Genomic DNA, 1153433 nt, shown 5'->3' with positions numbered 1-1153433 from the left:
GAGAATTTAGATGATTCACAGGACTACAAGAAGGAAGAACACATATTGTACTAAAGATCATAAAGGACTTCTGAACTTCAGTAGAGATTTAAACGTAGGCCACATGTATGTACGCTGAATATACTTAAGTAACTTAGATATCCCACTGAATTCAGTGAAATCAAAAGGGATAACTATTGCTTTCCTGTCTCCTTTATATTGACATCTTTCAATAGAAATCACTTAATGTTCTCTCTTTTTGCCCGACAGGTCATTTGTGTGTATATTATGGCTTCCGTTTAGTGTTTTTTTTTGGGATTTCTAAGTAGCTGAAGCAGTGAGTCTCTGTTTACTGTTTCCTCTACTGGGTTCTTTCTCTCCTGCTTTTTTTTTAGCCAATTATAATGTATTAGTTTTCTTTTATCTTTTTATACTTTATTTTATTATAGATTATTACTGCCCCATAAAGGCTTGTCTGCTTTCCAATACGAGGTAAAAGGGAAGTGAATATGGATGGGAAAATAGGTGGGGAGAAGCTAGTAGAGAAAGAGAAAAGGAAAACTGAAATCAATATATATGATAGAAGGAAAAATCTCTTCTTTAATAAAAGTAAAATAGTTATGAAGTAGAATTATAGAATAATAACCATTCATGTTTATTTGAATTCTCTCAGATGTCAAAAAAAATTTAGGGGTAAGTATCAACATTATCAGTGACTATTTCATAGGAGAAGCAACAATACAATTCAGGTTTTCCTGGGAGATGACAGAAACATGTGTGGAAGGAAGTTAATTCTCTTCTACCCAAGTTGGATTAAACTGAAAAGATAGCAGCTAATGATATTTGTTGATAGGTGATTGAAAATTATAGGGACTTTAAAATGGCATCTATCTAATAGACAGTTTGTGGATCTTTGTGAAGACTGTCGTTGTAGACTTGTGGTATTTATAATATGTTTCAACAGGAATTATAAAATATAAGCAAATAACCTTAGTGTTTGTAAGAGCTTAGAGAAATTAATGACATTTTAAATGAGATAAGTAAACACCGAAAGAATGGAAAAGATTGATGTTTGGAGAAAAGTAGAAAAACAGGAGTATAAATGACTGTAGTTGGATTGAACCTGAAAAACAAATTAACTTGTAGAAATGATAGACTGTTGCAGTCAAAGAGAGGAAAATGAATTAATCTAGTAGGCAGTTGAAATGAAAAAGGGAAATGGATTACAAAGCAGGTTCACTGTCTGTTTACCAGCTTCTGAGTCTAGAGGAAAAGAACATCCATATAAAATCAAACCATGCATTTTTACGAATACAGTTAGGCCGAGGGGGACAGAGGTAGCTTGTGATCCCTTGTGAGATACTCTTTCAAGTTTGTGAAAGATGTCCACATATATGGGATATCAAAAGCACGAACATGGGATTTTAGAATGACAGCACAAGTCTCATTATGTACTTTGAGGTCACAGGGTTAATTTGGCTTAAATTCCCAAAGTATATCTTGCTTGATGTTTAGAACCTAGAAAAGATTACAGGTTGTTATAACTAGTCCAGCCTCCTCATCATAACAATATACTGTATTCTCACTCCACTGTGTGTGTGTGTGTGTGTGTGTGTGTGTGTGAGAGAGAGAGAGAGAGAGACAGAGACAGAGACAGAGACAGAGACAGAGAGAGACAGAGAGAAAAGGAGGGAGAGAGAAGGAGAGAGAGAAAGAGAGAGAAAGTTAAGAGAGAGAAAGTTAAGAATTTGTAAGAATTCATAGAAGCTTCAATAAAAATATTACTGAAAGAAATAATGTAACCACCTCAATTCCTAAATCCTGGTACACTAAGTCATTAATGTTCCTTTGAAGAAGCTACTAGCTTCAGGATTCTTGGAAACAGAATATATACCAGTGCCAGCTTAACATTATAGAAAGGTCTCCAAGCATGAAATGATAGCTTCAAAAGGCACACTGAAAATAATGGAAGTTATGAGTACCAGGTGTTTAGTGCAGTAATGTTAAATATATGGAGAAAACTCACTGATTAGGCTATGAAGGGAAAAATATAGAAAGAATAGTAGTCAGCATAAAAATTTGCATATTTACGTGGTATTCTCATAACGTATCAGTTGAATCAAATGGAAAAAGTTTCTGGGTTGTTGCACGAAGTACTTAGACAATTGAAGTAGAGGAATCTCAGTACCAGGGAAGGAACAAAGCAAGAGAGAATGGGTTTGAGCGGAACTGTGTTCTAAGTTTAATGTGAAACATATACAATCAAGGTTAGCCTTAAAACAATATTAATTTTCTGAGAAACCAGGTACTCCTTAGTTTCTCAGGTACATCTCAAGTTCACATAAGACTACCTTACGTAACTCTAAGTTCAATGTTCAAGCACACTCATTTCCAATTTTCACAGTAGTCTTTCAAAAATTACTTTAAAAATAAATAGAAATAAAGAGTAAAAAAAAGAGAAATGAATTGCAGTAACATTTTAGAATTTTGTACTCTGAAAGACCACATATAAAGCACTTGATCCTGCCTCCACTTAGTATACTACATTTTGTTGACTCCCCAAGGAGGCTTTACTTCCTCTGAGGAGTGGACAGAGAATAGAATGAATGAGGTTGGGGAACAGAAGAAGAGAAGAGGAAGGAGGAGGGGATTATATTATTAAATATAATCATCAGATACGTCATATATTTCTTGAAGCCATTAATTTTTAATAATTGAAATTTTGTGTCAGTACTCAGCATTATTAATTTACAAGGAAATGCTAGCCAAGCTGCATGTCAATGTTTCCTTATACCTCTTGAACTCACTACATCAAAAATAAAGATGATGGAGAGAATATGGTGATATCTCTTGACCTCTGTATTTGAGTAAAATTTAATACATCCATTGTGAAAACTTTGGAGGAATTTTCCTCATTTATCTGCTCCACCATAGATGGTCATCATGAGTATTTCTTAAAACCTATTTTCAGTTAATATTTTATTTAACAGTCATGTATATGCAAAATGTGTTGGAGTCTAATCTATCACCAATATTCTCCTCTTTCTTTCATCCCTTGTCTTTTACTCCCAGTCTCATGCTTTCTTTCTTGGGGATTTTATTTAATACCTTCTGGATTCATTTGTACAAAGCACTGATTCCCTTTGTTCACAGAGAAGCACAAGAGGAACCAAAATTGTTAAACATACAAGGTTGCTTTCTCAAATGAAGAACTATATAGCCTGCTTGTCATCCAGAAGGCATGGAGCAAATGTTTAAGAGCATGTTGATCCTTGTGATACTGGGTGGCCAAGACCATAATAGATCTTCCCCCAGAGTCATATTATTAGCTTTCCCCCCTAGTTAATCTATGGAATCTATACTATGGACAATTCCCATGTACTTTACAAATATTTTGATGAAATCATACTTTAGGCTTTGTTGTGCACATGGAATTGAGTCAATGATCATCAAAAACATTTATCCAAATTGTGCTGTGCTTCTAAAGCAACACTGGCTACTGAGTGATGAGTAACCAAAGTGCCTTCTTGTCTCCTGCTGATTGTTACTGTCCTGGCTGCAGTATTCACAGAGACCCCTGTTTCTGTTCAGTGTCATCTGTATATGTGTGGGATCGTGACCATTTTCTAGAGCTTTGGTAGTCTCTCAGGGCATGGAACCCTGAAGAACACCCCCCTCCATAGACACCAATTATCATTGCTGTATTCTGAGACTCTCTCCAACCTAGTCTGTGTCAGAGCTGTGTCTATGAACTTTTGGCAAAGCTATATTTGACAGAACAATATTTTCTCCTTCAACTCATCAACTAGTATTTCTTTACTTTGAACTTATGAGCCAGAAATCACTTAGTTTTACCAGCAAGCTTGATTAAACTGAATATTATTTAAATTAATTAAAGGAAGTTTTCTATGTTTGTATCATGAGGGGCCAGCTTGTTGGGGTTTCTGTCCCACCTGGTACCCCACAGCTGTCATACCCAAAGGAAAATCACACACAGGACTCCATAAGATTATAAACTGATTGGCCTATTAGGTCAGGCTACTTATTAGTTCTTATAACTTATGTTACCCCATTATCCTTATCTACGTTAGCCACATGGCTCAGTACCTTTTAGAGTGGGGCAGCTTACATCTTTCCTCTCTGGTGGTCTGGGCAGAACTGCTGAGGGAGCTTCCTGCTTTCCAGAATACTCCCAGTCTCTTTGCTCCACCTCTACTTCCTGTCTGGCTTTCCCGCCTATACTGCCTGCCTGGCCAAACAGTGTTTTATTAAAATATGATTAACAGAATACAGACAATTCTCCCACACCATATGTTTCTTTGTTTTTTTTTCTTCCAATAAACATTTAGATTTGAAAAAGAGGATAGCGCCCCCGCCAGCCATCCCAGCTTCCATCCAGAGGGCCATCGGAGGGGTGAGTTTGCTTCAGGCCCGTGGCAGGGGCCCAGCGAGGAGGAGCTCAGACTTTCCCCGACCCCATAGACTCCCAGGTCACCCTGCAGTGCTGGTTCCACCCTGCTAAGCTCTCCCGCCTGCCATCCCAGCTTCCATCCAGGTACAAATTCCTATATTTCTCCCTTCCCACTGGGGCCATAAAATTTCCCCAGCTCAGCTGCCTTGCACACTGGGCCTGCTCTGTAGGCGCATCCCGGAAATAGGGAGTGCCTGTGCTTCAATAGCCTGCCTGAGGAAAGGTAGGCATTCTATCAGTGAATTCCCTGCCCAACAAGGGATCTGACCCGCTACCAGAAGTTCCAATAGAGAGCATTTGAACGAAGAGATGGGCAGACGCCAAGGCAAGACCTCCTCCAACAATCTGAAAAACAACATGAAAACACCAGATCCCAACAACCCTACAACAGAAGGACTTGAACACTCTAACCCAGAAGAAGTGGAAAAAAGTGCCATTATGAAAGCAATAGAGTCCCTTAAACAGGATATGAATAACTCCCTTAAAGAATTGGATGAGAAGTATAACAAAAAGTTTGAAGAAATGAGTATAGAAATGGATGAGAAATATAACAAAAAGTTTGAAGAAATAAGTAAATCCGTGAATGAGACCCTGAGAAACCAAGAAAAAACAATCAAACAAGTAAAGGAAACAGTCCAAGAATTGAAAACTGAAATGGAGGCAATGAAGAAAACACAAAACGAGAACCAGCTGGATATGGAAAACCAAGGTAAACGAACGGAGACTACAGAATCAAGCATAACCAATAGAATACAAGAGATAGAAGAATGAATTTCAGATTCTGAAGATACCATAGAGAAAATAAATGCTCTGGTCAAAGAAAACAGCAAATCCAACAAATTTTCTTCACAAAACATTCAGGAAATCTGAGACACAATAAAAAAACCAAATCTAAGAATAATAGGGATTGAAGAAGGAGAAGAAATGCAGATCAAAGGCCCAGAAAATATATTTAACAAAATTATAGAAGAAAACTATCCCAATCTAAAGAACGATATTCCTATGAAGGTTCAAGAAGCATACAGAACGCCAAATAGACTGGATCAAAAAAAAAAAAATGTCCCCTCGCCATATAATAATCAAAACACAAAACATTTAGATTAAAGAAAGAATATTAAGAGCTGCAAAGGAAAAAGGTCAAGTGACTTATAAAGGTAAACATATCAGGCTTACACCAGACTTCTCTATGGAAACCATGAAAGCCAGAAGATCCTGGATAGAGGTACTGCAGAAACTAAGAGACCATGGATGCAAACCCAGAATACTATACCCAGCCAAGCTATCGTTCACTATCAATGGAGAAAACAAAATATTCCAGGATAAAAATAAATTTAAACAATTCATAGCCACAAATCCAGCCTTACAGAAAGTAATAGAAGGAAAATCGCAACCCAAGGAATCCAACATTGCCATCACTGCCTACAATAACTCAGACATCTAGCGACCCTTCACAACCACAACTCAAAGAAGAGAAACACACAAACTCTACTACACACACACACAAAAATAATAATAAACGGAATCAACAACCACCGGTCATTAATATCACTTAATATTAATGGACTCAACTCACCTATAAAAAGGCACAGATTTAAAGACTGGATAAGAAAACAGGATCCAACATTCTGCTGTTTACAAGAAACACACCTCAACCACAGAGATAGACATCTCTTCAGAGTAAAGGGTTGGGAAAAGGTTTTCCAAGAAAACGGACCTAAGAAACAAGCTGGTGTGGCCTTTCTAAAATCTAACAATATTGACTTAAAACTAAAATCAATCAGAAGAGATGGAGATGGACAGTTCATACTCATAACAGGAATAATTAATCAGGAGGAAGTTTCAATCCTGAATATCTATGCCCCTAATATAAAAGCACCCACTTATGTAAAAGAGAAATTTTTAGAACTCAAGGCAGTCATCAAACCACACACACTAATAGTAGGAGACTTCAACGCACCTCTCTCACCAATGGACAGATCAATAAAACAGAAATTCAACAGAGAAATAAGAGAATTGCTAGAGGTAATGAATCAAATGGACTTAACAGATATCTATAGAACATTCTACCCAAAAAGGAGAGCCTATACCTTCTTCTCTGCAGCTCATGGAACCTTCTCGAAAATTGACCACATATTCGGTAACAAAGCAAATTTACACAGATACAAAAAAATTTTAGTAATCACCTGTGTCTTGTCAGATCACCACGGAATTAAGTTAGAATTCAATAACAATTCGAACACCAGAAAGCCTACAAACGCATGGAAGGTGAACAGTCAACTACTGAATCATCCCTGGGTCAAGGAAGAAATAAAAAAAGAAATTAAAGTCTTCCTTGAATTTAGTGAAAATAAAGACACAACATACTCAAACCTATGGGTCACAGTTAAAGCAGTTCAAAGAGGAAAGTTCATAGCACTAAGTGCCCAATTAAAGAAAACAAAGAAAGCATATATTGGAGACTTAACAGCACACCTAAAAGCTCTGGAAAAAAAAGAAGTAGACTCTCCCAGGAGGAGTAGAAGATTGGAAATAATCAAACTGAGGACTGGAATCAACAAAATAGAAACACAGAAAACAATCCAAAAAATCAACAAAACAGCAAGTTGGTTCTTGGAGAAAATCAACAAGATTGACAAACCTATAGCCAAACTAATCAAACGGCAGAGAGAGAACACTAAAATTAATAAGATCAGAAATGAAAATGGGGACATAACAACAGACACAGTGGAAATTCAGAGAATCATTAGATCTTACTACGAGAGTATATAAGCCACAAAGTTGGAAAATGTACAAGAAATGGATTGGTTTTTAGATAAATACCATTTACCAAAGTTAAATCAAGACCAAGTGAACAATCTAAATAGACCTGTTAGTCGTGAAGAATTAGAAGCTGTTATAAAAAACCTCCCCACCAAAAAAAGCCCAGGACCAGACGGTTTCAATGCAGAATTCTACCAGAACTTCCAGGAAGAGCTAATACCTATACTCCTTAATGTATTTCACAATATAGAAACAGAAGAATCATTGCCAAACTCTTTTTATGAAGCTACAGTTACCCTGATACCAAAACCACACAAAGACACAACCAAGAAAGAGAATTACAGACCAATCTCACTCATGAACATTGACGCTAAAATACTCAATAAAATACTGGCAAATCGAATCCAAGAATACATTAGAAAAATTATCCATTATGATCAAGTAGGCTTCATCCCAGAGATGCAGGGCTGGTTCAACACTCGCAAGTCTATCTATGTAATCCATCATATAAATAAACTGAAAGAAAAAAAACCATATGATCATTTCATTGGATGCTGAAAAAGCATTTGACAAAATTCAACACCCCTTATAATAAAGGTGTTGGAGAGACTGGGTATATGAGGATCATAGCTAAATATAATAAAAGCAATATATAGTAAGCCGACAGCTAACATCAAATTGAACGGAGAGAAACTCAAAGCCATTCCACTACAATCAGGAACACGACAAAGCTGTCCACTCTCTCCATACCTCTTCAATATAGTGCTTGAAGTTCTAGCAATAGCAATAAGACAACATAAGGGGATCAAGGGGATTCGAATTGGAAAGGATGAAGTTAAACTTTTGTTATTTGCAGACAATATGATAGTGTACATAAGAGACTCCAAGAACTTTACCAAAGAACTTCTACAATTGATAAACACCTTTAGTAATGTGGAAGGATTCAAGATCAACTCCAAAAAATCGGTTGCACTACTATACACAAAGGATAAAGAAGCAGAGAGGGAAATCAGAGAAACATCACCTTTCATGATAGCCACAAATAGCATAAAATATCTTGGGGTAACTCTAACCAACGAAGTGAAAGACCTATTTGACAAGAACTTTAAGTCCTTGAAGAAAGAAATTGAGGAGGATACCAGAAAATGGAAAGACCTCCCCTGCTCTTGAATTGGGAGAATCAACATAGTAAAAATGGCAATTCTACCAAAAGCAATCTATAGATTCAACGCAATTCCCATCAAAATTCCATCAAACTTCTTCACACACCTTGAGAGAACAATAATCAAGTTTATATGGCAAAACAAAAAACCCAGGATAGCCAAAACAATCTTATACAATAAAGGAACTTCTGGAGGCATTACCATCCCTGACTTCAAACTCTATTACAGAGCAACAGTATTGAAAACAGCTTGGTATTGGCATAAAAACAGAGAAGTCGACTTATGGAATCATATAGAAGACCCAAGTATTAACCCACCAATGTATGAACACCTGATATTTGACAAGGGAGCAAAAGGTATACAATGGAAGAAGGAAAGCATCTTTAACAAATGGTGCTGGCATAACTGGATGTCAATCTGCAGAAGAATGAAAATAGATCCATATCTATCACCATGCACAAAACTCAGGTCCAAATGGATTAAAGACATCAACATTAATCCGACCACTTTGAACCTGATAGAAGAATAAGTGGGAAGTAGTCTACAAGATATAGGCACAGGAGACCAGTTCCTAAGCAGAACCCCAGTAGCACAGACAATAAGAGAAGCAATGAATAAATGGAACCTCCTGAAACTGAGAAGTTTCTGTAAAGCAAAGGACACTGTCAGTAAGACAAAAAGGCTACCTTCCGACTGGGAGAAGATCTTCACAAATCCCTCATCAGACAAAGGTCTGATCTCCAAAATATACAAAGAACTCAAGAAACTAGACACTAAAACTCTAATTAACCCAATTAAAAAATGGGGTACTGTACTGAACAGAGAATTCACAACAGATGAACTCCGAATTGCCAAAAGACACTTAAGGTCATGTTCAACCTCCTTAGCAATCAGGGAAATGCAAATCAAATCAACTTTGAGATATCATCTTATACCTGTCAGAATAGCCAAACTCAAAAACACCAATTATAGCCTATGCTGGAGAGGATGTGGAATGAGGGGAACACTCATCCATTGTTGGTGGGAATGCAAACTTGTGCAGCCACTGTGGAAATCAGTGTGGTGGTTTCTCAGGAAACTGGGAGTCAACCTCCCTCAGGAACCAGCAATTCCACTCTTGGGAATATACCCAAGAGATGCCCTATCATACTACAAAAGCATTTGTTCAACTCAGTTTATAGCAGCACTCTTTGTAATAGCCAGAATCTGGAAACAATCTAGGTGCCCCTCAATAGAAGAATGGTTACAAAAGGTGTGGAACATATACACATTAGAGTTCTACTCAGCGGTAAAAAACAATGATATCTTGAATTTTGCATGCAAATGGATGGAAATAGAAAATGCTTTACTGAGTGAGGTAAGCCAGACCCAAAAAGAGGAATATGGTATGTATTCACTCATATGTGGATTCTAACCATAATTAAAGGTCTTTGAGCCTATTACTCGTGAACCTAGAGAAGCAAAATAAGAAGGTGAACCTGATGAAAATCATGTAGCTATCTGCCTGGAGATTGGAAATAGACAAGAGTCTCAGAACCTTCATCTGACGATGGATGGAGATAGAGACAGAGACCCACATTGGAACACTGGACTTAACTCTCTAGGTCCAAACGAGAAGCATAAGGAAAGAGAACGTGAGCAAGGAAGGCAAGATCAGAGAGAACCTTCATCCCACGATGGATGGCGATACAGATGGAGACCCACATGGAGCAGCGGACTGAGCCCCCCAAGGTCCAAATGAGGAGCAGAAGGAGGAAGAAAATGAAAAAGGAAATAAGGACTGCGAGGGATGCGATCACCCACTGATACAATGGGACGGATCTAATGAGAGTTTACCAAGGCGAGTTGGACTGGGACTGAAGGAGGACGCAATCCAACCAGATTCTCTGAATGTGGCTGGCCCGGAGTCTTTCTGAAAAGCCATTGACAATGGCACTGGGACTTGTTTCCTCTGCATATACTGGATTTTGCGGATCCAGTCCGTCTGGACACTCACCTTCCTGGACCTGGAGGGAGGCCGGAGGAACTTGAACTTCCCACAGGGCAGGAAACCCTGACTGCTCTTAGGGATGGAGAGGGTGGAGGAGAGGGAGTGGGGGGAGTGGGAGGGTGGTGGGAGGAGGAGCAGAAATGGAAACTTTTATAATTTAATAAAATTACTAAAACAAACAAACAAACAAACAAAAATAATAAAAAAAAGAAAAAGAATGTTTGCCGGAAGTCATAATTTAATGATGTCGAAAATTTATCAATCAGAAATATGAACAAACTACTAATATTGTTCATTCATCACGATGTTTAGGAGATGTTTAGATGTTTAGGAGACATCACTAGCACAGGTGTTGTTGCAACAACTAGATTTAGTTCTTTTAAAGACATCGCATTACCATTGCCCAGAATATATTTTAAATTTGCCCTAACTGATGGAGACATATAAAGGTCAAAGTTTTTAGTTTCTTGTTCTTGTTTGTTTTACTTTTAAAAAAATACTGTAATGGTGATTGAATGGGTCCTTTGAGTGTTTGTGGTCACCACTAATGTCCATCAATAGCTGAGCCTTCTCCCTACCTTCAGCCTGACAACCCTGCATCTATTAAGAAGAGAAGAGGATTTCAAAATAGTGTGCAGATTAACTTTTCCCCACTTGGAAGCTGTGACCTTTTGATGATAAATGTGGCAAAAACGCAGATATTATTGGTGACTTTAAAAGAATTGTCTTTGTCAAAACCTGGGAAGAGAGATTGTTTTCAGGCTATGTTTGAAACTGATTTATAATATTAAAATATGATGAATGAGAAGAGGAGAAAACAATAAATTCTAATGTGACTGAGCTTTCAATAACTGGAAAATGCATGCTCATCGGAGAACTCAAGCTAAAACGTTTAAATTTCATAACTCAGAGGTTTCATATCTTGATCTTAGTGAAAGCAAATGATCTCCCTACAAATCTGAAGATTATTAGATTGTTCTCCCACATTTTAAAGTCAGTAATAGAATTGCATACAGTTAGCATTTTCTCCCACGAGAATTCTCTGTAGTTGGAAAAATAGCATTTACAACTTGCTACAAATTCCCACTTCCTACTCAGCATATAATTTTGGCAGTTTAGTTAATGCAATAAGCACTTTCCTACAGGTGTAAAATATGCAAAATATTTGTGCCTAAACCATAGGATTAATTAAAGTAATATATGCAGAGCACAGTCAAACCTTGTAAATATTATCCATTATTCTACTGTTTATTGATAATAAAAGTAAATAAATAAAATATTTGAAATGTACAGTCAATCTGATTTCAAGTTGATAGTTTTCTTATCAAGTAGAACTTCTAATATATTGTTAAAATCTTCCCTGAGTTTGCCATTGTGCAAATCAAATAGAAATTTTCAGGTTAAAAAAAAGAATAGTTCATAGTCATGGTTTGATTATAGTACTAATTTGTTTATTAAGGAAATCTAAGTAGTAAAGGTTAAACATTTTGTAAAATACTTAACACAGGGACTTTTAAATTTTCATTAGGTAACTGCACTAAAATTATTTAACTCATTTGGCATCGAATTTCTTCCTCTTCTGATACCAGGCAAAAGAAGAATCCTTATACTTTTCAGCCTTCCTGAATCTTAATTTTTGTGTGTGATAAAAATACAATCTACCATTCACATCTGTACCTGATGTCCCTTGGTTTATATTATCTAGTTGTCAGAGAAAGTCGGTAGAACATTATGGGAAGCCCAACCAGGAGAACATTTCTAAAACCTTCTCTAACAAAGAAGAGAGTTATCAGACACAATGGCCTCATTCTGGGTGCTACAGATCTGCTAAACTTCCCAGTGACAAAGTGAAAAGAGTCAAAGCCTTCCTATTATCAATATTATCCTTATTTGTAGCACACAGGCAAAGATTTAGTAAAAGGATGAAACCCAGAGACTAGAAACCCCATTATAAATAAAAGCCTCAAAGAAAATTAGAATAGATGTAAGGTTATATTCTTATTTAACATAGGATAATGTTAGTTTTTAATGCTTCCTCTTCTATTGAAAGGGGACTGATTTATGTTTAAAATAAGATATAAGTGTATTAAATAACAGATCGTCTGAAAACCACAAGCAAAGATTTAATCCTGAGGGACACAACAGTACCTGAAAGGAGAGAGTGGCACAGTTATGAGAGTCCTTCTCTGAATTCACTGAGAGTGGAGAAAACTTGGCACATGGACATGTGCTAGCTAGTCATCAGGGCTGATTGGTTTGGTTCAGTTCTAAAACACCTTATGCTGTTAGGAACTGAACCTCAGTCACCGTCTTCATTTCAAGAGGACAATACCTGAGACAGAGTCCATTGGAAGAATGGAAGGATATAAGATATATAAAAGGCCTCCAAGAGCTGGTCCAAGTGAATAATATTGGGCTATTTAAAACTTGTTTGGAGGGTGCCACAAATGATTGGCTCGGGATGCTTGTTTTGCTTTTATTTTTCTGAAAAACCTTTAAGATCTATATTCTGTTTCTTCCATGAAAGAAAACAAGAATAGGTATGACAAGTTATGCTCGGAAGCTATGAATTAAATTTCTAAACTCTTGGGGGTCCTCATTTGGTGGTTTCATCCTGAACCATATTTCAGGCCAAAATATTTGATTTAAACTGTGAAATGTCATATACATTCTTTGCTTGCATTAGATGGGGTGGACCAAGCCCCAGATGGAATTCTCAGTGTGAGTAAGCTAATTCTTAGAAACTTCCTCAATATTTTATAAACTTAACTCCAGTTACCACAGTTCTTCAGGTATAGATGGATTAGCAAGTAAAGATTAGAGTGAATAATGAGGGCTAGAACACACATAGAGACTCAGAATTTCAGGGCTACACAGGTATAAACTACTAATATTGCAATTCTCAATATTCTTTATGGTCTCACATAGAGAGCATCACAAGGACACCTTGTTGGTAGAGAGACATGGTTAGAAGAAATCCCTAAGTATGCACTCTTTAGTATTGAGAATGGACAATAATCTAGCTACACCAAGAAATTTTAGACATTAACAAGTATAATCTTGTTATACCAGAATCAAATTGACCTACAAACTTTAAAAAAGAAAATTCTGATATATTCCTATATCCCATTATAGCCAGGATATTATTGAAAGTTAAAAAATAATTGCTTCCAGAAAGAAGCTAAGAACAATTCTTTCTTGCCATTGATTTTTTTTTTTGGTGCAAGAGTGAGGACAAATGCTTGATATAACCTTTTGCAGAAACTTTATTCTCATTCAAAGATAATCCAAAATGATTAATAAGCATCAAGCAAACACTCCTGTACTTGCAGCACTCATTCAGGAAGCTTAAGTTTCTTCCTCCAAAGCTTCCATGAGAATCTGGGCTTAAAACTAGGCTAAGTTCCTGTCCCTTCCTTCAATCTCTATCTTTTCCACAGGAGATGGACAAAAATGGTACAAGAAAGAGACCCCAAATGGATGTTCCTTTCTCCCTCTGAGACCAAAAAGATTCAATTGAGAAAATTTTCAGAAGACCCTACATGAATATGTATGGGTTTTCTAAGGACTGTCAGTTCAGTCCTCTGGTCTGAGAATGGAAGATATCATTCTGCTTGCCAATCAAGCATTGGCAGATACAGAGAAGGCCATGTTTCCCAGGCTACAGAGATGGATGGTAATGGATTACATGAAATTAATCAGTAAGTAAAAGTATTGACAGAGAGAAGATGAGTTGTATTACTTGTAGGCAGACTGTCCCTTTTGATTACTCTAAATGAACTGACAGCTTTTCTTCACGGAAAAAAGGACATCTTCCATGCTGTATCTTAGACGGGCTAACACAGTACTTCACCAAACTCATGAGTTATGTCGAACTGTCCTAAAAACACAGGTACCAGAAGAATTTTTCATATTCTTTGTTGAGACACTCAGGGAGTCTTTAAAATCACCAACAGAAATTCTGAAGCAGAAAAAAGACTCCTGACCCTGAGAGGCCACTAAAGCCTGAACTAACTGAGAAATCAGAAGAAAATTGAACACATTTCCCCTGAGGCACAATAACACCCTGGATAACTACTAAGAAGTATTATCAATGAGTTTATAATTGAGAACAGATGTAAACGGAGACTGCACATTCATTTCCCTACTGCTCAGACCCAAATAATCACACAGAAACTATATTAATTACAACACTGTGGCCAATGGCTTAGGCATCTTTGTATTTACCTCTTACATATTAAATTAATCCATTTCTATTAATCTGTGTATCAGCACAAGTCTGTGGCCCACTGTTAACATCCTGGCATTCCAGCATCTTTCACCTTTGGCAACTGCACGGTGCCTCCCTGACTCTACTTACTTCCTCTATATATCTCTTCCAGCCTGGCTATATTCTGCCCCTTCATAGACCACAGCATTTCTTTATTAACCAATGGTAATAAAATATATTCACTACGTACTGAGGGGAATCCCACAATAATCAGAATGATTGCTCAAAGAAAGAAAATAAAAACAACAAGAGCAAAAAGTATTAACCTAATAGTTGCCATGACAGCAGCTAAGCCAATGCCTACTGAGAAGAGAGAAGTAGGACCAAACCAAGCCTGCATAACTGTGGTCAAGGATGTAGTTATCTGAGGGACGGTTACCCAAGCATGTCTCAGTCAGCTACGGTCTCCTGACACTTGTTCCTTTCTTATGGTTCCAAATCATAAAGTAAAGATCTTATGGGCCCTGAAACAACCTTTTATGATTCCTACCTCCTAAACCAGTTACTTCATGGAGGCCATTTGGGAGAATAAGGGAATGGTTCTGTTTATAGTTTGTTTGAATTTTTGTTGGTTATTTTTTACCTTTCTTTTCCTCTTTATAGCAGATGACTTTTTCGAAAGAGGGTTATGGAAGGCTATTTGTAGTTGTCTATCCTTTTTTCTTCAATCAAAAGTATTTGCTTGCCAATAATAGAAGCAAACAACCCGAGGAAAAGAAACACATGTATACTTCTTTGTTCATAACAGACTGTATCCATTTGTTACAGGAGCTCAAACAGGCTTGAACCCTAACAACAGGAAAAAAATCCCTACTTAAGACTTTGAAGCAAACTTTGCAACATACCTAACTGTGGGTTCAAAAACTTAATTTGAAATGAACATTGCTTACAGTCTGTCATCTGATTCATCTAATTAATGGGGTCATAGCTTTCATTCATCTGATACTCCTTAAAACTACATTCTAAAAGCTGAAATTCCTGGGAAACCTATACAGTTCAGGTATGCATTTGAAAGATATAGTTCTGTGTATTCTACCATATCCCGATTTCTTTATGTTTTGTCATTGATATATCCTAAGAAGCAATTATTTAGTTAATTTGGACGGCATTTCCCCTAAAGATTGGAAATAGTACCAACTCCTTTAGGCAAGTGCTATCAAGGGACTTGGCAAAATTCTCTTCCCTCTATTTAGTCCTTCAATACGTAGACAGCATCCCTCCCTGTGAACCCATGAAGGAAGAATATTTGGATTATAAGTCCCTTTTCAACTTCCTGAAACACCGAGGTTTTAAGTTGGTGAATCCTAAAACCATCTCTGCCAAAACTCTACAGAGCATTTTACACTAAGTTTTCCAAAAGGGTGCCAGATAAGAAAAGACACTTGAATATGCCAACTGGGAAAACTATTGCCTTCCAGAAACAGCTTTTCAAAACACTGCAATAATATTGAACACCTGTTGCCTTCTGTGTCCTAGTCTACCTCTTGTGACCTTTGGAGGAAAATCGGGAACAGGTAAGGGACAGCATACTCAGCATTAAGTCAGTACTATCATCTCTGAGACTATGTAGTACAAGAAGCTCATAGGGCAAGTTTTCAAACATCAGAGGCATATAACTCTGGGTCCTGAGATAGAGAGTTGGGGCTAAAATTTTCAGTGTCAGGAAGTTGTAGGTGATGAAGTCAGAGTGGCCCTATATGTGCCGGATAGTACTGCAGTTTTCTAGTTTCATAGGCCTGATACTTCAGCCACTAACTCTTGGTATCTCTATGAAACTCTCCAGGTGACATTTTATCTGTCACTCAACTTTTTAAAAAATATTTATTTATTTATTTTACTTATTTATTTATTATGTACACAATAGTCATCTCTGTGTATACCTGCAGGGCAGAAGTGGGCACCAGACCCCATTACAGATGGTTGTGAGCCACCATGTGGTTGCTGGGAGTTGAACTCAGGACCTTTGGAAGAGTAGGCAATGTTCTTAACCTCTGAGCCATCTCTCCAGCCCTCAACTTCTTTTTTATTCGTCTACCATCTGTATGTAGTCTTGGATCTATAGTTTTTGTAGGCATACTCTGCTTCTTCTTCATTTTCCACAGTCTAGGTAGTCTCCCCATCTCTGCTGAAGGCTTTCCTTTAGAACGTTTCAGCTACTACCTGACTTCCAATTGATGATATTTTTTACAGCCTTGAGAGTCTTGGAGTCTTACTGCATTTGTGAGTTACGTTCAACGTTCATTTTAGTTGGCATTCCTGGGTCCCTGGTACTGGAAGTCCAGGGTTTTATTAGCTTTCAGGACACAGGTCTTCACTAGCTTTCAATTTTACCAGCTTATTGTACTTTTCCCATGGCAATGACAATTACATAACAGATTAGTATTTTGTGGAACATAGTATTCCTAGTGTCAGATGAATAGTAATAATGTGCATAGAGCAAAGTCTCCTGCATTGACACGAAAAGTTAGAATGTAACCAGAAGAATTCTAGGTTATCTCTGCGAACTATTTATTGTTTCCAGTTACAAACTGGTAAGTATATGAATTACAGTCCAAAAAAAAAGAGACTTATACATACATTGTTTTATATAGCAGTTTTCCTTTTGCTAAGTGTAAGTTTTTGCTAAGTCACTATGGGAGTTATACGTCTTCCTTAAGGTCTTGTCGTGATACTACTTTGTAGCCATAGAAGGGTCATTATATCCATGAGGCCATTTAGGATCAACATTGACTGCCATAGCGAAAGTAAAGAATTCTGTTTATGATTAATGCTATCTGTGCATCTGTGAAGTGTTCAAGACAGTCTGGTAAGACAATTCATGAGTGGTTATTTTATTGTGGCTCCTCACTCAAGAAAGCCAGAGCTAATGAGTAGGTCCGCAACCGATTATCAAATGGGTTCATAGTTTGGCTACAGTAGTATTAACTATTTGAAAATCGAAATAATCAAATGGTTTCACAAGTTTGAGCATGGTATTGATAAATTAAACTTCACTTACATCCTAACCAAATACCCTCTGGTAGAGTTGAATCCCTCTTATCTTACTTATGAGTATAATTTGATACATGGGGCTAGTGGAATACCAGGGTTGAGGCATCTCCAGAAACATACATAGATTTCAGAAAGAAGGCGCTACAATGTCTGTTTTATCTGCTAGTTCTGTTGCATGAGTACTAAGAAGTTGCTTGTTATGTAGATTGGAAGCCCAGGAAGTCGGGTAGGGCTTTGCCTACAATTTTTCAGTTGTTAGAGACTCTATGTAACAATAGGTTCTTATTTCTTTTGAAGAAGATATTAATATAAATATTGACAAAAATATGAGGTCACAGTATATGCATTTTTGTTAATAGTTTTTGAAAGGTAAGTTTTTTTTTACAATTTTTAATAGATATTAATTGAGTTCTACATTTTTCTCTGCTGCCATCCCTGCCTCTCCCTTCCTCCATTCAATCCTCACCCAAGGTCTCTGCTTTCCCAATTTACTAGGAGATCTTGTCTGTTTCTACTTTCTACTTGTAGATCATATCTATGGAAAGGTAAGTTTAAGCTGACAATAAGAAAATCAGAGTGTTGATAATGACCAGAATGTAAAGAGTATAGACAACTGACTGAATTTTATAGGTAAATGGCTCTCAACCTATGGTTGAGACCCTATTGAGGGTCAAAGGACCCTTTCACATGCGTTTCTTAAGACTGTAGGAAATATCAAATATTTATATTTATGATACAAAACTGTAGCAAATTTATAGTTATGAAGTAGCAACAAAAGTAACTTTATGACTGATGTCACCACAACATGAGGAACTGTATTAAAGAGCCACAGCATTTAGAAGGTTTAGAAACTCTGTTCTAGGTAAAATCTTCCACCAACATCAACTCATAATGTAGTAAATTATTTAATTTCTTATTTTTCTTATTTTTTCACTTTTTAAAATAAACATGGCATTTCACATGGTTGCTTTTATAAAGATTAAATGATAATCAGTGACTAATGGTATGACTTTAAGGAACAGTTATATATTAATAACTATCTAAGATTGATCTTAAAATAGAGGCAATTAAGTATGGACATGCAGTAAAATGAAGTGTCACAGCGAAAAATGGGAATGACTTTCCATTTGACATTCATTATCAATGTCTGCATAACTGACTAGGATCCGTTTCACCTGTTTATTTTTTTAATTTATAAAAGTTTATTAAATTATAAAAGTTTCCATTTCCGCCTGTCCTCCCACCACCCTCCCACTCCCCCCACTCCTTCTCCTTCTCCCTCTCCATCCCTAAGAGCAGTCAGGGTTTCCTGCCCTGTAGGAAGTTCAAATTCCTCCCCCCTCCCTCCAGGTCCAGGAAGGTGAGCATCCAAACAGACTGGATCCAAAAATTCCACTATATGCAGAGAAACAATCCCAGTGTCCTTGTCAAAGGCTTTTGAGAAAGACCCCGTGCCAGGCACTTCAGAGAATCCGGCCACATTCAGAGAATCTGGTTGGATCATGTGCTCGTTCAGTCCCAGTCCAATTGGCCTTGGTGAACTCTCATTAGATCAGTCCCCTTGTATCAGTGGGTGATCGCACTCCTCACGGTCCTTCCATTCTTGTTCATGTTCTCCCTCCTTGTGCTCCTCATTTGGACCTTGGGGGCTCAGTCCATTGCTCCAATGTGGGTCTCTGTCTCAATCTCCATCCATCAACGGATGAAAGTTCTCTCTGATCTTGCCTTCCTTGCTCACGTTCTCTTTCCTTCTGCTTCTCCTTTGGACCTAGGGAGTTAAGTCCAGTGTTCCAATATGGGTCTCTGTCTCTATCTCCATCCATCGCCAGATGAAAGTTCTATGGTGATAAGCAAAATATTCATCAGTATGGTTATGGGCCTAGGCCGTTTCAGGCACCCTCTCTTCTGTCCAGAGAACAATCTGGGGATCTCTCCTTGGACCTGGGATCCCCTTTATAATCAAGTCTCTTGTAAACTCTAAAATGACTCCCTTAGTTGAGATAAATACTTCCCTGCTCCCATATTCATCCTTCCTCCCTCCCCCCTTCCCAATCCCCCGGGCTTTCCCCATTCCTCCCCTACTCCCTTCTCTCTAACCCTCTCCCCTTCCAACAACCTCCCCACCCCCCCATGAAACCGAGGTTGCCTGGCACTCTTGTCTACTTCCAATATCAAGGAGGATAACGACATGATTTTCTTCAGGTTCACCTTCTTATTTTGCTTCTCTAGGATCACGAATAATAGGCTCAAAGACCTTTAACTATGGCTAGAATCCACATATGAGTGAATACATACCATATTCCTCTTTTGGGGTCTGGGTTACCTCACTCAGGAAAGCATTTTCTATGTCCATCCATTTGCATGCAAAATTCAAGATGTCATTGTTTTTTACGGCTAAGTAAAACTCTAATGTATATATGTTCCACACCTTTTTTAACCATTCTTCTATTGAGGGGCACCTAGGTTGTTTCCAGGTTCTGGCTATTACAAATAGTGCTGCTATGAACATAGTTGAGCAAATGCTTTTGTGGTATGATAGGGCATCTCTTGGGTATATTCACAAGAGTGGAATTGCTGGTTCCTGAGGGAGGTTGACTCCCAGTTTCCTGAGAAACCACCACAGTGATTTCCACAGTGACTGCACAAGTTTGAATTCCCACCAACAATTGAGGAGAGTTCCCCTCTCTCCACATCCTCTCCAGCATAGGCTATCATTGGTGTTTTTGACTTTAGCTAATCTGACCAGTGTAAAATGGTATCTCATAGTTGTCTTGATTTGCATTTCCCTGATCGTTAAGGATGTTGAGCATGGCCTTAAGTGTGTTTTGGCCATTCGAAGTTCTTCTGTTGAGAATTCTCTGTTCAGATCAGCACCCCACTTTTTAATTGGGTTAATTAAAGTTTTAGTTTCTAGTTTCTCGAATTCTTTGTATATTTTGGAGGACAGCCTTTTGTCTGATGTGGGTTTGGTAATGATCTTCTCCCACTCAGAAGGTAGCCTTTTTGTCTTACTGATGGTGTCCTTTGCCTTACAGAAACTTCTCACTTTCAGGAGGTCTCATTTATTCATTGATTCTCTTATTGTCTGTGCTACTGGGGTTGTACCTAGGAAGTGGTCTCCTGTCTTGTAGACTGCTTCCCACTTTCTCTTCTATCTGGTTCAAAGTGGTCAGATTAATGTTGAGGTCTTTAATCCTTTTGGACTTGATTTTTGTGCATGGTGATAGATATGGATCTACATTCATTCTTCTACAGGTTGACATCCAGTTATGCTTGCACCATCTGTTAAAGATGCTTTCCTTCTTCCATTGTATACCTTTAGGTCCCTTGTCGAAAATAAAGTGTTCATTCGTTTGTGGGTTAATATCTGTGTCTTCTATTCGATTCCATAGGTCGACTTCTCTGTTCTTATGCCAATACCAAGCTGTTTTCAATACTCTAGCTGTGTAATAGAGTTTGAAGTTAGGGATGGTTATACCTCCAGAAGTTCCTTTATTATATAAGATTGTTTTGGCTATCCTGGGTTTTTTGTTTTTCCATATAAAATTGATTATTATTCTGTCAAGGTCTGTGAAGAAGTTTGATGGGATTTTGATGGGGATTGCCTTGAATCTATAGATTGCTTTTGGTAGAATTGCCATTTTTACTATGTTGATCCTCCCAATCGAAGAGCAGGGGAGATCTTTCCATTTTCTGGTATCCTCCTCAATTTCTTTCTTCAATGACATAAAGTTCTTGTCAAATAGGTCTTCCACTTCCTTGGTCAGAGTTATCCCAAGAAATTTTATGCTATTTGTGGATATCGTGAAAGGTGAAGTTTCTCTGATTTCCCTCTCTGCTTCTTTATTCTCTATGTATAGGAGGGCAACTGATTTTTTTGGAGTTGATCTTGTACCCTACCACACTATTAAAGGTGTTTATCAGCTGTAGGAGTCTTTGATAGAGTTTTTGGGGTCGCTCATGTATACTATTATATCGTCTGCAAATAACGAGAGTTTAACTTCTTCCTTTCCAATTCGAATCCCCTTGATCCCCTTATGTTGTCGTATTGCTATTGCTAGAACATCAAGCACTATATTGAAGAGGAATGGGGAGAGTGGACAGCCTTGTCGTGTTCCTGATTTCAATGGAATGGCTTTGAGTTTCTCTACATTGTGTTTGATGTTAGCTGTCGGCTTGCTGTAAATAGCTTTTATTATATTTAGGTATGATCCTTGTATCCCCAATCTCTTCAACACCTTTATCATAAAGGGATGTTGAATTTTGTCACATGCTTTTTCAGCATCTAATGAAATGATCATATGTTTTTTTTTCTTTCAGTTTATTTATATGATAGATTAAATTGGTAGATTTGCATATGTTGAACCAGCCCTGCATCTCTTTGATGAAGCCTACTTGATCATAATGGATAATTTTTCTAATGTGTTCTTGGATTCGGTTTGCCAGGATTTTGTTGAGAATTTTCGTATCGATGTTCATGAGTGAGATTGGCCTGTAATTCTCTTTCTTGGTTGTGTCTTTGTGTGGTTTTGGTATCAGGGTAACTGTAGCTTCATAAAAAGGGTTTGGCAATGATTCTTCTTTTTCTATATTGTGGAATACATTAAGGAGTATAGGTATCAGCTGTTCTTGGAAGTTCTGGTAGAATTCTGCATTGAAACCATCTGGTCCTGGGCTTTTTTTGGTTAGGAGGTTTTTGATAACAGCTTTTAATTCTTCGCGACTAACAGGTCTATTTAGATTGTTCACCTGGTTTTGATTTAACTTTGGTAAATGGTATTTATTTAAAAAACAATCCATTTCCTGTACATTTTTCAACTTTGTGGCATATAATCTTTCGTAGTAAGATCTAATGATTCTCTGATATTCCTCTGTCTCTGTTGTTGTGTCTCCTTTTCATTTCTGATCTTATTAATTTGAGTATTCTCTATCTGCCATTTGATTAGTTTGGCTAGGGGTTTGTCAGTCTTGTTGATTTTCTCCAAGAACCAACTTTTTGTTTCGTTGATTCTTTGGATTGTTTTCTGTGTTTCAATTTTGTTGATTTCAGCCCTCAGTTTGATTATTTCCAGTCTTCTACTCCTCCTGATTGTGTCTGCTTCTTTTTTTTCCAGAGCTTTCAGGTGTGCTGTTAAGTCTCCAATGTGTGCTTTCTCCTTTTTCTTTAATTGAGCACTTAGTGCTATGAAATTTCCTCTTAGCACTGCTTTCATAGTGTCCCATAGGTTTGAGTATGTTGTGTCTTTATTTTCACTAAATTCAAGGAAGACTTTAATTTTTTTTTTCTTCCTTGACCCAGGGACGATTCAGAAGTTGACTGTTCAACTTCCACGCGTTTGTAGGCTTTCTGGTGTTCGAATTGTTATTGAATTCTAACTTTATTCCATGGTGATCTGACAAGACACAGGTGGTTACTATTTTTTTTTATTTGTGGAAGTTTGCTTTCTTACTGAGTATGTGGTCAATTTTTGAGAAGGTTCCATGAGCTGCAGAGAAGAAGGTATATTCTTTCCTATTTGGGTAAAATGTTCTATAGACATCTGTTAAGTCCATTTGATTCATTACCTCTAGTAATTCTCTTATTTCTCTGTTGAGTTTCTGTCTGATTGTCATTGGTGAGAGAGGAGTGTTGAAGTCTCCTACTATTAGTGTGTGTGGTTTGATGACTGCCTTGAGTTCTAAAAGTTTTTCTTTACATAAGTGGGTGCTTTTATATTAGGGGCATAGATATTTAGGATTGAGAATTCTTCCTGATGAATTGTTCCTGTATGGGTATGAAATGTCCATCTCCATCTCTTCTGATTGATTTTAGTTTGAAGTCAATTTTGTTAGATATTAGAATGGCCACACCCGCTTGTTTCTTAGGTCCATTTGCTTGGAAATCTTTTTCCCAACCCTTTACTCTGAGTAGATGTCTGTCTTTGTGGTTGAGGTGTGTTTCTTGTAAATAGCAGAATGTTGTATCCTGTTTTCGTATCCAATCTCTTAGTCTGTGCTTTTTTATAGGTGAGTTGAGTCCATTAGTATTAAGTGATATTAATGACCGGTGGTTGTTGATTCTGGTTATTTGTGTGTGTGTGTGTGTGTGTGTAGTAGAGTTTGTGTGTTTCTCTTCTTTAGTTGTGGTTGTGAAGGGTCGCTAGATGTCTGGGTTATTGTAGGCAGTGTTGGCAATGTTGGATTCCTTGGGTTGTGATTTTCCTTCTATTACTTTCTGTAAGACTGGATTTGTGGCTATGCATTGTTTAAATTTATTTTTATCCTGGAATATTTTGTTTTCTCCGTTGATAGTGAACAATAGCTTGGCTGGGTATACTAGTCTTGGTTTGCATCCATGGTCTCTTAGTTTCTGCAGTACCTCTATCCAGAACCTTCTGGCTTTCATGGTTTCCATAGAGAAGTCTGGTGTAAGCCTGATAGGTTTACCTTTATAAGTTACTTGACCTTTTTCCTTTGCAGCTCTTAATATTCTCTCTTTAATCTGAATGTTTTATGTTTTGATTATTATATGGCGAGGGGATTTTTTTTCGGATATCTTTGTTAAAGATATTTTAATGAAGGAAACTAGACTGAGGCCAAAGAAAATCTTCATGGGTTACCATTCTTAGTGGGCAATCGTCATTGGATATTATCTGCCAGAGGGATGTTATACTGAATGCCACCAAATAAAATATTTAACTTATCGTTCATGCAATTTTAAAGGGTGGTTATCTGCATTGATCAATTAAATATGAAGCAATTTTAACCTACCGTAATTTATAGAACAAAAGAACATGTGCACAACATTCCCATCAAATGCTCATACTCTATAATTAATTTTAATTGTCATTCAATTGAATTTAGCAGATGCACTTAATGGCTCCATATATCATTTTCATACTCTTACCTCAAATCCTACTTTTGTTAGTGCTATAGTTTTCAGGTTTTTTTAAATGTCTTTTTTTAAAATCGTGCTCTTTTTTTGTAAAGATTTATTATGTATACACTATTTTGACTGCATGTATGCCTGCAGGCCAGAGGAGGGTACCAGATCTCATTACAGATGGTTGTGAACCACCAGGTGATTGCTGGCAGTTGAACTCAGGACTTCTGGATGAGCAGTCAGTGCTCTTAACTGCTGAACCATCTCTCCAACCTCCAGTTTTCTGTCTTTATCTGCAAAAGCTACAATACATTTGTGACCAAGAAAGTCACAGAGTGTTACCTCTCACAAACCAGGTCTTCATCAAAAATTAAGGAGAAAATTTCAAAGTAAGTATATGAATAGAAAGGTATCATGGAAGCCAGTCTTTGAGACTAGTTGCCAAATACTTTTCTACAACCATTTCTGTGTATTTTAAATGCATGCACATCATTAAGAGGTGGTTTGTGATATGTATGCCTAAGTGAAAGGATGTGATTCTCTTCATTTCAAATGTATCATCCCTTTTACATTGCCTATTTTTATTAAAGTATTAGTACTTTTACTTTTGATATATAATGTAACCAATGTCATTGGCTTTTTCCTTTACTCCTTCCAAATGTTCCATTTCTTCTTCTTGCTCTTTTTCAAAGTTCTGACCTTATTTTTATTAATGGTTGTTATATACCTGTGTGTGTATGTGTCTGTGTGTGTTATTATGTGTACACTGCTAAATGTATATGTATTATGTGCTTAGTCTGTGCCTTGTTAATTTTATGTATGCTTTTAAGGCTGACCATTCAGTACAGGATAACCAGACTGTGTTCTTCTCTAGATAAGCCTATTTATTCCACTCTCAGCATTCCGTATTTGCTTTTATTTCTTTCTGTGGTTCTCACCCCACTCACATCTACATATCTATTAGTATCAATCACCTTTGTTCTATATAGAATACTTAACAAATCACTGTTCTTCTGAACACATATAAAAATAATATATTGCAAACCATGAACCCAAAAGAGATGTGGTACTCACTATTCATGTCCAGAAAAATTGTATGAAATAATTTCCGAAAATTCAGTATTGTTTTTGGACACTATGCTTTGAAGAAACCAATTGAATAAAAGAGATTGTAAATACATGATATACTGCACAGATAATTTTCAACCAACATTATCTTTATTTTTTACATTGTATGATTGATGAGGTACTGTATTATTAATTTGATTCAATTTATAAAATTAATTTGTTTCAATTTATAAAACGCCTGCAATTTATATGTGTGTTATTTTAAAACGTAGCAGGGCATAAGTCAGTTTGCATGTTTCAGTTTCAAAATTTATGTTCTGTTTTGAAGAATTGGACATAAATTTTTGGTTTTGTGAAATTTATGGGAAAGCTGTGACTTGTGTTTTAAAATGCTCCAAAAAGAGTAATGTAATATATAACCTACAACAGTATGTATTCACTTGCATATACACTACTAACCATAATTGGAGATATTAGGGTTAATCTTTCTGACATAATGTTATTTTACCCTAATTTATATTTCAAACTATATTTAACAAAGTATATTTAAACTATATACTTAAAGACTTTTCAAACAATATGTTTTATTATAGTTTTCCCCCCTCTAAATTCTTCATATATCTCTTCACAATTTCATGGTTTTTTGTCTCTCAATAAACAGTAAAAAAGAAACAACAAAAACCGGAAAGAACTAAAAACAAAATGTTGAATGCACACTAAATCAAGAAATAACACACACTCAAGAAACAGTAAGGTTCATTTTGTGCCAGCAAACTAATCCTGATCATGATGTTTGCCCAGGACTGTGGTTGATATGCCCAGTAAAACTCTATTAGAGAAAACTGATCTTTCTTTCTGGAAGGTATAATTGCAAATACCTTCTTGGTTAGGATGTGGGACTTTTCTTTTCTTCTGTGCTGGGATTTTTTTCTGACTTCAATTTGCTCAGGTCCTGGGAATGTTGTCAGTCTAGGTTAGTTCATATTGCAACAGTCATGATCTGGGAGGATGAAGAGGTTCCTCAGTCATTCCCCACCTATGCCTTTTAAAATCTTACCAGGATAATCCTCTTGTAGATCCCTAATCACCCTAACCATTGAGAGAGGGCTTTGCAATGGATATCCCACTTAGGAATGAGTACTCAAAAGTCACACACTGTGCACATTGTTCATTTGTGGGTCTCTGTGTTACTTATCTTCTACTACAAGAAGAAGTTCTGTGATAAGAGCTGAACTACATTGTGATGGACAGGTGTAACATAATGAAATTAAAGGTCTTACTTTTTTTCCTATGTTCAATCACTGAAATAATAGTTGTTTTCTTCAGGGTCTGTGACCATTAAAGCCCTGTAGTCTCAGGCCCTTCACATCATTTTCTTTGCAGCATGTCAGTTTTAGGTGTCAGTTCTATCTCAGAGTAGGTGGTAAATCTGATTTTCAAAAAGTGATTGGGTATGCCCATAGCAATTTTGCCAATATCGTATGAGTATATCTTGCAGAAAGTTTGTAGGGTTTGTAGTTGAGTGAGATTGGTGATTCTTCATGGCATGAATTCTAATTGTTATTAATAGTAAAATCCCAGAGTCAGATATAAGGGTTAATGCTGAAGATCAGAGAAACAAAGCGTCAGTCATTAGAGAGTTGTTTTACCTCTACCAATGCTCAGACAGAAGGGGCAATTCTATCTCAGACTGTAGCTCCAGACTGCATCTGTCTCTGACCAGAATGTCTCCTCCATTCCTAGGCTACTCTCTACACTCAGTCATATCCTGTATTCACCTTCCTAGTGCTGGGATTAAAGGTGTGGTACTCCCAAGTACTAGAATTAAAGGTGTGTGAGCTCCCACTTTAATGGCTTAGCTCTGCATTCTGATTTTCAGGCAAGCTTCATTGGCTAAAACACCAACAAAAATCTCACTACAATTCTTCTTTTCTTGTACCAGGTATAGATACTTCTGGCACTATGAACGCTAGTCATTATGGGTGAAAATTCTTATTGAGAACCTGCTCTATTTTTCTATGGTCATTGGCATGGGTAAATTATGTCTTTGGACAAAAGATCATAAGGTCCTGTTATGGAGGACAACCAAAAGTATTGGCAATGGCTCATACGATTTGGTAGCTTTTGGGACAGACACCTTTTACAAATAACTCAACAAAATTTAGCCCATTCCTGGTACTTGAGGCTTTCCTTGGTAACATAAGATGTCTAATTAAGGCATTTTGTTCCCATTATATGGGAGCTATATTTATTCTTTTTGTGTATGTATGCATCTTTTTTTGAAAGTAATTTTATTAAATTATAAAAGTTTACATTTCCGCCCCTCTTACCAACACCCTCCCACTCCCCCCACTCCCTCTCCTCCTCCCTCTTCATCCCTTAGGGCAGTCAGGGTTTCCTGCCCTGTGGGAAGTTCAAGTTCCTCCCCCCTCCCTCCAGGTCCAGGAAGGTGAGTATCCAAACAGACTGGATCCCCAAAATCCAGTACATGCAGAGGAAACAAGTCCCAGTGTCATAGTCAATGGCTTTTCAGAAGGACTTCCGGCCGGCCACATTCAGAGAATCCGGCCAAATTCCGAGAATCTGGTTAGATCACGTCCTCGTTCAGTCCCAGTCCAACTGGCCTTGGTAAACTCTCATTAGATCCGTCCCCTTGTATCAGTGGATGAGAGCATTCCTCGCAGTCCTGATTTCCTTTTTCATGTTCTTCCTCCTTCTGCTCCTCATTTGGACCTTGGGGGGCTCAGTCCGGTGCTCCAATGTGGGTCTCCGTCTGTATCGCCGTCCTTCGCCAGATGAAGGATTTATGGTGATAAGCAAAATATTCATCAGTATGGTTATGGGCCACGGCCGATTCAGGCACCCTCTCCTCTGTCCAGAGAACAATCTGGGGATCTCTCCTTGGACCTGGGATCCCATATATAATCAAGTCTCCTGTAAACCCTAAAATGACTCCCTTAGTTGAAATATCTTCTTCCCTGATCCCATATTCATCCTTCCTCCCTCCCCCCATCCCAGACCACCTAGCTTTACCCATTCCTCCCCTACTCCCTTCTCTCTAACCCTCTCCCCTTCCAACAACCCTCCCCCCCATGCACCCGAGGTTACCTGGGACTCTTGTCTATTTCCTACCTCCTGGCGGATAGCTAAATAATCTTCCTCAGGTTCGTCTTCTTATTTAGCTTCTCTAGGATCACAAATAATAGGCTCAGAGACCTTTAATTATGGTTAGAATCCACTTATGAGTGAATACATACCGTGTTCCTCTTTTTGGGTCTGGCTTACCTCACTCAGTAAAGCGTTTTCTATGTCCATCCATTTGCATGCAAAATTCAAGATGTCATTGTTTTTTACCACTGAGTAAAACTCTAATGTGTATATGTTCCACACCTTTTTTAACCATTCTTCTATTGAGGGGCACCTAGGCTGTTTCCAGGTTCTGGCTATTACAAGTAGTGCTGCTATGAACATAGTTGAACAAATGCTTTTGTAGTATGCTAGGGAATCTCTAGGGTATATTCCCAAGAGTGGAATTGCTGGGTCCTGAGGGAGGTTGACTCCCAGTTTCCTGAGAAACCGCCACACTGATTTCCACAGTGGCTGCACAAGTTTGCATTCCCACCAACAATGGATGAGTGTTCCCCTCCCCCCACATCCTCTCCAGCATAGGCTATCATTGGTGTTTTTGACTTTAGCTATTCTGACAGGTGCAAGATGGTATCTCAAAGTGGTTTTGATTAGCATTTCCCTGATCGCTAAGGAGGTTGAGCATGACCTTAAGTGTCTTCTAGCCATTCGAAATTCATCTATTGTGAATTCTCTGTTCAGTTCAGTACCCCATTTTTTAATTGGGTTAATTAGAGTTTTAGTGTCTAGTTTCTTGAGTTCTTTGTATATTTTTGAAATCAGACCGTTGTCTGATGAGGGGTTGGTGAAGATCTTCTCCCAGTCATAAGGCAGCCTTTTTGTCTTACTGACAGTGTCCTTTGCTTTACAGAAGCTTCTCAGTTTCAGTAGATCCCATTTATTCATTGTTTCTCTTATTGTCAGTGCTACTGGGGTCCTACTTAGGAAGAGGCCTCCTGTGCCTATATCTTGTAGACTACTTCCCACTTTCTCTTCTATCAGGTTCAAAGTGGACGGATTAATGTTGATGTCTTTAATCCATTTGGACTTGATTTTTGTGCATGGTGATAGATATGGATCTACTTTCATTCTTTTACAGGTTGAGATCCAGTTATGCCAGCACCATTTGTTAAAGATGCTTTCCTTCTTCCATTGTATACCTTTAGCTCCCTTGTCGAAAATTAGGTGTTCATAGGTTTTTGGGTTAATATCCGGGTCTTCTATTCGATTCCATAGGTCGACTTCTCTGTTTTTATGCCAATACCAAGCTGTTTTCAATACTGTAGCTCTGTAATAGAGTTTGAAGTCAGGGATGGTAATGCCTCCAGAAGTTCCTTTATTGTATAAGATTGTTTTGGCTATCCTGGGTTTTTTGTTTTTCCATATAAACTTGATTATTGTTCTCTCAAGGTCTGTGAAGAAGTTTGATGGGATTTTGATGGGGATTGCATTGAATCTATAGATTGCTTTTGGTAGAATTGCCATTTTTACTATGTTGATTCTCCCAATCCAAGAGCAGGGGAGGTCTTTTCATTTTCTGGTATCCTCCTCAATTTCTTTCTTCAAGGACTTAAAGTTCTTGTCAAATAGGTCTTTCACTTCCTTGGTTAGAGTAACCCCAAGATATTTTATGCTATTCGTGGCTATCATGAAAGGTGATGTTTCTCTGATTTCCCTCTCTGCTTCTTTATCCTTTGTGTATAGGAGGACCACTGATTTTTTGCAGTTGATCTTGTATCCTGCCACGTTACTAGTGGTGTTTATCAGCTGTAGGAGTTCTTTGGTAGAGTTTTTGTTGTCACTTATGTATACTATCATATCGTCAGCAAATAACGAAAGTTTAGCTTCATCCTTTCCAATATGAATCCCCTTGATCTCCTTATGTTGTCTTATTGCTATTGCTAGAACTTCAAGCACTATATTGAAGAGGTATGGAGAGAGTGGACAGCCTTGTCGCATTCCTGATTTTAGTGGAAAGGCTTTGAGTTTCTCTCCATTCAGTTTGATGTTAACTGTCGGCTTGTTGTATAATGCTTTTATTATATTTAGGTATGATCCTTGTATCCCCAGTCTCTCCAACACCTTTATCATAAATGGGTGTTGAATTTTGTCAAATGCTTTTTCAGCATCTAGTGAGATGATCATATGTTTTTTTTCTTTTAGTTTATTTATATGATGGATTACATTGATAGATTTGCGTATGTTGAACCAGCCCTGCATCTCTGGAATGAAGCCGACTTGATCATAATGGATAATTTTTCTAATGTGTTCTTGGATTCGGTTTGCCAGTATTTTATTTAGAATTTTCACGTCGATGTTCATGAGTGATATTGGCCTGTAATTCTCTTTCTTGGTTGTATCTTTGTGTGGTTTTGGTATTAATGTAACTGTAGCTTCATAAAAGGAGTTAGGCAATGACTCTTCTGTTTCTATATCGTGGAATACATTAAGGAGTATAGGTATTAGCTCTTCCTGGAAGTTCCGGTAGAATTCTGCATTGAAACCATCTGGTCCTGTGCTTTTTTTGGTAGGGAGATTTTTGATAACAGCTTCTAATTCTTCATGACCAACAGGTCTATTTAGATTGTTCACCTGTTCTTGGTTCAACTTTGGTATATGGTACTTATCTAAAAAAATGTCCATTTTTTTTACATTTTTCAGCTTTCTGGCATATAAACTTTCATAGTAAGATCTAATGATTCTCTGAATTTCCTGTGTCTGGGGTTATGTCCCCCTTTTCATTTCTAATCTTATTAATTTGCATGTTCTCTCTCTGCCGTTTGATTAATTTGGATAGGGGTTTGTCAATCTTGTTGATTTTCTCCAAGAACCAGCTTTTTGATTCATTGATTCTTTGGATTGTTTTCTGTGTTTCAATTTTGTTGATTTCAGCCCTCAGTTTGATTATTTCCAGTCTTCTAGACCTCCTGGGTGAGTCAGTTTCTTTTTTTTCTAGAGCTTTCAAGTGTGCTGTTAAGTCTCCAATGTGTGATTTCTCTGTTTTCTTTAATTGGGCACTTAGTGCTATGAACTTTCCTCTTAGCACTGCTTTCATAGTGTCCCATAGGTTTGAGTATGTTGTGTCTTTGTTTTCATTAAATTCAAGGAAGAGTTTAATTTCTTTCTTTATTTCTTCCTTGACCCAGGGGTGATTTAGTAGTTGACTGTTCAACTTCCATGAGTTTGTTGGCTTCCTGGGGGAAGCATTGTTGTTGAATTCTAATTTTAGTCCATGGTGATCTGACAAGACACAGGTGGTTACTAATATTTTTTTGTATCTGTGGAAGTTTGCTTTGTTACCGAGTATGTGGTCAATTTTCGAGAAGGTTCCATGAGCTGCAGAGAAAAAGGCATATTCTTTCCTATTTGGGTGGAATGTTCTATAGATATCTGTTAAGTCCATTTCCTCAGGCAGACTATTGAAGCATAGGCACTCCCTCTTTCCGGGATGCACTTACAATGCAGGCTCAGCTTGCAAGGCAGCTGAGCTGGGGAAATTTTATGGCCTGAGTGGGAAGGGAGAAATATAGGAATTCATACCTGGATGGGAGCTGGGATGGCAGGCAGGAGGGGGTAGCCAGCACTGCAGGGCGACCTGGGCGTCTATGGGGTCGGGGAACGCCCAAGCTCCTCCTCACCGGGACCCTGCCATGGCCCGAAGCAAACTCACCCCACCGATGGCCCTCTGCTAGAAACGTATGTATGCATCTTATGAAGCTTCTAGAATAGTAGGATACAATATGAGTTTTTCAAAAAGCTTTTAATATCAGCTTTTATTTTCTATAATTCCTTCCTTGCCTCCCTTCGATCCCACTCCTCATTTAATCCTTCCAATCTACTCTTTATTTTCTCAGAGCTCAATATTCTCCTTCCACTTCCTTGGAGAATCTCCTTTTCCATCACCATCCCTTATGAATTCCCCAACTTTTATAGGTGTTTTAAGTAGAACATACACATCCAAGACACTTTAAATTTATTTTATTTTATTTTTAACTGTATGGGTGTTTTTCTTGCAAGTAGGTCTATGCAACAGGCTCTTGTTAGTGTCCTAGGAGATCAGAAGTGAGCATCAGAATTACTGAAACTGGAGAGTGGAAGAAAGCTGTGATATTTAACATGGATGCTAATAATCAATCCCAACTCCTTTGAAAAAACAGGGAATGCACTTAAGTGCTGAAATGTCTTTCAAACCTTAATACAATTCTAGCATGATGAACCTTACCCTAGCCTTTTAATTTTGAGTGTTTACCAGTCATCTAAATATTTAGGTTTCCCACTTTATGACAGAAAGAGTTTGAATATATCAGATATTATATATTTAGAAACTCTCAGAAGAATTATTTTCATATTGGTTTTTAAAATCTCCTGTTACTTTAAAAAAAGAAAAAAAGAACCACACATGCTGTGGAAATATTAATTGTATCCCTCATACATGTACAGCATATTCACTATACAGCTTTGCAAAATAGATGAAATTATTGCTTTTCCCCATCCATGTGTTTTCTGAATACATTTAAGAAAGAGACATATTTTCGTTGACATATGGCAGTTAGTTCTAACAGCTGTACATATGTTAAACATTCTGGATAAAATTTGAGATGATAAAGTCATCATATGAGCTCAATATAATCTACAGAACCATAGTTCAAACTCCAGGAAATATTTTTAGCACAATAAAATTGTTCGCAGTTGCAAAGACACTGCAGTACAGTTTGGTGGGGTTACAGTTATTATCTCTACAAATCATTCTAACCAGTTTTAGCTTCCATCCAGGAAAAGCTTGGTATTGAGAAGGATTTGGTACAGCCAATATGAAAAGTAGAAATAGAATATTTCTGATAAAGGTATGGAAGCTAAGTGTACTGGCATGAATGTTGTGTATAAAGTTCATAGTAAATATTCCTCAGTTCTTCCTTTGTTTTGAAAAATGGGTGAGGAAAGATGTCATGAACGCAATTTTAAGATCATGTCAAGGTTTGCTTGCACAATATGTCTATTTAATTGTAATACATAATATATTAGAAATCTTTATTTTAGATTATCATTATTTTTGGTAGACTATTCCAAACTTCACCACAATTAATTTTTTCTTGTAATAATGAAGGATATCCTGAATATTTTAAATAACTGTCTAACTTAAAATTTAAGCTGACATATGACTGTAGATGCCTCCAGCAAACGGAACCTTTAAGACACAGATAATGATCATATATAATTCACTGGATTGAACTTAAATTTCAAGTTCATTTCTTTTCTTTGTCAATTTAATCTTCTGGGGAAAAGGCAGAGAATCCAGGTGAGTGTGGGAACAGGATAGATTGTCTTACTGCTACTGATCACCCTATGTCTAGTAAATGTGCCCAAATTTTACCCCAGAGACAATCTTGCATTTTTTTCTTCAGAGGAAATGTGTCAAATCTAAACTAAAAATAAATAAGTAAAAGAAATGTGTCCACTTCCTAACAAAGTGATTCTTTTTTTACTTTCCAAGACTTCTCATAATATGGCGTCCTTCATGCCATCATGGAGAACTAACATTGACAGGAGATCCTGTAAATGCCACAGAAGAATACCTCCTGAGATCGTTTGCTCCCTCTCTCCAGAACCGCCTCTCCAAACACTTTAGAGTATCGACTACATCTTCTTTGCACTTCCACTGTCAGCTCTGCTGTGGGGCCATTCTACTAAAATTCTTTCTACTTATTTCTTTTAGATAATTCTCCCTGTATTATGTGCAGTGAAGATGATGTCAAGTTCACTGAAGAACTTGAATGGGAAACAGTTAAATTTGAGTTTGAACTTTTTAGAAATATTACAAAAGTCTAAATATCATGTTTTCTATTTTCACTGGACTTTATTCTTCATGGTTTTTTATTTGTAATTATAGAGAGTGTCTTTATTGAGTTTCCACCATCATTTGTAGTGTGTTTTTATAACATCTCTCATTATTTAATTTCAGAAAAACTTTCAACTTGAGTAAAACACCTTGTTTGCTTTTGTTGTTATAATTTTCAACAGAGAATTTCAAAAGGAAAAATTTATTCTAATTTCTGATTTGTATAGGAATCTCAGATAAAATAAAATATAGGGCTGCATACAAATGTGTAATTTTTTCTTCACTTCATCTTGATGCAATTAGCCGAAAATTAACTAGATAACAGGCATTAAATCACCATGTTTTAAAATTATTCTTCACTGGTTTGCTGCAAGGTAGCACAGTCTCGGTCATAAAGCATACTTTATTCCTTCAAAGGAATGTTCTAGCTACCTCACTGGCAGGCTCAGAGCTCAAAGCCAGCCTTTCATTCCAAGTAACATCCTTGGTGGTGGGACATAACTGATATGGCAAATGTTTGACGTCTTTGCTTTATATTTATAGGTTTGTTAACAGCTTTTATTAATGACCTTGTAGTTAGAGGTCACAACTATTGTTCTTGTTTTGCGTGCCTGTGTTATTTCAAATTTGTCTTTAGATTTAAATTCAATTTTTCTCTATAATTTATTTCTTTTTTTTCTTTAGTTACTCTGCATTTAGAGGGAAAAAATCTGCTTTGTAATCGATTATGCTACAATATTTTATGGAAGATTATGGTGTTCTATATATTTCTTTGAGTTGGCCAGTTGTTGAACTCAAAGCTAAGCTAAAATTTAATCTTTGAATTTAATTAAATGGTGGTATAATGGAATTATGTGATAGACAAATAGGAGATATTTTCTATTGACTCACTATTAATTTTGGGCTCCCAGTAAATATAATTGGTAAATAAGAGCTGAACACTAACCACAATGCTGCCAATTTAATGACCAGGAAGTCATTGTTAAATGACAGGGACCTGAGAAAGAAGACCAGGAGATCACATAATTAGAAGAATGAAGATGGAATGTTAAAGGTTGAGGTCAGATCTTAGATAAACCACGTCTTACACAAGTAAACTTACTAAGAAGTGCAGCATCGTGCTATTTTCACAGCAGAAATTGATAGAGTCGGCAGAATCTATCGTACAACGGGACAAAGGCATCAGGACGCTAAACAGTGGTATTGTAAACAGAGCACAAGGTGTTTCAAAAGCTTTGCATACCACGAGGTGGCTTTGGGACTGAAAACTGCAAACTCTTTATGGGAAATGTGTTCTTCAGGAGACTTCATGAAACTATAACCAAATATCTGAGTTAGTTTAAAGAAGGGAATTTGTATTTTACTCACAGATTCTGAGAGTTCAGTCCATAGTTGGCTGGTTCCACTGTTATTATTCTGTAATTCTGTAATTAAGGGAGAACACTGCTCATTACATTGCAGCCTTTGAACAGAGAAAACCAACAAGAAAGGTTCAGAACCAAGACATTCCTTTGAAGATGTGGCTTCACTGACACATTTTCTCTAACACAGTCCTCATTACAAACTTGCATAACCTCTCAATAGACAATTAACATTTATATCTATGTATAGATTATTCTATTGATTATTACAAAGTCCTCCTCACATTGACATCTCTTAAACAAATCACTGAAAGCCAAATGCAACCTTCAGTGATCCAATCACTGTTGTACTCAACAGGTTAACAAGGAAGCTGAAGCATGTGTCTAACCATCCTTTATTGGTTTCCTTTCTGTCTTCTTCAGCTGTTTTTAACAGGTTTTAAGTTGTTGTTACCTTTCTTTCTGTCTTTGTTTCCTAGTATGATTAATAAGAAATTCTTTTGACTATCAGGCATGATTTCTCATCACATACAAAGATGGAAGTTCAGGCAACTGTAATATCTTTAAAGAACTAACATTCAGGTAAATACTTTGAATGTTATTCTATAAAATTCAATATATTTTATGGTTTTATCTATTAAATTTCTTTTGCCTAACAAAGTTGGTAATGTTATATTTGTATATTATAATTTTGTGCTGTTATTAGAAATGGTTAAAGCATTTACCACAGACAGTGAATACGTCTCATGAAAACTGATTAAAATAGCTTTCCTTTTATTTCATCAACCATTTATGAGTAAAATAAATTAGTTTGAATCTGTCCTTATTACATACAAGATATAACGCACAAAGAAAAGCAAGCTGCTATCAATGATAATGTCAAAGGATATTTGGTTTTATTTTCATAGTGGAATATCAGCTTCCAATTAGAAGTCAAATCCTGTGCCTCAAAAGGTTAAATAGAGTAGTATTTAATGAGAATTATAGTAGTGCTAAATTTGAAATGCAGAATATGCACAATAGAAAACTAATCTCTGGCCCCTTTGAAATATACTTTGGACATACTGGTTCAGGCTCTTTAAGGTCTAAAATTCTTGTAATTGACAGTCTAAGACTTGTATGAAGCTGCTTAATAAAAACATCTATAAAAGACAAAATTATAATGCAAATCTGTTCAGATATTTAAATTTAAAATGTAATATTAATATGGTAGAGTACACAGGCCTGGGAAATGGTAAATAGCAAATTAAAATTTTAAAAGATCTAAGTGTGACTTACGATATGGTCACATCCAGATGACTCTGTGATAAATTGAAATTATGTTAATGGTCTAGTTCCTTGACTGAATGCACTGATCATGATGGCTGAGTCAGAGGGCAAACTTTGATGTGTTCTGTTTATTTCATTACTGTGTTCTATCTAGGAGATATGGGTGCTGCTATATAGCTCATAATCAAGAACGATAAATGCCAGATACTATTTCCCGGATCAAGCAACAGTAATTTGTGAAATGCTCAAAGCTGAAAATTTGAAATTGATTTCTATTGAAGATACTTTTACAAGGTTGTAAAACTGAAGAATGTGAACGGTTCCATCATACACTGTGAGGCATCTAAACACCTATAGGTAGGATGGCATACATAGTCACAGAGCACTTGCATTAATTATGCTTCTTGTTGGTTCGACGAAATACCTAGTGAGCATCAACTTAAGAGTAGAAGACTTTATTTTGATTTACACTTTGAAATATCAATTTTGTCATCCTGTGGAGAACATTGCAACAGAATCAGAAGTAGATTGGTGGCACTGTGTGGAAAGAGAGAGCGAACAGGAAGTGGGGGAAGATAGCAAATCTCCAGGACCACCTTCAGTGATCACTCCAGAGATGTTTTAATTCTTAAAGGCACCATTGAATCTCCCAGACAGGGACACTAACTGGAGACCAAGTGTTCAGAATCTCTAGCCTACAGGGGACAATTTACATTCTAAAGCCTAGCAGCCCTAATGGAATGAATATTTTCCACACTGCAGATAATTATCAAGTTGCATTGAACAAAGCATAAAAATTCTGAATTTTCTCAACATGATGTCTCAACATCAATAAAATTTCCTTTTCCACTCCTATTAAGTGGCTTACAAGATTTTTTAATTTTTTTACAACTATAACTTTACTTTTATTTTTTTTCTCTTGTGTTCATATGCCTTTACTTGCAAGTTTTCAATGCAAATTCACTGGCCTAGTTTAGGATCTCTAATTTCAGCTACACTATCAATCTTGTGCCCCCATTGGAACTCCTCTTGGATATCATCTTACATCTCTGTGTTGTGGGGCTTTGGGTCTGCAGGACCAGTCTTTTCTCATACTCCCATAGATCATAGGCGGGGTAGCTGTTGGGGTGGGCTAGCTCATAACTGTGGTCTTGACCTGCAGGATTGGTCAGCCCACCAGCCTTCCTGGTTCCCACTACCAGAGTAAGCTCTCCAGCATTACCTGGTTTAGTTCACTCCTCGGCAGCAATGAACAAAGGAATGGGGCCCGTTCTCCTGCTTTCATTTCTCAGACTCGGATCTGAAGCACCAAGACCATCAAGGCTAGCTTTACTGTGTTGCCCAGGAGAATTGCTAGGGTCATCCACCAGATTGCTGCAGCTGGTGACTGGCACAGACAGCTCTCCAGCCCTTTTGGCCCCAGGGCCAGCTTTCTCTCCAGCCACAGGTGGCAGGGGGTGGATTGAGGGAATAGAATGTCTTCTTTCCCTGCTCCTCCCAGGTCCACATCACCATATGAAATGCGGAGTGGGTCCCGATCTCCACTCTCACATTCTGGTTCATTTACCCTTGTCAATAGGCTCAGCTCTGCTGTGCTGCCCAGGTACGGGGCAGGGTCCACTTCCCAGAGTGCTGCAGCTGGTGACAGGGAAGGTCAGCTCCTCTAGGCCAACTCACCAGTGCCTCCCCGGAGAGGCTCAACTCTACTGTGCTCTGTGCAACCCCAGTGAGATACATGCGGAGTCCTGCAGCCGGTCGGAGGGAGGACTAGTTCTCTTGCCTTCAGGGATCGTTGACCTCAGGATAGCTTTCCCAACTGCCACAGGTGATGGGGTGTACTTCTCTTCCTCACCCAAGCCACCATATGACAGATCAGGGATATGTCCAGATCTCTTGCTAATATTCTAGGGGCAGACTCCTCGGAGTTCTAGTCACAGGGTCAGCTCTGTTGTGCTGTGGAAGGGCAGGGAAGAAATGCCCTCCCCCACTTCTTTATGCCTGAGTCACACGTGAGAGCTGTCCCTGCAGTTACAAGAGCAGAACTGACTCTGCTCTTGTTGCTTACTGCACAGGGTAACCTAGCCTTGGTGGTCCGAAAATGCTCCCCCTGGTGTTGAGGATGAGGGAGAACTGGCTGACTCATCAACCCAGCAACCAATCAGGGCTTTAGGACTTGGCCTATCCTAACATCCAGCTGATCTATAATCTGCTGGAACACTTGAAAGAGCCAGTCCTACAGACCCTAAGTTGCAGGATCTCTATGACACGGGACAGCAACAGGATAGCAAACAGGAATCCCATTGAGGGCCCAGTATCAATAGTGTAGCAGAAACCAGAGACTTTATAACTCATTGAAATGAACGCTTGCCAGTAACATGTATGGATTAAAGGGTATATACTGTGTTACTTTGTCACACTACAACATCCACGATAAGATCGATAAGATTTTTCTTTTATTTTTCCTTTACTTTTACACTTAATTTTGAATTATTTTGGGGGAAATGTTGCAAGGGTAAAGGTCAGATTCAAAGGGATGGGATTATAACTGTGATCCAGATGCGTGATGCAAATTCCACAAAGAATCAAAGAAAAGTTAGATTAAAAGAAAAGAAGTGGACAGCTCTCTTTTTATTTCATTACTAATGTTATCATAAAATTGTGTTTGTACAATTTCTAATATTGACTAACAGTTAACAAAAATAAAACCATTTAGATTTGTATTTTATAATATTTATGAAATGACTAGGCATTCCATTTACTATACAAGCTGACATTCTTCAATGTATCACGTGTTATAGCTTGTATTGTTCAGACCTCAAGTATTAGTAATATACAGATTCATTAGCTATTACATGTTTTTTAATGTCGAGTAGAAATACATCATCATAAAAATAATTGTTTTAAATCATGTTGATAAAATTGGCTGGACTTAGGGGAAAATGACAGTAATTCCAGGTGAGTAGGGTTGGGTGAAGACTTCTTTTGAAATATAAACTTTAGACTGAGGCGTAAAGATATAAGGTAGAGATTCCCAAGCCAAGGTACAATGAACAGCTTTGAAGAAAGACAGTTAGAAATAGAAATGTCCCTACCCTCTGTTAATGGACATAAAAATCCACATGTTTAAGCAAAGCAAGAATATATCTCTCAATATGCACAATAAATTGACTAGCATGTCCTACTAATGTTCAAGATCTGTTTCTATAATTATTTATAAAATAACAGTCACATTTTATAGCAAATGAATCCTTGATATGTGTTTGCTTCTTACCGATGACAATGGTTATACAATTTACGTTGCAACTTCCTTCAAAGAACGTGTGTGTGTGTGTGTGTGTGTGTGTGTGTGTATGTGTGTGTGTGTGTGTGTGTGTGTTGTACTAAAGGTAACCTAATTGTTTATTGCTTATACTTTAATTCTATATTTTCTTTTTTAATTTTTATTTTTCCATTCAATTATTTACACTTTCTTCCCTCCTCCCAATCCCCTCCCACTTCCCTATACCCTCTCCTCCCTCTCCTCCCCTGCTTGAGAGAGGGCAGGGAACCCTGCTCTTGGGGAAGTTCAAGGCTCTCCCCCCTTCATCCAGGCCTAGGGAGCTGTGCTTCCATATAGACTAGGGTCCCAAAAAACAAGAATATGTCGTAAAAACAAGCCCCAGTGCCTTTATCAATGGCTTCTCATACCTATTATGGGAGGAAATTAACTCTTACCAAATAAACTCTATGAATTATGTCAAATGCATAATTTATTCCTTGAAAAAAATTTAGTTACTATTCTATTGTGATGATGAGACACCATGACCAACAAAGTTTACAAATATTTAACTTAGGGATTTCCTATAGTTTCAGGGTAGCAACTCCATGAACATCTTGGCAAGAAGTATGGTATTAGGCAGGTAGGCTTTGAATTTGAGAGTAACTGAGAGCTTACATATTAACTGCAAAAAAGAGACATAAAAAGAACAAGATCATGCATGCTGTGGACTTTTGCAGCCTCACAGCCTATTCTGGCAGATACACCACTGCAAAGAAGTTTACAACTCCTAATCTGTTGTACTAACAGCTCACAACTATAAACCAAATATTCAAATGAATGAGTTTATGGGTGCCATTCTCATTCTAACTACCACATTCAGCATAAAAATAATCAAGCAATGTAAGATTTAAGGTAAGAGATAATAAATTCTATTTGCTATGCTAATAGAGCAAAATTATTTGAATGGAAGTGATATAATACTAACATTCAACTTCCAAAGTCCTTAAAAATATAAACTTGCTAGAAGTGACCACTATATTTTCTTTATGTTTCCAGGCAACAAATGGTGTATAACTTAATGTTAGCTTGTGTATAGTTGATTCTGTAATAAAGACATTATAATCCTGAAAATACCATATAGATTACTTTAATTTGTGTGTGGGAAAACATGCTCTACAATTGAGAGAATTAAAAAATGTTAATTTTCCTTTACTGAGTATGCACCTCTGCCTTTTATTTAAAAAAATTAATATGAAGGAATCTGGCTGAACAAATACAGTGTTATTTGAGTGATAAAATGGCATGCTTTATATATATATATATATATATATATATATATATATATATATATATATATATATATATATATATATATATATACTTACATGACCCTTCCCTGGTGCAAAAAAAAATGTATTGACTCTTTAAAACACTAGGGGAACATTTAATATATGGAGAACTTAATCTAATAGGACTCTAGAAACCTGAAAACCAACTTACTCTGTGGGAGAATCTGGCTTATTAAGTTCAGTGATGTAGCACCCAATGGTATTGAATTTAAAAAAATTCATGAACCTAATAATTCATCCAAAACTTCAAGTGAAATACAATTTATTAAATATTTATTACCCATGATTATCATGTATTAAACATAGAATTTAAAACTCACAGAAAATGTACTCCTTCTTAGATAAATACAGTATTATCTCAAGATGTATTTAATACTATTTGTCATTAAGCAGACTTCATATTTCTAATGAACATCATCTCAGATCTTGATACTTAGCTCATCATTTTGTCATTCAGAGGACTGTACACATCTCTAATCATTGCACACATCCTTTCCTTTGACTTCAACTCTACTTATTCATGTCTTTTCAGGGAATTGTATATCTGTAGCTAGGGGCTGTTCCCTATTTATCACTTTGACAAAAATTAAATTAAACTATACAGAAATATTCTTTGACAAAAGTACCCTACCATCACTCTAATCGGTATTAAATATATAGTTGCCTTTCATTGCACTAGTACAATTAAATGAAAGATTTCATTTTAACTTCTGTCACTCCTTTGTTAAAAGCAGACATTATGAATACTTTCCTTCATGTTGAGTGTGTGTCAAAGAATGTCCAAAGTTCTCAAAAGATTAGCCTTCCAGATTTTACCTTATCGACTGACAACCAGAAAGAACTTACCAAGCAATTCAAACTTCCTATTGAATCATTTAATTGAATTATATCAAAATTGATAAGATTTATTGTGCAGTACTCTATAATAACATACTACATGGAATATAAATACTGGAAACTGCAATTCAAACAGCAGATATTAACATTGCTTTCTAAAATAATGAAAGAAAATATGTCCAGGAAATTATTTTATTTTAACAGAATATAATTACTAAAAAAATCTATAAAATCTCTTAAAATTATTAACATGTTGCGAATAACATATTAAGCGTTTGCCTTCTTGTAAACATTCATGAGAGAAGTATGAAACCATTTTTAAGAAAAGTATGAACTGATTTAGTTTGCCAATGACAGTTATATAACATAATTGCAGTAAATTCACATGTAAAATTTAGCACATACACAAAGAGGCAAATACTGCTATATTTTAGAAATAATCACATTTTAGTTTCTAAGTTGTTTTTTTGTATTGTACTTTACTAAAATGATAAATTAATATTTAATGTATTCACTTTTGAAAAAACTAGCCAATAGACACATTAAGGTTATCAGTGTGTTTCAGGGATATGAAAGCAAATGAAAATTTAGGATTCTCATAATCCGGTTGGAAAAAAAAGAATTACAGATGAAAATAATTCACATGTTACATGGAATATATGCAACTTAAATAGGCACAATTAAGAATTAAAAATCTGAGAATATATGGAGAAGATTTTGCAGTTCTTTTTTCAGACAGAGGAAAACAAAGATAACAGTGTGCCCATGCAGCCCATGTGCAAGGACATGAGAAACTGGTGTTGGTTGTTTGAGAAAATGAGGTTTGGATGAGACATGAATGGGGGTCAAGGTTCCTGGGCTTTGGCAAGGGCTTCTTAGAGGCTTCATAAAGTCTTATCCTTTTATTCCGAGTAAAACTTGGAGTAGTTGAAGGATTTGTGTCAAGTTCTAGTTCACAATTTTAAAGGGTGAAGGATAAAAAACATCAACATGGGGGGGGGCTTATTTATTCCATTTGTCACGGGTGAAGAAGATTGACATTACACACCACATGGAAACTATGTTTTCTCACCGGTGAATCTTCAAAAGGACATTTAGAAGTCACCTTTAAGCATGGTTTTACTAAATAAATCGCAATCTATTTAGGAATTGTAATCGATACAGAAAAATAAAAAAGTCCAGGATGTTCTGTAAAGTACAGCAAAAAAAAAAAAAAATTCATGAATTAGGAACAGAGTGAGTGAGTCTCTCTCTCTCTCTCTCTCTCTCTCTCTCTCTCTCTCCCCCCGTGTGTGTGTGTGTGTGTGTGTGTGCGCGCGCGTGTGTGCATGCGTGCGTGTGTGTATGTGTGTGTGAAATTTCAGATAAATATTCAGGAGCTTATGACAGAGTATGGCTTTCACCATAAATAAGAGAAAAAGTACAGGAAGTAAGTTCAGGTCAATATGTAGCAATGGGATTGGGAAAAATATTAGTTAGAGATTCAACAAATATCCAAAATGAAATATCTTCAACAAAGTTAGTTATATATACTAAAGAACATTCTATACTAAAGTTTTGTGATTAACAATTAGTTTGTAATAATATACTCATTTAACCTTTATACATTTCCTACGAGAAATTCAATGTAAACTATTGCTTGCCATCCAAAAGTTGATTTTAAGAAAAGGAAGGTTTGCTCTTGTATCAGTGTCAGGTAACGTCTTAATAACATGTGCTTTTATATTGTGATTTTAATAAATAATAGAAGAAATTTATGAAGGTTTATTTGATGAAAACCTCTTGTATACCCTGAGGCCAAAGGGCCCAAATGAACTTATGTAGACAAGACAATCAGCTAAGCACTAAAACATGGTATGAGAAAGAAAATACATGCTGAAACAGGTTGGATGATTGTGACAAAACTAGTGTTCCCTTTTTTTATTTTTTTCTCTTCCCTCATTTCCCTGTCCCACAGTCCAAAGGGATTTGAAAATATTAAAGAAATCATTTCTGATATTATTTGCATTTTAAAGGCTTCATCATTTTGTATCATTGAAGTCTCATGCCTTCCACTTCATCCCACTGAAATGGTTATTCTCTTTTTGTCTTCTGTGCTCCTTCCCCCCAGGAGTCTCTTACTATCCCTGTGACTTCCAGGATTAATGTCACAGATCCAACTGTTTCCGATCAAGATATATTTAGGCAGAAGTCTAACTCCATTTCCTAAATCTTCTAAATTATTGTTAAACTCTAATTTTGCTTTGTGTATAATGCCTATTCATATGTGTATACATAAATTATAAGTATATATTTATATAAAATTATAAATTCATAATGCTCATAAGTATGGAAAAAGGCATAGTATATTTAGAGTCCTGATTATATGAAACTTCTTAATTTGGCAGAGATCTAGAAAGGCTTCTTCTGTTCATAAATAAAAATATTGTATGTTTGACTATAAATCCAATTCAAATGTTTAGTGTTTAATCTTTACCCAATCAGTACATCACAAATATTTTCACTGTTAAATATATAAAATTATGGAATATATAGATATAGATATATATGTATCACCAAACTGATTCATGTCAGTAATCTGTCTTCAGTATCAGAAAATAGGTGGAATATAGATTGATGTCAGTCAATGTAGTGTCACATTAGTACAAAGTAGTTATGAAGTGGGTCACCAGTTCCTCATTTAAAAAAAGGTATTGTAGTTTTTGCATGGAAAGCCAGCACTTTGAACGTGGAAGTAGGATCAGAAGTTCAAGTTCACTGTTAGCTGTACAGTGAATCTGAGGCTAACTTGTGCTATCGGAGACTGTCCCAGAAACAAGATCACTCAATGTGATTAAGTCAGACTTCAGTTACTCATCATTTCCCACTGTCCTGAAAAAGTCACACTTCTATCTACAGAACAGAGACATTTAAATTTTATATAAACATTCTCTCTCTCTCTCTCTCTCTCTCTCTCTCTCTCTCTCTCTCTCTGTCTGTCTGTCTATCTATGTATCTATCTATATGAGTGAGAGTATTCTATTTAAGTAATACATAAAGTAATTCTGAAAATAAAGACAAGAGTGGATGCTTATCCCTGTCTAACAGTAAATAAAGTATTGGATGCTATCTGGCAAGATCACAAAGTATTTCAGTGTCCAAGAACTATGATGATTTAACATATATATGCATCAAGTTGTGCAGTATAATTCTGAGAATCATAGCAACTTTTCAGTTTCCATTGTACATAGGACAGGTAACATCCCCATTTATCAATCCAATAAAAATATAGATTCTGGCCTGCTTTTTCTATTGTATCCTCAACTTAAAGAAATTTTTAATGGATTAAAAACATTTATTAATTAGAGTAATAGAAGAGATTAATAGATCTGTCCATTGTTGACCTGCTGAAAGATAGATGTTAATTCACTGCATGACTTATATAAGTACTTAAAATTAAGCTTAGCATAATGTTAGAAATGTATAGCTCGTTTTTATTCACATTTCACATTTGTTCTTCCAAGTTAGTTTGAAAGCAAAATGCCCAGTATATTGCATACATTTTGGCTTAATTTCCTGTTTAAAAACTGACATAGCTATTTCTATTTTCAACTAAAATCTAATTAGATAAATTACTGTATAATGAAACTAAACTACACAAAATCATCTCCTTAGAATAATGCATTAATGTGCACCATTAATTTGTTATCTGAAATGAAAACTAAAGATCTTATTTCAAGTTTATGTTCTTTTGTACTCTATGCTATGTATCTTAATGTTTAGAACCATTTATGTGACAGATATTCAAAAGAAGTTCAATTAATACGCTGCTATGCTGAGGAGTTCATTTTATAAATGTTAGAGATTTATGGTATGTCTTTCACTAAGTTTTTATACTGCATATTTAAAACCACCACTTCCCTAGTTAAGAACAATGGATTAGATGTCATGTACAACAGTCTGAAATCCAGAAAGATTTTAATAAAAAGGAACCACTTGTTTGGTAATAACAATCCATCTACTTCATCTGCTTAGCATATAAATTAAAGAACATGGATCAAAGTGATTACTATAAATTGATTAGTTCTCTGCTTAGTGCTAATGCTACTGTACTAGACAAAGACTAACACCTGTTATAAACATCACCTCAAAAAACTCAAATTTTATTGAAATAATTTTGTTGAGTTCTACATAACTTCATATTCTTTATGAATTTAAACTCTATAACAGAAAACCAATAAGTAATAAAAAGCAAGGGTAAATACCATCTAAGATATTCATAAAGATACAAATAAAATTCTCATTATACTTTCTCCATATATTCTAATGGGATATATACCTTCTTGATACCAATCTGAAAGCCAGTCTAAACGAATACTCTATTTAATCACAGATATATGAATTTTGTCATTAAGAACAGGTGAATATATTTGTAAATATATTTGGTCTTATAATACCAATTTTAACTATTTTATAAATAAATTACAAGGAAATATACTTTATATTAAATATAATATAAGCTATGCATTATACTAATTTGATATAGAATTGATATTAGAATAGAATTTGTTATAAGGTCTCACTAAGCAGGTTACATATTGAATGTTTGAATATATTTTTGAGAGTTTTCTCTGTATGTTTTGTAGCTTCTAAATTTCTCCTTGCTTTCCTTAGATTCCCCTGGTACTTCTAAACATACTGACAAGTGCACCGGAGAAAACTTATGTCAATGGAGAAATACATTATACTGTGAATTTTTGTCTATATAGCCTATGTGTCTAGGCCAATTACCACCAGCATTCTATATAATTTATAGGCAACAGGGCATGGCGATTAAATAATATATTCGTAGTTGAAAATAGAAGTGAATGAAACAGAAAAACTTCAACACCACATATGATAGTTCCTAATGGCTGAGTATCATCGCAATGGCCTAGACTAGTGCTTTCTTTGATGTGAATAAAGGGATTCAAGCAGATGTTAAAATGGGAGCAATAAAATACAAACATTTAAAAAATTCTTTAGATCATTATTTATATTAAGTCCCATGTTGATCATGTCATTTTTTATTAGAGATAGGTAACATGAAGAAATTATGAGTGCATCAAGAGATAAGACGAAGGAAATATAGCATTATATATATATATATATATATATGTGTGTGTGTGTGTGTGTGTGTGTATAGGTAAATATATATACATGTATTTGGGTACCTATAAAAATTCACATATCAAATGTGTATTATTATTTAGTCATGTAGAATGAAATAATATCATCTTCCGGAAAATTAATGGAACTGAAGATTATTGTATATAAAGACAATGTCATATTCAAATCAGGACATGTTTAAAAGAAGACACACTGCTCACTTTCTCATATATGCAGCCTATATTTAAATGAAAGATGTGATAGTCATTTGGAGACTATTTTGGAAGAGCAAAGAAATCAGGATGTTGGTGATGCAAGAATAAGAAAAGGAAATGACAGTTGAGTCTATTTCCTATGGTGTGGTGCAATGCTTAGCCTTAATGCAGAGTGGAGGAGCTTAGTCCTACTTTAACTTAATGTGCCAGGCTTCCTTGGCTCCCTATGGTTGGCCTTACACTATGAAAAGAGTGGATGGGAGTGGGTTGGGAGGGAGAATTGATGGGCAGGAGGAGGGTGGGTGGAAAACTATGATTGGAATGTAAAATTAAATTCAAAACATAAAGTATAGGTGGGTATTAAGGTTTTGTTCAGAAAGACGTGAAAGTTTATAGCTATATTTAATAAAAGTGTAGAAAATTGCACAAACTACATTATGTATGTTTCATGAAAATGAAACTCATCATACTTTGTAATTAAAATTTACTAATATAACTAAACGAGAAATATCACTGAGAACTACTACCACTACTTAATTTTCCCCAAGGTGTTTTAATTGTTTTTGCTTGTTAGATTATTGGTCTCACATTTCATTGATGCCTCCACAATGATATGAAACTATATTTCTCAGAATTGAATTAATTACAGACAAAAAACTTGCACAATACTCAATAGGTCCACTTAACTGAATCTTCTGAAAAGTTGAGGTTAGTCAAATTATCAGAATACTGTAAACAATAACAACACTGGTTACATGGAAATGCTTCTAATGAGGCAAAACAATTTTCGTGATAGAGAGTCATAATTTAAGTCATTATCAACCTCACACAAAGAAAGCAGAAGAGCGACCAGCCCAGGGCATCTAAACTGCTTTGGTAGCAGCTGACATGCACACATTAACAACCTTTTATACAGTAATCGGTGTCCTTAGTTACTGCCTCATTTACACTTCTAGCTTCGCCTAGAGCTTATTTCAACACTTTGTCATCAGTGTTTTATAAGTGTCAGGAAAATCTTTGCAAAGAGAGACAAATAATTTAGAAAGGCATTTTAAAGTTATCAATTGTGAATAATGGTTTCTAGACTATCACCCCTGTCTAAGGAAACAAACAAATAATTCCGAGACTGCTTTACCAGCAAGTCTTAGTGTTGCTTGTAGCATAAAAGTCTAGTTACTACAAAAGGTGGATTCCACTGAACATATTTATAGCAGTACTTACTTACTATTTGAAAAATGAGACACTCTTTACTTGAAGCTTGGTTTGGGAAAATAATGGGCTGGTAGTCTTTCATAATTACTAAGTTGAGTCATGGCATTTTAAGGTGTCAGTAGGATTTGCTCAGGGAAAGGGTAAAAACCCAGGTAAAATTAAAAGTATACGAGACTGGAATCCCAAATAAATACTGCCATGAGAGACCCAAACCAAAGAGTTACATTTCTTCAAGAGATAGCTCAGGGGTCCCTGGGGAAGCGTGATCTGCTAATTCAACTGAACTCCCCTTTAGGCAGAAACAATTTCAGTTTAAAATGTTCAGTGATGTTTTATTTAACTGCTTCCACTGGAGTTCTTTTGATCAAGTGTGAAGGATGCGAAGTCCTGAGCAGTGGTAGCTGCTAGGTTGCTGCCTCCGGGGTCACATGCAGACATTGCTGACCACTGCCAGGTACTTCTGCTGTCTGCCATAAACATGTCACTTCAGAGGGAAAGGTAATTAGAAAGTTTCTGTGTTGAAGATGTGCTTAAAGAAGTCTGAGGTTGTACTGCTGAAGGATTTATGAATTAAATTTCCCCGCTGAGCTTCAGTGAAGGTGACAGCTTCTCCATTTACAAGCATGTTTTTAATTTAGACACGATATGCATGGCCAGAAACAACAACAGTCATTTCCTTTTACAAGCCTTATTACTCATAAATCATGGCAGCATCAGAGCTGTGTTAATTTCCAGAAGTGCATAGACAACAATTCAAGACAATGTTATGGATTTTACTTCTCACCCCCCACATATGTACAGATAAAATAACATTATCTCTACTTTCAAAAGAATTCCAAAGGAAATGCTGACATGTTCTCACGGAAACATTGTGAGCTGTCAGCAATTATTTTAAAAAGCATTAAAATTAATGTTTTGGTTCTTGAACAGAACACAAAAAGACAGAGAAATCAAGCATTATAAATGTTAATGGTAATATCTATGTCTTATGTATATGGATGCTCACTATATTATGTCAAATTAACTTGTAAATTTCATGAGAAAATGTTAGAAAACAATTGAAGGAGATTTTTACAGTACATGTGAATATATGTGAACTCACACATATTTGACAGTTGCCAATTATTAGTCCTGAAATAAATGATGTTAGTGTAAATGTCTTGTTTGTAAGTTTCTCAGTAAGAAAATTGGAATTCTTAATGTTTCGGAGTGAGGTTTGGAATTAATGACTCCTATAGCATTATCAGATGCTAGTCACATAAGAAAAGTAAATTATAGTTAAGAAATTGATTCCATTTAATTTACCATCATCCAAGTTGAAATCTGTGTCTCTCTCTTCAATATATTGCAATTCAGTGATGAAATTTAGCCTTTGGAAGGTTCTTAAATTTAACGATGATCACACATCATTTGGCATTTTGACTTTCTGTTTTTATGCTCACTTGATCCCACGCATTAATCACTATTGAAAAAAAAACTTTAAGATTCTTTAAATAAACTCTAGTCAGTATCACATATCAAAGCAGATGATCAAAATTCTGGTAAAGGGTTTTAGTCAAATCAAGTTTCCAGCAATACTTTAATGGATAAAGAAACTGAAGAAGAAATTCTCTTTTTTGATAAAGACAAAAATATGCCATTTTAGACAACATAAATAGACCAAGGGGGGCATGATCCTAAGTAAGTCAGTCAGATCAAAGAAAAAGAAATATATAGAAGTCCTCTCTCGTATATGTAATCTAAATTAATCACGCTCAAAGATGTATAGAAGACAATGATGACACCTGAAACCTGGGTGTAGAAGATTGGGGAAACGTTGATCAACTGATATCAAGTTTCTCTTCACCATGTAGAATAAATGCAAAAATACGTATATAAAATAATTTATTGATTAATCAATTCATGTCATGAGTTTATATGAATGGGTGACAAAAGTGAGTAGATAATATATAAATGTAAACCATTAAATAATAAGCCAGTATAACAAAACATAATGACAACATAGAAATTAAATGTTCTTGCGTTATTCTGCCCCAGTCATTTCCGTATCCTACATAAGCTATCACATTACTAAATTGTAATAAAAATTCACAAGTCTCTTTCAACTAGAAATCCCTGAAGTCTCTAAGAAAAGTCTTCATTCTATGTTTCTGAAGCTTTTACTCCTAGACAGGTGTCAACTCTACCCTTGTACTTCAAATATTTTAAAAAGACTTTCACAACTATCAACAAATAGTGTCATTTGAGACTGAAATATATTTTACAATGGTATAGTGATTATTCCCCCAAAGTCTGAACTGCTGGCGGTTCCATACTCAACATGACAATGCTGGTGGATAGAGCACCAAGGGCACAGTGAGTATTTCCCAGGATATTGTTAGCTGACCTTTAAAGAGGATCAAGCACTTCTCATGGGACATCTGAAATGGTTCAAACGGTACATTTGGAATAAACAAGAACAATCTTGAATGTTCCTCCGTCTTCGTTGTTTTCTTCCTTATAGAGTCATTTTCATTGGAGCCCCTCACCACTAAGATTCCACAATTAGTGGGGTGACTCTTAGAGAGCTCTGAGATGACATTTGTAATTAGTCTGGAGCTTCTATAACCATGAATAAAGTAAGTGACTTTCCTATATAAGTACCCAACCTAACCTACTCTATTATAGTGACAAAAAGAAAACAAAGACCACTGCTTTAGAGGAAAAAATCCTCCAACATATACAAATTTATTTATAAGAGAAAAGTTGACTTAGGTAGTAGGAAAAGTCGGAAAACATGAATCGAAATGACAAAAGAACAAAATGCTGTATTCCTGATTCAATAGAATGATATAAACCATGCAACTACAAAGGTAAACTCCCAAGGAAATGAATAAAAGCTGTATTTTTAATATAATAAGAACATTCAATTGTGTAGCAAAAGCATATGTGTCAAAAAAGAGTTCAAAAATAAAAATCTCTGAAAATTAGATAATAAGTGGTGCACCCTGGTCCTTAGGTCAGACTTTTTTTAATCATAGTGAAAGAAGCAGAATGATTAGAAACATAGGCTTATAAAAACATGACAGGGCCTATCTGTAGCATAACAAAAAGAACACTTCCAACTCTAAGATCAATCTGAATAGAGAAAGTCAGGCATTTTATTTAGTTTCTAACTACTCTCAAATAATTAAAATTTTTATGGAAATTCTTCTTCTTCTTCTTCTTCTTCTTCTTCTTCTTCTTCTTCTTCTTCTTCTTCTTCTTCTTCTTCTTCTTCTTCTTCTTCTTCTTCTTCTTCATTTCCTCCTCCTCTTTCTCCTCTTCCTCCTCCTCCTCTTCTTCTTTTTTTCTATTTTCTTTTTTGGTTTTTCGAAACAGGGTTTCTCTGTAGCTTTGGAGCCTGTCCTGGAATAATAATTCTTATATGTGTCTAAGACCTAAGTTCTGTTGGAAGAAGCAGGTTTTACTTTCTCAAACACAGCAGACCAGAGTGAGATAGTTCTGTGGTGGATAGAGCAGAGACAAAGTCTGTCAGTTGGTAATTTTATAGGTGTGGCCTCTTACATTCATAGGAGACACAATTTCACAACAAATTCTTTTTTTTTGATTTTATAATCTTTGCAGACCATTCTTAGGGCAATTGGTTAGCCCTAAACCTTATGTATAAGAGTTTTATACACACATACATACATAGGTGGGAATTAGGCACACACTATCTTTGATACACGGCATTTTGATGGATTGTGTATTTCTGTGATGGTCTCTAAATGTTGCGAAGAGAAGTTTCCTTGATGAGAGATGAGAATTGCATTTTCCTATGAGTATATAAACAAATATAGACAATGTAGCTAAGAATTATGATGCTTTAATAAATAAATGGTTGTAGGTTCTCCGGGATCGATGACTTCACTACTGCCAAGTTATTGAGCTCGATTTCCTGTAATGGGCTTGATTTCCTTCTATTGAGTTTGCCACAAGTACACCTAGAGAGCTGTTTGCCACTTAGGTATGTGTGCCAGCCACTCTTGCACCCGGAGGATATCCTGCCATGCTATCAAGAGTGGAGTGCAGTGAAAACACTCCTGAGCGAGATGTTTACAGAAGTGAGTGCTCGTATCAAGACACAATTTTAAACATCAAGCCTTTACACCTAGGACTGTTCCACCACAAAGGTGTCTTGTATCTACGTGAACAAAAATATCTGCAGTCACAAGCAAAATTTTTCTCAGGGTCTCCTCTCTGTGTTTTTTGTATTTTTTTTTCTGGCTAAACCTTTCCATTTTAGTAAGCCAAGTCCTGAATATGCCACGTGTTTCTTCATTTCGACGTTAATTTTTGATGTTTATTGAAATTGTTGAGCTTGTAAGAGACCTAATTAGCAACACAAAGAAATACATTCTACCTCAAGAAGTGCTGTCTATGAACTCACTGTTGATGAGTCCCTCTTGAATCCTTAATGATTCAATTAATTGTTTCTCTAAACCAGGCACTCACTGTACAGGTAGTAAATCCCTAGCCTCTAATCTAGACTATGAGCTATGACAAAGATTTTAAAACTATAGTCTAATGACATCTCATATCCCCCTAAACCATAATTCTGCCATTGGAATTCCATTTTCTTATAAATGAACTATTTTCCTTCTTATACAGAGACACTTTATAATGGATAGAAATATTTTTAAAGGGTGGGGGAAAGAATTTGAGATAATTTATTTCTCCTTTTATTTAAAAGTGCTCATGAAATGGTTTATGTTATATGAGCCACATTTAATTTTTATAACATATTATTATTCTTCACTTCTATAAATCCATATATTTATTTCTTATTCCTTTTAACTAAAACTGGCCTCCCTAATAAACTATTTGCTCAAATATTTCTTCCTCCAGGTTGACTTTGTGTACAACCCATGTGACAACAATCCCAATATTACAGCAATAAAATGAAGGACTTTCAGACTAAATGGATAGGGATCTTATGAAAATGTTTCCTGCCGGAGTCATTATAGTGAGAACCTGTGTCTGCCTGTAATCCTTTACTTGAGAACATCGTAAGGTTAATCTTTCCATTCAGACACACTAAATTGGTTTTATTTAAAACTTCTGTTTCTATTATCTTCACTGACAATATTGAGTTAGATCATATTGGGATATGAAAAGGGATTTGGGTGAGTAGTATATCTCTGTAATGCTCTCAGAGAAGTACATTTACTGGTGAATGGGACTTCCCTCCTGTAAAGGTTTGCTGCAGCATTTTATAAAATATATTAAATTTAATACATTTCAATGCCTAATCGTGTCATATTGGCACAAATACTGTTACATTTATCTCATCTATAGAATGGAAAACATATTAGCAAGAGATCATATTATAGTCCTTTTATTTTGAAGCCTTTCTACTGTGAAAGAATGCATCCAAGCATTCACTAACACTAGAAATTTGAGGCAGTGCTTTCTTGATTGAAAAATCAGTCTTATTGATAACATAATACACTTAAAGCAGTTATGAATTTGATTACATAGAATTTTTTTCATGTATCACATATGTTCAATTTTCATTTAAAGTGAATAGGAAACAGAACACTTAATTTCAAATATTATCTTCTCTCACTTTTCCACTTTTTGAATATGAAAGATTTCTGATTTGACCTGTTTATTGGAGCACATAAAAAATAATGTATTAGTTTTTATGTATATAATAAACTATGATAGAAAAGCCAGTAAATCTGTCATTTCAATTAAACTGATCTTAAAAGATATACTACCAATCATTCTTGGAGATAAAATCACAGCATTTAAAATGAATCTGTATATTAAATACTAAAATTGGTGAAATGGCAATTTATTCAATTTATTCAGAAAACACATATGCTTTAATAATCTACATGAAATTCATGTTTGTTTTAATTATTTTAATTACATTTTAATGTTTTTTTTAAATTTATTTATTTATTAAAAATTTCCACCTCTTCCCTGCCTCCCTTTTCCCTCCCCCTCCGCCTTCCCCCTTTCCACCTCTCCCTCCCCACCTCCCCTTCCCCACCTCCTCCTCCCTTTCTAGTCTTAAGAGCAGTTGGGGTTCCTTGCCCCATGGGAAGTCCAAGGTCCTCCCCCATCCATACAGGTCTTTAAAGGTGAACATCCAAACAAACCAGGCTCCCACAAAGTTAGTCCATGCAGTAGAATTAAATCCCAATGCCATTGTCCTTGGCTTCTCAGTCAGCCTTCATTGCCAGCCACGTTCAGAGTGTTCATTTTGATCCATGAACTTGCTCCATCACTCCCAGTCCAGCTGGCCTTGGTGAGCTCCCATTAGATCAGTCCTGTCTCTTCCAGTTGTATCATTTCCATTCAACTTCATAACATATTATATGTACATTTATTTGAATTTAATGATAAGAATTTAAGTATAAAAATTCATAATTTTTTTATGAATTCCTATTGTTATAAGTCAATCTCATATTCTTCAAAGAAATGATAAAGACATAACTTATGTATGCTAATAAATATAAATATATATAACATATGTATGATCATAAATATAAAATGTTTATATTAAGTAGTGTTACCTCAATAAATGGGAAACTTTTATATTCAGTTCTACTTATTTGTTGCCTAAAGATTTCAAGTACTATCTTTAGAATGAACTAGCCTGAAATATTTATACATTTCCAATACTCATCTCTTTTCCCCTTGTTATTTTGTTGTATTGTTGTTGTTTTCGGAGACAGGGATTCTCTGTCCTAGAATTAGCTCTGTAGCTCACCTGGCCTTGAACTCATTGATCCATGTACCTCTGCCTCCATAGTGCTGGGATTAAAAGCACGTGCCATCACTGCCCATATTTTTACATAGAATCTATTTATTTTTATTTTAGTGCATTGGTGCTTTACCTGTCTGCATGTCTGTGTGAGAGTGTCAGATATCCTGGAAGTGAGTAATAGACAGTTGTGAGCTGCCATGTAGGTACTGGAAATCAAACCCGGGGTTTTGGACAATCAGTCAGAGCTCTTAACCACTGAGCCATCTCTCTCTCTCTCTCTCTCTCTCTCTCTCTCTCTCTCTCTCTCTCTCTCCACACACACACACACACACACACACACACACACACACACAAACACACACACACACACACACACATATATATATATATATGTTGTATGTAGAATTATTTGAACTTTCTTCAACCTGTACTATGTCTCTCCCAATAACCAGCCTTAAGTCTCTTGCCATTGAGACACTTACCGAATCTCTTAAAACTTTTTAATATTTCAAAACACTAATTCAAAAATCAATGCAATACTCATATATATTTATGTATATATGTATTTATGTTTATATATAAAATATATTAGATCATGCTGGCTTCAAAGTCTCTTTACAACTTACTATAAATGACTTTAAACTCATGATTCTCCTGCCTTTAACTCATAGGTGTGAGGATTACATGTGTGAACCACATGTCCACTATTTTACACTTAGTGTAAGATACTATTAGTTTTTGAAGCATCCCTACATTTTTCAGCAGTAGAATTTTTCATCCTATATTTTGATCTCACCTCATATTTCTTCTCCGATAGAAAGTAATTCCAAATATTTTCGTTAACCTCATGCTGAGTCAGATGATTCATTTTGTCCTTAGATTCTATCTCACTTTATTTTGTTCTAGGCATACAATATTGTGTGTTTGTACACCATTATTTAAACTTCTATGAAAGCAGTTAATTTAAAAATTCAAATAGCTTTGGCTTTTTAAAAGCTAACTAAAGGGACAAAGATTTTACCATACTCAGGTTTAATGTATACCTAATGAACTAGTGCCCCAAAGATTTAAAAATTATAAAGAGCTTCTCAAAATTCTAAAAGATCTTATCACAGAAAATCACCATAATGGCATTTCAATTTAATGCATTGTCTCTAGGCTCTTATAGAAACTAACCAAGTAAGCATTTTTTTCTTTGTAATCTAGCCTATACTCTTAAATAGGCAAGTTTGCAAATGTTTCTGTGTACATGCAATCACTGTATCCATTTAATAATACCCATAGAAAACTTGAAATTTACTCCTAATGTTGAATTTTTATATACTTTCCTTTCTATTGCCAAGTAAAGAATTTGGGGGATTGAGTTAACTCAAAATGTCCAAAGTCAGTCTGAAAATGTATTCCTGTTTTTATAATTTTTCTGATAGATTTTTAATATTAACTAATATATACAAGTTAATATTATTAAATTCAATAATAAATCTGTAGATTCATAAAATATTCCAGTTATTAAACAACTAATTATCTCAAAAATACAAAAAAGATAGAGATAGATAAATGAGAGAGAGATGATAGATAGACAAATAGATGATAGATAGATAGATAGATAGATAGATAGATAGATAGATAGATAGATAGATAATTAGTTTTTATGAGACTGGCCCTTCATATATTTTCATGTCAAATTACAAACTGATGAGATGTCACAGAAGTGTGGACTTGTTGAAGTAGGTATGTCTTTGTAGAAAGAGTTGTAGCAGTAGGAATGGGCTTTGATATTTCAAAAGTCCCTACCAGGCCTTCTCTCTCTGTCTCTGTCTCTGTCTCTGTCTCTGTCTCTGTCTCTGTCTCTCTCTGTCTGTCTGTCTCTCTCTCTCTGTCTCTCTCTGTCTCTCTCTCTCTCTCTCTCTCACACACACACACACACTTACTCACTCTCTCGCTCTGTCTCACTGTCTTTTTTTCTCTCTCTCTGCCTACTGCCTTAGGATCAGGATATACGTTACCAAGATGATAATGTCCTGCAACTAAGTACCCAATTAAATGTTTCTTTTTTTTAGAGTTGCTTTTGTTGTGGTATCTCTGCACAGCAACAAGACAGTGACTAACACAGAAGTTAGTGCCGGGGAGAGATTTATTGTTTTGACAAGTCTGACCATATTACTTGTTGGCAGAATGGACTTTGGGGCTTTAGACTAGAAATGTGGTTGAACGCTTGAAGGAGGACTTAATGGACCATACTACTAGTGTGAGCTCATATAAGTGGTAGGGAAGGAACTGTGTAAAGTGGAGGTCCAACTCACGAGATTTACAAGTAGAAGGTATTGGTGAGAATCTGGAAACCATTTTTGTGATACTATAGTAAAGAATGTGGCTGCTTTCTGCCGTGTCAAAAAAAGAAGAGAAAAAATAATCAGCCTGAGGCTTAACTGAAGAGTTGTTTTGAGATACTAAAAGATAGTCACACTGATGAATATCTTGCATATCACCATAGAACCTTCATCTATAGAGTCAGAGACCTACATTGGAGCACTGGACTTAGCTCCCAAGGTCCAAATGAGGAGCAGATGGAGGGAGAACATGAGCAAGGAAGTCAGGACCATGAGGGGTGAGTCCACCCACTGAGACGGTGGGACTAATCTAATGGGAACTCACCAAGGCCAGCTGGACTGGGAGTGATGGAGCATGTGATCAAACTGGACACTCTGAATGTGGCTGTCAATGAAGACTGACTGAGAAGCCAAGGACAATGGCGCTGGGTTTTGATCCTACTGCATGGAATGACCTTGTGGGAGCCTGGTTTGTTTGGATGCTCACCTTTATAGACTTGAATGGAGGGGGAAGGGCCTTGGACTTCCCACGGGGCAGGGAACCCTGAGTGCTCTTAGGACTAGAGAGGGAGGGGGAGGTGGGGATGGGGAAGGGAAAGGGAGGCGGGGAGGAGGTGGAAATATTTAATAAATGAATAAATAAATGGTGCGGGAGAATTATCTGTATTCTGTCAATCATATTTTAATAAAACGCTGATTGGCCAGGCAGGCAGTATAGGCGGGAAAGCCAGACAGGAAGTAGGGGTGGAGCAAAGAGACTGGGAGTATTCTGGAAGCAGAAGCTCTCTCTCAGCCATTCCTGCACAGATCACTGAGGAGGCAGCATGTAACCTGCCCTGCTGAGAAAGGTACGGAGCCATGTGCTAACATAGATAAGGATAATGGGGTAACATAAGTTACAAGAGCTAATAAGTAGCCTGACCTAATGGGCCAATCAGTTTATAATCTTTTGGAGTCCTGTGTGTGATTTTTCTTTGGGGCTTGCTGACTGTGGGGTACTGAGCGGGACAGATACCCCAACAAGGCGGCCCCCTCATGTTACATATGGTGCCAACGTGTGGACAACTGTATCCACATAAAGCCTGAGACAGCTTGGGAAGTAATTCTAGAACAAAATAACAGCATTATGCATGGTTTCTTGGTAGCAGCAGTTTCTCGGGTCTGCTCTGCTTGCTAGAGGCAAGCAAATGCCCTCATCTAAGAGAGGCTTCCTGACTCAGCTTTAGCTGCAAAACCTTGCAGCTCTTTTGGGAGGTTCTGCCGCGAAGCACTTAAACAGTGTTGATGAAGGGCTGAATGCATGCTTTTCGGTTTTCAGCCGTAGCACGAAAAAAGCTGTGCTGTTTTGAAGTGCCGTCTTTCTGGGCCGTCCTGCCAGGGCAAACTCTGACTCTTTCAAGCAGGCAGTCCGACTGAGTGTGGTCTGTGAGCAGAATGCTGCAACTTGCTTACTGACAAGGACCTTGAAACACCATAGAGTTGTGGCAGTGAACACACCTCTGGCTGGTATCTCAGCCATGAGGCTGGAGAGCTAAGAAATGAAATGAATGTAGCCGTCAAAGCCACGGCTCTCCATATTGCTTAGTAAATTAAAGGCTCATGTAGTCAGAAAAAGAGAGATACAGTAAAGAGAGGTTCAAAGATGAAGAAAACCTCTAAAGAGTTTACAGTGTGTTAAAAATATATGCAGGCTAAAGGTTAAAGTCATTAAAAATAAAAAAGGAAAGAAAGAGAGTAGTTGGGTGTGGTGGTACACACCTTTAATCCCAATGCCTGGGAGGCAGAGGCATATTGACCTCTGTGACCTCAAGGTGTGGTAGTACACGCCTTTAATCCCAATGCCTGGGAGGCAGAGACAGATCTCTGTGAGTTCAAGGTGTGGTAGCATACACCTTTAATCCCAGCACTGGGGAGGCAGAGACAGGAGGATCTCTGTGAGTTCAAAGACAGCCTGGTCTACAGTGTTATTCCAGGACAAAGATATACAAAGATCCTGTCTCAAAAAGTAAAAGTAAAAATAAAAGAAATAGAGGTTAAAATAAAGCCACATAAAGATGGAAAATGCACAGAGAATCTTCATACTGTATGCTATTATGCTCTCTTTAAATTGTTTGATTGCTGAGGAAGGAGCAACAGCTGCTAAAAGACTTTTGTTTATAAATGCTGCTGAACTAACCCAAGATAGGAATTTTGAAAATACCTTGGCTTCAAAACTGAAGTCAAAAGGTATATTACTTTGGAGAAGAGATTTTGCTTTTGTTTCCATAGAAAACGAGAGACTCTGGATTTATTCAGAGTTAAGAATAATCACCTTTGACCAAGGGAGGCCACCTGAAAAATCTTCGATAGGAACAGATGGCCCAGATGACAGAGGTCTACACCCAGAACTGATCCAAGACTGCTGCCTGAGATGATCGAGACTCACAGGATACTCCAGTCATGACTTGATTATAACTCTAAATTTTCTTTAGGTCCCCTTAAGACTATCAGCGCCCCCAACCAGCAGGAAGTAGCCTGAAATACTACGCCCACATTCCCAACAAATGGATTATGGGTATTTTCCTTTGTTTAAAAAAAAAGAGAGAGGGAAATGGTGCGGGAGAATTATCTGTATTCTGTCAATCATATTTTAATAAAATGCTGATTGGCCTGGCAGGCAGTATAGGCGGGAAAGCCAGACAGGAAGTAGGGGTGGAGCAAAGAGACTGGGAGTATTCTGGAAGCAGAAGCTCTCTCTCAACCACTCCTGCACAGACCACCGAAGAGACAGCATGTAACTTGCCCAGCTGAGAAAGGTATGGAGCCATTATGGCTAACATAGATAAAGAATAATGGGTTAATATAAGTTATAAGAGTTAACAAGAAGCCTGACCTAATGAGCCAATCAGTTTATAACCTTATGGAGTCCTGTGTGTAATTTCTCTTTGGGATTTGCCAGCTGTTGGGGTACCGGGCGGGACGGAAACCCCAACAAGCCGGCCCATCATGTTACAAATAAATAAATAAATAAATAGAAAATCAGAAAAAAAATAATGCTGCTTAAAGGCCATCCCCACCTTTCAAATAATCCTGCAGTGATGGTGGTTGTGCATAGAAGAGATGCATCATGTCTGGTGTAATTACGCTCTCTTACTATTTTCATTTGAAAATTGAGTTTGATAAAAGGAGATACAGTTTGGTGACAAATTGATAGGGTTTGCCCTTATGAGAAGATGTGCAAGGATGATCTCTAATATGGAACATTTGAAGTGGCAAGGTCCATCTGGACCACATCTTCTCATGGCAGCCTGTTTAAAGGGCAAGGAAGACAGAAGTTTCTGTTTTTGTCTTCTTTGCCTTAACTCTCAATTCACTAGTATTAGAGAGAGCCTGATTCTTTAGAATTGTGATAGATACTGAAGGGCAGCTTAGACATCCAGCCTCATGGATGGAACAACTATTAGATTCCTTAAACAGTCCAATGGAAGATAGTCTTTAGACTAGCTTTTTCACAATCTATATACCACTCTCATAAATCAGTGATTTATATATGCATGACTGATTTGTTGTAATACATATACATATATATATATATATATATATATATATATATATATTATATACAAGCATGTATACACACTCACACACACATAATTTTGGGATATATCTGAAATACCTACATAGAAAACATTTGCTATTTATCTGAAATTCAACTTTAAATATCTTGGATTTTATCTGGAAAGTCAAAGTTAAGAATATACGTTTAATTATTTTTAGTTTCTAGAATTTTTCTGAATTTATTTTTAAAGTATATAATATTTCAATATATTACTTTTCTGTTCATGTGTCTGTAACTTTTTATTTATTTATTTGTTTACAAGATAAAGTATGAAACACTTATTGAATTCCTCTCTTGACCAATAAATATAATAAAACACACAGCTTATTTTTTTTGAAAGATACAGTTTTCTGGAAATTTGTAGTAACTCATAAATCAAAGCAACATGAAGTGGGTATTACACTAGAAAAATGTATCTCAGTGGGAAGAATATGCCTATGTTAGGAGCCAATATGCATAATGAGCAAAGATGAATGAATACAGGATGGTGAAAAATAGTCTAAGTGTGGACATCAGCATGACAGTAGCAGAGCAAAGAGCGTGAGTATGAGAGAAGGAGTTTAGGTAAGACTGGACAATCGGATGTTGTGTGGAAACAATGACAAATGATTATAGAGTGTAAAGACCTTTTGGACTTTGCAAAGATAGCACAATGTCCACAGTTATTATAAAACTAAGCAGGAAATATTGAGTGTCCATTTCAAGATAAATAAGCCGTATTTAGTTTGAGAAAAGGTGATTAAATATGGAGCTTAACCAGAGTCTCCAGTTATGTGATACAATAAGAACAGGCAATCTTATTCTTTCTACTTCTTTGTAATATCTTTTAAAATTCATTTCAGTAAAAATAAATTGCTGAAACTTGGATGACTCTATTAGCAAAAGTCTTGCTTCACAAGCATGAGGACTTGACTGCAAACATCCAGTTGTCACTGAAACAGAAGAGAATGGTAGCCCATGCTGGTAATTCCAGTGCTGGAGACCTGGAGACCCAGAGAGAGATGGATCACTGGACTGCCATTCTATAATACTTGCTGAACACCAAGAACAGTAAGAAACCCTGCCTCAAAATTTAATATAGGAATCTATTAAAGAAGACACCTGACATAAAATTCTGGACTGCTCCAATGCTGTACACACACACACATGCACACACACACACACACACACACACACACACACACACACCTTATTACAGGGTTAAAAACACCAAGGGTGATTAAAAATCCTTAGGGAAACTTATTTCACATTCATCTTAAAGGCCTATGTATAGCATTTAAGCATATGCACCCGCATGCAAAAACAATCTATATGAAATTATACCTATTTGAATTGATAACCTTCCCTCTCAGAGCTATAGACTATCTATAAAAAAGAACAGTTCTGGGTAAGGAAAACCTCTCTTGAAGCTGTTGGTCACAAGATTCAACTACACTCCAAAAGTGATATAAGCTACTGACATTGCCATTAGTTGACTCCAAAACGTTGGAGATGTGACACTATAGCTTAGGGTATAAGAATTAGAAATATCACGCTGAAAGTGACCTAGGTATGCACTCGTTGTATCCATGGTATCAGAAGGTGCAACACAAGCCACCAAAGAAGAAGAGAACGTTGTAGCTTTTCCCAGCTGTAAAGCCTGTGAACTTCAGTGATAACCAGACTTGTAAAACTGTCAAAATAATGCAACAGTGGCACTTTATTTTTTGAGCTAAACAACTACTTCCTATTTGGCTCTAAAGCTGACTCAACAGAAGAGAATCTATGTCAGAACCCAAAACTTAGTGGTCAGCCTTGGAGGTATGTTTTTATAAGCAAAGCTAAATGCAATAGCTTGCATACCTGTGTACATATATACATGTCATTGCATATATTCAATAATAATAAATAAAAAAGTCTTCATGAAATTTTAAGGGAACATTTGAAGAAGTTGGAAGGAGGAGAGGGAGGTGGGAAGATATAGATTCAGTGCTTGTAGATGAAGTTCTTCAAGGAAATAAAATTAAGCAAAAAATGCAACATATAAATTAAAAGTAGTCTTCATATCACAAATTACTTTACTTCAAAAAATATGAACATTTTGAATTACACCCAATTTGTAACTTGAATTCCTTGGTACATTGCTTATAAGGTCATAGGTTTGAGTGAAAATGGAACAAATATTAATTAAGAATGATAGTTATCATGCTTTGTTAATCTACTTCTACATTCTAGTCAATTAAGCATACATGTATATTAGTAACATTTTTCCATGAACATTGCTTTCATGTTATTTCATTTATTTTAATTGTATCGCTATTTATACTGAAAACTGACAAAGTCCAAACTGTTTATATTTTTCCCCATCTAGAAGATGAAAAAACAATAGTTAATTGCTCATTTTAATGAATATGTTTATGGTGATATTACGTTCTCTTTACCTTCAAGTTTAAAACTATTCCATAATGGTCTCTATTTGAAGAATTAACTTGCTAATCTTCACTCAAAGAAAGCAGAGTTGCCAAGGACAATCAGTCTGGACATTCCAGGTTGGTTTCCTAGATGTAGAAGAAAACAAAGCATTCCTTGGATATTACCATGTCAGATGGTGGATGGCAAACATAAGGACCAGTAAAATTGTAGGTCAGAGAAAACTGATGCTCTCGTTAGGTGGCACCATCCTTTAATGTCCATACGTCATCTTCTGATCCTCATCCCATTGCTATGTCCACATTCAGCACAAGTCACTGCCATGCACTGCACTCACCTGTACAGATGTTGTTCTACAGCTGCAGCGAGAGCCAAAATTGTTGCTGTAACAGACTTTGAACTTCTGTTTGTAATATAATCACATAAAATTGAAAGCTATACTAGTGATAGCGGTTATTCTAAATATTATTTCTCTATAATACCATCGAATAGAAAAAACTACTAAGGAATAAATTTAAGAGAGGTAACAAAGGAACATATTCAAAATATCTTACTGCAAGAAGACTAATGAAATATAACAAGTGTGATAGTCTTGTATGTGTGTCCACAAAGTTATAGAGAAAGTTTTATGATTCTGAAGCTTTGCTCTGTGAAGGTATTTTTAAAATAGAAATAAGAGAGAAAAAAAGAAAAGAAAGTTTTCATATAAAACAGGGCAAGTCTATTTATTGTAAAAAGTACTTAAAAAAATTTATGAAACTAACCTTTGAAAAAAAATCACTGGAAAAGCTGCTCCTAAGCCATATAATCTACCACTTCTTGTAAGAAATAGCCAGAAAGATATTGCTGAATTAAAATAAAATGAAGTGAGAGAATATGTAAAGATAAAAGGTAAAAAAAAAAGAGGAGAAGAAAGGGGATGGAACTCCAACATTTTCTTGGTGTATTCTTCAGAAATAAAAGGAATGTTGATATAGGAAGTCCTTCTGTATATGTGTTGCTTTTATTGACTAATGAATAAAGGAATTACTTTGGGCCTATAGTAGGGTGGGGAACAGAGCTAGTTGGGGAAAATTAAATTGAATGCTGAGAAAAAGAAGTCAGAGTCAGAGAGAGCAATGGATCTGCCAGAGGAGGAAAATGCAAACTACCAGGAGCCTTGTGGTAAAATATAAAATAGTGGATATGAGTTAATCAAAAATGTAAGAACTCGCTAGCAATATGTTTAAGCTATTGGCCAAGTAGCATTTAATTAGTATAATTTCTGAGTGATTATTTTGAGACTCTGGGTAGCTGGGAAACAAATGAAGAGCCTCCCTCAACAGAATATTGCTTTTCGTTTTGTATTACTGTATGTATGTATATATACATATACGTATAGATGTATAAACACACAAATATATGTATACATATGAATTTACATATATTTTAGTTACTGCCCTTACAAAAGAGACACAAGAAGGCTAGTGATGGACAGCCTTTCAGACTGGTGAGTGGGTGCCATCCCGGGACGAGGCAGAACATCTTGAAAGGAGCACTGGGCCCCTTTAGCTCCTGCTGCAGGGGCTTCTTGGTTCCACACTTTCCTCCCCACCCCCCACCTTCCTAAACCTGCCCCATTGTCTGTGAGGTCCTTGGCCCAGGAACAGGAACAGGTTCTGCTCCTTCACTGAGGTTACCAACTCAGAGGAGTGAGTGCACACCCGCCCAGCAGGAGGGGAGTGTATGGCACCTGCAGCTCCTGCTGCAGGGGCTTCTTGGCTCTGCACAACTCTCTCCTATAGAACATTCCACCCAAACAGAAACGAATATACCTTCTCAGCATCTCATAGAATCTTCTCAAAAATTGATCACATAATTGGTAACAAAACAAACATCCATAGATATAAAGAAATTGTAGTAATCACCCATGTACTATCAGATCACCATGGAATAAAGTTAGAATTCAACAACAATTCTAATCCCAGAAAGCCTACAAACTCATAGAAACTGAACAGTCAACTACTGAACCATCCCTGGGTAAAGGAAGAAATAAAGAGAGAAATTAAAGTCTTCCTTGAATTCAACGAAAATAAAGACACAACATACCCAAACCTATGGGACACTATGAAAGCAGAGCTAAGAGGAAAGTTCATAGCACTAAGTGTCCAATTAAAGAAAACAGAGAAAGCACACATTAGAGACTTAACAGCACACCTGAAAGCTCTAGAAAAAAAAAGAAGCAGACTCACCCAGAAGGAGTAGAAGACTGGAAATAAACCGAGGGCTGAAATCAACAAAACTGAAACACAGAAAATAATCCAAAGAGTCAGTGAAACAAAAAGCTGGTTTCTGGAGAAAATCAACAAGATTGACAAACCCCTAGCCAAACTAATCAAACGGCAGAGAGAGAACACGCAAATTAACAGGATCAGAAATGAAAAAGGGGACATAACCACAGACACAGAGGAAATTCAGAGAATCATTAGATCTTTCTACAAAAGCCTGTATGCCATAAAATTGGAAAATGTGAAAGAAATGGACACTTTTTTTAGATAAATACCATATACCAAAATTAAGTCAAGACCAGGTGAGCAGTTTAAATAGACCTGTAAGTTGTGAAGAAATAGAAGCTGTCATCAGAAGCCTCCCTTCCAAAAAAAAGCCCTGGACCAGATGTTTTCAAGGCAGAATTCTGTCAGAACTTTCAAGAAGAGTTAATACCTGTACTCCTTAATGTGTTTCACAAAATAGAAACAGAAGAGTCATTGCCTAACTCCTTTTATGAAGCTACAGTCACCCTAATACCGAAACCACACAAAGACTTAACAAAGAAAGAGAATCAATCTCACTCATGAACATCGATGCAAAAATTCTCAATAAAATACTGGCAAACAGAATCCAAGAACACAAACATTATGATCAAGTAGGCTTCATCCCAGAGAGACAGGGCTGGTTCAACATACAAAAATCTATCAACATAATACATCATCTAAATAAACTGAAGGAAAAAAAAACCACATGATCATTTCATTCGATGCTGAAAAAGCATTTGAAAAAATTCAACACCCCTTTATGATAAAGGTCTTGGAGATATAAGGGATACAAGGTTCATTCCTAAATATAATAAGGCAATATACAGCAAGCCGACAGCTAACATTAAATTAAATGGAGAAAAACTCAAAGCCATTCCACTAAAATCGGAACAAGACAAGGCTGTCCACTCTCTCCATACCTCTTCAATATAGTGCTTGAAGTTCTAGCAATAGCAATTAGACAACATAAAGAGATCAAAGGGATTCGAATTGGAAAGGAAGAAGTCAAACTTTTCATTATTTGCAGATGATATGATAGTGTACATAAGCAACCCCAAAAACCCTACCAGAGAACTCCTGCAGCTGATCAACACCTTTACCACTGTGGCAGGATACAAGATCAACTCCAAAAAAATCAGTTGCCCTCCTATACACAAAGAACAAAGACACAGAGAGGGAAATCAGAGAAACATCACCTTTCACGATAGCCACAAATAGCATAAAGAATCTTGGGGTAACTCTGACCAAGGAAGTGAAAGATCTATTTGACAATAACATTAAAGTTTTGAAACTGAAGAGGGACCAGAAATGGAAGAATCTTCCATGCTCTTGGACTGGGAGGATCAACATAGTAAAAATGTCAATTCTACCAAAAGCAATCTATAGATTCAATGCAATCCCCATCAAAATCCCCCCAAAAAATCTTCTCAGACCTTGAGAGAACAATAATCAAGTTTATATGGCAAAACAAAAAACCGAAGATAGCCAAAACAATCCTATACGATAAAAGAACTTCCAGAGGCATTACTATCCCTGACTTCAAACTCTATTACAGAGCTACAGTAATCAAAACAGCTTGGTATTGGCATAAAAACAGAGATGTTGACCAAGGGAATCGAATCGAAGACCCAGATATCAATCCACAAACCTATGAACACCTGATTTTTGACAAGGGAGCTAAACTTGTACAATGGAAGAAAGAAAGCATCTTTAACAAATGATGCTGGCATAACTGGATGTCAACCTATAGAGGAATGAAAATAGATCCATATCTATCACCATGCACAAACCTCAAGTCGAAATGGATTAAAGACATCAACATTAATCTGACCACACTGAACCTGATAGAAGAGAAAGTGGGAAGTCGTCTACAAGACATGGGCGCAGGAGTCCACTTCCTAGGTAGAACCCCAGTAGCACAGACAATAAGAGCAACAATGAATAAATGGTACCTCCTGAAACTGAGAAGCGTCTGTAAAGCAAAGGACACTGTCATTAAGGCAAAAAGGCAACCTACTGATTGGGAGAAGATCTTCACCAACCCCTCATCAGACAAAGGTCTGATCTCCAAAATATACAAAGAAATCAAGAAACTAGACACTAAAACTCTAATTAACCCAATTAAAAAATGGGGTACTGAACTGAACAGAGAATTCTCAACAGAAGCTCAAATGGCCAAAAGACACTTTAAGTTGTGCTCAACCTCCTTAGCAATCAGGTAAATGCAAATCAGAACTTTGAGATACCATCTTACACCTGTCAGAATAGCTAAACTCAAAAACACCAATGATAGCCTATGCTGGAGAAGATGTGGAGTAAGTAGAACACTCATCATTTGTTGGCGGGAATGCAAACTTGGCAACAACTTTGGAAATCAATGTGGTGGTTTCTCAGGAAACTGGGAGTCAACCTCCCTTAGGACCCAGAAATTCCACTCTTGGGAATATACCCAAGAGACGCCCAATCATACTAAAAAAGCATTTGTTCAACTATGTTCATAGCAGCACTATTTGTAATAGCTAGAACCTGGAAACAACCTAGGTGCCCCTCAATAGAAGAATGGTTACAAAAGGTATGGCACACATACACACATTAGAGTTTCACTCAGCGGTAAAAATCAATGCTATCTTGAATTTTGCATGTAAATGGATTGAAATAGAAAACACTTTACAGAGTGCGGTAACCCAGACCCAAAAAGAGGAATATGGTATGTACTCACTCATAAGTGGATTCTAGCCATAAATAAAGGACTTTAATCCTATAATTCGTGATCCTAGAGAAGGTAAATAAGAAGGTGAACCTAAAGAAAAACATACACTTATCCTCCTGGATATTGGAAGTTGACAAAATTCCCGTCAGTTTTTGGGAGTATGGGGTGGAGGTGAGGTGGGGATAAGGGGAGATGGGGGGAGAGAAGGGGAGGATGGGGAGACCTTGAGGGATGGTTGGGATGAAGAATCACCTTAAACTTAAAGACATCCACCTGCCTCTGCCTCCCATATCCTGGGAATAAAGGCCTGCACCACCACCACCTGGCTATTTCTCTTAAGATAGTAAACAGTGCCGGGTGTGAACCACATGTGTTTAATTCCAGGGCTGGGGGGCAGAGGCAGACTGATCTTTATGAGTTCTAGGCCAGCCTGGTTCTAGGATAGAATTAGTTCCAGGACAACCAGAAACCCTTGTCTCGAAAAAACAAAGAAAATAAACAGTGTCATAATAAACCAAAAAGTGATGTTTTGAATGAATAGTTATAAAGCTGAGTAGTCCAGAAAAGTTCAAAAGTTTGTAAACAAAATTAGTGTTACTGATAAACTAAATTTACTCTCTGGGTCACAGTGAGTAAATACTAATGTATCTATGATAAATGATTAGAAACAAGAAATAAAAACCGTCTAGAAAACATGAAAACACCATTTGTCTAAAGGCTGATGCTGTGTTATCTGAGTGAAAGATAATAACTACAATACTTCAGTATTACTAAGTATAAGTCTTTATGTTTTAAAACTTAAAAATGTTTAAATTATTTCAGTGTATTGTGTGTGTATGTGTGTGTCTGTGTCTCTTTGTCTGTATATGTGCTGTTTGTGTTTCCCTGTCTCTGTGTCCATGACTGTGTATGTATGGTGTGTGTGTGTCTGTGTGTGTGGTTTGTGTGTTTGTAAGTTAATTGTTGGTGTTTCAGAAACATTGAACTTTGCTTGGTTCTTTTGGATGGAGACTACTGGTGATGCTTCCATGGTTTTTCTTATTAGTTTCCTTGAGGTTTTATTTTCCATCATTTTTGATTCACTTTTACAAAATCTTATAATCCTAGCTAATTTTTTTCTATTTTTTATAATGTTTTATCTATAATTTCTCATTATTTTACCCACATTTGTGTGTGTGTGTGTGTGTGTGTGCTTTGTTGGATTCACTTTCTATGTTCTAAATTTATCAATCACATATGTTTGAGATAATTGACCTTTTTGCCAGCAAATTTTGAAGTCCCATTGGTTCCAAAATTTACTTGTTATGGATTTCTGCTCTTTTTTGAAAAATGATATTTTTTTCTTTAAAATTAAAAGAAATTGATATTTCCTTTTTTAAAATTTAAAATTTCTGTGATGATGCAATTTGTACATATATTTGTTAGTTTGCAGTACTTTCTGTATATTTGTTTTTATTACTCTAAATTTTATTTCATTCTTCTATTGTATCCATTAATAGAATATGTTTATTACTCATCAGAAAATCTGCATTTGGGTAAATGTATAATGTTTTCAGTATTTCTCTTAAAAATTAAAAGAGTCCTCTGACAAAAGCAAATAATCGCTACAGTAGTCAGTTCCTAATCTATGTATATTGTCAGTGCTTTTTAGACCAAGCTAATTCGTTACCATGATAAATATAAGTGTTCAAAAATCTACTACTAGTAATATTCTATTGAAATCTTTCAATCAATAGCGGTTGGCCATTTCCTAACAGTAATTATCTCATAACTAGGCACACTGCTCTAAGGGCTTTGCTGGTTTTTTTTTTTCTTTCCAGTCAATCATAGCGACCTGATTTAATGTCCTATTACAAGAGTTAGTAGCTAAGCCACAGTGGCAGCCTGTAGTAACATCAGTTATTGGAGTTAGTAGCTAAGCCACAGTGGCAGCCTGTAGTAACATCAATTATTGGAGTTAGTAGCTAAGCCACAGAAGACAGCATCAAGCCACAGCATCAACCATTTTATGCCCAAGAATGTGAAGTGCTTACTTTTTCCGAAGTTCATTCCAAATGTCTGACTTCACTGAAACTTTTTATTTGAATCTTCAGCTTTTGAGGTCAAAACAAGTAGCAGAAATAACAACGATGCTGTTATTAATTCTGTCTGAAAGAAGGACACCACCAAATTGTATGTGTTTCCTTGTACTGACTTTTACATTTTCTGAAGTAAGTTCCAAATTACATTTGACATGTTTCAGTTCTTTTTGAAGGAGACAATTTTATAGTAAAACAGATATGTTCTGAAGTACAGGAGAAAAATAGAATATTGTTTTATTTTTTCCCAATATAAGAAACCTCAGGAAATAAATATTTCAAATGGTCAAAAAGAGAATAATTCATATCTCTTTTTAAAATGAATTGGTGTATATATATACATATATATGTATATATACATGTATATAATACATACAAATACGTATACATATTCATCTGCATTTAGAAACACCACTACAGAACACCACAAGCAAAAAATATGCTAAGTTGTGGAGGAGTCCAGTCCTATTGGGTACATCTACAGAACACTCTTTCACCTAAGACTCATGAAACAGTATTAAAGAGGGGGCAAGAAGATTGTAAAAACAAGAAGATAAGGGAAATCTCAGTGAGATTGTGTCTCCTGGACATCTCAAGCTACACACTTCTGATATCTGACTTCACCCATCTGCATCTTTATCTCTATTAACTGAATCATATAAAAGAAATGTTCAAAAAAGTTATTTCAAAAACAGACACAAATAGTCAGCAATAGTAAGCATGAAGCAAGAGAATGAGAGTATTTGGAATTGCAAGTGGTGAACACAACATTAAGCAGAGAGTCATACTAGGAAGTTCGGACCCAGACGTATTAAGTATTAAAACAGACTATAAACTAGACAGAACTTGACCAGCAAAGGGTGTCCTATTACAATGACAGATACTTTAGATAAATCATACTCAAGAGTTATCGGACTGTCCCATTTCATTTCCACTAGTGGTTTCACATTGAAACTATATTTTATCAGTTGTTACTGAAGACTGAAAATAAGCATATAATGGAAGGGTGGTAATTGTCTAAACCTTCACATTTCATGTTTCAAATTTAAGATAGAGTTATAAAAGGGCTGGCTTCTTGGAAGGCATGTTTGACTGTTTTAGAATTTTCAAATAAATTGTGTCGATGTATTCTTATGGTGTCTAGCTGTGAAGAAGCTCCTAGCACAGTGATCTTGGGAGAATTCCTTATACAATCCATAAAGCCCTGAAACATCCAAAAGGTGAGTACTAATTTCTCTTTCTTTTTCCTTCCTTCCTTCCTTCCTTCCTTCCTTCCTTCCTTCCTTCCTTCCTTCCTTCCTCCCTTCCTCCCTTCCTCCCTTCCTCCCTTCTCCCTCCATCCCTCCTCCCCCATCCCCCCTTTCCTTCTTTTCTTCCCCTCTTTCTCTCATGTGAACTGGTACTTGGACTAGATGTTCCAAGCATATGCCTGGTGTCCAAAGGTAATTGAATCATCTGGAATTGGGTTACTGATGGTTGTAAGTCATAATGTCGGTCCTCTGAAGGTATAGTCCTCTTAAGCAGTGAACCATCTCTCCTTTCTATTATGAGTTTTGGAAAAAATCTAGAATTGAAAGAACAAGATTCACAAAGCTGCAATAATTTTGCATAATTTTGAAAATCAGTTAATTAAGCAACAAGTAGACTTAAGAAGCGATACAGTAAGGGGAGAAGGAGACAGAATACTGAAGATTGTATAAGGTTTCATTAAGAGTTGGCTTCCAATGCAATAGGAGTTTGCATAGAATATCAGGCACTTATGAACTAAGGATAATAGCTTTTAAATATTCTATCAACACTTAGTGTTATAACTAGAAGTAAAAGAAACAAAATTATTCATATTTTTATTTAATGAGACTATCAATTGTCCGATATCAAATTTAATTTCAGAAAAATGTTCATTGGATAAGAATAACTTTAGAGACTGTCAAATTATGAAGATTGTGGATGACAAAGGTTATGAGTATGGTTTGCCTCTAAGGGTTTGATTCAAAAATAACTCAAAAGTAAAAAGATTTATTTCAGCTCATTGGAGCACGAGACTGAGCTTCCAAGGTCCAAATGAGGAGCAGAAGGAGGGAGAACATGAGCAAGGAAGTCAGGATCACGAGGGATGCATCCACCCACTGAGACGGTGGGACAGATCTAATGGGAGATCACCAAGGCCAGCTGGACTGGGAGTGATGGAGCATGTGATCAAACTGGACCCTCTGAATGTGACTGTCAATGAGGTCTGACTGAGAAGACAAGGACAACGACATTGGGTTTTCATTCTACTGCATGGACTGACTTTGTGGGAGCCTTGTCTGTTTGGATCCTCACCTTTATATACCTGGATGGAGTGGGGAGGACCTTGGACTTCCCATGGGGCAGGGAACCCTGACTGCTCTTAGGACTAGAGAGGGAGGGGGAGGTGAGAAGCGGGGAGAAAGGGAGGCGGGGAGGAGGTAGAAATTTTTAATAAATAGATAGATAAATAAATAAATAAAAAGAAAAAGTGGACATCAGAAAAAAAAGAGAGAGAGAGAAAGAGAGCGAGATCACAGCATAATGAGGGATTTGGATCAACATGACCTCATAGGTCCTGTGCAAAATCCTATGATCCAGATTTCTTAAAAGATGAATCCCTAATTCCTCAGTCTGCCATTTGAAGATTTTCTTGGTATGGTCTCATTTTATTCACTGAACCTCTGCATTTTGTGTTAAGAAATCTCAACTGGGGTTCTTTAGCAGACAATTATCAAAACTATTACTGCTTATCAAATAATGTTTTCATCATGAGCTTGCAAACATATACACCCAGGCATGTGCATATGCATCAGTGCACACACACACACACACACACCCACACACCATTTTTTCTTGCATAGTGATGGAAATATACTTCAATTTATTTCAAAAGGAATTACTATTTTCTTATTTATGCCCTTTGAATTCTGGAATGCTTGTACAGCATTTCTTGTTTTGCATTATTCAATATAAAAGATATTAAATGAAATTACTACTCGAGAAAAATAGAAGTTGGAAGCTAGGGTTTTTGTGTGGTTATGAAGTCAACAGGGGCAGCAGTAAAACTAGGTGAGAAGCACTAAGGAGATCCATACATTGTATCAGTGTTCTTCATTTACAACAAGATGATTTAGAGACCTTAATATTGTGCAATTTATGTTTTAAAGTATGTTGATGTAACATACTTTAAACCAATAGAATTCTTCAGTTTTTATATTAGAAAGAAAAATTGAATGATTGTATGTCTTATCAATGCAGAGATTCCAAAGGTGGAAAGATAATGTACACAAGATTCCTTCCACTTGGCATGTTGACCAACAAGCATTTTGAGTTCATCCACCTGCTGATGGTAACTGGAAAACTTATTCTTTTCAAGTTAATTTAACTTTTATTTTCTAAGTCAAATTCATCTAGACATTGATTCACTTGAGTTCCATTTGTCAACTCTAACCATTTGTAAAATCTCTGATAGTCCATGCCAATGCATTAGGTTTTAATGAAAAATGAATTAATTTTCTTGCCATAATCAATATGCACTTCACATGGATATTATGTCTGTAAAACTGGTATATGATATTTATCTATAAACATAGAAAAACTCCTATAATAAAAATATAAGTTTAGTTAAAAAAAAAGTAGGCTAGTGATTCCCTTATGCCTTTTAAAATAGGAAAGAAAGGTCATCAGAATATAAAGGCTAAAGGCCGACCTAAAAGTCAGACCATTAAGAGATACAAAATAGCATTTATTTTCAACTTTCCACTCTAAAAGTCTCTGAGAGATATATTTCTTAAAAATTTATTTCCAAATCTTAAGTATAAATAAGCACTACTAAAGTTATTGTCAAGATTAAATACATTAGATATATTCAATGAGATATGGTCATCTGATAGGAATAGGAAACAAATATAAAAATACATATCCATAGATGGAAAAGTTTACTGTTAAGATATCTTTTAACTCTGCCTACTCTGTCATTATTAATCATATTTGGATATGGAGATTTCCGACATGGCAAGAAAAGGCTCCTGATTAAAAAAAAAAGGTGGCATATGTATTTAGTATGTGTTCATCAGCCATTTAGAAGGATGCAATTATGCCTTATGAAGGGAAAATGGGACAACATCGTGTAAAGAGAAACAAACCAGTTACAGATGATAAGTATCTCATTTCTGCCATATGTTAATCTAAAAATGAAAAAAAAAAAAACAAGAGTGAAAGAAAAATGTGACCGTATGGAGCATAGAAGTCTGAGGCAGACGGGGATGAGAATGGGAGAGTGTTGATAGAGGAAGAGAATAAAGGAAGATTTAGTTGTGCCTTTTCCATATGGAAAAGTTTCACAAAACTCCAAGTGTTAATATCTTAGAATTTATCTTGTTAAAGTGAAAAAATGGCTGAAACCTGTAAGTGTGTTCTGTGGGATTTTCAAGATCACTAGAGACTTAAATTTAGTGTAAATAATGATTTTTTTTCATATCTTCATACCACTCAATGACCTGGCACAAGGTAAAATTTATCAGTGAAGACCATTCCATGGTGATGCTTGGCTGCATGGCCATAGGGTTAAGTAGAGGGCAAACAACAATGGACTGACATCTCTAAAATTATTAACAAAAAATAAGCCTTTATTTTGTTAAGGAGAGTAATCTCATATATCTGTTACACTCACAGTAACTTCACACATCCATTGACAAAGTGACTCAAATTTTTAGGCCCTGCTATGTGCTCATTTTGATCTATACTGTATTTTGAATATATAAATCTATATTCTTCAAAGTAAGTTTTATCACTGATTGGAACTAGTGTCATTTTGTCATCTTTTTAATAAGCCTTGAAATTCAAACATATTTATGCATTTTTCTCTTTTATTTTGACATATTTCTTCCATTCTAGTTTTCACTAATTCCTGGTATCTTTCTTAAGCATCAGTTAAAATCCAATCTTTTGAGACTCAAATTTGGAGCTTCTATTTACATATTTTTATTTCCTGTCTCCAGTTTCTGTTTCATTAATTCTTATGTCAGTTTAAAATTGAATTTATTCCTTTGTTCTATGGTTGGCCACAACATGCATTATGTTTTCTTTCATTGGAATTTGAGTGACATGGTTAAAGGACTTTTCTTTAACTGATTGATTACATGTATAAAGGGGTCTGATTGAGAGTCACTAGTTAATGAATATTTGATGTTGTTGCTAACTTTTTTAGCAAGAATGTTAGTCATAACAAAGCATGAATCCAGGCACCACAGAAAATAATATGCAAAATACACTTCTTTCTGGAAGGAAACAGTCTCTCAGACGTTCAATTTATTAACTTACAGATAAAACAGCAATTGACATATGAGTGAAATAGTAATAAAGATAATTCATTGTAAAGATAAAAATGTAATAAAAGCCTATCTATCTGCAATATAAAAGAGTCAAGTGTCACTTAGAAAGGAATACTTAAAGGACAATGTTCATGGTGGACAAGAAATCTGGATTAGAATGACCTTCTGACCCTAACAGAGTAACCTTGGTGTTTCGTTAGATTTCTCCAAACATAAAACAAGTCAGTATCATTTCTAAGAAGGGAAAATAAATTGAGAAGATATTCTCAATAGATTTATCTGTGAACAAGCCTGTTGACATTGCCTTTCATGCCGTGATAGTGCAGGTGGCCTTGAGCTAGTAAAAAAAGTAAGCTGACTAATCTGCTAATCAGAGCTTTTTTTTGGTCCCAGCTTCAGTTGCTTCTTCCTGAAAACCATTCTGAATGTTAATATACTCTTCTCTTCAAGGTTAAGGTGATCTAGAAATAAAATTCTCATAATTTAAAAATCATTATCCATTGACTATGGTATGCCATGTCATGTATAAATGAAAGGAAAGACATTTTCTGAAGGGAATTCAAATATTGAGTGTGAAGAGAGGAACAACATCACTTTAGCTGAGGACTGGTCAATTGCGTCGTATTATAGGCAGGATTAACCTTGCCACAGATTCAATGCACTCCTGTGATCGGTCTCTCTAGTGGTGATAGAACATTCTGTAACTGTTCAATGGGTTTTACAAAATTTGTTATTTAAGACAGAATGAATTTATAACATCACTCTTTCACATAGGATTCAGTAATTATGCTTTCTGCTTAAAATAAGCAACTGCACAGGACTGAATGTTTCAGGAATGCTCTAGAGGTGACTGACTTCCTACCTCTGAAGCTTCTAGATTCTACTTCTAGGCTCACATTTTGCTTATTTCTTTTAAAGCCACTGAATCTCTTCTGAGTCGTTTCTGTTAGCATATCCTTTTCTGAGAATAGGTCTGGAAACATGTTCTCTATTTAAAGATCTATTTAAACATTGGATCTACCTGAATAATTGAGAAATATTTCTCCAAAATAAAGTCTATAATCTTAATCAGTCCTCCAATGTTCATTTTATCAATAACAGAAATAAATTACAAGGTTTAAATATTAGCACATGATTATCTCTGGAGGCCAAGACTTTGTCTACTGGTCCAATCACTTTCTTATTGAAGTAAGTAAATGCATATATTACATACACTAAATGAAAATTAAGATTATTCATATTTTATCAAATATATTATTTGCAAAATTGCAAAACTATTTTTTACAACCATGGTGGAAAATTGCCAATATTGCAAATGTCACTTTAAAAACAAATGTTGCACTATTAAATATTCTACTTAAAATTTTTTTGTGTGTGTGTTTATTGCTTTAGCTGAGAGTTGAAGCACTATATTGAACAGAAAAATATGGATATCATTTCTTGCCTCTTATTTTATTGGAAACACAGAGGGAGTAGTTTATTGATTGATTGATTGTGTTATTTTTTGTTTCTTTTTTTGTAGCTTATGATGGCTGTATGTTTGTGATCTACAGTCTTCTTTATGTTGTTGACATACAGAAGTCTGTAGGCAAGCATGTAGGTCATTTTCTTAATTAGTAATTGATGTGTGGGGCCACTCTACCTCGAATGTTTCAATCTCCAGGCTGATGATTCATAGGTTCTATATAAAGCAGGGTGAACAATCCATAGAGAACAAGCCAGTAAGCAAAAGTAATCCAGTAAGTACTTCTGCATCAGCTCCTGCCTCTTAGTCTCTAACCTATTTGAGTTCCTTTTCTGATATCCTTTTATGATGACCAGTGATGTGAAATCAAATGCCAAATACCTGCGTCCCCCCAATACACAAGTTGCTTTGATCATGGTCTTTCATTGCAGCAATAATAAACCTGATTAAACATATGCAAAGTGAATAGTGGTTTCCATCTGACAAAAGAGGGTATCAGATTCCTCACAGATAGAGGCATAGACTGTTGGGACCCTCTGTGCATGGCTTCTGGGACACAAATTCTTGTCTCTTGCAAGATGTGAGAAATCTCTCCATTCTCAGAATTCATATTTTCCAAAGATATATTCTTTCCTCTCTACTTACAATTTCTTTGAAGGTATTTTTTTAAATACTTGCTGTTATTATTCCAGTTTGGAAAACAGTGCTTGAATTTAATTATATTAGTGTTTTACTTATAACAAATGAATGCAAATAAATGAAATGAGAATAAATATTCCTAAGGTCTAGAGCTACACTAATGTCTAAGATAGTCCATAACATAACTAAAATTCACTTTGATTCATTTTATTCATTTAATAAAGAGCTACAGAAATACTAGGCATAGTATATGGTTCTCCAAAACACATTAAAAGCATATTTTTTAATTCTTAGGTTTTTAAGTAGACCCAAGAATACTATTTTCTATCAATATTTTATTAAATATTTGGCCCAAAAAACTTTTAATATACTGCTTAGGAAATTCTCAAATTGCTTTAGTCTAATCCTATGAAGTTATTGTACTACAAAATCAATAATCAAGCTCATAGCAGCCCATGATTTCCCCTATGTATACCTCCTGATAATACAGCAGTGTTGTAGATCACCTGTTTTAGCATGAGAATCTTGGGCCAACCTCATAAAGTCCACCAAACATAACGTCATGCCAGATAATTTAAATTGCCAGGTGGCCATAGTAAACATTAAATCAACCTGCTGTGCCTAAAAGGAAAAAGAAAGCAAATTGTTCTTGATTTTCAGTATTAACTATGAAGTATTGGATCACACAAGCTAAATCAGTGGCTGTATATCAATCAGGAGTAATTAAAATCATCTTTCAATGTTGAAATGTCATCAGTAACGATTATCTTCTAATTGCTTTTTAAATCTTTAAATTATTCTATTTCTATTTTATACATTGCTACAAGAATCCATCTGACTTTGGCATGAGTCAAATTGATTTATTTTGCTTTCTTTTTTGTTTTGTTTGAGACAAGTTTTCTCTGTTAAACAGTCCTGGCTGTCCTGGAACTCACTCTGGAGACAAGCTGTCCTCGAACTGACAGGGCTCTTCCTGTGTTTGCCTCCCGAGTGCACCAGCATTGTATAGTTAACAGCAGTTAAACTAACATCAAAGTTAGGATAACACTGACATTGGATATGGTTTACTGCTTTTTTTCATATTAGTGTTAAAGTTCTACATATACTTCTTTCAATAATGCAATTATGATTTTATGAATGCAGTAGAACACCCTTCCAATGATTCTTCTTTTTACTCTTCCTTTCTGTTCTGTGGGAACATCTGATAGATGGGGATATAGTAGTAGGTTTTGTACATATGTTGTGCAGGCATAGATAAAACTTTGTTTTGGGTTCCTAAGTCTATTATAAAAAAATACAGGCAAGTAGATTGTCAACATACTTTACGTCACTCAAAAATTATGGATGCTCAAAGTTTGAAACTGAAATATATTTAGGGTCATGCTCTGAAATGTAAGAAAAGTCTCTGAACTTCTAAAGGTGTAATTTGTTTAAGCTTAGGAAAATAGCCTAATGCTGATGACTTCATCAAAATGCACATGAATATATTTAAAAAGTCCAGATTTTATATATATATATATTCACATTTCTGGGTAGTTACAACCTAAACATATCCTCGAGGAACCCAATTTTCCTTCTATTTTGTCTCCGTCTCTTGTCCCTGTCTCTCAGTTTGTATGTGTCTTTATCTCCCTCCTTCCCCTTGATCCTTTCATTCTCTTGCTCACTATTTTCCCTTGAATATGGCTTTTTGCTTTAGGGAGAAGTTAGAAATTGTCAGTGTGTTTTGTTTTGTCTTTAATTGTTTGTGTTGAGCTATATATTTTCCTTCATTCCTCTCCCTTCCACTCCCCTCCTCTTATGCCCTCTCCAAAAGTCCACATGCTCCCAATTTACTCAGGAGATCTTGTCTTTTTCTATTTCCCACATAGATCAGATCCATGCATGTCTCTCTTAGGATCCTCTTTGTTGTCTATGTTCTCTGGGGTTGTGAACTGTAGGCTTGTTTTTCTTCGCTTTATGTTTTAAAACCACTTATGAGTGAGTACATATGGTATTTGTCTTTTTGGGTTTTGGTTATCTCGCTCAATGTGATGTTTTCTATATCCATCCATTTGACTACAAATTTCAAGATTCATTTTTCTTTCTGCTATTTAGTACTCCATTGTGTAAATGTACCACATATTCCTTATCCATTCTTCAGTTGAAGGACACTTAGGTTGTTTTCACGTTCTGGCTATGACAAATAATGCTGCTATGAACATAGTTGAGCACATGTCCTTGTGGTACAATTGAGCATCATTTGGGCATATACCCAGAGTGGTATTGCTGGGCCTTGAGATAGGTTAATTTTCTAAAGACACACAAAAAAAATATCAAAAAACGTGTGCCTAAATGTATCATTTATCTGGACACAGTAGCACATACATGTGATCACTGATATTGTCCCGGTTTAAGGCCAATCTGGGCTACATAATAATGGTTTTTTAGATCTAAACAAAACAATCCATTAATTCTTACAGTTAGAACATTATACCAGCAATTTTGTAAATCCTGAATTAGGGAAATAAAATAGTGCACTATTAAAAAAAAGAAAAAAGAAAGGAATTGTCAATGTGATCTGTTTAAGATAATTGTTTTTGGAAACAGATGTTCTCAAAGGTTGTTTTTAACCCCTTACTCCTTCATCGATAAAACTTGAAGAAGTGTAGAGAGTTGACACCAATAAAGTAATCTATTTTGCAAATTTTGGATAATTCACACACTCCTGTAAATTTTTATAACTTTAATTTGATGTTCCTTAACAACTTCCAAGACTGTGACAGAGCTCTAGCAAAATTGTTGCATATGATTTCAGTGAAACAAAGTCATGTTACCTTAACCTTTAGTTACTTTTATGTTCTCAAATAGAGGCATCTCTATTTTTTTGGTTCATTTTAGTCTATTATTTATCCTTGGCTTTGGAACATTTTAATGAATTATATCGCCATAGTAAAGCATCTATATTGAGGTCCAGCAAAGTTCCTACCTCTGTCCTATCCAGTTAACTAGTTGTACCTTAATTATCAAATATATTATCAAGTGACAAAAAGCAACTGGCATCCATTTGAACTGATATGGTGGATAGGATGAGTGACAGAAATTGTTATCCGACTTGAAGTGTTTACCCCAGATGTTAAATAATGTTCCCTTTGACAAATACTTCTGTCAAAGCCTAGACTAATGAGTGTCTGAGTCATGACAAAGTAGACCCACTTCCTTGCCAACTCATGTCTGAGCCTCATCGTAGCAAATCTTAACCACAGTTTCTAAACAGTTTTGTCTTGTTGTTTCTTTCTTCCTAGTAATTCAAAACATTATAAAAACTCACTGTTTTCAAAATGTTGTGGAAGTCTTTAGTAGTTTTGAAATCATCGGTCATATCACTTTGGATCTTTTATATAGCTTCTTCCAGTTGGAAGATTATTCGTGTGTGATTCTTCCATTTTTAGGGTTTCTCCCATACAGTTTTCAATTATTAAATACTAGTGTGGCTTTCACGTGGCATAGCTGTTGCTTTCCACATTCTATCTATCAAAATCAGACACAGAATTTGGTTAAAATTAAAATTCATGGAATACATAAGTAGTCTCATCTCTTATGTGAGAAAATTCATATGGTAACTTATCAGCATAAGGAAATTGGTTTGCAGATAGCTATTCAATATTAATATTTTTAATTCTAGTTCTTAAAGTCAATAAAGCGCAATAGTACAGAATATTTTCAAGGACCTCATAGGGCTAGCAAAAAGAGAGAATGAAGAATACAGGGAAACTTTTAGCTATAAAGATATTAGATAATGATAAAAATCACCATAAAACTGCAAGAAAAACAAGTACAAAGAAAATCAAATAGCCATAGAGCTGAATTAAGATGTCTGAAAAGACTCTCCTCTCTACCCAGGACTTGTCACATGGTGATGGTTTCAAAAAAATAATTTTATTTTTCATCAATTCCACTGAAGCAAAATTATGAATGCTGATAGGATATAATTAAAAAATACTGTTATTGTTCAATTCACATTGAAATATTTTCACATCAGAACAAAGAAGCACTAAAAATAGCAAGAATGTTTTTTTATAATCAGAATCAAGACATTAAAGTTGTCGTCAAGATATGAATTTTCAAAACTATAGGCTATTTAAAATGTATGCATATTATTAAGGTTGAAGATTTCAAAGGGCTTTTCATTGTGTTATATGAAGAAAATCAGTACTTTTTTCCTACTTTTTATTAAAGAAAAAAGAATTGTCTAGAGTCAATTGCCCAAAACCTAAAACAGAAGTTTTACTTTAATTCCTGTTGAGTATCTTACTGAAGTTTATGACACACACCTTCGTAGTTTTAGATAAAATTTCAGAGAACATTTAAAGTATTTAAATAAAACAGATTTAGCAAATACAACATATTTGCAAATTTTTGTAATAGTTCATCAGTATATAAATTTACAGCTAAACAACTATATCCAATAGAGCAAGAAAGTATTTTGTTAATAGAAAGTCAAATGTTTTATGGGCTCAGATTATAGTTAACATTTTAGCAATTGTACTTCAAATTAGAAATCAACATTGACTTTGGAGCTTTTTATTTTTCTTGCTTCTGATTTCATGGGCTGTTAAGAGAAATTATAGAACATAATCACAATTGCACTAAAGAAAGAACATTAACAAAGTAAACCACCCTACAAGAAAAAGCTAAAAATATTTCTTAGGCAATATTTTAAAAATAAAAACTTGCATAATTATCAATATTTTATATAGAATTAAACTAGTGGTATGATATAATGTTTATATTATATAAATTACTTAATTTTTAAAATATGATCTGTGAAAATAATGACATGTGAAGTAGGAAATTAAAATGGCTGAAAATATCTTTATAGAAAAAGGTTTATATGAAGATTCAGAAATTCTCCAGAAAAATCACTTCTCATTGATATTTTATTAAATGAATAAAAGTTTAAATTCACCTAAAATATAAAAATTAAAATATTTATGAATGATAGTTTAGCTGAATTAGACTGAAGTGTCAGAGTCAAACATTTTCATGTATTTCTAGAAGCATAATCTTACAGCAATAGGTAGAATTTGACAGGTAGATTATAACCAGTTAAACAGAAAAAAGTGTTTAACTTGCCTATGCTTAAGAAGAAATATGCAGTAAGAAGAAGTAGGTGTAAGGTAGCAGTGATTCAGGCTTATTTATTCAGTGTTCTAGAATTCCTGTGGTAAATGAAAGGGATTGTTTAGAAGATTTAAAGAGCCTTATAATGGTTTTTCTATACTTTATTCCTAATATTCACTTATGAGTAAGCACATACCATGTTTGTCTGCCTGGGTGTGGGTTGCCTCACTTGGAATGATTTTTTTTAAGTTCCATTTACTTGCCTGCAAATTTCAGGATATTATTGGGTTTTGTTTTTTGTTTTGTTTGTTTGGGGGTTTTTTTGGAGCTAATAATCCATTGTGTAAATATATCACATTTTTTTTCACTCATTCTTCAGTTGAAGGGCATCTGGGTTGTTTCCAGGTTCTCGCTATTTTGAGTAAAGCTGCTATGAACATAGTTGAGCAAATGTCCTTGTGATGTGATTGAGCATCCTTAGGGCATATACCCAAGAGTGTTATTGCTGGGTCTTGAAGTAGACTGATTTGCAATTTGCTGAGAAATTGCTATACTGATTTTCAAAGTGACTGTACAAGTTTACACTCCCACCAGCAGCAGAGGAATGTTCCCCTTACTCTACATCCTCCCCAGCACAGGCTGTTATCAGTGTTTTTGGTTTTATTCGTTCTGAAGAGTGAAAGATGGTATTTCAGAGTTGTTTTGATTTGCACTTCCCTGATGACTAACGATGTTGAATAATTCTTCTCTTTCTTAATTTATTTTTTTTTTGTCATTTTACATACCAAACCCAGTTTCCCCTTCCTCCTCTCTTCCATTCTCAACCTCTCCCCTTTCCTGCCTTCCATCCACTATTCAGAGGGGATATGACCTCCCTTGGGGAGTCAACAAAATCTGGCATACCAAGTTGAGGCAGGACCCAGCCTCTCCTTGCTGTATCAAGGCTAAGCAAAGTATTCCACAATAGAGAATGTGCTACAAAAAAGTCAGTTTATGGACCCCAGATAGGTCTTTGACCCACTGCCAGGTGCCTCCCAACAGATCAAGTCACATAATTGTCAGCCACATTCAGAGAGCCTCATTTGGTCCCATGCAGGTTTTAATTGTCAATCCAGAGTCCCTGAGCTCCCACTTGCTCTGGTGAGATGTTTCTGTGGTTTTCCCCATCATGATCTTGACCCCTCTTTTTTTAATGGTACTTTCTTTTTATTATAATTATTCTATTGAGTGATCTATTTTTTCTCTGTTCCCCTCTCATTCTCTCCCCTACCCTTCAACCCTCTCCCATGGTCCCCATGCTCCCAATATATTCAGGAGATCTTATCTTTTTCTGCTTCCCATGTTGATTAGATCTGAAGACCCTACGAGAGAACCCTCTTGCTCATATGATCCCTCCTCTCTCTCTTCAATTGAACTCCAGGATCTCACCTTGGTGCTTGGCTGTGGATCACTGTATTTGCATCAATTATTGATGACAATTAGGGTAGTCACTAATAGTATTATAGTGGAAGGACTGTTCAGGCAACCTATCCTGGAGGAGGAGGTTGCTTGTTCCTTCCGGCCACACAGAAACTATATTATTTAAATCACTGCTTGGCCCATTAGCTCTAGTTTCTTTTTGGTTAACTCTTTTTTTTCCAAAGTTTATTAAATTATAAAAGTTTCCATTTCTGCCCCCTTCCCAACACCCTCCCACTCCCCCCACTCCCTCTCCTCCTCCCTCTCCATCCCTAAGAGCAGTCAGGGTTTCCTGCCCTGTGAGTAGTTCAAGTTCCTCCCCCCTCCCTCCAGGTCCAGGAAGGTGAATATCCAAACAGACTGGATCCCAAAAAATCCAGTATATGCAAAGGAAACAAGTCCCAGTGTCATTGTCAACTCTTACATTTTAATTTAACCCATCTGTGTATCACCACGTGACTGTGGCTTACCAGCTAAAATTCTATCTGGCTCCATCAGGGCTACATGGCTTCTCTCTGATTTTGGCTTCTCCCTCCAAAATTCAGCTTGGTTTTCCCCACCTAGCTCTGTGCCCTTACAGCTTTGCAATAGACCTAAAGCAGTTCCTTTATTTATCAATGATATTTACAACATACAGAGGGGAATCCCACATCACTCTCCACTATTGCTAGGAGGCTTAGCTGGTGTCATTTTTGTGTATTCATGAGAATTTCCCTAGCACCAGATCTTCCTAACCCAATAAAATGGCTCCCTTTATCAAGATACCGCTTTCATTGCTCTCCCCTTCCATTCCTCTACACTTTCGTTGTGTAAACCCAAATGAGAGGGTATTCCAGAATCCAGCTAATGTAATCTAGTGCATTTCTCACAAACAAGTGCAAAAGCCAATTCAATCACAAAAATCCACTGATAGTCTCATCTCAGCTGATTGTGTCAAGCTGATAATTAAAAGTGACTATTACACCTTTCTTTCATACTTGTTTCTTGGTAAGTATTTGGTCACAGTAAAAGAAAAAATAATGAATAGGCTTACATTTAATAGAGAACAGATAAAACAAGGTGGATTTAGGTTAAAGTACATTTGAAAGAAAAACCTGAAATATATATCTAAATAAATAAATGAATTAGAGAAAATAAGTAAAACAAAATAATTTAATATTGAGTGGGGGCCAAATATTACTCAGAGGATGATGCAGTACAAATTACTTCCACTTAGTCAAAAGAACCAACCCAGCATGTGTAGAAAAGATGCTTTTAGTAGATTCTATGAAATAAAGTAACAGCACAGATGCATGAAGAATGGAAGGGAAATTCAGTGTAGTTGCTCTTGGAATAGTAACCTCTCTTGGCCCTGAAAGCAGAACATATCACAACACAGACAGAATCTGAAGCAATCTCTAAGTTCCTTGCCTAGCACTATTTCTTACAGACCCTTAGAAGAAACATGATAAAAATATTCAAAATTATTCTATCACCTAAGGTCTAAAAGAGCTTTATGTGAAAATTCTCTTTTATAAACCAAAATTGGAAGTCGTATTTTAGTCTGTGAGCTAAATTGGTCTTTCTGACTTTTTATCTCACCATTTGCTGGTATAGAATCTCAAATAGACCATCTGTTTCTGCACATTCTCTTATCTAAGATGAAAAATACAACTGGTTCAAGAGAAAAAAAGAGAGGAGAGACTGCTGACCTTATACTGGGGTCATTGGCTAGATGAGCCTCCTAGTGTTACAGCTCATTAGCTATTGGAAAATGGTGTGGAGGGAGCAGCACATGCAAGGATTTAGGAAGACAGCCTATTTACAGAATTGAAAAAAATGGAAGACAGGGAATTATTATATAATGAGCACACAAAATAATTAAAGAATTTAAAGCAGGGTTATTTAAATGCATTTGTGAAATATTTTAGCCATCTATTTTTGAAATTGGACATCATAGTTATATTTTTATCTCATTTTTGCCTTCCATAATAATATACTAACAAAATATGTAATAATCCTTTTATTATAAAGGCTTTCGACAGCAGCTTTTAGACCCTATGTGAAACATATACCTGTTGCAGTTCCTTGAGGAAAGATGGATACCTAAACTAAATATATCCTTATTCATTATGGGGACTGCAAACAAGACAGGATCTCTACACTCTCTTGATATTAAATTTAAATTCTGCAAGGAAACTTTTGAAACATATTACATACATTTTTTTCCATTTCTGATATTTGTCATCTCACTGTGGCCTTCATAACTTAAAGACAACTTATTAACATCAAAAGCAAAATAAAAAGATTGTTTTGGGTACAAAAGGTTAATTCTTAAGGATAGTTTAATAAAGTAGACTGAACAAAGGTCTATGTGATTTTGAGTAAATTTTACTTCATCTGAGCACAGTAAAAATGCTGTGTGACAATAATACCCTAGCCAAAGCAGAAAAGGTAATTTATCACTTCTACCTGCTTTAAAGCGTGATAAAAATTAGTCACTATGAAGTGATCATGGTATTGACCATGGAACTGACCTTATAAATAAGAGGAGGTTCATATTCTTGGGAGATCGTCATTTATGAACATTAAATGGATTCCAGGACACTGAGACATTGTAGAAGTTCCCTCAGGATATTTTACAGGGGCTGTACCTTAGTAATAAGTGCACTGCACAAATATATGTTTTTTATATGTGGATATAAAAATATTTTATATGGAGATATAATTTTTTTATGCTAAAGTGGTATTATTTCTCATTTGACTCCTAAAGAAACAAAGTTTGGCTAAATCACTTTATATTCAAAATTTTAAACTTGGAAATAAAAGTTTGTTAATATTAGACAAACCTTATTTTTAAATTTCTATAATGCATATGACTTCCATACGTAGAGCCATGTTTCATAAACATTTCTATTTTCTACATTATAGCTGATAAAAACACAATTCAAATCCAAAGTAATTCAGGCACACAGTAATTTCTTACAGTTTTTTTTATTTACTTCTTGGGCAATACTATCCCTCAAAATATGTTGAATAATCCTTAAACCCAAAGAAACATTAGTTTCTTTCAGAATGTAATTTAGTTGTCTTGGTTACCACATGCAATCAAAAGTCCTGATGTAGGAATCTCAGAGAACACTCAAAGAAGTTGAAAGTAGGAAGCTAGTTCCCTGTCCAGTTGTGCGTTCTCCATTGCCTGTGTTTTAAGTATTTTTTTCCCCCATTGAGTAAGATATTGGAAAGAAAGCTCAGGAAATGCCTGGCAATATTTTGCCAATAACAATTAATAGATTCCATATCAAGAGTCATGCAAGTGTCTATGTATTATGGGGAGCATGGCAATTTGATTTATAAATATAGTTTTGAACTAGAAAGAATGCATTTACTGCAGCACCAAACCATATTGATTTGAGTAAATTGAAATAAATGTTCTGATTTCCATTGGGTGACCCTTTAACCAGAGTGTGCCCTGCTGCTTTACAAGGCAAAAATTCAGTGCATGGGGGCTTCAATATCTTCATTTGTTCAAGCTTTGCTTCCCTTTTATTTTGAAATGGACACAAAGCTGTCAAACTAGATCCATGTTTCCATTGTTCTTCAACTATTGCACTTTAAAAACTATTTAAAATTTTCATTCCCAATTTCCTTTTTAATTATTTTCCAACTGATTTGTGAAATTTATTGTCATGGCTTACTTCAGATCTTCTGACAGAAATATTTCTTCATTGTCCCATTTAATTTTTTTCATGTGATCTTTTGTTTTTTTCTTCTTACTGAAACAAATAATGCTTGTCCAATTTTACGAGCTTTCATCATTAGAACCAGGTGCACTTGAAAGTAAAAAAAAAAAAAAAAAGAGTTGTCCCCTCAACTCTTCAATCTAGTTTAAGGAGAATAAAAATGAAAAATGTATAGGTCATGTTTTAAGAATTTTAAAAAAAAATATGCTTGAAAGAGTGTGAAGAGTGGAGATGGTAGAGAAAAAGTGGAGAGAAACATAAAACACTACAATCTTGGCATAAAAACCCGGAAAACATTGGGATATATTTTTAAATGACTTGTTTCTTTTATTTTTGGTGAAGAGTGTTGCCTGGAAGTTTAAATTTGTATCATGTGTGTGCCTGGACCTCGAGAGACCAGAGGAATCATGGAAACTGGAAGTAGCTCTGTCTCAAGATCAGCAGCTGTTGAATCATCTTCTTGCCCAAAATACTGAGATAAATCTAAGATTCTCAAATATGCCACCTTTTCCATACCTCCTTAACACAGGAATATATGATAGGAGGAATAACTGGAGTTTTAAAAGATCTAAAGGAAAGAAAACACTACAGAACTCCCTACCATCTGCTGCATAGTATGCTTCTGGGGATCTCAGTTTCCTTCGGTCACCTACTCAAGGCATGACACAGGGCCTGTCCTTCTACTACATAACAAGGCACAGAAAGTTTGGTGTCATGACCAACAACAAAGATGATTGTGAGACTATTTTGAAAGGACTTCAGTCCGTTTTCCAGGTATACCTGATCATGGACCATGCCTACAGATTCATGACTATTAGCAGACCACACACAAAATGTGGAAGCGTGCCAGTTTGAGAATGTATTCATATAGATTGGCTTTGCTGGATTTTCAGAGTTACAATAACAAAACACAAGTCCAACAAAGCCTGCAATCCTTTTGAACAAAATAGATCAGAAAACGAAAGGACGGAGTCAGGCAGGACTGGATAGGTGAAGTGTTCATACTTCATGTAGAGAAACTGTGTAAATATGATGATGTCACCACCCATAGCCAACAGAGGAGCAACTTGTGTATACCGGTCTACTGCTAGTAGGTACCTGATTGAGTACAGCTTGACATGGTGTACGGGGAAGATTCACTTTATCAGAATATTAAAATTCTACTTCTGAAGCAGTTTGGAAATACACTCATTAGTAATGGAGTTTTCATTTTGGTTTCAAGTAGACTTTAAATTTGCACATGTGGGGATTGTTTTGAACATCATTGCTTTGTTCTGGAAATTTCTGATATTGTATCCCCCTTTACACACTTTTAATTAATTTATATATTAAATTGTAGTACTTTAAAGAGCATTATAAAATGTGAATTAGCTGTGCTTGAATTAAAATTAGAGAACAAACAACAATGAAAAACATTACAGACCGGTGTCCCCATGCACAGTTTGTGCTATCTCAGTAATTTATGAGTCTGTTTGAAATCAAAATTTTAGTTTTATGTCATGTATTTGACATTTGTGAAATTCATATATGCTACACTTCAATAAAAGTTGCTTTTTTGCATTGACTATTTTATTTAGTATTTGTACATGTAAGTAGTAGCATGGTTGGATCTGATATATATATTTTTTTAACCTTCCTAATGCTATGATAGTTTTGTACAGTTCCTCAAGTTGGGGTAAACTAAAGTCATAAAATTATGTCATTGCTACTTATTAACTGCAAATTTACTACTGAAATTTTCATGAAATTTGAATCTGAATGAAAATTGTGACTCACACAGGGGTCATCAACAATCCACAGCTTGATAACAGTTGATCTGTTACATCCTCCATTCTCTTTCTTCCAAATCTGTCTCCTATGATCTCCCACATGGACTATAAACCTATTTGAAACACACACAATGGAGAGTGAATGACTGAGTATAGAAGCAACTTCCTAGTTTGGAGTACTTTAGATGCTTGTTTGATTTTTGGACCAAGTAGTTCTTCAAGGTTTAGGAGGTCCACACATAGTAACCAAAAGACAAAACATAAATTACAAAGAAGGACAACATAAAGAAACTCATAGAGAGAAAGACAAAAGCAGGGGTAATAGAGAAACATTCCATGGGACGTGGACAAATGCTTTTAGTATCAGATTAGGTAAAAAGAAAAGGCTAACATTCAATTTTACTTTCAGAACAAATGGAAATTTTCCTGTTTGTAGACACATCACAAGGTGATATAATTACTATGGGAACCCCTTGACACTTTCTATATAATTCAAGCATACTCATATCTTTTGGGCTAACCATTTTATTTCTTGCTGCATAATCAGACCACATATCAATAGTAACTAGATATGTGTTTGAGAAAGTTCATAGTAAAATTATTCATAGTAAAGTGGCCTTTTGCTGCAAATATTACATAATTTTGTAGATACAACATTAAAGCATGTAAAATTCTTCCTCACAAGTAGTTTAGACTAATTTTGAGCCCTTATTGGAATTCCCCACTACTGTCCTTCTGTCTTGCATCTGTCTGTAATCTATAGTCTCTTTATTGATGTCATGTATGTCTGATGTCTGTCTGTCCCTGTTGTATGGCCCCAATTAAAAAAAAAGTATATATTGAACAACAGGAGAAAAAAAAAACAAAATAAAACAAAACAAAACAAAACACCAAACAGAATATGGAAAATTGGTCAATCTGCAGAAATACTTTCCATTTAAATGAAAGTCATTATGTTTTTAAACATCCACGTATTGTAGATTATAGTGATATTTCACTTGTATAAATAAATAAAGCTTATCTGAAGATCAGAGAGTAAACCAGCTACACTGGTCAACTCAACAGACCAGGCAGTGGTGGCACACACTTTTAATTCCAGTAGTCACACTAGTTAGCTATAAAAGTCGGGTGGTGGTGATGCATGACTTTAATTCCAGCACAAGAGAAGACTATAAGATGGGAAAGACATGTCTCATTTCAGTCTCATTCTAAGGATTTGTGGAGGCAGGATTGCCATTTCAGTCTGAGATAGAGGAAAAAACTAGTAGCTAGCTGCTTTGCTCTTCTGATCTTCAGGTTGAACCCTAATATCTGTCTCTGGGTTACTGTTATTTGTGCTACAATAGACTATTTATTTCATGGGTACCTTGAATATATGCGAAATGTGAATCTTATTTTGAATAATTTATGGCTAACAGATCCTACAATAAGGCATCGACTAGTGGCATTTTTCCCCAAGTATACACTATTTTACTACTAATAAACTGTCTTTCTTTACAATATGCCACAATTTAAAGCTTTTGCTTGTCTTATATTTCAAAATAATATGTGATAATATAGTCTTACAACAAATTCCAATTACTTTTACATTTTCCTGTGTGTGTGTGTGTGTTTTGTTGTTGTTGTTGTTGTTGTTCAGGGATATATGGAATTCATGTCTCTGTTCTGCTCTATAATGACATATATACCAGTGAATGTGCTGGAAGAGGCCAGACTAAGATGTCCTTTTTCAGATACCACCATTGTTTCTGAAGGAGGATTTCCTCCTTGCTTGGAGCATACTTCATAGGCTGATTGATCTTTAAGACTCAGAAATCTACCTGGCTTTGTCCTTCATGGTTGGAATTGTAAGGACCAGTTACTAACACTTTATTTAATGTAGGTTGTGGGCATTGAACTAAGTCCTTCATATTTGCGGAGCAAGCATTTAGTGACTGAATTACTTCAGCTAATTCTTTTCTTGTATTTATCAATTAAATGCAAGCATTGCTGCTAAAAGTACATTTTATCAACTCTTGGGAGTATAAAGATAAACTGAAGAATCATGTTTAGAAGCCACTGTAGTATCCTCTCACGGTTCATTCCTATTTCCAGCTTCTAAGTAAATCAAGTCAGTGAAACATTAACACTAGGAAGCACCCAGTCCAATTTACAAAGAAAAGTTTAGCATGTATGAAGCTGTATTAAGCCAAAAAGGAGCAAACACTAAAGGGAACAGAATTGGAATCTATGGTGTACTAATAAAGTAACTAGTTCCTTAAGGAGCTGACCCTGCTTCTCTTAATATTCAATATGCAATTCATATCATGAGGGCTAGTTGCACAACATTATATAGCATCATTAATATTCTATTATATATCATCTCTAAAGAACAGACACGGCTCAGTTTAGCAAGAAAGTATTTTCCTTCAATGATTTTACTTGTGATTAACACAATTATCTCTTTTACTATAAGAAGAGATTGTATTTGATGGTTTTGTTTCCTGCAGCAATCTAATTTTCTGCATGACTAGCAGTGATGTAATGTTGATGATTTTAATAAGAGGCAATTATTTTCAAAATTAAACCACAGACAGGATGCAGACTGTAATAATATGGCTGAGATATACAGAAATTTATGTCACTTTAAAAAATAACCTCCTAATCTCCCAATGTGTTTTTGTGTGGGACCGTGTAATAAAAGACACATGACTGCAACGGAGAGAAAGTCCCATGTCTTCTGGAAATTCACCATAGTATTGAAGCTGACAAGGTAATGTTCTCTTTTAATGTGTTGCATAATTGAATGTGCTATATTGCTTTCAACTTTAAAATAAAATATTTTGATTGAGACAGGGAAACATGAAAAGTGAGTATAATAATGATGGTTTACTTACCAAACTAAAATGTTAATATCAGACTTTGGAACATAATCAAAGATCCAAAGTGAATTGTATCAAAACTAAGTTGTCAGGCATCTACGTAAAAATAAGACTATCAGAGGTTGTCAGGACATTGAAATTGAGGTCATTTCTGCGGACACCAAACAATGTACAGAAGCCGTTTCTATTCTTCCACAGGTAATTCTCTTTTAAAATTAGGTTTCATATTTGAGCATATTGTGAGTATGATTTAGGAAATGACTTGAAGCTCACATAAAAAGACTGGACAGAGAAGAGGATAAACTTAAGATGCTTAATCTTCTATAAAAAAGCTTCATTGATTTTTATTTGAATTATTTTCCATGAGTTATCATTAGTGAGTATTTTTACTTTTTTAAAGTTAATTTTTTCTTAGTCTCATTTCAAAATGTTATACTAACAATTTCTTAATTTGTATGTATGTATATAATATATAATAGCATCTTCCTTTGAGGTAGAAAATGAATTGTTTTCTCAGTCCATCCATTTTGTCGCAAATTTTGTAATTTTTATACAATTTTATAATCCTTACATCTGGATTATAATTCGTGCTGTATTTGTGCTAGATTTGCATTGGCAATTCATTTGTTGATGTACAATTAATATGGCTCCATCTGTTTGCTGTAACATGAAGGGGTCGGCTTGTTGGGGTTTCTGTCCCACCCAGTACCCCACGTCCGGCAAGCCCAAAGAGAAATCACACACAAGACTCCATAAGGTTATAAAACTGATTGGCCCATTAGGTCAGGCTACTTATTAGCTCTTATAACTTTTGTTACCCCATTATCCTTATCTATGTCAGCCACACGGTACCTTTCTCAGCTGGGCAGCTTACATCTTGCCTCTTCTGTGGTCTGCGCAGGAGTGGCTGAGGGACCTTCCTCCATAGCCTTATTCTATTCTCATTGCCCCCCCTCTTCTTCTGTCTGATTGACCCGCCTATACTTCCTGCCTGGTCAATCAGCGTTTTATTAAAATATGATGGACAGAATACAGACAATTCTCCCGCATCAGTTTGCAAACATAAATACAGCAGAAACAAACAGGGATGCAAGTATCTGTCAAGGTGCATACACAGTTCTCCTAGAATATGCCCAATTATGATATTGATGGTCTATAAGATACTTAGGTATTTATTTTTTGGTAATTTCCATACTGATTTAAATACTGTTTGTATTAATTTCTACTCATACCAGAAGTAAATAAATCATCCTTCTTTCCATCTTCTCAAACTTTTATTGTCAGATTTCGACGATAGTCATCTTCCTTGGGTAAGGTTGTATCTCAAAGTAGTTTTATTGCATTACCTGTATTACCATGATAACCAGGGAAGATAAATACCTTCCTTTAAAACAATTATTGATGTCTGTACAGATAGATTATCAGTGGGAAGCATTTGTTGCTCTTACAGAAGAAAACGATCCAATACACAGCACCGACATGGCAGCTTATAACTGTATGCAACTCCATTTCCAGGGGAAATGATGTTCATTTCTCATCACTGAATGCCCCAAGCACATGCAAGGGACACAACATACATGCAAGTAAAACAGTCATACACATAAAATGAAATAAAAGTGCATGATTTTAAAGATTTATTGATCATTTGCATTTCTTGGAAAACTGCCTACTTAATTCATCAGACTTCTTGATGATTGATAGTTTTATATCCTCAACCATTAATTTTCTGTGATTCTTTATAACTTGTAAATATTAGCCTATGTCTGATGTATAAGTCACAAAAATTTCCTCCCATTTTGTAGGCTGTCTGTATGCTCTACAATGATGAACTGGCATAGGATAGCTGTCTTCCACAAATATTTACCATTTGAAACTCAGTGTCATGCTTTGTGGAGTTTATATTTCATTGTTCAACAAAGAGGTAAATGAAAGTATAGACTACTTTTCATATTTTTACTTTTGCAATATTTTTAAATATAGAAATTGTATTAATTAAAATATAGAAACTGTACTGATGTCATTATTTTGCATTAATTAGATGCATAATACATTTTTCCCAAGGGCATGTTCCTAGTCACTGCAACTCCAACCATTATATGCTCTTGACATTTATCCAAGTAATAAAACCTTCCCAACTCTGCAGGAAAGTGAATTAGATAAAGTGCATCAAGTTCTGTGTAATCGCAGTTTCAATGTCCCAAGAAACCAACTCTATCCATTTAGTGCTACTGGTGGTTGTTTTACTTGTTATAAAGATCTCTATTATATTGCAATATAAAGACTCTGGGAGATAATTAGTTAATCCACATATAGATTAGCTATGGACTATGTCTAGGATCTAGGTAAATGTAAGACAAATATGTATCAGCTAGATTTCCAAGTCCCACATTGGCAGAAATGAAGAATGGCATCTAATCTAAAAAAAAATCCATCACTCAATCTCAAAATTAAGTCAAAATTAAGGAAAAATATCAAGGGTCAAAGAGATTGCTCAGCAAATAAAGGCTTTTGTTGGAAACCTGGGAGATCTGAGTTCCCTATCCTGAGCAGAGAAATAAAAGTATAATGAGAAAACAGACTCCACAACATTGTTACCCACACATGTAGACACATGTGTTATTATAATGTTAACAATGATAGATCATAAAAATTAAGAAGAAAAATAGCAGTAGCAAACGAAAGGATTTCTAAAGTATAACAATATTCTACATAAATACTAATTGAAATATTATTTTATAATGCTACATATTTTGAATAATATTGACCTTTGGTATTGAGTAACAATAAATTAGATTTTTAGAACTACAAAAACTATGACAAAAAGTCATAAATTGTTCTTACCAATTTCATATATTCTATCCCTTAACATATCAAAATTTTAAAATAATTTGTTTATTCAATAATAGACACCAATATTCAGGTGTTGATCCCTGACAACTACTTTTTTCAGAATAACTTAAGGTAACATATACTGTCTAACAGTATTAGTACCATTTCTGTGTTTAGATATAGAGCTTCTAGACTAAAGTCATATTTTCTCCAAAACTTAGTTTATAGATTAACACTCACAGCTTTTTCTAACAAAACAACAGCATGATTAATATTTATTTTATATTTTATGTGGATTCACTCTTGGTAGCACACATGGTAGGGCACACTCAAGTTGTCAGGAACGATCTGAATCAAATGCAGCCTGCTTCTACTCCATCCATTGTTTCTTAGTGCGTGATGTAATACAAATGGCTCAGAAATTCTGACCTCCATCCCCTCTCTGCCCTGTTGGCAGACTTAGCAGGTGCTTTTTGTTTGTTTTGTTTTTTTTTCTTTTTTTTCCTTATTTATTTATTTAAAGAATTTCCACTTCCTCCCCTCCTCCCAACACCCTCCCCTCCCCCCACTCCCTCTCCTCCTCCCTCACCATTCCCAAGAGCAGTCAGGGTTTCCTGCCCTGTGGGAAATCCAAGTTCCTCCCCCCTCCCTCCAGGTCCAGGAAGGGGAGCATCCAAACAGACCATTATCCCAAAAAGCCAGTCCATGCAGATGAAACAAGACCCAGTGCCATTGTCAATGGCTTCTGCATGTTTATTCCTTGTATCTTTTCCAGTTAATCACTAAACATCAGTTTCTCTAGGCAAATAATAATATTTCATACTTCAGATTTTAAGGATTTTTATTTCCTTAGCATAAGGAATTTGGAGAATCTTTCTAAATAACCCCAAAAATTGAGAAAAATTTTTGCAAACATTTCCACAGTTCTAAAGATCCAAATAATTTGGTAGTAACAAATATTTTTGGAATACTTTTTGGTTTCTCTTCTTCCTTTTACTATTTTTGTTGTTTTATTTGTTTTGTGTGCTTGTGTATTTATTTTTTTTATGTAGAGTTGTTGGTGGGAAACTGCTTGTTGGTTCCCGGCCTCTCAGCCCTAAAATAATAACACAGAAACTTTATTATTTAAATCACTGCTTGGCCTATTAGCTCTAGCCTTTCATTGGCTAGTTCTTACATTTTAATTAAACCGATTTCTAGTAATCTGTGTATCACCACATGGTTGTGGCTTACCAGGTAAAGTTATGTCTGGCTCCAGCAGGACTACATGGCTTCTCTCTGACTCTACCTTCTTTTTCCCAGCATTCAGTTTAGTTTTCCCCACCTACCTCTGTTTTACCTAATTGGGTCAAGTAAGTTTTCTTTATTAATTAGACAATCATATTCACAGAATACAGAGGAAAATCCAGCATCACAGAGTCTCAGGCACCTCAGGCTACCCTTTAACAATTTATATAACCGAGGTTGACTTTGAGCTGCTGAGCTTCCTTTCTCTACTTTCTAAGTAAGAAGGGTAAAGGAATGTCCAAACACACAACTGACATATTTTCTTGTTAAGTACAATCTATAATAAGAATATTGAGCTTTGACAAAATAGGGTTAAAGAGTCAGTATTTGCAATACTGACCAAATGTAGCTCTACTGCCTGATAATTTTATTTTCCTTTAAATATTTTTAAATTGTGAAGAAATGTGTCGTTTACATATATTGAATTCATATTTCTACAAACTCAACAAAAATACTTATAAATGTTTAACATAGTTCTCTTTACTTTATTTCTACCTTGTTATGTTGTTTAAAAAATGAAAGTAATGACCTGGTGAAATGATTTCATTTTTATTTTGCTGAAAAATAATTTTTCTACAATCTATTTTTGTAAAGTTTAATATTTGCCAACCGAGTATTCAAAGCCACTCATTTATATTCTTCTTACGATGGAGGTCAGACCTGAAAAATATCACAAGAGGGCATGGTGGTAGGCAAAAGTTATAAAAGAAAAATAAGTTTCAAAAAGCATAAATCAGTAAGGTCCTGCTACTTTAACCACCTTATGCTATCAGGTAAAGGTTATGTCAAAGAGTGTTTGAATTATAATATAAGAGAAACTAGAAAAAAATAAAATAATTCCTTACAGATACTGATAATTCTTTCCTGTGTGGCTTGTACTGCATACAACATATTTGATGGGGATTTAATAGCTGTCAAGGTCAACAAAAATAAAAGATACACTTAACAGTTTAGTCAGAGTGGCTCATGAAAAAGATATGTCTCACTTCTACTTTATTTCTGTCGCTGGCCAAAACAAATACAGGAAATGCTGTTTTTCAACCTCATAATTGTGACTCGCCATCATTATTGGGGAAGTCAAGTCAGGAATTCTATTAACTAGTGTCACCATATTCACAGTCAAGCGCACACAAAAGTGAATGATCCATGATGTCTGCTTGTTTGTTCAGTTCATCCTCATAAAGTTTTCTCTGCATTTACAGACTTCAGGGCCTACACACCTTGAAATAGCAGCACCAAAATCTTGTTGCCTCTTCCGACACTAAGTAAAAATCAAGACAAACCTACAAAGACATGTTCACTGGCAAACTTGATCTAGACAATTATTTCAGTTGCAACTGCCTTCCTAGGTGAGTGGAGGTTGTATCAAGATGATAGTTAAAAACTAAACACTGTAGACAAAGATTTTCCACTCCATTTAAGAAGACTAGCCGCCTCAAAAGGATAAGCAGAAGTTTTTTTTTAAATTTTTTTTATTATTTTTAATCCTCAAAAAAATCCTGAAACTGGGCCTTAAGGTACACTCTAAGATCCCAGCCCTCGGGAGGCTGAGGCAGGAGGATTACATGTTTCAGGCCAGCCTGGGCTACAAAGCAATAAATACACTACTAAGAAAAGGGGTAGAACTATCAGAGGTGAGGGGGGTGGAACTATCAGAGGTGAGGGGGTGGGACTATCAGAGGGGAGGGGGTGGGACTATCAGAGAGGAGGGGGTGGGACTATCAGAGGTGAGTGAGGGAGTGGGACTATCAGAGGTGTCTGTACCATATAAAGTGACATAGTCAGAGTGTGGTGGTTTGAAGGAAATTGTCCCCCATCGGCTCACTCGGGACAGTTGAGTGGTCCATGGTGGCTTGGAGAGCTTTGTGAGGAACCACCTTGCTCAAGGAAGTGCCTCACCTGAGGTGGGCTTTGAGAGTTTAAAGCCCGACCCTTTCCTGTTGCTTTCTCTGCTTTGTACTTCAGCTCTCAGCTTCCAAGCAGAAGTTTTAATAGTAGTTATGTCTAAATAAAACCAACAAGAACAAATCATATTTACTATGATTTTCTGACCATTATGTTGGCAAATAAAGTGTACACTGATGTATTAAGACCCCTTTCTTCCTTCTGGGTTGCCTGGCCCAACCTTGATATGTTTGTGCTTATTTTTATCATATGTTGTCATGCCATGTTCATTTACTATCTCTGAGAGCCCTGCTCTTTTCTGAAGGGAAAAGGCAGAGGAGTGTATCTGAGGTAGAAGGGGTACATGGGGTGAAAGAAAGAGGAATGGAGGAATGGGAAACTGGTTGGTATGTATTGTATAAGAGAGGGAAAAAAGGAAAAAAAACTGTCATCAGTAACTATGATGAATCAGCAGGAACCAAACCAGGTATAAAAATACTTGTAACATCTTGAGAGAGATGTGTGGCCTCCTCCCGGTAAATTTGTATCTTTTAACTAAAGAGGATGCACACTTCCTTCTCCTGTCTGTCAGAAAAGACCTGACCAGTGAGGAAGTAATATCCTCCTAAGAGAATCAAGAGTTGGAGTATGGACAACACAGGGTTACTTACTATGATCCTCTTTAAATCCAAAACATCATTTTAAATTCTTTTTGGCTATTGACTAATACAAATACCAGATTCTAATTTTGTTGATAGCATACCTTCTCTCATTTTATGAAATGATAAGTACTTCTATTTATTGTTTTTGATACAATCTTAATGTTGGTCTGGTAAGAAAAATGAACACAGAAATTTTGAACCACTTACTTCTAATCAGATATGAACAGTGGGGTATGTTTTGGTTGTAGTGAGGGGATGTACTGTACACAGAAGTATTCTTTATTGATGTAGTGAGGGGATGTACACAGAAGTATTCTTTATTGATGGCCAAATTAGTAGGTCATGAAATATTTCACTCCCTATCCTAAATCAGCCCTCTATTCTTTGAACATCTAACAACTCCCTAGTTACTTAGACACATGGCAGAATGATAAAACTATTAATAGCATTTCTCTACTAAGACACACTTGAATGTGTCCCTGCAATGACTACCTGGGTAGGAATGCAAATCTTATATGCAAGCACATGGAAAATCTCCTTAAATATGCCCTTATATTGCTTTTAACTCTTATTTCTTTTCTGATAAATAGAATAACTGAATACAAATGCTTTAAATGCAATGTTGTGGTGTTAAAGAGATCACATTCTGCATGCCATAATTTAGACATTGATAATATTCCTCAAAGCTCAGCAGATTAGCAGACTATTTTGCGGCTAGAGGGAATGATGCATAGAAGATTCTCTGAAGATAAACCTTTCTCTCCCTGAGAGGAGAGCTGCTTAAACTCAGGGACAAACAACTCAACAGTTTCAGGAATTCCTCAAAACTGAACTGACTCACTAGCCTCTTCACTCCATAAACTATGTTTGCAGTTTTGTTTAATTTAAACAAAACATGGTTTTCTCATTCAGTATACTTGTTAAAATCAATCAGCCCTACACATCGAGGCTATAACTGAGCACTTGCTTCTCATCCACTGAGTGTTTTTCTATCCTCAATCCAGCATAAAACCATTTATGTCACAATAATTTTGATATATAAAAAAGAACTTCATGAAATCTACAAGGACCCTGTGATTCATATGGTTTTGAGGATGTTCTTAATTTGAAAGGAAAAAAATTGGAATTTTAGGGCAAGTCACATTTAATCTGTAGGTCTTTTTAATTGAACTGAAAGTATATAACAATATTCTTTCAGTCGTGAGCACAAAATATTTTTTATTTAGAATTGTCTTTAATTCAGTGATATTTTGTAATTTTTGATTTACTATAACTTGAAATTCCTAATTTATTTTATTTGAGTTGTTTTTTTCTTTTGCATAATCTTATGAAAACAGCTGTTTTATTTTACCTTTAATCTCTTTATCAGACTGTATATTTAAGGTTAATAAAATCATGCTGATTTTGGATTTGCATATACACCCTGAAACATCACTAAATTTAATAAACCAGGAGTGGCCAGGAGTCAAGGAGAGGTTGAGAGGTCTATTCTTTGGAGTTGCTTTTAGTCTTTTGGGGCCACATACATTGTCATGGATTTCATTTCCATTACAGAAACATATGCAGAAATATTTACTGTATAACAATATAATACTGTCTACTCCACACCTTGATCTCATTGAGGAATGAGTTTTAAATATTAATGTGCATATGAATATAGTACAGAAAGAAGATGAAAACATTATCTACGGCTTATTCATCACTAATCATTTGATGACCATTTGAAGTTTCCAGGTTCTTTGCTGATTTGCTTTTTCCCCCCAGTTTCTTTTCCATAGAAATTTTGTGTCTGACTTTGCATTTGTTAACTTGATGAAAGAAACTTCAAGTTCTAAATTCCTACTTCAAAAATTGAAATTTCTTTAGACCAGTAAGGCATCAGTAAAGCACAAATATTACTTATTGCCACCAACTAATAATGATTTTCAAAGTTACTGTACGTAAAATACCCGGTGCCCATACAATCTTATGTTAAAAATGTGAAAAGATATGACTCTAAGATATCTAAACTATTTTGATAAAGTGAAAGAGAAGGTGAAATAAATACTGTGTATTTTACACATTTTTATTTTTTCCCTTGAATGGGAAAAAAGCAATTAAGGTCAGAATTAAACGGTTTAGGTCAGAATTCTCACATGCTCACCTTCCTAGACCTGGAGGGAGGGGGGAGGAACTTAAACTTCCCACAGGGCAGGAAACCCTGACTGCTCTTAGGACTGGAGAGGGAGGAGGAGAGGGAGTGTGGGGAGTGGGAGGGTATTGGGAGGAGGGGAGGAAGTGGAAATTATTATAAATTAATAATAATAATAATAATATGTTCCTTTTTTAAAAAATTGCATTTCTTTCTTCTTTGGCTGTCAGAAGTAGAAAGTGTTCCTTTAAATTTTCTTTAAAAATAAGACACAACTTCAAAATTTCATTTACAAAACTTTTGCATTGCATAGAAGTGATCAAGGACCCAGAACTTATAAAATTAAATTTAATTGCCTGGAAATACATGAGAATTGAAAGAGCAATTAAATGGACACTGAAATTGCTCCTTAGACTTTCATTCTTTTAGGAACAGAGCACAATCCATCTCATTAAGACTAAATCTTCTGAAACGTGCATAGTTAGCAATGAAAGTTTTAGATAACACTCAACCCTGTAGACAGGGGGAATTTCACTTCTGCATATCCCAGGCTTAGATCCCAATGGGTGTTGAAAGTAATCTGCAGTTCTGAAGAAATTCTTGAAGACAGCTGGATTCTAACACCCTTTAGTGCCAGGTACCTTTACCTTCATCATATTGAGACAGCAAAAGTAATTCTGTAGGCACGAAGGGTATTCCCCAGTGTTCTCCACTAATTCCAGAATTCTTCAGGTTTTGTAATCTGTGTGACAGACAGGATTGTTCTATTTTGTTTTGTTTTAAGTGTGCTGTAACATAAACAACAGCCCTGTGTTTTCCTGATTAAGATTGGTATCTACTAATACTTCTAAATAAGAAGAAATAATAAGATTTAGATGATTTTGAGATCACAATTAGTAACAGACTCAAGTTAGAATTACTCAATCCAAGAAAATATGCAATAAATATAGGAATTTCAGCTTTATCATTTCACCAGGGTTAAGAATTGAAGTAAAGTATCATAGCATAACAGTAATGTGAAAGGTTTACAGTACAGAAAGTAGCTTTTTGTTCTTGAACAAAACAAATTTATGAAGGCATAAATGGGAAAGTTGTCTTCCCAAAACATAAAAACACAGCAGAGGTGGGTGAGACTTCTTGCTACTTTTCTCTTATTCTTATTCTTTTTTCTGTTGTTTAAGATCTTTGAAATAATGAATAGTTATTCTTTTTATGTGTTATGATCATAAATATGTAAGCATACACTAAATATTTGAGTCATTTGATTTTTAAGCAAACTTGTTCATCATATTATTTGGTGGCATACTCCAGACTCTATAGCTAAATAAGTCTTCACTCCTCCATGCATCAATATCAAGTTCCTTGGACACCAGGAGCATTGCAGAAAAAAAAAATCTATCATTCCATTTGAAATGTGTTCATGATTTATTTAAAATAAATTTTACATCAGGATTAAATTATTGTTTAAATATTTTATGTTTCATTTTTAAGTGACTTTTAAGATTATTCAAATTTACTTTACTAGTGTCTTGCTGTAAGAAAGCACTCATTGCAGGAGCTTTACTCTGTACTAAAGTCCTGACCTCATTCTTTCCTCATACTGAGAGTATCAACATGGACATAGTTTACATGTTGTAGAATATTATTTTAATGTTTATTATTTTGTTTATGCTCTGGAACATTTGCTTAAGGATGTAGAGATGTGTTTGATTAAATACAGTTCACCAGTGGTCTGGAGGCTGAGTCAGCAACTAGTTGACAGGAAGTAGTAGGGAGAATCCAGGTGGAGAAGGGAAAAAGGGGGCGAGAAAAAGTGCAAGGACAACAGGAGGAGGTGAGCTAGGGGAGCTGCTTGCTATTCAGCCTCTCTGGGAAGCAGGACTCTGCCTCAGCCTTTCAATCTTCTTTAGTGGGACGGAGATTAGATAAATTCACTTAGTAGTTTTGGAAGAGTCGGTGCCTGAGGGAATAGAATGTCTTCAGGCTATAGCAGGCTCTTGTAGCCTAACCAAGGGAGTTGCAGCTGCTGACTAGAATAACCATAGTTTAAAAAGCAGACAATTAGAAAAGAGGACAGCACTTACACATAAGTTAACAGGGCAGAGAGGTATTCTTCATGGGTGTTATGGTAATTTTTAGTGAAAAGAAGCAAGATCTTTCTCCTTCTCAGCTATTTACATTCTTCACAATATGCTTTGATACAAAAAACTAAAAACCAAAAGTTTCATCACACGCTTTCAGAAAACAACGCTCACTGTGTCAGCACACTGGCTGCTGTGCAGCATGAATCTGTCATAGTGCCAAGTTCTGCTGATAAAAATTCCAGTCCATTTTCATGAAAGAGGCAAAAGGTCTGCTATGTTAAGAACATTATTTGTGTGTTTAAAAATGCGGAGTATTGTTCAGGGAAACAGTCTTGCCTAGAGATCTAAAGTGAAAGACTGAATTCATCTGCATCCATCACATTTCTGAGTCAGAAATCAACAACCATAATGACTGAGTGTGTATACATTCTTGACATCTTTGTTATTGTGGAGAATGTCTGCCCACTCTAAGCTGAAGAAGAGCATCATTGCCAATTAGTTCAGGTCCCAAGCAGTCAAACCAGTAAAGGATCATAGAAGCTCTAACGAAATGAGTCTTTTGAAGATGGTCCAATCCATAAAGTACTGACTGCACAATTATGACTACCTGAGTACAGCTATCCAGCCCCCAAGTCAGGGTAATATTATGATAATAAGGTCCCATTGCTTGGGAGACAAAAGACAGAAGAGCTCCAGAGATTCACTAGCTCCCTGTTCTAGCAAACTCATAAGTTCCAAGTTCAATATGATTCTCATCTCGATATGGTAGAGTGATTGAATAAACACTCAGTATGGACCTCTGACATTCAAATATGCAAATGTATACATGTCTTGTACATGCACAGAAGGAAAGATAAACAAAGAAGAGAAAAGATTATTAAAAATAAGATAAAAGGAATGACAAAATTGCAGAGGGTTCAAAAGCAATGTTTAGAGTGTAATTAGAAATATCAAGAGAAAAAATGATATAAATGTGATATAAATGGTGATATAAATGGCTCTATTTGTTTTCTTTCCATAAACAATCTTTTCTTATTTTACATAACGATCTCAGTTGCCTCTCTCCCTTCTTCCCACCCTATCCCCCATCCACTCCTCAGAGAAGACAAGGCTTAACATGAGGGAATCAACAAAGTCTGGCACATCACTTTGAGGCAGGACCAAGGCTCTCCTCCATATAATCCTGCATAGAAAATTGGCACCAAAAAACCAGTTCATGCACTAGGAATGAATCCTGTTTCTGCTGCCAGTAGCCCCACAGAATGCCCATATCATACAACTGTCACCCACATTCAGACAGCCTAATTTGGTCCTATGCAGGTTCCCCTGCTATGAACCCAGAGTCAGTGAGCTCCCACTGGCTCACATCAGCTGTTTCTGCGGGTATCCCCATCATGTTCTTGACCCCTTTGCTCATATTATTGCTTCTTTCTCTCTTTGGCTGGACTCTGGGAGCTCAGTTCAGTGTTAGTTATGGATCTCTGCATTTGCTTCCATCACTTGCTGGATGAAGGTTGTCCGACAATCAATGTAGTTATTAATCTGCTTACAGACGAAGGTCAGTTCAGGCACCCTCTCCACTGTTGCTTAGGGTCTTGGTTGGGGTTATGCTTGTGGATTCCTGGGAATTTCCCAAGTGCCATGTTTTTTGGATCCCTCAATCAAGAAATCTTTTTCCTTGTTCTCCCTCTCTGTCCTTCCTCCATCTTGATAGTCCTGTTCCCTCCTGATCTTTTTCTCCCCCCCTTCACCTTCTGTCCTCCCTTATTCCCCCTCCCCCAGACTCCCAAATTTCTCAAGAGATCTCATCTATTTCCCCCTTTCTAGGAGGATCCATCTGTGTCTCTCTTGGAGTTCTCCATGTTACCTAGATGTGGCAGAAAAGCTGGCTATCCCTTGCTTTACGTCTAATATCCACTTACGAGTGAGTACATACATGACTGCCTTCTGAGTTTGAGTAACCTCACTCAGGGTGGGTTTTTTTTTCTAGTTCCATTCATTTGCATGGAATTTCAAGATGCTGCTTTTTATCACTGATTAGTACTCCAATGTGTAAAAGTACCGTATTTTCTATATCCATTCATCAAACTCAGAAGGCAATGCTCCATGGTATGAGTGTGCATCTTTTGGGTATATGCCCAAGAGTGGTGTATTTGTATTTTGAGGTAGATTGATTCCCAGTTTTCTGGGAAACAGCCACACTAATTTTCACAGTGGATGTTTAAGTTTCTACTCCCACCAGCAATGGAGGAGTGATCCTCTTACTCCACAACCTCTCCAGCATAGATTATCATTGGTGGGTTTTTTTTTCCTAGCAATTCTGGCTGGTTGTCTAGTATAAGAGGATATCTCAGAGTCCTTTTGGTTTGCATTTTTCTGATAGCTAAGAATGTTGAGAAATTCCATAAGTGTTTTTTGACGATTTGAGATTTTTCTGTACCCCATTTTTTTTTTTTTTTGATTTTTCGAGACAGGGTTTCTCTGTAGTTTTTGGTGCCTGTCCTGGAACTAGCTCTTGTAGACCAGGCTGGCCTCGAACTCACAGGGATTCGCCTGCCTCTGCCTCCCGAGTGCTGGGATTAAAGGTGTGCGCCACCACCGCCCGGCTTCTGTACCCCATTTTTAAAATTGGATTATTTGGTATTTTGATGTCTAGGTTCTTGATTCTTTATATATTTTAAAGATCAGACCTCTGTCTGATGTGGGGTTCTAAACATCTGACAGAGGCCTGATTTCCAAAACATATAAAAAAATCAAGAAACTAAACATCAACAAACCGATTTAATCCAATTTAAAAATGCAATACAGATCTAAACAGAGAATGATCAACAGAAAGATCTCAAATGGCTTAGAAACACTTAAAGAATTGTTAAGCATCCTTAGTCATGGAAACCAAATCAAAATTACTTTGAGAGTTCATCTTAATCCTATCAGAATGGCCAAGAGCAAAAACAAAAATGACATCTCATTCTGTAGAGGGTAAGGAGCTAGGGGAATATTCCTCCATTTTTGGTGACAGCACAAAATTGTACAGCCATTTTGAAAATCAGTATGGCGGTTTATCAGAAAATTGGGGACTGTTATATACCAAGACCCAGCAATACCGCTCTTGGACATATCCCCATAGGAATCTCAACCATACCACAAAGATCCTTACTCTATTATGTTCATAGTAGCTTTATTAGTAATAGCCAAAACCTGAAAACATTCTAAATGTCACTCTACCAAAGAATGGATAAAGAAAGTGTGGTACATTTACACAATGGATTATTACTCAGTTGTTAAAATTAATGACATCATGAAATCTGAAATCAAATAGATGGAAGTAGAAAAATTCATACTAAATGTGATAACCCAGACTCAGAAATACAAACACAGCTTGTACTCACTTAGAAGTGGATATTAGCTGTAAATTATAGCCATGCTACAATCCACAGATTCAGAGAGGCTAGGTAACAAGGAGCACTCCAGGGAAATGATTACATCTCCCTGGGATTGGGAAGTAGAAGAGATTTCATGTGTGAACTGGGGGCAGAATATTCATGATCAGGTGGGGTAGGAATTTAAGAGATTATTACTGAAAAAATGACTGGAAGGGGGAGCTTATTTTTTCTACTGTCATGTAAAAACCTGGTGCAAGGAACACTCTGAGGAATTTACAAGGAGATCCCAGCTAACACTTCAGATGAAAGGGATACATAACCTGGACTGGTCATCTTCTGTGATCAGGCAAGAATTTCAGAGGAGAGAGTGAGACACTAATCTGGTATATAAACTTGGACCTACAGTCTATCCTGTCTACAAGACGGAATGGGTAAGGGTGGTGCAGAGATAAAAGGAGTGGCCAACGCATGACTTTTCTGGCCTTAGACCCATACCATGAGAGCGAGCTCGACAATGACACTGCCTAGAGCAATGGGACACAGAGGTTGGGTAATCAAGAGACCTAGAATAGAACTAAACAACATTGAAGAACAAAATGTGAACATAATGAAGCCTGGCAGTGTTCTGCTAGACATTTGCACCTAGCCCAATTGTCATCAGAGAGACTTTTTTCCAGAAAGTGATGCAGAGACCCACAGGCAAACACTAAGCAGAGCTGAGGGCACACTGCTACAGAGAAAGAAGAATTGAAGGAGCCAGAGGGGTAAAGGACACCATAGGAAAACCTACAGAAACTCTAACATGGACACATTGTTGCTTATAGCAACTGAAAGGACAACCAGGGAGCCTGCATGGAGCTGACCTAGGCCCTCTCTATAGTTGCAGTTATGTAGTTTGGTCTTCTTATGGGACTCCTAACAGTGGGAATGGGCATGCCTTTGATTATTTATTGGCTTTAGACACCAGAATTTTCACACTGGTCGCCTTGGTTGGCCTTAATATAAGGAGAGGAGCTTAGCCTTATTGAAATTTGATATGATATCCACTGGGGGCCAACCTTTTCTGAAGAGAAATGGAGAAGGAAAGGATTGGGTGGTGGGCATAAAAGAAGTGGCAGAGAGGGACATGGAAGAGAAGGGGGGTGGGCAACTGCATTTGGGATGTAAAATAAAGAAATCAATTTGAAATTTAAAAAAGGAAACTGAATTCGAAGAAAAGCAGGCTTACCTACTGTTTTGAAATTCAGACTCTATCAAGAAGGAATTAGAATAATTTTAATATTTATGGAATGGTTTGAAATCCACTGGCTAGGAAGGACCACACCAGACAATGCAAATATTTAATTCATGTATATGTAATTTTATATACATAAGCAACAGACTGAAAATTTGAAATTCTATTCACAAAGATATATCCTTGCACTCCCAGTACTGAAAAGCTATGTATAGTTCATAGTTAAAATGATATAAAGCATTTTTTCAACTGTAGAAATTTCATTTCGGCCATGCTGTGCCTGTCAAATAAGGGAATAGCAGAGAAAGAAAGAGAATATTTCCCCATCTAGGGAGACTCGTGAAACAGCATTTTTTGCAGAGAATTAAAAACATTTTTCATTAATAAAATATAAATTATAAGGTTATGAGTAAAGGGAAATGTAATTGGATTTTTAGCCAAAGGCAAGATTATGGCCTTTTATGTCAGTTTAAGTAACCTAGAATTTATACTCGAGGCCAGGGCATATTTCTGCAATAATGTTCTTGTAAGCAGGAATTCGTGAGACGTTAACAGGGCTGAAATGAAAAAGAAAGTGAGAGAGAAAGAAAGATTTCACAAACTAAACAGAGAAGGGCAAGGATTTGCTCTAAGTCTAAGGATTTTATTCACTGTTGTGAATAAGAAAAACAGTCTTGGGGATAAAAAGAGGCAATTGTCTGTGGTGGGTCTGCAATGAGCGCTGAGGTCAGAAAGACCGTGTACCTGGGCGAGAAGAAGGCTAGATGCAGGTGATCAGGCACATGCATTTTAGAAATTCCTTTTGTTTTCTTATTGCTTTATAAATAATATCATTCAAAATTTTCACTTTCTCACCTCCTCCCACTCCCCCAGTCCCCATCCCCCCTCCAGTCCTAAGAGAGGGCAGGTTACTCTGCCCTGTGGGAGGTCCAGGGCCCTCTCCCCTCCATCCAGGCCTAGGAAGGTGTGCATCCAAACAGACTAGGGTCCCAAAAAGCCAGTATATGCACTAGAGAGAAATCCCAGCGCCATTACCAATGGATTCTCAGTCAGCCCCCCATTATTAGCCACATTCAGAGAGTCCAGTTTGATCACATGCTCGTTCAGTCCCAGTCCAGCTGGCTTTGGTGAGCTCCCATTAGATCAAGCACACTGTCTCAGTGGGTGGACCAATCCCTCGCGGTCCTGATTTCCTTGCTCATATTCTCCCTCCTTCTGCTCTTCAACTGGACATTGGGAGCTCAGTCCAGTGCTCCAATGTGGGTCTCTATCTCTACCTTCATCCTCCGCTGGACAAAGGTTCTATGGTGATATTCAAGATATTCATCAGTGTGACTATGGGACAAGGCCAAATCAGGCACCCTCTCCTCTACTGCCCAAAGGCCTAGCTGGGGACATCCCCGTGGACACCTGGGAATTCCTCTAGAGACAAGTCTCTTGCCAATCCTAAAATGGCTACCTTAATTAAGATATCTTCTTCCCTGCTCCCATATCTGCCTTTCTTCTCAAAAATCCCATTTCCCCAAGCTCTCCCCAATCCTCCTCTTCTCTCTTCTCTCTCCCCCATTCCCCTCCCCCCCACTTCATTCCTACCCTCTTGCTCCCAACTTTTGCCCAGCAATCTTGTCTGCTTCTAATTTCCAGGAGGAACTTTATATGTTTTTCTTTGGGTTCACGTTCTAATTTAGCTTCTCTAGGATCGCAAACTATAAGCTCAATGTTTAATACCTATACTCTTTAATCTGTTTCACATAATAGAAACAGAAGACTTATTGCCACATTCTTTTTATGAAGCTACAGTTACCCTGATACCAAAACCTCACAAACACTCAACCAAGAAAGAGAATTAGAGACCAGTCTCATTCATGAACATTTTGCGAAAATTATCATTAAAATACAGGCAAACTGAATCCAAGAACACATCCAAAATATTATCCATTATGATCAAGTAGGCTTCATCCCAAAGATGCAGGGCTGGTTCAACATACTAAAATCTATCAATGTAATCCTTCATATAAATAAACTGAAAGAAAAAAAATATGATCATTTCATTAGATGCTGAAAAATCATTTGACCAAATTCAATACCCCTTTATGATAAAGGTCTTGGAGATATTAGGGATACAAGGATCATACCTAAATAGAATAAAAGCAATATACAGCAAGCCAACCGCTAACAAGAGATGCCCAATCATACTACAGAAGCATTTGTGCAACTATGTTCAGAGCAGCACTATTTGTAATAGCCAGAACCTGGAAACAACCTAGATGACCCTCAATGGAAGAATGGATAAAGTAGGTTTGGCACATATACACTTTAGAGTTCTACTCAGTGGTAAAAAACAATGACATCTTGAATTTTGCATGCAAATGGATGGAAATAGAAAACACTATCCTGAGTGAGATAACCCAGACCTAAAAATATGATTATGATATGTACTCACTCATTAGTGGCTGCTAGCCATAAACATGGAAATTGTTTTCTTAATCTGTGGCAATTAGCATTTGGTGATATAATGACTATACCAATCAGTGTCTAGCAGAAACAAAGTGTGTGGTTCTAAAGAAAAACTGCAAAATACATTTCAAGAATGCCACTGGCAAATCACATGCATAAGGAAAGGTGAAGAAACCACCTTTCCTTCTATTTTTGGCACAGCTTCATGACTGTCTATGATAGTGCTAGAGAATAACACCCCAGTTTCACAGAAAAAGACAGGCATTTATTTTATAGTAAAAAGCATCTGTAATGCAAGTACCTCCTGGTAGTACTGTATTGTCACTCTGTGTCCTACAGCTCTTATTGTCTCCTAATCTAACACAGATATGCTAGATCATGACCACTGTTGTAACACGGCCATTTCTCATGACATTCCTCTACATGCCAAAGAAGAGTGGAAGTGTGCAACCATAGAATGTCATGCACAGCATTTACGATTCCTTTCACTTTGTTTTTGGGCCAGCCAATTGTTGTAGTTCTTTCTCTTTTAGATCAATTAAATAGTCTGGCATATTATACGAGTTTCTCCTTAATCTCTCATTCCAAATTCATGTTAGTTGATTACGTTGAATAGTTCACTTTTTCTTTGGACATATCTCTTTCTATGTATGTCAGGGCTGAGTATTGTATTTCTTCTTACTTATATAGTTTTGGAGGTATTCAATAATTGCCTTACAATTTGTAATTGCATTCTAATTATGAAAACAATATGTCACTTTTGCTTAGCTCTTCTCTCTAATAGTGGTGTTAAAATGGTCTTTGGAAATAAGAATACACAGTTTATCCTGTCTTTTGTAATATACCAAATATCAATCCTGTTTCAACTCATCAGAGGAATTTTCAGGATCATTAAGGCATATCAGTTTATCAAACTGACAAAATTTCAAGTTTGCCAGTATGCAGTGGACCTTTGCCACAGAATTTCTAGAAATAATTATCTAGTAACATTCTGTTTGATATTGTAGTCCACAGATGTAATCACTATAATAAAGTTTATTTCTTAGGAGGATCAAATTGCAGACACTTATTTTGTCCCTTATGAATCAAGTGATTATGCTTCATCAAGCTTGAATTTGTTTGGATGTCACTGTGGTTTACTCAGCTGGTGAAGTTCTTTTTCTAAACTAGTAATTATGCACAGAATTGCAATTCCAATAGATATTAGACCACATGATTTATTTGTAGCTATGATTTGCCTTTTTATGGTGCTGGTATCTTAAGTCATTTATTTTATTAATGAGGTTATAAATTTTGTGATTAAAAGCAGTTTGCTGAATTTGAATTGCTCTGTTCTGTCTGTTATCTGTATTGGTTATTTGAGCAGCAATACATGTATATATATATGTGTTTTTTTAAAAAAAACTGGATTTCAGCACACTCATAAAGGGAAAATGGCTAGAGAGATAATTTATTGAGCAGAGTAAAGAAAAAGAATGAAAACGTGGATGAATATTTCCAGGAAATATAAAATATAATCATAGCGGTCTAATACATTGGTAGGGAGTACAGAGGAGATGATCCCTAGGGTTTACTATACACAAACGAATCAGAGGTAAGTGAGCTATAGCGTCATTGACTGATCCTATATCGGGCCAATATAAAGAAGCATGATAAAGAAAAAAGAAATTCCTGAAATTTTTCTCTGTCCTTTCCTTATATGGACATGGACATGGATCTGTAAATATCCCTATTCAAATTATTTACACACATATATACCTCACAGAATTATAATCAATTTACCAATGAAGCAATCACTCAGTCAATATCTTATTACCAAATGATTCTGCCACTACTTGAAGTTGTTATACAAAGGGTTCCTATGGGAACCTCCAAACAACTGGGGCAAGAGCAAAAGCTATAGGATGCCCTCCACAGCCTGATGACAAGGACTTATTGGGTGATGACAACACCTATACAACTTATTGAGCACAGAGAAATTGAGCTGGTGCCTTCTTAGACTTTCACCTTGCTATGGACCAGTGTTCATGGTACTGGAAAGTAAGATAATCTGAATGATACCAAGGTAGAAAGGAAAGCACCAGCCCAGCTACAAAATCTGCAATTTACACTGATGACCTGTCTGAAGATATGCTGGTGCAATAGTAGAACAAAGTTTGTGAGAGTAAACAACCAAGATCTGAGTTTATTTAAGGACCTCTTCATGAAAAGGAATTCAGATTAAATACAGCTTGGGTAACCATGTATCTAAGACAGAGGGACCAGGAATGTAAGGGAAAACCAAATAATATTATTATGTTAAAGAAATAGAGTAATGAATGACTCCTAACAACAGTCTGCCATACTCATAGATTCTCAGTCTTTCTCAGCCATCATCAGAGAAGCTTCCTTCTGCAGTGTATGGAAACAAATATGAATAATATGCAGAAAGTGAAAGCCCTAGATGTCATATCTCCATCAAATCTGTCCCTTCAGTGTTCTGAGATCTCTATAGTGGGGAGACAGAATGAGCATAAGAGCCAGAGGAGATGGAGGAAAAGAAGGAAACAAGATTTTCTGAGCACCACAGGAACAACCCACCAATGCATAGCCATTAGTTTTCTCCATGGGAGTCTCACTGGGAAAATAAACCACTCTTAAGGGAAGGTCCATGACTAGAAGTAAATGGTCAGCACAAAATGATTCAAAAGCATCTTTGGAGGTTCTTTATCTCACAACGTTGTGTCACAGCATTTTTTTTTTGTTTTCACCTTACTAGTCCTTGATATTATCACTTCTGTTTTTATGAATTTATGGGTTCCAATGTGGGTCCTGGTAACTTGGATCAGGTACTCTACAAAAGCAGAACGTTCTTTCCCCTCCAGAGTCATCTCTCCAGCACAACAATTTCTTTTGCAATATTAAAAACAGAAAGTAACTAATGAAATGTTCGAAAATACTTTATGTATTGAGCAATATATTAAATGAGTTATGTACAGAGATAGATTTTTCAAGCAAATATACTTTCTTTAAATTATTTTAAATTTTCTTGAAACACTATTTCTAAATAGTTTTCTAAATACAAATCCTGGTAGTTTGAATCCAAGTAGTAAAAACCAACTCGAGGTGTTTGACTTATTTGACATAATGAGTTGCTATACTTTTTATGCTGAGGACATTCCAGACCCTCTCTTGTAACTAACTTTAAATTTATGGTACACAGCTGACCATGATATTCACACTACTGACCTAGAGAACACAACTTTTACTATTATCGTCTAACTACAGCAAACCAGTTGTTAAACCATTCCTCATTCCTCTCCTTGCTCACCTTAAAATCAATATTGTTCTTTAAATTTTTAATAGACTTTTGCAGAAGATAAATGGCAAAATACAAATAGCAATCTTTCTGCACACATGCAATAAACTTTCAGGAGAGTAAGCAGACGATGTGTTCCCTCATAGCCACTCCAATGACAATTTGGTAAAATGATGGCAGTCTGCATACTGAAAAAGTAAGAAATGTTTCTATGGTTTATTTTATTGCTAGTTGTATGTTTGTGTGTGTGCCTCTGTGTAGGTGTGCGCATATGACTTCAGGTAGCTACAGATAAGTGTTTCAAGTACCCTGGGCTCTGCTGTGGGTCATGTAACTGAATTCATGTCCTCTACATAAGAAGTGAGTGCTCTTATTTGCTCACTTATCTCCCAAGCCTAAGGATACATTTTCTTTCAATATTCAAAATGTCATGCAGAAAAGAACGATTTGCCAAATTTCATTTTGTTAATGTACGCACTGAAAGTTATTCAGTCGCTAAATCCGAGATTATTATAGCACACTATGTCATTCATACAGATTGACATCTCTCCTTACTAAAAAACAGTAAGGATATCAACTTCCTCACTTCAGAAATGATGACTTATGTTTGTGTGTAAGATTTTATAAGTGAATGAAAAAAATAAAAATAAAAAAGGAAAGAAAGGGAACATTAGTGTACTAAGGAATGGTATAGGTGAAGGTTTATTATACATGATAGGGGCAGCATAGTTGGAGGTAGACATGGTCCATCTGTGAGAGTTCTGAATGGACATGTCCAGACAGAGCTGTGGCCTGGGCAGAGACCAGGAAGAGAAGTGGAGAGAGGGGAAGCAGGTGCAGCAACCAGGGTTCCATGAATGCAAGGCGAGATGGCAAGCAAAATATTTGGGTTATATAGAGCATAACAGCCCAGCCCCTGACCTAAGGGGGATCTATGATAGATAGGGGCTGAGGAATGCAAAGACCCTGGTGACCAGGTTCACTTTGATATGTGAAGTAGGCACCTCAAAAGGCACCCATTGACCAGGTTGGAAAGTTAACCATAATAATTCAAAATTATGAGGAAAATTTGTAAGAAATTGTGTGTCTCTGAGCAAATAGTTTCCCGAAAGTATATTTTAAAATGTAGAGAAACATAGTTTGGTCTTAAAATTCTAAAGACAGACTAACTCCCAAACACTGCTTACGCTTCTTTTCAAGATCAGCTGAGGCCTCAGCCCCTCCATAAAATAATCTCCCCATGACAGAGTTTCTGTGTATGTATAATATGGCATAAAACTTGATTCACGTAACAGTGAATGCTCCTGGCATGAGGCTAATTACAAGCTGGATCATGGTAAGAATTTACAAAGAAAGGGAAGTCTACAACCGAGAATGAATAGATTCATTATTAACACAAATGGGACCATGTGAGGGAGAGACATTTAAATTATAAGGAGGAATAAAGTTATTTAACAGCACCTGGAAAGATATCCAGGAATATTTTATGTTTTTTTTCTGAAAGATAATTTAATATACTAGAAGTATAGGGCAATTTTCATGGAAAAGTCCTAAAGAAAGGAAACATTCAAATACCATCAAATTATGTTTCCTACAAATGATTCCTAATATTTATATTATTAAGAGAATATAATCAGATTATTGTGTTCTATGATCAATTTTTATAATAAGAGAAGATATTTTAATAAACCTTTAAATTTTATGATGGTTTTACAATATTTAACTTGATGTTAAAGAATTTCACAAATGATCTTCAAGATTACATTTGAGAATTAATAAATGCATCTCCATCATTGTGAAAAACATTACCTTTTTCCTATACTTGCCAAACTTAAGACCATATTAAGATTTTAATTAAAATATAATTACATTTCTTAGCCCTTTCTTCTTCTCCTTCTAACACCCAACATATCTACTCCCCCAAATTCTCATCCACTTTTTCTGTAACTGTTGCTGTAACATGTACATATAAGTAAACAAACAGATAAGCACACCTGCTGAATTCTTTCACTACTGCTTTCATGCATGTTTCTAGCATCATCGCTCAGTATCTGGAATCCAATCAGAAGACTCTTTCCTGGAAAACACTAAATCTTCTTCTCACAGAAGTTGTAAAATTGTTTGTATCTTTCCATTTAGAGTGGGACGCTGTGAGATTAATACATTCACATTTTCATGCCGGCTATGGGTTTATTTTTATTTGTCTGTTTGTTTTGTCTGTTTCATTTTGTTTTGTTTGGTTAGGTAGGCTACAGCTGTTTGAGGAAGTGATGTCATCCTAATGGCATAACTTTATAAAGCTTTGTGTGGGTGTGGGTGCGCGCACACGCCCATTAGTTACTGCTCCATTGCTGTGAAGAGACACCATGAGCACAGTAGCAGCAGCTCTATTAACAGAAGGCATTTAATTGTGATTTGCATACATGTCCTGAGGTTTATTCCTTTATCGCAATAGCAGGTAGCATGTGGGCATGCAGATAGACAGTGTGCTAGAGAAGTAACTGAGAGTTCTACATCTGAATCCCAAAGGCAGCAGGAAGAGAGAGTTACTGGGCCTGGATTCAACTTTTGAAATCTCAAAGTCAATGCCCAGTGACATTTTTCTTTCAACAATGCAGTGACACCTAAACCTTCCCAAGTAGTGCCATTCCCTGATGACTAAACAGTGCAATAATTCAATAGACTCATGTCTGTGGGGGTCAGTCTTATACAAAGAACAAATATATTAGTGTTATAATATAAATATATATATAAGGATTTATGTGAAAAGCAAAAGTGATGGTGAGAAGACAATGATTTGTGGCTTCCATTTAATTCTTTCTCGGGCAATGGTGGAAGAAACAACCCAAGGCACCCTAGACTTGTGGGGCGGAGTTTGCTTTGCCATAAATCCCATTTTTTTCATGATCATATCTTACTTTTCCTAGTGTCTGTGCTTCTCTACTTTATAGAAGTTTACTCGAAAAAGACAGTTATTATCGTCTGCATCTTATGAAGTTCCCCTTAGTTGTTTTCTCTAAGCACATTTTATGGAGGATGTTGGCCAATGTACACATAGCATGATATGAATGAAACTGCTAGTCATACTCATGCCAATATTTAATTTTTTTCATTCATTTTTTCATATATATATATACACACACTTGCATTAATATCATCTAGTGTCATGTCTATTTGATGCCTGTGAAAAACAAGAGGAGGTTTTTAGGTGCTTTTATTTGAAGCTACAGACAATTATGAGACATTATGTTGGTGCTAAGAATCTAACCAGGGTCCTCTGGAAGAATTGCAAATACTCTTACCTGCTGGGGAAGATTTCTAGTCCCACCAACACATCAACAAAGGAAAGTTTTGGTGATCAGAGTCTATGTTGAGCAATGAAAATAGTCAACTGAGAATGTATTTAAATCAAGATTTTCTGGGGATTCAAAAGGCAAAACTGCTCACCAGAGATAAGATCGAGAATATTTACCATTTTTGAGAATTCTGCCCTCTGAATCAAGTGGAATCTCAAGATTCAAATGATAAAAGGAAGGAGAGAAAGGAGAACAGACAGACAGTAGAAGACAGTGGTGTGTGCGGTGGGATACAGCATAGTAGGTGACTACTTGCTTAATATACATAAAATTTTAGATTCTGGATTCAGTGAAAGAGAATATTTTCAATCATGTATATATAAATTGATAGTTTTTACATGCTTGCTTTTAAATGATTTCAAATATATTTTTAATTCTCTATCATAAAATCTAGACTGTTGGAATAAAAATAGAGGGAAACTGAGGTACCATATTATTATATTTGACTGTGTGATTTTATCTCTCAATTTTTTTCAAACTGAGTTAGAATTACTAACTTTCAAAATTCAGGAACAGATCTATTATTGTAACTTTTGGTGAAGAATAGCCTAATGTTCAAAACCTTTATGGTAACACAAAATAAATTCATTGATAAACAAGAAAACAATGTTGATTTATAGGATAGTATTCAAGGTATCACACACACACATGAACACACACATACATGCACACACACACACACACACACACGCATATATGTGTGTGTATGTGTGTATGTGTGTGTGTGTGTGTCAAAAATGCAGTGATTGCCTCTGGAATAAGAGGAAAAGTATTAGGCTCTTATATAATATGTGTTCTAAATATCCTTTTTATTACATAGTCATGTCATGAAGGTATTTCATCAATGGTTATAAGTATATTATTTCTCTATAAAACACAGTTTTTCCTGAAAAAGTCATTTTCTATCTACACTGTGTGTGTGTGTTTCTCTGAATGTTATTTTCTTCCACTGTCTCATGGAGAGAGTAGATCTTCATGTACTCCAATATTGGAGAATTCACCAAATACCTAAGGCTCCTTTACTTAGAAATATCTTTCTGGCATTTGCTCTGCAGCAAACTTTGTGCACAGTCTAATTTGTTCTAATGTTCTTCCCTTCAAAACAAAAACAGAACTTTCTATTCCTTTTAAAATTACATTTGCAGAGAAAGCATTGCTATACTTTATTCCCATAGATCTTCCCAGGAAGCTGTTTCTGCTGTCAGGATTTTGTTTTATGTGTTAAGTTAAATTCAAAATCTAAATATTTCATTACATTGCTAGTGGAATAAGCACTGAACGTGTACACATAGAGGAGTTTTCTATATCATCCATGTTCAACTGTTAGCGCATTTTTAATATTTTCTTATTTACATAGTTTTATTAATATGCAACTAACTGTATAAGTGCCACAGTACTAAATGTTTAAATACATTTCTATTTGACTTCATAGAAAATTATACTTTTCTAAATCATACATACATATAAATCATAGTCTATATACAAACATTCTATATGCCATGAACTGGTCCCCAAGCAGCTGTCTCTTATTCTTCATGAGCCATTTTATCAACTAATATTTCATACTTTATATTTTTACGTGTCTCTGTACTTTTTCAATCTGGAGTTAGCATAATTATCTCTCAGTAACTTTCCTATTCTTGATTTCAGTATCTTCCAATAATGCCTGATACAAATGCATTATTTCATAAACATTTTCTAAGTAATAATTAGAAATGAAGAAGAAGCAGACTAGAAAAAGAGAAATCCTGCACATTCCTTATCAGATGAGTTCATGTTTCCCAAATGGAGATTTATCCCACATACAGGAAACATCATTCTAAAGACAAAGACTGTGTAATCAGGCACTGCTTTCTCATTTACTGAATTTATTTTCCTACAAATTTGCAAAGGATTCTTGATGCGAAATGCCCCTCTGTATTCTGTGAATATGCTTTATTACCATTGGCTAATAAAGAAGCTGAAATGTCCAGTTACAAATTGTGCCAACGTGGGGCATGTGCATGCACATAAAGACTGTGAAAGCTTAAGAAAATGATTCTAGAAACATAAAAACAGAGTCAGAAACAGCTTCTTAGTAGTTGCATTTTTTTTCAAAGGCTCTTTTTGCTGGTAGCAAGCATATGCATGACTCCTTTAAGAGATGGCTTCTTGGTTCCTGCTGGTTGTACTGACAGCTTTTTCAGGAGCTCTTGCTCTGGAGCACTTGAATGGGGTTTTGGGCAGCATGTTACAAGCTGCTAGATGAAGGCATACCTAGAGTTTGGGGCATGAGCCTTGCTCTCGGGACTGGCTGTCTCTACCACGTTGGAAAGCTGAAGATGGTGGAGCAAATAGCCAAAGTCTTGACTTTGGTCCTAGTCATGCCTGCTTAGCATAAAAAATTGCCCTGGTCATAAAATTATTACAGATACGAAATAAAGTCAGAATCAGACCAGAAGGCCTCTAAATAGTTCAGAAAGTGTTTGATAAATATGCATAGAGTTGGGATATAGAGGATAAAGGATAGATGGAGTCAAAGATTAAAAGTATAACTTAGAGATAATAACCTGAGGTTCTTAAAAAGAAAATAAATTTGAATCATAACACACCATGTAAAAATAGAAAATACACAGTCTGCTTATGTATACTGTTGTATTTTCTTTGAAATTTCTGACTATTCATGATCTGTCGAGAGGCATTTGATTGTGGGGCTGCTAACATAAAGATTTCTTGACTTCAAAATTTGGATCTAAGAATATGTTGCTCTTAGGACTCTGTACAATGAAATGTTTCTCTGTACTTAGCTCATTCACAATAAAATACTTCAAAGAAATCCCAATAGTATGTGTATTCCAGATCTCTCTGTATATTCCATCTTTATGTTGCTCATTTTCCTTACTCTATTTCATTTTTTTACAAGTTTAATATTTATTTTATTATCATTACTCCTTCAATCTATGACTGTCTGTACTCTGTCTCTTTAAATACTTTACTTTCTTTTTTTGTAAACCATTTACTTGTTTTTTAAATTATTTCTCTCTCCCATGCCTGCATACATTTATCCATTACCATGACCCAACTAAAGGTCTTTTCCATCTGAATCTGTCTTTATTGCATATCTGTAATTATTTTCTGATCAGGAGTGCTTTTTTGTGGGAAAATGATCTATATTCTGTCAATTATATTTTAAATAAATGCAGATTGGCCAGTAGTCAGACAGGAAGTATAGGCGGATCAATGAGAACAGGGGAATTCTGGGAAGAACAAAGATCCTTCTGCAGTCCTAGCCCAGTCACAGAAGAAGCAAGATGTGACTGGCTCACTGAAAAAGGTACTGAGCCATGTGGCTAACAAAGATAAGAATAATGGGCTAATATAAGTTGTAAGTGTTAATAAGAAACCTGAGATACTAGGCCAATCAGTTTATAGCTAATGTAGACCTCTGTGTGATTTCTTTGGTACTTAACAGTTGCAGGAACCATGAAGGACAGAAAATCCAGTCAACACTTTTTTTAAAAAAATGCTAAGTGGGCATTGCCATAATCAAATTTGCTGCCCTACCTGCTTGTTCCACCTGCTCCAACATGGTGAAGGCATGTTCACTGCCTCTGAGAGCCATACACATTGCCTCAACTCCAAGGTCACAACAGGTCTATATCACCATTAAGCAATTTGTAACATGCTGCTCACAGACCACAATTAAGTGCTTGGCCTCCTGAAAGAGCCAGAGCTGTTTGTGCAACTAACACAAATGAGGAAGCCATTGTTTCTTATTCATATGATACGCTATAACTCATTTCCTATTAACTCAATAAAATATACATAAAATTCTAATATATTAGTACACGTTAGAAATTTTGAAAAATCTGAATGTAATCAGGTGACTGTAAACTTTACTGTAACTTTGTTTAAGGTATATAAAGGTGATTTTTTGTGTATATGTATTACACTCACAGTAGGAATAATTGATGTATTTGTTCTATGAGCAAGATTGCAGTATTGTTAAATTTCATTTAATACATATCTTATCTTAGTAGTTCATTCAATATATATGGATCTTATAACCTCAACCAAATACCTGCCCAATATAGTGCCAAGTTAATAAATTTTATTTGCTCAACTAAAAAATCTCCAGAGAGACAAATGTAATGAAAATGTCTGGGAAGTGGTTCAAGTAGTATAAACAAATTTAAAATTTTTCCACTTTTCCCTGATAAGAAGGGCAAAATCTTAAAACAGATGACACAGCTAATTATCATTTAACATACAACTTCAACATTAGCTCACTGTCTTGGTAACATTTTCTTCATTACCTGTGTTGATTTATTGATATCAGAAGTGATAACAGAATATACTTAAAATTCAAAGATATGACAGGCATCTTTATTTTTTTCTTTTTTCTTTTTAATTTATTTTTTATTTTTTTAAATTTTATTTTGTATTTCAACCCCAGTCCTCCCTCCCACTCCTGCTCCTCCCCCATTTGTCTCCCCACCAATTCAGTCCCCCATCCACTCTTCCCAATAGCTAAGGGTTCCTATGGAGACTCAGGAAAATCTGGTATATTGAGTTGTGACAGGATCAAGCTCTTTCCTCCTGCATTAAGGCTGAGCATGGCTTCCCACCACAGGGAATGGTCTCTAACAAGCTAGCTCATGCATCAGACACAGAAACTGGTCTTACTGGAAGAAGACCATCAGAGAGTCTGACTTTCAGCACTGTATTCCACAGATGGAGGGCCTACAACATGAGAGAATGGAATGGTCGAGCAGGGAGAGAGACAGAATTGGAGAGCCATGAGTTTCGGATTATTTTCCCTAAACTACCAACACTCAGAACAATTATTGTTTTAAGAATAAATACATAAAAATTAAAAGCAAAGAAAAATAATATCCTTGGTGAACGAGAGCCAAATTGAAGTCTACATAGTTTCTACAATATATTCAAGAGAATCAATTTAGGAGTAGAAAAAACTATTGAATCAACACCCTCATGGTTCCATTAAGCAGCACTGCCTTCCACTGGAAGATATATATCTATATTTTGGATATTTGAAAATTTTGCTTCTTTATCACATTTAATATTTTTATTTATAATTCTAAGTTAACTTACATATTTTCTATAAATAACTTACATATTTCAATTCTACTCTTTTGTGTTCTTTTTAAAACTTCTTTAAGAAAACCAAATGGACTTATTAGAATGGGAAGCCAGTGTACAATTGTCCTGTTTCTGTTGTTTTAGGTGAACTTTTTAGTCTTTTCCCTGCTAATGCCTCTTGTTTTTTAAATATGTAGTTGCAGTTCTGTGAATTTTCATAGTTTTCAAATACAATTATACCTTCAGCATATACAAAACCAAACATTATTGGTAATTGACAACTTTATCATAGAAATATGTGTCACCCTACTTATACTAATAAACTAATTCACATCTTCATATCTATCACTATATCAAAACAATATTCATCCCCTCTGTTCAGGTTCTCAATCCCTGGTAATAAGTCACCATACCTTATGATAGACAATGTAACTGAAGATCATTCAACCACATAGCACTTAATTCTTTATAAAAAACAAAGACCACTGTATTTTCACCATGGTTTAGCAATAAACAAATAATAAAGAAACTCAGTTAAAGTGTATCTGAACTTTTCTGTAAATCACTGAGGGTATTAGAACATTTCTGTTCAACATTGTGTAAGCATGTGTATTAACAGACCTTTGATAAGTCTTTCCATCTTTATTTAGCATCCACATTTAATTTCCTCTCATAATTAGCATTAAATGTCCCATTTATTGCTTATAGGTACTTATGTTCACTTTGAAAGTTTCTTCTCCCCTGTTGCTTTAAGTAATTTCTGGGTCATTCATTTTTCTTTCCTCCCAATGGAATTTCTCTCATCAAAGTTACTAGATTGACAATGCTAGTGAGTCATACTTCTTTCTCTTTTCTTCTTAACAGTCTGAAACTATTCAGTTGTGATAAGGCCATTTGCACCAGAAGAAATACATTTGGGCCTAATTAACTTCCGTTCATTAAAAATGACCTTGTTGCAGTGAAACTGGCATTTCAACAGATAGAGTTAGAGACAGCAATGCAGGAAGGGGCTGCTTTAGACCTTTCTCTGTCCTCTCCTCATAATGATTCAGATAACATTAAGTTTTGCTGATGTGATTAGTATAATCATCTTTAATAATATGGCCTATTTGTGCATCGATGCAAATGGTTTCTCTTCCCCCAGTGAGCATACTGTTATAAGAAAAGCACCTCATTGCCTGGTGCTGCTAGCAACCGATGCCCACTTCTGACAAATGTGTGCTAAGAAGGTGGACAGAAGCTACAAATTTCTCCCAAATACAGTGCTGTTGACCGTGCTAGAGGAGCAGAGAATTGTAATTGAAGTTCCAGGTGTCAGTCCACCAGAAAGGAATCTTCTGAAGTGTCAATTTCGTTTATGCAAGGCCATGGGACTGTAGACCCCAGAATGTCTTTTGCTTCTCCTGTGCCTTTACATGTTTGCTGCAGCCCTCTTTCTCTGGTATCTAGCATGGTGTGAGTGGATGTAGGGAGATTCCCACTGCCTGTGCTATAGTGTGTTTATCTCTTGGAAACATCCTATTCTAATGGGCATTTTTAAGCTGTGGGTTGTCAAGGAAATGACACTACCATAAGATCTACTGTCTAATTTGATAATAATAATGATGATAGCTTATAGAGAATTAAAATAAATACAAGGATATGTTCCACAGGGTCTGTGAGTTTCACCTAAGGAGTTCCATGGATTGTAGCTCAAGATAATGATTACCAATTGAGTCCCGGGAGCCCAGCTAGGTTAAGTTATTTTAACCTTAGTGTCGGGAGGTGTGCTGACAGGTCTCAGAGTGCATCATAGCTGAAGCAAAGCTTTGAAAACAACAAAGTTAGATGAGATTTTTTGTTAAATAACATGGAAGTGAAAACTCAAGAAGACAGTCTAAAGTTTTAGAAAGGCGCATAGTTGAACGTGGAACTCTTTGAGGTCAGGGAACAATAACAAAGCAGCCTATTATTTCAGGCTGTTGTACTCTCCTTGCTAGGTTTGTTTGATGACCAAAGGTGATGATCAATTGCATATACCCATCTCTGCCCTCAATTTTCTGATATAAAAAAGAAAAAAATATTTTAATGATATGCACCCTAAAGATTTAAAGTAGGGCTCACTGATTCTTTTTCATATATAAATGTTTAAGCTTGTGATTCTTTTAAGATTCCTTATAAAATTACCTTTCAAGAGAAGTAATGAAGTACTTGGCTTTTTTTTTTTTGCAACTGAAAAATACCTTGTTTCCCCACATGGTTAATCTATAACAAGTTGCTTGGATATGAATGTATGTGGGTTCTTGGGATAATTTTTTTTCAACTGTAATGCATAAAATGTATAATCATGTGAGGGGATGAAAAACACATTTTTACCTATGATCATTCACTTGAGAAATGGAATGAAACATTTTTGACTCTTGTACTGCTGAAAGATTCTGTTGGGGTTAAAAGCTGTAAAACAATATGAGAAAAGAGAGAGAATAAAGAAAGAGAAAAATAAAGAAGAAAACTATCAAGAGAGTTTTTGAGTTGCTTTTTTTCCCTAACCCCCCTCTGATAGAAAAGTCTATCTTCTCTCACTCCGTGGATTCCAATCAAAACCCTGTACTGCTGGAAGCTGCCACCCAGTCAGCAGTAATGTATGCGGGATTATATTGCATTAAATCATAACACATTTGTTTTTGAAGAAGAAATAGAAACTTTAAAAACACTATTCATTACGAATGTTTACATTTGTATTTATTTCTTTTTTCCCATAGTTCACAAGCTATGTTTTTAGCTTTAGCAATTTTTCATATCATATTCATAACAAGAAAAGCATAAATTCTTTATGCATTAGTCTATTTATTCAAAAATATTTTATTCATCCACAGTGGTCAGTCTGCCTATTAACAAGTAGTTTACAGGGATAATTAAATAGTGGAAAATCTCTTTCAATATTTTATAAGATATTTTCTTAGCTGCAGAAATTCATTTTATTTGAAGTCTGATCTCTTAGTTCACATTTGCCAACAGTGCTGTTCATCATGGATTTTATCCTCCTCTACATATTCATACTCCTCATGATATGCAAACTAAATGTGACAGAAATGCATGTGAATTATAAGTTACTATGATGGAATGCGTATTTGATATCAGTACTGGAATTAAATCCTGGTTTTTATGTAGTAGAGAAAATCAGGTCACATTATCCTTTTTTAATTAATTTATTTATTTGTTTATAAAAATTTCCGCTTCCTCCCCTCTTCCCCATACCCTCCCATTCCCCCCACTACCTCTCCTCCTCCCCTTCACTCCCTCTCCTCCTCCCTCTCCAGTCCTAAGAGCAGTCATGGTTTCCTGCCCTGTGGGAAGTTCAAGTTCCTCCTCCCTCCCTCCAGGTCTAAGAAGGTGAGCATCCAAACAGACTAGGATCCCAGAAAGCCAGTACATGCAGACAAAACAAGACCCAGTGCCATTGTCAATGGCTTCTCAGTCAGCCCCCATGTCAGTCACATTTACAGACTCCAGTTTGATCACATGCTCGTTCAGGCCCAAGGAGAGGTCCCCAGATTGTTCCCTGGGCAGCAGAGAAGAGGGTGCCTGAACTGGCCTTGGCCCATAACCATACTGATGAATATTTTGTATATCACCATAGAACCTTCATCTGGCGATGGATGGAGATAGAGTCAGAGACACACATTGGAACACTGGACTTAACTCCCTAGGTCCAAATGAGAAGCAGATGGAGGAAGAACGTGAGCAAGAAAGGCAGGACTAGAGGGAACCCTCATCTGACGATAGATAGAGATAGAGATGGAGAACCACATTGGAGCACTGGACTGAGCCCCCAAGGTCCAAATGAGGAGCAGAAGGAGGGAGAACATGAAAAAGGAAATCAGGACCGTGGGGGCGGGGGGCGTTCACCCTCTGATACAAGGGGACTGATCGAATGAGAGCTCACCAAGGCCAACTGGACTGGGACATTATCCTTTTAGAATGTCTAAATGCATATTTATATGGCAAACAGTATTCATTGGAAACAATACTTTTAAGACAGTATTTTGTTAGTTCAAATAAATCTATGTAGAACTTAAAGTTGGAAACTGCAATTTGGTGTTTATGTGGGTTTTAACTAACATTTACACTATTCTTGTAACATAATAGTGATAAATGAAAGTTTTGTCCCACGACGTTAAAATAGGGAGATTTGAAACTGGGTGCCTTTAGTAATCTGAGTCACTCATGGATTACCCTCTTTCTGGCCTTCAGTTTCACATCTAGAAATTTAAGATATTACACATGTATCAACAGTCTCAAACTGCTTTATATTTTCAAAGTAGTCTGGAATCCTTTTAAAATCATCCGTGTAGTCCAAGGAGGGGAATTTGTCTGGGATATATCTGAAATAGACATAACTTAAATGTCACTGGGCAATTTGCTTTCAGGAGAAACTGACGAAACTGATAGTATGATCACTAATATGTCCGGTAAAACAATAAAATCAGAAATCAGATCAATAAACTAGATGTTTAATGTTGATAAGATTTAAGGTTTAGAGACTCGAAAAGTTGAAATATACCCTCCTGGAGCACTTAAGTGTATGTGTCCTGTGAAAAAGATAATTTCTGTTCAGTTCTTATGACTATTCACCACTGCCTGTGAATATCAGCATGTGTGTCTAGGAATAGATTCTCCCTGGTGCTTTTAATGACTGAAGCCTCCCACACTTGCCACTCATCAGAAGCTTGAGCCCTGTGGGTTGCCACTATACAATTGACTTGCTCATGAAAAGTCACAGGAATGCAGGAACTCAGTACTCTGAGCACTGTCGAGCAAAATCTTAGGATTCCAATTACTCTGCAGTGCTTTGGAGACTGGAGAAAACAAAATCCATCTCCAGCTCTAATTCTCAGAGACATTTCTGTGCGTCAATACAAGCATGATATGTAGAACAAATCAAGAGTTCCTGAGAACATCTAAAACTCTACTTCTAGGATTCATATTTTCATGGGTAGTCTCAAAGAATTTGATATATATCTCACTTGAAAACTGTAAAGTCTTAACAGAGGGAGAATATGTTCTTATCCTTAGAATAATTCCTTCCTGTTTGGGGGGGCTGATATAATGTGAACTATGTCCTCTTCAGGCTTTAAGTAAAAAGGGACACATTCTATCTTATAAGCTTTAAACATATTCAGTATCATACTCATGGAAAAAGGAACATATATATTACATACAATTATTAATTTTGCATATTTGTGTTTAAATAAAGCTAATATCCATTGCATATATATATAATGTATATTGTAAAAGTGTATTTATATATAACTATGTGTAATTTACATACTGGAGATAAGTTGAAGTAAAATATTTATCTAATTTCCATGACTGTCCTTATTCACCATAATAAACTATGATTTAATACATTTATATATTAGGGATTTATCAGTTATTTATAATTATGAACATGAAAGTCACTGAATACTTTATAAATATTATTTCTCACTAACATCTATGCTTGTTAGCTCAGTATCTAGAAAGCTCATTCTGACTCAAATCTGTGTACTAAGTTCACACCTCCCTTCAATGTGTTCACATTCTTAACTTCTGACTACACAAAATATATTATTTTATGATAATGATATGAGGCAGGGTGCTTTTTAAAGTTTTCTCTTGATACAGAATATGATTATAATAATTTATCTAGAACTTGACTCTGGAGAAAGGTTAGACTAGTGGTTAGTTACAAATACTTTATTCTAATATTAACTTATATAAACTTAAACCACTTTCAAATCAGTCATTAGTATTTTTCTGTCATCTAAGTATAAATATATGCATCTATCTATCTACCTGTCCATGGAGATTTTATTATATATTTGACATTGTGTGAAATACAAATATGAATACTCAAAGGCATGTAGAAAATTTACTTCTCTTCTAACCCCAACACTGGGGAAACAGGTGCAGGATGATGGGGTACTCAACTAAACCAGAACTTTCAAGACCCTCTTAATCAACAATAATAAAAATTATCTGCAACAACCAAAATGAAAAATGGTCACCTTGTATAGTATGTATGTGGTAGTCATTTAAAAATATTAATTTTCTAAAAAACTTATTAATCAGGAAGTGTTTCAAGTGATCAATTGTTCTTTAATACAAGTGGAATCTGGCTATCATTTTCTAAGTAGAATTCATATTCCTGGGAAAAGCATAAGCTTTGGCTGAGACTCAAGATTATTCCAAACTTATTGCCAAGATTTCTTTGGGAACATCTCATCTGACCATTTGATGGTAACAATGTAGAAATACAATAAAGGTTAAATATAAGGTAGTCAAGCTGGACAGGTTGCATCCCTCCTTTGTACAGCAGAGAACATATAGTTTACTTTACTCTTGGGTGTGTGTGTGTGTGTGTGTGTGTGTGTGTGTGTGTGTGTGTGTTATTTGTGTAAGAACTAGGGCCTGCAGCAGTGCCACCTTCATTCCACCACTGTGCTATGATTTCAGATGCAAGTTATGAAGTCCAAGGCAGCATTCCTAAAAAAACTGGGCCCTAAACAGAAGGACTCTGACTGAGGAAACAGAAGCTGGATGTAGGTCTTTGTTTACTGGAAACAGTAGATGATTTATTATTACTTTTTTTTGCTTTATTGTTGTTTGTTACTTTTCTGAGACAGGGTTTCTCTGTGATCCCTGGTTGTCTTGGAATGCACATTTTAGACCAGGATGGCCTTGGACTCAGAGTTCCACCTGCCTCTGCCTCCCAAATACTGAGATTAATGACTTGTCACTATGCCTGATTTAAAAAAGCAGCTTTTGAGGTAAATTTCTACCAAAAAAGCAGATATCCTAAATTGTGGTTTTATTATCAGGGACTACCTTAAACTTCCCCCAAAGGTAAATACGAGGCAAGGGTACCTAGTACCTGATCTATCCAAATAGTATCTTTCAACTCATAGACCCCATTCTGATGACATTCTCTCTTCCTCCCCCTGGAGACAGCCTTGGCAGTTTGATTCCCAATAGACCTTTCTTTCCACCCAAGGAGCAGAATCAATTGCTGAGTTCCATGCCTTTATTTACACTAAGAAGTTTTGGACATTTTCTTAATACATGCCTTAGTTTTTCTCTTGTATTTTAGCTGGCCCTCTGTGTTGGAGGCAGCATCTTTTCCATTTGCAAACTCTTTACTGAAATAATTCCATGAATTGTAATTTTTTTCTTACCATGTTTTTTTCTTCTCTAATTTGTAGGAGTTAGAAACACTGTTCTGCAAAAAGAGCTATTACTAGATTAACAAGTCATGGGACATTGCAAGCTGATACAGTTGTTTGAGACAATTGTCGCAGCAGTCTTTTAGGGGTTTAGGAGCATATTATCTTTAGAAAAGGACTGCATTGTGGGGTTATTTTGTGAAGACTGTGTAACCATCCACAATGCATCTGTGTTTCTAAACCAAAACCAATTTTCAATTTCCCTAATATGAACTTTGGGGTATTTGGCTCTTTATTTGTCCCTTAATGGTCATCTTCTTCTCTTTGTTACCAAAGCTGCTTCAGAAAACATTTTCTAAATATCGATTTAGTTTTGCATATGTAAAATAGGTCAGAATTATTGAAATGCTTTTTTATTAATAGCTAAAAAGCTAATGGGATAATTTTCATTTGTCTCCACACAGTAAATTTCCAGAAAATGTTCATGTGGGAATACATATGGGGAAACCATTGAGTGGTATTTCAAAGCCATTACCAAAAGATTTTATGGTCCGTTTAGCAAATTGACAGAAGATGAGCAAATGGATAAGTCAGATGTCAAAAAACCTCAGTCACTTTTGCTAACAAAGTTTACTCTGAAAATGTTTAGGTTTCAAATGTGTTCATCTTCAGCCTGGACTTTTAAATACAAATCAAAGAAAAACTGAAAAATGAAAAAGCAAGGAAGTGAATAGCTAAAGAAAAAGAAAAGGGATATGAGCAAAGGTTTTGAAATATTTCAGAGACTACAGCAATATGATTTCTATGCTCTTTAGCTCAGGGTGCCTTTTTTATGTTGGATTCCTTGTTCTCAACGAGAGCTGCTGAGAAAAGCAAGTGGGAGAGAGTGTGAAAGGAGAGAGCAGAAAGGATGTTCTTTCATATATTCATACTTACTTTTTAAATCAGCCATTTCAGAATAAAGCATCGCTATGTAGAATTTTTTTAAAGGAAAACTCACAAAAATATAATGGAATATTTCTGGTCTACAAGTTTTAAGTCAAAGTTTCTTAATAAGTATTAATTTTAGGCCATTCTCTATATGAGAACAATGTATTTCAGCAGAATTATATTGGCCATAGGTATTGCTAGATCAGAGAGGAAAAAAAATAGACATTGAAAAACACAATGACAATATGCCAGCATAAGATTTATTTTAAGATCCTTGGCATGACACACATTATTTGCTCTAAGGCAAGCCCCTTGACCTTCCAATACTCATTCTGAAAGAGCTATTGTTAGCACTAAATTTGAGAGTCACAACTTATGCATCAATACAGGCTCAGCTATCTGTTCTCACTAAACCAATTTTAAAAAAGAGAGATTAATAGGGCAAAGGGCACATGAATAAGTAATAGAGATCCATAAACTCCACAAGTCTTCCTTTGTCATTCCTGGAATAAGAAAATGTTTAAATATAAGACCAATGATTTACACATCAAAGCATTACTATTCAAGTGTGAGCCATCTCTCTGGAGGGTCATCATTGACTAGGCTTTAGCTACATCTTCTAAGGTGGTTCTAACAAGTTGATAGAACTTTGTGAAATTTCTATCTAGGTGACAAACTTCTCCTCTGTTTTGCCTTTTCCTCTCTAGAAATGCCTGGGTAAATATTTATCTGATGTACATTATTTCAAGACCAGTAGTTATATTGAGAGTTACAACAATTTCTTTATGTCTTTATTTCTTCCAAGCCAGTTACACCTTTATCATTCAAGGACAAAGAATCCTTTAGTCATCCAATAAATGTCCATGGTTTTAACAAGAGGTGTCCATACTGTTAGGTCGCAATACAGGTCTGTAAGCTACCATTGCTACCTGGTGCAGGAGAATTATCTGTATTCTGCCAATCATGTATTTTAGTAAAACGCTGATTGGCCAGGCAGGAAGTATAGGCAGGGCGATGAGAACAGGAGTATTCCAGGAAGGAGGAAGCCATTCCTCCAGTCCTGCCCAGATCACCGAAGAAGCAACATGTGAGTAGCCCAGATAGAAAAGGTACTGAGCCATGTGGCTAATGTAGATAAGGATAATGGGGTAATATGTGTTATAAGAACTAATAAGTAGCCAGAGCTAAGGGCCAATCAGTTTATAACCTAATGTAGACTCTGTGATTTTCTTTGGGACTTGCCGGCTGTGGGGTACTGGGCGGGACAGAAACCCCAACAAGCCGGCCCTCATGTTACAGCTACCAGTTACCATAAGTTATACAGCTACCAGTACTCTCAAATGTGTCTGAGCTTAACCAGGGAAGGAGGCCATGAGGAAACAGAAACCCAATCACACATATTTCTTAGGAACTCCGTAAACTCAGAGATCTGTTTATTTGTCTGGATATAGCTTTCCTTTTTTTTTTTTCATTCCCTAAGTAGGTATCTGCCAATGTCAAAAGATGTTATTCCTTTTATGGATTATCATTTTGCCTATGTATTTGAGGGGGAATTTTCTCTTCTTCTACTTGTTTTTTAACAATCCATGGCATTTCAACCACCACAAACCAGATCCTACTTTATTTTGAATTATCTTCTTTTCTTTCTCAATAAACCTAATTAAAAGTACTTATAACTATAGAGACTGGTCACTCACTAAAAATACTTTAATTAGGAACAAAAAGCTATTTCAAATTTCAATACTTTGAGAAGTATATATTAGAGCACATAGTACCATCCAAATGAATCTTACCAAATAAAAACACAGAGTCAGATATTGGGGTAAATGCACAAAGATCAGAGGAGTCAGCCACTCTAGAGACTTCTTACCTCTATCGAACCCTCAAACAAAATGGTGGTCTCATCTTTTCAAATCCTCATACTGAACATCATGAGTTCTTGTCTCCTCCTGCCCTTTATTCCTCTCTCTGTCCCCTAGTGATGGGATTAAAGGCATGTGATTCTCAACTACTGGGATTGAAGGTGTGAGTTCTGTTTCTTTTTGAGACTGGATCAATCTAGTGTAGCCCAGGGTGACCTTGAAACTCACAGAGTATGTACCCAAAAGTAGTGTTGCTGGGTCTTTAGGAAGGTTATTTCCTAATTTTCTGAGAAATCACCATACTGATATCCAAAGCGGGTGTTCCAATTTTCATTCCCACCAGCAATGCAGGAGTGTACCCTTTACCCTACATCTTCTCCAGCCCAAGTGTTCATCAATGTTTTTGATCTTGGCTCTTCTTACAGGTATAAGGTGGAATCTCAGAGTTGTTTTGAATTGCATTTCTCTGATGACTAAGGATGTTGAACATTTCCTTAAGTGTCATCAGCCATTTTAGATTTCTCTGTTGAGAGTTCTCTGTTTAGGTCTGTGCTGCATTTTTTATTGGTTTACTTGTTCTTTTGATGGCCAATTTCTAGAGTTCTTTGTATATTTTGGAGATCAGTTCTCTGTCTGATGTGGGGTTAGTGAAGATCTTTTCCCATTCTGTAGGCTGCTGTTTGACAAACATTGGTGTCCTTTGCTTTACAGAAGCTTTTCAGTTTCAGTAGGTCCCATTTATTGTTTCTCTCAGTGTCTCAGTGTCTGTGCTACTGGGGTTATATTAAGAAAGTGGTCTCCTGTTCCAGTTCATCCAAGTGTACTTCCCACTTTCTTTTCTATGAGTTTCGGTGTGGTTGGCTTGATGCTCAATCACACTACAATGATGTGTGCTCAAGTATGTTCACAGCAGCATAGTTTGCCATAGCCAGAACCTAGGAAAAACCTGAATGCCCCTTGACCAAAGAATGGATAAAGAAAATGTGGTACATTTACACAATGGAGTACTGCACAGCAGAAAAAAAAATTAATGACATCTTGAAATTTGCAGTCAAATGGACGGATCTAGAAAACATATTGAGTGAGTTAACCCAGACCCAGAAAAACAAATATCATATGTACTTAATCATAAGTGGGTTTTAGACATAAAGCAAAGAAATTCATAATCCCAGAGAACCTAGACAACAATGAGGACCATAAGAGAGACGTATGTGGATCTAATCTACATGGGAAGTAAAAAATGACAAGATCTCCTGAATAAATTGGGAGCATGGGGACCATGAGAGAGAGTTGAAAGGGCAGGAATAGGAAAGAAGGGGTGCATAAAAACATGTATAGCTCAGTAAAATTATATATATATAACTATATATATAATTTTCCATATATATATATATATATATATATATATATATATATATATATATGGAAAGAAAAAAAGAAGTTCACAGAGGTCCATCTGTCTCCACCTCGTCAGTGCTGAAATTAAAGGTGTGTGCTACCACTACCTGACCTCTGTGGCAAACTAGTGGCTTAGTTCCACACTATAATATTCAGAAGAGCTTTATTTGTTAGATCACAAGCTAAATATCACCACAAGAAAACACCTAGCCACTTCTAAGGAGGTAAGAGACAGAGGAATTTTTGTTTTTTTCCAAAATTTAAATTCTGTTTCAAAGATGAGTTTGTCACCTAATGAAAGGTGATACACAGGAAAAACAAAAACAAAAACAAAATCTCTACTATTGATATGTGTTCTTGCCAGAAAGAACAATTTTTAAAGATAAAAAAGAAGTATGCCCATGCTGGTTTGAAATGAAGATAATTGGTAACAAGCTCATTGCGGAATTTACTCTTGTTCATTTGTGAGATGGGGTTGTATATAAATAGATACTGTTTGAGTATCTGAAATAATGAAGGACTAAGGAGGTTCCTGTTAAAAACTATTTCATAGGATGCATGTAACTAGAATAGAGCATGTATTATGTTCAGGAATCCCTTATGATAAGGAGCCTTGTAGACATGCTCAGTGAATGCTTCCTCTTTGTCCCCCCCCACCCCCCCCCGGTAACTTTTCATCAGAGTTTGATATGAATGACTTTTGTATTAATCATCTTTTAATTGTCATAAAATGCACCTATTAAATCAACGACAAGGAAGAAGAATGAACTTTGACTCAATACTTCTGATGTTCCAGATGTTTGTGTTGTTACTAGACAAGACTTCCATTGTTGAGAAGGAAGTGAATGAAAGATAGGAACTACTTGACTCGTGATGGTTGGTGCTGTAGGAACAAAGCTGAGCAATCCAGGGACAAAGTAGATCTGTTAAAGGCATATTTACCTTTCCAAATTAGGCATTCCTTCTTATTACTTAATCAATGAAGAACTCATTATCATTATTCCTGATAGTTTGACAGTATTTAAGTGATTTCAGTAAATTTTAGAGATTATAATATAATTACATAATTTCCCCTTCACTTTCCTCCATCCATATGTGTGCACCTCTCTTCCACACTCATGACCTCTTTTTCATTAATTGTTGGTACACATATCATTACTATTGCCTGCTAGAGACCACATATTCAAAACTCCTTATCTAAATCATAAGAACTCAGTTTTGATATGAAAAATCATTGAAATTTTAATTACACTTTTTTTAGATTATAAGATTATGTTTTTAACAACCTTTGTTTGTTGGAGTTTAATCTCAAGAATCATGAAAGAAAAACACTATTTTTTATTGTTAAACTGCTTTTACAGCATTTTTCACATAAAGTATTTTACAATTCATCAATTTCTTTTAGATTACACATATGAAAATGATAGACCTAATCTAGTAGACCCTGACATGTGAATTGATGATATTGTGTGTGGAAAAAATAATATACACAATAAAATGATACTGATGGAGCCTTGTGAAATGGGTATTAGTTCCTTTTTAAGAGACCAAGACAAATACAGATCTCAAAGCTTTTTTGGAACAAGGGCTCAGGCTACTTTCTCCCTAGATATCAGCATCATCAAAATAGTACAAATCATACTGTATGCATTGACTAAACACATATGGCAAAAAAGGTTATCAGGCTCCTGTTTTATTGGCATGTTTTAATATATCTGTGTATACATAAACATATATTTGTGAAATAAATATATTTGCATTATAATTAAATATAATTATAATTTACTTAATAATTTTAGTTACTTATTTTCAAAATTCTTCACCATTTTCTTATATTGTCATTATGATTTAATCATATAAACTTCCTCCATCTGTGTCAAATTCTGAACACAGATTCCACACTATCTGAAACAGTTTCTCCTGAATTACAATTCTTATGACAACAAATGAATTCGTGTCATCATAGACTTCTTGAGTACAAATCAATTAGATAATTGATAACATTTGTTAGATATTAGAAATGGACATGTCTTATCTTTCCTGCTCCCCACCAAAAGGTGAATTGAGCTAGAAATCCTTACCTTACCTTGGACCTGTGCGAGGAAGAAGGGCGAGAAATTGAATTAATCACTACTGGTCAATAATGTAAATCATAATACATACATAATGAGGCCGCCATTAAAATAGAGAAGGATATGATCAGTACTCCCAGGTAGATAAATAAATAAAAGTGCCTCGAGGCTATAGTAACTGAAGAGCTCAAAGAAGGACAGTAAGCTGTCATTCAAATGATCCTTCTCTTCATTCTTCAGAATGGAAAGGTGAATAAGCACCTAATATTTTATGAATTTTTGTGGGCCTCCCTCATAATGATGGGGAGGTATTTTTTGTTTGTTTGTTTTTTGTTTGTTTGTTTGTTTGTTTTGCCAGTAATCAGATGTACAAGTGAAAAAGTCGATTTGTAATTGACAGTTGATAAGGAGGCAGTTTGTGAAATGCAGACATTAATCCCGGGATTTAAACAATGTCAGAATTACAGAAGTGAGCTAAAGTGTAAGACACAGTGCGGTTATCATTTATTAGCTTCATTGTCTAGGTTTAGTGTAGTGTGTACATAGACTAAAGATGAAAAGGAAGCAAATTCCTTGAAATTTTACACATGACTCCAATTAGTATTAGATAACTATAATGCAACAGAATCAGAAAGGCTATGTGTATTTGCTCATTCTTTGAAGAACTTTTGCCAACAATGACTCCTTGATAAATACCAATAAAATATTAACAAATTTGATGTTATGGATGCAGTGCCTAACGGATATATATACTTTCTGTTCTTTTTTGTAAGAAGCATCTTTTTATTTTATTTAATTTTGTTTCATTTTCTACATACTAATCCCGTTTTCCCCTCCCTCCCTTTCACTTTTCCCAACTTTCCCTTGCCCCACCCAGCATATCTTCCTCAGAAGCCTTAAGGCTTCCCATGGAGAGTCAATGATTTCTGTCAAATCACCACTTTGAGTCAGGACAAAGGCCCACCCCTCATGTCTAGGCTGAGTTGCTCTTCATAGGAAATGGGCTCAAAAAGCCAAATCATTCATTAGGGTTTGCTACTGGTCCCACTGCCAGTAGCCCCACTGCCAAAGCCACCTACTGTCACCTGTTGAACCAGGGGAGCTAGATCTTTCTTATGTAGGCTTCTGGTTTGTCTGCTTGGAGTCAGTGAGCTCCCACTAGTTCAGTTCAGCATTTTCTGTGGGTTTCCCCATCATGGTCTTGACCTCCTTGCTCATGTTATTGCTCCTCCATCTCTTCAACAGGACTCCTGGGAGCTCTCTCCAGTGGTTAGTTTCACACCTAATTACTCTGCACCTGCATTTCTGCATCTCTTTCCATCAGTTATTGGATGAAGTTTTCAAGTGATTATGTCTATTTCCTCTTCCTAGGCATAGACATGTATGCCTCTCTTCCGGGTCCTCTTTGTTACCTAGCTTCTCTGGTGTTGTACACTGTAGGCTGGCTGGCCATCGTTCGTTATGCCTAATTTTTACTTGAGTGAGTACCTACCATATTTGTCTTTTTAGGTCTGGTTTACCATACAGAATGCTTTTTTCGACTTTTGTTCATTTGTCTGCAAATTGCTTTGAGATACCATCTAACAAGTGTCAGAATGGTTAAGATAAAAAAACTCTGATGATAGCTTATGCTGGAGAGGATGCAGAATAAGGGGAACACTCCTCCATTGCTGGTGGGAATGTAAACATGTACAGCCACTTTGGCAATCAGTATGGCAAGTTCTAAAAAAATCTTGAAAACAATCAACCTCAAGACCCAATAATTGCACTTTTAGGAATATACCCAAAGGAGGCACATTCATACCACAAGCACATTTGCTCAACTGTGTTCATAGAAGCATTATTCATAATAGCCCGAACCTGAAAGCAACCTAGGCTGAATCAACAAAGAAAATGTGATACATTTACACAATGAAGTACTACTCATTGTTAAAAAAATGACATCTTGAAATGTTTTCTGTTCTTATGAAGAACTGCGCATGTAGTGTTAACCATATTCACCTTTTAATGGTTTGTACACTATTATAATTTCTCTCTGAGTTATCTGAAGTTTAGAAATTTTGAGAAGTTACCCAAATTGTGAAACTAGCAGAATTAACACTCAAGTTTGTTTTTAACAGAAAAAGAAACATGTGTCAGATAATAGCATGACTACATCTGCATGACATTTTATAGATGTAAACATATTTCCTAAATTCACTATATGCATTATTTTGTAGGCATAAAATAAGTTTCTATTTGGTAGGGTTGATTCGACTATTCATGTGGATTGGCAGAATAAGAGCAAAGCTTTCACTAAATTAATATTTACCAGCCTAAACTGGAAGAAAACAAAAATGAAAGGAAAAGTCAGAAGACAGGCACAATATTAACCTATTTGTTTATTCATCTTCTATGCAAATATTTATCAAACATCTCTAACTATCCAGCAGTGTTTGCTTTCCCACTGTCTCTATTTATCTGCTTGGCTGTAGTTCCATCCTGAAGCATTATTTTATAAACTTAAAGTTTTCCTAATCTGATTGGTTCATATGCAAATTCTGAATAAGGCAAAATCAGTACATGAGAAAACACATTCACACAGCTCCCAATACCATTCCAAAGTCACAGGACATTTTACACTAGAACCAACGAATGAATCAACACTATATGTTCCTCATTCATAGTCAGAGAATAATCTAAGAATTCTTGCAAAAGAACTAAAATGAGGTCCCTAGAAATCCATATGCTATGATTGTCCTAATTGTATTGGCATTATTATTATCATTAGTTGTAGTCGTATTTTATTTTACAATTGAGGCATACAGGTTATGTGACTTATCCAAGACTGAACATCTAGAACTAGATGAGTCAGAAATCTGAGCATCTTCTTCCAGAGCATGCCTTTGGATGTTTTGGGATACAGGGTAGTGGTGTTTCTTTGGAGGCACAATTAATGTACTCAGCAGAGTCCATTGCACAGGGCACTCATGCTTGTGTCCCTCTCTTGTCAGCTCAGATGTTTGTGACTGCAACATTATGGCATTTCATCCTTTGTTACACGCTAGCTCTTTTGCAAACAACTAATAAATAAGAATGTTGTGCCCATGGGATTCCACATTTCTACACCTGGATTGCTTGATTTGTGTCACAAGAAAAATAATGTGCATTTCTAGAATCAAACAATTCCCATGCAGTTTATTTCTTTCTCTTGGCATACTCATTTTTATAGCTCTGGATAACTAGATATTGCTTCATAGATATGTATTCATATCTAATTTAACTCTAAGTAGTAAAGAAAGCAAGAAATGATTTGACTAGACAAAGAAAAGAATGTACATTCTAAATCTCTTCACAAGTTTCTTTGTAATGAGAGAAGTCTCAGTGAAATTTGAGAAGTCTTTTCCTTCAACCAACTTGACCATTTGTCAGAATTTTTTCTAGATTCAGTATTCCTGCATTATCAGATAGGTACGATGCTCTAGTCCTCATTTATGAGGTCAGTCTACTTAAGATCCATAGTGCATCTTCAGTACTGTATCTGTGCTTCAGTTACTATGCTCTACTTAAGCTACCGTTACACTAAAACTCTCCTTCCTTTAGCACACAAAATGCTGACAATTGTAGAAGGACCTCAAAAGCTTTAAAATATTATCCGATTGTTCCAGGATGTGAAGCCATTCAGAAATTCAGTGAATACAAAAGGCAACTTCCGTTCATACCAGCACAAAGCAATGAAGCTTTGCTCCTTGTGTTCTTAAATACGGAATATGATGAACATTAAGTCTTCCACTGAGATGAAATCAGAAGCTGCCTAATTTTTCTGAAGTAGATTTTAAAAGAACCATAATCTTTGATTTTTCTTTTTTTCTTCTCTATCAAATAGCAATTAAAAACATTTTCCAGCTGCATACAAGCTAAAAGCTCCCCCTACTGCTGAAGTGTTACTAAGAAAAGCAAATATATTTTCCTTTTTGTATTTTTTTGAGATTACACTAGAATTCCCTAAGTTTCCTCTTTCCTTTCTTCCCTGCATTCTCTTACATATATTCCAACCTGGCTCTCTTTGAAATTTATGGCACATTTTTATTTAATTGCTGGCATGTATATGTATGTATACATGTGTGTTCCTAAATTCTTAAATATGGCCTTCTCCATCTGTCTAAAGACACTTGTATGTGTATTATCAGGTCTCATCACTTGGTAAATCATTGGATTACCAAACTATGCGTTTTTTCCTGGGGATGAATAATTTTCCATCACTGTATTTTTTTATTTGCCTGTAGTTGTTTGGTAGGACTTAGACCTCTTGATCTTTTCCTTTTCCACAATAGCATATATATTGCTCAGATTTGTTCAGCTAAGTTTAGTCAACCACGTTGACAAGACTTCATGGGCATAGCTTCTCTGACACTCCTAGGAGACTCAATATCATAGCAAACTTCCTGTCCCTCTAAAACTTAAGAGTTTTTTCTTTCCTCTCCTGCAAGGAGCTCCCAGCTTTAATCACAGGAATTATGTGGTAGATTTATCAGTTGGGACCAGGCTCCACAGCTCTTTATTTTGGTCAGTGTGGTTTTCTGTAATGGTCTCTGCATATTTCAAAGGAAAGTTTTTTTAAAGAGGGGAGTAAAAACTTCATTATTTCTTCAGTATAAACTTCAATATTTGAAGTTGTAAATTTCCATCCACAATTTGTGACATCAGCAGCCGCGGGTAGTTGGTTAAAACAATCTTAATGCCCTTCATCATATGAATAGATAATGAAATAAAACTGTGATACAGATACTGTTCAATTGTTAAGAAAAATTTAATTATGAATGTTGAAGTAAATCGATGAAGTCATAGAATATCATATTGAGTTGAAGTGACCCAGACCCCTAAAAATAATGGGTGAAATGAGGAAAACTGGAAACTTTAATTAGGGAAGGCAAGGAAAATACATACAGAAAAAGGAGGGATGTGGGTAAAACAATAGTAAAGTTGTCTGATAATTCATAAGACATCTTCCTAGTAGTTACCTACCTGTAACATAACTATCATACATGTAATTCATGTATACATGTACAAATATTTCAAATTAAATCCAATCTAATTTGATTCTGTTCCACTCAAGAGCTCAGGGTTTTTCAAGGGTCTCCCAAAACATTGTAAGCTGTTGTTGTTGTCCTTGATTGCTCCCTAGAGTTTGAAGGTAGGTTCCTTTTGCTAGAGACATAATATCCTTCAAACACAGAAGCAAGAGCATCCATATAGTTCTGCCCTTACAGACTAGTCCATTAGGAATAGCTTTTATGTTACCAAAAGGCGCCCTGCAAGCTACCAAAAGAGGTGAGCAACCAACAGTCTAACCTATCTATGGTATCTATGAACTATAACAATGACTTTCAGGGCACAAGCACACTAAGAGTGCAATTGTGGCTCTTGGTATTAACCAAGGGCTCTTTATTTGGGCTTTTAAAATGTATTTAACTCACTTCTTTATCAATTCATGTAAGTAAGTCATTGCTCTATTAGAAGAGCTAGACCAGAAAAGGAACTCAGACTTGAACTATCATGCCCCTCAAGGTCATACAGGTGGACTTTAGTGACATTACTGTAAGAATATTTGGTCTCTCTATTCACATGTGTTCTTAGTGTTAACACTTCATGATTCCTAAATGACCTTATATTTTTAAAAACATTGTTCAAAATCAATTTATCTTCCCAATGAAAACAAATTCATCTGTTTTATGTTGTGGAATATTCCTTTACACTGTGTGAAGATATGTCACTGTGTGGCTGGAGAGATGGCTCAGTGGTTAAGAGCAATGACTGCTCTTCCAGAGAACCTGGGTTCAATTCCCAGCACCCACATGGCAGCTCACAACTGTCTGAAGATCCAGTTGCAGGGGATCTGACACCTTCACATCAATGCACATAAAATAAAGTTAAATAAACCCTAAAAAATAAAAAGAAATGTGTCACTGTGACTGGTTTAATGACCAATAGCTCATTACGATTTTCTGGGCAGAGAGAATACTGGGAAGGAGGCAGAGTCCCCAGACTGTTACAGAGAGGATGCAAGACATGCAAGAGAAGAGGCAAAATCCACAAGCCATGTAGAAATTCACAGATGGATTAAAATGTCTTAATTTGTTTTAGAGCTAGTTAGAAATAAGCCAGAGTCGTAGACTGAGCTTTCATAATTAATAATAAGTCTCCAATATGATTGCAGGGGAAGACCAGTTCAAGCACCCTCTCCACTACTGCTAGGCATCCTAGCTGGGGTCATCCTTATAGATTCCTGGGAATTTCCCTAGTACCGTGTTTATCCCGAACTCCATAATGACTCCCTTTATCAAGATATTTCTGTATTGGTCCCCCATACCATCCATCCCTCAACTCTACCATACCATTCTCCCATGTTTTCATTCCCCATCCCCTCCCATTTACCACCCCCACCCCCAGTTTACCCAGGAGATCTCATCAATTTTTCTTTCCCAGGGCATTCCAAGCTTCCCTTTTATGGTCCTCTTTGTTACCTAGCTCCTCTGGAGCTGTAGATTGTGGTCTGGTTATCTTTTGCTTGACAACTAAAATCAACTTAGGAGTGAGTATATACCATGTTCATTTTTCTGGTCTGGGTTACCATACTCAGGATGACTCTTTACTGTTATATCCATTTGTCTTCAAATTTCATGATGTCATCGGTTTTTTTTCTTTCTTTTTTCTGTTTTTTTTTTTTCAACCTTGTATGTTGTATGGAAGAATGGATAAAGAAAATGTACATTTACACAGTGGAGTATTACTCAAATGCCATTGATTTTTACATCTGAATAATATTCCATTGTGTAAATGTACCAATTTTTTAGCCATTCCTTAGTTAAGAGTCATATAAGTTGTTTCCAGGTTCTCCCCTTCTCCTGTAATCAGGCTGGTGACTGCCCTGAATGTCATCATAGAACATTTATCCGGTAACTGATGGAAGTGGAAGCAGCCAAGCATCAGTCCTAGATTCAGAAGCATAGTGGAAGAGGGAGGAGGGATTATATGAGCAGAAGGGGTCAAGGGCATCAACGGGAAACTCACAGAGAGAGGTGACCTGAGCTTGCTAGTGCTCACAGACTCTGGGCTAATAGTTCAGGAGCCTGCATGCGACCTAATTAGGTCCTGTGAATGTGGGTGACAGTTGTGTGGCATGATTTTTTTGTGGGGCCCCTGGCAGTGGGACAAGGATCAGTTCCTGGTGCATGAGCTGACATTTTGGAACCTGTTCCCTATGGTGGAATGCCTTGCTCAGCGTCAATGCAGGGGAAAGTTCCTGTCCCAGCTGAATGTGCCAAGCTTTACTGAATCTCCATGGGAGGCCTTACCCTTTCTGAAGAGATGATGTATGGTGTGGATTGAGTGAGATGGAGGGAGTGGGAAGAGGGAGGAGGAGCTGTGGTTAGTGTGTAAATTTAATAAAAAAATAAAAAAAATTATGAAATATGAAACAACCAAAAAATAAGCATCCATATCATTATTGGGGAGCCAACGGGCCTGACAAAAAATAACTACATTTTCATAGTGAGAAAAATAATTGCACTCTTTGTTCTAAACCGTAGACTAAAATGAAAGTCCACTTTGAACTTAGTCAATATAATAACACCTAAACATGATATTTGACTTAAAACTTGCAGAACTGGCTTTTGTCACAATGAGAGCTATCTGTATCAAGACAGCATATTGAAAGTGCGCAAGAACGATTTGTGATACTGACAGTGGGTTGAGGAATAAGCCAACTACGGCCTGACATTTTAAGGAGGAAAGCAGCACAGGACTGAAGGAGCATCTAACACGTGCTCAAGCCACCACTTTGAAACAAAGAAGGGAACTTCTCAGCTGCCATTGACTGCTAACTGTTAGGAAAGGGCGGAGATGCATGACCTAATAGCTAAGAGACCTTCCATTTGCTCAACTCAACACTATACTTGTAATACCTGCTTGGAGATGTAAGGTTGAGCATTTTCAACTTTGAATGATTGGTCCATCTCAGTTCACTGTCCTTTGCAGAATATTTTACAATACCAGGGACTGCACTAGAGAAGAAAAAAATTATTAGAGATATATAATACATAATTTCAGCAAAAAGGTTGTTTGGCATTGTTATGTTTTTTTCCACTCGAGGTGAGTTTTCTCCATATATCTAACTGTAGTTGAACTAAACAAATTGAGTCGATGAGCATCATAACTTACAAGCAACACCAGTAAAGGTTCTACTTGAGCTTTGTAGATTCTAGCATTTTCTTCCTTCATTTTTTTTTCTTTAAGGAGAAGAAAATGCACCTTGTTAGCCAGAGCTACTTACTTCAGAGTGACTGTTGAAAATTATCCTTCAGGGAGAGTTTGACATTGAGCACAACAAGAACTGGTTCTGCAGTGTGTTATAAATATTAATCGACTCACCGCTCTTCTCTATTAAATCCAATCTTCAATTGAGTCATTCTTTAACACATAGTAGTTTTCTATTAAGGGTCTCCACCAGTGAACAAATCGCTCAGTTAAATTGTTGACAGTAAGGTTATTTTTAACCTTATCTTGTAACATGAGATAATGTGCTATTTTTAATAGGACAAATAGTGCAATTTTGTCCAGAACACAATAATGTAAGTTAAGGTGTTATAATTTCACTATTAAAACACTATTCACTGTTTTCTTTAATATAGAATCTAATCCTATAAATAAGGTTTATCCAACTGAATAAATGACGTCATTGGTATACAATAACAAATTTTAGTTATATTTTACCCAAATACAACTATATTTTAAGCATAAGTATTTTTCATATTCAAATCATCTATAGATACAAGTTTTTAACAATGGTTAATCTAACTATATAGATTTAAACTGTTCGAAAGCATGACTATTAAAATTAAAACTTCACTCTTAAAATTCTACAAATACTTGCTTTATATGTCCCCCTTCCTCCCCATTCTCTTTGATGTTTGCTGTGTGTGTGTATGGCTGCACCTGTGTTCCATTGTGTCTTTGCAGAGGTCAGAGAACAAATTAGGGAAGTAGTTTCTCTCCCTTCACCTGTGGGTCCCAGGGATATCCCTCAGAATTTCAGGGTTGGTGGTAGGAAGGGACCTTCGCTCTTGTAATGATGTTTGCACCAGAGGGATCCTGGGGGTTGGTGAAAGTCCACACTGCGAGGGTGAGGGGCAGACTAAGCTCAAGTGACGAGTTTCTTGAGAGAAGGGCTAAGGAGAAGGAAGAGACCAGCCTCTGGGGACAGAAGCTGCAAGAGAAAGAGAGAGAGAGAGAGAGACAGAGACAGAGAGAGACAGAGATAGAGACAGAGACAGACCGAAAGAGAGATGCAGGGAGAGAGAGGGTTAGAGGGAGAAGAGAGAAGTAGGTGGAGTTTGCTTTTTAAAGAGACAGGATACTGCCTGCCTGCACACAGGTGTGATGCAGGGCCTCTGCCAGGTCTTCAAAGGGCGGGGTCAGGTTTTTCTGGATGTTAACTACTACCCCTTAATTATTTCTGAAATTTGGATTTTAAATGAGTCTAGGGAGATTTTAGGCAATAAGATGTTAAGAATTTGGTTCAGGAAGTTAATGATACAGTATTTAGTTTTGGCAAACAAAATACAACTTCAGTATAGACTGACTAAACTTGATGAGAGCAAGGTACCTACTATGCTAGCTAAAAACTATCAGATTGTATAATATGTTTGAAGAATGCTGCAAAAGTGAATTCTCTTGAATAATTTCCTCTCTGTTTTCTTTTAGTTTCTCTCTCTGTTTCCTGTCTGAAGATGAGATATAATTTTGAAAGTTCCTATTCCTGACCCTTGCTGCAATGGAATTTTGCACCTCTGAAAATATAAACTAGCATAAGAGCTTTCCTTCATAAGTTACTTTGGCCATGGTACTTTATCTTAGCTACCAATAGGTAATTTATACACTTAATTGAATGTTTAACTTAATTGAATTGAATGTTAAAATTTGCCATTAATTAAATAAAGACAAAATAAAAAATGCATGCTCTTTTAATGATAAACAACCAGTTACCAACCACATAATTATATAATGTTCAGGATAAAGTAAATGCCGGGGTCTGCAATACAGGACGTTAATAAAACATATTTATTTTGCAAAATGATTTATTTCCAATTGTAGGTTTTTTTTATTGTTTGGTCAAGTCATACAAGTAAACAATGTGTTTTGATCAAATCTATTCCCCATTGGTTTTCTCCCTTCTAGATCCCTCCACATCACTTTGCATCAGGTGGTGTGAGAAATATTCTTAAGAAGCTCATGTATTGGAACCTGATCCTTGCTTGGTGTCACTGCTTGGGAAGTAATGGGATATTTAGAATATGACGATGTGCTGCAAGGCGTATGTGGGCAGCATTTGGTGCTTACAGCCTTCATCCACATATACTTTGCTTTTTGTTTCCTGTCTGAGGATGAGATGTAATTTTGAAAGTTCTTGTTTCTGTCCCTTGCTACAATGGCGTTTCGTACCTCTGAAAATATAAACTAACACAAGAACTTTCCTCTTTAAGTTTCTTTTGGTCATGGTACTTTATCTTAGCTACCAATAAGCAATTAATACACAGCAGGACAACCACTTATTTCCCCTTTCTATTTTATGCATTATCATTATTATTTTCTCATCATCATCATTATCATCATCATCATTACTAGAATCCACTGAATCTACTTAGCGCTGTCTGTGTGATCATGAGGACAGGATAATCTACCAAGCATTGGAAACCTCTCAGAAGAAAGCTGATTGTTCATGCCCGAGTGACCACTAATCACAAGTGCAATTACTTAGGGGTGAAACTTCATGAGCCCCTCTCACAACTTTTCTGATGAGAGTTAATAGAAACGCTAATCGAAAGAACATTAATGAACACTAGTAAGCACAAATAAAAGTATTCTCTTGCGCAAAGATTTCCCTCTATTTCAACATACTTCTCAAGTGAAAATGGAGAGAATGCCCAAAACAAAACACACTGTATAACATACCATGAAATATTGCTCAATCACAGCCTAGAGATTGGAAAGCTAATTATTCCTACCTTGGTGGAAATAAATAATGAAAAAGCATACCATCTAAAGACAGTACACATCTTTAAAACATTAATGAATGTGGGAGTTTGCAAATAGAACACTTCAATTTGGATGAGGCAACTACTCTGAAATGCCAAGTCTTTTTTATCCACACATCAAATATACTACTTTAGGAATTCCTTCCCCTGTTGATATTTCAGGCCAGGGTAGAAAGTGTGAATTATTGATCAGATCACCATGAAGCAGTCATTTACAATAGTATCTACCACAGATAAACCGCACTGCCGCGGTAGCGGAGTCTCACATCTCATCTTTAGTGCTATTGGGACAGAGCGCGCTTCAGAATCACACCGTACTCAACTCAAAGATTTATGAGCTTCCAGCCCAAATGCAGCATTGTATATCCAGTGTCATGGGAAATGATTCAGATGCTCCACTTCATTTATTTGGGCTGGCACTGGCATTGATCCGCAGGTGAGTAATAGTTGCCCCTAAGGTTAAAACATGGGATGAAGCACACGTTTCTCAGTTTTAAAATGTGAACATTACTCTAACATTTAGAAAGTGAAAAGAATATGTGTTTAAATTAGGTGGCTTTTTAACTTTTTAAAATAAAGAAATACAACTTTTGTCTGCAGTCTTTATATAACTCCTTATATCCACAGAATCTGAAGTAATGTCCATTTTCCATTCAGTCCTTTCTTCTTCTGAAAATAACTTTTTCTTAGCTTGCTCTTTTTTTATTGCCGTAAGTTAGTTAAAGGAAAGATGTCCAATGTGAGAACAAACTCTGTTATCAACCCTAGTAAGGAGTAAGCTCCATCTTTATGTTGATACATCGCTATGCAAAATTAAACTGTATCAGTATAATTGTTAAAAAATCAATTATAAATTAACATGAATTGAATGCTATCTAATATTAAAAACAATTAGTGTTAATATTCATCTTTCTTTGTCTTTCTTAATGTCCTTTTATCATTAATTAAGAATTTAAAATTAATGCTGCCATTTTGGAATAACTCCTGCTGTGAATCCTAGCCAGAGAAGATGCGTGGGTTCCAGGGTAGGGGTGTGGGGATTAGAAAAATTTAGGAGGAACAGAAATTAGACAGACTCACAGAGACAGAATAGTAACTGGAGGGCAAATCAGCAAATACTGGATAATACATTCTTCTTTTGAACTCTGAGTTATAAGTTTGTTCCTCTTTAATTTTCCTTTAACATGATGCAAAGTATAACCAAAACAGTTATTTACTCCAATACTTGAGATATCAAGTCATCAAGTCATTGATTCTTGAGACAAGCATTCTGTGGTATAGGCAATGAACCCACCCTAGACCAAGTATCCTGAAGGGAACCACTTCCTAGGTCAAACCTCCTATTTCAAAAGATGGAACAGAAGTATACTTGAATTCTCTGACATTTGGTCATAGTGGAATAGGCGCATATGTTTGGCCCTCCACAAAGTTAAACTGAGAAAACCTTTACAGTATTGAATAAATGTAAATTGTTGTAAATAATTCAGTTCAATTCTTAATTCAAAATGTAGAATATCATTCAAAAAACATTAGCAGCAGAAGAGACATCCATGGCTGTCAATACCTTCTAGCATACTTGTATTTTATACATGTTTTTCTGATATGAATGGCACATAGCAAACTAATAAAACATAAACATAAGGAGTGTGAATCTATAATTGTATAATATATGAATATAAGAATACTTTTGTTAGCAAATCAAAATATCACTTTTTTGAGTCAAAGTAAATTCACAAAAGAAAAGTTTGCTTTGTAAGATATGATGTCTATAAATCTAAAATGGTGATTTGTTTCTTTACATTCTTTTGATGCACTGAACCTGACTGATGGAACATGTCAAAGTAGGGCTTACTAAGACCTTCTTGTTCAGAATGGGAAAAGACATGCTGTGGATGAAATATTCTCTGTACAGTGGTGAATGATTTGAAGTGCTAGCTCAAGCTGAAATTCCTCTTGATGATTTAGGGCTGGAAATGCAAAGGCCCTTACTTTTTACAGTATAATTTGGCAATGGAATTCAGCTCTGTGTTACTAAGAGCCGAACTTATTGTCATAGTGGCTAGAGTGCTTGACAAAATGGCCAATAAGAACAAAGTGCATCACTATTAATTAAAGAGTTGAAATAGATGCCTTTGTGCATGCTCAGGATTCTTATCAGGAGGTCCTATGACATACACTTCATAGAACTCTTCATGTCAGAATATCCAATGGGTATTTCCAAATAGAAGTCAGAACCTGACTTCCGTGCATTCTGTACACAGACACTAAAATGTCATGCAGTAAGTGTCTATTCAGTTTTGGAATGACTTTGCCTGTGTCCATGCCAAACAGGTAGATACAGTCCCTGTACTGGGTAGCCTCAAAAATACAAAAACATTTTTTAGGAGTATTCCAGAGAAAATATTTGTTGCCTTCCAAATGGAAACAAAAATATAGGGTGGTCATGAATCACTAATTTTTGACAAAGTTAATATGTATTATTTTGGCCATGAGGTAAGCTAGAGGTGGTAATAAGAGTCATTTCTGACTCCCTTAGCTAACTATATGTGCACATCATTTTTATTTTGTTTGTATGTTTGCTTGCAATGTTTTGTCCTGGAACCTTCTCTGTAGACCAGACTGGCCTGGTCTACAGAGGTTTGCTTCCACCAAAACACCCATCATCTATATCCATCTTAAAAATGGGGTCATCATCAATAAAGATATGGTAGTAATGATGTTTTGGTGCCAACCCTTACCTGAGCTGAGCTATTCCCATGGTTGTCTAAACAACACCAGAATCTTGAGATCCTCCACACTATGATCACACTATCTGAGGTGGGCAAGGCCTAACTATTGCAAGATGAACATACACACACACACACACACACACACACACACACACAAGAAAAACTTAGAGTTTTCAATGATGACAGCCTTTTTGAAATTTTGCTATGCCATTGAACTTGACATTCTTGCAAATATGCTTGCATATATTGACCACAGTGTTGATATTAATATAGAAAATGATGATGGAAATACCATCCCCACTACAACTGCTGAATGTAGACTTGTCTTGGAATAATTCTAATGAAGGAGGTGAAATAGTCATGCAGCGAAACTTTTAAGAAACTTGTAGAAACTGAACATGATACTGGAAGATGGAAATAATTCCCACCCACATGCGGTTGTGGAAAACGACCATATTACTGAAAGCAATCTGCAGAATTAAAGCAAGTCCCATAAAAAAATCTACATAATTCTTTATCGGCATGAGAAAATAATAATAACAATATTAAAATAACAATAATAATCTTTTTTGAGTCTTTTGTTGTTATTATTATTATTATTATGGATATTGGAAGTAGACAAGATTGCTAGTCAATAATAATCTTATATTTCTGAAACTACAAAAGACCCAGGTTAGTTAAAATAATCTTTAACAATAAAAATCTGCTGGAGGTATCATAGTTCAAAATTTCAAGCTTTACTACAAAACTGTAGTATTAAAAACAAACAAAATTCATGGAATTGGCATATTATCAGACACAGTGATCAATGAAATAGAATTGACTACATATAAGGCCTTACTCCTTCAACCATCTGATTTTTGATACAGATATAAAAAGTACATATTATTGAAAAAATAGCAACGCCATCGCATGGTGCTAGTCAACCAGGCTAGATCCATGTAACAAAATTTAACTAAATCCTTATCTCTAGTCATGCACAAATATCATGTTCAAATGAATCAAGTCTTAAAATAACATCTTATATCTTGAAGATGATAACATGCTCAAACTAAAACAGGAAAAATCTTTCTGAATGGGACTCTAAGATTTGGTTTGACTTAAGTTTGTGTAGGGCTTTCATATTTATAACCACTGTGAGTTCATAGGTGGATCTACCTTGCTGTAGTCAGAGGACACTTTTCATTTATATCACCCACTTCCTCAATTGGGAGTCATATAAAATATTTTAATCAAGAATCTTTAAAAAATCTGGTGCTTTACCTATTGTCTTGGTTAGTTTTATAGGACCTTGGCACGAGCTAGAGTCATTTGGGTAGTTGAATTCTAAAAAGAAGCACCCCTGTAAGATAGGCCTGTGAGGAAGTCTGAGAGGCATTTTCTTAGTGATTGACATTCAAGGATCCAGCCAACTGGGAGTGGTTCCAACCCTGAGCAGGTGGCCCAGTTTTGTATGGAAAAGCAAATGGAGCAAGTGATAGAAAGTCAGGGAGCAGTGTTCCTCTATGGCTTCTGCTTAATTTCTGCCTTGATTCATGCAATGACTTTACAGAGTGAAATAATGTAACCTCAGAATTTTAAGAAGAAATAAAACTTTATCCTCCCCAAGTTCTTCTTGGTCATGGCATTGGATCACAATAGAAGCCTAAGACATCATTCTAACAATATGAAAGATATGGTTTTCTGCATTTTCTTTAAATAGCAATTTTAATAGACCAATATTAACATTTTCAGTTTGATACTATTTATTGGATATTTGGTGACTTATTAACTGAAATTTGTGGTTGTAATCATTAAATCCAGTGAATTTTATTTCCTGATGTAGATTTTAACTCACACATTTACATAAACATTTATGAATATTCTGAGAAGTTTATAATTACACAGGTTCAAGTTACAAAGAACACCAACACACATACAAAGACCACAGCCACCACCATGACCACTAACAACATTGCCACCACCATCAACAGTGTCATCATTACCAATACCAGCACAGTGCTACTGGTAGCCGTATTAGGCAGTTCATAGTTAGCATTATGATCCAATCATAAAGTATATGGAGACTAATCTCATCTGTAACCAAGCAAGGCATCCTGTGGCAGAACTGGGACACCAACTCAGCCGCAAAACCTTCAATCAACAACGTGTTCTGCCTATAAGATGTGTTGGGAAAATGGTAAATCAGAACTTGTGGAAGGAGCAAACCAATGACTGAATTATCTTGCGACAGAGTCCGTGAGGGAGGGCCCATGCCCGCCATTGTCTGGATAGCAAGAAGCTGGGAGCAGGATAGCTCAGAGACCTAGGGTGGAACCAAACAGGTGTGTCAAAAAATTTAAATAGTCAATGAAATTATTTCTAGTCCAACTTTTCCTTGGATAGCTGATGAGAACAGATATAGAGGCCCACAGCCAAAAATTAGGCAGATATTGGGAATCCAGTGGATGAGGGTGAGGAAAGATTGTGGGAGCCAGAGGTGTGGAAGGCACAGCAGAACATGTCCGACAGAACCAACCTAGCAGAAATCACAGGGGCTCATACAGACTGAAGAGGCAATCACAGAGACTGCATGGATCTGCACTAGGTCCCCCCAAAATATGTTAGGGTTGTTTAGCTTGAAGTTTTTGTGGGACACCTAACAGTCGGAGTCGGGGAGTCTTTTCCTGGTTTTGCTTGTTCCTGTTGCCCGTTTCCTCCTACTGGGTTATCTTGTCCAGCCTTGATATAAGGGTTTGTGTCTGGACTTACTGCATCCTGTTATGTGTGCTCAGTTAATATCTCTGGGAGAGGCCTTCACTTTTCTGAAGATTAATGGAGGAGCAGTGGATCTGGGGGAGAGGGGAGGTGGGAGGGGATAGGAGGAGTGAAGGGAAACTGCAGTGTTATGTAAAGTATGAAAGACAAATAAATAACAGGAAAAACACCAGAGAAATTAGCATGTGAATCAAAGAATACTGGTGGATTATTTACAATTATTTATACTCTTTTTCCATAAAGTTTTTAGGGCTATATGATGTTGGATAGTTATTATCATAATTCCTTCTATGGAATTCTACGTTATAATTTGAGCATTCTTATTTATTGTCATGTAAGACAGACATAACAGTGTAGAACACTCAAGATTTTTCATCACATAACTCAAGTACTTATGGTAAAAATAATCATTTAAGTTTAGTTAACTAAGAAACCTGAAGTGTAAACTACCATTATACTTTCATTCAATGGATCCATAAAATGTTTGAGGGAGATTCTAAACCATTTTACCTCAGAGAATATTTAATGTACAGAGCAGGTTTAATAAAGATGCAGGAAAGGCCTCTTCTTTTTTCTGAAGTATCCACAAATATCTCTTTGAAGTGGACACACACACTTTGTGCTGCAATGTGAATAGCTTCTGAACTAAGTGACCCAGTTAAGAAGACTTCACATTTTCTGAGAGCACACTTCACATTTTCACATGATTCATCTTTCTTATCCATTTCTTGAGCACTCAAAGTTACAAAGAAAACAATTCTAGAGTCCCAAATTTCCTGATTTATGTATTGGGAAGGAAGAGTTAAATGAGATTCTAGCCAGGCATCACTAGTAAGGATAATTAGCAGGAAGTTGTGAATAAGAGTCTGGGGAACATTTTATTTTCTGCAGGGTCTAAAATGAGAGAAACTGGTCATCAGAAGCGACTCTACCAGGCTATAGTTTCAGAAAGATCACATCACAGGTAATTAGAATATCACCGTGCACAGGAGGGGTTCTAAGTCAAGGTCTTAAACTTCTGGTACTGCTGTCAGGCTGTCTGACTCACATTCTAAAGGCAGATCATTTAAAACTCTACTCTCCCAATGTGCAATGCCAGGATCACTGGAGAAGGCTACAACCCATTTAAAACACTTAGGTTTGTTCTGAAAATAATGCTAATTTTTGTGGTTCTTGGGTGTAGAAACAGCCACTGCCTATATTTATTAATAGTGGAGAGATTCTATTTCCCTCCCAATTAATGTGTGCACAAATATAAATACTGTGTTTCTTGTAAGATTGATTATATTCACAATTTTAATTACGGTAAGAAATCAAGTACTTGAGCAAATATAGAGTCTGTGGAACTGTAATAGACAAGTGTCCTCTCCAATTTCTTTCACCTTGGAAGCCTAAATGTTATAACATGGGCAATGAAAAGAGAGTAACAAAATGTGTTTTAGCAAATGTTGATACTCAGGGAATGCATATAAATTTAAAATTAAGATTTATGTAAAATGAAGCAAAAAGTAAAATAATTTTTACTGAAGCTGATAATATAATACCAGTTTGGAAAAGTACTTCTTGCTATTATTTAAATAGTTTAGCGCATGAAATAAAATATTTATTAATTCATAAGATATAGAAAACTTAGCATAGAATTCATCTTGTTGTTAAAATAAATGTTCTTTAGGATTCACAAATCCAAGCAATAAATATTATGTATGTAGCTAAATATGTATACATGTATATATTTATGTATCTATTATCTTTCTCTATCATCTATCTACTACCTATCCATTTATTCCCACGACCTAGCTATCAGTCATCTATCTCAATCAAAAATTCATCCTCACTAAGTTTATAAGGGATGCCATGAAGGTGAGGTTGAATTAAAAAGGCTGACTGAGAAGCCAAGGACAATGGCACTGGGTTTTGATTCTACTTCATGGACTGACTTTGTGGGAGCCTGGTTTGTTTGGATGCTCACCTTTATAGACCTGGATGGAGGGGGGAGGACCTTGGACTTCCCACGGGGCAGGGAACCCTGACTGCTCTTAGGACTAGAGAGGGAGGGGGAGGTGGGGAGGGGGAGAGAGAAGTGAGGTGGGGAGGAGGTGGAAATTTTTAATAAATAAATAAATAAGTAAAAAAAAATGAAAAAAAGCTCTGATATTTTATTTGAATTGTGTAAATTAAGTAAGTTACAGTCTCTCTCTCTCTCTCTCTCTCTCTCTCTCTCTCTCTCTCTGTGTGTGTGTGTGTGTGTGTGTATGTGTATGTGTGTGTGTATTGCTCAACGGTTCCTTGGTATATATTGATTTCACTGAAGCTTTCTCTGCACATTTCCCATTTACCTCGGGAGCTCATTTCTGTCCCTTTAGAATGTCAACTCTTTGGTGACTACTTGGACCATGTGGACTGGTGTGGCAGTGCCAGCTCCATGTCTACCATGTATAAGTGCTATCATTTCTTACATGGAAAACTCAGTGATTCTATATAAAGACTGAAGCTATGAAGAAGATGAGTAGGGTTCTGGACAGCCTTTGGAAAGGTCCTCAATTGGGTTCAAAACTCTTAAAATCTGTTAACATCTTTGCATAGGAGTGATATTATCACTTCATTTTCCTCCTACCAAGATCTGCTACCAGCTGGACACTACTGCAACCTAATGCTACTTAACCTAGAACTATCACAACTTGACCCTGAAAAATCTTCAAATCTAAAGAAAAAAATGAATAGGTTTGTGGAATTAGTTAAAATTGTAAAAGATTTTTTACAGAGTAGCTGATTACTGAAATATTTTTCTACTACTATATACTACTACTATATACATATACTACTACTATATGGCAGATACTGAATTTTATAACAAAGTTTTTGTTCAATTAAATGTCAACATTACAAGACAAATAATTTCATTTTATACTACAGACTTAAAAATTGAGAAATACTTAAATAGCTCAAGAGATTAAAACAATTTATAATTCAACTGTGGTCCCTATAAATATTTATGTTTAGTTATAGCAACCTTTTGTGGTAAGAGGAAATCCTTACTCTTAAACAAAGTACTCCTTTAAACTTTACATAAAGGAATTCTCTAGCGGTCTACTTAGGTGACTCATAAGGCACTTTCTTCAAAAATGCATTCTAGAACATCTGATAGAAGTTCATCTAATGATCAAATCATGCTCCTTCACTAAACCAGTAGATGGGAAAATGCAATTTTTTTCTTACTGAGAGACAAGAATAAATATTGTAAAAACTCAAAGCAAATGATATGATATAGGGTATATTACATCTAAATGTTGCTGTTATTTTTATTTACAACATATCTCATTGTCTTGCTTTACAGCCTTCATCTCCAGTGTGTAAATAATCTGTACTCAAGTCACACTTAAATGGCTTTTCTTGTAGGCGTTCCCAAAAGTGAAAGCATCGGTTTTTGCTTTAATGACATGATGTCTTTAACCAAAGAGACAAACATTTGTTGACGATTCTGAAACACAGCTTGAGTCATTTTTTTCTATATTTCAGTCTTTCATAAGAATCATAGGGCAGAATTGCTAAAGATGTCAAGAGCTGAAAGGTCCAAGTTAGTGTCTCAGTTCACCTAGCTTTGTGGCTTTCGAAAGACTTTTTATATCGTTTTCGCTGTAAAAGGCTTTCTTCACTGTGTCTGTGAAAATGATAAATAGAGAAAGGAAGAAAAAAGAAGACACAGAGAAAGAATCTTGTCATTTAAAACATGCTAAGTTTAGGTACTTGGCATAGTGTCATTACTCAGCAAATTCTAACTGTCATCAACATCATTAGTATTGCATTCAGATTTTCTCCATGCTTCAATTATGCTTGGAATTAAATGCATATGGTTAGTAACCTTAGCCTTTTAATGTTGGGACACTCCATCATTAATTTATTTAATGGATAAATATGTAAACTTTCCCCCATTGTCTAACATATGTACTGAATCACTTTAAAGAGGATTTCTTAAGATAAATTATGGTAATGTGAATTTTATGTCAAATATCATGAGAAAAGACTCAAGATTTTTTATATTTTCAAAAATTATGTTTTCTAAAATACCAAAATTGTTTGTATTTCCTTCATTTATTAAGAGTTTATATTTCCCAAAACAAAGTATACAACTACATAATATCTTCCTGTGCACAATTTGAAAAAAATCATCAATGTCAGATCCTATATTGGATACTAGAAATTAAAATTTTTATGCATAAATATGATGTATACATATTGTATATTTGAATATCTTAGTCTCTGAACTAAACAGTCCATACATGGTTTGTCCCACTTATCTACATCACGATTACTAATACATTTTTGCATTGCTTTTCTTACTGCTATCATCAAGCTTAAAGAGAAGCAATGCTAAGAATGCCTTGTTTATTTTGGATCACAGTTTTACTGTGTAATCCAAGATACGAAGTTCTTGGTGAAAAGGGTGGTTCTTACCAGTTGTGTCAGAATCACAAGGTTTCTCAGAGTATATGAGGATGTAGAGAAAGTGGTCTGCATTCTGTTCATTCGGTTGGCTTTCTTTATTTATTTCTTCCTTTCTTCCTTCATTTCTTTCTTTCTAACTTTCTAACTTTTTCTTTCATGTTGGACCTATGCTCATGCTACTGTACTGCACAGAATCAGGACAGGTAATCCTTCGTCACTAAAACTTCCCAAAAAAGCCATCACAAATATTCCTGGAAAAGCCCCTAAAGATAAAGAGTCAAGGAGGTAACATTAAAAGTTATTAAATTAGCCATCACAATTTCATCTTCTGTCAAATTGATGAGCACATTATTTTGAACCATAACATTCTGCCTATTATCCCTAACTCTCATGGACTTGTCGTAAAGCAAAGTGTTTAATCCTCATAGAGTTTCTAAAAGGATTCATGCAGTCCCAGCATGATTCAGTAGTCAAAGATCTATTCTGAGATTCAAGTCAACCACTTCACTGTGGAATTCTGTAAGCTAAAAAGAAAATGTTCTAGATAGTTTCAATACAGAATAGCAAAAAAACTACATAGTTTTGTTCTGCAATCATTAATATTGTCATCTTGACTACATGTGCAATCACAGAGGAGACTAATTGAATTTCTATGACAGAGTTTCTAGATTAAGTTATTTGAGTTAAGATTGAGGGGACAGAGCTCTTCTGTGAGATAGATGAAAAAAGGTGAGTTAAACATTCATCAGCATCCGTCTCTCTATTCTTTGTTATTGTGAATCCAATGTAACCAGAGGCATCATTCTCCTGCCTCCATGCCCTTCTACCATGATGGTCTGAACATAACAAATATCAACCAAAATAAACTATTCTTTTCTTAAATTGCTTTAGATAAGAATTTTGTCTCAGTAATCAGAAAATAACACATTTGAAAATGGAAGAAGGAGAGGGCAAAAAAAGACATATTCAGGCAAAACACAACTATAATCAGAAAAAGAAACACAAAGGGGTATTTTCATGAAAGAATTGGATATTTAAGTAAGCCTTACAAGAACTAGTATGTTTGTTATATTGAGAATAAATCTGAGCAATGAAGGTAAAGATACTAAGTATGGAAACAGTGAAACAAAAGACAAAGGTTTAGGGTTATTCAGGATAAAGAGAGAAAAAAAAATCAGTGAATTGTTATATTTTAATGCTTAATCAATGTAACAAACTTCAGAGTTGCCTGTGGAGTTTATACTAATAACATTTAAGAGACAAATAAAAATCACTGAGTTAGTCAAGAATGCTATAGTTTGTTTGATATTATGTTTTCGATATGAGTATCAGTCTTCTCTTGTACCCCTAATCATCCTTTTATCTATGAAGTTTTTGAATTACAGTATTATAGGACCATATGCTGTTAAGAGAATTGAGGAATCAAGACAATCTTAAGTTAATGAGGATAGTGTTTAATGGGTATACTAGATGACCAAGTGAACGTAGCAAACTTTGCTGTATTAAAAAAAAATAGGATGTCATTACAGCTTAGTGTTGACTGGCATACATATCACTGATCACATACAATCATTTGGTATATTTTTTGATATGATTTTCTGAAAGCTATGAATAAAGAAGGGTATGTATCTAGAATATTTGTGGATTTGGGAATGTACAGTAATTGATGTTGTTCATATCTTCTGCTGTAGTACCAGAGATGTTATAATCGTCTGTAGAATCTAATGACCCTTCTATCAGAATCAAAGTAGACATGTTTGTAGTATTTGTCAAAAACCCTAAACTTATAAGTAATTCTAAATCACAGAAATCTTTAAACAACTGCTAGAAATACATATAATTGTGTAGAGCACACACATACATACACACACTCACACAAACACACCTTACACCGCACACAGAGAGAGAGAGAGACTGAGACACAGACTGAGAGGAAGAGAAAACAGAAAACAAATTGGTCATAGCAATATACTCAGATGTAAAAAACCCAATCCTTTGCCAAATTTTTGTAAATGGGTTAGTTCTGAGATATATCATCTAATGAAGAAATTATTGGATGTTTAGTTCAATAACCAAGAACATTACCCTAAACATATAAGCCAAAACTCTGCTGCACTCAGTTTCATTTAAAACTGTGCTACTTTAAGTAGATTTAAAGATATATATTAGCATTAATCCATTAATAGAATGATTTTAATATCCCACTTTTTCCAATAGACAGGTCATTAGGACAAAATAGTAACAGAGAAGCATAAACTTTACTTATAGTGATGACAAGGTTTTTGATGAGTTTTGTTTTAAGTTACAAATCTAGAAAATTCCACACAAAGTAAGAACTCTTTTGTCCAGAAATACATTCAGGTACATTAATCACATTGTCTCTTGAAGTATGGTTATTATAAAATGATAATGTGTTCATAGCAGATACAAGAGCTTAAAGTTAGGCTATGTGAAGTACATTCAAGATAGTGATTTATTACAGTACTTGGAAGAATTCAAGTACTTTCATCCCTATATACTAGCTAGACAGATTTAACATTGTCATTAACAGAATGCCAGACCATGTAGTTATTAATTGCTATATTGCTATTGATAATGACCAGTGTTATTATTCTTACTGTTGCCCCACATAGTACATCATTCCTGAAACTTTCAATGAGATTGCTTGCCTTCCTGGTTTCCAATAACTGCACCTCAATCCTTGACAGAATATCCTTGTAAGATTGTTGGAAATGTTTCAAATATAGATGGGATGTACTCAAACCAAGTGGTTTTGTGGGTCTTCTTCATTTTATCTTTAAATTATAGCAATGCATGCACCAGATCAGAAGTGGAAACAGAAGCAATTTCAAAAACTTAATGAAAACATCTGTTTTTCTCTCAAATTCTGAGTGTAAGTTTTCTTCCTGACAATCATATGAAGAATAGCTTATTAATCTTTAAGACAGTAACAGATATTAACAATTCATATACCTAATAAGGAGTTTCCATTCAGAATTCGTAACAGACTCCCACGAATCAGTAGGCTATGTTGTTTTCCTGATTCACAATAAACAACAGTGTTCTCCAGAGAAGATTCGGATGCAAACAAAGAGATCAACAACAGTTTCAACAGAACAAAGCAAATCAGTCGTAGGAAACTGTTACATCATATCTAATAATATAACTATTATAGAAAAGAAACAGATATTTGAGGTGCATGTGAACAATAAGGTTTATACACTTTTGTGCTATGTAATTTGTTGACTCTTTATGATGTATCATACAGCTTTTCCTTAAATAATTCAAATGGTTAAGGCCAGAAACTCTAACTATTCAGAATATCCAAGGAAGGCAGATCATACATTAATGACCTCCCTGGGCTACAGCCCAAGCTAAGTCAAGAACTGGAAGTTGAAGATAACCCTGGCTCAGAATAAAATGCATGACAATAGTCAGAAAAGGGCCTGGGAAGATGGCTAAGAGGTTAACAGCAAGATTATTACAGAATATCTGAGTTTATAACCAACCAATCATAAAGTAAGTACTGTGGTTTCATTTATGAGAAATTTAAAAGAATCAATTTCAAGGTAGAGAATAGACAAGCGGTTTCTAGAGGAAGAAAGTATAATAATGTTTGTCACGGGGAGAAAATTTCCATTAAAATTTGAACGTGTTCCAGGGAGTAAATATTCAAGTTTGGTGGTGACGGGTATGCTAAATTCTAGATTATGGTAATCATAATTTTGGATTATGGTAATTCATATAACCGTATATGAATATGAATGTCAAATACTGATGTGCACCCATTCATCACACACACACACTCACATACACATAAACACATACACACATACATATGCCATGAAGAATTGCAGAAAGCATAACCTGTTGTGTGTTCCATAAAATCATGGAAACAACTATATCATGATGCTATAATTTTCCTCTGAGCTTGATAATATATCCAGAAGGTAAACAAGCTGTGACTTTGCTTTTGTTTCTGTATTCTAATTATTATAAACCCTGGCATTACCTAAAAGCAAAGTGTTTCTATTGCCTTTCTATCTTTAAATCCACGATTCTTTGACAGATGGGACCCAGTCAGTATCTAGTATGCCCTCAAGGCTTTTTTCTTATTATTCCTCTCAAAGTATTTAGCTATTTCAAGTGAAGCGAATATCTACTGTGTGTGTGTGTGTGTGTGTGTGTATGTGTGTATGTGTGTGTGTGTCCTGTCTGCATGTTTGTCTGTACACAACATGATGCGTTTCTTGTGGAGACCAGAGCAGGTCATTAAATGGCCAGAAGCTGGAGTTACAGATGGCTGTACAACATCATGTAGGTGCTGGAATCCAATGCGGCTTTACTGAAAGAGCAGCCAGTCCTTCTAATCAATGAACCATAGCTCACAAAGGATGGTAACACACCTTTCTTGTCACCTCCAACTTTACAGGTGTGTCTTTTTTAACTAAACAGCAAGTTTTTTTTTAACGCCATTCAATCTGTTTGGACTCATAATATTCACTATAAATCTAACTAAAACATCTGGAAATACTCTTGTCATGGCCTGATGCTGTGCTTTTCAGTTGGAATTTCTTACACTTAATAAAATGATCTATTGTGGCAATATTCAACTCTACAAAAAGATCCAGAGGATATAAAATGTAGACAAGTAATCTGTCACACAAGATAAAGAGCCTCTAGTTTTTTGCATCTGCATCCTCATGCACAGAGTCTACACAGTTTATTTGTCTATCAGCCCTTTGATCATTCAAGTTCATATCAGAAGTACCCGTAATCTCCATTACAATAGTCTTGACCTTCTTTAAGTCTTTTTCACCAAATCTTTCCAAATTCCTCATCCATTTTAGAAGCTTGTGAACCCATGGGCTATCCAAGTATGTCTGCAGCAAATTTATACTCTTTGAACAGATTTTGGTTGTTACCCAAACTAACCAAACAAAACATGAAATGCCAAATATCCCTGAAACAAAGATTTCAAAGAGGGAAAAGATTTATATTGCCCCATGGGTTTGCAGTCTGCAGTCAATGGGTATTTGGGCTTTGTTTTGGGACTTGTTGTACAGCAGAGATGCCCTGACAGCAAAGAGATACCCTCAGAGAAGAAATCTGCTTGAAGATTCACCACATCATGGTTGAGAGAAAGAAGACTTGAATTTACCTGGATGACATACCTCCAGTGATGTCTTCCTTTAAATACATTATAATAGCATAATTATCATGTGGATTAATCCACTGATGAATGAAGATCAGAAAATGGAAAGATCTCCCATGCTCAAGATTGGTAGGATTAACATAGTAAAAAGGCAATCTTATCAAAAGCAATAAAGGAACTTCTGGAGATATCACCATCCTTGACTTCAGCTCTACTATAGAGCTACAGTAATAAAAACAGTTTAGTACTGGCATAAAAACAGATATGTACATCAAAGAATCAAACTTAAGGATGATTGGGATTAAATGTATGCCCTGGCAATGCTTAAGCATGCACAGACAGCCCATATATGGTTGTTCTCTTGAATTTGTCCATATTGGGTTTCATAGTGTAAGTTATGGAGGACATCTGACCAGGTCTCTTCCTTAAGAGCACACCAGATCTCACTACAGATGAGCCACCTTGTGCTGGGAATTAAGTTCAGGACCTTTGGAAGAGCAGGCAGTGCTTTTAACTGCTGAGCCATCTCTCCAGCCTCATCCATCTCTCCAACCCCATCAAATTGAAGACCTTTACATTAATAACATAAATATTCACACACTTATGATCACTATATTTTTACAAAGAAACAAAATATGTACAATGGAAACAAGAAAGCATCTTTAACTAATGGTGCTGGCATAACTGGATGTCGACATGTAGAAGAATACAAATAGATCCATATCTATCGCCCTGCACAAAACTCAAGTCCAAGTGGATCAGTGACTTCAACATAAGGCCAGTTACACTGAAGCTGAGAAGAGAAAATGGAAAGTAGCTTTAATGCATCAGCACAGAAGACTACTTCCTGAATTTCACACCAGTGGCATAGACACTGAGATCGACAGTAAATGGGACCTCTTGAAACTGAAAAGCTTCTGTAAGGCAAAGGAAATGGCCAATAAGACAAAATGGCAGCCTACAGAATGGGGAGAGATCTTCACCAACCCCTATCTGAAGGAGGGCTAAAAACATACAAAGAATGAAAAAAATAGATATTGAAAAAACAAATAATCCAATTTAAAAATGTGTACAGATATAAACAGAGATTTCTCAACAGAAGAATCTCAGAGATGAAAGAAATTTAAGGAATTGTTCAATGTAGTTAGCCATCAGGGAAATGCAAACCAAAATGACTCTGTGATGCTGTATTACAGACAGAAAGCCTAGGAACAGAAACACTGATGACAGATTATGCAGGAGAGATTATGGATTAAGGGAGACACTCCTCCACTGCTGTTATGAATACAAACGTCTACAGCCCCTTTGAAAGATAACACCCTAAAAGACCAAATATCTCCCAATACTACCATGTAGAGAAAAGTAGTCAGCTCATCGGCTTATGGTACAGTTCAGAATCAAGTCATAATATTAAAATGAAACTGCTCGCATACATCTTTTTATTCATGTTTTGATTCATTTTTCTTTTAAAGAGAGCTTTAACATTTCAGAATCTTAAAGGTTTCACACTGTACATGTATTTTTCAAAATATGTTTTGTACTGTTTTCAAATAGTCACTTGAGAGTGTTAAGGATATATAAAGTATTTATAACTAGTATACAGAGAACAAATAGTTACATATAGCAGTAAATATGCACATATACAATTTGATAATAGTTAAATCAGTGTTGTATATATACCTCTATCATTATAATGTTCTTCCTTTAAATATCCTACAGTTTGGCATTTCCTGCATTATATGTTCTAATCTTATTTAGAGTAGCATTAATTCTTTTTAGGCAGTAGACAAAAATAAATAAGTTCACTAACCTCACTTTTCACTTTTCTATTATTTTAAATATACAAATTAACTTTATTAGATACAATGCTGTGAGTCAAGTCAGCTTATTTACAGCTGTGAAATAGCTGAATGATATTGTTGTTCTGTGTTTACTTTATGATAAGCATTTTTATCAGTTTCTATGCTCATTGTTAAGGTCATGTTTTTACTATTTGTTGGTGGAGGAAGGGTACTGTTTTACTTCTTCATAACAGCTATTCTGATTCAAAGAAATTGTGACTCTAAATTTTTTTAATAGCTCATCCAAACCAGAACTTATTTAGGTAGTTTCTGTATCTGCCACCTTAAGATTTGATAAACTTCTCTTTTCTTTGGCATACATTATAATTCATCTTTGGGTACTACAACATGGGTACCCTTGAAATAAATGTCTCCATCATCTTAAAATTTTCTCTTGTTTATGTTTCTTGTTTGTTAGATTGTTTTCTCATTGGCTTTCTGATACTATTCATTACAGTTTAAGTTCTTTACATAACAAAACAATACAAGTCATTGTTTACCTCATTAGTTCTCAAACAAGTAGAACTTAATTTTATATTTCTGAAACTACTATATTCAACTTTTGCATATATTGGCATAAAATGTTACTACTAAACACTAGTTTGCAAGTGCTGCTTAACTTTTACTCTCTGCTTGCATGCTAATGAAACCTAGACAGATGTAATGGTTTTATGGTCCTTTTGATACCTGTGTTTGCATATGCATGGACATGATCATAGCATAAGGGTAATTATAGTGCTTCATATTTCAAAGAATATCAGCACATTTTGAAGTCTTTTATAGCAATCTTCCTCACCAGATTTTCTTTTTATACATTTTCCTTAGCCTTTTCTTGTCTGTCTTCAATAACTATTTCCCTCTTCAGGAAGCACCAATGTTAAATTTTTGCATCTAATTTTCCTTAAAAATGTGCTCAGAAAAAAATATATTCATTTCAGGAAAACTCCCAGTAATATATTTTAGAGATTAATTTTGCAAATAGGACTGTGCAATCACCAGGCATATCTAACAATGAGAGTTTTCGAGGAATGGATGTTTCAATAAGCTTCAATTTTATTTTTCTCCTTTAAGGCTGCCATGCTGTGGCTTACAGACTTTTGGATTTTGAGAACATTGTGGAGAGAATGGAAAATAGAAATGTAGTTAGTTAAAACATCCCCATGTTTACTGTTGTTACTGTGATGCCTGCAATTTTCTTGAGGAAGGGCTCTCTGAATTGCTGAAGGTTTTGGCTAATGTCTGAACTTGTAAATTTTACCTGCGTGCGTGCATGTGTGTGTGTGTGTGTGTGTGTGTGTGTGTGTGTGTGTGTGAGAGAGAGAGAGAGAGAGAGAGAGAGAGAGAGAGAGAGAGAAAGAGAGACAGAGAGAGAGAGAGAGAGGAAAGAGAGAGAAAGTGAGAGGAGATTCTTGCTTTGAATTTGCATTTGCTGATACTTCATTTGCCTTACAATCTTTTTAAGTTCGGTTGGCTAAGCAGCTGATCCCTCTGTTGCTACTTGTTTGCTCTAGCACTGGTCTGACACTAAAACAGTTGGAGCTCATGAGAACAACTAGTTTTCAGAGCCTTGAAAGCATCTCTATCTGGTCCCATAAAGAGTTCACTTCTTCCAGCGCAAATGCACTTTCCTCTCTCACACAGTAGTGATCTCTTGTCTTTTCGCGTTGATGTCTGAAATTCTCTGGTTTGATCTTTTAATTTGGGATGCTCGACTGACTGTTGGATTACAAAAAAAAAATCGCTTAATATCCATATTTCCAGAAATAACATTGCTGGCCTTATTTTGTAACATATCAAATTTCCTTCAGAGTAATCAGAATCAGTTACCGGTGTGCCATTCTCCCAATATATTTATTTTTAACCCCTTGTTCACCAATCTAAATATCAATCCCTGGCTATATGCCGATATCCAATCTTCCAGGCATATTTTGGGCCAGATAATATAAAGTACTTTTGTCAGTCTGCATTTGACCCTATCCTAAGGGATGCCTTTGGTAGGACTGTGAGAACACATGATACTACTGAGGGTACATCAACCCCCAAGGACTGGTACTACTGGTTATATGAAAGATGCATGTATCACTTCCTATATACAGTAACTTCCCCTTATACATATTCAAATGTACAGAGTCTTACTTTATGCTAATGAATTACAAAAGTAAATTGTTAAGAATTTACCTCCTAGTATTTGAATATTCAGTCTGTTTAGCAACGTCTTCATAGACCAGAGGAGTTCACATCATGAAGGCCATGAAACAGCAACATCACTTCTGCTGTTTACTTCATTTTCCTTCCCACATTTGGTCCACTGGTCCTCTAATCCATGAATGGTGCTAACAACATCAGGATGTAACTTTCCTCGCAGTTTATCCACTTTAAAAACATACTCAGATTCTTACCCAAAAGTAAGCTGCTTTGTCTCTTAGGTTATTCTAAATCAAGTCAAACTGACGCTGATGGTTAATCACCAGAGTCAGAAAAATGTCTACTATTCTCATCAAATTTCCTGTTTTCTTCCTATAACCTTTTTAAGGATGATCCTATTGGAAATAGAAGTGGTATGCTCTTTCAAAAGAGGAAATTGCAAGAAAATTTGGCAGTTCAAGTGTTTCTATTGTTCTGTCAACATTTTTAATCTCTTAATCTTACATTTAAGAAATCTTCTCTTGACCATCTGATGTTCATTACGTAACCTAAGAAAGCTATAAAACCAAATGTTATTGATGCGAAAACATTGCAACCCACAGAAATAGACTTGATTGTCAGCTAAGTCTACCCAGGGACAAACATAATTAAGCTAAAATATTAAAATCTGAGAAATGAAGCTGGGCAGCAGTTGTGCATGCCTTTAATCCCAGCACTGGGGAGACAGAGGCAGGCAGATCTCTGTGAGTTCGAGGCCAGCCTGGGCTTCAAGAGCTAGTTCCAGGACATGCTCCAAAGCTACAGAGAAACTCTATCTTGAAAAAACAAAAAAAGAAAAAAAAATCTGAGCAATGATATTGAACATAGGTTATCAATGTTTTATTTTTTAATTCATAATGGGTATCTGATTGTTTCTTCACTATTTTTAATCTATAGACTGATTACTTTGGAAAACCATTACTACATCTAAATAAGAATCAATATATATATGAAACACTGAAAACGTTGATTAAACATACTTTTTTGTTTTTAACAAACCAGTTTACATAACTATAATATAATTAGAAAAAACTTTAAGAAATTATATATATATATAATATACATATATTAATATGTATTATACATATACATATTTAATTTTACATTTTTGTTATATTTATAGAGCTGGGAAAAGCTAAGTTCTCCTGCATGTTAGGGAAACTATTTTCTCATCTAGAAATGACTTTATCCCCATATTGTGGTTGGATGTATTTCCATACCTTTGTCAAAAATGATGAAGATTTCTACAACCTCCAAAATTTCCTCTTTATGTTATTGTATTATACCTAGCTACTAATCCTGTGCCAGGCAAATCCCATTCTACTCTTTTTTAACCCAAAAATGTATTTTAATTCTCCGACACTTTGCAAATATAATGGAATGTTATGTTCTCTTTTGGTTTCCTTAATTTGTTATTATTTGGAAATTTATCATTGTAGCTAAAATAATGTAGTGATTAGTGAGTTCTTTTACACAGACTGTAACCACTCACACATTGAAAGGTGTTGTTTGTTTTGCTCCTTTGTCGACATTATGAATAATGCAAGAGTAAATACCCATTTCAAGACTGAAGTGTACATACAACGGTAAAATAGCTTTTAATGTGGCAATGGTGTATATGGGAACTTTAGGAAATGGTTTAGCAGGGGTTGTATCATGGTGCTTTCTCACTCTTGGCACAAGTGCTTTTGTTACCCTATTCTTTTAAAGTATTTTCTTCAGACATTCAGGTGAGTGCCCATTCCATCACAGTGTGGTTAGATTAGTAAATTTAATAGTAAAACTATTTTTCACTTTACTATACTTATCTAACACTTAGATATGGAATATTTCCTTCATCAAATTATCTTACTACTTAACCTTTTATTATCTAAATATTGAGATATAAAATAAAATATTATTATTGAGTTATATATTATGGAGATATAAACAGATATAATAAAATGACATAATATGTTTATTAGAGAACACTGTAACATGACAGCTGGCTTGTTGGGGTTTCTGTCCTGCCCAGTACCCCACAACCGGCATACCCCAAACAAAATCACACACAAGACTCTATAAGATTATAAACTGACTAGCCCATTAGGTCAGGCTTCTTATTAGCCCTTGTAACTTATATTAACCCATTATTCTGATCTATGTTAGCCGTATGGCTTGGAACCTTTTCCAGCTGTCAACTCACATGTTGCCTCTTCGGTGATCTGGGCAGGACTGGTGGAGGGAGCTTCCTGCTTCCCAGATTATTCCTGTTCTCATTGCTCCAACTCTACTTCCTGTCTGGGTGACCCACCTATACTTCCTGACTGGCCAATCAGCGTTTATTTAAAATATGATTGGCAGATTACATACAATTCTCCCGCACCAACGGCCAGCTTGTTGGGGTTTCTGTCCCACCCGGTACCCCAACAAGCCAGCAAGCCCCAAGGAAAATCACATACAGGACTCCACAAGATTATAAACTGATTGGCCCATTAGGTCAGTCTTCTTATTAGCTATTATAACTTATATTAGCCCATTATTCTGATCTATGTTAGCCATATGGCTTGGTACCTTTTTCAGCTGTCAGTTCACATATTGCTGAACACTGTTAAGTTTGTCAATTTATTCAACTATAATTTTCTCATTGCAATTGTATGGGATAGATCCAATATTTCTTTTGTTAAAGTCTGATATATGTATGCTATTTCTCAATGTTATTATGTGTTTCATATACCTTCACAATGGATTGCCTACCCCTAAAAGCATAAGTGGATCTGCATCAGTGGCACCTCTTGTATGAATTTGTTTTATTGCATTTCCATCCTATCAGTCGTGTAGAAATATATGATATTTCGTTATTATTAAATATATACTTAATTTATTTTTCTAAGTATTTTCTAAGATTTTTTCTGATTTCATTCCCATTTTTACAAGTTTAGAGGTTCCAGTTTTAAGACATTCATTCCATTTTATAGGATCATATACTATCACTTCTAATTAAATTATATGGGTTCAGATTTGGACTTCAAGGCTAAAATAAATTGCATACAAAATGATAGTATATACATTTTGAAGATGCTATTAAAATGTTATATTATATCATCATTGATTTCTTTAATTAACATGCCAAGATTAAGAGCTGGTGCTGTAGTTCAGCAGAATGCTTGTCATGGATGTATCAAGTCTAATATTAAAAAAGTACATATTAAGCATTCATTATCTCAGACATTTGTATGCTATATGTATTTTTAATTTTTCACAAATGTGCTTAATATTTTTAATTTCATTAATATACAAGAGAATTTTATGATACATAAAAAATAGTTTAACAGAGGCTTTCATCACAGCGAAAGTAAGAATCATAAATAGAAAGTGTCAGTCAGGAAAGAAAAACAAGTTAGAATTTTTGGTGTATTTCTTTCTCCCTTGGCAAGCTGATTTGCAGAAAACTATCACAAAGATTACCCTACCCTCGAGCAAACCAACACCACTTATAAGGGAAAGTAATTTCAGTTATTTGTGGCTTTCAGAGACATCGTCTGAAACTAATACTGTCTTGCTTATCTCTGGGCAGTGATGTTGTTTTTCCATCTCCTGACGTCTTCACTTTACTTAAGCCAGAATTGCAACATTTCCATCTTTATGATCCCCCAGTGTAGCTGTATTTGATTCCTCAGCCTCTGTCATCTTAACTTTATGAATGAGCTATGAATTCTCTGTCTTACTATACCAGACATGACTGTTGAAATTTGAAACTGAGAAAATTCTCTTGGTGCATTTGCTGTCAAAAGCAGATAGACTGATTTTGGCATCCAAATATAAAATCTATAGACTTTCATAGAAGACATTTCTAGGTGTGAATAATTTTTATTCAATAATATTTTGTCTCTGTCCCATTTGTTTCCTTTTGCTACTGTTTACATATATGTGTATTTACCACAATCTCTACTGAGAATATTGATATGTAATTCATTTCTGGTAATCGACACCTTTATCATTTTTTCATTAATACTGTCATTGCTACTATATATTCACTATGTTGCTGACTATTAAGTTCAGTAAACTTTTTCATAAGAATCTTGGCCTAATACACAAAATTTAGATCATCAGGCTCAATGAAATAAATATGCCTCTGAAGTTAATTACACATTTAAATTTTTAAAAAGGCTACTAAAGTAGACAACAATGGAAAATATTAAGTTGTACATTATTCTATTGTAATTAAGCTGGAAATAGCATGCATACTCTCCTGGTGATGATCTGAGGCTTCCATCATAATTCTTAGTGTTATCTCCAGGTTACAATTCAGTCTTAAGCAAAAACTTCTACTAAAATTTCTCAGCATACTTTGAAATCTTAATAGCAATGAGAATTCAGAAATCACCCCCAGAGCATACAATTTGCTTTGAGAAATGAGATGAACTTGCCAAAATGTTTTAAAATTCTTTTCATGAATAAGTCAGGACCACTTTTTTCAGTGATAACACTTTTTCGTGTTAGACATCACTATATTTTTCTGCATGCTTCTGTATTAACTTCTTCTTTGTTTGTTCTTCCCAGTTAAAAAAAATACCTAAGTAATTAGGTAAAAGCATCATTTTTTTGTCAGAATAGTACCATTTGGGATTTAGAATTACCTTCTCAAAGTTCAACTCTCATAGTTTTTAATAGACTTCATTTTGAGCTGCACTTCATATTTTTTTTTGTTAAAAGAAGAACTTCAGGCATACTCTACAATCTTTGTGTGACTTTTTCATTCTCATAAAATTAATATTATTAACTTCAGTTTCAGGATCTGTGAATGTTAATAATACCATTACCAGTTTCTGCTTTCATTATATCACAAACTACTAATGGGGCCTGCTTTATTCATTCTATACAATTGTAAACTACAGTTGGAGATTTGATCATTTCCTTTCAAAGTACTCTATGGTATGATACAGCTTCAAAAGGCTTGTAGTAACAGTGAATGGTGCTTTTCATTGGCCACACAGTCCTGAGTAAAATAGTGTTACCCTACAGCTTATTATGTAATTACATAAAGATGTTTTCACTTCGTACATGTTCACTGCATTGTTGATTATGGCATATTCAACACCTGTTAAGTTTATCAGGATGTTTTATAGAAGTGTTGTAATTTGTATAACATCCAAACTGTTTCTAAAGCATCTCATATAAATCTATATATTAGCAAAAGGATGAGCAGCCAAATCAACTACACAAATAATCTCACATCAAACATTATTAATTGTTTAAATAGAACATTAAAGAAAAGCACAAAACTCAAAATGTCTGAAACAACCTTATAAAATAACCTTTATTGCCCTTAACAGGAAGATATTATGACTTTGTATTGATAATAATTGAAAACACAAAATATAATTTCATTTTCCAAACTTCTTTTCCTAGTAATCTGCCATTATATATGACTACAAGTTCATTCTCTACTTTCTGGTTAGCCATACTTCATAAATCTATCAGTTCTCTTAACATTAAACATTTTGTATACACTAGATTCATCTCCTGAATATGAAATAGACAGATAGTTCTTGTACATTTCTGACAGTCAATGTCATTTTTGACATCTTTTTCTTTACTTAAGATCTCTCAATTTACCCAGGAAAATAGAACATGATGACAGTTTATAGACCTAATCTTTTTTAAAATTTATTTTACCTAAGTACTACCGTTTCCTCTCCCTCCTCTTTTCTCATTCTCTCCATCTCCTGTTTATCCTTCTTTCAGAAAGAGCCAGCACCGCCCATACAAGTCAATAAAGCAAGTCATTCAAGTTGAGGCAGGGTCAAACACCTTCCCCTGCATCAAGACTAAGCAAGGCATCACAGCATGGGGAATGGGTTCCAAAATGCATCTGTGCCAGGGACAGGCCCTGATCCCTTTGCTAGGCCCTGACAAACATAGCAAGCTACACAACTGTCACCCATATGTAGAAAGTCTAGGTCTGTCTCATGAAGGCTCCATAGCAGTCTCCAGATTCAGTGAGCTCCCCAGAGCTCAGGTCAACTGTCTTTATGGGTTTCTCCATTATGATCTTGAATCCCCTTGCTCTTACAATCCCTATTCCCTTCCTTCAAGGACATCCAGAGCTCAGTCCAGTGCTTGGCCATGGATATCTGCATAAGCTTCTGTCAGTTACTGGGAAAAAGTTCTCTGATGACAATTAGGGTAAAAGCAGTAGCAGTAGTAGCAGTTGTCAACAATCTCTTTACAGGAGAATTCAGGCATTCTCTCTACTCTTGCTAGGAATCCTACTTTGAGTAATCCTTGTGTATTCCCGGGAATATTCCTGGCACCAGGTTTCTCCCTAACCCCCAATTATCCCCCATCAAAACTTCCCTTTCATTAGTCTTGTTCTTTGACAATCCCCCTTACTTGACCAAGTTGAACCTTCACATTCCCTTTGCACCATATCCTTCTCTGCAAACTTGCCTGCCCTTCCCCAGTTTATATAGGAGAAATCTCTCATCTATCCCCCACCCCACCCCGTGGAAAATCCATATGTCCCTGTTAGGATCCTTTTTGTGACCTCGCTTCTTTGGAGCTGTGGATTACAGACTGGTTATCCTTTGCTTTATATTTATTATCCATGTTTGTCTTTCTGGGTCTGGATTACATCACTCAGGGTGATCTCTTTTCTTGTTCCATCCATTTGCCTGCAGATTTCATGGTGTCATTGTTATTTTTTTAACAGCTTAGTAATACTCCATTGTGTAAATGTACCTCATTTTATTTATTCATTATTCGACTGAGAGGCATTTTGGCGGTTTTCAAATTCTGATTACTACAAATAAAGCCTTACAGAAGGTTTTTTCAGTTTCAGGAGGTCTCATTTAATAATTGTCAATCTTGGTGTCTGTGCTACTGGTGTTAAATTTAGGAAGTTGTCTCTTGTGCCTATGTATGCAAGGACAATTCCACATCCAGATGTGTCTCTTAATGCAAATCTTTACAGAGTGATTCCATGGTGTTAGGACATGATATTTTTTCCCAATTTTTGCAGTTTCATGAAGTCTATAAGGCATATAAACAAGTAGTTCATTTGGTTTACATAAACTTCATCTAACTCTAATTTTTCTATTCTGTAAAGTGATCCCATATTGATACCTACATTAGTCTTTGAAGAACAATCAGTGAATTTCTTATTCATAAATATTTTTACTCAGTTGTTATCTTCTTTCCCCTTGTCAATGAAAACAGAATGTCTTGCTTTCATAAACCTTAATGTATTCTGTATGTGTTCTCAGAATAATTCTGTTTTCAATATTCATTGTTAGTGCTTAACCTGTTTCCTCACAGCACTTTTCATGGTGGAAACGTCAGATAAGTGTCTCTGTTTTGTAATACCTCTATTCCTCTTTACCACACATGTAAACTTGAAAGAGTTAGTAGTTTCGTGTCTCAATAACATCTTCAATTCTGGGTCTCTTTGTAATTTTTTCCATAAAATGTATGTTAAAATACTAATCACTATTTCCATCTATTACATCCTCATTTTCTAAAGGGGGCCCTATTTTCAAAGTCCAAGACTTGGTTTTTAAACAGTCTATTTTACATATATAAAAGGCAGTGTAATTGAGGCAGGCTAGGCTTTAGAGTCAAGCTTATTTTAGCTCATATTTCAAATTTTGAAGTTTACCTTTATTTTATTTAATTCTTAGAAAACTAGATCAGTAGTTAAAATTCCCCCTTCTTTCAGGAAACATCGTGAAAATCTGATTCCTAACTTTCTATAGAGATTTCATTCTCACACAATTAGTCTATAGTAATCTATCCATTAATTTAAACATATACGTTATATGCTTAAAGTAACTGCATCTGGCCATATTATATCCTTCATCGTTAAATATGAACCCTTCTCTATCATACAATGTTAGTATTCCATTGATCTTTCCATTCTGACTAAAGTATGAAATGTCAAAATTGTTTTAATTTGCATTGCCCAAACTGATATGAACAATAAATACTATCTTGAAATATTCCTTCGTCATTCTTTTTTCTTATTTTGAAAACTCCCTGTTTATTTACAAGAGTTATTTTTGGAATGAACCATTTACTTGACACTTTTTTTTTCAACTGTCTGAAATTTATTATATTATAAAAGTTTCCATTTCCGCCCCTCCTCCCAGCACCCTCCCACTCTCCCCACTCCCCCTCCTCCTCCCTCTCCATCCCTAAGAGCAGTCAGGGTTTCCTGCCCTGTGGGAAGTTCAAGTTCCTCCCCCTCCCTCCAGGTCCAGGAAGGTGAGTATCCAAACAGACTAGATCCCAAAAATCCAGTACATGCAGAGGAAACAAGTCCCAGTGTCATTGTCAATGGCTTTTCAGAAAGACTCCGGGCCAGCCACATTCAGAGAATCAAGCCACATTCAGAGAATCTGGTTGGATCACTTGCTCGTTCAGTCCCAGTCCAACTGGCCTTGGTGAATTCTCATTAGATCCGTCCCCTTGTATCAGTGGGTGATCGGACCCCTCGCGGTCCTGAGTTCTTTTTTCATGTTCTTCCTCCTTCTGCTCCTCATTTGGACCTGGGGGGCTCAGTCCAGTGCTCCAATGTGGGTTTCCGTCTGTATCGCGATCCATCGTCGGATGAAGGTTCCCTCTGGTCTTGCCTTCTTTGCTCACGTTCTCTTTCCTTCTGCTTCTCGTTTGGACCTAGGGAGTTAAGTCCAGTGTTCCAATGTGGGATTCTGTCTCTATCTCCATCCATCGCCAGATGAAGGTTCTATGGTGATAAGCAAAATATTCATCAGTATAGTTATAGGCCAAGGCCGGTTCAGGTACCCTCTCCTCTGTCCAGAGAACAATCTGGGGATCTCTCCTTGGACCTGGGATCCCCTTTATAATCAAGTCTCTTGTAAACCCTAAAATGACTCCCTTAGTTGAGATATATTCTTCCCTGATCCCATATCCATCCTGCCTCCCTCCCCCCCCCCATCTTGTTGATTTTTCTCCAAGAACCAGCTTTTTGTTTCATTGATTCTTTGGATTGTTTTCTGTGTTTCCATTTTGTTGATTTCAGCCCTCAGTTAGATTATTTCCAGTCTTCTACTCCTCCTGGGTGAGTCTGCTTCTTTTTTTCCCCAGAGCTTTCATGTGTGCTTTTAAGTCTCCAATGTGTGCTTTCTCCGTTTGTTTTAATTGGACACTTTGTGCTATGAACTTTTCTCTTAGCTTTCATTGTGTCCCATAGGTTTGAGTTGTTGTGTCTTTATTTTCACTAAATTCAAGGAAGACTTTAATTTCTTTTTTTTTTCTTCCTTGACCCAGGGATGATTCAGTAGTTGACTGTTCAACTTCCATGTGTTTGTAGGCTTTCTGGCGTTCTAATTGTTATTGAATTCTAACTTTATTCCATGGTGATCCAACAAGACACAGGTGGTTACTAATATTTTCTTGTATATGTGGATGTTTGCTTTGTTACTGAGTATGTGGTCAATTTTAGAGAAGGTTCCATAAGCTGTTGAGAAGAAGGTGTATTCTTTCCTATTTGGGTGGAATGTTCTATGGATATCTGTTAAATCCATTTGATTCATTACCTCTAGTAATTCTCTTATTTCTCTGTTGAGTTTCTGTCTGATTGACCTGTCCATTGGTGAGAGAGGTGTGTTGAAGTCTCCTACTATTAGTGTGTGTGGTTTGATGACTGCCTTGAGTTCTAAAAGTTTTTCTTTTACATAAGTGGGTGCTTTTATATTAGGGGCATAGATATTCAGGATTGAGACTTTCTCCTGATGAATTGTCTTGTTATGAGTATAAAATGTCCATCCCCATCTCTTCTGATTGATTTTAGTTTGAAGTCAATTTTGTTAGATATTAGAATGGCCACACCCACTTGTTTCTTAGGTCCGTTTGCTTGGAAAACCTTTTCCCAACCCTTTACTCTCAGTAGATATCTATCTTTGTTGTTGAGGTGTGTTTCTTGTAAACAGCAGAATGTTGGATCCTGTTTTTGTATCCAATCTCTCAGTCTGTGCCTTTTTTATAGGTGAGTTGAGTCCATTAATATTAAGTGATATTAATGACCAGTGGTTGTTGATTCTGGTTATTATTTTTTTTTTGGCCAGGTCAAACATGCTGAATCTTTCTCAGTAAGCCATGACCTCGTGGTGACATATAGATTATTAGAAATGGGTTGACTTAAGATGTGAGAGTTAGCCAGTAAGAGGCTAGATATAATGGGCCAGGCAGTGTTTAAATGAATACAGTCTCTGTGTAATTATTTCAGGTGTAAGCTAGCCAGGTGGGACAAAACAAGGGCCTGTGCTCCTCTGGGGCAGGAGGGCGCGACCTGCTCCTCCTTACTACACAGATTAACTAACTTTGTTATTCTAAATGTGTGCATCCAATTTTTCCATATTCGTTTCTTGGAGATGCTTCTTTTCTCCAGTTCAAGCTTTTTGCATCTTCATCAAATGCTAAGTGACTGAAGGTACCTATATTGATGTTTATTTCTTCAGTTTTGTACCATTAACTACCTGTTTTGTTTTTTGCCAGTACAATACTGCTTTTATTACTATGGCTCTGTGATAAATCATAAGACATGAAATGTTTCTTTCCAACAGCATTCTTTTAGCTTAGGATTGTTTTCACTACCCGGGGCTCTTAGCAGATTTCAAGTTGGTGCAGCCATTGTGGAAATAAATGTCAAGAATTCTCAAAAACTAACGATAAATTTACCATAAGATCCAGTTATAACACTATTTGGCATATTCCCCAGGAGCTTACTATCCTAAGGCACAGGCATTTTTACTACTGTTCTACTCATGCTTTTTAGGAAAGAGAAACAATTTAAATGTTCTTTAATCCATGAAAGGATAAGGAAAATGTGACACATATATACTATGGAATGCTATTCAGCTGTAAAGGAAAAACATCCTATGAACTTTTCAAGTTGTTAGATTTTTTTTTTTTTTACTTTAGCCCCACGTTAGAATGCCAAAAAAAAATTTGGTTGCTTTTCACCCTATTTATTCTTTGTTCTTTTGGGTACCCACCACCCAGTTCCCAAATAGCCTCACCACACAGATGGAGGCCTATTGTGACTTATAAATGCCTGGCCTTATCCTGGATTGTTTTAGGACAGCTTTTCTTACCTTATCCCTGCTATCTTTTGCCTCTGAGCTTTTATCTTTATCTGTTTCTTTATACTCTTCTTTACTTCTTTCTCCATGACTTGCTGTGTATCTGGGTGGCTGGCCATAGATGTCCTTCCTTTCTCTTCTTGTTCAATCTTGCTCCTTCTTTTTCCTCCCAGATTTCTTCTCTTATTTCTTATCTCTGCCTGCTACCCCCACTAACCCTTTCTCCTGCCTTGCTGTTGGCCATTCACCTCTTTATTAGATCTCAGGTGTTTTTGCCAGGCAAAGAATCAAGCTTCATAGAGTTAAACAAATACAAATTAAAGAATGTAACACACCTTTGCATGATTTAAACAAATCTTCCACAGCGTAATCAAACGTAATACATCTTAAAATAATATTCTACAACATTTGCAGGTAAATGAATGGACCTATAAATGATCATACTTAGAGAGGTAACCCAAGCCCATTAAGCAAATACCACATGTTATCTATCGTAGACTCTGTCTTCTGTTTCTTCAAACGTACTAACTGAATTCATCAGGAAATTAAGTAGAATAGGACAATTGCCAGTAAAGGAAGTTTGGGGAGCAATAGAGAAGGAACATCATTATACAAACAGTATGATCAGAGAAATTGGAATATGTGGACCTTAGGGAGAGAAATAAAGGAATGGGGTATGGGTAAATAAAGAAGTGGAAGAGGATGGTAAAATAACAATAAGGATGTCTGGGAAAATCTTAATCTCATTATTATCTATTTACCTCACAAATCTATGATGCATGTAACTGCGCATAAATATACAAAAATACTTTTATTGACTTTTCTCAATTAGGCTGAAAATTCTCTCTCCAAGAGTGAAAAATTGTCTAACAAGAATTCATATCATGCAAGTCATGATTGTTGCTCATTCTTATTTTTATATCAGTTCATTCTCATCCACATCATAAGAATCCTCTTTTTGAGTTGTTCGTGAAGGCTGTCCAACAGTGTATCACTACTGTTGTTGGTTGTCACCATGAGGTGGAAGGTAAGTCCCTCTTGAAGAAGACACCATACATATCAGAAGCCGAGCTCAAAGACCTCTGAAATAGAACTGACTTGAAGCCTTCACTCACTAGTGAGATCAGCTTTCATGATTTGAAAAAATAAAGCATGCAGTTTCCAAAGCAGGGAGACAAGCAAGAACTCTATCCAGCTGTGATACTATAAACACACTATTGACGTGCAGGGCATACTAAAACCAGGTATGTCATAATGGACTGTATACTTTATACCTTGTTTTTGAACACTCTAATTGAACTTAAGGTATACTCAACTAGAAGTACTCCATGCGTGGTGCTAGTGGCCTACATAACTAATCAGGTCTGGTGAAATCATGGATAATAGAGGAGAATCTACAACCAATACTTAACTAAAACACCATAATCCCTAATAACCATATAAAACTTGATTAAACACACATGCAAGTGTAGGCTTTACCCCTAATCAAAGAAGCTTTTCTTTGAAAGAGACAGAGATCACTTCAAAAACACCCCTGTTCAAAATGCAGAGTTGAGAGTCTTAGTCCCAATGATATATCTATAAAAATACTCACATACTAAAGGATCAAGAAACACTGGAGAAGAGAAGCAAAAAGTCATATGAACCAGATCAGATAGTTCCATATAAGATTGTGCCTCCTAGCAATGTCAGAGGCTATACCCATAAGTCTCATCAACATTACAGCCTGAACACAAGATGAACAGTGATGATTCCAATAGATATGTCAAAGTGGATGGGAGAAAACTCACAATACCTCAATCCTACATAAAAGACTACAGTCAACTAATAAACTCTGAGAGTAGGAGAAATTGTCTTCCTCAAAGAAGACAAAAATGTCATCCCTAAAAGCATACATAAAAATAATGTTATACAGAATCAGCACATTATAAATGTATCATATACATACGTGCATTATATAACATTGAAAATTAGAGCATGAATTTGAAATAGAGAAAAGAGGACACATATGAGAAGGTTTATTAGGAAGAAAGAAAAGGGAGAAATGTAACTTATTTATAATTGCAAAAGAAATAGGCCAAACTTGCATTTATTTCTCTTTACTCTGCATTGTTGTATCATTCTTCAATAAAATAACTTAATCTACTAGATAATTTTAACATATAATTTTATATTAATTGCATTAAAGTTCCCAAAATTTGTCTTGGCACCTCCAATTGTTCTTTAATCATTACAGTTTAATCCATGCAACATCAGCAATGCCAGCAAAAGTCAAAATTATCATGGGAATGTAGTTTAAAAAGAATAGGAGCTTCTGAGATCAACAGCAATGATAGAAATATGTGCTTCTGTGGTTCACAGGAGAGGCTAAGACTTCAAGCTTATTTTATTCCTGACATTTAAACTGGCATTTTTATTAACAAAGGTGATAGATTTCCTTGTCCTAAGTTGTAAATCTTCTATAACTTTCAAATAAATCATCCTGATTATTGTGGGCATGTAAATATAGAGGAATAAATATTGAATTTAGATATTTTTTAAGTTTGATAAAAATATTGTTTTGCAAAACAACAACAAAAACAAACCCAAAAAAGCAAATGCAGGTACCCAGTGTTATCTGCCATCCATAAAATTAAGTTTAGCAATTTGGTGGTGTGTGTACTGATTGCAAGTGACAATCAATTATCTATTTTCTCAAGTAAAAGCTGTTGAACAATAACTCATAACATTAGGAAGAATGTTCTTTTTAAAATAAACCTGCTAACAATTTGAGCTCTCACACTAATTACTTTTAAAAGAGCAATTACATAGTCCGACAGTAAACACTCAAAAAATCTAAACCACTCAATAGTTTGTGATTTAATGAGATCATTTCAAATTTAAACATAAACCAAGCTATGTTTTTATTTGAATGTATGCTAAAATGTCTTGAAAAATACTGTGTTAATAGTATCACATATACTATAGACATAGAGACGACCCTGTAGGCATTTTATTTTGGATTTCTCTTTTCTCAGTATTTCTTCTCTTTGTCAAAAACAAACAACAAGCAAACAAACAAAAGAGATTTTTTTCCAACTCCTTTTAAACAGGTAGGTATCCTTTTCCATTAATAAAAGTCACATTAAAAGCAGAAAAAGTGATTATATTGACTCCAGTAATAGTCAGATAATGGCCAATATAAATATCTTTACAGAACTACTTGGTTTTTAACTTGCACACTAAATACTGGTCATGCATATGGTGATTCACATAAATACTGTCTAAATTAAACTCATATATTTTAATATTATATATTCTATAAACAACTATATATAAACATTATGTAAAGTTACCTATGTATCATTTAGTAGAGATATTCACTAACAGAGGTCTGATCTACAAAATATACAAAGAACTCAAGAAATTGGTCATCAAAAGAAAACACAATCCAATAAAAAAATTGGAGTACAGACCTAAACAGAGAACTCTCAACAGAGGAATCTAAAATGACTGAAAGAGATGGCTCAGTGGTTAAGAGCATTGCCTGCTCTTCCAAAGGCCCTGAGTTCAATTCTCAGCAACCGCATGGTGGCTCACAACCATCTGAAATGAGATCTGATATCCTCTTCTGCCCTGCAGGCAGACACACTGACAGAATATTGTATACATAATAAATAAATAAATATTTAAAAAAATAAGTAAAATAAAATGACTGAAAGACACTTAAGAAAATTATCAACATCCTTAGTCATCAGAGAAATGGAAATCAAAATAACTCTGAGATTCCATCATTCACCTAAGAATGGCCAAGATTAAAAATATTGATGACAATTTACGCTCGAGATGTTGTGGAGAAAAGGTAACAGTCATGCACTGCTGGTGGGAATGTAAGCTGGTACAGCCCCTTTGGAGCCAGTGTGGCGATTTCTCAGAAAATTATGAAGCAACCTTTCTCAAGACCCAGCAATACCACTTTTGGGTATATATCCAAAGGATGCTCAATTGTGCAGGGACATGTGCTCAACCATGTTCATAGCAGCATTCTTTGTCATTGCCAGAACCTGGAAATGACCTAAATGCCTCTTGACTGAAGAATGACTAAGGAAAATGTGGTGCATTTACACAATGGAGTACTACACAGCAGAAAAAAGTAACAACATCTTGAATTTTACAGAAAAATGAATAGAGCTAGAAAATATTATTTTGAGTTAGGTAACCCAGACACAGAGAGACAATTATCACATGTACTCACTCATAGGTGATTTTTAAACATAAAGCAAAGAAATATAATCTACAAACCACAATTCCAGAGAATTTAGACACAATGACGACACTTAAGAGAGAGTTACATAGATCTAATCTTCATGGGAAGTAGAAAAAGGCAAGATTTCCTGAGTAAATTGAGAGCATGGGGATCTTGGGGGAGGGCTGAAGGGAGCAGGGAGAGGCACAGAGAGGAGCAGAGAAAAATGTAGAGCTCAATAAAAATCAATAAAAGAAAAAAAGAAGAATTACATTAACAATTTCCAGTCCATTTGCATTTAAAGAATTCAGAGAAAGTACTCCATTATATATTCTGTCTTGTTGAATCTAAAGAGTTGTACTTAATTCACTTTCTATCCTAATTTGTATTACCAGCTCAAAACTTTTTTTAATGTACACTTATACATATACAACTCATTTTTCACTTTACACTTTATGTATTATACACTTTACATTTCTTTTGTGAGTTGCTTTTATGAATTTGTTAACAAACAAACTGTTTAGTCCTCAGCTCCATCAGAGAACCTATAAAGAAATATTATGTGAATTAACAGCTAGTGCAAACAAGCAACTTCCAAAGATGTGAGAAATGACAGAAACAGCTGGCTGCCTGGACAGTCACTCAAGGTTCCTATGTAACATTGGCTCATCCATGTTTTTGGCTTTCAGGACTAGAATATTTGACAGATATTTCTGTGCATCAGGCTAATCTGAAGAGTTACCTTGTCTTAGCAAAGCTCAGCAGTCACTTTCTTTTGTGTTCTGTTTGTTCTATTTGGATGGCATACTGTTACCATTTAGGCAAGGGCTGTTTCTTGCCCAGTGACTAACATTTGCCACAAAGAAAGTAAACTTGATATAGAGTTTCTTCAATGTCCATTGTCTTCTCTGATGTAGACTGATGTTGCCATTTTATTACCAATCTAAACTGTATACATCTATACACCCTTGTGATCTCTCCTTGAATAATTTACAAATAAGAATAAAATGTCAACAGGAATAGATTAGAGGTAGAGAGAATTCTATATTTTTGTCTTAAAATCCTCTTTATTTGTCTGGAATTTGAGGCTTTTATCATCAAGTAGAAAAAGAGCCATTCTAGGTTCAAGAAGTATTTCAAGTAGTAAATCACTGTGCTTTTAAGAACATCTTAATCTGTGCAATACAATATTGAAAATTTGTGAGTATTTCTCATTCAAATGGTATGAGCTGCTAAAAGAGTTATACAAATGTTTGTAATTATTTATAAAAAAACATTACTCTCAGCATGTAAGCATTGCAAACAGCAGACTGCTGTGATGGGGAAAGAAAGGCAATAAGCTTTTCTTATATCCAACTCAGTGGAAGAGAAACTAGATTTTATTATGTGAAATTGTATTAGTTTTCTATTGCTTTGCAGTCAATTATTACAAATCTACAGGCATAAAAGTACACTGACATAACACTTCCCATTATTTAGAAGTCTTGGTGGGCAGCAACAGGACATTTCTGTTTAGTATCACCCAAATTAGGGTCACCCAAACTAGGAGTTAAAGGGAAAATTAAAGTCCAAATTAATGCCAGTTAACAGTCTAATTCTGCTCTTGAAGGTTGGCAACTAATATCTTGTGTCTTTTTTTTGTCCTTATTGCTGTTGATAGTGATCCACTTCATCTTGAAGAATACAAATTTGTATTCATATTATGGCTCTCTTTCTCATTCCAGGCACTAAGGGAGTCTAAGCCCTTGCCAACTTTAAACAATCTGAATTTCTGATTTGCCAAAAGATGGTACAAAATTCTGTTGCTGTAAATGATTTCAGAACTACATCAATAGAGCATAACTCCCCCAGCTAAAGCCACACTAGCATTGTTATTTTATTAAAGTTTCCAAGACATTTTATCATCAACAATATTCACATTGGTTTCAAGTTAAAACAGTTTGAGAATATTAAGAAGGGTTGCTCAATTTCAAACAGTGCCTAGCACTGACATTTGATATTTAGAAGACTATGAAATATATATATATATATATATATATATATATATATATATATATATAAACAATTTTAAGTAAAAAGCTTGGGAAAGTCAGTATTATTCAATTTACTAGATGAGAAACTGAGACTTGTGAAATATTTCTTCCCTTCACTCAAGTTCATTTAGTTAAATTTGAGCAAATTCCAGATACTGTTTTTTAAGTCAAATGTCATCACAAGTCTTGAAGGAAAGTAATATTTGAGAAATTGACTTGTTTGAATGTTTGCATTATCTTCATAGACCGTCTTTATGAAATGGCCAATTTTAAGAAAAATTTCCGAGAAAGCTGAAAACCTACAGGATGTGCTATCATTGGGTCTTTCCATATTCTGCCCAGTTCTGCAACCTGGTAGCTCTAAGTAACATAATCAAGCCTCTTTTTTCTCTTTCTTTCTTTTCCATGGGTTTTATGTAACACAGGAATCCTTCCTTCCTTCCTTCCTTCCTTCCTTCCTTCCTTTCTTCCTTTCTTTCTTTCTTTCTTCCTTCTTCTTAATTCTTTTTCTTTCCATTTTATATTACAGGAATACTTTCAAGTTCCTGGTTTCAGCATTATCAGATTCAAGTTGGGTCAGTTTTGAAGGATTGGGAAGTTTACGTCTCTTAATGTGTTTCCCTGCAAAGCTTTTCTTAGTTGGATATTGAGGAGACTAATTGAAGTTAACTTTTAATTGAAATGTTTTATATATTTGTCCTATTCAAAAATCTGATAAAGCTAATAAAAAATCACTAAAACTGTGTGACAGTAACAAAAAAGTATCAAGAAGCAAGATGTTACAGTGATCACTGTACTTCATCTAAGTCATTCAACAGTTGTTTCAAAAAGCATGCAAATAAAGATGAAAATGCAGATCAAATATACAAAATCAACTCCAATTCTATACAATTGCAAATAAATTAGGAAAGGCAGTTTAAAAAAAAAGTGGCTCAAAGCCCCTATGATTCATTGAATAAATCTATGCCATTCATGTCTACCAAGCACTGTAGCATAAGATAATTATGAAATTCATCAGTTACCAATAGGAATTGATAGCTTGGAAATTCATAAGAAGCATCATGTTAGCAACATAAATTAGATGAAAGCTTTTCTACCATTCGTCACAAGCCCAGGAAATATTTAGGAAAGATCATACTTCTTTCTGCATAACCAAGCTATATTACTTGTAGAAAGTAACCTAAAAGGTACTCAGAGAAACAGAATTTGGGAAATGGATGCTTTTCATTTTGCAGAGTTTGAAAAATTAACGTTGCAAATTATACCACAGGTACATATTTAGAATTTCAATGAGCAACTGCTTTAAGAGATTGATTCTATAATTACACATTTATTAGAAGCTTTGACTATTATGGGTGTACCTGTACAAATTAAGACTGACATTGCTCCAACATATTTCTAGTAAAGTGAAAGATTTTTTTGCATATTACAGCATTACGCTTATTAAAAGTATACCACACAGTCCTACAGGACAAGCTGTTATAGAAACAATTAACTGTACTTTAGGAGATATGCTAAGTAAACAAAAGAGGTAATGAAGACCACAAGAAATAGTTTGCACAATATTTTATTAACTTTAGCATTTTAAATGCTAATGAAATAGGAACAATGACTAGGAGAAGCGTGGTATAGTAGGAAAAACCGTTAAAATAAATCAGCAAACACGTTGTAAAGATGCATTGAACTCAGTGGAAACTGTAATATGTGGTACTTTGGGGAAGAGCTTTTCCTTTGTTTCTGCAGAAGAGGAAAAGCTATGGATACCATCAAGATTGATAAAGATTAGGTCCGAACACCAGATACCTTCTGAATAAAGAGAGGAGACAGTTCATCAGAGAGCTTGGTCATTCAATCCAAAATAACTTGTAAGGACAAACAAATGCCTTTTATTTGATCAAACATAAAAAAATGAAAAAAATTAATATTTCCAACTGACATTACCAAAGGCTTACTGCCTAAAGGCATGAAATAAAAAGAATGAGTTTTGTTTAACCATATGTCTTAATTTCGTGTTAGAAAGGGAAATGTCTGTCTTCTCCAATTCATGGTTCCTGTGCAATGGTATATTTACATGATCATCAAAATGGAAAACTACTAACTGGCAGATCAGTCACAAAGATCCCTGGTCATGAGATGTGTGTGGGGAAATGTCAAAACCTAGTAAAACTTAGCAAAGACATCAAATTTTATATAGCTCGCACAGGCAAGACAGACAAAATGTCTGAAAATAATGCAATAGTGGACAACTTCGCCTCATGTTTAATTATGACTAGAATATTAAGATTTTCCTTGGAACAGATTCAGAATAAATCAGAAAGTGTGATTTTAAAGATTTTAAAGTTTTAAAAATTTGAAATTTTTCCTTAACACTAAAAAATAAGGAGAACCAAATCAAACCAAGAGAACTCTATGAGAATTACTATTATAAGGAATTCATAGGCATGTGGTGGTTCACACCTTTAATCTCAGCACTTGAGAGGCACACACCTTTAATCCCAACACTAAGGAGGCAGTAGTAGGTGTATAAGAATTACAGTGATTTAAACTTAAATGCTGCTTTCAATAGGCAGGCAAAAATTCAAAGTGAATGTCTTTATGATCTAAAAATAAATACAATTAAGCTTTGAATTTGAATATAAAGAGAAAGGGAAATATAGATATATTTATCCACATGCTATGATATACTTACTCTCAAAACTTCGAAAGATTTTTTAATTTAAAGATAATACTTTTTAAAAGATAATACTATATCTATTGTCAAAAATATTTAAATATTTTGCCCTAGAAAAGTTATAAAAACCCCCACAAAAACAGAAACAAACAAATAAAAATTTAAAGTTAGGATTTGGGCAGTGTTTTGCATTTATCTTTTCAGGAGAGTAAAAGCATCCAGCTAAAGAAACCAGAAATCCCTGGACAAGTGTAATATCTGAAGAAAAATGATGATGTATCAAGAGAAAATTTTCCAAAAAAAAAGAATAAATTAGGAAAGTAATATTACCCACTTCCAACTGACCTTTCTGAAATCCTTACCCAGGGCCTCAGACTAGCATCAGAATCCATTTTTACTCAGTGACTGCCGCTTGCCTCCAAAAACCATCCAAAGATCAGTTTTGGACTACAAACTGCTCAGGACATCCAAATTGCTAATTTCATATGAGACTGACATGAACATTTTACAGAACTTTGACCTCAAAAATACTTAATCCTAAAACTGCTGAATACAGCCAAACTAGACATTGTGGAAAGCTTGGGAGAGAAATAGCTTCATTTTTAGAAATAATTTTATCGTGTTAGAGTTAAAATCTGTCTTTTTTCTCTTTTCTTCACTGTTATGTGTATTTTTTATTCTGTTGATCTACTTTTTTTTCTCTGTTCTGCTACCTGCTTCTCCCCTTCAGCCCTCACCCATGGTCCCCATGCTCCCAATTTACTCAGAACATCTTGTCTTTTACTTCTTTCCATGTAGATTAGATCCATGTATGTCTCTCTTAGGGTCCTCATTGTTGTCTGGGTTCTCTGGGATTGTGATTTGTAGGTTGGTTTTTTTTGTGCCGTGTTTAAAAATGAGTGAGTACATATGATAAATTGTCTTTCTGGGTCTGGGTTACCTCACTCAATATAATGTTTTCTAGCTCTATCCATTTTCCTACAAATTTCAATATGTCATTATTTTTCTCTGCTGTGTAGGACTCCGTTGTGTAAATGTTCCACATTTTCCTTATCCGTTCCTTGGTTGAGGGGCATTTAGGTCATTTCCAGGTTCTGGCTATGACAAACAATGTTGCCAAAAAATAGTTCAGCACACGTCCTTGTGGTATGATTGAGCATCCTTTAGGCATACATACATACATACATATATATATGTGCCTAAAAGTGGTATTGCAGGGTCTTGAGAAAGGTTGTTTCCTAACTTTTTGAAAAATTGCCATACAGATAGGCTGTATCAGCTTGCACTCCCACGAGCAATGCAGGAGTATTCCCTTTACCCCACAATCTCTCCAGCATAAGTTGTCATCAGTGTTTTTGATCTTGACCATTCTTCCAGGTGTAAGATGTAATCTCAGAGTTGTTTTGATTTTCATTTATCTGATGACTAAGGATGTTGATAATTTCCTTAAGTGTCTTTCAGTCATTTTAGATTCCTCTGTTGAGAATTCTCTGTGTAGGTCTGTACTCCATTTCTTTATTGGGTTATTTGTTCTTTTGATGACAAATTTCTTGAGTTCTTTGTATATTTTGGAGATCATACTTTTCAGATGTGGGACTGGTGAAGATCTTTTCCCATTCTGCAGGCTGCTATTTTGCCTTGTTGACCGTGTCCTTTGTTTTATAGAAGTTTTTCAGTTTTAGGAAGTCCCAATTATTAATTGTTTCTTTCAGTGTCTGTGATGCTGGGGTCATATTTAGGAAGTGGTCTCCTGTGCCAATGCGTTCAAGTGTACTTTCCAGTTTCTCTTCTATGATGTTCAATGTGGCTGACTTTATGTTGAAGTCTTTGATACATTTTGACTTGAATTTTGTGTATGGTGATTGAAATGCATCTATTTTCATTCTTCTACATGTTGATATCCAGTTATGCCAGCACCATTTGTTAAATATGATTTCCTTTTCCATTTGATATTTTTTGCTTCTTTGTCAAAACTCAGGTGTTCAAAGGTGTGTGGATTATTATATGGGTCTTCAATTTGGTTCCATTGGTCCTTCTGTCTGTTTTTATGCCAATACTAGGCTGCTTTCAGTACTGTAGCTCTGTAGTAGAGTTTGAAGTCAGGGATTGTGATGCCTCCAGAAGTTTTTTTATTGTACAGGATTATTTTGGCTATACTGAGGTTTTTTTTTTTCTTTTCCATATGAAGTTGAGTACCATTTTTTTGAGGTTTGTGAAGAATTTTGCTGGGATTTTGATCGGCATTGCATTGAATCTATAGACTGCTTTTGTTAAGTTTGCCTATTTTACTATGTTAATTGTACCTGCCAAGTGTATGGGAGATCTTTCCACTTCCTGGTGTCTTCTTCAATCTCTTTCTTCAAAGATTTAAAGTTCTTCTCATAAAATTCTTGCACTAGTTTGGTTAGAGTTACTCTGAGATATTTTATGCTTTTGAGGCTATTGTGAAGGGTGATGTTTCTCTGATTTCTTTCTCAGCCAATTTATCATCTGTGTACAGGAGGGCTACTGATTTTTTTGAGTTAATCTTGTATCCTGCTACATTACTAAAAGTGTTTATAAGTAATGTCTTTTTGAATTTGGGGCATCAGGATAATTGTAGCCTCATAAAAAGAGTTTGGCAGTGTTCCTTTTGTTTCTATTGTGTGGAACAATTTGAGGAGTATTGGTATTAGTTCTTTGAAAATCTTGTAGAATTCTGAGCTCAAATCATCTGGTTCTGGGTTGTTCTTGGTTGGGAGATTTTTGATGATTATTTCTATTTATTCAGCCTGTTTAATTTGTTAATCTGGTCTTGATTGAATTTTGATTAGTGATGTTTATCCAGAAAGCTGTTCATTTCCTTTAAGCTTTCCAATTTTTGTGGAGTACAGGTAAAACTTGTCCTTTTTAATTAGACAAAAGGAAGGAAATGTTGCAAGGTATGTATGTGATCACACTGTAAAACCTGAGATTGTGATATTTATTAGAGAAATCTCTTTAATGCTGTTGCGTGAACTCATCTTTAACACACACTTTAATTCAAGAGCTTTCTTCTGGGATATTTTAAACAGAATTAAGTAAAGTCAACCCTAGGTCAAGAGGGAGAGAAAGCAAGCAGCTGACAGGAATCAACCTGTGATTATAAGAGGGAATCATGAGGATGGATACAGAGATGCACAGGTAGTAGAGGAAGGCATATTCAATTTGAGGAATTTTGTTTGAAACAACTTCGAATAAAGGCTCTTTTGGGGAAGTCCACAGTGGAGGAAGGTCAGACATGTGCTTTTCTGCTTCTTGAGCCTGCAGGTTTTCACACCAGCATCTGGCACCCAAGTCTTTATTGATAAAACCAAATGATTGAGATTTAGATAAAACCAACAGTACAGAAAAAAGATATCTTGGCCATAGCTGTGGTATTTTGAAATTAAATTACTTAAATATTCAAAATAAATAATAGCTACCTCATTAAAGGACATCTTTCATTTTTCTGGTACTTTCACTTTTTTATCAACACTATTAAACTCCTGACATATAAACATTTGACATAGAGTTTTATAAATTTATGGTGGTATGAAAGCATACTCAAAATTTGAATTTCAGTCTAGTGTTATGTTTGATAGTAATACTTAGTTGTAACACACAAGGAACTAATCACATAACCATGAGAAAAAGCTACCATTGATATACAGTATACAACGCTGCAGGCAAATACTGTCATATTTTTGTTGGAATTTTGCAAAATATCATGTGTACACTGAGTTCATTTGTATGTACATTAAATATACATTTTATTATAAACTGTGTTTGTGCTAAAAGGTTTTAAGCAATTCTATGTTAATGCACATATTCTGATTTTGATTGTTTAATTTTGCTAGGTGTATCAATTACAATCCCTAAATCTTATGTATTTTATTCATATTTTAATTTCAAATGTTTTAAATTTGTGAGGGTGTTAGATCACAATTAATGAGTTTCTACAAAGTGTAATATTTATAATATTGAGAAGTCTATGAAGAAGAGAAAACTTGGAAGTGTATCCCCACAAAATAAGTCATTTCATATTAGTTAAAAGGTTAGTAATCAGTTTCACGCATCAACATACAACAAGAAATGTTCTGCTCATCCAAAGTTACACATGATGAAACTATTCAAGACTTTTAGCAGCATTTCATCCACAGTCTCAAAAGTCCCAAGCATGACTTTTCTGTTTTGTAATTTGTGTAGGTGTTTTTTGAATGGAATGCTCAGAATGGTAAATAAAACAGGATTTGTGATACTGTGGTCTGAGGTCAAGACCACATTAGTTGGCAGTATGACAGAAGTTTGTTAACTTTCTCTAGTCAATGTTCTGAAGCTTAAAGTTCATTATCAAGAATAATGAATAAGTAGAATGTAATATATCTAATTCTGCATCCATTAGGGTTATAATAAAAAAACAACCATGAATTTAAAAGGTAGACATGTCTTGTATTTGCAGAGCAAACTAGAATTATAGGGTTTGGAAGGGAAAGAAGTTTGGAGACCTTGTTTACATTATTCAGTTTTGCAGTTTCCTCTTCAGGCTTTATGAGGAGTGTTGGATGATTAATCTTTGTGTACTTGTTAAAATTATCAGGAGGAAAAGGAAATAAAGAAAGGATACATTTTACTCAGCATTTCTCCTATCAATTACATGTGAGAACTGAGCTACATAATTAAGATACCTTGTGGATTGTGAGATCCTCTCTGAGTTTGCAGCTATTTATTCATAAAATAATTAGAGGATCCATTATGAGGAAAACAGAAGAGCTATTGAGACATAGCAATAACTCCTGCATATGTACCTCTTAAAATGTTTACTATTCAAATCCTTTCCTTCATTGACATTGAATTTATTAAGGCTCAGACATAATCATTAGTTTGTTATCTGTAAAGACATCTACATATTTGTCACAGGTAGTTTTGCTAATATGTGAATTAGTTTATTATTATATTTAGGCTGCTATCTTATACTTTAATATTTAATATCTAATACACGCAATCACACATTTGTAAAACCCTAAGAGGAGTAAATTAGGTCCATTTCAACATTCATTGCTAACCCAGCAGAAAATACACTTGAAAAATAACAATTAGCTTCTGAACCATGTAGTTACTTCCTAGTAGTTCTGGTAAGTTATCTTCTTAATATCAAGAAAGCTACAGTCTTTGAATTAAAATTACCCTTCAGCCTGTGTGCTCCAGAGCTCCTAAGGCAGTCATCTCCGAAGCCCTTTCTCTGCTTGGCGGCTGTCTGCACAGCATTTAAAGATCCTATGTTCACGCATTTTACACAGACCTAACAAGGTTCTCTCTGCAGTTATGTAGCCTGTAGCCTGAAGATTTCTATCTTAGACCCTCCAAAATTTACATGTCCACTTAACAAAATATCGTGGTTTTGAACCTTAATTTAAAAAATATCATATTAGAATTCCCTACCCAAAGTTACAGATCACCTAATAAAGTAGATTTCAACAAAAAGCTGGTATTTATAATAGTGTTATAAGAAAGAATTATAATATATCTCTCAGTGAAATGACCCTCATAACATGTGAATCATGATTGTTCTGAGAAGTTTCTAAAATTATGTCTAGTTTTAATAAATCTTTTAAAGTTATGTACTGTACTTAATGATAAATTTAAGTTTTCCACAATATTTTATATATAGTTTTGGGCTCTAAACACAATGCTATAAATCTAATATGCATATTATTTATATATGTAAGTGTGATTACATACACTATATTTTTAGTGATATATGTTACTTTTATGGAAACTATATTCATTTATCTTACAAACATTTACTTATCTAAAAGCATGAGAATTTCTTTAGTTTTTTAATATTAGCTTAATCTAAGGGCCTTTCCCTTATACACATCAAAAGTCTTAATAGTCAAAATTAGAGAATAATAAGTATGATATAGTGTCTTAATTTCTTTTAGATACGAGGTGACATTACCTTTAGCCTAGCCATGACTTTTAACCTCAAAATTCTATAATTTATCATTTCAGCTTTGATAAATATGAAGCTTATTTATTTTTCATTATCTTTACATATAATATGTATTCTTTAGCCATTCACAAACACTTTTATTGGTATTTATCCAAAATGTGTACATATAGCCTCAATTTGAAAATATCTTTAAAAATGAATTTGAATCACAAATAATTTTCTGTGTAACCTTGTTCAATTGTTGGCCTTCTATGACATTAAAATAATGAGTATCTGAGGATTATCATTATAAACAAAATAGAGTCTTGAGAATTATGCAGATTTTTTATAGTACCGACCCTAAGGACTAGAAAGCTGCATTTTATAGAGCCTGTGTTCATTCATTTTACATGGGCCTAACAAAGTTTTCTCTGCAATTATTAGGCCTGCAGTCCGTATATTGTAAATATTCACTTTCCCCATTATGTGTAGATGAGGACCTAGAGAAATAAATAAGAAAGACAAAATAAGAGAAGCCTATTTCTTTTTTTTCTCCTTCATTTCTCTTTTCTTTTTCTTTTCCTTTGACACAAAGAGTTGCAAAGGCTCTCTAGAGTATCGTGGAAGAAGAAGAATCACAAAGAGATGATGGAAGCAGGCATCATATTGGGAACTCTGTAATTCCAGAGAAATATAATAAATATCATAATACATATCTATTATAGTAATATATTTAGTGTAGTAAATATTCACTTCTACATATGTGTTCACTCTCATCTGATTACAGTACCTGTATTAATTCAGTGTCTCTTAAGAATTGTTATGCTATAAACATTACAAAGAATTTTTTAGTATGAAAGCATATTAAACTGTCATTGTATCCAGTAAAACTAGCAATATAAAACAAACAAACTTGTTGTCTTCTTACATTAAGGAAACAAGAACAAAGGTGCTGAGAATGTTGATGGAGAACGAGGATCAAGTCTTCCTCTCAGGGCAAGGGGATTTTTGTTGTTGTTGTTTTGTTTTGTTTTGTTTTGTTTTGTTTTGTTTTCTTTGAATAGATTGTAATCCCCTCTTTGCAGCCGAATAGAAAAAAATATCTTCAGTAAATGGAAAATCCACCTGGGATGTAGACTGTAGGAAGAAAACAATGAAGGAATTGAAGGGACTTTACATAGTTAATCATCCACACTAGATTTCTCAATTGACCTTTGGATTGTTCTGGCCCTCCAAATCACCGAAGCTACAAAAAGGACTGAACTCAGAAAATGACTAAGGAAGCCATTCTGGGTAAATCATTGCCCATACTAGAAGATCACAGATTTACTGTAGGATGTGAAGTTTTTTTCAGAAAACAAAATTATGAACTGTGAATCAGACTACAGAAGCATTTGTTCAACTATGTTCATAGCTGCACTATTTGTAATAGCCAGAACCTGGAAACAGCCTAGGTGCCCCTCAATAGAAGAATGGTTAAAAAAAGGTGTGGAACATATACACATTAGAGTTATACTCAGCGGTAAAAAACAATGACATCTTGAATTTTGCATGCAAATGAATGGAAATAGAAAACGATTTACTGAGTGAGGTAACCCAGACCCAAAAAGAGGAATATGGTATGTACTCACTCATAAGTAGATTCTAGCCATAATTAAAGGTCTTTGAGCCTATGATTCGTGATCCTAAAGAAGCTAAATAAGAAGGTGAACCTGAACTGTGAAATAGAAACCAGTACAAGAGGTTATAAGTTAAAACTCTATACATTACTGAGGAAAGAAAGGGTATTGTGGGAGTATTTATTTTACTTGTTTGAAAAGAAATTCACTTCGGTAAATGATAGGTTAGGAAGTACTCATGAGCTAAATTATCTAACAATGAAGTGAAAGATGAAAAAGAAGTATAAATTAAAAATATCTTAGAAATTATTAAAATGCTATTCTACGATTTTAAGCTTAATTGTATTACTGAAAGCAGTAGTTTCAGCCAACCTGATGGTGTCTTGTTATATTTTTGAATGTTATAGAAGAGCAAGGGCTTTGAAACAGACAAATATTGCTAAAATGAAGTTCATATTCATAATTAGACTAATGAAATAGGTTACATAATTCTAATGAACTTTGAATTATGAAGGACTTTTTAGAGTATTAATTATACATAAAGAGCAAATTAGATTCCAATTTTATCATGATTGTTTTCTGTTCTATACCAGCAGGAAACAGAGTTATTAGTAACACTCAATGTTTGTGCCAAAAGATGTCAATGTCCTTATTTCAACTGTTTTTGCTTTTTGAAATATTTCACAGTATTCTCTGTTGTTATTTCCTCCAAATTTTAACCTGGAGAGAAGACGAAGACTTTAAACACTCAAATGTTCAGTAAAATGTTCAACACTTAGAAATCTCAAACTTAAAATAAGCTGCTTGTAAGTCATAGGGAAATCCAGGGAAACAGTTCTCAGGAAGCATTCCAATCTGCGATGCACTTCTCAGTAAATTTGCCTTTAAGTTATCCATGATTCTGTAAGTGACTCATTGTTCATTTATTTCTAAGACATTTCAGTAAATATAATGTTTTCCTTAACCAGTTTTGGTTGGAATCCTTCTTTTGCTCTTTTGACAAAGCCTTGTCAGAGACGAACAGTTATTCTGTGACTCTCCTTGAAAAGTTAATCAGCATTGCTTCTTCTGAACCTTTGACTCTGGTCTATGCTAGGCATTCCTATTTTCTAGGCAGAAATCAATACCAATAGTATCAATGAAAACACAAATTCAAGTGTTCTGAAATCGAGGGAAATTCATATCCTTTTTTGGAAAGAAACCTCATGAGTACTTTACAAACTCTAAGAAAAGACTTCTCTTGACACCAACAAGTCTTGTCTTATAAATTATATGAAGAAGTCATCACACTGTGCTCTCATAGGTGAGTCCTATTTAGTTGTCACACAGGTTACCTTATGAAACAACATATTCAGACTATGGCATATCCTTTTCCAAAAATCCATCTCAAACATGCTTCTTAAGAAGAAATGTCTAAAATTTCCTAACAGAATCAATTCCTTAAAAACAAAATAATATACTCAAATGAATAATGACCTATAGATCTTAGCTGACTTATATTAAGAGTTTAGAGTATCAAGTAAATAACCAAGTAAGCCCCAAACATTTGTCTTTGGAATTCAGAAAAGGCAGAAAAACTAAAGAGGATGAAATCGGCCAGAGAGCTGTCAATCAACATCCTTGCAGCAGTAGCAGAGCTCTGTATTGTTCTTGGGGCATAAAATATAAGAAAGAAGTCATGATCTAAGCTCCAGTCAGCATTTGCCACAGGAATTCTGTCAGACTATAATAAAAGAGATCTTCCTCACAAAAATGCCATTTGTTAATATGAGGAGTAGCTACATACTTGCAATAATCAATCATTCAAATATAAAAGGAGAAATGAAGAATTCTGGATGAATAATGTATTCTTAAATATATAAAATACTGTCAGTTTTCTACTGCAAGTTATACAGTACTGGAAAAACTCATAATATAATTTAAAGTAAACATAAATTGCATGATTCTAGTTGTTCCCTCCATAGTTATTATTTATTTTACTTATATTTATTTTATTTTAATTTATTAAAATGCTATCTTTTCTCATTTTACATGCCAATTTTATTTTCCACTCCCTCCCCTCATCCTGCTACCTCCACATTGTCCCCACATCTCCCACCCCCTATCCACTCCACAGAGAGAGTCAACAAGTTCTAGCACATTGCTTTGAGGTGGGACCACAGCCCTCCCCAACATTTCTAGGCTGGGCAAGGTATCCCTCCAGAGAAAATGCATTCCAAAAAGTCAGAACAAACAGTATGGTAAATACTGGTCTCACAGCCAGTGGTCCCACAGTTTGCTCCAATTGTCTTTATTATCACCATTATCTTTCCGGACCAGAGTCTGCACATCCCATGTACCTGTTCCTGTGGAATTTATCAACAGTAGAAATGAGTTTCAGTGCAGCCATCACATCTGAATTGCTGATGGTCCTGACTACTGAGAAAGCAACAATTTCCTTTGGGGTTGTTTTTTTCCCAGATGTATTTCATTCTTCTCTTTGGTGGGACTGAGTGTTTTCTCCTGGGGTTAATGACTTAAGACTGGTTTGCTGCAATCTGCCATCCTCTGTCTGACAGGCGATTATGATAAAAAGGGTCTTCGTGAAACTAGTGATATTTTCATGGATATCAGAGATCATGGTAGCAACGGTGCAGACCACATGGGTGGTCTACTATAGTCACAGGAAAATTAACCACTCTTCTGTGAGACTCCTTCGGTGCTGGAGCTTGCATGTGCAGACATGTTCCTGTTTGAAGTTTATGCCTTCACAGGCACGATTTTAATTATCATGGTACCCTTTGTCTTGATACTCTTGTCTTAGACTCGAATTCTCTTTGCCATCCTGAGGATGCCATCAACCACAGGGAGGCAGAAGGCTTTTGCCACGTGTTCCTCTCATCTCACGTCTGTCACCCTCTTCTATTGCATGGCTGACATAACTTATAACCAAATCCAGGTGCTGACCAGACACCAGGAAACTGATGTCATTGGCTTATACACTGCTTACTCCTCCGCTGAATCTACTGATCTACAGTTTGAAAATCAAGAAGATGAAAAGAGATGTGGTGAAATTATGGCAGAGAAAAGTGACCTTACTCACAGCTTATTTTGTTGAGGAAGCTGAGGTTTTTTTTATTGTGTTATTGAACTCTATATGGATTTTGAAGGTGGTGAAAAAATAGAACATTTTTGGTGAGTGTTTTCTTTCTTGATATATCCGTACTTGAAAACATATCATGTAACTCATGATGAACAGATTATTGATCCACTTTGTATTATTAACATACACATCATTGCTAGAGTATTGCTAGGTAGGTACTTTAATAAACATAAAATTATTTGAAAGAAGAGTTTAGAGAATCTAGACAAATAAATGTAAAAATCACGTCATCAAATTTTCACTTCACATTGTTGTATATAGTTAAACAATCAATGATTATTCCACACAAATGATTGGATTGTAGCAACAGTTTGAGTATCAAAGGGCTTTCCAATGAAAGTAAAGCCAAAAACAAGGAATGAGGTCCCCATCCCCAAAGTGGTCAAGACAAGAAAATCAAATTTGTGGAGGAGATCAACCTGTTCTCCCTGCCTTTAAAGTACTTCGAGATTATTGACTTTTTCCTGGGTGCATCTCTGAAAGAGGAGCTCCTAAACATCATGCCAGTGCAAAAGCCAGTGGATCGGTCTCAAGGCCTTTGTCACTAATGTAAACTACAATGGCCATTTAGATCTTGGTGTTAAGAGCTCTGAGGAGGAAGACACTGCCATTCCAAGGGCCATCAACTTGACCAAGATTTCTATTATCCCTGTGCAGAAAAACTACTTTGGGTGAAAGATTGACAAGCCCCACACCAGTTTATGAAAGATGAGAGACCACTGTGGTACTGTGATGGTGTGAGTCGTTGCAGCACCCAGAGGCACTGGCGTCCTCCCTGATCCTGAGAACAAGAAGCTGTTGCTGATGGCCAGTATTGATTACTGCTGCATGTCAGACAAAGTCTGCACAGAGACCCGGGGAAATTTTGTAAAGGCTACCTTTGAGGACATCTCTAAGACCTACAGGTAGTTGATCCCTGACCTCTAGAGAGATACAGTGTTCAGGAAGTCTCCTTACTAGGAACTCACTGATCACCCCAAAATAAAACAAAACAGAACAACAACAAACTACACAGCAGAATTTCTGTTAATAACACTCTTACATAAACAAATGAGACATAGTTTTACCCACAACTTTTTAATGTATTTTATATGTTGATTTCATTTATTTTAGACACAAAATTTAGTAGGTTTTAACCAGTAATAGAGCACATTACATATTATTAAACTTTATAAGATTGTCTGAATCACGTAGTCATTAACTGCGATTGGAAAACAAGAATTAAAGTGAAGATGGGATTCTTTATTTCTTGTCTGAAGCAAAAACTGCAATTGTGATGCTTTTTATAATACAAGTCAATAATAACATGAAATCGAGAGTACTCCATGTCCTTTCCTCTACAGTGGATATGAAATAGTTAGGGATCTTGTTTTCTGGTCGGGAACTTCGCTGTACTATTATTGTGTACTATATGTAGAGTGCAGAAGCACAAGTTTGAAAGGAAGCAAAATAAATGGAAGTTTTTTTTTTTAATTTATTTACTTATTAAAAATTTCCACCTCTTCCCCGCCTTCCTTTTCCCTCCCCCTCCCCCCTTCCCCTCCCCACCTCCCCCTTCCTCTCTAGTCTTAAGAGGAGTCAGGGTTCCCTGCCCCATGGGAAGTCCAAGGTCCTCCCCCATCCATACAGGTCTTTCAAGGTGAACATCCAAACAAACCAGGCTCCCACAAAGTTAGTCCATGCAGTAGAATTAAGTCCCAATGCCATTGTCCTTGGCTTTTCAGTCAGCCTTCATTGCCAGCCACGTTCAGTGTGTCCATTTTGATCACATGCTCCATCTCTCCCAGTCCAGCTGGCCTTGGTGAGCTCCCATTAGATCAGGCCCATCGTCTCAGTGGGTGGACGCACCCCTTGTGATCCTGACTTCCTTGCTCACGTTCTCCCTCCTTCTGCTCCTCATTTGGACCTAGGGAGCTAAGTCCAGTGCTCCAATGCGGGACTCTGTCTCTATCTCCATCCATAGCTAGATGAAGGATGAGTGGGGTTATGCAAAATATTCATCAGTATGGCTATGGGAGGAGGTCAGATCATGCACCCTCTCCTCTGCTGCCCAGGGAACAATCTGGGGATCTCTCCTTGGACCTGGGAACCAGTCTAGAATCAAGTCTCTTACAAACCCTAAAATGGCTCTCTTAGTTGAGATATTTACTTCCTTGCTCCCATATCCATCCGTCCTCCATCCCACTCATCCCATTCCCCCAAACTATTCCGAATCCTCCCCTTCTCCCTTCTCTCTACCCATCTCCCCTTAGATCCACTCCCCATGCACCCAAGTTTGTCTGGCAATCTTGTCTACTTCCAATATCCAGGAGGAAAACTATATGATTTTCTTCAGGTTCACTTTCTTATTTAGCTTCTCTAGGATCACGAATTATAGGCTCAACAACTTTTAATTATGGCTAGAATCCTCTTATGAGTGAGTACATACCATATCCCTCTTTCTGGGTCTGGGTTACCTCACTCAGTAAAGCGTTTTCTATTTCCATCCATTTACATGCAAAATTCAAGATGTCATTGTTTTTTACCGCTGAGTAAAACTCTAATGTGTATATGTTCCACAGCTTCTTTAACCATGCTTCTATTGAGGAGCACCTAGGCTGTTTCCAGGTTCTGGCTATTACAAATAGTGCAGCTATGAACATAGTTGAACAAATGCTTTTGTAGTATGATAGGGCATCTCATGGGTATATTCCCAAGAGTGGAATTGCTGGGTCCTGAGGTAGGTTGACTCCCAGTTTCCTGAGAAACTGCCACACTGATTTCCACAGTGGCTGCACAAGTTTGCATTCCCACCAACAATGGATGAGTGTTCCCCTCACTCCACATCCTCTCCAGCATAGGCTGTCATTGGTGTTTTTGAATTTAGCTATTCTGACAGGTGTAAGATGGTATCTCAAAGTTGTTTTGATTTGCATTTCCCTGATCGCTAAGGAGGTTGAGGATGACCTTAAGTGTCTTTTGGCCATTTGAAGTTCTTCTGTTGAGAATTCTCTGTTCAGTTTAGTACCCCAATTTTTAATTGGGTTAATTAGAGTTTTAGTGTCTAGTTTCTTGAGTTCTTTAAATTGAGGAGGATACCAGAAAATGGAAAGATCTCCCTTGCTCTTGAACTGGGAGGATCAACATAGTAAAAATGGCAATTCTACCAAAAGCAATCTATAGATTTAATGCAATCCCCATCAAAATTCTTCACAAACCTTGAGAGAAAAATAATCAACTTTATATGGAAAAACAAAAAACCCAGCATAGCCAAAGCAATCTTATACAATAAAGGAACTTCTGGAGGCATTACCATCCCTGACTTCAAACTCTATTTCAGAGCTACACTATTGAAAACAACTTGGTATTGGCATAAGAACAGAGAAGTCGACCTATGGAATCAAATAGAAGACCCGGATATTAAGCCACAAACCTATGAACACCTGATTTTTGACAAGGGAGCTAAAGGTATACAATGGAAGAAGGAAAGCATCTTTAACAAATGGTGCTGGCATAACTGGATGTCAACCTGTAGAAGAATGAAAGTAGATCCATATCTATCACCATGCACAAAACTCAAGTCCAAATGGATTAAAGACCTCAATATTAATCTGACCACATTGAACCTGATAGAAGAGAAAGTGGGAATTAGTCTACAAGACATGGGCAGAGGAGACCACTTCCTAGGTAGAACCCCAGTAGCACAGACAATAAGAGAAACAATGAATAAATGGGACCTCCTGAAACTGAGAAGCTTCTGTAAAGCAAAGGACACTGTCAGTAAGACAAAAAGGCTACCTTCGGACTGGGAGAAGATCTTCACCAACCCCTCATCAGATAAATGGAAGTTTTAAAATTATGTTTTGAAATTGCAAAGTCTGTAAAGATCTTTTGATAATAATTTATATAAACATCAATTTCAGAGTGAAATGATACATATTCGTGACTAATGTTCACTGTACACGAGTCGCTAACCATAGCCTTGTGATCCAAATGCTGTCATACACAAGCTACTTAAAGCAATCATTTATTTATTTATATATAAATAAAAGCACAAGAGACAACAGGAGGTCAGATAAACTGTGAGTTGGATCCCCAAGGTACAAAATCTGCCAAGGGGCAGAGGATGTGTCTGACTTATACTACTGACATGGGGCTGGAAATGCAGCCCCGTTTAGGTTAACCTTGTGTTACCTGCCTCACTAGACTCTACTATTAAAATATTATTACACTTCTTAAGGACAATTTCATTGCTGAATATGATGTTCCATACTGGTTATACAAGCACTAGAGGATGAACGAAGAAGATGCAAATTCAAGAACAGCCTGGGTTACATATTAAGTTTAGATCTAGCCTAGGCTATAAAAGGGACACATTCTCAAAAGCTTTTAGCATCCGAACACAACACAATGATCATAATACGACTCTTTATAAGAAAACAAAACACATTTTATACAAAATGATTTTTTTGATATAGTACTATTAGGAATAAAAACATGTATGTTTCTAAACATTACTAGTTTATTAATCAATGTTTTTTATTAGTGCAGTGATGATAAGGTTGTAGCTTTATGGTCATCTTTATTAAGAATACTTATTTGATCTGAATTATCTCTCTATTTCACAATGACTGTTAAAATATTGTTAATATGCTGTGTAATTGCTGATGAATACAGGCACCCATTAAAGTAATAGCTGCTTAATTAGGGGTAGCAAAGACAGAGTTATATGTAGCTGATTTAATCTCTCTCTCATATCCAATTACAATAAATTACCCTTAAGGACTATCTCTAAAATTAAAAAGTAATTAAATTAAATCCAAACATATTTTTATTAATAATTGTAAGAAGACCTCTAAAATCATTGTACATAAAATAAATATTATTATCTAAACGTGTGCTCATAAATGGGATGAGTGCATTGCAGAATCCTTTGTAATTCCACGAAGAACTACTGGTTTTATTATCTATCTAAAGTATTAATATGAGCTAGCATAATTTTTCCTCAATGAAAGAAATGATGACGCTGGATACCACAGTCAGAAAACTACAGGCAATATAACAGTTACAGAGTTCAAAGAGGGACAAATCCTGCTTTATTATTTTTCTGAGGAGACTGAAAAAAAAAACTTCTTTGATAATTCCAAACTTCAGGGATAGACTCAGTATATTCCTGGCAAAGACAATAGATTTGAGTTTCAAAAACTGAAGTTCAAATATTGAAATTAGTTGTCTAATTGTAATATACGTTGTATGGATTGATGGGGAAGCTCAGCCAATCACATTCTGTTTAGGGTGTGTCCCCCTGGGGCCAAAGAAAACAGATAAAACATAGAGGTCAGCTTGCCTCTGCCCTTTTTGTTCCCTGCACCTCTGGATCGCTGAAACCCTGGTTTTGTAAGTTCCCTTTCTTCTGTTTATTAAAACTGAATCTTTTATATTAACCTAGACTGGTTAATTTCTAACTACTGATGGACCACGCCCATCAATGTATTCTTATATTTTGCATAGAAAGCAAGTGAAGACACATTAGGGTCTCATTCTGAGGACAATATCTAAGCTAATCTGGAAACTAAGTAGAAATAAATGGTTTTTAAGTTAATGAGATATAAATAGAATATGGTTCCCCAAGAGTTGGAAGAGCTTTTTCTAACATTGTACGTAGTTTCTGAAGTTGCACATTCTTTGTAGAAACTCAAAACACCTCGAATACAAGTTTAAAAGCGTTCAAACAATGGGTTTTATTGGGTTGAGATTTTAGTGGCTATTTCCGGGACTATTTCTCTCCCTAGCAGTGTTTCTTGGTAGCCTATAGTTTCAGTTAGGTGAGGGCCCCATGATTTTATTCTTCTGTGGTATCTTGTCTGTTGGTGTCCTGTTTTCCTTATTCAGATCACAGTTACCTGTTTTGATAACTTCATAGGTCTAACTTCTCTGACATTTCTAGAAGAGGAAATCTTATAACAAAATCTCTGTTCTTCTGTCTTTTATCATCTTCTATCCCCTCTTCTGCAATGATTTCTGAGATTTAGGCACAGGATTCGGGTTCTATATACATCTCATGAGGGTAGGTACCCCAAGATCATTTGTTCATTGTGATTTGATACTTTGTAGTTAACTGTAATAGTCTCTGCCTTTGAATGGAGACAATTTAACTTGCCCATTGAAAACATAATATTCCATTTTATATGGCTTTTAATTTATAAAATTAATTTTATTTTCATTTCATGTTTAAATCACTGATCTAGGTTAGGTGTACCTAGATATTGAGCACTTGATGAACGACTAAAGAGGTGCAAGGAACACAGGCTTTCATCTTTTCTGTTTCGCAGCAGTCCAATTGCAATAGGCACATGTTGCAAGCACTGCAATAGACAGTACGGATCTCGAATCTCACATTTCAAAGCACAAGCATTACTTTGGATTGCCACTTTATCTGGGATTCTGTGGCAGATGCTGCAGTGCCAAGCCACATCCTTTTGCTATTGTACGCTTCCTGTGTCCTCAAAGTGAGTTTACCTAGACAAATGTCAGAAGTAAAAGGAAACTCAGACAGTGGAGAATACTTCTTAATAACAAAAGTAGGAGACATACTAAGTTGTCTTAAAAATCTAGTCCGTAAATGCCAAGGTCACCACCAGGCACAGTTTTAAAGGTAGAAAAGGTAAGCAAAGGACTTGAACTTTAGTTGCTCACTGTGAGAGTCTATTTTCTAAAGAATCCTTTTTTATGTTCTTCCCTTCTAATCAGCTCACCACCACTCTATGGTATCTCTGGAATCACTTCTCAGGTAGACTTCTTTGTCACAATCTTACTTCTCTTGTTTCCACGGACTATATAATCTTTCCTCCTTCAATTGTCTCTCCATTTATGATCTTACTTTTGCTTCACTAATCAATATGTGGGGCAGTGAACATGTTTTTTTTCTCTATTCCCTCACATATGGGGATGCAGCATGAAAACTAATATCAACTAATAAATATTTCATACATATTTGAATGAGTAAGGAAATAAATGCATGTGTGATCAATAAAAAATAAGGCATGAAATCCCAGATAGCACCGTGGTGATTATCTATGTTCCAACTGCCTCTGGGCTGGTAAAATTTCTGCCTTGTTCTTATGCTAGTCTGTTCATTTCATTTTAAATCTCCTATTGTTGGTTTTGATGTGCATTTCCTTTCTCTCCTTTTTCCATATTTCCCCTCAAGGATCCATTCACATATTTGCTTTGTTAGAAATCCAACTCTGTTTCAATAATTTTTTTCTCATTGCTTTCTTTTTCTTTTTCTTTTCCTGAAAATCTTTCCTCCATGTATAGATATCTTACTTGTATTACATAATGGATTACTGGATGCTGAGATTCTATTTAAACCATGTATATAATTATATCCCTTAGAACTCCAGACCTTTATTCATGATAAGTAACTTAGAAAAAAAGAATAAGTAATTTATTTTGAAATTTCAACTTCAGTTAAATAAAAGAATGTATAATCTTTTAATTAATACAATGCTTTCAGTTCATGAAAGTCCATACAGAAAAAAGATAATATGGTCTAACTTAATATGTGTGTGAATGTTGAATTTGTAAAGAAATGACAAAATTGCAAAAGGGGTTTGCTGTGAAGTACTCAAGCAATAGTATAACCCATGCCTAATAAAAGTCACTATTTTGTCCCTAAGCTCAAAGAGTCAATCGTAGGTAGATGGTCTGAACATGAGGGAGAGAGTACTGTACCTAAAGCATCATTTGAAGGAGCAGAGGAGTGTATTAAAGTAACCTGGATTTTTTTTCGAGTTTCCCACATATAAAAGCAAGGGAATATAATGACTCTACTGGTTTGGATGCCTTTTGTTGTTCTTGTATTTATTACTGACTGGCCAAATGGAAAAAAAAAAATGAGAACACATAAGTCTACTCATCTAATTTCTACAGAACAACCTACCACAATAATGGAACAGAAGAAGCTATGATACAAAAAGAATAAATCAGCAAATAAAAGGTGTACACACTCCTCAACAGATAAAACCTATCAGCGCCACTCTATGCCTGTAATTTCCCAGATGCGAAAATCTCAGGGAAGGATGACAAATAGCACACTTGTCATTTAAAAGGCTCCTCATTAACATAATTTTAAAAAATTAAAACTTGACAACTCAAGTAAATCCACCAATTTAAAGAGTATTTGCTTCAGTCTATAGTTAAATAGGGACAGGAAGTATTGTTGAGCTATTTCATAGTACTTAGACTATAAATGGTAATTTTATAATATCTATTAAAATATATAACAAATGGTTTTTAAGGTTCATCAAATCATTTAATCAATTAATGTTATTCTATAGTAAAGACCTTTAATATCGTTTCACAATGTTCATATACCTCTAAATATCAAATTGTTGAAAATTTAACACATTTTAAGTGTTAAAAATATAATAACTTTAATTTAAAGAACCCTGAGGTCAATGAGATTGTGTAATTTTTCAAAAGAGCTGGGCAGTAATGTCTGTCTATTCAAGCCAGGAAAATGATGACAGAACACATGGAGTAAGCAACGATTATGGCTTTCACTTAGTCTGACTTCAGCAAAAACCAGAAAGACACTGCAGTGCATTGTAGGAACATAATTCTAATGTTTGCTTCACTTTTAATGGGAAGACATAAAAATGGGCACGCTATCAGCTCTTGAAATTTTGTTCCTCCAACAATGAAATGTAATGCCGCTATTTATTAGAATGAGGTTTTTTTTATTATGGAAATGGCAATGTGTAGTAAAGTCTGAATTGGTGTCCTTATTTGTTCAATTAGCCTGACCTAGCATAATTGTCAATGCAGCTCAAGTAAGTTAAAACATTTTGAAAAGGTGTTAATCATTTGAATATCTCTGCACCAAATCATACACCATAATGTGATCAAGGCCAGAAAACTTAAAGAGTAATCATTAATTTTTATACTGAACCTGACAAAGGAAAAGGGTGTTGTCTTTTTACTATTGGTCGAGTTATAATTTCATCATCAGAAGTGTTTACTAAACATTGTAATATCTTCCATAGAATAAGTCTAATCATGTGATAATAAAATTAAAATGTTGGAGTTTGAAAACAATATAAGACTGAAATCTGTCTTTCACAAGCTCCAAAACTTATGTTATCCCCACACTTCTTGTAGTGAAAGATATATACTGCTTCTTTGTCTTATTTTTGCTGAAAACAGATCTTTATCCTCATAAAATATATCCCAATTATGACTTTTCTCTATTTTTTTTTCTGTTTCTCCCGATTCTTCCTCCTCTCCTCTCCCATCATATTCACCCACTTTCTTTCTTTTATTAGAAAACAGGCTACTAAAGATAATACTAAAGTAGAGTGTGATATAAGAAGACAAAAAATAGTAAAACATTGTGGAAAGGACAAAACAAACAAGCAGAAAAGAGCCCAAGTCAAGACAGGAGGGACAACAGAGATGAAAAGCTCCCCTCGTTCACACATCAGGAATTCCCGAAGACAGTGAATGAGTTGAAAGCCATACTACATATGCAAAGGACCTACAGGATGAAAGAGAGAGGAATATATACTTATATATCATATATATATATATATATATAGAGAGAGAGAGAGAGAGAGAATACAAATAATGTACAAATAATGTAAAATTGAAAACAAAAAACACTGACACACCATTTTGAGAAAAGCATACTTCAAAAATGCAGAACCCTGAAGGGAGGAATTGTTAACAATGTTCTATTTAGGTCTGACTGATTCTAAATCCCTTGCTCTCCGTACATTTTCCCATTGTTTGTCTCTGTTTGAATTTCCATTGTGGTTTTTATTTTTGTTTTTTTTTTTTTTTTGGATGATGTTTGAGAGAAAAATTACGTGAATGTGAGAGGGTAGAAAGGTAAGAGGATCTGTGAGAAACTGAAGGTAATGAGGGAATGGAAAGGATGTACTCAAAATATACAGTAAGAAAAAACAATTAAAAAAAGGAAAAAGTTCTCAGAATGCATTTATTGTGGCATTCTTCAAAACTTAATCCTTCTTTGGTCAATTAAAAACTACTTGCCTTACTGTTTCAGTTTAATCACAAAGAAATACAAATAAACAATTAAAATTTTCAAACCAAACATAATTATATGAATCAGAGCCTTTGATTATTTTCATTTTCCCCTAGTCTTATCTTTAATACTTCCATAATGCTTGTAATTAAATTTTATATATAATGTTGTGCTTTCTGTAATCTTCATTTTCTATTTTCCAAAAGGTACATTGTGTTCATATTTTTCTGTAGTTAAAATCAGTATGATATACATCCACATTCTCTTTTGTTCCTTTCTACCCACTTCGTTTATTTGTGAAAATGTTTCATTGTCCAATGGTCAATCAATTCTCCACCAATGTCAAACCCTCCCATCATTAACTGGCACTTTCTTCCATAACATGTATATTTCAGTGCTTAATTCCAATACTGAAATTTTTTTCAAGACCCAACACTTTCATTCAGAGAATACTTGCTTTTCTGATTATTTGTTCAGAGAATGATTCTCTCCACACAGTCAGGAGGTTCTACAACTCATTTTGGAGACCAGGTTGACAAAAATTCTACCTCAGTTCTATGCCTCATTTCTTGAATGTACACTCTTTCCTCGTGTTTCAGTCCTGCAGTCCTCTGTACAACAAATAGAATTTCATTAATATCCCCAATCATATAATGTCATATTTATGTATAGTAAAATTTTTTGATTGCACAATCTTATTTAGAATTGTTTACTGATAAAATTTGAAAAGAATAGACGTGAAGTTAAATCAAAATTGTCTCTCTTGTTGTTTGAAAGAAAAAGAATCACTTAAAATGATTAATAATAATCTTTACACCTGTAGGAACACCCTAAAACTTCAGGTCAAAAGTTTGAAAGAAAAATTAATTATTCATACTTTAAATAAATTAAATGATCTAGAACTATAAAATTGAGTCTCACATAACTGTCTTGTCTCTCTGTTAAGAGTTCTCCATAGAATTCTATGCAGAGAGCATCATTCTCCCTTTCTACTGGTATGATGTTAGTAAAAACATACTGGTAAGTTTATGTCTTAATAGTAAAATAATAAAAAATATTAACAAGAGTCTTAGTTCTTTTTTATTCATTCACACTTTTTACTCAAAAACTTGTGAGATCTCACCATTTAGACAGTTCTCAATAACACATCTGGGCTTAAATGGACATATGGTCAGAAACAATAAAGTCAAAGGCAAATTAATGTGCAGAAGAAACTCAAAATTTCTTGAGAAATATAGACCTACTTTTAAGAGGAATCTAATGTATCAATTTTATATACTGGGGATTTCATGGATAGTACAATATAAAAAAACTCAACAGGGAAATGAAAACCAAATAAATGAAATTCACAGTGAATTATTTAAGTCTCTGAATAATTTAAAACTTCACTGATGCAGCACAAAAACAGACTTAGCCACTGAAGAATGAACCTCAAAGTGTGCACACGATCCTGGAGGACAGACACTGGAAACTAACTAAATTAAATAAAGGCCCACATTAAATAAGTGCAGGAGTATTGAAGTTGAAGTTCAGAATCAAATGAAAACAAAACAATAAACAATACAGAACACTGTACAGTATAACAGGATTCTCAGTCAAGTATTGTTTCAAGATTTACAGGAGTGAAATATCTGACCCTACTTTTTGAAATTTGTCAGGTAGTTGCTTCAAAAGTTTAATATACCCAACAAGTTCAACACAGGATAAATGAAAATGAACACAATAGGTCATTTTAGAATGATGTTCATATCAGCATTTTTGTATCGGTAGCTATAAATTTCCTAAGTATTCAATAATAAAAGTATCATTAATAAAAGTACCATTTTGTGTATCTTTATTTATTGAAATATTCTCGATGGTCAACAGAAACAACCACCTATGTGATTCGCTATCTTTCCCTCTTAATTGAATATTTCCTTAAGGCAGTCCCAGCATTCTTTCCATAGATACACTATAGAAAGGACACAATCTGTACTGCAGAAAGGTTGTGATGTAGCATTGAAGTTGTTCCTGTTTGTAGCTTACTCTTTCCCTGTTTTATCAATTTAATTCACCTAAGGAGGAGTTTATTTGGGTGTACTGCTCCTGACAAATATTTCAAAATGGCTGGAGAGGCAGGGCGGCCAGCAGCCAGAGTAGAGACCTGAGATATCACGCCTTTAGCCATAGACACAACACGGAAAATACAAATTAGACGTGGGGCAAAGCTGCAGATTTTCAGTGTCTGCTCCCGGTGAAGCACGACCTTGGGGAAATCTCCAGATCTCAAAGGCTTCATAGCCTCTCCAAAGAGTGAGACTCTTGATGAACTATCTGAGAAAACGGGGGGATTTTATGATTCAAATCACAATAGGATGTTAGCATAAACTATTTCGTGGTTCTTTCTCTAATTTAACCTTTTATTGATTCTTTGTGGATTTCACATCATGCATCTCAAATTCACCCATTCCTCTGAAATTTTTATCCACTCTCTGTTCTTGCAACCCCCCCCATGGTAAAACAAAATAAAATTTAAAAGAATAGAAAAAAAATAACAAGAAAAGAGAAATATCTCATGGAAAACATAATGTTGTTGTGTGACACAGTGAGTCACTGTTGAAAATGGACCCTCACCGGAACTCCTCTCAGGAACTCCTCTTAGATATCCTGCTGTTCTCCTGTGTCAAGGAGCACCTGCAAATTTGGGATTACAGGACAAGTCCCCTTCATGTGCTCCAGCAAATCGTATACTGTTGGATGTTGGCATGGGTCAACTAGTGGCTCAGTTCTGGGCATGGGTGGTTGCTGGGTTATTCAGGCTTTTGACTCTCTTTCTCGTCCTCAACACGAGGATGAGCTCTTCAGCACTGCCCAGGCTAGATCATCCTATGCAGTAAGCAGCAAGGGGTAGGCACCATTCTCCTGCTTTCATGTCCTAGGGTACTGCCCACATACACATAAGCCACCAGGGAGAGCTATAGTCGGTTGCTCAGGCAAGGTGCAGGGGCCACTAACTGCAAAGCTGCACTGGGTGAGAGGTAGTGCCAAATCTCCCACCTGCCACAGGCAGTGGGGGCAGGACATCTTCTTGTCACTCATGCCACCATATCGGAGATGAGGGGCGGGGTCAGCTCTTCTATGCTTACATTCTAGTGGCAGGCTCACATTGTCTTCCTCATCTACAAGGTCAGCTCTACTGTGCTGCAGGCAGGATGCCCGCTTTCCTGAGTGCTGCATCTGGTGAGATGCCAGGCCTGCTCAGGGTCCTCAAGATCTTGGAGCCAGCATTCCCACCTGGTACAGGTAGTGAGGGTCAGGGGGTGGGGAAGGAGAGCATCTCCCCGTTGCTTAGGCCGCCATGTGGCAGATGAACAGTCGGACCTCCAAAGCACACATTTTCGGGATCAGCTCACCCTTGCCCATATCAGGGTCGGCTCCACTGGTTTGCCTAAGTGAGGTACAGAGTCAATGGTATTCCTAGCGCTGCATCTAGTGAAGGCTTGGGTCAGTTCTTCTGTCTGCTGAAACTAGGGAAGGACAAGGGAGGTGGGCATTTTTGCTAACCCAGGCCACCACAAAGCAGACAAGGGAAACAGAACCAATGCTTGAATCTCACACCTTCATGGTCATGTGGTCCTCATACCGGCCAGCAGGGTTAGCTCTCTGTCCTGCTGTCCAGGAATGATTCAGGACTTGCTCTGTTTTGATCTGTGGTCTGTGAGGAGAAAAGCCAAGTTTCCTTAGTGTTGCAGCTAATGAGGGGTGGGGCCAACTCTGTGCGTCCCTATCTTCTCTGCCTTCAGCAGTAACAGGTACCATGGCCATCAGTACAGACCACGGCTGAGGCAGGGCCACAGGCTCAGACAGGGCCCTTGGCAGAGCTTCATGCCCTATCCTCGGGTAACAAGCAGGTCACACACATCAGCCCACTCCTCAGTGCTGTCACCTCTTTATTTATGCCTCTCTCCACAGGACATGAGCCATTATGTTTCTCCTCTATAGCCCACCCTGTATTTGCTCACAATAATAGAGACTGACCAGCATGTGGACCTTTTATTTATAATCACTCATTTGTGGAAAATCTTTTAGGATAGTGCATTAAAATGAAATTAAGAATCAGAGTGTGGAAACTACTTAGATATTTCTCTTCTGCTATTCCATTTGCATTCATATCTTATGATCTTCAAATTGTTTTGAAAATAAGCACACTTATTGCGTTTTATCCTGATCATGGTCTTCCAAACCAGAAACAAAATGCCAGAATGTATTGAGTAATAATATAATACAACCTACATTTCTATTATATTATAATTTTTCAAGCAGCAACAGTTCCCTTGGTAGTTAATTGTTCACAAATATTGCTTTTTATTCCAATGTATATGTGTCTCGCCACAGTATCGATTCTTCTCATATCGCACATGAAAAAGGAACTAAATATGGATCTATGCGGGTTACATAATTTTTAAAGTGAGTTAAGGCCTTGGCAAAGTTCAAAGTGTTCCCACAGAATTGGGAGCAGACCGAGTGCTGATAAAGGTGAAAAGCATGCGTGGGAGCTGCATGAGGAGTTCTTAGTGTCTGAGATGAACTAGCAGCACGGCTAAAGCAAATGATCCATGGGTTCTGTAGAACGAGGGAAGCCATAGAGGTGGATGCAGAGCAGGGTCCAGATACAGGAACAGATGAAAGCATTTCAAGTAGAATGTACCGACGCTGGAAATCCAGGAAACTAAAAGCCCTTTAGAATGAGTGAGCTGTTGAAGGTTGAAGGGTCGTTATGGAATTGAGGTGAGGCTGTAATTACATTATATTTCTTACATATTTACATTCTCATACATAGCTTTTTCTGGTACAAACTTAAAAGGCTTTGTTTTTAAATGATCCCAACATAACCATATTGGCAGAAATGAAGAAGTTCTAATACAGTGCTTGTGTCCCTCATTTTGGCTCTCAGACTATTGAGGAAATACCTTTCGCCCTGAAGTTAGGGTTGTACCAAAAAATCTCAGGTTGAAGAAAGAAAAGGCTTGCTTTCTGGTGTCAGCCAAAAAATATATATCACCTTATTATAACACCTTTTGAGAGAGACTAGAGCTAAGACCCTGACAGATGGTACTATACTTTGTCCTAAACTACTTAATTATAGCTCCTCTTTTCCCACATGTTAGGACAGTGAAATGAACTTGAGTTGGGTATTACTGCCCTCTTTCCAAATTCTCTTAATGTGTGGTTATCATGTTGACTAAACTTCTCTCTCTCTCTCTTATTATTTGTTATTTTATTTGGCGTGTTGTTGATGCATTAATTGCCCTCTCTTTATTAAGGGCTTCCGGGGCCCAATCTAAGACCACAGAATTGATACCTGTAACTCCTAATTGTTGTAATATTAGCATATAACCTTCTTAACTTTCAGTAGCAAGTTATTCATAATTTTCTGCCGTGTGCCTCTGGTTGGTGATTTCCCAGGAATGATGAAGGACAGAGTGAAACTGAACTGCAATCAAAATGGAGGATTTCCAGGTGAGGACCATCCAGGAAAGATATTGTTTAGGACAATATAGTTTAATCCAAAACCAGAGAAAGTCTGCTATTGACATTTTTGAAAGACTATTATTTATCTTTGCTTCTGCGAAGTGGTACAAGGCCCTCTGAACTTTTCCTGACCCTTTTTAAATACATTACACTGAGTTATTTATGAGCATACAGCAAAAGAACAAGAACGAATGAGAAAAAATTCAATTTAGAAACTGCTGACATTAAATGGGAAAATAATTGTGAATTCATACTGCCTCTATATTTCTATACAGATGGTAATTATGACTGAATGTATCCCATATTCATCACGTCTTACTTGCTACTGGAACAATCTAAGCATAGATCTTTGTATCATGCCATAGTGGGAAAGATTCTTTAAAATAATGTACCTCACAGCATTTTTAACTTCTGGGTCATTTCCAGCATGCCCTGAACCCTCTGTTACAGTTCTGGTAACCTCTCAAGCAGATCAGTGAGCTCCAGTCACCAAACTCTATGTGCTAAAAGAGTCTTGATGTCTCCAGCTATAAAATTGTTGATTTTGGTAATATCCCACATATTTTATAGAGGACCAACTAGGCATATTCGTTAGAAGAATAAAATCAAAAACAGAGAAGTAATAAAACACATTTTGACATTCAAGAAGTTTTCAAGGATCTTCATAGATTGGACTGTTTAGCTTCTCAGTAAAACTAATTGCATCATGTGACTAGGTCAAGACGATGACTACCTTCAAGATAATGTCTATATAAGTGGGAAAATGACCGTGTCACTGCAGTACTTGCCTGAACTTCTAGTTTAAAGTTAGTTTATATAGTGCGTGAGAGGTAATTTTATCACTTATCATATCCAAGGAAACATATTTCCAGAACTTTCTTTCTTTGAAAACACCTAAAATGCTTGTGTCCATAGCTACAGACTTGAAACTTTATTCCTCAATATTAAGCTAGCCAGCAAATTCTATCACCGTTTTGGAAATTCAAGCTGACATTTATTAGAATAAAGTATTTGTGACAATAACGTAATCAATACAGAAGATATTCTCAAGAAAGTTCTTGGATGTGAAGGAGGGAGAAGCTGGTAGCTATGGATACACCACACGTGTGGGTGAGGGGATAGAATCAGGATGCTGTCTTTTATGCTCATTAGGTTCTCTCACTAAGCATCCTTGAGTAGTTCTGTTGTGTAATCATTACCAATATTTAGTAGCTGCCAAAAGTCTTCAAGCTTATTTAACTGTGATCTCATTATGAAGAAAATAGAATGGGAAACTTTATTGTTTATTCATCTAAGAGTGGTTTGCCATTTTCTAAATAAATAACAGGCTCATTAGAGGCTTCATGTCCCTTATTCTGAGAGAAAGAAGAATGAAAAGAAGCTAGTTGTGAATTACAAATAATGCAGACCTAAACAAATGGAAGAACTGATAATAGACGTTACAAGTACATAATATGTGGGTAATGAAAATGGCGTACCAAGCTCATAAGTTATTGGCTTGGATTATAGAAGGGTTTATTCCAACTAGGAAAAAGCTGTTTATTTGCAGATCACCCTTGAAGAACAATGAGATTTTCTTATCTGAGGTTCTTAAATTTGAGGGGATAATTACATATATATGAAATAACTTGTACCTATGTGTGAAATTAATTTTAAGGGCATTTTTATGTATTTCTCATCCCATCTAAATTGAGTATATTATATACTTATATCCACTGGATCAATGTGGTTTATAGAATTAACAACAGAAGTAATCAACTTTTAAAGTATTACATTGTAAAATTTATTAAATCCAAATAATTTTAAAATATTTTCCAAACATTCTTGTTCAAAGATTAATCTTTCTAGCTCTTGATTTTATACAACTACTATGAAAACAACCAATTTTTTTCTTAAGAACAAAACATCTTAAATAAATCCTGGCATTGACTTTAATTAGCAATCACAATATTCTGTGTTTGATAAAAGAAGGTTGATTTTCTTTTTTTGCTTTGTAGTAAAAAAAACTATGTATTTATTATCTGTGGGATATAAATGTGTTGCTACTTGTCAATTATATATTTAGCTTCTATGTGCTTTATTTGACCTTGTGTACATAACCATAGTTAGTGTTTATTTTCCAAATATAGCTAGTAGAGCAATAACAAAGGCATACACCATGATATTTCTTAAAAGTATTTGAATATTAATGAGGCCTTTTATGAAAATGTAAACAGATTACAGATATAGTCAGAAACTTCACCAGCATAACTTGATAATCTGTAAAACTATGTATTAGTTTTTAGGAGGAAACTATTTCATAAAATAGAAATACCCAAAATTGTGTTAATTAAATTTTCTCCCTTAACCCTGGTTTGCAATCATTATACATTTAAGTAGCATTGACAGTTTTAAAAATTGTCTCAACGCCTTCTCTAGGACAGAATACAAAAGAAGAATGACGACATGGCAAAGAACAAAGGGATTTTCTAGTTACTTTATAAAGTTGAATCCTGATTTTCTGTCGAGATTCAGAAGTGGAAGAGCTTTGTGGCAGGGATTGGAAATTAATCTAGTAGATAATTTTTAAACAACTTCTCTACAGAATGAAAAATGAAACAGGCTAGAGATAAGTCAGAGATTATCTACCTTAGGTCTGTCAACAGGAGACAGAAAATGTTCCGGAGACAACTTAATCACAGAAGAAAGTCCAACAAAGATTTGTGTCAGACTTCTGAAAATTATTACCTTGGAGTCCAAGGGAACTGGAAATTATACCTCAGAGTGTCTCAATTTTCTCATCTGAGAGGAAAAAGTTTAAATCTGACAGCTAAGACACTGATGAAAATTCTTTGTTAACATTTTTTCCCCTGAAGTTGTAACACAATACACAATATGGGCTGTAATAAATAACTGTTTGTTGGTATGATCATTTTCTCTGAGAGTGAAATTCGTTGGGCAGCATGGCCTACTTCAGATGTTAGATTTCTTTCAAGCAAAACTGTGCAGATATGCCGGCAGATGGGTCTCTTTGTCTTCATGCAGCGTGCTTCTTTGGAAAGCGTAATGTTTGGAGAGGTTATTGCAGTTATGTTTACGGATTTTAATTTTTGCTCGAAGAAATTTTACTTAAGAAAGGTGTGACTGGAGCTAGATCATTTAATGAGATAGAGAAAAGTTTTCCTTGATATGATACTGAAATGAGAAGCATTAATTCGGCAAAGTTTTATGTGGAATAATATGGGACAGGAGTTCACGTTAATTAACGTAATGCTGTTGCTAAATATTCATTAAGATTTTCTCCCAAATGCAAAAATCCTATGCTGATGCTTTTACCATGACTTCCATACACTGACTTCTAGCTTATTTTAAACAATGAACTATGCAATTTTTTCTTCATCAAGAATCCTTCCTAAACTTTAAATTGATCACATTCCTTGGGTAGGCAGCAGAGAAATAATAGTCTTCAAAATAATTGCAGGTTGCATTCTGGACATGACTTTCCTACACCTAACTGGATCTTAATCTTCAGGTAATTATCTCAGATTCTGTTCCACTTCTGTGTCTGCTGTGTGACCATAACCGAAGACCAGGTCTTCATAAACCGAAGACCCAGTGTATTACTGTCACTTTATTTTGCATTTGACCTTTTCAGTGTTTTAAGGCATGTTTTCCCTTTCAGTGAAGAGATTATTTTCTCAAATAATACATCTTGGTTGCAGCTCCACCTCCACTTTAAGAAGTTTATAAAAATGTCATTATAAGCCACATGAGTGAAGCTTGAGATTGCGTCCTACCCACTGCTTGTGTCTTCAGCTTTATACCTTTCTAAAAAGTGAAAACTTCTAGATTACTTTCCTAATTAGTAACTTTTTAGGGAAGCATATTTCATAATGTAAAAAAATATAAATTTTGTAAGATTTTGTTAAAAAATTGAGCCAATTGGTATTGATACACATCTTCAATCCCAGCACTCAAGAGGCAGAAGCAGGTGTATCTTTGTGAGTTTGAGACCAGTCTGGAATATAAGAGCTAGTTCCAGGGTGCCCCTAACCTAAAGAGAAACATTGTCTTGAAAAACCAAATATATATATATATATATATATATATATATATATATATATATATATATATACATTTACAAAGGTTTTATTCAACTTTTATTTATTGAAAGTTTAGTAATCTTACATTTTGTATTCTTAAATAGTCTTTATTATTAAGGTTGTTAATGATGCCCAAGTTTGATTATTTCTATTTTATAGATTTTATGAAACCAAATTATATTACCAGATACATTATTATTAAATAAAAACTTGAAAAGCACCAAAGTCATAAGTTAGTTTACAAAACGCTGAGAAAATAGAAACATGGCAATAAGTGCTGCTGTATCACCTTAATATACTTGACTGTGCCAGCTATGATTCGCTTATTGACACTGATGTCTAAGCAGAATAGATTGTCTAGTATTCCCACTCATTCTCAACACACAGGGACTTCTATTATTGAATCTGAAACATGCCTGGGAAAGGCAAAAATAAACAAAATTATTATTAAATGACTTTTATAGAGCTCTACATTTTTCTCTGCTCCCCTCCCTGCCTCTCCCCTCCCTCCCTCAACTCTCCCCCAAAGTCCCTATGCTTCCAATTTAGACAGAAGAGCTTGTCTTTTTCTACTTCCCATGTAGATTAGATCTATGTAAGTCTCTCTTAGTGTCCTCATTGTTGTCTAAATTCTCTGGGATTGTAGTTTGTAGGCTGATTTTCTTTGCTTTATGTTTAAAAACCACCTATGAATGAGTATATGTGATAATTTTCTTTCTGTGTCTGCGTTACCTCACTCAAAATAATGTTTTCTAGCTCCATCCATTTTCCTGCAAAATTCAAGATGTTATTTTTTCTGCTGTGTAGTTCTCCACTGTGTAAATGTACCACATTTTCCTTATCCATTCTTCAGTAGAGGGTGATTTAGGTTGTTTCTAGGTTCTGCCTTATTACAAACAATGCCTCTATGAACATACTTGAACACACGTCCTTATAGCATGATTGAGTGTCTTTTGGATATATAAGCAAAAGTGATATTACTGGGTTCCTGAATTCAAACTCTACTACAGAAGTACATTACCGAAAACAGTCTGGTGTTGGCATAAGAACAGACAGGATGACCAGTGGAACCGACTGGAAGACTGTATTAATCTACATTTTTTCGAACACCTGATTTTTGACAAAGAAGCAAAACATATCAAATGGAAAAGAGAAAGCATATTTAACAAGTGCTGCTGGCATAACTGGATATCAACATGTAGAAGAATGAAAATAGACCCATATCTATCACCATGTAAAAAACTCAAGTCCCAATGGATCAAAGACCTTAACATAAAGCCAGCCACACTGAACCTTATAGAAGAGAAAGTAGGAAGTACACTTGAATGCATTGGCACAGGAGACCACTTCCTAAATATAACCCCAGCAGCACAGACACAGAGAAAAACAATAAATGGGACCTTCTGAAAATGAAAAGATTCTGTAAAGTAAAAGACATGGTCAACAAGACAAAATGACAGCCTACAGAATTGGAAAAGATCTTCACTAACCACACATCAGACAGAAGTCTCATCTCCATATACAAAGAACTCAAGAAAGTGGTCATCAAAAGAATACATAATCCAATAAAAAAAATGGAGTTCAGGCCTAAACAGAGAGCTATCAACAAAGGAATCTAAAATGGTTGAAAGACACTTAAGGAAATGTTCAACATCCTTTCATCAAATGTTCATCATCAGAGAAATGTAAGTAAAAACAATTCTGAGATTCCATCTTACACCTGTAAGAGTGGTCAATATCAAAAACTGATGACAACTTATGCTGGAGAGGTTGTGGGGAAAAGGGAACACTTCTGCATTGCTGGTTGGAATGTAAGCTGGTATAGCCCTTTTGGATGTCAGTGTGTCGATTTCTCAGAAAATTAGGAAATAAAATGACATTTTTAAAAAAAAATTATTTTGAGGCTAAATAGATTACAAATTATGGAATTATTTAAACTTTGGTCTGTGTCTTTTTATAGGTGAATTAAGTTTAAATATGCAAAATTAGATATCTGTAAGATGGAAGCCAAGCCCAAATGCAGAAGGCATTTATACTTTATACATACCACATGTTTTCCTTCCAGTACGTTTACTGTGTTTGTATTTTGACTTTGACGAACTACATGATATCATTTAGGTGTCAAATATTTTTGCATGTTGAAGCAGTGGAAAGATTTACATCATTTTATAAGCTGCTGCCATGGAAACACGAGAGCATGAGCTTCATTACTGACACTGAAGACAAAAGTGGGCACAGTGCCATGGACCGATAATCCTATCACTGGAGAGCTATAAAGAGCAGAAACCTGAAGCTATTAGGGATGTTATCTGGCCCAGTTGTTGAAATGGGAGACAGTGTAGCAAAGAATATGATGAAGACTATTTGAGCAAGATTCTCAACATTGACCACTTGATTAACACACAAAATAGAAAGAAAGAGAGAAAGATAGTAACAGAGACAGGGAGAGGAAGATGGATACAGAGACAGAAAGAGGGACAAGAAAAATAGAGAAACATTTGGACAAATATTTGGAGAATTTTGTCTTTCATACATTTTGAAGTAGGATTTTGATTTTGGATTTTAATCGTGTAACAGATTAAACAGAAATAGTTTAAAGACAACGAGAGATAAAAATTATAGGTATAAATATACAAAATATTAACAAAAGTCAGAGAACAATATGATAACTATTGGTTTCTTATGAAGATGATTTTACTGCAGATTTTCGTGAATAAAGAATGCAATTATCAGGCATAAAGGAATTATTAACTAATCAATACTTTATTTTTAAATGCATTTTATAAGGTAAAATTTAAAAAACTCCATTACTCATTTACTGATTTTGGCTTCTTTTTGCCAGTAAACAACAGTAGATTGGCAGGGAATCAGCCCAGACATGGTGGGCATGGATCACCTTTAACTGATATTTATTAACTCCTCCATCCAAAATCAGTACTAAGGACTTTGTTTTCAACATAACATGGAGAGTCACTGGGAGAAACTGTATTCTGAGTTTTAAATGCATATTAACAACATAAATAAAACAATTTATGTGCTCAATTAATATTGGGCTTAAAAGTATGAATTACCAATAGAGAAGAATCTGGAAATTTCCCCTAATTCTAATAAAGTAGACAAAAGCTCTTAAAAAGAGATGCAGTTAAAGAAAATTTTCAGAGTTTGAAGTGTGTTTTGGACTAAATTATAACCAATTTCATCACTTTATATTTTTAAACATGCATTGAATTAAGTTTTGGGAAGTGTCTATCAGTAATACATATGCAAAAGAAGATAATAATTTTTCTGTGTAACTGGATGTTGTACCTAATAAATGGCCTGCAATGTAATTGAATATTATCCAAAAAAATCAAAAAAGAAAAAGAGAGAAAAAAGGAATATTTCTGAAACCATTAACTAAAGCATAGGTAAATTTATTAAAAATGAGTAAGTGAAAGAGATAACCACATGAAGATAAGCATAAATTTATAAAATAAATAAAATAAAATTGAAAAAATTCACACAACATCAGTCAGAGGACACAGAGAAGCAGTCAAGAAATTAAATGCCAGAGGAGCACAACAGCAAGGATCTGGAGGACTGTCAAGAGATAAGGAGTGTCAGGCAACTCACAAGATCTCCTGAGAAAACTGGGACCTTGGGAATCTTAGGAGAGCTTTGAAGAGTAAGGGAGAGGCAAGGAGGGAAGCAGAGAAAAATGTAGAGCTCAATAAATAAATCAATAATAAAAAACAAAGATAAGGAGTGGATAAGATGAGAAATTTGAACAAACATTGGGTGATTTACAAATGTCAACCCTTCCTCTCATAAAAAAATCCACACAGAACACACAGATACTGCTGTATCTATTAATTGACTGAAATCTGCAGTCAAAAAGGATTCATCAACAAAAGTAACATGTTCTGCTTAAAGCACTGTATGTTTCATAAAGCCTTGAACATGAACTAATGTGCTATTATAAAATCAATTTCCAGAATAAAAAAAATGTAGCACTAAACTATTTCTTTTGAAAATTACATGTTCTAATATTGAACTAGCTAGGTTTTTAATATATTTTTATGAAAAGATTATCTCACACTGCTCTCCGTATTGTTAACAACATAATTCAACTTTTGTCAAGATAAAGGAAAAAGATATAGACATCACAAAAAGGAAATGTTTGTAGTTTAATATGAAAGCAATGTTTCTGTAGCACTTAAATGCTTACAGATCCTCTTTAAAATAGTAAACAAACAGCAACGTGGCAAGACATAACTTCATTTAAATTTAAAGTGAATTATGTGCCTATATTTCACTATAACAATTAGAAAAAATTGAAACATTTATGATGCACAACAAATTAAACCTAAAATTATTAAATTATGAACTATATTTATGTAAAGAATACTGCTAAATTATTTAAAATGACTATCACATTGGCCTGCCAGTATAGGAACTCAATGATTCAATATTGTTGAAATATTAATTTTCTCTTACTAAATTTATGAATCCAATGCAATTCAGAGGGAAATGTAAAAAAATTGCTTTCTCAACATCACAAATTGGTGACAACATTTTAAAACAAAAGCAAAACCTCGAATAGCTTGTGAAATATTGAAGAGCAAAGAAATAATATAGTAATCAATGAACAGTGTGGGCATAAAGAAATTCTTGTGAATACAACCAACTAATTCTCCAGTAAAAGATACAAGAGTAAATTGTCAATTATTTATTAGTAAAAACTGTGCTTTAACAAGTGGATGGTAATGTCCATGACCCCCAACCAATTACCACATTCTCATATCTGATACAATATAATAAAATATCATCATAAGCCAAAAATAAAATATAAAAATATGTGGGCTGTAGAGATGAATCAGCTATAGAGGGCATTTGGTTTTTGTGTGGAGAACCCAAGTATGGTTTGCAGCACCCATATCAGGCAGCTCACAAAAGACATGAACCTGTAAGTACTGATATGATCTGACACCATCTTCTGATGTCTGCACCATGGCATGCTAGTGGACTTACAAACATGCAGAGGCACACTTATAAAAATTAAAACAAAAATATTTATAAGGAAAACATATTTATTGATAATGGATTTCAGCTAACGAATCAAGAAGTATGAAAATAAAAAAGCATGTGTTTTATTAATGATACTTTGAGCAACTAAAAATCTATAAACTTGTAAAAGTATTCTAAATACATATCTAATCAAGGAATTTCACTCAAACATACAACTTTAAAAGTAAAAATAAGCAGAGAATTTAAAACAAAATGTTTAAAACAAATAGACAGGAACGATGAACAAATATCTCAGAAAAGCAGACATAAGAGCAGCAGGGTATGTAATCATATGAAAATGTTCTTAGCATTATTTGTCACAAGAAATAAAATATCTAACATGAGCAATATACTGTTCCATTCCAATGAGAGCAGCTCATATCAAAGCAGCTGGCAATGCCAAGAACTCTCAGTTGTGGGAAAGCAAAGCATTGCGAAGTTGCTCTTTTAAGATTTTTCAGCAGTGACTCCTTTGTGTTGTAAATGTCCTCCAATCAGGCTTCTCAGTATTCGCCTTCATGATTTAAAATCACATCTATACAAAGACCTGTGCATGAACAATGATAGATGTTTTATTGCTTATAATCAAAAAGATCTTCAAACAACCAAGACACTTTTTATTTGAGGACTAAACTATGGAAAATCCATACAATGAAATGCAATGTCATTAAACTGAATGGATTATCATACTCATGAAATCATGTGTGAGTCTGAAATTCAGATTTCTCAATGAAAGAGTCAGACAGTAAAGGCTTCATACTCTGATATCATAAAAGAGAAAATATGAAGATAGTAAATAAATCCATGTATTCCAATACAGGGGAGGCACCACAATTTGTGAAAGCGAAGGTGTCTTTTTGAGCAACAAATTTTCCAACAAATTCTATTGTTGGAAATTTAACATTGATATGAACTGAGCACTGCTAGTCTGTCTATAGAAGCTGAAGGTGACAAGTTAACTACTAATCTCAAAGTACGAGATAGAGCATAGTTGAGAAAGATAGCAGGAGGTGACTTCTAGTCTCTGTATCTTCAAACAGGTATACAAAGAAACACTCATATATGTGCATACATATACACATATACACACACAGTAAAATCTTATTATAATCCAAATGTATGAGTTCATAGCCGTATGAATAAATAGTGAGAATAGATACTTCTCTCATGAATAATTCAAATGCATCTTGTAGATTATTTTTCATTAAGACAAGAAACATCACTCTGCACTTCATACATACAGAAAGTATAGAAAGATTTTCTTTCAGATACTACAGTAAGCTTGGGGGAAGTATTTAATTTAAAGTGATGGAATTGTCAGTGTGTTTCTGCCAGCTGTCAGGGTGACAAGTCATTTGGCTAAGGTACCTTTGTTTTTATTTGATGCGTATGGCACCTTATCTCTGATTTTTCTTCCCAAAGCAGGTATTGTAAGGAAATTTTTTATCATGAAAGTATCCACAAAACCTCAATATGAAGGCCATGCAACAAAAGATCTATCTGTTATTACAAAACAGTCAGGAACGCAAAAACTAAAGGGTGAAGAGATGATGAAATATTTGAGAATACTGAGGAAGTATGAATGATCTGCACGTCTACCTATCATGGCTGGGGTCTTGGAAGAGTAAAAGCTCATTAGATAAAAATTAGAAAATCAAAATAGTCATAAACTTTAGTGGAAATGTATTTGTGCTGTGCTAATTCAATAATTATGAAAACGTGTCATAAAATAATATGTCATTTTGGAGGTATGGGTCTGCATATAGGTATTTTCTATATCGCAGTTACAATTTTTGATTAATTATTTGAGGAATAGACAACATAGCAGTAAGACAGTCAATGCCAATACTGGAAATAACTATTCTGACTTTCTTAGAGGACGTACTGTGGTTTTACAGAGAATATGCGAAGAGGAAAGAGGAAAAGAGAAGCTTGTTGATGATGGGGAGGGAGAGCAGAGGAAAAAACTGAAGCAAGAGGAAAGAGGAAACTGGAGGAACAGGAGGAAGAGAGGGAGGGGAAGTAAGAAGGCAGTGAAGTGGACAGGAGGAAGTAGTTCAGAGCACAAACAAAATGAAAATTCTAGATTTAGAAAAGGATCAGACAGAATTAAATGTGATGAATTTGAAACCAAGAAATGCATCTCATACAGATGTATTTCCACATAATTCTTATGGTCTAATGTGCTTACATAAAAATAAGTATGCCTATGAATTTAAGAACTAACCATTGAGAAATAAATTTGCAAGTAAATGGAAGATGAAAATCATTCTTTGTGAGGTTTCTGAGACTCAATAAAACAAATAACATGTATTCACTCATATGCGGATATTGCTTTTTAAATTTATAATAACCAAGCTACAATTCCTATAACCACAAAGGTTAGGTATAAAATAAAGGATTGAATGGAGACAGGCAGGGCTTCCTATGGAAGGATAAGGAAACTGATAGTTGTGGACGGATGTAGGGCCTTGAACAGGAAGATCTTTTGTCAACAAATGAAGTTCTTGTTACCAGATATGGGTTGAATTTAAATGAGTTTTTTGACAAAAGGGTCCCATACTATACTAATAGATCACTACCTTGCCTGCCAGTCACCAGAGAAACTTCCTCCTGCATTGGACAGGAACAAATATACAGACTCCCAGACAGAAATTATGCTGAGAGTAAAGTCCTTGGAATACACAGCAATAAATGTGAAATCTGCACAAAATTTACTTCCTCAGGATTCAGGGAATCCTGGGGAAGAGGATATATAGAGATGGAATATAAGATACAGAAGAATCAGGGATAAAAGAGTATACCAAGAAAACAATGCCCTCTAAATCTACATTATCAAGAGTAACACGAACTCACAGAGGTCAAGGCAACATGTATAACATTGCATGGGTCTGCACCAGGCTGTCTGATTATACAAAATGGTTTAGTGTTTCTGTGGGATTCTTGAGTGTGCAAACTAAAGAATCACTGGTTCTGGTCTCCTGTTTAGGACACTTTTCCTTACATTTGTTTGTCTTATCCAATTCTGATGTGTTAGACTTTGTTTTTTTTAAAATATTTATTTATTATGTATACAATATTCTGTCTGTGTATATGCCTGCAGGCCAGAAGAGGGCACCAGACCTCATTACAGATGGTTGTGAGCCACCATGTGGTTGCTGGGAATTGAACTCAGGACCTTTGGAAGAGCAGGCAATGCTCTTAACTGCTGAGCCATCTCTCCAGCCCCTAGACTTTGTTTTACTTATTTTTTGTTTTATCATCATGCAATAAAAGCTTCTTTGTTTTCTAATGAGAGACTGAAATGTAGTGAATGTGAGTGGGATGGGAGGTAGGAAGGAACTGGGAGGTGTAGATGAAAGGGAAACCTTTATCAAGATATATTTTATGAGAAAAAATATTTTCAATAAAAAGAAAGCAATTTTCTTAATAGCATTGATTGGCATGAGGAATTTATTACAATGGAGAGGAATAAATGTTATTGATAAAGAAATGAAAGCATAATGACAACTCTAATGTGGGATTTGTACTGGAGTTATGCAGGCACAGAAGTCTAAGAGAAGGGAAAAAATCAAGTGAACTGGGTAGTAGAAGGAGGAGTTGGAAGTTGAGAGATGATCATGTTCAGTCCTCTTTATCAATTGCAGAAAGATAAAAGTAAAGATCATTGAAGTTTCAATTATGGAGTTACTACTGAGCTTCAAAAGAAATGGACTTCAGTTTCTATGGCCCTTATAACTGAGTGAGGTGGGAGTCTGCAGTTTGCACTTCAGAACTCTGCTAAAATCTCAGCTCTGCCACTTGCTAATTATGTCTTATTGTCTATCGTACCTAATAAGACCAAGATGTATTTACTCATATGAAAAATAGATGTGACGCTTCCCAGAGAGGGCTGAGGTGCTCTATCCAGAGAGTGCTGTGAAGTCCTACCCAGAGAGTGCTGAGGAGTTCTATCCAGAAAGTGCTGAGGAGTTTCATCCAGAGTGGGAGAGATGGGCAGGCGCCAATGCAAGAATTCCTCCAACAACCTGAAAGGCAACATGACATCGCCAGAATCCAGGGAGCTCGAAACTAGAAGAATTGAACACCCTACTCCAGAAGAAATAGAAGAAATCGACTCTAAGCGCTTCTTTATGAAAATAATAGAGGAACTTAAACAGGAGGTGAAAATCTGCCGTAAAGAAATGGAAGATAAGTATAACAAAAAAATTGAGGAAATGAGTAAAGAATTGGAAGAGAAATATACCAAAAAGTTTGAAGAAATGAGTAAATCCGTAAATGAAATTCTGGGAAACCAAGAAAAAACAATCAAACAGGTAATAGAAACAGTTCAAGATTTGAAAACTGAAATGGAGTCAATGAAGAAATCACAAACCGAGGGCCGGCTGGCTATGGAAAATCTGGGTAAACGAACAGAGACTTCAGAAACAAGCTTAACCAATAGAATACAAGAGATAGAAGAAAGAATCTCAGACTCTGAGGACACCATAGAGAAATTAAACACTCTGTCCAAAGAAAACAGCAAATCCAACAAATTCTCATCACAAAACATTCAGGAACTGTGGGACACAATAAAAAAACCAAATCTAAGAATAATAGGAGTAGAAGAAGGAGAAGAATTGCATTTCAAAGGTCCAGAAAATATACTCAACAAAATTATAGAAGAAAACTTTCCCATCCTAAAGAACGATATTCCTATGAAGGTTCAAGAAGCATACAGAACACCGAATAGACTGGATCAGAAAAAAACATCCCCTCGTCATATAATAATCAAAACACAAAGCATTCAGACTAAAGAAAGGATATTGAGAGCTGCAAAGGAAAAAGGTCAAGTAACTTATAAAGGTAAACCTATCAGACTTACACCAGACTTCTCGATGGAAACCATGAAAGCCAGAAGGTCCTGGATAGAGGTACTGCAGAAACTAAGAGACAATGGATGCAAACCCAGACTACTTTACCCAGCCAAGCTATTGTTCACTATCAACGGAGAACACAAAATATTCCAGGATAAAAACAAATTTAAACAATACGTAGCTACTAATCCAGCCTTACAGAGAATACTAGAAGGAAAATCACAACCCAAGGAATCCAACATTCCCAACACTGCCTACATTAACTCAGACATCTAGCGACCCTTCACAAGCACAACTCAAAGAAGGAAAACACATACACGCTACTACCCAAAAAAATGACCGGAGTCATCGATCACTGGTCATTAATATCACTTAATATCAATGGTCTCAACTCACCTATAAAGAGGCACAGACTTAGAGATTGGATACGAAAACAGGATCCAACATTCTGCTGTCTACAAGAAACACACCTCAACCACAAAGACAGACACCTACTCAGAGTAAAGGGTTGGGAAAAGGTTTTCCAAGCAAATGGACCTAAGAAACAAGCGGGTGTGGCCATTCTAATATCTAACAAAATCGACTTCAAACTAAAATCAATCAGAAGAGATGGAGATGGACATTTCATACTCATAACAGGAACAATTCATCAGGAAGAAGTCTCAATCTTGAATATCTATGCCCCTAATATAAAGGCACCCACATATGTAAAAGAAACTCTTCTAGAACTCAAGGCAGTCATCAAACCACACACACTAATAGTAGGAGACTTCAACACTCCTCTCTCACCAATGGACAGGTCAAACAGACAGAAACCTAACAGAGAAATAAGAGATTTACTGGAGGTACTGAATCAAATGGACTTAACAGACATCTATAGAACACTCCACCCAAATAGGAAAGAGTATACCTTCTTCTCTGCAGCTCATGGAACCTTCTCGAAAATTGACCACATACTTGGTAACAAAGCAAACTTCCACAGATACAAAAAAATATTAGTGACCACCTGTGTCTTGTCAGATCACCATGGATTAAAATTAGAATTCAACAACAATGGTACCCCCAGGAAGCCAACAAACTCATGGAAGTTGAACAGTCAACTACTAAATCACCCCTGGGTCAAGGAAGAAATAAAGAAAGAAATTAAAGTCTTCCTTGAATATAATGAAAACAAAGACACAACGTATTCAAACCTATGGGACACTATGAAAGCAGTGCTAAGAGGAAAGTTCATAGCACTAAGTGCCCACCTAAAGAAAACAGAGAAAACACACATTGGAGACTTAACAACACACTTGAAAGCTCTAGAAAAAAAAGAAGCTGATTTACCCAGGAGGAGTAGAAGACTGGAAATAATCAAACTGAGGGCTGAAATCAACAAAATAGAAACAGAGAAAACAATCCAAAGAATCAATGAATCAAAAAGCTGGTTCTTGGAGAAAATTAACAAGATTGACAAACCCCTATCCAAACTAATCAAACGGCAGAGAGAGAACTTGCAAATTAATAGGATCAGAAATGAAAAGGGGGACATAACCACAGACACAGAGGATATTCAGAGAATCATTAGATCTTACTACGAAAGTTTATATGCCACAAAGTTGGAAAATGTAAAAGAAATGGACATTTTTTTAGATAAGTACCATATACCAAAGTTGAACCAAGACCAGGTGAACAATCTAAATAGACCTGTTAGTCGTGAAGAACTAGAAGCTGTTATCAAAAATCTTCCTACCAAAAAAAGCCCAGGACCAGATGGTTTCAATGCAGAATTCTACCAGAACTTTCAGGAAGAGCTAATACCTATACTCCTTAATGTATTCCACAATATAGAAACAGAAGAGTCACTGCCTAACTCCTTTTATGAAGCTACAGTTACCCTAATACCAAAACCACACAAAGACACAACCAAGAAAGAGAATTACAGGCCAATCTCACTCATGAACATCGACGCGAAAATTCTCAATAAAATACTGGCAAACCGAATCCAAGAGCACATTAGAAAAATTATCCATTATGATCAAGTCGGCTTCATTCCAGAGATGCAGGGCTGGTTCAACATACGCAAATCTATCAATGTAATCCATCATATAAATAAACTGAAAGAAAAAAACCATATGATCATCTCACTAGATGCTGAAAAAGCATTTGACAAAATTCAACACCCATTTATGATAAAGGTGTTGGAGAGACTGGGGATACAAGGATCATACCTAAATATAATAAAAGCAATATACAGCAAGCCGACAGCTAACATCAAACTGAATGGAGAGAAACTCAAAGCCTTTCCACTAAAATCAGGAACGCGACAAGGCTGTCCACTCTCTCCATACCTCTTCAATATAGTGCTTGAAGTTCTAGCAATAGCAATAAGACAACATAAGGGGATCACGGGGATTCGAATTGGAAAGGATGAAGTTAAACTTTCGCTATTTGCTGACGATATGATAGTGTACATAAGCGACCCCAAAAACTCTACCAAAGAACTCCTACAGCTGATAAACACCTTTAGTAACGTGGCAGGATACAAGATCAACTCCAAAAAATCAGTGGCCCTCCTATACACAAAGGATAAAGAAGCAGAGAGGGAAATCAGAGAAGCATCACCCTTCATGATAGCCACAAATAGCATAAAATATCTTGGGGTTACTCTAACCAAGGAAGTGAAAGACCTATTTGACAAAAACTTTAAGTCTTTGAAGAAAGAAATTGAGGAGGATACCAGAAAATGGAAAGACCTCCCCTGCTCTTGGATTGGGAGAATCAACATAGTAAAAATGGCAATTCTACCAAAAGCAATCTATAGATTCAATGCAATCCCCATCAAAATCCCATCAAACTTCTTCACAGACCTTGAGAGAACAATAATCAAGTTTATATGGCAAAACAAAAAACCCAGGATAGCCAAAACAATCTTATACAATAAAAGAACTTCTGGAGGCATTACCATCCCTGACTTCAAACTCTATTATAGAGCTACAGTATTGAAAACAGCTTGGTATTGGCATAAGAACAGAGAAGTCGACTTATGGAATCGAATAGAAGACCCAGATATTAACCCACAAACTTATGAACACCTAATTTTCGACAAGGGAGCTAAAGGTATACAATGGAAGAAGGAAAGCATCTTTAACAAATGGTGCTGGCATAACTGGATGTCAACCTGTAAAAAAATGAAAGTAGATCCATATCTATCACCATGCACAAAAATCAAGTCCAAATGGATTAAAGACATCAACATTAATTCGTCCACTTTGAACCTGATAGAAGAGAAAGTGGGAAGTAGTCTACAAGATTTAGGCACAGGAGGCCTCTTCCTAAGTAGGACCCCAGCAGCACAGACAATAAGAGAAACAATGAATAAATGGGATCTACTGAAACTGGGAAGCTTCTGTAAAGCAAAGGACACTGTCAGTAGGACAAAAAGGCTGCCTTCTGACTGGGAGAAGATCTTCACCAACCCCTCATCAGACAAAGGTCTGATCTCCAAAATATACAAAGAACTCAAGAAACTAGGCACTAAAACTCTAATTAACCCAATTAAAAAATGGGGTACTGAACTTAACAGAGAATTCACAACAGATGAACTTCGAATGGCCAGAAGACACTTAAGGTCATGCTCAACCTCCCTAGCGATCAGGGAAATGCAAATCAAAACCACTTTGAGATACCATCTTACACCTGTCAGAATAGCTAAAGTCAAAAACACCAACGATAGCCTATGCTGGAGAGGATGTGGGGTGAGGGGAACACTCATCCATTGTTGGTGGGAATGCAAACTCGTGCAGCCACTGTGGAAATCAGTGTGGCGGTTTCTCAGGAAACTGGGAGTCAACCTCCCTCAGGACCCAGCAATACCACTCTTGGGAATATACCCTAAAGATTCCCTAACATACTACAAAAGCATTTGTTCAACTATGTTCATAGCTGCACTATTTGTAATAGCCAGATCATGGAAACAACCTAGGTGCCCCTCAATAGAAGAATGGTTAAAAAAGGTGTGGAACATATATACATTAGAGTTTTACTCGGCGGTAAAAAACAATGACATCTTGAATTTTGCATGCAAATGGATGGAAATAGAAAACGCTTTACTGAGTGAGGTAAGCCAGACCCAAAAAGAGGAACACGGTATGTATTCACTCATAAGTGGATTCTAACCATAATTAAAGGTCTTTGAGCCTATTATTCGTGATCCTAGTGAAGCTAAATAAGAAGATGAACCTGATGAAGATTATTTAGCTATCCACCAGGAGGTAGGAAATATACATGAGTCCCAGGTAACCTCGGGTGCATGGGGGGGTGGGAGGGTCGATGGAGGGGGAGAGGACTAGAGAGAAGGGAGTAGGGGAGGAACGGGGAAAGCTTGGTGGCCGGGGATGGGGGGGGGGAGGGAGGTAGGATGAATATGGGATCAGGGAACAATATATTTCAACTAAGGGAGCCATTTTAGGGTTTACAGGAGACTTGATTATATATGGGATCCCAGGTCCAAGGAGAAATCCCCCAGATTGCTCTCTGGACAGAGGAGAGGGTGCCTGAATCGGCCGTGGCCCATGACCATACTGATGTATATTTTGCTTATCACCATAGATCCTTCCTCTGGCGAAGGACGGCTATGCAGTCGGAGGCCCACATTGGAGGACCGGATTGAGCCCCCCGAGGTCCGGAGGGGGAGCGGAAGGAGGAGGAACATGAAAAACGAAATCAGTACTGCGAGGGATGCTATCACCCACTGATACAAGGGAACGGATCTGATGAGAGTTTACCAGGGCCAGCCGGACTGGGACTGAACGAGGACGTGATCTAGACAGATTCTCGGAATTTGGCCGGATTCTCTGACTGTGGCTGGCCCGGGGTCTTTCTGAAAAGCCATTGACTATGACACTGGGACCTGTTTCCTCTGCATATGCTGGATTTTGGGGATCCAGTCTGTTTGGATGCTAGCCTTCCTGGACCTGGAGTGAGGGGGAGGGAGCTGGAGCTTCCCACAGGGCAGGAAACCCTGACTGCCCTGGGGGACGGAGGGGAAGGAGGGGGGGAGTGGGGGGAGTGGGAGGGTGTTGGGAGGGGGGGCGGAATTGGAAACTTTTATAATTTAATAAAATTTACTATAAAAAAAAAAAAAAAAAGAAAGAAAAATAGATGTGACAACATTTGTCTTATCAACGTTCTGTAACCATTTCACAATTAGAATAATTTAGGCATTGTATCCCTCAATATTAAAAGTACTACTTTACAAAATGGAGGTAGCAGTCAGTGAAGAATAGTTAGTGTCTTAAATCATTTTTGTTAAAAATATATTCAAGTTTTAAGTCATGACTCATACTTTCTTTAATGATGACCAATTGAGAAAATACAAGAGATGAAAACTCCATTTAGAAACTGCAGTTTTAAGAAGGGTAAGGCCTCTGAAAAAGCTGGACTTATGACAGGTTGAAAAGGGAAAATAAAAATAAGTGGGTTAAAGATTCTTTGCTATATTAGGCTTAGGTTGTTGTTACTGATGCTTGAAAAGATGCTTTAAGATATTGATCTAATATATGGGCTGTCAGTAATGCAGAGATACATCTTTTCAATTAATTTTTATTTTACTATGTACATCACACTTTGAATATTGTGTAAGATATCAATTAGATAATCAATAGCTTGTGGGTTATTTTTCTTAATTAAATAGTTTAATGATGGACTATAATATGACCTAAAACTTCCAGAGGCCACTGATAACGTTATTTGTAAGCACAATTTAAAATATATTAGCCTGAAATTTGGAAAATAAAAACAGGAAGAGTTCAATCATGGATACTGAAATTAGATTTATCCAGATTTTCACAATTAATGGGTTTTAATATCTCATTTATTACTTCTCAATCTTACTCAGATTGTTTTTTTTTCCTTGCATCATATTTCTTCAATTTTCATAAAACTTTACAAGTGTAAATAAACTTAACTGCCTAGGTAAATTCAAAACACTTTTAATAAACTTGCCAGTTAGATTGATTGCTAAAAAAATCTATATCATTAGAAATTATGAGAAATTCAGTGAAGAAATTCAGTGACATTTCACAAGACTAATTGGAAATATCACCTAATGTAGTAATATGTATATGTATTATGTATACATAAAAAAACAGGAAAAACTTGTTCCATTTACCTGTTTGTTACAGTGAATATAACAATTAAATTCTCAGAATTTTTTTTCAGATTTTGTTCACATGTGTATGTCCTCTATACTGATAAAGATTAAAATGATTATCATTTAAATGATAAGGGAATATTTTTTTACAAATCATTTCTTTACACTGTTATTTTTTACATTAAACATACATGGATGTGTCTGTATTGATATTTTTATGTCATCTCTAAACCAGGTGTCATGTAATCCACATAGCAGTGAGTGTTTGGGTTATATGAGTTGAAGGCTAACGGTTCAGTGATGGATTATAGGTAGAACTCCATGTTGGATTATCACATTGGAGAAAGAGTGAAGCTTCTCATCCAAAAGCATACTTTGTCACATGCTACTAAAATATGTCAGATTCTAGACATTTCATGGAGGGAAAAATTGGAATGAGGAAAGTATGTCTAAAGGAATTTCTAAGACAATATGATTTCCTTCCCTACACTGTGGCTTTGTATCTGACTTGGTGAAAAAAATGAACATGTAATTGCTATATGCAGCTATTATCAAAATGATAGGAAGCTCAAGATGTAACTCACATATTATTAATTATAAAATAGAAAAAAGAAAAAAGCAAATTGTAACAAATACCTCTGTAATTAAGCAGAAAACCCTTGTGAAGAAGAAGGTTATTACTAGAAGACATAAATGAGATGACCACCATAAAAGAGAATAAGATATACTGGAAGTACAATTTAAAAGACAATACAATTTACTATTAAACAGTGAATATACAAAAACCAATTGTTAAAATTGCAACAAAGTCAAACTTAAGATTGCACCAAAGTGAACAGAGGGAATTATCACAGTGTCACAAGTTCCAAAGCTCCATAAGAAAAGGGGTAGAAAAGAGTTAGTCATTAAAATGACAACATAGAGACTTAAAAGGAAATTCTTTAACACTGAGAGTAGGAAAATGATGAATATCTTCACACAAAATACTGTGGCTACTTGGATGAAGGATGGATACAGGCATCACTCTGAATCACCTAAGAAGTTGATGATAGACTATGAGACAAAATAACTTTTTCAAACAAATGTGTTTTACGTTTAATCATGTGCATATATGTGTATCCATTTACAGGGATCCACATGTGTGTAGCCAGGTACATTTTAATTCCAGAAGTCGGTATCAAAATCCCCAGGTAAGGGAGTTAATGACAGCTGTGTGCCATCCTGATGATGGTGCTAGTAACTAAACACCGGTCCTTCCTTAGAGCCGCAAGTTATTTTAAAACTGAGCAATTTCTCCTCTCCCCACAGTATTTTTGAACATAATGAGAAAGCAATGGTTTGAAATAAGTTTTGAATAGCTAACCAACCTACCACTTTTTAAATGGTAAGACAAAAATTTTTTGAGCAAGGATCTTATGCAAATCAATCCTTTCATAATCAATTTTTTTGTTAATAACATAGTACTAATTTAAACCACCTCTATTCTAAGAAATGCACTTAATCAGGGAGCCACTAACATACAATGCTTTCAAATATATACATTTAGGTTATTATTTATTGTTTTTCTTGTTGTTGCTATGATTTTTATTGTTTCAATATATTTGTAATTCTTGTGGTGAATTGCCTGCTCTCTTAAGGTATTGCATTGTATTGCATAACACCCTCATATTTCCTAACAGTACTCATGTTTTTGCATAATTTTTAAGGAAGGAGAACATCCATGCCTCAATATCTGGGTTTTCATTATGTTATGATGTTTCTATATTTTTACTTCACAGAATAATTTTCATACATATCAAAAAATAGTTTTATAGTTTTCTGAAGTAGAACTAGTGAGTTTTAATCAATGATCAATCAAATCCCTACTTGATTTAAATATTTTTTGTTGTACAACAACTTCAAATATCCATGAGTCTTCAAATATTCTTAGTCTGTAGATAAAACATTTGCTATACTTCATACAGTAATTACTATAATTTAAGGACAAGAGAATTTTGATTAATTGTACATGGTACTGCATATAACAAATAAGTTTCACTAAAGAGAATAAAACACAGGAAGCCAAGGAATTTGATCCAGAGGACGTTTGGAGTCAAAAAAGTGAATATGGTTCAAAGCACGCAAATTTGTTTTTAGTATACATCAATAACACTGCTTCACTTTTGTATATTGATTGTACACTTCTTTGAAAAGCATTGACAGCAACAGACAAGTCATATATATGTACATATTTAGATCTATAAAGATAGACATGCAAGCCAATAATAAAATGTGGTTTAGTTGTTTACAGCTAAAATCATTCATATAAATTTTCAGCATTTTTATATTGCTTAATGCTTGAATGAAAGACAATATCTATTTGCATGAATGAAAAACATCCAAAGTATAACAGGTATTGAATTATTAGGCTTAGTCCTTTCATTAGCCTAAAAGATATAATTACCCTCTGATTGTAAGCACCAAAGGATCTCTTTTCCACATCATATATTACTTTGATAATTATGTCTAAGCTTATTTTAATGTTACTTTAATTGGTCATTGTAAATCAAATGCTAGTTAAAAAGTATATATTGTTACAGTCTTCAATCTGGGATTGGACAAATCCACATGTTGAAGTGCCAACCCAAATTCCTTAGACTGGGATAGTATTTTGTGATAAGGCCTTTAATAAAGTAAACCAGGTAAAAAGAGGTCTTATGGGTAGATGCTGATCTAATAAGAAGGATGCCCTTATGAAAAGAGAAACAGAAACTATCAGAGACCAGACCAAAGCGGAAAGAGAGAAAAACAATACAGGAAGGAAAAGAGGTATTATCCAAGAATAGGAGAAGATGTTGAATGGAAACCCCAACTCTGAGACATAAGTTAACTTTATTGTTTAAAGACATTTTGTCTGTGATAAGTTGTTATGATCACCTTAATAGTTAATGATGTAATGTAGGAAATGACAAAGAAATTTGGAGTGATATGTGTGATGAAAATCAAGTGCTCCATATTGCATATTTTTATATCTTCTTAGTCCTGTAGTTTAAAACAATCTGTTTCTCAGATCTTCATGTCTTCATGGCTTCTGCTTAGCAACTTTATGAAAAGGCAGTTATATTTCCTGTGAAAATACTAAAAGCTATAACAATCTTTAATAAGAATCATGTCTTAGTAGGATGTGGTGTTGCATATTAACCTCCTTCGGGAGACAATCTCCATACATAGTGAAATAAGAAAAAAAGTTATATTAGGTGTTTTTTCCTGTCTAGTATGTAATGCAATGATAAGTTATATAAAACAGTTACTTTTCTCAGATGTGAAATCCTGAAGGTATTGGTTTATTATTACATGAAAACAGAATCAACAGTGGAATGGTTTAAATCGCATCACAAAAGGGATGAGTCTGAAAAAGACAGAAAGCACAGACACAATGGGCATATCCCTACACCATAAAAAAATTTGAAAATATGCATTTGAGAATTGACTGAAATTTATTTGTCCATTCCTTACATTTCTAAGACTCCACAGTGTGCACTTTTATTTTCATGACCTCACAAATGATAATGATATTCATAGATATTTTATAACAAACCTAGATATTAGCCATATCTTATGTATGCATATTTAAGTAACCTTAATTATTCTCTATGTATATCATAGGTAGAAGTGGTCAGTTGTTACAAATATATTGTTAAGAATAGCTGTTACTTTATGTTCTGTTTTCATTTGCTGTATCATGTGAAATTTTGAATAATGGATAACCCATGTGCAATTGGTTTGAGCCATGTTTATTACTGTAGTCATAAGTCCTACCATTTCTCAGAATTTGCATAAACTGTAGAAGTTCTATCAGAAGAATTATAAGGAGTAATTTACATTAGGATTTTTGTAGATGAGAAACTGAAAAGAGATGACTCTGAGCCAATATAAAAACTGAGTTGACAAAGTTAAAATCAATGTCACTAGAGGAAGTGAATCAGCTGCCTGGCATTGAAGTTTTGCTCCCTTTGGGATTTAGTCATTGGTTTGATTTTAGAAGTCCCTGACTCTTATTTGTTCAGTAGTACCGATTAAAAGTTCATACTTGTTATAAATCACACTATTTGATATGCATTTCGTTGGAATCATTCATCAAAATCCCACTGATAAAAATGCTAAAAATCTGAACGGAGACTTTTTCTTGTGTTTAAATGAGTAGTATATTTTCCTTTCAGAAATTTCAGGAGAAACACATCTGAAACTTTATCTTTGACTGGAAAATTAAAGGATTTGTTGACATTTTCAAACCAGTTTCCACATACCAGTTTAGAATTAAGCAAACCAGTGTTTATTTGAAGTTGGAATTTGAGCCATGAGGCATCTTTTTACAAAGATGGATCCTTTTAATTTCCTCTATATAATTTTAGTTTTTGGAAACGCTAACAGCTTAGTTAACATCTTTTACATGAAATAATGTTATGATTTAAGCATTGCTCTTACAATTCATGACTTACATATTGGATTTCATGTCTCATTTATTCCAGTTTCTGAAAGAAGAGGAAAATCTAATAATTTTCAGTTTACAATTTTGAAAAGAAAACATTTGCCTTCAAAAAAGATGGGGATTGAGAAGTAGTCTTCTTTGTTCTGGAAAGGAATGAGAGTCAGCGTATCGCTATTGCTCCTTGACATAGAGACACACCTGGTTTGTTCCTCTTTATCTCGGACTCCTGCAAAGCCATCACAGCGGAATGTTGTGTACACCACGTTCAATGATAAGAGTTTCAATAGGCACTTTAGTGGAATTAAGAAAAATCTCACACTCTTCCACCGTGATGCCACATAGCTATCTTCATTCTAGGTTGTCATGCCAGTGAATTGTATTTAATAGATCTGAGCTCTGCTCAGAGTGTTCCTGAAATAACAAAACAAAACAAAGCAAGGACATATTATAGGATTTATCTTGTGTCATCAGAATAACCCAAAATGACAAGACGGTAAATAGGACAAATTGCTAGAAACTAGATGATCAAAGGACTCTTGTCCTGTAGATTCTGGAAGCGTGTGTGTGTGTGTGTGTGTGTGTGTGTGTGTGTGTGTGTGTGAGAGAGAGAGAGAGAGAGAGAGAGTGTGTGTTTGTGTGCACACGTGTGCACATGTGTGCGTGTGTGTTTGTTAAAACTTTATGTTAATATTTTTGATAAAATTTTCTTCTCTAGCTGTGTATTAACCAGCCTTTTCTTCTTCCCTAGGTCACATTATCAGGACTGTGACTCTCCTCTTCTCCAAACATGTCTGCCAAGACTTTGAAGCGGGGCCCCCAGTCTGTGAGATAGTCGTAGTCCTGGTCTGCTTCTGTAGTGAGAGAGTCGATGGAGCTGAGTGACTCTGCCACTGACCCATTTCCCTCATATGCATAAGTGGCCAGGGAATCATAGGGTGGGGCAGCTGGATCCGCATCGTTTTCCTGTAGCCTTTGGTGAATGAAATCCCTTATGTCTGTGTTGTCTTCGGCATGGAGTCTGTGACGAGGTAAACAGAGGGAGTCTGGTTTTATATCCCTGCGAATTTTATTCTCTTCAATCACCTTGGGATTTCTCAGAGCCCCGATGTCAAAAGCCTGGGTGTCTTCCTCCCCACCTCCTTCATCGTCATAATGGATGACATTGTCTCTTATGTCTTCCTTAGATGTCATCAAGGTGTCCTTCTTCCTCTGCCTTCTCAATGCTACATACAGCACAACTATAGCTAGAAGGACACAGAAAAACCAATTTGGTAAATGGAAGCACATATATCACTTAGTATCTATAAATGTTAAAGTAGATCAATAATAGCTAAATTTCTTTAATGACTTCATAATATGTTCATAGTTATAATAATATCATCGATAAGATTATCATGCATATGTTTATGAATTTTCTAATGTCAACTTCACATTGAAATGCTAAATACTAGAAAATCATAGAAAACCATTAATAATATCAAATATTTTTCTATTATATTTTAATATTTTGGACTCAGAGAAAATATTATGGCAATAAAAAATGGATACATACTCACTCATAAGTGGATGCTAGCCATAAACAACAGGATATTAAGCCTACAGTTTATGATCGTAGAGAAGCTAAGTAACAAGTGCACACTAAGAGAGACATATAGATCCACATGGAAAGTTGACATAGACAAGATTACCTAACAAAATTGGGAATATAGGAGTGTGGGGGGTGAGGGATGGTGGAGGGGGAAGAGGAGGAGAATAGGGGAGGGGTAAGGAGAACTTGAGGGAAAGGGATACTCAAGATGAAAGAAAGATGGAGAGGGGAGCAAGAAAGGGGACATCTTGATTGAGGGAGTCATTAGGCTGTTAGCAAGAAACCTGGCTTTAGAGAAATTTCCAAGAATCCACTAGTATGATTCCAGCTAAGACCCTAAGCAATAGGAAAGGGTGCCCAAACTGGCCTTGCCCTGTAGTCAGAGTAATGAATATCTTAAATATCACCATAGAATCTTAAAATAAAATAAAATCCAGCAACTGATGGAAACAGAGGCAGAGACACGTATTGGAGCACATGGCTGAGCTCCCAACATCCAGTTGATGAGTGAGAGGAATGAGATTATGAGCAAAGAGGTCAACAGCATGATGTGTAAACCTACTGAAACAGTCTACCTTAGCTAATGGGAGCTCACCAAATCCATCCGTACTGAGAAAGAAACAAGAATAGGACCAAACTAGACCCTCTGAATGTGTTTGATAGTTGCATGGCTGGGGCAGACTGAGGGACCACTGGCAGGGCACCAGAATTTTTTCCTACTGCATGTAATGACTTTTTGGGAACCGATTTCTTTGGGAGACATACCTAGCTAAGCCTAGATATAGTAAGGAGGGCCTTGGACCTTCCTCAGTGCAATGTGCCTAACCCTCTCTGAAAAGTGGGTAGGTGTGGTGTGGGGGTTTGTGGAGGGAATGGGAGAAATGGAGAGAGTGGGAACATGGATTGGTATGTATAATGAGAAAAGATAGTTCGTTTTTTAAAAAGTTAAAAAATAAAATAATTTGGTATACCTATTCATTGCAATTGTTATTGTATCTTTTTATTTTTAGTTACTGAATACTCACCATTAAGTTAATGGTGTTTATTATTCAAAACATAAGCAGGCAGGCACATAATGACAAGATAAAATATGTGTTCATCTTTTGGACAACAGTCTCACATTCTTCCAAAAGAGTAACAATAGTATAAAGGCAAAGTGTGTTTCTTTTTTTCATAGCATAGATTAAATGAGAGCCTAGAAAATATTCAATGGTAAGAGCTGATGTGTTTATTCCCTCTCTCACCAAATTTAAAGTTGAGCATATTGGAAGGAAAGAGGAGCCTTAGATGTTGCTTCTTAAAGAATCCATGAATGGTATTTAGGACTGTACAGTTTTCCCTTGACATATAGAATATCCAATGCAAAGTCACTGATGCCGATATCCCAGCGATTGGGCAATATACTGAAAACCTTAAAGAGCATTACTACGTGTCAAAAGATTTAACAATGCAACGATAGAGAGTCAGATTCTATTTTATCTGGAGGAAAGCTATCTATAAGAAACACCAGGCATGCAGGTTTCTATAGCTTATCCTCACTCTTTGAAAGGAGACAAAAACTGTGCAATAAACAGTATGTGGCTGAATATTCAGAAATAGATGTATTTTAAAACAGGGTCTTATATAAGACAACGAATCAAGTGATTATTTTTTTTTTATGAAGAAGGGGTTAATAGTATCTAGAATAGTACAAGTGAACTATGGATATTCAGGAGGAATTATGGGAGATAATTACACAGCAAGCACCATTAATACTGATGAGGTAACAATTTGCTTATTTATTTCATGAGGGAACATGAGCCAGAGGAGACTACCTACAATAACTTGAGCCTTGTTATGAAGATAAACAAGTACTTCCAGATTCAATAAGCTACGTGATCACAAAGGAGAATGAGTACATTTGAGCTGATGTCAAATACTAATTAAACATGGATAATTTCTAATGTGAGAAATCAATTTGAATATACAGCTTGAAGTTTGAAACACTAGTAAAAACATATGCTAGACAAATATTGTCTTGGATTATGAAGACATAATGGAATGCTTTGTTCATGTAACCAAGATCTCCACACAGAATTAATACTTACACTGTTCAAATTGGTCTAGAAGTTATTATGTAACAATGAGTGTCGATTCTGGGAGTTTTTTCTCTAAAATGTTACTCACTGCCTACCATTATTTTCATTCTAGAGAAAAAGCTATTGTCCTGTTTTTAAAGGATTTTTAAATGATGACTATGCTTGTGTAAGCTCAATGCTGGGGTTTACATCCATTTCCTTTGGTTTTAAAGAGTGACCATAAAATAAATGTTAAAGATATTTTCGGATGGCAGTGTAAGCAGAATGTAACATATTTAAGGTCACTTTAATCTCTGCTTCTTTCTTAGACCCTTTGCTTTCTTCTTTTCTTTGTTAGATGGAAATTGCAAAGTACTACTCATCTGGGATACTTTAAAACTTCTGTATTGCTTTTATTAGGCAGTGACAATTAATAGTTGGCAAAGTTAATAGAGAAATGGTATTATTTTATTTTTATAATAAAAAAATATTTAGTGGAACTCATTGGAAGTACAATTCTCAATAATTAAGGATTCTACTACAAAACAACAATTTATGTAATCTTATTGTAACTATATTCTAAGCTCAAGATTATTGGGAATAATTAGCAAGTTTTTTTGAATGCCATATATTTTAGAAAATTAAAAAATTTCAAACCCAGTTTATACACATAAGTCTGAGAAATGTTTTTAAATTGATAGTTATCACAGAGATTTTCATGGTAGAATAGAAGTAAAATTTTCATCATTAACATTCCTCATGACTTAAAGATATTGATGATGTTACATGGAAAATGCCACATGAAAAGTATATTTAATAAAAATTGTTTTTAATAATCACTAGTTTTCTAACCAGCTCAGTAAACGTAATTAAATAGGCGTGGTAATTTGATGTGGCATATAATACAGAGACAGAGAGAGATACAGAAAACATGATTATATGAAAACTAACCTAAGAGTATAACAATGCATAGTAGTATTGCAATCAGAGCTCCAGTGCTCAGTCCTACAGGTAGGAAAATTGCTTCGACATTACAGGACAGGATGGTTCCATCAGAGTCACATCTGCAGACCCGAATAGTCACTGTGCTTGTGCTGCTCTGGACAGGGTAACTGCTGTCTTCTATCACCACCGGGAGGAAATACAACTCTTGCTGCCTGCGGCTGTATCCATTTCTTCGGGTTTCAATTCCAGCTGTGTTGTCTGCAAAACATGATATTTATGATAACGTAGTTACTGTGAGTTTCGTTTCACGTTTTAAATTGGTGTCTGCTAAGGAGTAGGAAAGCCTTCTTAAATCAGTAAGATGCATTCTTATTTAAATTACTTATTAGATTATTATTGAAACTGTCCAAATGTAGTCATATGTGATTCAAATAATCCTCTGAGAAAGACGAAACATTCATCTTGGTGGTGTATATATTAACTGTTCCAGTGAGAAAGAAGGGCCTTATAACAATAAGGATACAGAAGAAGTTAGGTTTCTGAAGGTTTTGGGTTTTTTCCGATATCAAGATCAAATTCGGTGGAGGGAAGCTTCTATGAATATTGTCATTATAAATATAAAAGGTCAAATATTCAAAAGTACAATATTAATAATATTTTTAGAGTCATTAATAATATTTTTAGTTTGTTGTATCTTTAATGAAGCCAAAAATTATATTTCATTTTGACTAATACAAAGAAAATATGCAAATATATGAAAGCAAATCATTTATTCTTATTTATAGAATCTAGCAAATTATTTTATTCAGTCTATAGCTTCAACTGAAGAAATCTCTTTTCTTGTTGCTTTTGATTTTTCAAGACTAGGTTTCTCTTTGTAACAGTCCTGACTGCCCATGAACTCACTCTGTAAACCAGGCTGGCTTCAAACTTACAGATGACCACTTGCCTCTGCTTCCTCTGCGCTGTGATTAAAGACCTACATCACCATTGCATTGCAGCATTTTTTAAAATATTATTTTTAATATAAACTTTATATTAACTTTGAGAATCATGTAAATAATTAGAAAATTATACCACTTACGAACATAAAATTATTTTGCAGCCATATTAGTATTCTAGTCACAATCCACTACACTAATTGTAAACAGAATTCATGAATTTTACCAAATCAGCTTCTCTGTACTTATTACCATAGTAAATATCTTTATGAGAAAAACTTTTGGGCTATAATTATAGTATGTTTGATACATTTTATTTATTATTATTTCAGAGACATTTTATAATAAATAAAATATCACGATAGCATCACCATTAATAATATACACAAATAGATTAAGTGGAGCAAATATTTGAGCTGATGACAGTCATAGGCTAATGATGTACTAAAGCCCCATTGAGACAGTCAGAACCCCATAGTTGGCTCCATGAGGTTGAGTCAAGGAAACCATTGAAGTCAGAAATCATAAACTGAGTGGCACTCATTAGAAGAAGAGAAATAAAAAGCCTAGAAGTCTTTCTTTGGAGTGTGGGAATGGTGTCATCTTTTACAACTCAATTTTCTTGAAATAGAATGAAAAAAATCTTTGTTTCTGTCTTATTATTTACTTGTAACTGAGCATTCAAATTTATTATTCTTTACATTATGGGAAAGAAAAAGTCACGTAAAGCATCATTTTGACCCTTAAAGTATTTACAATACACAAAAAATATTTAACAAATATAATTTACAATGAGTAAAAGAAATATTAAAATATTTGGAGATTTTAAAATTGTATTTTCAATCCTTGCATGTTGATTTTGATTTACAAAAAACTTTAACTTCATATAACAAATTTTATAATATCAGATAATTGATGTGTGCTTTACTGAATATAGTTACTTTGATGAGATAAATGACCAAACCCATGAAATATAAATACAGTAATATAAGATAGAGAAGTGTGGATAGTAGTATATAATTGTGGAGTGAAAGATATGATTTCAGAAGCTGTATCTAAAATTATCTTAATAGACTCTTTTAAGTTATTGTATTAAAGGTTTTGCATGGGATCTCAATAGAGAAGCTCTGAGTTCTACATTACTTAGGAAAATACTCTCTGTTGTGGCCCATGGGAAATAAAGCAGTGAGAATGAAATCCCGTTCATTCTAATTGAACTGTCTGATGCATAACCTCTGTACTGTTTGTAGCTCAAATAAAAGAAATGAATACAGAATTAATTTGCATGGATAAGATATTTGCATATCATTATAGGACTTTATTCCAAATAAAGAAGCAATCAATTTCTCAGAAAGATGTTTTATTTGTTTAAATCATCAAAAGCCCTCTATAAAGAAAGTAAGCTGTCTTATCTATGCGTTGAAAAACTGTTTCTAGGCGAAGCAGTTGAATCATTCCCGTGTGCCCTTTGACAAAATTCCGTAAGAGGTGAGTCTGTAAGTGCTTATACTTACTTCTGAAGTCATGAACTGTAAAGTTTGGTCTAATGGCAGCCTCTGGTGGTAATCGAAAGGAGAATTGCTGCCCAGCAGGTGAAAGATCTCGGTCCGCAGCACTCACTGTCTGAATTATCTGAGACAAAGTTGAGATTAAACTTGAAGACACTCATCAATTTCACAGGGAACTCTACACAAGTCTAATAACTTTATTTAATAAAGAACATAGATAGAGAGAAATGCTACTTTTGTAAACATTTCCTTAAGGATTTGCAGATAATAATGGCACCTACAATCAGAGGACACATCCTAATTCTAAATCAATTTCTGTGTAACCAAAAAGCATTGAAAATTTTCAGTAACAAACAAACAAAGGAAAAGGAGCCTTTCTTACATGTTAAATTAAGTGATATATATGCGTTTCAGACTAAGCCAGAGATCCAACTAGAAAGAACACATCTGATCATATCGGTGTTTCTGTAAGAGCAAAATTGAAGATCAAGTGCATTGTGTGTGTTGATTTATTAAAAAACTAAAAAAAAATGAGACAAGCTAAAGAATACATCCCTGCTTGTGTTGCTATGTTACTCTACCCATTCCCCATTGCTTAGGATTAAATAATATGTATTTCTATGTTACTCGGACAAGGAAACATTTAGATCTCTATTTCAAAGTGTCTCCCAAGTTGTATGTCATTATTAAATCTAAGTAATTCATCATTGATCCCTTAAAATTTAAACTAAAAGTAACTTCAGTTTATCCTGGAAAAAATGCAATTAGTAGATTTAAAAATAAGAAAGAATATCAAATAGGATATCTAAAAGCCATATACTACAGAAAATATTAGGAAGTATGTTAGAGACAGGACAGAGAATATGAAAAACTATCAAGCATATGAATTAAGCAATTTTGTACTGTAAGTGCTTGGATGTTCCACACAATGGTAAATGATAGATAAAAAATAAAAGATAGATAGTTGAGAGTTTCATGGTAGATACTAATCTATAGTTAGATACAACCACAAAGCATATACTACACATATTCATATATATATATATATATATAATATTCATATATATACTTATTAGACAATGATAGAGGATAGATAATCTCTCCTTATATATAGTTCATAGACAAGGGACATAATGGATGAGTTCAAGTTCAATGTGCCCAAAACCCACATATTCGGAACTCTCAAAGAAGATTTCAGGGTCATCTCTTTTTAAAAGGGTTTTCTAATAAAGGAAAAAAGGTATTTGTTAAAATAGAGCCTCTGGGCACACAAGCTTTTATTTTTCATCATTTTCCCCACATGAAAGGAAAGGAAGTTTAACTCATATAAAATTTACTTTTTCCAAAGTTCCAATCTTTAAGGTATAACAAACTCACTTTTAATTTAGTAGAGAATAATTCCCAAAGGCATTAATTCAAAGAATTAAAAGATTTTTCATTTATTTGAAATTTTTATTAGATGTAAAATAACCTTAATGTAGTGCGACATTTGAAAATTAAAAACAGACTAATACACACGATTTTAGTTTATGCATTCTAATGTTTCAAATAACCAAACTGACAGTATTTATTAATAGAGAAACAGTACTTCTTCATTTACTATTTCAGACTCTGAATCAAGAGGTGGTTATACTAGTTATCTTAGTTATATTCTGTAGCCATGAAAAATTGAGGCTGCTACACTGTTCTTTTATTAGCTTCACATGCTTCCATCTATCATTAATTCATATGAGCCTAGCAGCATCAGTCATATTTCATTTTAATAAAGATATCTGATGCAGGAAAATAAGCATACTCATGTGTATTTTTGTCTTGACTTAAAACATAAACATACAGGCCATTGTATACACTTTGTGAAGAGTATTGGCAACATACCTGCCCTGGTTTGGCATTTTCGCATACAGCTGTCTCATATGGTACAGATATTTCTGGAGGAAATTCATTGACATCTAGGACATTAATTAGTATGTTGACTTTGCTGGTCAATAATGGGTTACCTGTTAAAAACAGAAAAAGATAATATTTGTAAACATGGATACTGCTGCTCTGAAAGCCAAATTTGTTCTCAATTATTTTTGATATAAGATAGAAAATAATCTTCAATTGTAGGAAATTGCAAAGTTTGAACTTTAAAAAACCAATGACCAATAAGAGAGTTATTGAGGAAAAACTAATTGGAGAAGGAGGAAGAAACAGTCACAGGTAGGAGTAACTGTGTCCTGGAGGAAGACACAGTCACAAGTAGCAGTAATTGTGAACTGGAGGAAGACACAGTCACAGGTAGCAGTAACTGTAGTGGAGAAACACACGGTAGCAGAAAGGAGTAACTGTGTAGTGGAGGAAAACCCAGTAGCAGGAAGTGTACTGATATGTTAGCAGTAGTGTGAGACTTTTTGCCTAGTGTGATTTATTTATCTTTTTAAGGTTATTATATGATCTTACCTCTTACCTTATTGAATATTGATAATCAGTTTATTAAACAAAATACCCTTTTCTTCTTTACTTAGGTAATATTATATCCTACTGGAGTTGAAGAATGGTAAGCTATAGTTATAGTTTTCCATCGTTATGACAAAAGATAAAATAGATCAAAATATTGTAACTGTAATTCTTGCTTGATCACTGTTTTGTTATATGAAATTTTACTATGTTAAATGAAAGCCTTTATTTTGTTAAAAAACAGAAAAAAGGGAAATGGTATAAGAGGGTCTTCTTTCTATGTGTTGCTTTCATTGGTCAAATAAAGAAATCTCCTAGGTCTTTTGATAGGGCAGAACTTAAATAGGTGGGGAAGACAGGACTGGATGATGGGAAAAAGAAGGCAGTGTGGCAGACGCCATGGCTCTCCTCTCCAAGACAGATGCTGGTTAAACTCATGCAAGTAAGTCAAGGTCAAGTGGCGATACACATTAATGGAGATGGGTTAAATGAATATGTAAGAGTTAGTCAATAAGAGGTTAGAACTAATGAGCCAGACAGTGTTTAAATGAAAAAAAAGTACCTCAAATATTTGATGGTCTTATCCAAAATATAGAGCTAAAAGCATCAAGAGAGCTAATTATGAATTCAGAATTTATAAAACTCCAACTATCCCACCATATTTTTTCTATAATTTTTTGTAAAAAATTAAAATCTTCTGAATCATGAAGATTCCTAATACTTAGGTGTAAACTTTTGAAAATCCCACTAAAAGTCATACCTACTATTTGATTCCAACAAGTCTAAATATCTTGCTCTCAATATTCATTAAAACTTAACATAAACACAATATGTGGCATTTAATGATATTTTAACAAATTAATGTATAAGTGAAATCTATAATCACATAGGCATACAGAAAGTGAAGTTAACAAGTATATGCTACTGTATGGGTTGTGATTGTGGGATATATTGATAATAGTGGACAATGATTCAGAAATATAAGTTACATAAAATTATATTTATCAAGGTACATTATTTGTTTGAAAGGACAAAGTTGAATTTTGACAACCAATTTTATCCTTAGTTTCCCATTACTGAATTCCAATTCTTCACATATAAAACAAGTTGTTTTACTAGTATCCTTTTTAATAGGCTTGTTGGATAAATGCAACGGTGTTATACAAAAGTATAATGAACTTTGTAAGTTATCAGTAATTTCATTGCTAAAGCTATAAAATAAGTATCATTAAATTTGTTTCCTTGGAGATTGGCTACTTAATTAGTGTAAATGTATTTACAAAATTAAGTAAATAGGTAAAACTGAGTTTTATTTTCAAAGGAAACTAAAAATCAACAATAATTTTAAAACAGTGGCCCCCTTCATTGTAATGGTTAGTGTGTATTGATGATCCAAAACACATTGCATGGGTGAGTTCAGGCTCACAGCATATGTAACATAGTCATTTTTTGAAGTTCCTTTTTTATATAAAACTCTGAAGATTGGTGGTATAGATTTCTCCAAAACTTACAAATGGAAATAGTAAGGACAAAGTTTTAAATAAAGACTTCTGGAACATTGTAAATTATTTTACATAAATAAAACAATATTTTGACTATAAAACCATGTAAGGTAGTGAACTAATCTATAAAATGAAACACTAATAGAATTCATGAAAAGCAACACACTGGTTCAATTCTCCACTAACTGATATGAGGTTCAGACTCCAGTTTCTACATTATCTAAGAAGCAGAGCTCAAGTTAAAAATACAAGATTCACACTTTATTTCATTAAGTTTCTGTGGAGATGATTTGTCTTTGACAGGCAGCAAAATTTCTCAACTGCATTTATAAAGAAATTACTTTAATAATCTATAAAATTATTTAAATGTACCAGTATAGTGATATTTCATTTATGTTTTAATTAATAAAGCTTTCCTAAACACAAGAAAAGGAAAACAGCCAAACCACTAGAGAAGTCTTACGTCTACCATGGCTGGGTAATTGCAGACATAGTGGACTAAGTCTCTCTCTCCTCTCATTTTATATTTCCTCTAGTATGGGATTATAGGCACCATCACCTATATTTGCTTCTGCATCGATCTCGTGTAGGCCAGGGTGGCCTTGAACTCACAGAGATCCAGTGACCTTGTCTCCTAAATACAGAGATTTAAGGTGTGTGCTGCCACTGCCTGACCTCTAGTGGCTTAGCTTTGCTCTTCCTATATTTAGGCAAGCTTTATTTATTAAAACATAAATAAAATATTACTATATATTAGACCAATTTTAATCCACCACAAATTTATCCCAAATTGGTAAATTGTTATTGTTAGCTTGCTTGAAATTTAAATTACCACCAATTTCCACAAGTAAATTATTGAAAATATTAACATTATCTTGTTGTTAATGGTCTTTCTCCTAAGGACTTTTTTATTTTTCACATTTTAACTAAGACAAATCTTTGTTGTGTGTAATTATTCTGTGCACTGTAGGATATCTACATTTTCCAAAATTAAATGTCACAAAACATCATTGTAGATATTAGAAAATGGATGTTCAATCAAGGAAAAGGAAAAAACAATAACAGCAATTTAGCAGGGTTGAAGTGAGTAATGGATTCACAGACTTAATTTTAGCATATTTTATTCTATCATGTATGTTTAATTTATTTTATGGTATTATAATACTATACAAACCTCATTTTTAATTCTTAAGTGCCAACTACAGAAGTAATACATCTCTTTAACGACTAGTGTTATAAAATAAATATGAAATAATTTGTCAGAGTATGTAATTTATAGACCAAAACAGATTTCCTTCATTTAGAGATATAATTTATTATATTGTGTGGAAAATAAAATGACCTATTTACTGAATCATCATAACCATATTTGGGACAACTATGCTAAAATTTCTTTATATATCTATTATATCATGAAGATTTTGATGAAAATACTAGATAGTAAAACCACATAGAGTTTACGTAGTATTTGGAGTATTTCAAAATTCTAAATTTGGAATTTATCCTGGAATAAATTATGGAATCAAAATATCTTTAAAAATCATGCAGAAGTGATATTTTATTTTATTTTATTTTATATAGTCAGGAGTTCATTAAAGCATTTTATTAAAAGCTGTAATATATATGTAGGGGACCTGGTGTAGACCTGTGTTGGCCCTGTGCTCACACTGCTTCGGTCTCTGTGAGTTCATCTGAACCTCACTTGGTTGATTCAGAGGGCCTTGTTCTCCTAGTATCCTCTATCTCCTCTGGCTCTTTCTTTGTTTCCTCTTCCACAAGGTTCCCTGAGCTCTGAGTAGCACGTCTGACTCCAGAAGTGATATTTTATAACTAAAAAATTAATTTAGAATTCAAACAAAGTTACAATTTTCATGCAAATGCTAAATGGTACCATCAATAGCAAGAAGAAAAGACATTAGCTTAATCAATATTTCTCTTTATGTAGACTATTAATGCTCCCTATAAAGTTTATAAGACAAAGTATTTTGATCATATGGATAGCTCTAAAATCTATAAATGAGGTCCAATTTCACTGTTGCGTTCTATATGAGATCTAACAGGAGTTTAAATTTGTGCTGAAGAGAATTCACTGTGATGACAAGCAGTGTCAGCTCCTCCAGAGGACCTGAGCTTGATTTCCTGGAAGCATTCAATCATCTATAACCCTATTTTGAGTGCTGAACCCATCTTCTGGCTTCCTTTTATACCACGCATGCAGAAGTGACCTGAATAGACACACTGACAAAAACCTCAAGTCCAGAAAAAAAAAATCTGCTCCACGACAGATGGGTAAAGATTTTTTTGGAATTCGAATAAATAAATAAATAAATAAATAAACAAACAAACAAACAAACAAACAAACTAAAGAGTTTTGTTCTAGAAACAGACAAAAGAAAATAGTTGATATATGTTTGGTTACCAAATATATTAAATATTTGAATATAAAAAGTTAAAAATCAACCACTGATATAGGCTTAAACAAAAGTGGGAATAACTAAACAGGATGATTATTAGTAGACGACAAAGAAGCCATTTAGATAATATAAACATTATTTAAAATAACTGAAATAAAGATCAAAGTTGTGAAGAAATTCACATGTGAAAATACATCTTAGTATTTCATCATGGCATAAAATTGCTACACAGATCAATGCCTTTATTAATGAACATTTGCCCATTGAGAAGTTGGTCTCCATTGATAGACCCCTTTACCTGCATATCTTTCCTCCAATACTACTATTAGCCTCTGGAATTCCCCATCATTTTCCCAAGTTTATGAGATCATATTTTTTTTTACAAATCCCACATATGAATGACTTTATGCAGTGAGAATTATTTCTTCTAAGACTTTTTGAATATATTCAACTTGAAGTATAAAAGGGGTTATTGCCAACTGTTCTAGTACAGTTTGTCACTGAGAGAAATCAGGATGAGAACCAGAAAGAAGGAACAATAGCAGAGACCATGGAAGAATGCTGCTTACTGGTTCCAGAGTCAACTGCAAAGGGGTGACGCTGTCTATAGTGAGCAGCATTGGAAAGACACCTTGTCGTATTTCTTCGATTACTAAAGTATCTTACTTCTTTGTTTAATTTATATATTAACATTTTAAACATGATATTCTTTCAGCCATGAACTAAAATTTATTTTTAAAATTAACCTTGTCTCTAACACACTAAGAGGACTAGACCAATGAATATTTATTCACATTATCATAGTCATAACCAAAGTATGCTACATTAACAAATAGCATGTTTAAGAAAGACATGTTGAGCTAACTTATCACATGTTATATACTTCAAGTTCAAAAATACTTTCATCTATATCTATAATCATTATAATTTGAAATATTTATACTTTGTAAAGTGTGATATGTCATGGAAAACAGTGATGTGTAAGTCTAGTGATTGGTGACCAGAATTTCACACTTAACTGAGAGGTTCATTATATAAACAGAATACAGATGATGTCAACATAAAAATAATATCCTCATGTAAAAATTTTTCTGCCTTTAGCTCTTAGAAAAATTTTGTATCACCAAAATGCCTGTCTTCACACAAACCAGTTTTATGTGAAATGTTCAGCATGCAATTTTAACTGAAAAAGAAAGTCAGATAGCAATTAAGAAAAAAATCAAGACTGGAATTAATATTGTTTGTGAAAATTGATGGAGTAATTAGATTGATTTACATTATTTTTATTCTAAGACATTACTCAATTCTTCTCATAAGAACTTAAAAGTTTAAAATAAAATACGAAGTGTTACAACAAAAATTTAGATTTATCCATAATTTTGTAGCATATAATAGTGAAAGCCAAAAGATACCAACAGCTTATTGTGTTGCTAAAGATTACTATTTCCATAGACATAATATAAAGCAATTCTTGTTGAAATAGTGTGAAACTTAATGAGTTATTCTTTTTTCAAAGTATTATTAAAACTGCAACTGAAATGCTGACAATTACTTTATAAATTAAAAAAATTTCTTAGAGAAAGGAAAAGGCACTTGAAAAGAGGAAAATTAACTTAGAAAATAGCTGATAAGATCATATCAAATAAAATATAAACACAAAAATCAAAATGATACTGATTTACATTTATACTAATAATGACATTTTGAACTCATTACCTACTAATATTTGAATAAATGTAGATACCTGTGGTGGTTGATTCTACTTGTTTTGGTTTTACCAAATTTATGTTCATAATAGTGCATTAGGGCAACTGGAAGATAATTCAAGAAACACACACACATACACACACACACACACATTTTTCGATTTTTATATCACTTCAGTGCGTACAGACATCTAGTCTAATAATAAAGAATATTTTAGATCACTTCAGTGCATACAGAATGTTGTCTTATAATAAAGTACTTATAATGTTACTTAGTGGTTAAAGTTGCCTGCAGGCAAATCTAATGACCCAAGTTTCGTGCGAAGGACACTTTGATGCAAGGAAGGAACCAACTCCTAAAACCTGTTTTCTGACTTCCACACAGATGTGTGGAACAGTCCTCCCACAAGTAAATATATAGAAAATATCTTTGAGTATGACACAACTATTGTTATAACATTGAGGAATACTAGTAAAAAGAAAACAAAATAAAAAGATATCATCCCTCCATGTATGAATAAATGGCACATCTTTTATATAAAATGCTGATGTCTAGTTCACTAGATGTGCTTCTTATTGAGAACTCTGTGGTCCCTTTCTAGCTAGATTATCACAAGCTGTGTGATAATAATCACCTACATACTACTTCTGTGTATTAATTACCTGACTTCCACATGTGGGCAACACCATACAAGAACATCAGGAATAAAATGAGTTATATAGTTACTAGTATAGTTTAGCTTAAGAGTTTATTTTTCTCTTGCTTTTTATTCTAATACAGTATTATTTTCTCATGTTGTATGACAATATTATTATGCTTCAGATCTATAAATCAAAATCCACTATTCAGAAGATTGTGTTGAAATAATTTCCTTTTATGTAAATACTTTATAATTCATTGTTGATTCAATAACCAGTCATTATTTTTACACATTCCTCCAATGCTCAACTAAATCCAAACTACCTAGGTAGTATTCAGTACATTTTCACAATTTATCTTACTAAGTCTTCACTTCAGCTAATTTTTATCTACTCTTAAACTGGAATGTCCTTGAGTAAAAAATACTCTTAATTTTCTCACATCTACAACAAATAACAGTTTCCTGAACATTGTCCTCTCCACAAGTAATAAAACTATAAATTTATTTCATTTTATAACTTAATTTCAGATTTAAGGCTTAAAATTTGATTATTGACAATAGGTTTAAGAATTTATCATATCAAAAGTAAAATGAATTAGTAAGACAACATTAAAATATCTGTAAAATATTAAAATATTTTATTTATCAATATGTTAAATTATGTTAAAGCATAGTCTTATGTTTTGTCCCACAAAAGAGCATTTGGTGAGGCATTTTAATGATACTTTACTTGTTACAGAATAAATAGACTCCATCCATTGGACACTTCATGGACAAAATTTATAACTCCAATAGGGTTTGAGAAGTATCTTCATTTACTGAAGCTAGAGTTGCTTCTCTACATTGTAATGCTTTGGACATGCCAGCTCCCTAAGTGGTTATATCTGATCATAGAATATTCTCTGTGACATTCTCAGTTCAGACTTTATCCTTTCTCTGAAACTTTCATTTTGACTACTGTAGTCTTTAGATTAGTCATTCTTGAGTTCACAACAAAGTTCTCAGGACAAAAACAGAATACAACCAGATTCTTCACCAGAATATGACAGGAATATACACTAGTCTACTTTCTGATACAGTCTTTGCTCCACTCTGATGCCTCTTGAGCTGAGTCTCTTCACATTTGTGCTCCTTTTGCACATTTATCCATTAAACTCAGCACTAAAGCCTATTGCCTTCAACCCAAAAGCATCATTCTTCCTTCAACGGAGGTTCAAAGACTAAGAACAACACAGCAATGGATCCACTTCCAGACTTTAATTTCTTGTTTCTGTTTCTTTTCTACAGCCTTGATAAAATACCCTTATAAAGGCAATTTTACGAATAAAGGTCTTATTTTGGCTCTCAATTCAAGACTATGTACTATCGTGAAACAGAGGCCATGGCAGCAGGAAGTTGAGGAAGCTGCTCATATCGTGTCTACAGTCAAGATTCTGAGATTAAAAGCATCCTCCTGCTCGGTTAGATTTCTCCTTTCAATATAGCATTCAACCCAATGAGATGCTCCTGCCTACTTTGGGAGTCGATCTTCCAAACTCAATAGACTTGGTAATTTAGATAACCCATCATAGATTTAGATATTCCAAGAATTTAACGTGATTTACAAAATTCCTTAAAGACATGACTTGATATTTTTGCCTTAGCTGATAATAGATTCTACCTAATTGGAAATCAACAGTAAACCTCACAATTTACAATTAAGAATTACAGAAGACTGCACATAATAAAACTGAGTGGTATATAATTGTGATCTGGAAAACTGAATTGACTGTACATTTTTCTAAGAATTTGTTAAAGGTAAACAAAACTGAGGACTAGGAAAAAGTTCAGATAGTGAAATTCTTTTTCCAAAAAAAAAAAAATGAGGATGTACATCTGATCTTCAGCAGCTACGTATGTATTAAGAAGAGTGTGGTAGTTCACATGCCTAGGGATTGATGTCAAACTAACCTAGCTTAATTAGCATGGCCCAGTTTTCCATGGTAGCTTGTATTAAACAGCCATAAGAACATCTCCCCAGATGTGAAATCTGAGATACATCTCTGGCTTCCTGAAAATTTTGAACACATGTAAACTTATTCTGCCATGCACATGTACACACACTCCTACACATATGTTCAAACATCAAACATTTAAAAATATAAACACATCTCTTCCATAGTTACATCCAGAATGATTTGAAACTGAGCAACACTCCGGTACAGAATAAATGTTTGTAGTACTTTTTTATATTTGAAATATGAAATTAATGTCTAAAGTATTATAAATTTCTTCCAGGTGCTGAAAATAATATAAGGAGGGGAAAAAGATGTTCCAAAGGGACTTTTCAAAACTCTCAAAAGACCATAGCAGAAGGAAGGAGAACAGGTGTTTCTCATAAAAACACTCTTGCCAATAGCTAAATATTAAATATTCTCCTTTTGTAATTGAGATAGATGTGCAACATCTTTGAGTGCATTATCAAACAAGTAAGTTCTGTTTTCACTCTAAGTCTGGAAAATTCTCTTCTGTGCCACAAGCATGCACAAGGAATTTTAAACAATCTGTATATTCTAGGGAAGGTTCTCATAAAGACCACTTAAATCTTTAATATAATCCACACTTATCTTCATATATGTTCTTGCGAATTAGAAAGGAAAGAGAAAAAGATAGTTTTTCAAATTCTTTCCTCAAAATTCAGAAAATATTTCACAATAAGTGATTTCACATGCTTATTTTCTTCTTTTCAAACTTATATAACTCTGAATAACAGATATACGGAATATCTGTAGAAGAGAAGTTGATACTTCTGCAAATTCTGGAAAGTATTTAATAGAAAAGGGTGAGGTTACACAGTGAAAATCACTTCTAGGTATTCCTGCAATCTTGCAAGCAGCGCTCTCTGGCAGCTGTCACAATTTCTCTGGACTTATGCTATGAGGCATAGGAACAGGTTTCTGAATTTCCCCAGGAGACTACTCAGCTGTCAGTCCTAAAATAAAAAAGACCTCAGCAGGGACTCATTTAAGAGTGTTAAATGCACAGAATTTCAGTTTAACATTGATTCTGCCCATGCCATACTTACTAACTTTACTTGCAATTATGGAGAAATTATACTGCGCCATGCTCTCTCTGTCTAGTAATTCATTCGTGGCGATGGTTCCTTCCGTTCCATCTATTGTGAAGTAGCTGTCCCCATCACTCTTCCAATCTATGAAGTACCTGCATGTTAAAAGAGTAGATGCAAATGTGCAATGATTACACATGAATCATAATGGCAGTGAGGCTAACTTGACGCAGTTACTTATTTTTCGCCCTGTAGCTATTACCCACCGTGCAATAAAGAAGACTGTAAGTGGCAGCTGCTTTATTGTAAAGTCAGTATGCTCAAGGGGAAACTGGAAATAATGAAAGATTTAGTACTCTTGCTGTTCATATTATTTTAGGGCCTTGACACTTTGAAAGCTCAGCAGAGACTAAAATTCTAAAGCTGACCATGGTTTTCCTTAACCTGCTGAATATTAAAACTCTCGCAAGGAGTAAAGGAATTCCTCAATGATAGCAGTGGGAAAAGTGAGGGTTGGAGAGAGATGTCTGAAAACTGTTAAAAGTGTAGGCGGAACAGACACAGTCTTTGAGTTTCCTTGAGAGGAAAAAAATAACAGTAGAGGAAGCATAGGAAAATAAACAGAAAGTTTGAAGACTCAACAAAATTATTTACCCTTAACTAGTTATGACTTTGTAACTTTCAAATTTTTGAACATAGTCGGTCAAACAATACTGTTTTCTCTGCAATACCTAGGGGAAAAAATTCAAGACTATGAATAATAAAACAGAAATTAGATTTCCTTAACATTCAGATAATGAGATACATGTGGGATGATAGAGATATTTTTGGTAATAATATCAAAACATATTTTACAGTGTTGGATCAAGATTCTAGAGCCTTGAACATGCTAGAAAAATACTCTGTCACTGAGCTACATACAGAAAGACCAAGTATTATAAATGGTTAAAAGTTAACACTGTTTTCATGACTGTAAGCATTAACTTATTCATCTTCATAATTGTTCAAATTGAGCATTATTATTCTATATGTATACCATATAAAGAAAGCAAAGCCCAAAATCTGAAAAAAACAACTGCCTGTGTTTATGGACCAATTTAACTGTATTTGTCACATATCCTTCACTATTTTCTATGTACAACTTGAGATAAAATGCTGTATTGGAAAGGTAGTCTGCTAACACGGAGGTATAATGTGCTGCATACTGCCTAGGTATTTCATGTCTTATGAAACTCATAGAAGTTATTAAACATAGAGGTCAGTGCAAATGGTAATTTTACACTTGACCAAGTGAACATGTCCATGCCACAAATGAACGATTGTCTTAATCATGAAAATTTAGTGATGAATTTGTGCACAGTATAACAGGTTATTATTTTGAGAAATGTTATATGAAACTCATGTGATTTCAGCCATTGCACTGGGAGATCAAATGCAGTTGGCCTTTACAAAAGAGCTGTATGAACTTGACATGCCAATATGTTTTAGTAACTGATCCAGCAACAAGTTGTTATTGTTATTGCAAGGTATGATCCATGCTGTTGATCTAATGTTGAAATCTCAGCTTCTAATCTGTGGTGAAAACATTGAAGTCTCACAATTTCAGTGGAATAACTTTTTCTATAGGAACACTGGTCCCAACACAAAATCAGTTATGGTGCATTTAAAAACTAAGGAACTTTGAAAATTTGATTTTTCTTCTTTCAATTGCAAGCCCTTTTCTAAACAAGAAAATGTTTTATCACATTATTCTTTTTCTTGGCACCTCTACTCAACTAAACATTCTCCTAACTCAAAAACAAAATTGCAGCTTGTTAGCCTCATTAATATTTTAGGAGGCACTATTGATGCGAACTGTGTTCACTGCATAATGGACAAGTGTCTAACTACACACTAAACACCATGCTAAAGGTAACTGCATAAAATGACGTGTAATGCTCACCCCTGATGGTGTGAAGAGACATTTATCTCTAGCTGATCTCACCATCTGATAGATGATCAGAAAAGGCCTTGCAATAGTGCCAAGAAAAAATGCCTCGTATAAAATCTAACAGTTGAAGAAAAAAAATCTCCCTGCATCTGATGATTGGAAGGTACTAGAAGGCTGTATAGAAATGGTTCAGAGAAAGACTAGCAATCACAGACAAGAGAGAAAGAGCCAATTTCAGCTGCATTAGCCATAAAAACCCTAGGAAGGAGCTATAGAAAAGCTGTGCTCTTAGTTATTATCATAGAAAGAAGATAGAGTGGCACAATACCAGAAGTGATTTCATTCCTGGATGTATTTTCATATTATAATAAGGCGCTGAGTCTATATGTGGTAAATGACACATTATTAAGGGGAGTACTAAAGCACTGATTAAACTTCAGTTGCTTTAAAAGCCATGTGTTGGAGAAATCAAACAAGACAGCATTGTTAAGTAAGCTTGTTTTGCCTTGCAGAATCTTCCAAAAGACAGAGTAACCTAGGTGGTAAAATTGGATTTGATTCATGAAACTTTAAGAAGTGGTTAACATAAGATAGAGTGGGCTGCTAAAGACATCAAGATTCAAACACTCACTAGGTAATTAGTATTTTTTAAGGATACAGAAAGCAATAGAGTGACTTGCTATATTTTAGTCTGCGGGCAGGAGGGGAAAGAATAAAGAATTAAGTCTGTATTCATGTGCGTCTCAGGTAATCAGAATAAAGACATGTAGTCTATAGGTGCATAAGATGAAAAAGTGTTTCTCTTGGAAATGGCTAATATCATAATTTTTCAACTTTTACAATATTCTCATACTGTGCTAAATATGAATTATTCATCGTACACTTACTGTTACAGTTTTCACAGCAAATACAAATTATTCATCTTATATATTAAGAAGTTTTGTGGTTTGAATGAGATGTTCTCCAAATTTGGAGGGATTTGAATATTTGGTCTTATATTGGTAGAAACGCTTGGGTTTGTTTTGGAGATGTTGTCTTGATGGAGCAAGTTTATCACTCTGGTTGGACTTCTAACTTTCAAAAGCCACATGTTATTCCTAGTTTACTTTCTCTCTGCTTCCAGCCTACGGTTTGAAAATGGAAGATATAAGCTTATTGCTCCATCTTCCACACCCACCTATTGGCCCAATTTCCCACAATGATGGTGCTGCTCTCTTCATATTTAACAGGAATATTAAGTCCAAATACACCTTTCAGTCTAGAAATCACATTGTTCATGCTCTTCTATCAAAGCAATGGAAAAGTAATGAATACTAATAATATGAGCTCTTTCTAAGCTGCAATAGTTTAAGGAGATTTTTATCAATACTCAGATCTTAGGAAACTGATGTGAGATGCTTCCTTATCAGGAAATTTCAAAAAATCATGTAGAATCAGGATAGTATGAAAGAATAAAATGGCGCTTTACCTGAAGAGTATTCAAGACATTATTTTTACCACGTCTAAAAATTATTAGTTACTAGGTAGTCCTTATTCCATGAGATGTATGTACAAGGACCAATACTCTCTTTTGCTCTTAAAATACTTTTAAATTGCAATAATGTTGTACAAATATTACAATAAAGGCCATATTTCCCAAGTTAATATTTTCATATTTCCTTCAGAACTAAAATATATATGCATATATACTCATATTTAGAACTCACATCTGAGAACATTTTACAGAGACCATGACTTCTAAGCCCAAAATGCTTAAATATATTGTTCCAAAAGCAAAGACAATGGGTTTGTTACAATAGTGTAATTATAGTAGACATGTTCATATCTATGCAGAAGCGCATCTGTGTGCAGACATGTGTGCATGTCCGTGTATGCAAGCATGTGTGTGCATGTGTGTGTGCAAGCATGTGTGTGTGAATGTGTGTGTGCAGGCATGTGTGCGTGCCTGTGCATGTGTAAGCATGTGTGTGTTTGTATGTGTGCATGTGTGTATGTTTGTGTGTGAAACATGGATACTGTTCTTCCACAGGAGTTTTCCAAATATTTTGAGACAGGCTGTCTCATTAACCTAGCAGGTGTCAATTAGGGTAGATTATCTGAGCAGTGAACAGCAAGGTTACACCTATTTCTTCCTACACTGCCAGGGTTTATAATTGCTTGGCACCAGACCTTGTTTTTTATTACTTTTGTTAACCTGAACTATTGAGATTTTTCCCAGGTTGTTGAGATTGCAAGCCAAACACTTTGCTGACGACCCTGCCTCTGGTGTCCTCATTTTCTTTTTATTTTTATCGCTGATCCTCTTCCAATGCTTTTGTTTACATTGAATATTTTAAAATGCTATATACATTTGTTTAATATGATTTTTACTTTGTAATATAGATTATCTTTTAAAAGCTACTTTGAATTTTACCATGTGCATACATCTGATTTGAATTCATACTAATTTAGATCCAGAAAGTTATAAAATTTTTACTACAATTCATATATGCATTATGACATATTTTGCAACTATTCACATATATTTTATATATAATATTAATACATCTCACAAGTAGAGCTAAGCTTTATTGTAATCATTTGGTGTTATAATTTATTTCTATTAAATCTGAGAAAAGTATTTGGGAACCAACTATTGAACTGTCTGTTTTTATGGGTAATTTTACCCTGGGTACCTCCTCTCAGACACTGTCTTAGGTAGGGGATAAAGTAGATTCTTGTCTTCCTATTTTCTTTTGTGAGTCAAGAATTGTTGCCATGGACTGGAAGAGCCAGCTGGGGAGAAATACAACGTGTAGGTGGAAATGGAAGAGCAAGTAAGATAATTTAGTCCCAAACAGCAGAGATTTAGCTTCTGTTATTTGTAGTAGAAGGCAATAAGGAATGTTGCTACTGTGTAATCCCCAGTGTGGTATTGTGAATCTGCATGTAATTAGTGCCTAGGAAAAAGCTATATGTCCTTACCATAGACAGGCCTATAGTAGACTTTTAAGTAGATACTCATGAATGGGTTGTGTGCATAGATCCGAGGTCTAACCCCATAATCTGTTAGTAGCCTCAAGGACTTTTAATTATTACATAATAACACTAAGGGTCCAGTAGTGGAAACCATATTTTGCAGTAACCAACAACTCTCTCATTGGATTTAACTCCTGCTCAACAAGAATAAAATCATACCGGTACCTGTTGACCAAGGTTTCTGTCCCACCAGGTCCCACAGCTGTTCAGTCCCAAAGAAACACACAGAGTTCTACCTTAATCATAAACGGGTTGGCCTAGTAGTTCAGGCTTCTTATTAACTAATGTTTACATCTTACATTAATCCATTATTCTTGCCTGTGTTAGTCATATAGTACATATGTCAGCGAGGGATTCTTATCCCTTGTCTGTGTTAGCCACGCAGTACATTTGTCAGCGAGGGATTCTCATCTTGCTTCCTCTGGCTGGGTGAAAATGCCTGACTGACCTTTTCTCTTCCCAGAATTCTTCTGTTCTCGACGCCCTGCCTCTACTTCCTGCCTGGTCACCCCGCCTATACCTCCTGCCTGGCTACTGGCCAATCAGCATTTTATTAAAAATGATACAAGTGAGAGAATAAAAGACCATTGCCCCACAGCAGGTACTGGAAACCTAAACAACTATGCAGGACCGGTGAAGTCATTAACTTTGTGTGAAAGCATTCCAACATCATTATACTAAGCCATCACAACCATTAACTATACTCTAAATAGTATACCCACAGGTAAGTAAAGGCCTCATACTGAATAAAGAAAATTTCTATTTGAAACATACAGAGAACATTACAGAAAGCGACAACCAAATGAAATATACAGTTGTTGGGCAAGGCCAGTTCAGGCACCCTCTACTCTGCTGCCCAAGGACCTAGCTGGGGACATTCCTGTGGACATCACTATCACACTGATGATTATCTCGAATATCACCATAGAGTCTTCGTCCTGAGATGGATGGAAATGGAGACAAAGTCCCTCATCAGAGCAACAGACCGAGCCCCCAAGGTTCAGTTGAAGAGCAGAAGGAGGTAGAATATGAGAAAGGAAGTCTGGACCACGAGGGGTTGGTCCTCCCATTGAGACACTGTGCCTGTTCTAATGGGAGCTCACCAAATCCAGCTGGACCGGGTCTGAATGAGCATACGATCAAACAGGACTCTCTGAATGTGGCTGACAATGGGGGCTGACTGAGAAGTCATTGATAAAGGCACTGGGACTTGTTACTAATGCATGTACAAGCTTTTTGGAACCCTAGTCTATTTGTATGCAAAACTTCCTAGGCCTGGATGTGTGTGTGTGTGAGGGGGGTTCTTGGACTTTCCACAGGGCAGGGTTCCCTGCCCTCTCTTAAGGATGGAGGGGGAGGGAGGAGGATGAGTCGGGGAGCTGGAGGGAAATGGGAGGAGGGGAGTAAGTGCAAATTTTTCAATGGAAAAATAAATTTAAAAAAACTGAAAAAAAAAAGAAAAGAAATATAGGTTTGTGGAGCCCAGTCACGATAGATCGATTCACAAACCAGTTCCAAAACGAAAGTTTCGGTGAATAATGTGAAAGAAACAACAGAATGCTGATAAGAGCCAGACAATAAGGAAGTTTGCTGTGATATTGTTGGAAGTTACACCTATAATGTCTCTTAGGAAACACGAGCTCAACAAGGAAAACAACAATAGATATGCCAAAGCAGATGAAAGAGAGTTCAGGAGGCCTCAATCATACAGAAAAAATGATAGACACATAAGGAATACTCAGAATGGAAGAAATAATCTTTCAAAAAAAAGAGCACAGAATCTCATATTCAATAATAAATATTCAATCCTGAAAACAAATGTTAATAACTTTGTACATGTTAATCAGTATATGTTTAGAAAATATGTGTGTGTGTGTGTGTGTGTGTGTGTGTGCATGTTGCAACAACTCATGAAAAAAAGTCATGAATTTAGAAGAGAATGAGGAAAGGTATGTGGGAGGGAGGAAACGAAAGGTAGGAATTCATAATTATATTATAATCTCAAAAATAAAACAAAAAAGGAATAAAAAAGTTTTAATTGCATTTCTGTAACAAGCTTTTTATATGTTGTATTCTCATGGAAAATTTTCCAGAAAGAGTAAATAAATGCTTTTTATTAAAAATTGTTATTACTATTTGTGTTTGTTTATCCTGGATAGTTGCCCCAAAAGTTATATTTTTGTCATTTATTAAATGACATCTCCATCACTTTTTAGGTCATTTATCCTAATGACCTTAATTATCCTAATTACCTAATGTGTAATACTGTATACAATGATTGTTTCTTCTGGGAATTTAGCAAGGTAGAATAACACTTATTTAGAGTGCACAAAGCCCTAGACTCAATTCACAGCACCAAATATAGAAATAAAAGTAAATAAAATATTCATAGTTCTCTAGTTTTTCTTAGGTAGAGTTATACATACATTAAGAGGAATAAAACAGCTACTCATCTCAGTATACAAGCTGTATCTTTTAGTTTAGTGCACCAGCCATATGCAGTGTGGTATTTTTTATCTCAATGAAATAAATCACAAAAACACTAATTTCGTTCATATATGGTATGCTTAGTGAGAGTGTCATTCCTTCCAATGTCTATTTTTTTCTGTCTCCATTGTAATATTGGAAATAAGTACAGATTTAACTGAGTTGTGAAAAGCAATACAGAACGTAATAAAAATGAAATGACATAATAAGTAGCAGTAATAAATTATTCTGATTAATTTATAAGCATACTTTTCACTTCGTCCATCTTTCTTTTATGCATTTTAGGATCTTCTAAAATTTATTTGTTTTTATTTATGTTATATCATCTATTGATCAATGTCAAAAATAATCTCTTTTTCACACATTCATGCTTATTTTGGGCATTAAACTGTGGAAAACCTCAACCTGACTTTAAAGAAGTGGAGCTACAAACAGCCCTCCTGCATCTTTTCAGCTTAAAACTTTGATGTTTAAACTATGAGTACAAGGATGCAGGCTCTGTCAATCACAGGGATTGTTGGTCTCTTTACTCTTTTGTGCATCTTATTTTTGATGACTATCACTTTGTGAGATCTGACACTCCTTCCTCTAGATGATACCTGGGAAGCGTGATTATTGTTTGCTGCAATATGGCTGAACTTGGCTTTTGGCTCAGGTAAATATCCTCAGCATCGTACCACAGCTGATCAAGTCAAAAGCTGGAGGCTTACTTCTAGGTTCTACTCGGTTGCCTTTTACAGACCTCACCGAATTGTCTACCTGACTAAAGTAACAATTTTCAATAATGTACGCTTTTTACTGTAATATTTGCCCAGTTAAAAGAAACAAAACATCTGCAGAATATTGACAAGGAAAATATCCTAACATATCATGATATTTGTAGAATTATATACCTATAGAGTATCGATGACATTGTCAGGGACTATAAGTTTCATTGTGAACCCTTTCATGCCTTGCTTTGGATGCTACAGTCAAACTTTAAAGGATCACCTCCCTAAAACTTACCTTCCACCTAAACTTCTGGAAAGTTTTATTTATGCCCAAGTGTCACCTCATGTCTTTGACTTCTGCTCTTTTAGGTTCAGAACTCTGAATAATAGTTTCTCAAAATTTAAATATGCCTGAGCCATGAAAGCCCATGGTGCATTCTGATTCCAAATAATTTTCAAATATCCTTGATAATAAGCATTGTACAAAAATAATTTAATAACTAATAAGTGAATGGAAAGATATGTTAAATATGTTTTTTCTCAGTACTGCAAGGTAGAGTCAATAACCTACCTTTCAGAAGGTAAAATGTAAAAAGAATCAGTACAAATTAACGACTTGAACCGTAATCACCTGAGCCAGCTTTTATTTGGTAGTGGGAATAGATTGACATGGATCATAGCAGGGTAACTTCAAAAATAAATCCTCTAGACACCATCATTAAATACACCAATAGGATAATAAGAAATTATTTGAAAATGAAAAGTTTGGATTTCTTGGTTTAATCGTCATCAAAATCATCAGAGTGTATAGGTCTGCATCCTGAGGTCATGAGGTCAATGAATTTTCATATTGTCAATTAGCTTGCTCTCTCTCTCTCTCTCTCAGGCAGAAAGATCAATCAACCTTCCAATTCCTCATATCTGATATGAAATTAATCATATTTGAGTAATAACAAAACAGAGCAAATTTACACTCTAGCAGCCCAGAATCTAAATCAAACAAATGAATATTTTCATATTGTGGGCTTTATGTTACATAAGCCTAACAACATTTCCTCTTGTCAAATCTCATTTTCTTAGAAAAAAAATGTTTTTAATGTGTTTTTCAAGTATTTATTTATTTTAGTAAAGGAATCCCTCTGTTCTCTAGTGTCCATAAACACAGCTAATGGAAACTAAATGCCTTCAGCACATTTGCAAGTAGACTTCATGCAAAAATCGACTCAGAACAATAATTCTCTCGGGGGTCTTAAATACTAACAATAGCGTAGCAGCAGCAAGTCAAACAGAACAAACTACTACCCCAGAGATTAGCAAATTCAGCGACTGCTGCAGTTTCTATATTAGAACTTGTCATAATGGTTTACTTTTCCTTGAGTGCCATTGAGGTACTTCCTACCAACTTCTACCTTCCTGATCTCACCATGAACATCAGTTTATCCATAGTATTTTTCTCTTGTCATTAACATTTTTTGGATAGTGTCTGTGAGTTTATTTCCTGCATATTTTAAATGATTTAAGAATACATAATGTATGTTTCAGTGGATTCACTTTAGCTTCTGTTAAATGAGAGTGGTTACCTTTATTTATAATTAATGAAACAATCCAGGAATAATAGTTTCTGTCATAGAAACAAAGATACATTTTTCTTAGTGTAAACATTAAAAATTCATCCTCATAGACTCTACTTTCCTGGATTATAGTCTAAGAAGTTTTTCATGTACTATGATTATTAATTAGAAGATAGAATACCTTTTACCTGTTTCCTTAAAATACTGATTATTTCAATAGGTAATAGAATGAAAATAGTCATAAGACAAATTAAAATGTTATTAAAATATAGAATAGTTTTGAAGCTTATATATTATTTATTTCCTATAGTATTCATAATGAAAAATAATATATGTATCTTATATCAATCAAAATATCCATGAGGATTCACCAATACACATAGGACTAAAGGAAACCAAGCAATGCTGAGAGCAGGAGAGAAACAGTGTTCTCTAGGGAAGAGCCCAATTAGTTATTCAACACCAAATAGTCAGTGCTGAAAATATACAAAGGTATGACATTATATGACCTGAACAGGTTGCATTCATGTATGTCAGAATATGTATGCATATACATTTATGCATGTAAAAACAATTGAAAATATGAGACAATGGATTTGAAGGAGTATATGGGAGAGTTTGGAGCTAGGAAAGAGGATAGCGAAGTGCTATAGCTAGGCTATAATCTCAAAAAAAAGTAAATAATTAAATGTTTTGAGAGCTGGGTCACGCTGGTGAGTGACTTTATTTCTGACAGCAGCACAAGGGAGACAGAATCAGGAAGATCTCTGTGAGTTCAGTGCCAGCCTAATCTATATGACTTCCAGGAAATCCAGTAATATGTGGAAAGAGCCCATTGAAAGAAAGGAAGGAAGGAATATATTTATTCCTTCTTTCTTCTTTTATGAATGTATATATGCATACATAAATATATAAGCAAATAGTTGTTTATATAAAAACTATTCATGTAAATTATAATTGTGGTTTTTCTGGAGTAATTCCTAAGCTAATTAATAGAGATAAACTTATTTATATAAATACAAGAGTTGAAATACTGAAATCTTTATAGTTTCCTATGTTTTTCTCTCTTTGTGATAACTCTCATAACTGGAGAGAAGGTTTATTGACTAAGTGCATTTGTCACCCGTGTAGAGGACAAATGGACCAGTACTGAACAGCTACATAGTAGTTCATAGCTATTCATAATTTCAGATCAGATTCAGCCGTTTTCTTCTGGCCCTCCCAGGTGGCAGGCACATACATGGCAAACATACATGCAGAAAACAAAACATTTGAAGACTTTAAACAATATGCAAGTCTAAAATAAAAAAAAAACAAAATGGTTATTTTAATAGCTAGATAAATTAACACAAATCATGACATTCATTTAAGGAAATGTCTTCACTCTTTATAATGTATTAGACTGTATTTGAGATGTATGGATTCCATCAGAATCAATGTATAGATACAATTCCTATTGTGCAGTTATATATTGATAGAAAAAAACCACCATAATAAGTCACATGCACAGTTCTTAAAAGGTGCAAAAGATATAATTCAATTATATCAGCTCTTCCCCTTTTTATCCTCAAAGTGTCTTATACAAGCAGGTGAAAAACTATGAATAATTTTCCAATATTTGTCTTTCCCTTTGAATAAGTCAATTATTAATTGTATAAGCAGTTTTAGGGAGGGGTTTAGTAAGATAGGCCTCTTCTTAGGTTCCAGAATTCTGTCGTTTTGCAGTGCTTAGATTTCTGTACTTGTGATAAAATGTCAAATTTATTAGATAATATGCTTAAAATTAGCAGATTAACTTATCCAATGTCTATGTGACTCATAAGACATCTTTTACTAAAAATGTCAGAATAACAAGCCGAACCTCCAAAAAGAGATAACCTCCAAAAAGAGATAACCAGACTATAATATAGTTTGTATTTAAAATTGTTACCGGAAGGAATGTACAGTCAATGCTTATTTGCTAGCTGATGGGATAGTGAGAGATGAACGTATCATCAAAATTAAAGATTCGTCATTTGAATTATCCCCTTGTGAATTCATAGATGGATGAAGGACTAGGAGCTAGGGAAGTACTAAATAATACAGACCATAGGTGTATGACACTGATTGGTTTTCCTTTTCATAACTCCTTTCTAGCTCTTTTTCTGAAATCTGATGCTATGGGACGAGCAGCTCTGTCTCACTAGAGAGTCATCATCAGAAGTTGCCAAAGTAATGAAACATAAAGGCAAATGACTGACCCCATTCAACCTGATCTGAAAATCCCCATTCTCCCTCTAATGGATATGTCTGGGTACTTAGTCACAGTGCTGGAATATCAGCAGCACAACAGACCAAATGGCAAAGGCTAGCCAAGTGAAGGTAGGAAGAAGTAAGCACAGCTGCACTAATGGTGAAGCTGGGAATAAGGTCCACCTGTGTCCTATATGATGGCTATGAAAGCAAAGTAAACCTTTCTATGGGGGTAGATCAGGTCTTGATAAAGGAATTCCATTTTTGGTTTTTGATGTGACCAGTATGATAAGGGTAATTATGGGGATGGTAACACTTATAAAAATACCCAAAGAGTTAAAATTATGATCAAATGCTGCAAAAGATGCGAAAATAAAACACATAAACAGATAATTGAATAATATGATATAATTTTTCATTTTAGAGATTTAAGAACTTATTTTCCTATTATTAATAAATGAGCAAGCATGTTTTTTACAACAAAAAGCTGACTCAGGGCCCATGTTTCTTCAACTGACATGATTCAAGTTTCTTGTTTACTCCAAGGAACTAATGTTTCTTGTCATTCAATAATAAGTCTGTCTTTTGACAACTCCTCACAGGGATCAATTAGCTCCATCTGTGTCTGTTCTTTTGGGGACATAAGTGCTTTTCATGAGAAGTGAGGATATTACTTTAATTAACTTACAGTCAGACGGTAACAAGGTATCAGATGGTAGCAAGGTGACCAAACCTAAAGAAACAGTGACTGCAAGATATTTTTTATAAAATACGACTTTCTATTGTTTCCCTCCTGTGGGCATGTTTCTGTGTTTTCAAATTTGTAAGTCTGCCCTATTACCTAATGATATAGTTCACTTGCAGACTTCCCACATTTATTAGTTCTGAAGTATTAGTTGAAAATATATTCTTGGTACACTGTGCATATCCTTATGCCTTAAAACAATATCCAAGGAACCTTTATTAAACAACTCTGTGTGTAGTCTAGATATCCAGGACCATGATGAACATAAACGTTCTTTTGTTGAACTGTTCATTGTTTCTACCAAAAGTTAGATTGTAGAGAGTTAGATACACATTTTCATGTTTGTTATAAACATTTAACATTTCTGAAGTAACCTGCTGTAGAATATTACTTTAACTAGGCAAAGGTGTGTTAAATTAGTTTATGCAGCAAACTATTACTGATTCTGTGTAGAAGTGTGTTACATTTATTTATGCTGCATTTGTTTCAATTTATAAAATGTATTGCTTTTGTTATGCTGCATTTGTTGAATTATGTAAAGATGTGTTGTTGTTTCCCCTTGCTCACCTAAGGTACATGATTTGTCTAATAAAGCGATGAAGAGCTTTATATAGTTATAAATAACTATATAAATAACTGCCTAAATAGTTAGGCAGGAGAGGGATAGGTGCACCTTGCAGGTAGAGAGAATAAATAGGAGCAGAGAAGAAGAATGAGAGAATGAGGGAAAATGAAAGGGGCATACTCAGGACCAGAAGTCAGGAAGCTACCAAACAGCCCAAAACTGTAGGAAGTGGAGTCAGACATGCAAAAAAAAAAGAAAGGTAAAAGACCTGAGGAAAAATGTAGATAAAGAGAAACAGGATAATTCAAATTATAAGAGCTAGCAAGAAATAAGAACAAAGGTAAGGATGAACATTCAAAAGCTAATAACACTCCATGTTATGATTGGGAGGTAGTTGGTGGTTCAAAAGAAAGCCTGTTATGATAACCATTTATGTTCTACAAAACGTAATATCAATCTCTTCATCAGATGTTTCTTATTGCCAATAAAAATCAGCAAGAATGAGAAGGGCTTCAGCAACATGACTGACTGTAACATGAGGGAGCCAGCTTGTTGGGGTTTCCGTCCGGCCCGGCACCCCACAACTGGCAATTTCCAAGGAAAAATCACACATAGGACTCCATAAGGTTATAAACTGATTGGCCCATTAGGTCAGGCTTCTTGTTAACTCTTATAGCTTATGTTACCCCATTATAGGTAACATGATGGCCGGCTTGTTGGGGTTTCTGTCCCTCCCAGTAAACCATAGCTGGCATGTCCCAAAGAGAAAATCAATCACACAGAGATCTCTATAAGTTATAAAGCTGATTGGTCCATTAGGTCAGGCTACTTATTAGTTCTTATGACTTATCTTAACCCATTATTCTGATCTATGTTAGCCACATGGGCTCAGTACCTTTCTCAGTATGATAGCTTACATGTTGCCTCTTCCGTGGTCTGCACAGGAATGGCTGAGGAAGCTTCTGCTTCCAGAATACTCCCAGTCTCTTTGCTCCACCCCTACTTCCTGTTTGGCTTTCCCGCCTATATTGCCTGCCTGGCCAATCAGCGTTTTATTAAAATATGATTAACAGAATACAGACAATTCTCCCACACCAACTGACAAATGACAGCATACCAATATATAACAGTTTTGTAGATCTCTCACCAATAACTATATGTCTGTGTATAGTTTTTAAAGGTTTGGTAATAATAACAAGTATAAAAACAGCTAGTTTCCAGGGACGAACCTGGAAAGCATTACACTGACATATTGAGTTCCCGGTAATTATGTGTCTCCCCTTACATTAGTCAGTTGTACTTCTTTAGAGTTCCCACTTGAATAAAATATGCTTTGCAGAATACTCCTGGGCACTGTGTGAAGATGTGTCATTGTAGTGGGTTTAATAAAGAGGTGAACGGCCAATAGCTAGGAAGGCAGAGGGTAGGCAGGACTTCTTGGGACAAAGAAAATGTATGGAAGGAGAGAGCCACGATTAACATCCAAATACAGAGGAACAGGACATGTAAAAGGAGAGATGAAATCTGTGTGTCACATGGCAGTATGTAGATGTATAGAAATGGGTTACATAAAGTCATAACAGCTAATTAGAAACAAATCTAAGTTAAGACTGAGTTTTCATAATTAACACTAAGTCTCTTTGTCATTATTTGGGGGCTTGTGGTCCAAAAAAACCTGGTAAAGATGAAAAGAGGGAAGAATTGTAATTGATTGAGTGTATCATTCCAAAATTCATATGATAAGCAGCTGGAGAAAAAGCTTAGCTCATAAGTGTGCTTGCTTTTCAAACATCCAAGACTGAGTTGATATTCCATCATCTACAGGGAAAAAAACATGGACAAACAATAATAACAAAGGAAAACACGTTTGGTCATGCATATTCATAACCCCAGCACTATATAGGGTGGGGACAGTATGATCACACAAACATGCTACCACAAGACTATATCCAGATTCTTGGAGAAATGGCACCTCAAGAAAATAAGGAAGAGAGTAATGGAGAGATATCTGGGCATACTTCTCTTGCCTCTGCATGTTCACAGATGTTTATGCATGCATGCACACACGTGCATACACACACTTAACTCATATCGGCACACATACACATTCATATGTCAGAAAATGAAACTAAATATAAAGGCATGAAGTTAGGAGATGATGCCTTGTGGGGAGAAGGAATGAATCTATGCAGCATCCTTACATGGAGATTAATGTTCATTTATAGTATGTATTTATTTAAACTGTAAGTAAGCACACCCAGTTGACACAGAAGTTATTGGAGTGCCTGAAAATGGAGTTACAGGTAGTTGTGATCCACCAGTTTGGTGCTGGGAACAGAATACAGTTCGTCTGGAAGAGAAGTCTCTGCTCTGAATTGCTGAACCATTTATCTAGTCTGCTAACTGACCTTTCTAAAGGAACTTGGGGGAGCTGATTCTTACTTTTTTGCATGACGATCATCCGACGAAGGAAGACAGGGATGTTACCAAGATGCTGTATCTACCATCTCTTTGCTTATGAACTTCAACATTCCTGATTGACAAGGAAATGTATCTGGCTTCAAACGTTATATGGTTCTGTCATAGATTACTGAAAGGGGTCAGAATGAAAACTTATCAAATGGCAGGTGCCTTTCTAACAAATTCCCAATTGAAAGATGTACAGCGTCTGAAAGTGTTGCATCTCTATTATGTGTAGATATTTAGAGTGATTCTGAGAAGTGGTCAAATGGAGGAGAAAATTTGTGTAACTTTAGAAAAAGGCTCTATCCTTGTTGAGAGTATCCAATGACCTTGAATAGTGTCTTGGCAGAAGACCAATGATAATGCCAATCTGATGATATGTTAGAGATAAATAAGAAACATCGTACTGAAGAGGCCATAGGTATGAAGGAGAGTATGGAGCAGTACATGGTAAAGTTAGAAGAACAAAGGAAAAGACAAATGTAATTAACTTGTAGTTTCATCAAAAATAATAGTCTCTGTTAGAGAACATACTTTAAAATATTATTGCATGGGTGACATTCAAAGCAGAAGAAGGAAAAGAAAGAAAGAAAGAAAGAAAGAAAGAAAGAAAGAAAGAAAGGAAGGAAGGAAGGAAGGAAGGAAGGAAGGAAGGAAGGAAGGAAGAAAGAAAGAAAGAAAGAAAGGTAAAGAGGAAGGAAGGAAGGAAGGAAGGAAGGAAGGAAGGAAGGAAGGAAGGAAGGAAGGAAGGAAGGAAGGAAGGAAGGGAAAAAGGGAGGCAGGTGAGCAGGCAGACAGGCAGACATACATTACTGGACAATGGAGTAGTTCCAATTCATTTGGGCAAGAGCAGAAAATTTTGAAGATAAGTTTTCAGGTCATAATTCTCTTCTACCAAAAGGTACAACTTTGATAATACAAAACTCAGTATCTATCTGATACTAAATATCTTAGTAAATATCTATTTACTAAGAACATTATTTTGAACTGAATTGTGAATCTATACTTACTCAAAAACATAAAATGAGAGAAATTAATTTAAAATGGGGTTGCTAAGCAAAAGGATTTTATAATTTAAAATTTTAAATGATTTTGCTTTTGCATATTACAAAAAGGAAGAAATATTACAAAAATGTATTTCAGGATACCTTGTATTTCAGAAAGACCTATGAGTGTTATTCTTTTGATCACATACTAAAGAAGTTTGCTTGGAAATGAACAAAAACTTTAGCCTATCATGTCAATCATAAAGAAATTGTTAAGGACTCACTGGCCACTAAGGTTAACAAAAACAAAGAGATAAGAAAATTTCAGGAAAAATTGCAGAATTCTTAAACAAGGGCAGATCATTGAGCCATTTACTCAAATACATGTGCCTTTCTTGAAGAAGGAACTCAGACAATTCAACATCATGAGAGACAGGAGGCATGTCTACTTGAGATAAGGTTTCAGTGTATGCCCTAAGCAAATTAAAAGCACATGACTGGGAAATTCAATGCTATCCTGTGTTTGTTACCTATGTACATAGGTGGGTTTGACACAGAAAGCCATAGAATAAATACTGGTTTTGCAGTGTTATTAATTATGTATCATTCCAATGGAAACAGAAGACCTTAGACTCAGAAAATCTGTAAGATTAAGAAGCCCAGATATTAAAAAAAAGGTATTTCTTATAGATTTGCAAGTTGTGTGGACTTTCTCAAGTTAGAATTTGGAATTATGAAGGTAACATTGCCACTTCCTTCCATCTCTTATGTATTGAATAGGAATGTGTGGTTCAACCTTAACAAGACACATACTTGCAAATCTCATAACTTATTTATTTTCAAAGTCTCACTATTTGATAAGAACTTTCTGAGAATGGTTCTAAGCAAGAAACATTCCCATGTCTTGTTTAGCTGTTATTTATAGCAGACATTAGACATGAGACTCTTGTGTTGATAATGGAATCATTTAAGAATTTGGGGAATATTTATTTGGAATAACTGTATTTGACTTGTGAGAAGACAAGAAAGTTGGTGATCCGGATTATAATGTTAAGGGTGGGAGATTTGTGTTGCCTTTTCTAAAAGAATCATGTCTTTAAATTCTCCCATCACTAATCTTGAGAGTCTATCAGAGCTGTGTTGCCCAGTCCCTTTAATATTTGAAGTTTGAATGAGATGTCCAGCATGACACCACTGTAAACAGTATTGTAAGGATTTTTACTGGTTGTTTCAGTTGAATTTTATAGCAATACTTCCATCCTTACACGAATAAGCATTCATTAAATTTTGTGGCACCTGCTCTGCTATTTCTTGGCCTTACCTTTAGTAAATGAGTTCGTTTTCTCCTGCTGACATAGTTAAGTTTTGCTTGTCTAATGCCCATTAAAAACTGTTCTTCTTACCTCACAGCACTACTGCCCACATCTAGGTCTTGGGCTGTGACAGCCCCGATGATGGTCCCCACAGGAGTGTCTTCATAAACCTCCATGGTGTAAAGTGGCTTGCTGAACACCGGAGGCTCATCCACATCCAGCACACTGATTTTGACTGTAGCAGTGTCTTTAAAGGGGCCAGCAGAGTGAAAGCGGTGGTCAAGGTGAAGGTTGGAGGCCTCTACTTTGAACGTATATGCCTTCTTCGTTTCAAAATCCAAAGGCTGTAAGAAGGACAAAATGAGGATTCACGTTTACATAGATCTGGGCAGAAATGGCGAATACTGTTTCTAAGCAATCCGTAAGCTGCTACCAGTTAATTACAGTTTCAGCTTCTCTTCTGGAGAAACACAGGGCAGAGGAAACACAAGGTAAATGTTTAAGAACACTAAAGATCAATAGCATGTAGAAGTAACCTATAATGTTAATTATCTAAATACACAGAATTGACAATGTCTACATGTGCACACATCAAAGTAGACAGGGCAGCTCATGTTTCTCCTAAGCAATGTGCAAATATTAAAGGAAATGCTAGTTTGCTTTTATCCAATACTGACATCTACTGGACAAAAGTAAAGATAGGCAAACTAGAGCAACAATGAAATTGGATTGTCTGATTATTTAGATTCCCTGTGCATGAAGAGTGCTAGACACTTGCTTTGCTTTTATTTTTCCACTGGTACCATTTTCTGTTAAAACTCTTAAATGCACACATATTTTAGTAGGAAGAAACCATAAAAATTTAAAATGAGTGCAATGTTAATTAAAGTTGCTTACATCCCAGGATTATATGTAAAACCAATTTCTACTGTACTGCATTGTCAGAACACAAAACCAAGAATCATGACCTCAAGCATATTGTTCAATTATAGATGACCTTGAAAGTAACCAAAGAAATCAGTTGTGCATATGCATGGATACAGCTTAGACGGTTCTCACTTGTAAATATCAGTTCTTTCATCTCCATATGACTAAAATCACTGATGTCTAGGAACACTGTGGCACTTAGATACATTTTGGGAGGAGTGGCTGTAGACAAGAAATCTCATTATGTCACTTAGGCTGGTTCTGAATTAACAATCTAGCAGTCTCGGTTTCCCTAGTGCTGTGATGACATGCGGAAACTATCACACTCAGCTTTATGTCACATAGGCTGCATAACATAGTCCATGCCAGCCCAAAAGAAACCCAGTTGCCTGGAGAAAGTAACAAATAAGACTCATGTTGAAGAAAGAAGAAACTGCTACAAATATAAGAATGTTTAGCTTGAAAATGTTAGCACAAGACAAGGGAGAAACATTTTTGAAGAGTCTTTATGAAGAACAAAGGGGTTAGAGAAATAATTTGAATTCTTAATATTGTAACTTACTATATAAAAAGAAATTTTCACACTTATTTCAACATAGTCTAGAACAAAGCCATAGTGTATAATTAACACATTTAAAGAAGTAAGATTTTCACCATGTGCCATTTGAAACTTCTGAGAGAGACTTATATATAAGATGTGAGGGAGTATATGTTAATTTGAATTAAAAGTTAGTTTTATAAATGTTCAAAATTCTGGATACATTAAGTAATATAACGCTGAAAATATCAAAAGTATCAATTGTTAATGTCAATCTCACAAACACTTATTTTTTATAGCTTAGTTGTGCTTTTTTTCCAGAAAGCAGGCAATGTCTCCATCACTCATGCTTGCTTCATTTCTGCTCTTAGAGTCAGCCTTGTCTTGCAGGTAAGTAGGAATTACCTTATATACTATAGTAATGGCACAGCTTAAGCTTTAAGAAGTGATTAGCATTTTAAAAAGTGCTACTGTACCATAAACAATTACAGATATGCAATAAAGAAAAATCCAGATTAGTCACACTGTTGGATAAATGTATGTAGACTTGGAAGAGAGAAGAAAAAGATTATAGAGAGTCATAAAATAAAGTTAATGCTTTAAAAAAAGGTTAAAATCTTTAATGAGACAGTATAGACAGTCAGATTAAAAGGAGTAAAAAAAAAAAACAAGCCACCTAAATTGGACTATGCACAAAGAGTCTGGATTATGTATATTATTGTGTTTTTTAAAATTTTTTGACTGTGAATAGGCTAAGTACAGAGAGACATTTCATTGTATGTGTTGCTAAGCTAAACCAGTATGTACATTATAAAGGTATCAATCTTCCAAATTTGGGTCTAAGTTATATTGCTTTGGAAAAGATGTTCTTCTCTTGTTTCCACAGAAGATGAGAACCTATGGATTGCTTTCAAACCAATATGGTTTGATGGAACAAGTCCCCATGAAAGGTTGCTGTAAAAACAGCCACAAAGAAAATACTTTGTCCAACAAACAGAAGGAAGTAGTTTGGTGAGAAATAGCTATGCCCATATTCCAAAATATTGTGTATAAATGTTTCTTTACATTTAAAGGGGGATATGCTATAAAGATAGATACTTTGCATTGGTATGGATCTTGGTGTATTGATACACGTTTTAAGTCAATTTTGTTATATGTATATGTCTCCTCTTGATATGTACTGTGTTTATGGCTGTATAATTAAGAAATATAGGTTAATACATAATCATCTATAATAATTAAGCTTGTGGTCATGTTAGTTAGATTTTCTAGGTGTATAGAGATATATTTCAGTTAAATAGGTATTCTTCAAATCTTTCAGAGACCTTCAGAATATGGCATTTAAAATGTCTAAGAACATAAGACTTTTAATGATAGTGAAACACATATGCTCCTGGCAGTACCAATTACTTCAAGAGGAAGATGGGTATCAAAGAGGATCTTCATGGTGTTGGGTAGTCATTTTGTCTAGAAACTGTTCTTGCTTGGAATGCATGACTGGGTATACAGGACCCACAGAGAAATAACAGCTGAACTTGCCTAAAGGTGAGATGATCCATCAGGGTTTCTGCTTCATGAAATAGTCTGCGAGACATTCTGCAGGATACAGAAGAAAGTGACTGGACTGTCTTTGAAATTTCCTACTTCATGAAAACGTCTGCTGGATACTTAGGGCCTGTAGGTTGAAGATGGATACCCCAATGGTACAAAGGAACTTTGGATGATTGTCCAGGCAGTGAGATGTCTCTATCAGTTCTAAAGATTTGGAAGTTGCTTACACTGTACTTTCTGTTTACTTAGGTAATATCATATCCTCTGGAGTACTTGATGGAGTTAATAAATTGATAGTTATAGTTTTCCTTAGTTATGATAAAAGATAAAGTAGATATAAATATTGTAACTATAATTCATGCTTGATAACTGTTTTATTAAGTGGATATTTACTATGTTAAAGTTAAAGCCTTCCCTTTTGTTTAAACAAAAAAGCAGAAATGGTATGGGAGGTCATTCTGTCTATGTGTTGCTTTTATTGGTTAATGAATAAAGAAACTGCCTTGGCCTGTTGAAAGGGCAGAACTTAGGTAGGCTGGGAAAACCGAATTGAATGCTAGGAGAAGGAAGGCAGAGAGAGACACAATACAGCCACCACTAGAGTCAGACATGCTGAAACTTTGCAGGTAGGGCACAAACTCATAGTGATATACAGATTAATAGAAATGGGTTAAATTAATTTGTAAGAGTTAGCCAATAAAAAACTAGAGCTAATGGGCCAAGCAGTGATTTAATGAATAAACTTTATGTGTGATTATTTTTGTGTCTAAGCTGCCCAGCGGTAGGGAAACAAGTGGTCTCTCCCTACAACAAAGATGTAAGTACAAGTACCACATCCTCTTCATCTTTCTCCCTGCTTTCTCCCACAAATTGAAATGCTTATACTAGTACAAATATGAAAATTCATTTCAGATAAGCCTGAAATTCATTTATCTATTAATTTTTTCTGCTTACAAACTTCACCAGTCTGATGAACTTGGCTCCCTACTCATATGTCAGTTTCAAGCAAAGAGAGGACAGTAAACTCCTAAATCCCTTTCTCTTTTCTAATAATCATTATTTTAGAAGACAGGCTAGACTATTCCTTTTCGGAACTCCTGATTTAAAACAGTAGGTAAAACTTTAGTTAAAAAAGAAAGAGACAGACAGACAGACAGACAGACAGATAGGAAATAAGCTGTTTATATGTATTGGTTTGTTATGCAACTGAAAATTTACATATTGAGATCTGGAGAGAAAAACTTTAAGAGAAACACTGCAGTTATATACCAGCTATGGTTCCTTCTTCAAGGCCCTGACACTTAAGCAACCTCTCCTCATCTCTGCATTTCAGTAAGAGCAGAGAGAATCAGCAGTCAGCCCTTTGATTGCATGTAACCACTCATTCTTCTTATTACCATCTTAATTTAGGGGTAATGAACTTAATTGGCTAATGATCCCCATAAAGTGCCTGCATTTAAAAGAAGTACAAAATAATCAAGGTTCATTTAGAATTTTAGAAAATGAACTATTCGTGATGAAATTGAATTTTGTAAAGCTGAGTGTATTTCATTTTTGCACAACAAACACAAGTAAATGCAAACCTTCTGACACTACTCACAGCCCATCAGATCCTAAGAATGTTTCTAGATGGTTGAGAAAGTGATTGGGAGAACAGATTGTGTGTGACAACGTCCGTTCCCCTTAGCTAGAAATATGTCACTTATAGTCAGATATTCAGGGGGAAAATCACATTGTAGGGAGCTATGCGATAAGCGCTGACAATTTTACTGAAACGGAATATCTAGTTTTAATATCTCCCTAAATAAAAGAGAAGAATTAGGCTGGGTAGTGATGCACCCCTTTAATCCAAGCACTCTGGTGGCAGAGGCACACAGATCTGTACCTTCAGACTAGTTTGGGATACAAATTGAGTTGCAGAACAGCCAGGGCAACACTAGAAATCCTGTCTCAAAATAAGAATAAATAAATGAATGAATAAATAAATAAGAATTATGAAAGTTATATTATTACAGCGACTTTCTCCTTCTACATTTTTTTGTTATGTCAATACTATGGAGAACATCACATTCAGATTATTTTTTCTCAACTTCAATAATTGTTAAAATTGTTAACCTTTAGATGAGTTATTCTCCACATGATTCTAGAACTCCTGCTTTTACATGATATTATGTAGAATTTGATGAATTTCATTATTGGCTTTTTGATGAATTTAAAAAACTCAGTGTCATCAGCACACAGAATGCACCATCATTGTCATCATCATTATTACTCTGTCTCCAAGGATGGCTAGCATCTATATTGTGTGATCCAAAACTGAGTGTGGGAGTGGCCTTTGAATTTAATAGCATATCAGCCATCAAGCTATGAAGTGTTAAAGAAAACAAAATATAGAATTATAAGGAAGGTACCTAATCATTTGAAATATGATTGATACTCTGACCTAATTTGCTGATGTCTTCAAAGCAAAGGAAAAAAACAGCCTGGGGCTACCTTCTCAGGGGTTACTTATGAGGATACAGGTATTCATATAGTCAGTGACAGAAACTATAGAAATTAAGGATGATTACAGACACAAACTAGCGCAAAAATAAATGTCAGCAACTAAACCACAGGCAAATAAAGTCTGTTGGCAATTGTCTGCATGCAAATGGTCCCTAAGGTTCATATCCTGGCAACAATTCATTATTCCTGTTGAGTAGTACTGAATAAAGAACATGGTCACTAATGTCCTGACCAACAGCAATTACCATTTGTCCATCCTTATATCCTCTTGTCCTCTTGCTCCATATTTCGTGATGAACATGCATCATTTTTCATCAACACAATAAGGCAATCAATCACTCTCAGAAAAATACATCCTGTCTTAAGAAGATTCTGCCCTGCAGAATTGAACAAGTCTTAATTGTCATTGGAATGGTACTTTTTCAAGAAACTCATGATCAGAAGGTGTCATTATCTGAAAGGGAACAGATCACTTGTGGACAAAGAATTTGAAACAGATTTTTGAACAGACTAAGGCAGGACAGAAACACATTGGAAACATAATCTTGTAAAGTAAGCTTACTATTCTGCCTGGAAAATAAAGATAAAGCAATCAAAAAGATGTTGGTTTTGGAAAGAATCACAGTTTCAGAGACATAGTTTTAAGCTCATTAATCTCAATTTTTTGTCTGAAAAGAGACTGGGCATATTTCATAATCAGAGTGCAAGTGTTCAAATCAATATTCCAATAAAATATGATCAAGCACTCAATAATCCAAAAATGTCTCTGTATCAGGTACAAATGCACATGTAAGGGAGAAATAGACTGAAACTTGGACATTTGAAGTACAATTCCTCCATATGTGTATATGTACAATAAAAACAAAATTTTCAAGCCACATATCTTCTAGATAAATTATGTAATTTAAGAAATACAGTTTCCTTGCAGCTTGTTCCAAAAATCTTAAAACAAAACTATTCATTAGATATTCATTCATTTTTTCTATGCAAATATTTTTACTAGATTCCACATTTATTACAATACTGCCACATATTGGCAGTTTTTATAAATTAACTTAAAATTAAATGGCACTATTCCAATGACTGCAATTAATGACAACAATATTAAAATCCAGCCAGTAGTTGATACAACGCAAACCAAATCAAATACAGAACTGTGAGAACCTCCAGTACTTCTGTGTACAGATTCAGCAAATATTTTTCTAAAAAATAACAAAGTATCTAATCAAATACTGTATTGTCTGGTTAAAAACACGCACATATGTATCATTAAATGCAGTATAAATAATTTCTTAACACAGACTTTTTTACATGATAGAACATCTATGTTTTTTAAACTTTTGATTCTAGCAAGCTGCATCTGTCTGAAAGAGTTATCTTTCTTCTTTGAACCACGTTTTCCATTTGTCTAATTATCTTTATTTTTTAATATTTACAAAATATAGCTAACTTTGTGTTTCGTGTGATTAAAAATAAAAAAAATCAATATACCAAAAATGAGAACAGTAAGCCAACCTAAAGTACTCCTTTAGCCGATAAAAATTTAAAACTTTCTATGTACTGGAGTGATATTTTTTGCTTATGCAGCAAAACTACAAATGTGGTGAACTACTTTTGGGGACATAAAAGATAATAAAAACAAATATTTTAAAAGCATGTACCATATACATCATAGGAGATTATAATCAAATGTTTGCATTTTGGTAATAAAGAAAGAGGTAGGGAAAAGATTAACGAAGACCTTCATCCTGCAGGGCTTTCTTTGTAGAAAGAATGAAGTGTAGAACTGCCATCAGTCGAGTGTCCTGTAATCTTACTTATCTGTGTCTGCTGAATATGCCCAAAAGGGCATCAGAGACTATGCAGTCTCTTCTGTACCTTGCTGGGGTTGAATGCCAGAGAAGGACTCACAGAGGACATTCAGATGGAGCTTCATACACTCACTTTCGGAGCAAAGGATAGAAAAGAAAAGTAAGTGGGAAGGCAGGGAGAGAAGCCAATGCAAAGTTAGAAATGAGGAACAAAGTAGACTTAGGTCAAAATATAGGCTGCCTAGTGTTGTTCTAACCCTGATTTGGGGGAAAAAAAAACTGGCAAAAGCAGGTCCAGTGAGTGGGAAGCAGGTTTGCCAGAATCATAGTTTAGCAAGTGTGAAAGAGAAAATAGGAGAAGGAGAATATCTTTTGCATTTACAACTACATTTTATGTGAGACTTCATATATGCATGTATATCTGTGTGGACATGTGTGTGCATGCATTTATACATTATTATGAAGGACCCTTTATGTTATATGAGGTACATAGGACATGTCTTCCATTATTGCTTTACATCTTATGTTTTGAGGTAGGTTCTATCCCTAAAACAGGAACTCATCAATTTACTTAGTCTCGACTGGCCTTTGAACACAATGGATCCTCTTGTAACAGCCTCCAAAGCATTAGGGTTGTAGCCTCATTTCCAAGCTGAATATGGAACTTACCCAAGTCCTTGTGCTTAAATAAAATATCCTTTATCTACTTGCAATAATGTCATATCTCTAACTCCAAACATAAAAATTTCTGTAAAGAGCAGATATGGAATATATTGCTATCTTGTTTGAATAGGAAGTCAAACTTTAAGAGTTTTAAAAATAAGAGATAGCACAGAAATCTATGGTGAGTATTACAAATTGTCATCAATTTAGAGTTGAGAATGTTTAGATGCCTAGAAAATTGAATTAAGGTTTTTAAGATATGTATGTGTAATACATACATTCATAGTCACAGACAAATATATAGAACATGCGCTGATGGCCTCATACATGCTGTGCCTGTAGAGGTTAGAATAGTGCATTGGATCACCTGGTATTAGAGTTACTGACAACTGTGAACTGCCATGGGGTGCTGGGCCCCTTGGCAGAGCAGAGAGCACTCTTAGCATATCCATTCCTCCATTGCAGGTTAAAGTGTCTTTAAAGGCAAACCCAGATGCTTGTTAAAACAGAAACCTAATATTAATAGACTCAACGATTACAACAATTTTTCTTCAGAATTAGACTTAGCAAAATAGATACAAAAGTGATTAGAAGAAATAACAGAAGCATGTACAAATTTTGTCGTGTTCCAGGGTTTTTCTCCAAACTGACCACATGGTGGTGCTCAACTACCGAATTACATAAGAAAGAATCTAAGTCTTCTATATTGCTAAAAGGAAGACGAATTTGTAATGTTACAGATTAGTCAGCAAATACATTATAGAAAGTTTTCAGAAGAACTCATTAACATCTACTTATTGTTTGCATAAATAGTAAATAATTTCATAACCTATGCTGGAAATCATTCTGTTTGAATTTAATGTCTTCTGTAATTTATATAAAAGTTAAGTAAGATTCTAAACAACTAGCATAACAGCTTAACGATTTTTTTCGAATTTGTAGAGTTGCTTAAATTATAATAAAGAATAACATCTTAATTCTTTAATTAACAAAGTTGTGTTACCACTTGTTGGTTGATAGAAGGTATTTTATTGAAATAGTACAGAATCATTGGTGAAATAGTGTATGATATTAAATCAGACTTTCTGTAATAGAAATATTCATTCTACTATTATAATTACACAGACAAGAGATAAACCACCAAAAAATATTTCCTTGAATAATTTTATAGTTTCTGTCTTGAAAAGTTTTTAACTCAATTAAGTTAATTTGTATAGATATTAAAGAAATATACACCTAATTCTCACTTATTCATTATTAATTTTTAAAATATAATTCATGCTGCTTTTAAACTATCATATTTTCTTACTCTAAATGTAACCCACCTCTCACTTTTTACACAAGAACAAATTTGATGACATTTTTATTCTTGTTTTGTTAGCATTCATGTATCTATAGTTCTTAATAATATTTCAGACGGTTTTGATATTTTATTCTTAGCTCAGTACACTATGATATGAGGTGAGTCAGTGTCCTTATTTTTTTTCAATATCTTGTGCCTTGAAGAAGTTTGTAAAGTGTCTTGATGTTACTCTGAATTTAAAGTGACAGAGAAATGACATTCTGTCTGAAACTTCATAAAATGATTCAAAGTTGAGTTTGAAACTAAAATAAATAAGGATGTCTTCCTCCATTCTCCTCAGCTCATATAAACCTGATCACTGTATTCATCTACCTACATCCCTGCTCCTCCAGGGACAAGAAGGAAATGAAAGTAGTAAATAGGAAGCAAGGGTGAGATAAAAGATAAAACACAAAGGAAATGTTCACTTCACAGCACAGAACATCCTAAAGCTTAAAGCCGATGCTAAAGAAAGAAAATAATTATAAAAAGCAAAGAACCTCACATTTTATTCCTTAGTTGCATCTCTGAATCTTTTAATTGAAATCTAAAGTGGTTCTTTTTAAAGCACTACATATTCATTTCTCAAATAGAGTTTTGACCTTCTAAATGGATTCGGTGTATGTAACACTGTGATTGATGAATTTCGTTTTTCACTGAAACCCTTACATTGGGTTTCCATGTTGAGACTGCAAAGGGGGAAACATTCTAACAAATTTTAGAACATAATGTAACCTGAAGTTTGTATAGTCTTTTGTTTTCATCTTTATTTTCATCGAGCAACTTCTAATAATAATGTCAAAGTGGCCTCCTCCTAATATATTGATTATGTTTGAAAATTCGAAATACTAAATTTGCTAAAGAAGATAGACAATGTCCTTAAAAATTAATATGATTTGTTGTTGTTGCTGGGTTTTTGTTGTTTGTTTGTCTCTGTTTTTGTCTTTGAATGGCTACTTGATACTCCATTGTATCTATACTTTGGTTGAGAGACATTGAAAAAGGGCATCATGAAATGTTCAGAACTATTAAAAAAAATCAAACCTGAGTGAAGTAACCCAGACCCAAAAACACAAGCATGGTATATACCTACTGATAAGTGGATATTAAGTGTTAAGTGTAATGGATAATCATACTACAGTCCACAGACCTTGAAAGTCTGAGAAACAAGATTGGCTCAAAGGAGAACATATGGATTTGCCTGGAAAGGGGAAGAGATTATACAGGTAAATGGTGAGTGGGTAGGGATAGGAAGAGAATGAAATCAGTGAAGGGGTTAGAAGAAAGTAAAGAGAATATTAAAAGAGGTTATTGGATAAAGGGGAGTTAGGGAGAGATATGGAAATCTAGTACAATGAAAACACCCTGAAATCTACAAGGATTACCCTAGAAGAGAGCCCTAATAATGGGAGATATGGCACCTGAACTGCCCATCTTCTATAACCAAGGAAGACTTCCAGTGGTGGGACTGGGACATCAATCCAGTTGCAAAATCGTTGACCTACAATTTGTCATGCACACAAGATGTGCTGGGAGAATGGTCACTCAAATGCTGTGGGAGTGGCCAACTCATGACTGGTCTAATTGGAAATAGAGGCAGAACAGCCCAGAGTCCGGGGATAGAACCAAACACTACTGATCAAAAAATAAAAACTAAAAAAGAGTCAATTAAATTATTCCTAATGATATTTTGCTATACTCATAGACCAGAGACTAGCCTAACCCATCAGAGAGGCTTCATTCAGCAGTTAATGAGACCAGATGCAAGGATCCATAGCAAACATTAGGTGGAGTTTATAGAGCCCCACTGAAAATGGGGATGAAGGATTTTAGGATCCAGAGGGGTCAACAATACCACAAGAAAACAGAGCACAGAGATAATCAAATAACCAGGGTTCATAGGAGTTCACAGAGACTGAAGCAACAATCACAGAGCAGGCATGGGTCCCAGCTAGGTTCTCTGCGTGTATGTTGTGCTTGTGTAGTTTTGTGTTCTTGTGGGACTCCTAATAGTGAGAGTGGGTGCTCTCTCTAACTCTTTTGCCTGTTCTTGGTACCCTTTTCCTTCTACAGGGATCCCTCATCCACCCTTAATATGAGGAGATGTGTCAGGTCTTAATGCAACATGCTATACCATGTTTGGTTGCTATTCCTGGGAGATTTCTGCAGGGAAATAAATGAACAGTGGATTCAGGAGAGAGGGGCTGGTGGAAGTACTGGGAAGAGAGGAGGGAAATAAACTATAGTCAGAATGCCATATATGAGGGAAGAACAAATAAATAAAGGACAAATGAGTGAGTGAATGAATGAATAATAACAATAAAATACTGGACCTAGAGACAGTATTTGCCTTCAATCACTGGGAATTTGGTTAACATCAAAAAAAATATTAAAGATAAAAGAGTGGATGTTGATCAAGTTAATTTTGGAAATTTCATAAGTTTTCACCTGTATATTTTCATTATTTAAGAACCCTTAGCAAAGATTTTAATCAAGAAATGCATCTATGAGTGTGCAGGTATATAAAAATCCCTTTCCATACAGTACAACATAAACGATGAGAGATGATACATAATTTTAAGCTTTCTTGGAACATCTGCTGCATTTTTTATTTTAGATATACTCTTTAGAGTTACGCAAATGAATGATAAAAATTTTCCAGCGAGTCTGAGTACCTATAAGAGCACACTTTTCTCTTAAAAAATACAGCAGGATCATCATCATTTCATATATCTCATGTCTGTAAGCACCCTATTCCAAGCCTACACCACTTGAGTATATATTATGTCTCTGGTACCATCATCACTAGGCTATTTCTATTCTTTCTCCTCAGTCACAATTTTCATTAACGCAACCTAGTGACTGGGCTTTGGGCCTATGAAGATGATTTAGTCTAAACTCATGGTTGTTTATCATGATCAATGTCAGCATCGTACCCTGCATATAGGTTTTCCTCCTCCTCTTGGATCTTCTCTCCTCCCAGCGTCCTCTCCTCACTGCCCTGACATGACTCTTTCTCTTTGTCAGTGTTCTTCATCAGAGATTTTGGAAAGATTACTGCTCAGGTTTTTTGGGAACATACATTATCCAAACATCACAGTGTTAAGCTTGCTTCCTTCAACTGGAAGTCTTTCTTGATCAATTCTCTAAAAGACTTCCTGCTATGTGCTTATTGACACTTTATAGCAATGTATATACTTCCAGCTTTAGTTTACCACTGTCAAGTCAGCCCACTTCTCAAAACTGCTAGAGGCTGTACACAAATGTTTCTATTTCAACTTTATCTGCCATGTCTTGAGTAAGTCTAGTATTCAGTAGCCACTCCACAAATATCTACTGACTTTTACTACTGATGTAGTAAAATTTATGGTAACCAATTAGATGTAAATATTGATTTAAATGTCAGTACAATGAATAATGTTCTATTACAGGGAGAAACAAGAAACATAAAATAAAATGGGTGAAAACCAAACAAATACTCTAGAAGAGAAGCAACCAATGGTCATTCATAGATATGATGCCTATGAATCATAATAACCTACAAAGCATTTGTTGGTGAAATGGGTACCATGGAAAGCCCTCAAACAACTCAGTTGATTGTGAAACTATTGGGTGCTCTATCTGAACTGAGTATAAGGCTACAGACAACTCCAATATATCTCCTATATATGGAGGAGTGGAGCTGATTCCTAACTAGAGTTTTCACCCATACTGACAAGTACTCATGGTCCTGGGAAATCTTCTACATAATACCAAATGAGAAAACTAAACTCTAATCCTGCTACAAATGTTCACTCTATAATGTCAACCTGTTTACATGATACACTGGTGCAATAATAGCAGAACTATCATGAGAGTGATCAATAACTACCCGATTGGATTTATGAAACACTCCATCAGATGATATCTTGTCAGAGAAACTGAGACTAGATATTCTGTGGTCCTAAAGGAACATATTATAAAATGATTCCTTACAATGTTGTGCTACGCCCCATTGAGCAGTATCTCATTTGTCTGTCATTTGAGAAGCTATTTCCTGAAGTAGCTTGGAAGAGACCCAGAGCCAGACAATGTGCAGAGAGTGAGAGATCGTGCAATACGTGGTCCTAAATTGATGTATTCAACAAACCCTTGTGGTCAGGGCTCAAGAAACGATGTGGAAGCAGGGGAAAAAGATATTAAGAGCTATCACTGTGGGGGATATCAAGAAAATTGTGTCTTTCAGAAAGAACAGGACAGGCACACAAATGAACTCACAGAGATTGTGACAGCATACACAAGACCTTCACGAATGCGAACCAGACAGGGACCTAGTGCTGGGTTGGTGAAGTAGATATGACTTCCCATCTTATCCAAGAACCTATTTCCAGTTAAAAACGACTTTCAAGGGAAAATTAGATTCTGCAATGGTATGTCACTAACTATACAATCCACACTTAAGGGCTCTGTGCCCAGCAGCAGGTAGGCAACAGAAATTGAGCTTATTAGTATTTTATATTTGGAGTTCCTTTGTCTCATATTCCTGTGTTTGTGTATATTTTCTAACTTTTCTTAGTGGTCTTTTACTTTTATAATATTGTTTCCAATTCCGTGTTTTCATGAATTTGTTGGGGGGGGGGAATTCACGCTTCTCTGTGTGTGAGATATTTTTGTGTGTTTGAGTTTGTTAGTGTATTTATATGTGTGGAGGTGTATGCTTCTTACTGTGTGTGTATGTATTAGGCATGTATGTATTTGTGTGTGTGTATGTATGTGGGATGTATGCTTCTCTCTCTCTCTCTCTCTCTCTCTCTCTCTCTGTGTGTGTGTGTGTGTGTGTGTGTGTGTGTGCGCATGGGTGTTTCCTATATGTTATGCCTTCCTTGTGCTCTTTCTTTTTTGTTTTTGTGTGTTAGTTGGTTCATTTTATTATCCTCCCTTCTTTGGCATTTTTATTTCCTTTTCTGTTTTCTGAAGGAAAAAGGTGTGGAGACGAAAGTGTGATAGGTTAGGAGAATATCAGAAACGATGGAGGGGAATAGGTAAGCCCTGATCAGAATATATTGGGTGTAAATAATTTTACTTTCAATACAAATTGTTCATGAAATTCTAACATCTCTTTAGTACAAGCTGCTATTAAATAAAACACACACACACACTTCAAACTTATGAAAGCTCAAAATGAACTACATATTTCAAAATGGAAGTGAAATAAATATCCAGGGGTGAAAACATCAGATCCTGAAGCTAGATGTCCATCAGCTGTAGCTTATAATGTAATTTTATAGACTCCAGAGCTTAGGCAGTCCCATCCCTCTACTCTTACACTTGAAGCTCACACAGCACTATCTTAGCCAGAGGCTTGGTCTACTGCAACCCAGCTTGATGAATCATCTACATCCTGGCAGCTCATGTTTTGATGCCTCCACCAGTGGAGATTTTACCTTCACAGCCACATTCAGAGGCTTTTTTGTGCCTTTGTTGGCTAGTTTTATGTCAACTTGACCAAAGATAGTTATCTGAAATAAAGGAACCTCAACTGAGAAAATGCCTCCATAATAGCCAGCTGTAGGTCACTTTCTTAATTAGGGATTAACGGGACAGGAGGCCAGCCCTGTGTTGAGTGGTGCGGTCTCTAAGCTGGTGGTCTAACTTCTGTAAGATAGCAGGCTGAACAGGCCTTCATAGATAAGTCAGCCAGCTTATTATTGCCCTCCATGGCGTCTGTATCAACTCCTGTCTGTTTAAGTTCCAGTTCTGATTTTCTTTAAAGATGAACAGTGTTGTGGAAGTATAAACTAATTAAATTCTTCCCGCCTTAACTTGCTTTTGATCATGGTGTTTCATTACCATAACAGAAACCCAAAGACAGTGCTTTTCTATGGGTACTTCTTAGAAGTGGAACTTTGTTCCACAGTTCCTAGGTTTATTTTCTCTCTGTATAACTTCCTTTTGTCTTAGGGGTTTATGGCTGTGGAGAGGCACCATGAGCATGGCAACTCTTAGAAAGAAATCATCTAATTGGGGTAGCTTGATTCCAGTTTCAGAGATTCATTCAATTATCGTCATGATGGGGTGTATGGAAGCATGCAGGCATATCCAGAAATTAACCTAATCTATGAAACATCTAATTAAGAATGTGTTCCCACATGATTCTATATTCTACCAAGTTGGCAAAACTAAACCTCACACTTTGTCAGCACCCTTTTCCCTAAGTATTCTGCTATATGGCATCTCTGTTAGCCATTCTGTCTTGCCTCCTACACCTTCTCCAGTTCTCTGGTACTTCCTTTCCCAACTCCTGTTCTGTTTTTCTTTTTTTAAAAACATTTTACTTTTTACATAATTATTTAAAGATCCCCTCATCACTTTCTTACTAATTCCACCAAATCATTTTGTTACACTCGTCTTCATTCAGAACTTTAGAAAATGGTCAGAATGAAGTTACATTCCTGATCAAAATACTACACAACTCACTCCTTGTCCAATCCAGGCACAGCTGATTTTCCCTAAAGAAACCTCATTAACCAGATCTGAGCTTCTCATGCTTCTGTCAATTTTTTTGCCTTCAAGCTTTGACTAGAATAGCAATATAATAGTAGTCAATGGCTTTTCCATCCGAAATCTTATCTACACAAGCTGGTAGTCTTTTAAAGTAACATTAACACTTATGCATAATGCAAATTACATAGGTGCTTCTTTAAGTAGTTACAATTTGATCATTTCAACTATGTTAGTGTAAGCAATTTTCTCTATACCTTCTTCAAAAATTAATCTTAACATTTAAAATGTTACTTGACCAAACTAAGAGGTCTTAATGCTGTACTGAAGATATACATCTGTAAACATAGGCATACATTGTGCGAGCTTATATTTCATAAGCATTTCGAGATGTAGAAAAGTATCTATCAGTTTCCCTGCTTTTGTTTTTTATTTACAGTTTGTCAACATTCTGAAAATTCATCTATATACCTTTTTCAATTTGATGATTCCTTCTTGTGTATCTTCATCTGTGACGATGTCAAACAAATTTCCCCCATCTCCTGGAACAATGTTGTACTCAATTTCTGCGTTTTTTCCAAAATCAGGATCTACTGCCCTTATCCGTCCAATCACTGAACCAATAGGGGACGACTCAGGGACTTTCAGGTGGAAGATGCCTAAAAAGAGACACATAATTTTCACAGACATAGGAATTCGTAAAGTGCATAATCAGATTGCTCTGTTTTAAAATACAGATATCAATAGTAAATCACTGATAGGTTTATAATACAAATTCAAAGACAATTGATAGCTAAAGACTATAAGTATATGCAATTGCTTCACTATTTATTCCAGAAGGTCCTGATATACCATTTTAACTGAGTGCAGTCAGTAATGGAACATGATAAAGCACAACTACTTTGAGAAAATATTCAAATGCCAATTGTTTCGAAGTGGATTAATTATTAAACATGATCTTAGAAGCATTTCCAATCAATATCAATAAGATTAATCAATACCAATAAAATAAGGAAGGATGCAAAACACAGAGAAACCCTAGATAAACACAACATAGATAAATAGATATGTTGGATAGTTATTAAAATTATCTCTATTTAGATATTTTATTGTTTTTGTGTTCTCTTTAAATAAATAATATATTCAACAACTTTAAGTGTCAAACAAAATTATTCTGCTATGAGCTATATATAGCCCCAAAATTTCATTTCAAGGCAAAGCTAAATATAAAATGCTGTAGTGTGATTTCAATATATTTTAACATGAATTAACTTGGAACATTAGAAAACACTTCTATTATTTTAATCAAGAAATAAATTTGATACCTCAATTACTTTTAATATTAAAACATGGAAAATTTAAAAAAAAACGATAATTTCTACCACCAGGTGGAGCAATACTATTACTGAGAAATTGAGATTGAAACAGAAACTATTATAAGACTTATAATGTCTATTTCCTACCTCCTGGTGGATAGCTCGGGTGCATGGGGGGGTGGGAGGGTTGGTGGAGGGGGAGAGGGTTGGAGAGAAGAGAGTAGGGGAGGAACGGGGAAAGCTCGGTGGCCTGGGATGGGGGGGGGAGGGAGGAAGGATGAATATGGGATCAGGGAAGAATATATTTCAACTAAGGGAGTCATTTTAGGGTTTACAGGAGACTTGATTATATATGGGATCCCAGGTTCAAGGAGAGATCCCCCAGATTGTTCTCTGGACAGAGGAGGGGGTGCCTGAATCGGCCGTGGCCCATAACCATACTGATGTGTATTTTGCTTATCACCATAGATCCTTCGTCTGGCGAAGGACGGCTATGCAGTCGGAGACCCACATTGGAGCATCGGACTGAGCCCCCCGAGGTCCAGATGAGGAGCGGAAGGAGGAAGAACATGAAAAACGAAATCAGTACTGCGAGGGATGCTGTCACCCACTGATACAGGGGAACGGATCTAATGAGAGTTTACCGGGGCCAGTTGGACTGGGACTGAACGAGGAGGTGATCTAACCAGATTCTCGGAATTTGGCCGGATTCTCTGACTGTGGCTGGCCCGAAGTCTTTCTGAAGGGCCATTGACTATGATACTGGGACCTGTTTCCTCTGCATATGCTGGATTTTGGGGATCCAGTCTGTTTGGACGCTCACCTTCCTGGACCTGGAGGGAGGGGGAGGGAACTGGGGCTTCCCATGGGGCAGGAAACCCTGACTGCCCTGGGGGACGGAGGGGGAGGAGGGGGGGCGGAGATGGGAACTTTTGTAATTTAATAAAATTTACTTAAAAAAAAAGACTTATAATGAAGTGTAAGATTAAAAAATAGTTTTATAAATAAACATTTTGACATATTAAATGTTTTGGGTTTTCAAATAAAAGTATGTAACTAATGCAGAATACAATTATTTTACTCACAGTTTTTGCATTGCCTCAAAGCCCAGATTAGTGTTTTAGTCTATGTTCTGTTGTCACAGTTAGGAAAAAACAACAATGGAAGCACAAAATAAAATGCAAAAGACAAAGTCCTCATTTGTTACTGACATTCCAAGTTCAAATTTCATTAATGAGCTTTGAACAGCTCTTTTTCCACTATGGAAGTATCACTGTTACGGATTGTATTTTCAATTTCTAGTTACATCAGTTAAAGTTAAGATCCGAAGATACTCAGCATGTTTCTTGAACAATGATTTTCTTTAGAAAATCATCTATTAGGACATATAAAAGAACATTGTTAAATTTTAGTTACTTTCTTTTTTTACTCATTATGTGTAAATGTGAATAGACTTTCAAGTCTTTGTGAACTTAAGGAACTTGGTCATTTTCTCAGGCAATGTCTGTCCTGCCTTTTTAAGATATGTTTGTATCCAGTGAACATTTCTGCAATAGAATATATATTTGACTTGAAATGCTTAAGCATCCACTTACTGTAAAATAAATTTCTGTTTCATACATTATTATTTATTTCTCAAATTGCAAAAGCTTATAAAAGAGTTTGAAATTAAGGCAAGTAGGAAAATAAGAAAATAAAACAAAATGGAAAACCAAAACCAAACCAAACCAACTACAAAAAACAGACACTTGGCAGACGGCCCTGTTGTCCTTTGTGTCTCTGCAGATCAGGATAAAAGCAGACATTCAAGTACAGTAAGATTTCTGTAGAAAAAAAGTGTGTAACAGAGGTCCACCCAGTTTGGATCTCCTACTTTGTCAATGAAAATGAGTACATAACAACTACTAGATATGGTTAAGGAAAAGAAATGGTTTGTTGTAAGTAGGAAGGAAAAAGTAGCTGAAGACATCTGGAAGAGTCCAGACTTAACTGAACCATTAGAGGAGAAAAGGGGAGAGAAAAGAAGAGACAGAGGGGTTGGCAAGCTTACCAGGGAAAGAAACATGGACCAGGACAAAAAGAGGCCAAATGAGTGTGTAGTCAAAATGACTGAATAATTATAGGATCAGAAACTGGGGGAAGAGAATAGAAGTTCGTTCCCTGGGCTGGAGATGTTTAGAGTAGGGGGCAGGTGCTTAGAGAAGCCATAGGTACTGGGTGATGCTTGAAGGGCTGGCCAGAGTCCATTTTGATATGTTAAATAGGGACCGCACTTAGTCATTTAGTCATTTGCCCTGGGATTGCCTATAAATCCAAAAAAGAAAATCTTTTCTTTTTTTCTTTCTCTTTTCTTTCTTTCTTTCTTTCTCTTTCTTTCCTTTCTCTCTCTCTCTCTCTCTCTCTCTCTCTCTCTCTCTCTCTCTCTCATTCTCTCTCTTGTTCTTTCTTCTTTCTTTTCTTCTTTTTGGTGATTCTTTGTGAATTTCACATCATCCATCCTGATCCCACTCATCTGTCCCTTGACTTACACAGTCTACACTTGCAACCTTTCCCCCGAAGCAAAACAAAATTTAAAAATAAGAACAAATAAAAACCCCAACTCTTTCTTAAATTTTAGCTTTCACCAAAGTCTTACTGGGAAATGCCTGAGATAATGCCAACTCCAAATTACTTGAATTTTTCATTAATGTGACAAGATGTTACAAGTCATAGCTATTTAAGGCACACTAAGTTAACTTCTCATAGACAAAACACAAAGCAAAGTGTCAAGCACAGAGTATGTTTCATTTTTCTGTCTTTCATTTTTAATATCAAATTAAAACGTTAGCAGCAGTATTTATATCATGTGCCTGCCTGAGTAGTTATAATTGACATTAGAATATGAAACTACATCACGTCCCTTGAACTGGTGTATGAGCAGATGGAGTGCAATCACGTGATCCATCAGTAGTATTGGGAATGGTCTTGAGGATTTCCTGATAAGACAAAGAGACAGAGGCCGGTGCTGACCAACCCACTGTAAATCCTCCTCTGCTCAAGCATAGAAAAATTATTGCTAAATGTAGCAAGGAAATGGCTGTCAATCAATCAGAGAGCAACAGGAATCTGTAGATTTCATTGGAGACAGTGAGTAACAATGAGGGCACAGTGGGGATGCAGCTGCTGGAGGGAGAGGCAACATACAGATGAGATTTTAAAATTATAAGTCTATGACTCAAAGGCCGTGGAATATTTCTGCCTACACTTTAGCATCCATTCACAGAGAACAATTTCTAATTATAGATTAAGTTCATAGCATGGCGTTTGACTGCAAAAGTTAAAATCGTTCTTAAAGTAACTATCAAGGGGAAATAGCATAATCTGATGCCATCTCTAAGGGATTATTGTTAGTGAAGTTGCATTGTCGGAATTGAGACTTCCCAGTGAGTTTGCGTGGGGGCATCTTAAATTCTGAAAGGTAATCTAACGGCCATCAGGAGACTCAGACTAGAGATGAAATGGCCTCCTTTCCAAGGCAATCTGCTGAGATATGAATTTCCTGTTTTATAGAAGACCATTTTACGAGGCCAATAACAGAAAATGTGAAGACAGCTATTCTTTGTAACACTTTATCAATAAAAGCTATGTTGTGAGAGCAGTTCTTTCTGAAGACTGTCAACAAGTACGTCCAAAAGTCGATTATTCTCTAATGGCACTGGAAAACTTGTGATAAATTGGATTCTTCTCATTTTTCACCAGTGATTGACTTGATACTACGAACTCAGTAGGCATACTTCAGAATTAAGATATAATCAAAGGAAAGCAGTGGTTCATGAATTTGATGTTCTTGCACTGAGTTTTTAGAATGCCTATAAAACACAGAAGCACAGGACAGTGTTTTCTTCTGATCCTTGCATTTCAGGCATACACGTTTATTGACATGGCAGACATCTGTGTTCATCATGACTAATGTATTATAAAAGGGGAAAATATAACATATGTTGTGTTAAAATCTACTGAACGTGGGGGAAATCAGAGAAACTATGCGCTTGTCATGTAAGGTTGTTTAGGTTTCCTCCATTTATTTATTTTCCAGTGACTTGGCATTTTATCATTGCTAGAATCTCAACAGCAATAAAGCTGAGGTCATTCAGATTCATTTAAAACTCTGGAGCAATGCACAACTGTGCCAAAGCTAAATCAGCACGACGTACAGTGAAATTACATTGCCATCATTTCTAGTTGCCTCATTTTGATGCATATAAAACATCGGAATGGTGCTACCTGTACAGCACAGATTAAGAAATGAAATCAGGGACAAGGAATTGTTCTCCAAGTCTGTCAAATATATGCTCTCATTTTTATCAAATATACACATTATGCCTAACAAAATCACCATCTCCCGAGAAACAGAGAAAATTGTATGCCGGAGATTATGTGGAATTTCAGTGATCGATTCTGTAATTTCTTACAGACAATGTTTTGTGTTATTTCGACTGCAGTAAACATAGCTGCTGCTATAGGTTAATTCACATTCTTTTAGTGACTTTGCCATATGAGAACTTACGGCTTGATTATATTTGGAGCATTACAACTTATTCTGAAGGGAGAGGGAAAGAGAAGTCAGAATCTATTGCCACCCAAGAACAAAGCTCTAAAATATACTTTCTTTCATTATTTTCATCCAGCAAAACTAAGAATAATAAAGAAAGAAAGCAATATATATGTATATGCATGCATAATTAACAAAATTATATTATACATGGAATAATTATGTGATTTATAAAGCCTCTAAGAAGAAACTGCACAGATGAGTTATAAAATACCATAATAACATTTGGCAAAGTGAAAATAAGAATTGAATAATCCAATACATATTCTTTTGAAACACAACATATATATAAAAAAATAGGAATTCAAAGTTCAACTGTACTTAGAAGTGAGCCATCCTTGTACCTGGGAGTTAGAAACAATCCAAAACAACATAAATCAAAGCAAATGCTAAGAGGGAGATTTGTGTGTCTGGGACTAAGCAAAGTGCTTCTCTAGAAAGGAAAGGATTCATACTCAGTCTCTAGAAACATAAAAATGTAGCTAAATTAAAGTAATTTCAAATTAAATGTAAGCATTCGAATATTGGCAATACTGGAAAGCTTAAAATAATTCTTTTCAGATTGATTAGAATACTGAGAATTTTGAGTAACCAAAAACATAGTAAAATATTACATTTGAGAAGGAAATTTAGGAACTACTTAACTACTAAACCTGTGATTAAGTGATTGGATTTAGACACTGATCCAGAGATAATCCTCCATTGTCTCTGTGGCTTACTATCTAATTTTATACAAACAGAAAATGTAGACAAAAAAAAGGTGCTTTTTTTTTCTGTTTTTCTTCTATCTTTATACCAAAAGGCTAAAAGCTACAAGAAATTACCTATGAAGATCTAATAAATTATGACGGGAATTATAAAAGTCAGTTTTTAACTAACAGAAAACAAACTAATATATTTATGGAGAATTATCAGATTTCTTTATTGTTGCACTGATAGCATTTATGGGCTAACTGCAAACGTAAGGAAGCTGTTTCATTCCACATCACTGAAGTGGCATGTAAGCTCTAAGGAGAGTTGAAAATTCAATTCAATGTTTATGATATGTAGATGGGAAACACAAGCTGAATCCTTGTGGCATTGGGCTTGTGTGATCAGCTAGCGGAACACATTCCAAAATGAGGCAGATGACAGCTTTGATAAGTTCATAATTTCCTACCTCACTGTTTTCTCTTCACACCCTCTGTGACCTGTAATCCTGATATCAGAAGGCCTTTCCACATATTGAAATCTCCACAGCCCTCTTCATGTTCCTTGATTCCCAACTAAAAGATGGGGCTTCTCATTTCAATACGTCTTATCCACCAACTTTCATATTTTAATGTTCCCTTTGTTAATGTAATTTGACAAAGCCACCTTTAGTTAATTATAACTTTACAGAATGGAAGAATTGACTGGCAGAGCAAACTCCAAGGAGTAGCCTTATACCACATATGCTGGGATCATTAAATTTTAAACGCATCATCAATATTGCTTGAAAATATGCAGATTTTTAAAGCTAACTAATGGTCATTTCTCTATGACTTCTATTTTTATCTTCTTTCGACACTGTTTGCCTTATTAATTTTACTGCTTCATCAGGTGGTGGATTGGAGTGGACTTCAAATGCAAACAAGTAATGTACTTTCAGCTTTCCCACCCTTCAAATGCTGTCACATTAGTGATCAGAAGTTCAACAGGCACATGGTGTGTCACATCTTTCTTTAGGGTCCGGTCACTCCTTCAATATCTTTTCTCAGGGATACTATGCTTTGTTTCTCCTCGGGTAAAGCCAATGCTGAAATAAAATATCAGCTATAACATAACTGATGCTACTTTAATTGTAAGCATCTCTAATACCCAGTTTGCCTTTCTTAATTAGTAATGCCTTTTACATTTTATTAATTAGTGTACCAACTGGTTTAGAATTAGAACCACTCCTCTCCTATCTGTAAGACACCCAGGGCAGCAGCAGGTGGGAAATTAAATGGGCAAAACGTGGCGCTCCTTCCTCTGCCAAGTTTTTTGCTCCTGTCGTTTTGCCTGGGGTATTTCTACACTCTCACTTGGGACAGCAAAGCCACAGGATGGATTGAACCGCGTTAATCCTCTCCCATCCATTGTTCCTGTTGGCATGATGGTTCCTAACAGAGGTTGCTCCCACAGTCTTCATCACAGTAGTATTGCCTCTGTACTGTTGGCACAGTACCCTCAGCATTCAGATTCTTCAGTGGTCCACTCACATCCCGGTCTCATTTTAGGAGATTTCTCTGGCGGATCTGAGCAATGACTCTGGCTTTATCTCCCTCTTGCAAACACATTCTTTACTTTCCTGCGGTCGTGTAATTAGTTTTTCTACTAAAGTGCATTCCTTCCCCTCTCCTTCCTTTCCTAGGACATTTTAACTTTTCTAAACACAAGGCAAACATTGTCATGAAATCTCCAATCATTGTCTAGAAAAGAAAATTGGGCATTATTATTAGCTCGGGGCAAGCAGAAGGCTCTCCACCAAACCTAGCAAGGAAAGGCAATTTTCCACTTCTTTATGAGATGACAATGCTGCTTCACTCTCCTCAAAAGTTGCTCTAGGCAAAATTTTCCTATCATCCTTCACTGTATAAAATCATGCTTTAATAACCATTAAATACAAGGTTTTTGCTGATGACATCAAATATTTTTTTTTAAAAAAATGTGTTTTTACTGTAATTTCTGAAATTTCACCTGGCCATGAAATATTCACCTAATTCTAGTATCAGCATTGAACTACCTAAATTCATTTCTCATTATATCTTTTTTGGGATGATTAGAAAAAAAAGGGGGCAGCACAGAAATAAGTAAAAATACTTCGGTAAAATTGTTCTGAGTCCATATGGAGATTCTTTTCAAACTTTGAACTCAAAGTTCAAGGTAACTACCTTTTGTAAAAGCATTAGAAAACCCAAGGTGATACTGGAAGAAACTATAGCTCTAACTGTGAATTGATTCAATTTTCTGTAAGACTAAAAGGAGGGAAATTGACTGTAATTCTTTTTGTTCGAGTTATTTTTTCCTTCATATCTTGTATTCCTGAATTATAGGTAACTAACATCGTATTTAATACTAAATCTGCGGTGATTAGAAGAACCATTGAAAACAAATGTATATTATCATAGAAGAGTCTTCTGCCTACAATACTTTTTGAAGTTGGAAATGTCAAACAATCCAATTTCGTAGATCTGTGGAATATAGCCCAGTTCCATCATTTAATAACTGCCAACATAATGTTTCTGGCTCTGCAAACTATGTATATTTAATATATGTAATTTATAACCTCTATTCCTTTTACAGAGTACTAAGCATGATGGAGACCTTGGCAAGAGCTCACAGTATATCAAACACATCAATAACGTTCCATTGTTCATCAATTATACAGAATACATTTAATAGTACCCTAAAGTCTCCATTAAATATGTAAACATTTCATTTATTTTCTTTATCTATGTAATCTCTTTCCCACCTAATAAAGCAGGCCACGCTGGCAGTTTCAGGAATATGTAACAATATTATAGCAAGCATAAGTTAAAATAACTGTAGTTTTCTTTTAAATCATTAATAAAGTAAACACCGAATGTAATAATCTGCTAAGAAATGTAAGAATTTTAAATTTTCTTGAGTATATTTCTGTTTTTCAAAAATCCAGTCTCTCATAATTTTGTTTTTCTGACATTATGGGGATAATCAGGAAAAGATTGAAAATTTCATTATATCAACCCTTATCATATTTAAGTGACATTTTACGCCAGAGTAATACCCGATAGCCACTATTTACTGACTTTTAAATCTGATGCTCAGTTTTAACTTTCTGGCTTTTGCATATATTTTTTGAAACATTACGTAAGTCTTCCTAGGTTTTTAGTTCATGTCTTAAATGGCTTTCTTCTGATATTCATACAATAGAGACTATTCCCACCTTTATTTTGGTTATTACTTAGAGGTTTTTATTTATTTTTTTTTGTTTTTGTTTTAAAACTGCTAGATTGCTAGCAATTCTAAATATGGAGTTGTTTGTATATTATCTTGTGTTTTTAACTGTTCTCACAATTTAGGAGTCTCTTTGTTCCCTACTAATAAGTCTTAGAAGAGCTCTCAGAAAATGGTATTGATGTTTCTATTTCACAGCTTATTGAGATTTGCTCCATGTGCTTGTAGATGCCCTTGTGCATTTATATCATGTGCATATTTCTATAATAACTTTTATTGCAATTTGCATGATTTCTATTAATTTTCTAATTATCCTCATCATACAGCAACAGCTTGAGAGAACAAATTAAAATTTCATTCCCTTTATATTGTATAAAACAGAAATCACATGTGTTTTGTTAATTTTAGGTAAATAAAACTTGTAATCAAACTTCCTTGTTTAGTTTATCACTTTGATCAATTGTAAGGTAAAATGAAATAAAGAATTATAAACCATATTAAATACATGTCAATGTTACGATAGTTTTGTTTGTATGATTAAATATTGACACTATTGTCAAAAATTACTTACTAAAATTTAGAGGTGTTTGCATTTATTACTTTTCTTATCACTTCATTGTTCTTTGATTATCCTTTGGACAAAAATTAAACAGGGTGTATTGTCAGTAATCTGATTAATTTTATCTGTGCCTTGAACATCATTTATGGTTTCTATGTGTTGCTTAGAAATGCTTCTTAGACTCTGTTACATCTTACAGATTAGATATTTTTATTATCACTTATTCATGTCTTTCCCAACACATTGTGTAAGCAGAAAAAAATGATAATTTCTACTAGGATAATCTGTTATGTAGGTTTCCCGTTACAAACACTTTGAATAGAAAGATAACAATGTCTTTCACTGTTCATCAGCATTTCTTTTGTCTCACTGTTTACTTATATAAGCCATGCAATTGCGCAGGGACACTATGACATTGTCTTCATCTTCAAAATGTACCACATCCCCAAAACATTATTCTAACATATTGATATATGTGTCAACAGTCCATTTAAATTGTACACATCAAAACAGAAACGTACATTCCCATTTTAGCAATGCAGCATTCTACAAACAATTGTTTTCTGTACCCATATGCTCAATTGTAGAACAAGCTGGCCCTTAAATATGCTATGCTTGGCATGCATTGAAGACTTTAATAATATTCTTTCTTGTTCTTGGAATACATTCTCTTCTCAAATTCTTCTGTGACATGCTTGATAATTTCCACTCATATGCTCAGTCTATACAAGTATTTCCCTACTAATCCAATGGAGATGTACTTGCATTTCTTTTTGGTAAAAAGACAACATCATTGATAATCTTACTTTTAGAAATAAATTAAACATTATAAATTCACCTATCTACTTGCCATAATGTATTTTTGTCTGTTTGTTAAGTGAGGAAATATATATTTTAATTTCTATCTTTTCAGCATCAAGAACAAGATGTCTATATGTGTATGTGCTTATACAAATACATTTATACATGATGTGGGATGCTTTTCTGTATATGTGTTGCTTTTATTTGTTGATTAATAAAGCTGTTTTAGTCAATGGTTTAGCAGAGTAAAGCCAGGCAGGAAATCCAAAGAGAGATATGTTAAGAGAGGAGACAGAGTTAGACAGATGCCACATAGCTTTCGAAGGAGGCACATACCATATAGTTTCCCAAGAAGCATGAGATAACAAACCATGAACATTATGATAAAATATAAAACAATAGAAACTAGTTAGTTTAATATGTAAGAGTTAGCTAGGAATACACCTAAATTATTGGTCAAAGAGTATTGCAATTATTATGTATAGCTTCTGTGTGATTATTTGAGTCTGTGCAGGCAGAAAACGAATGAGCAATCTCTATTAACACATAAATAAAACTAAACTATACATGGATATATAAAATGCAATGTTTTGAGAAATACAGTATAGCTAGTATTGTGATTGTCACAGATTGTAGAGACAAAATGAAGGTGTTTAAGAGAAACTTTGTAGATGATAGCCATCATAAAATACTATTTTTTACTCTAAACAAAGTAAAATGTGTCAGAAACATCCAGTTCTCTTTTGTCACAAATTGTGTTTTTTTTCTTTGACTGAACAATAATGCCTTGTGCTTTCTTTTCCATTCAAAAGTTACTAATCTCTTTATCTGAATGTAAAAAGCACACGATTTCCCACAAATATAAAATTTTTAAAAATAATCAGTTAGAAGTTGTTGTAACACAATTGTGGTTGCAAGAAATTTGAGAAAGTAGTGGAGATGGGAAAAGTAGGATTTTTAAGTGATAGTTGGTCATGTGTGTAACATGAAAGACTCAGAAATGAGTATTATGAGTTTTAAACTTTTCCTGGGCTAAATAATAAAAGGTTGCCACAAAAAATGACTCATAGTTTAATTAAGAGTGACACAATGCCTAGACAGCCAAGCTGTTGCTCTATTTTTAAACTAAAATAATAAAATTTTATAAATTAAGTGGTTTATTCTCATAATATTATTTTTATTAACTAGTAATTTTCATTTGATATTAAAGTAATAAAAACATTTTAATTTTGAATCTTATTGATGGATAGACTCTCCATACAGTTATCTGTGGTTTTAGAAGATATATACATATATATATATATATATATCACAACTGTTTTGAAGAACTTTTTGCAAAGAAAGCATTTAGACTTTCTGTACATAAAGTAGAGTGCTTTATCACATATTAACTATATTTATGAGTCAGCATTGCTAATTTTCTCTTAGATATTTTTTAAATGATATCTAGAGTTGATTTTGACACAAACACAGGCTTCAAAGGCAAATTTCTCTTCCAGAAGGATAATGATGAAAAATTAAAATCTCTAGGCTTTCTTTAATAATGAGGACTTGCTATTTTTATTTTTTCCCTGAAATTGAGTAAGTCCTGTACCATTGTTATTTGTCAAAGGTAATGGAGCTTGCACTTCTATCTGTATAGAACATGACAGATAATAACTCCCCAGTCAGCACCACAGCTCTCGGCCAATCAAATTAGTAGCCAATTCTCACGGAGTTGACTGACAAATGCCTGAGGTATATTCATATACCAGTTTGTTTTACTTAGATTTGTATAATAATGCAGAAAAGAAAAGGTTCTTAAAAACTTCATAAAAGCATTTATGCATACAGTGGTCAACAATGTCATGCTTCTAACCAACATTATCTCATTATTTCATTTAGACAATGGAAAACTCAATTATGCTTCACCTAAGGAAGTTTTTTTTTTTTAAAAAAAATAATGTTTTGTAGTAGTCAAAAAGTAAATACCATTAGCTGTGAAGAATTCTTCAGGACAAACTTACCTGAAATGGATCTTTCTTGACTTTAACACTCATATTCATCATGTAATTTCAATTTATAATTTTGACATATTTGCTGCTTAGCTGCTTTTTTGAACAATATTCCAGATAAAAGATCATTGCTATCATTAAGAAATTGCTTTCTATTTTCAAATACATTTTGCTTTTCGTTTGAAAGTTGAACTTCCATATGATGATATAGTATAATGCCCTCAATATAAAAATTTAAAAAAATGAAAAGAAATATTTTTATTACAGAAAACATAAGAAAATATGAATCTATAATATTGTGGGTTATAATTTTAGACTATATGTCAAATATGCATGAAAAAGCAAGAGAAAGAAATTCCCTCACAGTATTCCGCTTGATGTTTTCTTTCTGCTCGCGCTGATCAACATGTGTATGGATGTCTTTAGAAAAGTTTTGATAAATATGATTCTAGAGTGACAGATATAAGAAAATAATAAGTTTTCATTTCTATATATGCTAATCTAGAAGAAATAATTACTTTTCTGTTTAAAAGCCTGTAATATTAAATGATCTTATACGAGCTACTAACTCCTCATAAGAATTTGGGTTTTCCTTGAAGCATGCAAGCTAGACTGCAGGAAAGAGGTTTTCCAGTCAGATCCAGTCCATGCTATCAGAGTTCCATATGCTAATTGTGTGATGTTCAGCAATAGAGACATAAAAAGCTAAAAGGCAATCAAGTGCTACGCTAATTATTATGTTTGTTGTTGTTACAGAAGATGAAGGCTTCAAGCCTTGCAACTTAGACATCAACCCAGCCATAAAAACGTCAACCTGCAATTTGTCTTGTCTATAAGATATATTGGGGTAACAGACACATAGAACGTAAGAGAATGACCAAACAATGACAGGTACAACTTGAGGCTAATGCCAAGAGAGGTTTTCACTGCCCTACACTCTTGAGAGGGCCAGGAATGAGAGGCTGGACAACCGAGATGATTCCCAGGATAGAATCAAATGTGACTGGTTAAAAAAAAATAAAACTCAATGAAATTATTCCTAATACTATTCTGTCATACTCATAGATTAGCGCCAAGCCCAATTGTCATCAAAGAGGCTTCATCCAGCAACCTATGGAAACAGATACTGAGACTCACCGCCAAACGTTACATGGAAACCTGCAGAAGATGGGGAGGAAGGATTGAGGGAACATGGTTCACAGAATGAATTAACCAAGAAACATAAAGACTCACAGAGACTGTACTAATAGGGGACCTGTATGGATCTGAGATAGGTACTCTACATATATGTTATGTTTGTTATTTTGGTGTTCTTGTGGGACTTCTAGCAGTAGTAGGAAGAGGGGCTGTTTCTGAGGCTTTTATCTGCTCTTGGCACACTTTCCCTCATTCTGGGTTGCCTCATTTAGCCTTGAGTGGATGGTTTGCACCTAGTCTTATTGTAATTTGTTATGCCATGTCCAGCAATATCTCTGGGAGACCCTCTCTTTCCTGATTCAAGGAGAAATGAAAATGAGGAAAAGAAAAGGTGAGGAGAGACTGGGTGGGGTGGAGGGGGAAAACTGTGGTTAAGATGTAATGTTAAGAATAAAAAATAAATAATAAAAATGAACATTAAAAAAACAAAACTACTGTTTTGGAAGTAACTTGGACTACCCTGACCAACCCCTCAAAGAAGGCTTATACTGTCTGGTGTTGATCCTTATGTTAATCTATGGTCCCTGTGAGTAGCACTTTCAGAACAAGTGGTTAGCTTAACTTCCTTTAAGGTATAGACTCACACAGACACACACACACACAGATACAGACACACACATACACACATACACACACACACACACATGCACACAAACACGTACATGCGCACTTAATTGGATGACTGTGACTTGATCTGATGTGAAAGACTCTTTCTTGGGCTCTTAATTCCATGGTTCCAGGAGATACTATGTACGTTGCCAAGAGGGGGAAGCAATTAAATGGTCCTATCCAGCTACAGCATCCATGAACAATGATTATGATCAGCGTGGACAGATATGCATCATGTTCAGTCAGGGATGCTCACATGTCAGTGGCAATAGTGATCGAATTGTCTTAAGCCCCACTCAACAGAAGAGATATCACGTCTATTGCTAGGTATGTAGCCTTATTTTTCTGATAATTCCAGGTCATTGTTCTTAGGAAAAACCTACCCCTACTCTGCTGAACCAGCATAATTTTTTACTACATTTTAAAATAGCATCTTTAGATCCACAGAAAAGGGGATCTACAACCTCTCATAAATAAAGGGTTTTTTCTTCATTTTTTTCTCCTTTATTCTTACACATGGCAAGCTTTAATAACAGGAGACCATCGCTGAAAAACACAGAAACAAAACTGGAAACAATGCAAATGTGAAAGAATCACTGGAAGCCTATCCCTGGTGGTAGCGTCACAATTAAAACCAAAACAATATTAGTAACAATGGACATGCTAGCATGGAGTGTGAAAGATTTGTAGAGTCTCAACCATAGAGAGGGACGACAGACAACTTACAATGTTAGTTCTTTTAAGTGAAAACAGAATATAAAAATTACATTCTAAAATAGTGTGGTATTCTTAAGTGTAGAAAATGTTTCTCTTTAAGTGTTGTGGAAAGTAAAAAAGTTCTTAAAATAGCTTATAGGTATATAAACTTCCAGATATTTATCCTTTATGTATTTTCATAGTTAATCTTAAGTGGTACCTGTTAGATCAATAAAATAAATTTGGGTAGATATATATAAAGCCCACTTCCTCACTCACCTTCTGATTTCACTAAGTGTTTGCTGAGCATGATTGTTCTCCTTGAGCTCAGGACTCACTGCCATCCTGCATCACCTGGTATACATGAGCCAGAGACATTCCACACTGTCACGTCACTCAGCCCCTGACTCTTGGTCTGAATATTTGTTCAAACTTTAAAATCACAGACTAGGATTGTGTCTTTTCACAGACAGTGGCAATGAAGGCCTGGCTGCAAACCCTTCTTTCCACACATGTGAATAAGAACATCGAGCATGGTATATGCACAAGATCAAAAATAGTAGCCATGTCGGTAATAGTAATTTTTATGTATAAGCAAATTTTTAAACTGACTTGTTGAAGCTATTAAAGCTTGCCACGGGTAAGAATAAAGGAGAAAAATGAGGAAAAGTGAAGGAAAGAAGGAAAGAAAGAAGGAAGGAAGGGAGGGAGGGAGGAAGGAAGGAAGAAAAGAAGAGAGGAAGGATGGAAGGAGTTAGGAACAGGAGAGGGAAAAAGGAAAAGTGGGAACAAAGAAAGGAAGCAATGAAAAAAGGAAAGAAAAAAGGAAGGATATTTAAAAGCTTTCATTGATAAGAAAAGTACTAGAAAATAAGACTATCAACTACAGAACCAAATGCTTTATATATTTCTCTTATTTTTTGTTCCTTGTAGTTACAGAGTAAGATTAAAAAATGCTTTAAAGCATTTTTGTCTTACTAATCATAGTATATAACAACCATTTGTTCTACATATCCCATAATATAAAATTAGAATTTTAATGAATTATTTAAATAAAAAATATTTGAGTCACTAGAATTGTACCTCATTATCATAGATGGCAAGGCAATTGAAATATGTACATATAATGGAGGCTAAGTATAGGTAATTAGCCTGCATTAAAGTGTTATGGTTTCTAATTGCCTTCCATGATATTTGATTATTAGACTTTTATCGATCATGAATTGAAACCTTTACACAAAGAAAATATACTGCAATTTTTGAAAGAAGTTAAGATGGTGATATAAAATTCAGTAAAACAATAAAACATCTAAATAAAGAAATACTGCCAATAGTTCATATTTTCTTAGGCAACCCCAGAAACAATCACACTTGTGTGAAGAGGAAAACATTCTGTATTTCAATTTATTTAAAATTGATTAAGCAAACAATTACAAATGATTAAATCATGCTTCCTCTAAAACCATGAATGAAACCACCCAGTCTTAGTATTCTAATTCTGTGAAACACAGAAATAATCCTTGCAAATACATCAGAAAATGAGTAAGTACCAACTGGTGTTAAATGTAACACTCCAAAGAAACCTGTATGAAGCAGGTGTGAGAAGCATCATATCTCTAAGGAAGACAGTTATAGAGAAGTAATAGGTGAGAACCATTCCATTTTCCCATAAAGTAAAGCAAGTTTCACCTATTGCAAATCTACAATGAGGTACCTATTGATCAGAATAAAAGCAATGTTCAGAAAAAACAATCAGATTCTAAACATTTCAAGTGGTTCAACACATGCGCTTACTAAAAATAAGTCACAAAATAAATATTTGACAACTGTCTATTATAAAAAGCATGGTAGCATATGTTTATAGTTATGTCTTACCTCATAATTTATGCATTTAGATTAATATCTTAGTTAGCAAGCTGTCATGGTAGTACACTCTCAGGTTGCTAGAATGCAATTTTACTCCACTTTAATAGCATAAGTATGATTACACCATTATGGACCTGCCTATTTGTTGTGTGATATTTTGATCGTGTTCTGACAAATGAAACATGCTTGGCGTCAGAGAGTAGAGCTGGGCACTAGTTGACCATAATTGACCACAGATGTTTTGGATGACTGAGGACAGATAGGACAGAAAGGAGAGAGGCGGGGCGTAAAAGGATCTCGGCCCTTTATGAGGAAGAAATGGAGCAGGTAGGAGAGGACTGGTGGCTTTTCTGCTTCTCTGATCTTTTTTTTTTACCATGGAGTCTGACTCCCAAATGTTGATAAAGAATGGGCAGAGGGGATGACCTTGGAATTCCCACATTCAGGGAACCCTGACTGCTCTTAGGATTGGAGAGGGAAAGGGAGGGGGAATGGGGAGAGTGGGAGGGAAATGGGAGGAGGGGAGGAGGTGGAATTTTTTAATAAATAAAGAATAATTAGACTAACTCTTCCATATTATCATCACACAAAGCATGATTTCCTTTAAAAAATAAAGACATATATATTTTTTTAAATCCGTAATAACCTGCTTCCTAAATAACAATAGTATTTAGAGACGTTTTTACTTTTTGTGGCATTAAGATATAACATGGTCACTCACCTCTTAAACAGTTTACCCGAGTTAATGGGAGCTCATCAACTCCAGCTAGATAGGGAAGGAACCAGCATAGGGCCAAACTAGACCCCCTGAATGTGAGTGACAGTTGTAGGGCTGGGCAGACTGTGGGGCCACTGGCAGCAGCCCCAGGATATATCCCTAATGCATGGACAGGATTTTTGGGGACTCATTCTCTTTGGATGGATACGTCGCTCAGCCTAGATATAGTAGGGAGAGTCTTAGACCTTCTGCAAAGCTTTACGTTCTCTGAGGAGTGAATGGGGTGGCATTGGGGGTTATGGTGATGAAATGGGAGGAGGAGAGGGAATGAAAACTGGGATGGCTATGTAAAATTTTAAAAAAGAGAGTTTGTTTTCTTTTTTAAAAATAAAAGAAAGTATTAAAAGCAGATATGTCATGGTATATTTTATTATTTCATTTTATATTATATTATTATACTTTATAATTATAATTATATTATATTATTATACTGTGTTGTTTTCTAATGAGAGACAGAATTAGAGTGGAATCAGATGGTAGGAGCGATGGGGAGGAATGGTAGGAACAAAGGGAAGGAAAACCAAAATCATGATCTATCATGAAAGAGAAGAATATGACATGGTACGTAATTTCTTTTAGAAACATTTGCAAATATGGTGAACATGTAGCTGACATACTTTTTGGGAATCGAGGTGGATTGTCATTGACATCAGTGAGGGTAATGTTCACAACTGTTGTTCCAGCGAGCCCACCGAGCTGTCCTCCCATGTCCTTCGCTTGAATGAGGACCTGGTACTGCTCTTTGACTTCTCTGTCCATGTTTGGCAACGCTGTCCTAATAACACCTTTGGGGAAAAGTAATAACAGAATCAATATCACAAACAGAATGCTTCGCTTGACTCAGACTGAAATAAAAAAAAGCATTTATGTCTATATTTATTATCGATGAAACATTAAATAAAAACTTTATCAAAAATTGAAACAACCTAAGTACCCTAATGCTGGAATGTGTCTGTCCCCCCCACCCATATACACAGGCACATCTTAAAATATAGTCATAAAGAAAACAAGAGAATAACAGTGTATCTCACTGTCAAGGACATCTCACCCCAAGTAAACTAAATTACACTACATTTATGGATTGGGGTCAACTCTGGGATGAAAAAATTGTTAAAACTTTTAGATTAAATTTACACATGGAATAATTCAGGTAATTAAACTTGATCGAGTGTATAATTCTAAAGACTACTATTAACATCTCAATCGTTTAATATTTACAATTAAAATCCACTTAATTTAAAACACATAAAGTGTCTTACTTACGTAATGTGTCTGTTTATCTTTTGGTGATTTCTCTAATTATTTTAACTAAAAATTTTCATTTTCTCCCGCTCCCTTAGCTGTCATCAGACATCATTATTATTGTGTGTTATTTGAGACTCCTTCCATCAAGGTAATTCAGTGTCCAGGACAGTGTCTTATGTTTAAAACTCATTAGTATGTGATTGAATAAATTAATAATTGGGTGAATGAAATTTTCACAGTTCTGAATCTTGTATCACATATGCATATTTACTTACAGCAATCATTTTTAATTTTGTATCCTGGTGTAAGAAATACTTTATATTTCTGTTTCTTCATGGTGAAAAATTAAGACTTTCAGAATAATTTGGAAGTTGAATTATATATTTTATATCAAATTCCAATAGCCAAGAATTGTAACAGGTAGATATTGAAGAATCTTTACTTTAAGTACACATGACTCTGATAGTAGTAGGTTATATCTTAAATAAAAATGCATGCATGAATAATAAAATATCAGGCATCAATATAGTATATACCATTCAAATCAGTATCCCTGCATACATCCATATATCTGTGCTTGCTACCATCTACTTACCCACTGCTATATATTTGCTAATGCATATTGAACTGCAATCTGAGAATTCGTCTGTCACTTGGCAGGAAATAGTTACAGAAAAGACATCCATCATTTTTGGTCCTAATGCTTTATTCATGAATTGGTACTGACACCATTTGATCCAATCTGTCTTCTCTTCAGCATGGGCTTCTGATGCTCTATTTTCAATGTTTCTAAAACTAAGACTTTTAAACTTCACATCTCAGTGTTGCCTTACATACCTTACACTATGCGGCATCTATCTGATGGACAATGTTCACATTTTCAAAAAAAATGCCTGATCATTTGCTGTCTTTTCATATCACTGATAATGTACAATTCTACTCAACTCACTATACAAAAAGTCCTTCATTTTCAATGTGCATACAGCCTTTACTCTATGTTACTTATTTCTCCACCTTATTCATTCCAAGGTTGAAAACTTCAAAGCAGAGAAAATACTAGATGAAATGGGAAAAAGAGAAGAGGGTGGGAGAGACGGAGAGAGAAGGAAAGAAAACAAGAGTTAAGAAATAATGCTCCAGGGCTTATCAGCAGTGACTTGCTCCCATCCATTAATAATGCTATATTTTGGGTTCACTGTAGATGAATATATTTATAATGTCTCATTTGTCATTAATATATTAAATAAAAATGTTTTCAGTTTTTGGCTATAGCCACAGATACTGTATTATAAATAAATTTGTATAAAAATAATAAGTAGGTGCTGTGCAGGTGGCTCGGTGGAAAAGTGCTTGCCGTGTACTTGTCACAGGATTGGGCTTCCAGGTATATATATATATATAACTGTCGGGTGAGTGTGGTAGACACTTGTAATCCTGGCACTTAGATAGGGTAGAGAGAAAGAGAGAGAGAGAGAGAGAGAGAGAGAGAGAGAGGAGATCTTCAGAACACAGGCGCCACAGATCTCCTGACTCAGTGAACTTTTCTATCAACCTACAGACCCTGCCTCCATATACAGTGCGGAGAGTAATCAGAGAAGCCATACCATGTGGCCCGCTGTGCTCCACATGCCCCCATACAAACACATGTGCTCATGTCACACACACACACAGTTGCTAAAATAATAACAGTAATTCAATCAAGCACAGATCATTGATTCTATTTTCCGTATAGCACATTATCTAGTAGTGTCAAACTCAAATTGTGATGAGACTCTTACTTATAATTCCATTAAATATTTAATACCTTAGTGAGAATGCATGTTCCACGGCATGTGTGTGTGTGTAAATGTGAAAGTACAACATATGAATCTGTTCTGGTGCTCTCCTTCTATCATGGGAACTCCAGAGAACCAATTCAGTTTCTTAGGGTAGACCTGATAGGATGACTTTACCCACTACGTCTTCTTGCTAGTATTTTCCCATTTAGTTGACAAGGTACAACTATAAACTCTTACGCATGCATATGTACAAATGAAAATGAGATCAAAATTCTTTCTTCCTATGACTCAGTTTAGTCATTGGTAGTTTTTCCTCACTAGGAAAAGCAATTACATTTTTTCTGTATGACAAGTCTATCTATCACTTCCTGGATACATGCACACCTTACACAGAAATGGTTTTCCTTTATTTTCTTCATGTATTTAATGTGTGTGAGCATGTGTATTAAAGTATGTGTATATACACGTGTGTGTGTGTGTGTGTGTGTGTGTGTGTGTGTGTGTGTGTGTGCAAGACCAAGCTTGTGTGGGAATGAGAGGAAAGCACTGTGGCACTAGTTCCCTTTTTTAACTGTTTGTTCTTTAGGAATTGGATACAAGTCGCAAGACGTAACAGCAAAGGTCCATAACTGCGGAGCTATATCACTCACTCAATGTTTTCCTTTCAAGACTAAACCCTCCATGACCATGCTGTTGATGTTTGTATCTCATCATTCCTTTAGCAAATTCCTCAATTTATTCAGTGCATTTTGGTTTGCATGCATTCGCGGGTATAGTCATTTCTGTAGTAGTGTACAGAAACATCATTTCTGTGTATGAGGTAGGCAGAGTACAAACTTGAGTGTCTTTCTCGCGAGTTATCTTTCATAGTTTTTTTGAGACAGGTTCTCTCCCAAAGACCTAGAGATTCCTGACAGCTCAGCAACCCTAAGTAACTGCCATCTAGCTTTGGGATTACAAGCATACACCACTGCACTTGGCATTCTATGTAGGGTATAGATATCAAACTCAGCTCCCCAAGCCTGAGCAGAGAGAACGGTCTGAACATTCTTTTCCTGCAGGCGCTGCACACCTCATTTCTAAAAGTGACACTGCTCTGAACTCTTGAGAGCTCTTGAAATCTGAAGTTGAAGAATTAAAGAAAATAATGCAGACAAAAGTTTCTGTCCTGCCTGGTCCTGCGACCATGCAGTTTCAAATAAATACACAGAGGCTTATATTAATAACAAACTCAATAATATCACTCTAGTATTAATTACTAACTTACTCAGTAGAACACGAGACTCTTAATACTAAGGTAGTTGGTTCAGGTCTCACATTGGGTACCATTAGAAATCTGAAATTACGCTTTCATTTTCCATCTGCCCAGACTCAAATAATCACACAGAAACTATAAAATAATATTCTGTTTAGTACTCTATGGTCACATATTGTTACTGCACATTTTGCAGAACAAAAAGAACACAATATCTGTGTTTCTCTTATTGGTTGAGTATTTTCCTTGACAAATTTTTGCTTCTTACTATACATTTACTTCCATTGATTTTCTTGCACTTGCATGTATATAGTCAGTAATGTCTTACTGTTTCATGTCAGGTTGTTCATTCAGATAACTGTATAAAAAATGACTGCTTTGTTTAGGTAAACTCCCAGCTTTGTCTTTAAGGGAAGGAATTATTGTTTACCAATATTAGATATTTGATTTCTGTAAGACTGTATTCTGAACTTGCTCCTTGACAAATTTCAAGTAATAAAGCATCATAAGTACTCATAATAATTTAAAATATTGCGTCAGAACATATGATGTGACCTTTGTTGAAATTTTAGTTACTGACCTTAAAGGAATCAACCATTTTTAAGAATAAAGCTACCTATAAATATCAACGTTTGTACTTGGAGACAACACTACTTTTGTGCCTGAGAAGCTCTTCTTACAAAGATGGATGGTAAATTCAGAGATCCTTAATATTGTGGGAACAAACAGTACTTGAGTGCTTATCTATAAACAAAACCATTGCATGATCTCTGAACTTAAGGCCATACCACAGAGGACAGAAGAGAAAGAATTTAAGAATCACAAGACCAGGAGAAGGACTTTGAAATACTATCTGCAGAGTATGAAACAGCTTTTGCAATTATGGACTCCCAGTAACCACTCTTGCCTACACTGGGCCTACTTAAGCCTTGGCCTGTTGCCAGTCAATTGTTGTCAGTTGAATCTGGGATATACTTGTGGGACTCAGTCCTGCCATAATCTACCTGGCTGATCTATTGGCTATTGGAATATACTTGGGGACTTGACTTGAACTTTGTAAAAGCAAAGAAAGCTACTTGAGCATCAGGAGACAAAAATTAAGACATTAGCAGTCATTGTCTTCAGGTTTTTGGCTTCTATGGAGTTCACTAGGTTTCAGTAGATTGTTCCAAACTGGAAATGCTTCTGGTTGACTGAGTCACCAAAGAAAATAAAAACATGAACGTGGCATATAATGTGTAAAGGGTATAGCAGAACTTAGAGGGTGAAAGCAATCAAGTTTGCTTTATATGTACACAAAATTGCAAAAAGTCAGATCTAATAAAGTTATAAAAAGAATAAAGATGAGATATCTTATGGAAGTAAGATTTATTTATTTATTTATTTATTTATTTATTTATTTATTTATTTATTTTGGACACAGTCTTGAGACTTTTGCTGCTAAATGTACAGGGATACATTCAAGAGCAAGTTTCTGGAGAATTTATCCACAACTGGGCAATCTTTATCAGGTTTCTCCATATGAATTCTGAGGTGGGCAGGGTTCTGTAATTTAAAGTATCAAAAGTAGTAGAGGTAGAAATCAAGTAGATTCTATAGTTACATTGTTACTGTTTATGAATAATTCAATAAATGAGCAGAAGAGAAAAATTATAAGATACATGATTTTTCCTAAAAATATTAACCATATCTTAAAATATTTGATCAAAATTCTGGAGACAGTTGGCAGTAGTGTTTTTGGAATGACATAACGACTTTTAATAATAAATTGCATATGACAGAGTAAATATCATAAATTTTATATTACATATATTTTGCCATAATAGAAAAGGGGGATTTAAAATTAAATAAATGATCCTGAAATGAAATATCATAAACCTTTCTCAGGTGCACCTCGTTTATTTAAAAAATAAATATCCACAGGACACAACACAGTGATCTCTAGTCATCTAAATTAGACTGATTGTGCAAAAAAAATTACAAGAATTTTATACAAACATTAAGACACCAGAGTCAACTATTCACAATAACATTGGCTTTCCCAAGTGGAAGATTGCTTCATGGGATTAGAGACACAGCGTTCTGATATCAGTGTCACAGAATGAATGTACTATTATTGCTGTGCATTTTTCCAGACTATGATTTTTCTTTCTATATTTTGAGATGATACATGTACGATGTCATGTTTTATATGGCCTCTTGACAGTATAGAGTCACCCAAGAAGAAACTCTAGATCAGGAATTATTTCCATAACCTGCCGTGTGGGCATGTCTCTGATGCTTTGGCTTGACTATTAACTGACAGGGATCACTATGGAGAGCTCCATTCCATATGGCATGACTTGAAGTTTGTAAAAGCAAAGAAGGCTACCTGAGCATCATGTGACAAAAATTAAGCAAGGATATATGCATTTTTTCTCTCTTTGTGAATGTGGATATAATGCTTTTGGGGCATATCATGGCTTGCTCACATTAATGGACTATAATCTGGAAGTGTAAAGAAATAAATCCTCTAGAGTTGGTTTTGGTCAAAGTATTTTGTCAAAGAAACATGAATTAAACTAAACCAACAGTTAAATATAACATTTACTATCACATAACCATAAAATATAATATATAATTTTATGATATTTTAAAAATTCACCTACCTTCTTATTTTAAAATTCTACTGAGTAATTGTTTAAGGAAACAAAATGAATATATACGGAGTAAATTACGTTTTGGTTAAAGCAAATAATTGGAAATAAGAGTTCTTTTATAAGATGTGTATTTTTTTCTTGGTTTATTTCACAGGCTCCTCATTTTACCTTAGGGTATATATATATATATATATATATATATATATATATGTGTGTGTGTGTGTGTGTGTGTGTGTGTGTGTGTGTGTGTGTGTGTGTATAGTTTGCTATAATCCACTGTGAAAGTAGAGTAGAGTAGAGTTTATTACATCAAACTGTAATACTAATACAGAAATCACTTACATATTCTCTTTTCAACTGAATCTTTTTCTAAATGTATAAGCACCAAAAGTTTTTATGAGGTTCTTCCATTAATAATTGTTTTAAATGGTTTCTACATTCAAATAGGAAAATGTTAGAAAGTTTTGGTTTCCATGTATTTTATTTAATAACAGCAACCTGAATCAGAAAAGGAAGCTAGATAGCTGGAACAAATGGAGGCTGTTTCTGAGAAATTGCAATTATACTTGATTTTTGATTTTCTTTTATCTACCACAAGGTGATAAATTTGACAAAGTCGTCTTTCTGGTTTTTGTGCATGAAGGACTTGTTTTCATTCTCTTAACGAAGTGCCTCCTAACCCATTCTTTTCCCGTCTAGTGGTCTGCGGCATTGTCACAGCAGACTTCTGTCTCCGATGAAAATCAATGCTTCTGAAATTTATTATGCTGCTGATGCTTAGAAGAGATTCACCTTTATCTCTAAATACCAAAGTTCATATGAAATTATAAATGCAAGATTATGTAGTTATGAAGCATATACATTTTCAACTACAAAATAATACTTTTCATAAACATAAGGATTTATCTACCATTCTTACAAAGTACATAGAATTTTAGATTTATTCACATAATTTTATATGTGGTTTTATTTTCTAACAATCATTTTAGCTTATTTACTGTACTAAAATTTATGTTTTCCTATATTTTTTATTCAGATGATACTTCCATCCATCTCATCTACAACGATTCTTTCTTTATTAGATTTCAGTCTTTCCTGGCCTGGAAACACATTTTGAGTTTGTGTAAGTCACCCACTCTGTAGAGTTTGTCACCACAACTCTGAGTTTCTGGGCTCTCCTGCTCCACCAACCACTACAAGCACCAAGTTTACTTTCTGCTTGTCTTTGTGTCTCTGCAGGTGTTCCTTAGGAATTAAAAGAGGTTAAGCAACTGATAAGATCAGTGCTTTCATTTGTAGTCACGGTTTTCATTAAGGGAAATCTATAAGAAGGAACAGATTGGGCCTCCACGAGAAGACAGGAAAGGATCATTCAAGTTTGCTTTATAGCCAAGCTGTATATTCTACCTATTATTCCATTTCTGAGAAACTTTGTCAACTTTACATTTACAAAAGAACTCCCTGAATCATTTACCTCTTCAACTTTTCATTTTTTTTTGTCTGCAAATATGTGTGATTTCTCTAGTAAAACTTCAGTAACTGGTCAAACAATATTCCTGTATGTCTTCCCCAATATTCTTTCATAGTTCTTGGGTAAATAAATTGTAATCATTATCTCCACAACCCACAATCTTTTAAATAATGGGAATTCTTGATTTTCATTTCTGACACTCTGTCCAAATGAAAGAGAGTCACCCTTTCTAGTTCTTCTTCAGTTAAAAACTCTTTCTTAACACATTTCTTAAAGTGGACTAGTGAGGAGACTTAGAGGAGAAAACTGCGGGCTGTCAAGTCTAATGGCTTCAGTGTAATCCCTGAGCATCACAGTTTGGAAGAAGAGAACCAACTTATTCCCACAAACCATTCACTGATTTTGACACATATACTACTGTGGTATGAGCATGCATAAACACACACACACACACACACACACACACACACACACACCCTCCATATCAAATAAAATACAGTATCCTAAAAATATTTATTCAAAAATTTGAGACTTTTCTTCTTTGAGATTTTTCATGTTTAAAATTGATAAAAAGCATATTGTATGTGTGTATGAAATTTTCAAAGCAAATAAGGTCAAATACAATGAATTTACTTGAAGATGTAAATTTAAATTTTCCATTTGAAAAAGGATGATACCAATGCAAATGGCAAAATGGATAGGAAAAAGCCCAAGGGTTCTCAACTTTCAGGAAGAATTGGGGAAAGGTAAAAGAAAGGCGTTTTTCCAAAAAGAAGAGTACATCTTGGTTGCCCAATCTCAAATGATCAGTCACAAACATAAATTCAAGTAACAATATAACCATATATGGACTACTTGATTATATTTATGAAGGCATATTAATTCATGAATTTTCATATGCATAAAATAATAAGTAGTAAAAAGGAAGCAATGAATTTAAAAAAATGAAAAAAAGTATATGAGATGATTTGAAGGGAAAGAAAGGGATTGGAGAATGTACTTATATTACAATCTCAGAAAATCAAAAACATTTTATTTTAATTTGAATATATTTCTTCTATTTTGTTTACAATTTTTATATTATACTAATTTACCATATTTATATTGAAATCTATTTTAACCTATAATTAATAATTCTTTTAATAAGTGGAATTCTGAAGTTCCTCTTTAATTGTGATATGTGATGCCTTGTTTGTTCACTGGTCAGAGTAGCTGATTCCTTAATGAAACTCAGAATTTATAATCAGATAGTTTGAAAAGGAACTTCATATCATTCAAACCTAGAGCCCTGGCTCAATTGTGAATACTGGCTTACTAAATACAGGCCTCAGGACTGATCTCTCTTGCCACAAGTTGAAAAGAGAGAAGGACTGAATAAAAAAGAAAACATAAAATTGACCATGTGTGTACACCCAAGCACTTATTATGCTATGTATATTTTGGCTAGTTTTGAAATTTGATATTCATTTATAGACTTGTTCAAAACAGAAAAAAATAGAACCGACCAATCAAATAAATAGAAAACATTAAAGTAATGGGCCTACCTATAAAGAACATTTCTAAGAGAATTAATGATTTTGGTTTATTAGGTTCCCAAGTGTTCAGTTTCCCTCACAGCAAGTATATGTAACATATTTCTCAAAAGCAACCCTCTATAATACTTCTGCAGATAGCAAAAGAAAGTTCAGATGCTTCTGAGTCATGATTAAACAATAAAATTGAACACAACCTAGAAATCTGCCATGCAACAATAAAGAAAATATGATTTTAGACTGATGAATAAAAGATTAGACATGAGATCTTTTTTAAAAAAGGTAAATAACTCCTAGCTAACAACTTTGGACCTCTTAAAAAGACATGCGAACATTTATATTTACACAAAGCTTGGGAAATATTTAAGTATTTACTCAGTAAAAGAAAATATATCTCCAGCAATCATATAAGTTGGTATCTCTTTTGTCAAATGATGGCTCACTGATTTTATGTGACTACACTGAAATAGACAATATTTGATTCCAAAATTTAATGAAAGTTGAATTCTTTGAGTGAGGGGTGATAATGTTGTGCCAAATTAAAGCATTACCTGTCTTGGGATCAATAGAGAAGTAAGGTTGGCCCTGAAGAATGCTGTAAACGACTCTGGCGCTGTTTCCATAAGTGGGGTCATCCGCATCTGTGGCCTTGACCTGGAGCACATAGGCACCTGCAAAGTAACATTGTGTCATTTTCCGAGACATAGATAAAAGGCATACTTGACTGTTAAATGAATGTTTTGAGTACATTTTCTCCCCAACAATTACTTAAGCAATATAATCAAAATATTGGGCAGTTTCAAGTCCAAGTGACAATGGATAACCCTCAACTCACCAAGAATTGTATTATCTTAAATACTGAACAAAGGCAGCAAAAACAAAAAGAGGAGAACCCTTGAAGCTACTGGCAATAATGCTAATATTATTTCATGGCAACAATCCAAAATAAATAAATTATTTATTTATTTATTTAGAATTATTTTTTTGAGCTCTACATTTTTCTCTGCTCCCCTCCCTGCCTCTCCCCTCTGGCCTTCAACCACCCCCCCAGGTCCCCATGCTCCCAATTTAATCAGAAGATCTTGTTTTTTCTACTTCCCATGTAGATTAGATCTATGTAAGTCTCTCTTAATTTCCTCATTGTTGTCTAAGTTCTCTGGGATTATGATTTGTAGGCTGGTTTTCTTTGCTTTATGTTTAAAAACCACTTATGAGTGAATACATGTGATAATTATACAAAATTTAATTTTTTAAGTGCAAATATAATGGAATACTGTGATCTTGTAAGTCTACTGTGAGTTGGTAACCATGTAAGAGCAACGAAAATGTTGAAGAGACATCCACACGGTGGAGTTAAGAAAGCCTACTGCCATGAGCCACAAATTGGAAAGATGCTAAGTAACCATTAGCCAATGAATGAAAAAAAATCTAGTACATAAACACAGTGTGATACAACAAACCTATGAGAAATATTGGAATACTTGTGTTAGAAGTAACATATAAGTCTTCGAGTTCTTTGTCTTAAGTGGAATAAGCCACCCGAAGAGAGAAAAACACCAAATGATCACACAAGTATATGTGATCACAACTAATCAACCTCATTGAAACTGAAGGTTTAAGAGTGTTTACAAGAGATCTGGGGATGTAGTGAGAGAGAATGAATCTTGATCAATGCTTACTGAGTTTCACTTGTACAGGGACAAGAAATTTTGGTGCACTATTGCAGAATGAGGTTACCATGATAAAATAATGTGCTTCAGATTTCAAAAACTAGAAGAAACTTCTATTAAATTTTTACAATATAGAAATGAGAAACATTTGAGATGAATAAAATGATTATATTTAACTTGATTGTATGATTAAATGTATCATATATGAAAACTCTCTTTGAAGTCTATTGATATTTGCAATTTTGACTATAAATTAGGTTTGATGTTAATGAATGTGTGTATATAAACTATAACAAGTGAATTAACTTTAAAATGTAGGCAACAATAGAGTTGTTGAAATTGATACATATATCAAATACATTTTAAAAGCCATTTGTTTCCAGTACATAGATCATTGAACTGAAAGGCATCACAACATTTTTATTGATTTACATACCAAGGAAAACGCTGGTTACCATTTCCATGAACTCATCTGCTCATTGTGGATGCTTGAATTTCGTGATTAAAATATCAATAGAGGAGCTAAAAGGTTTAGAGGCTGCTAAGTGATATATAACTTCATTTACAAATCAGCATTGGCCGCCTACCATTAGGAAGCCTCTAATTAGAAATTAATATTAAAGAAATAAAGAAAGCAAAAATGATCATAAATAGTGGCACTGTCCTAAAGCAGGAGAGTGTCTCTGGGTTTCCAGACCCAATTAATTGCAAGGTTTGGACCATAGCAAATCATTATAGCCAAACAAAACTACTTGAATATTTTCTCATTTCTTAGAATTGTGCATAGACTTAGATACTAAGAAGAACAGAACAATTTTTTACTATTATCTATTCCTAAATATATATAAATTACCTTATAAGCACTTTAAAATTATATCTTACAAATGGTATGCTCAACATTACTGTCCTTAATTTAGAATAAAAAAATAAACAAGGTATCACAAATTATAACAAAAGTCTTCACTAAGTAGAAAAGGGTCAATCATGTTATGGTTTGTTGCAATTTCTAATGATGTGTAAAATATGCATATATAATGCAAATAAACAAACATTACATATATATTTATATAGGGAAATGTATTTGTAACTAAGTATTTCATGGAAATAGTTAATACCACATATATCCAAAATATTATGTGGAATGATCCACTTAAGTTAATTGGGAGATGTATTATAAATACCAAACAGTTAACTGTCATGGCTCAGGAGCTAATCATTCTCCTATCTGTACTTTCTGCACTAAAAAAAGAAAAGAAAAAGAAAACTACGCTATTTAAATACAGAAATAATGTTGTGGGAATTCAATGTTGTGTATTTATCTTAGAGATTAATTTTAGGATCTCAAACTGTATGAATTGGTCAAAATATACTACAATACCCTTTTATAGATGAACTGTATACAATGCCAAGAAACTGTGAGTAATGACTAGTGATATCCATCAATACCATTAATATTTGTATCGCTGTCAATATTAATATATTCAACTAAGTATCTAAGTTGGAACTTGTGTAAAAACTTCCTTCAAGTCTTCCACATATTAAGAAATCCTTTTTCATTAAATATTACCTTTTTCTGGAACCATCCTGTAACTACCTTGACAGGTTAGTATCCTTATTTTCTCAACACAGCAAAGCTAACACTCTCCTTACCTGCTTTTCCGTCCAACATACTTGACACAGATGCATGGTTTCTCACTCAACAAACAAAAATTATGTCTCTTTCTATTACAATTTAAAGTTAAGACCAATTCAAACAGTCCTTTAGTGGATTTGTATTCCTGTTGGCTACTATCTCAACTCAGCTGTCTCCTTTATGCCTTTGGGGTAGATTCCAACCATGCTACCAGAGAGCCTTTCTCTTCCTTATTTTCGGTTTATGACAAGTCTCTCAGGCAGTGTGTTCTTGCTGATGTAATCAGCATACTACCTGGAGAAAATCTGCTTTTCCATCAGCTTCCCAGCCTCATGTTGTATCTAGGGGTCCTTTGTTTTTTTCCCAACAAATGATTACCCTATCATATATACCTTTATACCCTATCAGCCTTAGTACATTTGGATTTCTTTAGCTCTTAAGCATCGTCTGTGCCCTCTCTATCTCCAGTCACTACTGCAGGGGAATCTTCTAAGGTTCCAGAACACAATTCTAGAAATTCACCTCAGATGGCTTTATTTACTGTTCCTGTGCCGGCTCTCAGCTCTTAAATATCAGAAGACAGATTTGGTATACAACCAAAACTGAGAAGATCCATTCTATAGAGTCTTCCTGTAAGAATCAACCAGTCAATCGACTCTGTACCATGTCATTATATACTGTGTCCCGAGCTATAAATGATTGCTTTATTGGTTCTCATTAATGTAATCTGGTACAAAGTTATCTGTTTTCTTTATTTGTGTAAAGTTTTATTAAATGAGCAAATTCAACAAACCTCAATAAACTTTTTCATGTAATAATAATAGGCACATTTAAGTGTTTGGTGAAAATGATAACAACAAAGCTATATAAAAACATCATTCATGGAGTGTCAAATACATAACTTTCAACATTAATATAAGTCATGTTCTTATTCATTTGTTGATATTAAAAGACTCATTTGAATATTATGCTCCTAAGGATGATTAAAAAGGTGATGTGTGGATGTATTTTTCACACATATTTAAATACAAATGCTCACATTATAAACCTTGTTGGATTTTACATTTTTCCTAATTCAATTAATATGTAATTTTATCTCTGTATTACTCCTCTCTTCTTTTTATCACTCCCTCATCAGATCCCCTCTTTTATACATATAAAAGACTTATACATATGCATGTATATGAATAAACAACCAATAGTATTTGATGAATATGTCTGCTTCCACGACTGACCACTCCTTGGATCATCATACAGGGGGCTCATCCCTGGGAAAGCCATTTATCCCCATCTATAAATGATAGTTGTCAAAAGCTCTTGATCTACCATTTGAAATTTCCCTCTCTATACTCAAATTGACTTGTTTTTGAATTTTTCAGGTCTTGTTTAGGGAACGATATTCTTGATATTTTATTTGTGTAGTTGCTCATAATCACCAGATAGCACAGTCTCATAGCATTCTTTCTGATCTTCTGCCTCTTAAAATCATTCTGTCTCCCATTTCAGAATCTTCCCTGGTTCTTGATTTCTAGAAAAGACCATGTTCCTTTTTTAATATTAATATTAACATTAATATTAATATTATCATTATTAAGAACTCGACTTCAGATTCCCCTTCATCCTCTCCTTGACATCCATCCCCCCACCTCCCCTCTGCCCTACCATCCACTCCATTTCTTTTCAGAAAAGGGCAATTTTGGTATGGATATCAAAAAAACAGGGCATTTCAAGTTGCATTAAGGTTACGTACTTCCTCTTGTTTTAAGGCAGCCCAATATGAGGATTAGGATCACAAAAGCCAGAAAAAAGTAAGAGATAGTCCCTACAAGACGACCAAACTACACAACTGTAATTAATATATATATATATATATATATATATATATATATATATATATATATATATATATATATATACAGAGGGCTTTGGTTTGGTCAGTACTGTGCAGGCTCCCTGGTTTTGGTTGTCATTCTGTGAATGCTATGAATGCCATGAGGCTAAAATGGCAGATTCTGTGAGGTTTTTTTTTTTTTTTTTGGTGTCCTCAAACCCTCTGTATCTTAAAATCCTTCTGTCCATTCTTCCACAGAATCCCATGAGCATTTCCTAATGTTTTGTTGTGGGTTTCTGCATCTCTTCCCACAAAAAAACAAAAAAACAAAAAAAAAACAACCCACGTTCTTAAAGATACTGTAGAATTTCGATGTTGATAAAGTCCATTTGAGAAAACCAGAACTATTAAACTATTAAGATAGACTGGACAAGACACTGCCCATTAGTGTTCCACAGAGTGTTGGGTAAGTCACTGTGACTACAACTCTAGGATCAGAGCTGTCCATTTTTTTTTCTTGGCACCTCATCTGATAAAGCTCTTCCTTGTTCCAGAGTAACCTCAGTATATTTAATCGTGTGGCATTGACTCATGATTCTTTATTTGGTCCAAGGAGGCAGAAGTAATTTGAGGTCATAAAATCTCTTGCTACATATGAACTAAACATTTTAGACTATACATATTTACGCCTCTTGATCAAGTATTACATTGATGGATAAGTGAATCTATTTTTACGAGCACTTTGTCTCGTATCTGTATGCCAAGAATTCTATTCCATGAATATCAATGCAAATGAAAATGCTTCCTGCAAGAATGCTCTGAACTTCAATTTATGGTTAGGGCACAATGCTGTCTCTTTTCTGCCTAATACCATTTGAAAGTGTCTTCACAGATACTGTTAAGAAATTCAGCAGAAATTATGATGAAATGTGTGACATTGTCACGCATTTACTCAGTGGCTCTCAGAATCTAATAGCTATTGCATTTATTTCCTGTGTCGCAACATGTTCTTTAAAGGACACTGAAATTTCTGTTAATTCAAACACATTCACAGGACTTGCTATGGAGTGAACAATATGACAATTTAGATCTCATTTAATAACTATAAATATATGTAGCATGATTGATTTTACTTGATTAGATTGTTTAGTCATGACAAATATTAGATGGAGTATACATCTATTAGTCATTTATCTATCACTCTGTTCAGTTATATATAGCTAAATTATTATGTTTAATATGTAAAATAAATTACATATATTATATAATGGTATATATAGAGAGAAATTCTGAATCCTGGAATCAGTTAAATAGATTTATCATCTTTCAAATATTATTAAATTAATAATGAAATTTTCACAGACAAATGTACATTTCCAAGCTTTGCTAAAATAATACTTCAGTTTTCACAGATAATTTACAACCCTAATGTGAGCCTTGCCATATAGTGTAAACTACTCATGTGTGAATTCATATATTACTATGTACATTATCCTTCTAAAATCAAATCTGGAGAAATCAATAAGACCAAGTGTAAACTAACACAGCTCCTGCCCTCCTTTTCCTGGATAGCATCGATTGTTTAAGTGTTGAGTAATTATTACATTTCACATTGGTCAAATAGGAAGAGGCTTGCTGGGACCTGCTAGGAAAGACTTATTTTCTATGAATACTATGTGAAAATGATTAAAGTGCATAAAGTTCTTTCAATAATTTGAAGGACACATGACTGGAGAAAGTCACACAAGAAGCCACAGAAAGGAAATTAATGTTCTTGATTAAATCTGAACAAATCTCAACCTCCAAACACTGTGATGATTTGAGGACATAAATCCTGTGTCATGTGCTATTTTGAACTATAATGAGTGAAGTTTCCTACTTCTCACAATTCACAAATTTTTGGTAAGACATTGAAACCTATCCTTGGTCAAATCAGTTCTATAATGGAGATATAAGTAGTCAAGACCTCCAAAAAGTCATTTATAAATTAGCTCATGTGAAAATCCCTGAGCAAAATAACTGATGCAAAATACAATTTCATAAAATATTTTACCATATCTTCAGCTTTATGAGGAAAGGTGAAGGCACCACCAGTGCATATTAAATAGAATGACGATTCGGTTTTTCCACAGTAATTTCCATATTACTGAAGATGGATCTTTTGCATCTTTCACCTATCACTACTCAAAACCTCTAAGGTAACACAAACAGCTGTTTGCAGTGTGAGTAGCAAGCTTATTTACAGTCTAAAATCCTTGTTTTTCCATTGAAAATGCATTAAATTTCTCCAAACATCTTCTGGGCAATCCTTTTTACCCACAGAGCTTTGTCACTTAATTTAAGGGAGGTAATTGTCTGAGAGTCTCACTGGAGAATAGACAAGTGAGTTTTGCTAGGATAACAATAACGAGAAAAGGAATTAGGCAGGATTACACCTACTTCTTGCAGTTTGCTGCTTGGATTAAGACTAAACTCCAATTCTTTTCACTGACTATATCAACCCTGGAAGAATTAGATGTTCACTGCACTCTGCTCTACTTCCACAGAGCTTTCTTTAATTGGAGTGTTAGTCTTCTTGGAGTCCAGTATTACCCTTGGATAGTTGTTAGTCTATGCACATCTTCCTTCAGTTTCCTCAGTACTGATTCTGCTAAACTGAATTCTTCTCCAAAGAAAAAATGGTGGTCCATATATTTTACTGCTATCTTAATGGTATTTAATTCTTGATAGAAATCTCTTTAAGCTGTCTCTGATAATGACTTTCTCAATATCATTTACTCTGGCTCTCACTTGCTTCTCTTATAATCATTTCTCTTCCTTCAAGAGTTCTTTTCTCCTCCCTGCATTAAAAGTTTATGTGTCCCAAATCAAAAAAAAAAATAAGTACCAAGGAGGTCTTAAGTGGGAATGCTTGCTTCTCACTGGGAAGGGGCAATAGATTTCTTGAGTATACTAAAATCGGCCAAGGATAGGAACATGAGGAATCAGATGGAGTAAGTGGAAGGGAGAGTATTGAAAGAGATGACTGGAAATGGGGTGCATTATTGGTTGAGAGAGAAATAATGCAATGGAAAAATTTCAGGAATCTACAAGGTTGATCATAGTAAACACTCTTAGCAATAGCAGACAGTAGCCTGAACAAACCATTTCCTGTTACCAGGCAAGATTTACAGTGGAGGGATTGGGAAACCAGCCTAGCCATTTAACCTTTGAAATACAATCTGTCGTGCCTACAAGATGAACTAGGGTAAAATAGACATAGAAATTATGGTAATGGCCAAACAATGACTAGCCCAACCTGAGGACTAAGCTGAAAGAAGGAACCCAAACCTCCAACTGACTGGAATGTCAGGACCCAGCGGCTGGATATACAGAGACTTATATAAAACAACCAAATATAACTGGAACATAAAATAAAACAAAAGTCAATGTAATGGTGCCTAATGATTTTCTACTATACTCACATATTAGTGCCTAGTGCATTGCCACCAGAAAGATTTCACGCAGTAACTGATGGCATGCAGAGATCCACTGCCAAATATTAGGAAGAGTTCTAGGAGTCCTGTAGACGAGGGGAAGGAGGGATTTTGGAAACTAGTGGGGTCAAGGACATCAAGAAAACCCACAGGATTATAAGGGCTCACGGAGACTGAACTGGCAACAAAAGGAACCTACACAGTCCTGACTCATGCCCTTTGTATAAGTTACAGTAGTGTTGCTTGGTCTTCTTGTGGCACTCCAAACCCTGGCAACAGGGGTTGTCTCTGACTCACCTGTCAGCCATTTGGACCCTGATCCTCATACTATGTTGCCTGGTATAGCTTTAATAAGAGGAGAGGTGCCTAATCTTACCACAATTTGATATGCCATGCTTTGTTGATATTCATGGGAGTCCTGCCAAGGAGAAGTTGAGGAAGGAATGGGAGGAGAGGAGGGAAAGGAATCGGTAGTCAGGATGTAAATAATGTTACTAATAATTTAAAAATCATTTTAAAACGTTAAGAGAAGTGGACACATGCTCCAATCCCTAACCAAGAAGCTAAGTCTAATCAATAATAATTGGCAAATGATAAAGTAGTTCTCTACAATGGAGTATCCATGGGGAAACAAACTCTCTTAAGCGTAGACACCATGCCCGGGAGTAGACAGCCATCAGAAAAGAAACTCAACAGCATCTCTGTATGTTTTATATTTCAGAATGTTGGTACAGTGCCACCTTATTATTATTAATAATAATATTAATATTATAATTAATCATACAGTTCCATATTCTACAGATCCTGTATGTATTTCTGTTTCCAGTTTTGTGTTTTTATGGGATTTTGTGTGATCATGTGTGTCTCTGCATCTATATGTGCTATCCTGTTCAATTTGACTCTTTTTTCTGCTTTGTCATATTTTGAATTGTTTGGTATTGTTTTATGATATTTTATTTTATATTAATATTATTCCATAGATATCTTTGTTTTCTAGGAAAGATAAAAGTGTGTGCCCAAATGGAAAGAAATGGAAGAAGAGCTAGGGAGGAATAGCAGGAGGGAAAACCATAATCATACTATATTGTATGAAAAAGTAAAAAAAAATCAATTTTCAATAAAGAAACAATGAAATCATGCATTGTTGATAGCTTTAATTTACCAATGGAGCCTTCTAGTTTTCTGCCATCCATAATGGGATGCCAACTCTTATTCACATTATCTAGGTCTTGTTTGTTTATCCAGATGAAAAGTTTATAAAAGCCAGACTATGAGGACAGCTGCTTGGAGATGATGTCTTTCATGTATGACCAGGAATTGAACATGTTTGTCTTATGGAGTATGAATTCAACTTTGTTTTCATCATCACTTTCTTAAATGATTAACTTGCCGCTGAATTTCTCCACGTTTCCTCATTGTCTCTTACACTACCCAACTGTTCTCTATTATCTCAGTAAAAGAACAGTCTCTTATACCCAGAGTGCTATTTCTGATTCTCTTCTTGATACATGCTGCCTTGGAATGCAAAGGGTCCTTTTACACCCTTTTTTACAAACAGGTTTTAATATCTTCTCTTTCAGAAATTCAGCTCTACATATTAAGAACACCTCAATCTCATCTCTCATATTCTACTTAATTTACTTTGAATCTGTTAGTGGCAGAAAGAAATTGATAATGCTTTGTTTTCTTCGTAACAAAACTATAAATAATTGTAGAGTTTGGAAAATGATTCTTAACTTCATAGGTGTTCGTTGTCTGTGTTAGTATAAGAACAAATGTGAGCTGGGCAGTGGTGGCACAAGCCTTTAATCCCAACACTCAGAATGCAAAGGCAAGCATGTCTCTGTGAGTTCAAGGCCAACCTGATCTACAAGAGCTAGTTCCAGGACAGGCTCCAAGGTACAGAGAAACCTTGTCTTGTAAAAAAAAATTGAAAAGATAAAAAAGAACAAATATGTGTGGCAAAAAAGGAGAAAAAGAACAATAAAATGTTTTTTGAATAGCTGATATTTAGAGTGTTTGATAAAAGCCTAGGTACATGACTTTTGAAAATTCTCACTATGAAATCATGAGGAGCTGTGTTCCATTACCAGCACAACACACACACACACACACACACACACACACACACACAAGCATGCACACATTTCTAATCATACTGCAGTGTAGGTATTGCAGCTTTTTCAGTTGATAATTCAAATAATTGGATCAAGAAGAGAGATACATAGAAAGAATAGCTAAGATGAAAAGGAGGAAGAAAATTAGGAGCAGATATGATTAAACTACCTTGTATACAGAACTACAAAATTTTCATTTCTTTTTAAAGAAAAGAAAAAGAAATAGTGTATTTTAGGTCCAGTTAAAGGAGATCGTTCCACGATGGCAGAGAGGATCTGCAGGTATGTGTGGAAAGTGTGCTGGAAGAAGTCTTCCTGCTCATCTTGCATCCATACTAAAGAACTGGAGATTGGAAGGACTGGGTTCACAGCTACACACCTTTGAGGGCTGTCCCATTGCCATCCCCTTCTCCAGTAAGGCTTTCTTTCATTGAAGGCACACAAAATTCCTATACAATACCGCCATCTGAAGACCAAGTTTTCAAACACATCAATTTATAAGACATATTTCATATTCAAAACACAATCAGTGCTATTCCACAAATTAAATGATCTTTAAATACCAGTGTTTACAAATGATCTAGTAGGTCATATAACAGTTTTATCATTATCAATAAAGTCATAATATGTATTATTGCATAAGCAATTTTATTCATATTTGAGGTTCAATGCATTTTAAACAAATACAAAGTACTTGAAATAGAGCAAAATATACCTAATTATATATTTAAGATTAAAAATAAAGAATAGCCTGGTGTTGTTATTATAGGTTTCATTAAAAAGATAGGAGATAAGTATGTCTCATTATCCATAACAATTACATGCTGTATTACCTAAAAAGACTTCAATAAAGAAACAGGGAAATAATTCCTGCCCATATTTTCTCGCAAATAACATTAGGTATATATATACCTAATATAATATATACATATATATTTATATACCTATAATATATATATATTTGTTTCTATTTCTGAAGTAAAAACTATTTTACAGCTTTATCTATTTTCTTTTCTTTAAGAAGTGTAGCTAATTAAAAGAGCTCCCTTAGAAGAATGGAGCCGTGGTTTCTATCTCATTGCAAAAGGTGCATTGCAATGAGATTATGAGGTCTCAGTTCACTGGACATATTTCCTCACAGGTCACTACTGTTTATAGCAGAACTGTAGCCGGAGAAAAGACAGCATTGCATTTGTGGAACTTGGTCTCATCAAAACATCACAAATAAAATTCTATGAATCACAACCCTGTTAGCTGTTTGGAAAATAAAATATTTTACTGAAAGAAGCCTTTTTTCCAATGTACACATTCATCTGTCGGATCTCGGCAAGAACGTTCGCCACACTATTAAGACATTTACTGCTTAGCAAACCCAGAAAGATGCACCCTCCAGACTTTTTGAATTTCAAACACCTTAAAATTTCGCTTTCTTTGTTTTCTCTACTTTTTCTGCTGGATATTGAAGTATGTACATTTATAAAAGCAACAGCAGTGCTCCTGTCTTTCAATATAAATGATGTATAATGGCTTTCTTTACTAAGAACACTTCGTGTTCACATCACAGGCCAAAGCTGTTTATTCTTAGCATATAAGTTACCCCACCCTGGCAATGTCTGACATTTATTGCCTACAGAAATAGGTAACACATCAGTTGTAGTCTAGGACACTTCCCCTTACAGCTATATTTGTCTAACCGAAGATAAATGTAAAGAAAGATCATTTCTGTTACACAGGAAAAGTTGGAAGCAAATTTAAATGATTGATATTAAATGCATCAAGTTCTCCAAAGACTATCCTACTACTATGCACTATTTTCTATTTAGAAAGGAAACACAGTTCTAGAAGTGTATTTGTTTAACACACAGTAATTTTCTTTCTTAAAATTCTCTTTGTCTCTCTGAACCTCTCTCTAGTTCTTTCTTTCTTTCTCTCTCTCTCTCTCTCTCTCTCTCTCTCTCTCTCTCTCTCTCTGTGTGTGTGTGTGTAGTTGTGCATGTCATATGCATAGGTGCCTTCAAAGTCATAAGGTGTCAGAGCTTGGAAAGTTAAAGTTATGACTGCAAGAAGTAGGTGTTGGGAAACGGATAGAGGTTCCACTGGAAGAACAGGATGTGTTCTTTACTTTTCCCCAACAAAGACTTCCTTTTCTGTGCTCAGATGTTGCCTGCCCTTTAGTGATTAAGATCTCTTTCATGTACATTCATGCATTCCTAACTCCCCACATTTCCATAAGACATTATCAGAACTTTTTTGGAGGAATTCTTCAATGGCTATTTTAAACGCCATCCTTTCATTGATGTTATGAATGGGGAAAGTTAATTATTTGATATTTTGTGCAATAATGAAGGAGAAATGAAAAATAAAACCTAAAGATTACTGTCTGTTACTTTATGTGAAAAACAATTTTACTGATATTTTTATGTGTCTTTACTATTATAACTTTTACAAAGCTATAATCTCAATGGACAAGAAAAAGATAATTACTATTTTCATATTTTATCATATATACACAATTTGGAAATGTCTTACATTCATTAAGACATATTTTTAGATGTAGAATAGCTGATTATGCATTCTCTGAAGTAATGTGTGTAAAACACAAGATGACACTTTCCATGTATTTGTAAATGAGAATAACAATAAGAAACTAATTTTATTAAACTAGACTAATATGAAAAACGATGAAAAATGATAGATGAGAGAGAACATGCACTATTTGCCTTTTGTGGTCTGTGTTATATCATTCAATATAATATGTTCTAGATCAATCAATTTATCAGTAAATTTCATTTTTCTTTACAGCTAAACAGCATTGTATTGTGTAGATATACTACAATTTTCTCACTCATTCATTTATTAAAGGACGTTTAAATTGTTTCCATTTCCTGAGTATTATAAGTAGGCAGCAGTGGTCGTGGCTGAGCTGAATCTGGGATAGGATGCCAAGATTTGTAAGCATATACTAATATGTGGCATTGCTGGATTATATGGTAAGTTTACTTTTACTTTTTTGAGTATTCTCCATACAATATTCCAGTGTGGTTGCATCAAAGGTTGTATCCACAAATAGTGAATGAAGGTTTCTTTTGTTAGTATTTGTTGTCAAATTTACTGTTGATATTAGCCATTTTCACTGGAGTGAGAAGAAATCTCAAATTTTTTAAATATACAATACCCTAATTACTAAAGATGATGAACAATGTTTTAGGTGTTTCATAGTCATATTTATTTAGTTAGTTAGTTCTTTAACAACTTGTATAAGTAACATAGTAAGTATAGACCATGGTTGATATTTTTGGTGTGACAAGGCAGTCTCATCACAGTGATTATCAGTGTCATAAGACTGCTGAGTGCACAGCCTCACCCTGCATGGCCAAATTCCTTATGACTCTCTGAATGGTCTTGGACGGCAACAGACCCCCTGACCTAAGGGCAGGCATGCAAACAGCATCTGTCTGATGCCTTATTGAGATCTCTCTGTTTAGATCCTTAGTCAGTTTTCCAAACCCTCAAATGTAAGTATACAATATCCAGAAACCAAAGAAAACAAGTAAATACACACACTATAGGGGATAAGGCTAGGGGGGCAGTAGTGTGATGATGGGAGAAGGAAAAAATAATAAAAATAATAAGGAAGGTGTTGGTCAAATAACAAGATTATTTGATAAAGCTTCAAGAATTCATATTATTTTATATTTACCTACAGTTATACACACTACAAAAATAAATATAGTACATAGGCATAACACACACACTAAACGAAGTTAAGGGTTTATAATGTCTCCCAGAAGGATCAGGGACGAACAAAAATTAAAGCATCAGGTGTGAAAATCCTCATTTTGAATGGTAGGTAAAAATAATCTAATATAGAATATAGATATAGACTTTTGTTGCTTCTCAGAAAGTGAGGATCTATTAATGAAGACATCACACACTTAAGACACAAGAATAAAATGATTTGAGCTAGATCTGATCTGAAACTTTTTGCCATAGACTATCTCTCATGGTTCCAGAAAATATTAAGCAAATTGTCAAGAGAGGAAAAAAAAAACAGTCCTACTCAGCTGAAACACCTAGGAAACATGAAAACTAACAACATGCCAAGATATGAAAAAAAATGCAACTAGTAGCATTCCCAAGTCACTGGCAACCAATACCTGTTTAGTTGTACTTAAGGCCGTTACATAAGAGCAAAATTATGCCTGGTACTAGAAATTTAGCCATCTTCCCAGGCCAGTGACATCAACATTAGTATAGAAATTATTACCATCTCTTTCCTAGACCAGCTCAATTCATTCCTGTATTCCAAAACTTATTCTTATATCCAAAAATAAATATAGCTACCCCACTTCGTTAAAAAATTCTTTCTTTACATTGAATGATGATCATCACTGAAAACTACAGTGAGATACAATGCAGAGATGAACAGATTGCTAGAAGCCTCTCTCTAACAAGCACGTCTATACTACAGTGACTACTTCTATGTCTATGGGAGCATTATAAGAGAGGGTTTGAAATGATTGCAAAAAGCAGAATACCCAGAAATTAACTATGAAAGTTTCTCAAATAAATGGCTACATGAGCAAAATCAGCAGTCTGTCAAAGTCAACAGACATGTTCACGTGGGAGAAGGAAATTTTCATGGGGTCGCTACTCCTAGATAAAGAGGTAAAGGAAGGTAATGACTGCTGCAAGAAGGAGAAATGGCCTCTCCCAGGTATGAGTCAACTTATTGGTTGCGGAACATAGAGTCATCAACCCTGAAAACATGTATAGAATAGTAGCATAACAGACTTAGCAGATTGTGTGTAAATATGTATGCCAACGTTGGTTGGCAGAAGGACCATGGAATAACAAAAGTTCTAATACCATGTATAAAAAAAAAAAAACACCGTTTGAATGGGTAGTCAAGATATTCCATGTGATTCCCAAAACCATGTAGATTGTAGATATAGCCTTTAGATGTCTCTCAGATTTTGTGGGTGCATTCCTAATTATAAAGAGATTACACATTTAGGACACACACTTTTGTGTGTGTATGTGTCTGTGTGTGTACGACAGTACAACAATAATAATCAAAGGAAAAGAACCTTTAAAACTGAGGGGTTATACAGGGGATTGAGGAGGCTTGAGGAAGGAAAAGGAATGGGAACAGTGATATATTACTACTTCAATTAAAATATATTAAAATATTAAAGCAAGCTAATATAGGTTCTGGCAGAAAATGTAACTACTACTTCTAAGAAAATAATAAAGATGAAAATTTAAGAAATTTAGAAATAATCAAACAATTTTACAATAGCAATTTTTTATAGTTGGTATACCTTCTGTAATTTTCCTTTATATAAAATGTATACAAACACCATGATGTTTTGATAGAATGTTTTGTAGGTGATCACAATTATGATGGATGATAAATAAGTTCAGATATCAAGATATGTCAATTTACCTAAAAATCTTAAAAGAAACATTCGCCTGTTCTATACTGAGATAAATTTGCATATATTGCAATTGCAGTTCATATATCTTCATGAAATATATCATCTTATTATTTTTGGGATCATTACAACATTTTATATAAAGTAAAATTAGGAAATTTGGTGTCTATAAAAGATATAGTGAATATTTGATAATATACCATTACCCTTTGTCCACCTCTACGTTAACTTACAAACACAGAAATTTTATACCTGTTTAACATTACAAATAAAAATTAGCATTCCAAGTTTGATAGTCTCATAATTGATGAGAAAGTAGGCACTTAATCTTACAATTTTTAACTCTATTTCATGTATCAATAGAAGATGCTAAATGAACTATATCAGTTCATCTATAATAACTGTAATAAGAAGAAATGAAATTCTTGCATTCAAAACCAAAGCTGGTTCACCTCTCTATCCTAAAGCAAAGCTCCCCTCCATCAATACTGACACAATGAGAAGCAGTGCTGCAGTTTGTTGGTGTGGTAAATGAAGTAAACATAATTGCAATGAATTCAATTTGTCTCCTTTTCTATTGTTTCTTTTCACAATAAATACTTTTAAATGATTGTCAGTGAACTAAACACCAAAGGTCAATATTTTGATAAAGTCATGAAATGTGGCTAAGTTCAAAGTAACTGAATTACTCTCAAAGGGAAACAACAGAGCTTTCTCCTAGCAAATCAATACTCCATGGTGAGAGGTTCTATTTTTACTTAACCTTTCCTGCCACCTTCATCTTATTAATTATTTGAGGAAAAAGGTCCTGGTATATAGCTGAACGAAATACAAAGTTTATGAAGGAAGAAAAGAGGAAGACCAGAAAGGGAGGGTGTAAAACAAGAAATTTTAGTGAAAATAATAAAGAGTCACATCCGGTTTTAGCTGCTGGATGCAAGTCTGAATTTTTTTGGAAATGTCCCAAGTCCGCTGAGAAAGTCATGTTTGGCTGATGTGATACATTCCACTTTCAGCTCAGTGTAGATAGAATCTTGGTGTTCATATAAAAATCAGGTTGAAATTCTTACCACTTCCAATAATAACTAAGGCAATAACACAGCTAAAATCTTCTCTTTGTGGAGTGAAAGCTGTGAAAGTTAAAATGATGGAGGGGTGAGGCTCAAATTTGTTCAATAATCAAAGATCAGTGATTGACGCCCAGCAACTGGATTTAAAAATAGATGCTTTTGGAAATGAGTGACATAATTAATCCACTGTGACAATGAACTCTCTGGTGGTTCATATTTTATTTTCTGGAATGGAATATCTTCCTTCAGTCTCTAAATTTTACAGAATACCGTAGCCATTGTGGTATCATGTGTCAGTGAGAAAGCTCTCACTTTTGGTATTTTACTCAGGTTACTCAATTGCATGCTTTCTTAACTTGAATAAGTAGCTAATAGGATTATAAATACAATAAGCTTGACCTATTAGGATAAGTTTCTCCACTGTTGTTTTAAATAGTACATAATGTTTCATTTGCATGAATGTATGCTACTTATATCATCAGACATTTGTATCTGTATGAATTCTCTTACAATTGCAACACTTTTGGAATCTAATGGTAAGCATTGCCAGAGATTGGTCCTATCAGTAGTCTGATCTTTACAGGCCATGATGCTGACTTGGATTGAGAAAAAGCAAATTGGTTATCCTATTTGTTTTACCCCACCCTCCACTCTATAAAACCAAAGAGTCCATGCTTGGTGACTAGACACATCCTCTGGTACTGTAACAAAATGAAGGATTTATGGGCCAAGAGTTAATACCTAAACAATACACCACTGATGTGGGATTCCACTCTGTATGTTGTGACTATCACTGGTCAATAAAGGAACTGCTATGGGCCTATAGCAGAGCTAGAGGGGAACAGAGCTAGGTGGGGGAAACTAAATGGAATGCAGAGAGAAACCATGGAGCCGCCACTGGAGACAGATGTACTAAGACTCTGCTGGCAATCAACGACCTCATGGTCATGCACGGATTAATAGAGATGGGTTAAATTAAGATGTAAGAGTTAGCACATAAGAAGCTAGAACTAATGGGCCAAATACTGATGTAAATAATATGGTTTCTGTGTGATAATTTTGGGGCTAAGCATCCAGGAACCAACAAGTGGGCTTTCTTTCAACACACCACCATTACAACTACACAAAGTACAGTCCTCACTTTAGATGAACAGATCATATAGACTGCCATTTCCCCTCCATTTCTAGTGTATTTAAATGTTACCCAAGAAAACATTCTTTGCATAATTTTCCTAATTTTATCTTTTTGAATATCAGTATCTGTGAGTGGTCATTTCATTTTCACTGCACTCCGAATGACCTACAACAATTTTCATCATTGCCTCTTGGGTTCATTGCAATGTTTCAAGCATTGATGGATTTTTATGAAGGTTGCTTACACTGATTATTAATAGAAACAGTTATCAAAGTAGAAAATAAGGTCTGGGAATTTTGCTAAAAAAGCAGGATAAAAATTGGTTAGCAGTTGTACCCTTCAAAGCCACTGAATTTTCATTATAATATCATAAACTAGGAATTTTAGAGATATGCAAATTCTCATAATTAGGCATTTTATTATTATATTGTTGGATATAAATACATTTGGATTCACTCTAATCTCTGCTGTTGAAACTACTTTCAATGGATACTATGCAGCTCTATTCATTAATGTGAATATAAATAAGTATGACATTAAGTGTCCATTGTATCACCTTTTTCACTAATGGTTATTGTAGTCCACTAGATTTTAAAGCACTGGTTCTCAACAAATGGATCATGACTCTTTTGGGGGGTCAAACAATTCTTTTACCGGGGTTTCATAGCAGATATCCTGCTTATCAGATATTTACACTACGATTCATAACAGTGGCAAAAATACAGTCATGAAGGGGCAATGAAAATGAATTTATGCTTGGGGTTCACCACACCTTGAAGAACTATATTAAAGGGTGGCAGTTTTATGAAGATTGAGAACCACTGGTGAATCCCTGAGGGAAATATAGCAATAGAACAAATACTTCCTTGGGCAAATCAAGCTGGGATAGTTTCTATGTTTTGTTAACTATCACCATGGAATAAAAGTGCATGCATGCATGTGCATGAGTGTTTGTGTGTGTGTGCTTGAGAATGTGCAAGTATCTGTGTGTGTATGAGATTTCTGATGCATGAACCTGGGAAACCAGAGTTTAACTTTAGGTACTCTTCTGTATTGTTCTGTACCTTATGCAGACTAGATCTCTTATTGATCGTGAATCTCATCATTTCTACTAGCCTGGTTAATCAGAAAACCTTTTGAATCATCCTGTCTACCGTCATGGAGTGACAAGCATGGGACAAAGCATCCAGCTTTTCCCCTGAGTGCTGGGCACCTGCCTGAGGTCCTCACGCTTGCACATCAAGCATTGAGCAATCTTTCTATGCTTCTTCAAGGACTTAAAAAAACATAGAAGAGTAAATCAAAATTATTATTATTATTATTATTATTATTATTTTATTTTTATTATCAGCTGTAAAATACTAAATGCTTGTGGTGAAAACTTTTATTATGGCAGCTTATAGAGATAATATAAAGTAGTATGTCATGAGCTATACATAATTTATGTGTAACTGTTCTATAATCAGTATAAAATATATCTCAACACATAATACACACAAGCACACACTAGAACCAGGACACAATGAAACAAAGAAAGAGAGGGAGAAAGCTATGTTTATACTCACAAACTTGTAAGCAGAATTACTTACACAAGGTTAGAGAATGCTACTTGGATCCATTTGGTTGTTTTCAAAGATTCTGGACCTACCTCCAACACCAAGGTAACTATTTCTGTTTCCATTTCTATCATTTGCTTTTAAATTGTCATTTTAGCAATTGTATGTCACATTTTTAATTTACAAATATCCTTCTGAATTTTTGTGAATATTCCTCACTTCCCTAGTATCCTGAAGGAAGTAAATAAATTTACTTACAGTTCCAAAAGGTGTTCTGAGAGAGCCCAAATGTATTCTTTCATTTGCTCTTTCGACCATATATTTTTGGAGATTTTATTTGAATAATTGTTTCTGTAAAAATCACAAATGAACTCTGGACAGGCATTTTGGTTCATATGGGAAGGTAACAACAGAAGCAAAGAAGGTGGCCCTGGTGCTGTGTAGAGAAATTAAAACATATCTCTACATGCATACATCTGACTAAGTTCATGATAAAAGGTCATCCTTCTGCTGATCAAAACGTCTGCAGGAATTTTTCACTACCTTTATGCATAGTCAATAAGAAAACTGCCATGGCGCATTGCCTTACTCAAAGTGCAAATGAGCTGCTGGCATTAATTACTTTGCTGCCACAAAAAAAAAAAAATGGGTCAAACTTCATCTAGTCCATTGTTCCTCATTTTCAGTTGATCCACCGCACCTCATCTCCTGCTGGTTAGTGCACAGGGTTCATTCCCTCCATTGTGGAAGTAGTTTATCAAAGCCATGTGACTAGGTCCAAGCATTAATTTGTGAGTGTAAGAAAAGATAGTAAGAAAAATCTTACATGAAACTGTATGATAGTACAGTTTGTAACTTTGTCCGTCCATAGAACAAACATAAGATAAGGGCCTACTCCAGTGTTGTATAACACCTCACAAATTTTCCTTGTTTATGGTGTTGCATGACCATCTTTTAATATCAGCCACAGGATAAGCATGGGCCAGGATAAACACCATTTCCTCCACACCTTGTAATTCTTAAAATCAGTTGGAACTCTTAGGAAAGAAAGACAGGATTTCTGACTGTCTAACATGTGTGCTTTCTGAGCAGAAATGTTGATGTATATGAACATTTAGCTTAATGGTTAGAATGATGAATAGATTTTTCTAGATAGCTTGACTATTTGACACAGCCTAGAGTCACTTGAAAAGTGGATCCCAGTGGAAGAGTTGTCCAGATGAGATTGATTTATGAGCGTGTCATTGGCAAATGTTTTGAGTGCTAAATGCACCTCATTTTCCTGAGGTAAGTGCATGATGGGCAGCAAGCCCAGGTGACCCTCTTGTCTCCACCTGCAACCCCAGCGGAGCAGTCAGGTGTGGTCACACCCAGGTTCCCATGCGGGTTCTGTGAATTTGAATTTTGGTTCTCATCCTTATGCAGCAATTGCTCTTACCCATTAAATGATCTTGCTTGACCTTCCTGGGAGTTTTAAGAAAGACACATTTTTAAAAATAGGCTATTATCTTTGTATATTGCACATTCACAAAATAGCTAAAATGATTTCCATCTCTGAATTTGGTAGCACATTCTTTCCAGTATCCTTACTTCATACCTGAATATCATAAGAATTCATAGCACATTCTGAAAATTAGCTCCTCTCTCTTCTCCTTGTGAAATTTTAGTTGTCATAACAAGTTTTAATGACAGACGTTGATACAAATTCCGCAAAACCCACTCATCAATTCAAGACAAATTGCAATGCAATCTGTATATGAAAAGTAATATTCTGTTGACAAAGTATTCTTATTAAGTTTGCTAATGAGGATTTAACCTACAACTTTCCATATAATAAGCATGTGTTTTTACACTAACCAGTACATTAATGAGTCAACTTTCAAAATATGTGTGTGCATCTGTATGTGATCTGCCATAGAACAATTCAAAAAGTAAATAACTAGAATTATTTTTTTTAAATAAAAGACCACTGCAATAAAACTGGTTATGACTAAAACTGAAAAAACTTAGTACAACTTTCTCAGTATGTATGTTGAATAATGCAGTACAAAATGACAACAAAGGAATTAAAATAAAATATTGTTCCATAAGGGAATTGAAAATATAAGAAAAAAATTTACTTTTGCCTTAAGAGATTATGCTCATGTGCCTTTTTTTCTCCTAAGTATCATAGAGAAATCTTCATAAATGTTCATTATCAATTCTGGAATTCTAATTTATTGAGTCAAATTATATGCTATATGTAGCTGTACAACATCTAAATATATGCCATATACTCTTAACTTCTGGCATTATTATCATTTAGATTTTTATTTTGAAACAATCTGTGAATGATAACTTTATGACGAAGATGATATTGGGTACAAGGAAACGCAAGATGGGGGTTACGCAGAAGGAAAACATAACAGCATCATGATCTGTAGATCTGAGTAAGAGCAAAATGTACTTGATGCCTCTACATTTTGAACTATCCCAAGATAATGCTGGTAGATAAGATTATAAAATGAGATGACCATAAATCTCCTAAAAGAAACTTTTAAAAAGAAATTTGCTGTCTATTCATGGTAGGGATAGGAAATTTTAATAGGACATTTTCTATTTCGTGTTATGATGAGCGTGTAACCCAAAATCTTGCACTCATTCAGGTGAGATCTAATAGTAAGGGATGTCCCCAGCTTCTGAGACAGGTTGTAAGATATCCAGGTTTACCTTGAACTCACGCTAAATCAGACTAAATTTTTCCTGTTGCACGAGGAGGGTGACCCTTTCTTCCATCCTGGCTGCCCGGATAGCTTACACGCGAAATAATCATACAGAAACTCTATTCATTTAAACACTGCCTGACCCATTAGCTCTAACTTCTTATTGGCTAATTCTTACATCTTAATTTAACCCATTTCTCTTGAATCTGTATATCACCACGTGATTGTGCCTTACAAGCAAGATTCTAACCAGTGTCCATCTCAAAGCACCTCCTATTCAATGGGGTTCCCTGAACTCTAAGGAGACAGAATGGATGAAGACATTATACTTAGGTTGAGTGTTTCACGGTCTGACACTCTCGGTACAATGTCCAGCTGTAGATCATTGTATTTATTCTCATCTAATGCAGGAGAACAATTCTCTGACGATGTCTGAACAAGTCCTTGACCTCTTTTCATAGCAAAATGGCTTTAGGAGTCATTTTTTGCAAAGTTTCTTTAGCGAAACAGTAGTATTTGATTTACCCCTATGCCCTGGCCTATTTAGCCTCGGGTTTGTGATCATCTATCTCAATGGTGTCACAGATGTACTCCTCACGGAGATGCTGTAATTTCAATCTGTTATTGTTTGGATCTTTCTCAAGTTTTGTGCCCCTATTACACTGACACATCTTCTGTGCAGGTCACCATTGTAGCTGAAAGAGTTTTTAGCTCAGATGGGATTTATGTGTCTTATTTGGTATCATGCATAGTTCCTTCCAGTACCATGACCACATTAGTCAGTAGGGGGAGATGGCACTAGGTAGGAGCTAGCTTAACTTCTCCATTTTCTGTGAGTTTACTTGGTGCTGTCTTCAACAATAAGGTCCTACCATCAGTTTGCTGAGACAATCCAAATGCCCTGGCAATACCCTAGGTTGTCTGAGTTATCTCACAAGGCCCCTTCAATAAACAAGTTGATTAGGTATTATCTATTCCCTAAGCAAAACTTCATTTGTGACAGGAATCTCCTTGTAGGTCTTATCACACAGGCAAATTTTTTATTTCATTGAGATCACCTTCAATACGCTTGCATTTTAGGAAACTTCTACTGTATTAGGTTTCCATATACTTCTCAATATCCCGTCTAAGGATCTGAGATTATAGGCGAAAACCCAGAAATTTGCATATCAATGCTATCCATGTTATAATTTTAAGTATTATCTATACAATGTATGAGATAAAATAAGGTTGCAAAAATTTAACGATGCCATTTAAAATAAAAGAAAAAGGAAAATAAATTATATGAAACCAATCTTCCATCTTTACCAATGCATTACAAGGCTTCATAATAACTATGGACACAAAACAAAAATTACTGAATGATTAAAATTGTTAGTGCTACCAGACCATTACTACAGGAAAAAAAATTACTAAACATATAAATAACTTAGCATCTATCTTGCCATTTAATATTATAATAGTTGTGGTGTTTTTTTATGGAAGTCATCATAAAATTGACATGTTTCTTGTTAATGACAGGCATGACCTTATGTAGTAAAAGTTCTATTTTGAATGTTCAGCAACTACTTAAGTCATCAGAATAAATCAAAAGGTTAGCTTAGCTCATGAATAAATTAGATAAAGAATTCATATTATTAAAATTCACTGAAGAAATGCAATTGTGAAAAAAATGAGGTGAGATCGCTTAATTTTTATTTTATGTTATTTTAGATTTTTCGAAAAACTTGAAGCACCAGTTGAAATTTTACATATAAAGGAGTTGAAAAAAGTGGAAAAATGTTGACTTGAACTTGTTTTTATGGACTCACTCAGAAATCACTACCTGAGAAATAAGGAAGCATTTTTCATAGAAAAGACAGATCCCAGTGGATGAAAATTTTTTGCAGCTTATTCATCAGAATTTGCCAGATCATTCAGGAAATCTCAAGTTATGTTCCCCAGTAGAGTTGTTACAAATCTATGATTTGTCTTGCATTCTTTATCCTACCATGAAGCTGTTCTCCTTCTCCTTTTCATATTGGCTATAAGTCTATCCATGCTTGAAATCTAAATTTAGCTATCCTTACCACTGTGAATTGATTTTTCATTTTTTTACTAGAATTCAGTTTTTCTCCTGTACTTTTACTGCACTTTCTACTTCTTTAAAATTAAACATTTAGTGCATGCCCTCTCAGATTATAGACCCTCTTGACACTGCTATCTCATTCATTCCAGTTTATTTAGAATGTGATTTATATCATAGTCTTTGTGATAGTCACATGGCTCCACACAGTGATTCAGGCAGAAGATACTTGGCACTGCACATGCAAAACATAAATAATTAGAAAAGTCAATTTCATGATTCTAGAGCATGTATTAGATAGATAATGCTAAACATTTTCAAATTTATTGTATTTGAGAAATTGTGTAGATAGAATCTTGGTGAAAGAAATAATAACCTCTTAATTTAAGATTCAATAGTTTTTTTAAATTAATTTATTTGTTTACAAAAATTTCCACTTCCTCCCCTCCTCCCCATATCCTCCCATTCCCCCCACTCCCTCTCCTTCCCCCCCGCCACTCCCTCTCCTCCTCCCTCTCCAGTCCTAAGAGCAGTCAGGGTTTCCTGCCCTGTGGGAAGTTCAAGTTCCTTCCCTCTCCCTCCAGGTCTAGGAAGGTGAGCATCCAAACAGACTAGGATCCCAAAAAGCCAGTACATGCAGGCAAAACAAGACCCAGTGCCATTGTCAATGGCTTCTCAGTCAGCCCCCATGTCAGCCACATTCAGAGACTCTGGTTTGATCACAAGCTCGTTCAGTCCCAGTCCAGCTGACCTTGGTGAGCTCTCATTAGATCAGTCCCCTTGAATCAGAGGGTTAACACACCCCTAGCGGTCCTGATTTTCTTTTTCATGTTCTCCCTCCTTCTGCTCCTCATTTGGTCCTTGGGGGCTCAGTCCAGTGCTCCAATGTGGGTTTCCGTCTCTATCTCCATCTATCGTCAGATGAAGGTTCCCTCTGGTCCAGCCTTTCTTGCTCATGGTCTCCCTCCTCATGCTCAACCTCCTTAGCGATCAGGAAAATGCAAATCAAAACAACTTTGAGATACCATCTTACACCTGTCAGAATAGCCAAACTCAAAAACACCAATGATAGCCTATGCTTCAGAGGATGTGGAGTGAGGGGAACACTCATCCATTGTTGGTGGGAATGCAAACTTGTACAGCCACTTTGGAAATCAGTATGGCGGTTTCTCAGGAAACTGGGAGTCAACCTCCCTCAGGACCCAGCAATTCCACTCTTGGGAATATACTCAAGAGATGCCCTATCATACTACAACAGCATTTGTTCAACTATGTTCATAGCTGCACTATTTGTAATAGCCAGAACCTGGAAACAACCTAGGTGCCCCTCAATAGAAGAATGGTTAAAGAAGGTGTGGAACATATACACATTAGAGTTTTACTCAGCAGTAAAAACCAATGACGTCTTGAATTTCGCATGCAAATGGATGGAAATAGAAAACGCTTTACTGATTGAGGTAACCCAGACCCAAAAAGAGAAATATGGTATGTACTCACTCATAAGTGGATTCTATCCATAGTTAAAGGTCTTTGAACCTATAATTCGTGATACTAGAGAAGCTAAATAAGAAGGTGAACCTGACGAAAGTCATATAGTTATCCTCCTGGATATTGGACATAGACAAGATTGCCAGGCAAACTTGGGTGCACGGGAGGTGAGGGGTGGAAGTAAGGGGAGATAGTTAGAGAGAAGGGAGATGGGAAGGATTGGGGATGACTTGTGGGAATGGGATGGGGGAGGGAGGAAATATGGATATGAGAGCATGAAAGTAAATATCTCAACTAAGGGAGCCAATTTAGGGTTTGCAAGAGACTTGATTCTGGAGGAGTTCCCAGGCCCAAGGAGATGTCCCCAGATTGTTCCCTGGGCTGCAGAGAAGAGGGTGCCAGAACTGGCCTTGGTCCATAGCCATACTGATGAATATTTTGCATATCACCGTAGAACCTTCATCTGGCGATGGATGGAGATAGAGACAGAGACATATTGGAACACTGGACTTAACTCCCTAGGTCCAAATGAGAAGAAGATTCAATAGTTTTAAAATCCTAAAAAACTTTTACAGAAAATCATTAAGAGTATCCAGAAGATTTGAGACATAGCATTCTGAGAAATAAAAAACAAAGAAAACAAAACAACTTTCTAGAAAAAAATTAATTTTGAAATTCTTAAGTTCTGCTCCATATTGATCAAGATAGAATGTCTGCTTCTTGGGATGTCAAAATGATTCATATCATGTCATATCATGTCAATGATCATATTGAAAATTATGCTCTGAAAATATTCAAAACTCTTCGCATTATGGTAAAGCCATAATGAAGCCCCTTGTTCTCTACAATCAGTAGATGATAATAAGTATATATTAATACATAAATGAGTTACAAAAATGAAAGGGGAGTGTGTATATGTATATGATGTATATGTATACGTTTCACAATGTGACTCAACGATACCCATTTCTCAATCGGTGCTAAGACTCTTCTTTTTTCTGTTTCTGTGGCAACAGACAGTCGCAAAAAACATTTAAGGCAAGAATTGTGTTTCTGTTAGTGAACGGTTTGAGGTTACAATCCATCATGCCAAGAAGTCACAGGTATAGGAGCTCAAGACAACTGGTACCATCACATTAACAGCGAAGAGAGAGAGAGAGAGATGATGAATGGCTGGCTGTCACTTAATTCATTTTATTTATAACAGTCCCCAATAAATAGTAGATGCTCAACTCCTGTGGTTATAAAAAAAGGGGTAAAGTAGGAAGACTACAGGTGGAGATAAAATCTTAAGGTAAGTCTATGAGTTTACACATTTACATAGTTAATGCTATCTTAGAATTCAATTACAAAGCAACTTGAAAGTTCAATTACAAAATAATTAAAAAGATTAAAAAGACTCATATTTGAGACAGAAATAGAAATTATTATTTAAAATTAATTTTTACTTTCAATATTTTCCAGATACAATAAACAAAGCAGACAAGTCCCGCCTTTTAATAACTCTGGCAGTCATTATGTGGGGGTACTTGATATATCTATTTATTTGGTAGACGTTTATTCCTGTGTTTAGAAAGAATGAAGCCTGCAGTGCTTTTTGTAGCTCTCAGGGAGGCTTTGACACATACTTTGGAGTACAACAACACCCTAAAAGCTGTAGTATAGCAAAGAGGAACTCTAAGGAATGACCGGGACAACTTTGAAATTCGTCTTTCCACATTACTCTGTAGGGAAGTAAAGGTGGGAAGAGGTGCTGAATAAAAAGCCCAGGTGAGTCACTTTCTGACACTGCTTTCTTGGTGACTTACTGAGCATAACCTTTTATAGAGTCATTACAATTTTTCTCTTCCAGGTCCCCTCCCCAAAGGTTTTCTTCTATTTCAGGTTGCATTTTTAATATAAGACCTTTGTAAACCTGTATGGAGGGGGGAGGACCTTGGACTTCCCACGGGGCAGGGAACCCTGACTGCTCTTAAGACTAGAGAAGGAGGGGAAGGTGGGGAGGAGGAGGGAAAAGGGAGGCGGGGAAGAGGTGGAAAATTTTAATAAATAAATAAATAAATTTTAAAAAGGGAGAGAGAGAGAGAGTGGGCATCTGGATCCAAATGTAGGGGTTGCCTGATGTGTCTGGAAGCTAATCACACACTGCCCTTCTAGGAAAGTACAGCCCTTTGATATGTAAATAGATGTCTGGAAGATCACAGAAATCAAGCAAATTCTTAGAAACAGTGGAAATTGTGGCTGCATATTTGCTGCTAGGTAAAAGATGCTAAGAGGAATGAAGGGTTAAAAAAAGAACAAATACGGATGAGTTCACTTTTAAACCTCCTGTCAACTTCTCTTGTGTGTGTTTTAGTAAAGTGTGTAAGCACACAGCCAGTGACCCAGATAGGAAAGGAAAGAGAACAGGGGGATGATTTTCTCACTAATCTTAAAAGCACTGGGTTTAAGTGGTAAACTATGTGTGAAACTGCAAAGCAAGCATTTAAAATATAACTTTCTTCTATGTTGGCAAGGGGAGGGAACTGCAGGTGGGTACTGTGAAAATCTGTATCATGCACTGTAAGCATGATGGAAATTGATTCAGGAAAGCATATGATTGCTGTACCAGTTTCATGTTGGAACTGCAATGGGATTTCTCCTGTACCCTTTAGTTGCTGCCACAGTCATCCCAGGGGATAATCTAAGACAATTCATTTGCTTGCTTCCTGCCCTATGCAAGACTGCTGGGGCAAGATGTTGGGGAAAATAGTTATTATAGACTGACATGTTATTAGAAGTTGCTTGGGATCTCATTTTCAAGTTTCAGGAGCAAATTCCACTGTATACCTGCCCTAGAAAATAAAGTTTATTGGCCTACTATGTTCTCCCCTCACACTTTGAATGTCCAGATCCATCATCTCCTATTCACTCACCATAGTTTGATCTCATTCTTTACATCTACATGTGTTTTCATTCTGAGGCAAAAGTTGGTGCCGCATGCATGCGTTTCAGAGTGTACTATTTCACAATGACAATCAGGAGACCAGAGAAATGAAAACCCACATGTACATTATACATTGCAAACCTATGTAGGTCTCTTGTCTCTGAAGGTCCTGTTGGTCAGCAAGCCACACTGCTAAAAACGTCCTAGGGTAGTCATACAGAAATTTGCCGTGGAACAAAGGTAATGGATGCTCAAGCATATTAATAGTCCATAAAGTGATCCTATTTTATCCTCTTCTGACCCCAAATCATTGGCAGAAGAAGAATATTTTTGTTTATTATTGCACTAGGAATAGATTTTTATGTTGCATGGTTATTTATTTCTTTACTATAACTATCTGGGAGATGTTTCTCAAGTTAGTAGTGGGGTTATATGAAGATATCAAGGGGTTATTTTCTTTATGTTCTTTTTTCAAAATTTCTCTGACTCAATAGCATTCTCAAACTTAATGTTTGGGACATTTCTTTTCCTCCCTTACTAATGTGTGTTACCCTTCTGCCCTCTTCTCACAGCTGATCAAATAAAATGATAAAGAAAATTCTTCTGACTGAACCTGTGTGAGCATCAAGTCTAACGATGTCCTATGCCTTCATCGTAGGGGTGTTCTTCCTGCTTCTGTGAATGGGGTGATGGCACTGTGACCTGTTCATTGATGAAATTCTGGACAGAATATCAATACCCACACTGCTGTATCAATATCATTTAATAGGTTAGTGACCCATGTCTTCAGAAACATGGTGGCTAAGTAAAAATTCTTAGACCGCCTAATTAAGGCTGAGAGGCAGAAACTTAACTGTGACTTCAAAACACACAACTAAAAGATTATTACATACTTCTCTATTTTTTGAAGTTTTCTAGTGAGAAGTATAATGAGTCATAACTTGTTATCATCTTTGGTAGTTAATATCATGCCTCTATTTGACAATATTTAGACTACCTGAGAGATAATCTTCTGGATTTACCTGTGAGAGATTCTGTAGATTATATTAACTTCTATAATTGTCTGTGACAAACTCTATTTATTAGACAAATTGAAACCACACAGTCATGCTAACTGTAAAGAGTGCCTTCTGAAACCCAGAAATCAAAGGGAGAAACTTTCATTTATCACCTGTTTATCTTCATTTCTTACCGATGCGTTCATCTACTCTGTTGCTGCTGCCGCCACTGTGACTATTGCTGTTGCTATCACTTCGGTCACATTTCACTTATATCAGGACCCAGGTTCTTTATCCTTCCAGCATGGGCACAGGATTAGGAATTCCAGATCCACCTAAGATTTCTGTGCCATCCTGGGATTGTGGAAGCATCCGAATGCGTGGACTGAGCATCTATCTGGATTTTCTCTTTTCTGATATGAAAACAGTCATTATTCTACTATACATATCGCACTGGCAAGTCAAACTAATAAACTTCCTTTTATTATTTATTCATGCTGTTGGTTCAGTTTCTCTAGAAAACCCTGACTCACAACCCATCAGGATCAGGTACAGGATGTTTAAGGGCAGTAGCATGTTTCTTTAACTCCTGCTAGTGATCCAAAATGTGTTTCATAATTGTCATCAAAACAATGATAAAAGACCCCAATATGTGGTTAGCCCAATAGCATTGGTTCCAGAGAGTGATATCCATCTTTTCAATTACATGAAGATTTAACAAAGCCAAACAAATTGCAGAAACTGCTATTTATAGCCTTAGAGTTGACTCAGCACTCAGGTGAAGCTGCTGCAGTGACAGAGAACCAGAGTTTACTTTCCAGCACCCAACTCTGGCAAGTTATGACCACTTGTAATTCCTCCTCCAAGCAATCGGATGTCCTCTGAGGATACACACACACAAATACACAATTGATAAATAATGTTTATGTCCAAATATGGTGAGTTTATTTTACTCTGAGATTTTACTACACTACAAGGACTGCTATAAAGGTTGTGGGGAAAAGTGACATGGGAGGTAGAGGATGTGATGAACTTACTGTGAGTCAGATCATTTCCTTTAACATGACACTTAATCGAGACTGAGAAACACATTTAACACTGTAGAATTTAAAAAAAAAAACAACAAAGATACAGCCTTGTCTCCTTAGAGAAGAACCAAAAAAAAAAATACTGATTTTATGAAGAGGAGTTCTTACAATCAAAGACAGTTCAACTTGAAAAATAAGCAGCATGCCTGTATCCTTCCATTTTCTTAATTTTTCCACTCATATACCCTAGAACAGACCCTAGAAAGAAATACTTAGCCGTCTCCATACTTAACTTACCAGTATGGAATTTCAAATCCTGTGGGATACAGTGGGGATCAGATGGGAATTTCTTCTGGTCACAGAGAGAAACTAAGTGTATTTTGACACAGAACTAGATTTTTCCATTTAAAAAATCCTGTTCCTTGCTTATTTTACTATCTACAAGAGAGTGGTCAAAAATTATTTCACATTTAATGCCCAGGCAGGCACTAATCTAAATAAGTTACCACCTAGAAAATATATATGTGTTTGGAGAGAAGCATTCTAGATGCACTATTGAGCAATCTCCCACTTAACAATGGCTATAAAAGCAGCCTACACTGTCTTAATAGAGAGGCATCCCTTAGAGAGTCACGCCACAGCACGGCCAGGAATGGTGCAGTAAAACACTTTGAATCTAGAGGTTAAAATGTCTTTAGCTGGTCACCTGCCTTTACACCAATGTTCCCTTTTATGCCCAAGCCTCTTGATTCAGACAAAAAAGAAATGTATCTTCTTGTAGCTTCTGTTCTGCATGCTTTCTCTCAGCCACATTGCTAGAAAAAGAGATACAATTTTCTTGTGATATAGTTCCACCATAAGAAGGAGGTTTTCACAAGTGTGTTGGTTTGAATAAATATACTCCCTGCCCCATAGACTCATGTGTCTGAGTGTTTGGCTCATTTAGTGGGATTATTAGAGAGTACAGCCTTGTTGGAGTAGGTGTGGCCTCGTTGGAGAAAGTATGCCACTTTGGAGGCCGACTTTGAGATCTTATATATGTACCCAAGCCCAATATGGCACCCAGTTTTTCCTACTGTTGATGCAGAACCCTCACCTTCTTCTCCAGGAGCACACCTGCCTATATCGCTCCAGGAACATGTCTGCGTAGATCCTGCAATGTTTTCTGCCGTGACAATAATGGACTAAATCTCTGGAAACCAGCACCAGTTAAATGTTTTCCTTTATAAGAGTTGCAATGATCATGTTGTAACTTCTCAGCAATAGAAACCTTAACTAAGACGAGAAAGGGAAAGCGTACTTTTCTGTTTCCTTCCTTCCTTCCTTCCTTCCTTCCTTCCTTCCTTCCTTCCTTCCTTCCTTCCTTCCTTCCTTCCTTCCTTTATTTTTAAATCAAAAGAACAAAAAGGTTATGCTAAGTGTCTTAGTTATGGTTTCTCTTGCTGCGACCAAGCTCCTTTACCAAAAAGCATGTTCGGGAGGAACAGGTTTACTTGGCTTGTACTTCAGCATTTCTGTTCAGCACTGAAGGGCGTCAGCACAGGAACTCAAACTGGGAGGGCATGGGGGAGTGCAGCTTACCAGCTTGCTTCCCCTGGCTTACTCAGCTTGCTTTCTTATAGAACTCAGGATCACTGGCCCATGCAAGATACCACCCACCATGGACTGGGTCCTCCCCTGTTCATCACTAATTGACAAAATGCCTAACAGCTGAATCTCATGGAGGCATTTCCTCTACTGAGGCTCCTTCCTCTGATGACTCCAGCTTGTGTCAAGCTGACCCACAAAACCAGCAGTACATTAAGATATGGGGCTAGGGGAAGAAACTCTGTTACATCAAAAGGTTTAACAACTTCAACCTTTCTAAAGGATTATCCAAAACAAAGTTTAAACCCTGCTTATGTGAAACAGTGATTCAAAGACCCCTCATCTTCCCTGATCCCTCACAGTTTCAAAGCACTTTTCCTACCATAGGCTTCAGTAATTCCAGACACGGAGATCAGAGTGCTGGAGACCCCAGCCAAGACCAGTTAGTAACTTTGTTTCTGGAAGCAAACTGCTCTTTGTGGACCGTAATTGAGGTTTTTATCCATGTTCTGTTAGAATGCCTGCTAATAGTCCTTGGATTGTTTGAAAGAAATTAGTTATTTCAAAACAATTTATAATATATAAATTTAGAACGTTTTAGTCTTTCAAAAAATTACTTTCTGAAACAAAGACTTAGTGATTACCATTTTTGTTCCTTTCACTGATGATAATGGAATTATTTATCTTAGCTTAAGTAATTCTTAGACAAATCCTGGATTTAATGAAAATTAGACTTTCAATTATATCATATGGAAAAATGTTGAAGCTTCCAAATTGCCAATGAAAGTAGGCATATTCTAAGACTAGGAAAATTGAAAATCATTTGTTTTTGTTATTGTTGTTTTGTTTTTTCTCCAGACAAGATTCCTTTTTGTAATAGCTCTAGCTGTCCATGATCTTGCTTTGTAGATCAGGCTGGCCTCGAACTCATTGTGATTTGCCTGCCTCTGTCTCTCGAGTGCTGGGATTGAAACTGTGAGCCACCACTGCCCAGCTGAAAAATCATTAATGTAAAAAATGTATTTATAGAAGTATCATTACCACTGATAGTAATTTGGGGTGAAGATTGGCTGGGTTTTAAAATGGAGAGTGCGGCTGAATGAAATGCCACTGTGATATTCATAAAAGATAATTTTAACTTTTTTGTGAGGAATCTAGTTCTCAAAACTCATGTTAGAAGATGTAGAATAAACTAAATATGGTTGAAATTATTCAGCTAGCAGACACTGAGCATTTACTTACAAAAATTAATAAAATATTCCTGTAAAATATCAAATAGAAATGTAGCATATTTTCACCTGTATGGCTTATTAAGTTTATACTGAATGTTTTCATTTGCACTCACTTGTGTTTCTTGAAGAGAAACATGTTATGTATTTGGTCATTTGAGCAAATGCACTCCTCAGAAGAAAATTATAAAATTCTATAAATATCCTCAATTGTTAATACTCATGTGTATTTATTTTAGAATTGACTAAAGCTCAAAAATAATTTTTTGGGTTTGTTTGTGCTAACAAGAGCAGCGTTGTTATGCCTCCAGAGAATGGTGGCTGTATTGTGGGACATAAGCCATTTTAAATATCCCAATCAAAGTTAATGAAATCTACAGCCTAAGGTAACACAGTGACTCATAAAGACAAATCAGTTCAGCATTTTTTTTGTACAGTTTTCAATCATAAAGTCGGAGAAACATAAAGCAGGCAGAGACTGTGTGTTCATATAGTTCAAGATAAAATTAAGAACTGAAGTGGATTGCTTTGAGATATGCAGTTCTAACACGGTTTTCATTCCAATAAACAATAGGTAGGATAAATATGATACAGAACCTGAGGACAGATTATATGATTTTCTGAGTGAAAGCAAAATGAAGTAGAGAAAGGAAATGGAGTAGAAAATTGGTAAATAACTCCATTGCTTCCCCAAGAGACTTACATAACTCTAAATGTGAGCCATTAGCTCTATATTCAACCAGGTCACTTCAATAAGCCCTTATACAACAGGATTTAAAGAAACTCATGTTTTCCTGATGTTTCAACTGAAGTACCAAGAAAGAGAAAAAAAAAGTTACTATTCCACCCCATTTTGTCCATATGATTCTAAAACCCAACTGTTATATTCAGACTTTTAACAGCTATACTGGTAACTGAAAACAAAGCACTGTCTTTTTTAGATTACTAGATAATCTTTTGTAATGTGCATCATTAACAAAATAATTGTCAGCTTAATCTTTTATCATCAAATTGTGAAAAATGTCTATCCCATGACCGGAATACAACATCACAATCTGCAGCCAGCGAGGAGGTAAATACTGACAGACCTTAAGGCTACCAGGTGATTTTGGAATGTGATCAGTTGAAAACAGTCATGGGTGCTCTATTTCAGTTTCTGCAAGACAAGTGAAGCAAAGAAAAGTTTGGTGAGGGTGACTGCTCTATTGGGGCGCTCAGGTTTTAGTTGTTATTGAACTACAACTGAAAATTATAAATATGCGAAGGGCAAATAAATGAGAGATCAAGTGAAAACATTGGAAAGCAAGTCTACTCTAACTGAAGAGTATAATGAATTTTCAAAGCTAGGTATGGATTTCTTCTATAAAGAATGCTTAATTCAACAAATAGGGAGAATCATTTTAAACCCCCCCCCAAAATGCAAGCTAAACAAATGAGGCATTGCATGAGAGAGGAAGATGCTTCATTATTTGAAGTGAGATAACTCCCAGAAGACCACAATATTTCCAAAGTAGAGGTTAAAATGTAAGGTTACACAGGGAACTCAAAATATTAAGTTTCAAAAGAATAAGCAACTAAAGCAATGATCAGCATTCCCGTACCCCCTCATCCTCTACATCATTTGTTCTCATTTGATTTTTTTTTACTATTATCATTTTGATAGAAGTTAATTGGGATCTTAGAGTAGCTTTCAATTACATTAGTTTGATAGTAAATGGAGTTTAATAATCTTTAAATGTTTATTATCCATTTACGTGTCTTCCTTTGAAAATTCTTCATTCAAATCAGCAGCACTATCCAAAAGCAAAAGTACAAACAGCCAATAAATTTGGAAAAATGATCATGAAAAGTGTTCAATATCTTTAGCCCTTTAGAAAATTTAAATAAAAAGTATATTGAGTATGTAAACACTGTGCATACAGACAAGCAGGTTAGTAGACATATAAAAAGAAATTAAAGTTTGGATTTTTATCTCATGTAGTCATATTGGATTTTAAGACACAGAAAAGGGACTCTTGTGTGAATACAGGCTAATATAGCCAGCACAGAGTGTAAGAGAAAGGTTCTTATAAAGCTAAATCTAGAACTATCAGTTTATTTAGCTGTGTCCTTCTTGACTATGTACCCAAGGAACTTTATCATTATCATAAAGAAAATACCTTTGTGTCTATGTATGTTTCTCCAGTTATAGAATTCAAAATACAGATCTATATTTCATGTTCAACAAATGAAAGAGTAAAATTGTGCATATGTATAATGGAGTATTGTGTCATAAATATGAATAAAAGCATATTATTTTTGTGCCAAGAGATTATCATGTTCAATGAAATCTGGTAATTTAGAAAGAGAAATCTGTTTCCATCTAAAATGTGGAATCTCTTTTAATTGAGAAAAGATAAGTAATGGGATCTTTCAGGGAAGAGATTCAAGAGAAGTCTGATACATAGTTGTCAGAAGATAACAAGGTAGGTATTAGTAGATTATAGTATTTCTGCTCTCTTTTACCAAAGCACCCAAATGCACAGGATTTCTGAGGAATTTGAGACTGTTGCATGTAGAGAACATCAGTAAATCAGACCAAGACATGCTTTTGAAGAACCAGAAACAGCTTCTGGTTGGTAGACGAAAAGAAGATCTTTGGTTTGACTAATAAAACAAAGACACTATTTTTCTCCTCCTAATTCCAACAAACTGGCTTCAAGTTAGGATTAATGAGTGTATAAAATACTTAAAACAATTAAATATAAAGTTCAATAATACAAATCCTTGGAGTACCACAAATTGGGCTTACTTGTTCTGCTTTATTTTGACTATTTTCAAAAGAGACTTTTCTTGGAATACCCCGCAAATGTGTAATACAAAACATAAATCTAATACTATGCACGGGTTATGTCAGTTTTCTTGTTCCTTTTTAGACTTCCTTAGTGAGCAAGTATGAGTCAGGTTTGGAGAAATTTCTGTAAGGTGCTTGCGAAGAGGAATATTCTTTTGAGCTTGGGTCAAATGTTCCACAGATATCTCAGAGGGTCATTTGAGTCATAATGTCTATTATTTTCTGTCTGAATAACCTGTGCATTGGTGGGAGTGGGGTGTTCAAGTCTCTCATTCAAACTGTGGAGTTTGATGTGAGATTTTAGTTTTAGTAATGTTTATTTTATAAATGGAAGTGTGCTCACATTGGGGTCATATATGTGCCGAACTGAAACAACATCTTGGTGCATTTTAACTGTAATGATGATGAACAGTCCTTCCCCGTTTCATTTGATTGATTTTCGTTGGAAGTCTACTTTGTTAGATATTATAATTGATATCCCCGCTTTCTTCTTAGGTCCATTTACATGGAAAATCTTTTTCCAATCCTTTACTTTGAGGTATGTCTCTTTTATGTAACAGAAGGATGAATCCTGGTCTCACATTCACTTTGTGAACCTGAGTCTTTTTATTGGGGAATTGAGTGCCTAATTGATATTCAGGGATATTAAGACTACTGATTGTTAATTTCTTTTATTTTATTGTTGTTAGTTTTGGTTTTGTGTGTGTGTGTGCGTGTGTGTGTGTGTGTGCATGTGTGTGTGTGTGTGTGTGTGTGTGTGTGTGTGTGCATGCACACATGTGTATGTGTGTGTGTTTCCCTTCTTTCGATTTTCTGGTGTGAGATTATGTATTTCCTTCTTTTGCATGGATGTTGTTAACCTCTTTAGGTTTGAATTTTCTTTCTGTCTCCTTCTGTGGGGCTGTGTTTGTATGTAGATACTGTTTAGCTTGCAAGATGGTGGTTTCTCAGAAATTTGGGAATCAATCTATCCCAGTACCCAGTTATACCACACCTGGTCATAAACCCAAAGGACACTCTATCATACCATAAGAACACTTGTTCGACTATGTTCATAACAGCTTTATTCTTTATAGTCAGAAGCTGGAAATATCCTAGAGGTACCTCAACCAAAGAATGGATAAAGAAATTATGGTATATTTACACATTGGATTTTTACTAAGTTATCAAAAATGACACTATAAAATTTGCAGGCAAATGGATAAAAATAAAGAAAATCATCCTGAGTGAATTAATCCAGATCCAGATATACAAATATGATATATACTCACTTATAAGTGGGTATTAGTTGTGAAGTAAGGATAATAATGCATAGTAAAAGGAGTGACGGGTAAGCTAGCCGGGATCCGGGCAGGAATGCAGCACACCACTCCTTTTACTACAATCATGCTACAACCCATAGACACAGAGATGTTAACAAGGAGTGTCAATGGATGATGGTAGGGGACAAGAATATGAATCGCCCTAGAAAGAGGAAATAGACTAGATATCAATGATGAAGTAGGGGTTTGGGAAAAGGAAGAATCAGGTGGGAAGAAGATTTAAGGGAGAGAGAACTTGAAGAGGCAACTGGAACAGGGGAGGGGTCATCTCCGAGACCAGATAGGAACCAAGCACAACAGAAATTTTCAGGAATCTACAAAGATGAACCTGGTAGCTAAAACTCCTAGAATTTGGCAATATGCAGCCGTACCTGAACTGACCATCTCCTGTAACCAGGTAAGACTTCCAGTGGAGGAACTGGGACCCAAACACAGTCCCTTTACCTTCAACATACAATTTGTCCTGCCTACAATATGTGCTGCAGTAGGCAGCATTAAATTTGTGGAGGTTGCCAACCAATGAAGTGTCCAGCTTGAGATCACCCCTGATACTGCCTAGAGGGTCAGGACCCAGAAGCTTGACAGCTCAGAGACCAAGGACAGAAACAACTTAACTGGCCAAAGGAGGAAAAAAAATCAATGAAATTAATCCTAATGATATTCTTCTATATTCATAGATTTGCACATATCCCAATTGTCGTTAGAGAAGCTTCATCTAGCAACTGATAGAAACAGATGCAGAGGTATTTGATGAGTAGAACCTATTATATTTTCACACTTTTCATTTCTATATTCTTCTATAATTCGAAGATTCTAGGTATTCATAAGCAGTTCCTACATCTGCCTTTTCTAGACATTCTGATGCTTCTATGTTCAGTGTCTGACATCAATAATATGGCAAGTGAGAGGTGGATATTGGAACTGAATCAAAATTTCTTGACCACTAGCCCAGACTTATTAGCTTTACAATGGTGTTTTTATTTTTAAAATGCTGCCTAATAATGTTTTACTATTTAGATTTTTGTCACAAACAAATCTATTATTGAAGGGAAGTATCAACACATAGAATTTGTAGATACATAACACTTAATATTAGAAGAAAGACAAAGAGAAAAAAGAGGTGACTAAATATCTCAACATATCTGCTTGAGGGGATCATTTTATGGAGAATATTTAAATTGTGAATATATCTTAATTTGTCTTGATAAAAAAATTGGATTGTAGGCTGCATGTATGAAGTGTGCATGGGAATATAAGATCTATGTTGAATTCTAAACAGTAAAATAAAAAAAGTGATATCTTTTTAAAGTGATCACAAGTAATTAGCAAATACAAATTGTTTTGGAAGAAAATAAAGAAACAGATGCAGAGACGCACAGCCAAACATAAGCTCTGGGAATCCTGCAGAGGAGGGGAGGAAGAATTGTAGTAGCTAGGTGGGTCAAGGACACCTGAAAAATCTCACAGAATCAACTAACGATGAGGATGGAAAGATGAATAAACTATAGTTATGACATCCCATTAATTTATTATCATGGGATATGATGACATTTCTGTAGACAACACAGCACACAGCATGTGGCAACATTTCCAATAGGCTTTGGGAGCACATATGGCAAAAGACAGCTCGTCTTCTGACATCATAGCTATTTTGTTTGTGTAAACTAATGAACAGAACCACAGTACAGAACCTTTCTCTGGACAATCTTTATTAAGTAAAACAACTTTATATTTGTATGTATCAAAGTCTCTGAATATGCTTAAGTACAAGAAATTAAATAAGAAGGATGATAACACACCCAAATATAAATAATGCTCACTTTAATAATCCTTCACTTTTTCTTTTTATGAAAAGTATGCACATTAAATTAAGTTAGTGATAACTTCAGATCTCATAAAAAGAAAAGTTAAGTAAAACTATTTCAAATAATGTTACCACATCAGTGTCCAAATTTGTATCCAATATTAATGATAAAATTATTAAACCTTTTAAAAAGTCATTATCAATTTCTTTGAAGGAAATATAATTTTGTGAAATAATTTAGGCATGAAAAACTAATCTATTACCCTCTCTAACTTGTCTATAATTAAAAATCTAAATAATTTATATTTTATCCTATAGTGTCTGAGAAAAATTTATGTTTAATAGTTTCCTTTTTCTGTGCAGATAGTGAAGAGTCTTAAAATTGTTTGCAAAGTCTGAGATTCCTTTATAATCTGAAGGTGATTAATAATAAAGGAAACTTGGGACACATTATTCGTGTGTCAGATAATCTGATTTCAGCACTCCCCTACTCATGAACAGTCTAGAAATGTGTAATTAAAGGTAAATAACACTGAGAAGATATGTAACATAGAGAAATGGAAATAAATTAATTCTATAAACAATATTACCTTTATGTATTGTTGGTTTTTATTAATTCTTTTGAGAATTGTATACAATGTGTTTTCACTATATTCAACACCCAATGAGTCCCACATCCACTCACCTAACATCATATTTTTTTTATTTTTTAAAAACACCATCAATTAATTTTTTGATATTTCAAAATACAGTTTCTCTGTGTATTTTTGGAGCCTGTCCTGGAACTCATTCTATAGACCAGGATGTCAAACTCGTAGAGATTGCTGGCCTCTGCCTCCCAAGTTATGGGATTAAATGCTCATTAATTCTTAAATATGGTCTTCTCCATAATTCGGGTGACCTACCTGGTCCACTACCTTAAAAAAAATGATGTTCTTCCTCCCAAAGCAGGTATTATTTGACAAATATCTCATCAGATAGGGCGGGACAGCATATTCATTGCCCTTCCCTAGCTGAAATTTTGTCTGGCTTGCATTTGCAGCTCACGAGCCTTCTGTCACAACCGTGTGTGCTCGCATGTGAAACTGTCTTCTTGTGTCTAGAAATCCCCATTTGCTTATATTCATTTACCATCTCTGAATTTTAAAATATTTTCATCTAATTTCCTGCAACTACCTCTGATCCTTGGGTGTAAAGGATATTATATAGATGCCTACATAATAGGTCTAAGCATTTGGCGGCCTCTGATTCTCATCACTTTGATGAATGTTAATCACTATCTATTACAAAAAGAAACTTCTTCGATTAGAATTGAGAGAAGCATAATCTATGGCTATAACAACAAGTCATTAGGAGTCAGTTTAACATGCTGTCTGCTTTCTGGAGCAGTAGCATATTCTCCCAAAGGATCTCTGATTTGTCAATCCAGAAAACATCACCAGATATGAGTTTCATCTCGTGGAATAGGACTTAGATCCAATCAGAATGTTGTTGGCTTCTATCATAACGTATGTTTCGCTATTGTAACAGTGGGTATGTCTTGTTGGGTCAGTTGTTAGTGTAGCATGGAGAGTTCACCATGGGTAAAAATGGTGATTACTTTTCTCATCTGCTAGTATGCATAGTAGCATCCCATATTCTGCAAGCAAGTCAGGAGCATCCAGACCAGTACCAGCTTCATTTCTCCATAGTCTTTGATTCATGTATGTGGTAGTGTTTTCAGTGATAATCTGTTATTGTCAAGGTTTGAGAAGTGAAAAAGAACTGACAACAGCTTGTGAAATTAATGTGATGCCTGATTCGTCACAGGCCAATGACTAGAGGGTCACCTCTGATAACTGACAGTGGGTGGCATTGCAGACAGATATAGGGAAGGTCCTCTGCAGACTCCTAAAAGAGAAATCTGGTCACCAACCCAGTCACAAACGCCTCAGCCTACAATCTACCTACAATCTACCGTGCCTTGAAGATGCACTTGAGCGATGATGGTGTAGAATTGGAAGAAGTGACGAAACAATGACAGGGTTAACTTGTGGCTCATGGCAAGAGAAAGCCCAGGGCCGGGGACCAGACACCGGAGAGCACAGAGACCTAGAGTACAATCAAGTGTGACTGAAAACAAAACAAAGGAAAAAACATTACTTGCTCCTAGGACTGACCTTTTCATTTGTTAATCTATCAAAACCCGTCTGTTTTAAAATTGGTGACTAATAAATTTTACTTTCTTAGGTTGGGTTTTATGAAGTTGAAAGAACTATATCTATGCTTCTTACAATTAAGGAAGATTCAAGAGCAATCACACAGAAGTCAAAAATAAATGATTCTGAGAATAATTTATTTTTGCTTTAGAAACCATACATTTCACAGAGAATGCAAATGTGCAATAATTGAAGTTAGTTAAAAACAAATATACAATGAACCTTGAGTATTTCTGATCCTTCTTCTTAGAATAATCTCACTATAGTCTTGGTTCTGGCAACACACATGTTCTTTGATATACACAAGCCATCATATTATGAAATGAATTTCACCTTCAGTATCTCAGTTCAGACATGAGACTGCTATGTTATGAATTATTGGCTTTACTACAGATACAAGTCTTTATACTTTTTTAAAAGCAAAATTATTTAGTTATGGGGAAAAATCTAAAAGATTTTCATATTATTTTTCAGCATACCAATTTCAAATTAACTTGTTTTAAGACAATATTACTATAGAATGTTTACTTTTTAAACTTTTTAAAAAATGTTTCAGGGGCAGAGAGTTGGCTTAGCAGTTAAGAGTCCTTGCTGCTTTTTCCAGAGAACAGAGTTTGAGTCCCAGAAAAATTCAACAGCTATGTACTGAGCTAGTTTATATGAAATACAATAATAAACTCAGGGAAAAGATCAACTTTTCTTTTTCATCCAACACTTAAAATCAGTGTGGAAGAAGAAGTTAAATATTACTGCAGTTTGGGCAAGAATTTGAATCTAATAGAAAACGTCAAAATCCCGAGTAATTCATAGGAAATGTGCGCGCGCACGCACGCACACACACACACACACACACATTCTCTCTCTCTTTCTCTCTCTATGTCTCTCTCTCTCTTTCTTTCTCTCTCTCTCTCTCTCTCTCTCTCTCTCTGTCTCTCTGTCTCTCTCTCTCTCAGACACACACACACACACAACTGTCTGTAGCTGCCATCATGCCCCACAACAGGAAGACAAGCAAACCAGCCATTAATAATTATGATTTGTAGTAATTTTGTAGCTCATGACATATGGTTTTACTAAAGCTCTTGCTATGGCTCAAATAATTGAGATATTTTAACTGAAACTAATATAAAGCAGAAAATCATAAGTAAAATCTTATAATGCTATTATCATTCCAACCCACTTTTTCAACTGAACCAAAAAATTAGAAAAGAAAGATAGAAAAAAATTAATGTTCTACACTGTTTGTGTCTGGAGATTGCTTTCTGGGAGAAAAAAAGCAATCATATTTCAGATTTAGGTATTTAATGAGAAAGAGATAGCTTGGACAAATATTTCTATATAATTTTTAATTTTATTATTCATTCTGCTGCAGACAGTCATAGATCATAGGCAGCATTTTCATTATCGTTATTCAAAGCAACAATTTTCACATTAGGAAAGTAGAAAGTAGTTTCCATTTTACCATGAAAGAGGGGAAATAAACAATGAACCATAAAAATGGTTCAGACACAGTTCCATGTGCAAGCTACTGCAGTTTAACATCATTATGCAAAAATAACTACTTAAGATTAATTAATCTTTCTTAGATTATTTTTTCTTGAGATGGTTTTGTTATTGTCTCAGATCCTCAAGAAATTCTTATTTATGGCTACTTTTGTACTTTTGAATTAAAATTGCTTTCAGTAAAAGAAAAATGAAAACACTGTTTTGTCTACAATTTTTATTTTCATATGATATGAAACTAATAATATTTTATAAAAATATAGATTTCTAAAGAAGAAGTATAGGTTACTGGATGTACTTTCAATGATGTTGGAGCCTTAAAGGATTCTATGATGTCACAGGATGTGAGACTGTTTTTATCTAGATACTTCTGAGCACATATGTTCAATAAAAAAAAAAACTATGGGATATATAAATATTTATCATCCCTTGACATTTCATTGACTATGAACTGTTGAATGCAGTCAATTCATTTCTGGAAGTTCTATGTTTTCAGATATATTTTCTGTTTTAAAGATTTATTTTGACGACGTGTGTGTATTTGTGCCCACGAGTGCTGATATCCATGGAGACAAGAGACATTTGATCATCCTGGATTTAGAGAGGGGACTGAACACTACACATGCCTGTTGTGACTCAAACTTCTGTCCTCTCACCGGACAGAATGGACTCCTAACCACCTAGTTACATATCAGGCTCCATAATTACTCTTTTTAATACTTATTTTTGGGTGGATAGTAAATTAGTGTTCATTGATTTCTCCATTATGTCTGCTATAATAGCTTAATAATCCACTCCATTAGTAAATCAGTAAAATTTTGAACACATTTCCGTTTTAGCTGTGTACAACTGGCTTAAGGAAATGTATTCAGTAGTAACTCCTTGCCATATACTTGAGAGGATTTGTGTTTCTACCAAACACATAATGAAATGAAACAAATGATGACTTACTTTTCTCTTTCAGTTTCCATAAGCAGTCTGCAACTAATCTACATTACCAGTTTAATTTGTCTCTTTGTTGAAATACGTCTTTTATTACTTATGCCACATTATCTAACAACTGTGAAAATACAAGTCACATACACATTTTCTTAGTACAATGCTGATTCTGACCACTAGATGTCATGACACCCCTTACAAGAACAATTTGTTCAATGACTCACTGGAAAACACAGTAATAAATACATAATTAATTAATTCAAAAGTCAACATTATCTGTGAGGAATCATTTATAGACATTAAAATCTAATTAATATAGTATTTGCTGCATAAAGTTGATTATATATGTGACACATGAGAATCGAGCCAAAATAAACATTCGTATTATTAAAGTTTGCTTCTGAATTACTTCCCTTCAAATATCAAAGAAAATAAACAATTCTTTATCTTCCTTAGTGGTGACACTTCGGGTGGTAATATTAGAAAAAATATTCTCATATTAAGTTTAAGAACTAGATGAGAACATATTGTTTGTGATCGTTTATTTTACATAGTTTCTTACTACCCTTTTAGTACTGTCCTGATGCATTGTTTAACAGCACACTGAGCTTGAAAATAAAACAACTTTCAAAAGTGCATTAGATCATTCACCATTTTTCTCCATCACTGAAAATATATGTTGAGACATCAAAGTCTCAGCATTGTTTCTGCTCCCGAGGAAGCATCAATGAAAAAAGCAGAAGATGCCAATGTGGGGCATGGATGGAATATCGAGTATGGGTGTAAAGCTATCATTTATTACAATACAAAGGAAACACTAGAAAGAGTGACTTCTGTCTGAAATAAGATATTCTATCTTTTTCAGAGGATATCAGGTTTCTTTTACGAAACTGAGAACTACACATTAGACCTTAAGGAACACAAAGTTGATCAGTAATTCCTGAATCAAAACGACATGTTTGTATGATGAGGCGCAAAACCTGTTCAGAGAAATCAGGTGCCTTGTTATGTTGCTGTTGTCATGGTTGATGGGCTGTACTTGCTACCATTTCATGCCAGCCATCTTCTTTGCTTTTGGGCTTCCAACAATCCAAAACTATTTAAAATGTGATGGTGTAAAAACAGGCACAGTGGTGACACAAGGAAGGAGTCAGGACTGTTACGATAGTCAGATTTGCTTCCACAGAAGAAAACCTCCTCTGTAGCTGATCCTTGCAAGCTTCTGATTCTTTCCAGTTCTATATCTACTGCTCACATTTTGAAGATTACTCCACAAAGAAGAGCCCTTTCTTCTAAAGCAGTAGAATGTTCATGTCTTTTTGGGGTCTGATCTTGAGGAAGATAAAGTTGATCAATTTATTGCCTGAAAAGATTTTATTTGTGAAATGCAAGGAATAAAGAAAATGATCACATGAAGGCAATCAAAAGAAGCCCTGCAGTTTGGAAGAAGAGAAACATATGGCTTCAAGCAGCAACTACATTCAAATTATTTAATACGTACAGTTATAAAGAAATAAAAGCATGTACAGAGAGACACAGACACACACACAAACACACAAAGAATTATACATATACCTGTTATAGTGATGTGTTAAAATAGTTCAGGCAGGATAGCACTGAATCTTGCCCAGTGGTCCTGAAGCTTATGTATTTACTGTGTTTCTACGGGGAAAGGAAATTTCACTTTTTTAAATTTAATGTTCCCTTAAAGCAATTTTCTTCTTTGTCAACCTTTATTTGGTACTGACGAAGTCCATTGGTTCTGATCTAAAGTGTGCATAGCTAGAATCCTGTGCTAGTGACCATTACTATTCAATCCATGAAAGCCCTCTTTGAATTAGCTCAGGCAGCCTCAGTGGGAGGCAATCAAGTTGACTGTGGCCACTCCAATCACCAGATGAAAGCAAGTCAGTCCTTGCTGTTTCCTCATGGCTCAACTGATGCCAGCTCACTTTTCTCTTTTACACACGATGGGGGAAATCTGCCAGTAGGGATTTTCCTCTGTGCATTATGAACTAAAACTCTCGCTGTGCTTTCTATTGCCTTAAAAATAAACAACATTGACCCCCGAGGACTCGGGGAAATCAAAGGGAAGCACATGAATGCCTCTACAAGCACTTGCCCTTGTAAAATAGCTGGATTTTGTCTCCATTGATAGGTGCTAATTTTAACATCACATATCTCTTCAGGAGACAGTTTATCAATGTGGGGTCATGTTTGAAATTTTACATGAAGGGAAAAGTCCAAATCTTCTATGTAATATATGTGTCACTTCTGTAATTACTTTATCAACTTCTTACATGAAGAATATTCAATGATTACTTTAATCAGATAATAAAGGAAGTGCTAAAGGAAATTCCCGTAGTCTCAGGAAAATGAAACTCTACTCAGCAAGTCACCAAGATGTACAGAATCACAAAGTCCCTTCATTGTTAAGGTTATATGAGCAGTATATGACTCCCCAGGAATCCTGTCACTCAATTAATACTAAAAGGTCAGTGCAAACACATATTTAAAAAAATAATAGAAAATCACCAATAATGACTTAAAGAGTTATTATTATTGTTGTTGCTTTTATCTTTTCAAAATTTGGAGAGTGTCTGGTGAGATGGCTAAGAATGTTTACTCTTCTTGCAGAGTTTGGGTCTCAGAACTCGCATGGCTGCTTACAACCACTTATCACTCCGGTTTCAGAGGACCTGGCATCTTCTTCTGGCCTCCTGCATCACAGGGCGTACATGCACTTCACTTTTGAGACTGAGAAGTACAACGCAAGTTGTTTCATTCAAGCTTGTTCTTGGTGCGAAATCCTTTAATACTTTTGAAAACTGTTGAAGTTCACTTTATCCCTTGCTTCCCTTAGAATACATCCAGGTGGTTTCTGGTTTCTTTATCGCTTCTCCATAAAGAATATTATATTAAAAATGATTCTTTGTTTGTTAACACTTGATAGTTTGGACATCATTGTTTTCCATGATTTGCAGTGGATTTTGATGAGATCGTGTAGGCCAAAGAGATGCTAGTATGAATTAAAATTAAAATTCTGTTTTCTCTGGGAGCCTGTGCTAAGTCATGGAATGGATTGTTTTATTATTTTTTTGCTGCTGTTGTTGTTGTTCTTTCTCTTCTTTTTAGGGTCAGAACAAGGAGAAATGAATCATTACTTATTTTTAGCAAAAATAAAGAAAATTTGACTAATTATTGGCCCCTGTAGATAGAAAACCATACAATCGATGTCTTTGAGCAGGAAGGTGAGTGCTGTCAGAGAAGATGAGTGAGCTGCCTCTTTCCTCTCTGCACAGCTTGCTATTTTAGTTTAAGGCAGCCAGTATTTGAGCTGTAATAACTCCACTGATGCTGCTGACTCCAGCCTTGAAAGTTATGATTACAGTCTTCTTGTACACGCATTCCATGAACTCTGGAAGATAGGTTGGCAGTTAGAATGGACAAGGGCGAGGGTGATATGTTCAACTGCTAACAGTTTTTTTGTTCTCTTTAGCCCTGACTGAACTCTTGTAAGTCTCAACACTTTAAGCTGGTAGGTAAAGCAAATGCTTTATTCACCAAACATTTGCATACACTAAGTGCTGGGTTTCAAGAAAAACAAACAAAAATTGTTAAGAAACATTGTGCTTAGTATGACCTCTGAATGTGAATCCTTCCACTCTTCGGTGGAGTTATTTTAGAAAAGAACCTGAAAACAAGCATTTCAGTACTGGATATGGTTGGATTTCATAACTTTCTCTTATGTAGCTTAGAGATAATGATAAGTTGAAGCTTTACTTCAAATACTTCCTAAACAATTGTTCAATTACATTCACTTTGCATTTTGGTCTTCAAAAAAAATGCAGTCTAAGAATTTTTGATTAATACCAGAAATAGGAATGTAATTTATAGATTCATATTCACATGTTATTGCTACTTCTTATATTTTGATTGACACAGTCTGTTAGATCAATAATATGAAAAATAATGCAACAATGTGAGTGGTCATTAAGAGCATGATACAATTTGTTCAGGAATTAGCATTTAATCTGCTCTATATAGTAAAGTTGAAACAAACCAAAAATACAAGAAAAAAATCAAAAATCAACAAAAATGGAACAACCAGCTTTTCACATTCCTGGAGCAGCATAGATTTGGGGATCAGATTTTGGGTGTTGTTATTTCTGTCTCCACAATGTTTAATACGTGGGGAGATTGCCTCAGGAACTCAGTTCATTTTACAGCTTCTCTCCTTTTGAAAAAGAAGAAGATGCTTAAAAAACCCTGAATAAAATCAAAATTAATTCTAAAGGAAATTATTCTGCAAGTCTTCCAAAGTTATGTTTCAGAGATATTTTATTAGATAGACCCTTAAGTCATTAACAAAATAATAATGATTTTGAAAAGCTTCTGACTATAGTTAATAATAATAATAATAAATAGGAATGTATTTTGAGGCTATGAGTACTTTTTTGGTATTAAATCCTAAAATACCTTTCTGTAACACAGCACAGCATATGTGGTCAAGATAAATAGATGTTATGTATGAATATATACAACAGCCATCTAATTTAACACCAAATTCAATTGTAAAATTTATTTCTGCACTTGTATTCATTATATCTGATTTTGTTCTTTTCCATTCATACTTTCCTGTATTCTCATATTACCTAAGATAATTTGAAGATAATCATAATATTTTCCCATCACTAGACAGTATTTCTTAATGTTCTAATAATAACTGTGAACATTTACTCGTACACAGTAGCCCCTATTCAGGCAAAGCCAGGCCAAGAGATGACTTCAAGAAACTTGAAAGCATAGTTGTTTATACCCCACTGACTTTTTATTTCATTTCCTTGGAAGTGAATTATGACTCCGATAATATGATTTTGGTTAAAAAGTAAAAGGAATGATTTCTGGCATCTTGAGGGGGAAGATCTAAAGAGGTTTTAAATTATATTTTGTCATGAAAATACGCATCTTGTCATCTTTCTTTAGATGTTAGAATCTTTCATCTTGCTTGAAAGTTCAGATTGATCTGTAACCTTTCTGTTTTGAAAAAAAAATGTATGTCGGACACTTTGATGTGTTGTGCATATTTTTGCTCAGAAAGCTGTACCGATGCTTTCAGACCACAGCTGAGTTGCAATTGAATTTTATGTACTAGCCTATGACATTGCGATAGTGCTGGCTTGCCCTGGGACAGACTGGCCTACTTTCAGCTTTGTGAGCAATTCATCAGCTGAATTATTGACTTAAATAATTTCATGATTTAAATTCTACGGATGAGGATTACATAAATTTGATCATCTGGTAAACACTGATCAGATTCTTGAAAGGACTTTCATTTGTGGGTGAGAACCAATGAGAATCATCATCTAGTTTCAGACACTCCCCTTTCTTCCATCTTCTCATAACCTACAACCCACGCTCTTACTACACCCCCCTACTATCCCATTGTTATGAATTCCTACCTTCCTTTCTGTCTGCTATATTCTGACATTCTCTCCTCCTACCTCCTTAAAAATAGATCTTCTTCATGCATTTCCATTCCAACAACTAGTCACACTGGTAATTAAAATGTAGACACTTACTGGCTTGAGAAATAGTTTAAAATATTGAGGAATATAAATTATATAAACCAAGTGAACTTTATGCATTAGACCACAACTGGATATACTTTTTTCCATAGACTAAGGAGTGAGTATACACTTGGATTATGAATAAACCTTAAACACTGAAAATAAATATCATAGTAAAGTGAATGTCCATTCTATACCGCAGAAAAAAAAATGAGATATAATTATTGTCAAGATGTAGGTAAAATAAAGTAATGATGGTGGGATTTTTTTATTTTTTTTCTATATAGAAATTTAATTGGACAACAACTAACAAATGATTAGTTAGCTGGTGATTTGAGGAAACCATTTTAAGATTTGGAACATTTTCTAGGCCAATAGCTGATTTAATGGACAATGGTAATATCTGGCGAGAAATTCTATCAGCAGATGCCACCTCTTGCATAAAATTCAGCATGGGTACCTTTTCCCTCAGGTCCTTTATGCTGTGATAGTAGAACTGTGGAATGGGGTGAGACATGAGAGTAAATACAACTGATTAATTCTGAAATGATAATATTTTTAAAAATCTTAAATCTGTCAAACAAAAATGATTACATACAAAACCTAAAAAAGAAAAAGTAAGAATCATTGAAATTTAACCCCGTGCCTTAGATTTATCAGCATCCAGTGGATCCATAGCATAATTGCAACATTATACGAGTTTATTCATTACTCTCCTTTCGCCTTAGATTATTTAAAAAAAAACTGCAGTTTGAATAAATTCCTGGGTAAACAACAACAACAACAACAAAAAAACCCTAAAGATGGTTGAAAATTACAGACAGCCTTTGGTAGGGAGGACTAAAGTGGAGAAATTTGTATTACATCCTAGTGTGTGTTAATGAGCATTAACTTATTCTGGATAGCTGAAATGGTTATGGCAAGGATTAAGTTTCTTGAAAGTAACTGGCAATACTAATGACGATGAGCCATACTCTTAGTTATCTATCTGTTTGGGGGATACCGAAATCACCAAGAATCCCAGCAGGCATCGTAGTAGCAAGGATAAGTATGGGCTTCATATGTCAGTGTGCAGGGCTAGAGGAGCTCCTATGTGCAGGGGCCATGAAGCACTTTAGGTTCTAAACCCAGGGATCAGCACAGGGTGGTGTGCTTTACATGGAAGAAACTTGTGGTGAAGTAGATGATGATAAAACAAAATCCAGTTTTTGTGAGAGCAAGGCAATGAAGAAACTATAAGAGATTGAGGAAATCTGTGTTGTCATTTTTGTTCTTGTTTTTTGTTTTGATATGTTTTGTTTTTTAATGTCAGAACACATGTTTGAGTTGATGAAGGACAGAAGAGATGATGTGCAATGGTTTGGAATTCTATAAATCATAATAAGTCTTTATTGGATATATGCCTTCTTTCTAAATTCGGTGTTTATGCCTTTTCTAATTTCGTTAATAGTTTTTTTTTTTGACATTATGTAGGCCATATGCTTCATTTATTTGCTAGTAAACTTATTTATGTGAGCAGATATTTTGCCCTTTCAATGTTATTTTACTTAGATTTGCCACTAATCCTAAAATAGCAAAATTCACATTTGTTTTACATTTTGAGGTGAGCAATCACGTCAGAGGCAGGGATTTTCCTTTATTCTCTAGTGTTCTTCTCACACTCTCAGTTCATCCTGGCCTTCTCAGTTAACCGCACAGGCTATGAGAAATGGCCTCAAACAATCGCTTCTCATAGATTTTCAGGATAGAAAGGAGAAAAGATAATCTTGCCAATATGAATATTTTATGGAATAAAGAAAGATGTGAATCCCAAAATGCATTCAAAATTTTGCTAAAATGGAGTGATACGTACTTTTTAAAAAAATCTAGTTCATAGGAACCAGATGGATTGAGTGGCTTATGTTATGATCAAGGAACTAAGATTCAGGTTGTAAAATAGCAAGGACAACAAAATAATTGTAACTTGTGGAAACTGTCTCTATGTTTTCTACATACTTTAGTTAGAAATAGGAGATGCAGGGATATGATTATTATTTCAAAGAATGTTTGCGAGTAGAATATCATCCATTGTCATAGGTATCCACATGCCATAATGAGTTTTCCAACAATGTACAGAAGCTGAAGGCATGTTAATTAGAATTTCAGATGATGTTCGCTAGGAAGGGTGGAGGTGAGAGAGATGCCAGTTTACTGATCATCCTTAGACTCTACTTCTTATCTTCCGTTTCTTCTTATGTTTGTCCTGTTATATTGTTCTATATCGATTCCTTGTTAGCTTTGTTCATTTTCTCCTTTCACCCACTAGACTTCCCCTGGGGCTACTCTGGGAAATCAAGCTTCCAGAAATAGAATATTCCAATATGTATTAAAACATATAAGTCTTTATACTGAAAGAAACAAATGATTTCTTTTCTCTAATTTTTAGACAGATCATATATATATGAAAAATAAGGAACACAAACACTTCAAGTCACTGTGACATTCTATCTGGATTTGTAAACCTGAGCAAATGTGACTGCTCTTGTTTATTTTAATATCCAGTTTTCTAAAGGGGTTCCCAAATTTCTATCCTCTCTCACTTATTTTGAATACCAAATGCTTCTTAAGGATAAAGTTGACTTCACTGATAATTTGGTGTTAGTTAATGGAATCTGAATGGTTTTACTCACCAGCAAGTGATAAACCAAATACATGTGTTGTAATTTGGCCACTTAGCTTTTGTGTACTGACCAAGAAGAGTCAACATCAAGAATTAATTAGCAAGTATCAAAAAAGGATGTTGCAATAGCCATGTAATCATTTGATGCCTGAATGATTTTTTGCATCTTTCATATGTTAGCTTTCATGAGGAATAATATATTTATTAATCCTGCGGTAACATGTGGAGTGTATGTGTCTGATGGTTTTTATATCAAAAGTACTTGCTTGTTTGCCAAGAAAAAAAAAAGATCTCAATTTAAGTTGTTTTCATATTTTACTCTTTTTTATCAGTAATTCTACATTCAAGAACCATGTTAAAACTCTCCCTGATGGAACTTGTTTATCAAGAATTGTTCACTTTTTGATTTTTGTGCCAACATTTTTTAATATTGGTCATTTGTAGAAAGATTGTAGCACACAAGGTATGTTACATCCTTTTCCTTGTATATGAATGGTTGTAAAAATGAAGAAAGGAAACTGAGCCGTCTTCTATATTCATTGTGACTGTAAGTTACTCAGCTGCCTACAACTCTAACCACCTCAAACCCCCTGACACGAATGATGGGACCTTGAACTGTGAAGTGGAGGAACCCTTTCTTCCTGAAATCGCTTTCCTCAGAATATTTTTTCACAGACATGGAGCAATGGGAAAAAGAACCAAGACAGTGGGTTTTCACAGAACCATCTAAATCTTTTAAAAGAAGAAGCATTCTTTTTGTTAGTTTTAATACATACAACAATTTGTGTATGCAAAACCTGCTGGTTGGAACTTCAAGTGGTCCTGATGGCCTCAGATGCTGCATCTTCAGAGCTATAACAGTGTACCTTATTAGTATTCTAGAGCATCTGATGCAACGATTTACAGTATTCAAAAGCCTGTGAAATTGTGAGAATATTAAAAGATGTGGTAGAGGGGGGAAAAAGCAGCCAAGGAAAAAAAGAAGAAGAAAATGAACATTTCCTTCACACTTGTTCCCAGCTGGGATCACAGCTGCCTGATTCATACCATCTGGGGGCGCCTAATTAGAAACTACCTAGAATAGTCTTTTAAATAAGTAATTTGAGAATAAACTTAACATCAGTGGCAGTTCATCTCCCATGGGGTGGGAGTTAAGGTCGCAGGATCTCGTGGATCAATGAACAAAAGAAATACCTACTAGTCTCAGTGTTTGCACAGTGTTACTCTTCCAAGAAGCAAAATGCCACTTGTTCCGACAAAACGTAATAAATCGGTTGCTGACTGATGAACCATTAGAGTAGTAAATTGTGAAAGGAAAAAAAAAAAAAAAAAAAAAAAAAAAACGACTTGCCTCCCAGATCTATGAACAGGCTTGTTACTTCATGGTGTTTTAAGGGGCTTTCCAAATTCAAATCTAATTTTCAAAATACAATAATGCATCAGTTGTGAAACAAACTGCAGTTTTGTCTACCAAGTCATTCGACTAATTATGGGTAGATTTTTCTTCTTAAAGGTTTTTCAGTACCTTAGGGACAGACCTAGGGAGGTTTAAAAGAAAGGTTTTGTTTCCTGCATAACCTAATGATTAAAAATTTCATTAACTGATCAGGTTGTTTTTGATTAGAAAGTGTCCTGGAGTTCCTTAAAATCAGAACCATGCCTCTGACAAACAAATGATTAGCAAGCACAAGGTGAAGCTTGTATTTTGTGACTGAAGAAAAAGACTCTAGAACTTAGAAATTTGTAAACCTTTCATTTTAATTGCCTTTATTCATGTTCATTATCTGTCACCATCTTTCAGCTTTATAAAATAATGTTTGGGTACTATAGGAAAATGAAACAAAAATATCATTTCGATTGCTATCATAATAACGGTGATAGTTTTTAACCTGAAGTTAAGTTGAATACAGAAAACTATATTGTCAATAGGAACTCGTGCAGAGGCAAACTGAAATCTAGGAGAGGAGTCTGAGAACTCGAGGGTTAGTATTCACCAATTTCTCTTCTAATCTGACAATTCAGCTACAAACAGTGAGACTTAGCTGTCATTGTTTCTTTACTGAAAATTAAATAAAATTGTTTTCCACATGGAAGACAACATTTCAGTGTTGGCACTTACATTCACATGAGATTGTTGAAAGGAATGTAAAGGAAAATTTTGGTGAAATAATTAATAATTTATAATAAATGATGTTTTATATGATAATACATAGCTCTCTTTGTATGACTAAGATTAACAATGTGGTTTGCAACTTCTCATTGTCTTTGAGTGTCTCCATCGTTATCAATTATTTGTTTTACAACCTCCCCTTTGGTTTCAGAGTAGTTACATCTTGCAAATGATCCATAAAATCTTATTTCTTTATGATTGTATTTAGTATCTGAGAAGTTTCCAGGACAATCTTCAGCCTCAGCATAAGCAGAAAACAGCGAATATTTATCATTAATAGATTATCATCCATTGTCATCAACTCATTTCGTTATAATAAGCAGAGAATTCCCGGCTGATAATCTGAGAGTTTGATATTTAGTTCTTAATAACTAAGCCTATTTACCAAAAGGTACAAAAATAAAAACATATTTTATATCAACTTGAAATTTATGCTGTTCCTTTTTTATTATAACTTATTTTACTACTTAAAATATTTATTTTCTTTGTGTAAACATCAAAATAATCTATGCAGCTAAAATTATCTATGCTGCTGACCTAAAGAGATTTACAACACAACAAAGTGATCACCCAACTGGTCCTCAAAAGACACTGTTGGAAGAAAGAACAAGATGGGGTTAGGGACATTTTTGTATTTCAAAAGTGGATTTCAATAAGTCAAATTTGTCACACTTTCAAAGGATTAAGGGCGTTTATGTGTATGTGTTAGAAATATCTAAAGACCACATTTAAAATATCATTTCATGGAAAATGAGCTTTATGTCCCACAATACATAATGCGCTCATGCAGGTGAACTCTCTTTGACTCAAGATGTGTATTAATGACACAGGCAGATCAACACAGGGAGATCGGTGGAATACGTCAAGTGAAAAACAACTTGCTATAAATATATTAACTGAATGGTTTAAACCCCAGCATAAGAAAAGAAGATAGTTACAGACCAGTAATCAGATATTTAGGAAGAGGTTTACATATGCCCAGGCTTGAAAAGAGGAAATGGAGAGTCAGCAAAGCAGAAAAAATTCATTCCCTATTCTTTGACTGAACTCAGATGTGGTAGTGTGTAGCGATGTGAAACTTTTGTAATCAGAGAGCAGATAAAAACTCACAGAAAGCATGAAGAAGTTACTAAATCTTTTTACTATATATGGATTCTAGGCACAGCCATGAGATTTATCTGATTAAAGGGTTGCTTGAAAACAGCAAATTGTATCATTGGGTGTTTTTCTTTGGAAAATATTATGTCCCTTCAAATTCCTTAAGTTCAGACTTATGACTCCATAAGGCACTGACACAGAGTCCTGAGTACTGTATTTATTTTGACTGGTGAATTTCTTAAGTTTCAAATTAGACTCTGTCTCCTATTTCTGTCTCTCTTTATCAGTGTCAGTCTTCCCAGCCTAGCGCTCTATCACTCGGCTACACACCTAAGGTCACTGAGAAAAATTTTAATGGTAAAGTAAAACATCTACATGATAAGATGGTTCAATTATTAGAGTAACAGTGATTATTAATAAAATGATCCCCAGAATTCCTCATTGATGATAGGGAGAAATGACTTTTTTTTTTGCAACATAAACAAAGCTTACATAACTTCCAACCATGCCAAATAGAAATATGTACTATTATCCTAACACAAGTAACTAATGAAATACACACATCCTGATTGACAGGCAGAGCATAGATTTTACCTTAAAGATGTACCTCTTGGTTCTTAGTGCAGTGATGTTTATGGTACGGTGTATATTTGAAGCACAGTTAATGTACCTATGTGATTTACACAGATGTTTTTCATGTAGCATCTGTGTCAGATTTTCCCACCAGGACATATCTTACCTCTATGGTAAAATCATAAAATTCTGTTAAAAATATGATCAACATTTAGCTCAAACACAAGATTTCCCCTGTCTTTCCAAAATAACATCATCTTGAACGTGAACAGATGCTTGATAACTTTCAATCCTCTCATAAATAAAATGAGTATAATAATATCTTTAGTTGTTTATGCTCAACCATTCTTTAATTCATTGACGGTAAGTGCCCTATTTATAATTAACTGACGGGTGATTAAATAAAATTATGCAAAAAATAAAAGTTCTAATGAACATATTCTAAGTATTTCACTTGCTAATTTAAATAATTAAGTTAACATTATAATTTATTACATATAAGAACATTTGTCCATTAATAGAGGTTTTCAATTAAATTCTGATATAGCCTCACAAAATGCTTGGATTTATTTTTTTCTGTTTTTCTTTTTTATTCATTTTTATTGAGCTCTACATTTTTCTCTGCTCTTCTCCCTGCCTCTTTCCACCCCTTCAACTCTATCCCAAGGTCCCCATGCTCCAAATTTACTCAGGGGATCTTATCTATTTCTAAACCCCTTGTAGATTAGATCTTTGTATATCTCTCTTAGAGTCCTCATTGTTGTCTAGGTTCTTTGGGATTGTGATTTGTGGGCTTTTTTTGCTTTATGTTTAAAAACCACTTAAGAATGCGTACATGCGATAATTGTCTTTCTGAGTCTTGATTACCTCGCTCAAAATGATGTTTTCTAACTACATCCATTTTCCTGCAAAATTCAAGATGTCATTATTTTTTCTGCTCTGTAGTACTCCATTGTGTAAATGGACCACATTGTCCTTATCCATTCTTTGGTCGAAGGGCATATAGATTGTTTCCAGGTTCTGGCTATGACAAACAATACTATGGACATAGTTGAGCACAAGTCTTTGTGGCACAATTGAGCATCCTTTGGATATATACCCAAAAGTGGTATCACTGGGTTTTGAGGAAGGTTGTTTCCTAATTTTCTGAGAAATCACCACACTGACATCCAAAGGGGCTGTGACAGCCTAGTATTGGCATAAAAACAGACAGGCGGACTAACGGAACCGAATCGAAGACACGGATATTAATCCACATACCTTCAAACACCTCGTTTTTGACAAAGAAGCAAAAAAGATATCAAATGGAGAAAAGAAAGCATATTTAGCAAATTGTGCTGGCATAACTGGATGTCAACATGTAGAAGAATGAAAATAGACTCATATCTATCACCATGCACAAAAATCAGGTCCAAATGGATCAAAGACCTCAACATAAAGCCAACTACACTGAACCTTATAGAAGAGAAAATGGTAAATGCTTGGATTTATAATGGCAAATAATATTTTATTATGTAGAATTATCCCCAACATATAAACAGGAAAAAACAATAAAAATTAAACTCTCTTCAAATACAAAAATAATGCATTCTTGATCTTACACTCTCACAAGACACAAAATGGGTGCACATGTGTGTCTCTGTGTTGGAGGAACTGTGTCTAGCATTACCATAAAAGGAATAAGAGTTTTTTTTATTTCTCCCTTACCCTGTCCTCCTTTCTCTCCTCCACATTTTTTCCTTTTTAATGCTTCCTCTTTATATATCTGTTTCCTTCTTTTCCTTCTAATCCATCATGTTCTCATGCTACAGCACAAAGAGACTGTAAAGAGCAGTGTTTTCTCAGACATGAGATCACAGTCTAATTGTTAAAGTTTTATTCTATGCACACTCCTATGAAAATCTAATTTGTGTTATTAACAGTTCTTATTTACTTTAATCTTGGTTCATGCAGACACTGCCAAATTTTTACAGCACAAAGCTTCCCAATCCTGCATAGATAGAGCAGGGAAGATGGTGAGTGGTTAAACTACTGAATTTCTGCCATATTAGAATGCAGCATTTTTTTAATGTCCTCCTCTCATATTTCCAAACAATCGATATCTAGGCACTTCATTTCTTACCTTTGTAATTTTTTAATTGTAAAGTATTTTTAGTATATGCATATTCAGTATACAGCTTGTATTAATCATTTGATATTTAGTAGAGGTAAATATATAAATAACCAAAAATGAAGAGTTTATAAGCATTAATGTTCTTAATCACAGAAGATGAAGTCATTCAAACCAATGACATCTACAGGTTTTATAAAATACCATCAGAAGCATTTCACTGGGGGACAAGTGAGAGGAAAGAGTAAAAATTTCCCTCCATTACTGTCAGGGAAATCATAGTAAAGAGGATCCACTTCAGTTGAATTTTTAAGTCATGGTAACTGCTTGAGTGGAAATAATCACTTCATCAAAAGAAATTTCAGGCCTGAGCAAATACATTAGACATCCCTGGGATTTCTTGGGTGGGAGGAATATTGTGAGGGCACAACAGAGGGAAATTGACAGAATAATTGATGTCCTGAGGGTCAGCTCTTAAAGTCACATATGAGGTGAGAGGAGGATTTTACTTTCACATAGGCAAGTGCTTTGTGCAGAAAAGTATTTTATTTGGTTTTTAGATTGCAAAGAAATGGGTTTCCAACTTGGACATTTATCCCCAAAGATAAAAGAAAGACCATATTTGTGGTACGGTTACAAAGATCCATGTAATGATAATTTTAACCCAGAACTATGGTAGAAACTGCAGAATCAGCAGGAAATAACAACTATATAGCTTGATTATATGGACTTCACAGGAAAAAAAAATGAATGAGTAAAGGTACAAACTTTGTCTTAAATACTGTCTGAGTTATTTGTTAGCAGTTACCTCAACTGAGAACTCAGGAAGGGAGGCCAACTGTACCCTAAATCTTCTATATTGTTTTTAATGAAAGAATGCTTTACTTGCTAGAATTCATGGATGGAAAGTTCTAAACCCAACCATGACATTTATTATCTGGAATAAGCCCTTGTCAAAATACAATGGTGATGCCTATACATTTAAAGTCCTTTAAATTAGAGATCTCGTTATTAGAAGCCATTGACACATTTCTCTAGGCACAGTTACTATCTATGAGGAGGAAGAGCATTCCATTTCAATATTTGGTACTTGCTCTACATCAGGAGCTTCCTGCCTTCCTTAGGGGTGCAGGGGACCTCAGTAAGAAAACGATGCTAGGATGTTGAGCCAATGATTCTAAATCAGCATGTTATATATTAATAAGAGTTCAAGGGGCAGTAGACACTGTCTCTGTTCTAGCTACAAAGATATTACTTACTGTTCTGCTTTCTAGTCCATTGTGTAGAGAATCAGCTTGTCTGTGCTCTTGCTCACCCTCTCTCTCTCTCTCTCTCTCTCTCTCTCTCTCTCTCTCTCTTTCTATCTCTCTCTCTCTCTATTTCTCTTCCTATCTTTTTGTCTCTCTGTCTCTTTCTCTATGTGTCTATTCCACTTTGGTAAAACAACAAATGGGTGAATATAATAAATAATGTGGTGTATTAGTTAACTTTAACTTATTTACAAGTAGGGTGGATTTTGACATCTTTACCTGGTGAGCAAAAGACCCTGGGGAATATGTCAAGAAGCTTTACACTTTAATAGTGAGATTCACACATGATAGAAAACAGAATCTATGTCATTAGAAAAACTTCCTAGTGCATGTGTTGTGTGCACATAAGCAGAATAAGTACAGAATGCAAGCCTTCTCTGAAGTAGGATAAACCTATTTTAAAAATCTTGATTATTTTGACTAAGAACCCAGATAGAAAAATAAAAATGTAAATTCTAGAAAATTCTATGTAGTTTATAATGGCAAAGATGAGAAAAGTGTACTGTGACAGACCAACACACTTTTCAAAATTCTTTTACTGATCTCACTGACCAGTCTTTGGCTGTTCATTATTAGTACCCCCAATGGCATTCATCCTGGTACTTTCCAAAATGGTCTGTACTTTTTTAAAAAAAAATGGCTTTTATTTTCTGAACTGTAATTCAGTAAATGTCTCCTCATACTTCTTATTCATTCTGGGAATATTGTTTCTCTATTAACTCTTTCACGTTTTACTCCTACTTGAGTTTCTTTCTCCATGACTCAAGAAAGGCAAATTTCTTGTCCCATATCAGGACATGACATTGCCTAAACCTTTAAAGGCATATTAACAATATTTTCATAATTTTGCTTAAAGTAGAACAGAAAGTTAAATTGTTCATATATATGTTTATTGAGTATATTGTGTGTGTATATTTGTGTGTGCAGTGCTGTGGCTCAGCATTAGGGCATGTATGGAACAGGCAGAAGGACTTATCTACAGTCTCCATCGCAGAAACCAACAATAAATAAAATAAGCTCTACAACCACCTATTCATCAATAGTATAAATAATAATTTACTTGATACTAATAAAAGAAATGCTTTGTGAGTAAAATTGATAGAGAATATTGGATAATCAATAACATGAATCTTCAAATTTAGCAAGCACATAAAATGATGCACTAAGAAAGGAGGATATTTGAACCTCACTGGGCATGTATGTGAACTGTTTGAGATGCTCTCAGTCTTAATATTAGTGAGAGAAACAAAAATCCATGCAAGAGGACAGCCTGTGTTGTGACTCTGTGTCACCATCTCAATTAGGATTTCTATTGCTCTGAAGGGACACCATGACCACAGCAACTTCTATAAAGGAAAATATTCAATTAGGTGGCTTGCAGTTTAGAGGTTAAGTCCTTTATCATCATATTGTGACATGGTGGCATGCACGCAGACATGGTGCTGGAGAGGTAATTAAGAGTTCTACATCTTTCATAGGCAACAGGAAGTGATCTGAGACATTGGGAGGTAACTTGAGCAGATAGATATGAGACCTCAATTTTTTCTTACACAGTGACACACTTCCTCCAACAAAACCACACTCACTTCAGTAAGGCTAGACCTACTAACAGTGCCTCTCCTTTTGGGGCCTATTTTCTTTCAAATCACCACAGTCTGCTCTCTGATCGCAAAGGCTTGTGGATATATTATAATGCAAGAATACATTCAATCCGATTTCAAAATCCCCATAGTCTATAACAATCCCAAACTTATTAAGAAGTCTAAAGTTTAAAGTCTCTTCTGAGATCCATGAAATCTCTTAACAGTAACAGACTGCAAATTCAAAATAAGAAAGTAGATCACATACTTCCAACACATAATGGCATTGGATATACATTACCTTTACAAAATGTAGGAAAGAGAGCATAGTGAGAAAATACTACACAAAAGTAAGACAAAATCCCTGGGCAAAACCCCAACTCTGCGTCTCCATATCAGATGACAAAACACCCTTCAGATACCCTACAGCTTACAGTTTTGTAAACTGCAATATACTCTGTTTTCTGGGATGGTTACTCTACATAATAGTAGCTCTCCTTAGCAGGTATCGCACAACTTCTGGCATCTTGAACATCTTGAAAATTCCAAAGCAACCCAAGATTCACCTTCACAACTTCATGCAATGGCCTTCTAGGCCTCTATTCAGGGACACCCCTGACACATGCCTGGCCTCAGAAAGTTTCTTTAATCATAGAGAACAGTTCCAAAGCCTCTTTCTTTTATGCTTAGCGCCAGAATCATATGGGAAAATGTCAAGTCCTGTTCCTTACTGGGTCTGGAACATGGTCCTCTCATTCAATTACATCGTCACCAACTTTCTGTTTTCAATGGCTTCATTCACTGCCTAAGTGTTGCTTGTCTTGAGCTTGCTCTGTAGACAAGGCTGACCTCAAACTCAGAGATTCACCAGTTTATTCTTCTGGTGTTTAGGGATTAAAAGTTTATACCACCACACCTGACTTCACATTTTCTTAAATCCCTTTTCACAAGTTGGAAACTTAGCTGGGTGGGGTCTTGTCCTGAGGCCACCATGCTTTTTATTCCGTTTCTTAATGTATTTTTTCTCCCTGGGCACAAAACAGCTACATTCTACTTTCGGGTGCTGCTTTTCTCCTCAATTTTTACATTCTGTATTTTACCCTGTTCATCTTGCTCCTTTTCATTACAAATCTATTTAATAGTTACCACTAATAACCACATAACGGTCTAGACTAGGCTCTTTTGAGATTTCCTCTGCCAACAGAATTAATTCAAAACCTTCACTTTAGCCTCAGGAAGACTCCAGGCAAGGGGAAAGGCAGTTGCTTTCTTCATCAAAGTACCACAAGAATGATCTTTAGGCCACATATTAATAGTCTTCTCTTTGGAAACCTCTTGAGACAGACCCCTATAGTTCATCAAATCATAATCTGCCAAACTGTTTTTCATGCTCCTACTCATATAGTCCATTAAGCGGCACTTAGTTCTTTCAAATGCTTTTCCAATCCACAGTACCAAAGGCCATATTTCTCCAAAAGAAAAGCATGATCAGAAGTATCAGAGTAACACCTCAACCACTAGTACCAACTTCAGTCCATTTTTGTCATGATGGAACATTACAGCTTGAAGGCAGACATGGTTCTGAGAAAAAGCTCAGAGAATTGGGTTTGACACTGGCAACAGGAAGAGAGGTCTCAGACACTGGGAGTTATCTTGAACACAAATAAACCCCTCCTATACAGTGACACACTTATCCAACAGGATCACAAATACTCTAACAAGGTCTCACCTCCTAATATTACCACTCCTCTTGTGGACCATTTATCTTTCAAACCAACACACTCCCTTGGGTACAAAGTGTCCTTGGGGATAGTAGACTTCTATGTTCTAGCAGAGTCTATGGGAGCCATTTTTATTCTCAAGAAAAATATTAACTTCCTAAATTCTAGTCAGATTCTCAATACTTATCATGATACATCCATAATTTTAGTGTCCAGGACACTGATTTCATTTTATATTTTAGTTGATCAAGGACAGATTCTTAATCTCAATACTTTTCGTAGGGCATTCTTAATTTTAGTGTACCAGACAGTGATTTCATTTCACATCTTAGTGGTTCACGGACTTAGACAAAGATAGGCAATAATTATTCTGGTTGTTAAAATCCTCTTGCTTTGCCAGTGAAGAGAGTAATCATAAGCCCAGCATGATCTAGAAAGAATCAGTTTAGAGAAATCTTGCATATAGAACCAACTGCTTTCCTAAATATCCACCACTATTTCTCACATTTATCAACACTATAAAAGGAGAAAATCCATCCTTTCAAATGCACCATCATAGAAATGCTTGAAAAATGGCTTGGTGTTAAAAATTACAGATTGAGATTATTTTTGTATTTAAACATGTTGACTCATACTTAGACAGCTGTTGATTTAGAACTATCTGATTTAGCAAAAATTTTTTAGCACTCCTAAGATTCTGACTGATCTCTAAAAATTTGTCCTTTTATGAACATTTAACTACGCACTCATCCAGCACATGAGAAAGATACACTGCTCCCAATTTTTCCATAACTATAATTTGTGTGAGAAAAGGACATTTTATTTCATGCCTCTTATTTTGCATATCTTCTGATTCTTCTCAGAAGATCTTTGGGCAGATCACAGAGACAAGACTGCTTTTCACACTATTCTCCCCTTTTATTTTTTCATAACACACTTGAAGGAAATAGTTCACTGATTAGGAATTATTTGAAAATTGCTATTGGGATTTTCTGCCTAAACTGCAAATGCAGAAATGCTCTGCTATAACTCCAAATGCATTTAGAAATCTGCAAATGCTTACACCGAAACACTGTGTACATAATGAAAGCAAGAAGTACCATTTCTTAAGAGACATGGAAAATGAAGTTTAGTAAGTCAGGTTATAGAAGAATAAATTATATGTGCACTTGTGGAGGGCCGGACCACATTCTCCATTGCTTCTAGGAACAAAGGTAGAGATTGACCTCTGTGACCCCAAGGTGTGGCGGCACACGCCTTTAATCCCAGCGCACGTGCTTTGTAACTCTCTACCCTGCCTACTCCCGAGGTTTCACCTGGGACTGGGAGCAGTTGACCAATCCGGGAATGACACGTCCAGAGCAGGGTCTGTTTCCTTTATAAGGGATGGGTTCCATCTTATCTGGGTCTCCGCCATGTGGCTTATGCTCTAGCTCCCAAGAGACATAAAGCTTTTCTGCAGAAGTATCCTATGTGTCCCGCGTGGTTCTTGCTGGCGAGACGGTAGCGCGGGACAACTGGTGCCGAAGCCCTCGGGACGCCGAGGAATCCTGACCACCGCACCGACGGGGATCTCTTGGATTCACCTTGGATTCAGGAAGGATTCAGAACTGCAGGGTCTGCATATTCAGAGAGGTAATGTCTGTTCCTGGATTTTTCGGTTTTGAGCTTGACTTGTCTCCGCATTGGGAAGGTTTCATACAGGCCTTGATGCTTATCTTAGCAATTCTTTTATTTTTCGTCAGAAATTGCTTAAAAGATGAATCTTGCCAAGCGGTTGTTGCAAGGGCGGAGGAAATTCAGGACAGAATATCAGAAACTGAATGCAGTGGGAGGTTAGACGCGCGCGTGAGAAAAAAAATTAAGGAAAAAGGACCCTCCAGGAATTCTAAGGAAGTAAAAATGGGGGAGAATATTGGCCCACAAGGCCAAAAGTTTTCTGCAGGAGAAGAGGAAGGAGAACTGGATACAGAGGAGGAAGTAGAATTAGCCAACGGCAGGGCCATGAGGTTATCCCAAACGGCTCATCCGCCTCATTATAGGCTACGCCCTCCCCCAATTGCCCCTTCGGCGCCTCCTTATGAGGAACGCCTTGGGCCAAAGACCTTTTCATTTATCCCTGATAAGGTCAAGAGAAAGCTACACTTGGCCTTCCCCGTTTATGAAGGGGAAAACGGGCGATTACATGCACCTGTGGAGTACAATCAAATCAAAGAGTTAGCAGAGTCAGTCAGAAAGTATGGAGTGACTGCTAATTTTACCTTAGCCCAGTTGGATAGATTGGCCTTGTCTGCCATGACTCCAGCGGACTGGGAAACAGTTGCAAAAGCATCGCTCATCAGCATGGGTCAATATTTGGAATGGAAAGCGCTGTGGCACGAGGCAGCCCAGGAACAGGCCAGAGCTAACGCTCAGGCCTTAACTCCAGAACAACAGCAATGGACATTTGACCTCCTGACTGGGCGAGGGCACTATGCCGCTGCCCAGACAAACTACCATTACGGCGCCTACCGCCAGATAGCCGATACAGCTGTAAGAGCATGGAAAGCCTTGTCAAAAAAGGGAGAAGGGAGCACTCCGCTCACTAAGATTATACAAGGGACTCAGGAGCCTTTTTCAGATTTCGTGGCAAGAATGATTGAGGCAGCAGGACGCATTTTTGGCGATACTGATACGGCCATGCCCCTAATTGAGCAGCTCATTTTTGAGCAAGCCACGCAGGAGTGCCGTGCCGCCATAGCACCTAGGAAAAATAAAGGGCTACAGGACTGGCTCAGGGTCTGTAGAGAACTAGGAGGACCCCTGACGAATGCAGGTTTGGCTGCAGCCATCATGCAGTCACAAAAACACCCTTTTAAAGGGCTAGACAGAAGAGTTTGCTTTAAATGTGGGAAGCCAGGACACTTAAAAAGGGACTGTAGGTCATCAGAAAAGGAGAGAGCGCCCCCTATGCTTTGCTCACGCTGTGGTAAAGGTTATCATAGGGCAGAGCTCTGCCACTCCGTTAGGGACGCCCATGGTAAGATCCTCCCACCATTAGGAAACCCACAGATTGATAATCCAAAAAACGGGATGGCGGGCCCTCGGTCCCAGGGCCCCCAAAAATATGGGAACAAGTTCGTCAGGGCAACGACCGAGGGACCCTCGGAGGCAGAACAAGAGTGGACTTGTGTGCCTCCACCGACTTCTTATTAATGCCTCAAATGGGGGTACAGCCCGTCCCTGTGCAGCTGCCTGAGCCCCTACCCCCTGGAAGCGTGGGCCTGCTTTTAGGACGTGGCTCGCTTACCCTACAGGGATTAATCGTCCACCCAGGTCTTGTTGATAGTCAGCACACTGCTGAGATACAAGCCCTATGCTCTTGCCCTTTAAGTGGAAAGATGTGCTTTCTAATGAATGGAAAGGCCCGGATCCCATCTTATTGAGATCCAGGGGAGCTGTTTGTGTTTTCCCACAGGATCAAGAAAGCCCATTCTGGCTGCCAGAGCGATTGACCTGAACAGTGAAGAGTGATCCACAACATACGGATTCGCCTGAGGACCTGGCTGCTGTTCCTCCTGCCATTTTGCGGATGGATGACAGAGCACCGATGGAGAACGCTCTCAGCCTTCCTAAAGTTGTTACCAGTCAACCATAGGATGGCTGTGTCTCCCCGATTTTTTACAACCAATAAGACTCTGGGCCCCCTCCCTACCGTCCTAGAGATGATTTATAAGCTTGGCCGTAGGACTTCAGTCCTGGGCCGTGTCTCTCATTCCCCTACTTCAAAGAATGGGTGGGGGTGGAAATGTTTTGGAACAGTCCTATGCTATGGATTAGTGTTTTTCCTATGGATGGTCTGCTGACTCAAATCCCAAAATTGTAGGGACAAAGTGGTTATTGCACAAGCGCTGGCTGCCCTGGAACAGGGGGCCTCTACTGATGTGTGGTTATCTATGTTAAAGCAGTAGGGTTTAAGCCAACCAGCTCCTGCACCCCTAGGACTGTGGTCCATTGCACAGGGTGGAGTGCTTGGCTTAGCTAGCCCTGAAGGTTGTCGAGCTAAAGAGCATCGCACAGAGAATGGCCCTCTCTGAGAGATAAGTCGCTCTGCTTAAGGGTTTCCTGCTGTATATTCCCTTTCCCAGAAAAATGGCAGAGGGCAGGCCGGATAGGTTCCAGGTGTCATGAGCCTAGGGACAGATTCCGTGTAAGCCCATTTTTATGTTTTCATTTTGGGAAGTGCGACCTCTATCTTTACCTTCCTAGGGAGTTGCCTTTCTGCAAAGAAGTAAAAAAAGGGGGATATGTGGAGGGCCGGACCACATTCTCCATTGCTTCTAGGAACAAAGGTAGAGATTGACCTCTGTGACCCCAAGGTGTGGCGGCACACGCCTTTAATCCCAGCGCACGTGCTTTGTAACTCTCTACCCTGCCTACTCCCGAGGTTTCACCTGGGACTGGGAGCAGTTGACCAATCTGGGAATGACACGTCCAGAGCAGGGTCTGTTTCCTTTATAAGGGATGGGTTCCATCTTATCTGGGTCTCCGCCATGTGGCTTATGCTCTAGCTCCCAAGAGACATAAAGCTTTTCTGCAGAAGGATCCTATGTGTCCCGCGTGGTTCTTGCTGGCGAGACGGTAGCGCGGGACATGCACTGATAAAAGAAAATTGTAGCCAATACCTCTACTGTGTTATGTGAAAAAAAATTGAAAATATGATATACATAGAATAGGAAAAATTGCTTGTTCATTGAGCTTAGATGTTCTGGATATTTAAATCTTCTTAAGTATTTACAATAATCAATGTTTTTGAAGTTAAAATATTTTCAACCTATTTATTAAAACAAGTCATTAATTTTGTATTCATGATAAACAAAAACACTGATGAAGGTTATGTAATTCATTGAAAGCAACTCTGAGATTAGGAAACAGGCAAATCTTTCTTTAGACTTTTACAGTCATTTTAGGAGACTGAAAATATGCTTCTGTTTAAAACAGTGTTATTATTATTTCATTTATTATCAAAAATAAAATCACTGTTATTTGTGCTCATTTGATACAAAAGCAGGAATATGTCCAAATTGCTTCCCAACACAAAAATATTGTGGAGTTAATCCCAAATAATTTAAAAGTTTTAGAACTATTTCAAGACAAAATCATTACAAGTACCAACTGAGATGAGCAGAGACTTGTTAGCAAATACTAATAACCTACATGACACGTTTTGCACATATATGATGGAAAGAAAGAGTCACTGCAGATTGTTTTGTGGTAACTTGGCGTAAATTGCTCACCATGACTGCCCACACACAATGAATGATTACATGAATGGAAAAACGAGAGAAAGTATTATTTTCTGAATTTCATTACAAAACTTTAAGGAATGAGCAATACTCACTGAACTCTAAATTTTTGCTGACAGTGACTTATGAAAATGCTATATATCATTTCTTTTAATGTATAAACATTTTGTAAGGCAATCCAAAACGAAGTATCACAGACATTTTCATAAGTGTGTATGGCACTTGGATATTTCTTTCTTTTTTTTATGCCAATTGTTCTCCTCTTTCCCATCACTGTCTTATCCTCCATTTACATACATTTTGAAAAAAATACCAGAAAGTTAGAAATTTATCTGTGAATTATTTAAAATATATGTTGTGCTTGAGTCTTACTATGACCACAATACAGTCAAATCTCTCCAAGTTCTGTACGTCTCCCTCACTTCAAAAGGCATTGAGTCTCTGAAATGAACTTTAGTACAGCTATTATAATATTCTCTGCTGCCTTCAAGCTAGCTTCAGGTTATTTTAGTTACTGGAAGCAGCATTCATTTTCAAAATCTTTTTACAACTATTCATAGGTAAAATTTTGTAGACACAGTATTCCAGCTAGAGGCAAGTTTTAAAATGGCAAAACGTCTCTCTGAGGAAAATATACTACCAAGGTATCAAATGGAAATGCACCTTGTTTAACAACTTTTACAACTTGACAATAGTTTATATGACTGTCCAACTTTTATGAAAAGGAAGAAATAAAAATAATAGGACTTTTAAATGGCATGTACTCTCAAGTCCATAAAACCACATATCATTGTAGGGGAAATTCATCCTTAAATTACATCTTTTTAAGTCCAGATGTTTCAAATTATGATTATTTTGTTAAGTAGTATTTAAAACTGAACTTGGAAAATGTGACTGGTCACTCCCATTAAGAAATTCCATCCCAATCTGTTTGAAATCTATATCAAACCTCAATCAGCATTTGAGTAGTTAGATGTCACTGTAATCTAAGAACTTCATAAAGTAATTTGTTTTAGAACTGACTATATATTTAGTAGGCTGGCTGATGTTCTTTGATTTCACAGTAAAAGAGAAGTACCAAATGGCAAGTCATATAGGGGTAGGAAAAAGAAATTTTCATCAGCTGGAATCCAGATCAAAAGATTAATCCACTCTTAGATTTTAATGGACAGATCTGCACTAGGCTTATTTTAATAATATAGATTCCTTATGTAAGTATTTCATTATCAAGAATTAAAAGTGATGAATGTGTACTAATTGTCAATGTGGTTGACACAGAAAGGTCTGCAAACTTCACAACCCAATCAGTTATACTTGTGAATTTGTTAGCTAGCATAGTGATACAGATGTTATTAATCCAGAGGAATGCTGATGCTGGTTTGCTCTACATGACTTGCTAAGCCTGTTGTGATATACCTTGCAGGATCACCAGCTCGAGCATTGGTGTATTGGGCCATTCTACACCAATTAATAGTCAAGAAAATTTTCTACGGGCTTCCGACAGGTATGTGTTTTACTGAGGATCTCTCTTCTTAAATGACTCTTGGCTTGAGTCAAGTTGACATCAAAATAAGTACCACTGGAATGGTTCCTCTCAATTCGAGGATCTTGTCTAGTGTTTTAGGCACGTGTCAGTGGTAGATGCTTGAAGTAGCTGGTAACGTTATATCTTCAGTCACAAGTAAAAAAAAAATCTTATGCATGCCTAGCTCTAGTTTCACCTCTTACATTGATAAAATACTTGAAACACAAATATTAAAAACTCAGAGTTCGAAATTGGAGTTCGACCTGAAGATCAGAAAAGTGAAAGAGACAGACACGGGCTCTTATTTCTACTTCAGTCCAAAATTGCGTCCTGCTTACAGGAATCTCAGAATGAGGCTGTGATGGAGAGCTGTCTCTTCCCGTTTCACAATCCTCTCTAGGGCTTGGATTAAAGGTGTGCAACTCAAGTATTAAAGACCTGATTTCTCTGGTAACTAGTGTGGCTACTGAGATTAAAAATGTGTGTTACCATTGCCTGGCTGACCACTGGAGCTGTTTTATACTCTGATAGTCAGGTAATCTTAATTTTTTTTAAAATTCAAATGAACTGTCACTACAAATATCCACCCATGGAATGTGCTGCTATATTTTCCTACACCAATTAATTTTGGACAATGCTCTGTAGATGTTTTCAAAGGCTTATCCAATGGAGACAGTCTTTTACTGAACTTCTCTTCACAGGTCATTCTAGGGTAAATTGTGTTGGTTACATTTGCATAGTATTTAATTTCAAATCCTTTTTATTGTTCTTTTTAGTAAGAAACAACCATAATTAACATGATTTTAAAGCTTATGTTAACTTTATATTTCAAGGTAATAAAATTTTGTCATAATTCTCTTCAATATGGTTTTGGAGGAAAACAATTTGCTATTAAAATTTTAGTGAACTAAAGATTTGAATTCTAAGAAAATCCTTATATTAGCAGACACACAAGTAATCACCTGGAATGTCATTTTTTCTTTGGTGTTGTGTTCTGGTGATAAACTTCATCTCAGTACTTTTTTCCCCTTCACTGAACTGTACAGCAGTTGAAAGATAGTTGTTTCCCGTATCTAAGGGGTTCAGTATGCAGTCTCGGCTTATTTAGAACTCATTGTATAGATCACATTAACAAGTGCAGAAAGTAGAGTATAGAACAGAAAAAAAAAACAGGTTTGAAAGCTACTGTCTTAAACCAATTTTGTGGAAGACATAACCTAAAGTTTCCACAAACAAAGGAAACCCTTAATGATAAACATAACAATATATGCGAAAGGAGTGCAATAGCAATAAAAATTGTGAGCAATAGCAAATTCGTGAAAACACATAAAATTAAATAATACACTTCTTATAGAAAACAACAATTAGATTAAAGCAGATTCTCTGTAGTAATGTTTCATTCGTATTTTAATAAATAAAGCTTGCCTGAAGTTCAGAGGGTGAACCAGCTGCTTACAGACCAAGCAGTGGTGACGCACACCTTTAATCCCAGTAGCCTCCACTTGTTTGCCATAGAAACTGAACAGTAGTGGTGCACATCTTTAATGCCAGAACTATAGAAGATTATAAAATGCGAGGAGTCAATTCTTAGTCTCATTCTAAGGAAGAGCCAGTTGCTTTCTCTTTTGCTTTTCTGACCTTAAGGTTGAACCAAAATTTCTGTTTCTGGATTTTTATTTATTGTGCTACATTTTTTTTGTCTGTAACTGGAAATGCAGGGTGCTGGAGAGATGTCTCATAGGCCAAGAGTTCTTACTGTTCTTGCACATTAGTGAGTTTGTGTCTCAGAACCCAATATTGTGGTTCATAACCACCTGTAAATATGTCTTCCTTATTATGAGCTACTTAGATTACAGGGTACTAGTTTTTGCTTTTATGGTACAAATACCGAAGCTCAAAATAATTATAGCTTAAATATAACGTTCTTTTAGATTTTTTGGAGGGATTTCTTTTAATTCTATCACCTTCTGCTCTGTTTAGATACCTTTGATTAGTTTTTGCTTAGGGAATGGTTTGTTGGTCACACACTCTCCATTTTTATTTATTTGAAAACGTTTGTGTATCTTTAGCCATTGAAAGCTATTGTTACTAAATGTACAATTCACAATTCACTCTGGTTTTTTTTAGAACTTCAAACATAATTTATTGTCTATTGTTCTCTGTTCTGCATAAAATTTGCTGTCAGTTATGTGACAGTGTTTGGAATAATGACTTGCTCATAAAGCAAGAATTCTAAAGAGAACCATATGGAAATGTTCTTTCTGAGATGTCAATTAAATTTTCAAAATATTTATGGTGTAACACCAAAGTAAATACCACCACCCTCACACCCCCACTGCCCCAATATATACATATGTATATATAATGTAATATATATGACGGAGAATGATAAATAATATGTAACTGTTAAATAAAACTTATAGTATCAATAGACCAACCTAATGATACAGGATAGCAATAAAATGTATTAAATCACGCCTTCTTCACATGAAAGTAATATGTCCTAAATTAATAATACTAATATTTGAAATATAACAGGCAAGATAAAAAAATAAGAAGAAGCTGAAATGTACAAGAAAAAGGAGTTTAGGAGTGGGCTATGGGAATGTACTTCAGGAGTGAGCTATTGAAATGTCTCAGAATTTAGGGGTCCTTATAAATGCGAGCATGAGGGACCAGAGCTCTGATTTCATAGCATACATGGAAAAGCCAAACAAGGTTATGCACACCTTTAAATCCCGTCCTGTGTGAATTTGAGACAGGAGGATTGATAGCATTTACTGGTTTCTTTCTGAGTTCCAGATTTAGTGAGAAACCAAATATGAATGGCATAATTCGGAAATAGAGCAGGACACTCAATGTCCACTGCCTGCTGCATGAGCAACCCTCACCTGTGCATGTGAACTCTATACACACTTACCACACAAACTCAAATGCGTTTGTACATACATACAAGAAAAAATAAATGCATAAAGTTCATGTTAGCCTATATCAATATTATATTGAAAACAAAAAAGAAATGGTAATGTATTTCAGGCATAGTATCCTCAAGAAATGCCCATTGGTTTAAGAGTTAAGAGAACAATTTCTCTCCATGTTATTACCTATATTTTCCTTACATGTACAAGTAGTATATCTTTCCTCATTCTTCTGTCTCTGCACTGTACTTATTGGTTTATTTTGTGACAGAGAATACCCCATTGCATACATTTATTTATATGTTGCATTAGACTTGAGTAGGGAAAATATTTCAGAGCATATGTGATCCGAGAAAGTAAAATAGGCTAAAAACTTTACAATGTGTTGTCAAATCTGAATGATGCCAACATTGCTAAATATGCCTGATGCTAATATTGCCAAATCTGGTTGATGCCAATATTGTCAAATATGGCCAAAACTAGCATTGTCAAATATGGCTGATGCTAGCATTGGGAACAAGGTGGAGGAAATAGATAAGACACAATACTTTCATTCACAATTTTACTTGTGTTATTCCTTTGCGGTGCCTTTAAGGACTAACCACGCCCACTCCCCAGCCACCTCTGATGTCCCTCGCTGCCATCTTAACTCTCTCTCTTTGGTCTTTCTCTCTCGGCATGTGCACACGTGTTTCTCTCTGTCTCTATGTTTTTATGTCTTTATGTTTGTCTATCTCTGTATCTCTGTCTCTCTGTTTCTTTTTAAGTAATAAATGTTTATCCTTATGTTTATTTACTATGTCCTATGAGCCTTTTATACACCGTACCCATCCGCCTGACTCGTCCGGCCACGAGGTGGGACCAGCCTGCCACCCTGGAGATCTTACAGGGACCCACAGCCATCCTTGTCTGACTAGCGGCTGCTCTGCGAGCCTGCCAGGGAACACACCCGCCTGTTTTTTAAAGAACAATAACTTTATATGAATGAGTGAAGATTGTTGTTGTTTGAACATGAAATACAACCATTGAGCTAATGTGTTTCAATACATATTACCTTTCTGGAGAAATAGTTCACTGAGGATAGACCTCAGGGCTTTAAAACCCAGGCTTTCTTTTAAAAAAAAATTATTTATTTTTTAATAATTTCCACATCCTCAACCACCTCCCATTTCCTTCCCAGTTCTCCCCCCTCCCCCTCCCCCTCCCTCTCCAGTTCTAAGAGCAGTCAGGCCCTTGCCCTGTGGGAAGTCCAAGGTCCTCCTCCCTCCATCCAGGTCTAGGAAGCTGAGCATCCAAACAAACCAGGCTTCCACAAAGCTAATCCATGCAGTAGAATCAAAACCCAGTGCCATTGTCCTTGGCTTCTCAGTCAGCCCTTATTGACAGCCACATTCAGAGTCCACTTTGATCACATGCTCCATCAGTCCCAGTACAGCTGGCCTTGTTGAGCTCCCATTAGATCAGCCACCTTGTTCCTTGGGCAGCAGAGGAGAGGGTACCTGAACTTGCCTTGTCCCAAAGCCACACTGATGAATATCTTGCATATCACCATAGAACTTTCATCTGGCGATGGATGGATATAGAAACAGAGACCCAGGCCTTCTTTTAATTCATTCTCTACTCCTTTCTACTGAGGCTTTATAACTAGCCATCCTATTGCCCCAGCTACCAAATCTCCACCATGATGGAGAGTACCCTCCTTATACTGTAAGCTCAAATAAGTCTTTGCTTTTCCAATTTCTTTGCTATGTAGTAGGCTCCACCAAGTAGAACAATAACTAATACAGCTAACAAAAAAGTGTGGTTTTGTAAATGATATCACTGTGGCAGCAAACCTGAGCAAATAGAGACCTCAGAATGTTGGAGATGCCATAACCTTCCCTGAAGGCCAGTTGCAAAAATAAAGAAGGGTCAGATGCATGGAAATCTATGTTGATAGGTATGGCTACCTAAGGCATTTAGCTCCACGGTGAGTCTATCAAGAGCCCCCAGATAACAGACATGGAGTTTAGATTTTGGTATATGCCCTAATGAATTTGTCTCTGTTTCAGAGTGCTATTGACTTCCTATGCTCCCCAACTTTCTGTTTTGAAATAGGAATGTTATTTTTGTATCAATACATGTTCTATCGTTTTTGTCTGTTTGTTGTTGTTGATTTTTTGTTTGTTTTTGATTTACAGTCATCCCAATAAGAGATTGCCTTAAATTTAAGAAGATATACTGGATTTCTAATTAGTGCTGATACTAGACATGAAAAAGAGTTTTGCAGACACGATTATTATATTTTACATCATGGGATAGCCAGAAGTTAATGGAGGAACACTATGATTTATATGTGACGTACCTCATTTAGGCCCATGTGTTGAAATATTTGATAATTAAGTTGGTGGTACTGTTTGGGAAAGTTGCGGAACCTTTAGGAGGTGAACGCTTCTAGGAAGAAGCAGATCATTGAAAGCGTGAAGTAAGTTATTATAATTCAGTCATATTTTCTGTATCGTCTCTACTTCCTGACCACCTGAATAATAGTAACTCTAGTACCTGCTCTGGCCACAATGCGAGCTCCACTATGATAGACGGCATTACACTTGAGACACGAGAAAAGCAAACACTCACTTCCTTACATTACTTCTTGTCTAATATTTTGTCACCATGAAGAATAAAGTACCGAATACAAAGGTTCTGCTGAAAAGCTTTTATTAATATATAGCTAATAGTTGATTAGAAGAAAAATTGCTTTAGTTCATTGCTATTATTCTATAGTATAATAGGTCTTTGAAAATTTAGAATGCTTTGCATTGAATTTGCAACATCACATCTGCTAAGTAGGACAAATGTTCTGCTATTAAAGTACATTACTACCCAAATAACATGGTAAAAAGGCATTTACAATTCAGACGGCTCAGACTTTTCTATTAACTCTTTAAGAGTTTGTAGTCTATAGATAAAGTATCTAGTAGATAAGAAGAGAAATACTTGTAGACAGACAGACAGATTTGTGCATATAGACAGATGTGTACACATACATACATATATGCATGCATACATACATATTGTGGTGCTTTGTTTTAATTTTCAGTTTGACTGGATTTAGTTTCAAGGAAGATGTACAAATCTGGGTATATTTTGGAGGATGTTTCTAGAGACTGAGGAAGAAAGAACTGTCAAGTGGGAAGCACCATCCCTGGGAGTGAGATCCAGGACTGAACAGAAAGGAAAAAGCTAAGCACCAACAATTATCTCCTGACTGCAGCCACAAGGCTGTGCACTCCTGCTGGCATGCAGTCTCTGCTGTGATACAACATACTTTGTAACTGAGTCAAAGCATTTGTCTTCAACTCTTTAGTCAAGTACATTGTCATATTAATATATATATATATATACACAGGGTATATATTAGTCATTATATATATGCTAAGATTATGAATAAACCTAGTCACTAAACACATTACAGAAACTTGAATGCAATAGTATATTGTCCAGATTTTATGAAAAATATAAGCAAATGACCAGAATGGCTTATGAATCAATAACACGGATATTTTAATTATGCAAATTTTTGAAGTCATAAATAGCAGAAAATATTATAAGATATAAACTGAATTTTATCACTGTACTAGTTCAGTACAAGATCATTTCATCATGCAGTCTTAGTAATATTGTCAAGTATACAAATCGTTCTTTCCTATAAAATTGACAACTACTTTCCTTATGGCATTTTCCTCTTGTCCACTGATTAGCATCAAGAATATTTCTTAGCTACATATACCACTTAATAAAAAATCTTGTTTTCTTTCAGATATTCATAAATAGCATTTGCTTCCTTTATGTGGAAACAGTTGTTACTCATTATATTGCCTTGTTTTGCTACTTGTTTGAGTATATGAGATCCTTATATATCTGAATTACTGTTGAGCTCTTATTAAAATATAAAAGCATTTATCAAAAGGCCAAGAAAAACAAACTCAATGGCATCATTGGAAGTTATATATATATAACTTATATACATATAAATATTATACATATGTGTACAAACGCACACATATATAGTCTCATTTTACCATGGCAATCCTTTGCAGTATATTATGACTTCTAGTTTAGGGTTTTTATGAAACCCTAAAAACAAGTACATAGGATGGTTCACGGGGAGGAAAGGTCACTGAGAAATTATGCAATTGTATGATATTCTAAATATAACCTGTAAGCAGGAAAGCCAAAAGCACAAATCCCTAACCAATCTTGCATCCCACGTTGGAAAGAAAGTTACTTAATTTCTGAGGTACCAAGACAGTATAACTTTTTATGTAAACTAAAATACTGCTTTTAAGATTGTCAAGGTAATATTCAGAAGTGAAATTTCATTTTTTAAACTTGTCAGGTGACTTTTAGCTACCAGAGCATCTGTCTGCTCTTTTATTTTATAAAACAAGAGGGATTTTATAAGTAGAGGAACAACTGATGTGTGTCAGGAAGAGGGAGAGATTAGTTAATTGAATTGAGGGTTGGTTTGTCTCAGTAGCTTTCCTTCTCTGGGTACTATTTGATGATATTTTTAGCAAAGAGATTATCCACCATAAAGTGTAAAATCAACAAGAGAATAGCGGGATTTTAAGAAAGACAGGAAAATTGTATGAGTGACATGTTTTGATTTGTATGGGAAAAGAACTGGTCCCAGAAGATGCAGAACGCAATTCATGATGTTGAGTAATGTTTTTATATTAGTTTCCTTGTGAAGCTCATGTAGAAAAATTTGCTGGAGGATAATAAGACAGCAAACTAATAATAGGCATTATATTATCTTCAGCAGTGTAATATTTGTATGCATGTTGTTTGTATATGCAATGAGCGAATTGTGTGAAACTAAACCAGACCTTCCCATGTACTTAGCAAAGAAACAGTTTGTGATCAAATCTTCAGTCCTGTCGAATTTTCCCGCACAATTTCCTTTAATCTATATGGTATCTATGTATCCCATTTTTTAAAGTGGGAAAAATAGGTAATTCCAAATGATATGCCACATGGCTACATAATTTAGGTGCTAAGATTATGAAATGAACATTATCTTGATCAAACACTACTCACTTTGTAAAGACTCCAAACTCAGTAGAATACTTTCTCCAAATTTATTCTTCTTAATGAGTTTTTCCACATATAAGGAATTATTTAAACACATTTACAGTAAATTTATAGCTATTTCCTGGGAAAAAAATTGACCTTTAAAAATTTAAGAATGATTTCATGTTCTGGAATATGTAATCCTTTACACATCCCATGTAAATAATATTAAAGGATGCTATGGTTATGTGTAATATTCAATAATTAAAACTGCATAAAAATGTTTCATGGTAAAAAATTACTCAAAAAGTTTATTAAATGTATTACTTTCAGTTACCTTAGAATTTAGATTTTCTGTCACAATTTTACTATTGCAATTTTGAAATTCTTTTCCATTTCAACATTCTAAGTCCTCTGAATTTGAATATTATAATTAATTATCAATGTAAAATAGATTTTTTAAATAGTGAAATATGTTTTACCACAGGCAATTCACCATATTTTAAATGGGATTTTTATAATATTGCATTATCTTATTTTTCTTGTGCCCCGTATCTATTTTCTTTCTATCTTTTAATTGCTAATCTACTGTTTTTCAAATTACATAAAGGTGTTCATAGCAGATAACTAGGAAGGTTTTATCAAATCTAGATATCACTACTTGTTAAATTTGAGCACATGTTACACATTAAAGAACATTTTTTGAAAAAAACAAGTCATCATTTTGCTCCCACATTTAACGGTGAAGTCTTATTTGTTAGAAATTTATTTCATATAATATTTATAGAGTTCTTCAAGTTGAGTTGAAGTTATTAGGCTCCACTTCTTGTAACATGATCTGCTTTCTGGTAAGGAGAATAAATTCAGGCAGGGACGTGCACACCATGGGAAAAGAAAAAGCAACACATGATAGGACATCTCAATTACTTGTTTCACACTTTTCAAAAAGAATCTTCTATTTATTCATTCATCTTTTGTATATTTATTTATTTATTTTAGAACAATCTTTTCTCATTTTACATACCAATACCAGTTCCCTCTTCCTCCCCTCCTACCCACTTTCCACCCATCCCACCCTCATCCATTCCTTAGAGAGGGTAAGACTTCCTATGAGGAGTCAGCAATCATTTGGAGGCAGAACCAAGGCCCTCCCTTCCCTATATCTAGGCTGAGCAAGGTGTCCCTCCAAATACATGCTTTAGTGCTGAACTCATATTCTTCAAATCTCCTTTCTTTTTATTATTATTTTGTTTTATTACTTTAAAAAAATACCAATCCAAATTTTCTCTTCCTCCCCTCCTTCCACTTCCCTCCCACTCCCTCCATGTACCCTCCCCCCAACCCCCCTCCAATCTTAAGAGAGAGCAGAGCATCCTGCCCTGTGGAAAGTTCAAGACGCTCCCCACTACATTCAGGTGGAGCAAGGTATACATACAAAGAGAGTAGAATCTCAAAAGGCCATAGAGACAAATGACTGAGCTAATGGGAGCTAACCATCTCTAAGTGGACTGGGAATAAACGAGCATGGGATAAAACTGGTCCCTCTGAATGTGGTTGATAGTTGGGGCAGACTGAGGGGCCATTGGCAAGTCTACTTTTATCTGTGCTTACATGAGTTCACCTGGGTCAGACAGCAGGTAGTTCTTATTGAAAAGCCGTGATATACCCTCATTTAGACGTTTAGAGGTGTTAACAGGCTTCTCATTTCCTATACAAACTCAAATCTTATTAGTAGCTATATTATTTTTATCTCTACCTCTCAATATTTCATTTGTAAATGCTACCTCTTGTGCTAAGTGTCTTTATGGTGAAGTGATCTAAATGAGGTATTCTGGATCACAGGGCTTATCTCATTGAGTTTCTTACTCAGGGATGAATGTCTTGTGTTCTTTATTAAGCAGAAGACTTTGTGGGGCTTAAAAAGAAGTGAAAAAAGAAGTGAAATGATGCAAATATAATACTCACATATAAAAATTTCCAAATAACTTTCTTCTTTTTCCAAAGTTATTGCATACTTTCTTTATTCTATTGCTTCTGGCAAATTGCAAAGAAAGACTAAGCAAACATCCATTGAGATTGTTTTTCAGTTTCAAAATCTAAAGAATTTCCTTTCCCGTGCAGCAAATGCAAGTTTTTGCACACTAATTCTCTAGAGTTTGTGGTTATTGATGTCATTTCTGTTCCAGGATTTGTTACTTTGATAATTTAATTAAGTGATCATCCATAATTAGAAATACATTCTTAGAGAAAGGTTTCTATAATGGTTTTATTTGTGATTTATTAGAGGAAATTGTAAGGCTAGGAATACAAATTTAAAATTGGACACTCAAGATGGAGGAAGGACAGAGAGCAAAGCAAAGAAAGAGATATCGTGATTGAGGAAGTCATCATAGGCTTAGTAGAATCCTGGCTCTAGAAAAATTCCCAGGAAACCACAAGGATAACCACAGCTAAGACCCTAAAGCAATAAAGGAGAGGGGTCCAGATCTTGACTTGCCCTGTAGTCAGACTCACGAATATCTTAAATATCACCATAGAACCTTTATCCAGTGACAGATGGAAACAGAGGCATAGACCCACATTGGAACACTGGACTGAGATCCCAAAGTCAAGTTGAAGACTGAGGACTGGAATGAGAATATGAGCAAAGAGGTCAAGACAATAGTGGGTATACCCATTGAAGCAGTTTATCTGAGTTAATAGGAGCTCACTAACTTCAGCTGGACTGGGAAGGAACAAGTATAGGATCAAACTAGTCCCTCTGAAGGTGGTTGACAGTTGAATTGCTGGGGCAGACTGAGGGACCACTGGCGGCAGCACCAGGATTTACCCTTACTGCATGTACTGGTTTTTGGGGATCCTGTTCTCTTTGGATGTATACCTTGCTCAAGTTGGATATAGTAGAGATGGCCTTGAACTTCCACAAATTAATATGCTTTATCCTTTCTGAGAATTGGAAGGGGGTGGGGTAGAAGGGTGTGTGGGGGGAAAGGGAAGAGGGAAGGAAGTGGAAACTTGGATTGTTCTTTTTTTAAAAAATCTAATAAATAAAATAAAATAAAATAAGCCAACCCCCCAAAAAGGAAAGAAAGAAAGAAGAAAAGAAATACTATCCTAACAGTCCAAGCATGGTGGCACACACCAATTTGCCTAGTACTTGTGTAGCAGAGGCATCATGATGAGAAGTTCAAGGCAAGGCAGGATTATATAGTAAGTTGTTGTCTCCGAGTATATAAATAAACATATACTAAATAAACTCACCAGAAAAAAAAGAAAAAGATATCATTACAAATGTAAAACCTCAGGAAGGTAAAGGCTACTGAAGGAACAAAGAAATGACAATCATTCATTCAATCACTTTTAGAGGATTTTAGAATGGTAATTTTGCAGTTCATATGATATTTTAGTGGCCACTGGCTTGAGTAATTAATTGTCACAGACCCTCCATCCTTCATCAACTTTAAACAGAGATATTATACCCAGAGTTTATTTTGTGTTGCTTTCAACTATATGCCTTTGCAACAGCAACACTTTCATCAGGAAATGGGGAATAGTTCACCAAATTCTGTAACTAGATGAGAAGCCTTTGTCAGTTGATGTTTGTTGGGGAAGGAGGAGTCAAAGTTTTTTGGGGGGATGCTCTGATGGCAGATTGCCCTTTCTCCGGAAGAATGCCCCACACCTGTGTGCATTCTGTAGCACTGCTGACCTAGTGGACTATAACAGTACATGAATCTGATAGGATGCATGGGAGGGGGGTTGGGAGAGGTGGGAATGGAGATAGACAGGGAGAGGAGAATAAAACGTTTTGAACATTCAGCCTCTCACCAATTGTCTTCTTTCTTTTTACTTAAATTCTGTAAGTATTAATCATATTTTGTGTCCTTAAACTATTAAAACATTATTTGAAAGTATCCTATTACACTGTTTTTTCCTAGATGCAATAGTAACATAGCTGACAGTTGAGTTGACATGCTTCTTTTCCTTTGAAAATATATCATTTTTCAAATATATCAACAGTGTTATGGATTTCTTAATTATTTATAAAATTGTAGCCTGTGATTGCTTTTCAAATTTCTTCTTCTTAGAAATGCACAAAGTGATTCTTTTTATTACTACAGCACAATCTTATATTTTGAAGATATTTTCTACGACACTAGGTTGGAAATATTCACTTGTGAGATTTTTATCTTAATATTTCCATTATTCTTTACCTTATTTACATATCAATTAGGAACATAACTTGAGAATTCAATAAAAGATATTGGGAGGAAAAATGCAACACAATCTTAAAATTTTGCATTTTTACCTTAATAATACTAGCCATTTGGTTTGGATCTAATAATTAAAGTGGCTGGAAAGATAGCTGAATCGGGAAAGTGCGTGTCTTTACAGCATAACTACCAAAGTTTCACACCTAGAAAATGGAAAAATGCCTTGTCAGAGAGTACAGCATGGACATCCCAGTGGTTAGGGGACCAAGTGTAGCAGGCAGATTGTTAGGACTCAGTAGATACACAGTTTAGCCTACATGGTGTGCAACAGATTCAAGGCAGACACTGACTTAAAGCATAACAAACCAAAATTTGAATGGTACCTAAGAAACTACACTATGGCCATCAACTGGCCTCCACAAGTATAATGCATGCACCACAGTGCCCACACTCAAAAACGTGTGTAACTGTACACAAAAATTATGTGTACACACACACACACACACACACACACAAACACACACACACACACAAATTTATACAAGTTTAAAGAATCACTATTGCCGGATAGTAGGAAACAAAATAAAAATTAAAAGACGTGATTCTTACAAGTAATGGCTGAGTTGTTATAAGAAAAGCTCAGTCAACATTTCCAGCAAGGAGTAAAGGGTTAAGTTTACTTTCCTATTTGAAATTAATATAAAATCTGCTTTATTTTTTATTTTACTTTCTATCTTTCCTACTCCCTTTTCTCTTCCTCCTCTCTCTTTCTCTCTTTTCTTTATTCATCTTTGTTTTTCATCAGAAATATTATTTTACAGTATGGTAGGGTTATATCTTAAGTACTCTGATGCTCAGTTAGTCACATAATTAAGTACTTGGTGACTTGTTTCTATATAGACCTAGATAATAAGTATTTCAGCTTTTCTGTGTCAGATTGTCTCTGTTGTTGACTTTGCAAGCATAGAAGGAAAACAGTCATCAATACAGAATAAATGCCTGCATCTTGTTTCAGTGAAATATGGTGTAAAGTTATATGTTACTCACTGGGTTTGATGATCAGACTGACTCTTTGGAGTACTTTATTTTATAATATTTTTTTCTGCCTTGGTATTCAAGCACTGATACTACGTCTATTAGAGTTTTGAATTGAATCTGTGGGGTGAACATATTGGTAGGAAAATAAAAAGCTCTTACAAAAAATTCAATGGCTAAGCGGCTACTTATTTGGCTTAATTATAAGTTTCTATGATTTTTGTGAAGTGCTGATTGTTTCTGAATGATCTTATATCACATGCTGTTTAGTGAGAATTTAGTGGAAATGAAGAGATTCTCAGGATTAATAAGGACAAGTCTTTATATGGTCTTTATTATCTTTTCTATAACTTTATCCCAAATAATTTCCAGCAAAGGATTTCAAGTGCTTAGTGTTAATGATCTTATCCAGTTAATAGCTGAATATTTTGCTGTTTGCTCTCTGGGGTATTTTCACCTTGATTGATTAGAGCAATCCATCAGTTTCTGTTTGTTGACAGTACTGTTATTAATATTAATATTAGTGCATGCCTATTATTATACTTGGACACACTGTACAATGAGAAGCAAACATAAATGAATTTAGAAACTAGCCCTGGCTTCTCTTTGGATTATCTCGTCAAAGACATTGAACCTCAGACATCTCCTGCGGCCATCACTGCTTTATGTAGGTGCAACTGCTCTCTCATGATCGCTTACTATAAAGCAACAGACAATTGGGCCTAGGTAGCCTCCTGTCTGCCTTTGTGTACAAAATATAAGTAGAATATAGCAAATAAGAGAAAACAGCCCCGCAGCTGGAAGGCAACTTTAAAGAAAAATGATGTTCATAGCTATCCTGCCAGTAGCTGGCAAAGCACTTTTTATAAAACATATTTAATGTTTACAACCACTCGGAGGCTGGGGAAAGAGTAATGCTTTGAAAACACGTTTAATGTTTTGTACCACTCTGTGGCTAAGAAGCGAGTCCTGTTAAAATATATTTAATGTTTAGAGTCATTTGGCAGTTAGGAAAAAAGAAACTTCTTGTTAATTTTTAACATTTATTGTTGCTCAGTGACTGTGAGTACGACCGTCGCTGCAACATGCTTTATGGTTAGGGACACACTGTGCTGCTCCTAAAACAATCCGTACATTACTCTCAGGGCTACACAAAGACTGTCAATAGCATTACCTTTGCAATTGTGCCACTAATAAAAATGCAGAAATCAAAGACAGAAATAAAACGTTCCTTACACACATAATCATAACATCCTATGGCCTTGGAAATAGCCCTGCCAGGCAGTTTGCTGAGGACACTTCACAGCTGACACGGGGGGACCGTCAGGCTCAGCTCAATTTCATCAAATGTGTTAAGGCCACTCAACAGATTGGGAAGTGCAAGTGTAATCTGGTAATTGATGTTTCTTCCAAATCAACAGCTTGTCTGCACACATTAAGGTAACAGAGTCCTCTACACCAAAGGAAATGTAAAATGCAGGAAAAGGTCGATTTTGTTTTTAAATAAACTTGGTTTAGTTTACAGAAAGGGTGAAGGAAAATACTGAGTTTTCTTAGTTAGGGGGAAGAACTGACTGTCTGAGAAAGGGGAAAATGATAAATAGCTAGGACCTCTGTAATTAACACCTTCTCCAGTAGTCTCCAGAGAATGAGTAACAAAATTTTACTCCACTTAAAGTACATTACACAGAAATAGTCTAAGTGCTATATATGTTTCTTTTGCATATTTTTAATAACCGTAAGAATAAAATGTTATTATTATTCCTTAGTTTCAAGTGAGGAAATCATCTTAGCACAACTAAGATGAGTAAGTTTTATAGATGTCCAGCTCTGGAGAATGGTAGAGGGTCTCTTCAAAGGAGGAAGGACATCCAACTATGAACAATTAAAATACCAGCATGCCACTAAAACAGGTTATACTATGTAAAAGGAAGAGGAATGCAGACAGAGGAAGCAAGAGTCTAAAATAGGGACTGTGCAATTATGTTTATTCCCCAACTATCAAGTCTAGTCAGCTGGCCTGAATGATTGCCTTGTCCTCTATGTTGTGGTGTAACCCATTTATCAGCAGATATATCAAGAACGTTATTTCCTATGTTTCTCACCATTTTATCTTGGGTATACCTGGATTAAAAAGGTAGACTTGTTAGTGTCACATACCCGCAGAACTAAATCTTGGGTACCTGTCCCCAAAGAAAATTCACTTTCTTGATGTGGGACTCATGCTTTACAAGGATGGAGATTTGAGCATCTTAGAACAGACTTAATACATGGCTGCATAGGGTAGATCACAGTGCATGGACTGACTGCTCAGATCTCCACTAGGCACAGGTTCATTGTGTTTCTGATCTGGAATACCCCATTTCCTGAATGAAGGTGGGCCTGATTATAACAGCTAGAGTGGTGCATGAATGATGAGAAGTCTTAGATTGATGCAGCAGGAACTGGAGACTATTGTTATCGTAAGTACTCTCACCAAGTGGAGCTTTTGGACTTACCCACCTTTAGCCAAGACCTTGGCAGCTTACTAAGATGGCATGAGTAAGAAATACTCTGCTTAGGTAATCAGATATTTATATTTATGTAGATTTATGAGTATATGTTGTACATTATTATAGCCTTTGGAAAACTATCACATAATATCAGGTGGTTATTGCACAACTCTCCGCAAGTACTGAAGCAACTTTACCTGTAAGGAAACAGATCCAACCATATTACATTTGGTAGGATAACAATATAAAGGTGACAACAGATGTTTCTCTTGGGCAGGAAAAATGTCTCATCACATAGAACTGCTTGCCACACAAACACAATGATCAGGTTTCAAATTCCAGAACCTGTATAAGAATTAAGCACTATAGCACTTCTATAAACCCAGTGATTCTATAAAGAGATGACAGGCAGAGACAGAATAACAGGTAGCTCATGGATTAGATTTTCAGCTCTCTACAGTAGTAAAACAAGAAGAACAGGTCCTGTCTCAAACAAGGAAGAGGACGATGGCTGACACCTGAGGATTTCCTCTGACCTCTACATGGATCCTGCGGTAGTACTATCACTAGCACTTGAATATACACAGGCACACGCACGCACGCACGCACACACAAACACACACACACACACACAAATACTCAAACATATACATATTCACATACACATGAGAGAAAGAAATATGAAGAAAAAAACAAGAAAAAGTGTTTCTTATCTATTTCAGATAATCACAAACATTCTTATTTCATACTTGTTGAAACCACATAAGTCCAAAACATTCTAAAATATACCTAAGAAAAAGTTTACAAGTTTTAGTTAATGGGATTCAAAAAAGACTTTATTAAGTAAACAAAAGTAGTAGACCAGGAAATATGTGTTAATATGTGTTTAAATTTTAAATGCATTGTGATTTGGAACAATAGTGTAAAATTTATTGAAACACTTGATAAAATTCTCATAAAATGGAGCCTAAAAATTAGAATGTAAACTCCAGACTTTAAAACTTATATTTTGAATACACAAGAATATCTTAATAGGGAAAAAAAGTCAAAAGCAAAACAAACAAAAGTAGTATTGTTGCCCTAAGCTTCTGACAGTAGTTTGCTAATTCAGCATAGATAAAGGTAAATTGTCTCTTGAATTTGTCCTATCTTGAGAGTGGAGAATGTGCCTGAACTGGCCTTTTCCTGTAATCAGATCGATGAGCACCTTATTTGTCTTCATAGAACCCTCATCTAGTAACTGATGTAAGCAGAGGCAGAGATCCACAGCTAACCACTGGCCTGAGTTCTTCCCTTAAAACAGTTGAGAAGGAGGAGTGATCATATGAGCAAAGAAGTCAAGACCATGACAAGGAAACCCATAGAAACTGCCAACCTGAACTAGTGACTGCAGACACAGCTGGGGAACCTGTATCTTACCAAACTAGGCCCTCTGATTATAGTTGACAGTTGTGTGGCTTGGGTAGTTTGTTGGGCTACTTACAGTAGGGCCAGGATTTATCCCTAGTGTATAAATTGCCTTTTTGGAGCCCAGTTTATATGGAGGAATGTCTTGTTTAGCCTAGATACAGGGGGGAGGACCTTGATCCTGCCTCAAGTGATGTGTTAGATTTTGTTGACTTCCCCTGGGAATCCTTGGGGGAGGGGGCTAAGGTAGGGGGAACAGGAGAAGGAAAGAAAGGGGAACTGGGATTTGGTATCTAAAATAAAAAAGAAGTTTGTTTTAAAAAATAAAATAAATTAAATTCAATGGTGGAATATTTTTTTAACTATGCAAGATGTGCCGCATTTAACTATGTAAAGATTGATGCATTTGCTCAATTGTGTGAAGATGTTTTGCTGCTTTACTTGCCTAAAGCAGCTGATTGGTCTAATTAAAAGCTTAACAGCTAATAGTGAAGGAGATGTATGTGAGACTTCCTGGCAGGAAGACTAAGTAGAAGGAGAAATGTAGGCTTGGGGCAAGAAAAAAAAAAAAGAGAGAAATGCCAGGGAGACACCAGGGGCCAGACAGACAGACTTGGAGGAAATAGTAAAGTAAGACACACAGACTAAAGGAAAGAGAAAGAGTCCTAAGGCAAAATGTAGATAAATAGAAACAGTTTGAATTAAGTTAAAACACCTAGTGGGTCAAACCCAAGCAAACGCCCAGCATTCAAATGAATAGTAAATAAGTATCTGTGATTTTCTTTGGGAGATTCAAATTTCCACATATGGACTAAGAAAACTGAAAAAAAAGAAGAGAAAAGAAAAGAAAATGAAAATGAAAACTAAAAAAAGAAAAAAAGAAGAAAAGAAACACACACCCCCACACAAAACCCAGCTTTAGGAAATTGGTGGCTGCACTGCAGCAGGTGGCTTACTTAGCTTGTTGTTTCTGTTTTGCATGCCTGCCTGCTGCTTAAGTGTTCTGCTGCTGGGTTGCTTTGAAGCAGTTCTCAGTTAAATGCAGCTACTAGCTGAATGCAGTTCTACTTTGGTTGGCTCATGTACAACATACAGTTGCTACTTGTGCAGATAAGTATGCTAACTTTCAAAGCTTGGATTGGCAATAGTAGTTGGAATAGAAAGTAAATAAAGAACACAAATTTGGAGTCACTAAGATGAGTTAGATGATGGAGTATTTTCTATGAATTTTTCAAATGCAAATGGGCTGAATATTGTAAATGTAGTTCTTACTTGATAATTGCTCTTAATATTATTCAATGATAGTCTATCTATACTATATCCATTTTATTGTTTCTGAAACTTTCTTTTTATAGCACTTTTATAACAGTCAAGATATATTTATAGATGAATACATTGTTCAACAATCATCTTCTTGCAGTGGATAATTATCACAGAGACCCTCAACTGAACTGTAAGTTAAAGTAAACTACCCTGAAGTGTTCAGTCCTAAATTGGATGCCTTTATCACATCCTTCCTCTCAAGATTTAGGGATCTTTGTGGAATATTGAGAGTAAGGACTGTAAAAGCTAGAGGTTTAGGTGATTTTAGGGAAACAACATTTCCAGACACAATGAGAATGATACATATATGAACTTAAAGAGACACTGACAACTTTCATATGACCTGCACAAGTTTGAGACAAAAAAATAAAAAAAAAATGTCAGAGGATGTTAGAGAATAAGTAGGAACAATTTTCTAACCCTGTTCAAGAAGCAATTTGCTAAAGATTGCAATTGGGGTCGGTGATATCAGTGTTCTTTGAGTGACATTGCTTACATCAACCAAACTGAAGCACAGGTTTTTTTTGTTCAGGAATAATTGGTCAACACTCATTGGACTCTATGCTTGTAGAGCCTTTTTTAAGTGACAGAACTTGAAGTGGGATAGGTAGGGATGAAGAGAGGATATGGAAGGAGTTGAGGTATAGGAAAAAATATTACAAAATTTATTTGTGAAATTCTTAATGAATAAGTAAGTTATCAAAAGATCAAAACATAGCCAAAATTTCATTTGATGGTTCTTAAAAAATATCATGTGAAAGCAAATAATGATCAAGAGGGGTGGGAAGAGACCTGTACTTTTTCTTTATATTTATTTGCAGTAGTTTAATTTTATTTATCTGATTTCTTTAAATTTATGTTAGTCTTACTTGTTAACTTGAACAAAAAGAAAAAACCTACTACTTTGATAAATTTTAAGCAAGAAACCCCATCATCAAATTATGCATTATACCTAAATATAGTATAATGAAAATAAGACAACATCATAATTTGCTTTAAAACCTTTAGAAAGGTCCTGAAATGTTGTATACTGAATATACATTTCTCAGCAGAAATTTAATTGTGGCTAACCAGAGCAAAAGCAGAATGAGCAGCTGGGATTAACTTCATTCTAAACCATACCTGACTCCTTATGCATAGAAATTATGACAGGGAGGGTTTTAAGACAGCTAAATATGAAGAGAGACACTTATCTCCAGTGTAATCATCTGGTACCTAACAATTGTTTAAGTTATTATAAAACGCAGTCCATAAATCTTGTTTCAAAATTAAAAAGTCCTAAAATCAGTCATAGATACCCAGTCATTGATATTCCAATAGACTATTTCATATGATTATGGTGAGGGAGAAGAGGGTACAGGCTTGGATGCACATTTAGAGTGCAAACTTTCTGCAGTCCAGAAAAAAGTAAATGAAACCACTTGATCTCCAGATGCATAATCATCAGATATTAAGGAAGGCGCATTACTGTAATTCACTGTGCTGTTCATGGTCTTAAAGAATTAAGAGCACATTCATAAAGTACAAATTTGTCTCCAAGGAGCTAGATCAAGAGGCAATTTCCTTGGGTCAAAGTAGAAACACTTTGTCTTTGAGCATGCATCCCTGGCAGATTGAATATAACAGTAGATTTTATCGGAGCAAACTTCTTGTCAAACAATTTATAGAGTCATTAGGATAAATTTGAATTTGGGATTGTTAAGTGCATTGTATTATCATTAAAATATTAATTTTCCTTGAAATCTCTACTTCACTTTCTTACTATTTTCTTCACTTCCATACTTACAGTCTTTGTAATATTCACTTTGTATAATTTTCAATGTTCTGCTATTATCTTTCCTCTTTATAATACACTGTGATTAAATTTACCTTTACATAATAAATTTTATTTATATATCTGTTTATGTTACAAGTATACCACCTCTTTATATATTTGTGGATTTGTATAATTACCTTTTTATTTTTGGTGTTATCATTATATAAAATAATGGCTTTCCATATAACACACACCCACACACATATGTATATGTCACATGCCTTGAGTGGGCTATTCTTGTTATTTGTTTCTTTCTGTTCACAGTCATTGGTTAAAAAATGTTTATTAATAGAGAGTACCTAAATATATGAATACATTGAATATGTTATAGAAATAGCTATATTGTCAACTGAGTATGCAACATGCCAGTGAATCTTGGTCAACAATATTTAGCATTCCAAATAAAATAAAATAAAAGGAACTCATAGCAAAAAGGAACTAGAGAAAACATCTGCTCTTAGATTATTAAAATATTGAAGTTTTCCCAAATAGCAATATGGCTCTTGTGCTGAGTGGAAGTAGTCCCGGAAAACAAGGAAGTATCATGCTCAGATTCCTTAGAGTTGTTGGTTAACTTGATGCTTGCTGTGGAAAACACAAGTATGAGCTGTCACAAGTCCAACCACCCTCCAGAAATCTCAGTTTGATATGTTGAAGTGAGAGGCCCATATACAATTCATTGTAGCTATCTGAACATTTCATTTATAATGTGTTTAATACCTCTTTTTTAAATTTAAATGTAGAAAATTTTGCTTATATATTCAAAGATTATATACCAACACAGAATATCACATGCTTTTGAAATTTGATAAACACTCTTCTGCTTTATCTTTGTTCTCTAAGCGTCTATATTTATAAGATAAATTATTGATAGATAGAAAGATAGATAGATAGATAGATGACAGATAAATAGATAGATAGATAGATAGATAGATAGATAGATAGATAGATAGATAGATAGATAGATAGCCTGACAGATGATAAGCAAATAGGAATAATAGAGATGTACAACCACAGCAAAGTTAGTAGTGGTACCTAAAGACCTATTTTGAAGAATTTATTCTCATATAGATTGCTATAATATCTTAATATAATAAATCACCTGCTATACAAATATTTCAAAATCCAGGACCACTTAGTTCTCAATTCCCTACATTCCTCCAAATTTTTCAGACTAATTATTTTCTATATGCTAACTGCAAAATTTTTATTTAAGGGCTTCCTTGGAAGGAAGTATTAGTTATTCCATTAATGTAATGAAAGACTAAACTATTAATCTTATGATACAGAATTCTCCTAAAGGTATAGGTGTGTGTGTGTGTGTGTGTGTGTATGGACATTGTTTTGACTTAAAAATATAGTTAATGATTTTTCCAATTTCATGCTAATATTTCCAAGTTACACAAAGTATGCTAAAGAGCATTGCCACTTCAAATCCCTTTTTTCTTGAAGTACATTGTATTGTTATTTCTTCTTTATTTAGAATATCAAAACTTTTTCTGAGATTATTTTCTAATAAGACTTGTTTCCATCTGATTGCTCTTCTAAATCTCTTGCAATCATAACACTGCATTATAAAGGCAGCTCTGTATCAGAAAACTCCCAACACATGCAGCCCACACTGTGCACAGTAAAACTAGAAATTTACATGAACTATCTTCAGCTGGTTTCTCAAGTGACAGAGAAAATGCATTCCGGAATGTTTGATAAGTCACATACAGAGTGACTTTTATAGCAAAGTCCATGTGACACTTTCTTAATTACTAATTAAGTGCTTCTACCTTTGGATTGTGTGCATCATGTACATCATATAGTTAGGACATTGTAGAAAAAGCAAAGATCCTCTAAGACACATAAGACTTAAGGAATACAACTAAATATCACACTTATGGTTCAAGTTCTAATCTGCTAGAGAATATCTATACCTTTAAAATATCATAGAGACTAAAAATTATGTTGAACTATAACTATGACTGGGCTATAGTGTTGCAATATTCAAGACATAATTTAAAATTTACTTTAAGAGGATCAGATGTCTCCATTAAAATGCTTGTTATTGCCAAGCAAGCATGAGGCACTGAGTTCAGATCCCCTAGACCTACATAAAAAAACAATTGTGCTAATACATTCCCATAATCCAGATACTGTGGAGAAACAGTGGGAAGATTGACAACAGGCCAGCTAATCAGGTTGCCTATAGATATCTGTCTCAAAAATGTGGGAGAGAGTGACTGAAGACTATACTCCATGTTTACCTATGTCCTCCGCATGCTTACACATGTATGCACATATATGTACACATAGGAACAATTACACTACACAAATTTCCATTAAGTTAGAATATTTTATTCATCAAATTTTATTATATGCAAAATAGGACTTTGCAAATTTATTTGCTAAATGTTACAACAAATTTCTGTTCTGCTTTTCATTAATTATTTTGAGGCAGGGTCTCTATTAGAGCTGGATAAACTCAAACTCAAAATGTATCCAATGCTGGCCTTGAACTTATGATTCTCCTGACTTCCATGTCCAAGTGCTGGAATTACAGATATTTATTGTACATGCCCAGGTTTAATTAAATTTCTTAATAATAATAATATTGATAAAGTATCACTAATTACTTTCTAACAATAACATCATGCTAGTAGATTTATGTTTTGAAGACAGAGGAGATATATTTAAACAAGAATTGATTCTACCCATTTCATTCTAGGAATTATACAAATAATACAAGATATCTTCTTTTTGGGTTCATTTCTGGTTACAATGCAATGCACACCTTAGCACTCTACTGTGAGTTAAGAATTATTGTATGGTTTTCAGTGGTATTAGATAGTTAACTCCATCACTGAATGGTGTCAATGACAACCAAGTTCATGTCTGAATGAATTATACATTTAAATATAAGATATTATGAGTCCAAATAAATCAACAAACTAACAAATAGTTAAGAATGGTGCATACTTCATTTAAATGTATTCTTAGTGCTGAGGAAATGATGGAAGTTCCTAGAGCAAAATAAATTTTAACTTGTGAACAAGAATTACTTCCTGCAAATAGGATGTCTTCATCAGTATACAGAAAAATTATTGAATAGGACTCAGAGCAACTGATAGAAATTTCATTTGTCTACTCACCCACAGGAGACATTTCTGGAACACTAGCAACATAAGGTCCATCCAAAAACTTTGGCTCATTATCATTAATATCCTGCACTTTAATGATGAACTCAGATTCAGGCTCCAAGGGCTTTCTTGTTTCTATGTCCACTGCCTGAGCACGAAGTGTGTAGAAAGGTTTTTCTTCTCTGTCCAGACTTCTTATTGCATGGATGTCTCCTGTAGTTTCATCAATTGTAAAAACGGTCCCAGCACCATCTCCAGAGAGCGTGTATTTAACAGTGCCCTCTCCTTTGTCCAAGTCAGAATGCAACTGAGAAAGAGAAACAGAGACACTGAGATGATTGTATGCAGTGCAATTTATTTAATCAGAGAAATTATATAGCTACTTTATAGGCTCTCATTTATAACTACAACTTCTTGACTATAGAAATTAAAAAGCCGATGATGAGATAGTTGAAAAGTTGAGAGCTTGTTATATAACAGAGGACCCAAGTTCAACTTCTAGAACTCATGCAATGCCATATATAGTAGATAGCACTGTCTGCAATCTTAGCATTGCTATTAAGATGGAAGACAGAAACAGGAGAAACTCTAAGAGTGTGGAGATAAATTATAATTCTATACAAGACAGCAAAGAAGACTCACTGTTATAAATAATATGGAAAGTGCAGATAAACACTCAAAGTTGTCCTCTGACCTCCACACAAACCATGGCTTTCACATGCCTACCCCCATTCATTTCCATATGCACAGAAATGTTTTAAAAAATTAAAATAAATTTTAAATGCCCAAAAGTTTTATTTTAGTGCACCAGCTACATATGTACCTATATTTACTGACAGTTTTACATTTCATTGTTTTAAAATATTGCATAATCAATCTTATTTCTTCATACTTTGTAAATATCAGAAATTTAACAGTCCTTAGTATACCAACAGGCATACAAATAGCTGGTTTGAAAATTTTCTTTAGTAATTAAATATTTTTTTAAGAATAACATATTCAAAAAGTGGAATGAAACACATCTTAAGTAGAGGTATTGTTTCATTTCAGATGATCACTGTTTAAAAAATATTAACTGCAAAATACAAGTCAGAAACTCCCAAAAGACAGGAAGATAGAATCCAAGGACTGAGTTCAGCTAGATGGGAGGTAAAAAGAAATTATTGAATTGTGTCCTGAAGGGAAGGTGAATTCTTTCAGTGATATAAAGAACATCTCCTTATCAGAGTGTTCAAGTCAGTTGTCCAAGACTAGGTGGTTGGTTGGGAAAATCAATGAATGTTCTTTCAGAAAAAAGAAATAATCTGTTTCAGAAAAACAGATTATTTACTTCTATCTTTCTATCTTTAATCTATGTAAAAAAAATAATTCATTATTTATATTCTAGAAAAACTATGATTGAGTTAGCCTATTTTGATATTCAATACATATTCATGTTAATATATTATATCATAGAATTAGTTACACATTAAGGACAATCAAAGAGAGACTCAAACAAGAATATATTTGTCATTATGATATATTGAGTCATTATGGTTCAATGTGGAGTTCAAGAGTAATTGGAAGATGAATATAGCCTGGAAAATCTATAAGCCATCTCAGAACAAATGAATACATTAAATATTGTGTAAATGAAATATTATGTTACACATAAATTTGTTGATAATAGTATATGCAATATAAAATGTATTAAAAATTAAAATATAATATTTAATAATTTTATTTTAGTTTTTATTTATATGACATGTGTAGGTACATACATTTGAGTACACTACCTTCAGAGACCTAGAAGAGGGCATTTGGTCACATGAAACTTGAGTCAAAGATGCTTGCGAGCTGCCCATTGTGGGAATCAAACTAGAGTCCTCTGCAAGAGCAGCCAGCATTCTTAACCTCTGAGCATTTTTTGAGCCTCCAAAACATATGTTCTTATAAATTATGTTGTTTTTATTCAAACATTACTCAAAATACTGTAAACAGTTCCTTTGAGAATAGATATTTGGTTTAATTATCCAAATTTACTTTTTTTTAAAGTAAATTTTATTAAATTATAAAAGTTTCCATTTCCGCCCCTCTTCCCAACACCCTCCCACTCCCCCCACTCCCTCTCCTCTTCCCTCTTCGTCCCTTAGGGTAGTCAGGGTTTCCTGCCCTGTGGGAAGTTCAAGTTCCTCCCCCCTCCCTCCAGGTCCAGGCAGGTGAGTATCCAAACAGACTGGATCCCCAAAATCCAGTATATGCAGAGGAAACAAGTCCCAGTATCATAGTCAATGGCTTTTCAGAAAGACTTCGGGCCAGCCACATTCAGAGAATCCGGCCAAATTCCGAGAATCTGGTTAGATCACGTCCTCGTTCAGTCCCAGTCCAACTGGCCTGAGAGTATATTTTATTCAGCACATTTCTTAAAGGAAAGCATGTTATACTTTGATAGTCCCTGTAATTATTTTGTCTTGACTTTAAAATCTATATACATGCATTATTCTTCTCTGAAATATTTTGTTATGAGGACTTTTGCTTTACTAATGTTTCAACATGAAAGAGAGCTTTGAAATTATTTTCAATTATATGTTCGTTCTTTGATACTTAGATTTCTGTGAATTGGCAGTAAAATATATCACTGAAAAATATAATTAAAAATGTAATATCTGATTATATCTTTAAATGTCAAATTGAGCATTTCAGATTAGTCTCAGTATAATAATACCATTCATAATGTAATTAAGATGAATTCACTCATGTTATAAATTTGTATTCATACCTAAATTTCCTCTCAAATATATTTGGTTTTGAATGTAATTATATGAATTTATGAATGATTAAGAGAAATAGTTAAAGAAATAAGAAAAAGTCAGACTCTGTGATTTGGATTATTCTTTAAAAGTTTTTATGTGTTTTATTTCAGCATAAGGGAAATTTCTGGGAATGATGGGATGAAGAATTTTGTCCATTCTATTTTTTTATACTGCTGTAAAGCATGGGGAATTTGAAGCATAAAAATCAAGCTGTAGAAAAATGTTCTTTAAACTTATGAATTTCAAATCACAATTGTCAACCACACTATTAAAGATATTCAGTGCAGTGGGTATTACTTTCACTTTCAAATTTACGTTAAGATATAAGACAGGCAAAGGCTCAATGCAATAGGGATGGTTTTATGAGCAATAACCAGTTTGCAATGGCTTAAAGAATACGTGAAGATATTTTGGGAACTGAGTGAAAATCTTAATTAGTTTTCACAGTGTGGTTCAAGTAAAGTTACCTAAAAAAATCCATATCATTCGATTAAAGTTAAAACTGTTTTCTTTTCAAGCTGACTTAATAAAAAAGCAGATATGCTGTGGTCCTATCAAAAATCAAAATTAAATTCAGTTGCTGCTATTCCTTCTTCTAACGTCTGTTATTAACCTTCTAATTCAATAATCTAGTCTTACTGATACTTAAAAGTCAGAAGATATACATCAAAAATGATAGAAATGATAACTGAAATAAATTGCTAAATTCCCAACTCATTTTGGTGGTGGATCACACAACAGGGTTTTTAAAATTATTTATTATTATTTTAGTTATACGAAGGTTTTGTCTGCATGTATGTATGTGCACCACATATGCTTCTGCTTCCCAGGGATGTCAGAAGAGGACACAACTCTACTGCAACTGAATTTATAGACACAGAGATGTGATCATTAAGTGGGTTCTAGAGACTGAAGCCAGACCTTTTGCAAGAGCCCTGAGTGATGTGATATCCTGAGCAATCTCTCCAGGTTCTGTACACCAAAGTGTAGAAGAAAGAGATTACAGGCACATACAGGTCGCCTAGGCAAGAGCTGCCAATACTGTTCCACTCCTGATTGACTGTGGCATTTGGGCGACCAGAACCAGTTATAGTGGTTTACCTAGTATCAAATTACCCAGTATTTAACTAACCTACATATATAAAAATTAATGACAATTGATATTGAATATTGTAAAATCTTACTTAGTGAAAACATAACACAATTTTAATGTAAAATTAGACAAGATAAATCTTGTCTTTTTAACTTGATTACAGCTTTTTAAATCATAGCGTCTCATTTTATAAAGACTATTGTCTCACTCTTTTGCCCTGGCTGACCTAGCACTCCCTCTGCAGACAAGGCTAGCCTCAAAGTTACATAGACCCACCAATATCCACCTCCCAAGTGCTGAGATTATGTCAGAATATATCATTATGTCAGCCTAACTCTTTATATTTTCATTACGTAAATGTAAAAAACAAAGTTGGTAAAAAGAAATCAATCCTGCCTGCAAATGTAATCATATAACTATTTCTCTGTGCCTGTATTAGATTAAAAAATAGTAGCCATTTTCCAATTACTAAAGCCATAATATTTTCTCAAAATATTTGAGGTTTTCAAAATCATGCTTTTAGAGCTTGCATTATATTCATATATTGAAATAGACTTAGTTAAAGTACAGTGCCAATTTTCTCATAAATTATAAGTGTGTATGAGGGATGTTGTTGGAGTGACATCTGCTGGGATCCAGCCTCCACAGGTTCATACATTCCAAGGCAGGGTCGTATGGATTAGAAAAGTCAGTCAAACAAAAGATATACAAAAGAAATAGACAGAGACACAGGACTAGATTAGGGAGGTCAACGCAGTGAATTCTGAATTTGCCTGTGTTTATTTTCCATATGCTTTATATACCCACGTCCAAAAGGGGGGAAGAAGGCAAGACTGTTTTACCATGATGCAAACAAGGAACAAACAAAGTAATTACCTCTTCAATACCCGAAAGATCAAGTAACTGTATCCTGAGTTATGTATTCTTTTGTTTAGGCAGGACATCAGCAACCATACCTTAGCCCAAATATCCTGTAGACAGTCATTGCATGGGTCAAACCTATTGTCATAACCTTGAAAATGCAAGAATAGCCCTGATCTCTCTGACCTTTGGTCAGGTAGGAACAGATTTACTTACATAAAACCTGACAGAGAGATTATTCATTTGTGCTTTTTCTTGTGCTTATTTACTTAAAATAAAATGTAACTGTGAGGACAGAAAACGTGACATGTTTTAAGAATCTTAAGAAATGTTGTAACTTCAATGTTTCCAGCAATTGGTGTCAATAGATAAAGTTGTTTTCTCCAGCTTTCTGGGAATGGAGTTGAGGCTCAGTTTATGCCATGTAGTTAATTTTATGTCTCATTTCCATAAGAACTAAGAATGTCATTCCTCCTCTTTGAATAGTGTTAATTGTTAAAAATATAATACTATACACTTTATTTAGTTGTCTGAAACTGCACACAAAAGCTATTAATTATATAAAAATAATTGCTATGTCTGTGTATTATCCCAAGTATTAAAAATAAAGTTTATCTGAGTGGGTGCTACAACATTCGCTGACTGAAGCCGCCAACTCCAATAGGATCATCCCTTAGCATTTGATACTTAGAATAAAATCCACCCCCTCCCCCCAGAAAGAATTCCATAATGATGGATGTAGAAATAGTCACTGTCCAGATAGGCTTTTCTGTGAAGGCGATGGTGTTATTTTCTGATGTGTTCCAAGTCATCTCAGATGGTGCGTGAAAATGAGATGCCAAGAGAGGCTTAAAAAAGATGCTGAGGCCTAGCTTCAGTGTGGAAACAAATCCTGAATTTCAGTGCTTAAAAGTTTGAGAAAACTAATCTAAAGTTAAATGTTTACCAGCCACTCTCCGTACGTAGTTTGAAACTGCTGCATTAAAAGGCAGTTAGTTCATATTTTCTGTGAGTTGAAAAGTGCACATCAAACGGGAAAAGCCTGTGTATAAATATGCCGAGCACTGATTCTTATTTTCATTTGCTATTTGCCAGGGCTTGTTTAACGAGCATACAGAGAACATGGAGGTAGCTGGGAGAAAAAAAAAAAAAAAAACAACTGATTTTGGAAATGTAGTTGTTCCTATAAAAATGGAAGAAAATTTGTACCATTACTGTTTCAGGAGCAAATATTTTGATTTATACATGAATGTACCAGATAAATATGTTATGAGAATGTCATCAAGCTATCAGTTTGTTGCTAAATGCAGCAATGTTCTGAAAAATTGTTTCTTTTCTTATGTTGTGTACAGGATTCTGGGGTGTGCATGTTTATGAGCTCATGCATGACACGGTACTTAGGTAGAGATGAGAGGACAGCTTCGGGTGTCAGGCCATTTGAATAAAAGACTCTTTTTTGTTTACAGATGTATAGGTCAGGCCAGCAGCCCCACATCTGCAGACACGTTCCCATCTCAGTTTACCAGCTTCCATGAGTGTTGCAATTATAAGCACACACTATCGTTCTTAGTGTGGACGTGGGTTCTTGTTTTTTAAGACAGGCTCTCAAGGTGGCACAGACAGTGCTTACTACACATGGGCTTCTCACCAGACCAAAACGTCTTTCTGTATCTGTTCCCAAAGTCCCAGAAGTAGGCACACTTGCTGGAGGGAGATGGAGAAAATGGGTACTGTTCTTAGGAGGCAAACAGAACAGCTGTCTTGAGAAGTGTGAACAACAGAAAATTGAAGCAAATCATTTTCAAGGAATTTTACCTAAACTGATTTTAATATGCTTTATTCTTTAAAACGTTTAAAACCATAATTAATTTTTTGAAGTGGATCTTGATAAGTAAATCACTTCTGGTTTTCAAATCCATTTCAATAATTTCTGTCTTATTTCTTCCAAAACAACATTTTCCCTCTTTGTTCAGTTCCTCTGCCTGTACTTGCACATTCTTTTCATGTAGAATCCACATGGTGAAGGTTATATTTCATCCACGTTCCCTAAATTATATACATTTGCTTACTGTGTGAATTTTCATATCTATTTGACTTAATGTTAAAATGACCTATTATTGTGGTGTTTTGAACAAAAATAACTGCTGCCTCCGGGCTCAGATATTTGAATGTTTAGTCATCAGAAAGTGTTAGTATTTGAGAGGAGTAGACATATTAGGAGGTGTGACGTTGTGGGAGGAACTGTATCAGTATTTACTCTTATGCAGACCTGCAGTGCAAAAGAGCAAGATGGGCAAAAAAAATACAAAATGTACAGTTGGGGGGGTGAAGGACTGATAGAAAAGGTTTTGTTGGAGCCATGTCCTGTGCTCAATAACACTGACACTAAATAGAATTAAGGCAACCCAGGACAAGGCCCCACCCAGCTAAGCTTCTAGCTGACACAAAGGGAATAAGCACAAGTATAAGCAATGAAGGAACCCATAAACACAGAAAACTGATACAAATGTAGCTGAAGGGAGGGGCCAATATCCATCCCTATCTCGCAGCAGAATTTAGTACTTTTGGACACAAGCCCCTAACCATAGAGTCAAGGACATGAGAAAAAAATGTGGAATTCCCCTTCATGGCTAAGGAAAGCCTCCGAAGCTCGGTGTATGTCAGGGGTGCTCCAGCATGGTGACCTAGAAAGAATATTGTGAGAAGATAAGAAGGTGAAAGCTGGGTTACGTTAGAGTTCCCAAGATAGGGGAGATACCAGAGCCATCAAGAAAGCTGAAAGTCTGCCCATAGGGACAAAGAGGGAGGGGGTGGGGAGTGGGAGGGTGTTGGGAAGAGGGGTGTAAATGGAAACTTTTATAATTTAATAAAATTACTTTCAAAAAAAAACAAAAAAAGAAAGCTGAAAGTCAAGCCTCAAAGTCAAACAAAGCTTCAAAGTCCAACATCCCTAGTGACAGTTCCTCTAACAAGATCACCCTTCATAATACCTCTAATCCTTACAAATAGTGTCATTTCCTGAAGATTAAACATTAAAATAAATGAACCTATCATGTTAATTCTTATTCAAATCACCCCAATAAGACATTTTAACAATGAATCATATACATAAAATTCATACAATAAATTGTAAGTTGAAAAACACTTTAATATCAGACATAGAGAAACAGAATTTGGGATTTGTCCTGCGACTTTTTGGTTTTGCTTTGGTTTGGTATTTTCCCCCTAAGCTCCCATTTCTTCCTCTTGGAATGATAGTTAGACTCTGTTGCATTGTGTGCTGAAGAAAGTGTAATTTAATTTTTTATTTTGAGTTTACAGAAAGTTACAGTCAAGAAATCACCTTGAGTCTCAGAGTAGACTTGAATTTTGATGTTTAAATAGTGTTGAGACTTTGATAGACTATGGGGACTTTTATCATTATTCTTTCAATTTTTCCTGGTTTTTCAAGACAGGGTTTCTCTGTAGCTTTGCAGCCTGTCCTGGAACTAGTTCTTGTAGACCAGTTTGGCCTTGAACTCATATTTCACATCCAAACCACAGTTTCCTCTTCCTTCTCTCTTCTCACTCCCTCTCCTCCATTTCTTCTCAAACCTTCAATCCACTCTTCTTCTGTTCCCCTTCATAAAGGGTAGGCCTCCCAGGGATATCAACCAAACATGATATATCAAGTGGTACATTTATACAATGGAGACTATTGAAGTTGGAATGAATATATCTGCATATAATGAAATCACTACAAGCCTACGTGGGTCACTAAATCTAATGTGGTGGCTTGAATAAGAATTTGTTACATGGATTTATAGATTTGAATTTTTATTCACCAGGGAGTAGCACTGTTAAAAGGATTAGAAGGAATAGAATGTGGGCCTTATTGTAATAATTGTCTCCTGTCCCTCCCTCCCTGCATGATATGGCACAAAAAAACTGACATGATGATCAATGAATTCTAGTTGATGACCCAGACATAAATACACACACCTATCTATGGACAACTGATCTTGCTATATAAGCCACAAATATACAATAGAAAAAAGAAAGTATCTTTAAAAAATGGTGCTGGTCCAACAGGATGTATGCATCTAGAAGAATACAAATAGATTTATGTGAGCCACTGTCTTCCCTGTTCCTCAAGGCCAAAGCACAGGATGCAAGAAATGTTTACGCTAACCAGCCTAGCTTCCTCTGCCCAATTCTGCTGGTGGGGATTAGTTCAAAACCTTGTTTCTGTCTTTGCTATGGAAATTTGCTATGGAAACCCACCTAAGGAGGGTTCTCACAGGCGCCCTGAATCTCCTATCTGTCTGTCAGGGTTCCCAGCTCGGCACCCCCTGCTGAAAGCTCCTGCCACTGGCACCAAGAGGCTGAACACCTTGATCTCACTACTGATTGGGAGGGGGCTCTCCACTTCTGGGGCAAAAGTATTTAACCCTGGGTTAAGTTTGAATAAATGGGGCATTCTCCTCTTTTGTTGAGGATGACTCAAACTCTCTGTCTGTGTCCTGTGCGTCTTGTGTTCAACCCCTAGGATATTAGAACTCATGGGAGGTATGGAGTCGCGGTCCATACTTGGTTGGGTGGTGTAGAACGACCCCCACAGATTTATATTTTTCACTCTGCACAAAACTGAAGTCCAAGTGGATCAAAGATGTCAACATTAAACCAGAAACACTGAACCTGATAGAAAAGAATGTAGGGGATAGCCTTGAACACATCAGCACAGAAGACAACTCCCTAAACAGGACATTGCTGGTTTTGACACTAAGATGGACAATAAATTAGGACCCATAAAACTGAGAAGCTCCTGAAGGCAAAGGAAGCTGTCAATAGGACAAAATGGCAGCCTACAGAATGGGAAAAATTTTCCCAACTCAAAAACCAAGAGAGGCCTAATATCCAAAGTATAAAAAACTAAAAAAAAAAAAAAAAAAAAAAACTAGGCATTAACAAACCAAATAATCAAATTTTAAAAATTGGAGCACATAACTAAACAGAGAATACTCAATAGAGAAATCTCAAATGACTTGAGAAACACTTAAGGAAAAGTAGTTCACCATCCTTAGCCATCAGAAAAATGCAAATCAAATCTACTTATATCTTATATCTGATAGATATAAGATATCTATCAGAATGGCTAGTTCAATAATATAAGTGACAGAACATGATGGTTAGGAGGATATAGAACAAGGATAACACTCCTCTGTTGCTGGTGGGAATGTGAATTTCTAAAGTCAATATGCAAATAAATATGGCAGTTTATCAGAAATTTTGAAATTGACCTACCTCAACACACAGCTATAACACTCTTGGTCTGAGACCTAAGGGATGTTCAATCATCTCTTATCAAGTATCACAAAGATACTTGCTCACTTATGTTCACAGTGGCTTTATTAATAACATCCAAAGTCTGTTGCAATGCTTGAGGCAGGACCAAGGTCCTCCCTCCTGTATCTAGACTGAGAAAGGTATTCTTCCTTAGGGAATGTGCTACAAACAGCTAGTTCATGCACTAGAGATAAATACTTTTTTCATTTCTAATGGACTCACAAAGTGCTAAAGATACACAACTGTTAACCATATTCAGAGGGTCTAGTTAAGTTTTCTGAAGGTTCCCCAACTGTCAGTTCAGAATCAGTGGGCTCCCAATAGCTCAGGTCAGCTGTTCCTGTGGGTTTCCACATCATGGTCTTGACCACTTTGCACATATCACTCTTCATCTCTATGAATGACTCCAGGAGTTTGACCCTGTGATTTGCTGTGGATCTCTGCATCTGCTTCAAATAGTTACTGGTTAAAGGTTCTATGGTGACAATTAAGATAGTCATCAATCTGATTAGAGGGGAAGAGCCTCTTAGGTACCCTCTCTGTTATCGCTTAGGGTCTTAGCTGGGGTCATCTTTGTGGATTCCTGGGAATTTCCCTAGTGCCTGATTTCTCGATAACCCCATAATGCTTCTCTCTATCAAGGTATCTCTCTCCTTTCTCTCCCTCTCTGCCCTTCACTCAACTCAGTTGAGATTTAAAACAGTATATTATTAGCCTTATTCATATGCCTGACCCCCACAGATAAACTATTTTAAATAGGCTGAAGAATAATTATTCAAATATCTTGTGTTGGAATTTTTTTAATTAGATACAAAAGACTTTCTATATTTTTCTTGATAAGTTTGGAGAATATTAAATGTGTCTTTCATTGGAGTTGAGTCATTCTGTTTCAAAAAAACACCATGATGATCAATATTTTATCTATTTTATTTTATTTAGAATGTGTTTAAGATATAGTTGACAGACACATGAAGACCTGACTGGAGATATTCCATAACCCTACTCAGATAAATCTTTAATACAAATATTTATATTCAACAGCCTTGAATACCCCAAAATATTTGTCATTACATGACACTCTACTCTGCTGAAAGGACTCATCTCTTGCTAACTTGCTTTTAGTGATCTGGACTAACAGCACCATGCTTCACAATGTTCGGAATTCCTTTTAACAGCCCAGTGTGAACTAAAAGCTCCCTTGCCTAGAGAACAAACCCAGAGCTATTTTTCATCTGGAAATGTTTCACCTTATATCCAAGAAAATAGAGATCTGTTTCAAAAGGCCCGCTTTCTCCCACAGGACATACTAATGAAGATTAAAGAAGATGAAAGCAAGTTATATTGCTCTGGAGCACCAAAAACTAATGTTCAAAGATGTATTGTGTACCGTGCTGCTGAAAACATACACACACACACACACACACACACACACACACACACACACACTTCTTCCCAGTATTCCCTTCATTATTTGCTTCTCCTTGAATATTGAATGCATGATTTCATTGTCATTTTACTTTGTCAGCTGAGGGTATATTGCGCTAAACTTCTACAAAAGTTGGAGTGGTCATTGGATTGATGAAATAGCTTAAAAGTGAAAATTTAGAAGAGAATTAATATAATTTCCCTTTTACATTCATAAAGTTGCAAAACATCTTTACTAAGTTGAATTTTAGGTGATTAAACAGTTAATGATATACATTTTTTAAAAATCAAATACTAAGTAATAGAATCTTGGCTTTTGGTTGGATAAATTTTTGTATTATTTAAAAATCAAGGGAAGTAATACATAAATGAGTTAGATAAAATAAGAACAATTTATTCTGGACTTAAACATACATATTTATGAGTAAAATTATAAAACTTACTATTTTGCTTAAGTATAATTTTAAATATATTACTACTAATTGATGCTTAATCATGTTTGTAGTGTCTAGTCATTTTTAATGTTTAAAATTATATTTATTTTTATTTATTTGGGTTGTCCACAAGGTGCACATTTGGAAGTTAGAAGATAAATTCGGGGAGTTACTCTGCTTCAACCAAGTAGGAACTGGGGTTCAAACGCAAGTCCTCAAACTTGGTTTGATGGAAGTACCTTGAGTCATATTGCTGACACTTAGTCTTTAACAAGTGTGTGATGGCTACATAAGATTTATTTTATTTTTAGGTCATTTATATGCTATCAAGAAAAACAAGGTAATAAAATGCTTTAAATTAAATCATTTGTAAACTTAATTCTCCAATAGTATGCATCAAAACTAGATTCTTTGCTTATACATTTAGTAGTGTAATTACTACTTATTATAAATTATACATAAAGAATTTGAATTGTCTTATTCCTTATATTATCACTGTCCTTTTTGTTCAAAACTTATTTCTTCTTCCATTTTTAATTTTAAACTCTAGCAACAACCCAGCTGTATTTGGTAATATAAAATATGTTATTTTATAAAATCAAATAATGATGATAAGGTCAATATGGGTAACATTCATAAATAAAATCCTTGAATCCTTTTGGTGCTCCTGAAAAGCATTTAATTTATTAATAAATAAATATATGTTGAAAGTAATTTGAAGATAATTTGGGAGTATTGAAATATTTTAACTGCAGTATATATCAAGTGAGTAATACCTCAAGGAAATAGGTCCATGTCGTTTCCTATCTGTTGACCAATTCCTTGCAAAATATTAATAAATGCTTTTCCTCCTAAGAGTAAAAGAAGGTGATTTTGTGGTCCAGAGCATTATTTAATGGAGATGAAGGAAACACAGTGTGAGATGCTGTTGTCCAGAGCATCATCTGGTGGAGAGGCAGGATGTACAAAGTGAGCTTGTAGGTCTTTGTTCAGAACTGAGACTTTTGACCATCTTTGTTTACTTTCCATGATCTCACTCAAGATGACAGAATTATTTCTGTTTAATTTTATTTATCATTTGTGTGTGTGTGTGCCTGTGTGTTATGTGTGTGTTTGAACGTGACAGGATAACCTTATGGGATAGGTTCTGTACTTTAAGTTTCATACTATCATTTTCAAATGAGTTCTTGTGATTGACTTCAGTCATCATGTTTGTGGTAAGTAAGTCCTTTTACCCACTGAGACAGGAAACATTGATCTTTGCTTTGACGTATTGACTTCTTACAAGTGCTGCTAAGTGGGTATAAATATCTACTTGATATTTATAAGTAAGTTACCTCGATTAACTTTTTAAATGGTAGGATGAAGCCTGCCTGCTTGCCTACCTACCTATTTTCTTTCCGTCCTTCTTTCTCCCTTCCCTTTCCTTATTTATCTATTCTGGTGTGTTATCAAGTGAGCTCACTATTTCATGTATAAGGAACAAACACTCTGCAAACTAAGTTTTATTCCAAATGCTTTTGAAAGATAATTTAATTAATTAAATGACTTTTTCTTAAGTTTATTGGGAAGTAAAATATATTCAGAGGTGTGTACAGCACAGAGAAAGATGTGTGCAGTTTTGTGAGCTATGTGAAACCGGGAGTAGGGATTTAGTTCATTCTTCATAGAGGCCTAGCAATCCCTTACAGTGCATTGCAATCATCACTTCCTGAGTTGACATACCAATTAAAAGGAGGTTAAACATTTGCATGCACAAAATTCTTTGCAACAAATAGCATAAATAATATTGGAAGGAAGTTAGATGCAATTGCACTTCACTGAAGAATGGATCTAAAATTGGTTTGCATCACAGCTTCTATGCTTGTTTCTGGAGAAGCAAATCCAGTGTTCAGGGAAACATGAACATTTATGTCTTGGAAAGAATAAGACTCTCTTTTCATCCCAATACGACTCCAGAATTATTGGGTTATAAGAGTATGTTCATACTTTATTAATATTTGATATGTCAGTGGTAGGTCAAGAAATATCAAAGACCACTTAGAAATAAACAATGGTTGGATGTTATCAAGATTTCTAAAGTGCCAAGAACTGAAGATGAAAAATTGTGACTTAGAGAAATGGGAAAGATGCTGACATATTATTGAGAGAAACAATAAAATATCATTAGGAAGCAGATAAAAAGATAAAGATTAAAAGAACAAGGAGAAAGAAAGGGATGGGGAAGAAGAGAGTAAGGGTTGGGAAAGGAGGGAGGAAAGGGTGGAAAAGAAAGGAGTAAGGGGTAGAAGAGAAGAAGCAAAGAAGGATGGAAGACCGAGAGCCGAGAGAGAAAAAGAGCACAAGAACTGAAAAAGTTAATTGTATGAAACACATAATGTTCTAAAAATGAAAATAAAACATATATAATACTCATAAATCTCAAAAACAAATAAATTCCTTCCTTATAATACTTCTTCAACATGCTCAAAATTTCTGGTTTTAAAGCAGTTTGTCTGGTTATTCTGAAAGCTACTGGATTCTGTAGTATCCGCAGACTTTCCTTGTTTGAATGATTCACTTATTCTGTGTTTATGAATATTTTTTCTCTATATAAGGATGTGTATCATGTTCTTATAGGGTGCTTTCAGGAGCCAGAAAAGGATCTAGGATCCCCTTGAACAGGATTTAATAATAGTTGTGTGTCACCACGTGAGTGCTGGAAACTTATCTTGGATCCTCTATAAGAGCAGCTGTTCCTGGTAACATCTGAGTTGCCTCTTCATCTCCAGCTTTTTCCATTTTTATATCCACATTTCTGAGCACTTTCCAGTAGGTGTACTTCCCAATCAGCAGGGAGGATATTTTCCACCTTCTGAAGGTATAGATTCTTTCCCAGAATCAAGGTCCCAGGCTGGAAAGGACAGCACCCATTTCAACCATCCACTTCATCCTTTGAATCTTACTGAGTTTACATTTCTGGTTTACAAGTCATTTCATTGTCATCATGATGATAACATATGACTTTAAGGAGGAGGGGTGAACACAACAAAGTTCATTTCATTAACTGATATTTTAGAATTGTAGATATAGTATTTCAATATTCTATAACCCGTAAAGTTGCTAATACACGTTAGGACTGTAAGAATACAAAGCCGCAAACAATGGTGCTCTTTTGGTATCTTATTGTTTAGAAAGTAGAAGAAAGAGGATCAAGAGTTGAAGACTAGCCATTTTACCTTGTATGTTTGAAGTCAATGTGTGATCACAATAGCCTGTCTTACAAAACAAACAAAAACATTTTAGTAGAAATGAAGCTAGTTCAAAGATGTATTCCGTTTATACTACTTTACAATTCAAGACACTTATCAGGGTTATTTTATTTTCATCTCTGTGTGCTTGAGTACACACACACACACATGCAGATGTGCATGCGTACACACACACACACACACACACACACACACACATGTGTACCATGTGAACGTCTGGCACCTGAAGAGTTCAGACACAAAAGATAATCAGATTCCCTGGACCTAGAGTTAAAATATGGTTGAAGTAGCCTTGCGACTGCTGGAGACCAAACTCCTGGAAACTGCAAGATCTATTGTTACCATTCAGCTATCTCTCCACAAATGTTCTTCCTCATTTAACACATTTTTAAGTCATTTGTTTCAAATTTATATATTTCTGTTAACATTTGAGTTTGGGATTTTGTTTTCAATTGGAAAACAGAACCAGCATGATTGTGTCTCGCCTAACAACTTGAATTTTCAGCTGATTAAATATTGCAGATATAAGTATATAAGTCAGGTGCTTAGTAATGTTTTAATATATTTAGGAACTTTAAAAGTACTTCTAAAGTGTGCTTATTAGTTAGCAAATTTAAATTATGCTTGCTTTCTTTGTTTTAATGTGTAGTGCATAAAATGACCTAAAATCTATGGTCATGCAGAGTAAATATTTGGAGATTAAAATCCTTAATCCCTCATTTATTTGATGTTATTTTAAACTAATAATTCTTAGTAGATTTCATTTTTATATTTTTAGAGTATACAGGAAATAGTCATTAATTGGACTCCATAACATTTTTTTTCTTTTTGACCCCTAAATATGCCAAATTTAACAATATTTGTATCTGTGTATGATAATTTATATTAATTATTAGAACCGTTAATTGGGTTCAAAATCATTTATAGAGATCCCTGTGAAGATCTTACCTTTAGCTTGTCAATTTTATGTTGGCTTTATAAGTTTTAAAGCACCTTTATACTCACAGTAATCATATTAGTGGCACTGTGACTACTATCATCCTTGTTTGGTAGATGTGAGAATTAGGGCCCAAGCTGCTGACTTTGCTCAGGACACACAAGCAACACAAAGCAAAGCAAGGACTCCAATCAGAACACCTAATCCCCTGTGTTTCTGATGCGCACTTAAGCCAAATCAGCTTATAATTAATTAAGTGACATAATGCCTTGTGTTTCTTAAACATTTCAGAGTTAGGTTTGAGATGGAAAAATAACTTAAAATGAAAGAAAAACTAAACCTCAACAAGCCAGAATCCTTGGTCAGAAATCTGGCAACAGACAAATTACCCATGATTGTGATTTGTATTCTTGACATCAGCCATTTTAGAAAGAATTTACTACAATTGTAGCATCACATCTAGATTTGTATTACTGTGAAGGAAAAGTATAAACAGTTTCATTCAAAAGCACTTTGGGCTGTCTATTGTAATTGTGCTATTAAACACAGACCAGAGAATATGAATTACCTGTTTACAAGAAGTAAGGGATCCTGTTGTGAATTACAGGCATCTTAGAACAAAAGTCGTTCATTTAAAACACTCTCTTTAAAAGGAAAATAAACACTAAAAATTTAAGAATGTTGTTTTTTGTAATTAAAAGCAAATCCTGTACTATCCTATTTAAAATACAATGTGATATTATCCTATAATGTAGAAACTATCTTTACACAGTACACATTTGTACCATGGATTTTGATGGTAAGTTAGGAATAATTCATTTGCATCTAGGAAAAGTGTGTTATGTTTACATTTATTATTATATTATCAATAACAACATTTTAATTAAATGTATTTTATGTTTAGCATTGCTTAAAGTATCTGTTCTGAAAAACAAATTCCACTTAGACATGTTATAAAACAAGTAAGTCAATTAGAAATGTACTGATGAAGATGTCAACTTTCTCACAATAATTCAGTTACTCAAGGAAACACATGTGTGGAGATCTTTACTGATGCGATCATACATGCTATATGTGCAAGGAACAAATTATTAAAAATATTATTTATGTTTTCATGCTTGCATAATCACATTTGTGCAAAACAAATAAAAGAGCAAATATAGATAGATACACGATATAAAACAATGTTCTAAAGAACAAATTGCAAATACCTAGCACCTGCTTACTTCCAAGGGTACTGTGAAGGTGACCCATTTTCTGTGCTTCTTATACTGTGGGGATTGCTTTTGTGTGTTAAAGCAGAAATTCACTTCTCTGAGGTTGTTTTATTTCCTTCAACATTCTATAGTAACTACTTAAAATTGAATTTGAAAGTATAATATCAATTCAGACACGTAAACCTAAGAACATCAGTAGCTTGCTCTCATTTTTCAGAATAGAGGCTTTCTGAAAAATTAGTTCTTAAGAATTCATTACTCTCATGCTTAGTTCCTGTATTGGTATCATAAATATTATCTAATTCGCATGCTAATTTGTACATTCATTACACATTCTTTGTTCAGTTGCAGAAAATGTGTAATCTTGGTGTAACACTGTAATGTGTTAAGGAGCAGTATTTCCAGCAACTACTGTGTGTAAGAATTGTACTAAGTTGAGTATTGGCTCTAAACACAGGTCAGCTGAAGGGCTTTTCTAACACTTTCATTATAAACATATTAAAGAAGGTATCATTCTTACTGTTTCCTTATTTCCCACTAGGCTTAATAAGACTCCCCAGAAACTTTCAAAACTGCATATCTTCACTTTTACTTTAATATGGAAAAAAAAGAGAAGCAATCCAAAAATAAATCTTCCACTGATAGCATAGATGGTTCTGAGAAAATGTATACTTGGAATACCTGAATGCAAAAATAATTTTAAGCATGAGATAACTATTAACTTCAAAAACAAGGTTATGAAAATAAATGCTTACTTTGTCATTGATTGAAGTCCAGACAGTTAATACATCTCAGCATTTTATTGCATTTGAGAAATAATTTCTCTGGTGTTAATGCTATCGAGTGAGTTCAGAGAATACAAAGATTTGAGTTTATTTATATCTATAACTTACGTTTCTATAGCTGATACTTGATATTATTAAATCCACAGCTATATAATTTTCAATACTTTAAAAACATCTGTTTAGCTCCTACTGCTCTTCCATGACGTTTTACTCTGTCTGTCATTGCTTACTAAAGTAAGTTAATCACAGAATTTATAAGACATACTACGTACTTATCAAAATTCACTGTGCAATTTTAGGATGTAAAACTAAATCACTCTCATTACAGAACTGAATCCAAATCTAGATTTTATTTTTTTGTATGGATGGACCACAATGTATGAGGAAGTAAGGAGGATTCTAAAATGTTCCCCAAGATCCCATCCTAATTGTTGGCATATAAGTCCATTACGCTTATTTATTGTACTTGCCTTTGAAGTAAAGAGATTGTTATTTGGATCTCAAATAAGCCTGTGAAATCTTTTTTCCTGCCAGATATAAAATAAGGACTTTAGAGAAATATGTTGTGGCTGGAAAGATGAACAGATCACGTATGAGTTGTAGATGCAGAGGTACTGGGACTACCAGGATTTGAAGGAAGATCCAGCTCACCACTGGCAGCTAAAGAGACCTCCACTTAAAATTATCAAAGAAACAAATTACTGAATGTACATGGAAATGGTTTTTTTTTTCTAAGACCCTAAAGTTCCTCATCAGGAAGAATGATTATTTGGAATAATGGTACTCAGAGAAGCCCACATGTCTAACTACACTAAACTGAGTTAAGAAATGAGTGTTGTTTGGGGTATTGAATTGGGGCTGGAGAAATGACTTAGGAGTTGGGAGCCCTGGCTTTTCCTCTAAAGGACCCCAGTTCAATTCCCAGTATTCACCTGAAGCACAATTCTCTTTAACTATAATTTTAAGGGATCCAGGACAGCAGATATGCACATGGTGCAGATATATGTCCATGTCAGCCAAATATCAATACACATAAAATAAAACAAATAAATTGTTTAAATACGTAAGAATTTATAAGTTAGAAATAACTTACCATCATCTATGAGTAAATACACAGATCTTATCTAATATTACCTCAACATAAAACTAATTCATGCATTTAGATTAAGGGGTAATTTTAAATATTTGCTTATGAACAATTTTTTTCAATTTATTATAAAATTAATTTTCTGTCTTTACTAGGGCTTCTATCGCTGTAATGAGACATCATGACCACAGTAACCCTTATAAAGGAAAACATTTAAATGAGGTGGTGGCTTATGGTTTCAGAGGTTTAGTATGTTACCATCATGGCTGTTTGCATGGTAGCCTGCAGGCAGATATGAAGATGGAGAAGGAGCTGCTACATCTGGATATGCAGGCATCAGACTATGTGTCACACTGAATGAAGCTTGAGTGAAGAGATCTCAAAACCTGCCTTCACAGTAACAGAGTTCCTCCACCAAGGCCACACATACTTTAACAAGGCCATTCTTCCTTATAATGTCATTGCTTCAGAAGTCGTTTTCGTTGAAACCATCAGAGTTTCTTCATCAGTTCTCCTGATTTCTACCTTGCCTGTTGTTTACGGGTAAACAGACCATCTTCAAAATCTCTGAAACAGTCATTTTTCTAACTACTATGATTTGAGCCTTTGGCCGCACTGTGGACAAGCGTCTCAGTTTTACAAATGGAAATTAGCATTGCCTACTGAAAGAAGTATTACCTTTCTATTAAGTTGACCCTGCTTCACTTTCTACTTTTGACAACTTTGGATGTGGGCTCCATTGAGTTTGAGACACAAAGGAGAAAACTATGAGATGAGCAATGAGAGGAGAAAGCTTTGACTACACTTTCCTTCCAGGAAATAGACTTTGCTATCTGGAATGTAACACTTACACAGGCTCTAAAACAAACAAAATGAAATGGAACCTTGCAATGTTACCCCAAATCCACAATGGTACATTTTTCCCCAAAACTAAATTTTTTTCCTTTTTTTATTGTGTCATATGCTTTTTTAAATTTATTTTTATTGAGCTCTACATTTTTTTCTGCTCCCCTCCCTGCCTCTCCCCTCACCTTCAATACTCCCCCAAGTTCGCCATGCTCCCAATTTACTTAGGAGATCTTGTATTTTTTTTTTTTTACTTCCCATGTAGATTAGATCTATGTATGTCTCTCTTAGGGTCTTCATTGTTGTCTAAGTTATCTGGGATTGTGATTTGGATTGTTCTCTGGGCTGGTTTTCTTTGTTTTATGTTTAAAAACCACATACGAGTGAGTACATGTATTAATTGTCTTTCTGTTTCTGGGTTACCTCACTCAAAACAATGTTTTCTAGCTCCATCCATTTTCCTGCAAAATTCAAGATGTTATTTTTTTTCTGCTCTGTAGTTCTCCATTGTGTTAGTGTATTACATATTCCTTATCCGCTCTCCATCAGACAGAGGTCTTATCTTTAAAATATAAAAAGAGCTCAAGAAATTGGTCATCAAAAAAAAAACCAAATAATCCAATTTTTAAAAAAAGGACTACAGATCTAAACAGAAAACCCTCAATAGAGGAATCTAAAATGGCTGAAAAACACTTAAGAAAATGTTCAACATCCTTAGTCATCAGAGAAATGCAAATCAAAGCAACTCTGAGATTCCATCTTACACCTGTAAGAATGGCCAAGATCAAAAACACTGATGACAACTTATGCTGGAGAGGTTGTGGGGTATAGGGAACACTTTGGATGTCGGTGTGGTTATTTCTCAGAAAATTAGAAAACAACCTTACTCAAGACCCAGTAATACTACTTTTGGGTATATATCCAAAGGATGCTCTATAGTGCCACAAAGACATGTGCTCAAATATGTTTATAGCAGCATTGTTTGTCATAGCCAGAACCTGGAAACAACCTAAATGCTCCTTGACCAAAGAATGGAGAGAATGTGTTAAATGCTGATTGTATTCAAGCTAAGAATTTTGAGGACAAAATTGTCTAAAAGCTTCCAAGTATCAACACAGCAGAGAATCTTCTTTTACACTGAAGTAAGCAAAACAGAGAATTTTAATAAAAAACAACTCTGTTTTTTGCACTATAATCATAACATTTAAAGGAAAGATTTCAAAGCTTTTAATCTAGTATCCAAAGAGCTCAATATTAAGAAGTGCAGCACTTCCCTCTTATAAAGTGTCTTGCAAATACAAAAGACATTTGTTTCCTCATTCTGATCACTGTGGCAGCTGAGTCTGCTTCTGCTATTCAAGTAATCATTGTTAAAATTTACTCAAAAGCACAGATCCATGAATTTTATTGTGTTGCTTAACAGTATTCTCCAGGTAAGCCATTCTATCTTTAAAACAAATGGCACTCTAAAAATGAACATTTATCAGCCTCTTCATTATATTGAACTCAGTTTAATGTAGCCGAGTTGGGGCTGATGTCGTTCTGAAAGTTTGTTCTATCTCTCTTCCTTCGTTAGTCAAAGGCACACATAAACTATGCAATGAACACTTTGAAACCTTTGGTTCGACCTCTTATTATTCCACTTTTTAGCTATGGTCCAAACTAATTGTTCCTCATTCTTTGTTTAGGAGAGCATTTCTCACTGAGCTTCATTTTTTCTGGATAATAAGTTTTGATATGGTTCACATAAAAAACACAAATAAGGATGTGCTTCCTTTTAAAGCAGGCTCCATTTATTGCTGTATAATATGTCGAGTAATTTTTCTTCAATGATCCATCTATACTTGTGGGTATAGCAAAAGCATTGCACATTGTATTTTCTGGAGCAATGGCGGAATGGTGGCATATTCTTTTTCAGTCCACATACCATCTTCTAAGGAAGCTTGAGATTTATTGGCCTATTCATATGTAGACAATACGACTTTGTATAAGGAGGTATTCGAGAAGTCAACTCAAACACCTAACATTTCTCATACAAAACTGAGTTAAAGATATCTGTTGGAATGCCAACTATTTGTATTATAAAAAAATCTCTGACATAACTGTAAAACTGACCTGTCTAACTTATTATTTGACTTCCCAGATATCTGAATAGTCATGTCAGTTCTGTCTCAAGTGTGCTGACGAGAGACGGCTTTCATGTGGATTCAAATCTTTTATCAGGTGTTGCAAAACAGCAGCAAGGGTAATTAGAATTGGTCAGTAGGAAATATAGTGGCTGAAGAGATGGCTCAGCAGTAAAGAGAAGTTGCTGCTTTTGCAGGAGATCAAAGTCTCTATCCTAGGACCCACATAGAAGCCACTTCCTGGACACTGTGACCCAGTGCCCTCTCTGGCCTCTATGTCATGTACACATGATTCATGTAGGTACATACAAATGTTCATCCATAATCAACAAAATTTTGAAAGGAATAAATAGAATATAAAAGTAAAGAATGACCTCATATATCATATCTACAGTGACATAAAATCAGGCCATTAGAACTGGATTGTACCTTAGAGAGCACTGTTTCAATTAGTTGATTTCTCCAATGAGGAAATTAAGAATCAGAACGGCTAAGTGATTTTCCCAATATCATACCTCTATTTAATTACAGAAGCCAGAATAAAAACTGGGTTATACAACCCTCTATTCAGGGTTCCTTCCCTTACTCTTAAGTGAAATGTACTGTTATAATTTGGAGAAGTTTGCTCAAAAAAGTAGCTTTACAGTACTGCTTAAATCAAAGTACTCTGTCACCATAAAAGGTAAAAGAGTGGGGGAAAAAAGCAAAAGAATTTTGCTAGTAAGATAGAGTCTGTTAAAATAGATTTATTTTAACAGATTATATTATACTAATTTCAAAATAGTCCAATCTATAAATCCATTGCAATATGTTTATGAAAAATGTCAATCCCACCAAAAAGCTTCAAAAATTTTGAATAGATCAATGCTTAGATGAAAAAGGTCTGCATCAATCTCAAGCCTCACAAACAATACAAAAAGAATAAAACTTGGAATAATTAGTAGATAAAGGCTGTACTAACCAACTTTGCTTTGCATGGAAAAAGAAATGTAAGTCAAATAAAATGAGATGTTTTGTTTACTAATAACTGTACTAAGATTTTGAAGGTCTCATGAAAATAAAAAACTTTAGTAATATTATCTTCTTTGAATCTTTAACAATCATTTATACTTTACCAACAGAGTGGATTAGTTTATAGCTTAGGATATCCTAGGCCTTGTCAGGTTGAGAGCCAGAGAACAAAACCAAGAGGATATATATATATATATATATATATATATAGTTTTAATTTATTAATGCTATATAAAAATACATATCATGTATGTTTTAATTTATTAATGTTAATTTTATTATAGTCCATTTTGTAGGTTTTGAAACAACAAACTTAAACTTTGTCTCCAACTTTTATCCCTACTAAAAAAGCCCAAAGCTTAGAAAGATAAGCAGGCAGAAAATGGTTAGTATTCTCAGCACTTCACATTTTTTATCACACATTATATATTGTTGGGAATAAAATTTTATGAAATTATAGTTACAGGCTTGAAATGGATTTTAAATCTCTTCATTTTGTATGTCACAAGTGAGAGCTGTAAACCTGAAAAATTAAAGCTGTAGTGTAATTTATCTTACCGATAAATAGTCTGCTATACATTAACACTTTTGAAGTTAACAGTAATAGACAAGACTTAAAAGTGATATTTCTCCACGGGAAAGCATGTGATAAATAGGGAGAGATGCCATGAACATCACTGCAAGTGTGTCGCTTCGATACACAGACAGGACTCTCCTCTCGGTACTCGTATATTCAGTTTGATATATGGACAAGAAAACATCAAATTATCTCTATCTTTAAATAGTTGTTTCTGCCTATACTACCAATGCTTAAGCTAAATTTATCTGCAAATTCTCCTGGCAATGGACAGCTGTATATAAGCCGTGTAGCTGAGGACTTGGAGATACTTAAAATTCTACAGTAAGGATAAACCTCACAGGCTTGTTTTCAAATGTGGAGCAGAATATTTAGACATTCTTGTAGCAAGTAATTTGTGGGATGTGGATGGATGTTTTAATAAAACCTAAAACTTCCTACAAAGAAGTAAACATTCAAAAAGACTAGATTTTTTGTTTGTTTGTTTGTTTTCTTTTCTTTTCTTTCTTTTTTTTTTTTTTTTTTTTTTTTTGATTTTCAGGACAGGGATTCTCTCTGTAACAACCCAAGCTGTCCTGGAAATTTTGTAGACCAGGCTGGTCATGATCTCCTAGAGTTCTGCATGCCTCTGTCTCCTAAGTTCTGGGATAAAAAGAGTGCATAGTGCTGCCACATAAAATCCTGTTAATATCCGTGGCTGTGCTGTAGCCAGAAACCAAGTGGAAGTCAATGATCCATGCTACCCCTCACAAAAATGGGCAAGGAAGCTTCATTTGCAGTGGTAGAGCAGGCTGCATACTCACCAGACCCACAATTGAGAATGGGAGACATAGAAAACTTTGGTGACAACCTCCCTGCCCCAAATAAGATAAAAACAAACAAAAAAAGAGACCGTCTAGACAGAAAGCCACCAAAAAGTTAAGTTCTTCACAGTTGATAACTTCTGGCAGGGTTGAGTGAGGAGAGCTAAGTTTTCTATAAGGAAATTTGACCTTGTTCCAGTGGGTATATAGGCAACACAAATCAAACTTGGTATTTGCTTTCTTTTTTTTTTTCTTCTTCTTCTTTTGTTTGGCGGGAGGTTATGAGGAAGGAAGGTGGACCTGGAAGAACTGGGAAATGAATATGACTGGGGTTCATTCATTACATAATTTTTACAAATAATCAATAAAAATATTATGTTAAAAATAGTAGCCATAGCTCAGGGAACCCTGTGGAAGGAGAGGAAAGATTGTGGGAGTAAGAGGGTTGAAGAATACCGGGAGATGATGACCTATCGAATTAACTAAACAGGACTCAGGTGGATTCACTGAAACTGAAACAGCACAGTTCTATACATGGTTCTCTGCAAATGTGTTGGCCATTAGCTTGGTGTTTTTGTAGCACTCCTAACAGAGGGAGCGAGGGTATCTCTGACTCTTTTGCCTGATTCTGGCACTCTTTTCCTTCTATTGGGTTGCCTTGCTCATCCTCAATATGAGACCTTTATCCTTATCTTATTGTATCATGTCACATTTGGTTGTCCTCTCCTGAAGGTCTGCTCTGTTCTGAAGGGAAAAGGAAAGGGAGAAGATCTGGGAAAGTGGGGAGGTGGTGGGAGTGAGAAGAGTGGAGGGATGGACTGCATGAGAGAAGAATCTAATTCAATTTTTTTAAAAAAAGATTGTTCATGCTGTAAACACCCAGTCTTGCAAGCAGAAGTTATAATGAAAGAAAAAGACAAAAGTACTGGTGTTTATGCCATGTACTGGCTTTCATTTTCCTGTATTTTTTTTAAATCTAACAAGTTTTCTAATATTCTAAGAAAATTAATTTTCTCTTCTATGAAATCACATATTTAATTGTAATGAGCATCTCACACACACGCAGAGGCACACAGGCTTCACATAAATACAATCGAAACCAACTGCACTTAGCTATGCAGCACGATTAACAGTGAAGGCTTTGATACCCACGTTGTAAGTGTCCACGTATTTGTATCTATATGTATCATAGGCAGAAATTTCCTTCAACCCCCTATGATACCTGACTCCTGTCTTTCATAAATCACACATGAAATTCTTTCGCCCTGATGTCCGTTTTCTCTTCCCATATACCGAATTGATGTGACGATCTAGTTAGATCCTGCAAACAAGTTCATTCTTGAAGTATAACTGGGCATTTTTGTTTCATTCATAAGTAAATCATCAAATTACCCCGTAAAATTTAAAAGGCAATTGTTTCTCTGAAAATTAAAATCGGGTAACCTACTTTCTTAAACTTGTCTGGTTAAAGTTTTACTGATTTGGGATATTAACGAGACAGCTGCAATGTAGCGTTTCATTTTGTCAGCCTCTTCTTTAGTGCTGCTTAAGAGAACCACAGTTTCCGTCAGAAACTATTTACCTTTTAATAGATCAGCAATCCCCAACTACATTTTTTTTATTTTGTTTTCAAGTGGTTTTTCGTCTATCACAATTAGAAACAGATGAGGAAGAAAGACTCTTTAATTCAGCGCATTTCATTTGTGTCTAATTGGGGTTGTTAGTGTGTCTAAAATTTATGTTTTTACAAACTCAAAGAATTCTTCTAAGTTCCAGGACTTCGACCTGCATTCACTTTGAACAGAACTGACACACTCCAGATAAGAACTGTCACTCAATAGCCAAAGCCGCCACCACCTTTCTCATGTTTGATAGCCCCGCCTCCCCTGCCCCGAATTACCAGGACCTAAGGAAAATTATTTTTCTAAACTTATCCTTGTCCTCTGCATCATGTTAGGGTCAAGAGGGACCAGACGGTTCCACACATCCTGGAGAGTAAGGTGAAACAACCAGGTCTAATACGACATGGCCAGTGTGGCCAGCACCCCAGCTTTCTCAGGTCCCTCAAAGAGAGTCGATGACCCAGATCGGCAGGAAGCAGTCTGTAGAATGTGGTGACCCATCCTTGTCCCACCTGCTATACCCTTTACCCTTTAATTTCCTCACCTGTTTATAATAAGAAAAAAGACAAGAATGTTGTGATTCAGGCATTATGCTAGCCACTGTCACCTGGCAGGATGCACCCAGGCAGCACTATGGATGCTACATCACTATGTAGTCTCTACCTAGTGATAAAGGTCTCTTTAAAGGACAAGCTCCACCCATTTCCACTCTCTTCTTGTTCTTCTGAAGTGACAAGTAGGTCTCTCTCTCTCTTTCTCTTTCTCTGTCTCTCTTTTCCCTCCCTTTCCCTTTATCTCAATAAAACTCTTCACTTAAGCTCTGACTGTGTGACATATATGTCTCTCACCCTCTATGGCTTGGTCCCACATGCAGCCAAGGACCCTCTCACACGCAGAAATCATTACAATGGTAAAACATCATAAGCCAGATACTAAAGTCCAATTCTGTAAGAAAGTGTATTTACCCGTTAATAGGAACTTCACTTCTCTGTCACCATCCAGCTGCCATTTCCATTTCCAATGCACAGGAAATGAAATTAGCATTTTTTGCTTACAAATTTAAGTTGTAATTTATTTCAGTTTAAATCAAGTCCTCAGAACTATACAAGGTGAACATGTAGATAAAAATAGAGACAATTACTATCCAATATCTTTGTTTTTGTCTCATACTTTTTGTAATTTTCAAAACAAAGCTTCCTTATGTCAAATACAGACATGCCATCTCTTGTATTACTTACTGTATATAACACCACTTAATTCAAAATGAGTCTAAGAGGGTATGAAGCCCAATATTATTTTAGAAGTGAATACTAACCCATTAAAATCCCCTATAATGTTGACTGCTCCATCAGCTAACACTAAACTGTTTTTACAAGAAATATGGCTTGACCTGAGTTGAAAAGAAATCATGGAACATATGTTCCAAGAATGAGTTTCTAAGAGGACTGCAGCCATTAAATGTCTTACCTGATGCCAGTGAAGGATCTCAGCATTAGTGAATGGCAGCATTTAAAGATAGCTCGTCAATACTGCCTGGCTAGTCTACAGGAGCTACCCAGCTATGAGACTTTCCAGGTAATATTGTGCAAAGGTCCATGCATCAACATTTTCCACCGTGAAGAAAGCTAAGGGGGAGTTTGTGTTAGTTTTAAAAGTGGGGTAATTGTACAGGTAAAATGTAAAGTACTATTTTGATGGCCAGATTTTGGAACAAAACAACTTGCATTTGGCTCTGTGTTCTGTGACTTTGTACACACACACACACACACACACACACACACACATACACACACACACAGACTTTGCATATGATGGACTAAACTTTGAGAACCCCAGCCAAAGCCTTCCGACAGCTAAGTTTATTAGCTTGCATCACCATGATGCCTGGTCAAAGCACACTCATTCAGTACAATGTAAGATTGAGTGTGGCAGTCGTGAAGCACAAGCAAAATAAACATTATAAGCCATATATACAATAATCTTGAGTACGTTTTAGTCATGTGATTTGCCAGTCATTTATGCCCTCCTTCTTTTATCCCATTGCCATGAGAACAAGCAGTTCGATCACTGAGGACCAGACATGTTTAAAGGCATGCTGTCTGCCTTTTCTTATACTTTATATTTTTTCCCTTTTGTCTCATACTTGATGGCCTTGCTCAACATCTCTGTCTAGTATATAAATATCCCATGAAAATCAGAAACAGGGGTCAAATCTACCTAGAGGAAGATGATATTTTGAGATAGAACCAAGCAACGGAGAAATGAGAGTCCCAGAGAAGGCAGGTAAAAGAGACACGTCTATACAACAAATGTGCTCATTCTCGATATAGAAACAAGGAGCTCAGCTAACTCTTTCCACTTGTGTTGAATAAATCTATGCATGGAAGATTTTTCAAAGGATATAAAGTAAGGTAATTGCTGCTGATTCCTGTTACAATTGGAATTATTTCATAGGATTTTACTGTATGAAAGCTTAATAGTAATTAATAGGAGGCTGAAATTTTTCTGTGAAGAATCCAGCATTGCTACAGCCTGGCCATGAATGAAACTTGTAAAAAAGCACAAATGTTTTACCCACCAGACACATAAACAGATTGCTGTAAAATTCATTTACACTACTGTTCTGCTGCGAAAGTATGTTTATATTCAACTGAATGTCCACCCAGCTTCAAATAGAGCTTTCATGGGTCATAAAATGAACAGAAAATTTTTATTTGTAGTTTATTCTTTACATATGGAATCTATATTAAAAATGACCAGGACAATTGTCTTCACCATTACTCTTTTTTTTAACTGAATCTTTTGTTTAGCAGTTAAAATTATTTTTGATAAAATGTAATTTGAAATTGAGCATGAATTTAATCATTTGCATAACTTCTATGTAAATAAGCTTTCACTCAAAAATTTCTCACATTTTATAACTTTTAATTAAGGCTACAGAAATTAAATCAATTTTCCCCACACTTTATCTCTTCACAGTTGATGTCTTCTAGCAAGTAGGTGAATGGGGAGAACTCCTGATCTTTAGGGGGCTGGGCACTGCAAACTTGACCGCACTCCAGTAAGTATATGGGCAACACAAATTGTAGCCTCCACGTTAATGCCCATTTGGAGTTCCTGCCTGCTTTTCTCAATGATGTACTACAAAGTGAAGGCAAAAACCAACCTTTCCTCCCAAAATTGCTCTTGGTCATGGCATTGTATGATAGGAATACAAATCCACTCTAGATCAGGGCCTTGGTACCAGAAAGTCAAATGCAGAAGACAGGAGGCAGATCTTTTATCGTGTCTTGTAATAATAGATAGATAGATAGATAGATAGATAGATAGATAGATAGATAGATAGATAGATAGTAAATAGAGCAAGGGAAAGGTATACAAGCAGGTTTGAAGGGTTGAAGGACAAAATAGCTAAACTGTAATTATATTATAACCTCATTTTTTTTAAAAAAAAAAGTAGATTAAAGAGTCTAATGTATGTTTTGAAATTCTATTAATGGAAAATATTGGGGAATTTCAATAGCATGTGACTTTCTGATAATACTCCAGTAGAGCAGGAAAGTAAGAATCATTAAATTATATTATTTGAAATGATAAAACTTCTACATAGAGAAGGGCATCATGTAATAAAGATACATCATGCATCATGTAATAAAGATACAGTATAAAGAAAGAGAGTAAAGTTTCCACTGGTTCCACCTCTGCTAGAAAATTCAACAGAAAGTAGTGATATTTTGTTTATGCTTTAACAAATCAAGCTTGCCTGAAGATCAGAGTGTGGAGCTAGCCAAGCTAGTTAGCTGGAAAATCCAGGCAGTGGTGGCACCCCTTTAATCCTTGAGGTCTGGAGACAGAGATAGAGGGATCTCTGTGGGCTCAAGGCCATCCTGATTTACAAGAGATTAATTAAACCGTAAAGAAAGATAGGGTCAATCCGTGGTAAATACACACCTATAATCCCAGCACTGGGGTGGTGGAGACACAAAGTGATCTGGGTGGGTGGGTGGAAAGATAAACATAAGGTGGAAGGAAAGAGGAGTTCAGGATTCAGTCTGAGGTTTTGTAGAAAAGGCATTCATTCTGAGGATTCAGAGAGGCAGGATATTGCCTATTTGGTGTGAGCATTCAGAGTGGTAAAAACAACTGGCTGGCGCCTCTGATTCTATGACCTTTCAGTTTGCCCTCCCCAATATCTGACTCTAGGTTTTTATTTTGTCAGACTAATTAGGATATCATTACACTACAAGGGCTAAATAACTTAAAAGGTTAAGTATCCAAAATTCAAGGAATTCAATAAATAATTGGAAAATAAAATCAACCTACAGTTATCTAAAGATCAGATGCAAACTCAAACTATCATAAATAGCAACTATCACATTTAGTAAAACTGAACTAGATATCACACCTATGATCTGTTAACCTAGACCTTAAGAGCTTCAATCAGTTACAAACTAAGCATGTGCACAAAACTAAGCAGAGGTGAGCAAGTTTCTAGATATCACTGAGCTTCTCCAAAAAGATACAAGTTAATGCCATACAGATGAAGTAGGTTATATTCATGTATTTAGGAGTATATATGTTATAGCTGTATATATGTATGTGACAACAGTCAATGTCAAAAAGAGGCCAGGAATTCAAAAGAGAGTATAGATGAGAATATGAAAGGGCTTGGAGGGAGGGAAGGGAAGTGAGAAATGATTTAATTATCTTATAATCTCAGAAAGTAAGAGAAACACTTTTACAAAATTATTTCTCTAAGAAGCTTTCAAACGCCTAGTAGTCAATAAATTGTATTTATTTTATAAACCAAAGAATGAGTGAATATTCAGCTTGCCACATATTATTTACTCTAAAGTGAAAAAAGTAATTACAGTATTGAAACTTTTTTATAAATATTCAATTTGCCATCCCATGTCAAAAGTTTTATGCTTAGAATTACAAAGTTTGTCTCTTCTCTTTGTTTTAACATATCAAAGTGGTGAGTTAGTTTTACAAATGGAAAGGATTCAATTAAGATATAGTACGAAGGTGGCAGAGACTAGAAGTCCACCCCAGATTTAGTGAACCCGTCATCTTCTTCTCCATGAATGAGACACTGAACTCAAACCTCTTTATTGCATCCCTAGTGTATTTTATTCTCCTTTTGAAGCAAGCCACCCATTCTTTCCTCCCTCTGCGCATTTCCATTTGGAAAACATATGGCCGTGCATTTTTATAAGACACTTGTCAAAAGACAATTCTCCTATCGTGCAGTCTTTTTGTAGTCACTGTCAAAACTTGTCATAAAGCCAGCGCTCCCTGCATATAGTCACAAAATGAACACTGTTTGGCACATTGGAAAGCTGGTGCTCATTGATAGGAACAAGAATGGTTCCAGAGTAACCCAATGAAAGTGAAACTCTTGCAGTGACCTTTAAGTTTCTTTATGTTCTGGACTCTACTATTCCCTCACCCCATTGTTTCTTAAGCCTCATTTGTTCTTACATGGCCTCTCACTTGCTGCATGCACCCTGACCTGCCGTCTTGGGGAATATGAATTAGCCAATTTCTTACTTTCTCTGATCCCCAGATATCCATATGGCTAAGAGCCCCTCCTCTATTCTGCATCTTTGTAAGCATGGCTTACTCGACTGCTAAATAATTCTAGGTACTTTTCACAAACCATCTTGCATGTTTTACCTGACATTTAAAATACATATTATATTGTAAGTTGAATAATAGTTTCCATGATAGCAACAGATACGTCCTGGTTTCTGTCCTGAATGTATTTCCACAATGCAGAAAATGTCTCGATTGCTGGAATTATTCAAAAGATGATTTAGAGTTAATGTGTAATATTGCCAATATTCCTTCAGAGCTATTTTCCTTTTCTGGAATTTACTGGATCTTTTTCAATGTTTCAGTGCCAGGTCTAGGTCCCAGCTAGTGGTGAAATGGCTGTCGTTTCTGTACAAGCCTCATGTTCAATTCACAGTGCTACATAAAGAAAGAGAAATCCCACTCATTGTTTCAGGGATTGGAAAGCTTAATAAACTCACCAGTGTGCTCAGCTCGGCTTAATTTGCTGGGAAGACTTCCAGATTGCTCATAACCTTTGATGTACACACAGTAGTCTCAGGAAACTACCTCTCAATGGGGTCTGTAAAAATTTGTCACTTCCTCAATTAAAATCTTTTTTCATTTTCTTTTTAAGTTTTATACTCCATTTTGCACTTACTTTATATCTGTCTGTACTTCTCTTGTCTCACATTCAGGTTCCTGAGTTCAGTTTCATCATTTCAATCCTCATTCATGTACTCAATATTCTTCTTAGCCAACCTCTATCTCTTCTGTTCCAGAAGATGTCTCAAAACCCATACCCATTTTGCCTGTTGACTTTCTGTCTTCAGATATGTACAAAAGAAGCATTCTATTTGTGCAACAATGCCATGAATTATCATTGTAGCTATATAAATGGCAGTACATGAGTGGGAATGTATTCTAGCTTATTTAGCCATTATACATTGTGTTTGTCCCTTTAAAAATCATGTTTTCATCAGAATTGCATAAATTTTTTATATCAATTAAAAGTAAAATGAATATTTTAGTAAACTCAGCGATATGCCTCTACTAAATCTATATTAAGATATGAAGGCATTTTGTAACTGTTTCAACTAAAAAACATTTTGGTACTTTTTCAACTGAAAAATCTGGTCTGGTGGAAATCATTTGCATAATTAATAACACTCTCTGGATTTGCTTATTTATCTTACTATGATTGGATTGAGAATCACTGAAGAATGATTTGGAGGGTTGGGTACACATTTTTAGTATGAGGTGAAACATTCAAGCCATCAAGCAAACCCTTAGAGAGAAGGAAATTATTTTGCCCTTTATCAACATCTTTCATACCTCATCTCCAGCATATGTCATTACACCTGTTGATTGTAACCAACAGAATAGCAAACACTATCATGGGAAGAACATTACATATCAATGCCTTCCCTCAAAGGTTTGTTACAACATTAATTCAACAGTTGCATAGTAAAAATGAACATACTAATGAAGTGTTTTTCTCACATCATCTTACTAAAATATTCATTACAGCTAATAAACAAAAATAAATTTGGAGTTAATTTAATTCAATATTGATAAATTCCCACAATTTTTAAATGCAGTTTCCTTATATTGTTTGATGAGTTCAGTTTAGGCTAATATTTCCAGAAGTATGATAATTTTAAATTGGGCTCTGTCTTAAGGCAATGAGATTTAATGTTTTATAACATTTTCTCTTCCTTTCCCATTTTTTCATGTCACATTCTGTATGAATATAAATCTTTGTTTCTTTTTTTTTTCTTTTGACCATGAGAAGGCTATGTAGATATTCCTAGCCATTAACCTTCCATTTAACAAACTATACTGCATGTTTCTCACATTTAACCAGGGTTGACTTAGCAAGGCTTTTATTCTGGGTGAGTGCCCAGCTTCACTCAAATCACGAATGCTCTTTGCTTCACAGATCTCCATTGCTTTTGCTTCCAAAACCAATTATACCTTAGCTAATCTCTTGCCCCTTTAATTTTCCTTGATAGTTTTCTGAGTAAAATGTGCCAAATGCTAATGCATTATTGCTTCCACTCTTTAGTTTTCCCATTCTTGGGGAAGAATTGAGATGCTTTGTTCTCACTTACTATGAATTAATTATTTTCAGTTCTTACCAATAACAACATTTATATTCCCTGTCATAATACATATTTAATTCTCAACATCTCATGCTTTCTAAAATCACCACAATATTTTTGTATATGGTAAATGTACATATACACCTCTGTACATCAAAACACATTTGTTCATCTATCAATGGGATTTTTTTTTGGTCATGGTGTTGAATGAATATGGATCTTCAAGATCCATATTTATTCATGTGCTAAAAGCCTTTGAAGGAAATGTTTTCTCTGAGAAATTACTTGATGCCCCCTCTGAACAGTGGGGAAATGTCCTTTTATCATGCATATGCCCTTAAGAGTCTGTGTATTATCATATTTTTAAGTTGAAGGTGTGGAATTAGCAAGCAATTTATACTCATGGAAGCCTAGTCAGTTTTCAAGAAAATAACAAAAATCATATTGCAGATGGAAGCAAACTGAAGTTAATGATGGGAAGCAACATTGTAAGAACTTACTGGGAGAACGGTGGGACAAGGATTTTCTTTGTATCCTGGACATGCTACACATTCCACGTCCTCTACAAGAGCAGAGACTAATCTCTGCAGCCCCATTTATTTTATTTGTAGGTATGCCTATGGGTGCATTTGTGTCTCTGTATTGATATGTGCATATAAATTCAGATGCCCATGAAGGCTGGAAGCATGGATCGCAAGGAACTTAACTTACAAGTGGGCCTCTTAAACTATATTTGGGAATTTGACTCAGGTCCTCTGGAAGACCATTGCATGTTTTTAATCAGCGTGACAACTCTTCATGCTCACTTTTAAAGCTTTTACATGTGTTTGGTTTTTTGTTTTCATTATTATTACAGGACTGTAGATATAGCGCTGTAGTTAAAATTACCTCATATTCATAGAGGAGCTCAGTTAAGTTTGCAGCATCCACCCAGTGGCTCAAGACAATCTCAAATTCTGTTTTATTGGGAGTTTGCATGTGTACGTATGTACTTGGGTGTGTTGTGTGTGAGTTTGTGTGTGGGTGTGTTCACGTTAATTACACTATGAGGTGCAAGGAAAAATTGTTGATATTTGTGCTCTCCTTCTACCATGGGGGTCACACAGTCTGAACTCGGGTAGAAAGATTAAATAGCAAGCATCTTTAAAACTGAGCCATCATTTGGTGTGGTTCTCTGCTATGCTTTTAAATATCCAAGAATAAAAAATGGAGAAAAAAAGGAACTTCCTCTTAAAAAAAAAGTTAAGTGCTTGAAAAAATTTGGTAGAATTTTCCTCAGTAGAGGAGAATATTGAATTGGTAGACCTTTAATTTGGTTCAGTAGCTTAAAATTAAAATTGAATCATTATCTTTTAAATAGACATGTTATATTTCTTCTATTTTAGAGACAATAATCATTTGTATTTTAATAAGAAACAATTTATGGGCAAAATACCTTTACCATGTAGATTTACACAACTGCCAAAATGTCTATATTTGACTCTGTTACAAAATGTGAATATCAAAAGGAAAAGGGTGTAAAAGATATTTCTTTTCATTTAAACAAACAGGAAACTAGTTTATAAACATTCATGAACAGACTCTGAAACAAACGACAGCCACACAACAAAAATATTTAATGTCAGCTTAGCTATGTTACTAGCTCTATGTGTGAACTCAAACAAGATCTCCTGAGTAAATTGGGAGCACGAGGAACTTAGGAGAGGGTTGTAGGGGAGGGAAGAGAAGGGCGGGGACCAGAGTAAAAAATAAAAAAAAATAAGTACCTTTATTTTTTCAAATTATATTTCTTCTTTGTAGATAAAACCGAAAGTATATGCCTTTATTTTATATGACTGAATGTAATATTAGAATGGAGATGTATATTTGAAAGTAAATTTGTCTTTATTTACAGTGGAATGCTGGCCACTGGTATAATATGGCCAGTGTCCTCTTGAACTCTTATCATCTGTGATAATACATTGTGCAAAAACACCTGCATTAGATTGTGTGTTTGAACTTCTGTCATATGAAGGGAGGGAGGAGTAATCCTCCCTAAGAAAAAAACTATGGTTGCAAGGACATCAGAATTTGAGAGGTCCCAATTCTACCCAGGGATGCATAGGGAGTTAATTTTTGCTGAGACAGAAAGTCAAGCATTTTGTTGAATGGTGAGTAGCCAATGTCCTATAAATTATTCCTCATTCATGCTTCTGTAAGTAACCATAGTTCAACTTACTGGTTCACCAGCACGGGGTTAAGTGCGATCACTTTATTGGTTTATTGATCAGGGTTGAACAGATGTTTGTCCACACAAAGGATAAGTTCACTCATTACCGTCAAATTGCTTTCTAAATTCAACATGATTATATTGGAAAACATTAAACTTCATATATGAATGCAAATCTACTCTCCTAATAATATGAAAAAGAAAAATAAATATGGAAATTCTAAAAGAAATTTCATTAAACTGCTGAGGAAACATACAGATGAACGTAAGAAATCGATTAAAGCAGAGTGGAGAGCTTAAAGATTATGTTAGAGTCTGATATCAGGTCCATGAGGTCACTCATGTTTTTCCCAAATAGGCAACTTTTTGAATAAAAAAATAAGTAGGATATAATTCTATCAAATACCTGTATATTGGGTATGCACATGGGCTGTAGCAACAAAAGTTTCAGACTGTATGAACATATCACTGATTATTTCAGCTTTGCTATAAAATCTAAAAGAGAAAATTACACATTTTAAAAATATATATTTGCGACATTAATTTCTATAAATATAATTATTATTATCTTAGTCACTATTCTATCTTAGTCACCATGACCTAAGCAACTCATAAAAAAGGCACTTAATTGGAAGCTTGCTTACAGTTTCAGAGGTTTAATTCATTACTGTCATGGTGGGGAATCTGAAAGCAGGCATGGCAGGCATGGTATTGAGGATACAGGCGAAAGTTACACCCTAACCAACAGCCCAACATGGACTCTTTATATCACAAATTCCAATTCCCAGTAACACACTGTTTCCAACAAGGCCACACCTCCTAATTCTTACAATCATTTCAAACAGATTCAGTCACTGGATACTATGCATCCAAATATATAAGCCTATAGTGGGCATTCTTATTCAAATAACCACAATGATAAAAGAAAAAAGTAAAGAATTCTACATCTTGTTTCTTCTGTAGGAACTTCGGTAAAAATGGATTTTTTAAAGTAGAACACCAGTCACGAAACCAAACAAAAACAAAACCCCAAGTATCAACAGATGAAATTACACAATAATAATGTTCCTGCTCAGCAAAGAAAAAAAAAAAAGAGAAAACAGTGTACAGAATGGTTGAAAAATTTTACTAGCTACTCTTCCGACAGTGGCCTAATACACAAAATTTGTAAATGGTTACAGAAATTAAGTCACCAAATGACTAAAACTGTTAATCAACAAACAGACAAATAAGATAAATAGTTTGCAAAAAAAAGAACATGAATGCCAAAAACTAATTTTAAAATTATGAGTAGCCACAGACTTTGGGGAGTGCAAATTAAGACTACTTTGAGATATGACCTTAACCCAGTAAGAATGGCATCATTCCTGTCTTCACCAAATCTAAAACAAATGCTGAAGAATATGTGGAGAAATGAAATCTTTACAATGTAGGTACAGGGCAAATATTAATAAAGACATTGTTGAAACCAGTTTGGAGTCTTTAATATAAATTCAAATAGAATCACCATATAATTCAGCTACTTCACATCTGGATACACAGCCACAGAACTCTGGATTTATTAAAATTTCTATTTCTAAGGGTGGAAATACCTACCATAAAGGTGTTTATTTTCATTCTTATATTTATTACTGCTGTATAGAAAAGATTTAGAATTAGCATTGTTGTTGATAAACAGAAAATAGGAATAAATATTATATGTATATTTATTGCCTTATGTATATGGAATTGAATTCAGCTCTAATGAAATGAAATTAAAATATTTTGCAGACAAATGGATGGATTCTGAATGCATATGTTTAAGAGAAGTCAAACAATTTCAGAAAGAAAAACATGCATGTTTTCCCTTATATGTAAAACATAGACACTAATATATTTGTTTATATATACACAAATATAAACATAAGTATAATATAACATGTAGAGAAGAAAACAAGGACAATATAAGAATACAGATGCAGAAAAATCAAATGCAGAAAACGACACAAGTTATGAAAGAGAATACAAAGCTAATTCTATTTTAGTACAAATTGTGTCATTTTTGGAGGGTGGATAAATGCCTACAGATACACTTTGTACTGAAAGTGCAGAGTCCATCGTGAAGTGCAAAGGTTTCAGAATCTATTTTAAAACTATATAGAAATCCCTTGAGTTTTATAGATTTTGATTTTTAATTAATATGAGTGTGTGTATATTTAATTTGCAATTTTATATAATAGGGTATATAAAATTAAAATACATTGAATTCTTTTAAAGAATTTTACTGTGTACAGAAGAATGATTTGATGTAGTTGACATGTAAGTGCTATGTATAAATGTACATAGAGACTTATTCAATAAGTCTCTGAAATCTCAATGTGAATCCAAGTAAACCAAATAACAAAACATTTCTCAATAATTTAAAGTATGAGACAAAACTAGAGAAACTCTGCTTGTTTTAGCTACCCAGTCTATGCTGGCTGCCTAAAATGATTAAGATAGACATATATATTGAGCTTAATACTATAGTCTTTGGATGAAACCGTGGACGGTGAATGACATATAAAGGATTTCAAATTATGAGGGAATCTATCACTGTAACTGACTATATTTAAACATTAGCATTTTTTTAGAAAACAATATAAAATAAAATGGAAATGAAAGAAACATCAAAAATCACTCTTCGATAGTGAAGAATGGAAGAACAAGACCAGGTGTGTTTGGCTTCATAATACTGCATTAATTACTGAGTCAGAAAGATCCATGAAATTTGAAACAAAATGAGGAAAGTGTTCTGTGTAGGAATAAGAAAGTATCTTTAGGACTACCAGGTTAGTGTGTTGCTTGCATTTTAGATCCACGTTGAGGCCATAGAATGTGTAATAATAACATTCTGGAATTCCTTCTCAATTATAAATGTCACTGTAGAAAACTCAGGTAAGGTTGTGAGCCAACTTTTGTTCAAGCTGGAAAATTGCAAATGACCCTGTTATTTTTCAATCTATACAAGGGCTGTTTAGGTGCTTGCATAGGAAAGGGGAAGATAAATTTTTATTTCTCCTCCTACCCTGCTTAAAGTCATTATCACTACTGAATTAGAGTCTCAAGTATAAAATCTTATTTAACATTATTTATGACATAAGTTATTTATCTTCAAATACTTGCAGTGAGATTAAGACTCTAATATAAAAATTGGGATCATCTATTTTTACAAACAATACAAGGACCCTGATAAGATCTGCTATGAAGTCTTTAAACAATTTAAAATTCTCTAATTAGTGAGTACCATTGTTAGCTCATCCTAAACACTACTCAGAGTTTACTAAATAAATAAATAAATAAATAACCTGGGAGAACACCATGGCAGAGAGTCTATTTCTAAGGGTGAAAAGGTATATACCAGCAGCACACAGCATCTTCTTAGTCACAATTTTGAAAACAAAGGTGTAACAAAATCCTTTTCAGAAAGCTGATGTAAATCTTTACTCTTTAAAGAGACTTTCATATTCCTTTCCTTCTAATGTGTTTGGCTGCTGATGAACTTACGCATACTGAGACTATTATTGGTTGAAATATATTTTAAGGACTGATGAGTATACCCCTATTTTAAAACATCTTTTTACTGTGTGCAAAGCTCAATTCAACTCCAATATCACCACTTTTGAGAAAAAGAAAAGAGACAGAAAGAGAGAGGTTAGAAGGGAAGGAAGGAAAAATGCAAGGTAGAAATCAAAAGAAAGAAAATAGAAGCTGCATTTGATTCCTGTAGTATATAAGCAACATAATCTGATAACACAACATAATATAGTGTAGGGCTGTTTTCTGTCTTGATCTGATGGCTGGTGCAATTATGCGCTGTCCAGACTGCATACAGAGCACCCTATTACCTATGGCTAGCCCAGACGAAAAGTGGAGTTCAAAATTTGAAGAATTTTTTCTATTGAACACCTCCTGCCTTTAAGCCATTGTAAAGTTAAGCAACAATATTTCAAATTATCTGCAATTGGAGGCTTTGGGCTCAGAGAAGATGAAAGGAAATGGAAACATTTTACCTAAGAATGGTCATTTTAAAAATAACCTTCTCAGAAGTGCTGATGTAGAAGTCAGAACTGGTCTGCATCAGAGGCCACAGGGTAACGTTCCTGAGCTAATGGTCCAGAGAACTGTGACCAAGGACTCCTTAGGGATGCTTCCCAAGATCGCATTTTATCACGTGAAGAAGTCATACTATGTCAAAGAAAGAATGCAAGTAAAAATAGCAGCACACTAGAGAATAAAAAATTAAGCTGCCCTCCAATTCAATAGTGTGAGTTAATGGACTTGTGTGAGTGGTAAATGATAAATTGTACAGAATATATTAGATAGGTTAATCTCTTTTTTTTGTAATTTTATTAAATTATAAAAGTTTCCATTTCCGCCCCTCCTTCCACCACCCTCCCACTCCCCCCACTCCCTCTCCTCCTCCCTCTCCATCCCTAAGAGCAGTCAGGGTTTCCTGCCCTGTGGGAAGTTCAAGTTCCTCCCCCCTCCCTCCAGGTCCAGGAAGGTGAGGATCCAAACAGACTGGATCCCCAAAATCCAATATATGCAGAGGAAACAAGTCCCAATGCCATTGTCAATGACTTTTCAGAAAGACTCCGGCCAGCCACATTCAGAGAATCCGGCCACATTCAGAGAATCTGGTTGGATTGCGTCCTCGTTCAGTCCCAGTCCAACTGGCCTTGGTAAACTCTCATTAGATCCGTCCCCTTGTATCAGTGGGTGATCACATCCCTCGCAGTCCTGATTTCCTTTTTCATTTTCTTCCTTCTTCTGCTCCTCATTTGGACCTTGGGGGGCTCAGTCCGGTGCTCCAATGTGGGTCTCCATCTGTATCGCCATCCATCGTGGGATGAAGGTTCTCTCTGATCTTGCCGTCTTTGCTCACGTTCTCTTTCCTTCTGCTTCTCCTTTGGACCTAGGGAGTTAAGTCCAGTGTTACGATGTGGGCCTTTGTCTCTATCTCCATCCATCGCCAGATGAAGGTTCTATGGTGAAAAGCAAAATATTCATCAGTATGGTTATGGGCCTAGGCCATTTCAGGCACCCTCTCTTCTGTCCAGAGAACAATCTGGGGATCTCCTTGGACCTGTGATCCCATTTATAATCAAGTCTCCTGAGGGGAACACTCATCCATTGTTGGTGGGAATGCAAACTTGTGCAGCCACTGTGGAAATCAGTGTGGCGGTTTCTCAGGAAACTGGGAGTCAACCTCCCTCAGGACCCAGCAATTCCACTCTTGGGAATATACCCAAGAGATGCCCTCTCATACTACAAAAGCATTTGTTCAACTATGTTCATAGCAGCACTATTTGTAATAGCCAGAACCTGGAAACAACCTAGGTGCCCCTCAATAGAAGAATGGTTAATAAAGGTGTGGAACATATACACATTAGAGTTCTACTCAGCGGTAAAAAACAATGACATCTTGAATTTTGCATGCAAATGGATGGAAATAGAAAACGCTTTACTGAGTGAGGTAAGCCAGACCCAAAAAGAGGAATATGGTATGTATTCACTCATATGTGGATTCTAACCATAATTAAAGGTCTTTGAGCCTATAATTCGTGATCCTAGAGAAGCTAAATAAGAAGGTGAACCTGATGAAAATCATGTAGCTATCTGCCTGGAGATTGGAAATAGACAAGAGTCCCAGGTAACCTCGGGTGCATGGTGGGGTGGGATGGTTGTTGGAAGGGGAGAGGGTTAGAGAGAAGGGAGTAGGGAAGGAATGGGGAAAGCTAGGTGGACTGGGATGGGGGAGGGAGGAAGGATGGATATGAAATCAGGGAAGAATATATTTCAACTAAGGGAGTCATCTTAGGGTTTACAGGAGACTTGATTATAAACGGGATCATAGATAGGTTAATCTTAAGTGCAGGTGGGTTACTTAACTTTGTCAGTAAAGCAAGGGATAGAAAGGGACCCATGGCTATTAATTATAAACGTACAATACAACAGTGTCCACTGACTATCCTGATTAAAAGTTACAGGACAAATCATTGGATATTTTTATACTCTTAAATGATGTTTAAAACTTAAAGATTTTTTCTTAAACTCTATAATTTTCTTGACTGTTTTATATAACTTGGATTTAATATAACTACAAAGTTTTCCAGGTAGCTATTAGTATTTCTCAGTCATGCTTACTAATTCCCTGGGTCATCTTGTTCCTCCAAACCTAGCTTTTTCTTGCTCCATGACATTTGTAAACACTTACTTCTGTCACTTTCTAGTTAATTTTCAAAATGATGCCACTGACTATGTTTAGTCCAGTAAACTAGTTTGTTGCTCACATTGTACCAATCTCAATTTGTCTTATAACTGGCAAGTATAATTTATGTTGAATAAATAATAAACATTTTGGCAAATTTTAACATATATTCAAATGTTTGAGGCATAGTTTTTAGGCTTGTATTTTTCTTGGTATGCATAAATAACTATAATGTAGAGTGAACTGAAAGAAATATATTGTTAATTAACCCTGAACAATATATGTTTCAAGAGATATAGTTATACAGATATGGGTAATCTATGCTGAAAATGAATTTGAAATATTTTTGACATAATAAAAGCTTTTCATACTGAATTAGTTCTGTAATTTGTGTTTTAGGTGAAAAGAGTTAAACATACTTTATTAAGACAAGAGTCTGGGCTTCTTGAACTTAGAAAAATAAGAGTTCCAGGTCACTTGCTCAGGACAGAAAAACACAATATATAAAGTAATGTCCTTATTACATTGTTTCTAGTCACATCTGCTACTTGTCAGTGGTTTGCCGTCCTTGAGAAGAGCCCTGGAGTTGTGTAGAAGTTCCTGCCTCACCTGTCTTCATGATGTAGAAAAGTCCTCATTTTCTGGCTCAGAGTAGGAAAAGAACAGGAGAGAATCATCTAAGTTTTCAAAACATTTGCATTTTATGATTTAAAGGTGTATTAAATACTTCTTAGAGAGGCCTTAAAGTAAAAGACATTATGTGAACCAATGGAACAACATACAGAAAAGTAGTTGTCATTGAGAGTGGGTGGGATATGGCATGGTTTTAATTTAGGACAGTATGGAAGGCTGGAGGAGAAAAAGAAGAGTTAAGTGTTGTAATTTTTGTCAATAATTTAAATTAAAAAGAAAAATTAATTAAGTTAAATTTAATTAAAGTTAAATTTGAATGAAAAAGATAGAAGGGAATTATTAGTTGTTTTTAAAAAGGAAAATATAATCATACAGCATATAACATTTGTATATCTGTGCAATATATATGTATATATACAATATACTATATAGTATGTTATGCTCGAATCTAAAATAATGTCATTGTAGAACCTATTAATAAGAATCTGAGAAGAAATCTGTCCGGACAAAGGAAATGAAACAAGAGTATGACCACAGAAAGTATCTCTCAACTTTGTAATATATATCAGCTGCCACAGATTCAATTTTGAGCAATTCCTGTTCCTTGATTATCAGTTACTTGCATCAAAGGGGACAACAATAAGCAGAGAGAGAGAGAGTTGTTCCGCTGATGGGCACAGAGCAACCCTTCAGAATGCCTGTCAGAGGAGAGTGGAGAGTCAGTCTGGAAAGCAGTTACATTTTACCCTCGTGTCTTCCACTGTTACAGCAATCATATCACAGCCACAAAGTATATTAATAACCTCCATCTCCAGTTTGTTCAGTTTTACTAGTAGTTATTTTTACAGTTTATAAAATGACAGTGGACTCTAATTTTAATTGAGGATATATTCAGGAACTGTTGAAATGTTTAATGCCAAACACACCAGTTAAATGTAGCCATAATGACAGACTACAGAAATTGTCCATATTATATTCTCTCAGCATTACAGGAACAAATGAAATAAGGCTGGAAATCAGATGTATTGTCCAAGATCCACTTTCTCCACAATTATTTAGACACATGTTTAAATTCTTTAGCAGCAATTACCTACCCCAGGGTTTTGTGTTATTTCAATTTGCCAGGATTGGAAAGAACACAAATTCTTTAGCTATCATCTTGCAGGACAGAGTCATTCACTGAAAAGCAAACATAAATGTATCAAAAGACACAATTATGTAAAATTTGGTAGCCATGTGTCAGTGGAAGAGAAGGCTTCATTATGAATAAATAGTAGCTTAAATTTTTCCAGGAGAGATAGAGCTAATACAACCATGATAGCTATTGTATAAAGCAAAAATAAAATATAGAATATGAAATCTTAGCTCATAAATACCAATAATATAATTATGACGAACAGGACTTTAAACTATAGGAAAAATATCAAGAAAAGATGGACATTAAATCCCGAGACAGTAGAATGAAGGGAAATTGTTAGGAGACAATTAGATACAAGTAACACAGCCCTTAAGTGTTATTACTAGTGTCAAAACAGGCAGTGCAAATTTCACTCCCTGAGTGACACCTCATCTCTGAACTGGTTTGCCTAATTTCATCTTATTTTGAGCCTTTATCATTTTATTCATTACAGAAACATTTGACAAATGTGTATACTGCATAATACTTGAATCACTTTAAGGATTACTATCTTTTCAAATCCTGATATTTTATAGTGTAACATTCAAGATACTTTTTTTTTTGTTTTAAAATGTGTATCTCATTACCTTTATCTATAGACACCCACTGCACTCCTGCATTTCAGAACATCTTTCTCCTGTGTATGAGTCATTTTCCACTGACCAATCTTTCCCCTTTTCTCTACAGCCTAATTTCTCTATCTACTAAAAGAGATTATGGACAAAAAGTAATTTCTTGTACTTGCATTCATTTTTATTTTAACAAATAACGCTTGCCTGAAGATCAGAATAGTAAATCAGCCCAAATAGTCAGTCTTACAGACCACTCAGTGGTAACACATACCTTTAATCCCAGTAGCCACACTAGCTTACCACAGAAACCAGGTGGTAGTGGTGCACACTCTTAACCCCATAACTAGAGAGGGTTATAAAGTAAGCAGAGACAGTTCACAGTTTTAGTCTCATTCTGAGGTTTCCCGGAGGCAGGGTCACCATTTTTTGGACTGAGGTAGAGGCAAGAGCCAGAGGTTGGCTGCTATGCTTTTCTGGTCTTCAGGTTGAATCCCGATATTTGCCTCTGAGTTTTTATTAATTGTGTTTCATTTTCTAGACAATTCAGGAAAATGATTTATGAAAAATATAAGCCAAATTATTGAAATTGTACACAAGTCTATATTGTATCTGCAGATATATGTAACTGAAATAATGTAAAATATTCCAGTGCTAAGAAGATCACAATGACCAAACAGTGTAAATATTATATGTGTGTGTGTGTGTGTGTGTGTGTATTATAGTTATGCCAGAGTCACCCTAAGAGTCAAAATTATCAGAATCCATCTCAGAGAGTGATTTCTGTATATTTAAACATTGGGATGATTTGAAGCACAGTGACTTGCCCTCTGACTCTCAAAGACCTAATCAAGAAGGAAAATGAGGTAGAATGCCTGTATTATTGGACATCAAGATATAAAGAGTGAAATTTTTTAAATTGAACAGATGTACCACAAAAAATTCTTTACTCATCTGTGAAATGACATAGTTGTTTCAATATTCAATATAAAGCTTCTGTGACAATACCAGAGTTGGGGCAGATGGTGGTTGTCTTTTGTCTTTTCAGCAGATAGGTTTCATTAGGGATTGCTCCTGGTCTTACTGCCAGTTGCCCTACAAATTGTCCAAACCACCCACTGCGACCTGCTTTCAGGAGGGTGAGACTGGTTTTATGCAGGATTTCTGGTTGTCTGTCTGGAGTCAATGAATTCCTCATAGTTTGGGTCAGCTTTTCCTGTATGCTTTCCCTTCACATTCTTAGTCCCTTTGCTCATTTTATCACTCCTTCCTCGCTTTGACAGGATGATTTACATACAGAATAGACACATTGAACCTGTTTAGGTTAAATTTTCCGGTATTATTGAATGTATAAATCTTAGCATAACCTATAATACAAATGTTCAGTTCTATAAAAGACAGTAAGGAGAATTAAGTATGCAAATATGATTTGTATATTTTATTCTATATTTAATGTTTTTTATGTATAATCTATATGTACTCTTTCATGCCATAATTAAAACAGTAAACATAAAACCTTAAATTACATTTGAAAATGATCACCAACAAAATACCAAAAAATTAAATATTATATATGCCAATCATTATGTGATTGAATTTTAATGTAAAAAATATTTTAGTTTGTGAAGATATTAATTTGTTTTGAGTTTAATATACATACCTGCTGCCATACACACAGGGACACATGCATGCAAGCAAATTCTGGACATAAATTTTTCAGAACCTGACACTGGTTTAGTATTATAAACTTTAAAAATGTCCTAAATGTTAATTTGGCCACTTTTTCAAATCTAAATTATATTTATGAGAGCCTTTAAAGTATACAAATGTCAGCTGCCAAAACTCATTAGAGTTATAGGTTCATTCCCTTCTGAATCCACAGAAATTTATTGATTGATTCTGAGTATCTACCAGTCCTATTGATCAAGTTTAAGCTAGGAACAACGACTGACTCTTGGGTACATACTACTGGCATTGACATATAAAGACAGTTAGTTGACTGCTATTTTCCTTATATTGAATAACAAACCCACAAAAACAGTGCCTTAGAGGGTCTGATCAGGGACCTACAAAAATGGAAATGAAGTTTTCTCTGACTCACTGCTTTTCAGTTGATGGTCATATTCTTAACAGAAGCCAGATGTTAATATTTGTGCTACAGCATTCTCCCCCCAATAAACCCACTATCTACGGTGAATGAAAGTCAAGAAGAACGGAGTTTAGTAGCATATCGTATATTTGTTATTTTCATCCTAAAATAACTGGACATTAGCCAACTGTATCAAAATTCACTTAAAATGTAATGATACTGAAAACACTGTGTTTACACAGAAAGCTCATTGTAAGAATGAGGTATCTCAAGCATATTAGCAAACATTACATATCTGATTATTCATTCACGGGATGATTTTGTTGTCAGTCTGTATAAATAAAAAATTATAATTTTCATTTTATTTCTCTCCTTTTTTTTACAACCATTACTCTGAAATAGTGTAGAGGAAAATTTAGAGCTATGGCACTGATAATGTGTTTTCTGTATGTCAGAAATGTGTCTTTGTCATCTGTAAATAGAAAATATTGTTAATCTTTAGTGGGAGAGAATTCTAATCAAGCTGTGATTCATGTTTTAAAGCATTACTAAATATTTTAAATCAAGAATTCACATGAAAATATGTTTAATAAGACTTTTGTAAGCAAAAACCTGAAATGACACCTTTGCAATAACTCATTGCCTTGATTTAATAGAGCTATTTGTATTTCTCCTAATCTAATCTATTGCTAATTTGATTGTCAAGAGAATAAAAATTGATTTAAAAAGTAGTAGATTAAATTAAAACTAAATTAAAGTTAAAATACTTAATTTAATCATCACCAACAGATTTTGCATAATTAAACAAAAACTGAAAATTAAGAAAATTGAGAGAAAGTGAAATAAAAGCAATGGTATAAGTAAGTCATATATTAACAAAAATATATTAGGAAAATACTTTGACACACAGTTTGAACATCAATACCTAGGATTTGAGGTAGAATAATGAATGCCTCCTCATTAAGTAGAGTCCCTAAAATGCCCAAGCCTGAATAATTGGAACTTTTGAATATTGCTTTACTTAACATGCTAAAAGTGATGTTGCAGATTTGATGACAATAAGGAATAGTAGGTGTTTTGTGTGTTTTGTGTGTGTGTGTATGTGTGATAATATCAATTAGAAAAGAATAGAGAGAATAAGTAGAGATTAAAGAAAAATAGAGTGGGAGGGAAGAGATGAGGAGTTGGAGAAGAGGTGAAAGGGTAGAAAAAATGTAAATATAGTATTCATTGATGTCACTCTCAAATTACTGTGACTTGCTTTGTGGTGTTTGGTTGTCAGCTTTTGGGGGCCTGGTCTTTTAGGGATAGGAAATGGAGGGGTCATGTACCTGAGCAATGGGGAGATGGGAAAAAGCTAGGAGGAATATAGGGAGGGAAAACTGGTTGGGATGTATTGTATGAGAAAACAAGCTGGTTACAGCTTAAAAAATAATAATAATAAAAAGAAACACATTAAAAAGAAAAATTAAGAAACTTGGAGGTAAATTAGAGAAAGTTAAGATGACGGTGAGGGAGATCAGAAGTGGCTGGGAGTGGGCGTGGTTAGCTCTTAAAGGGACCAGAGCATAAGGAATAATGCCAGCACTAGGAACCAGGGGCCATCTTCCATTGCCCACACAAGCCAAATAAATTCTCACTCTTTCTCTTTCTCTCTTTTTTCCTCCCTCCCTCCCTCCCTCCCTCCCTCCCTCCCTCCCTCCTTCCCTCCCTCCCTTCCTCCCTCCCTTCCTCCCTCCCGCCCTCTCTCTCTCTCTCTCTCTCTCTCTCTCTCTCTCTCTCTCTCACACACACACACACACACACACAGAGAGAGAGAGAGAGAGAGAGAGAGAGAGAGAGAATATAACGATCTTATTTTAAATATTAAAACATAACCTGAGACTATTGGACTCCTGTTGTAACCCCAGAGGGATAGGTCCTAGAAACCTTCATTCATAATGAATAAGTTTACCTCACTGCAGCTCCAACACAAGTCACACAAGTACTGCTAGAAAGCTGAAAATCCAGGAAAACAATTTCCTCCTGTGTACCCCAGTTCCTCTGCACCCAAGTTTAATTCATTTAATTAATTCATATCAGGCTTCTGACCTGAACTCTTATGATTCTAAGGTCACAATTCACTCAGTCCTTCAAATAGCCACAGGGATCCCTCAAACAGCCTTAGGGAACACATACAACAGACTACTCATCAGCCTTAGGAAGTAGCCTTTCAAATGCAAATATCTTGGCCATTCTTGCAGATGAAAGATGGTATCTCAGAGTTGTTTTGATTTGCAAAACACTGATGGCAGCTTAATGTTGGAGAGGTTGTGGGGTAAAGGAAACACTTCTGCATTTCTGGTGGGAATGCAAACTGGTAAAGCCCATTTGGATGTCAATGTGGAGATTTTTAAGAAAATTAATAAACAACCTTCCTCAAGACCCAGTAATACCACTTTTGGGTATAATTAAAGGATGCTCAATCGTGCCACAAGGACATGTGCTCAACTATGTTCAGAGCAGCATTGTTTGTCATAGCCAGAACCTGGAAACAACCTAAATACCCTTCGACTGAAGAACTGATAAGGAAAATGTGATATATTTACACATTGGAGTACTACACAGCAGAAAAAAATAACGACATATCGAATTTTGCAGGAAAATGGATGGAGCTAAAAAACATCATTTTGTGTGAGGTAACCCAGAAACAGATAGACAATTATCGCATGTACTCACTCATAAGTGGTTTTTAAACATAAAGCAAAGAAACCAACCTACAAATCACAATCTCAGAGAACATAGAGAACAATGAAGACCCTAAGAGAAACATACATAGATTTAATCTACATGGGAAATAGAAAAAGACAAGATCTCCTGAGTGAATTTGGAGAATGGGAACCTTGGAGGAGGGTTGAAGGGGAGGGCAGAGGCAGGGAGGGGAGCAGAGAAAAGTATAGAGCTCAACAAAAACAATTAAAAAAGGGGGGAATACAAATACCAAAAGAGGGTTTATTCGATAGAAAATATGGGCGATCTTCAAGAACTAATGTCCTAATCACTTCTTCACGTGTTGTGCCAAATTCATAATAAAATCTACAAAAGGAATCTTTTATTTATTTATTTATTTATTTTTAATTAAAAGTAAATTTTTCTCTACTATAACATATCCCAACCAGTTTTCCCTCCCTCTATTCTTCTGATACCTTTCCTCTCACCCTGCCCTTGATTTCATATTCAGAAAAAGAGTAGACATCCAAGAGATAACAGCCAAACAGGACCAATCAAGATACAGTAAGACAAATCAAAAGCCCTCATATTAAGGCTGCACAAGGCAACTGAATTTTTTGTTTGTTTGCTTTGTTTTACTGTTGTTTTTAAAACAGGATTTGTGTGTGTGTGTGTAGTGTTGGCCATCCTGGAACTTACTCTGTAGACCACTTGGCCTCAGACTCAGAGATACACCTGCCACTGCTTTCTGGGTGCTGGGACTAAAGGTATATTCCATCACCACCCAACACAAACAAATCCTGTTCAAAATATGAAATGAGCATTTGAATTGCTTGACAAGGTTTAAAGCTAAATAGCTATTTAACTGAAATATTTCTTTACAACCTCAATACAAAAGTTATGGTGATCACTTTTGTGCAATCTAGCAGATCTAATACAATGAAAAGCCCATAATCTTAAATTGAAAATCCCTGTTCATTCTCAGTTATCATATTGACTTATGATTTGAGAAAGCCAGTAAAAATTAATTTCTCACCTTTCTGTGTTTTCACATCCTATTATTTTAATTGAATGTAAGTTCTCTTCAGAATATCAAAATCTATAATATACATAAAATGAACATGACAGACTGATACCCAGGGCACAGACACAATATTTACCCCCATGGCATGTGACATTACTTCATCAAATCTCTGATCTGGCTTCTGTTCTTTGACATTCTATACTCAAACACAATGATTCCTTATGAATCAGCCTCATTTGTTTAAAATATATTTTATGGAGGTATAAAGAAGTTCTCCTTTTTGGAAATGTGTTCTTGACAACATCTGGTCATATGTTTAGTGTTTGATCAGGAAGCTGCTGTGATTGGTTGGTTAGGTTATGGAGAAGCACATGCTCAGGTGATAAGGGAAGAGGAGCTCATTCTTGAGGGTCTCTTCAGGGACAGCTGTTCCAGGCTGACTTTTACATGTTCATTTGCATCTCACCAACATCTTTAGAACTCAATCATGAAAATACCCTTTCCTCAGGTGCAGTTCCAGATGCTACTGCATAATGGAATCCAATATGTAAGGAGCCTTAATCTCCTGATAATCAGAATCTATACTCCATTGAATGAACTTATCTCACACTCTGACAAACTATTTTCTGGCTCTTACTCTTTCAGTATTTCTTCAATATTTTCCTGGTGGATCTCCATTTGTGTTGAAAGTTTTAAATTGCAAAATGCTTAATCTATTATTTTTAAATATAAACTATAAATGTCCATTAAATGCACATAGTATATTTTTTATTTTCCTTTGTTCTGGATATCCTAGATTGTTTAAGGTTAATCAAATTTCACCTCACATTTTCCTTTGATTCTTTTTATTCTTTTCAAATTTTTACCCACATGTTGTGTTAATATACACCCATTTCAACTAGAAATATTTTCCTCACTTACACACATTTTTTTCAAACTATTAATCAATCCATTAAAAAGTAAAATGCTGTTCCAAACAGCCATTTTATTTTAAAACAGCCCTTATCCAATGTGAATACTTGTATTATATTCAAGTTTTAACCTCCTCCTATGAGATGTTCACTATCAAATCTCTAACTCCAAATCTAACCACTATTCTGAACACTTATTAACTATTTGTAATTCCACAATCCAACATATCTAAAAATCTCATTATCTTGGATTAGTTTTCAACACTAAATATTCACGCCCTATTATTTTCTTTTATTATTAAATCTACTAGGTGTTCACAGGAAGAGAGGAGGAATCCAAACCAATGGGTGATGACTTGGTAAAGAAATGAGCTGTTTATGTCATAGGAGAATAGATCCCATGGGAAAAAGCTTGAGATCAAACATAAAAACAAAATTTAAAAATGATCAGCAATTGGAGAAAAAGGAGAGAGACACACGCGCACACGCGCGCACACATATACACACACACACACACACAGAGAAAGAGAAAGAGAGAGAGCAACAGAAATGTAGAGTAAAGACACAAAAGGAGAATGGAAAAGAACGCAGTGAACAAGTTCCTGTCATTCCAGTCAAGATTTTAATTAACACCAAAATTTGAAACTTTTCAAGTATAAAACATTATAATATGTTTCTAAGACAAATTGGTGATACTTTTAGGTGTAACATAAGGGGGCATGTTTGTTGGGGGTTTTCCTGTTCTGCCCTGTTACCCCAGCTGTTTAGTCCCAGAGAAAAATCACACTGAGATCTCTATAAGTTATAATGCTGATTGGCCCGTTAGGTCAGGCTACTTATTAGCTAGCTCTTACATCTTGATTAACCCTTTTTTCTGATCTATTTTAGCCATGTGGCTCAGTACCTTTTTCAGTGGGGCAGCTCACATCCTGCTGCTTCGGTGATCTGGGCAGGAGTGGGAAGAATCAACTTCCTCCTCACCAGAATTCTCCTGCTCTCCTTGTATCATTTCCACTTTCTGTCTGGTTTTCCCACCTACACCTCCTGCCTGGCCAATCAGCGTTTATTTAAAACATGATTGACAGAATAGAGACAATTCTCCCACACCACTTCCCCCTCTTTTAAAAAAAAAACAAAAAAACATAGGAAAGTATCCATGGTCCATTTTTTGGGAATGTGGGCATAGTATTCCAAGCTATTTCTAGCTGGTTGGGGGCGCTGATAATCTTATGGGGACCTAAAGGAAGTTTAGAGTTATGATCAAGTCCTGTGAGTCTTGATCATCTCAGGTAGTAGTCTTGAACCTGTTCTGGATGAAGAACTCTGATATCAGGCCATCTGTTCCTACTGGCGATTGCTCAGGTGGTCTCCCTTGGTCAAAGATGATTTTTCTTAATTCCAAACAAATCCAGAGCCTCTCATTTTCTGTGGAAACAAAAGTAAAATCTCTTCTCCATAGTAACATATCTTTTGACTTCAATTTTGAAGTTAAGGTATTTTCAAAATACCTATCTTGGATTAATTTTGTAGCATTTATAAGTAAATATCTTTTAGCAGCTGTTGCTCCTTCCTCAGCATTTAAATGATTTAAAGAGAGCATAATAGCATATAGTATTAAGATTTTTTGTGTATTTTTCATCTTTATGTGGCTTTATTTTAACCTTAATTTTTTTTAATTTTTATTTTTAACTTTTGGCTTTTTGAGACAGGTTCTCTGTAAATCTTTGTCCTGGAATTTCCTCTGTAGACTAGGCTATCTTTGAACTCCCAGAGATCCGTCTGTCTCTGCCTCCCCAGCTACTGGTTCTTTTTTTTTTTTAATTCTGAGAATTTTAACCTTTAGCCTGTATATATTTTTAACAGAAAGTAAACCATTTAGAGGTTTTTTTATTCTTTGAATCTCTCTTTATTGTACATCTCTTTTTTTGATCATATGGGTCTTTAATTTGCTAAGGAATATGGAGAAGACAACATTCAAAAGCTCTTAAGGCGTTTCAAGGTCCTTGCCAGGTAGCAAGCTGTAACAGTGTTTCCATAGTCGGGACTGCCTGCTTGAAAGAGTCAGAGTTTTCCCTGGCAGGACCGCCCAGAAAGCCGACATTTTAAAATAGCATAGTTTTTTTTCCTGCTATGGCTGAAAACTGAAACGCTTTAGTCTAGTCTTTCCCAAGCTTTCTCAGGCTTTTTGTGGATGCAGTTATCCACGTTGGGCACCATTCTGTAACATGAGGAGGGGGGGCTTAGGGATGCAAAGAAGACAGAATGTTTCCAAATAATTATAGGGATCATGCAAAAACAGTGTTAGACCAATGAAGAACTTCATGCTACTGATAGCATATATAGCAGTTAACATCTGTATGTCATGGAGAAAAGCAGTTCTGTTAATATTTCAACGAGGATCTATTGTATCTTTCATTATTTATAAGATTTGCACTATAAAGTATACAGTTTATAGTTTATTTCATATAATTATGCTTCAATAACCTTCAAATTAATTTGCATATAATTATCATTATAAAATGGATCTAATTTTTGTCAACAAGTTCTTATTATCTCATTAAAGTCATGAATTAAAGATCCCAAACTTGTGTTAATGCATACATATCCTGGCATTGCTATTTCCTCACTAATAGTGGCTCATATCTTATTACTAATGCCATTTTAGTTGCCAATAGGAACTCAAAACCTCCTATAAAATTACAGGCAAAAATTATTATTTTTTGATTAAATACTTTATTATAGTCTTACTATGCACCAAACACTTCAAGAAACTTTTCTGAGTTCTCTTCCTTCTCTGTTCAACATATTTAATTATAAAGCATCCTAATTTTGACCTTATATCTGTTGTAGAAATTCATTCCACAAATAGATTTGGAGTACCAGGCTTAGGGTGACTTTAGCCTGCAGATGTGACCTCTTATAAGGAAAAATAGAGGTGGTCACTCTCTCTCTTTCTCTCTCGCTCTCCTGCTTATTTGGATTATAGTAGCAGAGCAGGTAGCAAGCAGTTGGTGCTCCTTCCCCTTGGGCAGAACAACTGTGATGTGACTAACCCATCCTGTATCAGTGAGTGTTCTTCCCTATTATACATCTAAATAAATTATTTTGAACCTCTCTCAGACTCTCTTTGATTCTTATCTCTATTAGAGATATACGTATATCTCTATTAGATTATCTTCTTTCCATTTCTAATAGCTGTGTAAACATCTTCATTGATTCCCTTTCTAAAATTCAATGACTCTGTTCTAGTTTGCTTTTGGTGACTATGATAAACACTTGGGAAAAAGCAACTTTGGAGCTAAAGGTTTATTTTAGCTTGCAGTTTACAACTGATCATAAGAAGTCACAGACTCTTCTCTAGGAGTCAAATCAGGAACACAAGGTAGGGTTCTATAGACAGTAACGAAAGCAGAACTATGGAAGAACACTGCTTTTTTGCTTGCTCCCCGTGACTTGCTGAGATTGCTATTTTATACAGAGGTGTCACAACTACTGCAGGGTGACAACATCCACAGTGATTTGGAACATCCCATAACAATCATTAATCAAGACCCTGCGCTCACACATGTGTGTACATGGCAGTCTTATGGAGGTATTTTCTCAATTCAGGTTCAGTCTTTCCAGGTTGCTCTAGCTTTGGTCAAGTTGACAAAAAAATTAATCACTGCAATCAACAATTTTTCTCCCTGACATACAAATACATCACTACTAAATCATGTCATTTTCTTTCTTGGTTTTTCCCTGAGGAATTATGTGAATATGAATCAAAGAATAATTTTAAAAGCCCGGTGTTATTAAAAATTATTTAACATTATAAAAGTACATTAACCATAAAATATCCAACATCTATTTAAAACTGTTCTTATCTCAATTGCAGGCTCCTGCAAAATTTTAAAAGATCAATAACAAAATAAATAAACAAAATCCTAAACTTAATCACTTTCTATTCTAAGAGGCAAGAATAAGGGCACAGTTGCAATCAAGTCAAAGCAAAATCACTTTCCAACAGTAAGACTTGGTCATTGTTTAAAGTCTAAGATTCTCTCTCACTCATAACCTTTTGTTTGCAAAGGAAGAAGTCAGTCACATTTTACTGTCTCTGCCTAAAAAGTTTGTTTCTTAGGCTTAGGTTAAAGTCACACTATGTTTGGCACTGTCTTTTTTGGTATCTTATGTCCTGATATCTCCCATATACTTGAATCTTCACTGTACCTGAGTCTGCACCATCACCAATGGTCTCTGTTGACCTTTCATGATAACAAACACCAGTAGGACTATCTTTCAATGGGACAACTCTCTCAGCATTACTTTCCAGCTTCCCACATAGTAGTTCAATAAAGCTCTCAATACTAAAGGACTTTTCTTATGCAAAATCCAGATAGTTCTTCAATACTACAAAAATAAACATGACCAAGTAAGTCACAGCAATAGCCCATATTCTGGTACCAAGTTATGTTCTTGACTGCTTACTCTTACTTTGATGAACACCATAATCAAAACAACTCCCAGAGTCACAGTTTTATTTCTTCTCACAGTTCAAAAAATAGCATGAAAGAAGTTAAGACAAGAACTGAAGGTAGGAACCAAGGGGCAAGAATTGAAGTAGAGACCTTGAAGGAACACTGCTTATTGGGTTGCTCTCAAGGCCTCAGAGAGTTTGTTGCTTTGTATCACCCAGTTGAACCAGCACCACTCACAATGGGCTGGTTCATCTCACATCAGTCATTAATCAAGAACACCACCCCACCCAGCTTTTCTGCATCTGTCAGATTCATTCTTACTGGATGGCTCAAGAGTGTGTCAGGGTAACAGTAAAGTAACCAGCATTATATTTTATCATTTTAGAATTCTTAGTGGCAATGCCAAAATCTTCATGCAGTCAGTGCCTATACAGTACATTATTATGTCCTTATCAGAGAAGTCTATCAATGTGTAAATGTGATTTATACATACTTAAGTGGTGGCATAGTCTTACCTTTTTCCACATTACATGTCTCTTATATGCTTGTGCACATAAATGAAGAACCCCTAAGAATCTGAGCATTTTTTGTATAGACACCTAAATGCTCAAAATATGTATGTTTGTGTGTATGTGTATATATTCATATGTATATATGTATATATATATACATATATTACCTAATTGCCAAAAAAATTCAAAGCAACTCATTGCATAGCAGTTTAAACAAACAAAAGTTTGTTTTAGGAAACAAAAGTTTCCTAAAAATGTGAAAAGCTACTCAATGTCTCATTAGAATAGCTACTTAAAAATGGACAGACCACGGATGACACCAATAGACATGCTAATTCAAGTGAGAAAAGTTAGTGACCCCAAGCCCACAAAAGACCTAATGCTGAAAAAGGAAGAACATTCTTCTCCTTGGGAGAGGCCACCGAGATTACCTCTTATTTTAATCTTACATCCTAAAGAAAATTTTTAATTGTTGGTGAATATCCTTCCTTAAACTACAATATAGACCACCTGGTAAATATAGTGAATAATACTAACTGAAGTTTATGTTCTAGAGTTGAGCATGTAGTTTAATGATAAACTATTTTGAAATAAATTTACTTCTAGTAGATAGCCTAGTTTCCTCTCTTTCCTTCCTCCCTGTCCCTCCCTCACCTCACCGGACCTCTGTTACTAAACCCCGTCAACCCACTCTTCCTCCACTTCGGTTTAGGAAAGGATTGGTCTCCCTTAAATATCAACACATCCCTCAACAAAGGGATGGTTAAAGAAAATGTGGCACATTTGCACAATGGAGCATTACTTAGCTGTTAAAAACAAGGACACCAGCAAATCCAAAGGCAAATGAATGAAAGTAAAAAAATAATCATCCTAAATGAGGTTACCCAGACTGAGAAAGACAAACATGGTATGTACTCACTCATAAGTGAATACTGTTAACTGTGAAATTAAGGATAACTAATTTAAAATCTCCATCCCCAGAGAGACTAGGTAACAATAGGCTTTATGAGAGAATTCCTGGATCTCCCTGGAAATGGCAAAATAGAAGAGATTTTGTGAATGGACTGACGGCTGTGGGGATGTGAACATGAGTGATCAGGTTGGAGGCAGAATGGAAAGAGGCAATACTGAAAGTAAATACTGGAAAGGGAGTGGTATTGTAGGGTGAAGTAGAAACCTAGTGTAAGGGAATTTCCCAGTAATCTGTAAGGATTACCCCAGCTGCGACTCCTAGAAATCACAGATAAGTAGACAGAACTTGGACTCTTTGAACAGATTGTTGCCTAGCCCAATTATTATCAGAGGCTTCATCCATCATCTGATTGAAACAGATGCAGAGACCCAAAGCCAAACATTAGGGGGAAATTCAGGGAATCTTGTGGAAAGAAGGAGGAAGGATTGTAATTGTCAAAGGGGTCAAGGACACCACAAGAAAACTCACAGAATCTACTAAGCTGGGCTCATAAAGTCTCAAAAAGACTGAACCGACAATCAGGGAGTCTGCTTGGAACTGTCCTAGGCACCCTTAATGCATGTTACAATTATGTAGCTTGATCCTCTTGCAGGACTCCTAACAGTGGAAGCAGGTGATGTACCCTACTCATTACTGATTTTGGGATCCTACTCCTCGTACTAAGCAACCTTGTACAGCCTTAATAAATGGAGAGGTGTTTAGTCTTACTGAAATTTGATAAATCACTTTCTTAGCATGTGATGTGCCATATTTTGAAACCTCAAAGTGAAAAAAAAACAAAAGAAAGAAAGGAAAAAAAGTACTATTTATACTCTATTGTGTTGGGGAATATTATTTTAAGGTTTGTGACTTTTGTTTATGCTGCATTTGTTTAATTCTGTGAAGCTGTGATTCTTTGCCTGTCTACAACACCTGATGGTCTAATGAAGAACTGAACAGTCAATAGTGTGGCAGGAGCAAGGATTGGCAGCGGTGGAAGACAGAGAGTATAAACAGGAGAAAAGAGGAAAAGGGAGAGCTATATAAAACAGGGAAAGAAGGACATCAGAGGCTAATCACCCAGCCACCCATCCAGTCATGCAGCCACCCAGCCACCCAGCCACCCACACAACCATCCACCCAGCCACTGAGTAAGAAGAAAAGTAAGATATACAAAAATAAGAAAGATAAAGTACAGAGGGAAAAGGTAAATAGGTTAATTTAAATTAAGAAAAGTTGAAAAGAAACAAGCCAAGCTAAGGCTAGGCAATCATTTGAAGAAACATCTGTGTGGTTTAGACTGGAGCTGGTTGGTAGGCCACCCAAAAGAGCCAAATATTTCAAAAGAGTGAAATGTCACACAACACTATAGTCTTTTTATTTATACTCCATAGTCTCTTTTTCAAAATTCTTCAGAGCTTTAGTCAATTATAACATTATGAATATGGAAAACAATTCCTATACTTATTGAAAAAAAGAACAACCCACTGAAAAATTAACATAAATATTAATGTATATGATGATGTTAGATTTTCATGCATTTGAAGCTGAAAACCTTTGAACTGTAAAACTATGAGATGAACATGTATCTTAGGAACAGAATTTCACTATTTTTATTTATTATTTTAACTTTAATACTAGCTCAATTTGCCCCTTCCCCCACCTTCTCTCACTCCCCACCTCTCCCCATTCCACCCCCATTCACTCCTCAGAGGAGGTAAGGCCTTCCTTGGTTTCCAGCAAAGTCTGGTACACAAGCTGAGGAAGGATTAAGACCCTCCTTACTGTATCAAGGCTTAACATGGTATCCCATAGGGAAAGGGCTCCAAAGAGCCAGTCCATGCATCCAGGATAAGACCTGGTCCCTCTGACAGGGGCACCCAACAGATCAAGTCACATAACTGTGGCCCACATTCAGATGACTTAGTTTGGTCCCATGCAAGAACCCCAGCTGTCAGTCCAGAGTCCATAAGCCCCCAATTCATTCAGTCATCTGTCTCTGTGGTTTTCCCTATATGATCTTGACATTTCATAAGACCCCTCTTCACTCTCTTCCACTAGCCTTCAGTGCTTGACTGTGGATCACTGCAACTGCTTCCATCAGTTAGTGGATATAACTGCTATGATGACAATTAGGGTAGTCACTATTCTGATTACAGGGGAAGGCCAATTGAGGCACCCTCTCCACTACTGCTAGGAATCTTATCTGGGTTCATCCTCATGGATTCCTGAGACTTTTCTTACAACTGTTTTCTCCCTAACCCCTTCTCTACTCTCCCCCAACTCTGCCGTTTTGAGCCCTCATGTTCTCCTCCAATATCTCCTCCCTTCTATTACCCATCCAAATTTACCCAAGAGATCTTGATTATTTCACATTCCCGGGGCCCTCCATGTGTGCTTCTTTAAGGATCCTGCTTTTTCCTAGCTTCTCTGGGGTAGTAGATTACGGCCTGGTTATCCTTTGTTTTACATCTAATATACACGTATGAGTGAGTGCATACCATGTTTGTCTTTCTAGGTTTGGGTTACCTCAGTCAGGATTTTTTTTCCTAGTTCTATCCATTTGCCTGAAAATTTCAAGATATCATTGTTTTCTACCACTGAGTAATACTCTATTGTGTAAATGCACCACATTTTTGTCATCCATTCCTTGGTTGAAGGGCATCTAAGTTGTTTACAGATACTGGCTATTATAAATAATTCTTCTATGAACATAGTTGCACAAATGACTTTGTGGTATGATTGTGTACCCTTTGAGTATATGACCAGGAGTGGTATTGCTGGGTATTGAGGTAGATGGTTCCCCAGTTTTCTGAGAAACCGCCATACTGATTTCCAAAGTGACTATACAAGTTTGCACTCCCACCAGCAGTGGAGGATTCTGCTTACTCCATATCCTTTCCAGCATGAGGTGTCATCAGTGGAACAAGCTTTTTCTAAGTTGTGGAATAGAATAGAATAACATAATTAATTATGCTAAGGAATCTTTCTACTGATGGGAAAATATCTAGACAGGGGATTTTGTTAAGATCTGTCCAAGTTTAATTTATATAGGAAAATTAAATTGTTCTTAGATTATATGTTGTCTTTTCTGTGAAAACATACAAATGAAAGGAAAAATATCTGTCAGTTCTATAGAGCTTGTTACCAAAATCAAATACACAAAACTCTGTTATGTTTGTGCTTGGTGCAACTGGACAGAGGATAACCAAGACAGACCACGTAAGAGACATTCACATTAATGACATTAATGATCAGGAAAACCTGGTATCAAATTCAATACTATGGAAAGAGAAAAGTGGTAGTATTTCATGATGAATGAGTACTAATGGTCACAGGCTGGCACTAAGTATAATGTTTGTCAATATTTATATAAGTTTAAGGAATTTTAATACTGGGGCCATAACTTTTGAATTCCAAGCAGCTTTTGGAATGATGTACACATTATGTTGGCCCCATGAAGTATCATCTGACCTTAATTCTTTCAAAGCAAAAGAGGAGGTTACTAAACAAATCACTCTTATTTCACAGATAATCCATTAGCCAAATGATCTACCTTTGTATCATAAAATATAACCCAAGATTTGGAGAAGCAGCAAAGATGATTTTCCAACCCTGAGTAAACAATGAATGATATAAAGTCAGTAGCATTCAGTACCTCACACACTGCAGAGGCAACTGTTAAGAATACTTATTCATGAAAGTTACAATACACATGGGATAAGACCACATGTTCGACTTCATTGGCACATGAGCTAGTTTTCTAATGATCTCAGGATAGCAAGCAAGAGTGACCTGCATTTGGAGAACTCTACCATTGAAGCATAAAATTGAATAAGAGCCTCCTGGAAGCTGTGATTTCAGTATTGAGAGTATTAAAGCTTACCTCTTCACGTAAATTTATATTTTATTCTTACCCTAAATTTCGCATAGCTTCTTCTCTTTCTCATTACCTAAATCTTATTTTGTTCTTCTAATGTTCCCTGAGGAAGATGAATGTATTAAGAGTATACATGATTATGAATGTAATTATCTTTCCTAATTAAAGTAAATTATTTTTCTACTCAATTACCTAATTATTAACTTCATAACTGCTCTTAATTATTTGAACACAAAGTCTTCACTTAGTTGTATCTATTCACTGCTATACTTCATTAATAAATAAAATTCAAAAAAGTAAAGAGGATCTATGAATTATGACTAGGATTATATTTTAAAACTAATAAAAGTACAAAATGCTTTGACCTTGAATATATTCACTGTCCCATATGAGAGAGAGGACAGAGAGAAAGAGAGAGAGAGAGAGAGAGAGAGAGAGAGAGAGAGAGATATTTATATTTAAGGACTATGACAACAGTTTTCCAAGGACAACTTTAAAGGTATTTAAATCATAATTACAACTAGTAGTACCATCAATAAAGGTCCTAGAGGTACGTATTCATGGTCAGTGTGACAAGCACCATATCATGAGAGACTATTATTGCATTGTTTATATTCCAGTGACTTGGGTGCCATGGAATAATCTTTGTACATAGTAAATATTATTATTATCATTGATTAATAATGAATTGATTGGCCTATAGCTAGGCAGGAAGGAATTGTGTGGGAGAACCTGACTAGGAGAATGCAAGAAAGAAGGGCGGAGCCCCAGGTGACACTAGCCAGATGGAGAGGAAGTAACATGGGGAGTACAGAACAAAGGTAACCAAGCCACATAAAAGAATGCAGATTACAAGGGCTAAGTTATATGATCTAGTTAGGAAGAAGCCCAAGCTATTGGCAGAACATTTATAATTAATATTAAGTGTTCACGTGGTTATTTAGGATCTGGCTAGCAGTCCTGACATAAAACTCCACCTACACTTGGGAAGTAATGTTTTGACTTACAAACTTGAATTCTTTGTAATAAATGACTAAGAATATCATAAAATCCTAGAAATATTTCCAAACTGTGCAAGTCATTTAAAAAACCAATAACTCTAAACAATTAAAAAGAAATTTGGCTCCATATAAAATTTCCTCTAAATTACTATTTATGATAAAAAATGTAACTCTTAATTTTAATTGATGAATGAAGTTATCAACATAATTATGGAAAGGCTATATTCCAAATAGTTAATCTAATCCACTATCTGAAAGACATGTTAATTACCTCTATTTTTAAAAGTTCTATATATACACTGGGGATGCTATATTTATTTAAGAATTTAAAGTTTGTTTTGAGAAACATCATTGATGTTCAAAAATATATTTGGCATATATCTTCTTATATTCACATTTAATTTTTCTTTAGTATAAGTCTAAGGTTCACATTGGGGATATTTGTATGGGATATGAGTACTAGAAGTAAATAATATTATGTTTCTCAGAAAAATAATGGAAAAGCAAAGAGAACGCATCTTCTTTTACAACTTACTAAGCAATTCCCTTTTTGGAAGTAGTTATTTAAATTGCTTTTAATGTTATGTAGATAAGTCAACATATTTTATGAAGTTTGAGGTAATTCTTCATAGGTCTCACATACTCATGAAAGTCTTATTTAGAAAACATAATCTTGAAGAAAACATAATCTTTCCAAGTGAAGATAATGCATGCCTACTCCCCAGAAAAGTATAGACAGTGGCTCCATCTAAAACTTATGAAAGAATTCTCAAGTGTTTTGTATGATAGTTTCCAAGCATGTACTGGAACCATCTTGTTCAGTCTCATTGTTCTTTTGTCCTTTAGGGCAATCTAAACTGACTTCATTTTTCTGTTATATTGTAAATGAAGACTCAGATTCCAGCATCTCCTATCTTCTCCCAACATTCATAAAGCAGTGAGAGATGATGTTATGTATAGAGTATAGATATGAACAATGTGGAAAGGGAGGCACACTCTGTATAATGAATGTGTGTAGTCATCCTCATATAAGAGGATTACAATGTTGTGTGTTATATAGGCAAAGGGATTAGTCAATTTCTAATGTCTATTACTAAGGCAAATAATTTATTTTTTTAGTAATTTCATAGATTAGTTATTGTGGATAACTATTGGTAATATTAAAAACTGTCATACCTCACGAGCATTGAAACACTGAAACATATTTAAATATTGTTTATCTAGAGTCTACAACCCCTTTTTTAAATTTCTTTTTGGCAGAACCAAGTCAAGGTTGAGCAATCTTTTTAATAAATCTGTACTTGGCACGTCTTATGAAAATATATGACATATGTTATAATTCAATGATTTTAATAATTATTATTTACTTTAGAAAATTACTTTCCCAGCAATTTTGTTTGCTTCCAATTTCCAAGAGGATCTATATATGTTTTTCATTGGGTTCACCTTGTTATTTGTTTCCAGGATCTTGCGATTACAAATAATGCTGCTACGAACATAGGTGAACAAACGCTTTTGTAGTATGATTGGGCATCTCTTGGGTATATTCCCAAGAGTGGTATTGCTGGATCCTGAGGTAGATTGATTCCCAATTTCCTGAGAAACCGCCACACTGATTTCCAAAGTGGTTGCACAAGTTTGCATTCCCACCAGCAATGGAAGAGTGTTCCCGTTACTCCACATCCTCTCCAGCATAGGTTATCATTGGTGTTTTTGATTTTAGCCGTTTTGACAGGTGTAAGATGGTATCTCAAAGTTGTTGTGGTAAATGAACCTTCATCTGGCGATGGACCCAGATAGAGATAGAGACCCACACTGAAGCACTGAACTGAGCTCCCAAGGCCCAGAAGAAGAGCAGAAGGAGGGAGAACATGAGCAATGAAGGCAGGACTTCAAGGAATGCGTCCACCCACGGAGACAGTGGGACTGATCTAATGGGAGCTCACCAAGGTCAATTGGAATGGGACTGAACGAGCATATGATCAAATCGGACTCTCTGATTGTGACTGATAATGAGGGCAGACTGAGAAGCCAATGATAATGACACCGGATTTAGATTCTACTGCATGTACTGGCTTTTTGGGAGCCTAATCTGTTTGGATGCACACCTTCCTAGACCTGGATGGAGGGGGAGGGCCTTGGACTTTCCACAGAGCAGGGCACCCTGACTTCTCTTAGGACTGGAGACCGAGGGGGAGGGGGAGTGGGAGTAGTGGGAGGGAAATGGGAGGATGGGAGGAGGTGGAAATTTTTAATTAATAAATAAATTTTAAAAAAGAAAATTATTTTCTATTTTCTGACTGTCTTTCTATGCTGATGGACTTTCCGTGGATTTTCCCAAATCCTTTTGATTTCCTCTCACTACCTGAAATAATAACATCATTGTAGAGTTTCAACAATACAAATGTTCAGAGACCTGTGTTTTTTTAGTATCAAATAACACTTTAGAGGAATGTTTCCTTAATAATGCATTCATGTGCAATAGATACACTGTATACACAATTGTAAATATATCTCCTATTCTTTTTGCTTCATGTCTAATGTATTTATGATATTTCTGCTACCAAAAGTGCTAAGTGATTTTGATACCACACTATCTTGTTAGTCATCTAAATTGACACACAAGAGCTTAATTGCTTTCATGTAGCTAGCTTCTTTATGACATGGAAATAGAATCAACATTTATTCTTTATTTTAAATAACTGCTACCAGACATTCATAGGTAACATGGTGTTATAAAGAGAAGGGGAAATTTATACAAATATAATTTATTTTATTCTGCCTATGGAATGGAAAAAGAGTAGAAGAAGAGAAGAGCAAAGTAGAAAATGAGTGAGAAAAAATGTATAATTTTCAAAATTATTGTTTTCATGAAATGATTGATCAGGTATACATTCACAGCCCTGAAAACTCAATTAAAGCAAATAACACATTGAATTTTTGTGACATACCTATCATGAAAGAGTTATCATGCCAGTAGCAAGACATAAATTATAAAATAAATAAACTAGCATAAAATTACTATCAAATGCTTGAATGAAAAATAGGTTTTTTTGAAACAGAGTTTCTCTGTGTAGTTTTGGAGCCTGTTCTGGAGCTCTCTCTGTAGAACACGGTGACCTCTAACTCACAGAGATCCACCTGCCTCTGCCTACTGAGGGCTAGGATTAGTGGCTTGTGTAACCACTACCAGCTCTTGAATGAAAATTTAACATAGGGTTATTTTCTTTAAATCTCCAGCAATTTTTTTTGGCTTAAATGAATTCCTTTCCCATCATATACAAATATGCTTATTTAAAAGAAAACCTGAAACTGTGAAAGACTATAAAATTTAAACAATGATGAAAGAATCATGATGTTTACCTAAATATCAAGCTTAACTAAGAGACAAAACAACACCAGACAAAACGATTCTTCCAGAGCTTTTGAAGTAGAAATAGTAGGTATCTAAAGTTGTTGGAAAGAGAACCTTTATAACATCAGCACAGATTGGAAGGAATGCCCTCATAGATTACAAAGCTTCTTAGAAATGTAAGTGAGGTAGGAGTCAAGTAGAAGCAAGAGCTTTGAAATAATCAAACAAATTCAAAGTGTCCTTTTCTATGAATTTTAAATTTAAATGTGAGCTTTCCAGTTCTCTCTAGTTATTATATTTGAATGCCAATGGTATTTTACAAAGAGATTGAGACACACTTCTGTGAAGATTGGGTTGCCATAATAAACTTTGAGTCTTTGATGAACAGGAATCCTTCTGATAGTCAGAGCTCACTCATTAGAAGTCAATTGAAGAATATAAGCCGTACTGAGGGCTCATGAAAAGCTACATCATGGAACAATGAAAAAGTAAAAAGGCAAACAAACAATAATGAGGCCTAAATAATGGATGGTAAATATGTGAATATAATTTCAAATATGATTTTATTGCCTTTGAACTTAAATTACAGTTATATCGGTAGGCTAAAAAGATATTCTATTATTAACTTTTCATTTAAAGAAAAATGTATATATTCCACACTTTCTTTATCCATTCTTCCATTGAGGGGCACCTAGGTTGTTTTCAGATTCTGGCTATTACAAATAATGCTGCTAAGAACATAGTTGATCAAACGCTTTTGTAGTATGATTGGGCATCTCTTGGGTATATTGACAAGAGTAGTATTGCTGGATGCTGAGGTATATTGATTCTCAGGTTCCTGAGAAGCCGCCACACTGATTTTCAAAGTGGCTGCACAAGTTTGCATTCCCACCAGTAATGGATGAGTGTTCTCATTACTTCACATCCTCTCTAGCATAGGCTATCATTGGTGTCAGCGGTAAAAAATAATGACATTTTGATTTTGCATGCAAATGAATGGAAACAGAAAACACATCCTGAGTGGGATAACCCAGACCCAAAAAAAATGAATATGGTATGTACTCACTCATTAGTGGACTCTAGCCATAAACAAAGGACATTAAGCCTATAGTTTGCAAGCCTAGAGAAGCCAAATAACAAGGTGAACCCAAAGGAAAACATACATAGATCCTCCTGGAAATTGGAAGCAAACAAGATTGCCAGGCAAAAGTTGGAAGCCTTGTGGTGGGGGTAGGAGTGGGGGTAGAGTTGGGGGAAGGGAGAAAGGAAAGACTGGAGAGAGCTTGAGGGAGTAGGAGGGTATAGATGGAGGAAGGACAGATATAGGAGCAGGGAAGAAGATATGTACATTAAGGGAGCCATTTTAGGGATGGCAAGAGACTTGACTCTAGAGGGGATCCCAGGTGTCCACGGGGATGTCCCCAGCTAGTTCCTTGGGCAGCAGAACAGAGGGTGCCTGAACTGGCCTTGCCCCACTATCACACTGTTGATTATCTCGAATATCACTATAGAATCTTCGGCGACGGGTGGAGATAGAGACAGAGACCCTCATCTGAGCAACAGACTGAGCTCCCAAGGTCCAGTTGAAGAACAGAAGGAAGGAGAAAATGAGCAAGGAAGTCTAGACCACAAGGGGTTGGTCCACCCACTAGGACTGTGTGCCTGTTCTAATGGGAGCTCACCAAATCCAGCTGGATTGGGAATGAACAAACATGTGATCAAACCGGACTCTCTGAATGTGACTGACAATGGGGCTGACGGAGAAGCCATTGATAATGGCGCTGAACTGGTTTCTACTGCATGTACTGGCTTTTTGGGACCCTAGTCTATTTGGATGCAAAGCTTCCTAGGCCTGGATGTAAGGGGGAGGGCCTTGGACTTCCCACAGGGCAGGGTTTCCTGCCCTCTCTTAAGGAGGGAGGGGTAGAGAAGAGGGTGAGTGGGGGAGCTGGAGGGGAATGGGAGGAGGGGAGGAAGTGTAAATTTTTGAATGAAAAAAAAATAAAAACAGATATGTGCACTGCAAAAAAGAAAAAAAAGTAAAAATATAATTGTTTATCTTTAAAAAAAGAAAAATATAAAAGAAGAAATTATTTTTTCAGTGAAGTTATTTATATTATAATAAGCAATTAATCTTCTGTTTTTATTCTTAAGTAATAATCAAAAATAAACAATACAATAATTCTAGTGAGCTTTTGCCACATACATGTATATGTCTTGACTTTGTACAGGTGTACGACTTCCTGTATGTTTTATATACCAGTATTTACTAAAAAAAAAATAAAACCTACACATTAATTTATAATAATTATCCAGGCATCGTGTCACAAATTTATAATCCCAATTCTTGGGGAATTCATTAATACAATTTTATTGGTAGTGACTATAAATTTTATCTGGATTGTTGCATCAAACTTATGCTTTCAAATGTTATTTCTCAGTTTGGATTGTTATTTTGTGGCTTTTGAAAATCTAAGGATATAACACGTGTTTGACAGAAGTGGGTCATTCTTAAAAGGCCTTTAAGAGGTTTGTTCCCACCTTCACCCCACTCTTACAGAGGATCATTCCAGCATTCCAGCCTGCTTTGTTGATTTTCTACTTATCTAGGATATGAATAGTTTCTACCATACACTCAAGCTGGTTAACTCCTGTCATAGCAGATGATGCTCAAAATTTGATAGACTTTGTCTTTCTGGAAATATGAGCCAAAAATATACTCCTTTTCTCTTAAATTGTTTCTGTCATCATGATGAATAATTACAGTTGGACAATGGTCTTGGATTCCTATAAAGATTTGTAATTTATATTGGTTGAATAAAACAGTTTGGCCAGGAACCAGGTCGTATGTAAAGGTGGAGTGACCGGAATAGGAGAATTTTGGGACGAGGAAAGACTCAGTCCACAATTGTTACCCAGACACAGAGGAAGCAAGATGAAAATACCTCACTGATAAGAGGTACCAAGTCACATGGCTAACACAGGTAAGAATTATGGGGTAATTCAAGATGAAAGACTTAGTTATTAAGAAGTCTGAGCTAATAGGCCAACCAGTTTATAATTAATGTAGACCTCTGTGTGTTTCTTTGCCACTGAATGACTGTGGGACCTGGTGGGTCAGAAACCTCTGTCAACAAATAATTTGAGCAATACAGCCCCTTAGTCCAGTATGTTTCCAGACGGGCTTCTCTATGTTAGTAACTTTTCTGTTTAACCATACTGCCCTGAAATATCCACAGAGAGACAAGGAAACCAAATTCCCTTGCTTCCTGTTTCATTTGGCTTCTGATGAAAAAGAAAAGTCTGAGGTTGAAGTTGCATTTTTCAAATTAAAATGTTTTAAAAGGTCAACTTTATCACAGTTACAGTAATGGCTGAGTAAGAGAAAGCTGTTTCCTTTTTTTCAATACTATAAATCTCTGGGCCTGGGTCAAAACTTAACATTATTTTGGACTGGTCAATGTCTCAACCAAACTATGCCCTCTAAAAGTTATGATGACCCTTCAGGAAGGTACGTAAGTCTCATTCTTATCCACATTAGAGACAGGAGGACTGGTTAACCCTTCAATGAGACGATATACATTTCCTTCATAGAGTTCTAGCTCTCTAATGCAATAGTTTACAAGGGTTATATTCTGTGGCTTTATTTTTCTACCCAGTTTCCTGATGTTTTCAGTCTTATTTCTATTTCTTTTGAAAGCAGGCTTTCATGTGACTTCCATACTCATTATGGAACAGCTTGTCCACCATTTGGCTCAAGCACAATACTGAGTTAGCTTTAAGGGAATTTTTAATTTGCTGGGCTACGTCTTTCATCTTCCAGGCAGCTGCTAAGGTATATGGCCAGCCTACACTGGGAAGTATCTCCTTTTTGCTTATTTTTTTATTTCATGTTCACAGAGTTTAATTGCCATTCTTTCTTTCTTTGCATTTATTTGTTTCAAGGTAGTTTCTTTCTGTGTAGCTGGAGCTCACTATGTAGACCTCCTAGAACTCGAACCCATAGAGATATGACTGTCTCTGCTTACTGAGCACTGAACATTTAAAATTGTGCTTCGTCATGTACAGTTGGTAATAAATAAATAAAATTGTTTTCCCGCCTTCATTTTACTTAGTTTATAAATTCTTTTAGGTATAAAAGTAGGAATCCCAAAATGGAGGCCTCATTTCTCCGAACAACTTTTTTTTTTATGTCTGAGTAGTAAATCTTCATTTTTTTTTAATAACAGATCAACAAACCACATTGTCATTTCACTTGATTTAATCACTCTTATGATATTTGTGTTGATTTGGATTGCTAAAATTGTTTATGTGTAGTCTGATGCTACTTTATATGTTTCTGTGATTTTTGTGCTTTAATGATACTAAAACTAAAATGTATGAACTTTCAGTGAAGAAAATTATACATTTTCATGTGGCTGAGTCATATCTAATCTGTTGGAACGTGGAGTAAAACAAGGTGATTGTGATTGTGCCCACATAAGAATAGAAGGTGCAGAGGCCTATGTTTTTCAATGTTTTATCTGGACTTATAACTGTCTTACCCTATACAGTTTGCTTTGCTTTCTTTCTTTCTATCTTTCTTTCTTCCTTCCTTCCTTCCTTCCTTCCTTTCTTTCTTTCTTTCTTTCTTTCTTTCTTTCTTTCTTTCTTTCTTTCTTTCTTTCTTCCCTTTCGTCCTTCCTACTCCTTCTCTCTCTCTCTCTCTCTCTCTCTCTCTCTCTCTCTCTCTCTCATACACACACACACACACACACACACACCCCTACACTCCATATTCATTTTCATTGTGTGACGTATCTCGACTCTTCAACTATTGTTATCAAAAACACTCTCGAGAAACAGAACCAAGGGTATGATTATGAATTGTATCTTTATTTCTGGAAATAGCTTTCTACTACTGTTATATTTAAGCATTTATTTTTTATCTGCATCACATAAAATGTGAACTGACATTATCCTCAGGATACTCCTAATCTACATAACCATCTATGTGATATCTCCAAGCCCATTTCTCAAACTAATAATGGTGATAAGAGTGGTTGATTCAAAAGTCACATGGCAAAGCAGAGAGAGAAAGGATGCCCCAAGTAAATCAGTTTCCAGATCAAGAATCATCTACGACGTACAACTTTTTTCATCTGAAAAAGGTATTCCTTATTCCCTGTATATATAGAAAGAAGATTTCTGAAAAACAAAAATCACATCACTACTCTCATCCTTAATGGGAAAACTAAAATGCACTTTGAGTTTTCAACATGGCAGTTTCTTCCTATAAAGAACCTTGCCTCAGTAAAAATGGAATGCAGAATGTTTGCTTAGGGATGAATGAAGAGATCCAGTAAAACTTGGAACATTGAGTTCCTAAAGTCTGATGAGACTTTTTTTTTCCCAGTAGAACTGCCTTGAGCATTGCACATGAAGAAAGTAACCTGCATTGCCTAAAGAAATCCTAATGGCTTTCCCTGAAGCAGTTTCTCTGCAGGGCTGCTGAGTTTCCACCTCACTGCTTCTTTGCCCCTAATTCTATTAATAGAGATGAACCCAGTGGTTTCCTAAGGTTGAAGAGCAATGTGCTCTTAATGAGAAGGTACACTACACACCAAAAGAAGCATTTTATTTTTTCTTAATTTATACGGATTAAAATCTGAAAAATACATGTGGGAAAACTAAGATATTTTCAGTGTAGATTAATGATGAAATAAAAAAAGAATAATGTCAATGGAAATGAGTCTACTAGCATTAGACACTAAACAGAGATTCTGCTTTTAATGCTGCAGCCTGTAAAGTCAGAAAGAATTCTGACCTTTGGCTTCTTTGATTGAACAAAACATGAAACAAAAAGTTGCCCAATTAAAATGAGTGCAAAATGATGACCTGCCATGGTTTATTGAAGAAAAGGTAATCAAAGTTTTAAGGAAAGTCTACTTCCAGGGAAGTTTCTATCATTCCCCTTCATCTATCTACCTGTGGATGGACAGAGGAAATAACTTTCACATCATTATGGAAAACTGATTTGGAGGAGGAAATCCAACAACCAAGTTATCAACTTTCTGTCTACTATAAATTTAAATTGTCACTGGATCCGGTAACTTGAGTGTGGTATCTATCATTCATGGAATCTTTGAAAAACAGAATAACTCTCAAAGTCCAAAGAAGATTTGCATTGTCACTATTAGGGTTACACATAAAAAGAACAATGGGGATATTATGGCCTGAGGACTTTAAACATCACCTGGGAGTTCACCCTCCTCCTAGGAACAAGACAGAAGAAACTAATCTCTGATGGCCATATTCAGCTCTACCATCACAAAAGTATAATGCTATTAATGCCTTATTTGACCAGCATAGCCAAGAAATTTGCATGTGAAGTGAAGGAAATGCTTAACATGGAGAGCTACCAACTTCATTTAATCCTGGACTTTGGGCCCCATGAGTCTCAGAGTCCCTCGAATGAGATGGTGGCTGGGACCATTAGAGAAAGGACATTATACTTATACATATTTACACTATTAGTCTTTCCCAATTCTCTGAATAGTGATCTACAGTCCTTTACTCTTATGACTGTACACCAGAAATATTAATAATCAGACATTTTGACAACAGACCCTGGATATATAGGACACTCATTATAAAAGAACAAAATTGCTACTTTGTTCTCTAAGGAGTACAGAACCCATGGCGTTTAATTGATAAATGTAGTTTAACTTCAGTCTGTTCCATGGCTGTGCCTATTCTCCCCACCCTTTCCTATTCTAATTGCTTCTCTAGTATAAGAATTTATAATTGAAACATAGAGTCAGTGACTGGAAGAATCTCCAAATGGCTTCCCTCATCCATAGAATAAATGCTAATAAGGTGAGAAGGGTCAAGTAAAAACCATCAGTATGGCTTCTCCCCAGAAAACACTAAACCAAAAATAATGCTGAATTCCTACAGGGTTTACAGTGATTAATGCTATCAACAAGGACTCAAAAGACATGGGGCTAGAGATCCTTAGACTCCCATTCAAATTTCCTGTTTGGCCTGTGGAGAAGACAGATGGGTTTTAGATAATGACAATGGATTATCATAAACTTAACCAGGTGGTGACTCCAATTGTAGCAACTGTACCAGATGTGATTTCATTGCTAGAACAATTAGCATATCCCCTGGCACCTGGCATAAGCTATTTATATAGAAAATGCATTTTTTAGTACTGTGGGAAAATAACTAAGTTAGCAGTTTGCTTCTTGTTTGCAGGGCAAACAGAATAACTTACTATTCTATCTTAGAAGTGCTTTAAATCATTTTAAATCCCAAGTTCTTTATGATAATAAAGTTAATAGGAATTCTGATTATGTTCATTCATTAGACACAATGGTAACCTATTGCATAGATACTGTTTATCTGATTAGATATAGAGACTTTAATTCTAATTTTTTAATTTGTTCTAGACTTTAATTTTTTAATCTGTGAATAAGATGTGAAACAAATCTGGCAGAAACTCAAAAGGATTCTACTTCATTGAAATCATTAGTGATATAATGCCTTGGAGTGTGTTGAGGTATCTCTGCTGCAATGATACTGATATATGAATTCTTGACTGACCAAAATAATGGCATGAAACTGACGGCCTTCATGGATGTTGGAAGTACATATTTCTCTTTTGGCTATTATTTTTCCTCTGTACTAAGGAAATCAACAAGCTCCCATTTCTTTTTGTTTGCTTTCTTTTGTTTTGTTTTGTTTTTGGTTTGAATTTTAAAGGTCTCCCATGAAACTGTAATTTGAAGTCTTATTCTATATTTGGTGCATTTTGGGTAGGCTATGGAGTCTAGATGGTGGAGGCATGTTTGTAGGGGGTGGAACTTCATACCAAATTATCTGTTTTGGGCCTGTGTTTCCTTTTACTGATCAAATATGATGCAATAAGCCCCTACTAAAAACTCCTGACTTTGTGAACTTTGACTACTCTGCAATGCGAACAGAGCCCTCTGAAATGCCATGCCGCCAATGATGAGTGGGAAATCCCAGAATCCATGAATTAACATCAATTTTGCTTTTTTTTTGATACTTAGATGACAATGATATGTAATAGTTAATATTAATTAGAGGCCAAACTAAAGATTTTAAGGCAAATTCAGTTTTTGTCATTTTTTTTTAATTTTTATGCCATTCTTGACTGAGGGCTTATTAATACAGCAGATGTAATGATACTTAAAAAAATGAATAGCTTAAAGAACTGAGTGAACTCTGGTTGGTTCTTATGGGTAAATTGCATATTGACTATCCTGAAGATTTTGAAACAAAACCCTATTTCATTTACGGATATTTACTCTATTGTGAAAACAGGTTATGCTTTAGACATTTATCTTCCTGATAGAAGTTATTGTGTAACTTGAGGCATGAAAAAATTAACTTATTATATATATATATATGTTTAATGGTTTTTGATCAAATCTATCCCCATTTTTTACAAGTGAATTCTTCTCTTTTTAAACCCCTTTTATTTTTCTCTCTCTTTCTCAAATTCACTGGGTTAACTTTGTACAGCTGGTAAGTTCTTGCCTTTAAGGCTGTCTAGTGAACGTAAATCTTTCAAGGGCTAAATCCCTGAAGAAAGTTCACTCTTTTTTCCCCAGAAATCTCCAATAACAAATTGTTTCTCAGATAGAGACAGAATTTGTCATTCTTTTCCCCATTTATGCTGGTACTTAGAACTGGCATGATCTTGTGAATGTCTGATTCATTCTGTTACAGTTGCTCTGAGTTTCTTGTTACAATAGCCCTGGCACATCCAGTAAATATTGTCTTTTCGCAAATGCTCACTGCTTCTCAACTTACACTCTTCTGGCCTCCTCGTCTTCAGTAATACCAGTGGCTTGTGGTATGGGTTATGATGTTAATGACCCCTTTAGAGCTAATATTTTCTCTGATTTTCCAGTTTTGATATTATCATGAACTCATGATTGGTACTGTTAACACACAAAAACATCCCTGACTATACATGCCATAAGTCCTAGAAGAGAATCTAATACTATGGTTACCTTAACTTCCCTCTGAGTTATCTTTTTAAATGAAAATAATGAAAAGTTTTTAATAAATATAACTTACAACTACATATACTACTGACATTTTACAATGAATTATTAAATATTAATTTTATAAAATAATAATATGAATCTACCAGCATTCACTCTCAGTTCTGAGTACATAATTGCTTCTCTTTAAAATATGCTTTAATTATAATTCAATTATATCATTTTTCTCCATCCAGTTTCCCTTCTATCCTATCCCAGGTATTCCTTCTTCAGTCCCTTCTATGATCCCCTGCAAGTTGATAGTCTCTTTTATTATTATTGCTACACATGTGCAAAATACATGTGTATGTATATGTGTGTGTAAAACTTTTGCTGCTTTTGTTGTTGTCTGTGTGTATGTTGTTTCAGAGATAATTATTTTCCATGGAACAAGTTATAAGAGGGCTCATTCTTGAGAGATGTTAATTCTACTCTTCCCTGCATTTATTAGTTTCTAGCATTGCTTAGTTCTTTTTCTAGTGGTATGACTGTGAAATTTCCCCCCTTCCACAGTAACTGATCCATCAATATTGTCATCATTCTAGTCTGGTTTATGCAGTTATCCCTAGGAAAACCTTACAACAAAAGATTTCTAGATATTCTGTTCTTACATTCTTTCTACTCTCACTTCTATGAGGTTTCCTAACAATGGATGCAAGACTAATACAATGGATAGAAGACTAATACTTTTCTCAGAAGTCTGGGAGTTCCTTTATTTAAGGGTGGGACTTCATGAGACTTTCCTATCCACGTTGACATGCCTATTGTTATTTTACACATTTTATTTAGACAACATTGTTGAGAGATTTCACACACAAAGCCTCCCTGTTATGAATAAAAAGATGCTATCTCAAATCAGGTTTCTGGAGACTCTGGCTCTTACCATCTTTTTATCTTTAGTTTTAATTTTTTAGTTATGCTTCCTGTGCCTGGGGCTTAATGATTGCATGAAGTGGATGAATCCATTCGGGTTGGAAAAAATGCAGTCAGTTGCTCTCTGCTTTTTATCAGCTGTAAATTCCTATTATAATATCTACCTGCTGCAAAAAGAAACTTCACTAACAGAAGTGAAGGCAGAATTTATCTTTAGATATAAGGACATGAGATTAGAATGTGGGTAATGGAATTCAGTTAGAAATTATACTGGTTTGGGAAAGTGGAAGTAGTATGTTATTCTTTAAAGTTCATGACATTTCCAGGCATAAGTCTTTAGTTGTCAAGATTCAAAGTATTGAACATGATTTTTCTCCTATTGAGAGAATCTTAAGAACAATAAAACAAATGTGGCTTATTCAAGGTAAATATTTCTTGATTGCAACACTGAAGATACATTGTTATGATTTCTGTTTTCCACAGGTTTGATATCTTTGTAGAGCAGCTTGCATAGCATCTTCTGATACTATGAGAACTGATTATATGTGTATACACATACAAACATATACTCATAAAATTAAGAAACATGGCTTCTGGAAATAGTGCTAGACTCAATGTTTCATAATTCCTTTAGTGTATGATTATATAATACACTAATATGCATGTACATATTATTATATATGAAATATAATTATACTAATAAATATGACAAGTTATTGTCTTTCTTTTTCTAAATCTTTCATTTGTCTTTCTCTTTTCTTGTGTTATCCATTCTCTGCTTTTAATATTGTGTATCCTGTTGTGTTTGCCATTTTCTCACACATAGTACATGTGACCTATGAATCTTCCTCTTTAGAGATGCTTTTGCCTCACCTCAACTCCACATACTTCATTTTTACTTGCCTATGCTCTGTGATTCCTCAAGGCTATATACACATCCATCAGAATATTTAACCTATGAAAGACAATTAAGAAAGAACATGCTTTATTTGTTTTTATGTCCTGGTCTGGGTTAACTCTTCCTGTAAAATAATATCCAAGTCTATATAAAAGTTTGTTTTTGTTACAACTGAATGACTCCACTGTGAATACATGCCACATTTTCACTATCTGTTAATCTGTTGAAAGTTGTTTCTATCTCCTAGCTATTATGAATAAAGTGATAACATGGCTGGACAACTGTCTCTGGAGTAGGGTTTTGGGTCTTCAGGGCATATGTTAACGAGTTTTACAACTGGTTAATATGATAGTTCGATTTCTAGTTTTTGGGGAATTTTCTCACTGTTATCAGCATTAGCTTTAGCCATTTACAATCCTGCCAACAGTGAAGTAGGACTCACTTTCACTCTATATTGTCATTAGCATTTGTTGTCAGTTATTGGAAAATGTCCATTTTGCTCAAGCATTTTACAGTTTTCTGGAGAAAAGGCCAGTGTGTCTGCTCTTGCTTGTAAATAGGATATCTGTGTCATATTAGGTATATGTATGACTTTGTTAAGTCTTTTATCTGCACTACTCCGCTAAGAATAATTCTTTTGAGAACACTACTGCTCAATTGGGTATCAAAATTGAATGTTTTTATATTTCTAAAATTCCATACTTTTAAAAAAATTGGATTCAAATTTCTGGGTATCCTAAAATATGACTCCCTAAGATCAAAGTGGTCTTTGAAAGCTCAAGTCCTCTAAATACCATTGCATTATACATTTGGAAGAAATAAAATTGTCTTTCAACACTTTTCTCAGGTGCTTTCATATCTGTGAATCCTTTTTTGAATTCCTCAATGTCCTGTATATAATCTCATCCTTTGCTGTATCAGCACAATCACTAGGAATGTGTGAATTGTGAATTGCACTACTTACAGAAAATTATTGAAATTATGTCACTTGAGAAAAATATTTTCTAGTACAATGAAACATGCTTAATTGAATTAAAATATAAGCTTTAGAATATTCTAGTTAATCATGAAGTTACCTCATTTTATAGTGTCCTGGTTTTCTTATTTTCAAAATGCAGATACTAATAACGTCCTTCATAATTCTATTTTGAAGGTTATGCAAGTTTGTCTATGTAAAGCAATTAAAACAGTGCCTAAAGGAAGCATTTAATAAATTTTACCTATTATAATTGCAACCTGGGGACCTTCATACTTCCACTTAGCCCACAATACTTAATGCTGTCTCAAGTTATAATGCATTCTGCATTAAAAATATGGTAGAAAAGTGGTGCATCTGAAAGCAGTGTCTACACGTGATTCAGTTTTGTCTATTTCTTTTGGAAAATAAAAATTGAAGAAATATTGTCAGCTGTAGTCTATCCCAATTGTTAAAATGACAAGTCAAAATATTCTGCAAGATTAAGTGGGCAATATTTTCTTGGAGCACATGCCAAGACCATGTCAGAACAGTTTTATCAGCATAGAGTTACTTCTCCCTGTGCAAGCCCATTTAATTATCTTTCCATCTGCAGATATTCAAAGCTTTTGTTCTTATTATTCTCCTTTCTTTTTCCCTGTGCTTTAACTGATAAATTCATAAAATATATTTTGCAGATGAAACTGATCTCTATATTACATTACAGATATTATATAAGCTTATATTTATCCTGGGTATATTACTAAATGAAAAAGCTATTTTTGTGAAAAGGACTGCCATTTTCATAGAATATTACTCCACCATATTTGAACAGAAATAAATTAATATTAACCATAAGCAGTGCCATAATTTGATTTCCCACGAACAGGTGCCAACCTCAGTATCTTCCAACATTAATTCTAAAATTGTCAGTACCAATGTTTATGGCATATAAACTGTGCCAGCATCTCACTTGACTAGATTGTGTGAGGTCATCTAGGTATAAAGCTTTATTAAATTCAATATCTCTCAAAAAAACCTTTTCAATAGAAGTAATCTGATAATTATGGTTTTTCTTTTATGTTAATTCTAAAAAGAAACAGAATCTCAAATCTGAGTCTTGTTGACAGCAGTCAGCAGACCACTGTGCTCAGTAGTCTTCAATTTTCCACTTTCCTTGTTCCTGAATCATTTATTGTTAATTAGATAGCTAATTAATCTATCTAAAAGCAGACTCAAAGTCATTTCTAGAAATAAAGTAATTTAGATATATTTATGTCTGTGTACACATATGCATACAATGCCATGAATTAATCTCTGTGCTGTCATAATTCTATTCCCAAACCCAGCATCATCAACATAGAGTTAATCAAACTTTAATTAGTTTTCTTGTGAAAAAAAAATCTTGGCAACTGATCTTTCATTAATTTCGAAACACATTTTGGTATGATAGCCATGTATTCTTAGCACCTATAACAATGAGAATTCACATGTCTAGAAAATGGTGATATTTAGACACAAAAATTTAAATATTAGACATACTCCTTTTTATTCCAATTCACAAATAATTAATCCTCTATTCAACTAAATGAATTCTATACTGTCATTTAAATTCTGAAGATGAAATTGTAAAATCTCAAGCAATAGTTTTGAAACTAAATTCCTAGATCCAATTTATTTGCATATATTGGTCAAGGAAATGATACTCTACCAAGGAAAACACACACCCACACACACAAAATCACTTCAAAATTTTCTACAAATTTATACTTTTATCACCTTCAGTTCTGGTAACTAATGTCCATGTATCTGTCTCAATCAAAAATAAAGAATAAGGTAGTCTCTTTAGTCTTTAGATATGAAATATCAGGTGATGTCAGAAAGTGTAAGCAGAGGTAAAGTAATCGATGTGGAGCAGATTTTGAAATCCACACTCTTCTTTCATTACCATGTATTTCTAATTCTAATAAGTAAGTAAGTAAATAAATAAATAAATAAGAGTAATGTAAAAGAGCTACACGAAATAATCATAACCTAAAGTATTTATATTAACATTTCGGCTTATATGATAAGATTGAGGGATCATATAAATGTTCACTTTGTGTACTACACTCAGAGACATCTGTCTTCTAGAGCTACATTCTCAAAATTATCTGAGAGTTTTCTTATTGATAGTGCAGTATTGTAAGCACTGAGGGTAACCTGTTCTGAATTAAACTTTTTGGGCTTTAATGTCTTTCTGTCCATTTTGTGTGAGTTCTATGTTCCACACAGTTTATGGGTTTTCAGAATGCTTAGAAAAATATTGATCAAAGTTTATTAAAATACAAAAGTCTCCATTTCCGCCCCTCCTCCCAACCCCCTCCCACTCCTCCCACTCCCTCCCCTCGTCCCTCTCCATCCCCAAGAGCAGTCAGGATCTCCCACCCTGTGGGTAGTTCAAGCTCCTCCCCCCTCCCTCCAGGTCCAGGAAGGTGAGCATCCAAACAGACTGGATCCCAGAAATTCAGTATATGCAGAGGAAACAAGTCCCAGTGTCATTGTCAATGGATTTTCAGAAAGACTCCGGGCCAGCCACATTCAGAGAATCTGGCCTCATTCAGAGAATCTGGCTGGATCAGTGCTCACTCAGTCCCAGTCAACTGGCCTTGGTGAACTCTCATTAGCGGTTACAGTGTCTTTGGAACATAAAGAATATATTTAAAGAATATATTTAATTATTTTGTAAAGTTTTATGTTTATATACATTTGCATTACCTCAATTAGCAAAAGACTATACCTATCTAAAAAGTAACTCAGGCACAGAGTGCTGAGAATTTTAATGTTTTGAATTTAGATACTGTATCATGAAATATTTCTCTTTTAAAGTTTATAATTTACATAATGTATTATAAATTCATGCATTTTTTACCCTACTTGATGCAGGCTTAATGCCTTAGCTTGCAGCTTCCATGTACTATACAGAGAGAATCATTATTATATTATCTTTGTAATATATTCCATGATAAGTAATTATGGTGTCAATTTTATGTCTAATTTCTTAAAATTATCTGATGGAACATGTAATTATGTATATTCATATTAATAATTTGGTATTAGTTAATAAAATTCTCATTCATTATTTAAAAAAAAGAAAAATATTGATCAAATACCATGATTTCTGCACTTATTCCAAGTTATTTTATTGCAATTGTTGCAATTTTCATTTGTAGTTTTACTTTAAGTTCATGTCATTTAATCAATAGGTTGCAGTAACATATTTATGTATTTATACATGTGTGTGGGGAGGTAATAATAAGCAAAGGGCAATATGGAGAGTTGGAGATTAATGTAATAATATTTCAAAAACAGTTTCTTTTAAAAAATGAAGAAGTCACACGATTAAGTTAAAGTAATTACTTTCTTATGGGAAAGCTTTTTTTGTTTGTTTTTTTCAAAAAGCATACAGTCTATGTATTCCTAAATTTGTAAATTGTAACAAACAAAAAATAAGCAAAAATATTCATGCAGTTGCTAGACATTTTACGTAAAAGTATCTTGCATAAGTTCTCCAAACTCCTAAATGATTACATCTTCAAAGATTTTGACTGGACTGAAAGCCAAAATGGTAAAATTAAGTGTAGTGTACTGTGCTAGCCAGATATTAGAGGAGCAACCAGGGTCTGATAAAGGAAACATGGTAGTCAGAAGAATGGATCTAGCCTGGGTGAAGACCCAATATTCCTGTTTTTCTGGTCAATCGTTTGAATAAAATAATAACAAGTACCCTTCAGAAAGGAGAGAACATCAGTGGACTAGAAAGGGCCCTCACTATAAGACATCCTGAACAGATACGGAGTTTAATTCCTGTTCCCACGCATAAGACCCATGAGCCAATTTGAGGGCAAATGAATTTTGCTGGGTTTCCCCACTTTTCTCAGAAGGCTAGATTAATTTTCCATTTTCAGTTTTCAGCCTCTTCTTGCCAGTGCTTTCAGGAACATAAGGAATGTTGCCATGTGGCAGACCTCTATGTCAGTAGCTCAAAAGACTTTCTACTTTTTATTTATTTTGCTGTGTCTTAGAACTGTTGCTGAAACCATACCATGATAAAACAAATGTATTAGAAATTAACTCTATGTAGTATGTTACAGTTTAAAGGGAAAAGAGTAAGGACATAACACAATTAGGAAGGACTAACACTTTCAACTTCTAGAATTTATGCACGACCATTTGTCCTTGAGTCTGTAAATGGATGACAATTACAGACTGTCAATCAACACTAATGCACTATTCCTATTCTTTCAATGCAATATAAGCCTTTCAAATTCTCATCATAAAAACTGGGAACAGAATATAACATATATTAACAAATTCACGAGGGAATTGGAAAATAGAAGCAAAGGGAGAGAAGGGGATATTGCAAGGCTTACTCAGGCTAGAGAAGAAAAAAGAACCAAGCCGGTTGTATTTCAATTACTGTTGTCTGGTCACTGCAAAGCATCCATACACAAGACAAAATTCATACTCCCCTTCCTATCAAGTGGTTGCCAAAAGAAACCCAGCATTACCTTTCCCACATATTGAGGTTCGGAGCCCATGTATTCTTCCAGCACAAAAAATTGATTCCATACCCAGCCACGTTTAACCCGTTGGAAATGGGGTTGTCTGCCCGGCAGGTGGATAACATTTTCTTTTGGTTGTGTGGCTAAAGTCTGTTGTGTCTGTGGCTGAAGTGGTGTTAGGAGACCTCCATCAAATAGGATCCAGAGAAGCAGGCATAAAGAGTTCCTTGTAAGCATTGGCAAAGACTTTCTCCCACGGTAGAGTAATAAATACTCCAGTACTTAATGTGGAGTCGTAGGATCCAGGGTTGAGGTGTCTGTGGCTGTGACCACTGGGCTTTCCGTTTTAGTGGAGAGACAGTAATTCACACATTGATGCTCCGGAGCTTTCTGCTTTATTACAGTCCATCTAAAGAGACCTACAAAATAGATCAACAAACATCCATCAAGTTTATGAAACTCCATGGTGACTTTCATAGAAACTATCTTTGCAACATCTACTATTATTTTAAAAAACGTGATTGTTTGATGAATGGCTGTCTCATTTCAGCCATTTAATTTAGATCAATTACCTTAAGTTTTACACGTACATAAAATTATCAATTACAATGAAGCCAAGTGTGTATTATCAACAAAAGTAACACATTTATATGCAATAGTTACCTATAGAGGAAATAGAGTAATAACGTAAGAGTGAATTATTGAATTAGAATTGAATTTGTAGTTTACCCTAAATGGCTATCATTATTTCCTTACAGTTATCCTGTGCATTTTATGCATCCCAACTCCTTATTCTAGTATTCAACAGGCAATCGCACATCCTCTCCCATCCTGGGTAATGCAAATGAAAGGGGTCTCTAATTGTTCACAAAGGTGTTCTGGTCGGAGCTAAGTAAACCAAAGTTGAGAACAAACACTTTAGACAAGAAAAAGAAAATAAATAATTTTAAACAATCCTCCTGAAGTTAGAAAATCGAAACAATCATACCATTGGACTTGAGGTTGAGCAAATAGAAAAGAAAGCTCTCATTACAATAGAAATGAATGACAGGACACCCATTACAAGATTTCTACATTTTCTATTTAAAAAGAGCAAAGAGTTCTCTATACTTTGGACAGCAAAACTGCTGTGTGGGAATTTATTTTATAAACAGTGTGCATCTCAGAGGAAAAAGTAAATGGCATTCTATTGAATAAAAACTATGTTATGTGTTTATGTGAAATGATAATAAGCATTTCAGCATATTGAGGACATTCAGTGAGTAAAATGTCCACTGCTCAGGAATGAGGACCTGTGGTCTATATCACCCAAACCCTCAGAGCAGCGATTGTGGCTTCTCTGTCCTCAGTATAAAGGTAAAAGAGGATTGGAAGGCAGGGAGCACATTCCAGGTGCTCCTGAACAGAAAAAGGTAAATGAAATTGGAAGTTCTAGACTTTGTGGACACATACACACACACACACACTCACACACACACACACACACACACACACACACACACACACACGTATACACAATATCAAAATAAGGAAAAGGAAATATAATATGCATTTTAGTGCAATAATCTCTGCCTAAGTACAATAGATCAGACCTGAGTAAAGGAAGATACTATCCTTTGCCTTGATTACGGCAGAAAACGGAGACAAATAAACAGAGGATTAAATAAAGCAGACCAAATGATATCAACGTGAAAACACATGTAACACATTCTGACGACAAGAAGTAAAAGGCCAGCAGCAGTCCTGTGTTTAGTCTCCCTGTGTAGAGGGAGAAAGGTGATTTCTCAGTCAGTCATTTTATTTCAACCTCAAATTAAATGCAAATTTAATTATGGATTATTTCACATTGTCAAAATTATTATTATTCAGTCATGCTCTAAACACTTGATGTGGGAACACATTACAATGAGTGAGGTAAGATATGAGGTGGGAAGTGTACAAGAGATCTCCTCTGAGTAGTGTCTAGATGGACAGTCACTTCTGTAAGCAGAAATTGAAGCAGGCTTCAAGATTTTCTGTAGTTTTTTCTTTTTTTTTTTTTTACTTTTATGATTGTGACTCTTTGGTCTTATAAGTTAAAAATTATAATTTTGTTACCTCTTTCAAATCTGGACAAGATAATGTTTGTGCAATAGCACGTTATGCTTGTATTATCAAATACAATCTGGCAACCATTGGGGTAATTGGGCTTTGTTTGAAATTTAGGAAGGAGGAAGTAGTTATTGAAATGTGAACCGAACCTGATTTAGCTTACATAGTCTTAATTTTTTGATACAAACGATATGATATCTAAAGACACTACAAATCTCTAAGTTTATTACATGGTAACACAATGTGATACATATATATATATATATATATATATATATATATGTGTGTATTTATATTACTCATGTGCATACATATAAACCTTTATACATAAACACACAAACACACACACACACACACACATATATATATATATATATATATATATATATATATATATATATTGTTTACTTTTGCTATTTTGCTAAGCTTGATTACCAGAAAATAAAAATTAGGTACACAGCAAATATTTGTGATGGATGTTATCTTTAAAAAAATAAGTTAATCCGAAACTGTGACTTTTATATGCTTTTATTCTTGACAACCAAAGTCAAATATCTAGCCTAAACTACATCGTATCTATGATTGTATCCAGATCAAAATCTCAGAGAACATTTGCTTCTTGTTTTCATTTTCTTGCAAAGACCAAAAGACATATTTCTCTAACAGGTTTTCAAATTAAATTTACTAAGGTTAAACCATTTTATAAACCACTATGTTTGCAATTTTTTCCCGTTAAAGCAGAAAAGGAATGCTAAACATTGTCATAAGATTCACATAAACTAGAGCCCAAAAAAGACCAGTGTGGAGCACTAAGTAACTAAAGCCGAACTCTCTCTTGTTCCTTTAAGTCCTTACTAGATACACATGCCATTGTGATTTACTACATTCTTTCCATTTTTTCTGAAGCTGTACCTTTCTCTTTCCTTCATTATGATTTTCTCTAGCTATACCCATCAGATTACCGTATCTTCTCATCTTATGGTAGAGCGCTATCAAATCTCACCTCCAAATGATGGAATTTGAATTAGGTACATTGGGAAGGAGAGTAAGTTTTCTTCGAAAGGCAGCCACTGAGAGGCAACTCATGTTCTAGTTAATAGTTCTTAGACCCAGGTTCATATAAATTTTGTCAGGGGACTTGGTGTAGAGGGAGAGAGAGAGAACACATAAAGTCTAGTGGGGTTAGTATAGGAGTGATTAGGGGAGGAATTAAAGGACAGAATGAGGGATGGATTTGATCAAAACACATCACGTGCATGATGAAATTCTCAAACAATAAAAGTAGATTTTTATATTTGTCACAATACTCAGTAGTTGATTTAAATTTCTAGATCATTGCTAGTGGTAATGCATGGGCTGAGAGGCCTGTATTTAATGCTACATCTTGTAATGGATCTACTACTTGACTCTAAGGTTTTTTTTTTTGAATGCAAAGCTCTTACCTCATATCACATTATAGTTGACAATTATGAATTAACAGCCAATATAGACATCCATGACTCTGAATCAAACACTTTAGTTTTAATCCTATTAATACCAATTAACATTCAGATGATTATTCTTGCCCATTCTTTGGAGCATACTATTCAAGTGCAAGAAGCTATGAAGTAGAAGTCATATCTATTCCTTCATTTTTATTCTCCAAAATCTACAGAGTTATAATAGTGACCCTATGTAGGTCCTTGTCTAAGGAAGAAATATTCTAACAAAAAGATACTTTTTTTCTTCTCTATATCAAATGCAGTAGGTTTAGCCTCCAGATCTTTAATGGACATTCATGTGGCCCACACCTCTAATTCCCACACAAGGTGAGTGGAGGCAAAGGGATCAGGGTTTCTGGGTCCTTCTTAGTGGCTTAGGAGGTTCAAGGCCAAAGAGGGCTATATGGAACCCTTTTTTGAAACAAAGTTGACATTCTAATGCATCTATACTCTATTTCTACAAAAGGCATTAAACCTAAAGTTTTAACAAGCCCTTCTGATCTCATATGGGTGTGGATATTTTATACTACAAATTCCCTGGTTCTCTTCTCCTTCAAAGTTTCTGTCAATGTTCAAACCCCATTTTGGCAACCCAGAGTCAAATATAAACTGTGTCTGTATCAGTCTTTTTTCTCCCAGCTTTCTGTAGATTAAAAGATGGTCACAGGAACTATGGGGATAAAATAAGACTTCTTATCCTTTTGACTAGAATATAAACAAGCCTATTTTTCATCTTTTGGATACATGGAAATTGAGTTGGAGAGATTGTAGGTCTAGTCATCCAGATACGGCAATACTGGTCTGGTAAGTGTTCACTAAGTTTGGATAAATTACTTAATGAAAGATTATGTCAAGCTTTGAAAACAGACTGTTTTCTACTCAGTGCTTCTCATTCTGTGTCTGTAAATAGTTTTCTTTTTTTATTTTCTGATAGTACACCCATTTCATAGAATAAATGATGTAATACAGAAGTTTAAACTTTGCCCAGGATCTGTGGTTTAGATGAACATAAGCAGGATTTACTTTGGCAGTGGAAACCTAGGATTCACACCTGTAAGTATTATACTTTGTTACTCAGCTGTCAATTAATATGAAAGCAATTTCAATAAGGAAGAGATTGCACTCCCAACAAAACAGAATATTTGCTTAAAAGCCTAACCAAATTATTTCCACAAAACTGAGCAGGTATTTTATTAAGTATTGCACACCTTACGTTTTCATGGGTCCCTTTGCTCTTCTGTGTAACAGAAGTTTTCCAGCCACCAGGTTAATATACACAATTTGAAGGAAGGAGATCTTGCATTCCTACCTTTCACCCTTGGGATGTGAGGAGAATGCTTAATTCTAGGAAGTAGCAGGAAAATAATCATTCTGACAGTAGTGGTGCATTTCCGTGATTGGAAAATGGCCGCCAATTCTCAAAGGTCTCCTAACAGCTTAGCTAATCAGCCCAGCAAGGCGCCACAGGAGCGCTAATCCTGGGAGTAAGTGTGGCACAGAGAAGGTAAGGTCACGTCCAGCTGTGCCTGGCTTCTTTATAGCTAATCTGAAATGTGAATGCAGTTCTGAGGTCAGAGATTTGGGGTCATAGGCTGACTGATCTCCCTGATAGCTAAAGAACCTATGGTTGACCTCCAGACTTGGAATCCTTAAAAATAATAAATAGGGTAATTAAATAATTGATAGATAAACATGCTTTGGAGGAAGACACATTTGTGCTATGTCTTAAAAAAATCATGCCACGGTTTTGTGATAAGGAACTGTCAAGTGGTATTTGCACTGTAGAAATACAGTACCCATATTTCATCTATGTACAGAGCTTTTAACAGGTATATACAGCTGCTTTACATTTCACTCTGTTTTTAGAATAGGTATTCAAGTACATTCTGTGCTAATCTCATTGTTTTATGACCATAATCTCCATCTGAACTCATTTTAAGTTTTCTCCAGCTTCAGTAAGCAAATCAACAAAAATTTTAGTCCATGATGGTCATTCCAGCAGATTTGAGTCTCTGGTCACACATATCAAACATGGGCTTTTAAAACACTAGATCACAGCACTGAATGCAAGTGAATTGGAACAAGTCTGGTTTTTGTTTTTTGGGGGTGGACATTTGATTTTTATTTTGTTTTGTTTTTAGAAGAATTAGAAACAATTTCTGGTTGTATAACATATAAGGAAAAGTTATCAAGCAATAAGCATGAGTTTACTTCCCCCATGTTCAAAGGTATTGTGATAAACGTAATAGCAAGCCTATTTTCTGCTATCAAGCATCTATAAAATCATAAAGGAGCTGTAATTCTTATGAAGGGCATTGCAACAGATATGTTTGATCCCTTGTGTCATATCTCACATGAACTGTTTAAAAATGCATGTTTGTCTATTATTCTTAATCTTGGGTAGAGCCGGAGTGGTTTTATGAAGATACTGTGGTCTGGTGTGGATCTGGGGAAGCAAACATCCTTTTAGCAGAGGCAAGAGTTGAACATATATCAGAACAGTGGAGCAGTGTATGAAACACACACTGACAAAAGCATTTTCTCTAACTGTATCTCGAGAGCCCGAGGAGAAATCAGCAGTACACTTCCTTAATAAAGGACCAACTGCCTATAAATTACACTGGAAAAGGTTTCTCCCCATAGGGTGGAATTTATTAAGATCAATTTTAAACACAATTCTAGATTATTTGTAGCACTTGAATACTGCCCATTATTAAACAATTATTCAATGATGAATATATAAATATTAGTAGTTTGTAGTCCATGTTAAATAAGAATTCTATAAAATTATTTTTCAGGAACTTTAATAACAAATAAGGAATAATTTTCTTTACCTCTTCTTTTGTTAAGTGCCTGTTAATTTGCAATAGTAACTGGAAGTGATATTTATTAAAGTTAGCAGAAATGGAGCTGTAATTTCCTTGTCTATACCTGGAAAGAAAACTGTTATAATTTTGAAATTATTATGATGTCGAACATAAAATAGGTTTCCTTTCATGATATCTTGCCTTAAATATAATATAAAATGTGATTTAATTTTATAAATTATACAGTTTGGGTCCCTTTTCATTCTGATGTAAACAATAAACTCTTCAGGATTCTAGGAAAACCCAGTAATTCAAAAGTGTAACGATAAAAAATATTGTTTGAAGATTTTTACTTGTATGTTTATGAAAACTTTTCTCTACAGTCTCACATTAATTTTGCACCTGGGTTAAGTTAAATGGATAAGAATACACAGAAATTTCTGGGGCTTGATTTAATTTAACAAGAAGGAAACTCTGTGAGTTACTCGTGGTAGCAAAACCAAAACAGCAGTGGATAAAATAAAAAAAAATATTTTAGTTTGATAAGATTAAACTGTCTATAAGGGAGATACAGCAAACCTGTTGGAGTTCCCAGAGAAAATTGCTACAGGATAGAATAAAAAAAAAGGAAGCAAGGAAGATGCTTGTTTGGGCAGACAGCCCCATTCTATATCCTGAGCTCTATGAAGGGAAATTCTCTGTTCCTGCATTCCATAAGAGACTGGAACACTTAAACATTGAGTGAATTACAGTTCCTTTAATTAGAATTTTGTTATTTTGTGCAATGACTTTATCATATCTCTTCTACTTGTTCACTTTTCTAGGATGGAAACACCAACCTACCTACCTACCTACATACTTACCTACCTTACCTTTCCAACTATCCATCTCCATCCATCCATCCATCCATCCATGCATCATCCATTAGTCCACCTGTGCATCCATCCAACCATCCATCCATCCATCCATCCATCCACGTATCATTTATCTATCTACCATCTATCTATTGAATTCCTGAGACAGGGTTTCTCTCTGTACCCTTCGGTGTCTTGGAACTTGTTCTGTCCCATTTTACTCTTCACAAGCACTTTTCTTTATTTCAGAAGTGGAAGTAAAGGGTAAATAAATCATGCTGTAAGATAAAAAGCAGAGCTGTTCTTAAAGACATCTAATAACAGAGTTATAGTTTGTATCAGACTGGGTAGCTAGAATGTGCAAACTAACAGGCAAATCAAATGGCCTGAGATGCCTATAGCTTCCTGTGTTGAAGTGGAGCTAAAACACACACACACACACACACACACACACACACACACACACACACAGAGAGAGAGAGAGAGAGAGAGACAGAGACAGAGACAGAGACAGAGAGACAGAGAGAGAGACAGAGAGAGACAGAGAGAGAGACAGAAAGAGACAGAGACAGATAGAGAGCTTTCGAATGAGTAGTTGAATATTTCTTGGCCTGTGTTTGATGCCATTCTGTGGCTTTGTAGGCAGTGTTACGTTCTGTTCTCTATCTTGCTTCAAGGGAGATTTCATGGTGGACTTGTCTGTATTGTCTACTGACACTGTTCATTTGAGACCATCCTTTCCCACTAAACTCAAACTTGGCATCTTTGGAAGCATACACATATGCTATTTAGAGAAATGATCACTAGGACCAAGAGGGATGGGATGAGAAGAGGAGGCATGGATACAGCTGATAGGGCAACTTTGTGGAACTTGTTATTTAATGCAAGATTTGGTGTTTTTTTCATGAAGCACCCTCTTTAGAAAGGTGTGGCCCCTAGCAGGTGGCTGCATACCAGAAGAATCTCCTGAATATGAATGAGTTTTAAAATGTTATTAGAAACAAATGAATGAATATTAAAAAGTTATTGGAAACAAAACACAGTGTGTAGTTCCAGTTCCAATTATATATATATATATATATATATATATATATATATATATATATATATAAAATTTATTCTTATATAAGAGAAAAACTTCCTTCTAACAGTATTCTAAGAAGTAGGTGTAAAATTACCTTTTTTTTCTAGAGGAAAGAATTAATCTGCATTTTAGCCTCCATTGAGTGCTTCTAGCTAACAATGTAGAACGATTTAACCCCTGCTTTTAAAAAAGAAAAACAAGCAAAAACTGTGGGTCTGAGTCAATTTTTCCTCTCACAGCAGTGGACCCTGACTAACACAGACAGTAAGCCAGCATCTGTTGCCTCTTATAAACAAAAGTAAGAAGTTTGTGTGAACTGAAGGTATCGAGACTGCAGTTCGTGAAATCTACTGCTCCTAGCTTTCATTGCCCAGTTGTCCGGGATGCAAAATAATGCCTGAGGTCCAACAGAAATGAAAATGGCTGCAATAATTTTTTTTCACTCAAGGAAGGAAAAACACTGAGAAAAAATGTGAATTTCTACATAGAGGACATTACCACTTCTCAGGAAAAAAAAGATAAATAAATTAATTATAGGAATAAATTGAGTCAGGTTATCATTGTACTCCTTGATCATCCTCAAATAAATATAACAATATAGTGTCAAAATCATCAACTGTAAGTTTAATAAAACATTAATGTTAATACTCAAGTAAAAATTATTTTAGAGAAAGTTCATTCAGAGAATAATTTCACAAATGTTGACTGTGAATTGGTAGATGATACATTAGTTACATTTTAGGAACTTACTGATAAATGGGTGAGAATTCTTCATCTAAGCCAACCAACCAAACAGAAAAACAAAGAAACCATCTATATTCTGGGAGAAAATATGTAGAAAAAAATGATGTAGAAAGAACAGGAAGTAAATAATTTGAGTCATACTACAGATGTTTTATAATGCATAGAAACTCTTTTGTAGAGAGTGTATTGACTAGTTCATTGTTTCAAAGGTACAGAATCTTCATGTGGAATACTGATGGGATGAGGAAATATATGTCTAAAATAGTTTAGGATTTTAAATTGAACTTTGATTTTACATCAGGAAAACAAGGAACAATGGTTAATTAGGAACATATGATCTTTTCTAATAAGAAGCCAAATAGTAGGCATTAAGAGAGTTGTTAGGAACCATAGGCATGTAAGTTTAAAGTACAGCTATAGTAACATGATCAAGACCATTAGAAAGGTTTAGCCATACATGGAACTTTCAGCAAACACGAATTAAAGTTGTCTGTGGCTATAGGTAAGTCCTAAGAAGCTACAAGCTTACTTTAATAAATGGCAGAATATCTGCTAACAAATTTGAGAGACAAAACTATTATTGGGATATCTAGAATTCTAGAAATAGTTTTGCTTCTTTAAAATACTATATTTCTTAATCAGTTCTTGAAAGACATCACCTATAGCAAACCCTATGTGCAGCGTAACCTTTCATGTGATTTACTGGAAAGATGGTGAGAGATATACTCAGGACTAGATGTAGACATCAGATGATAATTTGTAAGTATTATACAGTGGCAGAAAAGGAAGAAAAACTCTTAGGAGGAGAAATCCTTGAGTAATCACCAAGTATTCCCTTTTTAATGATTCCAGACACTTTGGAGATGAAACAAGACTCTCAATAACCTTTTTCTTACAATTTGAATTTTCTCTAGGGTGAGCACTTGATGTGCCAAATTCAACTTCAAATGAAAATCCCCAAAGTGATTATATTTGCCTCTCCAAAGTTTTCCTGGCATCTTGTTAGTGACTTCTCTGTTGCTTGCCACTGAGAATTATTACCATTTTATGTATAATATAATATTAAAATAATACATTACTATATTACAGTGTTTTCTTAAAACAATCTGTATGACATTTCCCTTTGATATTTTCTACAGGGTAAGAAATATAAATGATTTCTTATGTTTTAAAATACTTATAGATTCTTCTCTGATTAATAGATAAAAGTTGTTACTGTCAGTGTGGTTTTATTAGAATAGAAGCCAGTTTGATATATTCTCTCTGTCTCTTCTCACTTTCCCTCCTTTACACACACACACACACACACACACACACACACACACACGTGTATACACACAATTTAATTTTCTGCTATGGGAACAAGTTTCTCAGGAGATGACACATAATGTCCTATGCTCATCCCTTTGGTACACAGCAGGAAATAATGAAGTCAGTCACATTTCAGAGTGAGCAATAGACACTGAGAGGCTCCTACATCAGAAGGGACTCTGAGGAAATGATCCCACTGTGAGTTACACAGTATCTTTGCTCTCTTGACAAATGAATATAGATTTCCGCTCATTCTTCCATACAAAATGACAGCAAATGGGTGATAGCATAAAGAAAACAGAAAGTCATACACCTATGATAGCTTCTGAGCTCTGAACTTGAAGCATCCTGTCTCCTGGAAGTAGATCCAACAATCAGTCTTATTTATTCATTATTTTATTTATTTATTTGTTATTGTTCTTTTCTTCCTCCCTCTTTCTCTCTCCCTAAGGACTTGTGATGTTCTGCAAGCAGATGAAATATTTGTTATTTATAAACTCTAAAGGATGATGCATGTAGCTTTCATTCTTAGAGTGGAAAGCCCAAAACAGCGAGGGGAGAAATGAATTTCACACCTGTGCAGCTGCTCCTCAGCACAGCTACCGGGATGATAAATAAACCGCCCCCTCTTTGCTGCTGTGAGTAAGTAAATGAATATTGACTTGGACAGATGCTAAGCCTCTCTTTAATTTCATAAATTGCATTGTATTCCTTCTGTATTGCCAGGAGGATTTTTCCCACTTCTTGTGCATTTAATCATTTATTGCTTTACTAAACAGCTAATAAAATCCAAGTGCTAGACTGCTTTCCAGATTAATATGTCTTCTCATGAAATCAACATGATTCCGTGCTTTCAAAATTGTTCTTATTAAAGATTTTATTTCGTACAAGACAGCAGGCTTTGCATCGAGTGTCAACATCTCAACTACACACAGAAACTTTTATCTCCTATTTACCTCATAGAACTTTACCTTATAGTGAAGGTTTTAGAGGTAACATCAATGGCATAAAAGTGTATAAAATAATGACACTGCATAATTAAAGGAAACCACAGCTACATTTCAATTCAGGTTTTTGAGAAAAGACATATATTTGCTAAGACATTTCATGTTGCTTCAGTATGATTCAGAAGTAAAATCAATAGTGCATTTGTAAAAGGAGCACTCGTTGAAGCTAAACCAACTGAGAAGCAGTCCCTAATGAGGCTGAACTTTTACTGAATTCATAGTGGAAAGTTAGGAGAAAATTTGATAGAAAATCTAAGGCACAAAATATTTAGCAGTGAAGCAATCAATTATAAAACTCCTCAAATAAATAATATCACAACTATATTGTATTGTGTATGACACAAGATGGTAATTTATTTTTGATACTTACATAAATGAAAAAAATATAAAAGCAATGAACTTCAATGTAAGTGTTGGTTAGATTCCTTTTGTATCTTTCTTTTGAGACAGGATCCTACTGTGTAAGGCCTTCTTGCCTGTAATTCTCTGTGTAGATCAGGCTAGCCTTGAGCTCATAGATATCATCCAACTTCTTCACATCAATTGCTGGCATCACAGGCTTGTACCCCCAGTCCTACACAAGGTGTTTAATTTCTTCATGCAATTGGCTGTTTTTGTAATTTCCAATTACCAGTGGGGTATAGACTAATTTGTTAGCTCTTTGGCAAGAAAGGTTGAGAAATTCATTAACTAAAACAACAGAAATGCATTGTCTCATATGTCTGGTGACGAGAATCTGAAATTAAGATGCAGCCAGGGTTGTGTGAGCAATGGCTGAGTCAGTTCTGTGGCTCTCTCCAGTTTCTCAGGGCCTCTGGCATTCCACAGCTCCACATCTCTCTAAGAAACAGCAAGAGCTCCTGTTGATTCTATTTTGTTCTGATTTTTGTTTAAAAAACACCCACATTGATTGGAATAGACCAATCTTAATATTATATTCTATTTTGGTTATGTCTATAAAGAATTTAATTCCATATAATGCCATAATCAGCAGGAATGGTTGATATCAATTTATTGTGGTAGACTAATAAGTTGCTCAATCAACCCCTCAGTATGTGATCATACATGTATGTAAGTACGTGTGTATGTGTATGTATGTATGTATGTATGTATCTATCTATCTATCTAATCTATTTTCTATCATATATCTATCATCTATTATCTCTCATGAACATATCTACATCTATCTATTTATTTATGTATCTATCTGTCATCCATCTTTTCATTATTTATCATCTATCTTCCATTTATTTATCTACTTCCATATATATATACATACACATATGCTTGCACATATTTTTATACTTATATATACATACATATATGGTGTGGGAGAGTGGTCTGTATTATGTCAACTATATTTTAAATAAATGCTGATGATACAGTAGCCAGGCAGGAAATAGAGGCAGGACAACAAGACAGGAAGTAGAGGTGGGTCAAGGAGAACAGGAAAATTCTGGGAAGGAGGAAGCCCATTCCTCTGCAGTCCGTGACCTGATCACAGAAGAAGCAAGATGTGACTGCCTTGCTGAAAAAGGTACCAAGCCATGTGGCTAACATAGACAAGAATAACGGGTTAATATAAGTTATAAAAGTTAATAAGAAGCCTGAGCTGATGGGTCAATCAGTGTATAATTAACATAGACCTCTGTGTGATTTCTTTGGGACTTAATGACTGCAGGGAACCATGCAGGACATAAAATCCCGACAACACACACACACACACACACATATACTTATGCTTTTGCATATTCATATACACATATGTATACTTTCTTCCTACATGCAACAGCACCTTAGGGTTGCATGTAGGAAGTTGGTTGGCTTTATTGTGAATAGTATATCCAGGTTGTTATACATACATACATATATATATATATATATATATATATAAAATAGATGCAATACGTCATTCAGAAACTGTTTTTAATAGCAAATTTATTATTGTTTTCTTAAATATTTCTATATCTTATGCCCATTTGTTATTTTATTCTCTAGTAAGGTCATTTATATGTGGAATGTATTTGACTACAATGAGAGAAGTACAATTTTGGCTTTATTTTTTAAGCAGACAGGATACATTTCCAAATACATTTCCTTAATCAATATATGTAATGAAATCAAATAGTATGAGGACATGTGTGTCAATGTTCTCTACTTTATAAAGTGAATCAATAGGGAAAGTTAAAGCTGTTGGATGCTGTTCTTTATAACCAGAATCTATAGAAAGCAAGCATAGAGTTGTTTTTTGTATTCCCCAACACTGCCTCCAGCTTAAAGACAAAAACAAAATAAATAAAAAAATGGTTAAGGGCTCATCATGCTCACCCAAAAAAGTAAAAATATAATTCTTTTGAGACTTTGCAGGAATACTTTTGTACAGCAGGTGATAATATTTTATTGTGCTCACATGTCCCTTTCTTATCTCATCCCTGTGTTCCAAGTCTGCTAGTAAAGAAAGGAATCCTGTACACATGTTAATAGAAATGCAAAGCCAAAGTTCACATGTTATAAATATAACAGGGACTGTTCCATACTCAGTCAATAGGAGAGAAGATGAAATTAAGGAGGCTTTTGTTGTTTTAAACCTGACTTCTCTTTCTTCTGAACATCTATATTTGTTTAGAGTCACAGAAGAACCTATTTTCCTGAGCCTCCAGTTTTCAACAAGTAAAGATCTAAGTTTCAAGATGGCAAAGTTAGTCATACAAAGGTCTGTGACAATAAGATTCTATGTACTGAGATATTTTTCACTTGAGTTGTTTATGAAATTGACTGCAATTGTCATAAATTTTCTATTTTCAATGTAAAATACCTGTCACATGAAGTAATTAAGTAGAAAGTCAAATTAACTTTGTAAAAGTTGTGTAACACACTTTTAGGTCTAATTTTAAAATATTTGGGATTGTATGTGCGTGTGTGTGTGTGTGTGTGAGAGAGAGAGAGAGAGAGAGAGAGAGAGAGAGAGAGAGAGAGAGAGAGTATGTATGTGTTTGAGTTTGTGGCATAGGGTATAAATGTGGCATAGTGTTTGTTTGCAGGTCAGACAACAATTTCGTGAGCAGGGACTCTGTTCTGTCTTTCCATCCTTTTATGAGTTTCAGAGATTGAACTCAGTTCTTCAGGCTTTTCTCAAGAGGGTTTTAATTGTTGTACCAAGCCATAGGTCAAAAACTATACTAAAAGTCTTGATATTTGATAAATAATATACTTGTTTATAAATGTAAGACAGGAAAGGGGATAGGAAAGGAACAAACAGAAGCATCAAATGTGCCTGATTTCCTTAAATCACATCTGCACTGAGGGTTGTTCTGCCACTGAGCTCATAGGAGAGGCTGATGCGGATCCCTGTCCTAGTACTGGACTGGTAGCAAAGGAGAACAGGGATTTGAGTGTGTATGATAAAAGCAGTGGAAACACAAAATAAGGTTAGAATTCTAATCTATCCAATAACGAACTAGATTCCCATATAGCAACATGGAATGATCTTAAAACGAAAATGTCAGAAACATAAATAACAGTACACAGACAATACCTTGAAAAGGATTATTTCAACAAGTTAAGATTAATGTTTTATCCCAATCAGATTCTATGAGAGTCATTAAAGGAAAAGTAAAAAGAATGGATTGTAAGAACATATACACTTGACTATTTTATTTTGCAGAATCATGGAAAGACAAGATGAGCAACCAACTCTAAGATACCACACCAACTGATTAGAACTATGATTTTGTAGTGATATTATTGGCTATGATGGAAGTGACAATGTCCACTCACATTTGTAATGCTGATACCTACCAGAGGTAAATACTAAGAAGCACAATAATCATGCAAGTTTTGCCCACAGCTCAACAACTACACTCACCATAATCCAATTGCTTTGAAGATACCACAAATACAAATTGTCTTCACTCACAAGTGGATTTTAGCTCTAAAGTAAAGGATGGAAAACCAGTGTACAATTCAGAACCACAGAGGAACTAGGAAACAAGGAGGGACCCGAGAAAGATGCTTGGATCTCCCTGGGAAGGGGAAATAGAAGACAGCTCCTGGGTAAACTAGGGCAAAAAATCTGGTTGGTTGGATTGAGGGCTGGATGGACAGTAGACTACTGAAAGATATATCTTGATTCAGGGTGTGTGTGGAATTTGGGGGTTAAGAAGAAATCTAGTGCCAGGGAAACTCCCAAGGATCCACAAGGATGACCCCTGCTAAGACTCCATGCAACAATGGAGAGGGTACCCAAACTGGTCTTCTCCTGTAATCTGATTGATGACTCCCCAAATTATCATCAGAGAGCATTCATTTAATAATTGAACAGATGCAGAGTTTCACCGCCAAGCAGTGGGCCATTCTCAGGGAGTCCTTTTGAGGTGAAGGACAAGGGCTTGCATTAGCCAGGGAGGTCAAGGTCATGACGGGGAAACCCACAGAGACTGCTGACCTTAGCTCTTGGTTGTTCATGGACTCTGGACCGACAGCTGGACTGAAAGAGGGAAAGAAGAGAGGAGAGGAAATGAGAGGAGACAGATGAGTGGGGAGAAGGAAGCGATGATGGGCTACAGATTTCTCTGTAATAAAATGTTCTAGGTCACCTGTGGCTTGGAATGAATTTGAAGGGGCTTAGGAACACATATCATTATTGTTTGAACAACTATGAAATGAATACAAAAGCTTTTATATAGTTATAATTCACTAAATCTAACGTTTAAGTTGATCATCTATTTTATACAGTAATGCTTTAATTTGAAAAGGTTATATCCCAGAGAAATTTACACATTTTATATTAACAAAAATGTACTGAGTCAAGTCTTTGTTCTAAAAAAATTATTATAATATTTGGTTAAAAAAATAGCCTATTTGATACCATTAATTCACATTATCCTCTACGGTGTTGGAGATCGAGGGAAGACGATACTCCCTGTATGTTCTGTGAGGCTTTTTGTCTTCCCACAAACCAGGTGTTGACAATGATTTGCCTCTGTGATGACAGAAGACAAAGAAAGGTGGTGACCTAGGATTAAAGTGGGTATCTTTAAGTTCTGAGCAATAGCCATAAAGTCCCCCTCCAGAGCAAAGTCCAAGCAGGATTAGGACTAGTAAGAGTGATTTAGATTTTCTAAGCTCAGAGGTCCCCTTCTGTGAGGTAACTCACTGGGTGTGCAAACGCCATTCCATTGTGTTTGCATCGCCTGTGGCATTCAAAGTTCAAAGAACAAGCCCAAGACAATGCTGATACATGGGCTCCTGCTGTCACTCTGGATAATGAAATGGATTGGTACTGATCTGTGAATCTAATGTCTTCTCCTCTAACACATAAACTAGCAGTCGTACTTGTGAGCTTACAAGAGGGTTAAAACCTTACGCACTTCATGACTCTTCACATGAATCAAGAGGAAACAGATATATTCTCAATTCCCGTTTCTTTTTAATCATGTGTAGCTATATGAAATTAACTATTTTATTCATAGAAGAGATAAAAAGATATTATTCACATTGTGTAAAATTTCAATAACCCATATGCTCTAGTACAGATAATGCAAGTTTACATCCATTTTCAGAAGCTTAATACTTGCTCTCACAGAGGGTGTGTGGACTAATGATGGCTTGACAGGGCAGAGCATGAGGCTAAATGTGCAGAAAGCACTGTATAACTCCCAAACACAGGCACACAGAGAGAATCAAATCTGTTGGTTTATTTCTACTTCTGTACATATGTCCAAATGATTAGGAAAGCAAGTCCTTAGAAATTAGAAATGATTTGAAGTGTGAATATGTATATATTTATCACACGGATCCAATAACTGCACATTGAGTACCTGGGTTAAGTGTTCATTGGTACCTATAAATATATGCAAAAAATACGTGACAATAAAATACACTAAAAAACTGGTTTCAGTTTTGCTGAGTGCTCTACCATGTCTTCACCAGCATTCCAAAAGTCCTTGTACTAGATTAGTTTTAAAAGTTGTTGAAGCTGGGCTGTATTGGAATATGCCTTTAATGCCTCCCACCATTTGAGAGCGAGAGGCATGGGAATCTGTGAGTTCGAGGCCAGCCTGAACTACAGAGCAAGCTCCAGGACAGGCTCCAAAGCTGCATGAAAAAGCCCTGTATTTAAAGACAAACACAAACAAAGAACAACAACAAACAAAAGTTGTTGAATTCTTGAAACACCTTCACTACATTCTCCAACATGCAGAAAGGAAGTGAAAACCAGAGGAAATTGTCATGGGATTCATTTAGGTAAGGAGTGTTCAGAGGCAGAAATAATTTTGATGTTTTTCAAAAAAATAAAATAAAAAGAAGAAATTCACTGTTCCCAGGTTCATTTGTTACTTGTGCATATAGTACACACTGAAATCTATTGGAAATTAAACAGTAGATTTTAGGTATTACAATAAAATTAATTGTCTCATTACTAATATTTCATTAATAACCTTGAACTTAATTTTAATTAATCAAATTAAATGAAGTATATAATTTTATTTCATACTTGATTATTATTATTAATGTGTTTGCATACATGCATGATGTATAAGCAGGGGTAAGAAAACATTCTGTAGTCCCATCTCTCTTTCTACTTTATCATAGATCCTAGTGATTTTACTCAACTCACTAGCCTTGATCAACAAGCCCCTTTACCCACTGAACCCTAACTATTTAGGTTTTAGTTAATATTTCCTGGGATTCAAGAGATAGTTCAGGAATTAAGAAGATACAAATATTGATTTTACAGAGGACAAAAATTTGATTCTCAGCACCCACAAAGAGCAACTCATAATTTTCTGTAACTCCAACTCCACGGGATCTCACACCTCTTGCATCAGCAGGCTTCTGAGCTCATATAAAGCTTCATTCAGATGCCTACACATATACGTTCTTAAAAATAAAATGAATATTCCCTAAGTAATCATACTTCTTTTACTTCCTTGAATTAATGGATAGTACTATTTCTTCTACTTCTCCAGTGTCTGTCTAGAATAATATCAATGTCATTCATATAGTGTATATGCACCTGTGAAATTAAATTATATGAACTATTGCAACTATATGACAAAATAATATCATTGATACACATATATATTTATATATATTATATATATACAATTATGAATGCATTTGCGTGTATATATGTGACTGGGTATCACCCTTTATTTTAGAGTAAATAAAATATAAACTGTTTAGACAGGAGATGTATATTACATTAGCCAATCCTCAATTTTTATTTGGATTAATGCTTTAGGCACTGATGAAGAATATATGAACATCCTCAACACCTTATTGAATAATTCAAGATAAGCTTCTGATGTATTTGGCACTCTTGTTTACAAGTGAAATCTTCATTTACATAATCACATTCTGCCCACTTGAGTATTCTCTGCACAGTTTGCACTTTCCTATAATGTGCTTGTTCACCATCTGTCCTTGATTCTGGTCAAGAGATGCTTCATATTTTCCAACGCTTTGCATAGTAATTGTACTCAGCCAAAAGTCATTTCTCCTAATACACGTTGTGCTGGTGCACTGTCGGTAACACATGCTGGGCGTTTGCTGGCTGAAATATTATGGCCTTTTCTTGGAAGCTCTGCTTCGACAAATGAAATGCACAGTCTATAGATATTAATTGTACTTGAGAGTCTAAGCGTATACTCACCTACACATCCTCCAACTGTCATGGAGGGACTGCTCAGAAATGGTCATTTATGTGCATGCAGACACTGAAGTGCTTTGAGTAATCTGTAGTCCATATTTCTATTTTTAAATTAATCTTAAATTTAAAATTAAATGTGAATGCAATTTAATTTTCTCCTTGTACTTCAAATCGTTTTCTTTACCCAATGTCCTTTAAGATTTTATATAATAAAATATTATCATGTTGAGAGATGATATAAAACTTTGGTCACTGTGACAAAGTAGTTCCCACTCATGATAAACAACTTAAAGTTGAAAAGAAGGTTATCATCTCATGGTATTAGTAGTTCCAAACCACGTTTAACCACTTCCACTGCTTTGGGCCTGAGGCAGTGTAGAAATTTTGGTATCAGAAACACAGAAACATTTGGGAAAGAGAGAGAGAGAGAGAGAAAGAGAGAGAGAGAGGGGGAGAGAGGGAGGGAGGGAGGGATAGAGAGAGAAAGAGAGAGAGAACTGGGTAATAGAATAGATCTGGAAACCAATTCCAGCAAAAGATCTACTTCCGTTAATGCAGCAGCTTCTTCAAATTCCCATTGCCTCCCAATATCCCAAGTTATGAACATATCCGTGTATGAGGTCACTGATGAAGCCAGATCCCTCCTGACCAATCAGTTTGTACCCAAACCAAGGACCTCTGAGCAGGACTGCAAAATCTCTGGACAAAGGCTACAAAATCTTCAGACTTGGGAACATTTCAGGTTTAAGCTAACACAGTCATTCTAAGGTATCAGGAAGGCTTTTCTCTTTAGGTATTCTGAAAATAAAAGTAATTTTCAATCTCTTTCATTAGAAAAGTAAACAAAACAAAAATTTCCACATTTTATCTTGACCGAATTTTCCTAAAAGATGTTCAAATTTCAATAAGCCTGACAGAATTTTCCATTAGGATAAGGGTCCAGTTTGCTATTACAAATGAATAGAATACCAATATTTTTTGTTTTGTTCTTTTTCATGCAATAATTTATGTGTACACAAGTGCCTTATTATGTTTAGCAGGTTTATCGACTTATATTATCCATTCCTAACTACTAACTCAGTTTTATTTTAGTTTTATGATTATGTGAGTTACCAATTACAATATTAACCAATTTAAACTTCAGAAGTTAAGAGGTTCATTTAATCTCCACTCAACATAGTAATTGTGTAAGATGCACTGAATTTATAATTGTTGCTAGTACTTCTTGATGAATCCTTCAGTACATTGATAATTTTCATTCTTGTATCCTGATATAGAGCTCCAAAATCAGCAGAGGTTAATCCCAATGCTTATTAAAACAATCCAGGTTTTTTAAAGCAATAGTAATAGAAGCAGAAGAATTGATAGGTCAAACTATACAGTGAAAACTCGGTTTAACTACCTACACTGTGACTTCCAAAATATAAGCAAATCCTTTACTATTTTCCATTGCTAAATCTGTCTAAGCCTTTATTTCTATTAATTGAGAAACTTAATTAGAATGTTCCAGTTACTTCTATTATAAGAATGTATATTCAAGGAGATTAACTTAGCCCATGGTAGACTGAGCTGTCACTAAAGCATAGCAGTGGTTGTTTTAATGTAAGATTAAGTTATGATCAAAGAAGCAGTTATTCAAATAGATACAAAAATAGAATAATTTGTCATTCTCTTTGATTTTAATGTTTAATTTATTATAATTTTCAGAAATCTCCTAGGGATTATTCGTATTTTAATAATCTTCTATACTTCTGTGTTTCTCCATGGGCCTTTTATCGGAAGGAAGATGATTCTGCTGGAAAAGAACAAATGTTAGCTAACCTGCTGCATTGCATTTCTGTTGCAGCATTAGCTTTCAGCAATCTCTTCCTATGTAATATTTGTTATAGGCAATGCTACATATTGCCTTTCAGAAAAACTTCACGAAAATTAAGAATATGTAAACAAATATGTGAGTACCGAGTGTTAATATATTAAGTCATCCTGTTCTCTGTGTTCCTTCTATTAACCCATACATGCTTATTTATAGTTTAAGATGATCTAATGGGGTAATATGGACACAAGAAACTCATATTTATATCATTTTCCAGAGTACAATAATGCTAATATTTTATATAATAGGCAATGTTTCAAACATTTAATATTTTAAATCACATTTCCTATTTAACTTAGTCTTAAACTGGATTAAAACTTTACAAAAGAGTGTTTTCAAGCAAGGTAAAAGATGTTAAAAACATATAACCACAGAATTTTATAGATTTATTAAATAAAGGTCTAGTTTTTTTCCTATTATGTTCTCTTCTAAAGATACAAATGAGTTACAAATATAAACAGTCATTGAACACATAGAAAAGATAGCTGTCAAGCCTAGAAGCCCTGAGTCCTAGAAATTTTATTTACTTATGCATATACATAATTATACACACATATATACAATTATATATATATATGATTATATAGACATATCATATACAAAAATACACACTAATACATAAGTGTTTTATACTGACAAGAAAAAAACCAAAAACAAAGTCTTCACACGTGAGAGTTAAACACTATACCAGCTTAAGTCTTGAGTTGTTCTTTCTCTTGATATTACTCATTGGGTATAGGCAAGTATTACAGATTGTATCTCAGTTACAGCTCATTTTTCATCTGCGGTCATGTATTGAGGATTTTATCACCATGAAATACTGTTCTTTGTCTAATAATGTTAATTATATCAGTTTTTAGCTTCACTGGTTCTTTAAGTATGCATTATGGCTTCCAGTTTGGGGTTTCTCTTGGATTCCTTTGTGAGTACATGAGCTTTATGTCTATAAGTGCTTCTTGTGTTTTACTTTGACTTTGGTTCTTTTGTACTAGTCTGATTACTTTTTTTATTGTTTATTTTATTGCATTAAATTACTATTCTTCAGAACCTGTTTATTTTCTAACAATAGTTGTAAATTCTAGAATTTGGTTTGGAGTAGAGGAAGAGGTGCGGAGGAACTGGGATGAATAGGGGAATGGGAAAACACAGTCAGAAAATATTGTATAGAAAGTATCTATTTTCAATAAAAGAAAAAGAAAGAGACAAAGGTTATGGGCAATCACTAAGTTACAAGAGGCCCAGTAACATCAATGAATTACTGCATTAAGTGAGCCCACTATGGGTTACTTGGAATGGGCAGAAATTGTAGGAAGAGGAGATTCATTGGAAGAAGTAGGTTAGGAAGAAAATCGTGTTCACGGCAACGTCTTGTCTTTGACCATGACAAGCCCTAAGCATGCCCTCCTGGAAGTTGATTCTTTCAGGTATTTTTTTCTTATAATAGGAAAGCTAGTTAACATACTACCCAGGAATGAATGTGTTTGTGGGGCTATTGGTACAAAAAAAAAGATGCTTATGGTTGTACTCTCAAACAACATGCCAGAGTATTTCAAGTTGTGTTTGCTCTGACCAGTGGATCTTCAGACTCCTGTTACTGCCTCTCTTTGCTGTGTAAGGTTTCGCATTGAGATACTGCCAACTGATTGGTGGTCCTTATAAGCTTGACTTCCTTTGTGGTGACTTCTGTTATAACTGTCAACTTGGTAAAAAAGAAATCTAGGGTCCTGTGAGAAAGATCTCAGGCAATGCGACATTACTGAGATCAGGGTGGCCTGATCATCTGTGGGTTATCTGTTGAGTGCTTTCTTGGTTATGTTAATTAATATAGAAAAGACCAATTTGCTGTGGCAGCACCAGTCACTGGGTGTGGTTGCTAGGTTGTGTATTGTGGAGAAAATAAGCAGAGTAACAAAGATGCATATTTTGTTCTCTCTCTGGTTTTGGCGGTAGATGTTACTTTCTATCTGTTTTAAGTACCTACTGTCTTGACATCCTGGCTATAATGAATTACATCCTTGGATTGTGAGCTAAAATAAATATAATCTCCCCTAAATTGCTTTGCAGCAGGGAATCCTATCATAGCAACACAAGTGAAACTAAAATGCCCTCCCTGGTCTTTCCCATCAGAAAGAATAGAAGACTTTTAAGAGCAGACTGAAAATGTCAACGTGGTTTTGTTTATTTGTTTGTTTGTTTGTTTTTTCTTTCATCACTATAGCAGAAGAAGTCTAAGAGCTGCCTAGAGATTTGGGATTCCATAGAAGATGATTTTTTTTTTCAACTTACTGATCTTAGATAATTTGCATGTTCTCAACTTTGGAAATGGTGCAAGCATTTGTTTCATGGACAATGGCAATACCTGCTGCTGGACAATGGTTTTACCCTGTAAAGATTTGATTCTTGTACTTGTTTATATAAATGCTGCCAGTAGCCAAGCAGGAAGTATAGGCGGGGCAACCAGGCAAGACGTAGAGGCAGTGCTATGAGAACAGGAGAATTATGGGAAGAGGAAAGAGTCAGTCTGGGGGATGACTGCAGACTGAGTCCTGTTCCAGACAGAGAAAAAGCTAGACACAGAGCAAGCAAGATGTGACTGCCTCACTGAAAAAGATACCAAGCCACATGGCTAACACAGACAAAAATTATGGGCTAATATAAGTTATAAGAGTTAATAAGAAGCCTGAACTAAAGGACCAACCAGTTTATAATTAATGTAGACCTCTGTGTGTTTATTTGGGACTAAACAAACTGTGGAACTGGGTGGGACAGAAACCCCTGGCAAAAATGTCCACCTTTTGGAAGCTAGTGTTGTTATCTCAACATTTATAATTACCATTTTACCCTTTCCAATTACCTACATAGAGTTCTCTGTTTGTTTGTTTGCTTAGTGCTGGTATGATAAGGACTGTATCAGTAAAACCCCTTTCTGCATGGAACTTCCACATTGGCATACTTTCTGAGGGTGCAATACTTTTGGTTAAATTTTCAATCAGGCTGCATGTTCTCTTGACATTGATTCTGCCTACGATGCTCCAGTAATTGCTCAAATTTGTTAAACGCACCTGCTACACAAAGTAGACTAAAGGGCTTAGAATCTAAAGAAAGGACTATGAATGGCCTCTTTTAAAGTAATTTTAAGTAATTTTCTTATTATAGTGAGAATAAATAGCATCACAGAATAGCTGTTATCTTGAAAGTTGTTCTATATGTCATATATATGAAGGGAGAATGATGGCTTTCTTTTTTAAGTTGTTACTCTGTTTTGGGGAACAGTCATATTATAGTTTCTAAGCATGAACTAAGCTTCTACATAAGCATTCTTTCCAGAAGCTGCACATACTAAATAGTTGCTTCCTTTGCACAGATACACAGAAGGAAAAGTTAAAATGTGATAAATTACATACCACATCTCTCTGCAAAGGATAAATCAGCTAAAAGTGTGAAAATGGCTTTTACTTGAAAACAAGGAATGAAATGTTTTCCTGACAACACAGCATTTGAAAGCAGAGGTGAAGCTTTTGAAACATTCCTTATTTGCTGCAGCAACTGCAAATCTCAGGAGAACAATCTTGAGGCTAACAATCCAGGAACAAAGAGGCTTAAAGTTTACATCTTGGTTTCAGTCAGTAAATCCCAGGATAAGCTACATTGTCTTTTAGCCATTCAGAAAAAGCACTCCTTTATTTACATAGATGCTATTTGATAGTATTCAAACACTTCACATTTTAATGCCCTTGATAATATTGACAACATAATTTTTAGTTATCTCCTAGGACTACCTTTCATAACAGACATTGGAGTGCTCTGCATTTTAACCACAAGATCACATTGTCTGCTTCTGTAATGGTTATATTTAAGCAACAGAAGTGTTGCTTGCATAGCTTGATTTTTTTCCAGAATTTACAATTATTCTTAATGTTTTTAAAATATTCAAATACTCACAAGACCATCTATTTCTACTTAGCTTCAAAATGGATATGGCATTAAAATAAGAACATGTATAAGATTTTAGTTAGGAAGTCATTACAACTCATTGCTAATATATGCTTCATTGAATCTTTTTCCATGGCTATGTTGTTGTTTGTTTGAATCTTCATAAGAAGTTCAGTTTTTATATACATACATATACATATGTGTGTGTGTGTATAAACTTCTATAATATAGTTAAATGTGATTTCCCTTCATTGACCATTTGAAAACATGATGTAAGTAATGTCAGGATTAGAACCCTGGATTTTCACAAGTGTGACTTTGTGTTGTAGTTAGGATACACAGACTTTCAGCCCTCACATATGCTACCCCAGTAATTTATCTACAAAATTTATATTATTGAAAAATAAATAATTTATTATATAAGATTACTATTAGTTAATTACAGCACAGAAATATAACCTTGCTTTATTTGTGTGGGATAAATAATAGCACACCAGACTTCAAGAACTTTTTTTAAAAAACATATTTCTTTACCCCTAATGGAATAAGATAGCAAGATTTGATAGAAAGACTCAAGACATCAAAGTTCTACACACTTGCGTGAAGATGAAAGAGAGTATTTGTCAAGGGAATAGTGACTTAACATGGTCAATAATCAATGTGCTTAAGAAACAAATTCCAACACAAATGATAAATGTGACTAGCATCAGTGTTTAACTTTAGTTCAGTGATATTTTAGGAAAGAATCAATCATGTGAAGGTTGGCTTCTGTTCACAGAACTATGAGATAATGTAGGGGTGCCTTTTAGCTACCACATTTGTGGTCACCAGTAGCAGCCGCACAAGAGAATTAGCCACCGCCTCAGAGCTCTTCCTTCATTGAGGCTGCTATGTCTGCACCATCCTTGTTTTGTCTATTTATTCTTATTCCAGTGAGTGTTTCTCTCACTATTCTCCTGGAATTATGACTGCACTGATTTCCTTTCTTTTCTGTTCAGTTGTGGTCAAGAATGAAGGCAGGATTATGTTATGATAAAATTAAAAGTAACAAGCCAAAGGACTGATCATAGGATGACTGTCAACCTTGCTTCAACTTGCAAATTCACTCAAGCCATGGAGCCTTTCTCTTCCACTCTTCATCTTAGTGGATAAAGTTCACACTAATTTCCATGCCTGTGTTAAGTGCCACGATGATGTAATGTACATACTGAATTTCTTTTATGGACTAAGTTATTTTCCCATTGCCATTAAAACGGAGAAAAGACTAGGGAATTACCTGCAATTCTAAATTTGAGATAACTTAAGAAATGCAGTAAATGGTCAATGAATAATACAAAAGCATAAAAGAAAAATGTTGAATATGAGTCAAAATGTAAAGACCACCTTCCCTAAAATCTCCTAAGAGTTACTGGACCTTGATTTAAAAATCTGGATATAGTTCAATTCCGCAGTAAAAAAAAAATGTAACTGTTATTCATTTTAAACCTACACTTGTTAGTCAGTGTTTTAGTGATTGGCAACACAGGAATATGAATATAAGTGAGGTAAGACCTATAATTTGATGTGATTCCAGTACAGATGTTGACATATGTATTCACTAATGAGTACAGCAGTAAAAGTATTAGTTTGAATGCTAACGTTATGCTTTTCTTTATTTAGTATTTGATATTAAAGTGCTTCAGATAGATTACACAATTTGACCATTATCATTATGGAATGATTTTAAAGGTTACCTTTATTCATTATATGAGGCTGAACAAACACTAGCAATGCTAATTTTGAAAAAAAATTACTGAAAAATACATTCTCAAAATGGTAAAATAAGGTTTATCCCTGGAGTCCCTAACACCATTAGTTTTCAGTGAGAAAATAATGAGTATATAAATTAGAGGCAAATTTAGGGTCACAGGGAAAGCAAACACTAAGCCCTGCTCAATTCAAATCTCTTTTCACCAAAAAGTTGTGAGTGCAGAAATTCTTTTCGGCTTTAATGTACCCAATAAATCTGAAGAACAGTACAAAAAATTGGGCACTGCTATACCATCTATTTCTTCAGATACATTGAAAGGAAAGAATTGATATTTCAACATATAAATTAGAATTTCTTGTAAAAGTACTTTATATCTTTACAGACAAATGCACTGGCAATCTCCTTGAGGTATCTATGACTTGATTCTCTTTTATATTCACGCACACAAACTAAAGTCATTATGCAAAGGAAAAAAATAGAAATGTGTTATGTATCTAATTTTACCATGGCTATATCTCCAAATCTATATCAATGTCCCAGGCTTGCTTGGAGATTACAGATCTTCATTGTTAAGCATTGGTATTATTCTCAAAATAATAGGAAGCTAATCAAAATTCCATTTACGAGGAGACAATTTGCATCAAAACTAGGAAACTCCATTCCACAAGGATAAGGGTTCTTGTTCTGAGAGCAAAGCAACTGTAACAAACACGCCATACCACCTTTTATTGATTATATTTATACCCCTAGGAAATCAAGGGGAAAACTTCAGCCACTTTATTTTCTTCATCTTTGAGGAGAGTGAATCATCACTTTCTGTTTATGGTAGTGTTGAGTCCCAGGGCTAATATTTCCTTTTAGATCCAAATTCTCAAAGGTTAAATACCTATTTCTTTAGAGGAATCTTCTCAGTGTTGGACAGTATCAACTCAAAGTTAATTTCTGCCTTCACAGCAGAATTGAGAATGGAAAGGAATACCATGGCAGGATAAAAAAAATGTATATATACATATTCAATGGAATTTAAATTAACTTTCAATGCACAGTCACATGTAAAAACACAAGATCAAAAAGCAAAGCTACATCACAGGGATAGGCTTACTTTGCATATCAATAAAATTAGATTTCAAGTTATGAATGTTATGAATAGTATTGGACACTCAAATTCACAGGCAAAAGTAAGAAAAAATAAAGCAAGTAAAGTATTATGTTGACATATTTTTAGATAAACTTTACCCTTATGAAAAGTTTATTCCTATGGACTTTTGCAGCTTTTAACATGAATAATATCTCCCATCTTGTTTAATGTATATAATTCTGAAAAGGTTAGTGTATATATTAGAACAGTGTTTATGGAACCATCAATAATATTTCTTTTAATAACAGTTTACAAAGATAATGTGGAGATTTTTAACATAATTTCATTCTTTGAGAATTTATGCATTGAATTTTGATCATAGTAACCCTCCACTTTTCCATCTTAAGTTCTTTCAAATCCACCCACATCTCATCTCACCAATGAAGCTTATCTTTTTGTATCCTTAGAATAAGTCCTGAAAAGTAATTATGACTGGCCATATACTCTTGGGTATGACTATCCACTGGAGCATAATTGAGCTACAGAACCACACCCTTAAAGTAAACCCTCTACTGTAGTAACCATCAGCTGTCTATAGTTCCTCAGTAATGAGTATGGGCTCATGAATGTCTGTTGGGGAGAGTGATTTGCTTGTTCGTCCTTGCCGCCAGGCTAGCTTAGATCTGAAACAAACACACAGAACCTGTAACATTTAAATCACTGCTTGGACCATTAGCTCTAGCTTCTTATTGGCTAATTCTTACATATGAATGTCTCTTAGTTGGTTCTAGATCATGTGGAGGTGAAAACTGGCGTTAAGTGTCATAATGAAGCAGTGTTGTTGTCTTTAGAGTAGGAAAATTGCATCTCCTCTCCCAGGCCCCTGGTCTTTAGCTGTTGACAAGTTCTTTTACTTCCCAAGTGAATTATAAGTTACCAAGTATATTATAAGTTCTCTCCTTTTATAATCATGTCAAAATTGCATTTTACTTAAACACACATGCATGTACAGGCAGGCGCGCACACGCACAGATACAAACATACAAACTCACACACAATTTGTGCCTCCCCTCCAAAACAAAATAATCATATTGGAATCTTAACCCTTTTCCATTAAGATGGTGGCTTGAGACAAGGCTTTTGGTGTGTGTCTAGTTAGGGAGTTTATTGCTGCAAGAATACACCATGAACAAAGAACAAGATAGTGAAGAAAGCGTTTATTTAGCTTATACTTCAAGACTGCTGTTCATCACTAAAGTCAGGACAGGAAGTCAAATAGAACAGGAATCTGGGGTCAGAGGCCACGGAAGAGTGTTGTTTGCTAGCTTGCTTCAAATGGCTGTTCAACCCACTTTCTTAAAGAAGGCAGGACTACCAGCCCAGGGATGGCAGCACCCACAATGGGCTGAGCCTTCCCCCATTGATCAGTAATTGAGATAATGGTTTACAGCTAGATCTCATGGAGGCACTTCCTAAACTGACACTATTTCCTTCTTTATGCGTCTACTTTAGGTCAAGTGGATACACAAAACAAGCAAGTCCAGTACGTAATCTTATTGTAGAACACAGGGTATTCTGAATAGTTACCTCATAAAAGACAGTATTGTTCAATTTTTGATTATACTGTGCAAAAACACCTATCTAAGAACAAAGACATAGGACATTGTTAGACACTAAATACACCATTGCTTTAGGCATGGACTTAGCCCATGACTATGAAAAAGAATTTTCTGTTATTGTAAAATCACTTGGTCTGTGATAGAAGGTATATAGTAACCATCGAGATTAACAGGATGGCAGTATCCCTATAATACATATCTAAATGGTTCTCGCTGTATAAATATGTCAACCACTTAAAAAAAAAAAGAGAGACGTAAGACTCAAGGTTTGTGCTTAAAATGGCTTGAACATGGTTTAAGTTTTTGAGTCCTAAGAAAGCACAAAAATATTTAAAAACATGCATGTTAGTGTAAATATGTCAGGAATAAGTTTATTAAACATGACTTTGAATAGGAAATCAAACATGGGTTTGTTTTCTTCTTTATTCTTTTTTTAAATATAAATTGATTGCCATTTCTCATTCATGGAAGTTTCTTCCATGTTTCATGATATTTATGTGAAGAACAATAGTAGGAAACTTACAGAAAATATAGAAATTAATAATAGAAAAATATAACAGATGGCATTGTACAAAAACTCCAGGATGCTTTTAGGACCTAAGTGAAGCACTTAAGAAAATGTGTCCAGACTGTCAGTAAGACAAAAAGGCTACCTTCTGACTGGGAAAAGATCTTCACAAACCCTGCAACAGATAAAGGTCTGATCTCCAAAATATACAAAGAACTCAAGAAACTAGACACTAAAACTCTAATTAACCCAATTAAAAAATGGGGTACTGATCTGAACAGAGAATTCACTACAGATGAACTTCGAAGGGCTAAAAAGCACTTAAGGTCATGCTCAACCTCCGTAGCAATCAGGGAAATGCAAATCAAAACAACTTTGAGATATCATCTTACACCTGTCAGAATAGCCAAACTCAAAAACACCAATGATAGCCTATGGTGGAGAGGATGTGGAATGAGGGGAACACTCATCCATTGTTGGTGGGAATGCAAACTTGTGCAGCCACTGTGGAAATCAGTGTGGCGGTTTCTCAGGAAACTGGGAGTCAACCTCCCTCAGGACCCAGCAATTCCACTCTTGGGAATATACCCTAGAGATTCCTTAACATACTACAAAAGCATTTGTTCGACTATGTTCATAGCAGCACTATTTGCAATAGCCAGAACCTGGAAACAGCCTAGGTGCCCCTCAATAGAAGAATGGTTAAAAAAGGTGTGGAACATATACACATTAGAGTTTTACTCAGCGGTAAAAAACAATGACATCTTGAATTTTGCATGCAAATGGATGGAAATAGAAAACGCTTTACTGAGTGAGGTAAGCCAGACCCAAAAAGAGGAACATGGTATGTATTCACTCATAAGTGGATTCTAACCATAATTAAAGGTCTTTGAGCCTATTATTCGTGATCCTAGAGAAGCTAAATAAGAAGATGAACCTGATGAAGATTATTTAGCTATCCGCCAGGAGGTAGGAAACAGACAAGAGTCCCAGGTAACCTCGGGTGCATGGGGGGGTGGGAGGGTTGTCGGAAAGGGAGAGGGTTAGAGAGAAGGGAGTAGGGGAGGATTGGGGAAAGATCAGGGGACTGGGATGGGGGGGAGGGAGGAAGGATGGATATGGGATCAGGCAAGTATATACCTCAACTAAGGGAATCATTTTAGGGTTTACAAGAGACTTGATTATAAAGGGGATCCCTGGTCCAAGGAGAGATCCCCAGATGGTTCTCTGGACAGAGGAGAGGGTGCCTGAACCGGCCTTGGCCCACAACCATACTGATGAATATTTTGCATGTCACCATAGAACCCTCATCTGGCGATGGATGGAGATGGAGGCGGAGAACCACGTTGGAACACTGGACCTAGCTCCCTAGGTCCAAATAAGAGGCAGAAGGAAAGAGAACGTGAGCAAAGAAGGCAAGGGCAGATGAAACCTTCATCCGACGTTGGATGGCGATACAGATGGAGACCCATATTGCAACACCGAACTGAGCACTCCACGGTCCAAATGAGGAACAGAAAGATGAAGAAAATTAAAAAAGTAATCAGGACTGCGAGGGATGCGAGCACCCACTGATACAAGGGAACTGATATAATGAGAGTTCACCAAGGCCTGTTGGACTGGGACTGAACGAGGACGTGATCCAACCAGATTCTCTGAATGTGGCTGGCCCGGAGCCTTTTTGAAAAGCCATTGACAATGACACTGGGACTTGCTTCCTCTGCATATACTGGATTTTGGCGCTCCAGTCTGTTTGGACTCTCACCTTTCCTGGACCTGGAGGGAGGGGGGAGGAACTTGAACTTCCCACAGGGCAGGAAACCCTGACTGCTCTAGGGGATAGAGAGGGAGGAGGAGAGGGAGTGGGGGGAGTGGGAGGGTGTTGGGAGGAGGGGCTGAAATGGAAACTTTTATAATTTAATAAAAAAAAAAGAAAAAAAAAAAAAGAAAATGTGTCCAGGCCTCCAGGTCGTAAGTACACCAGATTATAATGTATTCAACCTTAACCATTAGCTGTTTAAGTGGCACTTCTGGCCTTGAGAGGCTACTGTGTTCTGCTCCAAACCCCACTTTGTGTTCTCAGATACTATGAGACAATGAATAAACCCCACTAACTATAGCATATTTGCTTTGGGATGAAATGAATGGAAAGAGCAGAAATTATGTATATTTTTGCTTTACTTCCAAAATTCCTCCTCTTGTCAAAGTAGGCCAATGTTCTGTCAGTGGGCATTACTGTACTGTCTCTTACTTCTTCAGTCTCATTGTAGTAAGTTGCAGAAGGGATGGCAGCAAGAAAGCATGCGCACAGCATCTGAAACCGTCAAATCAAATTGTCAGAATACTAAGATTTGCCTATCTTTTTACAGGTGTCCTGTAAGGCTGCTAGGCATGCTACCTACTGTTTCTTCCTCAATGATTCATCTGGAGTTTAAAAAATCCTTCAGGATAAAGAAAATGCATAAAACAAGAGGAAAAAAGAAGAGAGTGTGCACACGAGAGAGATGGCGAACTAATTTTTCTTGTGTTTTCACGGAAATATTCTAATGGAACCAAATGTTCTAGTTTCTTATCAGTTGCTGTGATAAAATACCCTGACCAAAAATTAAAAAAAAGCAATATAATGGAGAAGATGGGTTATTTTCTTTAAAATTCCCACATATAAAGCCTATCGAGACCAGGTTCAAGCAGCTAGTCCAATCATTTTAACAGGCAAGAGCAGAAAAAAAGCAGGGAAGTAAATATCTTAATTAAGGGGGCCATTTTAGGGTTTGCAAGAGACTGGTCTCTAAAGGGGTTCCCAGGTCCAAGGAGAGGTACCCAGATTGTTCCTTGGGCAGCAGAGGAGAGGGTGCCTGAACTGGCCTTGTCCCATAGCCACACTGATGACTATCTTGCATATCACCATAGAACCTTCATCTGGCAATGGATGGAGATAGAGACAGAGACCCACATAGGAGCACTGGACTGAGCTCCCAAGGTCCAAATGAGGAGCAGAAGGAGGGAGAACGTAAGCAAGGAAGTCAGGATCACGAGGGGTGCATCCACCCACTGAGACAGTGGTACTGATCTAATGGGAGCTCACCAAGGCCAACTGGACTGGAAGTGATGGAGCGTGGGATCAAACTAGACACTCTGAACATGGCTGACAATGAATTCTGACTGAGAAGTCAAGGACAATGGCACTGGGTTTTTATTCTACTTCATGGACTGACTTTGTGGGAGCCTGGTTTGTTTGCATGTTCACCTTCATAGACCTGGAGGACCTTGGACTTCCCACGGGGCAGGGAACCCTGATTACTCTTAAGACTAGAGAGGGTGGGGGAGGTGGGGAGAAGGAGGGAAAAGGGAGGCGGGGAGGAGGTGGAATTTTTTAATAAATAAATAAATAAATAAGAAAAAAAAGAAATCAGTCCCATTCTCTCAGTTCACATGATCCTTTCACACAGCTGTTTATTTTCTCACATAGTTTAGAATATCCTGTGTAGGGAATGGTGCCACTCAAAATGGACAGATCTTCAGCATCCATGGACAGTATAGACAAAGTCACATAGGCAGGTCTGCAGGCCAACCTGACAAGAAAATTACTCAGGTAAAACTCTTCCCTCAAGTGACTGTTGACAACAAATGAGTACCAGTCACACTCAGCATCATACATTTAAAAATAAATCGTTACTTTCTAAAGAAAAAAGAGGCTCAAAGTATGTTCAAGCAGATATTTAAGATTCACAAAATACTATGTAATTCAATTTTAATTTTGTTTACCGTCCTATGCCCTTTCTTTTTTAATGTTTTATTTATTTTAAAAAGAGAACAAACTATTATTTTTCATTTTACATACCAATCCCAGTTACCATTCCCTCTCCTCCTCCCATTCCCCCAACCACACCTGAGAGAGGTTAAGGCACATTGTTTTGGGGAAGGTCCAAGACCCTTTCTGCTTTATCTCGGCTTAATGAAGTATCCATCCAAAGAAAATAGGTTCCAAAAAAAGTCAGTGCAAGTAGTAGAGATAAATTTTGGTGCTACTGCCAGGGACTCTGCAGTCTGCCCCAGTCATACAACTGTGACCCACATTCAGAGGGACTAATTGGGACCTATGCTGTTTCCTTCCCTGTCCAGTTGGAATTGGTAAGCTCCTGTTATTTCAGGTAAACTGTTTCATTGGTTGTTCTCTTTTCAACAGGCATTTTCACAGAAGCAACTATAAGAAGAAAAAATATATTGAAATAAAAGAGAAGTGTGTATGAAAAGAAACAATTAAATAGAAAATATATGCAAGAAGAAAATAGTCTAAACCCAAGAACCCCACACATGTTATTAAAGTCTTTAGGGCTGTCGATAATCAATTCAAATTTTATTTTCTTCAGTGTCTTGAAGTTTATATTTATGTGCTATATGTGTGTGTGTATTTATTTTTTCATAATACTTTGAATTTTCAATTTTTCTTTGTAGCTTCAAAACACTTAATCACACAAAATAAGCCCAGAACTGGCAAAAGTGCATCTTATGCCTCACATGCATTTTTTAGCATATGTCATAATTTTCTGGATGGTAAAAGGTTCGTTCACCTCTGGGAATAACAGTGAAAAGATATCACTGATGTAATACCATTATGGACTTAAACACTTGTTTATTCATAGAGATAAATATATAATACTAATCTATTATGTGAAAGACGTTTAATATAATGACCTGACACTACCAGTTTGGAGGCTTAATAGGCTACTCTAAGTGGGACATTTTATGAAAGATATAGGCTGTGACCTAATGTTCATTGCACTTAGTTTCTGAAGTGCCAGAAATTGATGTGGGAGACAAAGTGCATTATTGTTCTTCATGGGACCTTTGTATTTATTAACCATGAGTCTGATGCTAATGGGATTCACTCTCCTGTTGGATTAATGTTCAAGGTTAGATGGAAAGATGAGCTCCTGCTCTGGACCAGAAACGATTTGCCCACTGTCAATTAAAAGAGAAAAGGGCAAGGTGGAGGTTGATCTTGGCATTCATAGGAATAATAGATGCTGAGGATGCATAATGAAACTCAATAAGATAATGTCCTAAAATCACATGCTGAAAAAGCTGCATAGGGCACAGACCTTTTATCATTGTCATCTAAACAACACGTAATATAAGATAGTAGTTCAACTCCTTTCTTCTTAAATTGGTAGATAATAATTAATGAAACATCTGTTTGATATAGATATTGTTTTATATACTTAAGACAAACCTATTTTTCATGTCACAGAAATTTAAAAATCACCACCTATTTAAAACACCATCTCTTTGTATATATGTCCTCATGCATATGTATTTATATATCTTTATAATATAAATGTATATAAACATATATTTACACATATAATGCAAATATGAATTATATCTTTTGGTAAATAAGAAAACAATCGATCGAAGTTTTTCATTTTTTGATTGGTTATGTATTTTATTTTCAAAGTAGACTTTTGAGCTATACTTTACCTGAAAGATAGTATTCATCCTGAATAATTTGCTACATTTATTCTGTCTCAATGATAAACAGTCCTCACAATTTCCTGGAGGCATTTGTATTTCATATTGGAAAAGTCTTGGAACCAAGTGATCTGATAGTATTGTTTACATCTACCCCTTAAGATAACATTTCTAAACTGTGTTAGAGCAAGATAGAAACATGTCCATTTGCACATTTGGTCATGTGTATTAATCTGATTACTATAACTTTAACAGATTTCCAAAGTTAAGTAGCTTTAGAAGTAAAGAGGCTTGTTTGGGATTATAATTCTGGAACCAAACTTACCAGCCTATATCTGGTGATAACAGTCTTGCTGGCAGAGTCCTAAGGCTCCATAAGAAATCAAATGATAAGCAACACCTTGATTGCTCCAGTGTGTCTGACTCATTTCTCTTCTGCTTTTTATAACATCATCAGTATTCAAAAGTTAGGCACCCAACTGGGTGACCTTTTCCATGTCCTAACCCACTACCAAAGGCCACACTTATCAACACTGTCAGATTTTTCACATTTTTAGAACTTTCCTATGAGGATTAAATTTCAACAGGAGTTTTGAAGAATATAAACCATATTTAAATAACTGTAAACTGTTTACTAAAAATATTTACTAAACAAACATTTTGTAAGGATAACATGTAGTCATAATTGTTAGTCAATTGCTGGCACCAAGCAGTCTTATAGAGGTAGAAACATGGGATATGAGAGATGGCTCAGTAGTTAAGAGGATTTGATAAACTTGTAGAAGGCTAGAGTTTGTTTACCAACACCCACCTGTTGAAAAAACCATTCAAGCTTCATGGGAACTTAAGCTGCCTTCTGACCTTCTAAGGACCAGACACATATGTGATGCACATACAAGTATGTAGACCAAACACTGATACATACATAATACAAATAAATAGATGTTTTCATGAAGAATATGTCTAGATAAATGATTATAGTAAAAATCGCAAAGTGATAAAAGTTGAAATTAAAAATTCTTCTACTAAAATTAACCAAGTTGCTAATCAGACATAACAAATCATGCATGAGTAAGGTTGTATTCAGGATGAATGAGATGAGTGTGTGATGAAACTGATAAACAAGATGTAAGTCAGCAAAAAAAATAAAGGACTCCATTCTGACATGAGAGATAGGTTCAGTTTTCTTACTGTGTGATCTTAATCATGCGACATTTCTGTGTTGTCATACCTAGGTAAGTAGAATGATATTAGCATGTCTCACTTCATAAAATCACCAATAGCGGGAAGTAAAAACAAAAAAAAAAATGGGCACTACAAATGCCAGGAAACTACACAAGTGCTGCTCTTAATTTTAATGACTATGACTAAAATTATTACCATTCTAGGCAACAAGTAAAATCACAGCAGATGTGGAAGTTTGAGCAAGCTCTGGGCAAAATTAGCTCAGTGATTTTATTTCAAAGGCTGTTTGGAAGTGAACTGTAGGATATAAATTTAACAAAAGTACAGGCTGAAATGAAACTGTAGGGCTATGAAAGTTCACACAGGACACCAGGAACACCGTTTAATCTTTCTCTGTCTCATCCCTAGCACATGGCTAGTTTTCATGGTTCTCAGGAAGCAATAGCATCATTGTTTTTGATTGTTTTGATTTCTATATTGTGCAATGAAAACTGTCAAAAAGATAAAATATACTAGATGTGTGATATTGAAATCATTACTAGGAATCAATTATCCTTTAAAATGAGAAGAGTAAGACTGTTTATTGTAATTAAAAATAATTGCAAATTGTTGGCTAGAGCAATTACCAGGATATGAAAGAACATTGGCCATGAGAAGTACATCTAAGGAAAGCTAAAACAAGTATGTTCCTGAAATATCTTGAGAGGTAGCATTGAAAAATATTTTGAAGATTAAAGGTGAGCCTCAAGGTGTAATGTGAAATTATGAAAGATGAGTTTGTGTTTAGGAGTCAAGATACCCTATTTTACCAACTGAATCAGAATCCAACATAAGAATTTCAGAAAGAATTTGTCCTCAAACAAATAAATGGCAAATGTGGAAATACACATTAAAATCTTTGAGAGAATTCTGACTTTAATGATAAGCTAATGAAACCAACTTAAGATTGGAAAAATAACTGGAAAGAAGGAGAAATGAGAGGTCTTAAGTCAAGAGTAGAACAATCCCTTTAGAACTACATTCACAGAAAGGGACCGGTCTCCCATGGGCGTGCACAAAGCATGGCACATCAAGTTGAGACAGAATCAAGCTCCTCCCCTCATGTCGAGGTGAGACCCGATAACTCAGCAAGGAGAACAGGTTACAAAAAACCAGCTAAATGCCATGAGATGTCCTGTTCTCACTGTTAGAGACTTACTGAATGGAAATGGAGGAAGAGAGAATGCGGAGAAGAGTATATAGAAAGGGGGAGAGGAAAAGACGAGAGGAGGGACGGAAAAGTGGTTGGCAAATAAAAGAAATAGAAATGTTATTTAAGTAAAACATGTATAAAAAAGAGAAAAAGTACACATATATACTTACTACAAAAAGCAGTCATTGATGACATGTTCTTTAATCTTATGGAACTGTATAGACTGCTGTTAGAATGGATATGAATGAGCTGTATAAATATAAGCAACAAATGTCAGATGATACATCAAGAAATTTTCAGACAGACTGGGAGTTTAAAACTCATGATTATATTTATTTATTTTATATTTGAGAGTGTGAATAGTGAAGAAGAAGTAATACAAAATTTTTAAATTTTAATAGTTATTTTCTATTGTGTGAGATTGTGGATTTCAATATTTTTCATATCTTAAAAGAATAATATATGCATATATTATATATTATTAAATTACATGACACATTATAATCATATGTAATTTAATGATATATAATAATATTCTTATATATTATTCTTTTCATTGAGACAGCTCCTTGCTATGTAGGCCAAACTGACCATGACTGAAGATCTTCTTGCGTCAGCCTTCCAATGTCTAGGATTACAAGTCTGATTTACAATACCAGCCCATTTAAAATATGTATACACATTTGATGTTATCATTATTTTAATACAAGAAAAAATTTAAATCTTAATTCCATATTAGCATTTTGAAGTATCCACCAGAGAAGACCACTTCAGCATGGACTCAAGAAAGATGAAAGACTTTAATAGTTGGCTGGTGACTACACTAGGTATTTGGAACCCAAATGCTGTCTGGAAACTATCTCAAAGTGGGCATTTAAGCATAAAAACCACATCCTTGGTTGACATACCTCTGATAGCAAGAAAAGTTATCTAGAAGCAGAATTAAAGAAGCAAAAAAACAAGGTAAGTAGCTTTGGAACTTCTTTAGAACGGTGGATTTTGAATGAGTAGATATTTGTTTTAATTTTAGCACATGTTGATGCCTACAAACAGAGTTCCAAGGCTTCCATCAGGGTGTCAGTTGTGATAGGGTCTTGGGGCTCGCGAAGGTCTAGGTGCAGGGAATGTGCTGTATTAATTCCTACAGCCAGTAGCCTTTAAGCTACCCGCCCACTTGGACGTGGTTTTTTTTTTATATTATAAATGCCCATGTGCAGGATGTGGTTGCTGTTCCCTGTTCTTGCAAAGGACTGTAATCTGTGAGTCTACCCCTAAATAAATAATCTTCTATTATACTCAGTTCTGAGCTAGTGTGGGATTTCTTTTAAGCATCCTTCTTCATCTGGCGCCCCATGTGGATCAGAACTCCACACCTACTGGGTGCACCAGCTTAAAGGCCTAACTGGTCCTCAAACCAGAAAGTTTTCTGCATGTTTGGCTTGTTTTTACCTAAAAGTTATGGATACAATAAAAATTAATAAAGTTTCACTTTGAAAAAGAAATCTCTTGAGAAAGAGAAATATTGACTCATCTGCAAAGGTGATAAATAATAAAGTGGTAGAGACACCTCATAAGGGGTGGGGCAGGGTTTTGTTCTTGTCTTTGCAGGAAAATACTCATCTTCAAATAGTCAAGAGACCCTGGCCATCTAGATGCCTAAAGAGTAAAAGATAATTACCCAGATGAATAACCAAGCCAAGAGAATTATCATGTGTAAGGGCATATCATCTAAGGGTAGGAATCTCAGAATACTAAATAGAATTCACTTAAAAAGCAAAGCTGGCTTTGCAGTTGGACAACAGCTCTGTCTTTCTGTAAATCCATGCATGTTAAAAGAAAATTTCAGAGTTTTCATCTCATGTCAGGAGCCATCTGGTATAGGACAGAAAGAAGAAAGAATTTAGAAAATATTTTACTTTTCTTCATACTTCTTTTTGACTCTATAGTTCCTTTCGTTGAATATGTCTCTGTATAAATAATGCTTAAGCTTTCCACCATGAACAAAATTTTCTTGCAGTAATCATTAAAGTTTCCAGGAAGAAGACTGGGCCCCACAACAACAACAACAACAACAAAAACAACAACAACAACTCCACCCTGTTGATATGATGTCATGATGCTGGTAGCTCTACTATAAGACCTGTTTTGGGTACCAGCTGCTCAAGATGGTTTCCACTTGGCTAGGTGAAATGGTTTATTTTTTTTTAAACCATGTTCTGGCCACAACTACAAATAGGAACCTCAGAAACACCCTACCAAATACTCAGCAACTATTTGCAATTATACCAGACAGTAAACTTGGAATTTAAACATCATTTTACTTTCACAGGATCCCATAGAAAGATCATTGTCCCCATGACAGTTGAAAGTAATTCTAGAAGATGACGTCCCCTCTCCCAACAGTTTGTCCTCAGGGTTAGAGACATCATTTAGGGGTTGATTATAACTGTGATAGCATTGGGGGTTGGGGGGAAATTATGTAATCTCAGGGATCTTTTTGAAAAAAAAGAGGAGATTAGATGGGGTAATAGATTAGTGTGAGCTTATTCACACTAATAATAATAGTGAGTGATGGAGTGGATACTTGTGAGTTATTATTTACAGAATAATTACATTGGTATAAATGCTTGTAATTGCTCAAATTATATTGAATATGTTCCTATTTTCATCTACAATATTTGCATACTTTCTCAAAGTTATTTAGTCACATTCTATGCATGCATTCTTCTACTTCTGCTAAAATCATTTTGTATATTGATACAATTTTAAGATTTATTTATTATCTGTCAATATACACTTCTATCTCTGATCAAGATACTTATAAATTGTTTACATTGTGAGATGATTGTCCTCATTTTTTGAAATATTCACACAAATTCTTTGAAAAATGAGGCTGTTGGTGCATGGAATTGAGATACTACTTTTGATGAGTAATTTCTGAAGACACTCTATTTCATCTTTTCAACTACAGTTAGCATAAACCTCAGTCAACAATTACTGGGATACCAGTGCTGATTTACAGATTAGTTTCAAAGTATATGTCCCACATTCCAGTCTAAATGTGGCCACAAAGTTTGAGAACCACATGCTTTATATGTTTGCTTTACTTTAACATGTACCACTTAAATAATGATGCTTCATCTTGTCTCTCAATTTTGGAGGTGCTAGCCCAGGCATGCACATTGTCATTTTCCTTCTACTATAAGGAAGGATGGCCATAGAAATTGCTCCAGCAGTATGTGGTGGGGACATACTGTCATCATAACCAGAGAGTGAAACAGAGACGAGGCAGGAACTGTGATTGTCCCATCCAATTCAAGACTGTATCCAATGATCACTTGATGTTCCATAGCCCAATTCTTCAAAATCTATGACTTTTTCTTAAATGTATCATGCTGGGGACAAAGCCTCTAAACAGTTACCATAGAGACCTTTAAACTGCAGTAGAGACTAATGGGAAATTATATTCTCCTTTGTAAATAAATGGCTGCAGTCTTACTATTCTTTGGCTCCAGGTTTCCTTGTGAAGTGGAAAGAATAAAACAGCATGGCTCCTTTTCTGCCTTTGTACTCTCTCAGTAGACAAATCTCACTTTCAAGGAATTCTTTCCAGGTAGGTTGTGGAAACATATTTTCTAAGTAACATGTGAATGAAAGGCCTGTCCTGAGACTTTCCACACCCTTGTACATCTCTTGTTTTTTTTTTTCCCTCACTATAGAGATGTTTGTGAGTAAAGTCCTGCCTATGAACTTAATCTGGCTCAGTATGAGAAAGCCAAAATCAGTCCTTTGGCAGTTCTTTACCAGCTATAAAGAACCGTGTTGGTTTAGAAGGTTTGTTTTGGTCCTGTTCTTAAGCCACAGTGGATGAAATGGTCAATACTATTATTGACTAAGAAGATCTAGACTCACCCTGAGACAGGTCTCTGGGAATGTGTCCAAGTGAGTATCTCGATAAAAGTTAGATTCTTGGAATGCATGATAGGTATTTATTTGTTTGTTTTGTTGATATGATAAAACACTAATTCGAAAGAAAAAAAGAAAAAAAATTAAGCTAACTTGGGAAGGGAAAGGTTTATTCATGCTATTGGGGAGGAGAGGACTGCAGTTCCAGGCACAAATATGAAGGCAGGGCCTGAAGCAGAGGCCATGGAGGAATGTTTCTTACTGATTTTGGGTTCCACCGGTTTTCTTGTACAGTTCCAGACTACCTGCATCTGAATTTCACTGCCCATAGGGGGCTGGGAACTACTACAGCAAGAAAACATCCCACAGATATGCTCACAGGTCAATTTAATGGATGCAATTCTTCAGTTGTGGTTTCTTATCCTAAGGTGTTTTAGCTCGTATTAAGTTGACAAAATAAACCAGAACAAGAGGTTTTCCTGATTAATTGAAGTAATATAAGAAGACACTATACATGTAGGCAACACCAGTCCAAGGCCTGAATTAAAGGGAAAAAACTAGTTGATCACAAATATGTATCACTCTTTGCTTCTTTAATTCTTTTGTTCCTTCTTTTTTTATTTTTTAAAAGAAAACAAACTATCTTTTTTTATTATACATACCAATTCAAGTTTCCATCCCCTCCTCTTCTCCCATCCCTCCACATACCCTCTCACCCAACTCCTATCCAGTCCTCTGAGAAAGTGAGGCACATTGCTTTTAGGAAGGTCCAAGGTCCTCCCTACAATATATAGGCTAAGCAAGGTATCCAACCAAAGGTTCTGAAAAGGCCAAGACATGGAGTAGGGATAAATCCTGGTGCCACTGCCAGTGGCCCTTCAGTCTGCCCCAGCCATGCATCTGTCAACCACATTTAGAGGATCGAGTGTGGTCCTATGCTTATTCCTTCTCAGTCCTACTGGAGTTGGTGAGCTCCTATTAGCTCAGGTAGACTGGTTCAGTGAGTGTAGCCATCACGGTCTTGTCCCTTTGCTCATATTCTCATTCCTCCCACTCTTCATTTGGGCTTTGGGAACTCAATCCAGTACTCCAGTGTGGATTTCTTTCTCTGTTTCCATCATTTGCTGGGTGAAGGTTCTATGGTGATATTTAAGATATTCATCAGTCTGACTACAGGGCAAGCCAAGATCGGGCCCCCTCTCCTCTGTTGCTTAGGGCCTTAGATGTGATCCTCCTTGTGAATTCCTGGGAATTTCTCAAGAGCCAGGTTTCTTTCTAACCTTGTAAAGCCTCCTTCAATCAGGATATCTCTTTCCTTGCTCTCATCTCTCTTCTTCCTCCTTCTTGACTATTCCATTCCCTCAAGTTCTCTCAACCCTCTCTTTCTCCTCTCTTATTCTCCTTCCATGCTCCCTTCTTCCCCCACCCACATACTTCCAATTTTGTCAGGCAACCTTGTCTGTTTCCACTTTCCACGTGGATCTATATATATTTGTTTATCATAGGGTATAACATGAGGGCCGGCTTGTTGGGTTTCTGTCCCGCCTGGTACCCCACAACTGGCATGCCCCAAAGAGAAATCACACACAGGACTCCATAAGATTATAAACTGATTGGTCCTTAGCTCTGGCTACTTATTAGCTCTTATAACACATATTGCCCCATTATCCTTATCTACATTAGCCACATGGCTCAGTACCTTTTCTAGCTGGGCAGCTCACATGTTGTTTCTTTGGTGATCTGGGCTGGACTGGTTAAGGGAGCTTTCTGCTTCCCAGAATTCTCCTGTTTTCATTGTATCACCTCTACTTCATGACTGGTTTTCCCATCCATACTTCCTGTCTGGCCAATCAGCATTTATTTAAAATATGATTGACAGAATACAGACAATTCTCCTGCACCATTATGGTTCACCTTATTCCTTAGTTTCTCTAGTATCATGAACTATAGACTTACTATCCATTGTTTATAGCTAGTGTACATTTATGAGTGAGCAAATACAATATTCATATTTTTTGGGTCTGGATTACCTCACTTAGGATAGTGTTTTATAATTCCATCCATTTCCATGCAAAATTCAACATGTCATTGTTTTTTACTGCTGAGTAGTACTCTAATGTGTAAATGTGCCACATTTTCTTTATCCATTCTTTGGTTGAGGGGCATCTAGATTGTTTCCAGGTTCTGGCTATTACAAATAATGCTGCTATGAACATAGTTAAACAAAGGCCTTTGTACTATGATTGAGTATCTTTTGGGTATATTCCCAAGAGAGGTATTGCTGGATCCTGAGGTAGGTTGATTCCCTGTTTTCTGAGAAACTGCCGTACTGATTTCCCAAGTGGTTCTTTACAGACCATGAAAGAACAATAATCAACTCCATATGGAAAAAACAATCAGGATAGCCAAAACTATCCTGTAGCATCAAGCAACTTCCTGAGGCTTCACCATCCCTGACAAAAGCTCTTTTACATATATACAATAATGGAAACAGTTTGGTACTGGCATAAAAACAGAGAGTTTGAACAACAGAATTGAACTGAAGACCTGGATATTTACCCACACACTCATGAACACCTGATTTTTGACAAATAAGCTAAAATTATACAATGGAAAAAAAGAAAGCATCTTCAACAAATGGTGCTGGCATAACTGGATGTCAACATGTAGAAGAATGAAAATAGATCCATATCTATCCCCATGCTTAAAACTCAAGTCCAAATGGATTAAAGACTTCAATATATATATAACCACACTGAACCTGATAGAAAAGAAAGTGAGATGTAGTCATTAATGCATGGGCACAGGAGATCACTTCCTAAATATGACCCCAGTGGCACAGATACTGAGAGCAACAAAAAATAAATGGGACCCCCTGAAACTGAGATTCTCTCTACTTTTTGACTGTGTAGCTTGTCAACAGCTGTCTCAAGCTCCTGCCACCAAAATTATCTCACCACAAATAGGAAAATGACTAACACGGGGGCAATAATGCTGAAATGTAAAGCAAGGGAAAGGATAATAGAATCTTTGCCTAAAAATCTAAAGTAATTAACCCCATGTCACCTTGCAGATGTGTATTAGGGGTTTTTGCCTTCAGAAACCTTTTTAAATTTACTTTTTCTTTCCTTTGTATCTCACATTTCACTGGATCAATAGATGATAGACAGATAGATGACACTATGTTTAGAAAAGCAAATAGTTATATGGTAAATGATTGTAAGGACAGTAAAAAATAAACACAGACATGTATATACACCTATATTCTTGATCAATGTGACACAGACACAAACTTTGTGAAAACACAGATCTGTGTCTAAACCAGAGAAGTAAACAGGATTGGGTGACTCTGGAGAGAGAAGATAAAATATTATAAAATGGAGGGGCTGGAGAGATGGCTCAGAGGTGAAGAGCACTCACTGGCTGTTCTTCCAAAGGTCCTGAGTTCAATTCCCAGCAACCACATGGTGGCTCACAACCATCTATAATGAGAAATGGTGCCCTCTTCTGGCCTATAGGGATATATGCAGGCAGAAAACTGTATACATAATAAATGAATAAATCTTTAAAAAAAATTAAAAAACAATATTATAAAATGGAAAAAAAGAGAAATGAAGGAATGAGGAACAGACACCAACCACAAATACATCCCTCAGAATTAGGATATGAGGATGAGTTAATTTCATCTTGTGTTTCTGACACTTTCCTTTTGCACTTAACATCTGAAACAGCTTTATTAGATACCCAACACTTTCAGTTGTTGGCATATTAATTCCTTATAAAAAATTGTGGCCTTTGGAAATTTGGACAAGACCAGAAGATTACCATGCTAACAACAAAGAGCAGGCTACTGAGGAGATATTTAGTCAAATTCTAATTATATTCTAGGCTTCTGTCAGGTCAAAAAAGAAAAACATTAAGGTGACATTGTTATTTGTGCTCAGACACACAAAAAAACAAAGAGGAAACTACTCTGGGTTTTTATTTTATCTAATATTAAAATGAAGATCATGAAGGACAGATGAAGTGACAGAATTTTGTAATGTACACAGTTTTTATCTAAGATAGCAATTTATTTGAGGTCTATTATTTCTTACAACTACAAATTGAGCCAAGTTCAAAATGAGCTCCACATGAATCACTATGTTGTACATTTTAGCCCGAAGTCTTTGGTTTAGATAGGTCAATTTTAAATTTTGGTTATTCTTCATTTCAGTCTAGAAACCATCTTGTCATTAGGAAACATGTCTTATTATTTTGAAAACACTGATGATTACCTCAAACATGAAAGCGAAATTTTTAGTTTGACAATACATGAAAGGCAGTTTGCAGAATCACCTTTAATTTTACATGCATGAGAAATTAATGAAAGGATTTTTGTTACTTATTGCTTCCAGCAACAGTTTGTTTTGACTAGTATCCTGTCGCTAGAATGCGTGTTCAGTTTTTATTAGAATGTCATCAGTTACGTTTGGTCATTTAACTTGAAAAGTTTGTCTTTGAGAATGTTTCGATCAGACATTTGACAGCAGTCATTATTGAAATCTCACATTCACTTCAACTTCTAGCTCAAGTTATATCCAAAGTCAAATTTAGAAATCTGTAGGAAAATAACACTTCTGACATTTTAGAAACTAGCTAAGAAAAATTGAAGCCCAAAGGCATTGGGAGTCCAAATGTGATCTTATTTATAGTTTAATCCAAATGGACGGATTTGGTGACATTTTTAAAGACAATAATTGAGTATTTATGGACTCTACCTTGATTTTTATAATTAGGTGAATAATGTAGCTGTTCCTTTTTAGGATGAGGTCATTTCCTATATTATTGATTTACTTATCAGTCATACAACATTGGAAAAAGAAGTTTTATCAGATTAAATAAATCCCTTAAAATTCTTGCATTATCTGAGTTCAAAGATAACTTCATACAAAATACAGACCTAAATGTGTATACTGTTTAATAATGAGGGAAACGAGGAAAAGTGCTTAATTACTTTCCTATTTTTATTGACAAAAGCAATTTAAGCGATAAATAGTTCATTTTTTAAAGTTCCTAGGGTGCATTGTCAAAAATAGCAAGGAAGATAGACAGCAGAAGGTAAAGAAGACAGGGTAGAAGTTGTAGAGAGTTGGTTGTTTGAATTTCATACATGCTACAGGTAAGACTATCACATGGAAGTGAGATGGTATACCAGTTGAAAAAACTCTTAAAGGAATTTAAAAATTCCATAATTTACAAAGGGAAGAAGAGTAATAATAAATGAAAATACTGGGAAATTATAATAGAGCTAATCTAAGACCCTGTATTTCAGGAATCTTTTATGCAAATATTTATTTACATCCTGTCTCTTCATCTACCTTGTATGACCCTCTTGAACTTGTACCAGCAGTAGATTCCTTAAGAGTAAAGATTAACAGTTAGGCTCAAAACTCCAATTAGAAAGATAAAAGGAGTGTTTATTTGCAATACCTTGGAAGAAAACAAAACAAATGAAAAAAAAGTTGAAACCTTTGAGTAATTCATTGTGATTGGGTCCTGTTGACTTTTTGTAAATTTTATTGACTAATAGTCAATGCTAACTTCACAGTGCAGAGCCCCGTTGGCAGAGGACTGAGCATAGCATCCCATAGTACTTCCTTTTACTAGTAGAGAATTTCTGGGATCAGGCTAGGAAGTTTTATTTGTTGTCTTTATTAGGGACAGAAGGTGATAGGAAAATTTGAGAGAATTGCAAAGTGAATACGTGTGACATTGACTGAAATGGATTAACTCCAGGGGAAAAGCCAGATACATCTTTGATCTTTTAATAAGCAGCTGGATAGAAGAAAGTAAGCAGCAGGCAGGGAAAGGCTGTGCTTCCTCCCATCTCCTAATGCTTCAGCCTGGTGCTTTAAATATCCTGGTAACTACCTCCTTGTAAGTCTGTCATCTTACAGTAATTTCAAACGTAGTGAACTCCTAAAGCTACAGATGCTTTATAAAGCTACAATGTAAATTTATTTCTCTCCATAATCCCTGTCACTTTCCCTGCCTCCACATAAAACTCGGGAGATGTAACATTTCATTATTAATTACAGCCACAGCGAGCTGGCTGTCAGAGCGAACCAGAAGTGCTGCCTCCACCAGGCTGTTGAACTTTCAGCCATTTGCTCATTAGGCTCAGGGTGATGATGGAGTTTAGAGAACCTGCTGTTTGTAATGGACAATAGACCTTAAAAAGAAGGCATAAATTGCTCAGTTGAGGAAACCAAATGACACAGCGAGTGAACCAGAGTAAGAGCAAACTAATTGCTCCATAAAAGAAAGCCGTGTCTTTAGAGGAGGTTTTATTTTTACAAAGGATGTGAGAGGAACTCTAAGATAGTATGAAGATGCTGTGAGATTGATAGCTGAGAGCAGTCACCTTAAAGGAGCAGAACGTGACAAAACATAAAACCAAGTAAATATAAAGAAAATAAGGCTGCAATGATGTTTCTTTTTTTGGTGTTGTTATTGTTTTTGAGACATAGTTTCTCTGTAGCTTTGGAGACTGTCCTGGAAATAGCTCTTATAGACCAGGCTGGCCTCAAACTCACAAAGGTCTGCCTGCCTCTGCCTCCCGAGTGCTGGGATTAACCACTGCCTGGCTGGCTACAATGATGTTAACATGGATTTTAAGGAATACGATACAGATGCGTAGCCATTTTAAAATTCCTTTTCCGTAACATTTAAACACAAACTTTGAGTTTGATACCTCAGTCCCAATTGGTGGAAGGCGGAACCAATGACCACAGGTTGTCTTCTGATCTCCAATGTGTGTAGTAACATATATATATATATGTGTGTGTGTGTGTGTGTGTGTGTGTGTACATACACACCTAAAAACAGAGTCACATACAATAAACAAATAGCTAAAAAAATGCTTTAAAAAGATATTGTGGAGTCTTGTTTACCTAAGTAACAAAAATACGAAGTTAAGAAGAAAAATTTTTCCTTATAACATTATTGAAAATCTATTTTTAAAATAAAAGAATACCTAACTTGGGAACTTTGAAAATATCACTTATTTCCTAAAATCTTAACTAAGGGAAAAATATAATTCTAATATTAAATGGAAGAAATAGAAAATGATAATTAGGAGAAAAATCTTCTAAGATGAGCTAATTCTACAAAACAAACAATTAAAATGCAAATGTATAATTTTAAAATGTAAGCGTTTATTAGACTTCATTTTAAATTAGGCTCACTTCTGGCCACACATCATGATGGTAAAGCAGATTTTCCAAATCTCAGAGACTTACATTTCACAGAAGTAGCATTTGCTAAAGAAACAGAAACACAGTTCATTTGGAAGTTTAAAATTTTCATATTATATGTTAAATAGCATTTATCTCAAAATAATAAACGCTACATAGACCAAAGTATGTGACTGCAATCAAAGTAGATTGAGACAAACTTTCCCAGGGTTTTAGCCTCCTTGTGGTATGTCACGTATTAGAATAAATCTGAATCTTTATGTGAGTTCCTTGAGTCTCTTGGGAATGACATTTCTCTTCCTGGATGATGCTTTAGGACATTTACTAAATATACCACTGTGTACTTTGCAGTGATTAGTGACGACTAGATCCAGTGACTGCTCACCTCTATCATAAAGTCCCATTTAACATTTCTGATTATAATTGTAGAAAATAACCCCATGCGTTCATGGATGTGTGCTTCTCTCAATCCAGCCCATCAATTTTCCAGGAGCAATTGCCATAATTTAAACCTCCACCTAACTCTTCCCCTTCAATTGTAATTGGAAGCACCTATTTTTAAAGTACTCTATTCTTGTGCCATTATGTTATCTTGGTAATTTATTGAGATCCCACTGCCCCAAAGAGGCACAGGGGTATTATAAATAAACCAGCCTCATCATTGCTTAAACTGGGCCCCATGCATGCACAGTTAGTTTTCAATAAAGAGATTCAGGAGAAATGGCTTTCTGACTATAAAACTATACATTCAAGTGGTTGACCATTTCGATAATTTATTCTCATCAAAATTGAATACACATGGTCACATAGGTACAATTTATTGTCATATATTTAGATTGTAAGACAAAAATATATATGCTTCTTTTTCCTATTTACATTATTAATTATAGGGGAATGAAAGCATTGCAATTTCTACTGTAGAGCCAGAGATATTTCACGGTTTATACAGTTGCCTTTAAAGTTCTCCTTTTGATAACTTTCATTTGCTATTAATATTCAATATAATGTTCTTTGTTTTCTAAAGCTCAAAATGGAACCTGTGACCTTGTATTGCTTTTATGCAAATTTCAAACATAATTTAGTGCTCTAGCTTGGCACAGAAATAGTAAATATTTGGGTCCAATGTTGTTCACTTATAAAAGCACTTGTCACATAACTGAGAAGTGAAAGCTTTAAAAATATATAAAAACTGTATAAAATTCTGCTTATTTTTAATTACTCAAGATATATGTTAACTATAAATAGTAATTGAAGATCGATTTTGAATAATTGGTCGATACATTTAAATAATCCTTTTGAACTGATTGAAAACATAAGATGCCTTTTCTATTCCAAAACTGTTCACAACACGGCTGGGTAAAATTTCCAGGTGTAGAAAAAGAAGACAAATATTTCCTTTTATTGCTAAATTAAATGTCTCTACCATACTTGTCTTTAAATTGAATGTTTTTACCTGAAGTTAAAATGTAATATGCTAAATATGTTTTAATCTAAATAAAATTAGGTTTCATGTCATAAAAGTTTTTGTTTGTTTGTTTGTTTCATTTGTTTTTTCGAGACAGGGTTTCTCTGCAGCTTAGGAGTCTGTCTTGGAACTAGCTCCTCTAGACAAGGCTGACCTCGAACTCACAGAGATCTGCCTGCCTCTGCCTCCCGATGCTGGAATTAATCACTGCCTGGCTGTCATATAAGTTTTAAGATAAATTTTTACAGACTAAATATCTGTTTCACAATAAATTTATTATCTATATTTCCTGCCATAGATTAAGTACAGTCTCAAATTTTCAGCATATTTTATCATATTATGCAATAAATAAGATGATTCCACATGCATGGAAATATTGGTTTGAATGGAGGTTCTTGGAATTAAGGAAAAATATTAGGCTTCGGTGTAAGTTATAAACTGAACTTTTATAGACAAAACGCCCAGGTAGTAATTAGAATACTTCAAATTTTTTGAAGTTTTGCTAGAGGTAAGCTCAATTAAAACTTTTCTCTATATACATTTCTTATTTTTAGAAGACAATAATAAAATCTGTAAAAAGGTTAATGACCCAAGATTAATAACTTAATCATTGTTATCCACTATACTTATCAAATGAGTAATTCTCTTTAAATTGGACATTAAAAATTTTTAAACTCCACTTGATACTTAAAATACGTTACTTGGTATGTGAACTTTCAAAGCATAGAGCTCCTCCTCTCTTGGTGAAATCAGTATCCTCAGCTAAGAAGACTGAGAGTGTAATTGGTAGGAGGTTCATAGATGCATGTGTGCTGGCAGCATCCTGTATCAAAACATCTGCCACGACTGTCTGCATTTTGTTGCCATTTAGCTGATGTCATCTCTGTGTCACTTGCCTTCACTCTACAGTCCACAGGAAAAGAAAGCACACCACAGCAATCCTGCAAATTCTGGAAGTGTGTGGTAAACCATCAGAATCCCTGGTATGATTTGTTTATCATGATATTTTATTTGGCATACAATTTCTCCAAAGATGGAGCTCTTCCAAAATGCAAAGGAAATTGCCTTGATAAATGCGTATTCCTAAGTTTATCAACATCTAAATGGAGAAAGCTTAATTCTTCATATTAGTATTTTGTTCCTATCAGCAAAGGTTTCCTGACATGTTATTGTTGATATAATTAAAAGGGTCCAGCTTTTCTTTCTTCTGCCTGTCATCTCGGAGTATAAGCAAGCTCCATGTGGCTGCATCTTAATCACGTGCAAGCTGGAGGGCCATCCGTTGAAGCCTGTTTCAGTTCATCGATATGAGAGATTGTAATATTTTAACATTTCCTGCTGCCAAGTTGCTAAGCAATAAAACTATCTTGGCACGCTGCTGCCAGTTCATCATGAAGAACTACTTCAGTTTTGCTTCGTCTCTTGATGAAACAAACGGAAGGCAGCTGCACCAAAAGGCCCTTCAGAAACTTGTTGCCAAACAAATCCCTGGAACTTTCACCTCTTTGCATAGATAACAGAGATGGCCAGACACAGAGAAATCCTGTGTATGCATCGGCATAGAAATCAAGTCTTAAATAATCCTGATAAAATTACATGAATATTAGCTCATTATAATTCTAGCCCCATGCTGCCTTTCCTTATTCCCATCCCCAAGGCATACATGAATGTGACAGTTTCTCAACTAAAGATATCTTTCATATCAATGTCAAACTAAAGTCAGACATACTCATAGAACCATGGCCTAAATTAAATATATATTTCTGGTTGCTTTTTAACCTATCTTTAAACATTTTGATTTCTCAAGTATTGTCAAGGGTATGTCAGCTTGACAGCTCAAATAGAAAATAATTTTAAGCAAAGCCCTGCAATAAATGTATCAAAATTATTATTTATTTTTATATACCATATATATATTTATATATATGTATATAATTGGATAACATAATATATATTTTTCAAAACTATCCTGGTATGTCTGTATATTTCTAAGTATTTGGATTTATGCATATATAAGCCAAGAAATTTAGAATCTAGAATCCTCTTTTCCCATTTCATAATCATTGTAATCATCATCATTTTAATATAAACTTAATCAGATCTTGAGTATATTGAGCTAAATTCTTCAGGGAATTAAGAAACCGCCCACCTAGTGCCTTAACTAAAGGATCCTGATTTGGCAGATCTCCTTGGAGGTTAACATATATGAATTTCAAGGGAAAAACCACTACATGCAAAGTCATGCAATTCTTCAGATCATCTACTTGAAACCTGTTTATATATAAACTATGACTCTCTTGCCTCAGAGAGAGATGTCTTGTTCCTCTGCTTGCCCAGATTCACCTCTGAGCTATCTGTAACTCACCTTTAATCCCCCCTCCCCGTGGATTGTTCTAGGTTAAACAAAAATATACGGCACAAGCACAATAGAAGACAAGTTGTTAATTTTCTTTATAATACACATCTCCCTTATTTTACAGAATCTTGACTCCTTACAAACCTGTAATCTCTACAAGAGCTGAGATCAATGTTGGATATTTATTCCATAGCTAAGCAGATTCTTGGGGAATATCCTTTATAATCAATGTGCTGGTCACTTAGGACAAAGTGATATATTTAGATGTCATGGTTTGTCTATTACTGTCCTTGCCTTTGAGAAAAGTGAACAAAGAGATACAAACAGATCAATTATAATAGTTGTAAAATCCATGCAAGGTCAGTGGAGTATCCAAATAAGTAAATAGAACGTTTAAGTCTGGTGAGAGAGGCAGGTAAATGTTTAAGAAGGAACTGCATGTGATGCTTAATTTAAACAGGCCTTCGTCAATTAACAGAATGTTGCCGGGCTATAATGTGTACAGAACAAAAGTACTCAGAACTTGACAAAACATAGAAACCTTTTATGAAGGAAAGATATCCTTAGTCAAGGTTAAACAGTCAGGTTTGCATGTCAGAAAGCTGGTGGAAGGGGAGCTTTTCCTTTTTGAGTTTTGTGAAGGAATTAGGGAGAGAGATGATAGTGAAAATTGGTGAGTTGGAGATACCGTTAATAAAATAATAGGGAACGAATAGACCAGAAATTTTCATAAAATAATTGAGAATAGACCAGAAATATTTAGAGTTTTAGATTACTGTCATGTAGATCATGCTTGTTTATTGCTTTATTTTCTTCCTTCCTTCCTTTCTTCTCTTTCTTTCCTCCTTCTATCCTTCCCTTCCCCCCCTTCCATTCTTCCTTTCTTTCATCTGCTTCTGTGGCTACAAAAGATTATCACTTAAACCTTACTTATGCGCTCTGGCAATGAGAAATTAAGTAGTTAGTGGGACATAATAGAAACAAAGAACACTGGAAAATTTGATTCTGTATTTAATTATCAGACTTGACTTTAGAGATCTTGGATTTGAAGTGTTTCTAAGACATGTTAGTAAATATGATAAGACTTTTTCCCCCACACAATACAATTTGATCATATTTTCCCCACTTATAACTTCCCAGATATTACTAAAATCCCTACCCATCTCTCTTTTTATTGTTTTTTCTCTCTGTTTTCCAAAGTTAAGTAACAACAAAGAAAAAAGACAAGCAAAAATCCAATAAGACAAAATTATAAAAACAGAACAATGAATACACAAAATAACACCAAGTCAATTTTGTGTTGCCCAACTCTTCCTGGACATGAGGCCAGATCTGAAATATGCTTAAAATTGCCAGTGGTTGGTGAAATTGGTGAAAGTTCTATCTCTCATCCCAGCAAGTATCAATTGCAAAGAGATTCTTTGTTAGAAGTGGGACTTGGTGTCTACTTTCATTTCTCAGAGCTAGGATTACGTCTGGCTTGAATTTGTGCAAGTTTTGTGTGAGTTGTAATAGTTCCTTTCAGTTCCAGTGTGGATTAATATTGTTATATCTGGAAGACCCTGGTCCCTAGGACTCTTTTGCATAAATCCCAGATCCTTAAAGCAGGGAATTTGATAAATGCATTCATTAGTATAGAGTTATTCAAAATGACTGGCTTTTTAAAACATAATTTTAACATCAAGTTTTTAGGGTTCATTAATACATAAAAGAATATTAGTTAAATATACTACTGCTGTGGTTAAAAAAAAACATAGTTTAAAGCACCTGAAGAAAGGCTGTATTTGACTCATATAACTAAAATCACACTTCACTGAAGGAAGCCAAGGCATGAACACAGATTGGGCAGAAACCTAGAGAGATTAGATGCAGAGGCTATAAAGGATATTATATACTGGTTTATTCCCTCTGGCTTCCTCATCCTGCTTTCATATATAACTCAGGACTACCAGTCTTTTGGTTTCCCCATGCTCTATGGCCTGAGCCCTTCACTATCAATCACTAACTCAGAAAATGACACAGATTGCTTGCCTGCAGCCTAATCTTATGCAGCATTTTCTCAATTAGGATTATCTTCTTTTAGCGGACTCCAGGTTATTGAAAATTGACAAAATAAAAACCTAGCCAACACAAAACCTCACTAGTATCTTAGAGACATTTATGAGGTCCCCCAATGTTAATTCATAAAGTAAGAGTAAAATGTCTGTCTTGCACAGAATGTCCCTGGGATAGGAATTCTCTAGGTAGACATTTCAGCACATAAGAGAAAAAACAATAACCTTGTGTAGTTAGTTGAAGGAAACAAAGAAAGACTTTCATTATAGTGTGGTCAGTAGTTTCTCAGAGTTCCTACTGCTTTACTGAGCATTCGTTAAGCTGTACTTTGACTTCCGAAAATTCTTACCATGTTTATAGACACTTTCATCACTTTCATCTATGCATGAGTGTGATGGTGACCTTCTACTTCTCTAATAAGTTTGAATTATAGAAAATGATAATTTATTTCTCTCAGAGATATAATATGCTCCTTTAAAAGTCATCTTCCTAATAGTTAAGAAGCAGAATTAATTTCTATCTTCTAAATTTACTAAATTTTAAAGATAATATCCATGGGTTCAAATCCATTATATTTTTAATAAATAAGTAGACTGAATGGAAATCTTACACAGGTAATGCTAGTAAAGAGATAATTGATTTATGTTACTGTCAGCCTAAATTATTTTAGTTTGTCTACTCTTAATTGTAACAACATCAGTTATAATTTTATATGTGTATAAAATAAAGAAGAAAAAATATGAACACTGACTATTTTTGGCATCATGATCCATGCCATAAGATCTGACAATAATTAAGATTTTTCAGTAAAGGTACAAGATAATATTTTGATGAAAATGGGCTGTATCTTTCATTTGCTAGGAAAAGCATCTTTCTCAGGTTAAAATTTAAATAGGTTTGTTTAGTAACAAATATATAAAGGCTTCTTCCAAAGTCATCGATTTGTGATAAAGAAACTATGGTAATTTGTAAACTGTACCTTCCTTGCTAATAATGTAACAAAAATGACATCTTTTGAAGTCAGAGACATCTTCTAGCACAGACTCGGAGGCAACAGCTATGAGCATCATTGTCAATATAGATGTTCTTTTTTCAAATTAGTAATTTAAATTATGATTTCCTGATAGCAGGACCATACATTTGCCATATATAACCAAGATTTGATATTATAAATTTGTTCCTCATTTTGTATTCTTTACTTTCTTGACATCCACAAATTATCTAGTGCTTCCATACTATAAAGGTGAGTCCTCACTGTCAATTTAGCAGAATTTAGAATTACCATAGGAACATTTTCTGGACATGCCTAGGCAGGTCACTTCAGAAATATAGAACTGAGGGAAGAAGACCCTTCCTCAGCACCGTGCCATGCGCTGAAGTAAAGTTCTGGATGCTTAAGAAAAATGAGCTCCTCTATTGAGATACACATGCCTGCTTGTGTCCTATTCCCACTACGACAGATCAAGCTGTTCTCACTGCAGTCTCTGCCATGATTTCTGTCCTTTCCACAGAGACAAGATAAACCCTTCCTTCCTAACTTACTTTGTGAACTGAGTGACACTCATGATATTCTTCTGCTAAAATTAACTGAACTTGAGTACACACATATATATGTAAATCAATGAATGACTAGATTTTGGTAAAATGTAATTGTTAAAGAGCTTTCACTGTAATATTATTTAATTATTGAATATTTTTAAAGGTGTTTAATTAATCCCTTGCATATATAATATAACATTCTATCTAGATCACTGGTTCTCAATCTGTGGGTCACAACACCTCCATAATCATTACATATTAGACATCCTACATATAGCATACTTACATTAAAATTCATAACAGTAACAAAATAACAGTTATGAATTCACAACAAAAATAATTTTGTATTTGGGTATTATCACCACTTAAGAAACTGTATTAAAATTTAGAAACACTGATCTAGATTCTTAGGGAAACTAATTAGAGAGTTCAGTGTGAAAAATAAATATCTTAATAGCTTTTACAATCTATTTTTTCCCATGATGCTCTCTTGTTTTTATAATACAAAGGGCATACATTTTATTATTTAACCTTAAATTGTGTAACTTTCCTGATATTGTTTTATTTTTTGCTTTTGACTTGTTCTTAAAAGCATTAGATAATTCAAAGCCTTCTTTCAGTTGTCCTTAAAATGTATTGATTTTTCTCCATTATTACTCATTCAGTAATGACTCCATCAGCTAAATCTATTGACTTCATTCAGAAGATCATAAGTCTACTCATCTGATTGCTCATTCTGATATCAGGACAAATCACTATTCTCTCACCTGAATTAGTACATTAATAGATTTTATTTCTATATTCCCTGCAATTTTATTCCTTCTGAAATGACAGTTTTAAACAATAATTCAGATGTCATTTCTTCTCGTACCTTCCATCTTCCATTTCTTTTGTATTATACCTTAAACAGAATTTGTTCTTCAGTGTGATTGAATGGGATGGGTGATCCAGTCTATGTCTAGGTCTGAATGTAATGGCTTTCTCTCTCCTTTAGCTTCAGCATTTCAGTTCTCGAACTCTCTCTCTTGAATTATCTAGCAAGTTCAAACCTCTCTACAGCTCAGAATCTGTTGCTTTCTCAGAAAATTGCAATATTAACAACCAAAAAACACTCAAAAATTCTTCCTTCCTTTTGATATTAAAATATTCAATTCAATAAAACTGCCATGTATTTTTCTCATTTTTATCACTACTTCTATAACATTGTTTTTTTACCCATTTTCTTTTTTTTCTCCATCACTTTTTACTTCCTTTAATAATGTGGAATATAAAAATTGGCAATTATTTCTATTTAGTAACTTAAAAACCAATTCAACCAATCTTTTTGTATGTCCATTATCAATGGATTTTTTTGTGTGATTCAGGTTCAAGAACATACATGTGTTGTATAATTTCAATAGTTAATAAGTGTTTGATCACAGAACACACACACACACACAATTAGACTATAGTATTCTACAGAATTTAGCTGTAATTTCAGTTATAGAAAGCTTTGTTTAGATTAAAGAAAGAAAAATACTAAGTGAATTGGATTGGAGCAGAGCCAAGCTTTGTTGTTTGACAGAGTGATACTGAAACTCTGAGAAGTTGAACTGTCTTTCTCGAGAAAGAGGGTTCAGAGTACAGTGTGACATTACCCCGGTTTTCTTTACCTTCATTCAAAGACAGTCTCAAATTTGAATATCTATATCCTTTCATAGTAATCAAATTATATTATATAATTATATTAAATAAATTATGAATTGTATATGTATATAAACTTTGAAGCTCTTACCCATATGTTATTCTGTGTCAATATTCCTAGTCTGTCCTAAGACCAAATATATTCTGGAGCCACTTCAGTCCATTTAACTAGGAGTAGGAATCAAATAGAAGCAATATGTAGGGGATAACAAAACACAAGTTCAAAATTAACAAGAGTCTCTAAAGTGAGATACTTTATATTTCTGAAGTGTTAGGAACTTGCTGTAAGCCCTTATCTATATATTTCCAATGCAATTACACCATAAGAAACAAATATCTGTTAGTATAAAAAAATACGTTGATGAAGGAATGGAGTGGTATTCTCAAGAATGAGTAGATATAAGAAGTTATATTATTTGAGATGAGACTATTCAGATTTCTGAATCAAATCACAGCACAGCCTAAAGATTCAATTCAAGTACATTTTTATTTTTTTTTATTAAAAATTTCCACCTCCTCCCCTCTTCCCACTTCCCTCCCCTCCTCTCCCCCAACTCTTCCTCCCCCTCCTTCTCCAGGCCAAAGAGCATTCAGGGTTCCCTACCCTATGGGAAGTCCAAAGTCCTCCCCGCTCTCCCTAGGTCCAGGAAGGTGAACATCCAAACAGACAAGACTCCCACAAAGCCGGTCCATGCAGTAGAATCAAAGCCCAACGCCATTGTCCTTGGCTCCTCAGTCAGCCTCCCACCGTCAGCAACATTCAGAGAGTCCGGTTTGATCACATGCTCCATCAGTCCCATTCCAACTGGCCTTGGTGAGCTCCCATTAGATCAGTCCCACCGTCTCAGTGGGTGAACGCACCCCTCGCGGTCCTGACTTCCTTGCTCATGTTCTCCCTCCTTCTGCTCCTCATTAGGACCTTGGGAGCTCAGTCGAATGCTCCAATGTGGGTCTCTGTCTCTATCTCCATCCATCACCAGATGAAGGTTCTATGGTAACATGCAAGATATTCATCAGTGTGGCTATAGGACAAGGCCAGGTCAGGCACCCTTTCCTCTGCTGCTCAAGGAACAAGCTGGGGACATCTCCTTGGACACCTGGGAACCCCTCTAGAGTCAAGTCTCTTGCCAACCCTGAAATGGCTCCCATAATTAAGATATATACTTCCCTGCTCCCATATCCACCCTTCCTCTATCCCAACTGTCCCATTCCCCTAAGCTCTTCCCATCCGCACTCATGAACATCAAGTACATTCTTAAAGTGGAGTATTAAAGAAACATAGTGGCTGCTTGAATCTTTCTACTGTACAAACCCATTCATACCCTTTAAATATTTTTAATATGACAATGTGCCTGAGTTCTACAGTATCCACATTGCTCAAATATAAGATTAACAGTAGCAAACTCTTAGTTGTAATAGCCTAGAAAACAAGCAATTTTTTAACAAGAAAATTCTAAACAATATGGGTTAATGAGGTGTGTGGAAACTGTGTACCTTAGGGAAGCTTTGCAAATAATCAAGAAGCATCCTCTACACCTACCCCAATTGAAGAATTCAAAATGCCAAAAATATAAAGATGAAATACACCCGGATCACCATGGTGTGCTAAATACTTCAGGCAAAGTTTCTATAATGCGGCTTTAAAATTCTTTGTCTGCTAAGGGAGCCACTGAAATATGTCTGCTATAAACCTTTTTATTTTATCTTTATTTCAATCATGCTGATAGTTTCAAATTTCCACACAGTTTAATAACAGGTTGAATGAAACTCTTATAGTTATATAACAGAGATTATTTAAATATTAAATATAGTTTAAGATAGATTTATTTAATAAACTCTGTCTTTCCAACTATATGATGGTCCACATTTAATTGCGCTTATTATTTTCGCATATCAGACTTCCTGAAACAAAATGGAAGACATATGTACTGTATATTCATATTTAGTGAAAACTCATTAAGGATATTTTGTCATTTTTCAGAGGAAATAGCTCTTATTAAAAATAATAGGAGAAGCATACCCCAAATAAAAAAATCAATTGTAACATTGCTTAAAATAAAGTCACAAACCATTGAAAATTCACATAAAGAAGACAGGTAACTTAAAATTCACATAAAGAAGACAGGTAACTTTCTCTTCAAATGAGTGTTGATGTGTCGTTTTTATCTTCAGTGGTTTTGGCAACTTGCTTTTGTATCATGTGAAAGTAATAATCTCCTAGGAAGCTGTGAATTGTCTATTTTCAAGACTGTATGAAACACGGCAGCTTTGCTATAACCTTCAGGAAGTTCCAGGAGCGTGGCTTATAAGTGCAACTAGGTGTTATAAGTGAATAAAACCGCTCCTCTTTGGTTTCTTAAATCAATCTATTCTCATGCAAACCTAAATGTGTACCCTTAGTCTTAACTTGTCTGACCCTTTCCATTTTAATAATTAAGGAAAATTCTGTACTCCTTATTGCTTGATATTTCCATTCTCCCCCTTATTTTGCTTCTACAAAAAAAACCTAGCTTATTGAATTTTCAGCACCATTTTAATGGAAAACTAAGTGGATTCGAGGAAAAAATACATATTTCTTTTTTGAGACATAGATTTCTTTTGCTGTTTAAAACAGAAATCCCATTCCCTTTTGGTTATTTTTACTGTTGTTGTTTTCCAATGACCTGATCCCCAAATTTAAATTGCAGGTATACACTCAATCAGGTGTATTTGCCAGATACCACATTTGTGTTGCCAAGAAAGCAGGCCTATGAGTGCATTAATCATCGTTCTCTAAGAATTGAAGGAGAGAAAATACACATAAGTTAAAGTGGGCTTTATTTGAATGATTTACATAATACAAACCATGTCACCCAAAACTGGCTGCCTCATACAATAGGGACAAAGAATTCTGTAGTTTTGAGGTCCACAAAGCCGGATGTTCCAGTTGTGCAATTTAACAATGATACCATGGAAAACCCTACTCTTCAGTCTATATTGGAAGATGAAAGAAGTTGCTTTGACAATCAGTGTAGGAATTGTGAAGAAATACAATAGAATATATCAACATGCCATTAAGAGTTAAGGCAGGCAGAGAAAATGCAAAATTTTCTTCTGCAGTGCCCTTGTATTTGGACTGTTACCAAGTGACACCATGTTTAGAATGGACCTTCCTACTTTAATATTCTGATTAAGGAAATTCCTTACAGCAATGCCCTTAGCTTCAGGTACCTTTAAAGGTACTTCATGGTACCTTTAAATCCACATCCAACCAAACAAAGAATAGTAATCACAATTGGCAAAGATTTTCTTTCACATTAATGAAGCCAGAGTTTTGTTGAACAGACTCATATAAAGAAACAAGCACAAACTAAAAGAGAGAAGTAGGGAATGCTGACAGATAATTGTCATCATGGCTCTACGGAGTAGGAAGTATAAGACTCAACTTGCTGACCATCAACTCTAATCAGTCTAATCAGTGAAACTCAGGTTAATAAAAAAGCCTGTGTCAAAGAATGCAAATGGCATTACTTAGAGTAACTCTCAAGTTTATCTTTTGGCCTCCAAGTATGCACACACAGAACCCATACACTCATCAACATGTATAAAAATACAAATATGCAAGCATCTTTATTATGTGAATGTGTGTATGCCCACACAGACAGACACATAAAAAAAATAACAAGTACCACATTGTAATCACCCTGATTCTCTCTGGTATCACAAGGAAGAGAAAATTTTTTGAAACTATACATGGTGCCCATCAGGTAGTGTTCAGGCTACCCATGGTACCTTTCCAGGATGTCTGTTATCTATCCTTTTTTATCTCCCAGCTTTGATTTCTAAAAATGCACAAGTCATACTGTGCCTCTGCTTTTGATTTCTCTAATCGTGTGCCAATTGTACTACCACCTACATAGACAGGACACACTTAATTCCTGGCTCTCTAACTGCTAGCCTGCTGTTTGCTTGGACTTCCCTGTGCAAGCTGTCTCCACCTTTAAGGCTCATCTTCCTGTCACTTCAGCCATCTGCAGTTAAAAGCCTTCTTTCCAAATCACCTCCTATATCTGGGCATCAGTTTGAGTGATTTAATTACTTTTCCTCACTTAATCCTTATAGTCCAGTGTTGCAGACATGGTGTGAGGACCGTCCACATTCTCTCTTTGATATTACCATAGATATTACTTTATATACTACTTCATTGTTTCTCTTTTAAATATAAGTGAAGATTTTGAGAGCTAGCTTGATCAGTGCCACACAGCAGAGGTAGGAATGCTTTAGTAAGTGACTTCATTTTCAGATCTACTATGGCCAATCATCTCAGGTTTGTCACCTTGAAGTGCCAGGAATTTATTTCCTGTGTGTATAGAAGTCAAAGCCCTATAATGACGATGTCTCAGACTTTTACTCAGTATAATCTAGGGAACTCTCTTCCATTTACCTGAAAGACTTGGTGGGTACTGGCTATTCTCCTATTCAGTCATCATCTGGACACATATGTGTCAACTTTCTGGGTCTCTACCTTATTCCAATTCCCATCTTCTTTACCGTCAATAACTTTTACACTTAGGTGTCACATTTTCAAAGAGGATGCCAACCATCTTGGAATAAACTGTGCACATGTCTCCCAAGAAAATACAATTCATCCTATTAAAATGACTGACTTCCAATAGCAGACAAAGTCACCAGCACAATAAGCCCTACGGCAATTGCCTTCCTTGGGGATTTCCTTTCAAAGACTGGGACATGAGCTCACCACATTGTTTGACTGCATTTGTTTTATGTGCAGAACTCTGTGAGAGTGGACATGATTTCAAACCATGCTTAGAAAGAATTTATGAAAATTGATAATGTTACAAAACCATTCTGTCAAAACAAAATAAGTCTTGGGGCTTCTGATTTAAACATATTTTTTCTCCTCCCTCATTAACCTCTAGAATGGCATCCTGTAAGACAAATAATAATAACTACAGACACACACTTGCCACACAAGCTCGTAGAATACAGTATCTAAGCAGAAAGCCCTCAGCACATATTGAACAAATCTAATACACAGGGTGTTTTATTCAACAAATGTTCCATTCAAGACTGTATGAACATTTTGGCCTTTAGCTGTACGTGACCTCACACACATGTGTTTGGTGTTTTGTGTGTTTTAGTCTTTTTTGGAGACAAATGGAAACCTTTTCTGTAAAATGCATAATAGAATCCTTAGAGCTTTTAAACCCATTAGATTATGCACTCGGGACTCAAAGGCTACAATATAAGTAGAAATCATGATCCAAATATATAATCTAGAGCAATATATATAGTATATATATATTATATACTATATATTGTATACAATATATACTATATATAGTATATATATAATGTATATAGTATAGTGTATTCATTTTTGTTTTGTTTTGGTTTTGGGTTTTCAAGGAAGGGTTTTCTTGTAGCTTTGGAACCTGTCCTGGAACATCCTCTGTAGACAAAGTTGGCCTCAAAATCACAGAAATCTACCTATCTCTGACTCCCAAGTTCTGAGATTAAAGGCTTGCACCACCACTACCCTGGGGTGGTGTGTTCTTAGTTATCAGAGAAAAGTGTCTTACAGAAATTGAGACATGAATGAGTTTGTTTTTAGATCTCCAGTGACAAAGCACTCTATCAGTATTTTATAGTTCATAGTAGAACAATTTATGTAAGGTATAACAGTAGAGCAGGCAGAGCTGAACCTATGTAATTTAATATGGTACATTTTTACTATTGTTCTTTGGATGCGCAAAAACAATATAGTATCCTCTCTAGGGGAATAAAGCAGGAAAGAGATTTATTCTGAATATTTTCAGTCTGAAGAACAGGTAAAAAGTGATAGCATAAGATGGAATTTTGTCATCTATGACTGTTCCAATCAAGACAGTTTTTGTGCAGTATCCATAGGGCCTTTCCTTTCCTTCAAAATTTACGTGACTTTCTTTTAGCCAATTATAATTTTAATAAGGAAATTATATTTTAATATCTTATATACATCCTTATTATGTATTGATAGCTTATGGTTTGTTAATTCCTTACAGTGAATTAACATAATATTTTAAATTTATGTCTGACTATGAATTTATACACATTAACTTGGTCACATGAAAATTCATGTATTAAAAAAATCTGGTAATGAATTTACAGTCAATTTAGTAGTGGGAACAGGTGTCAAATATATGAACTTCACAGTCAATCTTTAATCATAGATATTTCATTGCCTCTGTAACATTTGAAAAGTATTAAAGACTATTAAAGCAATACCAAAGGCAAATCCTAGAGCTTACATAAAAAATTTTAATAAGTAGAAAAATTAGAAGACAATACATAATCCTTTCAGGACAAAAAGCTAAAATAAAAAAAAAGCTAAGAAAGTGAGAATAGCAAAGACCCGTGGTAAGGGGAGATTTTACAATACCAGTACCATTCAAATTTGACAAACCATTCCATGAAGGGTAAAGTTCTCTATCTATTTTTGTGACAAGCTAAAATCCTTTCTAAAAGCTTTGGGTTCCCCTAAATTGCTTTCTCACTGTCATTACTTTGGCCTCTAAGTAGTGAAATCAGTACTTCCAAAATTAAGAGCACGGTAGGCATGGAGGTCCTCATTTACCTAATCAAGAGAAAATTATTCTTAAGTAAATTTCCACCCAGGAGCAATTACAAAGTAGGAAATTATGCATCAACAAAGCTATGATTCAGGGATTTTGGAAGGAAAATGGAATATTTCCCTTTTAAAAAAGTGGATCTGGAAGACATCAGCATCAACTTCCTTAACAACTAGACTTTATTGATTCTTTTATTCACACGAAAAGTTTTGGAAAATATAATACTTTGGTCCACACATGTTTAGATTTAATTAGCTGAGCTTTAAACACTGATAGTCCTGATCCAAGAAGGTTTAGAGAGAGCAGTTACAAAGCATTTTCTTTCAATATCTGACTTATCTCAGATATAGAATGTCTCGTTTTTAATGCACATTGCCCTAAAAGGAAAGCTTTATTTTTGTAGACATATTGACATCTCATTGAATATTAGTATTATATTTCTTATCTAGCCACTGACAAACAATTCCACTGTTTTCATGACTAACCTATAACAGATACAGAGGGTTCAAAACACTGGGCAATAGGAAATATTTAAGGAAGACCTCAGTGCCTTAAGTGCCTAATAGAGTAAATGATAAATATGTCTTCAGTTTAAATTGCTCATTGGAATAATTCGAAAGAGAAAAAATATGTTGAAAATAAATGACTCAATTCTTTAAGCAGTATAAATTAATGAAACATTGCAGCCTAAGAGCAGTCAATATAGGAAAGTAACCCATGGTTCCAAACAATGCATAGGTGAATGAAGAATAAATAGTCCATATAAAATCAGATATGATTAAAATTTAAGTCTAAGAGGACTCAATTTATTTACAACAACCCAGATGACCACATATTAACTTGATAGTTCAAAACAGAGAGACAAAACTTAAATGATAGCTATCATTTTATTACGAAATCTACAGAGTAACTGTAACAGAGAAAAATCTCAGACAGCTTGGTGTCTACTAAAGTTAATGGGAAGGCATTTGTTAAAGCCATTAGACATTTATTTTGTGCAGAGTTAATAATCTCTTTAGAATTAAAGAATAATAATATCAGTATAGTTGAGAAAAATTTAGTGTATGTTTAGAGTTTGTTTGTAGAACATTTAAAATTTTTTGCCTTACAGAAAGGAACGTGTAAGGTAAGTGAAGTAACTTGATGATGGTGATTATTCCTCGATGCCTATGTGTAGCAAGACATTTTATATTGCATCAGTATGTAGGACTTTATTAAACTATACTAGAATAATAAGAGGTAAATAAAATCTTTTGTCAATATCAATAACAATATCAATGTTTTAAATAAATAGCAATGGGGCCGTCCAATGAACTCTCATAATCATCCAGTACTATATTTTTTTGCTCCATTTCTTTTCAATGAATTATTTTACCTCAAATATAGCTTCTTACTATGAACTTAGTATTCTACCATTTCTTCTGGACAAAAAGTCATGTTATGACCAATTAACCAAGTGCACAATCATCAGGGAGACTGATTATAGAAATCTGTGGTTACAAATATTCTATTGCTAACAACTATAGTTTTCTTGTGTTTCCTGGACAAGGGTCCTGTAACTGTAGCCATCAGTGACTGTCCATTGGTTATACCACATAGTTGCTCCTTGACACCATTTAAAAACCTTCTATGAAGGATGAATATGGGATCAGGGAAGAATATATTTCAACTAAGGGAGTCATTTTAGGGTTTACAGGAGACTTGATTATATATGGGATCCCAGGTCCAAGGAGAGATCCCCAGATTGTTCTCTGGACAGAGGAGAGGGTGCCTGAACCGGCCTTGGTCCATAACCATACTGATGAATATTTTGCTTATCACCATAGATCCTTCATCTGGCGATGGATGGAGATAGAGACAGAGACCCACATTGGAACACTGGACTTAACTCCCTAGGTCCGAAGGAGAAGCAGAAGGAAAGAGAACGTGAGCAAAGAAGGCAAGGCCAGAGGGAACCTTCATCCGACGATGGATGGCGATACAGACGGAGACCCACATTGGAGCACCGAACTGAGCCCCCCAAGGTCCAAATGAGGAGCAGAAGGAGGAAGAAAATGAAAAAGTAAATTAGGACTGCGAGGGATGCGATCACCCACTGATACAAGGGGACTGATCTAATGAGCGTTCACCAAGGCCAGTTAGACTGGGACTGAAGGAGGACGTGATCCAACCAGATTCTCTGAATGTGGCCGGATTCTCTGAATGTGGCTGACCCGGAGTCTTTCTGAAAAGCCATTGACAATGACACTGGGACTTGTTTCCTCTGCATATACTGGATTTTGGGGATCCAGTCTGTTTGGATGCTCACCTTCCTGGACCTGGAGGGAGGGGGGAGGAACTTGAACTTCCCACAGGGCAGGAAACCCTGACAGCTCTTAGGGATGGAGAGGGAGGAGGAGAGGGAGTGGGGGGAGTGGGAGGGTGTTGGGAGAAGGGGCGTAAATGGAAACTTTTATAATTTAATAAAATTACTTTCTAAAAAAAAAGCAGATAGCATTCTGTTGAGATTTATGCTCAAATTTCCAAATATTGTTTATAAATATAAATATTATATTTACAGGAGGATATGCTATAAAGATGAATGCTTTGCATTGGTATGAATCTTGCTTTATTGATACTAATTTAAGGTCAATTTTTATATATGTATGTTTCTGCTCATGATTAAGGTATTGTGTTTGTGTAGCTAATTTAAAAATGTAATGTACAATTAAGAAATGCAGGTTAAAAGATAGTCATCTATAAAATTCAAGGTTTTAGTCCTGTTATTTAAGCTTTCTAAATGTACAAAGATATATTTCAGATATATAAGTATTGTTCAAATCTTTCAAGGACTATCAGAATATGGCATTTAGAATGTTTCAAGAATTTAGGGTTTTTCGTGACTGTGAGACATGTCTGCTCCTAGCAACACCAATCTGCTTCAGGAGGATGATGAGCACTGAAGAGCCCTCTTGTGGAGTTGGTTGACCATTGGGCAGGAGACTGCTCTTGACTGAATTGTTTAATATTAGGTTGTATGAGCAGAGAACATGCAAGACCCACAGAAAGATGACTGCTGATATTGCCTAAAGAACCCTGACTCTTTCAGGGTTACTGAGTCACAAAGGAAACTGCCAGACATTCTGCAGGACATAGAAGAAAGCAACTGATGAACTTTTCTAGTAACAACAAAGTAACAAATTTTCTGCTTCACTAAAAGGTCTGTTTGATATTATGGCCTGTATGTTGAGGATGGATGCCTCAAAGTTTCAAAAGAACTTTGGGTGACTGTCCAGGAAGCAAGATGTCTCTGTCAATTCTAGAGTTTTGGAAGTTGCTTACAATGTACTTCCTCTTTACTCAGGTAATATTATGTACTTCTGAAGTCTTTCATGGAGTTGAAAAGAGATAGTTATAGTTTTCCTCAGTTATGATAAAGGATAAATTGGATATGAAATTTTAGTCTCATGAATCAGGATAGATGGTAATTTTCCTTAATTGTCATTTGTGAATGAATTAAATATTGTAACTCTAAAAAAATAAAATAAAATAAAAATAAAAAAAAACCTTCTATGAAGTCTAGAATGTAGGTGGTTAGGAGAGAGCTGATCGTACATTTTTCTCAGATGGAATATTTGAGATGGAAGATAAACCCTAAGTCTGGATCAGAAGACATATTTTAAATATTGGTCCATATTTTCTGACTGCATCCCACCTAAGAGAACCTGAAAGAAGGAGGCTTTGGCTTTTTGCCTGCTTGCCTTCACTCTCCCTGGCAAGTTTATTGACCCTGTTTCCAATCCGTTCCATCCCTGGTGTGTAAACCTATTTCTTCTGGATTCCAACATATGCTGAAAATTGGCAACTGTAAAGCATTCATTTGGGATTCTCTCTCCCTTATTAATTCCTTCAGTCATTTCTATTTCTTTAAAACACTCTCACTAATACAGTACATTCAAGGCCATTCTGGACTGCATAACACCAATAGTTTGAAAAATATGAACTTTGTATGTGTTGAATTCCCATGATATGTTGTATCTCTTCTGCAGCACTTCAGCTTGTACCTAGAGCTAACTCTTTTTCTTTTATAAAGGGTTCATATGACAAAATAATGAACAGTTCAAGTTCAACTAAAAATATCCATCATCACAGCTTTCAAAGTAAAATCCACTGTGTTGTCTGAAGCTCAGTACTATGAAAGGTAGGCAATAGATAGCAGAATGAAATACTGAAGGACAAGATTACACTGCTGACTTGTAGAGTTCAGTCTACAACTGAAAATTCTCAACGGCATAAATGAAACAATAAAATAAAAAGATACTGGGAAATTACAGTTAAAATTCGATGACACTTTTGATTGCCTAACTGCATTCAAAATACTTATTACAAAACCTAAAATAAGGGTATCTGCCTTACCCCTCAGCAAAGAAACTTTTTTTGAAGTGGACGGACAGTCATTACAAAAATCAACAACTGATCAAAATGAAAAGAACAGCTATGCAATGCCCAACCTCAGCTGTTGCCTCTATAACACAGATCTACATCGAAAGACTCAGGGAAGGTCCTAGAATTAAATCTTGACAATTTGTTTGCTTAGACAAGATCTGCCCAATAATTTCACCAGTTGAAATCCTAGCGCAGATGGGAAAAGAGAGTGAAAATTCAAAAGGCCTCACCCCTGCATGAATAGGTGACAGCAATTAAAGACTGCTGAGAGATGATTATCTTTACTTACTGACAAAATAAGAAGAGAGATGACGCCATGCATTCTGCTCCTGCTTTCACATACATGTTTGCTGAGAATTATGGAAGAGGTGAATCTCTGGCCTGGCCTAAAAATTGTATGTGAGCACACTCATTGTCCTACATTGCTCTAAAGCAACAACTTTCAATTTCAGGAGAAAAACTAATCGCCTCTTTGCCATCATACCTCCAGAGCATCCTTGGAGATTGCTGGGATACAAGCACAGTACAAAGGGAATGCTAATGAAAAGGGTATGTAGGCAGCAAATAAAAACTGAATGGGGAAAGAAATGTCAAAGAGAAAGAACAGAGTCTTTAAAGACAAGCCAACATCATTGTTACTATGCAATAGGCTGTGCCTGTGCAGCCCTGCACATATTCTAAAGAGAAACCTTCAGGAAAAAGGTTGGGAGTCATTGTCTATATCTTATTTTGTGAGTTTATGCCTACATGTGTTTAAGAAATCACAAAGAACACAGAGGATTTTCTGCTTTTTGATCATTGGGAAACCACGTTCAATCATGGGCATATCTAGTTTATCTGAACAATAATGATCTCAATGTACAGCATTTTATGCAGGCTATCAAGTAGCTTGCTGGGATTTGCTAATATTTTTAAATTTGAAATCAGTAATAGAAAAAGGACAATACGCATGGGAGAAGAGAGAAGTTTTAAAGTAAAATTATAACTACTTGTAATATCAAATGGTCTCCTTAACCTTTTGACACTTTAAGTGTGGAACCATTTTTCACTGAGATGACATCCATTCTTTCATATGCATAATGCAGTCTATGCTAATGTGTATTGATTACACAGTAATGGGATGCCAGGGTATTGAGATTGTACCATAGTGACTGTAGAATGTATCTGTTTTTTTTTCTTTCTTTCTCTCTCTCTCTCTCTCTCTCTCTCTCTCATTGTTTATAAATGGAAGAAAAACGGTATGTTTGGGCAATGTGTCTTTGTAGCATATGAACTCTAGTATTAACAGCTTAAAGAGACAGGGTTTTACAATAGAAAATCTAGAAAGCAGCTACATCAATAGACCTGTAGGTCTTTCACCTCTGCATTGGAGATGCTGCGAGGAAATCAATAGTTTCCTTTAAGTGGAACGATCTAGCTGCTTATGAGAAATTTACATCTCCCTGACAGGCACTTTGTAAGGGCTGGTTCACCTGGGTCACAAGAGTCCAGATCATTTGCATCCGGAGCAATTTCTCTCTGTCCTTTGCCTGTTATAACGGATGGAAGATTGAACCTGGCCATAAAGGGGAACTCATTATGTCTCGGCTGAGAAGAATAATTTCGTAGTTGTTCTGACAGAGCAAGAGTATCATGCAGTGATGGTACTGTCTCACAGTTCCGCAGACCCAAGCACACATGAAGAAATAGAAAGAACACGCACGAGGGCACACTCAAAACTATTGAGCTGTCATTCACCAAATAAATACAGTATGTCCTATCAAGGTGACTGAATAATGAATTCAAATGGATATATAGATCACTTGCCAATAAATATGCAGGAGGTAAAATATTTAGGTCACCTCTCAAAAACATAAACTCATCTATATTTTAGTCTGACCTTTAAAATTTGCAAGATATGAATATAAAATAAACTTATATTATAAAATGATGAAAATTCTTGTAATTTTTTAGTAATAGAGTTAGCACAAAGAAAAATATATCAGTTTCAAGAAGGCAATTCTGAACTATTTTTAAACTGAAAGTAAAATTTGGTAGCTCTAATTACAGGTAAAATTTTAGCGTATCTGTTTGACATTCATTTTCTTCATGGGTGGCTTCCTCACTAAAAAGCAGCCACTCTCCGTTTCTCTTGGACATTCCAAACATGGGTGGTTTATACGTTTATGGAGTTGTATTTGCCATTGCTTAATAGTTACCTCTTTCTTCACGTCTAATAGCAACTTCCTGTCTTATACAGATAGCACCCATGCTTCATAGCGCAGAGGTTTTACCTTTTGGGTTCACTGATATATCTCAAATGAAATACGCTGAATGGATGCTGCTCTACAGGAGGAAAATTTCTATTTAAAAACTCCTAGTAGACACTTAGAGACTCCTGCCTTCCTGAGGCCAGACAACGTATGTCTGGGTGAGGAGCAAATGCGCCATGAGCTGTCCTCTCAGTGCCGCATGCGTGTCCTCTCTGTGCTGCATGCGTGTCCTCTCTGTGCTGCATCCATGTCCTCTCTGTGCTGCATCCGTGTCCTCTCTGTGTTGCATGCGTGTCCTCTCTGTGTTGCATCCGTGTCCTCTCTGTACTGCATCTGTGTCCTCTCTGTGCTGCATGCGTGTCCTCTGTGCTGCATGCGTGTCCTCTCTGTGCTGCATGCGTGTCCTCTCTGTGCTGCATGCGTGTCCTCTCTGTGCTGCATGCATGTCCTCTCAGTGCCGCATGCGTGTCCTCTCTTGTGCCGCTTGCGTGTCCTCTCTGTGCTGCATCCGTGTCCTCTCTGTGCTGCATGCATGTCCTCTCTGTGCTGCATCCATGTCCTGTGTGAGTTGAAAGCGTGTTTCCTGTGTCCCGGTTACTGCTGAGACTTCAGGCACCACCAGAATCACCCTCGTATACCTGCACTACTGCCATCTCAACACCACAATACAAACTGCGGTCATCTAAGGAGGTTACTTTCTCGTTGCTAATGGGAAAGCAAACAGGAAGGGTTGGAGCAAAGGCCCTCAGAAGTATTAACAAACAAGAGTGGGGTAAACAAACAAACAAACAAACAAATCTGAATCTAGTTTGGTGTTTTATGAATTCAAACGAAGTGCTGCACAGGAGGGTTTCCTGATGATCCCCATCGAGACCGTGAAACAGTTGTACAGTCTGGAAGAGGGCAGCGTAGCCCACAGGAGCTCTGTGGACTGATCGCTAAAACGAAGGGAGCTATAGTGGAAGACAGCAGGCCATGGCCATCTACCCGCCTCAGTGTCCTGCTGCGAGATCTCAGCCCAAGCCCTACAGCTCTGGGTGAATTTCAGAGGTTCAGAAAAGATGTTGGAGCTCCAGTACCAGGAAAGAAGAAGGGAAGAGATTCAGAAACGGACGAGGAATAATGTGACCATCTCTGTCATTTCAAAAGAAGCCGGGGAAATAAAGAATAGAGCTTATACTCATACACCCTCCTAGTACCTCACCCTTTAGTCGAACCAGCTCATTCTTAACAGGGAAACAAGTTTCCTTCATGTCGCATCTGGATTCTGGTGATGCTTAGAAAAGATTATAGCCCATTCCACAACGGTGTTTGGCAAAGATGGCAGTTCCCTAGTCGGAACCTGCACCCCAAAAGAAGTAATATGTCTTAGTTGCTGAAAACTAATTGAGAGAGCCGCTTGTCCAATAAAATCCACTTGTGATTAAGAAATTTCTTAGGCTGCTCTTGACTTCAGGAATTAAAATTAAAAAGTATTAGGGACGATAACTTACAGTGCAAATGAACCAGTGACAGACTGAAGAACAAGACCAGGCACTTTCTCAAATTTTGCAATTTGTATGGACTGACTTCTAAACAAGATCAACTTTTAACCAGGCTTAGCTGGTGCTGCTGTAGAATTCCACATCAATGTGATAAATTGTGTTTCATAGTGAGAACAGTCATGTTGCCTTCTACTTGGTATAAAATTTTTGAGAAACAGATTTAATTAATTTAAAGGATAAATGCAAAGAATAAAAATGATTTTAGAGACAATTGAGGTCAGATATTTCCTGGCACACGCAAAAGAATCCAATTGTTGAGATTTTAAAAACCTACTAATATTCACTATTTGAAGGATTTTGATACATTAGTCAGTTAGAAAATCAGAATAAATTTTAAAATGATCATTTTTATATTGATACATTATGTTGTAAACCTTTATATGATATAATTTTGCTCATGAGCTTTTGTTTATAAGTTTTGCTTATGTGTACTATTTGATTTTATGATATGATATGTTTATAAGTTTTCATATGATATTTTTCATATAATACTTTTCATATAAAAAGTATTTTTATAGATAAAATGCATGTAGGGAAATATTAATTTACAATAATTATAAAGAAGAGCTTGTTTAGTTAATATAATTGTGTGTTAATATAATGAACTTTATTTAGAATCCATTGCAAAAAAAGTTTAGTTTTGAAAAATATCTTCTGAAATGTTTATTCTATGATAGGGAACACAAACTTTACTCAGGAAAATATTTGGAAAAATTATTTTTAATTATTTTTGAGTATTATTTTAATATGTAAACCTATGCAAATATCCACTTTGAATATCAGAAAAATCTTGACTTGTTATAATTCACTTTTTATGTTTTAATATGAAATGATGTTAGTAAGAACACAACTTTTTACCCAACTATATTAAATGGATCCGAGATACCATTATTCAGCCTTTCTATTTATATATCATTTTTGTTTGTTTTTCTGACACAGGTTTCAATGCTGCTCAGCTTGACTGTGTACTCAGCATCATTCTCTCACTGTTACCTGATGGTCGTATTTTAGGTCTGCACCTCCGTCCTAGTCCTATATCACATATAGAACACGTGTTTTGAGGTTTCAAAAGACCACGCCGGGCCTAGTCTTTCTCTTCTTGCTGCCCGCAGATCCAGATGTAGAACTCTCAGCTACCTCTCCAGCTTCATGTCTTCCACCACGCTTCCTGCCCTGATGATAACAGATTAAACCTGAAACTGTAATAGAGCCCTATTACATGCTTTCCTTTATAAGAGTTGCTATGAGCATGGTTTCTCTTCACAGCAACAGAAGACTAAGATAATGATGCTCTTGGGATCCCCCCTGGGGCCCTCTGTTCTCAAGCCTTATAACTTGCCACTGTGTTCAGGACATTCATGTTTGGATTGCACACAGAGAAGCTGAGACGTCCCAGGGAGTTGACAGTTCCCTGGGGATGATGCTTAATCCATCAAAAGTCAGTGGACGCACACTCAAAACCGGCATGTCATGAGGACAACGTTTAATGACTGCCTCACGCAGAGGACCCACCTATAATGCACCTCAAATGGGCATGGGGATTCCATCTCATTCACACAGCCTGTGTGGCTCCCTTCCCTCCTGGTCTCACTTCCCTGTTCTACTTCCTGGAGTTGCCTCCCAAACAAACTTTTTCCACTCAAGGAAAAAAAAAAGGAACACGTGTTTTATATGAGAAAACTGATATCTCAACTTTTTTTATATTAACCGCACTTTGATCAGGAGTTCAAGTAGGAAAAGACGTATTTTAGAGACAATGCGTGAGAGTTCTGAGGTTTGTATTCTGAGGTGCCCCAGTCACACGAATGATGGTTAGCAGCAGAATATATAAATGCCAATCAAGCAAATCACTCACACAGCCAGTGACTTGCTGAACAAAAGATACTCCTGGGAATCAGAATGACCTTCCACTGCCAAGCCAAAGCAGATTGAAAAGTTTAATGCCATGGACAGATTTTGACAAAGGTAATGGTGCTGGCGTCCTTGCTTTGTTCCTACTCTGGGGAGTTATAACTTTAAAAGCTTTGATTTTTGTTTATCATGACAAGTTCTTCAAATATATAGCTCTTTGGACCCAACGGTTCTGGCATGCCCTATTTCTCTTCTCTAGACCTGGAATAACCCATATAAAGAGAAAGCATGAGCATATGTCTTTGGAAAGACATAATTTAAAACTGTAACTTTACTTTAGCAAACATATATGTATTAACATAAACTGATGATTTTGTTATGACCGTTACATATCATTTTATATTTTTACATGAATAATCATTACATTAATATAAAATAGATGATGTAATTCACATGTGGAGAAGAGATATAGACTTCCCTCACAATGCTGATGTCCCAGTCTAAGATGAGCTGCTTCAGAGCTCTGGGCCCTCATGGGGGTACAGATGGCAATGGTAGGCTATATGCTATTCCATTAGGTGGGACGGCCAATAAACAGCTCATGTTCCTACAGTCCTCTCTAAGCATTTCCTGCCTACAAAGTTTTCAACATATCCAAAATCACAGCATGAACCCACTGTCTACATGCACATCTGAGAAAGGTTCAAGATATAAACCAGAACACTGTTTCCATTTATGGATTTTACATGAGTCTTCTTACCTTTAGGTATTAATGGAATTAGAGTAAGATCAAAAGTTTATCTTTCACTATAATGATTTTCTGTTGACATATGGATATTACTAGTTCAAAGAATAGCTTAATACTTTCTTTCACAAATCCCTTGATTTTCTTCACCTCATTTCTCAGCATTAGAAAGAATACAGTTTCAGGTATTCAGGGTGTCGATAAGTCATCATTTCCCTTCTTAGGCATGTAACTGGCACCTATATAAGTGAATATGCAATATAGTGTCTTTCTATACCTCTTCTCTGTCTTTCTCAAATTATCGTGGGATACATTCCAACATCACATATGTTCTAGCTAGAACGACTTGTAAACCCATGTTTATATGGATGCGTATGTTTATATAGGAATTGCTCAGTTTCCTGTCATTAGAGTCTCTTATTGAGTTTTATGTGTTACACTACCTGAAGGGGAACACTTCTTTTAAAACAACATTTAGCATGCATTAGAGTCTGACAAAGCAAGAGGATAACACATTTATGAAGCAATCACAGGTATCACTCCTTAGTTTCCTTCACATTATACTAAAATTAGGGACTAATAATCTATGTTTGTCATTTGTTTATGTGACTTTCATTTTTCTATTTCTTTCCTTACTGTTTGTCCTTACAGCTTTTACATGTAAACAAATATTTATGTTGAGCATTATTCCAGTACTGATTGGAGTTATATAGTTTACTCTCTGACACATTTTCATATAAAAATAAAGACTCAAATATATTTCTTCAAAAAGTAACCAGGGTAAATAATCGTACGTGCATGGGGCTTAAAATACACAAACGAACAACAAAGAAATCTGATCCCTCGCCTTGAGATACACATCTTCTTTTGTGACCTCCTAGTGACAACCGCACTTTGTTATATACGAGAACATGTTTCTCTGTCAGACAGAATGCACTGACGCTTTTTGGGATGCATTGATCTTCTCTGTTTCTAGTTTTCTGATCTTGATCTATCCAATACCCTCTTTCTCTTTCTCTTTACTGCCTCTCTCTCTCTCTCTCTCTCTCTCTCTCCTCTCTCTCTCTGTTTGTGTGTGTGTCGCTTTTCCATGTCTACTTTCCTCCTCCTAAGTTTTCTCTTTCTGTGATTATGAATGCAGATAGAAGGATGGATAGATAGGTAGATAGATAGATGGAAAGACAGATAGACAGATACTTATATGCATTTTATAAATAAATATCACTTTGCACTTCACCTTTTTTTACACTTTACTTGCTTTTGCACACACACACACACACACTGCATAATTTACACTTCACAGTCTGAACACATTCTTGTTCTGCTCTCTTAAATAGTAAAGAATCAATCATGCTAACCCACTTACAGAGCCAAAGTTCTTCCTTATACTCTGAAAACCTCCTAAGAGTCTAAAAATGAACAGTCTTATTCATAATGATGACAGCATGCATTTGATTTGCATAGAACCTTTTCAGTCAAACTGTTAAGTGGCCCAGTTAGACCTCTGACTGCAGGAAAGAATGCAGAATTGTTTAAATCCATGACCTTGAAAAGCCTTACAGTCACCACATTCTGAGAAAAGTCACAGAAGAACGAAAAAAAGAAATCTATGTCTCTGTTGCAATCTAATTACACCCGCTGTAGACATTACTTCTCAGGGCTGATTCTATGGCTGTCTTATTCAGTATGAAGGAAGAGAATTAAATATATAAAAGTGGGGATTCACTTCCTTGACCAACATAATGTTAATTCCTTTATAAATAACATCTCATTTTTATTCTCTCTCATTTCTTACCCTACTGAGATATCTTTGTTGAAAGATATTGAAATTATAAGGAAATAAATTTAGTTGTTCAATATAACATATTTAAGAAGTAATTATGTTTTGGGCTCAAGTCCAGCAATAGTCAATTTTTTTTCATCCTAGTTAAAAGATTTTTTTTTTTAAAAAAAAAGAGAACTACTCATTCTCACACTCAGGAATGCTTCTGTTTGTCTTGTCCTTTCTGAAGTGTTAGTATTTTTTTTTCATAATTTACCTTAGAAGCCAACTTGCTTGTTATCTAACAAGAGTCAAGAAGGGGGTGGGACTGTATGGGAGTGGAGGTGGGGAGTAACCTGAAAGAAGAGAGGGAAGGGAAATTTCAATCATGATTTATTACATGACAGAAAGTAGGTTTTTCAATAAAGTAAAAAACTCATAAGAATATAAAACAAAATAAAACATCTTTTCTATTAACCTAATGTAGTGTTTTCATGTATCTATGAAAATTCCATTTCTTTCTGAACTAACTCTACCATTCATAAAGTGAAAGTAATTGGAATAACCCACTAAGGTTTTTGCTTTTTTTTTCCTTTACAGTTTTTTTTTTTACTGTTATTTGTCCCAACTTTATACTTAAGCAAACTCTGAAAGTGAGAAATTTGCTGAAGAATTACATATACATAAGGGTCAGAAAATGAATTTCAGAAAATAAAAATATTTCTTGGTAAAGGGCAAATATAGCCATGCCTAGTTTTCCTTGAAATATTTCACTGAAATCATTAGTGTTTAGAATAAAAACATCATGAGATCTTTCAGTTGTTCCAACTTTTCTCAGCTTATCCGTTTTCAGGAATTTAATCGCACAATTGATTTCTTTTGTAGATTCTGTTTGTCATATTAAGTGTCTGTCTCAATGGAAAGTGGAGCTGGGGGAGAGTTCTGAAGTTTTAAACTTACAAATGATGTTGCTAAAATGCTGAGCAACTCATAATGTTATTGTCTTCCAATTCCATCTGTTTCCTTAGGACACCATGAGTGTCCTGGTCACAGAACCACAGAGGCTTGGAGCACAGAGAACGGTTAGAGCATTCTCTGTGAAGGATCATGGTGCCAATAGTAAACTTTTTCGTCTGACTTTTCTTTGAATTAAGTTATAACATTCATATTTTTCTTGTTTTACTCATTCTGTTAGAAGTTACTGTTAACTAAAATAATGACAAAGCTACAGTTATCTACAATTTATTAAGCTTTTGGAATGTCTAATTATCTAATCCCCAAAATGTTCCTTGGTACATGCTTGAAAATAGGCTCTCCGTGAAGTGTGCAACCCTTTGTTCCTTCCAGTCTCAGGGGTTCAAATTAGACATGTTTGTATGTTATTTGGAAAGACACAATTTAAGTATATTTGGTTCGAGGACTATCATGATTAGTTTAACCACTTCTTAACAGGGTATCAGGACTATGCTTCTATTCCTGACACCTTGTTTCATAACGGCATCAGAATTTTGCAAGCACTCACTGTATTTTTTTATATTGGTATCATTATCACTTGCACTGATTTGATAATTCTGACCTACCACTCAGAGATCTGTAATGATTAATTGGGTAATCTCCATTAAGTGCCTCGAGCTACTTAGAATAAATGTACAATATGGCTATTAAGCATTGATAATATAAGATATTGCTGTGATGTTGTATCTGACCGACTGCCCTATGATTATGAGGAAAATTACTTCCTGTAACAATGTGAGTGAATACATATTGATTTAAAAATATCTACTCTGTAATATGTTTGGTGTTGTGAATGAGCTAAACAAAGGGTAATAGTCAGTGAAGTTCAGTTACATGTTTAATGATGCACACTTGCTGCCAGATAATTTTATAGGTGTTTCCCTTTCAAATAATCTATGTAGGTACTATTCTTTACTCTTTAGTTCTTTATAAAACAGACCAGTACGCTGAAACTTTAATGTTTAACCCAAACTATATCAATAGCAAATTTTGGAGCCATAACACAATAACCTCACTCAATTCATGAGAACAACGTTTTTATATAGACTTCTCTTATATTTACATTCATATTCTATTCATTGTTTTGTTCAAGAGAGTATACGTGATTGGTGATCTATTATTTATCTCCTTGAAGACAACCATGAGAGGTTGGTTCAGGAAATTTCCCGATGTGGGAGAGGGGGGAATCTTCAAGATGGATTGAGATACAAAAAAAAAAAAAAAAGTAGTGTAAGAATATGCATCTAAAAACAGTCAGTTTCCTTTTGAATAATCAGCCTTCCTCAACTAACTGGTCCTTGTATGGTGATTTCAGCTGAATCTTGTGCTTAATTGCCTCGATTTTTAAAATAAACATAAAATAAGATAAAAAATGCTGCATGAGCTGTTCGCATGTTCAAATGAAATAGACGCATATCAATTGTGATAATTTGGTCTCAAAGTAAAAGAAAACCTCATCATAGTGATTTAAATAATAAAGCGAATTTTTGGTTCTCAAACTAAAAGACCAAAGGAACATGACATTTAATCTATTAATAAAAGGGACCAGAAGTTTTGTTGGATCCCTTAGAACAAGAGTTACAAATGGTTGTGAGCTATATAACATGATTTCTGGGAACTTGACTTTGAAGCCCTCAAAGATCAAATATTATCTCTCCAGACCTTCAGCGATTTAATTTCTAATGCAGATAAACACATTCCATCGTTGTCTATGCAATCCTCAGTATGGTATCTCTGCCTTCATTTCTCCTTTGCAAATGACTGAAGCAGCTCCACCCGCCTCCCCCATAGATCCATATGACCATCTACAAGTCAAGGGAACCCATAACTTCCCTTGTTTCCCATTAAAAGCTCTCTTTAAATCCTTTTACTTTTTGAAGGGATAAAAACTTAAGTTCGTGGCTATTCCTAAAATTTTACCAAGGCCAATAAAATTTCCACAGGTAGCTAAATTAATCTAGACCTACTCCCTTCATCATGGACTAAAGCTCTGCATTTCAGAGTCCAATGACTAATAAATAAATGTTATTTCTTGAGTATGATTACCATCTACTGAATAGGAAGTATTTCAGCAGTACATACTGAATAGGCAGCTGTGTAGAGTTTGCTATTATCCCAGTGTTTTATTGAGTATATTTCATTTTCTCTTTCAATTCTTAGTATCTCTAAAGTAAAATCAAATGTATTTAATTGTAGTTATTTTACAATATACTTAAGGTATATAATATTAAACATTATATTTTGTTTAATACATATGTTTCCACGTCCTAATTAATTGGATTTTTAATCCCGTGGATTCCGTGTCACTTCTAAACAGCATTTGTTTACCTTGTTTTATAATTCTGAAGGTGACCCATAATTAATTTTCAAGTGCAAATACAGACATCAGACTCAATAACATTCATGTGGATGTACATGACCCTTTAGAAATCAACTCACCATGTGTAGTAAACCGATCCACAAACAAAACATCAACTAATGTGCTTTCCCAAATATAGACTCTATTTTCTTTACACTTTTACATCCAAGTTTATTTAGTTTTCAGTGTAACAATTTATATTAAGGGTGTGTAAGTACTCATACACTACAAACATACATATCTGACCAACTTCGAGTGGTCTAGGAACGTCTATGACTAGCCTTCTACATGAGTTGTAACAAACATTTTGAAACATTCTTCCTCTCTATTTTACAACACTGGTTAATGTTTTCCTTGTACGAGATGGTAAGATGTAATTTGCACTGCTTTTATTACAGTGTGAAGTCTGTTATGTGCCCTAGCTATTTGTGTAATTATATTGTTCCTTCTACTCTACTAAGATAATAAAGATACAGCTAACATTTGCATAATGCATAATTTTGCAGCATTTCCCATGGTCAAATAATTTACTTCAGTACAATACATATTATATAGACAAGAATTCCAGTCAAAAGATTTTGGTAACTCTCAACTAAAAAAAAAAATTGTTGAGGTTGTAAAAGTTACCAAGTAGCATGCCACTCAATGTAAAAGTGATAGTATATGCCATGTTACCCATAAACATTATAAGTATCACTATTCATTGATTTCTTAGCAGGGCTGGCATTTGGACACATACATTAAAATCTTATTAACATTATGCATTATAACTCACAAAATAATTTCAAAATATATTGTTCTTTTAACTTCACATAATAATAAGAAAAGTTAGATTCAGAATTGATATCAACCACATTCTATAGACAAATGGCAATGATAGTAAATTATAGCACATAATTTGCTCTGCACATTTAAAGTAAATGAAATTAGATTGTAACTAAATATCATGCTGTCCTCATTACAATATTCTAAACACATGCTTCTATCTTTATTTGCATCTGGAATTTCCTTTAACATTTGGGAAATTGCATTGTGCTTTGTAAATACTTTTAAAATGTTTAGTTTGTCTTTCATATAGTTTAATAGTAAATAGCAAGTAAAAAACAAGAGAAATGTAAACAATATGTATTATGGTATGGATATATGTTGTACAATATTGATATGGAAAACTTGTTTAGTTGAAGATCTTATGGTATATTTAATAAGTTGTCTAAAAGGAAATTAATTATATTTTATTTTCTATCAAAATTATTTGTCTATAATTTAGTGAGACATCAGATATAAATCATGATTTGAGAAATTGAGTCTAACAGAGCTCTAGGTAAGAAATGGGATGACTAGTCCTCACCATAATGAATACAAATGGAGCTTTACCTAGCTTATTAAGTGAACCACGGGGATTAGTCAATACCATTTGTCTTGAGGACAAGTAGAGACTGAGCCAATGCACATGAGAAAAAGTTTTACTAATGAAGATGTGCAATTTAGCAAATGTCCTACATAAACTGGGTTATAAATGCTTAAAATTGTAAAATATATTTTATATGTACATACATAAACACAAGCATACCTTTGATATTAATTCATTTGTGAAGTTATAGATTTTGGTCTCATAATTTACAACTTCTGAATTTTGATTTATTCTATTTTAGGAATATGTGACACTGAATGAGAATCAAATCAAATTCCAGGGACTTTATTGCTGTCATTTTTTAGTGAACACCTTCACCATAAACAGTGATTTTAAAATGAAATGCATGTTTTTACCCAGGGATACACTGAAAGTTGGACCAAAATATAATTTAAAGTCTATATTAAATCCAAGTTATTTGATACCTCCAAACATGTTTATTTCTCAGTCGTTAAGTCATTTTTAACTATGGGAAATACACAATTTTGCAACACTTCTATAATATACATTTTTAAATATATTTTTTAGGCTGAATAAATTCTCTGATCATTCTAGTTACAGGAAAAAATTAATATGTGTTACCCTCCCATGTGACACCACAATTTAGTAAATGTAATTTATAGCCAAATATTTCTACACAAATTCATATTAAAAGGGAAATTAGTACAAAACCATTTAAAAAACTAAGAATTTGATCAAACAATGGAAAAATTAAATGGTAATACACGTCAAGGGCACACAGTTTCTGTAGGACAGTCCTGAGCAGAGGGTGTTAGAAGTCTATATGTGAGGACAGTCACAATGCAGAGGGAAAGTGCCAATGACAGACCACAATTTAGGTGTCCAATTTAATGTATCTGAAATTCAATTTTAAAACAATTAAAGGGAGCTTTGATTTCATCATTTAGCAATTAGTACTAAAGTTCTGGATCTCAGACTCTGAGGGTACAGTCATGAGTGAGCTTACTCTGTAAGACTAAGACAGAGTGAAGAGATGCCCACTCACCAAAATAGCAAGTACCCTATAAGCATAGTGGGTGGGTGGCATGATTCTTCTTTCTTCAATTTAAAATCCTTACTTAGTTTTCCTTTTTACCTTTCCCAACATCCAATGAGTACCTAACTATGATGAATATATAATTAATTAAAAGCTAGCTTAAACAAGTCTGCAGAATCTTTATTACAGTAATAAAATAAAGTAAAATAAGGCTAAAAATGTAACTCATAGTAGACCACTTAGCCTACATCAATCCCTGAGTTTGACCTTTAATGTTTAGGAAAAGGATAAAGGGGCTCAGAGGTTAGATTAAAATAGTAAATGCCACCACATCTGAAAATAAGGGTTTGGGTCACCTTTGTCATGGCTATGAATAATATGTGGCTCACGTGAAGGAATAAGGATGTACTTTAGATTGTAATTTCAACTCAACAAGTTGGGCAATGGTGTGATGGCTAACATAGCGTATACTTTAACAGCAAAATCTTTTGTTTTAACTTTTCACATCCTGGTAGATCAGGAAAAAGGAAACTTGGAGCAAAGACGAGCTAGTCCATTATCCTTAGAGGCTTAACCCAAATGGCATATTTCTGAAAGTCCTGCCTAGTACTTCAATGGTTTTATAAATTATTGAAGTAGTGCTACCAATTGGGACCATGTGTCAAAACACATGAGCATTTAGTGGACATTTCACATTCAGACCAAGTGAGGTGATGTAACTCCAGCTTATTTCCCCCGGTGACATTTTGTACTCCCATGTTATCATTGGACTCTTCAGGGAAACAAGAATCTTTGCCCTACACTAAATAGCAAGGGTTATTTTAATTCTTATAATATGAATTGATCAAACTTTTATATATGTAGAATGATAATCTCTTTAGTTTCTCAGGTTTTATTTTTATTTATATTTCAGCTTAGAGTTGAGAAAAAAGTCAGAATAAGCTGCTACAGATGGTACTACCCAGCATGGCCTCAACTGAAACGCTGACGGTGTCCTTGGACATCACCAATATAATTACTGGCATGATCACAAAAGCCTTTCTTTACTTACTATGAATAATGTATTATGAGCAATGTGACTATATTCTTTTTACAAAGGTTAATAATTATCCTTAAGTGATCAACACTTGTTGGAAGGATGCTAATACTTTTAAGGAAATTATTTTCATTATCTTCATATTTTTAACTTTAAAGATATTTATCTGTTATAAACATGAGTATCTCTTTATACTTTACACATCTTAATCTTCTGACATTATATGCTTTTATAGTTATTAGAGACTGAAATTACTGAATAAACATAAAACACTTAATGTATATTAATCAGTAGTCATCATGAAAGGTTGCAGCAATTAACAGTACTAAAACACACACAGACACAGACACACAGACACACTGCAAAATACAGGAATTTTCCATTGCTTTAATTTGAAAACTTGAGTGAGTGACACTTAATTAACATTGTATTTGGATTTTATTGTATCCAATATAGTATTAGTACATATTTGAGAATAATGAGTCCATTCAATTTTAATGCAAAAATATATTTTTTTCAAACTTGATTTGTGTGGACAGAAGTTTCTGTCCTGTCTGGTTCCACAGCTGTTCAGTCCCAATGAAACACACAGAGGCTTAAAGTAATTATAAACTGATGGGTCTATTGACACAGGATCATCTTTAAGAGCTAGCTCTTACAATTTAAGTTAATCCATAATTCCTGTCTGTGTTAGCCACATGGCTTGGTACCTTTTATCAGGGACACATTCTCATTTTGCTTCCTTTGCATCTGGGTGAGGACTGCAGACTGAGCCTTTCCTTCTCCCAGAACTCCCCTAGTCTGGTTGCCTTGCCTATCCTTCCTGCCTGGCTACTGGGCAAGCAGTATTATTAAACTAATATGAGTGACGAATCTTTCAAGAGCATTTCATACAGCAGATTTATATTTTAATATTAAGTATATCAGAAATTTTGACATTTACAAATAGCATTAATTGTCTAACCACCAAAAGTCAGCTTTTGACACTGCTTCAGCAGCTTACAATTCAAATGAAGCCAATTTCAAATTCAGACCTCTAAATTTGAAACTCGGGGTTTGACTAAACTTGTTTTTTTTTGTAGGGTTAAAATGTGTTATAACTGTTTAGAACTTATATTGGTAGATCATAGACAATAGAAAATGAAAGCAATAAGAACCTCTAATGAAATAGCATCTCACATTCATGCATTTTTTTTCAAATGAGGAGTATTAACCTTTCTACACATATATATTTATGGTTTCACCTCCCTAACAATGAATATGGAAAAACAATTAATTTTATTGTAATTATTTGTTTTGTTTCTGAATAGAGGTTAATGACACACTACAAGAAATTTTTGTGGAGGTACCTTAATTGCTTTTATACAGTTTTTTTTTTTAAAAAGTTTATGCTATAAATAGGAAACATCAAAAACATTTTTAAATTTTTTGTCTTAACATAATTGAAAATAAATAAAAACCACGCTCTATTTCTCATTATCTTAAAGTTAGAAAACTACTTCAATGTTTCAGAAGTTAATTATTGTGATGCAAATGTTAATTCAAATTGTTACTTTTCTAAAACAACTTGTAAAAACACTTTAAGTTTGATATTTAGTTAGAATTTTAATTAAATCCAAAAATGTACTTAGCTTCTGTGGTCAAGATATCTTTAAAATGTTTAATTTGGTTGCTTTTAATATTTCCACTAGATAAAAATAAAGAGTACTATCTAGTTATATAAGAGCATTAGAAATAAAAAACCCAAATTTATGTAATAATATAACTTTCTATTAACACAGTATATAAATCCCACCCATAAAAATCTTAGGGAGATATTTAGTGGAAATTTTACAGACCTTATCTTAAATCTTAAAAAATGAGAATCATTATTCACTAAACAAATACAGTCCACAGTTATTGGTCGACATAGAAACAATTGTCACAAGGAAATGGAAGTGTCAAGTTCAACATGTACAGGTGATCTCAGCTGCTATGTGGGAAGTAGGTTCTAACGGATGAATCCAATTCAGAAACAGTAAAACATTGAATACATACTTTATTTGCTAGACAGCTTGGTAGCTCTCTTTAAATTGACTTCTACAAACTTTCTGCCTCACACACAAATGACTTCATAGATGACAAATAGATCTTTTATGTGAATGTCTATCCTGACAGCTTTGTCTTTTTAGGTCAGAAATAGGGGTTCACAGTTCTCATTACATTGAACAGAAGCTTTGAATTTAATGACTACATTTTCTACGTATGAAACTGAATTATACGTGGAGAAGTACCTCACCAATCTGCCCCAAACACAAAAATTCACCTAATTCTTAATAGTATGCATTTTGAGAGGGGGTGGGGGTGGAGGGTGGATGTGCTTGTATGGCTGATAAATTCTTTAAGTAAGATAATTGATTTATGAACCTTCTCTATCCTATTGAAAATATTACAATTTTAATTGGATTGTTATTAAGATATAAACTAGCGTCACCAAAACTGCAATCATTCTGTTTGATAGCTGATTGTCTTGCCTAGTCAGTGCCATGTCTGCAATAAATAAAGATAAAACAATTATGAAATAAGATCTATACCCTATACATCCAAATAAAGAAGCTGAGAGCTATGGATAATATAATCTTTGTGATACATATTAGAGAATCATGAGAAATTATTGACTTATTTTTTTATGTTCTAACTTTATATCTGAAGCTTGGCTAGTATTTAAAGTAACTAGGGAGAGCCTAGTATAGGACAAATCAAAAAATATTCAAACCTAAAATGACATATACTTGTACCTAGTCTTCCACCTACTAAGATGAGTCAGGAGTCAAGAAATGTGATGTCTCAATTAATTTTTCTTTACTAAGTAGGCAACCATGACAAATATTAAGTTTGTGTGGAGAGAAAAATAATATATTTAAATAATTAGTGCATCATCTCTGAGTAAGAGCTAGTAAAATACCTTTCGCTCTGGATGGATTTGTAAATAAGAAGAAAGTAATTAAATGGATTCACAAAGTTAACCTTGTTTTAAAAACTAAAACTAGTGTTTCCCTGTCAAATGCATGTCATTTGGCTATCATTAATAATATGTACAATAACACATTTAAATAAACTGACTCTCAAGGCTATATGACATCAGTATAGAATGCATGCCTTTCCTGTGGCTCCTTCTTTATTTCCTCCTCAATAACTTCAACAAGACCTTCTCCTTGGGTATCAGTTTCCAATCTTAGTAGCTGTTCAGCTTGCTGCCAAAAGCAAACAGAGAGTGACTGCTTTTGTTCTATGAATTTGCACAATAATGAACAAAGATCTAAAACAAAGAAAGAAAACATGGAATAGAAAAACAGGATATATACACATTTGAACATGAATCTTCTTCACATTGGGGTCTTTGGTGCTCTTGTTCTCTTAAGAAGAGCAAGAATGAAGTCAAGGGAGGGAAGGGAGCTATTGGTTGACCTGTGAATCTCTCAGCTGTGTAAGGAGGTGAAAGCTGGTGCTGTCGTTACACACACTGCACGTTCGCCATTTCCACTTCTCTACACTGAAAGTAAGACTACCCTAAATTTTCTCTTAAAATTTACTCCAATTAGCGAAACTTCTACTATATAATTGGAATTTAAATTTGATGTTGTTGTGACACAAACTCTCGAGATATTAGATGGATACTTCCACTTCTTACTTCCTATTCTTTACACATAAGAAGCCCTCTTTGCTTATTTTCAAAAATAAACTCCATGTGTTTTCAAATGTCATGTTTTCTGTATTTGCTACATTTCTCCTCCTTCCTCCAACAGCTCCCATACAGTAATACCCTTTTCTCACTACATAAAATCCATGACCTCTTTTCTTTACTATTATTTTTATAGAGCAGTAACAGCTAGTAGCATTCTGTACCCATATAGATCTGTCTGTAAATTTTAATATTTTTGCTTTGTTTTTACACAAAAGATTAATCTCGAGGGTAAATATGCACCACCACTGAGCTGGACTTACAAACTGATATTTGGATAATCTAATACCATTAATGGAAAATAATGCTGCTTGTTCTGCAATAATGTTGAAGGAGTTTATAGCAAATTCAAAATCAAAATCAAAATCAAATTTGAGTCTTGTATTAATCCAAGACAAACCATTGAGATACCTGAGTCATTTCTGTGATTCTAAATAACCTAATAGGAATTCACTGGATGTTGTCCCAGAGAACTTAAGTTTCCTTAAGGCTCTTGGGGTAGGATTTATGGCCATGTACCTTCCATTATTACAAATTCGAATTTTATACTAACTTCTAACAATCACAGCATAAAATCTAAGAAAAACAAAAACAAAGCAGTCTCTTTGGAAGACATTCTACAATACAAAGCTGCGTAGAATTTTAAAGGCAGTACTCTTGTCATTTAGTAAACTCTTCAAATGAAATTTAATATTGTTATCTTTTGACTTCACCCTGGTGACGCGATGCTACCGGGGAGTTCTAAAGTTTATTTCCAAGTACACAATTAACGTTTGCATTTGATTGTAAATAAAGTTTTGAAAACTTTTTTAAAATAGATACTTTATGGAAAAGCATCACAGAATTTCCACACATGTGACTTATAGAATGTTCTTAATATACCCATAGAAGACACTCTGGTATTCCAGATACATTTCTCATCATGCAGTTGATGGAAATTTGAATATCTATAACTGCAGTTTGGTAAGAGATGGATGTGAAAGTGTAATTTGAAAGGTATTTGATAATTAAAGGATTGTTAATAAAAGTATCTGCGTAAATTTGTTTTAAAAATGCTATTAATTATAATTTTAGAGGATAAGCCTAATGTCCCAGACTATTTGATGTATTTAAAGTATAAACCCATTAAATCAAGTAGAAGTCCTATTTAGGAATATTATAATGAAGGAGGGGAAATACATACACATGTTAATCCTAAAGGCATACTGTCAGTCTCAGTAACTAGGTCTTCTAACTAGTTCTGCTGACTGATTAACAAGCTCATTTCTTTGGCACTTTTGTTCATATACATCACTGGTGTCACTAATTAGTGTTACTTATTCACTACTGATTTTTCCTAGGCAAACACTCCCACAAGCACCTGTAGTAAGCTCTAGTAGCAGAAGACCAGTTTCTGGGACCCTGGCAGATGATTCTCAAGCTGCCGACAAGTGCTGAGGCTGAAAAAAGACACCTGTCATCCCAAATCCCAGAGATCAACACTTTTATCTGAGACATGAAAATGACTGTCTTTCCGTCCCTGAAGTGGGAAGAACTTCAATTAAACAATAACCATAGAAGGCCAGGGAGGTGTCTCTGGGTAAATGATTGCCAAACAAGCATGAGGACCTGAGTTCAGATTCTCAGGACCAACGGAAAGCATGACATAGAAGCAGCCATCTGTAATGCTAGAACTTCTAAGTGGAGTGGGAGGTGAACAGAAGAATCCCTTTGTGGCTTCAGGGCAGTTATCGGTGAGCATCGGTGAACATCAAGTCTCTGTCCCAAGATTGAAAGCAAGATCCAACACCTGTATGTCTACTCTGATCTCCAAATGCTGACTATGACACTCACACACATGATCTCTCTCTCTCTCTCTCTCTCTCACACACACACACACAAACACACACACATACAGAGACTGAAAACAAAACAAAACGAAACAAAAACTTTAAAAAGTAGTTGCAAGCCATGTTTTAATGCCATAAACTCATCAAAAGAAGACAGAGACATTCTCTCTGCTTAACAAGACACCAAAAGGTGTCCTTTCTTGCCTCTCATAGCATTTGGCATTCATCATAACTTTAGCCATTATCTCCACACTCCTTTGAAACTTGGGAATGTTCACTGAATATCTCAAGAGGGCCGATTCTCTTCACGTTCAAGTCCATTATGACCCCAAATGCATTAACCCGCACTGTCCACATTTCCTCCTCTGCTGTCACATGAGATATACACCACATAAAATAAAGATAGTTGACCTCGAAGTCGGTGGATGAGAGAAAGTACATTTAGTAACCCAGACTTGATCTGAGCCCTGTCAAAGTGATTTTTTGCTCCACTTCGCTAAAGTAGTGCCATGCGTTATCGCTTCTGGGTTCACGTCTTACCGTTGAGGCAGCCCTCGAGAACGGGTGGGGCGCTTAGTCACCCTTTCGATGTGCTGTTCGCATTGTCACTGTGATTTAAAGTAAGAGTATTGTGCAGGGAAAACACAACCGAAATGAAGGATGGAGGCAAGACGGGAAGAAAGGTGTAATTAACACGTTTAATTCTAATTGGTATTCCTCGGCAACTCTTAGGGGTGGTATGGAGATACCCTATGCATGTCATTCAACACAGCGTTGGAAATGAAAATGGAAAACAGGTCTGATCACGGCAGCTATAACTGACAAGTTGACATCTTACCTACACCATTACTGTGATGTACAATCTCACAAAACTTTCATAAAAACCTCCTGCCTATTAGCATTTTAAAGGCTCTCATAGTCTCATTTCAGAGCTAGGGATGTTTCATTATCCTCAATTAAAACTCCCTTAGAAGGAAGATTGGCAAGCACTTATTTATATATTTTCCTTATAGGCAACAAGGGAAGCATGGATTTTGTAAAGTAGGCAGGGTGCTGTTCTGCGCTGCACTAGGAAGCAATTCTGATTTGGAGTAACTCTCCTTATGTGTAGCCATCCCTGTTAAACACAAACCACAGTTATGAAATGCAATTTTCTCAAGAGCAGAGAAATAACATGGTTTCTTACTGCAATTAAGCTATGCGGTTGAACCATGATGCAATGTTGGAAAAACTCCTGAAATTATTTTTGTTAAAATGTCATCACATCCCAAACCACTGTGATAACTTTAAATCAGCCCTATTACACTGAGATGCAAGATATATGGATATTTCCTGTACATTGCCATTTTTCATTTGAAAATGAAAGTTTTAAACACTTTCATTTGTAATTTGAATAGGTGAACTAATTTTTTAAAACTTGAGTATATGACACTGCCTCTAACTAACAGGAAAGTTGATCTATATCTAGAATAAAAGTTTGCATAGTTACATCACTGTTCAGACTGGTTGGTTCCTATCACTGTTTTCTTTCACTAAAAATTAACTTATTTCAGCAAATATATGCACATACATTATTAATAACACTGAAAGTAAGTCACATTATTAGTAGAATCATTCTACATAGGAAAGACAAAAATCAATAATTAAATGTAAACAAATAAAATGCTGAAAAATTATATTGTATATACAACTAAGATCAAAACCAATAGCAAAACCACATAGAATTATCATGGTATTAAACATAAAAAGTTCATTATCTACTTGTTGAAACATCTTTATTTTGTTAGGCACCATATAGGTCAAGTCAGTAGTATTTTGTAATGAAGAAATGTATAAAGGCTATTGATTTTTTTTGCTTAATTTGTAGCTAGCTCACTTCCTTTGGTAGTATTATCAAATTGAAAAAGGATAAGGAACAACAGTATATTGCTGTTTTCTTCTTTAAGCATTGGTATTACTACACACAGTGGCTTATGTCTCTCCAGCAAGCCAGCATCCTCCTGTAACCCCTCAGGCTGGCCCTGTGTGCCTCTCTAGGGCTGATTGCTCACAGCTGGTGAGCAGGCTCTACCATCCCTGCCCTTCTTGGCAGCAGATGCCTCTCACTTAGGCACAGATGCTGAGTATCCACCCATCCCTAACATTAGCCTTGTGTTCTGGGCTAATTGGGCCAGCGGAGTCACAATTAAGACTTGAATAATTAGGTAGCCAACATGATTACTTTTGTAATTAATTCTCATATTGAATCATCATCGTCTGTCCTGGGCGATGACCATTGGTCCAAACTTAATTCAAATGGACCAATTAGTAAGGATTGGAATAAAAGCAACAGTGAAAGCACTCACAGTGCTGATCAGAACAAAAGCAGTTTTCGTGGTGTGTAGATGTATAAGATCATGTTTCAATTAGACTTGTACGAGAATGACTTAGATGATGCGAAGTCATTTCAAGTTGGTGAATGTCACTGCATTTGTATGCTGCAGTTTGTAGATGAACCCTACATCTCAAAGGAATATACTTTATTCTCTTTAACAAAGTTTATATTATAGTAAAACTACATGCATAAAGTCAACCTCAAAGTGAGCAGCCTCCTTTCTCTTGCTTTCAGAGAGCCCAATCTTAACATTTTACACGACTTGCTTACATGTTTCACCTTTTTGTCTATTCTTCACATCTTCTCCAGCGGTACATCCAAAAATGTCACCTGAGCAAATCTGATGCTGACAGACACTGATAACTCAGAGTCCACAGTGGAGCTGTGAGAGGTGAATTTTCTGCTCGTTTCTCACAGGAACTGGCTTGAAGCCATTTTGATTAATCCACTTTTCCATGAAAGGATCCAGAACTTCCTTGAACTATTTTTCAGAATTGATAAAGGGATTTTAAAAAGCATAAAATAAAAAGTACAAAGGAGAAACAGAACTGCAGTACTGGTAGAGATTCAGCTGGTTTAAGAAAACAGTTAGCATTTAAGCACAGATGCTGGGGAAAAATTTAAATTTAACTCCTCTAATAAAGTCACAACCTACACATGCCTTTGGTCTATTTTGCAGAAATTAATGTTCCTGGCCACCTATATTAATGTAAATCCCAACATTTGCAAACTTACTATAACTTCACATATTCTGGAAGTGTTACTTAGGAAGAAGTACATTCATAATTTAAAAAATAATACATATCAAGAGGGTATAATGGTTTAGGCAGTGAGGTTACCTGTTGCTGAGCCTGAGAATTTGGGTTTGAGTTCTGGGATGCACACACTGGAATAAAAGAACCAATTCTTTCAAGTTTTCCTCTGAGTTCCACATGTATGCTTTAGAGCATGTGAAAGTACTCATAAGTATGCGTTACAGAAACATGCACAGATGCATACACACAGACAATACATTAAAATACAAAAGAATAGAAAGACATCTAATGATGTAACTTGCTTATACGAGATTTCTGGAAAGTTGTCTTTGAAGTTGTAAACGTTATAGATGTTAAATAACAGAGAAAAAATCTTTTCTCTTTTCCTTTTTTGACAACTTTGCTAATTTTGAGGATTGCATATAAGCTTACAGTCAGCCTTTGTAGAAGGTTTCTAACTTGCCCTGAATGTCAGCCTGTTTCTTTTTTTTAATTTTCTTAAAAGGTCTTTTTATTGTTCAGTCAGAATTTCATGATAAATTAAGAATCTTTTCAATGCTTGAGGGAATTAGAATGTAACAAACACAAGAGGCCGATTGCAGCTGTAATATAGTAGAAACCACCTAGTTTACTTCACCAAATTGTTACTTCAATTCTTTTTTATTCATTTTACATACTAGCCACGATTCCCCCTCCCATGACTCTTTCTGCTCCCCCTCTGCTGTCTCCCTGTCCCCTCCTACTCATTCCTCCAAAAAGTTAAGGCCTCCCATGGGGAGTCTACAAATCCTGATACATTCAACTGAGGCAAGATCAAGCCCCTCTTGGCTGCATTGAGACTGAGCAAGGCATCCCACCATACAGAATGTGCTCTAAAAACCCAGTTCATGCTCCAGAGATAGATCCTGATCCCACTATCCAGGGCCCCCGAAGCAGAGCAAGCCACAAAATTGTCTTTCACATGCAGAGGTCTTAGATTTTTCCCATGCAGGCCGCCTGTTTCTTGAATGTGCACAACTAGATCAACAATGGTACTTTCATATGTTTTGATGTTCTTTTTTTTTGCTTTGTTTTTGTTTTTTTAATGATCCAAGCTTTTATTTATTTTTTGACACTTTTATTACTTTATAAATAATACCAATCAAAATTCCCATTTCCTTCCCTCCTCCCACTTCCCTCTAACTTCCCCATTCAGCCATCCTCCACCCCCTTCTAGTCCTAAGAGAATGCAAGGTACACTGCCCTGTGGGAAGTCCAAGTCCCTCCCCGCTAAATCCAGGCTTAGGAAGGTAGGCATCCAAAGAGAATAGGACCCCCCAAAAGCCAATACATACATAGAGACAAATTCCAGTGCCATTATCATTGGCGCCTCAGTCTGTCCCAGTTGTCAACCAAGTTCAGAGGGTCCAGTTTGATCCCTTGCTCATTCAGCCCCTGTCCAGCTGGTGTTGGTGAACTCCCATTAGCTCAGGCACACTGTCTCAGTGGGTGAACCAACCCCTCCTGGTCCTGACTTCCTTGCTTAGATGAGTTTTGATGTTTTTAAGATTATTATGTGAGGAGATTTATAGAGCTAGCCACATCTGGCTGGCACATTCTTGGTAGAATTGAAATTTGTGGAGAAATGGCTTGGTGGTTAAAAGCAGTTGATGCTTTTCTATAGGAACTAGGTTTGGATTTTGGTAGCAATGTGGTGACTCACAATCACCTACAGTTGCATTTCCAGGGGATTAGATGCCCTTTTCTAGCCTCAATGTGCAGCAGGCACACACATGGTGCACATGAATCTATGAACACAAAACGGTCATACAAGTCAAATCAAATAAATAAATACTTTTAAAAATCCTGTCTTTGTGTAATTTCAACTGTAGGAATTTTATAGGAGCAAATCACATGAAGTTTTCTGAACAGATCAGGGGACACCATAGAAGACAAGACAGTGAAAGTGTGGTTTTAAATAAGAGCAGTTTAATGAACTTAGAATAGCATATATAAATGTCATCAAGGATAGCTAATACAAATTAAATTTATGTAGGATCTTAGTTGTTTTATCAGTAGGAGTTTAGTGAATGGAAATGAAGAATAGATTTTTAATGAATTGGGTAGGTGTTTTCATAGTCAGTGCTTACAAGAGTTAAGGAATTCAAGGGAATGTTCCATGATAATTGCATAGAATGGATTCTAGAGTTTGTTTGACCACATGACAGACATGAGTTTGGTATCTATGCTATAAGATCCTATTTAATGCAATCTCGTTGCCAAAGGCAAATGGAACCCCTTGTCAGATATAAAAAAAAATTGTAAAACATTTGAGTACCTGACCTATTATCTTAAGAGATGATGTATTCCCAACTCTTGATTGTATTTTCTGTATCCCATTTCTTTTCATTCTTTATGAATTTTACTTATAAATCAAGTCAACAGTCCTTTAACTTGTTCTTTATGTTCTGGGTGGCCTCAGAGTTAAGGTTGGGTTCAGTCTCTTTGTAAAAACTGACCAGAAAAAAAAAAAGAGGAAGGAACAGTTTGCCCAAACAGGTTGCGATTTCTCAAGAGTATTCTCAGCAGGAGTTTCACCTTGCAGATGACTGGAGTTCAGAGAAGGAAAAACAAGAATATTCTTTCCAAAATAAACAGTGAGCACCTGGGGAGTCTTCACCCACAGCCAGGGGACTCATTGAATGCTTGCGATATAGCAATCTAGCCAGAAGTCCTCTGTCATCATAAAAGTATCATTTGATGGAGATAGGATACAATTTTATTATCCCAGTACTAGGCATTTGAAGTGCCAAAGGTCTCTAATAAAAGTTGGTTCAATCCTTCTGGTAAACAGAGTTTTTTCTTAGCTGAAAAATTATTAGAAAACCTTGGGGGCAAGGTTGAAACTAGGGTCATGGACAAAGACCAAAATGACTGAATTGAGAGATTTTGAAAGATTATGAAAAAAAGGCCACAGAAACATGAGGGCTATTGTCATGCAGTTCATGTAATAAAAATAAAATCCACAGCCATTGCATGATTTCTATAAATCTGACACTGTGCTAATTACATTTATTGGGCACTGGAATTATGCAATATTCTGGTAGTTGGATAATATTATCTGTAGTATACAAAAACAAGAGAATAGGTAATTTAAAATGGAAAGAAAACAGCTTAAAGAAAAAAGAGTCATAAATAGTAGAGTCAAATTGAAATTTCAGTATGTTAAAATGAAGGAAAAACATATTTTTTTTCCACTGAGCCATAGTCATTGAATGTTTTTTTATAGTTCTCAATATTCAAGTCAAGGAAAAACAATTATTATTTTTCTTAGACAAAGTGTATCTAGTAGACACTCCATAACTTTTATAATTTCTTTTATTTGATTCTTTAAAATTATGAGAACCTAGCAATATGTTTTATATATTTCAAATGCACAAAAGGAAGAAACCCTTTAACTGTGATTTAGTCAACACAAAATTTGTTACATAAAAAGATTTATGTTTCATCATCTTGTGAAAAAAACATAACATATTTAGTTTCAATTGCTTCTATTGCTCCCTCTTTCGCTTCTTCTCAGACTTAGCTTATTGTGAGTGAGCAACAACCTGCAGATAAAGTGTTCAATTTTTCTTCTCACAATATGACATATGAACACACACACACACACACACACAGAGAGAGAGAGAGAGAGAGAGAGAGAGAGAGAGAGAGAGAGAAAGAGAGAGAGAGAGAAAGAGAGAGAGAGAGAGAGAGAGAGAGAGAGAGAGAGAGAGAGAATCCAGCATTATGCATTTCTAAAGCCAGAAGTGTCCAGGGGAATTCAATTAGAGTATTAACAACAACAACAAAAAGACATGACACCCCATAGTATAACATCGAAGGAACCTTGGTGGTGACTGTGTGTGTGTGTGTGCATTCACATGTGTGTGAGTTTCTGTGGGAAGTCCCTGTGTGTGTCACTGTGAGTGTATATACTTTAATGTGCATGTGTGAATGTGTGAATCTGGTGTTTTTTGTGTGGATGTGGATGTGCATGTGTGTATGTCTATAGATTATTTTTTATGTCTGAGAGACAAATCAAATGTTCCTCACTTGTACCTAGTATAATATATTCCCAGTGGCATTAGCTATACCAGGCACACACTGACAATATTAATACACTGAATTGTCTCAGGTAGATAGAGGAAATTTCACAGTGTTCAAAAACCTCTTAGTTCTTTGTATTAAAAAATCTCCGATCTGCAGAGGGAATTGAGAAACGTATCTAAACCTGCAACCTGGGATTAGAACGATTTCCTAGGCATCCCCAGTCGCACTGCAGTCTCCCATCCCCCCCTCTATTGCCACTTCAGTCCTCTCTAGCTCAACTCAAATCACTATGAGTTTGGCAAACTGACACAGCCCTGTATCTTACTCCTCTGAGATATTTCACGTAATGAACATTGCTCCTTTTCTCAAATAATTTTTTTATGCAGTTCCAACTTCGCAATATCCAGACAGCCCTGGGAACAAGATCAGGGGTAGATATTCATAGAAAGCTACTCGGTTTTCCATGTTGCTTATTTCTGTATTCATAGTTTCAGCCTGAGGAGGAAGGAGGCGAGGAGACATGGCAGGTTTGCAGGAAGACACTTGGCATGGAGGACTTTCGGGAGCATGACTTCTGCTCCTGCTGTGCTTTATCTTGGTGTTTATTGATTTTATGAAGGTCAGGTATTGGCAAAGGAATGTTATAGCACTTTGTCATCTAGAACTATGTCATTATCATCTATTTCCCGAAATACTGCTGCACGGTCAAAAGCTTGGGTCAGTAATTTCACTTCTGTCTCAGCTTCCCCAACGGTGATCTCACACACACACACACACACACACACACACACACACACACATGCACACGCACACGCGCATACGCACACACACACGCACACACATGCACACGCACACACATGCACACGCACTCACACACACATACACGTGCACACGCACACGCGCATACGCACACACACACGCACACACAGGCACGTACACACACACACATGCGCACACACACGCACACACAAAATCACCACTTTTAAAATTTATAAAGTATCTAAACAAGTATGGATTCTTCCTGATTTATAATTTGAATAAAATTGGCTGAAATTCTTACGCACTTCTTCATTTCTTTTCATATAAATCTGTTTCCAGTCAGCTGCAAAATATGAAAGATTTCTTGTGGGGCTCTTGCAAATTAGTGGGGGAAAACTCATTTACTATAAAAAAATGAATAAAGAGAATATTATCTCCCTCACAGTAAAATCAAGCTCAACTTCAGTTTTAATATCAAGATAAATTATTTATAATTATAACAAAGTTCCAAGAGAAAAAATTAAAATAGGCTATTACATATACTTCCTATATTTTATATGTACAAACGCAGACACACATATTCCCACTCATGCAGACACATGAAGACAAGAATACACACACACACTCAATATGCACATCACATCATTACCGTCATTATTAAGGCTCATTAAAAATCTCCCTTTCCTTAACCTTTTCTCTTTCTCTACTCACAAAGTAAATATTCATAAGGTTAAAAATGTTTTTATTCTTCCCATTGTGTCATTATTGAAAACTGTGCTTCAAAGTTAATATCTGTAGAAACCGAGCCATCTTTACAAACATGACAGACAGGGACACATGGTGCTCATCACACCTCACAAATCATGAAAGGGCCCTTTTGCCGTTTTCTGGATTTTTATGAAGGAGTCATGACTAGTGTCTAGATATTTAAATAACTGCTAATTTGTTTCTGTTTTGTAAAATATGCCTAGTCACCTGGATTTTAAATTCCCTCCATTTGTGTGACTGTTATGACCTCATCAGACTGAGATGAGTAAATCTAGTACTTTTGGAAATTCTATTTCCTATTCATATCTCAGCTCACCATCTCCACTTTCTCTATACAGCGAACGATTTATTTATTTGCAGACCTTTGTTTTTACTATTATAAGAACAGTACACAAGAAGATGTCTTTAACTGCAGAGCTTTTTATATGGGTTTGGACTGGAGCCTGCATGTGAGAAGTAACTGCCCTATTGCTGAGTTATATTTCCAACTCTGGTATTTCTTCCTGAAATACAAAAACCTGTAGTATATTCCAACAAGCACAACATCGAGTCTGGCGATTTAAATGATTTCCAACTTTTTCGAATAGTTAGACATAGATTTGTGCACTCCAAGGGTCCCTTTATAAAAATGTAATCCCAATGGTAAGGCATTAAATTATACAAACTACATCCAGATACTAATAGGATTAGATAAAGCATTGGGGTATAGTCTGTTTGATTTCTGGCAGCTTCACTAGACGATATAGAGCAAACAGAGGTACCACATACATGTGTGCTCTCTGCAAACTCAAGACTCTCGGGGGCTGATGACGCAGAAACCAGAACTGATCTCTCATACTGGGGCGTCTAGAAACGCAAGTCTAGAAATTCAAACCCAGATAAACTTCTTTTCATCGTGGTATTGTGGTATTAGCACTAGAAAATAAACTAATACAAATGTCCAATTTCTTAGAAGCAATTACAATAATAACTAAAACGGCACTAATTTTCACACTTTGCTGAAGTCAGAGGAGATGGAGTGAACAGACTCTCAGGATACTCAGCCTGTACTGTGTTCAACAGGCAGTGACAGGGTTGTGTGGGATGTGGATCCAGATTCTAGTTGTCCAGAAAGTATTAGAGCATTACATTGTAGTAAGCTGGTGTATGCTTGAACTTCCTGCTACTGGGGCACTGGGGAAGCTTAGGTGGGAGGATCTGTGATCTTTAGGTTTGTGTGCGTGCATGTGCATACGTGTGTGTGTGTGTGTGTGTGTGTGTGTGTGTGTGTGTGTGTGAAAGAGTAGGGGGAAGAGATTAAATTATTGAGATTATAGTGTATATAGAGGCTGGATAAAATTGCCTGGGTTGCCTGGCTAAGTAGATTTTCATCTGAAAGGTCCAGTGACTCTTACTTACTGCTCTGCTAATGACTATTGAATTCCATTCCTCTAATCCATCTGAAGGCATCGAATAAATGATATTAAGCTTTATATGATCTTGAGAAGTACATTAACCAAAATCCAAAGTACTGACAACAATGGTATAAATCTTTCCAAGGCATAACCCACTGAAGATAGAATGAACCAACTTGGTATGCAAAATATTTTAATCTTTCTGCATTTCTTCGCATCAAATCATTATATTTCCTAAATCAGGTGCCACTACAAGAGCAATGAAAAGCAACACCAAGAGAGAGGAGCTGTGTCTGTTGAGTCACTAATGTTAGGACACATGAATGGTCACAGAAACCATCAGGATACACACAGAGAAGGCAGTGGTCATGGCGTTGTATCTTGAAACTGTCCAAGACGTAGTATAACATAAGCTATCAGCTTGAGGTACATTGACTATTTCATTTATCACTGCATACAGAAGCCCTTTGTGCTTAAATTTGGACAAGACTCCATTTCTATGTCTCCAAATCAAAGTGTATTTTACGCAACTTTCTTGTCGGAAAAGGTTTTTAGAAACAAAATGGCTCAGCATCCAGGAAGGAAAAATTCCTAATGTCTAATGATACTTCTTAGGAGACACAGAAACATAAAAACTAAGATGTCCAACTTGTTTGCTATTTTTTCTATTATAAGCTATTACACTGTTACGTTTATAAAATGTTCCTCCTTAGACAGTAGTCACAACACTCATTTATCTTTGCATTATGCTCCTCTCTGCTTTTCAGATGTTTGCCTTTAGGGGCACTGAAAACACACACACACACACACACACACACATACACAAAGCCATTATATTTTGTGGGCCTGCGTTAAAAATCACATCTCCTCCTGACAAGCTATTTAAAATGTCATTTGTGCTTTGTGAAGGCTTTTAGAAAAATCCCGAGACCTAGACCCAGGTGACCCAGACTGTGTTTCTGCAAGGACTGCAATTTCCTTGTGAGGATTATGGTTCCAGGGGAGATTGCTTCTAAATATCTGTGAGAGAAATTCATTCCAGAATTAATGCTGCTGTTTGCTATATATTGATTTTTAGAACATTTCACCTAATGCCATGTAAAAGACAACAAATAAAATGAGCTTTAATTATGGCGATATTAAGTATAACAGGGTGATCATTCCCTAAGCATAGATAGTCATCATTTAACAATTCAAGCTATGCTTGGAGTTACTAATTCACAAGCATAGCTAGTTTCTATTGGTTGTCACATCAATTACACTTTTCTTTAGATCATAAATGCTAAGAATAAGAACCAATTTAATTCTATGATAATAAATATTGGAGAGTTATGAAATAAGAAACCACAAAGTGGATCATTTGAAGAAAGTGGACTTGTGACTTAAAATATTCATGTTTATTGATTACAAATGGATGAGAAACGCTATACTATTATTTCACAGATAGGAACCAATTGGAATTGACTTTTATTCAATGTGTATAAATAATTTCTCTTGTTCACTTAAATACAAGATATCTATACAGTCTTTAAAGTAGATATACTGTTTCAAATTTAACAAACATATTTCAGTGGCTATAAACATAGTGGAAGTTTTGAATTCATTTAATTATTATCAATGTCTAAACTTGCTGACATGGTTAGATATAATATGGGGGTCAATCATAGTTTTCATAAATAGGTACAATTAAATTGTCAAAGTAGAAACGGATACTATCTTATGAAAATACTAACTTCATTTTTGAGAAGGAGCTAAGTTAATATTTTCACTAGGTATTTCTCTATATGTCCCTGGGAATGTAGACATGAACAAGAACTGTCCAATCTCTCCAACAAACGACCAAGATCTTATTATTATTAAACAGTGGAATCACTTCTCTGATTCACATAGAACATGGATAAAGCATACTTCGAAAGGTAAGAAAGCAGGGTGCAGCCATCAGACCTTGCACATAGAGGATTTCATGAACAGTTTGGTTACCTTCACAAAGGGAGGGCAACCCATAGAGGAAGCTCTAAGATAAGAAAAAAACATTTCTATATTTATATTTGTATTTACAGCCTTCAATTTCTCTAACAATGTTGGGCATTCTTCTGTGGAGGACAAGATTGTAGCAAGTGACCATATGGAGAGTGGCAGATTATGGTGACATGAGATATAGAGAAATGAGAATAAAAGTCGTCATGAGGGGGGGGTTTAGAAAGCAGGACAGAAAGGTTCAGATGTTTATTAGATACTCAGGCATGAGTAGTGCAAACAGAAAATCAGCCGGCTGTATTTATAAGCTGACACACCCAGTAGAGTACAGTCTGTGTTGCTTACTCCCAGTTGAGAAGGAAAAAAAGGTAGGAAGACTAAGAAGTAAAAAGAAAGATGCATTGATCCTGCCATTTCCCAACAAAGCCTGACAGAGCCAAGTCCCTCCTCCTTGTGTCAGGGTTGAGTATGGTCTTCCACCATAGGGAATGGGCTTTAAAAAGCCAGTTCATGCACCAGGGATAAATCTTACATGAGGAGCCCCACAAAAAGACCACACCACACAACTGTCACCCACATTCACAATGTCTAATTATGTCCCATGTAGGCTCCCCAGCTGTCAGTCAAAGTCAGTGAGTTCTCAGGAGTTCGAGTCAAGTGTCTCTGTGTGTTTCCTCATCATAATCTTTACACCCGCCCCCCCCCCCCCCTTTGCTATATAATTCCTCTTCCCTCTCTACAACTGGACTCCCAGAGCTCAGTCAAGTGCTTGCTTGTGGAACTTTGCATCAGCTTCTCAGTTCTTGGATGAAGGTTTTTATAATGACAACCATGGTAGCCACCAGTCGGATTACAGGGGAAGGCCAGTTCAGGCATCCTCTCCAATATTGCTAAGAGTGCTAGCTGGGTTTATCCTTGTGGGTTCCTGGTGTCCTTAATACATGATAGCTTCTATACTAGGCATTGTCTCTGCATCACTGGTCAGAGTATGGTCTGTTCTTCTCAGAGGTCCTGGTTGTCACATGGGAGAACAACAGGCAGTACTTAGTAAATGTGAGAATTTAAAAAGCAGGACAGAGTGTTTGTCACTTTTTAGATGAAGTGATAAGAAAAACTTGGATGAAGAGGTCAGCTCAAATATGTCATGTCATTGAAAATCAGCAATAGCAACTACGTGGAAGCATTATGACACTTGACCAGGTTTTCTTTGTTCAGTTTCTTATCAGCACTCAGAGATGAGAAGAAATACTTGTTATACCTGATCAACCTGTGACCTAGGAATACTAGACAAGTCATACGACACCCGCTAGGAAAGAAATTACATCTGTTTTATTACCATGGGCTAAAGAAAGAAAATGGTCTAATATGAGAGCCATATGCCTTATCTACCAGTAGCACCACCCTTCTGGAGAGGGTGGGTGTTAGAAGTGCAAGATGCTAAATAGGCAAAGACAGCTTAGCTTATAAAGGTTCTTGCTGCCGAACTTGAAAACCTGAAGACCCTAGTTTGTTCTATGAGGTCTATATGTTAGAAGGAGAGAACGATCTTATTCCTGCTTCTTTTGTGACCACAATAACTTCCCTGATACATGTGGAAACTCACACAAACATGTAAAGGCATGTATGCACAAACACACACACACAAATACAATAGTATAATAAAATTTTGAAACAAAGAAATATATTATTGGAAAACATGACACAGAAATTCTAAAAAGAACACCTAAGAAATTTCACACCCCTTGGTATTTTAAAGTTGCTTGTTGACAAAAGCACAGCTCTGCACTTCTATACCAGCATCACCTGGGAATAATTATAATCCAGCTACTAGGCCACATTTCTATGTACACTGATTTTATCATGTCTCTAAGCTTTGCTTCTTCAGTTTTCTTCCTCAACCTACTAAGTTAAGAAAAAGGGAACAGGACCCAAGAACATGCTGCTATAATTCATTTCCACATAGACAATCATGAGGATATGCGGTTTGGAATATGAAAAACAGTGGATTTCATTGCTGAAAATATTTCTCTACGATTGAATATCTTTGTATAGATCGGTAAATAGAAAGAACCCAACAAAGAATATCTTGATCAGAAGTTACAATTAAAATATTTAAATCTTAAGAGGACATTTCTGTTCTTATATAGAATTTAAATATTCTTGAGATAGCCAAACTATATTCATTATGCAGATACCCAGGAAAATCATCCAGTGTGAATGCTTCATGTCTGAACAAGGACTGTTTCTGAAACTTACAGCTCATGCTTGACCATGCGGAAGTTAGTATTTATATATGCATTTTGATATAGCTCTAGTTTGACTGTTAAAGTTTTTTTTTTTACCACCCTTCAATCCAGTCCATTGTTGAATAAAAAAGTCCAACCGGCACTTTATATTTTACAACTTTCACTTCTTTCAGCGTTCTTCAGAAAGAATCAAAATAAAGGCTTCAATTGCTACTTTATTCCTCTGTCTAAAGTAGGAAGTTTTCTCTAAATTGACTCCTAGATTACACTCCTTTAGGACACATTCCCTTACCAGTGGAAATCCAATGAAAGAAATTGCATTTTCTTAAAATGCAAAGGTTCTGCCGTCAGTGCAGTGTTAAGAACCAGATCTCAGAGATTATGTCTTTGCTGTTTATTCCTGCCAGAAAGACATAGCAATAATCTCTCCTAGCTAAGTCAAGTGGAAGATGAATGACTAGCAATGCTTCCTTTTTTACAATATTATCATTTTCAGAACACTTGACAGATTAGGAGTGCCTTAGACCCATTATCTCCTGCATGTGTCACAACAGGTCTATAGGAGAGATACTATAATTATGGCCATGTCAAAAAACATAAGAACAAGACTTAGCTATCTTAACTAATTGGCCATAGTTACAGAGCAAGTGCATGCCCTCGGGGGAGTTAGGCTTGAGTGAGGTTACATGCAGAATATGTTTCTATAGATGTACCCTATCTACTGGCTCGAAGGATGATAGCTTTATAAGATATTAAGTCAATTATAATGTATTAATTTGTAAAGCAAGACTTTTTTCAATATGTACTAGTTAAATGAGCTTAGACCACTAATAAACAAAATGGAAAAAGTTTAAAATTGCCTCGGTATTTTATGGCATGTCTATTATAACACATAGGACACAAAGACTTGCTCTCTCTCCTCAAGGAAGCACTCTTCTTGCATTAGCCTTAACAGTAAACCAGAAATTCCATCTCTTTTTGTTTGTTTGTTGAGTTATGGTGATTTATTGTATGGAACCTATCTTAAATGTGCAGCCTTATATATGATTTTTCTAGACTGTCATTTTTGTGACTCTCATATTAGAACCACAAAGCAATTACAATTTAGAATCAGCAATTCAGAGACCCAGTATCTTTCTTGAGAATATCTTTTATTTCATGGTTTTCATGTAAGGACAAGGTGGTCAGGAGGTATTCTTGCAATGACTGAGACTCGTCACATTTATTTCTGGGCTAAAATGTAAAGACCACCTAATCTTCATGGGAGTAGCTATGCTTTCTACCTGTGTACCATCGCCTGCATTTTTGCAGGACAAGTCTATACTTACCGTACTCATACTTTAGAAATAAGTTATAGGTTTAATATATTAATTTTCTGTCATTTTACACGAATGCAGAATAGGCCAAAAATTTATCAGTCTATAAAACTATGATTAAAATTCTGCTTATTGATATAGATTACGTTTGTTTGTGTGTGTGTGTGTGTGCACACGCTTGGGTGTGTGTGTGTGTGTGTGTGTGTGTAATATATAGACAGATTCTTGATTTTCTTTCTAATTGTTGTTGGACTTTTTTGCGTAATATATAGTGTAATTTGATTTAAGAGTTTTTTTTTAATTTCATCTGTTTTGCTTATTTTCTAACTATTGGTATGTATATCATATTCATGTAGATGCCTACAGAGGCCAAAGTTGTGTTGGCAGAGGCTCTTTTTTTGTTCCCTGCCTCTCAGACCTGAAATAATCACACAGAAACTATATTATTTGCAATACTGTTTGGCCAATAGCTTAGGTATATTTCTAGCTGGCTCTTATATCCTAAACTAATCCATCTCCATTCATCTATGCATCACCATAAGGTCATGGCCACTGGTAAAGTTTCGGTGGGCTCTGGTGGAGGTGTCTATCTCTGTGGCGGCTACATGGCTCTGCTTTATTTCTCTCTCTCTCTCTCTCTCTCTCTCTCTCTCTCTCTCTCTCTCTCTCTCTCTCTCCTTGCTTGGATTTCTCACTAAGCCATTCGTTGAAAGCAGCTTTATTCATTAACCAATAAAAGCAACATATATACAGAAGGACTTTCCACACCAAAGGTGGGCACTGAATCCACTGGAACTTGAATTGCAGAAACTTTTTGAGCCATTTGTTTTCGATGTTGGAAAGCAAATCTATTTCATTTTGTTTGTTTCACTTTGTTTTTGCAAGACGAGTAAGTACTCTTATCTGCTAATCTGAGTTCCTAGGCTCTACGCTCTAGTTTTTAGATTTTAGCAGATAATTGGAATAAAAGGTACTATCATACACCACAGACATACAATCTAACTTACACTTGTGGTTTTATGACAACTGTGCGTTTGGCAGTTAATTGTATTAAGTTTTCCAGTTTAATGTTAATTTTGTGACATCACTCTCTCTTTAATCAAATAATATTGTATCTATTTTTGTATAGAAAATCAGGTATTGCTAAATTATAGACAGACATTCTTTCTTCATATGAGAAAGTTTACATAAGTTCATAAGAAACAAATAAACTTTATTGAATTTAAACTTATTAATTGTTGTTATACTTATTTGAGTTCACATATTCATATTCATTTTCAAATAGTAATTTTTCTATATTGTCTAATATTCTACTTGTCTTTGGGATGAATATGAATTATCCTTAACTTCTTTTTAATTTCAGATCGCTAAAAGTGACTTTGAATTTAAATGATTAAACGTGCGCACGTGTGTGTGTGTTTGTGTGTTTGCAAGTGTGTGAGGGTGTGGAGAGAGTGTGTTGGGATTTGGTATTAGGAACTCACACATACTAGGCAAATGCTCTAGACTGAGCTTTAGTCCCAGTCTAAATTTTATGAAGTCTTTACAGTTCTTTACTTTTAGCGACTGCTTTATTCTGTGTAAATGTGTCCCATAAAATGTTTTCTGATATTGCACAAGGAATATATAATAATCAAGTGAATCAAAATGGATAATCCACATAGCTCCTAGATGTATAGTGACACGTGTCAATAACATCATAAGTTGGAGAAAAGTAAAACATGCATTCTACCTAAAATAATAGCTAAATTTACTATTATTTTACGTTCATTTAGTGTGTGTGTATGGGTGTGCATATGTATGCACATTCATGCATCAATGTACATGTACATACGTGTGCTACAGTGTGCATATGGAGCTGAGAAGACAAATTGCAGGAATCTTTTCTCCTATTCTACCATTTGGGCCATGGAAATTAAACTCATATTCCCAGCCTTGGTGGCAAACACTTTTAACCGCTGAGTCATCTTGAAGACCTGAACTCCTAGTTTCCAATTGCTCATAAGACTTTCTCCATTCCCTCATATGTTTCTATAATGAAAAGTAAGAATATGGCAACAGCAATGTAATAGTCCTTTGTTTTGTGTTTATATAAATACATTAGAACACACTATGCTTATTCATTGATTGTCATACACTTCATTGATCAGAATGTCCTATAGAAGTTCACTGTGCTGAGTTTGCCATCAGTTTGAACTTAGTACATGGGATAGTCTACACTACAGAACTGATGCTAGCAATGAAAAATGATTTAATATCAAACAGGTTTTGGTTATTTACCTCCCCACCTACTTTGCTTGGAAGTATAGAGGCGATTAAGGCTACCCTGGGTAGTGACTGTGGTGAACACAATTTTCCATGGTTATCTTTAAATCCTAGAGAAGCCATCCTATCCCAACAAAGAGATAGACATCTCGGAGCAATAGAAACAGCAAATTATCTTCAGGCATTGACTGAGAACACAGACAACTAGCCAGAACACCAGCCTACAGTTCTTCTTATGGTATCCCTATGTAGAAGCAATAGCTATAGCACTGGCCTGAACAGCCCCCACGAACTGCAGAAGGATGGGGAATTAATACAGTGTTCTGATATCTTTACAAGATTTCCCATCTCATGACACCTATGGAAGGAAAGTGGAATTCCATATTTGGGAAATATGACTGGTCACTTTAAAACCACATTTGGATACCATGACAAATGATACACACAAGGCAGCTACATATTTTGTTTGCACTTGAGTATTTCAGATTAGTTATTGAAATTCAGAACAAAAAGTATTGTGACAGCATGCAATTGTATTTTAAAGAGTGTATCTAATTACTTAAAAATGGTTTTATAGTAATTGACCCACACAATTGCAAGGTACACAGTCACTATTCTTCCCTGTTAAGAATGATAAATAATAGATTCTCTGTAAATTTAATGAACAAACTATTTTTGTTTATCATGATCTTATTGATCATTGTGTCAGAAATACTTCAGGCTATATTTACATGTGCAAACTAAAAGAGGAAATAAAAAAAAAGTTGGCATCATTCAAGCTAACATTGGAAAAAGTTTTACCATTGCCTTTCTAGGGACCACCCACAAAGTGAGAAGAAAAATGTGCACAAAAGTAAGACGTACTATTTCCTGAAACTAAGTGGATATTTGCCGAAACGTGTGTCTGTTAACCTCACCTCAATTCTGTAGATGGATAACAGAAATAACATACCTAAAAGTTGAGATTTTGGTATATAACCTTAAATTCCCTTCCTTACAACAAACATTTCAGAAAACAGTGTTTTTTTTCAAAGCTTATTTAATAAGAGAACCCCATCTACCTTGTATAAGAACTATACCTTACACCTATAGAATAATCAATCCTTTAGCTTAATTTCTCTGAAAAAGTTTATCAAACACTGTAAACATTTATATTTCAGTTCCTTATTGCACACTTTTAAACTCTCAGAGATTCAATCCTGCATCCTTACACCTAACGGAAGTGCAGGGATAATGTGGAAGTAGAGACCTGCCACAGGATCTCAGAAATTGTTTGTAAATTTCTTTATCCCCAGTAAGGTTTCCGAGTCCAATTTTTTCTCTTATATCAAGTAAAAACGTCAAACAAAACCAAGTTACCTTGACACCCTGCAGGTCTCTAATCAGATTATTAAAGAAGCAAAGAAAGTCGTTCACCTTTGCACATAATATTTAATTTCTATTGATGAAAAGCAGAACTATCAGATTTTATGAGACCGCCTCCAAAATACCATTATCCCCAAATGCAGGCTCCGATCCAGGACCCTTGCTTGTAAAACTAAGCCTTGCCCTGCCATAGCCAGCCACTTACTGCAGTGCAGAATGTCAGCGCAGACAGTAAGAACTTTCCGTGCAGGGATTCCGCGCGATACAGCCAGTCAGGCACAGCAGCACTTACCTTAATTGAAATACTCTCTGTGATCAAGTGAGAAATCCTTCAGATCAACCGTGAAGCGGTGGGCAGATCGAAGTTTTCAATCAACACCCACAGAGTGGCAGCGTGCCCTGCTCCTTTGCCTCTGTTTATGCCAAGCTCCTCGCTGTCTGAAGGGAGAAAAAGATCAGCTGAAATCCTTGGAGATTTCCAGTGAGTAAATGAGTACTGAGCGATGTTTTCTAGCGGGAGTTTCTCCGTGAGCTCGCACTGTTTGCAGGCTCCCTAACTGCTGTGATGGACGCCTGTCAGGTCCCTGGAGCCAGGAGGTGTTCATTGACCTGATTAGCAGGCAACGCTCCCTGCGAGCAGGCAAAGCATGCGGAGAGGTTGTGGGTCTCCTGGGAATCAGAAAAGGAACCAAGGCCCCTGGGGAAACTGGTCTTTCCCAGTCTGATGGATAAACTACAACTCCGGCTATAATTTATAGGGTGATTAGCCACAGTGTTAGCCATTGCAGGACTTCAGCAAATCTGCTTTCCCCGGCTGATTTTGCAAGACGCATTCATGTTAGATATAAGGCGCAGCGAGACAATTACTAGACTGATCGGGCTGATTTGTAAGCCAAGTCTAAAGCTGAAACGTGTTTAAAGCAATGCGATAAAAGAGATAGATGGATTTGCCTTTGCCCCCAGCCTGCCACATATATCAACCTTTGTCTAACTAAAATGACTTCAAAGGGCAACTCTCTGACTTGTGGAAAGGTAGTATTCATCCTAAATAAGCATTATCCGGCAGTTTTGTACAGACACAAGCATATGCACCAAAGCGTGCAAAACAGAGGGCTGCTCTGTACTTTTTCAAGTAGCATTTTTATATTAACATCACATTTACAAAAAAAGGTTTATGTTACCCAGAGTAGCAACAGAAGAGTCTCTGACACCCTATTATCTCTAAATGTTGCTGGGAAGAAAGAAACAGCAACAATGATCTTTGTATCCAAGAGGGGGAAATACTAAGTGGCTGTTTAAATGTAGCCAGGTGTCTTTACCTCCCTGCTCCTCCCCATCCATCATTCACCCCCTCACCCACTTCTCAGTATCCTCGACTCTTTCCCATCCAAAGTTACGAGGCCCCCGGAGAGATCTAATGCTCTGGAAAAGGTCACGAAACTGAATGTTGAAGCCCCAAACGGTTAATTTTTGACAGCTCTCACTTTTGCAGGAGAAAATTATGCAAATAACATAAAAAGAACAGATGAAAAAAGTCATTTGCATGTCTTGAGGGTGAGAAAATTCTCATTGCCAGAGAGGCAACTGACGACTGTCCTCTCACAGTAAGAGCATGTGACATATTCAGCATGCCTTCTCCATGTTAGGGCTCAACTGGGACATCTGGCGTCCCCTTGGGGTGCGAGGCGTGTGTTTGCGAGGGAGGTATGCACTTCTTGCCTTGCGGTGCTCACGTGTATATGAGATAACTCCCAAATCCATACTACAAAATGTCTCAAACACACACAATAGAAGATTTGTTTGCCTTGTCCACACCAAATCATTTTCCTGTTTGGATTTGTCTCTTTAAAAGACTAACTCGGTGATGGAACTTCTTAGTGAAGAGAAAGCTGAAGTTTGGAACTGACTTGCTTGCTGCGCATAGGGCCGGGCTCTCACTGAGGGAAGGCACAGATTCCTAGGGAGAGGTCCCAGAAGGAGAGACTGCTCCAGCATCCCGTGAAGAGGTCTGGTGCTCCCTCAACTGGTGGAGGGTGAGAGCTGAAGGTGAAAAAAAGCTTGATCGATTCACTTCAGAAGAAGGAAACAACTCTTGCTACTCTTAGGCAGGAAGCACATTATCCAATTATAGACAGGCGGTGGAGGGCTCCGGCAGAAACGAGGCTCCTTAAATCGAAATTAATGCACCCGCTCGTAAATAGCAAGCAGGAACTACACCTGCTAATTTCTTCACAGAGCGCTCCAGCTAGGCTGTAACAGGGCACTTACAAGTGGCGCTCGGTAACATTTTATGTCTCTGATGTGTAGGTGTTCATGCAGTTAAAGCACTCTGCCCCTGTATCGATTGGCGTACCATGCAGTGTACCTCTGCTTAAATAGTGGTCTCTTTTGGAAACTTTTTAAAGCCTTAACACTGTACTGACTTTCCTGAATCCTGTCCACCAGTAATTACTATTTAAAAGGAAGGGGGATGCAGTAGGAATTACCTTTGTGCCAAAAGAGATGTTGATTGAATAATGTAGCACTCATGGTCCTCCCACATACCAAGACCTCATTCCCCAGTAAGACCCATTTCTACAATGTGTCTTCAGTATATATTAATCTATTATGCGACTATGAAAAGAATAACAGAATTTTGTGAGAAGAACATGAAACGACATGAATGATGTGACTGTACTCGGTGTCACACTTAATCAGGGATTCTATTGCTGTGATCAAATCCCATGACCCAAAAGCAAGTTGGGAGGAAAAGGTGTATGTGGCTTATACTTCCATATTGCTGTCCATATTGAAGGAAGTCAGAACAGGAACTTCAGCAGGGCTGGATCCTACAGGCAGGAGCTGATGCAAAGGTCATGAAAGAGGTACTGCTTATTGGATTGCTTTCCCTGGCTTACTCAGCATGCTTTCTTCATTTTCAGAGGACATTTTTTAGAAGTCAGTTACCTCACTGGACCATTTGGGCTCTGGGGATCTAACTCAGGTAGTTATTCTTGGTCTGAAACACCTTTATCAATGAGCCATCTTAGTGGTTCTCTTTCAATTATTTTGTTAATTAAAGCTCAAAGAATATAAATAAATTTAGTTAATGCTAACGAGGCAGTGTAGTTAACTGCAACTGTAAAACTTCAATGATATTTATGAAATTTCCAGTTTTGAAAACAAAAGTAAATCTGCTGGAGGGCTTGGAAGAGTAGCCCCGTGACACGCCTGGGCAACACAGTTGAACTGGCCCTGACAGTGTAGGTATGGGAGATCTGACCCTGAAGCCATTAAAGTAGGAAAACTGGTCCCAGACATCAACTTCCTCTTGACTACAAAGGGTGAACTCATCAAGGCAATGCAGGAGAGCTCACCCTGCTAGTGAGGATGAGGGTGAGCTGGCGGACTGACCAACACTGCAACTACCCAGGCCCAGAAACAGGGTTATGGGTTGGCCCACACCAATATCAACCCCTTCTGTGAACTGCAGACCCAAAGTAGGAGATTCTCCACTACACCAGGCAACAGCAGCATAGCAAAGAAGATTCCCAGCAAAGGCTCAGCACCGATAGAGTAACAGAACAAGACAATTGACTGTTTTCTTTATTATTATTATTATTATTCTTAAAAATTTACACATTTTCCCCAACTCCTGTTTCCCTCCCACTCCCCCCACCCCCTTCTCCTCCTTCTCCAGTCCTAAGATCAGTCAGGGTTCCCTGCACTGTGGGAAGTCCAAGGTCCTCCCCCATCCATCCAAGTCTAGGAAGGTGAGCATCCAAACAAACCAGGCTTCCACAAAGCCAGTCCATGCAGTAGGATAAAAACCCAGTGCCATTGTCCTTGGCTTCTCAGTCAGCCCTCACTGACAGCCACATTCAGAGAGTCCAGTTTGATCACATGCTCCATCAGTCCCAGTCCAGCTGGCCTTGGTGAGCTCCCATTAGATCAGTCCCACCATCTCAGTGGGTGGACACACTCCTCGCAAGAGGGTTCCTGAACTGGCCTTGTCCCATAGCCACACTGATCAATATCTTGCATATCACCATAGAACCTTTATCTGGCAATAGATGGAGATAGAAACAGAGACCCACATTGGAGTACTGGACTGAGCTCCCAAGGTCCAAATGAGGAGCAGAAGGAGGGAGGACAATTGACTCTTTACAATGAACACTTACAAGTAAAGATACATGGACAAATGGATTTGCTGCATGACTCCTTATGTCCCACTGTAGCATCAATAATGAGATTTTTTTCCTTTTATTTCTTTTCTTTTTTCTTAAACTTAGTGGGGGGGCTACAAAGGCAGAGGGCAAATATGAAGGGGCAGGATACAAATGGGATCTAAATGCATGATGTGAAAGACAAAAAAAATAAATAAAAAGAAAGAAATTTTAAAAAAGGAAACAAAAGATGTTCTTCCCATGGGATAGAAAAATTACTTTGACATTTTGTTAAAGATTTATAATTGAATACATATTTCATAGTCATATCTTTGTTTATCAAAGTTTATCTTTGTTGTTTTGTTATTGTTGTCTTGTTTTGTTTTGTTTTGTTTCTTTCTGGAGGGTTTCTCTGTGTAACAGCTGTAGGTGTCCTGAAACTCAACTTTATAGACCAGGCTGGCCTCAGACTCACAGAAATCCACCTATATCTGCCTCCCAAGTACTGACATTAAAGGTGTGTGCCTCCACTGCTAAGCTAGTTTTGCTTTAATATATTAGGAATATATCAGGAAATATATTATTAGAAAATAAGATTCAAATATTAATAGACTAAAACTAAACTAATCTATGGTATTCAATTTTTTGTAACATATAGTGTATCTTGGTCAAATAAACACCCAATGTTCAGGTAACATCTTAGAGGAGAGCACAAAAAGATAGTAAGAGCCAGAGAATCAGGACATCTTCTTTTTTAAAACCGTGTCTTCAAAATATAAAGGGAAGCCATACCCTCAATCAGAGTATGGCTGACTAAACAAGAGCCGAACAATGACAACACCAGTAGACCTGCTAATTTGGATAACTGGTGAGGGAAATCACACAATCACTGCTTATAGATAAAGAACTATAGGCAATTAACTACGAGAGAGAGAGAGAGAGAGAGAGAGAGAGAGAGAGAGAGAGAGAGAATTTATTTTTCCCCAGAGTAAACCTTCTAATTGGTTGATTGGTTGTCCAATACTAAGTAGTCAGCCCTAAAAACAAATACATACATGCAACACAAAATGGACAGTAGTATATGTGAGAGTATGTGTGTGTGTGTGCATGTGTGTGTGTGCATGTGTGTGAGTGTGTGTGCGTGTGTGTACAGAAATTTTTTCTGCCTCACCCAATCCCAAGGTCCTTTTTAACAAATCACTCAGAGGTTTAACATGAATTATAAACTGTTTGATTTATTAGCTCAGGTTTATTATTAAGTAGCTCTTACAACTAAATTAGCTTATATCCCTACCAAATAAATTAACCTGTTTCTATTAGTCTGTATTTTACCATGAAGTTTGTGACTTGTTACCTCCCATCTTGCTTTCCCTGAATGCTGCTGACATCTCTCTGATTCCACCCTTCTCCCTATATTTCTGCTTGGATTTTACTCCCTGACTTTATTCTGCCTGGCTATTGGTCAAATCAGATTTTTTTATTAATCAAATTAATAAAACATATTCACAGCATACAAAGGGATTATCCCACAGCATATGTGTGATCTTCTCTGTATGTGACAATAATAACCAGAGAATAAAGGACCATGATCTGAGAAGGAGTATAAAGGACATTGGAGAAGATCGAAGGAGAAAGAAAATGGAAATGATGTAAGTATAACAAATAAAATCAGTTAAAATTAAAAAGCCTCATCATTTAGTTGTTTCACTAACATTCTAAAATGTAGTGGTCATTTATGTTAGAAAACTGTTTGTTTCAAAATTTTTTATTGAAATATACATTAACTACACCAAATTTAGTATGATTTATACTATCCAAGCTTTGTCTACAAACTCCTAAAGAAGACTTAAATACAACCATTTCATCTTTCTTTGAAATTGCTAGACATATTCAAAGATTTGAGAGAAATAGTATGACCACGGTTTTTTAAATATGTCTGATAAAAATATGTCTATAAAGGAATGATGATCACTCAAATTAATTCAGTCTTTATACTTTGCCAGTAAGTTTCTTACTTATTATTTCATTTTATTCTTACAGGAATCTTAGGAAATAGGTTACCTTAAGTATTTTTTATCATATTTCCTTGACAGGAAAATGAGAAATAAAAAGGGCAAGTACTTGTCCTTTTAACTTTGCTCTTTGGGGAGAAACACAATGGTCTCTTTTCTAAGTTAGGGTTTCTACTGTTGCGGCCAAACACAATGACCAAAACGCAAATTGGGGAGAAAAGGGTTTATTTGGTCAACCCTTCAAAACTGCCATTCATCACTGAGGGAAGTCTGGACACAAACTCAAACAGGGCAGGATCCTGGATGCAAGAGTTGATACAGAGGCGAAAGAGGGATGCTGCCTACTGGCTTCCTTACATGGCTTGTTCAACCTGCTTTCTTAGGAACCCAGGATCACCAGCCCAGAGATGGCACTACCCAACACTGGCTGGGCACTCCCCTGCTGATAACTAATTGAGGTAATTCCATACAGCTGAATCTCATGGAGGCATTTCCTCAATTTAGACTCCTTCCTCTCTGATGACTATAGCTTGTATCAAGTTGACACACAGAATCAGCTACTACATCTTCTTTTCAGGAAAGTGTTATTGCTTTCTGCTTCCTAGTAAATACAATCATGTGTATCATGGTGTAAAAAAAATGGGCACCAAATGAGAGTATACATTTAAATACCTATTTGAAAAATTCAAAAATATTATTAAAAAATGCAAACTTATTTAAGTTTGTCCCAAATAAAATAAACGATGAACATCTTTTAATGGAAGGAAAATTACCTGAGTCAATGGGTGAGTTACAGTTGATATGTCCTGGGATATTTGCTTAGATTGCTCACTTTGCCAGATATTGGCTATTTTTACATAAATTTGGAATATGTTGTGATAATTTTCTAAATGTAAATTTTAAATTCTTGTCTTAATTTTAAGATTCAAAATGACTGTATATTAAATTATTACTTCATTACAATTTTTGTGTGGATTTAATAATCAGGTAAAAAATAAATTCCATAGCATTGGAGTTATTTTAAAGATAAAAAACTAAGCAAATGTAGTAGCAACTGATCATGTAACATCAGCAACAAGCATACACTTTCACAAAAATATATTCTGATTAGTAATAGATTCTCACAAGTTACAGTAATTTCTGCCTCAGTCCAAACCATGGAGGTTCTGTAACTATATTTACTAACATTTAAGGGATATTTTTCAAATTATTGAGACTAGCTTTTCTTATATACACTGAAAAAAGTGAGAAATCATTAAATTTAGAAGGGGATCAAAATTGAACATGCTATCAGAAGTTTGAGATTACAGTGAGAATTTGTCTGCTATCTGGCTTTATAACCTTCAGACATTTAAAAAATTTACAGTTAATAATTTCACAGGAACTGGCTATTACAAATAGTGCTGCTATGAACATAGTTGAGCAAATGCTTTTGTGGTATGATAGGGCATCTCTTGGGTATATTCCCAAGTTGGAATCCTAGGTGCCCCTCAATAGAAGAATGGTTAAAGAAGGTGTGGAACATATACACATTAGAGTTTTACTCAGCGATAAAAAACAATGACATCTTGAATTTTGCATGCAAATGGATGGACATAGAAAACGCTTTACTGAGTGAGGTAAGCCAGACCCAAAAAGAGGAATATGGTTTGTATTCACTCATAAGTGGATTCTAGACATAATTAAAGGTCTTTGAGCCTATTATTCGTGATCCTAGAGAAGCTAAATAAGAAGGTGAACCTGAAGAAAATCATGTAGTTATCCTCCTGGAGACTGGAAATAGACAAGAGTCCCAGGTAACCTCGGGTGCATAGGGGGTGGGGTGGGAGGGTTGTTGGAAGGGGAGACGGTTAGAGAGAAGGGAGTAGGGGAGGATTGGGGAAAGCTCGGTGGACTGGGATGGGGGGAGGGAGGAAGGATGGATATGGGATCAGGGAAGAATATATTTCAACTAAGGGAGTCATTTTAGGGTTTACAGGAGACTTGATTATAAATGGGATCCCAGGTCCAAGGAGAGATCCCCAGATTGTTCTCTGGACAGAGGAGAGGGTGCCTGAACCGGCCTTGGCCCATAACCATACTGATGAATATTTTGCTTATCACCATAGAACCTTTATCTGGCGATGAATGGAGATAGAGACAGAGACCCACATCGGATTACCGGACTTAACTCCCTAGGTCCAAAGGAGAAGGAGAAGGAAAGAGAACGTGAGCAAAGAAGGCAAGACCAGAGGGAACCTTCATCCAAAGATGGATGGTGATACAGACGGAGACCCACATTGGAGCACCGGACTGAGCCCCCCAAGGTCCAAATGAGGAGCAGAAGGATGAAGAAAATGAAAAAGGAAATAAGGATGCGAGGGATGCGATCACCCACTGATACAAGGGGATGGATCTAATGAGAGTTTACCAAGGCCAGTTGGACTGGGACTGTATGAGGACACAATCCAACCAGATACTCTGAATGTGGCCGGATTCTCTGAATGTGGTTGGCCTGGAGTCTTTCTGAAAAGCCATTGACAATGACACTGAGACTTGTTTCCTCTGCATATACTGGATTTTGCGGATCCAGTCTGTCTGGACACTCACCTTCCTGGACCTGGAGGGAGGGGGGAGGAACTTGAACTTCCCTCAGGGCAGGAAACCCTGACTACTCTTAGGGATGGAGAGGGAGGAGGAGAGGGAGTGGGGGAAGTGGGAGGGTGTTGGGAGGGGGGCGGAAATGGAAACTTTTATAATTTAATAAACTTTGAAAAGTTAAAAAAATTTCACAGGAAAATGTGAGGAAATTAAAATGTATTAACTTTAAGTTTACAACCAGTGCCAAAATACATTATCAAACTAATAATTTTTGATATCCTTTCTACCTCCTGCAGAAATAACCTGGCAGTCACGAACAAAAGGTTATATGCAAACACACGTTTTCTCCTCTTTCACCTCTCAGTGTTCCTCACAGTTTATTTCATTCTGTAAATAACATTATAACAAGAATATTTTGTTTTCATAGTTTAAAGTAATTTGTGAATCAGCCATGAGTTGCTGATTTTATGTTCCACATAGTGTAAGTGAAAAACTTAAGGTTATGAGTGTTCTCTGATAATTTTTAAATAATTATAACATTTTTCTTCAAAGATACATTTGATTTTGTCTGACTAAATTAATGGTTAATTGTATTTTTTATAAATTTTTGGCATAGTAAAAATAAAATTGAAGTCTTTTTGCTTAAATTAACTAAGAATTAACTTAAAAGTAAACACATATTAAGAATAATATGAGTGTATTTATGCCATCTTTTTGCATTCACACTAAAATAATAAAAAAGTATGAATAATTAAAAGGAAATAGGCTTTCAGGGGATATTTTATTTGGTCGTAAAATTTCCTTGTTAGCTCAGAATTATATTTTGTATTTTATATGCATGCATTAATTCTAAAAATAAAATACATGATATTAAAATTTTCTATCAATATATAATTTTAGATTTATTCTAGTCTAGTGATGATGAAAATTCTTACTAGAGAGTACAAACCACACATATTTCTTCCTGAATAACAAAATTTTAAAAATCACTAAACAGCTGTACATTCAAACATATGCATGTATAGTACCGATGATCAAAAAAGAAGGTTATCTTGTTATTGTACAGATAGAATGAGTCTTTTTGGAGAATAAAAAAGCACTTTTAAAAAACAGACTTAAGTGTGGAAACATACAGATGTACAGATGTTATAAGCAGGCCCAGATATGTTGCTGAGTTTACATTCCTACAATTTAATACATCTTTCTTTAGTTAGTCTGATTTCTCAAGAAAATCAACTTTATATTATTGTTTTAAAAAGTCATTTCTATAATCATATGTCTATTAGCATCCTTAACCACAATGAATAGGAAGTCTGTCAAGGATGCAAAACACAGGCACATATTGTTAAAAAAGAATGAAATTGCAAAATTAAGGTGAAAGTATAATTTGCTAATTTCTTAAGGAGTTAAGCATAATATCTCTATGGGATGTAGCTAGCTCTCTCCTGAAATCATCATCCCAAGTAAAAGAAAACATGTGTCTCTGCACAGTCTTTTATATACTAGTGTTCAAATGTTCATAAAGCCCACAAACTGAAGATTGTCCACATATCCCTCGAGAAGCAGACTAGGAGAACTCTAATACCTGCCTGGACTGGAGTACTGCTCAACAGAGAGCCTAAGCAGGGAACTGGTCACATTCTTGAAAACCGAATTGTCACCTGATTAAGTCAGTGAGAAAAAAAATCTAATATAAACTCAATGACATTATTCTGGATTTATGTAACATTTAAAATTATGCAAATTAATCTGCAATGAAAGACAATTAGAGGTGATCGCCCTGATAGGGGTTAGGAGACAGTGGCAGACAGGAAAGCATGTGGAAAGCTCTCTGGATAATAGAAATGGTCAACACATTGCTAATGGAGCTGGATTCAAAGATGAAATATGCTCATAAGATATATGTAACTTATAACTTTAGTATATACATCTTATTTAAATATGTAACCTATCAAATAAATAAAGAAAACTGTCATATCTTATTTTACCATTAACAAAGCATCACAAAAATTAATATATTAATATCCTATCATGTCCACAATAATCTGAAATTTCCATATATTTATTCATTTTCTTTTTCTGATTTTATTGCTATTTGGCATTGAAGTGTGTGTGAGTGTGTATGTGTGTGTGTGTGTGTGTGTGTGTGTATACATATGTAAGTGCAGTCACCTAAGGAGGTACGAGAGAGTGTCAGACTCCTGGAGCTGCAGTTACAGGTATTTGTGAGCTGCCCAGTGTAAACTGAGACCAAAAGTTTGGTCCTAAGAAAAAACAGCAAGTTTTCTTCTAACCACTGACCCATCTCTCAAGTCCTTACAATTACCCTTTTTTTCCCCTAAGGAATACCTATGGAATAGGGGAAAATCACCTCTTTTGTATTCCTGATGGTTTCTCAAATTGCACAAAACATTCTCTATTCAATTACAGTTTAAGACAACTTTAAAATTAATGTCCTAGTAGCTATCCAGATAATAGTTTAGTAAAAATTTATATTGGGGAATAAATGCCATCAGTGCTCAAAATATAAGGGCTGTAAAACGTTTAATTCCTTCTGGATGCATATCTAGCTTTGTCCATTTGTTTCTCCCTGCTACTGGAGTACCATCCTAGTACAGCTTCAGCACCCCGCCTGCAGCCCGGGAAATGTGTTATGGAAAAACAATTGTGTTTCCTGGGCTCCTAACAGAGTTTGACAGGCTGGAAGATGAAAATACCCTACACAGCATCATAAACTTAAGATAGCTACAAAGTAGCCATCAAAAGATCCGTCTTATTCTTATTTTCTTGATTATAAAATAGAATGCTTTATTGAGACCTTTTGATGATTCTATTAACCTCTACATGCCGTGTTTCATCCTCCATTCATTTGCAATGACTGGAGTGCCCAGTTTCTTCTCCTGCCAAATTGTTCTTTCCCAGGTTTCGCAGAAGTCAATAATTTGCTGCCACATCAAAGGGAATAAATGTCTTCTATCTGCTTTATTGGCTCTGCTTTCCTTATTAAAATTATATACCTCTCCACAATTATATAAGGTTGAACATATCCCTGGATGGCGGGGAGTCTGAAGTAACACTTTCATTCTATTGGCCATCATCTATGTAGTAACGGCAGAGCAGTGCTGAAGACGATGGGGACTTTCCACGTTATTCCTAACGCTAAAGTAACACAACAGCATGGCACCCAGAAATTCTGCACACTTAGGCTAGTTCTTGAAATCAGATTTGCCTATGTTTCTTCAGTTGAAAATGTATGATGAAATAAGAGGTTAGGTCAATCACAAGGAGTACCGATACTGAATGACTCAAGAGATTCACGGCCCTAATGAGGAGATGAATGACCCATGGCGACTAACTAGACACTGGCTGTAAAACTAACAGGAAAAACATCCGCGTGAAGTAGTTCAGAGGGCAAAGGTTCTTACTGAAGAGGCCTGATGACCTGAGATTGAGCCCAGATTTCAGGGTGTAAGAAACAAACTAACTGGCGACTGTTGTCCCCTGAATTCTGCATTTGCACCAGGCCAATGTACGCCTTCACTCCTAGGCATCACACACGCACGCACGCACACACACACGCACACACACACGTACACACACAAATAAATGAAATATAAATAAACAACAGATTCTTCATACACCGTGTGTAACCCGAAATGAAACTAAACTTGAATTCTAAAGATTATGTATTATTTGGATACAATAACAAGTAATATTGTATATTATGTCTATTATAAAACCAGAGAAAATGCTCTGATTTACTGTTAAACATTGTAATGAAGCCTATAAATAGTGTATTAACCATTTCAGTATGAATGATAAAAATATAATAAGAGTCTCGGTAGAAAAATCAGGGAGCAATTTAATATTTTAGCTAAAAGCCAAGAGTAGTGGTCCACACCCTTAATCCCGATGCAGAGGAAGGCAGATCTCTCTGAGTTCAAGGTCAGACTGGACTACATAATGAGTTTCAGGTCAGCTAGGGATACATAATGAAAACAAGTCTCAAAAATCTCTTTGGCAAAATTTTAACAAAGGCATATGTATAGTAATGTGCCTACATTTGTCTGTGTGGAGGAATGTAGATCCATGATATCGGTATAAATGAGGCCATATAATTTATATTTCAAAGAGTGCTGATTTTGTGTGTGTTTTTGTTTTTGGAGTAGATCTTGCTTTTTCACTTCCAGTTTTAGATATCCTTGCCGGTTGTGTCGACTCTCTGTGCCTTCTCCTCCAGCGTGGTGGCATCTATTTATTATGTGCACTCCATTTTCACCCACCAGAAATCAGGAAACTGAAAAATGAGTTTTAATCCCACGGGGAAACACAAGTTACTGTGTAGTACTCGGCCTTTGAAGAACTCCTCACAGCTACTATAGACATGACCTTTTCACTTTTGGCTCTTCTCCACCTAGACTTTACTTGTAGCAGGGATGGAATTGTATCGAGGTTTGGAGCAAAAATAGACATTTTATTAAATTTGTAGTATGTATTTTACATACAAAGCACAGTTTCCCCTCACTTCTCTCATCCAATTCCATCCCACCTCCTCCCTTCAACTCCCTTCTCTCATCTTCTTCTCTCCACCATTCATTCAGAAATGGTAAGGCATCCCATGGGAGTCAACAAAGCATGTCATATTAAGTGGAGACAGCACCAAATTACTCCCCGCTGCATCATGGCTGAGCAGGGCCTCCCACCATAGGGAACAGTTCCAAAAACTCTGCTCATACGTCAGGGACCGGTCCTGGTCCCACTGCTAAAGGCCCCACAAAGAGATCAAACTGCACAACTGTCACCCACATACAGAGGGCCTAGGGTGGCCCCGCGAAGGATCCCTAGCTGGTTGTCTAGAGCCCTTGAGCTCCCACTAGCTTCAGTCAGCTGTCTCTGTGGGTTTCCCTGTCATGATCTTAACCCCCTATGCCAATATAACCCCTTCTCTTTCTCTTCAGATGGACTCCTGGAACTAGGCCCAGTGTTTGACTGTGGATCTCTGCATCTGCTTCCATCAGTAACAGGATGAAGGTCCTATGAGGACAGTTAGGGTCACCAGGAGAAGACCAGTTGTGATGCCTGAGAAAGAACATTTTCATATATACACACATTATATATATATATATATACATATACACACGTATATGTATATATATATAAGCGTATAATATATGTGTGTGCATGTATATGCACTGACTACAAAATAGAAAGTAAATATTTACTGATCACATAATACCATGCCTGTGGAATAAAGTACTGACCTCATGTAAATGACTCACCTTTTCTGATTCTATCTTTTTATCATTATATTTAAGAGTAACACAAAAATATGTTGGAGAGTTGGATTTCCTGATGCTTCTTTTCCAGTCAGGACTATGAAAACTTTCACAATTCACGACATCAGAACCACATTCATTTACAACAGTTTTCTTAAAGGGGTCACAAAAGAAGAATACTTATTTTTATTATGTAATTTTTATTTTTATCTAAATACAAAGAATTAGGATTATGATTTCAAATGCAGAAAGCAGTACCTATTTAGAGATGCCTCTTAAAAAGCCTTTTAGTGTATGTCATATTCCATAATGTCAAGGTAACTTTACAATTTAATTGATATCTCTGTTCACACCTTGCATTTGTTCTCTTAAAAATGGATTATTTTCATTCTATATAATTGTGACTCTATCTTTTAGAACTTTAAACTCAGTCCTATATCTATGAAAATATATGAATCATGTATTATTAATAATCATTTCCTGAGAAAATAATTCACAATTTGTATCTTCATTTATAATTAAAGAATGCAGCTTATTACGTTAATGACATAGGGTAGAAACAATTTGAGTGTGTTGCAACATGTTTGATTCAGATACAACTAAGTTTCTGCCCTCTGCTATTAATAGATTTAATTAAAACAAAATCCAAATAATTATGAAACCCTTTCCAGTGAATGATTTAACAGCAATGTAAACATAAAATATTTTAAAACAATGTTTAAAGTAACTGTTATTACTATTTTATAGTCTTTATGATTTCTCTCCATAGTTGCTTTTGATAGAAAGATATTTTCCATCTTATGGAGAACATTGATTGATTTCATATTAGTTGCAGGAGAAAAGAAAGTCAAGCCTTTCTATCTTGAGGTATGACTGTTCATTATATGGCCACCTTCGTTTAGGAGCTCTGGAAACCAAATTCAAAGTCATCAATACCTTGATACCTAGAGAGACAGGGAACTGGACTGAAAGACTAGCTAAGGGGAAAAGCCTGTTAAATTCAGGTGTCTCAGGGTTAAATCCTTAAATTTAAGCAATTCCTTAAATTCCACAGTGTGGTAGGAATTCTAGGTGATAGAAGGAAGCCTGAATCAGCCCCAGGATGAAAGCGATTGGGGTGGCCCACTAACAAGGTGATACTGAAGCATAACCATCTCACTTTATAGAGACTGATTTCTCAACCCTCTTATACTCATCACCCGTCCTTGCCATTGAAACTTTAATAAGGCCCTGGGTAAAAAACATATGAAATAGGTGGGCAGATTCAATATCAACTAATAACAAATCTTAAGAGGTACATTTTTAAAATTCATTTTACACACACACACACACACACAATTTAAGCATTTTTAAAAAGGAGCAGTTTCATATTAATGAGGTAGCAACACTAATTAATTTTATATAAATAATTGACTTTGAATAATTTGTACTCAAGGACTTAGCACATCTTCAATATTTCCAGTATAAACTGATGTTTTATTTTATCAGTGCTTCTAAAGCCAGTATTATGAAAACATTGCAAAAATGTCAGGAGAATATTTAGAGACACTTCAGCTATTTTTGAAAATTCTGTCCTAAGTCAATACCAAATTCATTTACTGTTTTTTACAACCTTTATCTTTGATTGATAAATATAGAAATTATAAAATCAGAGGACAAAAATGATGAAATAACCAGATTTGTAAAACCTTATTTCTTGTGCTCCAATCAAAGTACATTACAGGGTAGTTCCATTTCAGATTTTAAATCTTGGAACTGAAGCACAAACTCAGTACTCAGGCATGGTGATAATTAAAATCCATTGTCTTTTAATTCTTTTTTGTTGGTTTTGGTGAGGCAGCATTATCAGTAGAAGTTCTTCGGTCTATGGAAAATCACTTCCTATGTTTCAATGTATGAACCATTTCCCACTACAAACAGAAGACAAGAAAGGTCAGTGGCTTCACTGCTGAATTTTGATATTTATGGGAAGAAGGCTCAAGGGAATGTGACCTGAGATGGATAGAATACTTTTTATAATTCCCTGCGTTATGATCATAAATATAAAAGGTGGTCATCATCCTGTTCCATCTCTTCTTGTTCAGAACACAACTTTTAGAGTAAACTAGATATTTTAAAACCTTTCTTCAAGTATTTTACTAACATTAGGAAAATCAAACTTTACAAGGAGGACAGTGAAATTGTGGTATGAAATTGTGGCCCCTAGAGTTAAGTATTCCAATGTATTCTCTGGAAAACCCCAGCAGAAGATGAAGGCATGTACATACCCTAAAATGCTCTCCAGCATCAGATGTATCCACTCCTACCACTCATTCCCTTTCTCATTTTCTTTTGTTTTTTCTTTATTTGTTGTTTTTTATTTTCCTCTGATAGATTACTCCCTAACTCCAGTTTCCATTTTCTTCCCCTCATTGAAGTTTCTTCCTTCCCCAACTCTTCTTTCCTCTGAACCACCCCCTACTCTTAGAGGAGTGCAGGCTTCCCCGAGACATCAAGCAAACATGCCAAAACAAGACAAAATAAAACCGGGCACATACACCATCACATCAAGGCTGGGCAAGGCAGCTCAATAGGAGGAAAACTGTGCCACAAGCAGGCAGCTGAGTTAGAGACAGCCCCTATTTGCACTGTCGAATTCCATGAGAACGCCAATCTACTCAGTCATAACATATATGCAGAGTTCCAAGGTCAGACCCATACAAGACTCCCTTATCTCTAAGATCACCATCACCATTGGTAAGTTGATTTTATGGGCCTTGTTTTTGTGATATCTCTAACCCTTCTAGTTCCTTTCATCCTTACTCCCCTTAGCTCCCCAGGAATCCCCTGGTTCTGCCTAATGTTTGGCTGTGGGACTCTGCATTGGCTCCATCACTTGGGAGATGAAGTTTCTCTGATCTCTTTGAGAAGGATTCTGCTAGGCTCCAGTCTCAGAACACCTTGTAGGCAGGGAAAACTGTTAGTCCAAAGATTTTGTGGTTGGGTTGGTGTAACTTGAGGTCGTGACTAGTTACAGAAGACACAGAAGTTTAGACTCCACATCCCTTATTACTAGGAGTCTTTTATAGAGTTATTTTCACTGATTCCATGGAGTTTCTATTGCATTAGGTTTCTACCTCTCCTCTGAACCACCGTCAAATTCCAGTTATTTCTCTCAATATTTTCTCCCTCTCCCCAATGATCCCTCTTGTTCCTAATCCCATATGCCCCTAGGTCATCTTTAAATCTATTTCCCAGGATGTCTTTGGGTCTCCTCTTAACTCTTCTTTGTTAGTTGGCCTCTCTGGTCTGTGAATTGTAGCATGATCATCTCTTACGTTACAGCTAATATTCACTGACAAGGTAGTATGCATCATATGCTAAGCACCATGTGTTTGCAGTAAAAACTTTGCACATCATGACATATGGCAGTCACCAGTCTGAGAAGAGGTTGTGGTAGGCAATGCTCTTTGGTGCTGTATGGTATGGCAATCCTATGGGCAAGGTTTGCTAGCAGGTCATTATTAACTATCAACCAGAGGACAAATGAGATGTGAGTCAACTACAGCAAACTATGTGGAATCATCCATTGGACCAGCCAGGGTGCAAAAACAATGATGTCAAATGTTGCATCTTTAAAGATAAGCTCCAGAAACCCCTGTACCCCCTAGACCTTCATTGCATACTGTTATTTTTTGGGAAAATATATTTTATATGTATTATTCTTTTGAGTATGATAATGTATAAAATGAGAAATTTCATATAATAATGTCCATTTTAAAGGGGAAAATATTGAGAGAAAATATGGTTATGGTATGAGATAACCTCAGTTCACCTCAATTCAATTCATCTTGTATGAGGTTATTTGGATAATAACATCCAAAGCAGTATATTCATTCTGGCTTCTGATACACAATTGTCCCACGTACATCAGAAATATCCTTTGGGAATACTTTTTTACCTTGAAATTAGTACACATTTTTTTAACTAAAGAAAAAAGATAAAGTTTAGAATGCTGTTCATGTTTTATATAATCACTTAAATTTCAACCATTTAAAATGTAACACTCTATTTTGTGAGTCATACAAAAATAGGAAGAAAGTCATGAGCTCATTTGTCAACCAAGGTCTGTGCCAGTCACGATGTACACCATGTACTCATAGCCTCGATAGGTTGTGGTATTTTGGAGGGCAAATTTTAACAAGTCTTGATTTATAATTATACATTATAGAATGACACAATTCATTAAAATCTTAAAATAAGGTTCTCATAATCTATATACAAACACATACTAATTTGTTTAAAACATGTGAAATATAAACTCTTTGAAAACATGACTTTCAAGAAAGTCATTGTTTAATTTTTTACTTTTTCCATTTGTTAAACTCTTAATATGTACTTGTGTACATGTGTGTGAAATTTCTTGTGTGATCAAGAGTGTCTGGAAATGCATGCATGAGTATGTGCAGGATGGAGGACAATGTTGGGCATCATCCTCTTTTATACCTGGCCTCTAATTGGCCAGAAGCTCACCCATTCAACTACACTAACAGGCCAGGATGCCCTTGGGATCCTTCTTAGCTGCCTCCATATTAATATGGATATAAACTTGTGACCGCATACCGAGCACTTTTATATTGCTTTGGGGTTCTTTGTGATTTCAAGGTAAGCACATTATATAGTGAGCTATCTCTTTTGCCCTAGAACTTTGTTGCTGTTGTTGTTAGCTGGAATAACAGTAGTAAACTTGTTATAGAATTTCCAGAATATACCTAGGTGTTTAATTATGTGTTCTTTTATTCTTAACAATGCAATTGCTTACTTTGTATTAGAGGTTTCGGGAGAATAATTAGTTGAATCTCAGACATTCTCTTAAAAGGTTGGATATAGTAATAAAACCAAAGACCATTCACAAACAAAAACAGACTTCCTTAATATTTTTATATTTTATAACAGAAAAGGAAAGTTTTGCTGTTGTTCCAAGGTAAGCAAGTGGGGAACCAGTACTTTATGTGCCCAGTTTCCAGGCCTGTATCTCTATGAATAAATGATTAATCTAAGGCAATGTAAAAATTCTTTCATACAACTGCAGCAGCATTAAGAATCACAGAAAATGATCACAGCTGTGCCACAAGCTGTTTAATATTTTTGTATTTAGTTTCTAGACAATATAAATCTCTTTTTAAGAGAAAAGTTTATTGATTGAACATTTTTGTGGATAAATGGATAACCTTTTCTTTTTCCTCTTGTTTGTACTCTTAGGAATTACCTAGGGGGAAAAATAGTCTCAATTTGTCATGTTGTAGTAGGATGTATGAATTGCAGTAACAAGCAAGAATTCCTCAAAGGGGCCTATATAAAACACAAATAAACCAACAAAAAAATCACATAGGGAAGCAGGCAAGTCATAGGAAGGATACAAATTGATATGTACTTGGTTTCTATATTATAGCATATTAGAAGTATTCCTTTAGAATATTGACATCCACAGTGTTGAATTAAAGAAATATGCTTAAGGTGGCACAAAGTACATTCATGATCTATTGTTTCAAATACAATCTGAATTTATATGATGTTAAATGGAAGTTTCAAAGTATATATGCATAATGTTACTTGCACCTATATTTTTAATCAAATTGAAGTGTGTCATTAAAAAAATCATTTTTAAAATCTCACGATGCTTAATACCAAAAAGCATTTCTTCACATCCATTCATGACATTTTAATACACTTAACTAGTTGAGAAAGGCTGTGAACAAGGGAAAACAAACAAACAGAACCGTGTGTGTGTGTGTGTGTGTGTGTGTGTGTGTGTGTGTGATAGAGAATGGCATACTGAAGTTTCCTAAATACAAAAGTATGCTTGTCGCTTGTTTATATAAAACAAATACGAGGCGTAATGTGGCTTGGCTTATAAAGGAACTTGGCTCAGTTGTAGTCTCCAGCAAAGGTAATCAAACATTAATTTAGATGCTGCTGTCAAAGTGCTTTGTAGATGAGATTAAAGCCTGTAATTAGTAGTCCTTAAATAGATTATCCCAGATAATTTGAGTGGGATTGAGTGAGTCAGCTGAACGTCTTTAAGAGCTTCCCATAAACTTTCCCTAAGGATAAGGAAATCCTGCCTGAAGAGCAGCTTGGTTAGGGCTGTTTGCCTGCCCTTCCTGGAGGCCTGACCTACAACTGCGGAACTGTGCACGACATCCCTGGTATTTCCATAAGAATTTGATTACTGTGCCTCATCATATATATGACTATAAAGTGAGCATCATGCACATGTATGTGTGTGTGTAGGGGATGGTGTGGTGTGTGTGTGTTTGTGTGTGTGTGTATGTATCCCCATAATTCCTTTTTTCCTATGATAGACCAATCTGATGCCTCTGGATGTTCACTTTATTAAACATTTCAACGGTCTCTGCAAAATTCCCCAAAGAAAGGATATCAGTCATCATGGAAACATCAAATGCACAAAGGAGGTCAGCAACAGTATCAGAAGCAAAAGCGAAATATCAGATCCAGAGTGAGGCATGAAACATCGTATGGAATGAAAACACTGGGTCTCAAATACTAACAAGCCACAATCTGAAAAAAAAGGACACATGATTCCCCTTTAGATGCTTGACCGATCATGTCTTGTCTTGTTTTCATCATATATAGTCATGTATGTTATTATTGATGAGTATGAACTCAAAGCCCAGAGAGAAGAGGACACTAAAGATAATCTCTTTCTTTTTTGTTTCCTTTCACTCTCTAAGCCCCCCACAGGTTATTGTTTCTCATGAGTAAGTATTTTCCCTAGTAGAATTCATCCAGTTTAATGAATTACCTTAAAACATAAAGGTTTTTACAACATAGGAGCAGCAGGGTTCCCTGCCCTCTCTCAAGCAGGGAGGGGGAGAAAAGAGGGGAAGTGGGGAAGTGGGAGGGGATTGTGAGGAGGGGAGGAAGTGTAAATTTTTGAATGGAAAAATAAAAAAAGGGGGAAATAAAACAAGTGAAGAAAAAAGGATTCTGCATCTCCCTTAACAGTACAGTGGACACCTACAGAAAGGACCGTGACAGTCTATATAATCTATTTGAGATTCTCCACTGACAGGAAGCAGAAAAGCAGGAACACATTTCTCTAGAACCTCCAAGTAAAAAGAATGATTGCAAGAAGGAGCTTATCCTTGAGATGCATAATAAAACTAACCTGTCAAACTTGCCTAGCCATTTCTATTTTAATAATGAGGTAGTTAGTGTATTGGAATACACATGCAGTAATTTGTGACACAACATATTCATTACCCACTGCAAGACATGCAACTCTCTGCAATACTTGGGAACATATTATTTTTATTGCAAATTCCAGGAAAAACATACATTAAATCAATGTTTGTTAATTATAAGAATGAACACAGTGCAAAAGAGGGCCGTGGTCTTTACTGCCTTTGAATGTACTCTGCCATCCTTTTAAACACATGTACTCAACATAAGCCATATTGAACACAAGTACGTCTGCATACCTCCAGATGATAACATACTAATCTTAGACAGTCTTCTAACAACACCATGTGGATTATAACTCAATTTTAGCTTTTAGTGTGCTAAATTATACTGTTTAACATATCTGGATATGCTGGTTAGCTTTAAATATCAACATGATATAACATAGAATTAACTTTGATAAGAATCTCCATTCAGAAATTATCTAGACCTGGCCTGCTGTCATGGCTGTGGAATTTTCTCTTGATTTGTTTTGATGTAGAGAGAACTAGGCCAATTGTGGGAGTCACTACTTCATGGGCTAAAACTGTGCAAGTGAGGAAAGGTTTCAGAAGATAAACAGCAATTGAGGGAGGATGTGTTCATTATCTTGTATTTCGTGACTGTCAATGTATTATGACTAGCCACTTGAGCTCCTGTCCCAGCATCCCTGATATTGATGACTGTAACTTGGAATTACTATACAAGTCAAGTAAACCCTTTTCTCTAGGTTGATTTTGATGGGTATGTTTTAAGGCAACAACAGAAATGAAGCTAATATACCACTTTAATACAAATCAAGGATATCAGGGTAATGAGGAGATGACAACCAATAGCTTTATCCTCAATTAATTAGGAAAGAGATAAGTAGAGTTTTCCAGAAATCTGGATATGCACTGATTTGCAATCAGTTCTATCTAAGATTAAAATTCTTTGTAGTAGCAGAAGCAAAAGCCGTGTGAAAAGAGGTGGGGGCAAGAATTATCTGGATATAAGAGACACAGAGGTTAAAGAATCATATGGAAACTTTTAAGTGGCTGAACATGGACCCAACAAGAATATTATGAATTATAAAATGCTAACAATGATTGAAGTTTTTAATCTTGAGAAACTATTTCTGAAGAAATTCTTTTGTTTGGTTTTCAGGGTTTTCTTTGGTGCTTTAAAAAGCTGATTAGTTTACCATCTTCACAATAAATCGTTGGAGAGAGGTTATGGGGAAAGCTTTGACTACTGTAATTTAGATCCTTTGAGAACATTCCCTGAGTGAGAGAGAATAAGGGGCAGCTCAGAGCATCACAGCTCTTATACAATTATTTGTAGTACTACTTCTTTAATGTGTTCAAAACCTTGGAAACTTCAAAGATACAGAAAGAAAACCTGGGGGAAGGTTGTGTCCCTAGCCATCTAGTTTCCTGATTCTTTCATGTTCACCTTAGTACTAAAGTAGCTATTTTATGGTACAATTAAGCAACATATGCTATTGCTGTTGACAGTGGATGTGCATCCAGTAACATGCAGTTCTTTTCAATTTTTCATAAGTAAAGTGATTCTCCCCATATTTATTACATAAGAATGGAATACAACATTATTACAATTTCAAAACATTTATTCTTTGCAAGGAGGTACATTTAGATATTGCTGGAATATTTTCAGTCTTAGCTTCATTATTTGATATGTGAAAACTTTGGGTGAATGGCTTTAACTTTCAAACCCAACATTTAAAATTTGTTCTTTTGGGACAGAATGGCATCTCTTTTTAGAATTTTTGTAAAGGTGTAATGAAATAATACTAACACTGTTGAATCAGTATAAATTTATCTGTATTTTACTCTGCATTTTCAGAATTAGCTGGATAGAAATTTGTGTAAATAAAAATATATTTTAAAATAAAATATTCTGTAATTGACTAATTAATTACTTCTATGTTAACAGTGCAAGCAAAACTTATAATGAAAGTACTTGTTACTTTCTACAATAATTAATGCAGTCTTAATAAATAGTAAAATGCATGAAATAGATACAAATAAAAAAATAACGAAAAGAGCATTGTTCACAAGAAGCTGGATGATTTGCTCATGTGTCCTCACTCAAACTTAAAACTATTGAGGAATAGAGAGTTATGTATTTAATATTATTGAAGGAGAATATGAAGGTTTCTAGAAATTTAACAATTAATAATGGGTAAGTTTCTCTTCTGTGGACATTTTACTTTTAGTTTCAGAACGTATAATGAATGAACCAATTTATCCTTATTAAAAGAAACTATGAATCGTTTACTGACTTCTGATCCTCATTATGTGTATTTTTATCATGAGTTGGAAAAATTTTATTCTATACTCACTAATGAAAACATAAGCATGATTCTAATTAGCTTGCATGTGCCCTAGGAATGCACAAATCCTTTATTAGATATGAGAGATGAATTCTGGTCACCACCTCTAAATGCCAAATTTATTATATTCTTGGGGGAAAATATTCTTTCTCCTAATTAAAACTATATGCTCCATAATGAACAAGGCATAATTAAGGATAAAATACCAAAGAAATAACTTACTTTTCTATGAAAAGTTTACATTAATAGAACTAATTTTGCAACACTTTGGAAGTTTTGTTTTTGTCTGTTTCTGCAAGGACAATAACTCCTAAGCTAAGTAGATTTTTTTAATGTTTATTCCAATGAATTTAAAAATCAAATCCCTGGCATTTTGTAAACACACCTATGACAACATTCCATTTTTACAAAATCTCCATAGAGATTTTGTTTTTCTTTTAGTGTATTCTGGACAATATCTTGGCCTTTCTTTTGTTGTTAGTTACTCACAATTCTCCTAATCACTTTAACATGGCACCCTTTCATCTCATTCCCTTTAGTGGAGAGGAATATATCTGTTCATTCTTTCTACTGACATTGCTGTATCACCAAAGGCATAAGATATATATTAAAATGAGTCAAGCTTTATTTTTTTAATGCTTTGGTAAAAGACTAAACAAAGAAGTTTGAAAAAGTTCTTAAGTTCAAAACATGGAATATATAAACATCTCAGTTCCAATGTTCATTATTCATTTATTTGGAGAAGTAATAAAGTCTTTTTTGATGTTTAGATGAACAGAATCATATGAGCTTGTGTAGCCTAGAATAAGAATTTGAGGTTCTTATCCCAAACTAGTCATATGCTTTTCAGGCATGTTTTGTACCATATAATTTCAGAACACTTAATTTCTGCTCCTTTAAAAAATTTACATTTCAACTCTTCTCTTACATAAGTGCTATGCTAGAATCAAGATCTAATAATTTAAAGATTGGCAGGAGGTATTGAGTTAGAAATTGAAAACAAAATGTGTGTTTGAAAACAGTCTGAGTATTTTTTAGATAAGAACCTCAATTTGTTAATAAGTACTTGCTAATAATCTTAAAATAGAGACACACAAACACACACACACACACATAGGGAGAGAAAGAAATTATTAATGATTATTTGTAAAAATAGTGTCCATTACAAAGACAAAAACAATAACATATCTTTGAGAACCTAGCAAAATAAGTTTATTTTTCTCATCCTTCTGGCTGGCATATAGTATTTGAAAGTGTTAGCTTTTTATTTTTTCAGTATTCTCCACATTGCAGACCATGCTTATGAGAAAATAGTTTCATAGCAGCCAAGTGTGTTTAGCTGCCAAAGACCCTTGACACAGAAGATGTCATAATGCGTTAAAAAGAGGCTGATTCCTGGACGGACGCAGCACGAGAGGATGGCACATTCCTTTCTTCCCTTGCTCTGCTGTAAGAAGTGGGCTGGATGTTTATGTATTATCTGTGTTTAGGTTTCTAAAAGATGAAGACAGGAAAACAACAGGTGGAAAAATTACTAAAGATGACAGATTATGATAGTGTTTTTTACTTCCAATAACATCATGGTATTATAATGGCAAGGTGGATGAACTATGAAATATCTGATTATACTTTAGTGGAGCTGTGGATATACCTCTAAGTTGTATATGGATGAACAACCTACGTTATCACAATGATGAAATTTAATTTTTGTTCTCTTTTCAGATTTTATTTTAATATATAGCTTTTAATATGAAAATTTAATATCTGAAAATTAACAATGTGGTAAGAAATTAACATTTTATATTAGTGATATAGTTAGTATGTTACACGAAAAATCTGGTATGGAACACCATTTATTAGTTCAAATTTATTCACCCTCTTGTGGTGAGATACTTTAAGCAAAGATTATAGAGAATTTATGAAGTATAGCCCTGGTTTTCTTAATTATTTTAATGATTATTTCTTTTTAATTTAATGAGTGTTCACCAAACTGCTCAGTAGTAGATTTTATATTTAATATTAGTTATGAGATTAAATAAAAAGGATATATAGTTCCATTAAGATAAAATGTAAGAAAATTCCATGGATAAAATAATTATTTTGTTGGTAACAAAAGATGCATATGAAATCTAATTTTATGAGGTAGCTCTTCTGTTGGAAAGTATTATTTAGAAACAATAGTCGTTCATTGATAAAATTAGGAAAATACACCATGTGACATTGAAAATTAGATAAAACAGAAAATATCCTACAAGGAAACCAAAACCAAACTTGGTGTAGCTCATGGAATTAAGGTGGTTATGCCAATGATCATGAGTGAGTTATATACGTACATAGAGATTCACTTCTGCTAAAGAGGCTGAACTAAGTGGTGAACTTCAACACTATATGAAAAACACGCATGCTTCCTAGAGAAGAGCGAGCATACACATCAATGTAAGTATTGTAAAAATACTACTTTTTTCATATGTTAATTACTGATTGATGGGGGATGCCCTGTATATGCGTTGTTTGTTATAGAATCATAAAAATTTAGTGTGTCAATATCTAAACATAACTAAGAAAAACAATAATATTAGATGGGGTCCCAGGTGTCCAAGGAGATGTCCCCAGCTTGTTCCTTGGGCAGCTGAGGAAAGGGTGCCTGAACTGGCTTCCTCCCATAGCCACACTGATGAATATCCTGCATATCACCATAGAACCTTCATCTGGCGATGGATGGAGATAGAGACAGAGACCCACATTGGAGCACTAATGGGAGCTCACCAAGGCCAGCTGGGCTGGGACTGAATGAGCAAGTGATCAAACTGGTCTCTCTGAATGTGGCTGACAATGAGGGCTGACTGAGAAGCCAATGATAAAGGCACTGGGTTTTGATTCTACTGCATGTACTGGCTTTTTGGGAGCCTAGTCTGTTTGGATGCTCATCTTCCTAGATGCATACTGGATGGAGGGAGGAGAGCCTTGGACTTCCCACAGGGCAGGGCACCCTGACTTCTCTTAGGACTGTAGAGGGAGGGAGAGTGGGAGGGAAATGGGAGGAGGGGACAAAGTGAAAATTTTAATAATAAATAAATTAAATTAAAAAAAAAGAATTGTGGTGAAGGTATTCTTTTATTCACCTATCCACCCTTAGTAAATGTATCCTAACATTAAATGTTCTGTAATAAATAAACAGCTAGTTCTGCATGTGGTTGAATGGTATGAGATTTGGGAACATAAGACTAAAAGGAAACTTATTCATTCACGATTCCCTGAATGTTTTTAGCAAAGCCTTTCTTCTTAGCTTGTTCCTATGTCCAGTAAACTAGTAGCATCATGCCATGCCTGCAGTTTACTAATAAAACTGTCATCAGTAAGTCAGTGTTACTGCTTTTTTACTGTTTGACATAAAAATAAAACAATATTAATGTGAGTGATCAAACACCAAATGCCATTTCTTCACAGTTAGAATAGTATTTTATAGAGAGTCTCCTAAGGTACAGTATTTTTTGAACAAGAGACACAGCAACATTTTATCAGTGTCGAGCTATATTTTTGATGGTGAGTGATATAAGGTTGGACAAGGGAAACAAGATAAGGCCTATAAATTCCAAGACAGCACTGAAACGTGACTTGTACTTGATCAAAGTTTAGTCTCCATTCTGTTGCTTGGCACTCATCTGTACCAGTCACATTGAGAGTGATCTGGTACGTACCCTTAGTGACAAAAGCATTGTTCCCAAAGTATCACTTGTTTGTAAACACATGTGAATAATTTGAAGTAGTTTAATAAAAGGAAAGAACTTACATAAACATTTTATTAGAACACATCAATTATTCATACTAATTAGTTTAATTATGGCACTTCATATTACTTACTAGATCATACTCCTTTCCACTACCATTTTTCCTCTTCCCACTTATAAAAGTTTAATGTTAAGATAGAAAATTGATGATGAAAGAAGCAAAAGTTAGCAATTCCAATTTCTCTGTTTTTAAAAGTAGAAATCTTACAGACTTTCAGAATCCTTTGTCTTTTATACCTTAGTTTTCAAGATTACCTTCGGAGGTGGTTATCACATAATAAAGACAGAAATGAGGGGAAAAACTCATATAAAAGGAAAGTCTATCTAATGTGCAGTGTTTAGGATCTATACATTTATCATCCATCCATTTGTGTGCCTTACTACCCATCATCTGCCATGTTATCACTCTCCACTAAGAACACAAAATTATAATACCATGGAACAAATTGATAGATGTAGAAATATAAATTAACAACAATTAAATGATATTACAAATATTTTTGAATGCAATAGGTTCAAATCATTTGAAAGACAAGGAATTAATTTGTTTTTACTTCACAGATGTATGTACAAACTAAGTCCTGAAAATCCAGCTAAATGACTTATAAAAGACTTGCACCACTCTCCTGTAAACTCAGGAGAGAAACAAATGGAAAAAATTAATAAAAACATAAATAAAAAAAGAATTTTGAGAATATGAATATGTATATATGCTGCATCAAGAACTTAGGTATAGTAAAACACTCCATGTAATAATTAGTGTACATAGGGAATAAGAAAATATTGGCATATTTATTTAAAATATATTTTAAGGGGCTGGTCCTGAATCTGGGTAAATCCTATCTGTGCTTGTCTAGTTGTAGAGTGTGGTCTCACAGTGTTAGCCAGGCTTGACTGTGTTAGTTATACAAGTGCTAGAGTTCTCCATCTTTCATCTAGTACAGTGATATCTGAGGAAGCAGGGTGGTTGCATCTGACTGTAAGTAAGGCCAATGAGCATGTGGAGAGCATGAAAAACCACAGAGAAAGCTGCAAACGAGGTGAGAGGCCTTTGGTGTAGGAGTTCCTTCTGTTTGTGTGTTGCTTTCACTGGTTAATGAATAAAGAAACTGCCTTGGCCTAGTTGATGCAGTGGAACTTAGGTAGGCGGAGAAAACAGAACTGAATCCTGGGAGGAAAAAGGGCAGAGTCAGAGAAGCCATGGATTCTCTGCCTGAGATAAATGCCAGTTAGAATCTTCAGTAAGTCACAGCCACATAGCTATACATAAATCAATAGAATTGGGTTAAATCAAGATGTAAGAGTTAGCCAAGTTAGAGCTAAAGGCCAAGAAGTATTTTAATTAATACAGTTTCTGTGTGGTTATTACAGGTGTAAGCTAGCCGGGCAGCTGGGACAAACAAAGGCCCATCTCCCTCCTCCAACAGGCCTTAGCTGTCCTAGTATGGTACCTGATCTGACCGTAAGTGAAGACTCTGAATCCAGCCAACTCTTAGTGCCAGTGGCAGAGAGGTAAAGGCTATCTCAACTTTACTAGGACTTAGTCTTTCACTGAAGACTTTATATGCCACCTCTTAAGAAAAATGAGATGAAAAATTTAAAAGAATATAAATAAAGAATTTTACTTTAAAAGTAAAGTAATGAAAGACAGAAAAGCACAATCAATGAGCCAACTGATGTTCAAGTCCTAGATCAGAATGAGAAAAAGCATAAAAAACAAGATCAGATTTATGCTCTAATCACTAATTACATAGTAATGCCATCTAATGAAAATACTTTCAAAAACCTCCAAACAAAAATTTGAAAAGATTATTAAAAGTATGTTCTGGAAACTCAAAGAAGAAATTAACAAGAGAACCAAAACAGAGATGAATAAAGTAAAAAAAAATTCAATCTAATATAAGGAGAAAGATAAAATTGTTGAAGGAAACCTAAGCTGAAAGGGTACAGCAAATAAAATAACTCAATACGCCAAATGAAAACTCAGAGGAAACTCTCTTATATAGAATAGATCATTTGAGAAACAGAATATGTGGGAAAAAAAAGAAAACAGAAGAATGCTTTACTCAGTAAAGGTCAACAATACATCTTAAAAATTAGTACAAACACATTGGGGAGTAACTCAGGGACACCATGAAAGCACCCAACCTTTGAGTTCTGAATATAAAAACATAAGAGTAAAAGCACACAGCAAAATTTTCAAAGCAATCACAAATGAAAACTTCTCTGACATAGAGAAAGAAATGACCATCTAGTTATAAGAGTTCCAAAGAATTCCAAACAGAAAAGACAAGTCCACAACAAGTTAAAATTACATCTTTTCAAACTATAGAATGTAGAAGAAGTGTTAAAATCTCCAAGAGAGAAAAGTCAGTATTCATAAAAATAGGTCCACCAGAGTGACACCAGATATTCAACAGACATTGTAAAGCCATAAGAACTTTGAAAGACATAGTCTAAATTCTGAAAGACACTGAGTTTCAAAACACAGTATTATAACAAGGAAAACTATTCTCTAAAATTGAAGAAGTTATAAAATCTCAACAGGGATAAAAACAGATTAAAGGAATTTATGACCATTAATTCAACTCTATATCAGACATTGAAATAAATAATTTGATCTGAAGATAAAGATAAATACACCTAATAAGTCATATGGATTAACAATTTGAAAACATCTAATCAAATAAGTCTAAGAAAATAGTCCATAAAAACAACAGAATTTAATATACATTGTCCCTGCTGTAATGTCTAGAGTAACAAGATATATACAAATAGATGTAACAGTGACATGAATATTATGGGTCAACCAAATGCTTTCTAATTTATTTAAAACCCACTCAACATGAGAAAAATTTCCTGGTGCTGTAAATCTTGCCAAGAAGTCATGGGTCAGGAACAAAAAGATTCCAGGGTTAACCTGTACTAGACTGTGTTAAATTGTCATAGCATCAAACTATCAATTAAATTTTCATTTCCTTAATTATCTAACAATCCAGCTCTCAGACCTTTGTACAGTGAATAGTTATTATCAAAAACTCATAACTGGTCAAAGTGCAGTGGATAAGGGTCAGTGGAATGCTCAGACTCAGAGGTGGTATCTATATCATTCCATTTGTGTCAAGGAAAATCTGGAAAGAAAGGGTAGAAATATTGTAATAGTCACAGTTTGAGGGGGAACAGAGTGAATTCATGTTCCCTGGGTATCATTGGAAATTGTTAACTCATAGCAACTGTGGTCAACTGCACAAGACCTGGTGCCACAGAGGGTGACTCCACACACAGATGTATACTGATAGCACAAATAAAAGTTTAGAGGTTATTTAAATAAAATCAAAAAGAGGGTACTAAGTATCGAGAGTATGGAGATGTCAGTTGATCTGGGGACATTTGGGATGGTTAGGATCAAAGTACATTGTATGAAATTCTCAAAGAATTAGTAAAAAAAAAATTAAGCAGACACCTAGATGTGTGTTTAACATTACAGAAATGAGTAAAACTTTGAAAACTTCACTTAATTTTCTGATATTGTATATAGAAACCTTAACCCATGAAGTAATGGAATTTAAAGTTGCAGCTTTGAGATATAAATATTCATCAGTAACACAATAATTGAAACAGACAGACACAGTTTGTCCTATGAAATTCTAAAGGAAAATGTGTTTCACAGTATTTCTAAGAGGAGATGCATACAAAGTATAGACAAATTTTGTCAGTAATAAACAATGATGTATTTTGTAGCACATTAAGAATTCCTGGTTTTTATCATTTGGCACTGAACAAACTGGCAATTTTTTTTTTTCAGTTCTTTAACACCAGCACTCTGCAGGTAGTTGCAGAAAGAAAAATGCAATGTCATTCTCTGATACAGTTCAAGTCCATTATGGGCTAAATGAAGCACTATATCATAAAATAAAAAAAACAATACATTAAGTAGTAAATAAATATGTTAATATTAATGACAAAAACCCTATAAATGGCCTTCTTTTTATATCTACTATTTTCATTTGAATCTATTCTTTTCTCCTAGACTTGGTGGGAAATGGCCTATTTAATGATTTTTCTTAATTTGTGTATGTGGACTAGGTACAGAAAAAAATGCCTGCAAATTATGGCTAATATAATTTACAAACGAGTGACTCATTTTCACCAATCTTTAGAGGATTTATATCTAATTTCAGGCATGGAGACTGCATGATTTTTGATTGACCGAATTATTAATGCTAACTTCAGAAGAGCAGACTAACTTCTCCATGTGGTGTTTAAAGTACATCTCTGCCTAAGCATTACATGAGAGAAATATATATTTCAACTGAGGAAGGCTTCTCCTAGAGTCTACATAACAGTCAATAATCATGAGTGTTTTGGAATAATATTTTTGTACAGTGTGAAGATGTTTTATTCCATTAGTTTAATAAAAAGTTAAATGGTCAACAGCTAGGCAGGAAAAAGATAGGTAGGACTCATCAACGGGGAGAGAGCTCTAGAATGAAGAAGGACAGAGTTGTCAGGAGATGGGGCAAGAAACAAAATGAGCATGTTGTGTCTAGGAAAGGTACTAAGGCACATGGTAGAAAAGATATAAGAAATGCGGGGTAATTTAAGTTGTAAGAACTCATTACTTACAAGTCTAAACTATTGGCAGGTCCTATATAATTAGTAATAAATTTCTCTGTGGTTATTTTGGAGCTGGCTGATGTGACAGAATATTCCATCTACACATGATCCATTGTTACCTATGAGCTCCTCTGGTATTCTACATAATATGCCAAGTATTTGTAGACAGAAGTTTCTGTCCCACTTGGTTCCAAAGGCATTCAGTCCCAAGGAAATACACAGAGGCTTATATTCATTATATACACTGTTGGGCCTATGAGCTCAAGCTTATTATTAACTAGCTCTTAAACTTCAATTAACCCATAGTTCTTACCTATGTATAGCCATGTGACTTAGTGCCTTTTCTCAGTAATGCATTCTCATCTTTCTTCCTCTGTGTCTGGCTGGTAACTGCACCTCTACCATTCTTCTTCCCAGAATAGTCTTAGTAGATGCAAGATGCCCTTCTGTATATGTGTTGCTTTTCTTGGTTGATGAAGAAAGTTTCTTTGGCCTATTGCACGGCAGAATATAGTCAGGCTGGAAGGGATATAGAGAGACAGTAGGCAAATTCAAGGAGACACCATGTAGCTGCCTGAAGAAGAAAGACGCTATTGGAACTTTACCAGCAGGCCACAGCCTCATGGTGATACATAGATGAATAGAAATAGGTTAATTTACGATGTAAAAGTAAGTTAATAAGAAGCCTGAGCTAATAGTTCAGTTTTGTGATTGATTATTTGGGTCTGAATGACTAGGAAACAAAAGTACATCTACATTTACACTTAGCATGGGCACCCCACCTATACTTCCTGCCTGGCTACTGGCCAATCAAAGTTTTATGAAATCAATATGAGTAAAAAAAATCTCTACATAGTACAAGAGCATTATCCCACAGCAAATATTTCTGGTACAAGTAGCAATAATTTTAGTGAAACAACCCACCTCTTCTCAGATTTGGTTATTATAAAAAATCAACTGAATAAAATATAAGTTTAGATATTCTATGTGCTATTTTAATAATATTCGAAGTAATCAGGATTCCTAAGATTAAACTGCAGAGAACCTTACTACAAAAGTATCTCAGAAAAAGCAAGAGGAAAGACAGATGACTGAGACCCGTTTCTACTATTGGTGTATGATTAAGTCACTGCTTTACCTAAAAAAAATCATAGAAACACTTCTACAGATTCAAAAATATCAAAACTACCTTAAAACTCCTCTATTTGCCCGGAGGGGTGCTTACATTTTATACTCACTCCTCTAACATTGATAAATTACAATAATAAGAACTTTACTATATTGCATTTTTATCTATTCCCACACTAATGGCCATCTTACTCATTTGAGACAGCGGAGGTCTTTTGAATAAGCCAAAGCCTTAGTAGCCTTAGGTATCAATTAACATCAACTGTTTTAGAAGATACTGAAAATATTTCTTCTCCAAATGATCCCATTTTAAATTCAAAATGCAGGGAGGGAAAACATTTTTACATTAGCTATCTTTTAAGTAATATTATTTGGGGAATTCTTTAATGTCATCTAAGAATTTATAGCAATAAGTATTATAGATTAATAAAATGTATTCTAGTCAAAGAAAGATGTACATTAATTTAAAAATTATAAATCATTATTTCTTTGTTAATCCAATGATTATGTAGAAATGTATCTATAGTAAAGAAGAAAGGGAGGGAATCTTGCATATAGCTTAAAGTCTCTTGGAAACGTTGATATCCCCCATCCCCAGGAAAAGACCTTAACACTGCAAATTTATGTAAAAAGATTTAAAATAAATTTTTGAATAAATAGTAAAATTATCATTAAACACATTAACATGATATATATATATATATATGTTAATAAATAACACTGAGGTTTAGAGCCAATTGCTGAAAGATTACTGAATAATGGTGAAATTCATTTACATAAAAGAATGTCTCTGAAAATCACCTTACAGATTTGCTCCAGAAGAAATGCAAATCATGGTTACAATGCTGACAACATTTTCGGGAAGATAAATACATCATCTCAAATGAAATGCAACATCTAGGTATTCTAGCCCTCATGGTTGGAGGGTCTGTAATGTAATACTGTTGATGAAGTTGAGCAGCATAGGAAGCTTATGTTGTGGTGGCAACACTGAAATGCCAGCATGGTTATCTTTCCAACGTAAACTGAACATGCTGCACCATGAAGATAAGCGATCAACGTGAGATGCTGATGAGCTAGGGCAAAACAGACAGTAAGAGGGCAGAATGACAACTTTTCTTCTTGGTTTTGAATTCTTGTTTTGTGCAAGTGTTTAGAATTCATGTAAACTCATCAAGGGAGATGGCTCAGTATCAGCACTTGAATACAGGCAAGAGGACTTCAGTTCTGATCCCCTTAGCCACTTAAAAGCTGAGCATTATCTTGTATTCTCTAACCCCAGCATTTAGGGGTGGTGATGGTTGGGTTCAAAGAACTTGATAGTCAGCCAGTCTAGCTAAAATGACAACCTTCTGGGTCAGTGAGACACCTAGCAATAGAGAAAAATACCCTTTATCCTCCTCTGCCTTCTAAGAATACATGTGTATCAAATATGTACACCCATTTGCACACAATAAAACACAAACACATACACACATGAAGAGAGAGAGAGAGAGAGAGAGAGAGAGAGAGAGAGAGAGAGAGAATACCAAATAAATAAAGGTAGAAAAGTGAAAGAACAAAATTTAGATTGTAAAACACGGTATTTTAGAAATGAGAGATGGCTCAGCTATACTCTTCCATTTAAACAATTTGAAATTTAACTCTTTACACTATGTTTTTGTAACATGTAATATGTGAAAAATAAACATAAAAAACACAATTATTCTCATGTCACTCTATATTTATATACTAAGAAAATTATAAATCAAATAGCACAAGGCCTATGATAAAGGAGATAATTCTAACATTGTGAGCTGAGAGCAAGCAAACGAGAACAGAGAATTCTTTCTAGAATCCACTGGGTCATCTAAGTCAGAGTTAAATGATTATGGGTAATGATATTGACCGTAGATGTTAAGGGATTCTTTTACTATCTCAAGGGATACATTTTATTTATAATTTAAAATTATCCCAGAGAAAAACAAAGACATAAAAAAAACACTTTCAAAGAAGTAAATGGAAGTTTTATTTTTAAAATGAGCCATAGATATTTTTTATAAAAAAATTTCATTTATATATTATGGGTATTTGAAACTCTATTTATAAGAAATATAATAGCTAGACATTCAGAAAAAATATTTTAAGATATTCTTATTATCAACTAAAATCAATACTAAAATTGATTTAGTTTCTTCATATATTAAATTATTTAAATTGTCCTTATATCAGAATGTTTCTGTAGAACATACTGTTTTTTTGTTTTCCTTTTCTAGCTCCAACTCCTTCTTAACATTTTCTTTTTTTCTCCCTCTCATATTATTCGCATTACAAATGAACTGTCTAGTACAGATATGTGTGCATTTTAATATTTTAAAACAGCTTATTTACCTTGCCTCTTAAATGTTGTCCTCATTGTAACATTTTATTTAATCAAACTCTTCATGAACAAGACTCAAGATTAATACATCGCATAGTCTGAATTTATGATCGTTGAATTTAGCGTTGCAATACCAAAATAAAAACTGTGTCCAGATTCTAACCTCTGAAATGTACTCTTTAGTACTGTGATTGTAATTTTGACAATGAGCTTTCAAGAATAAGAGAGGAGAATAAATTAAAATAGATATTATTTATCATGATATAATTCAAATCTATGTGTAACAGAATTCAAATACATATGGCCAAGAAGAGATTTGAATGTTGCCAACACAAAACCTCATGAGTGTACATAAAATATTATAAGGTATTTTTTGAAGATATTTTGTGATTTTGTCAGTTTTCAGCTTAAAATTTGTAGATGGCAAATTGTTATACAAAAAGTTTGAACATGCCAGCAGGGACCACCAATTTCAGTTGATTATGGCAATAAGCATTTAAAACAAAAACACTTCGCATTGTGTTTAAGAAACTGTTGAAACAATTTGAAAGGTAAGTAAAAGGGACAAGATAAAACACAAGAGATAGATTGAGTGCTAATTTAATTTGGATTGCTGAGGACTATCTTTACAATCATGTTTAATTAAGATCTATCAGTAACAAGGAGTCAACTATGAAGCTACACAGAGCAGAGTTTTGTTTTATGGATGGGGCAAGGATTGCTTGAGGTGTGTCCACAATGGTTAAAATTAAAATCCATTAACCCATTGTTCTCAAACAGCTCGCTAGTATACACATTTGAGCTCTACTTTATTGGAAGAAACTTCTGCCTGGTTCTGTTGTATCCTTAGTTAAGAGACCTAAGATGTGAAGTCATAGGCCATAAGGGAAAAACATTCAACCGCTTTTTGTTTTTTGGTTTTTTTGAGGGTTTTTTTTTTTTTTTTGGTCTAAAGGTGATATTGTCATGGTATCACTTAATACTTATGCTCATGTCCAGAAAATGAGTGTTAAGCCCAGCTTTCACCATAGATTTTTTAAACTGTAGTCTGAGAGAGTTAATTCAGAAATCTTAACAAACTGAAAGACTCAGATTATGTGATGACCGGGCACTGTGCTCTAATTGGAATGCTTATACTTCTCCTCCAAAGCTTAGGTGATTTCATGGAGTAGGGGCATTGTTTTTCATCTAACACAGCAGATGTCTCTTAAGTAACTGCTGTCATAATCAGCATCTGTAACTATTAAGTTACCAGCAGTTTTGACCTCAAGGGCCACAGCCAGCTTGAATTCTGTTCCCTCACACACCGACTTTCTCAAAGCCACTAAGGGAAACTTTATCTAAATTTCTACCCCTATAGAACACGGGATTCAAAGGTTGATGTGAAATTCTTCTCACTCAGGCAGGCTGAATTGCAAGCAACTAACTATCTCTCCTTGTTTAAGGCTCTCTAAAACCCACAAGCCCTTCAGCTCAGCTCCTGATTAAGAACCCTAGCTACTAAAGGCTCCTACCTACCACTTCCTGTCAGCTAGTTGCTGACTCAGCCTCCTAACTGCAGGCTAATTTTATTTATATCTAGGCAGAAAAACTAAACTGAATGCTGGGAAAAAGTAGGCAGAGTCAGTGAGATGCCAGAGGAAAAAGACTCTAACCATCAGCTAGAACCTTGCTGGTAGGCACAAACCTTTTGGTGAAATATAAAATAATAAAAATGGGTTAATATAAGATATAAGAGCTAGCTAGAAATACGAATAAGCTAATAGGTCAAACAGTGATTTAATTAATAGTTTCTGTGTGGTTATTTCAAGTTCATTTCTAGGCCCAAATAATCACACAAAACTATACTAATTGCAATGATCTTTTGCCAATAGCTTGGGTGTACTCCTAGCTAGCTCTTACATCTTAAATGAACCCATTTCTATTGATCTATGCAACACCAGAAGACCATGACTTTCTGATAAGATACAGGCTTCTTTCTCTTTCGGCAGCTGCATAACATCTCTGCCTTTTTTTCTCCCAGTATTAAGTTTAGTTTTCTTGCCTAGCTCTTTTCTGCCCTGCCATTTGTCAAAGTAGCTTTTTTTTATTAACAAATGGAAATAAAACATATTCATGGCATATGTAAAGGAATCCCACATCAAATTACATTGCAAAAGTTTATGCTTTAAGTAAGAATCTCATTATTGAGAATTGATTTTTTTAAATGTGTTAATTAATATGCATAGAAATGGCCATTAATGACTTATCCTAGATAAGACATTGGAGAAAATGCATTTCTCATTGAGACATAATATCACTCTTAATCTCATACTCTAATTTACTGTATTTAATATTTTTTATCAAAACTCTAAACTATGATTACAGGTCATCTGAAAATACTAATTACAAAAATTTATAATAGAAGAAAACAGAAACAAATAATGATAATAAAAGCCTGACATCAAACGCATAACTCATATTTGGTTAAATGATAGAAATACTTTTGAAAATACAGGATGATTTCTGACTCCAGCATGTTACTTCTGATAAATCAATGGAAGAAAATGTGAAAACATCAACTTATCTTTTGACATTTGCCAAAATCAATTTCTGTGTTTTAGCTAGACAGGATCCTCAGTCTAATGTGAGTCATTCCCACATAGCTTTTAGAGCTTCCTAGCATTGCCCATGAGCACACAGTGAAAACACACTTTTTATGCATCTGAAGTAAAGCATTTACCAACTTTGAACTGCAACCTTTCTCCATATTCATAATATTATGTTGACAAACTTTGCTATAAAACTTAGAACATAATTTATTAATTTATTACAGAAAGTTATCAGGGAGAAAATATTCAGGCAAACCGTATGTTTCCAGACATACACTCAAAGATCAGATGATAAGGCGTTTCAGCACCATTACCTCTATGCAAACTCCACATGATGAAACCTAGCTATCTACTTTCGTACATCCAGTCATTGTAGGATCAAAAATACATCATTTTCTTATGTGTTACTACTATAATCATTGATATTCTAAAACCAAATGCCAACAGTTTCTCAGGAATATTTTTAGGATTACTGGATAATTTCTGGGGTGTTACAAATATATGACAAACCAACCTGCCTGCCACTTTGATAGTCCTCCCTAACCTTACCAGAAAATTATTGATAAATACAAAGATTTGTTCTGAAATCTCTGTTTGTACTTTGATGACTGTACATGATCTTTATATATGTATACCACAGTTTAGGCTAAACTTTTTTTCCTTTGGTTTCTTAATACAGGATTTATCTGTGGCTTTAGAGCCTGTCCTGTAACTAGCTCTTATAGACCACACTGGCCTTGAACTCACAGAAATCTACCTGTCTCTGCCTCCTGAGTATTTGGAATTAAAGCCTGCACCATCACTATCTGGCTAAGTTTAGGTTAGTCTTAATGATTGAGATATTTTAAAAAATGAGGGAACTTAAAAACATGGAAACAGAGTAGTTGCTTTTACAAACATATGTTTGTTTTATTTATTAAGGAATCAAAGTATCTAAAAGCATTTTCAGTCTTATTTATTGTCTCTAACTTTGAGTCTGTATGTTAATGTACTGAATATTATATAATGTATTTTTTGTTCATTTGGTACCAGAAAAATATTTTTAAAAGCATCATGATAAATTACTATATCTTCTTCAATATTTGTATTTCAAGTAGGTTTAGAATTATTTCAAGAAACCTGTCATACTATACAGAAATATGTTATCTGGATTACATGCATTTACTTAATGTTTAACTTGCATTTCTACACTTTGCTAGTTTACATTACTAAAATTTAGATGCGTATGGACATACCTAAAATCTCTTTGCTATGTGTCTACGGACATTCAGAGAAGATAAAAAGGTGCAATCCATGTGCTATTTTCCAATAAATTTCTTGTGCTGAGGAAACATGACAAAAATATCAGTGACTTGCCAGGCAGTGGTGGCACATGTCTAATCCCAGCACTCAGGAGGCAGAGGCAGGTAAATCTCTGTGAGTTCAAGGCTGCCTGGTCTGCAAGAGCTTATTCTAGGAGGACAGGCTCCAAAGCGACAGTGGAAGCCTGATTGGAAAAACATGTGTGTGTGTGTGTGTGTGTGTGTGCACGTGTGTGTATGTGTGTGTGCACGTGTGTGTATGTGTGTGTCATGTGTGCATGTGTGTGTGTGTGTGTGTGTGAGAGAGAGAGAGAGAGAGAGAGAGAGAGAGACTAGAGTGCCAATTAACTTTGAATACATAGAACATCTCTGAATGTCAGAGCCAGATGTGTTAAATGAGGTGACTGTGAGTTACCTGACACAGTGTTAGGAAACATAACAATTTGCAACAGGTATACTTGAAGTGTCTACACTTTAGAGTTGAGAGGAAAAGTGGCTAGAGTAGCTTTGGAGAACTTGTTAAGAGGCAGCTGCACAGGAAGAGATGGCACAAGAGGGATGCGGAGTTCTGAGACATGCTAAAGAAAGAACCATATGAGACGTGACAATGAAAGGACCAATTAAAAAGAGGACCTTAGTAAAAATTAGGGTTATGAAGCCAGATGTATAATTTGAACTCAGAATTTGAGAATAAGATTTCTAGACATCAAAGGGCCTTAAGGAAATAGTTTTTTTCAGTACCACATGAAAGGAACAAAAAAAAAGTTGATGTTGTGGTTACTTCTTAGGTATATGATAAAATACAAGAATAATTTGAATGGAAATATCAAGCAATATTTCCAGGAAGGTTGAGAAGTACAAATGTAGAACTAAGAATGTTTTATCTGTCATTGACATCTCACTTAAAAACTTTTGAAATTGATAGAAACTATGAAATCTGTTTTTGTTTCTTTGTTTAGAAAAAGTAGCCCTTTCATCTATGTCATTTCTATGACTGTATTTTGATACTGTTCTATGTCAGTTTCAGTCTATAAAAATTATCTCATTTCTGTATAATACAGTTTAAGATATATTTAATGTTGGGTTATGGAAGAATGAATAGAATTTCCAAAATTTTTATCTATTAAGAACCAAATATCTATGGGTAAAATTTTACAATTGAATATAATTTGAGATAAATATATACTATGTTGTTAGAGATTAGGCAAAATATAATAAAGTAAAAATGATTTTATGTCTACATAAAAAAGTAATGTAACTGGCTTAAAACATGAAAAAATTAATTCATCAAAACTTATAATTGAAACAGGGGTCTAACATGAGAAGGCCGGGCCTGCTAGTTTGTGTTTTCTGTCCTGCCTCGTTCCACCAGCCTGTTTAGCCTCAATGAAAATCAACCACAGAGGACTCTGTAAGTAATAATGCTGATTGGCCCATTAGGTCAGGCTTCTTACTGGCTAACTCTCACATCTTGATTAACCCATTTTTCTGATCTATGTTAGCCATGCGGCTCAGTACCTTTTTTTCAGTGGGGCAGCTCACATCCTGCTGCTTCGGTGTTCTGGGCAGGAGTGGGAGGAATCAGCTTCCTCCTCCCCAGAATTCTCCTGCTCTCCTTGCATCATTTCCACTTCCTGTCTGGCTTTCCCGCCTACACCTCCTGCCTGGCCAATCAGCGTTTATTTAAAGCATGATTGATAGAATACAGACAATTCTCCCCCACCACAGGGGTTGGCAGAAATAGTATATTTCTCTTTGCTCAGCACAGGTCATCATTTGAAATATAAAATGCTCACATAGTGTATAGTTGATGCTATCTCTGAAGGAAGAAATCAGCTGAGGCTGTAATGGGAATCCTTGCAGCTACACCATACTTCCCAATTGCAGTTATATATTCCATAACTCGGTCTTAATAGTCATGCAGTGTTAATTTTAATAGATATTATTTATTAGAAGTGAGTCACAAAATTCAATTCTTATTCTTAGCCCTTCAATATATATTAGCTAATATATATTAACAAAATGTTGTAAGAAGTACTTGTAGTAAAGAAATTTCTACATGCACATCTTTTAAAAAGAAATTCTCTTGGAATTGTTATCAACTACTAGTAGTAAGAAATGAATTCTGAGGGCTTTGAACAAACAGAAGGCATTATCAGATACGTACCAAGCTCTGGCAGCTTAAGAAAATTGGTAGGCCTGGATTTGAATTTAGTGATGTGGAACCAGTTCCAAAAGACAGATGAGAAAGCAGTAATGGTGTTTTGGATTGCAGCAGAGGAAGTCTGGAAGGTCAGGTGTTTTGATAAAATTTTGGTGAACAAAAATTCCTGTAGCCCTGACGATTTCAGACGAGTATTGAGAACGGTATTGGCTATCAATCTAGTGATGCACAAATTGCACACAAGACATATGTATTTCTAATGCTGCTTTAAACCACAGAACCCCCTGAAACTGGATCATCTTCCCAAGCCCTAAGTGTGAATATCCGCTCTCTCAGAACTGTTTCATGAATCCACACAGGACACATGCTGTATTTTTATGCTTTTTCATCATCTGCCTTGATATGCAGGAAATTTAAGACATTCAAAGTACTCTGTTCTTTTTCACCCATGGAACTCATGTATTTTTAAAGATATTTGCCTTTGAGAACGAACGGTTCAATTTTAATTAATTCATGATGCACTGAGGTAAACTTTGAAGTTGACCAAATTGAGGATTCTCGCTTCAAAATTATGGTAAATTAATAAAAATAAAAAGCAAATAATAAAAAGTAGTAAAATACCCCAGAGTTGAACAGCACTGTTCTTCAAACTACAGAAAAAACCAGGGTTAGTTATTTTATTAAAAATATGTAAGTAGATATATATCTTGCAAAAGTTATTATTTGTGTCCATTAGTGCTGAAAAATCATGCATGCAAACACCATCTATTCTATTGTAAGAAAGGAAAATAGATTATACTTCACAACTGGGACTGGAAGGGGTTTTTCTGTTTAATAGACTACTATAGCTTTTGATTCAGTGCTGATTTTTTATTTATTTGAGATAGATAATTTTTTACATGACATTTATGGTTGCCTAAAGTCTAGAATATGTATATCACCTTTACTACAAAGCAGGATGCTATATATATATAATTATATATATTTATTATATATTATTTTATATATAATATAATATATATTATATATATTATATATTATTTTATATATAATTAAATATATATTATATATATATTATATATATAATTTGCTGCTAATAGAAAAATATCTTTTTTAATGAAGGGGTAAGTATTAAGGAGATCCCAGCTATGGCCATAGAAGTTAATTCCAAAGTAGTTTAGTACCTTACTCCTGCCCTAGACAGAGCAGTAGTACAGAGACCAGCTTCATTGGGTGAATAGAATGTGAACGTCACTGAGCTCACATCCCAGAAGAAAGGCTTTATTACTTCAATACAACTTTGAAATAGCTTGTTGTACTACATTTCAAAACTTACAAAATGTAAGTATATTTTTAAAAATTCCTTAGAAATATGAAGCATAACTCCTTTACAAAGTTTTAGAATATAATTCATTGATAGAATTTGACTTAAAAACAAGTATGTTAAAAGCACAAACATGGCAAAAAGTAACTCTCTGAAAATTGACATTGTAGTTGCATCGCCAACACCAATATGAACACAGCTCATTGGATATAGAGAGGCCGAACCGTTGCCTGCAGAGTCTTCACCCTTACATTTCAGTCTCTTTGCTTCAAGAAAGTACTCTTCAGGCCACAGGAAAAGATATCTGGACACCAACCCAGCTGTAAACACCCCAACCCATAAACTGCCCTGCTGCAAGATGAGCTGGGCAATGATGGCACAGAACTGGTGGGAGTGGCCACTAAATTTTGACTTAACTTGTAGTTCATGCCATAAGAGGAAGCCCATGTCTTACCACTGCCTACGTGTGCAGAAACCTTAGACTGCGGAGCCCAGATACCTAGGGTAGAACCGAACATGACTGGCAACTAAAAATAATGAAATGATTTTTAGTCATATTTGGCTATATATTAAAAAATTAGTGTCTTGACCAGTTGTCATTACACAGGCTTTCCCGGAAGTAGATGATGGGACACACAGCCAGATATTATGCAGACAGGATGAATTGGGAGTCTCTACCAGTCCACCCAGTTAGAGTACAGGAAACTCCAAGGAAGCAGGGAGGAATATTGTAAAAGTCATAGGGGATGAAGGAGAACATGTCTGGCAGAATAATTATGTAAGGCTCACATGGGCTCACAGAGACTGAAATGAAAGCTAGGGTCCTGCATGGTTCTAGACGAGGGCCTCTGTATATGTCTTATTGCTTTTAGCTTGGTGATTTGTGGGACTCCAAATAGTGGGAGCAGGTTTATTTCTGATTCTTTTCTTCTTCCTATTATGTTGTCTTGTCCATCCTCAATAAGGGGACTTTTGTCTTGCTTTATTGTATCTTGTTTGTACCTGTTTGACTACCCTGGTCTTTTCTGAAGAAGAAATAGCAGAGGTAAGTGGATCTGGAGGAGAAATAGAAATGCAGGGGAGAGGGTGGATTAGTGGAGGGAGGGAAGACTGTGTTGAGATATATTGTATGAGAAAAAAATTTATTTTCAATAAAAAATTTAAAAAATTAAAAAGATAAAAGAAGCATGAATATGAGCAAAGCTAATTATATATTTATACAATTATATATCTTTGTGTTAGTGTTTTTTATAAAACAATAATAATTAAAGCTGATTATTGTTCTCTCAAGGTCCATGAAGAAGTTTGATGGGATTTTGATGGGGATTGCATAGAATCTATAGATTGCTTTTTGTAGAATTGCTATTTTTACTATGTTGATCCTCCCAATCCAAGAGCAAGGGAGATCCTTCCATTTTCTGGCATCCTCTTCAATTTCTTTCTTCAAAGATTTAAAGTTCTTGTCAAATAGGTCTTTAACATCCTTGGTTAGAGTTACCCCAAGATATTTTATGCTATTTGTGGCTATCATGAAGGGTGATACTTCTCTGATTTCCCTCTCTGCTTCTTTATCCTTTGTGTATAGGAGGGCAACTGATTTTTTGGAGTTGATCTGGTATCCTGCCACATTACTAAAGGTGTTTATCAGTTGTAGGAGTTCTTTGGTAGAGTTTTTGGGGTCACTTATGTACACTATCATATCATCTGCAAATAACGAGAGTTTAACTTCTTCCTTTCCAATTCGAATCACCTTGATCCCCTTATGTTGTCTTATTGCTTTTGCTAGAACTTCAAGCACTATATTGACGAGGTATGGAGAGAGTGGACAGCCTTGTCGTTTTCCTGATTTTAGTGGGATGGCTTTAAGTTTCTCTCCATTTAATTTGATGTTAGCTGTCGGCTTGCTATAAAAGCTTTTATTATATTTAGGCATGATCCTTGTATCCCTAATCTCTCCAACACCTTTATCATAAAGTGATGTTGAATTTTGTGAAATGCTTTTTCAGCATCTAATGAAATGATCATATGGTGTTTTCCTTCATTTTATTTATATGATGGATTACATTAATAGATTTGTGTATGTTGAACCAGCCCTGCATCTCTGGAATGAAGCCTACTAGATAATAATGGATAATTTTCCTTTACTGTGTTCTTGGATTCTGTTTGCCAGTATTTTATTGAGAATTCACGTCGATGTTCATGAGTGAAACTGGCCTGTAATTCTCTTTCTTGGTTGTGTGTAGAGGGCCGCAGCCACATTCTCCATAACAAGATGGCGCTGACATCCGGCTTCACCGCCAGGTGAACGCACATGTGCTCGGTAACTTTCCACTGAGTCCCCGCCTACTCCCGAGGCATTCACCTGGGATCATGGACAGTTGACCTATCCAAGAGTGACACGTCCGAAGCAGGGACTGCTTCCTTTATATAGGGCTGGGTTCACCTTGTCCGGGGTCTCCGCCATGTGGCTTATGCTCTAGCTTCCAAGAAGCATTAAAGCTATTTCTGCAGAAGAATCCTGTGTCCCGCGAGACCAAGCGCCGGACAGTTGTGTCTTTGTGTGGTTTTGGTATCAGGGTAACTGTAGCTTCATAAAAAGAATTTGGTAATGACTCTTCTGTTTCTATATTGTGAAATACATTAAGGAGTATAGGTAATAGCTCTTCTTGGAAGTTCTGGTAGAATTCTGCATGGTTCCCATGTAAAAGAAGAGGTCCCCATCTTGTTCCTTGGGCAGCAGAGGAGAGGTGCCTGAACTGGCCTTGTCCCATAGCCACACTGTTCAATATCTTGCATATCACCATAGAACCTTCATCGGGCAATGGATGGAGATAGAGACAGAGACCCACATTGGAGCACTGGACTTAGCTCCCAAAGTCCAAATGAGGAGCAGAAGGAGGGAAAACATGAGCAAGGAAGTCAGAACGGCAAGGGAACCTTCATCTGGTGATGGATAGAGATAGAGATAGAGACCCACATGAGCAAGGAAGTCAGGACCGCGAGGGGTGCGTCCACCCACTGATACAAGGGGACTGATCTAATGGGAGCACACCAAGGCCAGCTGGAATGGGACTGATGGAGAATATGATCAAACCGGACTCTCTGAATGTGGCTGATGGTGGAGGCTGAATGAGAAGCCAAGGACAGTGGCGTTGGGCTTTGATTCTACTGCATGGACGGGCTTTGTGGGAGCCTTGCCTGTTTGAATGCCAGCCTTCATGGACCTGAAGGAAGTAGGGAGGACCTTGGACTTCCCATAGGGTAGGGAACCCTGACAGCTCTTTGGTCTGGAGAAGGAGGGAGAGTGGAAGTGGGGGAAGGGGAAGGAAGTGGGAGGAGGGGAGGAGGTGGAAATTTTTAATAATCATTAAAAAATAAATAAATTAAAATTAAATTGAAGAGGCCATTGATTTGAGAAGGATTTGAAGGGCTAAGAATATTTGAGGTAGGAAGAGGATGCAAATAGGGGACTCATATATGAAATTTAAAAATTAGTATTTTTAATTTACTTACATATCATTTTTTTATTCAACAATTTGTTTTCTGTTAATCTACTTTCTTTCACATTTGACTGTCTTTTTGGTCACTGCCCATTGTTCTCTTGTTAAATGTAAATGTGCTTTCCTGTTTCTGTTCATTGCCAAAATTACAGCCACTTTAGAATACACAGTAGAAGTTCTTTCATTTTCCTATCAAATATTGCTTTTTAGAATTATAAAACTCAATTGGACAAATTAAAACTGGTCTTATCTTGGAAAATGAGGTCATAGCCTGAAGCAAACTTGTACTTAGTAGTTTTCAAACACATTAATGTAGCCATTATTTGAAGTTGTGGGAATAAAGATCAAACTGGAGAAATATATCATCTCCACAATATTAATAACCATTTGGCTGACACTAATTTTCAAGATTCTTGGTTGTTGTTAAATCTTCATGGCCCAGAAAGGTGTTGAAAGGAAAATTCCAGAAGAGTAAAAAGGAGATGAAGTATGAAGACCATATGTGATCTTAAAATAAATAGCCTTGATGGCAGGTGGCTTACCCTCAAAATTCAAACCCAATATTCCAGAACTTTAATAGACAAAAACATAAATATGTGAAGGCTCTATTTAGAAATATAATCTGTCACAACAATAACTTTTAAAAACAATTTTAAATGCTGTTAAAAATGTCAGAAGTGTTTTTTAAATTTTATTTTTAAATCTTTTGAGAAATTCATACATGAGTGGAGCAGCTACTTCACTACTGCCTCTTACTCCTTAATTTCATCATATTCACCATCCCTCCAAAATGTATGTTTTCTTATTCTATTATTATTATCATATACATGTACACACACACACACACACACACACACACACACACATATATATATATATATGTATACGTATACAACCTATGTGTACATATACATGCAACCTAATGAGTCCATTAAGAAGTGCTTATGAGGTCTGAGGGAGCAAACTCCACAGGAGCAGGACTGAGCCAGTGACCTAGGCCAGAGCAGGCCTCAAGCAGGACTGAGCTAGAGACCTGGGCCAGAGCAGACTTTAGACAGCAAATTCCACAGGACCAGGTATGAGTAAGCAAACGCTGAGAAAGTGGCTCAGAGTCAGAGACTTCTGTTGGTCTGGTCATTATTCTGGGATCTTCGAGGGAGTCGACCTGTGGCAAATGTAATCTGGGAGCTCCAAGGAACTAGGCCTGACCTAGGTCTTCTATGAGTCTGGAACCTCCTAGGTAGTTGTAGGAACCAGAAAACTCTTCAGGTCTGGGCATGAGTCCGTAACCTCTGAGGGAGAAGGCCTGAGCCAGGTCCTCTGTGGGTCTAGGCATACCTGCGTCTGGGTCTTATGAGGGAGTAGATCAGAGCCAAAGACCTTTGCAGTAACAACCACAAGCCGGGAACCCCCGAATCCAGACTGAAACCATTTGCAGAAACTCTTCTGAGATGGCAACCTAGGTCAGAGCAGGCCTGAGACACTGAGCTACACAGGAGCAGAGCAAACACAGAGGGGAAGGAAAGGCAGGAGGAGACGAGCTCAGGATTCAGTCTGAGATTTCATAAAGCAGCCAGTCAGTCTGAAGACTTGTAGAGACAGAATAACTCATTCGGCCTGCGAATTTCATAGAGGTAAGATCTAGTGGCTGGCTGCTATGTTTCTCTGATCTTTCAGCTTTCGCCGCCTACTATCTGACTCTGGGATTTTGTTATTAAGACCAATTAGAATTTGCACTACCCAGCCATATCATTTCCCATCTCCACCTCCCTAGTGCTGGGATTAAAGGTGTGAGCCACCACCACTTTGCTCTCTTCTTTAGTGGAGTTCAATTTTGTGTAGCCCAAGATGGCCTTGAATGCACAGAGAGATATGGCAGCCTTTTCTCCCAAGTCTGGGATTAAAGGTGTGTCCCATCACTGCCTGGCCTTTATGGCTAACTAGTGTGGCTAGCTCCACACTCTGATCTTCAGGAAAACTTTGTTAGATTACAAGCAAAATATCACCACATATGTGACTTTGAACCTTATCACATACAAAATTATTATTATGTTTTTTCATTGGTGTTGATGATTTAAATGGTCATGCTGAATCAAAAATACATGAATTTATTCTATACATTTAGATCACATAGCAGTTCCAGAATGTAATTATTAATCTATGTTACCATCTACATAGCATTGGACATTTTTGTATAAGTAAATAATATACATGTGCATAAACTTTTAGAAAATATTTACAGAATTTGATCACATTCATATTTTACCATTTGTAAAATAAAAAATAAAATATTTAAATAATCTATTGGCCTCATTTTGTTTTATAAGTTCTCTCACTCCATAGTTAAATTGTTATCTTTTTGCAAAATATTTTTGTGTTAAAATAGTTGTTTTAAATGTAGTGAAAGAAACGCTATTCTTTGGATAGAGTAATGTGGATATAAAAGATAAAAGCATAAACAAATAAAAGAAGAAACTCAGTTTGACTCAACTTTCATGAAGCAAACTGTGGGAATATTTGTCAGAGACCATCGTAAATGATAAGGTCAGAATGATGGTGACAGCTGTATTCTGAGCATTCTCAGCATGAGTCAGCAGTTTTGAACCTATGAACATCCTGATAATAATTCCATTTTATCATCTTAATTAAAGCCATAGTCAAAGATTCCATTATCAATGATTCACTCTGAGTTCAGGAAAAAAAATAACAACAACAACAAAAAAACTGGGTCTCCATGAAGATATAAGTGGAAAAAAATGTGTCCTCATTTCAAGTTCATGGTCACGTTTGAAGGTCTGTGAACTTCCGTGGAAGCCTCGCAAGACTTTGTCTTTAAAATGTACAATTGAAATTTCCTGTTCCTCTCCATCACAAAGCTGTTAGCATCAATGCCTGTGAGTGAATTACTACTCAAATGATAATGTTTTTAAATGATAGTATGTATATTGTGTATATGTTTATAGATGCATTTTAAAAATTGTTTCCTTGAATGCTGTTTTTACTTGCTGAATTGTGAAGTATTTCTGAGAGGAGATCACTGGCACTGACATAGAAAAAAACACCAGATATAACGAGAGATAGGTGTAAATCTGAGATGAATAAAGTCCTACCCGACTGCAGGAGTGAAGAGAATTTTGCAGAGAGCACAGAGAGCAGGGATGTCAACTATCTATTTTTCCTATATTCAGTGTGTTCACTGGTGCCTGAGTATGTTTGGATCCAACTTATGACTAAAAGACAAGGTCTGGTGTTATTTTTTTACCTGACTTCTAAAGTCCTTGTCTATGATGTTTTGTTATACAAAAAAAAACCAAAACAAAACAAAAAACAGTGTGAAAATGTCAAGCAATAATGAGAACAGAAATAATCAGAAAATAGTAATTTATACTAAGAGAAATCCCAACAACTGCCTATTCCCTCACATATTGAAAGATTTTTATTTGAATTATCTAGTAAAAATACAGTGAATTCAAGTTTTAGTTACTCTACTTCATTATGAGTTGGTGATTTCTTGATATCAGAAAGAATTTGCTTTCCTGTTACTTTTGTGGTATTGCTTATGTGAGCAAGATGTGTGTGCCAGCACAACCTTGCTAGGAATCCAATCTGTGTGTGCAATGCGTTATAGGCCTGTCACCCCAAATCGTTTATGGCAAGACATTCTTTGACTTATAGACATTTGTCAAGGTCAGGCTGCTGTAAATGACCCTCAGTCTGCAAACTGAGAATGATCATTCCACAATAACTTTTCTACGAACTTGAACTGCTAGACTGAAGTTTTCTTAGCTACCCAAGAAAATCATCACCAAACTTCAAGGATAACCAGTTAAATCAGAAATGAGTTCAGGCCAGAAAATAGGGGTGGTATAGAAATCAGTCTGTGACAAAATGCTACGTATGTAATATCCATTGTGCATTACATTCTAGACTCACTTGTGATGAAATCTTACTCACTTTTACCAACGAAGTTACATGGCCTTAATTAGTGAATACTCAATGATTAAACTCTGTTATAAACCAGATTTTTTTTTTTATTAAGACTAAGTTTCATCTATTATTTCAGCTTTTCCACTTGGAAACAATGAATTCTTGGTGAAGATATTTACCATTCTTTTTCATGTAGGATGAATTCTTTTGGCAATATTTAGTAATTTAATTGAAATGTGTTCTTTGAAAATGTCATTTGTTATGGATAAGAAGATGCAGTTATTCTTTCCCAGAAATAAAATATATGTTTAACCATAATAATTGGAAGAAAAATATGAATTAGGAACTAAATTGGAGCATCATTTTATTTTTTATAATAACCTCCACAGGAAAATCATATTTTCTATCTACAAGGAATTATAATATGTACCGTTAAAATGTAACTATACACAAACACATGTAAAATCATATAAATATGTTGACAAAATGAATTATATACAAACATGGGCATTTGGATATAATTAAGATCTGACAGGCATAAAAACAAGGGCATTCAACAGCACTGACAATGGCGATTGACTTTAATTTACAGGCATGCCAATGAACTATCAAATGTTAATATATTATGGCATCTCACACTATATTTACTGAGTGACACCTAAAAGTCATAATGTTATGCTTTGTTGACTTTTAATTAAGCATTAATCTCAAAATGGCAGTTTCATTTTGTTTTACCTTCGACATGTAAGTACTCTATTTCACCTTGCAGAGATGACAAGCCCTATGCAGTACTTGGTGGATATTCATCCTGCTAAGAATAAGGAAGAAGACCATGGGCATTGACGGAATGCACTGATTGCTGAGATGCCCTGGAATTGCTCAAGACCAATGATACTCCAACACAGGTGACTTACAAAAACAGAGCTTAGTTAGTTTCCTGTGCTTCATGGGAGTTAAATACAGTGACTAAAATTAGTTCTCGAACTATAGCATCTGTGGACATTATGGATGTTGTTGAATTACTCAAACAAGAGAATTATCATATAGAACTGGAGTTACTAGTTTCCAGATTCACTGTGAGGCTTATTATGGTTCATAGCACATCATTTTAAAATTATTATAATTGCTGCTTATCTATGAAAATTCTTGGTGGCTAAGCATAAGTAATTTAGGTAAGAAATTAATAAACCTGCTTTTTCCCTCTAAAATATAATTCAGTATACTCTTTAAAATCACTGAAGAAAAAAGAGTCAAATTGTCTCTAAGATTTTTATATTATTAGATATAGAACCCAAAGAGTCACTTTTAATAAAATCAGTTTTTTTATTCTTGTTTTTTTCTTTTGAATATCATGATATCCGTGCTGTGGAAACAAAGCAGAATATAAATTGTGTACTCCTTAGGGTCTTCCCTAATAGCAGAGAAAGAGGTCAGAAAGTCACAAAAGGTAATGGTGTTTGGGACTACGTGATGACTGACATCACTTCCATGGGGTTATTGCTTGAGGAAGATCTGTTCTGAAAATGTTCTGTGAGCTCAACTACAAATAGGAATGCTGGCAGCAGCAATAGTGTCGAATATTTCACTACACAATTACATTTGCTTCCTTATGGACAAGTCTGATAATTTTCATCTTTGTCAGTGTTACAAACACTCATTTTCTTTTAGGTAGGTAACATGTAAAAGTCCTGTTAACTTAAATTCTCTGTGAGAACTAAGGTACATGTTGGTATTACTTTAGAAATTAATGAATATTTGGGTCAGAGAATAGCATAACATGGACATCAGAGAGTATTTTATATATTCTCTTGGATGAACAGATATCCTAAGGGATACAGGAAAGCACTTTGATACATCCTAGATAAAAGTAAAGCTTATTTTACAAGCTGAATAGTTTCAATGCAATATATTTCTTTTTACTTTGGTGGGAGACAGGAAAGGATTTTATTATTTTAAGAGGCTGAACTCTTTCTTTTTGTTCGTTACAGTTTGGATTTCTGTGAGTCATCTCATAGATTGCTTATGATGAATGCATCCTTTTCATTGTGATACCCTTTATTTCCAAGTTGCATGTTAACATACCTTCTCTAATTACATGCTTCTAGGCAACTGCTCAAGATAGGAGACATTTGTAGTTACAGCTTTTGGTCAATTGAAGTCTATTCTCATCTCTTCCCTATAATACTGACAACCTTCTTTGTTCTATGCTGCACCTCATGGCTACGTATACAGGATTATTGTTTGTGTGTTATTAGAGAAGAGAAGGAATAAATTGGAAGAGCTGTAAAAGGAAAAAATACATTACTCTTATAGAAACAACTTGAGTAATTCCATTGTTTTGATTTACTTGCTATCACTTTCAGTTCTTCTGCATCTCTCTCTCTCTATACTGAATGCCATTCAATTAGCCTCTGTCTTCTGGACTGCAACATGACCAGCTAAAAAATGGAAAAATAAATGATGCACAGGTTATTAGATCTACCCCACTGGAGGACCTTCTGTCTATGTGTTGCTTTTGTTTGTTAATGAATAAACAAGCTGGCTTGGTCTGCATCATAGGGCAGAGTAGAGCTAGGCAGGTAAAACTAAACTGAATCCTGGGAGAAGGAAGGTAGAGTGGGAAAGAAGCTGTGGATCCATGGCCAGAGACAAACACCAAACCTTGCCAGTAAGCCACAGTTCTGTGGCGATACACAGAATAAAGCTTACCTATATGGATCTAGAGCTAATGGGCCAAGCAGTGAATTAATTAATATGGTTTCTGTGTGATTTTTTGGGGGAATGAACAACCAGGAACAAACAAGCGGCTACAAACCAAAAACTACAAATATCAACAGCCTTAAACAAATCTCACTGTAGACACTTTATGCTAAATGCCGTACACAAACCTTAGCTATATTAACAAAAAACATGTACTTTAGAAAATTTAGTGAACTGATTCAGAGTAAAATGTTTTTGTGTTATGCTGTAGAGAAAAATTCTGTTTGGTCTAGCTAACCTGAGTTGTCAGTATTTATAGCTCTAGCCAGTGAATATGACAGGGAATGACAGGGAATGCTTTTATGGGTTTCTCTTCTCTTGTTCTCTAGATAGAGGCATCGAAAGAGGGGTTTGTCTCTAGTCTGGGAATTACTATGCCCACCATGTATGAACACATGGAGGATGTTTAGAACAAAAAATTCAGAAAATTAAACTGGCCTACAGAAGCATGCTTACTTACAGCCTTTTACACGTGAATGGATAGAATATGGGTTATTATTGTTTATTCATTTCCTGAAGGTTGAACTTCCCAATATTTATAAATAAAACCCATGTTTTTATGAACCCAGTTGAGTACTTTTTATGACAACCTGTGGAAGTAGAACAAACTGCAAATGTTTCAAACTATCAAATATACACAAATGGGCAACGGAAAATATGAAAGGGATATCAGTGCCGGGAAGGATGGACCAGGAGAATCACATTACCTCATCTCCACTAAAGTCTTGCCAAAAGAAGCTGATTATTACTGAGAATTAACATTTCAAGGAAGAGCAGAGAGATGACCCAATACATAAGGAATTGCAGTGCAAGCATGAATATTGAGTTACATCCCCATTACCCAAGTAATATTGGGGCACAGAAGTGTTCATTTGAAAATCCTGTGCTTGGGGGAAAAAAAAAGCAGGGGCATAGCTGGTGCTCATTAGCAGGCCATCTTAGTCAAACTATGAGCTCCATATCCACTGATAAATCCTGTATCAAAAAAAAGTCTTTAAGAAATGGTGCAAAATGGTATGTGATGGATCCAGCAATGATATCTGAGTTTCATATGAAAATACAAAATCCTGAATACTCCTATAAAGATATATTTTGTGCACGAGTGCGTGCACACGCATACACGCACACACAAACACAGACAAAACAAAGACATTTTAGATAAATCTTTCTTCACTCTTCATGTCAGTCTATTTCATTTACACACTCACTTTCATACATACAATTGAGATATATATTTGTATATATGCACATGTATATAAATATTCAGAATAAATTTATTCATCTATCCTTGCAAGTTTCTATAATTATTGATTTATATTTCATATCAATCTTTTCCCATTAGTCTTCATGTAGCAATTTATACCATCTTCAGTATATAAATCTAGTTCTGAAGACCAGCATAAGTTGCTATTGCTAAAGGCTTGGACTTGAGAGCAAAGCATCCAATTAGATCCTAGGATGAAAACTCCCTACCCTTCACCTGAAATGATGTTCTGCCTACAGAATATTATGAGGCCAATTATACATCTTTCTATGATATGAATAATTTATAGTTTTGTGTTAAGTCAAAAGTTAAAAGCCACTGAAATATTCCCTGAAAATAGTTTTAAAACACAGAAGTTTGTTCCACATAAATTTAACACGAATTTGGTGATTTGCTTTGCAAGGGAAAAATTCAACCTGATCCCATCATCGTAACATGGGAGTTTTGAGGAAGAGTACTTCAAGTTATAAAATTTTGATTGGGTCTACTTATCTTTGTATAATTACATACATATTCATATATTTTAAAACATGTTCTTTATTCTGTCTGAAATGTAATTTTTAAAAAGGTGTTTTCTAAATTAAAGCCATCTGTGAAAATGGCTGGAATCTGAAATTTGATATACTAGATAAATGTCTAAACCACACTCTTTAGCCATATCCTCTTACAAATGAGCTTGATATTCTCTGGAAAGAAACCATTGCATAAATACACTCCTTGAATCTTATTCATGTTTTTCCCATCTGATTACTAAAAATGAAAAGATCATTATAAATGGAATTCAATTTTTTTAAATCTAAGGCCATACACATATCCAAAATACATTATTAAAAATGACATTATTTTATCATTCCTGTACATGTACACTACTATTTGTTTTAGAGAAAATGTATTTCTTTATATTTTTGTTCATTAATTAGCTTATCAATGACCTAACACATAATATCTACTTACAAGTGTATCATATTTTTCTTTCTGAGTCAGGGTTCTATTTATATTCATTTATCTGAAAATTCTGTGACTTTGTTTTTGTAATGGCAGAGTGATATCCCATTGTGTAAATGTGCCACATTTTCTTTGTTCACACGTCTGTTGAGGGAAATCTAGCTTATTTCCATTTTCTGGCTATTTTTTAATTTAGCAGCAACGAGCATGGTAAAGCAAGTGTTCCTGCAATAGAATTAAGTATTATTTGGAAATGTGCCCTAGAGTGGTATAGGTGCATCTTGAGTTATACCAATTCATCTTCTGAGAAACCACTTGCAGTGATTTCCATAATGCCTGTACAAGTTTGCATGCCCACCATCAATGGACAAGTTTTCTCCTTACTCCACATCCTTGACAGCATGAGCTCTTAGTTATTTTATTAATCTTGGACATTCTTAATGGTGCAAGATGAAACCTCAAAGTAAATTTGATTTGCATTTCACTGATGACTAAGGATAGTAAACATTGGTTTAGTTCTTGGCCATTGAGTTTTCTCTTTTAAGAATTCTGTTTAAATTATTTTTTAATAACTTAATTGTTTATTGATTCTTTGGGAATTTCACATCATGTACCCCAAGCCTGTTCACAGCCTAATCCCTTATCTTCCTATCCCCACCCCTCCAGCATTTTACCTTCAAAGATTCCCCCCATAAATCAACCTAAAACAAAACAAACTAAGAAAACAAACAAAACAGCAACAAAAATCTCACTTCTCTGTCTTTCCACCACCACTTCATTCATCCTAATGACACTGGATGCTGCCGTACCTTGCAGGTTACCCTTTTGTCCAATCATTTCCACTCACAAAACTATTCATTTCAATGAGTCATTTGTCTGGTACAAGGCCTCTGTTACACCATCATTACTACTGGACCGTACTGAAACTCTTCTCTAATACCCTGCTGTTGCTGCAGTCATGGAGATCCTGTGGTTATTGTTCTTCAGGAATAGATCCTTTACACACTCCAGCAGGTAAATAGAGGGCTAGATATTAGGATGGACTGGTCCAAGGCCCGTGATACTGCTCTGGGTGGTGGTTGAGCTAACCGGTCTGTGTGACTGGGACCACATGCCTCAGGTGAAGAGCAGAGTCACATCTTGTAAGCTCTTGTCACTGCTCCAGCTCCCAAATGCCCATGGTGAAGGGCCGGGACAACTCTCTTAAGTGTGTGGGCAGCACTCCCATGGTGGGCAGGACCAGCTCTCCTAGTGTAGAGTCCAGCTAGAGGCAAGGTCATTCATCCCAGAGCCAGTGAGTGGTGGGGCCAGCTTAACACAGCTTTGGATTTTAACATACATCATTTCCATGAACCATTGTTCCTAACATGCAAGGTGCCTTCACCATTTCACCATGCTTTCAGGCAGCCCAGACTGTGAGGACCTAGGCTGCCTTGTATGTGTCTTTCTCCCTCCTGGGCCACATATCAGCACCCCATTTTAATTGGTTATTATTCTTCATATGTCCAGATTTTTTAAAAATTTATATAGTTTGGAAAGTATCTTTTGATGAGAAGTGGAGTTAATAAAATGTTTTCCCATTATGTAGGCTGCCACTTTGTCTCAATGGTGGTATTCTTTGCCACATAGAAATTTCCAAGTCTCATTCAAAGTCCACTTAATAACCATTGATTTTAGTGCTGTGCTAGTGATATTTTGTTCAGAAAATCTTTTCCTGAGCCAATGAGTCAAGGCACTGGTTTCTCTTCATCAGCTTTGGGGTACCTGGCCATTTATTAAGGTCTTTGATGTATTTGGACTTGAATTTTATTCAGGGTGATAAATAAGGACCTAATGGTATTCTACTTCAGTAAACTATCGAACTTGACCAGCACTAGTTGTTGAAGATGCTGCCATTTTCCACTATGTATTTCTGGCTTCCTTTTTTAAAAACTCAGAAGTGCATAGATGTGTGGACTTATTTGTGGTTCCTCAATGCTATTACATTGATTAGCGTGTCTATTTGTGTGCCAATAGCATACTGTTTTGATTACTGTAGCTCTGTAATTCACCTTTAATTCAGAGACAGTTATTCATCCAACTGTTTCTTTTCCATTCATTATTTTTATAGCTGTCCTAGTTTTTTTCTTTGTATTTCCATGTGAAGCATAAATATTTCCTCTCAAGTTTTCATTTTGTAATTTTGATAGGGACTTCACTGAACCTTTAGATTACTTTGGTTCAACTTATACTGATCCATGAGATTGGGAGATATTTTTCATCTTTTTATATCTTCTTCAATATCTTTCTATGTGTCTTAAATTTATTATCATACAAATATTTCACTTGTTTGGTCAATGTTACCCCAAGACATTTTACATTCTTTGGGGCTTGTGGAAAGGGCTGCTTCCCTGATTTCTTTCTCAATGTCATTGGTATATAACCTGGCTACTTTTTTTTTTTCATGTAATTTTGTATCCAGCTTTGATGTTGAAAGGATTTATCAATGCTAGGAGTTACTTGGTAGAATTTTAAGGATGTCATTTACATCCTAAATAAAGTGATGTTGATGCCTTCCCTTCCTATTTTTATCCCTTTGGTATCTGTCCTTCAGTTGTCTTATTGTTCTGGATAAAATTTCAAGTACTATATTGAATAGATAAGGACAGAGTGGAAACCCTTGTCTTATTCCTGATATTAGTGTAAATGCTTTGAGGTTCTCTCCATTTAAGGTAGTGTTGGCTGTGGACTTACTGTATATTCCTTGAGCTATGTTGAGATCTATCCCTTGTATCTATATTTCCTCCACACTTTTTATGATGTGTTGATTTTTGCCAAAGCTCTATATGAAATGAGATATACTTCTAATGAGATGATCATTTTGTTTTTGTTTCTCAATTTGCTTATATGATGGATTATATTTACTGATTTACTTGTGTTGAACTAATCCTGCATCTCTGGGATAAAGCCTGCTTGATCATGGCAAATAATATCATTGATATGCACTTGGATTCATTTTGCAAGTATTTTATTCACAATTTCTGTCTGTGGCAATACTAAATGTACCCAATTCATGGTACTGAATGTTCCTGGTCTTGTCAGGTTTTCAATTGCCAGAACTTTTTACCAAGCCACTTTCTCAGCCGGAATCATTTCTTTTTGGGTTAAATGGCTCTAGTTCATAATATCTGGAGAGTTGTAGATTACAAATACTTTCACAGCACTGACATCATATGACCACATCATGTCTTAAATTATAATGATAGTTATGTTAACTGTTGGTATACGATAGAAAAGTAGCAATATTTCTTTAGAGGCTAATGTTTTTATTGATCAATCTCAATTTACATTTATTGATTATAATGTTTTTATTCATTGATTTTATTTGACACTTTCATGTATTTATATAATGTATTGTAATTACTCACTCCTCTATAAACTCCCTTATTTTTTCCTCACCCATGACAATACACTCCAGTCCCTGAGTCTCTTTCCTAGAAAAATGTCTTTGCTATTTCTTTGCGATTATTTTATTTCTCCATGGTCTATGTGATAATTGAATTTGAATTTTCCATCCCAGTTTGATGGGTCGCTAGTAGGTACATGATGGAAGGCAATATTTCTCTCTGCCATGAATCTATTGATAGTAAAAACTTCTTCAGTTAGAGGTAGAGCTACCTGAGTCTTTGGTATCCATGAATAAATGTGGATGGAACTACTCTTGTGGAATGAATTTTGTACTTTAACCCCACCATTACTGGCCAAATAAAGTAAAGTGCAGTGTTACGTATAGCCTTTCCCTTTGTGGGTTGTGTCCTTTGCATCAGCAGGTGTGTTGCTTTGCCGCATTTGATGAGACTGTTGGTGAGACTGCTAAGCTTACTTGCCTTCCCACGATTCTTATTCATATATCTTTCTTCTACTTGAAATTAGCGTCTAAGGGAAAAAGAAACAGAAGTATACTGACTCACAGATGCTTTTTACACTTAACAAAGTATAGAACTGAAGTGGTAGAACATCACCCTAAAGTTTCCTCAAAAAGAACTACCCCAGGTACCTTGAAAACAAATGAGTTCTTGAATTCAAAGATTCTGTGAATGTTTAGAACTCCAAATGGGAAAATAAAATAGTTTACATTTTCTAAGAATGTGTAAATCCAGAGACTGCTTTATACCTATTTAACACATTGCTTTCATTGTGTGTCTTTTTACCACACAGTACTCTATTACATAACAATATTTTCATACAAATATGTATTTCTCTTTCAAGACATTTTAGCTAACACTAGTTGTAATAGTAGTTAAGCAATGATAAATTGTGATTATTTAGTCACTGCAATGCTCAAAGCATGTACAAATAATGTTATATATTTTTAATAAACAATTTGGAAAACGGATATGTAAATTTTCCATTAGAGCAGCAAAGGAAAACTGATCTTAAAATGTGTAAGGTAAGAGCACAAATTATGAAAAAATAAATTTTATAACTTTATTTATTATCGCTTATTTAATATAATTCAATAAGGATTTATTCACTTATTTTTCTTCAGGTTACAATAATACCTACAATTAATTCATAGAATTTGTTGAACATAAAATCCTGTCTTAAATACTGCCATGATTTTATTTTAGACTTTATATCTGTATATTCAATTTAATGTGGATATAATGTCTGAAAATAACTGCATTAAGCAGAACTATAAGCTTAGGCTTGCTGTTTTCAGAAATTCTCACACCAGGGGATCATTATTATCTGCTTAATTTATGTTACAAGTTTTATAGAAACATAATTCTAATGCACAACAATTTCTGTTTGTCTAGAAAATTCCATGAAATACTCTATGAAAACCATTTTTATCCCAGGAGGAAGATAGAAGCAAGAGTTCACAGTGGAGCCCACCCTTAATGAAGATCTTCATTTGCAAGTCACCAGCATGAGAATGCACTGAATTAATTTTTTTAATTAATATTTTCATTTGAAAATGACTGGATGAAGAATTGGGTTTTGTTATAGCATATTAAATTTAATGTGTTTGTTGCCAGTACCCTCTTCCCTCTCTGACTGTTTGCTTATATTTCTTTATATTCTGCCTTCATGCTTGCCTCTTTCTTAAGGAAAATTCACATTATCAGAAAAGCTGCATTTTGTTTGTTTGTTTTTTTCAACCATGAGAAGAAACGCATTTATTGTTAGTCCTTGACTATGATAGTTCAATGCAGGTTTCTGTCTTAGAAGTTTATATCCAATGCAGACCTTTTAATTTCAGGCTCTGAAAAATTATTTGTAGTATAAGCTGCTTAAGGTTCTTAGTATTTATTCTCATATGTAATTTTACTTGTAAGTTTTAAGGAAGCTACACAACTAAGAAGCATCAAAGCACCTTTAAAAATTGTTTAAATACATGGATGATTTTGGATGAAATTACTAATTATTCAAATGAAGGGATAAAAATAATATATAATAATATATATAATAATAATAAAAATAAAATATCTGGTTCTATTGATCTAACCATTAGCAGAACTTTACCAAAGACATAAAAGAAAATAATTTTGATTATTAGAAATATCTATATTTCTGTAAAGCATGGTTTTGTTATCTTGGCTTTTTCTCAGTGAGAGAGGAACTCAGTGATGGAGAAACTGTCCTTTAGAGAAAATGAATTCACTGCTTAAAATTAGCATATGCTGTGATGAAATATGAAATGGTATATATTATTCAAACCTTTAGAATGCTGATAATCCTTACAAGTGAATAAGGGTTTTGAAATAAATATATTCATTTAACTCAGCATTTTAATGTAGATAGAAGTGTTATATATAATTCAATAATCTAGCTGACAAAGGCCATATAAACATGTGTTGACTGAAGTCAAAATGCTTTAAAATTGAAAACGTTAAAGAAAAAAAAGTCTCCATTGCATGTTCTGACAGGCTTTTGAATGGCTCCTTTATCTATGAACGATGTCTTTGCAACAAATGACACAAAAGAGAAGGTTCCAAACTTGCTGTTAAAAGAATTCTCAAAACATATTTTAAATCTTATTATAAATACAAGTTAATATGTGGGGAATAAGAATAAATTCAGTTTCAACAGAGACAGGCATAGATCCTTTGCCAACTCAACATGTCTTATACTAATATTAGCAATGCGTTATGGAGTATCCAAATTGCTTAAGATAAATATTGATGTTAAAATGAACAATAGCAGGCCAATTTACAACAGACTATGTCCTTGATGGTAGATTTATCCTCTGAAAGAATTTGCTACTGCTAAATCAGTATAAACACGTAGTTGCCAAGTAGGTTTAGTGCTCATAAAAGAAATATGCATCATCAAATTATAGCAATTATGTTTATCTAATGTGGAAGCATGCTGAGCACAGGTCTAAACACTGCCTCTCATTAATTGATTAAACTATTATTTCATTGAAGTTTTACAAAAGCCCTTTAGGGTAGATTGCAAGTACTGTGTCCACTTTAACTAAGAGATGATAAAATGTCTGTAAAGACTGAGTCACTTGCCCAGGTTGGACATCTAGATTACACAGGTAGAATTTCCACGCAAGCAGTCAGTTGTTAGAATTTGCAGTCTCTTCCAAGATTATGCTCTCTCTCCTAGCATTTTTCCTCACACTAAAGTAGCAAAGTGGCTTCATGAATCTAAATTGAACAATAAACTTTGAAATCTGTTTTCAGCCATCAGTCCTTGCCAGAAGTCCCAAAGATCCTAAGCAATGTTGCTATAACTACTAACAAATTCCACATCAAGGACACAGATCAGCTGGCACTCTATCAGGTGCCCACAAGTACTTAGACGGCAAATTGGAGAAACTTTGTCAAACATAATTGTGAGAGGCACAAGTAGTCAACTGTCCTAGCTGTTCAGGCACAAATCTGGCATTGCTGGGAAGGCAAAACTGCCTTCCCAGTCTCTATGCTCAGAAGATGCTTTCTACTAATACCTATGGCACTGTGGATTGGAATCCTTCCACATTCATCTATAAATAACAAACAACACACCAGGCTAATTCAGTGTGCTTGAAAATAAACACATCAAGCTTGGTAGTAAACACATAGAAAACCAAATTGCTTTCTAATGGCTATCCATGTGAAAAACTGAAGGCTACACTCTAAAAATATGAAAATTCTACTTATAGATAAGTAAGCCCAAAGTCTAAATATTAATAAAGATGAACAAATATCAAATAATGAGAACAGCACAGTTCTCACTAAGGAAGTGGAGCACTCTAAATAGACCAACTAAAGTCAAAATGGATGAACATAGTGAATATTGATATACAAGAAATATGATATACATGATGAAGTAAAGTAATAAGGTCAATGGAAATACTATGTGGCATATAAGATATGAGGCTTCTTGATTTTTGCAATATTTTACCTTCTCTTAAGATTAGTTGGCTCAACTGAGGTTGTAACTATGACTTAAAAAGAGTTTCCTTTCTTCGTGTGGTTCAATTAGCAGTTCTATGTAAGACTGTGAAACAAATAGGTATCTAAAGAAAAGTCCTAGAGCTCTTATGCAAATGAATAATTTTATTCCTTGTTAATGTTGGGAATACTGGAAGATGGAAGTTATGAGGGAGAAACTATTGGTTGTGTTTCAGACTGTCATAGAAGTCTTTCTGACATACTTGAGGAGACATGAAGGGACGGTTGAAAAGTCATACCCCAAATGGGGATTCATATTTTAGAGTCATTGACCTTCTGCTGGACTCTGAAACCCCTTGTAGAGAGTAAAATTTTATAACAGAGAATAAAAAATAGAAAAGTTATAGTGAATATCTGGAAAGAGGAAGAGATATGAATAATCATTGAATAAAGTTAGAGAATAAAAGCCTGTTTATTAGAGAAGTAAGAGTTCATAAAGAAATTACTTTTAAAGAAAAAAAATGGTTCTACCACTGGGTCAAACTTGTGAACTTGTGTTAGCCAGAAGAATTGGACTATGAATCAAATGAACAAAAGAGCATGGAGGAAATGTTCGAATGAGTATCTGACTCTCCTTTTTTGTGAAATGCTTAACTACACAAATGACAAAACCTAAATTGCGTAAGTCTTCTGAAAGAGGAGTAGTGACTCAGGCACACCCTCATTCTAAACATAATCTGTGAAAAAGAATTAAGATTTGAGAGATAAATATGTGTTAGTTAACAATTTGCCTAAATAGTTAAATATGTGTTTTCTTAAGAAAACAGTTGAGCCAGGATTTATCCCTACTGCTTGAACTGGCAATGTTTTGAGCTCATTCTCTTTGGAGGTGGACCTTGCTCAGTCTAGATACAGTGTGGAAGACTTTGATCCTGCCTCAATGCGATGTGCTAGACTTCGTTGATTCTCCACGGAAAAGCCTTATCCTCTCTGAGGAATGGGTAACAGGTGCGATGGGCAGGGGTGGGGCTTTGCAAGGGGAAGGTGAAGGGAGTGGGAAGAGGGAAGCAAGTGGGAACTGGGATTGATATGTAAAATGAGAAAACATTATATTTTAAAAACAAATAAATGAATAAAAAAGTTTAATAATATTCATTTTCCAAATATCTCAGAGTTCATTTTTTTTTCTTTTTGAGATTATAATTACGTTTCTCTTTTCAAAGTTTTTATATATCTTTCCTTACTCTCCTTCAAATTCATGGCACTGTTTAAAAAATGTTATTGCATACGTGCGTGTGTGCGTGTGCGTGTGTGTGTGTGCGTGTGTGTGTGTGTAGGAATCCTTAAACAAATAACATATATGTTATGTATATAAACATATGTGTGTTTGTATATTCCTAAATATAACTTAGTCTGTGTAATGTTACTGATACTTATGTTTTCCAAGGTTGACCAACTGGCACTGGTCAACCAAATGATGTGCTTTTCAGAAATTGTTTGGCTTTGATATTAATAAATATATTTCTCAATAGATTATGTAACCTGTGCCCCACACAGTAAAAGTGTATTTTTTACTTATTTCTAAAGAATAAAATAAGATTAATGTGGGTCATATGAGAGGGTTTTAATAGACAAAAGAGAAGGAGACTGATATAATCCTAGTCTCCAAAAATAAAGTACTTAATTAATTTTCTTAGCACTTATTATGTGAGCCTTGTGACTGTAAAGTTCTCTAAGAAACAATAATAATATAAATACCAGCATAAAACATGATCAGACAAATTTTTAAGATCTTTAAGTACATTCTCTGTTCCCTATATACTGATTTGTAAAACATTCTTTTATGGATATTGTATGCTGAAAATTGTAACATAATCTCTCATGTACAAGGTGGTCACATGACAGTCTATTTCCGTTTTGTTTTGAGATAGTATCCCAAGAAGACGGTCAGGCTCACCCAGTATTCCAGGCTGGCTACTAAACTGCTCAGGGGAAAAAGGTAAAATTATTAGTTAATTATGATGAAATGAAAGAATTTCATTTATCAAAGAATTATTAATGAGGATAAACCTAAAAGATAATCTAATGAGAATTGTAGAATATCAAAAATTAACATTGACGCGTTCTTCATGTTGCTTTATCACTTTTTATGCAATATATTTGGTAGTTTCATGGCTTAATTACATTTTAAGAGAGTGGCATATAAAATTTGAAACCAACATTTTAGACATTTCCACAAACAATGAATAACATCTACTCATTTTGTGTTCATTAACAAAGATGGTTATGAATATAAACCTTGAAAAATAGTTATCTGACTACCATCACGGTTCTGATGATAATGTAGCAAAGAAGTCAATACTGAATAAAATGTACAACACTGAGGGGTATCAGCCAGTTTGCAGTTTTTATTTCTTTTTTGCTTGTGTTGTTTCTTTGTTTGTTTGGTTTGGTTTTTTGAGACTAGGTTTCTCTGTGTAGACCTGACTGCCCTGGAATTCACAATATAGACCTGATTGGCCTCAAACTCACAGAGATCTGTCTACCTTTCCCTCCCAAGTGCTGGAACTAAAAGTATACCACTACCACCTAGTTTGCAGTTGGTTTTAAGACTATATTAAATGTGTGAAGTCACTGACAATAACTTGTTTATTATTTATTAATAATACATTTATATCAAATAAATACATTTTTGAATATAAGTAACTAAACTAATATTAGGTGCAAGAACCATGCATAAAAATGTCAATCAATTGCAGTGAATTATAGATTTGATACTCTAAACATTATATTTTGAGTTAAGTGAGAAAAATGCAAAGATTTATTCTTGCTTGCCCTGGCTTATTTTCTGAGGTGATAGAGCCCCAAAACTTCATTTTTTCATATATGTCACATCCTTTCTTAATGGCTGCTTGAAGTTGATTATTAATTTTTTGAAGAGTTAAAAATTGTCAACTATTTGATGGTTTAAAAATATTCAAAAATACAATGTCTTGGTAGAATACTTAATGTATTTGATAATTCAGCTTAAAATTAGTATTGGAGAGATGACTCAGAAGTTAAGAGAACTGACTACTCTTTCAGAGGACCCAGGTTCAATTCCCAACAACCACAGGACAGCTCACAAAATTAGTGATAGAAATAGAATTATGTGACTATAAGCCATAACAGTGAATTACAATACTGGTTTAGAAGCAATGTTCTGATTGAACTAAGAATGTCACAGCATTATACAATCTGAACATGAAAGTCACAATCCAAAACTCTGGCATAGGCAGCTGGTTTTAACCAAGTCCCCACTCTAACCTTGACACAGAGGAAGATAGTTCAGTACAGATATGAGTATTAGAAAGTGGGAACAGCAATAACTAATAAAAAATGCAAGTAAAGAGAAATGAAGAGAGAACAGAAGGCAATATAAAAAGAATAAGTGTAATATAGAAAAGAGAAGGAAAGGAAAAATACAAAACTAAAATGAACAGGAACACCTATGGCAATGGATTGGTTGAGAAAGTCCTCACATTGCAAGCAGAACCTGATTTTCAGATCCCTGAGTCCACATATAAGCTGGAAGCAGATGTATATATCTTTAGCTAGAGTGTTGCATGACTCAAACACAGGTGGATTCCCAGAGCTTATGTGAATTCCAGCTTTGCCAATCAGTCAGCAATAAGTCCAACGAGATTCACTGTTTTATAAAACTAAGGGAAAGGCAGAAGAAGACACATAGAGCACAGACCTCTGACTTACACACATATATGTGTACCTGCACCTGAAAACTCTTGTGCATATTCATAAAACCAGCATTTATAGAGAGTACAATACACTACATACACACACATGCATTTACACTCACAGTTATGCATAATAATAAAAAGAATATTAAAGTGAGTGTTATAGGATATTAAAATGAATGTTATCGTACTCTGGAACAATGGTCTTTTATCCTGTCACTTGTATTATTTTTAATAAAATGCTGATTGGCCAGTAGCCAGGCAGGAACTACAGGCAGGCCAAGCAGGCAGGAAGTAGAGGTGAGGCAATGAGAATTCTGGGAAGAGGGAAGTTTTTGTCTGCATTCATCACCCAGACAGAGAGGAATCCAGATGTAGAGGAAGCCAAAATGTGACTGCCTTGCCAAAAAAGGTAGCAAGGCAAGTGGCTAACACAGACAAGAAATATGGGCTAATATAATTTCTAAAAGTTAATAAGAAGCCTGAGATAACAGGCCAATCAGTTTATAATTAATGTAGACTTCTGTGTGATTTCTATGGTACTGAACAGCTGAAGGACTGGGTGGGACAAAAACCCCTGTCAAAATTATGTTACAAAATTAAACTTTAGTAAAGATTTTAATGGATTATTAACATTTTAAAACCATTACAGATGCCCAGATATGTTATGGACAATGGTCTTTTATCCTGTAAAGATTTGTCTGTTATATTGATTTGATAAAACATGGATTGGCTAGTAACCAGGCAGGAAGTATAGGTAGGTCAACCAGAATAGAAGTATTCTGGGAAGAAGAAAGTCTCACTCTGGTGTTGCCACACAGCTTCAGAGAAAACAAGATGAGAATGCCTCACTGATAAAAAGTACTAAGCCAAGTGACTAAAACAGACAAGAATGTGGGTTAAGATGTAAGAGTTAGTTAATAAGAAGCCTGAGATAATAAGCCAATCAGTTTATAATTAAGGTCGATCTCTGTCTGGCTTTTTTTGAGACTGAATGGCACGGAACCAGGCAGGGCAGAAACCTCTGTCAATAAATGGTGCCAATGTGAACAACTCCATCCACATAAAACCTGAGAGAGCTCAGGAAGTAATTCTAGACACAAAAGAACAGAGTTAAGCATGATTTCTTGGTAGTAGCATTTCTCAATTTGCTCTGTTTTCTAGAGGCAAGTGTGTCTCATTTAGGAGAGGCTTTCTAATTCATCTTTAGCTGCAAATCCTTGCAGCTTTTTAAAGAGGCCTCCTCACCACCAAACACTTAAATGGTGTTTATGAATAGCCGACAGCATCCTTTTTGGTGGTAGCAGAGACCTTGAAACTCCATAGAGTTGTAGCAATAAGCGTGGCTCCCACTAGTACCTTCACCATGAAGCTAGACTCTCAAAAAGCTAAAAAATGGGTGAATCCAGTCATCAAGCCACAGTTTTATTCCTATCCATATCACTTAGCAAATTAAAGACTCATTTGGTCAGAGAAAGAGAGATAGACAGTAAGGAAAGATTCAAAAGGACAAAAAAAATCCCTCTAAACAGTTTACATTGTGTTTAAAAGTATATGTAGGGTTGGGAGAGAAAAGAAAAATGATAAAGTCCTGAAAAGAAAAAAAGTATAAAGTCCTGTGTGTTTTCTTTGAGACTGAATGGCAGCAGGACTGGGCAGGACAGAAACCTCTCTCAACACAGAAATGATGTGTTGAGAAATAGATTTCATCTGAAGGTTGTGGACTGGAGGAACCAGAGATTTGCTTGTCTTCACTGAAAATGGCAGAGAACACGAAGAATTCTTTTTTAAGTAGGAAGGAATTGCCTACAGTATAACAAACACTAAAAGATAGAGTACATTTTATCTTCATCACATTCATTATTTCAAAAAATGCAAGGAAATGCTTTTCCTTTAAAAGTACTCTGATTTATAGTTAGTAGAGCAATACAATCTCTAAAACATGAACAAGATAACTTTCTTCATTATTTCCAGCCTCAAAGTAAAATTATTATATCTCTATGAATGTATACATCATCAGAAGTCTAGACATATTTTTTTCTAATTTACAAAATTGCATACTGCTTTATAAACAATGGGAATTAGACGGCACAACTTTGAAAGATGTATGTTGAGCTACATTTCATTAGGTAAAAGTTCAGAAATCAGTAATTATTTCACAGCAATATAAAAACTAGACAAAATTTGTTGACATTTTTGAGAAAGCTTCAGCAATGACAGCTACATGAGTTGTTGCTATGAATTTTAAATTAGGTTACAATCTGACACATTTGTATGGGACCACTCTGCTATTCAATTTTGATGAAGCGTATCTGTCTAGTCAAATATCCACTTTTCTTTGTGGAAAAAATATTCAACATACCCCTTTTTTGGATTATTTTGAGTCCTTTATTGATGTTTATAGGCATTTTGCTCTCTAGTAGCAAGCCAGAAATTTCCTACTCTATTTACCTATATTTTGAGTTCCTTGAATAATAAACTTTCCCTGTTGTCCATGTATATCATTGTCAGCTCCTAATAATTATTGTCCTACCCTTGATTTCTATGATATAGTTTTACATTTTTAAACATAATTTATTAAAAACATTCTGTACATTAAGATGATTTTTAATATTTTCTTTGTATGATTACATATTTAGAGGGAGTATTAGAGAAAACACATCCTTCATTCATTTATCCAATGCTTTCTACAGTCTAAACCTCAGTTCTTAGCTCTGATTCTTTCCTCAGAAAGAGGAAACTTTTATTTAAGATGGAATTTTCATATGTGTAACAGCAAATAAAAGATAAATAAATACTATAATAAGGAAATATGTTTTATTCACTTGAGATTATTCTTAGAAAATTACCATTGAATGTACGATTGTCTTTCTTTTAGTATCTAATATAATTTATAAACAAAATATATCACACAGAACATAATGCATTCATATCCCTTAGTTCATCCTTCTCTAGAAACTTCTTACTATATTTTATTCCATACAACACCTTTTATTTTCTATTAAATCATATATTCTTGTTATTATAATTTGGGCAAACCAACAGTTAATTATAAATTGCACCAAAAATATACTTCTCACAAATTATATTGCAAGGGGAAAGTATTACAAAGCAAAAAAGAATAAATAGCAATATAACCATTTTAAAAATAATTTTCCCTTCAATTAATCAGACACTCAATTGGCTTGAAAAATATATATCATCTTTGATAAGCAATCCATCTTTGCTGGCATCTGAGGTAGATGGGCCATTCTTTACCTTAGTGCACTTCAAGTATATAAAACTAAAGCATAAAATGAAACTCTAACACACAAGGTTAGAGAATAGCAGAGTCAGGTTTCATCTTCTGCAATAAAATTAAGTGGTCAAGGTTAGAAACGAAAGCAATATCCATGTTTTGTGAAATACAAGGCAAATGTGAGCCAGAATGTCAGGAATGATGAATACTGGGGAACTCTCCCAATGCAGAAACAGTCTCTCTCTCTCTCTCTCTCTCTCTCTCTCTCTCTCTCTCTCTCTCTCTCTCTCTCTCCTCTTCTCTCTTCTACTCTTCCTGTCTGTTTCACTCTGTTTCAGTCTCTCTCTAATTTCCTTTCAAGGAAGTTTTACTCCAGTATTTTAGTAATTGTAAATTGAATAAATATTTGACAGTAAGAATTTTTGCAGCCTGGCATTGGTGGCACAGGTTCTGAGAGTTCTAGGTCAACATGGTCCACAGAGCAACTTCCAGGACAGTCTCCGAGGCAAGACAGAGAAACCCTGTCTCAAAAAACAAAGCAAAACAAAAAAAGAAAGAAAGAAAAATTTTTGCTATCACTCGTAATCAAACTATAACATAGATTAGACAAGAGAATAAAGTTCCTGATTCATTACCAGACAGTCAATCTCTAAATAAAGTCAGGCTATAACTTCTCAAAGCCTGAACCCAATGACATACTTCCTCTGCCAGGATGAACCTTTTAAATATCTCCAAACACTGCTTCCAACTATGAATCAAGTCTGTAGGGAGATTTCTCACTCAGACCACCACAAGTAGCTGCAAGAGTTGTCATTTTGTTGTGACAGGGGCAATATAAGGAAGAACGTAATTCCTTTGTCTCAAAGGGAAGTATCTAGTCTATAATGAAGAAGAAGTGCAAGCATCAGGAATTGAGGATTCTGGACACATTACTCCTTCAGAAGGAAGCAGAGGGAAATGAATATAGATGCTCACTTCCCTTCCTTTTCATTCAGTCCAGAACTCCTGTTCTCAGAATGGCACCACCCACATTAAGGGTAGGTTTTCCCATGGCAATTAACCTCACCTAGTTACTCCTTCATAGACATGCAGAAAAGATTATGTTCATGGTAGTTTCTAATTCTATATACTTGACAGCCCAGATTAAATTTCATAGAAAGTTGAGAATCTGAGAAGTAATTCATGATTGAAATTAAAGGTAAAAAGGTTAAAAAGATGATTTTATTTTGTAATGTGTATCCAATGTTGCAATTTATTATCACGTGCTGTTAATGCTGTGTTCAGAATTTTCAATATTAGTTATTACTGAAGTATATATAAAGTGTAATTACTAAAGCAGAATAGATATAGTGTAATAAATGAACTCTGGGGTTACCAATAGATGAAAAAATAAGAAATTATAGACACTCACTAAAAAAAATTAGAACAAGGTTTAAAATTAAGTAATTTCCACACAACTGAAGACTGAAGTAAATTATTATCAGAAAATCACACAGTAAACTTCCAACTTAATGGAGAAAATATTCTCATATGTGTGATATATATTATAAGTAATATGAGGTTAATGATATCGCTAAGAACTATTACATAGAATTCTGCTGTATTTAATACTAAATACTAACTGTTATACTTAATCTGTTACACTTAATATTAAAGCCTTATGAAAGGATGAGTAAATTATAAAACATAATAGCCAGGTATCATATCTGATATGAAATGTACTAAAACCATTCAACTGCTTCCTCTGCTTCTAGACTATTAATACAATGTGACAAACTGCTTCAGAGTCAGGCTGCTATAATTTCCCCTGACATAATGACTGCAACCTCAAATACGTGCTAAAATAACTTCTTTCTCCCTTAAGAAACTCTGTCTGCAATTTTTCACCACGAAGACAAATGTAACAAATGTAGAAAATTAGTACAGAAACAGTCACTTCTGTGAGAGACCTTATGCTGTCTAGTTCTATGTAAATTAGCAACATCTGGAAGCCTAAGAGCAAGCCTGTGGTCCATTTCCTGATGGATGATGGATGCGGAAGGACCCTTTCACTGTGGGCAGTGTTATGCTTGGGGTTTTGGTCCCCAAGAACACAGGCTGAGCAAGCCTGGGGGGACAAGTCAGGAGGCAGGATTCCCCCGTGGCCTCAGCACAAGCTCCTGCTTCCAGGTTTCTATCTCGACTTTCTTTGATGTTGGTCTGTGATGTGGAATTATAAACCAACTAATCTCTTTCCTTGCCAAGTTGCTTTTGGTCATGGTGTTCTATCACAGCAATGGAAACCCTAACTAGGACAGACTTGATGATGCGATTCTTTGCTGTAAACAAATGGACCATTGCCATGAAAAGGGAGGTGGGGGAGGAATAGAGAAGAGTCATCTGATTAGGCAGGGTGGGTTGGAGGAAAATGCAAAAGAAGGGGAAACAAGAGTAAAGGGGAACAATAAGATGAGTGAACTAGTATGGGGTGCAGGAAAAGGGGAGCTCCTTAAGCATGGGAAAGGGAGAGAGGAACAAGAGAAGAGGGAGTTGGATAAAATAGCGAAATAAAAAGTCTGAATAAGCCACAAAAAATCATGTGGTTGCCTCTTTATCAAAAAGATAGCTATAGTGCATATAATTCTGTGTATAAGTGGACATACATAGTTTTATTGAATTTTCTTGGCAATATTCCCTCCATAAGTCAAATGCCACCTAACAAAAATTCAAACCAGACAATGGCTTTTGAGTTGTCCTCAAGGGCTTTCCAAGGGACTCCAAAAACAGCCTGTTGCTGACCTTGGATGACCCCAAATGTTAGAAGGTGAGTTCTATTGTTTAAGACACCAGGTACTTCAGAAATAGATCCTAGAGACCCCTGAGCTGGAATGAACCTTAATGCTTCCTTCCTGAGGACTAACTTTCATAGTACCAGACAACAATGTCCAAATTTCAAAGGAGGGAGGCCACCAACAGTTCTACCCAGCTATGACATCTACAATCCTATCAATGACTAATATGGCACCATCACCCTAAAGACACAGTGCTGTTTTAAGTTGGCAAGGATCAAGAACTCTCTATTTAGACTTAAGAACCACACAATAAGAGAAAACACATACCTGATACTGGGAAGGTAGCTAGAGTACTGCTGAAGTCGTGGCTATTGAAGGAGAATCTACAACCTCAAACTTACTAAACCAACAAAACCAATGACAATAATCTATAAACATTTATCATCATAGTCACAGATAAGTCTTGTTTTTCATCACACACACACAAAAAAATTTTCTTTGTAACACATAGAGTCCACTTCAAAAAAAAATAACCCAAATAATCAAAATGCAGAGCTGTTGAGTCCAACCCTAAAACTTTATAAAAAAAACTTATACAAAACACTGTTATATCTAAACTTAAGAAATAGAGCAATTGTAAGGGCCAGACATCAGGAAGCTTCAGGAAGCTTGCAATGAGATTGTGTTTTCTAGCAATTTCAGAATTTATACTCATAATGCCTTCCGGACATGGCTGCACAAACATGAAGGCAATGAAGATGGTTCGAATGGACGTGAAAATGTGGACTGGGTAAAATTCACAAGACTGCAACCTTACAACAAATTATATGTAACCAATGAAAGCTTAAAAGGAGAAATGTGGTGGTCTTTCTCAGAAAGAAGTATGCCAATCAGTTGCCCAGTGCCAAATGGTCAGCCCTGAATAGATATATACAGATAAAAATATACAGACTGAGCACACACATACACACATGGACACAACGCAATATACACATATACATACTTACACAGACACACATACATATATACATACCTTTTGGGGTCGCAAATCAGATATCCTGCACATTAGATATTTACATTATGATTCCTAATAGTAGCAAAATTACAGTTAGGATGTAGCAATGAAATAGTTTTATATTTGTGGGTCAACACAATATGAGGAATTGTATTAAAGGGTCACAACATTAGGAAGATTGAGAATCACTGCCTTAGTTCTACTTTTATATACATGGACAGAGAACAAGCTACTGCCGCCTGTCTTCATGTAACCACAGGGAAGCTAGGCAGGTGTACTTACAGTGGTTGTGATGTTAAAATAGATGGCTTGGGTAAGCCCAAGTGATACCAAATCTCAACATGAAGAGGGAGTTGTGGACAAAGTATAACCCCTACCTGAGGAGCTATTTGGCAATTGATAGCTACTAAGAGAGGGAGAATGGAGTTTTCTGTAGGATTAGCCCCTGGTTAGTATACCATATTCCAGAGGCTGGATCATATATTGAAGAATATCTGGTCAGCACAAATTGGTCTTGATATGCATAAATTAAAAGGAAAAGAAATGGACATAAAGAAAGTAGATATGTAAATGGAAGGGAATCTGGGAAAAGCTAGGAAAGTGGGCATAAATATCAATCTATGGGGTACAAAATTGTCAACTAATGAAGACATTAAAAATGATGGTGTAAAAAGGAAAGAATAATAAATAGTATTTTTAATAAATGAGCTACAAAATGAAATACAATACTGAAATTGCCAAATATGAAATATGTCTAACCAAATAATTGGGTGAGCATTGGTTTTATATAATAAGCTTGATTACTACATTTCAAACACACAGACATTTTATCATACAATATAATTTTTATTAATATGGGAAATTAAACAGATAATATTCTCAAATAGGAAATTTCACCCTAATTTAAGAGCTTATAAAAGATTCCAGTACTACTTTCTAAACAATAAAGTTTAGTTGCTTTGTTCAATAGAATATTAAATATTTAAGACAATGAAATGCAGTTTTATTCCTATGATTAGCAGCAAAAAAACCACAACCACGAAAAGAACAATTAGCTATATGAAGTCACAGAGATTGATAGCATTATTTTAAATAAAAACTGTTATCATATGTATATGTCTATTCAAAATTAAACCTGAACATTTAGTTTTGAAATCATTCTTAAAGTTGTTTGATGTTTTCACCAGATGACACATATAAATAATGACATCTTAATTTAGAAAAATTACATTTTAATGCTTAAAATACTTTCCTTCCACATATTCAGAATTAAGAGAAGAAAATCAACAATATATATTGCAAAATAGACTTCTACACAACATTTAAATTTCTTCAGGTTTTGATGGTGCACAGATAATATTTTCAGCCACAATATATCTTCCTGATGATATATATTAAATCAGATTAAAGTATTTTTCCAAAAATTATTGGACATTCCTGGAATTGGAATGAAGATGAGGATAAATTCTGAAATCAAAATAAATTTTATATATTCAGACCATTTAATACATGTGCAGTGAATTATGAAGCTATTTTCATCTGCAAATAGAACAATTTATGTCCATTCATTCAGATGAAACTGGTTTCCTTAAAAAAAAAATAACGCTCCAGTTAAGCATTGCTTACTCTCATTCGGGCCACTAGTTAATTTTAATGATGGTACTTGATGTTTAAATGCACCTCAAGTGCCAAAATTATTGATTGTAGCAGGAAGGTACGATGGAAAGGCATTGTACAGGAAAAAATAATATTTAGGGAAAGCATTGTCACTAATAAATATGAATTGCAACTTAAAATAAATTTTTTTGTGTATTTGAGAACTTAGGGATGAAATTAACTAAAAAATAGACTGATTCTTGTAGCAATATTTTATTACTAATATTCACTACTAATTTCAGTATTGCTTTTTAATTTATAACATAGCTATTGGAAATACCAGTAAATTTCTTTTGCATAAATTTTTATTTTTCATTGTTTTATAGTGCTTGAATATTTCTTATTTTTCATTCATGTTTCCCCTTAGATCAATGAACAATTTTGGAAAATAACAAAGTTATGTCTTCCACATTCCCTGTTAATAAATGACATGTTTATGTTATTAACAATTCTTTAGAATTCATTGAAGAATTATCAATAAGCAATTTGATGATGTGTTCGGATTTGTATCTTATACATGTTGAGATAAAGGATGACACACAAGAAATTTGAAGTGAACGATTGAAGAAATATCTGATTTAGACTGAAATTTGAAAGAAAGACCTACAGACAACGAGTGACTGAACAGTATCTATTATTGAGGAACAATTATTCCAACGAATAAAAAGAGAGCAAACATGAGGAAAAAACAGAATGAAAGTGTTTACCGTAAAATGAAGAATCCAGTCTAGATGTAAACTGTTACCGGATAATACAGAGATGAATTTAGTAGCAGAGGGATGGAATGTTTCACATATAGCTACTTAATAATTTTTTGAGGGTTTTGTTTTGTTTTGTTTTGTTTAAGGGAAGATGAATCAGAAACTTTGGAATTCTCATGATACATTGCAAACATTCGAGAAAAATAAAATTCTGTTGCAAAGAATTTAGAATACGATTTAAATAGTCATACAAAAAGTAGCATTATGGGACAATGACTATACTTTAATTAATCTGATTATATTTAGATTTATGTAATGCCTGAAGCTTTTTATCAACTTGAATACACCACAAACCATATTTAACCTTTGCTTTCTCCTGGCCAAAGGGGAATTCCATGTAAAATTTTCAATGTTTCTTTTTTGTTTAAATTTTCATGGTATGTCTTTCCTGTCAACAAAAAACACTAATTTTTCTCTGTTGTTGAGCAGATTTTTTTTTCTCAGTTGTTAGGCAGATATATCAGTAAATATATGTTACTGTGATTATTTGAAAATATTCTCATCATTTTTAACTAGTTAAAATATTAAGGTTTATTTATTTTAAGTGTATGAGGGATTTGTCTGAATATGTGCATATCCACTAATGCATGTTTTGTACCCAAGGATGCCAGAAGAGTGTGTTGGAGTCACTAGAACGCAGGGTTCATATAGTTATGAACAGTTATATGGATGCTGGGAACTGAGTCCTGGTTCAATAAATCAACAAGTATGTTTAGCCACCCAGCTGTCTCTCCAGCTCCACCGACTAATTTTATTTTTCTTTCTTTTTTTAATAAGTTCTTCTGTCATGTATTACATTCTAACCCCCATTCCCCTCTCTTCTCTCCTCCCTACCCTCAACCTGTCCTTATCCCCAGATGCACTCTTCCATTTCTCTTCTGAAAATGGCAGGCATTCCAGCGATATCAACCAAGTATGGTACATAATGTTGCAATAAGACGAGCTACAACACTTCATATTAACGCTAGACGAGGCAAACCAGTAGGAGGTAAAAGGTTCCAAAAGCAGACAAAGGCACAGTGCCCACCTTCACTGTTAGAAGTCCTACAAGAACACTAAGCTGTGAAACTGAGTCCTGAACACACATTACCCAGCTCGGACCCATGCAGTCTTCCTGATTGTTGGTTTAGCTTCTGTGAACTCTAGTGAGCCTTGCTTAGTTGATTCTATAGGCCATTTTCCTGCGGTGTCCTTGATCTCTAAATACTTGGCTTCTAAGTACAGAGAGAGACAACTGGAATTGAGAGGGGGCATTTCGTGGGCTAGGTAGAAACCTAGTACAATGGAAATTCCCAGGAATCTAAGAGGGTGACTCTAATGAAAATTTTAGCTATAAGGGATACAGAGCCTGAATCGGATATCTTCTGCATCCAGGCAAGGCTTCCAGTATAGGGTTTCCTACACCAACCCAGAAAAAAATAAAAAGTCTTCGAATAGCCGTCTGCCCTGCTTGCAAGATGTACTAAGGTAAAGGTGACTCAGAACGTGCAGGTGTAGCCAACCAATGACTGGTCCAACGTGAGACAGCATGACATGAAAGGAGACTACACCTGACACTCTTTGGAGGGCCAGCTAAACTAACTTTTGTTAGTGTTTGGGAGAAGGGAAGTTTTTTATTTGTTTGTTTGTTCCCCCTCCATTCATACTTTCATTAACATGAAAACATTCTTGGGGCAGTGGAAAGAAATGCTAATATTCTGGATGTTCACTTTATTGCTTTTCTCTACTCTTTTGCAGAGTTGCACATTTTCCAGAAATTAAACCCCCCAAAAATTGGCTATCACTTACACTAGAGTTTCACTGGAGTGCATACATACTAAGCATGGTAATGGATTGGGAAGTTAATACCACAGTTCAAACTGTGTGTATGTATTGAGTTAAACTTGGGTACATTAAATTCATTCTTTCTTAAATTATAACTCCAGTAAGTGACTAAATTTTTGGAAATGACATTTGGATAAAATTAAAATTACTTCACACACAAGTAGCATTATCTGAAAAACATATCTATTTTCACTGAAGATGTGGACAGCCAAAAACCACGAAGTAAAAGTGTGGGTGCCATTGGGTCTGTGGTCTGTGCTTTGGCTATGTAAAGCTTCAGAAATGACAACAATATTTACTAAGAACCCACAATAAATATGCACTCATTATGCCTCACTATAAAAAAACTACAACTCTTTTCTTGTGGTTTTGAAAATGACCATTTAATATTGGGCATGGAAAGTGGATATGTCTTCAGGCTGTGGTTTCAAATTGTATTTTCCTTTAAATATTCATATTCCAAAGGTCAAAATTATCAATGCTCTGAGTGCTTCCTATCATATATTCACTTGCAAAGAACTGATATTCACACCTAACTTGTTCCTGTTTTTGATAGAAACACTTGAATGATAATTTTCAAATTATAAAATTTAAAGATTTTGAAAAAGCTATCAAATTTCAAGACAGTATATTTCATCCTAGAATTTCAGTGTTATGAAATGATTGAAAATGTGGGAATGTAACCTTGAGGAACCTGATGTGAGTTTACTTTGTCTGACACTTTCCAAAAACATCGGTAATTTTTACCTACAAAAGTCTTCATCTCTTGAATACATAGAGTGTTGCTATGATGTGATAAATGAACAAAAGCAGTCTCATTTACTTTATAAATTTATCTTCAAGGTCAAAGGACCTCATATGTTATATAATTAAGGGTTGAAATTCCTTATTTAATTTATTCATATTTTATGAGTCAATACAAATTAATGTTTTGTGGAGGAGTCAGATGCTTTCCAGTGTTACTATTGGTCATAAAGCAGAAAAATGCATATACAAATGTATTTAATAAACTTAAAACTGAGTTTTAATCTATTATTTCATGTCAAAAACTAAGTAAGCAATATATATTTATTAACCAGATATTACACAGTATTTAAATTTTATCTTTATTTTCACATAGTAGGTATATGCAGTAAATTGTAGTTATAGTTATATGTAATATACTGCTCTTGTCTGAAAAAGGTTTTCAACGAAGATAAAATCCATGATTTATCTATTTACTCGTCAAATACTTCAGGAGCACACTATGTACCCTGTATTGTTAATAATGTTATATCCATAAATGACGTCATTCTCAGAGATGGCAAGGATAAAAGAAAACATTGATCTCACCAAATATATTCCATAAATGCAAGAACCAACAAATAAAATGCAATGTGTAATTATATTCTGAGGCTGTACCTGGGGAGATCGTTACAAATGTCTGTTCATGCCAGTTATAATATCAAAAACAGAAAAACTAGGTACTTTAGTACAAGCCAGGCTGCTTGAAATTCTGAGTTATTGAGATGATTTGCAAAACTATGGGTAAAGAATTATTTGTGGGTAACTTAAAAGCTTCTGCACCACCAAAAGGGAGATGTTGTGTGGTGTGGCTTTCACAAAAGCCACATTCCTGTGGTATTTGTTGGTAGAGTAGTGGGTTAGAGTGTCTCCTTATAAAATCCAATTGTTACTGATTCTATAACCTAGGGGATATGAGAATCTTGTAAGTTTCAGGAACTTTCTGAAACTTGTGATGCTTACCTTGTGAACCTAGTACTTGTTTTTTTCTGAGACTTAATAGCTCTCTTTCCAAGATGAAATGGTTCAATTGGAAGGGATAAGTAAACAAGATTAATCTTTATGAGGCAGAACCCAAAGTAGGTGTTCCCATCATTTGTGCAGCTGCTTTGGGAAGGTTTTTGTTGTTGTTGTTGTTTATTGTCTTCCTGGGTTGCTAGAGTTAGTCATTTTAGGAGTATTTGCTCCCCTCTAAATCACTGCTCACTTGGTTGTTTTGTGATAAGATCTACACTTCCAAATACACCACACTTTTTCTTTTTCCATCCACCACAAGCTCCTTTTAAGTTGTCAAAGCGAAGACAACACAATGACATTGAGTCTCTGAAACAATGAGCTAAAAATATTATTTTCTTATTTCAGATTCATTTCTTTATATTGGGGATGTGCTCGTATGTCGGGGTGGGTGTTTGTGCAGGGGAAGGTGGGTGCCAGAATTACCATTTTCATGGCACTACAGTTACAGGTGGTGTTGAGCTGCCAAAACTGTCATCAGGCCTTCTGCAAGAGAAGCAATACTCTTGATCACCAGCCCACTTCTTCAGATCCTATACCAGTTTTTCTTGTCTATTGTACAGAACACTCAGCAATGCCCATGGGGAACTATGAGATTTAGAAGACTACGGTGTGCTTTGACATGGAGTTAGTTCTTAATGTGGTAAAAGTAATTGAGGTAATGGTTAAGAAGGGACTGCGAGATCTCAAATCTAGAGACCCACAAGATAACTAAGATCTTAAGAACTTTCAAACAACCTTTCAGGTGCTGATTTTTAGGAGACGTGTGTGTGTGTGTGTGTGTGTGTGTGTGTGTGTGTGTGTGTGTGTATCAACATTCCATTTGGTGATTGTGAGAATAAGTCTCTGTTATGATGAATTTCAATGTCATGAGTGTATATGTTATTTACTTGGCATACATTCAGTACTCTTAACTAATGAAATGTGAAATCAAAATGGCATAGAAGGACTAAATTGGAAGCAGAGAAATCAGTTGATGACATTCGACATTCAAACCCAGAGAATCGAGATATGAAGGTGAATTAATAAAACTCCTTGTATCTTTTCCAGTGTTTATGAATGATAGGCTGTGAATAATTACTAACCATTCTCATTTGAATGTACAAGTTACCCTTGGGCATCAATTATAACTGATATGAGGATGTAAGCAACAGCTATGTCTGACAAATGTGTGTATAGAAAGTGCCTTAAAACATAATCGCTTTCCCATTAAGGAGCAAAGATATCATAAACAGACACATGGGACACTTTTGTCAGTTATGCTTGAATTGGGAAACACAGAAAATAACTTGTCATAAGGGAAGTTGCCTCTCAGAGAGCTACTAAGGGAATGAGATCTTGACTTTAATTTGGAAAGTCTCTTTTGTGTTGTCAAAAACACAGAAGACCCTAAGCACACCAGCATTTTCTTTTAAATAGTAAAGAGTCCAACAGAAGCGAGCAAATGCATTGTTTCTGTTGTGAAAATATCAGTAGTTTTCTTTCTTTAATTAGAATATGGGTACTTGTTTCTTAATCATATCAACAGCAGGACAAACCACAGAGATATTTTCAATTTCTTATTTTATAAGTTTCCAGTTATAAATTCCCACCTACGTCTACTTTACTCACTAGCTCTTGTTGATGTTAGATCCTTCCTCTGAAAATCTCTCTCCACTGTGTTAATTGCATCCTTGGATATAATATTTTAAATGGCATTTACAACTTCTGATCGGTTTCCCCTCTGTTAAGACTCTTAGCCCTCAGTAAGGTTTCCAAAAGCACACACTGAAATTCTCTTTAAATCTTTGTGTGAGTGTGTTTGTGTAAATGTGTGTCTGTGTGGGGGGGTGTTGTTGAAAAGTGACCACAGGGCTTTATGTATGTTGATCAAGTTGAATCACTACTGTTTTTTTTTAAATAACAATGATGTTATATGTCATAGAAAGGAAAGATCAGGAAGAGGGTAAATTTAAAATTCTATATTGCCTGAGTGAAGCGTCAGTATATCACTGGAGCTTAAAACAGCTCATAAATAGGCCTTGGAGCGCCTCAAATTTGTTCAGCCTCTGGACCTGGCTGTAATGGGGAGGCTGTGACCTTGAGGAGTTCTGTGAACGCAGAAAGACAGCACAACTGAAAACAGTCAGCTGGCCAGGCTAAATGTCTCTTCAGTTGAGATGCAAGTGTCTGGGAGCAACCCTGTCCAACACATTCTACTTCTAAATTACCCAAGAGTTCACTCACTAGGTCCAGTAGTTAGCCACTAATTTTCTTTCTCTTACATCCTTTGTAGCTTTGCAATGACTGCCTTAATTTTGTCTTGTCTATTTCTGGGATTAGTGTTTTATTTCTTGATTTTGTGTGTGTGTGTGTGTGTGTGTGTGTGTGTGTGTGTGTGTGTGTGTGTGTGTATACATTTCCTTTAGTGTGTGTATCTGTGTGTGTCCTTTGTGTGTGTGTGTATTTATACACACAGCCCTGCCATTTGTCATGGTAATGAGTTTTTGTGCTGTGATTAAATTGCAAAGGCTCTTCCCCCTGCTCTTACACGAAGTACACAAGAACTATCAGCTAACCATTTTGAATGCTAACTCATTTGCCCTGTAACTGTGACTTGAACTGAAGCGATTCTCTGTATGCACGCTCTTTGATGGGTTTTTCCTTTTGTTCTGGTGCTTTCTTCTAGCACAAGTGCTTTCTTTTGTTGCCATCATGCCAGCCTACTGAATATTCACTCCTATGTCAGAATCCTTCTTGGCAACAAAACAGAGTTTATAACGTCCTTTCAATCAGCCCCAGAGGAGGCATAGGCCTCCATCCAGGATTTGTATCTTTAATCATCTTATTGTTCACTGTGGAAGGCACAGTTCCCAGTGAAGTGCTTTTGCGCATTTGGACCCATGATGGAGTTGTTATTCTTTTTGTTCAAAGGAGAAGAATAGGGAGGAAAAAGGCCAGGGAGGGAAGACAGGGAGAGGAGAGATGAACAAAAGACAAAGTAATAATAATCGTGGCTCTCTATCCTAAAAGGTTCAGGAGGATAAAAAAATAATCTGTGTATATTCCTGGAATTTTGAAGTAGGACACCTCACTCACAGGTGTCAGCAAAAATTCCCATAAGGAAGTGCTTTATGAAATGATCTCAAGGACAGTTGAGCCCTCTTGAGACTTCGCTTATCTAAAGTGCTATCATGAGAGGGAGTGTCTTCTCAATCTTGATTTTCCTACGGATTTTCCTATAGTTGGCTTTAAAAGCCTCCAGGATTTGAAAGGAGAGACTTGATTTCTTTAAGGTGCCTCATGCGTCTCCTGCCCTTTCTGACATATCATCAAGATAAGTAGCAAATGAATGACTTCTATTTAGTACCATATGTTTAGCGGGAAATTGCTTGTCATAATTATTCTAAATGCCCCAAACAGAAGGGCCATGTTTTTTTTTTCTAACAGTTTGTTTAATTAGTGGCAAGGCTTTAAAAACACCCTTTTTACATTGGCTTTTAAGAACTTTATGTGAGCCTCAACTCTGACTCTTGGAACCAATTGTATAAATTTCTATTATGAGGGTAAAATGAATTTATCTGAAATATTATTGCAATTTATTTAAAACCTTGGATTTTTTCCTAGAGATCTTAACTTATACTCTTGTTTCAACCAAAGGTTTGATAAATCTTGACCAGCCTTGAGTAGGATGCTGTGGTCTATAATGTGGTCAACTAGTCAACAACAGTCATGAAATTTTCCCATGGGAAGTTAGAATCAAAGTTTAATTTTTTAAAACAAACTTGAAGATTTGTACTTAAATTAACAATTCATATGTTAAGTGTCAAACTCATTCTCAGAAGTCCAAGAGTATTCTAAAGACATTTAAATTAGTGGTTCAAGTCATTCTAAAACAATGTTTGTGTGTGTGTGTGTGTGTGTGTGTGTGTGTGTGGTATTCTCCTTGTTACTGTTCTATTGTTGTGAACAAGGCAACATATAAAAGCAGCAGGAAGGCAAACATGGAATCAGAGCAGTAGCTGGTGTTCACATTTGAGTCTCGAGCGGGAGGCAGAGACAGAGGGAGACTGAATCTGGCCGTACTTTGGAAGAAACCTCAAAGTTCAACCTCATTGACGTGGCTCCACCAAAAAGACCACACCACCTAAGTTTTCTCAAAACAGGGCCGTTGACTGCAGACTGTAGCATTTAAATATACGTCCATTAGGGCATTTCTAGTTTTAACCACCACAGGTACTATTCATCGGTTTCCATAAGCTAAGATCTGGACATCATTATATATTTATTTATTTTACATATCAGCCACAGTTTCCCCTCCCTTCTCTTCTCCTGTTCCCTCCCCCTACCTGCCCTACACCCCCTTCATCCACTTCTCCTCTGTCTCCATTCAGATGGGGTAAGGCCTCCCATGGGAATCAACACATCAAACTGAGGCAGGACCAAGCTTCTCTCATCTGTACCAAAGCTGGATGAGGCATTCCACCAGAGGGAATAGGTTACAAACAGCCAGCCCACACATCAAGGACAGGTCCTGATCCCACTTTCAGGGCCCCCACAAATGACCAAGCTACACAATTCTCACCCAGATTCAGAGGTCCCAGGTCGCTCTGATGCTGGCTTCCCAGCTGTCTGCCCAGTCTGTGCACTCCCACAGCTCAGGTCAGTGGTCCCTATGGGTTTTACTATCATGATCCCTCTACCCTCTCTTCAATGAGACTCCCAAAGCCCAGTGCTTGGTCGAAGATTCTGCATCTACTTCCATCAGGTACTAGACAAAGGCTCCAGGATGACAATTGGGGTAGTCACCAATCTGATTACAGGGGAAGACCAGTTCAGGTAACCTCTCCACTCTTGTCAGGAGTCTTAGCAGGGGTCTTTACTTTGGAACCCTGTGAGTTTCCCTGACACTAGATTTCTCCCCAAACCTACAATGCCCCTCATCTCAAGATATCTCTTCCACTACTCTCCCTCTCTTTCCTGTCCCTGGGCTAGACCGACCATCCTGATCCCTCATGTTTCCATCCCCCTATTCTGACCCATTCACTCGCTAGTTTACCCAGGACATCCCATCCGTTTCCTCTTCACAAGGCAAGCCATACTTCCCTTTGAGGGTCCTCCTTGCCACCTAACCTCCCTGGAGCTGAGGATTGTAGCCTGGTTATTTTTCCTTTACATCTAAAGACATGGCTCTCTTTAATATGCCATTATTAATTATAAACAGGTATCTTTTGTGCAAACATAAAAGACAATTTCCTAAGTGAGAAATTGGTAAAATTAGGGAAAGACAGCCAATTATATAATATGATAGAAATATCTCTATAATAGTGGAAATGCAACTAATATAAGAAACATAATATTAACTAACATGTCAGAATTCACATGCAAATACAAAAGTCAGCTGCCCTAATACACCAAGGCTTGTATTAAAACAAAACAAAACAAAACAAAAAACAGACTTTCAGCAACAAAGAAAATGTTCAGTTAACATCCTATGTCACTCAAGTTGTCCAATCCTTTAGGTTTAGAGCAGGTCATGCAGAAATTTTTCCAGAAAATGAATGTCTTGATAGATCGTTCCTCTCAGCCTCCATTTCCCAAAAGTAATTCTCTATAATGAACTGATTCCTTTTAAGAAGAAGCTAAGCGAAAACTTTGCCTCAAAGTCTCTGGGTTCTAAGTCCTCCCATCAGTATAAAAACAAGTACAGAGACTGAAGAGAAAATAGGCTAAAACAATAACAAAGCCTAAATATAATTAATCATGATACAGGGGCTTCAGTCTTTTGCCTCTGATTTAATAACACTACAGTTTGACATTTTTCCCTCATGGCGTTTTGAAATTTTCTCATATTTCAAGTAAATCTCTCCCATAGTATCTATGTAATAGAGGAAGAAAAAAATGATCTTGTTATCCATATGGCCACCTCGAGGGCACTGTACAGCTTGCAGAGCACATGGTGGTACTTATGGTGTCAATAACATTATCTAAATAACATGAGTTCTAATCACGTCATGTTTCATCATCATGAATACTCCCTGGGCTCTTTATAACTCAATCATCTTGAAATGCTCTGTCCTGATTTTCATGAATTAGGAAAAGTCACCCTCACTAACCATCAGAAATCCTGGATGTTCCTTCCCATTCAGCAAATAATAAAAAAAGTCCTTGGCAACTCAGGCAATTTTCTAGGTAATTATGTAGATACAATTTGATGATCTGCATGTTTTATAGCTGAAAATGCTCTATTGCACATTCATTATTTTTTATTTTTCTTATACATATATTTCTTCACATTTTAAGAACTCACTAAAATAATTAAAAAGTCATTCCAGTAAGGAAACCTACTTATATGTTGAAAGACCATATTCCTATTTTGTAATTAATTTCACAATATCTAGAGTAGGTATCTGCATACCCAAATATGATTTATTTTCTCAAACCTTCACTATCAAGAATAATATGCTGTAAAAAAGACAAAGAATGTTCCAAAGGCATACTTCATTGTTTAGGTTGATATTCCTAGGAGTCCCTTAAAATATGTGTAAGCAAGATTACAAAAAGACTTATGCAGTAATAGATATTGGTAAAAGAATAATATTATGAATAAAAGTAAATCATCTGGTGATAAAAGATGAGCAAAGTAGATTATGTTAAGTAATCATGTTATTAATCTGAATAATTTCTACATTTCTGTATTAGGAGGTGGGAATTCCTGAACTAACCATATGACTGATTTCTAAGTTCTGCCATGGTGGCCATTGAATGGCAAGTTGCACAGCTTCTTAGTAGCAGGTAGCATTTGATTTGTGTTACATCCAACAGAGGCCTTTTTCTACCACTATGATGAGTCTCTACTAAATAAGGTTGAGTAGATTTTATCAGAATGATTTCACATTAATAATCACTTCTAGCTGATGAATCTGAGAGCATATTAAATCAGTCCTGGAAAAACGACAACCACAAATACATTGTTCCCAAACATTATCAATAATCTAGGGTCAAGACGAAGCTAAGGACACTGCATTCGCTGATTCTGAACTTATCAAAATGCTGAAATGATTATAATGTGTGGTACCTGCTATGTATTAAGCATCTGGGTCCTAAAAACACATAATTTCATTGAATAAAGGTTTTTTGGTATTTTACAGAGAAGAGATATTCATATTCTGAATAAACTTATTAAAACACAGAGATTGAGGCTGAACTCAAGGTCTAATGTTTTCTCCATGCTAGGTTTCTAACAACATGACAAATAATTACATTGGGCCTCAGTTTCCCAACAAAAATTTTTACATCTTTGTCTCTTCTTATATAATAAAGTACAGTAGAATGCAGTTCTCTAATATCTGATATCAATAGCCAGGATTCAGGCTAACAGCTTTCTTTAAGTTAGAAACCCAATTGGGGTTCATTTTATAAGGATTGGAGAATAGGCCTGAGAATGTAGGCAATGTTAAATCTTAATCTGTAAATAAGAATGATCTCCAGTAGCAGCCACAATCACTTTGTTTACATGTATCATATAATTTAAAGAACCAATAACCCTAAGAAAAAAATTGGATTACTTTCTATTTCTATGTTTTTTACTTTTCCTCATTGTTTTTAGTAAGTATTTCTCAGAGAGAAGAGATAATTTACCTCTTCTTTTGGCTTTGGGTTGTGTATACAATGACTGATACTTTTGTAGACTTGAGCACTGTTGTGTGACACTTGAAGAGACAAGAACAAATGCCTACTCAGTCCATATAGGGAACCAATAGCCCACCACAATAAGGACACCACTATCTTGAAGAACCAGTGAGTTTCATTTGTTGTTTAAAGTAATATGTATAAGGAGTTAACTATAGGAGCAGAAAACACTGAAAGCACAGTTACCATACCAAAAACCACGCCAACATGGATGACAACTCATGAATGCTGTAAAGCTTTCACAACACAGAGAACTGAAAACCCTTCACAACTTGTATGAAACTCTGAGCCTCTTTCAGGCAGTTTAACAGCTGCCTGTTTCTTGCAGGTAGTTTTTCTGGTCTGAACCCCATTTTAGGCATACCAATATATCTGTGATGGTCAGAAATCGTTCTGACATATGTGCTGTAAAAGTTAGGAGGCACTCAGTGAATCTGGTCAGGTTCAGGGACACCCAGAGCCCCTACACTATAATTTTTGGTGCTCACAAGCATTCCTGGAGGGAGGGATGTCTCACTTCTCTTTAGAATATCCCATGATTCTGCCTCCCTTTTATCATCCTGTATTAAATATCCTATTGGGCTGCGTCCCTTTAACTTAGAGAGTCTCTTGCTTTCTGTCAAAGTGGAAAGCTTATGTTCCAAAACACTTATTACAAACCAAACCTTTCTGGATGGAGATGGAGTGGATGGGGGTGGGGTAGAAGGAAGGTGGGGCAAGGAAATGGGGGAAGAGAAAGGAGGGGAAACTGTGGTGGATATAAAATAAAAGAAAAAAAATCCCATAAAAGCAAACTAACCAAACAGCAAACATTTAAAGTTCTATAAAGTTTTATCAAAAAAAAAAAGGTAGATGTATATTTCCCTATTTCTTCCTCAAAGTGAAACAAAAACCTAGCCACAGAATATAAAAGAGATTTCAAATAGTGTAAAAATGTACGGAAAAAAGAAAAACAAATAGTCAGAACTCCAGAAACCAAGTACAGCGTAACAGTGTCTTCTTTGGGATTTATCTTATATAACACATTTTAGACATAATACTGAGGAAGTCAGTTTCCTCAAATTGGCAGTGGGTATAGAAAATTTATACCCCATAAAAGTTTGAATTCCTCATCTAAAGATCCCCAAAATGCTCAAAGCAAAATGAAAAGGTTATAGGAAGAATCTGTTGTACTTTGAGAAAACATTACCAAACACAATCAAAAGAAAAGAAAACATTGACTATTCATGCCAATGCTCAGGCTGGTTGAATGGAAAACTAGACTTTAAAATGTATCAAAATATAGCACAGTAGCCATTGCATCTACCCAACTTGGGGCAGAGGATAAGGAGACAACAATACACTGTGTTCATTTTGTCAGTGGAGATTGACGGTGAAAAGAAAGTCTTCACACCTACTAACATTCTGCCCTTCTTGGATGATATCAGAGGAGGCCTGTTAGAAAGGAAGGACACTGGTTCTTGCCTGGCATGAAAATTAAACAAGATAGAATCAGTAAAGATCATCCAGCAAACAGGAGCCCTTATCTTCATTTTGCAACAATACAGATTCTGCCTCCTTCTTCACCCTATCTGTGAGGTAAACCTTCTACCTTGCACTATTAAATGATTGAGGAAAATCAGATAAAGTACCAATAGCTCTCAAGCCTGGGACAATTTCCCTTGAATGAAATAGAAAAAAAAAATCAATAGGTCTCAAATCAAGGTAAATATTTGACAAATTTATCTGGAAAAATATGTTTTAAAAAAACCATTATATATTGCTTCAGGAAGCAATAACGAATATTCTTGAAACACATGAAAAATATTGAACAAAGCTATAAATCTTTGCAAAGAAATAAAAGATGTAAAACAAACCAACAGAGAATAGACAGTCACAGTAAAGTCACTGAGCAGCAGCTCAGAATAGCAATTATATAATTCAGAAAGCAATGAGGAAAGAGATTGCAAAATAATAAACAAAGCCATAAAGTCCTGTGGGGCCTTAGCAAAAGGTCTAAAATTCACATCATTAGTCTCAGAAATAAAGGATAAAGCGCCTGGAAAAGCAAGAGCTAAAAACAGCTTCCTAAGATGGCAAAGGATAAAAACCTATTGACTCACAAGCTGGGTGAACTCCAAATCGGATAAACACACGTAAATCCATATTTAAGAAAATCATAGTCAATCTTGAAAAATCTAAAGACAAATAGAAATGATTTCAGACGTGGCAAGAGCGTGATTATACCCTCAGTAAGTGAGGAAGCCAGCACTCATGACAGTAGATCTCGTCGGAAACAACACAAGACAAAAAGTTGCTGCATTAATTTCTCAGGTGCATGCAGAAAACATTGCTGCCAAAACCAAACTCAAGAAATTACAAAAATGCCAAGATATGCATAAGGGGATAAAAATTACCTAGCAATTAAAAAAAATCTTCTTAAGGAAATGGTAGGACCAATCTCTAATCAATAGGACAAAAGATTGAACAACAAAAACACATATTTATTATAAATATATTACCTCACCTTCTGGCTAATATTCTAAAGTCTTGTGGAGAGGTGGAACAAAAATAACAATACCAACTCATGAATTTTTAAACATACATAAGGGAAATAGCTTAAGTAGCTAATCAATAGGGGAAGTTAAATGGTATAATGAAGTTAAGATTTTTGCATTAAACTTTCAGTTGTAACGTTAAGACTCTAGTAAGTCACTGTTTATAATACCCAGACTGAGAAAAAAAAAACTCTACCGACTGACTGATTCAGATATGAGGAATGCATCAAAGTGGACTTGCAAGATATGATAGTAGTCTATCACCAGGAAAGAAAAAAAATTAAAAAATAAAAAGAAAAGGAATAAAAATGTGTACAGCCTAACTTGCAAACAATATTGGTAATGATGTTAAGTAGAAGTAATGAAAGTATAATGATAAATAAAGAGATTGTTAAAGTGGGATTTAAATACGACTGAAAGAATTCTTGTAGAGAAAATAATTTACATATATTAATACACTAATCCATATTCAGATAACATTGAGACATTTTAATTTTTTTCTATCTTGGCTCATTTGATTGTCTCTAAATGTTTAAAAATGAAGCATGAAAACCCTAAAAATCCCAAGTTCCTTTGTGCACCCATGTCAGCCACAAGTAATCAGTCTGACTTGACTTTCAACTTTGACATTATGTTGGAGGATTAGATCTTGAGGGCAGAGTGTTAAGAGGGTTAGATACATATTCAGGGACAAGGAAGCCATTGAGGAATCAACCTTCTCAGTATCCCCTTTCTCCAAATATTCAGATCCCAAAAATATCGTCAAGAACTCTTCTTGATGTGAACTCTTGTCGATCAAGAAAGAGCTACATAGAGAACAATTTTGCTCCTTTCTCCAACTATCTATATAAACAAAACAAGGGAATTTCAGCCAAAGCATTTGGAAAGGTCTTTAATTTTGATTAAATGGTGACAATTCACTGAAACCAAGAAAATTGGCAACCCACGACTAAAACTATCTAAGGACTAGACCCTTGATAACAAGGGCATTTATAAATGTTTATCAACTGCCTGGCACTCAATTTTCTCACTGTTTACTATTCTTTTTTTCAGTCCTAGTAATGACCAATCTAGAGCCAAAATTAAGCTTTCTAATCTTCTTCTCTGACTGCCCACTCAGCCTTAAAACCACTGTAGCATGTAAGGGGACAGCAGGCTTTGAATTTAACTGGGAGCCTGTGTTCTTTTATTTTTCCCAAATAAGGAGCAGTGTTGTCTTTTAAAATAATGATGTTTCAAGACTGCATTTATATAAAATTGTCAGAAGAGATAAAGTCTGGAAAACAAAATAGGTTAGTGACTTTAATTTAGATGTTACCCAGTGCTAGTGAATGAGTGGCAATTGGGCAGAAATAAATAAAAGTTATGGGACTTTTCCTTAATGTAGTAACATGACCTAAAATTGATTGTACTAAAATCATTAAACATATAAACTTTATGGCATGTGAATCATGTCAATGGAACTATTAATTTTCCTAAAAAGTTCCTGCATATCTTCTCATTTGCTTGTAATCGAGTTTATATTTTTTGGTTTAGCTTATCAGCTTCATGCCAGTACCCCATGTATCCAGTTTTACTTCCAGGGTTACAATTATATGAACCTGTCTGTAGAATATCTCAAGTATATTACCCACTGTAGACTCTTTTAATGATTCTCTCTTACTCTAATTCAGTTTTTTTCTATGATTTAACCTTGTGCTTCTCTGGAATATTTCTAGTGTGACAAGACCATTAACTATTTTCTGCTGTTATTACTTGCTTTTGGATTATTTATTCTAGGATAGAAAACAAAATAATGGTTTTAATTATGAGATAATTCAAGCAAGTCATCATACTGTGTTCTCACTCCTTTTCTTCCCCACCCTCCCCCTACAGGGATCTTTTCCATACTTTAGCTACTTTCCTTTCTTCTCCAGTTAGTCCCAATTTCTTATCACAATGATTTTATTACCATCACTAATCCTACATCCTTTAGCTCTTTACTTTATGTCTTATTATTCTATCTCAAGTTTATGACTTTCACATACATTTTAATAATTGCTGGAAGATTTAGATATGTAGATACCTTGGATCCCATTCCTATAATGATCACAAAAAATAAAATGAAAAACATTTAATGTGATAAAACTGATAGATCAGTGAATAAAAGGTGTGAGTTCAGACAGGGCTTACCTTTAGAAGGGTCTCATGAATAACCAGAGAGTATATAACTATTTTATCCTGTCATTTTACCGTATGTGTTATCACATTTACTTGAGGATCATATCAGATAGACCTAAAACCATGCCCACAAAAAGGAAAGACATGAATGAGGGGAGAGACTTGTAGGAAGGGAAGGATATGAAGTTGGAAGAGAGAGGAGAAAAGATGAGAAGTAGGAATAATCAAAGTTCAATATTTACTTGTATAATCTTGTCAAAGAATGAATTTAATCAATATCATAAAAGTTGCTATATTTGGTAAAACTGACTACAGTCTACAGAGGAAAATGAGTAGGGTCTATATACCCTACTTTTTAAAAATAATTTGTTCATTAGACAAAGTATTGCAATTATATGACACTTTCATGCATACAAACATGCATACATTTTCATCACAACATTTCATTTGCAAAACAATATCAAACACCGCTAAGTCAAAATTGAAAAAAAAATGCATTAAGGTGTGATAGTTCTAAGTAGTGATAATTAAACATGAAACATTCATATCCTTTTTCTCCTTTTCTATTTCCTACTGCTCCAGTACTGTGCTCTCTTATTACTTTGCAAGGGTGTGCATTATTTACTTGTTTCCTCTCTACCTTTAGATACATGTATTTTAACAGGGCGTGTCATGGTGTTATTTCCTGGGGATTTTCATTCATGGTACCTCATTCTTGCAAATACTGCAAACTGTTAAGAAAAAACTTCTTTCACTCTATTGGTGAGTTAGAGGGCAGCAGAAAATGATACTTGACTGTTTTAATCATTTTTTAGAGCAAGCCCTACTCCCAGGAGTACTTTGGCAACACAAAATCTACTGTTTTTTTATGTTTGTTTGTGTGTGTGTGTGTGTGTGTATGTTTATTGCAGGGTACTGGGGCTTTTAGTTTCTTTTAATTATGCTATTATTTATTATCTTGTAAATTTTGTGTTTATCTTGAGTTGAGAGAGAGAGAGAGAGTTCATTGACTGGGTAGGAAGGTGGAGAGGGTCTGACAGGAATTACAGGAAGAAAAAGATATGAGAAAATATATTGTACAAAATGTTTACATAAAAATGTACTTTCCACTTCACATCAAATAAAAAATTTAACTTTCCTGATTGTTCCAACATTTCACAGGTGCTTGTGAAGCAGGTTTCCTATAGAGTTTATGCTCTGAGAACTGCAAATTCTTGCGAACATTCATTCTCTCTTTCTGTCTTGTACTGTAGTGTGGTGATATAGGTCAGGCATCAACATGCAAGTATAATGCTCTCTCACATGCTTATGAGGTATTTTCTTATTTCCTTCTCCTCCTCCTCATGGTCTTTCTTCTCTACCTGTCCTCCTGAAAATAATTTTGCGTGCATTCTGACTGTAGTCTGGATGATTCTCCATCACAGACTGTTTCCACAACCGAGGCATCTAGCTACAGCCTACCATAACTGTACAAACTCTTCCAAGACTTGTCTTCTTTCCTGTGGGGATGGAATCGGGTTGTTTCCATGAGGTTCTTTTGAAAATTGAAACGTTGGAAACTCCTGAAATGTTTGTCCTGGTTAGTTCACAGGGGCTTTTAAATTATATTTTTTTAAACAAGTACTATATATTAGAAGACTATTCATCACAGAATGAGAAAGTGTCATTTTTTAAATCAATAACTTATAGCTAAATAAAGAGAAAAGCAGAAAGTAAGAGTACATATGACAGATGAATACATAAGAAGGTGTACTTCAAGACACAGTGATCTATGTGAGGTTTTTAAATTAATTTCTGTCTGGTTTGACTGCTCAGTATTATACCTCCAGTCCAAATATCCTGTGGAAACTAATATCTGCCCAAATCAGGATTATTGTCCACATTATGTATATGCATTTTAAGATGATCACTATGATTGTTGTTGCATCCAAAGTAAAATTACAATGTATATTTTCTCTATCTAGAAATAAGGAATACCTATGCAAATTAGAGAAAAATCAGCAATTGAAATAAAACATTGTATATGCAGTCAGTTATATCTTCCTTAAATTGATAAGCTAAAATGCCAAACCATAAAACATAAATGTGTTTGCAGATGAGAATCCAAAGGGGTAGAAAAGTTTTAATGAGGGCTTTAGGATAAGAAATGGATCCCATATTGTTAATATGACAGTAAGAACAAACATCAAGGCATCCATACAAAGAAACCTACAAGAGGACAAGGAAAGGAGATGGTCACCTACAAGCCAATAAGGATGTCAGTGAAGACAAGGGCTAGCCATTTCAAAATAAGATATTTTCAACTGTGTGAATGAAAATATTGATGGCTGTTTAAATACAAAAACAAAGTGGGGTCATCTCTTCCACTATCACACTAGAAAGCAATCAAGCAAACAAACAAAAGAAAATGAATGCAGATAGCTTACTATTATCTTCTGATAACAGTTGTTTATATAGAACTCTCTACTCATTAGCATAAACAATTAAAGATAATGAGAGGTAAATGGAATTCAGAGGCAATAGAAGTGAGGAAACATGATATTTGCATGAGTTTCACAAGATGAATTTATCTAGAAATTGTAGCTCAATTCAAAATCCTATTATATCCTGACTATCTTAGTTATAAAGCTAAGGTATGACAATTTAGGAAGACTCGGGCTTAGAGAAGGCATTGGTATATGTGAAAAGATAGAACATGGGGCTGTGGGCTCTCCTCTGGTAAAGTAATTAAAAAGACCATTTTGACCGGAGTCCAGAATCCGTACTGCTATGCTGCCCGGGAGGCAAAACTACCTGGAAGGGTTTTAGAAAACTGCAGTACTACAGAGATCCTCTATTGAATGTTAAAATATGAATACTATATTTCAAATATTTGCACCACATAATTTCAGAATACAGAGATATATTAATATATGCTTGTTTGTTCACATGTGCATGCTCTTTTAAAGAAATACTATGATGATGGATCATGATGAAGACAAAGTGATACAATGCCATACAACTGTGGTTTTATTGAACCTACAAGCATCCTAATACATATTTCCTGTTATTTCAATTACTGTTTTTTTCCATGATGACACAAACAGAAATCATAAGAATTGTGTGGGTAATATTCAACATTCATGTCATTAAGGATCCTAATGTGAAACCTTATAATAAATGTCTAATGTGATAATTTGTCCAATGAAAAGTAACATCTACTCATATTTAGGGTTTATCTGCAAAGTGGGAGATGACTTAAAAGTTTGCGAAGTAACTCTGTTATGTGGATTTACAGCAAATTCACTTTGAATCAGTGTGCTTGGCCTAGAACTTCACTGTTGGAATTATCAGTCCCATAATAATGCTGGCAACTAAGGCAAGGTTGTTTTTTACAAAGTCACCCTAGCAAGTTCTTCATTCTTCCATCCTAATTTACAAAGTCCAGGCCAATTAATAGGAAGAATCGTTTCAGTTGTTTTGAGGAAATTAAAGAACTGAGAAAGACTTCATTGTGAAAACAATCAGGAGAGAAACTTGTTTGTGCCAAGTGGGGTGTCAGATCAAATCACTTCAGAGAGCAGTCCTCGTGTGTTTTCCTTTCATTAACCGCTGGAAACAAGTGATTTCTTGTTACTACCTACAGTTTCCTTGTTGGTATCTGCAAATCTATAGAGACATCACATAGCACTTAGGCCATTTAGCTTTTTAAAGTTGCTTCTGATATAATTATCTTACTGTGTTTGTGCAACTGAGAAAGATTTCCACACTATGGTTGTTGGCTTACCATGTGGCTAGCAAACTGTCAACTAGGAATCAATGCTCATTGCCTCCCCCATGAAACATGGGGTTAGAGGTTTCTTTTTCTTTATATGAACATCATTCATCAAATTTCCATTTGTAGGTTGCATAAACTTAAATGTGTTATAAGTTCGCTCACCAGAGAAAGCTCACAACTTTCACTGTACTGCATAGATACAATCTAAGCTACAAGGATTAGCTATGTCTGGTCTGAAACCACTGCCCTACCTGCTCCTGAGGTGTCACTTGTGTGTTTGAGATGATGTTTGCTAAATCTATACTTCTAGAAAGCTTGCAGTGCTGACTTTGAAGTCTGTTTTTAGACACACAACATACCATTGTGTCTTCCATGCTTACATGTATAAGCTTGTATATAAACATGTGAAGCTGTGCAAGCACATTCTTTAGGTGTTACATGCATCTCAATTATCAACATTGTATATGTCAATCCAAATTTTTCATGATTTTACATATGTAGTAGAGATGGAGATTTGTCTTCAAAAATAATAATAATTAATAGTAATAATAATAAACAATCATCATAATAAAAATGTGTCAGGAGAGAAGGCTGAGCAGTTGAATACATACATGTAGTGCTTAACTGCCTAGTCATTTCTCCTGTTTTATTTTTAACATCTATAATCAGTGCCAAACAACCACATACAGTGGCTCACAACTGTCTGTAACTCCAATTTCAAGGGTTCCAATGCCTCACTATGGCCTCTGTGGTCACCAGGCACACATGTGATAAATACACATGCAAATAGGAATTTGAAACACTAACACACATAAAATAAAATAAATAAAATTTGAGTTTATTTGTAAAAATAAACCTTAGTTTTTTATGGCATATAGTTCATCTCACAAAGATCTGCTAATCTCTGCAATAACTGGAATTATGAGGAAAATAGGAAGAATTAAATACAAATATGAAAATAAGAATGTTACCATCTAGATATGGAATATGCCACCCTCCTGTAAAGACTCAGCTACATAAACATTGATCATGAGCTGGCAGCATTATTTTGGGGAAAATCTAAAAATGCTGAGAAATGTGAATAGGGAGCTGCTTTCTAAGAATATTCCTCTTGAGCATTTCTCTTCTCTATCTGGTCATCACGGACTTCCTGCCTCTGACTCTGACAACAACACTAGGGATCAAAAGAAAGTCACCAGGAACAATCAATTCTCTGGCGTATCTACATTAAAGAAAGAAGATAAAAATATTTCAGAGCAAATGTTTTACGAGGATGACCTTATGCAATCAAAATCCTTTCCCTAAAGTCTTTGTTTTTAAAACTGTAGCCTACTCTGTTAATATCTAACAATTTAGAAATTCTTAACACAGAGACTTTTAAATACCACAAATGAGCTATATACTATCCGTTTTAACTGTAATTGTCAGGATATTGCAGTTTTAAAGTTAGTTAATAGAGTCCAAAGTAATATATATGTCCAAATATATGTATATGTGTGTATACACATATTTATGTATATATGTGCACACACACATATGTATATATATGCTCTTCCGAGTACTGACTAGATTGGGCAGAAGGTATTTACTTAGACTAATAATTATACAATATGCCACACTCTTACAACGTTATAATAGAGCTGGGTAAGATTAATAAACACTTATATTCCACAGAATAATAAAATGCCTGAACCAGTGAGTGAGGTTTTTTGGCAATGTTTAACAATAAAATATATCTACTTATATCAAAATGTTAATTTTAACTAAAACTGCTGTATAATTGATGGGTGATTTATAAATTGCTGTTTCTTGGGAAAATAATATGTTTAATGCAATATTGCATTCTGTGTAATATTACTTTCAGCAATGTTTCATGGTGCCATAGGCCATCAACTGAGTGTTTTTGTTCTTATTTCTTTATTTGATAGTAGCTTCCTGCAGACTTCCCACATCTATCCCACTACTGAACAACAAGCAACAATCTATCTTAAATTAAACACTGGCTATGGATAGAATTATAATTTTCTTAATATTATGATTAGGACAAAATTAAGTCTAACTGGAGCAAGACTTTAGATCAGAATCTGGGTTTCTAGTCCAGACTGATTAACTAGTCTTTGACTTTTACACCGTAAGCAAATTTGATATGCATTTCACAAATAGCAAAAACAGGATGACTTCAGAATGTTGTTTTAATGAGTTGAGTCTCGTGGCTATAACCACACACTTGCTATTCTCTGAAGCTTCCTGTATAGTATGGGCATCAGTCAGATTCAGGGAACACTTAAAAACCAGAGCAGACAATGGAAAGTAAAAAGGTCACTTAGGTTTGCCAAAAGAAAATTACAACAGATTGCCTTCAAAGAATTCTTAACAGGTACTGATTTAAGATGCCCCTCATGGAGGGACATTCAGTCAAAGGCAAATATTTAGGAAGCTGAAAAAGAAAAGAAAACAACAACAACAACAACATGTTAAACAGATACTGAGATTTACAAAGTGTTTAGTTGTTTATTGTTAACATAGTAATTTGATTTGCTTTAATATTACCTTTGAGTTCAGGAAAAATACTAAAAACTCATAAATATTTTATTTGGTATGCTTTTCTCCTCTCACTCCACTTCCATGTCAAACTTCAGTGGAACCCAATAAATAGAAATTAATGATAAAAACCATGACTCTACTGAGGGAAACATCCTTTGAAACCAGTTATTAAGTCAACATGCATCTTAACCAGGAATATGTCTTTCTAAAGAATGTGAAAAATGTTAATTAAAGTTTGTCACTGCTTATTTTAATAAGAGGTGAAGGAACTGCAGAACCAGGTGGTTCATGCTGTTGATACAAAATTTATTTATTATGCTATTTCCTGGGACAGGTTTTGGAGGTAACTGTTTGGATGTTGCTCACTGCATTCTGGGGCAATGATCTCCTTTAAATCTATGGAGTCAATTATAGCCAGAATTAATATGTTCTACATTAAATTTCTTAAGTTACACTTGGTTGAACAGAGTACCTGAATTAAAAGATGATTTATAATTAAATCCTTATCAATCACAAGAGCACCAACGATCTGTATATTTGGTGCTCAGTTTTCATTTAAAATTGTGCAGTGCCCTGTCAGGTAATAAGAGTAATCAGTTTCAGGTAATAGACAATGGATTTTTGCAGCATGGTCACATTTGTAATTGATCAGCAACGGCATGATGATTTATCATTCCCAAGATGTGTACTACATCTAAAAGCTTAACCCGCACAGGGGAGCAGCCAACCTAAGTCAGAGAAATTTACAGTGCAATCCATCAGTAGTCATAAGGGTGAGTCACACATCTCACCTGTTAAAATACGGAAAACAAAGTAAATTGACTTCCTTTTATTATATAATTCAGGATCGTACAATTAGAATTGCGTAAACTCTCATATGTAGTTTCATTCCTACTCTTAATGAAAACTACTTCCAGCACTCAGGAGGTGGAAAAATGTCAGTGTAGGCTGTGATGATGAAGGTTTTTTATTTATGCTGATTTTCCAGTTAATAAATTACTAAAGAATTATTATATCTTCCTTCATTATATATAGCTCATCTGTAACAAATGGCTCATATGGATCATGGAAGACTTAGTGTAATGGTGTCTTTGAAGTATGTTCTTAAATGATTTTTTATAGGAAAAAGAAGCAGGGAGACCATGTGATACTACAATGTCTATATTGATAAGAATGTAAAACCTTTTGACATTGTGACCTGAGGCTCTCATTTATAAATGCGCCAGGCCTTCGTCAGAGCATATTTTTGAGTGTGGGAGGTCTGGAGATGGCAGGATGGCCATGACCATTAGTTATCCGATCTAGGCTTAAGTTTAATTTATTTTCTTGTTATTTTAGGATCTCATTGATACATCTGTAAGTTGGGTAGTAGCTCCCTTACCTCATGGAGCCATGGAGAACATAAAATGAGTTGCTACTGTAAGTTTTGTAAACGGTGCAATTAGATAGTTCTCCTTCGGCAAGTTTTTCACAAACATGAAACAATATATTTATTTTTGCAACTTAGTGCATTCATGGTGATTTGCAGATGATATCACCGAGAATTATGCCTCCAATAATAATATTGGAAAAAATCATATTGTATGTAAGAACTAATGATCCAAAGCAAGCTCAAAGTTATTCAAAACCAGAAAGTTTAAACAATTTTATTAGTTTGTTTAATATTATTTTAATAATGATTTCTATCTTAAACTGATGTCAGGCTTTTATATGTAAATTATGACCAATTTTCACACACCAGAAACAGGTAGCCTGTTTCTTATGTTTTTATAAAATGAAGTAGCCTTGGTTCCTATTGTCAAAATTTTGTGGTAAAACTATATAGTAACCACAGCTTTGGAAGCTGTTTTTTAACATGTATATTTTTTGAAAGTCAGTTAGTGAAACATTACTGAGTCACCACGTCAATAGTTTATCCCTACTGATTTTATCTCCAGCTACAATCTAAGTTGGAGAGCTCAGAATAAAACTTTGTAGCTTAGATAGAAATAAATAGAACAATTCATATATTTAAGTGTTATTTCAGACCAATTAACTCTGAAAAGCAAGGTATCTATTGATATCAATTACTATTTTCAATTCAATGAAGCTTCAAAGCTAAATGAAAAAAATTACACAAAATCACAGACAATGCAAGGCCCCTATTTCAACTGATATTTGCTTTATTAATGCAACTCAGCAGGTTTTCCCATACAAATGTGAAAATAAGGTTTCCAGCATCTAAATTGTAATTGAATGCAATCATTTACAGGAAAATCAGAGGCCAGCTTGCTTTAAACAACATAAAACCAAGCTGGCTAACCGAATAAAGCATTGGCAGAGGCTGTTATCTACGTAGGAGGCTGAGTCCGCATTCCTTTTTCCTGTCAAATGCCATTCATATAAAATTGACTAGGATTTATAATTTTTCTTAATAATTCAAGGTCAGTGAAAAGCAGGGCATGTGTGTTGGCCCCAAAGGCTGATCATCAACCACCCTGCTATGTTGTTGGATGGGAAACGTGTACCTATCCAGAATCTAAAATTAGATAGTAATCGACTATTAGAGTAAATGTTTTATTAATTATATACAGATTCTTTTAAAATATAAACTACAGTAAACTGAGCTTCATTTGACTGTATTGAAACATGCATTGATTGTATTACACAGTAAGTAAAGGGACAATTTAAAATTAAAAGGCAGAAATCTTGAAAGTATATTGAAATTCTTTATTTTGTGGGATATATCCAATCTTACAGTGCTATAGAATATGAATAATAAGCCAGTGTGCCAACCTCACACAACGCTGTTTTGAAAAACATATATAATGTATCATTAAAGTGCTCAAAATTTGAATTTCTGTAATAATTTGTATTTCAGTGTAAGTCATAAAATTAACTAGCTAGAGGAGAAGAAAGGTATAAATTTGCATGACCATTGGTCTGCATTTTGGAAGGTGGAATTTTTTCTTCCCAGTTCACTTGTATAAATGAACCAACAGACAATGTAATCACAAACTGCAGGGCTCATCAGAATAAATGCATTGGATGAACAAGTTGGAAATGCAATCTGGCTAGGATGTTAAGGGGATTCTAGGTGGATGTATCTAATTGCAGGGGATTAATCATTGTGAAATACCATATTATCCCACACTTCAAAGTTGTTAAGTTCATTTTACTCATTTATCCTTTCTAAAGTTAGCAGTTAGAAACAAAGCAAAAAGTAAGGCTTGCTCTTAATTCACAATTTATCCATTTTTGTAGGTTTCTCATTTCCCAGCTGGCTTTACATCTTGTGAAACTGCAAATAATCATTATGCTAACGTTGTAGGCTTCTACCAACACACCTCATCAAATAAATGTTCACAGTGTCCTGGATAGACAGGATTATACAAGAAGAAAGAGACATAAGAAAAACATCTTCCCTTTCCAGGTTTGAAAAAAATAATCATGAATGTTGAAAATTCTGTCAAATCAGTCCTGAATTTGACAGAAAATGCACTGTGTACAAGTCATTTCCTTCTGCTTCCATTGATGATAATGATGATGTGAAAATGACAAGGTTTAATACTTCAGAGGGTGCAGAGACAATGTGATATGTTTTGCAAGTCGCCTGTTTCTGTTAAGTATACCTTGTAGGGAAGCTTGCTCATGAAAATAGCTTCCAGGGATGCAAATCAGCCAATGAACTGGAGCAAATCGACATGCCCAAGAAAACCTGTAATCCCATTCTAATCACCAAAGCGAGAAGCTGTAACGTGGCTACTTCCTTTCTTCGTGCTTCTTTCTCATTTTTGAAGGAAGGGCATCATTTTAAAGGGCACCAAAGACCAGAGAAAATACATTTTCCAGTTGACATGAGACATTTAATGCAATAGAAATATCTAATTGGTGTCATGCAAGGTCAGGTGGCTTTGTCCCACACGCAGGGGACTCACAGGGAACGAAAGGTCAGCATGTGATGTCTTCAAATCGAGAAATATTGTATTTTTCAAAAACACAAAGAAACACCAATTGCTTATTACAAAAAAATTAGCAAGTAAATAGGTGTCTTTCATTAAAACAGTCATCTGTGAACCGTCAGTTTTTTGTAATAAAATTTCAGTTTACTCAGTGGGCCATTGACAGAGAGAAAAATGTGTGCCTGTATATATGTATATATGACTGTGTCTAAGGCAAAATTGTATTTGCTACTTAAAAATGACAATTCGTTCTAAAAATCAATTCCATGAAACTAAACTGTTTCTTTTATAGTATGAACTATCATCGACATGAGATAAATTACACTACCTGAGAGCTAGAGAAGTCTGGTTGAGGTAAGAACGCATATACCTTTTCTTTATTCTTATTAATTAATCCACTGTTTTTGACATTCTACAAGAATACTAACTTTCTCATCACACTATTTAGAGGAGGTTCTTGTTATGCACTCGGCACCTCTACTAATCCTCCAAAAGGTATGACGGACTCTGAGCGATAAGTAGATGTTTCCTCTGCATGAGTACATAGATATCCTATAATCCATGTCTCACAGCTCTTCCTAGTCATTTGAATTAAATAGGTTCCACAAATATGTTTATGCTGTATATGGAATGTAGTCATGATATATGTCAGTAGTTTATAAACTCAGAAGACAAGAGTATTAAAGTTTTGAGGCCAACCTGGGCTACAGAGCATCAATTTGTAAAACACACATACAATCACAAGCACACACACACACACACTTCTGTTAGATATATTAAAACTATATATATATATATATATATATATATATATATATATATATGAGCTGAACTTAAGCAATTTAATTTCTTGATATATGTTCACTAAATGTATCTTATGTACACATGTTGTTAATATATAGTTCCAGATGGGCATATAGCCACATTAATACTTAATGACACTTCAGTCTGTATTTATGGGCTAAAACCAAAATTGAGTATTTACACATAAAAAAATATAACATATTAAACCATTGTTTTAATGTGCTAGTTGAAGTAACAATCTAACAATGGGAGCTAACTGGAGACCTGTTTGTATCATAAAATAATTAACTTTTTTTTAACAAAAAAATAAAATGTTTGGTTTTAGGAATTCTTGCATGTGAATTACTTAAGGACATAAGACTAAAAGCTATAATATCTTGAGAAAAATATCCTTAGTTCAGCCTTCAAATGATATATTTGAATTTATCAAACAAACACAACTAAATTAAGAACAAATTTACAAAGGCAAATAAATCAGGGCCAAAATGGAGATAATAATAAAGAGACAAGGGTTTAGTTTTTAAAATAAAGCTAAATGCTTAATATATCTGAGGTTCAGTAAACATAAAATCTAGAAAGGCATAAAACTGCCCCTGTTAAAGAAATGCTAGGATGTGGTAAAAATGTTATCAAAAGAAATAACACTAAAAAACTATTAAACAGGAAATGGGTTTTCAGCAAAGCTAAATGAAACCAAACCTATTCTAAGTGAGCAGATATCAGTCTGAATACAGAAAGTGAGAAAGCTCACAAACCTTACTGTAGATGCTCAACAGAAAACAATACTAGCATGCACATGGTTTCAGAAGGCAAGAGAAAGAAGTCTGTATAGTAGCAAATCCTAGGAGGCCAAGGCCTGGAGTCAACCTTTCTCACAGTCCCCTTTTGCCCTGAGTTCCGATGCTTGATTCTAGTCAATAAAACATGACAAAGATGAATGGATTTCATAAACCTTCAGACTCAGCCAACAAGGGAAAGAATTCTCTCCCTGGCTCTGACGAAGCAAATGCCTTCCCTGCAGCTCAATCTGAGTACTCCCATGTGGAGGAAAAGAATGAGGTTTTGGAAGTTGAGGGCAACTTCAGTTTATACCAAGAAAAACCACTTCCCACAATTCTACAATTGTAAGGAACTGAAGATTGCCAGAAACATTATAGCTTAGAAGAGGATGATAAATTTCTAAGATGATCAAAGCACAGTGACTCTTTCAGAACTACCAAGTGGCTCTAGACCAGATCATGCAATCAAATTGCACCCATACTTGCTTTTGACATAATACTTGCATTTGAGATAATACTTACATTTTAAATAATAAGTTATTTGTGGTGAAATTTATTTATCACACCAGGAAAAAGAATGTCTGGACACATCTTTCCTGAAGATTTACCTTATAGACAGTAGGACTAAATGAGCATAGGATGACAAATAATGACCCTAAGAGAGTCTAATTGCTAGTCCTCATGTTAGTCCTTTGAACAATATGGAAATTCTCTCTCTCTCTCAGTGACCACAGTAGTCACTACAAACATGGTTCCATTTATCTCTTTAGGGTGCTGAAAGATTGATACATCGAATGGCACTCATATGGATGCTATTTTGCTTACAGCTATTTGTGACATTTAATTGTTTTTTAAAGAAATATAGTTGAGATAATTCGTACAAAAGAAGGCTAAAGAACTGAAGAAACTGATGTTTGGGAAGAAAGATACTGAGACAGAATATAATCCTAAAAGAGACGTGGATTACCAAGAGATTGAAAGAGGTTGTAAATTAACCTTGGTAAATCAGTCCTGATTTAGTTCTTCTTGGAATGTTAAAATTGAATATATCTGATCATGATGATAATAATTCATGAGTTTCTTCATTAGTGGAAGAAAACAAGGGTCACTATCACAATTTTCTTAAGAATTTTTAATATTTAAAATAAAGAACAAGGGACTGGGACAGTGTATATACATTCATCTTTTTATTTTTACGTTTTCTTTATTCTATGTGTATATGTGAGTGCTGGTGCCATGGATGACAAATGAGGCTTCAGAGTGACCTAGGACTGACATTAGTCATGGTTGTGCGCCACCATATGGGTACTGGAAAATGAACCCCAGTCTTCTGCAAGAGCAACAATGCTTATAACCACTGAGTCATCTTTCTAGCATTACATTTTCTTTGGCTATTTTATTAAAACCTTAGTATAAATAACTTGCAAATCAAAAAATATTAACATGATTCAAAAATTTCCATTGTTTTATTTAAGAAATGCATATGCGTTTTAAGTGTACTTACACCTTTTATCCCTTTTTGCCAACCCTATCTCTTTCTTCTGCAAATTTCACATGCTATTTTTTAAAAAACCCACTGAGTCTACTTAGAACTATCGAATGTGCATAGATGCAGGGTAACTATTGCTGCTACTCAGTAAAAATGATGCTCATTCTCCCACAACTATCAATTATCAGTAGCACATAGAAGAGGTGGGACTTTTGAGCCCTGTTTTAATTGGGATGACTTGATTCTGTGATAGACTTGTGCATGCATTCATGGGTACTGTGAGTACTTCATGGGTGCAGGAGTCCTATCATATCCAGAAAACAGGACATCATCATCAATTCAGCTCAGTGGAGAAATTATTTTCTTTGCTAATACTTCTAGCATATACTTCATTATGTCATAAATGTAGCAAGAAGGAGATATAGAAGCAGCTGTTCCTATAACATGCATGGTCAAAGAGAACATGTTGACTATGTGTGCTTAGGTCACTTTCTCAAGGATCCAAATGCATGAAATGTTATTCATAGTTGGTAAGATCTTCTCATCTCCTTTAACATAACCAAAACAGCCACTCACAGGTGATTCTAGACACAACTGAGTGGACAACCGTGATTAATAGTCTCAGTGCTGAATTATCTTATTTTAGAAACTTAGATGGGAGTCATTAAATTAGAGATTTCCTAGAGAGTATTTTATTGTAGAATATTGTTTAAGCTAAATTTATGAGTTTATGTTCTTTAGCACATTCAAAAAAGAAAAAAACAGTCTCTCATTCAGACATCCTGAATTTAAACCTCAATCATTTAGCCACAGGGAGTAGTACATTAAGTGATATACTTTGAAAATAGTATACTTCCAAAATCCAGAAAATTTCAGAGATAAAAATCTGTTTTTTACTGTATTTTGCCTTATTTGAAATTACTTATTGCCTTGTCATTCATCCACAAATATTTAATAAGGTCATTTTTTATTATTTTATTATTTTATTATTTCATACATGCTTATGTATATACTTATGCAAATTGATTACTATATACCAAGCCGTCCTGCTCCTTCTCTCTAATTTTCTTACCCCACTGAATACTTTTTAATCCCAACTTTATGTGCTCTGATTTAAAAATTATAGAGTGCTGCTTGTACAAGTATAACTGTGGGACCATCTTCTGGGACATGAGAAGCCTCTCACGGATGACACCCCTAAAAACAAACAATCAAGAAAACAAAAAATAAACTTCCCTTCCCTCAACAGACACCCATTGTCAATAACTGTGTGGTTAGTAGAATAATGTCATTGGCCTTTCTTCAACCCATGTGTGTTGTTTGGATTGATTGTTCTTGTGCAGGGGCTATGCATGTAGTCATAGAAACATTGACTATTTAGAACTGAGCATGACAAAGACTCTTTTTGGAACATTGAATAGTTTATGTATCTGTAGTACTTGACATCTAATGCAAAAAATGAATAAATAAGCTCCCATAATGACAGTTATATACTAATATATGTGTATAAACTTAAATTAGAGAGCAGTTTATTACTCTGTTCATTTACTATAATGGTGTAGAAAGTCCTTCTGTATATGTGTTGATTTTATTGGTTAATGAATAAAAATGCTTTTGGCCAATGGCTTAAAAAACTAAAGCCAGGTGGGAAATCCAGAGATGTAGAGACAAAGTAGGCAGAATTAGGGAGATGCCATGTAGTCATCCAAAAAGACGAATGCCCAGGAACTTTACCAGTAATCCCCAAGCCCCATGGTAAAATGCAAAGTAATAGAAATGGGTTAATTTACAATATAAGAGCTAGTTAGCAATAAATTTAAGCTATTTATTAAGCAGTGTTTTAAATAATATAGCTTCTGTGTAATTATTTTGTGTCTGGGTGGTCGGAAACAAATGAGCACTCTCCACTAACAGATTGGCACCCAACATGGTCCTAACCATGCCTGCTTTGCATTAAAAAAGGGCTCCTAACATAAAATAATTACAGATATGCAATAAAGACAGAATCAGATAAAAAAGACCTCTAAATGAGTCACAGTGTTGGATAAATGTACCTAGTATTGAGAGAGAGAGAGAGACAGAGAGAGAGACAGAGAGAGAGAGAGAGAGTTAAAGAAGTAAAGAGACAGTATAAAAGAGTACAGACAGTCATATTTTAAAGGAGTAAAGATAATGAGATAAATATTAAACCTATAAAAATTAATAGAGTAAAAAAACACATAAAAATGGAATATACAGAGAGTTTAAATTAAGTATAGTATTTAGTTTTCTTTGAAATTTTTGACATTGTGTGGGTCGCTAAGCTAAACCAACATATGTACTTTAAAGGTATCTTTACTTCAAAAATTTGGGCCTAAGAATATGTTGTTTTGGAAAAGGGTTCAACTTTTGTTTCCACAGATGATGAGAACCTGTAGTGGATTCCTTCTAGACCAATGTGATTTGATGGACCAAGACCACCCCAAAAGACTGTAAAAAAATCCCTAAAATTACTTCACCCAACAAAAAGCAAGAAGCAGTTTGGAGAGAAATATGCCCAAATTCCCAAATACTGTTCATTTACATTTAAAGGGGACAAGCAATAGAGATGGATACTTTGCATGGGAATGGATCTTGGCTTATTGTTACAAATTTAAGATCACTTTTCACTTTTGTTTTATATATATATATATATATATATATAGCATATATATGCTATTATATATCATAGTATTATGATATATATCATATATTATCATATATATCATATATGATATATATTATATATATTATCATATATATCATAATATATATATGCTATTGATTAAGGTATTGTTTTAGTGACATGCTCTTTCCTACAGAAAATAAAGTGTGTGTTTTTGTGTTGGTGTATGTATGGATCACATAATTTCAACATTCAGTTTAGAAGTTGGTTTGATTCACATAGATAAGATGTTAAATAATCCGATTAAGGTTTTTCTCCTACAGATCTATTGTTTGAATTGGCATGAATAAAAATTTCCAGTGAATTAAGTTTCGTTTTTAAATTGACACATTTTAAATGAAAACAGGATGTCTTGAACTTTCTGGCGTGATCAAGCCTTGATATGATGTGCTGGTGTTAAAAAGGACCTAACTTCAATCCTGACTGTTACTCTTTTATTGCTGAAGCTACAATAACTTTAGATTTATTTTTTTTCTTTAGCATCTGTGCAACCTGATGGCTCTTGCTGAGCTTGTAGTCAATTACAGCCTGGTACCTTTAGAACTTTTCAAAGGAAACCATATTATGCTAGTTTTTTTCCTTGTACTCTAATTATCTAGTTAATCTTTTAGAAATTCAACGTAGAAAGTACTCTTTCTTTTGAAATGCATGCCTTGTTAAATATTATGCATTATTCTAATCTGAAGAAATGTTCTGGATGACAGTTATTAAACTGAGCCGCCAGAATTGTATTACTCACAAGTTCTATAAATTGTACTGTTATATTAATGTAAGTTACTAATGTATTGAATGCATTATTTAACATTAATTAATTGAAATGTATTAAATGCTTCTTTGTTTATTGACTTTAAAATGATACTGTCATTGAAATGGTCAGATGTTGGGGGTATGATGCCTGTTAAAATGACTAAAGTCATCTGATACCCTAGCATAGATACACATTTCTGTGGTAAATGAATGTTAAAAATAACTTTGTCAAAGGTTTACTGACTGCAGACATAGTTCATTTAACTATAGCAATTTCAAGGTTGGTCAGACTAGTAATTATTTCAAAAAGTGACTGTCAGTGGCCATGACATGCTCCTGAAATTGACTGCCTGGAATGATCAATGAATTTTGTCTGAAATCTCTACACTTTAAAAACACAGCATTCTAAAATTATTTTTTGATTTAGATTCATCTAAACTATTTTGATGACTCTTAGATCATGGAATCTTAACTTTATGATGCTTATCATTTTCAACTAGTCTGACATAATCTTTTAGATTTTTTTTAATTTATATTTTCCTCATATTTCTGTTCATTCTGCTTCTTTAATTGTTTCAATAATTATGTGAAATTGGTTATGTGCATATTTTACAGAAAAATACCACACAAATGAATATAAGAAATGAAATATGTGTATTAGATGCACAAAAATATGCATATACAATTTCTACATTTTATAATAGATATAAAACTCAATTTTCATATTTATCAAAAATATCTTGTTTGAGAGATTTATCCTAAGGAACTGGTGCATCTCTTGACAGGTGAACATGAAACATGGTCTTCTCTGCAGAGTTTGTAATAGTAGAGACTTTTTCAGAATATGTTCACCCTCCAAGAGCTTTTAAAAGGACCTGTTCATATACAGTGTAACTAGCTGGAAAAGGTTAGAGAAAGAAAGTCAAAGTCTCTATAACTGGGGAGTTTTCTGTCTTAACTACTACTTGAAATCTGTCTCACTACAAAGATGAGTATGTATGATTCAGATCACCTGCAGCTATCTAGGAAGGAGCCAAGAGCTACCCTGGTTTGAGTAAAACAGAAACCAGTTTCAAAGGGAATTAATTTATGTTTAAAATGGGCTTAAAACTTCCCTTAGATACTTTTGAAATCAAAGGATTGGAGCTATAAAATTTTACACACTCAGGGCCACCCACAGACTTTTAAGGCACATAATGATAATTAGCAAAATTGTACCATCAATATTCTGATTACTACGCATTTATTGTGATGCTAGCATTACATTTTCTAATCATTAAACTTTGAAACTTCCAATGTAGTGAAGTCTTTGTGAAATCAAAATTTTACTACCCCATGTGGATTTATAAATTTAGTCAGTTTTCCTGAGGTTGAGAGCATAGACTTGGACTTTGCTGTCAAGCAATTTCAAAAGAAGCTAAGGGGTATTGTGCCTGTGGGGCCTCTTGTCTCTCTATTACCATGTTTCATCTTCCAGCAAGAACAAGAGCTCCTGTCCTGAGAATCTCACTGTGGAAGGCCGAATCAGAAGCTGTTCTTGTGGAGCAGGTCAGGTACACATGGAGGTCTAGCCTAGCAGCAAGATTGTAGGCAGCTGAACTCTCAAAGCCGTGGTAGACTATAGATCAGAGTAGTCTCTTTGAACTGTGCTGACAGAGATGCCACACTTCTTGCTAAGAAATCTATGGCTTCTTTGAAGCATGGAAGATATCGAGGTCAAATGATACCCATCTTCAACCTTAGGGCAGGCATGGAGGTACTGTCAGTTTCCTAAAATTGTGTATTCTAACATTCTTTTTACGTTACTGTGTAAAGTTATCTGCTGACTCAAGGTCATGAAGCACTAAATTCATTGAAGTAAACAGCATTTTATTTCTTAGTTGAATTGTAACTGGAGGTTTCCTTTCTGCCTGCCAGTTCCCAAATATCTACCTTGACGTTTTACATTGATTACAAACTGTTTGGCCTATTAGCTCAGGTTTATTATTGACTAGCTCAAATTAACTTCTATTAATCTTTGTATTACCATGTGGCTGTGGTGTTACCTCACAACTGTTTCTCTGGATATTACGAGCATCTCTCTGTCTCCTGTAGCTCTCTTTCAGTTTCCTGCCTGACTCTATTATGCCTGGTTATTGGCAAAATAAACTTCTTTATTAACCCTTGGTAATAAAACATATTCACAGTATACAGAGAAATACCACATCATTGAATTTTATTCTTTATTTAAAACTTTTATTCAATGATATTTTTGCAGATAACTAAATTATGTTAAGAATATCATAGAAAAATACTGTTCATGGTTCACTAATCCCTCAAGAATCTCGCATTTCTCAGTCCTAGACATCAAGGGCATCTTCTCTATCTCCTTTTACACCCAGTCACAAGACATTTTTGCTTTCTCCTGGACAGACCCTGACACCCACCTCTGTACCTAACTACCTAGCCTGTGCTAACCAGTGGTTCTATGACAGCCCATACCTATTTGACTAGGTTATGACCTCTGATTTATTCTCTTTGTTTCTCCCCAAATCTAAACTTACACAATATGTAGGTAACCTTTCCCTTTGCAGTGCACCCCTACAAATTAGCCAAAGGGACTCCTCTGCTCTTCTACATTTCCTGTCCAAACTGAGGCTATAGAGTCTCACCATCTAAGGACTAATCGTCTAGCCCTCAGATCATCTCTTCTGATGTAGGATTACTCATTGCATCAGTCCAGAAAGCCATTAACATTGATAGAATACTACTAATCCAGTGCCTCTTATTTCCCTCTACCAAAAAGGAAATTTTTACTATTCCTGGCTTCTTATGCTCCTGGGTCCCCTCCTTTTCTCTATTTGCCGGTTCTCTGTAGGAGGTAGTCCTCTGCCTTACACAAGAACCTTTACTCACACTCATTACCAAGTTTGTTCAGAAACTACAACAGGTACCCTTTCAATCCCCAATACTATACCTCTGAGATCAAAACTGTCTTTGTAATAGAGAAAGAAGGCCGTGTCCTCAAAGTCTTGGGCTTCCATATGGAACCTTTCATTGCATTTGTGGCATACCTGTCAAAGAAATTAGACCTTTCCACCCTGCATGGACACCCTGCATTTGCCCTTTAGCAACAAAGAGTTCCTGATTTGGGAATAAGAAAAAACAAATTATCAGGTAAACTGTCAATTCCTTCTCCCACAACCTCTCCCACCTCTCAGCATATAAAGGCACACAAACTCTACTCCTATCCTGGCTTCTCTCTTGCCAGATTCACTAGTAGAAATGCCATACTTACTTTCCAATCATTCCCACCGACTAACAAGTCAAATCTTCTTTCCCAACCAAACCAGACCATTCACCACCTCATTTTTACATTGAAACCTTAGAGAAATCCCTGACACACTCCTATCACAGAGAGTACAGTGCCTCAGGCCAGTCTATACCAGGTACACAGAAGGCCACTTCTCTTTACATGAGCAGGCACGAAAAAGGAACTATATTATAATGTCATACTGAGGTGCTTGAAGCACAGGCCCTCCTTGTCCACATCACTAATCAATAGACTGAATTCATAGGTCTTATTCATGTCTTTCAAGCAGCACAAGGACAATCTCTAGACCTCTTCACAGACTCCAAATATGCCTTCCACATCCTCCTGTTCCACTCTGCCATCTGGAAAGAGAGTAGAGACTACTAACAACAAAATGAAGATCAATAACCAACTCAGCCCAAATCATGTCTATGCTAAAGGCCTCCCATCTCCCCATGGCTCTATGTCCTTTGCATGAGGATCAGTAGTGTCATGAATATGTTGAAGACACCAGACACTGGGAATCAATCTAAAAGGCATCATGCTTCCTATCTTGTCTCACAAGTCTACTCCTTCTCATTTTTCTACCTTTTGTAATTCAAAAGAGGGAGGAATGTTTCTAAACCATGAACCACTCACATTCAAGAGTCAGGTAGGTGCTCCCTAATCTTCCACCCCACTTCCAGTAATCCAGCACCAGCAACCACATCATCACCAGCCATCGATGAGACACATTTTCACTGTGGCCAATGGTCATGTATTTTCCCTATGGGCATGTGCCATGCCCTTCATAAAGCCTACACAATCAAGGTCTATACTTTCTCATCCCCACACAAAGGCAGTCTTTCGTATATCCCTTCCCTCCAAAAAATCTCTAATATCTGTTATGTGGTTTGGTTTTGTGTCATTCTTTGTCCTTTGATAACAACAAACATGCACACACACACTTTTACAACAAATTGCTTTTAATCTCTCACGATCAGGTAATCAATCGTAAGATTTATTTCTATTCAATTCCAAAATATTTATGGTTTTCCAGATTGTCTTCTTTTTCATAAGCTTTTACAGTCTTTAATTTCTAGTTTCATCAAAAAATCATCTCCTAAAAAATAAAATAGAGAACTAGTAGCTCTCTTAATAATTTAAAAACTGAAAAAATATGTACAAATATGTGCAAAGTTGACATCACATACCTTCTGAAAATTAAAGCATGTAGTTTGTTTTCTGCATATAAATTAAGCAGTATATACTTCTACATATTATAAGTTCTCAATTAAAAGAGCTGGAGAAAAATTTAATGTTTATATAAGTGTTTAATTTAAGTAATGAAGACTATGAAGAGAAAGCATTAAATCAGTAACATCTAAAATCCCCAACATTTGATTAACTCAGATTCTTGTCCTATTTATTTAAAAAAACCACAAATATCACAACACTTAAGCTTACTATTCAACGAAATGTTCATGAATAAATAGTATTCTTAAACATTTGTTCTCCCTTTCTGTCATTTCCCCAACTCGACCTTCCTAATCCCTCAAGTTTTCCTTCCTACTCTTCTTATCCTCTCCCCACTGGCCTTCCACAATCCACCCTCCCCTCCCCACACTTATTTTATTCAGGAGATCTTGTATATTTCCCCTTCCCAGCGAAATCCATGTATGTCTTTCTTAGGGTCTTCCTTCTTTTGTGAATTCTATGGCATTAGCAAAATTCCCAGGAATTCACAAGGATGCCCCAGCTAAGAATCTAAGAAATAGTAGAAAGCGTGTCTTAACTGTCCTTCCCCTGTAGGCAGATTGATGACTGCCTTAATTGTCTTCATAGATCCTTCATCCAGTAACTAATGGAAGAAGATGTAGAGAGCCACAGCTAAACGCTGGTCAAGCTCCTGGATTTCAGTCAAAGAGTGGGAGGAGAGATAATATGAACAAATGGGTCAAGACCATGATGAGGAAACCCGCAAAAACAGCTGACCCTAGCTAGTGGGTGCTCATTGACTCTGGTTTGACCGCTGGGGAACCTGCATAGAACTGAAGTAGTGAATGTGGATGAAAGTAGGGCTGTTGGTGGGGCCATTAGCTGTGAAACCAGTATTTATCCCCAGTGCACGGACTGGCTTTTTGGAGTTCATTCCCTATAGAGGGACACTTTGCTCAGCCTAGATACAGGGAGAAGGACCTTAATCTTGGCTCAAGTGAATTGACAGACTTTGCTGAATCCCTATGGGAGGCCTCACCATCTCTGAGGAATGGATGAGTGGGAAGGGGGAAGGTGCGGGAGCCGGAAGAGAAGAGGGAAAGGGAACTGGGATTTTTAAGTAAAAGCAGCAACAAACAAAAGATTGTTTAAAAAAAAAAAGTTTTCGTTGGCAGATTATTTGCCGTGGAAAGTAAGGGAAATCTCATGAGCTTTCCCACTCCAATGTTAGGGTGTTTTATCGGTTTTTTTTTCTTTTTTTCTTTTTTAAACCTTATTTAAGGATGCCATTCCCTTGCCTGCTATGGAGCTATCAGGTACCCCAACATAATCCAAAGTTATATATACCTTCCCAGGATGGTTTGGGTGATAACTGAAAAGTTTTTCTATCCCATAAGCCTCTTCACCAACACAGAAATTCAAATCAGACCAAATCAAACCAGATTAAAAAATACCCAGGATTAATGGATAAAATGCTCCCAGATGATTTTCCAGTGCCCCTGGTAAAGGAGATGGAAAAGAGAAACCAGCAGACCGCACCTCTAATTTCTGGGGGGGTGCGGTACAGTTTAACTACCCTGTGGGTGTATTTTTTAAGCATCTCTGCGATAGGGATCATCTTTGGCTGGCTTTCTGAGATACAACGGGATTTGTAATGAGATGGGCGAGGAATTGAGGTGGAACTTCCACCTCAGCAATAATATATGGAAGAAAGAAAGTAGGTTAATAAGGTTAACATTGTGGAAGAGAAAGTAATTTGATTCCTTTTAAATAGACAAAAGAAGAGAAAAATGAATAGCGGATCTGCGCTAAATCAAGCTGTAAACAGGACAGAACTGGGACAAACCAGTGGAACAATGCCATAGTCAAGTTGTCCCCTCAAGGACACTTGATTTACCTTTTCATAACACACACACACACACAAATAATAATAATAATAATAATAATATAATATTGATAGTCTGTAATGCTGCCTCAGGTTTACTGATAATAATAACATGAGCAAATGGTGAGTTCAAACAATAGCTATAGAGTTTCACAATTATGTTAGTTTCCATTTTGAAATAATTTAATGATTATTTAATATGTCATCATATTTTCTAAGTTACAATTCTGCAAAGATTTATCTACACTTACTAATTTTAACTCAGAAAAATGTAATTGCAGTATTCACTATGAAAGATAATATTATAGTTATATTTTTTATTTCCTCTGCTTCATTTTGCTTTTGTTGCCCTATAATGCATTGGACTTTAAACCTACAGCTTTATACATGCCGGGTAAGTCCTATAATACTGAAACAATCAAATTTTAAGATATTCACCTCATATATTTATTTTAGTATTTTCACATACAATGTAATTTTATCATGATAATTTAGTAGTGACACTACTCTCATGATAACAAGGATATTTTATTCTCTAGTTATTTAATGTTTGTAAGTCCATCATTATTGTAGTATATTTTAATTGGGAATTGAATCACGGTCTCATGTAGTCTCTATATTCTTTTACAGCATAATCCCTACTTAGAGATTCGTAGGTTATAGATTACCACAGTGCAAACGAACAGTTTTTAAACAGCTTATCTCTCTGCTCTCACCTGTCCTCCAGTGGTTCTCTTGAAATGAAAATTATTCATAAAACACTTCTCTTTTGAAAATGGAGCAGAAAATACTTTGAAAAACTCTTTGTGTCATTGTCATAATTTATTTAACTTCAGATGTCACAATCTCTTGATGTAACAGTCAGTAGGGCATTTTTCATATTTCAAATTCATGAAATTCTTGATCTATAAATATCTATTTGGGATATAGAAAATAATTTTAGAATATTTTTCTGTAAGGAATCCAATAGACTTTTTCCCCATCTTTATTATCTAGCTTCTCTTTTAAGTTTTAGAAAGCTAACTTATTTTTCCCTGGTATGTGTGGACAATAAAATTGAATTTGTTCTTCCTTTTAGCGTTTGTTTCTCAGAACTTTCTTTTTAAGTAATTTATCCTTTGGCCGTTCATTACTGAACCTGTTTTCTTTTTGCATGTTGTCTAGTTTTGAGAGACATCGTAAAGACATGATTTGCAAAATATAATAATACTTCAAGAGCATAAAGGGGGAAAATCACTCCCCTTTAACACAGAGCTTGTTTTCTGGAAGTGAAAAGTGGAAGACGACAGGATCAGCTTTCTGTCTTGCTGAGTTTATGAAACCTATAAAGATTACTGATGAAATTTAAATAAAAAAGGGTAATAGAAAACAGTATTGTAAATTTTAACCACCGATTTCTTACAGGGGGTTGAGCATAAAATCCAATTCTCTCTCCCATTATTGGGTAGCAAGCCAGAAAAAGTAATCTGGTTTTCTATTCGGCTTCTCTGCCCATGGCTGATAAGGACACTGGAAGCGGAGCTCTGTGAACGAGCTAAGCGATCTGCAGCACAGACGTGTAAAAACCTCTGACATCTCGGCCTTGCACTGGACATACCTGGGGCTGGTATTGACACCTGCTTCTGTATCACACCTGCCTGAGCATTTGACACAAATGATAGAACTGAGCTCAGGCATGCTGGGGACCAAAAGACTGCTCGGGATCATGTGAGAACCTAGAATCCATTGTAATCCGATGCCATCACCAAATTGGAAACTAAAGAGGTCCTCACGCATGCTAGTTTGATCATCTTGAAACACTGTAATGATACAAATTGTCATCTATAAATAGCCTTGACAGCCTTAGGCACTAATAAAGCAATTAACGAATTAGAAACATTGGCTAAGTTATTGATTTTAATATAAAATTTTATTAGAGTTATTGTTATGAACTCCATGGAATGTTTACAAATGCATTTCATTCTGACTTCTGAGTCTTTAATAGTGAAAATTTAACATGTTATATATCTTAGATTGATATATAACTTATGTGTCTGTATAGTATGGTATTGAAATGTATTAAAAGTGCAAAAATCAACCTATATATTAATTAAATTATATGATCTACTTTGAACTGAATGAGAACCTAAAAAACCCATGATTTTACACTTCAAAATATACCATAATTGTTAAACATAATCACCAGAGGATAGTGTGCCACCCAGAAAATACTCCGTCTATATTTTGATTGAAAAAAAAGAAGTTGTAGTTTTTGTATTGTTTAGTTTTGCCATTTTTATTGTAATGTATTTCTTATATACTTTTTTGAGATTATAGCATACTTTAATTACATTTTCCTTTTCTATTTCCTTCCCTGGCTAAATCTTCTAATATAACACTCCCCATTTTCCTACAAAAGCACAACCTCTTCATAATAAAAAAAAAATTGTGATAAAGTCAATGTTCATTTCTCACTTTGTATTATTATTCTAATAGCTTATTACTTACTGTTCAATTCTAAAGTGGAAATTAATTCAATGTTAAAATTGAACATATATACTACTCCTGATGAATGCTTTAAACTTTGTTTGCCAAATCTTCATGGTATATTGAAATCGTCATATTGCTAATTGTTGCTGGAGTGTGAAAAGTCAGAATGATATCAACGTTACTACCAGTTTGATGAATACTGTGGTTTCTAAAATCAAGACAACATTTTTCTGTTTCCATGAATTTTTATGTGTTCATTGTGAGAAGAATGTTGCACAAAGATAATTAAAAGTAAGGTTGCTAAGAGTGTTAATACTTTGAAAAAACAGAAAAAATGTAAAATAGAACATAAGAAATACTTAAATTAGAATTTTTATTTATTTTACACAGTTGATAAATAATTAATTTTTGAACATGTGATGGACCAAACAGTATTTTCGTGTAAACCAGTGTCTAAGTGTAAGGAGGGTGATGGTTAATATGGATAGTACTTCAATAGAAAAAGACAAACTAGTGATATAATTATTTTTAGCAACCCAGTAGTAAGCATATAGAAACAGAAAAATTCATAGCAGTATTACAAAACTGTCTGTAGGTGCATGGCAAAATATTCATTCCTGCAGCTACTGTCGATTATTTTGGGTGTTTGCTTTTACCTCTATTTCTATACAGATGGACACTTTACAACTGTTCTAAAACTGACATCTTGACAAAGACTACATGAGTTAACTTATAGAAGTTATATCAAATATTATTCTTGTAACAAATATTAATTCAGTATTTCAAATAGGTGAAAATGTTTTTCAGAGGTATAGAAAGAAAAATCAAAAAGTGAGAAAAATAAATTAATCAAACCTAATCTAGACAAGCATGTCCTCTAGTTAATGTAGGTTGGGGGACCATGAAACCAGTATATAAACTTGATGTTCAGTTTGTTAGTCTGAGAGAAGGCACTTTATAGCTTTAATCCTAGTAGAGGGAAATGTATTCCATTCTCAATTAACAAACATAATTCATCAAACAATTAAAAGTCATGCATTATCATTAACAGATAAAGATTGTTGGATTAGCCTCTTAGCTACAGAATGAGCTGAAACATATCACTATATCTGATATTACTTACATATCAGTATATCACAGATGAAAGGTAAAGCTATAAACCAAGTCATGTCAAAATAGAATTTTCTATTTAAAAATGAGTGTTTTCTTGTAAACAAAATTCTGATGTTATAAAAAGCCAGGAACATTGTTGCTGGTATTTAACTCCTCTTTATTTAGACATTGGCTTTCTACATGGCATCAATAGTTGTTTGTGTGTTTTGTGTGTGCTGCTTTTCCCACTTTACTTCTAATCTACCTGTGCACCCAGATATTAAGACGTGTTTTGCTAAAGTGCTTGAATGAAGCTGTTCTCATGAAAACCTCCTTTTAATTTTTAACTTACAGTGTTATTAAGTAGGATTGTTTAGAAGGAAAGAAGAAGATACATTAAAAATAATATAGCGAACATTTTTATTTTTTGTTCCTACCAATCCAATTTTAAGTTCTTTTTCTAAATGCAACCCCAAAACATATTACAACAAAATGCCTCAAACCTAGAAAAGCCACTTCATCAAGAAAGAAAAAAGAAAAAGAAACTGTAACCAAATAAAAACATGTGCGTGCACGTGCACACACACACACACACACACACACACACACACACACACACACACTGTGGAGTCCATCATGTGTTAATCAACTGCTCCTGAACATGAGACCGTCCCTGGAATGGTTGATATTAACAGTTTTATTTCTCTGGAGAAAATTGATTTTCTCTGTTCTAGCAGGGGTAAATGACAGTTACAGTTATTATTTATTTGCGCTGTGTAGTTCTCTATTATGTAAGTGTACCACATTTTTCTTATCTATTTTTTGGTCAAGGGACATTTTGGTTTTTTCCAGGTTCTGGTTATGACAAATAATGCTGCTATGAATAGATGAATACATGTCCTCATGGTATGATTGAGCATTCTTCGAGTATATACCCAAAAGCAGTATCACTAGGTCTTGAGGTAGGTTGTTTCCTAATTTTCTTAGAAATTGCCATAATAATATTCAAAGCAGCTGTACCGGTTTGTACTCCCACCACAATGCAGAAGTGTTGCCTTTCCCATACATCTCCAGCTTAAGTTGCCATCAGTGTTTTTGATATTGGCCATTCTTACAGGTGTAAAATGGAATCTCTGAGTTGTTTTGATTTGAATTTTTTTGATGGCAGAGGATGTTGAGCATTTCCTTAAGTGTCATTGAGACATTTTATTTTCCTCTGTTAAGAGTTCTCATTTTACGTCTGTACCCCATTTTTTGTTTTGTTATTTGATTTTCCCAGGAAATGTTTCTCTGTCACTTTGGGTCTCTCTGGGAATTAGCTGTTGTAGACTAGGCTGGCCTCAAAGTCACAGAGATCTGCCTGTCTTCATCCCAGTGCTGGGATTAAAGGAATGTGCCACCACCACCTGACCTGTACCCCATTTTTATTGCATTATTTTTTTTCTTTTGATGACCAGTTTGAATTCTTTGTATATTTTGAAAATCAGCCCTTTAGCCAGTGTGGTGTTTGTGAAGAACATTTTCCATTCTGAAGGCTGCCTTTAGGTTTTAATTAAAAGTTAGAAACAGGGAACTGAAACAATACAAACCTATATGCCAACTAGTCTGCTTTAGTGGGAAGAGAAGGATGGACACATGCCTATAAGATGCCTGTTAAAAAACAGGAGGGAGTCATTTCTACTTCTCAAATCAAACATCCTCACAGTTTCTCTTTGTTGGTTGAAACTGGCTTCGCATATGGAAACACAGATTTAACAAACTCTGTTTGGGATTTTCTCTTACCAAACACTCTGGGAAACTGAGGGAGGTGATGCCAGGAGGCGTTGTTTAACTTTCTAGACCAAAACACATACTTGCTGCTTGATGAATGCTTCTGCAAAATAAGACTTGTCTGATTCATAAAAGGAAAATAAAACCTACATATCTTAGAAACAAAGGCAGTATATTGTTATGCAAAGGTACTGAGTAGAAATATAGGGTTTTCCATTACCATCCTTGACTAAACCATCAAAAAATGATATGTAAAACATTTGTCTTTTGGTGAAAAGTTTACTGTATTATAACAAAGAAAAGTTACTTCATGATTTTGTTTTAATTTATTAATTTTGTATTTTGGTGATTCTTCTTTGTACCACAGATATGACTGAGGAAAGGAGCAAAAGTTAGTGGCTGCCTGGGAGTTATCATTATCAATGATGTGATTAAGTAAGTGTAAATGTTAATAAAAGTTATTATGTGGGAAATCCTCTATACTATACAATACAAAGAACTATAACCATAATCTTGTGTTATATATCAGCTCAGTAATAATTAAGTGTTTGAAAAGTTCATGATGAGCCTTCTCGCTTTGTCGTCCCACATGGGAGTTCTCATATTTGACCTCTTATGGTATCAATGGAGAGAATGGGAAACAGATGAAAAAAGAGGAAGGAAATGTTGAGGATTCATGACGAGACAACCACATGGTGTAAAAATTACAAATCAAACTCTTTAAAATTTGTGACATTTCAGACTCTCAAGTTCAGTTATTTTGAGTAAATAATTCCAGAATTCTTTTAACAAAAGAACCATGCATTAGTGTTCCCTTAGCCACATATCACACAAACATTAAAAAATTATTATGACTTTGCTATTGGAACAGATGTGTTGAGTTGTCTCAATTTGTTCATGTATGCCCTGAATTAAGCAATGCTGAAATTTGAAGAAAATCAATAACAGGTTATAAGAATATAAAGATTTGTTACCACTCACATCACCAGAATTACTTCTCATAGAAAGGAAACAACAGCAATACTGTAACCCAATTTACTAACTTTACTCATAGCAAACAGCAGTTCAAACTAGAGTACAGAATATTGATGGAAAACACAATATGTTCTCACTGAGCTTGCCCAAATGAAAGTAAGAAATATTCTTTTCAGAATAAAGAGATCAAGAACACCACTTTGTATTACCATATGGTATAATCTCACTCTGATTACAAAGGTTGATGTGATATTCCCCTCAGTATGCTGTGAATAGGTTTTATAATACATCAGGGTAGAATATAGCCAGGTTGGAAGAGATATGTACAGAGAGTAAGTAGAGTCAAGGAGACGGCAGTTCTGGTACTGCTGGGCTGGAACAGTGCTCATACCTTGATTCTGGGAAGCATCGAGCAACACATGAAACCTTTTTGTCTGAGTAAAAGCTAAATCTGCCATGCAGCGTGCTTTGCAGCCTGGGAATGTTTCTGTGTATGCCTGTGGGAATCTGCTCTGCTTTCTTACCTGTGCACACCTAGCAGCCACTAGCAGCTTGCCCAGGCGGGACTTTTCTCTTAACCACGAGTGGGCATATAAGCACCCAGACCCTAAACGTGTGGTTGGCCCCAAACATATGGGCACCATCTGTAAGAAGAGACTGTTCAGTTGTTTCCGGTATGCCCAGACCCGAATAATCACATGAAACTCTATTAATTACAACACTGCTTGGCCAATGACTCTGGCATACTTTTAGCTAGCTGTTACATCTTGAATTCACCCATTTCTATTATTTCGTGTATCGCCATGAGTCTGTGACTCATCAGCTTATGTTCCACTGAGCATCTCCTTCAGCTTCAACATGGCATCTCCCGACGCTGCCTACACTCTCTCTACGTTTCTTCCAGTTTAGCTATATTTTGCCCTGCTATAGGACAAAACAGATTCTTTATTAACCAATGGTATTAAAACATTTGTTAATTGGTACTCATAGCATACAAAGGGGAATACCACATCAAGAGGTGGCCAAATTTATTTAAAAAATAAGAATTTTCTAAGAGTGGAGGTACACACATTATTTAGAGTGTGTACTCAAATATTTATGTTGATGTGAAGAAGTTGAGTAAAGATCTAAAGTGCTCATGAAACTGTCTGCTACTGGTACAGACAGAGAAGCTCCTTGGCTTGATGAAATCATTTTTTCTCAAGATTTACATGGTACATTTAGATTGTGATGTTTGGAAAACAATTTTGACAGAGAGAGATATTTAGTCAATGATATTATTAAGTAACATCTTGATGTTCAGCTCCTGATTTATGCAAGATAAATCAGACCCTGTGCCATTTTTCAAAGAGTTTATACTCCTTTAGGAGACAAATAGCACACACGAATAAGCAGATGATAAATAGATACTAATAATTGTCAAACATGAACAACATTGAATGAAGTTCATGGATAAAGTAGAAATATTGACTACCAGATTAATTAAATCTCTATAGACTAAAGTTCTCTTCTCAAATAAATGCAGCATAAATTAAAGTCCAAATTAATTGATGCACAAAAACCCAGTAGATTCCTAGTAGTTAATAATTTTCAAAAACTTTTCTCACAGAGGAAAATGATTTATCTTCCTGGGACTGAGTTAAAACACTCTATGTAATTTTGAAGTTTCATTTATTCTCCTAAAGTTTTCATAGTTCTGTGAATTCTTCTTAGTTTAGTTTACTGATACTTTTATGACTAAGGACAATTACAGTCATCCCTTCCTGGGAGGTCAGGGTGACTAATGACTGAAAATGGTTGCTGAAGGAAAGGGTGTCATTTTCTCTAACCGTGTAGCTACCCATTGGCTACACAGAAAGTTAAGATAAGACAAAGATGCTCATAGTAAGATATTCATAGGGATACCAAATTATAATTGGGGAAGGTTGAACATAATCACAATACATTGATTACTCATTTAAAATGTCATTAAAGGGGGAAGGAGAAAATCCATTAGAATCATATCTTTTCAATTATCTTAACTTGTTACAATTAACTTGCAAGTAAAAAATAAAGACAATATTATCACTTACTATATGGAGAAATTGAAATAAATATTTTTCTTTGAATTTTTACCTATGTTTAATTTTGTTTTTATATCTTGAAATTTGATCTTATCCTTCCAAGGACTTTTTCCCTTTAATAAGTTCTGCCTGTGCCCTACTTTCTTCAAAAAGAGGAGCTGCGGAAACAATGACATCTGTGTGAAGACAGAGAAATGTTACTGTCTTGTGGGAGAATTGTTTGTACTCTGTCAATCATGTTTTAAATAAATTCTGATTGGCCAGGCAGGAGGTGTAGGTGAGAAAACCAGACAGGAAGTGGAAATGATGCAAAGAGAGCAGGAGAATTCTGGGGAGGAGGAAGTTGATTCCTCCCACTCCTGCCCATACCACTGAAGCAGCAGGATGTGAGCTGCCCCACTGAAAAAGGTACTGAGCCACATGGCTAACATAGATCAGAAAAATGGTTTAATCAAGATGTGAGAGTTAACTAATAAGTAGCCAGACCTAATGGATCAATCAGCTTTATAACTTACAGAGTCCTCTGTGTGAGTGATTTTCTCTGGGATGAAACAGCTGGGGGTTGGGCAGGACAGAACCACAAACAAACAGGCCCCCTCATGTTACACTGTCTAGGAGATTGCACGTCCTCTTGTTCTATATTCTATACATAAATTTTAGAAAACGTATAATTGATTGGTGTGTCTTGGTTTCTCTTTCTGAGGGTTTGTTAAAACCCTCTGACAGAATCAATGCTGGCTAGAGTTAGAGTTGTATCAAATCCTGCAACTATGGCTTTTGCTTCAATGTACTGGTTCCTTAAATTGTGGATTAAAATAATCCCTTAGTTCCTTAAACTGCTTTCATCAGTTATTCTGTTATCACATGAGGAACATGGTTAGAATAGTTAATAATAAATATGACACTGTTTAATATAGAAGTAGCGTTGTGACATTTGCAGTACACTAGGGCTCTGCTCTATGTATTTATGTACTAAGTAGCGTGTTCTTCCTTTGCAACATGTTAGTGAACTGATCAAAGACTTTAACAGAAAATAGTCTCTTTCCTCAGTCTTTCTATCTCTGTCTCTGATTACCTGTTTCTCTCATTTTTGTCTCCCTTCTTTTCCCACTTCTCTTCTTCCTTCTTTCTTTCGTTTTTTCCTATCTTCCTCTTTCTTTCATTTGTTTTACAGATTAGTGTTTTTGAGTAAAGTCTGTTTTCAAATTAGGAACAGCAGGACACTTGCTTTAGCATTGCGAATACTACAAAATACTGGCAAATACCACCACATCTCCCTTCTACAAAACTTTTTTCTTCTATTTTATCAACTTCAAAATATGCTTTGCTCCTTAGTAAAAATATAAAGTGCAATTTTAAAGATTTTCTTTTATGATATATATTTTTGTGTGCATAAGAACAGGTGCTTATAGAGTACCTATGAGGGCAGCACATCCCTTGAAGCCAGAGTTACTGGTTGTTGTGAGCTATCTGTCATGGGTATTGGGAACTAGGGATCTGTTAGAAAAATTGGTGCCTGCACCCACTGATAAATCTTTCTACACCCTCACATGTATATTTATACACATATTCAGATATTTATGATGTCAAATCTACACAATCCTTTTGAGTTTTATAGTTTCTACATTTGTCTTAAGTCTGCTGGGTTTAAAATATAAGTTAGTTTGCTTAGCTGACTTTTGAAATACTATCATTTTGTTCCTGGCTGTAGTTAATTTAAAGATTTCTTTACTAATAAGTTCCTAATTCGTATCAAGATAAATTCAATTGTCACTGCAATGTAATCCTATATTATGGACATTCAAAAAGATGAAAGTTTATATTAATCTTCAAGCTTTGAAATACACCATTCACCTAGCAGTCTACAAGACAAAAGAACTATTTTTTGTGGAATATTTCTTTAAATATGCAATGTATGTTACATTTATTTACCCGCATTTGTTTAATTATGTAAATGTGTGTTGCTTTTGTTTATGCTGCACTTGTTTAATTGTATAACGATGTATGACTGTTTCCCCTTGCCTGCCTAAGGCACCTAATGGGTCTAATAAGAAACTGAATGGCCAATAGCTAGGTGTTAGAGGGATAGGCAGGACTGGTGGGCAGAGAGAATAAATTGGAGAAGGAATCTAGACTCATGAAGATGGAGAACAGGGAAAAAATAGAGAAGATGCCTGGAACCAGCATGCCAGGCAATCATCAGCCAGGCAGACATGAAATAGGTCTTATGGAATGAAAGAAAAGTAGAAAGTTCAGTGGCCAAACATAGATGAAGAGGAACAGGTTAATTTATGTTACAGGAGCTAATGGGACTAGCATAAGGTAGACCGAACATTGAAAAATAATAAGTCTGTGTCATGATTTGGAAGCTGGTTCATGGCCCAAAATAAAGCCCATTACTTTGGCATTCCAACATGGGGCCCAGATTTCAATATAAAACCTGTGAAGGCTGAAACAGAGAGAGAGACAACAAAGGATATCGCTCCTTTAAGAGGATCATCCATATACCAAACTCTCAGTTAGCTACCAGGTTAAGGAGAAATAGCAAGCTAACTAATGGCACCAGTATTCTAGAGCTAGGGCAGTTTGCCACAGCTCCCAAGAGAGCACAGCTTTTGGCCAGGCTCAAAGAGCGTACAGCTCGGCTTTCATGAACCCCATTTGGACAGATTCAGTAATCAGCACAAAGCACTTTACCAGTTTACACTTTGACTCACAGACTTAGAAAAGGCTAGAGACATGCAGTGAAGACAGGTCCAAATGGAAAATAAACAAACCAAAACAGCAAAACTCTAAACAGGTTTAAAATGTGTTTTTTTAATTAATTTATTTATTTATTAAAAATTTCCACCTCCTTCCCACCTCCCTTGTCCCTCCACCTCCCTACCTTCCCCTCCCTCTCTAGTCCTAAGAGCAGTCAGGGTTCCCTGCCCCATGGGAAGTCCAAGGACCTCGCCTCTCCATACAAGTCTATAAAGGTGAGCATCCAAACAAACCAGGCTCCCAGAAAGTCAGTCCATTCAGTAGAATAAAAACCCAGTGCCATTGTCCTTGGCTTCTCAGTCAACCTTCATTGCCAGCCACGTTCAGAGTGTCCATTTTGATCACATGCTCCATCACTCCTAGTCCAGCTGGCATTGGTGAGCTCCCATTAGATCAGTCCCACCGTCTCAGTGGGTGGACGCACCCCTTGTGATCCTGACTTCTTGCTCATGTTCTCCCTCCTTCTGCTCCTCATTTGGACCTTGGGAGCTAAGTCCAGTGCTCCAATGTGGGTCTCTGTCTCTATCTCCATTCATCGCCAGATGAAGGTTCTATGGTGATATGCAAGATATTCATCAGTGTGACTATGGGAAAAGTCCAGTTCAGGCACCCTCTCCTCTGCTGCCCAGGGAACAATCTAGGGACCTCTCCTTGGACCTGGGAACCCCTCTAGAGACAAGTCTCTTGCAAACACTAAAATGACTTCCTTATTTAAGATATTTACTTCCCTGCTACCAAATCCACCCTTCCTCCAACCCACCCATCCCATTCCCCCAAGCTCTCCTGAATCCTCCCCTTCTCCCTTCTCTCTACCCATCTCCCCTTACATCCACTCCCCCCACACTCCCGTGCACCCAAGTTTTGCCTGACAATCTTGTCTACTTCCAATATCCAGGAGGATAACTATATGATTTTCTTTGGGTTCACCTTCTTATTTAGCTTCTCTAGGATCACGCATTATAGGCCCAATGTCCTTAAATTATGGCTAAAATCCACTTATGAGTGAATACATACCATATTCCTCTTTTTGGGTCTGGCTTACCTCACTCAGTAAAGCGTTTTCTATTTCCATCCATTTGCGTGCAAAATTCAAGATGTCATTGTTTTTTACCGCTGAGTAAAACTCCAACGTGTATATATTCCACACCTTATTTAACCATTCTTCTACTGAGGGGCACCTAGGTTGTTTCCAGGTTCTGGCTATTACAAATAGTGCTGCTATGAACATAGTTGAACAAATGTTTGTGTAGTATGATAGGGCATCTCTTGGGTATATTCCCAAGAGTGGAATTGTTGGGTCCTGAGGTAGGTTGACTCCCAGTTTCCTGAGAAACCGCCACACTGATTTCCACAGTGGCTGTACAAGATTGTATTCCCACCAACAATGGATGAGTGTTCCCCTCACTCCACATCCTCTCCAGCATAGGCTATCATTGGTGTTTTTGGGTTTAGCTATTCTGACAGGTGTAAGATGGTATCTCAAAGTTGTTTTGATTTGTATTTCCCTGATCGCTAAGAAGGTTGAGCATGACCTTAACTGTCTTTTGGCGATTCGAAGTTCTTTTGTTGAGAATTCTCTGTTCAGTTCAGTACCCCATTTTTTAATTGTGTTAATTAGAGTTTTAGTGTCTAGCTTCTTGAGTTCTTTGTATATTTTGGAGACCAGACCTTTTTTACTATTGTTTGAGTAAATACCTGTTTAGAGATAATAACGTGGCTATGTAAACTTTAAGGAGACTAATTGCTAGAGAAAATCCTTCAAGAATCCATTTATGTCTAATACTGTAAAACTAAACTACTCAAGACTGAAGATGTCATAGAATCTAGAGACATTATACTTTCCATAATGTTATTATTAAATGTTAGTATTTTATAAAGTTTCAGGAAAGTTTTCCATGAATTTATTGAATAACTACTTGAATATACAATAAATAATAATATTTTGTCTTCTTTTTGAAGTATTGGAAACTGAAACCAGTGTTGTAAATACAATATAAATTGTCTACCATAGAATATATTCTGACATATTTTAGACCTATATAATTTAGGCCTACATTAAACAGGACAACTTGGAATTTTTGAGAAAACTGGTTATAATACACTGTAATCAAAAACTAAAAAGTCATTTCTACAAGTTGAGGATGAGTTAAAATATTTTCCCTTCCTACTGTCAGGAGTAAGAAAATTCTCTGAAAACCATAGCTAGAAAAGCCTGGGAAGGAGATAGGGCTAACTAGTACTCTTGGGGATACACCTGAGTGACCTGTGTTGTAATAAATATTCAGGAAGATGTCTGCGAAAGTTGGAGTTCTCTGTGGATGATACAGTGATGATCTGTAGACAGGCATGTACAAATAACAATAGGAAGTAATGTCCTCAATGATAAGTAAATTCATGGAGATAATTTAGTTAGAATATACCGAGAAAAATGTAGAAAAATCCTTGAATGCTAAAATGTTTCTCTATAAAGATTTATTTCTGTTTCTGGAGAATTAAATAATTAGATCATTTTTGGCAATTTAAGTTCTGAATTGAAATATTTATGAACTATTGAACTGAGAAATGACTTGGAATTTGTTCTTATTTCAAGTAGAAATATCTCCAAAAATTAACATATATAGTTACATATATATGATGTACATTGTAAAACCATTCTAAATTATACAAATGAATATTATGTTTCTATAAATAATATAATTAAGAATTATATAATGGAAATAAATCATTATTTTCAGAACTAAAGAACATATTTTTCTTTTATTAATAGATTAATACAATTTATGATGTTTTCAAATATAAAAATTAACTTAGTCCTGGGTTTCCTTATCAAATTATGTCTTTTTCCCTTTATTTTTCTTTATTTTAAAATAATGATTATTATATATAATTAGTTTAAGCAATGCTTTGACCGGGGTTTTGCTCAATTTTTAGTTAATTACTGTGAGTACTATTTTTTTTAATGAAAAATCTGTTCTACGCATTATGTGCATTAACTGGCTTTAGAAACAATTCTAATGAGAAGATATGTACAATACTGTGTAGTAAGCAGATAATACAAGAGAAATAAAAAAAACTCTAGAACTTAATAGGCAGTTTTTTCAGAGCAAACAAAGCAGGAAAAAATGACATATGGAAAGAAATCATCCTATAAACAAAAGTTTAGGAAAGTACCAGTATTTTGTATTCCCTCTATATATATTTGGAAAACATTTAGAGCTTAAGAAACTCAGTGTAATACCTATATTCTTATGCAGTATTTGGGTTTAGTTTTAAGGTAGAATGAAGTTTTAATAACTCACTTGATTCAGAGGAAATGATAACAGCTTACATCAAGGCGGCCACCATGTTTGCAAATAAATAGTACATTAGCAAAGATAGTTTAGGAATCATGTAGGCAGGAACTCAAGTTTAATTTGTCTAAACTGGAAAAAACTGTGTCTTCACAACAGAGAAATTGTAGTGTCTTCTAAAGGAAACAAATAAGTACGAAAGAAGACCTCCCCATGTTTCTTACACGTGATTTGTTTAAGTGTTCGGTGTGTTTCCGAAGACAATGTGCAATTTTCTGTTTTGGGTCATGTAGCAATTTAATTCAATATTGATGATGACACAGAATCATTATCATTGTTTCCTCCTGTCATTCTCACCTACAATTTTACATGCTCAGTAGGGGACTTTCCTTGTCTAGAAAAGTTCACATGTATATGTCATTTAGTTGTTCAAAACAAAAAGAGAATATTCCTGAATATGTATAGAGTTTATAAAAAGTTCGCCAATTCATTAGCTTAACAAGGTCACATGGACACAGTTTATCTTGCACACTGTCCTGAAGAGTGGAAGCTTCATTCTAAAATGGGCTCTCCTAGTGGAATAGGATGTCTTCCAGCACAGTGAGAGTCTAGTGCCTCCTCATTTGCATCTGCCTGAGAGAGAACTGGGGCAGTATAGACGAGTTGTCATGAGCTCCACTCTCAGGGAACTAGAAGAGCTAAATATCTCCCAATGCAAAGTAAAGACCTCGCACTGCTCATTTCCCGACCCATGCGTGTCCATTTCATTTGTCTCTCCCACCTAACTCACTTTCAATAAAAATCTCCAATGTGTCTTTAGTTTTGAATAATACTTAATATGAAAGTATTTAATTCCTCAGCTGTTATAACACACTTGTGTTGTGTTTTCCCAGCTGAAAACAGGATGCAATCATTCTGAAGCCTAACTGTAAACTCATTAACACTACATTTGAGTGTCTATGTCTGGGAGTACTGAAGGTGACTCGGAGCATCAGAAATCCATATAATGTTGAATAACCCACTTACATTTTCTGAAAATCTTGTAAAGATTGAATAATAGGATAATATTTCACTTATTAGTAAAGAAAAATGTAAGACTGTGAAAGTTCTTTGTTGCAAATAATGCTCTTTTCACCACTAATAGTAAAGTCTGCTTCAGTTTTATACTTTATTAACCTTAAGTCTTGCTAGTAAACATAATTCCATAAAGCAGCTATTGCAACATGAGCAAGTAAATGTACTGTGTGAATACAGAGTCAGTTATTTCAGGTGCCATTGAAATTCAAGAAAAATGTGTTAATGCATTGCAAGGGAATAAGCTGAAGGACTTTTGCCTCATTCTTAAAATTCATAGTTTTCCTGATAAATATAAATCTTATATATTACTACGGTTTGACCAAAAACTATTTCCTTGCAGATATTTATGTAGTGTTTTTTCGTTTGCTTAATGATAAATAGTTGAGAATGCTACCATTAACAGAGGAGGCACTACCATAACTCAACAACAGCAGACATATAGGTAAATGAAAAGTTGCTTTGATATGTAAGATCATAAAATGTATAAAGCTGGAAGAAATATAAACTTTTGTTAAAAGAAGACAAAAATAATTGTGAGTGAGGACTGTAGTTACCTAAAATAATCACTGACAAAATTTCTAAAGAAAAGATCATTTTTAAAATATATTTATTATAATAATTTGGTTGTTTTGTTCAATTGATGATATTGAACTCCATGTTTTCATATAAATCATGCATCACTTCTAAACTTTCAGATAACATTTGTAGCAAAATATATTGAAATTATCTTTGTAGTTTGGAACAAGTACATGCCAGTTATTCCCAACTCAGCAGTTATAATTCTTCTTTAAATTGAAATAATTGTCATTACAATTGTTTTTCTAAATTACAAAATATAGGAGTCTACATGTATATGTTTTAATTGATTACATTTCTTGAAGTATGAAGTATCTTGTAAAGTCTGTAAAAAAGGTAGATGAGTATTCATTTATTTTTTCACACAGAAAGTTTTCTACTATTTTATTATAATTTTTTACTATGTAGATTAAATCAAAACAAAATAGATGGGTATTAGAAGATTAATTGGAACAGAAAGTTAAATAAATATTGTATTGTATTAGAAAATTATAGGAAGAAACTGAATGTAGGCATAGGGAAATTAATACTCATGATGAAATGTTAAAGTACAACCAGTGAAGATGAGATTAATTCAACAGGTTATAAGAACAAGAACATTCACATTCTCTGTGGATAAGTTGAGATTCAACTACTCTATGTAGCAAAATGTGGGAAACGGACTTATTGCCAGTTGCTAGAAAATAACCACAGTTCCTTCTAGACAGAAAAACAAATTGTCTAAAATTTCCATGTGTCGTGTGTTGAAATTATCATTTTGATGTTGATGAAGAGTGATAATGTGATCACTTTCAAGGAACTCCAAAATCTATGCTCAGCAGCACTATGAACTTTCCCATTGCTTTCCTTTGTCTAGGTCTAAGTCTCAGTGGTCTGCTAAATTGCATGGGTGCTAATATGACAGCTAGGAGCTGTGGTCTCCTGCATCATAATCCACGTTTGTGTCATATAATGGTCAAGATGCAGGTCTCTGACATGAATGACTAACTGTTAACAATTTTATATTCAGATACTAAGCTTATAAGACTGGCCCTTAAACTTCTGGGTTTTATTTTCCAGTTCTGATCTATTTTCTTTCTTGTGTATTGGAGGAATCACACCTTTCAAACACTAGTTGATGATCTAGTGATGGAATATGTTTAATATTTGGATAAATTTTGAAGGGCAGTTAAACTTTATCAATATCAATTTTAACTGTGGCATTTGCAGTAGTGAAAGAGTAGAATAGAGTTGAGGCTTACAGCTAGACTAAGGAACAAAATGGGAAAACTCGTATAGTATTTCAAGGTATAAAGAGACCTTTGAGTTCTTAGGAAATGGTAACATTAAAACTCCTTAGTTGCCATGTGATGGTGGCACGTGCCTTTAATCCCAGCACTCAAGAGGCATAGGCAGATTGATCTCTAAGTTCGAGGCCAGTCACAGAGTGAGTTCCAGGAAAGCCAAGGCTATACAGAGAAACCCTGTTTCAAAAAAAAAAAGTGTTTCATAGTCATCAACAAAATAATCAATTAACAACAGCAAACAAAAACACCCATGGGAGATTTTTTTTAAGTACACATCATATTAGTTCTGTCTAAACCATTACTTTATGGAAATTTATCTGTTTGTTTTAAAGTATTTATTGTCAAATACTCCTTTATTATGTATCTCAGGAGTTAGTAGCTGAAAAAGGGGGGACCAATGCTAATTTTTCTGCTAGTGTCCAAAAATTGAACAGAATTTCATTTAAAATATTAATCTCTAGGCTTATTGACTTCATAGTTAGAAGAAATTGCTATTAGATAATAATAATAGTAATTAGAGAACATGAGTGAACCCAAATAAATATTAACCTTTATTTTCACAGTGAAACCAATACTTTCCAATGTTATGTCTCTATAGAAACATTTGTACTCTTAAAATCAGCCAGTTTTTTAAAGTCTAATGATTCTATTTTATGATACATGAACAATGATATATTTGCATCATATTAAATTGAATTAGTCATCTTATACTGTTTTAGCAATCTGTGTAAAATTTAAATGTGTGTAATAAGAATGCAGAACTATATAAAGCTCATTTTATGTAAACAGAATAATTAATACAGAAACCTCAAATGCTATCAACTGTCAAAATGAATATTCTTATAACTTAGAAAATTCTGGCTTACTGCCTTGCAATTTAGAGAACATTAGGTAATTGACTTTAAGGACACTAAGTATATTCATAGGCATGTAAATGAGACTCAAGAAGGTATTGTATAAGAAATAACAGAATAAACTGGATTGCTGTTGTCTCTGTGGTAATAAAGAAGACAAATTATGGTAGTGTTCTTTTAAAAGACAAAAACCAATAGATCTGATACAAGGAAATAAAAACATACAGTTGATTACAATATAATCGATTTTGTTTTTATAAAAGAAAATTGTCACTCTGAAATTTGGTAATCAAATTGTAAATGGAGTTAAGTGCATTCTACTTGTTTAGTGCCCTTAGAGCCTTTGAAGATATTATATGCATATATTCGAATACTGACCTGAAGTCAATGAAAACTCATGACACGCAAGTCCAAAATTCAAATCTAGAAAAGGCCACTGAGAAAGACCATCCCCAAAAATCTAATACTAAATTTATACTTATGATTGAACAGTCTTTACTTTCCATATTTTACAAATATCAATAAATTATAAAAATCCCAAAAGCAGGATTTGCTGAGACCTGCAAAATTACCTTTAATCTTATTCTATTTTCAGTCTTTCTGTTTGCCACTAAGTGACCTCTTCCAATATGAAATGTTATATTATGATGCACAATTCAATTTGTTTTCCTACAGTTTTTATTTCTTTAGTGCATAATTTCTAGTCAGAATTTTTATTGTTCAGGCAATAAAGTCATATTTCATTGTGTTACTCTTAGTGAAGGGTGTTCCAAATAAGCAATAGATAAAGATTGTTCATTGAGATTATTGTGTTCTCTACAAATTTTTATTTGTGGATATGAAGTTTCGTGGGTTTAGTTCTTAGAGTAAGATGTTACCTTTTTCAAGTAGATTTTATTGTAGACACCTGTGATCACAACTACATAGTTCTTTCTAATTCAGATTTACCACTAACAGTATTTAGAATGATAAAATTTAAGGGGTCCATGTGGTGCAGGAGAATTGTCTGTATTCTGTCAATCATATATTTTAATAAAACGCTGATTGACCAGGCAGGAAGTATAGGTGGGTCAACCAGACAGGAAGTAGAGGCGGGGCAATGAGAATAAGAGAAGGCTAGGGAGAAGGAAGCTCCCTCAGTCATTCCTGCCCAGAACACAGAGAAGCAAGACGTAACCTGCCCCACTGGAAATGGTACTGAGCCACATGGCTAACATAGATGAGAATAATGGGTTAATATAAGCTATACGAGTTAACAAGAAGCCTGAGCTAATGGGCCAATCAGTTTATAATCTTATGGAGTCCTGTATGTGATTTTTTTGGGGGTATGCCAGCTGTGGGGCGGCAGGCGGGACAGATACACCAACAAGCCGGCCCCTCATGTTACATCCATGTGTGTTGGTGCACACTATAATCTCAGATGCAGTGGACAGAGACAGGAAAATCTTTTGGAGACAAAAGCCAGACTGGTCTATGTAATGAGTTCTAAACTATCCATGACTTCATAATGACACTCACATAAAAAAAATGAAATTTCAATTTTCAATAAAGATTGAGTTGGGTCAAAGAAAACATTAAGTTCAGAAGAGAAAGACTAAAACTTAGGCAATAAATAATATGATAATACAGATAATGTGTAATTTCCACAAATTGTTTTGAAAATGCATCTTTACTCTTCTTCTGAAGCAACCCAAACACCTAGAAGTTACTATAACCCCCAGGGATGCATCATAATGGATGTCTCATGATTTCTTTTGTTTGTGTCCTTCTTTGTTTTTGTTTGTTTCTTTGTTTTACGAGACAGGGTCTCTTTGTGAATCTTTGGACCTGCTCTGAAACTTTCTCTATAGCCCAGCGTGGTCTCAAACTCAGAGATACCCCTGCTTCTGCCTCCTGAGTGCTGGTATTAAAGGCATGTGCCTGGTTATGTCTCTTGGCTTCTTTGTGCAGTTCCTAGATACATGTTTCTTACATCAACTAGCAATTTTGAGCACTCATTCACTTTGTATCCTCCTAATTTTACTGATAATGTTGACTTATAACCTTAATGCATTTCCAGTTTACTATGAAATGTTACAGTATCTATATACACACCTGAACATCTGTAAACATAAATTTGTTTTTATTTGTAAAGAGAAGATGTAAAATTCACTGTTATTAAACTGTTAATTAACTTCCAGTGGTGTGACTCGTGTGACCTTGGGTGAATATAGTATCAAACTTTTATAAATGAATATAAAGAATTTTTAAGTGAGAAGAAATATAAGTACAAGAAAGTTCCTGTGCAATAGCAGCATTATAATGAAGGTTATTTAACTACCTATAATACACAAATGAGGTTCAGAACAAAATGAACATTTAGATACTTATATCATCTGCAAATAGGTTATTGCTAATTTAATCTAAGTATAAATTAGATTTCTTTCTTTTTCTTCCTTTTTCATAGGCAGGATGGCTACTAAACTGTTCAAATAGAATTCTCTATTAAATATAAATTTCCAAAGTGAGGTGTCCTAACAATGCACTTTTGAATAATAAGTATAATAAATATCAGGAGAAATAGAGCCATTTCATCCAGTATGCTGGGAGAATATGGAAGTCTACCATCAATTAGCACCAATTATGAATGAGGCATTCTTTAATCACACTAGCCAGCTCCACTATGTTCTCCAGTCTGATTCTTCTAAATCACCTTGGTGATTAAAAATGTTCTATATTTTTTATAGTGAAGCTGGCTAAGTTAACAGGTAGGATAATGTGTACAACAATTTGGAGTTCTTGTATAATTACTCTTTTGAACTCCTAATCATATAAAAGACAATGAAGTTCAGATAAAAATGCACAAGCACATTGGCACTAACCCACAGAACCCACAGAAGATGACTTCAAGATATTGAACAATTTTATTTCCTGTGTTTCTATTTTTATAGATTATCTGGTTTTCTTCAGTATAAAGCAAATCTGTAATAATATAATGAAAGCAATCTTCTGCTAAGGAAGTATATACTGTATCTGAAGTTTTATTTCTGTAATAAAGTGTTTCAAAGACTAAATGTACAACTTTAAAAGGCTTTCAGTGATGCATTTGGTAGTCTCACTGATTTCGGAGATCTAGCAATTAATCTTCTAGGATGAAAAAAGTAGAAAATGGCACATGAATTATAGCTATAATTAGAAAATCTCTATACATACACGAGGAACACCAAACAGTGGCAAAACTGGTCACTAACTGCATTACATCATGACAATGCTATATTTTTAAGCTTAGACCAAGAAATGAGAAAACAGAGAACAAATGGCTGATCTCTAGGTAATCCCTTATCCCCTTGCTAAACAATGCTGAGATTACTTAAATTAATTAAATTAAATTAAAATTAATTAAATTAAAAGAATCCAAGGTTTTACAACTGTGCCTGTTGCTTAAGTCTGAGAAACTGAATTCCACACCTAGAACCCATGGTGAAAGAAGCCAAGTCCCACAATCTGTCCTCTTTTAATGCCATGCATGTGCTTACACTAACTCACATCATTTCCAAATAATTAATAATGGCAATAATAATAATAAATAATAATAATTAAAAAATCAAAAGGGTACCAGTAATTTCAGTGCTAATAATAGTTCATATACTAACTGGTTTCCTTAAAGAAACACTAATTCCTAGTCTGAAGCAGTGAAATTCCTAGACTAGCACTTGCACTACAACACACATTAAAAACTAACCTCATGATTTATCCATAAATCCAAAGACATTCTGTGATAAATTTCCCTTAATATCAATTAATTTCCAGACTTGCAATAACTTTCACAAAATGGCATAGCCTTAATCAAATCTTACAATATATTAAAACTTTAGTGTCTTTCCCTCATTGTCCAATTTTAGCAATAACAATGTTTGATGCTGAATATCATTTACAATATTTAAATAAATATAAATCAGTGATTTTAACTTCTTTTGTCTTCTTCTTCTTCTTCTTCTTCTTCTTTTTCTTCTTCTTCTTCTTCTTCTTCTTCTTCTTCTTCTTCTTCTTCTTCTTCTTCTTCTTCTTCTTCTTCTTCTTCTTCTTCTTCTTCTTCTTCTTTTTCTGTCTTTGTTGAGATAGGGGTGGCCCTGTAACTTTGGAGCCTGTCCTGAAACTAGCTCTTGTAGACAAGGATGGCCTAAAACTCATAGAGATCCACTTGCCTCCGGAGTGCTGGTATTGAAGGCGTGCACCACCACCTGGCATTAAATTCTTTCTTCTACATTCAGACATCCAGCTTTCAAAACACCATTTATTGAATAGGCTATATGTTTCTATTGTGTATTTATTGATAACTTTGTCAAAAACTAGGTGATAGTTATACGTACTGATATTTGAGTCTTTGATTTTTTGATTGTTGGTCTTCATATTTATATTTGTGCCAGTGCCATGTGATTTGTGTTTCTATAACCATATAATACAGATTAATACCTGGTATGATAATCCATCCAACATTATTCTTTTGTGTAATAATGTTTTGACTATTTGATCTGTTTCATATGTATTTTATTGGCTTTGATTTTATCTGACCTGAAGAATATTATGGAACATTTAATTATGGGTTGCATTGAATTTATGAATTAATTTTGGCAAGATGATCATTTTAAGTCTTTCAATTTTACTGATTCATGTGAACTCAAAGTATTTCCATTTTTTCATGCCCTGTATCTCAAGGGTGTAACAGTGACAGTTTTATCTTGGGAGAACCCAACAGCCATCCAGTAGCACTTAAGACATGCTCAACAGAAGGGAATTATTGCTAGATACTGTAAATGTAGTCAATTATCTAATCTTGATCAGGACATGGACTTTAGAGAGAACCTCCTACTCTTTCCACTTTTCTAATCTATTATAGCTCCTAAATGCATTCTAAATATTTATCTTTATACCCACAGATAAGCATAGCTCTCACTCCTCATTAAATAAGCTTCTTTCAAAGCACATGTAGATCATTACAGTAATCTACACCTGTTAGAAATGCAAAGAAAAACCAAATGACAAAATTGTTATGCAATGCCAACACCTAGACCTGGAAGAACTTAATGAAAGTTTGGGAGGAAAGGTCGTAAAAAATCAAATGATCATGACATCTGCTAGGAGGAAGTGTTTTCTATATAAGATGAGTAAGATGCACCAACATAATATCAATAATAAGAAAGTCTAAAGCGTATCTGCCCAAGAATAACATCAGTTGACATACCAATATGGATGGAGTAAGTCTCTCAAGTCTTTATTACTAGATTATAAGTTACATACAATTAATGGCTCCTGAAAGATGGAGAATTAGTTTCCTTTCCCCCTCTAGGGGTGAGCCACCAATCGAGAATGTAGAGCGAGTATCAATTAAAGGGGAAAATACTATATTATTAAAATTTATAATAAGGTGTTTTAATTAATAGGAACATCTTACTTTAAGATAAATAAAATTGTTGCAGTTGATGTGAAATTTTACTTTAAAATAAAACAAGTGTACAAGAAAAATTACATTATAACACAGAAATTAATAAAAAATATTTTCACTGTGTCCTGATAAGGTTGAATATATAGGTGACTAATTCTAAGAAAAGGGGGAAAGTTTTAATATTTAATTTCTTGCTGTGGGTACTTTTTAAATACTGATTTGATGCATCTCAGTTTCATAAAACCCAGATAGATTCTATAAAATAGTCAATTTATAACATATCATTATTTTAACAGTTATATAATAAGAATGACATTAATTTCAGAAGTACTATCATTACTCAGTGTTAGATATATTTTACTCCTAAATGTTAAATTAAATATAACTCTTCTGATAACTCTTAATTATAACTCAATGATATTTAAAGCTGTAGATGGAAGATTTATCACTATGAATACCTATTTCTGAAAGTTTAGTACTTATTTCTGCAGTGCTTCCAGGAGAACCAAATGATACCAACAGTATGCCACTGCTCGAGCTTAAAAAAATGACCATCCATTAGCTTTTCAAAACCTTTTAAACATCTTTTCTTATGGTTCTTGACAGCTGAGGGCAAACAAGGTTCTTTGTCAATTTATGGCCGAGCCAATACCTGTAAAGATCCTCTGAGATTACTGTGAGCTTCAGCTAATGTCCGTTTCCTTTATGCTACATCTGGGCATTGAAGACTGACGGCTTCCTGGTTAGCTATCTGTCTCCCAGACTCATTTGCCTGAAGTGTAAAATGAAGAGTGTTGAGCTTCTGGGGTGGACTTAATATTTAGCACATTAAAAGCTAATTTATTATAGATTAATGTGACCTTAACTATACCAGGCTTTCCTTATTTCATTTTACTTTTTGAGAAAGAGAAAAAATTTCCTAATGGGAAAAGCCCAAGCTATCTAACAATAGGCTAGTTGTTAGGAAGTTTCATATATATATATATATATATATATATATATATATATATATATATACAAATCATACACACCCAGTTTGTAATGCTTAGAAATCATTGTCTGATCAGACTCCTAGAATATAAAGAGAATCCAGATATAAAACTTGAAGGATGAGTCATCCTACACTCTACTTCTGTAAATAAATAATTTTATTTATTCAATATATATGACAACTCCTGAAATACAAAGATAAGAGTATAACTGTCTTATCTGAAAGAGAATAAAATTTAAGTGAGGTTGTATTATTACATTCAACCAGCGAATTTATTACATTCAAATTTCATTTCCATGAAATATTGTTTTGATAATTAGATAAGTAATATAATTAGAACACACACAGATATACAGATTCATACAAATACATATCTTAGTGTGAGTTTACAGATAGTCTATCATCCTTTGTATTAGAAACCATCTAAACTCTTGTTGAATGTATCAAGAGACAGATTAGTCTTTTCCCCATGATATGTGTATAGAATACTCTTTTCTGAAAAGAAATGGGTACCATGGTAGAAGGCTCAAGATTAATTTGATATATTTTCAATCTTTAGGTTTTCTGTTTGAGTTACAATAACAAAGATGCAGTTTACTGTGTGAAAGTTTATTCCTTAATACATTCATTTAAATAACAGATAACTACAAAAGAAGATCTAGTGTTGCAATAAAATTGAGTTCAAATGCATGGAAAATTAAAATCTTGAATCTTCTTTTGTAGAAATTATAAAACATGTAAGCAAAATTTATTTCTATATAGAATAGTGAATGCATTCTTTAGTGGAAAGTCTGTACTTTAAAAGATAATCTGCACTTCCATATGTTCTTTCCATCACTTTATGTTATTCTTTTCTTTTCATTGACATCACTTAGGTTAAGAATGGCAATTCTTTTGGAAGTTGAGATTTTAACAGGGGGAGACAGAACTGCATTCCTAGGAACAAAAAACTAATTTGCAGGAGAAACATTTATATGATGCAGAATTAGAAAATTCTGTAAGAATGCCCACATCCCAATTGAACATAGAAATAGCAGAGTTAACACCTTTATTTTAATAATGTTGCTCAAATGTTAAAAGGCGAAAGTACCATCTTTTGGCCAGAAGTTTGGTGAGTCAATAAATTACCTGGTGTGTAAGCATGAAAACCTATGTTCAGATCCTCACAATGTCATGTAAAAGCTAAACAAACATTTGCAGCAACATAATTCTGCAAACTTAGCTCCATGGAGATGGAACGGGGAGATTGGAGTTCATAGGCTAAGGAGTCTAGCTAAAGATGTATGTTCTAGCTACAGACTCTGTAAGATAGAGCACAACTGAGTGAGACACATAACGGAACTCCTGGCCTCTGTGTACATACATACGACTGTGAGCACCCTCATGCAAATATGCACTCACCCCCATAAAATCACACATGCACCACACACATAGAAGAAAAGGCTTTCTACTTACTGACGACATATGTGGCATTAGCTGTTGTTTGATTGGGATGATGTTACTTGTTTGACCTTGCCAAATATGGAGAGTTATATGTATACAATAAAGCTAGGAATAAACAAAGTTTTTCAATGTTATTACTGAAAGCAAGCACAGTACTCCGCATTTTTCTCTGTGACAGGAGCTATATGTCAAATGTTCTCATGTTCTGAAATCAATTAGCATTAGGGGTGCAACTACGAAGAATAAATGAAAAATATCTGGCACCACTGTTTCAAAACGTTAGAAGTGATTATCACAAATGCAGACAAGACGTAGGGAGCATATAGCTACTAAGAATTTTTACCAGTGTGTTAATTATAATTTAGTCATTCATTAAACAAATACGGTCAGAGGACCAGTTGAGTTTAAGTACGTACTGTTAAAATACTGGGGCTGGAGAGACAGCTGTGGAGTGGAGAGCAAATGCGGCTTTTACACCTCTATATCCAAGTATAATGTGAGTGTCCATAAAGCAGGTCACAAACAGTTGGAACTCCAGTTCCAAGGATGATATACCTGCTTCTGGCCTCCGCAGGAATCATGCACACACATGATACACTTACAGATATCCAGAAAAAACGCTTGTGCACTCAATATTTAAAAATAAAAATACATCAAGACAGACATTTATCAGTTCTATGTAATTTATATTGGAGCAGTGAGAATTAAACTTCAAAATCGTTGCACTTCTTTTCAACTCACTTTAATAATATAAGACTATCTCTGCTCTATTATTTTCATTTTATGCCCTAGAGTAATGTGGCTATATGCTTTTATGAAAATATATCTTACATTCAGAGACTTGGATTTTACTTGATATCAGAGCCAAAGTTATAATACAGCTTGAGGTCACATAAACTTAAAATTGATAACCTCCTGCAAGTTTCTTTAACCTTTCTTTAAGATTACAGCATCACAGCCAACCTCATTTGCCTTGGATCGCCTATATAATCAACTTTTACAACCTAAGCTAGTGCATAGCTATTCTCTTAGATTATATATATCCTTCTATGCTTCTGACACATGAATAATGCATATGCACATGCATGTTCTACTAATATATGTTGAAATTAGAAAACAGGGTGAAAGCCATTTTATAAAAATTAATAGCCAAGGTAATTGTTGGGAGCTACATAATAACGATATTGTCTAAAAGCACTTTTGTCGGTTATCTGGTTCAGTTGGAGTCCTTGACTTAATTTCTTTTAGGTGCTGTTGCAAATTTCTGTAGTGTCCTTTATTTTTTCTCCCTGAGATGCTTTATGTGATGTTCAATAAAAGAGAGATCAAAGCCCTTTGTTTGGGTCACACACAGAGAGACAAAAGGACAGAGAATATACTTAACATCAGGCAGACAGCAAGTCATAATCATACGACAGAAAGAATGCAAGCATCAAATGACAGAACACAAAGAGAGAGAAAAGTAGAAAATTCAATCCTGGCTTTGATCCCACTCCAAGGGGAAGGGATTTTAATTTCTCCATTCCTGTGCATTATTTCTAAATCTTAAGTTTAATGTTAATTCATTCAAATTAACACAAATTAAAATAGTTAATTAATACAAACTGATTCATAAAACACCTTCCAAAATGCTCAGTGATATGCATAAATATAAATATATTTTTATAACCAATTTATTTTGATGAGAAAAATAAAGAGTATAATCTTTCTTTGTTTAGTTAGGTGATAACAATAAGAAATTATAAAGTATTCAGCCTGCTACAAAATAGCAAAAATAAATTACCCCACAAAATCCTACTGGCAACATCAGAAAAGCTTAGGAAGTGAGTAAAAAAGACATACTCACATCCTGACAAACACACACCTCTATTCAACTCCCCCCACATACACACATGAGAAGATGTTGGTGACAGAGACAGAGAGAAAGACTGAGATCTCACTGAGGAAGAGGAACAGGTGCATATATAAACTAAGAGAAGTCGTGACCACATGTATAAGACCGGCCCAAGATCAAGCCAGACTGTATCACAGAACAGCGAGGGATAGGAGCACAAAGAACTCTCCACAGACAAGGAACTATTAACAAATTATACGTGCTGTGGGAGGAAGAATCAGTTTTCATGAGGGTTGGGCCTGCGAGAACAACCAATCACCAGTGTAAAGGCATATATATATAAGATAATACAGGCAGTACAATCATACTTAACTTAAAACAAACAAACAAAAATAGAAGTCACAATGTTGGCAGAACTAAGAGGCAAGAGGATCATCCCTGAGATCCTCTTGTGCTGTGTTATGGAGGTGAATATGATCAAAATACATTGTACAAAATAGTCAAAAAACTAATAAATTATAGAAACAAATAAACACCTAACATTTAGAAAAGAATATATCATATGACGGTGGTGTACACCTTTAAATCCTAGCACTCTGGAGTCAAACATAGGTGGAATTCTATGAAGTTGAGGCCAGCCTGGTCTACAGAGCAAGTTTCAGGTATCAAAACAAAACAAAACAAAACAAATGAAAACAGAATCACTGACCAGTGTGATCTTAAATTGCTATGTCTACTAAACCTACTAGATTTTTAAAAAATTTTTTATTTCATCTTTATTTTTATTACTTTATAAATAATACCAATCAAAATTCCCACTTCCTCCCCTCCTCCCACTTCCTCCCCTCCTCCCACTTCTCTCCCTTTCTCCCAACCCCTTCCCCTCACCCCCTATGGGAAGTCAAAGGCCCTCTCCCCTACATCCAGGCTTAGGAAGGTATGCATCCAAAGAGAATAGGATCCCAAAAAGCCAATACATGCAGTACTGACAAATCCCAGTGCCATTATCTAGCCATAAACAAAGGACACTGAGCCTATATTTCATGATTTTAGAGAAGCTAAGTAATAAGGTGAACCCAAAGAAAAACATATATAGATCCTTCTGGAAATAGGCAGCAGACAAGATCACCAGGCAAAAGTTGGGAGTATGGGGTTGGGGTGGGTAATAGATGGATGGGGCAGACTGAGGGGCCAATGATAATCTACTAGATATTACATGAGAAAAACTGAGCATTTTGAAAGAGGCAAGAATGAAAGCTAAATACATTCAGTGAGAGAATCTAGTAAGAACACTGTCCTTCCCTCTTCTTCTTTCCCTGTAGAGTGATGTTTATTAGGTCACATTCTAGACCTTTCTCTTAATCCCTTATTCATTCAGTTCCAGGAAAGTAAAAGTTTTCAAATGACTTGGGAATAAAAAAGGACCTGCAGGGGTCAGCTTCCCTTGTGCTTGTGATTAGCCAGCCTATCTCTGTCTGTAGAGAAATCAAAGGTTGAAATGGTTAGTTAATATTACCCTAATGTGAATATTAGGAAGGTGCATATTGTTCTTATGTCCAATCTCCAAACATCTGTCAGTAAATAATATAATTTAACATCTGCCTCCATATTCTTCATCTCTGTAATTGCCTCTTAGCCAGTTTTGAAAGATTTCTGATTTTGCAGGTTTAGGTAATCAAGAAACCTTAGCCTTTCTCAATAGTTCATTGAAGAAAATCAAGAATTTTTTAGGGTTAAGTTAATATTACTGATATTTTAAACCTTTATAGTATATTTTGCAAATAGAAAATGTCACTTGTACATTATTAAATAAATAGATTTTGTTTACTAATTTCTTTAAATGACCATTGTTGAAGGTAGAATGCTGTGTTTCTTTGAAAATGTTGTTAAATAAATGCATCTGGAATTTGTTCTGAACACAACTGAGAATGCAATAAGCTTCTTATATTTTAGGGAGCATGTAGAGAGTCTAAAATAGCTATGACTAGCATCTGGATTGTAGCTGTGACTACAAGGATGAATTGAGCTATAGAGTAAATATACCGACATCATCTGAATGTGATAGGACAATTAGTTTTAGAATATTTTTTATGTTCTCCCTCCTTCTGCTCCTCATTTGGACCTTGGGAGCTAAGTCCAGTGCTCCAATGTGGGTCTCTGTCTCTATCTCCATTCATCGCCAGATGAAGGTTCTATGGTGATATGCAAGATATTCATCAGTGTGGCTATGGGACAAGTCCAGTTCAGTCACCCTCTCCTCTGCTGCCCAAGGAACAATCTGGGGACATCTCCTTGTACTTGGGAACCCCTCTAGAGACAAGTCTCTTGCAAACCCTAAAATGACTCCCTTAATTAAGATATTTACTTCCCTGCTCCCATATCCACCCTTCCTCCATCCCACCCATCCCATTCCCCCAAGCTCTCCTGAATCCTCCCCTTCTCCCTTCTTTCTACCCATCTCCCCTTACTTCCACCCCCAACCCCACCCCCCGTGCACCCAAGTTTTGCCTGGCAATCTTGCCTACTTCCAATATCCAGGAGGACAACTATATGATTTTCTTTGGGTTTACTTTCTTATTTAGCTTCTCTAGGATCACGGATTATAGGCTCAATGTCCTTTAATTATAGCTAGAATCCACTTATGAGTGAGTACATACCATATTCCTCTTTTGGCGTCTGGGTTACCACACTCAGTAAAGCATTTTCTATTTCCATCCATTTGCATGCAAAATTCAAGATGTCATTGTTTTTTTACTGCTGAGTAAAACTCTAATGTATATATGCTCCACACCTTCATTAACCATTCTTCTATTGAGGGGCACCTAGGTTGTTTCCAGGTTCTGGCTATTCCTCATAACTGTTTCACACAGATAATTCTACCACACACTGAAAACAAAGATGCTCAACGTGTCCATACTGCTTCAGCCACTTCCAGCCAAATAGCTCTTCAGTTTTCATTGCACAGATATTTTGCTTATGAGGTGAAAAGTATGGTGGCCATAAATATGGTATATCCCATCCTTATTCTAGGAAATATGCGTGCTTCAGTCTCAAGAATCATTAGCAGAATTTGGCAATTATAGGAGTCTTTACATGAGGAAATCAACATAGACTATTTAACTTAGTCAAATTCTGTGCAAGCCCATAGAGAGGCAGAAAGAGAAAATTTTAAAGTAAACAAAAGATGTGAATTGAAAAGAGCAATACTTCCAAAAAGGTAGAGATACCACATAACTATTAAGATGCTTGGATGTGAACCTGCAACATCCTGATTAAACATTATAAATTAGGAAATGGTGGATAAACTGCGACCATCACAAAGAATTATGAAGGACAGTGAGGATTTGTGTTTCTGTCATGTAATCTCCAACTAACTCAATTCCTATCATTAATACCAACAATCACTTCCTATCTTGGCCTTACTCAATTTTTTTTCTCATCTCGTATTTTTGGGTTAATAGCAAGAGGTTAGAGTTAATGATGACATACTCTCCTTTATATGCTGAGGATAGTTGATTTGCACATTTTATGAATTTGTTGTGCTGGGCTTTTATTGTGTTTTTTACCTTTCTAAATATCTCTAATAAAGCATACCTGTAAGTAGAACCAAGATAATTATAACACCACCATAAAAATATTCCCTTTAGGTTATTGCTACTGGAGGAGAATATCTAGTGCCCAAAATGAAAAGGGGGCATTAGTGAGGAAACCTTTGAAGGGTAATTAAGACAATGGAAATCTAATTGAATCAAAATTCTTCTAGCTGCCATAATTTCGATACCCCACATATCTATAGCTTTTTGTTTGTTTTTATTTTGTTTTGTTTCCTTGTTTTTTAACTTGGTCTTTGCTTCTTTGTTCACTGCCTTGCATTCACTATAGACCAAAGTAACTTTAAAATATTCATATTTTCTTCTCATCTTTTAGGGGTACAAAGTTTTTATATCATAAAACGCTATGTAGATTCAGCATTCTATATTCTCCTTTCTTCCTCAGCTGGGCCTTTGGGAACCAGAGAGAAGAGGCTGTCCTCTTTCTCCCCTCTGACTTTGTGGGAATCAAATTGTGATGCATGGTTAATGAAATGAAGTAAAATTTTGTTGCAGAATTTTTAAACATTCTATGAAAAAATGACAGCAAGGAGCCCATGACCCTTCATCTTTTCCTCATGACTGGGAATTGGACACAATGTCAACCTTAGAAATTGAGCCTTCAGTACTGAAATAACAAAATAAATGATTCAAGTCCCTTAGGACTGGTTGAGTCAAGTCAATCTGTATGTCTAGTGCCCACACTCATCGATCTTTAAGTGAGAACTGCTATCCTATTTCACTGAGGGTCTTTGTTGCTTATGTTTAAAACTAATCTTAATTGATGCAGATTTTATCTTAAGTTTAACTCTCTTGATGGAAGTTTAATAATAAATGCCATTGGCTTAATGGATACTGTCCAACAACAGATGGCAAGGACTCACATGGCAGACTGGATAATTTGACCCTACAACATTTTAGCAAAGCTTAATAAAAAACAAAATGTATCTGTGTGTTTTTTTTTTATATAGAGCAGATCACGTGCTGTCAAAGTTGGAAATTATGTTTTGGTATTATTATGAGTTAAATCTCATTTCATTAAAATAACATTTCAAAAATCTTAATCTACAATATTTAAGAAATTGAATTGAAATACAAATTGAGTCCTTAAAGCAGTAAGTAAGTAAAAATGATTATGTAGTGAACTCAAATCCAGAATGGCCTGACAAGAATAAGAAACTGGGTGTGTTTATACACCAAAGAAAGCTAATGCAAAGACAAATGGAAAACCAAACAAAAGAAACTTCCTCTTGCCCGGGAGGGATCTATACTAGGAAATCAAGCCTGCTGGTACCTTATTTCTATAACTCTGGAATCAGGATATTTAAGACAATAAAATATATAGTATATTAATTACCCCTGTAATTAGCAGAGTTTTATAAAACAGAATAGTAGTCTAAAGATAACCAACAGTAGTAATTAAATTAAGAAAGGCCTTCTCCAAAGGCAGATTACACTCATTCACTCAGAGCACACCAATAATGTGGAACATTTTGGGGTAGAAAGGCAAACTGCTGTTTCTCACAGTAAAGCAGCTGGATGTACTCGCTCCCAGGCAGCTCAGTACCAAGAGGTCTTTGGTCTTTTCACTGAATTTGCTTGAATGAGGTCTCAGGCAAACAGTGGAAATTGATTTGGATAAAATATATAATCAAAAATGTTTATTCACAATAACTCACCCTTTTAACAATATTTCTAATTGAAAATGCCAAGAATAGGAAGGATGGAGATGTGAATGGAGCCTCTTACCCATGAGTCTTTAGACGTTATTATTGTTCTCCTACAATGGTAAGAATGGCTATAAGGATGTCCTTCACAGACCTATTGGAGTTTCATGACTTTCAAAACAATAGAAATTGAATGTTATAGTGCTAGAGACTCTCTTTTTTTCTTCTACTTTACACTTTGTATTTGAAATGGTTATATATAGGGAGTCCATTGACACCAAAGACATTGGTAGTTGCTATATATAAATGAGGCTTTATGTCTTTATGATCCAAGTTTTAAAATCTTTATTAGAAAACACTCCTCAATTAGGTATGGTCTACTTTGTTTTACTACAAAATCGAAGAACTTTCTCTTGGTTAAAGAGCGGTAGATGTTTTAGCTCCTGCATGAGGATGAAAGTCCACCATGTTGGAGTTTACTAAGCTGAGGATAGCTTCATACACACAGGGAGTCTTCAGTCTCATGACAATGGCTTTGGATGCTTAGAGCAGAAGCAAACAGCAGTAGTACTAAGGCATCTGTGATGGAATTTAAACACACTTTTAAATAATTAATGATTAACAAATATTAGTGATTAACAACTAATTTGGTATAATTGTTTGCCTGTAAACATTTGCGTGTTTACTTATTTTTTATATATCACATATGTAGCCATAATTTTGTATACTAATTTTTATCATCTATATATTTGATCGTCCTTCTGTCATCTAGCTAACCAGCTAACTACTTGACTACCAATCTATATATCTATATTTTACCGTCTTAGAGTGTAGGAAAATATCACAAATTCTTTACAATTTCACAGAAAACAGGTAAACATGCCTTCCAAAAATAAAAGATTCATATATACGAGAGATATCTTTTTGTTTGTATTTGTTTTCCCTTTTTAAGTCATAATACAAAAAATCAAAGTCAAACAAAAAATATTTCAAGCTTAGCCTGCAAGTCCTCAATACAATAAACCTCCATCCACTAAAGTATTATTTTAATGCTTCCAGTCCCAGTAAAGGACATCTGTTTCATTGCCAACTTCACATGTGGACAAAGCCCATAATGGAGCAAAATAAGCCTTCCAGAAAGAAGACTCCAAAGGCCATAGAGGACAATGAAAAATATAATTCCTGCCAGAGAGCAAATCCAGTCACTAACAGATGGTCTAACAAGAATTAACTACACTGCCAGTGAAAGGAGCCTTCATTTTCTTCCTGTCCTAATGCCTACCTTCTCTTTCCCATCCTTCCTTTGCTAAATGCAGGTTTCCAATGAGTTACTCATTACCTAAATACAATTGTGTTCCAAGTGTGATAGGAAAGCATACATTGAATTTTAGGTTGAAAAAAATGAACTTCTACAATGAGAAGAATTTGCATAAGTTATTTTAAAATTTTGTGTTATATAGGGAAGGCCAAGACACTTACAATAATTTTTCAATAGGCCTATTACTTCAGAAGTCATTTTGCTTGCTAAATAGTTGAACTCAGATATATACAAATTCCTGAACTAACTCCTTCTTGACCAGAGAGCTACTTTTGCATTATCAGCAACTTGGAATGTTTTCTACAGACCATTTTTATCAATCAGAAACTGCTGACGTCACTCTGAAGTAATACACTCAGTGACATTTCACTTCAGGTCACATTGGCAACCCTTTCATTTGGGAAGCTGATCCAGAATGATTTCCAAGAGTTTCACTGGAGCCCTGGAAGCAATATTAGTTTTTAACTCTGTTCCCTCCATTCTTTTTCAGTAGAATATTCTCAACTTTATTATTTTTTTCTTCAACTTCATTTTTTACATTTTTATTGAGCTCTATACTTTTCTCTCTCCCCCGATATTTTATCTATAAATCCTGTAAAAGGAATCAGTGTTCAATTATGTAGAAGAGGCCAACGTAATTAAGAATAAAATGATGTTAATAAAATAAATTAAAAGCTGAAAATACACATTTTAAGAGGATTTAAGGTGTGGGTACTTAATCTATTATTTGAATAGATTAGGTAAATTATTTGTAATTCCAGTCAACCCTTAAGGAAGGCAGCAGTAGAGAAGGAATCAGTTGGAAATCCAGCATTAATTCACTTTTCTAATGATGCTGACAGTCTTGTGAAAAGGAAACCTTCAAAATTTCCATAGAAATATTAGGATAAAACTGTCACTTGGAAGGTGAGGAAAGAAAAGTAATGGAAGAAAGGAAGATCCAAAGGACTAGGTCAGACTGAAGCTTCCCATTAAGGGAGAAAAGAGTACAAGGAAGCAGAACCACAGTGAGTTATTGAATGTATTACCTATGGATCATTAAGAAAGAGTCAAATTGGTAGCATTTGCATTTGTTTTGTTTTTACTTTTTAAAAAATTGTTTTATTGTTGTTTTAACTGTATATTTTACTCACTTCTCTGCTCACTTCTCTTCTCGCTATGCTCTCTGTCTTTTTCCATGCTTCTAATTTACTGAGGAGATCTTGCCTTTTTCTACTTCCCATGTGGATTAGATCCATGTATGTCTCTCTTAGGGTCCGCTCTATTGCCTAGATTTTCTGGGATTGGGAATTGGTAATGTCTAAAAGCCACTTACTTATGAGTGAAACATATTATGTTTGCCTTTTTTGAATCTGGGTTACCTCACTCAATATGATATTTTCTAGATCCATCCATTCCTGTAAATTTCAAGATGTCATGTGACATCATGAGATGTCACAGTGTCCCCCCACTGTGTAAATATTACTAATCTTCTTTATGTATTCTTTGCTCAAGGGGCATTCATGTTGTTTCCAGGTTCCGGTTATGACAAATAATGTTGCTATGAACATACCTGAGCACATGTCATCATAGTATGATAGAGCATCCTTTGCATATATACCCAAAAGTGGTATTGCTGGGTCTTAAGGTAGGGTGTCTCTAACATTCTGAGAAATTACCTTATTGATTTCCAAAGAGGCTGTACCAGCTTGTTCTCACACTAGCAATGCAGGACTTTTCCCTTATACATCCTCTTCAGCATAAGCTGTTATCAGTGTTTTTGATCTTGGCCATAGATGGAATCTCAGAGATTTTTTTTCAGCAAATTTTTTATTTTTTATTAAAAATTTCCACCTACTCCCATTTCCCTCCTCCTTCCCCTCCCCCTTCTTCCCCTCCCTCTCCAGTACAAAGGCCAGTCAGGGTTCCCTGCCCCATGGGAAGTCCAAGGTCCTCCCCCCTCCATCCAGGTCTAGGAAAGTGAGCTTCCAAACAGACTAGGCTCCCACAAAGCCAGTGCATTCAGTAGGATCAAAATCCAGTGTCATTGTCCTTGGCTTCTCAGTCAGCCCTCATTGTCAGCCACATTCAGAGAGTCCTGTTTGATCACATGCTCGTTCAGTCCCAGTCCAGCTGGCCTTGGTGAGCTCTCATTAGATCAGCCCCTCTGTCTCTGTGGGTGCCCCCCGCCTTGCATCCTACTTTCTTGCCCATGTTCTCCCTCCTTCTGCTCCTCATTTGAACCTTGGGAGCTCAGTCCAGTGCTCCAGTGTGGGTCTCTGTCTCTGTCTCGATTTGTTTTCTTTGAGGGGTTTCTTGATCAATTCCAATATTTGTTTGTTTGGTTGGTTTTTCCCTTTCTTTGAGAGAATTTTTTAATTCCTCTTTAAGAACTTCAAACATTCTCCTAAAGTTATTTTTTTTAGGTCATTTTCTTATGCTTCATCTGCATTAGCGTGTTCAAGTCTTGTTTTAGAGCCATTAGTTCTTGTTGATGTTGTCTTGCCCTTTGTGGTCTTGCATGTGTTTTTATCTTGTCTATCTTTCTTTGCTCTTATTGATGCAGTTGGGAGTCGTGTCTCTGGTGATCACTCTCCTAGGTGCCAGTGGATCCATGGCTCAGATGGTTGTTCCTCACGGTGAAGTAGAGGCCAAGTTTCCAGTCACGCCAGAGGTCGCTCCACATTTCCTCTGGTTGCTAGGCACTCGGGAGCTCCAGGAGTCACTCTGCAATCCCAGATGTCAGTCTGTTCATGTCCTACAGTCTTTGCCTGGCTTGGGCCCTAGCAGAGGTCATTGTCTCTGGCCTGGTTCCACAGAGGTCCAGCATTTGAATTTCAAAGACAGGACTATAAAAGGTCACCTTTCCGTTTTAGTTTATCTAGACATGGCAAATTGTAAAGAATCTGCAGAAAATTTACCTGTGAGTTATCCACTTTACAGCATTCAAAGAGCATTCTAAAATTTTAAATATGTCTTTGTCATGATCATTTTCTCTATTTTTTTCTGAAAACATTTTTTTTGTTAAGAATCATATATTCTGATTATGTTTTTTGCTCCTCAGTTTCTCCCAGATCCTCCCTACCTCCCCTCATAATAAACATATCTGTACTTTCTTTCTCTCTCATTAAATAACTAAGGCATCTAGAAAAATAAATTAATATAACTGAAATAGGACAGAATAATCAAGAGCAAAAAAATCCTGCTTACAAAGAAAAAAATAATTTCCTCCAACGAATATTTTAAAATGACCTTAAATATAATTTAATTTATATTATTAAATATAATGTAATAAGATATCATATTTGATTGTCTTATTTTATGTGGTAATATGAAGTCATTACAGTGGATTATTTCATGTTTGAAGAATTTTAGATGTGATATAAATATCAGACTTTTCCCCAAACACAAATAGCAAAAGCAATTTCTTAGATGTATTGTGTGAAATATCCAATAGCAAACTTTGAAAAGTACTCATGTGTGTGTGTTTATATGAGTGTCTTTGTGAATATGTATGTATGTTTATCTGTATGTAAGTGTCTGTGTATGTTTGTGTATATTCATGTGTATCTGTCTCTCTCTGTATGTGTATACATCCTCATTTGTTAAGGTTTAGATTTAGAAATTGAAATCCTTCTTTATGAGTTGAAAATACTAAGATTATCTGTATCTATAAACAGAACTCTGCTTGCAGACATGATAGATTGCTTTAGAATTCTTAAATATAAAATTCCCTGATTCTCTTTCATGCTATTTTCTAGTATAACGTAAAACCTATATAATTTTACATGTAACACACTTCAGCATTCATTATAGTAATAGGAAACACATAATATGACTTTACACTTTTTGATTTAATTTATCTTGGCCAGAATCATTCTGCTGTTTTATTTCATGTAAGTTCATAAGGTAAACTTGAGGATCATCATCAAAAGAGGACATTAATGCATGGATAAACATTCTTACATGTTTGTTTAAATTCTGCATTTGATTAAAACAGCTGTAGCAGCTATGACTTTCCAACCAGTAAAATGAATCTCATACATCAAAGTAATGACTAACCTTTAATGTGATGCATCGTATGGCATGATACTTGTAGGAATGAGTGAGCAGAGAATACTTATGAAGGAAGCACATGATTAAGGAAACACTCTCTACAATTAGAGACATACATCCAAGATTGCCTGTGGCTCTATGTGTGTCCTGTGTACGATTAGCTGCTAGTAGCAGTGTTATAAAAATTGTCAGTTATAAAATATTCAGTGTTAAAGTGAAAATTAACCAAGAGAGATATTTTCCAGTTAATCCTATTCAAACACACTATACTCTTTGAAAATCATTTGAGAGCATGTGCACAAGCTATTTTCTTTCTTGGTCTAGTGTATGGCCTAACTATCACTTAATTCCTAAGTAATGAAATACCAATATACTGAAGATATATGTAAACTCTTCTAAATGCTCACAACTCCCTATAACCAATACACAAATTAGCATTTCCCGACATGATTAATGTCATTATTATCTTTTGAAGTCTCACATACAACATCACTTCATATATAACTTCTCCACCCAAATTCTAAAGATTGCAACACAATTAAAATTAATAGCTCAAATCCTGAGCAGGATTACATTAGATAAAGTATCATTGACAAAAGAAACAAGAGAATGTTTTAAATGATAAATCTATTTATAATCATTCACTTGACTAAGTTCTGACAGAAGGCAATCATCTTTGTTACACAGATCAAACTGGGTGATTATGAATCCCTAAAGAGAGCAAAGACACTGCTGAATTCAGATTTCTTCACATGTATGCATGTTACCGAGCAGATCATAAAACATACATAAAATGTCAATTCTTATTCGATTCTTTTCAGTAGCATTATTAACAATTAGTGGACTTCTCTATATCCATTGCCTTTGATAGCATTAAAAAGTCTGTAAGGAATAATGTAAAAGAAGTCCAGTGCTATTAGGAGTCTTTTCCCAGCACTGGGTTTTGTCCTTTTCACAATCTTCCTATACTGTAATTGACAAAGATGAACATGGTAACTATGGTTACATACTAAAGTAAATTGTTTAACTATAGTGTGATGTAGGAGTTCCTTCTGTTTGTGTGTTGCTTTCATTGGTTACCGAATAAAGAAACTGCCTTGGCCTAGTTGATAAAGTAGAACTTAAGTAGGCCGAGAAGACAGAACTGAATGCTGGGAGAAAGAAAGCAGAGTGAGGGAGAAGCCATGGATCATCTGCCTGAGATGGACACTGGTTAGAATCTTTCCCAGTAAGCCACTGCCATGTGGTGATATAGATATTAAGAGAAATGGGTTATATCAAGATGTGAGTGTTAGCCAATAAGAGGCTAGAACAAATGGGCCAAACATTGTTTTAATTAATACAGTTTCTGAGTGGTTACTTTGGGTGTAAGCTAGTCAGGTGGTTGGGACAAGCAAGCGGCCCTCTCCCTTACAACAATAGTTCTACAAAGTAAGTACAGATTATACTCTAAAATGTATATCATATTGACATATTAATACAAGCAAAATTTTAAGACTTCTAGATAAAATTATTCTTTCCTCTGAGAATTATATTGTTTAGACAAATGACCACAGATCCCCATTCTTTAAATGCTCAGTTTTGAGGTTGTGCTTATTTGGAGGTGGAGTAGACTTCTCAGGTGAGGCATTATGCATTTGTATGTAGGATGCTGCATAAATAAATTCCACTTTCTTATTCTGTTTTGTATCATTTCATAAGGAAAATGGGCCTTACCTGCCATTCGCTCTTTTGCTACCAAACTTTCACAACAGGAAAGTCAATGGATATGGACTGACTTCCCTATAACTCTGAACAATTTAATTTGGTTTATCTCAGGTCTTTATTATAAAATAAAAAAAGCTGTATAACACTGAGTTTAACAACAGTAGTATACTGTTATTTAATAATAAGTCACATTAAATTTCAAAGTATTATTAATTCCAAGCTGTTAATATTTATCTAATATTGGGAAACTACAAAATTAAAAACATATTACTAACAACTCTCTGTTATCCTTAATTGTTACAATGCATCAGTAAGGTGGATCATAATCCTATGTTTTAAATGACAAATTTATTTTCATTCAAAGTACTCTTGATCAATTCATAAGTTTAGTATATAAGTCCGGGCTCATATACTACCAACATATGAACAGCTCAGTTCAACATCTTGGAAAACTTGATCTTGTTTAACCATAAATAACCTTCACAAACCATTGTGAGGCAGCACTATGTATTATGAAAAGATTATTCTATGTCATTATACTTCAACATTATTTTCCCAGTGAGGCCAATTTCTAAAAGTACATAAGCTCTTAGTGTTCAAAAACGAGTAATTTATTGACTCATAGTATTGATGGGAGTGTTCATTTTTTAACTTCTAGACCTTCATCTAACATTTTAGTTGCTATATTTTCAAAATCCAGACAAGTCAACTTCAACCAATGCTACACTTTGTACTATAATAGCACTTGTTTCTATATCAACTCCATGAAAAATGTTCAAAGATGTGATGGTGTAAGGTTTAACAACTTCAGGGATCAGATACCTAATCATCACCTTATCTACCAAAGTGAAGACTGAGTTTTGAGTTTTGTTAGTGGAAAAATATAACAACACTTCTTCTCAATTGCATTACGTGTTTTATTTCACATAAACATTCAATTTAATCACTTCTCAATCATTTTGCAGAGATCAAGTTTTGCTGTAGATTAGGCAAAACAATTTCATGTATACACATTTATGGATTAAAATGAAATTCATATTATTTAACTATTTAACCTTTTAACATAATACAGAAAATAACAGAAATTATTAATATTTAGGAGTCCTATAGAATATTTCAATATATGTGTATATGGCATAATATTTCCAATCAGGGCACATATATCCACTCTTTCAAACGTTGGTTATTTTTATGTCAAATGGTTTCAAAATTCTTTCTTCTGTCTATTTGAAATATACAGCGAATTATTGTGATGACTATCAAGTTACAGTGCAGGAGGACTTCTTCAGCAGTGCACTTTGTCAATTGTCTAATTTTTTTTTTTTGCCTTCCTTTTTACAAATCACACTCCCGGCAAAAAAAAAAATCCACAATTACTTTTAATTCAATTATCTTCCTTCAACCTCAAGGGTAAAAAGGCCTCATCACTGTATACACTTCCTATTAACTTTCAAGAAAATATCAGTATTCTCTAGATCTTTCTTCTCAATTTTATCATGCATAAGAATCAGCTCACTTCATCATTCTGAATCCAATGAAGATTAAAAACAACTGCCGTGTTTTAAGTGAATATTGATCACAGTATTTATATATTATTATCAAAAAAAGGTCCACACCTAATCACCTCATACTGAGTTACCTTCCCCAGACTTAATATGAGGGAGGAGTTTAGTCCTACCTTAATTTGGTATGCCATGTTTTGTTGATACCACTGAAGGCCTGCCATTTCTGAACAGATATAGAGGAGAATGGATTTGGAGAGAGGGTGCAAAAGGGAGGTGGGGGCAGGGAATGGGAGGAGAGTGAAGAGGTTAAGGTGCCATAGGGGTAAAATAAATTGATAAATCTAATAAATAAAAAAGTTAATATAAAAATAAGAATAAAATATTTGTGGAACCATCAGAAGAAAAAAATTAAAACACATAAAGGACATAGTTTGGATCTATAAAATATCAACTAATTTAGTAAGAATTGGTTTTGGTAAAAAAAACTTTAACTCTATTCCAAAATAAGTTCTTTTTACTATTTTTCTTATGTTTAAATTGCAAAATTATTTTCATATCTACAAATCAATGAATATAATATTTAATCATGACCACAGTTGATTTAGAATCATTTCTGCTTGAAACTAGCTTAGTATGTGACGTTGCATAAGGGCAAATTGTCTCAACTACATTAAGTCAAGAATAAACTTATAAAGTCTCTGAATGTTTTCGTTGCTAAAACTTAGTAAACCACAATTATTTATCTGGTGGATAAACACCAGGACTGACTACTTAGCTGCATAGGCAGGTGGTATTTAGTTTGAGGAAGTTCATTTTTCCTTCTAGCGTCTGTACATAACAGCTTAATGTCATTCCCTTTCAGACTGAGAGAATAGCTTCCTTCATGAATATGTGGAAAGTCTAATTACTTTGAATCAAAATCTTATTTTCTTCAAGACTACAATTTATACTACACAAATCTTACATCATTTTCTTTCACATAACACCTTGATTGAAGCTCATGAGCCAAACAAATTCTCTCAAATCCTTATGTAAAACATCTTCATTATAATTTTGGGAACTACTGATTAATTTCTAAGCACTAACTGTCATGTTAATCAATACCCAATCTTCTTGAAAACCTGCTTCAGAATCAACCTCATGTAGACTTTCTTTTGTAAAACAGTATTTTATCTAGTGTTAATTTTATTCAGCTTTCTGCAATGCTATTTTTTATCATTTCCAACTCTCCTAATGCCACCATTCTTTCATACCTCTTACAGCATATCCATATTTCAAACTGTTTGCTGCCTCATTAAATTTTCTATATACTCAACATGAATTTCGTGAATCAATGTAACAAGTCATTACCTAGAAACTATGAATTATTTTAAATACAAAAACTTCATTTTTAGGACTCCACACCAGATCCCCATTTCACTTTAGTGTTCTTGTGAGTTATGGGGGTGGGGGGGGGGTAAAGCATGCCATATTTGAAAAATATCAGGTTTACAAAAATCTGTGACATGGAATTGGTTGGTTTTCTCCAATAAATCAACATCTTCAAAATTATAGCATCTTTGCACAAGACATGAAAATAACAAGCAATTAATGTCTACTATCAATGAGTGAAGGACAATGAAAGAAATCTACTGCTGAATTAAAGCAGCAAAAAAAAAAAGTGGTTACAAAGTTTGCCCACTTTTGGAGCAAGATTAGTTTTCTATTTCCTTTGTTATACATTTTCAAGGCTATTTACTCCTCAAGGAGCTACCTTCAGTGCTCTTAATTATAGTGAGGGGGTGGTTTTCTGCTAATATGTTTGTTAGGAGTAATCACCCACTGGAGTGTGGTGAGCGCTTTGCATGCTCCAGAAACCCAAGCTATTTGAGGTGCTTAAATTAGTAATGCCTTCCAGAAAGGAAGAGGATGACTTGACCCTCAGAGGATCCCTTGAACCACAAGGAAATGTAAAAGATTAAAAGAAAGAAAGTTTCGTGATCAGTGATATATCTCTTTTTGTAACATAAAGAATGGAAAAAATGGATATCTTGCTCCAATATGGAAGAAAAAATAATGAACTACCTGGATCAAAGAGTAGGGAATTTTATTTGAAAGCTTTGTAGAATTAAAGACACAAAATTCAGGAAAATTATTTTAATTATTTGGTATTTTTATCTGTCATTTTTGAATTTTCCTCTTAATTCTTTTCTCCTCACTGATTATTTAAGCTGTTGATAATTAGCTACCAGTCTATATCTGTCATATTGTTCCTGCAATATTTTGCTCTCATTGGGTATATGGCAACAAACGGTTGCCAGCAATTGGAAATTTTACCTTGAACAAACAGTAATTATACAAGAATGAGTGTTCGCTAATGTGCATTGTGGATCATGCAGCACTAAACACCTGAATAGCCACTAATAATTTTAGTTTGTTTTTGTTTGTCAAGATTCTAAAATTAGAAATAATGTCTATGCTATGGTTGGAAAGTTCCTCCTATCAAAGCTCCTGCAGGTTCAACATTCCTCAGAGTTTTCTTCATATTGTATTTTTGACATTATTTCTCATAAAAAGAGAATAAAATTTAATCATTCAACAGGCAGTTTGAGGTATGCCCTATTTATGTTAACAAATAAAAACATTTTAAATTGAAATAAACATCTATGTTTACAATGTTCTGGAGAAGACTAAAAATATGAAACATTTCTCCCTTTACATCTTTCTCTTGTTTCAGATAGCTTTGCATATAAGTTAAAGTAGGTTTGAATAACTACATAGTTAAATCAGACCCTGAATTGATTCTTCTGCCTCCAGCTCCTAGCTGAAGAGATTATAGGTGTGTGCCACCATGCTTAAAGCAACAAAAACGAACCAATATATCCTGATGACTTCTGCCCATCTCAGCTGGCCTTGAAGAATCCCTGATCTATGGACAATATAAAAAAAACATATGAGTAATAAATTCAATTATTCATTTTTGGAAAGAGATTCTACATTTGGTAGTTTTTCTTGAGTGACTGAGTCAAGGCAGGGAAAGAATAATGAGATATGGCAAAAGCCTCACCAGTAAAACTGAAACTGTGGCAATTCTTCACAGTACAGAAGAAGTCATTGTATCAACTTCAATGTTTTTGGTCAAGTCCACTTGGGCTCGGTGCCCTGGAGCGTGGTTGGTACACCTAGTGACACTACATTGAAAGAAACAATCTTTTTCTTTGCTAACATGTATCTACAGCAAAAATCCCCTTGGTTTGGCACGGGAATGTGTGTCCTCTTCCCCTGCCCTGTGTGGGCTTCTTTGTCTGGGGCAGTCTGTAAAGCCATTGCATTGGGGACTGAGAGCTGCAGAGACTGCTCTCTGAATGTTGTCTGCTTGTGTTATTTAACATCTACTGCAAGGAGAAGCTTAAACAAGTCTCCATGCTCTAGTGGACTTTTTGTTTTAATTTTTGTCTTATTGGTTTTTTATTCCATTTTTTTTTTAATTTTGAGAGAAAGAGGGAGAGATACAGACAGATGGGGGGTTGATATTTGCCTGGTAGAAGCTGGCAGCAATTGGAGAAGAGAAAAGCCTGCTCAAATTTTTTTGTAAGCAAATAAAATTTGAGAACACTCTTATATTTATTTTCTGCTCGTATATGCCTTCTCCTCTTCCCTTTATTCAGAGCTGTTTCATAATCTTTGGTTATGTTAATTCTCATTGACGCCTCTGTGATGTTTTCACTGAAGAGTAGAACTTTTTATGAGGGAAAGAATGATTTGCTCCCGACTTGCCTCTAAACCCTCCTCTGCCCTGCAACCTCAGAGAAACGCTGAAAGACAGGCTGCAACTACACAGAGAGGACCAAGAGGAGAGTGACCATCCAACCAGTGAGGCACCCCAGTCTCTGAGCCCTCCATACTGGGGAAAAATTCCAAGTCCATCCCCCACCTGTCTCAGCTTCTCTAATCAGCCTGCAGGCAAGCTTCCTGCAGGTAGGCTGCTCCATTATCCCCTCCCCATTGATTGAACTCTGCAAGACATAAGTCCCACTCCACCCCAACCTCTCATATCCCCCTAGACCTCAGAGGAACCCTGAAACCCAGACTGCAACTACACAGAGAAGATCAAGAGGTGAGGGATCACTCACTCAGTAAAGTAACCTACTCTATAGGTGCTCTGTACAGGAGCAAAACCCCAGGCCCCTCCCTCGTCATCCTCAGCTTCTCTAGCTAGCCAGCAGGCAAGCCTTTTACTCTTAAACGACACCAGCACCCCCATCCCATCTGTCAGACACTGTAAGCTACAAGTCCCACTCTGCCTCCAAACCCCCCTAACCCCCACTACCACAGAGGAACTCTGAAACACAGGCTGCAACTACAGTGAGAAGATCAATAGAGGAACTCTGACACACAGGCTGTGACTCCACAGAGCGAACTAAGAGAGCAGACCAAGAGAATGGAGCAAGACACCTGGCCAACAGGGCTCTCAGACACTCCTTGAAACAGTCAGTAACAGTACAGAGCAGACCAAGAATAGTTTCCAAAGACACAGACAGCAACCGCAAGGATTGGACCAAGAGGCAAAAATCACTGTTGGCACCAATTGGAGGAAGAGATGGATAGGTGCCAATGCAAAAATGCATTCAACACCCAAAAAAGCAACATGGTAACGCCAGAACCAAGTGGTCATACAGCAAGAAGACTTGATCATCCTAACCCAGAAGGAGGAGAAAAATTTTTTTTTTCAAATGTAACTTTATGAAGATGATGGAGACCCTTGAGAGGAAATACTAGCAAGAAACCTGGCACTAGCAAAGTTTTCAGGAATGCACAAGGATGACCCCAGTTAAGACTATAAGCAATTTTAGAAGTGGGTGCCCGAACTGGATGTGCCCAGTAGTCAGATTGATGACTATCTTAATTTTTTGTTTTGCTTTGTTTTTCTGTTTTTCAAGACAGGGATTTTCTGTAGCTTTGGGGCATGTCCTAGACCTAGTTCTAGTAGATCAGACTGGTCTCAAACTCACAGAGATCCATCTGCCTCTGCCTCCCAAGTGCTGGGATTAAAGGTATGTGCCACCATTGCCAGGCTTGATGACTATCTTAAATGTCACCATAGAACTTTCATCTAGCAGCTGATGGAGAGAGGGGCAGAGACCTGCAGTGGAGCACTAGGCTGAGCTTTCAAAGTCCAGTTGAAAAGTGGGAGGAGTGATACTATGAGCAAAGAGCTCACGACCATGATGGGGACAGCCACTGAAACAGCTTACCTGAGCTAATGGGAGCTTAACAACACCAGCTGGACAGAGAAGGAATCAGCATAGAATCAATCTAGAACCTCTTAATGTGGGTGACAATTGTGTGGCTAGGGCAGACTGCAGGGCCACTGGCAGTGGCACCAGGATTTGCCACTGCTGCTTATACTGGCATTTTGGAACCCATTTGCTTTGCATGGATACATTGCTCAGCCTTGATATAGTTGGGGTGGCCTTGGGCCTTCCTTGGAGCAATGTGCCTTGCCTCTCTGGGGGGTAGATAGGAGGTGAGTAGGGGGAGGCTAGGAAGAGACTGGGAGGAGGAGATGTATAGGAACTGGGATTGGTTTGTAAAATGAAAAAAGTTAGTTTGTTTGCTTTTTTTTAAAAAAGTAAAGAAATGACTAAAATAAATAAAGATTGATTTGTTAACACTATAAAATAACATTTTCAAACACATTAAGCATTTCCACATTTTAAAAACCAACTAATATCGTAAACAATATAATATCCACTTATTGTGGTCTATAATTCCAATGATATTTTCTGTCTTTTGCTTTTCAAAATTTTATAAAGCTAATAGAAGGTTAACATAAGATTTTTAAATTTGTTGTTTACTTTTTGTTTAGGAATTTTTTAAAATTAGAAATATAGTCCATTTTCTCGTTTTGGGGCAAACCTGAACACCATTAAGCTAAAAATCTTACCTATAAACTACATGAATAATGACAAAGACATATTTAGAAATCTGTAACCATGAGAATAAATAAAATCTCCATTAGATACTGACTTTTGATGTAGAATTACAGTTCTTCAAACGTTTATTGATTTTTCCATTTTTACAAATTCTAACTAGAATATTTAAAGTATTTTTATTTATATCTGTTTTTATTTTGTTTTAAGTAATACTTAAAATACATTTATACATATATTTATACATATGTGTGTTGGACACTATATCATGATATGTGTATATACATGTGTGTATTATATATATATTCATGTGTATATATGTGTTGGACATTATAAATTAAATATGTTGATGAAATTAATCAACTCATTAGAAATTTTGTCAAATAGGAAGTGTTAAATATTTTGTAACCCAAGAATATTTCTTCCTCAAAACTCATATGGTCATGTTTTCCAACAAAACATAATTTTAATATTATATTTTTTAGTTGATTTGTTACTTGTCAGTCCTGTTGTTTTATAGTAGGCTCTTATCTATTTGTGATCATTCAAGACCTAGTAAGTACACACGTATAGACTTTATTGTAAATACTTAAGTTAATATTAAAATGATTGTTACATAAGAAATTCACATGCAGTGTAGTCAATATGTATATAAATGATAATTAGGCATAATGCTAACACCAATTAAATAAGTTATATATTAGTATATATTATATACTAATAGTATATTAAACACTGACAACAGAACACAGTATATTAAGTAGAATTAGAAATAAATATTCTATCATCACAAAGCTATCATATAATCATATACTCATCTTTATTTTACAATTAAACAAAGAGTAAAATAAAGAATTTTCACAGTCAAAGCCAGTATTCAAATATTGGCAAGGAAACAAAAATGAAGAGAGAGAGAAAAGTAGTTAGCTCCCAAATCCCCAGCTGCAGTCAACCAGAATGAGTAAAGTTTGTCAACGTGCTGCAAGGTTGGATGGGAAATGTGAGACTACTGAATTTATTCAAATCTGTAACAAAAAGAATTTAAATTTTGTAAATATGTGAAAGGATAGATATGCAGAATACCCTGACTGGACTATTACACAACACATGCATGATGGAAACCAGAGCCTGTACCTTATAAATATATATCTCTTAAGAAATGGTACCTAAAATTCTAATTTTAAAAACTGGAGCCAGGAGCTACAGGCTGTATATCCCAGAACAGAACCAAACTGGACTGGAAAAAATTCAGTGAAATGACTCCTAATGGTATTCTGCTATATTTATGGATTGGTACCTAGCCCAATCACCATTTGAGAAGCAAGTGACGGTAACCTATACAGAAACTCACATGCAAACATTACAAGGAATTCAGAAAACCCTGAGAAAGTGGAGGGAGAAAGACTGTAGGAGCCAGAGGGTGAAAGAGAACAAGAACCCAACTAACCAGGGCTCATAGTGTTTCACAAGGACTGAAGTCGTCATCACAGAACCTGTATAGGGCTGTACTAGATCGTTTGCATATATTTTAGGATTATGTAGCTAGGTATTTTTATGGAACTCCCAAAAGTGGGATTGGGGATATCTCTTAGTCTTTTTCCTGCACTTAATATCCTTTTCCTTCTATTGAGTTGCTTTTCAAGCCCTGTTATTATGGTTTATTTTTTGGGTTTGTTCCCAGTATTACTGTAACTTGCTATGCCATGTTCACTTGAGGTTTCTTGAAAGCCTGCTCTTTGCTGAAGGGGAAGAGGAGCAGATCTGGGGAAGAGGAGGGAGGAATTTGAACCATGGAAACAGTGGAAATTGCACTGTAGATAGATATTGTACCATCTTTCTATCTATCTATCTATCTATCTATCTATCTATCTATCTATCTATCTATCTATCTGTATGTGTACATATATATGCATGTATATATATAGTTTCAGAATTGTTTCTCAAAATATTTATCTTCAAATAAATTTCTATAATATAGTGTAAGTGGTTTATGTTGAGGTACTCACAGCCTACTATAATATTCTGAAACAAAAGTTCATTGGCTTTCAGGTGAAATCTCAGCTGCTGTGATAAGCACTTTATTTATACCTGTTATTTTACTCATTAACTCAAAACACTAAAAAGAAACAATTCATATTCTCTAAAATTAATTGTGATAAACATTTATTTTCAAATTAATACTGTGAAAATTGGTGCTGTTAATTATTAGTTATTTTTGACCTAAAAGATAATTAATATTCAGTTTTCATATGAAAACTAGCTTAACATATTTAGACCAGATGTCTTTTTAAGACTCAATAATTCAGGTATGAATATAGTGGCAATTTAGTAAAACCTGTGCACTTGGGAAACAGTTAGGTAGTTTGAAAGTTTAGGGTTCGGCCACCTGAAATTTACAGAACAACTTTCAGTCTAACATGTGCTACAAAGCATAATTCCATTTCAAAAAAGTATCTGTACATACATGTATGTGTATCTTTTATATATAAACATATTTACTATTTCTGTACATACATGTTTGACTGTCACTTGTGTTGTTTTATTTCCTATGTGTTACGAATCCCAAAGATCAAAAACTAAGAGTAGTGTTCTCCTGGCTTTCTAGCTCTGATCTCCTACTTATATTTTATGCTTGGCTTTAAACTGTCTTGAAAGCAATAAAAAATAATTATAAGGTAAATAACTTAATTTTAAAAATAATTTTGGAAAAAATATGCAGTAAAGTAATAATCATCATAAATTAAGAATAGCTCATTGCTTTCAACAATTACATAATACCAACCTTTTATTGCATATTTTTGAGCATGGAATTAGTATAGAAATTATATCTGAATTTTCAGTCAAATCATAAATTTGAAAGTTAATGTGATATTGTACATAGGACTCATATTTATTAACAGCTCTTCACAAGAATCAAAGACTTTAGATTCTTAGACTAACCCATACTAAGGAGGAAATATTTGCATAGTTTCCTATGAAAGTTTGAAACTTTAATGAATAGTCATTTTGTTAGTATGTTATGAAGTGATTATCTCAATATTTATGTGAACTACTAGTCAGTTCTTTCTTTAGTATGCTTTTCATATTGATATTATATCAACTGATATTATCATGAGTGAGTGGACACAACCGAGTAGCTGAAAGCCAAGACCGATGTCAACATATAACACTGAGCATTGTCAACTTCCTTTGTTTACATGATACATACTTTTCAACTTTTCTTTTATTACTATCTTTTTCCTTCATATTCTGAAATATTTTAACAAATTTTTATGTTACAAGGATTGAATCTGACTTTGGCTGGGTGACCCATGTTAATAGTGAATTGTAACACACTAGCTGCTATCTGTAACCTCCCTATTTTTTATTCTGTTAATATTGATATACTCATGCTTGAGTCTTCTGCTCCTCCTGGGTGAGTCTGCTTCTTTTTTTTTCAAGAGCTTTCAGGTGTGCTGTTAAGTCTTCAATGTGTGCTTTCTCCGTTTTCTTTAATTGGGCACTCAGTGCTATGAACTTTCCTCTTAGCACTGCTTTCATAGTGTCCCATAGGTTTGAGTATGTTGTGTTTTTATTTTCGTTGAATTCAAGGAAGACTTTAATTTCTTTCTTTATTTCTTCCTTGACCCAGAGGTGATTCAGTAGTTGACTGTTCAGCTTCCATGAGTTTGTAGATGAGACAGTCAGTCACAACCTTTTTCTCTAGATGGAGTGATGGCCCCTGAATTGTATTGGTCTATGTTTCTCGTGTTCACTCTGGCAAAACCAGCACGATTTATCTGATTTCTTTGTCTTGTTTAAGCTCATGCTCTAAAATTACATTTCATAAAAGGTCCTAGGTTTTATAATGAATAGCTACAGATATGGCCTTCTCAATTCTTGTATTATCTCACCTGCTCTTAGTTTTACTCTTCAGACTAGTGACAGGGGCACTGAAATGTCATCAGCCACATCATCTGGAAACCTCTTCTAAAAGTTCAGAACTGTCCCTACAATTAAAAACTTGTGTCTTAACTCCAAGGCATAAATGTCATACACAAAATGAGCCCAAAGTGACTTGTTAAATCTTAAATCTCTCAAGAAATTTTAAAGTAGCAGACCAATTACATTCAGGTTGATAGTTAAAGACTCTCGACCAATAACTGTCAAATATTTGGCGTATTGTCAATGTCGAGACTTTTAGGCATCTTGGGAGCTTCCTTAATCCTTTCCCTTTCCATAAATTGGCTTAGAAATTCAGAGATTTGAATTCCACTATTTTATTTGATTTAAAGTATGTTCAGAAATTGTCAATCTATTTTACAAATACTTTGAGTAAAACATTTGTAGTTTTCCTATTTAAGTGTTTTGCAACTATCCATGATAATGGATAAAAAACCTGCCTCCTGATGGAAATAAGTTCAGGAAACATTGCTTATAAACAGGGGCCTATGAACTGGTTTTATTTATAAATAAAATATTTTTGCTCTGTAGCTTTTGGCAGTGTGGGAAAGAAAAAGTACTTTTAACATTCAGCATACAGTTTATAACTGCATATACATATGAAAGTGTATGTATATGAAAATTACAGATGCATATGGACATGTAAATGTAACTAATTTTAGGTGTGTTTTAAATGTAAATGGGGAATTGGACATACATGAAAGGAAAATGAAATGTTTAAATGATTATGAGCAAACAATGTTGAGAATTTTTATTAGTTGTCAAACTAATTAATTAATTTGTATAAGTTTAACAGTAATAGAAAACCAAATAAAGAACAATAGTAGGATTTTCAACTAAAATGTCTATATAAAATCACACATCAAAGGAGAAAATGCAGAAACAAATATATTCACTTTTTTGTGTGGTTACAATATAAAGATTACACAATCTTCTATGAAAAGTATTTCTGTAAATATGTATGTACAAGTATCTACACAAGTATTAGCACTCATAATTTCACTGCTATATAATTTATTTCTCTTTGACTTTATCTAAGGAGTAGAAAAAACTAATTATCATAGAGAAAAGTATCAGGGATAATTTTTGTTGCTACTTCTAATAGTAGAGCTGAGTAAATTATTTTAAGGATACTAATTATCATTTCCATAAAAAGTTTACTCCTCTTCCTGGTTTTTATCTTATGAAAACAGACTTCTTAGTAGCCTACCTTTATCCTAAAAAAAAATGCAATAATCAAAGTTGCTCTGCCTTATGGCTTTTTTTTTACAGTTATTTTTCCAGTAAAGCTTCAGAGAACATTTATCTGGTTTAAGAACAACTTTTAATCTTTTAGATGAAACAAGTAAATGACTTGGATAAAATGGGGATAGCCTAAATTCCCCTAAAGTCCCAATTCCTTTCAGTTTCAGAACTCAATGACATATTATAAAGAATTTTAAACATAAATGCTGTATTTTTTGTTGCTCTGTTTGTTTGCTTGATTTTATCATATAATACGGGGTTTGTTCTAGGTTATCCATATATATGTTGTGACATAGCTTGGAGTTTTTGTGGGAGGAGAGATATCTCTGACTCTTTTGGCTTCCCTCTGTACCCTATTTCTCCTCCTAAAATGCCTCATCCAGCTGTGTTGTGAGGGACTATGAATGGTCTTATTTCACCTTGTTAAGCTATGTTCATCAGGAGACCTACTCTTCTGAAGTGAGGAGTAGATCTTAGGGAGAGGGGTGGTTGTGCTGTGGGGGAGTGGAGGGAGGAGAGGCCCAGATGGGTTGTATTAGATGATGGTAATAGATGCGGAGATCGACAAACATACATTAGATGAACCTCTGAAAATGACTACAGTCCTAACTCTTACATATTGTATTACTTTAATTTAAATACAACATCTTCAGCACACCTCCAAGTTAGGAGACAAACACATTTTTCTGGTCACAAAGAGGCTTTCTTTTATATATGATGATCCCAAATGAGCTCAATGAGCAATACTCTAGTGATAGAAGTAATGTGGTATCTATTCACATTTTGAGTTAGACAAGTGATTCAATAATAGACACTGTCTGGGGCATAGCAAGTACTTATTTGTTAAGATTCATCCTTCTTTATATCCTAAGCACAGCAATGCTAATTCTCTTATATTGTTTAACATAAGTAGGGGAAACAACGAAATGAATTCCCTAAGTCCATTTGAATATCCTATTAAACTTAATATCCATTAAACTTCTTATTCTCTCCAAAATGTGATGTGGGAGGTCCCTCTGCCTGTGTGTTGCTTTTATTGGTTAATGAATAAAGAAACTGCTTTGGACCTATAGCAAGGCAGAACTTAGGAAGGCAGGGAAAGCTAGGCTGAATGCTGGGAGAAAGGAGGACAGAGTCAGTGAGATGTTATGGAGCCGTGGCCAGAATCAGACAGGCCGAAACTTTGCCAGTAAGCCAATGCCATGTGTCGATAAACAGATTAATGGAGATGGGTTAAATTAAAATGTAAGAACTAGCAGATAAGAAGTTAGAGCTAATAGGCCAAGCATCATTTTTAAATAATATAGTTTCTGTGTGATTATTTCAGGTTTTAGCTAGTCAGTCAGCCAGGAACCAAACAAGCAGTCTTCTCCAACAAAAATTTTTGGTATCTCATCAGTCCCAAATATTGTTTATTTTACTCTTCACAACTATTTCTTGCAAGGTTTTCCTACAATCCTGTCCCTTTTTTTCTAACAGGAAGCACCAATAAGGAGACCTTCACAATCATAAAGTGAAGTCATGACAACTTTATTGATGAGCTCAGAGCTGCCAGTGAACGTATGAGAAGCCTGATATATGACTAATATCCTTTCATGAAAGAAAAATCAAATATACTCAATCAGTGTGGATAAAAGTAAAGAAAAGAATTGACTTTTCATTAAAAGTTCAAGACTAGGGGTTTGATTGAATGGTATAGGCCATATTCATCATTCAATTTCTGGTCATTTCTAAACAAGTAGAATAATAAATCAAAAAATATATTTTGTGTGTCTTACTATATCTTTGAGCTTAAAAAACAGCAATAAGTATATAAAATTTATACAATCACAGTTATGCCAAACTAAGAAAATTCCTTTAAAATATATTCAGTAGAGATGGAGTTCAATTGAAGCACAGATCAAAATTCCATTAACTCATACACACTGTGTCATTTAAATAATCCACTGATAAAACAAGGTCTTTACTTATGGTTTGCCTAAACTCCCTGAACAATAAAATTAATTTTATCTTTTATTTTGATTCTATGATTTGAGATATGATCGAATAAAATAGCCTTATGGAAAAATTTAAAAATACCTTCTGAATTAATATTTTAATTACTTTATTAGAAAAAAGAGGGTGTTTGTGGGTGCCAACAACATATAATTCAGTCATATTCTATGATATTTCAGCCAGACAGTGGTGGCACATGAATTTAGTTCCAGCACTCAGTAGGTAGAGACAGAAGGATCTCTGTGAGTTTGAGGCCAGGCTGGTCTACAAGAGTTAGTTTCAGGATAGGTGCCAAAGTTACAGAGAAACACTGTCTCAAAAAAAAAACAAACAAATAAGTAAAACATATATTCCTTATAGTATCAGCAACCATAATGTAAGAATTTTTTTTCTACTAAACATTAGGAAAAATTTGTACAGAAAAATTTTTTATCATGTTTTTCATGAAGCACAAATTTAAAGTACGTCAATTGTTTTAGCACAAACAAAGGAGTCTTCATTTACCTCAAGTCCTCATGCATTAAAAATAAGACATAAAAGTAAAATGAAATATTTAAGAAGAAAAATTTGTATGAGAGATATCATAGAATTCCAGTCAAATACATATGTATTTCAAAATATTGTCAGCTCTTATTTAGACACAATAAGATTTATTTTACTCATTTCTGCATGGTTTTGCACAAAAATACAACATAAAGTATGACAAGAAATCAGTAGCACTATCACAGTGAAAATTTTCTGCAACAATTCTTAAGTAAAATGAGTTATTCTTTCATACAAGTGTGAATGAAATCTTTTGGGGAAGGTACTTACTTAATTGAAAATTGCAATTTTTTTTCAGAACAATATATATTGATTATGATCTCGCCTCTCTCATTTCCTCTCAGATCTGCTCCACTTAACTTCACACCTTCTGCATTCTTTTACTCCTCTTTTTGAAAAAAAAGTGACATTTATAAGAGCAAATTAAGCATAACAAAAACCAAAATAAAGAGTAGGCGACCACATACGCATGCAGACAAGTCAGACAGAGAGACAGACACACCATATTCCACACATGCACACAAAACGCATTAAATTCGAAAGCAGAAAACATAATATATAAGCAAAAGACCAGTAATATAAAACATATATGAACAAAGCATTATGAGACAAAAAAGACCTTTAAGATACTATTAGTTTCATTTTGTGTTGGCCAACTATTGCTGGGCATAGAAATAGAACTTTCCCTTGAATGTGGTATGTGTGTGTGTATGTGTGTGTGTGTGTGTCTGTGTGTGTGTGTGTGTGTGTGTGTGTCTGTGTGTATGTGTGTTGAAATACCTGGAGTACCATCATAATTTTAATTGGCAAATAGATGACATTTTCTTTCGGTGTCTACAGGTTCTTAACTTAAAATCAATCATCTGATCTTGCCGTCTTTGCTCACGTTCTCTTTCCTTCTGCTTCTCGTTTGGACCTAGGGAGTTAAGTCCAGTGTTCCGATGTGGGTCTCTGTCTCTATCTCCATCCATCGCCAGATGAAGGTTCTATGGTAATAAGCAAAATATTCATCAGTATGGTTATGGGCCTAGGCCGTTTCAGGCACCCTCTCTTCTGTCCAGAGAACAATCTGGGGATCTCCTTGGACCTGTGATCCCTCCCACGATGGATGGCGATACAGATGGAGACCCACATTGGAGCACCGGACTGAGCCCCCCAAGGTCCAAATGAGGAGCAGAAGGAGGAAGAAAATGAAAAAGGAAATCAGGACTGTGAGGGATGTGATCACCCACTGACACAAGGGGACGGATCTAATGAGAGTTTACCAAGGCCAGTTGGACTGGGACTGAACGAGGACACAATCCAACCAGATTCTCTGAATGTGGCCGGATTCTCTGAATGTGGCTGGCCGGAGTCTTTCTGAAAAGCCATTGACAATGACACTGGGACTTGTTTCCTCTGCATATACTGGATTTTGCGGATCCAGTTCTCTGGACACTCACCTTCCTGGACCTGGAGGGAGGCGGGAGGAACTTGAACTTCCCACTGGGCGGGAAACCCTGACTTCTCTTAGGGATGGAGAGGGAGGAGGAGAGGGAGTGGGAGGAGTGGGAGGGTGGTGGGAGGAGGGGCGGAAATGGAAACTTTTATAATTTAATAAAATTACAAAAAAAGAAAAAAATCATAGAGTTTCTATTATAAAAATCACTTTGTCTTTAATATTAAATATGCATCAGTGATACCTTGCTCAGCCTTGATATGTGGTGGAGAAGGACTTGGTCCTACCTCATCTTGGTATGAAACGTCCTTGACTCCTTAAGGGATGCCTTATTCCTCTGAGTAGTAGATGGGTATGGGATGGGCAAAGATGGGATCGGGAGAAGGGGAGGGAGAGCTAAAAGAGATTGGTACATTAAAAGAAAATGAGAAGGGGAAATGCAATGATATTTTTCAACTCAAATGAGACCCCGAGAATCTGACTGCGGCTAGTGCTGAACTCTGCCCTGCTGGCCGTTTCATTGATGTGTCAGTGAAGAAACAATTAGACTGGCGAAACCCAAGACTATGGTATTACGTGTTCTTGATTTTGTGGGGTATTGCTTTTAATGTACAGGAGGAAACATGATAGAGAACACATTGCTTCTACAGGAAGTATATTATTGGCAGTGCCCCAATAGAGAAGAGAGGGTTGCAGGGTTTCATGTAAAGCCGTTCCACACCAAAATTCCTTTCAATTTGTGAAGGAACAAGTTTTCAATTTTGTGTTATTGACATTATCTTGCTTATCATTTTTATTGGCAATATTCCATGTGTTTTTAAAATCTATTTAAAACTGCAATATTATAAAGTAATAAAATTATACTATAAGTAATCTTGAAAACAAAGTAGGCTATGCATTATTAATATCTGTCTCTGTAGCTGCGGAAGAAATGTAGCAGTCCATTTTGTCACCTCCTGGTCTATCTTATTTCAAAATTTTAAGGTCTTTCATAATGCATTGAAATCAGGGATTAGCAACTTTGAAAACATGTGCTTCATGGTTATTTATAGCTCTACTCACCAATGTGACCTCCAGAATTGATGTCTTTATAGAATTTAGCCTGGCCTTGTCACATATCAACACCTAATTTATATTTATAATATCCACACAGATGACCACTTAATAGCTCAGAACCACCATTGCCCCAAATGAAATACGGACTCACCTTCATTCTAATGTCTATTAAAAATTCTCTCCATCTTGACAAAGGAAACACCTATTATACTGACAATCATGACAAAGTCGTAGAGCTTATATGTCACCACTGTTAATTCATACATTAATTTATTTAGTACATTTTCCACCTACATCTTAAAATCCTTGTATCTGTTCTTTTTCTTTTACTATGTTTGCCATAATCTCTATTCTACATCTGAGCTTAAATATTATACTCCTTTCCTAATTCCTTGTGTTGTATTTCTCAGTGGACTAAATGTCTTTTTAAAATTTTTTAAGAAATCAATTGCTTTATGCATTTTCTCTGGATTTCAGAGAATTTCAAACACAGTTCTATTTTATTCTGTCTGAAAATGTCTGATTATGCTTAGTCTAGTGAATTGAAGCCATGGTTATCAGTTGGAAATTTCAAAAATTTTCTTGTACCCAGTTTATTAGTGTTATACATAACAAGGCACAGCCTCCCTTAGAATCCATGAACCTTTTTTTCAAATTGTATTGCTTTCAGCATAAGTTAACTTAACAGTTTCCTTTTCCATTTAGCATCTTAAATCCCAGTCTTATTTTCAAAGATTCATTGCTCATTCTTTTCTTCAGTTATCAATCAGTAATTCTTTATTGTATTCTTCTGTTTCTAATCTATGTGTTCTTTTATTATTGCACTTTTATTATTGTATTATACATATTTATTTGTGTGGGGATATTAATTACCTTGCCCACAACAACATTGTTAATACTTAAAGTTGTCCTCAAAAGATGGTAGATATGCATTAATAATAAGGACAAACCATTAAGTGAATGCATAGGTCATTTCTAAGTTTAAAAATTATGATATTCAAATAAAAAACATATTAAATGTAAAGTTTATTAATGTTTGCCTACTTAATTAAAATAAATCAATTAAATCCTCTACTAAAAGTGCAACAAATATAGTAGTAATGAATAAATTAAATCCCCTATAGATGAACATTTTGGTTCAGGGGCAATATCTGAGATTTCATAAAAGCTGGTTTATCATCATACAGTAAATATTTTTGTACAATAGAGCTGATAATAGCGACATATCAAAGGAGTAAAAAGAGATTATTTATCTCTAGAGACCACACAGCATTCATTCTCCTGACATAATTTACCCTCTGTTGTTTTTCTTATTATTCTCATGGTTTTATCAGGGATGCACCTTTGGTTATTCTCACATCAGTTAAGATCGTTTGGGTCCTGCTGTGATAACAAATGTTATCACAGGCTTAGGGGCTTATCCATGCCAAGCCTTATCTTCTCCTTGTTCTCATCACCTACCAGGCAGGAGCTCCACTTAAAATTTTTTCCCATGTGTTCCCAATATTGAAAGAGCTATAATTTCTGCCCTCTGAAAGAAAAAGACATAATTTCACAGTGAAATTCTGATGGAAAAAATATTCTGGTCCAGAAATGGCACATCTCCTTCTACTCTTTAACTGAAATAAACACAGAGCTTCAAAAAATTCAGGATTTATGTTGTAAATTATCACTATGTACCTGAGAGAATAATTCAGATTATTTATTGAAAAACCATAATGACTGGTATAAGAGAGCTTAGATGTGTATATATAAATGGCCATCAGTTTTATGCTTTTCCCACTTTAACATCAAAGGCTTAATTCTTTGTTAGTTTTCATAAAGAGCCCAGAAATTTTCACTCATGTAAAAAAAAACATGAATTTATATTTTTTATTGTTTCTCATTCCTCCAGCAGCTCCTTTCAGTTGTCCTCAATCTAACCCCTTCAAAACTCTTAAGTTTATAGCCAGGTTTTCACTGATTATTACTACACGTGTGTAGTGCAATTAGCTCAGCAATTTTTTTGTTTATGTCTGTATAATAATTACTCCTCATTGGACAGCTATTGATGGATCTCATTCCTGATATGGGTTAAGAAGCAACCCGTGTCTAATATGTGTCTAATGTGTCATATTTTAAGTGAGTCACTAAACTGAAGAACCTATTCATGTCACTGTTTTGTAAATCCAACTTTCCTATCATGTTTCTGTTTCCTTTATAAATCTGTACAGAAATTGTTTGATTGTAGCTTTTGGCTCACCCACACTCAGTTCAGGTAGCCAGTTCTATATCTCTCATCTTCTCTCCAACTCGTACAGAGAGTCTCTGTACAAGGGGAAAGCATCAAAAAGTTTAGCCCAACATCCTTGGGGTTGCTGCAGCTTCCTCTCCTGAAGATGGCAGCTGCCCCCAAGTATCTCCCTAAGCATGCAGTTTTTGATCACACTTGCAGACACACCCAGCTATCCAGACAGGTCTTCACCCCTTGTCTACAATCTATAAAACTTTCCTTGAACATATGAATTCTCTGGCCTCATTCTCTGAAATCACTGAACCTGTTCAAGACTTTCTTTGCTCAATAAACCTGTTGTTGTTCTTTTTTCAATTTGATTTGATCTGGCTCATTGCTTTGTCGATAAGCTGAGGTAGAAAACCTATTAGAAATTGTTTTTAATGGTCCGCCTGTTGGAGAGACCTGGATATTAGAATCATCCAAACTCACTGCATTGTTATTTCTCTATTGTTTTAGCTCTAGTGTTCTGTACTTCATTGATGCTTTTTTTTCTTAGAGAAAAATCAACAAAAAAAACCCAAAAAAACCAAATGATTATGAGAGCTCAACAGTAGATGGGACATCTATCTTAATCCTCCAACTTAGGACTGAGGAAGTACCACAGAAGCACTAGAATGAGAGTATGAACCAGAGGATGAAGAGGGTGTTGTGGAATTCTACATTCTGGATACGACTCTTACATACAACTAACACACAATATTAGTTACCTTCACAAAACCTGCAAACTATCATGCCACTTAAAAATTATGACATGAAGGGAGGGGAGCCCCAGATGAGGCAAAACCTATGATTAAGGAGCTACTGACTGTTATTGTCTCCTGACAAGGAGACACCTTGTCAGACTCACCTTGGGGTGGTAAATTATTACTAATGGATTCAGATGCCCCAGGTGATGACACCACACCCATGTGAATATAGGGAACAAGAACTTGATTCAGTGAGCTATATAAAATAAAATAACATGAATTTGAAATTGGGGAGATGCATTGGAAAAAAAATAGAGGAGGACTGGTGGATGGATATGATGTATATATTATGGAAATTCAAAGAATAATACAATATTTTATTTTATTCCTGGGTAATCAAAAATGTGAATACTGACTATGTATTTGAAGTTATTATTAGTGATCTTTTAAAATCAATGGCTACTCTATAGTTACAATGTTAAGCAAAAATATTTATTTTCATATGACTATATAATAAAGACCATACAGAACAAAATTAAATATATTGTATTACTGCTTTTTATTTCATAATACTTTTATTAATTATTGGGAATTTCACATCATGAACCCAGAGCACACTCACTTCACAGTCCTCACAGGCCTTCCCTGTCCGCTTGAATGCCCCCCCACCAGAAAGAAGAAAAGAACAAAGTCCAATTTATGTTTCCTATCTCTTCACTGTAGTATGGTCACACTTAAGGTATCTAGACCTTTAATGCAAACTGAGTCCATTCTCACCGATACCCCCACCAGAAGTCATCAATTTTGGAGAGTTGCATTTCAGCATCCTTATTACATTTTTAAGAGCTATCTTCCATGGCTTTCTGTTTAGGCTGAGGATGGGGTGTGGTCAGGGTAAAGGTTTTCACAGAAGCCTTCTATGCCCCTATTTCTCAACTATGAGTCTTCAGTCATCAACACTGTGGTAAAAGTAGTTTCCTTACCCCTTAAAGACCATATGAGTATAGATCATGGACTTATATATGATTTCTGAAGAAAGCAGGGACCATAAGTATCCACATGTTCTCCAGGGTCAGCATATGCCATAGACCTTAGGGTTGTCTCCAGTGCTAATATTGACCACAGACAAAAATAAATAAATAAACTCTCTGTTACTGCACAGACCATAGACATCATCCTAGCTCTCAGAGCAACATGGGTCAGTGACATCAACACGATCTAAGGTTGCAGCACACACCGAGGACATAAGAATGGCCTTTAGTAGTAATACGGATATTGGCACAACCCCAGCTGCAGTAGGAACATGGATCCAGGCATACTTTTCAGAAAGGTTAAATAACTATTCAGTGTAAGTAAATGTACTTTAACAGCAATTGATTCCCCAAATTCCATTATTCACGTACTGAAACCCATAGTCCATGAAGCAAAGAAAAAGAGATTTGGATTTTCTTTCATTTCACATAATAGAAATCAATCATTTTAATTAGCTTTCTAGTTCAATTTTCATGTAAGAAAATGATTTCTATACTAAACAGAAACCGTTTCATGAATCATACCAAAATACCACTGCAGCTCTTTTATTGTACAAATACATTCCTTTTAAAGTTGTCCTTCATAGTTAGTCAATACCACAGAGATTTCTACAAAAAGAGAGAAAACACACTCAGTGCGAGGACCTTCACTTGTGCCATAAACTACTTAAAATCAAATGCTATGAGAGAATGCCTTGACACCTCTCAAGTTCTGGATGTGGTGATATCAACACAAAGTGACCAACAGACTTCATAGCCATTGCAGACATTCTTCCTGGCTGTTAGGTCACACAGCACAGCCCTTGATGTTCTAGTTGTGCAATCGGCGTGAGAGTGTGCTCATTGTCTAATCTAAACTAAATCACCTTGCAAGTGCTCATCTTCCACAATATAATCACACCAGGTGTTAGGGTTTTAGATGATAAATGCGGGTTAATAGACATCTTCACATCTTAGTATTGGTAAAGGAATACTAGTATTCAAAAAATTAATAAAAATAGTAGTGTGAATCAGTTGAAAGCTGACATATAAAGAAGAATGAGAATATTCAGAAGTGAAATGGGAGACAGTTTTAAAATGCTCCACAATCTGATACATGCCTTTAAAAGCATATATGTGTCTTCAGTCAGACACTACCTATAAAGTAGAAGATTAGGAGAAAACCAGTTAAGATCCATGATAGATGTTTGCATGAAAGTTGATGTGGGCTTTTTAAAACCCACCATTTATGACACCATTTCAAGTGATGAGAGGAAACTTTACTGGCATTTACTAATAGGAATGGAAGTGTAGCATCTGGACGGTTGAAGATATAAGCATACAAATTTGGGAATGATAATCTTTGTATACAAGAATATTTCAATGTTGGGTCTGGTGATTAGTTCAAACATGTGATCCAAGTACTGGAGAAGCTGAGGTAAGGAGATCACATACTCAAAGCATACTTAAGTTTGATCACTCCAAAAATTGATTGGGAAGATTTAATGAGATCTTAAATCAAGAGTAAAATGAAAACATGTAGTACTTGCCTAGCATGTATCCACTTGCCTAGCATTAGCAAAGCCACAATTCTAATGTCTAGTATTTTAGTAAAAATGCATACAAAAATATTCAAAATCAGGCCATGAGCATAATTGCCTGGAAAATTGTGAGCAAAGGAAAAGTATAGAATCAGAACTTCTAAGAGTCAAGGTCTACAAGTTTATACTCAGCAAATATTCAAATAACTTTAATAAAAATTAGAGTTAACTGTAGGCAAAGAGAACAACTATGTGTTAGCTATACAATATTGTCCATTACAAAAATATGTAACTAAATTATGAACTTGATATCAGAAATATGAGAAACTTAAAGCTGGAAATGAGTTACATTGTATAAAATTCAAGTCATGAATGGGTAAACACTTTTATAATCCAATCACTGAGGTCGACATTTCACAGTGTCATATTTTTAAAACTAAAATCTGCAATCAAAGAAAAAGTATGAATACAAAGTATATAGGAGCTAAGAGAAGAAGGCAATTTGAAGTGAATAAGCAATAAATAACCTTTAATGAAATTGCAAAATTTGGAACAGCACCATGGGGTTTTGGTCAATACACATTAATTGACTGGGTGTCAAAAGAGACAACCTAAACTATCAACCTAACATACGTGAATCATGTGAAGATTACATTTGCTTGTAATTTTCTGGACCAGCCCACTACATATTTTATCTGAAGAAATTCAATAACTAATATATAGCTAGAAAACATGGATAATAGCAGATGATATATGATAATCCAAAACAAATAAATTATGGGTATTCATTATCAATGATTTTATATAATAAGTAGTTGTAAATATAGTTATGTTATGAAACTTTAAGAATGGCTGTTTAACAACCCAGCCTTATAAATCTCCTGAGGATTAAATAGTTTTTATCAGGTAACTTTTATGAGTTCTTTCCCACAGCAATGGACAAAATTTAGGTTGAGATTTTCTCATATCTTCTTTTTTTTTTTTACATTTACTCACTAGATATCCTTACAATCTATGACATCTAAGACATATAATTATTGTGTGTTTGGGAATCTGTATCTGAAATAGTATAGGCTATAATGACTTTTAATGTAAGAAAATATGCAAGTATATGTGTGTGCTACTCCTCTGGGAATTAAAAAAATGAGAATGGCTTCTGTAAACTTTGAAATTGCAAATGGTAGATCATATTAACTTAATTCATCACACACTCAAGATTCATATCTGATGTAACTTAGGTGACAGTCTGATATATTTCTGTTAGATAAAGATACATGTTTCTATAGGTACAGGGACTCTGGCTGGTGAACTTCTGCTGGGCCTTGAGGAGGCAAATAACTTGCACTGGTAGCAATTTAGATGGAGAGGATAACATCGGCTTTTAGGAAGATTAATAATATTATTTAGTAGAATTTAAAGGTACACACTCCCTGATTACTGCACTAGAAATAATGTGTTTGCTTCTCTTTTAATAGTAGGGGTGGGATTAGGATATCAAGTATAATCCATCTCCTGAAGATACAGCAGCCCTTGCCAAGGTAAAGCAATCAGAAACCACAGGCATATTTGTTCTGAAACACTGAACTGCAGTCTAATTCAAATGGACCAATCTCGTTCTTCTTTCACAACAAGGCTTGCTATAATGGACAATAGAAGCACCACAGATGCTGCATGCCTAGTTCAGCTGTGCCTGCTTTGATAAACAATCCCAAATAGGGTGGCTCAGGATTAAGAAATGTATTTTCACATAACTTTGAAAGCTATTAATCTAAAATCAATCTGTAATTTGGACTATGTTCTCTTTAAAACCTAGAAGGAAGTAAGTAACTCTACTGGTCTCATCTTTGATTCCAGGGTCTTGTTGGAAATTCTACCTCTTTGATTCCCAGATGTCACACATCCATTTTCTGAGTTTTAGTCATATAAGCCTTTAGTTTTTGTGAATTTTTATTTTTTCTTTGAATAATATCATTTGTGTTAGACCATTTTCGTCCCTAATTAATTCATCTTAGTGTGTTTCTGCCTCCAAAGACAGATTTTTGAAATCTACCTTTAGAACTATAAAAATCTGGGATTTCAACACAGATTTGGGGGAATCCAGTAATCAGTGGTCTAAGGCCCTACTACGAATAAAGCATTCCTTTTACAGAGCTTGTAAATTTTGGCTAATAAATCCACTATTGGTGATTTGATTTTGATCATTGTTGCAATATAATAAATAAACATGCACTTTAGGAAAATTAAGATCCCAAATTTGATGGTAGATTTGACCAAGATGGATGTTGTAGTTTGAATGTAATTGTCCTATGTAAGCACATAGGGAATGACACCATTAGGAAGTGTGACTTTTGGCTGTAGATATGGCCTTAACGGAGAGAGTGTGTCATCGTGGGCATGGACATAGAGGATTCCTAAGCTAAAGATACCATGCGGTGTTACAACTCCCTGTTGCTTGCACATCAAGATGTAGCCAGCTCCATGTTTGTCTTCATGCTGCCGTGTTCCCCATTATGATGATAATGCCCTAAACTTCTGAGCTGTAAGTGAGCCATACAACTAAATGTTTTCCTTTGTAAGAGTTGCCATCGTCATGGTGTTTCTTACAGCAATTGAAACCCTGAACAACACAATGAATCACTAGAAGGTAGATGGTCAGTTTCTCCACAACGTAGGAGGAAAATAAGATCCAATAAATAATTACCTGAAGAGGCTGAGACAGAGGTCTTACATATAAACACTGTAGAAAATAGCAGGTCCTTAGGATTTTAGAAGGAAGAAAATAAGTACTACGTTTCTGTGACTCAGAGCTAACCTTGCATCAGGAGGTAAGTGATTGGTAGAACAACCAAGCAGGAGGCTAGCCAGTAGCCTCCACACCTGTCAGGAAAACCTGAAGTATATTTGCCCGGAAAGCTGCATCTCTCAAATGGCATGGGCCCATTCTGAGGAGTCCATTTGTCCAGTGCTACATCACTACAGAGAAAAAGTCTAGCTTACATTGTTTCACAAATCTCTTGCTTTAGAATGTCAACTTAACATCCTCTCTCATTGCTATTATGAAGCAGCGAGGAAGGTACTTGCTTTATTGATTAAAAAAAATTATTTTACATACCGACCACAGTTTGCCCTCCCTCTTCTCCTCCCATTTCACCTACTAACTTCCCATTTGCATCCCTTTATACACTCCTTCTCAGACTCTATTCAGAAAGGGGTAGGTCTTCCTTGGGCATCAACAAAGCATGGCATCTAAAGCTGAGATAATACCAAGCTCTTCCCCATGCATCAAGGCTGGGTGAGGTATACAAGCATGGGGCATAGGTTCCCAAGAGCTAACTCAGTCTTCAGGGACAGGTTCTGATCCCCTATCTAGGAGCCCAAATAACAGGTCAAGCTACACAACTGTCACCCACATGTAAAGGGTCTAGATCTGTCTCATGAAGGCCAGGAAACTATTGTTAATTTCTCCATCAAATTAGCAATGTGAGCGAGATATGAGTAATCCCAAAATGTCTCATCATTCCAGGGAATACCTAGGAAATCTACCCTGGTAGATTGGCCAGCAAAGGAATCTGAGAAGAGATGAACTACCAACCATTCTGTTATACTAAAAACAATTAGCCTACCTACACAATGAGAACATACAGCCAGCTGAATCACCCAGATAAATATATATCCATTCTAAATACTTATCCATATACCCACAAGTAAATACAGCCCATATTGATTATTGAAGCACTTTATTTTTTGCAGCAGATGAATACCATCACAGAAATCTGCAACTGGTTGAAAGTCAAAGAATAACTACCTGTGGAGTACTCTGCTCTAAGTAGGACACATGTAACAAAAAACCCTACATCTAAGGCTCAGGGAACATGGTAGAAGAGTAAAAAGATTGAAAGTGTTCAAAGATCTGGAAAACTGTTTCATGATAAACTTTACTAGATAGGACAAGCACATTGCAGAGAGAGAGAGAGAGAGAGAGAGAGAGAGAGAGAGAGAGAGAGAGAGAGAGGAAAGACCAATAGAACAAAAAACCCAAAGATCCCTGAAATATAAAGCTGGTTCATCTTCTTCAACAGCCATAAACAGTCTACATCTCTACCTCTGTGATGGAGCTTGAAAATTAATCATACTTATGATGTTACATAGATTGAATAAGAAAAATCTGCAGTGCTTAAGCATGCTATCTTGTTGACAGGTTGCTGACTCGGTGTACTATTAATGAATAAAGAAACTGCTTTGGACCTGTAGCAGAACAGATCTTAGCTAGGCAGGGAATGAAACAGCATAAACTTACACTTAAACTATTGGCCCAACAGTATTGCAAATAATAGGGTTCCTGTGTCATTATTTCGGGAGTCTGGTAAACTGGGAAACAAACAAGCTGCCCCATACAACAAATTGGCGCTTCATCATGGTTTACTATATCCACGTAAAACCTGAGAAAGTTTGAAAAGGAACTCTATACACACACACACACACACACACAAACAAGCAAAACAAAGTTTAGCTACACTTTTTTTCAGCTGGTGGCGTGCTGCATCTCCATTAAGAGAGGTCATCACTCCCTGCTGCTCAGCCTCAAAATAATCACACAGGAACCGTATTATTTAAATCACTTCTTGGCCCATTAGCTCTTGCTTCTTATTGGCCAATTCTTACATATTAATTTAACCCATTTCTATAAATATGTATATCACCACATGACTGTGGCTTACAGGCAAATTTTTAACATGTTTGACTCTGGTAGCGGCTCCATGGTGGCTCTCCGACTCTACCCTTCTTTCTCCCAGCATTCAGTTTAATTTGCCCTCCCTAGCTAAGTTCTGCTCTGTTATAGGTCCAAAGCAGTTTCTTTGTTCATTAATGGTAATCACAGCACACAGAGGGGACTCCCACATTGCTTAATCATATTTCTGACTAACTCATATCTTTAAATTAACCCATCTTCATTAATCTGTATATTACCATGAGGCTGTGGCTTATTGGGTAAAGTTCAGGCATTTTTCTCTGGTGTGGCTACATTGCTTCTCTCTCACTCCACCACCCTTCATCCAGCATTCAGTTTAGTTTTCCCCATATAGCTCTGTTATCTCTGGTCTGTATAGGCTCAAAACAGTTTATTTATTAACCAATAAAAGCAACACATAGACAGAAGGACTTTCCACACCAGGGATGTTTCTCTGATTTCTATCTTAGCCCTTTTATTATTCATATATATGGAAGGGCTGGGGGTTAGCCAGAAAATAAGCATAGGGAAATTCCTAGTAATCCACAAAAATGACCCTAGCAAAGACTCTAAGCAATAGTAGAGAAGGTGCCTGATTTAGCCTTCTCCTGTAATCAGATTGATGAGGAACATAATAGCCATCAAAGAACCTATATCCAGCAAGTAATAGAAACAGATGCAGAGATCCACAACTAAGCACTGACTGAGTGCTTAGAGTCCAGTTGAAGAGAGAGGAGTGATAGTATGAGTTAACATGTCAAGTCCATAATGGGGATTTTTTCAGAAACAGCTGTCCTGAGTTAGTGGGTGCTCACGGACTCTGGATTGATAGCTGGGTAACCTGCAGAGAGGACCTAGGACCAAACTAGGCCCTCTGATTGTGGACAACAGCTGTGTTGCTTGTGCAGTATTATAACAGTGGTAGAAATATTCTTCATCAAGTAAGAGCTCCCAAATTATTATCTAATAATAAGTAGTCATCCTGAAATTATATATATATACCACTAACACTAAATATTATACCGGATGAATAAATTTTCTTTATATACTTTATATATAAAGAAGATAAATTTTCTTTATATACAGTGTGTGTATACACATGCATAAACACACACATACATATTTATATACTTACAAAGATACACACACACATATACATATAATATGTACACATTCTAAAGTAATATATAATGTATATATGAGTGTGGTGTATAAACTATTAAAGAAATAAAGATTATTATTTTAAGAGAGTGCAAAGCAAGTGTATGGTAAGGGTTGGAAAAAGAAAAGGGAAGGAGAAAAGGACAGAATTATATTTTAAGAACAAATTAAATAACATGCTTATCACTTCAATTTCTGTGAGTTTGTTAAATTCAGGACTTATATGGACTAACAGATACCAGATCCCCTGCATGTATATTATGGCTGTTGGTTTGGTGTTTTTTTGGAACTCCAGTAAGTGTATGTGTGTCTCTGAGTCTCGTCTGCTCTTGGAACTATTTTCCTGTTATCGGGTGGCCTTGTTCAGCATAGATCAGAGGGCTTTTGTTTTGCCTTATTGTGTCTTGTTTTATCATGTTTAATTGTTGTCTCTTGTTGGTCTGTTCTTTTCAGAAAGGAAATAGATGTACAGTGAATCTGGGGGAGAAGGGAAGTGGCAGTGTGGGGGCGAGATGAGATGACGAAGGGAGGGGAAACAATCGTTGGTATGGATTGTATTAGAGAAGAATCTATTTTAAATGAAAAAGCTAAGTAACAAATACTGCTAGATTTAAACAAGGATATTTTATTCAACTGTGAGAATTCTTCATAATGGAACTAAATATGGCAATTCCTCAAAAAAGTAGAAAGGGAACTGCCCTGTCCATCTGTTTACTGTTCTATATGTGTTAAGAAAGGATATTCAAGTTCATGGGAGGCTTTCCCCTTTCTAAAAGGAGAAGGAAGAGAAGAGGACAGGGAAAGGAGTATGGGAGTCAGAGAGGGAATAGGAGGAGAGGAGGAAGGGGAAACTGCTCAGTATGTAAAATAAATGGAAAAAGTGTTAAATAAAATAAAATTATAAAAGAAGGAATATTAAAATCTGTTTGTCTGATAAATCATTCTGGTCAAAGGTCTTGCTTTCACATTGGTTTGGTGGATTATATATATGCTGCCAAGTTATAACCTAAATTTGATTCCAGCACTGAGCTGGAAGAAGAGAATAAGTTTCCATGAGTTTCATTCACCTCTTTACATGGACACTCAGAGACATACCAAAGAAATCAATGTTATAACCAATAAGAGAAAAAAATAAATCAGTATTAAAAATGAGTAAGAATGTTTTTCTAGAGGGAATGAGAAAGAAAGCTTTTGCTTTTGAAATATGTATTATCCTTTATTAGAAAGATTGGTATTTGTATTAGTTATAAATATATTTCAGTACTACATTACATGTTAAATTAAAATTTTAATATTGAACGTGAATTTTTAAAAGTACTTCTTTTAAACTTTCTTTTAATTTATTTTTATTATAATTAATCATGTGTCCTGCTAATTTGATTTACAGGGCTTATAAATGATAAAGATCTTCACTATTTATTCCTACCTATTAAAATCTGCTTCCTTTCATGGACCTTGAAGAAGTATCTCCAGTTAACAGCTCTATAAATATGTTGGTGTGTTTTTAATGAGACCATTAACTCTATTGCCATAATCATTGTCTGAGGTTAAACTGTACTTTGAACAACACAATTAGTTCCAAAGTGTCCATAGCAGTTTTCTCAGCACAATTTCTACACTTTGCAAGTGAAGGAATAATTTGCTATAATCAATATAAATTTTATCTCTTAAAATACACAGTATTAGATCAAAACACAAAGTTTTTCTGATTTACTCAATTTTCAAGTGTTTAGTGTGTCAGATTATCATATTTATTATATCCTTTAAATTGCCATGATTATATACAAAACATGTTTTTCATTTAAATGTCAAAACAAGATTTCAATTCTTAATTTCTTAAATATTAAACATTTGAAACTTATTTCAATTTCAACATGTCTCATAACTTTTGTTTGCTCAGAAAATAAATAAAAAAAGATTAACTCATGTAAATTAATATATTTATTTATTATATGCAAATGATTATGTAATAAATTAAAAGAAAAGAACTAACTATCTTGGAGAAGAGTGGATTTATACTTTTTTAAAGAATGAAAGAGAGCCCCTATATTTGACAATATTAGAGTCAATATGGAGGAATAAATCATGTTCCTGTAAAGATTAGTACTTTGTGTCTCCTTGATTTCCTTTTGGTGTCTTGTTGTTCTAGCTAAGACCTCAAGAATTATATTGAATAGATGTGGTGAGAGTGGACAACCTTGTCCTGATTTAAGTGGAATCACTGGGAGCTTCTCTCCGTTTAGTTTGATGTTGGCTGTTGGCTTGCTGTATATGCCTTTATTATGTTTATGTATGTTCCTTATATCTCTGCTCTCTCCAAGATCTTTATCATAAATAGATGTTGTATTTTGTTAAAAGCTTTTTTTTTGATCATGTGGTTTTTATTTTCAGTTTTTTTATATGGTGGATTACACAGACAGATTTTCGTATGTTGAACCATTCCTGCATTTCTGGGATGAAGCCAACTTGATCATGGTGGATGATGGTTCTGATGTGTTCTTGGATTCGATTTGCCAGTATTTTATTTAGAATTTTTGCATCAATGTTCATGAGTGAGAATGATCTGTAATTCTCTTTCTTAGTAATATCTTTATGTGGTTTGGGCATCAGGGTAACTGTAGCCTCATAAAAAGAGTTTGGCAGTGTTCCTTCTGTTTCTATTGTGTGGAATAATTTGAGTAGTATTGATATTAATTCTTCCTTGAAAGTCTTGTAGAATTCTGAGCTGAAACCATCTGGTCCTGGGCTTGATTTTTTTTTGGGGGGGGGGAGACTTTTGATGACTGTTTCTACTTCTTCAGCAGTTATAGGTCCTTTTAATTTGCTTCTCTGGTCTTGATTTAATTATGATAAGTGATATTCAACCTAAAATTCCCTTGACCAAAGAATGGATAAGAAAAATGTGGCACATTGTGGCACGTATACACAAGGGAGTACTAAAACAGCAGAAAAAATAACAACATCTTGAATTTTACAGGGAAATAGATAGAGCTAGAAAACATTATTTTGAGTGAGGTAACTCAGACAGACACAGAAAGACAATTATCACATGTACTCATTCATAGGTGGTTTTTAAGCATAAAGCAAAGAAAACCAGCCTACAAAACACAACCCCAGAGAATTTAGGACACTAAGAGACACTTACATAGATCTAATCTACATGGGAAGCAGAAAAAGACAAGATAACCTGAGTAAAGTGGGATCATGGGAACTTTGGGGGAAGGTTAAATGGGGAGGGGAGAGACAGGGAGGGAAGCACAGAAGAATGTAGAGCTCAATAAAATCAATAAAAAATACTGAAAAAATAGAAGTACATAAAGAGATATAATCTAAAATAACAAAATCATAGGAATATTTTATAGAAATGAACTACATAAATAACCTTAAATTGGATGTGCATAAACAAGTATAAAAAAAGAACAAAGAAGGTAACAGAAAAGAGCAACAGCTAAGAACAAATAAAAGTGCTAATTTAAACTATCAAAAGCAAAGACATGGTGTTGGATAATCAAACTTCTAGACATATTATGTTTTGACTGGTAGCATATTCTTCTGCCTTTGTCCAACAGTGGCACTGACTTTATTTACTATAGTCATCCTTTATAACCTAAGAACCTATTGCTCCACAGATAAAATTTGTTCCCTGCTGCAAACATTTCCCAATTACTTCAGATCCTCATGTCCTGCCTGACTTCCACGCACTCCATCAATGATCAATTATGCAAGAAAATAAGGGAAAGCCAAGTTTTGTTACTTTAAAAAGCCAAAGATCTAACAATAACAATTATTAGGTGTGACAAATTAATACTTTGAATCTCATAAATTCAAATAAATAATTTTCTGTTTATCTTCCCCGACAAGATGTCACAATATGCCTCTTGCTGTCCTAGAACTTACTATGTGAAATAGTAATTCAGAGATCCTCCTGCCTATGCCTCTGAAATTCTTGGATTAAAGTTTGTGACACCATGCCTGGCAAAAATTATTTATTTTCAATTAAACAAAAATTAAAGTAGCATTTATGAATTAACACTGATAAGAAGTTTAAGAAATCTTGTGATATTCAGTTTTTTCAGGTTATAAAAAGGCAAAAATGCACAGAAACTTTGGTTATGGGTATATTAATGACGCATCTCCTTATGGGAGCTCACCAAGGCCAGCTGGACTGGGAGTGATGGAGCATGTGATCAAACTGGACACTCTGAATGTGGCTGGCAATGAAGGCTGACTGAGAAGCCAAGGACAATGGCACTGGGTTTTGATTCTACTGCATGGACTGACTTTGTGGGAGCCTGGTTTGTTTGGATGCTCACTTTTATAGACCTGGATGGAGGAGGGAGGATCTTGGACTTCCCATGGGGCAGGGAACCCTAACTGCTCTTAGGACTAGAGAGGAGGGGGAGGTGGGGAGAGGGAGGAAAAGGAAGGCAGGGAGGAGGTGGAAATTTTTAATAAATAAACAAATAAGTAAATAAAAAAGAAATGTTAATATCCAGGAATTTTTCATGAATATTTCATTGTGATGTAGTGATAACAAGCTCTACAGATGAAATAATCATTATACAAACAGAAAATAGAGTCAGAAAAGGTTAATAATTTAAATACACTTGGAGTCTACTATATGTTCTAAAAAAAAGATAAACAGACATAATAAAAAAATCTCTAAGTCTTAAAGAATATCTCAGAAAATAATCCTGAAGATACTAAGTTAGGTAGTTTGCCAGTATTTTATTGAGTATTTTTGTGTCAATGTTCATGAGTGATATTGGTCTGTAATTCTCTTTCCTGGTTGTGTCTTTGTGTGGTTTTGGTATCAGGGTAACTGTAGCTTCATAAAAAGAGTTTGGCAGTGATTCTTCTGTTTCTATATTGTGAAATACATTAAGGAGTATAGGTATTAGCTCTTCCTGGAAGTTCCGGTAGAATTCTGCATTGAAACCATCTGGTCCTGGGCTTTTTTTGGTAGGGAGATTTTTAATAACAGCTTCTAATTCTTCACGACTGACAGGTCTATTTAGATTGTTCGCCTGTTCTTGGTTCAACTTTGGTATATGGTACTTATCTAAAAAAATGTCCATTTCTTTTACATTTTCTAACTTTGTGGCATATAAATTTTCGTAGTAAGATCTAATGATTCTCTGAATTTCCTCTGTGTCTGTGGTTATGTCCCTCTTTTCATTTCTGATCTTATTAATTTGCATGTTCTCTCTCTGCCGTTTGATTAATTTGGATAGGGGTTTGTCGATCTTGTTGATTTTCTCCAAGAACCAGCTTTTTGAGTCATTGATTCTTTGGATTGTTTTCTGTGTTTCTATTTTGTTGATTTCAGCCCTCAGTTTGATTATTTCCAGTCTTCTACTCCTCCTGGGTGAATCAGCTTCTTTTTTTTCGAGAGCTTTCAAGTGTGCTGTTAAGTCTCCAATGTGTGCTTTCTCCGTTTTCTTTAATTGGGCACTTAGTGCTATGAACTTTCCTCTTAGCACTGCTTTCATAGTGTCCCATAGGTTTGAGTATGTTGTGTCTTTATTTTCATTAAATTCAAGGAAGACTTTAATTTCTTTCTTTATTTCTTCCTTGACCCAGGGGTGATTCAGTAGTTGACTGTTCAACTTCCATGAATTTGTTGGCTTCCTGGGGGTAGCACTGTTCTTGAATTCTAACTTTAATCCATGGTGGTCTGATAAGACACAGGTGGTTACTAATATTTTTTGTATCTGTGGAAGTTTGCTTTGTTACCCAGTATGTGGTCAATTTTTGAGAAGGTTCCATGAGCTGCAGAGAAGAAGGTATAGTCTTTCCTATTTGGGTGGAATGTTCTATAGATGTCTGTTAAGTCCATTTGATTCAATACCTCCAATAATTCTCTTAATTCTCTGTTATGTTTCTGTCTGATTGACCTGTCCATTGGTGAGAGAGGAGTGTTGAAGTCTCCTACTATTAGTGTGTGTGGTTTGATGACTGCCTTGAGTTCTAGAAGTGTTTCTTTTACATAAGTAGGAGGCTTTATATTAGGGGCGTAGATATTCAGGATTGTGTGACCAGTATGATTTTATTTCTGAAAGCATTTTATATATGATATCAGTGATACACACACATACACACACACACACTCTCTCTCTCTCTCACACACACACACACAATTTAGAAAGGTATATACAGATGGTTAAGGGATAGTTTCATTTTGTACATTTAGTTTTACCTCAACAACTTTTTGTTTTATTTCATTTATTTACTTATTTATTTAAGAATTTGTCTGCAAAATAATTTTAAGGCTCCTTTATTTTTACTTATTGTACTTCCATATTAGTCTATACAAGGGCATAGAGCAGGACAGTAAAGAGAAAGTGGCAGGGACCAAGGAAATATTTTGAATTTTCTTACCATTTTATACTTCTTGAGGTGTCATTATATCATCTAGACTACTGTAAAGCTTAACCAGATAGCATATTTTTTGGTCAAACTCTCAATGTTTTCACAGTGTCCTGTGACTATGTCCAGACTAAAATTTTTAAGGAGTATGACAGCTTAAAGAAAGGACATCCCTGTAAATATTACCTCATATTTCACATGATTGAATCTTCACAGAGCAAACTGTCATTTACAATCTTAAAATGTATTGTAAGATATATATTCACATCTTAAAATAAAAATCAATCATGACTATTGCAACTCATTATATCAAAAATATACAAACTCAAATAAAGAATTTTACACTCAAACTACATGGAGATATCTCATCAAACATTATTATAAAAATATAAAGCAGAAGTTTGCTTTTTGTGTGTATGTTAACACACAAACACACACACATATAAATATTTATAATATATATCTTCCTAAAATTTGTTCAAACTATGCAATCTGTATAATTCATTTTTATGTATATTTTCAATGGAGATCTTTTGGTTCTTGATATTACATTGGTGTGTTCTTATCTGGTAAGACAATTTCTCCTAATTTCAACATTTTTTGGTGCCATAGTTCATTGTGTAAGTTGAGACATCATAGACTCACCTATGTTATTGTTCTCTTCTGCTTCTCCTCCTCCTTGTCTTCCAGTCATTGTCGTCATTCTTCTCCACCTTCTCCTTCTCTTTCTGTCTAACCTTCTTATCCCCTCCCTCTCCTCCATCATCTCTCTCTCTGAGACCTGATTATTTTGCAGAAGATGAGAACAACACTGAACTTAGGAAGGTGCTGCATCCTTGTTTGCCTCCTTGATTTTAAATGCTTCTGTATCTCAGACCTGGGACTGTATGTAAGCTCAACATGGATTTTCCCAGTTTTACTATATCACCAAGCCAGAGCAATGATGTTTTTCATGAAGATTATTTATTTTTATTTTATGTTTATGAATGCTTTAAATTATTGTACATCTGCGTTGCACAGCTGGGCTTAGCACCTGTGATGGCCAGAAGATGACATTGATTTCCCTGAAAAAGGAGTTATAAAGTTTGTTAACCTCCATGTGGGTGTTGGTCCTCTAACAATGATCCTCTAGGATATCAGCCAGGTCTTGTAATGGTTCAGTCATCTTTTAACTGAAGGTGATCAGTGTTTCCTTATTTACATAAAAAAATAGAGATAAAAATTTTGTCCTATTGGCCCAGCATATTTCTGTTTTAATTGACTGACAGCATTCTCTTATTATATTCTTTGAAAACCAGTTTCTCTAATGTGTTCATTTGCACTTTGCATGGAGTAAAATAACAAGTAAATATTTCTCAACTGAGAAATACACTGGCCACACTGATTTGCTAATAAAAAATTACGACACACCTGTCAACTAAACAGTAAAAATGTTATTCTCTCAGAAGGTAAAAAGCCAGAAGTCCATTATGAAGACAGGAAAGCTTCATTCCTTGTGAGGGATTTGAATGAAGTACTTGCTCCAGGCTCATTCTAACATATGTCAAAGCTCTCATTTCCCTTTAGACTTTAAATGATCTTCCCAAATACCTGTCTATGTATAAACTTCCTCCTTGTGTAAACATGTAGCCATAGTAGATTATGGTTCTCTTCCAATGACCACTAAACTTGATAATTTCACTATTGAAGACATTGCCTCCATATTATTATTCTCTAATCCAATATCAAATGGTTTCCTCTGAAGATACATGCATACAAGATTCATTATACAGTACAAACATTTATATTGATATATTTAGGAATACACAAACACCATCAATTAAAAAAATAAGCTATGGATTTTAATGAGAACAAGAGAGGATTAAAGGACCAGTTGGAGGCAGGAGGCAGGGGGAAATGATGTAGTTATATTAATTTCAAAAATATTTTTAAAGGGCTGGAGAGATCAAAGTTTTAAAGCTGGGACTGCTCTTACAGCAGATCTGGGTTCAATTCTCAGCACCCACATGGCAGCTCACAGATGTCTGTAACTCCAGTTTCAGGAGCCTGACACCCACAAGTATGATACCACACGGTCATACTTGCAAGCAAAAACATAAAATAAAAATAAATACACATAGAATAAAATAAATAAATTATTAAGAACAAACAGTAAATGAAAATGTTTTAAATATTTTATTCTGAGACACTGGGGACTTAGGAACGATCATAGAATAATGTAGAAAGTGAGCTTCCTCTAGAACATAAGAGGTTTAATGGAAAATACTTATTCCTAGTATTTTCAACCTACTATTATTTATTAATAACTACATATTTACTGTTCATTGTTTCTAAAATACCTTCTCCCTAACGTCATGAGAAAATCGTATTCCATAGTTGATTCTGCAGCAGATGTCAATGCGCACAACTGCTTTCATTGACAAGAAGTTCCAAAATCATTACTGCTCAATCTCACAGAGAAATTGCAATCAATTTCTTCCCAAATTTCAGCTAGGCTAATTTCCCAAAGCTCTCCAACTTTTCACATTCACCATCTGACATGAGTGAGCATATCTCTGTACCTTCTTCCCTCCATTCTTTTTTTGAGGAAAAAAATAAAAATAAACAGGAATTTTAAGACATGAGAATTAAAACTGCCGGGTTAACTCTGCCAGAGGTGAAAAAAAAAATCAAAGGGAGGTAGGGGCTTCTGGTGAAGAATCTTTTGTCTTGATGAATAATGAATGAGCATGGAGAACATAGTCTTCAAAGCCGCTAGCACTGGCAAAGTATGGTGTATGAATCTAAATGCAATCTAAAGTTTCATTTGGATTCATCCTTTCTAAACGCTTTACATATCTAAGCATTGAATGCTAGTCTGCTTTAATGTAACTGGCTCAAGGAGAATAAATTGTTTATGGGAGGTCTTTGTCATCTTAGTTACAGTGTTCTTTGGCCAAAGATACTTCACATTTTTATTATTTTCTTCTATTACAACTGTTGTGTGTTGTTTCTGCTCTTTTGGATTTTTGAGGGGCCCACCACCTAGCTCCCAAGTAAAACACACATGGAGGCTTATTTTTAGTTATGAATGCAGGCATGAGCTTGGATAATTACTTTGTCATCTTTTCTTAAATTATTTCAACTTCCTTTTGACTCTGGGCTTTTATCTTTCTTTACTTCTGCATATTTTTATTTACTTCTTTCTTTGTGGCTTGGTGTGTAGCTGGGTGTCTGTCCCCTGATGTCTTCCTCTCCTTGTTCTCTATTTCCTCCTATTTTTTTCTGCTTCTATTTATATTCTATACCTGCCATCCCCACTGATCCTTGATTTTGGCTGTTTAGCTCTTTATTAGGCCATCAGGTGTTTCCGACAGGCACAGTAACACAGTTTTACAGAGTTCAATAAATGGAGCATAAACAAAAGTCAAATAGCTGAAAATAATATTCTCCAACATACAACAATCCTTACTTTCTAGTTATTTTAAATAATATTTTTATTCATTGGGGATTTGCTACATGAATAGAATGTATGTTGTTCCTATCTACCAACACTCCTTCTACTTTCAGTTCCCTTAGAAATCCAACCCTAAATACATCTTCCCGCTCTGTGTTTTCTTTTCAAATGATTACTATAAACAATTGTGATTAGGCTATTCTCTCCATATTAGAATTATCCTGAACGCAAATTCCTGAAAAGAATAAAATCATCTACTGAAATTTCTATGAGTTAGATTAAACAATGAGAATTTTGATGACACAGTAAGGTTAAAAAGTTGCCAATCCAGAACTAAGTTTCTCAGTCCCACTTTCCAAATAACCAATGGGCTAAGAGATGCTGTGACCTGATCAATGAACTGTTTTTTCCTGCTTTTCTAGAATTCCCTTTGCTGATCTTTCTACTAGTGTATTTGAAAAGAGAAATGATTAATGATAGTCTCTGTTTTGTTTCTTTAAAATGTTCACAAAACCATTACCACATTGAGACATAGAATTTGGAGGAACCTCAGCACGTGTTCATAAGCCATGGTCTCTCATATCAGCTGGGCTTCACATTCATGCTGTCATGTGGGGAATATTTCTGAGACTTATGACTGCTTTCTCATCCAGCATTAAATCCTCCCAGAGGATCCGAAGTTCTGTTTCACCCAGAATCATGCAATTTCACATTTTTACCTATGATACTAAATTCGGAGGAAAGTATAATTACAACACATTAGCACATCTCTGAAGTGGGTCCATTATGATGCCTAGAACTCAACTAAATATTTGAAGACATCACTGTTCACCCTCCTAAAGGTAGTAAGTCCTCAGCTTGTCCTCACTGACGGGAAATTAGTAAATAAATACTATAATAGAGCATTTAGGGACTTTTTCATATCAGGTAGACTCTTGCTATACTGTTTCAAAAACGAGTTTGTTAAAACTTAATTGGGCAAATTAAAAATGTTATTGAGAACAAACTTCATGGCAAACTTAAAAAGTAAGAATACAAAGGTCCTAAACAAGGATTCCTCTTCTCAAATGTCTCAGATCTCAGCTTATAATCTTCTCATTTCCCTACAATCATTAAGTGAAGGATGATCATTCTACCAACGTTCACTCCACTTTTCTCATCAGGGCAAGATCATTTGCATTCCTCTGTCTAGCTTGCAACTAAAACAGAAGATGTCTTCACATTTTGTACAATGACAACATCTATATTCCTTGTGCATGGAATCCTATACTCTAATGGTGCTTCCTTCAGTAGACTCAGGATATTTCCCATTGTTATTTTATCTACTCTACAGCGAATAACCAGAAGCAGGATTAAAAACATATTCTGCATCACTGCCTTCTATCTTAGTCAAATAGTCCTACCTCCACAGACTTCACTCTACATGCAAGGTTGTTTGTTTCAATGTTTTATGAAATCTCTAGGGTCAAAATTTCCAGTCATCTTGCTCCCATGGCTCTTTTGTCATCTTTTCTGTGTGTGATTCCCAATAATACTTATCTTTACTTCTTCAGGTTAGTCTTTGATCATGGTGACCTATGACCTCTTAAGATTACCAGGTTTGGGTCGCAATTTTGCTTAAACAGCTTGGTATAACAAAAAGCAATACCTATTTTCTAAATTGTTTTCCTTTTCTATATTTCAAGATACCAACTTCCAGAGAATCACTCCTTTTTCTTTTTTTCCCAAACTTTGTGAACTGGTTCATTTCAGGTTGTAGTGAAGAATATACTAAAAATAGAAGATATTCTCATCTTTGTTAAAATAGTAGGAAAGTTTTATTCATTAAATTTGTAGAAGGGAAAGAGATCACATTGAATTTAAATTTCAGCAAAGCCACATTGGGAGATCCCAGTAAAGATACGACTGAGGACTCACTGAGCAGAACATGTCAGAGAGTAAGAATCAAGAGGCAGGAGATTCTTTATGGATAAATGCAATTCTTGATTAGAAAAAAAAGCAAATATTGTTTTCCAAGTTCCATCATTTATGACCTTAATCATATACTAAACTTTGGTAGATTCTTGAATATCTGGTTTAAAAAGATGCTTCTTAATATTGAACAGATTAAAGATTGAACATGATGTTCAAATTCAAGGAAGATTCACAAAACAGGTTTAATAAAATCTAAAAAATATATTATGGAATTAATATTCATCAGGTACAACTTTTGTTTTTTGAATTGAACTCTGAATATTATAGCTACTTGGTTTTGTTAAGGGTCATCTTCCTCTACTCAACTCAAACTTAATTCAAACTTAACTTGAGAGTCTAGCTTTGTACTATAGCTTTCAATGAAACTTCTATTTTACTAACACTGTTTTCCATATTCTAAAGTGAATATTTTCCATGTATTTTACTTATAAATATAGAATTATCTACTGAAAATTCATTTTAAAATATTTATAAAAACTTACACATAAATTATTCTAAAACTATAACCCCCAGAGTTCATCCCAAATAACTATCGTTGTCTTAATAAACATGTTCATGCTTAAATGATATAAATAGAAGCATATTTTATAGTTCAATTTAATTATTTGTGTATTTTCAGATGCAGAAACAGTCAGTCTGTAGTCATAGCCCAGATGCAGAGGAAGCAAGAAGAGAATTCTTCAGTGATAAAATGTACCAAGCCACATGGCTAACAGAGACAAGAATTATGGGTTAATGTAGGATGTGAGCATTAATAAAAAGCCTGAGCTAATTGGCCAAACAATTTATGATTAATGTAGACATCAGTGTGTTTCTTTGGGATGGAATGTCTGCAGAACCATGCAGGATAGAAACCTCTGTCAATAAATGGTGCCAACATTGACAATTGCATCCAGATAAAGGCAGAGGGAGCTCAGGAAGTAGTTGTAGACAAAAAAGAACAGCGTTAAGCATGACTTCTTGGCAGCAGCATTTTCAGAGGTGTGTTTTATTTGCTAGAGGCAAGCACATCTCTTTTAAGAGAGGCTTCCTTACCCAGCTTTAGCTACAAAAACCTTGCAGCTCTTTTAAGAGCCCTCACCACAAAACACTTAAATGGTGTTTATGAATAGCCAACATCATCTACAGAGATCTGGCAATAAACATGGCTTCTGCCTGTATCTCCACCATGAGGCTAGACTCTCAGAAATCTAAGGAATGGGGTGGATACTGTCATCAAAGCCAAGTTTTTAATCCTAGCCATGTTGCTTAGCAAATTAAAGACTCATGTGGCCAGAAAAAGAGCTATACAGTAAAGATATATTGAGATGAAGAAAACCTCTAAACAGTTTATAATGTGTTTAAAATATATGTAGACTTGAGAGAGAAAAGAAAAAGGATAAAGTCCTTAAAGAGAAAGAAAAAAAGTAGTTTTGTGTGGTGACACACAACTTTAATCCCAGCACTTGGGAGGCAGAAGTAGGTGGATCTCTGTGAATTCAAGATCTCTGTGAATTCAGCCTGATTGCTCATTAAGTCAGAAACCATACGTAAAGTTAAAATTCTATACTTTAACAAAGCCTCCTCAACATTCTCCTCATTTATGTAGCCACAGCCTACATAGCACCCTTTCCATGTCTAGATTTTGAGATTGAGAAAAGGAAAAAAATAAGAGAAAAATTCTCTACTAAATGCAAGACTAGATTTTGGGGCCTCTGGGGCCTGCCACAGACACTGAGGCAATGGGTCAGCTGTTAAAGTACTTGTTGTACCATGAAGGAAAGAGGAAGAAGAAGAGAGGGAGAAAGAAAGTGAAGGATGACTCCTGAGGAATGGTATCCAAAGTTACTGGCTACCATGTGCATTTGTTTGCCTCTCTCTCTCTCTCTCTCTCTCTCTCTCTCTTTCTCTCGCATGCACACACACACACACACACACACACACACACACACACACACACACACACACATGTCTGTACCACAGTTCAAAGTGAGATGGTTACAACCTTCTCCTTGTACGGGAAAATCGCCATCCCCAGCTCCTCTCACAGAGGTTACCTTTACTTCCATTGACACCTTTGATACCTCTAGCTTTGACTTATTCTCTCCCCTAAAGGTTTCTCTTTTTCAAGTCAACCCTCCTAAGGATGTGCTTGTTCTTTCAGCAGCTCCATCCAGGCCACTCTCTTTCTTTTCCTACAAACTCTTTGATTAGCTCAGAGCCGACCAGCCAGAATCCACTCCTGGGCTTCCTGTTCTGAGTTCCAACCCCATTTCCACTAAAGCCACCTGCTGCTCAGCCTTCTGAGCCTTAGTTCTGCATTTTTCACTCCAAACTTCCCTAAATAAAGGCAAATCACCCTGATCATAAAAAAAAGAACAGCCTGATCTAAAAAGTAAGTAGGACAGCCAAAGATACACAGAGAAACCCTGCCTCAAAAATCCAAAACTTAGAAATAAAAGAAATAGAGTTTAAAATAAAGTCAGCAGTCTTGAAACTGGGTATTGCCAATGTTGTTCATTACTTCCAAGACCTGGCATTAGGAGCTTATTGCTGAAGATAATACATATTCAAAGAATTCACAGAACAAAAGTATATCAAGTTAAAGCTCCTTTAGAAATTTCATTCCTACTGGTTGACCTTCATTGCTGGAAAAAGATATGTATGCTACTGAAGAAGAAAAGTAATCTCCAGTCTCAGACAGCTGTGAACCCTGCAAGCTACAATAATGACTGCTTTGGCAAGATACACCAGCAAGTGCACTTTCAGACGAGATCAAAGATCCAATCTATGAGACAGAAACATCACCTAGACCAAGATACTGTACATAGATAGGTAATAAATACTACAGGAAGCTTTAGGCTATCATTCTGTCCAATAGATATAGTAGTAAAATGAATTCTTAATGAGTGATTTCTAAATTCAAAGAACACTGCACCTGTCAAACCTCACCAAAAAGTTTCATTTTTAAATAGATGATAATTAACACAGAGGTATCAATTGCTCAACATGCAGAGAATAAGGGACCATGTTCCTAAATGGAATATGCGTATCATGTATTTCTTTATCAAGTATCATGGAATTTGTGGAAGAGGTTATAGTGCAGTTCTAGGAGCAGGAGTAAAGGATACCTTTAAGAAAACAGGTGTTTTCTATACAGGGCAGTTGTACATAAAAACCTACAGCAATTGTGACCATATGTAAAAGACTTATACTTCAACTTAGAAGTAGGAGGGGTACATGAAGCTCCCCTGGTAAATGAGCAGCCATTGGCATTTGATAGCTGTTGTGAGACTGGGAGTCAGTTTTCTTTAACGATGTAACCTCTAACATGTTAACCACACTATAAGGCTGGCCACAGCTTCAACAGGAGTTGAGTAACAAATTGAACATGTTTTAAGAGGGAAAAAATAAACTAATACTTGAGATCATAGGGAATTGAGGATGAGTAAGGCACCATGAATATGGATTCATGGGTTGAATATAAACAAAAACATGGTATAAGAATTACAAGCAATTAATAAAGATATTTTAAAAATCATAGTATATAAAAACTATTTTGAAATAAGATATATTGCAGCGTTTTATTTTTAAGACCTATTTGTAGTGAGGGGCTGCAGGGCAGGCCTGCTTTTCTCCTCACCCGATCTGTAGTGAGGGGCTGCAGGGCAGGCCTGCTTTTCTCCTCACCCGGCTCCCGCACGGCTAGCTTAGTCCCAGAAATAATAACACACAAGTTATATTCATTTAAGCACTGCCTGGCCCATTATCTCTTAGAGAGTTAGTTACTGACTAACTCTCATATCTTGATATTAACCCATTTCTAATAATCTGTAGCACCACGAGGTGGTGGCTTACCGGAAAAGATTTAGCATGTCTGACCTGGTGGCTGGCTCCATGGCGTCTGGCTCATAGCCCTCTTCCCAGCATTTTGTTCTGTTTACTCCGCCTACCTAATTTTCTGTCCTATCAAGGGCCCAAGGCAGTCTCTTTATTGACCAATGAAAATAACACAATAGACAGATAACCCTCCTCCATCATTTCCCCTTTTTCTGTTTAAACAAAAAAGAAAGGCTTTCATTTTAACATAGTAAAATTACACATAACAAAACAGTTATCAAGCAAGAATTACAGTCACAATATTTATAACTAAATCTTTATCATAATAATGGAAAACTATAACTACGACTATCCATTCTTTAACTCCATCAAAGACTCCAGAAGGATATATTACCTAAGTAAACAAGAAGTAAGCAATTTCCAAAACTCTAGAAATGACAGAGACATCTTGCTGCCTGGACAGTCACCCAAAGTTCCTCTGTATCGTTGGGGCACCCATCTTCAGCCTTCAGGCCCATAATATCCAGAGACATTTTCACGAAGCAGGAAATTTCAAAGGCAATTCAGTCACTATCTGCTGTGTCCTGCAGAATGTCTCGCAGACTCTTTCATGAATCAGGAACTCCGAAATATCATCTCACCTTTAGGCAAGTTCAGCAGTCCTCTCTCTGCAGGTTCTCTGTGTCCAGTTTATATAACAGTCCAGGCAAGAGCAGTTTCTTGCCCAAATGGCTAACCAACTCCATAAGGAGCCTCTTCGATGCCCTTCTTCCTCTTGAAGTAGATTGGTGCTGCCAGGAGCAGACGTGTCTCATTGTCATGAAAAGTCCTAAGTTATTAAAACATTAAATGCCATGCTCTGTAGTCTTTGAAAGATATGAATGTCTTATCTGAAATATATCTGTGCACTTCTAGAAAATCAGACTAACATTACTACAAGCTTGACTATTATCGATGATTATCCATTAACAACCTATATTTTCTAATTATACATTATATTTTTAAAATGAACTACACAATCACAATACATCAGTCAAGATCAGAAATATATATACATATAACAAAATTGACCTTAAAATCCATACCAATGAAATTACTCATATCTATATCATATCCCCCTTTAAATGTAAAAGAACATTTATAAACAATATTTGGGAATATGGACGTAGTTATTTCTCTCCAAACTTCTTCCTGCTGTATAGGGGCGCAGTTAATCAGGTCTTTCATGGTATAACCTGTCTGCCAGGTTCATCTCAGTCGGCAGTTGAGTGAAGAAATTTTTTGAGGGTGTTTACAGAAACCTTTCAGGAGGGCGTGGTCTATCATACCATATTGGGATAGAAGCAATCCACAGGGCCTCATCCTCTGTGAAAACAAAAGAAGAACCTCCTTTCCAAAGTATCATATCCTTAGATCCAAATTCAGAAGTCAAAGTATTTTTAACATATCTATCTTGGATTAGTTCAGCAGCATTCATAAACAAATATCTTTTAGCAACTGTTGCTCCTTCCTCATCATTCAAACAATTCAAAGAGAGCAGAATAACACACAGTATCAAGATTCTCTGTGTATTTTCCATCTCTATGTGGCTTTATTTTAACCTCTATTTCTTTTATTTTTACTTTTACTTTTTGAGACAGGTTCTCTGTATATCTTTGTCCTGGAATAACACTGTAGACCAGGTTGTCCTTGAACTCACAGAGATCCTTCTGTCTCTGCCTCCCCAGTACTGGGCTCAAAGGTGTTTGTTACCACACCTTGAACTCACAGAGATCCACGTGTCTCTGCTTCCCCAGTGCTAGGATTAAAGGTGTGTACTACCACACCTTGAACTCAGAGATCTGTCTGTCTCTGCCTCCCAGGTATTGGGATTAAAGGTGTGTGCTACCACACCTTGAAGTCACAGAGGTTAACTACCTCTGTCCCTTAAAGTCACAGAGGTCAACATGACTCTGCCTCCCAGGCATTGGGATTAAAGGTGTGTACCACCACACCCTATATCTCCCTTTCTTTCTTTTTTATTTTTAATGACTTTAACCTTTTAGCCTGCATATATTTTTAACACACTGTAAACCATTTAGAGGTTTTCTTCATCTTTGAATCTCTCTTTACTGTTTATCTCTCTTTTTCTGACCACATGAGCCTTTAATTTACAAAGCAATATGGAAAGCCGTGGCTTTGACAGCTAGGTCCAGCTCATTCCTTAGCTTTCCAGACTCATAGCTGCGATACCAGCCACAGCTGTGTTCACTGTCACAACTCTATGGCGTTTCAAGGTCCTTGTCAGCAAGCAAGTTGCAGCATTCTGCTCAGAGACCACACTCAGTCGGACTGCCTGCCTGCAAGAGTCAGAGTTTGTCCTGGCAGGACAGCCCAGAAAGCCGGCGTTTTAAAACAGCACAGCTTTTTTCCTGCTACGACTGAAAACCGAAAAGCATGCATTCAGCTTTTCATCAACACCGTTTAAGTGCTTCGTGGCAGGACCTCTTAAAAGAGCTGCAAGGTTTTGTAGCTAAAGCTGAGTCAGGAAGTCTCTCTCAGATGAGAGCGCTTGCTTGCCTCTAGCAAGCAAAATAGACCTGAGAAACTGCTGCCACCAAGAAGCCATGCTTTCCTCTATTCTTTTCCAAGCTTTCTCAGGCTTTCTGTGGATTCAGTTATCCACGTCTGGGCGCCATATGTAGTGAGGGGCTGCAGGGCAGGCCTGCTTTTCTCCTCACCCGATCTGTAGTGAGGGGCTGCAGGGCAGGCCTGCTTTTCTCCTCACCCGGCTCCCGCACGGCTAGCTTAGTCCCAGAAATAATAACACACAAGTTATATTCATTTAAGCACTGCCTGGCCCATTATCTCTTAGAGAGTTAGTTACTGACTAACTCTCATATCTTGATATTAACCCATTTCTAATAATCTGTAGCACCACGAGGTGGTGGCTTACCGGAAAAGATTTAGCATGTCTGACCTGGTGGCTGGCTCCATGGCGTCTGGCTCATAGCCCTCTTCCCAGCATTTTGTTCTGTTTACTCCGCCTACCTAATTTTCTGTCCTATCAAGGGCCCAAGGCAGTCTCTTTATTGACCAATGAAAATAACACAATAGACAGATAACCCTCCTCCATCACCTATTAAAGAAAAAATCTACTAACCAGAAAAAATTGGTCATATTTTTTGCTGCACTACACATTATTTTAACTAAAAGGTATACAACATAATGACATTAATGTAAATATATTTGCATTAGAAAAGATCCATGATGACTACTTAATAGCAAGAACATAGTTTGTACTGTATAATATATTCACTAAGATAGAAACTAAAATTCAAATGAGATAAAACACATTTTCTGTCATAAACAGAAATCAAAACTATACTATAGAATGTAAAATGATTTCAGGCTTTCATAGTTTTTTGCTAACTTTTCATAAAGTAATTTATTCTAAAATTGAGAAATTACATTTTAATCTTTAAAGACATGTAATATAGTTGAAAAACCCATCTGGACTGCAATGTTAACCAAGAAACAAGATACTCTAAATGTAAATTTTTAGTCAATTTTTTTTCCATTTCACCTTTAAATACTAGGTGCTGTATAAGTAGTAATGTATCAGACGTTGGAAAATATTCAGTATCTTAATCACTCATAAAAGTTCTGAGAGAATATTTTTCCTCTGGACCACTGTTACATTAATATAAACAGTAATGAATAAAACTTGGTTCAATCTAAATGTTAAATACTTACCCAGTGTATTTTGTGGGGGAAAATGAAGTTTTTGCCTGAATAATAGCTTTCTAAGTTAAAGCTCTATTCATGTAACTATACTACATATCAATCCTAATAGAATTGACAGCACAAATTTGACAGTGTGACTATCAGCTATCTATTTAACCTGCTTGGAAATCTTCATTATTTTTACTTATAAGAATCAGAATTTCTCTCTTTCATTTTTTTATATAAATGAATTAAAAATTATATGCATATATAATAATTTAGAAATATAATTTTCTTGTATAAATGAATATTTTTAAAAACATATAAGATTAAGTCTAAATAAGATGATTTGTCATAAAAAAAATAAATGTAGAGTTTACATTAAATTTCAAATACTTATAGGTTAATGATTTAATAAAGCAATCAATGAAAATTCTTTGCCCATCATCTAAATCAGATACAGTGATAAATTCAGTCTTACCTGTGAAATTTCCTACAATCATGCCACCTTCCAAACTCCTGCTGTGAATGGCAGTTAATATTGCAAATGTACCTGTAATTAACATTTTTAATTGTGCAAAATGCTATCTAAAGAATGTAACATTATTGCTGTATTGACATGTACCTTCTAATTTACATACTAAATTTGTAGACAGTATTTATTTCATTTTCTTAGAGCAAGAGGAGTTGCACTGGATATTGAGAACTTTAGAGGTATTAGATTATATGTGATCTCTGATCTCAAACAAATCTATAAAAGCAAAACTTATCAAAAATTGATTTACCTATTTTTAAAACTGAATCAGTTGTCACATGCATGATATCAGGATCACACTGAGGAAAAGGGAGGTACTTAAGCAAAATTGTTATTAATAACTATAATAGTGGCTCCACTCTGCTAGCGCCCCCGCCAGCCATCCCAGCTTCCATCCAGAGGGCCATTGGAGAAGTGAGTTTGCTTCGGGCCTGCGGCAGGGGCCCAGCGAGGAGGAGCTAGGACTTTCCCCGCCCCCGCCAGCCATCCCAGCCTCCAGCCAGAGGGCCATTGCAGGGGTGAGTTTGCTTCAGGCCCGCTGCAGGGGCCCGGCGAGGAGCTCAGACTTTCCCCAACCCCATAGACTCCCAGGTCAACCTGCAGTGCTGGTTCCACCATGATAAGCTCTCCCGCCTGCCACCCCAGCTTCCATCGAGGTACAAATTTCTATATTTCTCCCTTCCCACTGTGGCCATAAAATTTCCCCAGCTCAGCTGCCTTGCACACTGGGCCTGCTCTGTAGGCACATCCCGGAAAGAGGGAATGCCTGTGCTTCAATAGCCTACCTGAGGAAAGGTAGGCATTCTATCAGTGAACTCCCTGACCAACAAGGGAACCTGACCCGCTACCAGAAGTTCCAATAGAGAGCATTTGAACGAAGAGATGGACAGACACCAAGGCAAGACCTCTTCCAACAATCTGAAAAACAACATGAAAACACTAGATCCCAACGACCCTACAACAGAAGGACTTGAACACTCTAACCCAGATGAAGTGGAAAAAAGTGCCATTATGAAAGCAATAGAGTCCCTTAAACAGGATATGAATAACACCCTTAAAGAACTGGACGAGAAGTATAACAAAAAGTTTGAAGAAATGAGTATAGAAATGGATGAGAAATATAACAAAAAGTTTGAAGAACTAAGTAAATCCGTGAATGATACCCTGAGAAACCAAGAAAAAACAATCAAACAAGTAAAGGAAACAGTCCAAGAATTGAAAACTGAAATGGAGGCAATGAAGAAAACACAAAACGATAACCGGCTGGATATGGAAAACCTAGGTAAAAGAACGGAGACTACAGAATCAAGCATAACCAATAGAATACAAGAGATAGAAGAACGAATCTCAGATTCTGAAGATACCATAGAGAAAATAAATGCTCTGGTCAAAGGAAACGGCAAATCCAACAAATTCTCTTCACAAAACATTCAGGAAATCTGGGATACAATAAAAAAAACAAATCTAAAAATAATAGGGATTGAAGAAGGAGAAGAACTGCAGATCAAAGGACCAGAAAATATATTTAACAAAATTATAGAAGAAAACTTTCCCAATCTAAAGAACGATATTCCTATGAAGGTTCAAAAAGCATACAGAACGCCGAATAGACTGGATAAAAAAAAAAAGTCCCCTTGCCATATAATAATCAAAGCACAAAACATTCAGATTAAAGAAAGAATATTAAGAGCTGCAAAGGAAAAAGGTCAAGTGACTTATAAAGGTAAACCTATCAGGCTTACACCAGACTTCTCTATGGAAACCATTAAAGCCAGAAGATTCTGGATAGAGGTACTGCAGAAACTAAGAGACCATGGATGCAAACCCAGACTACTATACCCAGCCAAGCTATCGTTCACTATCAACAGAGAAAACAAAATATTCCAGGATAAAAATAAATTTAAATAATTCGTAGCCACAAATCCATCCCTACAGAAAGTAATAGAATGAAAATCACAACCCAAGGATTCCAACATTGCCATCACTGCCTACAATAACCCAGGTTGTGCGACCCTTCACAACCACAACTCAAAGAAGAGAAACACACAAACTCTACTACTACTACACACACACACAAATAATGAACGGAATCAACAACCACTGGTCATTAATATCATTTAATATTAATGGACTCAACTCACCTATAAAAAGGCACAGACTTAGAGACTGGATAAGAAAACAGGATCCAACATTCTGCTGTTTACAAGAAACACACCTCAACCACAGAGATAGACATCTACTCAGAGTAAAGGGTTGGGAAAAGGTATTCCAAGCAAACGGACCTAAGAAACAAGCTGGTGTGGCCATTCTAATATCTAACAAAATTGACTTCAAACTAAAATCAATCAGAAGAGATGGAGATGGACATTTCATACTCATAACAGGAAAAATTAATCAGGAAAAGTCTCAATCCTGAATATCTATGCCCCTAATATAAAAGCACCCACTTATATAAAAGAAAAACTTTTAGAACTCAAGGCAGTCATCAAACCACACACACTAATAGTTGGAGACTTCAACACACCTCTCTCACCAATGGACAGATCAATCAAACAGAAACTCAACAGAGAAATAAGAGAATTGCTAGAGGTAATGAATCAAATGGACTTAACAGATACCTATAGAACATTCTACCCAAAAAGGAAAGAATATACCTTCTTATCTGCAGCTCATGGAACCTTCTCGAAAATTGACCGCATACTCGGTAACAAAGCAAACTTTCACAGATACAAAAAAATATTAGTATTCAAACAGACTGGATCCCCAAAATCCAGTATATGCAGAGGAAACAAGTCTCAGTGTCATAGTCAATGGCTTTTCAGAAAGACTTCAGGCCAGCCACATTCAGAGAATCCGGCCAAATTCCGAGAATCTGCTTAGATCAGCTTCCTGGACCTGGAGGGAGGGGGGAGGAACTTGAACTTCCCACAGGTCAGGAAACCCTGACTGACCTAAGGGATGAAGAGGGAGGAGGAGAGGGAGTAGGGGGAGTGGAAGAGTGTTGGGAAGAGGGGTGGAAATGGAAACTTTTATAATTTAATAAAATTACTTTCAAAAAAAATATTAGTAATCACCTGTGTCTTGTCGGATCACCACGGAATGAAGTTAGAATTCAATAACAATTCAAATTCCAGAAAGCCTACAAATGCGTGGAAGTTGAACAGTCAACTACTGAATCATCCTTGGGTCAAGGAAGAAATAAAGAAAGAAATTAAAGTCTTCCTTGAATTTAATGAAAATAAAGACACAACATACTCAAAGCTATGGGACACAATGAAAGCAGTGCTAAGAGGAAAGTTCATAGCACTAAGTGCCCAATTAAAGAAAACGGAGAAAGCATATATTGGAGACTTAACAGCACACCTAAAAGCTCTGGAAAAAAAAGAAGCAGACTCTCCCAGGAGGAGTAGAAGATTGGAATTAATCAAACTGAGGGCTGAAATCAACAAAATAGAAACACAGAAAACAATCCAAAAAATCAACGAAACAAAAAGTTGGTTCTTGGAGAAAATCAACAAGATTGACAAACCTCTAGCCAAACTAATCAAACGGCAGAGAGAGAACACTCAAATTAATAAGATCAGAAATGAAAAGGGGGACATAACAACAGACACAGTGGAAATTCAGAGAATCATTAGATCATACTATGAGAGTTTATATGCCACAAAGTTGGAAAATATACAAGAAATGGATTGGTTTTTAGATAAATACCATTTACCAAAGTTAAATCAAGAGCAATTGAACAATCTAAATAGACCTGTTAGTCGCGAAGAATTAGAAGCTGTTATCAAAAACCTCCCCACCAAAAAAAGTCCAGGACCAGATGGTTTCAATGCAGAATTCTACCAGAACTTCCAGGAAGAGCTAATACCTATACTCCTTAATGTATTTCACAACATAGAAACAGAAGAGTCATTGCCAAATTCTTTTTATGAAGCTACAGTTACCCTGATACCAAAACCACACAAAGACACAACCAAGAAAGAGAATTACAGACCAATCTCACTCATGAACATTGACGCTAAAATACTCAATAAAATACTGGCAAACCGAATCCAAGAATACATTAGAAAAATTATCCATTATGATCAAGTGGGCTTCATCCCAGAGATGCAGGGCTGGTTCAACATATGCAAATCTATCAATGTAATCCATCATATAAATAAACTGAAAGAAAAAAAATGATCATTTCATTGGATGCTGAAAAAGCATTTGACAAAATTCAACACCCCTTTATGATAAGGGTGTTGGAGAGATTGGGTTTACAAAGATCATACCTGAATATAATAATAGCAATATATAGCAAGCCGACAGCTAACATCAAATTGAACGGAGAGAAACTCAAAGCTATTCCACTAAAATCAGGAACACGACAAGGCTGTCCACTCTCTCCATACCTCTTCAATATAGTGCTTGAAATTCTAGCAATAGCAATACGACAACATAAGGTGATCAAGGGGATTCGAATAGGAAAGGATGAAGTTAAACTTTCATTATTTGCAGACGATATGATAGTGTACATAAGCGACCACAAAAACTCTACCAAAGAACTTCTACAATTGATAAACACCTTTAGTAATGTGGCAGGATACAAGATCAACTCCAAAAAATCGGTTGCCCTGCTATACACAAAGGATAAAGAAACAGAGAGGGAAATCAGAGAAACATCACCTTTCATGATAGCCACAAATAGCATAAAATATATTGGGGTTACTCTAACCAAGGAAGTGAAAGACCTATTTGACAAGAACTTTAAGACCTTGAAGAAAGAAATTGAGGAGGATACCAGAAAATGGAAAGACCTCCCCTGCTCTTGGATTGGGAGAATCAACATAGTAAAAATGGCAATTCTACCGAAAGCAATCTATAGATTCAACGCAATTCCCATCAAAATTCCATCAAACTTCTTCACAGACCTTGAGAGAACAATAATCAAGTTTATATGGCAAAACAAAAAACCCAGGATAGCCAAAACAATCTTATACAATAAAGGAACCTCTGGAGGCATTACCATCCCTGACTTCAAACTCTATTACAGAGCAACAGTATTGAAAACAGCTTGGTATTGGCATAACAACAGAGAAGTCGACCTATGGAATCGAATAGAAGACCCGGGTATTAACCCACAAACGTATGAACACCTTATATTTGACAAGGGAGCTAAAGGCATACAATGGAAGAAGGAAAGCATCTTTAACAAATGGTGCTGGCATAACTGGATGTCAACCTGTAGAAGAATGAAAATAGATCCATATCTATCACCATGCACAAAACTCAGGTCCAAATGGATTAAAGACATCAACATTAATCCGACCTCTTTGAACCTGATAGAAGAGAAAGTGGGAAGTAGTCTACAGGATATAGGCACAGGAGACCAGTTCCTAAGCAGAACCCCAGGAGCGCAGACAATAAGAGAAGCAATGAATAAATGGGACCTCCTGAAACTGAGAAGCTTCTGTAAAGCAAAGGACACTGTCAGTAAGACCAAAAGGCTACCTTCCGACTGGGAGAAGATCTTCACAAATCCTTCATCAGACAAAGGTCTGATCTCCAAAATATACAAAGAACTCAAGAAACTAGACACTAAAACTCTAATTAACCCAATTAAAAAATGGGGTACTGATCTGAACAGAGAATTCACAACAGATGAACTCCGAATGGCCAAAAGGCACTTAAGGTCATGCTCAACCTCCTTAGTGATCAGGGAAATGAAAATCAAAACAACTTTGAGATATCATCTTACACCTATCAGAATAGCCAAACTCAAAAACACCAATGATAGCCTATGCTGGACAGGATGTGGAATGAGGGGAACACTCATCCATTGTTGGTGGGAATGCAAACTGGTACAGCCACTGTGGAAATCAGTGTGGCGGTTTCTCAGGAAACTGGGAGTCAACCTCCCTCAGGACCCAGCAATTCCACTCTTGGGAATATACCCTAGAGATTCCCTAACATACTACAAAAGCATTTGTTCAACTATGTTTATAGCAGCACTATTTGTAATAGCCAGAACCTGGAAACAACCTAGGTGCCCCTCAATAGAAGAATGGTTAATAAAGGTATGGAACATATACACATTAGAGTTCTACTCAGCGGTAAAAAACAATGACATCTTGAATTTTGCATGCAAATGGATGGAAATAGAAAACGCTTTACTGAGTGAGGTAAGCCAGACCCAAAAAGAGGAATATGGTATGTATTCACTCATATATGGATTCTAACCATAATTAAAGGTCTTTGAGCCTATTATTCGTGATCCTAGAGAAGCTAAATAAGAAGGTGAACCTGATGAAAATCATGTAGCTATCTACCTGATGAAAATCATGTAGCTATCTGCCTGGAGATTGGAAATAGACAAGAGTCCCAGGTAACCTCGGGTGCATGGGGGTGTGGGATGGTTGTTGGAAGGGGAGATGGTAGGAGAAGGGAGTAGGGGAGGAATGGGGAAAGCTAGGTGGACTGGGATGGGGGGAGGGAGGAAGGATGGATATGAAATCAGGGAAGAATATATTTCAACTAAGGGAGTCATCTTAGGGTTTACAGGAGACTTTATTTTAAATGGGATCACAGGTCCAAAGAGATCCCCAGATTGTTCTCTGGACAGAAGAGAGGGTGCCTGAAACGGCCTAGGCCCATAACCATACTGATGAATATTTTGCTTATCACCATAGAACCTTCATCTGGCTATGGATGGAGATAGAGACAGAGACCCACATCGTAACACTGGACTCAACTCCCTAGGTCCAAAGGAGAAGCAGAAAAGATAACGTGAGCAAAGACGGCAAGATCAGAGAGAACCTTCATCCCGCAATGGATGGCGAAACAGATGGAGACCCACATTGGAGCACTGGACTGAGCCCCCCAAGGTCCAAATGAGGGGCAGAAGGAGGAAGAAAATGAAAAAGGAAATAAGGACTGCGAGGGATGTGATCACCCACTGATACAAGGGGACGGATCTAATGAGAGTTTACCAAGGCCAGTTGGACCGGGACTGAACGAGGACGCAATCCAACCAGATTCTCTGAATGTGGCCGGATTCTCTGAATGTGGCTGGCCGGAGTCTTTCTGAAAAGCCATTGACAATGGCGCTGGGACTTGTTTCCTCTGCATATACTGGATTTTGTGGATCCCGTCTGTCTGGACACTCACCTTCCTGGACCTGGAGGGAGGCGGGAGGAACTTGAACTTCCCACTGGGCAGGAAACCCTGACTGCTCTTAGGGATGGAGAGGGAGGAGGAGAGGGAGTGGGGGGAGTGGGAGGGTGGTGGGAGGAGGGGCGGAAATGGAAACTTTTATAATTTAATAAAATTACAAAAAAAAGAAAATCCTAAAAAAAATAACTATAATAAAGTCATTTTGTTTGCTCTTAAAGAAACATTGGTTTTAGCTACATATTTTAATTATTTTATATCATATATTCAATACTCCCTTTCTTTCTTAGGAAACTTAACAGAGGCAGGCAGATGTTTCTGAGTTCAATTCCATGATACAGTCTAGACTGTACAGAGAAATCCTGTCTCAAAAAAATAAACTTAAAATAGGGGTTGAGAGAAAAAGCTTAGTGGTAAGAACACTAACTGATCTTCCAGAGCATCCTATTCAAGTCAAAGCATACACATGACACCTCACAACTACCTATAATTATAGCTCCTGGGGGTACAGTGGCTACTTTTGTCCTACACATCAGATGCACACACACGGTTCACAGGTAGTGTAATAGGCAACACATCCATACACAAGAAATAAAGATATATTTTTTAAAAAGCGTATTTATTTATGTATTAATTTTGATCAGTTGTTTTATGGTTCTACACTTGGTGTATGGGCCATTCATTTTCCCATTGCTAGCCTTCCAGGCATTGCCAGGCATGGGCTACCTCTTGTGACATGCTTCCCAAGTTAAGCTAATTATTGGTTGGTCACTCCCATAATCTCTGAGCCATCATTGGACCAGCATGTCTCGCAGTACAGATTGTGAGTTGAAGGTTTGGTGTTGTTGTTACAGAAGATGGCCATTGACTTCTAATAATATAATGTCATACCCATAGATCAGTGCCTAGACCTATCATCACCAAAAAGACTTCCTCCAGCAACTGATGGGAGCAGATGAAGAGAAGCCCATCCAAACAGTAGGCAGAGCAGAGCTCGGAGACCCCGCGGAAGAGTGCAAACAAGGATTGTCGGAATCAGATAGACTGAAGATACCAGAAAAATATGTTCCACAGAATCAACTAAGTGGAGCTCATAGGGGCTCACAGAGTGAAGAGGCAATCTCAGAGCCAGTAGGGGTCTGTGCTAGTCCTGCTCATACATGCTGTGGTTTTGTTTTGGGCTTTTGTGGTACTCCTAACAGTAAGAATGGAGATATCCTCGACTCTTTTGTCTGCTCATAATACCCATTTCCCCCAATTGGGTTATCTCATTTAGCTTTTATATGAGGGAGAATTTTGCCTAGTTTTATTGCATCCCTTTATGCCTTGTTCAGTTGATACCTTTGGATTCTGCTTTTTTTTCCCCCAAAGGGAAAAGGAGAGGCAGTGAATCTAGGGCAGAGGGAATATAGAAAGAGAAACTGAGAGGTGTGAAGAAATGGAAGGTCGTGGTTGGGATATATGAAAGAAGAATAGACAAAAGCAAAGAAAAATAAAATAAGAAATTTATATTACCGACTCACTCATAAGCTTAAAAGAAAAACTCAATTGCAACATGACAAATCAAGTGAAAAAAATAAAACTCACAAGTTGGAAGAAATGTTTTCCAGTCTCATTTTTGTTTTACAGATTATACTGAGTTTTGATGAAAGCTTGTGACAAACTTTCAAATCCTAAGTTAAATCCACAAATTTGCTGGTGTGAGAATATTGCTCTTATAGAATGGCAAACATAATTAGCCTTTTCCCTTTCAGCCATGTAAGTCACCATTTCTAAATTAAATACATTACTTGAAATTAAATAAACATCTTTAATGCACACATGAGATTTTCTACGTATTGTATTTTATGAGCAGTTGTCTACTCCAATAAAGTCTATCCCTAACAATGGGGCCAATTCCATGCAATGGCATTTTCTTTCTTCACTTTCTGAAGATTCTTAAGAAAATAAAATTTTCATTGGTGTTTATACTTTAAGTGTTCAACTGGAAAAATAATTTCCAATCATTTGGTATTTAAAAGGAAATGATCTGAAAGAATCAATAAGCAATTAGCAGTTTCTGACTACATTAGCTATAAGTAAAACAGAGTGCATATTCAAACAAAGTGCATAGTCAGCTGCCTCTGCCGATGTATTCAAATAAATAACACTAAAAGCAAATTTGTTGTGATATTAGTGACTTTTGCCCTCAGGATTCTTACAGAAGAAGCTCCACAGCAAGTGTCTACTAACTAGACAGATAGAACTGGCGAGGAAAAAACTCCACTTGTTATCAATTACAGGTTTAAAACCCTAAATAAGAGAGAGAAACAGAGAGAGACACGCCATATCGTTTTATATCCATACTTATATACACACACATACACACACAATCACACACATGGATACATACACACACACACACACACACACACAAACACAAACACACTAATACTCAACACCTAAGATGTTCACTTAATTCTAATTATACCTTACCTACCGCTATTGTGAAAACTATAAATTTTCAACCTGAATTAGCCCATCCTTTAACAAACTTTGACACAGGACAAATCCAGCTAAGATAGAAAGCAAATATTTAGGAAAACTAACTATTTTCCCATATAAGAACTAGATAAGTTTTTCCTTATCTAGACATCACCGCACATATCCTTGAACATACCTTGTGTTCTTTTTCTCTCTGACATATACACAGCTTATATGGAACCATTAAATTTTTACCAGGTAAGAGATATGTCTGGGATTTTCCTGAACAATTCCATTCACCTTGTAAGATAATGAGTTGATATATGTCCATCATAAAACTTCCCAGTTAATGCAGTTAATTCTCCCACATGGCCAGAATGTTCTCACAGTGATGGACACCCTTTGACAAGTTAATGCTTCATTTGTTCAGCTGGTTCTTCACTAAACTTTCAGTAAAAATTGTCCAGTGACTTTCAGAAAGTATACAGGAGACCATGCAACACCAAATAGTGTTCTTTATATTTCTTCTGCTGGAATGATGAGAAGGAGTAAAGATTTTTAAATAATCAGTATAGTTAGAAAAGGAAATATAAACTTAGTAGAGAAAACACATGAAAACATTTAATTTTCATTGACATATCCTAAGTCAAAGTTTTGCCATGTGGAGTCATTATTTCAAGTTTGGAAGAAAATGAAAACTATATTTAAAATTACGGCTGCCTCAAGTTTTGCAATACAGTTACATAAACAAAGTTTAGTTGACCGGGAAACTAAATATACACAGAAATATATTTTTATCCTCTCATTAACCATTATTGAACATATAATCACTGCAAAGAACTGTTCTAAGTTCTGTTTAAGCAATAGACATGATGTCCTTTCTCCTCAAGATTGTGACACATAGTTGTAAAAAAAAACAAAACAGGAAGGCTTTGTCGATGCCTACGGGTCTGATGCCTTTGTCCTTACCAATGATCCACATTCAAGTAGGACTTCAACCACTTCTTACACATTCAGTCAGACCTTCTCTGTGTGTCTCAGGATGTGACATCCAATCACTGTTGCTTCCACACAACTCTTCTCCATGATCACATTCACCGGAACATTCTCAAGCAATTGCTCCAACCACGTTCACTTTCTTTTCTCATCTACAGCTAATATTGTAGCTGGCTGTATTGTGTGAACCCTAAGATCTCTTCTGAAACACATTTTTAATTCTGCTTCCTAGAATTCCATGTGTAATTTTCATACTCCATCTTCTTTAGGATACATGGCCCTTAAAGATCACACAATAATATTGTAAATTAATATATTCCAGATTTAGATTTTAAACGTTCTGTTAATATAGGTATATAAATAAAAAAGAAAAGAGATCTTAAATTATAGATATAATTGAAACAAGAATGAGAATTATTAATTAAAAATAATTTTGACTAATAAGTATGGCAAAAAATTGAAAGCTATTACTTAAAACAAGTTACAGACCCTGTCAGTGATTATAATGGCACATAGTTCTGACTCATAGGCAAGGTAATTATTAGCTCTAATTTACAAATGTATGCCCTAAAAGTCAAAGAGATCAGAAGTTAAAAAACTCTTCTGCTATTACTGGTGAGAGTTTCATGCCTGTAAATAATCATGAATGGTTCTGGCTGAGAATAAAGTCATGCTGACTAAAATGCATAAATATTTTACTGCTAGGTGTGCAACCTGGGGTGGTGCATACGCTGATTAAGCGCACTACCAGTGAACCATATCTGCAACCCAAAATTGCATGCTCATATACATATTTGATCAAACAGTAGGAACATTTATTTTTAGATAACGATAATGATTGTGGTGGTTTGAATGAGAGCGACCCACATATCCTAATGCATTTGAATGTCTTGTTCCTAGCTGCTCTAGCTCTTTGAGAATGATGAGGAGGAGTGGCCTCATTGGAGAAAATAAATCACTGGAGTAGACTATGAGGTTTCAAAAGACAATGCCAGGTTTATTCTCTCTCTCTCTCTCTCTCTCTCTCTCTCTCTCTCTCTCTCTCTCTCTCTCTCTGTGTGTGTGTGTGTGTGTGTGTGTGTGTGTGTGTGTGTGTGTGTGTGTTTGCTGCCCTAGTGAGGTGCAGAGCCTGTGCTCCCACGTGCTGCATCAGGAAAGGGACAGTGCCAACAGGGACAACTGTCCCACACTCGTGACCTCAGGGCAAGCTCCTCCACCCACCACAGGTCATGAGAGGTGCAGGGGAGGGGAATCATCTCTCCCTCACCCACTCCACCATATGGCAGATGAGGAATGAGGTCAGATTTTCCACACATGTTCCCAGAGCAGATTACCCTCATCAACAGGGTTATTTCTATTGGACTTCCAGGTCAAGGTACAAGGTCTGCACTCGCGAGTCCTGCAGCTGGGGAGAAATATTTTCTTTATAAGGAATGACTTTGCCACTGTGTTTCTGCTCACCAAAAAGAAGAATAACAAAGACAAAGATAGACTTAAAAATTGAGGAGGAATGTTAATCACACTATTGTACAGTCTGGCCATCTCTCTGATTGATATACCAGAAGAAAGAAAATTAAAAAAAAAACCAAGATTCAGAAATAATGGCATTAGAATTGACATTCATATATAAAAATTTAAAACTATAAAAAGAGGGAAACACTGAGTCTTGAACTGGAAATTTATGCTCCGTGATGTATATAAGAAATGAAAACAGTCTATTAAAGAATGTTAACTCTAAAGGACTTACAAGAACTGTCTAAAAGCAAACAAGCCATGCTTTCCTTAGGTTTAGAATACCTGAACACATGCAGTAAGGTGGGTGCCAAGATCCAGAGGAATAGCTCACACTGCAGTAGATTGAAATCCCCTAATACTCAGACATTTATGAAGGATTGACCAGGTGCTTACAAATGGGTACATCTAAATAGAGAAGATCCACCCTAATATGGCTAGCACCATCCTGCAATGGGATATATCATGTGAGTACATGAGAATAGAGCTTAATATCAGCAAATAATCCTGATTATTTGTGTTAAGGGAAAAATGTGTTGTGGTGATTTGAAGGAAATGGCCCCCAAAGGGAGTGGCACCATTAAGAGGTGTGGCCTTGATGAAGGAAATGTGGGGGCAGGCTGTGAGGTCTCTTTTCCTTTACGTCAGTCAGTGTGACAGGTAGTTAGTTGACTTCCTGTTGCCTTCAACATGTAACACTCATGGTTCCCATACCACTTCCACCTTACTTAGGTTTTATATTGCTGTGGAAGACATCATGACCACATAAACTCTGATAAAGAAAACATTCAGTTGAGGGTGGATCACTTACAGTTCCAGAGGTTTAGTCCATTATCATCATGAGAGAGTGCATATCTGCTTGCAGGCAGATGTGCTGCTGAAGCTGAGAGTGCTACATCTTGCAGGCAACAGGAAGTTGACTGACTGCCATGCTGAGAGAAGCTTGAGAAAAGAGACTTGAAACCGACAGGGACACACTTCCTCCAATAAGGCCTCACCTCCTAACAGCGTCAATCCCTTTGGGAGCCATTTTCTTTCAGCCTACCACATGTGTTGAAGTTTAAAATTGAAGACAATCATATGCTTGACTACTTCTATTGATTACAAAGGAGACATGTCTTTATGATAAATGCCATTTGATTTCAATAACTTATTTTGATATAACATTCATCAGAGTAAAGTATTAAAGGCAAAAACAAATTTATGTACTATATTCCAGAATTGAGAATGGTATAACCTAGAGGAAAGTACTTTGCAAAACAGAAACATACAATTGTAGTGTTCTCGTTTAACATGATTTGTCACATCTGACATAGAAAACTATTGAGACTGACAGCTAAGTAAGTCATCAAATGAAACCTGACAATATTCTTTGTCTGCTTCTCCCTTTATCCTACATTATTCATTAAAAATAACTTTACAATCTAAATCAAAAATAGCCTTTTATGGAAAAAATAGCATATTCTTCTAATTCCCTTGGAGGTTAACTTAATATACTATTAATATATCAATAACATGCTATATTATCTGAGTGTGATATTTCATATATGCATTAACCATATAAAACATAAAAAATTTTAATTACAACATCAGTAAATTCAAATTAATGAAGTAATTTTAGCTACGAATTTTATATTCTGTATGCTGACACATTTAAGCCATGATGATAAAATGACCATGGCGAATCCTTTTTCACATACCTCGCTAATTCCTGAATATAGCAAAGGGTTCAGTGAATATTCACCTTTCCTAAATAAACAAACCAATCCAGAGCACACACATTAATTGTTTTTCTTATTGGCTATCAATTTCTGGACCACTCCTCATCTGTTCTAAAGACACAGAGTCTAATTATCAGGCAATTAGTGTCCCAGAACCTACTAAAATATTTGAATCAGCTGATTCTAAACACTTACATCTCACGTGTTCCTCTGGTTAAGACCACCATTCCTATGAATAGTCGATTGCTTATACTTTCCTTTTGTTCTCAATGCTGTGGGTTCAGTCCACACATTTTCTCTATTTGGCCTAGTTCCATCTGAAAAAATTTTCTGTCGCTAGGGATGTGTGAATTCATGCCCTCTATAATGACAATATTGAGTCCTCACATCTACTTTTGCCAAATGATATTTTTAAATCCTAGATACTCATAACATACTCATGTTTGTCAAGTCATACATCAGATTATTCTTCAATACTTTGAGTTTGTCCTGAGATATTTAAAGCAGAATTTTAAATTACATTTTCACTTAATCTGATAAATAAAACTGTAATAACAGAAACAATAATTACAAATATAATTACAAATATGTTATATGTAATTATAGCTCTAAGTATACCTAGAAATATTGGAAATCACAAAGTATGCTATTTTACTATCATTAGTTACAGAAGAAAATTATACTAGTAATTAAGAGTAGAAACTGGCTCTAATGAAGAAAAATACTACACTTGTTTTCATTCTTTTACAGTGTCCTATAATTAGCTCTTTCTGATATAATTTCTAAATCCTCATTCTATATGGATACATTTCTTTCATTTTCCTAGAAAATGAAGTTATGTTTTTTCTTCATAATCATGTTATTTACTAGCTCGATACTGCCTTAGAGAATCATTGATTATATAGAAGATTCAGTCTTCTTATGATAGATGACATGCAGTTCTGCCTTCGTAGCAATCAGAGGCAGTTGATATTCTTACGTATCTTTTTACGTATGTTATGTGTCTGTCAACAGCTTCAGGCATTGTGACATGCTGTCTTTGTCTTTACACTTCCCAAGTGTTACACTGCTAGACCTCATCTACCAGTTTTTACTCACTGTTGCTAATTCTCCAAGTATTTGATCTCAGCCAATTTCCTATTGATTATTCATCATATTTTAGATGACTTTAATTCAGAGACATTTTAACTCTACATTAATCTAACTACTCTCAATTTCTTCCTGACATACCAACATTTGGAATGACATTATTGTCTATTATAAGAATCTAATTATTTCATATAAGTTATTTATTGGTTAATGTTTTTTGTATCACACTTATACAAAAGTACTTTGTAAACTCTGAGAAAGGAGTACATTAGATTGGATAATTTTATCCCAAAATATCTGAATCAGTATATAAGATATGCTGGCAAACTCTTAAATAAGCAAACGTATCAGGGAATTATTGAGTATAATAATTTAATTTCTTTATCCATAAATGTATATTAAGTACTGTAATTGTGACTGAGAATAAACATAAAGCACAAAGAAGATACTTTATAGATGCATAATTGTAGACAGATAATTGACACAACTCTTTAAGTACATGAACTGAAACTGAAACTTTAGAGGAGCTGAGTTTGGTGCCCGGACACATGTCTAATGTCTCATAATCAACGGCACTCTAGCCTCAGCAGATTTTATGACTTTCCTAGAGTCTATAGACACCTGTACTCACCTCTCAAAACTTGTATATTTAATAAGTAATATCAAAATACAACTATTCAAAAGATTTTATTATCCAAACTTGAATCAAAATTTTGAATTAGAAAAGATTTAGCTTGAAACTTCATCTATTCATTTATCTATAATTGTTATTTGGAGTTACAATTATTTGTGAGTGTTTCATCCAATGTCTTTCCTTGTAAGTGGGTACCTGTTTCTACTTTTTTGCCTAATTCATCCCAGGTTCCAAAAAAGGAATATAAACACATAATCCAAGCAAGGTGTGATATTGTTGGAGAAAGGCTGTCATTGGGGATAGATTTTGGTGTCAAAAACCTAGGCTAGGCTCAGAGTATCTCAGTCCACTGATGGATCAGGATGTACCTCTCTGAGACTGCTCAAATGACTGCCTACAAACTATCATGCTTTCCACTATGATAATACTGGACTAAACCTTTTAAATAGTAAGAAAGCCTCCAGTTTAAATATTTCCTGTTATGAAAGTTATGGTGTCTCTCACAGCAGTAGAACCCTGACTAAGAAACCAAGTCCCTGAGTATCACAGGTGTAAACCTGTATTATGGGATAGATCTATGTATTTAATATAGTGATTATTTGGATTCAATGAATTTTGTATTAGTCATCAGATAAAAGCTGTGCTTTTCCTTTTAACATGTATCTGTTCCTAAACAAATGCACAATGTGACAAACAGAACATCTAGGAAAGCTTTGTATGTCCGCAGGTTCCATGGGTGGGATGTAATAAAGCCACCCCTTTAAAAGTCTAAATTGTAAGAATTCTCTGAGGTTTCTGAGCAGAAGAGGACTAAATGAAAAGGAGGACAGCACAAAAGAAGTAAGTTGGATGCATAATAATTACTGAGCATAATAAGCACACGTTTTAGGGAAAGCCAATCATCTTTGAAATAAATTCATAATTTAATATCAAAACATAAAGAAGAAATAAATATACCCCAGATAAACAAAATAAAGGAAAATAAGATGGATTAGGAGATACCTGGAAATGGATTTGGGTATGAAATACATATAGAAGAAAGAAGACATTGTACCTGTCAGCAAGGGGAGGGTGCAAGTTAAGGGGAAGCACTGTGATACCGGAAGGAAGGTGGATGTGAGCAAAGTGAGAATCTGAAATTCCTAGACCTTGGGAAATTGGTGCATGAGAAATTTTTGTAGAATATAAAGTTTTGCATTTCCTCAAAGGTGAGGGAAGTGGTTTGAAATAAAGGTGATGAATCAAGCAAGCAAAAAAATAAAGGATCATTAATTAAGTGAAGGTTGAATACTTCACTTAAATTCACTGATGTCTTTTGGCAAACACATGCACACTCAGTGATAAGACTAAAACTTTTGCATCATGAGACAATACTCACTTTCTTTATGAATATCTTTATCACTTTGAAGGAAAATAAGGTGATAATCTAAGTGTCAAAAAAATCACGGTGCTGCTCCTTACTCTGTTACATGAATAGCAGTTACAGGAATAAAGCTTCCTTTTGTACAACTGAAGAAGCACTTCTCCTCTGTTTTTGCTGCTACTGACAGGCCCAAAGCTGGCATAGGACATATGTTTCCTATCCAGCTTCAAGTTATGCTTAGAAGGCAAGTCTCCCCTGAGGCAAGAGTATAGATTTCTAAGAACATGAAAAGAAACAGAATGAATATCATGCTTAAGGAATAAATTTATTCATGTCTCTCCAATATAGCAAAAAACTTTAAAGGAGCATACCACTCTTCACAGAATGTTCTTCAAAAGTGACGAGCAAAACTCTGAACATCAGTTGTCTTAGTCAATATGCAGGTGTGGACCATTAATAGTTAAAAGTGAGAAAATTATAACGTTTTCAAAAATGTTAATTTAATTACTAGAAAAGATAACTAAGTGTAATTGAGGGACTGAGTTATGACATCCAAGAATCTTATATCTTCCCAGTCTCAGTAGTATCTTCGAGATAGTAATGGTGACTTCAATGAAATATGAATGTGAAAAATAATGACAACTTTGGAAATACATAAGCATATCATATAACATAGGAATACAAATATATGTCAGGAAATTCATTGTTGTAGACATTTCATTAGTAAAATGATAAGGCAGTTCTGAGGAAGACAAAAACTTAAGTCCCATTCAAAATATAGTGGACCCTATGAAAATATCTATAATCTGACTATGACACTTTTAAATGTCTTCCATTATAATCAGCTGATTTGAAGTGGTGAGTGTTTGGCAGATTCTCAGAACTGGTAGAGTAGAGGAGGAAGGGATTTCATTGCTTCCACATCCCAGGGAAGACAATCTATGATTTGTTAAAAAGAATGTGAATTTGTCTATCTAAGGTCAAATGCTCTGCTACATATTTGAAAATTGAAAGTACAGGGGAAGGAGAGACTGATAAATTATTCAGATCATGTACAATTCTTGCTGAGAACGTGAGTTTGTTCCTCAGAGTCGTAATGAGCGGATCAAAGCAACCTATCCCTTTAGTTCCAGGATATCCAATACACTCTCCTAGCTTCTTTGTGGATTGTACTCTCATGCAAAAACACGAATAGATGTATACAAACTGAATGCAAAAAAGACCAGATCATATAATCTTATAGGATTTATGCTACTTGAAGACTTACAATGTTTTACATTATGAAAAAATAAAGCGAGAAAAGGTATGAGCCTCCAGTCAGACTATTGACATACATCTGAGTTGCAAGGAAATATAGCTAACTCAGCAAAAATTTGTTCTCTTTTTTTTTTTTTTATGTAGCGACTGAAGTAAAATCCCTGACAGCTGTACCAATGCAACTTCATAAGTTCTGTTGTAGAATATGCTATATCACTAATAGTAAATTAGTGATTTACTAACAGAAAATTACAGATTTCTTTCCTTTTAAACTTGAAATAGATTCTTCCCTCATATATCCTGACTCAGTTTCCTTCCCTCATCTCTTTCCATGTCCTCACCATCTTACTGCTTCCCTAAATCTATTCCCTCTCATTCATCTTCAGAAAAGAACAGGACTCTAAGAGATGACAGCCAAACAGGAAAAAAACAAGATAAAATAAGAGTCAAAAGCTCTTCTAATGAGGTTGGACAGGCCAACCTAGAAGAGAAAGAGGTTTTAAATATAAAGCAAAAATAAGCCTACAAATCTCAATCCCAGAGAACCTAGACAACCAGACAACAATGAGGACCCTAAGAGAAGAAGTAGCAAAAACAAGATCTCCTGAGTAAATTGGGAGTATGGGGACCATGGAAAGGGGAAAGGAAGGGAAGAAGGGGAACAGAGAAAGATGTATAGCTCAATAAATACAGAATTCTCAACAAAGAAGTTGAAATGGCCAAAAGATACTAAAGGTCATATTCCACTTTCTAAGCGATCAGGATAATACAAATCAAAACAACTTTGAGATGCCATCTTACACCTGTCAGAATGGCTAAAATCAAAAACACCAATGATAACCTATGCTGGAGAGGATGTGGAGTAAGGAGAACACTCATCCATTTCTGTTGGGAATGCAAACTTGTGCAACCACTTTGGAAATCAGTGTGACGGTTTCTCAGGAAACTAGGAGTCAACCTACTTCAGGATCCCGCAATTCCACTCTTGGGAATATACTCAAGAGATGCCCTATCATACTACAAAAGCATTTGTTCAACTATGTTCATGGCAGCACTATTTGTTCTAGCCAGAACTTGGAAACAAGCTAGGTGCCCCTCAATGGAAGAATGGATAAAGAAAGTGTGGCACATATACACATTAGAGTTCTACTTAGCAGTAAAAAACAATGGCATCTTGAAATATGCATGGAAAAGGTTGGAAATAGAAAACACTACCCTGAGTGAGATAACCCAGACCCAAAAAGATGAATATGGTATGTACTCACTCAGTGGATTCTAGCTATAAACAAAAGACATTGAGCCTATAGTACATGATCCTAGAGAATCTAAATAATAAAGAAAAACATATATAGATCCTCCTGGAAATTAAAAGCAGACAAGATTGCCGGGAAAAAGTTGGGAGCATGGGGGTGGGGGTAGGATGGGGGAAGGGAAGAGGGGGAGAAAGAAGGGAGAAGGGGAGGATTGGGGGAGTGGAATGGTTGAGATTGAGGAAGGGTGGATATGGGAGCGGGGAAGAAGATACCTTAATTAAGAGAGCCATTTTAGGGTTGTCAAGAGACTTGGCTCTAGTGGGGTTCCCAGGTGTCCAAGGAGATGTTCCCAGCTAGGTCCTTGCACGGTAGAGCAGAGGGTACCTGAACTGGCCTTCTCCCATAGCCACACTGATGAATATCTTGAATATCACCATAGAACCTTCATCCAACAATGGATGGAGATAGAGACAGAGGCCCACATTGGAGGACTGAACTGAGCTCCGAAGTCCAGTTGAAGAGCAGAAAGAGGGAGAAGATGAGCAAGGAAGTCAGGACCGTGAGGGATGTGTCTACCCACTGAGACAGTGTGACTGATCTAAGTGGAGCTCACCAAGGCCAGCTGGACTGGGACTGAAAAAGCATGTGTTTAAGCCGGACTCTCTGAATGTGGCTGACAATGGGGGCTGACCGAGAAGCTAATAATGATGGCACTAGGATTTGATTCTACCGCATGTACTGGCTTTTTGGGATCCTAGTCTGTTTGGATGCTCACCTTCCTAGGCCTGGATAAAGAGGGGAGGGCCTTGGACTTTCCACAGGGCAGGGTACCATGCCCTCTCTTAAGATTGGAGGGGGAGGGAGAGCTAGGGAGTGGAAGGGAAATGGAAGGATGGAAGGAAGTGGAGGTTTTGAATGCTATTATATATAAAGCAAAAAAATAAAGAAAAAAACTGAAAAAAAAGAATTAAAGATACACCCATTCCCACTGTTAGGTGGCCTACAAGACCACCAAGGTAGCAGCTGTAACACACACAGGGAGGACCTGCTGCAGAATCATTGGGCAACATGCTTGTGTCTTCAGTCCCTCTGAGTCCATATTAACCTTGCTTAGTTGATTTAGTAGGCCACGTTCTTTCTTCTGGTGCAGATTCCTTTCTAATTGTGGTGGCAAAAATTTGTAATCACAAAAACTCAGTGGTTATGCCGTAGAGAGAATGATGAAAAACTGAAATTGAGTTTTCCCTGAGTATCATATTAGCGTAATATCTCTTTGGTCATCAAAATGTGTGTTAGCATCTGGAGATGGAAGGCTATGAATAGTTATATCACTATTTACTTTAAAATGTTGCAGAAGAACAAAATACATCTTTCCAGAAATCCCTTACAAGCTTATTCCTTGGAATTGGTTAAGCCCACCCATAGCTTTCTTATCAAACTTATTCTCACTATTATAACATCACTGCCCACATCAATATAAACAACCTAGTCTATGCCGACTGTTTTTCTGTCTGATCTCTTTATATCTTCATCAGCACTTAACCCAGACAGAATAATCTTTTCTGCACTTTGTTTCATCATTCAAGCTTGCTCTCCTTCACTGACCACTTTCTTTGGCTTATTTTCTTTCTTCCTACTCCCTCAGACCTTTCCAGAAAGATGCCCCAGTGCCTTGTCTGCTAACGTTTCATTTCTAACAAAGTCATATGACCAGCTGCTCAGATCATAGCTTTGTGCCAGGGCTTCAGTCCATGCTGCCGTTTCACAGGTGTGTGATCTTGGAGAGAATGTTCCTGTGTCTCTTACATTCACCTTCCTCATCTGCAAATGAGTATAATATTAAGAGAACCTTTCTTGCATGGGTCCGAAGTGGATTTTTTTAATGAATTAATATCTGTTGATAGCATAAAATAGTGTGTGACATGTACAGCATATTGTTTGATAAGTGAATGAATTAAGGCCAATTAGATATTATTCATATAAGAGACTCCATCCTTGAATTGTTAGGACTATGACGCAGTGCCTAGTCAACATTTTTATTACATATTTAAAGATAAAGCACCCTCAGTCTGTAAAAAAAGGGGAGGGGGCTTCCAGTTCACAACCAACCTCATTGTCATCATCAGATTGTCCTTTCTCTGTTTCCTTTCTTTTATTCATTAGACATCTCCTTGGTTCTAGATAGATTTCATTTATTACCTGCTAAATCAGCAATTCCTCAAGAGGAATGTTCCACTCCACATCTGTTTGCCTTCATTGTAATTGACAGGAGATAAATGGTTCTTGACTACCAAAATCCTTTTAATGATTTCCATATTTAGTCAAAAAAAGGCAATGCCCCTATATTCCTCTGAAAAGCACCATTGTCGATTAGACATCATCACCAACAGCCCTCTTTCATTGCTTCTAACCTCAGCGCTCTGATCTGTTTGCTGGCCTCTGTATATCAAAGGTGTTTCACACTGGTGACTGAAAACTCTATTTCCTTTTGGAATTTGTATTCTAAAAATCTTACCTTCCTTGTTTATTCATTTGTGTTGAGAAAATGCCATCTCTAGGACAATCTGTTGGCAAGTTGTGGGACAGATTTTTGATTGATGCTTGATATGGAATGGGTCAATCAACTACTGGCAAACAAACCCTTTTGTTCGTTTGTGTGGATACATGTGACAAGCAGGGCTCGTTTGTGCTCTCTGTTTCAGCCCCTACCTCCAGATCCTGTGCTACCTGAATCCCTGCCTAATTCAGCTTCCCTCAACTATGGATTATATTACGGTATGTAATTCAAATAAATACCTCCCTTCATAAATTGCTTTTGGTCATGGTGTTTTATCCTAACAATAGAAAGCAAACCAAGATACCTGTAAACTCTTCTCAAAGTTACTTTGTTGAGAAATTATTATCTAAATATATGTTCACTGTTTGAAATCTACAATATTATTTCCCCTTCCTTCTGCATTTACAGAATTTTCCTGGCAGTACAGAGACATATTTTTGTAAGGCATTTTCAACAATTTTTAAACCATAAAGTATTTTATTGACAGAAGTACCAGTTTTGTTTATTTTCTTGTGTTTCTTTGAAGCCTGTTTTGGAACTAGCTCTTGTAGACCAGGCTGGCCTCAAACTCATGGAGATCTGCCTGCCTCTGCCTGTCAAGGATGTCATTAAAGGCATGTACCATCACTGCTGGGCTGAGGTTGTGTTTTAATTACGATGTTTATTCATTCCATTTTCTTTCCCAAGTACTCCAATGTGCTCCTTCCCTTTCTCCTTCAAATTGTCCTGTTTTTCATCAACTGTTATTACACGTACATGTCTATTTATAGATACATCTGCATTCCCAACTATAATCTATTAAGTCTATATACTACAGTTCATGTATTGGAATGATTGTCTTTAATAATTTATCCATAGCTTAGAAAATAATCAATGCCACATCTCATAAAAGATTATAATAAAAAACTCTTGAGTAATTTAATCCATTGGCTGTAATTAATGGTTTATTGTCATGAGTTTGGATATTTTCTATAAAATGGTAGAAAATACAAAGAAATCATCCAGGAGAGGTTATTGTTTGCTAGTATGTCACTAACATCTTTAAGACATTCAAATTATGAAAAAAATTTAAATGACAATAATGTAATGGAAGTTCTTAGCAGTGCTGGTGTGGAAAATGTATGAGTGTCTGGATTCAAAATATGCTGCATGCACTTGTAAAAATTTAAAGAATTAAAGAAATAATACCAAGATAGTAGAGATGAAGATATATATAATTTAAATAAAGATTATCTATGCTGTGATTTCATTGTTCAACTCTTTATTTACCTTAAATTTATGGATAATATTAATGAAATACAACCTAATGTTTTAATGCATGTATACCTTACAAAATGAGTAAATAATGTCAGTTTTTCCCATGTAATAATTATTTAAATGTGGTCACGGAGAAAGGTGATTTTTTCCTGTCTAATGGCAGTCTATTATTTGTCAGAAGATTCTGGGACCCCACACTTACAATTTAATGACAGATACAACCAATAAGCCAATTTCCCGATTCTTAGTCCAAATATAAACCACAAATTTGTTTATTTTTTCTTAATATCCATCTTTGTTTTATTATTTCACCTAGTCTTTTGAATGCTGACTAATAAATACATGCTTGTTAGAAAACAGAGAAAGATGCAATATGTACAAGGCTACCAAGAGATTAGTTGAGAATTTTATCAACCTAAGAATGCATAATCATTATCCCATAGAAAAGAAGAGCAGTAGTAAAAACGGCCAATGAACTAGAGTTTATCCTTCTCCGCTCAAACTGGATAGTTATTTGGGTCCCACATGGGCGATTTAATGGCTGAATACCTTATAAAGAGTGTGGGTGTCACCTAAATGAACATAAATGGCATTTTCTTCATTCTGATACTAAAGAAAGGGCTGTATGACTTTCTGAAAGCAAGATCAGAACATTGTAAATTATAAACATGAAATAAATTCCATCAAATATATAAAAATATTTGCCAATAATGATCATTTACCCCACTCTAATAGGTAAGTATTGGCATAAGAAATCATGGCCAAGGGACCTTTGGTATTAAATTAGGGAGTCTGAAACAAAATTTCCTTATATACTGACAAATAGTTTCAAAATTCTCATCAAAAAGGTTCACATTATTTTTCATGATTATCCTTTTACTTTTATATAATTAGGAAATTCAATGAACTTGATTTAAAGGGATACTGGAAAAATTAACAGATTGTTATATTTAAAACATTTCAAATTTGATTAAGGTTTTTACCCTCAGAATAAAGTAAAACTTCTCCTCTGTGTAGGAATTACTCATTTGCATCCACAGACGTTTGATTAGAATAATTTTTCAAATATAAACAATTAGTAACAGATCATTTATTTACTAAATGTTATAAGAGAGGAGCAGCTGCCTGAATCACCATCCTTGGAATACTCCTGAGTTAAAGTTTGCTTGTGAAATCTCACTATTTAAAAATATCCTGTCATTCAAACATAAGGATCTATGAGGACTAGGTAGCTTTAAGGTCATTTTCTGTATAATGTCTTGGAAGAAATGTATTCTATCTAACAAATTATTAACATTTCTCTATGGTTTAGATAGGTTTACCAGAAATGTTCTTTGTTACTCATTCAATTTAATTTAGTATGTAGGAGGTCTCTTTTTAATCAACTTTAAAATCATGTTCTGCTGACTTGCAAATCAGGAGGTCAATGCTAATTGAGAGGAGGCATAACAACTCTGACACCTTCTCTCCCTGCACAAAAAGTGCTGCTCTGTGTGTTGTGATACTTGGCTTCTCCATATTGCATTACAGGGTTAAGAAGATGAATGTTCATTGCTTTTAATCCTCACCATGATTTATGAGTCTCTTGATATCCTTTCCCTAGAGCAGATACAACTGTGCAGTTGTTCTGCCTGCTGCTTAAATTACACAGACATCTGCAAAGTAAATTATGGATTGTTGTTCCATAGACCATAACCGAGCATTCTCTTCATCTTGCCTGCAGTATTTTTTTTATTAGAACAAAGAGTCTCTATACTCACTGCTTCTGTACTGAGGGAATGCTAGCTATCCAGAATGATAGAACTATGTCTTGTACAGAGATTTGATATATAATATTAAAGCTGCATAATATATGAGAAGGGCAATTTTAATAATATCAGAAAAGCAAAGACTACATTTTTTATTCCTCTCTTTTATCTTTATTGAAAGGATAGTATCTTAAGGCATGCATAGGACAGTGATATTTAGAAGCAATTGAAATATGTTCCATGGAGTAAAATCCATGCAAATGACCCTTGGTTGGTCAGTCGTGTATATTTTAATGTCACAGTGTGTCCTAGAATACTTAAAATTAAAAAATGAACAAATAAATAGAGAAGAAAATTTGTGTACAGCGGGAGAATCATTGTAGAATGTTCCCCTGCTGATATTTCTCACAGTGAACTTCCTCTAGCAGTTCTGGGAATGTGGACTCTTGGTAAAGAATGGGAGCATCTTTCTTTTGAATAAAAACTCTGACAGAGGTCAGCTTGAAATAATCAGTTGATTCTGTATTCCCTTTTCTTTTCTGTACTAGTTAATGCAGGGGGAGGACAAATCATAAATCCCAATGACAAGATCATTGTAAAATCCTAATAAGGCATGTCTAAAGTTATTAACCTTTGACAATCTCTCTCCATTTATTTTCTTTACTTCTGTTAATTGCAACCCCCAAAAGAATTCTGTCTGAAGAGGCTGTACTAACCATTTGCCAGTTGATCTCTATTTGCTCCTTAAAAAATTACATTGAAAATTAAGGTTCTGTGAATTATTTTGTGAGACCCAGTTGTCAGTTCTGCAGGGTTCTGTAGGCATTGAAAGCAGAAATTTTCTTCCAACTCCAGCTGAGCAGGCCTGCTGCTTTCTCTGTCTCCATCAGCTCATGTGTTTCACCTCATCAGGAGCCCAGAGCTGGTGTTTCTTGAGGATCAGGACCTGTCAGTCAAACCAATCCTCTGAAGACTTATTTTTTTCTCTCTAATGATAGTCACCATATCTGGTTATTTCTCTTACTGTCAAGAGTTCATTTTGAAAACATTACTTTCTCCTAATGTTTGTTTCCTCATCATTAAAATACAAAAATATGCTTCAATCTCAAATAATTTTATTTAGGTAAAGTTTCATAAATATAAATATGCCTTCAGAAAAATAGACATCTTAACTACCAAACAAGTACAAGCGATTTCCTTTAAAATGTGTGTGGGATGAACAGAAACAAAATTAAAATGGATCTCTAAAATATCAGAAACCTATATGTAAAACTATACTGCCAAACAATTATCTTAGTAACCTGCTCCCCCCTACTACCCCATATCCACAACCCCATTTAGGCATTTCTTTCTACATCCAAAAAAGGAATAGCAACAACAAAATATTGTCTTCTGCATAACAGAGCATCCAAGCATAACTCCTAAGTCAAATATTCTCATACATAATATCCAATTAATATGATAAATATCTAAATGGTTTAAAATTTAATAGGCAAATTTTTCCTATTTCCCATTTTTATTATGATCTACAATAAATATGGTTGCCTATAAGATGACAATATACATAGCCAAGAACTCCTAGGAACAATTATTTAGTGAGTTTTGAAACATGTTACAGAAGTTAAGATTCCTCCTGTTCTTCAGTAATTATTATAAGAAATAATCGAACTTCAATGGGCTTCAGAACCTTTGATATTTGAAACTAAAATAGTATAAATACAACATTCATACTAATAAAGACTATTTATATACCTATAACTTTATTATTTTTATAAATTATTTCATTATTTGATTTTAAGTAGGTTACTCTCAGTACTGCTTCCATATTTGAATGTTGTGAAAATATTAAGAAAACATTGTCAAAATATTCTCTTTGAATATCTTAAACAGTGGAAAATGCATTCTCATTAATGAGCATTAAATATTTTGATATCTGTATGTTTGTCTTTTATCATGTTTGGCTCAACTTGTTACAAATTCATTTTAAACACAGAATGAAACACAAGACCCTTGATAACATCGCATTTCTCTTCTTTAAATGGGGATAAAAAGACACATTCATATTTTTAATTGAGTCTGTGCATACTGTTCAGTTATAAAACACTTGCCTAGATCTGTGAGACCTTGGGAGAAATCTTTACCACTACAAGTAAATATTACTAGTTAGTTGAGAAGATTTAGCCTTAACAAATTCATTTTATATGATATAAAATATCTAGGTTGAAGTAATCATGAATTTTTAAGAGGAAATCTTGGCAATGACTTTCAAAAGTCAAATTTTCAAAGTCATGACAAGCTACTTCCTAAATAAAAATTTTAAATATTTGTTATAATTATCAACAGAAAAATATATGATCAAAGGAGACAGAGAAACACAAAACACTCCAGTTCATTTAAAACTTCATTTGGAAATTTCATCAGAATACTGCAGAATTTTTACTCAATTGACAGTAGGAACTACTTGATAATATTATAGAACTAGATTGAAGTCCACCATGATTTGAATATGTTTAATCTCACAAATTATTCACTTAAAACAAAGTCATCAGTTTTATACTTATCAAATATAGACATGCATAAAGAATTTTTACAAATACCATAGTAAGATCCCTAAAATGAGTCTAATGCCTTGCCTGCCTAACCTCTTTAACCTTTTTCTTCTGAGATTCTACTGTAATGGTCACTCTTAATTGATCACTGATCAGGAACAGAGAATACCAAGGCTGTTTTGACTGCATCTTAAGAATAGTGTCTATCATTACCAGATAGAAAGTTTCACAGAAGCAGTTTAATTGCTCTGTCCATGAAGGTTAATTGAGAGTTTAAATATCAGGGTGCACATTCCTGTCATCCACCAGGAAAAGCAGCTTGGAGTTGTCAGCAAAAACAGCAACTGAACCTGGCTGAGCCATAATAAAAACAAAAATAATAAATAAGAGAAAGTGTATTACTTCCTGTCTCCTTGTATAAAAACTCCTCCAGATGTTTTTTTTTTTCAAATTATATGAACTCTTTAATTAGTGGAGATTTTAAAGAAAGTAAACCTTTAAATAATCTTTGGAGATACAATTCAAAAAAATAAAGAGAAAAAATGTGACAAAATTACAAAGTATTTCAGAAAAGTTACCTAGACGTACTATAGTAGATATGATGGATATCAATTTAAAAGAGGACATTATAAATAATGTTTTCTAAAAATTAACAGATTTCCTGATATGTACAAGTATTACAAAGGCATATATAAATACCTATAGCAATAACAACAATGCACACATATTACATTTAGTGAACAAAGATGCATGTACAGTTTTTTTTTTAAGATTATAAACTGATTGGCCCATTAGGTCAGGCTACTTACTAGCTCTTACAACTTTTGTTACCGCATTATACTTATCTACATTAGCCACACGGCTCAGTACCTTTCTCAGCTGGGCAGGTTACATCCTGTATCTTCGGTGGTCTACGAAGGAGTGGCAGAGGGAGCTTCCTGTTTTTCCAGAATACTCCCAGTATCTTTGCTCCACCTCTACTTCCTGTCTGACTTTCCCGCCTATACTGCCTGCCTGGCCAATCAGCGTTTTATTAAAATATAATTGACAAAATACAGAAATTGAGCAGGATACCAGAAAATGGAAAGACCTCCCCTGCTCCTGGATTGGGGGAATCAACATAGTAAAAATGCCAATTCTACCAAAAGCAATCTATAGATTCAATGCAATCCCCATCAAAATTCCATGAAACTTCTTCACAGACCTTGAGAGAACAATAATCAAGTTTATATGGCAAAATAAAAAACCCACGATAGCCAAAACAATCTTAAACAATAAAGGAACTTCTGGAGGCATTACCATCCCTGACTTCAAACTCTATTACAGAGCTACAGTATTGAAAACAGCTTGGCATTGGCATAAGAACAGAGAAGTCGACCCATGGAATCGAAAAGAAGACCCGGATATTAACCCACAAACCTATGAACACCTAATTTTCGACAAGGGTGCTAAAGGTATACAATGGAAGAAAGAAAGCATCTTTAACAAATGGTGCTGGCATAACTGGATGTCAACCTGTAGAAGAATGAAAGTAGATCCATATCTATCACCATGCACAAAAATCAAGTCCAAATGGATTAAAGACATCAACATTAATCTTTCCACATTGAACCTGATAGAAGAGAAAGTGGGAAGTAGTCTACAAGATATAGGCACAGGAGGCCACTTCCTAAGTAAGACCCCAGTAGCACAGACAATAAGAGAATCAATGAATAAATGGGACCTACTGAAACTGAGAAGCTTCTGTAAAGCAAACGACACTGTCAGTAAGACAAAAAGGCTGCCTTCTGACTGGGAGAAGATCTTCACCAACCCCTTATCAGACAAAGGTCTGATCTCCAAAATATACAAAGAACTCAAGAAACTAGACACTAAAACTCTAATTAACCCAATTCAAAAATGGGGTACTGAACTGAACAGAGAATTCACAACAGATGAACTTCGAATGGCCAGAAGACACTTAAGGTCAAGCACAAACTCCTTCAGATGTTTCCTATCAAAGTGAGACATAAGAACATGTGACTGAGCCAAACTATGAAAGGATAGAAACAGTATCAAAAAACAAGGGGTAGAAAAGGAAATCTATTCTTTCTTGGTTTTAGTTTTGGTTTTTATTAAGAGAAAAAACCCACCAGGTTTAAATTTAAAATGTCTGAGGAAAGCTCAATAAAGTCCTTGAAAAGAGAAATGATTACATCTGCTTCATGATTTTATAATCCAGAATAACCTTTTATAAATATACAAAATTTGTAATATTCCAATTTAGGAAAAAATAAATATTTTAATGTGTTATATTGAATTTGTTCTTTGAAGCATTTGTTTTGAGCTGCAAGGCACATATTCTTGATAAAACATTTCACATACCTTTAAAATGGCAACCATCCTTTTAATACTCCAGGCTTCTGTTGAGTTCCAACTTGATTAAAATCCGCAGAAAATGGGCCAGTCGGGTAACTGAACTAGAAGAGAAGCACACACAGAACGTGAAAGTCCCTTCAATGTTTATGAATTATACATTCTCTTCTAGTAAAATTTGCCAGTGTGAGACAGGAAGTTCATAGGGACCCAGGAGACAATGTAATAACTCTTGAACATCAGAATTTACTATTTTATAAGCATGTTATGGTGGTAGAATGGTCACAGCTTCTGATAGATTGCAACAAATGTAACTTTAGTAACAAATATTGAATCATTCTTTCATGTTTATCTTAATTCCAATTTTTTATACATGGAAATCATTTTATCTTTAGTCATTGAGTATCCCCAGCTTCCTACGGTGATATATATGACACTGATTTTACATTTCCAAAAGGCTGTTCAATCAATTAATTTATGAAAGTCTCTATAGTTGTAGCAAGCACAGGCTGGTACTTACAAATATAGTTCACTTCATTCTGAGATTAGAGCCATGAGTCTCCACACTCTGCTTTTCGGATATTAAAGGCATATTTGTTTATTTGTTTTCTTTTGTATGTGTTTGTTTTGATCATGCAGGGAATTGAGAAGGCAAACCCTCTAACACAGGTTTACGTCCCCAGGTTTACCTTCCAGACTTTTGACTTTAAGAATTGTGGGAGAACACACACCTCTTGGTTTAGGCCTCTCTTTTGTCTTAGTCATTGGTCACACACAAAAGAAATTATATATATTTAGCATATATTAAACAAAATATTTAATATACTGTTGATTGTGAATTTTTTGTGAATTTACATCTCTAGCTCTAATAGTAAATTCTCAGTTAATATGCAAATCATTATTAATTACCATAATAATAAAAAGATTTCCCCTGTTTTTAGAAGTTGAATTATTCTTTATTGACTACCAACACAATGAACATTTTTCTTCATAATCCATACTCAATTTGTTGATAAATATGAAAATAATTTATTGTGATTGTTATGATGATTAATAATATATTTTAATTTTATATATTAATTTATTAAAGTTTGTTTCACAAATAAAATCAAATAACTGTCTTTATCTTTTAGAGTAATAAAAGTGGAGAAAATATGGTCACCATAGAATTCATCAACTTCACAAAATACATTTTTTTTCTTAATGACTAATCAATAACATTTTCTACCAGCTGTCACATAATGAAATAATAAAAGTATAAGATAATCAATAAATAAATAAGAGAGGGTTTGAGTTCAATTCAATACTAAGATACAAATGTTTTCAGTAAAAATGTGACTGGGTAGAGCTGGGGAGAGTGCTTAGTAAGTAAAATAATTGCCTTATAACCAAAAATATATTATTTAATTCCTAGATCCATGTATAAAATCAGACATGGCAGTACATGCCTGCAATTTCAGTATTAGAGAATCAGAAATTGGTTAGTAAATGGAGTTCTCTGGCCTGACATCATTGACTACCTGGTGAGTTTCAGGCCTGTGGTTGTTTGTATGAGTACCGTCCTCCATAGGCTGGGTTATTTGAAAATGTGTCCTCAGGTAGAGCCACTGTTTGGGGAGACTTAGAAGGTGTAAATATGTTAATGGAAGTTTGTCACTCAGTTTGTCACTCACACAAAAACAAATGAACAAAAAACAAACAAAACAAATCAAAACTGCCCCAAGCATTAATCCAAGAATTCTGAGAAGAATAGTGGTGAGTGCAGACACACATGGCTGCCCAGAATGCAAAGAATAGCAGTTGACTGTGGGCTCAGTTCTAAACAAGTCATTTCCACTAATCGTTAAGCCATTGTTTCTGAGACTCAGAAAACATTGCCAAACAGTGAGCAGAAAGGTTATAAGGGCCAAGAGATAAGGCAAAGGGCTGTAAAATTCCATTCCCTAGTATCTGTTTAGCTCTTGTAATATCTAGTTCACAGCAACTACTGCTACCTATATCAGCCCCACAGAAGATGAGCCCCAATTCAATAGCCATTGCGCAGTTTGGGTCTCACTGGACCCTCTCTATGATAGCTGAACTTTCAGTTACTGATAGATTCAAGGATGTGGGAAGCATTACATTTAATTATGTACCTACCACAGAACCTACCAGACTCCAGTGAATAGTTCTAAATTCATAGCCACACGGTTGGCACTGGTTAAACTCAGTAGGTCATAGAGAAAAAAGAATAGACATAAAAATGAAAAGAAAAATGTGGAGACCATGTAGAATGGACAGGGTTCATAATAAATTGGGAGAAGATAGAAGGGGAGATGGTCTGTGTGCATTATAAGCATTGTGAAATAATCTTAATTTTAAAGCATTATTGCAGAGCATTTAAAAAATCTGTGAATAATGCAGAGACCTTATCACATTTTCAAATTGTCTTAAGGCAGAAAAAGAAATATAAAGTATAAGGAAAGAAAGAGACTCTGCACGAGTGTTAAGGCGCTCAGCACATTTGGAATTCAGTTAAAATTGGGAAGTAAAAGCAAACTACAATTACAAAGTGGTCACTGCATCATGAATGCTGAGATTAATATTTTAGAAAGACCATATGGTTATAATATATGCATGTTGGCAGAGGTTTCTGTCTTGCCCAGTTCATCAATAAGCACACAGAAACTATATTATTTGCAATACTATTTGGCAAAGAGCTTAAGTGTATTTCTAGCTAGCTCTTATATCCTAAACTAAACCATCTCCAATAATCTGTGCATCACCATGAGGTGGTGGCCTACCGGCAAAATTTTGGTGGGCTCCGGCGAAGGCATCTGTCTCCTGCAGGCGGCTGTATGGCTTCTACCTGATTCTGCTTACTCTCTCAATATATCTCTTTCAGCTTGGCTGTTAAGTCATTGCCCGAAGGCAGCTTCTTTATCAACCAATGGCAATAAAGCATGTTCACAGTATATATCACCTCCCACATCATATGCATATATGTATAACTTATATTTAATATAATGAGATATCTGGCAAGGAGGGATAATTAGGTTAAAATAATCATAATTATTTTATGATTAATATTATCATAATATTAATAATCTAAATAAAAATAGATTTATTTTACTACAGGTGTAAAGAGGTATATATCACTTAGTTTGAATTATTTATTACATTATATGTAGTTATTCCATATACTATTTTGTTGTCTGCTACTTAGATGACTTGAGCTTCATCAGATTCTTCTGGTAATAAGCAATCAATCTCACGTGCTTTTCTTCTTCCTTCATATTTTTCCAGAGAAAATTATTTGTAAATGGTAGTACTTTATCTTGGCAGGTGACTAATGTGAGAAATGGGGTGGTATATTTCATCCCCCATATGAGGCATTGCTATGTTATTATCCCTAATATGTTTATGGTAATTTACACTTGAGAGGAAGAAAAATTCATATGGGATTTTTCATACATATTCTCTGTTTGAGTTTTGAATTTTAGCTATGTTTGATACCTATTGATCAATTAAATGAGGAAAGAAAATATTCCCTATGGAGATTAATATTTTATCACATTGTTATTGAATGAGATTTATCTTATAAATATATTAGTTGCATTTTTAACCACAGGCATTTATTACTTCTCATTCTTTCATCTAAGATCATATAAACATATCCATTTTGTCTTATAGTAAGTCTAATGTTGAGTATATAAAAACTAATGTTTAATTTTAATGTAATGACTAAAAAATAAATAAGAGAACCATATTTTCAGAATATAGTTTTTGTTAGGATTAAATAAAATCTATAGACTAGATATGTAATGTATACCTTCAATCAACCACCAGACAAATTAAGAATGCTGATGTTCTATACAACAGTAAACTGATAGAAATCTTCATGAGTAAATACAAACATTAAATATTAGAATGATAAGCTCTGAGATGTAGACTCTCTCTTCCAATATCAGTATTGATTACCTAAGTAAACTTAAAAATTTATAATAAATATCTTCAGTTGTGTGAACAATATAGTTTGTCATCATGACTCCGTTGTCATTATATTGTGAGAAAGATTCAATTTGCTAATACACAAATGTCTAGTTGTGTCTACAGTCCAGGGAAACTTTATCTATATAAAGAAATACATTTAAGTCAGAGGATGTATATCAGTAAAATAGATGCTTGGCTTGCATATACAGAACTATGGTTCAATCCTCAACACCAGGTGAACTAATATATAATCTTAGCATTTAGGAGGCAGACACAAGGGATAAATAAATAAATAAATAGATAAATAAATAAAATTAAAAAATGGTATTTCCAGCCTAATTTGAAGGGTACATGTATTATTGAACTCTAAGCAAGGGAGCTTGACAAAACCACAGTGGATTTTTTTTCCAGTAGTAGAGTTATTTCTATGATGCCTAAGCACATCACAGAACTATACACACTGACAAGAAGTTATCGAGGAATTAATGTTGGAAGAGCAACATTTTCTATTAGTTATAAGGAACACTTATGCTGATATTTACTCAAGTCCCTTATTGTTCTATTAACTTTAACTTCCAGTTGATCATATCCTACAGCCACCCTAGAAACTCTGCATATAGGTAAGAGTTGTGGAGCTTGGTTCTCTTGTGGGATTCCTAGCAGTGGGATCAGAGACTGGCTCAGACGCTATTACTGGCTTTTGTAACCCTGCTCCTCCTACAGGGTCACCTTGCCCTGCCCAGTACTTGGGGAAGTCCTTCGCCTTAGTGAAACTTGATAGGCCTTGTTTTGTTGATATCCATGGAAGACTTTCCTTTTCCTGAGCACAAAGAGCTGATGACTCAAGTGGGGGATGGAAAAGATGGTGTTGCAGGGGAGGGACTGGGAGGAAAGGAGGGAGGAAAGACCATGACTTGGCTGAAAACAATTAAATACACTTTTAAAAAGTGTATGTGTGTGAGCTCTCAATTGAGGGATTGCCCAGATAAGATGGCATTTCTGTGAGAAATTGTCTTGACTCAGCCCAAAATGGTTGGTACCGTCACTCAACTGGTGATTCTGGGTTTTATAAAAAGGTAAATTAACCATGTGAGTAGATTAAGCATGAGCCAATAAGCAATATTCTTCCGTATTTTCCTTTCTAGGTTACTGTTTTGGTTTATGCTTTGATTTCCTTCAACGATGGAGTTACTTAGAAGTGCAACCCAATCCTTTTTGTTTGTTGGTTCCATTTTTGGGTATAAAAATCCAAAGACACTTCTCAGTGATTTTACCATATTACAGGAATATTTATAAAGTAATAATAATAATATATATTCTCAAAATCATATAACCACAAAGCTGCATAAAATTATAATTTAAATATCTTAAAGAATTTTAAGTGATACACTAAAATATAAAGGCTGAAACACAGTACTAGAGTATCATGAATTGGCTGACATGTGTATGATCTTATGACATGGCATAATCTTAAAACTAAATTTAACACTCCCATCTTATCATTTAGCATTTTCTTTGACAAAAAAAATCAAAATTCACTTCAATAACTTTCTTTTGCCTGATATGAGGTACATATTTGCTGCTGATAGGATCCCTACTCTTCATTACCAATCCAGAACTTATCTTCTGTCTACCAGTGTTGGGATTTTTAAAGACTGTAGAATTTTCAAAGATATATATTATGATACACACATACCACAACAGATGATCAAGGAGACAAAGAATGAGTACTTGTGACTTCAGTGATAGGTTTATGTATAAAGTTGATAAGAGATAATAGTGTCCTTAATTGCCAACTTAAGAGTCCAAAGTAACCCAAGAAGGACAGTTCATATTGGAATACTGACTAAAGTAGATTGGCTTGTCGGTGTGCATGGGGGCTGTGTGCAGTATTAGTTTGATGTAGGAAGTCCCCAGTTCACTGTGTGAAGCATTATTCTGTAGGCAGGTGGTCCTAGGCAGATAAGAAAGGTTGCTAAGCATGAACCTGTAAGGAAGCAAGAAGCAATCCCTGACAGCTCCCACTCCAAACCTCTGCTTGACTTCCTGCTCAGTTTTCTACACTGCAGTTTTATTTTTCTTACCCCAAACTGCTTTTAATTACAGTGTGTCACAACTACAGCAAGGAGACTAAAACATTGATGAGAATATTAAGACCCCTGAAATTATCCCTGATATCAATTGTCTTATACACTAAAATTCAACAGGGAGCTGTCTGGGAGAGAGGACCATGTGAAAGTTGTTGGGATACAAATAACCATCCCTTGCTTTTTCAACTTCCAGCTCTGACCCAGGTATGACCCTGTGACCAAAGAAAACTGCAGGCACAGGAGAAAGCCTTGAAGGAATGCTCTCCAGGACAATAAAGGATGCAAGGGCCAGAAAGTGCTGAAAGGAAGACCTCGATAGGGTGCTAAAAGATACTGTTTGTTTAAGCTCTGCTTGCAATGCTGTCCCTAGAAGCTAGATAAACAGTATATTAGCAGCAGTAAAAAAATAAAAAGAAAGTTGTTCATTCCTGAAATAAATCCGGAGCCGTGTGCCTTTTTCTACCATCACCCTTACCAGGAACTTCTGATTTCCTCTGCTGATTGACCATGACAAGAAAAATAGCCAGTCTGTGATATACTATTGCATAAGCATTACATACATAATTATTACATAATGATTATAGGTATAAATCCTTTAGCCCATTATATAAGTGGTGGTGAACCTTAGGTTATATATTAATAACCTGAAGTTCAGCCTGAATAAACACAGTGTCCATCTTGTCATTGATGGCTAATTAATTCAGATCATCAACTATTTATGTAAAATTGAACTGTTTTTCTTTTTACTATAACTAAGGTGTGTATGCTTGCTACTATTATTCTGGTGTATTTAAGCTTACCTTGTAGAACTATTTATTACTTCAGACACTGTAATTTCTACTAAGCACACATCATAAGTCAAGTTCTTCTACATTCTATCTGTGTTATTTCTGAAATTTAGATTTTTCTCTGTGCCTTCAAGAGAAGCTCTGGAGCTGGAGTTATCATCAATGCACCAAATAAGCACATCTCACATAGACTATCTTAATTTCACAAGTTCTTACTCTAAAATCACTTGAGTTGCTTCATTTCTTGTATTTGTGTCTTATTTTACATAGATTTTCTCCTCAACTTCTCTACCACAGCACAGACAAAATTCTTTCTTTAATTTTTGGCACTTTGGGGGTACCTAAGCTAGATAAGCAATAACAATCTGGAAGATAGTGTGGTTGGATCCCTCTCAAAAGTGTAGCCACCTTTCGGCTACACCTAATGTTCCTATGCTAGCAAGAACTTAAAGGGCCCCACTACAGTAACCTGAAAGGGTGGCAGGTGGAGGTATCATGACTTTGTTCAGTCCTCTTAATGGAAATCTAGTTTCTCTTGGCCAGAATTATTAAATCAGAGTTCTACCTCAAGACCCGAATAGAGACTTCACATTTTAAGTTGTCCAAGATTTCGTAAGCTATTGTACTATCTCTTAAGAAATACTCCATCTGGATCTGCCCAATTCCTTGCCAGAGGATCAGTTCTAAGTACAGTTGAAAGACTTAGAGTCATGTTAAAATGGTTGGAGTAATCATTTTTACTTTAATGAGACAATACACTTAAATCCCCAGAAACACTCCCCTCTATGCACTTAATTACAAACCACTGCTAACCTCTTTTCCTTCCTGAAATGATAGCTTTATGTGTTTCCACTTTATACCACCTCACAAATTAACCCAACCCCTAAGCATGCTTACTGGACGTTCTCATTCTCTCCAAAGAAACCCCCTGATGACTTTGCAGGTTTCTTGCCAACTTAACTCTGACCTTTTTTGATCAAAAGATACAAATATTTTCCTATATCTTTATTCCTTTTACCTATATTACACTTCTCAGCAGCTGTCAAGATTGATAACTAACCACCTTTTACTCCCTTCTTAACTTCTAGTGAAATGGCCCATGAGATTCCTTCGTGCTCACTTTAAAATTATTTTAGCAACATGACTTAAAACTTACTAAAGGAAATACAGATTGTTAAATCACTACCTACAGAATCTATAATTATTGCTCTCCACTCGTTACCCTATAAACCTGTACAGGCTTTTCCCAAAACGATTGTACTGATAATTTCCCAGTTGCAGAATTTACTTTAATCCAACCCCTTTTTATTGCACAAGTCTAGGAGAAGTAGTGAGTATAGCTAATCAACTTTACCAGCTGCTGTGCACTTTAGGATCTCTCATTATTTTTCAGGGTTGCAGAAAATCCGTCAAGGGTTTTCTGCAATACTGAAGACAACTCCTTCTGCCCTTAAAATTCATATTCATAATTCTCTTCTTGAAACCTCTTTCTTGGATTCATTTTTCTTCTTCCTTTTGAAGACTACCTAAGTGATACTATCACAACCTCTGAATTTTTTTTATGGAAATGCCAATGCATATATGTAAAAATTTAAATATTCTTTCCATGGGTACTTTCATGGCTTTGTAATTTCCCCATTCTCTACTTCCCAGTTGATATCTTCCGTCTGTCATCTTCTGAATGTTACAGTGGCAATTAATGTGTGACAGAGTCGATCAAAAACTCATTCTTTGCACACCGCTAAGGAAAGCAACTTTTTCCCTACAATGGCTTAGTTTTCTCTTTCCCTCTTGGTCTTTTCGCTCCCAGCTTATTTCCCAGATGTCAGGCATCAAGGGCTTCATCTGATAGGCTGATGTTCAGTGTCCTGTTCTCGCTCTGTCTTAGATCTGCTGCTGCTTAGGCCCCATGCATCTCTATTGCATTACAGATTTTGTTAGTGTCCTTTCTTTCCTTACACTTTTATTTTTTTAATTTATTTATTCACTTATTAAAAATTTTCACCTCCTCCCGCCTCCCTTTTCCCTCCCCTCCCCACCTTCCTCTCCCTCTCTAGTCCTAAGAGCAGTCAGGTTTCCCTGCCCCGTGGGAAGTCCGAGGTCTTCCCCCCTCCATCCAGGTCTATAAAAGTGAGCATCCAAACATACCAGGCTCCCACAAAGTCAGTCCATGCAATAGAATCAAAACCCAGTGCCGTTGTCCTTGGCTTCTCAGTCAGCCTTCATTGCCAGCCACATTAAGAGTGTCCAGTTTAATCACGTGCTCCATCACTCCCAGTCCAGCTGGCCTTGGTGAGCTCCCATTAGATCAGTCCCACCGTCTCAGTGGGTGGACGCACCCCTCGTGATCCTGACTTCCTTGCTCATGTTTTCCCTCCTTCTGATCCTCATTTGGACCTTGGAAGCTAAGGCCAGTGCTCCAATGTGTGTCTCTGTCTCTATCTCCATAATTTTAATCAAAGTAATATTTTTTTAGGAATACAATTTTCATATGTCCCTTCTTAAAATTTGTTAGTGTCTTTTAAGACCCATTAGTGAATATTCCCTTTCCATACTTATATCTATTTTTGTGTGGCATATGAACTTGCATTAGAGAAATAATAATATTCTAAAGACAATACACATACTGTTTGAATCATTTTATGTCAGATAGAATGCCCAGTTGAAACAGTGCAGTTTGTTTTTTTTTTTTTTTTTGCTCTTATTCTTTGGTATTTTGGCTCTTATTCTTTGGAAGGCCTGACAACCAGTTCTCAAATAAGTCACAAGGAGGTTTATTCTTACTCAATAATGGCCAGCTTTAGCTTGACTTGTTTCTAGAGGGCTTTTCTTAATTTAAATTATCACATCTACTTTTGTCTTTGCAATTTTACCTTTCTCTATTTCTGCATATCTTTTCTTTCTTGATATTCTGTGTCTGTCTTTGTGGCTGGGTTGCTGATCCCTTCTTTTCTCACTCCTTGATCCATCTCCAAATTTCTCCTCTTACTTATTTTTCTGTCTGCTGGCCAGCACTGCTTATTCTTTCTTCTGCCTTGCAATTGGCCATTCAGCTCTTTGTTAAACCAATCAGGTATTTTAGACAGGCAAAGTTACACAGCTTCAGAGAGTTAAAAATGCAACATAAAATAAGGCAATACAGTTTTGCATCATTAAACAGATGCTACACAGCATAAACAAATGTAAGACAATTTTAAATAATATTCTAGGACAAAGTACATCATTATCGTTCATTTTAAAATGATAGTCACACTATTTCTATTACCTGAAATATCTTAAAATTTATTTATAATGTTTAGCAATTGAAGTTATGTGTTATGTGTCCTTTAAGACTCATCTCAATTGCTAATTCAATTATTACTAATTTATTTAATTTCTAGGTTTAATATAACCTCTTCTACAATGAAACATTGGAGTGTGCCTCTTCTCTATCAATGATCTATCTCATGTCTAAAATTCTCTACTAAATTTTAAATGATCAAATAGTCGGTATATTCACTAGTCACCACACAAATGTACATATCTGATATTGACATATGAGACATATAATTTTCTCAACTTGCTATCAATTTGTAGTTTATTTGTCCTCATTAAATTCAGCAGCATAGAATTACAAGGAAACCTCAGGAAATACACAGATCTTCCACTGTCAGATTAAACCAAGCTAAATTGCAGCATAAAAAGACTTTAGAAATTCACAAACACACCATCTCTCATATGACATGGGTCACAAAAAACACACGACTGTGATCAGTTAAAGTATATAGAGAAGGGCAATGACACACTGCTAAATCATTCACATAATGAAACAACCTAACTTGTTTATTAAACCAGCAGATATATGATTTATATATAACATAAAGGGGTCAGAAAATTTATGAGCAATTTCTCTGCGAGCATGAACACCCAAGGAATCAGGGTTTCAATCCTGATTTCTACACCGGTAGAAATGTCTCCACCACAAATTAGGAGATATTCTGTATATTTTTGGCTGTGGGTCTCTGTATTTTCCCCATCTGCTCCAGGACGAATATTCTCTGCTAATTGCTTTGTACAGCACTGATCTGTGAGCATAGCACAATGTTGATAGTAGTCATTTTACTGTTACATTATTTCAGTGGGAAGGCCACTATTATAGACTAAAGAGCTTGCAGCTTTTTAACTGATGAAGAGCCATTGTGTGTAATTATTAAAATGCCACAGTGTGTACAGTTAGACATCTGATATATGAAGTTATAATGACAGTGTCCTTTGCTTTACAGAAGCTTCCCAGTTTCAGGAGGCCCCATTTATTCAATGTTGATCTTATTGTTTATGCTACTGGAGTTATACGTAGGAAGTGATCTCCTGTGCCCATGTGCTGCAGTCTACTTCCCACTTTCTCTTCTATCAGGTTCAGTGTGGTCGGACTTATATTGAGGTCTTTAGTCCATTTGGACTTGAGTTTTGTGCATGGTGATAGATATGGATCTATTTTAATTCTTCTATAGGTTGACATCCAGTTATGCCAGTACCATTTGTTGAAGATGCTTTCTTTCTTTCATTGCATACTTTTAGCTCCTTTGTTGAAAATCAGGTGTTCATAGGTTTATGAGTTAATATCTGGGTCTTCTATTCGATTCCATAGGTCGACACCTCTGTTTTTATGCCAATACCAAGCTGTTTTCAATACTGTAGCACTGTAACAGAGTTTGAAGTCAGGGATGGTAATGCCTCCAGAAGTTCCTTTATTGTATAGGATGGTTTTGGCTATCCTGAGATTTTTGTTTTTTCCATATAAAGTTGATTATTGTTCTCTCAATGTCTGTGAAGAATGTTGATGGGATTTTGATGGGAATTGTGTTGAATTTATATATTGCCTTTGGTAGGTCCTTGGGCAGCAGAGGAGAGGGGGCCTGAACTGGTCTTCCTCCACTATCACACTGATGACTATCTCGAATGTCACTATAGAATCTTCGTCCAGAGACAGATGGAGACAGAGAGAGAGACCCTCATCAGAGCAACGGACTGAGCTCCCAAAGTCCAGTTGAAGAGCAGAAGGAAGGAGAAGAAGAGCAAAGAAGTCAGGACCACAAGGGGTTGGTCCACCCACTCTAGACAGTGTGCCTGATCTAATGGGAGCTCACCAAATCCAGCTGGACCGGGACAGAACGAGCATGTAATGAAACTGGACGCTCTGAATGTGGCTGCCAATGGGGGTGGACTGAGAAGCCAGCCGTAATGGCACTGGGACCTGTTTCTACTGCATGTACTGGCTTTTTGTGACCCTAGTGTATTTGGATGCAGAGCTTCCTAGGCCTGCGTGGAGGGGAGTGGCCTTGGACTTCCCACATGGCAGGGTGTAGTCACCATCTGAACATCAGTGAGCTCAACTGTAAGAAAGGATCCATGCATCACTTTCTGCCCACAGATAGAAAAGGAAAAGCATTGCCCAATTTATGACTGTCACATCAGGAAAATTCTGTCTTTTGCAAGCATGAGTTTCTTTTTCTTTCCAAGTCTACCCAAGATATGAAGAGTCAGGTTCACAGCAGAAGGAAAGTCTCCTTTCAACCAACTAATTCAAATATTAATCTTTTCTAAATATATCATGACACCAGACACTAAAAATCATGTGTCATTGAATTCTTAGGCATTCAGTGGCCTCATGAAGTTAGCAAATGCCACTAAATATCACTGTCTCTTGAAATACAGGAAAGCTATTAGAGAGATTGGGCAACATTATCTCAGTCCCAACTTATTAACAGTAACCGGAGAAATGTACTCTCTATTGCAAAAGCATCATTCTTCTCTAGGATGTAACCGTAACAAGGGGTCAGCATGAAAGGGACCTCTGAAGACTTGGAGTCTTTTTCCTGTCAAACCTGTCTCCTGAGGGAAGTGCTAGAAACTGCACACCAGGATAGCTCAAAGAGAAAAAAGTAACGTGAACACGAGCAGAATGAAATGAAGCTGTTAGACTCTGAGTTTTCCATCCATTGCAATAACTGACAATTTTGCTATAGAATTTTGTCATTTCTATTTCAAACTGCTCGAAATTATTAAGTTGAAGATGGAACTTATAACAGTTTCAAGTAAAACTCATGCCACGGAACAATAAGTTTCTACTGAAGAATCTGTCTCAGAGGAATGAAATTATTATATAAGTATCATTTTAAAAATAATTTATCTATTTCCAGGAAGTGGAATTGCAATAAAAGGGAACATTCAGAACATAATTATATGAATATATATGCTTTCATTTTGCCCCAATTTTCCCATTTCATATTCCAAACATCTATATCTGATTAAAATAATTTTATATGGACTCATTTGAAGAAATAGAGAAGAAACTATCTTAAAGTCCATTAAATACATTGTTTTCCAGTATTTTGGAAGGGTAGAGTTTAAAGATGTCTAATATTTTACCTGAGAGTATTATTTCTCTGTAGAAATTCTGTCCACTGAAAATATCTTCCTCACTAAAGTGCTGATCCCTAAGTTTGGACATTAAAGTAAAACTTAAATTCAAAGGATGACAACAGCTATATTTGTCTGGGACTGAACTTTTTCAGAAATTGCTACTTGGATTTCTTAAACCATCTTAAAACTCAACACCTAGGATGAGAATAAAAACATATTTTCATAGAAAATTCAAAGTTTTACAAAATTCAAAGTTCTTCAGTGGCAAAGGAGGGTAATTTCTGTGAGTTCAAGGTCAACCTGTTCTACAGAGCAAATTTCTGGGCAGCCAAGACTACACAAAAAAAGCTTGTATCAAAGAAATAAGAAAAACAAATGAATAAATAAAAATAAAGTAAATAAAGAAAGTAAAGAGGAAAAAGATGTCATTGATTTAAGCAAAAACTATTTCTTTGGAATGTTATCCTTTATTACATAATTCACTTATTTAGCAGGATTATTTATCTATCAATCTATCTATCTATGTATTTCATATATAGTCTCATATGTGTTATTTGAAGAAAACTTTTTTCTAAATCTTAAAATACGTCTTTTCTTGCTATTCTTCATGGCCTAATTCACATAGTCTGAAAACTATTGATCATATAATGAAGAAAAATAGTTGTAGCAAAATTAATTTTCATGTGTAATAATAATATACTATAAGAACACAGTTTGGAGAAGTCAGACTTTTAAATGGAGAAAGGCTAAAAGAGGTATTCTAGATTCTATGATGCTGTTTAGTCTTTATCTTCATTTTTTGTCTGTGTTATTCCTCTCACTTTTATAATCTGTAATTTTGTTAGTAAGAGCCTATGATATCTAAAAATTAATGAGAAGCAAGCAGTTAGGTTAATTTTGCATCACTTTAATATAAATGTCCATTATGGCTACCACATCATAAAAACAATTATTGAGTATTTTATGGGAACCCATATAACATGTATCTTCAAAATATATAATTCCAGTGAGAAGGAGATGTTAATATCAACTGAAAATTAATGCATATATTAAAGTGTATATTTTTTTACTGTATATGTAAGCCTATACAGTTATAGTGGCATTTTTATTAAAATACTTATGCCTGTCCTGAATCTCTTACATTCACACTATAAACACAACATAAAACAACGATGGCACAGATAAATTAGTTGAGCATAATAAGGTCAACATCTAGTATTTTAAATGGCAATGTTTAAACATTTATGAGTGTTCCAATATCTATTTATATCTATCTATCTATCTATCTATCTATCTATCTATCTATCTATCTATTTCCATAAATAAATAGTACTTTGTGGATATATACATGTAAGCTTTTATCAATGTTAAAAATGTAAAGGAGACTTATCAATGGTCTTTTAATATTTTGTATTTTTGATAGTCTGAAATATTTCCTATTAGACATATTGCTTCTTATGCCTGCATATCTGTATTTACAAAATTCAGAAAGATAACCATAAAACAAAACTAAACAAGAAACTCATAATTAATAAGTAGAGAAAACAGAATTTGCCCAATATACATGAAATAGAGCAATGACACAGAAGAACACGATTCCCCTGTAATATCTGTTAAGGATGCTTAGATACATGTCAAAATGAAATTCAACTCATCCCACAGAATCCAGAAGGTAAGCAAAAAGAGATGTGCCTAATGTAAGGAAACACATAGATTTTCCAACCAGAAGAGATTAAATGGCAAGCAGAGAGACTCCCACCCTCTGATCCCCTGCACAACTCTTTCCAACACTGAAAGCTAAAGTTTACATTTAGAGACTCTGCAGAGGACAGTCTTTGAACCAGGGAACTCTGTAAGATATGATGGTACACTAAGACTATGTTCATAAGGCTATCTTTCAGTTAAAACATGGACAGCGGTCAGTTTCTTGGGAAATTTGATGGACAAGTTACATCAAGTTGCCCTAGTAAAAGAAATAGTGAAATTCAGAAGGAAAATAAAGGAAAAGCATTATTTTATACTCAAACACACTCCAAATGTCTTTTGTCTCTATTCTGGTAGAATTACAGGTACCTATTACTGACCCTGCCCCGGGTCTTTCTGCTGATTATATGTGTGTGTGGTCATGAGTGAACATTTCATATGCCCTCAAGGCAACAACTCTCTGTTCATATTTTAAGAGGGTATTATTTACAAGACCTGTCTGGAGTACAGTATGAGAACAGCAGTTTCATTATTTGTATGGATAGCTCTAATGGATAGAGAATAGATATTATATACATTATTGTTACACAGTAGTTCCAAATAAGAAAATAACAGCAAATTAGAAATCAATATCTAAAGAGAAGGTATTACTAGGACACTCCACATATTTTTCAAAGCTTGCCTTCGAAAAATCAAAAATACGTATTTGAACTCTAGTCTTGCTAATTTCTAATTCTGCAAGATTTCTGCTGAATTAAGGCTTGATTTAATCTCACTATTGGGGATCATATATATAACTCTCCATCTAACACTGACAGATCTATAGTATGCTGACGCCTCCTGACTCTGAACTTTCTTGATGATTTCAAGTTTATAAAGTCTGCAATGTGAATCAGCATTAACATGAGAAAGCTAAAACCCCAAACCAATAATCCCCAGACTGTGAGAATAGACGAAAAGTTGTTACACCTACAAAGTTCTTGGGCTATGTGAACACTTATTGTAAACTGCACTAGCAAGGAACCAGCATGTTTAAATATTAGACAATAAGCATAGATTTTGGATTATGCAACTCTATTATTTCTCTCAGTAATGGAAATTCAAAGGATGAAACAAATAATGAATAAGAATATCATTAACACAACTTTTAACCAAAGAAATAGAGAAAATTCAAGATGTTGTTTGAAACTCTAAGAAACCACTCAGTACTCCACACGTTTCATTGCCGGATGTATCTGTCTAGCAAGATACAGTGTCGTGAGAGCTCCTCAAACCTCACTAGTTACCTGGATGGATTTAGAGGAAAGAGTTCTGTATGTCCTCATCTTTTATTAGTTGTCTTCTGTCATTTTATCCTAGTGACAGTTACACAAATCACCATTCCTAACCACGGAGCACAATAGTTCTGAAGAAAGCCCCGCATCAACAGAATTGTACTCTACATATTTCTTAAAGGACTGCTACCTGACTTGCAATAAGTTATTGAATTCATCAAGAATTCTGTTTCTCTAAGTTAAAAGTATGTGATTAGTTTTAATGCTTTTTAGGTACATAAATAATTCATTAAAGAAACTTCCTATTGACAAGTCAATAAATAAAATAGATCAAAGCATAATCACTATGCCCATGTTGAAGTACAGGTTTGGTGACGAATTCAAATTAGGCATAGTGGGAAATCCTAAAGGTAACAAGCATAGTTTAAGACCCTTGGGAAATAAAGATAATCAAGGCACTTAGAAGAGGATAATAAAAATTAATAAGACATTTCAGACTCAAGTTCAGAGGAGCTATCAGTTGATTCCTCACTTAGATTAGCATAATGTCATGCATCATATGATGACATTTCAGTGATGAGCCACAGAAACAAAGGTTTTCTTATGAGATTGTCGTAGAACTTGTCAGTACCACACGGTTGAAAAAGGGTCCAGAGACAAAGAGCCTACGCAGGAAGACACAAACAATATGTAAAGTCTTTCATGTGGCACAGAATATTTATAAAGTCAACAAGTTTATTAAAAAGCTCCTCTCAATGGTATGTCAATATGCCCTCTTCAAAAACTCCAAGAGCGCCTTGGAAATGAAAATAATGTAAAAATCTGGAGATGAGAAGAGATAGGAAGTATCGTCTTGTGCTTCTTTCGTGGCTCCTGTGCTCAAAAACTGACAGAATCTATGGTTATCTAAACAGATATGAATAAGACCGTACTTGTTGATGTTCAGTCATGAAAATGGAGGAACTCAAGGATTCCAGGCCTTCTCTGGGGGAAGGGTTATTGATGGCTGTGGGCTTCTGGCAGATGGGGAAATATAGTTGGTACTTGTGTAACCACTGCAAAATTATCCGCCCTTCAACAGGGAGCTCCACATTCATGTCAAAGGTTTGACCCTGGTTAAATTAAGTGCATCCCAAACAACAATAACAAAACAGAAGTACAAGTGAGGGAGGGAGCTTGCTGGGAGGAAGAAAGGCTGCTGAGATGAGAGGAGGATGCGGTGAGTGTGACCAGAATGTACTACACACACATATGAAACTGTTCAAACATAGTGATTACTATTATAACCATAAGTTTCAAAACGTAGAGCCTAATAGCAAAAACTTTTCATTAATAACAAGGAGGTACATGTTACACTATATGTTTAGAAGTGACATATAGGCATAATAAACAGGTCAGCAAACTATGAAGATAAATGTCTGACAGTAAAGATTTGACTTAAGTAAAGGCTTTTGCCAGCCCTTCAATCATCCATCTATCTATCTATCTATCTATCTATCTATCTATCTATCTATCTATCTATCTATCTTATCTATTTATCTGCTAAATATCTATCTATTTATTGTGTGTATATATGTATGCTTGTGTGTATTTATAAAGCATATGATACATTCAGATTTTTATGGTTTTAATTTTAGCACATTTAGTCTTTGCTTCTTCAAATTTAATTAACACTAATTAATGCATAAAATATGTAGAGAAAAACATGCTTTAGGTTTTTCTTGAGCTCAAATATGTTCAAATAATTAAGAAGTGTACAGTCCAAAATAGTTTTGTACAACATTAAGTAGACTGATGCTCCCATTCTTTCATCAGACAGAATCTAAGTCTTCACACTCTCCTGGATCCACCAACTGCAGTAACAGCCAATTTTGGGCGAGATTGGAAACAGTCATTCACTTTCTTCAAGTGATGTGTCATCTACTGTGAGAACGTCTAGGCTGGCCTAATCTAATGGAGAAAACACATACCACATTGGTTGCTGGGACATAAGAGGTGATCAAAGAAAAGTGAAATTAAAAAATAAATGAAGAGACAAAAAAGATGAAGAGAAAGTAAAACACAGAGACCAGAACAAGGTTCCAGCACATCTTGGAAATGAACAGAAATCCAGTTAATTTCTGCCCCTTAGATAAAAATATCTTCCCTTACATTTAATGCTAACTTGGGATTCTAAGAAAGTAACATAAAGAAAACATGATAATTAGCAATAAAGTGATTATAAAATATTAAAGATTTTTAAAAAAAATATTATTATATAATATATCTCTACATTTTTAAGAATATTAATTTTATAAGTCTATAAAACTAGGACACTTTAATGCTTCTTCTATATTATTGTGGTTATTTACACATCTTAGTGTCACTCTACCATGTAACTACGTGTAAGTACATGTAACTGTATGCCCGTGCCTCCTATTCTACTATTAGTGCATCACACACTGGATGCTTTAGCAAAACAACATTTATTTATCCTTCAAAATATTATCTGTCCGTTTGAAACTCTGAATCCTGAAATAAATATCCTTTTCTTGAGATAAAAATCTTTGAAACATTATAAATAGAAAAGGTTAACTCTAGTATGCAACAGGCAAGTTAAATGCTTACAAAATTATAAATTGGGAAGCTTAAGTAAGCCTTGGTCTAGTGCTCTGTGACTTTTGTAAGATAAAACATAACTCTCTAGATGTTTCTGAATGCAGGACTCTCCCTTACTAAATCATCAGCCACTTTTCAGTGCAATACCAAACACTACCTTTGAAGAGCAGGTGTGAAAATGCACTGCCTTTGTTTACTAAGCAGCAGTTTCATTTCTGTTCACTCTATGCTCACCTCTTTATGACCCATAAACTGACTGTGGAGGAGAAATCTAGACCTTCTATGATAATGTATTCTCTTGGATTGCAGCAATAAGAGCAACAAACAAAGACCATAACATTATCAAGACCTCTAATGCCTGAATGGTGAGTTCTGTATAAGCATGTGAATATGGCAACTCTAAAGGGGGAAAATAGTGAGCAAAATACAACATGAGGCCCATGGATGCCAGTAGCTGCTATGTGTTATGGATGATCTTCTTTGTAATATTAGCATTGTCTCCTTGAGATCTTTCTATGTGCCAAGCATTAAAATCCAATGTCTAATAGTTATTGGAATTCAGAGAAGTAAATGTGTATGAATGTATTATATATACATTCATTACCATAAGTGAATAATTATAAATAATACTGAATGCTCTCCCTAAATATTTCTTTCTTCTCTAAGATATTGTGTATCGTACATAAATAATATATTTTTAAAATAAAATTTCTTCATATTTTAAATTATAATTTTATACTTCCCTTCTCTCTCCTCCATTCTTTCACATATTCCTTTTTGATCTTATTCAAATTCATGCTCTTTTCCATTAATTGTTACGTGCCTCTATATGTGTGTGTGTATGTTTGTGTGTGTGTGGTCTGTGTATGTGTTCCTAAACTTTTTTTCTTCACATTAGCCTTCTTTTTATTTTATTTTATTTTATTTTATTTATTTTTATTGAGCTCTACATTTTTCTCTGCTCCCATTCCTGCCTCTCCCCTCCCCTTCAACCCTTTCCCAAGACCCCCATGCTCCCAATTTACTTAGGAGATCTTGTCTTTTTCTACTTCCCATGTAGATTAGATCTATGTATGTCTCTGTTAGGGTCCTCATTGTGGTCTAGGCTCTTTATGATTGTAAACTGTAAGATGTTTTTCTTTGCTTTATATTTAAAAGACATTTATGAGTGAGTACATGTGATAATTGTCTTTCTTAGTCTGTGTTACCTCACTCAAAATGATGTTTTCTAACTCCATCCATTTTCCTGCAAAATACAAGATGTCATTATTTTTTCTGCTGTGTAGTACTCCATTGTGTAAATGTACCTCATTTTCCTTATCCATTCTTTGGTCAAAGGGCATTTAGGTTGTTTCCAGGTTCTGGCTATGACAGCTGCTATGAACATAGTTGAGCACATGTCCTTGTGGCACGATTGAATATCTTTTGGGTATATACCCAAAAGTGGTATTACTGAGTCTTGAGGAAAGTTGTTTCCTAGTTTTCTGAGAAATCACCACACTGACATCCAAAGGGATTGTATCAGCTTGCATTCCTACCATCAATGCAGACAAGTTCCCTTTATCCCCAAGCCACTCCAGCATAAGTTGTCATCAGTGTTTTTCATTTTGGCCATTCTTACAGGTGTAAGATGGAATCTCAGAGTTTTTTTTGATTTGCATTTCTCTGATGATCAAGGATGTTGAGCACTTCTTTAAGTGTCTTTCATCCATTTTATTTTATTTTATTTTATTTTTTTCTTTCATCCATTTTAGATTCCTAACTTTTTTACTATTAAAGATTTGTGGAAGCTATGTGTGGTTTAAGTGCACTATGTGTGCAGGCTCGCACATGTGTGCACAAACATGGGTAAAGGTGAACACAAATAAAATAATTCCATACTAGCCCAGAATAGAATAAAATAAAGATGTTCTTTATTTAGGAAGAGCTTACAGATCACAAGCCTTTGTAAAAATTGAGAACAGGAACTGAACCCAACATCCAGGTGAGAGAGAGGAGAGAGAGTGAAAGCAATTGGCAGGTACCCACCTTTTTGGTACCCAAGTTATGCCCAACCTGGTCCAGCCTCTTAAAGGCCATTGGTTGAAGTGTGTTCTTCATCACATAGGGTAAAGGAAGGAGTTAAGTTTCTTGTTCTCTTAGTCTCCATTTTATTTTTTTAGAAAGGCATTGAAGAATATTATTTTAACTAAGCAAAGATATGTCACTTTTGTTCACATTTTATTCGTTTAATTGTGTACAGATGTGTTGAATTTGTTTCACCGTGTGTTTCTGAGGCACTTGATTGTTCTAATCAAGAGTTGAACAGCTAATAGCTTGGCAGGAGAAGAGACAGATCAGCTGGCCGGCAGAGAGAATAAATAGGAGAAATCTAGACTCAGGAGAAAAAGGAAGAATGAGAGAAAAAGAAGAAGAGAAGGAAGGACACACCTAGGGCAAGTAGGCAAGAAGATAGCACCCAGGCAGATGTAGAGAAGGAGTGAAAGTAAGATATACAGTGAGAAAGATAATAAGCCCCAAGGCAAAAAAATAAGTAAAGAGAAACAGGTTAATTTAAATTAAAAGAGCTTGCCAAATGAGCCTAAGGTAGGCAGAGCATTCAAAACTATTAATAAGACTCTGTGTCATGATTTGGGAGCTGGTTTTTGGCTCAAAACAAAAAATCTGGTACAGACAGGGTATTTCACTGAAACCAGAGCTAAGTTATCAGCCAGGAAAATCCATATATCCTTACATCTTTTCCCTTAACCATACATAGTTGACAATGAAGAACTAAACCCTCCAAACTAGTGCTTAAAACTATAACTTGCTTGGGTACTTTGGACTCTTTTTTGTTTATTTATATTACAGGTTAATTGTGTGAACTTTAAGCTACATACTCTATGCTTAGATCAGCTCTAAATCCACTTGACTGCACAAAGACCTCTTCTTAGCTTTCTTTTATATGATTTTCCTGAAGTAAATGGTCCCTTGCCTGACCTAGAGAAATAACACTGCATTTAAAAAAGAATATTCAAAATTCATTAGAAAGATTAAAGACCTAACCCTTGGGCTTTGACCCCATCACAACTGACACACTTAGGGCTTTTCCCTCTAAAGCATGAAGACCAAATAAGTACCTTTTACTATGACCTTGAGACAGAGACAATCTATTACAGTGGTGTTAATAGAAAATGGGCATTAGAACAGTTCAAACTTTCAATATATGTACATCAAGCAACTCTTTAAAGGTAATAAGATTGGTGAAGAAATCTCCTTTATATCTACCAACTGGGTAAAAACAATGTAGTTAAATTTTTAACTTAAACCATTTGTTGGAAGATGTTCCCAGAAATAAAAAACAAAAGAACAAAAAAAACTTTTTAAAATTTACTCTTATTGCTATGGAAGGAGAAAATATATATAATTATAGTATACAATTTATCTAATAATTATAAATAGAACGATTATTTATAAAATGTGGATGGGATCTAATTAAATAATCTTACTTTTCCAGCCTTGAGGACTGAAGAAAGCACTGTAGTTTGGAGTTTGCAGATGTTTCTATCAGCTTCCACTCAAGGCACCGACCTACTGAGCTGGGTGCTTCCGCAGTGAGCTGACCTTGATATTGAAAGATGCGGGGAAGCCCACTGGGAGACAACCAAGGTCACAATGGCCCGGCTCACCGCACCTTCCCAACGTTCTGTCTGTGAAATCCCCCAGACAACTCCAGACACTTGAACGTTGGGAGACATAAAGCTAATCAGTCTTTTATCCTTATCCCTGTGCAAAGAATTCATGCTTTTCTCTGTCTCCTTTATTTCATACCATTACTAATTTAGCGTAAAACTATTATCGCTTTCCCCTTGAATTAGTGTGACAGTCCTTGTGACCTTTCTGGCGTTAGTTCAAACTACTCCTTATAGATCGTTTTAAAATTTTTCCTGGTAAATTCTTCAGAATCCATTAACAAAAAATGACTGAGTACTCTTTCCTTCAAACCCAAAGATCCCCACATCTTTATAAGGTGAGATTGCCACAGTGCCCTTTACTAGGATTGTAGATTGTATGTATGTGTGAGTGTGTGTGTGTTATGATACAACATTATTGGTGTCAAGAAAATTATCTCCTGATACAATAGATGCTCCTAGGGAAAAGGGAAGGCATCTTGCCATGTAGCCATTTTCTCTAAATAAAAATATCCTTTTCTGAAACAAGTGGAAAGTCTCATTAGGATTACAAATCTCCCAATAAACAATGCTCAGTAGATCTTTCTCTGAGTTTCAATGGGAAGTAAACAATTGCTAAGAAAGGATTAAGACTCTTCTTTGGCACTGTCTTCAAGTTGGCAAGGAACATAAAAAAAGTTCAGCTTTATGAGTAGTACCTATGATTGGGTGGATTGCAGGTTTGTTTGTATTTTTTTGATGAAGTTGCTTGAGTCATGTTCCTCTAAGTATTCCTCACCCTTTTTTTGATCAAAATTATAAGAAGTCACTGCTTGATCAAATTAGATCCATATCTTTAGTGTGTAGTTGTTGCCCTCACAGGGTGAATACATATATGTTCACATATTCCTGCAAATATGTCCTGTAACACATACATGTGAAATCATTGGTAAAATGCTGTACCACCAAATTATTTTAGATGAAAATGATTTTCAATTTTATTTTACTTTATTGTTAATTTATATGTTTCCTAGTTATAATTTAGTAAGATCACTCATACAATACTGGTATTTAATGCATACATATATCTATTGTCTTTCAGATAATACATGGTTGAAGAGTGGTCTTAAAATGTGTGACATTTAAAAACAGTGTAGAGTAATTTTAACCAACTACTTAACAATATATTACATTAAAACATACTGAATTAGTTTAATAACATAATACTACAACATGTAGAGAACACAGATATAAGTAGAATATTCTTTGCTATTTAAATATCACAGAATTCTTTAGAAGAGCAATTTCAATGAAACAAGCATGCTGAAATTCTGGATATAGAAATGAATATTTTTATAAATAGTATCTAAGAGTATGCTTTTGAGGGACATAAGAACTTGGAATTATTCTTTGAAGGTTCATAAATTAACTTATAATGAGAACTACACTTCCTGGATCATTGGGCTTGTCTACATATCATCAAGAAGATATGTGCATAGTAATTGTTTAATAATGAATTTGAGCTTAGCTCATTAACGAGGTATGAATTTTTAAAACATCTTGGCAGTTTCCAAATCCCCGAGTGAGTGAAAGAAGGACTGATGGGGAAGGTCTTCCTGGAAAGTGAGATGACGAATCTTCCTGTGAGCATAGCAAGCTGACTCTTCTGCTTATCCACAGGCACCATGCTGTCAAGATGATGTATGAAAACATGTGTCAAAGCTTGCTGTAAATATGTGGTGTTTATAAACCAAGATACAGATAAGTGGCCAAATAAATGATGTGCTGCAGAAATTCAATTCCAGAGGAAGTTTGTTCATTTGTCCTTGAGCTGGATATAAAATCACATGTGAACAAAGAGGTGACAAGTACATATGCTCTCTCTATACAAACTTGTACCCTTTCATCACAGTAGCAAGGTTATAAAAAGGGAATCTCAGAAACAGACTTCAATCTTGGTTTCCAATGATTTTATGATGTCAGCTCAACAACTTGATCATATTCCTTGCTTTCTAAAATGTTAGGACAGCTATCAGACTGTTTTTAATGTACTCTCTTGGCCTACATCCACTTCAGTACTTGCAACATTCTGTCAACACTATGTCCCTATTGAATGTCAATGAGATGTTCTACGGTGCTTTCTTGTCTGCAAGCCAATATTCAAATGAGCTACCAAATATGTATTGGTGGACATAGAAAATGATTCTCTTATTCAAGCACAGAGAAATTTTATTTTAAATCACTTAAATACTATATGATATCCCAGAGGATAAGTATATATAACAATATATATCTAATAACTGACCCAGATAATATTACAGATACATGTGGAGTTGATACTATATCACCTTCATAATTAAATGTACTGCAGAAGAAAATACAGAAAATCACACAAATTACTATTAAGCTTAATTCTAAATAAGAAATGCTTTATCTTTAAATTTATATATATATATATATATATATATATATATATATATATATATATATAGTACATGTATGGTACTTTGCTTTAGCTTTGTTTTATATAATTAATATTACTGTTATATATACACACACACATATGTGTGTGTGCACCCATGTGAATGCATGTGAAAGGCCTATGTAAATATGTAAATATCAAATGCTTTCCTTTGTCACTCTCCGAAACACTTCATAGCACAGTATCCTCCCAATTGCACACATTCCTTGCATTTTTCATGGCTGCTAGAGATATGAACACAGTTTCTAATGCTTGCACAGAGGCACTATATACGTAATAGCAATTTCTTCTGCCTCAGGAGGCATTTTGACTATCTAAAAGCACCTTTAACTTTTTAAAGGTAAAGGATAGGAAAAATGAAGAAAATCTATCACATTTGAATGCAGCTGTCTTTACTTTGAGTAGATCTATACTTTAAAAAAATTCTTAGGGAAATAGATAATACCCATTTCAATATTATAAAGGAGTAAGGCCATTCATAAAATCTGGTCTACAGTACTTTATAAGCAATTGTCCACATTAAAACCAATTGACTAATGAAGGATTATTTTTGGTCTGTTACTTTGATGAAACTTAAATACAATTACACCCTTACTCAACTTAAAATAAAATATTTGCTGTGTAAACCATGATTGCGTATCATATATTAGTCACCAAGAGAAAAAGATTCTTTTATATACAGAAAAATCCCAAAGTGAAAAATATACATGCTAATTTTGTTATGCAATGTATTGTGTGACTTATTACATATCAATGTTAATAGGGTATATGTATATTAATTAATATATACAGCAGTTATTATCAAAAGAATAGTTACCACATTTTACACTCTATGCATTTCAATATTTCCCAGCCCACATAATAAATAGGACCTCACTGTTCTTAGAATGATCAGCTTGAATAAGGAATAGTCCTGTTCGACTTGTCTCTCCAAGGGAAGCCATTTGTTTGCTGGTATTTAGGTTTGGTCTTTCAGAAGTGACTAATGAATCCTACGGAAGGGCCATTTCTGCCCAGCACATTAATTGCAGCTATCATGTCCACTGAGCCATCAATGATCCCACCTCCGGCTAGGAGGACACAATGGTGTCAGGCACTTGAGTGACATTTCCGCTGCCTAAGCCCCATAAAATCCCACCTGGACAGGCAGCTGCTGCAGGGCGTTGGCAGTTTGCCAGAACCGCTTCATTTCATGCTTTTGCCTTTTAACTTGAACATGAATTGGGAGATGGCGTGCTCAATGTCCAGGGAAATGATGCAGAGATCTTGAATCTAAAACAGACAGGACTTCACAATTTCCAACTCACGTGGCATGAGACACTGGTATCTGGAATGCCAATGTTCCAAATGTGCTCAAGGGTGAAACTCCTCATTCAGATTGGGTGCAAACCTCCTTTGCGGAAAGACCTGATCATATTACTTCAGAATTAGTAGCTTTATCTCATTGGTTAGGTTGTTCATGGTCTTCTTTGGGTACCCAAATGATGTCATCATAACCAATACTTTGGTTTGTTATATTATCAGTTCTAAATGTTAAGAAATATAATGTTGAGACCTATTCACTTCCAATATCTCAGAAGAATCTAGTAATTATAATTCAGGAATATATGTGATTTTGGCCTTTTCTATAAAAGTGAGAGATAAGACCCTGATTTTCTGATATTTCATACACTCACCTGTCATATTTAGGAGGTCTAAGATGTTTATAACCTTTTGATCAGGACTTGAATTCCAAGTTAGCACCCTGTGACTCAATAATATTATGAACTAAGCATAATGAAATATCAAAGTTTCTTTGCTTTTCTCAGGCTACAAATTTACTAAACATGATTCTTACTCAACTCAAGTTGCTTTTACCAAATAACATGTTCGTAGGAGAGTAAGTAAAGGGGAGAGCGGCATCAAGTCTAAGGTAGGACAAAAAGGACAGAGAAAAGTATGTCACCCATGGAGGGAGAACATATGTAACAAAACCTCGACAACCAAATCAGTAAATTTCGAAATGTGGGACAAAGCTACAGCTGTAGAAGCAAATTGTAAAGGGTCCCGAAACTTTGAGATTTTGGTTCCTTAGACATTTTCTGTTCTCTTCTTCACTTCTATTCTCAGGAGTAATGTTCCTTTCATAAGAAATTGTGTCTACTGCTCTGGTTGTCCATGTGCCTATTAATGGAAGATTCTTGAAAGGAGTTACATCTTCATCTAAAACTACTGTAAGCCTAATTAACTGACTATACATTCAGTGGTGATAAAGAAATTGCAATATTGCAGGTCCAAAGCCTAATCAAAATTAATTATAAGCTATTTTTAGCCCTCCTATTAGCCATTTGATTTCCAACTTTGTGTTTGACCTAACATCCTTACAACTAAAAGGGTCCAATGTTAGAAAAATATGTTAACTTAGCAAACCACACAGTGAGCTCCCACCAACCAAAAACCTAAAAATGTTGTCGGACAGCATCTAGGACCTATAACAGAAGTTTCTCCTCTTTGCTGTAACCTGCTTCTAAGACATCTCAACCAGTGTATTTGAAGTGTCTTGATTTATGGCATTCTTCATTCTGTTGCTTTAAAGAGGAGAGGATGCCTGAACGGGCCTTGCTCTGTTGTCAGATTGATGATTCTCTTAAATGTCACCATAGAAGATTCATCCAGCATCGATGGAAACAGTGACAGAGAACCACAGGGGAACACTAGACTGAACTCCCAAAGTTCAGCTGAAGAGTGGGAAGAGTGAGAATATGAGCAAAGAGGTCAAGACCATAATGGGGACACCCACTAAAGAAATTTACCTGAGTTAATAGGAGTTTACCATTTGAAGTCTGACAGGAAGGAACAAACATAGGACTGAACTAGACCCTCTAAATGACTGGAGCACTCTGCAGGGCCACTGACAGTAGCACCAGGATTAATCCCTACTGCCTGGACTGACATTCTGTGAACCCATCCTCTTTGGACGGATACCTAGGTCAGCACAGATATAGTAGGGAGGGCCTAAGATCTTCCCCAAAGCAATGTGATTTACCCTCTCTGAGGAATGGATTTGGGGGGTAGGGTGGGGAGAAGGATGGAGGGAATGGGAGGAGGGAATGGAGTAGGAACAAGGATTGGTGTGTAAAGTGAAAAAAGATAGTTTGTGTTCTAACACACACACACACACACACACACACACACACACACACACACACTGTTACCACATGGGAATATGGTACTTGTATGACCCAGATTTGTGTACTGTGTCATGACCATTTATATTAGGCTCTCTGACACCCTTTGAGATTTGTATCTAGCATTGAGAGTCTTTAGTTCAGTACTTTGCTCCTCTACAAAAGAACCTGTGAGTTCAGAGGGTGCTCTCCATGACATGATCCATACCTACGCCAAGTTTTGAAAACATTGTATGCCGCCAAGTTTTGAAAACATTGTATGCATTAGACCACTGATCATGAAACTTTGCCTTTTGACATTGACTAGTTCATCACCCTGTAAAGTATTATATAAATGACAGACATGAAAATGTATATAAAAAGCTACATAAGCCAAGCACTGTAGGATAGACAGAATTCTCTTTTTTTTTTGCCAACATTTCAATCTTAATACTTCTGTGGGCTCACCAGTATGAAAACCATGGAATCCGTTCCTGTAATAATAAATCATGAAATTGAAATTATATGTTCATTGTTTTAACTTATGATTTTTAGTCAATATTAAGAACTTGGAAATTATTTCCCATTTGTGGATAAGCAAAGGGAAAAAAAAACCACTGCTTTGAGGTGTAGTAATTTCTTCCAAGACAAAAGCTTTGATCTTGAAGGAAAGCTTGTTAAAAGTCAGTGTGTTAACAGGTAGGTGAAACTAAAGAAAGTCAGAAGTGGATGTAAAATATTCAATCCTGCAGAAAATGTTATATATATATCAGCAAGTAAACAGCACAAATTATCTTCAGAAAGTTTCTGAAACTTGACAGAATCATTAGAATTTTGTTCTGCATGAAGATATAAATACTTCCAATCTCTCAGAGATCTTCTCAAACAAATTGAATAGTGGTTTAGACCAACTGAAATATCTGGAAATGATACTCTCCAAACTATTGATCTATCTGCAAGACATGTAGTATGTTCTAGCTTTCTAGATTTTGTGAACTATTTCCCATGCTTTAATGAAATTTGGTGATAGAGCTCTATTTGAGTTATTTCTGCTTCTATAAGTAACCCATACCCCACTTTCTTGTGTATGATACAAATAAAGTTCATTGCATTGTTTAATAAAATTGGACTTTAGGTGTACCCTTACTTTGGTTGGTTATTCCCTATTTTGGTTAATAGGCATTTATTCATGTCACCCTGAGAGACTCACAGAATAATCCTTCATAATCATTTATAAGTTCTGGAATTTTCTATTGCATGAATCCCACTTACTTTTAAGAGCATATATATTTTTTTAAAATACCAATAGTTATATATTCTGATACTGAAGCTCAATAGGCATCTTCCTGTACAGTAATCAGTAGAAAATAAGCATGTTAAGAAGTGAAAACAACTCATTTTGCTGATCAGCTGTACAGTGAGACTTTCCAAGTTTCCTTAAAGAATATAAGTGCAGTTGTAAACCAATTTTCATGATTTATACTAACTAGGAGAGTTCCCAGAAGTGGCCCTAAAATTAATGATCAGCTTGTAGTTACCTTCAGTAATGGTGTCTCTAAGTGGAACTTCCTTAAGAGGCATACTCTGACTTAATTATAATGACAGCCCATGTTTATCACCCCCTCGGCTGTGGTGAGGAATCTTAAAATGAATTACCATAAGTGGGGGTCGTTTTGACATGAGGGAAAAAAGCAATGAAGCAATGCGACACATGAAGAAAATTTCTAAAAATAGTAGCATTTCTCAACTGAAACCAGGATATCATACTTAACTGCTTATTTAAATGATGTTGCTGCAGCTTTCATTGCATGGGTGTGTAGAACTCCTAAGTACACAGTGGTCTGATTAGTTTTATGTCACCTTGAAACAAGCTAGAGTCATTTGGGAAGAACTCTCAATTTTAGTAAATGTCGCCATCACATCTGTGTGTGTACAAGACAGTGACTGTACACAGACTGATTTTCTTGACGAGTGACTGATGTTGGTAGGCCCAGCTCACTGTGGATCTTGTTGCCAGTGGACCAGTGGTTCAGGGTACTATGCTAAAGCAGACTTAGCATGCCACAAGGAACAAGCCATAAATAGCAGTTCCTGAAATACATAATGAACTCCTACAAATCAATAAGAGAAGTGATATGTTCTTTATGAAAGATGATACAACATGAGCAACAAACTCACAAAATGAGCTGAGAGTTATTAAAGTCACAGAATTACATCTTAAAATGATTGCAGTCCAGCTCTGAAATTCTATGGGAAGGATAAAATGAGAAGACACTCTCAAATATAACGATCATGTGGAGCCGCTGATTGATGGGACTGGTAAGTATTTCAGCTAATACAAGTACTTCATCAAAAATCATTTGGTTATACCATCAAAATAGGGAACATATAGAATAGTTTGGGCTACATTAATTTAAGTTGTACATGTGTGCCCCATGACCTAGAAGTTGTACTTCTAAGTACATACTCACAAAAAAATGCTTTGTATATTCCCCCAAATTCACACAAATATCTACATAAACGTGTAGTAATTTATAGCAAGACTAGTCTTAGTAGTTCATTACTGGAAAGATTCACAAATATCCAGTAGTAGGAGATCAAATATAACATAATCATGTAATGAAATATCATCTGTTGCAAAGAGAACCCTTAGGTGATAAGTAAAAGGGCACAGTTAGGATTTCTGTGATATGGAGTTTTGAACAATAATAACCTCAATAGAATAATATATTTAAATGATTGATTTTTAGTAGATGGAACTGTCTGATAGGGGTTAAGAAGTATGGTCTTATTGGAGAAGATGTGTAACTAGTGTGGTCTTTGAAGTGTCAAAAGCCCACACCATTAAAAATTAACTCTTTCTCCCTGTCTTCTACTTGAGTGTCAGATACTGCTCCATCTTGTTATGTTTGTGCTTGTATGCTTCCCACTGTGATGTTGATGGACTTACCCTTAGAATTGTAAACTGTCAATATACTCACAAGAAGAAGAAGGAAAGGCAGGAATAGTAGTAATAGCAGAAGTAGAGGAAGAAAAAGGAGGAGGAAGAGGATGAGGAGGAAGAAGAAGGATAAAGACCTCCTCTATGGCCTTTGCATTAGTTCCTTCTACCGTGTTCCAAAATTATTTGAGCTCCTGACCCTTCTTCATTCAATGATGGGCTATGATGTGGAAATATAAGTGAAATTAACACTTTCCTCTCCAAGTTGCTTTACCACAGAAATATGAACTTAAAGATTTTCTGTTTCTTTCACTAATACGACTTTACAGAAATAGCAGTTGAGATAAAGCTCATCATTCTAAATCAAGGTTTGTAGATTGGAATTATTTTCAGCCATAAAAATTTGTTATGCAGATGCCACTCATGCAAGAGGACCAAGAAAGTTTGTCCAATTACAACAACCAAAATTGCTTAGGGTACTGGCAAAGAACTCCTGAAATACAGCAAAATCTACATTGATAAAAACTGTGCCTCAGAATTAATAATCAAATAAAGAATCGTGTTCGATTATTTCCTTTCCTAGTTGTAACAATTTTATGTCTCTCTTATCTAATTGCTATAGCTAAGACATTAAGTAATAGACAAAATGATAGTGGAGAGCATATACTCTCATAGAAAGGAAAATATTTCATTCAAAATAAGCTGAAAATTAATTTTTTGAAATATATCTTAACAGAGAATCAGAAGATATCTATAATAAAATATTCAAGATATTGTAACAGACCATTAAGAAGATACTACAAAATAGAAAGACATTTCATACTTCTGAATTGGCAGCATTAATATTATGAAAATGGCTTTTCTACCCATATTAATTAATAAACTTATTGTAATATCTACCAAATTTCCATGACATACTTTCAGTTTTGGAAAAATCAATAAAAGGAAACAGGAGAACCTAAAAATACCACATATGATCTAATACTTAAGGATTAAAAACTCTTATGTATGTGTTACAATAACTGATCCCAGACCTGTCCCTGGCTCTTAGCTGGCTTATGGGAACCTATTTTCCATTCTGGATTTCCTTGGTCTGCCTTGATGCAGGAAGAGGAACTAGGTGCTACCTCACCTTGATGTGCCATGCCATGCTCTGTTACTAACAAGGAAAGCCTGCTTTTTTCTGAATGGAGATAGCGGAGGGGTGGATGGGGAGGAGTAGATGGGAGTAATGGGAAGGAAACATGAGGAGAAGGATGGGAAACTGTGTCCAATATGTAAAATAAAAGAAAAAAATGAATAAAATAAAGTAAAAAAAACCAATCACTAGTTGATCTCAAATTATGCTATAGGGCAATTGTTCTCAATCTGTGTGGGTTGTGACCCCTTAAGAAATTGGATGACTCTTTCACAGATGTTGCCAAGACCACTAGAAAGCACAGATGTTTACATTAGGATTAGTAACAGTAGCAAATTTACAATTTTGAATTAGCAACAAAATCATTTTATGATTGGCTGTCACCAGAACATGGGGAAATATATTAAAAGATGATCACAGCTTTAGGAAGGTTGAGAACCACTGCTATAGAGCTATAGTGGTAAAGACACACTGCTGCTGGCACAATAATAGACAACCAGACCAATAACATATGTTAGAAAGCTCCAAAATAAATTGACAAAGATCTACTCAAGTAATCTTTTAAAAAAGAGATAAAAGTATGTAGTGGAAAAAATATAGGCCATTCAATCAACAAATGGTTCTGGCCAAACTGTATTGTTTCGGTGGGAGAATGAAATTTGACTTATATTTTTCTCCTTGTACAAAATTAATTCAAAATGAATCAAATATATTAAACTAAAACAAGCAACAATAAAACTTATTGTCAAAACCAGAGGATACCCTTTGATATATTGGCATAGGAAAAATCTTTCTGAATGGAACACTAGTAACATAGGAACTGTCCTCATGTATTCACAGATGAAAATCAGTTTGTGCATTGTAAATCATAATCAGAGCAAACACAGAGACTATAAAATAGGGGAAAATTGTTGACAGCTATCATACACACCATTGGCTAATAGCCAGAAATTACCCAAAATTGAAAACCAAGAAAATATAACTGCCAATCAACAACAGTGCAAATAAACTGAAAAGGCTGTTTTCAAAAAAGGAACACAAATGTCAAATAAGAATTGTTAGATATTCATCAAGGAGAGGCAAATCAAAACTTCTATGTGTTTCCCTCTCACGCCAGTCAGAATGGCTATCATCAGAAAATCTGACAACAAACGCTGGAGACAATCTCAAGAGAAAGGAATCCTTATTTGCTATTGGAGGGGGTGCATTTTAATACAGCCACTGTGGAAATCAGTTTGAAATAATCTCAAACATTAAAAATAGTACTTCAGGAAGACCAAGCTAGCTATTTCACTCCTGGGCAAATACATAGAGAACTCCACACTTAACTGTAGAGATATTTACACCCACTTTATTGCTGCTTTATTCAGTAGAGTAGAAAATAAAATCAACTGACGTGTCAATCAACAGAGTAATGCATATTTAAGTTTTGGTATATATATATAATTATATATATAAATATACTCTATGTTTAATATATCTGATGCAACAGATATATAATTATATAACTTATATAGCATAGTTATATGCTTATATAGTATATATAACATATAATTTTATATAGTATATATTATAAATATAAATGTATGCATTATATGCATTGAATATCATTTGTTTTTAGTGTCTATTTGAATGTACAATACAGAAGTGAGGTCACACAATGTCAGAACTTAAAAAATCATGTTCTCTCTCATTTGTGAATCCAATAATAATCAAGTACACTTAAATACAATTTTACGAGTGCAACATAGCATGTAAGAAAGAGTGAGTAAAAAAGGATGAGGAAAGACTAGGTGTAGGTAATTGGCATGAGTTATCAATAAGATACAAAGCTAAGTCATTTTCTAGTTCAAACTCTGTCATGAATTTTTTTATCTTCAATGGTGATTAAATGAATAAAAATACATTCAGTGGTGAAAGTTAGAAGTCCAATATGAAGCTTCAGAGCTTCCAAACGTCTATTTTAACTGTATAGAAGAAGTTCTTGAGACTTATAGATATTAGATACGGTAGATTTCTATATAAATTTTGAGTGAGAACATGTACAATAAATAATTAATAATAAATAATAAGAAAAAGACAAACCAGTCTGTAAAAATTTCCGATGCTATGGGACAGGTGATTTCTTCCACTTTCCCTTAGTCTACTTCCTGGCTGTGAGCACACATGCCTCACAATCTTTCACTTCTGATTATATAGAGCTTGAATGTGTGGGAAAAGATAGAGGATGGATGGCTCTTCAGAAGGAAGGCAGTGGGAGTGGAGTGAGAGAGGCTGGCCACACAAGCTGGAGCCTGCAGCAGAAACCAATGCCCCCCACCCTCGCATCAGGTCCTGCCTTTAATATTTGGAGGATAACCAAGTTTGAAGGAGGTGGGGGTCTTGCACACCTGCACTTGGGAGGCAGGGGATTGAAAGCTTGAAGTTGAAAACCTGATGGAATGTGAAACAGAGAATCTGAGATCTTGACCAGAGACCTTAACATTGTTTTTCAGGAATACTGCAAGCCAAGGACACACTCTTTGCCTACCAGCGCTGCTCCCCCTCTTTTCTTCCCTTAGCCAAGCTCTTCTTCATTGTGATGACACTCAAGGTTTCCTCTGCTGTCCCAGCAGCTCCCCATTTAAACTGTTCTCTGACTCGGTTCTGCTTGAAATAAAAATATTAATTTATACCAATCTGTATGCTTTGGGAAGCATTGGTTTTATTGTAAAAGTCAGAGATGCATTATGTTTGTGGGAAATTATGCTTTTGTTTTCACATGGGGGAAAACGGTTTTATTCAGTTATATCCAATGGGTTACAAATACTTGTCATCATTTTAGGAAATTTGGTACAACTTATTATTAAGATACATATTTCTGCTTTTGTTTTATATGTTATATCTATGCAATGTTCTGTTGGAATAAATCACAGAAAAAGACTTTGATGAAAATTTAAATCTCTGAAAAAATGAGAAAGACAAAAAAGATGACACAGTTTTTTATGTTGTCTGAAAAGCAAAAAAAAAAGGAGACAGAGACCCACATCGGAACACTGGACTTAACTCCCTAGGCCCAAACGAGAAGCCGAAGGAAAGAGAACGTGAGCAAAGAAGGCAAGAGCAAAGAGAACCTTCATCCTACGATGGATGGCGATACAGACGGAGACCCACATTGGAGCACCGGACTGAGCCCCCCAAGGTCCAAATGAGGAGCAGAAGGAGGAAGAAAATGAAAAAGGAAATCAGGACTGCGAGGGATGCGATCACCCACTGATACAAGGGGACGGATCTAATGAGAGTTTACCAAGGCCAGTTGGACTGGGACTGAACAAGGACGCAATCCAACCAGATTCTCTGAATGTGGCCGGATTCTCTGAATGTGGCTGGCCCGGAGTCTTTCTGAAAAGCCATTGACAATGGCACTGGGACTTGTTTCCTCTGCATATACTGGATTTTGGGGATCCAGTCCGTCTGGACACTCACCTTCCTGGACCTGGAGGGAGGTGGGAGGAACTTGAACTTCCCACTGGGCAGGAAACCCTGACTGCTCTTAGGGATGGAGAGGGAGGAGGAGAGGGAGTGGGGCGAGTGGGAGGGTGGTGAGAGGAGGGGCGGAAATGGAAACTTTTATAATTTAATAAAATTACAAAAAAAATGTTGGAGACTGAAAGAATAAAGTGAAGGAAGGAAAAGTTTATTTTAAAATGCCTGGCTAAATCAGAACAACAAAGAGAGAGAGAGAGCAAGACCTAAAATTATAAAAGATATATATATATATATATATATATATATATATATATATATATATATATATAAAACATGGATTGGTCTTTGTCATTTTTAATAGATTTGGAAGCTATTTGTTCTATACTTAGGTATAATTTATTTATCCTTCTGGGATCTCTGATAGGATTGCTGGCTAGGCTAGCTTTGCCTTTGTCAGCTTGGCTATTTCGGATGACCAGATCCTTCCACAAGGCTATAGCCAGCTTGTTAGCTCATTATATAGAGAGGTCTGAGGATATAATCATAAGCTCTGAGGGTCTCAAAAGATGATTTAACATGTAAGTCTAGGTGCTATGAAAAAATGCTTCAGGTTTCTTTCCTCTTCTGTGGTATAGTTCTGTTTGTAGGTGGAAAAATAACTACTGACTCTTTGGTCACATGCTCATAACTTTAGTTTTCTTCTGGTTACCATCTAAATACAAACTTAAGGATGTTTTTCATCAGGCCAAAAACATCTCTGTCCAATCCATACCTGGCTCTTTGAACAGAAAAAGAATATACTTGCTTCTAACCCAAATCTGTAGTTTTTGTTAGGACTCAAAGATACAAGTCTACTCCTGCTGTTTTAAAGATACCTGTTATCTGCTTTTACTATGATTTGGATTTCAATGTGGGCCTAAAAGTTTCAACTGTATTATTTTCCTTTAAGTACATACCTTTTAACTTCTGTTCTTCGTCTGAACTTGTCCTAACAGATTTTCACTTGGCTGGCAGACATTTTCAAGCATCAGATGCAGACTACAACCTGCTCTGAAGGACTGCAAGACCTGGACTAGTTGAAAGCTGATGTGGACCAGTCCAACAGAGGCAAAAGCTACCTGACTCTTCAACAGAGTCTACAAACCAGATGCTTCTGATAAATACTCCATTATCTAAATTCCTCTTTTCTTTTGACTAGGACTTCAGCCTTCCAGGCTTCTGACAGCAATGACCCAAAGTCAGCTGGAAGCAGTTACAGAAAAGATTATGTTTCCTGTGATCCCTGGTTGACAGGCCATGTCAAAAGAAAACTTCCTTACATGGGGGTGGGCTATATGCAACACTGGATAAAGAATCTTGCTTCTATGTTGACCATTCAGGATTAATCAAAGAATCCATGGCCAGGATGAGGAAAGGACTAGCAAAGTACAAAAGAGAACAAGAGGCAAGCTAGGGAAGGTTTAACAGCTCCCCCTGACTACCTTGATCTCCACCATAATGGACCCACTCCTCATACCAAGTTTAAAATTATTCAGCTAATGGTCACCAAATATCAACTGGTAACCCTGATAAAATTGGGTAATTTGAAATAAGATTGAGACCCATGATTGGACTCTCATAGCTACGAGAAAGAGGGAGGAATAAAGGAGCAGAACACACTCCATTTTGAGAAAGAACTCCATTTTAGACACACTTAACTAGAAGGGTGAATGTAGCCAGGCAAGGTCATAAACATTCCCCAGAAACTGTGGCTTCCCTGATCAAAGTGATCATCAGGCTGTCCAAACAACATCGGTTTGCTTCAAAAGTCTTTGTAGGTACCTGATTAACCACTGTTTTGACTGTTTTGAAATTTCCCTATACCCAAACCAATGAATTCAAAAGTTGTATACTTTTACCCATTCCCCAAACACCAAGGCTTGTGCTACCCTGCTTGTAGTTTTTCCCTTTAAAAGCCTATTACCCTGAGAACTTAGGGCCTTTCTCCCCATCCTGCTGTGTTGATGTGTTGGACTGCTGTCCCAGTTAGCTATCTTGTAATCAATAAACCCCAATGTGTTTGCATTGGATGCTGGCTCTGTGGTGGTATTATTTGGAGGTCCTGGGCATCCTACAAACCACATCTACTGAAGGGATTAGTAAGTGAAGTGTATGCACTATACGATACACAAGCCCACACATTGTAAGAGGAAACAAATTAGGTAGTAAGTGAAAAATGATGCTTCTGTTGCATTCTCAGATATAATGAAATTCCAGAATGAGACACCATTCTCTGAAGCTTTCAATAGCTTTCTGGGTTTAAGTACTACCACATAAATATGGAGGGAAAGGCACATTGATTTTTACAGCGTGACCACTGTGCACAGAATGTCTTGCTGTTTACAGTATGGTGTTCAGAGCCTCTGGCCAGTTGGCCTGGAATGACTGTGGGAGGGAATGGGCTAGTTGGTTCCCACTGTCAGCCCATTACCACAATCAAGAATTTCCGAGAATTACTAATGACAACCTTAATACTGTGGATATTGTGACTGTTGATTTCACTGTCAACTATATTGACTTCCTTTCCCTTCCAAAGAGGCTATAGTCAGCAATAACCAGTACTGATTGCCCTGCTGTCTTGATGGGTACATGTGTTGTGTGTCCTTGAGCTGTGTGTGTTGTAATGTCTTGCTTTCTCCTAAAGAAATAAACATTTTAATTATCTTTCATCGAAAAAAGTGAAGAAATCAATAAATATGATGTGTGTACTTGGCCTTTTCTCCTGTCTTCTGAATAAAAATATGACTTTGCTATTAATTTATTTTGAAAGGTAAGTGAAAACTGATTAATATTTCCTAAAATTCCTCATTTAAGGAAAAGAGCAATGAGAGAGCTAAATGTTTTTTTCTAGATTACTTTGGAACCACAACTGTTGTTCTCTAAATGCTGGGGTTTTTATGTCACACCACAGAAAACACAGAGTTGGAAAACACATCGAATTAGATCAGATGGCATCCTCACTTATCCATTGAGGACATGTTCTATATTCTAAGAGCACAAATGGGTGTTTGAAACTGTGGACTCTGTTTAATATTTTTATTATTATAATTACTGAAAATAGACTCTTACCTAATATACTACATCCTGACCCCAGTTTTCCCTTTGTTTCCTCTTCCAAGACCCCCATACTTTCCCTTTCTGAGATCTGTTCCCCTTGTGTTTCTCTTCAGAAAAGATTAGGCCTCTAAACTTAATTCCTTTACAACTTACCTAAATACTTATCACAAGTTATGACTGTAAAATTTCAATTTGAAATGCAAAAAGCCCACATAATTTATTGTATGGGAAGATTAGTTCTTATTGCAGATATTGACAATTTGACATAAGATTATTTTGTGCATTTTTAAAACAGAATGTTCATTTCAAGATGATAGTTAGTTCCTCAAAATATATTTAGACACACGTCATCAAATACCTAATAAAAGTGTCACACTAACTTTATACAATGTAGTCATATTGGAATCCTCAAATGAGATTAAAGTTTAAGTAGAGGAACAATGTTATGCATATCTAAGCAATCCTAATCAAGGTGTGGTACAACCCACCATTTCATGTGTGCCAGTCTTGTCTTGTAATAAAGTGTGACTAATATGAACTAGGTGTCATCTCTTTCTGAAAGGATAGCCCTCCACTCCATCTGAATACATTTCTTCCCTAAAAATAGGATTTCTGGGGAAAATCCCTATTTCTCTTGGGTCCATTGTATTCCGAGTGTGTCTTTGAAGTGTCTACATTTCTCTGAACAGTCTTAAAGTGAGCAATTTTTTTGGTTACATCCAATAATAAACTATCACTACTCTCATTGATTTACAGAAAATTTGAGTAAAATAAGTTACCTATTGAAAAGTATTCCAGTTATTCCTAGTTTATCTAATAAACATTTGTAGAATAATTTAAAAAGCTCTGTAAATGAAGTAAAAAAAATGCTAAACTGGGGAACAATTCATTTCCTGGGTTGTAGGCCTCAGAATAGTCTGAGAATTTGTCACAGAACCATGTACAGTTAAAGACTGATGAATCACTTATTTGGCATTTTCTATTTCAGTTGGTGACCTTCATTTATTTTCTCTCAGATAGAAATCAAATTACTATATGAAGGAAAGGCAATTAAGACTATATTTTCCTATGTATTGAAAATTATCTTCATCATGCTAAACAATTTTGGTGGTCCTATTGTCAGGTTTTTTTATACCCAAAATAAAAAAATTTGAAGTAATTAACTTGTGAAATCTATTATAGTAAATATTTGATCCTAACACAGTTTCCATATAGCAACTGTCATCCTATAAACTGTAACACAACTAATAAAATCCCAGAGACTGATGTTGGGGTTCAACTCGAAGGTAAGCAAAGCAAAACAAGCAGCCATTGGCTCTTACATCTACCTCAGACAAAAATGGTGATCTTGCCTCCAGGAGTCCTCAGATTGGTACTAACTGAGAATTGTCTTCTCCCATTTAATTCTGCCCTAAGGCTGGGCTTAAAGGTGTACACAACTACCACCCAGTTCCTATGGAAACTAGTGTGGCTACTGGGATTACAGGTGTGTGTCGCCACTGCCTGGTCTGTAAGGCTCACCAGGATGGCTGTTATACTCTCTGATTTTCAGGCAATCTTTATTTGTTAAAATACAAATGAAATATCAATACATTTTTCCCTTTTGTCTAAAATAAAAAGAAGGCTATAACTAATATAAAATATATATATATAATATGTACAATGACTTTATCTAATATATAGACATTAGATATATCAACAATGTGTAGTCCATTCACACTTGACAAATTCAGAGAAAATATTCCATATCTGTCCTATTTTGGTGAGTCCCAAGGCTTGAACTTAATTTACTTTCTATAATAACTTGCTTTTGGCATCAGGTAAACAAGAAAAACTATAACTATTTAGTTTTCAACTCGTTCAGAGACTTGAGTAGAAAATAATATTACTGAGAAAGCAGGAAATACAAGTAAGTGACTTCCAACAAAAATTAAGAAATGACAGAAACAGCTGACTGCCTAAATAGTCAAGTAAAATTTCTCTGCAAGATTGGGGCATTTATCTTCTGTCTATAGGCCTAGCATATGTGATAGATTTTCCAGTGGAACAGGACATTCTGAAGAGCTGTTCCTCCTTGTCTTGAAAATGTGTGGCAGTCATTTTATTTTGTTTCCTGCTTTTCCAATTAGAATAGCATACTGTCAGCCGTTGATGCAAGGGTATTTTCTTGCCCAGTAGCTTACTTTTGGCAAAAGAAAGTAAACTCCATGTAGAGTTTCTTCAATCTTCTCTGAAGTAGAATGGTTCTGCCAGGAGCAGACATGCCTAATGGTCATAAAATGAGGCTATGTTATTAAAACATCTTAAATGTCATATTCCATACATCTCTGAAGTTTTTGAAGATGACTTGTCTATCTAAAATATATCTGCTTTTGACCTTGAAAACATATCTAATGTGATGAAAATTTATATTATAATAGGTGACTAATTACTAACTGCATTTCCTTATTTTCCTAAACAGCTGGTAACTTTCAAAGACTAAAAATTTGCATTATATTTTTAACTGAGCTGTATAAAAGAAATATAGGTACAGTGTGTCCTAAAATAATTGATCTCTAATTTGTATCAATATATAAAATTTGAAAATAATATACAAAAATCCAATCAAATGTAAAACATTAAAAATTGGTAGTTACTTTCTAAAAGTAGATTCAATCATCTACCTTTTATCATATCATATCATATCTTTATCTTCCTTTGTTTCTTTTCTCAGTAGATTCAATAATCAACATTTTTATTCTACTAATAAACATATTTCAACCTACCCATTTAACATGCTTGATAATATAAATTCATATAAAACACTTAAATTATCTTTTGTCTGATTTTCCTCTCATCTGATCTGACCTGTTCAGTTTTGCTTGAGAAGCAGCTTATGGGATTCTTAGGAAACATTAGTCCCCAAGGACAAGTACATGTTACTCTTCTCTATGATACTTAAAGGTCTTTTATCTTATATGTAATACACATTTTCCACAAATAGATTTGTGCATATATGTTTATGCTAATTGCATGTAATTATATATGGTACATTATATGTATAACATGTACAGCATATCAGATATATACATTATATAAATGATATATTGTATGCATTATCAGATTAATAGCATAGAATTTGCATACACATATACAATATATACACACTCATAAAACATGTATAAATGTATGTATATGATTATGTGTATGCACATATGTGTGTTTATTTACATATGCATATATATGACTAAATACAACCTGCTGAGTTCACATATCGAGGCATATATATGTCTTCAGGGGTAACCTCTTGGAACTGTGTTACTAATTGTAGGACTCATGCATGTAAATAACTACTTAATCCTCTCTTATCTTCCTTAGCCACTTGAAGCTATTTTTCTGTAGATGAAGTTCTATGAGAGTTTTACTACCCTTCCTCTTTTGACTTGTACTAGCACCTGTCTTACAATGATGCTAAACAACGTAGAATTTGATGATGCTCATAAACAGTGATTCCTGTTGTTTAAACTGATAAATGATAAAAGGAAAGAGAATGAAGCAATGATAATTAGTTGTATATGTATGGTTACATTGTAACAACTTACTCCAAAGTGAGCTCTTTTACTCTCTTGTCACAACAACTCCATCAGTCTGTTTCCTATTAGTCCAGAACTGCTATATCAGTGCAAAGATTAATATACTGTGCATCATAATGAAGTTTCAGAGTAACTGTCTTAGTGTGAGAAGTGCATATAAATATCATGCAGTGTATCATGAAGTAGGCCTCTCCTTTCCTTTGTAGGGAAAGCATATATCTTATGAGAAGAATGGTTCCAGGTGACTGCTATTTATTTCTAATCTGAAGTATACTATGTATAAAATATATTCTGGCAATATGTGGTTAAAAGAATATCACTCTACACTTATGCAACTGCATAAAATATACGGATGTTACGCATCTGCCTGTTTAATACATGATTTAGTGATGGGTTTCTACGAGATCCTTCAGTTTCCTTTGAGGTGGATGGTATACAGTTTGGGAGGACAGATTCCTAACCCTGAATTTATTAGGTCATTATGCTGGGACACTTACAGCAATGTAGTTCAAAGAACTTAAAGATGCAATCTCCGGTGTTGGCTCAATACCCATCAAGCTGGGGGACAATTTACCTGTAAAGGATGCATTTGAGCGGCCCTGAAAACGTGGAGAAAAGTCACTGCAGCAGTTGCATTTAGATCAGCTAGAACTATCTTTAGATTCAACAGCAGCAAAGTCTTTCTTTGTCACTTCGAGGCATGAAATTGTTTAAAATTGTGTGACAAGAATTAATACACAAACAGACATGTAGGGCAAAGTAGACAGATGAAATGGCCGTTTCTCATTGATTCAGGATACACTTGAGAAACAAGACTAGTGAGGCCAAAACAAATTCTGCACATGGACTTAAGTATGGGTATGAGAATCTTTTAATGTCAATCTCAGATTGTAACAGCTCTCAATTTGTGCATTTAAAATGATGCAAAATCAATATATTAAAGAAAATTATATTTATTTTACTTTTCTCATTTGCTTGGCATATTTGTGCCTTCATATAACAAACTAACAGGTAAAATTTTAAGAGAAATACTTACTAGTGGACAACTTTATCAAAAAATATTATTATATTTAAGTAATTTTTGAGGCAAATCACTATATCATTAAATATTGTCTAGATTGTCATGTGAGAAAAATACAAATTTATTGCATTGCCTACTATGGTTTTGTCAATTGTTCTAAAACACATGATGTAGATACGATCATAATTACTGCTATAAAACCAATACCAACTTAAAAACTATATTTTTCTGAAAACTCTGTGGCATACTCAAAGCAGCTTATTGCAGAAAAAAATGTTGATTGAACAAAAATATCAATAAGTTCCTATGTATGCAGTAAATCTTATTTAGAAAGTGGTGAAAAATGCCTTACCTCCAACTGTGTGATATCAATCATATAGATGGAAATAAACACTGTTCTTTTAGTTTAAGAAGCTTTGTACTAAACTCCTCTATAAAATATCAGGAATATCAATTACATATATTTTGTTAGATATCTATATATGGTTTTTAAAAAGGTTTATTTATTTTATGTTAGATGTATGAATCTTTGCCTGCATATGTGTCTGGGAAACATGTATATGACTGGTGCCCATGGCAGTGTGCCAAAGATGGTTATGTGGTAGCATGTGGGTGAATATCTACTTCATTGTACTGAATATTGTTTATATAAAACAATAGACGTGTTATGCAGTTATGTAGATGCCGCATCATGGGAAATGGCATATATAAGCATACTGTTCTGAGAAATGAGAAAAGTAGATTCTCAATGACTGGCAGATGACTTGGCATATGAGTGTATAAAGCCACGTGTTATGTGTAATTCAGTTTTATGTGTATTATAAAATGATTCTTCTTTGATTTTTGTTAGTTAATGCATAGCATCTAAACTTTTTCATTTCCTAATCAGATAATGTTAGTAAATAGCAGGAGTCCTGTCTACTTTTATTAATTTCTTAATTTGAGGTGAAATGAAAGCCTGAGAAATATTTCTGATTATCTGGGAGTAAAAATATGTAAGTAATATTTTGTAATAATCTATCAATACATCAAATTATCTTCAATAGTCTTTATAATGAAATAATTTGCACCATAACTGGTTTATTGTTTAAACAGGCAGCTTGTCTGAATGCATTAAAAGCGTTTAAAGAAGCAAAATTTCCATGAACAATACCCAGGAAGAATAGAAAGACAAATCTGAATGGAATACTGCATGAAATCCAGTTTTCTGAGCACCGCAGATAGCCTTCTGCAAGCCTTTCCTTCAACTCTATATTAACCTTTATCAGGGCAGGATTAACTGGACAATACCTAGATGTGAGGTTTAAAACTAGTTTAGTTTGATTATTCTGCCCACTAATTTGCATAATTAATTTTACCTTAAATTTGAACTTCCTTTGAGCCTCTTCATGAAAAATCACATTATCTATGTTAACTATAAGTTATCAAAAAATCTCCAATGAGGCCATTTACAAGTTTTCATTAGTCTTGCAATAATAACTTGAATCACTTCAAGTATATACAAAATATATCAGTTAATAGAGTTAATAAAGCATGTGCAGACATGCAAGTTAGCTAACACAAATGAGGCAGCTTCCTTGTACCTGGCTGTTGACACTTCTCTTCATATCATGAGCAAAGCAGTAATTGCGTGTGAGTCATAGGCAAAGTATGGATTTCAAATATGCCCTCTATGACTTTAGCAACTCTTTATTTCCTATCCACTCTGTATAATCTAGATCTCCGTCACATTTGTTTGTATCTGGAAATACACTAATCTGCATAAGCTCTGCAATACCTAACTTAAACACATGAGAAATTAGAAAAAATAACTTAGTTCTTTCCTAGGTGAAAGAAAATATTAAGGCTGCAAACTTCTGTCTTTACATCATTTTAGCTTCCTCAAGACATGATGCTATTTACGTGTGTCCCTGCGTTACATCTGACCACATTTTTTGCAGGGATAACACTGAGAGGTAAAGAAGTAAAACAGGGTCAGAACTTAACTGACTTCTAGTTCCTCTGTTGGCAAACGTGTGTGTGTGTGTGTGTGTGTGTGTGTGTGTGTGTGTGTGTGTGTGTTGTGTGTATTTTGACTTTTATTTTATTTTATTTTTTGATCACATCATGCACACACACACATTCCAATAATTATTATTTTATAATGAGGTCATCTTTTGCAGCACCTTCAATACTCTTTTCAATCATATTTTTAAAATGTTGCCTCTAGAATTGCTTTTCTTGTAACACTATTTTATGCCCAATTTACAAAATCAGATTTTCTTCTGAGAATCACAAATATAGTCACCAATAACTACTTCTCAATTACATGATGTGGTAATTTGAATGTAATTGGCCCTGTAAGCATGCATTGAATAAGGATGTAAGGAGGTATGGCTTTGTTGGAGGAAGTGTGTCACTGTGGTCGCAGGTTTTGAATCTCATTTATGATTAAGCCACATCCAGTGTCTCAGTTCATTTCATGTTGCTTGCATGTCAAGGTGTAATACTTGCAACTCCTTCTCCAGCACTATGTCTGCTTGCATGCCACAATGTCACACTATGATGATTATGAAACTGAAAATTTGAACTGTAAACTATTCAATTAAATGTTTTACTTTATAAGTGTTACCATAATCACGGTATGTCTTAAACAATAGAACCCCTAGCTCTCACTAAGATACATAGTGAAAATAATTGTACATAATTTTAAAGAAAGAAATAAAATGTTACTTCTATTTTACTAGACCTTCCTATATTGCTCTTTATAGTTTCTCAGAATTTAACTTCAGCATATCATTGCCTGTAATACATAATGTAATGATGGATTTCTATGAAGTCCCTCAGCTTCCTTTGAGGTGAGTGGTGTACATATAGGAAGGAAGATCTGGAGGTAGCTCTGGCTTCAACTTATTTTCTTTTGTTTCATGAGACCAGTTGCTGAATATTTTACACTATAAGTTAAAAGCGATCTCCATTGATTTAAATAGATGCTGTGAAAATTAAATTTAGAAATATCAATACATGTAATGACATTAATGATATATAAAATAAATGTAATTCAGTACTTAAAAATCATTAATAACAATAAAAACCCAATCATACTGACCTAGTGTGTCACATGAAGCAAATCACCAACATGTCAAGGAAAGAATATGAATGTTTAACAAATCCAAATGTGTCTCTGAGACATGAGAAATACACATGCAGTTAAAAAAGCAATGATTTTGCTCTTATAAACTATTATTTTAATGAAATATTGCCTTGCAGTCTTCTGTGAAGTAGTTTGGAGCAAGTGGCCTCAGTATTTTGAGGGTGTGGCTCTTTCATCTGCACAGTACTATGAAATAAAGAATGATTTACTGTATTGTTTTGAGGAAGACAGTGGTAATTCCAGGATGGGTTACAGACAAGTGTCTAGAGCATAGTAGATATGCTATGAGTTCTGATAGACATGGTCTTAACAAATGGTTCCAAGTAGGTGGGCTTTATATTAAATAATATGTTATATAAATGTTCGTCTGTGAGATGTTACTAAAGCTTTCCCAGGGGATTGTTTTTTCTTCATTTCACAATCTATAAAGAACTCTTAAAGCTCAGCAATATAAGAAGAAAAACTCAACTATATGTGAAATCAAAGACTGCATTAGGAATTTGTCACAAAAATATATATGGTGAATAAAAGTATAAATGTCTTTCATACTATATTTTAATTTTCAAAACTGAGACTGAGAAAAGAATTGTAATAACAGGGACTTTACCATTCACTACTGGTTGGAATGAACAAGGTACATCTCCTAAAGAACACAATTTATCACTTTCCTAAGAATTTCAAAATTCTCTATCATGTTTTTCAGAAATCATTGCCCTCATTTTACCAAAATATGTTTTTTAAAAAACCTCATGACCAAACAGAGAGATACATAGATATTTATAGCAGTAATATACACAGTTTCCAAATTATGTAAAAGGCCCATATGTCCTACAGTAGGGAGAAGAAAGTGGAGTAGGAAAAAGAACATTACTCAGATAGAAAGCAGAAATGAACTATGAGGCATTGAATGGCATAAAGCAAACTTAAATGCATATTGCAAGGAGAAAGAAGCCAATTTGAAGAGATTATGCAATCTGATTCTATCTATGGAGTATCATGAGATTAGAAATATTGTGGAGATATTCCAAAGGTCAGTGGAATACATAACATTTAGAAGATGCAGTGAAATAATATATGAATGTGAATAATCCTGTAATGCTGAATGCCTGTTATTCAGATGTCCATTGCTATAAAATGTATAATGCTTTGAGTGAACCCTCATGTAATTAATGGACATCAAGAGAGACTATATCAATAATAGTGCATGAACTGTTACAAGTATTCTACTTGCTGTAGAAATATCAGTTAATGTTAGAGTCCTTCTTTTACTTGAATTGGCCTTATAGTTAAGCCATAGTAGCAAACACATACATGAACAAAGCAAAAAACAAATAAACAAACAAACAAATAAGAAGTCATACCACTGCAGTAAGTACTCAGTAAGTACTGACAATGGATAAAATCAAAATTTGAGTGAATAGTCAGAATTTGCAGTGTACTATCAAAGATGTGACAAATCTCTGCACAGCTGCTCCTTATTCTTAGAAAGTTGAAGTCATTCTAACAAGGAAAATCTATCTCGGTAATAAAAAAACATTAATAATATACATTCAATGAATTGGGAGTTTACATAAAGATAAAAATGAAGGTTGCTTCAATGTCTAAAGCTACCAAAGAGTAGACATATCAATACATGCAGCACACCATATCTAAATACATTTTTCTGTAAGAAAACATGGCTTACTACTGTACAATATTTAACTGTGTGATAACGTTGGCTAGCCTAGAGTGAGTTATTATCACTGCAGGCTCCATTTAATTGATGTAGATATTTCCTTGTTTATTTTATGTGCCTTTGCTGTGACAGGAGCCATATACCATGGCAAAGAAATTAACGCAAATCAGACAAGAACTCTTAAAAGATCAATTTATATAGGCCTAATTATTGTGATCTAGCTATTACTCCTTAAGTATGCTTAATTATGCAATTGAAACCTGTAATTCAATTAAAGCAAAAAAGTTTTTTCTTCAGGCTAGGATATATTTTATTCATTTTTTATCTTAAATATATCTTATATAGGTTATGTGTTGTATAATCTAACACAATTATGCTGAAAAAAATCGCACCACATAAGAGAGTCTCTATGTTTCCCATTGAAATCAGAGTTCCAACTTTCTTAATAATTACTTAATTTATACTTAAATTTATCTTGCCTTTTGTTCTTGATGGGAAAAGATAGAGAAATGAGGGAGTAGGAATAGAAATGAAAATGAATGTGTGTGAGTGAGTGTGCCTGAGAGAGAGAGACAGAGAGAGAGAGACATGAGAGATGAGATTGAGAGAGATATGCAAGTCTAAAAATAAGAACAAAAGGAAAAAAAATAAAGTTTATATTTGTTTGGAAAATCTCTAAAATTGGTTAAAAGCTTGCCCATTGATTAGCAGGGTAAACTAATTGGGCATTAGTAATTGCCTTAAGTGGTTGAATTAAAGAAAGAGAGAAACCAATGTTAGAAAAGCAGAATCTAAAGCATGAATAGAGATAAACATGCTGAAGTAACAATTAAAAACCACAAGTCTTAAGGACAATTAAGTTAAAGACGGCTGTTAAAAATAAGAAAAAGTGTGTTTGGTAGTTTGAATAACAATGATCTTCAAAGTCACAATGTTAGAAAAATTGGCCCCAAGTGTACTGTTTTGGAAGGATTAGAAGGTATAGCCCTGTTGGAAGGAAGCATGTCACATGGGTGGACTGTGAGACTTCAAAAGCCCAAGGCAGTCTTGCTGTCTCTTTTTGCTTGCTACCCTTGTATCAAAATGTGAAACTCTCAGCTACTGCTCTAGCAACATGTCTACTGGCTTGCTGCCATGATGATCATGGTCAAAGCCTCTTAACCTACAACCAAGGTTCCAGTTAAATGATTTCTTTTATAAGAACTGCTTTGACCATGATGTCTCTTTGCTATAATAGTAGAGTTACTGAGACAGAAGCTGATGCTGAGGATTAGAGTATTGCATGACAGGCCTGACCATTTGTTTGTTGGATAAATATGAAACAATCTTCTATTTTGAACCAGAAAGTGCTTGAACACTTCAAGTGGGGCTTAATGGACAATCATAGTAGAGACATGGAAGACAGTAGGGCTGAGTGCAATTTGAACTATGAAAGCCCAGCTCAAGAGGTTTCAGGAAGGACAAAAATTAGCAAATGTCCTAGAGATTGTTCTTGTGCTTTTTTGAAAGAAAAAGGGAGTGCTGGTTTTCGCTCTTGTTCTGAGAATTAGACTGTAGCTAAATTGAAGAGTTGGGGGTTTACGTCATTGACAGAAGAGATTTCAAGGAAGACTTGTAGTGACCCAGATAATCCTAAAACCTGCAAAAGGAAAAGGCAAGAAGGAATTCTCAGGTCTGAACAACAAGGAAAGTTTATACATTTGCAATTCAAAAAGGTGTCAGGTTTCAGTCCTAGCAAACTGAAGAACTTGATAGCTTTAGCCACTTAATTCTGGCTTTATAGTCAAAAACATGTAGTAAAGTGGTTTTGGAATCTTCCTTTTAAGAAAGCCAATGAGGCCCTGTATATTTTCCTTAATGGAAACCCCAAGAGGTAATTGTATCAGCTGTGAAGCTGCAGCCTGGATTGCAATGGAGACACCAAGACGTTGGAGACACCAGATCTGTAGGAGAACTGCTGAGGAGAACTGCAGACTTTCTTAGGAGCCAGTACAATGGGCAGAAGTATGTGGGAGTAAGCAAACCTGAAAGGGAAGAACCATCTAATTATCACACTTTAACATTAGGCACGGATTTGCAAGATTTGGAGTCAGTCAGCCTTCCTATTTTCAGTCTCATTTTGACCTGTATTTCCTCGCTACACATTTCCTGCCCTCAAGAATAGGGAGCAGGTGGTGGAATGAGGTGGTTTGGAAGAGAATGGACCCCAGAGACTTCTAGGTTGGAATGTTTGGTCACATATTAGTGGAACTTTTGGGGATGAATTACGAAGGTCCTTTTTTGGATGAGGTGTGTCACTTTGATTTTTCAAAAGCCCCCCTCCCACCCCCACACACTGCTTGTGAATTAGAATGTAAAACTCTCCGCTGTTGCTCCAACGTAACTTCTGTGTGTTTCCTGGGTTTTTTTAAATTTATTTATTATATATACAATATTCTGTCTGTGCGTATGTCTGCAGGCCAGAAGAGGGCACCAGACCTCATTACAGATAGTTGTGAACCACCATGTGGTTGCCGGGAATTGAACTCGGGACCTTTGGAAGAGCAGGCAATGCTCTTAACCACTGAGCCATGGTCATGGTCTAACCTCTCAACCTGGAGGTTAATACTCAGTTAAATGTTTTCTTTTATAAGAGTTGCCTTGTTCATGGTGACTCTACACAGGAACAGATTAGGTACCATGACAGAGGACATGACACAGTTATGGGAAAACTTCTTTGTATGTATGAGCATAAAACAGCCTGGTCTTTTCTGTTTCTGATACTACAAACTTAGATTTTTTTTTTAACAAAGAGCTGACATAGTCAGATCATGGTTGCTTAAGAAAGGATGAACTCCTTAAAAAGGTACTTGAGCTCCTAATGTGAACCCAGTATTTTTGTTATTTATTCTTTCCTTAGGATGTATTTGACAATAAGCTCCTTATACACTGAATTCAAATGAATATATTTAAGGACAAATATTCCTTTATGTTTACATAGAGAAAAAGAACAGACATAAGTAAATATGTAAAAAGTTAAAAAAAATCGTTTGTCAAAGTGCTGAGTATTGATGAGTGTGAGTGCTTAGTACTAAATGAGAATGATTTGTCATTCTTAAATATTATTGGTATATTTAATTTGTATTAGTGTTTTGCTTGCATGTATGTATGTGTACTACATGCATCGCTTGTGACTGCAGATGTCAGAAGAAGGTATGAGATCCCATAAAATATAATATACAGATGTTTGTGACCTGCCATGTTGGTTCCAGAAACAGGATTGGGTCATGTCTAACAGCAACAAGTGCTTGCACCTGTGGAGCCATGTCTCTTGTCAGAAATAAGACATCCTTATCAATTTCCCCACCAGAGCTTTGGGAACACACACTCACTCACACACATACACATACAAAAGCTGCAAAGGTGGTGAGAACCAGAAGATAGGGAAGAATACGGTAAAATGTTGTCTTTCTTACACAACAGGGCCAATATATTCATGAACTCACAGGATCTGGGGTTATCTTCACAAAATCAAGGCAGCTAGAAGTTCCAGCTTGGGGGCCAGAGGAGCAGCTGGCTCCCTTGTGAGAATCAATCTGTAGCTGGTGACTACAGGAGGAGGAAGTGACACCCTTTGTTTGGAGGTTTGGTCTTTTATAAATTTTCCACATTCAGTATGTAAGTATATGGGCAGCACATAGATATATGAGCAGCTAATGGATACGGATAGAACTTAGTGGGCAATGAGTTTTTTAAATATGGAGATAGAAAATTTGGAAAGAAATATGTTTCAGGAAGATCATTAGGGGTAGTTGGAAATCTTAAATATTGCCTGGATAATATCTTTCATTGTATATGCAAGAGAATTTTTCAAAGAATGTGCAAAAATATTTAATATAGTCTTCTGTTACCCACAATTGATAGTTTCAAAGATTTAAATGAAGACTTGAAACTGTGGACAATATCAACCCCTACATATAATATGAATTTATATTGGTCAAATGAAAAAGAGCACATGCATTAGACACAATAGGACAATAACAAAATTGCCAGTACTAGAAATGATTTATAAGCAAAAAAATGAAACACGAAGAGCAAGAATAATAAAATATTTTAGTCATAGAGATAAGAATACCTTAGGAATAAAGATACAGTTATGTTTATTTAGCATGCTTATAAGGGCTTTTAAAACACACACAAGCACACACACACGCATATATATATATATACCCAATCAAGGTGTCAAAACTGGAAAGAAATCTGCTGGTCTGCTTGGAAACATCAGAATTCCTTATAAATGAGAGAAGAGATGGGCATGGCATAAATCTCTCCTCTGTATCATGAAGTTATTAGATAGATTATCAAACAATTTATGGAGTATTTACAGAAGCTAGTTCACTAATGAATAACCAGAAAATGGAACTAAGTAGGCTTGCTCACTTGGATTTCCTGGTGTCTTTGCATCACCCATATTCCTTACCGCTCCTCTAGGACCTTATAAATTCCTAGAGTCAGAAATACTGGAAAGCCAGCTCTTTATTTGTTGTTCAAATAAAAACAAATAGCTTATTCTACTTCTGGTAGTGAAGCTGGCAGATGAGTAAATTTACCATATAAAACAACATAAAGGTCAGAAAAACCACTGGCTAAATTGTATGGGCCTCTCAATAAAATAGAAATAAAACAAGAAAAAAAATATAAAGTACAAATCCGTAACTTTATTATATTTTAACTCCATGAAACTATCAAAAAATTATCCAACAGTATCAAGCATGAAAGAGATGATCTTGGCTATATCATTCAAAAAGTAAAAATGTAAATGCTATGGGAAACAACATTCATAAAGTAGAAGCATTTGTTGATGCTTGTTTCCAATTTGCTTTAAATTCCATATAATAGGCAAAAAAGATAAATTTTAGTGTTTGGCTTCTCAGCATTTGCACAAATGTTAACAGTATAAACATTAAGACAGCTGTGACAACAACCACAGAAAAGCATTTCAACAAAGAACAAGAGAACCTTTGTCACCAGTATTTTATTTTATGTTTCTGTTAAGTGTTTCTAATTAAGCATAAAGGACTCATTTTGCACAACTCCAGGTTGAAAGCAAAGCAGTTTGCATAGTTTTGAATATGGCATTACATGCAATGCAGTTCTTGAAGTTCTTTAAGTTCTGATGAAATTAAAAAAGAAAATCTTAGTTTGTTTTCTCGAGTTATTTTTATATTGATTTGCCTTAAATAGAACCATGTGATATTTGACTCAGATAATTGCTCATCTATAAATAGCCATGTCTTGATCTCCACAGCCAATGTTATTAAAGAGCTACATCCATTATTATAACTTAAGAGAAAATACTACATTTATACTAATAAAGTGCTGGCAAAGTCACTGAGATGATCTTATTTTGATGATCTGATTATAAAAACATTCTCTCAATTTATTATAAGGTTAACAAAAGTTTTAAAAACAAAAAACCTCATCAGAGATTACATGGCACGTTTAAAATTTTCTGAGGACTTCATGAAAACCATCAATTCCACCAAGAATCTAGTAGAAATAATGACAAAGTTAAAAGAAAGAGATGAGTAGCCAAGATCACCTGAGGATGTTTATATTATATAAGTGTCTTGTGAAGTCTTTGATTGGAACGCCTTACATAAATTCCTGGAACTGCTAAGAGTCAGAAAATTACTTCCTTTAGTCTTACGCCAGCAAGGTGAATAGCATGCTTGCCAGAGCGGAATGCTATTTTGTGCATAACTAATGGTTTTCAACAAGGTGCACAGAAGGTGAGGCCACTTGATATTCAGCTGCTGCAGAGACATAAAAGGGGCTAACACTATATTTTGTCTTGCAGAACATCGCAAGACATGCTTCTTTTGCAGTTAACAACGAAGATAACACCAGACTGATGTTATTCAGCTTTGATTCCTATGCAGTTTTGCTTGAAAGATGAAATTCTTGAGTCATATAATTTTCTCATATTTTGAATATTTCTTCAGAGTTTCAGTGTGACTTCAATAACTGCTCACATATTTATAACTGAGCCACGCTGTATAACAAAAGACATTCAGTGAAGAAAACATTCTTTGATTACCCATATATAGGCTGACAATATTGCTCTTAATTCAATATACCATTTCCCCTTCATTAGGAAGATGATATTATTTCCAAGATCATAAATAATAATGATAATGCATTGTTCAAGAGACATAATATAAATGCATGTTACATATGTGTTTTATATATATACATACATATATATATACCTGTGCAAGTTAAATCACAGTAATATATGCCTATATTCAAATATTTCTGATGTAAAAAGCTAGATTTCATAAAACTAATGACAATGAAAGGAAGCATGAATATTTTGTCCACCTCAGAGACTTGGAGCTATTTCATTATTTTATGTTTTTGGTCAGATGAGAATTTCCTATTTCAAAAGTCGTTTCCAGAATACAAAAGCTATCAGATTCATTCAATCAAAATTTTGCTTTCAACTTGCAGCTAAGTTACTCATCCAGGAAGACAAGGGTGAAAGGTTTTGTCAAAGGAAATTGAAGTCCACAGGGCCTTAATACAATCTGAATGTCTGGATGTCTAAATTGTACAGAGAATGCACAATTTCAAGTTAGTAGTGTTTCAAGTGTTTCCTAAGGACTGCATCTAGATGACGTCTTCAGAGGAAGAACTAGGCCTTAGTCAGATTTTAACTCCAGAAATCAATGATGAGAATCAAATATTTTTTCCTTATTTTTTCTTTTATGAATCATAGTTTTTTGCAGCCCAGATGAGACTTAAACTTACTGCTACGAATGACCTTGAATTTCTGATCTCTTGCCTTTGCTTTCCAAGTTCTGGGATCACAGATGCAAGCCACTGAGCCATACTTAATATCAAGCATTTATTAAATGTAGACATAGTTAAATAAATGAAAAAATAATTAATGGTAATGTCGAGTTCAAGAGACAGAATATATAGTACATAAACTTTTTTATCAGTGTAACTCAACTGTGCATAAGAACCAAAACAATTAAGTGCGATAAATAATGTTCATCTATTCAGGTAAATTTAACAAGATGTCATTAAAATGACATGATTATGAAGTCTGTTCAATATCTTATAAAACAAGACAGCATATATGCTTGTCTGTAAAAATAGCCAATGAAATATATAGGTGTTTGAAAAGAAAGAAAAAATATTGCAACGGAACTAGTTTTTTAACAGCTCCAAAAATTGGAAAATTGACTTTTCGGTAAAAATAACAGTTAGATGAAAAGAATTCATAAGATAGAGAAATCAAATATGAAAGTATTTCTACTTTCTCAGCTGAGAGGAGATGAGTAATTTCTGAGTCCTTTGTCTTTAACATAAGTAGTTAATCAAGTAACTAGATGAAACGAAGATATACGAACAAGAGCTTCACTGCATAAAAAAAGAAAGGGCTACAATAAAGTACTATTAGTATCTTTCCAAATACTGCACCCTGTGAAATTTTCCTCTTCCTGATCACCAGTGCCTAGTGTCTCCCACCTTCAAATACAGGCAAAGTGTTGTTAACCATAAAATTACAAACTCATAGATTGAACCATGGCTTCTAGGAGCTACTCATTGCCCCAGAACCTATCAGCTCTCATCTGAGATTATAACACACAAAACTTCAGAGGAAATTTTTCTCAAATCATTCTATTCCCACTTCATATTATATATGAACTGAAGTTAGAATAAAAATGTCATAACTGTGTTAAAGATCTTACACAGTCTGGCTGATTGACTAAAAAATTTGAAATATTTTAGGACCCCAGCCATATTTTTCAAGTTATCATTACTCAACGCCAATTCAGTGTCAACATCTGTGCCAAAATCATTATTATGGCAATCAGATAAAATCACATTTATCTATTTTACAACACAGACAGAGGTGTAAGGATGTCATCAAATATCTGAGTCCTATACCAGAGATGTGACATGCTACCTTGTTGTTCCACTTACGTACTTTCAAAATAGCTTAATATATTATTCTTCTGATTTTTAATTCAGATATTCATTTCTCATGACACAGCTACCATGCTGGAACATGGAAATTAAGTTACCCTAAATCAGGCTTTTTGGCACCTGAATAAATGATTTCTTCTTCCCTTTCAAGGGAGAGGGGTGCATTTTTATGATGACACATTACCATACTAATTCAAGTAGCACAGCTTGGATTGGCTGTACCTTTTTGGGTTTTAGTTTTGTTAGGTGGTTAAAGCTGCTGCATTGACTTTACCAGATAGCAATATTGTAATAATAAAGGAACAATTTTAAAAGAAAAGTTGAAAGTAAAATTATTATGATATTTAATTATTTAATATCTTGATTAAAATGGTGGACCGCTAAAAGTCATTCCTAGTTTCTGCAGGTACCAAAAATCACCATTTGAATGTTTTAATATTACAGAAATAACCAATAGAAGAATAAATTTGATAACAAAATTATAAGGTATAGAATAGAAGAACTGAGCAAAAGAAATAGCATACATATTAATCCTTTTCATACAGAAGAGCTGATATTCTTGAATGTTTATACAGAAACATAGCTATACCATTTCTTGGTAAACCTCTGAAAAACTCTCGGTCAGAAACAACAGAAACGCAAACATATTCATGTGTATTGTGACCTAGGTGGATTAAAGTATTAGAGTATATCTTTTTTCTCTTGGCATAACATGGGCATATTACACTCATTCTGACACCATCTTCAGGAAGAAATTACGTTTCATAATGTGGGGTTATTGCATCAACCTAGATGCCTGTCAACAGATGAATGAATTATAAAACTATGATATAGACACGCTCATGAGAGTTTTATGTAGACGTGTAGAAGTACAAAATTATGTCATGAAATATGCATCACAATGTTAAGCAAAATAAGGTGAGCATGTATGTATATAACTGTTATCCCAGTTCTTGAATAACTGAGGCAGAAAAATGAGTTCAAAAACATTCTCCACTACATAGCATGATTTATAAGCTAGCCTGGACTAAATGAGAACAAAAAAGATAAAACCCTATCACATGCTTTCCCCAGTATGTTGAATCAATATTTTAAAATATATTAACATATCAATAGCATACACATGATATATAAGATATAAATGCTATAGGTAGCGTAATATGAAATTAAAGTAGTAATAAGTCCATTTGATTTGAAGAAAGAAAACAAAAGCAGGTGATACAACATAGTATAATAAAAGATATTTAAATATAAATGAAATATGTGGTATACATGTGTGAAAGTATCATAATTTCACAATTTTGTACAATGAATATATGATACAAATAAATATTAGAATTTTCAAAAATTAGGAACTTATTCAATAGTATATATTAAAATAAAACTTAAAATCTCTGGAATTGATCTACTTGTACATTTTTATATTCCTTCTTAATTTATTTCCCATAATGCTAAACTGTGGTCTTACTACAATAATAGATAGATAATAAATAGCCCAAAACCAAAAACAAAACAAAAATAATACTACAGGAATGGCTTTCAAAATCAATCTGTTTTTGCAAATATAGCATTCATTGGCTTTGGAACAGAAATGGAAAAAATGAGTCAAATTTAAAGCATGCTTATTGAGTTTGGAGACCTCATGGATGTCTTCCTACGTGCTGGCACACAGATACACAGGACTTCAGTGAGTCACAAATGAAAACAGATAGGTCGAGGTAGAGATTGAGACCAAGCTGGGAACTATACAGTGTTTGTGTGTGTCTATAGACTCCTAAATTCTCAGTCTTTTTTTTTAGTATACTACTACAATATCTAAAGTGATACTGAAACTAGCTATTCTATATAAAATATAACTCTCAGTTTTCATTATGCAACACACCAGGAAGGGCAAAATTAATGTAATAATAGGAAATAACTGAGTTTTATAATGGACAATATGCAAAGAAATGATGTGATTGGGGATTGGGGACATTACAGTAGATTTTAAAATTCTGCCGTTTTAACTTCACCAACTATATATCCTCCTGTTTATAACTTGAGTGCATTTTCTGATATCTACAGAACGTTTCAAAATTCATGAAGAAGAGTGTTGACTTAGTAACAGCTCTCAGGGGAACAGCAGTAAATATACATATTAAATGAAGTACTTCAAGCTATTTATTTTACCGTGTGGCTTTTATTCTGTTCTTTTGTAGCAGAAACTTGACAAAGATATACAGACAAACTCTTTAGACTCTTCCTTAACTTTAATCATTGTCAGTTGTCTTTGGTCTCTAGAAAATTGAGACTGCCACTAAAAATCTGGGCACAACTTAACATGTTGGATAGTACTGGCCACATTAATTGAATAGAAGCACTAAATAATTTAGACCCAAACATATGGAAGACAAAAGTACTGCTAGTGTGACACTTGTGGATCTCTCTCTCTCTCTCTCTCTCTCTCTCTCTCTCTCTCTCTCTCTTCATTGTTGTTACTGTTTTTTATGCTTTAAAAATTTTAATATTTATTTAAGGTTATCTCTCTTTCTTTTTCTCCGTGAGTTTGTGAGTGTGTGTGTGTGGTGTGTGTATGAGAGAGAGAAATAGAGGCTGGAAAGAGAGGGAAGGAAGTATGGAGGGATGGAGAGAGAGAGGGAGAGAGAGAGAGAGACAGAGAGAGAGAGAGAGAGAGAGAGAGAGAGGTAATTGTGAGAGTATTACAGTTACTGTAGTTGTGAGCTCCCTGCTCTCAGCCCATGGTTCAGATAAGGGTCTTCTGGAAAACAAAACCAAGAACCACTGACTTCTTTCTTCAGCTGCTGTATCTTGTGTTTCTAACTCAGGGCAGACAGGTATCATTACCTACACTAACATCAAGCCATGCTTTCTCTGCAATACATGGATGTTTTCCAAGTTTGGATATTTTTTTTTGTAACACGCCTACTCTATCTCCATTAGTTTTGAGACAAGAAAAAATTAATAAATAAGCAAACAAATCATGACTCATAAAATGTAGCTCTATCGGTACTTAACACTGGTAAGAATAGTCTCTATTATTTTCATAGTTTAACACCTCATGTATCCTAATGTGCTTTCTCTAATATTTTTGTACAACTGTTTTCAAAAGAAGACTTTTAGTATATCAAGTTACCTTCTCAAAAGTGACATGCCTGAATTATATTTAGCCCTACCATCATGGATCCATTTGCAAACAAAAAGGAATCTAAAAGTTTATCTATCAAGAAACTGCATAAGGAACATAGAAATAACAGTTGAAAATCTAAACACTGGGAATACTATCTAAGAAGATTTTAAAATCAATGGTGCGTTACAGAACTCTGCCAAATTTTGGCATCTGTCCCTTGCCAGGCCTCATTTTCCAACATAAGTGGGCAGACAATGTGTTTCATTAATCAGCACTCTTTCTCCTTATTGTAGGTTTACATATAATACTTTAGGGTAATTCTTCTTTAGTTTTCCTTCATTAATTTTTTTATTCACTTGTAGAGATCAAATAAAGAGCTGTGCATCTTTGAAGAATCTACTCTACCCTTGATCTATGGCAAATTTTTAAAGTCTGTTGTCTTTTGGTTTAACTCAAGAAATTATTTGATTAATTTAAACTTTGTGGTAGAAAAATACTTTATTAAGTCAGACTTTAATATCCTTGTTAATTGTCAAAATAATTATGACTCAGTCAAAAAGTGTTTGTGTGTTTGTTTGTTCAATGTTGAAGACAGTGGATTAAATGTCATTAAGCCTGATTAGGCAGACTTTGAAAAAATGCATTCTACTTGTCTGTTTTGTATGTGGCTATAGGAAGATGATTGCTGATTGGCAAATGATTTTGCATAGCTAAATTTATATGAAAGTAGGATAAACACACATAAAACACGACTTCATATTTAACTTCTTTCATCATATCTGTGCTAGTTTTTTCCTAGCTCAAACTCAGTTTCCTGTGTCAATCTAGCATGATTAAAAACTTAATCATTCTTAATGGATACTATCATTTTTCTATTTCTGCAGAGTTACAATATATACCATAAGCAAGAGACTTTTGTCTATTTAATTTTACTTGCACATGTAAAATTGATTGTGATATAGAAATATTTGACTAATTTATTAAAGCATTGAGGGGAATATAAATGAATCATTATCCAGATTATAACCACTCTGGGCATTGCACATATAACCCTAATATGTAGAGTTATGAAAGTTAATGCCAGAGCAACAGCACAAGTTAAAGCATCATACACCTATGATGTGTGATAATTGACCACACTGTGTGAAAATGTGTCGTTTTTCTTTCTCATCTGGCCAAGGCACCTTTATGATTGGTTATTAAAGAGATGAATGACCAATATCTACGCAGGAGAGGATAGGCGAAACTTCAAAGCAGAGATAAGAACTATGGGAAGAATCAGTTGCTGTAGATTTGCTGGCAATACATGGAGGAAGTGGGACACACGTTACTGAGGAGACATACGGAAACGTGGCAAAATATTGATTAGTACAAATGGGTTAATTTAAATTTTAAGAGCTAGTTAGGAACAAGCCTAAGCTAAGGCCAAACTTTAATAGTTGATAAAAAGTTTCTGTGTCAATACTTGGGAGCAGGAATTTGGTCCAAAGAAAAACCTGCTACAAACAAACAAACAAGCAAACAAACAAAAAACAATTTTTGCATATTGGTTTTCCTTTTATGCATGGCTTGTTTTATTAATGAATTTACTGAATTTATGAGACTCCACCTTCTTTCAAATCCTTGGACAAACATAGTCAAAACACAAAGAAAACTCTATCTACAGCTACTTGTTTGTATCTATGGACATTAGTCATACCTGCTTCAAATATTGGTAATAGGTGATGACTGTCAATTTTTATACTGGCATGACATCAAAATTTATGCTTCCAAAGTGTTTCTGTGCACGAATTTCATAGTATATATAAGTTGGTAGCAGAATGTGTTAAAAAGCAGAAAAATAAATTATTTTAAGAGGAATATTGAATAACAGTTAATATTGGATCTCCCTAAAATAAAAATAGAAAATGAACAAAATATGGGTATTCACTTAGCATGACTTGGTTTTATATGAAAATAACTAAAAAAGAATCATATAAATACCATCATATTGAAAATTTAAATCAAGTAAACAAACTGAAGTTTCTGAGTAGTACTGGTGTGTACAGAGAAATAATATTGCTTTGAATTCTTTTTAGTATTTGATAGTCAGTAATGATTACTAAGCTAATATTTTACTTCCTTAGAAGTTCATTCTTCTAAAGGACGCCATGGTAAATGGTCTCTCTTCATTACTTAAATACAATATAAAGTATTGTAATTTTATTTTTCCCTAAAGTGGTAGATAGAAGATAATTTTGCATGCATAGTTTATTTTTCATTTTAATTCATTTCCCCTGAGGCTTAAATTTTCTTTAGGTTGGTAACAAGGATGTCAAATCTTCACAGTAAACTCATTTAAAACTGTGTTAAAAGGAATGCTTAGTGTATTAGATCTTTTAAAGTTTAGCTTAACATAAATTCTATTCATATATTAATAAAAAGAGAAACAATCTCTCCAGCTAAATACTGTGATGGTTAAATTTCATAGTATTCTTCTCAAGTTATTTCTTAACAAGCATTTTACTTTACTTTTGTGGAGGAACAGAAGTTGGACAATTATTCAACTTCACTGTTTGGATTGTAAAAGACTTTCTAGACGAATCCAGAACAGTTCTCAGTGTTGCTGGTATTTCTCTCACAAGCACAGCCTGTAGAACAACTGGCTTATAGCCAGAGATCTGTCAGGAGTCATCAACCTAGCTTATGCCACCCTCAAGTAAGGCCATACAGATTTTAGAATGGGAAAGCGTTCTACTTTTTAAACCAAGAAATGAATATAGAGCTCAAAATTATAATATTCATTTGACTTTAATACAAAATACCTCTTTCCAAGACTTATTTAAAATCCTTTCTCCCCCTGATATTCAGAATTCTTTAAATTTGTAATAATCACTTTTGAATGTGTGCTAAAATGCAGCTTAATACCTAAAGCTGCTGTGGTCTTCTCTTATGCTTGGGAGTGTCTTCAGGAAAAGACATCAGATTGCCTGGGAGCCTGTATGGTAACTCATGCCTGCTGAGCTCAGTTGTTGAGTTAACTGAAAATTGAAAATCCTAGCCACATTAACTGAAATGTTAATGGAACAGCCTTTAGCTAGAAACCATTGGTGAGATGTCTTCCTCAAACATCTCCCTTCAGATCCCAAGTGGGGGCGATATGAGTGGTGATGTTGGAAGAGCTGAATGGATATGGTGGAGAATAAGCCATAACCAAAATATGTTGTATAAATTTTCAATTAAATTTAAAAAAAAACTTGACCTTTTATTTTCACATTGCAACATGGAAGCTAACTAAGCTAAATCAGTGTTTCCAGATTCATTAACTCTTAATCGGCTTCAAAATAAATACTCTCTTATCATATTTGAGTTGAGACTGTGTTTTTTAATCTCATATGCAAAAAAAATGGAAGCTCAGTACAGAAAAAAAAAACTGATGATGACATGGGAGCACAGACAAATCTTTGTCTGTATTTCAGTAGAATATGATTTTGTTGTTTAACTAAAAGTGAGGAGAGAGGGAGAGATAATATTGCAGCAGAAAATGATTGTCCCTTTATATTTACTATATAACGTTCAAAAGATCATTATGTTACAGCAACTGAGGACACTGACCTTGAATCCAGGCAGCCATGGAATGGAATGACCCTGATTAGCTCTGTGCCCTTGGAAAAGCTCCTCGCCTCACCATTTCAGCCCTGCTCTATCCAATGAGGCCAATAAGGAGTATGCTAAGTGTGCAGGAACACAACTGATCAAGAACAAAGTTCCTGTGCATTCTAGATGCCTCCAGTTTCATTTAAATTATGAAGCTTACACAGTAAACATGACCGCAGTTATGAGCCAAAAAAAGTCATAACACTATAACTTAAATTTTTCCAGAGTAACAACTACTTGATCACAGAGTGATATCTTATTCCAGGTATTACAGAACTGTGGGCAGCCTGGAAGGCAGAACGTTATAAGGGCTTAATTTAAAGTCATTGCAGCCAAGCATATTAACATATTTTAATAACTCCCTACATCATAGTAATAAGCCTGAGGCAGTTCCAGCATGTGTAGGCTGAGGTGAGGAGACAGTACTGAAGGAAAGTAGATAAAGTGTAAACAAATTCAAAGATCATAGCAGTTAATGGAATAGGGAGAGTGTGATTATACCTTCAAATGCAAGGGCAAGCGCTGACATAATTTAGGGAAATTGGACGGTTAACAACTGCGTCCTAGTAACACTGAAGATCTGAAAGCATTCCAAGGATTCGTTCCACGTTTAGGAATAATCCATACAACTCATTAAAGAATACTGCTATCTTCGTAACATTATGGGAGAAAAATCTAACATCATTTTTCCACTGTAAGAAAATCCAATTACCTAAAACCTGACAACAATCACTATCTAAAAAGAACAACAAACCTATGTCTCAACTAGCAAACTGCTTCACTAATGTGGTGAATGAACACCTACAAACACTGCCGTGTGCTCACACAAGTCGTGGATATGATTGTTGGCGTATTTATAAGTGTTGGCATTTAGGGCAAACCAGGTGATCGATTCATCATTCTAAGATTACAATAACTGACATCCCTCAAATTTTCTAATCATTCTTAATATTCATCAATTTTAGCCATTTCCCTTAAATGTGGTTTCATCTATAAATATTTTTATTCATTTCTAACAAAGAATAGCCATTTCAGAAACAAAATTTAAGTTAATTAGGCTTCAAAATCATATCCATAATTATTAATGTTTTATTTAGGATTCTTTTTCACACCTTATATTTACCTACAGTCTGGTGATTATGCAGAAATTGCATCTTCTAAGTTTATATTATCTTTTTTTCTAACTTTGGCATGAGCTACTCATGTTTTTCTTAATAAAACTAAAGTGAGGGCTTGCTCTCAGCAAATTAGAACAAGTTAATAATTGCCAGTAACATGCTTTACGTTGTAACAATTTAATTTGTGTGTAATTGCAATACAATGAGTATCATCCTATTATACGCTATGGCTTCATATTATAAACAAGCTCTTAGCTTCTACAAGATGCTTGATCATAGAATTAGATAAAATAACATACTGAATTTTATTGTTCTGCTAGAAACCACAATCTCAATTTGCAGGTTTCATTATTTTGAACATTCAGAAGCAGGCCAGAACACATCAGATATTTCTTATTTAGTTTCCTTTTCTCTCTTTTCATTTTTATTTATTTGTTGCAAGAAATATTTATGAAGCCAGGCGGTGGTGGTGCACACCTTTAATCCCAGCACTCAGAAGACAGAGACAGGTGGATTTCTGTGAGTTCGAGGCCTGCCTGGTCTACAAGAGTTAGTTCCAGACCAGGATCTAAAACTACAGCGAAACCTTGTCTCAAAACACCATGTGCTGCTCCCTTCCCCCAAATAAGGGAAGATTTATGAAATACACATTTCTCTGTAAGAAAAATTAAACTCCTTTTCTATTTGAATTGATCTTTCCCGGCTTATAAATGTCTACTTTTTTCATTGCTATAGTTTAGGTTCAGAGTTCACTTAGTAAGATTATAGTGTTGATTCCCTGTGGTGTCTGACTTTTAAATGAAACAATTTAACCAAGAAACAGCGATCTCAGTGATTATATTTATCTCAGCATGCATTCTACTTCTCTCTGGTTTAGACAATTTGAGATACAACAAAGATCCAGGACTACTATTAATTCTACACTGTATAGTCTTTACATCAGTATACAAGCCTGACCTGAATGATTCTTTCCATCTCTGCCCGGCTTCAATCCCTAGATATGAGGCATAGCATAGACCTTCTGTTCTACTCAAAGCCAAGCCCTTGTAGATATTCACATAGAACTTTCCTTCATGTTGATAGGCAAGTGCAACACTGATTCCAGGTTAAGACTAAAAGGAAACCATGACAAAAATAAAGATTTGTGCAACGTTAGAATACATGAAATCAAAAAATATTTTACCTTATTACTCATATTGAAATTTCTCAAAAGTGGTTCGGTAACTTTCAGGGTTATGATTTCTATAAACTCTGAAATCGATTTTATTCATGTTCAATGCTATTAGCAGCAGGGCAGAATATAGCTAAGTGGGAAAACTAACTTGAATGCAGAGAGAAATAAGGCAGAGTCAGGCAGATGCCATTTAGCGCCTAAGAAATAAGATGTGAGGTAACATGCCACAAGTCTGATGGCAAAATATAAAATAATAGAAATGGATTAATTTAAGATGCAACAGCAGCACAAACTGAACTGAATAAGTTTTTAAAAAACAATGTCACAAAGTCTGATTGATAATAAAGACAGGCAGATCTGGGAAGTTTTATAAGGTCAGTATAATCAAAATACATTGTATGAAATTCTTAGAGAACTAATCTTAAATAGAACATATGAAAGCCTCTATTATTCCATCCTCAGTAACATCCATTCTAATCAGACTTCTAAAATTCATTAATTAATAGTAAGTGACATTGCTAAACTACAATCAGGCTTTAATTTTTATGTTCATAATTATTAATATAATATCATTAGAAATTTTATTATGAACATCATATCAGTCAAAAGAAGTACTGAAAATGTTTGAGAATTCTGATTTAACAAAAGTTTCTATAATTCTATTATGATATTTTATCAAAGTCAGGATAAAGAAGTGTTTTGAATTAGTCACACCAGGAAGTAGGACCCTGGGCGTGCACTTTTTAATGTAGTTATTTGTTATGTCTCCTTTAATTAGGTGATTATGGAAACCTCTCCCTGTTTCTGCTTCTCTGCTCAGGCTGTGCAGGACCTGCTGCTGGGGAGTCGTCTTTCATAGAAGAGTAAAGACTGGATTCACAAAAAGAAACACATACAAGGAGACTAATAGATAAACAGTAAAAGAAATTCCAGGACCTCTGAGCAGAGATACAACAATATACCCCGGGGAAACTAGCAATAGGTTAGTGAACTGAAGCGGGATTCCTAACAGTTTTCTAGTTAGCCGTTTTCTCTACTGGTCTTCTAAAAAGTGGCCTATATTTGACCGAGAGTAATATGTTGACCAATCTCATCATGGTGCACAGAGACTTTCTACTTAATAATAAAGTGGAAAATGACCTCAGACTGGAAAAAAGTACCAGCAAAAGAATATATATTGAGGTGTAAGAGTCTCTCATTAAGTACTATACAGGAAACAAGATGAGGAATTTAAAACCAATTATTGATATTTTAAAATCCACTCATATAAATATAGAGAGGACAACTGACTTAAGGAAAAAAATCAATGGCTTTTAATTGACCACATGCCTAGGTAAGTCAACACCATGGAGCATTTTCTAAAATAAGATAATGAAATAATATAATCTTTTAATGGAAGGAAACTGTCAAAAACAATTTAATTCCATTGTTGTTTATAACTGAGTAAGGGTATATCTGCCTTGGGTGTCATGGTTTCTTGAAAGGTAATCTAAAATGAAATAATAAGGAACTGCCTTAATTTTCTAAAGGGTGTGGAAACTGCAAATATAAATAAAAGTCACAGAGGCTAGACACTTAAAAATAAAATTATTAAGAGTGTTTCTATATAATGTCATCTAGTTATCATTCCTTTTGACTTTTATATAAATGGTGTTATATTATGGTTAGAGATTTGTTTATTTGAATTACTGTTTATATACTTTTAAAATTTTTAATCAATATGTAATCTTTTTCTGTGAAGTGATATTGTGCTTTGTGTGTGTCTATGTACATATATTGCTGTATATGTTGGTATTTTTAAAATCAATATTATGTTAAAACATAGATAATAAAGACTGTTGAATAGCCAATCATTAATGGGATATTTATAAGACGCATTCTACAGTTCCCAGATCATTTCAAGAAATGGGTATAAATAAACAAACAAGAACTGAAAGAATGAGTGTGTATGAAATGTTGACTTTAGACATGTTATGACTTTTGCACTCGAGAACATATCAGCTATGATTATTGACATGACAATTCTGCAGTATGGGTTCTGTGTATCCTTCACTGGAACCAAGGAAGGACTAATGAGTTTCCCCACATGTCTGGATATACATGATCATAAAGGTTGCTAGGGGAAAAGGAATTTATTTTCTTTGGCAATGCTATGATAAGATGAAAATCATTTTGTAAAAAAATATTTACATTATTTGTAAATATTTACAATATTTGTTATTAAATATTTTCTTGAGATCCTGCCTCTCCTACAGCAGACAGCTTAAGGGAAACTCACTGGAGGAAAATGCAACTAGAACAAGTTAGTATGGAAAATGGAAGGACACTAACAAGAGTAGGGAGCAGAAGGATGGGGGTAGCTAGGGAATGGTGGGAGTGCATATGATCAAAATACATTTTTCACATGTGATACTGAAAGTGACTGTTATGGATAATTAATATATGCCAACATGATGTCAGAATGAAAATTTACAAAAATAAAAATTTGATTTTTCTTTTTTGGTGTTTCAAGACAGGGTTTCTCTGTAGCTTTGTAGCCTGTCCTGGAACTACCCCTTTTAGATCAGGCTAGCCTCAAACTCACAGAGATCCACCTGTCTCTGCTTCCCGAGTGCTGGGATTAAAGCGCGTGCCACCAATCCCCGGCAAAAAATAAAAACAAATTGTAAAAATTAACACTGTTATGTAGTAGATAAAAGACAATCATCACCTGTAACATGAGGGGCCGGCTTGTTGGGGTTTCTGTCCGGCTCAGTACCCCAATAAGCCGGCAAATCCCAAAGAGAAAATCACACACAGGACTCCATAAGGTTATAAACTGATTGGCCCATTAGGTCAGGCTTCTTGTTAACTCTTATAACATATATTACCCCATTATCCTTATCTATTTTAGCCACATGGGCTCAGTACCTTTCTCAGTGTGACAGCTTACATGTTGCCTCTTCGGTGGTCTGCGCAGGAGTGGCTGAGAGAGAGCTTCTGCTTCCAGAATACTCCCAGTCTCTTTGCTCCACCCCTACTTCCTGTCTGGCTTTCCCACCTATACTGCCTGCCTGGCCAATCAGCGTTTTATTAAAATATGGTTGACAGAATACAGATAATTCTCCCGCACCAATCACCATTATACATAGACCTCAGCAGTCAATGATACTCTCATCCATTTAGGGTAAATTAGAAAGCTGCTTCATTGTACCAAAACTATAAATTGGTACTTAGAGACACAGTAGACAACAAAGTATAATTTTGGAAGCAGGGAGACTGCTCAATTGCTAAAGTTCTTGCACACAAGCATGAGGAACTGAGTTCAATTCCTGGGCTTATCTTAAGAAATCCGGACAATCATGCTGATGATTATAATTCTTTACCTGGGGACACAGAGCTAGGAAGAGTCCTGAGTCTTGTGAGAAAAGCCTAAATCTAATTATTTAATAGAAAGTAGAAAGCCTGTGAGAAACACTAATTAAAAATCTCATGTGGGGGAAGAACATACTTGGTTTACCTCTGAACTCCACAGTACCATTCATCTGCACAGAGACATGCATTCACAAACAAATGCACACACACACATACACAAACATGACACTGTGTTCATAAATAAATAAGTCACCATTATGTACTAAACATCCTGTTCAGAAATATGGTAAAAATTAAGCCTGAGATTTCATGCCACGAAAAATAGTATGTTACAAGATATAATATAAGAAAAAAGAAGAAAGTAGATAATAAAAGTGGTTCCTTTCTATGGGAGGAGGTGCTTTCGACGTAGGGTTTCTCTGTGTAGTTTTGGAGCCTCTCCTGGAACTCGTTCTGCAAACCAGACTTGCCTCAGACTCACAGAGATCAGGCTGTCTCGGCCTTGTGAGTCCTGGCATTAAAGGTGTGCACCACCAACAACCACCTGGCAATAAAAGTGGTTCTTAATGTTTTTTTTCCCTGTTTGAGAAGGTAGTAAATTGTGACACTGTAGCGAGATATGATGTGTGAGGGTTAAGGATAAATTATGCAAATTAACACTGGAGGCAAGAATGAATAGAGTGCCAGGCAGACCAAGCACATATCAGTTTAGGACTATTGAAAGTGCAGTTGTGAGTCATTATGTCATCTCTCGATTCAATACAGACTACCTGTACTTTCCTTCCCCTTCTACCACAGTGAGTCAGCTGCCTCTGTCACCATTCTTTCACTTTCATGGTTGTTGTCACCATGTCACTGTTCCCTTCCTGCTTTGTCTCTATAAACCACCCCTCATTTTCATACATTACATCCCTTTTAACTTTCTCATGTAAACGCTCTCATTACATTGCAAACATTTCAATATACTGTCATTAAAAATGCATGCTTATTTTCAATACTGTAGCTCTGTAATAGAGATTGAAGTCAGGGATGGTAATGCCTCCAGAAGTTCCTTTTTTGTATAAGATTGTTTTGGCTATCCTGGGTTTTTTGTTTTGCCATATAAAATTGATTATTGTTCTCTCAAGGTCTGTGAAGAATTTTGATGGGGATTGCATTGAATCTATAGATTGCTTTTGGTAGAATTGCCATTTTTACTATGTTGAAACTCCAAATCCAAGAGCAAGGGAGATCCTTCCATTTTCTGGTATTCTATTCAATTTCTTTCTTCAAAGACTTAAAGTTATTGTCAAATATATCTTTCACTTCCCTGGTTAGAATTACCCCAAGATATTTTATGCTATTTGTGGCTATCGTGAAAGGTGACACTTCTCTGATTTCCCTCTCTGCTTCTTTATCCTTTGTGTATAGGAGGGCAACCGATTTTTTTGGAGTTGATCTTGTATCCTGCCACAGTACTAAAGGTGTTTATCAGCTGTAGGACTTCCTTGGTAGCATTTTTGGGGTCGCTTATGTACACTATCATATCATCTGCAAATAACCAAAGTTTAACTTCTTCCTTTCCAATTCGAATTCCCTTGATCCCCTTATGTTGTCTTATTGCTATTGCTAGAACTTCAAGCACTATATTGAAGAGGTATGGAGAGAGTGGACAGCCTTGTCATGTTCCTGATTTTAGTGTAATGGCTTTGAGTTTCTCTCCATTTAATTTGAGGTTAGCTGTCGGCTTGGTATTGGCATAAAAGTCGACCTATGGAATCAAATAGAAGAGCCGGATATTAACCCACAAACCTATGAACACCTGATTTTTGACAAGGAAGCTAAAAGTATACAATGGAAAAAAGAAAGCATCTTTAACAAATGGTGCTGGCATAACTGGATGTCAATCTGTAGAAGAATGAAAGCAGATCCATATCTACCACCATGAACAAAACTCAAGTCCAAATGGATTAAAGACCTCAATATTAATCTGACCACATTGAACCTGATAGAAGAGAAAGTGGGAAGTAGACTACAAGACATGGACACAGGAGACAACTTCCTAGGTAGAACCCCAGTAGCACAGACAATAAGAGAAACAATGAATAAATGGGACCTACTGAGACTGAGAAGCTTCATTAAAGCAGAGGACACTGTCAGTAAGACAAAAAGGCTATCCTCTGACTGAGAGAAGATCTTCACCAACCCCTTATCAGACAAAGGTCTGATCTCCAAAATATACAAAGAACTCAAGAAACTAGACACTAAAACTCTAATTAACCCAATTCAAAAATGGGGTACTGAACTGAACAGAGAATTCTCAACAGAAGAACTTTGAATGACCAAAAGACACTTAAGGTCATGCTCAACATCCTTAGTAATCAGGGAAAAGCAAATCAAAAAACTTTGAGATACCATCTTACACCTGTCTGAATGGCTAAAATCAAAAATACCAATGATAGCCTATGCTGGAGAGGATGTGGAGTGAAGGGAACACTCATCCATTGTTGGTGGGAATGCAAACTTGTGCAGCCACTGTGGAAATCAGTGTGGTGGTTTCTCAGGAAACTGGAACTCAACCTACCTCAGGACCCAACAATTCCACTCTTGGGAATATTCCCAAGAGATGCCCTATCATAATACAAAAGCATTTGTTCAACTATGTTCATAGCAGCACTATTTGTAATAGCCAGAACCTGGAAACAACCTAGGTGCCCCTCAATAGAAAAGTGGTTAAAGAGGTGTGGAGCATGCACACTTTAGAGTTTTACTCAGCGTTAAAAAACAATGACATCTTGAATTTTGCATGCAAATGGATGAAAATAGAAAACGCTTTACTGAGTGAGGTAACCCAGACCCAAAAAGAGGAATATGGTATGTACTCACTCATAAGTGGATTCTAGCCATAATTAAAGGATATTGAGCCTATAATTCGTAATTCTAGAGAAGCTAAATAAGAAGATGTACCTAAAGAAAATCATATAGTTTTCCTCCTGGATATTGGAAATAGACAAGATTGCCAGGCAAAACTTGGGTGCATGGGAGTGTGGGGGGGTGGATTTAAGGGGAGATGGGTAGAGAGAAGGGAGAAGGGGCAGATTCAGGAAAGCTTGGGGGAAGGAAGGGTGGGATGGAGGAAGGGTAGATATGGGAGCAGGGAAGTAAATATCTTAATTAAGGGAGCCATTTTAGGGTTTGCAAGAGATTTGATTCTAGAGGGGTTCCCAGGTTCAAGGAGAGGTCCCCAGATTATTCCTTGGGCTGCAGAGGAGAAGGTGCCTGAACCTGCCTTGTTCCATAGCCACACTGATATTCATCTTGCATTTCACCATAGAACCTTCATCTGGTGATGGATGAAGATAGAGACAGAGACCCACATTGGAGCACTGGACTTAGCTCTCAAGGTCCAAATGAAGAGCAGAAGGAGGGAGAACATGAGCAAAGAAGTCAGGACCACGAGGGGTGCGTCCATGCACTGAGACGGTGCGACTGATCTAATGGGAGCTCACCAAGGCCAGCTGGACTGGGAATGATTGAGCATGTGATCAAATGACACTCTGAATGTGACTGGAAATGAAGGCTGACTGAGAAGCCAAGGACCAAAGCACTGGATTTTGATTCTATTGCATGGACTGACTTTGTTGGAGCCTGGTTTGTTTGGATGCTCACTTTTATAGACCTGGATGGAGGGGGTAGGACCTTGGACTTCCCATGGGGCAGGGACCCCTGACTGCTCTTAAGACTAGAGAGAGAGTGGGAAGTGGGCAGGGGGAGGGAAAAGGGAGGTGTGGAGGAGGTGGAAATTTTTAATAAATAAATAAAAAAAATAAAAAAATGCATGCTTAGCTTCTACTCCCAGTGGCTTTTGCATTGCTGATAGGAATGCAAGCTGGGACCATCCCTTTGATGTCAGTGTGGTGACTTCTATCTTTCTTTCTTTCTTTTTTTTATTCTTTACAATACTGCTTGGTCAATAGCTTAAATGTATTGCTAGCTAACTCTTATATCCTAAACTAAACCATCTCCATTAATCTCTTTGAATCACCATGAGGTTGTGGCCTGCTAGCAAAGCTTCAGCGAGCTCCTGCAGGGGCAGCTACATGGTTTCTCACTGCTTCTCCTACACTCTCTATGTCTCTTTCAGCCTGGCTATCAGTGTGGTGATTTTCAGAAAATAAGGAAACAATATTCCTTAAGAACCAGTAATACCCCTTTTTGGTATATATCCAATGGATTCTCAATCGTGTCACAAGGACATGTGCTCAACTATGTTCATAGCAGCATTGTTTGTCCTAGCCAGAACCTGGAAATAACCTAAATGCCCTCGACCAAAGAATGGATAAGGAAAGTGTGGTACATTTACACAATGGAATACTACACAGCAGAAAAAATAACAACATCTTGAATTTTGCAGGAAAATGATTAGAGATAGAAAACATTATTTTGAGTGAGGGAACCCAGACACAGAAAGATAATTATCACATATACTCACTCATAGGTGGTTTTTAAACTTGATTATAAATGGGATCCCAGGTCCAAGGAGAGATCCCCAGATTGTTCTCTGGACAGAGAAGAGGGTGCCTGAACAGGCCTTGGCCCATAACCATACTGATGAATATTTTGCTTATCACCAGAGAACCTTCATCTGGCGATGGATGGAGATAGAGACAGAGGCCCACATTGGAATACTGGACTTAACTCCCTAGGTCCAAACGAGAAGCAGAAGGAAAGAGAACATGAGCAAAGAAGGCAAGACCAGAGGGAACCTTCATCCGACGATGGATGGCAATACAGACGGAGACTCACATTGGAGCACCAGACTGAGCCCCTCAAGGTCCAAATGAGGAGCAGAAGGAGGAAGTAAATGAAAAAGGAAATCAGTACTGCAAGGGATGCGATCCCCCACTGATACAAGGGGACTGATCTAATGAGAGTTCACCAAGGCCAGTTGGACTGGGACTGAACGAGGACATGATCCAACCAGATTCTCTGAATGTGGCTGGCCCGGAGTCTTTCTGAAAAGCCATTGACAATGACACTGGGACTTGTTTCCTCTGCATATACTGGATTTTTGAGATCCAGTCTGTTTGGATACTCACCTTCCTGGACCTGGAGGGAGGGGGGAGGAACTTGAACTTCCCACAGAGCAGGAAACCCTGACTGCTCTTAGGGATGGAGAGGGAGGAGGAGAGGGAGTGGGGGGAGTGGGAGGGTGTTGGGAGGAGGGGCAGAAATGGAAACTTTTATAATTTAATAAAATTACTTTCTCAAAAAAAATATAAAAAACAAAAAAAAACATAAAACAAAGAAAACCAGCCTACAAACCACAGTCCTTGAGAACTTAGACAACAATGAGGACACTAAGAGGAACTTACATAGATATAATCTGCATGGGATGTAAAAATAGACAAGATCGTCTGAGAAAATTGGGATCATGGGAGCCTTGGGGGAGTGTTTAAAGGTAGAGGGGAGAAGCAAGAAGGGGAGCAGAGAAAAATGTAGAGCTCAATAAAAATCAATTTAAAAAATATATGCTTAGATTACAGGGCTTTTGTTTCTTTTCCTTTGTTTTCTTTTATGAATCTTTTGCAATCTTTAATTTCTTTCATTTTGGTCATGCGTAGCTCCTAACACTTGAGTATTTGGCTGTTTTGACTACTAGAACAAAAATGGTTATAGTTTAAGTCTTGATAAATGTTCTTGTTGATTTATGAGATTTTTGAGATGTTTCTTTTAAAGCTGCTATGTTTTCCTTCATTCTTCTTGTCATTATATTTCCTTGCACCCTTCTATATCTACAATTATCCTTTTAACTACTAATGTTGATACAATCAGCTAACTGGAAAAATGTGATGGGCAATCACTGGCCCCTTTCGAGTCACATGAGAGTTGTTTTCCCCTTTGTAGGATACTTTTGCAACTTTCCCCTAGGACATTTAAGAATTGTTAATATCTTCTTGAGTTAGTGTAGTGATTTATACTCTTCCTCCTCAGTATCCTGACATCTTTGTAGTTGAGCATGTTAAGATTTACATCTCAGTCAATTTTTCTTCCCAAATCTATTCACATTTGACTTCCCTGTATAAATCACACTGGATTTTATTTCGTATCTTGATATTATCTATTGCCTTTTGTAATGACTTCTAAAATCACCTTACAAATGTAATACTCTATTGTAGGTTCTAACTCGTGAGGCAACGTCACTTCAGAAGTTTTAGAAATTCAAATTTACCAAGTCATCCATCAAGTAGACAAATAAAGCATAGTAATAAAAGACATTAGTAAAGGGAAAATAAGTTCATATCATAAAAATTCTGCTCAGTATCTTTAGGTGTTCTTGAAAATTAGGAATATACTCTACATATTTGTTTTCATAAGCATATGCACATGTGTTTTTAGGTGACTATTAATGTCACTGGTTGACCAAGATATCTTCTGCAGTACTTTCACCTTAGTTTTTGAGAGAACATCTCTTACTGAACCAGAAATAAATGTGTTCAGCTAGTATGGTTGGCCAGTGCATTCCCTGGATGCACCTGTCTCAGCCTACCCATCACTGGGGTTGCAGGTATGTAACAATATGCCCTACTTTTACTTGAATACTAAAGATCTGATTTTAGATATTCATGTTTACATAGTAGGCACATTGAAGACTAGGCATCTTCTCAAAACTTTTCATGATATTTTTAGAGTATTTCATGATTTAAAGAATAAGGTATGAAGCCTATTTCAGAAAAAAAAATGAGAACAAGCTTAATTTTGAAAAAGCATTTACATGATTGTTTGATACGGAAAGAATATACAGAATCATCAGCTTTCAGGTAGCATCATAGAAAATTTCATTATAAACGTTTTCTTTTTCTTGTTTTAAAGTGAACATGGAAATATAAGCCCTCAAAAGAGAAGGAAAAGCACATAAATCATCACACATCCATTATTTTGAATTCAGCACAAATTACACAATGCTGTTTGAAATTATAGGTTTATGTATCCTCTGATTAAAAGCACACTGATTCTGAATATTTTAAAGATTATCATTTTCTAACACAAAATATGCAAATATTTAATATAAAACTGATTACAGAGTTCAATTTGCAAAAATAGTGCTTTCTGGAAATATTTTTTCCCAGAAAATACTCATTAGTGCTTTTTAACAAATCCTCTGTGAAAAGATAAATCATTACAATTTTCTCTTTAATTTTTAACCTCTTAAATGTGCTCCAAATAGTAATAATGTAGAAAAATATTATATCACGATCACTTACCTAGAGAGTATGCTTGTGAAATTACAGTTATTTTATTCTAGATACAGTATGTACAGATTGTCATGTTGTTCATGTGCTATTGTCACTTTAGAGGGGGACTGTACATTTTCAGCAGATTTCAGTCCGCTGAGGTTCATAATGTAGGTCTGCTCATTTTCAGTCTGTGTGCTTCCACCTTTCCCCCTCTGCTTTCCCCTCTGCATTTCTGCTACGTCTTCCTGTTGTCTCACACATTTTCCTTGACGATAAAGCTGCGTGTTTTATTCTATTGGCGGCTTGTCCTGGGGATAATTGTAAAATTTGTCTTTTTCCAATTATGAGAGGTGTTCTATAAATTCTTTGGGGTATATTCGTTTTGAGCAGAGTGCCCATAATTCTCATTAATGCTGCCCATTTGAATGTGATCTATTACTTTCCCTTAGAAGTGACTCCAGCCTTTCCCTAATGCAGATTCCTTTGTATTCTTCTTATTCTTCCTTACCTATACGCAGTCTCTCATAAATGTTTTACAAGTAAGTCATTTATTACATTACAAACTAAACTAAGAAAAGAGCAACTAATTATTTGAAAGGGGGAATATTTTACTTTTGTAGATACTATAGGGATGTTACATAAAACATTATCACAGCATAGTCACCTGATAAAAAGTTAAAAACTGAACTAAACCTAATTTACAAAGGACTTGCATAGAGTACTCAATGGAATAACAACTTATATGTATTTCTGACACCAAAGTGATATATGTCTTAGTCTTTGTTCTATTGCTCTAAATGGACAGCATAATCAAGGTAGCTCTTAAAGAGGAAAGCATATAAATGGTGACTTGCTTATATTTTCAGGGTCTTTTAAAATTATCATCATGCCAAGGAGCAAGTGTCATGAATGGTAGTGTGGTACTGGAGAAGTAGCCAAGTGCTCCATCTTGATTTGTACATAGAGAGAGACTGAACCTGGAATGGGATTGTAAAACTTCAAAGCCAATCAAAGTGATAGAATTCTTCCAAAATGGTAATACGTTATAATTCTTTCAATCTTTCCACATAGTCCCAATCCCAGGCAGTTAAGATTTCTAATATAAAAGCCTATGGGGGCCATTATTATTAAAATCACCAAACTTGTTAAACATTTCACAGCAAATGTAACAGATGTAGAAATTCACACATTAGTCAAAATGTATATAATAAAAGGACTATGCAAAAAGTATTCTTCAGCTTTTTGGATTCTAGATATTACACATATTGCACATAAACAGACATAAAAATTGAATAAAGGGTTTTTTTGCTGTTTTTTTTCTTGGAAATTAAGACAGAAATTTAAAAAAAATAGCTTTGAAACCTAGGGAATCATTTACAGATCAACAGTCATTTCAAAGAGGTTAACTATAATCAAGAAAACACAGGGAATAGATAACACAAGTGCAGCAAGTCAAAAGAGGTGAAACACACACAAGCACACACACACACAGAGACACACAAGCACACACACACACACAGAGACACACCTCCACCACCAACAACAAAATAACAAGATTAAAAAAAACACTGAACACTGATATCTCTCTACATTAATGGTCTTAGTTCAACAATAAAATGACACAGACTAACAGAAGAGATGTAAAAATAGGATTCATTCTTTTGCTTCAGCTAAGAAACATATCTAACACCAAGCATAGATATATAAGGGTTAAAGGGAAAAAAAGGATATTCCAAGCAAATGGACCTAAGAAGAAATCTAGTATATCCATTTTAATATCTGATCAAATGTATTTTGAAGCAAAACCAATCAGAATAGAAAAAGAACACTACGTGCTCATCACAGAAAACATTCACCAAGGTGACACTGCAATACTTCACATTTATGCAATAAACACAAGTGTAATCAAGTTCCTAAAAGAAATACAGCTACAGTTTAAATCACATATCGATCTTCACACACTCATAATGGGAGACTCAATACCCCATTCTCACCAATAAACGAGTCAAGAACACAAAACTAAACAAAAATACAGTAGCTTCCTTATATTGTAATAAATCTATATTTATAATATAGAATTATATTAATTTATAAATTAAACTGGTCTGAGATACATTTACAGAGTATTTCACCCCCAAATAGAAGAATTTATGTTCTTGTTGTGGAATAATCCTTCTATGTACTGTGAATATGTATTACTCTTATTGATTAATAAAGAAGCTGACTGGCCTACAGCAAGACAAATTAAAGCTTGGTAATGCAATCAAACTGAAAAAACTGGGATGAAGAAGGGTAGAGTCAGGAGAAACACCAGCCAGTTGCTGAGGAAGCAGGATGTATAGAAAATGAGGTAACAATCCATGAGTAATGTGGAGAAGCTTGATAAGAAATACGGGTTAATTGTAAGAATTAGCTAGAAACAAAACTGAGCTATTAACTGATCATTTATATATACTATTTAGCCTCTGTGTTGATTATTTAGAAGTAGAGAGCTGGAGCAGAAAAATTTCTTCTACACCTTCTTCTCAGCATCTCCTGGAACTTTCTTCAAAACTGGCAACATACTCAGAGACAAAGGATGTCTCAACAGATACAAAATAATTAAATAATTCTCTGCAAGCCATAAAGACTCCTGTGTATTAAAACTGAATATGAGAAAGAACAGACACAACAGAGGGCTTACAAACTCAAAGAAACTGAAGAATTTACTACTGAATAAAAAAAGCAACAGACAGGAATTAGGAATTGAAGACTATCAAGACTATCAGAAGTATGAATTTAAAGCATGGCTAAACCTATAGGCTATAATGAAGACATTTCTAAAAGGCAAGCTCAGTGCCCTGTTTGCTGACATAAGAATAATTGGAGAGATCTCATATTAACAGTATAACAGCACACATGAACTTTTCTCTAGAGGGTTTCCCAGGTCCAAGGAGAGGTCCCCAGATTGTTCCTTGGGCAGCAGAGAAGAGGGTACCTGAACTGGCCTTGTCCCATTGCCACACTGATGAATATCTTGCATATCACCATAGAACCTTCATCTGGCGAAGGATGAAGATAGAGACAGAGACCCACATTGGAGCACTGGACTTAGCTCCCAAGGTCCAAATGAGGAACAGAAGGAGGGAGAACATGAGTAAGGAAGTCAGGACCACGAGGGGTGTGTCCACCCACTGAGACACTGGGACTGATCTAATGGGAGCTCACCAAGGCCAACTGGACTGGGAGTGATGGAGCATGTGATCAAAATGAACATTCTGAATGTGGCTGGCAATGAAGGCTGACTGAGATGCCAAGGATAATGGCACTGGATTTTGATTCTACTGCATGGACTGACTTTGTGGGAGCCTGGTTTGTTTGGATGCTCACCTTTTAGACCTGGATGGAGGGGGGAGGACCTTGGACTTCCCATGGGGCAGGTAACCCTGACGGCTCTTAGGACTAGAGAGGGAGGGGGTGGTGGGGAAGGAGAGGGAAAAGGGAGGTGGGAAGGAGGTGGAAATTTTTAATAAATAAATGAATAAATAAATGTTGAACTCTAAGAGAAAAAAAACTCTATTAAAAATTAAGTACTGATATAAACAGAGAAAAAAACAACAATCAGTGAAAACCAATTAAGGAAATGTCTGCATCCTTAATCTTCAGGGATAGGAAACTCAAACTATTTTAGAGATTTCATCTTATACTCAACAGAAAGACTAAGATCAATAAAACGAGCGACATCTCAAGCTGAAGAAGATGTGAGTAATGGGAACCTTCATGCACTATTGATAAGAGTTTAAAGAAGTTGAGTCACAATGGAATCGGATGGATGATTACTCAGGATGATGGGAATGTGTCTATCTATGTCAACCTATACCATGCTGGGACATATACCCAAGAAGCTTGTACAACTCTGTTCATTGCAGATCTAGTCATAGTATCATGAATTTAAAAACAGTTGAGGCATCTCAAACCAGATGAGCAGGCAAAGAAAATATGTTACATTTATGCTGTTTGATTTTTGGGGAGACTTAAACAACTGTAGGATCCAAGCAAGACAGAAAGTATGACAACAGAATGAAACCAAACATGGGGCAACTGCATCGTCATAAAGCCTGCAATAGCTTGAGAAACAATTCTAGACAAAAAAAGAGTTAAGCACCTCTTATTGATATCAGCATTTTTTTCAGGTGGGCTCTACTTGCTAGAGGCAAGCACTCACATTAAAGGAGGCTTCCTGACTCAGCTTTCACTGCAAAACCTTGCAGCTCTTTTTCGAGGTCCTGGGCTGAAACACTTAAATGGTGTTGAAAAGCTGACCCCATGCTTTTTGGTTTTCAGCCATAGCAGGACAAAACATGCCATTTTAAAATATTGGCTTTCTGGGCTGTCCTGACAGCACAAACTCTGACTCTTTCAGGCAGGAGGTCTAGCTACAGAGCATTTGACTGTGGTTTGTGAGCAGACTGCAGCTTGTTTGGTGGCAGGGACCTTGAAACACCAAAGAGTTGTGGCAATAAACATGGCTACAGCCAGTACCTGCACCGGAATGCTGGACCTCAGAAAACTAGAGAATGGGCTGTGTCCAGCTGTCAAAGCCATGGCTTTAATTTTAGCCATATTGTTAAGCAAATTAAAGACTCATGTGGTCAGAAAAAGAGAGATACAGTAAAGACAGTTTCAGAAGAAAAAGCTGCTAAACAGTTTACAGTGTGTTTAAAAAATATATGTAGGCTTGGAAGAGAAAAGAAAAAAAATATGTCTTTAATATAAAAAATAAAGAAAGAGAGTAGTTGGGTGTGGTGTCATACACTTTTAATACCAATACTTGGAAGACAGAGGCAGGCAGATCTCTGTGAGTTCAAGGTGTGGTGGCACATACTATTAACCCCAGGTCTTGGGAGGCAGAAGCAGGAAGTTCTTTGTGAGTTCAAGGACAACCTGGTGTACAGAGTAAGTTCTGGGGCAAAAAAATACACAGAGAAATTCTGTCTTAAAAAGCCAAAAATTAAAAATAAAAATAAAAGAAATAGAGGTTGAAATAAAACCACATAAAGATGAAAAATACACAGAGAGTCTGGATACTGTATGTTATTTTGTTCACTTTGAATTGTTTGAATGCTGAGGAAGGAACGACAGCTGCTAAAAGATATTTGTTTATAAATGCTGCTGAATTAATATAAGATAGGTATGTTGAAAAAGTAATAGGTATGTTACTTTGGAGAAGAAGTTTTGTTTTTGTTTCCAAAGGAAATGAGAGGCTGTGGATTTATTACGGGTTAAGAAAAATCAGGTTTGATCAATGAAGACCACTTCAAATCTCCAGTAGAAACAAATAGCCCAGATGTCAGAGTTCTACATCCAGAACAAATTCAAGACTGCTGCCTTAGATGATCAAGACTCACAGGATACTCCATTCATGACTTGATCATAATTATGAATTTTCTTTACATCCTCATAAGATTATCAGCACCCCCAATAAGCAGGAAGTAGCCTGGAAAACTATGCCCATATTCCCTAAAAAATGGATTATGGATGTTTTCATTTGTTTAGAATGTTGGTTACAAGTTGTTATGGATAATGGTCAGGAGAAAAGTTAAACAAAGGATTCAGAGTTCTTGTTGTTTTTTTTTAAAGAGGGTGAAGTGCTGTGAAACAATGATCAGTATCCTATCAATTATATTTTAAATAAACACTGAATGGTCAGTAGCCAGGCAGGAAGTAGAGGCAGGGCAATGGAAATTCTAGGAAGAGGAAAGTTTTTTTTGCAGTCCTGACCCAGCAAGATGTGTCTGCCTTGCCAAATAATGTACCGAACCACGTGGCTAACATAGAAAAGAATAATGGGCTAATGTAAGGTATAAAAGTTAATAAGAAGCCTGAGCTATTGGGCCAATCAGTTTATAGTTAATGTAGACCTCGGTGTGATTTTCTTGGGACTAAATGGCTGGAGGACCTGGTGGGACAACAACCTCAGACAACACATTTATACAGTAAAGTATTACTTAGCCATTAAAAACTAATGAATTTAACAGGAAATCCAATGAATTACAAAAAATAATATTCTGAGTGATGTATCCCACACTCAGAAAGGCATATATGATATGTTTTTGCATATGTGGACATTAGTTATTATGGCAATGATAATCAAGCTACACTTTATAAAACCACAGAGACTAGGAACGAGGTAAGGAACTAAAGTGAGGAACTCCCTATGGGAGAGAAATACAATATGTAGTTATGTATATATGGGTGAATGAATGAATGGATGGACAGATGGATTGTTGGATGATGGATGGATGAATGGATGGATGGATGGGTAGATAGATAGAGGAAGCCTGAAATGGAGAATCAAATTATGACGCAAAAGGGATAGGGATATATGGTGGGGAATAAGGAGAGTAACCGCTAAAATTAAAGACCATTTGAGGAGTAATATAAAAACCTTAAAGTATAAAAGCATATATATGTATATTGATATACATACATATATATATATATATATATGGTTTTGTAAATAAAATAACTAAATAATGGGGGGAGACAGTGTCTGAACTAGTCATCTCTTTTCATCAAATAAGACTTTCTTTGCTAATTTTGGAATACATCTAATTGAGCTGCTGGACAAAGGGATCACATGGGGACCCCCAAACAACCCAAACACTTGTCAATATTATAGGCTGATCTCTACACAGTGAAGTTGAGTTGGTGCCTATATAAAGCTGCCACTGTTATTGGTAATGACACTTTGGTTCACGAATGTATTCTGTGTGCTACCAAAATGTAAACATAAGCACCAAGCCAGCACAACAGTGTCTTGAGTGCAAGATACACTAGGGCAATGGTTCAGCAAAACTTATTGGAGTAAAATTAATATCTGATCTGATTTAAGCTGGATTTCATAAGACTGAACCTTTTCTGGCACTGTTTAGTTGACCAAGAACCCAAGACCTAAGATAAAATAAAATCAAATAGAAAATAGAATAATTAGAATAATAGAAATTAGAATAATTAAATGACTCCTAATGATATTCTGCTATTCTTGTAGCTCATCCCCTTACTCAGCCTTCATTAGGGAAGCTTCCTCCTGCAGCAGATAGAAACAAATACAGAGGCCCACAGCCAGTCATTATACAGAGAGTGAGGAACTTTGGAAGACTCATCAAGTGCTTCACATCAGGGCTCAGGGAACTCTGTGGAAAAGAAGGTTGAAAGATCTTAAGCACCAGAGGGGATAAAACACACCAAGAAAACGGGCATTCTAAGTCGACAGGATCAGTGCATGTAAGAACTCACAGAGATAAATACACCATGTACAGACCTGGTATGTACCAGGTGGAGTTCTAGAGCTGAAAGGAGAAGTGAACACTTGCCTCCATACATAACTATGAAGTCATCTCTAATTAATAACCATTTACAAATGAAAACATAGGTTTTTTTAATTGATTTTTTATTGGTGATTCTCACTAAGGAAACAAACTACTGCAGGCGTAGCAATAGATGACCAACAAGAAACAAACTCAATGGCTTTATTTGGGGTGATTTTGCACATAATGTTCTGTCAAGACATTTCCTTTTCCTTTTTATTTTATTGTATTTTTATTTTATTTGTGCCTATCTTTTCTTCTAACTTTATGGTATAGTTGCTTTGAATATAAAATATGGCTTCCAGTTTAGTGTTCTTATGGCAGTCCAGAGTGAATGATTGGGTCTTTGAGTCTATATCTGTTTCTTGTGCCTGTTCTTTGGCTCCTCTCCTTCTGTTTCTTCGTTTGGTCTTATTCCAATCGGAATTCAAAGTTTTTGGTTTATCTTATTCTATTGTACTGTTATCTCTTAGAAGTCTGTATTTTCTAATGAGTGACAAAAAGAAGTCTATCTTGATGGGAGGGGAAGGGAAGGAATTGGGAGGAATAGAAAAGGCAGACCATAATCAGGCTATGTTATGTGAGGAAAAAATATTTCTCAAAATAATCTATTACTTTTTAAATTAAAGAAAAAATGTCATTCTCCTTTTATTGTTGAGAATATATTATTAGTTTGTAAATATAATTGTTCGGTGACTATATAACGAAATTCTTTTAAACACATATCCTCCTTAGTGTAATCAGCGTGATAATTTAGTGTTTTTCTTTTTTTTCAGTTTATCAAACTCTTAAAGTTTAATTTTCTTTGCCAGACATGCCAATGTTAAACTGACAGCTATAAATTAAAGCTATATAGACATAGGTATGAGTAATATAGAACAAGTTAAGAATACTACAATTACCGGATATTCTTTTTTAAAAATTACTGTACTTTCTTAATTCCTGTGTGCTTTGCAATAGGAATAATAGGGACTTTGTTCTCTTAGAAAAGATAATAACATGTAAGAGTATAACACAAATAAGATAATTTATAATATACATGTACTTCAACAGTAGCCTGGTTCATGTTGACATCTTGATTGAAACTGGAAGTATAATACCTAAGATGTAACAATTGGGAAAGAATATTTATTTTAAGACAAAATGGAGCAAATCAAACTCTTAGGAGTCTTGAATCTCAAAATCATTGATTTACTATAATACAAATAAGGAAACCTTAATGTTGAAATATAAAGATAACAATATTGACCAAAGAATTTCTTCTTTACTACACAAAATATGACCCAGCAGTAAAAACAAACCATTTTCCTTTTTCCAGTAAAACAAATGATATGGTTTTGATAATAATATAATTTTGAATATAGCCCAACTAAATTTACCTATTATCCATTCAGAAAGTTTTATCATAATTTAGTGTTCTGGTTGTATCTCCACTAACAAAATATTTAACCCCTAAACAGCAGTCATTTATAGCAACTCTGGTACCAACATCAAATGATGATGAGGCTTTCACAACTTCTAAAACTAAAAGAAAAGGAAGACATCGTGGAAGTGAAGAAGATCCACTGCTTTCGCCTGTCGAAACTTGGAAAGGTGGTATCGATAATCCTGCGATCACATCTGACCAGGAGGTGGATGATAAGAAGATGAAGAGGAAACCCCGCAAAGTAAAGGAAGATAAAAAGCAGAAAAAGAAAACTAAGACCTTCAATTCACCAACACGTAGAAATTGGGAAAGTAATTACTTTGGGATGCCCCTCCAGGATCTGGTTACAGCAGAAAAGCCTATACCACTATTTGTCGAAAAATGTGTGGAATTTATTGAAGACACAGGATTATGTACTGAAGGACTGTACCGTGTAAGTGGACATAAAACTGACCAAGACAACATTCAAAAGCAGTTTGATCAAGATCATAATATCAATCTAGTATCAATTTATCAATTTAGTGTTTTTCATTTGATCTCATTTTGTTAAACTTATATTTTCCAATTTTCTATATTTCACACAATATCTTACTTGCAAACTCTGCCCAAAGACTAGATCTATAACAATATCTTCTCACTTACCTCTAGACCATTAACACACAGCTCCATGCTCCTTGATTCTTCTGAACTGAGAGTTCTTGTATAGATATTAACTTTGTATTCATTGTTATGAAAAGACAAAGAGGTAACTCATATAATACAAAACATTTAATTTTGGGCTAGCTTATAATTTCAGTAATTTTCATCCATTACCATCATTGTGAGGAACATGGTGGCATGCAGGAAGAAGCTAATATTCAGACAGACGTTGTAGTAATACACGAATGTGTTGGTGTTGGACCTGGAATGGGCTTTTAAAGCCCACCCTCAATGGCACATTTCACCCAATAGGCCATATCTCCTCCATGAAGGCACACCTCCTCTCCTAATCCTTTTAGTCATTTCAAACTTCAAAAAGTCTTATGATAAAGACGAGCATGTGATCAAACCAGACTCTCTGAATGTGGCTGATGATGAGGGCGGACTGAGAAGCCAATGATAATGACACAGGATTTTGATTCTACTGCATGTACTGACTTTTTGGGAGCTTAGTCTGTTTGGATGCACACCTTCCTAGGATGGGGGGGGTGCTTGGACTTCCCACAAGGCCGGGCACCCTGACTTCTCTTAGGACTGGAGAGTGAGGGGGAGGGGGATTGGGGGGAGTTAGAGGGAAATGGGAGGATGGGAGGAGGTGGAAATTTTAAATAATTAAATTAATTAATTAAAAAGAAAGAATTAGACCATATGAGCCTATGGGGACGACCATTCTTATTCCAAATGCCAAAGATATTGTGTGATATTTCCTATGTATATGAGTATTATAACCCAAATAAATGACTTACAAATGAATAGACATGAATTTTTGCAGGTGCTGCTTCATATGACTATGTTTTTGGCTCTGTCTTTTAGTTGGTTTGTTCTTCAATGTGATCCCTCCTGGGGATTTTATTTTGCCTGTTATATAACCCATAATGATGTTCTATATAATTTTATTAACCCTTTCAATTTGTTTCCTACCCAAAGTTTTTTATTTTTATTTTTTTTACTATAGTCATGCACTAAATAAATTTATAATATATAGGTAAATCAGCATAGTATGCTTAAACTTGCTGAAAGCGGACTCATGGAGTGAGGAGACACTCATCTCTAATCCAAACTTGCTTGGGTAAAGTGTCCTCCAAAATCCCCTTTCCTTGGTCAGATTGCCCCCTCTCCCCCCGATTCTGGAACAGGTAGCGAGAGAAATGGCAAGCAGCTACAGATATTCACAATGCCAAAAGATGTGAAAATTGTTTATTCCATGGAATACAACAATGTTTATACTGAGACCTGGAAATTAAGAGTTCATCCTTGGAGAGAAAGGCTGTTTGCAATTACAGCTGATGAAGTCAATTCAAACAGTTGATTACTGGTTTCTTATTTTGCCTTAAATCCCTGCTTGCACTTACAGCAATAATAGTTCCTCTCTGGGGTGCATATTCCACCATTAAGTTCTAAGAGAGAAATTTTGATTCGCCTACAAGAAGTCTATGACTGCAGTGTGAACAAACACAAATTTGAGTTTTTGTCTCATCTTTTTTTTTTTTAGTTCAAATTTTTATTTCTAATGCTTAAAAATATCTATAGTGATTAGAAACAGGTACCCATAACACAAAGGCCAGACGACTAAAGCCTTCTTTATTTTACTCTCCATTGTAGAGCTTTTCGGTCTAAAAGGAACAATTTAGTCCTTTGCTTTTCAGATTTAATTATAGGGTCCACATTTTATATTCAAACATTCTGTTTTTCCATTAGTCTTCCAGTTCAGGACATTGGATTGCATAACTGTATTCCTTTCCTTAACTTTAATCCTTTTAAGATTATGGTTTAAGTTAATTTAAGACAGTTGTTTAGGTAAAAGTGGGAAAGATTTCACTGCAAAGTTTTGAAAAGAGGGACAGATTATCTGGACAATGTTACTGAAAAATAGAAGAGTATTTGTCTTTGGGTGAGACTAGGTACAATTTTACACTAATGTATTTTCATCCTTTTAATCACATAATTATATTAACTTACTCTTTATATACACAAAAATGATGTGTTTACTACATTTTTTAACTTTTGAAGTTAATTTTAGGAACACATTGCTTAAAATTAAACAAGAACTGACTGTCCACTATTCTTTAAATGCTTAGAAATATAGTGCAGAATGTTCTAAGCCTTCCTTAAATTATTGACTTTATGCACACCTTGGATTTACTTTGAGTAATATTTTGGCACAATATTTAAATATTCAGAGCACAGTAAATTTTCAAACACTGATTTATTCTTTCTACATTTAGCCCATTGTATTCCCTGTTTACATTTCTTCCATCTTATGTTGTATTTCTATCTTATGATAAAATAAGTTAGAAAGTATGAAAAAATGTCAAAAAATAAAATTTAATTAAATTAAACTTCATAAAATGTATTGTTTATGTACAAGTGATTGCTTTAATTCTAGCTACAACAGCGATCCCACATGTACTCACTCATAGGTGGTTTTTAAACTAAAGCAAAGAAAACCAACCTACAAATCACAGTCCCAGAGAACCTAGACAACAATGAGGACACTATGAGAGACTTACATAGATCTAATCTACATGGGAAGTAGAAAAAGACAAGATCTCCTGAGTAAATTTGGAACATTGGGACCTTGGGAGAGGGTTGAAGAGGGGAGGGGAGAGGCAGGGAGGAAAGCATAGAAAAACGTAGAGCTCAATAAAAATCAAATAAAAAAGAAAGAAAAGAAGAAAAACTTATCTTTTAAAAAAGTATATTTCATATTTGTCTTACCATTTTTTGTAAGATTGTTGTAGTTGTTTTTTAGAGTCAGTAGTAGGTGATATACATTTATTAAATCAGTTAGCAAATAAAAACCAATGATTGAATAGATAAATATGATAAATTGTTTATCATAGATAAACAATGATTCCTTTGTTAAACTTTAGTGAATATTTCAACATATATTTCTGAAATATTCTAATGCATAGACTTTTAAATACAGTGATAATTTCTACTCAGGGATAGGAAAATGTTTATCTTTTCCACGTAATAATTTCACAGAGTATAATTATTTAATGAAGCATCAGAGAATCATAAAATATTTGATGAGCTAATTAGATTGATTGCTCAGAAATGGGAAAACTTCTGATGAGCTGGCATGATTTCTAACCAACTAGGTCATTTCACACTAAAAATGGTATTCTGAAATAAGATGTTAATTTGGTTTTACAGAACCTTATCCCTAAAATGTTTGTTTGTAACATCATCTTTTGTTCAGAGAAAATGTATATTCAAAACTGTATACAAATTTTAGGTAATTTCTGCATTACCTAGATGAGTGTTGCATAGAATTTGATTAGTAATACACTGAAAAATACGAAAATACTATAATGTATTAAAGTGCATAAAATTATTACCCTATTTTGCTTTGAAAAACATGCTTAATTTACATTTATTTATTTATTTCACATGTATGTGAAGTGGGGAAAATGCATGCCATAAAGGTCATGTATGGGTTCAGGAATACATGCTGGATTCAGTTGCCTCCTTTCACCTTGCAGGAGCATACTTAGGTCATCCTTCCTTGGTACACATTCCTTTATCTTTAAAGTCATCTCAGTTTACTCTAATAGATTCTTTTAATAATGTTTGACTCATGATTTATACTTTCTCTCGGTGATTCAGCAGAAAAATAGTCTGTTTACATATCTCTTTATTTAACATTGAGGTATGTTTATTGCATATAGACCTTCATTTAAGTAAATTCTATTCCAGAATATTACATACTTTTACAAATATATTTACCTCCTCATGTTGCCCCATATCTGTTATTTCCACCTTTCTGTCTCCTGTGAATACTCTTTGTGTTCTAAGTTTCTTTTATTATACAAGTTATATATACATACATTCATACACACACAAACCACACACACACACACACACACATACATAGTTCACAAATAAAAACAAGCATGCAATTCCTGTCTGTCTCAGTCTGGTTGATTGCACTTAATATGATTCCTCAAGTTGCATCTATCTTCTAAGAAATGACATAATTTCATTCCTTATGCCAGAATAAAAACTCATTACGTATTTATGCCACATCTTCTTTACTTGTTCTACATTTGATGGATGCCTAGGCTGATTCCATAATCTGGCACTGAAAATAGTGCTGCATTGAACAGGGATCTGCTAGGATCTCTGTTGTGTCTTGCTTTAAGTCCTTTAGATACATACTCAGCAACAGTATAGCCAGGTCATTGTAGTGGGTATTCACTTGGTGAAGACCAAGAAAGACATGTAAGCAGACAAGAAACATCACTTGTATTGGGCCAGAGAACCCAGGTCATGGGTGATAGGAATACACACCTCAAGGTCATATAAGAGTTATGAGGCATTTTTTGTTTGATTTTTATAGGGTCTGAATTATTTTTACCCTCTCAACAGAGTCTATGAGTGTCCATTACTCCAATTATTTGATGAAGTTTTTTGTTGTCTTCTTTATAGTCTCTGACACAGGTGATATGGATTGTCAGTGTTTTCCTTTCTCATAAACTATATGCTAACCATACTTTCCTTCTCGTTCACTCCTCCTAGTCCTTTACTCCGACCCCCTTGTTCCTAAGATCCACTTCATCATTTACTTTTAGAAAAGAGTAGGACTCCCAAGGACATCAATGGAACATGGTATTATAAGACACATTAAGAATAGGCACATGTCCTCTATCAAATCTTGATGAGGCAACCCAGGAGGAGGAAACGGATACCAAAAGCAGGCAAAAGTCACTGGTCTGCCAATGTGGGCTGACAACATGCACGTAAACGTGAGACAGATTGGAAAGGAATACTCAACGCAACAGAGTTTAGTGCAGCTTCTTGGTAGCTGCATTCACCACTTCCCACCGTGGGCTCTGTTTGATGGAAGCAAACAGAGGCACCATAGTGTCTTTAAAAGAGGTTTTCTGACTCAGCATTGACAGTGAAGGATGCACAGCTTCTTTAGCAGAGGGATTCCTGGTTTGTGATAGTTGCATTAACATCTCTGGCTCTATCAGGGGACCAAGTGAATGGGTTTTTTGAGCAGAGTGCTACAACTTCCTTACTGTCAACTTTGTGTGTGTGTGTGTGTGTGTGTGTGTGTGTGTGTAATTTTACTTTAACTTTGGTAACAATATTGATTATTAAACACAACATATTTATGTACAGAATTTTAATTCCCATTTATTTGCTTTATAAAATATAACTATTTCTGAATTCTTAAAATATTTCTAAGCATATGTAATAAAAACTCCAGTTGAATTATATACAAGACTTGAATCATTTACTTAAGAAGAAATTTTAGTTTGGTCCAAGGGTAAAAACAGTTCAATAGAACATTACCAAAAAAGATTATTAATGAGTCACATTTAATTATATCATATTTTTATTAATGATTAAGGTACCATTCATATTTCTTTTGATCTTAACTAGCAAAAATTCCTCCAAAATTTTATAAACAATGCAAACATTGTTTTCTCAAAAGTAGCACATTTGATACTAGCCATTCATGTGATATTAGTAGATAATGATACCTTCCACTAACACATTATATTATTTACCATGGCTTTGGCTAATTATTGTTAAAATATCTTAATAATAAAAGTAATCAGAACATCACTGTGCATGTCAGAGTTTGTCTTAGTGGTGATGACAATACACTCATATCCTGGAAACTGGGTTCTAGGGCAACCATTGTTTAATACTGACTGTAGTAATTATTAGGGTTCTGGTAATATCATACAGTGTCCTGATGAATATATTGGTCATAATTATTAGGCAAACTACTGTATGTGAAATACAAGGAACAACGTAGTCCATGTACAACATCATAGGATTGATATTGCTTGGCATTTATATAGCTCTCATTATTCTCCCCAACCTTCAAATTTAACTCTGTTTCTAAACATATTCATATTTTTATATTTTTCTGTCTTTTAATTTTCTATATCACTCTTTGTTTAAATGGCATTTTAAAACTTTATTTTAAGAATGATTGTAGTCCTTTTTTATACCCCATATTGAACTTCTAATGTTACCTGCAATGTTGTAAATATGTATAGCTTCTTAATTTTCAGGTTCATACCACTCCACATACTAATTTAACAAAGATACTTTTACATTTTTCCCTGAACATACATTTACTACTTTTGTTTTTAAATTGCTAGCAAACTCAGTTTTTTTCTTGGTAATTTGTATTGTCATATAGAATTTCTATTTTTCTTTTCACAAATTTGTAGTTTCGTGTAATAATCTATACTTATTTGCTGGAAAACATAAAATCAAAATGCTTAGTTTAAATACTTCACATATTTGGATTCTCAAAAACTTATTTTTATCTGGTTAATTTACCATGGAGACTTTTACACACCCAATAAATACACAAGCTCTTTACTTAAGAAGGTAAACCACGTAAAACTATTCTTATATACACTATGATACAGTTATATTCAAAGTTTAACCTGAAGATTGCATCAACTAAGACAAGGCATAAGGACTTTTATTTTAATCATTTGGTCACACTATATATCAGTTGGCATGTTGAAATCTTTGGAACAATACAAATGGAAAATAAAGGGAAATCTACTCTGTGAAGAAGATTATATTAAGAAGTATAAAACTATAAAGATAGCAAGAGAGGATATAATAAGGTTTACTGTAGCAAAATGTTAACTCTTAGGCAGAAAATGTGTCTTTCAGAGTAAGAAGGGTGTGAATGGATAGTGCATATGTCTATTTTAACTCAGCTATGAGATAGTTTTCTGTTATTTGAAGTGGTAGAGTTAAACTTTGGCCAGTGATTTCTGAAGTTAACTGCTGAGCAATTCCTTTAAATGCAAAATCATATTCCATGTACACTTAGCCAGGTATTGCTGTGGGACAATGGTCTTGTACCTTGTAAAGATTTATCACTTGTATTGATTTAATAAAATGTTGATTGTCCAGTAGCCAGGAAGGAAGTATAGGCAAGGTGGCCAGAACAGGAAAATTCTGGTTAGAGGAAAGGGTCAGTCTGCAGTCATCACCCAAACCAAGAAGAAGCCAGATGAGAATGCCTCTCTGATAAAAGGTACCAAGCCACGTGGCTAACACAGACAAGAATTATGGGCTAATTTAAGATGTAAGAATTAGTTAATAAGAAAGCCTGAACTACTCGGTCAACCAATTTATAATTAATGTAGACTTCAGTGTGTTTCTTTGGGACTGAATGGTTGTGGGATCAGGCAGAGGAGAAAATATCTGTCAAAAAGGTATGGTCTTACACCATTCACAGCAGAGAGACAGGAAATAAAGTGAAAAGGTCTAAATTTACATATATTTATATGGGGACAAGCACATTGACTTAACTCCAATGTAATTTTCAGCTGTGAGAGAAGATAATTGGAAACACTGTCCTAAAGAACATTCTTTCTTGTATATAGCATTACTTTCCTAAGGGGTATACATATACATATATATTTAGATGATAACCATAGTTAAATTGGAAAAATAAATATTTAAGAAACTTAAGTTTTATATAAAGGAAAGCAAGTAAATATGCACATTGTCCATTAAGTCAACAATCATAGAACTTACTTTCCTTTAATATTAGCAATTAGATGAGATGAGACAGTTCATCCAAAGCAAGTTTTCATTATTTCAAATTATTAAAGAATTCATAGTTCACAGATATATTTCAAAATAATTAGCTGTCAGGAAGTCATAAACTTTATATAATTTCATGAAAGGATAGGAATCCTTACTTTGATTATGTTGATTCAATATGCAGCAGCCAGCTGCATTCACAAAGAATTTATGTATCTTATTCCAATCAAGATGACAGGTTCTATGTTAAGCTAAATTTATATTCCATTGAGGTTAGATACCTTAAATGAAGTCTAGCATATTAGAATCATTCAGCAATTAAGGAAAAGTATCACTAACTTAAAAATGATTTAAAATGTACTGAATAAAATGGGAAAATAAAAAAAAATAAATACTATTGCCTCTTGTTTCATGACATGCTCCAGATTCAAGGTCAACTTGCCATTTACTTAGTATCTTACTAATGCAATAACCTAAGCATGCATAGACCACACTGACCAAACCAAAAATAAAAATAAAAATCAAGCAGAAAATTTGAAAAAAAAGTATAAGCTTTAAAATATTATGAATCAAATGATCAAATGAGACTCAAGTAGACTACTGTATTTCTCCCAAAATATATTGTTCCTTATGAAATGAGAGGTAGTACATAAATGTCAATGCATTGCCGGTACTGCTAGCTAAATGCATCTGCCACTTGTAACACACTGAATGCATTACATATGCTATTTTCATGGTGCTAATACCTTTGGGATTACAAAAAAGTAACACCCTCATTAACAGAGTAAAGAGTATTTGAATGCTGTGCCAACATTTAACTCATGCCTACCAATCGAAAAGGGAAAATGTTCTTTATTGACTGGAAAAAGGATCTTGCTTGAAGGTAATTGACTCTGTGTCTTTCAGTGATATAATGCTGCCTCCAGAAGAACAAATGCTCAACTTAGAAAACAAAGGATGTGTAATGGGTTGATCACTTTCTCTTCACACAAGCACAGATTCTAGTGACAGAGTGAAAATTCAGACTGTCTGTGAATCAAAGGATTATAATCATCTAGTCCATTTAAGAAGAAAATACATCATCTCAAAAACTTTACATAAAACAGATTGAATTAGAGAGGAAAGTAGCAAAAATAAAAGACATTTCAATTGTTACATTCATGTCACACACAGGTTAGCTTTTTAGACTAATCAATGGTCTAGGTCCTTTGAAACATTGACATATTCTGACTTGTAAATTGTAAGTGTCTATTCTGAAAGGATATTCAAATAAATATGTCAATTGGCAGTTTATTAAACTCATCTCCACTCAGAAGTAGATGGCAGCAAATGTGTATGCAAATGTCCATAGTAGACATGCCTCTGTGTGTACACACATAAAGGAGTAGAGAAGATGCCCAACAATGGAGTTTCTGGACAATAGAACAGTGAACACTTGAGATACTGGAGATAATATGTATTATATAATGCACACACACACACACACACACACACACACACACACACACACACACACATATATATATATATATATATATATATATATGACATATACAATGAATAAAATTGGAAAATCCACAGAAATTGGAGCAAAACCCAGAAGTAATAAGAACAAATGTTCTAATTAAGGAAAATCTTCAGTCGCAAATGTTGCTGGAGATCAATAATGAGAACTTACAGTGGCTTATGTGTTTTTCTACCAGGGCACCAACAAAAGCAACCTTGCTAAAGTCAGAAGTGAAAGTCTTAATTTTCCATGGTTCAAAGGGAAGTAGTATGAGAACAATTCCTGATTTTAGATTTAGAAAAAACTTTTAAAGTGTATTCCTATATGGACCAATATGCATTGGTAGGACAAAGGGAAAGTAGCTTCATTAGAGAGATTTCATTCTAATATTAGTTACCCTAAACCACTGCCAGGGAGATCAGTCTTTGAAACAGGAGAGAGCAGGATGAAAAAAGAGACCTAGTGTATTAGCATATATGAGATATGAATTATGTTTACAGTGAATATTGGGACCGCCTTTAGACATAATCATACTGATGAGGTAATGAAGAATGACTTTTTTTGGTTGAACCCTAAAATTCAGAAGACTCAAAATGTATGATATAAAGACAAAAGAGTGCTTAGTGAGATTATTGGTAAGTACAATAGGTAATTATTATAAATTTCTTTATGAAAAGTAAACAGCTGCAAAATATCTGGCATTTTTTACTACAGTGGTTTTCCCTGTTTCCTGTGTTTGGTTCATCACCTTAAGCTGTGCTTCTTAAATCCAAGTGCTCTATATCCTAGACCAGGAATGTAAGCTAGCGGTTCTGAACCTTTGAGAGAAGATGGAATATGTGCATTATGTCCTCTTCTTGCTTACTGATTAATCTCATGTCAGTCCTAAATTGACACAATCTCCAAGGTAACACAAACTTAGGTCAAATTACAGAGGAAGTCTGCCTAAATGAGCAGAATACACACATTAAAGAAGAATGGGTACCATTTAATAAGTCCAAGAGATAAATGGAAAAAAGTCTTCTCTTTCCAAAGCAAAGAGTCACTACTTTTCACAATGTGCTTGGATATCATCTGCACTGTGTGTTCTGCTGGGCCTGGTCACTGGCCACCTAGATTGAAAATATGAAGAAATTCCAGCTTCATGACGAAGAACCAATGATTGAGAATAAATATCTAGTTTTCTCTGTGTATTCACTATTGATTATTTTTCTCTGAAATACAATACCTGACATTGCTTACAAGAGGTTCTTGAGCCTTTCGTAGATTCATCCAAGTATGTTAGAAAATAGAAAGGGCTTAAGTCATTATCAAAGGGTAGCACAATGCCACAGCATGGCCATAGTTCTCTTAACACAGCTGAAGGACACTACAATAATTGGGTCCTTTTATCCTCGAGAACCTCCCCTTCAAAGGCTAGGTACTCCCATGATTCACGTTCATGTCAAGAATGAAGCACTGACCTGGGGCATGTTGTATCTGTATTACACTTTCAGCTGGCACTGAGATTTGGTCATGGCAAATCATTGTTACCCTAGTAGGAATGGTCTGATGGGGGGAAAGAAGGGCTGTCATTTCAGAATCAGTTAGGGGTAGTCGCTGTGGATGTACTTTAATACTTTTGTGTATTTAAGTACACAAAAGAGGCCTGCATTGAGAAAGAATTTGCTAATGCACATTTTGCTTGAAATAAAGATATATAAAACCTTTTGTGTTAATTTTGAAAATAAGCAAAATAGAATAGCATAGATGCAAAAATAAATATAGTTCAATTACCAGTCTATATTGGTATGCTATCCATCTTGCTCAAGAAACGATGTCATTGTCTCCCTTAGACCAGGTCTTGTTTCTCCCAGGTGGCTCTCTGCCAGGGTTGTCCTGTCTGCTAGGCAGAACTATGCTCTTTCTGATAAGAGAATGAGGGGTGTGACTTCAGCTAGATTCGACTTTGTGTGACTTGACAATTCCTAAGATAACTGGTAGACTCTTTACATCAGTTTACCATTCCCAGTTTCTCCTGTATAAGAGAAAGAATCTACATAGACATTTCTGCAAAGAAATACATAAACCACTAGTAAGCACATAAGAGACACATCCTCATGCTACCCCGTTAGTAAATAGGTAAGTGCAAACAAAATCCTCCACAATGTGCACTTCATGTCATGGGGGTGGAAAGTTTTTCACTTGACCTGATGAACAAGAGCACGGGCAAGGCTATGGAGAAAGCGGGACCCTTATCCATTGCTGTCACCTTGGGAAATATTGACACCTCAGAAGACTGAGCAGAGTTATCACATGACTCAGCTATTGATTCATAATTATTCATGAAAGCAAACCTAAACTGTTGGGGACTGCAGACCAGCAGAGCCTGAATATCCTGTTAACAACTTGTTTTTCTCTGCTCTGAGCAGCCTGCAGCTTTTCTGATCATGAGACCCTGTTGGCAGGGGAGTGATTTCAGGTAGACCTGCAGCTGAAAGATCCCAAGGGCTGGGGCATGGCCAGAGCTCCATATAAGCTTACAATAAAGGGGGCATTCTTGTTTCAAGGATGAGTTGTGTCTCTGTGTCAGAAGAGAAAAGAAAAGAAAAGAAAAGAAACAATGCTTGATATCTCTGTACATTTGCACGTACCAGAATTAGCTTTGCCAGGCTATCTGCCTGCAGTGCTGAAGCATAGTATATAATCTGTCAGCTAGACTCCTTCACGTTATGGTTGAGGGGAAGGTTTAATTGTAGATATGAGAAAGAGGACCATCAAAGGCAACTGGAAGTGTCCAGAGAAGAAAGAGAAAATAAGAGATGAACATGGACATGGTTAGACCGGGCCACGAGAGGAAAAGAACAGAGCAGAGGGTGAGGTGAATCGCAGAGAAAAGCATAACATGAGGCAGTAAAGTGGAGAAGGAAGAAGAGGAGGGGAAGGAAGAGAGGAGAAGAGAGAGAGAGACAGAGAGAACATGATAAAGAGAGCAGCCTTATATAGTGAAGAAGTATCTGCAAGAAGGGCCATATACTGGGTAGTTTAGTGTAGAAAACAAGGTGAAAGGAGCTAGGATGCTATCATTCACTTAGAGATATGTATTAGGCACTTGTGATACAGAGGGAGCCTAGATCCCATCAGAAGATTTTGTATTTTGCTGTTTTTAATTTGGGAAAAAGTTGTTTATTTTGGACCTGACAGAAGCTACATTATAAAATTGGTGGTCTCTACATATATGACCAACATGTCCTAGTCTGAAATGACTGCTCTGATCATGAGCTAGTCTGCTTTGACATCTAATTAAGATTTCTCTCCTCTCCTATCAGCGGAACACTTTCCCTCACGATTGCCCAAATCCTGAAGGAAAGGCTTCCTGGTAGGAAAACCTAAAGTGTAGGAAAATGTCTGGTGCTACACATAAACTCCCTGGAGCCACCCAAATGGTGTGCTGTGCCCATCCTTGGTATATCTAGTGAAACTTTTAGATGATCCTAGCAAAGACAGTTCTTAGAAATTTAGTGAGTGTGACTGGCTCTCTTCAAGCAACATGCATTGTTCACATTGAAACATTATGAAATCGCCAGGAGCTTAGTGTGTATGTCACAACCATTTTACAATATAGCTGGGGTAAGGATCAGTAGTGCTCTTGTAACCAGTGACCTCATCTGCAACAAGGCAAGAAAACACTGGGGGCCAGAAAGGCAATGCCATAAGACAGGAATAAATGGCTTAGTTTTTCAAAATTTAGAAAGAATAAAACGGGAGTAAAAAGAATAGATGAAAAACAAATAGCCCCTAAGTCTTTCTGAAGATTTGTCTTTTCAGTCCTTTCTTTCCCTAAAGAATCAGTAGGGTTTTTTTTCTTTTTTCAGAGTTTCAATTTGGCCAAAAAACTCGAGCTCCTCATAGGTATATACTTTTTTTTAAAAAATAAAAACATATTTTAATGTTTGACTAATGCCACTGAGAAACACTAAAACATTTTCCCTTGGAAAACAGAGAATCTTTAGCAATATATAAGGTTCCTCCTTACATCTTAAAGCACTCAAAAAATATTGGCTTTGTAGAACTCATACTATAAACTAACGTTTGACCAAAGTGTTTTTTCTCCCCGGTAAACTTTAAGAATCACTATTATATCTTTTTTATCTCTATATCTGAATTCTTGGCTCAGTTTTTAAAATATAAATGTTCAAAGTGCCTGCAAAATAGCACATGAAATTTGCTTCCCAACATACTGTAGAGGAGAACTCTAAATTCTACATAAATGGAACTTAGAAATTTTCTAAAGAAGAAATCTGACTTGTTTATAAAAATTACTGTATATACTTTGCCACTTTGTTTGCACATAAGGTGTATTTCTGGGTCTAAGAAAAAAAGAATGAAAATGCCAAATTGTTATACTTTTAAAATACACAGGTCATTCAATTTCCATTGAAGTATATTATCTTTACACTTGGTTAATTTCATCTTGGTTTTCGTGTTGTTTGTTCTAATTTGATTCTCAGTAAATAAAAGAAAAAGTATCCAAATCATGCATTTTGCCAGAAGAGGGAGGGGAAATACTGAATCATATGCTGATTAGTGACTGCACCTAGAAAATTATTAATTACTAGACCTGTAAGGTTTCTTCCATCCCAAGTATATGAGACACTGACATGTTGTCTACTATATTGAATGACTGTTTTTTCTTTCTTTCTTTCTTTCTTTCTTTCTTTCTTTCTTTCTTTCTTTCTTTCTCTTTCGTTCTTTCTTTTTTTGGAAAATCACTGAAACACCTCTTGAAACACAAAGTAAATGCTGGTTGAGTGATTATGTTCCCTCCAAGCCACATGTACTCACTCTAACTTTCGTATCTGACTTGGTCACTTTAACCTTCACAGTGTCACTACAGTTGTCTCTTTTTTGATGCTGGATGCAGATAAGTGCTAGATCCACGTAAGAAGATATGAGAGAAATAAGAGGACGGGCATCAAAAGGTTAGTGTCATATTTTAGAGCATTGTCTCAGATTGAATAAACACATGTTTAACACGTTGAATGAGTCAGAAATAATTTTTAAATCTGATTCATGATATCTTTATCATGGGAAATTTAATGGGCTTCTTGATTTCAAATTAATTCTAGTCGTAAAGCAATATGAAATCAATCCGATCAAATTAACCATATGCTATGGTTTTAACAGAATTTAGGTTTTCTAAAACTATGGTCTTTAATTATATTAATAATTTTTAAGTATTCTCTTCTCTATGGAATTGTTAATATCTGATATACATTCATTTAGTGAAACTGTTTCGCCTTTATTATACTCTTAACTTAGAAATTGAAGATTTTCTTATTATTGAAATCATCTAAAACACAAAATCTTAATATTCATCTCTATTGACTTATTTTAGTTTTAAATTTGCTGTCCACACATGTTTTGGTAAGCCTGTGATCTAAATATATTTTTGAAAAAAATAAAATTCAATCATTTCTCAATATAAAAAGAATGAAATATGTATTTGACTACTTTGATACATTTTATACATTATTACTCCATGCAAGTTACCATAGAATTTTTTTGAAATACTCACTAGAGAGCCATTAGTGACACGAGGGTACGTGTATAGAAAGACCATCATAGACAAATCTGCCTAACATGACCAAAATTCAAACTTAATTCTGGTCTCTGACATGTCTTTACATTATGAGACGTTAAAATCTTTTTTTTTTAATCTTTGATGTTTTCTTTATGTTTATATTCACATTCTGTCTTCAAGATATTGGCATAGAGAGTATCATGGCACCTCAGATTTGCTCCAGGTCTGACATATACACTTGAGGATTCAAATATTCTATAGCTACCTTTTAGTACATTATAAAACCATTCATTTAATCAACTCAGTCACAAAACTAACCATCACTCAGAACTAATAAAATGATTTCTCCCCCTTGCATAGTCAGCAAATCTGATCAATTCTAGTCTTCAGATTTTTTCTTTTTTATTAAATTTATTCAGCGCTACATTTTTCTCTGCTCCCCTCCCTATCTTTCCCCTCCCCTCTTCAATCCTCCCCCAAGGTCCCCATGCTCCTTTTTTAGCATTATTAAATCATCATGGATTTTCTATAGGTTAAGGCCCCCTATACAAAAAGGGAGAAACAATTTGTTCAATTCTTAAATTTGAATAAATATTTTTAACATAATTTTTGATTCCTGGGGAATTTGAAATCATGCATTCCAATCCCACTCATGCTCTTCATCCTTTTAATGTTCCCCCTCCAAAGGAAAATTAAAAAAGAAACAATAAGTTTGAGATAAAAACGTAAAAAAATAACTTTATGGAGGTCAGAATTTAAGGACATAAAGACAAATAGGTGTGTGGCCTAAAGATATTGAATACAGCTATGTAATTACCCTGTCTCAGCATGAAAAGAAAGTGTAATAAAGATAAAGTATTTTCACATAGATTCTAGAAATGAGGCCCATCATTTATCAAAAATGTCACATGAAGAAAACAATCAAATAAATGAATATACTCAGTCAATATGATGATTATTATTAATTCTCTCCCACAACAAGCTATTGAAGATATCCAGAATATAAGTGGAAGAAGGAAGGCAGCAGAATACTATCACTTATCACTTTAATTTCACTCCTGTCTACCCACAAACCTTCCCCAAATAATTCCTCCCTGTAATTTCCACTCATTTTGATTTGTCACCTACTGAGATTTGCCACAGACAGCTTTGTGACTTTGGGTGTTAGACCAACTGAGACTTAGTGGACTCATGAAAGTGTATCCAACTAAAGATAGCTCCCCTCTCCTAATTGAAAAGCTTTTTGAATGTTTTCCTAATACTGATCCCAGTTAACATGTCCACATCCTCACCCCCTTAATTGCCCACCTCCCTCCTTGTCTATATTTTTAACACAGTAGTTTCTGCTGTATGTTTGCTATATAGTGCTGTTTCACTACTCTATTTAATTTATTATGTATTTTTTAATAAAAGTCTTAGTCTATACCTTGGTAATTCAGTATATGTTTTAATTACATAAAACTAGAAAAGCCTACAATCCAAGAGAAGTCAGAAAACAAGAAGGACCCTAGGAGAGACATACACGGATACTCCTGAGAAGTGGAGATAGACAAGCCTCCTGTGCAAAGCGGGAAACAAGGAGGAGAGTTTGGAAGAGAGGGAAGGGAAGAGGATTGGGAAAAGGATAAGGAGAAATGGAAGGAGAGCATGAGGAATCTGGAAGGTCAAGTTGGGGGTAAGGACAAATAGGGAGAGCCAGGAAAGAGATATCTTGATAGAGGGAGCCATTATGGAGTTAGCAAAGGAATCCACAAGGATGATCCCAGTTAAGACATTAAGCAATAGTGGAGAGGGTGACTTAATTGTCTTTCCTTGTAATCAGATTAGTGACTATCTTAATTGCCATCATAGAACCTTCATTCAATAACTGATGGAAGCAGATGCAGAGATCCACAGCTAAGCACTGGGCCCAACTCCTGAAGTTCAACTATAGAGAGGTTATATAATGTAAACAATAATATTATATAATATAAGCAATAATATAAGCAAAGGGGTCTAGACAATTATGAGTATTCACACAGAAACAGCTCACCTGAACTAGTGGTAGCTCCCTGACTCTGCAGCTGGGGAACTTACATAGTACCAAATTAGGTCCTCTGGGTGTGGGTGACAGTTATGTGGCTTAAGAAGTTTATGGGGCCACTTGCCATGGAACCAGTATTTATCTCTACTATATGAACTGGCTGTTTGGATCCCATTCCCTACGGAGGGAAATGTTGCTCAGTCTAGATTCAGGGGCAGGGGAGGGTCTTGGTCCTGCTCCAAGTGATGTGACATACTTTGTTGACTCCCCATGGGAAGGGCCAAGCTCTCTGAGGAATACATGGGGAGTGGGGTGAAGGAAAGCATCAGATCAGCAAGGAGGGGAGGGGGGAAACAGGGACTGGTGTGTGAAATTAAAAAAGAATTTTTAAAAAATAAAGTAAAAGGAAAATTCAAAAAAAACCTAGAACATCCTGTCTTTTTTATCCATACTGTTTGCTTCTGGGTTGAGTGTTGATAGTTTCAGAGACAACTACAGGTGATGAACATCTCCTTTGTCTGATGATGAACCTAAAACATCCATATCTAGGGCTAATTTTCCATCTGGTTATGAACTTCTACAAATAGGATGCAGAAATACAAAACCTGAAACATTTACTGTTCTTAATTTTGAAAAACTGAATGTGACAGTCTGACTGTAAGTATATTTGGTTAAGTCCCCAACGACACCATGAGAAAAAGCAATTTCAATGACAATTTTAATGTTTTTACATGCAAATACTGATATAAGCCCCTTCCTTGTCAATTCTAATAATTATTAATGTGTATAGGCTTATAGTAGTACCATTCTCATTTCATGCAACCAAAGAGTAAGAGTAAGGCTCATTTGTTCTGACAGTGACGTCTCCAAGACACTATTCATGAAGCATATAGGAAATAAATTGTGCTTTCTACTATATAATTTAACAGATTAGTATAAATTTTCAGTTTCCAAAATATTCTTATATTTTGTTTTCAAAATGTTCTATATGTATTTATGCATATCTTGACTTGTTCCAGGAGGGTTTAGATATGACCGAAACACATGCATTTCAAAATAAAAATACAGTGGTAAAGACAAGTAAGAATGCAATGTTGAGTGCTATGGAGAGATAGTGATTTTACTAATATATAAGGGTCATTTTCAATAGCAATCTTCTTTTAGATGCTGGGTATCATAATTTTAAAGAAGAATTTCATAAAAGTAAAGGGATAGTTTAGAAATTTTGATGTGACATCCTTGTCAGGTTTATTATATATTTTAATTACAAAATATATACATTTGTGTATAGAAAACAATATTACTATAGAAGACATGTAAGAGTTTGATTTCTCTCTTGTCTTCTTGCTAAATAGAAAGATCTCATTTTTCAGGAAAAAAATGTGTCAGTCTTTGCACTCATTTACATTTTATAAATCATGAGATATATAAAAAATTTGGTATAGACACACCTATTAGAGGTGAAAATTCATCTTTTCTAATGAAATAAGACATGTTTGTTAAATGCCCATGATACACCAGGCTATATTTTGAGCTTGTCATAAAGCAATGATATGGAGAGATGAATATATTCTGACTCTGAGAACAGATCTTTCAGAACAGCAGAGGTACTTGATTATAATGCTGATTAAATTGCACCTCTGGGCAAAGATCTTTCAGGCAAAGTGTAGGCTATTAATAAAGCTGAGGAGACTGAACTACAACATGATCAGAAAGGTGCTCACTAATGGGACTAATTTAGCTCTCGTGATGAACAGAACTACTATGTATAGAAAACACTTGGAAATATATTTTTTTATTCTGCTAGACATGAGATCGAGTTCCAAAGCCATTCAATTTGAAAATAATAATTAAGTTTGTGGTTAATTAATTGAGAAGACATTAATTAATTTGAATGAGTGTGTCGTTATTGGAGTTTCAAGATATGTAAGGAAGACTAGATCATATAAACAAGCCAAGAGTGTGGGTGAGTTTAGTGTCTATCTCTGTCTCCTTGAATAATCCATTACAGAAAGTCATTTAGAGAAATACAAAACCAAGACTCTGATCAAATTCAGTGACAAAGTTCTCAGTTCTTCTCTGTCTTTGGTTGTACTATATCATTAGCACTAAAACCTTGGCTGTGTCTCTGCAAAGTTTAGCACATTTACCATTGTGGAATTAAATCACAGTTACCACCGAAACCATTGTAACTTCTTCATATGCTTGTGCTAGACCATTTCTGGGCCATAGTGTTGGGAGATACTAAATAGTTTTTGTATCGACATTTGAGAGATAATGACATGGACATTAAACTCTAGAACAACTATGTCACTTTTAAGTTTAAGTATATTAATTAGTAAAATAACATCTTTTACATTTTTGGAATTTTAGATACTAATGTAAAGTTTATTTAAAAAATAGATGTAATGTCCAGCATTGAAAGACCTGTGAAACTTGAATATTTGTCCTTCTGATAACTATAGTTAAAAATATAACTAATAAAATAAATAAAGTTCTATATGGTATACTTAAATGACATAGTAAAAGACAAGGGACATTACAGCAATTATAATAAATGACTCTAGTTATTCAGAATGAATAACTAGTTCTTAAGCATTTTTTAAATTCCTATACTGCTAGTTAATCAAATTGCCTACTTAATGAGAATAACATAATTAGGTAGAAGGTTATCTGAAAATAAATATATGGAAACCCTTCATTTCAAATCTAATTTTATTCTTTTTTGAGTGGGATCTGCCTTGCCACCAAAATCTTATTCTATATCAGCACATTTCAGGGATAGCTGTGCATGTCTGCTTATTGCTTAACTAGTCAAGCAGTCAAACTATGGAAGGAGTCTAGAAGTTCATAAGCAGAAGTCAATGGAGAACATATGATGAACAAATGCTGGAATTTTATTCAGCTATGAAGAATGACATGATATCAATTTCAGGAGAATAGATGCATCTGGTATGTATCCTGAAAAATTCCATAATGTGACATGCTTTAACTCCTATGTGCATTCTAGAAAATATGAAAATTTGTAAACACAGAAATATAGATGACAAAATAAAAGAACACTAAGGAGAGGGGGAGATTTGTGTTTGTTTGTGTGTGTGTGTGTGTGTGTGTGTGTGTGTGTGTGTGTGTGTGTGTATGCATGCACTGGTATATGATAGGTTCACATACGCACATATGTCACATAAAACAGAAAGAGAACTCTGGGCAAAGGAAGGAGAACAGAAAACAGAAGAGGGCAGTAAAGCAGGAAGACATAATAGGGTACAAGGTGTATATAAAAATGTCATTAAAGCTACATACAAAATGAAAACATATAATATTATTCAAAATATGAGAACTAAATGTATATATCATATCAGTTAATTCTCTATCATTTTTTGAGCAGAATTGTGCTCTTAACTGGATTGATCTGACTTATACTAGTTTGAATTTAATAATCTTGGCAACATTTTTGAAAGATAGCAGACCTTGAGATGCCTGGTGATTTGTAGTAATATGAAGTACACAAAATCATGTGTAGTAAACTGCCACATTTTACGAATGCTACCAATTCAACTATCTTCATTACAGCTTGGCTGCTTTTTTCAACAAGTTTGTGTTATGAGAACAAAATAGAGAGAAAGAGAGAGAGAGAGAGAGAGAGAGAGAGAGAGAGAGAGAGAGAGAGAAAGAGAGAGAGAGGGAGAGAGAGAGACAGACAGACAGAGAGAGAGAGAGAGAGAGAGAGAACTTCAGAAAATGTGCATGTAATTCTTCAGTTTGCCCTGTTTAAAAATGAATAAAAAATATGTCAGAAAAAATCATTTTATAAATATAGAAAATGGATTGTATTGCATTGAATACTTGCTAGGGACTGAGTTTTGTCTTTGAGTGCAAAGTGACCCATGAGCGCATATGCTGGGACAATTAGTGCCTAGCTGGTGCTGTTCTTTTCTGCGGCTGTGTAACCTTTGTGGCATGAAGTAACAGCATCAGGGTGGGTAGGTTACCTGCCACTCTGATTCTGTTCTAAGAGTTCTCTCTGCTCCTGATGCCATGAGCTTCACCAAGACTGTCCCTCCATCAGGTAATAGAACCTGAAACTAAGCAAAAATGAAACTTTTTCTTTTAAAGTCATATCTGACAGGTATTTAGAGACAATGATTAAAAATGGCTAGTAGACTGTTGCAATGTAATTAACTAGTACTGAAACCATCCTCATGTCTAAATGTGTAAGTCAGAGTACCTGCAGTTATAATAACCATATGTCTATGACTGAATTTGAAATGATGTAGAAATAGTTGATAATGCTTATGTCACTATCTTTTGCAATTTAGTGATATATATATATATATATATTTATATACATAGAGACTATTTATCGCTCTCTGTTTTCTTCTATGATTATTTTAAAATTAGATATACATGTCCATGTGTATGAATTTATATATATACATATATATGTGATATACACATATCTACATAAAGATAATTCAAAGTTTATCAATAATGAAGTTGCTGGTTACAACTATGATAAAATAAGGAAAATAGTAAAGGAAAATGAAAAGATAAACCAGGAGAGAGTAGTATGAGAGGAGAGATCACATATTTAAGGAAATTTTTACATTGCCTTGTTATATGTAGATTGATCTGTGAAACGTTAACTCATAATTGTTTAGCACATTAGCAAATTAAATATGCTGGTTATAACATTTTTGCTTAATGCCTGAGTTAAATCATTACATAATTCTGGTATGTATTCTTAGCTGAAGATTTCCTTTTATGAATCTCTTATTTTAATTACTTAACATGTAAAATTTCCATGACACCTAATATTTGATTATTGTATTATATCAATTTGTCTCATGATAGAAACTGAATTATTAGTGCAAGAAAACAACATATTTTGCTTATTCCATCTTTGTAAAGTATAACTTAAAAACTTAGTTCTGACTCATATCATGTAGTGCTTAATTAGCATATGCCAGGCAGGTTTTGATTTTCTAATCACTTGAAGTTAATTCTAGAATTCAACATAACTTGCTAAAACCAGAATGTAGGAAGGATAATAATGAATAATAACCATAATCAATTATCATAGCTATTGCTAGGTACAGATAAATTTTGTTTGTTTCATGGAAGTAAAACCTGAGAAATTCCAATGTCAATTCTCTAAGAAGTACATAAACTGATTTTTATGTAAGCTTTTTCTGCCTCTGAAAATAACCACAGTGTAACTTTCAGTTGTATTTTATTATGAACATATTTTTGTTTAGCGATCAAAATTTTATATTACTTTTTACTAGAATTATGATTGCAACGTGATTTCCAATTGAAAGATTATTCCACGATTGCATATATCATTTTTCTTTTACTCAAAGCAGGTGCCTTTTTCGAACAGTTATAACTTTGGGATACTGTGGACATTTGTCAACTTCTTTCTTTTGATACAGCACCAAGACAGGCTCCTCTCAGTACAACATTTCAAGAACCCCCTCCTCATATTGCGAATGTGCAGCAATGGCACCCAGGGCAGACATGGTTCTGTACTCACCCTCTGAGTTCTAGAAAACTATCTTCTCTGTCAAGGGCATCTTTGCAATGGGTGCTGATACTGATTGGCAGGAGACTTTGGCTATAGGCTTGCTGCTGTCCAATCAGCGCCACATTTATTGAGGAACTATCACATTTTTCAATATTCTAGTCAGGGGTCAGTGACTAAGGCCTTGCTTTTCATAGATTATACAAAAAGACATGTAAGAAATTCTTAACTTGAGGCCCATGCCTTCAAGACCATGCCTTCAAGAGAAGGACCCCATGTCCCGCACTGCCTGGATGGGACTGTATTGCACAGAAACCTAGAGCAGAAGCAAACATGAAAGGCAAACGAAACAAATCATACAATGAAATGATTCCTAAAGATATTTTGTTACATTCAGGGATTGGTGCTCTTTCAGCTCTCATCAGAGAGACTTCCTCCAGCAGCAGGAGGGAACAGGTACTGAGCCCTGGGTAGATATTACAGAGGGAGAATCTAAACTGGTGGTCTAAGTCAGATCTTTCCCTTTAGACACTGGGGAACTCCAGAGAAGAGGGGGAGAAAGACTGCAGGAGGAGTCAGAGGAGATGGAGACCCCAGAACACAGCACACTGACTCATCTAATTAGGAATCACATGGGCTCAGAGACTAGAGGGACTAACATAGGGCCTGCAGGAATCTATGCAAGGTCCTCTGTGTACATGTTAGGGTTGTTTGATGGTCTTGTGGAACTGCTAACATCGGGAGCAGGTGTATCTCTGACTCTTCTTCCTGCTTTTAAGACTCTTTTTCCTCCTCTTGGGTTGCCTTGTCCAGTTTCAACACAAGGGATTTTGCCTTGACTTCCTGTATCCTGTTTTTTGCCTGTTTGGCTGTCATCTCTTGGATGCCTGCTCATTTCTGAAAAGGAAACAGAGGGGGTTTATCCTACTGGGAGAAGGAAAGGAGATTGGGTAGCTAGGAGGAATGGACTGAAGGGAACCTGAGGACAGGATGTAGGACATATTGAATTTTATTTATAGCCACATGTGTACTGTCTGTTCAGAATAACCTTGTTTTGCGGAGGAGTCATCATATCTTTTAATACTAGGCTGCTTTTCAGGTGAAGATTGACCACATCACATATTAAATAGTACCAAAATAATCATAGCATTAGTATGCCAGAGTAAGCATAGCCCTGTGAGTTCTTGTCTAACAAAATTGAAAATTCCACACAACAAGGTGTGCTTTTTTGATCCAAACAAATAGGGGCTATTTCTGTCTTATATTAAACATCAGTACAGACTTCTTGGTAAACTGAAGTGCAGTCTTCGGAAGAACCTGGCTATTCAGTTAAAGTTCTGTGACAGTGTATCCGAATCCCAACTAGACATTTCTGATGAACTGTTTTGGAAGATGTATTAGCAGAAACCTTTAGAACTTCAGTAGTTTGTAATTTAAATCATTCTGAACTTTTATTTAATGAGAATAAAATAATAATTTTCAATCTATCTTATTTGTCAGACAATAAAAATAAAACAAATGTTCATAGCACCGTTATTCATAATAGCCAGGACCTGGAAATAAACTAGATGCTTCTCAACTGAAGAATGGGTAAAGAAAATGTGACCCATTTACACAAAGGATAACTCAGCTGTAAAACACAACAACATCATGCAATTTACAGGCAAATGGATGGAACTATAAAAAGAAATCTTGCATGAGGTAACCCAGACTTGAAAGACAAACACAGCATGCACTCACTAATAAGTAGATGTTAGATGTAAAGCAAAGGATAACCGGACTGCAATCTATAGCTCCAGAGAAGCTAGATAGCAAGGAAAACCCTAAGAGGAACAAAATGATTGCCTAGAGCAGCAGAATTAAAGGATCTCCTGGGTAAATGGGAGAGAACATAATAAGTGAGATGAGAAAGAGGGAACAGGATGGTCAATGGGGGAAAGGGATAGAGTGGAAAAGCCATGAAAGAGAGATCTTGTTAAAGAAAGCCACTATGGGGTTAGGAAGAAACCTAGTGTCAGGGAAATTCCCAAGAAAACACAAGGATGACCACAGATGAGACTCATAGGAATAGTGAAGAGGGATTCCTAACTGACCTTCCCCTGTTATCCGATTGGTGGATTGATAGGGGAGTTCAGCCAATCACATTCTGTCCGTGGGGCATGTTGCCCTAAGGCAAAAGTTTACCTATAAACCTGGCTGGTGCACCCCCCCCCCCCACTCTGGCCTGGACCCAGCGTTACGAACGGTTGGGATTCTGGTGTAAGTTTTTCCTTCTGTTTTATTAAAGCTGTATCTCTTGTAAGCTAGGCTGGCGGACTTTTAATTACCGATCACACTGCATCATCAGTGGATACCCCAGCTACCATCATAGAATCTTCATCCAGCAAGTGAGGGAACAAGATGCAGAGATCCACCACCAAGGACCAGACCAGCTCTGGGAATCCAATCAAAAAGAGGGAGGAGGGAATATATGAGCAAAGGAGTTCAAGATCCCGATAGAGGAATCTACAGAGACATCTGAACCAAGCTTGTGGAAACTCAGGAACTCTAGCCTAACAGCTATGGAACCTCCAAGGGATATAACTAGGCCCACCCCAGTATCAGGAAGTAGTGGTGAGGCTTGGGCTATCTGTGAGACACCTGGCAGTAGGACCTATACTTGTTGCATGAGCTACTTTATTGATGCCATGCTCAGCCTTAGTGCAGCAGGAAGGAGCTTGGTCCTGCACCAACTTAATGTGCCAGACTGTTGACTTTCAATGGGAACCCTAACACATTGGGTGTGTGTGTGGGGGGGGATTGTGGATGGAATGCAATATGAAATCTCAAAAGTAAATTAAAAATAAAGCAAAGAATATAAACTCCAAAAAAAACATTTTGACTTTAAATTTTGTTTCAATTAAGGTCTTTCAAAATAAACAAATACTTTCATCTTTATTACCTACTTTTATGTTTTATGGAGCATTACATGAGTGATCTAGCAATACCAAGGGAAAGTTTGGGTAAATAATTCAGTAATTTGAGAACAGTTTTATTTAAGATGGAAATGTTAAGAAATAATTATCTGTCAAGGCTACAGACTTGATTAATTAAGTGTAGACAGTAGATGACTAAGGTAATCCCTAAAGACATTGATTTCATGGAATAACAACAGACAATAATTATATTTATGAATAAACACATTAGGAAACCCATTAGTGTATAATATTTGTGCCTACAATTTCCCATATGAGCACAAAATAGTGAATTCTTGAGAAGGTCAGAAATACTTTTCTCATCATATTGTATATCATTTTGACTATAAGAGGTTCACACTATTGGTAAACTTAGCTGTGGATATATGATTAAGATTTATAATTTAATAGTTCATTATACTGGCCTAGAAAATGTTGGTAATCAATGTTTTTCTAAGGGCCATGATTATACTGATACCAAGATGTTGTCTAGGCTCCTGCTACTAGGCATGGTTTCCTCATGTGACATGGACCTTAGGTCTAATTGGATTATTTCACTAACAAATAAGTGTCATTTATTGCTCCTTTACAGATATCTTGCCAAGTTGGTTATTGTTGGAGTTCATAGGTGTTACATCTGGGTAGGACAATTAATTGTTTCCCTCTTTTGGTAGTTTGAGTATTATTTTGGGGTACCATAGAAGCTAGAACACAGGGTGGGAGGAAGCTTTCTGCTTTGATTCAGATCAAACTTTCAAAGTCTTGTCTATGGTATCTCCAGCAATATGGGCATATTGTCAGTTTCCAGATTTAATTGATGGCTAAATCAATAACATATATTGTTTTGAAGAATAACTAAGAGTGATCTCCTAACTATTCAAATAGGGATTTGTCATATGTGTACAGGGTAAAGGATTTTGTTGGTTACTGGTTTTCATAAGGTGCTTTGCCATAACTTCTTCTAAGATAAATATACAGATGATAGCTCAATCGATCAATTAATAGATAAATGACAGATAGATAGATAGATACATAGATAGATACGTAGATAGAAAAATAGATAGACAGACAGAAGGATCTGAGAACATACAAAGTATCCCTTAAAATTCCTTCATCACAAGGGTGATGAATATCTTTAAGAAAGGAAAAGGACGAACAGAAACTAACTCATCTGTGATGTCAAGCACCAGATGCAACAGAATGCTGTCTCAGCCCTGGGCAGCAGTATTCATGTTCGCTACCATGGAATAAGTGAGCAAATTGTCTGGTCAAAAAGAAAAATTATGCCGATTATGCTTCCTCTTGTTGAATTTTCAGTGAATAAGGAGCATGGACTCATCAATGCCTCTTGAAAGAAACTCACAAACTGTTATTTTATCTTTCTCTTCACCTCATTTGTTTATCATCTGTCTTTATGAGCTGTCTAAATCATCAAAACATATTGAGCACATCAAAGAAACTATATCCCTTCCTCTCTGGTCAGTTATTATGAAGTTCAGCAATTAAATAAAAGGAGTTAGTAGTGTTTGTTTTAGTGCCAAATTGAGCATCTGTCTGTGATATTTCTTCAACTTCAAATTTTTGCTGTGATTACTGCGATTGATGGCACTTTTTTCATAGAAAATGTTTCTGGTAGAAAATTTTATTCTTTGGAAATGAAGAACCCAAGAAGGAATGAAGGATAAAGCTCAGACTAATTCAAGCATGATAGTAAAAGAGTCATAATATCAATAAAATAAATCATTGGTTAGTTTCTATGTGTTCAAGGAGGAAACTACTGAGGGAGCTTACAAAAGAAAACAAAATCTTCTTGCTACAGTTGTGCTGCAGACATTATCCAAAGTCATATTCTAACCTGTGCTGCCATGAATGATGATTTTTCGGGTAAGAGTGGTAAAAGGTTAGATGTGAATATGGTTAGTGGGAAAAGTATCTCAGAAAGTAAGAGTGGAAACCACAGCAGAAACAGACAAACATGTGATACACAGCTAATAAACCCTATGAGTAACACACAATCAAAGTCAAGAAGAGAGTGTGTAGCCAGTGCCAGCAAAGCTTATTCTTGAACTGGTGCTGTGAGCTCCTCTGTAATTCAGAACAAAGACCAACATTGCTAATAATTACTGATATGATAAAACACATTTTAATGACTTTCTGAATAAACATTAAAGTTTTCTTTTCTAGGATGAGCTTTCAGATTGACCTGTAGTCAATTACACACAGCATAAATCTCCAATCTCATCCTTTGCCAAGGTTTCTGCTTCTGCTCTTTTATAATCTTACCGATAATATTTCTACTTTCAAGAGTCTGTGGAACCAAGTCCTGGAGGATCATTTAATTTTCCTTGTTAAACCATTTTTTCTGATGTCATGTTATCAATAATAACCGATGTCATTCTATGTATGACCCTGGTATCAGCGTGATTTGTCTTAGTAGCAGATTCTGAAATATTTGAAATCTTATCTTTTCTAGGGGAGAAAAACCAGAATATTGTGAATAAACCACAAAAATACAGAGAAATACAGATTTCACAGATGGTAAAGAAAATGCTGTCATGAAAGCCTCTTGTAAAAAGTCACCACACTGATATTTGATAGGGAAGACTACACAATCTACTCATTAAATCAGAAGACATAATGCAACTATTTACTCAATTTTTGTAATTTACACCATTTTTTAAAATTTTTTCTTCATTCTTATCAGAAGAAATTCATTTATTAAATGTTAACCAGAAGCCTCACAGCTGTATTTCATGATTATTCTATATTATAATTTAAAAAGTCAAAATGCCAGTCAATTACTCTAGCAAAAAAAGGCAAAGAACAAAGGTGACATCATGAAGGACAGAGGAAATGGTAACAGCACACCTAGTCCCAAAAAGAAACAGTGCTTCAACTCAGAAAATCCAGTGGGGTTTTGTGTCATTTATTGCTTTAAGTGATAAAACAGTATCTTCAATGTTTGCATTTCTTACAAAGTATGTTCAAATTCTGTGCCATAGATGCATTTACATAAACAAACATTATTTGTACACTGTCTGGGCATTTTTTCTGCATTATTCTTTTATCATTCATATCAAATACACACTCGACTCTATACCTAAAACCTAACTTCCTTACTTGATTGATTAATTGAATGATTAATGTCACTGAATTCACAGTGTTTAAGTTGTCATTTATTACTGAGGAGTTTGCCTTCATTAACACAGTCTTTGTGGCTAATGTTATTTTGTATTATCTACACTTAAAATATAAATGATACCCAGGTGTTGGTGGTACATGACTTTAATCCCAGCACTTGGGAGGCAGAGACAGCCAGTTCTCTGTGTGTTCAATGTCAGCTTATCTACAGAGTAAGTGCCAGGCCACCCAAAGCTACACAGGGAAACTCAGTCTCAAAAAACCACAATAAGTAAGTAAGTAAGTAAGTAAGCAAGTAAATAATATTAAATCCTTTTGATTTGATTAAGAATACCCTAGGAGATAAGTAAAGTTCACTTCTTACTATTAGGAGAAGAGCTTCCTTGGATGTAGATGGCAGTATTCAATAAGTAAGAGATCTCGATGGCATAAGAAAGGAAATATGCACATCTAGTATAGGTAGGATCAAGCTCTTCCCCTTTCATTCAGGCAGGCAATTCAGCATGGGTATCAGGTTACCAAAAGCCAGTTAAGCATCAGGAACAGATCAGAGTATGAAGCTAGCTACACTGGTTCGCTATAGTGGCCAGGTAGTGGTGGAACACACCTTTAATCCCAGCTCTCAGGAGACAGACACAGATGGATTTCTTGGATTTCTGTTAGTTTATGGCCACCCTGAGCTACATGAAATTGATCCAGTGGTGGTGACTCATACCTTCAATCTCAGTACTTAGGAGACAAACTCCTTTAATCCCAACACTAGGGAGGTGACTGTAAGAAGGAGGAAATAGGAACTCAGGATTAAGCCTGAGGATTCTTTCTCTTTTTAATTTTATTTTTCAAACAATCTTATTTTACATACCATTTCCAGTTCCCTCTTCCTCCCATCCTCTCACTCCCCCATCTTCTCCCCACACCACCTGCATTCATTCCTCAGAGAGGGTGAGGCCTCCCATTGGGAGTCAACAAAGTCTATCACATCTCTTGAGGTGGGACTAAGTACCTTTCCTCTATACCTAGGTTGAGCAAGGTATCCCTCCACAGGGAATAGGCTCCAAAGAGCCAGTTCATGCACGAGGGGTAAATACTGGTTTCACTGCTAGTGGACCAACAAACTGTCAAAGACACACAACTGTTAACCATATTCAGAGGGCCAACCTTGATCTTCTGCAGGATCCCCAGCTGTCAATCAGGAATCAGGGAATTCCCACTAGCTTGCTTCAGCTGTTTCGGTAGGTTTCCCATCATGGTCTTGGCCCTTTTGTTCATATTGCCCCTCCATCTATATTGCTGGGCTCCAGTAGTCTGGTCCAGTGCTTAGCTGTGGGTCTCTGCATCTGTTCCCATCAGTTCCTGGATGAAGATTCTATGATAACAACTAAGGTAAGTCATCAGTCTGATGACTGGCAGAGAGGCATTTTAGGTACCTTTCCAGTATTGCTTAGATTCTTAGCTGGAGTCATCCATGTGGATTGCTGAGAATTCCCCCTAGTGCCTGGTTTTCGCTAATCACTTAATGGCTCCCTCATCCAAGGTATCTCTTTCTCTGTTCTCCCTCTCTGTCCTTCACACAAGGCAACTTTCCTGATCCCTCATGTTCTCCTTCCCTCTCCCATTCTCCCTTCCCACTCCATACCACTCTTCCCCCCCATGCTATTACTTTACTGAAGAGATATTGTCAACTTCCCCTTCTTGGCAGGAGATGAATTGACCCATTCAGTCTGCGGGGTTGGTGAGGTAAGAGATTGCTGTGGCTTATTCCTTTGTCTCTCTGAATTTTCAGCATTTACCCAAATATCTGACTCCAGGTTTTTCTTAGTAAGACCAACAAAAATTTTTGCTACAGGAGAGGTCCCACTCTCACTGTTAGAAGCCTTAAAAAGAGACCAAGCAACATGATTTTCACACATGCACAGGACCTAGGTCATTCCCAATCAGATCCCCTAACTGTTGGTCCAGCATCCCCCTGACATTCTCATTTCAGTTCTTCACAATGAACATAACACATCAAACTCTTGTACTTCTAATGTTTCATCTAAACAGTCCTTTTTCTTTCCTGCAGAGCTATGATGCTCCCCTACTCCTCACCACTATTCATATATCCTCTATCACACACAGCAATCAATCATCTGCAAAGTATCAGGTAGTTATGTTGCTCTCTGCTTTGTGTTCTTCTTGATGCCTAATGTACATTTAGATAAAATTCTTTCTGTCTTTCTCTTGTTTGATGCCAATTTCTCTTGGATTATTTCATCCTCCCTTACCTCTATGTACCTCACAAAATCCATTAATGTTATCTTTTGTTTTAGTTATCTGCCCTTAGGCTATATTACTGTAGTATTTCTAATAATAATTGCATGGTTAGTTTGTTTCTGTTTTTGAGACAGATATGACCCTTTATTCACAGAGCAACCCTACTTGTTGCACCAAGATGAAACCTTACCTCTTTTATTGTTGCCTAATCTCACTGAATAGGACATTCTGTGCAGCTCTAGGATCTTAAATACATTTCAGATAAGTACCCAAGTAAATGTTTTGCTTAGAAAAATAAAAGAGAGTTCTCAACAAAAGAAGCTCAAATGACTGCAAAATACTTAAAGAATTGCTCGACATCCTTAATAACAAGGGAAATGAAAATCAAAATGACTTTAAGATGATATCAGATTCCCCCTGGATGTGGTGAGAATCCATAAATGATTATTTATAAATGTTTGTTTTCATTTAAAGGGAGTTATGATGTTTAATCAATACTTTGCATTGCTTTGGATCTTGGTTTATTGATATAAAGTTTGTTATATACATATTTCTGCTCTTGTTTAAGGTATTGTGTTTATGCAGCTAATCTAAAAATGCCTTCCTAAGATGGGGGGACTTGGACTTCCCACAAGGCAGGGCACCCTGACTTCTCTTAGAACTGGAGAACGAGGGGAAGGGGGAATGAGGGGAGTGGGAAGGAAATGGGAAAATGGAAGGAGGGGGAAATGTTAAATAAATAAATAAATAAATTTAAAAAGAAAACAGAAATGAATTATATAGTTAAAATTACACACTAATATACAGTCGTCAAGCTTGCAGTCATGTTAGTTAGGTTTTCTGAATGTACAGAGATGTATTTCAGTTTAGATCAATAATCTTCAGACCTTTCAAAGACCTATGGAATATGTCATTTAAAATGTTTGAAGAACTTATGCCTTTTCATGACAATGAACACATCTGCTTCTGTCAGTACCAATTATTTCAAAAGGATGCTGGACATGGAAGAGGCAATTTATGGAGTATGTTAGTCATTTGGACAAGAAACTGTTCTTGCCTAGACTGCTTGATGTTATGCTGTATTAACTGGACATGCAGGACTCACAGAAAAAAATGACTTCTGAAGTTGCCTAAAGAAGGAGAGACAGTCCTTCAGGGTTCCTGATTCATGAAAGTGTTTGCCAGACATTCTGCAGCACACAGAAGAAAGTGACTAACAAACTGCCAATATAGGCAGAACTGTCTTTAAATTTTCTGCTTAATGGAAAAGACTTCCAGACACTATGGACCTATAAGGTGAAGATTGTATACCCAATGTTACAGAAGAACTTTTGGTGACTATCCAGGCAATGAGATGTCTGTCAATTCTAGAATTTTTGGAGTTGCTTACAATGCACTTGCTGTTTACTTAGGTAATATATCTTTCTGGGGTCTTTGTTGGGGTTGAAAAAAGATAGTTATATATAAAGGATAGATTAGATATAAAATTCTAGATTCACAAAGATAAGATCAATGATAGAGTATTTTCTTTAATTTGCCAAAAATAAATGGACTAAATATTGTAACTATAAAATTCTTGCTTGATAACTGTTTTGCTGCATGCAATTTTGCCATGTTAAAGTTAAAAGCTTCCTTTTTATTTAGACAGAAAATGGGATTCCCTTTTGTAGGATGTGGTTGTGTTTTATTACCATTGTTTAATAAGGAAGCTTGTTTGGCCAATGACAAAGCCGAATAGAGCAAGACAGGTATTCCAAGTAGATAGAGGAAGAAAGAATGTGGAGTCAGAGAGATGCCATGTAGCTGTTGAAGGAGACTGTTGCTTGAACCTTACCAGTAAACTATGAGCCTTCTGGTGATACATAGAATAGTAGAAATGGGTTAATTTAGGATGTAAGAGTTAGTTAATTAGAAGCCCAAGCTAACAGGCCAAGCAGTATTGCAATTAATATAGTTTCTGTGTGATTATTTTGGGTCTGGAAGGCTGGGAAATCTCCTTGAACATTGAGATATCATCTTACACCTGTCAGAATGACTAAAGTCAAAAACACCAATGACAGCCTATGTTGGAGAGGATATGGAGTTAGGATAACACTTCTTCACTGCTGGTGGGAGTGCAAACTTTTACAGCAACATTAGAAGTCAGTATTGTGGATTTTTAGAAAATTGGGAATCAATCAAACTCAACACCCAGTTATAACAATTTTAGACCAATTTTAGGCATAAACCCAAAGGATGTGCAATCTTACCAGAGGACACTTGCTTGCCTAAGTTCATGGCATCATCATTCATAATAGCCAGAACCTGGAAATAAAGGAGATACTCCAGAACAGAAGAATGGATAAAGATAATGAGGTACAAAAAGAGCACTACTCAAATATAAAATACCATGATCTCATCAAATTTGGAGGTAAATGAATGAAACAAAAAAAAAAAACATTCTGAGTGAGGTAACCCGGACCTGGAAAAACAAACATGGTCTGAACTAATTCATTGGTGGTTAGTACGAGTAAAATACAGGACAACAAACCTACAATCCAGTTGTAGAGAGGCTGGATAACAAGGAGAGTCCAAAGAGGGATGCATGGATTTCCATGGGAAGGGAAAGTAAAAAGATCTTTTGGGTAAACTGTGAGCCTGGGTTTGGAGAAGGAGGAATGGGAACTGGAGGAAGCAGGTTGGGTGGACTGGGTGGGGAAGGTAGGTGGGAGGCAGGTTGCAAGGGGAGAGTAACAAAAGAGAAGTCTTGATGGGGGACATTTCTGGTTAGAGAGAAACGTGGTGCCAGGTAAACCCCCAGAAACCTGTAAGGAGGACCCTATCTAAGACTCCCAGCAAAGGTGAAAAGGGTGCCTTAAATGGCTATCTTACTGTAAGCAGATTAGTGATTTCTCTATTTGCCATTAGAGATACTCTATCCAGTAAGTGATAGCCGCGATAGAAGCCATCCATAAACAAACATTGCACTGAACTCTGAGTCTTGCTGAAGAAAGGGAGGAGGGATTATTCCTGCCCGGGGCGTCATGTTGGGAGAACCCACAGAGTCAGCTGACATGAGCTTGCAGAATCTTATGTACGCTGGACCAACAGTCAGGGAGCCTGAATGGAACCGACCTAGACCCTCTTTATGTGTTTGAAAATAATGTAGCTTTGTTTGCTATTTAGACAGTGAGAGAAGAACCTCTCTCTCTTGCTTAGCTGACTTTTGGTAACATGTTTGCCCTAGTGCATTTCCTGGCACTGCCTCAAACTTGATGTGCCATTTTTTGTGCAAACCCATGGGAGGTGTTTTCCTTTAGGAATGGAGATGGATCAGGAGTGGGTGGAAAGGGGGGGGTAGATGGGAAAGGGGAAGGGTTGGAGGAGAGGAGGGAAGTGAAATTTGCTGGCATTTAATATAAATGGGGGAAAAGTTATTTAAATTGAAAAAGAAAGAAAACAAAAGGCAGTACTAGTCTACCTGTCTGTTGGTGTTACAGAGAATGATGACAATAACTTCAGACATTTTTCCTCAAAAGTGGTCATTTGTGGTTTAGTCTTCCCCATTTCACTTTAAAAACACATGAAAATGTGCAATACAATATTCTGGTTTTGCCTAAATTTAAATAGTCTGCAAACATTTAATCTCATTGACATTAGAATAAAGCATCTGTGGTGTCTTATTTCAAAATTTAGATCTAAGTATCTTTAGTCTGATTCATTATTTTCAAATTGTTTCCTCTTGCTGACTGTGAGATATGTTTGCTTGCAAGAACATTATACCCGATTAGGAGAGAAGTCACACACACACACACACACACACACACACACACACACACACACACACATATTGTGAAGTAATATGTAGAAATGATTATTGAGAGAAAAATGCCAGATATGTAAGTTGTAGTATTAAAAATGTCCCAGTATTGCTTAAAGATTGACTTTTGGGGCCTAGAATTTGACTGTGGGTAAAATTCATATTGTACAAGCTTGATGACTGTCCCCAGTCCTGAAAATTAAAGGAAAAGCCAAGAAGATGGTGCAACTGCTGTAATCCTAGCACTTGAGAAGCAGAGACAGGGTATTCCTGGGTCAAAATGGCTATATAGTCTAGACAAACAATATTCAGTAAGGAATATCCCTCAATTACCAGAAACGATAGTACATTAATAAGGAAAACATTCACCATTAACCTGCATTGTATGCACACCTCCCTCCACATACATGTGCATATATTCATCAATATATGCAATATATTGATCATATTACTGCTAAATGAGTTAGGAATTATTCATAAATCCCTAAAAATAACTCTCTTCCTAAATGCTTCAAAAATAAATTAAGCTGAATATGATTTGCTAAGAATTACATTGTCAAAATCTTATTTCTAAGGGTTTTTATGAAACATCTATTTACTAAATTCTCTAAAGTTAAATATGGTGAAACGATTATGGAAGATGATACTGATACAATTTTATATTGAAAAGGATAATTTAGATGCAATATAATTTCATACTGTCTTCTAGTTTTGTCCCTCCCATTAAATTTTCTTGTTCTTGCTGTGCAAGTGAATGACTTCTCTCAGGTACTAGTGCCCAACAATTCTCAGAGGTAATAATGAAACAATTAATCATTTTAATTTATAATGTGTCTATGAAACTTTACTGTTAATGGTTAAATTAAATTAAAGTCACAGAGATACCTGACTCTCCAAGCAGTAGAAAAAAAAAGGCAAGGTATATTGGAAGAGACTGAAAATATTTAATAATATTAAGACTTCATGAAATTGATCTAGCTCTTAATGGCCTCCCTCAATTGCTTTCTCAGTCCTCAGTCTCTACTGCAATAATTTTGATTCTTCACACTGGGAAGTCAGCTGGTTTCACATTAATGCCTACTTAAGATGGTGATTTATGTTGTATAGTTTCAAATAGAGCACTAGAAATCTGTGTGATCTAACTAGCATTGATTGCAAACAGCATTTCCTTTCATTGAAAGCATTCTCTTTCAATGAACTAGTAAAATGACTCATACACAGAGAAAACAGAAATACACTCAATCAATCTTGCTTTCCCAGGAGACCTTTCTTGAGCATTAATATCCATTTTCAATAACTCTAGGTTTTGATCAACACAATAGTGTTTGTAATATCTTGCATACAGCTACTGGACACATTATCAGTGATGTTGCAAATGAACAAGTTAAGGCTGAGTTCTTGCCAGAAGTATTTAAAGATGAAAAGTTTTACGTTTCAAGATTCAAAGATATTTCCACAAAGTTGTAAAAAATGAAATAGAGTCATCAAAAAAGATTCCTCCTCCTTCCACCACAAATGCTGCACCTTTTAAACTAAGAAAAATCTTTACTTCTGAAGCTAAATTAGCAAATGCACATTCTTGTTTCTTCTCACAGAGCAGGGGATACATTGAAATACAACCACTTGAAATAAATCCATCCTGACATTACTTCCTGTAAGTACTCTAAGAGCTAAGTGATAGATTAACATTTGGACATGGCTTGGGTAAGTGTGAAATATAGAAAGTTCAGAGTCATAATCATGCGCTGAAAATGAGCAACTATGAGACTGAATGACCCCAGTCCTACATTCTGCCTTACTTTATTTTGTCTGGAAAAGAGGATGACTTTTTTTAATTTAAAAAATGTCTGGTCTGACAGAATATTAAGATACAGGATAGTTGCTCTTCTCACTGACGACATACTAGTTATGACAAGAGTCCCAGATCCTGCATCTGACGAAGGACGGCGATACAGTCGGTGACCCATATTGCAGCACCGGACTGAGCCCCCCGAGGTCCAAATGAGAAGCAGAAGGAGGAAGAACATGAAAAACGAAATCAGTACTGCGAGGGATGCTATCACCCACTGATACAAGGGAACGGATCTGATGAGAGTTTACCAAGGCCAGTTGGACTGGGACTGAAAGAGGACGTGATCTAACCAGACTCTCCGAATTTGGCCGGATTCTCTGACTGTGGCTGACCCGAAGTCTTTCTGAAAAGCCATTGACTATGACACTGGGACCTGTTTCCTCTACATATAATGGATTTTGGGGATCCAGTCTGTTTGGACACTCACCTTCCTGGACCTGGAGGGAGGGGGAAACCCTGACTGCCCTGTGGGACGAAGAGGGAGGAGGAGGGGGAGTAGGGGGAGTGGGAGGGTGTTGGGAGGGGGGGTGGAAATGGAAACTTTTATAATTTAATAAAATTTACTAAAAAAAAAAAAAAAAAAAAAAAAAAAAAAAAAAAAAAAAAAGAAAATACTTTATGGAATCCTACTGCTAATAAGCTTCCTAAATTAAATGTATATATGTTTTATATGTGCATATGGGTATGCATATGTAAATTATACATATGTATATATGCATATTGCATTATATATTTGTATATATCTTTTTGATACAGAAAGTATTCTTTCTTATATATTTAGATTTATGAGATTTAGCATGCAAGATTAAAACCTGTATATTGAAAAAAAAAAAAAAAAAAAAAATACAACAGAGGAAAAAAAAATAAAACCAGGAGGCACAATCATGAGATTTAGATCACCAAACAAATTAATGAGAAGAATGCAGGATATTACAAGTGTTCTTATTTCTACTTAGATGACTTTATGTGACAATAAGATTAAGAAATGAATTTTCCTCTCAGTTGTTTTCAGAAGAATGCTCAGGCAATTACCAAAACATTCACAGCCTAGAATTGTTTATATTTCTCTTCAAGAGAATGTACTTTAAAACCTATTCACACATTTCACTTACTATAACAAATAGCTGGACATCTGAGAAAAATAATTAACATTATTTACTTATGTGGCCCATAAACCACTTTGAATATTTTCTCATTAAATTAAACTTATCAACAGCTTCATAGTTTTTAAATAAATGAAATATCAGTGGGAGATAGCTTCATTTTATGAAAAATATTAAATTTTGTCATGTTAATAAAGAGGGTAATTCGAACATAAATTTCTGAACCAAATTACAGACAATAGAACTGTGGGTTTCCCAACATTACTGATTTGCAACAGAGTTTAAGGTAGTGACTTTTCTTGCCTTCATCTCTGGTTACTTGGCTATTCAATATGGATAACAATGGTGTTATCTTTTGTCAATTCATGTGAATAAAAATTGAATAATATTAATATATTAATGCATATTGTTATATATATTTATACCTTATAAAACTTTCCAGCATGAATTATGGCAGTTTAGCTCTGTATAAAAAGCTGGTAATGTCATTATGTTATCTAAACTACAGAAATCGACTTTCCACTGTTTGAAAGGTGAAAGTGTAAGAAAATACTTGTTAGCATAATCTGCCTCTGAAGAAAGCAATCTTCTTGACACATATTTATCAGTTTTCATCCATTGTATTGATGTACTTGTTTCTGTGAGTGCATGTGTGTGTTTGTATGTGTGTGTGTGTGTTTGAAGTGTGTTTGAGTGAGTATATGTATGGGGTGTGCATGTGTGTGTGTGTGTGTGTGGTGTTGCATGAGAGAAGACAGAGATGGAGATTGTCTACTCTTTCAATAAAGATATTAAATCCCCAGAATTAGGGCCCATTCTTCTGGCTTCACTTGACCTTAAATAGAAGGCCTTATATTAAAAGTAACTACAGATGGAACTATACTACTACTAATTTGTTATTATGAATGTTATTGTAAATTCTAACTATTACTTATCTTAACTGTCTGAAATAATATTTGATCAAATTGTTTCACTATAAAATATGTCTAACTTATATTTCTGTATTACTGTAATAATATATATAGTAATAAATGTATACATATACATGTATCTTTACTTATGAGTTGGATGTAAATACACATATATACATTATTTATATGTATTTAATTAATTTTATATTTTGATATAATTTGGTATAATTAAATCACAATATCTGTTGGACAGTAACATGTATAACTATATATAATTTGTACATATAATATTCTATATCACCTTAAGTACATTTGCATTTTTAAATAGATTTTGGTTTAATCACATTATCTGAATATTAACATTTTTCAAAATATCTTATAATCTTAATATTCTGTTGTTTGTGAGTTATTAGTAGCTAACTCTCTTATTTTAAATTCTTTAAGATTCTCATTTTACCTATCATCTTTAATGTGAAGTAGAACTAATTTTGAGAAATGCTGACATGTTATTTTCTTATTATCACCAAAGCACCTGCTCCTTGAGTGCCCCTGTTCATGTAGAAATAAAATTGACATCAATATTTATCTCACATGCATTCCCTCTCTCAGTCCCAAGTTCGCTGAGGCTGAAACTACATTACCCTCTCTTGTTCTTTCAGAGAGAACCCTCTAGACCACCGAGCAATGAATACCACGGCCTCTACTTAAATAACTCCTTCTGTGTTTCTTGATTAGCCATTTGCTGACCGGTGGATGGTCTAGAAAAAACATGTTCACTTCAACCCAGTGCCCAGGACTGAATATGAATTTTTCTGCGTTTACTCATTACATTGATATAAAGAACAGTGATCTCTAGGTCCCTTACCAACAGTTCCTCCCCAGCGTGTCTCACTGAATTTCACATGTGGCCAAGGTTGACTAAAATCTAGCAGTAAGATGTTTTCCCCCACATGAAAAAAAAAGATATTCAAAATGCTTGATATATTTATATGTAGATATAGCTTTATAACCATTCCTGTAAAGATTATTTAACTACTTTTTTAACAGATTCATGTTAAGATTTGGCCACAATTTGCACAATAATAAAGAAAAATATAAACATTTAATTTAAGCCATTTCTAAAATCAATATGCCCTACAGCAACACAGGCTCTTGATACCCCTCTTGAGTGTCTACCGGCAGTATTGGTGAGTATGTTACTGTTGAAAATTCCATGAAGTCTGATAAAAGTACATAGAAAAATCAAGTAGATATTGTACAAAAATCTCTGCATGTTGATTAGTTTTCATAGTGTCAAAGTACCAAATGCAGCATATAAGTACAGATATATTGAAACCTAAATAGCCAATTCTTTATTAGTTTTACCTAGCTGCAAATTCTGTGAGCAACAATCACAATTAACATGGCAAGGCATATCTAGAGCGACAGTGGGTCAAACACTAGTAAAATAACCACACGCCTAATATTGGATTTAAGATTTGCTCCACAGGAGAAAATGTATGTCAGGTACCATTAGTCTGGACAAGAACGCATGTTTAGGGAGATTATATACCATTGGTTTGAAACTACTACTACTGTTTTCCTAAATGGGCATAGAGTCGAACTATTCTGTAAGTTCACACCTCCATATTCCTATTGTAGTATAGATATTAGATCTCATCAGAGAAGTTTCTTTTTGCAATGATGAGTGTATAGCACAGAAACACACAGCTAGTCAAAGTGCATAGAATAACTGTTAGAGTACTCAGGCACAAATGGAACATTTGCATTATACATTCGCCGGATGAGAGTCAGGAACCAAAATGAAGTAGAAAGTTATGAGTGAGGGGTTGGAATAACAGGAACAAGACACTGCATATGATAGGTAGTCTGGACTGATGGCCTCCAAGCAGCTGTGTTCACATGTGCAAGGCTTACATATAATCTAGCCTCTCAAGTTTCCATCTTAGAGAGGGAGAGTTTAATAAGTCCCTAGCCCTAGATGAGAAACTAGTGATTATTTATGCTTTCTAGGGTAGGGTGGGAGAATCAGTTTTTCTAAAGAGTGTAAACACTAGTAGATCCACCATACTCCAGTGGGTAGTTCTACACCCGTGAGTTTAGGCAGTACATCAAACAAATGAAGTAAATACACATGTAATAGAAGTTTAATAGAGAACTGAGTGTTTAAGAAAATAAATATATATAGCTTGATAAAAAATCACAGAGTATATATGTGTATGAAAATATCAAATGGTATCTCACAAATATGTATTATTTTTGCCTTTATGTATTGGAGTAAATAAATTTAATTTAATTAAAAAAATTAAAATGAGGTGACTGAGTGTGTAGAGGGTTCAAGACAGATCACTTAATGAGGAAGAAGTAGGTTTGAATATCATCAAAATACTCTGTTTAAATATAATATTTTCAAAATTAATTTAAATAAAACATCCTCATACTAAAAATTATCAAAGTTAAACCTATATTAGAAGAATTAATAGCATCTATAAAGAAGATGGAGACAGGTGGTAGGAGACCAGTTGTCCTAACACAACGCCAATGTTCTTGGACACAGAGTCTAAGGATTGAGGATCTACCATGAAATGAGGTTGCTTTTACAGAATAAAAATTCTGCCTCTGAAATCACTATATGCAGGCATTACACATATGCACAGGGTATTTGTGATGCTTTATATGTGTGTATGTGTAAAATGATGACTAAGTTCTTACATATGCAGTTCTCATAGTTTAAATCAATAGCAACAACAACTAGATTTTACTCATTTCTTGAAAAATGCTAGGTGTCTTGCTATGCCTGAGAACATGCAACTCATACTCAGTAGAAGCACTATTATTAATAGGGGTGTCACTTTCTTCCTTTCCCTTTCTTTGCCTCTCCTGAGCTGGCTGAGTTAATGAAAGGTTGAATGACTTGCCTGAGGCTATCAAAACTCTGACACAGGTATATGTTTTCTTTATTCAGTTCTTACTTTTTCCCATGCATTATGCTATCACACTTGTGAGACTGAGAGCCATATGAGTCATATTTCTTTACATAATATCATTAGATGAACAAAATTGAAGAATTAAAGATGAATGATATGTACTGTAGAGTTGAGAATGTTTTGTGTCTAAAGTGTTTGTCAGTTTAACATTATACGCATTACCATATTCAAAGATAACTTGCATCGTAAAACATGTATCTTAGATGATATCGGACTGCATAATGTGATACAAGCTTTCTTAAACAAGCCAAAAATTAGTATGTTATTTGAAAATAATATGATACTACCAATGTATAAAAATGCCACATGGTTCATGAAATTTTTGAGATATAAATTAGCTATATTCGCTTTATATGACACTGTTGGATAATGACCTATTAAAGCAAAAGCTGACTCAGATATGATCGTTCAGACAAAATCTCTTAGATAACTTGAATTCCGCAGCAGGAATGTGTAAGACAATATGGTAGCAATATTTTCATTTATATGACCATACATTTTTAAAAACTATAAAACACAGGTATATGTCTGTTGTTTGAGGGTATTGTTCATGATATCATGGAATCAGTTAACAAAGGACTATTTAAAAAAGAGACAGATTATGTGTTACAATATTTATCACATTTATAAGGTGTTTTTCAGAGACAAGTGCTTACCCATTTCTTATCAACTTGATCATTTTCTTCACATAAATATATTCCCAAATAAATAATTAGGAAGAGATCCTAATTGCTGCAGACATTTAGAAGTTGGAAGATGAGCCACATGCCTCAGTAGGCTCTGTGTTCTCTTATCAGGGGAGTAGCAGCATGTTAAAAACCTTCCAGCATGGGCACCATAGCCACAAAGTGCTCTCAGGTAATGAGCCATTACTCTGTACGCTCCTTGTCACAGTGACACATGTGCAACATCAATGTCAGAAGTTACCGAGAAAAGACATGACAGGTACCTATCCATCACCGCATGTTAAGTTTACGAGTCAAAACAGCACAGGGACATTAGGCAGAAGAAGTGGAAATGTTTACACCTTGTGGTAATTACTTTTCTTGGAACCCTAAGAAGTCCAGCATTTTCACTATTACTATTCCATCTATCCCTAGTAATATTATCTAGCATTACAAACTCTCTTCTCTCAACTCACAGACCCATATTATTGTATCACCATCATGTACTATTTTTATTCTATGTAAAATAATAGATGGTGTGGTATGTGTGGTAATGTATACCAGTAATTCTAACATGTGAGAAGAACAGGGTTTCAAAGTCATCTTCAACTGTATAGGAAGTTTAAGATTATTCATGCTACATAAGATCCTGTGTTATAACAACAAAAACAAAACAAAAATAAAAACAACATTTAAAGCGCAAAGAGATCCTTTTGAAGCTAATGGAAATATGGTTGATAAACAATTCTGTAAGTGTGTTCAAATCAACTGCATAACCCAACATCAAATAGGTGCATTGATAGTTATATTTATATTTATTTAATGAATCTGTTTACAAAGCAATGGAAGGACAGTAGGAAGTCTTTGCAGTTCAAAATTGTAAATTCTATCGTATAAGCAATACCCTATTAAAATTGAAGCAATAGAAATCTAAAAATCTGACAATTCTGGAAGTAGGAATAGCCTTAACAAAGACTGGCTATTTGAAACCTAAGCCCAGAATAAGTACTAAATGAAAATTCTTGGAATTAATATTCATAGGTGCAATACAGTAAATATATATGTATATATATATATATATATATATATATATATATATATATATAGTAAAGAAGTAATATACAGCACATATTAAGACTCAGGACGATAATTATATTACAATGAGAATAAAGAGAGAGTAAGCCAAGCAATTTTTCATAACACAAATGATCTTCTTTACTGTGGCTGTGCGATAGTCACAATATTATATGATTATCATACAATATCACAAAACAACAGTCATCCACATCAGGACTTTATGAAGCTGAATCATATATTGAGAGTAGAACCTCCTTTTTGACATCTTTATACTTGACACTTATCAACAAATTACCATTAGAAATTGTCTATCAAACTATTTTTTATGCTCTAACACTAGTTATGACCTTTTGGAACAGTGTTGTGAGCAGTAGTTCAGGCCATCATCTGAATCGCTATCTTGTTGTTCTTTCCATGCTATTTTCTTTTTAATACATATTTTTAAAAAGTTTTGAAACTTTCATACATGTGTGATATATTTGGATTATTTTTGCTTCTCCTTTTCTTCTTCAAATCCTCCCATGCATTCCTGAGAATTTATGACCTCTCCTATAATTATAATTGTTACATATACATGTGTGTATGCATGTTACACAAATATGTATATCATCTGTATGCATGTACGCATATACAACCTATTAAGTTAATTTGGTGCTGCTTATATATACCTGTGCTTAGAGCTGACCACTTGGGATAGGATAACATAACTGAAGTCCCCATTGAAACATGATTCCTATAGTCTTTTTAATCTTTCCACTTAGATTCATTAAATTGTGCAATTAACTTATATTTAAATAGATTTAATGTTTAGACTTTATATACTGTTTATATAGTTGATCTCAAATACAAGCCAGGATTTCCCAAACACAAATGAGAAAAATTTCATTTAATAAAACACTTGTTTGAAATGTTAAAGCATCCCTCAAAAATGTGTGCTTATAAGGAATAGGTAAATAAGCTGTTGTAAGTAAGAAAACATATTTCAAGGAAGTCAGATAATAAAAAGACCAGAAATAAATTCAAACTACCTGGAATACTGACACAAAAAAATCATGCATATTAGAAGAGACAATGAGAAGGATTCAAGTAGCTATGCACTCGAATAAAACAGGGCGATAAACAAACCTACCAGATTTTATGAAGAAATACCAACACATTATCACATTGTTGCTTCTCTCTCTCTCTCTCTCTCTCTCTCTCTCACACACACACACACACACACACACACACACACACACTCACACGCACACTTAGTGAATGAGTCTTCATTAAACACTGTTATTGGAAGTCGTATTGACAGAACATCATTTGTGTTCTTTATACAGGTAGTGATAATTGTAGGGTGTCTCTTCAGTCTCCCAGATAACACCAATTTGTCATAATGGTCACAATTCTATTATTAGAGCCCCACGCAGCTATGCTCATCTCTGCACACAAGTATTCTGGGTCACCTTGACCAAAACCCCGGATTGAACTCACTCTGAACCTAGGTCTTAATTAGTGTCTTCCGCCTAGAGCTCTTCGTTATTTTCATCAACTATCCTTTCAACAGTTCACTTAGATGAAAATGGGAATTCAAAATTAACTTCCTTCTCCCCTTCTAAACATCTTTGCTTTTCTGAAGGGTCACAGTTCAACTGTCATTTACTCAGTAGCTCAGATCAAAGAATACAGAAGCATAGAATTCAGTGTTGATTTATGTTTTCCTCACACGTGTTGTAACGTTCCTCTCAGCAAGCCCAGTCAACACTCTTTTAATGTGTTTTCAAATTCACATCATGCACAGCGCTAACCCCTTCGCATCCATCGTCCGCCTTTGTCTGAGATAATGCAAGACTCTCCATATAGCTGCTCACCTGTAGAGCAACACATTACTCTCAAGCTCCGCCATGCAACCTGAGTCAGAATAATTATTTGAAATGCAAATTAGATCTTATCTGAAGTCTCCTGCCTTCAGTTCTTTGTTATATTCCTGCAGCACCCGTTTACTAAAACCTGAAATCTCTGCCTTGTCAAGGTGTAGCTACATGACATAAACAAATCTATCCTAATGAAGCACTTGTCTCACTTTATATTTTATGTAATTCGGCTTTTTTGTCTTCAACAGTCTTCCTTTTTTCTCAGACTCTATTATTATTATGTACTAAGCACATACTTACATGCATAAGTCCAGCCCAGCCACCAATATTCATTCTCGTGTCTTGAAATATCATCATTTTAATATGTAGAAACATTTATTCCACTCTAATGCCTCTCGAGCTCCCAATTACAATATTCAGCTTTCTAGTGAGAAACTCTTCTTGAGTATTATATTTTTGAACTCATCTTCTCTCACTTTCTCTTATTTTCCAAATTCTCTTTTTACACCAGGATACCTTTAATTGAACTATGTTTGTCACTTGGTTTTATCACAAGAGTCACTCATTAATATTTGTGAATTTTAACCTAAAAATACATCTCAGCTCACTTTAGTTGTCATGCTACGACCAGGCTCAGGACTAATCCAACATTACCTGTTATTTAGATGGTAGAAACAACTTTTACCTCACCTTGAGCTAGTATATAATCCAAACTACTTGATTAATATGATTCTGTGATCCATTGCCTTGACTGGTATGTCCTTACAAAATACTAAAATGAATACAGCATAATGAAGGATTACATACTTAACATAGCCCTATCATTTGAAGGCTCTTCACTATCATCCACCGATTTGCTGCCATACAAAACTACCCAGTGATTTCCAAGCAAATAGATATGCTTTGCCTTTGTATATTTTATATCTTTCAAGGAATGTGCTCTCTGAAAACTCTTTCCATTGTAAACATATTGGGTTGAAGATCCTTAGCATAAATCTATCACTTCCTCTATGTGTATGCAGTTGTTTCTCTCTTAGATTTTATTTCCACTTATACAACTAATATCCTTGAGGACAGTTCTGTGCATATGGGAAACAGAAACCAAACTAGGTCTGACCATTAACTTGTACCATGCATGAGGTTTAATAAAGGTTAGTTCATTTCATAGAGAACATGGGTATGGTGAATATCATACAATCAGCACTGCAAGGCTGAGGTGAAATTTCATTCAAGCACAATTTGGGGGAACTTTACTCAAAATTAACCAAAACAGGTCATGTTTATCTCTGTCATATTTTCAAATTTAATGCAAAGTTTTGCTGATATAATTGTGTGCATATGTGATGTATTCTCTTTACAGACCTTTGCCTTTCTATATTTATGCATTTTTGTGTTGATTTTGAAATGTAATAGTGGAAGTTTTAGTAACAGAGACAGACAAGGAAAACCCACTTTTCCCTTAATACTGAACAGGCAAATGAACACTAAAATATATAATATATATATATATTGAAATATATGTTAGTGATAAAGATAAGCTCTTGAAGTATATATTATAGTTACTCGTTTTGTTAATTTTCCTGTAAATAAGAAAAAGATAACATGGCAATTTTCATCCCTAATTTGCAGCTATTGAATCCATTGGTTCAATCTCAATAGTAATACCACTCTTCCATTCTGTACCTGCTGTTTCCTCTCGGTGGAGTCTTGAACCTGCCTCTGCCTTACTTTCCCCCTTAATCCAGTCTATACCTTCTACCCAGTTAATGACCCTTTAGCTTTTTATTGCACCAGTCACAGCAATACACCTTCACAGAGTATACAAATATAACCTCAGCAGCTACTGAATACAAAACATAGATTACTGCTTGACAGATAATTGGAAGACAGAACGTGTACCAGGAGGGGAACCAATTCACCCACCAGGAACCTTTGAGTAGCATATGATTCCTCTTCAGTGGTTTCAGCCTGCACTCAGGTTCCCAGTTTCCAAGCAGGGGTGGAACAATCTCTTATCTTCCACTTCAGGAACATGAAAATCTACTCTGAGTTGTCCTAACAATGATCACTAAGTTGTGGAAGAGTTCTGTTGTCTGATAATTATGAAATTTTTAGGGCTCTGTGTTTCCTATTCTAGGCTGAGAGCCTTAGCACTGACTGATGACAATGCAAAGCAGTCAGAAACTCAAGGCGTCCTGAAGAACTCTAAGAGTGGATGGGCATGCTGTGCTGTATCCACCTGCGTGCTTCTGAAGATCAGGGCTGGAAAACAATGACAGGAAAAGAGGCAAAAGAGGAACTAAGAGCTTCTGGCCTGCTCATCATTTCCATAAAAGTAGAGGAATAAAAGCTCTCAGCCAGCTGATTGGTGATTTACCTTCTTGTTATTCAGAGGGAAGAAAGGCAACTTCAGTTTGAGCATCGAAAATAGTGTAAAAGATAGGCTAGGCATGTAAAAAATGTATACTAAAACGCACAAATAATAGTTCATGAAAGAAACTGTTAATTCCCACAAGTATTTGAATATATGCTCACCAAAGATTCATCTAAAAATGAAAACAATGGTTGTCACTCTAAGGGCATAAAGGTTTTATAAATGACTTAATATCAAACTGTATTAAATATCAAAACAAAATGAAGTTGCTTACTTAGTTTTTGGTATTGTAAAGTGGCAAAAGAGGGCTCTCTGAAACATTCAGCAACATCTTCCAAAGCTAAATATTTGTCAATTTTGTGTATACAACAATACAACATCTGGGATAAACCTAAGAGAGGTTAATGCATCTTGTAGCTAAGTATGTGTATCTCTACACATATATCAAGCATCTATGTTTCACTTAGGATTTATTTACTTTCTTAGTTGCCATACATAAATGAAACCTCAAAAGTATTGTACACACAAATAAATGGGAAACAAAAGAAAAATGAAAGTTTCTTCAAAGCACAGACCTCATTGGTTCTTTTTGTAACACACATTTTCCCATTGCGACAGAAGCCTTCTGTGTCTTCTAGTTAATTACCTCAGGTACATGAATTTTTATTGCTCCATTATTCACAGTATTATGATTTAGCTAGTCCACATTTTTAAACTAATTTGATAGGGAAATATTTTTATGGTGACATTTATCACCAACAAATGAATTATAATTCTAAATGTATTCCTAATGTGTTTAATCAGAATTTTATAATGTATAAACTCAAATTCATTTGAAATAATGTTTCATAATGGGGAAGAAAGGAAAGAATTATAAGAGAATGGAAAGGAATAATAACTGGTAAAATAAAGTAAGGAACCTTATTCCCTAACTTTCTCATCAATTATATTGAATTATATATTAAAAATGAAAAGAAGAACATGTACTAACTTAAATCCTAGGAGACTGTCTGCATATGAAAAAAAGAAGAAATATTTGTTAAAGCTGGTGTGACCTGGGTTAATATTAGAAATCATAGCTAGTTTCTTTAACTAAATTCAAAATTTCCAGTCTAAAAAATGATCAATAAAATCCACTATTTTAGCTCGTGTAATATTTTTGAAATGGGTATACCATTTGATTTGCTACTGAGTTAAACAGAAATTTGGGCAAAATACATTGTTTTGCATGATACTGGCTTTTCACATTCATATTATAGGAAGCATAAACTCCACAGTGTAAGTCATCAATATTTACTGACTTAAATTCTGAAGGGGAATATATTATGCTAGACTACCACTAAGATGTTAGCAGACTTAACGTTTCTTTATAGAAATTCTTGAGGAGTCAATTCCTGTTCCACCTCTAAAAATAGCCTTCACCTTTTGGCTTATTGACTCAAGTTTGCAACAAGGAGATAAGGAGGGTAACAGATGCTGAATAGATTGCAAAAATAAGACATCTTTCTGTCCATTCTTAAGTAGCAGTACCTAAATTTTCCAGTGAAGGAATTTCCACTTTTAGGGAGGACTATACCTAGCCAGATTAAACATAACCTGAGTAATCAGAATGTGAAAATTTTAAATACTTTTTCTTTTAAAATTATATATAAATATATGTGATATTTAGATTAATACATCTGTGTGTAATTGTTATCAAAGTATTATGTCATCTAAGCCATCATGTAAATAAACTACTCATATGTAAAGCAAGTTTATGACTCATATTTTGGCTCCGGAGTCAAGACCAAGAAACACATAGATAATTGGTGTTTAAGATCTGAAACCTAGGAAGACAAAAGAAACAATAGAGAAAGCAAATGCAGAGGCCAGAAAAACAAAAATAAAGACCTGAAATGCACGCATATGAGCAGATCGTAGTCTGCATCACCTCAGACATTTAAACACTTGTGCATGTTTGGTGTCACTGGGGAGCTTTAGAAGTACAACTTTAATGGAGAAACTTTGTCACTGAGTTTATAGCTCATTCCCAGTCCTGTTTTCTCTCTCTGCTATATGTCTGAGGTCAAAGATAAGAGCCCTTAGCTTTCTGTTCCAATTGCCATGCCTACTGCTTGTTGACATATTTCCCTGTCATTATAATGGACTCTGTAGCCAGAAAGCAAAATGAACTCCTTAAATACGTTGATGTGACCATAGTATTTTATGACAGCAACAGACAAGTAACTGATAAACAGACCGTGGAGCACGTGGAAGGAAATGCAAGAGCATAGATTAGAGTCCATAGAGTGTGCAATGGTGGAGGTCAGGCACTGTTGCGAGCCTAAAGTCAATTGAAAAACTTGAAACAACACAAAGGTCAACCTCTTTCTTGGGCAGAAAATATGAGTTTTGAGAACTCATTGGTCACTACATTTAATAAGAAAATATGATCCTCTTAAAGATCAGTTGCTATGATAACAAAACAAACAAAGAAGAGGAGAATAGGAAAATTGTACGTCATTGAATATAAACACCTTTAAATGAGTTTTTCTGGGAACTTGGAAGAATTACAGTGATACATAAAGTGACCAAAAGTTTTATCTTAGCTTATTTTATTGATCTCATTTCTATAAATAATTGAATAGTGGAATGCAAATGTGCCAAGGAAACCATCTAGGAAATAAAGAGTTGAGGAAAATGTAAATTGTCTTGATTCTAGGAGTGTTAGGTTTGTACCCAGGGAAGACCACTTCTCATACACAAGCTAAGAAAGTGAACCTGCGAAAATGATACAAATCAGTGTTTGGAAACTCAGGTGTTGATAACAGATATACCAACCTTTTCTGTTTGATTCAAAGTAGTCAGTCCTAAATTCTAAGAAACCATGAAAAATTGGAGTCTCTAGAAAGGAAAAAGTGTTTATCATGGTGTAAAATGGGTATCGATGTGAGGAAAGGACAGGGACTTACGTAAGAGTGGGCAACATTGTATGCCTAGATGACATTTAGTAGGCTGTGTAGTCATAGTGTATTTCAGGCTTTTCTTTATGCCTGGGCATTGCTCTTCTGTAGTTTGATATGTGCGTAGAAATTAAGGTATCTTTCAAAAGAACTAAGCTCACCAAAAGGAACAAGAGCATATGTCCTGTAGTCCAACTTTATTCTTTAAGAGACTGCTTCACAGGAATGGGGAGAAATAATAAATACCTAGATTTGCAGAATGAAAACTGGCATAAAAACAGGAGGAATAATAATCTCATTTTTCTCAAAGTAACATATTAGTTCATCATACTTTCTCATTATCTTTATGGTAAAACCAATAATTACAGAATAAAACTATTGGAATTAAAAAGACATCATAAACAAACCCCTATGAAATGTTCATTCAACAGATGAAACTTTGACTTGTCAGAATGCTGATTTAAAAAGGTTCTCTATTCTATCCTATTCTGTGGTTCGTGCACCTTTAAGGGAAGCAATCTCTTCTGTTTTCCATTCCATCTTTGGTTAGGGTATATTATCAAATATATTAATAGATAACAAATCCTGAATCAAAATAAAGTATCTCTCAATTAATTTTGATAATTTAAAAATGGAAACATACAATTTTGCTTTCTATACTTTTAAATGTTTATGAAAACATTGTAATACTATAAGTTTTGTTTAAATACAGTCTTTGTAAATAGTTAACATTTGTATTTTATTTCACTATGTTAATATTTATACAATAATACTATTTATGATATAAATTCTTGCTAGTAATATAAACATTTCAAGGAGAAAATGTTTAGTAATACTTAGGAGTTAAGCTTTTCATGGTTGAAGAGCAGTGTTCTTTGTAGTTATGAGGCATCTGCAAGAATCCAGACTCAACACAGAAAGCAAATAGGTTGGGCTACGAGAGGAGAGAGGAACACAGATCAAGGAGGAAGAGAAGAGAGAAGGGGGAGGGGACAAGGAGGGAGAAAAAAGAAACAAGAGATCAATAGTGAAGCCGAGAGGAGTCAAGAGGAACTGAACTTTTTAAATCTATTTTATTCTTGTGATCCAACATTTAAAATATGGAGGCAAGAGAGAAAAGTTCAAGCTCATTCTCAACTGCATAGCTAGTTCAAGGCCAGCCTTGCACGTATGAAACTGTATACCATCTGGGATAGCAGTAAAATCTACAGTGTAGAAGGCTCTTACAAAAAATCCAGGTTTTTTTTCCTTCATATAAGAACAAGACTATACATATCAGTTGTTTTATACTTAATTTAAAATTCTAATTATCCAACTTACTTTACTTGACTTTATAAGAATGGGTTTTAAAATCCAATTAAGAAATACATATAGATATATAGACAACCTAGAGATAGCAAGAAAGACCACTGGACACCTCATCCTGAAAGAAGGCTTCTTATTTCCTGATATTTTATCTATTATTCAATTTAAAGCAAGGGGGACACTATTAAATATTTGACTTTCAAACTACTGAAACACAACAAAGGACATTTTCCTATGTACGTGTTATGGATTCATAGTTTAGGCTGGTATTTTAATGTAAAGATACCTTTTATTCTGGAGCACGTGCACAGAATGTTGACATATTATCCATGCCTATTTAAATTCAATAGGATGTACAATATGACTGAAAGGGAACATGGTAAGACATAAACTGAAGTAATACAAGAGTCTTCTTCTGGATAAAATAAAGCTTTGCTCACCAAGCTTTCACAGTGTTTTATGCTCTTCTTGGAGGGCATGCAATGTTGCAAATACCATCGTCCCAGTTGATCACAGTCTCTAGGAAAGAAGACAGCCTTCCTTACAGGAAAAAAAAATATCATTGTGTCTCAAGAGTTCTATTGAATCTTTATTGCCCAGGCCCTTAATAAAACTCCTTCCCTGCTCTGTCAAGATCTGCTGAGGGAGTCAGAGTCAGAGATAAGCAAACAGAAAAAACAATCTTGCGATATAGTGAAAGTGAGAACTGCATTCCTCATAAATTAGGTACTTGCACTGGAATAAATTGCCCTTCATCACACTGCAGTTTCCTCCTAAGAAAAATCTGGTACTGGGGAATCATCTCACATCTATCACACAGAGATCAACAGTTCAAATTTGTCTTGATGAATGAAATCATCATTTGGACCAGACTGTCAATTAATCTAGATCTTTTAGTACTCAAAAGGGGTCTTATCCCTGTAAAATCCCAGTAAACTAAAATATCAGTAAAAGATGCACCAAACACTGAATTTGCTTAATATTATCTATATTCATTACAATATATCTTATTTTACCTCTATGTTAAATTCAACGAAAGTCAGCAAAATGTAGTTTTGCTGATTAAAACACATTAAATATAAGCTTAAAATTTCTCAATTAATAAAAAGTCATCAATAACACTATATATATATGTATGTATGTATATATATATATATATATATATATATATATTACAGCTAATCTTAAATGGCGTTTGATAGGTTTTACACATGGGACAGAAGGATAAAGATTTGAAAAACTATAATTACAAAACCAAAATTATAGTAAAATTTAAAACTCCCAATTTTAGTATATATTATAAACAAAAAATATAGTAAAAACATATTGTGAATTATTTCAAGGTTATCCTGACTACAAAGCTTGTCATATAGTGAGTTGCTCATTGTTGAATATTGACAGTGCAAAAAAAAGCGGGGTATAAAAGCAGGCAAGAATTCATGTTCATCATTGTATTAAAATATCAAAATGTTTTCCTTCCTTTTTAAGGATATATTTTTATTGGTGTTTATATGCATATGTGGTATGTGTGGTGTGTGTAAGGAGTATGTGTGGTGTGTGTGCATGAGTGTGTGTGTGTGTGTGTGTGTGGTTTGTGTTTGTGCCTGAAAGCATTTCATGTGTGTGCAGTACTTGAGGAAGGCAAAGGGGTCTTAGTTACATGTAGTTGTGGACCACAGGATGAGGGTGCAGGATTCTGAACTTGGGTCTCCTGAAAGGGCAGTAACTGCTCCTTTTAGCAGAATCATTTCTCCATCCCCAACCTGGATAATACCTTACAGAAAGGTATGATTGCTTTCAACTTTTGTCAGACCTGTTTGAAATTACATTTGCTAAGTACAATACATGTTGACTAGCTAAATACAAATATGTTGTGCAGATAAATTATAAGTTCTAAGATAATTTTTGCATTGGGAAACTAGGCTAAATCTTTGAGACCAAAGATCAATAATATTATAACATTTTATGTTCTCTTTTAATTAAAAAGTTTAAATGAATGCTGGAGATTTTCTTCTACCTCAATTTATATCACTATTTTCAGGGTTCTCTCACTATTTTATTAATTGATTTAATTGTGAGCATATTATCAATTATAATTAGTTTTAAACCAAAGATTTTCCTATAGATATTAGTGAAATATGGGTCTTTAAATACTAATGTTTATGTTAATTATTTAAAATTAAAATGATTTTGATGTAATAATTGTTTTAAAAGTGGTAACAGTTAAAGTAACTGTTAAAGTTATTAACTAAATGAAGCTTACTTTTCCAGTTGGGCAAACAAGCACAAAAGAAGACCAGTTACGACTTTCACTATCATACAGTGAGGAGTCACAGTGTCTGAATCCAGAAATGTTCTAAGTTGTACGAAATTTGAGATGGCATCTGTGTAGATCTTGTAGTAGAACTTGTACTCCTGCTTGCAAGTACTGCCTGATATATTTAAGGTGCAATTAGAGGAATCAAGAAACCTTGTTTGTGCAGACAGCTAACAATGATGCATGACTATTCTCCAGCTACACTATAGAGTCTACCACTTACTCTAAGACCTGATAAAAGAAAAAAGTACCCGCAGCCACCAGACCATCTAGGAAGTAATCATCTCAATATCAGTGTCTGTTCCTAGTTTTAAAACATCCTTTTCTTTCCCTTAAAGTCTTTTAATGTTTGTTTTTCTATTTAGAATTATTTCAGGTAAATTTTCAGATATATATGGTAGATATATATATATACAGTAAAAAACATTTTTAATTTATTGTCAAAACTTTCACTATAATTTTGACCTTAATATTTCTGAAATATTTTTCATTTTTACATGTCAAATCACCAATTCAAGATATTTTAATTTTTAGAAATCAGGAATATGTTTTTTAGTTTTTTTTACTTTAAGTTTAAAATTATTGTGAAGAAAGGTCACTGTGTAATTAATGTAAGAAAATTGAACAGATATTGGATTCTAGGTCTTTTCAAAAAAACATGTAGTGTCAGGACTTGACAACTTTCCCTAAATATAATTAACATTTTATTCACATTTCTAACCTATTGTTAATAATAGACTTCCCAAGGTAGTGTCTCTTTTTGTGTCAAGAAACCTAGAAATTGTGTATTCAATTCCTAATCTTTAGGGAATCGGATGCCACAATTTAGCATATCTAACTGTGTTTGAGAGATATTAAAATGTCAACTTTAACGGGAAATGAATGTAATAATCATCACTGGATAATTGGAATGGCAGGGACACTAGAAGTTTAGTGTCTTATGACAGAAGAAGGATAGAATCCATTGAGGAACAGCCAAACATTGTGAATGAGAATATTACAGATATTTTTCCTATCTAACCTTCAAATAATTATTGGTATTTTTGATTTGTGGTATGTTAAAAAACATCTAGCAATAGCGGTGTAAGGAGGCATCAGTGGATTTACAAAACTTAAAAGCTTAGGCATCCCATGAAACCTAGAGGCAAAAGTGATAGAAGCGATGGGGAAAAATTTGTAAGAAGGGGATAGATTGGGTCCAATTCCTCACATCTATGTATGAAATTCTCAATTCTAAAATTACTTAAATAAGAGAAGGACTAATTCATGGTTTGCCATAATCACATAGAGAAAAATGGACATTTCTATGTAGGAAAACCATAGCACTAGAGGGACAGATGAGAAAAAACACCCTAATGTCTGATAGACAGTAATCAAGAGAAGTATAGCTTACTAAGAAATGTCATCCCGAAGAAACAGGCAAATAAATGGGACTGGAGAATGTATTTCTCTAACAATGAGAATGTAACTAAGGAGACACAAAATGAAAGGGAAGGTAGCCATCAACACCTCAACAATGAGTCCTGTCTACTCTAAAGAGTAATGAGATATGTTCACCGTGCTCTCATTATAGTAGAAAATCTTCCAGGGGTTGGGTTTATAAATGAAATCACTTGATCTACACAATGTTTTATTTGGATGACAGTGGCACAAAGCCAGAATATAAATAGAGTGTGTGTATGCTGCCAATTAGTAGTAAGCCTTACAAAAGTTTTGATGAAATTTGTTGTCAGCTGTTCCAGTCCCTGAAGATGAGGTTCTGGCAGAGGCTTCCAGATCTTTTCACTGGGAAGTGTTTGCTAATATGTTGCAAGTGGCTTGCTGGGCAGAGACTGAAAAACAACCCTGACTGCTGCCAATGTTTATATATTTATAACTTCATCCTCTCTTCCCCAACAGTGAGAATATGCACAGCCCTAAGCTCTTTGCAAGGTCAGGGAAAACAACCATCATCAAGTTATTCTAAGTTTTTTATAATTACCAACCACGGCATGACTTTATTGTTACATTAACAACCCTAAATATATTTATAACACAGGTTCATGTTTTTATTCTATACATATAGCCAAAGAGATTCTAAATATAGAAAAAATGCTGGGTTGTTAAGATAACTCAGTGGGTACATGCACCTGCTGCCAGGTGGGACAATCCGAGCTTGATCCGTGGAATTTATATGGAAGAAGGGAACAGCTCTTGGAGGCTTTTTTCTGACCTTCCTGTTTTACCATGTGTGTATACTCCCATGCATGCTTACACATAAGAGTAAATAATTTGGTGTAAAATTGAAATAAAAGATGAAAATGTGCATATATGTTTATTCAAAACTACAGTAATAGAAAGCTTCAGGTGTCAAGCACCAAATCTCAAAAATTCCCTGAACAGTGATCTGTTTATGTTTTTCCATTTAATCATTGATACAAGGAATTCTCAGAGCAGTTGAAGAAAGGCTTTCAGTCAACTATGATAAGAAAATACTCATGTCCTGAAACTCCACACATTATTACCTCATCTAATTCCTCTACAAAGCTGAATACTGTTTATTACTATTTCAGCATTCTTATGATTGCAGATGTTATTTTTAGGACTAGAAATGACCCAGTTTTATTAAAACGGATTACTCTTCATGAATAAAAATTCTGAAAATGTGAAAGAAGTTCAAGAGAGATCATTAGCATGATGATGCCTTCTTTCCTTGTAATGACTATGGGTGACTTAACAAATCCAGAAAATTGAAGGTTTAGTACAGTAAAATCTGAAATAATGAAACAAAATTTCAGACATTTACATATAACATTAGTGTGGGGTTCTGCTGAAGTGAGTTTTGAACCATTTAGAAGAGTCTATGCTATGCTTTGAGAAATGAGAGTTATTTCTGCATTAACTAATAAAAAGTATATTGTTAACATAACATCACCATAACACTGAGTTGAATTTCCCCAATTGATTCTATAAAAAGATGAAGTTTTGGAAAAAGAACGCATAGAGAAGGGTGGAAGAAGAGTATGTTAATATGTTAAAAACAAAAGAAATCATGTAGTCTATTCTTTTAATGCTAACTAGTTTTGGTTCTTTTTGCTAGACGTTTTTGAGTTATAAGAAAGATGCCTTATGCTGGGATTAAAGGTGACACACTTGGGCACAGATGCAGGTGCAAGCAGATCTTCAAGTTAAAGGCCAAACTGGTATACAGAGCAAGTTCCATGACAGAAAAGACTACACAGAAAAACCCTGTCTTAACAAAACAGAATGACAAAACAAATAACAAAACAAAGTCATTTTTTAATGCCTAGTTTTGTGTTTTTGCTTTTGGGAGGCTAAAAGAGGATGATTGTAATGAGTCCCATGCCACCCTGACCTATAAAATGAAATCCAGTATCAAAATTCATGAAGAGAGAATTTATTTCACATTATAAATATTGATGATAAAATATTAAAACTTATTAAATTAAACTTTGTAAAAGTTTTCCATTATTTAGTATTTATAAACACCATTATCACATTTTAAAATTGAATGTATTTATTAGACAATTAGATAATTTTGTCTAATATCAATATAATTTATGGTTCAATTTTGTTTACCTATAGTTCATAATTTTTGTATAGCTTTGCAAGGTTGTAAAACTCAGACAAATATTCTGGCATTACACATCTTCACATTTGAAATAGAAAAGTATTTCAAGTTCAAGAACTTTCATTAAGCATTCAGCATATACCAGCTTAATTTTCAGTTTTAAAAATATAATTTAGTACTATTTTATTTTTATATTTAGTATTTTTTATTTTTATGTTTTGATGATAACTGTTGATTTTGAGTTCATATAATTTCTTGTGATTTATAGATTTATAGATATTCATGATTTTTAAAAGTATATGTGTTCAACTATGTTTATAGCACCATTACTTGTCATAACCAGAATCTGGAAAAAACCTAAATGTCCCTCCTGTGTAAATAAGGACATGGCAATAATGAGTAGAGTAGAAGGAGAGGGGAGAGGAAGAAAGTGAAGTGGAGAAAAATATATAGCTCAATAAAAATAGTTTAAAAAATAAAAAAAAGTGCTAAGGTATTATGATGCTAAATGGATCAATGATTGACTAGGTTGCGTCTATATTTGGATCCCATGTAGAACCCAGGAAAACTCAATATGAATTTATGCCCAATTGTGTTAAACAAGAAAGAATAACATTCGGCATTCACCTCTTAAAAATATATGCAGACTACATAGCTCAGTGATGGTCAACAAGTTTTGTGTGACCCAATCATTGACTTCAATGCTGGGGAGCTGGTTCAGTGGAGAAAGCATTTACTGGGCAAGGTGAAGATTAGGTTTCAGAACAAGATAGACAAGCTGGACTAAATAAGAAGCCTGCTTCCTTGTGTGAGAGGAGACCTATGAAAAGAGACACTACATAGCAATCTCAAGTCATCACATGCCTGCATACACCTGCACATACACATGTGCCCACATAAATGCATTAATCATAACGGCATGTATATGTAGCATATATTGTTTCCTTCAACTTTAAATGTCTTCTATGTAATAACTCATACTTCTAAGTTTCAAAAACATTTGCTCACTTATTTCCCTGCGCCTTCTAATATATGGTACTTTTAATAGACCTCACTTTGAAATTCCTATTTTGACCCTCATCCTCTGTTTTTTTCCAGAAGCCCCTTTCCCTCCTTCACTCTTTGATATGTTTCTTCATATTTGGGTTCTCTTGAATTCACCTTTGAGCTCTGGTTCTTTTATTATATGGTGATCTCTTCTGAAATGATTAAAATATAAATCTACAGTCATATCTCTTCTGACACATCTGTCTACTATTGTATACCCAGATCCTATATAAATGTCATATGTTCTTACATCTCAAAAATCAAATTACTTCAATTTTGTCTAAAATATTTCTTTATTTTTTTCTAACCTGGCAATGGTAGAACCTTTGATGAGTATATAAATTCACAATTTCATCTTTATCATCCACACTCAATTGTAATATTCCTCTACATTCTCATATAACTGTTCTGGAAAGCATTCCATCTTGGTAGGAAGGAGAAGACCCCAAACTCTTAAGATAGTATAACTAATACAAATGATGCAGGGATACCCAAAGAAGGGGAAATAAAAGATATCTCATGGGGACTGGGGCAGTTAGAGATGGGAACCTGAGCGATCGGGGTGCAGGGTGAATGGAGGGTGATATAATTAAAAGAGATGACTGGAAAAAGGAACATTTTGGGATCAAGTACAAACCTGGTGCAAGGAAAACTCAAGAATCTACAAGGATGATCCCAGCTAAGAATCTTAGCAATGGTAGATGCAGAGACTGAAATGGCCGTTTCCTGTGACCAGGCAGGACTATCAGTGGAGGGATTTAATGCTGGCCCAGTTACACAACTTTGATCTACAGTCTGCCCTGCATATTATAAGTGCAGGAGGATAAGCACAGCATGAAAGTTCTGTTAGTGGTCAACCAATGACTTCCCTGCCTCAGACACATCCCACAAAACTGAATCCACTCATGACACTGCCTAGAGTGTCAGGACCCAGAGACTGGATAACTCAAAGACATAAGATATAACCAAATATGATCGGAAAAACAAACAACAATATATCAATGTAATGATGCCTAACAATATTCTGCTGTACTCAGGTTGATGCCTACCCCAGTTGTTCTCAGAGAGTCTTCATCCAGTAACTGATGAGAACAGATGCAGCGATCCCTCCCCAACCATTAGGCAGAGCAATTGTTGTAGGGAGGAGGGCCTACTTATTCTTCCTGGCCGCCCGACTTGATTTGCCCTGAAATGACCACACAGAAACTGTATTGATTAAATTATTGCTTGGCTCATTAGCTCTACCCCTTTATTGGCTAACTCTCACATTTTGACTTAACCAATTTTTAGTAATCTCTATATTGCCACATGGCAGTGGCTTACTGGGAAAGATCTAGCATGTCTGACTTTGGCAGCTCCATGGCAGCTCTCTGACTCTGCCTTTCTTTCTCCCAGCATTCAGTTCTGTCTCTCTGCCTACCTAAGTTTTCCCTATGAAGAGGCCTAAAGCAGTGTCTTTATTAACCACTGAGAGCAACATGAAGACAGAAGGATCTCCTACACCAGGGAGGAAATTATATATGCCCGGGGATTAAAGGGCATCACAAAGGAAGCCGCAAAAACAACTAATCTGGGCTTATAGGAACTCATAGAATTGGATTGAAAACCAGGGATACTACATGGGACCAACCTAGGCACTCTTCATATAAGTGACCCTTGTGTAGATAGTTCTACTTTTTAGAATTTCTAGTAAAGGGAACAGGGACTGTCCTGGTAACCCATTCCTCATACTAGGCTGCTTGCCCAGTCTTAAATTAAGTGGAAGAGTTTAGTCCTAGCTCACCTTAATATGTCATGTTTTGATTTTGGAATGCCTGCTCCTTTCTGAACAGAAACAAGAAGGAATGGATTGGGAGAGGTTGTGGGAGAAAATGGCAGGAGAGGAGGCAAAGGAAATTGTGATCAGGATATAAATTAAATTAACAAATTTAATTTAAAGATAGGAAAAATAGGGGGAAAAGAATTCATAAGTTACTACAATAAGATCTCATGGAAATCATCAGACAACCGGGTCTGTTGCTAAGACAATGGGTTTCTCTGTGCAAAATTACAGAGGTGCCTGATTGTCGAGGACAATTCCCACAGAAGTAAGGGAACATGGAGACATTGAGCTGGTGCATACAGTGGACCTTCAACCCTATGCTCTACTGTCTTTGGTGATACTAAGTACTCTGAGAACTACCAAACATCAAAGATAAAACACCAACCCAGCCACAAAAATCTTTTACCAACACTTTGTCTTCCTTCATATATGCTAGCACAATGGTGGCATAGGACTTGTGGGAATATTCAACCAATGTCTGATTTTTTAAGGCCCACTCCACCTGGATGGAACCCATACCCTTAACCATGCATGAATACCAAGAACCAGAGACTAGATAGCCCAAAATCCTATGGTAAACATAAGCATTACTGCTCTAAAAATAAATAAATAAAAATATCAATAAAAATGACTCAATAATAGCCTGCTATACTCATAGATCAGTGTCTTATTCAGTCTTCTTCAGAGCAGCTTCCTTCAGCAGCAGATGGAACAGAGGCAGAGACCTACAGCCAGACAATTAAGAGGAGAGATAGGTTAAATGGGATGCCTCCATCAACTCTCTCTTTTCACAGCTGAGAGCAGTCTGATGAAGAGGGTAGCAGAAGCAGTGTGAGCACCAGAGGGGATGGAGAACACCAGGAGAACAAGGTCTTCTTAATCAAGTGATCAAGACATACATGAGCTTGCAGAGACTGAAGCAGGTAGCACAGGGCCTACTACACAGGCCTATGCCAGGTCATCTGCATCTACATCTTAGTTTCTTGTTTAGTATTTTTGTAGGACTCCTGCATATGACAATGCGTGGTTCTCCGATTCTTGGGCCTGATTTTGGAGCTCTTTCCCACTGTTGTGTTGCATAGTCCAAATTTGATATGATGCTTTTTTTCTTAAGTTCTATATTTTATTTTCTCTTGTCTAGTTCTTATCTCCTAGTGATAAGTTCTTTTCAATTGAGAGAAAGAAAAGGTGACTCTGGGTGGGAGGGAAGGGAGAGATCAGCTGATAGGAGAAGAGAGAGAGGAAATTATAATCAGAATATATTGTATTAGAAAATCATCTATTTTAATTAAAGAAAAAAACATTAAAAAAGAAAGTTGAAACGTATACATTTCCTCTCTAAGGTTCTAAGCAGTAGACATTTTATGGGAGAAAGGAGATTATTCTGTCATGTAGTAGCCTGAATATTATGTAGGAAATTCTACTGATGCAGTATTTCTGAGTTATCACTGAAAGTGGAGTAGGCTATTTGGTTATGGCTGTTATTTGAGTCATTTTGATTCCTGTAAATAACCATTTATGCATGCTGTTGTATACAGCTTCCTATAATTCACTGGTTTATCAACTGTACTTGAGTTAAAAAAAATTTCTTTGGTCTGTCTGTTTTCAGTACTATCTCATCAGTGAACAGATTTTTTAATTCCATTCCCCCAGGAAAAGTAAAACAAAACAACACAACAACAAAACTTTAAAAAAAAAGATAAGAGTCTCAGAATTTTATGTTCTAAGAGCTTTCTAGATTATTACTCTCAACCTTGGCATATTGCAATCGCTGCATATCCCAGTTACTATAAGGCTATCCTGTGCTGTCCTTGGCGAAATGATTCTAAATCCCGTTCAACTTGTTTCTCACATATCTCCAATACAAATGTTCTAAAAGCTCAATACAAGTCAAGGGCTCCATCAAAACTGTTCCAGTGGAAAAGAAATAGTATGTTATTGTAATAGTGAAGATCTGAAAAATAAGTAAACTGTTCACTGAAGTTGAGGGGAAAATTCATTTTTCTCATCCAACTATTTTAGACAAGTGTGTACTTAATGTGGCACCGATCTTATATACTACTTGTTACCTCTAATTCTACCCTTCTTTGTTTTCTTTCCTTAATTTGTAAAACAGTCAATTATATGTCTTTGTACCCTCCTCCCATGTTATATCAAGACCCTTGTGCATTTCATTCCATCAGCAAAGATGGGATGATCATGCCTTAGGAACTAATAACATGTGCTTTCTGAGTTAATTGTCTCTGTGAGTTCTGAATGAAGTACCCCATCTTTTATCCCCTGATTTTATTTCTGCCTTTAGCATATCTGTGTAAGAAGCTATGTGGGTGATATCTTTGGTTACAAAGCACCCCCACATCAATAAGAGCAAACAGCTACGAATCTAATGTGTTTTATCACTTAGTGGACGGTTTTCCTCTGAACTTCACACTATTTATGGTCATAATTGTGTATTGTGATGCATAGTACTGTAGTTTCAGCATAATTGTTAAGTATATTTGGAAAGGAGGCCTTTAACTGATTACATAATTTACATTAAATAGTTGGCTCCTTTCACAAGGTGTTCTTTCTGGCAGTAGGATCTTATAGCAGAGTTCCTAGCACAGGGCTTCTAGCCAGACCTAGTGCCAAGGTTCAAGTTAAACATAAATCAGACAACTGTCTTTGAGACAGATTTCAGATAAGTTCAGTCCTCCAGGCCAAGGGACACTATCCAGATAAGGGCAGGTAGAGACAGGAAGTTTTGCTGGGGAGGGAGGGAGCTTCCATGTTGTTGAGGTTTTGGAAAATGCTTCTAATCCATAAGGGATTGCAACCTTAACCAGCCAGAAATGGCTTCCAACACTATGAAACCATTTATAAATATTTTCTAGATATAAATTCCTTGGGGGCTTTGTATCTTTCTAAGGTTTGATGAATTTCTTAGAAAAATTCCCTAGAATTTCTACCTGTACTTCCTTTAATAATGTAGCTGTTTATTTCTTACCACTTCTCATTTCAATACTCTAAGTGTGATTAGAATGAAAACTGACATTATTACAATATAGAAAATGTTTATTTGCATGGTAACAGGTTTAAATTTTTTTCTTCTAATTCCTCTTGCCTTCATTCTCAAAAGAAATTAGAGTAGGCATATGAATATTAATAAATTAAACTGCTTTTATTTGTACTTTATTTATACTAATTATTATAGTGCATACACAATGGACAACTTGCAGTGTAAATTCCTTTTTGTTAATTTTTTATTTGATGGCTTATTGATAAATAGTTTATATATGAATAATATATAAATACTTGAATGGATTGTATACATGCTCAAACATTTGGGTTTGTGCATATCACAATGAAACTCTCTACATGAAATAATGAATACATTCAACTTTACTGTCATGTTTTCTATGTTTGTCTCTTTGAAATGTACTCATGTGTGTGTGTGTGTGTGTGTGTGTGTGTGGATACGTGCATATGTGTATGTGTGTGTGCTGCTAAGAACAATTAAAATTGAATGTTTAAATATGCAGTTGACTATTCTGTATGTTATTTAATAGGACTTTATAATTAGTTTATTCAAACACTAAATAAACATATGCAAACTCGAAATTTCTACCCACTAAATCTTAAGTAAATTAGTCCTCAATATCAGTTAAAAATACAGATAGATATTCCCTAGGAAAAGAAAAGCTTTCCCCAATATTGATCAGTAAAATAGACGACTCCAGGCTGACCTTGGCCATCCACATTTCCATTTCGTTAGGGTGAATGGTTAAAACTCAAGTGCATATCTTCATCCATGAGAAAGGAAGTAGAGACAATAATAACTGAGAGTAGCAGAACAAAGCAAATCTGCCAGGTCAGTAACCAGATGCCCCTGTAGCTAACACAAAATGCAGATTTTGTGCCCCAGTGTATTTGTATGTTTGGCATATATGTTGGCATTTCCTTGGGGACAATATATTGTCTGCTGGTTTCCATTTTGCTGTCCTCTGTCTGCTGTCTCTTCGCAGCACCTATCTATGGTGAGCTTCCTATAATATCAGCCTCACTGCTCACGTTGGTTCAGTTAGGTTTTGTCTATATTTGTGTTTTTGTTTCTATTATTATTATTATTATTAATGTTGAGAGAGGGTCCCAGAGAACAGACCAGGCTAGTATAGAACTGACTACTACTAACCCAGCCTAGCATTGAATTTAATAAAATCTTCTTGACTCAAATTTGTAAGTGCTAAGAACACAAGCACAAACCACAATGCTATTTTGAAACATTTTTATAAAAAAATGTACATATGTACTTTCCTATAATAACAATTTAACATAAGTAATTGATCTCTGATTTCTTTTTAGTTTGATAAAAAAGTGGCTTTCTGTGATTATTACCAAGGATAATCCTTAGCCAATAAAAGCAAAAATCCCCTTTGGTCCTATATTAAAGGGATAATACTCATAAGAACTGAATCAACCTCCAGCTTAAATATGTGAAAGTTTTAAATTTTGCCATGTCCCTATTAAGACATAATTTTACTATATGTTACTTGTATTAATTATGGGCAAAATCATAATAAATTTCCCTCCTTATTGATGTCTCACTAATACCATTTATGTCACTTTCTCATTGCTGTGACCAAACATCCAAGTGAAAAGATTAAAAAATAAGAAAGATACATTATCGCCCACAAATTTTGAGGTTTCTATCCATGGCTTTATGTGCCTACACATAAAATTCAAATCATTTTATTCATATTCTGTATGAAATATAATTGATGATCCTTATGAAAAAGAATGTCTGACCTCCCTTTTCTTCCTGATAGTTATAATTTATTTTCCTAACTCTGGGCATTGGTTTCCCCCTCTTGAATTTGTTATATTCAATCAACTTCCTGTACCAGAAGCCAATTATCAATATTCAGTTGTAGTACTCACTCTAGTCATTCAAAATCATGTGTACAGAGAGTGCACATCACAAACACAATTTCATTTAGACTGCCAGCTGAAAGATTGCTTGGAAAAAGATTCACACAATCTACATTGAAACTAAATTATTTTTTAAACAAACAAAATTATGTTGTTCCCAAATGCCTATTATAATTTTCAGTAGAGCAACAACTTTTGGCAAAAACAAAAATTCTTTCTCAAATTTTCAAGAATGTAAATTATCTACATCGTCCTGTTCTTCTTGGTTTATGAATGGATGTAGTCTTCAGAGACCTGACTTTGGGGATATACAACCTATGCTGATGTTCACTAGATTAACATTAACTTTGCCTTTTTTCATATTTCCACTGTACAGTGGTAAATAATGCAGGTAAATGCATTTTAACATAGATTTCACATTAAAGTATTTTAATAAAATTGATTTTATTGTAAATAACATGTATGGCACAGCTTTTGCTCATTTATCACTAAAAAGAAATTTGCTAATTTCAGAATATATCCAAAAATTATATGCAATGCTAAAATTTAAGGAAAAATATAAGTGCATATTTGTATATGCTAAATTTTCACAGAGAAATATATACATGTACTTATACATTTATTTCTATTTTTACATGTTTATGAGCATTGCAAATAAATTTTATTCTGCCAAAACTCACTTAATTTAAAATGGGTCATTCATTAATATGAGATGATCTCATTACTATTGTAACCTCAGGTATGTAATTATTATAATGTCAAATAAGTAATGCAGTATGAAAATGCTGATAAGTATTCTCAAGGGAAAACTCAACAGAGGATTAAATAGCTGTCAACAATTCATTTTGACTGTCAGAGACTCTTTAGAAGAATCCTGTCTTGAGGCTAGAGACATGACTCAGTGGTTAAGAACACTTTCTCCCCTTGCAGATTATCCAGGCTCTATTCACAGCATCGATGAGACAGTTCACATCCATCTGTAAAGTTTTGTTCCACAGGTTCTGATGCCATGTGCTGACCTCCATAGGAACAGAATGAATGTGGACAAAACACTAAAATGTGTAAAATGTGAATAAATAAACCTTAAAAAGAAAAATCTAACCTTTAAACCCCATGAAAGTTTGCAAAGCTTTCAAGACCTTAAAATAATTCTGCCTCTTTTCTAACTTTAAGTATATGTTGATTTTCTATAAACCTCCCTTCCTGTAGAGAAAGGACTTCTCTGCCTTGCCTCATGTTGCACACCATGGCTGCATCATCTCAGATTATTTTTTATAGAACATAATACTCTGTGATAATTCTGACAAAGTGTGGGTTTTTGTTAACATAAAACTTTTGGGAAGCCTAGGATTCTATATCATTGCTGATAGCTCTTCCACATAACAAAAACAGGAAGAAACAAACACAGTGCCTTCAAACTGGGACATCTTCCACATCTTAGATCACAAGTTAGTCAAATAAGCATTCACGTTGCATTTTTAAAATCAGTAAGTGAATGATTTGAAGATATTTATGAAATAATATTTGCATTTAGAGAAAACTGAAAAATAAATTTGCACATTTTCTTTCAGGGATAATCAACTAAAGTTTAAGCTAGTCAGGAACATTTTAACTATATTTGACTATGCTTAATAATAATATTCTCATTGAAAGATTAATCTAACCTGCAATAATTGTATAGATAGTTACACAATCTATTGCAAAATCAACACCCCCATTCTTCTCCCTCTTTGAAGAAGCTCAGGATATTGACAAAAATGTAAACAAAAACACAAAGTGACAACTGAGTTGAGAGATGATGCTAACACAAAACAAAAATTAGACTGAGTGGCATATATTGACATATGCAAAAATTTTACAGATGTCAATGACTTTGATCCCCCTAATACTTACTGCTTTGCTATTTGAAACACTTCCACAGGTAGCTCCCTTCATAAAAACAAACCACCTCAATGACATTTCCATTTTTCTGTCAGTTGGGGAAACTATACCAGAATTCCATACACAGAGTTCCCCATTTAACAAAAGCTCTTCATATTTCTAAAACCTGTAAGAGCGAGATCCAAGTTCAAGGGACATTGGAGCCAGCTCCCCCATTCTGTTTGTGAACTTAAATTCTATGACATGAAAACAATGAGCAAAAGTTCTGTCTTACTGCATAAGAGCAATCATCCTTAATGATGTCTTTGCACTTGTGGCCACATCTAAAACCAAATACTTACCAAAGGTATTAACTCCTAATATCACAGAATGACTGATTGTGCTTCATCAATGATTATGTGGAAAGTTGTGTTGAAAATAAATGTGTAGTTGAAAATATACTTTATGCAACTATATTACTAAATAGATATAATTGATATATAATGATATGTATATCTTGCTTAGAAATGATCTCTACAAATCACTAATTGGTGCGGGAGAATTATCTGTATTCTGTCAATCATATTTTAATAAACCGCTGATTTGCCAGGCAGGCAATATAGGCAGGAAAGTCAGACAGGAAATAGAGGTGGAGCAAAGAGACTGGGAGTATTCTGGAAAGCAGGAAGCTCCCTCCGCAGTTCTGCCCAGACCACCGGAGAGGAAAGATGTAAGCTGCCCTGCTGGAAAAGGTACTGAGCCATGTGCTAACATAAATAAGGGTAATGGGGTAACATAAGTTATAAGAGCTAATAAGTAGCCTGACCTAATGGGCCAATCAGCTTTATAACTTGTAGAGATCTCTGTATGATTGATTATCCTTGGAGTTTCCAGCTGTGGTGTACCAGGCGGGACAGATACCCCAACAAGCCGGCCCATTCACACTACAACTAATTATCATATAAAGTCTTTTGTCTAGATTCTTAATCTTTAATGTCTTGACTAGAAAACATATGAGCAGAAATTTTCTTCAGAGAGCTTGACCCAACCAAGTGTAAACATTCTTCATTGTCTTAGTTAGGGTAGATGTTGTTTCAAGGAAAAAAGAAACAAGCAAATTGTGGAGGAAAGGATTTACTTCACTTACACTTTCATATTTCTGCTCATCACTAAAGCTCAAACAGGGCAGAAACCTGGAGGCAGGAAGAGATGCAGAGGCCATAGAAGGGTGCTGCATAATGGCTTGCTTTCTATGACTGTTCACCTTGCTTTCTTATAGAAGCCAGAGTCATTAGCCCAGGGAATTGCATCACCCACATTTAGTTTCTCAGTTGAGTTTTCTCCTTTCAAATAACTCTAGCCTGCATGTGAATTTCACATAAGATTAGCCAGCACACTTATGAAGATACTACTACAATTATCAAAGTATATTTTTTTTTCTATTTTTATTTTATTGTAAATGAATTTTTCCATCCACAATATTCTGATTATGTTTTCCTCTCCCCGAACACCTCTGAGATACTCCTCAAAGACTCTCCTATCCAAATATACCTCCTTTATTTCTCTCATTAGAAAACAAACATTCATCTAAACAACATAAAATCAATAACACAAGACAAGATCAAACAAATCAGAATGGCATAGCGAAAGAGACGATAAAGAGTCAAAGTATAAGAAACACCTACAGATGCAGAGACACATGCCCTCCTCCCACAGTACTACCATAGAAATACAAATCTGGATCCCATAAAGCATGTGAAAGGAACTGTAATGAATAGTAATGATAATAAACAAACTAAAAAGTAAAAATTTATGGGGGAGCTGGAACTGGAGAACCAAATGTAGGAGGGAAAATGGGGGTGTGTGGCAAAGGAGACAGTACGAGAGAGATGGCTAAAACTAGGACCATTTGAGGGGTTACATTGAAACCTAATACAGTAAAAGCTTGCCAAACTGCACACATATATGGACATGATCTAAATGAAATCCTCACATACCTGGCCAGAGAGACTGCCACTTGAACATCTCTTATCACCAGATGAAGCTTCCAGTATCAGAAATGGGTTATATTTAGTCAAGTTGCTGGCTAACAAGGTCTCATGGAAACCCGCAAACAACACAAGCTATTGCTTGCTCTCTATCAATTGATAGTAAGGCCCTACTGATGAAGACAAAACCTACCAATTCATTGCACAGAGAGAATTTGAGCTGGTGGTTATCAGTCTTTATCCTGTGGACTAATGTTTATGGTACTGGAAGATACTTGCCATGTTGCCTGATGGGAATGTAAGTATCAACCCAGCTACAAATCCTCTACAATGATGAGCTGCCTGCAAGTTGTGTTGAAAGCAATAGTAGCACAAAGCTTGTGGGAGTAACCAACCAATATCAGAATGAGTTTAAAGCCCATGCGATGAAAATGAACCCATCCTGGATACTATTTAGGAGGCCAAAAACAGGAGACCAAGGAAGCCAGGCTCCTAGAGGAAAGTCAAATACAACTGTTCTCCTAAAAGAACAAGGGACACAGCAATATAACTCCTAATAAGATTCTGAAATACTCAGTTCCTCTCTCAGCTATCATCAGAAAGACTTTCAGCAGTATAGCAGAACATAAACCCACTGTTAGACACTGCAGAGAGAGAAAAAGCTGGAACACTCTTCAGATGTGTGACAGTGATGAGGGAGAAGTGGACACATTCCTGAATCCCTAACTCAGAAGTTATCAAAAATTGCCAACCACCTACAAATGAAAAATTAGTTTTCTCTAGCAGTCTCACCGGAGAAAGGACCCCTCTTATGGGTAGGATTCAGGCACAGTAGATGGCCAACACAAAACAAACTCAATAGAAAGTTTGGAGGTTCTTTGTCTCATAGTATTATTCAGAACATTCATTTATTTATTTAAACATATATAGAATTATAATTTTTGAATGAAAAAAGAAACAACCACAGAAAGTTTCAGCAATATAACTACCTACTACAGATTCAGCATATAAGATATCAAGTCACAGAACTATCATTTTAGTATTTTCTCAACTTATCAACAGCAAAAGCTTCTTTCTTTACTTTTTATATGATCTGTAATCACTATAAATACATGTAATATGTGAATTTAGGACTCTGCTTTCCTAAGTACATTAACTGAATGCATTGCTTTATTTTACATTCATTTTTAACTAAATTAAAAAGTCAATACAGCTTTGTGAAACTTCCAAGTTTAAGACTGCATTTGAGAGTATCCATATGGCAGACAGACAGGGAAATCCACATTAATCATCAAGTATATGTTGCATTTAGAATCCCTAACTATAATAGTTTAACACCCATGCCTATGGGGATGCTCAAAGGAAATGCCAAATATTCATTTCCTATCTGAGTACAGTGATGTCATCATTTTTATTGTCACTAAATCTCACATTTGATATCAGCACATTGGAAGCAAATGGGATTATTGATGAAGTAAAATGGTAGTGCTGATTGATGTTAATTATGCAAATCCTATGATGATAATATCTTCCATAGTAAAACAGATCAGGAATTCGACATGCAACAAAGAAACCACCCTTCCTTTTCCTTCAAAAGAACACTTTTGGAAGAAACTTAAGTTTGTTTCACCTTGGATTTACCTTCTTCAAGAATTTTCAATTAAAGAAAGAAAAGTGGATAAAAACACAGTTTATTGCTTTATTTCTTAGGTTATCTGTCATAATAAATGGCTACTAAGTCTATTAATTAAAATTTTCATTGACAATGATCATGTAACTTTGGAAGTTTGGCTGATCTCCTAGGCATCATTACTGACTAATAAAATTTTCTAACATTTTTGTCGAATTATAGCTAATCTTGATGCCATGTCATTTTTAGCATATATCATCTTTCCCCCAGTATGCCTTCAATATTTCACAGGAAAATTCATTACCCATAAATTACTATCTGGAAATATTAGTAACATGTTAGCATACTTAAAATTGTGAAGACTTGTTTACTTGATATATAAAAGTTTAAATAAATAATAAATGTCTCTGTGTAATTTTCGTCAAATAAAGATATATTCATGTATTTATAATGTAAATAAAACTACAAATAAACAACTATATTCCAAATTTATGAAGATTTGTATGTGTGAATATGTGTGTGTGAGAAAGAGAGACAGAGATGGAGGCTCCACAGACACAGTGTGGAGACAGATTGTGCTTGCGTATGTGTTAGGGTAGATAAAACGGGGGGTCAGAGGACAAATTTCTCAAAGTATTCAAGCTTTCTGCTTTGTTTGTTTGTTTGTTTCCATTGCCTGTGCAATCCAGGCACACTGTCTTTCAAGTTTTAGGTTGAATCTCTTGTCTCACCCTCTTCTCTGTCATAGGTATCCTTGGGTTACATATACCATCACAACCACCACATCCATCTTTCTACATGCATTCTAAGAATTGAAGTCAGATCATTGCACAACAAACACTTTAACCCACTGAGACATCTTGACTTTCCAACAAAAACTCTCAAAAATAAGGTCTACCCTACACATATATTAAAAAAAAAAAAAGAAACAGGGCATTCACAGAAAAGAGTTTGAGACTGGCACATAGATTGCTGAACTTCTAACTTTGAACCTGAATTGCACAGACCTGATGCAGAGCCTGACTCATTCTCACGCTGTATGAATTAGAAACATAACTTAGTCATTCTCAGCTCTCTGCAGTCTAAAGCAAAGCCATTATAGCAAATATTTCACATAATTATTGTGCAAAGTACTGTGTGAAATGCCCAAACATCACTAAGACTTCTGAGTACAAAAGAACCCTTGCTGTTATATTATTGTTGTTATTGTAATTATTGATGAGAGTATCCTCTGTTATTATTGTTCATTGTTATTATTACTACACTGTGTCTTCTTTTTCATAAAAGCAAACAGCATCAGCCAGTAGAAGCATTATACTTAATATAAATAAGAGGAGAAATGAACTCTGGGCAATTGGAAAAGTCTCTCGACTCAAGTTGAAAAATGTTAGGTTCTAGTATGAAATCAAGCTCTTTAGCTCTGTTTTATTCTCGTCTTTCAGTGGCCATAAATGAACAGTGTTATATAGCAAACTTCCTTGAAAATCAGACCATGTTGGCTTCTTCAGTAATTCCTACAAAACACACTTTGGGGAACACTTGGAGCTCTCTGGAGTTGCATAGCTTGCATTGTTCATTTCTCAACCTCATTTTTATGCATGATATCTCTTTTTTTGCATTTATTTCTGGGAATAACTTGTCACTCATCCTTTGCATCTGAAGTCCTGAACAGTTTTCCTTCAATCACATCATTATGTGTTTAACAAGTATACAGTGATCACAATTTCTCTGATATACAAGTATTGTAATATCCTGATGTTCAGAAAGCAGGTTTACTTTATATTACTGAGAGCTTAAAAGTATCTTATAAATTTCTGACATTTGTACTTTTGAAACAATGCAGACACAAACTTAGAGGCTGTAAAGGATTTGCAAATCTACTAACTTTAATTTATTCTCTTAGTATTACAAGCTCTGAATTATTTATAAATAGAAAAATCTTTAAAGTTATAATGTAAAAGGAAAGCTACCTTGCAATAAACACTTTAAACTAATCTTGAATATATCAGCAATAACTGCTTAAGCAAAATAAATATGTGTCTATTTACACACTAAATTGTTGGTTAAAAATTACTGAGATCGTACTTCAAAAATTGGCATGAAGCTGTAAAGGTCATTTTTAATTGCATTTCTTTTCATTGAAGCCAAGGGACAAAAATCAAATATGCTGTATCTCTGGTTAATATTGTTTTTGCTTCATTCTTGGTGAAGTATGGGTACAAAATCATGATGTTTCATATTGCTTTCATTGTAGTGATTTATGTAATCATTTTTCAGGGACAGTTCATAATCGGCTATAAAATGTAAGCTTTATAGGTTTTAAGTCAAAAGCAGATTTCAATACTTGATCTCACATAATGAGTGCACAATTTCCAATTCACAAAATTTGATTAAAGAAAGGCCTATAAATGTTTATTCCCAAACTATCATTAAATATTGCAAGCTTTGAAATATTTCCAGTATTTTAAATTTTGGAAATACATTTTTATAGACAGGATCTCATGTATTCTCAGGTCTCAAATATGCTATGTAGTTGAAGATTTCTTCCCCCATGCTGATTTTCATAATGAGTATTTTACCCAAAGCCAAGTTCATGGTAGACAAATGTTTTACCCACTGAGGTGCCTATAAACCCTATAATTTCTTAAGTTAATTTTGAAATATTATTAGTTAAAACTATGAAGATTTAAAAAATGCATATTCAACCTTTATTAATGTTTTAAAATAGAATGGTGGAAACTCAGAGATAACAGTTTCTCTTTGCTTACTGAGTCTGGTGACAAGATGCCCCATCTTTTAAGCAGCTAAGTATAGAGAAATTATCTCTAAGCATATACATTCATGGCCACATAAATAAAACTACAAATTCTACAAAGTTTTGAAACATTTTACCCAGTCATAGAATCACCTTGAGTTCCTAAAATTAAGAGATCTCTGACCCTGAAGTACAAGTTTTAAGCACAAGTACATCCATAATGGTTTATACAGAGGACCAGAGTTTATTCAAAGAACTGGATTCAGCTATTAAAACAAAACCATCTTTACAATGTTGACTGTTTAATCATAGAGAATCTTCTGATATCAACATTTCAGGATATTCTCAGTATCTGATAAGTGTACTGAGCTTAAAATTTACTAATTTAGAAGAAGTCATGAAGTTTGGTAAAACTTTTAACAATTTGAACAAAACTATTACTCTTAAAAGATAAGACAGGGGCTGTGTCAGCTCAGCAAGATTCCTCCCTTCCTCCTCAGGCCATAATCCCCCAGCTCAGCAGGCTTGCAAGCTGGAACTAGGCTGGAAGTGCAACCCAGCAGGAGGGAGTTCCTGTGTTTCAATAGCCTGCAGGTAAAAAGGTAGGCCCTGTGTCAGCTCAGCAAGTTACCTGGCCAGCAAGGGCCACTGATCCTCTAGCAGAGATTCATCAGAGAGGGGAACCTGACCCGGTACCAGAAGGTCTATTAGAGAACATTTGAAGGAAGAGATGGGCAGACACTAAGGCAGGAATTCCTCCAACAATCTGAAAAACAACATGAAAACACCAGATCCCAGCGACCCTACAACAGAAGACCTTAAACACCCTAATCCAGAAGAAGTAGAAAAAAGTGTCATTATGAAAGCAATAGAGTCCCTTAAACAGGATATGAATAACTCCCTTAAAGAAATGGATGAGAATTTTAACAAAAAGTTTGAAGAAATGAGTAAATCTGTAAATGATACCCTGGGAAACCAAGAAAAACAATCAAACAGGTAATGAAAACAGTTCAAGAATTGAAAACTGAAATGGAGGCAATGAAGAAAACACAAAACGAGGGCCGGCTGGATATGGAAAATCTAGGTAAACGAACAGAGGCTACAGAATCAAGCATAACCAACAGAATACAAGAGATAGAAGAATGAATCTCAGATTCTGAAGATACCATAGCGAAAATAAATGATCTGATCAAAGAAAGGGGCAAATCCAACAAATTCTCATCACAAAAAATTCAAGAATTCTGGGACACAATTAAAAAAACCAAATCTAAGAATAATAGGGATTGAAGAAGGAGAAGAATTGCGGATCAAAGGCCCAGAAAATATATTCAACAAAATTATAGAAGAAAACTTTTCCAACCTAAAGAACGATATTCCTATGAAGGTTCAAGAAGCATACAGAACACCGAATAGACTGGATCAAAAATATCACTCCCTTGCCATATAATAATCAAAACACAAAACGTACAGATTAAAGAAAGAATATTAAGAGCTGCAAAGGAAAAATGTCAAGTAACTTATAAAGGTAAACCTATCAGACTTACACCGGACTTCTCTATGGAAACCATGAGAGCCAGAAGGTCCTGGATAGAGGTACTGCAGAAACTAAGAGACCATGAATGCAAGCCCAGACTACTATACCCAGCCAAGCTATCATTCACTATCAATGGAGAAGTCAAAATATTCCAGGATAAAAACAAATTGAAACAATACGTAGCCACAAATCCAGCCATACAGAAAGTAGTAGAAGAAAAATCGCAACTCAAGGAATCTAACATTGCCAACACTGTCTACAATAACTCAGACATCTAGCAACCCTTCACAAGCACAACTCAAAGAAGGGAAACACACAAACTCTACTACACACAAAAGAAATAAAATAAAAAAAATAACTGGAGTCAACAACCACTGGTCATTAATATCACTTAATATTAATGGACTCAACTCACCTAAAAAAGGAACAGACTAAGAGATTGGATACAAAAATAGGATCCAACATTTTGCTGTTTACAAGAAACACACCTCAACCACAAAAACAGACATCTACTCAGAGTAAAGGGTTGGGAAAAGGTTTTTCAAGCAAACAGACCTAAGAAACAAGCGGGTGTGGCCATTCTATTTTCCAACAAAATTGACTTCAAACTAAAATCAATCAGAAGAGATGGAGACGGACATTTTATACTCATAACAGGAACAACTCATCAGGAGGAAGTCTCAATCCTGAATATCCATGCCCCTAATAAAAAAGCACCCACTTATGTAAAAGAAAAACTTCTAGAACTCAAGGCAGTCATCAAACCACACACACTAATAGTAGGAGGCTTCAACACACTTTTCTCTCCAATGGACAGGTCAATCAAACAGAAACCTAACAAAGAAATAAGAGAATTAATAGAAGTAATGAATCAAATGGACTTAACAGACATCTATAGAGCATGACTCCCAAATAGGAAAGAATATTCCTTCTTCTCTGCAGCTCATGGAACCTACTCGAAGATTGATCACATACTCGGTAACAAAGCAAACTTCCACAGATACAAAAAAATATTAGTAACCACCTATGTCTTGTCAGATCACCATGGAATAAAGTTAGAATTCAACAATTCTAACCCCAGAAAGCCTACAAACTCATGGAAGCTGAACAGTCAACTACTGAATCAACCCTGGGTCAAGGAAGAAGTAAAGAAAGAAATAAAAGTCTTCCTTGAATTTAATGAAAATAAAGACACAACATACTCAAACCTATGGGACACAATGAAAGCAGTGCTAAGAGGAAAGTTCATAGCACTAAGTACCCAAATAAAGAAAATGGAGAAAGCACACAGTGGAAAATTAACAGCACACCTGAAAGCTCTAGAAAAAAAAAGAAGCAGACTCACTCAAAAGGAGTAGAAGACTGGAAATAATCAAACTGAGGGCTGAAATCAACAAAATAGAAACACAGAGAACAATCCAAAGAATAAACGAAACAAAAAGTTGGTTCTTGGAGAAAATCAACAAGATTGACAAACCTCTTGCCAAACTAATCAAACAGCAGAGAGAGAGCACTCAAATTAATAAGATCAGAAATGAAAAGGGGGGCATAACAACAGACACAGAGGAAATTCAGAGAATCATTACAAAAGCCTATATGCCACAAAATTGGAAAATGTAAAAGAAATGGACCGGTTTTTAGATAAATACCATTTACCAAAGTTAAATCAAGACCAGGTGAACAATCTAAATAGGCCTGTTAGTTGCGAAGAATTAGAAGCTGTTATCACAAACCTCACAACCAAAAAAAGGCCAGGACCAGATGGTTTCAATGCAGAATTCTACCAGAACTTCTTAGAAGTGCTAATACCTATACACCTTAATGTATTTCACAATATAGAAACAGAAGAGTCATTGCCAAATACTTTTTATGAAGCTACAGTTACCCTGATACCAAAACCACATAAAGACACAACCAAGAAAAAGAATTAAAGGCCAATCTCACTCATAAACATCGACGCAAAAATTCTCACCAAAATCCTGGCAAACCGAATCCAAGAACACGTTAGAAAAATTATCCATTATGATCAAGTAGGCTTCATCCCAGAGATGCAGGGCTGGTTCAACATAAGCAAATCTATCAAAGTAATCCATCACATAAATAAAATGAAAGAAAAAAACCATATGATCATTTCATTAGATGCTGAAAAAGCATTTGACAAAATTCAACATCCCTTTATGATAAAGGTGTTGAAGAGATTGGGGATACAAGGATGATACCTAAATATAATAAAAGCTATTTACAGCAAGCAGACAGCTAACATCAAACTGAATGGAGAGAAACTCAAAGCCATTCCATTGAAATCAGGAACAAGACAAGGCTGTCCACTCTCCCCATACCTCTTCAATATAGTGCTTGAAGTTCTAGCAATAGCAATACGACAAAATAAGGGGATCAAGGGGATACAAATTGGAAAGGAAGAAGTTAAACTCTCGTTATTTGCATATGATATGATAGTATACATAAGCGACCCCAAAAACTCTACCAAAGAACTCCTACAGCTGATAAACACCTTTAGTAATGTGGCAGGGTACAAGATCAACTCCAAAAAATCGGTTGCCCTCCATACACAAAGGATAAAGAAGCAGGGAGGGAAATCAGAGAAACTTCACCTTTCATGATAGCGACAAATAGCATAAAATATCCCGGGATAACTCTAACCAAGGAAGTGAAATACCTATTTGACAAGAACTTTAAGTGTTTGAAGAAAGAAATTGAAGAGGATACAAGAAAATGGAAAGATCTCCCCTGCTCTTGGATTGGGAGGATCAACATAGTTAAAATGGCAATTCTACCAAAAGCAATCTATAGATTCAATGCAATCCCCATCAAAATCCCATCAAACTTCTTCACAGACCTTGAGAGAGCAATAATCAACTTTATATGGAAAAACAAAAAATCCAGGATAGCCAAAACAGTTTTATACAATAAAGCAACTTCTGGAGGCATTCTCATCCTTGATGTCAAACTCTAGTATAGAGCTACAGTATTGAAAATAGCTTGGTATTCGCATAAGAACAGAGAAGTCGACCTATGGAATCGAATAGAAGACCCGGATATTAACCCACAAACCTATGAACACTTGATTTTTGACAAGGGAGCTAAAGGTATGCAATGGAAGAAGGATAGCATCTTTAACAAATGGTGCTGGCATAACTGGATGTCAACCTGTAGAAGAATGAAAGTAGATCCATATCTATCACCATGCAAAAAACTCAAGTCCAAACAGATTAAAGACCTCAACATTAATATGACCACTTTGAACCTGATAGAACAGAAAGTGGGAAGTAGCCTACAAGACATAGGCACAGGAGACCACTTCCTAGGTAGGACCCCAGTAGCACAGACAATAAGAGAATCAATGAATAAATGGGACCTCCTGAAACTGAGAAGCTTCTGTAAAGCAAAGAACACTGTCAGTAAGACAAAAAGGCTACCTTCCGACTGGGAGCAAATCCTCACTAACCCCTCATCAGACAAAGTTCTGATATCCAAAATATACAAAGAACTCAAGAAACTAGACACTAAAACTCTAATTAACCCAATTAAAAAATGGGGTACTGAACTGAACAGAGAATTCTCAACAGAAGAACTTCGAATGACCAAAAGACACTTTTGGTCATGCTCAACCTCCTTAGCAATCAGGGAAATGCAAATCAAAACAACTTTGAGATACCATCTTACACCTGTCAGAGTAGATAAACTCAAAAACACCAATGATAGCCTATGCTGGAGAGGATGTGGAGTGAGGGGAACACTCATCCATTGTTGCTGAGAATGCAAACTTGTGCAGCCACTGTGGAAATCAGTGTGGCGGTTTCTCAGGAAACTGGGAGTCAACCTGCCCAAGGACCCAGCAATTCCACTCTTGGGAATATACTTAATAGATGCCCTATCATACTACAAAAAGCATTTGTTCAACTATGTTCATAGCAGCACTATTTGTAATAGCCAGAACCTGGAAACAACCTAGATGTCCCTCAATAGAAGAATGGTTAAAATAGGTGTGGAACATATACACATTAGAGTTTTACTCGGCGTTAAAAAACAATGACATCTTGAATTTTGCATGCAAATGAATGGAAATAGATAACGCTTTACTGAGTGAGGTAACCCATACCCCAAAAGAGGAATATGTTATGTACTCACTCATAAGTGGAATCTAGCCATAATTAAAGGTCTTTGAGCCTATAATTCATGATCCTAGAGGAGCTAAATAAGAAGGTGAACCTGAAGAAAATCATAGAGTTATCTTCCTGAATATTGGAAGTAGACAAGATTGCCAGGCAAACTTGGGTGCACGAGGGATGGAGGGTTGAATAAGGGGAGATGTTTAGAGAGAAGGGAGAGGGGGAGGATTGGGGATGGCGTGGGGGAATGGAATGTGGGGGAGGGAGGAAGGATGGATACAGGAGCAGGGAAGTATATTTCTCAACTAAGGCAGCCATTATAGGGTTTGCAAGAGACTTGATTCTAGAGGGGTTCCCAGGTCCAAGGAGAGGTCTCCAGATTGTTCCCTGGGCAGCAGAGGAGAGGGTGCCTGAATTGGCCTTGGCCCATAACCATACTGATGAATATTTTGCATATCACCATAGAACCTTCATCTGGCGATGGATGGAGATAGAGACCGAGACCCACATTGGAGCACTGGACTGTGCCCTCAAGGTCCAAATGAGGAGCAGAAGGAGGAAGAACATAAACAAGGAAGTCAGGACCGCGGGTAGTGAGTTCACCCACTGATACAAGGGGACTGATCCAATGAGAGCTCACCAAGGCCAGGGGGACTGGGACTGAATGAGCATGTGATCAAACAGGATTCTCTGAATGTGGCTGACATGGGGGCTGTCTGAGAAGCCATTGATAATGGCACTGGGACTTGTTTCGTCTGCATGTTCTGGCTTTTTGGGATCCTAGTCTGTTTGGATGTTCACCTTCCTAGACCTGGAGGGAGGGGGGAGGAACTTGAACTTCCCACAGGGCAGGAAACCCTGACTGCTCTTAGGACTGGAGAGGAAGGAGGAGAAGGAGTGGGAAGAGTGGGAGGGTATTGGGAGGAGGGGAGGAAGTGGAAATTTTTATAAATTAATAATAATAAAAAAAAGTTAAGACAGGGTTACTTATATAGATATGCGAGCCTCCTACATTTCAGTGAAAGGCAGAAAATGCAGTAAACACAATAAATACCCTCAGGATGAACCTTGGACACAATGAAAACTTTATTATGAATGATAAGGAGAGACTTTTGAGCCTTCCCGGACTTGGACTATCAGAACCTCCTAGGTATCAATAATTTTTCTAAGTCATTTACAGGCTTAACTTTGAAGATATATTTGCAAGTCTGTCTAAGTTAGAGTAGTTTCAGTAAGAAGAAACAATCCTTGTGTAAAATTCCATTTTTGATACTTTTAAGATTATGCTGCAATATTAATTCAGTTTTAGAAGTGTTTTTACACATAGTGATCAGAAGAATGAAGTTCTAGATATCAACTTGCTATTAACTGTATTGCAACTATTAAAACAGAGTCTACGTTCACTTTACAACCCAAGAACTTCCAGAGTTATGATCAATAAGCATAGTTTTTTTATACAATCGTCACTGAAGAACTAACTTCCCCTTCTTTTCTTCCCTACCGTTTCCAAACTGTAATGAATTTTTTATTATCTCTCGTTTAATTTCATGTAGGTTTATTCTTGCTGATAACATGATCTATTGTTCTGTGAGCCATGGCAAGATTGCCATTTCTTAAACCGAGAGCACTTATTGGAAATTAAACTTCTACTAATGTATTATAATTATTACTTGAGGGTAATTTGCTGCTCCAGCAGGGAGTCACAGCCAATGTGATGGCAGCGTTTCTACCAGGGAGCTGTTAATATTTCTTCTACGCTCAAATCCCACATAATGGATCTTGCCTAAAGCTGATTAATGATTTCAGAGCCAGAACAGTGATTTGTAGCTAAATCAATCCTCAGTGGAGGAGATTCAGGGTTATTACAATCAATATTGCTAAATAAGTATAAACGGTAACTCCAGTTAACACACAAGTATTCTAGTAGGTAAGAAAGAGTAGCAATAAAAGCAAATAAATAATGGTGATCCCCCATCCTCACATTTCATTTACACTTTCAGCAGATACAAGGAAAAAACACGCTGCAGTGTCATCAAACCCACAGAATTGCTTCAGCGCAACACATTTTTGTCTGTATTGAATAAGCAATTTTCTAAACAAGTAAAAAGAAATTGAGCTAAGTGCCTAAAATAAATCAGCATTTTCTCTCCTTTCTTCACTTTGTATCACCTTCCTTGCTAAGGATCAAATTGGACAAATAACTCGGAATCTAACTTGTCCAGATCAGACCTCAGGAGAGAAGGGGTTTCATTTAGAATCATATTCTAAAAGCATAGAGAGACACCCAGCCTAGTTTAGTTTGTCTGCCCAAGCTCTCATGAAGCAAGAATATTACAGGCCGTAACCCTGAATTCCATTTGCCTGGAAATCTACATGAGGAATGTATAAAACCATTGCACCAAAGTCATTTAACTCAATTATTTGTTAATGTAAAGTCGATGTCAATAAAAATGCAGCAGTAAAACTGTGGTTAAGAATGAACCTATGGGCCTTAATGTGTGTCTTTCAACACACATTTCACTTTTTCTCCTGCCTCCTACTGTTTCATTGCTTTCTAGAATTCTGATAAACATTCTCTGTGTCAAAGTCCAGCTTTTGACTTCATAAGTTAATTCATGAGCAGCATCCAAATAGTAATGCAAAGCAAAGCAAAACTACCTTGGATAAAATCCGAGATTAAAAAAAAAAAAAAGCCGCACTGATTATGAGCGATGGCATTAGAATGACTGGTGAAGTGTGAATAAGAACTGTTCACATAGTCACCAGCAAAACATAAAAGATGGCAGCATTGCCTTGTGTTCTCAGATGCCCCGCAGAATTTGTACTAAAGGAATCACTGTAAAGGACACACTTAAGAAATTATAATGCATTAAATCTGCTATTCAGAAAAGAGTTAGAGAAACAAGAATTGGGCTCTTACATATGATATTCATCATTTATTTCTATTCAAGACTTCATGGTCTCTCTCCAATAGCTCTCCCTCACAAATATTCATGCTGCCTGACAATAGATTTTATTCCTCAACCAGAATCTATATGCAAAACATCTAAACCTTCAGTTGACTCAATACCAAAGTTTCCAAATTGACAATATGTGATCTTTCTTCAATAGACTTTAAAAGTAAAGTGCAAGGGGGAATTTCTATTCAAAATACTCTAAACATATTTTATTATGGCTAATTTGAAGTTAAATCTAGATTTCCTCATGGTTTGATATTCAGGGGAATGTGAATCATAACATGTTAGCCAAATAAGCCATTTTCTCCACAAGTTGATTTTGGTCATAGTGTTTAATAAATTCAGTTGCAAGCCTACCTAAAAATACATATAATTATTAATTTTAGCATACTTAAATCTATAAAACTACTTCTTTAAACCAGTTTTAGAATAATATGTGACCTCAATTAACATCTATACTTCTAATAAACAAAATATATCCTGTACTCAAGACTAGACAATCACTAATCTACTGCTTTTTGGCAACTTTAACTACTCTGGACATTTCATAAATTCAGAATTAGAAAACACATAGTCTTTTGTGACCAGTTTTTTCATTTGACAAGGTTTTAAGAGATATTGGTATTGACATATACATTAATGGTTTGTTCATTTTTAGTGGTAAATAATGTTGCCATTGCTTGAATATAACACATTATGTCCACTAATTCATCACTTGGAAGACAGTGAGTGTTGTTTTCAATTTTTCTCAATCATGAATTATGTTCTTTTGAACATTTATATTCTGTATTTTCTGTGAATATATATCTTCATCCCTCTTGTGTATATGCCTAGAAGTAAAATTGTTGTACCATAGAATAACTAATGTTTAACATTTTGAAGAATAACCAACCTGTTTTTTTCCAAAGTACAAGGGCCATTTTTCATTGCCTGAAGAAATCTATGACGCTCCCATTCATTTTATGTCATTCCTTACATTTGTTATTACTTTTCTTTCTGATTATAGTCATCCAGGTGGATGTAAAATAGTATTGTGCTCTGGTTTCATTTAAATTTTCTTACTGACTATAGAGAGAACAGATTTCATATGTGCATTGGAAATAATCTTCTATTAAGAGAAACATACTTATGCTATTAAGCATTTGACTTCTTATCATACTACAGTTTAATTATAGTAAAGCTATGCTCTCTCTATTCATCCCATTATGTATGTCAACAAGTATTTTCTAATTCTATGCTTTTACTTATTGTTTTATTATCATACTGATGATGTCTTCTAATTTACAAATATTGTTGGTTTTTTAAGTTTATTTTATCTAAATTTTCTTTTAATGTTCTAAACAAATATTATATCATTTCCCAAGTATGCTTGACCAGTAAAAATCATCAGCATGCAAACTTTTTATATTTTGAGAATTTTTGTAGTTTTAGTTCTAATATTAATTCATTAGAACTAAACCTGTTAGATATTTTTCTAGTTTTTTGTTTTTTTGATAATTGGGACAGAATCCAGCTTTATGTCTTTTATGTGGATATGCCTTTTTCTCAATACTGTATGATAGAGAGTCTAGATATTATATTGGAAAGAAAAAAGAATGTCTTCACCTCTTCTAGGATTCTGTTTTCTCATTGGTAATATGCGGATTATTTCTGCATTGAACTCAGCAATACATATTGAAACTTAACATCCTGTAAACACATGCTGCCTACAGTTTAATGTCCAACAGATTTCTGTCAACTGACTAAGCCTCTTTCTATTCCATGCATTGTCTCTTCATGATGCCTGTTGTCATAGAAATTATTAACTTGTCTAAAATCCTTCTTCCTATCCCATGTAGAAAAGGTTCCTTCATGTTACTTTATTGCTAGACAACAGTGAAATATATAAAATATAATATTAAAATAAATAATAATGTGATATTATTCCCCCATACATATATGGCTATACAATAATATTATACTAATATACATATTCAACTTTGTATTAACTGGCTCAAATAAATAGTGTCTTTATTAAAATTAAAAAGCAAGGGTGACTGAGCAGTGATGGCACAGGCCTTTAATCCCAGCACTGGGGAAGCAGAGGCAGGATGACCTCTGTGAGTTCAAGGCCAGAGTGGTCTACAAACAAAGTTCCAGTACTGGCTTCATAAGACTTCATAGCTACTGAGAAATACTGTCTTGCAAAAACAAAAACAAACAAACAAACAAAGGCTGGAAAGGTACCTCACTAGTAAAGAACACTGATTGATCTTTTAGAGAAGTCTGGTTCAACAACATGTACTCATAAAATGGCTCACAATCTTAGCCCTATGCTGGTTCCTTCCCTTTCCAGCCAGAGTTAGTGAGCTACAATAGCTCGTGTGTTTCTGTTTCAGTGGGTGACCCCGTCATGGTCTTGAACTTTTTGTTCATATTCTCACTTCTCTTACTCTTCATCAAGAATTGAGAGCTCAGGCCAGTACTCTGCTGCAGGTCTCTGCCCCTGTCTGCATCAGTTGCTGGACCCTCTGAATGTGGGTAACAGTACCATAGCTAGGGTAGACTGTGAGGACACAGACAGTGACACCAGGCTTTGTCCTTGCTGCCTGTACTGGCTTTTTGGGATCCTTTCTATTTGGATGGATATCTTGCACAACCTAGATATAATAGAGAGGGCCTTGGTCCTTCCACAAAGCCACGTGCTTTACCCTTGGGGAGAAGATAGGAGATGGGGAGGGGAGAAAGATGGAGAAAATGGAAGGAGGGGAGGGAGCAGGAACTGGGATTGGTATGTAAAATGAGAAAAGATAGTTTTTCTTTTTTTAACTTTAAAAAAATACCAATCCAAATTTCCACTTCCTCCCCTTCTCTCCCTCCCCTCCTACTCCCTCCACACACTCCCCCCCCCCTACCCTCCTCCAATCTTAAGAGAGGGCAAGGTCCCCTGCCCTGTGGAAAGTCCAAGGCCTTCTCCACTACATCTAGGTTGAACAAAGTATACACCCAAAAAGAATAGGATCCCAAAAAGCCAGTACATGCAGTAGAGTCTGCCACAAATGTCCACCACATTTCAGAGGGACTAGTTTGATCCCATGATCGTTTATTCCCAGTCCAGTTGGATTGGTGAGCTCCCATTAGCTCAGGCACACTTTCTCAGTGGATGAACCCTCATGGCCTTGACCTCCTTGCTCATAATCTCACTCCTTCCACTCTTCACCTGGAACTTTGGAGCCCAGTTCAGTATTCCTGTGTGGGTCTCTGCCTCTGTTTTCATCTGTTATTGAACGAAGGTTCTATGGTGATATTTAAGATAATCATCAGACTGACTACAGGGCAAGGCCAGTTCAGGCATCCTCTCCTCGATTGCTTAGGGTTTTAGTTGGGGTCATCCTTGTGAATTCCTGGGAATTTTTCTAGAGCCAGGTTTCTTGCTAACCCCCCCCCCCAAAGGCTCCCTCAATCAAGAAGTCTCTTTCCTTGCTCTCATATCTGTCCTTCCTTCATCTCAACTATCACATTCCCTCAAACTTTCCCCAGCCCTCTCTTTCTCCCCTGCTCTTCTCTTTCTCCCCTTCCTTCAAACCCCTGACCCCATACTCCCAAATTTGTCAGGTGATCTTGTCTGATTCCAATTTCCAGGTGGATCTATATATGTTTCCTTTGGGCTCACCTTATTAGTTATAAGGCTCAATGTCCTTTGATTATGGCTAGAATCTACTTTTGAGTGAGTACATACCATATTCATTGGGGGGGGTCTAGGTTACTTCACTCAGGATAGTGTTTTCTAATTTCATCCATTTTCATGCAAAACTCAAGATGTCATTGTTTTTTACCACTGGGTAGTATTCTAATGTGTAGATTACCACACTTTGAAGGACATCCAGCTTATTTCCAGGTTCTGACTATTACAAATAATGCTGCTATGAACATAGTTGAACAAATGCTTTTGTAGTTTGATTGAGCATCTTTTGGGTATATGTCCAAGAGGGGTATTGCCGGATCTTGAGGTAGGTTGATTCCCAATTTTCCGAGAAACCGCCATACTGATTTCCAAATTGGTTGCACAAGTTTGCATTCCCACCAGATGGCTCACAATCTTCTGTTACTACAATTACAAGGTCGTTCTGGCTTCAGTGTCTGGTAGCCTCACATATTTAGGAAACATGCCTTGAAATGCAAATTTTTCAGCCTGGGAAAGTTCATAAAAATAGAATGCAGGGGTGGAGGGGGGGGTTATACTTAAGATTCGTGCTCTTTGCAAATGACCAGCTATGAGACTTTAGTTGACAGTTCTTCTTTCCTCAGCTTATACTCAGACAAGCAGATGAGAATAAGAAGTTTCCAGAAGATCCATGAGAATGCAGTAAAATCTGTGAGTGGAAATGTGTTTATCATCTAGAGCACTGGAGAGAAAACGGGCAAGTAGAAGCTAATCCCAATTTACATGAAAAGGATGTTAGAAGAAAAAACTTGGTTAGAGGATAGGGAGAGAACTTAGTCTGTAAAACTTGCCTTGAAATCATGAGGACCTGTGTCTGATCTGCAGGTCCCATGTCAGAAGCCAAGCATGGTACAATGTGTAATTTAGCACTAAGCAGGCAGAGGAAGAGAGTTCCCTGAGCTCACTGGTCATTCAGGTTGGTCTGCTCACTAAATGTGAGCAACCCTGGCTCATAAAGTAAGGTGTGTGGCACCTGAGAAATGACTCTTGAGATTGTCTACTGGTTTCCAAAGGCACATGCACAGATAGAAATATGCATTTTCACATATGCTAACAGTCAAACATAAACTCAGACAAACACACCCAGGCATATGTACACACCCAGACACACCGATATTTACCAAAAATTATTTAGAATTTAAAAGAATTGTTCTATAAACATATTTAAAACATCCTAGTGAAGTGTGCCGATATAACAATACAATGAAAAACATAGAAATATCTGTACGTTCTATTGCTCTTTCCACTTTCAAAAAAAAAAAAAATAGAAGCATATGATTTTAGGTTGAAAGCCCACTGCAACATGAGTTCATGCAGTGCAGAATTTTTAAAACATTGATCGATAGATAGTGGTTCCTGCAGTGAAGGAACATTTATATTATCCTCCAGTCTCAGAACCACTAACACCATCTGGCAGCCTGAATGTGATTTTATCATCATTGCAAGTCAGAGGAGAGTGTTAATTGTCTCACTGCTCCCTAGAACAGCAAATATAAGAAACAGTTTCTTCTTTCCCTGGATGAAAAAGAGAATGCCATAAATGATGGACTGTCAGATAACTTTACATAAATCTCAGAACTTCAGAGTAAGCTTTCACAGCAGAGGGATAAGACCCAAGAATGCTATTAGAATACCCCGTTGTTAAAGCTGCTTCCATTTGGGCTAGAAAGAGAGTAGAACTGAGAATCCCACTCTTGAACTATTTAGAGGAAGGGTGTGTGAATAATAGCAAAACTGTCAATTAATGCTTATTTACTTTTGAGCCAGTGTTAAACGATTGATTTCCAACATGGGATCATACAAACTGCTGTGTAATTATTGCTATAAGAATTATTCAAAGCCTGACGAAAATCGGAAGTGCCACTAAGAAAAGAAGGGGTGGGCTTAAAATTAGTCTTTTTTTTTAAGTCTATGATTGTATTACCACCATAGAGATGTTATAGCATTTGAGATAATGTCAGGAATACAACACACCCCAATCCATAATATTTATCTTTAGCTTAAGACACTTTTGAAAATGTCCTGGTTCCAGGGATTTCTGTTTAGAGATCCTGATCATAGGAAAGACTTCATTTGAATAAGGAACAGTATGACTGTATTCTCTAGCTTTGGTCTATGTAAGCTATAATTGAAATAATAGCAAATTGAAAGTTCTTAGAAGTGTAAAAAAAAATAATCTGACAACTCAGGAGGAAGACAGAGATGGATTCATAAGTTCGAGATCAGCATGATCTAAAAATTTAGTTCCACAACATCCAGGGATACACAGAAAAACACTATTACACACACACACACACACACACACACACACACACACACACACACACACAAGCAATAAAAAAATTAAAAAGAAGAAAACATGTGTGCTATACTTTTGGGAAAATTAGACTATCTGTGTAACCTTTGTCAATGTCACATGGAATTTTTTTCACCAAAGTCAAAGTACAAAAAGTGGTATAGATTTTTCTACACGAAGTAGAAATACAGACTGAAAGATTTATCTATACTTAACAATTCAATCTTATTGTATTTTTTGTTTCTACAAATTATAAGAACATTTTCATAAAAGAAGCTTGAAGAAGCTGGACTAATAAAGACAGACAAATCAAATATGTTTTAATCAAAATTCCAGTTTATTGCCAAATATTTAATTTAATTCAATGTATATATCCAAATAGACACACAGGCACAGGCACTGATATAGGCACATACATGTGTATGCACGTGCACAAATATCTCCCCCCCTACACACACACACACAATTCCTGGGTAAAGAGCTAAATTAATGTTATAAAACTTAATTTGATGTGTTACCATGCGGGGACATAGAAATTGAGAATAACTGAATTCGTGCATTTGGGACAGGGTCATTCACACTAAGATCTAGAATATACTTTCTCTTCTCCTGGGATGAGGATAAGATGATGTAAGAGTGTGATCAAGTATCATGGCTCAAGTGTGAGAGTGGGGAACTCAGAAGAAAACTGAAAGCTACAGATGGCCTGATCAGTTCAGTGAGTTCCTGTTTTCCTAGCTTAACACTTCCTGCTGTGAGAGGCTCTTTCAGTCGTCATGAGATTTTTGTTTATTTTTCCTGAGGAAAGTTGTTTATGTACTGCTTGTTGGTAACTCAAACATGTTATGAAAGATTTTAAAGTCGTTGTCACATATGTTTATAAGCGTAGAACATTTCAGAAAAAGTACAAAACACTTCATGGATTTCACAATGATTCAACAAGAAGACAGTGTTTTAGGTCATCAATCAGTTTTATTTCTTGTTGACTCTACCCTGTCACTTGCTGTTTCTGTTCTTTTCAATATGATACAGTGAGGTGGCTGTAGCCTCTCAATTTCTCCAGAAAGGATTTTCCCAGTAGTGGTGATTTAATATTCTGTAAACTATTTGAATACGTATTTTGAAAGATTTACTTTGTAATTAACTAAATGTATCTTATACTTATCTTGCAATAAATAATTTGCTTGCAACTCCACATAAAAGAGGTATACAAACCCTTCTTTAGAGAAGCCCTGCCCTTCAGGCCTCCATCTGCTAATAAACAGCTTCTGCTGTCTTTAGGCTGCCCCCAGAAGAAATCATTTGCAATCTTTTGTTATTCACTTTTTCCTTAAAGGCATCTTCTGCCTAGGCCTTAACTGCCCCAGGCATTGACTGTCATCCTTTGCTTGAGAGGTAGCAGGATTACTATCTACTCATTAGATATTGTTCTTAAATGTTAACTGTAACTGCCGCTGGGGAGAAGCTTGGGGAAGGGAAGAATCAGGAAAAGCTGCCCATTCCTTACTTCTCTTTTTCACACACAGTAATTAAACATCCATTTAAGGCCAGACGGACTGGGACTGAAAAAGCACGGGATCAAACCGGACTCTCTGAACATGGCGAAACAATGAGGGCTGACTGAGAAGCCAAGGACAATGGCACTGGGTTTTGATCCTACTGCAAGTACTGGCTTTGTGGGACCCTAGTCTGTTTGGTTGCACACCTTCCTGGACCTGGATGGGGTGGGGAGGACCTTGGACTTGCCCCAGGGAAGGGAACCCTGACTGCTCTTTGGACTGGAGAGGGAGCGGGAGGGTAGTGGGGGAGGGAGAGGGGAATGGGAGGTAGGGAGGAGGCGGGAATTTTTTAATAATAATAAAAACAAAATAGCCTCTCAGCTTATTGCTTTCCATAGCTTCCTCACTTTGAAGATCCAAAGGGCCTGGAAGTTGAACCATTTTATGTCACAGTGATCATTGTTCTTTTCCCGAGAGAAAGGAAATTTTAGGTGGTTGATAGTATATTTTTTGGGGGGTCGAAAAGGGAGGAGAAATGTCCTTAGAAGATCACAAAAATGTTATTGTATATAAAATTCAAGGCAAAGTACTGAAAAAGTTACAGCAATTGCCTACCTATCTAAATGCTCTTTGCATGTTCCATGGACTCTGACTGAGCTCCCACAAATCCTAATAACTTTATGAAATACCCAGTGGCTTTATTACAGCACAACCATTGAATCTGACTCTGGAAATCACTACTCCATAGCCTGTTTTCTTTAAATATGTACTATATCTTACAATGATTGCATTTGTATTGCAAAATAATGTCATATTGTATTAATTTATTTTCATATACAAATTTTAATATTGTACTTTGTTGTGGGGCATACATATTATGAAGTCAGTAGCTCTGAGCACAGCAAACTCAAAGAAAGAAAGAGAAAATAATAATGGAAATTTAAGTACATGTTCAAATTCAAAAATTAGAGAAAGAAAAATGATAGTGTCACAAGTATGCCTTCAAAATTTGAGCTGTGGGTCTTTATGGAATCACTCCTTTCCCCAGTGACTTTCCAGCCTTGGTCATTAGGTTAGCAGAACACGTGTTTGCTAACGTGAAAGAACATGGTCAATTAATGAATCAAATAAATTGGATTTAATAAAAGACAATCCAATTCACAGGTGGAGATGCCAATGAGAGGCAGATGTTGTTATAAGACAAAGAAGATTTCAATTAGTGCAGAATGTTCTCAAAATGAAAAAGAAATAAAGGAAAATCAGGTATTATTTAATGAGTTCAGAAAAGGGAGACGAATGACTCATATTACCCCAACATTTTATTATGCTGATCTCATAGAACCATATGAACTAGATAGCATACCTTCTGGAGTACTATTTTTTCCCATGGGAGTATTAGTTATAAGTTGAATAAGAGCCTTCAGAAGTGCCTTCTGTATGCTACCCCAATAAACACATTTAGTTTTCTGTTCTATTTCAAACATTCAGAAAAAAAAAAAAATAAAAGATGTGTTTTGGATGCTGAAGATTGCCCGCTGAGTTTCTGTTTCAACATACTTATTTGGTGATAGAACTCTGACACTTCTTAACTATACTGCAAAGTATGCACCTGAAGTGGCTAGCCGCAGCCAGACTAGACAGAACTGAGACTGTTTTGTTTAGTTTTTTGGTTTTTACAGAAAAGGTTTCTCTGTAACTTTGAAGCCTGTCCTGGAACTAGCTCTTGTAGACCAGGCTCGCCTCAAATTCACAGAGATCCTCATGTCTCTGCCTCCCGAGTGCTGGGATGTAAGGCATGCTCCACCACCGCCTGGCTAGAACTGGCAGTGTTGTTCCTTTAATATTTCCCTAGTTACAGATCAATTCAAATATGGTTATGATATTGACCTGGCCTTAAGAAATGCCTATTACAATATTGTTGACAGACTATTCATAAAGTTGCTTATTTTCTAAGGAGGAGCCACAAAGACAAAGATTTCCTTTCTGTGAATATTGTTGAAACTGACTATCATAGGTAAACTGCAGTAGCTATTATATTAATTGTAGATTATATATGTATAAACCCTGTGTGTGTGTATGTGTGTGTGTGCGCGCATGTGTGCATGCATGCCCTTTAATGTGCATGGGGATGTTAGAAGATGACCTCAAATAGTACTCATGGTATTTTATTACAGCTTACTTGAAGAGGATCTAATTTTTGCTCACCACTGTATATGGAAAGGTTGCTAGCAGGCCTAACTGCTCTCAGGGCTTCTTCAGTCACTATGAAACCACTGGGATGATAGATGGATTCCCACCATATCTGGATTTACATGAGTTAGTGGAATATGAACTCAGGCTTTAATGCATGTTCAGTAAGCACTTTACCCATTGACTCAAGTTCCAAACCCATAAATAATATGTATGTAAAAGGGATAGAGGGAATACTCTGAATTAATCATAACAGAACTTGGTTACTACAATCTTTTATTGCTTGAAATTTTCTTTTATCTCCCTCAAATATGAAAGATATATGTCTCATTTTACCCCCAAATGTGAAAGCATAGATATATAGATATAGATACGCGCTACTTTCATATACTTTTAGATAAAGTTGCTATTTTGCATCTTAAATTTTTAAAATTTTTATTATTTGGTTAGTTGTTCAGTGTTGGGGGTGTGGAATCACTTTATGGTAGGAATGAAGACCTAAGGACAACTTTCAGGAGCTGGTTTTCTATGTCCACCATGAGGGTCCTGGGGATTAACTCAGCCATCAGGCTTGGCACCCAGCACCTTCACATGATGGGCTCTCCCTCTAATCTCAGAGCTTACGATTTATTGATTTTTTAATGTCTTGAAAATAAGATTTTCATTTTACTATCATGGAGAATTACTTTAAAGCTGGCTTTGACCACCTTGATGAATTTGCCAGCACTGCATTCAACTTCCCTTGAAAGAGGGAGAAAAACACTCTGGATATCTCTAGATGTGTGTTGGTCATCACACCTCACAACAGGCCTTTTCTTTCTTCCTTGGTAGAGACTGGGACGAAGAGTACACATTCAGTTTTACTTCCGGCGTTTCAGAAATCTTTCCACTCACAGCCTTGAAGTTGCCCTCAAAGGATTTGTTCTCTGATACCTCCCTTGTATTCTGGGCTATTTCCTAGCACATTCTGAGAGCCTACATAGATCTTAGACAAATGCTGTAAATGTTACAAGTTGATAGGTTAATGGTACATTTTTGTTAGGGCAGGTAGGGCAATTCTGTGTTCACATATTTCCTAAAATCTCTTCTTTATTAGCTTTTATTTCATTGCTGACAATTGGTGAAGCAGGTATTCACTACATTTTTATTGTAGGACTTCTAATAAATGACCTAAGCAGAGAGCTATCCTTTTACCATTCTGTTGTTCATCATTGGCTTATCACTGTCCAGGGGATATCTATAACAAGGATTAATGCTCATAGTAAAATCTATTATACATGGTCATAAGGCCCAAGTTAGTTACTATGAGACCAGTGCTCTACATTCACTAAATACTATTCATTAGTGACCATGTGTCCAGTCTCTGCTTAAGTATTAGGTCATTTTGACAGCAAGAAGAAGGGTAGACTTAATTCTAAGATCATTCAGTAAGGAGCCCTGCCTTCTGATTTTCATAGGTATTTTTCTTTCGGAATTCACGCAAAGTATTTCTAAAACTCAACGAATAAAAAACCGTGAAGGTGTCCAACCCCTATATAAAATGCTGTTTGTGTCCAAGTTACACACATTTTTCTGCATACATCCAATAATCTTTAAGTTACCGGTAGTATCAAAATTCATCCTCACATGGGGGAAATAGGAGTCCCTTTTGAGGTTCTCACTGATAAAATAATTTAATAATGAATGCATAAAACATCAATTTTAAAAGAAAAACACCAATGCCTGTAAAAGCTGTACATCTCATCTCAGCTGGTGGGAGACTAGAGAAGACAAGGAAACTGAGGTGGGCTGTTTAAAATGGTAAGGAAGACACAGGGATGAATAATAGCCACAGGGCACAGAGGAGCTTTAGAGGAAGAGAACTGAAGCCTGGCATGTTGGGAAAAACAACCATCAAGGAAAACATACTTAGGGCAGGGCTAGAAAGAATAAATGAGTTACATATCTCTGAAAAACTCACAAGATGAGGCCAAGCACCAAGCTGCTTGGCTGCATCCCAGTAAGCTACTGTGCTCTACATGTGAAATATGAAAGGAATTATAGTGAATCTCATTAGACATTTAGTTAGGAGGAATCCTGCCTCTTTCTGATGGCTTAATGTGAAACCACCTCATAGGGGTCCTCCCTTAGCCAAGTTGTTGACCTGAATCAACAGGATTCTTGTCTCTTTATTTATTTATTCATTTATTTTCTGAGACAGGGTTTCTCTGTAACTTTGGAGCCTGTTCTGGAACTAGCTCTTGTAGACAAGAGTGGCCTAGAACTCACAGAGATCCACCTGCCTCTGCCTCCCGAGTGCTAAGAATAAAGGTGAGTGCCACCAACAACTGGCTGGATTCTTGTCTCTTGATAAAGGAATTTGTTTATAACACTAGAATCAATTGATTCAGGGAGAATTATAACCATTCTACCATAATCTTTGTTATTGATAAAGATGAGACCTTTCCTTTTATTGTTCAACCACTTTTTAATGCAATGCCATCTTTTATTTATTTTAAAGATATGTATCAGTGAACAGTACAGCAGCCCAAGAAATCTCTCACTCATGTTCCCCATCTCACAATCTTTAATGAGTACTGCAGCTGGTAAGAATGTAACATTCTCCCATATTTCAAAATAGATAAAGAATATATAAAAAATGATTTACCTATATATTGGAAATAAAATCAAAAGCACTTTGTCATATTTGTATTAGAAAATGTTAATATCTAGGAGACACAGACTACAACTTTTTCAGTGACTTTTTTAATCAGACTATATGAACAAAACAAAATGCAACAAATACTTGCAGAGCAGTTGGGCTTTCATTTCTCTCATTTGGGTTAGACCTTTGGTCCTGAAAACAACCTTACCCATACATTGGCATCTTTTCCCTAAAACTTTACCACCTACCATCTACTTTAATTGTGCTTCATTAAGTGAATAAATACTTTCTCTGAAGTCAATGACATATTACTTCCTCATGTCCCTTTATTTATATCCTCTTATTCAGCCAAATAGAGATTGCAGAAGTACTCATATGAATTCACAGTGTATCTCTTTGGTATCTTTTATCCCACTATTCACAGATACTCAGTAACTCTCGATATCCTACAGGGCTGATATCTGGCATCCCAATAGTTGACATTTAAGACTATTTATTCTAGTTACACCCCATAATTTATACTAACAAATTTAACTGCCCCTCCCCTTAATTTGTATAAAATCACCTCTGTCATGGTTGAAAGCATTTTTCTGCAAACTGATAAACTTTAGTGTTTTTTTGTGGGGAATATTTTTTCCCAAGATAGATACCACATTATATGTCTGAAGTCCCAGCTGAAATGTCATCTCTCTTTTGTTAAGCAATATAGCCTTACATGATTTCTTCTTTCTCTGAATCTGATTTGGGCTAACATAATATACCCTCTGCATCAAATTTCATTTTGCATCATTCTCATCTGGGTTTATTTTCTTGACTGCAAGTTAGGAGAAATTGCTATGAAATACTTAGTACATTTAAAACAGTATCTACTAAAATTAATAATTAAGGAATATTAAAGTGAAAATTTCCATCAGTTGTCAGTAATGATGAAAAACTTGCAAAGATATTTGTTCTAAGAAATATATAGCAGCAACTTTAAATTATTCATCATTTTTAATTTATCTCTCCTAGTAGGGTTAACTTATTATTTTTGAAGAATATCAAGGAGTCAAAATTAAGAGATAAAATAGAACTGACATCCATACAAAATGCAGTTGGAACTGGCCAGGCAGAGATACAAAGATACCCGTGTCTCTCAAGCCAAATAGCAGACAATTGAGACATTGAACACAAAGGGAAATGAATTTATCCCAGGAGTCTTATCCTGGGCAAAGACATTTGGCCAACCAGAGTGAAAAGCTAACTAACAGAAAGAGTTTGTACAGTTCTAATAACTCCTCAGACTCTTAAAGGATGAGAATGAAGTCCAGACATTGTTTGTCAATGGTAGGTAGACCACAGCTTCATTAGAGCTGCCCAGATACATACGTCCAGGGCCTCCTAGTTAAATTTCAATCTTACTTGATGATATAAAGATGGGTGTGGAGGGCTCACTGGATCTCTTTGGCTGTATCTGAAATGTGGTCACATGAGGTTCATCTTATTTTTCTGATTTCTTTTATTAATTTGGTCTTTTTAAGTGGCTTATTGAGAAAAGGTTCCCCAACCTTGGTTTGGTTGATAAGTAGTGACACAGTAAAACTTTAAATATAACATTTCAGCTACAAATACTGAAGGTTTTTTTTTTTAATCTCATAGTTAACTTCTTGTGTTTCATTACAACTGAAAACAAAGGTAATGAATGATACATATAAACCCTGGTATCCTTAAAATTTTAGTAAACAGCACTCTGGTCCAAAGATGGAGGTAGACTGATGTCAGAACTTCATCCCCTTCTCCTCTTCTCTAACTACAATAGCTAATCCTATCCCTAGCTATGCGGCAGGTCACCTTCTGAACACTCTCTTCTCCACCTCCACCGAAATATTTTTATCAAAATTAGAAGGAAATTTTCTGAACCTAAAGAAGGAGATGCCTATCAATGTACAAGAAGAATGCAGAGCAGAACATAGAAAGTCCTGCAACACTAACCATACAAAACAAGAAGAAATGTTAAATGCAGCAAGGGAAAAGACACACACACACACACATATAGATAGATATAGATATAGATATGGATATGGATATGGATATGGATATAGATATAGATATAGATATAGATCCCACCTACTAGAGTAGTACCTAACTTCTCAATGGAGATTCCAAAAACCAGAGGGAACTGACAGATGTTCTATAATCTCTAAGAGAACGCAGATGCCAGCACAGACTACTGTACCCTAAAAAATTTTCAGTCACAGTAGATGGATAAAATAAGAAATTTTACAGTAAAACCAAATTTGAGAAATATATGTCTATAAACCAGCTTTACAGAAGTCCAAAAGGAAAACTCAACCTAGAGGTTATCAAATTTAAGGAAACAAAAGAAATAAATACTGCAAATCCAGCTAATCAAAAGAAGGCAAATACACACATGCTCACACAAACACACACACACACAAACACACACACACATGCATGCACACACACACAGGTACATCATAGAATGAACACACAGGTTTTCATCATAAGAAAAACAAGAAAAATATTAAAACTGAGAGGAATTAAAAAAAAGAAAACACTGTTCATTGATATTTCTCAATATCACCAGCCTCAATCCCTACCCCCAAAAGACATAGATAAAACAGGATCTTTACTTATACTACCTCCAAAAACAAACCTACAGAAAAAAATATTCTAAGGAAATGAACCTAAAAGCAGACTAACATTACTATTTTAGTATCTGAAAATATTGTCTTAAATCAACTTATCAGAATACTACATATTCATCAAAGAAAAAAAATCCACCCAGAGGACAATGCAGTTCTTAATACCTATGCACTAAACACCAGACAACCCTCGTTTATCAGACTACAACTTAAGTCATGTATTAACCCTCACACCCCTGTAGTGTGAAGCTTCAATACCCCATTTCTGCCAATATACAGGTCATCTAGACACAATCTGATTAGAGAAATGCTGGAACTAACTGATGTCAGATTCCAAATCGACTTAATAGATGCTTATAAACCGTTTCACTAAACCAGGAAGAATATACTTTCTCAGGACATCATGGAACTTGTTCTAAAACTGACCCCATGCTAGGACACAAAGCAAGTCTCAACAAATAAAAGAAAACTGAAATACCGCCCTGCACACCATTTGACCACCATGGATTAAAACTGAATAACAACAAAAATCATACAAAGTCATAAAAATTGCACACCCTACTACTGAATAAAAAAAATGGATCCTTCTTGAGTTGAAAGAAAATAAATACACAACATACCCAAACATATAGTTACAATGGAGGCTGTCCACAGAGGTCAATTCATAGCAATAAGTGCCTACATATAAAGTAGAGATATTTTATAATATTATCTTAGCAACACACATGTAAACTCTAGAACAGAAAGAAGAAATCACATCCAAAAGTAATAAACGGCAAGAAATAATCAAACTTGGGCCAGTAATCAATAAAGTAAAAAATATATATATATATATATCAAACAAACAAAATACAAAGAATCAATGAAACAGTATTTGGTTTTATGAAAAAAAAAACAGAGATTAAGAAACCCGTATCCAAATTAACTACAAGACAGATAGTTAAGTGTTAATCCCAAGGGCGAAAATAAGATTCCTACCACAATTTGAGGTAAGCTTGATTTTTGCTGGGTGCCAGGGCTAGCGATTGTCTCCTAAGTCAGGCTTTGGCCTCTTTTAAAGAAGAAAAGCATCCAAACAGACAAGGCTCCCACAAAGCCCATCCAACGCCATTGTCCTTGGCTTCTCAGTCAGCCTCCACCATCAGCCGCATTCAGATTGTCCGGTTTGATCACATGCTCCATCAGTCCGAGTCCAGCTGGCCTTGGTGAGCTCCCATTAGATCAGTACCCTTGTATCAGTGGATGGACGCACCCCTCACGGTCCTGGGGAAATGGGAGGACCTTGGACTTCCCAGAGGGTAGGGAACCCTGACTGCTCTTTGGCCTGGAGAAGGAGGGGAGTGGGAGTGGGGGAAGGAGAGGGAAGTGGGAGGAGGTGTGGAGGTGAAAATTTTTAATAATAATAATAATAATAATAAAAGAAGAAAAAAAGCAAGAGTAGGTTTACAGAAGTGAAACAATGGGGCAATAAGAAAATAGAAAACATATTTAAAAATGCACCATATGGTCACCCACCATGATATTAGGGAGTGGTCATGAGGATCTGAAAGAGTAAAGAAATTCTAAAAATCAAATCAAAGCAGTGGCTTGGGGAAGATCAGGTTCCAGGAAACAGAACAACTCAACTCTATCACTAAGAGAAACTTATTTTTACAAATACAGCATATTGGCTCCTGTCTTCAAAATGGAGTAACACAGGTTCCTCAGGAAGAAAACACTAACATGAAGGGGTAAATTTCAGGGGGTACTACTACAGACAAAGTATTACAGGAAATTAAGGAATATTGAGAGCTGAATGAATAGGTTTTCTCAGGCACGAGTGCACCAATTGTTTAGACATTACCATGTTAATAGCCCTTTTTAGAGATTGTAAGGGTTGCATTTATATGTTTATGATAATAAATTTGAAAGACAACAAGGCAGATAATGAGAGAAATATGAGTAAGTAAAACATAGGAAAAATAGTGTAATTATATTTTATTTAAAAATATTTACATAAAGAATAAAAAGACAACGATACACAACTAAAACATTCACGTACATGTGACAGATGATATAAACTGCTTCCAATTGATACTAACAGAAAAAAATTTAAGATAACAGTATTTTGAGAAGAGAAACAGGAAGCATTCCTCTAATTCAATAAATTATTCAAAAGAAAAAGTATGAACGCTATGGCTGCCACCAAGGGAGAAGATAATTACTTTTTTTGCCTTTTAATATGTACAGAGGGATAAAGAAATACAATAAAATAGAAAAGCTCACATTGCCAGATTGTTTTGTGTTTAATCATTACTTTTATGTGTTTATTAATAAGACTAAAATTCATGGCAATTTCTTCAGGATTTTTCCCCTATTATAATGATACAGTTAATCGAAATGCTATTATAGGGTGAAATGGAAAATTCCATTTACTACACTAGGATTGTTTGCATTTTCTTTGAATAATTGTAGCAGAATTTTGGATGACATATGTTATTTATATCATTTAATTTTGGGGACGATTCAGGTAACTGTTAAATGTACTTTACAGTAGGTATTTCAACCCATTAAGTGAGCTTTGTGCAAAGACACCATTTCTGGAATAACTGCGTGTAGATTGTCAAGTTCATTTTCAAAGCATCTATTGACTTAGCAGGTGAGGCACAGATGTGACCCATCTCAATAATATTTATATATTTATAAGTATCTGAACAGTAAAATATACTCATAAATGCTATTATTTCCATTTTAGACTTCTTCCTTTGGTTATTAATACAATGCAACATAGTCTACTTTTTATGTGTCAATAACTGAGATTTCACCAAGTAGGGCATAACAAATAACATCTGTAATAAGATAATTTTTGAATAGATAAATTTTTCAGGATTATAAAAACATCCATAGCCAAAGAAATAAAGCTTTGTAAACAAAATAAGTGTTTTATAATGTTTCACTCATGATGCATAATATATATGTTCTACTGTCTATATTAAAACTACAATGAAGTACTTAATTTTATCTCTAAATACTCACCTGCATTGGCATACTATACACATATTCCCATTTCTGAGTATGTAGTTAATTATTTACAGGTATTATTAATTGCTTTTCATCAATGAATACTTGCCTTAAGTATGTTTCTAATATAAATAAATATTAACAAAGTCATAGATGAGTCATTTTCCACATTTCACAAAAATTTCATGCTTATATTGCTAAGCAAAAAGCTTTTGGCATTTCAAATGCTGTGCAAAGCTTGCCCAAAACATAAAGAAGCAAATTAGTTTGTCTCAGATTTTTCTTTCTATTCCACTACTGTTATTCAAAGGGAAGATAATTCATTCTTAATATTGCATTGCTGGTATCTAAGAAGGGAAACACAGACAATATGATGAAAGGGCCATCTTCCAATTATGTCTCTGGCCCAAGTGTCTAAGTGTTGTGTTTCACACTGTTTCAGTCATACTCTTAGTGGGAACAACACAGCTTATCCTACATCTGTACATTCGTTGTGGTTGCTCCACTGAGAAATGGCTTTATTTCAAACTAATTACACTCTGTCCAAATTACTTAGGAGAGGGAGTCAAGAAGACTCTGTATTAAGCACACTACAATGCATAAATCCCTTCAATTAAAACTCTGCAGGATTATTTTACATGTAAAACATACAGGCTAATTACCAGTGTTCCTTAACCATGCTAATGAGAATATTTATGAAAATTAAGTTCTTCTTTGAAACCTTTTTGAAAATTGTACAATGTAATAGCTGACAATAACAAAAAAGAACCTGTTAGTTTTAAAATATATCTTTGCCCTTATGTGAACATATACTGGGCTAGTTACCATTTTTCTCACAGTATCACCTACACTGGAGACATTAAGATCATTCAGGAAAGTAGCAGTGCACTTAAGGTTTAGGCTATCATCAGTGTTATCCATTATTAAAGAATCACACAACATCAACAGCAAAACCACCACATTAACAAATATTAATTTGGTAGAGAAATCAGAATTTTTGGCCATTTTTAGCTACATATATATGTGTGAGCGTGAGTGTGTCTGTATACATATATATTGAAAATATACATATATATACACATATTGAAAGCATATGTATTGAATTCTCTCATCGAAATACATACTGGGTATTTTATACTTTTTATAATCTAAGAAGCAAAATTGCATGAATACATCCTTTAATATTTAATCAAATGTTTTCTTTAGATTTGAAAACCTAGACTATATATTTAATATTAGAATATAGTTACTATGTTCTAAGTTAAAATTAGCATGTAACTTATTTCTGGAGTGTATTTTCATAATATTTGGATGGATGATATAAAAGCATGTCCTATTTCTTATACAAGTACATAATTTATACAATATTTTATCTGTGAAACCAATAAATATTCCTTCATTACCTCTGTACTTGTCATATGGCATATATTGGATATAGAAAAGTAGATATCACACTCAAGATTCATGTTTTTCTAGTTCACTAAACACCAACAGTCTTTGGGAAATACATATTCTCCTGGATATAATTAAGTCTAAAAGAGAAAGTCTTTTAATCAGTAATGAAATTCAAGTAGGAATTTTATAAGGAACTACATGAAGTTGTCTTAAAATTTTAAATATTTTTACAACACGAGTACAGGAAAAAGGAAAATCAAAAGGTGCAGTAAAAATAGCAAAATGAGATACATACGATAACCTTAAAAACTATATACACACACACGTATATACATACGTATATACATACACATATGTATATACATATGTGTGTGGTAATACATATATTAAAACTATATACACGTATATACGTGTGTGTGGTAATACATGTTTATATACATACATGTGTGTATATATTATGTATATATATAAACAAGTATTAGAAAATTTCCCCAAATATAGATACCTATATGATACCGCCAAATTATTATGTGAGTAAGCTTGTTATAAACTGGTTAAAAAAAAGGCTAGATATCCTATAAATGCCCTACACAGTGGAAAAAAGAAAGCATATTTAGGAACTACTGGTGAACATGCTTGGTCACTCAATTCTCAAGTCATTTTAGGATTTTCATCTCATGGAGCAAACTAAAGAAAAAAATAATTTAAAGTCTAGTTGTTAGCTGCCTGATTATTTATCAGTAATCAGAAAAAGACGTTTGTCACTTATATGGCCAGACTAACACAGGAGAGTGGAAGAATACTCTCATTTGCAATTGGGAATCAGTGTTCCTTCTGCTCTAAGAAGCAATGGGAAAAGATAAAACAGAAGCAAACATTGAATATTCCTAAGATGTAACAGAACTATGAGATCTGAGGCAAAAATAATTTCACCAGAGCAAGTAATAAAATCAAAAGTACAAATGGTTTAATGTATGGCGTTTCCTTGGAATAACACATAGTAAAAACAAGGCACAAATACACAGATAATTTAGGTGTGTAACTCAAAACATACATAAAACATAGATAGCACAACAGATAACATATTACAGGGGAAAACTGATCTATCCTTAGTCTAAAGAATTTAACTTATCTCTCATCAGATTTGCATTTGAATCTTTTGCTCCCTTATCCTATTGTGTGTGTATATATGTATACATATATACAAACAATATATACTCACAATCCATATACATATAGATATACACAATAGCTTATGAGAGCAAAATATACAACATATACATATATAATAGGTTATGTGACATATGAATATATGTGTATATGTAGAATAGGAAATACATGTATATATACACAATAGGTTATGTGTGTGTATATGGAATATATAATTTTTATAGATGTATATATGGCAGGTATTTATAAATTTATTCTCATACAGTAATATAAAAACCAATGAAGTTCAGAGAATTAACATAAGGAGCATTGTCACCAAGTACAAAACATTAAAGGTGAGAAAGAGTCCCCCATCGACTAACAGAAACTCAAGTCAGAGTGATTGATTGCTGTTGTAGCAAAAACACTTATGAAGTTTAAAATAAAAATTTCTGTGAACAAAACTGAGTGTTCGGATCATTGAGCCCATGGCAGAGACTGAGGGAACTGCTCCTGCAGTTATGGGTTTTTCTCCTTTCCTTGGCATTGATCATTTTTCTTTTCTTTGCTGAATGGTTGCACAAAGTACAGTTCATATTGTTCAGTTCTGTTGTACTCAGGTATGATTATGCATTACTAAATGTTTAATGGTTAGCTGCTTGGACAACTAACATATGCTTAGTTCATAGTGAAGAAAAGATGATAAAATATAACAGTCTTGCTTCCTGGTCAAAGAATGTGTGTGTGTGTGTGTGTGTGTGTGTGTGTGTGTGTGTGTGTGTGTGTGTGTCTGTGATACTAGCTTTCTCAGATTGTCTAAGCCTGGACTGTTACATGTGAAGCAATAACCTTCCATGGTCATAATATCTTTAGTTCCATTGCCTTATGCTACAGCTAAGTTTACTTTTTAATAATTAGAGACTCAAAACCAGTGTAAAATTATGAAGTAACTTAACAGTGATAATTCATGGTACTCATAAATTGAGAGGATTTATTATTAGCTGTGATTTATATTTGGGGTTTTCTTTTCTAAATCTAGTCTAGAGAGAATAAAAATGAAGAATATTCAGATTTGTTGAAAACAAGTATTGTGTTTCAAAATAATTTTTAATGTTCTTACAGATGAATAGGGCAAACAAAATACTATCAATCAAAGTATTTATGGCAATAATGAGTGCTGAAAACTAGGTGCTGTATACCAGTTGCTTCTGAGACTAAAATCTGACTTCTTGATGTAAAAGCAATTTATACACAGGAAAACAAATTTGAAATGATTTAAAAAAAAACAGGCTATTTTAAGGAAGGGTATTAATGGGGGAAAACAGTAGAATGTTTGTTCTTAAGGGAGGTGAAAATTTTTATGATGCAAGAAAATTGTAATTTCAAGTAGTAAACACCTCAAAAAACAGCTTCAGAAAATCCCTGGAAAGAACTGACTTCAGTGGGTCCCTCTCTCTCTCTAAAGTTATATATAGTAAAGATGGTTCAGAGTCATTCTCAGATGAAATGAGCTTCCCAATACAATTTCAGACCAGTCAAGCAACTTGGCAGAAGCAAAACTGTTCTGAACAACACAGAAGAAACAAAGGCGGACAAAACTTCCTTCATGAGTCTCAGAGCAATTGAAAAATCCAGAAAGGACACACACCGACATCAAAATGCTCAGCTCCCTGTAGGTTGTACTGTACACTGTGCTCCATGTTTCCAGCTTGCTTGAACCGTCAAACATCCTGGGGTGGGCTTTGATGATACATGTGACTTTGAGCATTTTTTGCTGCTCTAAGTGTAGTGGGCATTCACTCTACCCATAACCTTAGGCTATCTAGCTCATAAGGTAGTGGCAGTGTTTCTAGTCTGTCTAAATGATATACATACCATAAGGAAAGAAGGTTGGTGATCGTGTTCCTTTGAGTGTTGTATACAGCATCAGGCAGTATGAAGTAGCATGTGATTGGTTTCCAGCTTCTCAAGGACTCTACAAATGGATTTAACAAAGCCTGTATTTGTTAGTGTACGTCCACCCTTTTGTTTCTTAATAAATCTTTGGTACGCCCTCACCAGATACAAATGGATTTCTCTTAACATCTAAGGGACTTCAACCAAACTCATCTATACACCATGCTGGATTTGGGTGGTATGTGTTTTCCATTGTTCCATCAGTTTTCTATTTGGGTTGCACGTCTTTTTTTTTTTTTTTTTCACATCTCCCAAAGAATAGTTTCAAATACTGCTGCTAAGTCATTTGGGATTTTAAGCATAAAATGTTGCTACTGAAGTTTTTGTAAGAAATAAAAACATGTTTAATGATGTAGCATATCTCTGATTTGGGGGATAAGGATTTTTGTGTAATCTTTACAATATTACAACAGCATGCTGCATTTTCCAAGGCCATTGAGTGTAGAAACTTCAAAGAAGAACGCCCGGCTTAGATAAAGTTGATAGATTCTTCTACCCTCACATCTGGGAATAAGAAGTTTACAAGCTTATTTCTTACACAGTTGGTCTTTTGTTTCTTTATACATCAATCGTAATAGAGTTTGGTATCTACGGAGGTACTTGAACTTCTGTAGATGCTGCCACTGAACAGTTTTATCTATGGCCTCATGAAACATAAATTCATAATAACTTTAGAGGATTGTTGTGTTAAAATACATATTTTAAAGTTATTGACAAAAGAATATAAAGCATCTGATTTAAATATTTCACTTAGTTTATGTCATTTATGAAAGTGTTATGTCAGTGAGATTGTCAATGATAAAAGTAAGGGTTTCACTTATTTTTATATTTTTATTATCTATCTATCTTTCTATCTATCTATTTATTTATGCTTAAGGGAATTATAATCTGAATTTTCTTATTATATATCCAAACATCCTTTTATAGCATGGAGAAAAAATTTAAAAATTATTTCTATAGAAAAATTTTGTAGTAGAATTTTTAAATCAGATATCTTTGCTAGGTAGTTAAGTTGTTAAGCTAATAATTTCTTAAAATTTCTATTAGGTTCAAGTAAAATCCCAATGTACAGTGAGATTCCTCTCTGTATGTTGAGAGTATGTTTTATTATCAATGGTTAATAAAGAAGCTTCCTTGGTCTATGGCAGGGAGGAATAGAACGAGGTGGGAAAAATAAACTGAATGCAGGAAGAAGACAGACTCAGAAGATGCAGAGTATCTCCTGAAGGAAAAAGACACCAGAAATTTACCAGCAAGTTTGTCTCATGGGGATACACAGACTAATAGAAATGGGCTAATTTAAGATATACAAACTAGACAAGAATATGCCTAAACCATTGGCCAAACAGTGTTGTAATTAATATATTTTCTGTGTGATTATTTGGATCTAGGGGGCAGGGAAAGGAAGATTGAGTCTCTTTTACAATTTTATGATAATGGTAAGATATCTACACCTGTAAAATTGGCACACACTGCAGAATCATGCTGCTGCTGCTCTTACTGTAATGTCAGACTTAGGAGGTTAAATCAAAGAAGTCACTGCAAATTTAAGGACAGCCTAGGCTATGTAGTAATGTCTAGGTCAATTTGTAATAAACAAAAATCGATTCTAAATCTCAGGGAGCAGACTGGACTAACCGCCATGTATGGTGCCCATATGTTAAATGACCGTAATCACTATCTCATTTTACATTGTGTTCTTCTAAAGACTGAACATTGACATAGTTAGCTTCCATACCTCAAAAGCTTATGGTATGATTTAGGTACGTTGTGTCTGGAAAATTTAACATGTTAAGTACACCCCATAAAATTGTGGGATATTATTCGTGTAACTTAAATGATGGTGACAGAGTCGCATATTCCCGAGTATTTGATACAACATGTTATTTCATTATATTACTTATACTTTAGCACATCCTCCTATTACTAATTTAAGTCATAATTCCCTATAGGATTTCTGTATTTTAAAGCTGTCATTGAATATATTCCAAGTGTTCTGAGGTTAGTAGTAACATTCTAATGTTATTACCAATGTCTCTTTGTATTCATAGGTCTACAATATTCCTGATTACAGATAGGGCTCTATTTAAGTGTTTCTACTTATTAATTTAGTGTAGAGAACAACTTACATTGTTGCTGGCCCTTAGTGAAATTGCAGTCCCTACTCAAATTTCTAACAATTTACAATTTTGTTTTTGATATTTTTATTTTATTTTCAAATTTCAAGAATAAAAACATTTCCATGTTATAAAATGAGCGCTTCTGTAAGACTCAGAGCTGTTATCGACTGGAAGATGACTTTAGTTTTCTTGGTATGTTTGTCTGTTTTTAACACGGCCTGATCTATTCTATCAACTACATGCCTGGTACTGACAGCATTTTGTTTTCTTCTCTATTATTTTCCTCTTGCCATTTTTTTTCTTTTTCAGTATAAACACATTCATAAATTTGAACCTAACTAGTTTATCACCTGGCCTGTAACCACAGATCAAACTCTCTTTTCAGAGGTTTTGTTAGAGTTTCATAAGCACTTTAATCTGCATATGATGTCCCACCAGCTACCATGGCAGACAGTGTGTTATGAATAAGCTATTGGCTCCACAGGGCAAAAACACCCTTCGATCTGTATACCTTCCAAAAAATACTGGACCATAATTTTGAAGAAAGATATTTTAAAATCAGACATTTATACAAATAAAATATTCTTTAACTTATGGGACCAATTTTAATAAAGTTATGCTTATATATAAACATGGAAATATATAAGAAAAAAGATAGAAAAAAAGGTTGATTAAAGCTTAAAACAGGGTAATTAATAAGCATTTAAATACTGGCCTCAGTAAAGAATTCATTACCACACGAAGACATTTAACAGTCAATTTATCCCAAAGGCCCAGCTAATTTAGCAGTGATTCTTAAAATAAGCTGATTTTTAGTGCTCACATTAAAGTCCTTTTATCTCAGAAAACCTCTTTCAGTGAAGAGAGATACATGTGAAATGCTATTTTTCATTCTGTTTGGAATAAAATTTTGGAGTATATCTGGATTTTGTTTTCAGTATGCAAAGGAATTCCAAACTTTTGTTTAAAAGATATGACAGCCTTGGTTAGTACATAGGTAGGAATATGCCATGTATAGAGAGCCCTATTTCAGTAAAGAGTAGCTTACAGTTTCAAACTTCTGGTTAACATGGTGTTCAATTTACACTAGCTTACTTTGACCCCCTGAATTCCTCTGTTTTCAGCATAGACACTTAACACTTGTCAAAATTAAATCTTAAACTCACAGTATCACCTGACACACTTCATTTTAATCAGTCGTTCAAATATTCAGTGAAGAGAAGATTATGTTTATTATCTATTTAATATCTCTGAAAAATGTAGTGTTACAATCTGCTCTAACATACTTTAATGAATGATTCATTGTTATTATTTATTTTGCTTATTGAAGAATATATCAGTTTTAGCTGAAGTATATACCTTCACTGTGGATAAAATCTATTGAGAACATTTTGTTTTCGCTTAGTCAGTGATTCCTCAGTCTCTTCTTATTTTACTAAACTACACTATGCACTAGAAATAATGTTGGAGCAGGCACGAAGGAAGAGAGCCTATCTCTAAATTTACAACAGAAATAGGAAATGAATTCATTAAAATTTGTATCACTGAAGAGATCCATGATGATAACAGAAGACATACCTTAAAGTAAAGTAGTGTTGCCATCAGAGAAAAGAGAGGGACTGAGAAGTTGCTTTCCAAAAAGGGAAAGGAGGAATACCATCATGAGTTACAGGATTTTTCCGTGGAAAGGAGAGGATGTGCAAATGTGACCCCAAGCATCTGGCAATGTAGGAAGATGTATAAAAAGGAGACACAGTTTCAAGAAGGCACTCACTGTTGACTTGTGGTTTATGTTTGCAGTGTCTACTGTATGGGCTAATGTGTGTGCGTGTGTGATCCGCAACACTACTCTCCTCTGTGCTGTAAAAATACATGTTCCCTACAGTGTTACATTCCGCTGCCTGTGCTTTTCAGTGAGGATAGAGCCCTGGCCCAGTTCCATCTGGTTGTCACACATTTTCAGATTTTCAGATCTTTTATTCTCCACAGAGGTAAGTGATCTTTATGATTTTTGTCTAAGAACAATGTCTATATTTGAGAAGCAAACTAAATGTATTCATTAGTACTTCACCACTTCCATGTTGTTTTGCTTTTTATAAAGAATATTTTAAATCAGTACTCAGAACTCTATTTCACATTTGCATATCTGTTTATAAAAACTGCTTATTTTATGTGATATATTTACTAAATATGCATTTATTGTGTTGAAATTACTTAAATTCATATATTTTGTAAAATAAATGGTTTATGTCTTTAGTATATGTGTACTCATCTCATTTATGTGATAGACAGCTACCTTGTCTGCTCCAGTCAGGAAAGAAATTACATAGGGAATATTTTTCAAAACCAGACCTCTGTTTATCACTCCCCACACCATACATGTAATAGAGAGATGCAATGTTTTTCTTATAGGAAACACTTTACAGACATATGAAAAAAGCATGCTGATATTTTATTCCCAGTGTGTTATACACTGGAAATGAAAGAGAAATTTTTATTGTTTTAATTCAGTTTGTTTGCTTTGTTTTTTGAGACAGGGTTTCGTTGTGTGCCCTGGATGTCCTAAAACTTGCTCTGTAGACCAATTGGTCTCAAACTCAGAGAGCCTCCTGCCCCTGTTTCCTGAGTGCTGAGATTAAAGATGTTTGACGCCACCAATGGGCTGAGAAACCTTTATTCTTTATTTTTTCATGTGACTGCGATTTGACAAAAAAAAAAAAAACCACACACACACACACACAATAAAGAAAACCCACCAAGGAAAGGTATGAAGAATACTGCCTCTTTTTAAATTTATACAACAATGTTTAGTAGGAAATTGACCTTTAGTGAGGTCTGAATTTTGCTCTCAGTCATAGGTAGGCCTTGTCCACCTTTAGAGATAGTTTTGCTTTTAACATTATCATTGTGAAGAAACTTGTTAATATATATGACAGAATCTTTGAAAACATTGGCTGATATGAGCTACAAATTCCAGAAGGATGGAAAAGGAAGAGAATGATGCTGTCGTCTCTAATTTCCATGAGTTTTAGGAACTGTAAAATTGATAAGTATGAGGTACACAGCTCCTAAAAAATTCTAGACACTAAACATTTGTGAATTTTTAAAATTTAGCAACATTGTAGCAAAACCATCTATCTATGACCTTGTACCTTTTGCCTTTTCTAATTGTAATTTCTACCTTTTCATTGAAATTATGATAAATCTTTATTTTTTACATATTTTTTCATATTTTTGTTATTTTTATTGATTTTTATTAAGCCATACAGAGATCAATAATTTTTATATTTTTATAAGAATGTTTTAATTTATTTTTTATATATTGTATAATAATTTATATTTTATAAAAATATAAATATTTTCCTGAGTGTCACACATTGTTGTATCTAATTAGCCAACATGAGGCTGAAAACCCATATTTGTAGCCATATTGTCTGGAAAGAAAGTGTACTGGGGTGACACAACTTTAGGCTGATTTCTGAGGTCAATGGCTACTTTAACTGGATTGTTCTTCACACTAATCTAAATTAATTGTCTATATGTTATAGACACGATTGTATGTTGAAGGAGTTGGCACACATCTACATTGCTCAGTATGGTGATCAGAGGTATGTGAAGTTTTGTGTAACATTTAAATTATCACATTTAGAAATGAAAATAGTAGTAGATTATTATGACTAGGGTTAGGCTCAGATTATTGTGTAAAATTCTACTTGAGGACACATCAAAGAGAAATGACAGCATTTCTCTTTATATCACTTTGGGCTAGTGAAGGAACGACAATGCAAAAAACATGTATGTATGTTTGTCAGTGCCATTTCTTGCCAGGTGTAGAGTTCAGAGAATAATGAAGCTCATGGAAAACAGGGTTGGGGTAGATTATGGAAGATTCCTTCCTGTGAGGCATAATTTCTCATATGCTTTATAAATTAAAAAAATAACATCACATATTTACAATGATGTTGGCAGTGTGATGCTTGTAAATTTCCTCTTATGATGAAGATTACTCCATTCTTGTGCTTTTCTCAGTACTCTGATAAAGTTTTGATGTACAAATTTTGCTCTTCATTTTTTAATTACCTGTTTGCATGTGGGTTTCCTATAGCGCTCAATAGGTTCCTGGAGTCCCGTGCTCTGTCTTTGAGGCATTAACGTGATGTCATTTTTCTCAGTGGCTGCCTGTGTGGACCCAAACCTAGAGCCTCTAAGCTTCCTCCAGCACTCCTTTACAATGTCAAGGGCCATGTAAAATGTAAGTGTCTTTCTGCCTACATGCCAGCTTCACACTAGGAGAAAAATCTATGACATTTTTAAAATGGTTTTTCTGTCATTTCTGTCACCTTTGTCCATTGTCTACATCCTGGATGTCTCCTTTCACTTTGTGATATTGTTGTAAAATTTAATATAAATCTATCGAATTGGATGGGTGGTTTCTTATTGTGTGGTTGCTCTCTACCATAGAGCAAATTTCTGGTGAACACTGACATTGGTATACACTTTGAATCTTCAACAACACTATAATGCCTGGTATGTAGTTAGCGTGTTCCTGTACAATAGAAAGCCTGAGACTTGGAATTAGAGCTTGTGGGAATATTTTTATCATGTTAGTTTCACCATAGTCTCTGGCAGAGTCACACCACAAAGCAAGACTGATGGTTCTCTTTATTTTCAAGACACTCTGTGGATGAGGGACTTTAATAATTCACAAGATATTTTACCTTAAAATATGCAGTTACAATTCACAATAACTGTTTTTTATATTTCCAATTATAGATATGATAAATAGTACAGAATATCCTAAATGCAATGTCAGGGAATAATCAAAAGCCAATGACTGATATAAATACAGCTCCAAGCAAACAAAATCAGGGTAATTTTTAAAAAAGTTAAGTGAGGTTTAAAAAAATATGCATGCAGATGTCTTGACAGATAGGAGTATAGATAGATGCAGTATTCAGCTATTTCACGTGCATGTCCCTGCAAACAGATGCATATCTATATTCACACAGGAAGCTGTGTATGCTTGCATATTAAGTATGACACGAAAGTGAGGGTCCTGATGAAAATAACTGCTCTCTATGGGAAAACTCTAAATAGGATTCTAAATGTGTTCTTCTTCCCATATGTGTTTATGTACCTTGAGTTGTATATGAGCAAAGCTGGTACTTCTGTCCCATTGTAAGGCGAACACACAGAATTATTATAAAACATCACACTAAATGACGCTTCGCTTTTCTGGGGGTGTTCCTTTAAATATATAGCTGGTAAGCCCTGAAAAGCACATTGCAATAGAGTGGCAATATAATGCACTATGTCTCTATAGTAACGCTGAGGAACTTCGAAAACAGTATTGTAGTAAAGACCATAATTGCTAATTCTGTTCTCTAAAAGGATTATGAGGTTTTCATCTTAGATAGCCTTCTTTTCAAAAATGCAGGATAGGTTCATTGCAAACAATTTCATGATTTATACAGGTGTAAGAAGAAGGATAGACGAGAAGAAACAGAATAGTAAAAAACATTAGTGTGTTAGAGAAAAGGCTCAGTGGTTCATAGAACATGCTACTTTAGCAGAGACCCATGGTTCGAATCCAGCACATATCTGCTGACTCATAAGCAACTGTAACTCTAGTTCCAAGGGAACAAATGTATGATGTCTTCTGACTTAAAGTAGGTACCAGGCATGTACATGGGCCACATATATACAAACATATCTTTCACATGAAATAAAATATATCTATAACAAAATTAAATTAACCACATTTTCACATGTTCAATCCAACATGTATCATGTCAGGTTACACACACACACACATGCCAAACACCACTGTGTAAGAAATGTATGTAGTAGGCTGTTTTACATTGACTCACAACCTTCAATGCAAACGTAAGAGCAGGATAGTGAACTAGTTAACAGGGACAAGGGCGTGAGTATGTACAGAAGTTATATGTGTATGAATAAAAATGTCACAACAGTAATCAGAGTGATGACATTGCAGGAAACTACATGCAGCACAAGCAAGACACTGATGTTCTAAGTTTGTTTTCCAGAACCAAGGTGAACTTGGAAGAACAAACCCAACTCCACAAAGTCATCCTTTGACTCCCACACACAGAAATGCCAGTCAGGAACTCCATATACACATCCTACAGAGACAGACAGACAGACTGAAAGACAGACACACACTCACACAGAGAATTTATGTCTTAATTTAAAACGTCATAATGCAATATACTCTTATTTGTAATAGGAATGTAATAAAATAATTAAAAAATATATAAATAATATTAAAATAAAACTGTTTTAGTTTCTTCTATCTTTTGTTAAGTATGAATCTGTGGTGTAGGTATTTAAGACATTGTATAGAGTATTAAGACCAGTTCATAGACAAGATAAATTATTTTTATTTATTTTTCTCTGAAATAAAGATTTGAATATATATATATATATATATATATATGTGTGTGTGTGTGTGTGTGTGTGTGTGTGTGTGTGTATGCCAGTTGTGACATCCTGAACAATACCTTGAGAAGAATTTTGGCAGCAGACAATAGAAAATTGTAAAGAAAAATTTCTTAGTCTTACTACTACATGTATAGTTGTTATGACTATGGTATTTTGTCTCTAACCTTGTTAAATATCTTTGAACAATTTCAAGTCTAATGTTTTCAGGACTTTCATCAAGGAAAGACACTGTCATACATAATTATAGATAAACTCTGAAAAAAGCACAAAAGGCCATCTGTGAGACTAGAACAAATGCAGTTGTTCAAAACATTTTATAAGGATTCTGAAGGTTAAGTAGTTAGGATGAAGCAATGAGAAAATAGAGAATAAAATAAAATATAGAAATTATCATATGCATAGTATTTGTTATATAATTGTTCTTCCTTGGGACTGAAAGCTTTGCTCAGTAGTTACAAGCACTTATTGCTAATCGGGACAATTTGAGTTTAGAACACCCTTGTGGAAGCTTCTAGCTTCATGTGATTTGACACTTCCGTTCTTCATAGGCATCTGTATTCATATGGACATATGTATATGGAGGCTGTTCATTCGTTTCTGTCACCCAGATCCAATATAATCACACAGAAAATAATATAATTTGTATTATTGTTTGGCCAATAGATTAAGCATATTGCTAGCTAGCTTTTATATGTTAAAAAACCCATTTCTGTTAATTTATTTATTGCCACACGGTTGTGGCCTACAGGTAAGGTTCTGTCCAGTGTCTGTCTCTTGCATGTCTTCTGTAGCAGCTCCATAGCTTCTCCTTGATTTCTCCTACTCTGTCCTCTATCTGCTTGGAATTCCTGCCTTGCCCTATTCTGCTAAGCCTCTGGCTGAAACAGCTTTATTCATTAACCATTAAAAGCAACACATAGACAGAAGGATGTCCCGGACATGCCCACAAGCAGACATATATACTTACACACAATTAAAAATTAAAATAAAAATGTTAAATCAAAGTTCTTCATTTATTTATAAAATTGGTTTCCTGTGAGGAAGATAAAATAAGGAGCTGGGAATGGATTAGTGTTGAAGAACAGTTACTGCTCTTGCAGAGGATGAAAGTACAATACCTGTATCTGCATTCAACCACAGACAACTGTCTATCGTTCCAGCTCTCATGGATCTGATGCCCTTTTTTGACTCCATGAGAAGCCACATGCATATTTGCATAGAAACATGCACACAAGAATAAGTAAGCTAAAATATATCAACTGATTATGAAAGGGGAAAATGTGGCATATACACTATGTAATTGTTTCACCTCTAAGAAAAAGGAAATACGCAGGCTAATGAAACACTGGCAAATATTATACTGAGTAAGATAACTCGGACCTATAGTGACAAATGTCACATGTTCTCTCTTATTTGTAGAGCTTAGTTCTAAATCTTTAAATATGAGTATATAACTTGAACCAACTACAGACGCCAGGAAATTAGAAAGAAACCATGTTAAGGGCTAGAGGGTATTGGTAAGGAACTCTAGAGTAGTGGATTATATAACACAACAATTAAGAGAATGTGTGGTTCTTACTGAAATCCAGGGTTCAGTTCTGAGGACCCATGCCAGTCAGCTGCAGAGAGTCACGCACTCCCTTCTTAACTCTAAGGGCACACACAGTCATGTACACATACTTTCTCTGTTGATATACAGATGCATAATTTAAAACATGAAAATGAGTTTTAAAAAATATGTGATAACAAAATGCTTTTCTACCCTGAAGGTTATGAATATTGTGAAGTCTTGTATATTCCAGAAGGCATCATTAAGCTTTGGTCTCTATATAGTATATGAGTGAATTAACCTCTTTTCTCTAGACTAAAACTTCTACTGCATACATGGCATTATAGGAATACATTTTTAACTATTTTTTATTGATTTTATTGAGCTATACATTTTTCTTTGCTCCCTCCCTACCTTTCCCCTCCACCTCAACCCTCTCCCATTGTCCCCATGCTCCCAATTCACTCAGGAGATTTTGTTATTTTCTAATTAACATGGGAAGTATAGGAATATATTAACATAGTTAAGGATTTTTAACTAGTCCTCTCCTTCCAATTCCATTTGCAGGTGGTGGGTGAACATAAAATGAAGTGCTTTATAATTTATACTGATATCTTCCTAATACATACATCCTCTTCTACATACATCCTTCTCGATCCATATAATGCTACCATTATGCACATGTTTTTAAGGATGACCAATTGGCATTAGAATATTGAATGATGTGACCTTTCCTTTGGAAGGCTATTTTTTTCCAATTCCAACTCTTCTTTGTTGAGGCTTGAGGGCTCATGAGATTTCTGCCTTCCATGTTAAAATATTGACATTGCTACAAAAGTGTTTGGAAATAGGAATCAACCTAAATAGCTATTATAATCACTATTTCCTCGACGCTATCCAAAATATTTAAAATTAGAATACAGAAGACAGTTTGTGTCATTTAGTACAGAGAACACTCACTGAATGTCTGTCAATGACTAAGCAGTCCATATTTTGGGTTTTAGGTTCATGTGTGTGTTTAATAAAACAAAAAAGGGGACATACATTTGAAAATAATCAGGGAGGGGAATATGTCGGAATTTTTTGAGATAGGGAAGGGACTGGGAAAATGATGCTATTTTAATTTAATTAAAATATGAACGTATTAAAGAAATTGTACCAATATTATAATAAAAGCTATAAATTTGTATATACTGAGTAGAATAACAGAAAATTAAGTAGAGATCATTTGTTTAGATATCTTATATTTTATAATATAATTAATGTTTTAGAAACTCCAACTCTAGTAAATGTCAGTAAGGTGATTTGGGTAATATTTGTGTAAAGTTGACTATTCACAGCTATTGAACAATGTTTCTTGTTTTTTCAAACTCTCCTGACTCCTTTTTATTACCCTGTCTTTGGCTATGGTCTCTGGGAAAGCAGGTCTTATCTGAAGAGGAAATGGAGTGGGGGTACACCTGGAAGAGAAGGGAGGTGTCAGGACCTAAAAGGAGTGGAGGGACTTGCGAACCGTAGTCGGCAAATATTGGATAAGAAATGAATCAATTATCCATAAAAAGAAATGGGAAAATCTGCTCAGTCCTAACTTTAGGATGTGGCATTAACTCTCTGTCAGCATCATGATTATACATGGAAGAAGAAGGGAAGATGGGTAATAACTTTGAAGACTTTTCTAGGAATTTTGAAACATACATCACATGTTCATGTTACTAAAAATCATCATATTTTACGGCAGTACATTGGAAAATTTCCCTTTTTTCTGTTTATTAAACTAATACTGACTTCATGGAAATAATTCAGAAATTTTCCATTGTCTTGTTTTTCTAAAGGAAAATGACTATTGAAGACTTGTTGAACATCCTTTAAAATTTTTGTAGAATTCATTCTTGAAATACTATAAAGCAATTTCTTTTAAGTATTAATATTAATAGGTTACCTCTGATGTCTATTTTCTATTTGACAAGTCTGTCTAACATTTATCTTCAAATAGTTAGATAATATATGGAAATTATTAAATTTGTGACCATATATTTGCAGTGCATTTTCTTATCATTCCTAGGATTATAATATAATATTTCTGAGAACATATTACCAATGAAGTTTCTTTCTCTCTTATTTCTACCACATTCTCATATCCATTGATAAGGCAGGTTAGAAATTGAGGCATGTGTCCTTATGTCCTTGCAGCTCCAGGACACCATCTGGTGCAGACCTGTGGTGGACTACTAGTCTAAGATGTGTTACTTTCAGTCATGATGTGGAATATTTTTTGAAGGTTGCAAAGATGTGTTGAAAAAATTTGGGTTCAAAAAAAAAGAGAAGAAGGAGAGGAGGACATGAAGAGAGGAGCCTGCTGCCGAGCCACAAAGCCAGTCATGAATTCAGAAGAAAAGATATACAAAATAAAGAAAGATAAAATGCCCAGAAGCACAATGTAGTTAAAGAGAAACTATATAATTTACTTTAGAATAACTGGCTATAAATAAGCCAAGTTAAGGCTAGACATTCATAAGTAAGAAAAATTATCCACGTATTTATTTGAGATCTGGGTGACTGGTCCTCCAAAGAGTTAAAAACAAAACAAAACAAACAAAAGTCTTCACAGACCCATGCAAGCCCTGTGAATGGTGCCTCAGTCTCTTTAAGTTAACGTGTGTGTTGGTCATGTTGTATTTATGAGGCCCCGTTTCCTTGGTGTGCTCCATCCCCACTGGCTCTTACAGTTTCTGCCTCCTGTTTCTCAGGGTTTCCTGAGCACTCAGGGGAAGGATTTGATGAGTCCTCCTATTTAGGGCTAAGTGTTTCAAGGTCTATCATTTACTTCAATTATCTGACTATGTGTATCTGATTTGACTTTTAATCTATTCCATTAGATAGAACATATACCAGATGCTGCCTGTGGGACCAAGAACCTGAGACTAAAAAGCCCATGAACCTAGAGTAGACCTAAATACTCTTGTTCTAATAAAGGAACGACTCTTAGGGACATTTTGTTATATTCATATTTTCTGGTATCTTTCTCAGCCTACTTCAGAGATACTTCCTCCTGCAATATATGGGAAGTTTCTTTCTTAAAATCATTTTACATATGAATAAATGTTTAAATTAACAAACACCATCAGGAATTTTAAAAAAAATAATACTGGAAGAACTATATCCTAGTCCACAAGAAGTTCAAGCCTTGATCTTATATTGTACGAGTTAACAATATAGGGCATAAGAGTTTATTTGAATTTTCAATTATCTTAGCAATTTTAATATGTTACTAACATTCAAATTACTAGATTTCTTGATCTTGGAAATTTATTTCTAAGAACTAGTATGAGTGAGGAAAATCTAGGATAGGCTTATAGAGGTTAAGTTTAATACATTTTATGGAAGTTGAGAACTGTAGCGAGAGGTGTCTCATCAGATTAAATGACTAATCTGAATTAAATTCTAGAAGCTTAAAAACAGGAGTCTGATTCTAGAATGCACAGTGGAAGGAGAGTTGTGTCTCCAAAATTTATTCTGCTATCTCTACATACATGCTGTGGCACACAGGCAGTAGCACAAATAATAAATTTAAAACACTATTTCTCCTCATTATAATTACATTCACATATTTTAAAATGATAAGTAGCTTTTAAAATGGATATATGTATATATATATATATATATATATATATATATATATATACAGATGTGTATATATACATTCAGAGAGAAGTCTTTATAACTAATTAGTAAAAGCTGTTTTGTCATATCTAAGTGCTTTGAGTCAAACAGAAGAAAATCTTTTTAATATAATTTTGCAAAATATCTGTCAGGAGAGATTAGTATGTTTAATTCTGCAGCTGTTTTCTTTTTTTAAGATAAAATAAAATTTCTAACAAGCATGAACGGGAACTTAATAATATCCCTTAAATGCTCAGGACAGTTTTATACGAGTAGGAACAAAGTATATATGTTGCAGTCAGCTTAATACTAGTAGGAACTAAGTCTATATGTTGTAGTCAGCATTTTTTACCTCACAATTTGCTTTTATTGAGAGAGGATACTTCAGAACTGCTTATGAGTATTTTGCTTATTACACTCTCATCAGCATTTTCACATGCGTATCATGTAGATTGTGGGGGAAAGGCAGTAGAACCTAGGAGGCTGAACGTTTAATAGCAAGAATGCTTAGGAATAGAGAAGACATAGTTGTCATAGCAACATCATTCAGCCATATTTGTGTTAGTGTTTTCCTACTAGAAGTATGTTCAAAGATTCACAAAACTTTCCACTCATATGGGAGAGTAGTCTGTGTGCTTTTAATATAAAAATCTTAAGGTAGTGCTAGCATAAACCATACTCCTGGGAAGAAACAGGATATTTGAAATTGAATGCAGAGACTTCATCATTTAGGGAGATTTTTTTACTAAAAGAATCTCCTTGGAATAATGTACAGTTTAGCCTAAACTTTCAATGTGATTTTAGGAGATAAAGACAAAAGCACACCACAGCAATGTAAAATCCTCCCAAGTTTTTAGTAAATCTTTCTGTTTTTATTTCCCAGTAGTTTTCAGTGATTTTTATAAGAAGTGGAAGGTGTTATGTATCTCTTTAAAGCAGTTCCTTTGCATGTGCAGTTCTGAATGCAGGCGTGACTCTTCTAATCTTTTCCTATCCTTGTATCCACCATATGTAGATGAAGAAACCGATAGTGTCTAATAAAAGCAATTTTAGGTATGCTATCTAATTTTTCTAGAAAAAAAAAACAAAGAAAAAATGTTTATACAATCATACTTATTGTAAATGCCATCTTTTTTATTTCAGAAATACTGTTCTTTCTTTATCCTCTAGACTAAAAAGGTTACAAAATTATGATTACATGAAATCTCCAAGCCTGCACATGGATATATAGTATGCAGTTTAAGAATCAGGAGGATTATTAAGACACAAAGGAATTTTTTTTATATTAAATGGAAATTAACAAATAAGATGCAGCAAAAATAAAATAAACTTGAGTAATTTACCAAGAGCTATACCGTTGCACTGTACTGTTGTTGTGTCGTGTCCAGGATAAAAGTCCAGATGAAGCTTATTATATGGAGAATATGAGAATTTAATGAATGTAGTTCCATAAGTGAAGTTTATGTAAGGACACATATCTTTGAGAAGGAAAAACTGTAGGGGAGAGAAAGGGTGCAGATTTGATGGAAATACAGTGAATACATGTAAGCATTTCTTAAAAACTTCAATTTATTAATGTCGTTCCTTCTGGTGGTTTTGGTATGATTCAGACATATTTATACATATATTTTAATGGAACTTAATGAATAAATAATTTTGTAAGCATGAATTCTTAAGATTTGTACAAAAAACAAGCAGCACGTTAATATATTTTACCATTTTTCATTATTAAATTTGCTTTTCTACATTAATTTTAAAGGTATAGAAAGCTTTTCCATCTACTTTCATGTTTTTGAGTATGGTTTTATTGTCTTAGCTGTGATCACTGGAAAAGTGTCTAGCTTGTGGTGAGTGTAAATAAAATATACAGCAAAGGTGTAATCCGCCCAGAAGACCAGCTGGGAGCTTAGCTTGACATGAGAAGTGAAACCTGTGAACTTGAGAGTGATAGGGCGTGCAGACACAGCACACCTGGAGCTGGTGTAGGCGTGGAAACAGAACACATTCCTGACACTGCATGTGTTAAGACCTTCGATTGGCCAATATTGTCTAATTTATGCTTTCCTCTAGTTTTGGTCTACCGTTCGTTGGGTTTAGATATACCTGTCATAGGAAATTTTTAAGAAAAATGTTTTTTATCTTGAGGAGTTATGGGCTGAAGTCACAGTCCACTAGTAAAGAGAACTGTGAGCTTTTCCAGAGAACTGGTTCTGGTTCCCAACTTCCAAGTTGCAGAGCACACCTGATAAAACTTCTTCTCTGAGAGTTCTGAGACCTACACTCTGGTCTATGTGGGCACACACACACACATTTGCACATACACTCATACAGACATACAAACACAGACACAGGCACAAAATAAAACAGAAAATATAGTCATACTGATAACAGTTTATGCTTGAGTAAAATAGTGTTCCTTAAGTACAAGTAGGTCTTTTTCCATTATTTAATCCATATAATTAACATGACACCAACATAGGTAACTGATATTAGGAGAAATATAAGCTTATTGAAGATACTTGCCTCTCTATTAGGAATTGTTGATGAGTTGGAGAATCATAATCTCCAAGTCATGAAGAATATTTAAAAGTATTTATTAGGAGATTAATATTCAAAGCTTTCATCAAGTAATATTAAACAACATATCTGTTTTACCATGAAGTTCCCAATATATTAAAACTTCTAATCTTGAACGGAATAAACAATGAAACCTCTAACACTAAGCTATCAGAGTATATTCTATTTCAGTAATTGAATGAATACAAGTATGGATTCTTATAAGCATATGAATTTAAAATAAAATAAAATAAAAAATTCATTAAAATCAAATCTGAAAGCTTTATCAATAGACTATTCTTTTTCATCAATTAATTAATTAATTTTAAAGAATATTTTGACATTTTGAGATTATAATTTAATTATATTTCTTCTTTCTCTTTCCTACCTACAAGATTTCTCATTTACCTCTCTCCACTCTCCTTAAAATTGATGACACCTACTTTTCCCCACCAGTTTTTATTGTATGTATTTTGGGATACACATACACACACATATGCAAAATATAGAGTATAATATTAATTTGTATAAATATTCTGAACTATAACATTTTCCACATAGACTGTAAAATTTTTACAAGTAATTTAAAGTGAAAAAGAACTGAAGATGGATAAAAGCAATTATCAAGGAATTACAACAAAAATTTATAAGATGTATGCTCTGACCTGGTCCCTCTCTCTCTTGACCTCTGCTCTAGTAGCAGAAGGAGGTTTCAGTAGGACTTTTGAGGTCAAGAATATAACACTCTTCCCCTGTACAGACCAAGTCTTGCTAGGATAGCACAATGTCTTTATTTTATCACCCTAAAGAAAAGTTTGTGCTAATAAGGTCTAAGAAGTCTGTGGTGCATTCCCTCATTATGTCCAAGCATATATGTTGGAAGATACACCACTTGTTTTCCAAAAGTCTGAGATGACTAAGACCCTGGTTGACTATAGGACTGTCTACTCAGAAGCGTGCAGAGACCAGTCTCTCTGCTGACAAGGTTCTTGTTCATAAAGTGAGATTGTGTTGCAAGGCTTTCTCCAATCGTCACTCTCATCTCTGGGATAGAGGTTTAGCAAATGTAAGAAAAAAAAATGTATATTGTTTCTTCGATTGTTCTTATTTGTTAATAAATGAGAACTGCAGTGATGGGTCAAATGTTAAGAGTACTTGTTGGATTCATAGAAAACAGGGGTTCCATTCTCAGAACTTATATTGCTTCTCACAATTATCTGTAACTACAGTTTGAGATGGCCTGAGCTCTCTCCAGATTTTCATTGGCACCAGGCACACTGTAGTGCACTGACATACAAGAAAGCAAACAACTAATAGATACAACATAAAATAAATAAATATAAAAATTTATAATGTAATAAAATAAAATTCAATTATATAAAGCAGTGTGAAATATGTAAAAAATAGTATAAAGTAGTCATCATTTTTTCAAGTGTAATACAATATTTAAGATATAAATTAGATGTGTATTCATATTAGAGAAAATATAAGTATAAACAGTATTATAAGCAATGATATACCAACAAATTAAATAGCTTTAAACAATGTCTAGATTTGGTTAATTTAAAGCATATATTTTAGAATATCTTGCATAAGTGAAATATCCTTATATACTTTATTTCTTACACAGGGCCGCTGGGGAGGAACAAACCACCATTCTCCTGTCTTTTAGACATATACAACATACTCCACTCAATATTGACAAGACATAGAAAAATACATCTAAATGCACTGGAATTTGAACTCCAATACTATTACAAATTCTCTATGGGCTCAGGTGAGGTTTTCCAGCCTTTAACATTCAAATACCCAACCTGAGAAGCATCATGTCACTCAGTCTTTTGGATCTGGGTAACAGAAAACCTATGTCCAGGAAATAGTATCCATTTTCAAGGACTAAATTTTATTGAATTCAAACATATTCTGTGATTTATATTTCAGAATAGTAACTCATTTTGGGGGGGGGTCGACAAGATCAGAATTAGCATCTAATATAATTGAATTTAATAGCCTTTGTAGTCTCCGTTATGAATTGTTTGTATTCAGAATTATTTCAGAAGTACCACATTGCCAGCCTGAAAAGTAAACAATCACTTAGGCAAATAATCTCCATTTCCCTTATTTTGATTGACTCTGTGTGAAACGATTATCATCTGGTATGTGCATTTGTGAATAAACTTTAACTAGATTAATGCTGCACCATTGTGTGATATCACCAGCTTTCATTCCATTTCTGTATTCTGTCAATCATGTTTTAAATAAACGCTGATTGGCCCGGCAGGAGGTGTAGGTGGGGAAAGCAGTCGGGAAGTGGAAATGATGCAAGAAGAGCAGGAGAATTCTGGGGAGGAGGAAGTTGGTTCCTCCCACTCCTGCCCAGGATGTGAGCTGCCCCACAGGAAAAGGTACTGAGTCACATGGCTAAAATAGATCAGAAAAATGGGTTGATCAAGATGTGAGCGTTAGCCAATAAGAAGCCTGACCTAAAGGGCCAATCAGCTTTATAACTTACGGAGTTCTTTGTGTGATTTTTCTTTGGGACTAAATAGCTGGGGAATTGGGCAGGATAGAAAATCTAAACAAGCAGGCCTGGCCTTTTCATGTTACAGAAGCAGGTATCTGGTTATCAGAAAATTACATCACATCCTCTGAAATAGAGTTGCATGAAGTTGTGGTTTGCCAAGAGGGTGCTGGGAACTAAAGTGGGTCTCTTCAAAAGTAAAAATTATTCTTTACTACTGAGTGATCCCTAGAGTCCTTCACTCCATTATTTTTATAAGATCCTTTTTTTAGATTGAATTATTTTTGTTCAATATAATTTTTTTTTTAGTTAGGCCCGAATGATGTAACCCTTTTTTAAACAGCTTTTTTTTCTTATTTTTTACAATTTTAAACAACTTGAAAATTTAAATGTATTTATATCATAGTCTTTCCCGTCACAGAATTCCTCCACATGGTCTGATCCTTCATATCCACCTAACCTTAACTCCCTTTTCTATAAACAGAAACTCAATACAACTACAAACTTACCAGACCAAAAATTAAAAAATAAAATGCAAACAAACAAAATAAAACCACACCCCAAAAGGAGTCAACCTCCCTCAGGACCCAGCAATTCCACTCTTGGGAATATACCCAAGAGATGCCCTATCATACTACAAAAGTATTTGTTCATAGCTGCACTATTTGTAATAGCCAGAACATGGAAACAACCTAGGTGCCCCTCAATAGAAGAATGGAACATATACGCATTAGAGTTTTACTCAGTGGTAAAAAACAATGACATCTTGAATTTTGCATGCAAATGGATGGAAATAGAAAACACTTTACTGAGTGAGGTAAGCCAGACCCAAAAAGAGGAATATGGTATGTACTCACTCATAAGTGGATTCTAGCCATAGTTAAAGGTCTTTGAGTCTATAATTCGTGATCCTAGAGAAGCTAAATAAGAAGGTGAACTTGAAGAAAATCATATAATTATCTTCCTGGATATTGGAAGTAGACAAGATTGCCAGGCAAACTTGTGTGCACGGGGGTGGGGGGGTGGAAGTAAGGGGAGATGGTTAGGGAGAGGGGAGAGGGGGCGGATTAGGGGATGGCTTGGGGGAATGGGAGGGGGGAGGGAGGAAGGATGGTTATGGGAGCAGGGAAGTTTATATCTCAACTAAGGGAGCCATTTTAGGGTTTGCAAGAGACTTGATTCTGGAGGGGTTCCCAGGCCCAAGGAGAGGTCCCCAGATTGTTCCCTGGGCAGCAGAGGAGAGGGTGCCTGAACTGGCCTTGGCCCATAACTATACTGATGAATATTTTGCATGTCACCACAAAACCTTTATATGGCGAAGGATGGAGATAGAGACAGAGACATATATTGGAACACTGGACTTAATTCCCTAGGTCCAAATGAGAAGCAGAGGGAGGGGGAGCGTGAGCAAGGAAAGCAGAGCCAGAGGGAGCCTTCATCCGACGGTGGATGGAGATAGAGACGGAGACCCACATTGGAGCACTGGACTGAGCCCCCAAGGTCCAAATGAAGAACAGAAGGAAGAAGAACATGAAAAAGGAAGTCAGGACCGCGAAGGGTATGTTCACCCACTGATACAAGGGGACTGATCCAATGAGAGCTCACCAAGGCCAGCTGGACTGGGATTGAACGAGCATGTGATCAAACCGGATTCTCTGAATGTGGCTGACATGGGGGATGACTGAGAAGCCATTGACAATGGCACTGAGTCTTGTTTCGTCTGCATGGACTGTTTTTTTGGGATCCTGGCCTGTTAGGATCCTCACCTTCCTGGACCTGGAGGGAGGGGTGAGGAACTTGGATTTCCCACAGGGCAGGAAACCCTGACTGCTCTTGAGAATGGTGAGGGAGGAGGAGAGGGAATGGGGGAGCTGGAGGGTATTGGGTGGAGGGGAGGAAGTGGAAATTCTTTAAGTAAATAAATAAGGAAAAACAACAACAACAACAACAAAGAAACAAACAAACAAAGCACACCAAAACCAAATAAAAGCACACAAAAGTGTGGAATCTATTGTATGTTGATTACCTGTTCCGGAACATGAGGCCTTTCCTGGAATGGTACATATAACCAGCAACACTCTAGTTTAGAAACCTGATTTTCTCCCATAGCAGATATAAATGAAAGTTCAGTTGTTTATCTTCACCCTATTTCCATTTTTATTCATTTATTCATTCATTCATTACTTAAAAATAGCAAAATAGAGTATTATAAGATAAAACAAAACCTATCACATAGAAGTTTGATGTAGGATTTCCCTCTGTATGCTGTGAATACCATTGGTTAATCAAGAAACTATTTTTGTAAGAGGGAAACCATGTGGCCCTGCTAGAGAGAGATGATGGAAGGAATCTTGCCAGTAAACCACAGTTGTGGCATTACACAGATTAATAGAAATGGTATAAATTAAAATGTAAACGTTAAGCAGTAAGAATATAGAGCTAATGGGTCAAGCGGTGATTTAGCTAATGCAGTTTTTGTGTGGCTATTTTTGGGCTGAGCAGCCAGGAACAAACAAGTAGCCTCTTATTACAAATTAATTCCAACATGGCCAACTAAAATCAACTTAATACCTGAGAGAGTTTGGGAAGGAATTCTAGGCAAAGGAAAACAAAAACCAACCAACCAAACAAACAAAACAGACTTAAGCATGACTTAATGCTGTGGTTCCTTTCAGAAATGCTTTCCTGAATCTATGAGAGCAGAAAAAAACACCTTGTGGTTTTGAAACAGCATTTTACAGAAGCTTTCTGGGCCATGCTGCTGGCATGAATTCTGGCTCTTTCAGGAGGCTGAGCATTTAAATGGGGTTTGTGAACAGAGTTACAACTTTCTTAATGGCAACACAGACCTGCTGTGTGCCTAAAAATGAGGCTATGAGCATGGTTCACACCAAATAGACCTCTGCTCACCATCTTGAACTGGGTGGAGCTGAAAGCCAAAGCAGCCTCAGAAACACTTAGCATTTTAAAAAATTCTCCTGGACAGAAAAGAATAATAGATACACAATACTGTAGATTTAGATATAAGAGAACTCTAAATGAGTCACAGAGTTGGATAAATGTACTTAGGCTGGAACATGAAAGGCCAGCTTGTTGGGGTATCCGTCTTGCCCAGTACCCCACAACCGGCAAGCCCCAAAGAAAATCACAGAGTCTACACTTAGATTATAAACTGATTGGCCCATTAACTCAGGCTTCTTGTTAACTCTTGTAGTTTATATTAACCCATTATTCTGGTCTATGTTAGATCAGAACATATGGCTTGGTACCTTTTTCAGCTGTCAGCTCACATGTTGCTTCTTCAGTGCTCTGAACAGGAATGGCGGAGGGAGCTTCCTGCTTGCCAGAATACTCCCATTCTCTTTGCTCCACCTCTACTTCCTGTCTGGTTTTCCCTCCTATACTTCCTGCCTGGCCAATCAGCATTTATTTAAAATACGATTGACAGAATACAGACAATTCTCCCACACCAGTAGGCTTGTTTGAGAGAAAAAAAGAGTGTAGAGAGTTATAAAAAAATAAATTGTTTTAAAAAATAAAACAAAGTCTTTAAAGAGACAGAGTATAGCTAGTCATAGATTCAAAGGAGTAAAAAAATAATAAGTCATGTAAAGATGGAAAATACACAGAGTTTGGATTATGCATTTTATTGTATTTTCTTTGAATTTTTTGACTGCAGAAAGATAAATTCTGGGGGCTGCGAAGACAAACCAACATAAAGGTTTATTGATTCTAAAATTTGGGTTTAAGGATTCATTGCTTTGGAAAAGATGTCCTTCTTTTGTTTCCAGAGAAGATGAAAACCTGTGGACTAATTCCAGACTTGTGGTTTGATTGATCAAGATTCCCTGAAAGGTTGCCTAGACCACCTTTCAAAAAATTACTTCACCCAATAAACAACAGAAAATAGTCTGGAAAGAACTACATCCAAATTCTCAAATATTGCATATAAATGTTTGTTTACATTTAAAGGGGTATATACTATAGAGATTTACATTGATATCGATCTTGGGCTATTGATACAAATTTAAGGTCAATCTTTTTATATGCTTCTGCTCTTGGCTTCTGATTAGGGTATTATGGTTGTGCAGTTCATTAGAAAATTTAATGTTTAATTAAGAAATATAGGTTATTAGATAGACATCTTTAATAATCAAGTTGGTAGACATATTAGTTAGGTTTTCTAGATGTACAGAGATATATTTCAGATGAATAGTTATTCTTTAAACCTTTCAAAAACTAACAGAATATGGCATTTAATAATTTTAATAACTTAGGACTTTTCAGGACAATTAAACACATCTACTCCTGGCAGCACAAATCTACTTCAAGAGAATAATGGGCTTCAAAGAGACTCCTTATAGAGTTTACTAGACATTTGGGCAAGAAAGTGTTCTTGCCTGGATTGCTTGATGCTATGCTGTATGAACTGGACATGCAGGACCCACAGAGAAATAACTGCTGAACTGCATAAAGGTGAGATGATACTTCAGGCTTTCTGCTTCATGAGAGAGTCTGCCAGATATTTGCAGGACACAAAAGAAAGTGACTAACAAACTGCCAATATAGAGGGAAATGTCTTTGGAATTTTCTGCTTCATGGAAAAGTCTGCTGGATACTGTGGTCCTATGGACTGAAGATTGGATGCCTGAACAGTACAGAAAACCTTGGGATGACTGTCCAGGCAGGGAGATGTTTCTGTCAATTCTAGAATTTTGGAAGTTGCTTACAATGCACTTCCTGTTTACTTAGGTACTATTATACCTTTCTGGAGTCTTTGATATATATAGTTGAAGACTATATAGTTAAGTTTTCCTTAGTTATAATTAAAGATAAAATAGATATAAATATTGTACTTCTAATTTGTACTTAATACTTATTTTGTTATGTGCAATTTTAATATGATAAAGTTAAAACCTTCCTTTTTATTGAGATAAAAGGGGGTGATGTGGGATTCCCCTCTTTTTGCTGTGACTACCATTGGTTAATCAAGAAGTTGTTTTGAGCCTGTGATAGTGTAGGACAGAGCTAGGCAGGGAAAATTAAACTGAATGCTTGGAGAAAGAAGGCAGAGGCAGAGAGAAGCCATGTAGTCCCCGATAAATAACAGACGCCAGATGGAATATTGTGGGTAAGCAATAGCCACGTGGTAATACACAGATTAATAGAAATGGGTTAAATTAAGATGTGAAAGTTGGCCGATAAGAATCTAGACCTAGTGGGCCAGACAGTGATTTAAATAATACAGTTTCTGTGTGGTTATTTTGGGGTTGAGCAACCAGGAACAAATAAGCAGCCTCCTACCACAGAAGTTAGACAAGACAAACCAACAAAGAAAAAAAAATAATAGAAGGCATAAGAATCGGAGACACACTCATTTGTGTGCTAAGGAATTCCATAAAGCACTAAAATGAAGAAATAATATCAGTTCAGAGGTCCTGATGCACACTTGTGCAGGCACTGCCCGTGCTGGTTCTGTCTCTGAGACTGTGTATTGGCTTCTCTCATTTGGCTTAGAAGACCTTGTTTCTTGGGGTTCTTCATTCCCTCTGGCTCATACACTATGTCGAGATTCTTCTTTAAAGGATGCATGCTCATGTATCCATGCTGCACATTCTCTGTTGTGCTCAAATATTCATTATTAGAGGACAAAGTGAAATTAAATTATGTACAGGCATTTTGAGCCTAATGCTCCAGTTTCATTACATTTGCAAAAATTATGTTTAGAATTGTTGTTTGATATTTATCTGAGGTCTGCTTTGTATGCATCAAAAATATTTATAACCTTATATATTGACAAAATGAAATAAATATTGACTGATTCTTAGAACTTAAATTTATGGCATATTTTATACGTGGCTAAAATAATTCAGACAGATTTATTCATATTCCAAAATCTGTTATTGATTCTTTTTTTAGGTATATTCATACATAGTCATCCAAAATATAGGGTGTGGAGGGTAGAACTGAACAGTTATTTGATTCAACAGCAAGTTTGTCACATTCAAAAGGGCTCAGGTTTTAAGCTAGGTGTTTTGTCTTTAAAAATAATGTATTATTGGTCTTCAAGGTTGCTTAGCCCGCAAAGGGATTTATTGGTAACCAGAGTTCAATCTATACTATCTACATAGGGTAGAAGTGGATAACAGTTGTCACACTCTGTTCTGACTGCCACATTCGTGTCTGCAGGAAATAGTTTTTGAAACTATTTGAAATTAATTCTCATATAAATCAAGAGATATTTAATCTAAAAATATTGCAAAGACAGTATTTGAAGTTAGAGGCCCCTATATTTGATTAATTGGATGTATTGTGCTATATAATGATAAATCTATCTGAAAGAATTTTTTTTTTTTTACTTTCAGTGGAAAGACCAGTTTTCTTATAATCTGTCAGCATGTTTGGTTCAGAGATTTTCTTTTAGAACACAAAGTGTTTGGAAACCTATATCAGCTATTGTAGATAAATTGATTGGACTCTTTTCTTTTGGGAGGTATAGATATAGGATTAATTTTATAGCAGTGGTTACATTATTTACATAATTGCTGTTGTTATTATTATCTTTTCATCAATAGTTGGTTTATCCATGCATGGTGGCACATGCCTTTAACACTAGCACTTTGGAGGCCGATGCACGTAGGTCTCTAAATTCCAGGCTAAGCTGCTCTATGAGATTTCCAGGATAGTTAGACATACACAGAAAAACCCTGTTTTGAATTAAGAAGAAGAAAGAGGAGGAGAAGGAGAAGTAAGAAGAGGAAGAAGGAGAGGAGGAGGAAGAAGAGGAGGAGGAGGATAAGGATGAAGAAAGGTTGGTTAGCAAATATCGGAATATGTCAATTCAAACTGAGTTAAACAATATCTTTTTTAAAAACCAGAATACGACATCTGGAGGGTGAGAAAGAGAAAGAGAGAAGGGAATGCAGTAGTTAATATGTTCTATAGAGTACCCTTTAGCCTTAATTGTCTTACTGCTCCAGTGAATATAAGAGAAGCCTTCATATAGGATGAGGTTTCTAAGAAAGGAACACGAGATCTAAGTCCCCTGTCTCAAAGACCACCTTTAAACATTTATCCTTCCTGTATTATTTAGCCCTATTTTCATCAGGTTTTCAGTGATTCTCAGATATCTAGCCTGTGTGTAGGTTTTTTATAGCTTAAGATAGTATATAGATATGTTGACTCTGAAGACCTCTATGCAGAGATTTATTACTGTGAAGACTATCCTTTAGAACAGTGAAAGGAGGCAGTAGGTTTAGAAAGCTCCACAGAAAGGAAGGTCTTGAGGTCATGGGGAGTCTAAACATGATGAGTTCCAGATCTTGAAAAATAAGGAAGGGATGTTAAAAGCACATTAAGAAAGAAAATAAAGGATTGCAAGTATACCATTGTAATAATGGAAGCAGGTGAACACCAGGCAGCATCCAATCTTTAGGAAACCTGTGGAAATGTTTTTATGACATTATATATAAGAATTGGGTTACTGTGTCTTTCTATAGAATAGTTGAACTCTCTAATTTTCTTGATCCCCAATGCTCTACCCTTTGTTTTTGATACACAAATGAAGGAATGAAGGAATAAATACAGTGTATTCTCATACAATTCTCCCAATCACCAGGTTTATCTAGGATTCTTTGTTCAGTTAAAAAAAAAAGACATTCTGTGAAGATTAAGTAATCCTTACTAAGTATCTTTGAGACAAATATCTGTAAATCAATAGACTGGGTAGGTCAATTATCACCCCTAAGTAATTTCTTTTAACCAGGAAGGCTTCAATGCAATAAAAAGATTGACACTCTGCCAGACGCAAGCAATCCAACAGTCTGATTGCTTCAACATTGTCACATCAGCTTTTCCTGGATCTTGAGACAGTGCTACAATACAACATCTCTGCCACCATCAGCTTCCAGTTGCTTATTCCTTTTTAACTCAGGCTAGAACTGTGTCAACCACCTGTTTCTGAAATTATTGATTCAGTCTTTAGAATATGTGATTTCAAACTTCCATAATCATTTGGGTCAATCACCACACCTCATAACACCACACACACACACACACACACACACACACACACACACACACACTCTACATGTGCACATTCTTCCTGGATCCTGGTGTTATTTCTCAAGAGAACACAGACTAATTTATACTACTAAGTATGAACATTTATGAGAAAATGTTCTCAGATGGGGAAGACATCATGAGCAAGAAAAATTGAGTACAAATGGTAACAATAAAGTGATGATAGATATGATTTTTCATAAGCATAAAAACAAAATGCTGCTCACTTCAGTTAGGAGACAATTCAGCTTTATGTTTCACTTTGTAAGACTATTTGCCAAGTATAATTTTGGCAATAAAAATCCCTCAAGACGATTATACATGAAATGTTTAACTTATTGTACTCATACTTCACTGTATTTACACACTTTAAAATATTAACTCTATCATATTTTATATATTCAATATACATTAACTTATTAAAAAGAGTAAGGCATTTTCAATTGACTTATTCTGCCTTAGTGATTTTTATCTGTACTTCATGAAAAAATACATGAAAACCACATTTAAAAAGTCAAAAATCTTATTTAGTGCTAACTCTAATTAAGGATTTATTTAATAGTCTTGAGTCAAGTAAGTAATTTTTAATGTAGTATACTATATCCAAGAGCTTATGAAGTCATGTTTCCATCATCTGGTGCTTTGTTGTTTGAAATGTGTTTGCAACCCTTCTTTAGAAGTAGTTTGTGAAGGGTGATATTTCTCTGGTTTCTTTCTCTGCTTCTTTTTCATTTGTTTACAGGAGGGCTACTGAATTTTTTGAGTTGATCTTGTTTCCTGTCACATTACTGAAGGTATTTATCAATTGTATGAGCATAACTTGAGGGAACAGAATAATTGGGAGAGAACAAGGACAGAGATGAGAGCAGGAAAGAGATATGTTGAATGAGAGAGAGCCATAATTGGGCTAGCAAGAAACCTGGCACTAGAGAAATCCCCAGAAATCCACAAGGATGACTCTAGCTATGATCCTAAGCAATAGAGGATACGATGCCCGAACTGTCTTTGCCAGTATTCAGACTCATGTATATCTTAAATATCACCATAGAATCTTCCCCCAGCAACTGATGGAAACCGGCAGAGGCAGAGACCTGCATCAGAGCACTGGACTGAGCTGCCAAAGTCCAGCTGAAGAGTGGGAGGAGTGAGAATATGAGCAAAGAGGTGAAGACCATGATGGGAAAACCCACTGAAGCAGTCCACCTGAGCTAATGGGAGCTCACCAACTCCAGAAAGACAGGGAAGAAAGAAGCATAGGTCCAAACTAATCCCTGTGGACTAGGTGGAAAGCTGTGTGGCTTGGGCAGATGAGGGACTACTGGCAGTGCACCAGGATTTATCCCTACTGCATGTACTAACTTTCTGGGATCCTATTCTCTTTGGATGGATAGCTTGCTCAGCCTAGATATAATAGGGAGGGCCTTGGACCTTCCCCAAAGCAACGTGCCATACACATTTCTTTGAGGAGTAGATCGGGAGTCGGGTGAGAGATGGGAAGATGGAGCGAATGGGAGGAGAGGAGGGAGTGGGATCGGAGATTGGTGTGTAAAATGAAAAAAAAAAGGTTTCATTTTAAGAAAATAAATAAAGTAGTTTGTCGGTCAAAGAATATAAACAATTTTTTATTGTTTTGGATATAAAACCACGAATTGCCTTAAAAATATGAACACCTATTGTTACAGTCACTATTATAGAAAAGAAACTGTGCCCTTATACACTGACCAATGATTCTTATTCACGCTGGAAAAATTACCTTATCATTAAAAATATGGATTAATTCGAATGATGTTAATTATTATTTCTTATAGGTAATTCTAACTTTCTGATTAATACCTTTTAGCTTGTTTTACTAAGAAATTTCCCTTGTTTACAAGGAATGGTTAAGGTAGAGGGATAAATCTAGTTTCACCATAAACAGCTTGGACCTCCATAAACTTTCAGCTAGGCCAACTATACATTTATTGAGGTGTACTCATATCCTGAATTAAGCAATCACCTCTCTGGAATCAAGCTCGTTACCTTTCTATTTCATGCAAGCTCACAACCAATTAAAATAGGAATTAATACTGTCATGTTTTATGCCGTGTGATTGCTCTGTCATTGCTGTGATAACAGTACTGCCACACTTGCTACCTGTCTGATTGTGGAGAAGGCAAGGTATTTTCATTCTCTATATGATATGAAAAATAATGCACACCTGATAGAATTTGTATCAGAACAAGTTAATCTGTATATGTAACAAATTTGATAATCATGTGGTGTCTACTTGTCATTGAATAATTGGATATTAGCAAACAAAATATGTCTATGTTCTTGTAAACATTAGTTCTAAGTATCAGACAGTTTCTGGATTATGCATGTTTTTATTAAGCTTTCTGTATCTAAACTTGAATGTTGCCTTATAGTATGTTCAGTAAATCACTAGGACAAGGTCTTTATTCCATTTGCCCTTAAATATTTACTTATTGTTCTTGAAAAGATGGATATGTGTGTCAGTATAACAAGTTCTCAGTTGAATAGAGAAGCAAATAAACTCATAAATAAAATCTCAGTGGAACTTTAAAAACTGGAACAGGTGTTAAGGACCGATTTGTGAATATCTGACATGTTTTTAAATTTAAATCTCTCACCTAGAAACATCAGTTAAATTTAAAATGCAGTGTTTAAACTGTGATTCTAGCAATTAAGCAATGTTCTTATAATGGCTCAGCCATTTAAAAGGTCAAAAATATTTACACTGTGTGGAATTTAGTAATTGGGCTATGTGTGAAATATAATAATTGGTTCATCTGTCAATTAAATATTACAGCATTCAGCAATTAATTTTTCCAAAGTACCGCTACCATGTGTATATAGAGGACCAGAATCTGTGTCAATGCAGCTAATATCTTTGCTGAGTGCCACCTGAAAAAGAAAATTAACTGAAACCCAGGCCAGCATGCTACATGGCTTCCTCTGGCTAATTGGTCTTTGGAGACTGGTAGTATTCCACAAACTCTCCTCCAAACCCCGCATTAATAACAATTTACATAAGGACATATCATCTTATAATTAGGAGTAGGATTAAAATAGAAGCAGGAGAAAGTTCACTGATATGTATTTTATACTATTTAAGTTTAACAAATATCTATCAAAAATCTATGAATATATATTTAAGAATCATTTTATTAAATTAAAAATACTGCTATTTTGTACTCTTGAAAAACAAAAAAAAACAGTAACAATAAAACATTAAATATCACAGGTGAATTTTTTGTTTCTTTTGGACAATTTCTGGAAGAATTGTATTTTAAGTCATTGAAAATCAGAGGAGAAAAAATAACTGTGCCCATATTCCCAAATATTATCTATAAATGTTCTTTTACATTTAAAGGGGGTATGATATAGATATGAATAATTTACATTGGTATACATTTTGCTTTATTGATACAAACTTAAGGTCAATTTTTTTATGTATATGTATTTCTGATTTTGATTAAGGTATTGTGATTGTGTAGCTCATTTAAAAAACGTAATGTATAATTTGGAAATATAGGTTGTTAATGAATAATCATCAATAATAGTCAAGGTTTTAGTCATGTTAGTTAGATTTTCTAGATATATAGAGACACATTTCAGTTAGATAGGCATTCTTCATATCTTTCAAAGGCTGCAGAATATGACATTTAATGTTTTAATAACTTAAGGCTTTTCATGACAATGAAACACGTCTACTCCTGACAGCACCAATCTACTTCAAGAGGAAGACGGGCATCGAAGAGACTCCTCATGGAGTTGGTTAGCCATTTGGGCAAGAAGCCTCTCTTGCCTGGACTGTTGCATAAACTGGACACAAACAACCCACAGAGAGAGGACTTGTGAACTTGCCTAAAAGTGAGGTGATCCTTGAGGGTTTCGGCTTCAGGAAAGAGTATGTGAGACATTCTGCAGGACACAGAAGAAAGTGACTAAACTGTCTTTAAATTTTCCTGTTTCATGGAAAAGTCTGCTGGATACTATGGGCCTGCAGACTGAAAATGGATGCCCCAAAGGTATAGAAGAACTTTGGGTGACTGTATAGACAGCGAGATGTCTCTGTCATTTCTAGAGTTTGGAAGTTGCTTATCTCTTGTTTACTTAGGTAATATTATATCCTTCTGGAGTCTTTGATAGAGATAAAGAATAGATAGTTATAGTTTTCCTTTGTTATGATAAAAGATAAAATAGATATAAATTTTGTAACTGTAATTCTTGCTTGATAACTTTTGTTACATGTAATTTTACTATGTTAAAGTTAAAACCTTCCTTTTGTTTAAACAGAAAAAGGGGAAATGGTGGACAACGGTCGTCTTTCTATATGTTGCTTTCATTGGTTGAATAAAGAAAACTGCCTTGGTCTTTTGATAGGGCAGGCCTTAGGTGGGCGGAGTAGACAGAACTGAATGCTGGGAGAAAGAAGGTAAACAGGAAGAGTCACAACCATGAAGCTGCCAGGTCAGACATGCTGAATCTTTCCTGGTAAAACATGACCTCATGGTGACATACAGATTATTAAAAATGGGTTGAATCAAGATGTGAGGGTTAACCAATACGAGGCTAAAACTAATGGGCCAAGAAGTTTGCAATTAAGACAATTTCCATGTGGTAATTTCAGGTGTAAGCTAGCCGGGAGGGATGCAGCCCGCTGCTCTCCTAATACAAGTGATAATTAAAGGAAGATAAACTATTCACTCATTTTGTACTATACAGAGAGGAGTCTCTTCCTCAGCAGAGCAGGCAGTTGTCATATATGCCAAATGCTGAGAACACCTTAGATGCGGATTGCACAGGACAACTGAAATTTCAACATATCCCCAGTGTCTCTTTCCATTCTTCTATCCTAGGTGTTTCCATATATCTAAAGCAATGTGTACTTTAATAAATTAATTATGCTAAACATACTTAAAACTCACTTTTAAGGCTATACAAATTGGATGACCCATTATTTATTTAATTTTTTTAAAAAATATTTATTCATTTATTATGCATACAATATCTGCCTACATGTGTGCCTGCAGGATAGAGAGAGCACCAGACCTCATTACAGATGGTTGTGATCAGCCATATGCTTGCTGGAAATTGAACTCAAGACCTTTCAAGAGCAGGCAATGCTCTTAACCACTGAGCCATCTCTCCAGCCTCCAAAGATTTATTTATTTATTATGTATACAGTATTCTGTCTGTCTGTATGCTTGCTGGTCAGAAGAGGGCACCAGATCTCACTACAGATGGCTGTGAGCCACCATGTGGTTGCTGGGAATTGAACTCAGGACCTCTGGAAGAGCAGTCAGTGCTCTTAACCTCTGAGCCATCTCTCCAGCCCTTTAATTTTTTTAATCATACAGAGGACCTACTCATAATCACTCACAACATTTCTAATTATGGTGATATTTAAATATTTAAAGCCAATATTCAAATTCATTCCAATTACTAAATTTGACATTTTTCTCCCTTTAAAAACATTTTTTTATTTTAATTCTTCTTTTTATAATTATTTAGCTCTACATTTTTCTCTGCTCCCCTCCCGGCCTCTCCCCCCACCTCTTCAATACTCCCCAAGGTCCCCATGATCCCAATTTACTCAGGAGAATTTGTCTTTTTCTACTTTCTACTTTCCATGTAGATTATAGCTATGTAAGTCTCTCTTAGTATCCTCATTGCTGTCTAAATTCTCTGGGATTGTGGTTTGTAGGCTGGCATTCTTTGCTTTATGTTTAAAAACCACCTACGAGTGAGTACATGTGATAATTGTCTTTCTGTGTTTGGGAAACCTCACTAAGAATAAAGTATTCGAGCTCTATCCATTTTCCTGCAAAATTCAAGAAGTCGTTATTTTTTCTGCTGTGTAGTAATCCATTGTGTAAATGTACCACATTTTTTGTTTATCCATTCTTCGATAGAGGGACATTTAGGTTGTTTCCAGGTTCTGGCTATGACAAACAAAGCTGCTATGAATATAGTTGAGTCCATGACCTTGTGGCACAATAGAGCATCCTTTAGATATATACCCCAAAGTGGTATTACTGGGTCTCAAGGAAGGTTGTTTCCTAATTTTCTGAGAAATCACCACACTGACATCCAAAGGGGCTGTACCAGCTTATATTCCCACTAGCAATGGAAGAGTGTTCCCCTTACTCCCCATCCTCTCCAGCATAAGTTGTCATCAGTGTTTTTGATCTTGGCCATTCTTACAGATGTAAAATGGAATCTCAGAGTTGTTTTAATTTCATTCCTCTGATGACTAAGAATGATGAACATTTCCTTTAGTGTATTTCAGCCAGTTTATATTCCTATGTTGAGAGTTCTCTGTTTAGGTCTCTACTACATTTTTTTAATTGGATTATGTGACCTTTTGGTGTCCAATTTTTTGAGTTCTTTGTTTATTTTGGAGATCAGACCTCTATCTGATGTGGGGTTAGTGAAGATCTCCCATTCTGTAGACTGTCGTTTTGTCTTGTTGACTGTGTCCTTTGCTTTACAGAAGCTTTTCAGTTTCAGGAGGTTCCATTTACTAATTGTTTCTCTCAGTGTTTGTGCTGCTGGAGTTATATTTAGGACGTGGTTCCCTGTGCCATTGCGTCCAAGTGAACTTTCCACTTTCTCTTCTGTAAGGTTCAGTTTGGCTTGCTTTATGTTGATGCCTTTGATCCATTTGGACTTGAGTTTTATGCATGGTGATAGATATGGGTCTACTTTCATTTTTCTACATGTTGATATCCAGTTATTCCAGCACTATTTGTTAAATATGTTTTCTTTTTTTCATTTGATATTTTTTGCTTTTTTATCAAAGATCAGGTGATCGAAGATGTGTGGATTGATATCCGGGTCTTCTATTCGGTTCCTGTCTGTTCTTATGAAAATACCAGGCTGTTTTCAGCACTGTAGCTCTGTAGTAGAGTTTGAAGTCAGGGATTGTGATGCCTCCAAAAGCTATTTTATTTCACAGAATTGTTTTGGCTATCCTGGGTTTTTTGCTTTTTAAAATGAAGTCGAGGTCTTTGAAAAATTTTGCTGGGATTTTGATGGGCATTACGTTGAATCTGTAGATTGTTTTTGGTAAGATTGCCAATTTTACTACTGGTTCACTCACTCAATGGTTACTCCCTAAACAAATATTTTTAATAATGTTAAATTTTGGGATATTTGGCTCAAGTTTTCAATTAGAATACAACCAATACATGAGTCTCTTGAATAATGAAGTATAATCCCTAGTTTCTTGAAATTTAAGAGAAGTTAATACATAACTTAGTTTGTTATGTATGTATGTTAACATACATAGTTTGTTATTTATTTAGGCCTTCTATTTAAAAAATATATAGTTTAAGTAGATAGGTAACTATGGGAACAGACAAAGAATATTCATTTCAACTCCTCATGCTTTGGTTCTGTAAGAAACATCATTTTTCCTCTAAGAGAATAAGAGCACACTGGTATTGTAATCATAACAACCATAAATGTAAGGTTATCATTAAATGCAGAGTTCATAAAAGCTCATTGTTCAAATATTTGAATATAACAAAAACAGAGAGTTTTAAACACAATGACCTGTTAGAACATATCTTTGAGTAAACATGTACAAAAGCAAGCAGCAAGATATAAATAGGGCACAGATATGCGGATGCTAAGTATTGTTTTCTGTATTACGCAGGAAGCTCCTTCCAGTATTGTGGTGGTTTCAGTGAAATACAGAAGGTTGTCCTCACAGTCTTCAGTAGTGGAAATTATGGTGTATAAAGGAAGATGATGGGCTTCTCAATACATAAGTCAGGAGATTGTATGCACCAAAGTGCATGGCAAATATTGTTAGCACTGGTAGGAATCGAAATAATGACCCACATAAAGAAGTAAAGCGTCTATAAGACCTAAGGGTATATAAGGAAAGAAAACAAACTAGACAAAAAATCAAAGATTATGAGAAAATCCGGAAACCTTGACATGCTCAGTACAGAATACCACGTGAGAAAGAATCAGTATGGTCAAGGAAAGAATATGTTCTATTATTCAAAGGAAGAAAGTTATATTGTTAAGATCTGAAGCCTCTCTTGTCTACAGAATGCACTCAAATGATTCTTCCTAACTCTGTTCATTGAATATATGGTGCAGTATGAACAAGGAAATGAACAAAACAAAAGTAATTTACCTGAAGACTCAAGTAAGGTGAGGATATCTGACTTAAGTTTGGTTTTTCATGATTTTTTGAATCTTTTTGAATTTTTTGGCCTTTCATACTTGGGCCAACAGTACTGTCTTTGGCAGACATGAAGAGATACGATAAAAGTGAAGTTGATTTGGGAAAGCACGATGTCTTGTTCATTTAAGTTCCAGAAACAGACCTTCTACTCAAAGGCACAGAGTAGGTAACTCTCCAGTTTTGGGTTTGGCGAATGAAATCAGAGCAGACAACTGAGGCACTGCCAGGTGTGTTTTAATTTACCAGCACAAATTGAAAACTGGCTCAGAAACCATGGGGTTTACAAAGCACAGCACATGAGCACCAGCATTTTCCGGAAATGAGACTCATGTCTAATGATCCGACAGAAAATGAATCCGAATATTATCTATAACCTCAAAGATAGGCAATATCCTAGTGTCTTGATTAGTGAATGCTTTGCCATGATTGGAAAGAATATTCTATTTCCATTAAGTATCAAATCACAACATTGAAATATTGGTTGTTTTGAAAGTTCTCTTCAAAATATCTATGAGTCTTATTCATATTTACTTCTAATTTCTAAAAAGCAGGACTAGGATATTAAAAATATACAGTGGAATACTCTAATTCCATTTTACTGATATAAGTGAATTTATGTCAAATCAAATTGTAGTTACTGTGTAAATAAAATTAATGAAAAACCAAATAATTACTATATACATCTTGAACTCTATCTCCCCCCAAATATTCAGAAAATTGAGGAAAAGAAGAAAGCCCATTCTGCTGAGTCTTTGACTGTTGCCTTCTGGTGAAAACCCAAGTTCAAAGACTAGGCTCAGTTTCACTTCTGTCCTGTTGTCCAGTTTGATGTGACTGCCTAAACGTAGCCCTCCAATAACATCCTAAATCCCAATTCCCACCTGCTTCCCACTTTTCAGTCTGGTGAGTCACACCTGTGTGGTTTGGAAGCTCTAGATATTGCAATGGGTACACAAAATATCAAAATAGTTACAAAAATCTTCCCTTTTGGAATAGCTATATATATCTTCTGTGCCAGGGCATGTTACAAATATATAACTTGCCTTTTGATTTTAGAGGGGATTTAAGTTGAGTAATTACCTTCAATTTCAGAAGAGATATGTAACTTTTAATTTGTAAGTATTATTGAGACAGAAAGACAACAGGAGCTTTGGAAGTTAGGTTAAATGAATGCATTTCCAACAATGATATGATCATGAGTCTATAGTCTGTAGTTGAGAGAATGAAATGTGGGTAGCTTGAGTGAGAACGGTACCCATAGGCTCACATGTTTGAATATCTGGTCCTCAGATGGTCAAGCTGTTTGGGAAGGATAAAATAATATGACATTGTTAGAGAATGTATACCAAGGGGAATAGCTTTTGGGATTCCAAATATTCATTTAAGTCCCATTTTACTCTCTCTTTTCTATTTGTAGTTTGAAATGTGTGCTTTCACCATTTCCTGCCACAATGCCTTCACTCCATCACCATCTGAAACCAAAAGCTCAGCTGGATTTTTCATTTTTAAAAGTTGCCTTGGTCATGGTGTCTTACTACAGCAATAGAAAACTAATAGACCTTCACTCAAAAGACTTTACCTTTTACTAAGTTGCTAAAATACTCACTAGGACATTTGACCTCTTGCCATATTGACCTCTAAATACATTAATTTTAAATTATAACCTGTCCTTTACTTAAATTTGCCATATTGATATCAAAATCACAGTATTAATGATTACAGCTTTTAAAAATCAGACAGTGTTTAAAAGTTTCCAAACATTAAAATACTTTAAAATCAGATAGTATTTAAAAGTTTCCAAACTTTAAAATTCCATTTAATATATTCACTTAAAACATTGAAAATCTCTATCAAAGTTCAATGACTCTCTATACTATCCATTTTCTGTAAAGTCACCAAGGTCTCAAACTCCAAAATCTCTCTAAGATGGCAAAAGTTCTACAAAATATTCAAGGTCTCATAACTGTGGGTTGCTATAATATCAAAACAAATTTAACATTGTGCTTTAAGAAGGAATAACAAACCTCGAGTCACAATCAAATCAAAGCAAAACTAAAGTCCCACTCAGTGTCAGACTCCTGGGATCCACTCACACTGTTAAGGTCTACGAAGTGTTTAGAAACAATTCATTTGTCTGATTCTGCTATCCAAAGCACTCCTAACTTGTCCCTTGACTGATGCAAGAGCTACTCCACACCTACTGCACCTTATAGCCTGTTGCACGGTACAGTATTCTCCAAAATGATGGTGCCCATCCAAAACTAGGTTGTACCTTCATCAGTAGCAATGTATGGGCTTTATTCAGCTATTCTAACCTTGCCACATGGTTCCAAGACCTTGGCTTTTTCTATGACCTCTCCAATCTAAGGATTTTCTCAGGAACTTGGTGTGTCTTTAACAATGGCGAATTTTGGCCTTTTATATAGACACACCTCTTCTGCTCTCTGTGATTCCTGTATGGTTAGAAATCCAGTACCACCTAGAAAACACGTATACCTTTTAAAGCTTGACTCCTAGCACAAAGTGTAGCTTTGCCCACCTGTGGACTAAGCTTCTGCAAACTGACCCTGAGACAATACATCAAAGATTTGGCCTCATTGATGCTGGTATCTTTTTCATCATAGGCAATTCTTCTGTCCATTGACCAGAGCAAAAGATTCTTAACTCGAATTATTGAACAGCTCTGATAAGAGTCTTTAAGAGACTCTCAAAGTTCTCTCTGAAACAGCACAAGCCAGGGCTTCAGTGGCTTTTCTAGCCCCAAATCCCCATTTTCAAAGTCCTTCCCATTTTCTTTCCCAAGATATGTCTAGGTCTGGGACATCAATGCTAAACACTTGCTACCAATTTCTTGTATCATAGCTAGATTTCTAAATCTGTGATAAAATAGCAGGAACAAAAGCAGTTTGGCCAGGAAAGGGTTTATTTGGCTTATGCTTTTAGATCATAGTTCATACTGAAAGAAATCACATTATTAAAGACTCCAGTTGGAGTTGGTGAATTCCCATTAGCTCAGGTGGATTTTTATTTGTTTTTCTTTGGGTTCACTTTAATACTTGACTTCTCTAGGATCATGTATTATAGACTCAATGTTCTTTGTTTATGGCTAAAATTCACTAATGAGTGAGTACATACCATATTCATACTATTAGGTTCGGCTTTTCTCACTCAGGAGAGTCTTTTCTAATTCCACCCATTTGCAAGCAAAATTCAAGATGTCATTGTATTTTTTACTACTGAGTAGTACTCTAACGTGCAGATGTGCCACACTTTCTTTATTCATTTTTCCATTGATGATTGTCTAAGTTGTTTCCAGGTTTTTACTATTACAAATTATGCTGCTATGAACATAGTTGAACAAATGCTTTTGCGGTATGATTGAGCAGCTTTTGGGTATATTCCCAAGTGGTATTGCTGGATCCTGAGGTAGGTTGACTCCCAATTTCCTGAGAAACCACCACACTGATTTCCAAAGTGGTTGCACGAGTTTGCATCCCTACCAACAATGGATGAGTGTTCCCCTCACTCCACCTCCACTCCAGCAAAGGCTCTCATTGGAGTTTTTGATTTTAGCTATTCTGACAAGTGTAAGATGGTATCTCAAAGTTGTTTTGATTTGTATTTCCCTGATATCTAAGGAAGTTGAACATATCCTTAAGTATCTTTTGATCATATGAAATTCTTCTGTTGTGAATTCTCTGTTTAATTCAGTTCCCTATTTTTTAATTAGGTTATTTAGAATTTTAATGCTTCATTAAAATTGTGAAATTGCAGTAGCAATAGATGATATTATTTGATTTCATGGAAGCAAACAGAAGAGTCTTGGATTTCTTTTGTCCTTGGAAGACTTAGGCATGTGACTGCAGTGGAATTTTATTTGTTCTGGACATGGCAACGGAGAGGCACTGACGATGGCTCTTCAGGGAAAACACTGCTACAGAGACAAAGGACCTTGACTGCCTTCTTAACACAACTAGACTTTCTATTTTTTTATAAAAGTTCATTAATTTATAAAAGTTTCCATTCCTGCCCCTCCTCCCAACACCCTCCCACTCCCCCCACTCCCTCTCCTCCTCCCTCTCCATCCCTAAGAGCAGTCAGGGTTTCCTGCCCTGTGGGAAGTACAAGTTCCTCCCCCCTCCCTCCAGGTCCAGGAAGGTGAGCATCCAAACAGACTGGGTCCCAAAAATCCAGTATATAGACTTTCTATTTAAGGGACAGTAAAAGTGTCTATAACTAATCTATAAGTGTAACTTGTTCTACTCTCTGTGTCAGCTTGAAAGCTCTGTTCTTTGTTCAGGTTGAAGAAATGACAGCTAAATTAATCAAAGCTTGCACATGATGAGATACACAAGCAGAATTCAGAAATTAAATATACTAGAATAGTAAACTGTTATAGACCAAACCACAGTCCAGAAGTCTGGACAGGGAGTTGGAATCAGAGACAACTGACTGAAGTGTGTGTTTGGGCTTTTATTACATAATGAAGGCAATTTGTGAAATTAGGATGAAAAGTTAATTGAGAAATAAAGTAGAGATGAGTGAGGTTTTCAGCAAAATAATGAAAGATATTGAAACAAAATAATTTGGCATCTGGGCCAGTGGATCTTTAGGTGAAAAGTAAAAGTTTTAACTAAATAAAAATCTTTGAGACAGATAATCAGTTGGGATGATTAACATTTTAATATTAGGTGCTGAACTTAGAGCAAAATAAGAAAATAAATAAGAACACAATGAGCAACAATTAATTATGGTTTGGGGAAATTGACAAAAATTTATTGGAACTGGAAAAACATAAAAGGAATAGACTAAATGTTTAAGTTGTCAGGAAAGAGAAAATGGGTCAGTGTTAAAAAAGATCAAGATTATGGAAATCTAATTTTTAAGACAGGTTTTTATAATCAATTCTAGTAGGATCCTCTTGAGAACTTCAGTGTGATATCGCTACAAATTTATTATGTGATAACTAGAATGTAATTCCTTAAAGTTGGTAACTGTGTCTTCTTTTGAATTTAATCCTCAGTAAAGCTATGTCATATTAGTCATTACGACACATTGCGAAGCATAGTTTAGAGATGCAATTATATTTTACAAATAAAGTTAATTTACATTAGTTTTTTAGAGGTTGTGTGGAAATTGTTATGGTAAGTATAGTTTTTAGCTTCAAGTTGGTCACATTAGCCTGAAATTGGACAATCATTATTATATTGAACATTGTTTCATGTATATATTTGAAGGCACAGAAAGTTTTATTCATTCATATATATCTGTGTTTGTATTTACTCATATATTTGATGTAATTTGAACATATTGCCAGTTACCAAGCATAACTCATTACATGTTTTCTCTTCATTTTGCAATAGAATTTCATTCATTTCTTATTCTGAACAGCAATAACAATATTGTACTACTTTTGAGTATTATTTGTTGATCAATAAAGTATAAGTTAATATATATGTATATAACATATTTTTAACAGTTGCGAAATTCCAGTTAATTTTTTGAGGTATATCAAATCATGAGGAAAAACAAAGTGAACTCACAGTGGACAGTTTAAGATAATTACTATAATTTCAGTGCAAAAATATTCAGCAAAAGGTTACTAAGTGTATACAGATATCAAAAATTGAATGTATTATATTACTATAACAGATGCTATTTATTTTGTTTTTGCTTCACAGAAAGTACAATCAATATTGTTGCAGGCATAGACTTATAAAATTTTCTCCATCGGTAATCCCATTAGAAGGAATGTTTGCACTCACACACACATTTTCTTTTAATATTCATTAATATAAGAATCTACAAGAAAAATAAAACTCTTAATGTACCGTGTATTATATTAATTAAAAGTAGAATGACTCTAATAATTAAATGTTCATAGAAACCAGAAAGTGTGAAAGCTATATAAACAGTATGACTTTCATGAATTATGAGGCCAATTCCTACTGCCTTTATTTCTTTTGAAACTGTTAGTGTTCTCTATGAGACTGATGCTTATACGACTTCCTCTGCTATTGCATTAGGTTCTGTCAATGCTGCAATAAGGAAACCATGCAAGATGTGTTGTGTCTTGAAGCTCACAGATATTTGTAGAAGACAGACAAGTAGAGCAATAAACAGAACACCTGAATGTGGCTTCTGGATGGTTATTGTCAGAGAGAAGACAGGGGAGTATGTTAAATATTTTGATCACACTGTGAAACTCCAGACTGTCAATGAAGATTACACTGTATTATGTGTGTGGAGCCAGCCTCTGGCTGATCAGAACTCGCCATAGAGAAGTCAATGATTTGTATGGAGAAGAGTCACAGGAAGGAAAGAGTAGGGATCAGTGTTTAGCCTACCTCTTGGTTCTGGAACAAGGGAAAAGATGTTCTCTTGCAGTGTCTCTGCAAAAGGCAAAGTCAACTAACCATTAATCCACCTCTCTGAGAGAACAGGTTTTCACCCCAGCCTTTGACTTCTGAGTCTTACTGATAAGTAGAATTGTACAAACGTAATTTAAAACTACATATTGCTGTGCGGCGACTAGAAGCCCCACCAGGTCACAGCCTAAGTGTCTGACAGAGAGATGACAGTGGGCATGAGGCATCAAATGGTACCATCAATTGGTAATGAAAATATTAGTAATTCATGTGCAGCAGTTTGGGGACTTGTCTTTGGCCATGACTTTCGCACATGAGTGACTCAGCACAGCTTGATCTAAACCTGCCTCTGCCCAGCCACCTCTAATGTGGCAGAGTCTTATTGGTTCTTATTCCTTACTCCACCTCATCCTATCCCAAGATTCCCACATCCTATCACAACTCTATATAAGTTCCTGCCTAAAACAAGACTCCCAACTAAGTGTAGTTTGTTTTTCTCTGGTGGCCAGGAGGGAGGTTTGTGTCCTCAACACTCACCCTCCATCTCAGCCCCAAGGGGAGACTGGCAGTACCAGTTCTGCCTGAGTCCTATCTGCCAGAGATCTCAGCAGACTGGTGTGAGGAATGGAAGCATGCTGACTGGCCGATTGGTCTGCAGGTGAGTGTACCCTCATAAAAAATATGAGGCAGTCCTTTGCTAAAAATTTCTGCTTTGGAGTCCTTGTGAATTCTTCTTAAAAGCACTGGCCTCAGCATATTTGAGGACCAAGCTTTACAGACCTGGACCTATCTCCTTAAGTTTGCCCCCTGGCTGACTCATGACAGTTTGTTTGACTGGGACACATGGGATGGGGTAGAAACACTTATTCATAGAGCCCAGACAGAAAAGGGAGAAATTCCTCCTTTAGTGGCTATTCCCATTGTTCGGCCTTAAGGATGTATTTAAAGAGGGAAAACCCTGCTCACCTGTAGGGAGCAAAGGAGACTGGGGGCGGGATCCAAATCAACAAATCAGAACAAACCAGATCAAAAGGGTCCTTCAGAGAAGGACACAACACAGAAAGGAGAGTTGCCACTTGAGGACCCAGGTTTGGGACAGTTAGGGTGGTCTCATTCTCTATACCCATCCCTAGACCCCTTTGGCAGCACTTCTTGACCCTTAGGGAGTCCCTCGCCTCCAGATCCCTCTACAAACCCCTTTTGAGCACCCTCTTTCCTGCTGCCTTACTTCAGGAGGGACCAGCAGAGGGAAGTTCCCTCTCCTCCCCAGTTTCAGAGCATGGAGGGAGCTTTAGGAAGGAAAGGAGCTGCTTCAGGAGTCACAGAGGGAGGAGAAGCAAGCCTATTTCCTGTTAATGTTAATCTAGGTGGTAATTGGCCTAATTCCTGGTACCCTTGGGAAGCTCAGGATCTAAAGGATCTGAAAAAGACTGTGGCTGAAGATGGGCCAAATTCACCCTGGGCTGAGACCATCTTCCCAGGGCTAGCCCATCAATCTTGTACCATAAGGGACTGGAAAGACCTGGCCAGGGCTGTGATAACAAGACCTCTGTTTCTCAAGTGGGATTCCTTTTTTAGAGAAGAGTACCAGGTGTAAGGTGAGTGCAATCAGGCAGCTAACCCCGCTATTCCCATCACTTATGGGATGCTCGCGGGCATGACTAATCAGTATGTCACAGGCCTTCAGCAGGCAGCTGTCCCCTCCCCCGCTCATATCAGGACCAGGTTAGGGCACTGGGTTCAGCCACTGAAAAAAAATTAGAGGAGGGTCCCACTGAAACCCAGATCTTAAATACTTACCCCAACAAGGGGATGATGGTAGTTATGGTTCCAGGATGTGGCCTACCCCTGAGGATTATCTTTCTGCTTCTCCCACAGAAACAATTGATGATGTGAATGCTGCCACTTGTCCTAAAGTTGATCAGAGTTGCCCAACCTGGTGATGGGGGATTTGGAAACCCAGAGGATTCCAGAGCCATCCTGACCAATCAGATGGGAAAGCCCTGTGATTGTCAGGGATAGGAAACATATTTGGTTTCGCCTATAACCCTATGAATCATCTAACAGATAAATTGTGGTTCTTATTGATACCTTTGGATCCCTGGTCTCCTCATCCAATAAATGGTTTTGTATAACAATACCAAAAATTATACCCCCAGTGGATGGCAAGCCAGAGCCATGCCCTTGCACCACCTTTTATCTTACTATCCACACAACCTGCTAGATGATTTCACAAGTGTGCACCTATAACTCCACTAAAGGGGCCTACTGGAACTGGAGTAAGAAATCAGGTACTCTCTGCAAGTCAGAGGAAAAATGTAATGGGTGACTCGGGATATCTCTCCACCAAGAAGTTCCAGGGCAGACAACCTGTTGGGAACTTACCGCACTGTCGGTTACTCCAATGGTAGCAGGGTGGAGGGGGGCTAGTTCAGGATAAGGTTAGAGAAGAACAGTCCAACATAGGATAATACAGCTTGTCTTGGTCCAGTATCTAGAGCTTAATTACCACCCTATTGCTCTACCTGAGAGTCGGGGTGATCTTTTCTTTGACTCTGACACAAATCTCTTCTCCATAAGGTCTTATCTGTGCTTAATCAGACAACCCCCTCCCCTGCGGAGAACTGTTGATTTTGCCTTCAATCAGGACCCCCTTGGCCATTGGCTTTGGTCACTGATACCACCTTTCCTGCCTTAAAAATTGCTCAGTCACTTTTCCCATCTCTGTTCAGCTTCTCCCCATACATGCTTCTATCTCTTTGATCTGGGCTCTACCCTCCTTTAATAACTCTGGCACAAATGTGGGTTATATTTCTTCCTCTTTCTGTGACTTAAATATGACCGTACCTAACACTCCACAATTTCCTTGTTTGAGAGGAGTAACGGCATATGATAATCTCCCTGGTAATTGGAGATTTACCAGACCTTTGTGCCTCTGCCATGTTAATCCCTCATGAGGATATCAACCCTGGGGATGGGGCAATACCTGGGCCGCCCTCTGATTTTAGGAGGGGGATCTAAAAAGTCATATAAAAGATACCCTTCTCGCTAGACTGGGCATAACTGTAGGCATGACCACAGGGGCTATATGGATAGGCCTGTCCTCACATCTTTTCAGAAAGCTTTCCCTTCAGCTAACTGATGATGTAAAGGCCATCTCCAGCACCATTCTTGACTTAACAACTTCAGTTAGACTCTGTAATGGAAGTGATCATCCCAAACAGAAGAAGATCTACTAACTGCAAAAGAAGGGAGGCATCTGAATGCATGTTCTTACAGAAAAAGTACTGTTCTTCTGCCAACAAGTTGGGGATTGTCCATGATAAGATCAAGAAACTCCAGGAAGACCTAGAGAGGAGACAGCAAGACTTTCAAGATAATCTTTTGTGGATGGACCTTCAGGGATTCTTACACTACTTCCTTCTCCTACTTGGATCCTTTCTTCTCCTTATTCTCCTCCTTACCATTGGAACTTGTTTGTTCAATAAATCACACAATTTATTCACTAAATATTGGAGGCAATTAAATTATATCAGGTCAAGGTACACTATCATAGGCTGGCCATTCAGGAGTCTGGTCCCACATATGACTGGTTATCCAACTATGAGTGCCTCTCCTCCTCCTTCCACTTCACTAGTGATTGATAAAATCTCAGACAAGCTAGGACCACCTAAGACAAGTCATGGAGTGGGTTCTTCATAAATAAAATATGGTACTCAATAACAGGTAAGATCTCCATGTGCGAGACAACCTAAGACAGGGGCCATGTCTTCCAACAGCCTAATGAAAACAAAAGGGGGAGATGTTGGGCCTCATGAGGCCCAGGTATGAGGCCCAATGTAAGTTCCTGATCCTAACTTGAGTTTGGTGACTTGTCTTTGGCTATAACTTCCACATATGTGTGAGTCAGCAGAGCCCAACCTAAACCTGCCTCTGGCCAGCCACCGCTAATGTGGAAGAATATTATTAGGCCTTATTCCTTACTCCTCCTCACCCTATCCCAATACTCCCACCCCCATAACAACCCTTTATAAGCTTCCCCTAATACAATTAAATGAGACACAGCTTTGACAAGACTCCCAACTCAGTGTGTTTCTCTGGTGGCCAGGAGGTAGGTTTTGGTCCTCAACACTCACCATTCAACTCCACCCCAAGGGGACATGGGCAGGACCAGATCTGCCTCAGCCCAGTCCGCCAAAGATCCTGGCAGAAAAAAAAAATCAGGAATAATAAAAGGCGACTCTTTGTAGACTTGTAATTTGTAGATTTTTTTTAAAGGAGGAAGATAAACGTATGCCTAAGAGTCACATCAGCCACAAGAAAAATGAATTAAAACATATGATATAAAAAACTTGACATATTCAAAAGCAAGAGGCGTACAAGGGAATAATTATTTACAGAGAGCCTAAGAGCACAAAATCATGCAGATTATAGGGTCTTTAAGATGCTGGAGAGAAATCTAAATTTCATTCTATATAGAAAATAGATGCTTTGGGACAGTTTCTATAAGGAGCTTTTCATATTTGTTTTAAAATAAATATTTTTGACTTGTGTGTTAAGAAGCTTAATTGCATAAATTAATTCTCTTTTTGTCCTCTACATTTGAAAATTTGGAGAAACTACTACTTAGTTATGAGTCTTCCACAACAATTTCCATTGTTTACAGAAGACTGAAGAGTTCAAAAGTGCTATTAACTCACTTGAATTGCTTGTATTGAAATTATTACGCTCCTTTCTTCATTTATGGCTCTTAGTGAAAAGGGGAACAGCTGCTCACCATCTTCTATTTTTATTTTATAAACTTGAAATCTATTATTATGCAGTCTTTACATTCATACTGCTTACATTAAAATATCCAGATTGACTATTTGAAGTAAAAAGGACTGCAAACAATTTAGTCATCTCTATGACCAAAATAACCTGTCAGTTACCCATCATCAAACCCAAAGAAATGAAGACCAAATTGTGAAGGCAATTAAATCAGTAAAAATACACAAGTAGACAATTGGGATATTTTAGAAAATTGGACAAATGAAGTCATTACATTGTGTACCAGATCACGAAAAAGGGTACAACCAAATTTGCCAGAGGAATATTTATTTTAATCTGTTCTAAAAACTGAGATGAAGGCCATCGGAGGTGCTTCATTTGATATCTGCTGAAATCTTGAAAAAAAACTAGGCAAGAACGGGGTCAGACATGAACCAAGATGGTATTGCAGCAAAGGGCAAAGAATCCTGAGAATATTATTTGGAAAACAGAAAAATCCAGATGACAAATAAAATTATCAAGGAAAAGAGAAGACAAAAATAGTTTTAGCAAAGTTGAAAGCATACAGAGAAGCAGGAGTTACCAAAATCTAATATTAGAGTCAGAGGTTTAGAAGAATTGAGAGTAGGTACAGTGATCTGGGAGACACACACACACACCTCCTGGTCATAAATCACTTTGTTATCAATAATAAGATTCTAGAACATCCCATTTAATCTTTCTATGAGAATATAAAGCAATTTTGCTAATAGATTATGTTTGGTATGAAGGGATAAGTGTGAATCAAATAAAAGTGTTAGGAGTTTACAGTAATTAAGTAATTAAATAACTCATATGCATGTTTAATTTTATTCTTAGGATCAGCTATTACATGGAGAGTGAGCTGAACCCAGGTAACATATGTCTGAAGTGTATAATTTTGACATTATCTAAGTATCTGTTAGTCTCTAACTCTTAATCCTTTAGTCACATTCATTATAATATTTACCCCCTTCTATATTTTCTAATTTAATTACACAATTACATGTTTATTAAGTTGCATTCAGTGATTTTGCATTTTTATGGCAATTCTAAACAACAAATCACAAAGTTTGTTGTTTGCAAACTGATCAACTTTATGATGATTATGCTTGAAGATTGCTGCTTCTCAAGCTAATTTATGTTGTAGTTAAATTTCATAGCAGGACAACGTTTTCTAATCTTTTAACTCTTTAAAAATATTAGATAACAGATTGCAAGTTTAGGTTAAAAAGAAAACAACTTAAGTGAGGGCAATGTATGAGCATAATTGAAACCTGTGTACACCAGTTCAAGTTATAAAATTACCTCTGCTAGAAACTAAATGTTTAACATCTTTACTGTTTGACATTTTAATATATTTGAATAATGAATCAGTTTTTGGTGTCCTGAAGTTTCCCTTCATCTACTGGAACCCTAATCACCAAGTCATCCTCCAGCGTCCATGCCCTTTAATTTGTATGTGAGCCACTGCAGTTACAATCTGTTGACTGAGGATGTCAAAGTTGGGGTTGTTATTTACTGGAGAAAGAAAAACTTATCAGTGGCTACACCACTGAAGAAAATGAAACACTTAATTTTTATTATGGAGATTCTTAACTTCCATGTAAGTTAAGACAACATGATAAGTTTTGAGCATCAATATACGTGTGTAGTAAATCTTTTTAAGCTTTGTTTTTAAAATATACAAGTATACCTCAAAAGTATAAAGTAAGACATTTTAGCTTACTCTTATTTATGGTTATTAAATAGCCTGAAATCAATTGATCTTTTTTTTTACTTTTACTGTCAGAAATTATTTTTGAATTCCATATATCTATACTACATTCACTTCATTTTCCACTTCCACACTTCAGATATTCTAATTTTCTGAATCGTTGCATGAACTTGAATAATAATTCAACACAGAATAAAATCACAGTTGCATCATATCAGGAATTTTACTGGACCATATATTTTTATTCTTATTTTGTTGACACCGTTCAATTCTTCTAAGACTTTCTTTAAAGTATTGATGTTATACACTTCTTCTGAAAACTACTTTATTTATAAATGAAAGATTTTCCAAATATTTTAAATTGACAGGGGCTTACACAAAGAACTGCATATATGAGAAAATGGCAGGTAATTGTGAGACATTTCACTTGAGTTTTTTTTATTTTTTTATTTTTTTATTAATTTATAAAAGTTTTCACTTCTGCCCCTCCTCCCAACACCCTCCCATTCCCCCCACTCCCTCTCCTCCTCTCTCTCCAGCCCTAAGAGCAGTCAGTGTTTCCTGCCCTGTGGGAAGTTCAAGTTCCTCCCCCTCCCTTCAGGTCTAGGAAGATGAGCATCCAAACTGACTAGGATTCCAAAAATCCAGAACATGCAGAGGAAACGAGTCCCAGTGCCATATACTGATATGATAGCATATATCAGGAGGTTCAGAGTGTTGGGGAAATAACCACATTAAGTAGCAAATGGCAGTTAAAAAAAATCATGCAAGAGGAATACCACCAGTGCTTACTATAAGAATTCATGTATTTTCTTTAGGAATCTTTACTTACAGGGAAGGTTATGTTTTGGGCCACGTGACAACATAAAAGTAATGAGACTATAACTTCTATGACTACTAATCTAATAATAGTTGATTCTTAACCATTATATGACTATAAAGGTTTTCTCAATAAATATGAAATGTGTAAAATAGAAGGAACTCGAGATATGGTTCAGAGGTTAAGAGTAGTTGCTGTGTTTGCAAAGGAGCAGGATTCAGTTCCTAATAATCATGGGATATCAAACCATTCTAAACTCCTGTTCCAGGTTATCCAATAGCATCTTCTGTCCTCCTGACAGAGGACAACAAGATATGATATTGCAACAAGTACAATATCATACATATATATGTGAAGGTAAAACATTCATACACATAAAATAAAACGGAAGCTTTATCTTAATTATTACAATTCTAGCTCCTAAGCTGATTATTAAGTATGAAAAATGTTAAGTCACACAAATATAAACTAATCTTAGATTATTTATACATATTATATAAATATTATTATATATTATACTTATATTATAAATATATATTAAATTATAAATATATATTTATATATTATTTATATAGTGTGGTGAATTTAACTGTCCCTTTGGTTTTGTAAACCTCATTGGCATTCACAACTCTGTGATTTTCATTACCTGCTCTTTTTCCATGTAAGGAATTGAACTAGAGCAGAAAACATGAAAGTGACTTTTCTAAGTTTAGGATTCTTCAATATCAGGCACCTGAGTTCTTCTTTTCTTGGGTTTGACTTTTGCATCTGTCTCTTTGACTTGCCCTGAAGATACACATAAAAGCTGATCATTGAAAATAAAATCATCGCACAAAGCTTGAACAGCTCTGAAAACTGCCCTTATACTTTGATCAAGTGTAACGGTTGTGATACAAGAATGTTTAAGTGTTTGGATTGTGTCTGTGATATAGAATATTTACCTCATTCAATGTGTATGGTTCTTTCCTACCATAGATTAGAAAGGACCGTAGTTAATATAATTCTTTGGTGAAAAAATGCATAGCAGTGTCCATATGCTTCCTCTGTTCATTAAAGCTAATAGCACTAATCTTATGGCTGTATAATATTTGCCTACCAAGTACAGGCTCATGGTTCTATCAATTGATTGACAAAAAAATAGTAAGAGTTAAACACAATAGGGTTTCCTTTTTGATAGAATTTGTTAATGGATACCTACATGGGAAAAAGTATAGAATTATAAATTTCCAGCTATTTATCATTATAACACACGCACTATTATTCAATACTATTATTCAAAATCTTCATTAAAAGCAAAATTCGACATTAATATAGAAACATACTTAGGATCCTGTTATCTTTATTGCTAATGCTCATATGCTTTTAAAAGCTCATAAGCAATTAACTATTAAAATATAAAATTCATTTACAAGATTTCTGATAATCCTTGGTAACCTTTATTTAATAGCTTTATCTTCCTCTGACTAAAAACTTATAAAGTTGAAATAAGAATGAGTCTCTTATGAAATCCTTTAATAAAGTAAGTTCTAAAATCCTTTCATGCATTACACTGCCAATCACTGTGCACAGTCCCATTCAAGTTCATAATTAGTATTCTAAAACAGTGATTCCCACCTGTGCCTTGTAGGACAACATCATGAAATGGAGAGGGATGCGGAAAAGAAAGCTCCCAGAAGACTTACACATGACACAATGTGTGAATCAATTTTAATTAATTCTGCCACTTTTAGTCTGTCTGCTGTTTGGGAAAGATTTCTATCTGCCTCTGAATTTATAGCAAGATAACGTACAGAGTCAGTGCTAGAAACTGATAGTAGCCGATACCTGGGGCAAGAGCTCCCAGTCATCCAAGTATGCTAGAATTCGGAACACACAGAGCACTGAAACATTAATTGTCTTATATCAATGCATCTTTTATGCAGACGCGTCACAATTACATTTCTTTATCCATGACAAGAAAGTTGTTCATGTCGTGGTGAAGCCAATGTGAGACAATCAGTCTTAGTCTAGTTAGGCACTTAATGCAGAACAGAAGATTCTCACGTACCTATTCATTTTTGTAAGGATTATTACAAAGATGCTCAAAAGGATTCTTCACATAAGGTTGAACTAAAACTTTTTCTAAGGACTTTATACACCAGTGCATGTAATGCTAGAGATAAGAACGCCCAGTGAACTAAACTGAACACCCAGGTGTAGTCTCTACACACCGGTTGAAATCAAATTCCTGAAAGAACCCCGTGAAATTCCCTCTTGGTCTCTGATGAGCTTTTCCCATATATCTCTAAGATATATTTATGCTTGTTGTAGTGCTTTGTGCAGGTGATCAAAGTCGTTGGGAATCTCAATCATTGTTATTAATATGACAGTAAAAGTTAACAAAATGAAGTGGATTGTTTATAAACCATGTAGCTCTGACTAGCTTCATTCTCCCTTCCTATTTCAGATTGGCTTGGAACTTGACTGATCATCGTTAGTTCAGAAACTTCTGTATTTTCAATATTTCCCCATCTCTATGTGGTTCTGTGTTGCATGAGTTTTCACTAGGAGTCTGTCTCTAATTATTCCTGGGGAATAGGACTGCAGCAGACCAAATAAAGAATTTCATGGAAATCTGGCTTGGTGACTCCTTGCATTTAATTGGAATTACTAATATTCACACTATCAAAGGTTACTGTTAGACATAGACAAGTCATACATAAGTATACTGTGAAAGAAAAGTCCAACTTTCCACAAAACTGCTAACTGTTTACTGCTCTCATATCCTAAGGAAGATAGAACCTCATAGGCCACGTAAATTATTCAAGATTTCAATGGAGAAAGAAATACAGAAGATCCATCTTGGTAGGGTCTCATGTATATTAAAATAACTATTCAGTTATAAAAATATAAATGAGTATTCATGTCTAAGGGCAGACTTCTACAATACCTGCCTGAAGAATAGGTGTTCCCATTATATTTTTAAACCCTTTAAGGAATTAACATAAGCAATCACTAGAGTTACCCCAGAGCAGGATGCCTCATGAAAGACAAGAAAATTCAGACCCAAAGAATGCAAACAACTTGTAAATTCAAAATGTGCTAAAATCTAAGCTGGGAATAGAACTCTGACTTTCAATTCTAATGCATGTTCTTCTAATTGGAATACTGTGTGGTGTTTGAAAAACAGCAAAAAAAAAATTGCCTGCATTGATTACAAATATTTCACAACAACCACAAAAAGGGAAAGAAGGGAATAAAGAAGGAAGGTAAAATGAAAACTCTACTAATGCTTGTTTTATCTCCTCTTTAAGTTTTCTTCAATCTCTTCTGTAGGCATATACAATTTTCTTTTAACAACAAATTTGTTTGTCTCTATTCTCAATATTTCTAGGAAAATATTTCTCCTTTTTCCAGTTTTAGGGGCAAAGTAGCACTAGGATTAAATTCAAAAAACTTGTTTTATAAATGAGGAAACATCTTGAGAATAGGAAACTAATAAAGGTAATTTACTTTTCAGGACCAAATAGTTGTATATTTTTTTAAAAAAGAAAACAAACTATCTGTTTTCATTTTACATACCAATCTCAGTTCCCACTCCTTTCCCTTCTCCCATTCCCTCCACATATCCCCACTTCCCACCCCATTCACTCAGAGAGGGTAAGTCACATTGCTTTGGGGGAAGGTCCAAGATCTTCCCTACCATATCTAGTAGGCTGAGCAAGGTATTCATCTAAAGAGAATGGGTTCCCAAAAAGCCAGTACACGCTGTTGGGATATATCCTGGTGCCACTGCTGGTGCCCCTCAGTCTGCCCCAGCCATTCAATTGTCAACCACATTCTGAGGGACTAGTTTGGACCTATCCTGTTTCCTTTCCTGTCCAGCTGGAGTTGGTTAGCTCCCATTAGCTCAGGTAAACTGTTTCAGTGGGTTTCCCCATCGTGGTCTTGACCTCTTTGTTTGTATCCTCACTTCTCCCTCTCTTCAACTGGACTTTGGGATTTCAACCCATTGCTCCACTGTGGGTCTTCGCCTCTGTTTTCATCTTTTGCTGGATGAAGGTACTATGGTGACATTTAAGATTGTCATCAATCTGACTACAGACAAGGCCAGTTTGGACACCCTCACCACTATTGCTTAGTGTCTTAACTGGGGTTATTTTTGTGGATTCCTGGGAATTTCTCTAGTACTTGATTTCTTGTTATCCCCATAATGGCTCCCTCAATCAAAATATCTTTCCTTGATCTCATCTCTGATAGTCAACATATAGGAAGAACAGAGATGAGACCAAATGGTAATTTATTCGCATTTGCCTAAGTAGTCTTTCCTCTCATTAGCAATATAAAACTACCGTGACACGAATTGTATATAATCCATAGTTGAATTGCCGAAATTCATTTATAAATTTCCATGTGCGCATTAACCTCTCTATGCTATATTTAAGCCTTTTGAATTAGCGTTTTCCTTTGTTTCAGTCAGGCTTTTCAGAGAAACAAACAGTTGTATCTGGACTTGTCGTTCTGTCCTCTGAAAACTATGCCAGAGAATTAATTCACTCACTTTTGTGGGTTGGTGAACCCAAGTTCTGGAGAGTGAATTGTAAAACTGGAAACTCATAGGAATGCTGTGGTTACACTTCAAAACAAATGGTTGTCTGATCTCACAGAAGGAAGTCAAACTCTTCTCAGGCATTCAACAGATTAGATGAGCTTAAAGAATTGTAATATATGGAAGGCTTATCTTCAATGGACTTTTAAAGCAAGATTCAATGAGTTTTTAGATAAATATCTGACTATGAAGAAGTAAACAAATTGACCCATCCTTTGTGTCAGTAAATAAAATTTGGTTTGTAGCATTTATATTCTGGCAGCATTTCTGAAAAGCAGACAGCTGGAGCAACAGTTTTTAAATATCAGTCATAATTAGAATTGCCAAACACAATCTAGATTTAATTAATTATAGACTCTACATAGATTAGGGTCATGATTCGAAGAACTTCTTATGTGTTAATCATGACATTCTCAGTGCTTAGGTAATGTCTAATAAAAGCATGTGCTCAGTAGGTAGTTGAATGAATAAACTGAATAAATAGAAAATTAATAAATCAAATTGTGGTACCTTCTTGTTTGAGGAGAACTGTTTCATTATCTAACCACATGAACTGCAAGAATACCTGAATTTTAGTATCTAACAGTAGGTAGGTATTTACAAGTCTTAAAGCTGGGTTATAATAATATGTGCTTGCAAGAGATATTTAAATCTACTCAACATAAAGAAATAATCATCCTCTGTTTTCTTTTAATGGTGATGGTTTCACTTCATGTAAAAAATTAAACATAAAACCCTAATGTTTATGCAAATATCAGTAATTTTATAGCATGTGAACATTTTAATTTATTTTCACAAAAATAACTCGTTACATTTTATCATTCTTTAGAAACAATTATGTTTATTTATATTTATTGATATTTATTTTCAATTCATAATGAGTGATACTCTGTAGGTACTTGACCTGTCATTGTTTTCATACTTCTCCATCTCAAATGACTCCAGGTGACACAATCCTGAGAAGTCAATTGACACTCTGCTTTGCATGAAGACTGAAGAAGTTCCCTTTCCTTGATTTATGAGCTGGGTGTTTTACTCATACTATTTCATACTTAAAAGGTTTATTTTTCTTTTTTACAATTTTCACCTCTTCTAAATCTTCATAAAACCTGTTGAACGAAAACTCATTTTTCTTATTTTAGAAAAGAACTGAAGGTTCCCAGTGAAAATCTCTCTCGTGTATTTTTCCTTATAAAAGTATTTCTATTTCCTCTAATCAGAAGACCTATATTAGACACAGATGATATAAATGAACCATACCCACCCTGAAACTCCGGTGCTGATTCTGCTATGAAGTTACCGCTGAGAAGGGACTTTATTTAAACTGGCCACTGGAGATGGAAGCTGATAAATATTTAACCGTCTGATTCAGTTCTTGACAATCACTTTGTCAATCACAACAATAATTGCTTTGGGAAAGCAAATTATTTTCTATCAGGTCAATTGATATCTTAAATGTGACTCAACCACCTCAAAGTTCTTTCTTTTTTTTGAACTTATAGTTAAAAACTAAACAAAGCATGAAAATGATAAAAATAAAAAGTAGATTTTATTCATAAAATTGTCAAAATGAAGACACATGTGCCCATAATGATATATATTTTTGAATAATAATTATTATGCGTAACTTTTAAATATTATAAGCACACATATGCATATTATAAGACAGAATTTTTAAAATAGATTTGTCACAGAGTAAACTTACAATTTTAAATGAATAAAGTTTAAGTCTATTTTGTTTGGTAAATAATCAATAAAGTTATTTTCTTAAGAAAACTTGTAGAGGGGCGGAAATGGAAACTTTCATAATTTAATAAACTTTGGGGAAAAAAAAGAAAAAAAAAGACTAAAGAAAAAAAAAGAAAACTTGTAAATGGTTAAAAATTCTGAATGACTATGGACCCTAATATTTTTATTTACAGAAGTAAATTGGTACACTTAGGGAATCACTATGTTCTACCTCAAAGAGCTAATCAATCAATGTAAATTAGGTTTCCTCCATACCAACTTACGCATTACAGAAAAACCTGTTGTGTGTGTGTGTGTGTATACATGCATGCATGCATGTGTATGATTGCTGCTAAAATTGTTGATTTAGACTATAATATTTGTCTTAAATAATTTGATATAATACTTTCTGTCTTAAAAATAATGCATATGGACAGTTTATTTTGTAATAATTATGTACACTTCAACATAACTAGGCAGTCGAGCTAAGAGTTATGTTGCTGCTTTTTGTAGAGGAGGTCGTTTTACTTTAATCCAACAAGCTGCATGTCAGGACTGAGAACTAAGAACACTTTAATCAATCTGTTTCAGTTATTTTCTCCACATATCTTATTCTAAAAAGGTAAGAAATCCAACTATTAATTTACTGTTTTCTTCAGAAAATCCCTCAAATGAATAAATCTTGATCAAATGCTCACTAATAAGAGTAAAGAAGTTTTTGTTTAGGTCTATAGTTATCTGTTCAAGCAATTTGCTTTCTAGATTATAGCTTAGCTCTTGTAACCCATTCTACACCCTTCCAATTTACAAATTATTGAAAAAATCAATAAAATTTTATTGCTGTATTTGAATTTGTCAAAATTTGCTGAATATTATGAAAAGAATAAAATAATGCTGAACTCAAATCCATTTCTTCTCATTATTACTATTTAAAATTGTGCTGTTTTTTCCATGACACAAGATTTTTATGGTAGGTTAATTTTGATAACTTTCAGGCAATGTTCATAAAATAAATAAATAAATAATGATATTTATTTAATATATAAATAATAAATAAATAATAAATAAATAATTCTTAATTTAAGAATAAGGTTCAATAACTATCATATGGAAGCAAAATAAATATGTGTTCAACGACTTCAGAATATATGGAACTGACATTGAATTAAACCACTACACTCAATAATATTATCTTTCATCTCATTCCAGTAATTGAATCAAAACATGTAAATACAATTTTGAAAAGATATGTAAATATCTCTAAACCACTTTTATCTATATGGGTTTTGCTGTAAAGAGTGAACTTTCCAGTAGTAGTGATTTTTATTTTTTAGTAAAGCTGTGTAGCAACTAAAGTGTTTCATAAAGACATGAAAAGTGATTGGAACACAAGACAATACTCTTCAATAAATTAACACTGGAAAAATGTTACATACTTTAACAACACCTATAAAAAGATTGGGAGTATGATGAATACAAGTTACACTAACTCTTCCCTCTACCTCAGACCAAAATGATGATCCTGCCTCCATGAATCCTCAGAATGAGACTGAACTGAGACCTATCTCCTCCTGTCTTATATTTCTTCCTAGTGCTTGGATAAAAGGAGTGTACCACCACCACCCATTCTCTATGTTTAACTAGGGTGGTTGCTATGATTAGAAGTGTGTGCCTCCACTTCCTGGTCTGTATGGCTGATCAGTGTGACTGTTTTGTTCTCTGATTTTCAGGCACGCTTTATTTATTAAAATACAAATAAAATATAACTACATAAAATATTACTACATAAAAATTCAAATAATACTAATGATGATAAAGAAATATTGTTGAGGAAAGTTTCTAGGAATGGACCTGGACAAACTGAGAGGATACTTGTGCCACAGGCAAGAGAGCTTAAAATTAGGACTACCAGCTAATGTTTGAGCAAGATAATCTGCCTAGAAACCACACATTCCAGACAGAAAGCTTCAAGATTTCATGCGTCCCTTGCTCCCTCTTCTAGGGTTTCATTTCTACTTTTAAAAGTCAACTAATAATCCCATACTATTGTCTGTTAAAATCACACTACCACACTCCTTTAAAGCAAGGTTCACTGTTAAATGACTCTCATGAGTCCTAGAAAAAACTTGGACTTCTGAACTATAAGATTATGGGGAGTGTGAAGTTAAGCAGAACACATTATCACAGTATGTAATAGACAGATGTGTACTGGGCCAAAGACAAATCATCAGAGTTGAATGTGCTATGTGTTTGAAAACATTCTCTGCAGCTAGTAGCACTGGTCGGGAAGTCATGGAATTTTTAAGAAGCGGCATTTGACTGTGGAAGTAGGTCTTTCTGACCAGTTTTCAGGGTTACAGCTATTTGCCAGTTCCGGGTTTGCTCTCTCAGCTTCCCATGTTCTGCAGCAGTAAGATCCAGCACGTCCTAGCAATTCTGGTTTTTCCTGCAGTTAAATTTTAAACTAAAATAAACCTTCCCTGCCTTGAGTGGCCTTTCATCAGGAATTAGCCTGAAATGATTTTAAAATTAACTAAGATAGTTACAATCCCAATAAATTAGAGAAAGAAATTTCATTTCTGCCACCCGGATCCCAGCTAGCTTACACCCGAAATAATAACACAGAAACTGTATTCTTTTAAACACTGCTTGGCCCATTAGTTTCAGCCTCTTATTGACTAACTCTTACATATTGATCTAACCCATTTCTAGTAATCTGTGTAGCACCACTAGGTGACAGCTTACCAGGCGGGTTCTAACCTGCAGCTGTCTCACAGAGGAGAGTCATGGCGACTGCCTCACTGCCTTCTTCCTCCCAGCATTCTGTTCTGTTTACTCCACCTATCTAAGCTGCTGTCCTATCAAAAGCCAAGGCAGTTTCTTTATTAACCAATGAAAGCAACACATAGACAGTTAGCCCTCCTCCATCACTGCTTGAGTTTCATAACTTTTGTCTTCTAAAGAGCAAAGTACGCGTATTTCCCTAATAATGTGAACTTAATCCAGATAAAATAAAAGACCATGAGAACAAAATGCCATGCATGGTGACACAAACCATAACTGACGGACACACAGAAAGCACAGAGAGCATACTTTTGCAAATTTTATTTGCCAGGATATATTGCACATTTCAATCTCAAAATATAATAGATAATACTAAGGGTCAGGTGAGAGAATAATATGATAAAACTAACACCAAGTATTTCAAATATGCTATAAAATCAGAGGAAATTTAGTGTCAAAATTTATAGGTAAATAGAAATACTAAGAGATATATTAGCATCTTTATTAAATATGCATAGAATGTATATAGACATATAGAAAACAAAGAGACATTTTATTACAGTACATTAAACTGAAAAGAGCATGTTTGGTTCCTCATGATAAGAAAACACCTGGTTTTGCTCAGATGGATCAGGCTTGACAGCATGAGCCGCCCTGTAACCTTAAAACTTGTCATTGTTCCATAGAAGTTAGAGGTTAAAGAATGTCATAATCATACTAGACGTGTGTCATTTCTAAAATCAATATATCGCTGACACAAAATCATTACCCATAACATTACCTTAGGAACATGAAGCTTCGCAATGAAATACTTGAACATTTTGTTCTAGAAATTTAGTGCAGACAACTATTCCATCCACTGAATAGAACCAAAATTTTTTTCATTAACTTCTCTGAGAGATTAATTCATCTTGATACTATTTGGAGATTTAGAATTTTAAATAAGTCATATGGTTATTTTAAGTTAAAATCAATATGGCTTTGAAACAGAAAAGAATAGGCAATAGGAATTGACAGAGATAAAATGATTTATTTTCTCTTGGTGATATTAATACATTATGTAGGATACCATAGTTAGCATTACATTGAAGTTCTACAAAGGGCTTAAAGGTATACTAAGATATGAAAGTAGACAATTTTATTGATACAATTATGTATATACTTTATTACCTTATGCAGGTATATTTAATTATCTTGAGAATTTATTTCCTTTAGAAAGGATGACTCTATTACTAGACACTCAACAAGTATAGAGACAATAAGGATTATTAATAGGTGTCTTTACAAAGTAAAAGTAAATAATCATGACATCATTATAGTCATTATCAAAATAAAGACACTAACACTAAAAACAAGGTCTGGGTACTCCTTTTTTCACATTATTAAGTTTGAATCTTTTAAGTAAATTAACAATTAATCTGACAAATCACTGTCTGCATCTACGTCATTCACATTTATTAATGATACAGGAATAGATCAAGGCTCCCTATTTATCTCCAAATGAAACCTTCAGTCTTCCTATATGTGATGGTTGCATGTGTGTGTGTGTGTGTGTGTGTGTGGCGTGTATGAACCAAGAAAGTGACTATACCACCAGCACACATCACTTAAGCTAAGTGTGCAAGCAGAACTCCAGCGCAGAAGGCAGTTTTCTCATGAAACTGATGAAAATTAAGTCGAAAGGAGAAATATATTCCAAATTTATAGAGAGATACAGGAGGGTTTTTTAACTTTTGGAAAAATGAAAAGCATGTCTTACCAAGTTATGAGATAAGGAAGAAATTTTGGAGAGTACATTCTAAATTTAATGTAGGAACAGGATGTTTCTAGGAATGGGAGCAGGAATTATATGGGAGTTGTTAGAGATCTTAGAGACGTGACAAAGAGGAGCAATGTTTAAATTTGGTAAATAGGGTGTGATCAACACTTAAAATTTGTTAAGCATAAACCTTACCTAATAAAACAATGTAAGTATTACAAAAAAGGCTATTTTTAATTTTTTTTTTTGCCAGGAGATGGTGGCACACACTTTTAATCCCTGTACTTGAGAAGCAGAGGTGGGGAGATCTCTTTGAGTTCAAGGCCAGCCTGGTCTATGGAGTTAGTTCTAGGACAGTCAAGGCTATACAAAGAAACCCTGTCTCAAATAAAACAAAATAATAGCTCTTTTTATTATTATAAATATTTTAAAACACAGTCACACACTAAGTGATTAAAATAAAATAAAATTATAAGATGGATATGAACCATGCATAATCTTATTTAAATGTTACTAAACATTTGATGGAAGCATGTGTTGGCTGCATTCAGAGGGAAAAGTATGAACAATCTTGTACAATACCTTAGTCTGTTTTATATAGGTGAGATTCTATGTTTTTGTATATCTCACAGTATGCCCTTTATAATATTCTAAAGGTGTTCAGAATGTCAACTTCATGTTTATGGGAAGTGAAGTGCTAGATATTCATGGTCTCAAAGCTACCTATGAAGAAGAATTTAAGAGCTGATAGAAATGTGTAGGAAAAGGGTGACCTTCTAAGTAATGATCTCCTCCTCACACACTGTCTTTAAGTAATATTGTGTTAGGCCCTTTCTTTTATATTGGTAAATGACATAAACCTTTAGTATATTACATGTTTATAATCATATTTTCTAATTTATTAGCTCTTTTGCAGTAAATACCTCTTCAGTGGAGCTCATATATTCATTTTGGAAGAGAATGGACATCTTATTTCACCCAAATAATTGACATATATTTTTATCATTTTTACATATTGTAAGAATTTTATTAATAATTTATCCTGATTAGGGGTTAAACGAATTAATGATTAGTAATTATTTGAGTAATTTCCATCTTTCTAATGAATATCTTCTTCTTCTTCTTCTTCATTTTTTTTTATTTTTTTGAGACAGGGCTTCTTTGCGTAGCTATCTCTTTCTCTCCAGGAACTCTTTCTGTACACCAGGGTAGCCTTGAACTCAGTTATCTGCCTGTCTCTGCCTCCCAAGTACTGGGATTAAAGGCATTCACAACCACTTAATGACTTTACAAAATTTCTGATGGCAAGGCATGTGTGAGGATATGAGGGTTGTGGATAGGAGTTGTGCCCTGATAAATGTCTTCTATGATTTGTTATTCAAGTGTTTGAAGAAAAACAAGAATTTTATTTTCACTAATTTTGCAATAGTTTTTGAATACAACTTAACCATTGTTTCCATAAGTTTCAACTGCATTTTCACAACTTGCTATTTGCCTATTAAATTTATTTATATTGATTTACTTATGGGGGTATTAGATAATTTGTTTAATAGTTCATTACATGCCCAGCAAAAATTTGCAGCTCCAAAATGCTGAACTATCCGATACATGAATATCTCTACTCATAATGCAGTCGTTACATATGTTTTTGATGATAATTAATGTAGTTTAGGTCTTGCAGTCTTATGGGCTTGTTACTATCTCAACACTCTCATTGATACAAAACATTGCAAAAGTCACTGCTAGAGTTCACAGAATGGAGGTCTATGGGGAACTATCCTTGCAGCAGGAAAGAAAAAGATCTTACATTTCATTCAAGCAGATTCACCATGAAAGAAAGTGCAAAAAAGGCTAGTACAATCACTGAGAGTTATCCTCCCTCCTTCATCCTTCTGCGACACCTTGACATATTCTGATTCTTAAACCAATGCAACAAATAAATTACTAATGATTATTTATGTATGTAATAACTATCAAGGCAAAAAGGAGCTCATGAACCTGAAAGAGGGCAAAGACAGAAATAAGGGAGGGTTTGGAGTGAGAGAAGGAAAGGGACAAATGGTATAATTGTAATCTCAAACAACAAAATTAAGTATGTAAAATAAGAAGTTAGCAGCATTATATAGCAAAGCATTTGGTCTCAAAGAAGGGATATTTATTAGACTATGTTTGCCACCTTTGTGTTCCTCTAAGTTTTGTCATTATTCAAGAAGACAAGCTATTTTAATCAATTTGAAGAATCAATCTCTACCCTTAAGTTATTCTTTCATTTCGTAGGTGGAAAGATTTTAAGAGCCAGCAGGGTCAGTATACACTAAGATAATTTGACCTTCTAATCACAACAGGACCAAGATACAAATAACTCAGTGGCAGCATGCACTGGGCCTGCACATGTCTGGGCCTGGTGGGGCTCAAGCATATAGAGTGAAAATGAACACAGACTCACGCCCTTAACACAGAAGCTATCTTCAGTAGATAACTGCTCACCAATGAAAACGTAGTTTTCCTCAGCTTTCTCACTGGGTATACAAGTCACTGTTAAAGTCATGGCCTATGACCAGCAGTGAATGACCAACACTAAAGGAACTCAGTAGTATCTTTAGAGGTGTGTTGTTTTGTTTGTTTTGTTTTGTTTTGTTTTTGTTTTTGGGGTGCTTTTGGTGGCTCATAATGCTTTATCTGGGCAATGTTTTTCTTTTCCTTTTTTTTCTGTTTCTCTTACTCTATATGTACTTTGTTTATAGATAATGGCTCCTGATTTGTGGCTTTAGGGAAATTCTGTGTATCCCATTATTATCCCATGTATTATCTCTGAATAATGTGCTTCTTGTACATTTTCTTTGGTCATTTGTTTTTCTATTTCTTTTGTATTATTCAAGTTTCCTTTTAATTTATATTATTCTATTGCTGATATTGCTGCTTTTAGGTGCCTGCTTGTTTTCTAATGAGAGAGATCAAGAAAGGATGTGGATTCATTTGGATGTGGAGGTGAGGAAGCCCTGGGGGAATCTGAGGATGGAACAACCAAAATTAGAATATATGATATATAAAAAATCCATTTCAATAAAAAACTAAGCCTTCCTAGAAAACTTATATTTTGGGATAATCTGCTGAACTGTTCTAATTTGATTACATTATCTTCATGAAAAATGAAATTCCAAAAAACGAAAACTCATTAATAATAAATCTCTATTATGTCTTAGTTTTTCACTTTTACTTTCAAGTTAATATATATTTCAGTTATTTACAATGTTCACTAAACCACATTTTTCTTTTTTTTGATTCATTTTTTTATTATTAATTTATAAAAATTTCCACTTCCTCCCCTCGTCCCAATACCCTCCCACTCCCCCCATTCCCTCTCCTCCTCCCTCTCCAGTCCTAAGAGCAGTCAGGGTTTCCTGCCCTGTGGGAAGTTCAAGTTCCTTCCCCCTCCCTCCATGTCCAGGAAGGTGAGCATCCAAACAGACTAGGATCCCAAAAAGCCAGTACATGCAGACAAAGCAAGACCCAGTGCCACTGTCAATGGTTTCTCAGACAGCCCCCATGTCAGCCACATTCAGAGAATCTGGTTTGATCATTTTTCATTAAAAAAAATAAACGATCTTTAAAAGAATATTTACAACATGAGCTAAATTCAAGTTCAGAATACTCCATTAAAATAACAGAGAAAACTTGTACTTTGATAGTTAAAAAGTCCACTATGCAATACTGATGCTTGCTTTTTGGTTTCAGATTTATAGTGATTTATATTTGTCCCAATTTTAAAGGAGGCTTAAACTAATTAGTTACCATATGCTTTGAGTTGTAATGCACTGCTATTTTGAAGCTACCTTTTTTTTTCTTTTTATTTATTTTTCCATTCAAAAATTTACACTTCCTCCCCTCCTCCCATTCCCTTCTCTCTCCCCAAATGAAGCCACTTTTATGTTTATCAAAAGATACTGTAGGAAACACTGGGAAAAATTTCAGACATTGTTATCTCTAACATGTCCATAAATAAGTATGTTTCAAATAAATGGGAAAAATTCTTCCCAATTAGCAAAAACGTTGCTCAAGAGAATTTCTTATGTTTGATGACTGGCAAAGAATTGTGTCTTATGTATGTCATCTCAACTCAATTAAGTTCAATTTTTAATTAAATAAAATCAGACAACTTCACTAAATTGTTTTAGAAAATCGTAAGTTGGGCAAAATTGTACACCCTGAAAATCAACTGCTTAAGAGTTTCTCTGCAGAGATTATGAGTTAGAGACAAGCTGAACTGAAATAGGGAGAACATATTTCAGAGGCAAATGATGATCTTCAAATCTTAAAACCAAAAGTTAACCATGTCACTGAAGACAGAAATCAATCTTTTGCTTACACACTTTCTTTGCTTCACATTAATTCTCTTTCTTGCTACATACTACAGTTAAAGTCTGTAAAATGTATTATTATATTTACACATTTAAACTCTATTTTGTCTGTAATAAAGCAAAAGTAACTCAAAGAAAATTGTTGTTTTTGGATTTTAGGAAATCTAAGTAATAGAACTGCTTATTGGTAACACTAACATTTGGGTTTCAAGTTAAGTGATCTATGGATAAGCATAAACATATAATTATCATAAAAAGCATTTTTAGAATATTTTGGGTAGAAATATGTGCCCCCATACTTTATAAGTCACAATTTTAATAATAATAGGAATGCTCCACTCTCTTCTTAAAAATAATTGCAACTGATACAACATGATTTGGGGTAAGAGAGAGAAATCCTCTCTCTTTATTTTATATTTGACACGATGATGAGAAGAATAAATATTTGGGTGAAATGCTCATGATTCTAGCCAGACCTTTGGTTCTGATGAATGAGTTGTTATATTTGGATGTATATCTAGGATGAATAGTACATATAAAGTATGTCTGCTGATACTGTGTGGTGTGCAAGCTCCTTCACAGAGCCAGAAATGGCACAAAATGCATATTGATTTTATTTGCAAATCATACCAGAACATAAAAATGGGGATGGAAGCTTATTCTTTCCTGGTTTTATTAATCACAGCAAGATTACTTTTGTATAACTCAGAATCCAAGTAACTTTTTGCCTTACAGAATTGGAACTTTGAAGTACTTTGTATACAATGTAAGTATAGCCTATATCATAGCACCATTTACTACTTTTTGTTCTATTTCTTACATCTAGGTTTTAGCTACTAAGCCAATCATCCCAAAATATTCTCCCAGCACTGAGATCTTCATTTCTTATTTCTTTCCTTGTTCTGACCTATTTTCTTCCATTTTTAGCTCCAATCCAGAACTGAAAAGTTTTGTTAGCAGCTATTCTCAGCAGCAATGGGCAGATTTCCTTTGGAAATAAGTGACTGAAATCACCTGTGATGAACTGTGCTTTCTGTAGTACACAGTAATTGGCCCTATTAATTTCTCTGCCTTTTTTGACCAAAATGTAGCTCCAAGGAAAGAACGGCGAGGTGACAGAGATAAGCTCCTAGAAAGTCTTCAATAGCAGTCAAGGACTTGGAGAAAATATTTTTGGAAATGTCATATTGTTAAAAATAGATTTCTTTGTCCTTGATATTCTTATTTATCTATGAGATTCTCCGGTAGTCCAAATGTTCAAAGCTATTTTATAATATCCTTCCTTAAATGAAAAGTACTGTCTGCTTCTCTATTAATCTACTATTAATAGTATCATTAATGTGAAAAAATTAGTGAGATTTGATGGAATTCTACAGAGCAATTAAAGACCCATGAACACATTTTATGTCTTTACAATGAACAGACAGGTCAGTTATACAGTGTTCCCAACACAAATTGAGTAGCAGTTACCAGTTTCTCTCACATTCTCACCACCTACACTCACTAACACTGATAAAGGATTATAACTTTGAGGATGATGAAGTTAAGACAAATTGCTCTAGATGTAGATAGCATTTTTTAATGTTATATATACTATTAAAAGTTACCATGGCTGTAATATAACCTAAACTTTATTATTTATCATTGCAGCATCATATGATAATGACTAGCTTTAAATTAACTCACATTTTGGGTATCTGTCACTTATTCATACTTTAAATGCTATATCAGTAATACTGTTCTTACCCTATCAGAGAACAATTCTGATTTGCTTATAAATACTTGAGCCACAATCCCAGGGAAATTACATTGAAGGTTAGCCACAGCTGCGAGTAACCATAGGTTAATGGAAGGAGCTCAGTTCAGTGCCCTCAGGCCTGTGCTGAGTTCCGTGACTCACTCCAGCTTTATTAACCCAAGGGGAAAATTGGGTTAGGAAAAGCTTTGTTAAACTCAGATGACTCACAGGAAATGGGTTTTCTCAGGTAAGTGAGTTACAAATCATCATAATAAAAGGTTTCTATATTTAAAGAACTATTGGTGTATGACATGAGGGAATACAGGCATATGATATCCATTTCTAAACTGTAAAGTGCAATATGTTAGTGCTGATAGCAATATTACTAGAAGTATGTTTAAATAAGCCAAATTCTCTGAAAGAGCAAACAGAAGAGAGAGAAGCATCTAAGGTAACCACTGATGTCTCATATTTAAAACACTTTAATATCACAAAGTTATGAAAGTTGGATGATTTCTCTTGTACAACATTTGGCAGTGAGACGTGTCTAAAAGTTCCATCTTAACAAGCAAGGCATGAGCCACAATAAGAGATAAAGCAACTCCTATTTGCAGTGTTCCTTATCATCACTCTGCCTGCCAGCCCCACCTATCCTCGTTTCTACGTTTCTATTGGTATTTCAGGTCTTTATTAGAAGCTTCAGGAGTTCTAGACAGGCAAAGAATCACAGCATCACAGAGTTAAACAAATGCAGGATAAAGAAAAGTCACACATCTTAAAATAATACTCGCCAATATGATACAGTATGTAAACACTGTACTATCTAACCTTATTCTCAATAATATTTGGTAAGTGGATCAAGTAAAAATGAATCAGATGTGTTAAGTCACCAAAAATAGCAAAGCAATTGGAAAATAAAAGATAGGGCAATTGGTGAGGGGAAGAGGAAGTGCAACAGTAGAATTGGAAGTTAGAAAAGAGCATACAGTGTAATAAATATGACCAAAAGACTTCATATACAATAGTGAAAATATCATAATCAACTATTACCCCTAATTAATACAGACTAATTAAAAGTAAATTAATTAGAAGCAAAAGGAATCAACAGTCATCCTAGAAATAGCTGCATAGACCTAACCTTTCCTATCGAGATATAAACAGTGTTCTGTGACGTTTGATAGGAATAATAAGCAGAACTTACACACAGGCTTTATTGATGTTTTCAGGCTTCAACTGAAGAAGAAATGTGCCATATTTTAAGATAAACATCATGAAAATGTACACATAAACTGTGAAGAAAAAGTTAATACCGCAGTCCTGGATTATCAGAAGAGCCTAGTGTGAAGGTGACACCTGTCTGGATTCCTACAATTATCAGTCCCTTATATATCCACTTTCCTTTTTGAAGTCTAAAATTTCAATAGCATTGGAGGGTTGTATGATCAAGCTGTAACAAAATCTCTTCCTTCAATATTTTAAGTAGGTTTCCTGGGTTAAGTCAATGCATGCAGGTCACTATGTTGTAGAGATGGAGCAAGGATTGAATTGTAAACCAGCCAAAAACCCTCCGTCTATACCAATAGTGGGGATGTTGGAGAATATTTGAAGATTACGTCTAGGTATTTCTAGTCTCAGAATAAGGACTTTTTAAAATTTCACTTTTAAATTAGAGCTATGATCTTTATTGCCTTAGAAAAATGAACATATCAGAGTTTACCTCCTGAAGTCTATGTGCTATGACACACAAACACGCACATGCACACACACACACACACACACACACACACACACTTTGAATGACCCTAAGAGCAAATAGATACTTTATATCCTCTCCTCTCTTATTTTATTTTCTTCCTCTCCATTCAAATACATTATGTTATAAATTATTCCATCCAAATTCATTCAATTAATTTCACTCCACCTCATTACACTTAAATTAAAATACATTTGCATCAAACTACTAAATTATATGAACTCATTAATGTGATGTAGTTTCTGGTTAACTACTGAACCCACATTCTAACCTCTTGATTGTGTTTGGCTTAGTATCACCAACATTTAAACACTATTTTGTACTGTCATTGGAATCATGTTTGTCTTAATTGGGTTTTTATTGATGTGAAGAGGCACATTGAACATGGCAAATATAAAGAAAACATATAATTGAGGTGGCTTCCTTACAGTTTCAGAGATTCAGTCCATTATCATCATAATGGGGAGTATGGTGAAATGCAGTTAGATATGATGAAGGAGGAAAAACTGAGAGTCTTACATCTTGTGAACAACAGGAAGTCAACTGTCTGTCACGCTGAGAAAAGCTTGAGCAAAAGAGATCTCAACGTCTTCCCCCACAGTGACATATTTCAATCAATAATGCCACACCTCCTAATAGTACTACTCTCTTTGAAGGCTATTTTCTTTCAAACCACCACATTCCACTCTCTGACCCCCAAAAGACTTATGGCTATATCATAATGCAAAATATGCATTTAGTCCTATGTCAAAAGTCTCCATAATCTATAATAGTCTCAAACTTTTCAACGTACAAAGTTTCTTATAGAATAATATGGCAATCTTTTAACTACAATCCCCTTGCAAAAATAAGAAGATTTTTCTTTTTGGGTAGGCACTGCATATTTTTGTGATGTGTGTGTGTATTCTTGCATATGTGTGGTATATGTAGGATGTGTAGGTTTTGTGTGGTATGTGTGTATGTGTGTATACCTTCTCAACAGAGAGGGATGATGGAAGGGACCGGTAGGAGAGGAAGAAGGTCAAACTGCAGTCAGGGTTTAATATAAATTTATTTATTTTTTAATTTTATATATTTATAATATTCGTTTTTTTGTTTTCAAGACGGTGTTTCTCTGTAGCTTTGGAGACTTCCTGGAAATTGCTATTGCAGACCAGGCTGGACTTGAAGTCAAATGGATCCTCTTGCTTCTGCCTCCTGAGTACTAGGATTAAAGGCATGTGACTCTACAGCCTAGCTTTATTTATTCATTTTTGAAAGTATTCTATTACATTTTATATACCAATCCCAGTTTTCACTCCTCCCTTTCCTCGTGCTCCTCTATAGTGTCCCCAACCCTCCATCCCCATCAACTCTTCAGAAAATGTAAGACTTCCCATGAGGAATAAAGAAAGATAGGAAGATAAAAGTTCCAAAAACACGCAATACAATCAAGAAACAGTCCCTGTTCCCACTATTAGGATTCTACCAAGGATACCAAGCTACATAACCATAACACACACACACACATATATATATATGTGTGTGTGTGTGTGTGTGTGTGTGTGTACATGTATGTATATATGTATACATATATACATACACATAGCAAATCCTGGTCAGATCCATACAAACGCTCTGACTGTTGGTTAAGTCTCTGTAAGTCCCTATGAGCCATGGTTAGTTGATTCTGTGGTATTTGTTGTGCAGTCCTTGACCTTTCCTAATATTGTTTGTAGCCTCAAGCTGGCCTCATACTCACTGTCAATTTGATGATACCCTTGAACTTTTGAACCTACTACTTCTACTTTAGATATACATTTTATTAAATTAAGAAGTATGCAAATTTAAAGAATATAGCACAAAAGAGATTCAGACTATGTTTGCCCTTGATTTGTCTGTAAGTGGGACTTATTTTCTGATAAATCAATGATACCTTAATTGAAAATTGGCCATAAGTCAACTATATTTTATAATTTTCGACTCTGGTTTAAGATTTTGAGTACTAGGTAGACAAAACACAGTTAAAACATTACTAAATAAAATTTCTAATGGAAAAAGTAAGAAAAAGTAAAAGAAAAGGAAACTTGCCTATTTTTACGGAATTTTTTATCTTATTTGATATTACATTTAAAAGAACAGTACAGAGTTTTATACTGGTGGAATAACACTAATACACAGTTAAGTGCAGCATGACAATATGTCACAACTTTAGAACTAAATTGTAACAATGAAATCTTTCAAATCTATCACATGCTGTATTTGAATATATCCCAGAAACACACAATGCGTTAACACAAGTTAATCACACCTAGAACTGAAAAATGTAGGAGCTATGTGTAATAAAACTTGTTATCAGCATACAAATGCTAGCACAAATTTTTCTTTTTAGTTAAAAGAGACAAATTTACAGTAATTTCACTAAACTCCGCAGGGTTCTGGAACAAAAGAACTTACTGAATTTAATATATTTCTCATAAAAGTGTCTCAGAAGTATTCATTTCATGCTTGACACAACTCTTCATGGGCGCTGTGATTTTATATCTAAGATTTACGATAGGCTAGTTGTTTTGGATGATAAACTCTCAAATTGAGGGGATTTTAATATTGAAAGATTTCTGTTTCAAATATAGCAAAGTTTTCCAGTTTCAATATAGTAAAAAAAAATGAAACCTGTAGTGATTTCATTTTCCCAGAAACAATGTAGCTATAATGGTTCTATACTTACTTGGAAGAATCAAACAAAAACTATAAACTATTACCTTTCTCTTTTCTTGGTTGGGAATGGAGAGTATCTCCTTTCTGTGAAATGGAAAACTTCAGACAGTAAAAAATAATTTTAAAATTATTAAGTTTCTTACACTTTCTTGTTATTGAAAAAGAAAATTAAAATATTGGTTGGGAAAACAGCTGTTCCTAAATTTTGACACACCCACCATACACAAACAAAAGCATATTAAAGTTAGTTGTTGTTCTAAAAAAAAAAGAAAAGAATACTTTTTAAATGTCTCTGATGACATCATTGTTACACAATCACTGATCATTTCTTTCCAGAGAATGAATACAACATGTTTTGGGGAGGTGTCATTTAAGAGATGTTTTTATTAAAAGAGAATATACATGAATAGCCACCAATAAAACCTGCTCAAGGAGGTTGGGTGGTACTGGTTAGCATACAGATAAAAGTCAGTACTGGATTAAAGATTAGTTACCTGTCCTTACTTTCTGAAAACAATACTGATACCTATGAAGAGCTTTGCTAGTTCTCCTAATGTACTGTATTTGCCCACCTATAAATAGATGATTCGAAAGACTTCTACTTACAAAAATTCAGGCCCTATATAGCAAGGTTAGTCAGCATGAACGAAATGACTTCCATTCTGCCTGGACATTCTCAGTGCTATAGTCTCTGTTTCCTAGTACTGGGTAAGACTCTATGGATAATAAATGCCTTATCGGGAATTTAGACATAAATATCCTATGATAAAAGCTATTATTAGTCTTAAAATCCACAGTTCTGTTTTATACTGGAGTTAACAATGATAACATTGCATCCCTCTTGTATTTGACAAAATATCTAATATCTGAAAATATATTGTGAGGAAATATTGAAGAGGTGGTATGCTTATTCAAGATTGATCTGGAGTGTGTCTATGACTTCTTTCACCCCACAATCATGTCTAAAAACATTAGATAGATTTTGGTAGTAGGAAGGTTGCAAAAGACAAACTTATTTAATTTTTTATTCTTTTAGAGTTTAGAAGTATGTTAATTCCATAAATCCCCTTTGGATGTCAGTGTGGCAATTTCTCAGAATATTAGGAAACAATCTTCCTCAAGACCCAGTAATATTGCTTTTGGATATATATCCAAAGGATGCTCAATTGTGTCACAAAAATATGTGCTCAACTATATTCAAAGTAGCATTGTTTGTCATAGCCACAACCTGGAAACAACCTAAATGTCCCTCAACTGAAGAATGGATAAGGAAAACGTGGTATATTTACATAATGGATTTCTACACAGTAGAAAAAAAATAGGTATCTTGAATTTTGCAGGAAAATAGGTGGAACTAGAAAACATCATTTTGAGTGAGGTAACCCAGACTCAGAAAGACAATTATCACATATACTCACTCATAAGTGGTTTTTAAACATAAAGCAAGGGAAAACAGCCCACAAATCATAATCCCAGAGAACTTAAACAACAATGAGGATGCTAAGAGAGACATACATAGATCTAATCTACATGGGAAGTAGAAAAGACAAGATCTCCTGAGTAAATTGGGAGAATGGGGACCTTGGGAGAGAATAGAAAGAGAGGGGAGAGGCAGGGATGGAAGCAGAGAAAAATGTAGAGCTCAATAAAAATAAATAAAAAATAAATATATTAATTGCTTGTGTTAGCATTTCAGCAATCATATTGCCCTGTCAGGAGTGAAAGACTAGAAATACTGACCAAGAAATTATTTAAGATAATGTGAAAAATATGAAGAACACATCTTTTTAATAATAATTTATGACTGAGTATTAATAGCTGATATGATGAAGTTGTTTGCATTTTTAAGAGAATTGACCATTTTATTGTGCTAAGCAAATACAATTTGTAATGTGCCAAGTATGTAAACATGAATTTGACAAAGGATTATCTCCCGAATTTTGACAGAGAGGTCTCTTCGGTAACACTTGGAGGACTACTAATATCACCCAGGGTTGTTCCATTATCATAATACAAACTTTATTCTATGTTTAGATACTAAAGCCCATTGTTTAAGTCTTTGATGATTGGGCTTGATAAGGTTATGTTGTATAGAATCACCTAGAGAAAACATATTGGTGTGGTCTGTGATGGATCTGAGTAGCAAAGTCCTGCCAATGACCAGCCCAGTTATAAATAAATTCAAGTGGGAAAAAGCAAGCATGCATGCACTTGTTTACTTTCTGAACAACCATGTCTATTTTTGCCTCTGCTCTCCTCTAGTGTTCCCAATTACAGCTTCTTTAGCCTTCCATCACAGGCTAAATACCAACAAGACTGCAGGGTCTTTCCTAACTCTCCCAGAACTCTATTGTGAAAACTAAGGCCTCCAGAGCTGTGGGTTTAACAGCTTTCTGGTTGACTGCTTCTTCTGCAATTAAATCATCATTACATTATCTAGCACTTATTATACAAGCCAGTCTAACAAACTCATTTTATTGTACACAGAGGCTCACATACATATTTTCAGTAGGTTCTTTTCTTTTAGTAAACTCTGCATATTACAGGTATCATTAGACTTTCAACATTATTTTCACTTCTTGATATATTATTCTAAATGGTATTCTAATTGGATTAAGGGCATGACATTCTTGTATCAAGACAGTTGAAGTAGGTGGTTAGTATTTCTTCACTCTGCTTATTCTGCTTCCATTCATGAAGTGTAACATCCCTGTTAGCTCTGCTGGTACTATATTATAAATTGATCTCCATTGATCGCTGTCAGGCAAACTTTCAGTCACTTTTACACATGCTATTGGAGAAAGTCACTACCCTTTGTATGCTTGGACTTTGGGGTTTACATGTCTCTCTACAAACATCTTCCTCTTGTTCTTCCTCTTCTTCTACTACTACTTTGTTTAGTTTATAATACCTTTTTACTTTCTTTTATTGAATATATATATATATATATATATATATATATATATATATATATTATAATGGTTTCCTTCACCCAACTCCAGTAAGATTCTGCAGATTTTTGCAGTCATCAGAATCCTACCCCTTTTGCTTTGCTTCAGAAAACAGAAGTCGAAATAATAATAATGTAAAATGGAAACAAAGAATCAAGAGGAAAAAAGGAGCTAAAGAAATAGATTGAGATACATATGTAGGAATCCTCTAAAAACATAAAGCCAGAAGCCAATATATATATATAATATATATGTAAAGGCATGTACAGAAAAATACACTGCCAATATTTTATGAGACAAATAACCTCCTTATGCTGTTTCTTATTAGTTGTGTTTCTTAACACTGTGTTATCCAAACATTTTTACAGCCTTATTCTGCTGAATACCTTGAACTGGTAATTATCAGTATCCTGCAGTATCCAGTGGTTTAAAATATAATTTCCAAGTTACAGTTTAAACTGAAAATGAATAAAGAAATTGACAATAATGATTTTACATCTGAGGAGATTCTTCCGAACTCTGTTGAGAGAGGGAAGATACTATTGTATGTAGACCCATGCTTTACTATGGCTATGTCATTGAAATATTAATGAAGAATGTTTTTGTCCAAAACAGTCTTCCTTCTTTTCTTTGACCTACTTATGTAATCTTGCTTTAAAAGAAAGAAAGAAAGAAAAACAGGGCAATATACTTGGAAACTCTTAAAATATACTCTCTGAAGTTTAAAAATCATGGAAATCATATGTTCAAAATTTTCATTGTTTTTTCTACATTTGTAGACTCCATGTATGTAAACAGTAAACAAACTGAAAAGAGGACAAAAATTCCTTTTTCTTTAACAGACACTATATCCAGGAAATGTCTTATTGATAAACAAGGAGACACAATAACAACTTCTCATTATTGTGAAGGTATGGACTTAATAACTACATTGTATAGTTAGTGTCACACATTTATTAAGGAAGTATTTGATGCGGGATTCTCCTCTGTATGCTTATTTTTTACCGTTGGTTAATAAAGAAGCCACTTTGACCTATGACAGGGCTGAATATAGGCAGGCAGAAAAACAAAACTGAATGCAAGGGGAAACAAGGCATAGTCAGGCAGTTGCCATGTAGCTGCTGAAGGAGGAGATCTTACTAGTAAAACATGATAAAATAAAAATTAATAAAAATGGGTTAATTTAAGGCATAAGTGATAGCTAGGAGTATGCTTGAGCCAAGGGCCAAACAATGTTGTAATTAATATAGTTTCTGTGTAATTATTCAGATCTGGGTGACCAGGAAATCAAAGCAGAGTTTCAATATATAAGTACCTATGACTCTTGCAGTATACCATTGAAAGACAAATTGCAAGTATAACAGGAAGGGATTTCTTCTGTTTCAAAGAGATATATGATGTGGGATGCCCCTCTGTGTGCTGTGAATACCATTGGTTAAAAAGGAAAGTGTCTTGGCCTTATACAGTAGAACAGAGGTAGGCAGGGAAATCTAAACTGAATGCTGGAATAAAGGAGGCAGAGTCAGGGAGAAGCCATGGAGCCACCAGAGACAAACATGTAAAACTTTGCCGGTAAGACACTGCCACATGGCAATACACAGATTAATGGAGATGGGTTAAATTAATATGTAAGAGTTAGCCAATAAGAAGCTAGAGATACTGGGCTAAGCAGTTATTTCATTAATATAGTTCTGTGTGATTATTTTGTAAGTCTGGGCAGCTGGGAAATGAACAAGTGGCCTCCCTACTGCAGGCATAAACATCACAATCGCTTTATTTGCCTTGTATTAACTTTCTACAGTGTGGAGTAGCAATGCTACAAAATGACTGACATCTCCTAGAATGCAACACACTGTACTGAACCCCACCCTTTTTCCCATTATATTCCTATGTCTGGGAATCCTTTTCTACTTAATCAATTTTATTTATTCAGTAAATTTTCAAATATACAAAGAAATGAATGACCATGTTATGTTCTTAGTAAAACATTTGTCCAGTGGGTACATTTAAATAAGATATTTATTTTGTTTTATGGTTCAGGACAAGGGCGAAAGGTCACCTCTTTCCAGGCAGAGTCTAGAGGTAATAAAAGGTATTGCATGGCAAGACACATAGGAATAGCTGTGACAAGTCTATCATACTGATCTTACAAGTCAGCATCAAAAAGATGCATTCGTGTTCTCTTTTTATGTTAAACAGGGAAAATATATTTCAGGCATTGAAAAGCGCCCAATAAACCCTGTCTTTCAAACCCATGACACCATAAAAATAAACAGATTTCTGATAAAAAGCTATCATGTTTTATGACTCAAGGTAGCATCCTTTAATGGAAAGAGGCCATGTAATAAGGAGGCAAGAGGAGTTATTTTCAGGGTAGCAGAATTTGGACTGATATGCTTTGAGAATGAGGGAAGTACCCTCCATCCTGTTTCTCCATCTGACTTCATATGCTTTCCAAGAAAGCTAAAGAATGCAGTCTCTGGAAACCAGGAGAGCAAGGAAATCTATTCTTTTTTTGTACCTTCTATAATAAATGAATCCTGTTTTAAGGACTTATGACCGCTACCATTTAAATAATTTTTGTGACCAATTTATTTAAAAATATAGTTATTTATTATGATAGATATGAAAAGATAATGTAAATGACTGTTTTAAATGATGTCAGCACACAAATCCATATTTACTTAAAACACAAATATAATCCTAACTTCAATGTTTGTAGAAAACAAAAACAACAAAAACCACCACCAACAAAACAAAAACTACCAGTCTCTATTAAGAACATACTACTTTAACCTTCCATGAAGAGACACACAGTAAAGCCTTGCCAGGGGTGGGGAAGGAGTAAAAGAGAAAAGAAACCAAATCAAAGGCTGAAGGATTAAGTGACATGTCTATCATATGTCTTAATGTAATTTATGTATTCTCAATCTGCATAAACTTTGAGCTCAATTCATAGAAAATATCTTTTGTTTACATCCAACATATTCACATTATAGATTTTATGTATATAAGCATATGCATGTTTATATAATAAATCACACACTTATACAAATATTTATTTCTAATACATATGTATGGGTGTTTAGCCTGCCTGTATATCTGTGCAGCAGATGCATAAGTGCATAAAGTGGCGATGAAGGCCACTGAGAGCATCAAATCCTCTGAACTGGAGTTACGCAGAGTTGCAAACTGCAATGCAGTTGCTGGGGGTAGACTTCTGTAACAGTAACAAGTGCACTTAAATGTCAAGTCATCACTCAACCCATTACCAACATATATGCTGAAGTTCATTACTCTAGGTTGAACACCTAAGCAGTTTTTGTCATGCTTTAATCAATCATCATGTTTTCCCTCAAGTCTTAACCTTGACATTGCCAGCACCCCCAGCAGATCAAGCTGCACAAAGTTTACATTTATATTAGAGAAGTTATGAAATTATATATACTTTACTTGAAATTTATTCCTAGAAGTAGAAGCAGAAACCAGGATGAGAAAAAATAGATTTCAAAAAGTCACCACAGATTTTGAGAAATTATGATCTAAAAATTAAAAGTTTTAAAGATAACTTGCAATCATATAAAGTCACTCTGTTTTAGATATAAAAGGATTTCTAGTATTTTTAATTCACCTAAATTTCAAGTCTATTGTTTCTTGGAACAAAATGTTTGAATTCCAATTAGATATTTTATGCACACACAGACATGAACACAGGTGGGGTTCAGGGACAGGGTCAGGGAGAGAGAAATGCTGGCCCACACACTTGCTAAAAGTAATGTATTTTTTAATGACTGAATACTTGCTTGTTGCTTTCAAGATCCCTGCCTCAAATTCTAGACCTAGCAAAAGTTAAAACACACATCTGATTAAGATTTTTAATAATTCAATATTTCATTTTTAGAAATTGGGAGTATTTTCTATTTTCTGCCCAAAATGAGAATTTTAATGGAAGTGGCTCAAATTGTTGCTTCTGAGGGTGAACAAAGATCACATTTTTCATTTCTGTTTTGTACATTGTTATTTTCTGTTGAAGACTGAATTTTTTCTCAGCAGTTTTGTTATAGACAGGAAGCCTTAGGCAAATCTATGACAAAAGAAAATACTTTTTCTTTCAGCCTCCTACTCTTTCCTATTCTTGTTCTAACTTAGCACATATGTTACTCTTATTCTCTCTCTCAAAATCCTCCAAAGGTGAACTCCAGGCCTACATTATAATGTTTTAGTCAGTCTTGTCTTCTTGAAATAAATTCTCTATATACAAACTTCTCACTCTTCATGTTTGATCCCAATCTGGCTACCCCAACTTCTCATTTCCTCTAAAACATCTGCTCTACAAGCCAATTAGATAAAAATACCACTGGTAACATGTGCCTTGCACATTAACAGCATCACAATAATTTAAATACATTAATTCATTAAGGACTACCTATAATTCACACATATGTATACACATTTTATACATATTTGCTTCTTGAATTTCATATTTATCATGGAACATGTTTCTTCATCATAACAAGAACATACAGTTTGATTCAAGCTCCAAACTCATAAAAAGAACCTCAAAAGCAAACACAGACTAGTCCAATATTAAATATACTTAAAAGTAAATTGTACATGATTGCAAAGCCTGATAGTTTCATATATTTTTCATAAAATGGCTATTAAAATAAAAACATTAAGATCAAATAATAGTAGTAAATTGTGTTTTAGACCATTTAACAAATGGCTCATGAAAATAAACATATTGTTTACATATGCTGAGCTTGTTGAGATAATAACTTGAATGTTTTTCTTCTCTACCACGCATGAATGATGAGTGTAAACAGTGGCCAGCCACTGGTAAAGATTTAGAAAGTCTCTTAAAAACATAAATATTAGAGAACAGTTAAAAACCTACACAGGCTGGTACTTTTTCTAAAATATGAAAGCTACCTTAGAGGTGACAAATGAAAGTGCTTCCTAAGTAATTTTCAATTTCCGACTTCATAATACATAATATTCCAATAACTTGGTAAAATGCATATGTACATTTGTATTAACTTGTTAGGGTTAATGGATTGGAAAATAATACAATAAAATAGTCAGAGAGGAATGGCTGTTATACTTTTATTTGCAGATGGATGATGAGATACTACTGCAAGGAAACTTTTAAATGAATTGCTTCTTAAAAATACCACTCATCTTTTACTGACTCATTGCAAACCCAAATTACTATCTTATTCTAATCTCTAGGAGATAATTGCATCTTTTTATCATAAACACTCCTGGTATCTCATTAGTGAATATGCTTTAAACATTTTAGCACATACTTAATACTGGAAATATAAGTATGCACACACATAAATGCACAAGCATATAAATGCATACTTAACACACACACACATATATACATTGACAAAAAACACAAATACACACATTCCCTCACACACATACACACAAACACAAATACATAAACCAATTTTTGAAGTACTACATTTCTAGAGCCATTTTCAGAATTCAAAACACTTACATTAACTAATAAAAATGGTAGTTTCTAAGATCAAAAAAGAATTTAGCTCTTTGAAATATAGTATAATTGTACCAATAATAATAAATAAATGATTAAAACTTTAAATATAACAATATGTTTAAATGATAAAATTTTTGAATATATTTTGTTGAAAGACCCACAGGGAAGAGCAATTATAGTACCTGGTTTATATTTAATTATTATGGAGGTGGTAGTTACTTCAACTGGAATACTCAAGTAATAGATAATGAATAAGATTATATATAATACATATATTTCTATGTTCCTGATATCACAACAAGAAAAGGCACACTTATAGTAAATATACTGTAGTCCAAATCAGCTTCTTTCTTGGTTAAAAAAGGTATTTTCTTTCTTACAACTTATAATTATTTGGAAACTGTTCACACCTGATTTATCCTGATCTTTATGTCCATGGACTCTCTTACTTTTTGCCTTACAAATTTTAGAAAATGACCACTACAGACTCCCCATAAAGCTCTGCTACCATGTGTGCAGAGCAACTCAGGTCAATAAGATTCCCACGTTAAAGTAGTAGAGTGATCAGAATGGGCAACATCTGCAGGTCACTGTCACAACTTCTGTATTAAGGCTGTGCGTCCTATGAATGTCATCAAATATGTAATTATTTGAAAGCATGGTTACAGTAACTTACAATGTATTTCCATTGCCTTAACATTTCTCCAGCCTCCACATTTTTTTCTTGTGTTCCATATTTATTCCCATAACTATATTTTTTTTACAAGATCCTCATCGTCTTGCCTTTCAGAACATCAAATTCTAAAAGCCACATAAGTATGGACCTTTATAACTTGGCTTCCTTTATTAAATAATATACTTGTAAAGGCCACCCTTTTATTTCACTGGATGGATTGTTCATTGGTTTTATTTTATTATTTATGTGTGAATGTTTGGACTGTGTGTATATATGAGAACTGCATGTGTGCTGGGCCTCTGTATGAGCTAGGATAGGGTATGGGATCCCCTGAAACTGGAATTAAAAATGCCTTTGTACCATCATATGGGATCTGGGATAAACAAGAGCAAGGAGTACTCTTAACAACTGATAACTTTTCCAGTACCAGTTCAATTAATTTAAGCACTGAATAATATTCCATTGTCTAAATGTGCCATACTTCACTTACCCACTCAACAATCAGTATTCTGGCTGTTTCCTGGTTTTGACACTGTCTCCAATGCTACTATAAATAATAGTGTCCCCTTTTATAAACAAAGTTTTTAGATGCTTTGGGTAAATATTAAGGAGATTTTTAATATGTCAAGTGCATATTCGGTTTTCCTAGACACACTAAAACATATTTTATTATAACTCACAAAAATTTAGTTTCTTGTTGTGCTTCCTAGTCAATGTTCATAATGTTCATGGTCTGAGTAATATTCATTCAATTAGGAGCATAGTGACTCCAAAGCCTTTTGCAAATACATTAGGATCAGAGGGTGTGTTTTAGGGGCAGTATTTTCAGTGAAGGATATTCATTAACATTCAATGTTTTCTCAACTGAGTCTTGTTAGATTTGAGAAGATGTTAAAGATATTTTTGTGAGATATTCAGGCTGACTTTCAAAAATAGACTCCCTAAAAAGTAAGTCACAACCTCATCTCTGACTGTTTTTTTATTCTATGTGATTATTCTCTGCTGTTTTTTTTGTCTCTGAATCATTGAATTATTGTTGCAACAGCACACCTATTGTTAATCTTAAAAAAATACAATCTTACTTAGTACAGCATAAAGTTCATAGTTATACTGAGGATTAACTGTCGTATGTTTGTTATGTTTTGCTTTTTTCAATTAACACAACCTCATGTATTGCTTTTATTTTGTATAACCAGGGGTAAAAACACTGAGACCTCACACATTCTAAGAAATTGTTTTACTATTGAGCAACACTTTAACCATACATTGCTGTGAAATATTGTTTAACTATATAAAGATGTGTTGTATTTTTTATGTTGCAGAATATTTGCTTAACTATGTAAAGATGTGATGCTGTTTTACCTTGTGAGCCTAAGGCATCTTATTGGTCTAATAAAAAGCTGAATGGCCAACAGCAAGTGAGGACATAGAGGTGGGACTGCCGGGCAGGAAGCTTAAGCAGGGGAAGGAATTTAGTTTCTTATGAAGAAAGAAAAGATGTCAGACAGATTTCAGGGGCCAGCTGGCAGGCACAGAGGAAGCAGGAAGGAAGGATATAGTGAATGAAAGAAATGTAAAAAGCCCCAAAGCAAGCAAAATGTAGATGAATAGAAACAGATTAAATTAAGTTAAAAGAGCTAGGGGGACAAGCCTAAGCTAAGATTGAGCATTCATAATTAACACTAAGTCTCTGGGTCTTATTTGGGTGCTGGTCGGCGGTCCAAAGAAAATTCCAACTATATTACATTAATTTTACATTGGGTTCTTTCAAACACTCATCCCTTGTTCAGACATGTAGTACATTTATTGACTTTTCACCAAAATGTTTTAACTTCTTCCTTTTTATTAGCTTGCTTTTTGGCAATTCAAAAACATTTCTTTTAATATATATATGCATATATAATAATTTCATATATATATACATGACAGCAAATTGTAATATCTTACAACATTTATCTTTAAAATCTTTGGTTTCACCAGCCTTTATATTTTTAATCACTTTATATTTCAGTAACATGCATTCATTTTACATATTAGTAGCTTGTGGTATGTCAACACATACATACATTGCATACTAATCTCAAATCTACTTTCAAAATTATTCTGCTAAGAACAGAAAAAAATTTGTGTTTCTGACTGATTTTGAAGATACTCTATTTTGACATGTATCATACCTGCTACTATTGAGAGGAATTCTGTGATTGTCACTGGTGCACTTTGCAGAGGGTTTGGTAGAATTGCTCAATAATTTCTTTGTTGCTGTCTTCTGCTTTATTTCTTCCATTGTCTTTGGGTGGAAGCTCACCTCAGTCCCTGGCATCCATATATCCAAAGAACTGGGATGTTTGGGTAGAAGTTCCACCCCAAGCCTTCTCTCCTGGGAGTTGCCTTAGTCCAGGCTCCACCTCTGAGAAAACCTGCCAAATGAGGACCTCTCCCCAAAGATGCTCAAGACCATAGCCACAGGGTAGTTAGACTGCCCTCCCCGAGAGAAAAAAACACATGGTTTTCTAGTCTTCCTTTCCTGTCTTTTCTCTGGGGGGCTGAAGGCCACCCAGGAGTATTGGTACCCATTAAACATGGGCTTGTTCTAATTTGTTTTGTCATGGTCTAATTTATATTATTATATCAGTCAAGAGGTTAATTGGGCTAAAATTTTTCACATTGCTTAACTACTTTTCTTACATATTAATTTGATTCTTTCTATATCAGAGGTATCAGAATAAACTTCTAAAGTTTATATTCATTCTGCCAATATCACCTCATTTCCTGAGATTTTCTGTTAATTGGATATTGACATTGAAATTCTATCCTTATGTCCTTCATATTGCCCAGTTATCACATCGTGATTATAATTCGTGATTTTCTATAGTGTTTTCTTCTAAATTTTGGTATTTTCTTAATTAATGTCTGGCTTTATTTTCAAGATTAATATTAAATTAAATCTCAAAAAAGCTTATTAGTAACGTATTTCATCACAGATCTAAAACAGAAGAAACACACTTATGTAGTTTACATTTTTAACAAAAGATCATTTTTGCTGTTCCATTAAAAAAGTACATAAAGAACAGTGTTTGGCACTCTGTAATGAATGACATCTCAACAAAAATCCTATATATAAATAAAATAGAATCAATAACAAAATTCAAATTGTCCCTAAATACTGTGTTACCAAATATGAAATATCTAAATTTCAAAGATCACCACTGTTTCTTATCCTATCCCACATGCTTAAAGCAGTCTTAGCCTCAAACTGACCAATCAGAAACAAATTACTTTTGTTAAAGGGTTGCACATTGCTATTTCTGGTTATTCTCTACATATAAAATATTATGTTAGGTATAAAAGTTAGTCCCTCAAAGTTTCCACATGTTGCTTTTTTCAATTTATTTATTATTTCACATACCTAAAAATAAAGTAATTAAATTTGATCTATGGAAATTATTTTCAACAATATCACTATTGTAAGCCATGAACAAAATCTGAAAGTTAGTGATTTAGACAATTCTAATTTTGAAAAGCAAGAAATTTGTCTAACTATTGCAATTAACTTTGAACTACAGGGCTTCTTGATGTAGTAAACATTAAGGAAAACTACAGTGGAAAACCTTTCTCTAGTTCCGGTTACTAACAGTTTGATACAGCACTCCTGATGGTGGCTCTCATTCCTTCTTTTCTTGAGCTAAATATAGCACTGCCCTCCATTCAGTAACAGTTTTAAAAGGTTCTGTTCAAAATAAACTAGAATCTAAACTCATGTGAGGTAAGCTACATTCTGACCACATCGCTTCCCATGAATAGAAACATCTCTCCAGTTTTCTTTCAGCAACATTCTGAAATGTTGGCCAGTTGGCCCGCAGTATCTTTTTAACTTCACTACATATGTTTGGGAGTCACTTCCTCTTGCCAGAAAGTCCTATTCTATGAGAGAATAAACCTATGCACAGCCTCACAGTGTGCAGATGTGCCACACTATATCCTAAGTTGGATTTCCTTAGAGTTTTTACCTGTACAATAGCACAATACTATCTGGCACTAAACAGCTGATAACAAATAATTTTATGTTTTAAAAATATTGCTTAATTTATCCTGAGCAGCAAGTTTTCTTGAACTGAAAAAATTATTGCATAATAAAAGAATTTAAATGTGTTTAATTGCCTGTATATACTAAGTAAAAGCAGAGACATATAGGAACTGGTAAGTAGAGTATATATTGCTATAGTTTGGATTTAACTAATTTAAGATTAATTTTTTCTGTTTTTTTTTTACTTTATCTGTTATTGACTTATTAAAAATCAAATTGTGATGAAAGAAAAGGAGATAGGGATGGAAGGGAAGAAGGTTGGCCTACAGAAAGAGTGCTAAATGAAACTTGTTCATGTCAATGTGAGGATCTGAGGGCTGGCATGGAGTAAGGAGGGGTATTTTATTGTATCTGAATCTGATTAATATTTATTAACTTTTAGAAAGGACTTGGATTTGAGCAGTAATTAATGATACATACTGAGATAATTTTTTTTCAGGAAATTTACTCTTAAACTTTCAATTGATTGATCAAAGAAATTTCAAAACCTTTTTTATTGTTGTTATTTTTGTTTATCTATCATCTATCTATCTATCTATCTATCTATCTATCTATCTATCTATTTTTTGAGACAGGGTTTATCTGTGTAATAGTCCTGTCTGTCTGAATTTACTTCATAGACCAACTGGCCTCAAAATCACAGAGATATGCTGACCTCTGCCTCCCAGGTACTGGGATTAAAGGTATGTGCTACTAATGCCTTGTGAAATTTCAAATCTTAAGTCAAATAAATTATTGTAGATGCTAACTACTACTTCAAAGCAAATTGCTAGGAATACTCTGGTTAATGACTGATCAAATGATCAGGGCTGTAATGAGGCCAAGATGAAACATAAAGCTTTCAAAGCCAAAGGTCACCAGAATTAGCTGATGAACATTTCAGGCATGGGAAAAATATGAAGCTGAGAGGATGTGATACATTCACTTGGAAAGTACAATAAAATGGCTTGTGAGACAACTTGACATTATTTTACACATTTTACAATATTAAACCTGTAACAGCAATTTTCACACCCAAAGAGTCCTTACATACGCACAATACTTCACATAGTAATACTTATATGAGAAAAATAAATATAATATCATAAATAAACATAATAATGGTTTGATTTGCATAATAAAATACTGCAAAATAAATGGGTTTTCATTAATGGCGTTGAAACATAGCCATATTGGTTGAAAACTGATTCTATTCATATAAAGACATGCTCAAAATTATACAATTAATTAGCAACAAATAGTCACAATAAATTATTTTAAAATGAGTTTTTGAGCTAATAATGTACAGCTATATTTTCACAACTCCAGAATTAGAAGCAAGGGGATTTTGTTTAAGACTAGCCTGAGCTACATATTGAGACTGTCCCAATAACAAAAGAAAACTGAGTAAAGAAAATAGCAACAACGACAAAAACAAGTTGACTTGAATGAATTTGAAAACTAACAACTGCAAAGACAAAATAATTTTTTTACATTCTTCATTAATTTTCTATGTTTAACTGATTGAGTTTTGAGTACATGGTTGCTAAGGTTGGATTGTGAAATTTTGGAATATTTGTCAGCTATATCTTAGAAATATAACAATGTTTTATTAAGTTTTTTCATGGTATACTAAATACTGAAATAGGTTTAAAGTTATAGGAGCAGAATATTATATAGAAGTATAACTTCAGTTCTTATATATCCACATGCAAAATTCTTGTATGTAGAGGGAAATAACATACAGCTATAACATTAGAATGATACTTTGGAGACAGAATAGCAAGGAAATATAAATGATTTTCTAAACTCCAGTTTTTCTTCTAATTGAATAGTTTTGCATATTAATATCTATAGGTTTTTACAGTTCACATCCTATCCAGTCAAACAAATATCAATGTAAATAACACAAGTGAAGTTGCTTCTCTTGAAGTACCTACCTATTCAACATGTATATGTGGTAAAACATCCCGAGGCAGGGAAATTAGATTTCTAGAGTGACTTCAGGTGAAATGAATGCGTAGCATTCCTCATACCTGCTTACAGCAAAAATAAATACTGTTAGATCTAATCACATTCATCCTATATGCATCACACGCCATTCCATCCCATAGTAAACATTCTAGTAAACACAATGATGTCATCTAAAGCACAGGTAGATAATACCTCAGACATGAATTCATTGCTTTGCAAACTGACTACATATCATAGATTTAAACTATGCTTGAAGAATAAGGATGCTAAGAAATATCACTTAAATCCTTTATAAAGGTTTAAAATTGTTTAAAATGCTGAACAACATTGTAAAAGAGAGTCAAGTAATATTTTGATGTACTTCCTGTAAAACTAAGAGAATTGCTTCAGTATAGCTTTTCTCAATATGCTGCAAAGAATCAGAAGCAAGAGAAGACTTTGCATTTAGCTGTTCTGTTACACATTTCACAAACTCATTAGGATACAAACACAGAAAAAAATGCTTCTAGATCATGGCACATAGGCAACCTATACTTTTTACTAATTATGTTTTAGAAAGTTGTTGTGCTGAGAATTAGAATACCAGAAATACCTTAAGAATAATGCAATATGAATTATTCAGAGCCACATGAAAGCTGAAAAATGCTATAATCAAAGGAGTTCCAAGACTCTGCAGGTATAACATTTGATTTTCCAGATTGAAGTTCCTTGTAGTTGTAGCACAGGTTTTTAATATACTTAGGGAATCTTAGGTATGCATTATTCATTAAAGTGTTTTAGTTGGCAGTTGTTTTAAGGTTGACAAAATTTTATCTTATTCTAACCCATGTCAGGTATGTGATGTCAGGAAAAGGTAGCTTTTGATTTTGAATAAAGAATTATTTTGTGCCTATATTTTATTGACTCAAACAGCATAATATAATGTAAACATGTAAAGGGGATGGATAACTCACTTTTTCTAGGTGGAACAAATTTTTTGATAAAAAGCTTTCAAATACATGAGTATATGCATTTTAAAATATGCACATTATATTCTAGGACCCATCTAAAACTGAAATAAAGTCAGTATATGCACATTTATCGGTGTAAAACAACTAGTATTAAAAACAAAATTAAGAGTTTGGCCTATTTAACCAATTAAAATTTTAAAACCATTTCCTTTTTTCTCTTTTATTTACTAGATTAAAAAAAATACCAGTTCAAATTCCCACTCTCCCCCCAACAATTTGCTCAAAAGAGAAATCAGGAGGAAGGATTACTTAAGAACAACAGAACATAGATATTATTCTTTGAGGTAGATTCAGCTTAGCACTTATTAAAAGAATATCTGTTAATTTTCAAGAGAAATACTTTCAAAATAATATTTTTGGTTTTTTCATGTAAGTTGCAGAAGATGTTTCCATGAATGTATCAATGTAATGTCTCTTACTGAGATTGTATAAAATATATTAAGATCATGATACCACAGTAGTATAAAAATTTAAGGATATATTCTCGGTATTCTTATCATCTTAATTACTTTTTCACAAGACACAGATTCATTCTTACTTTAAACTTAATACCATTATTTAGATAACCTGCTATAAACTTCTTTTACACAGATTTAGAGAATTGGTACTAAATTGGTGATTCTGAATATTCTAAATCACAGACTGCTATACCATTTTGCCTTAGTTAACATAACTGGGAAGAGAAAAATCATGTTTGTATTTCCAGATTCATTAATTTATATTTGCTCAAAGTCTGAAGTAGACAAAGAACATGCTGAAGCCCACTGGGCAATTATTACCTTTGAGACAAGCTCCAGATTTTAGTGATGATAAATCCCTAACAATCTTTTATTAACTTTTATTTGACAAGGATTTATTGAGCAAGCCTCAGGTCCACACGATGCACTAATTCTTAAGTATCCACAAGAGAATAAGAAAACCCCAAACTTCTCTTTGTACAAAGACTAATGCTGAAGATAAAATGTAAAACATGTCAAGGATGTAAAACCAATTATTAATGATTGTTCAATGCGTATTTCTATCATTTTATTTTCTACCACTTTGTTAAAAGTCCTATTATATTTCCTCAGTGAACACAAACGTAAACACACACAAAAGAAACCCTCAAAATACTACTCGACCTAATTAAGATATGAGTAATTTTTACCCAGCAGTATTTGCCCTATTATACCTAAAAGAGGAGGAAAAAATAGCAAAGCAATGAAGAGCAAGTTGATACGTCTAGTAGGAGTCCCAAAAGTGTACACCAGACTGGGAAACTGCAATGTTTCACGCGACTGTAGAAAAGTCCTTTGTTTATGAGCTGAATGGCTGGCTATGGTATTTTCTCACGGTTAGGTGGCGGTTCACTGATCTTATTCACTTGTTAGAATCATTATCAAGATGTGGTCTATAGGCACACTTCGTGGCTTTTGTGACAGAAAATGAGAAATTGAGCCCCTGTCCAGATGAGATCCCACTCTTAAAGACCGGTAAGAATTTCTTTTCTGAATATAACAGAAAAAAGAATGCTATCATTGTTTTTATGATATATACTCAACATTTGTGCATTCAGAACAATGAAGAGCTTTGTTCTGTGACAAAGAAAGCTGTCATTACTCTTCTGTCATAGCAATGATGTGTGTTGGATGTAACTTAAAAGAAAGTACTTCTGTTTTATCAAAATGAATTATTAAGAGAACTTTATCCTTTAAAAGAGCTGTTCTGCCAAGATGGAGAACTGTGCAGTCACACCAGGCTGGTGTTAATGCATTCAGAAAGTCGCAGACTATAAGGCACAACAAGAAAGGAGTGTTGATAAACTTAAAGAAGGAAATTATATAACATCCCCCTGAAAAGGTTTAGTGACTACTGAGGAAGGGTCACTTGCTGAGAGGAAACTCCCTTTTCAATTTTCGGGGCAACTATAGCCATACTTAGTATGAAGACAGCCAAGAAAGAGAGGAGAATAACCAAGGAGATGGCTTAGCGAAATGTTCAGCATGACAGCAAAATGAAGAATGATTTTTAAGGGGACAATGCAAAATATTCATGCCAACCCACTTTTTCCTGATGGTGGGATTCAAATAAACCTTAAATTCTGACCGAAAAAGCATAGACTATCTCACTGACTGAAAATGAAAGTTCATAAGATGCACACAATATTGCAGGACCATGTCATGATTAAGTATCTATATTGACTGTATAAGTAATCTGGATATGTCTAATTTAATTCTCCAGGAAGCAATGCGGTGTAAATGCTAAAAAAAATTAGAATATTAATTAAGGTTTATGAAGTGCTTTATAAATTTTGCATGTTAGGTTCTTCATCAAAATGCAACATTGTGTTTGGAAATGGGGCATAAATAGCTCAGGAATGGGGATGTGAACAACTAGAGGACTCAGCGAGCATTATAGGAATCATTTAAGGACAAAGTATCTGAACTGATAAAAAATTACAATCAGATGCTACGGTTTATGTGACATTTTCCCCAAGAGAGTTCAGTGGTGAAGATGACTCCTCGGAGCAAGATGTGTATAGGTAGTTGAATGAAATAAAGCAAAAGTTTAGCTGAGGAGATTAAAAGATTATGAGCAGGTGGTTGAGAGATGATTGCTATCATCAAGGTGGCATGTATCAAGATTGTGTGACCTTGTCTGACTGAGAACTGGATTAGTTATAAGGTGGAAGGCAGTGATTCAGGAGCCAAGTTTCTTTTAAATTTAGAAGTGGTTTCCATCCGAACACTAATATTGAGAGAAAAGGGGTTCATGTTCTACTAAAAAGAGATGTGTATAGGATTTTAAGTGGTTATCAATTCAGATTTGACTAAAGCTCCTGATTCTTAAATATTTGGAATGCGAATTACCCTATATTTCAAAGTACAGTGACAAGTAATAGTCACAACAGATTCACAACAGATTTAATTCTCCAGGAAGCAATGCAGTGTAAATGCTAAAAAAAAATTAGAATATTAATTAAGGTTTATTGAAGTGCTTTGCTTAAAACCATCTAGATATACTTTTAAAAATTTTGAATATTTTACATATGAGTACTGTATTTTGATAAGTACTACATGTTCTTCCCATGTCTCCTGGTAATATCATTTCAAATTAATCTCTATTTCTTTATTATTGCTATTCAAATTAAATTATATGTATACATACATATAAGTGTCGTTAATATGTGCATGTTTTGTGTTTGATTATTTGGGATAAGGATAACTTATCAAGGGGGCTTGCCACTGGAGAAAACTTATGTTTATTCTTTCATCAGCAATTGATTGTCTGCATATCGTCATCTAGGGACAGGGCTTTGTGAATTGTCTCTCATACCCTTAGGCGTAGCAACTTGTGTTACTGTGCAGGGATCATTTAGGTAACCACTCTGCTGGACGATCTTGTGTACAGCTTTCCTACCATGTCTAGCAGATATCTAAAAGTAGCCATTCTGATCTCTTCATTCTTATAATATAGCCAAGTCTCCTTTTGCGAAATGTTACTCAGCCTTTGATTTGAGGTTGTATCATAGAGGCATCAGTTTAGTCTGGCAGCCTGATTGTGTTCAGCCATTACTTGGTTTGCTGTGCATTATTGTGCTTAAAAATATAATCATTGGTGGGCTTATAATTTTTTCTTCACTGGTATAAATATAGAGATGAAATGTCTTCATTTATATGTCTAATTTTATAACATAATTATGATAATTAATATATAATTGAAATACACAACAGTTAACTAGGGCACGTATGCATGAGTGGTATTGAACAAAGCAGAGCTTTTATTTCTTAAGACGAATCATATAAAATATTTACAAATTATATATGCTATCCTGACAAATGACTTGAAGAGAGAATATAAAAGAATAGAGAAATAAAACATTAGAATTGTCAAGACTGTCAAAAATATTAAGAGCATTTCCAGTATTTCTGGCCTATAGAATAGCGCTCAACTGTGCAGAAAAACAAGAAAAGGAAAGCCATGTCAGGAATATGAACCCTACATCCTAAAACCTTGTGGTGATAAACTACAGCTCTTGGTCTAGAAAGGATGAGTCAAAGTATAACTCATTTCAGGTGAAATGGGCTATGCACAGAATATTCTTTTGTGCAGTGGAAAATTAGTGCAGAGAAATACATCCTTCCTTCTCTACTGCCATTCTGTTATACTGGAGTTTCCATCCTCTGAGAAGCCTCAGAATATGAGCTGGAGAAAGAACAATAGCATTGAGTTATGGTTATGAAGTCCCACTCTTTATGCAATTGTAGTAGGAAGATGAGATAAGAATTGCAGGAAGTGATTCAAATTAAGAATAATGAAGTTAGGATAGGAAGTTAATTTTGTGGAAAAAGAGAGCATGTGATATTCTATGGAGGTGGGGTGAACAGATGAGTGAGCTGCTAACTGAAAAGAGACAATGCTAAAAATGAAATGAACAGAATTATAAGTTCAGGAGATAATATAAATGGATGCTAAAGGCTGGGGGAGAGATTCTATGTAGTCATTGGTTACAACAGTGAAGACAATTCCAATTTTCTCATAAAAAAGCCAGGGTTTTCTAATATACATGGAAAGTAGAAAAAGACAAGAGCTCTTTAGGGAGTGTGGGGATCATGGGAGAGGGTAGAAGAGGAAGGCGGAGGGAGAAAGGGTAGCAGGTAAAATAAGTAGTTCAATAAAAACAATTTTTAAAAATAAGAAAAAAAGGCCAGGATTTAAGACAGAACATAATTAAAGTCATTCATGTGGAATAAAATCAGCTTTATCTGTAGAGTCATGCTTCAAAAGATAAACTTCAGTTTCTCTATTTTGTCAGTTATTATTTGAAAATTTACTTTTTTTTTGCTAAGAAATTTGAAGGAAAATTTATTTTTTCTTTCACAAAGATTATTCCCAATTAGCAGAAAATGAAATTGAGTCACAGGAAAGTTGATATACTGCCCCGGAATCAGTCTCGACAGTATTCAAACTAAGATTTTCCATACTACTCAGAGTTGCATTTTGCCTCATCCTGAGAATTTTTTTATTACAGTGCTCAGAAGAGCTAAATGTATTGATGTGCAGATCTTGCTGAATCAGTGAGATTGAAAAGGCAAATGGGAGTATTTTAGCAAGCAGTCCAAGTGAGATCAATTTGTCAGACTTGTCATGAATCACAGTGGAAAAGATCTACTTGCCTTGGCTGATTAAGCCAATATAGCTATTATTGAGTAGAGAGAGTTGCTTGTTGCCATGTAAAACAGGTGCGTTAATGCTTGCACTTTCAACCCATGCTTAAAAATTGATAAAATATGATCCAAAACAACAAATAAATAAATCTTAGCAAACCTGCTTCTAGCAGAATCATCAGTATCTTGAATTATTTTTATTCAAATTACCCACATTTTAACAAGAGTTAGGTATACTTGTATTGAATCAAAATGAGTCAATTTGCTTATATTTGGACAGAGGTTTTTTTTTTAATGTTAGATTAGTAAATAAAACAAAAGAGCCAATCATGTCTTGGTGATTTTATCACATACATAGATATGGAACCTAAAGCAATTTTTCTAATGAGAATTCTTTAATAACAACTTCAGTGATGAACAGTCCTCAGAAGTAAAGATTTCTTCTTGAATTCTAACATCTAATTTACTCTGTCTTGTCCTAGGGTATTCTGCTCACAAAAATAATCTTATTATTCTCATAATTCTGTTTAAGATTCCTAAGGTAGATTATTTAAATTAGAAATATATTCAGATATTTTTACATTCAATAATTAAGGTATTTCTCAGGTGTAGTTTTATTCCTTGAAAAAATAAAATATGAAAAATTTGTTAAATTACAAGAATATATTGAGCTATTACTTTTCATTCAATTGAATTATTAACAGAAATGTCAAAACAAAACATAACTGCTCAAAGTTTAGTTATTTGTTTTTATAGAAATTAACAAAGAAATTAACCTGATTTTAGGGGCTAGTATTCTAATTTTTGATTTTACAATTTGCAATACATAAGACAATATGTATCATGTTTATTACTATATATAAATCCCTTTACAATTTCACTGCAAGTTTCTTTTCTAGGTTTCTCATCAAATGGCTTCATTTCTTTTAAACAGTTTATGGCTGTGAACATGACAGACTTCTTTTGTCATGTTGTTTCAATGATGAACGATTCTTAGAAATGAGCAAACAACAGAGCCAATGACTAAAAAACACCATGTAACCTCGGGTGCATGGGGGGGTGGGAGGGTTGTCAGAAAGGGAGAGGGTTAGAGAGAAGGGGGAGTAGGGGAGGATTGGGGAAAGCTCGGGGAACTAAGATGGGGGGGAGGGAGGAAGGATGGATATGGGATCAGGCAAGTATATACCTCAATTTTTCTTAAATTGGATTATTTGTTCTTTTGATGACCAATTTCTTAAGTTCTTTGTATATTTTGGAGATTAGCCCTCTGTCTGATGTGGATCTTTGCTTTGAAGCCCAGTTGTTGTCTTAAAATCTTGTCTCTCAGAATGTGATATATGTCTTTATGTGGTGGTGGTAGTGGCAGTGATGGTTGTGGTGGTGGTGGTGTGTGTGTGTGTGTCTGTGTGTGCGTGCGCACACGGACAGTGGTGTGTGTGTGTGCACATGTGTATTGGAAGGAAAAGGATGCTAGAATTAGAATACAATGACTATATCAGATGAGATTAACTCAAAAGGGTTTGGTATTATGAATTAACAGCAACAGAACACATACTTTACAATAAAAATAGAGAAAATATTTATTAAATACATTATATCTCAATGTAAATTTTAATTTAGTTATTATAATGTTTGGGAAAATGTCAGTATAACTTGACCAATTAGAAACAGTTGTCTTCTGCCATAAAAAATATAAAATAAGCAATTATATAACAGGCAATTAATTAGTGAGGTCTTAGAATTTGCCTTCATATTGTTTCTTACATGCCTTTAGTCAGAGACATAACCCCTTGGTTGCTTCAAAGAGCTAACATTTTGCTAGTAATTTCTTTTCTGAAGACAGATATGTACTTTGTAATGGGAAATCATATGCACTTAGGGGGTCAAAAAGATTGGGTTGAGTGTTATTGTTTATCATATTTTTCTAGTTTTATGGAAGTCTGCTGGCTTCTTTGAACCCCCAGTTTCCAGGCTTCCTGAGCCTCCATATTCCCCTAGTCGTTGCTCGGCCTCCTTATTCCACAGGAAAATGTGTGCTATCTGCCCATTCTTTTGCCCCATGATGCATAATGCTCTTACCAGTTCTGCAGCCCCACGACGCAGGACGATCAGATGTGATAAAGAGTCCAGTCAAACAGGGACTCGGTTTATTACTGTGGGCATCAGATGATATAACTTAAGTGACATGGTGTGATGTGGGGATACCTTCATCCAATGAGAGGGAGCCAAACCTTCCCTCTGTCAGGAGGGGTGTCTACCTAATTTTTGCTGTCTCAGCCTCACTTAAACTCCCAGGTTTTTCTCACTCCCACAGTCCTCGAAGTACTCGAGCCAGGCCTTTTTCTGTTCTATAGGCCTTGAGGTTCAGGCCCTGAGATAATTTTGGCTCAACAGAAGTGTAAGAACGCTGACTTAATTGGGACACTTAATTAATGGCACTGAATTTTGATTCTACTGCATGGACTGACTTTGTGGGAGCCTAGTTTGTTTGGATGCTCACCTTTATAGACCTGGATGGAGGGGGGAGGACCTTGGACTTCCCACAGGGCAGGGAACCCTGACTGCTCTTAAGACTAGAGAGGGAAGGGGAGGTGTGGAGGGGGAGGGAAAAGGGTGGCGGGGAAGAGGTGGAAATTTTAATAAATAAATAAATAAATAAATTCTTAATGTTTTATTAAATTTTTAAAAATATATTCGTAAATTGGAGAAAGTTACTGAGGCTCAATAAGCAGGTAGAGCACAAGCAAAGAGTGAAATCAGACAGTGAACGGAAAGCTGTCATTGCAGGGTCATACAGTGAAGGGAGCAATGGAAAAATGTTGATGGCGTTTCCTACAGGGATGCATCTGACAGTGATGCAGAAGTGTTTCTGAGAACAGATTGCTTTAAAATGTTCCTTGGAAATGTGCAACTGAAAGTACTTTTCTCATACGCTCATATGCAATAAATTGGATAGGACAAAATGCCTAGTAAAACTAAATTTCTTAACATGTTTGAATTTAAACTTTCCTCATAAACCCTAAAAAACTATCAGAAATTCTCTCTGGTTAAATGCTTGTCCAACACAAACTTCAGAAATTTCCTACATTTACAATTTGTGATATATGAATTCACAGTAAATATCACACATGCATTGATGTTAGCTAGAATAGACATAGCATATAATACATATTAAGTTATCGTTATATGTACGATGCTTAAAACTTACAAGAAAAACATCAAGGAAGCAAAGAAAAAAATGAGTGTGTTTTATTTCATGACAAAATTTTAGGTGAAGAAGTAGCTTTGCCTAAGATGACAAGTATGTTAGTAATTCCACAGAAAGGCAAACTGGGAACTAGCCCCACACTTGAAGTTTGTCAGTGGAGAGTGTGTTAGGTTTGGTGCTGAGTTAAGCTAATTAAAAGGATTGGTGGCATTCACTTTCAATGGAGGAGGAAACAGAGGCAGAGGCAGGCAGGTCTCAGTGAGTTCACCAACCTGGTCTACAAAGTATGTTCCAGGAGAGCCAGGACTGTTACACAGAGAAACCCTGTCTAAAAAAACAAAACAAACAAAAACGTGAAAACATATATACCTCAAATGAGTATTTCAAATGTGAAGGATGGTAAGTTAAACAGTTGTGACTAATTTGAATAAATTCCTAATGATTCTCAGGAGAGGGCAAAGAGAAAATGCAAATATCTTCAACGCACCAAGTAACGATTATCATCTTAGGAAAACTGCTTCCCAATAATATCTTTCATGAACATCAATAGCACAAAGGTATAGAAAGAAGGAAGGAGAAGTAACTCTGAGAATGTTAGAAAGAGCCATTGAGAAAGATTATTTTATAAAATTACTTTTAAATACGGAGTTATGTGTATATACATAGTTTAAATAAAGTTATGACCTATAGGGTGATAATGCTTTCCTTCAATAATCACAGAGGATCTAACAGAAATTTAAGTGTAAAGGAAGAAAATTTTTCTTTGAATTTTTGGTCAACGGTTCCATAAAACTGCAAAAATTATATAAGTATTGTCCTTCCACTTGATTTCTTCCCAGAAATTTCTGTTATGACCTATTGTTAAAACTACCATACATTTTGGACACAAGACTTAGAGCTATCAGGCTGAACTTCAATTGAATACCTCCTTCTCATTGTTTTGCAAAGCGATACTCAAATGCCAAGGTAAAACACAATCATTGTCGCATCTCACCATAAAGCTCATAAACGACTAAAATGACCAGACTGATAAAAGATCTCCAGTGGTTAAAGTAGTATTTTTAATCTTGGGTCTTGGGAGAAGTGAACACCTGTCAAATTGTACATCAGACCATCTCATTAAAAAGGAATTCATGTCTCTACTATATAGTTAGGAAGCACCATTGGCTGGAGAGGCCATTGTACCTAGAGGATAATGTACTACTCCTTTTCTTTTGAGTCAATGCAATTTCTACCTGATCTAAACTGTGTTCTTATACCAACATTTAGGTGTAGGCTCAGACCTATCAAAGAAGCATTTTGTTGTTGGTGGTGGTGGTGTTTTGGGTTTTTATTTATTTATTCATTCATTCATTCATTCATTCATTTATTTATTTTTTGCCATAGATGGAGACCACCACATAGTACCACAAGAAGTCAAAATTCAGAGAACAAATGACTGATATGTCCCCTACTCCAGTTGTTCCATTTGGAATTAAACTCACATATATCAGGTTCAGGGGACACTGCAGAGAAGGGAGCTGAAAGATTTTACGAGCCAGAGTCCCAGGACTTCTGCTGTAAGACAGTACCCTTCAGACATTAGATGATTGTTGTGCCCTTGCAATTTAAAATTTGTGATTGCAAAAACAAGACCCGCATAATGACATCATCAGGAAACATGGCAATGTGTATGGGGCAATTGTCACAAGGCCACATTCCTAGGTAAAGAACCCCAAAGAATTAGTCTCTACTGCGAGAGAAAACATCATTTTCTTCAGGAATTAGTTCATTGATAGGCTACCAAATTCCAAGTCTCAGCCCTAAATGAATGTACATGGGAGAAACACAGTAAATTCATTCAGTGGTATATGATTATTCATGTACACACACACACACACACACATTGATCTATTATCTAACTGTCTATGAATACCACTTTTACAAATTATGTCATATTTCAGTGGATAAAGTTGCTAGTGGGGAAATATGCTTTAAGATTAGATACTTGTCACTGAATAAGTCAAGTCATAATTACGATGCTGAATTTCGTTTAAAATTTTGATTATTGTCTCTTTTGAAATGTCACTTGGAACTCTCTTGACACGATGCTATTTAAATGCTAATCTATGCATGCACATTTGAAGTTGTATGTATATTTATTGACATAAATAGGAAGTGTAGTTACTAGCCTTAAGAACTGAAAAGCATGTTTAGTGTTCTACAGTAGTGGAGAGGTTGCCTGACCTGGCCTTTCCATTTAATCACATTAGTGACTACCCTACTTGTCTTCATAGAAACAACATTTAATAACTGATGAAAGCAGACGCAATGATCCCGAGCCAAGCACTGGGTTGAGTTCCTGTAGTTCAACTGAAGAGAGGGAGAGGGGACCATATGAACAAAGGGTGGCCAAGATCATGAAAATCACAGAGACGGCAGTGCAGAGCTAGTGGGAGCTCATGGACTCTAGACAAGTGGCTGAGGAAGTTGCATAGGACCAAAGTAGGCTCTCTGATGTTCTTGACAGTTATGTGCCTGGATCTGTCTATTTTTGTTTTGTTTTATTTTGGCAGCAGGGGATGCTTGCAGTGGAACCAGGATTTATCCTGGGTGCATGAGCTGGTTTTTTGGAACCCATTCCTAATGGTAGGATATCTTGCTCAGCCTTGATATAGGACAGGAGGAGCTTGGTCCTGCCTAAACTGTGTATGACTTTGTTGACTCCCCAAGAGAGGCCTTACACACTATGAACAGTGGATGGCGGGTAGGAGTAGGGGGAGATGGGGGCGGGAGAAGGGGAGGAAGGAGGAACTGGGGTTGTTATGTAAAATAAATAAATAAATAAATAAATAAATATACAGGAAATTAAAGGAAACAGAATTGTAGTCAGAATTACAGTCAGTGCATTTTAAGCACAAAACATTGGGTTTCTTTTTTTTAATTCACTTTGGAAAAAACTGCTTTTAGGTCAATTCTTTTTTTATTCTTTTTTTTATTCTTTTTTTTTCAAAGTTTATTAAATTATAAAAGTTTCCATTTCCGCCCCTCCTCACAGCACCCTCCCATTCCCCCCACTCCCTCTCCTCCTCCCTCTCTATCCCTAAGAGCAGTCAGGTTCTCTGAATGTGGACAGATTCTCTGAAAGTGGCTGGCCTGGAGTCTTTCTGAAAAGCCATTGACAATGACACTGGGACTTGTTTCCTCTGTATATACTGGATTTTTGGGATCCAGTCTGTTTGGATACTCACCTTCCTGGACCTGGAGGGAAGGGGGAGGAACTTGAACTTAGGTCAATTCTTAGAGCTTTTATAAACATCTACTCTAGCCCAATCACCTTATCCCATCTGCTATAACAGTTATATAGCTTGATCTGTTGCTGGGGGTTGGGGAGGTGGCAATAGGGCCAAGACTTATGCTGGGTAAATGAACTGGGTTCTGGAGCCCATTCCATATGTTGGGATACCTTACTGAGCATCTTGATCCTGCCTCAATTTGATATGCCAGACTTTGTAGACTCCCTAAGTGAGGCCTTACCCCCTCTGAGGAGCCAATGAGGGATGGTATTGGGGAAGGTGTAGGTGGAAGAAGTGGATGAAGTGTGAACTGGGGTTGGTATGTCAAATGAAAAAAAGATAAAGAAGAAACTGAAAAAATAATCTCAATTGCTAAATATAGCAGTTACTCTGTGAAAAATATTAGAAAATGAATTTTTATCCTTTATAAACTGAAAGAATAAATATTTACAGCTGTAAATCAAACTAAATTCACTAGGAAAAATACTTGCATTACAGAATATTAAGAGTATGGAAATCTCTGCTTCTATGATATTCTGTTAGATCCCAGATTTTAACATATACTATCTAAGCTGTTTGTTCTCTTTAGTGAAAATTATGTGAAACAAGAGTGACGGAAGACTATTTCCATATAAATTGCTGGTAATGAAGTTATTAATCAGGTTTGTATAAATGTTTCAGTTATGAATTTATTCATTTTCAACAATACCTTGATATATTGATGAGGAATGTTGTTTTCAAATATTGCCATAAAAACCTTAGAATAGAGAATATGCAAGCAAAATGATACAAAAGTCAAATTTGCAACAGTTTAGAATACATTCCCATGAAGCACTAGATTCTTATCTTTTGAGAATCAAAGGAAATTTGTTTTTGCTGAAAACGCTATTCTAGAAAAAAGATATTAGGACAAAAAGAAATCATATTATCATGAGGAAAAGTACTGGAGGAAGACATTGCTAAATTAGAAAAGGGCATGCAATATAAACATTGCATTTTAAAGATGGAGTGTTTCTGAATTCCTTGACATATCATGAATTCTATGTTGTGCAATTCATATAGTTACCTGTGTTTGCACAGCCAACACATGTGACCGTATAATTGAAAACAATATGGGATAGATTATCAGTTGCCTGCATGGATACTGAACTCATTAGGTAGAATGAATAATAGGTCTTATCTATTTATTTACTTACAGGAAAATGTAGCCACACTCTTATCTATGTATACATGTAGATAGAATTTTTTTCCTTCCAGTTTTACAGGGGGTTTGGCATGCATTTTGCTTGGCCTATGGGATGTGACAAGTGTAAAAAGATATGTAACAAGAGCTGAAATTTCATAATCCTTATTGACTTCTACTTATTTCCTTTTCATTTTTTTTTCTCACAATATTAAGGTTCTGCTAAAGTTATTGTTATTTATGGCTCTCTGGAATTAATTACTTAATCATATTCTTACACCAGTTGACTAAGGCTTGGGATAGAATGTGTAGACATTGGCAGCCTTTATCAACTTGCTCTATATAAACATGATCTATATCAGAATAACTATTTTAGACCCACTGTTATATAGCAACTTATGTTGTAGGCTGATGTTCATGAACCAAAAACCTTAAAGATTACTGATCTGTTTGTTTTATATTTATAGTAGCTCTTAAATGTTTCAACATCAGGCTATATAATAATATCATGATCCTATGTTTCAATACTTAAGCTTAAATATTATTAAAACTTGTCACAGTCTGACTTGAGATAAAATTAATCCTCTTCTGAATTCAAATGAATTAAATCAAGGATAATTTGACACATGTTGCATCATGTAAAAGACATGATAAATATCATTCATGTGAATCACTGAACACAATTCTATGTCTTCTAAATATGCTAGCTTTAGTTTCTGATTAGTTAAACAATATTTTAAGTATTTTTTTCTGGGTTATAAGTAACATAATTAATAGCTTTATTATTCAAAATATTTTGGAACACTGATTTTGCCTACGTGTGTATGTGTGTGTGTGTGTGTGTGTGTGTGTGTGTGTGTGTGTGTGTGTAAAAATGAAGCTATGGTCTAGCACACAGATAATCTGCTCTTGAGTGAAACTTAATGAGAATTTGGACTTAAATTAGCTATTCAAGACATATTATAGTTTTTCCCCCTGTTCATTATTGTAAGTGGAAATAATGTTCATTTACCAAGATTTAATGAGGCAGTTTCTGGTTTTGAAGTTCTAATTCATTTACAAGCCCTGTATTTAATTCTATTCCAACTCATATAGCTATTTCTGTTTATTACCATATTTGTCTTAAGTTTGCTTTTAAAACCATTTTTATTTTACAGAAAATAGAAGGTTTTTTTTCATATAATATAGTCTGATTATGGTTTCCCCTCCCCAACTCCTCCATGATTCTCCCCACCTTCACTCTCATCCAGTTCCACATCCTTTCTGTCTCTTATTATGAAACAGGCATCTAAGGAATAATAATAAAATAAAGTAAAATAAAACAAAATAAATTGCTTCACTTGATAACCACCTGCAAAGAAAAATTATTTTTCTCTAAGGGTGTCTCACTTGGAAAAGGAAACACTCTTAAGGGTAGGCCCTATTTCCTCACAGTAAATGGCCAACATTAAATAATTATTTACAGAAAACCAGGATCAAATGATTCACCAAACTGTTATTATTACTGAATTTATTTTAAACATATTTAAATTTGATTTTAAAATATAAGATCAAAAATTGCATTTATTGTTTCATAGAAATAGAGGATATGGACAGAGAGTGGGGGAAGGAGAGAGAGAGAGAGAGAGAGAGAGAGAGAGAGAGAGAGAGAGAGAGACTGAAAGACTAAGAGAGACACTGAGACTGTTTTGGAAACTAATAATTATATAGTGCTCTTTTAAATTTCTGTGAGCGCTACGTTATTAAATCACTATGAGGTTTCATTCTGAGCTTACACTTGTCTTAGTCAGTGTTTTATAAAGAAATAGAACTGATAGAATGAATATGGATAATAAGGAGGCTCTATTAGATTATCTTACAGGATATGATCTGAGTAGTCCGGCAATATCTGTCTCACAGTGGAAAGGCCAAGAACCCATCAATTCCTCAGTCCACAGCACCATTACCTGGGCAGTCCATGCCTGGCTCTAGAGACCTGGAGATCTCTTAGAAAGCTGCTAGTTTTCAGTCCAAGTTGTAATTCTAACGAATTTGAATTTGCTACCAGCAGCAGCACGAAGCTAGACAAACATGTGAGGATGACATCGGACAGGCAAAAATGTAAAGCTGCCTTTTGCCGTGTCCTTTTAGGAGTGCTGCAACCGGAAGTTGTGGTCCAGATTTAAAGGCAGCCCTTGCTGCTTCAAATAACCTGATTAAGAACAAACCTCACAGGTGTGCTCAGAAACTTGGATCTTAGTCGATTTTGGGCGAAGTTAATTTGACAATCGAAATTAGCCACCAGAATCCTAAGTATCTCATGTGACATTGAGATCAATTGGCCCACAACTGGTGGCACCACATTGGGTGATTGTGCAACCTTTTTGAAATGGTTTTTATTTAGAAGAAATGTTACTGGGAGCAGACCTTTGAAAGTTACCCATGCATCTTTCTTGGCCAGGCCCCATGCAAGGAGCTCCAAGGTATGCGCTGGCCTCACAGAGCACTTCTAGCAGTTCTAGCACCTTCTCCTCCAGCGAGGGCCGGAATCTTTCAATAAAGTCAGCCAAAATCATTTTTTTTCTCTTTATCCTTTTCAAACTCTCACAGAAGCTTGAAACAGAAATGTAACTGGCCCAAATAATGTGAGAAAATTTACAAATTAACATTTAATAGAGATAACTCAGACTGTAAATTCTTTAAGCCTTTCTTTAATAATTATGTATATAGTTATCATTTCTCTAATCATTTTTATGAAGTTTACTGAACACTTTGTATCAATTCAGGTGAAATTCAACATACCACATTCTAGGATATATGTAATGAATGGTGAATCATCTTTACTAACTGAAAGTATAAATAATTATACCCTTAACTGAGAGTGTGTTCACAGCAAACCGAATATTATTAGAAAAGGAGGGCAGTAATGTGAATTTCCAAACGAAAATATATACTTTTTCTAAAAAGAAATAAAAGAATTTGCTATGAAAATTAAGTTAAGTGTGTAAAAACCTAATGGGGATGGGGATTGTTCTATGAAAAGAAATAAAAGGGGAATAAATACAGTAGTTAAGAAATGTACCTAATGACTTTGGAACATAATACAATGTCCTAGAAACGATCTTAATATCTTCAGAGTTCTCCACATATAGAGGAGGAGGTAATTTCAAGTGAATGTGTTTGCAAATTACTAGTGGAGAAATGGTTTAATATATGAAAAAATAAGAAAGAAAGACATGGCAAAGAAGTAAAAATAAAGATTACCTTGTTATGTGTGAATATGTTTATTACCATTGGTTAATAAAGAAGCTCCTCTGGGACTATGGCAGTGAAGGAAGAGCAAGTCAGGAATTCTAAGCAGAGATAGAGGAGGAAAGGAAGGTGAAGTCAGAAAGATGCTATGTAGCAGCTGAAGGAGACGGAGGCTCAAGAATCTGACTGGTAAACAACGAGACTTGTGTAAAATACAAAATAATAGGAATGGGCTAATTTAAAATGTAAGAGTTAGTTAATAAAAAGCCTGAGCTACTAGACCAAACAGTGTTTTAATTAATATAGTTTTTGGGTAATTAGTTTGGTTCAGGGTGAATGGGAAATGGATGAGCAGTCCCCACCTAGACAAAGGGAAACACATAAAAATTCTGACAAAATAATTGGTATGTAAGGATGAGTAAACATACCACTAATTGTTATCTAACACATGCAGAAATAAGGTATTAAAAATGACAGAACTGCTTACTTTGAAATCCCCTTCATTTCCCAAAATGTATGTGCCACTAGGAGAAATCTAAGATAATATGAGTAGATGAGAGATTTCAACAGCATTTAAACACACATTTCAATTGTGAAGATAAATAGTAGGTCTGAGTCAGCAAAACTAAATAAAAAATAAAATATGTTTCCAAATTTTTCTCTTGAGAGTCTTTCTAAGATGTATCCTCTATATGCCTAAAAATCAATATAAAGTTTCTTTTTTTTTGTTTGTGTGTTTGTGCGTGCTTATTTTATATTTTTCATCACAGAAAATATTTTTTCAAATATATCCAAACTAGTTAGAGAGTTTGTTTTTAGCTTCAGATAAAATCTGAAGCAAAAAGTATATATTGTAGCATAAATACATGAAGATTTTTAGAACATTGCCTGCTTTTCTGAAATAGCCCTGTACTACAAGGATGTTGAATAGAGAAAACTCAAAGAAAGTGATGCTAAATATCACCTATCATAAGCAATTCATAGAAAGACACTGTCTGTCACAAGACACTGTCTTCAGAGACCTTGCTTACCTGTCAGGTATTGAGCTAAATTGTTAAACATGGCTTCATTGTAAGAAAGACTTAATTGTGGACTTAAAGCCCATATTGTAGTATACCATCATAAAAGGTTTTATGGAGTCTATATAAACACCATGCACACAGTTACAAAGGAACCAACTTAATATCTTATTTGACTATTTCTAATATGCAAAATCAAAATGATACAGTAGATTTGCAATAGTGGTATTTTTAAATAAAGAGATGCTTGTCGTATACACCTAAGTTTTATTTTATATATATGAGTATAGCTGCATGTGTAACTGTGCTGCTTGCTTGCCTGGTGCCTTGGGAAGCCAGAAGTGGGGTCAGATACTCTGAACCTGAAGATAAAGATGGATCAAAGGTGCCTCGTGAATGCTGGAAAATGGATCTGGGTCCTCTGTAAGAACGGCAGATTCTTTAACCACTAAATCAACTTCCTAGCACTGAGATTATTATTTTTTGTTATTGTTGTTTTCCATTTTTAAAAATGTTTTTAATTTGAAATAGATTTACAATACTTTCTTTTCTCGCTTACTTCCCTCCAATGCCTCATAGCTACTTTTGATAGATTGCTTCAATTTTTAAATTAAAAATTATTTAAAATGTTGTCTATGTTAATTTTTCTATCGATGATTTAACATTATCATTTTGCAAGGTTGTTGACATTATAATGTTTGATGTTTCAATGATAATTTTATGAAATGAAGACCCATTATGTACTAAAATTCTATCTTCAATTTTCTCTTTCATTGATAAAATACACATGGCCATAATTGTAAGTAAAACAAATCATCAGAAAACATCCAAAAGCATAGCTACTCATTATAGGAGATTACAGTTGTCCTCGTTAGCTTGTATTGAATTGAAAAACATGACCCTCTATTAACCCTACACTTCCTGTTTTCCCATGAGGACGCTGGATGGTGTGTTTATCAGATGTTTTAGTTAATAATCTTTGACCTTCAACTACTGAACACAATATAATCTTGCTAAACTATTATGTTGTCTAACGGCAAAGTTCTTCACCTGTTAGTTGCATTTGTTTGCGTTTTAGATCAAGGGAGTGATTAGTGTTGATAATGTTTCCATGGGGAAATAGAGGGGAGACAGGAACTACGTTCAGGAGCTTTTGTTAAGTGCTATTATTTGAAATCGAAGTCACTAAACATCAGAGTTCACTATGTGAAACAAAAATAGTAATTAAGTATTAAACCAATAAGAATTATGAGGTATTTTTAAAAAGGAAATTCAATTTTAATTAGTTCTACCTCAACACCAACAAAACATTTCCAAGATATGAATGAATTAGATATATTTGTTTTGAAAACTCACTTCCTCAAAACAATACTGTTTCACTATGATTTTAAAACAAGTGCATCTTAAAATATCCCCTTACTATCCCTAATTGTTTTATTAGCAGATAAGGAGAGCAATCAACATGACTTTGAATAAATCAGATTTAAATAAATCAGATTGCATTTATTTGGTGCAAATTAGGAATTTAAGTAATCAAATATATTAGCACCTAACTAATCTTTTGCCGGTACTTAAAAACTTACTAATAAAGAATAGTTTCAAGTACATATAATAACAGACTTTTCTAGAAAATATTTACTAGTATGATTAATAACATTTTGCACTGTAATTTCAGTGAGGCATCATACAGCATAACTGCTGATATCAAGAAAGCAAAGAACAGAGAAGGGGAAGAACAAAAGGAAGATGAAAGTAGAGAGGAGAGAGAGACAAATGAAGGATATAAAGGAGAGTGGAGCAGAGAAGGAAGAGTAAGGGATGTGAGAGGGAAGGAGAAAGGTATGTGTATGCACAAATGTATATGTATGTGTGTGCATGTGTGTATGTGCATGTGTGTGTGCATGTGTAAAAGCCAGGATTATAAAAAAGAAGAATAAGACAAAGAGTATTTGAAGAGATAGGTATAAGTTTAAATGATATGTTAGAGGAAAAGAATTAAATTGTATTTTAGAAAAATGAAAATGCACGTAGCATTCCATAACACCCTTTCATACAAAATTGAATGCATTTGTGTTTCTATTTTACAACATATGATATTGAGAACAGACTAAGCAGATTTCTCCTGAAATAATTTGCTAGCCTTTTATTAACATGCAAAGTTTCAGCACACTTGGTGTGAATTCTACTATGTCAGTGCCATTATTTCTATTTTCTTATGAAAAATTTTTGCAAACATTATAGAGATTTGTCTTCTTTGGATACAGAGTGCTTATGTTTCTATGGCTTCTTAATTTGGTAAACAGTCACAATAACTGAAAAATAAACCAAATGAGTAATAGACTTATAAATGACAATAAACTTCAATGTTCTACATAAAAAATTACAGATAAGAAAGCAGTATAAAGTACATTGTTCTTTAATAGTTTATCATCCACTCCCTCATGTTGGCATTAAAAACAAACACATGCATATTACTCAAGTGATGCTAGACAAAGAGAAATAGATATGTTATCAAGGAAATGACATGTTTCCTGATTTCTGTGACTTCATTATCTTTCTGGGGTCAGGACGGTTTTCCATGGCCTTGTTTTGTTTCTGCCAAGTGAGAGTTGAAAGTATTTTGGTTCAGTATCAGCTACTCCACTAACAAACCACTAACCTAATTTTTCTTCACTCTAATTATTTCCCACTGTCACAGTTATGGTTTCTATTGCTGCAATAGAACACTAATACCAAAAGCAAGTTGAGGAGGAAAAGGTTTATTTGTATTACTGTTTCACTTTACAACTCACCACTGAAAAAAGCTGGGCCAGGACCTCAAACAGGGCTGGAATCTGGAGATAGGATCTGATTCTGATAGCATGGAGGATCCTTTTAACTGTGTGACCTGTTTGCTGCCTTGCTCCCAATAAGTACCTATTACATCTGTCTTATACAACCCAGGACCACTACCCCAGGGCTTGCACTGCCCACAAATGTCTGGGTCCTCCATTGATCATTAATGAAGCAAATACATTACATCAGGTCTTATGACTCTAGACTGTGTTAAGCTGACAAAACACTATCCAGTATATCCCCTTGCACAAGACCAACTGTGAATCTGGACAAAGCTTCAGAAACTTACCCTTAATGATATTCTTATTATTCCTTCTACATTTTCTGATCCACGTGACCACTGAAATGAAAACTCAAATACAGAAGCCAGAAGTGAACTTTTACTACATGAATATTGTTTTACTGTGAATGAAATTTAACTTAGAACACTGAACCAGAGGCTGTAGTGTATGAAGTTTGAATGAGTATGACCTTCTAGAGGGCCATTTTATAGGCTAATATATTTGAACCTTTGATCACTAGCTGGTTGAACTCTTTTGGGCAAATCAGGAATCATGGCCTTGTTGGTGGTGTGGTGTGTCACTGGGGAGCCCCACACTATCTTTAATTCTCTCAACATTCCTTTTGTTACCATGTGCTTTGGATCAGCTATGAGCTCTCAGGTACTACTCCAGTAAAATGTATGCATGCCTGCCCGTCTCCATCATAAACTCTGCAATAATGGTCATGGACTCTAATCTCCTGAAACTGTAAGACCTTTTAAATTTTTATAAGTTTCCTTGGTCATATTGTTTTTGTCTCACTAATATGACAATGTTCAACTAACTAAAACATTACCCATTGTACCGAGCAAGGGTGGATGGGTTAGTATCCAGTATCACCAGTGCATGTATAAGAGATATATAGCATGATCTTCATGTATTAGAAATATAAAATGCCTTTTAAAAGAATTTGGTTAGAAAGAGATACCAAATCTAAAAATAGAATAAAAGTGGCACAGAGAAACTTAACAAAGCTTCTTTATAACCTCAGATTCATTTATATATAGGGGATGGTTTTGATACAAATGGACATTCTACTTTGATGTGCAAATACTCTCAATAATAAAATTCTGTGTTTGGCACATTATTCAAAGAAATAGTAAACCAACTGTTTTCTTCCATACGAAAGTGCTGCCAATCTATTGTAGAAAGTTCTGAAAACTCAGGGTAAGTATGAAGCTAATGAGGTTACTCATAAGGAAACCAAGAAGGTAACCCCAAGTCACAAGCAGTGTAACTCTCCAGTAAGGCAATGAGAACCTGAAAACTAGGCTATTTCCGAGCTATTGGTTCTACCAGTTTCTAAAAGATTTTACTTGAATTTGTTAGCTCTAGTACAGCTATAATTTAATGCAATATAAGGCTTAATAATTAAAATTTATTATACTAACAAAACTCTGTCCAGACACAGTTTTGGCTCTTTCCATAATTGCATGTATAGTGTTTATAACAGTATTTGGTGTATGTTAAAGCATGAATAACATTGCTAAAAGAAGATCTAAAGGTAAAATATAGTCACAAGTCCTCAAATTTTATATACAGTGATTTTGTGTAGTAAAAATCAAATTAAAAGCATAATACTTATACAAGTTATTGTCGTATACCAAATAAATGCATTTATACTGTTCATATATCAATGTGTTTGATATTTTAAATTCATAAGGTAAGTTATTATGATAGGATTAAAAAATACACCACTCATTTCAATAAACTGTTGAATAAATCTTACTAATTTATTAGAGGTGGATTTTTATTATTGATGGGTTATACCAGATTATATGACCAAACTGAATTAAATATAATAACCTATTAGATGTTAAAAAGTCTTTGATGCAAGTTGAAACTACATATTTGTAGAATTGTAGAAGTATCATGGTAGGTATAAGCAATATTGCTATATCTTATTTGTAGAAGTTAAGTGGACTGAAAAAATGTGTGTGAGTGCTAGTATAAGAAACCGATGTCTTGGTTGTGGTTTGTCAATATTATCAATCTGAGAACATCTTGCACATACATGTTTGTTTGTTTGTTTTGTTTTTTTGTTTTTCTTTTTTGAAAATTAATGGTCATGAGAAGTAGCCACACTGTGTGTGTGTGTGTGTGTGTGTGTTTGTGTTTGTGCGTGCATGCATGCATGCATGCGTGTTTTCATCCAACAGTGAAGGAGCAAAATTCTTTTCAAAGATCATTGCCAAGTGATGTTTGATGGACAATAATACAAGTGGAGAGATAGACACGTTTCATACTTATATTTCTGATATATATACACCTAGACATAGACTGCTGCTCAGTACAGTAATGGCTTCTTGCAAAATCCAGCATGAGTAGCTGACCTTGCTCCTACACATGATTGTACAGGCTTGCATTCCTAGAAAGCCTTACCACCTTTGTTCTTTGTCACTGGCCCTTGAGACAGCACTAAAGCAGCTGCTTCTTTTTCACTCTTCTGTCTTCAGCTTCTACCCTCTCTCTTGCCAAGCTCCACCACCCAGCTCACCTCATTTGCATATATCACTCTAAAATTAAAATCCTTGTACTCACAGAATTAAAGCGAATCTGGATACTATGACTAAACTTTCCTTAAAAAGGTGATTCACTGCTTAATATATTAATACTGAGACAGTAATAGCAGCACGTTTTGACAAAGCTGTGAATGTAGCATTTACAAAAATGCAATACATTATCCTTTCAACATATAGTTTACATTTTTAAAACAGTTACAACTTAAAGGACTGTTCATCATTGGTGTTATTTTTAATGAATGGGCTTTGGTATTCACACATGTGTGTGTATGGTGTGGGTGACAAAGTATAGACAGATGTGTGTGCACATGTTTGTGAAAACTAGACACCATTAGTTATTGCGTTTCAAGAAGCAATCACCTTTTTCTTGTTGATGTTGGGTCTTGTCTTTTTTATTTTAATCAAGTCTTAATTATACTGCTTAATTTCTAGTATGGATGCGCAAATAAATGAAGAAATGTTACAACTCAGATTTTAATTACTCAGGTACAATTGAAGCCAACATACTGTTAAAGGAGCACACTAAGTGTAAATACTTAGTATTGCCATTGTTCATCTCTCTAAGTTCTAATATTCTACTAGACTTTCTAAACAAGTATTCTGCTATTTTTTTCTGTATATGGGTGCATGTGTCAGTGTGTGTGTGTGTGTGTGTGTGTGTGTGTGTGTGTGTGTGCACATATGCTCAAAGGTGCCCATGGTAGCCAGAAAAGGGCTTAGAATTATACTCATGGGGCAGGAATTATACTCAGATGGAAGACACCTGAAGTAAGTGCCAGAACTTATCTACAGTATTCTAAAAGAGGAGCAAGCATTCTTAACTTGAAAGCTATTTCCCAATCTTCATTTATATTAATATGAAAAAATAATTATAAAGTGTACGCTTTTTATGTAAACATAAAATGACCCCGAATAAGAAGCTATATGCACGAAATCTTAGCAATATGGCCACCTAAACTGTGATGCCGCAGATAGATGGGATACTAGAGAAGGAGAAAATTTCATGGGGACAGAACTTGAGATCAAGGGCTACAGTCAATATGGAATGAAGAAAGCAAGAAACATAGGTTTCCTCTGGTTAAAACCCCCCAAATTGTTATCCAGTACAAGGTGTACAGTCCTGGAACCAAATACATACAAGTATATGATGTGAACTATTGTATTTGTGTATATTTAGGAATATGTACATACAGGGGTACACAGACATTTATATATCTTAAACAAAAACTAAATAAATAGAGGACATGGATTTGAAAAAGTGGGAAGTACATGAGGAGGGCTGGATTCAGGTAAGGGAGAGGGAAAGTGATGATATTAATCACAAAATACAAAAAAGAAAAGAAATAAAATGAAGAAGTATATATCCTAGAGACTTCTGACATACCTGCTGATCAGAATGGAAAGCCTTCATTTGCCACAAACAACAACAAAAATTACTCAAAGAAATGTAATCTTTCGACAGTACCAGATATTGACCCTAAATCTTGGAGCATGCACTAGACCACTGATCTACAGCTCAATCCCTTATTGTGGCATATTTTAAGTGGCTAAAGTTGCTCCTTAAGTTAATCACTAAGGGACAGAAGTGATAATTCAGTTGTTTGCTAATTATCCATAGTTTTTGGAGGCAAGAGTAGAAAACTACTGAGACTTGGTGGGAGTCTACATATACTTTGGATATAGGAGTAAGATGATTTCTGGGTAAAATGGTGTAAGTGAGTTCCATTGAAACATTTCATCTTAATTAACGGGATGGAAAGATGGTCTTGTCGAATAATGAAATCTGAGCATACCAAATTTTTGTGAGTGAAGTCCATGAATTCATTCTGGACATGTGGATTTGAGATGTTTATCAGAAATGTGATTTCTATGCCAAGAAAAGCACATGGGTACAGACTTATTTTGGGTAAATCTGAGCTAGGGTATGTATATTTCTGAGTTTTGGCATATGGTGTCTAAAATTATGAACTTGGGTGAGATCACTATGGACGTGGGTGGAGACAGAGGAAAACAGGATCTGCTCCAATAACATGAGAATATAGAAAAGACTATATGGTGGTTCAGTTATGGGGTGCTGGAGTGAACAGTTGTCCCTGGGAGGGAGGGGGTAGCTGAATATAAACATAGATGAATATTCTGACACATTCACGTGTAATTAACTCGATTTTATATTAAGAAGTTGCATTTAATATACAATAAAGCCTGAAAATGTACTTAAATTATAAATAATTATATATCTAACAAAATGCATCAGATGACAAGAACTGAAAAGCCTGAACAGGTTATATTTGAGGGAAAAGTCCTAAAAATATCACCCAAGGAACTGGAACTGTACGGAAGCCTAAATCCAGCTCTTATTAGTCACTTCTTGGATTAGACTTCACCTCCAGATGGCTTCGCCTAAAATGTAAACATGTGACTTGAAATGGATAATGTTAAATAAGTAATCTCAAAAGTATTTTAAAATGTAGATTGGTAAATTTATCACAGATGCTCCTGTATTTTCCAAGGGATTTACTCTGGAAAACCCATTCATAGTTGCTAATATCATGAATATAAATGGAAATAATACACCTAATGCATTGAACCCAGTACATAGCACTGTATTGTTGTATGCCTCCTCCACTGAGCCTCCATCTGCAATCCATGATTTGCCATTGAGAAACTAGCATTACTAGAGTAAATGCAATATACCCTTGCTAAAAAAGAGGTTGTGAGATACTAAGAGTTGAAGGCATATATCTTCATATCATCTTAAACTGGAGAAATTGTAAGCCAACTCATTGTCAGTCAGGAATAATCTATACCTACATATACACAATTAAACAACAACAATAATAACAACAAAAAACACACAACACAAGGGGAATTAAAGGTCCATGATTCTGACCATGGATACAAAGGGAATTGTACAGCCCATGAAGGGGGCTCCATATTCCTCCAATGTTTGCCATGGAAAGACAGGGCTCGTGATAAAATCCTGCAATACCACTCATCTTACAGTTAGAATAATCAAGAGTCAAAGTCCAGACAGTGTTATGAGAGGCAATCTGGGGCAGGTGAAATATACAGACATTATACTTCTTCTTAGTCTTATTACTTACGGTAACTCTAAGTACTATGTGGCAAGTTGTACAATAACCCAAATCTACAGACTCTGAGAGAGTTTGTCATTTTTGTAATTAGTCACCATAACCAACTGCTTTCTTTTATGCTAAACTCACATGGTACAATCTTCTAAATATATTTTAATTAATGAATCCAAATACATAGGTAAAGGCATAATTCAGTTTTCTTATCGGGCAAAAGAAGGTGCATTTTATGAGGAAGGTCCTATTTTTAAAGGTAATTTTAGATCTAACATTTTATCCTAAAACTATCTTCCTGTGTTTATAAAGTTTGAAAATTTTCTTGGCAAGAGAAAGTGAAAGAGCATATCCACATTTTAGAAAGAATTGGTTAAGTAACCAATAATGATAATAGCTTGGCTCTTGGTTAGAGTTATTAATCACAGCTATGTGATTAGAAAGCAAAATGCAATAATTATTCATTACCGTTTTCTGTGAACCCAAAACATTTAGAGGCTTCCCTCCAATTGAAATTTGTCAAAATACTCATAACTTGCCAGTTTTCTGTGATGACGTGAACTAACGGACCATCTTTAAATTAATTCACTAACAGAACCAGAATACAGCACAATACTCTCTTCCTCTGCACTACACTAAGGCTGGCATCAAACACACATGAGCTTCCTCTTCCTCGCCTCCCCCATGGCTGCCATATCTACTCTAAATCACAGAGGGAGAATAAATGCAGTTGGTTTCCCACTGTCATTCATATTTCATAGCTTTCAGTGTAGTGTGAAAGTATTTCATTTTTAGGAAGGATTAATACCAGCAGCATTTATTTTCTTCTATGAGAAACACTTAACTAGCTTTAGAGATTTGAGCAAAGAGGATGATCTTCTTTTGTGTGTATGTGCCTATTTATATGTGTGCATAGGAGTGTACACAGTCATGATAATGCTGAAAAATGGAGGCATTAAAAAGGGCTTTGAAAATCATGTAGACTGTGTTTTCCAGTGTATTCCCCTCAATTTTCAAACTTCTTAACATTGATGTATGCCTCGAAAGAGATGGTACAGAATTATAGAGAAATTAGAGTTGTAAAATAAGTAATTACCATGTTGTCAATGGAGACAATTTGGGTGCTTGCTGATATATTTATGCATAATATTATAACATTTTAACACACTATAGATAGACTTCTTTTATGAAGCCATGTTTTTATGGGAGTCTATGTATATTTGTGCTTAAGTATACATACATAGCGAAAAAAATAGAGGCACAATTGTGCAACTGTGGCTTCTTTTAGAAGTTTTAATACTGAAAACGCCAGTCATGTATTCCCTATTCTTTTATCAATAAAAAGAAGGAAAACCTTTTAAAAATAGTTTAAAAGGAACAAAAAACAGCAGGCATGGATAAAAAGAGAAAACATCTATCTTTCCCATAATGATGAAGCTCAAATGAAATCTAAATAAGCAATTGCTGTTCTCACAAGAAATAGATGTAGTTGAGTTCTCTACTGTGGGCTAATTCAGCCATTCATCTGCGGTTACTGTGTATAAAGCCTCCAGAACTTCCACAGTAAGTAACTTGCAAATCTAGAGAACAAGAAAGGAAGCTCAACACTATTTGGATGTGGCAATATGACCCACATGAATGTTAGGGATAATGGGCAACTTAGCTCACTACAAATCAAACAGCTCCATGATCCGTCATTAACCTAAGTGAGCTCGTGCTTCACTGAAGCGGCCCTCTAAATGAATAGGTCACTGCCTGTTTAAAAGCTCAGAGATTTGCTAATGTTCCAAGGACTTAAGAGTCTATTAGAGCAGGCTGCCTGAGCATGTACAGAATTGAAGGCAGCTGCAGATAGCTAACATGCTTTGATTTGTCGAATAACATTCCCTGGAAGCTGTTGTGAGTCAGGAAGACTAGTTGCTACATGATCTGCTTAAATGGGTAGAAGTGTCAAGTTGAAGAGAGAGGACTGTGTCAAGAGATACTTCACAAGAAGAATTAAGTTTCCACTCGAAGCTGACTTTCATAATGCAATTAACTCCATTAGAGAGAACGGAGTGCTGAATACTGCTCAAATCAAGGCAGTACAGTTTGAAGCAGTAGTAATTCAGGAAGAATTAACAATGCCCTCTAAAGAGAGTTACTGAAGTGAACTTCGGAAGACTTTAAGATTAAACCATTTAATTGCTTCTTGAGGTGTTCTGGGCTGCACATAGACTCAAGTCCAGGTGATAATGCAGATTCTTCCTCTGTGCTCTTCAGATAACAGAAAAGAATCTTGCAGTCAATTAGGAAAAGCTTTTTAAGCCTCCATATACCATTTCATATTTTGTCTTGAATTTTCAAATGATTTTATGTCTAGCACTCAAATTGTGTAGTATTCATTTCAAATAATAATATGAGGAGATGGCTTCTGCAATAAACACAAATAAACACATATGTTGTAAATGATGAATGTATTTGTAGGATAAATTATATTCATACAAGTACCTTAATCAAAATTGCACACTTCATTCTTTTCTCTAAAGTTTTTTTGCATGCTATCTAAATTTTTCAAACAAGTATATATATATATATATATATATATATATATATATATATATACACATATGTGTGTGTATGTGTTTAGGTAAATGTATGTGCTCATATTTATTCATTCAATATTCACTCACTAAACTTTGAGGTCTTTCAGGTACCAGATGCTATTATGAAGAACTCCTCTAACAGAACTTGCTTTTTATTTCCTAACAAAGTAGAGTTTTCTAGCCTACAGTCGTATTGCATCTCAACAAACCCATCATTAGTTTAAATTATTTTTAATTTTTTTATAAAATAGCTCACTTGCCAGTCATCATACATCAGTCGCACAGTACACAGAAGAGTTTCGGTCATTTACTCTTGTGATGGCATGGAAGAGTGGAAGTTGTAATTTCCTGTTCATGTCTAGAATTATTGGAAGGCAACATTGCTTATGATTAGCATTAAAGATCAAGATTTGCAAAAATTATTAATTCAACACATTTTGAATTAGATTTTGAATAGTGCAATGGCATAATCCAGTTAAATAATTAATATCCTTCTATACCAATTAAAATACATTAGAGATGGATAAAGGTAATTATTCTCCTTGGAAAACAGATATAATTACAGGCAATGCTTAAAGATAACACACAGAAATTATGACAAACCAATTTTACTTAAAATAAAGTCTGGGGTTCAATGAGAATGAGGTCTTTTTCAATAAAGAAGAGCTTGAAGGTATATCTATTCCAAACTTGGCTACTCTGAAGCTATCAAAACTAATATATAGTTGATTAATTGGGGACCAGGAATGTCTCAAAAATGATCATAAAGTCCCAAGCTATTGGGACCAGCTCTAGCTCTGCATTATATTTAGAGTTATAAATGTGTTTCAAAGGCAGTGTGTCAAAGGCTTGATTTCCATACAGTAAAAGCACTGTGAGAGGAAAAAAAATCTTCAGTTTGTAGGGCCATTAAAGGACATGTTATTGGAACATGTGCTTGAAGGTGATACTGTCACTGCGGTCTCTTCTTCTCTGCATCCTGGGCATTGGAGAGTGATACGTTCATTCTGCTATTTACTGCATATCATGATGTATCAACCTTCAGAAACTCAAAAACACCAGGAGCAGATGACCACAGATTGCAATCTCAAAACCACGACCCAAAATAACTTCCTAAAGTTGTTTGTTTCAAGTATTTTGTCAGAGTTATGAAGAGATGATGCATACATTGTGTAATTCACCAAGATGAATATGATTATTAAGAAAAGAGTAGTCTAATTAAACTATGACAAGGACAAAGTAGAAATCAGGAATTGATTTTGAACAGATTGTTCTTGAAATGATTACTAATATTTAAATGGAACTATGGATTACACCATAAAATGTCAGTCTGATTTGCAATTAAAATGGAGATTAAGACAGTTTGAAAAACAACACAGTAGTATTTCAACCAATGTTACTGCAAAGGCTTGCGTCTCTATTGAGTTGCTATAGAGATGGTCTAAGAAATTCTCTGAGTCCCATGATATCTTAGGAAATAATAACTAGAAGTCTGAAGAAAGCAAAAACTCTTCCAAAGAGAATGAAAACCTCAGAGGAAAATAAAATTGTAACAAAGTAAAAAGCACAAGAAAGTGTTTTTGTTTAAGAATTATTCAAGTGTCACAACTGTGTGAATTTCATTTTGATGCATCCGAATTTTATTTTCAATAATTTAGCACTAAAATCCATCTAAATCCCTTAAACAGGCCAGTGTTTCTAGGATTCCATCCTGTGTTCTGAGGTATCAGGTCTTAATATCTAGTTCCAGAAAGTTACACCTGCCTGCTCTGCAGTGTTCCTTCTTGACTGTAGATAACTTGTAGGCTGAAACAGGCCACATACCGTAAGTGAGCCTTATCCTTGTTTTACTCCGTCTTTTTATTACACACAATAGGAATGCAAAGTACATGATAAATGATAGTTTAGACTATTGAATGTATTAGAGAAAAAACATCCCATTAACGCCCCTGTTAACATTTCACACTACAACTTAACCATACCTAATATGAACGCTAGAACACAGAACAGCCACAATACAGGGATTCATTCTACCAGGGTTTATCCAACACTGAATATCTACTCAAGGACAGTTAGCACATATGCTGGAATCCGATTATGAAAAATAAATTTCTCCTTCGGAAGTGATTGCTGATTTCAAATATTTATCCTAGCCTTCTCCTTTTTGCTTAACTAACATATAACTTAGAGCCATGCCAAAAGCTTATACTCCACTCTATACTTCATATTCTATTGCAGGAAGGGAGGAATGTGAGTTAAATCTTACTTTAAAACCACCAGCAGTCACATCCCTTGCAGGAATGACAAGGGTTTATGGAAATATTGTTTCATAAAGTTGCAGAAGAATGTTTCATTGTAGATATATAGACATTTTTAAGGATATCGATGCATTCTGGGAAATGAACCTTTAGAGAATGTCACCATTGTACAAATTCTGTTAAATATATTCAAAAAACTAGATAGTGGAAGTCAAGTGAACACTGGACTGGTACTTTTGATGAAATCAAGACACAATTAACATAATTACAGGAGATTGATGACAATATACCACAACATGGCCTTCAAAGTAAAGGTTTCCAAAGTAAAACAACAATTCTACAAAATATTTATTAAAAGTATAATCTAGTAGCAAATATTAATCATTTCAAATATTATGCACAAGATATATTATTTTATGCTACCTGAAATATATTTATATTGTTTACATCAGCAAACCCACATACAAACCTACCATAGCTATATCACTAGGCATCAATACATTTTGGGCTGTATTATAATCTAAGGAACCACCATTTAAGGCAAGATCTCTGATAAACTACAATGTGAATAACAGTGCCTGTGACTACATTTTTATTGCTGCTTATATCACTACTACAAGTCATCTCAGAAGTAATTAAAACTTACAACTAAGTAAAGATATTTATTTTTATTTTGATATTATTGGCACATTCCATTTGTTTTCAACACTTACTACTCTTATATAATTTATTAAAATGTATGTCTTGTGTGGAAAACTAAGTTAACCAAATATTGCAGTTATTTTCATCAAGAAAGAAGGTATTATTAAGTAAATTTTATAATATCAGATAATATTCAGTATTTGATTTTTAAATACTACAGCCATGCCTACAGTTTAGTTGATATCTGTATATTGCTATTTTTAATCTTCATTCTCAGATATTTCTTAGATGATATCTCATCTCTTCATTTCTCCAAATATCCATTAAAAATAATATCACCACCACTTTTGACTCTATCGACATCTTCTGATTCATTTTACATATTTCATTTTCTTTTGTGTGTGTGTATATAGGTGGGTTTATGCATTAGTGAATGAATTGTCTATAAATGCTAGAGTAGGAATTTGAATTAGGGAAGCTGGTTGTGAATTTCTCAGTGTGAATGTGGAAGACCTGAACTTTGGCCCTGTGCAAGAGCAGTAAGCACTCTTAATTGGTAGCAGTCTCTGTGGTCTTCCTCAATATCACCAGTCTTCCTTTTTTAAACCTAAGCCTTCTTCACAATTAGTGCTTCTTCCATAATGCAAGGAAGTATGCCAATTTATTGAGTTATTGCAAAAACGAATTTTTTGCATTTATTTATTTAGCATATGGATGTGTGTATGTGCACATGAATGTGGAATTTTGTGCATCAGAAGAAAACTTTTAAGAGTTGCCTCTTTTCCTACATGACACGGGCCCTGAGGATTGAATTCAGGACACCAGATTTGATGACAGGTGTCTTTAGGCACCAAGCCATCTCAGTGGCCCAGATTTATACATGCATATATGTAGCCTAAGGGAAGCTTCTTCTCCATTGAGATAATAATGTCCAGCACTTAATAAATCCTGACACATTTTTATGATTTAATATGGTGGGTCTTATTGTTAGCTGTAGCCGAGGCTTCAACAGTTGAATGTTAGAGAGGATATTTCCATTAATGAGTGTTGCCAATGATGTAATTGGACACCACATTAACTAGTATTAAAAGCTTATAATCAAGAAGTTAAACAGTTTGCTCCCAAATGCCCAGAGACTAATTTTTATAACAATGTTTTAAGCCTTAGTTCAATCCCCAGGACGTCATCAGGCAGTAAAGTAATAAGGATTTTAATTTTTATACAGAGGACATGATTTCGTCTATCATTATATTTAAAAACATGAGTTATGAGGCCCATCAACTGCATAATACATTAAAGTTGTTATAAGGCATTCCCAAAACTAACACTCTACTTTGCTGATGAGTCTAAATTCAAAACTTCTCTTCTAACATTGGATACTTACATGGAAATGAAAAATAAATCATGCATGTTTTAGTCATTTGAGCATCTCAGTTAGACACTGGGGTCTAAGCCCTCTCCTTTACCAATGGGTGTGCACAGGCTTCAGCTTCATCTCTCTATATACAGTTCTAACACATTCTTGCAGTAAAAGAACATATTATAAGAATGATTATGCAGGGTATAATAATGTTTCGATATATACAAGGTAATATGAATTCATTTATAAAGCAGTCATACGGATATTTGCAGAAAAAAGGACACATAAAATTCAATGAGAGAGAAAATAACTGCTGAAAATAACTATCCCTTACACTGTAAAGACTATACATTAATAGTGTTTATAAACCTGAATAAAACTAAATGTATGGCTTAATATGCATATGCTCTAGTTTAGATATGATAGGATGTCTTTATTAAATGTCATAATAAAATATCTTAAATGAATAATTGAGATCTTCTAACATGTTCCAAGGAAATGATAAGAGGCGATTCGTGCCATATACAGCTTATTTTTTACTTATTTTTTATTGAATACAGCTTTTGCTTAGTCTAATATAAAATTTCATTTATTCCATAGTACTCATCAAATTATTACATGATACTTAAACTCTGAGAAACCATGGTGTTACTCGACACAGCATGCATTACACACTTTCACACCCATTTCTCCTTAGCAGTGTGGTCGTGATATATCAGCCCTTCTGCATAGCAATTTAGGAAAAACACATTTGCCTTGAAACCAAAACTCAAAAAGTGCTTTTAACAGTTATCACCCTATAAAATGTTGGATTATCACTTATCTTCAGTTAATAAAAAGAATGTCCCAGGTAAAATCCATAAAATTTCAACTCTTGTATAACTGAATAATTGATCTTCAACATTTATTTTATTTATTTTAAAAGTCATTATATTAAGCAGGATGGATGAACCATTTCTGTTTAGGTTTTACTATAAATAGGATTATCATTGACACTATATTAACAACTAAATGCTGTCTATTTATCTGATATTGATAATATGTGATATAATCACTTTTAAAGGCAATGATTTGCTCAAAGATAGACACAATACTGTCTTACATTACATGAGACCTATTTAGCCACATTTTCCTTTGGTAGTGTAAAGATACTTGTAACAAGATGCACTAACAGGTCTATTTACTCATCATGATTTTAGATTTAGCATTTTTACAAGAAAACATGGCCCACTTCTGAACAGAAGCATGCCCTGCACCTCTCTAACATACCCTTAAATTAAATGGCATGAAATCTAGATGGTATAGGTGTGAAAAGAATGTGATACTTCAAATTAACATAAACAGAGTGTAAACAGAAGATCTTCAGGTTTAATTCATTAGCAATCATGATTAGGTGTTCCTCACAATGCATTTTAAGAGGCAAGAGTGACATATAGTCTAACAGACCTGAATCCATAAGATTGATTGTTTTCTGCCTGTATGACAAACTGTTCTATGAATTTCCTCCTGCCACAATCCCAAATTAAAAAAAAAAAAAAACAAATCTCAATGTAAGCAGATAAGTATGGTGTCCTAAAATTTAGGAGTAAATTTGTCAACTCAAGCATTAGTCAGAATGCTTTTCCTGATAAGGTAAGTACTATTTTTGTCACAACAAGAACATAGCACATGTGGAAGGAAAGACAATCATCCCTCCTAATGGAGCTCCTTGGTTTTCTGGGGATTACATGAAGTGATCACACCACTAAACAGGCCATTGTAATGAGTGAGCTCCAGTCAGAAAACACTTGTCTTCAAACCCCTCCGACTGCTTGAAAACAGCACACTGCAGTAGACGTTAAGAGCACAGCAACCAGGGACTAGGGGAACACAGCAGGGACCATAAAAAAAATATGCTTCCTTTTCTCCGAGTAAGAACTTTAGTTTCATGTTAATGGTTGAAGTTAAATTTTGAAAGGAAGTATTGTGAATGAAGGAATAGATATTCTAAAGTTGGATTTCAAGTTAATTATGAATCTCTTTTTACTCCAAGAGTTTCCCTAGCAGGTGGAGAAAACCCTCTTGTCTTGTTGCTGAGTAAGCAGGTTGTGCCAGTTAGTTGAATGGAATAGTTAAATATGGTTCTGCACTGGAGCACTCCAAAACAATGTGTCAATCAACTGCTGTAGGAAAGAATACTCAACTGCCTTTCAATTCTGAAGGCCTGTTACGTGCGAATGTAAGGGGGGTATTTACAGTATAAATCTATTTCTCTCTGCAAACAGTACTGTCAAAAAGTTAAAAAGGTATTTTAAATTGTACAGCCTAATGTAGCAGTAAGTGATGTTGTGATATCGAGGTTCTGTGCTCATGGATGGCTTGTGTCTAAATACTGTTTCATCAGTTCCACATCAGATCAGAAACGCTTCTTTAGAATTTCCACTGTTATGTCATCTCTAGGGTATTTTAAACTGTGCACATATAGCCTGAATATACTGCATGTAAATACCCCAAAGTAAGCAAAGTGATTTTCTTGCTGAGAAGTGTATGAATGAGCTTTAAAATACCTGATGAGAAACTGGAAATCATGAAATGGTTACAGAATCAGCCAAAAGTATGTCTGTTGCCTCGCCAGAGAGTACAGAGAAATGTACGTGGAAGAGGCATGTCAGACACCAATACAGAGGTTTCTGAAGCCACCACAATCCCAATACAAGAAGGGGAAAAGAACCGATGGTATTAAAGTAATATTTATAAAAATGCCAATAATCGTCTTGGAAGAATCCTTAGCTCTTCCTTCCCATTCTTGCAATTCTTGTATCTTTTACCAGCATCAATAATTATTGCCTTTGAAAATAATTCCAGATCATAATATACAACCCTGAACTGTCGGAGAAATTGTCCCATACGAGTTTTGTGGTAGCAAACGCAGGTGCCTATACACTGAGAGGTCCATTATTGAAAAATTAAATCTTTTCACTCTCGTAATTTAATGTTTCAAAATTTTTGTCAATGAAATAGTGAAGGAAATTGCCATTTTGAAACAAAAGCATTTTGCTTCAAAGCCACACTGAAAGCATTTACAAAATAACCAGTTGAACATCCATGGCTAACCCCCTTACTTTCACTTGAAAACCTAGCCAAGCTGAGGTGCAGCGGTAGTGAACGCATCCCTCTCCCTCCGCTTGAACGTAGCTTCTCCCTTCTACAGACTTGTTTAGAACTTGCAGAACTTTCCTAAAGCAAAACCACTCTCCAGCTCCCGATTCGAATGCCATGTCGGTGAACACCACTCTCTAGCTTAGACTAGCCCGGCATCACTTTATTAACCATGCACGCGTCCGTGTGTGTGTTCCCCGAAGCGATCACACACGCGAAATCAAACCTCTGTTAAAAAAAGGAGCCTTACCTGATGGCTGAGAGCAGCTGCAGCTGCAGGAACAGCCACCGAAAGGGCAGCAGCGGGATGCAACAGCAGCCTTGCTCCAAGGTGCGACTTCTCCCTCTGTCTCGCTCTCTCTCTTCCCTCTTCTAAATTACTGTAGCAAACCACGAACGCTCATGTTTGTCCTTTTTAATTCACAGAAGGTTCTCAGGCCAGGCAGCCGGCAGACACCACTTTGTTCCTGGAAGAGGCAGCTTCTCTTCTCAGAAACGCTTGGACCCTCTCTGTGGCTCCCTCCACATTTACCCTTCAGATCAATAATGCTCTCTGGGCGGGAGGGGTGGTGGTGAGGAGACTCAGCTGCAGTGGCTAGTCGCGAGCCAATGGGGGCTCAGCATTCCTTTCCTGTCATCTCCCCGCCCTCAAAACAAAACCCAGCGTGCCTCTGACACATCTTTGAGTTGTGAAAAGTAATGTAATCCTACATTTGACATGCAACTTGCTTGTTCTTTTCCACCCATTAGCGTTCACTGTAGAATGCTTTCAACGAGTGAGAAAGGGCTGAAAACTCCTGAAAGGACCTGGACAGAGTGGGAACTTCAGGGAAAAACAAAGTGACAGCACCTGACTTAGACCTGATACTGAGCTTGTGTGGCAGATCTGAGACAGGTTTATGCTTCTGTCCTCACTACCAGGGAGTTTGACTCTCTTATATTGTGGAACAAAGCAATAGAGTCCCGAAGTTGTCTCTTTCTCTACATATTACAGGACCATCCGGCAATCACTGTTTTGTTTTGTTTTACCACGGTCCGTACAGTATGAGGAAGTAGAAACTTGTCCGAATGTATTATGGGTTCTATTAATTGTTCATGATTTTTAAAATATGCATGACATTTCTAATGAAATTTGTCAAATTTATTTCTGAAAATATAGTACATCTTAATGGCAATAAGAGGTAACAAGGAAAGCTAGTGTTGATTATATAAGCCTGACTTTTGAAATCGTCTAAACCACAATGTATTAAGTCATTCATGATGATCTTTCTCTGATTTTCACTATTTAATGCATCATTATACATCTTAGCACAACACACAGTGGCAAAAATTTGCTTAAACAATTGAGTTCTCTTTAACAGTTGGTAATTTTGTCATTTAGACATCCAGAATTCAGAAATTATGATATAATATAATAAAAGGCAGTAGGAACGTCAAGCGCAGAGTTCCGGTGCCATTTAGAAAGAGGAATCGGGTGAGAAAAGACGCATGAACCACTGCACAAACACTAATGTCTTTTCAATGTCATTGTCGAGTAAGAATAAAATTAATGTGTCTTTCTGAAATCTTTTGTTTCACTGAAGTAATACAAATAAGTTGATGCATTTGGTGTAGCCAAGCTTTGTATATTGTGACAAGTTAAAATAGCTTGGGGAGGCATTACAAACAAAACAATTTCGCTACCTGTCCATCATGTGAAAGAGGCTTGAAGAAACCTTAATATTTACAGCTCTATTGACTGTGTCTCTATAAAAATGTTAATCCTAACGTTACTGTAACTCACGCGTGTAGAACATAAAATTATATACATGGCTATCTTGCTAAGTGTTTATGTAGAAAACTTCTCTGCAATCTAGATATCTCAACTGCTTTGGATTTGGAATTGGAATGATCATATTCATCTCCCTGAAGAATACTGGGGAGCAAATTTATTCACATTATGAAGACTTCCCCAGCCTAGCTGTGGACTGGAGAACTCTACAGTCTTATGTGATGGATACAGCAGGAAAGATGAAGTATATGGAGCTTCCCATCATTGGTTACACCACAAGAATCTGTTCTCTACTGAGCAAAACAAACTAAAATTTGTGAAACAGATGTAAAAAATACACTCTAGCAAAGAGTTAAATAATCTCAAAGTGTTTATGAGAAAATGATCATATATGTAACAGACAAAGCTCAGTAGAGAATACGTCTTTAAATATACAAATCTTCAGAAGGCTGCTTATAACATAAATGTTATTATCAAAATCATATTATATAAAAAGATTAGTATTTTCCTGAAAAAGAGATAACATAATAGTGAATGAGGAAAATTCATCACAGGATTGTGAAAACTGGTATATCCTTCAGTTCCCATACAGGGAGTCAATGCTTTCTATTAGTTTGACACAACAGAACTATTACAATTATCAATCTATCAGTTATTTTATCCATTATTGATATGAATATTGAACCTAGGTTTTCACAAATCTTGCTTATACATTTTCTGAAAGTGCTATTTAATATATTTATTCATGGTCGGTTTTCCCTCACAAATTCTTTACTCCAGTACTGATTCTGACTGATGCCTCACTTCTAATCTCAAAAAGGAAGGAGATAAAGGAGTCACTACAACCATAAGTCTCATTCAAGCAGCCCTCACTTCAGTTTGGACGTGGCTAACCTCACTTCTGCTCTTATTTTCTTGGCCACAGAAAAGCACCAACAAGTTGCTAAAGAAAATTCTATAAAATATTTTTTAATTAATTTATTTATTTGTTTATAAAAATTTCCACTTTCTCCCCTCCTCCCCATACCCTCCCATTCCCCCCACTCCCTCTCCTCCTCCCCCCCCACTCCCTCTCCTCCTCCCTCTCCAGTCCTAAGAGCAGTCAGGGTTTCCTGCCCTGTGGGAAGTTCAAGTTCCTCCCCTCTCCCTCCAGGTCTAGGAAGGTGAGCATCCAAACAGACTAGGATCCCAGAAAGCCAGTACATGCAGACAAAACAAGACCCAGTGCCATTATCAATGGCTTCTCAGTTAGACCCCATGTCAGTCACTTTTAGAGAATCCGGTTTGATCACATGCTCGTTCAGTTCCAGTCAAGCTGGCCTTGGTGAGCTCTCATTCGATCAGTCCCCTTGTATCCGAGGGTGAACGCCCCCCACACGGTCCTGATTTCCTTTTTCATGTTCTCTCTCCTTCTGCTTCTCATTTGGACCTTGGGGGCTCAGTCCAGTGCTCCAATGTGGGTCTCCGTCTCTATCTCCATCTATTGTCAGATGAGGGTTCCCTCTAGTCCTGCCTTTCTTGCCCACGTTCTCCCTCCTTCTGCTTCTCATTTGGACCTAGGGAGTTAAGTCCAGTGTTCCAATGTGTGTCTCTGACTCTATCTTCATCCATCGCCATATGAAGGTTCTATGGTGATATAAAAAATATTCATCAGTATGGTTATGGGCCAAAACCAGTTCAGGCACGTTCTTCTCTGCTGCCCAGGGAACAATCTGGGGACCTCTCCTTGGGCCTGGGAACCACTCCAGAATCAAGACTCTTGCAAACCCTAAAATGGCTCCCTTATTTGAGATATATACCTCCCTGCTCCCATATCCATCCTTCCTCCCTCCCCATCACATTTCCCCAAACCATCCCCAATCCTCCCCCTCTCCCTTCTCTCTAATCATCTCCCCTTACTTCCACTCCCACCCCACCCTCCATGCATCCAAGTTTGCCTGGCAATCTTGTCTACTTCCAATATCCAAGAGGATAACTATATGATTTTCTTCAGGTTCACCTTCTTATTTAGCTTCTCTAGGATCATGAATTATAGGCTCAAAGACCTTTAACTATGGCTAGAATCCACTTATGAGTGAGTACATACCATATTCCTCTTTTTGGGTCTGGGTTACCTCACTCAGTAAAGCATTTTCTATTTCCATCTATAAAATATTTGTTTAACATTTCTTCAGAGAGAGAGCGAGCCATGGGGAAGACCTCGAGTATTTTGAAGAAATGACAGTCTACCAAGTCTATTCTGGCCTTAAACATCAAAAAGGTAAGATTGCCTATAAGGTAGTCAGTTCATTTAGGGAAGACTATTCTTTTTCTTCATTTTATCCCTTTTTATATTGGATTTTTGTTAATTTTCAAATTGAGGCAATGTGATGTAGAGAAAAGCAAACACAATAAAATAATGTATAAAAACATTGAAGGATTCTCTTATGCTTGGGTCAATATAGTGGGGAGAATGAAAGAATACATACTTTAAATATTAAAACGTTTGCTCTTTTAGTTGTATTGTCTTCAATGAGGATAAAACAAAGACCCATGTGGTAGTAGTTTGAATGAAAATGGCCCCACAGGCTCACCGGCATTCTCAATATTGGTAGGTGTGCTATTGTTGGAGTTTGTATGTTACGAGGAGGGGGCTGGGAGGACTCAGATGCTCAAAACAGTTCAAATAAGTGGCTCAATGTCTTTTCCTGCTGCCTGTGTATCATGATGTAGAGCACTCCACCTCAAGCACCATGTCTGCCTGTTTGCCACCATACTTCCGACTATGAAAATAGTGTGTGTATTGTGTGTGGGTGATTGTATGATAAGGCATCTACACACCATATTCTTAAATGTAAGAGGACCCTTCAGCAAGATGTAGAATTGAAATGTGCTCATTTGCAGAGTTTTCTATTAACCAAATATTGAATAATAATCAGATTATTTCTTCTACCTAGGCCCTGTGATGGTCAGAGTTTAAAATGTTCTTGTAAAAACAACAAAAATAATCTATGTAAATTGTCACTCTGTATATCTGGGTAATATTCACCTAAATAACAAGAATCAGCAAAACTGCGATGTTGAATATTTGGGGATTCTGAACAAGGTAGTGATTGTCTTAGGGTTATGTTGATGTGAAGAAACACCAAGACCATAGCAACTCTTATAAAGAAAACATTTAATTGGGAGACTCTTACTATTTGAGAGGTTTAGTACATTATCATTATGACAGGAAACATGGTGGTCTCTAGAAAGAGATGATGTTGGCTACATCTTAGCTTGTAGGCAACAGCAAGTCATTTGAGATACTGGTCAGTATGCTGAGAA

General features: G+C 35.3%; 1 protein-coding gene and 1 pseudogene across 1 annotated transcript; one reads left to right on the top strand and one right to left on the bottom strand.

Annotated features, from left to right (window-relative positions):
- The first annotated feature begins 179078 nt into the window (after positions 1 to 179078).
- Positions 179079 to 197707, top strand: LOC148119707 (olfactory receptor 10A3-like; annotated as a pseudogene).
- A 39928-nt stretch (positions 197708 to 237635) lies between these two features.
- Positions 237636 to 1148899, bottom strand: Cdh12 (cadherin 12). Its single transcript, XM_085676604.2, has 14 exons — positions 1148607 to 1148899; positions 836801 to 836895; positions 603164 to 603309; positions 494146 to 494558; positions 412254 to 412548; positions 319256 to 319375; positions 309402 to 309569; positions 290910 to 291097; positions 274712 to 274965; positions 256620 to 256756; positions 246729 to 246850; positions 244860 to 244977; positions 242411 to 242662; positions 237636 to 239058 (listed from the first exon to the last, which is right to left on the bottom strand). Exons 4-14 carry the CDS (start codon positions 494374 to 494376, stop codon positions 238559 to 238561), a joined length of 2385 nt encoding a protein of 794 aa, XP_085532730.2. The 5' UTR covers positions 494377 to 494558; positions 603164 to 603309; positions 836801 to 836895; positions 1148607 to 1148899; the 3' UTR covers positions 237636 to 238558.
- Positions 1148900 to 1153433: the final 4534 nt, after the last annotated feature.

This window comes from Myodes glareolus, chromosome 15 (assembly GCF_982192425.1).
Source record: "Myodes glareolus chromosome 15, mMyoGla1.1, whole genome shotgun sequence".
NCBI classification, from domain to species: Eukaryota; Metazoa; Chordata; class Mammalia; order Rodentia; family Cricetidae; genus Myodes; species Myodes glareolus.
This window is presented reverse-complemented; position numbering and strand designations above follow the sequence as displayed.

Bases quoted from the DNA above. Each gene is read 5' to 3' on its own strand.
- Cdh12 (XM_085676604.2), bottom strand. From the start codon at position 494,376: ATGCTTACAAGGAACTCTTTATGCCTGCTTCTCTGGATCCTATTTGAT. The intron at 412,549-494,145 runs GTAATGCTGGGT...TCTCTTTCTCAG, and splicing joins AACCTCAATATGTGGGAAAG to TTGCATTCTGACTTGGACAA. The intron at 244,978-246,728 runs GTATGTTGCCAA...ACTTTGTCTCAG, and splicing joins AAAATGCCAAACCAGGGCAG to ATAATTCAGACAGTGAGTGC.